At 35.9% G+C, this 1,153,433-nt stretch overlaps 2 protein-coding genes and 3 pseudogenes across 9 annotated transcripts; 3 read left to right on the plus strand and 2 right to left on the minus strand.

The window, feature by feature from the left end:
* The first annotated feature begins 4,733 nt into the window (after positions 1-4,733).
* On the plus strand, positions 4,734-9,236 carry LOC125394879 (10 kDa heat shock protein, mitochondrial pseudogene; annotated as a pseudogene).
* Positions 9,237-23,530: 14,294 nt separating this feature from the next.
* Positions 23,531-24,035, minus strand: LOC125394912 (large ribosomal subunit protein uL23 pseudogene; annotated as a pseudogene).
* Positions 24,036-157,654: 133,619 nt separating this feature from the next.
* LOC148118713 (large ribosomal subunit protein eL29 pseudogene) lies at positions 157,655-158,256 on the minus strand (annotated as a pseudogene).
* A 4,373-nt stretch (positions 158,257-162,629) lies between these two features.
* Positions 162,630-723,342, plus strand: Galnt13 (polypeptide N-acetylgalactosaminyltransferase 13). 6 transcript variants are annotated; one of them, XM_085681123.2, is made up of 15 exons: positions 162,633-162,950; positions 211,632-211,699; positions 222,711-222,762; positions 250,730-250,969; positions 392,011-392,179; positions 494,418-494,584; positions 495,084-495,291; positions 497,669-497,839; positions 515,284-515,401; positions 550,435-550,615; positions 659,851-659,990; positions 673,133-673,231; positions 705,163-705,297; positions 713,197-713,396; positions 716,907-717,040. In XM_085681123.2, exons 4-14 carry the CDS (start codon positions 250,828-250,830, stop codon positions 713,383-713,385), a joined length of 1,719 nt encoding a protein of 572 aa, XP_085537249.1. In that variant the 5' UTR covers positions 162,633-162,950; positions 211,632-211,699; positions 222,711-222,762; positions 250,730-250,827; the 3' UTR covers positions 713,386-713,396; positions 716,907-717,040. The 6 variants fall into 6 exon arrangements, with proteins under 6 accessions (XP_085537253.1, XP_085537249.1, XP_085537251.1 ...); XM_085681125.2 differs by having other exon boundaries at positions 162,633-162,842; XM_085681120.2 differs by lacking the exon at positions 222,711-222,762.
* A 239,946-nt stretch (positions 723,343-963,288) lies between these two features.
* Kcnj3 (potassium inwardly rectifying channel subfamily J member 3) lies at positions 963,289-1,097,697 on the plus strand. Of its 3 annotated transcripts, XM_085681118.2 has the most exons (5): positions 963,289-963,814; positions 964,215-964,265; positions 964,574-965,330; positions 975,179-975,395; positions 1,094,488-1,097,697. In XM_085681118.2, exons 3-5 carry the CDS (start codon positions 964,629-964,631, stop codon positions 1,095,072-1,095,074), a joined length of 1,506 nt encoding a protein of 501 aa, XP_085537244.1. In that variant the 5' UTR covers positions 963,289-963,814; positions 964,215-964,265; positions 964,574-964,628; the 3' UTR covers positions 1,095,075-1,097,697. The 3 variants fall into 3 exon arrangements, with proteins under 3 accessions (XP_085537244.1, XP_085537243.1, XP_085537245.1); XM_085681117.2 differs by having other exon boundaries at positions 963,289-964,265; XM_085681119.2 differs by lacking the exon at positions 964,215-964,265 and having other exon boundaries at positions 963,290-963,814.
* Positions 1,097,698-1,153,433: the final 55,736 nt, after the last annotated feature.

The following is a 1,153,433-nucleotide window of genomic DNA, read 5'->3' on the forward strand; positions in this document are numbered from 1 at the left end:
GTAATCCCAGAGTTGACACTGAAACTTTTCCTCCATCACTTTCCAGTTCATGCATTAAAGAAGGAACAATTTCTGAGCTGGAGCTCCGTCCAGGCTGCCGTGCCCGATCGACTGACATGCGTTCTGGGGATGCAGTGTTCACATTTGCAAGGCAGCTGGTTTAGCTATTGAGCCATCTCCTCTGTGCTGCCTTGCTCTGTTTTTCAAGTGCTTTGGCATTGAGGTTATTTGGTAGGGTCATTCAATTAGTCATTTTTTTTGAAAGGCAATATTTTACATGACTTGTTTTCTTTGACTAAAATTGTATCCCGCTTATAGAGCTGGGGAAAAAAAACTTTGAATGATAATGATCAGATAACTTTTTGCCCACCAAGAATATTTTCTTAGTGTTACAACTCTTAGAGTTCAATCTCAGTTTATAAAAGCTAAGGACTGAGAAGAACATTTAATATTTGTTCAGTTAGGTTTTGTAAACTTGAGTTTTCCAAATACAAATGCTCACAAATTTTATTTTTGGTAAAGTTACTTACACATTTCATTATTTTAAATTGATTTCTTTTCCTAGATTCTTTGGAATGGGGATTTTCATCACTACCAAGACTGTGTGCTGGCTCCTTGAGCCTCTAGGTGCCAGGCTTCTTAAGCCTCCATGTTCATACCCAGGGAAAGGTGAGTGTGCTATCTGCCCATTCCGCAGCCCCAGGATGCAGGAAAATCAGACACAATAGGGAATAGAGTCAAGCAGGAACTCAGTTTAATACTGTGAGTGTCAGCTTATACAGGTTAAGTGACATGGTGTGATGTGGGGGTACCTCTATCCAATGAGAAGCAACCAAACCCTCCCTCTTGATGGAAGGGCATCTACCTAATTTCTGCTGTCTCATCCTCACTCAAACTCTAGCCAAGTTTTTCTCTGTCCTACAGACCTTGAAGTCTGTACCCTGAACTCTAGCCAGGTTTTTTCCTGACCTATAGGCCTCGAGGTACAGGCCCTGAGATGATTTTGGCCCAGCACTATGCTATTATGTTTTTTATTTGTGAGATGATTTTGATGGACTTGCAATGAGCAAAGAAATAAATTTCCAAATTGTGTTCCACCGACAGCCACTTGCCACTTTTTTTCACATTCCTTTACATCTCATGCTCAAATGACATGCGGTGCCATAGATTTCTGATGGCAGAGATGCTAAGATACCTTGCTTACATTAGTGTGCATAAATTGCACCTTAAATGAGTAAACTCATGTAATTAAGAGATACTGTAACTTGCCTTCTATATCTAACTTTCTGAATGCCCCAAGGTCACCGGTATCCTGGTGGTATAGATGGTAAAGTGAATGCATTTGTCATAGATATATCATCCATAGTAAATTATCTGAGCAATCACACATTTCTGTGCTATATGATAGGCCATAACAATGGCCAAGGAGATATAAATTAATTATTATTGAAAAGGCTTGATTGATTTTTAGTTAAAAAAAGACTCTACAGGTACATTTTTTCCATGAATAAATTAAGTTCTTAAATTTCAGTACTCCCTAACAGCTACTTTTGAGCCTTTGATTTAAGAGTTTTGCTTAGATTTTTCCTGCCAAAATGATGCTGAAATGCTCTATAAAGAGATACATCTTTATGAGTGCAAATAAATAGGTCCAAATCATCAGCATGAGACTTGTGGATAGCCACAGCTTTGAAAACTGCAAGAAGAATGACTCATGAGAGGCCAGAGCAGGGCATTCAAAGTCACTCAGAATGCTGGTGCTGGGATGATATGAGAATAGTGTGTGTGTGTGTGTGTGTGTGTGTGTGTGTGTGTGTCTGTATACATACATGTGTGTGTATGTTTATGGGCATGCCTGGAAGGAAACTTAAGACTGGCATTTTGTAGATGCTGGAAATACAGAGTCTAAGACAGCTTCTATGCCGAAATTTTTCATATAAGACAACATTTTTACTTCACTCACTAGGATATTTGATAAGTGTTTTCTATAATATGCTTATAAGAAATAGGTAGATGATGGTGTCAGGAAACTAAGCAGATACCATAAAATGAGGAGATTCATAGCCAAAGATCTATAGTATACTATGAAATACATCTAAGTATTCTAATAGCTTAGTGTTTCTATCTGTGTTTTATTTATTCCTGTATCTTTGTGATATGCTGTATTTATTAGAAATGGTTGTGTAACTTAAATATTTTTGGTTATGAACAAAAGTTGAAATATATTTGCAAGAAAAGCCCAATTCTGAGATCTTTCAAACATATCCACTATTTTTTGCATATTTACTTAGGATCTACGAAAGCTAAAGAACAAGTAAGTCAGGACTCTCCTGAGAAACAGAAGCAATAGGATATATGCATATGTGCATACACATGCACATATTCACTTTATGTGCATACACATTCATATGAATTTATTTGACTTGTTTACACAATATAGTTGAAATAATAATAGCAGTTCCTTGTACCAAGGAGGCTGAGATGCCAGTAGTTGCTCAGTTCATGAGGCTGTGTGCCTCAGAAGACCTAGTTGTGACAAGTCCCCTGCTGTGAAAATTTCCTAAAATGCCACTGGCCTCACTCCACAGTAGGAGTCTGAAAATGTTTGAAAGGTCATGTGAGCAAAAGCTGCATAATTTTCCTTCCTCTATATCCTTGTTTGTCTGGGTTGTTAGGAGAAAATGCTTCTCATACTTAGTGTGGGTTTTCCCACATCAATAAGGCAATCAAGACAATTGCTCATTTGAGGCTGAGATTATTCTAAAATGTGGCAAGGTGACATTTAGAACCAAGCATCACAATTCACCCCCTAACAAGCTGACACGCAAATACATCTCTTAAGAAATTATAAGGTCCCAGGCTGTAAAGATGGCTCAGCTGTTCTTTCAGAGGCTCTGGTTCAATTCCCCAAACAAATAATGTGGCTCACAACTTTCTGCAATCCAGTTGCAAGAGATCCAGCACAATCTTTTGGGTTATGTGAGCACCACACACACACATGGTGCAACATTCATGAACACAAAATAAAAACAAATAAATTTTTATAAAGAACTATAAACTTCCAATCTTTGGTTCCCAAGTCTTGTGTCTATTTTGTAATATAAAATGCAGTCTGCTTTAAAATGTCCCCCAAATTCTTAAAAATCTCAACTCCTTCAATCCAATTTAATTAATCAAATTTCTTAACTGTAAGATCCTATAAATATCAAAACCAAATTACATATTCCCAACACTTATGGAACAAAGTACAAATCTTATTCCAAATAGACTAACAAAGCCAAAGCAAATAATCAATTACACCGAAGCCAAACCAAACACAGCAGAGAACAACCCAAATCTTTCAGTGCCAATAACGAGCATAGGAGCGTTATGTTCCAAAAGTCTAGGCTTTAGAGAACCCGTGTAGCAGAGTACCTTGAACACTTGAACACTTAGCCTTTTAATGTTCTTTAACATATATAGATGTTACGGACTTACAACACATAGCCACTGATGTAACCCAATCAGTGTTACAAGATAGGGAATTAGAATTAAAACACAAATATCTACAAAATGTGTGCACAGGCACGTTTTTAACAAAAGCATTTCTGTCAGTTACAAACCCAATTTTTGTAACAGGTGGCATGGCTGTAGCTGGCATATTATAGCTGTCTTCAACTACCAGTCATTCTACATTTCCTCCACTCTCATATGGACCTTAGCAGGTCTTGGTTCCTTAGTTAACAGGATGGTCCATTCATACCTTCATTCCTGGAAGGGTCTGAGCCTTTCTATCTTCCTGGCTGGGTCAAGATGTTTTAATTTCCCAGTGAACTTAATCACAGTGCACAGTTACACCAAGCGTCTCCCTAAAGGATCTCCTGCAATCTAGATAAAATTTTCCTTACCTCCGCTGTGGAGAGGGAATCCAATTTCCCTCTGGTAGTCTGAAAAACAAAAATCACTTCCCTAAAAGCACCATATTTCCTTTCTAACCATGTTGACTCAACGGCATCTGAATCCAAGGCTGGGGAAACTCTTACCTTCTAGTTCAATGGAATGTTTGTTGTTGCTGCTGACAGACTTTTGGAATCAAAACTTTCAGGCTAGTGGCTTGCAAGGTCATGGGAAAAGGCGGAAAAAATACCTTAGGGGGTCACTAGGGGTAATAATGAGTGTAGTTATTCCTATCTGTACCTCTCGATTCCTGGACCTGTAAACCCTGACCAGCAATGGTTCAGAGCACACTTCAGGAGAACCTTGCTACGGTCCTCTGGGTTATCATCACCCAGTTGGTATTTTAGCTGTGCCTTTCTAGCGTACATTTCTATCAAGTCAACTGCTTCGAGATGATATGGAGCATGATAAGACCAGTGAATCCCATAAGCATGAGCCCATTCCCATACTTCCTTAGCTGTGAAATGAGTTCTCTGGTCAGAAGCAAAGGTCTTTGGAAAACAAGGATGCTACCTATATAAGACATATAAGTCTACAGATGGTCATTGCAGCAGCAAGCTTCTGTGTAGAAAAGGTAAGTGCATGAAAACTATAACATCTATTCCTAAAAAGGACAATTGCTGCCTTTTCCACCACCGAAGTGCTCGAGTTTAGTCAACCTGCAGCCGGGTCACTGAATGGTCACTGTAGTGAATGATGCCACCTGAGGGGTTCAGTGTTGGTCTCTGCTGCTATCGTATTTGATACACAGCAGCAGTTTTAGCCAAGTCAGCCTTAGAAAGTGGAAGTCCACGTTGATGAACCAATACATAACCTCCGTCTCTGCCATCACAGCTACGTCACTGACTGTCTCATTGGGAAACGGCAGGGGTAAGCAAAGAGGGAGGCTGGCTGTCTACAGAAAAGTTAATAATAACTACTTGTTTATTAAACTCCTCTTCTTCTGAAGTTAGTCACCTTTTGCTGATTACTTATACAACTTTTTTGTCATTTAGAGAGATATAGCCATGTACTGGGAAGTTGCAGATATTCAGTGATGGTTGAATAATAGGAAAAGAAAAAAATGAAAATAGTGCTTGCCTGGGAATGCAATTCCTACAGCCGGGAAACATCATGACAGCTGATACCATAAGCAGTAAAACAGGATTAATTTTTTTCATATCTGCTTTCTAGGAATTTTTATGATTACTCTTCTGAGGTAAAAATTCAAATCACGTGTCAATATAATGAAAAATGGCATGGTAACATGTTACCACAGCTCGCCTGGTGATTGTGTTAGCTAGAGGTGAGCAGAGGAGGAGCAGAAACGTGAAATCCTGGGTAGAAATTTGTTGAGGTGGAAGATAACAGTCAGACATTGAAATCAAACCTAAAAGTGAAGGCAAATCTGAAAGTGTAAAAATGATATAAAATGTAATCTAAACTTCAAAGTTGCTGACTCCGTAGCTTCAGCGAAGGGAAAAGAAAATGAAGAAGTCAGCGTCAGGGTACAGATGCACAGCTGGCCAAGAGTACCAATGACGGTGAAAGAAATGAGAAACATATGAGAAAGGACTGGGTGACTTGGCGGACGATGTTGAGATGCTTCAGTAAAATCCCTGTGAAACTACTGGCTTGACCATAGTATAAAGATGGGGCATACTGTGATTATATCAAATCCCTTTAATTTGTTCTAGGATGAAAAGATATTCTAGGAAAATATGCAGTAAACAGTGGTCTTTAGTGTGAAAGTCCAGTGTAAAGAATGGTAGCATGTTCTTTGCGGACACTAATGTTGCCTGAATGAATGTGAGAGAGGATGAGGTATAAGTGTGTGGAAAAGCCTTGAATGAGCAGAAGAGAGCAGTGAATTAAGAACTGCACAGCAGGGAATAGAAAAAGTATTTGAGATGTGGCAGGGATAGTATTAAGTTCTGATGGACCTTTCCACAAGTCTCAAGAAACAGAGACTGATCTTCCTACTGCTTTATAGCACGGTGGGTAGCACAGGTAGATTGTACAGCTTGCTAAGGTCAAAGTGCTCCGAGGTGAGAAAGCAGACAGCCAGGTCTCACTGTGAACACTGAGCTCGGTCACCTCACAAATATCCTCCACAGATGGCATTCTGCACCTAGATTCAGAGTTGGAAAATATGTTAGATATCTCTTTGAAACAAGTGTTTAAAGGTTTAAGGTGAGTTCTTTGAAAATCTCCAATTAGTCTCTTATAGCACAAAACCAAATAGGTGTATGTTTGAGATCAACTCGACAGATTTCTCTATTAAATATTAAGTCCAAGCTCTTATTATCTGTTCCTTGTGTGTCCTTTAGAGCCTTAGATACAGCCTCTGACTGACTTTGGGTATTGATTCCATTTTGCTGCCAACATCCTTCAACTGATGTAGAAAATCCAGGATGATCTATAAATATACCCAAGCCTATCTTCTGTAATAGCAACTGGAAAAGAATTTTTAAAGACTGTGTTTGCATTCAGCTATATTTTGAGACCTTTTTGATTCATAGGAACACAGATAACGAAGTCCAATAAAAATAGATACTATTTCCTTCAAGACACTTCAAAAATCTTGTTACAAAGCTTCTTCAGCTCTATATTTCATATTACTTGTTATTAACATTTTTCCCCTACAAGCTCGTATTGTACCTATTTTTCTTTAAAATTCTTGGCTTCTGTGCTTTCATTTGACCTGCTCCTTTCAGGGTCATGACCTGCCACTACACATAGTCAGAAGCATGAGTTATAGTGTTCTCTTCTAGAAATCTAGACCAGGTTAGAAGTAAACCTCATCAAAAATTTTATTATTGATTCATTTATGTTATTAAAGTAATCTTTGCAACCATACCAGTCTAAATTCAGAAGATTACAGATGCTGCCATCTTCCTCAACTGGATTAGGGTTTTAGGCTTAAGATCCATTTATCTTCCATATGATCATATTTTTTGTTACTTTGTATGTACTAAACAATATAGTTTAATTGAATATACATCTTAAAAGTTATCAAAAGTTATTCTATTATTCAAAATAAAATTATATATTATATGTTTATTTTAGGACTCTCAAACAGTATAGAATAGAGTTAAGCAAATTATTAAATGGAATGCTTTAAAATTGAAAAATATTAAATTGTAGGAATGCAAGACCAGTACTACCAGACTTTAAAATTTTTTTCTGAACACGACCAGAAATCTATATTTTCTTGTGAAATTTCTTCACTGTTCAATATTTATTGAAAACCTTAAATACCATTAAAGGCAAAATTAAAACATCTGTTATCTCATTAGTCAACATTTGTATCTTTTAATATATATGATACCTTAACAGAGTATTTCAGATATAACTCACAAACAGTAGCATCAAATTTTAATGTAGTAAAATGTGCTAATTATTCTACAGACAGCAATGTAATCTAAATTATAATGTTACCATTATAAAATTTTACCTCATACTTATCTATTTATCTATCCAATCTATATCTATATATCTAGAAAGAGAGAAAGAGCACAGGATTTTATTAACAATTTCTATTTTACAGTAAAGCAGTAATGTTGGAAAATGCAACTATCAACTACATCATGAGTTATTACGTCTTTTATAGAAGTATTAATATGAACATTTGTCAAGTCCTAATAGCAGTTGCTAGAATCTATATCTATAAGAATGAAACATTTCTGTGAAAGCCCAGAGAAGTATAATCATCTCACATTTTCCTCTGGGTTCAGATTTCAGTTCAATTCAACGAACACGTGCTGAATGACTTCCTTGACTGACGCTTTATGGTAGATCAGTAACAAAAACATCAGGAAATGCTTCACTCTCTCAGCTTCTCTTCATACACTTTTTGCCTATCTAAATTTTATGTACCTCCTCAAAGTTGAAATCTTATCAAAATATTATCTGTTATCTGCCTGTCTGTCTGTCTGACTGTTTTTCCATCATCTATATATCTATATCATGTCCTTCTTTCTTTCTTTCTTTCTTTCTTTCTTTCTTTCTTTCTTTCTTTCTTTCTTTCTTTCCTTCTTTCTTTCTTCTTTCTTTCTTTGTTTCTGTGTTTCTTTCTTTCTTTCTTTCTAGCATCATCTATCTATCAATTATAATCTATCTAAGTATATATCTATCAATCCATTTCTATCTCTATCATCTATCTATCTATCTATCTATCTATCTATCCATCTATCTAATCTGTATTACAAAATACATAACGGTAGATTCATAAAGAATATATCAAAATACCTAACCACACAAAGTTTTACAGTAAGTCTCAATTTATTTTACTGTGCTTCTCAGTTTGTTAATTAAAATTCTCAGTTGCAAGTGCATACAACTAAAGAAGGTCCTTGTAAAAATTAGTACAATTTTGGAGAAATAGGAAGATGATCCTTAAGATGAGGGTAACTTTACCAACAACCAGCCAAGGGAATTTTAAAGGGTACTTTAGTGATATTTCATACTGCAGGGATGAATGTACATTAGTTACCTGTCATCTCCTACATAATCCTAGATGTTAAAGCTACAGTAGTAAAACACTCTGACAGAATTCCTATACACTGTAGTCATCAACGCAAATGTTAATCAAGAATGACAATTTTGGTTGGCAAAATTCCCGTTGACAAAATTCCCGTTGACAAAAATAAAAATCTAGTATTATAGAAATTGTCCAGTTGAGACTAAAATTAGACTGATTGTTTAAAATCTCGTTTGAAAAATAACTAGACATGTGACTCTCATGAAACCAGGCTGTGTATACAAAAGACATATTCTAGAAATGCAAAAACCCAAAAAGTGAAAAGAGCCAGAATGGCCAAGGGTAAGAGTTGGAGGTAAGAAGGCAAGTCACATGTGGTCTTTTTGGCCAACATAAGGACTATTTGACATATACTTGGAAATTAATAAAAGTTTGAAGTTTAAGAGGAAGCCTGAGCACAGAGTCCAAGCTGGAGCAGTGCAAGTCCTGGCTGGACGAGCTTTTAGAAAGTTTCTTTGGTTCTTTGACAGAGTACTAACTGAAAGGAGTGCTGCTGAAACTGTAACCAAAGACAGCGTTAAGCCTTTGGTTACAGTTTCAGGAGAAAATACTGCAAGTAACAGTAGAGGCTGTGAGATCAGGCATGAAAGCAAAGGGAGGAGATATTCAACTGGTTGGTGTCAGAGTTGGTGACAAAGTTCTTCTCCTAGAATATAGAGGCACCAAAATAGTTCTAGACAACAAGGATTATTTAAAGTTTAGAGATGGTGACATTCTTGGGAAGGAATCACTGTTGAAATGGTGCCAAATAAAGCTGCCTATTTACTTTATATTATAAACTTCATCATGTAAATAATATATGAGTTTATTATAAAAGGGAAGCATGGATATTATAATTAACAAACTGAGAAGCACAGTAAAATAAATAGAGACTTACTGTAAAATTTTGGGATTATAGACACACAAAAGTCAAAGCCAAGCACAGTTTCTCAGTAGCCACATTTTTTTTTTCTGAATGGGCTCTGTTTGATGGCAGTGATCAAGGGCACTGTGGCTTCCTTAAGACAAATTTTTCCCACTCAGTGTTAGTGGCAAAAAATTGCATGCCATCTTTAAGAAGAGGCTTCCTGGTTCATGGTGGCAGAATGAATTCGGCTATTTTGGGAGGTCCTGTGCTTAAATGGGGTTTGTGAGCAGAGTGCTACAACTTGCTTAATAATAACGTAGACCCACTATGTGCCTGGAGTTGGGACAGTGTGCATGGCTTGCAGAGCTGGCACTGAACAGACCTCAAGCATGTTGGACTGGGCAGAGCCAAAAGGCAAAGCAGCCTTAGTCATAGCCATGCTGCTTAGCATTTGAAGAAGTGGTCCTGGTCAGAAAAGTATTATAAATACACAAAAAAGACAAATTCAGATGAAAAGGACCCCTGAATGAGTCACAATGTACAAGGCTCCCCCAGTTTCCAGCACTCCCATGGGATATACAGGGTCATTGCTACTCATAAAGCAATGCTCAAATTATCCTTCTGCCCAATGTTTTATTAGATGTACTGAATTTGAAGTGCTTGAAAAAGGACAATTTTCTCAAAATTAATGTTCCATAGCTATGCAAAATATATCCAGTAACATAAACAAAAGGATAATTGAACAGTAACTAAAATGCTAAAAGCTAGACTCTACAAACTTTTCTTCATATGAGTAAGAGGAGGCCAGTTCAGTTCAGGAAGAATATACTTTCTCTTTATAGGTTTCCTTGTAATGTGCTGACAATAAATCACTATTTAATTTGGGCCATGTTAGAAAAAAAAGTGGGGAGAAAGAAAATGTTTACTGAACTTTAAGCTATTCCACGAGCTGCACAGAAATACAATAGATCGATGTTATTACTTGAAAGTAACAGATTGACATTCTGAATGTCAGGTTGAAATATGTCTGTGACAAATCTTATCCAATTAAGGAGCACCCCTCAAACACAGAACAAATTTTTGCAGTTCTGTACTGAGGGGCATCATTGTGCTTATGTTAATAAAGTCCATGGCAGTCACTGACATTTGAGTTTTCTTTATTGCCTACAATGTGCCCTGCTAATTAGCTCAACTTCACCCTGTGGAGAGCTGTCTATTGGAGGTGGGGGAAGTTGTTTCTTCTTATTGCCAGATTGCTTCTAATTCCTTCCTGAAAAGAAAGTGCCAGTCATGTTAAACTGCAGTAAATATGTGTGATGGTTTAAAACAGCACACCATCCTCTTAAAGCTCAGCCAAATTGTTCAAACTGTTGCTTCTGTCTTGAACCTAGGTTGAACTTTAAGTCATATCTGGAAAGTTTCAGCCTTGGGAGTTAAGTGACCAATGTCATCTAACTTATTTTATGACCACATGTCATAATCATCCTCGAGAGAAAATTACATGTCAAGATGTTCATGGAGTTCTCCGAGGACCAGGCCAGAGGCAGAAAATTTGCAGGACTCTTAGTTGGACCATGACAGAATAAGAGAAAATCTTTATTAAAGTTGCTTTGACTTCTCCCTTTTCGATATGTACCTGCCTGATCTTCAATTGTTTTGCTGCTCTAGCTAAGATGGCCAACACTATAATGAATAGATATGAAGAGTGCAGACAGTCTTGTCTTGTTCCTAATTTTAGTGAAATTTCTGTCCATTTAAGTTGCTGGCTACAGGCTTGCTGTAAATTACTTTTACTATGTTGAGACATGTCCCTTTTATCTATAATTGCTCCAGGACTATTATCGTGAATGGACATGGGATTTTGTCAAAGGCCTTTTTTACATCTTTGAGATGATAATGTGGGGATGATTTTTGTCTTTTTTTTGTTCAGGTGGTGCATCGCATTTATCAGTTTACATATGTTTAATCATACCTGCAACACTCTTGGAGGAAACCTACTTGATAAACAAAGGTGGATGATCTTCGTGATGTGTTCTTAGGTTTGGTTTGCAAGCGGTTATATTGAGAATTTTTACATCTATGCTTTAAAGAAAATTGGTATGTAATTCTCTTTCTTTGTTGGGTCCTTATGTGGTTTGGGCATCAGGGTAGCTGTGATTTCTTAATATGAAATTGGCAATGTTTCTCTGTTTCTATTTTGTGGAATAATTTGATGGGTGTTGACATTAAATCTTCTTTGAAAGTATGGTAGAATTCTGTACTAAAACCATCTGGCCCTGTGCTTTTTTTTTTTTTTTTTTTTTTTTTGCTTGGGAGACTTTTTATGACTGCTTCTATTTTACTAGGTTATAGGTCTGTTTAAATTGCTTATCTAAACTTGATTTAACACTTGCAAGTAGTCTGTATCTTGGAAATTTCCCATTTCTTTTAGAATTCTCAATCTGTTGAAATACAGGTTTTGAAAGTATATTTTTATGATTCTGGATTTCTCTTGTGCTCTTTTCCTTCAGTTTGTTTTTCTCATCCAAGTCAAATATGTTAGCTTTTGTTTTATCTTATTATATATTTTTTATTCTTTTCCCTTAAAAGTCTGTTTATTTACTAATAAGATACCCAAAGTCGGTGTATCTGTATAGGAAGGGAGATGGGAAGGAACTGGGAGGAATACAGGGAAAAAATGTAATCAGGATAGGTTTTTTGAGAAAAAACTATTTACAATTATAGGAAAAAAAGTCTTTAGTAGTTTATTTGACCTGAATGGAGACACTAAAAGCTCATGCCCAGATTTGTCTTTGAAAAAAGAATTGCTAAGGAAAATAACTAAAATTATATTTCACAGAGTAAATTTTCCCACAGAAAGAGCTTTGTAAACTTGCACACATTAATGTTTTCATGTTGTAAATTTGCACACATTAATGTTTTCATGTATGTATGCTTTTAATCTTAGTTCAAAGTGTTTATTTAATTTGTTCAGCATTCAATATTCAAGAGAAACCCTAAAAACATATTAAGTATGGTAAGCTATTAAAACCCTTAAGACACTGATCTTTTAGTTATTACTAGATATTTATTTTTGCCACTACTTTAAACTCAGAGTTATTACCCCATGCTGATCAAATGCACTTCACCTTTTGAGAATTTTCTGTTTGGGTCCATGCCTTATTTTTAGGTGATTCTATCTATTTTATTGATATGTAGTTTTCTGAGTATCTTTTATATTTTAGACACTAAGTCTCTGTGAAATGTATTGGTAGTAAACAAACATTTTACCCATTCTATAGATTGACTCTTCACTTGGGTGATAGTTTCTTCTGCTCTATAGAATCTTTGTAATTCCATGAGGTCCCATTCATGTATTTATGATGATAATGTCTGCACTACTGAAGGCTTGTTTAGAAGTGTTTTTTATGTAAAAATGAATTCAATGGTAGTTCATAATTTATCTTCTCTCTGATTTAGGTAATCAGGTCTTTTACTGAGTTCATTACTCTATTCAGTGTTGATTTTTATAAAGACTGAGAAATAAGGATATAAGTTTACTCATGTACATCTGACCAGCAACATTTGTTAAAGATGCTATCTTTACTCAGATGTGGATTATTGAAGATTTTATCAAGAATCAAATGACTATAAGACTGTGGGCGTATAGCTATATATCTATATATCCTCAATACTATTTTAGTAGTCAATGTGTCTGTTTGTATGTCAGCCAAATATCCTACTGTTTATATTCTTATAGCTCTCTGGTATAACCTGAATTTGGGGTTGGTGATACCTTTAACATTTTTGTTGTTGATATTAAATATTGTTTTGGCTACTCTGGGTCTTTTGTGTTTCCAAATTAAATTTAAGATTTAATTCTTCAATTTCTGTGAAGAAACGCAGTAGAATATTGATAAGTGGTGCATCTGAAGACTGTATTTATTAAGATGACCATTTTCACACTATTGCTCAGTCTAGTCCTTGATCGTGGGAGCTCTTTCCTTCTTCTAGTAGTTTTTTTCAATTACTTTTATTTTCAAGTTTCATATTAAAAGTCTTGTTCTTCCTTGCTTAGATTTATTTCATGTTGCTTGTGCTATGTTTTGCCTGCTTGCTTTGGGGTTATTGTAATTGGTACACTCTAGTGAAAGGCTATGCATTTCAGAATATACAGGCAGCGCAAACTGTACTTGATGAGTTTTAAAAATAGGAAGCTGGAGATGTGGCTCAGCATTTTAGAGCACTTGCTACCCTTAAAGAAGACATGGATTTGATTCCCAGCACACGCACAGTGGCTTGTAACTGTCGGTAATTCCAGTTCCAGGAGACTGATGACTTTGTCTAATCTTCTGCACCACCAGGCACACAAATGATGTGCAAACATGTAGTAGAAAAACACTCATACATATAAAGTGTAAATTTTTAATTTAAAAACAAATGATTGAGAACACAAAGTTGGGTGTTGAGAGAGAAGGAGGTGGATCTGGGAGGATCTGGGAAGAGCTGGAAACAATCAAATACATTGCATGAAATTTTCCCAGAACTAATTTAAAAATGAGTAAAAAAGAATTCGACATGCTTTGTACCAACAAGCTTGCTTATATATAGGGCTTTTTCCACTGCTAGAAAGCACTGAATGATGGACTGTTCTGTACTAGTTGCCTTAACTTATTTATTTAGAATAAATACGTACATGCTATGGTACTGGCATCTGTGGAAGCCAGAAGACAACTTGGAAGAGTTGATTTCTATCGTGTGAGTCTCATGGAGCCAACCCAGGTCATGAAGTTTGGCCGAAAGCACTGCTGTCCACCAAATGTTCTCTGTACCGCCTGCTAAGGTTTCACTGCTAAAGAAGGTGAACAACAAATCAGTTTGCCTTTTGCACCCCACCTTTAAAACTTCCTCCACAATTTTTATAGTACTTCATAAGCCCTTCTTTGAAGATTTGATTGACGTTTCTGAAGAAAAGAATTTTAATTGAGTACAAGCCAGAACAGCTTTAGGTTTGGATGGAACCAAAGATTTCAAAAGTGTATTTCAAAGTGTTACAAAATCTTTTTTTTCTTGTTCATCACAATGTATTAAGTTGAAGCTCTATTTGCCTGTGATTAAAAACAATGCTTCTGGGTAGTTTGAGAATAATTATGTGCACAATGGGATAAGACAACACTTGAGTTACAGTGTTGGTGCTTCAGTCACCAAGAGGTTTTCTGCCAAATTTGTGGTCTGTACTTGATTGAATGCACAGTGTGATGCTGTTTCTGAAACGAGGTGGAAGTAAAGCACAGAAGTTGAGAAAATTTAATGGAGCATGCACATAACAATGAACACCGAATGATATTATAATTTCTTTAAAAGCATGATATATAGAAATGAATGCATGTGATCTGATGAGGGCCATGCTATGAGAAAAAAGAACCAGCTATCAATTTCCATAAAAAAATTTCAAAGTATAAATAGGACCATGACAATTATGGAATATCACTAATTCTTCCTGAGTGCCAGAGATTTTTATAATTGCTATTCTCTGATTTGCTCCATTTCAAAGATCCAGCATTTATATTTCACAATTTTTTGTACTATGCATTCATTATCCCATTATTTCTAGTACTGGAGATACTGTATAAAGACTACTAGAACAGTCTAATCTCTTTTATTTCTATTTTCCTAATTTGACTATCCAAGTATGTCACTACAAAGCTAGCACTGTTGATAAGTTCTATGCCCACTTTTACCATGACTGAATTTCCTTAGTAGGTGAAGAGATATCCTTTATCTACAATACATTTGTGGAAGAGAAAAAGCTCTCAAGAGCTTAGTGGTTAGAACAAATGATCACATAGTGTGACTTGTTGTGGTTTTTGATGGCTTTAGCAAAAGTAACTCTGTATCTCATAGTATTCCAGGTGATCCTGGTCTAAACCAAGTACACACAGTTGCTAGTTATACTGACAAGTATATCAATAACTTATTTTTTACCTTCTTATAGATGAGCTTTCTTTTTACAGATTTTCCATACATGGAAGTGTCACAAAAGCATCTTAGTGGTTATGTTTTCATGAGGATGCATATAACACTCTTCTATTGGGCAATGTGGCCTCTGAAAGGATCTGTTGTGATTTTCTATGCTTCGCACAAAAGTTTGCCTTCAAAGGTGATAACAGGGGAGAGAGACTTAAGAACAGAGACAGATAAGAAAGTAGGCAGGAAAGTGGTTAGAGGGATGCATAACTAATTCTAAGAGTATTTGAAAAAAGTCATACAGAACCTACTATTTATAAGCTACACATACACACACTCACATGCACACATGAATTTAATTGGAGTTACCTTATACACCATATTATGCTTTAAAAGATTGCATAATGAAAAATGCTATTGCCAGGTGTGGGGTACCTTTCTTCTAGTTGTTCATCAACTTATTAATTTGTTTTCTGTTATTTTTCATAGGTGAACCTAAAACATTGTGAGCATTAGGACAATGCTCATAATCATTTGACCTAGGTTATAGAAAAAAAAGTAGCTGGGGAGAAAAGGATTTATTGGGCTTACACTTCCATATTGCTGTTTATCATTGAAGGAGGCCAGGACAGGAACTTCAGCAGGGCAGAATCCTAAAGGCAGAATCTGTTGCAGAGGCCATGGAGGCATGCTGCTTACTGGATTGCTCCACATGGCTTACTTGGCCTGCATTCTTACAGAATTCAAGACCACCAGCCCAGAGGTGGTACCATTCACAATGGGCTGGTCCCTCTTCCTCAATTACTGTTTAACAAAATGGTCTACAGGCTGGCTCACAACCCAATCTGCTGGAGTGTTTTTCTCAGTCAAGTTTTCCTACTCTTAGATGGCTATGGTTTGTGTCAAATTGACCTAAATCTCATCAGCATACCATAAAATCTTGACTGAAACTAAACCCCTATCATCCTGCCTTGCTTGCTTGTCTGTTGGTATAATAAAAACCTCAACAGAAAGCAACCTGTGGAGGAAAGAGTTTATTTGGCCTAAATATCCCAATCAATCCATCACCGAGGGAAACAAAATTCCTGCCACAGACAAGCCCACAGGCCAATCCAATGAAGGCAAATAATCAACTGATGTTCTCTCTTTCCTGGTGTGTCAAGTCGACAGCTGTAGATTCACATGGCATTCTCCCTGTCAGTATTGATACACAAACTTAAACCACAGCTTATCCTTTCTTGTTTGTCTCAATATCTCATATTAAAAGGTATTAAATTAAAGCCATAATGTAAAATACAATATAACAATAAATGTCTTTTAACAATGAGGTCTTGTAAAATAGACAAATAAAAAGAGCTTAACAATGACTTACTCTAAGAGAGAACAGGAGCACAAAGCAACCATGTGTGGGCAAAAGTAAAATTTAGCTATGTAGCTCCATAACCTTGCAGCTCAGTTTGACACCTGGCATCCATTCCCAAACTTCTGGTCTCCAGAAACCTTGGGAAGTTCTACTCCTTTGGCTCTGCCACCCACAGCACACACAGCATGTTTCATATGTTCAGGCCACCTCCTCTGTTACACGTCTATCTCCTCTCCTTGAAGACTTGGTGTTATGCCCACATCTCAGAATCCCTAATGAGACCTGGAGCTGGTTCTCTAATAAATGCAAGAGGGTCTTTGCTTAGCCAGCTTAAGCTCAGACCATAAACCTCCAGCATACTTATGCAGTGGATGAGAAGACAATGTGATCCAAAGTTCAGCAAAAGACAAGCTTTTAAAGGAGGAAATGCTGCGAGTAAGGGGGTACATGTTTTGGTGTCATAGAATTGGGTAAATAGGGTACAGAATAAGAGGATTTCTGAAACCATTGGTCAGTTTTTATGTGTGAAAACCTAACAAAGAACCATAAATTACTGACAAGGTCTCTGAGAGGACAGGATATCTTCAGAGACATGGGACCTTGTTAACTTGTACTGTCTCACACCTTAATTGGCTGTCCAGTGACTGTCCATTTCAAATTTCTCTATCACAGCACATTTCTGGAACTGAGGTCAGTCTTGGTTACCAGTTGTCTAAAAGATGTTCCATCTTTTAAGATGGAGTCTATGAAGTCACATTTCAGTTAAATATCAGGGTCTCACATTGGCAACTCCAATATACTGAAATCTCCACAGCAATAACTGTTCCTACAGCCTCTTCTGACTTTTTATGGCACCATACTTCTGCTTCTATCTAAGATTCCTTCGATCCTGTGTTCTCCATTGCAACTGAGGCTGTACCTTCACCAATAGCCTAGCCTGTTTTCTCACAATGTCTATCGTCAGCTCCTATATGCGAACCCTGCATGTCTTCAAAATCAGTATCATGTGCCAAGTTCAGCTACTAACTTGATATCCAGCGTTGGCCTCCTCCAAACTACAGTTCCTGTGCACTGACTTTGAGAAATACATCTCAGAATAATTTATATAAACAATACTGGTTCTTTTAGATTAATCTCAGATGATTTTTTTTTTCATTTACAGCTAGCAAGCAACATTCGTCCTAGGAAAATAAAGTTTTCTTCTTCCAGATCTTCTTATCTGAACTGTCACCAGAGGTTTCAGCCCAATATATGGTGTTGCTTCATGATTCAAAACATCTGATGAAGAAAACCCTTCACATGAGTGCACAGAGGCTTGTGATTTATCTTATTTACATGCAGCCAAGTCAACAACAATGATAAAGCATCAGCAACTCATCCTTTGTCAGCTTGACACTCAATTACATTTCCCTATGTCATGCTTAATTTCCAAATAAAAACAATAACACAAACATAGTTCTGTCTAATATAACATAGTTATCTCACATGCAATCACAAGTGCATTGAATGGTTAGAATACATAGCTAATTCCTTTGGGGGAATATTTGGTCTACTGTCTCATAACTTAAACAAGATAACACAGATTGACAGCATTTTATCAGTGATATTATCTCCATTAATGTTACAGTACAAGAAAATAAGTAGAGGAAATAAAGTTCAAATTTCAGTTTAATTTTTTTCTGTATGCAGAATATTGTTAATAAAACCAGGATCAAATTGCTCCCATCAATTGCAATCTTTATTTCTATAAGTGGACATGTGGCCTTAACTGGTATTAATGAATCATTTTCTATAACTTCCCATTTTGTATTCCTTCTACCCTCACCAAGCATCTCAGAAAGTCTTGGTTCTTTCACTACACAGGTGAGCCTTCATCCCTAAAGAGTCTGTGCCCTTTGTTATTCTACTTGAATTGTGCTGTAGTTTCCTATTGACCTGAACCAATCAACAGTATGATAATATTAACAGATCCACTCCAGATATAATCATCCTTATTGTTTTTCCATTGTGGAGAAGCAGTCCATTTCCCTCCTAATTGTTTAGATCAATCACCTTTCCTAACAGTGCTGTTCCTTTATAACTTGTTGACTTAATGACATCTGTCACCCAGAGTTACCAGCAGCAGCCTTAACTTCCAGTACAACAGGAAACTGTTGTTCCCCTGGCCAAAAGACTTCCTTCTCTGGAACCAAAAGTTGTAGGCCACCTGGAGGAAACAGGATCCATACACTGCTTTCGGAGTAACTCTGCTCCATCCCTCAATCCTCCCAGGAAATACTGTCACTGATTTAGTCTGTGTCTGTATCATTAATAGGTCACTAAACTCTTTTCTCAAGCAAGCTCTCTTAGGCTGGTGGTAAATTTGCTAAACCAGTGAATTTCATGAGCATGGATCCACTACTTCAGTGCTTTAGCTGTGAAGTGAATCTCTTGGTTTAAACTGATGCAATAAGAAATGCTATGATGGGTGATTCAAGCGCTCTGAAAATTTGTGGGTGGTCATTTTAGGCAGAAGCATTAAATGTAGGAAAGTCAAGTCTAAACCCAGAATAAATATCTATTCCAGTAAAAACTACTTCTTTTTTCACAATGGAAATGGCTCAATACAGTCAACCTATAACCAGGTTTGCTGGCTTGTCACCCAAGAAAAAGGTGTTACTTTGGGAGTTCAGTGCTGGTCTCCATTTCTGGCAGTGCTGGAACTCAGCAGCAACTGCAACTAGTTCAGACTTGGGAAAAAGCTCATTTTCTAAAATCCATGCATAATGTCTATATCTGCCACCATGACCATTTCGTTTTTAGGTCCATTCAAAACTGGCAGTGATGGTCTGAGAAAGAGTCAGGCTACTCTTACAGTATAAAAATATGGACAAGTGGGCAGGAGAATGGGAAGGTAGACTAGGTTAAGAAGGGGTAATAAAATTGTATATTATATATGAAACTTTTAAGGAAGTGTAATTCTAAGAAAATATATAAAATAAAATTCTCTATAAGAAAAAATTAACTATGAAGGTTGTATTAAATTATAAAGCTTCTTCATCGCCAAAGATTCTGTAACAGAGTAAAATGTCAGTCCATTGAATGGAAGAAAATACTTATCAGTGTAATATCTGATAGAATATTAACATCTAGAATGAATAAAGAACTTAAAATATTACATGCCCCCAAATCATTAGTCTAATCAATATGTAGGTAAAGGAATTGAGCAAATATTTTTCAAAGTAGTAATGCAAATGGCTATTAAAGCTATGATAAAAATGTAAACATCTTTTAAATAAAAATACATTGAGCTATATCATCTCAGCCAGAATATACATCAAGAAAAAAAATCAAATTCCAAGGAAGATGTGGGGACACTTATTTGCACACCCTCAGTGACGTGGCCATTAGCATGAAAATAGGAAGAATAGTATAGCAATAAGGAGGAACAAAATCAGACTGTTTTCATTGAAATGGATGGCACTGAAAGTTATCAAGTTAAGCAGAATTATCCAGAATTATAAAAAAGTATATTATACCTCTCATACAACAGATCTGGAAAGAAAAAAGAATGTAAATAGTGAATGGGACTTTTTGGAAAAGGGAGGGCTTACATTGAGGCTGAGTAGGTATGATCAAAGTACTTTGTAAACATGAAAAAGTCACATTGAAACACATTTTTGTATAATTATTACAGGGATTAAAAACTTCCCCACTGGTGGTGGGTGCAAGTTTATTTTCATTTCCATGAATTTGTGGCTTTCAACAGTTTTTGGTATTCACTTCTGTAGGAGGAAGGCACTTGTTCGTCCTGGCTACCCAACTAGCTTAGACCTGAAATAATCACACAGAAATGTTATTAATTAAAACATTGCTTGGCTCATTAGCTCTAACTTCTTATTGGCTAACTCGTACATCTTAATTTAAGCTATTTCAAGTAGTCTGTGCATTACCATGAGGTTGTGACCTACCAGCAAAGTTTCAGCACATTTGTCTCCAGCAGCTCCATGACTTCTCTCTGACTTTCCCTTCTTTCTCCCACATTCCATTTAGTTTTTCCTGCCTACTTCTGCTCCTTTATAGCTCAGCTATAGGACCAAAGCAGTTCCTTTATTCAATAACCAATAAAAGCAACACATAGACAGAAGGACCTCCCACACCACACTACTAGCCTTACTTTTTTATGATTTGAAAACATATTCAAAATAATTAAGAGTTTTAAAGCATGTATTGGAATATATATCATGGTTGATGTTTTGCTCTATTCCATAGATTCTTCCCCAGGCACGGGACTAAAATGAATACTTCCAGGTGTGAGATACACTGTGCTCCAAGCAGTAGGTGTGTTTGGTCTAGGGTGCAATTTGATTCTACTGTTTGTTAGCTTTTACCCCAGTAATCTGTCTATTGCTGACAGTGTGGTGTTAAAGCCTCAATTACTCCATTGGATTGTTTCTCCTTTTGATATTTGTTTTGTACATTTGAGTGCTGTGATGTTAAATGTACACACACATTTACATATATGAAGGCTTATTTCTCTTGATGAATTCACTTATTATTATAAAGTAGCAGTCTTTGTGCTTTATTCTATCCCTTTACTTTCAGTCTCTATGTGTCTCTATGCATAGAGAAACTTACTAGCAACATTCAGTTTCCAAAAATGAATTGAATTTAGTGTTGTAACTTTCACTGTAATTCATGATAGTTATGGTCGTACTAAAGTCATTGACAGTATCTTCTACAGCTCTGTTATTGATATTTTCTCTCCAAGTTTTATAGTTCCTCTTGATAATTGCCTGCTTTGCTATGTTATCAATGCACTTTGTGTGCTTTTTATTATTTTGATTTCTCTATCATAGGTTCTTTGTTTTGTAGCTTTCATAAAATATACAAAAATGTCTTCTGATTATAACATGCTAATTCTGATTACTATTTAAATTTTTGAGACAGGATGTCTTGTACTTCATGGTGGGTTAGAATTCATTTTGTATCTTAGGGTAAACACAACACTGAGTTAGGACTGTGGACTAAATTTCCATGTGGTGCAGACTGCTTTTACTTGGTTCCAAGGCTGTTCTATAGCTTCATCTGTGCACACAAACTGATGAGCTATGCAGCCTAAGGTTGGGGTTAAGTGTTGGAGATGGTTATTAGATTAGGAATAAGTTGGGTAGCACCCAATCCGCAAAACTTCAGGGACTTGTTCTGTCTTAAAAAGAATGCTTAATAAAACAAAGAAAACCAGCCTACAAATCACAATCCCTGAGAACTTAGACAACAATGAGGACCCTAAGAGAGACATACATGGATCTAATCCACATGGCAAGTAATAAAAGACAAGATATCCTGAATAAACTGGGAGAATGGGGACCATGGGAGAGGGCTGAAGGGGAGGAGAGAAGAAGGAAGGGGAGCAGAGAAAAATGTATAGCTCAGTAAAATGAAGAGAAAAAATAAAAAAATAGGAAAAGATTATTGATTACCCTTTATCATGTATCTTTAAGCAATTATATTATTTGCATTTTTATGATAAAAAAGGAATGCTTAGAAGACTAGGGGTTCTCTCTATACTCTCTTATTTAGAGATGATGGTGTTCTGATTGAGTTTTTGTCTACCTGACACTCGCTAGAGTCACCAGGGATAAGAAACCCTTATCTGGGAAATGCCTCTATCAGATTGCAGGTAGGCAGGTCTGTGGAAACATTTTATCAATTAATAATTAATTTAGGATGATCCAAACTACTGTGATCTATGCCACCTCTGGCAGGTGGTCCTGGATTGTATAAGAAACCAGGCTGGGCAGACCATTGAGAGCAAGTCAGTAAGCAGTGTTTCTCTATGGCTTATGCTCTAGTTCCTGTCTCCATGTTCTTGTCTTGAGATCCTACCCAGACTTCCCTCAGGGATAAACTGTGATTTGGAAGTATAAGTCACATAAAACATTTCCACCCAAATTGCTTTTGTACACAGTGTTTATCATGTTGCTAGAAAAAAAATATGAAGAGGTATCTTTAGTGTCTACTAAATGGTTGGCTTTACTGTAGAATACAGATCACCAGACTCTAAGAAAGACACTTAACAGAGTGGGTCCTGCTCTCTACTTTGCTGTCTAGGTTGGAAGAAGGGTGATAGAGTCAATCAGCCTTCTGACCTTTTGAACGTACATTGGCTTAATCTGTAAGTACAGTCTGACATTTGGGGTCATGGAATTTTTGTCTACTACTGCTCTGGTTTTCACTATGTTAAGCTGGTACTGTTTTTCAAATCTGATACCACAGCTCAATTCTATTTCCCCTGCTGCAATAAACAAGTGTTCTTTCATAGGAATGCTTGGATTATGAGAGGGCAGTTTTTGCCAGTTTTCCTTCCTGCCTTCTTCAATGTGTCTTTCATTTTTGTTAAAAGTCTGAACTTATTTTCTCACATAGTCTGTGCTGGTAGATTTATTTGATATCTTCAATTTGAAGTGCTTGTGGGAAGACATGATTAAAGCAGCTTCCACCTTCTTGGCCCCCAGCTATCCCTTTATTGAGTAAGACTATTGCCCTTGCCATCAATTATTGTTACTACATGTTTTTATCCTAGGAACTCAGAATCCTGAATGTTCAAAGTCATGACATGTTAATATGCATCATGTGTTGTCTTTCATAAATTTTGTTCAGATCAGCAGGAGACTTGCTTATCAGCATATATGTGGCATTTTCAGATAGTTAAAGGTGTTAACCCTCTTTCACCGGCTCTCCTGATTCTTTATTTTAACCTTCCTTTTATTTTATTGACTATCTGGTAACTTTGACTGCTGTCTAAATTTCCAAGATCAATAGATCAATAGCTAAAGACCATTTTCCCAACTCCTTGCTTAGTTTATGTACATCCACCAGCATTGCAAATTAACATTTTACCATTCTTTTTTTTTTGTTTATGGTGAAAAACTGTATATTTAGATTTAGCCGGCTGGGCTCAGTTTAGATGATTCCAATTTTGTTGGCAACATCCAGAGCATCATAATCAGGAGCCAACCGAACATATGCCTTCTTCTCTCCGTCGGGCCTTATGACGGTGTTGACTTTGGCCACATCAATGTCATAGAGTTTCTTCATAGCATGTTTGACCTGGTGCTTGTTGGCCTTGACGTCCACAATGAACACCAATGTGTTGTTGTCTTCTATCTTCTTCATGGCTGACTCGGTGGTCAGGGGGAATTTGATGATGGCATAGTGGTCAAGCTTGTTCCTCCTGGGCGCGCTCTTCCGGGGGTATTTAGGCTCCCTTCATAGCCGCAGAGTCTTGGGCCGCCAAAAAGTGGGCGATGTGCGGATCTTCTTTTTGTGGCTGTGGACGCCTTTCAGCACTGCCTTCTTGGCTTTCAAGGCCTTCGCTTTATCTTCGACTTTGGGGGGGGGGGGTGGGCAGGAGCTTCCTTCTTCGCTTTAGGCGCCATCTTGACCCATTTTACCATTCTTAATGGACAAATCTGTGTTCTCAAATACAACAGATAATATCCCTTAAAGAATAATCAGTTTTCATGACTTAATTAGTTCTCAAATGACTAGAGAGTGTATCATACAAACTAAATGACTGAGATTTTGAAATCTTTTTTGGTTAGCTTAATGTAATGTGTATGATAATAAAAAATAAATAGACAAAACATTATAACATAGTTTTTGTTCAAGAAGTCCCTCTTCAAAGACAAAAGATACTTTTATAGCTAATTGTTATGTTTTAAGTATATTAGAGACACCATTATTCAATTTTTTTTAAGAAGTATCAAGTGACGAATTAACTAGTAATCTAACATACTTTTCACTGTACTATTTTGATTGACACATATCTAGATTACTGAATTTTACTGATGTTTCAATACTTAGATTTGTTCTACAGATAGAATTGTGTAATGAGTTTCATGGTAATTACATAAAAGAAAGAACGCTGAAAATACGTAACTTGCTTAAAATGTTTGTATGCAGGTCAGAGAAATGTTCAATGTCTTACAAGTCTTGGGTTGAAATCATGCCATGGCAATCCATCTTACATGAAACTTGAACTATGTTGAAAGGAATGGCGGGCTGTGTCCCGCCACCCGGCTCCTGGCTAGCTTTACACCCGAAATAATTACAGGGAAACTGTGTTCATTTAAACACTGCCTGGCCCATTATCTGTAGCCTCTTATTGGCTAACTCTTACATATTGATCTAACCCATTTCTAATAATCTGTGTCTCACCGTGAGGTGGTGGCTTACCAGGAGGATTCTAACCTGCAGCTGTCTCAGAGAAGAGAGTCATGGAGACTGCCTGCCTCTGCTTTCTCTCGCCCACAATTCTGTTCTGTCTACTCCATCCACCTAAGGGCTGGTCTATCAAAAAGGCCAAGGCAGTCTCTTTATTAACCAATGAAAGTAACAATAGACAGACAACCCTCCTCCATCAGAACTATACAGTTAACACTCTACCCAGCAGTTTCAGCAACTTCCTAAGTTGTTCAAAGATTTTTAAATGAATCATATAGGCAAAGAACTAGGCACAAATGGGCTCATAACAGCCTAGTAATAGGTATATTATTTTCTTTCTTTCTTCTTTTCTTTTTTTTTTTTTGAGACAGGGTTTTCTGTGTAACAGCACTAGCTGTCCTGGAACTAGCTCTTTTAGACCAGGCTGGCCTTGAACTAAAAAAAAATCCATCTGCCTCTGCCTCCTGAGTGCTGGGATTGAAGGTTTGTGCCACTAATACCTGGATAAGAATGATCTTATCAAGTACAATTTAGGGCAGTAGATTTTAGCTCACCAAGTGCATTCACTGTAAAGTGTAATTTATATTTATGTAATTTGAAAACTAGACTTCCAAGACATTTCTATTGATAAAATTCAAGGAAAACATCTCAACAACTCTTTTGATGTTTTGAAGAAATTCATGAGGTGTATTACAAAGTCAAAATTTGCTATAATTCTCAAATTTTAGTCATTGAAGTTAGTACATTTTATTGGCAGGAATAGGTGAATGAAATGAATTGTAAGAGTAGTGAGGAAGATACCCCTGTCCTTTTAAGGCCTCACAAATTACCAATGTTTTGTAGGTGCTCACACCTCTTCTGGACACAATCTGTTTGTACAGGCTTTGAACCTGATCATTTAAATGTCTTTGACAACTTCTATCATGTTTAATATATTGGAAGTAACTGCATTTTCTGGATTCTTTTTATCCTCAATAATAATAAATGTCTTGATGTTCATGGGAGTCCGTGTTTTCGTTTCAAACCATTGATGGCAGAAAAAAGCAAAAAAGTGGCTGAAAATGTGTGACAAGAAACTGTTAATCTCCACCTTCATCTATCCCATCCTTCAGAACTTGAAAGTTAGCATTAGAAATCACTTGACAAAAGTGTCAGTAAAGTCAGCAGCTCTTAATAAAATTTTCTAGTAGTGTTTCTTCTTGCTGAGAATGTGTACATATCCCAGGCCAAAGGGGATGTTGAGTACATCTATTCAAAGGATGGAGCATCATTTTACAAAGATTCTGGGAACAGCTAAACATTGACATGCACAATGCATAAGATTATATGTGATTAGAGGAAGCAACAGAATAAAATTTACTGTGACAATTGCTAGCGTGTTCTGGAGATGTTTTCTCCATGTTCTACATTATTCCCAACTTATTTCCACAACAGCTTCCTAGGTCATTGTATCTATATTATGATGCTTCTCACAACCATTATGCGTGAACTCTTCTTTGCTTCATGGGGAAAAACAGTATTTCATTCCAGTTAAATGCTACAAACAGGGCAATTAACTTAATTTTTTCTGCTTGAGAATCTCATCATATCACACATTAAAATATTTAACTTGGGTACCAGGGAGCATCATTAAACATTCATCTGTGGGGAATGGTGAGTAGTGGAGTGAAACACCATTACAGCACACATTTGTTTTGGCCTCGATGATTCTCTCAAACCATTAATTCCTGATTAATGTCATTATTGCTAGTGCCAGGAGAACTATTCATTTCCCTCTTCAGAATTCATTTTATTATCACCTTTTCTACTATTTTATTTGTGCCCTGACATTCAGTCATATAACACTGGCTTAAGAATTAATGGTGATTTACTACATCTTGGAATGTGATAAAGCTTCAATAACTTGAATCCTCTTAGAAAACACTAACCCTATAGAAAGCAAATGTTATTTAATATTTATGGAAGAATTTCTCAGTCAGTCCCCAAATATGACTACCTCCAGCTTCTGTCTAGAAGTACACATAGCCTTAACAAATAACAAAAGTCAAATAAAGAAGGTAGGAAGGAATTACAATTTCTAAGTATAATTTTTTTATTCTTTTAAGATACTTATTTTTTTATTATTTTTGTTTTCAATACATCCCAACCCCAGTTCCATACCCACACTCCTCCCAGTCTCCACCACCCCCACTTCCTCTAACAGATCCCTTCAGAAAAAAAAAAACAGGTCTCCTAGGTATATCAACTGAACATGGAATGAGAAAATATAATACTAGGCACAAACCTTCATATTAAGACTAGGGAAGACATCCCAGTAGGATGAAAGGTATCCCAAGAGCAATCAACAGAGTCAGAGATACACCGAATCCCATTGTTAGGAATCCCACAAAAATGTCACGCTAATAAGCATAGCATATATGCAGAAGACCTATCACAAACCTATGCAAGCTCCTTGGTTGCTGCTTCACTCCCTGTGAGACCCTATGAGCCCTGCTTAGTTGATTTTGTGCTCCATGTTCACCTGATGTCCTTGAGCCTTCTGCCTCTTATGATCCTTTCTCCCCCTCTTCGACAGAGTTCCCCCAGATCCAAGGCGGGGGAGTCCCAATGAAGATCTGCAATTTGGGCCCTCTCTCCATCTAATGTGGGTCTCTACATCTGTTCCCATCATCTGCTGGTGTGGGAGTCTCCTCTGTGTGCTGTGATTACAATTAATGAATAAAGAAACTGCCTTGTCCTGCTGATAGGACAGAACTTAGGTAGGCAGGGAAGACAGAACTGAATGTTGGGAGAAAGAAAGGCAGAATAGGAGAGGATTGCCTTGGAGCCACTAGAGACATATGCTGGGAATTTTACCTGGTAAGCCACTGTCATGTGGCAATATACAGATTAATAGAAATGGATTAAATTAATATAAGAGTTAGCAAATAAGAAGCTAGAGCTAATGGGCCAGGTAGTGTTTTAACTAATACAATTTCTGTGTGGTTATTTTGGGGCTAACCTAGCCAGGAGGCCAGAACCAACAAGCGGTTTCCTGCAACATTCTGCCAGCAGAAGCCTCTCTAATGATTGAGTTCAGCACCAATCTATCATTATAGCAGAATGTCATTAAGAATCTTTTTTTTCCCCTCTATCCTAGGTCTCTGGGTCATTCAGCCTCTTGTTCCTGGCAATCCAGGCAGTGTCAGGCATGTGTTCTATCTTGTGACATGGGTCTCAAATTAGACCAGTCATCAGTTGGCCATTCCCACAACTTCTACAACTCCATTGAAGTAATTGATACTGCCAGGAGCAGATGTATCTCACTGCCATAGAAAGTCCTAAGTTCTTAAAACATTTTTAATTGGTTTCCATATGAATTTTTTTCATAGATTTCTGTCTCTCATCTCTCCCTAAACTCCCATTTTCCCCCATTAAAACTGCTCAATGCTAGTATTGTCAGTTAGTGGAGACCTTGGATTGGCATGTATTTTCTTCAGTGATGCAGCCACTGGTTATTTACTAGTTCTTCAATAAGTAATTCCTTACCCATACTCATACTTATTGTCCTCATTAAACACACTTAATCATAGCAAAAGAGGCATGGAAGTAGAAAGACCTGTTGGAAAGCCTGCAGAGAAGACTATTGTGGGCTGCAGAAAACCTAAGAGCCCTCAACCCTACACAATGAAATACAGGCAAATGAAGAATGCTGGGAGTGAGAGAAATATTCTTTCCTAGGGCAGAGCATGCCACTTGTGCTCACACTAATGGAGCCCTTCAAAATCAATCATTAACCGAGAAAATGTACAACAAACTTGCCTAGAAGTTTTCAGTTGAGATTTATTTTCTTAGGCAACTCCAGCTCCAGCTTAGGTTGAGTCAAGAAAGCATACACATGGGTGCACACATCCATCTGCAACCCAGGACAGAATCCTATTACTATGGGAGATAATCTTTGAAAATGATTTTTTTTAAAAAAAATGACTTATGTTGTCTTATTTTCTTTCCTCCTTTCTTTGGGCTCACAGATACATGTATTGGGCAGTTTCAACTGTTTTATTTTTTTCAGATTGACCTAACTTCTAATTTTCAAATTCTGTTTGCATTTGCATTTGTTGTACATTTTGTTATTGAACCTATGTATAGAATCTTCTCATATCAGTAGTCATGGTTTTAATCTCATTGTATATTTTATCTGTTCCTCTTCTACTGCAAGTTTTAAGTTTCTGTGCAGTTCTTAACATATATAAATAGGTTACTCTATGCATTTTGCACTATTTGTTTGTATTCCCATTGGTTTTTGCAACATGCCTTTGCAAGCCTGAGGAGTTTGATATTGCTGAATGAGGGGTAGGTCTTGCAACACATTCAATATGGCATTTTCCTTCATGAAGATTTAGCTGTCTTCATCCTGATCATTACATTCAGGTATCCTTGATCCAAAATATGATAAACAGTTTGAAAGCTGGCTTGTTAAAGGTGATTGTTTCTAGTTTCAGGCACCCCAATTTAAAATGCTGAGATCAATTTCTGGGCGCTTATTTAAAGATCATAATGACCATCATGTATCTAAATTGTCAATGTGTCCACCAAACACATTTCTGGGGAATGATAGCGATCAGACTGAGTTAGAGATTAGCTTCATCTTTTCTAGGACTTAGTTCATGCATAAAACTGTATGGATTGTTCCTCTGTCCCGCGCTACCGTCTCGCCAGCAAGAACCACGCGGTACACATAGGATCCTTCTGCAGAAAAGCTTTATGTCTCTTGGGAGCTAGAGCATAAGCCACATGGCCGGGGACCCAGATAAGATGGAACCCAACCCTTATAAAGGAAACAGTCCTCGCTTCTGACGTGTCACTCCTGGATTGGTTCACTGCCCATTATCCCAGATGATGCCTCGGGAGTAGGCAGGGACGCAGCGGTAGAGAGTTACCAAGCACGTGCGCTGGGATTAAAGGCGTGTGTTACATCACCTTGGGGTCACAGAGGTCAATCTCTACCTTTGTTCCTAGAAGCAATGGAGAATGTGGTCCGGCCCTCCACATTCCTCCGTGACAGGACACATATGGGAATTTTTTGTTCCTTGAATAATGGCATTTTAAGTATAGAAATGAATGTATTTTTTATTTTATGTGATGTATAAGAAACAAATACCTATCTGAGGAAAAAACAAGACTCAAATCTAGTCTTAACTTGGGAAATATATACTTAAAGGTTTAGGGAGTGATTACAAAGCACAGAAAATATTTTAACTAGCAAAGAGTGAGGGAGAATAATACAGAGGGAGTAGAAGTCAAAAACCTGAGGATATTTGAAAAATATCTATGGAAAACATGTTATTTTATATTTACTTACAAATACATTGCGTGGAGATATCCATTTAAGATTGTTACAAGATCTCTCACCGTCTGCATAATTTCTAGTTGTGGGTCTATTTTTGTTTCCATCTGCTTTTGGAGGAAGTTTCTCTGATAATAACTGAACAAGGCCCTGATCTATGTGTATAGCGAAACATCATTAGGAGTTATTTTATCTCTATACAATTTTTTTTCATTTTTTTTAGAGTAGTATTTGATTTTTCCCTAGGTCCCTGGTTCTTAGTCACTGAAGTCTTTTTCCATCAAAGTAACTCTGGGTATATCAACCACTCCAGGACAGGTCTCATGTTCAGGTGTAGTCGCTCAACATATAATAGACCACATAATGTTTATGTGCTTTTATTAGGTTATAATTTGGTGTGGGTTTTTTGGGGGGGCATGGTTTTATTATTTTTCTTGGCTTTGATCGGATTTGCTATATAAAGTTAAAATTGGGAGGATAGGGAAGGGGGATGATCTAGAAAGGCTTGGGTGAGAAGAGGAATATGGTCAAAATAATTTAAATTTTAAAGTTGTTTTAAATAATGAAAATATAATAAAAATACTTGTTTATGTGAGTGTGTGAGTGAGTGAGAGAGTGGGGGGTCTGAGTGAGTGTGTGTTTGTACAAAGGTATACCACTAGGGGTGATAATGCTCCCCAACAACCATGACTATCAGCAGAAACTCCAGTGCCAGACAAGGAAAACATCCCTTAAAGTCAAGGGGTGAAAGCAACTCAAAAAGCAATATAGGCTATTGCCATTGCCCTGGGTTGACTCCCAGAACTTAAAGGTAAGACCATGTTGCTGAAGACACCACAAACTTTGGCCACAGGACTTGAAAGAGTTGAGCTGGAACAGACACGAAAATCTCCTCTCTGAGAACTAGTTTTCATAGTGTCTGAAAACATCAAAGGAAGAAAGCAATCAACCAGATATGAAACCTAAAGCCACAATGACCAGAAATGCAAGATATCCCCAAAATGAAACACTAGCACTTATATCTTGGGGGTTAAGCAACAGCTATCTAACTGTATCTAATGCCCACTCCATTAGAGATAACTCATGTCTGGTCTTGTAACACAGCCAACAATCCTTGGCTGATATGACTATGGAGAGGAGAATCTATTACTGCCAATCTACACCATTATAATTTCCAACTGTATTTTTAATGCTCACACCCATAGACAAGTGTATCTCTCTTTTTCAACAAGGACCATCACCAAAATTCACCACTTGTCAAAATGCAGAGGGGTGCCCAGCACCAACCAATACATTTACAATAAAGCTCCTAAACCTGGTAGTTGGGTGGTTTAGCTCAGTGGTTTACCTCAGTGCAAGCAAAAGGTCCTGGGTTTCATTTTCAGCTTCAAAAGCAAAACAAAATAACAACCAAAACCTACTAAACCTAGGGTTCAGAGAACATCACAGAAGAAGGTGTGGGAAGACTGTAAGAGCCTTAGAACCAGGAAATCTTCTATGAGATACTATTTTCTCTATATGATAGTGAAGCTGCACTTGTGAAATCTGAACAATATTGTTGCCTAAACAAAACCTGAACAATGATAAACCCAATAGATGCGTCCTAGCAGAGGAGGGAAGTCTCACAAGGTCCCATCCTTACAGGAAGAGCAATGCTCAATTATTGGCCACTGAAAGTTGGCTAAGCACTATGCAAAAGGAATGAGAGTCCTGATAAGTTATTGTGGAGGCCCAAAGAGGCCAAAGGTCAAAGAGTTTGGGACTTGTTTGTTGTTCATTTGAGATTATTGTGCTTCTAACTCAAAATTCCCACCTAGTTGAAAATTGGCAGGCTGCTCTCTCAAGGCTGTTGTAAACAGGTGGGGCTAGTTGCCAGACCTCCTGCTCCCGGAATACGGAAGTAGTTGGTTTCTACCTGAAACAAAAGTCTAAGGATTCAACTAAGTTCTAGCTCCCTTTATGGAGATAACCCGGGATTCCACCCAGGGAGTGGTTTGTCTACAGGGTGTTTGGTCTAGGGCAAGAGTCAAGGGCATGAGCAATGAATGTTCCCCTGTGACTTTCAATTTGTGTGTTAATGCAGTCCTTCTGTTCTACTCCTACCTTTTGAAGTCAGGGGTGTATTAAGCTGTTGGAAATTGATCAGAGACAAATTTTCAGTACTCACTGAAATTCCCTCCTGATACTATCCAATATGTTCCTGCGTTTTATTATTTTCATCTGCACCTTTGTATTCTTTACTGTATTTCTAAATTCCCATGCCTCCACTCTAAATGAGAGGTAATTTTGTCGAACCTGACCCCAGACAAGTTATCCAACATAAATAGGTAATTCTTAAACATGTGTATATAGGAACAGATGAATTCAGAATTTGTAATTTTACACACACACACACACACACACACACACACACACACACACACACACACCAGTAAGAAACACACCTTGCCTCTAACCAATTCAGTGATTGAAAGCCAACCAATCCCAGAGCACAAAATCAATTAGTCACTGAGTGTGAAAACATACCCATCACTGAGATGGTCCCAAACTCAAGAATTGAAATCCTACAAAACCTCACCCTGAAAATCTCCACCTTGGAACACTCCGACCCTAAAATAAAATTTTCTAAAATAAAATGAAAGCCGTACAAGTATAACACAATCTTCTACAATCTTTAAAGCCTAAGGACAGAAAACTGTCAATCATACAATAACCAATTGAACAGGTGAGTCAAGTGTAAGGAAGAATTGTGAAGCAGAACTAAAATAAGTCTACTACAGTTATAATCAGGCCTGACCCTAGCCGGCTCTGATTTCCTGAGTTGACCAGCTTCTCATGTGCTTAGCAGAACTTCTTTTATTTGCTTGTATGCTGCTGGAACTATAAGAAATATAACTGAGCAATGTGCAAATATATCCAACCTCATGAAGGAATCTCAAAACTGTATTAGTAGGAGCTTAAAGTAATATAAATAGATAAAATTACATGTTGTGTTTTCAGTCATATAAGCTATAAAATTTGACAAAATAATTTAAAAATAAAATTACCTTTGGTTATAATCAAGACTAAGATCGTGTCAGAGAAAGGTGAAATATTCCTCTTCATGTATTAGGTGCCATTTGTGTGGTTGTACTGAGGCTAGGTGTTCTTTGGTTTGTTCATTTATGCTGTGTTCTTTCCTTATGCATCTTGTATTTGGTAAAATGACTGTTCATCTATTGACAAACTATGAGAATATATTATTGATATTTTGTTTCTGTTAAAAGACTTTTATCCAAAATACATAAAAATTCCTACATGTCAACATGAGAACAAAAATGATTATTAGAGGAATAATGGACAAAGACTTGAATGAAGCTTCAGGAAAATGATAGATAAATGGCCACCCATTGCACACAGATGCTTTATTTGTTATATGAAAACTACAGAATAACACCATTATGCACACATTAGAAAGCACATAAATGAAAAGAGATGGAAAGCAGTTGTTGGTAAGTATGGAGAGCAGCTAGAACGCAGTTGCACAGCAGGTGATAGTGAAAACCTGTGCAGTTATTTTGGGAATACATGAGTTTAGTGACTACAAGTAAATCTCAATATGTGAACCTTTGAAAGCCCAAGATTCCACTGTGGGAATATAATCCACAGATTTTATGATTGCTCTAACAAATACACTCTAAAATGCTCATAGCAGTAACACAAATTGGTCAAAAGTATAACTATCTCAAATACCTCTTTAGAAAAGATAGGCCGAATAATCTTAAATGTAGATTCACAGTAAACTATTACCCAACAATGAAAATCAAAGATGCCTCTGTCCTTGCAATAATATAAGTGAATATCATAATTCATTTTTTTACATATTTTATACATTAACATGGGCAAATGAAGTATAATGCAAAACGTAAATAATTTATTATTTTTTATATATCAACTATATAAAGAGGAGGAATCTACATTATTTTATTAGTGCTAAGATAGTATTTATCTTGGGAATGGGTAGTAATTAGAATATTCCTGTGTTTTATGAAGAAATGCCACTGTTATGTTTATCAGGCATCTAGTTAAATATTTGCTCTTAAAAATTCATCCAACTGTACATTTATGAAGATTAGAATTACATTTGTCATATTCAAGGAAAATTGGGGCCATTTTCAAAGTTTTTCTTGTAACAGAGAATAGAACTGGTCTTGAAGAGCAGTGATACGTCATCACAGGCTTCATCCAGTCTTAAACTCAGTTGTTGCAAACATTAATTTATTAGATGGAACATACTCATTGCAGCCCTGATTTCTGCCACATAACTATTGATCTAACCAAAGCTATTCTCTCTATATTGATTAACAAAAGACATCTGAAGGAATTTATTCTCATACAGCAGTGAAGACTAACACCTTTATGTCTTACTTATTGTTCTTTGTCTTATTCTACAACACAGCTACCTTAATCAACGTGCCATTCAGGCTGTATTGCCATTCTGTAGGTAAAAATTTGACTTTTTGAGGCAAGAATTTAAATAATAATGAGAGATTATGAAGAATTTACGCAAGGCAGGTTCAGAGTTCCATTGGAAGAAAATGTGTAAGATTGTGTAACTGGATGAATAAGATTTAAAGTATGGGTTTGAAAAGTAATATTTCAAATCAACAGCATGATGCTATGATTTGCTAAGAGTAATGCACACAATGAGGGGAAGAAAATTGTCCCTTACATCAAGGGATTCAATCATTTTAAAGTTAGTGAGGGTACCAGTGTAGCTGGAGCTGAGTTTTTGAGAGGAGAGTATTAGACAATGAAGACAGAGACAACAATTTGCTAGGACAAGATGTGATGTAAATTTCCTGGGAGAGACTTTTGTTTCCAATTAAATGGCATGTAAAGATTCTGAAGAGTTTTGAACTTAGAGGATAGCTCTTAGAGACATGATACCACTTGTATCTTAACACTGACTTTTCTTTAATGAGACAAGTGATTTGAAATTGGCTTTCACAATCCAGGTGAAAGATAACAATGCTGAGACTAGAGTGTTTTTTGTTTTTTGTTTTTTTTTTTTTTGGTAAATGCTTTACATGTGTAAGCAATAGGATTTGCTGTTGTACTGGTTACAATATGTAAGAGAAAGAAACAAGTGAAGGATCACCTCACATCTGGGGCCCAAACCATCAAAGTTGCTCTTAGCTCAGACAGTACAATCTTCGGAGAAGGTAAACTGGGATGGATGTAAAGGGATTTCTTTCAGACAATGATTAGGGGGAGGGGCTTCCACCTAGGAGAATTAATATGAGAATATTAGATTCAGAACTAAGATCGTGTTGAAAATATACATTTTGGGTTAAGAATGAAAACAAGTAGGAATTAGAGGCATGAATCCAGATGAGATTACTTGGAAAGTGATCATGAGTTAAAGACCTAGCTGGAACTTACCGCTAAACTCCTCAATATCACAAATTGGTAAGACAAGAATTAACTAGCTAAGGTAATGAAATGCCAAGGGCAGCAAGAAAAGAGGAAAGCAAGTTATATGGGTTTCCTGAAAGCCAAGCGGTGGGCATGGGGACCATCAGATGCATAGAGCAATGCTGATGAACAGGTAGTGTCAGGTGTGGAATGAGCTTTTAGGTTTTCCAGTGTGACATGTTTGACAACAGCCGTTTCCATAAAATGATATGTGAGTGTAATAGACATGTGTTCTCCATTCCCATTGACACTAAGTGTTCTCTGTTCTTGTTTCTTCTCCCCTTGTCACTAAAAATAAAATCTTAATCCTCTCAGGCAGCTGATTTGTTTTTAAGGTTAAAAAGCTTCATGTTTGCTTTAACCTTTCATTTGGGTTTCATATTCTCCAAGCTCATTTCCATTCCTCCTGGACATAGACTTAATTTGCATACGTTTTCTTGTCTCCTAAGGCTATAGTTCTCTGGAATGCCATTTTCCCTCCCTCTTTCCTTTCTTCCTTGCTGCTTTTCTTTATGACTTTTTTCTTAGTACATTTCAGAGTTGCCTTTATTTAGTTAGCTTATTCAGTAACATCTCCACTTATAACCTAACTGTAGCTTGAAAAGATGGTGCTTCAAATCATCTCATCTTGATTGGACTCTATATTCATTCATCCTTGTCAATGCCAATTGAAAATAGGACCCTAGGACCTGTGCGATGTCTCAGCAATTAATGGTGCTTTCTGCCAGGTGTGATGACCTGGATTTGATCCTTGGGACTCATGTGGCGGAAGGAAAAACTGACTCCCTAGAGCTGTTCTCTAACCTACACATCTGTGTCATGGCATGTGTGAATACAGGTGTACACACAAAAACATTAAAATGAATGTAAACAAAATAGATTTCAATTAATCTTATATGTCCTTCTTTCCTATAGTGATAGATTTGTTTTGCAAATTAGAAGGAAATGTCATAGCATATGCTCTGCTGGAGACTCCACCAGGTGTGATGAGGGTATCCATTCCCATGACAGTGGAGTAACAGCAAAATCACCTTGCCATTTTCCTCAGAGTAAATATCGGAATTAAATTTGACTATTCCTAACGGTCTCTTAAGTTAGAAAGATCTATTTATCTGTTAACTTAGTATTTCTTTTCTTCATCACGATATTCCATTTTTCAAATTCCATAAATGTTTTACTACCTATTCAATATGCTATATATTAAAAATATCATGCTATTTTATCCAGGTTAAAAATCTACCTCACAGCAATGTTAATATCTTAAGGATCAGAAGAAATGGCTGGCCTTTATCAATATAGCATTACATTATATAAAACTTATTTTTGTTTGGTCTCTAAAGCATTAAAAAATTCAATATTTTGCCTTAAAGAGAATACTATTTTAGCTCAATTACTAAATTGGCAATTAAATGCTAAATCATTTGTAGACATATTACATTTTCTTCACTTTTGAAAATTAAAGGAATTTTGTTCACTGACGCTATAGCACAACTATGTTGTTTGAGCATGATACTAAGTTTATTTAAATACCTTTATACGCCTTCATATTTATCCCCCTTTCTATTGCAGGATGAGTGGCATGAATTTGATTTGTTCATTGGAAACACGATTCTCTTTCCTGTGGTTGGAAAAATGCACCTCCATGCTCCATGCAGAAACAAAGCTCTCTGTTGATGGAAGCTTTGAAGCTTGTAGCACTGGTAATGAAATAAGCAAAGTGGCTACTGCCTGAGCGCATGCGTGACTAGAAGAACTGTATAGGGAAGTGGGATATTTTGTTTCTATTCACAGCAGCAGCAGCAGCAACAACAACCTCCTTTCTGGAATGTAAGTGCCATCTGAACAAGTGACTGATTTCCAATCAGATAGCAACTGGAGGCTGAAGTTTTGCAGTTAGGTTAATAGAACTTCAAATATTTTCACACATACTAACAACACAGGAATTTATTGCAGCATAGAATAAGCATTATATTTCTAATGTTTTTTTATAAGGAAATAAAAAAATCTCAGAGGACCGAGATTAAATAAGTTTTTGTATTCGCACACAAGCTATTTGATAAATGCTAACATTAAAACTAGAATTGCAGAAAAATTCAATAACCTCATTTATACTGATCCAGTTAATTTTGTAAGAGCCATGTCAACCACTGAACATTGCATACCTCAGCGTTCTTTAAAGCAGTCAAGTATATTAGACTCCACTAAATATTTTGCTGCATGTGTAGATTTAGCAACAGCAGTTGATTTGGTGCAGGAACTTTTTCTTATTCTAACACAAATATTGATACCTAACAGGATTTGGAAGAGAGAGCACTGAACTAGAAGTTAAAGTTGACTTCTGAATTACATTTTTATTGGTTAGTCTTGGGCAAGTCACTTGACTTTTCTGCCTTCATTTTAACCTGTAAAACAAGGGAGGGATACTATCACCTCGTATCATTGTCAGGTTTTCTGAGAGCCATTGGCAGCATATCCGAGGTACTTTATGAAGAAAGTTGTGTTCATACTACTGGTGAATAAGATGATGAAATTTTGCCTTTGATAAAAAACAAAACCAAATTAAATCCAAACAAAACAAAACAAAACCCAAAACAACACCAAAAACCGCGCGACTTTATAAGAATTTGCTTTTATTTCTAGCTTGCTGAGCTTACTTAGGTCTCACTTCTCTGCAGGTGGTCGGAGTGCAGTGGATGTAGGCAGGGTAAGTTTGGCTTCCCTCCAAATATGGGTTAGGTTCAGGTGTGTCCTATTTATCTTTCATCTTCCACGGAGAAACAGCTATCCAAAAACACACTCTTCTCAAAGAAAAAGCCAGACAGGCAAAAAAAGGTAAGCCTGATTGTATTAATGCATTTCAAGCCTTTGATCCCAGCATTCTATTGCCAGTGCAAGTCACATGACTCAAACAAGTAACAATGGTGCTAGACGAATTTGTTTTCTTCTTCTTATGGGGTGTAGGTGTCAGGTGATATGAAAAAGGCTATGGATACAGCTGGGAAGGGAATCAGCAAGCATCTTCAGATGGTAAACATTTTCTCTTGGCATCAGTTTCCTTTACTATTTTATCTGTCCTACAAGGTTCCAAGAGCTACTGTAACCACCCCAAATATAAAACCATTATTAATAAGGATCTTTTAATAATGACAAACTACCATAAAAAGAAATTAAACCTAGGAAAAAGATAACTGGAGATAAATTATTCTCTTCCTCTCTCCCTCCCATCCTTCCCACCATTCCTAATTATCCCTCCTTTTCTCCCCTCCTCCCTTCTTCTCTTCATTCCTTTCTTTCTTGTCTTATTCGTTAGCCAAGGTTGTGATTTGGAACGCATAGCTTATGCTGGCCTTGAATTCATAGCAATCCAACTGCTCTAGTCTCGCAGTGCTAGATTAAATGTGAATCATCACATTAAGTACTTATTTGCTTTCATTGTTGTCAGATAGCTTCATTTTAACATCTACTGCCCACTGAAACAGACAGAGCAAGGCTCCAATAAGCTTCTTATATGTGCATTGACATATGGATTAGTGGGAATGAACTTGATTGCACCATGAAATAGAACTTCACATCCCTGGACATAATTTTATTTCTACCTGAATCTCTTTTTTCATTCTTTTCTTCATCATCTTCTCTGTTCTTATTTCTGCCTTCCCTAACAGTGCTATAAGCATCCCTTTATAGTATAGCATTGTAGAAGAGACAATGGACTACTGAACCAAATCCCCTGGTATTTAATGGTTATTCAGTATTGAATAAATTTCCTTGATTTTCTTAAGGATCTTCCTTGCATTTAAAGAAAAATGAAGAAAATAATACCCAGAAATTAAATTATGATAATAAATGTATTGATTTCTTCAATAGTTAATATTGATGAAAAGCAAACGGGCTATATGATTGATCTTTACCATGCTGCACATTATCATAATTGTATCCAACCAACATGTTTAAGATCTTCATTACCATTTTGATTTACATCTGTTGACATCAGAGTCAGAGCTCTGTTTTCTGATTTCTGCATGTGGACACAATCATGTGAAGTACTTTCTTTGCATCAGGTACACACTCTGTGCTGGTGCACTGACATACCCTTTGGTGCTGTTCTGCCTGGCTCAAGGACAAGCTCACTAAAAAGGTTGCTCTCAGAGAAGAGAGAGGCTGTTTCATGCCTCCTTCCTATCCTTGGCATTCTCAGATTGATATCCTCATGTTTCTGGGAGACCGATTCCAAATTCAAGCTTCAGAGGGGAAGATGCGCATGACCAAAAGCCTCCATTACATGAATTAGTGAGTTGGATGTTCTATACTCAAGAGAAGCGTTATTCAGATTAGACTGAAACAACTGATATCAGTACAGTGGGTTATGTCTGGATTGGATGGAAAGAAGCAAATGGCTGGAAGCTGTAAGATCTTTACTGCTTTGATTATCCTAAAAGTTTTGTTTCTCACCACCTACCTTAACTGGTATTTAAATATCAGAAATTCCTTGGAATCATGAAAAGAAAGAAGTACACAAATATAGGCAATAACAACACAAGGTTGGTATTGAAACTCTTCCTTCCATCCTTTGTGTTCCAATACTAGAGGAGTGATTGTTCACTTTAGAGCCAAACGAAGCCCTTCTCTCTCTCTCTCTCTCTCTCTCTCTCTTTCTCTCTCTCTCTCTTTCTCTCTCTCTCTCCATATATATATATATGCATATATTTACGTATATATATGCATAATTCTCATCGGAAAAGATGTAATGGGTGCTTTTTGCATTGGTTGGTGCATGTTTGTTCTTTGTAAGGAAAGAGTATAGATAATTCTGAGTATGCAACCTCAGTCTATAAAAACCTCAAGTGACTTGCTTTTTCCATACATTGTTACCCTTCAGGTAGATGTGTACATGACTAGGTGAAAATAAAACTAAATTCAATTCCTATAGCATATAAATATACTATATATAGTATAGTATATAAAATGTTCCAGATATGCACTTAATTGACTGTATGTCAAAACAGAAATTTTAAAATGCATATGCATCTCAGAACCTACTACAACATTCAGGCTTTAAACATTATTGACTATTTGTTAATAACTATTTGTTAGTAAGCTTTTAAAAAGGTTAAGACCATAACTTCATTGTAAATTCAACATTCTTTTTTTCCCCTCAATGTCCTAGTTTGCTTTTTATTTCTGTGATAAAATACCATGACCAAAAGCAACTTGAGGAAGAAAAAAATCTTTGGCTTACACATCTGGATGACAGTCCATCCAGTCCATGAGTTCAAGCCAGGAACTCATTCAAGCAAGACAGGAACTTGGAGGTAAAAACTGAAGTGAGAGCTTCCTGGCTTTCTCTCTATATTGCTTTCTTATACAGCCCAAGACCACCTGCTCAGGGGTTGCACCACCCACAGTGGGCTGGGTTCTTCCACATCAATCATTGGTCAAGAAAATATGACAATGGATCATTCTGAGGCTGACAACTCCTCAAATAAAACTATGTCTTCCCAGGTGATTCCAGCTTGTGTCAGGTTGACAAAATAAATTGAGCAACACTCTCAAACATTAGGATAGGTATTATTTCAAGAAAAGTGTTTTTTATTGATTTTTATTGAGCTACACATTTTTCTTTGCTCCCCTCCCTGCCTCTGCACTCCCCTTAAACCCTCTTACCATGCTCCCAATTTACTCAGGAGATCTTGTCATTTTCTAGTTCCATGTAGATTAGATTCATGTATATCTCTCTTAGGGTCCTCATTGTTGTCTATGTTCTCTGGGATTGTGATTTGTGGGCTGGTTTTCTTTGCTTTGTGTATAAAAACCACTTATAAGTGAATACATATGATAATTGTCTTTCTCGGACTTGGTTACCTCACTCAATATGATGTTTTCTAGCTCCATCAATTTGCCTGCAAATTTCAAAATGTCATTATTTTTTTCTGTGGTGTAGTACTCCATTGTGTAAATGTACCACATTTTCCTTATCCACTCTTCTGTTAAGGGGCACTTAGGTTGTTTCCAGGTTCTGGCTATGACAAACAATGCTGCGATGAACATAGTTGAGCACATGTCCTTGTGGCACGACTGAACATCCTTTGGATATATACCCCAAAATCTAATTTTCTGAGAAATTACCATACTGATATCCAAAGGGGCTATACCAGCTTGCACTCCCACCAGCAATGGAGGAGTGTTTCATTTACCCCACAACCTCTCCAGCATAAGTTGTCATCAGTGTTTTTGATCTTGGTCATTCTTACAGGTGTAAGATGGAATCTCAGAGTTGTATTAATTTGCATTTTCTGATGATTAAGGATGGTGAACATTTCCTTAAGTGTCTTTCAGCTATTTTAGATTCCTTTGTTGAGAGTTTTCTGTTTAGGTCTATACTCCAATTTTTTTATTGGATTATTAGTTTTTTTGATGACTGATTTCTTGAGTTCATTGTATATTTTGGAGATCAGACCTCTGTCTGATGAAGGATTGGTGAAGATCTTTACTCATTATGCAGGCTACCATTTTCTCTTGTTGATCGTATCTTTTGCTTTACAGAAGCTTTGCAGTTTCAGGAGGTCCCATTTTTTTTAATTGTTTCTCTTAGTGTCTGTGCTACTGGGGTTATATTTAGGAAGTGGTCTCCTGTGCCAATGGGTTCGAGTGTACTTCCCATTTTCTCTTCTATGGTTCAGTGTGGTTGACTTTATGTTGAGGTCTTTGATCCATTTGGACCCGAGTTTTGTGCATAGATATGGGTCTACTTTTGTTTTTCTACCTGATGGTATCCAGTTATGCCAGCATTGTACATTCAGCATTCTTAAGATTCCTGTTTACTCTTAAATCTTTTGAGAACCTGAAGAATGTGTATATATGGTTCCATCTATCTGTATATATTATGAAAGATTGTGTCTCCTAGTAACATCACAAGCTATACCCATAATGTCTCACCAACATGACCGCTGAAACATGCACTGAATGATAGTAACCATACCCAAGTGGATGAGGAAAAGCTTACAAAGCCTAAAACCCACACAAAGAACTACGGGCAACCAAGGAATGCTGAAATTGAGAGAAATAGTCTTCTCTAGGGGGAAACACATTAATTGGATGTAAAATAACAAATGTTCAGCCTAGAATATATGCATACAAGTAACATTATATAAAACAGATCAGTAATACTTAGGAATGTATCTGTATATACCTATGTACATGGAGCAACTGCGAAAAAGAGGCCAGCATTTGAAAGACAATGGGAGTAGAGGAAGAGGACTTGAAGGAAGAAAAGAAGGGAGAAAGATAGTAATGTATCTTAGTCTCCAAAAGCAAAATAGTTTTAAAAAATTACAAATTCAACATGAAAATATAAAACAACATATTCTTTAGAAGTTATAGAGTCTTTACACCTCTTAGAACCTCTGGACAATTTGGGAAGCAATCATAAAAAGAATTCAAGCTAAAAAGTGAAATAGTAATTTGATGGTATTAAAATATGCTGACCTCGTGGGTTCCCTCAAAGGTCACGGTGAGTTCCAGAAGATCTTGAGTTCCCTGGTAAATATAATTAATCTGAATCATTTCTTTCTTATAAATTTTCACATAATTATCACCTGAGCTTCACACATTCACTTTTAAGACAGAGGAATGTGCATTCTGAGTTCCCAGTTAGACTGCAGCTCCTAGAAGCATCATCTATAACTGTGCTTTTGTTTGACTAGGAGGTTTAGATGTCCATCCATCCCACCATATCTTTTTGTCAACTCCTCGTGCATTCCTACAATTTCATTTTCTGTTCATCAAGGGAGTAGCTGCTGGACATTGGGGATTATTTAAAGTAAGTGACGGTCATAGTAACTAACCATACATTTTCTTTCCTTTTCTTTTTATAAAAAATTATACACAATATATTTTGATTGGAGTTTGAAGAAATGACTCAGAGATTAAGAGTATTTATTGCTGTTGCAGAGGTCTTGAGCTCATTTACCAGCACCTACAGGGTGGCTCACAGTTGCCTATAACTCCACTTTCTGGAGATCCACACCCCTATCTCGACACCCTCTTCTGACTGACCTCCATAGATACTAGGCACACACTTGGTACACATGCTGATATACAAACAAAATGTACATTACAAATACATCTAAAAATTTAAAAAACAATATATTTTGACATTTTTATTTGGCCCACATCCTAGCTACCTTCCTAGTCATCCACCTTTTATCTTTCAAAAACAAAATAAAAATCAACAGAGAAGCAAAAATGACATATCAAAGTAATAAGAAACCAACAATTCAAAAAAAAAATATCAAAATGGGACTGTTTTTTGTTGGGCAGCTACTTCTGGGCATGGATCTTGTCTTGAAGTGTAGATGATGTGTCGAGTGACACTTTATTGAACAAAACTGATTTCCCCTTTCCCAGCAGACCCACTGCAAATACCTTTTGACTTACGTAAGGATGGGACTTTGTGTCTGCGTCCCTTTCTTTGTGTAGAGATTTTCTTTTTTAGCTTGAACTTCTGCAGGTCTTTTGAAATTTGTCAAAGTCATTGTGAGTTCATATGTATCTAAGCCCTGTTGTGTCTGGGTGATATATTGCTTATTTGATCATTTTTGACTATCAAGAGGTCTCTGGAGCACAAATTTCCAACATCAGTGCCACCATATATTGTGAAAGTTCCTTCTTCTATAGCCTACTTTGTTTTCAAATAGTTTCATTTAAGAACAAAATTCTTGCAAGTTAGTTTTTCTGTTCAAAAACTATGCAAGACAGCCATTTGTGCTCTAAGTCAAATGAAATATCCTGAAAACACTGTTTTAGTTCCCCTTTGTATCCAGTCTTATCACAGCAATTTTGTGGCACAATTGTTTATCTCTAACTCAGTTCTCCAAACCATTTTCAGTCGCTACTAAAGCCAAGTTTTTGAAGGAGTCATTTATCAAAATTACTAAGCTTGGAGTGTTGAAATGGATTCATAAAAATTGCTGTTATGATTTGGCCTAAATCTTTAGTTTTCTAACATTTATAATATGCATGGAGTGATAATAGTGGAAACATTAAATAAAAATCTGGCCTCAAGTTAGAAAATAATGTTATCATAAATAACTTGAAATTGTTTCTGCCCAGTCCTTTACATCTCCCCACTGTAATTCATGAGGTCATTCTATGCAGCAGCTTTAAATTTCCCATTCATAGATAAAGATAGATAGATTCATAGATAAAGATACAGAAGTTCAGAGAAGTTGGGGATCTTACCAGTATCATGTAGCTAGAGAGTGATAGAACTAGGATTTGAACATTTTATCCTTCTTTTAAATGAGGGACCGAACTCAGAAAATGTTGATACCTAGAGGAAATTTTATATAACAGTATCCAGTCCTATGGCTAGCATATATGGTGTGGGACAATGGTTTATATTCTGTCAGTTATATTTTAAATAAACGCTGACTGGCCAGTAGCCAGGCAGGAAGTAGAGGTGGGACAACCAGACAGGAAGTAGAGGTGGGTCAATGGGAACAGGAGAATTCTGGGAAGAAAGAAGCCCATTCCTCTGCAGTCCTGGCCCAACCACAGAAGAAGCAAAATGAGACTGCCTCACTGAGAAAGGTACTGAGCCATGTGCCTAACACAGATAAGAGTAATAGGCTAATAGCAGTTGTAAGAGTTAACAAGAAACCTGAGATACTAGGCCAATCAGTTTATAACTAATGTAGACATCTGTGTGATTTCTTTGGGACTTAACAACCGCAGGAACCAGGTAGGACAAGGACTGGGTAGGACAGAAAAATCTTGGTCAACACATATAGATGCATAGTTACAGGTATTGTTAATGGTTTGAACCAAGGCAATACAAATGTGGAATCCAATTTATGTATGTGTATTGTGGAGGTGGGGTATTAGCAGCCAGAGACCATTATTTCTGAAGCTGGCATAAGTGCATCCATCAAATGTTTTCATCTTTTAGGTAAAACATAAAATGTACTTTGATGAAGAGTATGCTGCCTATATTAATGTCTCTTGGACAAACTACTTTGGAGCCAACAAAGCTTGAACTGACATCACAGTGGTCTTGGCTTCAGGAACACATTTGCAGTTCCAAGCATCTTGTTTCTGGATTCTTTGCTTTCTTGTTAATATCTGAATGTCTCTCACAATGTCAGTTGGCTGAAATCCTTTCTTTTCTGTTGCTGACTTTCATTCAAAGCTCCAGGTCCTTCTGTAGAGGAACTATACCTTTCAAGGACTAATTGGAGTAAATTCCAACATCAAGAAAACAAACTGGCTGGCACCAGACAGCTATTCTGTCCCTAGTAACTCTCCAACCCTCTCCCAGTGTGATGGCATATCCTGTTACCTTCATACCTTGCATCTGACTTCTTCAAAGTGTGAAGCGCTCCAGCCTGCAAACCATTTTTATTTTCTCCCTTTCCTAAATGAGATTCCAGTTTTTAAAGTTCTATCCTTGAATCTTGGGAAAAGTTTCTAGAGGTGAGTTAGAGGTGAGTCAGAGGTGATAAAAACATTGCTTTGAAGTACAATACCCCTTGTGGTTTACGCATTTCAGAAAAAAATTCCTTGATTCAATCCCATATCATGATATGTTCCTGCTAATCTGGACTCTCGCACTGAGACTGAAGCCTCTGTTGTCCTTTCAGTTTAGAATTGATGGCACTGAGCCAGGAAAAGCTTATCTCTTCCAAACTATTGGATGTTCTCTTATAGGAAGAAGAAATTTTCCCCACATGTAAAACAGTTTTCAAGGTATATTTTGATACTGTAATAAAACAGAGCATCATTAGTATATATATAGATAGATATTTTTATAGTTTAATAAAATCAAAATATTCTTACAAATATTTTTTCACATTCTCTCAAATATTGTCTTACTTTTTTTCACCTTCAAAACTATTAACTTATCCTTTGATGCTCTGTAAACCATATTTCCCACTATTTAAAACTGGTCTATCACGGCCATATTATTTTTAAAATGAAGAAACACTTAAGATGTTAAGCTTTAATAACTTGGAAAAGTATAATTAGGAAGGGAAAAAGGAGCAGTTATCAAACTGTAAAAGAAAGTGCTTCAGGTCACTATTCATTCTTCCATGAAGACCCCCACCTACGTAAATGAAACAAAATGGAACAAAATCCTTGAGTTAAAAGGTTTCTGCGCTATTTTGTTCTGCAATTTAGTCTAAATTTAGATCATAGCAGGAAAACAAAAGGGTAAGGACATTTTATACATAACCGTTCCTTCCTTCTTTTTATTCATCTCAAGTTGCAAATGCCAGTGTTATGAATATTGCCATAAGCTGTTAATTGAGAGCTAATTAAAATTCAAATGCCACTTGGAGATTTTACATTCCTATTCTCATAGTTTATCCATGAATGTAAAATATATATCTAAAGAAGTTCATTTTCTCTGTCGGTTCCTGTCACTCAATTGTGCATGGCTGTGGAGGTTTTGCTCCTAGCAAACCATCAGCTTGTAGTGAACAGGAGCTTGGGATTTCACATTGCTTTCTCCTCAAAATCCAATTGCTGGGTTCACACAGCTCTGTGACCTCAAATGGAAAACAGTGTGCAATTTGTTGTTTAAACTGATCTAAAAGGGCTAATTGTAATCAAGGGTATTTTTGTGTGCCTACTACGCATTAATTGCTACCATTGCCTTTGCCAGTAATGGGATCTTTAGAAAGGGACAGAGCCCCACAGCCATTGCTGACTGCCTTGCAACCCTTCAGTCTCCTTGTCTCCCATGGGGGTCAGACAGGCTTTGGCCTTTCCACAGTGTGTCAGCTGCTCTCTCAACTGTGACTGTTGCACCGCCTTTTAACAACCTTAAATGGTAGATGCTAATGGCTTTGCACCCTAGCTGTTCTCCCAGCAGGTTTCAGTGTCTTGTATTACTTTAAGAACCGTACTCTGAAAACACACATAAATTAAGGCTGCAGTTCCATCTCCAGTCTTTGGCATGTGTTACTTGTCAACATATCAAAACAGCAAAGTAAGGCTTTCCAGCAGGTTTGGGTCAGAGCAATGCCTCCTTTGGCTTCTATACTAGCCCTCACCCTTTTCTCCTTCATTCTTTAATCCATACACTGATGGCTCCTGTTGCTACATTTGCACTCTCCATATGAAATTCACTCTTTTCTTTATTGGTTAACTGCTCCATCTCTCTTTCTTTTCTTGACCATCGGAGCTTTAAACAACTACAATTGTGAGAAAGATTCTTTTTATTTTACATACATATTTGGAAGAATTCCTAGAGATAACTTTCCAGAAAAGACTTTGGAGTGTGGAAATCCATAACTGTTTTATACGTTTAAAAGGACTAAGAGACAGGGTAGCGTCAAGTGGTGGTGTGCACACCTTTAATCCCAGAACTCCAAGCTGAGGCAGGCATCTCTGTGTATGAAGATCCAGGTTGCAGAGTAGGCAACTGTGACCTTTTCATGGTTCACTAAGGATTCACTGAGTTTTGAATAGTATTTTACTCGGTATTACCAAAGCACTTGTTATAAATCAGGCCAGTTAGAAATAAAAACCACCGCCATCCCTACAGAAAGGGTGCTAAACAATTAATAGCTTTAAGCTTTTCAGTTTCTAAAATAAATTGGTGGGGATCAGGGGTCCTATAAAGGATGTAACAGAAGGAAAATGTCTCTGGGATCTTAATAAGGGGCTCACTCATTTGGCAAGGTGGCTCCTAATCAAACGGGACTCTAAATACCGTGGGTTTGCCTTTTTCTCTGCCTGTAGACCCTGAGCTACACTGCCCTGACTTCATCCTGGGCACATTCTAAGCTCCCCCGCCCTGTGCAGCAGTGTTCACTCCCCTGACATAGCACATTCCCTAAAAAACTTCTCAAAATAACAAACATCGGAGCTTCTGGTTTGCTCCCCCTCCTCTTGGCTGTTTGTTGTTCTTAATTGCTAGCACTGCTGCCGCTTATGGGAAATAAAAGCTCCTATTAGCCAGTTCTGTTTCCGTTCTGCAGGGATTCTGTTCCAATTTGGTATTCTTTTAGACAATAAACAAAACAGACTGTGCGGTTGCTGTGGCATTTTTAGGAGAGCTTTGAACATCTAATGAAGAAATAACTCCTAAACTCTTCTGGGAACCCAGTTTATGCATTTTAGGTAGCACACCTTTTCTAAACACTTCTAATTGAGTTGACTTTTGTTTGGGAAAACAGCAAGAACAATAACAAAAATTAGACATTTTTAAAGAGAAAATAAGCACAACTAAAATGTATTTTGTGTCAACATTTTCCTTGTAGAAGACAACAGAAATTGAGTTTTGGTATCTAATATTTATAACTAATTTTAAAATGTGTCTATACAGATTTTTAAGCCTCGCTACACTGGTGGCGCATTTCATAGCAAGAAAAGAAAGACGCAGCACACATGTTAAATATTTCAATAACATCCTGAATTTTTAAAGGCAGGGGCTGTGATGACTGCTAAACTAACCTAGCAGTATTCTGGTGACTGGCTTAGCTGAGCAAGAATTCAGAAGACAATACATTTCTAGTCAGACTGAAGCATGAAGTCAAAACTTTCTCATCTTAAAGTACTCTGAACAACAAGATGTATTGAAGTTTATCAGACCTAGTGAAGACAAGACATTAAAACACTGACACACTAGCAGCAAGTTTTGACTCGGAGCTCTGGTGACTACAAACCCCTACTTGTAGAATATAGCTCTGAACTAAATTTGATTTTCTGTTTGTTTGGTTTTTGTTTTTCAAGACATTGGTTATCGATATAGCCTGAACTCAGAGAGCTCCATCTACCTCTACCTCCTGAGTGCTGGTTTAAAGGTGTGTGCTGCCACTGCTCAGTTAATTTTCATTTATTTTAAGTTTTGGACTAATTTTGAAAATCAGAGAAAGCATCTCACTCTTCTTCTACTGGAAATTTGATAATAAGATATACCAGTGCCCTTGGTAACTGAAAGTTTCATAATTTGTGGAAACTGACTTCGTAGGTTAGACATATAGAGTTTCAACATTTAGTATCAGTTCATACTAACTGGATGAAGCTTTTAATTGTCAAATGCACAAAACAGAACTGAGAGAGAACGAGGTTCAAGATCCAAAGGAAAATATTAGATTTGTCATAGGTATCTGAATATTTTCTGCTGATAGCCTTCTGCCTGTTCCTGCTAACAGATAATATGGTATAAGTTTAAACACATATATTTACACACACACACCACACAGAACGCACAACACACCCACCTTAGATGTTATCTTTTAACTTAGTGATTCTCAGCCTTCCAAACACTGAGCTCCTTTAATATAGTTTCTCATATTGTGCTCACCCCCCATCATAAAATTATTTTCATTGCTATTTCCTAACTGTAGTTGTGCTATGTTATGAATCATAATGTAAATATCTGGCATGTAGTATATCTGACACGCGGCCCCTGTGAAAATGTCATTTGACCACGGGGGTCGTGACCCACACATTGAGAATCACTGCTTTAAATGCTGGGAAGCCTCTACAATAATCAATGCAAATTCTGTACTTAGAGGTGGATAAAAATAATGCAAGTGATATTTAAAACTGATGAGATTTCTAGATGGCTTTATATCCATGCCTTGCAGTCATCTTCATTTTTGTATAATTCTGTGGCACTATGGCAACCAAGTGTGGAACATGAGCAGACCTTCTGAGTCAGAGTCCTACGTGCTCTCTCACTCCGGCCACGTCAGGTTGTTCTGAGAGTCAATACAGGAACGCAACCTCAAAACCAAGAGCTTTGGCACAAGCATGGACACTATTCCTCAAGAAGGTACTTCAACGTTAAATTCAAGTGACAAGCCTTTTTTTTGTTGTTGTTGTTCGATGTTTGGGACTCTGTCTCATATTTATGTAAGAAAGAATGCAGTAGTACTTACCCTTGGGTTCGAGAGAAGGATTGCCTTCATGAGTAGCTATAATTGGGTAATTTCCCTGGTATTCTGACCCAGTTTTTGTTCTCACAGCTCTGCCAATGATGGCAGAACCAAAGCCTTAGTTCTATATCTTCATATTCAGTGCTGATCTTTTGGGGTTTATTACAAGAATCTCATTGTTAGTTGCATGAAGAAACTGTGAATGTTTAGCTTGGAAAGAGGGCCTGGCACGATATATTGAGATAGAATTTATGGCTTGCATGATATCAGATGTTTGGGTTTCTGTCACACAAAAAAGGCTTATTTATCTACACTCTTTTCTATCTTTCTTAATTGTGTGTTAAAATAACTAGCTTTCAAACATCTTTCTGAAAACATGAGCTCAGTAACATGAACTAAGATCTGTGTAGTATGTAATTGATAATGTGGAGATAATTATGTCTATATTTGCCTAAAATCTCTTGAAAAATTAATAAGACTGAAAGACTGGAATGCAGTCATTCTGCAATTGTGTATCATTTCATCTATCATATATTAAAGTCTAAAGTACATATATATACTAAGGAAGTTTTCAAAGGAAATGGCTAAGGAAAATTAGGTTTGAGAACATATTTTTGAAAAAATAGAGTAACACATATAATATCCAACTCGTGTCCAAGAATCTGGTGTCATTCGGCCAGCTTCACAGATGCTACTATTGTAGAAGATAGATGTCACTGGCAGTTAGTTCCAAAAACGTAATTTAAAGCTTTAATTGGCGTTCCTAATGTGCTGCACAGTTTAATCATAGGAAAGAGTGGTGCTTCATGAATTTCCACTTTATAGAGAATCCACATTTCTCTGAAAGTCTAAACAAACCGTTCCTCCTTTCCCTACCTTTGCCTGGAACACCATGAAGACGTCCTCTGTAAACCTGTTTGTGTGGATGTGGTCAGAAGCATTAGCAATATGTTTTAGTGTGTCGCTACAAAACACATGGTTCTTTAATTTTTATTTTTAAAATGACATTTTTACTGTAGTTATTTTCTTGTTGAGGGTTTTAATTCTAACATAATTTCAAAATGGTGATCCTTGAGAGAAATTCAAACATTCATCAAATATTATTGAATAGATTTACACAGTCATTCATTAGAGTTATATCCACACAAAGAATTATTTACATATATGGGAAAGGGCTACAAATATAATAGTACAGATCTCTTTGAGAGAGCACTTCCCCAAGCATCAACCACCCAAATGTGCATGTTTACTATACTGAAAGCAAATGAATAGAACATCACATATAATATTCTTGTTTGGGAATAATTGCCATTCCAGTTGTTAATCATAAAAAATTCCTGAGACAGAAGGTATGTATTTAATTTTTGGATAGCTCAGATAGGTTTTGCATTGTAATGTAGTCATAATTGTAAGCTAGTACCTTTCAGCATTAGAAATGAGTAGAGTGACTGAATTAAGTACAAGGTTCATGTAGAATGGCTCAAATATATCTTCTATAATAAGAAAATAATTTCAAGTACTTATATTGGTAAATAAATGAAACATTCATTTAAGAAAAACTTATTGCAGTGAGATGAGTCTGAAAATAAATATTTAAACATCTACAGAAACTACATTTGATTTTCCAGGTTGTTTATACTTCCCTAGTTATCAAAACCCTTACCTTCAAAGAAAGAAAAATAGTCTTCTAAAATAGGAATGGGCAAATGATCCAACACTAGCCAATGCAACATAAAAGCTAGGTCAGAAGGAGGTACCAGATGTTGTGTTTTAAGAAAATTTAGAGAAACAGAAAATTGCCATTCTTTTCACTATTTTGCCGTAGAAAATATTTATAGTGTTTGTTGTTGGCATAATCATGCACCAACCAACCATGAGGTAATATGCCTTGAGCTAAAAATTTAACATACATAAATGCTAATGATAAATGGTGGCAAGAATTTAGATATGAATGAATCCTTGAGAAGATGAGCTATGGTAAGTTCCGGATAACCTTCAAAATTGTTTAGAATGCAAGAAACAATAAACTTCTGACAAAGTTTGGTAGGCTATAGTCAGTAAAATCATTGCTATCTAGAAAAAGAACAAATGTTTGATTTATAGATAATGTGAACAATTCCTTTGTATTAGGCAAGAGATAAGTCATTGAAATTTAGCCTGATCACCCCACCCCATCATTCTGTAAGCTTCAGAATGGCAGGGTTTATATGTGTTGTATCTTTTTAAAAATTATTTTATACATAATACCAATCAAAATTTCCACTTTCTCCCCTCCTCCCACTTCCCTCCTGCTCCCCCACTCATTCTTCCCCTCTCCCCCTCCAATCCTAAGAGAGGGCAGGGTACCCTGCCCTGTGGGAAGGTCAGGGCCCTTCCCCCTCCAACCAGGCTTCTTATATAGTTCCTCATGCAGTTCCTAATGTGAAAGGGCCCCCAATAAACTCTTAGAATTATTTTCTTCATACCTAGTGACAAAATTAATAGGTTGTAGCCATTCCTTTTGGACTACAATAGCCTTGTGAACATCCATTTGCACACCCATTGGCACAATCATTCTTCCAAGTTTCACAGTATCACGTACCAATCTATTTTCTGCTTTCTTTAAATGGCTGATTCCAGTAACCTTGCAATTCGCCCCTTTTTAGTGGAGACTTTCAGAATGGATGCCATTAAGTCTCAAAGTAGCTTCCTCTCTGTGTAGGCATTTAAATTTGCTGTTGAGCAAATGGTTATTGCCAATAATATGGTGGTCTAAAGTGTAAGCCACTGCAGGCAGAGTGCTGAAGTACTCATTTCATAGCGGGTAAACTTGCAGTGGGAGACCTAATGTAATTCAAATGATTTGAATAACCTATGAGTATGGACTTAGGGGCTTTTGTGGATTTTCTAGCAGACTGTTCTTTTAAAATGCCCAAATTCTTTCCCTGATTCAACAGCCTTTTATTTCAGATGGTTGAATTCATCCTAGAGCCTCCATCCTCCTCTATTCACTACATTTTCTTCTCCGTCTTTCTGTGGAAAACAATCAGATCTCTTGATTGTCATGCACACCTCAGGGCCATGTTGACTGTTTATTGCTTATGTACATTGAATGTCCTCAACCATGTATATCAAAATTCCCGAGGGCTTCAGTGGAGGAAGGTTTTTTCCTCTAGGGAATCCCTTATTGACCTTCCAATGTTGTTTTCCATGATGCCCATTGGGATCCTTTCCTCTACTCCGAAAAGCTTCACTTTCTATTTATTTTGGTTTCAATTTAATGCTGTAATTAACATGCCTCACACAACTGTTTTCCCTTTTATCTCCTGTGTGAACTTACAGACTGTGACCACTAGGAAGATCATAATTGTTAGTGGAAAAGCAAAAGAAAGTTATTTACACAATAACTGTTTGATTGGCTGACTTATCAAACAGAGTTCTGCCACGTCTGGTTTCCTAAATGTGCAGTAGGCAGAAGAGATTGGAATGGAATGCCCACGGTCATAAACAAAGGCTCATGGGTGTAGTAGCTTGCTTAATCTGCAGTGCCTGTGCACAGTCAGCGTCACACATGTGACACATGTGTGTTCACATTGTTGACTGGTTACAAAAGAAATGGATTTGGACCTGAATCTGGGATACTTTTCATTTTAAATATAACAACATGGCTTATATCTCAATAGCATTCAAGTGTCCTTAGGTTCTTACTTCAAATGAATTTTCTGTGTTACTGCAGTGTATCAGAAGCTTCAATCTAAGGAAATTAATATTTTATGACTTAAATTATGGTTAAACATTTGGGAGAATATAGGTATATTTATTTCTCCATAATGGTGGGAATTATTTGTTTTTACTGGGAAGTTCAGTCTTTGAACTTTGATTGGTAGGAGGCTAGAGGACCACAGTCAGGGTTTACATTCACTTTCCACGCCTCTTACTGTGTCACTAGTGATATGCCTTTGAACTGTGGCATCTCTGTTAGTCCCTGCAGGTTCCAGCATACTCACCAAAGTGACAGCATTACTGAATGATATTATTTGAAGTGAAAACCATGAGAATGACAACCACAGGACTTCCAACCTCACATTGTCAAGTTGAGAACACATTCCTGAAATTTTTACTTTTAGAGAGCTTAATTAATATCCATAGGCATGCCCTATCTGTTCTTATTTCTGCTTTAAATCAAGTCTTTCTTGAAGAAATTTTAAAATAAGACAACATTGAATATTAACTCTAATGGTTAAGGAAAAAAAATACTCTTCTGCACTGAGATAATGGAGTTGTCACAAACCTAGAGTTTAATGATTGGCACACAGAACAGGCTGCTTTTCATTGGGATTGCGATGAGAAATAGGTAAAACCAGTGTCAATGGACAAATTTATGAGTATTCCATTGTGTTCGTATTACAATGATGTCATTCGGCAGTGTCTACGCAGACAGGACTGAAGCTGCCTTTGTGTCAAGGATAATGTGATAACTGAGTCTACTTTATACTCTGTAGACTGCTCAAGCTCCACAAGTTAGCCCAACAATGTTCTTTAGCGATAATAGAGCAGTTTAGGATCATGTGCCACATGGTGTCGACTTCCATGCTTCCTAGGGCATCTCAATCTTAAAGTATTTCTCATGAATAGTTCTGCCTCCCAAATTCAGATGACAGGGCAATAATTTTACATTTTCCCTCAACCTAATTTGAATTTTTTCCATGTGACAAAATTTATAAGGCACTTCTTTTATTTGTTGAGATTAATTTTCTTATTGCTACATTCACATATGTACATTAATATGTATGTATGTCTGTATATTTTCCTAAATACATGGGTACAACTGACTTAGTCTGTATAATGTTACTTGTTGATTATATTTTCAGGGCTGACCATTTGATTTGGACAACCAGTCAGCGTGTTATTATTCCCAGGGAAGACTATGTCTCCTGCTCTTATCACTCCTTAGTTATCTGTAGTTCTCTGCATGAGGTTTCCTCAGATCACATTAAGATGTCTTTTGTGGTCCTCGTTTGGCCCACATTTAGGAATTCATGTTGGTAAGACTCTAAGTGTAGCTTCTAATATTCTTAGGAGACAAAACCTCTACAAGCTCCCTTATCATCTGGCTCTTATCATATTTCTGTTCCTTATTCCCCTATGATCTCAGAGTCTTAAGTGCAAAAGTTATACTGGAAATGTAATTTGCGTACAGAAGTGACAATGCTTTCTATTAGATGCATGATTTTGATTTATCCCATTTTTATCCATACTAATCTTTACACTGGACACTGGCGATTTTCAGATTTCTCTATTTTAAAACTATATTTTGGGGGACTCAAGAGATGGTTCATCAGTTAAGAGTGCTTTCCTCTGATCAGAAGACCCAACTACAGTTCCAAATTCTAGATTTCTCTATTTTAAAACTATATTTTGGGGTTTGAGAGATAGTTCGTCAGTTAAGAGTGCTGTCTTCTCATCAGAAGAGCATTCACTCACGTCAGACAGAATCCCGAGCATAAGTAATTTCAGCTCCAGCAGGTCTGACACCTGCTTCTGGCCTGAGAGCACCCCAGTATAAGTAGGTATATAGGTACTTGCACATATACATAAATAAAAATTAAAATTTAACACACTATTCTTTTACATAGTAATTAATAGCTAATGTATACAGATGTACTCTACGTACTATGTAAACATAGTGGGGATTCAATATCAAAATTTCAACAATCTGCTTTAGTGTTTGCTCAGAGTTTTGGCTGAATTAATCCTCACAGTGATAGTTACCAAACAATGGCCCACCAATCTCGCCATCAATTCTTCTACATATTTCCTTGCCAGTCTACCAAAATAAGGGCTTTTTTCTCTATTCATTTATGTGTCTGTTAACTTTTTATTTTAAAGCAAAAAGCATATACATAATTTCTTTACTGGGTTTAAGCCTTCTGCTACCATCATTTTAGCATATACATTATCTCAGATTTGACAGGTGGTATCTCTTTAATATAGCCACTACTTTATTTGGACATGTCTTACTCACTTTCACTGTGTTATAGTTTCCCTTGTCTTCTCTACCACAGTCCTGGAATTGAATAGTTCTTTCCTATGGGAATTGTCATTTTTTTCTTAACTAATTGTGCTCAGAAACCAAGACGTATATAGAAGTTGTGTTCATTGTTGCTGGGATAATGATACCACCATGCTCTATTCCATGAGCAGAAATTAGGCACATATGTATATGTAATCATACAAAATATTCATATTGTCATATATGTATGTGTGTGTGTGCACGCAATATATATAATGTATATATAAAATCTGTCAGACCTTCAATCATCTACCCATCAAATGCTATTAAATGGACCCATTACTTAATCAACTTCTAAGGACTGATGACCATACTCATAGGTTAATGCATCTCTCAACCTTCAACAGAGAAGTTTCAGTTTGCAGTTGATGGTGGCTAACACAGATGCCCATCTGGACAAGGTGACGAGAATAAAAGACTAGAATGCTCAGTCCTAAATGGTAATCTATATCACATCCCTCTCCCCAAGGGTCAGGGGTCATCATGGAAAAGAGGGTGAAAGTGTGTAAGATCCAATAGCAGTGAGTGAATTCAAGGAAACAGTGTCAGACTCAGAATTGCAGCTACACATATGAACTTAAAGAGATTGTGACAGCAGGTACAAGCCTTTTGTTAGCTCAAGTCAAAGCAAATGCCAACATGGAGTGCAGAAGTAGGTAAGAGGTCTCACCCCTAACAGTTAAGTTATTTGCAACTGGGCACTTCTAAGATAGGGAGAGTCAGTTTTCTTTAAAAGCATTTTCCCTGGCTGCTCGGTCATGCTCCCCTGAAAGGCCACACATTCAGGAGAATAAAGCACAAGCTGCGCTCAATGGTCAGAAAGGAAAAATATAAATAGGACACAAAATTGAGTGGATAGAGAAGTGGGGATAGGTCTGGGAAGGGTGAATATAATCAAAGCACATGTGGAATTCTCAGCGAACTAATAAAAATACAGATTAAAAATTTATAATTTATAATTTCTTCATACTTTATATCCTTTCTGATTCTTTCACAATAGCCAACTAGCTTTTGGTTTCAGTCTACTCTAATTGTCTTCCTGTTTACACTGCCTTACATTTTTTAGACAATATTTATATTCTTCTTTTTATATTATCAGTGTAAATAAACTTGCTAACTGTAAAACTTTTATGCTAGTTTAATTCTTTCTGCACATTGATTTTTTGGGGAAGAAGCTATGTTAGTGATATAATTCTTGAACGATTTAATACTTGAGTATATTTATCAATGATTATTTGTAAATACTTTGATCAATGTAGTGTATAGTACCATAAAACATACTTTACAGTTAAATACAATGGATATTGCTTTAATGCATTCTTTAATTCTCTTGTAGTTTGTTATAAACTTTTAGACATAGTGTGAAATCGAAAGAATTTTATAGTCAATAGCCAAATGCTGATCACCCCTAACCTCTACTACAGATCATTTTTCATGCATCAGTCCATGTGTGCATCCCAAAGACATTCATTAGCCCTATTTTATGATACTTTTAAATAAACTAAAGATGTATATATTTCCTACCTCCTGGCGGATAGCTAAATAATCTTCATCAGGTTCGTCTTCTTATTTAGCTTCTCTAGGATCACGAATAATAGGCTCAAAGACCTTTAATTATGGTTAGAATCCACTTATGAGTGAATACATACCGTGTTCCTCTTTTTGGGTCTGGCTTACCTCCCTCAGTAAAGCGTTTTCTATGTCCATCCATTTGCATGCAAAATTCAAGATGTCATTATTTTTTACCGCTGAGTAAAACTCTAATGTGTATATGTTCCACACCTTTTTTAACCATTCTTCTATTGAGGGGCACCTAGGCTGTTTCCAGGTTCTGGCTATTACAAATAGTGCTGCTATGAACATAGTTGAACAAACATTTTGTAGTATGTTTGGGAATCTCTAGGGTATATTCCCAAGAGAGGAATTGCTGGGTCCTGAGGGAGGTTGACTCCCAGTTTCCTGAGAAACCGCCACACTGATTTCCACAGTGGCTGCACAAGTTTGCATTCCCACCAACAATGGATGAGTGTTCCCCTCATTCCACATCCTCTCCAGCATAGGCTATCATTGGTGTTTTTAACTTTAGCTATTCTGACAGGTGTAAGATGGTATCTCAAAGTGGTTTTGATTTGCATTTCCCTGATCGCTAAGGAGGTTGAGCATGACCTTAAGTGTCTTCTGGCCGAAGGTAGGAAATAGTCAAGAGTCCCAGGTAACCTTGGGTGCATGGGGGGGGGGGGGTGGGAGGGTTGTTGGAAGGGGAGAGGGTTAGAGAGAAGGGGGTAGGGGAGGAATGGAGAAAGCTCGGCTGACCGAGATGGGGGGAAGGGAGGAAGGATGAATGTGGGATCAGGGAAGAATATATTTCAACTAAGGGAGTCATTTTAGAGTTTACAGGAAACTTGATTATATATGGGATCCCAGGTCCAAGGAGAGATCCCCAGATTGTTCTCTGGACAGAGGAGGGGGTGCCTGAACCGGCCTTGGCCCGTGACCATACTGATGAATATTTTGCTTATCACCATAGATCCTTCATCTGGCGTTGGATGGCGATACAGATGGAGGCCCGCGTTAGAGCACCGAACTGAGCCCCCCAAGATCCAAATGAGGAGCAGAAGGAGGAAGAAAATGACGAAGGACTGCGAGGGATACTATCACCCACTGATACAAGGGGTCGGATCTAATGAGAGTTTACCAAGGCCAGATGGACCGTGACTGAACGAGCATGTGATCCAACCAGATTCTCTGAATGTGGCCGGATTTTCTGAATGTGGCTGGCCTGCAGTCTTTCTGAGAAGCCATTGACAATGACACTGGGACTGGTTTCCTCTGCATATACTGGATTTTTGGGATCCAGTCTGTTTGGATGCTCACCTTCCTGGACCTGGAGGGAGGGGGGAGGAACTTGGACTTCCCACAGGGCAGGAGACCCTGACTGCCCTTGGGGACAAAGAGGGAGGAGGAGAGGGAGGGGGGGGAGTGGGAGGGCGTTGGGAGGAGGGGCGTAAATGGAAACTTTTTATAATTTAATAAAATTGCTTTTGAAATGCAGAAATTATACTGAATGGATTGCTTTGGGGAAGGAATAATATAAATATATGTTCTATGAACAAACAGAGAGGGAAATACTAAGGCTGTAAATTTGTACTTATGACTGGGGACTAGGTATGGCATAAAGGTGAGGACCAGGGTGGGAGAGTCAACCACACTTAGGAAATGTGGAAACGCCATACAGAAACATACTAATTTATAAAATTTCTAAAAATCAGTTAATTTAAAAATGATTATGGATACTCTCCATGAGTGGATAACACTGATAACCCCCCAAAAAAATCCCAGACAGGTATGTTCTAGCTCCTCATGAGTTGTTTGCAGAGAGCTCCTCGAGGCTCACAAAACAATAAAGCACTGGTTCTTAATCTTCCCAATGCCGTAGTTCCTCATGTTATGGGATTCCCATCCATAAAGGTATTTTCATTGCTACATCATAATTGTAATTTGCTACTAACATGAATCATAGTGTAAGTATCTAATATACAAACCATCTTAGGCAACCCCAGTAAAAGGGTCCTTTAAACCCCCCCCCCACCACCACAAAGCATTCTTAGCCCACAGGTTGAGAGACATTGTGATAAAGACTGTTGTTATTACTTTTAACTTACCAACAGTACAAGATGGTAAGACCCTATCTTGGTTATTTTTCTATTTCTGTGAAAAGGCACCTTGACTATAGCAATTTATAGAAGGAAGAGCAGATTTGGGGCTTACAGTTACAGAGGGCTGGAGATCCTGATGATCGTGATGAGCTGCATGGATGCAGTCAGGGAAGCGTCGCATTGGAGCAGTCACTGAGAGCTCACATCTTGAGACACAATCATGAGGCAGAGAGAGCTCCCAGGGAGTGGCATGAGTCTTCTGAAACCACCTCCTCTAACCAGGGCACACTTCCTAATCTTTCCCAGTTTTATTAACTGGGAACCAAGTACTCAGGCATATGAACCTATGGTACTACTCTCGTTCATGAGCACAGATCATTTACTGAAGATGTATTTAGGTTGCAGGATACAGATAAATCAAGCTAGAATGAATGAAACCTTACCCAGTTATCAAGCCTGCTTACCAAATGTCAATCATCAGATAAGACAATCCCACTGGGCATGATTATTTGGGGAATGACCAGCCTTTTCTGATAGGATTTGAGGCCCGACACCATGGGAAGAAATGCATACCTAGTACTGAAAACCTATGCAAAAACTTATGGTTGGGTATATCACAAGCACTAGGATGCAAGAAAAACTTACTGTTGATATTAAGCTAAATGTGCATACAATAGAACTGCCTTTCAAATATAATTATTACCTTAGACTTAGCCAGAGAAACTTCTTTTGAGTAATGATTAACACAGAGACTTACAAGTGGTCACAATGTTGAGAATAAATGGCCATTGAGGGCTCAGCTCTAAATGGGACATTTATATTACCCCTTCCCAGACCCATGAAATATCATGGGAAAAGAATGGAAAGAATCTAAAAGATGGAAGACAGGGAGGAGTCCTGTGAAACAAAAATAGAGCATGAACGTAGTACAAGAATTTGTTGGGAAGAAAAGGTTGTATAGAACTTAGATGGTTATAAGAAGAAAAACAAGGGAGGACATGTTCACAACATATTGTATAAGTGCATGAAGTTATCAAAACTGAAATTTAAAAAAAGGAAATACACAAATATCCAGAAATGTCACCCTGTTGCACAATGTGTTCTGACCATATTTGTCAAATTCCCTTTAACCCATTTTAATTTGAAGGCCTAATAATTTAGGTTTGATTTATATTCTAATTCTGTTTATTTATAAAATAAGACTTTTTATATTATTATATCTGTTTATCTTTAAGACGCTTCTGTAAAAGAATAAATCTAATAGATTTAAGATGCTTTTGTGAGCTGGAAACTTGGCTCAACAATTGAATGTGTATACTACTCTCACAGAGGACCTGAGTTTAGTTCAAACCACTAAAGTATGATGGCTCACAGCTGTCTGTGACTCCAGCTTCAAGGGATCTAACAAACTGACTTCAGACCTCTGCAGACAACTGTACTCATTCACGCTACCCAAATATATGTATTTCATTTAAATAAATATATTTCATTATAAACATATAAAATGAAAAATTTAAATTGATTTAATTTAATATATATTTAGACATATAATATAAATAAATTCTGCTTATAATGCCATCTTTATAAATGCATATGTTGAATATGTGAGCCATTTTTTTCTATTAGGGATTTTTTTTAATATTTAAAAATTTCAACCTAGAAAAATGGCTTAGCAGTCTGAGATGCTTACCCTAAGTCTGACCAAGTGAGTTCAGTTCCTAGAAAACAAATTGTGGAAGGAGAGAACCCACTTATTATCCTCTGATATCCACATGTGTGCTCACATGCACACAACATAACATGGGTATGTCTAATTAAATTTTATTAATACAAATAAATCTCCTCATTGCTTTATAGGCATAGCAATGTGAAATTCAGTGCTGACTAGATCTCCCATTTCAGTTCTATCTCCTAAATTCTCAGAGAGCTTTTCAATCCCAAATCTCCTCCCATCAAACACAATTACTATGTCACTATCAAAGAACATGTGAAATGCATGCTACAATGACTTACAACTTTTCTTCTTTTCAGAATTTATTTCCAATAAGACTCTATTCCTGATACCTTAGTCCTTAAGGTCACCAATATGCTTCTTTTTTTCCTTCCTTCCTCTCTCCTATACTTCCTCCTTCCCTCCTTCATTCATCCCTTCCTTCCTTTCTTCCTTTCTTGTTTTGTTTTTTGGTTGTTTTTGGTTTTGTTTTGTTTTGTTTTTCAGACAGTGTTTCTCTGCATAGCTTTGGAACCTGTCCTGGAACTCTCTCTATAGACCATGTTAGCCTTGAACTCACAAAGATCCACCCTCCTTTGTCTCCTGAGTGCTGGGATTAAAGGTGTGAGCCACCTCCACCCGGATTACCAATATTCTTCTTTCATTAAATTTATTAAAGTATAGGATGTTAAACCAACGACTTGTCGTTTTTAATTTTAATAAATGAGATTAGGGTGACTTTAAAATGTAATGTCTCATGTGGTGTAGACTATACTGTCTCCTTATTGAAGCAATTTTAGAAATAGAGGTCTTTCTCTTTTTTTCCCTTTTCCACAATCTAATTAGTACAAGAAAGATAGTCCTTACTTAATCTTTGAAGTAATGCTGTATGAGTAGTCACATTGAGATTTTTCAAAGGTTCATAAAGTCCAAAAATGATCCCATTATCCTAGTGTGTTGTTTGGGGAGAATATATTGTTACTTTCTGACTTTATTCATTTGGTTTTTAGGGAGAAGTGTTCCACAGTGGGCTGTGGAAGTATGGGAAGATATCTGAAGAACTTAGGTCACTACTAACTTCACAGTCTCTCTTCCTACTAATATTTATCCCTATCCTACCTAGAACAAGAAAATCAGTACAGTTATGGGTCAGATAATGATGCTCTGATCACAAAGAGAAGACACAAATGAAAATGAACTCATAAAACCATAACTGTACTTGACAGAAACACAGCATAATACGTGCCCAACAAAATCACCCTAAATTTTCCTTTTCAGGACACATTCCTGCACTTAAATAATGTGGAACTAGACAGATCTCACTATAAAACTGACACTAACCTTTTGATTGAAGATATTCCTTTTCATAAAATATATTCAGATCATGGCTTTCCCTCTTTCAACTCCTCTTAGAGACTCACCACCTCTCTACCCACCCAACTCTACACCTTCTTTCTCTCTCTTTAAGAAAAGCAAACCAAAGAAGGAGGAGGGGGGAACTTTCAAGAAACACATGCACACAGAAAATTTACAAAAACAAAAAATTCAAAAAAAAATTCACAAAAAAAATTCAAAAAAAGTCAGATACCATAATATAAAGTAAAAGGTCAATAAGACCAAAAAAATGCCTAAACAAAGCAATATGAGACCAGAAATATCTACAAAAGTACCATCGAGTTCATTGTGTGTTCTTCATCTACAGTTGGGCATGGGACCTGCCCTTTAGTGTGGTTAGCATACTCAGTGATATGCTACTGAAGAAAACTAATCTTTCCTATGAAGGCAGATGTTGATTGGAGATGACTTGTAGGTTAGGGATGGGAACTCGTGTCCATTTCCCCCTGTCAGTGCTAGGATCCCATCTGGCCTCACCTGCACAAGCTCTTTATGGGACAACACATTCTCTCTTAGTTCATTTGTGTGTCTGTCCTATTGTGTCTGGAAGACACTGCTTTCATTGATAAATAACAGTATTCTTAACTAAGCTCTAGGTTTGAACACTACAGTAGCCCATGTCCATATTCATATATATAATCAAATACTGATAGATTTGCTTACAATCTAATTGTTTGTACTATATTATTGGTGAGGAATAATTTGATAGAACTTAATAAAATACATAATGTTTATTCTACAGAAACAGCTTGTTTATAGCTTTTATATTGTGTTTGTAAAGAAATTGTAGTGATAGAAATAATAATCATAAAAATATAAATCTTAAGTGTGTATAAGTAAACTATAATAAATATGTCTAAAAACATCACATAAAAGAATGTGATATGAAAAATAGCCATTTGTTGATATGGCCAGATATTGTGCTCAAATTCATAGTCAACTATCTCTTTTTCCATATTTAATGGGCATATAAATTTATTTAATAATCAGAAAAATGTTAGATTTTGTTATAGTTATCAAATCCATAAGAAACCTACTATTTTTACTATACAACTAATAAGTTACATAACCGACTTCCATATCTTGGCTCCTACAATCTATTTTCCCCCTCTTCTGCAATACTCTCTGAGTCATCAGTGTGAGACCTGTGAAGTAGATATATCTAGTAGCCCTGGGCTCCCTTCCCCATAATTCGTTGATTACTGCATTGTATAAGTTGGAGCTTTCTGTGCTATAACATTTACTATAGAGGCTACTTCCAGGATCAGTAGTACCTATACTGGTCTATTGGTATAAGAATTAAAATAAGGCATTATGTTGAATTAAGAGAAATCATTTGCTACTATAACAAAAGGCAAAGCTATCTCAGGTCTTCCTTAAGATCAGAATTAGGGCTTACTACCTTATTCAAAAGTTGTTAGACATATTTGCTTTTTCTCATTCATAAGTACACAGAGGAAGATGGAGGATGGTTTCCAGGAAAGCAGGAAGGTCTGTGCTCTATATAGCATCTGCGTAATATCGAAGCCATGGCAAGCACAGAGCATAAACACTTTCACTCCTTAAAACTCATTTAGAACATTCTTCTAGATACAATATTTTATTATGAGCAAAATCAAGTAAAATGTTGACTCAAAACAGACTGTTATTAAACTAATATTGGCTCATTTACCATGGCAGTTTTGAAATTTGGTTTTCAATATATTGTCAGAATAGGTAAAGAGATTGTGTAGTAACCCCATATTGCCTCATTCATATGTTGATATATTCTACTCAATTTCAGATTTCTATTAGAGGAAAAATCCGAAGTTATTAAATGGAAATTGCTCATATTATCACACAAGCTATTCCCTTACCAACAATAACTTTTTCTGTAAACTTTCTCTATTCTTCTCCATAGCTTAAATCTACCTTAGATCAAAATATTTAATTACCAAGTAATATTGAAAACTCTATATCTAAATTTTTATCATATGTTCAGCTTGAATTATGCAACTAATATTTGATTTTACGCTGCCTTAAAAAATTAAAAATCATACATTTAACTAAGATCACATTATCTATTTCTTTCCCACAACAAAATGCAATTCACTGCATAATTTTGTATGATTAAGAATGAACAATTATCACCAATTATGCATAAAGATATATACTTTGAAAATAAAATTTCGGCTTCTTAATTAATATTCTTCCTGCTAGTAATTGAATTAAAATTTAGGACATTTTTCAGAGAAAAATGTGTTAATACAAAATTATGAGGTCATCCCTCAAACAAGACTGTAGTCACTGATAGAAAAGACAAGTGAATTAATGGGAAACCTGGAAAAATAGTACCATTATTTACAAAAGGAAAACTCATTCTGCCACTCCAAGCATTGTTTTATTTAACAAATAGGCATGGAATATTATTATAGAAATCAAGCATAAAACAAAATAACAGGACTGACTATTTCCTTTGAGGTGCATTTTAATTTATGAAAAAATTATTGGGAACAAATGTTTTAGAAATCTTTACTCCAAAACATTCTAAAAATCAAGGTGCAGGCACTGGAGAGATGTCTCTCTGTGTATGATCACTGACCGCTCTTGCAGAGGACTGGGGCTCATTTCCCAGAACCCACATGGTAGTTGTAACTCTCTTTCCAAAAGGTCTAATGCCTTCTCTTTAATTCGGGGGACACTAGGCATGTACATAGTACACGTATGCATATTCAGACAAAACATGCCTTTATCAAATACTAAATAAAATCAAGACAATTTTTGAATTAAAAAAACAAAATCAATGTACAAAAATTGAAACGCTGTTTCTAAACTTTCCCTTTAAATGTCTTCATCAAAGCTAAAGAGTCCCCACCTTGTTACCTTTCATCAAGAACAAAGCACCTGTAATGTCTTCCTGACACTATGAAGTCTCTTTAAAATGTCAATTTCAGCTAAAGATTTAACATCCTAGAGAAACTTTCTTCAATTTCTTTATTGCTCATGTCTTTCTCTCCTGATGATGCAATCTGCCTCCAAAGAGTTTGGCCTATCTGCTTCTAAAGCACACATTTACTGAAAACATTTGCAACGTGGGTATTTAAGAAAAGGGTCTGTCTCCCTCTGTAAGCACCTTGTGCCTTCCCTTCAGTGTGTGACCCTGACATTTCAGTAATTGCTTCAACCTTCGCGAAGCTGGGCTTTGTGCCTCTGCTAGATGAAACACTTCCTGGGCTCCTTACTTTAGTTCTCCACTTTGATTACTGAGCCACTAGACTCTTCTTGGCCCTGGCCAGGGCTACTTTTAGACTGTCAACACGGCTAAATCGAGTACCTTTTCCCTGTGAAAACAGAACCCATGGTGAAAAGTGGATTCATCATTTCTTCTCTTCTTTTCTGATACATTTTGGATGAACCTAATGTATTTGTGAAAGTGATTTTTGTTTTTACTAATTATTATTATTCCTTTCCTTTATTTAAAAATTGAACCCGATGGACATTCTATAACAACTGTAAAATGGTTCAAATTAGATGTTTATAATATGTATATCTAATGTTAATATCTTGTGTATACTGTTGGCTGACTGTTAATTTCATTTCAAACTGAAATAAAACAACATAAGGAGTTAAGTATGTTTATGGAGAAATAAATCAAAATAAGAGCTTACTTTATTATCATTTTTTTCAGGAATGTATAAATTTTCTCCTTGCAGAAGTGTTACCCATTTATGTGAGATGGACTCAGGGGAGAAAGTGAAACCTTGTATGCTGTGTGTTTCAAGGTAGTTGCTCTGGTGAATGTTTCTCCCCTCCAAAATTCTTGCCAAAACTTAGTCCCCAGTTTGGGGTGATGGTTCAGGAAACCGTGTGCTGCTCAAACGTGAAGACGCAGGTTCAGAGGCCCAGCACCCACAAAGAAGGGAGGGTGACTTGTCTGTGATGCCAGCAGAGCGGAGGCAGAAACAAACTGAACTGAACTCCAGTTACCTGGCCAGCTCAAATAGCCAGTCAGTGAGTGACGAATTCAGTGAGACAGCTTGCCTCAAAAACGATTAAAAGAGAACAATTGAGAAAGGCAGGTGGTGATGTTAATCTCTAGCCTCTACATGCACTCTCATGTGCACAAACACACACACGCACGCAAGGATGCACACACACACACACACACACACACACACACACACACATCCCACAAAACAAACAAACAAAACAACAAAATAACCTAACCACTAATATAAAGTGAGGCTGTAGCTGGTGATTAGGTCACATGAGCAGGTCATGTGAGCTTCTTGTCCAGGAAATTTCCAGGATCCTTCTAAAAGAGTCCCAAGCAAGAACTATCTTGTCCCTTCTTTAACGTGAGGAGCCAAATGTGAGGACAGTGCTTATGTACCAGGAAATGGGCTTTTCCCAGAAAGATCTGCTGGTACCTTGACTCGGACTTCCAGCTACTAGAGCTATGAAAAAGAAAATTCTGGTTTTATCAGCTGTGTGGTTTGCAAGAATTTTTGTTATAGTAGCCTGAGCAGACTATGATAAAGTTCCTTGCTGGAATCACAAACTGCTAGTTTTTCAAGGAAGATGTGGTGTAATCCTCCAATAGGTTTGACAGTAATGAAGGATTTGACAGTAATGAAGTAATTAAGCATCTATGAACAGTGTGGTTTCAAAATCTAATTTACCAAGGATAGTTGGTTTTTACATTTCAAAACTTTGAAAATCATTTAAACATTTTATACATACTTTGTCTTGGTTAGGAAATTTTCCAGAAGGTGGCCAATGGTAATAGTATTATGACTGATAACCTTTGTATATACACTCACATTTTTGTTTAAAATATATATTTACTGGGCACAAATATGCACATAATTATGGGTACAGTGTGACATTGTAGTACATGTGTTTAATAACTATTAATCAGATTTGGATTACTGGCAAGTATTACCTCAGATGTCACTGAAATTTTTATGTTCTCCCCTGAGCCCATTTCTTCCTTGTTGAGAGGTAACCAGTAGAAATTTAGTATTTTGTTCCCCTGGTTTTTATTATGGTTTGATCCAGTTGCTTTAAAATTGCCACATGGTAGCTTATTTTTTACTATTTCAAACTTTCTAGAGGAGAATTATGAACCTATTCTGTGACTCACTTTTTCATTCTTTGTTCTGGAAATGTCACTATCTAATTCATTCCTCTGTGAGAATTAGAAAAAGAAGCCCTCTGTCCTAATGTAACCCCATGTGAGAAAATGTCATGTTGTCCTCACACCTCCTTTAATCCAGCATACAACCAACTCAGCATTCTACCATGCCCTAGGGAAGCGACAATACTATAAAACGTAGAGGCAATAGGGAAATCAATCTATTGTCAGGATTTTTAGTTCTGTAATCTAGACCAAAGTGAATGGAAAGTATTGATGTTCTAAGCAATAGCTTTGAGATATGAAGATGGGGCTTGGGAAAAGTGTACTCAAAATTCTACTTTAATTCCAGTTCTATTTCACATTAGTTTTTGAACTATAATGTGGGGCTAGAAAGAACTGAAATGTAGTTTAATGATTCAATTTTAAATTATTTGCCAAGTTGCTATGCTAAAGCATGAATCAAGGTATTGTTTTGTATTTCTAGGCAAACAAGACTTGAATCAGTTTCTGATAATTCCATCATCCTCTCATTGCTTCCAAGAGTAGCTGACTTTCTCGTATACTGAAGGTCATGTAGAGTACACAGAAACAGAGACTTGGGCAGAATTGTGGTGTAGGAGGTCCTTCTGTATTTGTGTTTCTTTCATTGGTTGAACAAAGAAACTACCTTGACTTTTTGATATAGGAGAGCTTAGATAGGCATGGGAAAGAGAACTGAAGGCTGGGAGGAGGAAGGCAGACAGAGAGAGCCACCATGGAGATGTCAGGTCAGACATGTTGAATCTATCCTGGTAAGCCACGACCTCGTGGTGACATACCACGAGATTATTAGAAATGGGATGAATCAAGATTGAGAGTTAGCCAATAAGAGGCTAGAACTAATGGTCCAGGCAGTAATTTAATTAATATAATTTCTGTGTGAATATTTTGGCTGTAAGCTAGCAGGGTGGCAGGACACATCCTGCTCCTCCTACAGAATTGTTCTGCATCCTTATAGTAGAGACAAACAGGCAAGGTAGCAGAGAAGTACATCTCAACAGCCTGGGTCATTTCAGAATCTATTTTATTCACTAAGCTTTATTGAGTATCGCTGAAAGTAAAAACTAATATAGACTATGAGATTTTTACAGCACAATCTACTTCTGAATCTTATGAATTTGAATAGGCTTAAGTAAATGGTCAAAGACAGCAATTCTGAAATAGTGTGAGTATTCTTGATCCACTGGAGAGAATTCTTACCAAAGATTAAAATTAAATGTGATATATAAAAATGAAGATATATTTTCTTCTCTCGGTTAGTGAGCTAAGGCTACTATATCTTCTGTCACTTGTTTATATGGTGGCAATTTAAATTCCTGATGTATGTCTAATGTTGAACCATTATTTCAAGTTATCTATAAAATGAGAGCAGGGAGGCCACCCTAACAAACCTCTCAATAGCAGAAGAAAAGAAAAAGCTCTAACCCGTTGCAACCACTTCCCGAAAGATTTAAGGCAATGTGTTATGTTCACCATTAGTCCTAGTCTAAGAAAAGATGATAGCTCTCTTTTAAAATTTGGCAAACATGTTGAACCCACAATAGATAAAAAAGTCATAAGTGTTTCCCTTTGTGTTAAATCTCCTACTGTATTTCCACTCTGGGAGTCTGTGGCAAAATGCAACAATGAAATGTCATTTTCGTGGATTTTGAGAAAACTAGGCATCAAGGAGGTTGTTGTTCCAGGCTCTTGTGATCACTATTTCTGATCTTTGTTACTTTCTGTCTTTTGCTTTTGCCTTAAAAATAAAAAGTGCTTTCTTCATCACGTCTTCCTTTGTTCCTGTCAGTATACTGATTTACCTTGAATTTTTATAAATTCTCCCTTTTACCAACCACTCACTAAGCCTGGATTACATTTACCTTTCTCCATTCTATTGTGAAAAATACACATAGAATATACATAAAAGTGCCCCACAAAACAAAGTTGACTTAAATGTAAACTCACATATATGATTAGTAATTGAAAAAAGCTTCCATTCATTTAAATTAGTATAAACAAATAATTCTAAATCATGAACAATTTGCCTATAAAAATTACCATGTCTAAAACTAGAAAAACAATACTTGATTATAATCATAAGGAGGGCAAGTCATTGAAAATAAAACTGCTACAAAATTAGATTTTCAAAAATTTAAATATGTTGAGCCTCAGTTTAGGTGAAATAATATGTCTAATGAGTGAACAAATGAATAGACTCAGCAACTACAAGTCTAGAAATATAATTTTAAGACTAAGTTTTATCATAAAGCCAACCACACTGAACCTCAAACAAGAGAAAGACGGAAGTACATTGAACACATTGGCACAGGAGACCACTTCCTAAATATAACCCCAGTAGCACAGCAACAATAAATAAACAGGACCTCCTAAACCTGAGAAACTTCTGTAAAGCAAAGGACACGATCAACAAGACAAAATGGCAACCTACAGAATGAGAAAAGATCTTCACCAGCCCCACATCAGACAGAGGGTTGATCTCCAAAATATACAAAGAACTCAAGAAACTTGACTTCAAAAGAACAAATAATCCAATAAAAAAGTGAGTTACAGTACTAAACAGAAAACTCTCAATAGAGGAATCTAAAGTGGCTAAAAGACACTTAAGGAAATGCTCAACATTTTTAGCCATCAGAGAAATGCAAATAAAAACAACTCTGAGATGCCATCTTAGACCTGTAAGAATGGCCAAGATTAAAAACCCTGATGACAACTTATGCTTGAGAGGATGTGGGGTAAAGGGAACACTCTTCCATTGCTGGTGAGCATGCAAACTGGTACAGGTACTTTGGATATCAACATGGTGATTTCTCAGAAAATTAAGAAACAACCTTCCTCAAGACCCAGCAAGACCACTTTTGGGTATATACTCAAAGGATGCTCAATTGTAGGGACGTGTGCGCAAGTATGTTCACAGCAGCATTGTTCGTTGTAGCCAGAACCTGGAAACAATTTAAGTGCCCCTCGACTGAAGAATGGGTAAGGAAAATGTGGCACATTTACACAGTGGAGTGCTACACAGCAGAAAAATAATGACATCTTGAAATTTGCAGGCAAATTGATGGATCTAGAAAACATAATATTAAGTGAGGTAACCCAGATCCCAAAAGACACATATCATATGTACTCAGTCATAAGTAGTTTTTAGATATAAAGCAAAGAAAAAAACAGACTACAATTCACAATACCAGAGATCCTAGACAACAAAGAGGATCCTAAGAAAGACATACATGGATCTATGTCCCACATGGGACATAGAAAAATACAAGATCTCCTGAGTAAGTTGGAAACATGTGGACCATGGGAGAGGGTAGAGAGGACAAGGATAGGAAAGAATGGGAGCAGAGAAAAATATATAACTCAATAAAAAACAATAAAAATAAAGAAAAGAAAAAAGATTAAGTTTTATGTAAATTTAATGGCAAGGTATCTATATGAATTATAGATATGTATATACCCATATTTCACATATATTTATTTATAATTACTTATATATTTATACATTATTTTGTGATATACTATATTCTATATTATATATACCTGTCTATTATGATCTATAATATATATTATTGTTTATAACCACAAAGCTAAAAGCAGTTTCAATGATGTTTAGTAGATAACTGATACAATTAAATACTAGAGGATTACTGTGATGAGTTATGTGTGGCTGAGAAAAGGTTCCATGAAATATTATTAACAGAAAGTTAAAAGACTGCATTTAAACAATATGATCACCTTTGTGGAAAACAAAGACTGTCTCTATGTGTGTGTCTGCGACTGAGTACTTGGAAACCTAAATAAAGGTGAACTAGAGATAGATGACTGTACTCCCTGGACCTGACATACAGAAGCAGAGAATGGTGAGTTTAGATATGTTTGCACTAGATAAAGAATGATTACCTCAAAAAATGAAAGAATTAATTGAAGAAGATGAATAAACACTTGTTCAGTTATATCAATGTTGCTGTGTTTGCGGAAGAGATGTTAAAAACTAGTAAAATCTGTTACCTTTGGTGCAAAGACAGGGCTCTGGAGTGAAGAGTTTGGTCAGGCTGTATCATTCTTTACATGTATACATGTTGAGGAATGTAACTTTTAGGATGAATCCATATATAATGGTAGGAGGAAAGGTCACTTGTTCGTCCCAGCTGCCCAGAACCAAAATAACCACATAGAAACTGTATTATTTAAAACACTTCTTGACCCATTAGATCTAACTTCTTATTGGCTATGGCTAACTTTTACATCTTAATTTAACCCATCTCCATTAATCTGTGTATCACCACGAGGTAGTGACTTATCAGCAAAGTTTCAGCACATCTATCTCCAGTGGATCAATGGCATCTCTCTGACTCCACCCTCTTTACTCCCAGCATTCAGTACGGTCCTCTCTGCCTACCTAAGTTCTGCTCTGTCAATGGATTAAGGCAGTTTCTTAAGTAATTCATAGTAATCACAGCACACAGAGGGGATTCCCACATTATATACTAAAAGACGATTTATTAAAATGGCTTACAGGCTGTTGTCCAACTAGTCAATTAACTATTTCCCAATGGAAAGTCCAAGATTCCCATAGTCCATAAGTTTGGATATCACAGTTGGTCTTGAGTTTGTATTGAAATCTCAAACAAGCATGTTCTAATACCATCAAAGCAATATCTCAACAGTAGAATATGTGAAATTGCCAGTAGAGTGAGGGCAAGGAGGCAAAAAGCAAAATCTTCCTTCTTCTATGCCCTTTTATACAGACTGCTACCATAAAGTGTGGTCAAGATTTATATTTATCCTTTTCATCTCAAAGGATCTAGATTTAGGCTGGGCCTTATTTTTTCTTTTAATATTGGTCATTTTGTTTAATCTCTCTTTTTTCCTTGCCTCAAGTTGTCCAGGTACTCATACTAAGTTCATACCTATTTTTTTTTCACATAGAGTTACTGTTAGTTGGAACTATCTCCACAAAGGTTGTTATCACAAGATGGTTGATAATTGACGAACTCTCCCATGTCATGTTTTTAAAGACAGACTTTTATTAATAACAGGGCATATGTCATGGTAGAATTTCGATTGTCACTGAGGTGGTGAAAGATATATGTTCTTAGAGTTAATACTACCTCTGCTACAAACCCATTCTTTGAACTGAATAGTCTATGTAAGGTATACGAAAAAAAATATGGTATTGCTTATCTATAAAAGTTTTTCAGTCAGAATAAAGAATGCTTATTACGGTAACAAAAACACCCGCATCTCAATATCAGATGTGCTTTCTTGGTAGTTAGAGAAAGTAAAAGTGGACTAGATAGTTGGGCAAGGACAGTTCCTTCTGGTCATACACTGACATGGTTTTTTCACTTCCCAGTGCAGTCACAAGGCAGCATGTATCTAAGAGCTGAGGGCATGCAGTTCTCTGTCTGTCTGAAGAAGAAAGAAGAGTGGAACCAACAGACACATCTACTGCTCTCATCTATTTATTTCATTTTATTTCCCAGTATTTTAAGACTAATAACAGAAGAAACAGTTCAAAAATAGCCTTGCTAAAAGTCTTGAGTTATAATCTCTGTGCTAAATAAGTGTAGCTTCCCTCAATCTCTGTTACACACTCCAAATCTGAGCTTAGCATCAATTTTCTTCATATTTATTTCTTGAACTTTAATACCTAGACATTAGTCCATATGAAGAGGGAAGAATATAGTAAGGAATAGTGAAATTCTAAGATACAGGATGCTCCATTTGTGGGGGATATTATAATGAGCATGCAATGTTGCAAGTATTTCACCTAGTACCTAGTACATACTAAATGCTAAGAAACAAACTGACTTTCAATGTGGGCACATGCATGGGGCAATGAACTTTTCCTTAATACCTTCTGTGAGGTGATGAAGAATGCAAACTTACTTTTGTTGTTTGTTGAAAATGTGTCTCCTCTATTAAGTGTGTGAAGAGACATGAATGAGCGCTGAAGGAGCTAGGAATGTGCTGTCTTCCTTTTGATAAACTGAGTCAGTTGCGCTAACACAATTTTCAGATTACAGATTCAGTAAAGTTTTCATAGAAACCCTGATTCCGATACTCAGGTGTCTTATTTTTAAAATGTGTTATTGTGATTTAATTCTTAAACACATATGCCATGCTACTTAATATTTGAATTTTAAATCTTTGGTGAAGTTGAATGTCTAGTGTAAATCAAGTAAAGTATATTTAAGCTTCATCTACCATGATCTACAAGAAAAAGTTTAAATAATACAGCTATTATTTTAGCATATTCCTATGAGTAAGGATTTCAATATTAGTCCCAAATGCATTTCTATGTTTCATTTTTATATTATAGAAATAATTTAAAAGACAACACTGATGTGTGTACTTCCAGACTCACAATAAAAAGAAAAGATGTAATTTCTCATGAAGAATGGTTTTACTTGAGACTACAGCTTTCATAAAACATCTGGATTACAGCAACTAAACTGATGCTGACTTTTCTTAGATGTAGATATAATATCCATATGTCACACAACATAAAAATTTTCAGTTTTATTTGTTTTTGTTAGCCTCTATAGTCTGTGAATAAATCAAGAACTGTTTATATTTGCTTCATTCCTCAGCTTCATTCCATCCAGTTAAATATTTGTGGTGAGTGTAATATATTCATATTTCAAGGAAATTCTCTATTCTTTGACACCATGCATGATTCAGCAAGACAACATCAGAGACAATAATAGCTCTGGTGAACTGTCCTCCTATCTCAGTCAGACTGCCAAAATACATTCTTAGAAAGTAGCTGGAGTTCTTTTTATAATTTCACTTTCTGTGTTAGTGGTTTCATAAAGCTTGTATTTTAGTCAGAGTTCTTGGGCACTACAGTCTTCTCGTTGATAGACTTGAATGTGTATACAGTAGAAATCACGTCTCTGCACAAGTGACCTTCATCTAATTCCTCCTAAACTTCACCTTAATCCACTTCTGAACATAGTAATGTCATTTTTGCTATCTATTTGGACTGGTGATCCTTTAGTGTTCTTACCATAATCATAACAGGAGGTCTTAAGTTTGTTAACCTCTTATTATTCCAAATCCCATTGAATTCTAAACTTTTGTAGCTTTTGTTGTTGTTTTAATTTATGTTTGTTTGTTTTGTCCAAGTCTAATCATATTACTGAACCTTAGGGTAGTACATATTTATATTTGCTTAAATATTTATATATATTTATATTTGCTTAAAGCAGGACTAAAAATATAAAATAAATTCCTGTTCTAAATACCCTTTGTAGTGCTTGTAGACCTGTGCTTTACCAGCAATCATTAGCTTATGTCTTTATATAAAAGGAAGTCTTCTCAATAGAGGACAATGGGCTACAAAATGTTGTTTGACAGACTTACTTTACAAAAACATATGTCGCAAATGATTGCCTATTTTCTTCTTCAAATTTGAAAAATAAAAAAATGCTGATTATTCACTGAAAAAAAAAAGTAGTTCAATTTCCTGTCATATGCCAGTGAGTGAATGAGGTGCCAGGAAATAAAGTGAGGGCTAGAAGAGGTATTGTTCCTGGATCGCTAGAACAAACACACAGTGGCAAAGATAGACAAGCAAGCAGGGATAAAAATGCAATTTGATAAACCCTATAATTTACGTTGCTGATGAATATAAAATGGCCAAATGCATGCTTCTAAATGATAATCACATGAACATACCTGAGAGGCAATTAGGTATAGATTAAATGAAGTAATGGGACTGAAGCAGAGGGAAAACATTTGTAAGTAATTTGGGAAGAAGGAATATCATGTGTAAGGGGACGGAGGATTTTTATTTGCTTTCAGTGAACTGAAGTGATGTTACACAAGTCATTAGAATTCATAACAGATTTAACATTACATTTTTTGACTTAGGGTGTAACATATTAGACTGTAGAACAATCATAATGTCAGAAACTATAAAATTGTTGCATTAGCTTTTCCACTGAGCAAGCTCAAGAGTGTGGTATGACTTCCAATTGCCTCATTTTGTTCCTCCTTACCCTATCGTCTTGTAGTGTTACAAGAAAATGCACTTACAGAGCTCTGGGTCTCACAGAATTAGAATGAACATATCTGTAGAGAATTGATTAGTTTTCTTTCTGGTTGAGATGTACAACATGCACGGGATGATGAAGCTTTGCTATGCATGCCAGGCAGGAATAAGTAGGCAATTACTCCCCAAGGCATGGATTCTCTCTCTGGCTGTGAAAACTCTGCCATTTGTGATGGGAACTTTTGTTTGCTCTACCTAGGAAGCTTCTTTTCTCCATTATTCTAAACCTTAGCAAGGTTACTAAAGATGAGGCACTTCTTGAAAATGAAATGATGCCTGTAAAATTAAAAAGAAATCTAGCCAAACAAGATATGAAAGTACTTTCAGCTGATTCAGAGTTAGTCAATGGATATATGGATTGAGAAAAAGAAATAGGAATTACTCTAAATTCTAAAGATGATGACAAATGACTAATTTGGGCATTACCTGCAGTGAGGGGAATGCGAAAAATTGTGTTTGGACTACAGTTTCAAAATTATATTACAAAACTACTCTGACTTTCCCTGCTCTCTTGGCCTTTCTCTTGCTCACTCAGTAAAACCAGCTTCCATGGCATGAGCTAAAACCTATGGAGAGAACCAAGAAGTGATGATTTAATAGAAAAGGACTGCAAACCTGAGGCCTGCTGTTCTGGGCTGAGGAATATCCATGTTTTCCTCAGAATAGGGTCTCTGGCTCTGAAGTCTTTAGAATAACTTCTGTGTGTTCAATAGAATGGGTGTAAACTCAATTTGACCTTAAGAGAAGAAATTTGACACATGGAGAATATGATGATAATGCAGGAAAAAAGGTCATCTATTTGACCAAGGAGGAACACCTGAAAGAGACCTTCACATGAAGTCTGAAGCATTTGAGTTTACCATTAGTCTTTAAGCTTTAACCATTAAGCTTTAGCTTAAATTTGAGACTTCTTTTCTTCATAATCTGGATCAATTAAGTATTAGTTGATTAGATAGCTTGGTCTATGGAGCATTGTTAGGGCAGTCTCGGTGTACATTTCCCAGCAAGAGCAAGCTTATAAGTGGAGAATGACATTGAAAATAACTCCTCTCCAAGTTGAGCTAGAAAAAGTCCAAGAGTATTGTAAACAGGTAGGTCAGGAAATTGAATCTGATGTGAAGTGGAATATAAATTTGTGGCTTTTATTGTAAAAAATGGAAGGGGATTTATCCAAAGATCTAAGAGGTGTTTGAGAAAAGGAGACTTTTGTTTGCTCAACCTAGGAAATTACAAGTCCCCATTTTACCAAACTTCAACAAGGTCACTTCAAAAGAGGAACTTCTTAAAATTGAAATAGTACCTGTTAAACTGAAAATAAATCTAGCACAACAAAATATCAGCTGTATTTTCTACTGTCTCAAAAAATGCTTAAATGAAGCTACTTCACATGGATGTAAAAAGTCTAATTATGAGAAGAGAGCACATTTCTGGGACAGAAAGTACAAAGTAAGAGAACCAACGCAGAAAGTATAAAAATCAACTTTGGGACATACACAGCTTTAGGGTCAGACTGGGAGAGAGGATCCAACATTGAAGCCAAGGTGGGGGATCCTTACAGTTCACACAAACGTGCCTTGAAACCAAGATGAGAGAGAGAAGAAACAGTCGGGAAGTCTTCCAGGAACAGATTTGTGTCATCTTTCCCCGTATTAAAAAGTATATTAGAAAAGCCCTTCATGACCCTATTTCTTTCTTCATCAGTGACTTTCAGACATCAGTTGGCAAAGACCAACTGTTACCTCTATCCAGAGTGTGCTACCAACAGAGCTTGCTTCTCTGGGATCTCATTATCTTCTTAGTTGTTTTCTCATGTAGTTTCTTGCCTTCAACTCCCAAACAGTAACGTATTATGTATTAAACTTTAATGATATGTCACCTATCATTTACCATACGTTTTAACATCTTGACTTATTTCGTGAGTTATAAATTAAATCAATGAAAAAGCATTTAAATGCTACTGAAATATACTTCTTAAGTAGAAACTAATAATCTTACCATGTGTTGGAAACCAAGATTTTGGTCTTAGGGGGTCTGAAGAGATGCATCAGCCTTTAAGAGCATACTCTTCTCATGTAGAAGATCCATGTATGTTTCTCAGCACCCAAGTTGGGTGACTCAGCTTTACCTATAGATTCTGGAGGTGTGACAACCTCTTATGACCTCTGCTGGGGCCTCCAGTCACATGCAAATACCCATACTCAGATAAAACCACATAATTTTTAAAAAATAAAAGTCACTAATAAAAATGATTTAGTTTCTGTCATTCCAGTCAGCTTCACTATATATTGAATATATATTATATATGTACATAATTATATGATTTATTATACAATCATATTATTTATATTATAAATAATTATATTATTTATGTAGAACATGTAAAGCATGTTATTATATCTGAATATATTTCAGTATTTTAATGATTTATGTTGAGATTATAATTTATAATGTATTGTACTCACCCTTTAATATCTCCAAGAAATTAGTCATAGGACTTCTCTCAAATAGAAAAATATTACACAAAATACATGATATTTGTGTGTGATTAAATACTTTTTTCCTACATATTTTATACTTACTAAAAGGTCAAGAACAAATTCTCTTGTGTATATTTGACTTCAAATCACATAATAAATAATGTAATACACATGACATGTCAAGCATTTTTATAATGTATTACTTAAGGAATAATTGATAAGAAAAGGTCTGTGTCATCATCCAAGCATTTTTTTTCAAATATTTGCCTTCTGTTTGACTAAATCTACTGAATTAGAACCTATGGATATTCAGGGACGACTAGATAATCATTTTTGTCATTTAAAATTCATGCAGATAGTGTTACAGATATCTTTCATGAGGGTGATTATTAATGGTTACATGAAAACATTTTGTGTGTATATTGTGTCTGCTTCTATTGGACTCGAGAGTGGTTTTCTTCTACTTAGAAAACTATATTTGTTTCTCATCTCCTAACTTAGGAGCAATTTGTAGAAAAGAATAGGCAGGCTCCTAAGGAATTTGATTTGAATTGCCAAATAGGGAAGAGCTAGACTGTGTGGAGACATGTGCTTCCTAACAGAAAGGTGCAGAGTCTGCTTCCATTCATTCCATTCAATTCCAATGTTCTGAGCTATTTTATAATTTTTTTTAATGTAAGCTTATGGGATTTGTTAAGCTATGCATATTTAATACTATTCTTTGAGATAAAGATGTTCTTCCTTTACACAGTCAAATCCTAGACATCTTTCAGGAAAAAAGCACAATACTGGACCATCTAATGCTTAATTTCCTTTTAAATATGTAAAAACATTTTATGAATTCACTGAGAATTCTATATCATATATTTTTTATCATGTTTGCCTCTTTACTCCTACCCTTAACGCTTTCAAGATCTGCCATACCTTTCAATTCTGTGCTTTTTATTTAATGACCCAAAACATCTAATTTGTGCTACCCACATACTTAGGAGTGTAGGACCTTCCACTGTAACTAGGTCTACAAGAAAGAAAACTGACTCTCCTTTCTCAGAACAGTATCATCTATCCATAGCTCCTTTATTGGCCTTAGGGGTTTCGGCCTAATTCATGCTATATTTTAGCTGTTTTGATTTTGTGCAGGTCTTGTTCAGGTAATTTTAATTGCTGGGAGTTCATGAGTGCAGTGGTCCTTTCTTGTCTAGAAGGCACTCTTTCTTTATGGTCCTCCCAGAGATGTGGATTTTACAGTTTTTCTGACTCCTCTTGCATCACAGTGCTTGAGCCGTGGGGAAAGAGGGTGGTATAAATGTCCCATTTGTGACTGAGCATTCTACTGACTAGTGACATTATTTTATGCATTTTGATGAGTTGTGAGAGTCTGCAATAACCATCATTCACTGAAACTTCTCTATAGATGTTTTAGACTAACCTTTCAGGACAGAAATATGAATATAGAGCGCAGTATGAAACTAACACTAAAGATGTTTTCAAAAGTCAAATTGCAATCTACTATTTTATTATATATTCATATATGTGTATCTATATATATTGAGCTATATATACATATAACATGTATACCTATGTATATATTGAGCCATATATTCATATAATAAGCTATATACAGTGATATACATTGTGTCTATGAATATTTATTGAGTTATATATACATAGAATGAGCTATATATAGTGATAAATCTGAATACAAAATATTTTAACTGGAGTTACTCAACATGGGGATTTTGCTCACCTTAGATCCAAATAAAAACTCAGTGGGATATCTCCTTCAAATTGTTGATTAGTAATGTTTCAGAAATCCCCTGCTAAATAATATGGGTTATTGTCATCATTCTTGGTTGCCAACCAGAATTTGATGGTAAGACCCTATTCTTGAAGACACCACATGCATGCATCAGAGAACATGAAGAAATCATATTAGTGTTGACCAGGAATCTTCCTCCTAGCTCTGGTTTCATAACTTTGGAAAGTTGTATGCTGGGTAAGAAAGTCATCACCATTTTTATCCTTCTGTGAATGCTATGCCCCTGGGTACAATAGTAGCACAGACGATATGGAGGTAACCAACCACTCTCTGAACAATTCAAGACCAGCTCCACAGAGGAGACACATGCCTAGCGCCATAAATCTTCCCAAGAACCTTTGGTGGTAGAGTCCAAAGGCTCCAAGGGTGAAGTTACCACTATTAAATTTAAAGTCATAATCTCATAATAATAGCATGGCATAAAGTTTCTGATTTGAATTTAAATGAGTTATAAAACTGAAACCCACATTGATTTAGAATACTTTCTACTGTTCAAAATGTATTTCTGTTGTTTTTGTGCCTTTTTGAAGGTGCAAAGTCTTTAGGTATTACATGTTATATATCAAGGGACAACTCAATGTTTGGACTTAAGGGCTTGTGGTGAATTTTAAGGGGATATAATGAAAGAAAGAGAGAATTTCTGTGTATTTCATTCCCAATGTTTCTCTACATCTACTATAATAGGTTAAATAGGAACATTAAGCAAGCAAGTGTATAGAATCTCTACAGTGGGTAGATTTTCTCTTCTGAGGAGGTTATGGCATATACATTTTTCTGCTTGATGTCAATATCAAGTGGCAGACCTGAGGTTCATTTTACACTAGAGGCCAAGAGTGAAATTCAAGTGGTTTTAATAAAATCTATTGTCATTCATGATACAGAATATATTTCTCTTTAAGGACTAGGTTTACAAACTCTTAAATTAAATCTAGCTTAAAATTCATAAAATATTTTAAAAAATAAAACCTTATTTTAAGAATCCTCAGTAAGTTGAGCATGGTCCCATACCTCTTTAATCCCAGCTCTTGGGAATTAAAGGCAGGCACGTGTCTCTAAATCAGAATCCAACCTGGTCTATCGCTCTATAGCTAGTTTACAGTATGTCCAGAACATATGGAGACCATGTCTCAAGAAAAAAGAATTCTAAACATTAGCATTCACAGTTTAGAAGGCACAGAGTGGGGTTAATGTATGCACAGTATTAGTTCCTGCTCTTTCAAAACATGGCCTGTGTAAGCTTCAGGTGTTAACTTTCTATGAACATTCAGTTATTTTTTTATGGAATTTAATCGATGATTTTCTTTAAATTACCCTTTCCTCTACCTATTTTTTTCATTTGCAATTTCCTTTCTATCCTTACTGTGGAATAATTTCTAGTGATATTAACTCAAAATAGTAATCTGTAGATAACAATTGTGTTCAAGGTTTTAAGAGCAGTGAGCATAAGTTCTGAGACTAGACTGTACCAGATATTGTCAAAAAACATTTTGACAATGGTATGTCAGGTGTATTTTTGAAAAAGAGTGGTGATAGTTGTGAATATATTTGTCTTTCAGCTGTCTGAAGAATAAACACCTTGCTTACAGATAAAACTCTGTTCTGATGGTGTTAATTTCACCTGCTGTTCCACGTTGTGCTTTCAAAACTCTAGTAACAAATTAATAATAGAGAATGTAAGGCACCCCTGACAGAGCCAAATAGCTGGAGAATGCCAAATTTGTTTGAACTTCCCTTCTTGTTTTTGTTCTTGCATTGTTTTGTTTGTCTTGTTTTTCTCTTTAATAGAACTACTCTTCAAAAGACACCAACATTCAGACAAAACAACAGCCTGCAAAATGAGAAAAGGTATTTTTTAACCAACTCAATCATACAATAGAGAGCTAATACCCCAAATATATAAAGAATTCAAGAAACCATATATCCAAAACCAAAATAAGCTAGTTTAAAAAAAATGGCTCCTCCTACTGAACTGCCTCATCCACCCTTGTTATGGGGGTTTGTGCCTAGTCTTATTGTATCTTGTTATGCCATGTTCAGTCTATATCTGTGGGGAGCCTGTTCTTTTCTGAGGATAGGTGGAGGAGCAGTGGACTCAGGGAGAAGGGATGTAGGGGAGACTTGAAGGAGTAGAGGAAGTGGAGGGAAGGGAGAGAGGAAAGGGAGGCGAAGTTTCAGCTGGGTTATTAGAGAACTATTAGAGAAGAATACATAAAAAGAAAAAACTAAAAAGGAAATTACTTTAAGAAAAAATGAGATATAGATATCAAAACAGAATTCTAAACAGAGGAAAATCAAGTGGTTAAGAAACACTTAAAGCAATGTTCAGCATCTTTAGCCATGAGGGAATGCAAATCAAAACTTCTTTCAGATTTCATTTTATACCTGTTGGGATGACTAAGATCAATAATACAAGTGACAGCTCATGTTAGTGAGTATGTGGAGTCAGGGCAGCACTCATCCATTGCTGGTGGGAATACAAACTCATACAGCCACTATGGAAATTACTCTGGCGGTTCCTCAGAAAGATGGGAATGGATCTGCATCAAAATTCAGCTTTGTCACTCTTGGACATAAACATAAATAACACTTCATCCTCACAAAGACAGTTGTTCAGCCATGTTCATTGCTGTTCTACTCAAAACAGCCATTAAATGGAAAGAGCCTAGAAGCCCCTAAGTGAAATAGCATTTGTGATCTTTTCTGCCATAGTACACATCTCCTGTATTCCAAAACATAATCAGTCATTTAAAAATTCATCAACTGTTTGGTCCAGGAGAGAGTGAAGGCAGCAATGGGATCTCATGTGGAGAGACTGACTTGGGGGATTCTTTTCTTATTTAAGGAACATGAAAATGTAGAACAGAAAACCTATGTGCTAGATTAGAGAAAATACCAAAGTGGATGCTAAAGAAACATTGACTTCTTTTCTCTTTTGCATTAAGAAAGTATACAAAATAAAATTCCTCAAACAGACAAAAAAAAAGAAATTGTAACACATTTACACAATCGAATATTAACTCAGCTGTTAAAAAAACTGACATTCTGAAATTTGCAGGCAAATTGATGTAACTAGAAAAGATAGTCAAAGTCATCGTGATCAAGGTAACTTATACCCAGAAAGAGAAATATGGTATATATCTATTTATATGTATATATTAACCACTAAGTAATTAGCCACTAAGCTACAGTCCATAGACCCATAGAACTTAGGTAGAGAGGAAGGGAATAGGAGGACACACAAATCTCCCTGGGAGAAGAAAATAGATGAGAGTTTATGGGTGGACTGGGAGTTGAAGGGTGGGACAAAAGGGATCAGGAGGGGAAGGTGTAACATGAGGGCCGGCTTATTGGGGTTTCTATCCTGCCCAGTTTTCACAGCTGACAGGTTCCAAAGAAAATCTCACAGAGGTCTCCATAAGATTATAAACTGATTGGCCCATTAACTTAGACTTCTTACTAACTCTTATAACCTATATCAACCCATTATTCTTATCTATGTTAGCCACGTGGCTTGGTACCTTTCTCAGTGGGGCAGGTCACATCTTGCTTCTTCGTTGATCTGTGCAGAACTGCAAGGAATGGAGCTTCCTTCTTTCCAGAATACTCCTGTTCTCCTCACCCCACCTCTACTTCCTGTCTTGTTGACCCACCTATACTTCCTGCCTGGACAATCAGCGTTTATTTAAAACATGATTGACAGAATACAGACAATTCTCCCACACTAGGAAGGAGAGAGAAAATTGGTTAGAAAGGGAATGAAGGGAGAGACAGTTAAAATTAAACAGCATTTGAGGGAAAGTATGTAAACCTAGTGCACTGGAAATTTCCTAAAATAGATGAATTCAATCCTAATAAAGTCTAGAAATAATGGGGGAGATGGAATCCTAACTGACCATCTCTTGTCACCAAACAAAGCTTCAGGTACCAAAACAGTGATAAATCCAATTGAGTTGTTGGCTGAAGGATTCCCAAGGGAATTCCCAAAAAACCCAGGCTGTCGTTGAGATGATAGCTTGCTCTATACAAATTGACAGCAAGGTCCTATTGCTGAAGATAGCACCCACACAACCAATTGAACAAGGAAAGTTCCCACTGGTGCCTACATAGAACTGTTATGCCTACTATCTTAGTTAGTTAGGGTTTCTGTTGCTAACATGAAACAATTTGACCAAAAACAGGGTGAGGAGGAAAGCATTTATTTCCATAACAGTTTCATATGACATTTCACGATCAAAAACAGTAAGGGCAGTAACTCATACAGGGCAGGAACTTGGAGGCAGGAGCTGATGTAGAGGCAACTATGGGTGCTGTTGCTGGCCTGTTTCCCATGGTTTGCTCAGTCTGCTTTCTTAAAGATCCCAGGACTACAGATCAGGGACGGCACCACCCACAAAGGACAGGCCCTCCTCAATCAGTCTCTAATTAAAAAAATGCCCTACAAGCTTTCTGTAGCCTGATCTTAAGAAGGCATTTTCTATTGAGGTTCCCTCCTTTCAGATAACTTTAGTTTGTGTCAAACTGATATAAAACTATTCAGTACATGAGTGTTCTTTGTATGGGAAAGTGATTCTCTGCAGGCTACAAAATTAGAAAAGTTAAACACCATCTGAGCCATAACTCCGTTAATCTACAATACTTTTCTGCCTGCAAAATATGCTGAGGTAATGTTGGCATAAAACTTGGAGTAACCAACCAACAACCCAACCACTGATTTAATTTCAGGCCCACTCCTAGAGATGGAATCCGTGCTTGATTCTGCGTGTGTAACCAAGAACCAGAGACTAGAGAGCCCAGAGATCTAAGATAAAATCAAAACCACTGGTCTAAAAGCAAATAAACACACACACACACACACACACACACACACACACACACACACACACACGCACAAACAGTGATAAAATGACTCCTAATGATATTGTGCATTCTGCCATGCTCACAGATCAGATCTATACTCAGAGTATTCCATGATCATTAGAGGCTTCCTCCTGCAGCAGTAGAGAAAAATGCAGAGACCCACAAGCAGACATTTAGCAAAAGGAGAGACCCTGAAACACACAGCTCTAAATGGGATTTCTCCAACAGATGTCTCAATTCAGATCTCAGAGAACCCTGCAGAAAAGGAGGCAGAAGGAATCAGAGAGCAAGAGCAGATAGGGAACACCAGGCAAAGAAGGTCCTCTAAATAAACATGAGCAAGCTCATACAAACTCGCAGACTGAAGAAGCAGGCCACACAGGTCTGCACCAGATCCTCTGAATATGGCTTATAGCTCCCACTTAAGTTGATTTTTTTTTTATGGAACTCTTCATTATGAATGAGTGAGTCTCTAGTTCTGGTGCCTTCTGTTGGACTCTTTTCCTTCTGTTAGCTTGGCCTTGATAACTTCTAAATGATGATTTTGTTTTAACTTGTTATATTTTATTTTGATAGGTTTTGTTGCTATCTACTAGAAGACTATTCTGTTCTAATGAAATGCAGAAATGGAGCGAATGAGTGAATACAGATGGGAGGGAAAGTGGGGAGGAGCTAAGAGGAGTAGGTGGAGGGAAGACACCAATCAGGGTATACTGTACGAGAAAAGAATCTATTTTAAATAAAAGAAAAATTAAATGAAAGAGCTGTCTTTGCATCATATTCAATGACTGACAGTTCATGTATAATATTATAATATATATTTAAATACACTCAGGCATTATTTAAAATATCCAGGTTAGCAATTTAATGTCCTAAAAACTTAGTCAACTTGACTAAACAATATTACCCACTGGCTGAATTTTAGGGACATTCCTTGAATTGCATAATGGAAATAGTGATTTCTGTCTACTGCCTTCAAAGATAAAGGGATTATTCTTAGTGGACTGAATGTTCCAATTTTGTGTGTGATAAACACCTGCCATTATGTTTTGTCAACTGGGACAAAATCAAGGAACTACTTTGATAGGGGAGTCAGAAAAGCACATATTGGTCTTGTTTCAGATAGCTTATGGAAGGCAAAAACTGTCTTCTAAAATATACTCTGGAAGCTTTTGTAGTTTCTACACATATGCTTGATTTCCTCTTGGTTTTTTATTCAATTATGGATTGCAAACAATTTCTCAAAGAACCATTTGTAAGAATTCATTGCTGGAAAAGATTTCACACTTTTACTATCAGGTCTATTTGTTTTTCCAGTTGATTAAAAAACAGATCTCTAAGATTTATTATTTCCTTAAGTTCTTTCTGTATCAAGGGAAAGAGAAGTGCAAGCACCTGTCAGTTCACAATTATCTATTACAAGCAAACAACCCACAGTAGGAAGTTCAGGTTGGGCTATTCTTTGCTTTGCCTTTCTGTTTTCTGCTGACATATGCAGTGGTATGAGGGAGAGAAGACTTTCCTCTGCAGTCTGATGAATGTTCTATTTTTTAAATTATTTTTTTATTTATTTTAGATACAAACTACAGTTTCCCTTCCCTCCTCTCTTTCCATTCCCTTCCCCCACCTCCCATCTATTCCCTCCATCCATTCCTCCTCTATTCAGGAAGGAATAGCTCTCCCACGGGAGTCAACAAGGCATGACATATCAAATTGAGGACTAAGCTCTTCCCCCTGCATCAAGGCTGGCCAAAGCATTCTGCATAGGAAATAGGTTCCAATAAGCCAGCTCTCATGCACCAGGGACAGGTCCTGAACCCACTTCTAGCAGTCCCACAAACAGACCAAGGTACACAACTGTTATCCACATGCAGAGGGCCTTTGTTGGTCCCATGCAGGTTCCCAAGCAAGGGATAACCAGGGTCCAATCCACAGTCTCAGGGAAGCAAGGTAACAAGAAATACCTGAAGAGATACTCATTGATTTCACTGGGAAAGGGAAATAGATGAGATATCCTAGGTAAAATGAGAGAATGGACGGTAGGGGGTGGGAGAATGGGAACATGAGAGATCTGATTGGCCGAATTGGGGGTGGCATGAAGGAGGAGAGTAATAAAGGAGATATCTTGATAGACGGGACATTTGGGGTTAGGGAGAAACCTGGTGCCAGGGAAACTCCCATGAATCCACAAAGATGACCCCAGCTAAGACTTCTAGCAATAGTGGAAAGGATGCCTGAACTGGCCTTCTCCTATAATCAGATTACTAAGGAATGTTCTTATGCCAGATGAGTGCTCAAACTTTCATCCCCACTCTTTCCTCATATACTTGTCAGAGCAGCTATCTCTGAGGTGAAAGATTTTATATACATGAAGCCTTACTGTCCACTTGACTCTTTGCCATCCCCAGGCTTCTGGGATACCAGAGACTACAAGAATGTGGGGCCAATTACTGTGGGAATAGGGAAGAGATGAAACAGAGTAGAGAACATTTTCTCCCAGCATGTATTGTACAAAAAATAGTAAAAATAAAAGGTTACCTAAGCTGGGATCCTGTATGATGCATTATTTAGTGAAATCTTTTCTATGTGTCATAACTCAGCAAACTCCAACGTTGGTATTTCATACGTGATTGAAAATGAGATGTAAAAAAGAAAGGAGCAGGACTACTTCTAGATATAGTGGAGGAGAAAGTTTATTGTAGATAAAGGGAGGACATACGAGAGGCAGGGATATGTGGGACAGTCCAGGGTTGATATGACCCTGAGTCATGTGAAGAGAGAAGGGAGTGGGAAACAGATGCTGACCAAGAGGGGAAGAAGGATAAAGGGAAGATGAAAAATCCAGGTGACAAAATTATCTGGATTATATAGGGAATGACAGCCCAGATCCTAGGCTGGAGAAGTTTAATGTAGAAGGTGGGATATGCCAGCCAGGAGGGCCCTATAACAGGTAGCGACTGAGGAATGCTGGAAGAACCTGGCAGCCAGTGTCTGCTTTGGTATGTTAAATAGGCACCTCAACCATTTGCATCAGGGTTTGACTTCACAGTGCCTTGATGGGATTGTTCATGCCAAAGTGACTAATTTAAACTCTGCTTTGTCCATTACCACGGTAAGGGATCTTTTATGAAAACAAAAATGATAGTTAAGCATAACAAAAGTTAGGACATAAATTTAATACATTGGAAAGTATAGAAAATAGCTGTGGTGCTATAAACTGTTTGAAATTCAAGGCTTGATTCCAGACAAGCAGAGAGGATGCTACCATGAAATGCATTTCTTTGGTTTTGTTGCTTTTACCAGAAATATTCTGTGTCTAATGTAGTGAGGTGTGTGTGGATCCATGAGCATTTGTGCTGCCTCTCATGAAGGAAAATGTGAGCTTGTTTCAAAGTATTTTCATTAGTGTCATAATTAAAAACAAAATGAACAACAAGCTTTATTTCCTTATATATTTGGAATTATTTATCTCTTCCATTATGGAATTAAAACCACATTTTTATAATTTTAGAAAATAAATGTAAACATTAAAGAAGGAAATACATCATCAACATTTTGATATCATCCTCAAATTCGTTTTACTTACATTTTTTACAAATGGAAAGGAAAGATTTAATCTTTGCATTTATGTGATTTGCAGTATCAAAGGATGAGTTAATAATGTATTTGATGAACATTAACCTGAAAGCTACCACTCAGACCACAATTAAGGCTTACATTGTCAGCAGATAGAGGAGAAGCAAATAACTGACAGACTAATGGAGAGTGTCTCAGAAGTACTATGGACAGAAGCCCACCCCCCATTTTTTAAATAATAAAAGCATCTAATATCCAGACTGAGAGAAAAATGTTCAGCAGCATTGCCATCAGGCTGTAAATCACTGTTAGAGAGATGTATTCTTGATTCTATAAATGGTTAGAAGGGATGTCTTGGTGATATTTGTGGTCTTAAGTGCTAGATTGTATTCTGACCCTTCTTACCACACTATGACCTGACAAATATAACCCTCACTTTATATGGGCCACTAATCAACCATCCTAAAAAACTGATCACCTTTGGCCCACCTGTTTAATCTTGTGGATCCCTCCAGGACTTTTCTGCCACCCTGCTTCCCATTTCATCAGCAGGCAGCATGGGTAGAGAACAGAGGCTAAATAAATGATATTCAACCAAAGAACTCAACCTTCCACTACAATCTTTTCGGTCCCTGGAAGTGCCTCATGAAAGAATTAGGAACCTCCTCCTGTGATCAGAGGCAAGAACTCCTGTGGAAAGCAGTCACGTTTTCAGAGAAGAAGCTTTGAGGTGAAATAAAGACAAAATTAACATAAAAGCAGGCAGTACAAACAGGTTTGCCATTTGACCTTCCTGAGATCCCTGTCCCCTGCAATTGAGTCTGGTGCACGATGATGTGTCTTTGTAAGTAGTCTATAAGTAGAATGCTCTTGGCCCAATGGAGAGCTACGATACTTTCTAGAGTCCACCGTATCATTCTTCTCACCTACATCTTACTGACTTCTAGCACCTATTAGTGAGTCCAACATCTCAATACATAGTGGCTGTTGGAAATTAAGATTCCCTTGAATCAGAATTTTCATATTTTAACAAAGCTTTGGAAAAGTTGTTTGCACGTTGAAATGTTAGAGACCCTCTTTTATGTTATCCCCGCTTCATTTAAACCAACACATAATTTGTTCTGTGCTATGCTTAACTTGTCTGGCAATTATGATTCAGAATTTGTTGTGCGTTTTCTTCCATTGCCTTTTTCTCTTTGCTGGATGAATGGAGAATGTGTGATGAGGGAACATCTTAGTATTTATTCAGAAAAATTATTCTGTTTTAATGAAATGATTCAACAAAGTTGTTCTTTTATGATAATAGGTCTAATACAGTCATAGAACAGTTAGAGAAGAAAAGGAAGAGATCAGTGAATATGTATTTTGTGAGTATTTCTGTTTAGTTCATGTTTATCCTGCATGTTTACAGGGACTTGTGTCCAAAATTGGATATTTACTTACTGATGTTGATGCAATAACAGAAAATTGGATTATATAGTCTTTGCAAACTGTGAATTTTAAGTGGTACAGAATAAAAGTGTCTTGGTAGATTTCACAAGATCTATATTTGCAACTAGTTAGCTCTTCATTCCTAATAGAGACACATTAAAGGGTGATTCCTCTGCAGACCCAACCTCAAGAGAAAACATTACTTATAATGTTACAGAGAGATTCTTTTATCTAAGATGTTATAACAGTCGTTAATATTCAAATTAGTTTCTTAAATTTTGTCATAGTATTTGGTATCTTTTCATGGTACTTTTAATTAATAGTCATTTAGATTTTAGTACCTTTAACTTTGAAGCAGTTAACTGCTTCTTCTTATCAGCACCACATTGAATAATATTAATTCTCACATTTTCAAGATGATATAAATACTCATGTAGAACCATATACATCAGTGGTTCTCAACTTGTTGAGTCTCAGCCCCTTTGAAGGTCACATATCAGGTATCCTGCATATCCGATATTTATGTTCTGATTCACAACAGTAGCAAAATTACAGCTATGAAACAACCACAAAGTACTTTTATCACCACACCATGAGGAACTGTATTAAAGGACTGGGTCTACCACAGACGCCCAGGTTGCCCTGCAGTGCTGGCTACCCCCTCCCGCCTGCCATCCCGGCTCCCATCCATCAGGGGCCCTGACTTCTAGCAGAGGGCCATCGGAGCGGTGAGTTTGCTTCAGGTCTTGACAGGGTCCTGGTGAGGAAGAACTTTGGCGTTCCCCGACCCCACAGTTGCCCAGGTCGCCCTGCAGTGCTGGCTACCCCCTCCCGCCTGCCATCCCAGCTCCCATCCAGGTACGAATTCCTATATTTCTCCCTTCCCCCTGAGGCCATAAAATTTTCCCCAGCTCAGCTGCCTTGCAAGCTGAGCCTGCATTGTAAGCGCATCCAGGAAAGAGGGAGTGCCTGTGCTTCAATAGCCTGCCTGAGGAAAGGTGGGCATTCTGTCAGTGAAGTCCCTGCCCAAGAAGGGAACCTGACCCGGTAACAGAAGTTCCAATAGAGAATATTTGAAGTAAGAGATGGACAGACGCCAAGGCAAGACCTCATCCAATAATCTGAAAAACAACATGAAAACACCAGATCCCAAGGACCCTACAACAGAAGGGCTTGAACACCTTAACCCAGAAGAAGTGGAAAAAAGTGCCATTATGAAAGCAATAGAGTCCCTTAAACAGGATATGAATAACTCCCTTAAAGAATTGGATGAGAAATATAACAAAAAGTTTGAAGAAATAAGTAAATCCGTGAATGAGACCCTGAGAAACCAAGAAAAAACAATCAAACAAGTAAAGGAAACAGTGCAAGAATTGAAAACTGAAATGGAGGCAATGAAGAAAACACAAACGGAGAACCGGCTGGATATGGAAAACCTAGGTAAACGAACGGAGACTACAGAATCAAGCATAACCAATAGAATACAAGAGATAGAAGAACGAATCTCAGAATCTGAAGATACCATAGAGAAAATAAATGCTCTGGTAAAAGAAAACGGCAAATCCAACAAATTCTCTTCACAAAACATTCAGGAAATCTGGGACACAATAAAAAAACCAAATCTAAGAATAATAGGGATTGAAGAAGGAGAAGAACTGCAGATCAAAGGCCCAGAAAATATATTCAACAAAATTATAGAAGAAAACTTTCCCAACCTAAAGAACGATATTCCTATGAAGGTTCAAGAAGCATACAGAACACCGAATAGACTGGATCAGAAAAAAACATCCCCTTGCCATATAATAGTCAGAACACAAAACATAAATATTAAAGAAAAAATTTTAAGAGCTGCAAAGGAAAAAGGTCAAGTAACTTATAAAGGTAAACCTATCAGGCTTACACCGGATTTCTCTATGGAAACCATGAAAGCCAGAAGATCCTGGATAGAGGTACTGCAGAAACTAAGAGACCATGGATGCAAACCCAGACTACTTTACCCAGCCAAGTTATTGTTCACTATCAACGGAGAAAACAAAATATTCCAGGATAAAAACAAATTTAAACAATACGTAGCTACTAATCCAGCCTTACAGAGAATATTAGAAGGAAAATCACTACCGAAGGAATCCAACATTCACAACACGGCCTACAATAACTCGAATATCTAGCGACCATTCACAAGCACAAATCAAAGAAGAAAAACACATACACTCTACTACATAAAAAAAAAATGACCGGAGTCAACAACCACTGGTCATTAATATCACTTAATATCAATGGACTCAATTCACCTCTAAAGAGGCACAGACTTAGAGATTGGATACGAAAACAGGATCCAACATTCTGCTGTTTACAAGAAACACACCTCAACCACAAAGACAGACACCTACTCAGAGTAAAGGGTTGGGAAAAGGTTTTCCAAGCAAATGGACCTAAGAAACAAGCAGGTGTGGCCATTCTAATATCTAACAAAATCGACTTCAAACTAAAATCAATCAGAAGAAATGGAGATGGACATTTCATACTCATAACTGGAACAATTCATCAGGAGGAAGTCTCAATTCTGAATATCTATGCTCCTAATATAAAGGCACCCACATATGTAAAAGAAACTCTTCTAGAACTCAAGGCAGTTATCACACACACACACTAATAGTAGGAGACTTCAACACTCCTCTCTCACCAATGGACAGGTCAATCAGACAGAAACCAAAGAATTGAGAGATTTATTGGAGGTATTGAATCAAATGGACTTAACAGACATCTATAGAACACTCCACCCAAATAGGAAAGAATATACCTTTTTCTCTGCAGCTCATGGAACCTTCTCGAAAATTGACCACATACTCGGTAACAAAGCAAACTTCCACAGATACAAAAAAATATTAGTAACTACCTGTGTCTTGTCAGATCACCAAGGACTAAAATTAGAATTCAACAACAATGCTTCCCCCAGGAAGCCAACAAACTCATGGAAACTGAACAGTCAACTACTAAATCACCGCTGGGTCAAGGAAGAAATAAAGAAAGAAATTAAACTCTTCCTTGAATTTAATGAAAACAAAGACACAACATACTAAAACCTATGGGACACTATGAAAGCAGTGCTAAGAGGAAAGTTCATAGCACTAAGTGCCCAATTAAAGAAAGCAGAGAAAGCACACATTGGAGACTTAACAGCACACTTGAAAGATCTAGAAAAAAAAGAAGCTGATTCACCCAGGAAGTCTAGAAGACTGGAAATAATCAAACTGAGGGCTGAAATCAACAAAATAGAAACAGAGAAAACAATCCAAAGAATCAATGAATCAAAAAGCTGGTTCTTGGCGAAAATCAACAAGATTGACAAACCCCTATCCAAATTAATCAAACGGCAGAGAAAGAACATGCAAATTAATAAGATCAGAAATGAAAAGGGGGACATAACCACAGACACAGAGGAAATTCAGAGAATCATTAGATCTTACTATGAAAGTTTATATGCCACAAAGTTGGAAAATGTAAAAGAAATGGACATTTTTTTAGATAAGTACCATATACCAAAGTTGAACCAAGAACAGGTGAACAATCTAAATAGACCTGTTAGTCGCGAAGAATTAGAAGCTGTTATCAAAAATCTCCCTACCAAAAATAGCCCAGGACCAGATGGTTTCAATGCAGAATTCTACCAGAACTTCCAGGAAGAGCTAATACCTATACTCCTTAACGTATTCCCCAATATAGAAACAGAAGAGTCATTGCCTAACTCCTTTTATGAAGCTACAGTTACCCTAATACCAAAACCACACAAAGACACAACCAAGAAAGAGAATTACAGGCCAATCTCACTCATGAACATCGACGCAAAAATTCTCAATAAAATACTGGCAAACTGAATCCAAGAGCACATTAGAAAAAATTATCCATTATGATCAAGTCGGCTTCATTCCAGAGATGCAGGGCTGGTTCAACATACGCAAATCTATCAATGTAATCCATCATATAAATAAACTGAAAGAAAAAAACCATATGATCATCTCACTAGATGCTGAAAAAGCATTTGACAAAATTCAACACCCATTTATGATAAAGGTGTTGGAGAGACTGGGGATACAAGGATCATACCTAAATATAATAAAAGCAATATACAGCAAGCCAACAGCTAACATCAAACTGAATGGAGAGAAACTCAAAGCCTTTCCACTAAAATCAGGAATGTGACAAGGCTGTCCACTCTCTCCATACCTCTTCAATATAGTGCTTGAAGTTCTAGCAATAGCAATAAGACAACATAAGGAGATCAAGGGGATTCGTATGGGAAAGGATGAAGTTAAAATTTTGTTATTTGCTGACGATATGATAGTTTACATAAGTGACCCCAAAAACTCTACCAAAGAACTCCTACAGCTGATAAACACCTTTAGTAACGTGGCAGGATACAAGATCAACTCCAAAAATTCAGTGGCCCTCCTATACACAAAGGATAAAGAAGCAGAGAGGGAAATCAGAGAAACATCACCTTTCATGATAGCCACAAATAGCATAAAATATCTTGGGGTTACTCTAATCAAGGAAGTGAAAGACCTATTTGACAAAAACTTTAAGTCTTTGAAGAAAGAAATTGAGGAGGATACCAGAAAATGGAAAGACCTCCCCTGCTCTTGGATTGGGAGAATCAACATAGTAAAAATAGCAATTCTACCAAAAGCAATCTATAGATTCAATGCAATCCCTATCAAAATCCCATCAAACTTCTTCACAGACCTTGAGAGAACAATAATCAAGTTTATATGGCAAAACAAAAAACCCAGGATAGCCAAAACAATCTTATACAATAAAAGAACTTCTGGAGGCATTACCATCCCTGACTTCAAACTCTATTATAGAGCTACAGTATTGAAAACAGCTTGGTATTGGCATAAGAACAGAGAAGTCAACCTATGGAATCGAATAGAAGACCCAGATATTAACCCACAAACTTATGAACACCTAATTTTCGACAAGGGAGCTAAAGGTATACAATGGAAGAAGGAAAGCATCTTTAACAAATGGTGCTGGCATAACTGGATGTCAACCTGTAAAAAAATGAAAATAGATCCATATCTATCACCATGCACAAAAATCAAGTCCAAATGGATTAAAGACATCAACATTAATCCGTCCACTTTGAACCTGATAGAAGAGAAAGTGGGAAGTAGTCTACAAGATATAGGCACAGGAGGCCTCTTCTTAAGTAGGACCCCAGCAGCACAGACAATAAGAGAAACAATGAATAAATGGGATCTATTGAAACTGAGAAGCTTCTGTAAAGCAAAGGACACTGTCAGTAGGACAAAAAGGCTGCCTTCTGACTGGGAGAAGATCTTCACCAACCCCTCATCAGACAAAGGTCTGATCTCCAAAATATACAAAGAACTCAAGAAACTAGGCACTAAAACTCTAATTAACCCAATTAAAAAATGGGGGTACTGAACTTAACAGAGAATTCACAACAGATGAACTTCGAATGGCCAGAAGACACTTAAGGTCATGCTCAACCTCCTTAGCGATCAGGGAAATGCAAATCAAAACCACTTTGAGATACCATCTTACACCTGTCAGAATAGCTAAAGTCAAAAACACCACTGATAGCCTATGCTGGAGAGGATGTGGGGTGAGGGGAACACTCATCCATTGTTGGTGGGAATGCAAACTCTTGCAGCCACTGTGGAAATCAGTGTGTCGGTTTCTCAGGAAACTGGGAGTCAACCTCCCTCAGGACCCAGTAATTCCACTCTTGGGAATATACCCTAAAGATTCCCTAACATACTACAAAAGCATTTGTTCTACTATGTTCATAGCAGCACTATTTGTAATAGCCAGAACCTGGAAACAGCCTAGGTGCCCCTCAATAGAAGAATGGTTAAAAAAGGTGTGGAACATATACACATTAGAGTTTTACTCAGCGGTAAAAAACAATGACATCTTGAATTTTGCATGCAAATGGATGGAAATAGAAAACGCTTTACTGAGTGAGGTAAGCCAGACCCAAAAAGAGGAACACGGTATGTATTCACTCATAAGTGGATTCTAACCATAATTAAAGGTCTTTGAGCCTATTAATCGTGATCCTAGAGAAGCTAAATAAGAAGATGAACCTGATGAAGATTATTTAGCTATCCACCAGGAGTTAGGAAATAGACAAGAGTCACAGGTAACCTCGGGTGCATGGGGGGGGGGGTTGATGGAAGGGGAGAGGGTTAGAGAGAAGGGAGTAGGGGAGGAATGGGGAAAGCTCGGTGGCCTGGGATGGGGGGGGGGAGGGAGGAAGGATGAATATGGGATCAGGGAAGAATATATTTCAACTAAGGGAGTCATTTTAGGGTTTACAGGAGGCTTGATTATATATGGGATTCCAGGTCCAAGGAGAGATCCCCCAGATTGTTCTCTGGACAGAGGAGAGGGTGCCTGAATCGGCCTTGGCCCATAACCATACTGATGTATATTTTGCTTATCACCATCGATCCTTCATCTGGCGTAGGACGGCGATACAGATGGAGACCCACATTGGAGCACCGGACTGAGCCCCCCGAGGTCCAAATGAGGAACAGAAAGAGGAAGAACATGAAAAACGAAATCAGTACTACGAGGGATGCTATCACCCACTGATACAAGGAAACGGATCTAATGAGAGTTTACCAAGGCCAGTTGGACTGGGACTGAACGAGGACGTGATCTAACCAGATTCTCGGAATTTGTCCGGATTCTCTGAATGTGGCTGGCCCGAAGTCTTTCTGAAAAGCCATTGACTATGATACTGGGACCTGTTTCCTCTGCATATACTGAATTTTGGGGATCCAGTCTGTTTGGATACTCACCTTCCTGGACCTGGAGGGAGGGGGGAGGAACTTGAACTTCCCACAGGGCAGGAAACCCTGACTGCCCTAAGGGACGAAGAGGGAGGAGGAGAGGGAGTGGGGGGAGTGGGAGGGTGTTGGGAAGAGGGGCGTAAATGGAAACTTTTATAATTTAATAAAATTTACTTTCAAAAAAAAAAAGGACCGGGTCTATATTAACATTTTTTGGGGGGGATATCAAAATTTTGAGTTTGAAATCTGCTTTTAGTGGCACATGATTATATCCTCAGTCCTCAAAAGGCAGAGAAGTAGCTCAAGTGTAAAGCCAACCTCGGTTGCATGGTGAAACAACAAAAACTGAGCTTGTTACTACTGCATAAACTTACAAATGCTGGTCAATTTGATCATCAAATATAATTTTCACTATTAAATAAATTCTTTTTCATTAAACATTATAATTGCCTCACATTTACACACGGTGTATGTGAGTGCCTATCTTGCTTGTCTTCCCTACTTGCATATGACTGTCATTGATTTATGTCTTCTTCTAGAATTTTGTCCCTTATGTCTTGCTTTTTTTTGCTAACACCTACTGCCAACTCTCTGAGTTTCTCATGAATATCCCCAAGCATATTAGTGATTTGATCATCCTTTTTGAAGAGAATGTTCATGCCCAGCCAGTAGTCAGCCTTTGTATCGGCATATATGAGAATTATGTGTGGTATACTATGCATGTTTTAAAATACTTTTGATAACAATTTCCATAATTTGAAAATGTCACATACCCTTTTTTAGAAATAATGAATAGTTATTAGAATCTCTGTCTGCAAGGATTTATCAAAATTTTATCATTTATAAATGGAATGATTCTACTATTTCCATGGATTTTATTCAGGAAATCAAGCTGTAATCAGAAGTTATAATACAACTGATGAGAAAACTAAGTTTTTCTGCTGATCTTTCCCTGAATTTACTAAAACACACATTTTAATGAAAATGACAAGAACCTCTTATTTTAGAATGCTTTATTTGTTTTGTTCTCAGTTAGTCATCCTAGTATTAGTCATAGGAGACAAATGATGTCATTCTCTTCAGTTTTCTCTGTTATCATTTTGTTGCCAACTTTATAGTAGAAAAACTAATATCCAGGCATTGCTCATTCTGCTGTGTTTGTGAGTTCATCTAATTCTTACAACTGCATTTCAGGTTGACAATTCTGAAAACACTAGTGGATATGGATGCCAATTTCATGAAACATCACTGAGAATAATCCACCTTGCACTATTTTTATTACTTGTGGTATTCACCCTGCAGAGGAGAAATCGCTTCAACATTCTTTCATTTTTGTTCAATCAATTTTGAGAAATTTGTATTCCAGAGGAAACCTCTTTTATTTAGTCCCAGAATTGCAGAAACCAAAACCTCAAAATACCTTTAAACTTACTAAATAGAATCCAGTCAGAATGGAAGCTCTGGCTTGAGGTTAGCATCTGTGCACAGTGAGAGAGAAATAAGGCATTCACAGAGGTGATGGAGGGAGAGGAAATGCATTAGAAATAGCACTGGTCTTAACCTTTCATGTGTTTAGAAAGAAACTTGCTTCTGCACTGACTGAATTTGGGATCATTCCTACTCAGTGACTTCAATAATAACAAAAATTAGATTTCATATTCACTTCAAGCAAATGGGACTCCAATCAATGACATTCTAGAACCTTCAATTTATAATGCCAGAGTCCTTGGTACCATATTCCACAAATCTGACAGACTAAGCAGTGTCTCCTCAATCCTATGTACACAATCTAGATGGATGTTTGTGTTGTATTATATACAATGGATTTCTTATTTCATCACATTAATAGTAGGGGCTGAATTATATCCACAAAATTCTTATGGGTAAGCCTTAAGCATCAGGGAATTTTCACATGGAGACAGGATTTTCTAGATATAATTAAATTACATGAGATTATAAGGACTGAGTCATAATCTAATAGGATGGACTGCTTTCAAAAAGAAAGAGAAGTCTCCTTTGCTCATCACTAGCATGAAGTCTTGTGAGCACATAGCATGAAGGCACGGAGGCAAGCCAAGATCAGTGGCTGCAGAGGAAACCTATTTTTTTTTGATATTAGACTTCTACTTTTAGGAGCTATAATATGTTTTAATAATGCATCATTAAAGCAACCCAGTGGTATTCTAGAAGACTAGTTGGTGCAGGACAATTGTCTATATTCTGTCAACTATATTTTAAAGAAACGCTGATTGGCCAGTAGCCAGGCATGAAGTATAGGCAGGACAACCAGACAGGAAGTAGAGGTGGGTTAATGAGAACAGGAGAATTCTGGGAAGAGGGAAGCTCCTCTGCAATCCTGTTCAGACATAGAAGAAGCAAGATGCAACTATGTTGCTGAAAAAGATACTGAGCCATATGGCTTACACAGATAAGAATAATGGACTAATGTAAGTTATAAGAGATAATAAGAAGTTTGAGCTAATGGGCCAATCAGTTTATGATTAATGTACACCTCTATGTGATTTCTTTGGGATTTAACGACTGCAGGAACTGGGCAGGACAGAAACCCCGACAACAAATGATGCCCAATGTGTGGATGACTACATCCATATAAAGCCTGACAGAGCTTGGGAAGTAATTATGGACAGAAAATAATAGAATTAAGCATGGCTTATTGATAGCAGCATTTTCTCAGGTCGGTTCTGCTAGCTAGAGGCAAGCACTCTCTTTAAGAGAGGCTTCCTGACTCAGCTTTAGCTGCAAAACCTTGCAGCTCTTTAAAAAGTCCATGAAACACTTAAATGGTGTTGATGAAAAGCTGACTATATGCTGTCTGTTGGTGACAGGAACCTTAAAATGCCATAGAGTTGTGCCAATAAACATGGCTCCAGTTGGTACCTCAGCCATGAGGCTGGAATCTCAGAAAGCTAAGGAATCGGCTCGATCCCGACATCAAAGCCACGGCTTTAATTCTAGCCATAATGCTTAGCAAATTAAAGACTCATGTGGTCAGAAAAAGAGAGATTCAAAGTCAAAGAAAACCTCTAAATGTTTTCCAGTGTGTTAAAAATATATGCAGGCTTAGGAGAAAAAAGATAAAGGTTAAAAAGTCTTTTTAAAAAAGAGAGTAGTTGGGTGTCGTGGCACACACCTTTTATCCCAACACTTGGAAGACAGAGTCAGTCAGACCTCTGTGAGTTCAAGACATGGTGCCACAACCCTTTAATTCCAATGCCTGGGAGGCAGAGGCAGACAGATCTCTGTGAGTTCAAGGTGTGGTAACACACACCTTTAATCCCAATGCCTGTGAGACAGAGGTGAATGGACTTCTGTGAGTTCAAGGTGTGATAGCACACACCTTTAATCCCAGCACTTGGGAGGCAGAGACAGGTGGATCTCTGTAAGTTCAAAGACAGCTTGGTCTACAGACGGAGTTCCAGGAGAGCCAAAGTTATACAGAGAACCTGTCTCAAAAAAGTAAAAGTAAAATTAAAAGAAATAGAGGTTAAAATAAAGCCATGTAAGGATGAAAAATACACAGAGAATCTTGAAACTGAATGTTATTATGCTCTCTTTGAATTGTTTGAATGCTGAGGAAGAAGCAACAGCTGCTAAAAGATATTTGATTTTAAATGCTGCTGAATTAATTCAAGATAGATATTTTGAAAATACTTGACTTCAAAACTGAAGTCAAAATGTATGTTACTTTGGAGAAGAGATTTTGCTTTTGTTTACACAGGAAATGAGAGGCTGTGGATTCATTCAGAGTTAAGAAAAATCAGGCTTGATCAAGGAAGACCACCTGAGAAATCTTCAGTAGGAAGAAATGGCCCAGATGTCTGAGTTCTATTTCTAGAACAGATTCAAGACTACTGCCTGAGATGATCAAGACTCACAGGATACTTCAGTCAGGACTTGATCACAATTCAAAATTTTCTATAGGTCCCCATAAGATTATCAGTGCCCCCAAACAGTAGGAAGTAGCTTGGAAAACTATGCCCACGTTCCCAAAAATTGGGCAATGGGTGTTCTTATTTGTTTTTTTTTATTTCTTTTTCTTTTTTTAAAAGAGAGTGTTGTGGTGTGGGACAAATGCCTATATTCTGTCAATTATGTTTTAAATAACACTGATTGGCCAGTAGCCAGGAAGAAAGTATAGGTGGGACAACCAGACAGGAAGTAGAGGCAGGTCAGTGAGAACAGGAGAATTCTGGGAAGAGGAATCTCCTTCTGCAGTCCTGTCTAAACACAGAAGAAGCAAGATGTAACTGCGCCACTGAAAAAGGTACTGAGCCATGTGACTAACAATAATATAAGTTATAAGAGTTAATAAGAAGTCTGAGCTAATTGGTCAATCAGTTTATGATTAATATAGACCTCTGTGTGATTTCTTTGGGACTTAATTACTGTGGGAACCGGGCAGGACAGAAAGCCCAATAACAAATAATGTAATTAACTAACTCCTCTACTTTTCTATCTCTACTTACACAACCTTTGGAAGAACATATTTGTGTTTATCTAAGGATTCTATAGATATCCTTAAACCAACAATTAGCATCAATAATCCCAGCACTTGAGAAGCAGAGATAGGTAGAATTCTGTGAGTTCAAAGACAGCCTGGTCTATAGAGAGTGAACCAAGTGAATCAGTGTTTGAGTGGTGAGACCTTGTCTAGTAAATAAATAAATAGATAGATAGATCAAAGTCATGTATATGAATGTTTCTGTCCCATTTGGTCCTGTAGCCATTCAACCCCAATAAAACAAACAAAAGCTTTTATTAGTTACAAAGTGTTTGGCCTGTTAGTTCAGGTTTATTATTAAGTAGCTCTAACAGCTTAAATCAACCCATGATTCTAATCTATGTTTATCCACGTGGTTTGGTACCTTACTCAGTGAAACATTTTCATCTTGCTTACTCTGAATCTGGGTGGTAACTGCAGATTGAGCCTTTCCTCTTCCAAGAATTCTAGTGTGGTAATCCTGACTATACTTCCTGCCTGGCTAATGGCCAATTAGAGCTTTATTAAACCAATACAAGTGACAAAGTTTTACAGAATACAATAGTATTATCCAGCAGCACTTCCTTTTTTTCTTTTCAAAACAAGACCCTGAATCTAATCTCCTTTATTTAGCTTTTTTCCATAACAACTTGTAATCAACACACTAAACAAACACAAACATCCATAATCCATTTTTTGGGGTGTATGTGGGCATAGTTTTCAAGGCTACTTCCTGCTGATTGGGGGCACTAATAATCTTATGGGGAACTAAAGAGAATTTAGGATTACGGTCAATCTTTACTGGAGTGTCCTGTGAGCCTGGATCATCTCTGCCAACAGTCTGGAGGCTGTTCTGGATGAAGAACTCAGAGGAAACAGCAAGAAAGATTCTATGAAACACTGGATATTATGGGTCATCTGCTCTGAACTGAGAATTTTCAGGACTTCTTCCTTAATCAAACCTTTTTTTTTCTTAACCAAGAATGAATCCACTGCCTCTGACTTCCTGTGGAGACAAAAGCTAGACCTCTTCTCTAAAGTGACAATCTTTAGTCTTAAATTTTGAGGTCAAGACATTTTCAAAATATATAGTTTGAATTAATACAGCAGCATTTATAATTAAATATCTTTTAGCAGCTGTTGCTCCTTCCCTAGCAGCCAAGCAATTCAAAGATGACACAATAATATACAGTATCTAGGTTTTTGTATATTTTCCATCTTTATTTGGCTTTTGTTTTGTTTTGTTTTGTTTTTTAAATCTACTTCTTTTATTTTTTATTTTTTGGTTTTTTGAGACTGAGTTTCTCTGTATATATTTGGCTGTCCTGAATCTTACTCTGTAGACCAGGCTGGCTTTGAATTCATGGAGATCTGCCTTCTTTTGCCTCCCGGTTACCAGGATTAAAGGCATGTACCACCACACCCAGATACTCTATTTCTTTTTTAAAGGACTTTCTCTCTCCTTTCTCTTTTCTCTCCCAAACCTGTGTATATTTTTAAACACACTGTAAACCATTTAGAGCCTTTAGAGCCTTTTTTCCCATCTGAATCTGTCTTTACTGTGTATCTGTAATCCTCTTCTGATCAGGAGCATTTTTTTTAAATGCTAAGCAGGAATGGCTAGGACTAACATTTCAGCTTTTCCTAGTGATTCTGCCCAGTCCAACAGGGCAGAGATATGTTCACTGCCTCTGTGAGCTGTGCTCACTTCCCTGACTCCAGGAACACAGTGGGTCTATGTCACTATTAAACAACTAGTAGCATGCTGCTTACAAACTCCACTTCAGTGTTCCTTAGCAGAACCTCCCAAAAAGTCAGCGCTGTTTGTGCCACAGGCACAAACCAGGAAACCATCTCTTAACCAACGACAAACAAAAACTATCTGAAAAAAAAATGTGACTACCAAGAACCTGCAATTAACTCCTGTTATTTTGGGTCTAGAGCACTTTTTTAAAAAGCATTTTTAGGTCTTATGTGGATCCCATGCCAGATGCTAGGCACCCTTTGAAGAAGGAAGTTTCTATCCTGCTTGTTTCCATAGCTATTCAGTCCCAAGGAAACACACAAAGGTTCTATTAATTATAAACTAATTGACCTATTAGTTCAGGCATATTAGTAGCTAGCTTTTACAACTTAAATTAACCTATAATTCTTATCTATGTTTAGCCATGTGCCTTAGTACCTTACTCAGTACCAAGTAGCATTCTCATCTTGCCACTTCTACATCTGAGTGGCAACTACAGATTGAGATGTTTCTTTCCCCAGAATTTTCCGAGTCTGATCACCCTGCCTATTCTTCCTGCCTGGCTACTGGCCATCAGCATTTCGTTAAGTGAGTACAAGTGATAATCTTTATGGGGTACAATGGCATTATCCCCTAGCACACAACTCAAAGAGAAATGGATAAAGAAAATCCAATCTGTGTATAACGGGAAATCTCTGAAGGGAAAGAAAATACAGCAAATATACAGACTAAATGAGGGAATATGGCAGGTGTATTTAAGAAAATATATACTATTCAAAAATATTCTTTTGAGACAGGGTCTCTCTGTGTAACAGCTCTGACTGTCCTGAAATTCACTCTGTAGACCAGGTTGGCCTTGAACTCATAGAGATCTATGTGCCTCTGTCTTATGAGAGATAGGATTAAAGGTGTGCACCATCAAGCCAGGATACCATTAGAGAATTTTTATACCAATGTCCTAAACTAAAAGAAAAGTGGTTTGTCTATTAAAATACTCAAGCCATGAGAAAATGAGCATGTGAGATGCAGGTCTCCTAGCTTTTCTCATGTAAAAGTATTCACTAAATTATCTTTGAAATGTAAACTGTAAGAAAATTTTATTCCCCTCTCTTATAAATCTATTAAAATGGAAGAGCTAGATGGATAATAACTATGAAGAGATTGATATAAGAATTGATGATGGACGCTAACTGTATGTTGACTCACACAAAGAAATCCAAATAAGAACTAAAGAGAAATAGTGTAGTAACCTAAGTCTGTGCAGACTCAGTACACCTATATTTGACTACTGCACACATGTGCCCACTCACACACAAACACACAGGCATATTCATAAATTAAAAAAATACAAAAGAAAATAGATAATTTTTATGATCACATACAAGAAACATATTCTCATTTGTTAAATTTTCACCAAAATATCTTAATAATTCCAACATATCTTCATGTTCCATTCCTATTCTAATTCCTCTTTGTCTAACACACCTGTGATTTCCTCCACTGAAATTTTAAACTCCTCTGTCATCCGTGAGAATTAGAACTGACTTCTCCCAAACTCTTCAGCTCCTGAATGAATCATGAGTTTTCTTGAGAGAATCTACAATGGAGATTTCTATTTCAGAAAGTTTTCAATTGACCTTGACTGAATCTAACAGAAGAAACACTATGTTAGTTATACCCTTGGGAAATATATTATTTAAAAATAAGACTTGGAAATTGAAATTATTCACTTATCCATCGGTTGCAAAATGGAAGTTGTATTAATCTCATTATATATCTCCACCAGAGCTCTTGGATATACAGGCACTGCAGTGTAAATTTATATGTTGAAAGGCCATTTTATTGTATTTTTCTGGCTTGTAAGCCTTGGTAAAGCATACTGTGAACAGACAAGCTGTCATCCACACTGTGGACACATTTACAAACCATAGTCTGAGCAGTTTCCAACCACATTAGCACATTAGACTATTGCAGAGTCAACCTGTCTCTTGTAAGTTTGGATATTTTTCTCTAGCTATGAAAGTTAATCACATCATCTCTTTTCAATACAGAACTTTTTTTCTCAGTGACAATCATTGATTTTTGTGGTCCCCTTAACCCATGCTCTTAATTAGATTTCCTGCTCAACTTGCTGCAGTTGCAACATAAGCACTGTTTGTTGATTAGTACTTTTATTCTAGAGAAGACTTTTCTCTATACATAAGAGCAACCAACTATTTTGACATAAATGTGCTTCCCACAATGTTCTCACTTCACTTTCAGGCTCCAGTGAATGACACAGAGTTAAGGCACTGCTCTGGACTACGTTTTGACTTACCGAAATATTGTGGCTGATTTGTGCTTCCATCCAGACTTCTCCTGTGAGCCATAAAGCTGTTTTCCTTCTGGTTTGTGTGTTCATTGTTCTGGCTCTGTATGGACAACTTGACTAACTCTGTAGCACAAAGGCTTAGCTTTTAGTCTTTAGCCTACATTGGTTTCTCACATCCCTTTCTCACTCAATCATGTCAAACTTTTGACTTCAAGTGAAAGACATAAGCATTTTTGTTTCACTGTATCACCTAGAGGCCAAAGTAGGGTTATTAACTAGCCTAGTTTCAATATTATTTTATCTAGGGTGATAGGGAGGTTCAAGAGGGAAGACATGTGCAGTGATACAAAATACGTGCGCTTAACTATTGAGTTTGCCATTTTATATGGCATGGTTTATGGAACTCCAAAACAACTATGCCTTAGGTAACATCAAATATTTTGTATAACAAAGATACATAATAATAAAAGATCTGTAAATGCCCTTAAAATTGCATAAGTGGCAGAACAACACAAAACAAGCTCAGGCTGTTAGAAGCATGATGCCTACAGACTTGCTTGACTCAGGGGTACCATAAACGCAGAATGTGCTTATGAAAAGCATCATTTTCAGTGAGCAGTGAAGCAAAGTAAAGGATATAATATACCTGTTTACCATTAGCACTCATTACCATGCTGTGTAAATGACTTCTTGAACAGAGTTCCCTGTGCACCTGTAAGTCCAGATCCTCTTACCACTATATTCATATGTATGCACTCTTCCCAGCTGCCATTCCTGATGATCATTCTGATCTCCACTGTTTCTGAGAACAACTTTTAAAATCTCACATATGAGTGAAAACTCAGGTAAATGATTTTGCCAAATTAGTTCTCTTAATATAATATCCCCCAGGTTTATCCATATACAAATGACAAACTGTCAGCTCACACAGTGAGCAATCATCGCCATTCAACAGTGATGACTGTTTGAGGAAAACTTGTTTGTTTTTAGCTATAGTTAATCATTCCACAACGTATACATGTGCTGATAGTTACAATGACGGCCAACTTCATGGGAGTTAGCATCACCCAGGAGACAAATGACTGGGCACATTTATGAGGAAATGTTTAGATTGTGTTTATTAAACTGAAAAAGCTAGTTCTGAATATAGATGGCAACATTACATAGACTGGGGTTCTGGATTCAATAAAAAGGTAAAAGTGAGCTAAGAGTCAGTACTTGTCTCTCTGTTTCTTGATTGTAGAACTAGATGCCTTGTGATTCCACTGTCATGAATCCTCTGCTATGGTGGAGAACTTAAAACAGAAACAAAACTTTCCTTGAGTTGATTTTGTTGGCTCTTTTATTATAGCAGTGAGAAAAAGTTTCTGACATGTGTAGTTTGAAATATTACAGTGCACAATTTATCTGTCATTGTAAAAAATATTGATATGATATGCATACAATGTGTGTGTGTACACGTATGTGAAGGTTAGCTTGCTCTGAAACAAGGAAGAAAACTGTTGCAGTCAATATCTCTATATTCTAATACCAACATGTACTCTTGGCATTCTATTTCTGAGCATATTACAGCTACTTGGACTAGTCTGTGACCCAGCTAAGAGTACAAAACTATATTATGCCTATTGGCAATGGAGCTATCAAAGATAATTAGAATCAATCGCTATTTAAATTATGTAAGTTTGGAGGGCAGGCATACATGTCAGTCAGGTAGTGCTTACTGTGCAAACATGAAGACCTGAGTCCATTCCCCAGAAGCCATGTAAAGACCAGATACGATGATGTGTATTTGTAATTACAACACTAGAGAGACAGAAATGGGTAACACCTTGGGTGTTTTTAGCACACCAGCGTATCATAACCAATGGACTCACGTCAGTGAGAAATCCCAACTCTCTCAAATAAGGTAGCTTGTAGCTGAGGTTGATCTCTAGCCTCCCCACATCTGTGCACACATGCACAGCACCACCATCACGACCATGACCATCAACATGCCACAGGTGCATAAAAAAGCACACATGCATACTTAGTTTTTCCAAGATGAGACAGTGTAATGAAGGTCCTCCTGGCTAAAGATCATTTGTACTTTGCTTTGAATGTTATATAAAGTTACCTTATGCATACCAATATATTATGTCTCATACAGGTAGATAATGGTAATTAAATGAGTTCTTAATTTTGTACCATGGAGTAACTGAAGAGTAGACAAAATATTCCTCATTAAAATAATATTTAATATCACTAATTTGCAATCCTCAATATGCTTATACATTTTGACATTGCATATCAGCAGCTATCAAGGTCAGTGGAAGAGAAGCATTTATGTGTTATATGTCTCTATGAGGGAGAAATAACACCCTTACACTCTTCAAGGGGACTCAACTCAGACTTACTTAAGCCTCTATATTTGTCTATCCATTTACCAGAATTCACCAAGAGAATGTTCAAGCTTTTATCATGAGTGTGAATTCAGAAAAATTCAGTCTCTGAGAAATGTTACAGGTCAAATCTTTAAGGTTCCTTGGTGAATAAATTTTAAATGCAAAAGTTTGAATGGGAAACCTGTAGGTCAAAATTAACTTTAAAATAGCAATAACAATAAAATTTATACTTAAAGGGTGATCAAATTTGCAAAGCAACACTGGAGACTGGAGAGAAGCAAGCTGGCAATACAACAATGAAGAATTCATGTAAAGGATTACCATGAAAGTTAGGAATGTCTTTACTTTCGGAGGGTAGTATAATGATGAAGATAGAAATACTGGAGGATTGACAATGCTCTTGATGTGAATGGGGGTTACAAGAGTTTTATTGCTATTAAATATGCTTAGTGTGCAAAATAATATTGTAAAACTAAAGCATTATTTTCCCCTTTCAGGACTCTCCTCCTAGTAATGAGTCAAACTCATGCATAGCCTCACATATATTTTTATATTATTTTATGTAATTGCTAACTAGATAGTAAACAGATACATATACAGAAGGTAGGGGCAGATACATATATGCAATGCCAACTGATATGAATGAAGAATCTGTTGTGTTTTGTTTTGCTGAAGCACAGAAACTCCCATCTCCCATACCACCAGATCTGAAGGTGATAACACTGATTTCTCATTACTAGTTGTCATCCACCTCTCCTTCCTACCCTGAAATGCCGAGACTAGTGAAAGGACTGCTGGTATATCAGCTCACTGACTATATAATTAGATATTAGGGCATAAAGTCATGTATAGTACCCAATGTTCCTCTCATCTCATTTTCTTACTGACTTTATGCTTAGCACATTCTATATGACTTCCAATTTCTATTCTAGTCATGCATCCAATGCTTAAACTCCCCCAAATCTGATCTCTTAACATGCTACTCTCACCACAACATGCCCTCTTTGAAATCTGTGTTAGCTTCTCCTTGACAATTCTTTTGTTTCTGATGAAACTTCCAGTCCTTTGACCCAATCTATTCTTCACTGCCATCTGCCTGATCTTTATCTCCATTTTCTCTTTGCTTGTGTTAGCCTCTATGATTAATCACTTTAACCACTCCCACGTAGAAGGCCTCAACTCCTTTGCCTTTCTCTAGTGCTTTAAAAACTTGATTGGCGACATGCCAACCCTGATTAAGCACCTCATTCTGCTTACCGAAAGCACTTAAACATGTGAGCATACCTGGAGAAAAAATACCAGCATGCTGACAGTGCTTCGCCTTAGATTTATAGTCACCAATCTCCAGTGGTCTCTCAGGAGTGCTAACCTCTGCTGCTGTATGTATCTGCTGCACTTACAGGCCTGCTCATCATGATGGCTCTTCCATAGCCTTTCTCTGTCAAACAGCTTCAACTCATTCACTTTCTTCTGACATGAAATCTATGCTCGCCCCTTTCTTAATGATGGACTTACTTGTCTTTTTGATTATTCAGTCTCTCACTTCCATTTGTATGGGCCTGCTTTATGAATCCCTTTTGGCATCGAGTAGCAAGTACACTACTAAAATTGAGTCTGAAACAAGGTTTTTAATATTACATAAAAGAAAATGAGAGCTATGTGTTTTCAGTGTCCATTACGTGTGTAGTTTATGGGTGTCCTCTGCACAAGCCTCTTGGCCTTAAGATTACTGACACACATCATGGGTGTGAGAGAGATCCTCCCAACACCAGCCATCAATGCCCGAGGCAGGTGGGAGAGCTGGCCCTGAGATCATATAGTGGGAGAGCTAGTCCTGCCTCTCATTTGCTGCAGGACTCTGGAGAGTGGCCCCCATGTCATGCCTAGGCAGCACAGTAGAACTGACCCTGAAGCAATGTAGGTAAGTGTGGAAAATCGGACACTGGGGACATGAAATTAGAACTCTGACCCCACCACATCCCTGCAAAGGGTGAACTCACCAAGCAGTGCAAGAGAGATCACCTTAGTGGTGAGGATAAGGGAGAGCTGGCAGGTTGACCAACCTTACAACAACTCCGGCACAGAACCAGGGTGTTGGCCTACTGCATTATCCATCTGATCTGTGATCTGCTGGAATGCATGAAGGAACTGGTCCTGCAAACCCAAAGCTGCAGCCTCTCCATGAGACAGGGCAACAGGATAACCAAGAGGAGTTCCAGTGGTTGCTCAGCGTAGATAGTGCGTAGCAAAAACAAGAGACCTCAAACCAGAACAATGACTCTTTGCAATGAACACCCACAAGTAAAGATATATGAACAAAAGGGTTTACTGCATGTCTCACTACATCACACTATAACTTCCATGACAAGTTCACCTTTTTTTCTTTTCTTTTCTCTCTTAGATTTTATGGGGAGGGGGCTGCAAAGTCAGAGGGCAGATAGGCAGGGATGGGAAATGAATGGGATAGAGAGGCATAATGTAAGTAACAAAGATTAAATAAAAAGAAAATTACTAAAGCAAGATTGCTGCCACAGCTCCAACATGTACTTCAAAACATGCATAGAAACAATTTTTCATGAGTCTCTTTTAATTAAGAAGAAAAGAAACCTCTTCAAATCTTCAAACTCAAACAAATTTTCTTCCATATCTCTCTACGCATTGGTATTATGTGTCCACTCCTAAACCATCCATTATCAAAAAAGACACTGCACAACTGGTCAAATCCAATCCACCAAAGTGGATCAAGTCATACTTTACAAAGCTCTTCATAAAGAAAAGTGTGAAGTAGAAATGAGTATTATTAGTTGCTCCTTAACTGCTTTTTCTTTCTTCATCCGTTGTTGTTTATTCTAATCAAAGGTGCTCTAAATGTATTTTCCTGGGTTTCATCAACTTTTGTTTTTTCACTCTTATCTCTCTTATTTTAAATTTCATCCCCTTTAATTGATAACAAAATTTGTATAGTTCTTTTACTACAGAGATGAAGGTTAGACAGTTAGTATTTTTGATCACTAATTTCATTATCCATAAAATGAGGATTAGGTTCTGCTAATGAGATTCTAGTGAGAGCAGAATCAGTTCTACACACAGCACAGAGAAAGCTTTTCTGTGGAGAGATTACTGTTACTGCTGACTTTTTGTCTTAAGGACAGGGAAGCTGAAGTTTAGGAAAGTTTAGGGTTCATGGCAGATTGATGAATTTGTAATCAGAATTCATGCTTATTTGCTCTTCTATTTTAAACCAATGTTCTCTAAGTTATCATTTTGTTAAAGAAAGTGGGTATCACTTAGCATGAATTTTAACAAACTTTCAGTTTCAGATAAACTTACTTCCCTTGGGAGACAGATATTTGTATTCTTTCCTGACAAAGAGAATTAAAAATCTGATTAGCTTTTCCTCTCTTCACTGGCTGCTGAGACGCCGAACAAATTTAAAGTGCAATCCTAGCAATTATCTGTCTTCATTGCCTTTATCTTCATTGCCTTTATCTATGTCTTATTTGTATTCCGTTTTGCCCTGGTAATTACTTTTTACATACATTTCCCTATTAGCTGTCCTGAATTTCTTAAAGGAATTACTCTCAATTGTTGAGCAAATAAATCCCTGCTACTTGCAACGTAGAGTCACCCATGTGAAAAGCAGATAGATTGGGAGACAGCCACATTTGGAGCTTCCACCCTTGTGGCTCTTTATTTAGAGCTCATAATTGAAGCCACTATTTGTTTTCCCTCTCTGTGATGTCTTAATATATGCAGAATGGTTCTTCCAATTGTCGGTTACAGAAGCCTCTTTTATTTTAAGGTTCAGCTGCTCTGGGGGGACAACAGTCTTTCTTTTCAAGTGCTCAAACTAGGGCTTCCAAAATCAACGCTTTTGCCACAGAACTGATAGATTGTTTTCAGCCACCAGGATATTCTAACTTTATATATTTATATGTTCATATGTAATCAAAGTGTGTTAAACACATCACTCCTAATTTTGTAATTTGAAAATTATTTGAATGTTTTTGCATCCTTCTATCCACCATCCAGAAGAATATGTTCAATATTTCAAAGATTTGTAAGTGCTTTTTGCCTTATCCTGTCAACACCTTCTCTTTCCTGCAGTGACTACTTACTTTTTTGCCTTCTATCAGCAGTAATTACTTTGATGTATTATTGAATCTTCTGTAATAAAGCCACATGTACAGCATGAACATTTTATGTGTGTCTGGATTTTACTCAACACAAATATGAAGTACATCTGTTTTTATTTTATATTTTGCTGTATTTTTACTATACCTAAAAGTTTCTGAACATCTCAAAGTAGATTAAATTATTTATTTTATTTTGTGTTCTGTTGTATATTAATATTAGTATACCATAATATGTGTATCCATAGTTCTTTTGATGAATTTGAACTGGATTCTGGTCAAGATTATTGTGAGGGTATCTACTGTGAACACTCATTACTGGGACTACATCTTTCCTGATATTTATGTAATGCAAGAAGAGGCAAAAATAATAGAAAGCATTTATTTAAGTTTCATTCCTGGGTTTCGCTTGTTAATTTTCTCAATCTGATATGGAAAAAAAATGGTGAGAGTCATTGGAAACTGCAATATCTAAGATGACCGTGTTAGGAAGAACAGGGGAACTTCATTTACTTTAAAATATTTAAGCAGTGTTTCCCAGTTACAGAAGCAGAGAGCATTTAGTTTTCTAATGTCTAAATGTTAGAGACGCTGTGTGTCTCTCACAAAGAGGTACTGATATTGATATGGAGCACCTCCAACCAGTTGTTCACTCCAGTCATAATTAATTTTTATATTGTCCTCTTGTCCCTTTATCTCAGAGTGAAGCAAGGGAGACCAAATGCTGTCAACTAATATTATTTGGAGCTTTGTTGACATTTTCTTCCAACACAGCCTCTTTTTCCCAGTGCACATGCAGCATTCTCCTTTTTTGTCCTATGTAAATAACAATATCTCACAGGAATGTTGACTTTAAAAGATCCTTCACTCTTTCTTCTCTACAAAATTATCTCAATCATTCTACATACAGGTTTTGTGTTATCTTGTTCTCTGATATTGCTGATAGATTATCGTATGTGAGCAGTTCAGAATGGTCTCCATTCTTGTCTTATCTCCATTGCTTTATATGCTTCATTTTCTTATCAATGTTTAACAGACCTGGAACGCCTTATTGTGTTTATTATTTCATTACCGTCCTTCACTTACAATAAGTCAGGGTATGAGTTTTGAATTCTTATATATTCCCTTTCCTGAAATTCAAAATTTAAATACACATTTCCTGATGATGGAAGTCACAAAATAATCTCACACAAGTTCAGAATTACGAATAATAAAAGGGTTTTTTAATTAAGGGAAAACTTACAGATCACTATCCTAGATAACAGTCCTCTGCCCAAACAGGAACAAAGTCTAGCAGCCAGAAGGGGGAGGCAGAAACAGCAGAGAGAACACACAATTTAAAACTGCTTTTTTTTACAGTATCAGAGACCCTGTCCAAGTGCACTGATATTTTAAAGTCTGTTGGCTGAAGGGGCAGAATGTGCTTCCACAGCACCTCCCGCTTTTGTTTAAATAAGCGAGTTCTAAAGCCAATACAAAACTATATACATTAAGAACAGATAACAAGTATAATTAGAATTACAAGCAGCATAAACAATATTAAGCAAGGAACATATGCTAAATGTTTTAATAAACATGCTAGCCTAAGGAGTCTAAGTCTTTTATAGAAAATGGCTTGGTTAGATCTTAAGAGTACAGTAACTACAGTTATCTCATCTTCAACTCCATCAAAGGACTGAGAAGGAAGATAATTTTACTTGAGCAGTCAGGAAGTACAATCAAGCAGCTTCCAAAGAGAGCACTATATGACAGAGACAATTAGTTAGCTGAGCAATCACCCAGAGTCTCATTTTGCAACGTTAAAGCAACCAACTTCAGCTAAGGCCTAGCAAAACTGACAGGACCATTTTCAGACACAGGAAATTTTTAAGAACCATCTTACCCTGTCTTGACAAGATTTGACAGTCTTTTTCCTTGTGTCCTACTTATCTATTTCCAGATGTCATGTACTTTGTCAGTGGTGGAGGTATGGGCAGTTATTTGCCCAAAGGCCAATCATGCCAAGAAGAAAATAAAGTCTGAATGGAGTGTCTTCGGTGCTCAACATTCTCTCAGGAATCTATTGGTGCTGTCAGGAGCAATCATGTCTCATGTCTGCAGTGTTCTACAGATCCTTGAAGTGGTTGAAGATTACCTATCTAGACAGAATACAATCTAATTGATCTGATTGTATGTACAACAAACATGAATAACTATTGACCTATAATATTTAATACCTGAATAACTTAAAGTTTATACCTGTATAACATGAAGTTTAGACTTAAAGACTAAAACTTCATGTCAGAATATTAAATAATCTGTAACAAATGTGCAATAAATGAAGACAATGACCTCAAAATGAAAACAATATATAAGTATCTTGATCAGAGGTAGGAGTAATAGGTAATGCAATATGAAAATATATCCTTACAGTTGTTTTAATATAACAAAATATCCTAAACAGAGGTAGAAACATGCAATCTGACAGGATAACTTTACATAGGTGTAAAAACATTGTAAGTAAAAATAACAAATATAATTTCAACTTGTATCAATATACAAAAACTATGCCAATATAATGTAAATTATCCATAAATAATAGCTCACAAGTATTTACTCTATTGCCCACTATTATTATCCTCTTTTTTGTTTTAAGAATGAACATAGTTTTGACTCCAACCCTCCCTCTATCTAGTACAAGTATTAATCAGCAACCCCTAAACAGTGTTCTCAATGCTAAGGGCAAACTTTTTTGAAATAGGGGTATTATCCTCTAGAATTGCTCTCCATTTACATGGGGGCAATGTTCTCCTAATGGGATCCTGCAAAAGTAAAGTGATGGTTAAGTTTAAAAATTACTGTCTAGTATAGTTACAAACAATTTCTGAGCACTTGATAGGGTTTTTTTTTTTCCGCCAAATTTCTTATTTGGAATTCTGGCCAGAACATCATGAGAAAGTGTATCATTTCAGCAGCTCCCACGCCCCATCTCCCCCCTCCCCCCAAAAAAAAAAACAAAAACAAAAACCCAAAACAAAACAGTCTTATAGTACATCTTACATCAGCATCACAATGTTATCTCAACCAGGTGAAGTTGTTCCCATTTTCTTCCTGGAAATGTCAAAGATTATTGCAGGAAAACGATCTATAGGAAAATCTATTGTTCATTGTGGGAATCTTAAACAACATTCATATAAACATACATACAATGAAGAATACGATATAACAAAATAGAGATGGTGAAAGTAAATTTTTTTTCTTAAGACTTCCTTCTGTCCCATATCAGCTGGCTCCCGATACGAGACAGAAACTCTGAATGTTCCTTTTAACAACACACTTGGATTTAGAGAAGTGCAGAGTCATTGTCCAACTTCAAAACCAGCTATATATATATAGATAGATAGATAGATAGATAGATAGATATAGATAAAGTTATAGATATAGATATACATATGTGTATATATATGTAAATTATATGTTTTTGATCACTTATCCTAACAAGTCATATTCCTTTTTCTTGATGATCCTTATTGAATAGTGTTTTTTCCTTCTGTTAGCATTCAAACATCCAGGGTCTCTTGAATTTTTGAAGATGTGAATTTTCCTGTAAAGTCAAGAACAGCACTCTGCCCCAACCCTTATGAGGTTTTCTTATCATCTATATGATTGTCACTGTTGTGCAAGAGCTATCATTTCTCTTTTTCAAGAGGTTTCTCCTTTTCAAGGTGAATATTTATTAATTTTGATGGTATCCATAATTTTTCTTCTTCTGTGGAAACCCCTTCCCATCGTAGCACATTTCCTGGTTTCCATTGTGAGGTCAACATATCCTTGAAATATACTGGTTGGTTTAATTCAGAATATCCTTTATAGTAAGATTTGACCTTTCCATAACAGCCTGACCTGTAGGATTATTTGGTATATCTGTAGTACGCTTTATATAGTAATAGACAAAAACATGTTTCATTTTTTAGATACATAGGCTGGATCATTGCCTGTCTTAATTTGTGCAGGAATACCTATGATGAACATATCTTCTAATATGTGTGTGATTATTGAATCAGCCTTATCTGAGGTCAAGGCAATTTGTCCATTGAAAACCTGAACACTGGTCTATGATGTGGTGTACATATTTTAATTTTCCAAATTTTCAAAGTAGAAGACACATCCATCTTCCATAATTCATTCGTTTGAGTCCCTGCAGGCAATGATGTTTGATTATAGAAAGAGCAAGTAGGACATCACTTTTTAATCTACTTTGCTTGTTACATGTAATAGAAAACTCCTTCTTTAAACCTTTGCTATTGACATGATGTTTTATATGAAATTCAGAGGTCTGCAACAAATTTCTAGTCAATAATTGATCAATTTCTGCATTACCTTGTGCTAGAGGACCTGGCAGACCCGAATGAGATCAGATGTGTGTTATGTAATAGGACAAAGCCTATCCCTGATTATATCTTGCACCTGGATGAATAATGAAATCAACTCCATATCATCTGGTATAAATTCAGCAGTTTCAGTATACAAGATAACTCTTTCTGCATATTGTGATTCAGTAACTATATTGAAAGGTTCTTTAAAAACCCTTAGTACCATATGAATAGCATTTAATTCTGCTCTGGAATGAGTTATAAGGACTTTGTGCCACCTAATTTAATTCCTTTGATTTGAAACCTGTCTTCCCTAATTTAATTGCATCGGTATAAAATATACAGGCTCCAATTATTGGTGCATCACGTAAAATTTGGGGGAAGAATCCAAGAAGTTCTCAATATAAGGTTAAGTCTATCATTTTGGGATAATTTCTCCCCCAAAATAGCACAAGCCTTTTGCCAGGATTCATTGTCTTCCCATAACTTTTAATTTTTTTAGCAGTAAAAGGCACTATAATATCTACTAGGTATATACCTGCTAATTGACAAAGTCTCAATTTATCTTTTATATTTAATTCAGAGAACTTTTTCACATACGTTTTTAATTTTTTACTTGGTTTATGTGGTGAAAGATCCATTCTAAGATAATACCATCACTCTGCCTTAAAATTACTGTAGGAGAAATTCTGGAAGGCAATACGACTAGAATACAATTAAGATTTGGATTCACCCTACCCACATGTAGCTCCTGTAATTTCTCCTCAGCAATCATCAATTCCTTTTCTGCTTCAGCTGTTAATTCTCTGGGATGATTCAGGTCTTTATCACCATCTAAGGTTTTGTTTAAATGAATAATTAGATCAGGTGTTATTCCAACAGCTGGCTGCAGACTAAAAATGTCTCTTTGAAAGTCATTAATAGTCTGCAACTGGTCTCTTCTAATTTGTGTCTTTTGTGTTCTAATTTTCTGTAAATCTATTCTGTAACCTAGGTAATTAACAGAATATCCTCTTTGAGTCTTTTTGGGGGCAATTTCTAATCCCCATTTAGGCAAGACTTTCTTTACTTCTTCAAGCATTCTTTCTAAAGTATCTGCATTAGAATCAGATAACAAAATGTCATACTTCTAATGATAGATTATAGACTTAGGAAATTGCTTACATATTCTTTCAAATGGCTGTCTGACAAAGTATTGGCAGAGGGTGGGGCTGCTGAACATTCACTGTGGGAAGATAGTCCATTGATATCTCCTAGTAGGCTGAGAATTATTACAAGTAGGCACTGTGAACGCAAACGTTTTTCTATCCTTTTCTTGTAAAGGTATAGTGAAGAAACAATCCTTTAAATCAATAACTATGTGAGGCTATTCCTTTGGTAACAGAGAAGGCAGAGGAATTCCAGATTGTAGAGGGCCCACAGGCTGAATAACCTTGTTGATAGCCATTAAATCTGTCACCATTGGCCATTTTCCAGATTTTTTTTTAGACAACAAATATAGTAGAATTCCAAAAGCTGGAAGATTCTTCAAGATGTCGAGTATCTAGTTGATCCAAAGCCTGCATCTTTTTCTCAGCTAGAGGTTATTGTTTAACCTTTATCGGTTTCTTAGTTAACCATTTTAAAGCCAGGGCTATTGGTACCTCTAAAAGTTTATTGACTGTTTTGTGTTTTTGTACCGCCTGAATGGCTGACATCTATTGACTATAATATCTTCTAATATTTTCCTCAGAAACATGAGTCTTTAGGACTGAAGGAATATTAATCTGGGTATTCCATTTCTGAAATAGGTCCAAACCCAACAAATTCACTGCACTATGGCTAAATATGGCCTTATTCTTCCTATTTTCCCTTCTGGCACTATGCATTCAACCCATCTTGTGATTTTTTTTTACCTGAGATGAGGTTCCAATTCTCAGGAATTTAACATTTACCTCTTGAAGAGGCCAATTCAGATGCCATGATTCTGGAGTAATGATACTTATATCTGTACCTGTGTCTAGTAAGCCTTCAATAAAAATGCCATTTATACATACTCTTAGCATTGATCTTTGATCATTTATAGAAGTTTGTCAGGATTTACATTTCCTATGTTCTACCAGGGTTTTTGACTCATCCTTAACATTTAATTCATTATTCAGACCAGTATTATTTTTAACAGCAGTGGGTTTTTAAAATTTACCTGGTGAGACAGGTTCTCCATAGTAACTGGGAATGACTGAAGCACATTCATCATGAGGACCTGCAAGAGGCCTCCCACAGTGGTTCCCAATGGTATCAGGTTGTCCTGTTTATCTTTCGTTGACCTACATTCATTGGTCCAATGTCAGCCTTTGCCACACCTCCTGAAGGCTAAGTCTTCCTATTCCTGCCATTTCCAGAGGAGACATTATTCCTAGGAATCCCTAGTCTACAGTCCCTTCTCAGATGTCCTATTCTACCACAATTAAAACTTTTGGTATTTTGATGTCTTCTCTTACCAGTACAAATTGCTTCTCCTACCCAAGCTTCAGTACCATAGTCAAGTGTCTTGACATTCATTGTGTGCAAGACCCATTCATCCATGGGTGCTGATCTGATCTTTAAAGGTTGAAGGATCCTTTTGCATTCTGTGTTGGCATTCTCATAAGCCAAAGATCAGTCATATATATGTTCGTGGGCTCCCATGAACATTCTTTGACAACCTTAGGGTACTTGGGACCAGGTACTCTTTCTGATGCTATTACTGGGAAGGCAGGCAGAACTCTAGGGTTCTAGCTATATCTGAGATTTTTACATGCTATGAGGTTAAATTTTGCCTTTGTACCTTTGTTCCTGGTCATTAAATTCGGTAAGTTAATCAATCTTTTCAAATATATTTACCACTGTTTTTTGTAAAGTCTGGATCTCCTGTCCATTGTTCTGTTCTAATGCCTTCATTGAAGATTTGAAGGTATAGAGTCTGTCCAGTAGAGATAATGTCTCACCCTTGGACATAATCTTCATAACATGCATATTACCTTTCTGGAGAGACATTCTTTCAATCAATCTGTCATACCCCTTTGCCAGAGTTAAAATAATACATTCAATAGTACAAATGATCTCAAATAATATTTCAGAACCCACTGTCATTGGTTGGCTTTTATGTGCCAAATCAACTGTATCATTCTCCAGAATTTTGAATATTTTCTTTGAAAAAATTACTATCTGTCTGGACCATTTCTTAAAGTACCTCAGTTGACTGAGTTTTGTTAGTTAAATTATTCGTATCCTTCTTTAGAGTTCCAACCTAGGTTTTTGAGAAGTTTATTATCAGTCTGTAATGTCTGTACCATGTCTAAAAGTTCCTCATTCTAAGCCCTATTGTCAAACCATATTTTTAAGAAAAATAATATTGAGGACAAGTCTAAACCCCAGAAACAAAAATTGTGATGTAGGAGGTAAATCTTATAAGTCTTGTAAAACCTCATACTTGGTGTAAGTAAAGAGGCTATTGAAAACTTGGACAGTTAGGTTGTCTGACATATTGCCCTTTTAAATTATGAACTATTTTAAGTTATAAATCTTAACTATGGTTGGTTTTGAGCTGGGGTAGTTGCAATAACCATTACCTGCCAGTAGGTGCTGTGGGCCACCTACAAAACAAACCCAGCGGGACCTAGTGGCACACTTGGATTCACACGGTTGGTCTGAATCTAATTTTAGAGTGAAATTCTAAAAGATATGCCTACATTTAAAATGGATATTTAATAGAAACCACAGACTGTACCTCAGTGGGCCCTGATTGGTCAGCAGCTACAGGAGCACAGGACTAACAAGATAACAGAAGGCACCCTGGAAAGCCTTATCCTATCTGAGTTTCTGCACAGTGCATGGCAGCAGGGAAATCATGTGGAAACTTGAAGCTGCCCCAAGGTATGTAATGATTTACTGTAAAGAACCACAGCTGATCTGTAGCAAGAAAAGCTGCCGCTGAATGAGAATTCTATATCTAAATAAACTGCTGGCTCTACACACAGGCGGTGGCTGAGGCAGGCTGAGAGAGGACTCACACAGAGCTGGTGCATTCCAAGTCTGGCAAAATGCATTCAGACCTGGGGTTTCTAAAACCAAGCATTTGGGCACCAGATGATGATGGAAGTCACAAATTATCCCACACCAGTGCAGAATTATGAATAATAAAAGGGTTATTTATTTAAGGGGAAACTTACAGATCACTGTCCTAGATAACAGTCCTCTGTGCTAAATGGAATGGAGTCTAGCAGCTGGAAGTGGGAACCAGAAACAAGAGAGAGAGCACAAACTTTACAGCTGCTTTTTACAGTATCGTAGACCATGGCCAAGTGGGGTGATATCTTAAAGGCTACAGACTGAAGGAGCAGAATGTGCTCCCACAGCAATTTCTGTATTACAAGTGAATAAAGCAATGCTATCAGTGGGAAAGGATAGACAAGTATAGCAAGGGTTCTAGAAATCTTTGGAATTCAATAATTTGATATTAGGAAAATCTTTTGATGCTGTCAGTCTTGCTCCAATTTAAATGTATTTATTCATATTCTGTGGTGGTTTGAATGAGAATGACTCCCGTTGGTCCTCCATATTTGAATGTTTAGTCCCTAATTGGTGGGATTCTTTGGGGAAGGATTATGAGGCATGGCCTTGTTGGAGAAAGTATGTCACCTGAGGTGGCCTTTGAGGTTTCAAAGGCTTATGTGAGGGCCATGTGCGCCCCCCCCCCCCCGCCTTCTTCTTGTAGCTTGTAGATAAGATGTGAGCTCTTAGCTACTAATCCTTTGTCCTTCCTGCCTGCTGCCATGTTCCCTGCATTAAAAGCCAACTTCTTCAATTTTCAGGTTAGGACAGCCACATTCTTTTTTTCCTCACATTTTATTTGCTCAAGGGAACCACAGACACAGCCTATATTCAAATGCTAGAGAAACAAAAATGAACTTCAAAATTTCCATAGTCCAAAGATGAAGGAGAGCTATCATGGAAGTCACTGCTGGAAATGGTGCCTTGTTTAGAATGAAATAGTTATCCAGGATCACTTCTCCTGCCTTATCCTCAATCCTCTGCCAACATATGATCCTTGTTCTCTTTATCCACCCTTAAGGCCTTTTTACTTGGAGTTTTAACAACTCTAATTCTAGACTACTAGTACCCTGATGGCATCTTCATCCTGGCTCTAGGGACTAAAAACCTTGGACATTTTATTTTGTACTGAGCTTCTGACTAAATAACATCTTTATGTTAGGTTGATACCTTCTTTTCAATCATCTTTTCCTCATTTTATAATTAATACAACCACATTGTGGCATAGAAACTTAGTGTGTGTAGACTTGGGTGAACATTTGGCAGAGCCATTCAGAATGAAAATTCATTTTACTATAGTTCTGGTAGAGGGTAAAAATCAAATTATGAGATACTGACATTTTAATTAAGATATACCAAATGAATATTTCAAAGCTTAATGCCTCTAAGGTTTAACATTGCAATTTTCTTGCTCTGCAAATGTGAAAAATGTGGATACTATTAGATAAAATTGATAAGCTACTTTATAACTGGTGGAAGAAGGGTAGAAGACTAAACTCATCATAATAGGATATTTTCAAACACTTTTTTGGGGGAACATAATGGAACATTCAGAAAGAGATCCTTAAGGATAATATACTTGTGAAATTCTCATCCAAGACTTTATTATCCTTTACTTTCTTACTTTTGTGCTTCCAGAAAATGTACTGGCTTGGTCTTTTTTGCCAGATCTTTACTCTTCAAATCTCTATTTATGTTTATTTATCCAGCTAAGACATCTGTTTATTCTGCCTATAGAATTACTGCTAATGATGTTCCCTTCATTTTCTCAGTGGAGTCATTCAGGATCTTTTCTAGATAGAGTGACATAGATCTAAATTGTGATGAACTTCAGTCAGCTTCTTGAACATTTTCCTCGGTGTGTGTGTGTGTCTGTCTTTGTAAGTCTCACTTTAGTAAAGAACTCTGCTAAATTAATTTAGCAAAAAACCCCATGCTTTTCCTTTCAGGATCTAACTGTGTAGCTCTGACTGGGTTGCCACTTTTTCTGTTGGTCATTCTGGTATCACGTATGTAATCCTCCTTCTTCATTCTCCTGCATGCTGTCTGGTATTTTATCTTTATGACATCCCCCCATACTGCCATTCTTGTTATTTAGTCTTTAAAATATGATCTAGTTTCTCATCCCTGATCCCCTAGACTGTAAATGGGTTGTCCTGGCTTCAGCAAGACACCCTGTTCAGTTTATCCAGAACCTTCCTCAATATCTAACTTTCCTTCTTGTTAACTTTATATTTTCTAATTCTCATATTACTATTTAACAATAAGTTTCCATCCACTCATGATGCATGCAAAATTGATCACAAACCTGTTTCCCACCCCTTTCAAGTCTGTGTTATAGCACACACATAAACAAACTCTACTGGCTTTAATAAAAATAATTAATTTTTGCTAATGCCACAAAATATTGTGCATGAGTGCAGAAAGAAGCATTAGTCACAAAGGTCTTTGGGAAACACCCAATATGTCTTATAATAGATGGAAAAGCATTAATCAATAGAATACTGTTTGGTCATGAAAAGAGCACAATAATACAGGATAAAACATGAGTAGATTATTAAAATGTGAGGGTGGTCTGTTCACAAAGACTACATTTTGCATGATCAAATTGTGTGAACTCAATAAAGTAGGAATATCTGTAGAGATTATTGACTGTCTTGGACTAGAGCAAGAGGAGGGTTTGGAATGAAGGTTAAGTAGTACAAATTTTACTTTCAAAGTAATATAAATACTCTAAAATTGATTGTGAGAATGGGTTGGCAAGTGTATGAATACTTTAAGATATTGACCATGGTTCCAGCTCAGTGTTAGAGCCTCTGCTTTCTTTTCATGAGTCATTTGGGCCAATCTACAATTCTGATTTAAAAAAGAAAAGACAAGAAAAAAGTATTGCTTTATATACTTTAAATGGCTACATTGTATTTCAGTAAGTTGATTTTCTTTTTCTAAAATGATAGATTGGTTTGTTTTAATGCTGAAAGTTCAATATGGATATACTTCAAGTATATACTTCAGCTCCTATGCTGAGCAGTGTTGGCCCAGAAAAACAGTAGTGATGATAAATGTTCCCAGTAGTCAGAACTTTGAATAGAATATAGATTATTGAGTTAAAAGGGAGAGTATATAGTACTTGTTAAAAACACACATATTACTAATTAGTGAAAATATTTTTGCTGTCTAGTAAGGAGCATGATAAGAAAATGTCTAAAAAAAGGCAAACAGATGGATGTATAGACATAAACACCAAATATATAGATCTTTTAATCATTCATTAATGGTTCTCAGGAACATCCACCACATTGAACAAACAATTGGATGGATCAATTTTACCACAGAGATTAGTCAACTTCAACCAACGCCTCACTGTTTCAATAATAGAATCCAAAACAGAGTGGCTTTGAGTAGAGGAGTGTAGTGTATGTTGGGTACAGGTTAGTTATTTACTGCTGAAGTTTGAACATCTGAAAAAGATCCAGGGTGCGTTTCAGCTAAGAAGTTTATGAATGTTTTTGAACTAGTTGATTGTTTAAGACTTATTTCAACTTTTGAGGATATTTATTTAGATTGAAACGTTGTATGAGCATGGCTTTAGCTTGCATAGGGACAGTAGTACCTCAGCTATCACTATCATTGACAAGTTTATATAATACCTGATTTACAAAGCCTGGGTCACTCCGCAAACCATTTTTAAGGAAATATGGGCATAGAGAGATGGCAGTGAAATTCGCAGCTCAAAGAATGAGAAGACACTGACTTGATAAAAACATGAGAATTCCAAACTAAGCCCTCAAGACTACAAATTTCTGTATGCAGAAGAGCTTCTCCACATTCCTCAACCAACCTTCACTGTAGTGCTATGAAGGAATTCTTACAGGCAATTGATGTCTCAAATCAGTTCTCCTTCTACCACAGGGATTATGTGACTTGACCTAATGGCTTGACTCCTTAATAGCAGATAATTTTATCTGTCTAGAAACAGGAGAGGAAGTCACAGATTCAAGAAACTGGAATAATTTGATGTGCTGCTGTTGGCTTGAAATTTGAAATGGTCTCTTTGTAAAGAATGTGATAATTCTTGTTGAACTGATTGTGGACCTCAATTTAAAAAAAACAGTTATCATAGATATAAAATCAGTGAAACCACATTCTGCCAATAATATAAGTGAAGTTGGAGGTTATTTGTTTACTGACTTCCATATTAGAACTCTACCAAAACAGTTATTTAAGACTGGGATACACCAAAGCTAGACAAACTGTACTTCACATCTGACTGACAGAACTGGGTACAACCTAGTTGGTGTGAGACAATGATCAGTATGCTGTCAATTATATTTTAAATAAATGCTGATTGGCCAATAGTCAGGCAGAAAGTATAGGTGGGACAACCAGACAGGAAGTAGAGGCAGGTCAATGAGAACAGGAGAATTCAGGGAAGAAGAAAATTCCTTCTGCAGTCCTTTACCCAGCCGCAGAGGAAGCAAAATATGACTGCCTCACTGAAAAAGACACCAAGCCATGTGGCTAACATATACTAGAATAATGGGCTAATATACATTATAAGAGTTAATAAGAAGCCTGAGCTAATGGACCAATCAGTTTATAACCTAATGTAGAACTCTGTGTGATTTCTTGGGACTAAACAGCTGGGGAACCTGGCAGGACAGAAACAACCGACAACACTTAGTACATGCTGGACTAAATCATTATTTGTGGCAATTTTATATTTAGCAAGAAAAAGCACAGATTCCAGATCACAAAATTTTCTATAAAAAGCCAGTCACGAGAAGTCAAGGAATACTTTTTCTTTGAAACAATGGTTATTAGTTGGTGTTGCATATTAAAAAGTGAAATCATTGGGTGTGAGGTTAAAGAAGTAGAAGTAAGAATATAGGAGTCAAATTTACACTTTTATCTTTTATCTTTATAACATTAGGCTTTGGGAGACCTGTATTCCTAGCTCCAGAAACGGAATGATGAGGCAGCATTTCACACAGGAAGAAGCACCGGTTAAGTCTCACTAAATCACTGTCTAGTCATTTATAGAAGCTTCGTGCAAGTGGAACTTTGGACAACATAATCACTTTAAAGGCGAGAAGAATCTACTGATTGCTGAAGAGATAGGGCTGCTGTGTTTAGTGGGATGGACACAATTATGCCTGGAACTCAGGAGTAGCCACTGCAATTTCTTTTGTTCTCTTCATTACAGTTGACAGATGTGATTAGTTAGCCACTACTACAGTAAGACAGTAGGACAATAAGGAAAGGTTCAAATTTTGAATGTCAGAAAACACAGATTGATCTAATAGACTATCAAGTAATGCTGGCATTTCTTAACCAGGAAAAGGGAATGCCCATTTCACTGTCCCAACCTTCTTTCCCAGGATTATCAGGAAAGAATTTTTTTCCATCACAGCTAAGTGCGAAGTATGCTGCTGATATAAAAACTGAGACCATGGGTGCTTTTGATATCCTACAATGTGCAGGATATCCTCTGCAATGAAAGGTCAATCGGGGTGAGGTAGATAGAGTAGCTCTGTACAGATCAGCAAATGTACGGATCATTACTGAAGGGAAGCCATTGCAAGAAAGAACACAGTCACTATAAATTTCACCCTTCAGCTCAATGACCGTGATGGCTGCTCTTGCAGTTTGTATATCTCTAAAACTATAACCAGGCCACAGTCTGGAAATTTTGTAATTTATAGATGTGCTGAAATGGTTTCAAAGTGAGGTTGGAGAGATGCCAAATGGTTAAGAGCACATCCTACTTATGTAGAGCAGAGTCCAGTTCCCAGCACTTATGCTAGGTAGTTTATGATTGTAACTGCAGCTCTGGGTGCTCCAACTCCCTCATCTGGACACCGCAGACACTACATTCAGTGTGCACCAATCCACACAGAGGCACACATTTACACATAATTAAAAATGAAAATACTGGGAATGGCCCATGGTTGGAAGTGTTTACTGTTTTTGCGGAAGACAAAAGTTCGGTTCTTAGCACCAGTATTAGATTGCTCACAACTGCCTGTAACTACAGCATGAGGAAACAGATGCCGTTGGTCTCTTTGAGCACCTACATCCTTATGAATGTAGTTATGCACATACAATTAGAAAATAAATTATAAAATATTTAAAAAATGTGTCCAAAACTATACTGTCCTACTATCTATTAACACTCTATGTTCCACTCACATCATTTTGTCCTTAACTTTTGTAAGCTGACTTTCAATTTTCAGTGTCTGTGGATCTTTAGCTAGGTGGTCTGTGTTTGTGTGTGCGTGTGATTTCATGGACAATGGAGTCCATGCCACTCGAGTGAAAGGCACCCAGAGGATGCTTTGGGATTTATGGCGCAGAAATGACAATGGAGAAGGCTGTTTTACCAAATCAAGAGAGATATGGACTAGGTCGTGCAGCACTGGCCTGTGTAGGATTTAGACAGCCAAAGAATAGAGTTGAGGATTAAAAAAAAAATGTCATTATGGCCCAAGTAATCAGATTTGCTATAGTGATGATGACGAGGGAAATTCTGTTAACAGTGACATATTAGTAATACAGGCGAGCAAAGGAAGGCTACAAATTTCTATGTTCTTCTTCGAGCTTCATTAGAATTTCTCAGAGAGATGCTGAGTTGACAGTTAAATATAGGTATTGAGCTCAGAGAAGAGGTCCAAAGGTAAATTTGGAACTAAAATACATATAAATGAGACTTAATCTCTTCCTTAACTTAGAAAATAAGTTATTCATATTTGGGGAAGTCTGTTTTTCATTTAAGAATGTTTATAATTGAATCTAAATCTCCAGCATCTTATATTTAGTGGAAACTTGGATTTTTATCCTGTTTATGATAGCTTTAAATAAATTGGCATAGCAATCTGAATGTTTTAGGATTTGGATCTTTATTCTTACAACTTTAAAACATACTTTAGAAAGTAAACAGTCATTTGCAGAGTCACTTCCAAGAATAGTTCCTATGATTTTAAAACATGAATTTTAGTTTTGTGAAATACTTACCACTAGAAATATTTCAGATTTTAGAAATTTTTGGATTTGGGGACTTTTTATCCTGTATATAGCATTTTATACTTTTTCATATTGGAAAACTTTGCATATTGGAAAAATAACAAGCACATTATACATATTTATCATGTATCTTTCAAACAGTACCCCATATTTCATCATATGATTTTGTCATCACTTATTTATAATTATGCTTAATAAATTTGCAATATAATTATTATTGCAAATATGTGTCAAAAATAAATAACAAATGAATAAACTTTATGTCTGCGTTCTTATGTTAAATTGCCTTTGCAAAGTTTGTAACACAAAGTAGAATTTCCACATTACCTACATTCTGCTAGTTATTAAAGAGGCCCCATTTTCAAATCTTTTTGTCATTTTTATTTTCTAGTGTTTTTTAACATTTATTTTATTATTTGTGTATGACTGTTTGGCCTACATATATATGTTTGTGTACCACATGTGGACCTGGTGCCTGAGGTGGTTGGAGACTCCAGGTGGGTGCTGGGAATCAAACCCAGAGTCCTTTCTGTGAACACGTGGCTCTTAATGGATCTCCAGTGCCTTTTCTAACATTTATGTTCAAAGCATTGCTTGTGTTTTTCTTTTTTTTTTCTTTTCTCTTTCTCTCCCTACCTCTTTCTTTTAATTTTGGTTTTTCTAGACAGTTTTTTTCTGTATAGCCTCAGCGGCCCTGAAACTTGCTTTGTAGACTAGGATGACTTCAAACTCACAGAAATCCATTGCTCATTTTTCTCACAAGAAACTGGCGTGTGCAAGGCATGTGCATGTCCTTTTGGCCGAGAGGAACAATGTCTCTTTTTCTGTACTGTTTCAATACTGTTTGGCATCATCATTTTCGTATTTTGGTGACTTTCCTTACAATTATTCATTATCTGAAATCTAAATCTTCCTTTGCTTTCTGATGCTGAATCCTATAAGAAGCACCAAAATTTTTGTTAGCTTGTTCCATCCCTTTTCCACCTTTTTCCTTCTTTCCTTTTCCTTATGCTTTCATTTTATATACTCAATTTCTTGATTTAGCTAAAAAATTATTTTAAGTATGATATATCAAATTAAGGTATGCAAAATTCATTCTACTTCCATTTAGAACTGCTACACAAAAGTTGAAGATATAAAAAGATAAAATTATTTCTCAGTAATTTACTCTGTTTAATTAATTTGTTATATATTCAACATATGGATTAGAAAATTACTTCTTATTTATTTTTATGTTTATGATGTTTAACTAATTTCAATATACATGACAACTGATTTTCATGTCTTAGTTTTTAGTAAGTGAGCTTCAAAGTATTTTAACTGTAAACATATTTGGATAAAACAGGTGTCTGCCACCTTGTGTACCCTGAACTGCTGCTGTCTATCAATGAACACTGCTCTTTGGAGCTTTGCAAAAACATATTTCCTGTTAGTTCCTGTCTCAGGCTCTGTGGCTACTAGACACTAGTGTGTTAAAAAGGCAAGTACAGAGTTGTGAGATTTCCTTCTTATCTCCCTTTGTGGTCTCTGTATCTGTTTCTGTCCTTTCCTTGTCTCCCTAGCAACGCATCTCTACTTCGGTAACAACAATTCCTTCCTGCAGGAGCAATAGTAACCGTTTTGCATATCTTTTTTCAATACAAAATAGACTTCAATGCTCTCTCTCAGAGACTGAGCTCCAGCTGCCATGTCCCTTTTCCACGTTGCAGCTCAGTGTGACTTAAGTTTGTTTGTGCGGCTCTAACAACATAGCTAGGAATGCATAACTACTTCAATGTGTCTGAAGTCTGGGAAGTCTAAGATTAAGGTTCATGCTTTGCTCCAAAAGGGAGAGATGTCAGGTCCTTGCATGGAGGAAATTCCAGAAATTCCAGAAAGGAAGCAATGTCTTTCCTCAGTCCTTTCCATAATGTACTCAGGCCTCACCATCTCTAACAGTCAAAGATCTTTAAAAAAAATCATATTGGCATCTTTTCAGTTTCTGAGAAGAAATCCTCTAAACCAATGCAGGTCTCCTGCTCAAACATCAATTATTAATAAAGTCAGCACCCCCTATTTTGTTCCCACTTCCAGCCCTGGTTCCTGCAGTTCCAACTATCTCTGTGTTCTGTTTGTGACCTTTAGTTATCCAGTTCACAGCTCTACACTTCTGTGCTCTGAATTAGTGTTTCTGTTTTCCTGACTGGACTCTGATGGGCGAGACACAGGTTTCCCACTTATTTCCTCCTTTTAAACCCTTAGCAACACTTTGTTGTCTGTATGTTTGCAGGCAGTTTTCTGATCTACTTCCTAGCTGACTGACGCTAGAATAAAGGAAAGTCCTGCAGTTTCGATTTGAATTCAAATAATTTCTGAAGTTAGTAAGATAGCTATGGAATCTGAAGGACAATCATCAAAGTTGATTCTAATATGACCAACATAAAAGAAAATTGTGCTTTGGTGTGTGAATGTCTTGATAGTCAGTCGTTCCATTATCAAAACAAATGTGAACTAAATGGAACGACTGTGGGATTTATGTTTATCAGAGACTCAGAGAGGCAGGTATTCTGTAATGAAAGGTCTTCCCTCTGAGTGAACCGCTAATCTGGGGAGGATAATTATCATAATAAAAGTTGGGGTGTGCTTAAAGAATGGCTCTGTTGAAAGTTTATTTACAGAACTTTTTGTGAATAAACACTTTCTAATGCTACTGTGATATAATTCTTTATTTCTACCAAGTTCAGCATCAGTTAAACTAAGGATAAACCGAAGAATTTAGGCTAGGAATAGTGAAGGGCCATTTGTGGTATATTTTGGATATCTTATCTGCTTTTCCCTAGACAATAGGTGGGCAAATTTCTTCTTCGTACTATCTTGTAAACTTTTTAAGTTCTGTGGACTGGACCATCTCTTTCATGGCTATTCATTTTGCCTTCTTAGAGAATGATTGTCACCACAGCAGCAAAAAACTAGGAAAACCAGTGTGCAAAGTGCCTCCATCCTCAATACCTCTACTGAGAACTTTTTTTTGAGCTCACAAAGTAAGAGGTAGGATACTTTCCCAGCTTGCTCCCCTATGCTCTTTCTATAGCTCTCAGTATGAATAAGTGGAATAAACAACCTCCTTGTACAGAATTCCCTTCCTAAACTACCACGGTCCATAGGTGAGCTGTAGTAAATGAATTTCTGGCTAATGATATTTTAAACTTGTAATGGTTATATTAGGATGCATCCCAATTATAACTCAAGGATCATTTATCTTTCTCATCCTTTAAAACCTCCAGTGTATGATGACAAAGATAATAAAAAGACACTTTTGTAGACACAATTGGTAGATATGTCCATCTGGACAACACTAACTATATTTAAGTGTAATATATAACCTGCCCCAAGTAACAGTTTCCATGAAAAAAGTGCAAGCTCTGGCTAGAAGCTTTTGGTTTTGCTGGGCTTTTCTTGATGTTTGTTTGTTTATTTATATTTGTACAAGAATATAAGTGGTAGGAATGGGTTTTGTCTTCATTTTTATGTTTGTAAAAGTTTTTCTAAATTTTGCAAGTTAAAGGTTATTTAAATATCTTTCAAGCCCTATCAGGGACAAATAAAACAAACTTGAAAAATTCCCACTATTAATCGTAGTGTAATTCCACTGGTAGAATATTTATATAGCATCCACTATATACAGGTCAGAGTTAAATCACTACAATCTTTTAATGACCAGGTGTGGTGGTCCAAGACTATAATCCTACCAGTCAGGAACTGAATTCAGGAACATACGAACTTCAAGGCAGTCCTCCACTTCACAGTAAGGCTACATAGCAAAGCCCATCTGGGCTAAATGAAACTCTTGGTCAATTAATAATGACCAGTGAGACACCAATTCACAACTACAACTCTTATAAAAAAGAGTTTTTTTCTTTGAGTAATTATTAAAAAAAAAGATTAGGCTTATATAGCAGCTATCAGAGAACAGAGCAAATGACAGTAAACAAGGTAGCGTTGGAAACATAAAGTTGAAATCATTTATATACAGAACATAGTCATTGCTGGGTGAGTATTTGTCTTTTGATTAGAACAACGTTCAAATTAAGTATTTGTGCTGCAGTAAAACATGAATCAGCAAAGTAAGTCAATGCTGTGAAATAGCCCTTCTGTACACAGTGAAGATATATTTCTCTCATTGGTTTAATAATGAGCTAATTGGCCAATAGGTAGGCAGGAATGGGTTAGGTACGCAAGGCAGACTGAGGAAACACTGGAAAGAAGGGTAAAGTAATCAGCCAGATGCAACAGAAGCAGGACATGTAGAAAACGAGGTAACAACCTATGAGCTATGCAGCTACATGTAAATTAATAGAAATGGGCTAATTTAAGTTATAAGTGTTAGTCAATAATAAGCCTAAGATATCAATCAATCATTTATAATTAATAATAAGTCTTTTGAGGCTATTTTGGAACTGGTTTGCAATATAATCAATTGACAGTCCAAAAGATATATGCAAGAAAAATAGAAACTCAGAAAGCTATCATAATTACTCCATGGGAGACTTGAGAAACTGTTACCTGTGATGGCCTTTTATTACCATTTTTGGTTTTGCTCTAGGGTTTTTTTTCAAGTCAACTTTAAATATAATATTCCTATCTTGAGTTACCTTGAATAGATTCCTTTTTTCCTTCTTTCTTCCTTTCTTCCTTCCTCCCAACTTTTCTTTCTTTCTTCTCTCTCTCTCTCTCTCTCTCTCTCTCTCTCTCTCTCTCTCTCTCCCCCTCCTTCCCTCCCTCCCTTTCTCTTTTGTTCTGCTAAAGAGATATGAATAAATATAGGATATAATAATACTGCTTATCTGATTATGACAATATTGGTAGACACAGGGTCACATGATTGATCTTACATGTGATTCTCAAGATGCAACATATGCAATGTTGTGTGGTGATATGACACTGTTCAGTATGTGTTAATGCAGGCTTCCATTAATTAGGAATATAAAGGCTTGTTCCTGGTGTTCAGAGGCACTTCATAATACCTTGTTGCTCCTGATACTTTTGGTGATTAGAAAATGATTAAAGAATGAAGTTTTGAATAAACATAACATTAGTCAAAGAGTTTTGGTTGAATTCTAATGAAAATACTTTATGTCATATATAAAAGATTTGCTAAAACTCATTTAATCTATATTTCATACTATGCTCATAGATTTTATCTATATAACACAATTATTTTCAAAATCTCAGTGTTAGAACTGAATTTACAATTAAAATATTTTCAATGAACATTAAGAGAAAATTTTGAATTTAAGGAGATCTGCAGAAATCCTTTCATATTTGAGTAAATAATAAGCAAAATTGTTCCATGTGATTTGAGGTAATTTGTCCACCCCGATTGAATAGCAGTTATTAATTCATTTTTAGTCTAGCTAACTTTTTATTTGGAACTGTGAATAAATGTTGGAACCCACAGATGTGGATTCGTTCCACCTTGACCAAAGGGCAGAGAGTTCAGGCCTATTCTTGTTCCTTCAAGGTTAATAACAGGAGGTTTGACCCAGGATGTGTCTACTAACAGGATGTTTTGACTTGGCATGTGGTTATTTGATGCTTTAAGTATTGAGAAGGTGATCACTGTTTGTTCCTTTCATTTTGATAAAAAGGTCTTTTTTCTTCCTCCTACTCTTTGAATTGGGGTATATAAAACCTATGAAAAATAATCGTGGGCAGATACAATATTCACGGACTTGCCCTTCCAACTGTGTTCTGGATCTTTGTATATTTTTCATATCTCTGTTTTTTTTTCTGCCTAAAATTTCTAACAATACAGCCCTACCTTGGAGCATACAAACCTGATAAGGCTGGGCCCCAAAAAATAAGGTTAGCGTATAACTTATTTTGCCTTAATGTGATTATATAAAATAGAGTGATACTATTTGATTTTGCCTACTTCTCAGGGAGTAGGATTATTCAGGAAACTAACTCTAGATGATCATTTTAAGTTAACAAATTATCTAAAATGCATCTGGAGAATATATACAGTTTAGTTTTGAATTAAGTACATGAAACCATGAGGGAAAAGAACTCAGAAAGGAGAAACTATTTTATTTTATATATTTAGCATGTATAAACTGAGTGTTTGATATGAAGATGCCCTGTAACATAATTACCACAATCAAAATAATTTATTACATCATCATCTCCCATAGCAAATGCTATTTCTTAATAGGACCTTAAGATCTAGTAGTTAACATGTTTCCTGTATGTTTATATATGTAATTGTCAATGTGTTTGTGCAAGCCAGCAGGTTAAAACAAGTTATGATAAGTTAGTTGGTGCATCTTGATCTCTAGTTCATAGAATAAAGATGGGCAATTTTACATAAGATTCTCCATCAAGTTCACCTTCTTATTTAGCTTCTCTAGGATCACGAATAATAGGCTCAAAGACCTTTAATTATGGCTAGAATCCACTTATGAGTGAGTACACACCATATTCCTCTTTTTGGGTCTGGGTTACCTCACTCAGTAAAGTGTTTTCTATTTCCATCCATTTGCATGCAAAATTCAAGATGTCATTGTTTTTTACCGCTGAGTAAAACTCTAAAGTGTCTATGTTCCACACCTTCTTTAACCATTCTTCTATTGAGGGGCACCTAGGTTGTTTCCAGGTTCTGGCTATTACAAATAATGCTACTATGAACATAGTTGAACAAATGCTTTTGTGGTATGATTCCCAAGAGTGGAATTGCTGGGTCCTGAGGGAGGTTGACTCCCAGTTTCCTGAGAAACCGCCACACTGATTTCCACAGTGGCTGCACAAGTTTGCATTCCCACCAACAATGGATGAGAGTTCCCCTCACTCCACATCCTCTCCAGCATAGGCTATCATTGGTGTTTTTGAGTTCAGCTATTCTGACAGCTGTAAGATGGCATCTCAAAGTCGTTTTGATTTGCATTTCCCTGACCGCTAAGGAGGTTGAGCAGGAACTTAAGTGTCTTTTGGCCATTCGAAATTCATCTGTTGTGAATTCGAAAATCATACAGTTATCCTCCTGGATATTAGAAGTAGACAAGATTGCCAGGCAAACTTGGGTGCACGGGGGGGGGGGGGTGGGGGGGTGCAGGGGTGGAAGTAAGGGGAGATGTTTAGGGAGAGGGGAGAGGGGGAAGAATTGGGGATGGCTTGGGGGAATGGGAGGGGGTAGGGAGGAAAGATGGTTATGGGAGCAGGGAAGTTTATATCTCAACTAAGGGAGCCATTTTAGGGTTTGCAAGAGACTTGAATCTGGAGGGGTTCCCAGGCCCAAGGAGAGGTCCCCAGATAGTTCCCTGGGCAGCAGAGGAGAGGGTACCTGAACTGGCCTTGGCCCATAACCATACAGATGAATATTTTGCATATCACCATAGAACCTTCATCTGGCGATGGATGGAGATAGAGACAGAGGCACATATTGGAACACTGGACTTAACTCCCTAGGTCCAATTGAGAAGCAGAGGGAGGGAGATCGTGAACAAGGAAAGCAGAACCAGAGGGAACCTTCATCCGACAATGGATGGAGATAGAGACAGAGACCCACATTGGAGCACTTGACTGAGCCCCCAAGGTCCAAATGAAGAGCAGAAGGAAGGAGAACATGAAAAAGGAAGTCAGTACCGCGAAGGGTGCTTTCACCCACTGATACAAGGGGACTGACCGAATGAGAGCTCACCAAGGCCAGCTGGACTGGGACTGAACGAGCATGTGATCAAACCAGATTCTCTGAATGTGGCTGACATGGGGGCTGACTGAGAAGCCATTGACAATGGCACTGGGTCTTGTTTTGTCTGCATGGACTGGCTTTTTGGGATCCTGGTCTGTTTGGATGCTCACCTTCGTGGACCTGGAGGGAGGGGGCAGGAACTTGGATTTCCCACAGGGCAGGAAACCCTGACTGCTCTTGGGAATGGTGAGGGAGGAGGAGAGGGAGTGGGGGGAGCGGGAGGGTATTGGGAGGAGGGGAGGAAGTGGAAATTCTTTAAATAAATAAATAAGGAAAAAAAGAATTAAAAAAAAAAGATTCTCCATCAAGAAGATCAAATTCTACTTAAACCTGAAATGTTCTAAACAAGAACATTTGTTTTTGGAGGTCTTTCAACTTTGATCATACAGCTTGATATTAGCTGCTGACTTGTTTGTGCATCTATGTTGATGTGCCTGATTTATTGAGAGTTCTTATTGTGAGAGAGTGTTGCATTTTACTGAAGTTTTTCTGTATGTGTTTCAAGTATCATGTGAATTTTACTTTTGTTCTGTTATTACTAAAGTACTAATTGTAAATTACATAGATATTGCCTGTTGTTACTTATGTATTTATATTTTGTTTGGTTTGGTTTGGGTTTTTGAGACAGGCTTTCTCTGTGTAACAGCCCTAGCTTCTGGGAACTAGCTCTTTAGACCAGGCAGACTTTGAACTCATAGACTTCTAGACTTCTGCCTGCCTCTACCTCCCCGGTGCTGGGAGTAAGGTTTGCACCACTGCCCAGTGTGTTTATATATTTTACAGATTGCTCAGTTAACACATTGCTTCAAGAGGTGCTGAAGTTCTGTGGATCTGTTCTTGAATATGCATATTTATTACTTTTTAATCATTAATAAACTGCATACTAGAATATCTGGGCTTATGTTACATAAGATTTCATCTCTAAATCACTATGTCTTTATTGTCTATAATAGTCATGACTTCAAAACACAGTAAATGTGATGTTTTGATTGGGGCTTCACCCTCAGCCTCTGGAAGCCATATATCCAAGGAGTCTAAAATGCTTGGTGGAAAGTTCCATTCCAAGTCCCCTCCCCTGGGAGTTGCCTCAGTTCAGATTCTACCTCTGGGAAAGCCCACCAAATGATAACCCCTCCGTAGAGAGGCTCAAGACCACTCCCACAGGGTATTTAAACTGTCCCATAGAGAATGAACTTGTGGTCTTCCCGGTCATCTTTTTCCTTGTCTGTGGCCTTCCTTTTCCCTCTCCACAGTCTTCATTTCCTATCTCTTCTCTGAGGGCCTGGAAGGCCACCCAGGAGTGCTAGCATTCATTAAACCTGGACCTTTTCTAATTTGGTTTGATTTGGTCTGATTTGGATTATTGTGTTGGCTGAGAGGTTTATTGGGACATAATAAACTTTTCATGTGATACTTTATAAAAAGGTGACAAGTGTACTGACACAATCACAGACATCTGGCCCTGTAGACAGCTTGCATTTGCTACCAGAAGATGACATAGTAATATGGAGGATGTTATCTAGAACTCTTATTCAAGAACTACTGGAAGAGATGTGGAAATGTATTCCTGCTAGATAACTGTATTCAGTTTCTTTATTGTGTGCTAATCACATTAGTATATTACATTTATTACTTGTTATTAACATAGGTTTCTATATACAATTTTCTCAATGTATTAAAGAACTCAACTATGAAAAATACTATTTTTGTATAAAATCAACTGACAATAATATTGAACAATATTTTATATTTTTTTCTCTCTGATTTTGAAAATAATTGGTTTGATGCTGTTATGATACTGCAATATTTATTTTACATCTGTTTATTTTTCATTTAAAAGTGCATATTACGCAATAAAAATCAGTCACATGAAATTATGACAAGAAAAATTGGCCTTATGAAACTCCTTAGAAATCAAGTCTTTCTGTGCCATCTGTGTAAAAAAACAATCAATAGTCTAGTTACCATATTGAGAAGGAGAAAATGAACCACAACATTCTGCTTTTCCCTATTAAAGACATGATTTCTGCACATCAGGGTCATAGCAAGAACAAAGAAGGCATATGCAAGTGAGTTATTTGAAGATTATTTAATCAAGGGCAGAGCATAGGTAAAACACATTGGACAGTACAACACCCTGAGGCTTATAGAAATGGCTTTTAACAGCTGTGTGGTAGAAATCGCCTGGAAGGGAAAAAAAAACCTTGAACAAAATACAGTCAGCCTGGAATGACCCTGGGATGAGGGCATCTGTTCTCATAAATCCTGACCTTATTCCTCTGTATGCCTCTTAAGTTTTGCTAATGCTGACCATGTGATGAACTCAGCAGAAGATTGCAAAAACACTAAGAGGCACACAGGGTGAGGAGAGCAATTGAAAGGTGAGTAGAGGTCTTTAACTCAGATCTTAATCTGATATTTTGTCCTTTTGTGTAGATATAAACTTAGGAAACTACCAAAGCATTTCAGGTTTGAGGATTCCTACACTTTAGGTAAGACATTGTAACTGTAAAATGCCTATAGTCCCTAAAAGCAACCTTGGCACCACTTGGGCCTGGTTATTAAGAGAAAGAACAAGGGAAAATTCCTTCCCATTTAAATGAACATATTTTTAAATTGCATCACAATTTAAAGATTTCACTTTATTCCTATTTTTTAAATGGTCTTATGAAGTTACTATATCCTTTGGCTATTTACCTAAACTTTGATAATAAATATTCTGCAACAACTTTAGTTTTTTTCTTTGCATTTTAGGATTTTAAACTTTGTTTAAAATTTGTAGTTTCATTGTGCATATGTATGTATGTTTCCTTGTCTCTGTGTATGTGTACCATGTGCATTCAGGTTCCTGTGGAGACCAGAAAAGGACTTGCCATCATAGAATTGCTGAAAGCTAATTTCTACAGGCTGCCAGGCTCTAGGAAATTTCCTGATAAAGAAGCCTCCTATACTAAGGAGATGCTAATACTGTAAGCTGTTATGCCCAAATCCGTGAAGTCCCCCAAAAGCCAACAAGGAGACCCGTATGTAAAAACAAAGAGCCTTTATTTTATTCAAGTTTGCCAACTCGGTCTCTCTGCATGTCCACCTTATAGGAATAAATGGAGAGCCCCGAGCTTAGTCAGAGTTGGACTTTTATAGTAGTAAAGGTTGGGGTGAGGGGCTTCTGAGGTTCAGGACCCCAGATTGGCTGTCATTTGTCTAGGGGTGTCCTGGCAGGCGATCCTATATACAGCTGTTGGAACATTAGGCATTTCCTTTGGATGGTCTGTTCTTGGGTGGGGCTCAGGTAATCTTAGTTTGTGGTCTTTGCTGCAACCAGGTATTGCTTCAGGGTAAACTACTGAGGCTTGGGGGCCTCCATTAAACTTATAGATGGCTGAGTCCTACTCTGGCAGGTGATAATGGTTGAAAGTAAAGAACTTCCTTTGGGTGATCTATTCATATTTGACTTATCATGGCTGGTTCCTACATAAGCCATATCCTATATGAGTCTTTCCTCTCAAATATTACAGAACTTGTGTTAAGGACAAACAATTATGGTATTTTTTTTCTCTCCCTGACCTTGCAAAAGTTTTAATCCTCGCCACCCAGTGAAGTCTTTGTTTACAGGTAGTTCCATTGTTGCTTTCTAAGAATTTGACACAGACTGAAGCAGTGATCCCTTTCTCCCTGGAGCGATATTCCTTCCCCCTGCCTCTATTTTCTATGCATCAGGTCTTTTCCTACTGTCCAACGAAATAAGAACCTTACCAATAGGAAAAGTACACAGTCACTACTTTCCTTGGACTAAAAACCAAATTCACTTCCTCTCCAGGTCTGTTCACTCCTACCCCAAGACCACCCCACCTTCCCAACCAAAATAGTCAAGTCTGCAGAAACTCCGGTTGGAATGGTGGTCTCTTTCTTTGTGAGCCTGAAAGAACTTATCTCTAACAACAATACCATCTTCATCTGCTAGCACCAAAAAACAGTGGACAAGCGAGCCTAAAAAATGGCTAGGTCTCATTAACTAAGGAATCTCACCTCCGCCATGACAAGATACTGACATTGGTAAGTAGAACTTTACTGGAGTGAAAAGGAAAAAAGAAAAGAATACCACCCTGGATGTTGGAATGTAAGGCATTAGAGTCAAGGGGGGAGGCCTTTTGTCCTGTGACAGGATGTGAGTCAGGGTAATTACAGCCGGCTATTGGCCATTGGGTCTCCAGCTAGGAAAGCAGGAAAAACAGGAAGCCCCTGGACAACCCCCTCCTTAGTATTTAGGTGAAAGGTCAAGAATTTGCCACTCAGCGAGCATTCTTAGCCTTATTTGAATTGACCAATGGAATGAATCCCCGTAACCACGTTTTTTACTTCTGTACCCGTGCTTTGGCTCTCCTATAAGAACCCCTCACTCCAACCTGGGGGCGCGCAAGTCTTCCGAGAGACCTTGTCGCCCCAGGTACCTGTGTATTCGAATAAACCTCTTGCTGTTTGCATCTGTAAGTGTGGTTTCGTCTGATTTGTGGGTCCGGGGGCCTCTCTCGAAAGGAAGACATCCCTCGGGGGTCTTTCAGGAGAACAGACCTGTAGTCAGAATCATTCACCCCAAGAACTCCCACTGCCTATAAAACCCTACACCTTTGGTGCTGTGTTTTCATATCACCCACATTTTTTTTACAAAAGGACAATATGTTCCTATGAAAAGTTGATTTCTTCTTGCCTTGATCAATCCTCAACTAATAGCCAGAAGAGAGCATCAGATACCCTGGAGTTGATGTTACAAAGGATTGTATGCCACCCAAAGTAGGTACTGGGAACCTGACCCAGGTTCTCTACAAGAACAGCAGTTGGTTTTAATGGCTGAGCCATTTCTCTTGTTCCATATTTTTCTTTCTATTAAAGAATTCTTTTGGATTTCACTCTTTTACTGTAATTCATCTTGTTTCATGTATAAAAACCATCTCCTATCTTTAGCCTCAATAATATATAGCTATTTAAGTTACAATAATTTATACTTTTTCACATTAAAACCAATAATTCTGATTTATAACTTGATACTTTTATTTAACAGGAAATTTATGAAGACTATGAATGAGCAACTAATACTGATCGAACATTGGGCTCAACTGAATTAAACTTTTTATTTACTTTATTTCATTTAAATGTATGCAACTCTTGCAATACATAAATGCTGGAATATGGTTTAACCAAATAAAACCAAGACGTAAATATAATCAATTCTAGGTCACACTGTAAGCAGTCAAGCCATATCCATTTCATATCAAAACTGAAAGCTTTCCTAAAATACAGAATATGATTCTACAATTCTTCTCCATGTTCTCCAGCAGATTTTCTCCTAGATTTGGCAGTGTTATTATTACAACAGATGAGCATCTGTGTTATGGTTGGGTACAAATCCAAACCATAGCATCTGCAAGCAGGGCAAACAAGATGGTCCTTGTTTATTAAGTGGGCATTTCCTCTGTAGCAATGGATGTCTGAGATTTAAATGGTTCAAGTCAACACTCTTAACAAAATACACAAAAGATGATGTTTATGTTCTGATTTCTCCTGTTGGCATAACGTTGGATTAAAGTTTAAGCTTGTTGTTTCCAAAGAAGACAAAAGAAGCAGAGAATGGCCTCTAAGGACCTGTGCTTTCCCATGTAAAGTGGGTTCAGAGGGTGCCAAGAATACTTGAGGGGTGAGAGCTTCTGCTATGGAAAAAAGAGGTTATTTTGAAACAGGTCTGACAGTAGAGCAAGTAGAAAAGATTGGGAACTGAAATAAACCAAAATCTGCTCCACAGTACCATAAACTTAGCAGGTTTAGCATTGTGAAGGAAGGAAAGCAAACTGAAATAACCCTTTTAGTCTCCATTCCTTCCCCATTGGCCTGTTCATACTACACACAACTGAGAAATCCAAACCATTGAGCATAATAGACGCTTCATCGGTAAGAAATTGAGGAGAGTGCCTGACAGTGTTGTATAAGGTGCAGCGGGCCACTTCCCACCGCCCGCCTTCAGGATAGCTTTATCTGAAATAATTACATGGAAACTGTATTCTTTTAAACACTGCTTGGCCCATTATCTGTAGCCTTTTATTGGCTAACTCTTACATATTGATCTAACCCATTTCTAATAATCTGTGTAGCCCCACGAGGTGGTGGCTTACCGGGAAGGATCTTAACCTGCCTCCATCTTGGAGAGGAGAGCTATATTGTCTGCCTCACTGCCTTCTTCCTCCCAGCATTCTGTTCTGTCTATCCCACCCACCTATGTTCTGACCTATCAGGGCAAGTTGTTTCTTTATTAATTAGCCAATGAAAGCAACAGAAATACAGAAGACTCTCCTCCATTACAGTGTACAGGCAAAGGAGACAGATGCTAAAGATTAGGGAGTCTCAAGGTAAGACATATAAGACTTGGGACATATATCAAGTAACCCGAAAATGTCTTAGTTCCTGAGGGAATTCACACAAAGGATAGAAAAAAGCTTCAAGCAATCTCAAAATAGAGATTTCTTCTTTTCCGACCCAAATTGCTTTATATAAATAAAAAATATGCTGATTTTTGGAGGGGGCATTAGATTTGTCACAATCTCTATTGCTTTATTCCTTTTTAAAATTGTAATTTTGGTTGTGTTAATGCCAAAGATGCAAGGAGAAAGAACACTGACCCGAATCATGATGGTCAAATTAAATAAAGCAAGAAACTAGTTAAAGCAAGCAATTTATCATTTATTATTATTGTATACATGTGCTGCCTCCAATTAAGGTGTGGTCTGGGAGGTAAGCATTGTATATGAAGAAGACATGGTTTTGATAGCTCAGGAGTAGGGGGTTTCCAAATGGAGTTTTGACAGACAAAATATTAGTCAGCTAAGAACCACCCACATTCTAGAATCAGGTACTCCCACCATCCCCCAACTTTCCCTCAATGATTCAGTGTCGATGGGCCCATCATCACTAATGGCCAATGTGACATTTTCCCACGGTTACTATTCTCACCATATTTCTCTAGGTATGTGCATCATACCCACTTTCTCCACCCCCAAGCCCACCATCACTACCTGGTCTGTTGCTGTCTCCATCCGCACTTGGAGGCAGTCATTTTGTACCCTTCCCCAATAAATGTCTTGCATGAGGTCTGTTGTGTGGTATGGTTTTTGTGTCAGTCCTTGGCTACTGGTCACCAAGATACTCTGAAGCAACAAAAGTTGTGACTTGAATAGGCCTTCCTGGTACCTAGCTCCTCCCTCTGAGCCTCACTGGGACCCTCTCCCACCTCCCTTCTCACCAGCCTTCAGGCATTCTAAACACCAGTGGCAATTAGGTAAATATTCCCTTTGGTCAGGTCTCTCAGTTCAAAGAAGTAGTCACTGAGTATCTGGTACCTCTTTGGTACTCTTGGAGGCAGAAGTACCTCCAGCCATGGTCTTCAAGGATACAGATGGCCTTCTTCACCAGACTCCATACCCTACCCTTAGAGCTGCAATCCTGCAGTTCCTTTAGACCTAATTGAGTTATTGTGCCCTTTCAGGCTCTCCCCTCCTTTCAGAACAATCCTACAGCTCCCCTCATCCCTAATGGATTTTGTGACTCTCTTCCCCAACTCTTTCCTGTGGATGTGACCTCCCTCCTAGAATTCATCTTTTATCTTTGCCTTCTGGCTTTCTCACCTCTGATGTCCATGAAAGACCTGGTACCAGGCATCAAGTTTCTCCTTCAGCTTAACCAGGCTAAGTCCCTGACCCCCACTGAGTATGGTGACAACCCATTGAATGACTTGCATTTTTTTCTCTCCCTTTGATCATCCATGAGTGCTGGAGACTTTTGCCACTACAGGCTGAAGTGACACTCCTCTTTTCTTGCCCCCTCTTATCCATGGAAATGATGTCTTCCATACCTGTGCACTCCCCCTTGGGATGTCTTTTAGAAAGCCACCAGCCTCTCCACCTGACACCAGACCTGAAGGGCCCCAAATTTATTTGCTTCTGCAATCAAATTTAGCCTCAAGTATTCTTTAGATAATTTTGTTGTAGACTTATTTGGGTCCTTTACTAATACTGTAAGCAATTCAGGAAATGAAAAAGTGATTCCGCATTCATTATTTCTCTTCCTTCCACTCCAAGCCCTGTTTGTGTTTGTCTAGTATCCCTGCCACACTGTTTAAAAATCTTGTCTTTTAAGTTATTGTTGATGGATCTGTAAGCTTGGTGCAAAGTGGGAGCTGGAGCTGAACCTGGTAGGAGGGAGGGAAAGCAAAGGAGCAGACCAGCTGCCATGTGCACACACCCTGCACACATGCTTCCCTGTTTTGGTGCTAGCTCCCTCCTGCAGTGTCCTCTATTTATAGTCAAAATTGTCCCATCTCTAAGCCTTCTTTGTTCTCAGAATAACTGGATTTGGTTTTACAGGGATTTAGGTGTTTTATAGGTAATAGTGGCATTAGACTGTTGTTTTATGCTGTGGCACTTCAATTAAAAGCTGACTCTGGAGGTGGGGTAGGGTTTCCCTTCCTCTAGACCCAAGAATGCTGCAATGAATCTCTCCCTGTCCCACCAACCAGATCCAAAATTAGGACACAGAAACGTATTAATTATGGAAGCTTGGCCTATAACTTAGGCTTGTTCCTAACCACCTCTTATTATTTAAATTAACCCATTGATATTAACCTATGTTGAATCACATGGTGTTACTTCTCTTCCATCCTGGACCTCTGGTTTTCTCTCAGTTTCTCCTGGATTCTCCTTGGAAATCCTGCCTATACCTCCTGCCTAGTTATTGGCCATTCAGATTCTTATTACACCAATCACAGTTATATAACTTCATACAGCGTACAGTTATCCCTCATTAGCTTGCTGTTTAAAGGTTTCCTCCAAAATATCTGTCACATATCAGGCAAGTCACCTGATCATGTAATATAAAGGAGAGAAAAGCAAAGTAATGGGACAGACTGTTCCCAATGGGGTCTACTGATATTCTTCTCATATACTTTTGACTTTGGTTAAACTCTCTAAAACTTTTGCTAAGGTATACATCTTATCTCAAGATTATTAAGACTATTTTGTAAAATTTTCTGCACCTCAAGATTTATAAGCATATTGAGTATGATTAAAAATCTGTAAAATCTCTAACAAAAAGTTTAAAAATTAAAAATCTATGCATGGGCAGGCTTAATTTGCTACTATATATATATATATATATATATGAATGTAACTTTTGCTTAAAACACACGGATACATGTAGAAGTTAGCTCGATTCAGGAAATAACCAGGCTAGCTAAAAGATAAAACAGTTATATTTTTATTTATTATAAGGGGAAAACTCATGGAACAGGAATGAGAAGTCCAAGCTCAGTTGTGCTGCAAGGGAACCACACACACACACGCACACACACACACACACACACACACACACACACACAGAGAGAGAGAGAGAGAGAGAGAGAGAGAGAGAGAGAGAGAGAGAGAACCTGGGCCCTGTGCTGTTTTTCTCTGGGTCCCAGAAAGTTGCAGCCTTGGTCTCACCTCTTAAAGACAATTGGATGGTAAAGATTCCCCATCACAAACTCTCTCTCTCTCTCTCTCTCTCTCTCTCTCTCTCTCTCTCTCTTTCTCTCTCTCTCTCTCTCTCTCACACACACACACACACACACACACATCTTAGATTCAACTCTTGCTCTTAAAAATACACCTACGTAAAAAAAGGCATTTAAAGTAACAGTCACATGTCTGGAAGCCATCTTTACCAAGGTTAAAGAGTGTATGTTATGTGATTTCACCATCTTAAGAGGAACAGGTGGCAAAAAGTAACAATTATAAATCTTCTTAGTCCTATGAAGGCCTTAATTTGTCATTGTATCTCTTTTTTTAGGTTAAAGAAGCAACAATATGTCTCTAAAACATTTTGGATTAGGATGGAGTTTTGTATGATAATTAAATTTTAGGTTATAAAGGTCTTCTTAGATTAGAAAAAGCTGATTTAGAGATTCACACCTAAGTACTTATGTTTTTAATAACTAATCAATATTAGGATATTCAGGTCCACATTAACATTTGTCTACTTTCTTTCTCTTTTCTTACTTTGTTAAAATTTAACTATTTTGATAAACTGAGTCACATAAAAAATACTAAAAGAAGACAAAAATATTTCCACTCTCCCTATGGACTATATTTATGGTTTAAAGATTACCACATTTATGGCTTAAAGTTTTATTGTGATGCTAGAGATAATTCAATTAAATTTTCAACTCAATTTCTTATAGTTCAAACTTAACAGTGATAAAGCTGTAAAATCCTAGTTGTATAAAAGCTATAGTTACCAACTTCAACTTTTAGAGATAATTAAAACATGTAAGCCAATGTGCTTTCAAAGTTCAGCTTAAAGCAAGAAACTAAATCTTGAATACTAAATAGATAGGTGGTCCTCAAACTCATCAGAGTTCTCCTGAATATAGCCTTTAAAATGCTTAAATGAAAGAGCTTCCCACAATAGGCATGTCCCTTCCTTGTGGAAATACTATAATCTCCAAAGAAGATAGACAGGGAACAATGACTCCACCTGAATTGTGGTAACACTAACCACTGGGTTAAACTGCTCCATGCCTTGACTACAATCAGGCGTCTGTGGACACTTTTGATTGATTACTCTACTCTGTCTGGTCAATGTTAGGTCAGTTTTCCCAAGTTCCTTTCTACAGGAAAATCTGAGACCTGGGTCTGTCAGTCAAAAGCCAGGGCTCCTTTTGGGCAGTTGGAGATTAAATACTGTCCTGTATGACACTTGAAGAACTACAACTAGTGCCCCCAATGAGCCATTGATTCCACCGGAAGCAGAACAGCTATCTAGGTTGAGGGTAAGTCTCTGTCATTTTAATTGCTACATAGTGAAGAGCCCAGGAGTATGAAAAATTCCATGCCTATACCCTGATAATAGCCCTAAAGCAAGCTACCTGACCCCTTGACCTACTTTCTCCCAGGAAAGCAGTTAGAACAGACCCAGGCTATGTAAACATCCTGAACTAACACCTAGTAATCAGAGGTTATAAATCCTAACTCCAGGGGTACACTGCACAGGGTTTGTGAATCCGGACCCCAGGATGCACTTCCCAGAGGATTAGAGTCTTCAAATCCTGACTTCAGGAATGCACTCTTCTGTGTTGACTTCACAAATGCACTACCCACCTTGTACATCCTTTCTCTGTTAAAAAAGACACTTGTGCCCCTTATTGGGGTCACAGAGCCAAATTACTGTCTGTGGCCCTAACTAGTTAAAAGTTTTTTTGTACCCTAAAGTGTTTGAATAAATTTGCTCCTGGTTTATAGACTTCAGAGTTCTGATTCATATTACTTGAGCAAGCTCAGAACCCAACAATAGGTCATTTGGTTTATATTTCATGCTTTAATTTACAGTTCTCATATTTCTGATGATGTTGACTGACTAGCCTTTCAGTTTGACAGCAACAAGCACACCAACTCCTTCCTCAAGGGTACAACTTCCTTGGTAGTTCCCTTAAATCAGGCCCCAGACCTCATTTTCTTAAAGCCACTAGGTCTTCAGGTGAGAAAGACCGTTTACCTTGCTCCCTAACTCTGGAAAGAGATAAATTCACAAAACAGATTTCAAAATAACTATTTAGTATTCCTTTTTTTTTCTTTTCTTTTCTTTCTTTTTCTTTTTCTGTCCTGGAACTAACTTTGTAGACCAGACTGGCCTTGAACTCATAGAGATCCACCTGCTTCTGTCTCCCACATGCTATAAAGGTCTGAGGATATGAAAGCTTAAGTTGTGAAAGTCTAAAAAGTGTTTTAAGATGTATAATGAAAGCTATAAAAGTTTAAGGAAAGTGTTTCAGAATATTTAAATGCAAGTTTTATAGGTTTAAAATATTATTTAGGATATATGAAAAATCTCTTTGTTGTCCATTATTTTGGGGCTTCCTTTCCCCCAGCTACAGGAACTGTGGGCCTGAAAGTTTCAAATGTACACCTGAGATAAAAATGTTCCCCTAAATTACGTAACTTTACCTCCTGTCTCTCATATATCTGTAACTATATCATCTATGTTTATATCTATATCTATATCTATATCTATATCTATATCTATATCTATATCTATGTCTAGGTGTCTGTTCCAGCCTATTTCCAATCAATTAAAGACTTCAAACTGCTCCAGTGTGGTCTGCACTTCCCTATCTCCAAATGGTCCCACAATACTTGGACAGTAAGAGTCAAATAGTCTGTATTTCCTGGTCTTGACCAGCACTCCAGCTTTGGGTCTCCAAAGATGTTGATGCCCCCAGACATCAGGAAGCAGTGTAAGGAACACCATGCCATCATTCCTAACTTGCCAATTATCCTTTCCTGACTACCTTTTATAGTAAACAAAAGTGAGAAATGTTAGATAACTAACAGATGTCTAAATTCCAGATCTAGATGTACCCCTCATCCTCCATCCTACCAACAATGATTCAGTGCTAATAAATCCATCAGCAATAACAACCAATGCAATATGTGTCTAGTATCATTATCAAACCATTTTTCCCCTATGGGCATGCTCCATACTCCTCCTATAATGCCCAGTATCATGACCTAGTCATCTTCTGTCTCCATCACTGCTCAGAGGCAGACATTTTGTATCCTTCCTAATAATTTTCTTTGATGAGGTCTATTGGAAGGTATGATTTCTGTGGCATTCTTTGCCCCACCACCATCACCGAGATACTCTTTCCTGTAAAACTGTTTCATAAAATAGGAAAGGATATAGAAGTGAAGCATAAACATAACAAGTTAGGCATATTAACTCTCCTGAAATAAAGATAGAGTTGCAAGGTGGATATAACAAGTTAGACATAATAACAGGTAGTCATAACAAGGTAGTAATAGGTTTTTATACAACCCTTTTAAAACAAAGGTAGTGTTTCAAAATGGTTATAAACAATTTTTTGAAGCAAATACATGGTTTCAGGTTTCTGGATCAGCCAGGACAGAACCATTGGTGTTTACAGTGTCATATAGCTCAATCCCTGAGAAACAGGTTTAATCATAAGCAGGAATGCAATGTAAGCCTAAGGTAGAGACAGGCTGGCAATCAGTTATGCTTTTTTTCTTTGAGTTTTTTTTTTTGTTTTGTTTGTTTGTGAGCCCAAGAATGACAAATGAGCAAAACAAACAAAAGTAAATATATAAAACAAATAGACCAAAATTATACTAAAATGAGCACATCTAGACTTAAAACAAATGAGTTTAATACATCCCAAAATATATGCAACAAGGGTGGAAAGCATCACCTCAGATGAAAATATATAAGGTAAAACATAGATAAAAGTCTATTAACAAAAAAGTGAAGATGAATGAATTTGGAAAATATAACAATAAGAAATAGAGTACAGGATAAATACCAAAGAAAGCATAAAGGAGATGCAGTACTTTGAAGGTTAGAGAAGTATGAGAAAGAGACACTGTAAAAGCAATATTTAAAGATAAAATAATAAGTTTTTTCAAAACTGACAATTAATACTAAGGTTTTTTGAAGCATGAACAAAATAAAGAAATGACATGCTTCTGTAATTGCCTTTCAAACTGGTATAAACCAAAAAAATCTCTCTTTATAAAAACTTATTTTTTTCTTATTGGGAAAATAATTTTTCATGTAATATATTTTGATCATATTTTCTTCTCCCAACTCTCCTTAGTTCTTTCCCACTTCCCTGTGTGAGAGGCAAGGCTACATTTTAAGTTTTAATTACTATACCTAAAAAAATCCATGGAACAAAAATTCCTTGATCTGCAAGCCCCTTGATCAAGTACAGATTTCTTCTAAAATGCTGGAGACTATTGTTTATGGGAGATTACAAGCTACATGTTTTCCACTCCTCCACGCATGTTTGTTTGAGCCATCTGTACCAATGTGATTGATCATATGTTGGCAGGAAGCATGTATTCAGGAAATATGTCAGATATATGCTTGCCCCTGATTGAACAGGATGGTAAATGCAATGAATTATTGGTTTTCCTTCTTAAGCCCTTGCCATACTTGATTCTGGCCCATTTCTGGGGGAACCTGGGTGTGGATCTACACAGAGACCATTCACTTGACCAGTATTTAATTAAAGTTTGCTTCAAATTTGACTTTAAGCTGTACTAGTGGTCTTATTCTTGTTGGTGGCATAAACACTTCTCCACATAATTTTATTTTTTCTCTCTTTAAAAATAGACAAAACCAAAAAAAAAAATCTAAAGAACAATATCAGCAACAACAAAATCTAATAAATAAATAAATGTTTAAAAAAAGGGGGGGTCTGGAGAGATGGCTCAGAGGTTAAGAGCATTGCCTGCTCTTCCAAAGGTCCTGTGTTCAATTCCCACCAACCACATGGTGGCTCACAACCTTCTGTAATGGGGTCTGATGCCCTCTTCTGTCCTGCAGACATACACACAGACAGAATACTGTATACATAATAAATAAATAAATGTTTAAAAATAATCACAAAGCCTAAGCAACACACACTGAAACATTCCCACAAACATAAAAATGAAAATCAAAATAGACAAGCAAAAGACAAAAAAAATGCCCAAGCAAAGCAAAACAGACAAAAAAGTCTACAAATATACCATTGAATTTGTTTTGTTTTGGCCCTCCCTGAGGCACGATTAATTTTCCCAGTGAGAAGGCTATTTTTTTTTTTTTTTTGCCAGTAGGAATAAATTGCAGACAGCTTTTTGACGAGGGGTGGGAGCCCATGTCTACTCCCCACTTCTCAGTGCTGCACCCCTAACTGGCTTGAACCTGGGCAGGTATTGGGCATGCTGTCACAGTCTCTGTGAGTTCATATGTGCAGTAATCTTGTTCCATTTGAAGGATTCGGAACAAAGGAATCTTAACAGCAGTCAGGTACCCAAATGCATGAGTTACTTCTCCATAACCATAACAAATACATCAGTCTGGGTACTTACAGAGAAAAGAGGAGACCTCCTTAGTTCTCACACACACACACACACACACACACACACACACACACACACACACACACACATACACACACACACCAATAGCTCTGCAATGGTCCCATTCTCAGCTGTGTTACCTCCTGAAGAACAACATTAAGTTGAGAGAATGAGGAAAAAATAACATGGTCAGACAAGACACCCGAGCCTGGCAGCACAAGTTGTGACTTCTCACCAGACCTCATTTCCCATAGGTATCTCTCTTTTCACCATCACAGTAATTTCTAATAAAATCAAAAGAAAGTCAAGGACACAATAAATGAAGCCATACAACATGTGTAGCAAAGTCAAGATTTTAAAGATGTGAGTTCTCCAAAAATTACTATACAATTTTATTCTAACTCAAACAAAACCAAAACCAAGTATGTTTGCTTGTTTGTTTTTAATAGAAAACAACGGAACGGCTATAATGTAAAATCTATTGTACCAAGTGCCCAGAAAGACCAGGCTAATTTTGAAGATCACAGGGCAAATAAATTAATACCTTTCATAAAAGGAGTAAAGAATAAAATAATAAATAATTGTTAGAATATGATATTGCTTCAAGAATGGAAAAAATTTGTTTGAGGTTTATAAGTATATGAACATCAATTTTTTTGACAAATTAGAAACTCAGAACTGAGGAAAATACATGATTTTTCTAATGATATTGTATAAGTTATCTTTCTTTTGCTATAATAAGTGTGTCCAAATGTAATTTGTGAAGGTTAAGGTTTATTTCTCCTTACAGTTTATAGTCCATCATGAAAGAAAAAGCCAGTACAAAAATTTAAGGCAGGAACTGAAGTAGAGAACATAGAGGAACATTGCTTACTGAATTAGTCTCCATGGCTTGCTCAGTGTGCTTAGTTATATGACATAGGACCATCTACTGAGATGTTGTACCACCTAAAATAGTTGAACCTTTTCATAGAAGTCATTAGTCAAGAAAATGTCCCACAGGCTAATCTGATGGAAACATTTTTTTTCATTGAGATTTCCTCTTCCTTGATGGTTCTAGTTTGTGTTGGCACAAAAAGAAAGCAAACAAACTCCTACTATCTCATTTGAATAGGTTTATGATGTAATTAATTTAATATTAATGTGCAACATATATTTCAATTCAAACATAATGGATTCAAATATATATAAACTAAAAATGTAACATATCAAGAAACTAACCCAAGAAAATTTCTTCAAACCTGTAAGTGGGACTACTTACAGTACTACTTACAGTAAAACTTTACAGTGTTTAAATAAGATACTTAAGGCCTAAGAGAGACCATTTGAAACCTAATACTGTAAATCATAGCAATTTGACTTCATAATGATCAAAGGAAAAATGGTAAATGAGCCTGAATGTGATTATCAAAGAACAAATATGAAAAATTTTGTTACAACATCTTTTTGATAAATAATCAAGAAATATGGATCAGTTGCACATGGAAAATAGTTTTTGTAATACTTTCAGTCAGTTATTTCAAATGGAAGAATTGATTATTGTATAATTACCAGCATACAACTGATACAAGGTTGCATTTTTTTAATTTATAAAATTGTGTATGTGTGATTTATGAACAACTCTCTATGTTAAATGTCAAAATGGAAATTAATTCATATTCTAAGGAAGAAAACAGGAGTGTACTTGGTGCTCAAGGTCTTGTGTTTAAATCAGAATATCTCACCTCCAAAAGCAGAGAGAAAGATCTTAAGAAAGAAGTGAATGCCACTATAATTTTAAACAAATATCCCATAGCACTGAGTAATATAAATCCAGGGAAAGCAGTACAGGATAACTAAGTAGGCTGTCATGAGAGAAGCAATGGAAGCTTTTGCCTTGTGACAACATTGGTTTCATTTCTATACTCACCAAAATCAGGGTCAATATTTGCCTTCTTATAGTTGTATGGCAGACAGCCTTGAAAAGTAAGAATAGGGTTGAGGAGATAGCTCAGTACATAAAGTGTTGTTATGAAAGAACAAAGACACAAAGACCCCTGGAACTGTTTACTACCCAGTGTATCAAATCGGCGAGTCCACAGTGAGAGAGAGACTGACTCAAAAACAAAAGATGTCCCCTGAGAAGCAATACCAAAATTTGACCTCTGGCAATCTCATGCATGCACACACACACACATAAGTATGAAAAACAATATTGCATATTTTTTTGTGTAAGAATATTCTGTACTTCGGCACACAAATATTTTAGTGTTTTCCTTTAGTTTACATACAAATTTTTATATTTTCTGAACTTGGTGATTCAGTGATTGAACTGTGATATTAGGTTTGAATGTATAGTGTTTTTGTTTCTTGTTGTTAGCTGTGTGGTCTTGAATAAATTATTTTACTCTGCTTTTATTGTTCTAATTATCCAAGAGGAGAACTTATTATATCCATTACCAGCTCATTCCATGCAATCTTTGAAGCAAAGAGGTATAATACAGGTGTGACTCAGAAATGGTTTATTATTACCTCAAATGATGTTCTTATTCACATATGCGAAACTGGTTTCTCTTTTTATTGGTAGTGCTAACAAAACACTATTGTTAGAAGGCAGATTAGAGAGAGGGCAAAAGAAGTTATATATAGTATAGTTCTTAATGGTGAGGGCAGTGCAAAGAAAGTTATAAACAGTCTGGTACTTAATGGTGAGTAAATTCAGTTTGAATAGGTAATGTTATTCAGGGATGCTTTCTTCTGAAATTCTTGTAATTTACCTAACAAAAAATAGAATTCTTTAAATAAGTTGAAGGTATAATTCTTACAATACATTGTAAAAAAATATTTGGGTTTTCAAAATGTTCAAATTTTTATTATCAAAGTTATTTTTTGAGTCTCAATAAAGCCTGTTAAAGGATATCTGTCACTTTTTACAGTTCTATAGGAAAGCTAGAACTTGCTAATCTTAGCTTATCAAACTTCAAAACAAGGTTATGTTTTGGGAAATAGTTGTATATTTGTTTGGGACCATCCTTTTTCAGGGTGTGTAGAACTTTCAGAAGGTAAAGTGTTAACAAGGTCCTTGTTTCCACAGAAGGACCATTTCTCAGGTAAGCAGCAGACATTCATGAATAGATTAATCAGAAGGTAGCTACTGTTTGTAGGCCATATTAATTGGGGAGAAGCATACAAGAGTATATGGTGACCTACACTATTTTAGTCAGTCTTCAGTAAGTGGCAGGCATTCATGTCTACCTATTTTGGGGTATTTTCTGTGATCAATAAGACAAAATTTACTTCCCACTTTACAGCAGGACTCTGGATATGTATTCTGAGTATAAGTCTTGCACATGTGGACACATGCAATAGAGAAGGATAACAACTATTCTAGGGCAAAAACTCTCATAATTAAATGCTCATTTTAAGTTAGGACCATCACCAAGTGCTGAGATTGGAGGATGCAAGGATGCAGAAATCAGTGTGAGCACAATAAACCTTCAAACAGAATTGATTACCTTCATTCTTATTCTAAAACTTTCTGCTAGCAATGAGAGGTTCATAATTTTAGTTATTAAATTCTGTATCTTCTTTTCTATGACAGTAGAAGCACCACTGTGATGAGCTAAGTCTATCTATCTATCTATCTATCTATCTATCTATCTATCTATCTATCTATCTATCTATCTATCTATCTTTGAGGCAGGATTTCTTTGTGTAGTCTGGCCTAGAACTAGCTCTGTATCCCAAGTTGATCTCGGACTCACAGAGATCCATCTGCCTTTGCCTCTTGAGTGTTGGAATCAAAAGCATGTACCATCACCACCCAGCTTCAGATTTTAGTCTTTAACCACAAAAATGTTATTGTTCAGTCTTAAATAATCTCCCAAAGACTATGCATATCATGGGCATACTTAAATCTGTGCTTATGATCAGAGGTATCTACAAAAACTAGCTTCCCACATTCAAATATTGCAGTTTTTACATATTGAAAGAAATAACTGGGTCTTCATTCAGTTATACACACACAAACACACATATTTATGCATGCAAATGCATATTTAGAATGGGTTTTTATTCAGAAGAGGAATACAAAGATGTAACTCATATCAACATAGATGAAATTCTGGAAGGAATTTGGCAGAGATGTTTTGCATATCGCGAGGACAAAGATAAAGCTTAAAAAAACTCTTCAATTTCATCATCTTTAAAACATTGAGAAGTTGCTAGTTTTTTAAAGCATCAGTTGTGAAAGGTCAGTTATCATGTTCCACATCAGTACTGCTGTGTTCTTTATAGTTAATGGACTTCATTGGTTTTATATTATGCTGATGACTTCTCCTCTCTCCTCTCCTCCAATCTCCTCTCCTCTCTTTCATTCCCCTCCTCTCCCCTCCCTCTTCCTCTCTTCTCCTTTTGTCTTCTATCGTCCTCTGAAGTATTAATGATGGCCAACTTTCTTTCCCCAATGACTGTGCCATCTTTTTGCCATTTGCTATTATAGAAATTGCTCTTTCACCAAAATTTGGCATTACATGTAGATTTAAAGTAAAAGGCATTTTCATTTGTATACAAGCCCTAGACAGATGTTTAGATAGGAACTGACACTGAAATTGTGATGTCATTTAATGCTCTCTACTTCATGTCATGTTTCTTATGAAATACTGAATAATTTATGTGTGCATACTTAACATTTTCTTGGGAAATATCCATAATTTCTGTTTTGTACACCATGTTGCAACATAAATAATTACTTTGAATAGGATAGCTAAAGAAAAATGAGCCTCTGGAAGAAAAATCTAAATTATTCTGGGAATCTTTAAAATCGGTGAATTATAAAATAGTGGTTTTGGTGTTTGTCTTTGTTTCTCATTCCTGGCTTATTCTAACTGTGTTAGCCATCAAAGCAAAAAAAGTAACAGTTATTGTTGTATAGAATGAGTCTTGTTGTGAGTCAGCAATATAGGCTATCTCTGTTGGATAAAGAATTTTGTAGTTATTGCATTCATTATTCTGAAGTTATGACTGGAGCCCTTCAAACAACTAATTAAAACTCTCTGGGATGTTTCTTATACAAGAGGCTGATATTTTAAGAATAGCTTCAAAATAAAGTACAAAGAGCAATAAATTTTACCTCCCATGTAGTAGTCATTTTGTAAAGCATTCATATTTAAGAATTCATATAGCAAAATACCAGGTTCTTTTTTTTTAAAAAAAAAAAGACAGAGTATATCTGTATAGTCTGGTCAGTCCTAGAACACAGAGTAATGCCTGAGTACTGAGATTAGAGGTATGCACCACCATGCCTGGATGTAGATTCTTAAGCATAAATATATTTTAGCTAGTGTTATAGATTGATTATCTTCAAACTTTATCAAGAAAGTGTCGTATGTGGCAGCATGACAGTAATTAATACACATTCATCTATATATTATATTTAGGGTATATATGAATACTTACTATGTGCCAAAAATTTTTAGTCTGGGAAAGGTAAGATACAATATCTGATTTATGGGCTTATTTTAAAGACTTAAAGATTTTTGTTTTGAAAGTTAGGTGGAGTAGAGCATCACTTTAATTCCAGCACTTGTGAGGCAGAGACAGGTAGTATCTCTGAGTTCCAGGTCAGCCTGGTCTGCAAAATGTGCTGCAGCACAACCAGGGCAACATAGACAATCCCTATGTCAAAAAAAAAAAAAGGAAAGAAAGGAAGGAAGAAAGGAAGGAAGGAAGGAAGGAAGGGAGAGAGAGAGAGAGAGAGAGAGAGAGAGAGAGAGAGAGAGAGAGAGAGAGAGAGAGAGAAAGAAAGAAAGAAAGAAAGAAAGAAAGAAAGAAAGAAAGAAAGAAAGAAAGAAAGAAAGATGGAAGGATTCTTGATTTGAACTTCAATGACACGTTTTTCTTTTGGGCTAATGGAGAGCAAGGCTAAATTGCCAGTGGGTTTTTATTTTGATCTGTTTTTATCCATGTACCTTTGTCTTTGAATGGCGAATACATGTATAGCCTATCTTTCTCAGTCTCTCTCTGTTCATGTACCCACTTTTCAGTGTCCGTATTCCATATGCTGAGTAGCAGCATAGGTTGTGCAACCACAAAGTTCCTTTGTCGCTCTCCGTGGTACTGAATTATCACTGTCTGCTGATAATTAGTTGCTTCTGTAATTCTTTGACCCAAGTGATCACTGTCCAATCCAATAATTCAAAGAAAAGAGCAAAGGTGTATTGCAGACAGTGAAGGTCACAATCAGAGAGAGTTACATGAAAGGCTTATCTGTTAAGCACTTCTTATATTATATTCATTCAGTAAAAATTTAATGTACAAAGACAAAGCATTGAGTGAAACTACAAACACCTTCTAAAATAAACAAATTTATTTGATTTCATGAATCACAGTATGTGTTAGAGGACATATATGCCAATTACACAATTACAAAGAAATATAAATTTTCCACTATGTAAAAGATATAGTGCTTTATGTAACATGCGTTGAAATTGAAACAACTTTAGGGTATCAGTACAACAGTTAACATTTATTGAACTGCAAAAGATATCAATTTTGTCAGGTAATAATAAAGTTTGATTTGAAGATGCTCATCTATTAGAATGCCAGTCTGCTGTTGATAAGGCTACCAAAATAATAATAAACTAATGGCACACGGGATGGAATTACATGATTTTATGTTGGAAGAACTTTGCATTGTTACCTGAGGGTAGGTATGCCTACTAAAAGGCTTGGACCAATGTCCTTCCTGCTCCACAAATAATGGACACATTTTTAGTTGCACACTTAAATAATTCTTTTTGGAACCCTTGGTAAGTTCTCTTAAACAGAGGTTATGTATTAAAAGACTCTGAAAACATGAGATCATACTATGTGACAACTTCTAATAAACAAGATGATTAGTATTTCATGACATGTCTAGGAACCACTAACAGTACACTAGCTGCAAAGTTCATCTCATCACTTGTTTTTTTTTTTTTAATTGATCTTGCCTCAAGTTTATTTGTAAAAACAGCATAAGGTCCTGATCATCTGCAAATACTGTGTAGATATTCACACCAGTCCATCTGTCTTCACATTGGCAGACTGAGACCTTTTTTATGGGTCCTTCACAGGGGCCTGGGCACCTTTGGGAGCCTGAGCTGCAGCTGAGGCCTCTGCCTTGGCTTGAACCTTGGGTTTTGTTTTTTGGAGCCTACGACCCCTGGCCATATAGCTTCTAATCCGCTTCCCAAGCTTGGGGTGAGCAATCAACGCGAGCCGGGTGAGTTTGCGGGTGGGGCCCTTTGGCACCTTGGGCTTCACCACCTTGGGCTTCACCAGGGCCTTGATGGCCTCTGCTCGGGCACTCATGGCCTTTGCATTATTCGCCTGTATCTTCTTCAGGCCTTTCTTGTTGTGCTTCTTGGCAAAGCGCATGTTCCTCAGGAACTTGGGGTCGACCCCCTTGAGAGATTCGTATCTTTGTGACCGCGGTTTCTTGATGCCATTTCTGTGCCATTTCCGGGACTGGTTGTGTGTGGTGTGGTTCTTGGACTTGGCCATGGCTGGACGGTAACTGGCGGCCCCCAAAACGCCTCTCATCACTTGTTTTACAATTCTTCAAGAATCTACTGCTACTTCATATAAACCCATAGTTGTTCATTTTTATGACATATTTTTCAAGCTGTAACATTCATGAAAGTATTGACATGTTTTAAATCATTCTAATATTCTAACTGTCTAAGAAGTAGTTGCCATATTGTAAGAAATCTGTGTATAATTATTGAGCAAATAGCTACATTAAACTTCCATCAGGCTTGTCCTTATTTCCTTATTAATCTTCCACACTTACCCAGTGTTAAGTTCATAATAAATATCTTAGTTAAATTTTTATTGTTGTGATAAGATACCACAAGGGCAACTTTAGAAGGAAGGGTTTATTTGGGCTTTACAATTGAGGAGGGTTGAAATCAACGACCATCATTGCAAGGAGCATGGCAGCAGGCAGTCAGACATGGCACTGGAGCCATTGCTGAGAACAAACATGAGGTAGAAAGAACCGAGAAAGGCATTGGGTTTTGAAAATTCAAAACTTGCATTTCAGTGACAACTTTTCTACCATGTTGCACTTTTTAATCTTTCCCAAACAGTTCCACCAGTTGGAACTCATGTAGTAAAAATTTTAAGCACATGGGGAGGGGCTTTCTTATTCAAACCACTACAGTAAGTATTACAGAAAAAAAAAATGACCCCAGGTTATAAAATCTCATATAGAGCTGTAATGTTTTGAATGAAATAGTCTCAGGTATCTGAATTCTTGCTCCCTCACAGGTTACATTATTTTTACAGGTGTGGATAGCTTTAAGACCTGTGGTCCTACTGCAGGAAGAGTGTCACTGGGAACAGACTTTGAGGGTTCCGAAGTCTTGCATAATTTCCAGTGCTCTCTCTGTTTTCTGTTCTGTTGTGTGGGGAGGTAAGACCTCAGCTCTGAGTTTCCATGTCTAGATGTCATGCCTGCCTCCTGCCACATTCCCCTGTTGTGATGATAATGAACTTTAGCCCTCCAGAAGTGTAAGTCTCCAATATACCCTTCCTTCTAAAAGTTGCCTTAGACATGGTGTTCTATCACAGCAATAGAAAATTAACTAATTCAAGAGAATTATAGAAATTTTATTTTATTACTTAGAAGTACTGAGAAATTCCTAACATTTAAAATTAAAAATACTAGATGTCCATTTTATAATGCACAGTTCTTTCTGTTTTTTTTTTTTTGATGATGACTTTTCTGTTCTCGCAGTCATATAATCTTGTATAGTTAGAGTGTTATAACCTTTTTTCCTTTATTCCTAATTATTTCCCAATTTTTGGCAACTTAATTTCAGCAACACACTAACTCATACATTGCTTCCCATTTTAATAAGCCTTGGTTATTCACAGAATGTGCTACTGTAGGTTTTAATTCCCTATCATTGGCTTTGCTTTGTTTCTCAAAGTAGTAACAATGTCGTATAGTCAATTAATAGTAAAATACTGACCATTCTCATTATTTAAACAAATTTCTGCAATATTGTCTCTTTTATTTAAGATAATTTTCTATATTTACATTTCAAAAACTTTGCATTGTGAGCTTTTACTACTTTCAAACTATTCATTTAAATTTCAATGTTCAATCTGCTTGTGAGGTAAACAATGATGTTGAAATCTATTTTCATTTATGTAACCTTAAATGAATTTCACAAATTGCTACAAAAGAGATTCTTGGTTTGTGTCACGATTCCCTCTATAGATATTTCTGGATCATCTGCAAAAAATGTACACAATGTATGCCATTTTTATCTCCAAATATTCCATTATTTTTATTTTTAAAAGGTTTTAAAAATAATTTAAATTATGGGAATGGGCATGTATGGGGGTATAAGCACAGGTGGCCTAGAAAGCCAGAAATTTCTGGTGATTTGGAGCTCCTGTTAGGTTGTGCTTAAGACTGTGAGACAGCTAAGTGAACACTAGGAACTGAACTCAGGTCCCCCAGAAGAGCAATATATTCTTTTTACTACTGAGCCACCTCTCCAGCCTTTCTTGACTTTCAGAACTTGGAAGTCCTCTATTTTATTCTTATTTGGTATGGAATATCTCCTTAACTTTTCAGGGACCTTCATCACAGTGGCAGTTCTCAAAGTTTTGGTTTTGTCATGTCAGGTCTGGAGCTTGAAATAAACTATGTTACTTTGTTCTTCTGTGCATCAGGTCACAAGGTTTGGGTATTATTTTGCGATTCTAACTTTGTTCACTTGGAGAAATGGGATGTCCAGATTTATTCACTGCAAGGAAATTTTTTATCTTATTGTAATTAAGAATCCATATTAGGATACAAACATAGCCTTAAAGGCTTCTCATTCTCCTATACAATATTTCTTTGCAGTTTCCCTATCAAGACATAGACTAATTAAGCTGAGCCTGCCCAGGAAAAAAAAAAAGCCTTGACAAACCAGAGAACTTGGAGATATTACAGATGTTTATTGTTTTAGGCCACTAACTCTTCAGATAATGTGTTATGCAGCAAAAACTAATAATTTCTAGAAGACACGTTGGGACTACATAAATACCAGTTACATATATAAGTTTTGCCAACTAGATTTATGAATCTTGTCCGAGTTAAGTATTATTACAGAGACTGTGAAATGGCATTGCTTCTTTTTACAGTGATGACAAATGCTAAGGTGGGGGCTATAATGTCTCTCAAGGACACACATGAGGGTAAGTTATTGTCCCAGTATTTGAACAGTAATCTTCTATTTGTTGGTCTATGGCATTTCTCATGTCACAGAGGTAAACGGCCTGATATCAGCATTTGGAAGTCACAAGTCCGCATAACAGAGAGCATAATAGAGACCAATTCTTGAGACTACTTGCGTTAGCAGTGGAACCTTGTGTCCTATCACATATACTTAAAGTGCCTGTGTTGAATGTTGCAGATCTAATGCTACATTTTCTTTTGAGACAGGGATTGCTGTGCTGTCCTGGCTTGTTTTGAACAGCTGGGTTCAAGTCATCTTCCTGCCTTGGCTTCTCTAGTAGCTAGAATTGTGGACTGATATTTCATATTAATAGTGATGTGATATGACAATATAGAAGAAGCGTTTAATGTTGTTAACAGACTAATTTAGATTTATAATTAATTCATGAAAAGATGCAAAGCTACGTCTCTAGAAATTGCTACTCCTGAGTATAATCAAGAACATCATCGACACACTACGTTATAATTAATAGCATTACATGTTTGTACAATATGACTCTTAATACTTTTGAAGTAGCTGTCGCATCCTTCCCTAATGTTCCAAATAAGTCATGCCACATAAGAATACTGTAAGAAGAAATTGCCCTTTTCACCTCTTTTTAAAAATAAAATTAACAAGCAAATAAACCTGGCCAACATCAATGGTCAAAGTAGTGACTGAAAACCCAAGCAGGTCTTTCAACCCGGCAAACCCAGTTTTCCTCAGACCCCCACATGGCAGCGAGGAATAGGCTTCCAGGGAATCTTTCAGATTCTAATCTTTGAGTATTTGATCTGTGCCTTGTGCCAGACACTGTTCTAAAATGCTACATATATTTTAACGCCGTTTAGAGCAGCGGATCTTCTGTTACATTACACTACACATTAATTTAGCTATTCAAGCTTTCTGATACTTAGAGGTGTGGGCGAGATTGTGTGTGTGCGTGCGTGGGTGGTCGACTACACCTTCCCGAAGAATAAAGAAATTCAAAGCCCCACTTTTTCCTTGTCCCCCACTCCACCTTAAAGATTACAAGAGAGTGCTCACTCTGCAATTGAGTTCTTTTACAGATCGCTGGGGGGCAGTGAACCCTAGGATCCTACTAGGGAGTCTAAGCCTTAAAGAACAAGAGGCCAAAGTGTGTCCATCTTTCCTGCTTCAGAGCCCAAGCCTTAAGTTCCTGGCAGCATCTCTCTACCAGAGAGCTGACCACCAGGGTGCGGTTTATGGAACTTTCCCCGAGGGCAGTCCCCAGGTCCCTGGTATCCCTCTCCAAGGTTGGCTGGCTCACCGGCAAGCATGGGGCACCGCAGTTGGGCTTTGCGCCTGGAGCGGGGTGCGGGGTCGGGGGAGAGTCAGAGCTAGCAGGGATGGGCACACACTCTCCGGGGCTAGGAGCTAGGAGCGGACCCCACAGTTGCTCTTGGGGGCCGTGCCTAGCAAGTATCGCGGGACTTGTGCGCCTCGCAGGAGCCGCGGCTCCGGGAGCAGCTGGAGCGCGCTCGGGTGCTCAGCTCCCCAGCCCGGGGAGGAGCGGGAGCCGGGCGGGAGGAGGGCCGGGGTGCTGGTTACGTAAATGATCCTAGCCCAGTGACAGGCCTCCGGGCTGGGGCTGCGGGAGGGGGAGGGCCCGGCAGAGGGGGGCGGGGGCCAAGTGACCAGGCGGCGGCGGTGGCAGGCGGCTCTGTCGAGGTGACAATGTGCTAGGAGCCCCGCTCCGTCTCCTGCTCCTCCTCGGCCTGGGCGCCCCCTGGTCGCGCTTGCCGAGCTTCACGGCCGCTCGTCGCGCTATGTGGGAGCGTCTCCGGCGCTGGCCGAGGCCGGGGCCGCCTTGTTCTGCTCGCCGCCGCGAAGGAGAAGTGTGAAGAGAGACGCGGGCGGGAGCCCGGGCTGCGAGCGGTGCGGGTTCCAGGTGAGCACCGCTCTCGGCGCAGCTGGCCGCCGGCAAATCTCGGTCTTGACAGCATCCCAAGCGCGGACCGCCGAGCTCTCACCGCGGGATCCTCAGCCACCAGACCAGGTCTCATTCTCTCTCTCTCTTGCTCTCTCTCCCGGTTTGGGACGGCCCCTTTCGGACTGCTGGAGAGTCCGGCTGGGCGTTGCAAAGTCCCGCCGTGAGTGACAATGCTCAGAACCTCAACCCGACAGGGGCAGGGGGAGCGCGTGGACCTGGAGAGTCTGTCTCCCGGGTCCTCTGTGCACGCACGCCCGCGGCGACTTGCAGGTGCGGCGGTAGGATGGGAAGCTCGCAACTTTCTGCAGCCACCAGCCCTCCGCTAAGCTTTTTCTGCTACTACCCTCTGAGCTGGCGCGTGTTGGTCCTCATCCACGCCCTGGGGGCGCTCTCCGTTGCCTTAGAGTCTCTTGCTAGGCAACTTTCTTTCCCAGTTGCGGACACCCCAGGGTGCTATGTTGCCGGTGCTACTACTCATGACACCAGGCACGCTCGCTCTGGCACTTGAATGTCTTCCTTGACAGAAAACTCTTTCTGTCTATGTTCTAGTCTCCTCAGTCTCTTATTTTCCCCCGCGTATGTCTATCTCTGACTCATTTTGTAGATCTGATTTTCTTTCTGGCTTTTGGTCCCCTTGTATTCCTCCTTGTGTCTGTTTCTCTTTCATTCTATTTGCTCTGGTCTTTCTTTGAGCCAGACTACGTCTCTGCTGTACTGTTTGTTTCATGTGTCTCTCTTGCACACTTTCCCCTTTTCTCTCTTTCTCCTCCTTTTCCCTGTCTCTTTCCTAGCTCCCAATTCCCCGATTCATAGGTGCTTTTTTTCCTCTGGAAGCCCCCAGATGCATACCCACCCACCCCCATTACTCTGCGCCCATAGGAAGGCGGGAGTGCAGCAGCCTTCCTGCATCTGGGCTGCCTTGGAGCTGAATGAGGGGCTCAGGGACCAGAATGGAGGGTGTCGCTCCAGCCTCCCCACCCGGGGTCCAAGGACACAGCACTACAGGAACCCAGCTGCTGAGGCTTCAGGTCTGCCCAGCCAATGGTGTGTGAGAATGAGAATCCCCCCGTGTCTTGACTGTGGTTAGTTGAATTCCCAGGTGCAGAATCTTCATTTCCAGCTTTACTGATAGCTACGGGATAAGAGTCAGTAGGTGGGCAAACATAGAATCTTTGGAATGCAGGCAAGGCAAATGTCAAAAGGGTGGACGCTCTCATGTAGAGGTATTGGAGCAGGTGAAGGTAGCTCTGCCTCATCTGTTTCACACTCAGCCTTTAGGAGAGCAGAGTCCCCTTGAGATGCGCCACGCCACCCTCTCTTACCAGAAAAGCCTGATTTATTTGCAGGATTAAGGGTACTTGACCACTCCTATGACGTTTTTTCCTTGGGATCCTAAGGTTTTCACGAATTTGTTGCTCAAAATCTCTCAATCTCTCTCTCTCTCTCTCTCTCTCTCTCTCTCTCTCTCTTTCTCTCTGTCTCTGTCTCTGTCTCTGTCTCTCTCTCTCTCTCTCTCTCACACACACACACACACACACACACACACACACAGACGCGCGCGCCTTTATGTGTTTGTGTTCATGTCCTCTAGTGTTAAAATAAACCTGCTTGTTGTTCTGGTCTTCACTTTGGACTTCTCACCTCCAGGGGTCTTTCTCTCTTTGTCACTCCATTCTTTCCCTTTCCTCATTGACTTTTGCAACTGCATTACAAATCAATTCCTTCCTGGTCTCTGCAAAGTCTTCCTCTGCTGCAGATTTAGAATCTTTATACTGAAACACTCTTTTTATTGACTTCAGAGATCGACAGATGTCCACAGCCTAATTCAGGTTTTGAAGGTTTAAGAAACATGTATTTTCCCTTTATGATTTGCCATAAACCAGGACTTCTCAGCTCCCTTTTTGCCCTGATTATCAGGATTCCATGGAGAATTTTTGTTGTTGTTGAGAATTGAGAATTGCAGGCTGCTCATGCATGTTTAAACATATGCTTTGAATTATTTTCTTTGTTGGACATCCTATGTGTCAGACCAGTTTTCCAGGAAAAGGAAAGGAATCTTCTCCTAAGCAATTACAGGGTGTTGCCAGTGTACATTAGGTCAGACACAGAAAGTCTCAAGTGGAACTGGATGTTGTCCCAGATATGTAGACTCTCACTCTCCAGGAGTGTGGAAAAGCAAGTATTTGGAAACTTGGTTAATGGATTAGAGTGCAGGTCACGTTAAGATTCTATGTCACCCAGTTATGCTAATGGACCGTCATACTTGAAATGAAATTTACTTCTGCATTTTTGTTTCTGTTAGTCTTCTGGAAGGGAGAGTTGAACACTAAGAAGTGAGGGTGTGGGTTCAGAATTTTCTGCTTCTTTCTTGCTCATCCTAATGCAAGCTTTTACCTCTCTCTGCAAGTCATTAACTTGGTAGATACTGTGATGAAGTTAGAGGTTCTGAGGGGTGTCATTCAACCTTCCTATCTAAAAGTGAAATAAGATGTGACATCACTTTGGGTGATTGTGTTCATTGTTTTTGAGGTGAAAGTTCTTTAATGTAAAGAGCAGAGGTATCAGTTTAAAGTATTTGGGAGCTACAGATTAATCTGAATGCCGAATAATCACTTACCTTAAATAGTTTATAGATTCCTTGCTGCTTCAAGTGTCTCTGAGAGGTGTGATGCTACGAGCTTATGGGTATTTTGCAGACTGATTGAATGGTGAACTTTCATAGTTCTTTCTTAATGCCATACTCACCACCACTTCAAACAATAAACCACCATTTCTATGCAGAAGCATGTTTAAACATTTGTGCCTTAAAATATGACTTGTAAATTACTTGATGCTATCTTCTACCCTAATTTGTGTTTAAACACAACAAGGACAACAAAAATGGAAATTCTGGCATTGGTTGAGAAGCTTTCTAATTTCTTATCTATTTGCCCAATTAACTGTTAAACTTCATGTGAATTCATTTCAGGTTAAGCAGTTTTATCAGAATGGAATGCATTTCATCTGGCAATGCTTGCTTTTACAAGTGATATTTGCAGCATGAACATTTCTTTCTATTCAGTATTCTTAAAGTGAGATGACTTATTTGGTACTGTGAGCTTATGAAAATGTGGACATTTTAGGAATAATGAAAGTAGAAGCAATAAATAAGTGTTTTTAGTTTTTAAAATTGGACAAATAGTTCTAGAAGAAACAAATTGAGAGCAAGGCACTAGTAGAATTAAATCTCATTATGTAAAGAAAGTGATAATCCTGTTTCTGATAGATGGTCATTGTGTTTATGGATATAGACAGTTCTTAGAGCTGTGTCTTTTGATGGATTTGCCTTGGTAGCTATAATGCTCTAAGTTACAACTCTGATAGTAACACAGTGTTGACTGTGACTTCCAGTATCACCTTCTTGGGGTTGTGTATCTGTCAGTGGGAAAGTGTAGACATCTTAAATCTAATGGGATCTGACAGGATCATTAAGTTTGAATGACTGTGTGCCTACTTATCAAAGAATTTCAGCTAGACTTTGCTTCTAATTTGTCTTTCTGTTTTTGTTATCAGAAAGAACACCACGATACAGAAAATAGTTAACTATATGTACTAAATTGATTGAAGAAACTCTATAATGACTTTTCTTAAAGCAACATTCTACCTAACCAAATGGCACACACATATACATAAAATACAGCTACATTATGCCATTGCATAATTTGATGAAATGTGCTTTTAATAAATTAGATTTTTATTTACAATTCTTATCTTAGGGCCTTTTTAATAAATTAGATTTCTACTTGCAATTCTTATCTTCAGGTATGGTTTTTAATTAAAATCTTGTGATAAAATCTGAAGAATTTAGGTTTCCATTGTGAAATGGAATTCAAAACATTTTGGGAAATGGCTATCTATGTCAATTTAGTAATAGCTGGCCATTTATGTGCAACATTATAAGTTATCTGAGAGCTAAAAATATAAATTAAAGTTTATACATTTGCCTTTCTTTCTTCTTTATTCATATTTAGGCCCAAGTCTGTGTTTTCAGTGTGTATAGTAATGTATTTAATTGTTCTTACCTTTTTTTGGCTAGGGACGCATGACAGGTGGCTAATGAAATCTTCATGATTTTAACAAATGTCTGCTCTAATGTCACTATGGCCATTTATTTATGTATTTAATTTATTCATTTATTTTGTTTTCTTTCTGGATTTCACAGTGCTTTTGGGACATGCTTTTTTAAGTTTAAATTCTTTTAAAAGTTATTACAGATCCTTTGATAGGCCTAAAACAATAATTGTAGAAGTGCTTTTCCTTTAAGAATGCAGCATTACTCAACTGTTATCATGTGTAGTCTTGACAGACCACCAAGAGACCTTACTACCTATCTTTCTGTATTCAGTTATTCTCACAACACAACTCAACTCAGTTTCAAAGTATCTGCTGCTTACAGTATTTCCATGTTAGTGATTAATGCCCCCAAGATAGCTTATAACAGGCTGCAAAGGGCAGTGACTAACACATACATAAGAATATTTTCAATTACGTCCTGTTATTTGAGATAAAATATCTACATTAAATGCTCAGGCTTTCTTTAATGAAAAATTATTTGTTTTTAGATGTGTGTATATGTGTGTTGTGTGTAGGCATGTGCACACATAACTAGATAGGAATGAGTGGCTCCTTTGTTGTAGTTAACCATAAGCCAGTGTCACCAACATAGTATTCATGCATGTCCTGGGACAAGAACCCTGTGTGGCAAGCACCAAAGAACATGTTGCTTGAACTTTGTCCTCCAACTTCCACATAAGGATTGTGACTGAAATTATAGGAATCAGTTTGCCTGCCAGAGTTCAGAAGAGGGTGTCAGATCCGCTAGAGCTGGAGTCACAGGTGTCTATGTGATATCTGATGTGGATCTGGGAATGGAACTTGGGTTTTCTGCTAGAGCAAAAAGTGCTTTTAACCTAGGAGCCATCTTCAGGCCCTCAGACCTTTTCATTTGTCTCTTTTTTTGTTCTCTTTTTAAATTAATTTTAATTTATTTTTTAATTTTATTTTACATTTCACTCACAGTTCTCCCTCCCACTCCTCCTTCTGTTTCCACTTCTTCCTGTTTAGCCTACCTCCCATCCACTTCTCTCAATGGGTAAGGGCTCCAATGAGGAATTAACAAATTGGCACGTTAAATTGGTACGAACCAAGCCCCGCCCCCCTGCATTAAGGCTGAGCATGGCATTGCACCATGGGGAATAGACTTCAACAAGTTAGCTCATGCACAAGGGATAGAGCCTGGTCCTACTGCCAGGGGCCCCTTAGATAGTCCTAGCTTCACTACTGTCTCCCACATATGGAGAGTCTAGTTCGATCCCATGGAGGCTCCAAAGCAGTGGGTCTTGAGTTCATGATTTTCCACGAGCTTGGTTCAGCTGTCTCTATTGATTTCTCCATCATGATCTTGACCTCCCTTGCTGTAATATCCCCTTCCCTTTCTCTTCAACTGGGTTTCTGGAGCTGGGCCTAGTGCTTGTGCATTCCTGGGAATTTTCCTAGCACCAGGTTTCTCCCTACCTCATGGTGGTTCTCTCTATCAAGATATCTCTTTCATTGCTCTCCTACCTCATCCCTCCCCTCCTTAACCATCCTGTTGCTTCCCTTTTTATTTCTTTAATTCTTAAGGAAGTGATCATTGTGTGCATGGTTGGGAGCTGTCCAAGGTATATGCTTTCAGGATTTTAACACCGTAGAGAATTAACTGGGATTGTTTCCTTAGTTAGATTACATTGCATTGTCACCAAATCTTATTCGAATTTATGTAGAACATTAAAGGCAGAGTGTTATTAACCTGTTCATCACCTTCTGAACATAATACTAAGGGCGAGAAGACACAGCAAACAGAAAGAATTTAAATACAATCCTACCAAATCAAAACCATCCAAATAATATCACATAGTTGTAATTGTCAACTTTGCCTCTTGTCTTATATTAATTATCCTGTTTCTATAAGCAATCCATGTATTTTTGCTATTAATAAATGGGGTTTGATCATAAGAGGATGATTATGCTGCTTCTTGTAGATCTGAAGCATTATGACTGATTTAATTTCTTTCTAAGGGTTTATTATATAATTAGTTTCATATAAAGAGGATGAGATTTATGTGACTATCAAGAAGAGAACCCTTAGTTTCAAGAAAGAAAATTTAAACAACAAAACTACATGAAACACATCCTCTCCAATTTATCTTTTTTAAAATTTATTTATTTATTTATTTATTTATTATGTATGCAATAGTTTGTCTGTCTATATTCCTGCAAGCCAGAAAGAGGTCACCAGACCTCACTATAGATGGTTGCGAGCCACCATGTGGTTGCTGGGAATTGAACTAAGGACCTTTGGAAGAGCAGGCAATGCTCTTAACCTGAGCCATCTCTCCAGCCTCCAACTTATCTAAGGAACAATTAAAAGTGGTAAATTGAGTTATAGTTGATAAAATTGCAGAAAATTATTACATGCATAGATTGTATTCAGAATATGGTAAGGAAATACCTGGTAGGGTTTTTTTTTTTAACATATTGCATCATTGTAACAGTCATATAAGGATGGGCTGACTAGAATCTCATAGCTAATCTGTGTTAGGGCTAAGAATGACATCCATTATTCCTGTCTCAGATTGACATTTTCATTAATAAAAATATAATGTCAACTCCATGCGATCTTTTCTTTTGCATGGTAAAAATAATTTAAAACTTTCACTTATATTATAATCACTTAGTAATGGTGGACATTTTAACACCAACTTAGAGAAAAGAATTGAATACTAAAGAATAGTTCTTTCACTTGAATAGATTTAGCTCCTTCTGCTTCTTTTTTGGCATTGCACTTTACTTTTTTAATTTAACTACTTTAGTTAATAGAGGGAAATTGATCACAGAACGTTTTATTCTCTGGATTGTTCTTGGAAAGTTTTATTAATCTGAGCCACAATCACATCCTGCTTCCCCAGGCACCCACATATTGGAGAGCAGCATGGTTACCATAACTGTGATTCAGTGGGGCATGGCACCTACAGCGTCTTCCATTTCCGTTTTGATTGTGAGACTGTGTAATAAAATGGAGACCCAGAGAAGATGGTAACAATTGATTTGGTCTCAGGTTCCCACACGTCTGACTGCAGAAATGACGGGAAGATGGAAATGCGTGGCTCCTTTGCAGTAGTTAGCTACAAGTGGGCATCACCAAGGTGATGTCAGTCTGTGTCCTGGGCAAACACAGAAGAATATGTTGCCAGAATTTTCCCTCTGTCTTCTACATTAGGACTGTTACTTATAACTTTAGGCATCATTTTTCTTCCTTTTCACTTGCGATGGGTTAAGAATGCCCATAAATAAGGTGTTTATATATAATGGAAGCAACTAAGACATAGCTTATTTTCCTAAATTACCTCTGACAAATTATTTAAATTACATTAGAATTTATTTATATTTATGAGAAAAGGTTGTGAAAACCATGCTGGATTTTCTGAAATGTTTTTTAATGAGCTATTCTATTATGATTTAATTTCAGCACTAATATATAATTACTTATATTGTAAAAGAAAAATTCCCTTACTTTTAATGACTCTTCTGACTTTTATTTCTTTGACCTTTTGGCAGTTCCTTATCAAATAAGAAGATAGCTTGTCACTGACCACAGTTCAGGTCTTACACTAAAGAATTTACACTTGCCTCTTGTTCTTTTAAATGCAAACACTGTACATATAATTTCTCAGAGTTACTTTTCTTTTTTTCCTGGAGTCCTCCCTTTCTATCCTTTTCTTCATGGCTCTCTCTACTTTAAATTATCTTCCTTCTATGCTTTGTAACTGCTCATGTAGCAGGGCTAAATTATAGACTGGCAATCTCCAGTCTGTTAAAAATCAAGTAAATAAAAAGCAGCTTCTGTTCATTTAATCATCCGGTCTCTGTGTAGGTACGAAACAGACTCGAGAGCTTTTGCATCTGGGTCATTTAACAGGAGGCTGGGGATGCTAAATTCACATCTCATTACCTTTTTCTACTTTTAGAATTCTGTACTTGGGCCCTGTGGTCACTTGGCATTTGGCTGGCTCATGGCTCTGGAGGAATGCTGTTATTTGTGGATATGCCAATTCCAACTGACACATGGCTCCCTATTTTCTTGGTCAGATTTTCGTTTTATAACAAACAATGTATATTTCATTACCAAGCGTAGATTATTGACTTCTTGTCAAAAATTCGTTATGATATTGATAGATTGTGATGCACACTTTTAATTATTTATGTTCTGTAGTCCCATCTACTTAAGAGACTAGATGCTATTTCCCCTACTTGAAATACTAAAACAGACATTTTGCCATAGATTTTAAAAGACTCTTCTCGTTGTGCCTAAGTTGAGATGAATTGTAGGTAATTGGATGGTGCAACTGAATTAGCACACTGAATTGTTAGTTATGAGACACTTCATTGGCTGTTGCTGGCCACAATGAGTCCATTTTACTCCTACAATACACACATTCTTATTATCCATGTAAGATTTTTATTGAAGTAGAATAGCAACACTTCCATTCCTTCTGTAAAGAAAAATAACCTCCACAAATGTAAGAGACTTGCAAACATCTCATTAAATAATTTGGAAATTTGGTGTTCTTTCTTTCAGTCATTTTTTTGGGGGGGATGTTAATCTGTTGTGGCCTTTTTCACTGAAAGGTCTGAGAATAAAATATTCTAGAAACATGAAGTCAGAGTAGCAACTTTACCATGTGTACCTTAAGATCATGGCAGATGTGCACTTATTATGAAAAATATCATTTCTGTTGTTTATGCATTGATAAACATCAGGGTATTAGTTTGTTCTTGGCCTTTCTTCATTTTGACATTTTAGGAGTAGTTTCATTACATTACTGAATGGGGTTTTGGGGGGTTGAGTCCTCAATTTAAGATGAGACCTTAAATTCTCATTCAATCAAGCATTGCATTAAAAGGCTGACAGGTGAAATGGTTATTAGTTTGGAGAAAAAGCAAGGAAGAGGTATCTGGGGAGCTTTGGGAGTGATCTGAAGTTGATGAATCTACTGTGCCAAAGATCTCTCAAGGCTCAATAATGTCATAAAAGGTAGGTTAGAAATAAGGCAAGAGGACTGAAAGAAATAATCAAATAATAGATGGACTCGCCTACCTTCTACTCACTAACTGCATTAATTATAAATACAACTGAGGCTAGATTTTCCCCTCCTTCTCACCAGATCACTCACCCCTCAAGATAAACTAATGAAATCCCATAAACTGTGAAGTAACAGTGTGCAATGAGGGTGGGTCTTAGGGTCATAGACAAGGCCCTGATAATTCTGACCCTGTAGCTCAAGGATCAGCTTTCAGATTATCTGAAAGCAAAGGGTTCAAGCCAGTCAAACAGAGTGACTGAGTGACCATCATTTTTTGTTCTTTGATTTTATTTTTTTTTTCCTCCTCTCTCTCTCTCTGTGTGTGTGTGTGAGAGAGGGGGGGGGGAGAGGAGAGAGAGGAGAGAGAGAGAGGAGAGAGAGAGAGAGAGAGAGAGAGAGGAGAGAGAGAGAGGAGAGAGAGAGAGAGGGAGAGAGAGAGAGAGAGAGAGAGAGAGAGGAGAGAGAGAGAGAGAGAGACTTAACTCTTGAACTTATCAAGGCTGGCCTCAGCCTTGCAGTAATCCTCTTGTCCTTATGCTTCAGTTCTTAAATGACAGAATGACAGACCTGAACAATCATATTAGCTTTTTCTTCCATTTTTTAATCTTAATTTTATTCTTAATTTTTTTATCAATGTATCTTGATACTATTTTCCCCTCTCCCAACTTCTCTCAGATTCTCCCAATCTTCCTCCTAACACAACTTTATGTTTTATTTCTTTAAAAGACAAAAACAACAAAAAGTTTGATGATGAAAATCAAAATAACCAAAGACTAATAAAAGAAAAAGTACCCCTCCCCCCAAAGTCCAGAAAACAAAACTTCCATGAAGATCATTTTGTTTTGGTCAACTCTTCCCAGGCACTGGGCCCGAGCGGAGTGTGCTTGACATACAGTAATATTACACTGAAGAAAATTGATTTCAGTAGGTATCAATTACATTTATTTATTTATTTATTTATTTTGGTTGTGATTGAGACCCAGTGTCCCCTTTTAGTATTGGGAACCTGACTGGCTTGGACCTAACAGCTATCAATGATCAACAGATAGTTTAGAAGTAATTATATATATACAGACATATATATATAATATATATATATATGTATATGTATAATATATATATACATATACAGTACAAAAAATTAAAAAGAAAGACCAAGCCAAAGGAAAAAGTGTAACTAACTGACCTTTTAAAATACTGAAAGTAAGAAAGTAAAATTTTGACATTTGAAACAATTCATGATCATTTACATTTATACACAAAACAAGGGGGTGATATAGAAATGAAGCAATAAGAAAATAAGAGAAGTAAGTAAGAAAAATAAATAAGTAAATAAAAACTTATAAAATTAAAATGAATATCTTCAAATTGACAGTTCTCCAAACTTGCTTAGAAAAACCTATAATTTCAAATACAGAAATTTCTTCAATAACAAAATCAACAAAATATGGAGAAAGTAAAATATAGTGAATCTTTTTAGAGTATGACTTCCTTACTCAAATTTGAGTATGAAAACACAAAGTAAACATCAAGTATGAATGAATCTAATTTCCCAAATTTCTTAAGCAAGATATTTGCAACGCAGAATTCCACAGCCTACTAAATATTAATACATGTGCAGAGTGGGCAAAGAGAGCATTTTGAGAAAATGTAAGATCAATTCATTATAAATCTAAGTTAGAGCTAAACAAAGGATATTGTTTTTTTGATACAACCATTCTTACAAAGTTAACTCCAGGTAAAAGCCAAATAAAGCCTAATAAAAGAGATAAACATGGTGTGACCTCAGTAAAGTCATCCTCAAAGCACTCAGTTCTTAGTGTTTCAATCTGGAGCAGGATGGGTACAGGAATAAGGGCTTTCGTTGGCAGTAAGATATTGGGAAACAATGACATGACAAATCATTTAACACTTAAGGCATTCTTGGAAGATACATTAAAAAAAGAATGATTGAAATCTCCAGAAGAAAATAGAACATACAAAAAGTGATTAAATAGCCATAGAATATTGATTGGCTCTGACATCGTCAGTGTTAATTAAATATAAGTGGTACTTCCCGATTTTCAACTTTTGCTTTATGTTCAGCTGCATAAACAGGAAGGCAATCATCACTTTAGAATGGAGTGGAACCACCATATTGAAAGTGTACATATAGATGTTGGAGAAAGGAGAATGGCTTGAAACAGATTACAGCTGCACAAATGAGATCTACTGGACGGATAGTGTGTGTAGTTAATAAAGGAAATAACAGTTTATGGCGTTATCCACAATGTTTGGAAGATAACAAATAGTGACTATAGGAGGGAAAGATGGCAAAATGGGGGGTGTTCCGAAATAATCAGATAATATTTGCAGTATTTTGGAAACTTTTTTGGGGGGGAGGGGACAAAGTTGTTCTCTTAATGTACACACGTGGGCATCATTTCTTATGCGCCGTCCAGATTGTCTCAAACTTCAGTCACTTTCTTGAGTCACTCAGATGCAGGATCATAGTCTGAATCTGAATTTTCCATTGTAGAGCAGATAAATATTTAAAGTGATTCCATCACAGTGATTCTGTTGAGTATGGAATGTGTCATATTAAAAAATATGAACTCTTGGGGCTGTTGTCACCAGATCTATTAATTGTCACTGGTTTTCTACTATATTATTGGCCTTAAAAAACAGCATTGGGTTCAAGTCCTGATAAAAATTATGGATGAACTCTCTAGAACGTTTCTGAGATATTTATTTATTCTTTTCAAGACAGATTTTCTCTGTGTAGCTACCCTGGATGTCCTAGAGTCCTGAAGTTCATTTTATAGATCAGATTGACCACAAACTCTCAGAGATCTGCCTGCCTCTGCCTCCCAAATGCTAGGATTAAAGGCGAGCACCACCACCATCTGACTTATTTTCTCATCTTTAATATGTTCTCATGTTCTAATGCCCAGTCTCAATTAGACTCTAATGTGCATCTATTTTGTGAAGCTGGATCTACCATTTTCACTGAGAATAAATTGCATATTTTCTAGATATGTTTAATTCTAAGACAAATTACCATCATTATAATTTCTAATTATTCTTTAGCATGAAGGTGGATGTTATTGCCTTGATAACATTGCACTGATAACAGTGACTTGATACTTTTTTTTTAACCTAACAGATTGCCTCGTATGTCAGACCCATGCATCTTTAGTTTCTTAATTGATAATAATCATTTTTCATATAGGGCTGCTTAATAGAATTTTTCATTAGTTATGGCTTTATTTACATATAATTAAAGGCAATTATCTTTATTTCTTTAAAAAACAAAGCACTTTTAATAAATCATTATTTAATGGATGTTTAACTTCTGTTTTTCTGACACTTTTTAAGCTCTTAACAATAATTTCAAACAACACTTTGAATTGGTTTCAGGATAGTACAGTAGAAATTTTCTAGTCACCTGAATTATTAAATTATTCTGGCTACTCTGATTATCCGATTTCTGCACATACTCACAGAAGGGTTGATGGATGAGGACGGCCATTTCTGTAGTACACAGATGTGAAGCTGTGACCATGTCAATTTGGCAGCTACTCTCCGAATTTTCACTGTCCTTATCATTTGGACTAATGCTTTGATTTTGTTGCTGATCAAAGAGAGTATTTTAAAGATGCCCTCGTCAGTCCTAATAGTGTGAGCATCCAGATGGCTCCCAGACCAAATTTCTAACCTGCAGGAAGTGCATGTTTGTGTCAATGTAATGCTTTAGCATTTTAAAACTATGAACAGTTCAGCCAACACACAAGCATACTGTTAGCAATTTATAGTGAGACCAAAATGGAAAGTGCAGAGAGACTGAATGGAATGAACAAATTATTTTTCTCCACACCTAGGAATAAACATTGCATGAAAAATATTATGTACACGCAAGAAAAAATTTAGCTTTAGTATAGTACTTTTGTTGCATCCTAGTATTTTATGATGTAACAGTGTAAGGAGAAAAACAAATGAACCATGAGACATATCGAAAGTCTGGTTCTTGTGTGGTTATAAACTTTGGGCCTCTGTAATGTCAGATTTTGAGATAATTACTTGGGGTGTCTAAAGGACCTTTGTTCTATTATCTCATGTAGTTTGATAAATCAGGAATACATTGAGTTTTCTATTAATGGTGAAATTCTTGGCAATTAAGCAAAACCTTTGAGCATAATGACTAATTGGTTTGAAGAAAATAAAATTCTGAAAGTCAAGCTAGGAGCAGCTGTAACAACAGTTAGTGGTAAGGACATGAATTGAAGACTGTGGCGTCTGGAATCTCACCAACACAACTGAAGATTTCTGAAATCAGACGACTAAGAGGATGACAAAGGACAGTGCTGTAGCTGGCATAAAATGCAGTCCAGGCACCGGTTTTCTCCTGAATGCTTTCTCTACCATTAACTCAGTACCCTCAGCGCTGTGAGATGTTTATTTTCACCTTCTTAATAACTGTGTTTGCAGTAGAGTTGAGGTGGCAGTGCACGTAATATATTAATAGCTGTGCTCTGCACACAATGAGTGCTCTGTCAGCGCACTGGTACCAGAGGCCGTCCTCGTCTACAGTCCTTCCCTGTCGTTTACTCTGACAGGTGCCCTGTAAATCTGACCCGCTTAATCAATGACTGAAATAAAGTTCTCAGACCTTATAGGTTCCGTGTCTGATGCTACTGCAAATTTGAGTCCTGTGTGACAATAGATAAATAGGAGTGAAATACAGGATTGAAGGCAAGGGAAATAAAAACAGTAAAGCTGTGTTAGTGGAATATTTAGAAATTTTATTGAGAAAGGAAGTGATGGTTTGAGGTCAAACAGGGATTCACATTGGAGTAAAGGCTAGACTATTTTACATGTTGCACATATGGTTGATACTGAAATGTCCTATGACACAAAATGTGTATTTACCTTGGAAATTATATTAAGGATGCTCATATTATTTGGAAACTTCCAAGGTCACTGCTGATTTGTGCTAGGCATACCTGGTTAAAATTGTCAGCCATCACCTCCTCATTTTTTCTTCCTATTAGTCTTGTATGGTATTGCTTTCTACTGTGGGTGATATTTTCAGAAATTTAAAGACAAAACTTTTTGTGTTTTGTCTTTGAGAAAAGAGTACGAATTCAAGACTTACAGTCATTCCAGTTTTCACCTGTGAATCAAGAAGATGAACCAGGTGTTTTCACTCTTCAGAGACACAGGCTTATTTTTCTGCATGTGATGTGGGCTTGTTTTTTTTAATATACTTGCAGGTGCTTAATTGTAGACTTTCTGTTTCTTTATCATAAAGTAAAGCATAATTTGAAATAACAAATTGAGATTCACTTGCCATTTAGAAATTCTAATTCTTTTTCTTATCACAGGAAGAAAATATGTTGTTTTGAGCAGAGATAGTTTGTTTCCTTCACAATAATTTGTGCAAATGATAATTATACATAAATTAATAAACTGCTGGTGGGAATCTAATGATGTTTCATGCTGTTTTTGATTTATTTCTAAATCATTTCCAGAATGTTGAAATGTAGCAGAACTAATTTTTAATATAACCTAAAACTATCTCAACTCCAAAAACACTTAATGAAGAATAGTATTTGGTAAACTAAACCAGTGAAGTAAGTTGCAATTTTTCTTTTTGAGTGTTTATGATGTATAGATTATTAAACATGTGTTAATCAATGTGGTGAAATCTTTCTACTCTAATTAATGAAATTATTTAAGTGACAATTTATTCTTTCTTATTGGTATTCAATTTGAAAATTTTTCTACTGTTGATGAAAAAAGTATTAAGTCCCCCGAGTTCCATTTCCCTCTGATTGTCTGCCATTTTGAAGTTTTGTGTTACCTTCCCAGATTTCAAAAGCTACTGAGAAAGCTTCATTGTAAGCTTCAGCAAGTTTGTGAAGAATTTCTACCTGGTAAATACTTGAAATCTGCTTTGTCTGGACACTTTGTGTGAGGTTAACCATTTTCAGCCAACGTTACATTAGACCCCAGACAGACAATTGATTCATCTTCTTGTATGGCTGAACTTGTCTGCCAAAATATTATACCTTCTGTAATAATTTCATATTGTGAAAAGCCTCTGAAAATTAACTATTAAAGTTCACTTTTGAATAGCTTTGTATAGTTTAGCACTGAGAACTTTGAAATTCGGAAATGTAAACAAAGTTCTTTGGAAGTTAGTAATACCAATAGTTTCTCCATTGTTAACACTTCAGGTCAACTAAGTAACAAGAGACTTTTCAGGGCATTTTGATCAGAACTAAAGCAAAGTCTATTGCTGTCTGATAAGGCAGAGTCAATTCTTTTCCCTTCCTTCCTCCATTACTTTCTTTCTCCCTTCTCTTCATCTCTCCATGCTTATATGTTTCTCCAAAGGGCATCTACTGTGTTTTTCCCATCTCCCTTGCCTTTTCTCCTCTCTTCTCTCCTAGCCTCTTTTTTTTCTATTTTTTTCTCCTCCTCACTCCTTCTTTCCTCCCTCCCTGCCTCCATTTATCCCTTCATTATTTCCTTCCTTCTTTCTTTTTGAAACAGGTTCCACTTTGTAAATCAGGTATGCTGTGACTATGTAGACCACACTGATCTATCATTCACAGATTCACAGAGGTCTGTCTGCCTTTGCTTCCTGAGTGATAGGATTCATGGTTTGTGCAAACATGTCAGGCTCTGTGGCTATTTGTAAGCATGGACTCCGTAATTTTGTGTTCAGGAACAGCTCAAGCTAAATATAAAGCATTTACCTAATTTATGATAATTCAGATATATTATTGACTTTCAGCTTTAGTAGATAGAGTTTGTTGTTATCTTACATTAGGCTAATTTGTTTTGTTTTGCCAACTAGATCCTTGGATTTTTTTTTGTTGTTGTTTCTCTTGTTGTTTGCTTTGTTTGTTTTATTTTGTTATTTTGAGACAGGGTCTCTCTACATAGCCCTGGCTATCCTGGAAATTTCTATTCCAGGCTTACCTCTGTTTCTCAATTGTTGGTATTAAAGGTATGTGCTTCCACACCTGGCCAACTCCTTTAAAAAACTTTGCTATGTAAGAACTTAGTTTAAGCAGTAATTTTCTTGTGGTGTTCATTTTAAACTGAAGTATTCATATGCATTATATAAGCACTCTAATATTGAGCTGTACCCTTAATCAAATAAATTTACATTGTGACCAAATTTTACTTTATAATTCTGATTTTTATGTTTTTGTTTGTTTTTCAAGACATGGTTTCTCAATAGCTTTGGAACCTGTCCTGGAACTAGCTCATGTAGACCATGCTGGCCTTGAACTCGTAGAACTCTGCCTGCCTCTGCCCTCAGAGTGCTGGGATTAAAAGCATGTGCCATCATTTTCCAGCTTAATTCTGATTTTTAAACAACTTCAAAGCTCTCATGTAACTTTTAGACCTTGCCGCAGAGTGATAAGGTCTTAAAATTTCCACTTAGTAATCAGATTTTCACTCTTTTGAGTAATTTTCTATGTTTGTATTGGAAAATCACACGTATCTATTACTTGCTGTGAAAATATTTTATTCCATGATTTTAATCATATTGTGTGTATTTGTCATTTTATTACAATTCTCTAAGTGCCCATGAACTTTTATTTGTTAAAGGACCTCATTTCAAAATGACCAGGGGTGTGAAATTATGGACCAATAAAATGTTGCCACATTTTAATAAATAAGAGGCTGCTCTTCAGTGGTGCATGAAATGGTTTCTGCTTAAGGAGTCAGTTATATACACATTGTGCTAATAAATCTAGTGAGAGGTGCGGGGATCTACTTTAGGGCCTATGCAAATGTGAGATCAGGTGCTTTCAAAATCTCATTAGGATATACTTATGAAATGGTTTTCAGCAACCAGTTCCCACTCCTGACATGCAGTGAATGAGTGCATTTGCAGTTTGTGAACTCTGGGATTCCACTAGGCAACAACCACCACCACCCATTTCCTCAGGTGTCTGCACTTCTGCTTGCCTTCCATCAAGTCTCTGGCTTCCAGAAGTCTCCTGTTACTGTAATGATGGTTTATTCTCATTTTTGCTTTTCTCCACATCTTACAATGAGCAGCATCTGTAGCACAGAGGTACTGTGTCCAATAGGACCAGCCATTCTTCATAGAAAAGCTGTTTTACTACTGACAGAATTAAAGATTAACTTTCTGTTTTAACCAGTTGTCCTAAATTTTGACTTTCATATATGCAAAGACATATTGTTTCGTGAAAATTTTAATTTACATTTCTACACTCTGATACAACATCAGCAAGTGTGTATTTCCTCGGTTCATTTCCTTTCATGCAGAGGCTTCAAGGGCAGCGAAATCCTGTAGTATCCAGAGTTCTGATCAAATGAAATGCTTGACTGACTATCACCAAGGAAGTCATTCAGAACACTGGATTCTTTTATCACACACCGTGCACTGGGTATCGGGGATAAAATTCACTCACATTGTATTCCAATTTAAAACATTTCTCTGATATTTTCTTTTTTTTTTCTCCTCAAGACAGAGGTTCTCTCTGTAGCACTGGCTGCCCTAGAACTTGCTCTCTAGACTAGGGTGGCCTCAAATGTAGAGATTCACCTGCTTCTGCCTCTTGAATGCTGGGATTAAAGGAGTGAGCCACCACTGGTCAGCCTGTAATCTCCTCTTAACCCAGGTTTGCAAATGCTTAAAGCAAAATTCTTGTTTACATATATACCAGGGACTCCTTTTGTAAAACCAAGTGTACTTGCCAAGATCTTACTCCAGCAAACAGCTAGGCCACGCAAATGGATGCTGGCTTTTGTGTGGCCTGTTTCTCATTCCTTTAGGCCCAGAACTCCTTCAGCATGTTGTACCTCACACTGCTTGACGGCCTTGTCGGTTAACGCTATTAAACCTGAATAAGAAAGGATCTGTCTTCTGTAAGTCTCAAGAGTAAGAGGTGTTCACTGCTACTTATTTTCTGACCCCTTAACTGTGCTTCATCTCGAAAAGAATCGAATCAAGGAGGTGTCCTGCTTATTGATGCTTGGGAATCAGTTAATGTCATCTCCCTGTTCTGGTAATTTAAGAAATCAATTCTAACCCAGCTTGCAGATGCATATCTACATCTGTCTGCTTTTTACAGGCCATTACATACGAAGGCATCCAGTTCTTTTAGTGGCTTATCTAGCAAAATGCCCTACACAATTATGTCCTTACTATGTGCATTTAATTAGATTGCACATGCATAGCTAGGCCTGTGGGCTTTCCAATGCTGTAGTGGCTACTTTTTAAAATGAGAAAGACCAAAAAGGATTTAAATCAAATTTTTGTCTGGTCTTCTCCATAGGATGATCAACACCACCTTTGAGCTGGGCTGCTTGAGTGTCTCCCACGTGTTTGGTTTTCTTCTCAATTCCATTGCCAGTTAGTCAGAGATGGGATGCTTAACGTGCTTCTTGTCCATCTAATTGGCTGTTCTAAGTAGTAGTGTCTTTCCAGTGTCTATACAAGCCACTTAGGCTCTCTTTGAACTTGTTTCCTCTTCAGGAGAGGTAAGCCAGAGCTTAGGATAGAAAGACATCTTGAGGGGAGACACTCAACCCACCTGTACTCAGACTAGGTCGTGTTAAATCAAAACCTAAGTATTGTATGCTACTCTAAGAGAAAACTATCCCACACTGTATTACCCAGTCTATTGTAGAGTCGACATTGACAGTAACAGATTTCTCTGGACACAATTCTGATTATGAGAGTCTGCGCTGGCTTGTCTGAGTTCCTGCTTTGCTTTCTTGCCATGAACTGTGATTCAGGATATGTAAGTCAAATAAACCATGTCCTCTCTAACTTGCTTTTGATTGTGGTCCTTCATCAGTAGGAACTCCAATTAAGACAGACTAACAAACCTTCAAAGGCCAGAAATATTGACTTTCAACATCTGTAGCTCATCACACATGTGATAAGGATCCATCCCTAACGACATTTCAATTTTCCTCCCTCCAAGCATGTTTTCAGATGCTGCCGAATTTTCCTGTGTGACTTGGATGCATCATGTATATCCACACCTTATTTATTTGTTCACACTCTGTTTTGGCCTTGAGTTATCATTCTTTCCATTTCAAATGTCAGTTGGTGTGGGTAAATCCTGAAAAGTAATTTCTCCCGAATAGAATCATTCTGATTTCTGTGTTGTCGCAGTCCTTGGTTTTCATTGCCACTGCTGATGTACTTGCTATTATGGTTCAGTCCCTACGATCTCCCTTCTCTTTCACAATGGCAGTATATTCTAGATTATCCCTCAAGGTCTCCCAAAGACCGTATATAATATAAGTACTCATCCAATACATGCCTTGAAAATTGTTGATATTGATTAAGTAGGATAAAGGACTATCTAATGAGACTTCTTGATATTGTCTGTCTCTTTTTTCTAGAATATGATGAGAAAATAAAAATATTACTGTAGTAGCTTGCAAAGATAATAACCACAGAGTTAACCCACAATCATGGGTTCAGGAGGAGGCTACAAGCCTTTTATTCCAGGTCATATTTATACCACATTTGTAACTGGATTGTGTGGTTCAGTGGGCTACTGTTCCCAATATAGGTTTAGAAATGGTAAGATGGTCATCAGTGTTTTTCTTTTAAGTGAACTAGTGGATAAACAGTACCCAGCCTCTGAAAATTTATTTTTGATTTGTAGCAATTATGGCTGAATTTCTCTTAATTTAGTTTGGAATTTAACTTAATCTTTCACATAACTAAATATAATTAAGTTATTACAATTTTACTTTATGTAATATAACTTTCTCAATTTGGATTTTAAAGATATATCCTAATTTCTTAAATGTCATTTTTCATTTCTGGTTTGTTTTACTTGTGATTTGATTGGTGAAGCACGATTATCATTAGGTCCTTAGAAAATGACTGTTTTATTTCTAATGGATTTTTTTCCTTTTTCTCTTTTGAGACACAGTTTCTATGTGTATCCCTGACTATCCTGGAACTTGCTCTGCAGACCAGACTGGCCTTGAACTCAAAGATTCACCTGCCTCAGCCTCAAAAGCACTTGGTTTAAAATTTAAAAATTTATATACATACATCACTTAGAAGTTATGTTTGACCCATGATGAGAGTGGACTAAAGTAATGACTGACATATTATTTAACTACACAGAGAAACCCTGTCTGGACAAACCAAACCAAAACAAAACAAAACAAAGAAAAAACCTATCACAACTTACTGACTTTTGAAAATTGTACCTTGTTGCTTGGTTTGCTTCCACTTCCAGTTCCTTTACCACTGGTGTGCTCCAGAGTTTATAGTTGTGGGATTGTTTTTTATGGAGGCATTTTACTTTTGTTATTTTTTAAATTTTAAACTGGTAAAACATTTTATTTTAGTAATTTGCATATTTTATTAAAGATTTGGTTGGTGGTAATAACATGAAATTGCTTTTTACAACGTTTAGCAATGACAGTTTTTAGCGTCTTTCTTTCATCTCATTATTGAGACAGCATCTCTATGCAGTGCAGGCTGACCATGAACTTAGAATTTTACCTTACATTCTTGGGTTCTGAGACTGTAGATGTGCATGGCCATGCCTGGACAATTTTCTGAGTTTATATGCAAATATGTATACTTATAATTGTTTATATGATTTAAGTTCATTTTTCATATTATTTTAAAAGTTATTTATAATATACTAAGTATACATATTGATGATTATACTTTTGAATATAAAAAACTACTGAAGTACTCTTGTTTTTGAATAGCATTTTGTTGAGCATGAAATTTATGTAGTTGATCCTTAGTTATCAGACATTCTGGTCTCACTAGTCAGTGTATAATTACAAGCACTGACACTGTCACCGGTGAACTTCCTTGAACTTGAATTTTTGCCTGCGTTTCTGATAAATTATGAGAAAAACTTCATGATGTGAAACAGGTTAAAATACAAATGTATGTAAAAGGCACACGTTTTCAGAGGCTCTGATAAAACCAAGTGAAGGTTACAACACAGGCCATGCATGAGCATCTATTTGTTGACAATGGGTGAATGGAGTAACTCAGAGTGTTGATGCCTCTCTCCAATCAGATGGGCGCTAGGTGACAAAGAAGGTGGCTGATAAGTGTTTGGAATAACTTCTTTGCCATGTCCTTGAACATTCATTTAGGTCTAGGGACAGAATTTTGACTTAGATAACATATCCCAACTGGGTAAGAAGAGCACTGATGACAGCCTTCAGTTTGTGATGGTTGCAATGGGGTACTAACTATGGTATGTAGTCTAGATGGGGAATCAACGCTGCTGTTGTCGGATGAATGGACTCAGGGAGGTTACATATACATATTTCCACACACCCAGGGGTCTTTATTTGCTGTGCTTACAATCGAAGTTATTATAGAATCAACTTTATTCAAATTTACAATAGAAAGTATTCAAGTAAGTCAGTTTAGGCTATGTGAAGGACAAAGTCAGTAAGGAAGAGCAGCGAGGAGAGGAAGGAAGAAGGGGTCTGACATATTGTGATGACTAGAAGTTATAGATTAATCAGATCACTTTGATATCTAGGAAAATAGGGGAATAAATCAAAGAGACAATTGATTTCCATACACTTCAAAGAGAAGAAAAAGTGGAATAGCAACCAACATCACTTAGAAAAGTAAATCACTCCGAGTTAATCTAATTTTATCCTCTGACACAATGACAGGACTTAAATATGAGGAGGCGCACACAGAGTTCATATATCTTTACTTCAGTGAGGTATAGGCTTTGTCTCTCGTGACATTCTCATCAACTAGTAATGAAAACGCAGTCTTTGGTAAATGGAGGTGTAGCTTGATGCTTGTCAGTCAAACAGTGACCTCCTGGGGAAAACTAATTAAGCCTCAAAAAGAGTTTCTTGTGAGCTTAAATAGAATATTTGCATTAATTTCCATAGTTTAATAATTTACAACATGGAATTAAAGACTGAGAAAGTTGTAAAACGTACAGAAATTTGTGGGACTCTAAATTGAATTTTGAAAGAAAGGTAGGGTGAAATGAACTGAATATTGGAATGTATCATTGATTTAAGTGGCACTTTAAAAATATCTATGGCTGGGGAGGTATTCAGACACTATATTGCTATAAACTAGAAAATAATTTGTTACAGTTTTTTTGCATTATTCAAGGGAATCTAATTTCCAGTCTGTCCTTGCCCCTTTGATGATGTAATCACATGTCCTTTAGCATGTTCTGATTTCTAAGACTCCACAAACTCCTTGGTTTTGCTTGTATTTCTTTCCTCAGATTTTTAAAGTTCTTTACTACTGCTTTGTAAAGAATAAAGAAATTATGCTAAGTCCTCGAAAAGTGAATCATTATTTTTCTAAGGCTGATTTTCCTACTGTTTTTCTCTAAAACTTAAAAGAAAAGCATTGCTAACTTTGGTTTCAATCTTCTGAGAACTATATTAAAAAGTTATTAAGCTTATCAAGTGTAGTACTAGATATGCATATGACTTAGCAGATATGAAAATATGAAGTACTAGGGCCACTGTGTGGCATAAGCTGGCACCAGACACTCTCCGGTGAGTGTCACTAACTACAGAAGTTGTGAAATCTAGCCTGATTTTGGAGCTTTGCAAATAGGAAAATTATGGACATCAGAATTAATAAACTGTGGTTCAAAAAGCCACATGCCTCATTCTGGTTAACCCAGCAAAGCCATTTCTTCACATTCTAATCAAAGGGATATTTTTTACTGCAGCAGAAGAATGATGCATAAGAACCTTTGCAGCATTTTGGTTTTGAAGCAAATGTTTGGTGATAACCTAAGAATTTAAAAGCGAAATAACTGATGGTATTTGACAGCAGTGGGATAGTGACAAGAATGTGCAATATGATGATAAAACTGGTAACAGAACCACATAAGGAAATTCACAATGAAGTTAAAGAATCACTTTTAAGAGTGTATATGGAGGTTGGAGAGATGGCTTGGAGGTTAAGATCCATTGCTGCTCTTGCAAAGGAACACAGTTTGGTTCTCAACACTCTGGTTGGGTGGTGCACAATCACCTTTAACTCCAATCCCAGGGGATCCAACTCCCTATTTGGCACCCCACTGGCAACTGCATTTACGTTTGTGTACACCTATGCATGCACACAAATGCCCCCATACATATAATTTAAAAGTAAAATCAAATCTTTAAATAATAAGTATATATAGTATAATCAGCTGTTCTATGGAAGTACAGACTAGTTAAAATGAAAGCATATTATTATAGAAATTATAAGTGATTTTTAAAAATGTTTCTATTTCCTGAAATAGAACCAGAAACCCAGGAACTTTTAGAAAAGTAATTGTATTTGAATAAAACAGCCTGTCGTGATATTGTTTAAATTTTCTTTCTTTGATAATAGGCTCTTTTCTTTAATTTATGACAGCCTTCATTTATTTTTAATACCTAATTAGCATTCAACTTTACATTGACTGGTTATATTATTATGTGGTTTATTTAAAAATTGAAATCTATATTGTATATTTGTTTTTATTCATGTATATTTTACATATTTGATACACACATATAAAATGTACACCATGACTTTAATAGTTTTATGTAGCATGTTTTTATTAATTAAAATTATTTATTTGTTCTGTGACAATTTCATACATGTACTTAATATATTCTGGTTACTCTCATAATCTTATCTTCCATCCATGACAACCTTGTATGTGAGTTGGTAATCATCTGTTCCATCTTTTCCAACACCCACTCTACTCTCTCCTTGAACTTTTCTGCCTATAGTATGCCCTTCTCTTTTGGATATTACCTCTATTCTACTATCACATGTCTCCTTCCCCATCAATGGCCTCTTTCTTGTTTCCTGGCTGGTGTAGCTACTCTACATTGGATCCACATGTGCAAGAGGATAAGTAACATCTGGAAATATGTTATCTGAAAGCATTTTTTCCAGTATTCATTACTTATATACAGATATTACAACTTTCATTTCCTTTTCTGTCGAAGAAACTCCCACTGTGTGTATGTGTTTCCATGTTTTCATCATCAGTTCATTAATTGGTGACTAACTAAGCTGTTTACTTTTGAAAAGTTTTTATGTCTTTGTCTTTTTTTCTTCTGCCTTTTCTCCTGGCTTTTTCAGAATTCCAGGTTCATGCTGAAGCCTTTGATCCATTTGAGGTTTATTTCAGTGCAGGCGGGAAGCTAAGGATCCAGTTTCATTCTTTTACATATGATGATCAGTTTCCCAAATATTCCTTGTTAAAGATGCTGTCTTTTCTCCAGTGTACATTTTTAACATCTTTGTGAAAGCACAGGGGAGTACTGTTACATGAGCTTCACTACATCCTTTATACTTTTCCATTGATTTACATGTCTGTTCTTGTGCCAGCACCAGGCTGCTTTTATTTACTATGGCTCTGCAGTATAACTTGAAGTCAGTATGATGATGCTTGCAGCATTATTCACTTTTTACAAGATTACTTTATCTACTCATGTGTTTTTAAAATGAACCTTAAGATTTTATTCTGAAAAGAATGACATGGAGATTTTAATTAGGATTTCATTGAATCTATAATTTGTTTTGGGTAGGATAGTAATTGTCATAGTATTTATTATTCCAACCAATAAATATGATAGGTGTTTCTATCTGCTAATATTTTTCTTGATTTCTTTTTTCAGAGTTCTGTATTTTTCATTGTAGAGGTCATTTACCTCTTTGATTATATTTATGAGTTTTATTATTTTTAAACTATATCAATCTACTGTTAATTAGATTGCTTCCTGATTTAGATCTTAATGTGTTTGTATTACTATATAAAAAGACTGCTGATTTTTTTATGTTAATTTTTTGTCTTGTTACTTTGCTAAAATTTGTTATTTTTTTATTATAATTATGGTTAGGGTTATGGATAAACTAGGTTGTGGTCAGAGTTGCTGGTTAGAATTAAGTTTAGATTAGGGTGTCATCTAGGGTTAGGATTAGGGTAGGGTTAGGGTTGACTGAGGGTACCCTCTAAGGGAAGGTTTAGGATTAAAATGAAATCTTCAGCTACTGTGTTGTTAGATTATTTGAGTTTTTTCTGATGTAAGTAATTTAGCTATGACTTCTCTTGAGGACTGCCTTTATTGTGTACCGTATCTTTTTGTGTGTTGCATTTTCTTTTGCATAATTCTTTGATTTTTTTATTTCTATCTTTGTTTATTTTTTACCAGACACATGTATTATTGTTCAACACCATTCTGTTTAATCTACATTATTATTTGTATTTTATGATTTTTTTTTGTTTTGAGGTTGATTTTAATCTTTATTATATTGGGGTAAAGTGGAACACATGGCCTATTTTAGTTTTGCTATATCTATTGAGATTTTCTCTTTGCCTCAGTATATGCTCTAATTTGTAGAAACTTCCTTGGAATTCTGGGAAGAGTATGTTCTGTAATGTTTGAGTTGAACATTCTGTAACTATTTATCAGATCCATTTAATCTCTTTATCTCTAATATTTCTTTCTTTTAATTATTTTTGTCTGGATCTGTATGTTGTTGAAAGTGGAACATCGAGGTCACCATTATTAATGTGTTGTGATTAATTTTTGGCTAATGCCTGGCAGTATTTGTCAAAATAAGTGCACCCAAGTATGGGAACCATTTGAAGACTGTGGTGTCTCTTGGTGGCTTGTTCTCCTATTATTTTCTAATCACTTTTGAGCTGAAGTTTGTTTAGTCAGATGGTAGAATAGCTCCACTCTTTTTTTCCTGCCCCCTTTTGCTGGAATCCTTTCTTCTCCATCTCTTCACTCTAAGTTATTGTCTCTCCTCTGAGATGATGTATGTCTCTTTTAGACAACAAGACGGAAAATCCAGTTCTTAAAAACATTTGACTAAATTGTGCCCTGTGATTGGGAAAGTGAAGTTATTAATTTTGTATTAGCTGTTATTATTTTTGTTGGTTTTGCAGGGTTTGCTTTTTAGTTTTATTTTGCAAAATTGCTGTCCTAGCACCACTGCTTTCTCTCCCTATGGTTTCTGGGATTTGCTTACCCTCTCCTTACCCTAAAGAATTTATTTCAGTGTTCCTTGTTGGAATGGCTTGGTGGTGAACATAGGCTCCTTGCAGCCCTAAGGGTAAAGTTTCCCCAATGGAGGATTTGTAGCTCTGAAGGGAAAGGTTTTCTGGCTTGGGATTGGTGGGATTCTGTGGCCTGTTAATTTTTTTTTTTTTCTCCGTAGGGTCGAACTTGGCAGCCTGTATCTTGAGGGCCTATAAATAGCCACTGGAGTAGTCTGTGGTCATGTCCTGGTCACACCTTGAGGGTCTTAAACACATATTCTTAGATTCACATATATATAATTTAAAAGTCTCTAAAAATATGAAAATAATATTTAAGTGTATACTATACAATAAAATGAAGAAGAATGTGTATCACTAAGGATTTATTTATTTTTAAATACTTTTTGTTATTTAAAACAATTTTAAAGTTTAAATATTGTTTGGTCATATTCTTTTTTTATTTATTTTTTTTATTTTTTTTTAAATTTTTTTATTTAATTTTTACTGGGAACCCCTCCAGAATCAAGTCTCTTGCAAACTCTAAAATGGCTCCCTTAGCTGAGATATAAAGTTCCCTGCTCCCCCAACCATCCTTCCTTCCTCCCCTCCTCCCATTCCCCCAAGCCTTCCCCAATCTTCCCCTCTCCCCTCTCCCTGACCATCTTCCCTTACTTCCACCCCCACACCCACCATGCACCCGAGTTTGCCTGGCAATCTTGCCTAGTTCCACTATCCAGGAGGATAACTATATGATTTTCTTCAGGTTCACCTTCTTATTTAGGTTCTCTAGGATCACAAATTATAGACTCAAAGACCTTTAACTATGGCTAGAATCCACTTATGAGTGAGTACATGCCATATTCCTCTTTTTGGGTCTGGGTTACCTCACTCAGTAAAGCGTTTTCTATTTCCATCCATTTGCATGCAAAATTCAAGATGTCCTTGTTTTTTACCACTGAGTAAAAGTCTAATGTATATATGTTCCACACCTTCTTTAACCATTCTTCTATTGAGGGGCACCTAGGTTGTTTCCATGTTCTGGCTATTACAAATAGTGCAGCTATGAACATAGTTGAACAAATACTTTTGTAGTATGATAGGGCATCTCTTGGGTATATTCCCAAGAGTGGAATTGCTGGGTCCTGAGGGAGGTTGACTCCCAGTTTCCTGAGAAACCGCCACACTGATTTCCACAGTGGCTGCACAAGTTTGCATTCCCACCAACAATGAATGAGTGTTCCCCTCACACCACATCCTCTCCAGCATAGGCTATCATTGGTGTTTTTGAGTTTAGCTATTCTGGCAGGTGTAAGATGGTATCTCAAAGTGGTTTTGATTTGCATTTCCCTGATTGCTAAGGAGGTAGAGCATGACCTTAAGTGTCTTCTGGCCATTCGAAGTTCATCTGTTGTGAATTCTCTGTTCAGTTCAGTACCCCATTTTTAAATTGGGTTAATTAGAGTTTTAGTGTCTAATTTCTTGAGTTCTTTGTATATTTTGGAGATCAGACCTTTGTCTGATGAGGGGTTGGTGAAGATCTTCTCCCAGTCAGAAGGCAGCCTTTTTGTCTTACTGACAGTGTCCTTTGCTTTACAGAAGCTTCTCAGTTTCAGTAGGTCACATTTATTCATTGTTTCTCTTATTGTCTGTGCTACTGGGGTCCTACTTAGGAAGTGGCTTCCTGTGCCTATATCTTGTAGACTACTTCCCACTTTCTCTTCTATCAGGTTCAAAGTGGACAGATTAATGTTGATGTCTTTAATCCATTTGGACTTGAGTTTTGTACATGGTGATAGATATGGATCTACTTTCATTCTTCTACAGGTTGACATCCAGTTATGCCAGCACCATTTGTTGAAGATGCTTTCCTTCTTCCATTGTATACCTTTAGCTCCCTTGTCGAAAATTAGGTGTTCATAGGTTTGTGAGTTAATATCTGGGTCTTCTATTCGATTCCATAGGTCGACTTCTCTGTTCTTATGCCAATACCAAGTTGTTTTCAATACTGTAGCTCTGTAATAGAGTTTGAAGTCAGGGATGGTAATGCCTCCTGAAGTTCCTTTATTGTATAAGATTGTTTTGGCTATCCTGGGTTTTTTGTTTTGCCATAAAAACTTGATTATTGTTCTCTCAAGGTCTGTGAAGAAGTTTGATGGGATTTTGATGTCGGGATTGCATTGAATCTATAGATTGCTTTTGGTAGAATTGCCATTTTTACTATGTTGATTCTCCCAATCCAAGAGCAGGGGAGGTCTTTCCATTTTCTTGTATCCTATTCAATTTCTTTCTTCAAAGACTTAAAGTTCTTGTCAAATAGGTCTTTCACTTCCTTGGTTAGAGTAACCCCAAGATATTTTATGCTATTTGTGGCTATCGTGAAAGGTGATGTTTCTCTGATTTCTGTCTCTGCTTCTTTATCCTTTGTGTATCGGAGGGCAACTGATTTTTTGGAGTTGATCTTGTATCCTGCCACATTACTAAAGGTGTTTATCTGCTGTAGGAGTTCTTTGGTAGAGTTTTTGGGGTCGCTAATGTACACTATCATGTCGTCAGCAAATAACGAAAGTTTAATTTCATCCTTTCCAATTCGAATCCCCTTGATCTCCTTATGTTGTCTTATTGCTATTGCTAGAACTTCAATCACTATATTGAAGAGGTATGGAGAGAGTGGACAGCCTTGTCGTGTTCCTGATTTTAGTGGAAAGGCTTTGAGTTTCTCTCCATTCAGTTTGATGTTAGCTGTCGGCTTGCTGTATATTGCTTTTATTATATTTGGGTATGATCCTTGTATCCCCAGTCTCTCCTACACCTTTATCATAAATGGGTGTTGAATTTTGTCAAATACTTTTTCAGCATCCAATGAAATGATCATATGGTTTTTTTCTTTCAGTTTATTTATATGATGGATTACATTGATAGATTTGCATTTGTTGAACCAGCCCTGCATCTCTGGAATGAAGTCTACTTGATCATAATGGATAATTTTTCTGATGTGTTCTTGGATTCTGTTTGCCAGTATTCTTTATTGAGAATTTTTGCGTCGATGTTCATGAGTGAGATTGGCCTGTAATTCTCTTTCTTGGTTTTGTCTTTGTGTGGTTTTGGTATCAGGGTAACTGTAGCTTCATAGAAGTTTTGCAATGATTATTCTGTTTCTATATTGTGGAATACATTAAGGAGTATAGGTATTAGCTCTTCCTGGAAGTTCTGGTAGAATTCTGCATTGAAACCATCTGCTCCTGGACTTTTTTTGGTAGGGAGATTTTTGATAACAGCTTCTAATTCTTCACGACTAACAGGTCTATTTAGATTGTTCAACTGTTCTTGGTTCAACTTTGGTATATGGTACTTATCTAAAAAAATGTCCATTTCTTTTACATTTTCCAACTTTGTGGCATATAAGCTTTCATAGTAAGATCTAATGATTCTCTGAATTTCCTCTGTGTCTGTGGTTATGTCCCCCTTTTCATTTCTCATCTTATTAATTTGCATGTTCTCTCTCTGCCGTTTGATTAATTTGGATAGGGGTTTGTCGATCTTGTTGATTTTCTCCAAGAACCACCTTTTTGATTCATTGATTCTTTGGATTGTTTTCTGTGTTTCTATTTTGTTGATTTCAGCCCTCAGTTTGATTATTTCCAGTCTTCTACTCCTCCTGGGTGAATCAGATTCTTTTTTTTTCTAGAGCTTTCAAGTGTGCTGTTAAGTCTCCAATGTGTTCTTTCTCTGTTTTCTTTAATTGGGCACTTATTACTATGAACTTTCCTCTTAGCACTGCTTTCATAGTGTCCCATAGGTTTGAATATGTTGTGTCTTTATTTTCATTAAATTCAAGGAAGACTTTAATTTCTTTCTTTATTTCTTCCTTGACCCATGAGTGATTTAATAGTTGACAGTTCAACTTCCATGAGTTTGTTGGCTTCCTGGGGGTAGCATTGTTGTTGAATTCTAACTTTGATCCATGGTGATCTGACAAGACACAGGTGGTTACTAATATTTTTTTGTATCTGTGGAAGTTTGCTTTGTTACCAAGTATGTGGTCAATTTTTGAGAAGGTTCCATGGACTGCAGAGAAGAATGTATATTCTTTCCTATATGGGTGGAATGTTCTATAGATATTTGTGAAGTCCATTTGATTGAATACCTCCAATAATTCTCTTGTTACTCTATTGGGTTTCTTTTTGATTGATCTGTCCATTGGTGAGAGAGGTGTGTTGAAGTCTCCTACTATTAGTGTGTGTGGTTTGATGACTGCCTTGAGTTCTAGAAGTGTTTCTTTTACAAAAGTGGGTGTCTTTATATTAGGGGCATAGATATTCTGGATTGAGACTTCCTCCTGATGAATTGTTCCTGTTATGAGTATGAAATGTCCATCTCTATCTCTTCTAATAGATTTTAGTTTGAAGTCAATTTTGTTAGATATTAGAATGGCCACATCCGCTTGTTTCTTAGGTCCGTTTGCTTGGAAAGCCTTTTCCCAGCCCTTTACTTTGAGTAGATGTCTGTCTTTGTGGTTGAGGTGTGTTTCTTGTAAACAGCAGAATGTTGGATCCTGTTTTCGTATCCAATCTCTAAGTCTGTGCTTTTTATAGGTGAATTGAGTCCATTGATATTAAGTGATATTAATGACCAGTGTTTGTTGACTCCGGTTATTTTTTGGAGGGGGGTAGTGGAGTGTATGTTTTTCCCTTCTTTGAGTTCTGCTTGTGAAGGGTCGCTAGATGCCTGAGTTGTTGTAGGCGGTGTTAGGAATGTTGGATTCCTTGGGTTGTGATTTGCCTTCTAATACTTTCTGTAAGGCTGGATTTGTAGCGACATATTGTTTAAATTTGTTTTTATCCTGGAATATTTTGTTTTCTCCATTCATAACATTCAAGTGAATGATAGCTTGGCTGGGTAAAGTAGTCTGGGTTTGCATCCATGGTCTCTTAGCGTCTGCTGTACATCTATCCAGGACCTTCTGGCTTTCATGGATTCCATAGAGAAGTCTGGTGTAAGTCTGATAGGTTTACCTTTATAAGTTACTTGATCTTTTTCCTTTGCAGCTCTTAATATCCTTTCTTTAGTCTGAATGCTTTGTGTTTTGATTATTATATGGCGAGGGGATGTTTTTTTTTTTTGATCCAGCCTATTCAGTGTTCTGTATGCTTCTTGAAACTTCATAGGGATATCGTACTTTAGGTTGGGGAAGTTTTCTTCCATAATTTTGTTGAATATATTTTCAGGGCCTTTGATCTGCAATTCTTTTCCTTCTTTTACCCCTATTATTCTTAGATTTGGTTTTTTTATTGTGTCCCACATTTCCTGAATGTTTTGTGATGAGAATTTGTTGGATTTCCTCTGTTGGTCAGAGTGTTTAATTTCTCTATGGTGTCCTCAGAGTCTGAGATTCTTTCTTCTATCTCTTTTATTCTGTTGGTTATGCTTTTTTCTGAAGTCTTTGTTCGTTTACCTAGATTTTCCATAGCCAGCCGGCCCTCGGCTTGTGATTTCTTCATTGACTCCATTTCAGCTTTCAAATCCTGAACTGTTTCCATTACCTGTTTGATTGTTTTTTCTTGGTTTCCCAGAATTTCATTTACGGATTTACTCATTTCTTCAAACCTCTTTGTATATTTCTCTTCCATTTCTTTACTCATTTCCTCAATCTTTTTGTTATACTTATCTTCCATTTCTTTACCTGCAGTTTCACCTCCTGTTTAAGTTCCTCTATTATTTTTCATAAAGCTCTGCTTAGAGTCAATTTCTTCTATTTCTTCTGGAGTAGGGGTGTTCAATTCTTCTAGTTTCGTCGATCCCTGGATTCTGGAGATGTCATGTTGCCTTTCAGGTTGTTGGAGGAATTCTTGCATTGGGGCCTGCCCATCTCCTCCTCTCTGGATGAAAACTCCTCAGCACTCTCTTGAAAAGAACTCCTCAGCACTCTCTTGAAAGAACTCCTCAGCACTCTCTGGATAGAACTCCTCAGCCCTCTCTGGATAGAAATTCTCAGCACTGCATCAGGGCTAGCTGGTGTTTCCAGGACCCAGGAGACAAAAGTGTGGCAGCAGTGGGGGCAGGGAGGGGTCCCGTGGGACACCAAAGACCCTGCCACAGAAGCTGAGGGCGGAGGGGCTGTGCTCTCTTCTGGGACAGAGAGCCCAGGTGAGCACCCACTCACCTCTCTGGATAGAACTTCTCAGCACTGCCTGTTTGGTCATATTCTTTCCCTCCCTCAATTTCATCTACAATCTCTCCTTCTCCCTACCCACCAAACTGTAAGTTCTTTCTCAAAAAAAAACTTAAATTCCAATAAAACAAACTGCCCAAAATCTAGAAAACAAAATAAAAAATCACCCTAACCAAAACAAAACAAAGAAAAAGAAAACATAACATGCAAACACCACCCAACTGCTATGGACCTGAAGTTGCTCAGAGATTTTCCATGACCATGAGTAAATTTTAATAAGAAGAGGCTTTATTAACTAATCTTGCCAGATATTCACAATACTAGAACTGCAACTGAGTGTTCCCAAGATGCAGCATCTGGTCATATCAGTCCAGGGTTTATAAAGTCAAAAACCACAAGATTACATGTATTCTGTCTACTTATAAGCAGGATCTAATTGTAACATATATATCTTTTAGTTGTCCAATCTGTTGAGCAGAATAAGCAAGTTTGAATGCAAAAAGAAGAAATAGCAGTTAGTCTTATGACTTATCGTCTTGCTGGAATAGAAAATTTTATAAGATCATCCAATTTAAGGATAGTCTTCAACACTGCCGGGAAAGGGAAGTGGCTGCTGGAGTACAAGCAAGCTTGTATAGCCTGTACAAGCAAGGGGCTTCTATGTTAGAGGCGGTTTTGCTTTCTGCTTTCTCGAGCATAGTAAGTCTAAACTTTAAATGTGATATTAACCATCAAAAACTATAACTAAATGAAAGCACCTGTGGATTCCATCATTTATTGGTCAACTACTCCTGAATATGAGATCTGTCTCAGTCGATATAGCCGGTGTCACTTCATTGGAGGAAAATGATTTTCCCTATCACGGCAGGCATAAATGGGCAGCTCCATTGTTAACTTTTGCCTTAGATGCAGAAGTTAGGTTTATGATCATTCATTTATTCATTTTTAATATAACAAAATAAAATACAATAAAACTATCACATCAAAGTTAGACAGGACAAATCAACAGAAACAAAAGAACTCGAGGGCACAGAAGTCTAAGACATACTCGGTCACATGCTCAGGTTCCATAAAAACACTAAATGGAACCATAATATAATTACAAAAAACCTGGTGCATACCTGTGCAGGCCTTGTGCTTGCTGTTTCAGTGTCTGTTTGTTAATATGAGCTTTGCTTAAGGTGATTTATAGGACCTTGTTTTCTTGGTGTCCTCCATACCCTCTCGCTCATACATTCTTTCCACCTCCTCTTCCACAGGGCTGCCTGAGGTCTGCAGGGAGGGGTTTGATGGAAACAGTCCCTTTAGGGCTGAGTGGTCCAAGGTCTCTCACTGTCTATGTAATGCCTTGCTATGGGCCTCTATGTTTGTTCCCATCTGCTGCTGGAGGAAGCTTCTCTAGTGATGGATCAACATGGTACTGGTCATATTTATCTTCCTGTGTCTGGGAGAACTCACTTAGAATTTTTTTTCAGTTCCATCCATTTACCTGCAAATTTTGTGATGTCAATTTCAATGACTGAGTAATACTCCATTGTGTAAATGTACCACATTTTCATTTCTTAGTCTTCTGTTGAAGGGAAATCTAGGTTGTTTCCAATGTCTGGATATTATGGTCAAAGCATCAGTGAACATGGTTGAGCAAGACTTTCTGTGGTGTGATGAGGTATCCTTGGAGTACATGCCCAAGAGTGGTGTCTTAGTTAGGTTTATATTGCCGCAAAGAAACACCGTGAAGAAAGCAACGTGGGGGAAAAAAAGGTTTCTTTTGTTCACAGTTCTTTGTAACAGTTGATCGTTAAAAGCAGTGCAGACAGGAACTCACAGAGGGCAGGAACTTGGAGGCAGGAGCTGAAGCAGAGGCCATGGAGGAGTGTTACTGGCTTGCTCTTTATGGCTTGCTCAGTTTGCTTCCCTATAGGACTCTGGACCACCAGTTCAGGGATGGCACCCACCATGGTCTGTGCCTTCTACCATCAATCATTGAGAAAATGCCTTACAGGTCTACCTATAATCAGATATTATAAAGGCATGTTGTTAACTGATGCTCCCTCATCTCAGATGACTTTAGCTTATCTCAAGTTGACACAAAACTGTCCAGCACAAATGGAAGAGCTGGATCTTCAGGTAGATTCAGCTTCAGTTTTCGGGGAGCCACCATATTGATTTCCTTAGTAGCTGTATAAGTTTGTACTCCCACTGCCTAGGGAGGAGTGCTCCCCTTGCTTCACATCCTCTCCAACATAAGCTGTTACTTATATTATCAATCTTAGCCATTCGGAGAGGTGTAAGATGAAATCTCAAAGGAGTTTTGACTTGCATTTCCCTGATGGTTAAGGATGTTGAACATTTCTTTAAGTGTTTTTTAGCCATTTAAGGTTCCTCTATTAATTCTCTGTTTAGTTAGAATGGTACACCATTTTTTTTCAAAGTTTATTAAATTATAATAGTTTCCATTTCCACCCCTCCTCCCAACACCCTCCCACTTCCCCCATTCCCTCTCCTCCTCCCTCTCCATCCCTAAGAGCAGTCAGGGTTTCCTGCCCTGTGGGAAGTTCAAGTTCCTCCCCCATCCCTCCAGGTCCAGGAAGGTGAGTTTCCAAGCAGACTGGATCCCCAAAATCCAGTATATGCAGAGGAAACAAGTCCCAGTGTCATTGTCAATGGCTTTTCAGAAAGACTCCGGGCCAGCCACATCAGAGAATCCCGCCACATTCAGAGAATCTGGTTGGATCCCTTGTTCGTTCAGTCCCAGTCCAACTGGCCTTGGTGAACTCTCCTTACATCAGTCCCCTTGTATCAGTGGGTGATCGCACCCCTCAGGGTCCTGATTTCCTTTTTCATGTTCTTCCTCCTCCTGCTCCTCATTTGGACCTTGAGGGGCTCAGTCCAGTGCTCCAATGTGGGTCTCCGTCTGTATCGCCATCCATCATCGGATGAAGGTTCCCTCTGGTCTTGCCTTCTTTGCTCACGTTCTCTTTCCTTCTGCTTCTCATTTGGACCTAGGGAGTTAAGTCCAGTGTTCCAATGTGGGTCTCTGTCTCTATCTCCATCTATCGGCAGATGAAGGTTCTATGGTGATAAGCAAAATATTCATCAGTATGGTTATGGGCCAAGGCCAGTTCAGGCACCCTCTCCTCTGTCCAGAGAAGAATCTTGGGATCTCTCCTTGGACCTGGGATCCCATTTATAATCAAGTCTCTAGTAAACCCTAAAATGAATCCCTTAGTTGAGATATATTCTTCCCTGCTCCCATATCCATCATTCCTCCCTCCTCCCATCCCAGTCCCCCGAGCTTTCCCCATTCCTCCCCTACTCCCTTCTCTCTAACCCTCTCCCCTTCCAACAACCCCCCCACCCCCCATGCACCCGAGGTTACCTGGCACTCTTGTCTATTTCCAATCTCCAGAAGGATAACTACATGCTTTTCTTCAGGTTCACCTTCTTATTTAGCTTCTCTAGGATCACGAATAATAGGCTCAAAGACCTATAATTATGACTAGAATCCACTTATGAGTGAGTAATACCATATTCCTATTTTTGGGTCTGGGTTACCTCACTCAGTAAAGCGTTTTCTATTTCCCCCCATTTGCATGCAAAATTCAAGATGTCATTGTTTTTTACCGCTGAGTAAAACTCTAATGTGTATATGTTCCACACCTTCTTTAACCATTCTTCTATTGAGGGGCACCTAGGTTGTTTCCAGGTTCTGGCTATTACAAATAGTGCTGCTATGAACATAGTTGAACAAATGCTTTTGTGGTATGATAGGGCATCTCTTGGGTATATTCCCAAGAGAGGAATTGCTGGGTCTTGAGGGAGGTTGACTCCCAGTTTCCTGAGAAACCGCCACACTGATTTCCACAGTGGCTGCACAAGTTTGCATTCCCACCAACAATGGATGAGAGTTCCCCTCTCTCCACATCCTCTCCAGCATAGGCTATCATTGGTATTTTTGACTTTAGCTAATCTGACCGGTGTAAAATGGTATCTCATAGTTGTTTTGATTTTCATTTCCCTGATCGCTAAGGATGTTGAGCATGGCCTTAAGTGTCTTTTGGCCATTCGAAGTTCTTCTGTTGAGAATTCTCTGTTCAGATCAGCACCCCATTTTTAAATTGGGTTAATTAGAATTTTAGTGTCTAGTTTCTTGAGTTCTTTGTATATTTTGGAGATCAGGCCTTTATCTGATGAGGGGTTGGTGAAGATCTTCTCCCAGTCAGAAGGCAGCCTTTTTGTCTTACTGACAGTGTCCTTTGCTTTACAGAAGCTTCTCAGTTTCAGTAGGTCCCATTTATTCATTGATTCTCTTATTGTCTGTGCTACTGGGGTTCTACCTAGGAAGTGGTCTCCTGTGCCTATGTCTTGTAGACTACTTCCCACTTTCTCTTCTATCTGGTTCAAAGTGGTCAGATTAATGTTGAGGTCTTTAATCCATTTGGACTTGATTTTTGTGCATGGTGATAGATATGGATCTACTTTCATTCTTCTACAGGTTGACATCCAGTTATGCCAGCACCATTTGTTAAAGATGTTTTCCTTCTTCCATTGCATACCTTTAGCCCCCTTGTCGAAAATCAAGCTTTTATTATATTGAAATATGAATCTGGTATCCCCAATCTCTTCAACACCTTTATCATAAAGGGATGATGGATTTTGTCAAATGCTTTTTCAGCATCTAATGAAATGATCATATGTTTTTTTTCTTTCAGTTTATTTATATGATGGATTACATTGATAGATTTTCGTATGTTAAACCTCCCACGTGATCCAACCAGATTCTCTGAATGGGGCCGGATTTCCTGATTGTGGCTGGCCCGGAGTCTTTCTGAGAAGCCATTGACAATGACACTGGGTCTAGTTTCCTCTGCATATACTGGATTTTTGGGATCCAGTCTGTTTGGATACTCACCGTCCTGGACCTGGAGGGAGAGGGGGGGAGGAACTTGAACTTCCCACAGGGCTGGACACCCTGACTGCCCTTAGGGACAAAGAGGGAGGAGGAGAGGGAGGGGGGAGTAGGAGGGTGTTGGGAAGAGGGGCGTAAATGGAAACTTTTATAATTTAATAAAATTACTTTAAAAAAAAAAACAAACCTCCCCTGCATCTCTGGGATGAAGCCCACCTGATCATAATGGATAATTTTTCTAATGTGTTCTTGGAATCGGTTTGCCAGGATTTTGTTGAGAATTTTTGCATCAATGTTCATGAGTGAGATTGGCCTGTAATTCTCTTTCTTGGTTGTGTCTTTATGTGGTTTTGGTATCAGGGTAACTGTAGCTTCATAAAAAGAGTTTGGCAGTGACTCTTCTCTTTCTATTTTGTGAAATACCTTAAGGAGTATAGGTATCAGCTCTTCTTGGAAGTTCTGGTAGAATTCTGCATTGAAACCATCTGGCCCTGGGGTTTTTTTGGTCGGGAGGTTTTGATAATGGCTTCTAATTTTTCACGACTAACAGGTCTATTTAGATTGTTCACCTGGTCTTGATTTAACTTTGGTAAATGGTATTTATCTAAAAACCAATCCATTTCTTTTACATTTTCCAACTTTGTGGCATATAAACTTTCATAGTAAGATCAAATGATTCTCTGAATTTCCTCTGTGTCTGTTGTTATGTCCCCCTTTTCATTTCTGATCTTATTAATTTGAGTGTTCTCTCTCTGCCGTTTGATTAGTTTGGATAGAGGTTTGTCAATCTTGTTGATTTTCTCCAAGAACCAAGTTTTTGTTTTGTTGATTTTTTGGATTGTTTTCTGTGTTTCTATTTTGTTGATTTCAGCCCTCAGTTTGATTATTTCCAGTCTTCTACTCCTCCTGGGTGAGTCTGCTTCTTTTTTTTCCAGAGCTTTCAGGTGTGCTGTTAAGTCTCCAATATGTGCTTTCTCTGTTTTCCACGCATTTGTAGGCTTTCTGGTGTTTGAATTGTTATTGTATTCTAACTTTATTCCGTGGTGATCTGAAAAGACACAGGTGGTTACTAATATTTTTTTGTATCTGTGGAAATTTGCTTTGTTACCAAGTATGTGGTCAATTTTCGAGAAGGTTCCATGAACTGCTGAGAAGAAGGTATATTCTTTCCTATTTGGGTGGAATGTTCTATAGATATCAGTTAAGTCCATTTGATTCATTACCTCTAGTAATTCTCTTATTTCTCTGTTGAGTTTCTGTTTGATTGACCTGTCCATTGGTGAGAGAGGTGTGTTGAAGTCTCCTACCATTAGTGTGTGTGGTTTGATGACTGCCTTGAGTTCTAGAAGTGTTTCTTTTACATAAGTGGGTGCTTTTACATTAGGGGCATAGATATTCAGGATTGAGACTTCCTCCTGCTGAATTGTTCCTGTTATGAGTATGAAATGTCCGTCTACATCTCTTCTGATTGATTTTAGTTTGAAGCCAATTTTGTTAGATATTAGAATGGCCACAGTCGCTTATTTCTTAGGTCCGTTTGCTTGGAAAACCTTTTCCCAACCCTTTACTTTGAGAAGATGTCTATCTTTGTGATTGAGGTGTGTTTCTTGTAAACAGCAGAATGTTGGATCCTGTTTTCGTATCCAATCTCTAAGTCTGTTCCTTTTTATAGGTGAGTTGAGTCCATTAATATTAAGTGATATTAATGACCAGTGTTTTTTGATTCTGGTTATTATTTTTTGTGTATGTATGTAATAGAGTTTGTGTGTTTCTCTTCTTTGAGTTGTTATTGTGAAGGGTCGCTAGATGTCTGGGTTACTGTAGACAGTGATGGCAATGTTGGATTCCTTGGGGTGTGATTTTCCTTCTATTACTTTCTGTAAGACTGGATTTGTGGCGACGAATTGTTTAAATTTATTTTTATCCTGGAATATTTTGTTTTCTCCGTTGATAGTGAACGATAGCTTGGCTGGGTATAGTAGTCTGGGTTTGCATCCATGGTTTCTTAGTTTCTGCAGTACCTCTATCCAGGACCTTCTGGCCTTCATGGTTTCCATAGAGAAGTCCTGTGTAAGCCTAATAGGTTTACCTTTATAAGTTACTTGACCTTTTTCCTTTCCAACTCTTAATATTCTTCCTTTATTCTGTATGTTTTGTGTTTTGATTATTATATGGCGAGGGGATGGTTTTTGGTGTTCTGTATGCTTCTTGAACCTTCATAGGAATATCGTTCTTTAGATTGGGAAAGTTTTCTTCTATAATTTTGTTGAGTATATTTTCAGGGCTTTTGATCTGCAGTTCTTCTCCTTCTTCAATCCCTATTATTCTTAGATTTGTTTTTTTTATTGTGTCCCAGATTTCTTGAATGTTTTGTGAAGAGAATTTGTTGGATTTGCGGTTTTCTTTGACCAGAGCCTTTATTTTCTCTATGGTATATTCAGAATCTGAGATTTGTTCTTCTATCTCTTGTATTTTATTGGTTATGCGTGATTCTGTAGTCTCCGTTCGTTTACCTAGGTTTTCCATATCCAGTCGGTTCTCGGTTTGTGTTTTCTTCATTGCCTCCATTTCAGTTTTCAATTCTTGAACTGTTTCCTTTACTTGTTTGATTGTTTTTTCTTGGTTTCTCAGGGTCTCATTCACGGATTTACTTATTTCTTCAAACTTTTTGTTATACTTCTCATCCATTTCTGTACTCATTTCTTCAAATTTTTTATTATACTTCTCATCCAATTTTTTTTCTTTTTTTTCTCAAAGATTATTAAAATACAAAAGTCTCCATTTCTGCCCCTCCTCCCAATCCCCTCCCACTCCCCCCACTCTCTCCCCTCTTCCCTCTTCATCCCCAAGAGCAGTCAGGGTCTCCCACCCTGTGGTAGTTCAAGCTCCTCCTCCCTCCCTCCAGGTCCAGGAAGGTGAGCATCCAAACAGACTGGATCCCAGAAATCCAGTATATGCAGAGGAAACAAGTCCCAGTGTCATTGTCAATGACTTTTCAGAAAGACTCCGGGCCAGCCACATTCAGAGAATCCGGCCTGATTCAGAGAATCTGTCTGGATCACGTGCTTGCTCAGTCCCAGTCAACTGGCCTTGGTGAACTCTCCTTAGATCAGTCCCCTTGTATCAGTGGGTGATCACACCCCTCAGGGTCCTGATTTCCTTTTTCATGTTCTTCCTCCTCCTGCTCCTCATTTGGACCTTGGGGGACTCCATCCGGTGCTCCAATGTGGGTTTCCATCTGTGTTGCCATCCATTGTCGGATGAAGGTGCCCTCTGATCTTGCCTTCCTTGCTCATGTTCTCTTTCCTTCTGCTTCTCGTTTGAACCTAGGGAGTTAAGTCCAGTGTTCCAATGTGGGTCTCTGTCTCTATCTCCATCCATCGCCAGATGAAGGTTCTATGGTGATAAGCAAAATATTCATCAGTATGGTTATGGGCCAAGGCCAGTTCAGGCACCCTGTCCTCTGTCCAGAGAACAATCTGGGGATCTCTCCTTGGACCTGGGATCCCATTTATAATCAAGTCTCTAGTAAACCCTAAGCTGACTCCCTTAGTTGAGATATGTTCTTCCCTGACCCCATATCTATCCTTCCTCCCTCCCCTATCCCAGTCCCCCGAGCATTCCCTATTCCTCCCCTGCTCCCTTCTCTCTAACCCTCTCTCCTTCCAACAACCCTCCTACCCCCCATGCACCTGAGGTTACCTGGTACTCTTGTCTATTTCCAATCTCCAGAAGGAAAACTACCTGAATTTTCTTCAGCTTCACCCTCCTATCCCCCTTCTCTAGGATCACGAATAATAGGCTCAAAGACCTTTAATTATGGCTAGAATCCATTTATGAGTGAATACATACCATATTCCTCTTTTTGGGTCTGGCTTACCTGACTCAGTAAAACGTTTTCTTTTCTTTTTTTTAATTTTTTTTTTAAATTTTTTTTCAAATATTTTATTTTTTTATTTTTTTATTTAATTTTTCCTGGGAACCCCTCTAGAATCAAGTCTCTTGCAAACTCTAAAATGGCTCCCTTAGCTGAGATATAAACCTTTCTGCTCCTCCAACCATCCTTCCTCCCTTCCCCCTCCCATTCCCCTAAGCCTTTCCCAATCCTCCCCTTCTCCCCTTTCCCTGACCATCTTCCCTTACTTTCACGCCCCACCCCCCATGCACCTGAGTTTGCCTGGCAATCTTGCCTAGTTCCACTATCCAGGAAGATAACTATATGATTTTTTTCAGGTTCACCTTCTTATTTAGCTTCTCTAGGATCACAAATAATAGACTCAAAGACCTTTAACTATGGCTAGAATCCACTTATGATTGAGTACATACCATATTCTTCTTTTTGGGTCTGGGTTACCTTACTCAGTAAAGCGTTTTCTATTTCCATCCATTTGCATGCAAAATTCAAGATGTCCTTGTTTTTTACCACTGAGTAAAAGTCTAATGTATATATGTTCCACACCTTCTTTAACCATTCTTCTATTGAGGGGCACCTAGGTTGTTTCCATGTTCTGGCTATTACAAATAGTGCAGCTATGAACATAGTTGAACAAATACTTTTGTAGTATGATAGGGCATCTCATCCAATTCTTTAAGGGAGTTATTCATATCCTGTTCAAGGGACTCTATTGCTTTCATAATGGCACTTTTTTACACTTCTTCTGGATTAAGGTGTTCAAGTCCTTCTATTGTAGGGTCGTTTGGATCTGGTGTTTTCATATTGTTTTTCAGATTGTTGGAGGAGCTCTTGCCTTGGTGTCTGCCCATCTCTTCCTTCAAATGCTCTCTATTGGATCTTCTAGTACCGGGTCAGGTTCCCTTGTTGGGCAGGGACTTCACTGACAGAATGCCCACCTTGCCTCAGGCAGGCTATTGAAGCACAGGCACTCCCTCCTTCCGGGATGTACCTACAGTCCAGACCCAGTATTCAAGGCAGCTGAGCTGGGGAAATTTAATGGCCCCAGGGGGATGGGAGAAATATAGGAATTTGTACCTGGATGGAAGCTGGGATGGCAGGCGGGAGAGCTTAGCAGGGTGGAACCAGCACTGCAGGGTGACCTGGGAGTCTATGGCGTTGGGGAAAGTCCAAGCTCCTCCTAGCCGGGCCCCTGCCACAGGCCAGAAGCAAACTCATCCCTCCCATGGCTGCCTGCTAGAAGTCAGGGTCCCTTGCTGGTCATTAATGTAGCTGAGCTAACACCAGGCCCACCTGTCCTCAGGGAGGCTTTTAAGACACAGGAACTGCCTCTTGCCGGGATGCGCCTACAGCCCAGGACCAGGGCACAAGGCAGCTGAGCTGGGGAAATTCTATGGCCCCAGGGGGAAGAGAGAAATATAGGAATTTCACCATTATTTTTTTTAATTTGGGGCATTTTTTTTCTTGATATCTTGTTTCTTGAGAACTTTATATGTATTACATATTAACCCTCTATTGGATGTGCAATTTGTGAAAATACTTTCTCATTCTGTATGCTGACACTATATCCAAATGACAGTGTCCTTTTCAGTGCAGAAGCTTTTCAGTCTTTCATGAGGTCCTATTTATTCATTATTAATCTTAGTGTCTGTGCTAATGGTATCTTTTCATGTGCTTATAAGTTCAAGGTTATTTATTCCTCACTTTTTTCTTCTATTAGGTTCAGTGTACCTGTTTTTACATTGAAATCTTTGACCCATTTGGGGTTGAGTTTTGTGGAGGGTGATAAGTAAGGATAAATTTGCACTCTCCCCAATGAATCCTTCCAGTTTGACCATTACCATTTGTTGAAGATGGTTTTTTTTTCCAGCATGTACTTTTGGCTTCTTTATCAAAAACCACGTATCCATAGGTATGTGGATTTATGGTCTTCAATGCCATTCCATTGATCAACTTGTCCATTTTTGCCAAACCTATGTAAGCACTTTTTAATATAGCTTCATGGTACAACTTGAAATCAGAGATTATGACACTTCCATCATTTCTTTTATTATTCAGGATTGTCTTAACTGTCCTGGGATTTGGTTTATCCATATGAAGTTGAAATTTATTCTTTCACGGTCTGTAAAAATTGTGTTGGGATTTTGATGGGGATTGCATTGAATCTGCAGACTGCTTTTCTTAGATGACCTGTTTTGCTATATTAATCCTACAGATCCATGAGCACTTTTCATTTTCTAATATCTTCTTTAAGTTCTTCTTCAATGATTTGAATATTTTATCATATAATTCTTTTACTTGCTTGGTAAGAGTTACCTCTCTATTTTGGTCTAAACAGATGCATACACTTTTTTCTTAAGCCAATGCCAAAGTTTTTGTATCTGTTTCCTAAGAATAAGGTAACTTTGCTCATACAATCAAACCATCATTATGAAAATTAAGACATTTTGCATCACCATAGCACTTTTTTGTTTCACAATCTATAATAACTTTAGTAGTAGATGCTTTTGTTTCTCTGGTTTTAAATTTGTTTTGATCTGGAACATTTTCACAGTCTTTAATTCCTTTGGTGTTTGAAAGGTTGATACAGATATTTGGTAAAAAGTCCTCCAGTTGCATATGCTTGGTGTTTCTTAAAGATTAAGTCAGTTTATGCATTTTTACCATCTACAATAAAAGAGATATTGATTACTTCTTAAGTACATTCTGTGTATCTCTTTCATTATTGATACAGTTGCCCTTGACAATTAGGTAAGGAAATCTCTTCCAAATTTCTCCAGTAAAGTTAAACCTTCTCTTATGCAATTAAACTAGTTTGTGGAGAAGTGCTTCCGGACTTTTGAGATGTATTATCTTCAATCATTCTTTAACCCAATAGTGCTGATACATACATCGGTATTTTCTTCAGTCACTTAAGATAATGCTTGCATAATGCTAGTTTTTCCAATTCTTTCTTTCTACCATTTATATAGAGGTCATTCAACTTAAAGAAAGAATTTATTGTGTTAATTTTAGTCTTCACTCATCTATTTTTTATATTTAATCTTTCTAATAATTATTTTCTTTCATTGTATGGTTGTTATGTCTTTATCCCATGGGATACTCCTGTAGCTTATGTGGATACAACCACATCTTTACTAAATTACTTATTCTTTGAACAGAAAAATTGTCACCTTAAATTCCATGTCTGTTTTTGCATCCAAAACACAATGTGAAAAGGTCCTCAAAGTGACACAAATTTTATTAGCAAAGAGTAAACTTAAACCATGACAATACTAAGAAACTATCATGGGATTGTGTATGTGGAATTTCAGTCTTTTACATATTAGAAATTCTGAAAAATGTGATGATGTTTCGAAAACTTTGCAATATGCCATGAATTAGCCAAAATTTGCACATCTCTCTCCAGTGTTTAGCATTCCCTTAATCAAGTTCATTTAGTTAAATTGAAGGTTTTCCTTTATAGTTGTACATTACATGCTGCATGAGTTGATGTAGGAAGTATCTCTGAATGTAAAATCATTTGAGATCATTAATTCCTTTGATGTACCAACCATTGTTGCTTGCTACTTTCTCCCTTAGCTTTAAACATTGTCAAATATTAGGAGGGGGGAGGTGGCTCGGGGAGCAAAGTGCATGCTTCCAAGTCAGGTGATCTGAGTTCAGTTCTCTGGGGCCAACACAAGGCAGAGACAAGACTGGTGAAGAAAGGGGTGAACCAATCCCTGTCTCTTTCGTGTACACCATGGCACATACCCTGTGCAGACAAAATGTATTTAAAAGTGGCAGATTTAAAAATTATCAAATGTGCACTTAATGTAATGGCAATTCAAATAAAAAAATTAAATGTATATAATTAAGATAATGAATGAAGAACACCTGATTTAGAGCATGCTGTGTACCACAGTATTCTAAGTAGTTGTTTCAGAGAATGAAGGAAGGATATGAGCATAAAGGAAGGCAGAAACTCCATCTTTACAGCACAGAGGGCTAATTGGTATTGTCCAGAATGGAACACTTAGACCAGGGGCAAAGCACTCCAGAAGAATTTTCACCGTAAGGACTAGGTGAGTACAGAAAATGTACTACATAAGAGGAGAAACAGGGAACTGTTTTGTATGTGCTCTGAGCCCAGCCGTATAGAGACTTTATTCTTATATTCTTGTGCAGAATCTTTTAAGAAATCTCCTACTTAGAAAATATTATATCAGTCAGTGTTCTACTGCTGTGACGAGAAAACATAACCAAGGTGACTCTTATATCATTGGAGCCTTGTTTAGTTTCAGAGTATTTATCATGGTGGGGAACATGGTGGCAGGCAGTTGTGGTACTGGAGAAGTAGCTGAAAAACACATTCTGCAAGCAGGCCATCAGGATCTGTCTGTTGGTCTATCTATCTATCTATCTATCTATCTATCTATCTATCTATCTATCTATCTATCTAGAGAGGAGAGAGAAGAGAAAGAGAGAGAGAGAAAGATGTGGGCCTAGGGTGGGCTTTATGGATCACAAAAACCACCCCACCCCAGTGACATACCTCCTACAAGGCCACACCTCTAATCTTTCTCAAACAATCCATCAGCAAGAGACTAGACATTCAAATATATGATCCTATAGGACTAATTCTCACTTAAACTACCACAAGTGTTTAATATTTAAAATATATATTAAGCAACATCACCAAAACATGTTATCCATCTTTCATCTTATAGTAAATTTTTTAGTGATACAAAAAACAAACATTGTATGTATTTATGGAAATGCATTAATGAATGCCTTCTATAATGAATATACTAATTGCAATTTTCTTCAAACTGTGTGAGGGCTGGCTTTTCTTGGATTCTTTTCTGCTCTTTTCTTCTTGTTCTTTTTTTTTTGATGACAGACATACTTGCCAGAGTGAGATAATATCTCATGATTTTGGTAAACATTTTTCTGATGACCAGTGATATTGAATGCTTTTATAAATTCAATATTTTTATGATTTTTTGCTAAATGTTTACTTAATTGTCCATTTTTAAATTGGGTTATTAGCTTCTTGCTTTGAGTGTTTGAAATTCTTTGCATGTTCTGAATATCAATTTCTCATCTAATGTATATTTTGCGAATATTCCCTTGGATCCTGTGATATAATTTTCCTTTGCTCTGCAGAGGGTATTAAGTTGAATGCCATATTATTTTTTTTATTGTCACTTTGTTGTTTGCACCTTTATGTTCTTGTTTAGGAAATACTTGCTCTTTCCAATGTGTTGGCACAGTGTTCTTTTTTCTCCTACTGCATTTAGTACTTTTCTTGTTTTCCTCATAGTTTGAAATCAATCTTGAGCTCCCTCTTTGTTTGTGTGTTTTTCTGTTTTCTTGAGACAGGGTTTCTCTGTGTAACAGTTCTAGATGTCCTGGAACTCGCTTTGTAGTCTAGGCTGGCCTCGAACTCTCTAAGATCTAACTGCCTCTAACTCCCAAGAGCAAGGATGAAAGATGTGTGCCACCACCGACCAGCTTCTTTCTCTCTCTTTTGGTTGAGCTGACTTTTACAACATGGAGATGGGGGTCGAGTTTCCTTGCTCTGCACATGATGCCCAGTTTCCCACGGCCACCTATTAGACAAACTGTGTTTCCTCCACTTTGTCCTTCTGATGTTCGAAAAAACCCTGACTTTTAATAAAAGAGTTTTCTTTTAGACACTCTCTTCTGTTCTGTTAGTCTGTGTGTCCTTCTAAGCCAATACCATGCTGTTTGGATTACCACATCTCTGGTATATTTAAAGTCACATAGCATGATTCCTGCTTTGTTCCTTTCACTATCTGGTTTTCTGCTCCTTCTCCTCCTCTTCCTTCTTCTCATTTTGTGCATGCATATGTGGTGTCATACAAACTTTAATGCTTGTTTATATAATTGTATGAGTGATGTCATTGCTCAAATTTGACCATGTTCCCAGTTTACAACCAGTTACAGACATTCACAGTCTTTGTCATTGTGAAATTATGTTGTTATCTAGAATGCTCATGCTAGAAGACTGCATGACTGAGTTTTGATGTGATAATTTGCAAAGTTCTTGCTGGAGAATGACAATGATTCAGAATCTGGAAACCCACCAAAAATCTCATATTTTAGGTACATTTATGATTTTGTGTTGGGCCCCATTTGAAGCTGTTGTCTGCTTCCCACAGCTCAGGGAGGCCTGGTAGTGCACACTTCCTAGCAGGTTTTGGCAGATGAAACTCCAGTTACAAGATTAGTTGTGAGTGGGTAATCACCTCCTACTAGCTCTGTCCAATTGAGAAGTCACATGATTTGTGCTCAGCTTAGTCTCTTGTAGCATGCATATATAAAGAATATAGCAATATGTTTATTTTGTAGCTTAATTATTTAAATATGTTTATTTTTGTAACTTAATTATTTAATTGAAATAGCATGTGAAGACAAATTTATCTATTCTGTGTTCTAGGAACTAAGAAAAGTGAAATTTACAGAACACAGAAAAGTGAAATTCACAGAAATACCGAGTTTCTTGACTCTTTCTAGGGTTACTCTTTCAATTTAGCTTCAATTCTAAAAACTTTTTCTGTCTCTTTTCTCCCTGTCTGAAGCCATGTGTTAAGTAGAGAAAAACATCCTTTTATGGGTCAGGTAGAGACAAGTTCCATCCTCATCTCTTTCCTATGTTCTAGGAAGATAAATGAGAATTCAGCTTATGACACGTGTTCTAAATGTCAGAAATTCCACTGCTCTCTGAAACTAACATTCCTCTGAAGAATCTTGCTTCTTGGGGGATTTGTAACTACAATGCACCTGGTCTGTCTGAAATAACCTGTACTTTAAAGAGCTTAATATAATTATCATTAGTTGGTAGTTCATCTCTTCTGAATAACTCTTTAATAAACAGTGTACTTAGTAGCATCAAAGTCATTTAAATAGAAATACATTTGGCTTCAAAGTTAATGTGCCCTTTTAATACTAATCCTTCAAAACAAATTAATTAATAAAGCCTGATTAAATCACTTTTTCTCACGTTGACATTGCAGAAAGCAGAACCCAGCTGTGGGTGTGTTTTTGTAAGGTGTTCAAGCAGTAGGTTTTTCAGTACATGACTTTCAATTAGACTTGAAATGCAATTACAAAGTGAGTTGGTGCAATTCTCTTGATAATTCAAGCAGAATTCTCTTCTAACTCAGCAATTTTTGTATTTACACAAAAGTGCATTAAAAATTTGTTAAAAAATTTGTGTGATTTGAGTAATTTCCTTGGATATCTACCTAAATTTACTTATCAACTACTGTTCTGAGTTGCTTTAATATGATTTTATCAATATTTTGTGAAAATTGTGTACTTAAAAGTTATTCTCGAACTTGAATGCTGTATTCGTGTTCCTTATGAGTATCTGTGACAGTTATTTAAAATATTCACACATAGATGGAAATATTTCTGTTTTGTGGCTTTTGAATTTGCTAGGTATATAATATGTATTTTGGAAATAATTTATTTCATCAAAAGAAAGTATATAGTACCTGTTTGTAGACCTTAATCAGTTTTCTGTGACATTGTCAGATTTCTTACATTTGGATTTTTCTTCTTCACAGATTAATTTTGTAGAAGTATTTTGAAGATGGATGTATTCAAATTTTGAAATAGCCAAGCGCCATATATGGTAAGTGATCTCTAATTTTGTTCTTCACTCAATTGTATTCATACTGAATGATTTTGGCAGACAATCATAAAAGAACACATTTTTATTTACAGTTCTTGACACTCATGATTGCAGAGTGAGAATGTGTATAAAGCTAGGAAATGAGGTGTTTTTAGGTCTGAATTAAGTTGTGTAATTTACAGCTTTCTAATTACTTATTTCACTGTTATTATGGCTATTCAGATCATAGAACATTCTTTTTTTCGGAATTTATTTTTTTATTCTTATTTTTTTATTATTATTAAAACTTTACACCTCCTCCCCTCCTCCCATTTCCCTCCCCTTCCCCCACTCCCACTCCCCCTCCTTCTCCAGGTCAAAGAACAGTGAGGGTTCCCTACCCTATGGGAAGTCCAAGGTCCTCCTGATTCCCCCCAGGTCCATGAAGGTGAGCATCCAAACAGACAAGGCTCCCTCAAAGTCTGTCCATGCAGTAGTATTAAAGCCCAACGCCATTGTCTTTGGCTTCTCATTCAGCCTCCACCATCAGCCACATTCAGAGAATCCGGTTTGATCACATGCTCCATCAGTCCAAGTCCAGCTGGCCTTGGTGAGCTCCCATTAGATCAGTCCCACCATCTCAGTGGGTGGACGCACCCCTTGCGGTCCTGACTTTCTTGCTCATGTTCTCTCTCCTTCTACTCCTCATTTGGACGTTGGGAGCTAAGTCCAATGCTCCAATGTGGGTCTCTGTCTCTATCTCCATCCGTCGTCGGATGAAGGCTCTCTTGTGGTTCTGACTTCCTGGCTCATGTTTTCCCCCCTTCTGCTCCTCATTTGGACCTTGGGAGCTACTATTTATTCTTTCACTGAGATTTTATCCATATCTTAATTATCAGAAAGTGAAAGTTTAGTGATATTAGCCAGGTACCAATATAGATTTTTTTTTAAAAAGTACATCAGATTAATATATATTGGGTTTCTTTTTCCATATTAGCTACTTTATATGTAAACATTTAAGATCTTATTTTTATTCCTACTTTTAAATGAGAAAACCTAGAACCTCCAAGCTTTTGTGATTTGCTTAATATTTCTTCATGGTGGGAAATCTAGGCTTTACCCTGCTCTGAATGTTTCTTTGGAATTTTTGTTTTGTGTAAACATTATCTTTAGAGTGATGGAAGGATTATGCTGATGTTTGTTGTTCACACTGTTGGTGTGATTAATCATGTCATTGACTTCCTTTATTTATTTCAGCTGGTGCTTCCTCCCAAATTGGAGAGTTTCAAGTTAGTAAAAAATGGATACAAATGTAAATTCATGAAAGCAAGTTTAATTTTTATTTGGGAAAATAAAACCAGATTACTGAAGTTCTCAAGTCTTCATTCATTAAAACAAACAAACAAACAAACAACAAACTCCATAAAACTCATGTGGGGTATACAGTCCAGGTGTAGGCCACTTGTCTAACATGAGTAAGGTTCAACAAACAAAATAAATATTACAAAACACTCACCACAATGGAATGTTGTTATGTATGGTAAACACTGCAGGTAACACGGCACCATTCAATAGCCTTGTTTGGTTAAAGAGGATGGCCTAGGGAAAAGCTTTTGAATAAGATTCCTAAAGGGAAAAAAAGGAATACAATAGTATCAGTACTGATATTTATGCATTTTCTCCTAATATTACTCTGTCAACCATGAAATCTCATGAACAGGTACTTAAGAATGCAGACTGTGGATTTAAAACACCTTTTTAATCCTGGACTCACTACTAGCTGTTAGATAATGAACAAATTTCATAATGTCATCTTAGAATGGGTATAAGAGTAATGACTGTCTCGTTCATGTTGAACTAATATACGCAGTACATACATAGATGTTGAATAAATGCTAGTAGTTATTCATTTGGAAGTCAATTACTTGGACTATTCAACTCAAGTGTTCTTGCTAATTAATCATCATAATTGATAATCATGTCATATAAGTATATATTATAGATATTCATGGACACTGTTTATTGAAATAATCAAAATTAAACCAAATTTCAGTCTTTTTTTTTATAAGCAACAAAATGTTCATTATGGCTTTTGATAGAAAACAAAACACTTAGTCATCATGTACTTAATCTGTGTGTGTGTGTGTGTGTGTGTGTGTGTGTAAAATTGTGTTATTACTACAGATTTAGGCCGAAAAAGTCATAAGCACTTTTGGAGAGAAGAGATGACAATTTGTATATGATAAAAATATAATTCTTACCATGAGGAAGACAGAGAAAATTTAAAAAAAAGAAATAGTTGAAATTTCCGGTTGTCAACATTTTGGGGGCATAGTCATCCAGTGTTTTGTAGCAAATTTATGGAAATAGTGGGGTTATGGGCAAGAGAACATTAATTAAGAGTCTGTAGTATACATTTCACATTCCACAACACAATTAACATGAAGAACATCATGATTGTGATCTGCTATATTTTTCATATTAAGAAAATATACAATAGAATGTTTGGATCTTTCTTTACGGAATGAAATTTGAAGCTTCCATACGTCTAATGCTTCCCTATACTGTTAGCCTAAAAGTTAAATGCTAAAATTCTATGACTGATCTAAGGTCTGTTTGTTTCATGAAAAACACTATTCCCAAACCTTACAGTAATTACTAAATATTAATTACTAAATAAATAAATTACTAAAGAGGTCTTTAGTAATGCATATTTAATGACTTGGTTTAAACTAAAAGAAATAGCAGTTGTTGAATATTAAATGCTGATAGGGCTCTTTAGCAATCTTAGGTTAATCCTTGAACATTATACGATTTCATTAAAGACAACATTGCATGTAAAAAGTTACTTTTCCAAGTCCAGAGGCCATATATCATGTTTTTAGTATATTTTAGAAGTTGAAATGACTGATCCTAGCTTTTGTTTGCAGTCCCTTTTCCTCTGCATCTTATGCAGAGTAGTTTAGAGTTAGTTTTTCATTTGACTCATCTCCTACCCTTTTCATCCCCTTAACTTGTGTGGTGTTCATAGATCCATTGTAAGACTGAACAATGATGCTACACATTTTCTCTTTGGTAGATCAAATTTAGCTATTATTGCTTCCAATTATTTTAGACTTCAGCTCTTGAAACAAAAATCAGCTATGCTTATTGTGTTTATTTTATAATATATTAGTATTTAAAATATTATTGTTTGGAAAATGGAAGAGCCTACTTTCCCTTTATTTTTTAATGTTCATCTGTCTCAGCCAACAAACATTTAAATTGTTATTTTATTATTTTTATATTTATGGACATTCTGGTTGTATACTGTGGGCATGCCTAGTGCCCATAAAAATAAAAAGAGGGCAGTATATTTCCTAGAATTGGAGTTATAGATGGTCATGAGCTACCATTTGGAACCTGGTTTTCTATGGTTTGAACTTGAGTCCTCTGGAAGACACCTTGTGCTTTTTTTCCTTTATTGTAAAGATGCATTTGATATATTTATTAAATTCAATTTTTTTTTCATGTACTTGAGGAGTTCAGTGGGAAGAGTTCTGGGACTAAGAAAGTGTGGGGCATATGTAAGGCTGGGGACCTGTTGTCAAGATACCCTCTGCAGCCCAGCAGACAAGGGCTCATGATTTTTCTCCCACCTCTCCCACACATGAAATACATTGCTTTTATAATGAGAGGGAAATAGTCTTAGATCTTTTCTTTTTTTAGGGGGAGATGAGGTTGTTCCTTTTCCAAACAAGCATTATACTTATTTTGTCAAGTATTTCAGAAAAGCTTATCTTACAGCTTCTTTATGAGTTCCGTAGAGGCATATAGTGCGAATCGCTCTCATGCTTTTAACAGCTAAGCCATCTCTCCAGGCTCTGGGGCAGAGAATCCACTCTCTCTGTACCATTGGTTTGAGATTGAAAAACTTACATACAGTGTCTTCTACTTTTAATTTCCTGATTTGGTTCTTGGAAAGCAAATCTAAAGATTTTGTTCTGTGGTATGTTGACTGAGTTCTCTGTCCTGCTTGGTTCCTGAAGTCATCAAGTTCCAAAGAAATCACACAGAGATCTACATTAGTTATAAACAGACTGACCCATTAGCTCAGGCTTCTTATTAACTCTTACAACGTATATTAGCTCATTATTCTTATCTGTGTTATCCACATGGCTCAGTACTCTTTTCAGTGAGGCAGTCATATTTGCTTCTTCTGTGGCTGGACCAGGACTGCAGAGGAATGGGCTTCCATCTTCCAAGAATTCTGTTCTCATGACCTGCCTCTACTTCCTATCTGGTTATCCAGTCTATACTTCCTACCTGGCTACTGGCCAATCAGCATTTATTTATAATATAATTGATAGAATACAGACCATTTTCTCACATCAATTATATTTTATTTAAATAATTCATTTAATACCTACGGTATGCTCCTAAATAAGACAATAAACAGTGGTGCAAGTTGGAGGGAGAAAGAAGACTCATTCTCAAGTAAATTTGGTTGTCAGATTGTAGAAGCAGCTTATGTTCAGTAACAGTTATAACATGGCAATGGTATAAACTAATCAAATTTAAAAATCCATGTCAAATAATAAAGAATTTAAGAAGTTACTAATATGAAAAAAAAACAAAGCAAGACGAGGAGGTCTGAGGAAATAGATCTAATGCTAAAAATTTGGTTCAAGATTTGGTCATTTGCATTTAGGCTACCTCTGGATGGAGATACAAAATGGTATCAGAGCAGTCAAATAAATGGCCTAGCAAAGGTCAAAAGTGAAGCAGTCATCACTATGGTCAACTCTTGACAAACTAGGTGGTTATCAGAATGAGTAAATTTTGTTCATTTAAGGAGATGAGGAAGAATTCTTTCTGAGTGTTAATCTGGTGAAAAAATTTTACTCTTCCTTTGAATAAAATTCTTACATTGGGTTCAGAATGGATTGTAGTTTTGAGGTCAGAAGACAAGGGGATCAATTATCAGGAGCTACAATATCATAAGAATTAAAAGATGATGGCAGGACCCATGGTCATTCCAATGGGAATGAAGAGGGATGATGTGCTAGCTGAGATTTAAAAAGGAAACAGGTGTAGAGATGAGTGGAACTTACTAAGTACCTGGCTTGTTTTAAATGATGCTGACCTCTCTTGCTATTCTGCACAGAAGAATACTAAGACAAACATTAGTTAAACAACTTGTCTGTTTGATCAAGTATAAAAATAGCACAGTTAGTTTTGGCGTCCCTTGAGTTAAACTGCTGAGCCTGCTTCTCTGCTACTAGTGTTCTAGAAATAATTAATGTTTCCAGGTAGACTGGGCTGCAAAGCCAGTTGCCAATAGTCTGATGCCTATTTTCCTGTACTCTTTCTTTAAACAAGTCCTTGGGTAGGGAGACAAATCTTCTGACCTTTAGGGAGAAAGATTCCTTATGTGAGTGATGAGTCTCTTGTATACATTAACTTGTATGCTAGCAGCAGGAACAGTGTAATGTATGATATTACTTGATTATAAATTAGAATAGTAAATATGTCATCTTAGTGTGATTTATCATCCATCCTTAGTAGAGCTTCAAATGAAACAAGGCTAGAGTGTTAAATTAAAGATTTAATACCTGGGTCCAGGAAAGGCCAATATTTCAGACTTAGTTTACCTATCATACTGACCAATAATTTTGACAAGGAGAACTAGAAGCTCAGTTTAGGAACCATTTTTTTTCCAGTGCTGGAATAGAAGCACATCACACTGTTGAGGAAAGAGATCAGGTTCTGTAAGGACTTAAATGCAAACTGGCTTGTGATTTATTTAGCTCTCTGTCATGCAGATTGTTCACCTTTATAAGGCTGCAGTAATAGGAAACTGTCTTCTAAATACAGTAGATTTGTAGTTTGTGTTATGGTCATCAAATTTTATCTCATGCATTAACAGTTTTAATTCACCAATTTTAATCACAGAGTTATTGTCATTTAAGTTTTTTTTCTGTGACTTTGTATGTATCAAAGGAACAAAATATTGCTTTTTTTCTCAAAAAATATGCAAGTAGTCATCACAAAGATCAAAAAGAAGCCCCTTGTATCCCAGGTTCTTTTCTTGCCTCCCAAATAGTACCAAATTTCTATTATTTCCAGAGTAGATAAAATTATTATCGCTTTAATATTGACTATTTCCTTGCTTTTCAGTACATTTTATCTATTCCATCCTATGTTGCTCACTACACAATTTTAATATAGTATGACTTAAAGTACCTCTGAGAAATTGTTATGCATACCACATATATTCTTCTATGTGAGAATTTCTTTCCTGAATGTGTCTTTGTAACTTTTATTCATGTTTTGTGAGGTCCCCTGATTTCTATTGCCTATGTCATATTCCGTTCAACAAAAAAGTACTACAAAATATTTATTCATTGCAATGTTGATGAGATCTGAGTTATTTCTAGATTTAGGCTTTTATGAATCATGTCTTGAGCATTCTTTTTCAATTTTTGCTGATCAAGCTCATTTATTTCTGTTGGGCATATTCTTAGCAAAAGCATTGCTCGGTTCTATTGCATGCAAACCCTCAATTTTAGCATTCACTACCAGACTGTTTTCGCAAAGTTGCTAACTAATTACACAGCTGTCATTAGCGTCTGCAAACTCTCATTGTTTACTTTTACAGAAGCCTAGTATAATCAATCTTTTTAATTTTAGTCATTCTGGTGAGAGTTTGCTTCATGTTTCCTCAATGAGTAATGCAGTTATGACCTCTGCTTTAACTTTATGGGAATATCGCTGTATATCATCCAAGCTCATAGTCCATTTTTCTTCTCCATTGACTTTTTAATTGTTAATATTCAGAAGTTAGTTGTCTGTGCAAAGAGCACTACTTCAGTATATATGGTGGAATATCTTCATACTGATTTTCCTATCTTTTGTCATAATTCATTGTCTCCCTCCTTCCTTTCCTCTTTTCCTTCTTTCTCTTTCTTTTCCTTCCTGCCTGTTACTTTCCCTCTTTTGTCTTCCTTCTCTTCCTTTCCCTCCCTTTCCTGCTTTTCCCCTCCCCTGGCTTTTGCTCCTCTTCTTTGCCTTCCCCTCCTCTCTCACAATCTCCTCGCCTCCTGTATCTCTTTTCCTCCTTTAATCCCTTCCTACTTTTTCTCTATTCCCTTTCCTTCTCTTTCCATCTTGTTTCCTCTCTTCTCTTTCCCCCCTCCTTTTCCATGCTTCCCTTTGCTTTTAGGAAATAGAGCTCAATGCCTCTTGCATACTAATCAATCACCCCACCAAGAATCTCATCTCAACCCCTTGCTTTTTCCATTGATGAAGAGGCTTTTTTTTATTAAAAAAGTCAAATTCTAATTTTAATACCTTTATAATTATGCAGTCACTTATGAATGACTTGAAGTTGAAGTTAGATTTTCCTTCTAACTAATTATCTTTACCAGGTATAATGTCCACATCTTCCATCCCAGGATGCAGAGGCAGGCAGATCTCTGAAAGTCTGAAGCTATCCCGATCTACAAAGTGAACTCTATGCCATCTAGGATTATTTAGAGAGACTCTTCAAAACTAACAAGCAATAAAATACTCCTCCCAACCTAAGCCTCAAAGGATACCATTTTTTATTAATGAATTTTGTTTTTTAAAGTTTTTATGAGAGAGTCTCACTGTATAGTCTCCAAAACTCTCTATGTAGACTAAACTAGCCTTAAACTCATGATCCTCTTGCCTCTGTCCCCTGAATTTCTGTCCACTACCTGCACAAGTTGGTGTTGAACATGTTATTTTTTTACTTGGCCCACAGCTTTTCAATTACATGTTCATCATAATTTTTTATGTATGTCTGAGTCTCTGGAGGGACCACTATTCTACTTAGTAATTCTCACCTTATATTTATAATTCCATTTACAACTATGATCACTTTAATGTTATTTCTCATATTTGTTGAAAAAGACGGTTACTATGTCTTTATTTGGAAGCCTATCAACATTTGTTTTATTTCATATGAATTTTGGAAATTTTTTCTTACCTCAACAACAACAAAAAATGGAATGCTCCTTCTGTTAAGTTGATATAATTACAGTAATGATGTTTAATCTCTGTGCTGGCTAGGTTTTGCCAACTTGATAGAAACTAGAGTCATCTGGTAAAAGGGAGCCTCAACTGAAGAATTACCTCTGTCAGGTTGCCCTGTGGAGTTTTCTATAGGGCATTTTCTTAATCAATGATTGAGAGGAGAGGGTCAAGGCCACTTTGGGTAGTGCCACCTTGGGAATATGGTCCTGGATGTCATAAGAAGCAAACTAAGCAAGCCATTAAACAGCATTTCTCTATAGTCTCTGTTTCAGTTCTTGAATTCCTGATGTGGCATCCCCTGATAGTGGATTGTAATGTGCAAGCTCATAATGCTTATCCATGCAACAAAAAGAAAACTAATAAAATCAATGAATGTCATATAAACTTAATTTATTTTATTTAACATTCTCTCAAACATATCTTATAATTTTCTGTGTAGAGGTTGTACATTTTGGTCAATTTGCATTTAGAAGTTTTACATTTATATACATGTATGGTTTCTTTTATGGCATGATACTGAGTTCTGAATTTGGTTCTATAAATTGCTAGCTACATGATATCAATCAGGATTCTTATTTGGTGTTTTCATCTTTGCTGTGGAATACATCGATTATCATTATCTTGAAATGTTTTTATGTTGGTCTATCACAGGCAGAATTGTTAATAACACTTTATTTTATTAATTTTATGCAAGCATCATTTCAATGACTATAAGGACAACCATTTTTTTTAAAAAAAATCTTGGGTAGAACTTTGTACTTTAAATAGAATTGACGGTTTTAATTTCTATTTTCAGATACATCACTTAAAAATTTTTATTTTGTGTGTATAAATGTTTTGTCTGTATTTATGTCTGTGCATCACACGTGTACCTGGTGCCTAGTCAGAGGGGGGCTTCAAATCCTCTGGCTCTGAAGTTAGAGATGGTTGTAAACTACCATGTGTGTGCAAAAAATTGAATGGATGTCTTCTATAAGAGCAGGCTGTGCAATACCTTATATAATATTGGAATAAAATTACATAAGAACTAATAAATATAATTGGACTAGATTGTTACATTAGTTTTAAAAGTTACTAAAGTAATCATCTATTCCCGAGACTCAGTTTCCTCAATTGACAAATCACTCACGTGGAGAGTTGACCTCTATCACCTGATAGTTTTAAAACACCTTAATATTGTGATTTTTTTCTCTAAATGGATTATTTTGTCTTAAAATCCTAAATATTAACGAATAAGTGAGACCAAAGTTTGATGTTTATAAGAATTTTTTTATTAAGCTGTTTTACCAGTTCAGAAATAAAACAATAGTTTTAATTTAATAACCTGATTTTATGTATTAGAAATTGGCTTATAATTTTTGTTCTGAAAATTGCTATATTTAATAGAATGTTAATGTTGGGCAAGTTATTTTAATTCTCTACCCGGTAAGTCACACATTTATAAGTGGGCAACATTTTAATGTCCTGACATAGACAAAATGGGATAACGATGTTTGAAAATAATTGTTCTGGCCTGGTGAGCTCATTACAAATGCCAATGGAAGCTGACTGAAAAAGCCTTCACACTCTGGGATGAGAATTATTTGACCAATTTAAAAATTATAATGCAATCACATTGAACTACCAATGAACTATCATTTAAAGCTCAGCTTAGCTTTTGATAATCTTTTATTTTGTTTGCTTTTTCTTTTGCCTCCATCATGCCATAGGCAGTTGTGTGAATAGGATTCTGGTACATATCCCAGTGGCCAGGCCAGCAGGGGATTTCTTTATCTGCTTTAGCAAGTGGAATGTTCACTGAGGTAGTTTTTAGATGCAATCTTGGTTTGCATCTGTAGCATTCCGTTTGGGATCCGACGAGTCTAAAACAAATGACAAGTCATTTACTCTATGTAGCTATTACTGCTTTCTGCCGATAGTTAGGGCTCCCTTTCTATAAATAGGAAGCTATTAGTAAAAGCCTGATTGCCATATGGCAAGATGATCTATGCTGTTAAACTGATTCAGTGGAACAGAAATTCCTGGTCTTTCAGAAGATACTGTGTTCTATGATAAAAGCATATGGATTATCTTTGTTCCAAAACTAGCATATAAAAATTGGGTAGCCCTTTGTGTGCATGCATACTTATCTGTGCTCCCATCATCTTTAACATTTTCTAACTGATGTATGATACATACACATTAAATTGTGTAAGTATACTAATGAATTTTTACATTTTTCTGCTACTGTTGTTTAGATAAAGATGAGAGCTAGACATGAGAAGCTAGAAAGTCCCAATTATATTTCTTTTTGTCAAAACTCTTTTGACTTTTGGTGATTTCAAAGTTTTGATGTGATAATAATGAACTTTTTAAAATATGTGACTATCATAAACGGAATTTTTCAACATTTTAAAATTTTCTTAAAGCATTAATAATTTTGACAAAAAGCCTCTAAACAATACTGATAATGCAGTGGACCACAAGAATAACATTACAAGTAGTAAACCTAATTACACAGTTGCTGAAACAAAATAAAATTGCAATGCAAAAACCTCACAAAATTCTATCCAAATATCCCACCTGCAAGCCAGAAAATAGAGTTACCAAACAGGCTGCTGAGTATTCTATCCTTCTGTTGCCAGGCAACAAACCGCATACACCTAGTTGAGCAGACAGAGGGTCAAACTTAGAGCTATCTTGGTAACAGAAGGGTCCAGCTGGAAATGAAGTGGAAGGAAGGTGAAAGAGAAAGATAAGAAAGAGTGTCATTTCAATCGTTATTCAAGTTAATCATGCCCCCCAATCTTTTTTTCCTAGCAACATGCATCATATAGCTCAGATGAAATTCACCTGGGGTTTTACTCCCTTTCATGCTTTTATATGTTTGCATGCAAAAGTTTAGCAGTAATTTTTTTTTAGTAGAGAAACTTAATTGTCATCATATTTAGAATGTGTTCATTAAGAGTTCGTTGAGACTTTAGTCATATCATGTAATGTTTGATTTGCTCAGGTTGGTTTGCTGTGCTGAGGATCAAATTCAGGGTCTCACACATGCTGAACAAGTAAGTCATCTACAACCTCGTCACATCTTCAGCTAAAATGGTCATATTTTAAACGAACTGCTATCTGAAGTGATATACATAGCCGAAACAATGCAAATGAAAATTAAATATATACTAATGGGGTTGGAATAAATGAAGGGACAGAGAAGGAACCATTCTTCAACATGAGCCTTGAAGAATATGGGACATGCCTAGCATGAAGTGTGAATTTGCGAAGAGAACCTCTACTCTGTGAAGAAGCCTTCACAGATTCATGTCTTTCCACATCATTTGAGATCAAATATTTCTTCTCAGACTCTTTGTGACGCATTATATACAGACAGAATAGCACCTGTGATGTGGGAAGATGTGATTTTTCTTTTAGAGCTGAGTTCAAAGTTTCTTATACTTTTCCCCTCTGGTGATTCCTTTAACTTTTAGAACCAATGTCTTCTTGCATGATGATGGGGATCTTACTTCTCTACATGTTTGGGGAGCCTTAATTATACAAGAAAACCACCTTCCTTCACATATTCAATAGTCCCTCCTCACTTCTGATTTTGGTTGTGAAATTAAATCTATAAAAATATTTCTCCATAAAAATATCATACAAGTGTGCATTTGTTTTCCCGCTTTCTAGGTCTTGTTTTGATCATGTTTAATTATTGACTGTATTAACAGTCAAATGCTTGAAAACTGTGCACATATCACCTTTTATGTTTAACGTGTCAAGTTTTTTCTTGTTTTAACTTGTGTCAAGTTATGTGAACTTGCTCTAAGGTCAGTGAAGTTAGTCTTAGAACTTCAGGTAGAAAAATACTTTGCTTTTGATTTAGTAAAATTTTATACCTCAGGTCAATCCTTTATTCAGAAACATACTGTCATGTACTTTACAGCATTGCCCACATATTATTCTTCCCCTGATAGTTTGCCTTGTTTCATTCTCGAGTTTCTATTTCTTACATTTAGATTGGTATTCTTTAAGATTCCATTTGGCAGTCACTTTTTCTTTTGCACACTCTCCCAAAGCACATTTCCTGCTTTCCCATGGCTTTAGATAGAGTTGGATTACCCACTCCCTTATGTTTGTGTTCCCAAGAATTTAATCTGTGTTCTCAACTGCTTTTGGGAAGCCCCACTGAGGTACTCCATATACATTTCAGTCAACAAGGCTACTATTAAATATGTATACTTTGATTAATACAACCTTAAGTTTAAAAAAAAAACACTAGGATATAAAAGGAATAATATAAAAATATAATGTAGTATTATTTATAAATGGCATTGAGCTTAAACTTTAATCCTGAGTAATTCTTTGATTTTTGCCTGGAACTGATATGTCATAAACTCTAATGATCTTGGGTTCCTCTAATACTTGCAATTTTATGTGTATGTTGATTTTTTTAAAAAGACAAATAGTGATTTTCCTGTAATTAGAAAATATTTTCTTTTGATACCATTCAGCTATCTCTTAGCCTTTTGAGGGTCTCAATACTTCCATATGACTGTAGGCATTATTATCTAAGATGTTATTGAATTTTATTTCACTTTGTGTGTGCTTGAAGAAAGAACTATGTGTATGTCACATGGTCTTTTGTAAAAGAAAAAAGTTAGTACAGTGTCTTGTGTATATTCGATCCAGATATTAGGATTGGTGTTTCTACATAGAAGGGGGTGTAGGAAAGATGGGGAAAATAAGAACAACTCACACATTTAAAAAAGGAAATAGGTAATCATGGCATTCAGAAGAACTAAACTTTAAACTGAAATAGAAAATTAAAGCTAGGTGATTTTTGTAATTAAAAACAACAAAGGAAGAAAATCCAATGGTTGAAAAAGAAATGTAAAACTTGTAATGGTAACATAAGTTAAATATGCTAAAAGAGAATGCAATTTTTAAAATACAAAAAGAATAGAATAATCAGAAATTAAAATGGCATACAGAAAAAACTCATGCACTGGTTAATATGCTTCATTGATTTAGATTGCTGCCTTTGTATAAATCCTCCAGAAATATGAAGCACAAATCTAAATAAATGGTTGATTGCTGCTCTGATGGGATGCAGCTGAATGGATGTGGAAAATTAGGGAGTCTTATTCTGATTATGTTGTTTTCCCTTTTTTTAAAGAAAGGGGAATCATGCCAGAATTTTCTTTCTCAGTTTGAACACTTTCATTTTACAGAAGTTAATAGATAGGAGATCTTGGAATCAAGCACACCTACTGATTTGTTCTGATGCCAATCAGTAGTTAGAAAGCATTTATCTTGCTTATCAAAATCAAAGAAAAATATTATAACTGTTCAGCCATATAAACAGTACAGCTTTTCCATTGGCTAAACAGATGTTATTGATCTTGAAGCTTTATATCTTTGCTGTTTGAGCTAAAAAAAAGCCCCATAAAAGATTTGTAGATGATTTATGAAGTATTTGTTTGTAGAATTTTGTCCTTGATTCCAAAATGAAGTACAATGAGAAATCTGACGTTTAACATATTTTTTCTCACTACCACAATATCAAGTATGAAGATGTTGTTTCTAGGCTATAAGACTGGAGACTGAGGTGTACTAAGGTAGAGTGATAATCATTTCTCTTTCACCTCTTAATGTACTGCTCCCAAAAAGCCATGTTCTGCATAAATCACTTATGGGTAGTGCTGAAGAAAACTTGTCCGATGGGTTCATTTGTAAATGTTATGAAAGACAAATGGTAGAAAATTAATAGATATGTCACTTCTTACATTGAAATAGTTGTAAGGTCATATGGAGTACCCTTGTAGATTAGATCAAATATCATGGAGGCTCTCATGGATGATAATTTTATTTTTTTAATCTAATCATCTCAATGATAGTTATTCTTTAGTATACCATTGTCAGGATGCCACATTTTTCTATAGTAACATTTGCTGTAGTTTTCAGGTTCTTCCATTGGTATGCAACTTTATTCTCAACTCTGTTAAGGATTGTCTTCACATATGATGATTTCCTTCTGTGAGTTGACAACAAGTTTGACATATGTTGTCTATTTCTGAAACCTTAGTTGGAGTTGAATAACATTTAGACTTCTAATAGAGTAAGTACTTAGACAGGAGTATCATTCATAATTTTCTATGATAACTGAAGTCGTTTTGTTTTTTTATTGGTGTGATGAAGTGCCATTACCAAAAGCAACTTGAGAAGGAAAGGATTTATTTCATATCAAAGGTTATAGTCAACCATCTAGGGAAGTCAGGGCATGAATTCAAGTCTGGCAGGAACTGTTACAAAGGCAATGGATGAATAGTGCTTACCAATATGCTTTCTTTTCATGGATCGCTCAGACTGTTTATTTTTTTTATAGCACCCAGGACCTAGGGTTGGCACAGTGAGCTGGATCCTCCCATATTAATCATCAACCAAGAAAATGTTCCATATGTTTGCCCACAAGACAATTTAGTGAGTTCATTTTCTCAATTGAGGCTGTCTCTTCCAAAATGATTCCAGCTTGTGTCAAATTGACAAAACTAGTTAGCACAATCACTTTGATATTATTCTTGATCAATGTGAGAAAGCTGTTGATTTAAACAAAGGTCATATTTACAATAATACAACAGCAATGACAATAATAGCAATAGTCAGGTATAAAAATGTAGGTTTGGAGAGCTAGGGTTTTTTTTTTTTAAAAAAAGAATGTAAACATTTAACAGTTTCCAGTTTGCATTTCACATTTTACAGTTTGCATTATCAGAGTTATATAAATTTTGCAACAATGGAAACAAATTTGATAATAGGTTGTTTGAAGATGTCCTTATTAGTGGAGGATTCTGCTTTTCATTTCTCTCTCACTTTCCTTGTGAATCATGGGCTAGTTCGTAGCCTGTCTGTCCAACACTATTGCTGATCTCATCCTGACTCTGTTTACATACTCATACATGCACAAACATAAATACCATATAGTATAGAAATTTAAGTTTCATCAATAAACCAAATGCTTTTGGTTTTCTAATTTTCTTTGTAACAAGATGTATGTTTTTTTCTATCTTCATGTAATATATAGAACTTCTGGATTATATGTCAATAAAATGATAATAATAAAAGTGGTACCAAGAAACTCTGAAAGCCTCATCGACGTACCCAATACTTCTCTGTGAATGCATTTGAAACAGTAGCATTAATAAGGAACATATGAGGAAATCATAACTTATTTATATTGTTCTACAGCATTTTTTTTTCTTTTTTCTTTTTTTGGTAGAGAGATCATGCCTTTATAAGTTAGGTTCTCTTCAAAATTATTATTTTTTTATTAATTTATAAGAGTTTCCACTTCCTCCCCTCCTCTCAATACCCTCCCACTCCCCCCACTCCCTCTCCTCCTCCCTCTCCAGCCCTAAGAGCAATCAGGGTTTCCTGCCCTGTGGGCAGTTCAAGTTCCTCCCCCCTCCCTCCAGGTCAAGGAAAGTGAGCATCCAAACAGACTAGATTCCCAAAAAGCCAGTACATGCAGGCGAAACAAGTCCCAGTGCCATTGTCAATGGCTTCTCAGACAGTCCCCATGCCAGCCACATTCAGAGAATCCGGTTTAATCACGTGCTCCTTTAGTCCCAGTCCAACTGGCTTTGTTGAGCTCTCATTAGATCAGTTCCCTTGTATCAGTGGGTGAACGCAATCCTCGTGATCCTGACTTCCTTGTTCAGGTTCTCCCTCCTTCTGCACCTTATTTGGACCTTGGGGGCTCAGTCCAATGCTCAAATTTGGGTCTAAGTCTCTATCTCCATCCATCGTTGGGTGAAGGTTCCCTCTGATCCTGCCTTCCTTGCTCACGTTCTCCCTCCTTCTGCTTCTCATTTGGACCTAGGGAGTTAAGTCCAGTGTTCCTATGTGGGTCTCTGTCTCTATCTCCATCCATTGCCAGATGAAGGTTCCCTCCTATGGATGTCTGCTAGAGGATCAGTGCCCCTTGCTGGCCGGGAATGTTGCTAAGCTGACACAGAGCCTACCTGTCCTCAGGCAGGCTATTGAAACATGGGAACTCCCTCCTTCTGGGTTGCGCTTACAGCCCAGGCCCAGCGCGCAAGACAGCTGAGCTGGGGCAGCATTTCTTATGATACTAAAAAATTCTGTATACTTTTTGTAGGTATGCGGCATACTATCAATTAACTATATCTTTATGTGCTTGCATTATTTACTATTAGTAAACAGAATAGTTAAAGTATCTTGAAGTTAGAGCCTTTTGTCTAAGATGAAAAATTTTAAAAATCCGAAAGATAGATTGTCAATTCCAAGCAAATAATTTTCAATAAATAAAGTAGGCAAAAATACTTACTTGCTCTTAATAAATTCATTTCTTTCCAAAAATGCTTTTTAATTGGTTTACTTTTTACCTACTTCTTCAAAGTATCTACCACACTTGGAATCCCCGTAAACCAGGATTTTGGTTAAAATAAAAAATATTTCAATATTTAGTTCTTAGCACAATTCTCAATAAATGCTGCTGCTGATAGGAAAATTGCTATGCTTATGAATTGCCTGCCTATGTACTTGAACACATAATGACAGTCCCTGTTTCATTCTTAAATCTTGTAAACACATGTTGAAGTGTTCCTTTTTCTCATTCATTTTAGCAGGTTTCTTTATCTTATAGCCCTTCTGTGTTTGCTAAAATTAGATTATGCACTGTTTTATACTTCACTGTAGAGACAGATCAACTTGTTATACTTTTAGTGATGGTGCATCACAAAGTTGCTTTTGCTAGTAAGAATATATGTTTTGAGTCTTTGGGGATACAGTACTTCTATTTTGCTGTTAATTAATTGGAGTCTAATTATTCAGTATTCCAATTATTTAGTTCCTTATTTATTTTTCCGTCTAATTTCCTGTCTTTTTAGCACTTAATATATGATTAATAGCTTCATCAGTATTCCTATAGCTAGCTTAAAGGAAGGTATGCATTTTCATTATTGATAAGCTTTGTTTAACAGTTATTTAAATATATAAGCAAGCAAATCAATTTTTATTTATATTTAAGCAGTTTGTGTATACCCTCATATAATCTTTAGAAAGCTCACTTCTGGGCCCTCTCATTTCGGGTGTTGGGGGTTCTTGGGTGTCTTAGAATTCTGTTTTTATTATTCAACGTTTCTTTCTTTGAATCTCTCATTAATACTACTCAGGGCAGTCAGAGTGATTCAGATACTTTTTTGAGGTACTATCGATCACTCTTCATTATTTTCTATAATTCAATGCACTTGTTTTGAAGAGAATACCCAGGTAACAAATATGCCTAGTACCCTCCACATTACTAACAGAACACACATAATGCATTTCTTAACCTCTTTTTCTTTTAATCAGGAAAAATTTAGAGGTCTTAAGATTAGCTAGAAACGGACTCTAAAATGGTATAATGATTTGGTAAGTCAATGAAAGTAATTGATTTCTTCTAATGTTTTAGTTTTGTCGTAAATCTTTAGATTTTTATAAAGTTGGATATTTTAGATTTGTTTTTCCATCTTGGTGACTGCTAATGAATAAACTTGAACTACTGGTGCCAAGTTCTAAGAAAAATGTTTATAGGTAATGAAAGCATCAATGATTTTTGAGTAAGTTTCAAGTTGATGAGTTCTTTTAAACAACTTAATTATTTTGGTGATGGACATACATTGATTTTAATAAACATCTTTTATATAGATTTCATTGACTCATAATTTTAATAATCTATTATTAGTAGAATTACTTTGTGATGTATCTTGGCATTTTACAGGTACAGCATCTCAGTAGAGGAGATATCCAGTTTACACTCATTGTGGAAGGTTAATGTACAATGACCCAAGGTAGATTCCTTCTGTGAATGTTGTTATCTTATGAATAGTTTCTGTAAAGCTACCATTCTTTTACTCATTTTGAGGCCATTTATTCCTTGTGGTTACATTCTTTTCATATTAATAGTTATGCAATGAAACTTATTTAATAAGAGATCCACACCTTATTTCACCTCTTTTTTTCCTCCCAATTCCTACACCCATGCTCTCAGTTACCCCCATCCCTACTGGATAATAAGCCTGAATGCAAAAAGTATGTTATTTTACACATTTTTATCTTTAGCGCCGTGCATAGTGTCAACACCCAACTCACATTTGGTTGTCTCTATAGGATGCATAAAATAATACTTTATTTGTAGATAACAGTTACATCCTAAGGATAATATAAGTGTACCCCAAAAAATAAACATAATTCAAAATAGGCCTCAGCTTTAATGCTAAGAAATCACAAATTGTCTTAGTTTCCTATTGCTGTGAAGACACACCATGGCCATGACCACTCTTAGAAAAAAGAAGTGTCTAATCAGGGCTTACTCAATTTCTGAAGTTTAGTTCATTTTTTTTCAATGGCAGGGAGCATGGTAACATGCGGACATGGTGCTGGAAAAGTAGCTAGATTTCTACATCTGGATCTACAAGCTACAGAGAGAGTGACACTGGGCTGAGCGTGGGCTTTAAAAATCTCAAAGCCTACCCCACAGTGACTCATTTCTCTCAATGACCCACACCCACCACATCAAGGCCACACCTCCTTATCCTTCCCAAGTAGCATCACTCTCTGATAACTAAGTTTCCAAATATAACAAATATACACTCAAATATAAGTACCATTCTTATTCAAACGCACCCCTGCTACCCATAGGCTTATAGCCATTTCATAATGCAACATGCATTTAGTCCAACTTCAATAATAAAGTAGAAAAAGTACAGTTTAAAGAGAAAAGGAGCATCAGTAAGTGTAATACATCTAAGTCTAGTCCTCAAAAAGAAATTGAAAGTTTAAAGAAAACCCTGATGTAAAATGGAATAAAGGGAGTGGTGACTTCAGGACAACTTCCCATTTCTGGTACCAACTTGTCTTAGAGTTAACATTTCTCTGATGTAACACCAGACCAAGCAAGTTGGGGTAGAAAGAATTTATTTGATTTATGTTTCCACATCGCAGTTCATCCTCAAAGCAAGTCAGAAGAACCCAGATGGGTCAGGAACCTGAAGGCAGAAACTAATGCAGAGGCCATGGTGGAGTGTTGTTTGATGAATTGCTCCTCATGGCTTATTCAGCACATCAAAGCCACACCTCCTTATCAGAGAGTGATACTTAATCCTTCCCAAGTAGCATTTTCTTTTTCCATTCTTCAGTTGAGGGACATCTTGGTTGTTTTTGCATTCTGGCTATTATGAACAATGCTGCTATTAATGTATTGAGCAATTGTCCTTGTTGTATGGATCTTCATTCTTTGAGTATATGCCAAAGAGTGGTATTGCTGGTATTAAGGTAGATTGATTCCCAATTTTTTGAGGAACTGCCATATTGATTTCCAAAGTGGTTGTTCAAGTTTGCACTCTCACGAGCAATGTAGTAATGTTCCCCTTACTCTGCATCTTTTCCAGCATGTGCTGTCATTAATGTTATTGATCTTAACCATACTGGCTGGTGTAAGATGGTAACTCACAGTCATTTTGATTTGCATTTCCCTGGTGGCTTTAGAATGTTGAGAGTTTCCTTAAGTGCCTTTTGACCATTAGAGAATCCTCTGTTGAGAATTCTCTGCTTAGATCTGTACCCTAATTTTAATTGGATTATTTGATATCTTGATATCTAGTTGCTTGAGTTCTTTGTATATTTTGGAGAACAGCCCTCTGTCAGATGTGAGGTTGATGAAGATCTTTTCCCATTCTCTAGGTTTATGTTTTGTCTTGTTGACTGTTGTTTGCCTTACAGAAGCTTCTTAGTTTTAGGAGGTCCCATTTATTAATTGTCAAGCTCAGTTTCTGTGCTGCTGGGGTTATATTCAGAAAGCAATCTTCTTTGCCAGTGCATTGAAGGCTACTTGTCATTTTTTCTTCTATGACGTTCAGTGTGTCTGGATTTATATTGGGGTCTTTGATTGATTTGTGTAACATGAGGGGGCCTGTTTGTTATTTGGATTTTCTGTTCCGCCCCAACCCCCCAGCTGTTTAGTCCCAGAGAAAAATCACACAAAGGACTCTGTAAGTTATAAAGCTGATTGGCCCTATAGGTTAGGCTTCTTATTAGCTAATGCTCACATCTTGATTAACCCATTTTTCTGATCTATTTTAGCCATGTGGCTCAGTACCTTTTTCAATGGGGTAACTCACATCCTGCTGCTTCAGTGATCTGGGCAGGAGAGAGAGGAAATCAGCTTCCTCCTTCCCAGAATTCTCCTGCTCTCCTTGCATCATTTCCACTTCCTGTCTGGTTTTCCCACCTACACCTCCTGCCTGGTCAATCAGCGTTTATTTAAAACATGATTGACAGAATGCAGACAATTCTCCCGCACCAATCATGGGTTTTTAATTTTTCCATATGAAGTTGAATATTCAAAGTCTATGATGAATTTTATTGGGATTTTGATGGGGATTGCTTTGGTCTGCATATTGCTTTGGGTAAGATTGCTGTGTTGATCCTACTTACCCAAGATCATGAGAAATCTTTCCATTTTCTGATATGTTCTTCAATTTCTTTCTTTAAAGACTTAAAGTTCTTGTCATACAGGGTTCACTTGTATTTTTAGCATTAACCCCAAGATATTTTATGTTATTTGTGGCTCTTATGAAGGGTAATGTTTCTCTGATTAATTTCTCAGCCCATTTATCATCTGTATATAAAAGAGCTAGTAATTTTTTTGAATTAAACTTTTACCTGCCACATTACTGAAGTTGTTTTTCACCTGTAAGACTTATATGGTAGATTTTTTCAGGTTACTTATATATCATATCATCTGCAAATTGTGAAAGTTTGACTTCTCCTTTGCAATTTGAATTCCCTTGATCTCTTTTTGTTGTCCTTTTGCACTAGCTACAACTTCAAGTACTATTTTGAATAAATACAGACACAGTAGATAGCCTTGTCTTTTTCCTGATTTTAGTGGAATCACTTTGAGTTTCTCTCCATTTAACTTGATGTTTGCTGATGGCTTGCTTTATATTGCCTTTTTATGTTTACCAATGTCCTTTGTATCCCCGATCTCTCCAGGACCTTCACCATGACAGTGGGTTGGCTTTTTCTGCATCTAATGAGATGATCACATTTTTTTTTATTTCAGTTTGTTTATTTGGTGGATTACATTTGTGGTTTATCATATGTTGAACCATCCCTGCATCTCTGGTTGAAGCCTACTTGGTCATGGTGGATATAACTTCTGATGTGTTCTTAGATTCAATTTGCCTGTATTTTCTTGATTAGTTTTGCATCAGTGTTCATGAGAGGGATTTGTCTGTAATTCTTTTGCTTAGTTGCATTTTTGTGTAGTTTGGGTACCAGAGTAACTGTTGCCTCATGAAAAGATTTTGACAATCCCCTTCTGTTTCTATTATGTGGAAAAGTTTAAGGAGTATTCGTATTAGCTCTGTGAAATTCTGGTAGAATTCTGCACTGAAACCCTCTGTCTCTTGACTTTTTTGTTTGAGAGACTTTTGATGACTGCTTCTATTTCCTTAGGGGCTATTGGTCTATTTAAGTTGTTTATCTGTTTTGATTTAATTTTAGTATGTGGTATCTATCCAGAAAATTGCCTATTTTCTTTAAATTTTCCAATTTTGTGGAGTACACAAAATTTTCCAGTTTTTAGGAATACAAGTTTTCTTTGTTTTGTTTTTGTTTTGTCTTGTTTTTTGAGACAGGGTTTATCTGTGCAGTATTGGTACCTATTGTTTAGCTCTTGTAGACTAGGCTGACCTCAAATTCACGAAGATCAGCTTGCCTCTGCGTTCCCAGTGCTGGGATTAAAGGCATATACCACCATTGCTCAGTTAAGTACAGGTTTCTGAAGTATGACCTGATGATTCTCTGGTTTTCCTCTGTTTCTATTATGCCCTTTTTATTGATGATCTCATTAATTTTCATATTCTCTCTCTGCCTTTTGGCTAGTTTGGGGAAAGGAGATTGTCTTTTTGGTTTTCTCAAAGAACCAACTATTTGTCTCATTGGCTCTTTGTATTGATTTCTATGTTTCTATTTTATTGACTTCAGAGCTCAGTTTTATTATTTCCTGTCATCTATTCCTTCTGGGTGAGTTTACTTCTTTTTGTTTTTGAGCTTTCAGGTGTACTGTTAAGTCATTAGTGTGAGATTTCTCCAAGTTCTTTATGGAGGCACTTACTTTATGGACTTTCCTCTTAGCACTGCTTTCAAAGTGTTCTGTATGTTTGGGTATGTTGTGTTTTCATTTTCATTGATTTCTAGGAAGTCTTTAGTTTCTTTCTTTATTTCTTCCTTGACCCAGATGTGATTCAGTTGAACATTATTCAATTTCTGCTACTTTGTAGGTTTTCTGCAGTTAGTGTTGTTGTTGAATTCTAACTTTAAGCCATGATGATCCAATAAGATACAGGGGGTTATTCCATTTTGTTATCTGTTGATGTTTGCGTTGTTAGAGAGTATGTGGTCAGTTTTTGAGAAGGTTCCATTAGGTGCTGAAAGGAAGGCTAATTCTTTTGTGTTTTGGTGGAATGTTCTATAGATGTCTGTTAAATCCATTTTAGTCATAACTTCTGTAAGTTCCTTATTTCTTTTTTAAGTTTCTGTCTGGCAATCCTGTCCAGTGGTGAGTGTGGGATGTTGAGCTCTCTTACTATTAGTGTGTGGAATTTAATGTGTGATTTGAGGTTTATTAATATTTCTTTTACAAATGTTGGTGCTCTTGTATTTGGAACATAGGTGTTCGAAATTGAAATTTTATCTTGATGGATTTTTCCTATGATGGATATGAAATGTCCTTCTTCATCTCTTTTGATTTAATTAGTTTGAAGTCTATTTTGTTAGCTATTAGAATAGCTACAACATCTTTTTTCTTAGGTATATTTGATTAAAAAATCTTTTACCTACACTTTACTCTGAGGTAATGTCTGTATTTGAAGTTGAGGTATGTTTCTTGTATGAAACAGAAGGGTGAATCTTATTTCCATATCCATTCTGTTTGCTTGTGTCTTTTTATAGGTGAATTAAGAACATTGATACTAAGAGATATCAATGATTAGTGAGTGTTAGTACCTGTTGTTTTTGGTTTTGTTGTTGAAGGTGATAGTGTGTTTGTGTTTATCTTCTTTGAGAATGGTTAGTATGGTCTCTGTTTTTCTGGGAGTAGTTAGCTTCCTTGGTTTGGAGTTTTCCTTTTAGTACTTTCTGTAGGGCTGGGTTTGTGGCTAGGTATTGTTTAAATCTGGTTCTGTAATGGACTGTCTTGTTTTCTCCATCTATGGTAACTGAAAACTTTGCTGGGTATAGTAGTCTGGGTTGGCATCCGTGGTCTCTCAGTGTCTGCAACATGTCTATCCAGGACCCTCTGGTTTTCAGAGTTTCCATTGAGAAGTAAAATGTAATTCTAATAGGACTGCCTTTTTGCTTATCTTTCCCTCCACTTCTTTAAGGGACTTTTCATTTCCTCTTTGAAGGCCTCGGCCATCTTCATAAAGTCATTTTTAAGGTTATTTTATTCTGCTTTGTCTGTGTTGGTATGTTCAGGTCTTGCTGGTGTAGATCCACTATTTTCTGGGATGCCATAGTGCTCTTTATGTTGTTGAATGTGTTCTTACACTGCCTTCTGCCCATCTCTTCCTTCAGTGGGTGAATGTGGAGTCTGTGCTTCAGGAGGTTCCTCTTCCTTCTATTGGTGCTTTTAGGGCCTATGACCCAAATTTGTGGTGTCTCTTCCTCCAGGTGCAGATGGATTTGTGCTCTGGTGGTTGCTGGTAAGACTCTGAAACTTCCCTAGGTGTAGGCAGGGCCAATGCCCTGGGGGTTGTAGATGCTGTGGGGTTAGTTGGGGGTATGATCTCCTGACTCCAGTGAGTGGGAATTGGGCATGGGATATGCCTCAGTGGCTATGGCCTAGAAAGTAGGGTACCCCACTTGACAAGCCAGATACTCATCTCTCCAGGTGGGGGCAGGCCCAATGCCCTGGTGGTCACAGAAACTATAGGAGATTTTTGGGTTTGAGGGAGGCTGCTCCCTGTTCCCTGGGGCTTCCCTCTATAAGTGTAGGTGGAACCAAGGCTCTGGTGGTTTCAGATGCCCTGGGTGGGGGTGGTTGGTGGTGTGGGGAGTTTGCTCAAGTCTCACATTCTTTGTGAATTCAAATGCATTAAAGTTCAAGTTCCTTCCCTTTAAAATATTCACCTTTTTAAAAATCCCGAATCTCCTCTCTCTCTCTCTCTCTCTCTCTCTCTCTCTCTCTCTCTCTCTCTCTCTCTCTACTATAAAAGCAAGGACAATTATTTTATTTTTTTTAATTTTGCATTTCCATCATAGTTCTTTTACACCCCCCTCCTGCCCGGCCTTTCCTCCCCCACTACCCGCCCCCATCCCCTCTTGAACTCTAGACTGACATCTGTGGAGTCTCAATGGAACAGAACAAGACCCTTCATATATGGGAGACAGTGATGAAGCTTGGACTATCTGAGTGGACCCTGGCAGTAGGACTGAGTTCTATCCCTGGTACATGAGCTAGCAGTTTGGAACCCATTCCCCATGGTAGGAAGCCATGCTCAGCAAAATATCTTTTAAAAGTTCAAAATCTTTGAACTGTGTACTCTTGTAAAACCAGAATTAAGTTAAATACTTTCTTACTTCAAGAGAAAGGATCCAGAGCACAGTCAATATCAGATCAAAACAAAACCAAACTCCAAACAGTGTTAATAACTCAATGTTCAATGTCTGGGATCCACTAACAATTCTGTGCTCCTGTAAGGAACTTGGGCTACTTCTCTGGCTTTGAATTCTGCAACACAAACAACTTGTCTTCTAGGCTCCAGCTGACTCAGCTCCAAGACTGCTGTTTGTTAGGAATTTTCCTACCGCGAACTCTCTGCCGATGCAAAGATCACAATCAAGCCAAATTAAAAAATATCCAGGTTTAATGGAATTCCTGTGCTCTCAGGTGGCCCTCAGAGGGAACCAGGAAGCCATGAATGCATCCATGGAGGGGGGATCTTTCCGGGGAAGCAGTTTAAATAGACTGAGGGAGTGGTCAAGATTTTGGCAGCTCCTCAAAGAACTGGGCTTACACTGTTCTTGGTGGTAATTCCATGGTAGTGGCATCTCCAAAATGCTGGGATCTGCATTGCCCTCAACACTTTTATCTTCTAGGCTCCTACAGAATATCCTACTGACATTTACTGCCTTTTCTAAGACAAAGTTCCAAAGTCCTTCCACTGTCCTCTCCAAAACACATGGTCAGGTTACTCACAGCAATACCTCACTTTCCTGGTACCTACTTCTCTTAGTCAGTGTTCTATTTCTGTGAAGAGACACCATGACAACAGCAACTCTTATAATAAAGAGCATTTAATTGGGGTTTCTTATAGTTTCTGAGGTTTAGTCCCTTATCGTAATGGTGGGGAGCATGTTGGCACACAGGCAGCTATGTTGCTGTAGTGGTAGCTAAGAATTTTAAATCTAGATCCACGGGAAATGGAAAGAGGGCGATACCACTTGGCTTGGGCTTTTGAAACTTCAAACAACCCCATTGACAAACATCCTCCAAGAAGGCCATGCCCACTCCAACAATGCGATACCTCCCAATCCATCCCAAGCAGTTCCGTTCCCTGATGGCTAAGCATTCATATACATGAGACAATAGGAGCCATTCTTTCCAAACCTTCATACTAATGTTAGCTAGTTTATCTTTGTAGAAATTTTCTGTACATATGATAATGCCTAATACTGGACTTAAATACTGTCTGGTTTTTTTGGATGTGTGTGTGCATGTATGATTATCTTGGGTTATCAAGGGTGTGGAATCTGATTTTAATGTACTTTAATGTATCAACAATTTGCTTACATATATTAGCTTGTTGTTATTTCATGGTTATTAGCGGAACCAATTCCTACATTAGAGCAAAAGACATTTTCTTTTTTTTTAAACTCATGGCAGAGCAAGTAGTGTGCATACCAATACATTGGTGTCTATTCCACTTGCTCTCAAATCTCATGGAACCTATGTAAACAGACTCAATAGATACCTGCATACCAACTAGATTGTGCTGCAGAAAAACAGTAGTATAATCCAAAAGTAACCACACAAAAACCAATTATGATGTCAAAATATCATTTTGTGTGCAGCCACCATTTCATAGCAAGTAGAAAACATTTTCTCTTTGTCCTGGAGGGTTCATCTCACTTAATTCCTCAAGATTGCTCACTGCCAAGACAACTGTCATAATAGACTGGTAAATAATATTTGAAGCCTTTAGTTCTCGGCATAGCCATTAGGTGCCTATATATAGGAGGTATAGACATTTGGGGAGATAGGAAAAGGATTGCTCAGTTATTTTTATGCTTTGGTCACCCAATATCTTTGTGTCTGCTGAATTTTCTCATGAAGGTTTCGTCCACTGCATAAGTCATTAAAGTGAAAAGAGTTAGGATCAAATTCATTCATTGGTTTATTATCAGGACTGATTTAAGCATAATGATGAAGAATTTCAAGCCGCAGAATACAGTCAATCTGCAACTTCAGCTTCATTGTTCTTAACTCACTCACTGTAAATACATTATATCAGGAGTGGTTTCACACATGTATGATATGCTTAAAAGGTAGTCTATTATCTAGAACAAATAGAGCAAGGTTTCAACTCATCTGCTGATCTTTTGTTGACATTAAAGTGGGTAACAAGCAATTCCAGTTCCTAATGGAGATATTGATCAGAGTACATTGTCCTCTATGTTCATATCCATAGTACACGGGGGTATGAATCTCTCCAGTGCACATTTCTTTAGACTTCACTATACTTCTTGATATACCAAAATAAACTTGATATATGACCATAAGATTTAGAGTTATAGGTCAATAAGTAGAATTTAGTCTGCTTTTATTCATATATTACTTTGATTCAGATTTTTTATGCATAACAGTTAAATATAATAAATATTCAACATTAAAAACCTAAAATGACCCAGTTATAAAATTCAAACATATCAATCACAATGACACTTTAAAAATATTCATCTGATGATGCTGTATTGATCTACAGTGGTGATAGTGGAATGGTAAAGAGTCAAACGGGTAGATCTGATGTGGTATATTAAAGTAAAGTATTTCCAAAAAGAATTATCTCACACACACACACACACACACGTGTGAGTGTAGGAAAATGCTAGTTCTCCTCTTCTATCACTTTCTACATTGTTCCCTGAGACAAGATCTCTCTTACTGAATCTGCACTCATTGGCAAGATGAGTGCTCTGAAGTTGGAGTGATTCTTTCTTCTTCCAGAACTGGAGTCACATGGGTGGCTATGCCTGGCTTTTTTTCAGGCTAATAAAGATTTAATGGAAAGTATCAATTTGAAGAAAAAAATCTGAATTCTCAACAAAATTTATTGATATAAATACATCAGTCACAAGTACTTATTCACATAAATCAAGATGTATAATCTTCCTTAAATGGATCTTTTAGGCTACACTGAGTTGTAGGACAGTGAAAGTATTGTGAGAGATAAATAAGAGAAAGTATCTGAAATAGAGAATGGCGAAGCATAAGACAAGAAGAATTTCTATATGGTTGATCTGACAAAAAGAACAGCAAAGATAATTAGGGATTGGATAAGGGACTGAAGGAGTGGCTTAGTGGCTAGGAACACTTGCTGTTCTTCCAGAGAACTTAGGTTAAATTCCAAGTACCTGTATGGTAGCCACGGTCTTCTGTAGCTTAAGTTCTAATTCCCGACTCCACAGGCAGTATGTCTGGCTTTTTGAAGGGACTGGGTATCAGACTCAGGTCCTCACGCTTGTATTGCAAATGCTCTCACTGATGGAGTTGTATCAAGTTTTTTTTCCTAAGACATATCATGCATTGCTTATGTTTATGGAAGACAATGAATGATTGAGTGACTATTAAAATTGGCCAACATAATTAGAAATAATTAAGATTTTCTTACCATAGCAGGTGCTCGGCCTGTTTGATTTAAGAGTATGAGATGATAGTGATATGCACATGGTGGTTATACATTAATCTTTCTTAAAGCTTACTGTCACATAATGTATTTTCATACTACTGGGTTAATATCTTCCTCATTATATTCTTAAAGGGAAAATTTAGCTGAGAGACAAAGAAATACCAGTACAATATTATTTAGTAAAGGGAAGAAAAATATATCTTCTAAGAGAGACTGACTAGACATTTGAAGGGGGAATTGCCAATTGGTAAATTTGGTACTGTGGTTTTTAAGAAACATTTGTGAATATTTATGAGATGACTGACATATTTATCAAGCAGCAGATCTCCCTTAGCGGAGAATAGCTCACATGGGGAGGGGGTGAAAACCACAATAAAAAAAATCATATAATGAAGTAGGTCTATGGAGATTGCAGTCCCATGTTGAGTTTACAGATTAGTAATTGGGAACATTTTCACCCCAAGTTACTGTATTCAATGCCAGGTGAATTTTGGATCTGAAATCAAAGGGTTAAATACACTAACTACTTGCAAATCAGAATAAAGGTACAACTAATGGCATCATACTCTCACACTGTTGCCTATAGCCTAGGGAGTTTCCTGTCTGTATCTCTACTCAGATGAAGCAGGTCCTGGAAAATATCACAAGAATTTTAGGACAAATCACAGTGAATAGTGCACATTTTAAAGATAAGCACAAGATGCTCACACAAAGTAAGGAAGTAAGGGTCTGAAATCTGCTCATATGCTTTCCTTCAGGTCATGGTGCCACAATAAATATAAACAGAAGAATATAGCTGCAGTGAAGGGGAATATGGGATAAAAATAATTTGTTTAAAGATAGCTGTTAATGTTAGGATCTTTATTTAGTGACAAGGGCTCATTATAGTAGATAAACTGAATCAGACAAGACAAGTACATCAATAAAATATTTGAATCTTTAAGAACAGATGTATTATACTCTGAAAGGACACTTAATCCATTGAAACAGTTGTACTTGCAAATTTCGTGGTTGGTGATCGAAGTAAGCAAGTAGAGACATTCATTCTAGCAGTATAAAAATTTCTTCTGGTTGTATTTAATCTGGTCTGCCAACTTAGAAGCACAGTGATGAGTTGGGAGGCAGTAGGAGGACGGGAAAAGAGGTGGGAAATTGCCTAAGGGCAGAATGAATTGTATGTGAATTGCCGAAATATTGCTGTGAAACAAGAAAAGCTCACTGTGGTATGGGCTCATAGATTTAGAATAAGTGAGAAAGGCAACTTGAAAGGAGATAAAATCATCTGGGAATCAGAACCTCCTTTGAGGAACTGACTCCATCAGACTGGCCTGGAGGCAAGTTTGTGGGGGTGTTTTCTTGAATAATGATTGATGTGCAGCGGCCCAACCCACTGTGGCTGTTACCAGTCCTGGGAAGCCCTGTATTATATAGTCAAACAAGCAGAACAAGTCAGAGGAAGTAGACTTGTAAGTATTTTTTCCATACTTTCTACTTTAGTTCCTGCCTTATTCTTACCTTGATTCCTTGCTTTGACCTCCCTCAATTAAGGACGATAATCTCTAAATCTGATAAGCTTCTATATCCCCAAGCTGTTTTGGTCAGTATTGATCACAGAATGGAAAGCACCATGTTTACCTGTATATTTCTTAGAGAAGGACTGGGGAAATTTGGATAATTGGCCTATTACTTTGGTGGGGCTTCTATTATAATGTATAACTGACTGAGTGACTTAAGCAATAAAAATTTATTCTCCTAGAATTCGTTTGTTCTTGGAGATGTCTTTGACATTATTAAAGTTAACTTTATATGTTTAGTGTGTGAGGGGTCAGGTGGGCTCATGTGCCTTGGCATATGTATGGCCAGGAAAGAACTGTCAGGAGTCGGTTCTCTGTTCTCATCATATAAGTGAGTACGAAAAGAAACATTAGGTCATCACTCTTGGTGGCAAGCTAGATGAACTTTATCACTAGCCCTTTTGGAGTTTTCTAGGTGTCTGTTACACGGCTCTCTTCAGACTGTATTTTCTTGTGAGCCTTACTGTGGGCATGCTTGTTTGTGCTCATTTCTCTTTCTACAAGGACTATCAGTGTTATTGAATTCACTCACCCATAACACTTCGTTTAACCACGATTTTCTTTTTACTCATCCATTTTCTTACTTATTTTAAAAGAGAGTGCGTATTTTCAAAATGGTGTGTGAGTGTGTGTTTGTGTGTGTGTGTGTGTGTGTGTGTGTGTGTGTGTGAGCGTGCATGCATGCACACGTGCATGCGTGCATAAAATAGAGCACATCTCTGGGATCTGAGTCTTTCTTACCACCTTGTGGTATTGATGGATGGAATTCAGATTGTCAGCCACGACCACAATCATCTATGCTTGTAGAGAGTCCTCAATTTTGGGCCCATGATTACCTTCCTAAAGGTATAATCTTCATATATAATATAAAGACACTGTGAGTTAAGACTTCAACATGTCATTTTTTAGCTGTGGAAGGAGTGAGATCATTTTTTTCTATAATGGCTAATATTAGAGTTTTAAAGTATTTTGAATTGTTTTTAGTATTTTAGAGTAAATAAGAACATGGAAGAGAGATAGTAAATCCTGTTCTCATGCAGTTTGTCTTATAACATATCAGGAAACATTAGAAAAATCAATTTTTAAATATATCATTGATAGGTACTTAGAAAAGCATGAGGGCATAGGAAGAGGATGTGGGTTATTTTAGTGTGTATTGATAGGGAATAAGAGCAAGGGATCCTTCAACTTATCTCTAACTTGAGATTGGAGTATGTGCTCATGCTGACAATTGGTATATTTAAGAAACAACCAAGGAGGTCCAGGCGAGTGACAAGGTGAACCACAGTGCAGGATGAGATCAAAAGGACTATAAATAGAAGGAACCCTTTTTGTATCTTATATAAATTCTTTGATAAAACAAAATTTGATGCAATTAGAGAATCTTTATACTTAGACATGATATCTTTACAAATGAAGTTTAATTTTTATAAAAGTAAAATACACAGATCTCAAGTGCACACATTTTAATGAGTTTTTAGTGTCATAAAATCTGTATAATTCATACCCCTTCAGAGTGGTATTTATTTTAAATGTAATATTTCTGCCTTATAATGGTTTTATATTTCAAGTCCCTAAACAGTCACATACTAGAGATGCAGTGTGTCTGCAAGGGTTCATCAGTGTCCTCAGGCCTTTTCCTTGATGTGATGGTAGTTCTGAAAATCATATTGCTGTTATTAATAATAATGCTAGCTAATACATGTTGAGTTCCTCCCATGTCACAGGCAACTTCGCAAGTTTTACATGTCTTAATCATTTCATATTTATCTCAGTCTTTTGTAGTAGCTGCTGTTGTTTATGCTTTATTGACAGAAAATATCAAGTGAAAGTGTAAAGACACACACTTCAGACAAAACATTTAATAAAATTTTAAATTGATTTTTATTGATTTTATTTATTAAGCTATACATTTTTCTCTGCTCTCCTCCCTTCCCCTCCCCCGCCTTCTATCATCTCCCTTGCTCCCCGTGCTCCCAGTCCACTCAGGAGATCTTGTCTTTTTCTACTTCCCATGTAGATTAGATCCATGTACATCTGTCTTATGGTTCTCATTGTTGTCTAGGTCTCTGGGATTGTGAATTGTAGGCTGGCTTTTCTTTGCTTTATGTCTAAAAGCCACTTATGAGTGGGGTAAAGGGAACACTCATGCATTGCTGGTGGGAGTGCAAACTGGTACAGCCCTTTTGGATATGAGTAAGGTGATTTCTCCGAAAATTAGAAACTACCTTCCTCAAGACCCAGCAATGCCACTTTTGGGTATATACGCAATGGATGCTCAATCGTGCTGCAAAGACATGTGTTCAACTATGTTTATAGCAGCATTGTTTGTCATAGCCAGAACCTGGAAACAACCTAAATGCCCCTCAATGGAAGAATGGATAAAGAAAATGTGGTACATTTACACAATGGAGCACTACATAGTAGAAAAAATAATGACATCATGAGATTTGAAGGCAAATGGATGGAGCTAGAAAACAACACATTAAGTGAGGTAACTCAGACCCAGAAGCACACAGAACCTTTGCTAGATTGTTTCTTATTGATTGAATTAAATGTTATGACCTATTTCTCCTTTGCTCAGATACAAGTTAGGAAACATCTCGTTCTTTCTATACCACAATCTTTGCACAAAAGATGTGTTTAATTTTACCTTTGCTATCCTCCTTGAGTCTGAATATATACCTTTTAATATGATATAGTTTCCAAAAAGACTTTTGATTTTGCTTGTGAGTGGATTCTCCCAATGTGTATTAAGTTTTTTTTTTTTTTTACTTTTAGCTACCCAAAGGCAGTCTTTTTTCTCTTTTTCAATCATATATGGATCTAAAATAGCAAAAATTCTGATTTCTAGTAACTGTATTTATGGGTCTCTGAAGAAAAAGTGAACGATGGTGTGTTCATCCACAGCACTTTTGTAGTGATCTACGACATTAAAAGTTTGAACAGTGCCTGAAACTTCTGGAAGCTCTATCAGCACTCTCACACTAGCTTCTAGAATACTCTGGCAACTTTAAGTACAGCCTCATAAAATAGACTGAAAAAAATTTTTTCATTATGCAATTTTCTATTAAAGAGAATATCTGCCTACCAATAAAAATGCCTAATAGCAACTAAGCTAGATTCCCCAGGGAAATAATAGCCCTCTGGTTGAAAAACAAAACCAAGCTACTAACCCTTCACAAGCCTTTTCTCCTTATCATAATACAATTGTTGCTGACTCTCTTATATTTTATCTAAATTTTATATTTTATTATTTATTATTTTATAATAAAGGCAGGAAAATACTGAATGTTTGGAAGTAAAAGTCCCATAATATCTTGTATAATATTACTTACGTGGCAAGAAAGAAAGGAATGGGAGTTACAAGAGGGAATTTACTGCTTTTTTGTTTTAAAAGCTTCCTCCCTAGAGAAATACCTGACAAAGCAAAATGCTGCTATGCATGGAGTTTTTTGTGTACCTTAAATCTTTGCACTCAAGAGGTTGAGACAAGAAGATTGTAAGATCAAGGCCCAAAGAGGATATATAGTGAGAGTCTGTCTCAATTTTTCTTAAACAAAAATAAATAATTAAAAATCAACCGGGAAATAATCATCCTGAAAGATCTTTGAACTACTTAGGAAAACAGCCAGATGAACCTGTTTGTACAGATTGCTAATGTTCCCTGCTGGATCAGTCAGTCTGAGATGCTGCGGAACTTTCCTTTCTTCTTTCCCTAGGAGACAAAACAATACGTGCAGAGAAGTAGGAACGTATTGGAATAAAAACATAACGCGGATGCTGATTCTCTTAAATAAACCCAGGCTGCTGGCTGTGCTTATGTTGGTTAGTTGTTATGCACATCGTCATTTTTCCACTTGGTCAGGTTTTGTTTTCATAAGGAGTGTTAGAAGACACACACAAGGCAATTATTCCACGTGGACTACAGAATAAAAGGCTGCTTTCCAGGTAGAGATTGAGTTAAGTTACACGCAGAATTAGAAACTGGAAATATATACGGTTAGAGTGCCTTATAACTAGACAAGAATATACAACAGCTACATTTTACCACTGAAAAGGGTGAGTTGGACTCCTCTCAGTACTAGGGTCTTACAGTGCAGGTCAAAGAGGCTGTGGAAGTATGACAATGTGAATAATTCCTGAAGTAGTAATAGGACGTGATTTGACTTTCCATCATAACTGAAGTTAAAATTAGATTCTTCATAACCTCCATTGCTAGACTCTTATTACGAAATGACTTATCTTAGGGATTTTAATATTTAATATTAAGTTATTTCAGATATTTTTGCAGTAATAGTCATACTTTAAAAAAATTCTCCCTCATCTTGCCTGAACCTCATAACATTTTGCGAAGCAGATAGGGCAGAAAAGATGATATCAATAAAAATGATGTGCACAGGGAGGCACAATGCCTAAAGTCATATTTTCCCGGTGCTCCTCTTGTCCTTAGATCATTTCCTGTAAGGTTTCTCTGCTTGGGAAGCTGAGGTGATTCAGTATGTATTGTTACTATACACTTTTTTTGTAAGTTTTTTAAACACAATAAATTGAAGTTGTGAATTTTATCTGAGAGTCAAAGAAAGAGAAAAAATAAATTATAGACTCACTTGTTTCCTATCACAGGTGTAGAAACACACAGTGGTAGGAATGCAAGTAGGAGAGTTGTGCCCTGGTTACTAGGACTGGAGGCTGAGTTCTAATATTTAGGTTTCGTTTTTATACACAAGTAAAATAGAAAGGAAATGTGCTAGATAATTAACATTCCAACTTTTGATTTTTTTCAAGAAAATCAAACTCCAAATATCACTTTTTGGATTTGAAAATATGATCCATCTCTGTCCTTTCGGAAATATTTATCCATATATCTCTGAATAAATATAAATTTTATGTTTTCTTGAGCTTAGAATCTTAGCCAGACAGTGGTAGTGCATGCCTTTCATCACAGTATTCAGAGGCAGAGGTAGGTGGATCTCTGCGAGTTTGAGCACAGTTTAGTCTACAAGAGAGTTCCAGGACAACCAGGGCTGTTAGAAAGAGAAGCCCTGTCTCAAAAAACAACACAAACACACACTCACACAGGTGCCCGCACACACACTCACACACAGAGCCAGCAACAAAAAGAGAAAAGAAAAAAAAGAAGGGAAGAAAAAAGGAAGAAAGAAAGAAAGAATTGAAGAAAAAAGAAATAAAGAAAATGAAAGAGAAAGAAAGGAAAGAGAGAAAAATAGAAAGAAAAGAAAGAAAGAAAGAAAGAAAGAAAGAAGAGATTAGAATCTTTGCTCTACTTAGTTTTTACTTTCACTTTGTGTATTTTGAGTTTGAATGTTACTAGTTTCCATTGATTGTCACTGGCAGCATTTCTGTTATCTTATTCTACTAAGCCAGTTACATAAATTTAAAAAGCTCTTTACTTTAGAAAATTGCACTTTGTGTTACTATTTTGAAACATAGTTATGAAGTACATCAATTTTTCTTTTTATTTAATATTATTCACCTAAAGTATCTCTGCCAAAACAATGTTATTTATCTTGCTTACACCTAGCAATTTGTACTTTACTTGATATTTATTTATTTATTTGTGGTACTGGAAATTGAATCTAGGTCTTTGCACATGCTAATCAAGGACTCTCTGCTTAATTGGTAATTTTTCATTTTATTAAAAATAGATTTTCCCCCAACACAAGATATCCTAATTAGAATTTCTCCTCTCTCTATTCCTCTCAGTTTCTCACCACTACCACTGCCATTCAGATTCATACTTGATGCTATTTTAAATGCAGCAAACCATATCAGATTATTTTTGATCTGATGTGTTTGTTACACAGAAACTAGTTACATAGTTATCCTCAATGCAATATACATAAACAAATATGTATAAAGCACTAATTTGTATTTCTTTGCATGCTTCTGAAAAATTTTGTAGCTTTTTTGTTTTTTTTTCACAATGCATATTTTTGCTATTTATTTTTCATAAGTATGTTGTTTCTCATTGATAAATAGTTCAAATACACACTATATACTATGATATACATCACCTCTGCATCTTTCTATGTAAACACAAAATTTTAGGACTAAAAGGTATTGATTTAAAATTGCTGTTAAATTGATCATCTAATCATCTAAGAGCTTTTTTTTTAAATCCTGTTTTTTTTTGTTTGTTTGCTCGTTTTTAAGGGTTTCTGGCTGTCCTGAAATTCACATTTTTTATCCAGGCTAGCCTTGACTGTAGAGATATGCCTGTCTCTGCCTTTATATTGCTAAGATTAAAGACATGCATCACTGCCGCTACCCTCCGGCTAATTATTAATTGTCAATTGTTTCTTAAAAATCATTTGTTAATTGTTATAGATTACTTGAAATCCTTTGTAAACGTGGTCAAACTTCATCCTAGCAAATCTTTAGAAGAGCTATTCCTTTTTTTTTCTTATTTATTTATTTAAAAAATTTTCACTTCCTCCCCTCCTCCGAATACCCTCCAGCTCCCGCTCCCCTCACTCCCTCTCCTCCTCCCTCCCCATTCCCAAGAGCAGTCAGGGTTTCCTGCCCTGTGGGAAATCCAAGTCCCTCCCCCCTCCCTCCAGGTCCACTAAGGTGAGCATTCAAACAGACCAGGATCCCTAAAAGCCAGTCCATGCAAACGAATCAAGACCCAGTGCCATTGTCAATGGCTTCTCAGTCAGCCCCCATTTCAGCCATATTCAGAGAATCCCCTTTGATCACATGCTCCTTCAGTCCCAGTCCAGCTGACCTTGGTGCGCTCTCATTCGATCAGTCCCCTTGCATCAGTGGGTGAACGCACCCTTCGCAGTGCGGTCCTGACTTCCTTTTTCATGTTCTCCTTCCTTCTGCTCTTGGACCTTGGGAGCTCAGTCCAGTGCTCCAATGGGGGTCTCCGTCTCTAACTCCATCCATCATCGGATGAAGGTTCCCTCTGGTTCTGCTTTAATTGTTCACGATCTTCCTCCCTCTGCTTCTCATTTGGACCTAGGGAGTTAAGTCCAGTGTTCCAATATGTGTCTCTGTCTCTATCTCCATCTTTCGCCATATGAAGGTTCTGTGTTGACATGCAAAATATTCATCAGTATGGTTATGGGCCCAGGCCAGTTCAGGTACCCTCTCCTCTGATGCCCAGGGAACAATCTGGGGACCTCTCCTTGGGCCTAGGAACCCCTCCAGAATCAAGTCCCTTGCAAATCCTAAAATGGCTCCCTTAGTTGAAGTATAAACTTCCCTGCTCCCATAGCCATCCTTCCTCCCTCCCCCGCTTCCATTCCCCCAAGCCATCCCCAATCCTCCCCCTCTCCCCTCTCCCTAACCATCTCTCCTTACTTCCACCCCACCACCACCCATGCACCCAAGTGCCTGGCAATCTTGTCCACTTCCAATATCGAGGAGGATAACTATATGATTTTCTTCAGGTTCACCTTCTTATTTAGCTTCTCTAGGATCACGAATTATAGGCTCAAAGACCTTTAACTATGGCTAGAATCCACTTATGAGTGAGTACATACCATATTCCTCTTTTTGGGTCTGGATTACCTTACTCAGTAAAGCGTTTTCTATTTCCATCCATTTGCATGCAAAATTCAAGATGTCATTGTTTTTTACCGCTGAGTAAAACTCTAATATGTGTATGTTCCACACCTTTTTTAACCATTCTTCTATTGAGGGGCACCTAGGTTGTTTCCATGTTCTGGCTATTACAAATAGTGCTGCTATGAACATAGTTGAACAAATACTTTTGTAGTATGATAGGGCATCTCTTGGGTATATTCCCAAGAGTGGAATTACTGGTTCCTGAGGGAGGCTGACTCCCAGTTTCCTGAGAAACCGCCACACTGATTTCCACAGTGGCTGCACAAGTTTGCATTCCCACCAGCAATGGATGAGTGTTCCCCTCCCTCCACATCCTCTCCAGCATAGGCTATCATTGGTGTTTTTGAGTTTAGCTATTCTGACAGGTGTAAGATGGTATCTCAAAGTGGTTTTGATTTGACAAGACCTTTAAGTCTTTGAAGAAAGAAATTGAGATGGATACCAGAAAATGGAAAGACCTCCCCTGCTCTTGGATTGGGAGAATCAACATAGTAAAAATGGCAATTCTACCAAAAGCAATCTATAGATTCAATGCAATCCCCATCAAAATCCCATCAAACTTCTTCACAGACCTTGAGAGAACAATAATCAAGTTTTTATGGCAAAACAAAAAACCCAGGATAGCCAAAACAATCATATACAATAAAGGAACTTCTGGAGGCATTGCCATCCCTGACTTCAAATTCTATTACAGAGCTACAGTATTGAAAACAGCTTGGTATTGGCATTAGAACAGAGAAGTCGATGTATGGAATCGAATAGAAGACCCAGATATTAACCCACAAACCTATGAACACCTAATTTTCGACAAGGGAGCTAAAGGAATACAATGGAAGAAGGAAAGCATCTTTACCAAATGGTGCTGGCATAACTGGATGAATTTGTAGGAGAATGAAAGTAGATCCATATCTATCACCATGCACAAAACTCAAGTCCAAATGGATTAAAGACATCAACATCAATCTGTCCACTTTGAACCTGATAGAAGAGAAAGTGGGAAGTAGTCTACAAGATATAGGCATAGGAGACCACTTCCTAAGTAGAGCCCCAGTAGCACAGACATTAAGAGAAACAATGAATAAATGGGACCCACTGAAACTGAGAAGCTTCTGTAAAGCAAAGGACACTGTCAGTAAGAGAAAAAGGCTACCTTCGGACTGGGAGAAGATCTTCACCAACCCCTCATCAGACAAAGGTCTGATCTCCAAAATATACAAAGAACTCAAGAAACTAGACACTAAAACTCTAATTAACCCAATTAAAAAATGGGGTACTGAACTGAACAGAGACTTCACAACAGATGAACTTCGAATGGCCAAAAGACACTTAAGGTCATGCTCAACCTCCTTAGCGATTAGAAGAGCTATTCTTAGGCTTATTTCACAGATTAGGAAAAGGGAACAGAGAAGGTCTCCGTGTAGTATCAAGTGATACTACAGATACTACAGAACTGTCCATTATCTAAGTGTCAGCCATTGTCCTCTGTGGAACATTGTTGTTTCAGGATGCTTTCTTTTTGCAATACAATATTGACTCACTAATAAAACTCTGTCAGGGCAAATTTGAAGTGTTTTCCTTGACATCCTCGTGATATAGAGGACAGTCTAATAAAGTGTAAGGTAGAGTCAACACCACTTGACAAACATCAAATAGTTTGTCAAAGTCCCAATCAGCAGAGCAGCGAGAGTTCAGGGACCATATGTTAGAAGCTTAGTGACCTGGAACGGTAAAGCCTGTGAGGCTTTTAGTTTTGCATTTGAAGACCTGGTTGCTGACATATCTGGGACCATGAACTAAGTCTTTTATCTTGTATTCTAGCTCCCTGTATCATAATGACAATTCTTTCTCTCTCTCTCTCTCTCTCTTTTTTTTTTGTTCTAATATAGTGGGATGCATCCTGCTTTTGTCCTGGAGTTCACCTCTTTGGCTCGGATTTACCTCAGGAACATTCGTCTTCAGTCTCCGATTTAACTAGAAATCAAGCATGAGGAGATTTGTCTACTGCAAGGTGGTCCTGGCCACATCGCTGATGTGGGTCCTGGTTGATGTCTTCTTACTTCTGTACTTCAGCGAGTGTAATAAATGCGATGACAAGAAGGAGAGGTCCCTGCTGCCTGCACTGAGGGGTGAGTGGTCATGGAGAAAGAAGTTCTGGTGAACAACAAAGCAGGAAAAGCTCAATAGATGAGATCTGCCTTACAGAGTTAGAGGAACATTTTAGCAGAGCTCTTCATGTATATTTAAAAGTGTGGAAGTTGTTATACACATGTAGCCATAAGTGTCTTTTTGGAAGAAATGACAGTAACTATCCAAACTCTAACATATCTTTCAGTTTCTACCATTCGAGTATCCTCTGATGACTTTTCAAGTATTATTTGAGGAATATTTAGGTTAGATAGAATTCCAAGTCTAGGCTCTAACAAGCCAATAATTTTTAAAGATCAAGCACATAACACAGAAAAGAAATACTAGAGCAAGACATGTGGGGACGGTAGACAATTGGAGATAGATTTGATAAGACAGCTGCATAATTTCTAAAGCAGCTGCTGTAAGAGCCAGTTGTTAAGTCAAAATGCATTAATGACCACATTCATTTTGTAGGCCATTAGAATGTTAGCTCCAGGTTACAGGCAAAAATAATTTTAGGAATATTATAAAGTCACTTTATCTAATATTTTCTTTTTTAAAGACCAGTTTCAAAGACTAGATAGCAACAAATTATAAACAAATATGACAGTGTATATTAAATGGTGATTTTTCAAGAAAGGCATGAGTTTAGGTGTCTGTAATTTTTTTATTCTGTTCTTTATGATATCAAAATCCAAAGTTTATGTATTTCTCAAAAATAATAAATGTGACTTACAATGTTCAAAATGTGCTCAAGATTGTTCTATGCCTTGAATTATAATGGATTCTATGCTTAATAATAATATTTATAATATATACATACAAAGTAAATGTTTACCTTTGAGTTTAAGATGAAATGTTTCAATCTATACATTTCTCTGTTATTTTTTCATTTTTACTTGATATATTATAATTTTAATTCAACAATTTAAAGATCTTTAGTCAAAATACTATGATAAATGCAATTTAATTGGCACTATTCAACTGGAGGAATTTTAGAAAGCATGGACTATTTCTGAAAATTAGTTTTAGTTCAGAGTGTTTTAGACATCTTTCTGAAATGATCTTTCTCACTTGGAAAGATTATAATTATCTTCCCCCTTTCAAAATGGGCCTGCCACTTTCGGTGTATGGATAGTTAATGTACATTTTCAGCCCTCATTCCACCATTATTCAGTGGGGAAGACTTTACGGGTCCACTTTTGATGAATGAACATGGAATGTATTTCCTGATCTTTGACGAAAACTCTAGAATCAGCTACTCAGCACCTTTGCTCGAGTCCTTGAACGGCTGCTTGAATGCAAGTGGACATGTTTTTGATGTATAGTATCGGTGCAGAATGCAAACTTTAGCATTTGTGCAGAGGAGACATCTAGTTTGGTCACAGAGAAATACTATAGCCCAACTCAGCCAAACAAGAGTGGTCTTTTCTACAAGTTCCCAAAGCATGCAGCTTTGCTGATTTATTCCTTTAGTTCAGTCTTCTAAATCTCCAAATGTGAAATAAGATGCTGCGAGGCAAAGAACTTTTTCTGGATCTTATTTTGGGAACATTGACTTATTCCGAAGACATGGTCATGGTCCCTTAGGACTTCCATAATAACACAGACAGACTGGGTGCTGCTTACTCAACGGGGACTTGTTTTTTTTTTATGGTTTCAGAAACTAGAAAGTCTAAAATCAAGGTATCTGTAAGGTCTCCAGCAAACTCAGGGCAAATAGCTAGCTGCGGAGCCAGGATTCTGACCTTCAGTCTCACTCTGCATCCCCAATACTTGTTGCAGAGTCCTGGTTCCTCAGGCATTTGTCCTGGGTTTCTTTGAGACCTATGAGTACCAAATGATGTGGCGTCTTGGGATACCTATTTTGTATAAAAGGCAGTCTTCCGGCTCACCTCACAAGGCTGGCAGTTGAAGCATACCTAGGAAAGATTTTTCATTTGCTGACATGGCTCTGAAGTTTTAATATGAAGTAAATATAGCATTAAGTAAAATCCTTAATAGTAAGTAAATTTTTAGAAAGCATAGTTCAAAATCAGCAATGATATTGAAGTGCTGTTAAAAAATCTGACTTGGAAAAAGGAAAGAACATGGGATTCTAAATAGGAAGAGGGATGTGATAAATGCTGAAGTAGAAGTGGGTAAAATAACAGGATTTCTGAAAATTCCATAAAGATTCATGCTATGAAGGATCCACATTAAAATAAAAAGCCAGAAAGCAAACTATAATACATGTAAGCCTTTGCATAGGTATGTGTAAATAGTTTAAACAAAAATTTATCTTCTGGGCTGACAATGTTTCTTCCAAGAGCCAAAGATCATTAGCAAAGTACCAACAGCAGGCATGAAATGCACTCTCTTGAGTTGTTGATGAGGGTTGTCCAGGAGACTCCCAAAACATTACAGGCTATTGCTTTGCTCTTGATTGACTCCCAAAGATGGAACGTAAGGCCATATTGCTAAAGAAACCATGCACTTCAGACCCAGGATCCAGGGTCCTTGTTTTGGAACTGACCTGACACCCTCCTACTTGAGGACTCGTTTTTATGGTACTACAAGGCTCCAAAGGAAGAAAACAACCAACAGTTCCCTCCAACTAAGATACATATGAGCCACAGCAATGACCAGGATGACATGATAAACCAATGGCTACTCTAGCAGCATCCATACCTTTGTAGCAGTTACTAACTCGCTAATTGGACTTAAGACCATTTCAGCTAGAAGGAAATTATGATTGGTACTGGAAACTTAGACTACTACCCAGGGCTAGTGACATCATGGGTTGGTGGAGAACCTACAAACAGCATAATCCTCTAACTACATTATAAATATTTGTTGTTATAGCCACAGATAAATGTGGGTCCCACCCTCTTCAAAGAAATTTCCCTTTACAACCAATGGGAACCATTATACAAAACCAGAGGGAAAAATATTGCAGAGTTCTCAAGACTTGTGCCATAGGATATATCTACAAAACATCTTCCACACTTATGACTCAGGGAACATTGTGGAAGGCAGAACATAAAAATTGTAAGACCTAAAGATCAGTGAGTTTGCTCTAATATGGTGTCTCCTACTAATGTTAAATAATACACTCATGAACTCTCAGCAACCTGGCTGCCTAAAGAAAAACCGAATGAGGACCACAGCACTAAGCATTATAAAGTGGATAGGGGAAAGACCAAGAGGTCTCAACCCTAGATAAAAACTACAGGCAATTAATGAATGCTGAGAGTAGATAAATAGTCTTTCTGAAAAAAGAGAATACCAATTGGTTATCTAACATAAAATGCTCAGCCCTAAAAGCAAAGATACAAGGAACACTGTACAGACTGAGGAGAATGTATTTCTATATTTAAGAATATATACGTACACACATATACAATTTTATGTAACAAAAATTAATGAAGGAAGACGGCATTGTTTGAAGAGATCAGGAAAATATATGGGATGGCTTAGAGAAAGGAAAGGGAAGGGGGAAATGATGTATTTATGTTAGAAGCTCAAAAAGTAAAAGAAAACACTAAAAAAAATGAAACAAATGATACACTTCTTTTATCCATTAAATACTGGGCTGTGCTCTGAGTCATGGACAAATTCAGTCAAATGGGCCATTGTCTTGAAGCCTCACACATTCTAGCCTCCTAAATTAAGGAACATTACAAAGTAGAAAGGTGTGACTGCTGAACAGAAAAGCTATTTTCACAATTGAAGGTCTTGAAGGCGAGGAGTTATCCTGCTGCATGAGAGTTGGGAGTGAAGTGACTGCAGAAGGAATAAAGTAATTTTCAAAAATAAAGATACATGAAATCTGTAAGTTAACTGATCCTAACTCAACCTGATGTAAAAAGAATTACTATATTCTACATTGAAAGCTAGGATAAAGAATAGAGTTTAAAAATTTTTGAGTGACTGGAAAGAAATCTTAGCATGTCCTTAGGTGCAGCGGTGTTACTGAAATTTGTTAGAAAGTGTATACTAATTATGCACAGACACTTAGAAGGATACAATCACATATAAACTGCAATAGTAGTGACAGTTTTATCTTGATTTACATAATTAGTGATTTAAGATTTTTCTGTTTATAAAATTATTCAAGTTAGATGGTAACTAATCGAATAATAACTCATTTAAGTTGTTCGAGTGCAAACTCTGTAAAATTTAATTTTGATATTTTAAAAACTAGTTTCTTAAGTTCTAATTCACCACAGTATGTGTGTATGTACCATATATGTACAATTTTATTAATAGGTTTACCTCTGTAAACTACTAAAATGCAATACTCATTTTTCTTTTTTATTTATTTAAAGTTTAATTACATTATTACCTAAGTCTTACTTATTCCATATCTACCTTCCACATTTCCTCTCAAAAATTCAAGGCCTCTTCTTTAACCCTTGTTGTTACATATAAGGGAATAGGCATAAAAATACAATCTGCTGAGTCTGTTCTTTGTTGCTTGCATGTGTGTATTTCCCAGACTAATCACTTGTTATTGGAAAATCAATCAGGAATTCATTCCTGGGGAAAAGCAATTCTCCTCTTTTAGTAGATATCAATTGCTTATAGCTTTTCACATAGGGGTGAGGTCCCATGTGATTTCTCCCATCTACATCAGGATGTTAATTTTTGAAATTGTTTGATTCTTGTTAGGCAGTCAAGTTGTTAGAATTTCATGAGTGTAGCTTTTCCATAGAAGGTACAGTCTCACAAAGGACTTCCTGATCCTCTGACTCTTAAAATCTCTATATCCCCTCTTCTAGAATGTGTTTTGAGTCTTAGGTGCAAGAGTTATCTTGCAGTTCTGTTGGGATGGGATTCCAGGGTTGCTTGCTCTCTGTGCTGTGACTAGTTGTGAATTTCTGTAATTGTCTCCTTCTACTACAAAAAGAAGCTTCTATAATGTGGGTGATAGCTTATGAGCCTAGGGAGCTTGTGAGTATAAGTGTTTAGAAGGCAGTAGGAAATCATACTGGTTTAGTGAAGTAGTAGCAGTAGATTGTCTTCTATAAGTCATGACCTCACTAATCACAAATAGTTGGCTAGATTTCTAATAAATTTTGTTTAATATTAAGTAAGATCAGATACATTTAATAAACATTATTTGAGGGATGTTTATATCAGTGCTAATGATAAAGTCATAACAAAGGAGACATTGTGTATATATTTGTCTCAGTGGTCTCATACCTACCACTAATATGATCTTGACTTCATTCACTAGTTTCACAAAATGAGCCAACCTACCATGCAGGCAAACATAAACATTGAAATCACCAGAAGACATGTTCTTGTTTTCACGTGTATCAGGAAAAAGAGAAAAGAAAATCATATAAATGGAATGTCAGGATATCCATTCTATGTTATCAGGGGGATGTAGCATGTGTAAAGAAAAAGTAAAGAAAGTAAAATCAGTAAGAGACTATGTCATTTAAGGGGAAAATATGAATTTAATTTTTATAAAGACTATCAAGTATGATGATAACTGAATAGAGGGGGTGGATGGCACTACTAAATGACTAACCAATAAAATGACAATGGACAAATCGGATGCATCTATTGGCAATCAGTGCCATAAAAGTGGTGTGTTGTATCAGAAACAAATGATGAAGGTACATTTTCTGTTCATTTTGTCCATTCCTACCATTGTTACAGAAGACAGTGCCTGTCTTACAGGGCTCAATTAGCATTGCTAATATATAGTTTGATTCATATTTTGTATCTTCTCATGATCATAGAATTTATGTTCATGATTTACATAAACAAATGAATTATTATAGAAAAAGTGGACCACAAATTTGTTGCTACACAGATTGTCATGTGAGGTCGTGACTCATAGAAGACAATGACTCTTTTTCTTTTAGATTTGAATATTTAAAAGTATCTTTCATTGGTCTTGATAATTTAATTTGCCATCCCAATTTAGCTGATAGGTAGTTCAGAAGTTTTTCTTTATTCCTCCCATAATTTTCTATGTTTCAGTGTCAATAGTGCTTTTATTACACAGAAGTTTAGAAAATGTCATTGCATATGTGTGCGTGCAATGTTGCTTTCAGGGAAGAAGTTCCTAATGGAATGGCATTTCAAGTTGGTGTTGTGGAATCCACAGAGGAGTGATACTGAGGATTTTGAAAAGGATCTAGTTAGTGGATATTTGACTCATACAGGAAAATCATGGAGAGAGAAAAATCAGAAATGATGAATGAGGATGATAAAACAATATTGGAAAATTTAAAATGGAAAAATCAATAATAAATTAATTGATTTATAGAACAGATCTCAATGCTAATAAGTAAGGAAACCCCATAATGAATATACCTTTGGGATCAATTAAGGAATGTAAAATTTCAGATCATCTTATTGAGGTATCTATCCAAGTGGTTAATTTAATTTTGATGAGTTTTGAAAACTAGTTTCCTGGCTCTTCCTCATGATCATGATATCATCCATGGGAAAATATTACCTTTTATAGTTCTGGTCATTTAATTCAACTTTCACTGGTCTGTTTTTTGTAAACATTGGTGAGTTTCATGTATTCTAGGAAATCTGAACAGAGGAATTGTGTACCCATCAATTCCTACTCTTGACTGCATTTATCAGCATTAGCTTTTCTTAATATTTATTTTTTATTATGCATACAATATTCTGTCTACGTGTATGCCTGAAGGCCAGAAGACGGCAACAGACATTACTACAGATGGTTGTGAGCCACCATGTGGTTGCTGGGAATTGAACTCAGGACCTTTGATGAGCCATATCTCCAGCCCCAGCATTAGCTTTTTAAGGTCAATCACAGTGATGATTGTTATTAGTGATTTCATCAAACTGAATATCTGACACAGTACATTTTTTTAGAACTGAAACTTTTTTGTTTTGGCTCCTGAAACCTGGTAATCTAGGTTCAATGACATTGGCAGATTATGTTTTTGGTTCTAAGATGACAGATTGTTGCCTTATACTCCAGAGTGAGGCCATTTTATCTTCAGATAGGAGAACAAGTAAGGAGAACCCATTGCCCTCAACCTTTTACAGTAGTGTTGATCTACTGAGGAGTGCTCTGCCCTGTGATCTAAGCACCTGCTGTGTATTCTGCATCTTGACAGGTGGACTGTGGCGATCCAGAGCCCAAGGCCTATGTGTGACACATCCTCTGAGATTCAAGCCTTGTCATATCATTGATAGACAGTAATTGTTTATCCTTTCATTTAATGGATATTTAAGTTGTTTTCAATTTTTTTTACTGTTATGGATAAATCCTGGTACATTTATGCATAAGTCTGTATGTAGACATACGTTTTCACAACTCCTGGAAAAATACCAAGAGCAGAAATACTGAGACATACGCTAACTGTGTTTACTCTGTGAGGTACTGCCAATCTGTTTCACAACTTATATGACTGTTTTCTTTTCCTCCCAACAGCGTAGGAGCATTCTGGAACCTCAGTATCCTTGTCAGTACAACAAAGTCATGTGTATTATCGTTAAGACAATTTAGTTAAGGTATCTGTATCTGTTGTGTCCAAGTTGAGACCCCCAGAGGGAGACCATCAGAATCCAGTCAAGTCCAGAATGCAAAAGCAAGGTTTATTCAGTGCACATGCATATAGTCCAGCTAGCTGGGAGCTGTCCACTACTTATGACACAATGCAATAGAGAGAGTTCCCACTCCTCATTTGGGGTCGACATATATAGGCAAAAACCGCAAGCCAGGTTTACTTAGTGTCAAGGGGGTATGAACTTTTTCTGCATACCATCTCTTCCTCCTTTAATCAACTACTTCCATTTCTGGCATGCCCCCCTCCATTCCTCCAAGCAGTTATTCCTGCTCCTGTCTAGACCACAAAGCTGGGTGTCTACAGGGGGCTAGCTGCTAGGGACAGTTGGTTTGTACTTTTGCAAAGGTTCCTATTTCCAGCTAACTATGGATGCTGCAAAATTGGTTGAACCCAGTGCCTTAACCAGTTCCTGCCCAAGCAGTTTCTTAAAACTTTCCATGTCCTTACAGTATCCATTGTTATTTTTATTATTTTCTTTTCTTGGTAACTATAGAATGTTCAATATACTTTTGTTTTACTTTGTAGTCTTTCATTAACTGTTCAGTTTTTATTCATTTTTTAATTAGATTAACTGTTGCTTTACTTTAAAAAAATGTTCTCAAGCAGGGCAGCAGTGACACCTTTAATCCCAACACTTGGGAGGCAGAGGCAGGTGGATCTCTGTGAGTTACATGCACACACACACACACACACACACACACACACACACACACATGTTCTCAAAAGAGTAATTATTTTAAATTCTGATTAAATAAAATACATTATTTTTAAAGATGTGTTTAGTGTGTGTATGTATAAGTGTGTTTTAACTGCTTGCATATATGATATATATATATAGATCTTATGCCTACATGGTGACCACAGAACCCAGAAGGAGATGTGGAGTCACCAGGAACTAGACTTGATTTAAGGATTATTGTTAGTTATTATACGTGTACTAGGAACGAAACTGGGAACAGAAGACATAATTATTTTTCAGTTGTGGAGGCATCATTTTAACCTCATATGAAATATCTTGTCACTTTTCCCTTTAATGGTTTCTATATATAATTTTATTTTGTTTCCTATGTATAAAATCTTTACTTATGCCAGTGCCATGACAGTTTCATTGTGAAATTTTTCTCTAGAAAACAAATGGCTTTATCTCTAAAGGTCTGGCTTAATTTTTGTACATAATAAAAAACGTAATTATAAAAATCCAGGACTTTAATAACACTAAAACAGTAACACAACAAAATTATATCTGTAGCATTTAAATGATTTTTGTAAATATTTAATTTCTAAAACGAGTTTGCTACTTGTAGTTAACAAAAATTTTATTAAACATTTAAAAACTTATGTAAATGATGTTCTGTAAATGTTACTTTTGAATTCTTTTTAAAAAAATTCAGCTTACTTTTTAAAAATTCCATATCTGAGTATAACTCTTATATCATTCCCTACTTCTACTGGCTCCTCCTGTGTCTGTTCCCTCTCCCTCTCAATTTCACAACCTCAGTGTCTTCATTATTGTTTTATAAAACTAATTAAAAGATAATTATAAAAATTGAAAAAAATATTAAATAACTTGCCCAAACTTTTAGATAGGTTAATACATTTAATTTATACACAACATAGAAAATCAAAATACTAATAAAATATAAAGGAGAAAAACTTGGAATTTTACACTGACACTGAAGTTATACTAAAACTTTATTTTAATTTTTTCAATTTGAACATTTTATCCTATCATAATTTTTATACCTCCTTGTGTAAAATTTTTAAATTGCTTGCATTTTACCACTAAATATACAGTACAAAATCTACTTTATAGTAGACTAGATTATGAGATCAGTTTTGCAAATACGTCAGAGCTCTTAACATGGATATTTTTAGTGATTTTTCTGGGAACCTTATTGATCACGTCTCATTACCAATATATGAGATTGTTTAGCTCAAGACTTTATACATATAATATCATTTCAAATGCATCTAATGATTGATTACTTTTCAATCAGATATTCTGTGTCAAAAAACTAGTCAGCACACTGTTTTAGTTGCTTAGCTCTGTTATAAAATATTAAAAAAACCACTTTCCCTGTCATTACTTATTCTATATAATGCTTTGTAACTTTTCTAACCGTTTCCTTTTGCACTTTAAAAGGAGTAATAAAAAGTAAAACTGCTGATTCTTCATTCATTACTGTCACTGTTGCGATGTCCTGTGGTTCTACTTTGCTTTCTCTCCTTTGAAATAGTCTCATATATACATAATATGTTTAATTTTTAATGCATCTGTTTGGAACAGGCTTGCTTACATCTTATGCGGAGAGTGGTTTGACCTCCAAAGACAACTTCCCAGAACCTGACAGTTATTCTCCAGCAGGTTTACACTGTTGCTTCAGTTGCTTTGCTCTTAGTCAACATTCTTCCCTGTAGTCAGACCTTCCACAGATGCGCAGTCGACTGCTCATTTCCAGTGGTACGCACATTTATTCAACTTCATACCTTATCTACTGATATCAAGGTAGACCAGAAAGATGGATTCCACTTGTCAGTCCCATATTATCGCACACTTATCCTCATCAATTCCTATCTGACTTATAAAATGCCATGTTATAATTTTACTACTGGTGAATTTATACATCTCTTTCACACATCTCTGTTAATTGTTAAACATCATAGCCAAACCTTATGAATTTCTTTGGTTTCTATAAAACATTTCAGATAACACCTGTCTAAAATTGAACTGATCTTTTATCACATGCTTCTCCACCAGTACTTTTTCCGTCTTAGATTCTAACAGGTCTAGTTGTTTAGCTCCCAAATCTTTGTCATCTTAGCAATATTCTCCCAGCTGACATTCACAAATCCTACATATTCTGTGTTCAAAGAATACAAAATTCCTAGCCTAAGGCAGATCATGCCTTTATCTGATCAAATCTCCTAGCACGTGCCAGCGCCCTTAAAGTCAATGTGCCTACATGTCCTGTCTTCTCTCTCACTTACTCCCCTCCTGTGTCCTCACTACTCCTGGACCACATCAATGTTCTCCTTCCATAGGGCCTTTCCTTGCAATGTTTTCTCTGTGTAATGTTATTGATATCATATTTTCATTGTCTCATTTTTCTCAGAGTTTATGCAGGTGTCACCAAACAGGCAGTCTCAAAGACCACACCTTAAATGTCCGTTACTCTTGTGTTCCCACTTTTCCTTGTTAACCATCAGTATTTCCCGTTATGACATATTTGATACATTATTTACTCTGATTATTTAATCGTTTTTTCCATTGCTTAGACCAGGTTGAAGGAAGAAACTCCATGATTACTTCTTTTAAAAGGTCATGACTAAAAGACCTGTAGAGTAAGAATTCAACCTTTGTCTCCAAAATAACACACCACTGGAGAGAATCATTTTAAGATAGAACTAGAAATCTGTAGAGAGCAGAGATTATATGTAAACATGACCAATAGATAAAGAAAATATGACAAAACATTGTTTTTCCAACACCTGAAAACAACATTGATTTTTTTCTTTTAGATTGTAACTTTATACTGTTAAGAAAACTGAATATATTATCATGATGTAGGAATTTTCATATTTCAAGGAAATTTGCCACATTTTAAAATAAGTATTGATGAACAGTATTAAACCAAAATTTCTGTAATGTTGGAAAATTTGAAAGTAACTTCATGCTGGAGAGATGACTCTACTGTTAAGAACACTGACTGCTTTTCCAGAGGACCTAGGTTCAATTACCAGCACCCAAATGGTGGCTCACGACTGTCTGTAACTACAGTTTCAGAAAATCTGGTACCCTCACACAGACACACATGAAGGCAAAACACCAATACACATAATGAAATAAATCATTTTTCAAAAAGGAAGTAGCTTTATTTGGAAATGGAATCTTTGTAAATATAATTAGCTAAACATAGAGGTACTAGGTCATTGGATTAGTACCAACACTAAATCTATGACTAGTGCATATGACACCCTAATCCTGATCTTTTGATGTTCTGAAGCAAGAGAACCCATTTTAATTGTTTTTAGCCACCAAATTTATGATAATTTGTTTCTTTATTTCTTATTTTAATGACAGTTAACAGGAAGCTCACTCACAATTTGAAAGAAACATTCTTCAAATGGAGATAGGCCTGCCCCAAGTCAGAAAGTGTTTTATTCTTAATCTTGAGGTGATATTTTTTATTCCATGTTCAAGATGCAGCTATAATCTAATGGTTCATCACTGCAACTTCAAGTGTTGGATGAAAAAATTTTTTTTAAATCTCTATGAGAATACATAGAATTTAAAGAATTTCACCCAACTTTGAGAAAAGTAACATACTGAAATCATATAAACCTTACCAATTGGAGGCTCTCGCCTTTAAGCCCAACACTTGGGAGGTAGAGTCAGGTGTATCTATATGATTCGTGGCCAACCTGGCCAACAGTGTGAGTTCCAGAACAGCCAAAGCTACGCAGAAAAATCCCATACCTAAAAAGCAAAGCGAAACAAATTAAAAGCGACAAGCAAACGAACAAAGACAAAAGGAAGTACCTAAACTTGAGTCATATTTAGCATTAGGTTGCTCATTATCGTATTTCCTACCTTGAAGTTCTTTTCATGCTAAAATAAACTACAGATGCCATTCTTTAGATGTTACTCTTCTCTCTTCTGATACAATTTCCTGTAGTGGGAGCTCGTATTGGTATTTTGTTGAATCCTTACTTGATTGTATGTGAGCTTGGTTGTATGCTCCTGACTCATGTGGCTCGGTGAGCTCACTTTGTGTGCCCTATTCCTCTTCTGTCCATCACAACCATTCCTTGCCCCACAGTCTGTTTTCTATTCACCTAAGTCATAGTTTAAGACTTTCTCAGGTCAGTACCTTTTAAACTATTTAAATGACATATTTGGGGGGGGGCATTTATGACTGAAACATTGAAGAAATAATTGTTGATTTTCCACTCTTCTAAAAATGAAACCTAAAAGATCAACAAACAATCACTTTTTAACATGACTCCATCAATGAAGGATTCCGAGGATGATGAAGAGGACTAGTACAGAATGGTGGCAATAGTTAATACCCAGTTCTATTGGTGACATTTGTAAAAAGAATACATCATCACACCGGTTTCATGGACAACAAAATCCCCCAAAACAGGTATCTGAGATAACAGATATGCTACTTATCTTAATATGGCTATTATTTCACACTGTATACAGATATCTAACTATCATACTGTGTAACTTAAATTTATACAGTGTTTAAAAGCTATAACTTCATAAGTTGCAAAGAAAAAATATCATATTACCATGCTCATTTCCTGACCTCTAAGCTGAAATAAGCACATATAAAAAATGTTGTATTTACGGCTTGCTAATCTATTTTTAATTTTCTCACACGCTTTACCTCCTTATGCCTTCCAAGTTTGTCTTACTTTTTTGTTTTGTGTTTACCTCTTTAGAACCTTTGTTCAATGGAGCTAAAATCTTCATCTCATTTAACATTTACTTATTAGCACCTAGATTAAAAATGGGTGGAAACATTAGGTACACAATAATTAATCAGTTTTATGATACAGCAAGGCTTTGTCCCTAAGCTGAACTGCATATTGTATGAAACCACTGAAGTTTAAGGTTTGGTTCGTTTTAAGATTATGTTAAAGTTGCTCTCGGAAAATCATAAATTTCAAGCCTTATAGTCTGGATGTCTCCTTTTATTAAATTAAATTTCCTTTTGTTCAGGTATTAATTTAATTATTGCGTTTGTAACACTTTCATTATGCTAGTAAAATGATTCTTCCCGAAACAGTGGGCTGCTGGAGTCATGTAAACTGAGTAAAACATTAATAATCAACATTTATAAATAACAAATGTTTGAACACACAGATCATTCTCAAAATCCAGATGAATTGATTTAGCTCTTACTAGAGAAACACTCTTTTCATTCATTGATATGTTATATATGAGAGTTCACAATGAGTAACAGTAAATATACCTACTTACATATTATTTATTGATAAATTGCTATTTTAAAAACATCCACATATTAGAACATCTTGATAAAAATTAATTACATGAAAATGTTTGAGTTGATAATCCAGGGCTCTATAGAAATGGTGTGTAAGGAAGAGACTTTAAAAGGTATTTATGTGAATGCATTATAAATTTGAATTTTAGTTAGGACAAATTAGTGAAATCATTTTATTTCAGTATCATTAACGACACACCTTCTTCCCTCTAACAGATCATGGTGGTCTATTGATGTGTCATTTGTGTGTCAGCTCTTTTAAACACTGCTCTCATCAAAATAGGAAAGTTCTCATGCAGAAAGCACTGAAAGAAGTATTGCACTTTTGATCACACATGAGTGTAGCAAACTCTTTTTCATGACCTACATAATTTGACATAATTTAAGTATACTTTTGATCAATTGCTGTGCAATTCTCTGCACATTGCTCTTGCATGTTGCGTGTCTCTGTATTATTAATTAGCTTTAGATATCTGTGTTTCATTCAGAATATCCACAGGTATCAAGGATGAAGAGAGAGTCTCCCAAGGGAGAGGCAAAATAATGTGGTGTTTTATTTTTTTTTAATGTCGGAAATGCCTGCAAATTTATTAACAAATACTTTTACTTAGTACAAGGACCTCATAAGAAAATGATAGCCCAGTGCAGAAGTTAATAGTTAATATTAATACAAATTTAACTGAATTGAAACGAAAGTAAGAAGCTATGGAAAGGCAACTACATGGTACCGAGAGGGTTAAAAGTTGAGCTGTTTTAAGATGTTCTGCACAGAAGTTTTTAATCCTAACTTTCAGTCTTTGAAGAAAAGGATGCTCCTTTAGATACAGAGAGGGGCTCTTTCATTTGAGAACTTTGTCTCCTGATTTTGGAAGTAGAAAAGGGTTCAGAATAATCTTGAAGTACAGTTTTGTTTTCAGCGTCTTTAACTGAAAATAGCTTTCATGCCAGAACAGCATAAATAATGTGGTGTTTTATATGTAAAGTTTTAGCTTCTTTGTCAAAATCACATGTTCATAGATACTTGGCTTATTAACAAAGTCTTTGATTTGATTCTATTGGTCCTCCTGTCTGTTTTTATGCAAATGCCAGGCTGTTTTTTATTACTGTAGCTCTATAATAATCTTAAATAACAAAGAGTACTGTCTTCATGTAGTTATTTTTTCTGATTAAGTTTTGTCTCATCTATAGAACATTTTGTACTTTAAATATGATGAAACAGAAAAACTGTTGGTTTTATTGATTATTGTTATTTATTTGAAATTTGGTTGACAAATAGTAATTGTACATATTTATCATCACAATTTGAGCTATTCTTCTATTATTTTATTGCACATTTACATCTGAAATTTTATTGGAGTCATCTAAAAAAGGCTTGCAAGAAATTTATTAAAACTAATTTATAATTACTTTTGATAAAAATTTCAAATTAATAGATTTAAATATTAAGTATGGGTAGTTTTGTCAAGCTTGACATTCAGTTACCATATGTGTTTAAGTAATGTCTAAGGTTGCTGAAGGGCAAAAGATCAAAAATTGATGTGGCAATAAAAGCTTCCTTACATTTAAAGAGATCAATATGTGTAAGTGAACCAGAGACAGTAACAACCAATTATTTAGGACAGAATTATAATAGAAATTCAACTGGATGTTGTTAGAGGCCTGAGATTATGTTCTCTGTCTAAGCTAGTAACTGAATGCATAGCCGCTTTCTAATACCTTTCTGTAATTCTCATCAATTTTAATAGATATTGACATGCCTGAATGCTTAAAAGAACATTGAAGAGTTGAACTATTTATTCAATAATGGTATTGAAAATACAAATGTAAATTATAATCATTCTTTGGTAGAATGTTTGAATGTAATATTACATATACAAATAAATCATTTGTATGCATGACTCTGGACAGTCTTTAATTTCATTAGAGACAAATTGAAGCTAGTAAATGAAGAAAAATACCATGTTGGCTTTTTATTAAGTCAAATTTTTTTTCTAGAAAAAAAATATAAAAGGTTTTCACAACTGGTCACAGTTCCACAAAAAGTATTTGGAAGACAGACAATATTCTCCCCTTAGGTTTTCATTTTATAACTGAAGTTGATGGAGCTTAATTCTGAATTAAGGACTTCTAAGTACACAAACGTGTGTGTACACCTACAAACAAGTACAAATGCATATTTCATATGTTTGCACAAGTAAACCCAAGGAATATATGTATGTATGTGTATATATATTATATATACATATATATATATATATATATATATATATACATCAAGCAAAGAAGTGTTGTTCATATAGAAACCTAAGAAAATTAATAATTTTAGTAGGTCTTGAGTAGAAAACAGAAATGCACTTCCCAAGTGAAAGACTCAACCTGGGGTTGGCAAGTTTTGTTTCTCAGGGCTCTGAGAACTCATGATGGCAGTTAGAACATCTTGAGTGTTGAGAAAATGACAGAAAGGAGTTGCCAATCCATTAACTCATTTAACAACTAAATGAGCTTTACTTTTATTTGTTATGTGTGCTGCGATTTCCCATGTTACTTTGTGTTAAAATGTGCATTGAGAAGATGCTCTGAAATATTATATAAGTGGGAGAATTCCTAGTGTACATTTTGATATATGAAGATAAAGCCTTGATGGACAAATATCACAGTTTTTTCTCAGATTATTTTTATACAGATTGAATAGTGAGTTGATGACTATAATAACTGAATATTTATTTAATCTCATGTATTTCTTGAAATTCATTTGTTGGAAAGTTTGAGGTATGGCTTAGTGCTGTAATTTGTTCCTTGTTCCCCGTGTCTTGCGATTTAATGAATCAAATTCTCATTTTAGCTTTCAGAATATTTTAGGGTTACTGGAATGGGGCTTGTGGTCCATTTTCAGTAGTGTTGTACATGAGATGATATTATAGACATGTTGTTTCTTTCTAGTTTTCTATGTTTTATTATAATATGTACATATAATATATGTATCTTATCATTTCTCTGTCATATACAATGATATCTCTTGCGAGAGTAGTGAGGGATTGCATCCTTTGTCTTGATCTCAAGGACAAAGACACCCACACAGAGAATGCCTGCACTTCTGTGTTGTCCTAGAGGACAATTTCAGCATTCTCATTTTCTTGCAGCCTGACACTCAGCACTAACAAATGGGTGCTGGGAGATATTAACATCTCTGTTCTGTCATATTTCACTACAACCCAGAAGAAAGAACACTATCCTAAATGTACAATTTTAGGCAAGTGAGATGTTAGGAATGAAAGCGACAGACTCAGAGGAAAGTTATGTGGTGGAATAAAACTTTATGATCCATTTGCTGCGATGGAAATGCCCTTGGCTCATCTTTGTAAGTAAATACTGCTAAATTTATTTAAATATTGATCTGTTTTCAGTGGAATGAGTTTCAAAGCGTCAAAGTTATAAATGTACCCCACGCATTTTTTGACAGTGATGCAATCTACACAGTGCTGCTGTGCAAGTCTCTAAGTAGGGTTGCTGAAAACTTCAGGTTCTGGTGTAAGGTTCTCTTGTCATCTATCAGCAAGATTGTATGTGGCAACCGGTGAACACACCCTCAAAAAAATATGACAGGAACAGATCAGGTTTGCATAGCATCTATCCGTGAGGATAGCTACCTTATTTTATAGGTGAGAATCTTAAATGCCATAATGATAGTATGGGGCCTGTCTAAAGTTTACCCTCTGTCTATCTCCTTGAACAAGCGGCATTACAGAGATGGAATTTTGAAGTTGACTTTCAGAAATACGTACATTTAACTCAAGAAACTCAAGAAAATGTGATTAATTTGCATTTTCATGAAGTGTTATATAATACATAACTTTATATGTTCACATAACAAATGACAGTTTTACAATTCTTTCTTCATTCTTGATAATTTCATACATTTTTAAAAATTATACATGACCATATCCACCCCTTATTTCCTTTCTCCAACATGTATTCCATATAACATGTCCTTTTCCCAACACCATATCTTATTTAAAATGTTCTTGATAACCTGATAAGTCCAGTTAGTGATGCCCATATGTTCATGGGTTTGGGGCTATCCACTCAAGCATGAGAAACTTACCAGTGGAAAGACCCTTTAAAAAGAATGATACCCATCCCCTAGTAGCTGCCACTGCCAGTAGCTCCTTATTAACTCATGGCCTGGAGAGCACCTCTTTCATGTATGTCCAGTTTTTGGATGAAATAATTGTCTTTCTTCATCTATCTGGGGAGAATAGGAATTTATTAAGTAAGAAGCTCTGACATTTTCTGTGTCAGTTTGCTGAGAATATTTAAGTGGCTGTGAATATCCGAAATGCTGAGAATTTTATTAACATTTGAAAAACAAAGCTAACAAGAGCTAGAATTCTTAATTTGCTGAAAGAACTCTTTTATCTGGAAGTAATCCAAAAGAAACAGGACACCTTGTTAAAAGTTAAACTAAATGAAACATTAAAAAATGAAGCGTGAAATAAGTCAGTTTTGTTTGTACACTGATTTTCTGTTTACACATAGTGAAATGTGGTATCAACTATGAATGGGAAAAATTTTGATAGTCTTAAGTATTTAAAAAAATACATTTTTTGCATGAATACAAATGTCATTATAATCATTATCAATTTCAGACCAAGATAGAATCTCCAGAGAATTCTTTTGCACACTGTTACAGTGGTTTGAGAAAAAATAAGTATGTGTTATTGAAATGTTTGTATTTCCAAATATTTTAATTTTTCATTAAAAAGGACCAGGGTAATTTCTACCAAAAGTTAAAATAAATGTTAATTAACATGAATACTGATATTTATTTACAAAATCATTATTCATTGGGAATAACATACAAAGTTATGCTTTTAAAATCAGGTGATTTAATTCCCTTCTCTTTTCACCCTACATTTAATTTTTGGATTGGCTGGCAGTACCTGATGGAATTAGCCTGCAACTATACACTGGAGTGTCACATGGATGCTTATGTTCATAGTACTGAAAGATTAATACTTTAAACATTCTCTCCAGCCCTGACTTCCAAATACAACAAACTCAAACCAGATTTCATTTGCATAATAAAGTAATAAGGAAAGAATTCAGTGTAATATATTTCATTGCAGCCCTTTATGTCCTTGGCATTCTGTTTTAATTTTCAGCACTCATTTAACAAGTGCAGCATGCACTGGTCTAAATGAATTAACATATTTCATTCTGTGCCCTTTGTATTGCTCTACAGAGACATTCTCAGGAAAGGTGCCACTTCCCTTGTTCCATTGAGAGGAAATATTATCCTTCTTTCTAAAGGAAAGGGTAGAGAATGTGAGACTAGGACAGGTAAATGTTTAATAGTGTCAGAGAATCAAAATGCATTCTACTGCTTAGCTTAAGGAAAACGTTGCCATGTTCTATTATATATGTCAACTTCAATTTTAAAGATTTATTTTTAACAACAAAGTGTTTCTTACGTGAAATACACTGAATGATAACTCTTCATTAATGAAGGACACAGTTTTAGAGCTGGAATGGTCTATTTTATTCTTAAACGGCCCTGAGGCCAGAGATGGTTTTAAGAGTACTGTGATTTCTTTCAGTCATGGTGTCTCAGGACTCACATGAAATCTGAAGTGAAAAAAAAATATTAGAGTCTGGATTTATGGAAATCATAAATTATTTTTGTAATAAAATAGATTATCTCATGTTTTTTTTTCTGTCAGCTTAGTATCTACACATAGATTTACTGATATTTTAATTATCATCTGCAGCCTCACGGCCCCATTTTCAAAGGCCATGTGGACAAGCTTCTGGTCCCACCGCCCTGGTTCTACTGTGGCCTCGACATGTAGTTTTAAATTAAGTCTCTTTCATTCTATTTATCAATGAGATTCTGAGTAAAAACCTGGGGTGAAAACCTACTTTCTCAGAGAGGTTGAGTTACAACTAGCTGTCCTTACTTTTTGTCCAGAGACACTGCAATAGATACTTCTCTTCCCTCATCTCAGAATGAGAAAAGTAAGCTGAAACTCTAGTCCCTGCCTTTTCCTTTCTGTGTATCTTCTCTATCTAAACTACTGGCCTTTCTATGGTCATTTCCAGGCAGGTAGTCACAGGGTTGGCTGCCTGATTCAAGGCTTAAATTTATTGCAAGTCTCAGGAGTATCAGAGTGCATAAAATATCCCACAACTATCTAACCTGCTTATCATGAATAAAAAATCATGAGCATTCATCTTATCTTATATATTTTGAAATATTTTTAGATATTATATAAAAATGTATGCACTGTCAACTCTTCAAGACTTTGTCTATCAATGCCAGAGAAATTAATATTCAAGCACATCCATACAGTGAAATTTAATAAAACAAGAAGCTATATTTTTAGTATTATGTGAAAATTATTAACATTGTGCAAATTCCACACACATTGAATTTCCATTTTAAGATAAATGTATAATTACCCATTTTAAATAGTTTTATCATTTAGTAAGGTTTTAATAGATATAATTTATAAACAATAAAGTTCAGAACTTTATGTGCACTGTAGTCTGTTTAGACACACTGGAGAGCCGTGTCATCTCCACGACCCCAACTTTGACCTCAGTCTCTAGAAATAATGGAGTTGTTGGTAATTGTATTTTGTTGTCCTGTGAGTCATTTGTAATCATTCACTATTTTGGTTATTCTTGTTTTATTTTGGATAGTTTTTATGAATATCAGGTTCAGTGATCTTTCTTTGGAAGTATAAACTATTGTTAATTTTACCAATTTCATCTTTCTTTTCTTTTATTGTATTTTCATCCCTGCAGGGACTTCACTTATGAATTATTCATATTTAGTAAAAAGTAATTCAGCATCAAGTTCAGTTATTTTACCTTGAGGAGGGTATTTAACTCTTCCATAACCTGGAATCTTTTATCTTAAAAATAAGTGGTAAAATAATTGCATCTACTTAAGAAGACTAAATGTAATTCTTAGAATGACATGTAAAACAAAGGGTAAGCTACTGAGGGAGCACTCGCTAATGTTTTGGCTTTTGCTTATAGCTCATGGCCCGTTGAATCTCCACTCTTGGATAAATTAGAACTTCATTAATTATTTGAAATTTTCTGAAGGAGAGTCCCTTTCCTAGGGCATGGTCCTTTACAGTATTAGTCCTCTTCTTTGCATATAAAGCTCAAATGCTATTGTGTTTTGTAAGCCTGGTGTCGTCCTCCTCACTCAAGCAAGAGTGGCAATGCACATTATGGACGTGTGTGCTTTGTAAGAACAGCCTTGCTCCTTATGTGTTATTCCTCTTGGACATAACCTTTTTTTTGTAGAATGTTGCATTTTTCCACTGATATCCTTTAAAAAGCACTTTCCAACACTCTTGTTATGTTTTTTACCAACAAATACAGTTCCTTACTTACAGTTAACCATACAAAATTAACAAGTTGTGGAATAAATTAAAAAATATTTGTTGGTGACATTTTTATTTTAGCAGTTTTAATATATTACAGAAGATTTACATGTTAATAGTGAGACCATGGACCATGTTGGTCTTACCCTAGTCACTAGTTGACATCACATCAAAGAAAACCAGGCATTATTTGCCTGATGCTTTCTCATGTTTCATTATTTATTAAAACTCCATTCCGTAGGAAGTCGAATGAGGAGATGCCTTGCCATTCTGTGTTTTATTGAAAATCTTTGGCTGCATTTAAGTTTCCCAGTTGTAAGTGGTTATGTGATCTTGGAAGGCTTGTCCAGGTCACAGCACTGCTGCATCTGCGTGCTAGTTCTGAAGCTGGCCTTTGGTCAGAAGCATAAGCGTAATCTCTGTACAAAGCAATGCGATTTCTAGATGGTGTTTTCAGTGCCCAGGTACAGAGATACTGGGCAGGAGCCTATTTGATCGGACAATACAATAATCATATTCTTGTGACTTAGCCTATTTTCCAAGTCATTATCTAACGTACGTTTTATACAGTCAAGAGTAGGCTTTTAAAAAGCTACATGTAAGTAAGTGCGTTGTACTAGGCTTTGCCTAGAATTTGTATCAGTTTCCTATTTTTGGTTGTATTTACAAAACAGAGGAAGTTATCCCACATGCAAAACTGTGAAAGACTAATTTAAAGCAGAGAAGTAAGAGAGTTTAGTGACAGGACATTTGTCTATCAAATGTTGAGCTCAAGTTTCAATCCCTAGTAACAAAAACAAGATGAAAAGATAGTAAAGGAATAGAGGATGACTGACATTCTTACAAATGAAAATTTCCCCTGTAAACTTGATGTTGTGTAAAGTACCTTTAATTTTTAATATTTAACACTATATTGATTCTATAGTGATTGTCATCAATATAAATGTTGGATTCAATAGGTACCCATTTGAATATTGCTAACCCATAGACCTACCCTTGGCAACAGTTTTCTTATTTGAATTGCATACATTATTAACTGCTAAGTTGCTTTGGACATTTATTTTCAATTCTTAATCCTTTTTAGCCCATATTCAGCCGTATTATTGTGACCACATTAAATTTTGTAAAAGTATTTTTAACAAAGCACTATGAATTCTTATTGGAAATAGATATTTATATTATGGAGGTTAATTATAATGAGTAGCATTAATGTTACCACTGATAATAGATTATTTTATATCCAAGCACAAGACTTAGGTCTTCTTTTTAAACTGGAAATAGATTTTTTTTCCATATAATATATTGTTATTTTCATTTCCCTCCCTCAATGCCACCCATTTCTTCTCCACTTCTCCTCCTATCTGGATCCACTCCTTTCTTTCTATCATTAAAGAAAACCAAGAATCCAAGATATTATAATAATAAATTTAATAAGAAAACAAATTGGAAACAGACAACAAACAAACAATGCCTAACCAAAAACAGAAGAGAAATCACCCAAAAAAGACACAAGAGACAGATATAGATGCCGAGATCCAGTCAATGGCATATCCAGGAAAATTACAAAAAAAGCCCTTTTAAAACATGATAGAATCTATAAATATGTCATTAAATTCATTTTCTGTTGATCATCTACTCATGAAAATGTAGTCTACCATTAAGAGTTTGTTTCCCTGGTGAGATTCTCTTGGAGCAAACTAATTTTTCATTTGCTAGTAGTTATCAATTGGAGATAGCTTCTGGCTTAGGAATGGGGTCAGAAATCCATGTCTCTTTTCAACTCCCTGGCCTTATCTGCTTTAGACCCCTGCAGCCCCTGTGCATGCTGCCTCAGTCTCTCATGTTTATATGTGCATCGGTCCTACCCTATTAAGAAGGCCTTGATTCTTTAGTGTCCTTCATCCCCCCGACTCTTACAATTTCTCCCTCTCCTTCTTTAGGGTTCCCTGAGCCCTGAGGAGAGGAATTTGATGGAGATATTCCACTTAGAAATGAGTAATCTGAAGTCACTTACTTTGTATATTTTTTTAGCTGTGGATCTCTGTATTTCTTCCTGTCAGCTGCTTGGGAAGCTGTACTGATGATGAATGAGCAAGGCACAGATCTCTGAGTATAGCTGAATATCATTAGGAGTCATTTTATTGTCACTTACTTTTTTCTTATAACAGTAGTATTTGGTTTTCCCATTGATTTATGGGTTAATCTTACTTTGTTGGTCATCTAAGCAGCAGTAAAGTATGGGTTTCATCTCATGGAGTGGGCCATAACTCAAGTCAGATATTGGTTGGTAGTTCCAAGAAGTTTGTGCCACTATTGTAATAACATATTTTGCAGGCAAGACATCATTGTACGTAGGAGGGTTTACCACTGCATTGTGCTCATATTTCTCTTTTGGTAGCATGCAGATTATGTTCTGGTACATATCCACTTTTGCCTGGTGGATAAAGGCTTGACTTCTCAGTGTTGAGTGAGTTGTGTTACCAGTATGAGCTGTGGTTTGTTTTGTTGATCTTGGTCATTCTTACTTGTGTAAGAAGAAATCTCACAGTAGTTTTGTTTCATACTTCCCTAATAAATAAGGACGCTGAACACTGCTTTCAGTGATCCTCAGTCATTTGAATTCCTTCTTTGTCGAATTCTCTGCTGAGATCTGCTTAGATCTCCACTTAAAAACTTAGGTTATTTGTTTTGGTGATATCCAGTCTTTTGTGTTCTTTATGTATTTTTTTTTGTATTAACCCTCTGTTGGATAGAAAAGCTGGTAAAAGTTGCTTCTATTCTAGGCCTCTGCTTTGTCCAAATGACATTGTCCTTTGTCTTGCAGAAATCTTTCAGTTTCATGAGGTCTCATTTCTTAGTTGCTGATTTTTGTGCCTGCGCTAATTGTGCTCTATTCACAGTCTTGTCTTGTCCCCGTGTGGTCCAGGCTACTCTCCACTTTCTTGTCGATTCAGTGGTTTTACGTTGAGATATTTGAGTCACTTGTAGTTGAGTTTGTTGAGGATGATAAATATTCATATTCTTTTACCTACAGACATCCCATTTGCCTGGCAATATTTGTTGAAGATGCTGTCTTTTTCCAGTGATACGGCTTCTTTATCTAAAATCAGGGTATAGATGTGGGGATTTATGTCTGGGTATTTATTCAATTCCATTCATTAATTTTTATCTGTTTTTGTGTCAGTAATATGCAATTGGAGATTGGAGATGGTGAAAACTCGAGCAGTCAGTGTGTTATTCTGGACTGTTTTTACCTAGTCAGTAAAAACAGGTTTTATTTTTTTGTTGTTGGTGTTGTTTGTTTTGTTTCCATATGAAGGTAAAAATTGTTTTTTCAAGCTCTGAGATTTTATTGGAATTTTGATGGGCATTACATTGAATCCGCAGACTGCTTTTGGCGGGATGGCCGTACTTAGTCTGTTAACTCTTCAAATTCATGATCCTAGGAGATCCTTACAACTTCTGATATCTTTTTCAATTTCTTTCATCAGTGTTCTAAAGATTTTTTAAATTGATTTTTATTGAGCTCTACAATTTTTCTGCTCCCTTCTCCTCCTCTCTCCTTTCCCCTTCAACACTCCTCCAAGGTCCCCATGCTCCCAATTTACTCAGGAGATCTTGTCTTTTTCTACTACCCATGTAGATTAGGTCTATGTGTGTCTCTCTTAGGATCCTCATTGTTGTTTAGGTTCTCTGGGATTGTGATTTGTGGGCTGGTTTTCTTTCATTTATGTTTAAAAATCACTTATGAGTGAGAACATGTGATAATTGTCTTTCTGGGTCTGGGCTACCTCACTCAAAATGATGTTTTCTATCTCCGTCCATTGCCTGCAAAATTCAAGATGTTGTTATTATTTCTGCTGTGTAGTGTTCCATTGTATAAATGTACCACATTTTTCTTATCCATTATTCGATCAAGGGGCATTTAGGTTGTTTCCAGGTTCTGGCTATGACAAACAATGTTGCTATGAACATACTTGAGCATATGCTCTTGTGGCATGATTGACCATCCTTTGGATATATACCCAAAAGTGGTATTGCTGGGTCATGAGGAAGGTTGTTTCCTAATTTTCTGAGAAATTGCCACACTGACATCCAAAGGGGCTGTACCAGCTTGCATTCTCACGAGCAATTGAGGAGATTTTTTATCATACAAGTCTTTCACTTGCTTGGCTAGAGTTACCCCAAGATATTTTATATTATTTGAGGCTATTGTAAAAGGTGCTGTCCCTGATTTCTTTCAGTCTTTTTGTCATTTGTGTATAGGAAGGCCACTGATTTTTGTGAGTTAATTCTGTATCAAGCTAGTTTTCTGAAAGTATTTATCAGCTGTAATAGCTTCACTGTGGAAATTTTATGGTCACATATATGTTATCATATTAACTGCAAATAATGATACTTTGACTTCTGTCCTTTCAATTTGTATTGCCTTGATCTCCTCCAGTTGTCTCACTGCTGTAGCTATGACCTTATATAGATAGTCATAGAGTGGACAACCTTGTTTTTCTGTTCTGATTTTGATGGAATTCCTTTGAGGTTTCCTTAGTTTATGTTGAAGTTTTCTGTGGGTTTACTGCAAAGTGTCTTTATTATGTTGAGGTATTTCTTGTATCCCTAGTCCCTCCAGGACTTTTATCATAAAGGTGTTGGATTTTGTCAAAGACTTCTCTCATTTTTTTTTGCATCTAATGATGTGATAATGTGGTTTCTGTATTTCAGTTCACGTGGTGGATTACAGTTATTGATTTATGTATATTGAACTATTTCTGCATCTCTAAGATGAAGCCAAATTGATTATGGAGGATGATCTTTTCGATGTGTTCTTGGATTTTGCTTGCACATATTTTATAAAGGATTTTTGCACTTCTGTTTATGAGGGAAATTTGTCTGCAATTCTCTTTCTTTGTTTCATCGTTATATAGTTTAGCTCTCAGGGTAACTCTATTCTAACAAAATGAATTGTATGATATTTATTCTGTTTCTAATTCATGAAAGAATTTGAGTATTGTTAACTGGCATTAACTCTTCTTTGAATATCTGCAAAATTCTCTGCTACAACCATCAATCCCTTGGCTTTATTTTTTTAAAAAAATTAGAAGACTGTTACTCACTGCCTCTATTTCACTATTACTGACAAATGTGTTTAAATTGCTTATATGATCTTGATTTAACCTTGTTAGGATATATATATATATATATATATATACATATATGTGTGTGTATACATATATATATATAATTTGCATGCTTTCTTTATATTTTTTAGCTAATTTGGATAAGAGTTTGCCAATCTTACTGTTTTTAAATCAAAGAATAACCCTTTTATTTCATTTAATCTGCATATTTTCCTTCCTTTTTTTCTTTCTTCCTTCCTCCTTCACCCTCTCTCTCCCCTGTCAACCTTTCTTTCTTTCCTTTTAATTTTGGTCCCCAGTTTGATTATTTCTTGATGCCTACTTCTTTTATGTATATTTACTTCTTTTGGTTATAGATCTTTCAGGTGTACTATTAAGTTACTCATAATTGATCTCTCCAATTTCTTTATGTAGACCCTTAGTGCTGTGCACTTGCCTCTTAGGACTGCCTTCTTTGTGCTCTATATGTTTGAGTGTATTTTATTTTTATTTTTGCTCAATTCTGGAAAGTTTTATTTTTCTATTTTTTCTATGCTTATTTATTTACTTAATTTTATTATGCTTCTCTCATATATTACATCCCAACTGCAGTTTCCCCTCCCTCTCCTCTCCGTCCTTTCCCCACACTCTTCCCTGTACCCAGATCCACTCCTCCTTCATTTCTATTCAGAAAAGACCAGGCCTCCCAGGGACATCAACCAAACACAGAATAATATGCTACAATAGAACCTGGCCCATACCATCACATCAAGTCTGGACTACTGTAGTGTGAGGGCTGGCTGGCTTGTTGGGATTTCTGTCCCGCCTGGTACCCAACAGACAGCAAGTCCCAGAGAAAATCAGTCACACAGAGATCTCTACAAGTTATAAAGCTGATTGGCCCATTAGGTCAGGCTACTTATTAGTTCTTATAACTTATGTTACCCCATTATCCTTATCTACGTTAGCCACACGGCTCAGTACCTTTCTCAGCTGGGCAGCTTACATCTTTCCTCTCCGATGGTCTGGGCAGAACTGGAAGAGGGAGCTTCCTGATTTCCAGAATACTCCCAGTCTCTTTGCTCCATCTCTACTTCCTGTCTGGCTTTCCTGCCTATACTGCCTGCCTGGCCAATCAGTGTTTTATTAAAATATGATTGACAGAATAGAGACAATTCTCCCACACCAGACTATGCAGTCCAGTATGAGGGAAAGGGTCCCCCAAGTAGATAAAAGAAGCAGAGATAGCCTCTGCTTCCACTGCTAGGAATTCCATAAGAATACTAAATTACTCAGCCATGATATATATATATGCAGAGGAGCAAGGAGTGAGATGTGAAAGTAGGCAGCCTACTAGTAAAAAGTAGTAGCTTTCCTACTTCCTTGATGTCTGCTGTGTACCAGGAAATGCCTGCTGCAGATGGGGTTAGGATGAGGAGATGAGTGGGAAAGAAAGGTTGATAGAAAAGATCTGCTTGGTCTCTTTGTGATAGGAGCAGAGATGATGCGAGGCTGCAGCAGATGTCAGCTACAGAGCTGGAGGTGAGAGCAGGGGTTGTATTTGGAGGAAAGTAGTGAGAGTTGAAGCTCTGAATGTAACCCACTGCATTCCTGGCCTGTGTAGACTGTGGGTTCCCAGGGAATGATAATAGTGTACCTTTGCAGAAAAACACCAGGAAGCTCACTGGGAAGCTCGAGGTGTTCAGCAGCAAAATACAGAAAGGGAAGAATAGTGTGCAATAACTATGAAAAGTTGGGTTAACATCAACATGTGCAAGATCACTCTGATCATGGTATAACTTTGAGTTTTATCTGAAGTGCCATGGAAAAACACTGAGGAAAGTCAGCAGTGGAGGAACAAGACAACAATACACTTGCGTTGACATTTTCATATTTAAAAATTATTCTATATATTATTTGGAAGTAAGATTTAGTAGCATAGAAAAAGCATGAAAGCTAATAAAAAACTTTTGTAGTTAATTTGAACTTAGGAGGATGAAGGATACAAGTTCTTAAGGTCCTTTTCCTTACATGTTGAACAGACCCAGGTATAGATTAGACCCGGAGAGTGACTGAATAAGAGGAATACTGTAAAAAAAAAGTGTTCTCTGATCTATAATGTATAAATGATGGTTAATTTAAATGAAATTGGAGAGCTCTTTCTGGGAAACAATTAAATGGCAATAAAAAGTAAGAAGTCAGTATGTGTAAAATAAGAGAGTTCTTGGCCTATATTGAAGAGGTTCATAACCAACATATATGCAAGTGGCTTTAAAAAAGTAAAACAAAATTAGCCATGAATATCCTGAGAACAATGCTTAGTCTCTGTCTTGCAATAAGAAGACATACTAATTATGTTGTTATTGCTATGAAGAGATGCAATGATCATGGTAACTCTTATAAAGGAAAACATTTATTTGTGGCTGACTTACAATTTAGAGGTTTATTCCATTGTCCTCATGGCAGGAAGCATGGCAGTACACAGGTAGATATGGTGCTTGAGATGGAGCTGGGAGTTCGTCATATCTATTAGTAGGCAGAGGAAGAGAGAGGGACATTGGGCTTGGTTTAAGCACTTGAAAAATCAAAGCCCACCCCCAGTGACACACTTCCCCCATCAAGGCCACACCTATTCTAACAAGGCTATACTTCCTAACAATGCTACTCTTTATGAGCCTGTGGGAGCCGTTTTCATTCCATGCACCACAGGTGAATATTAAACAATATTTTCCTTTATTTAAACATAAAAGACATTCTGGGCAGTGGTGGTGCATGCTTTTAATCCAAATTCTCAGGTGTATAGGCAGGTGAATCTCTGTGAGTTCTTGGCCAGCCTGGTCTCCACTCCAAGAGCTAGTCCAAGACAGGTTCCAAAGCTCCAGAGAAAGCCTGTTTCAGAAAAAACAAAGCAAAAAAAAAAAAAAAAAACAACAAAAAAGGAAAAAAAAACCATAATCATTGTATTGGAATATCTAACACCTCCAGTATATAGATGACATCTGTTTAAATATGTTTAAACTTAAATTAGTAGAACTTAGTCTTGCATTTTTCCTGCTTTCATATCCATTAATTGCTTGTGTCTATGTATGGGTCCTTGTGAAATTTCCTCTGTGTTGCCATGTCAACTGGTGATGTTATTATTTTGATCTTGCTAAGATAACAACATTGCTGAGATTTCATGTGCCACTTCCCGGTTATGTCTAGAAGGCACTATCTAGCAGCAGGAATTCTGGTCTTTCAGTTCCTATAATCTTTCCACCCCTCTGCCATTATTTTTACTGAGTCTCAGTAATATGGTTGCACTGTAGATAGATCCATTGTGCTTATACAGCGCATAGTTCTCTGCATTTTGCTCAGTTGCTGACATGTGTAATAGTTCCACCCACTACACAAAAGAAGATTCTATGATGAAGGGTAGGATGCACACTTACCAGTTCGTATAAGCACTATGATATAGCTAGAAATTATATTGGTTAATAAAACTGGCGGTAGTATGTGCCCCTCTAGTATCTGCAACTGCTCCAGCCATGGATAGCTGCCTGGGATTAAAATCTAAACTTGAATTCACCACTATTGAGTGAAATTTCACCCCAATAAGAAATTTTTGTTACCCTCAAGGTAAAAATGCCACCGCTGCATGCTTGTGGCTATCCTACCAATTCATTATTATTCTAGTTCACAAGTTTTACAGCTGGGTAAGAATACTGGTATCTTTTTCCTGTTGTTAGTAAGCATATAACTTTCTGAACTATAAGAGCCAATCTTCTGAGGGTAGTCTGGTGAAATTTAAATCAGTTCCTCCAAGCCCAGTGTCGGATATATATGTTGACTTCATCAATAACGTTTGACCTTCAAGATCTTAGCGTTATCCCCCTTTTATTGTTTCCCTTTATATAACTTTACCTCTCTCCTTCCCGTTAATGCCCCCTCCCTTTCAGCTTTTCCATTTTCCCCTTCACAGTCCCAGTGTCCCACTCCTCACCTGCTTTATAGAGCTCTTTCTTTCCTGGACCACAGTCTCCTTTTACTTCGTTACTTCTTCAGCTCGTAGACACAAACTCAAAGATTCAGAGCTCGGATCCACAAACAGGAGAAAATATGTTAGCATACTACTTTCTATCTCGATTTACATGCAGATTTCATGATTCCTTTTAAGTTTGTTATTTGCTGAATGGAATTCCATTATGTATGTATACACATCACGTTATCATTATCTATTCCCTGCTTGAAGGGCATTTCGGTTATTTCTATTTCCTTGCTATTGCAAAAGGAATGACAATGAATATGACTGTGCAAGTATCTCTGTTGTAATATATGAGCCCTTTGGGTGTATGCCAAAGAGTGGTAGAGTAAAGTCATCAGGTAGTTCTACTTTTTGTTATTTCATTATTCTTTTCTTTTCCTCAAAGTTTATTAAAATACAAAAGTCTCCATTTCCGCCCCTCCTCCCAACCCCCTCCCACTCCGCCCACTCTCTCCCCTCCTCCCTCTCCATCCCCAAGAGCAGTCAGGGTCTCCCGCCCTGTGGGTAGTGGGTAGTTCAAGCTCCTCCCCACTCCCTCCAGGTCCAGGAAGGTGAGCATCCAAACAGACTGGATCCCAAAAATCCAGTATATGCAGAGGAAACAAGTCCCAGTGTCATTGTCAATGGCTTTTCAGAAAGACTCCAGGCCAGCCACATTCAGAGAATCCGGCCTCATTCAGAGAATCTGGCTGGATCACGTGCTCGCTCAGTCCCAGTCACTGGTCTTGGTGAACTCTCATTAGATCAGTCCCCTGTATCAGTGGGTGATCGCACCCTTCGCGGTCCTGATTTCCTTTTTCATGTTCTTCCTCCTTCTGCTCCTCATTTGGACCTTGCTCCAATGTGGGTCTCCGTCTGTATCGCCATCCATCGTTGGATGAAGGTTCCCTCTGATCTTGCCTTCCTTGCTCAAGTCTCTTTCCTTCTGCTTCTCGTTTGGACCTAGGGAGTTAAGTCCAGTGTTCCAATATGTGTTTCTGTCTCTATCTCCTTCCATCGCCAGATGAAGGTTCTATGGTGATAAGCAAAATATTCATCAGTATGGTTATGGGCCAAGGCCAGTTCAGGCACCCTCTCCTCTGTCCAGAGAACAATCTGGGGATCTCTCCTTGGACCTGGGATCCCATTTATAATCAAGTCTCTAGTAAACCCTAAACTGACTCCCTTAGTTGAGATATATTCTTCCCTGATCCCATATCTATCCTTCCTCCCTCCCCCTCTCCCAGTCTCCCAGCATTCCCCATTCCTCCCCTGCTCCCTTCTCTCTAACCCTTGACAGTGATCTTTAGAGTGATTGTACAAGTTTACAATCTGACCAAGAGTACAAGAGAGTTCCCCTCTGTTCCTTACCAACATCTGTTGACACTTGGTTCTTGATGATAGCCATTCTGACTAGAGTGAGATAGACTCCTAAAGTATTGACCCGTAATGCTATAAATTAAGTAAAGAAATGCTTTATGAACCTACATTGGGTTGAATTACTAAACTTAATTTGATCTTGAAGACTCATAGAATTAAAATGCAGTGATTGGTTTGAATTCTGTGTTTCAAACTAAGTAGAAACATAAATCTCAAATCCCACTTCTTCATTCCCTGAAAAAGTTCCATCATTTAGGGACAGAAAAACAAAAAGACAAGGGGAGTAGATTTTAGATATCTTTAAACTTGTAAATGTTCTTCTTGTAAGATGGATTATGTAAGCAAAGGTATCAGAGAAGAGCAAAGGCTAGGATACTAAGAAGAAGTTAATATCAAATAGAGCCTGGTCCAGGACCTGCTGAATTTACGCACAATGCACAAAAAAGCACAATAATGACACAATAAAATCACACAGTCCTTTTCCATCTTCATGTATCTTTCAAAGCTAGGCTATAAGGACAAAATTCTGTATAAAATGATGAAAATGATGACTGCAGGTGTGTTTGTAGGCTCTCAGAACACAAGCTGTTTCAGACTCAGAAAGGACTAGAAATGAATTAATTTGCCACAATAAGATAGTGTTATCTCCAGTTTGAGGAAGATGATATTTCCCTCCAGAGGTTAAAAAAAATGAATCAACGATCTCTGAATATAGTGTGTGTATGTGTAGTGATATTTATGTGTGTGTGCATACAAAGAGCAAGCATAGTATTTATAATTATAAATAATAGTACATATTATTTATACATGATTTATATTAAGAAATTTTATCATATTTGAGTATACAAATTGTCAATGTTTAGAGTCCCAAATTTTGAAATTGGAGACATGGTTGCCAGAAAAGTTTTTACAGGGGAGGCATGAAGACTGCAGTTCGATTCCTAGCACTAACTTAAACTGTAAAGCATTGTGTGGCTCTCATCTGTATCTAGTGATGAGGGCAGAGACAATAGGATCCCTGGAACTTGCTGTCAGCTCTTCTTGCTTAATGAGTAAGCTCCAAGTTCACTGAAAGACCCTATCTCAGAAAACAAGATATATAGTAACTGATGAAGACACCCCAGGTATTGCCCTCCATCCTGTATCTACATACACACATACATCCATGAACACACACATGTGAGACACATATACCACACACATAATGTTATAACACAATACAATAAGTTCTTATAATGTAAGGGAGAGTTGTAATAAATAAATGAGAAACTGAAATTTATTTTCATTTTCCTAGAAGAAAACATCTTTTCATATGTATTGCAGAAAATAAAATGAACCAATGGAAAATGATGAACTTTAGCAAGACTTTTTACAAGGGATCAGGGTGATTTTTCCATGTGATAAATATGTGCTTGATTTTTACTATGACATTTGTTACGTATTGTGTGAGTCTGTTGCTTTAAGAGGCAATACCACAGCACTTGAATAAGTATCCAAGGCAGTGATAGAAACAAGAGTAAGTGAAGAAACTAATGTGCCCTGACCTAGACACCCAGTTATCAATCCATAGCTATTTTCTTTTCTGCAGCGTTAAATGACAGCAAGCTAATATGTTAGAAAATGGTTGTGCAAATCATGATGACTATTGTTTCAACATTTGATGAGCAGATTGAAGCACAAAGTTGGCTATTAGCCTAAAGTATAAGTACTCAGTAGGGAAACAGCTGAAGCGAGAAAATTGACTTCCATTTGGGATGGGTGCCCAGTGTTCTGCATAAACTTGCTTGTGGTAACTTCCGAATCACTGGGACCATATGTTTTCTCTGACCTTTGGTAAATAGAGCAATGGGAAGCAGGGCAGTTTGAAACCAAAACCACCCTCAGGATTTTACTTAAGAAAACCTCTGGCATATTCAACAAGAACAAATCTTAGCAAAGTTTTGTAGAAAAGTAAGCAATACTGAGATTGTCAGAATATTATTGTAAATATTACATGGATCCCATAAATATACCATGGCTGTTCAGGAAGTAAAGATAGAACACAAGGAAAATCTGATATTGTCTATGCCTGACTGAGCCAGAGTAGGCAGAATAAGTTCAGATCTATGTGGAGCTAGGATACTGCACTAGAAAAAGTAAGGACAATTTACAGAAAACAACAAAACAACAATAAAACACCTATTCTGATGTCCTGGTCAAGGAAGAACATATGGTTGAGAGGAATAGAGAACATTTCTTTCTCAAAGATCAGGCTTTTATCCTTAAAGGAATAAATTATTAAAGCACTGTTTTGCTACCTCACAAACAAAAAATAAGCCTAATGTTTTTAATACTCTTTTTTAAGGCTCTTATGTTAAAGGTTAAGATACAGCTCTAACTTCCCCATGGTGAGATGTCGATTCATAATAAACAATATATAAAATAATGTTCTGTCAGCTTAGAGATCTGAAAATTTTCTACCACCTGGTGAATGCACACTTGAAGGAAGACAAGAGAAAAGGGCAAGTCAGTACAAGAAAAAAAAATTAAAAAAAATACTCACATAGAAAGAAGCTTTGAAAGCCATGGACCTCAACATTGAAATGCTTTATTTCAGAGAACAATGTAGTAATATTGTACTGAATGGACACAGAAATAAGCTGACCCAAAGTTTTTATATTCTTGTCCATATATTAGTAATCTCTCAACCGTTATTAAGAAAATTACTCTTTGCAGCAGATGACAATTTATGTGGAGAACAGCAACCAGTCAAGAAGTTGAGGTTAAAAGACTATCGAAGGTTCAGTTATACACGGAACATCTTTATCACACCCTCTCCCATCATGATTCATAGCCAACCAAGGACATTATTTTGGAATTTTGAAGTTCATTAAACATGCCCACTTTACCAAGGTTAGACTTGCACTTAATAATTAAGAAAGAAATAGTGTACTTTCAACAGTGTGTTGAAAATTGTGGAAATATGAAATCACTGATGTAATATTCATCTGGGAGCTGCTATTATTTGGATGAACTAATATTTTCTAAGATAATATCTTAGGAACTAAGATCACTGCTATATATTTATGCTACACTATTAATTTGTATGTTCAAAATAGACACAGCAGTTCATACTGTGTTTATGTACATAGTTGACCGTCATGTCCTAAAAGTAGTAGAAGAGAAATGTGCTAATGACTCAACATTTGAAAATCTTATATGTATGTCAATAATTATGGGTTAACATAACATACACTTATTCATTTTACTAATCTTTATGGAAATGCACAGTCATGAGCTGTAATTTTCTGATGTTAGAAAATGTTTAATCTCATTTAAATAACATTTTAGAATTGCTTTAGCTTGTGGAAATGTATCTAAAAGCAAAATGCAGTTGGAGCAGATATTAATGAAACATCTGTTCTCACATATTGACTGAACGATATTTGTATGCCAAAGTTGAGTTCAAGATTAGTACCACAGCATCAAATTGGGCTGCTTGCTCCAGGCTTCTAGACTTCACTGTCTGCTGCCTCATGAGTCTACCACGATTTTATAAACTCCTTTACTAAGCTTTCAACAAAACAACATAAATTTTGGTTTGTTATTATTTAAACAGTGTAGCACTTGACAAAATTTTTAATTTAAAATATTTAAAAGAATTATTAAAAGAAAGGAATTCGAACATTAGGCATAAAAATCGTTGTAGCACTCTCTAAGAAGCTGATGAGATCTAAAAGCAGCATTGTTTTGCTTATTGACAAATTAGTTATTTCCCTCAAAGTCACAGACATAAATGAGACTAATGCTCATGAGTATCTGTCTTGCACATCACCCATATTTTCTTAATACTCTGTTTTCTTCCACTGTTAAAACATTAAATTCTTGCAAGTGTCTCCTTGATTAGAAAACATACTGTGAAATCTGACAGATTATAGTCTGCAGAATCATTTATTTCGTTAGAAGAGTTTAGTATAAGCTTTTGTGTGAAGTATGTAATAAAAAAGCCAGAAGTTGATATATAACACTAATATACTGTATATTCTTACCAAACATATTAAGACAATTTATAAAGCACAGACTATATTTTTTTTAGCTAATTCTAACACCAAAGTGTTAGCAACTACCAGGTACTTAAAAATATTGCAATTAGATACATTGTATGTCCTATAAATAAACATTTACTTCACTCTGATGAGATGAGTAAATTTTAGTGTAGAAAAATAATATTGAATATATGGATTATTCTAACTGTATTAGTTAAATTAAAATGATATTTTCCAAAACTTATTGGAAAGGACTGTAATAATATGGCAACATTGTTCTGACATACATAATGATAAGCTTTGGACAATGCAAAATTTTTACTTTATAAAACATGTGCAAGTTCCTTCTATATGAAAGATCATATGTAAATAGACTTTTAAAAAGTATGATGTAGCATTTGCATTTTCTTGGTACTTTTATAGGATATTATAATCCCTAAAGTTAAAAATCTTTAGAGGAGTATGTTTGCATACATCTATAGAAGATAAAAATGATCATGTATATTATATTATATCTATACATCTGTATTATTTGCATATAAATGAATTTATGATAAGTTTTAAATTTTATAAATTGGCCATAAATATTTACAATCTATTTTTAACATTTTACAGTATTTTCATACATTTAAAAATTGTTTTTGGGAACTTGGTTACAATGTAGATGTCTAAAATTGATTTTGTTATATAGTTGAAAATTTAAAACTCAGCTCATTTTAATTGCATCTTGTTTTATTATTTTATTTTTACTAATCTAACTCAGTGCTGGATCATATATAAAAATAAACATTGTTGCATATTCATTGGGTAGTATGAACTAAAAAATCCTCTAGTATTTAAACCAGTATCATTTCACAAGGTCAACCCAACAAAGCCAAAAATTTTGTTGGAGGATTCAACCAGGATGCAAGACATTTTAGAATTATTGCCTTGTGAGTAAAGCGGCTGTGGTATACTTTGAACATGTATACATTAGGCTAGTGTCCAGTTATAAACTTCAACCTTTTTGATTTAGGTAATCACTAATATGACCCACTACAAACCCTGCTACCTAAAACAGTGACCTCCCATAAGATATTCTGATGAAATAGTGGCACAATGTTTGACAGGAACAAACACCTCCTGCTTTCTTTTATTAGTTTTAAGGTCTATTCCATGAGATAAGACTCATACATAACTGCTTAAGGAGACAACAACATGAGCTAACAGTGCACTTAAATTTAGACAGTTATCTAAATATCTAAAGCAGAAAAGAATTTTTGATGGCTCTCTTGCTTCTCCTTAATGTGGATTTCATTGGCATATGCCACCATAACACTATGGTTTTCTGGGTTTTTTTGACGTCTGTAATTTTACTCATATTTTGAACTTTGTATTAAAGATCAACTTTTTATATTGATTTATTAAAATGATTTAACCATGTGAAATTGCCAAGTTGTGTTAGTATTAATAAATCCACAGTTAATAATTTTCTCTTTGAGGAACTTTGGGCATTATATTTCTGTAATTATAGTTATGAGCCTTTGACTATCCCTTTTCAATTTTTATAAATATCATTTGGAGTTAATGTTCTTATACATTATTATATATACTAAATTATAAATAATATTATAAATAATATTATATTATATTATAAATAATAATATTTATTATAAATATTATTTTATATTAATAAAATATAAAATAATAATATATAAAATATAAAATAATATTTAAAATATATAAATTTAATATTTTATATTAAATATAAAATAATATTTAAAAATATAAAATAATAATAAATATATTATTATATATTTATTATAAATAAATAATAATATTTATTATAAATTTATTTATAAACATATTATAAATAATAATGTTTTATTATTCCATGACAGAAACATATGTCTATTATTGTGTTTTAAAAGTTCCCTTTAAAATGATGCCCCAATGAAGACCTACTATTTTTGATTGTCATTTACTTGTTGGCCTGCTGTTGGGATTTATGGCCGTAAACTACAGTGTGGAAATGAGAAATAGCTCTTGAGTGTATATTAAGGCCTGGGAGCCTTGCTTCTCTTTATCTCAGGCACTTGCTGAAGTATGAAGTGAAGTTAACTTTTCATTTCCATTGGTTTCTGATGAGATAGCATTTGGACAAACGCATGTGTGAACAAAAATATAAATAAGGATAAAATCTCACAAGTATGTATTAATATGTTTTGCGATTAAAACAAAAACTCCTACTGCAATCAAGTAAAGATAGATATTTCCCAACTTTAAAATTCATAAGAAACATCCAAAAAGATGGTCCAAGCGAAGATTCTTCACTGTCACTCCTCCAAGATTCTTATTCATCAGTTCGATGTCTGCAGTGCTTTGAAATGTTAATTTCAGGAAAAGTCCCAAATGCTGCCAATGCTGCTTCTTCGAAGTCTATGGAATGTGTCAAAACTGATTAATAATGCTCAGACAGTAGTATTAGCCAAATGCTAAAAATATGAGGATGAACAATACGTTTATCAGGCAGAGAAACAAAAACGTATCATTGGTTTCCATGTTTACAATTAACACAGCTTTTAAGATTTTTTTGAGATTATAATATAGTGACATCATTTCTTCCTCCAGGCCTTCCCTTGATCCCCATTCCCTATTCTCTTTCAAATTCAAGGGTTCTTTTTTCTTTAATTCTTGTAACATCCAGGTAATATTAACACAGTTTTAGTGATGTGAACTTTATACTAAAGAGGATGAACATCTCTTTTTAATACTTACAAACATAGATAATCCTATGAAACTTTGTCACCAAAGCTTACTAGACCAGTTTAAAGCCTTTAAAGTGAAAATACCTCTATTAATATAAAATTGCAAAAACTAATTGCTATTATTTTTTTCACAAAAATTAGAAGTTGGGGTATATATCTGTCATGCATACAAATTTAGTCAATGTCCTTGATGTTGCACAATATTGACAAATTTATATCTGTCTATTAAAAATATGATTTTTAAATCTAATTTTTATGTGATTCACAGATTTTACTCATTAAAATAAAATAGCTTTCTTTTGAGTGATGTCATTAGTTATGTGGTTATTGATGGTCTAGAACTTGTGTATTGGTGCTTACCATTTGAGAATAAAACCTCATAAAATGCCAGAAGCCTTTTGTGTTTCTGTAGCATTGGGTCATCCTGTTACAGAACACATTCTTTGAGATGACCACTAGAAATGCTATATTACTTTTAAAACAACAAATTAAAATGTTAGAAATTATAAAAAAATAAAAATACCTCAACTTATGTTTGAAGATCAAATAGATATCAAGATAAGAAGCACATGAGGCCAGGATCCTGGAAGGAAGGGGGTAGCAGAAGGAAAGCTTGACATTCAATAATTTTACATTCTCAGCAATTGCCAAGAGATAGTAATAAGTCTGAAAGCAAGGCAGGGCCTCTGATAGTCTTTCAGTGCTTTAGAACTCAGAGTGCAACAACTAGATACTGTAGTAAGTACCTAAGCTTTTGGTTTATAGAACCATATAGTCACCCCTTAATCATCAGTGATTAAGCTAGCCCCAAATTTCCCATGCCTGAAGTTATCCATTGAATGTGAGCATATTGGTTACTGTGGTAAAATACTATCATCGTTATTTGTGATTAGGTTGGAGTATGTGGCTGAAAGGAAATTGCTTTGGGATTAGTTCCCAAAAAAGTTGTTTGCTGTTTTGAGATAGGGTCTCATTCTGTAACCTTGGCTAGGCTCCAACTCACTTTGTATACCAAGCTACACTGGAACTTGTGACCCTCTTCTTACCTCAGCTTTCCAGTAGTAGGATTAGAGGCATGAGGTACCAAACCCATCTGAGTTTTAATTAATAACAATGGAGTTTATCTTATTTCAGGCTAACCTAGTCAGTCAGATTCTAAATGCATGAGAAGACCCTTCCTAAAAAGAAGTAGTCTCTTTTCATTGAAGTAGAAAGATGTTATTATCTGAGATGAACCTGTGGCAAGAAAAAACAAGCAACCTCAACTTTGAGAACAACTCCCATCATGAAAGAAGATAGGGATCTCAGTTTTTTAAGTCAAGGAGCAGGATTTCTAACTTATGTGAACTTTCCAGTAATTCTTAAGTAAAGTAAGAAAAATGGCCTGACTTATATCTTGATTTTTGTTTGAATGTCCTCAAATAACCCTTGCACTTGGCAGCAGAGGCAGTGGTTCCAAATTGAGGCCAGATTTGCCTATGTAATGAGACCAAAGAAATAAAAGTATAACAAGAAATCTGAACCTGAGTCTATACCAGAGCTAAGCTATGTCTTGCCTTCTGACCTACAGAAAATGAGAAGTCTATTTTATTTTATTTATACATACCAATTATACATACCAATTATACATACCATTATATGTATACATTAAGTATATATACATATACATTATGTATGTATACATACCATTTTATATATATATATATATATATACACATACCATTATACATACCAATCCCAGTTCCCACTCCATCCCCTCCTCTCATTCCCTCCATCTTCCACCTACATCCCATCCACTACTCAGAGAGGGTAAAGCTTCCAATGGGTAATCACCAAAATCTAGCATGTTGCTTTGAGGCAGTACCAAGGCCTTCCCCACTATATCTATGTTGAGTAAGGTATTCCTCCAAAGAGAATCGGTTCCTAAAAGCCAGTGCAAACAGTAGGGATAAATCCTGGTCCAACTGCCAGTCACCCCACAGTCTGCCTCAGTCATACAACTGTCACCCACATTCAGATGGCCTAATTTGGTCCTATACTGGTTCCTTTCCTGTCAGGTCTGAGTCGGTGGGCTCCCATTAGCTCAGATAAGCTGTTTCAGTGGGTATCCCCATTATGGTTTTGACCTCTTTGCCCATATTTTCACTCCTCCCATTGTTCAATTCGTCTTGGGGAGCTCAGCCCAGTTTTCTGCTGTGGATCCTTGCCTCTGCTTCCATCAGTTCCTGGATGAAGGTTCTATGGGGACTTTTAAGATAGTCATAAATCTTATTAGAGGGGAAGGTCAGTTATGGCACCCTCTTCACTATTGCTTAGGGTCTAAGCTGGGGTCATCCTTGTGGTCTCTTGGGAATTTTTCTAGATCCATGTTTCTTGCTAGCCCCATAATGGTTTTCTCAATCAAGATATTTCTTTCATTGCTCTCTGTCTCTGTCCTTCCCCCACCTCCACCATCTTGTTCCTTCAAGTTCTCCCCCCTCCTCTTTTGCCCTCCTCCTCCCCTTTTGCTCTCTCTTCTCCCCCTCCATCAGCATGCTCCGAATTTTCTCAGGAGATCTTGTCTATTTCCCTTTCCCAGTGGGATCTATAAATGTTTCTCTTAGGGTTTTCCTTGTTGGTTAGCTTCTCTGCTGTTGTAGACTATAGGTTCGTTATCCTTTCCCTTATCCTTTATGAGTGAGTAGCTACCACACTCATCTTTCTGTGTCTGGGTTACCCTACTCAGGATGCTTTTTTTTTCTAGTTCCATCCATTTGCACACAAATTGCAAAATGTCATTTTTAAACCAATGAATAGTACTTCATTGTGAATTGTACCACATTTTCTTTATCCATTGTTCAGTTGAGGGGCTATGAACATAGTTGAACAAAGTGAAAAGATTTTAAAAGAAAAAATTAAGGGCTTTCATTGTGTAACTTGCATAGTCCTCCTCATTTTTAAACATGAAAACCCTAGATTTTCTATTTTCTGGATTTTAATTGTTAATTGTAATATTTACTCTGGTTTTAAGGGATAAAGTTTCCCAGGGTTAGGGAAGCAAGGTAGCAACAAGCTGTGTTGGAGGGAAAAGTGTGACAACTGCTTTTTTAAAACTAAGCAGTCTTAGAAGCATAAAGAGTGTAATAGGGAAGAGGCAAGGATATTATACAGCTAAGGATCCACCTTTGGTGACCAACTTTTTCCAGTTAGGGTTCAATTTCTGTCAGTTTCAAAACTTCTCAGAACAGTATCACCAGCTAGAACCTAAGTGTCTAAACACATAGATCTGGGGGGACATTCCACATTCAGAAAATAACAGTGTTTCATAAACAATGGACATCTCTAAAGTCATCAGTTATTTGCTTGGGATGGGTTGGTAGATTTACATTTTAAATTGCGTATATGACAGAAGAAGATGGATTGCTTTTGTTTTAAATTTGAAGAAGCTAGTGAAAGTGGGGAATCTACTGAAATAATGTATTCAGAAATGAGAGTCAATATTACTATATTACTATTGGACAGAATTAAGTTATGTCTATATTGCCCAGGTAATTTATGATATTTGATTCCTATTTGGCAGACAAAAGATGAAGGATACGGACAATCTCAGTCTCCTTTCTGTTTTCTGGCCTATTGTTGTTCCTTGAGATCTAGAATACAGTAACAGAGCAACGGTTACTGGAAAGATGTGTTTGGCCTAAATTCCGTGTTGGACATTAAGTTAGAGATAATTAGTAGTCAGGCAATGAATTGATCAGTTTGAATGATTGAAAATTAACATAGACTGGTGGCTTCAAAAGGAGAAATGTATGGTCTTTCAGGTATGGAGATTGATTTAATTATTTGTGCTTTTGAAGTCTTATTTAAAATCCTATTGCTCATAATGATGTCTAAAGTGTTTTCCTAAAACCTTGATCAATTTTTAAAATTCTTAGATATTAAAAATGATTTCCCAGTACAAGCTTCATGACATTCACAAGAGATCCTTATTGAATGGATTGAGTAAATCTAATTAGGAAAATATTTCTCAAGTGAGTAACAGCTCAAATGCCTGCTAATACTGGCCTAAATGTAACATTTTTGAGTGGTGTATGATTTATATAACCCAAAACATATGCACTTAGTATAAGAGTTATATTCTAGGAATAATAAGAGATGAGAATACAGAATGCCTCAACAGTTAACTTTATTTAATTTTAGATCTGGTGTCTCATGATCTGGCTAAACCATGACTAGGGAATAAGACCCAACAATAAAATAGCTGGAGTTCTAAAGAACACTGGATTAAAGCAGGGATGCTCTAGCTAAAGATAGGGAAAAGGAAAGGGTTTTTGTCAGAGGAAGAATAGGAAGGTTTTCTGCTTTTCTTGAAAAAGAGGTTTTTTTTTAAATTAAAAATGTTTAATTATTGCTTTTAGATTTTTAGACTTGATAAAATTACGTCATTTTTTACATCTTTTTTCTTCCCTCCAGACCCTCCCCATGTTTTACACACACACACACACACACACACACACACACACACACACACACACACTCCTAAATATGTAAATGCAGTCTTCTCAGTCTATATCATGTTACTTGTATGTGTGTTTTCAGAGCTGACACTTTGGTGTTGATTAATCAGCTGATGTGATTGTCTATGGAAAATTGGCTCCTGCTCTCAGCATTAGTTGTATGTAATTCTTTCTGTAGGGTTGAGGCCTCTTTGGATTTACCACATTTACGTGAATAAGTCTATTGCTATTGTCCTCATTCAACTCACAGCAAAGCCGTCATGTTGTTGAAACTTATGTGTTGGAAACACAGTTGCATGTCAAAGTTCCTGTTTTACTGGCTCTTACAAGCATTCTGCTCCCTCTTCTGCAATGACCCCGAACCATAGGTACAGGAGTTGTATTGTAGATGTATACTTTGTGACTGGGATCCTCAACTCTGCACTTTGATTTGCTGTGGCTTTTTTTAAGGTTCTTCACCCATTAGAGAAAAGTTTTCTTGCTGAGCTGTGAGGTCTTACTTACTACAAATATTTAAATGTAGTTAGGAATTGTGTTGCTTTACTAATGTGGCAGTCATGGGTTGTCTTCCACCGTTCATGGCTTCACTAGCTCTGAAAGTTTAGTTAGATTTCCAGTACTGTGTATGATTTCCTTCTTGTTAGGCTGGTCCTAAGTCCAATTACAGAGCTCTTGGTTATCATGTACACCATGAAGCTGCAGAGTCTGTTGTCTATTTCTGCAATCACAGGGTGTCTGGGGTTAGGGTCAATTGTTTTTCTTTAACAATTTCCAAAGAGCTGGCAAATCAAATAAACAAAAATGGATAATTTCCATATGGCAAGATATGACATAGTTATAGCTAAAGCTAAGACAGCAGTGTTAGGAAGAGTTATAAAATAAACTGTTCGCTGTAGAACACTTAGAAATCTCAAGGCCTTAGTTTCTTTTCTGTCGCTCTGTTAAAGTACTTTCACCAAAATCAATTTAGAGGATGTATTACAATGCCCCTTTTCGTTTTTTGAAACGTTAGAGAAATCAATTTGTTTAGTTTGGAATGTTCTTTTTCTAATAATTATGGTAATAGTTTTACAGCCCAGTTATTCACATTTTTATGATAGCTTTCTAATTGACTTCATATTTCATGATGTGTTTTGGCATTAAATTCTAGATATCTATTTCTGTCATTTTATTATGATGTAACACCTGGCATTGGGTAGTTGGAACTGTATGCACATGGCTGCACAAAATCAAGACAGTCAAAAATCCCAGCATTTGTGGAGAAAGGTCTCATGATATCCCTTCTGGTTGAAGACAAGTGACATCTGATGGTTATTAGAAGGAGAGTAACTTCTTCCCAGTAATGAAGGCCCTGAATTACCTCATTCTACCCAAGCTTCAGTAGGTAGTTCCCACCCATGCACAGACAGGCTTCATTTGGTATTTTATTAACAAAGAGAAGACACAAAGTTATAAGAGCCTTGTTGGGAACGATGGAGGAGGATTGAATGGGAGGGAATGGCAGACAGATTGGTGCTGAATTATCTCGGGTCAGGAAATACCAGGGTAACTACATTATAAACCAATTACATTTTTTTTTATTATAAGGGGCAACTCACAAAACAGGAATAAGAAGTCCAAGTTCAGCTATGTAGCACAGAAACCACAGAGAGAGAGTAAACCCTGGACCACCTGGCATTTTTCTCTGGGTACCCAAAAGGTCACACACCTAATTTGGTCACACTGCTTAAAGTTCATTGGCTGACAGAGACTCCCCTTCAGAATGAATTCAAATACCTTATGTGTAGGTATGAATATTAAAATATTAAATAAAATGTTTCTATCACTTCTATTTTCACCTAAAATATATTTTCTGAAAAATCAGTGTATTTCTTTTTAATCTTGCCATGTCTCAAAAATATTCCATGACTTATGATAAATAATATGCAATTTTTCTGTGATTATTTTGGCAATTCCTTAGAGTAATTGAAACCATACTAATGAGCTTTAATTTGGTTACTATTTAACCAGAACCATACCCTCATTACAAATTTTTGTTTCAGTCATTTCTTTTACTTGTGTTGGACTTCATAGGACATCATCATGTTTTCATTTAAAGGAATGTGATGCTAAATATTACTGTCATGCCTCAAAGAACCTTAGAACTTCCTTTCAGATATGGGAATTATAAAGATCTTAATTCCAAATTTTTGAACAATAATTCAACAATAGCACTGTTTTGCAGATTCATACTTTCTCAATTTCATTAGAAATCTGAACTCATTTTTTCCCAGTTTGTTCATATTGTGAATTACATTGATAGATTTTTGCATGTTGAACCATCCCTACATCTCTGGGCTGAAGCCGACTTGATCATGGTGAATGATTTTTCTGATGTATTCTCGGCTTCGGTTTGCCAGTATTCTATTGAGTATTTTTACATCAATGTTCATGAATGAGATTGGTCTGTAATTCTCTTCTTAGTAATGTCTTTGTGTGGTTTGGGTATCATGGTAATTGTAGCTTCATGAAAAGAGTTTGGCAATGTTCCTTCTGTTTCTGTTGTGTGAAACAATTTGAGGAGTATTGCTATTAGTTCTCCTTTGAAAGTTTTGTAGAATGTTGCACTGAAACCATCTGCTCCTGGGTTTTTTGGTTGGGAGTCTTTTGATGTCTGTTTCTAAGAAATACAAACTCTTAATAAACTATGTTGAAAAGTGACTTAGGCCATGCACACTTGTTTGCATGAGGTATATGCCTATAGTTGATATAAAGAATTGAGTTAGTTACTCTAGGTTATGAAGCCAGTTATGGAGTATCAAAGTATTTTCCTTCCCTGCTTGCTGCATGTATATGGGGCAGTTTCATCTGTGCAGGATGTTTTATCTGCAGCCCCCTCCGGATCTTCTCATTTGAAATAGTGCAACATTAAAAAAAGGGAGAAACATCTGGGGTCTTTCTCTTCAGAAATAACTTACAGTTGAAAGACCCCCGAGGGATGTCTTCCTTTCGAGAGAGGCCCCCGGACCCACGAATCAGACGAAACCACACTTACGGATGCAAACAGCAAGAGGTTTATTCGAATACACAGGTACCTGGGGCGACAAGGTCTCTCGGAAGACTTGCGCGCCTGTCAGGCTGGGGTGACGGGTTTTTATAGGAGAGCAAAAGCGCAGGAACAGAAGCGAAAAGCGTGGTTACGGGTATTCATTTCATTGGTCAATTTAAATAAGGCTAAGAGTGCACGCTCAGTGGCAAATTCTTGACCTTTCACCTAAATACCAAGGAGGGGGTTGTCCAGGAGCTTCCTGTTTTTCTTATCTGCTTTCCTAGCTGGAGACCCCATGGCCAGCTGTAAATATCCTGACTCACATCCTGTCACAGGACAAAAGGCCTCCTCCCCCTTATTTTACAGGCTTGATTTTAATGCCTTTCATTTCAACATTCAGGGTGGTATCTTTTCTTTTTTTTTTTCCTTTTCACAGTGACAGCAGTAAGCAATAAATGAGCCATGGCTGAGAAGCCAGAGTTGACAACTAATAGGAAGGAGTGTTACTGAACTATATTACCCATTTTTGTAAGGAAGCAGCAAGAATATCTCTTAGTTCTAGAAGGAGATTGTAGGAAGAACTAGAATTCTAAGAATCCCAGCGATTCTAGACTCAGGATTACATTAATATTTAGAGTTAATTAGAACAACTAAGAATACATAACAGAGGAAACCTCCAACAGCCAGACTGACAGACTTCAAATAATAATCAAGGAGCAGAGAGAGATAGAGCATGTGAAGAGCCCACTGACATACAGCCAAAAGGAACTCTTGAAGTTAGGAGTATAATTTATATTGGGAAAAGCCTCTGTGCCCTATTTCCACCCCCAAGGACAAGATGCTAGTGGAAGTATTTGAAGCCTGAATAGTAAGAGAAACCTTGGTAAGTACAAATCCCAAACCTTGCTCAATTGCTGAGTAGATGGATTCAAACCCCATCACTAGCCAGAGGGCAACCACTCTCATCTGAAGACATGAAAACTATTTACTCAGTCTCTAATGTTCGGTGCAAGACATTCAGCTTTAAAGGAAATTTATGAGCTGTAGAAAATGTCCATAAAAGAAAATGGAAATATTACCAAGATGAAAAGAATTCAACCAAGCTAAAGATATGACCTACATAATAGCACTATCCGACCGAACATTTAAAATAACTATTATTAAAATTGTTTAAACAAATGAAAATGTGCACAATACCTGTATCCAGTGGAAATTGTAGCAGGGAACTGGAATCCTAAAGGAGGGATTGAATGGCAAAACTAACAATGAAGATCATAGTAGCCAAAGTCAGAATGCCTTCACATTCTGAGCACATCAGTATGCATCACTTGGGTGATAGAAAAAAACAAGTGTGCTTGGATGTAAATGAACAGGATTTAAAGACCAAAGAGGAAATGTAGTCTAAAACTCACATGAATTACAACACACCAAATACTTGCACAACTTAAATTTGCCCGTTTGTCCTCCCAGAGTACCTTTTGTTTCTTATCTGTGATTCTAATCTGAAAGAGGTTGCAACAGGGAACAGAGCCAAAGCGCTATTTGAAGAAATAAAAGCAAAGGACTGTACAAAGTAAATATGGAAAAATTAATGAGAATTTAATGAGAAAAATCTCAATAAAAGCCTAAAGCACAGATTAAAATAGCTCAAAGAATAAGTAAGTGCATTTATAATGCTATAAAGGTAAATAATATTTAATCTGCCCCAAGTCAAAGACAGAAAGAAAAGATTTGAGATATTTGGAAAAAAAGATGCAGCTACATGAAGAGGAAATGAATCAAGCCAGAAGTGTGATATCCTTAAAGTGCTTAAATATAATGTTCTACTCTGAGTTATTTACCTGTCAAGAGAGAACACAATCGAGCCATAATGAGAGCGACTTTTTTTCTGATGAACATGGAAAAATTTATTATATTAGTAAAATTGTTTGTAACAACGGTTCAATGAAGATTTTTAGGGATAGTGAATATAATACCTGAAAAAAATTGAATACACACAAAGAAATGAATGATATTGAGAATCAGTGAATTAAAGTAAAAAAGAAATTCTTTTCCTTTTATTTGTAAGCTAACAAAGAATGGTCTAAACAAAATGTAGGGCCTGGAAATTGTACTTGCCACCAAGTCTGACTACCTGAATTCCAACACCAGGATGCACATGGTCACATGGGAGAAGAAAATTGCTGCTGATTCTGGCAATTGTCTTCTGACATGCCATTGCATGCATTTGCCTACAATACATAGACCCAGATACACACACACACACACACACACACACAGAGAGAGAGAGAGAGAGAGAGAGAGAGAGAGAGAGAGAGAGAGAGAGAGAGAGACCACTCTCACATACACGGACAATAAGTTTTTAAAAACTAAAAATATTTTGGTTGTGAACCTAGCCTTTAACAGCTGAGCTGTCTTACTGCATCTTGATATGCCATGGGAGACCTGCCCTTTTCTAGATGGCAGTGGAAGAGATGGGGACTGGAAGGATGGGAGTGTTTGGGGAAATGGTGGGGAAGGATTAGTAGGGAGAATGTGGAGGAGGTTTAAGTTTGGATGTAAAATAAACAGATGAAAACAAAAGAACAAAATGTTGTAGTAGTAACAAAGATGCAAAAGTATGATGCACATAACAAAAGTGGTTGGTAAACGAAGGGTTCAAGTACAGTATCCCATTAATTTGTTTTATATTGCTGCAATAAAGACACCACGATGCAAAGAAAATTTGGGAGAAAAGGGTTTATTTGATTTATACTTTCCCATTATAGACAAGGTCATTTTGTCAACTATGTTTATAGTTGCTTCGTTCATAATAGCCAGAAACTTGAAACAACCTAGATGTTCTTCAACTGAAGTATGGATAAAAAAAGAAAGTGGTGCATTTACACAACAACTTATTTACACAATGAAGAATTACTTGCCTGTAAAAGAATGACATCAGGACATTTGCAGGCAAATGAATGGAATGAGAAAAACAATCATCCTGAGCAAAATCCCAGACCCAGAAAGGCAAGCATGGATGACTGTTTTTCTAGTTCCAGTCATTTACCTGCAAATGTCCTGCAAACTTAGTGTAGAAGAGAACTGAGTTATAACCAGAAAAACAGGAAGAAGAAAATAGTAAATACAAGATGACACACGCTAGAAATGAAAACAGATTCAATCAACAAATTAATGAAATTAAAAGCTAATATTTAATTTTAACAACCCAATTAGTGTGAAAAAAGATTAACAAATAGAAGGAGATGGTAGAAATGATTAAATGAAAATGAAAAAGGAAATAGTATCACAAACCTCAGAGCCCACTGAGATGCAATTTATTTTAAAAATCATATAACAAACATACTTCTTTAAGGAAATATAACAGAAATTACCACAAAAATCCAGACTATTATTCCATGCCTAGGGTATTTGGAAAAGATTAAAAAAGTTTTGATAACAAAATTAGAATTAGGGAGAAATTTTCAGATTAATGTGAATTATTTCTCTTATTTGTATGAGTATGTTTGTGTGTTTGCATTTGTGTGATATATTTTATTGGAAAGCATTTTAGTTTAGAATGAAGAATACTTTAGAATGCAATAATGCTTTAGAAAGCACATTTTTTAGCTTAGAATGAACAGATACCCTTCAGATCAATGTGTTTCACATAAAAATGCTTTTTGAAAGTCAAATGAGTAATAGAATTTAGTATATTTAGAACTTTAAAATGACTCTGCAAGTTATCTGTTAATATCCATGTAAAGGGTGTGCTCATCACTTGACTACAAAAACTGGTATACTAAAATTTGAATGTATGTAGCCTTTCATTTACTTAATTATAGAAATGCATGAATAAGGATTTTAAAATTAGCAACCAAATTTGAAATACAGTGTTTGAAGCTACAATTTATTACATAGTAATTTTAAACAGTTTTATGAGAAATATAAAGACCATAGTGTTTTGGATATTGTCTTATTATTGATTCCTGGACAAATTTTTGGAACATGGGTATCTGATACTTTTCTAAAAATAGTTTACCTAGATAAATTTGTAATTAAAACACATAACAGTAAAATAAAACATTTTGCTACTCTATTCCATAGTAAGGATATATATGTATAATATATATGGTAAAGTTTTTAATGTTATTATAAATATGAATTGAAATCTTTGTCATGGAAGATAGGAAAGTGAGGAAGAAATAATTTCTTTATACTTTGAAGATCTATTTTTTTGTCTAATAGTGTGGTTATCAAATGTGTTTTTTTAAATGATTAAATTAGGGAATACTTTATTTTTATTCATTTGTATGTGGGGCTTTTGAGTGTATAGTGTGTGTATGCAAACACCCTTGGAAACCAGAAAAGCATCTCAGCTCCCTGGACCTGGAGTTACAATGAGTGTAAGTTGCCTAATTTGAGACCTGGATACAGAACTATGATATTCTGGAAGATCAGGTGATCTTACCTTCTGAGTCATCTGTCCAATTTGCTAGTTTATTTTTAATATAATTTTTTTTTTTTTGGTTTTTCGAGACAGGGTTTCTCTGTGGCTTTGGAGCCTGTCCTGGAACTAGCTCTTGTAGACCAGTCTGGCCTCGAACTCACAGAGATCCGCCTGCCTCTGCCTCCCGAGTGCTGGGATTAAAGGCGTGCGCCACCACTGCCCGGTTTTAATATAATTTTTAAGATATTGTTGTCTCAGTGTTTTCCAACTTGTTCATAAAAAGAATGGATTATATTTGTTCTTAAAAATCATTTATTAAAGAAAAATTACATTTTTTCCTGTATTGATACAGTTTGGGTATGTAAGTTTAGCATTCTTACTGTACCAATGATTTCTCTCAAGTACTTTTTAAATCACAGATTGAGAATATTTTATGTCTTTATTATTTTATTCAAATTTGTCTTTTTTGAAAATAGTGAAATTGAACCTTAGATAGACCTGATATTATCTAATTGCTTCGAATGTGAACTATGATTTCTGCATTAAAGATTTATCATACTCAATGCTGTTAAACTTATGTAAAAGTTATAGATTGATGACAAACTGAAGCTGAGAAAGGAATCAGATGTAGTTTATATATCCCATATTCTATTCCCCAAGTACAAATGAAGCTTGCCAAAGATCATGTAGTGCATATCTTGGGCTGTTGTAGCTTGACTTGTCAAGGGCTTGTGAAGCTTGAAGGGCATCTTTTTTTTGGATACCCAAGACCGCATAAAACTGAACATTGTGCTGCTTGCCTGTAATCTGAGGACTGGGAAGTAGGGACTGTCGGATTAGAAGTTCAAGATCATGTCTCTCTCAGTCGCTCTCTCTGTCTCTCTATCTATGTATTCTCTTTCTCTCCTTTCATATGACTTTAGTGAACTTTGTCTATAAATTTGTATGGTAGTGAGCACAGGTGTACACACACGTGATTTTCAAACAATTTCCGTTCAACTATATTGTTATTTTATTTTTAAATAGAGTATCACTTGTAGCTTCTTCAATCTCTAAATTCAACAAATATGTGTACTCTAATTTGCTATCCAGAGGAAATGATGGAATATAAGAACTTAGTAAAACTAAAGTATCAATTGACTTGACTTTAACTAGTAAGATTTGCTGAGTTTTATAAAAGGTGTTCACTAATATCATTACATCCAGAATGTGTGTAGTAGATTGTATACAAACTTTTTTGTAAATAAATATATGAATTAATGATTTAAGAAAATGGGTTTTAATATAACTGTATTTTATTGAAATATTTGATTATTAGTATTAGACACGAATATATACAAACAAAATTCAATTAGAATCAATAAGATTAATTTCAGTATTATATATTTATCTAAGTAGTACATTTAGAAATATCTTTTTATTTGAAAAGTTCATATAATATATTTTGATCACTTTTTACTCTCCTTGGTTCTAAAAACTAGGTTCATACAACGATTATACTATTACATAATGAGGTATGATTACCAGTGCTTTCTTATTCATATTTTGTGTTAATATACAATCAGAAGGAGATTGTCATGTATTTTAATTTAAAGGATAACTGTGTTTATTAAACTTTTGTGGTGGTTTGAAAGAAAGAGAATGGTCCCCACAAGCTCATATGTTTGAAATCTTGGTCCATCTTTACTGGAACTGTCTGGGAAGGAATAGTGGTGTGACTTTGTTGGAGAGATGTGTTACTGGGGTCTAGCTTTAAGGTTTCCAAAGATACTTCATTCCTAGTGTCTCTTCCCTCCTCTTGCTTGTGGGTAAAGGTGTTTAGCTATTAGTTTTTCCTGCTTCCACGCCTTTGCTCTGTTGTCGTGGAATATAACACCATGAAACAGAAAACCAAATTAAATATTTTTATATGTATTTTTATAGAGTGTTTTCACAAAAATAGAAAAAGTAATACACTTTTTAAAATTTAAAATGTATAGAAGTTAGTTATTTTATAAGTTATTTAAGATGATTTAATATACCATATGTTTTTTGGGTTACAGTCTTCAAGGTATTATTCAAAATTAAAGTATAATCTGTTTTTCTTGTAGAGTATATGCACTAGAAAAATGACCAAATTAAGAATGTAGTTTTTGACACTTTCTAAATACATTGCCAAAGATGAAACTTTAATGAAACTCACATTTTTATTGCAGATGGTAACATATTCCTCAATGCATTTTGAAGATTACACAGTATGCATGAATGTCCATGTATGAAGAAAATTTTTAAATTTTTGAATGATGTGTTTCAGTGGTGATTGCTTACTAATTTTTGTAGCCAACTTCTGGCATTTCATATGTGTTAATCATGTTTTTAGACAGTGTTGATGAAACTAAATTACTGCTAACTCAATCATGTATTTGTTCATTGACTAATGAATTATTTAATGTCTTGGTGTTGGTACTAGGAGAAGCTAAAAGTACAAGATAAGCATATATGAAGTACAAAAGGTCTACCCAACAAGGATATTTTATACTCAATAGAGACTAAAGCAAATTTCTAAGTATCTGTCAGATTCCTCATAGACACTGACATTTTGTTGCACAGATAATCTAAATTTTTTTATAGAAAGGCATGATAAATTAATGAATTAATGACAGGTTCTGACTTATTATCTTGATTACAGACATTATTTGTATAATCAGAGTTAGATTTTTACTTCTTTTTGTTGGTTTCACCTGCAAATACTGATGATAATCTAAATCTTCTTAGAGGGAGAATTAATGAAGCAACGCCCACTAAGTGTTTAAATGATGCCTTAAATACAGGGAGTTCCCAATATTTTTTATTACCTTAAAATTAGTTTTTATGATAAGAGTTATTCTGTGAGAATGAGATTTCTTATTTTTAGATATCAGAATTGTTAACTGAATATATTTCACACCTAAGGAAATTAATGAGTTGAAGATACCATGATTTCATTAGCAAGGCAGAGGTACAAATTTGCCGAGGAAGTATTATTTTAAATTGATGTATTAATATACTAATACATCTCTGTTTTTTGTTTTGGCTCAATATGTTTATTATTATTCAGACAATGAGAAAATCTGTATCTAACAACATGTGTTAATGTTAAAGAAAACATTTGCTTTCTAGAAAGTGCTGCTGTGAAATTTTTTCGATAGAAAATGAGGAAAGTCATATAAAAGTTTATAACTGTGGCCAAGGCCTGGGGTTACATTGGCTTGCTTTGCCTGACTGTGAGGAATAGGATACAATTATGAGCTAAACCATACACTTCAGATAGACTGATATTGTCAATTCAGTGGTTATTTTGTTCTTTGGTATAAAAATCTTTATTTTATAGATTTCAGGGCCTCTGAAAGGTCACAGAGAATATGACTTATTCTTTAACTGAATAGAATTTATCCAATCATTCTTAAATGGAGAATTCTTTTGACATTTTCAGAATACATTGTTGTGCTTGTTTTTAACAATAAGTACATTCGTTTCTTGTTTCAAAGAAATCTGGTCATTAATCTCTCTGTCTCTGTCCTCTCTCCCTCCTTTTCTCTCTCTCTCTCTCTCTCTCTCTCTCTCTCTCTCTCTCTCTCTCTCCCTCCCTCCCTCCAACTCCCTTTCCCATTTTTCCCCCCATCTCCTCTCTGAAAGATCAATCTCTCAACAGATTTAGAAATTGTACCATTTTCACTGCGGCCCTATCTTTATGTTTATCTTAGAAAATACTGTGTGAATTTCTTTCCTGGAAAATTTTAAAGCAGGATCAATCCAGACCATTGTGAATACTGTGCTAAATTTACAAATGAGGAGAGAAAGTTTCAATAACTAATTGATAGACATAATCTAGACACCTGTAAAATTTACTGAAAAATGTGTTCAGGATTCTTTCAGGCCAACTTCTTTTGCTGAGAATATAAATTTTAAGCAGCTATAAGAACTTTGAAGTGCTTTTGTAAGTATTCTTTTATGATAAAATAAAATATTTTTAGCTGAGTGTGAGGGTAAGTGCCTTTATTTTCACGGCATGGAAAGAAGAGGAGGGAAGATCTCCTTGACTTCAAGGCCAACCTGTTCTACAAAGTTAGTTAAAGGACATCCAGAGCTACATAGTGAGATATATTCTCAACATTACACTCACACACACACACACACACACATACACACACACAGAGAGAGAGAGAGAGAGAGAGAGAGAGAGAGAGAGAGAGAGACTTTTTATATAGAAATGGTAATATTGATTTTTTATTTGTAAGGATTTTATATTTTTGATGATTGTATTAGTCATTTGAGAATTTTTCTGTGTTTTGATCATATTTATCCCCTACACAGCCAACAATGTATTCACTTTTTAAAAAATTTAATGCCATCAACACTGCTTGTGTTGCCAAAATAGTCTTGAATGTTGAATCTCTAGCTTTCCAATGGAGTATGTATGGTCAGTTTAGCTAGGCTACACTATGAAAGAACACTGACGCTTCTCCCCGAAGTTCCAATTGCCAAAAGTTCTTCAGGGTGTGACTGTATGCACAGGTCCTCTCCATGCTGGGAACTGATCTGGCTTTGCCTTGCACATCCTTATTCATGACATCACAACCACAGTAAATTCAGATGTACAGCTTCCCTGCTGAACACAGAGACAGTGTTTCCTGTAGTCTTTGACAGCCTGTGGTTCTTATGATTTATTGTAAATAGAAGCGTCTCTAATGATGTCTGAGAAATGCATTAATTTACAAGTATAATGATAACTAATTAGGTGTCTTTTTGATAGTAAATCCATATAGTCGTATAATAGTAATATGCTTTCTACTAGGGCACATAACATGTCTATCCATCAGTTCTTAGTCTGATGATAGTATCAGGTATCCAGCTTGTGTAACAGGTCTTAAAACCAATCAGAAAGTGGTCGCTTTCCATTGATGTTTGTGACACTATTGGACCAGTAGGCTTATCTTGCTAGTCCAGTAATAATTGTGACTTTTGGGTTTCACAACTGGGTAAGATGGATGAGTATTTTTGATTCTCTAGTGGTATGAATAGCATCTTCTAGCACTATGAAAGCTGTCCAGTGAGAATAAAGCTTCCATATCCATACCAGTTTGATTGTTCCATATTTTGCGTGTAATGTTTGTGGTTTCTTCAGCTCCAGGGCCTTACTTTCCCTTTCTAGAGAGTAACCAAGAACTTTAGCAATAGCCTATAATGCTTTGGTGCCTATTGCGTCTCGCTGGCCAACACCTTTCAAAGTAGTTAAGTATTCCTGACACTGGGCTTTTTATTTGTTAGCCTGTTGTGCCTATTGAGAATATTATTGTCTCATTATGTGGTAATTCCATTTTAACTACTGTGTATGTGTCTGTGTGTGTGTCTGTCTGTGTGTCTGTGTGTGTTTGTGTATTTCTACTTCTACAGTAGTGTATTTCCATACGACTATTTCAAAATATGTTTAATGTTATTTTATCCTTCTCCATATTCCCTTCTCTGCTATGATCTCCCTTCCCACATGTAAAACTAAAACTCTTTGGACCATTATTCCATTTTAACTCAGACCAGTGTTTTCTATCACCCCTTCTTTTAGACCTCCTTAACTTTTGTCTCTTTATTAATTTCCTAACCTCAATAGGTATTACCCAATGAAATTTGCATTTAAGTTGAGCGACAATATCTATCTCTGACTTTTTATTATTTTTGCTAGAATTGCCTACTGTGTCTTTACTAACCTTATGTCTCACTGTGTGGCTTTTTAGTCTTTTTAATATTTGGAAACTTCATGATACCAAGCACTATGGTTTTGCTCTTTGCTTTCCCCATGATTTTATTTTTCTCTTATATAAACTAGGCTTTAGTAAATTTATTGGAATCAGGTATTATATTTAGAATTGGGATAGTTTATTATAGATTTTAAAATTGCACTTATACTTGACTCTTTTCCATTAAAATACCACCGCATAATCTATATTTATATTTACATCTATGCTCTATAAAGTGGTTCAAAATCAAGATTTTACTGAACTGGGATAATTATGTACGTCTGTTATCCCATTTGCTTACAAGGGTAAGGCAAGAGGATAACAAATAAAGGGCTCTTTGTGTTACTGCTCTGGTTCTATACCAGCCTGAACAATTTAGTGCAACTCTGTTTTGTGTGACACTATCCAGGACAGGAGCATCATGAACAGAAGTATACTCACCCAAGATAAACAACAAATATCCGAAAGTCAGAATTCCATTGAACTTTAACGTGGATGACCAATGAATTTTAATGTGGCTATGTTATGGATATGGATGAGGGATTACTTATGAGAGCACAAATGTTATCACCCAAAGTATAGCCACCATGGGTGAGGGCTTTTAGGTGATTGAACCTGGAGTTGGCTGCACAACTTGTGTCTACTAAATATGTTGGAGAGTGTTGCTTCAGGAAGCTTAGATGGTCTAAGTCTCTCGGGAACTTGACTACTCCATTTGAGCTCAGTTCTGGATGGACTAACACAGTTATAAATGGATTAACAATAGAGAATGTTTCAGATGAAATAATAAATATGTGATTAAGTAAAAATTTTTGTTGAATATCTCTTCTCTATTCACAGAGATAAAGCATCTAATTTACTTTCCAAAGGAGCACTGAGAAGTGAAATTTACTTATATGAAAAGCATTGTAGCAAACGCATGAACTCTAGATCTGTTAAAGAAAATAATGAGAAAGATCTAAGCTTGATGGATTTAAAAAGTTTTATAGAAGACATATTTGAATTAATTTAGTAAAAGAAGGTGTTTATTAATAAACCAGTGTGAAGAACAGAAGAAATATTCATTAGAAATGCATAGGCCCCAAAATGCAGAAGACTCAGAAAATGTGAGAAAATAACATAGTTATTAATCTTATACAAAGACCAAGTTCAATAATATGAAAACTGAAATCTTGATTGAAAGTGACCTTGTCTAAATATGTAAACACAGTGTCTTGTATTATGAATTGCAATAAGGCAAACAATTCACTGACAATATTCTAGAGAAACTGGCAAAAATTAACCTTTTCAAAGCACACTGCTATTATTTATAGGAAAATTGAAACTTTAAAGTCAAGTATAATATAAATTTATATCCATGGAAATTTAATTCTTAATATTTTGGGTCTTTGTGTGAATGTGCTCATGATCATATATGTTACGTATGTGTATGCATGTATGTGTGTTGTATACATGACTGTGTTTAGATACATACGCCAATGGAAATGCAAAAGAGACCAAGTCATGACTCTGGGTGTCCTGCTCTACCACGGTCTTACTGTGTTCTCATTGATCTCGGAGTAAGATATCATCCTGTAAGCCTCAGTAATCTTACTCTCTCTGTCCTCCTGACCCCCAGACATTAAGTTGCAGGCTTGCACACAACCACACCAGGCTTTTTCCTTGGGACGTTGAGATTGAAACTTGGATACTCATGCTTGCACAGCAAGCACACAATACCCTGTTAAATAAAAGGGTTTGTCTGTTGTTGTCTTTCCATTATAGAAGTAAGCATTTCCTTGCTTCACCAAATTTATTTTAGTATCTTATATTTTCCTTTTCAAATAACATTGAACCAAGTTAGCAATTGATGCCAGTATGTGTATAAAGACTTTATCACTAGGGCCTTGGAAATAGAAAAATATTGCTTTTCTTTTTCACTGAATTAGTTACAAGTATTTATTGACTGATTTGGTGGATAGTATTTTGCTGAGTATCAGTTGTCCATATTATTTAATTCTTTCATGGTTTTTGCATTCTGTTATTTTTGGAGTATATTTCACAAGATATATGTCACATATATAATAGTAACTAAGTTACCATGTTAATAATATCATTGCTAATATCCTTATTATTTGAACATAAAATTATATAAGTTCAAACAACTTATTTGAACATAAAATTATAAGACCTTTAAGGCTTGCTTTTTAATTTTTTATGTGAGCTCTTTTGCCTGCATATATATATGTGCATCGTGTGGATGTGGATGTCTGCTATTCATGAAGGCCTAAAGTGAATTTCTAATTTTCTTATCTGGAGTTGAAATCATTTGTGAACCACCCCATCAGTGAAAATAACTTATCCTGGGTCCATTCAAAGAATAGCCGGTGTTTATAACCACAGAGTCATCTCTGCAACCCCAAAACTTGCTAACTTTAATGCTTAGAAATTTATATCAGGTTTTTGAGTAAAATGTCTATATTAGTCTTATGGATATGAAATGTAATGGATTATGTTATTTAATATTTCACACAAATTATAATAATATTAAGCAATATTTATATAGTGTTGAATCAATACTTTTTTTGGCTTCTTTAGCAATATTAACTAAACATCTCCTAGAGTAATAATACTGGTATTTCCTATTAATATTTAAATTAAACAAGCAAGATAGCTGAGCAAGTAAAGGCAGTTTGCCTGTACAAGTGTGACATGAGGAACACAAAGTGGAGAGAATGGAACACCTGCACTTATACACACATACCATGCACATAAACTCACATAACACAAAAATAATTACCCCAAGTCACAGAACTCTAAAATCTTGTTTAGACAGAATCTCGTTTGAGGGTTACCTGATGACATAGTGTCAAAAAAGTTTGTGGAAAATGTACCGCTCTTGTGAGGAATGAGACTTCATAGAGAGTGCTGTCAAATAAGTGGCGTCTTAATTGGCGTTGGCATGCACGGAAAAGAGGAACATTCCCTACAGGGAAATTTCTGTTATGTACTATCTGCCTTGAAGCAATGGTCTGCTGTTGTCCTGAGAACATGGTTATAATTGATACTGACCACTGTTCCATGGACTAGGTCAGAATGGGCCTTGCTCATCTTTAAAACTATTGAGGTATAGTTTTTTATAAGTAGAAAAGACAGATGCTAATGAAGGAAGTTAGGACCTGAATGCAGTGGGGTCCATGGGGTACAATAGGGTAAAACTAAGGGAGAAAATTACTAGAATTAGGTTTATATAGGCATTGATTTCATAGGATATACAAATGATTGTCAGGAGGTTGTGTGGAGGGGAAGAGGAATGAACAAAGAATCTAACATATGTGTAACAATTCTGAATGGAAACTAGGGAGAGGACTAAATCATATATTTATTCATGTATTTGTTGCAGGATAATTAAATAAGACTTATAATCTGAACTGGAAAGAGGATAAACGGTAAGACATCTAATATCAGTTAGATCTATCCCTTGTTTTATGTACTTGGATATTATAACTTGGGAATAGACTGGATTTTACCTGGTTCTTGGGAAATGAGTAGTGTTACAAATCATGCAAGGAAAAAGAAAAAAAATCTAGAATGTTAAGTACCGTGTCATTAGAGTAATAAAGTGTGGGTCTGACTATACTCAACATGGGTTTGAGCGCATGTAAAATGATGGGTGAGTAGAGTGAGATTAAAAGTAATAGAATAATTAAGAAATTACATGATTTTTATTATCATTGTGTGTGTGTGTGTGTGTGTGTGAGAGAGAGAGAGAGAGAGAGAGAGAGAGAGAGAGAGAGATGTTTCAGAGCATCAGCATATGTGTCATGGCACACTTGTGAACATCAAAGCACAAGTTTGTGGAATCAGTCTTCCAGTTCCTCCTTTATTTTTGGGTCCAGGTGTTGGTATGTAGATTATCAGACTTGCACTGTTGGGTATCTTGTGCCTTTTCCTGCTGAGCCATTTCTCTGGCCTCACATGTTTATTTTGACTGGAGCAACATTTATGGGAGAAGAATGAAGTCCTAATGATATTATTTAGTATTTAAACAGATAGGCATCAAATTGGTGTCTTCTGCATTCTAATTTGAGGGGATTCTGTTTGTGTCTTGATGAGACAGAAGAACATAATAGCCATGGTGTGGTGTATAGAATAATGAAATGGATATTTACAAAACAATCATTCTATTTATGATTCACTGCGTTTACGAAATGTCTTGCTGCTATTCTTTTACATCCTATGTCTCAGTTAGCTGAGCTTTCTAAGAAATCCTTTGTGAACCTCCTTTCAGACATCCTTTCATTCACTTCTTGCCTCTGTGCTGCCCGACACTTACTTTTGCCTCTGTTTCTGCTGACCTGCTGGATGTTCCAATAGTTACAGAGGCAAATGCTGGTTCCTTCTAGAAAAGGTGAAAATCCTTAAGTTCTGAAGCACAATGCTGCAATTCTGTCTTTGAATTCAATGTGGGAAAAAGTGCCTTTACATCCTGCTGTTCCTGTGAGTTTAAGAAAAATTGAAAACCAAATCAAAATCCTACAACAACAACAATAAAAATTAACTGACAGTAACAACCAAACAATAGAAACTAAAAATGTAAAAGAATCTTGAAAGCAAAGTAATACTTGATCTGTCCTCTCCCTGATCTGAGGATTCCTCGTGCACTGGCTATTAGGACATTGCACCACTGAAGATGTATTTCTTTGTATAATGATCTTGTTTTCCTGTCTAATAACAGGTAACACTGTAGGACTATGATGGACACTCCACAAGGCACTCTAAGGGTGATACAAGTAGATCTCAGCTTAGGTCTTTCTTAAATGCAGTTCTCTTTAGACTTGCTCCCTGTGGGATGCCAAGATTTCATTCTAGATCAGCCGTCTTATAGAGTTTAGTCCCCAAGAAAATGTTCTAGGCAGATTATGCCTCTTTTAGATAGTTCATTAATCCACATACTTTGGGTAAAATTATGTTAACTCAGATGTTGATGTCTTAATGCTAGACATTCTTAGAAATCACATCTAATCAGTTTGTGATGTTGAGTTTACAGTACCCAAATCTGTGAGAAACAATTTTCTGTTGTTTAATCCATGCAGTCTATGCTATTTTTTAATGACAGTTGCAGAAAACTAGTATGCCTTCCAGTTGATGGGTTTTAAATTTCTCTGAATGGATTTTGAGAGCGCGTAACATGTCCAGGGCTGTAGGTAATGTAACAAGATTTGCTCTCTACTACTTGCCTGTATTCTTTTGATGCTAATCCAAAGCCATGTGCTCTCATTTTCATTTTCCTGTGTGCTATTCACACATAGTTGATTTTGTCATTTTTTAGACATTTTGAGTACAACTACAAAAGTGAGATTGAATTAATAATGATTTAGTGACACCTGCTTTGTGCTTTAACTTTTATTGATTTTCTGGAATAAAATTTTCAAGTACAGACTAATCGCTGAGGGTTTCTGTAGATTTTATGAAATATACTTCCTTTTTCATTGAAATACTTCTTTCAAAGAGCAGCTTTTCCTTCAGCTAATTAAGGTTGCTCTCTTCTATTATTTTGGCGTTCCTAGGGATATGGGTCTAAAGCCAGCCTGAGCTACACAAACCATAAGACTCACCATCAATTGAAATATAAAGTGACTTTTGGATCATCATGAAGACACTTGACGGATGACCAAGAGAGTTTGATCTTGGTTTCAGGGGCTGTGACTTAAATCCTGGACTCACCTTTCAAAATTGAGTGACATTAAAATGATTAATTTAAAGCCACATTCTCCCCATTTAAGGAAGAATGATAATTGTATATCATTCTTTTCAATATTTTATTGCTAATTTATAAATATGGGTGTTTTTCCTGCTATGTATGTCTATGTACCACACGTCTGCCATGCCTATTGAAGCTAGACATAGCATTATATTTCCTGGAATTGGTGTTAGAGATGGCTGTGAGCTGACACATGTGTGTTGTGAATCCAAACCAGGTTTCTGGAAGAGTCCCAAATGCTCTTAACTGCTGAACCATCTTTCCACCCAGAAATTTATGGTTCCCCATGATGACTGAGAAAGCCTCTATAGAAGACAATGTGTATCATTGTAGCTGCTCCTCTACCTCTTAGCTACTATCATTTTCCTGAATCCTATTGCCTACTAAACAGATGTATTTTTTAAAGGTCATTTTGGATTAACATTGAAACTGTGGGGACTTTATTGAGCTACTCTTTCAGGACAGGGCTTCTGACCCTAAACATTGCTAACATTTTGTTCTGGGTAATTATTTACTTTGAGAATGTTCTGTGCAAAGGAAACACCATGTGGTGTAATAACCCATTCAATCCCACTATAAGTTATGATAACCAAAATCAGCTCATGATAAGACCACAGAATTAAAATCCTGTCTTCAGTTGAAACTTCTGAAAAAAATATTTGGCTTATAATAGCTACTTGCCTGGGAAAATATATGGGTATTTCGTAAATGAACTGGACCTGATCCTTGATCTATTTTAAGGGCATATATTTGGATTTTGCCATATGGTTAAAATATGATTTAAAAAGGTCTGCAGAAATGTAGCTTGCAATTTATTTCATTGTGGCACAAGGACAAAATATATTGACAAGTCTAATTTTGCAAAACAGTAATGCATAAAAAACAGAATTAGAGTTGACATAGAAATTGATGAAAGCATCTTTTTCATAAACGAGTTACACCTTAGCTTATCGTAGGTAACTCAGATGTAATTGGCAACAGAACGATTTCTTTCTGCTAGTTCTCAAACTCTGTGAAGCTTGTGTTAGGCAGCACTGGAGGCAGGAGAGAGAAATTTAATTATTCATCAAAGAATCTATGATGTAGCGAAGATAGATATATAGGTAAAAATGCATACTGCGTGTGTTCTATTTTGCCATAAAAATGAGTAAATAGAAGCAAATACTTGTGATATGCATGTGTATAGCATCCTTTCACATCAGAATATTAGTGTGAATGTGTATTATGGTCAAAGGCATATGTACAGAATTTTAGAATCAGTAGAAACAGAAAGTCACATGTTATAATGGTATATTCTTATCTTTTGCATTTCTTGTGCTTGGTCAAAATGGTTAGCTCTTGCCAGGTACCATCAGGTATGATGTCTTTCTCTTGTTAATGAGAAATGGCAGTGTATCATTATTGATATATAGAATTTTTGCTTTAGGTTGAAAACTGCATCTGTGGATCTGCAAGATTTGTCCTAATCAGTTAATTTAAATGACACGCACATTTAGAAACCTTTACTGGCAAGGTGAACAGAGGAAAAGCAGAGGTTGTCTTTCATTGACTTTTCATTCTATGTGAAGACATTGTCTTTCCTGATGAAGGTTGTTGTCAGTGTAGACATTTTCATTATTATTTTAATGTTTCTCTTTTCTTTTTGAAAATACTAGCAAGTCTTTTCTATGTATGAACAAATATTTCTATATAAACAAATGCTTATTATTAATTTTGTGTTACTATGTTTAAACATACTATTTAAAATTAGGTTCAACATCTTTCTCTTTTTTTCTATAAAAGTGATAAAGATTTTTTAAGTGATAAAGATTTTCAGTAATTTTCCCACATATGACTTTTCAAAACTTTGTAACAGTCGGAATATATGGATGTAAATATTAGCATAACTATTTTAGTGCTGGAAAGGACATGTCTGTGGTTGAGTATGAGTGGTAAGTGGAGCAGATAGTCACATTTTACCTGCTTCTCCTCACTCTAGATCCTAAGCTCTAAAGCTATGCAACAGTTTCTGCTAGACGTGCATTTTATCACTGAGATGATGAAGATCTTGAAGATATGCATGGTGGAATCTTTGATAGATGGAAAGGACTACATAATGGCTAAATTTAAATCCCCTGTTTCTTTCTGTTGTTGTTATTTTGTATTCACTTGCTTTATATAAAATATTTGAGGATATTTCCATTTGATATTAAAAGTAGTAACTATTTGGATAAGGAAATAATATGCACTATACAATAATACAAATCTGTGTATCAGTAACCAAATAGCAGATTTCATTGGAGATTCAGTGGAAATTGTACTTTTTGTTTCAAATCAACATATCTCTATATACAAATATCTATATACATATGAGTCAATATGCATATATACTTTAACATTTTTATAGAAACAAGAATATTGAAGGGGTGGAGAAAGGGCTCAGCAATCAACTGTTCATACCGTTCTTTCCACGGCCCGATGTTCAGTTCTTGAAACCCACATCCAGACATATATAAATGATTTAAGTTGAAAATTAGAATATTTTAAAAGAAACAAAAATACAGAAAATTTTATATATTTAACCTAACTTTTTTTTTGTACTGCGTTTGGTTGCTGTTACTCCTAGTTCAGATGTACTGTGTCCATCTGCAATATTATCCAGCAAAAGTATACTGTTGAGAATATTAAAAAAAGTCACACTTCATGTTTTTCAGGAACGAAAGCTGAGTATTTAATATTTTTCACATGACTTCGGTTCTTGACTTTGCTCTATAAATCAAAGTGTGATATACTGTAAACTCCTAATGTAGATTTTCTTCTCAGTCTCTTTGAGAGGATCCTGTCCTCTGGGGAATGGTGAATAAGGACAGTGAGAAGTAGGTCAGTTCTCAGAAACAGTGTCTGTCCTAATATCTGCATCAGTGGTTGTCTTCATGGAAACCAGAAGATTTCAAAGGAGACTTCAAAAGTACAGAATGTCCTTTCCATGAAGCATAACTTATAAGATTTCCCTGTATTCAAATCTCATTTGCTACAAAATGTAGATGGTAAATAGTTACCTTAGCACTTTCTTGATGCTTAAGTCTTTAAAAATTAATTATTGATCAAGGTTCAAGTGAAGTAAAATGATCTTTTTTGCTTAGCTTTTTGCTTATTGACAGAGTGTACTTAGATACAGTTATTCTGGAGTAGAAGACTGTTATTAAATTTTATGGTTTCATTCTCTTATGCATAGTCAGATATTCCATCCTTTAGCTGTTGTGTGACAAAATTTTTCCTGGGCAGATACACCACACAACTCTACTCACATGAAATGGGGAACCCAAGACATACCAAAGTAAAGATACCACCAATAACTGGTATGGGAGAATTGTCTGTATTCTGTCAATCATGTTTTAAATAAACGCTGATTGGCCAGGCAAGAGGTGTAGGCGGGAAAACCAGACAGGAAGTGGAAATGTTGCAAGGAGAGCAGGAGAATTCTGGGGAGGAGGAAGTTGATTCTCCCTACTCCTGCCCAGATCACTGAAGCAGCAGGATGTGAGCTGCCCCACTGAAAAAGGTACTGAGCCACATGGCTAACATAGATCAGAAAAATGGGTTAATCAAGATGTGAGAGTTAGCCAGTAAGAAGCCTGACCTAACGGGCCAATCACCATTATAACTCATAGAGGTCTCTTATGTAATTTTACTTTGGAACTAAACACCTGGGGGAACAGGGCAAGACAGGAAACACAAACAAGCAGGCCCGGCCTTTTCATGTTACAAATATCCACTTGATGAATCAAAGAATGTTATTGGTGTTACTTACAAGAATATGGTTGAAGGTGTTATCTCATATAAAGAGAAATGACACACAGAGAGCTCACCAAAGCCCATGCCAGTATGGGCTACAGCTCACAAAGCAGGAACCTGGAGTATACCGCACAGCCTGCAGGCAGTTTAACAGGTGGGAGATTATCCTTTCCAGCTAGTACAGTTCTTCTAACCATCTTCAAGGCAGCCTTGCTAGCTTCTGCTTCTTTCTGGTGGCAGGTCTTGTCTCAGTATCTTTGCAGTTTTGTTTGTCTGTCATTCTTCATTACAGCTCTTATTACTTACTCTGATAAAGTATGGCATAGTAAATCTGCACAGTTTCACTGACTTTCTAAAGCTATTTTGTGTTGTTTAGATTTCTTGTTAAGGAGCCTCACCACAGGATACAATGCTTCAATTTAAAGAAAACTGTTACACGACAGGGTATCACCTATGAACTTTTATTAAATAAAGTTCTGAATCTCTAACAAAAATTTTAATCAGTGCTTTTCTTATCCTAATTTTAAATTTTCCAATGTCTAAGTTTGCATGGCTTTAAAAATTGGTAACATATTTTTAATTTCTTATATTTGTCAACAAAGTCAAACATAGCTTGTGAGAGAAAGTAGCTTGTGATATTTTGCCTGGAGCCTTTGGTTATTTTAACACATTCGCTTATATATGGTTCTGTTTCAAATCTAACCTGACTGGTAGAAAATCTTCATGGGTATTCTTTATGTTTTAAGTTAATACATATCTGAGGCTCTAAACTTGAATCTCTATGTGGGAAGCTTCTTGTGTGTCATATTGGTGGTTAGTATTATCCCCACTTGCCATTTTGCATTTCTTACACCAGGAAACTAGGAAATATTTGGAAAGGAAATAGTATATAGGCAGTGTGTTGCATTATGGATCTTAGTCTACTTTCATAGGTTGCTTCTTGTAGCTTACGTTTACCATACTCTAAATTTTCAAACAGGAAAGTGTGGAAGTGTTTCTCTGACCTCCTACATCCACTCTAGTTTCTCAAAGCACTTCATTCAAAATAACTTGTGATGTGGGAGTCCCCTCTGTGTGCTGTGATTAGCATTAACGAATAAAGGCATTACCTTGGCCTGTTGATAGGATAGAATCTAGGTAGGTGGGTTAAGACAGAACTGAATGCTGGGAGGAAGAAGCCACCAACGCGAGAGATAGACATGCTGAAATGTTGCTGGTAGGCCACAACAACGTGGTGATGCACAGATTAGTGGAGATGGGTTAAATTAAGATGTAAGAGCTAGCCAATATGAAGTTAGAGCTAATGGGACATGCAGTGATATAATTAATACAGTTTCTGTGTGATTATTTTGAGTGGAAACTAGCCGGGCAGCCAGGAAGAACAAAAGGCTCACTCCCCTGCAACAAACTTGTATCTACATACTGCATGTTTCCTAAAGGTCTAAGAGTAAATATGTTGCTAAAGTTCCCTCCCCTGGTATAAAAGAGGAACAAATGCAACCTTTACCCTGTGAGGTCCCATAATCACACCCGGATTTACTACAGGCTTCCTCCCTTACAAGTTTGTGGGACTTCCAAAAGCATGCCCTTGGAAACTGTTCTCTTCTCCTCTCCCCTGCCTGTATATAACCTTTCCCAGAGGCCACCTGGGATGAAGATAGAGTATATCAAATAGTGTGAAGCTCAGGTTGCATCTTGTAACCTTCTTCACCTTCCATGATGTGTGTGTGTGTGTGTGTGTGTGTGTGTGTGTGTGTGTGTGTGTGTGTGTGTCTGTCTGTCTGTCTGTGTCTGATGAAGACCCTGAATGAGAATTTCTGGAAAGAATCTGTGTCTACAAAGGCTGATTTATTGATTAAAACTACATTGAAGTGGAGAGGTTGGAGTGTTGCCAGAGGCTAATTTCCTTATCACAGGCTAGCTTAGTCCCCTTCATAGCCTTCCTTTGCCCATCTCTGTTTTGGAGCTAACATTCTGTGCCTAATAGATAAAAGGCCTTTGAATGTATAAGCAAAGCAAAGCATTAGCTCCCACCAATCCCAAAGAAAATATCAGATAGCACTTGATGCTTATGGAAAAGCTTTCCCCGTCTTGCTGTAACTGCCTCTCCATTGTATCCATAGTTTAAAATGCATTTTAAACTGACCTTGATTTATGACCCTTGGTTCTGAAAACCTATGAAACTGCTTCCACATGCATGTAGAATTTGACATAATCTAAAACTGGGCTCCTGGGCCACTCTTAACTGTGGCTGCAGAATGAATTATCTCTATTCTTTTTAAAGGCAAAGAAAGCTGTGTTTTTCACATCAAGTCAACAAACTGAGCTCATATAATTCTAAATTACAAGGAGGTACAGCTGAATAATAAAGGGAAGAGAGACTTAAAACAGAGAGGTGGGGGAGAGAGAGAGAGAGAGACAGAGAGAGAGAGAGAGAGAGAGAGAGAGAGAGGAGAACCCATTCTGTAGTCAAACTCCTGACAATCCTGTCTTTGCTTCTGCAGTGTTAGGATTGCAGCCACTCTTGTGGTTTTACTAACTGCCTCATATATGCATGCTTAAATGTATGTATGCATTATGCATACATATGTATGTATTATGTATTATGTGTATGTATCGATGATGCATGCATATATGTATGCATGCATGTATGTATTTAGTTATTTATTTGTTTTCAAATTTTTGTAGAATTTTATTGCTATTAGTTTTTTCACAGCCCCTAAATTTCTTTTTTTTCGCCTCCTTGATATATATGGGTAAATTGCAGATCTTTTTGCTGGGGCTCAGCATAGTAATTAAGTATGGTGTGATGGACTACACATGGTTTTGTTTGAAATTAACAAAGTAGATGCTGTTATATCCCAATGAAAACTGGGACAAGTCTCATTCCATACCTATGCCTCCTCCCAGCACTTCATCTCCTGCCCAGAACCCTGTCCTCTGTCTCTGATCCCTATATTACTCAGGAATTTTGACCGTGTGCTCTCTTGGTCCTTTCTACACCCTCTCTCCTCTCCTCCTCTTCTCTCATCTCTCTGCTCCCACACAGCCACTGTCCTCTGATGACCTGGTCTATTCTGCTGGCCATGCTCAGTAGGAAGCCTTTCAGATGCCTTCAGCTGTTCTCTCCCTCATAGCTTACAATAAAACCATTCTCCCCAATCAAACCTTGAAGTGGTCATGTCCTCGTTTTCATTTAGATGGCTATTTTTAATTGTCACCTTTCTTTCCTAAATTACTTAGAAACCCCCCTCACCTGATATGTTTTGTTTAGAATTCAGATGAATTTTGAAGAAAAAAGTTCACCTGAAAACGTATGATTGTAGGAAGAACCTTAAATCCACAACTGCCTTTTCCATGAGTGAATTTGATGTGAGAATCAGTGAGCTAAGGCTGTTACCAAAGCCCTCCAGAGAATCTATGTGCTCCTTCCCCATGTGTTCACTGAATCCTCCTGTTACTACCTACACTCTACCTCTTCTCTTTCCTTTCTTAGCCTTCTTATCAATCATCATGATTTTATTAAATGCTTTTTAAGCCTTTGTTAACCCAAAACTTTTAAGACCTTGTCTTTATGTTCTGCCTTTTTGCTTTAGTGCCTTTGATTCCTATTGAGAAAGCAAGGAGAAAATCAATTTGCTTTATATTAAAAGGCAGACTAAATAACACTATGATAAGCCCCAGAGATGAAGAGCATATTGATGCGAAAACATAGCCTTTAATTCAAAAATAGGAATAAAGAGCTATTTTTCTTCTGGAGCAAAACTTTTGTGACCATTGACAGGACACAGAAATTTGGGTTTCACCAAATCCATGCTTGGAATGACATGGAAGCAGTTTCATGGGATATTTCTGGTAACAGAACAAAGAAAGTACAAATCAAAGTATTTTAAAAAGACATTGGTAGAAACATCAACGAGGTGGGTTAATCAGACGGGATATTCCTCAAATCCTATCTGATAATGCTTATAGCCCGTTGATTGTTGGAGGCCAGATTTTGTTAAATCAATGCATTTGAAAGAGTTTTATCTGTTTATCAGGATTTGTATCTGATAGAGATGTGCACAAGGAATGGCTCTAATTTAGGGGGTAAAGATTTCCCAAGATAAATTATAATTAGACTCTGTGTCTGCAGCATTTGAGCTCTCTGTAGTCCTGAAGGTTTTAATCAATTAACCCAATTAGCCGCAAGGGTTTTTCAGGAATTATTATTAAGCAGATAAACAAAATAATTTTTGAGATTACTGCTTATTAGTACACTGGTAATTGTTTTTGATTTTTGTTTGTTTGTTTGATTGTTTGCAGATTAAAATACAGAAGTTAAAATCATTTCCTCTTTGTGGCCTGACAATCTGGACAAAGAGCTCTAAGAGTTGATTGCAGGATCAATACCTCCTGCTTCTTGCTATTTTGTTTCATTTTTTATTTTCTTTTTCTTTTAAAACAGTATAGTGTGTCTGCCCTTTTGGGTTTGGCTGGTGATAAACAACCATAGCATAGATTTTTTAATACTGATTTTATACTTCCCTTTTTTATTTTTATTATATTTTTGTTCGGTTTGTTTGTCATGAGAAACTTGAACTTACTTATTTTATCCTGTTGTATACTTACAGTATTCGTCTCCTCTGTCTGCCCTGTCTATATGTAAATGTGGAACACTGATTTTCTAAAGATCTCTATATTTCCCCAAATATTTCCTCAAATTAGTATGTTAAGAGCACCACAGTCAAAGGAAACACTTATATGTTTTGTAATTTAGGTATTTCCATGGTTTCCTTGAATATTTTCTATGCTACTTTCTCTTTTTTTCCCAGAATGTTTTCTGCAAAAAGGTGTCATGAATTTCAAATAATTCTTTTTTCTCTAGCATGCTATTCAGTGACATCCTTTCCTTCTGCCATTATTCCTCTAAAGAACAAAGGCATAAAACTGATAAAAGAATTATAAACTCTACAATATAAGTGAATGCCAATTGAATGCTCTCTCTAGTTAGCTCATTTTAATTGAGAGATTTAGCTGAGTGTTCTACATTTACTTTATTATAGATTAAATGTAAAATTTTATATTTAATAAACTAAACTAAAATTAAATTAAAATATCTATTTACATAAATTCAAGCATAAATTTTACATATGTACATGTATAATTCCAAAAGTTATATTTTTCTATAGGAATATTTCCAAGGTGATATCATTTTATTTGACTTTCTCTGGATAGACAAAGCATGACTTCTCTTTTCTGTTGAGCAATGCACTGTGGTAGCCAATAAAACAAGGTTTGACTAGGAGAGAAAAGCAATTTGACTATAAAAGTATTTATATATGTTTTTTCACAGAAAATTTGATGAAATAGAAAGCATATTCACAAAAAATATCCAAGAAATTATCATTTGTACACTCACATGTGTTTCCTTTAAATGAACTGCATGTGTAGAAGGTTCCTGATTTATTCAGTGTATTGACACTGTATGACAGTGTGTATGATATACTTGAATGACACAAACTTTTGTTAGAAATGAAAATACATTCTTTGTATTTTCTATGTACAATTCTTTGCATGTATGTGAGAATTAACACTCCTTAAGCAAAGTTAAGTGAAGATTTGATCAAAATTCTCAGTGTTTTCCTTTGTTAAATTCTACATAATGTTTTTATAATGATTTCTGTCATACGCAGGATTTTAGTGAAGTATTTTATTGCTATGTTTCTGGAGAGAACCATCACTGTGAAATAGCCGTGGTCTTTATAAGAAGACTATACTATATCTGTTATTGGCTTATTTATCATAGAGATCCTTTCTCTTATGTTTTTTATTTTATTTTTATTTAGTTCTACATTTTTCTCTGTTCTCCTCCCTACTTTTTCCCTCCCCTTCAACCCTCTCCATGCTCCCAATTTACTCAGGAGATCTTTTCTTTTTCTACTTCCCAAGTAGATTAGATCTATGTATGTCTTTCTAGGGTTCTCATTATTGTCTAGGTTCTCAGGGATGGTGGTTTGTGGGCTGGTTTTCTTTGCTTTATGTTTAAAAATCACCTATGAGTGAGTACATGTGTTAATTGTCTATCTATATCTGGATAACCACACTCAAAGTGATGTTTCTAGCTCCATCCATTTGCCTGCAAAATTCAAAATGTCATTTTTTTCTGCTGTGTAGTACTCCATTTTGTAAATGTCACATTTTCCTTACACATTCTTTGGTTAAAGCTCCCTTGCTCTTGGGTAGGTAGATTTAACATAGTAAAAATGGCAATCTTACCAAAGGCAAGCTAACGATTCAGTGCAATGCCCAGCAAAATCCCAGCAAAATTCTTCACAGACCATGAAAAACAGTACTCAACTTCATATGGAAAAGAAAAGAAAAAAAAACCCAGCCTGGTATTGGCATAAAGATAGACAGAAGGACAATGGAAACTGAATCAAAGACCCAAATATTAATCCACATACCTACAAATACCTGATTTTTGACAAAGAAGTAAAAAATATGAAGTGAAAAAAAGAAAGCATATTCAAAAAATGGTGCTGGCATAAATGGATATGAGCATGTAGAAGAATAAAAAGAGACCTATACCTATCAATATGTACAAAAGTCAAGTACAAATGGTTCAAAGACCTCAACATAAAGCCAACCACACTGAACCTACAGAAGAGAAAGTGGGACGTACATTTGAACACATTGGCACAGGAGACCACGTCTTAAATATAACCCCAGCAGCACAGACACTGAGAGAATCAATTAATAAATGGGACATCCTGAAACTTAAAAGCTTCTGCATAGCAAAGGACATGGTCAACGAAACAAAATGACAGCCTACAGAATGGGAAAAAATCTTCACTAATCTCACATTAGTCAGAGGTCTGATCTCCAAAATATAAAAAGAACTCGAGAAAGTGGTCATCAAAAGAATTATTCCAATGAAAAAATGGAGTACAGACCTAAACAAAGAACTCTCAACAAAGGAATCTAAAATGGCTGAAAGACACTTAAGGAAATGTTCAATATCCTTAGACATCAGAAATGCAAATCAAAACAACTCTGATATTCCATCTTCATCTGTAAGGATAGCCAATCAAAAGCACTGATGAAAACTTATGCTGGAGAGGTTGTGGGATAAAGAGAACACTCCTTCATTGCTGATGAAAATGTAAGCTGATTCAGCTCCTTTGGATGTCAGTGTGGCTATTTCTCAGAAATTTAGAAAACAACCTTCCTCAAGACCCAGTAGTACCACTTTTGGGTATATATCCAAAGGATGCATCAATCATGCCACAAAGACATTTGCTTAACTATGTTCATAGAAGCATTGCTTTTCATAGCCAGAATTGGAAACAATCTCTTATGTTTTCTTATATGATTCCTGTATTTTCTTTTAATTAAATACATCACTTATAGAATTGTCTATGGATTGTAACACTTTACAATATATTTAAAATATATATTGAGTCTTTTAAATTCTATTCATTATGTAAAATTTATTTTGAGATCCAGAATTTACAACATTTTGAATATATGCCATCGACTACCATATATGTACTGTGTAAAAAACAAAAAGTATATAATCATTAAAACTGTTACAGGTACACTGATAAATGACTTTATTGAGTTGTAGATGAAAGAATGGGAGCGATTAACTACAGGAAATGTTTTAGGATTGCATGTAATAGAGAAGAAATTCCTGTTGAATGAGTCTTCAAACTGTTCCATATAACAATAACAACTACAAAATCATTGAACTCATAGTAGTTGAACTGCTGCTTATTGAAAGTCTTCATTACTACTGAGCAAGGTTATGGTACTGAAAGGTACACTTCATGATACAAAAAAAGAAAGGTAAATATGAACCCACATGAAAACCCCTTAATATACAGTTATGATAATATCAATAATTGCACAAAACTTGTGTGAGTAATCAATCAATATCTGGTGAGATTTAAGGCTCACTGTAGATGGAAGTTTCTGTCCTACCTGGTCCAGTCCCCATTCACTCCCAAAGAAACATACAGAGGCTTATATTTTAATTGTAAGCTATTTGGCCAATTAACACAGGCTTATTATCAAGTAGCTCTTCCAACTTTAATTAACTCATATTTCTTGTCTATGTTTAGCCACATGACTTGGTACCTTTACTAGTGAGGCATTCTCATCCTGCTTCCCATGCATCTGGCTGGTAACTGCACCTTTGCCTTTGCTACTCATCTCAGAATTCTCCTAGTCTTATTGTCCCACCCATACTTTCTGCCTAGTTACTGGCCAATCAGCATTTATTTAACCAATACAAGTGACAAATTTTGGCAGTAAACAAAAGCATTATCCCATGACAGTTCTTTCCATTGTTTCTTTTCAAAACAAGAACCTGAATCTAATCTCCTTTGTTTTTTTTTATTCCTGACCAGTATCCATAACAATTTGTAACCAACAAACTAAACAAACACAAGTATCCATAATCCACATTTTAGGAGTGTGAGAGTAGTTTTCTTGGATACTTCCTGTTGATTAGGTATGCTGATAATCTTGTGAGGACCCCCAAAAAAGTTAGGATAATGGTCAAACCCTAACTGGAATATACTGTGATATCATCTCAGCCAGCAGCCATGAAGCTGTTTCGGATGCAGAAATCAGAAGAAACTGTAACAGAGATGCTCTGAGACATTGGCTCATATGGGCCAGACATTCCTATTGGAGATTTTCCAGGGTGTCTTCCTTGGTCAGACCTCATTTTTCTTAACCAAAAATGGATCCACAGTCTCTCATTTCCTGTGGAAACAAAAGCAAAACTTCTCCAAACTAACATATGTTTTGACTTAAATTTTGAAATAAAGCATTTTCAAAATATATAGATTTGATTAATCCAGCAGCATTTATAATCAAATGTCTTTTAGAAGTTATTGCTCCTTCCTCAGCAGTCACATAGTTCAAAACAACACAATAACATACACTATCCAGATTCTTTGTGTGTTTTCCATCTTTATGTTGCTTTTCTTTTCTTTCTTTCTTTCTTTCTTTCTTTCTTTCTTTCTTTCTTTCTTTCTTTCTTTCTTCTATTTCTTTCTTTAATTTTAGATTTTTGAGACAGGGCTTCCCTGTGTATCATTGGCCATCCTAAAATTCACTTTGTAGACCTGGTTAGTCGCAAAGTCACAGAAATTTGCCTGTCTCTGTCTCCCAAGTGCTGGGATTAAAGGCATGTACCACCATACTCTACTCTATTTCTTTTTTTTTAAAGGACTTTCTGTATCCTTTTTTATTTTCTCACCCTAGGCTATGTGTATTTTGCAACACATTATAAACTGTTAACAGTATTTTTTTCCATCTTAATCTTTCTTAATGTATAAATCTGTTTTTTTTTTTTTTCTGAGCACACGAATCTTTAATCAGCTAAGCAACATGGCTAGATTTAAAGCTGTGATTTTGGTGACCTATTCCTTAGCTTCCTGAGAATCTAGCTTCATGGTAGAGGTACTGGTGGAACCAGATTTATTCCCACAAATCTGTGGAGTTTCTACATTTATGCCATCTCCAAAAAGCCTGAGGTCAGCTGATTAGAAACACCATTTAAGTGTTTGGTGGCAGAGTCTCTTAAAAGAGCTGCAAGGTTTTCCCTACTAACACTAAATCAGGAAGGCTATTTTAAAGAAGTCATACCTCTACTTGCTGTCAACAAACGGAGACTGTGGCAGCATGTAGAATACCTGCATGACTATCTTAGATCACCTACTAGTATTGAGAAGAGAAGTAGACACACATCCCTAACATGGAAGTTATTGTCACCAGCATTTGAAAAAATAGTTTTATTCAATGAAATGTCTTTGGGTATCCAAACATCTTTGGGTATCCAAACCACTCTTATTGGTAGGCCCCAAGACCACCAGTAGATAGGCAATACATAATAAACCTAATGACATTTCAGATGTTCTTTTTTTCATAATGCATTTTTAAAACATTTTTGTAACCTTATAAGCCTATTGTATCAAATTTATTGCTTCCAGTTTTGTGTTTGTTATAAGATTCCCGTGTTTGCAAGCATGTATCTCTGCAACTATATGTGCTTCTTATTTGACTCTGCTTCTTTTGTTAGTTGGTTCTATTATGGTTGTTTTGTCATCGAATTTTATTATTGTCATTATTATTTAGAAGCCTATTTGTGTTTCTAACAAGAGAGGGAAGAGAGACAAAGAGAGGGAGAGAAGGAGAGGGAGAAGGAGAAAGGGTCGAATTCCATATGGGAGGGAGGTGGGGAGGATCTCAAAAGAGTTGAGGGAAGGAAATATATTATCAGAATATATTATATGAAGCATCTATCTTTAGTGAAAGAAAACTAGAAAAGAAAGGATAGTATGGATGAAGTCAAGAAGGTTGTCTTTTAGCAATAAGCAATTAGCAACCAAGACAGCTCAAAAGCTACATATGTCTAGATTCACAAGCATTTTCTGGTTAAATTGCAAGCTTTTAAAACACAGTTTAAAATCCATTTTCATGAGGGTTATTAAATTTTCAAGTAGCACTTTTAGAGGATTGTGATCTGATCAAAGCAAAGACAATGAGATAAGAGCTAATGGTTACTCTTTGAGTCTACAGAGTAATGCATCTATCTTTGGGTCAAGGGTTGACTATACTTAGAGCAAAGGACCCCAGAAATCTAAATGTCACTGCTAAGCAAGCCAGCAACATGGTTTGCCTTTGTAATTATGATTCTGTGATAGGCTTTTTAACATGTCAACGATTATGATCTCTGTAAAGTTAAAAGCATAGTTAAAAAAGGAGTTAAAGTGATTTTTATCCTATTATTTGAAGTATATATTTTGATGTTGCCTGCTATAGAAGAATAAAATGTTCTATTTTTGATGAATGATATGTATTCCAGAAAACAGTAAATTTATTGAGTTTGATATTTTTTAAATATGCTCTCATCTTGTTTAAAATGCATAAATTGTATTATCTGATTGATATAATTTCCATATGGGACAGAGGTAAACTTATTATATTCGTCATGAAAGTGTATAATGTAATATATTTGTCTTTTTATTGTAAGTGAAAGCATTAATTGGCCCATTATAGAAAATATTTGCTATGATAATGTCAGCTGTTCTGACTGTTTCAGTTTCATAATTTAAGGCTGCAGATTGCTGAAATAAATCCTTAATATTTTATTATTGTTTTGAAGAATTTTTAATATTTCTAATTGTAGTGATTGTAGACATATCAGTAAATGAAATTGATAACATTTACTTATATTTTAGCTAGTCTAATGTGTTTTTCTTAAAACACTGTAACATAAGATCCCCAAGTTATTATTAAATATAACAAATTTTCTTTGTGGTATTTATAGGCTAATAAAGATTTTCAAATAAAAATATACAAATATAGGTATAAATATAGAGGCTTGAGAGAAGGTTCAGTGGTTTACACCATTTGCTTCTCTTGCAGAAGATCTGGTTTTGGTTCCAGAACCACTTGGCTCCAAAGGACTCACCTCCCTTTTCTCTGGTTTCTTTCTGCATCGGAAATATACATGGCACACATACATATAGAGAAAACACTTATACACATAAAATAAAAATAAATGTAATGATATACATTTAATTGTCTACTTGTGTGAAATTGTTTTGTAAAATCATCCATTTAATTTTACAATTAATTAATTTACAATATAATCTTTATACTTAAGTTCAGGGAACATTGCAGAAGAGGGAGATAAGATTTTAAAAGTCAGAGGAAAATGCATCTGCTATAATACAGTATTTTCTAAAACAAAACAAAAAGGACATAGAAGGACACAAAGTGTGAGTGTAGGGGAATTGGGGAGAAGTTGGAGGGAAAATTGGAAGATGAATATGATCAAGATACATTACATAAAATCCTTTGAAGCATGATCCTTATTAGAATTATCAATAAAAATCAGGAGTCGGGTATCAGGGTAAAAGCTGAAAGAAAAGAGAATCAGAGAAGTAGCCACCAAAGACATTTTACCTCTCAAAATTCTCCGAACAAAAAGACTGAGATTCTATCCCTGGCTCCTATCACTTCCTGTCTCTGCCTGATATTGTCACTTCCTATCTCCTTTCAGTACCAACCTCCAGACTTTTATAGTTAACTAGCGACTAGCTCCACCCTCTGATCTCCAGGTAAGCTTTATTTGTCAGAACACAAACAAAGTATCACAAAATATTTCCTCCTTTTTTTGTAAATATAAATGAAGTCTTTAAATAACAAACAAAACTATATACATTCAATACAATAATTATACACACACACACACACACACACACATATATATATATATATATGGAATAATTACATTAACAATGTGTAGTCCATCAGCACTTGACAAATTCAGAGAAAATATTCCATTATCTATCCTATCTTATTGAGTTCGAAGTGCTGTACCAATTAACTTTTTATTCTAATTTGTATTGCCAACTCCAAACTATCTTTTTATGTCTCTCATTCTTACACACTTTGCACCTCTTTAGTGGATTTCATTTCTGAAACTGATAAACAAGGACAAGTATAACTATCTAGCTTCAACTCTATCTGAAAGATGAGAAGGAAATAATATTGTCTCAGTATTAATCAGGAAGCATAAGAAAGTGACTTCCAAAAAAATATGAGAAATGACAAAAACAACTGGCTGGCTGCCTGGACAGTCACCCAAGGTTCTTCTGTAATGTTGAGTAATTCATCTTTGGCCTACAGGCCTAGAATATCTGACAGACTTTTCTCTGAAAGAAGATATTATAATGAATTGTCCTAACTTGTGTTGGCAAAGTTCATCAGTCACTTGTTTGTCCAATTTAGACAGCATATTTTAGAAGTCAAGGCAAGGGCAGTTTCTTGCCCAATGAGAATAAATTTGCCACAAAGAGAATAAATTCCATATGGAATTTCTTCAATGCCTATCATCTTCTCTGAAGTAGATTGGTGCTGCCAGGAGCAGACATGTCTCAATATTATAATAAAAGACCCTATGTTAATAAAATATCTTAAATGTCATATTCTGTAACTCTCTAAAGTGTCTGAAGACCACCTGTTTATCTAAAATATATCTCTTTGACCTTGAAAACATGCCTAACATAACTACAAGTTTGATTGTATTAGGTGAGTAACTACTAACCCGCATTTATTATCCTAAATAGTTTATAATAATATCTTTCAAGAACTAGAAATTTACATTACATTGTTTAATGAGGCTTATAGGCACAATATCTTGAACAAAGGTAGAAATTTATGTACAGTATGTTCTAACTAAAATTACCTAAAATTTACAACAATATACAAAAATTTATACCAATATAAAATATTTTAAACTAGTATTGTTATTTTGGAAAAAAGTAGAATTAGTCACCTACTTTATTATTCTATCATATCTAGATCTCTCCTTTTTTCTTTTAAGAACAAGATCCCTGGTTCTGATCTCCCTTTTTCAGCTTTCCTCCTGGCCATTAACAATAAAAACTTGTAATCAAACCCCTAAAGAGTGATAACTATGCGTAACCTATTGAATGGCAAAAAAAATAAAACCCACCCCAGCTGCTGGGAATGAGGGTGTTATGTTTTTAAAATTATATCTTTCTGTCTGTGTGTGGCAGCATCTTTAGGAGGCCCTGAAAAAATTAGGATAAATATCAAGTTCTGAGATATCTAGCTTTGTCATTTGTTGTTGCCCAGTGTCTGTGTAATGGGAAAGTGCAGGAATTATGTCCAGTACTGTAGAGTGGTCTGTGAGGCTAGACCACCTCAGCTAGCCACATTGAAATTGTCTTGAGCAGGTTTCAGTCCAAAGCCTATTTTTCAGTGGTGTTTGTTAGCTTAGTAATGTTGTCATAATCATGGTGGAATTGTCATTATGGGATCTCATCCTCTTTCTGGAGACTTCATAAGTTGCTTTTAGACATGTTTATGATTCACTGAGAAAAGTTAAACATTTTGAATGACATGCAGCAGATCTCATAAAATTTAAAGGTCTATAATTCGTTTTGCACATCCAGAGATTAAAAACTTAATTCCTACTTACCTGGTAGAGACTCTTGAAGCCTTATTCTAAAATTAGTTAGTACTATAATGACTGGTAATATCATGACAAACAGATCATATATATATCATATATATAATCATATATATGATTATAATATATAATAAATATTAAAGATTATATATATTATATATTACATAATATATTTTGAGATGATATTATACATTAAGAAAAGTGTCAAAGAGTCAAAATAAAATCAAAGAATTATAAGATTGGTGACAATAGAATAATCTCTAATTTTGGTTTTTCTTCTGTCCCATATCTAGTGACTCTTCTGAAATGTGACAGAGATTTCTGGATTTTCTTTTAACAAGTACACTTCAGTTTAGAGAAGGAGAAAGCCATACTCCAACTTCAAAGCCATCTTTAATTTTTCATTGAATTGGGATTACAAAAAGACTATTTGCATTTTATGTCTGTAGAGAATAACAGAGACAAACATTTGTAAAATGTAAAAACATTTTATCCTGTCAGAGATGTGATACACCAATTGGCCAACTTATTCCCTTTCTTATGAAATTTTTCTTTTCTGGATAATTTGACCTTTTACTTTAGATGTCTCATTTGTTCAGTGGTCTTCAGATTCCTTAGCTGGATTTCTTCATTCTCCTGAAGAAACAAAAACAAAACCCTGCCCCAACCCTAACTTTGGGGAAGTTCCCTTTTGGCAGGTTATATATCAAATGAAAAGCATTTGTTAGTTTTATAAGCTAGTTTAGATTGAATGGTCATGCTATTTGATCAACTATCAGCTCTTTTAATAAAGAAGTCTCTCTTGTTTTGGTTTCTACTGAACTTTTTTTTTATCTTGTAAAGCTGTCCTACCATCTAGAGCAGCATGGTATTTTACAATAGACATTAGGTCCTTTAATTGCTTTGGGGAGAAGTTTCCACCACTGAACCAAATTTAGCTTGGGACCTGTGAGGAAACTCCCAAGGCACTTCTCAATGGCAAAGTGTTAACTTACCAGTCCTTTGTTGATTTGCCTTTATTGGTCCTATGTCAGCTCTTGCCACAACTTCTGCATACTCCAGAATGGAGGGATCTTCTGTTTGAATTTTTCTTAGATAAAAGTATTATTTCTTGGAGTACCAGCTTACAATCCCTTTTTAGGTGATCTTTTTTACTATAATTAAAACATCTGACAATTTGATCTTATTCAAGCCATTGGAAATCAACTTCCCTTTCCAAGCATCATGATTGTTATGAGATTCAACACTGATTATATCTTGGATCCATTCCTTTTTGGGTGCTAGTATTGCCTTTAAAGGCCATTTATTTACATTGTGAATCAGCATCTTCAAAAGACAGAGATTCAATTATTATTTGTCTTATTTCTCAATTGGTATCATTCTATTTATAGCTGAATTCAAACTCTGTTAACAAACAAAAATTAATGATTATTTTGTGCCCTGCATAACTTTGGTAAATGACTCAGTTGTTTTTTCTAACTTTGTCAAGTCTGTTGCAACCATTAAAAGCTGATGCATGGCATAGAACCAGGGTGTGATCAGCATATAGAGACTGTATTTGTACATCAGCATAATTGTCCTCTCCAAGAGTTGGTCTTAGTAAATTTTAACACCTTTATCCCTACTTGATTGTTCATGGTCCTAGTCTTATCTTTCAACCAGGTCCTCCACTGTAATTGAAGACAAGGCTCTAGTACTGCTGTAACCAAGTCTTTCCAATATTTTGGGAATATTATGTTACTAGTTGACCAGGAAATAAAACATTTGCCTCGCAAAAGGTGAATGCAAACCATATGGGACAATCACTTCCTTAAATCTCTTAAAACCTAACATTTCCACATGAATCCAGTCAACTCTTACACAGTTTTGGGGATACCTGCCATTTGGCAGTTCCTTTAAAGTGACTGGATAAATTAAGGTTGTTTGAAAACATTGGGTTGTGCCTCTCTAACTGTATGATGTAATGCTGAGATTGACTCTCCTTTAAATTCCTCTATCTGGATATGAATGTCTCTATGATCTGTTTTAATAAGTTTTTTTTGTGTTGCTGTTGTTGTTGTTGTTTTGTTTTGGCTTAGTTTTTTTTGAGAAAAGATTTCTCTGCAGCTTTGGTGCCTGTCCTGAAACTAGGTCTTGTAGACTAGGCTGGCCTCAAACTCACAGAGATCTGCCTACCTCTGCCTCCCAAGTGCTGGGATTAAAAGCTTGTGCCACCACCGCCTGGCTTATTTTAATAAGTTTTTTTAAGACTTGTATCTTGGCATTCTCATCAACCAACTATTTTTAGGATAAAATAAGAATTATGCAAATGATAATTAACATCATGTCACTCCCATGATTATCTAATTAATCTAATATTGCAATTTAAATCAACAATTATGTAATCATACAAAGACCCAGCTCCTGCCACCGTAATAGTGTTTACATTTCTCTTTAACATGGGAAAAATCTCTCTTTCTTCCTCCCTCCCTCCTTCTCTCTCTCTGTCTCTCTGTCTCTCTGTCTAACTAGTTCTCCCTTTGAAGAATTCCGTATTGTCTCACCAAATCTTCTGATGATGACAGTGAAGGTGATGATGAAGTATGAGGCTGATTGTTGCTTTGTAGAACAGTATTAGTCTGAGAAGGTATCAAAGCAGTTACCTAGTATGGCAGCAGTCCCAGGAGGGGATTCAAGGAAGGACACTTGCTGTCTGATAATGCATGCAGGGGATCCTGGGGAAGAAGCACTTAGGTGTGAGCTATCTAAATACAAAGCTAGCCAGCTAACTTTGGCTGTGTTAGGAGTCCAAGTGCCTGTGCAATTTACTGCAGAGAGGCTGCAACTGAAAAATTCTAGACTAGTTCAGAGAGCTTGTGGGAGATAAGAGGCAAACCTAGTCAGTGGAGCAGTAACTGTACATGTAGCTGTAGTATGTACCGGTGGCTGGAAAGTCACAGGCAAGCGTCTGTTTTATGAATTTTGCCAAAAGTTGGATGCCAGATGTAGAATGATGCTAATTAGTCTTATCAATAAAAACCAGGAGTCAGGTATCAGGGTAAAGCTGTAAGATCAGAAAAGCAGAGCAACAGCCACCAAAGACTTCTTACCTCTCCAAATTACCTAAAAAAAACTTTAGCAAATCTAAGATATCCCAAAAGAAAATTTTAAAAGGCATCATATGCAGTATACTATATGCACCTTTATAGGTTCAGGGTATTTCTGCTACCTTGTTTTTGTTGTCTCTCCTTACCTCTTTTATCCATATATGCTCGTTTCAAACAATAAATCAGGTTAAAGAAGCCATGAGGTGCATTAATTATCTCAAATTATTCTTGCACTTTTCTTAACATTAAGTATCAGTATTGTTCAATGCTCAGCAGAGAAATTTCTCCTTGTAGAAGGTAGTAATAAACAGAGACCCACAACTAAACACAGAAAATGAGAGATTTCAGATCGTTCAGATACAAAAGGGACATCTTTATCACACCCCTCCCCTCAAGGCCCAGTGATCGTTGTTGAAGCTGGGTAGAAAGACTGTAAGAAACAGAGGTGGTGAGAAACTCTACGGAAAGAGCATTTTCCAGATACAACAAGGCTGAAGAACATTCAACACAGAGACTCTGACAGCATGTACAACACCCGAACAAGTGCCTTTATCCTAGAAAACAGCTTAACCAAGAAACTATTTGCCTTTGAAAGCTTCTAGGAAAGAGAAAATTAGTCTTCTTTTGTAGAGTGACATTGGATATGTCAGTCACACTCCAGAATAGGTCCCATGCCCAGGAGCAACTGGCCTATACAATGTGGACTTTGTGTGTGTGTGTGTGTGTGTGTGTGTGTGTGTGTGTGTTTGTGTATGTGCGCGCGCGCGTAATGTTACTGTTTCTTCAGTTTGGTTCAGCTTTGACCTTCTTAAGAGAAAAATCATTAAGTTGGGTAGGTAGTGAAGGGCAAGAATCTTGGAAGAGTTAGGGAAGGGGAAAGAAATATGATAAATATATTGTATTAAATTCTCAAAAAATAGACAAAAAATATTTTTAAAACTAAAATAAATAAATAAATAAAAGGCTGAAATCTTATCTTTGTCCTCCGTATCACTTCCTGTCTCTGCCCCACATTTTCCCTTCCTGTCTTCTGTCTGTACTGACCTCCAGACTTACATGGTTAACTAGTGGTTAGTTCCACCCTCTGACCTCCAGGCAAGCTTTATTTGTCAGACACAAACAAAATACCACACAACAATTCTCAAAGAATTAATAAAAATGCCAGATTGTATATATGTTAAAAAGTAGTCAGACAAGAATCCTTCAAAAAAGTAAAAAGTAACAAAAGAGAAATAACATAATTTGCTCCTTTTTTTCTGGTGTTGAGTTTCTATACAAGAATGGCTTTCTTTTCTATGATGACAACTAAGGAAAACATTAAGAAAAAAGTGACGGAAATAAACCTGGTACTTTGCTTAACCTTTTATTTGAACAGTATTTCAATTGCAGCTTGAGAAAAAAATGTACAGGGAAGTTTTACACACTTTCTTATGCAATTTCTGCTCTTTTTGTTCATTTAGTATTTACTTAATACTGTCTATAAATGCTGAGGAAACTAATGTGAAGGGCAACGCTACTGAAAATTTCATGCTTGACTGCAGGATAAAGACACTTTAATAGCCCTGGTGGAGGAAAGTGAGTGCCACAATGAAGCAGAGATGTAGAATTACAAAACCCAGTTTTGAGTCTGAAGTGGGTGGGGACTCAGGAAAAGAGAAAAAAAGAACAGTAGCACAGACACTCTACGTGTTTGTAAGTGTGAAATATTTGTTCTAATGTTTAGGATTTTTCAGATATTTGAAGTTGCTTTTTATCATAAAGCATTTAGAATTTTGCTAGTTAAAAGGCCAAATATTTGACAGAAGAATTCTATTTAAGGCAGAATACTCCAAAGGTTCTTATTCTTTACACATTGTAGGTATAGTTGTGGGTTCCTGTGTCAGCTTCCATCTACTGGAAGCAGAAGCTTTTCTGATGAAGACTGATTAATATACTGGTCTATGAGTACAGCAGCGTGTCATTAGTAAACATTTTATTATTCTGTTCCTTAAGGAGAACAATAGTAGTATGTTTTCTCTTAGGCTCCATGACATATCTAGTCTTAGGTTCTTGGGTTCCATCTTGTGTAGTGGGTCTTACATCTTATCAAAGAGTAGAGCTAATGCCCAATAAAAAGGAGACTGCATGTTCTTTTTCTGGGACATGTGTATGTCTTGTTATTTATTTATTTATTTATTTATTTATTTATTTATTTGCCTGTTTAATTGTTTGACTTTCCTCTTTTTGCTGGTTTGTTTTTACCAATTTTCTCACTGTGGTGATTGTTTATTTTGCTGATCTTGTTGCTTTTCAAGAGAGGATTTAAGAAACAGAAATGATTTGAATTTGTGTGTATATGAAGTTAGGGATGTAGGACCTGAGTGGATATGGAGGTCAGAAAGAAATGTGATCTAAATATGTTCTATGGAAACATTTTTAAGTAAAACTAAAAAGAAAATCTAGAATTAGAGTACGTAGTAATCTGTGGTCAGGTCACTTTGTCATGCTACTACTGATGGTTTTTGGAGACAGGGCATCGTAGTGGCACAAAAACAAATTGAATGACCAATGGAACTGAATTGAAGACCTGAATATCAATCCATACACCTACAAACACCTGATTTTTGACAAAGAAGCAAAAAATATCAATTGGAAAAAAAAAGCATATTCAACAAATGGTGCTGGCGTAACCTGATATCAACATGTAGAAGAATGAAAATAGATCTGTATCTATCTCCATGCACAAAACTCAACTCTGGAGCAGAGAAAAATATATAGCTCCATAAAAGCAATTTAAAAAGTAGGAAAAATGGTGATTGACGATACGATAACATGTATCTTATGATGTTAAACAGAATGTCTAGGTTTTCCTTACTGAAAAAAAAAGTGGCATTTGAGCATATGTCATATGAATATCTGGAACCTTTGTATACTCAGGAAAAAGAATAGCCATGGTCTGGACACATAGTGGAATCATGGTCACTGTTGGAGGAGCTGAAAAGGTCCATTTTGGTTGCCATTGTTTAAAATTAATAGCTATTAAGTCTAGACAAGTATAAAGAGCAATAGACATACTGAAGCATGATTAATAAAACTCAGAGACAGATACTGGGATTAAACCTGAAGACCAGAAATACAAAGCAGCCAGCCACTCACTTTTACCTCGACCTCAACTTGAAAATTGTAATCCTGCCTCTAGGAAACCTCAGAATGAGACTGAGACTGAGAGCTGTCTCTTCCCATTTTATAATCCTCTCTAGTTCTGAGATGAAGGATGTGACCCTCTACTGCCTGGTTTCTATGACAAGCTAGTGTGGCTACTGGGATGAAAGGTTTGTGCCACTTCTGGCTGTTCTGTAAGGCTTGCCAGTGTGGCTATTTTACTTTTCTCATCTTCAGGCAAGCCTTATTTATTAAAATACAAGGGAAATGTCACTGCATACATAGACCTTAAAACCTTTCAAACAATGACCAACTTTCTGTTTGTGTAGGACAAAGAAGTGTTATAGGATTTTGAGAAGATTTACAAATAATGTCTTAGTCAAGAAGAAATTTTTCATACCACCATTTTAAGATTACACTTTAGACAATATTAAATCAACAATCTCAAATTAAGGGCTATTAAAGAGCCACATAGGCAAAAAATAGTGTAACTATTACATTGTAAATGTGGAGATAAAGAATAGTCAGATTTCCTTGTTTGATGTCAGATATTTTAAATTAAATCAAAGGAATCTGGTAAGGTAGAAATGTTTTTTAGGAGTTTTGATTCTGCATAATTAAAAAATATAGGTATGTCCAAATGAATGCCAAAAAATATTTTTCACCTTTCACGTAACTAGCTGAAATGTAACCATCAGTAGATTTCAGAGAATTTGGTTTACGAATGTAAATGCAATTTGAGTAAAGTAGAAAAGATAGCTACAAATAATCTCTATTCAGTGTCACTCCACCCACTAGGTCCTGCTCACTAGCTCCTGTATTCACATATGAAATAGCCATTTTGAGACTTAACATTAATTACTTACTCTTGGGAATAATAGTTCATGTTTCTTACTAACTCTTACATCTTAAATTAACCCATTTCTATTATATTACATTTTCCAAAATGCTTGTGGCTTCTTACCACTTGCTCCTTTCATGGCTACATGATGTCTCCCTGATTCCACCTTCTTTCTCTCTGAATTTAGTTTAGTTTTCCCGCCTACCTATATTCTGCCCTGACATAGGCAAAAGCAGCGTTTTTATTTACCAATGGCAATAAAACATAGTCATAGCATATAGAGGGTAATCCCACACCAAGAAAAGATAAAAGCTGAGGCACGCAATCATGTTCTAGTAGTTAAGCTGTTATTTTTCTTGAAGAATCTTTCCTGTCTTGACTAAGGTTGTAAGTAGAGTGATAACACTGCAAAATAATTTACCATATGACCTAATATAAAATATCATGGACTTAATTTTGTGTTTGAGGCATTGCTTATTTCTATACATGTGTGTATGTGTGTGTGTTTGTGTGTATGAAATTATCATTACATTATTCACTCACTATTATGTTAAGCTACTCTATAGAAATTCATTGACAAAACACAAAACTGTTTCTTACCACAACTGCATTGGTTTCATCCACTGTTTATCTGAGAAACAGCTCACGTAGATTTTTCCAAAATAATTTTTTTCATAATTATTCACAAAGAACTTCTAATAATAGGTTTTTAAAAAAAACGTTAATTTTTCAACACTTCATACACCATGTTTTGATCATATCTACCCCCAGCATCTCCAAAATCCAGTTCTCTTACCTACTTACCTAGTTTTCTCCTTCTATTGTTTTTACACCCTTTGTCATCATTTTGTGCTACACAAGTTTTTTAGATGTGTGATTTTTCTGCTGGATCATGGTCAACTTTACCAGGGTCTACAGTATTATAGAAAACTGACTCTCCTCATTCCAGAAACTATCAGTTTATATATAATTTCTCCAAGGTTAGTGATTTAACTATGGATTCAATGAACCTCTCTATACTAGGATTTGGTTAGGCTTGGTTTTCACAGTGTCTGTGCATGCTACTGTATCCACTCTAAATTTATTTGTGCAGCTGCCCTGTGGAGTCCAGAAGACAGACTGACCTTGCAGTCATCCAAGCTTGTATCTCTTACACTATTTCTTGCTTCTCTTTCACAATTATTCCAGAGTCTAGGAAGAGTATACAACATGAACACATATACACACATACACACACACACACACACACACACACACACACTCACACACACACCATTTTCTGCATTCTCGTATTTTATGTATTTTGGTTTCTGTGCAAATCACCATCTACTGAAAATAGAAAATTATCAGATAATGGTTGAGAGGAGCATTGATTTATGTTTAATGTTAAATGTAGGATTTGTTATAATACTGTGCTTCTTTAGCAGAAAATAGTATTAGTTTCTCACCTAGAACCTTTGACCTGTATCATCATGGGTTCTTGGAGCAATAATTTTGATAGAATGGGTTTCATTTTGAGGAGCAGTACTCAAATAAAATCAGAAATTACTTGACTACTCCTATGGTGTTATTGTCACTATTGCACCAGTAAGTGTATCTTGCCAAGACAGCATTTTTATGGTTCAGATTTCATAGCTGGGTATGACTTATCAATGATATCAATGCCCCTACTCAACACCAGAGGCTACCACATTAAAAAAAAAAAACAATGCCAAGTACTTCTTTGAGAGGTGTTGGCTGGCAAGTTCCTGTAAATATCCAAAAATTACAAGCTCTTGCCAATACTCTTGGTTTTCCTCCAGAACATGATAGTAAAATATTACTGATGAATACACCACACGCTTTTGTGATGGAAAGTGATGAAATCCGGCTGGTACAGATCTGAAGCTTCAGAACTATTGGCTAATTTTCATAGTTCTGGAAAGTATTGTACACATTAATAATCACATTTTTACTAACCACAGTTTTCAAACATTTCTAGTATTAAATACTTCATATCATTTGTCTTTCCCCCCACCTATTAGTATTACATACTAGATAAGATTTCTACAGGAATGTATAAGCATACAAAGAAAGAAAGTTTTTTAAAGGTGTTATCTATAGAAGTGATCAAGGTTCAAGGAAACCTTAAAAGAAAAGTAAATCTTGGGGATGTGATGGGAAAGAATATTTATGCAATCTTAAATTCATATATTGAAGACTGACTTCATACTCTGATAGTATTTATCTTTGATATGTGGTTAAGTGTTTTTGATGAAGTCATAAGGCTAGACACCTATGCTGAAATTAAGTAAGAAGAGAAAGAAAACCACAGAGCTGTTCCTCAATATCCACCCATGTAAATACATGCCTGAAAGCCAAAATGTAAAGAATTGTTAGGAATCAAATTTAAGCCTCTTATTTATGGATTTTCCGGCATCCATATCTTTAAGAAGTAAATGTCTGAGGTTTAAGCCACATTGTGGTATTTTATAAGTAGTAGCCTGAGTTGATTAAGGCAGCAGGAAGTCTAATAAGACCATGGCTGCTGTTATATTCTTCCTAGATAAGATGGAAAGTGTTTTTGTAAAAAACCTGCAGAGAGAAATATTTTAAGTGTGATTAATTTTGTAGGAGAAGTTGTTTCAAAAGAAACTACAAACCAAGGGAGAAGAACAAAGACCAGAATAAAATAAGCTTGTCATTCCTAGCTTTGCTATCATCTTCCATGAATAAACACAAGAAAGTACCTTAGAAAAAAAAGGAGATCATTACTAGAGTCCCCTGTGGTTAGTTTCTAGCAAGAAAAAGAAGCAGTTGAGACACAGAAAAGATTTGGAGAAACACACAGAAATACTTAGCAAAATAAAATTATATTTTGACTGGAAGTATTAATTTATATTGAGATTGATAAACATATTAATCTTAAAAATAAATGCTCCTCCAGTGCTCCTGAGTAAATAAATATATTATGCAGATATTTTCTTTTAAGTTATATGCAATATCAATGTTTTTTTACAAGACAAGATATCCTGTGTAGCCTTAGCTGTCATGAAATATTGGGGAAGGCTGCTTGTTTATTCCCTGCCGCTTAGCCTCAACATAATCACACAAAAACTATATTATTTAAATCACTGTTTGGCCCATCAGCTCTAAGTTCTTATTGGCTAACTCATATCTTAACTTAACCCATCTCCATTTATCTGTGTGTCACCACGAGGTCATGGCCTACCAGCAAAGTTTCAGCATGTCTCTCTCCGGCAGCAGCTCCATGACTTCTCCCTAACCCCTCCTTTTTTCTCCCAGCATTCAGATTAGTTTTCCCCTCCTACCTCTATTCCCTGAACAGGCCCAAGAAAGTTTCTTTATTAACCAATGGTATTCACAGCATACAGAGGGGCATCCCACATTCCTGGACCTTACTCTGTAGACCAGGCTGCTCTTGAACTCACATGCCTCTGCCTCCCAAATGCTGGGATTAAAAGAATCTTTCACTACTGTATGTCAAAGAAATTTTTAATAGAAAATGTTTTCAAATTTAAAGAAAAGTTACAAAAATAATACTTCAAAGAACACTTGTATACCCTTTCTCCTGGATTTTTATATTTTTATGGTTTTGTTGCATTTAGTTTAATATGGACTCATATCTGAATCTTTCAAATATGTATTTTACTATATATTTTTAACATAATATCAAATTTGTGGTTCTTGACTGAAGAAATAGCTACATTCAAAATTTTCCATGTAATGAATATGATCTCTGTACAAAGCCTGGTGTGAAAAAAAAAAACAAAAAACAAAAACAAAAACAAAGTCTGGTGTGGGGATGGACACTCAATTGGCCGAACAAATAAAGTCACAGCTGCTCAGTGTAAGATTTGACAGTCTCATGTAGAACATCACTCAGGACACAAATACTTCAGAATTTTCTCAGAAATTATCCTTTTATTTTGCCAATTTTGATCATTATGTCTTATACAATAGAAATGGAATGCTCTTGAGCCTGTGCAAACTCTGTTTTTCTTTATCCTGGACACTTGAAGAAAAGTTTTGTAGAATATCACATCTTTGTCGTAAATTTCTCATCTTTATTTCACAACTCTATTTGTACCATGCATTTATGTTGTTTTTGAGAAGTAAAAGGGAAGTCCTCATTTTCTTGCACGAAGTAGGTAGCTCATATCTTTGCTCGAAGTCCCTAAAGCATGTATTTTTAAACTGAAACAAGTTTGTGAGATAATTGCTGGAGTTATCAAAATGCTATACTTACATGTAGCTTTGCAGAATCAAGTCTTATTAAGAAAGATTTTTCTCACAGCTACATATTTTATAATATTTTCTTTCAGTGTTTTAATCTTTTTATATATCCCAATTATAATTATATTCATCTTCCTTTGCCTGTTTTCCAATGTGAACAGTTTCATTCTCTCCCTTTCCTCATTAAAAAGGATTTTTATTCATATGATGATTTTACTTCTTTATCAAATGTCCTTTATTAATTTTTCATTTGAATTCATTTCTTGAAAATTCATTCCTTAGACTTCATATCTGATATTCTTTTCATTCAATTTCTCCTCCAAACCCATTAAATTCTCCTTACCTACTTTCCTGTCTGTCCAGCTTTTGCATTAGTTTTTGTATTAGTCATTCAAAGAGTTCATGTCATGATATCAAGTGCATGTTTTAGAATGTTTAATTCAACTTTAATATTCTATTATTTCTCTTAACTTGATTTATTTTAAGGAAGCGGGTTTGGCAACAACATTTCTTAGGGAATTGTATTAGATTCACTGTTAACACCAATAACAAGCCTGAGCCACGTTCTAGAATAATAGACATTTTCCTGTTAAGAGATGAAGAAAAAAAATGCATGGAACCACAGGTATTTGATACATAATCCTGTATTTGCATATTAGAGATTCTCAATTGAGCTCCAAGACAGAGATTTATAACTCAAAGTTACATCGTATTAAAGTGACAAAGTAAGGATTAAAAACTGAAGATGTTCTTTTAGTTTGTTCCCATTACTGAGACATAGCTCATTGTGTGCCCTGACTAGTGAAATGTCTGCAACACCATTTTTCACTGAGTTCATGTTACAATATAAGTCACAGGATCAGCACTGATTCTTTCAGAAATACAACACAATAGCACTCAAAATAGTTAACAAAGCATGCTTAAATAGATATGGACATCTAAAACATTATAGATTAATTCAAATAGATTATTTATAGAAAGCACCAGTCTTTAAATCAGTAATACCTGGGTGTTAAAAAGAAACAAAACAAAGAAACATACGATGTCAATAGTGAAAACAGAAACATTTTATTATGCTTGGAAAAATGGAGAAGTTAGCTCTTTAGAAAGATAGATTTAAGTATGCTTATATATCTCTTTTAAGGAATAGAAGTGAACTTCTTTATTTACATTTCTATATTTAATTTGCTTTTGGACACTTCTGGAATCTATTACAATCAAGATAATACCCTGAAAAATTGTATTTCAAGATATTATTGAAATCTAGAGTAATGTTTTATGATTTTTTGTTGCAATTGAGTGTGCTTCTTCATTAGTTGAAGTGTTTTTACTTCTTACTAATATTCCATTCAAAACTAAATCTTGACAAAATGATATCTGTCCTTTTCGTCAGACCCCGTGGACATGTGGATTGAGAACTGAGCATTAAAAGTATCTAGACTACCCGAATATTTATGTTACCCTATGTGCAAGAAACCACTTTAATATATTGAATCCTCCTGTAGTGTCTCATCCTTAGGGAGTATCATGTTTATTTCACAGGTAAAATAAGCCTTTTGTTTCATCATAATTTGGTGGGTTTTATCATTTTTATACTCCTAAGTACATTTGAATTTTACATTTTGTTAGCCTTGCCAGTCCCCATTATTATGGATGCCATGCTTATTAATTCAACCTCTTTCTATTATCAAGAATGGGTGAGCAATAAGTCAGTACTATCATGTATTTTTGTCATTCAGTGATGTTCTTAAGGCCCAGAAAAACACTATATTGTCAAAATATGTGTAGTTGAATAAAAACAGGTCAGGAAATATTATGCCTGTTGTTTAAGCAGTTATATTAAAAATGCATGTTATTACTGTAGTTTATTTAATACCACATTCCTCATAATTTTGCAAACTAAGGGTGGTGGTGAAATGTTTATACTCTGATAAAAAGAACAGAAAGACTGCGATGTGCCTTTCACACAGAAACTGTTCTAGACAAGTTTCTTTGTTATAGCTATAGAGTTGGACGGTGAGTTAAATTTTCATTAAGCATCACTATGCAAAGTCAACAAAAGGAAGGAAACAGTAACCAACTGACTTTCACATGAGTTTATTCTGGAAATTGCTAAACTACTATTTTTGACATGTTCTGAAGCTGTGGAAGCTATGGCAAAGGTGATAAAGTGATCAAATTTGTTAGATACACGAGATGACGACTCATAAAATTCTTAGCAGAAATTGTTGTAAGACTAAGACACGACCATCTATACTCATGTTATCCAGGGTCTGAAAAATGTCACTTCCTTAATAATACCAAACTTTTTAAAGTGTAAATATAGCATGAAAATGTTGAACTTTAAATTATAGTAGAGTTTGCATTTTGGAAGCAGCACAAGCATTTTAAAACACCAAATAAGTATTTTGTTGAATAGTTAAGTAAAAGAGTGCATTCTGAATGTTGTTCTAATGTTTATTCTTTCACAAGTTTAATATTTTACATTATAATTTCAGTAATGAAAGTGATGTAATCAGAGTCTTTCAGGAATCCATGCTTACATCCCTATGACATTAATTGAATCCTCACCATTTTCAATGACACTTTATTGAGTGTAACTATAAAACTCTAGATTGTAGATAAATATGCACATTACATAATTCTCAGCACCATATTTCAATGTAAAAATTCTATTTGATGGTGCTGATCTTGTCTATAACAAAATAATGTTAAGTTTACTCCATGTTTTGTAACTGAAGAGACTGTAGCTATTTTAACTTTATACTTTTGTCAAAATTATTATTTTATGTGCATCTTTTTTTCTGTCATCTGTGTACTATGTGTGTTTATGGTAACAGTGGAAGTCAGAGAAGGACATCAGATTCCCTGATATTACTGTCACAGATGATTGTAAGTTGCCTTGTGGGTGCTGTGATTCAAACTTGTTCCACTGAAAAATTAGTCAATGCTCATAAGTATAGAGCATTAAGTTTTTTTATACGCATCCCTGAGTTTCTAATATTTTCTTTTTTACTCATCGTGTATTGAAGACATCATTCAAATCTCATCAATTTAGTCATATTGCTCATAATTGCTGCTGATTTTCCAGAGTCCATCTATGTTTTTATTCCTTTAATTCTTCCTTAATTGTGTTATAGATTACAAATTACTTTAGAAATGGTATAGCACATTGTTCCCTGCTCATAAATAACAGAACACTGAAGTTGCCCATCTGTCTATTAGGAAACCTTAGGGCATCTACAGGTGTGGCTGCAACCTCAGAAGTGAATAAAGATAAATAATGAGACTGCAATCTGTTACCATTTTCTCCTGAGAGAAAATAGTGCTGTGGTTAAACAAAGGTGAGGATAATTTTCTTTAGAATTAAAATAAAGTGTAACATTTTTCTACTTACTTTATAGAGCTATGAAAATACAGACATCTGCATGACATCAGGGCTCAAATATGTGCTGTGGTAGTGATCCTTGGATATCTGTGGGGACATTTGCATGATTTCAGAGAGTTCAAAGGGATCATTTAAAATATTATTTATAAGATAATTTCTACTGATTAAGATAGCAAAAGTACAGGCTTACTGTCGATAGTTTTAAAGTGTGAAAGTTGTCTAACATAAAAGCTCTTTTCTAATTATTTAAGTTACCAGCTAACCTAGCCACTTTTAGAATGATTGACAGATAAGCCACAGATATTTAGTTTTGAGGCAAATATTGAAAACATAAGACATATGCCAAATTTACCTCAAGTTAAATTCTGAAAGAGTTTAATATCATTATTTACATTTGGATTTTAAAGTAAAATTAGAACTTTAGAGAATTTGTGTTCTTCAATATTATTTTGATAGCTTCCCAAATATTAAAGACTCTTCTTAGATGAATAATAATATGTTTTTCATATTTAACATGGGATGTATCAGTGTTTTCAAAATCAATACAGAGTAAAATTATTACTTTCAATATTTTATAATTAGAGATTACCTGGCTTTTAACAAAGATACAACTGGACAAAGTTTATACAAAAAGAGACTTATGATTGCTCGACCCTACATGGTATTCATAACTCCTCTTCGTTCATGAGCCTTATGGTTCATTGCAGAAGAACTGACAGAAAGATTAGAAGGGCTAAAGGCGGTAGATGACTATGAAGAGACAGTGTTTTGTAGACAGGGAAGGGTAGTTGCACATGCCAATTGCAGCAATTGTCACAGTATATGTCATGCACAAACCCAGTGTAAGCTCAAACTGGACAAATATCTCAGAATGTATAGGGGAGGTAGGCACCAAGTCTAATCCCTAACTGATGGACTATTGGGCAATAATTGCCTTTGGGACTCTGGGAGCAGGCATCAGTTTGTATTGAGGGTGTAGGCAATCACAGGTTTACAATGCTCTAATTTGAAGAAACATATTAAAGAATATATTGACACAATAAATTATATTCAACTATTTTTTAAAAAGAAAAAAAAGGAACATATAGTTGAGTGGATAAGAAACTGGTGATTGAACTTGGATAGATTTGAAGGAAGAAAAGGGGTAAATATTACTGAAACTCACTGTACAACATTCTCAAGCAGTTCAAGATCAGGATGGAAAAAACAACAGAGACTACTAACCAGAGGTAATGGAGCTTAAGGACCTTGTACTGACATCTGGGGAGCCTGCATGGGACTGAACTAGGCCCTCTGAATGTAGGTGACAGTTGTGTGGCTTGGTCCTTTTGTGGGGTCCCTGGTAGTGAGACTTGGAATTATCCTGGGTGCACCAACTGGCATTTTGCAGCCCATTATCTATGGGGGGATAACTTATTCAGCCTTGAAACAGCAGTGAGGGCCTGGTCCTGACTCCACTTGGTTTGCCAGATTTTATTGATGCCCCAAGGGAGGCCTCGCCCACTATAAGAAGTGGATGGAGAGTGGGATAGAGGGAGGTAGCAGGCAGGAGAAGTAGAGAGAGGGGTAATTGGGATGGTATATAAAGTGAAAAAAAATTAAAAAGGAACAAAAACAAAAGAAAGAAAATAATCAAAGTTCTAGTTTAGTCAATGCTGGTATATAGTAAAGTACAAAACACTGGAACAGATTAAAACAAGGACAGCTTTGAGAATTCATCTGTCTTACATTATAATAGATATTTTAAAATATTTTAGGTACTTGTTATATAAGATAGCTATTTAGCCTTAACTAAAAGTATTCATATATACTATACTTATTTACATATAAAAGTACTTAAAATTTTGCATTGTTAATTTAATATAGTAAATATTGATAGGAAATATCAGTGTAGATAATAAGAGAGATAAAGGCCAACAAACTGAGCGTTGCTGCAAGGTATATGAAAATATCTCAATAATAAAAATTTCTATAGTATAACCCCTAAAACTATTTATGTAAGTGATCTCCATTGCATTTTCTACAAAAATCACACAAATCGTTGACCATAACTTAATGAAATGATGATTTATATCCCATTCATGCTGAAGAGGGCCATAAATCACAAATATTCTTTCACTGTAAAACAGTGGCCATTATCTCCTCTCCCAAATAAACAAACTGGAGTGGCAAACGTTTCAGAAGATAAAGATAGTCTATCTTGTCAAACGTTATTATTTTTCACGTTTCCTAACTGTAAAAACAGAGGTAAATATTTGAGAAAATTTACCAGTATACAAAAGTTAATTGATGAGATTGGAATACATGCCTTTCCTGGCTAGATTTATGTCAACTTGATGCAAATTGTAGTCATCTGAGAATTGGAAATTTCGATTGAGAAATGCTTCCATAAGATTGGGTTGTTGGCAAACTTGTAGAGTATTTTCTAAATAGTGATTGATGGGGGAGGGCTCAGTCTATTGGAGGAGGGACCACATATGGGCTGGTGGTTCTGGGTTCTATAAGTAAGCAGGCTGTGTAAGTCCTGAGGAACAAGCAAGCCAGTAAGTAACACCCCTCCATGGTCTCTGCATCAGTTACTGCCCCCAGGTTCTTGCCTTGTTTGAGTTACTGTCCTGATTTTCTCCAGTGATGGACTGCAATGCTGAATTATAGACCCACAACTTGCTTTTTGGTTATGGTATTTTGTCACAGCAACAGAACTTCTAACTATGACAGTGCCAAAATCTTACTTTGACCCAACATTAGCAGATAAATTATGACCAGAAGGTTTTCTTAGCAAGTTTACAGCATTTTGTAAATAGGTTTTCTTTATAATTGTCACTCAAGCCCATGCTTCATTTTCCCTATTTATTAACTACCAAACTATTTGGGAGAAATGAGCTGCTTTAATTTGGTACAGTTTCAGGTAAATATGATACATAGTAAAGCTAGAGCCAAAATTTAAACAGTTGTATTAGTAGATACCTACTAAAGGGTTTTGAAATTGGGTGATGAATAACAATCCATCAAATACAAACACTTCCTCAACAAAGAACTAAAATAATAGTCTGTAGTTTAATACATTCAGAACTAATTTTTTTCTTTGTCTGATACTATAGGTGAAATATATGGATGTTTGTAGTATTTTGAAAGATTGTCTCTAAATCTGTTCTACTTTTGTACCTTTTAACTACTACTCTAAATAATAAATATTACATGGGGAGCTGAGAAGCAGTTCTGAAATTTTAATTACTAGAATAGGGTGAGTATAAAATTTCACCTGAAATTTATTAGTATAAAAATGAAAGGCACTGAGATAGCTAAACCTGTGATTATGTTCCCATGTATGTTTACTGAATTAACTCTTAAATTCAGTAGAGTGTATAAACTCCAAAAATCCATTAATTTTAATATTGTTAATTCATGCTTGAGGAACTTTTAGGGAAGTTCCTATGTATAAACTTTTCTAGTTTTTTTAGACTCTTTAATGGACTTGGTACACCTTCTCTTTATAAGTTTCATTGGTTATACCTATGTTTGGACCTCGAAAACTTACAAATGAAACATAAATTCAGTCTAGAGAATTAATCACAAAATCTTAATAAACGTGAGGAAATCCCAAGAAAAGTGCAAAATAATTCTAAACACATAAAACATATTCTACATTTTGGTGATATTTTATGTTAGACCTTGAAGTTTCCATCAATTTATTGTGCAATAATTACAAATTAAATTTATACTGCTATAACATCCATTATTACAGATTTTTAGTTAGTTAATATCTAAATTACACACATCTTGTGGAAATTAAGTTTTAATAATAGATAAGAATTTACAAATGTTCTTTGTCATTGGCAACAGAGACTTTCTTTTTGTTTCTATACCAATAGGCTCTAAATTTCCTACAAGTGTTATTTCTAATAGAAACAATAACGAAATGTTAATTCATGTTATTTCTATGAAGAAGAAACATTTTTTAAAAATTTATTTAAATATCTTTTAAATTTATTTTACTACTGATCATAGATTTCCCTCCGTACTCTGTTCCAGGTCTGGTCCTTTCCTCGCCCTTTCCCTGCTTCTCTTCTACACCCCTCTTTTTCCACTCCTCCTAGTCTTCATTCAGAAAGGGGCAGGCCACTCATCGCCTTGACCATAGCATGGCAAATCAAGTTTAGGCAGGATCCACCGAGCGCTTTTTTTAACTTCTGTTATTAATTTTATTCAAAAATTAAATATGTATTTGAAAGGCCACAAAGGAATTTTTTATTCCAAGATTCAGCCAAACTTTTTAATTTTTTTTCCGTTCCAAAATTTCCACGTCCTTCCCTACTTCCATTCTCCTCCTGTCCCTCCACTCACCCTCCTCCCTCACCCTCCAGCCTTAAGAGAGGGCAGGTATCTCACTCAGGATAGTGTTTTCTATTTCCATCCATTTGCATGCAAAATTCAAGATGTCATTTTTTTTTTACCACTGAGTAGTTCTCTAATGTTTATATATTCCACACTTCCTTTATCCATTCTTCCATTGAGGGACATGTAGGTTGTTTCCAGGTTCTGGCTATTACAAATAATGCTGCTATGAATATAGTTGAACAAATGCTTTTGTAGTATGATTGAGTATCTCTTGGGTATATTCCCAAGAGTAGTATTGCTGGATCCTGAGGTAGGTTGATTCCCAATTTCCTGAGAAACCGCCATACTGATTTCCAAAGTGGTTGCACAAGTTTGCATTCCTACCAACAATGGATGATGTTTCTGTTACTCTACATCCTCTCCAGCTTAGGCCATCATTGGTGTTTTTGAGTTTAGCCATTCTGACAGGTGTAGATGATATCTCAAAGTTGTTTTGATTTGCATTTCCCTGATCGCTAAGGAAGTTGAACATGGCCTTACGTATCTTTTGGCCATTTGAACTTCTGTTGAGAATTCTCTGTTCAGTTCAGTACCCCATTTTTTAATTGAGTTAATTAGAATTTTAGTGTCTAGTTTTTTGAGTTCTTTATATATTTTGGAGATCAGACCTTTGTCTGATCAGATCTTTGTCTGATGTGGGGGTTGGTGAAGATCTTCTCCCATTCAGTAGGATGAATAATCCTATACAATAAAGGAACTTCCAGAAGCATTACCATCCCTGACTTCAAACTCTATTACAGAGCTACGGTAATGAAAACAGCTTGGTATTGGCATAAAAACAGAGATGTCAAACAATAAATTCGAATCAAAGACCTGGATTTTTAACTCACAAACCTATGAACACCTGATTTTTGACAAAGGAGCTAAAATTATACAATGGAAGAAAGAAAAAATCATCAGCAAATGGTGCTGGAATAACTGGATGTCAACTTGTAGAAGAATGAAAATAGATCCATATCTATCACCATGAACAAAACTCAATTCCAAATGGATTGAAGACCTCAGTATTAATCTGACCACACTGAACCTGATAGAAGAGAAAGTGGGAAGTAGACTGCAACACATCGGCACAGGAGACCACTTCCTACATAGAACCTCAGTGGCAGAGACAATAAGAGCAACAATGAATAAATGGGACCTTCTGAAACTGAGAAACTTCTGTAAAGCAAAGTCTACCAATCTTTTACATGGAGGAAACTTACAAAGCCTTTAAAGATAGTTAATTTTCAAATTTTATCTGTAGTTAAAGCCTTTGCTTTATTTATTTTTTTGCAGAACACTTCACAGAGGAATTTAAGAGTAGAGGAGATTTACTTTTGAATCTTATTTCAGAAGGTCCTAGTAAACTGTAGTGAGGAAGCCATGGTGGTTGTTCTCACGGTGGCCGTAACTGTGGCAGGAAACAGACAGCCAGGCAAGAAGGAAGGCAAGGCTCAGTTTCAAAGGTTTCTTATATCAAGTCATGTATGCCAGCAAGATTTTATCTTTATTTGTGTGTTTATCCATGTGTATGTGTACATAGGTCAGAGGTCAGCCTTGAGTGGCATTCTATAGAAGCTGTATATCTTTGTTTTGAGGCATAATCCCTCATTGGCCATAAACACACTAATTGCACTTGGCTAGATGGTCAAAGAACTCCAAATATCAGCATCTCTGCCTCCGAGACTACGAGTGCTGTCATTAAGTCCGTTTTTTTTTTTTTTTATTTTCCTTTGTAAACATGTTCAGGCTTGAGCAGCTTAACTCTATCTCTAGCTCTGATCCCATTTCTTTAAGGTATGCAGTTTTAAATAGTGCCGTGAGTGGGAGAACAAACATTGGGTCATAAGCCTGAGTGGGACAGTGCAGATTGAATACATAACAATTTCCTTGAGGAATTTTAATTGTTCAGTGCATAGTTTATATATTTATTAAACAGAGACAGTTTTTAAGACTGAAATAAATATAAATATATATTAAAATTTTAACAGCAGTAGTAAACTGTGAGAAAAATGGAGAATCTTGTTTTCAAAATTGTGATAGGTTCATAATATTCTATGAAATTTTATTAAGTGAGACGATTAAAGTTTTCTAAATTTGACATGTTTTTTACCTGATCATGTATGTCAACTACTCCAGTGAGAATACAATAATTTTATCTTATAGTCATTTTATATGTGCTTATACTTACCTGTTTTTTTATACATAGCATATTTTGAAGTTTTGAGGATATAGTATCACAAAGATATTTTAATATAAAATTTGTAACTAACAAATACAGGGCATAGATGAGCATTCCAAACTAATAGAGAATGAATTATTTATCATGTACTTATATTTGCATTTTCTATTGACAGCAGATACCGAGGTTGAAAAAACAGACCCTACAACCATGTGTTCATGTTGGAATACCTGTAATACTCTGTGGTGTATTACTTAACTACCTTTTGCTCCAACCATTTCCAGAGTAATTACAAATGGACAATTATACTATTTTTGAATTTATGATAATTATCTGAAGTATTGCTTAAGATGCATAATTGTTCCTGTCGCATGGCATATTTAGTCATTATTTCAAGAGAAATTTTTCGCTAAGATGCTAAAAGGTTTGCAACACATAGCTGTTGCTGTGAGGCACATAGTAGCACACAGTAACATGGGGAATTCTTTGCCGGCTTTGCTGATGTGGGGCAGACAATAAGCAACATATAAAGATTCATCATCAATGATTCCAATGAAAGAGAAATGGGGGGTTGAGTAAGATGTTTGCAGATGAATGTACAATTAGCAATATAAAATTTGTGAGACTAAGGGATATTTATCAAAAGAGTTTTCAAAAAGGAGGCTTTTGTGGGGTTGGCAAAGCATTGTGTTGATAAACAGTTTTAGATATGAGAGTAGACCTTTGAAATCTTACAAATACCATACAAGTATTTTTTTCATTAAAATTTCCTTTTCACCCATGTACATAATGGATAAAAAATGGATTTTGTAGTACTTAAATACCCTTTATCTTTAAAACTGCAAGTCATTTTCATGAATATTACTGATTGCTGATAATAATTACGAAACAAAACATGTAAACAATGTGAAATTGAATTATTTGAACCTTGATATGTGAAAGACTGTCTAAATAAACCTACAGTATGCGCTTCAGCTTTAACAGTGTTCTTATTTTCTGTAAATGATTGCTTTGCCTGTTTGTATATATGTGCACCACCTTCCTGTATGCAGCCCTAAGAGACCAGAAGAAGGCATTGGAACCCAAGAAGTTAAATTAGAGAAGTCTGTGATCTAGCACAGAAATGTTGAGCTTGAAATCTGGGCCCTCTGCAATAGCAGCAAGTATTCTTAACTGCCAAGTCATCTCTTCTGCAGTTTGCTTTTATGACAATCTAATAAACAGTAGTTAGGCGTTGAGTATATCTGGGTAATAAAATACTTTGCACGTATCCTGTCCCTTTGCTGTCTGAAGGGCATGTGGGTTAACCTAGTTGATGATTTCCCTGTGCATTTCAGCTCAGGCTGTTGAGAAGGAACCCTTGTTAATGAACTTGATAGCCTTAGTTGAATCTTTTACTCATTTGTGAAAGTCACTACATAAAGATTTTTCTTCATCTTTTGATGTGATAATGTTATGTTTATCTTCATGTCCACTTATGTTGCTTACTATATTTATTAACATATATGTTGAATTATCCTTAAAAGCAAGTCATAGAAAATATTTTTCTATATATGGTCTTGTCTTCTGTTTGAAAGTTTTTATTGAAGACTTTTTTTAACCTATACTCATCACAAGTATTGTTAAGTTGTTTAGCCTGACTTTGTATTGGAGGTATAATGACTTCATAGATGGGTTTTGGAAATGTTTTTCTGATTTTATTTTTTATTTATTTTTTGAATAATATAAGAGATTTTAGTTGTAATACTCGAAAATCAAGTAGAACTCTGATGTAGATACATATGGAGCTGTTTTTTTTTTCAATAACCTCTTTTGTTAAGTGTCTGTTCAGACTGTTCTCTTCTTTGTTTAACTTTGGAGGTTTGGATAAGTCTACAAATCTATGAGCATCTTTTTGATTTTTTTAACTTAATTGTCTAATGTCACATGTTCTCTCCACCTGCTGTGATTTGAATATTCTTTTGTCTTCAGATGTATGTATATATCATGGAATAGCTGCACAACCCAGGAAAGCAAAGTGTCTAAGGATCTCTCTTCTTCTTCTTCTTCTTCTTCTTCTTCTTCTTCTTCTTCTTCTTCTTCTTCTTCTTCTTCTTCTTCTTCTTCTTCTTCTTCTTCTTCTTCTTCTCCTCCTCCTCCTCCTCCTCCTCCTCCTCCTCCTCCTCCTCCTCCTCCTCCTCCTCCTTCTCTCTCTCTCTCTCTCTCTCTCTCTCTCTCTCTCTCTCTCTCTCTCTGTCTCTGTCTCTCTCGGTGTGTCTCTCTTTCTCTCTCTCCCTCTCTGTGTGTGTGTGTGTTTTGTTAACATACACATGCGCATATTCTTAAATACATTAAGGTAACCTCGCTGGCTATAATGTTACTTTTATGTATATTTTTTTAAGGACTGACCATTTTGTATTGGATAAACAATTGGTATGCTCTTCTTTAAGAATGACTCTCTTTCTTTCAATATTCCTTTGTTGCTCATAGTTCTTTGGTTAGCATTTATGCCTCCTGATACTTTCCCCAACCTTGTCATCATGTCCATTGGTGTTATCCTTGTTCATTTCATGTTTAAGTAGTCATATTGTTGAGACTTTATGGGGGTAGCTTATGAAATAAGAATTCTGACTTTATTTTAGCTAATGTATGTCTCCCATGTCATATCCAAGTTAAGATTCTTAGTAGTTTCTTGGTAAACTCAGAGGATCATGATAAAGTTCTGTAAGCTGGAGTCTGGGGTAACAAGGGAAATGCTTTGATTTAAGTTGTTTTTCATGTGTGCAGCAGATGCTGTCATGGTATTCCTATACTGTGTAGTTAGTCACATTTCAACAGCTGGTATTGTATTGTATGTTGCTGTGAGTCCAACATCCATCAGTTTCTCAGAAAGGATTTATTAGTGCTATTCCTGTAATCTAGGTGAAGTGATAAGTCTCATTTTTTTTTCTAACTAATTATCAGCCTTGATTTTTTTTTTAATTTTGGGTATCATTGTTACTTTTCCTTAATTAAAGCCACCACATTATTAGCAAGTAAGCCTGTTTCCCTGAGGTAGAAGATATTATTCCCTTAGCCAGGTTCCTAAGCTCTTCATTAAAGGGATACATCTATTTATCTATCTTCTTAATAGAATATTTCTATCTGTCTTATCTCCTTCTACCAGATAATCAACATAATTGCCTATCAACTCCTTCAGTGTGACAAGCATAATAATTCAATTTTAATCTTTCAGATTAGTGAACAACATAAGAAAAATGAGCTATGATAGGCATTACCAATTCTTAAGTGACTCTTACCCATTACTAAGGTCACAAACCCTGAACACACTGTGAGGTATTTCTTCTGACTTTTCCACACTAAAATTATTCTCTTTTAATGCATACTGTGTTTTATTCTCATACATTAGAAGAACATGATTTATGTGTAAATGTTGTCAGGGATCCAGATGAAATACAGCTGGCCTTAAAAGTAGACAATTTCAAATGACCATTGATTTATCTTACTAATGCTTTGATATTATCGGTGGTGTTTAACAGTATGAAGTTGCCTTAATCTTTAATGGACACTTGTGGTTGAACCACAGTGAAACTGTGCTTGAGTCTTGGTTTTCTTTAGTCTCTAGGCTATAATTTGAGCAATTTCCTTTCATACAACCATAGATACTTCAAATATCACAGGACTATGACAAATTTTCTCTGAAATAGCACAGTGCACTAATATTTAGCTTCTCGTTTACCATGTTAACAAAATATATTATCTAGAGATATATAATTTTCAGCATGACTCTACACCTATTATTCAGACTACTGAAAATCATAAAATCTTGGTTCTTATTTTATGCTATCCTATTTGAAAGAATTCTCATTTTAAAAATAATATGACAGATATCATGCTTTAAAAAAATCTCATGCACCAAAAAAATCAAAGTAATATAAATTACCTTAGGTTGTTAAACAAAGGCACAAATGGGATGAAGTTTGGCATGGTGCTAATTGCTGTCATTTAACCAACAATCATATTAATTTTATCAGAATACTAGTCATGTCCAGATGACAAAAAACTTATATTCATTTTATAGTATCTGAAAATAAACTTCATTGTTGATTTTATTAATGTCTTTTTATCTGTCTTTCTCATTTTGACTGAGGTTGTTGACACAAAGGTACTTAAAATTTTTGAATGTTCTCAGAAGAAGAGGGATATCTAGGTGTGACTTTCTCTTGTTGAGTGTCATGCAATGTAAACTGATCATTTCATTCCTCGAAGGGCAAATGATGAAAATTAAATGATGGGCTAGATATGATGGCCTACTGCTCATTTCTCCAAGAGAGAGAAAGAGGTCTTTTGGTGAGACTTTGAACGAGAACATATATAATGAAAGGAGTATCTTACCTGGCTACCTCTCTTTAAAACTCAGCATTATAAAATGAATTTGCTGGTTGATAATTAAGCAGGAACTTTATGTCCTCAAAAGATAACCATATCTCTTCTTGAAAATGGTCACTGTTTAAGAGAAGGAGGCAGTGGAATTCTGGTCTGAGAGTAAGTTAACAACAGTCATCATTCTACAAAGTGATTAACAATGTTGGTTAACACTGGAAGATGAGTGTGGCATTTCTCAAAGATTATTCAATCAAGAGTTTTCATAGATGGTATCAAGGTTGGAATGATCATAATTTGAACCCAAAGGTTAAGGGGGTTACTATTTTCTGATTGTCTGTCTGTTGGGAGTGAGGATTAGATTGAAAGTCTATATGGATAAGACCTGAATTCAAGAATAATATCTGGAATATTAATGCATATGACTTAGTTTCAGTGTCAATGTCACCTGTTCACTGCCATTTTTAGTCCAAAGTAGAAATGATTAAAATATGATATTATAACTATGTGTCAATCTTAATGTAAATTATTAGATATCTTACAAAATAATTTTATTACTTTTAAATTTTATTTTACAATATAGACTGTTTGCAATGTGTTTTTTGTTTATTATGCAATTTGTACTCTTGAGTTACTTAACAAAATTCCTGTCTTATGTAAATCATACTATATCAGTTCTACCTGAGTTATAAAAGTTGATTTACCTTGACTATGAAAAAGACTTTTTAAAAGTAATGTGTGCTCTACAAAACAAAGTTATTACTCAAAGATTAACCACTAAATTTCAATATATTATATTTTAATTGATAATAATATAATCTCTACATCTCTAAATTAATTAATTGTACTCTGCGAACTGCTTACTATAATAACAATGCTTTTACTTTCCTGTCTCATGGATGCCAAATCATGCTTTATTAAGTCCATTTTATGTTACCCATAACCTTATTTGTTTTGGCTAGACTAATAGGAGGCTGATTGTTATTGCTCATATAAGATTTTATACTAACTATACTGCTGAAAAAACAATTCATATATCACAATGATTTCCTTCCTTCTCTTTTACTTTTGAGCTCTTCAATAAAGAACACTTCAGATTAATAATGCATTTCAAGTCATTTAGAAATATTTTTATTAATTGGGTAATTTGCCATGATCATTGATTTTAGACAATACTTTGATTTTTAGGTTCAGGATTGAAATTTATATATTTCCCTTCTCTATTTACTTTTTCATGCTTCATAAGGCTATTTAATTACTTTTCAGTAACTTTAAGGTTATGGTTAGTTATTGGTGCTGTATCTTTCTAAAGAAAAGTTTCTATAATAAAAATGCCAGAAAGCACAGTTTATTCTGAAAATAAACCTTTATTTATTTTTCCCACAGTGTTCTGTTAGCTCCCCTTTCTACCTTTCGTCTGTCTAGGAAATTCAAATATTTGTCAGGACTAATTTTCCACTTCTAAAAACATTTTAAATAGAAAGAAAGTATCAGTTTGGATTAATTCTTTGAAAAGAAAATGTTCCTTAAATTCTTGCAAAAGTTTGAAATTGTAGCAGTTAAAAACTCTGAAATGGAGCTAGTTTCATTTCTCATTCAAACAAAGTGGAAGTATAATTTCAATGCAAGATGTAATTCTAGTGGTGGAATACTCTTTCTTGGTTTGTAGACTCTGTTTTCTTCAGGCAAAGCATTGAATGACAAACCTCACAAAGATATAATTCCCTTCCCAATTAACAACTGGGAAAGCACAGGTGAAAAATTTCATTGATTCAAGATTTTTTGACATTGTGGGCTGTGATGAACTCAAAGTGGATATTCTTTTGAATAAAGAAGCAGCAAATGGCTTCAGGCTCCATATTTTTTGGACTCCAATGTTTTATGCTCCATATTTATTGAAATTGTTTAAGGAAGGCTACATTCTCATTCTTTTTACTCATTGTTTCTGCAATAGAGTTGCCATGAAACTGTATGTCAAAACAGATTTCAAGCATTAATGGGATCTACGACCTACTAATTTCTTTAATATAATTATTCATTACGGAATGCTTTAATGAACACCTGAGATGATTTCTTGATAAAGGAGGAAATTATTACTTTGATTCAGGTTGAGAGTGTTCCCATCATGATTGGCTGATACTGTAGTGTTAAAATCTGTGGAATACATCATAATGGCACCTCGGGTGGCAATATGGTTTCTTCATAAACACTAGACATCATCTTCAGGGTCCTGCTTCAATTAACCTTATATTGAACTCAACCCCTAAACCTCCCAACAACACCATATTGTTGGCCTCATTTAATATGTGGGCTTTAGTTAGTACATTTCAGAACCAAATTTTAAAAGGGGCCTTGCTTGTCTAATGTTAAGAAAACTAAATCAAAACAACAAGTCTAACAACAAGTTTTCATCTCTTCAAGGTGGAAATTTGTAGTGGGATAAAAAAAGAGAAAGGTCTGCTTAGATAGATGCGTCGTCCATCTTAACACGTTTTGTCTCTGGGCTTAGAGTTAGCTCTCTCCAGGGATGTGCCATTTAGTTCCTGTTTTCAGGGAGACAAGGAAAAGACACAGAGCCCTTCTGTGCTCTGTTCCTAATTGAACAGTCCTCAATATTCTGGAAAGAAAATGGTTTGGTTCCCTTCAATGTCCATGAAAGGACTTAGGTATTTTAGAAAGAATGTTTTTATTTATAAATTCATATTGTAGATAAAGAGAGAAACACATATATTATCGTATGAAGACATAATAGGACTGCTGGTTTCATACAAAGAATGGTTTCATTAAAAAAAAAGCATCCTGGCAAGGTTGAATAGAACATGTTTAATTTTTCTAAAATTTTGTGTAATTTTTTCTTTAAGAAAGCAAGCAGTATAGGCCGATAGCCCATTTCTTAGCTTTTTCTAGATTTTGTGGACAATATCTTCAGGATCTAATATAAATAAGACGTTTCATTTTATAACAGTCAAACCCCTTAATTCTTTAACAATATTGCCTATTATGTGAAGTCACAGGTTTCTAGCATTCAAAGCTCCTTTCAGTGATTTAATCAGGAATTTTTTAACCCTAATGCTTATTCATTCATTTCGGGATTACCGCAAAATCATTTTAGTTAATTAAGACTGTGATCTTTAAACCAAAGTCTATTAATTTTGCTTACTCTAGTAAAGGAAAGGTGTAAAATCAAAAGTGAAGCTCCACGGCTTCAGAATGGCTATCCGGTGAAGAAATGACTTTCCATTTTTTTTTTCTGTTACAAAAGGAAGTGTGGAGTTGAGACCTCTTTGGCTTTCCTCAATCAAACTACCATGTTCATTATTTTAGCTTTAATTATAGTATTGCTATAGTTCTGGGTTTTTTTTGTGGGCATGTTTGGTTCATATTTTATGCCTGATTTTGGAAAGTCCAAAGTAAGGCCCACATATTAATATAGCAGGTTTTTTAAACTGATGGTTGTAGATTGTTATCTGAGATCCATGACTTCATTAGCCCTGGGGAGTTTGTAAGGTTTTTAGTACTAGGCCTCAGGGTGCACAGGTCACTACTAAACCTTTAGGGTTAATGTGTTATATTGATCATTGTTGTGGTTCATAGGCAACATAGCAGTATATGAGTGTTTTATCTTCTTTGGAAACATGTATAGCATCTTCTGGTACCATGGTCATTATTTTTTAGGGAGAAAGTTTCCAGTCCCATTTCAGCTCAGAGGCCTCTGGGACCTGTGTCTGAGGAACATTGTCTTTAGCAATAGAGACCTTAACATCAGGTTAATAAGCCTGAAAAAGTCATATGGAATCATAGTATTACTACCTAAAAAATCCTATCATGTATGTAAGTCAGTGTAATATATATATTTTAAATCAAAAATTTTCATCTAAAGTGAAAATGCTCCCTATAGTCAAAGACTATTTAACAGAAATGCCAACACCAAACACTAATTCATGCGAAGACAAAGAGCATGTTTATTATACACATAAAATATTTTAAAAACATATCATTCACAATTGAAAATGATATTCCCTACGTGGCACAAATACAACACTTTCAAGAAAAAAATCACAACCCATGAAAGTATAATATGTATTAGGCATCACAAAATAAACTAAGAAATAGATGAGTTAATATACCTTGTCATTATATTTCTTGTATCATGAGTATTTTTATCATGAAACTTAAGGTATTAACCATTTTAAGCAGAGTTGAGACATATCATAATATGCATTTTTGGTATATTTATGCTACAAGCTTATTGTATTTAGTCTCAGTGATTTGGTGTAGCAATGACTCAGTCCAGTGTCTGTGACTCAAGCATGAAGACATGAGCCTGGCTACTCAGGTGCTCTTATCATTGAGCTCTGGAAGGTAAGACAGGAGATTCCTCTAAAACCCACTGACCAGCAAGTATTCTCTAATATAAGACATTAAAGTTCTTATATGTTTGATTGTGAACCTAGCATTTAGCAACTCCAACTTTAGCCTTCTCTCCAGCCTGAGAAGTTTTTCAAGTTCTTTGAGGAATCCTGTGTCAAAACTTGACATAAAATGTGAGGAAAGACACGTGATACTAACTTTTGATCACCAAACAGACATGCACATTCACATATTTTCACACAACTATGCACAATTCTTTCACAAAAATCGTATTTAAATTTTTATCTATCTTACAAGTTATTAAAAATTGCAAATCCTCGTTAGAAAATTGCATATCATAACTAGTCAATTTTCTTGTTTTTTTTTACTATAGTAATGTACTTTTAAAGATTCATTATGATTTGTTTATGAATAAAGGACCAATGAAACAAACCAATGAGCAATATAAGTCTGTACTTTCAATAACTAAATTACTCATTTAGATGGCAGAGTTGCTTTCAGTGATTGGATATTTAATTGTACAGGTGAAGAATATATTAAGGAAATGTAGAAAGAAACTCTGTTTGATGACCTTGTAATACAAGCTAAATGTGGAGATTCCTGATATACAGAAAGGACTTTCATGTTTTTACTGTAACATTTTATAATTTAGGTGTGTACAGTTTTTTAAATGGTTTCAAGCTCATGCTTTAGGCAGGGCAAGTTCTAGCTGCTCATACCAGTGATTCCTACTGTGAAAAATTATATACTCTGAGTTTTTTTTTTATTGTAATCATTGTTGCAAGATCTCATCCTTATTGGTGGGAATTATTGTACATTGCTCCTGTTATATAAAATTGATCTTTAAAATAGTAAGTAATTAAAGTGATTAAGAAGTGTATCTGAAAGAAATGTTTGACATTCTGCATGCATTAGAAAGCCATGTCAATTTTTGAAGATGTTTTGCTAGACTATATGATATATGCGAAATGACTATTATAAATAATTTGGGTCTTTTGGAGTTTAAAATCAACTAAATTGAACCACATGTTCATTATAGCACTATCTTTAACACTGAATATATCTTTCCAATTTACTTAATTACTGAAAGTTGACACAGCTGGAGTTGTACTAGAATGGCCAAACACTCCAAAAAATACTCAATTAGTCTTTCTAGGTTCAAAAGTCCTCTAAATTTTATAGTCTTATATTTATATGGCATTTAACAATATCAATAATTAACAAAATTTACAATTGTAAAGAAATACCTTCATCCCAAAGTCAACATGAGCAATTCTGAGGTAAGATCATGAATGAGAACCTCCTTTTTCATTAAAAAAATCATTGAGATTGTTTTTGATGTATGAATTATGAAGCTTTTTGATGAAGATAAGGGATACTTATTCAAGATTTTAAGGCTAAGTTTAAAATGAAGTTGGTAATTATGCTGATCTTGATAACTGGCAGTAATAGAATCTCTTCTAAGATCCATGGCCTCACTAGGTCCAGGTAATCACCTAGGCTTCAAGTCCTGTGTATTGTTTCTTTCCTGTTGAGTGGGACTTAAGTACAATTAGAAAACTGTTGGTTACCACAAACATATTGAGTGCCACTATTGCCTCTTTAGGGATAGCTTGGCATCCTGGTTACTGTTATCATTCAAAGGTATACAGCCTTTTGAAATTATGAAATACAGTTCTTAGGAATGTATGAGTGTTTTGGGTCAAATTCTGGTCAAATCTCCCAAATCACACTTTCTATCGGTAGCCTCACTGGGATGCAGGTGGGTGATATTTGTACTATCCATTTTGTCCTCCGTTATAATCTCTCAAACATAATTCTTATTCCTATAGTGGCTGGCTTGCTTGCAGGAGTTCTTCCTACCACCCGCTTCTACTCACATGGGACTCTGCCTTTTGCTATGGACCCAACACCCACATAGCACTTTCTGACAATAATCTCAGCCTTACTTTACAGCCCAGCCCAGCTCCATTCTTTTATGACAGTTGATCATCCATCAAGCCACTCTTTCACAGATACTCCACAGCCACCACACTTGCATAGAATACATATTGGGCAACAACTACCAAACAACACAAGAATCAATCAACAAAGACAAGACCTTATACCAACACAGAGAATTACCTCAACCATTATAACTCTGCATGCCTAGTCTCTAGCACAGAGTGTTGCTTTCATTGGTTAATTAATAAAGAAAACTGCTTGGCCTGATTGGTCAGAACATAGGTAGGCAGGGAAGACAGAACTGAATTCTGGGAGGAAGAAAGCAAAGACAGAGAGCCACCGCCATGAAACTACCAGGTCAGACATGTTGAATCTTTTGCGGTAAGCCACGAGCTCGTGGTGACATGCAGATTATTAGAAATGGGTTGAATCAATATGTAAGTGTTAGCCAATAAGAGGCTAGATATAATAGGTCAGGCAGTGTTTAAATCAATACAGTTTCCGTGTAATTATTTCGGGTGTAAACTAGCCGGGAGCCAGGTGGCGGGAACGCGGCTCGCTGCTCCTACTACACACAAAAGCACAAACAAAAATATCTAAGACAATATTCCTCCAGCAGAATCAGTAGCCCTATTACTGTATACCTTGAGAAGCGCAATATAGCTTAAGTTGAGGCAAGTTCTTCAAATAACAATTATGATTCTGTTCAAGAACATAAAAGGCACTATTAAAAAATTTCTTAATGAAGGAGGGATGGATCACACAAATAATATCCTCTAGACACAATAGGACTAATGTACATATGAATTCACAAAGTCTGTGGCAGCATGTACAGGGCCTGTGAAAACAAATTAAAGTACCAATGGGTGCATGAACTGAGAGGGAGAAGTGGACAGGTGTTCCTATCCATAACAAAGAGCTATCTCCAGTTGACATCTGATTACAAAGTAAAAATTAGTTTTCTTTAGTGGAGTTTCATTGGGTATACAACCACAGTTGAGGGGGTAGGCTCCAGGTTCAACAGTAGATGGTCAACATAAGATGAACTCTATGATATTTTCATAGGCATTTTGTATCATATAGTTTGTCTCATATATTTTTGGCTTATTGGTCTTTTTCTTATATATTCTGATATCTGATTTTGTGATTCCTTGTGTTTGGTTTTGTGTGTATGTTGCTTAAAATTTTTGTTGTATATTTTATTTTTTTCTTTGTATGTTTGCTTTTACAAAAAAAAATAAAAGAGCTTGAATTGAGTGAGTGGGAAGGTAGGGAGAATCTTATAGGAGCTTGAGAGTGTAAACGGGTAATCAAAATCTATTGTTTAGAAAAAAGTTGTTTTCAATAAAAAGGTAATGTAGAAATTGTAAAAGATACATTTTAAATATATAAGTTGAAAATAATGTATCATCAATTCAGGACTTTAAATGTAAAGACACAAAGGACTATGTATACCATTATGAGAAAATGATATAGATCAACTATGTCTTGGTAAATTTTTGCTTGTAGAAGAAAAGTATCAATGCAGAAAAATGAGATGGGAAATATATAAGAAAGATGAAATACTTTTAAAATATATTTAAAAATGATTTGATTTTGGATATTGTTATTTTTTCTCTTATGCTTATTTTTACCATTTCAAGCCAAAATTATTGCACCTTAGAATTAGAAACCTAAAGTATTACTGCTTATATTTAAAAATTTCTAATTTAAAACAGTGCTGCAATATTTATTATCTCTACATTATTAAATCTTCCTTAGGAAAAAATGCATAATTATATATTTTCATATTGTATATTGATAATTGAGGGTAATATGATTCCACATAGAGGAAAAAGAACTCATATTTATGAGGGAAAATTCTTGGAACAGTTATCCGATAACATAGACAACAACTGAAATCATTTGTGAGATGGAAAAATGATTAAAACATTTCATATGACTTTAATGAACATTACAGATATGTCAGGATTGTTTTCTCATTGAGGTTTCACACACTTATCTAATGTAAATATGTCAGTATTCAACTAGTATAATACTGTATACCACTCACAGATAATACTGATTCAGTCTCTCTACCATAATATTACTATTGAATTGAATAAAAGTTGTTTAAAGCCATAGGTATTAAATAATGAGCAAACTAACTTGATCTGTAGTACAAGAGAGATCCTCTGTCAAAGCAATTTATGTCTATATCTGTCCATCAAGTCTCCAATGCTTAGAGTTTGGCATTTGATCTTTCGAAGATGTTCTGGAAGGAATTACCTTGTAGTTTATAACCACAAAGAACCTTTAAACCTGAGGATGTGATCTGTTTAGAAGAATCATTATTATTGCTTTTCTTCAGTTTGCTGCTTCTGTTTAAAACTCTGTGCTGTTACTCAGTCTGTTAAAGCCAATTGGATAGGATTCTTTAATAAATCTAGGCCACTAGGCAGTTTCCAAGGCAATGAAGCACACCTTCCTACCAAATAGGACATGGAATTTCAAGGAGAAAGGAAAATTTGGGTAGCACTGGTCACCTGAAGCTGTTTGTTGACTTACTATCTAAATATGGATCTGGGGGGCTTCAAAAAGTATTGCATGTCTATTGTTATGCTCAATTATTTTGATTAAAAATAGCACTAATGCAACAATGGATTAGGATAGCACACGAGTAGAAGCTATTTCTGAGCAGTAATAATATCATAAATCTGCAATGTCAGATATTCTCTACAGAGATGCTTAGTTGAGAAAAAAGTTTTCTTCAAAATAAAGGTTAAAATTTTCTTTTTAGTTGATAAATTTTCACATTATAATCAATTAACATTTATCTTTTCTTTTCTCAAGCAAATCCCATATCTAATTTAAGAGTTAGTAATTTTATACAATATTTTTAAAAGACCAACTTGTTTTGAATAAAATATGCATTATAAAATACAGCACCATCTTAAATGCTTCCATTTTACAATTCAGAATTTTACCTTGTGCTAAGAGAGAAATAAAAATTGCTAATTTTATGTTCAAAATAATCTGATGTTTATTATTATTGTCTCACCACACAATGCTTTCTATCAATTTTTATTTTAAAATATTTAATTAAGTATGTAATGTTTTGTGTGTGTGTATGTGTGCCTGCATGAATATTATGGCACATGTGTGGAGCAATTAAAGATGTGAGGAGAATTGGAATTCATTCTCTCCTATTATCGTGTCTTGAAGACCCACTGAAATCATTAATGAAGTGTTTTTACTCACTGAATAATCCTGGTGACCTGAATTATTTTATGCAAGTAGATTGTAATAAAATAAAAGTGTTCTTGTCAAATTTACACACTATATTTTGAGAAACTTGAATCATAATTCCTATGATGAGTTTCCTCATCTCCATTCCTAACAACATTTTTGGTAGGTATATATTCATTGCTCTTCTTCAGTCTGCATTTGAAGCAAGTCAAGTTAATGAAATAGTAGTTTATAGAAAAGATAGAAATTATAATAAGCAAGCAATTCACTTTTTATACATTAAAATATGTGCTAGAAAGATGTCTCGGTAATTAAGAGCATTTGTTGCTCTTTTGGAGGCTGAAATAATTGCCAGTACACCTATTATACAATAACAATCAATGACAATCTCCTCTTGTCTCCAAATGTATGCATAGTCATATACATATACAGAAACACATACATGCACATATACATATACATACATATTTGTTCTTATAATTATTTTTTGAGATTTTTTTTGCATTTATAGTACTATCTTAGCCTGTACCTGCTTCAACTCCCCCTTTGTCCCTCCAAACCCCTCTCAAATTCATACCTCCATGCTCTGAGATTGGATTGTGAAGATGAGGCCATAAAATTTATTAACATTTGATTTGTGGGAGGGAGAGTCAGTTTTACATATGTAAACACTGGAGTTGGACCACACTCCAGGTCAGTTCCCTCAAATTCAGTTGGAGTTGGACAACACCAACTGGAATTTATGAAGGAGAGGAGAAAAAAGAACTCCTCAATTTGGGTGGAAAGGGAGAAAGAGTATATGTGAGGGCATTGGGGAAAGGTGGTGAAAATGATCAAAATACAATATATGAAATCCTCAATGAATTAATAAAAATAGTATTAATAAACAATGCACAGAGAATAGGATATTTCAGAATTACTTCACTCCTCTTCAAAAAAATCAAAGATCATTGCCTGCCAAAAAGGAGGTTGAAAAAATAATAAGTGCCGCAGGTAGTTAATGAATATCTTCTAGACATATCACCTGTACGTATGAACCCCCTGTGGCCGTGGCAGAATGCACAAATTCTCTGTGAGTCCAAGTCTGACTAAATCTCAGCATGTAGAATCAAATTGTGCACATAATTCCACCACATCCAAGGAGCAATTGACAACTGTTAGTTGCAGGGAGAGGAAGAAAAGTTTTCCCTGAGAGTGTAGCTCCTGGTAGTCTGAGCATTCTCTACTGAAAGACAAAGTATCCAAGAATATTTATATATTTGAGTAGATCAAATGGATCTGATATTTGTTAGGGAGAGGGCAATGAATTTGATCAAAACATGTATAAACTTCTCAAAAGAAATGAACATAAAACAATATGTAGATAAGACAAGTCAGAAACAAAGAGCTGCATTGATTCTATTTATTTGGAAGAAACAAGCTTGTCCTAGGTTGACAGAAAGCATATTAGCAGGAGGACCTGTATGTGGGTTTACTATACAAAGGAGCACATCCTCTATGTTTGTTGTAGTGGTTACATAAGTGTGCGTAGCTATCACCACTATTTCACTGGATACAATGTATTGTTATTTCATTGTAGTAAGTAATACTTCTTAAAAGGTACTTCTAGGCCTCTGATTCCAGCCTACTCCCTCAAAGGTCCCAGATTTGCACATAGTCATGAAGAGGTCCTGGCTCAGACCTACTCCCTCACTGGTTGCTTCTTTGTACCTGCTCCTATGAAGTTGGCTGCCTCAGGCCTTCTCTGTCAGAGGTCACTGGCTGAAACATGTCCCTGACCTTGTCCCATTCCCACAGAGGTCCCTGGCTTGGGACAAATTCCACAAAGGCCTCTGGCTCCAGCCTATTCCTGCAGAGGTAACAGAATTAACATAGGAAAAATTTCAATCTTATAGTAAAAACACAATCACAGATTCAGTAAAATGCCCATGAAATCCCAGCAAAATTCTTCACAGACATCGAAAGAACAGTATTCAACTTTATATGGAAAAGCAAAGAACCCAGGATAGCCAAACAATCCTATACAATAATAAGGAACTTCGGGGATTCCTGTGCTCTAGGGTGGCTCCAAGGGGGAACCTCAAGGCCACTAATTCAACCACAACAGTGGGGGAAGAGGGGAGAGAGGGAGAGACCATGTGTTTCTCCTTTGGGACCTCACATAAATACCCTGTGGGAGTGGTCCTGACCGGGAGAGGTCAGAACCTGGCATGCTGGAATTTGGAGTCCAGACCAAGGCAACTACCTGGTCATGGAGGCTGGGATGGATGCTAGGGACTGGGAACTATGTCATCAATTTAACATTCCAGGCTCTTTGGATATAGGGATTACAGGAAATTGAAATCAGGACCACTCCCACAGGGTATTTGTGTGAGCTCCCAAAGGAGAAACACGTGGTCTCTTTCCTCTCCCCGCAGAAGTGGTCACATTAGTGGTCTCCTGGTTCCCCTTCAGGGCCACCTGATAGTGCAGGAATTCCATTAAACCTGGGTATTTCTTAATTTGGCTTGGTGTGATTTGGCTTGATTGGGATTTTTGCATCAGCAGAGAGTTCGCATTAGGAAAAAATTCCAAACAGTAATCAAGCAAGAATTGAAGTTCAATATTTATATCTATTTTATCTTTTATCATCACTAAGGAAAACTATAATTATAATGATCTATTCTTCAACTCCACCAAAGACTTCAGAAGGATATAATATGACCTAAGTTAACACAAAACGCATTGTAAGCAATTTCCAAAACTCTAGAATTGACAGGGACATCTCGCTGCCTGGTCAGTCACCCAAGGTTTGTCTGTACCTTTGGGGCACCCGTCTTCAGCCTACAGGCCCATAGTATCCAACAGACTTTTCCACAAAGCAGGAAATTTGAAAGACAGTCCTGCCTATATTGGCACTTTGTCAGTAACTTTCTTCTGTGTCCTGCAGGATGTCTGGCAGACTCTTTCAGGAACCAGGAACCCTGAGGAACTGTCTCACCTTCTTTAGACAGCTTCAACAGTTAAAATCCAAACAAACAAACAAAAAACTTCATGTTAAGAAGCAGGTAGTTTTAGGCAATGATTATTAAGTAATTCAGTTATAAATCTGAATTGATAGTAGTGTAAAATTCTATCTTATCATGACCAAATCTTTTGGTTTGTTTTCCAACACCACAAAAAATAAAATACTTTAAATGAGAAATAAAGCAGATTTTACTTTTCACTTTTACTCCCCAAAAGGAAAATAATTAGAATCTACTTCATTGTCCTAGTAAAACACTAGTCATAAGGTGGAGACTAATATGATTTATTAAATTATGGTGAAACAAGACATGATAGATAAGATACTTCTATATCCCATATAAACATGTTTTTCTTAAAAGTAAAGAAGAAATCATGGAGCCTTCTGATGCCCTGTGGGAAGTATATAATCATTGGCTAAAGAAATAGTTGCAAAATAAGAACCATTACCTCTTCCAGTAAGTATTAACTTGATTTATATATTCTCATACAGGAAAGGTCATTCTTTGGTTTTCTGTTACAGGCCTCTGTGTAAGCAATGATATGCTGACAGCTCCAATACTGAATAGAATTTTGTACTTCCTAAAGGAGTAATTGTATTATCATGAAAAATCACTTTTCCTGTTGAAATATTTGAATATAGAGTTTGTGATTTATCGTAACCCAGAAGAGCAATGGAATTATAGAATAATAAAGTATGTACTGTATTTTGCTAATACTTAATGTCTTCCACTGGAAGATAATATTTAATTATTTTTTAACTGATGTAATTTTTTCCAATTTAACATGAGGAATTACAAGTCCATTATTAAAGGGGGATATTTTAAGTCAAAGACAATGAGATTAAGTTAAATTATTGAGGAAAATGAGAAATGCCATTCTCTGAGTATTATATAATTGGATTTGATGACTTTTGATTGATTTTTGAGTATATTTTTAAGTATAGTTTAAATTTGACACAATATTCTGAATTGAGTTTTAGGCAGTTATATTAATGTTACTGCTAATCATTCTTGGATGAAACATAACCATTTCATAGGGTTGTCATAAAGTTTAAATAAGCTAATGCTTTAAAGCATGCTAGGATTGCACATGCTTATTGAGCAGAGAGCATTTTACATTTGGCTTTGTTGGAGAAAAACACAATTAGCTACTGAATATTATCTAGTGCTCCTAGGAAGAAAAATATTACAGGAGGAAATTAAAACTTAAACATTGCTTAAAACTTAAAGCTATGGAATTGACAGTATTCTAAGAAGCATGAAACATCAGATAAATCTTCTAATTAATTAACTCAAATATTTTTAAACTGTATTCAGTACCATCTCCAGAATCTCCTATGAAGCTATCCAGAGTCAGTGAATACACGTGGAACTGAACTGAGACATTTTATCATGTTCCAAAGTTAGAAATAAATGTCTATTTCTAACCAAACAGTTATAATTGTGTAATATATATAAAGGTTTTAAAATTGTTTCATGAATGATTACTACAAATATCAGAAAGGCAACCCTTGAATTATATACTGCCCTGATACAAAAAGAACTACACAAGGTGTGCCTTGGATTTGTACAGAATAAAGAAAAGACAGCATTAAATAATTCATTTTAGATTTGAAACAAATGAGAAAGTATGATAAACTTAAGAAAAAATGTTGTCAACTATTTTTTTGAATTTGGATCAATGATTTTTTTTTTGTTGAGAAGGTCTTCTATCCAACTGGAGTGTCTGGCTGGATTTATGACACAGGATGTCGTTTTCATACATGCACAATGTGTCTTATAACTTCATAACTCTCACATGGGAGATATTACCATTTCCAATATTTCAACCTGGGAAATCTATGACTATTCTTTGGTGAGGTAACACATATTTGAAGGGTCAGTTGACCAAATAGGAAGAATGTTGCTATAACTTTGTGAGTCTCAATGAATGTAACTTATTCTCAATAAAATCCTAATCCACTTGTTCTTTCGTCAATCTATTTCCCTGCTTTTTAGTGTTTATCAAAAATGATTATCCACCTTTTGAACCTTAATTTGAATGCAGGGGTTTTTTTTGCCAAACTCTATTTTTTTAAATATTTATTTATTTATTATGTATACAATATTCTGTCTGTGTGTATGCCTGCAGGCCAGAAGAGGGCACCAGACCCCATTACAGATGGTTGTGAGCCACCATGTGGTTGCTGGGAATTGAACTCAGGACCTTTGGAAGAGCAGGCAATGCTCTTAACCTCTGAGCCATCTCTCCAGCCCCCAAACTCTAATTTGTAGCACATTTTATACATGATAAATCAAAATAAACACTCAAATATTTTTTATACAAAGGCTTGTATGTTATCAATAAATTAATGATTCCTAAATAGTTAGTGTGGATATATTGGGATTATATAGTTCTTCAGACTACGAAGAATTTTTGGTTTAGAAGATGGAAATACAACCTTTAACATATGACTCCCAGAGTGACTATTTTCATTCATTTGTTTCCCATATTAGCGTGCAGGGAATTGCACAGCACACAGAAGAAAAGAGACACAGGCAAGCAGAGTGTAGAAAGGCAGAAAACCTAGGCCAATGGTAGCGTTAAATGTTTTGGTCTGCTGCATTTGCCCATGGACTAACATTTGATTAGTAAATAATATCAAAGGTCATTTCAAATTGAATGTCCACCTCTTCACATAAAGGTAAACTTGAAATCACTGAAGTATTTTTTTTACGTTTTTAAAGTATAAAATAAAAAATGAAAATTCAATTAAGTTTTACATAGGAGAAACTACAAAGTAACTGAAAATAAAATAATCTAATGATATATATTACATTTGTTCCTTCACAGAAGCAGGAATAAAGAGCTATTACTTTGAACTGCTCTAAAATTACCTGTTGAGTGACATTAACCTGCAATATAAAAGAACTATAAAGCTATTTTCTAAAGTTACTGCTGGTATTGTTCCTGTAGAAATTTCAATCTATTACTAAATATTGAAGTCAAGTATGACAGAGGAAACTGATCTTTTGTTCTACTCAAAATAATTTTGTAGGATACATACTCCAAAGGCTTTATGGTTACCTTGAATATGTGCTTCAGTTGCAGAATCTAAACAACAAATTCACATTGATTTTATACTAACTGGTATTGGATTTAGACTAGCAATACACGTAAGGAAAGTCAAGTATTTCTGTAGCTTGCTGTGAGAAAATGAAACTGACTCATAAAATAGTATTAAAAAGCAGTAACAATAAAGCTAATTTAGACATAACTGAAAATTAAATTTGAATAGTGGTAGATATAGTTTTATTTGGAAAATGTAAAATCACATATGTAATACATTTATAGTATATTAAAAGACATGATAAGTGTTGTAAGAGCAAGGATTACAGAGATTAGGGTAGAAGATTTTGTTGATTATATCACTTTAATATATAGCTTTGGAGGTGAGTAATCACCCACAATATATCCTTAATGTTTTGAGATTTGCAAGGCTTAAGTCCAAAAGTAAGTATTAAAAGATAATTAAAATTAAAAGATAGAAAGCAACATGTCTTTAATAGTATTTCATGTTGATGGGAGGCATTAAAACATAGGCATGTGCTAGATGTTAAATCTTATCCATTATTGCCTATTATGCTAAATTTTACAATTACATATTTTTACTGTTATTGAAAATAGATTTTTCTTTCTCAAATACTATATCTCTATTATGGTTTCCCAGCACTCTGCTCCTCTTTCTCGCTACCTCCCCTCTGATCCAAATCCACACCATTTCTACTTCTCATTTGAAAACAAACTTGCTTCTAAGAAATAGCAAAAGATAATAAGATTTAAAAAATTCTAGCACAATGAAAAAGAAATAAGTAAATAGAAGAAAAGAGCCCAAGTGGACTCACAAGAAACATAGGTTCTGTTCACACTTTTAGGTTTTGAAGTTTTATTTTTTTCAAAGTTTATTAAATTATAAAAGTTTCCATTTCCGCCCCACCTCCCAACACCCTCCCACTCCTCCCACTCCCACTCCTCCTCCCTCTCCATCTCTAAGAGCAGTTAGGATTTTCTGCCCTGTGGGAAGTTCAAGTTCCTCCCCCCTCCCTCTAGGTCCAGGAAGGTGAGTATCCAGACAGACTGGATCCCAGAAATCCAGTATATGCAGAGGAAACAAGTCCCAGTGTCATTGTCAATGACTTTTCAGAAAGACTCCAGGCCAGCCACATTCAGAGAATCTGGTTGGATCACGTGCTCGTTCGGTCCCAGTCCAACTGGCCTTGGTGAACTCTCCTTAGATCAGTCTCCTTGTATCAGTGGGTGATCGCATCCCTCGTGGTCCTGATTTCCTTTTTCATGTTCTTCCTCCTTCTGCTCCTCATTTGGACCTTGGGGGGCTCAGTCCGGTGCTCCAATGTGGGTCTCTTTCTGTATCGCCATCTATCGTCGGATGAAGGTTCCCTCTAGTCTTGCCTTCTTTGCTCAAGTTCTCTTTCCTTTTGCTTCTCGTTTGGACCTAGGGAGTTAAGTCCAGTGTTCCATTGTGGGTCTCTGTCTCTATCTCCATCCATCGCCAGATTAAAGTTCTACGGTGATAAGCAAAATATTCATCAGTATGGTTATGGGCCAAGGCCAGTTCAGGCACTCTCTCCTCTGTCCAGAGAACAATCTGGGGATCTCTCCTTGGACCTGGGATCCCATTTATAATCAGGTCTCTTGTAAACCCTAAAATGACTCCCTTAGTTGAGATATATTCTTCCCTGATCCCATATCCATCCATCCATCCTTCCTCCCTCCCCCCATCCCAGTCCCCCGAGCTTTCCCCATTCCTCCCCTACTCCCTACTCTCAAACCCTCTCCCCTTCCAACAACCCTCCTACCCCCCCCCCATGCTCCCGAGCTTACGTAGGACTCTTGTCTATAACTACATGATTTTCTTCAGGTTCACCTTCTTATTTAGCTTCTCTAGGATCACGATTAATAGGCTCAAAGACCTTTAATTATGGCTAGAATCCACTAATGAGTGAATACATACCATATTCCTCTTTTTGGGTTTGGCTTACCTCACTCAGTAAAGCGTTTTCTATGTCCATCCATTTGCATGCAAATTTCAAGATGTCATTGTTTTTTACCGCTGAGTAAAACTCTAATGTATATATGTTCCACACCTTCTTTAACCATTCTTCTATTGAGGGGCACCTAGGCTGTTTCCAGGTTCTGGCTATTACAAATAGTGCTGCTATGAACATAGTTGAACAAATGATTTGTGGTATGATAGGGCATCTCTTGGATATATTCCCAAGAGTGGAATTGCTGGGTCTTGAGGGAGGTTGACTCCCAGTTTCCTGAGAAACCGCCACACTGATTTCCAGAGTGACTGCACAAGTTTGCATTCCCACCAACAATGGAGGAGAGTTCCCCTCTCTCCACACCCTCTCCAGCATAGGCTATCATTGGTGTTTTTGACTTTAGCTATTCTGACAGGTGTAAGATGGTATCTCAAAGTGGTTTTGATTTGCATTTCCCTGATCGCTAAGGAGGTTGAGCATGACCTTAAGTGTCTTTTGGCCATTCGAAGTTCTTCTGTTGAGAATTCTCTGTTCAGATCAGCACCCCACTTTTTAATTGGGTTAGAGTTTTAGTGTCTAGTTTCTTGAGTTCTTTGTATATTTTGGAGATCAGGCCTTTATCTGATGAGGGGTTGGTGAAGATCTTCTCCCGGTCAGAAGGTAGCCTTTTTGCCTTACTGATGGTGTCCTTTGCTTTACAGAAGCTTCTCAGTTTCAGGAGGTCCCATTTATTCATTGTTTCTCTTATTGTCTGTGCTACTGGGGTCCTACTTTGGAAGTGGCCTCCTGTGCCTATATCTTGTAGACTACTTCTCGCTTTCTCGTCTATCTGGTTCAAAGTGGTCAGATTAATGTTGAGGTCTTTAATCCATTTGGACTTGATTTTTGTGAAGTTTTAATTCATTTTCTCTCACTCTTCATGTTTTCATAGATTTCTGTAAGGGTTTTATTATTTCTGCTTTAAAGACCTCTATTATATTTATAAAGCCTACTTTAAGGTGTCTGTCTTGGGAGCCAGATGTGTTGCAATTCCCAGGTGTACTGTAGTATGCTTGTTGGGTTCTAGTGGAGACATATTTTTCAAACAGTTACTGTGTTCTTATGCTGGTGACTATGCATCTGGCTTTGGTAAGGTGTTGATATCTGGTCTTTCCTTCTTGGGTGAGTGTTTAGTTCCTTGGATTCTGTTTGTTTCTCTAGGTCTCAGATCCTGTGTGTTCTTAAGGGTTGAGCTCTTGGATTCATGTTGTTCATAAAGGGAGTGGTGCTACATGACTCACTACTAAAATGTTAATGGTATGCTTGCTTATTCATGTTACCACATTCTATTTATTTCATTTGACAATTATATAAGGGTATACTTTATTACCGAACATTGATTTTTATCTTGGTTCTTTTTATTAGTATTATCTAATAGAAAATGTCCAGAGGCCTGGAAAACAGAAACTTCATATAAATTAATCATAAGTGGTAAGATTTATAACAATGAGTACATACCAGATAAATAGCTGGTTAATACGAACGACCAGTTAACAGTTTAAATTCTTGAAATGTACATGTAAGGGTGAAAGGTGGGGGATAGGAAGGGATTTGATATTGTACTTCTGAGCATAGAAATGGGTTCATCATTGTACATCTCTTTCTTCCACCAGAAACATTTTAGCATGACAATGGGAATCATTAAGTAGTAGTTCTTGTTACAGAGTCTCTGTAAGAGACCCTCTCAGTTTATTTTGAAGACCTTATATTATTGCAAGAAAGTCTGAAAAATATCCTCAAAAATTAAAGAAGGAAAGAATGAAATCAAGGAAGGATGAAATTCTGATGTATTTATTTGATATCTAAATTGAAAAACTTATAACATTTTTATTCCTTAATTTACTATTAAAAATTATATAAATTGGACATAAACAGGTCAAGGGAGAAATAGTTTATTCTTGCTCACAGATCAATGTTTCAGTCCATGGTAGCCTGGCAATCATGAAAAGAGGAGGTAAGGGTACTTGGTCACATTGCACCTGCTTGTGTTTAGTTTTTAATCTACTGCTTTGGTTAAGCCCAAATTCTAGCCTTCTACCATCTGCAGGTAAGCTGGGTCTCTAAATACGAATGACCATCTTATAATAAAAAATAAATTCAGCTTAACATCAAAAGTACCCCTAATCTTATATAATTCAAATAGCTCTCAAATTCAAAGCCAAAGTTTCAAAGTTTGGGAGCATAGATTCAGCCTTACGAACCACACAGCTAAGCAACCAAAGACCTTGACACCTCAGCCTCACCATCTCTTGCTCTCAGTATACTGTCAGTAACTTGTCATCCAGAAGTCAGAGGACAGGATGAGTGTGCACTAGAGTTAACAGAGGGGTCAGCAATGGGAAACACGGGGCCGTCCTGTGGTAATGATAGTCAGGCACCAGAGTCGAACACATTTAATTTAACTGTCCTCAGCTGAGTCTGTTAAATTTGACTATTTAAAATAAATTACATAATTGAGATGATACCTCTCATTCTCACATTTAATCCAATAGCACCTCATATTTTAATTGAAATATGTTGTCAAGTATATTTACTTCCAACATGAACTCATAATAAGCCATTAAATATTGCTTGCCTTAACTTATTTTTGACAAATATTAGTCAATGTGGGTCAGATCTGATATTAATTTTGCTACATAATAAAATAGTTCATTCAGAATTTACTTAAAAAATATATCTACATCCACAACTAGATGTGGCCCATGAAGGTAGTGTTCATTTCTGATTAAAGAGAGTTTTTACTAAGTAGATAAATCATAAGTGTGGTGATGTATTTAATACCAGAGTTCATGTCCTGTGTTAGAAAGATTTCATAATAAAAATAGTCATTATACATTGTAATCTATTAGATGGCCATTGCTCTACTTGAAATATCCTTATCAAAGAGGGTTCTCAAACATCTGAAGTTAAAATCAGTGTTTTCTTTACAACTGACTTTATCTGATTTTTATTCTTTGTATTTAGAAGTAGAGCTATGAAAAGGTTTCCTACTTAAATTGAAATTAAAGCTTTTACCATGTCTGTTACAACATTAGGGCTTTTGAATGAGGAAGTTTATTCTTAATGCAGAAGGAAATGATTTCATATTTCATCATTATTTTATTACATTAGTGAATACTTAAAAGTTGGGCCAATTGTTTCCTGGAAACATTTGTGATGGTAACATGTGCCAAACAGCCTCTTATTGTGCACGTGGTATGACATTAATGGATGTGTAGAATGCTTTGTGGGGATGTGTTTTGTGCTCCTGTAAGAATTTATTTTTTTTCCAAAAAGTAATGCAAAGATCTTGCTGCTTGTCTATGTCCATCTTCTAACTGTTTGATTTATGATTTGTAAATAATTTACTGTGAAGAATTTTTCTGTAAATGGTACACCCATAAAGTCTTACTACCAACTCCCCTCAAAAGTGAGCTGATCAGGGATGACACCAGTGGCATGCTAAGGTGGACAGCAAAAAACCCACAAGACCTCATTACTACAAGAGCTATAGACAACTAAGGAAAGCAGAAAGCAAGAGAAGTGGTCTTGTTAAGTGGAGAAAACACCAATTGATTGTCTGATGTCAAAGGATAAGCCTACAAACATACAAATAACATATGGATTAAGCATGTTATATTTAGGAATATATATTTATATAAGTATACATTTATGTATATAATAACAGTGGATTCAAATGTCATGAATATGAAGGAGAGTGGGAAGGTAGATATGGGAGGAATTGGAGGGAAGAAAGAGAAGGAAGAAATATAATTGTGTTATAGCCACAAAAAATAAAATGAATGAAAAGAACAAACTAATTTTGAAGTACTATCTTCTACTTGTTATAGTAAATGCTCTAAGACATTTGCTTTGTTTCTTAGAAGTCCAATAGTCCATTAATCTCCATGACTTGTAAATATGTCCTGACAATACTATGTTTGTCACTGTAAAGTAAAAATGATACTTTTCCTCTAGGCAATTTTTAGTTTATATAACTGATATTACATTATTAGATAATTAGAAACTGATTCAAAAATGAAAATAATGCTATACTGTAGTGATATTTCATTTGTATTTTCATATAAGAAAGCTTTCCTGAAGTTCTGAGGGTTATAGTTGTAGCATACCACATGCAGAAAGCAAGTTATGATAGAAAATAAGTTAGTTTAGAATAACTTATTTGGAAAATAATAAGTTTAGACTCACCAAGATAGGATAGATATGCAATATTTTCTCTTAATTTGTCAAATAAAATAAAGTAGACATGATTGATGTACTTATTGCCTGTATATATTCATATAGTTATTGTATTTATTGTATATGGTATTTTTTAGATTAGTTATAGCCTTCCCTTTTTATGGTACACAAAAGATGGGATATATAGTGATATTTCATTTGTATTTTAATAAGTAAAGCTTTCTTGTAGATCAGAGAGTAAAACAGTCACACTTATCTGCTTCACAGGCCAGGCAGTGATGACACACCATGTAATCCAGTAGCCACACTGGATGCCATAAAAATCAGGAGGAAGTGGTGCACACCTTTAATCCTAGCACCAGAAAGAATTATAATATGGGAGGGGACAGGTATCACACAAAATCTCATTCTGAGATTCCTCAAGACAGGATCTTCATTTCAGACTGAGGTAGAAGTAAGAGCCAGTAGCTGGTCGTTTTGCTTTTCTGAACTTCAGATTGGACCCCAATTTCTGTCTCTGGATTTTTATAAATCATGTTATACAGCATAAACTTGTAGAGTCTCTATAAACCTCTGGTAATCTTCCCTGTTACATATACATTATTTAAATGTTTTAATTTTTTAAAAATAAGCTTATTTTAGAACATTGCTTTCTGATGCTATGTAGTATAATACAAATCTTGTCTGAATCATGAAACACATTTTCTGCAGTAAAAATTTAAAGATGGTGCAATTTTATTTATAAATACCACACAACCTATTTAGTATTTTGGAATGTAAATATATTATTGTGAGTCAAGGTATTACATTTGTGTTCAGATAAGCTCTTATGTAAGCATATTTTAATAGTCTGTGTAGATAAATATTTGAGAATATCTGTCCACTTTCTCAAAGACATATGTTTGAAATAAATTCCTAAGTCATCCTTGAATACTGAAGGGAACACAGAAACTATTGGAAGAGCAGTTACTTTCTATAAAATATGAACACTCCCAAAGAAAAGTCAGTAGTCTTCTACACATTTGATCTGAAAACTCTTGTATTTATGGTCCTCTCTAGTATATTTTGTCTTTAGTTCATCTCCTGTGGGGTCTTGTTTTTAAATGGATGGTGGAAGTTCAGAGAAAACACATTTTGTGATTTGGGAGACAATGAGGAGCAAAATAGTAGGGTCAGGATGAACTGAGGGCCAGAGATACCTTGGTTACACTTTATGTCAAAGCCTTCAACATACCAGTGCATCATACTCTGGGTATCATTCTCAGATCTTCAATACACATATAAAGTATAATAAGATACATAAAGCCAATTATTACTTACAAGATACATAGGGCAAAGCAGTAAAACTGACCTCAGTTTAATGAGAGTGGCCTCTGATGTATTCAGGTCCTTTAGAGTGATATATAAGCCTGGTCAATAGAAAGCCAAGTACAAAGTATTCTTTATGGCAGAGATATGGCCATTTTCTTCATTTTCTGACTCTAGTACAGATATGTGAAACACAAGAAAAAAACTATTGTCTTTAGAACATTGACATATTAGTGATAGAGACCGTGAATGCATACCTATGGGAATGGCTAATGTGAAAATGTCTAATTTATTATAACTCTCACATTGGAAGTGATAGATGAGAATGAAAGGTTACACTCTTACAAAGAATGAATATTCACAAAGCACAGAAATCAACATCAGTAGAGTTGGCAATGCCCGTTTGAAAGTCTGACTTGCAATATCATGTTTTGGAAAGTATTACATATGGGGCAGTATTTTGATTTTTGTTTAATATTTTACTCTTATCCGTATATATCACATATCGATGAGGTTTTTTTTTTACAGAATATAGCTACAACCATAAATTAAATTTAATATATATTACTCCATCCTTTCTCCTAGGACTAAGGTCCATCTCTCCTTTTGCAAACAGTAATCATTCTGAACAAAAATAAAAAACTTCATAATATAAGGCACAAGAGCAAATAATGCCATTGATATTCAGTAAATTACTTTGCATTTTGTTGATCATTTATGAGAATTTGAAGATTGAAATCAATATTCTTCACATCTTAAAAAAAGATTCTATGTTAAAAAAAACAATAACTAACATGATTCTGTATTTATGATAATTCTACATTTATCTTATTTATAATAAAATTATTATACATTATTATATATTATATTTAATATAATATAATGCTGAATTAATTGTTAATCATTTTAACGAATTTTTAAATGACGAGCAGAAAATAATGTATAATGCAAATATTAATCATTTTTTGTAATCTACTGATTCTTGTTACCAGGGCATTTCTATCAATATCTGTATTAATGATAAAGAAACTAGAGAGTAGATTTAGCTGCCTTCTCTCTAATGCTGATACACTGGCTTGCTTATTGAGATGCCTATTAGTGGAGATGAGGATAAATACTTTATGACAATTCATTTTGACTTTTTCATTTGGCTGTGTAGAAATGTATTTTGTGGTGTGTGGGTAGTCTAATGCTATGTACAGGAAAGGGATCAATAGATAAAAAAAAATCACAGTTACTATTTAAAGTATAGCATGTGCGAGATAAGCCACATAAGCAAATTATTTATTCTTTCCCCTCACCCAATTTATGTTATTTAAAGTAACAAGTTTCATGGGTTTTTTTATTTTTATAAAAAAATTATTTTATATTTTTTTATTTTCATGTTTATTTTATTTTGTTTTCGTTTTTCACCCAACAAGATTCATTCATTCATGTACAATCTAGAAAAAGGAAAAAAGCTAAATCCACATTATAATTTCATTTTTTTTTTCTTCTGAAAGGTGAGAAGTACTACTAGGCCTGCTCAGACACACTAAGCACATCCTGGGATGTCAAATACATTCATTAGTTTCAGTTAAGGAAATTATATTTACCTTCATAGGTGAGACACAAGCTGTGACAAATAAACTGTTACCTTTCTCCATTAAGACATTGAGATGACTAAGGAGAATCACCACATGTACTTGGTGTTCTAGGATTATGAATACTGCTGCTGCTGATTTTAATTTTATTGCTTCAAACACTGTAACATGATCCACTTGCTACCACAGATGGCAATACCATATAATGCCAAAGGAAATAATTTCTTTGAACATTAACAAAAAGACAACTATACACTTTAAACTAATGGTCACAGTATACAGTGTGGTAGTTGACCCCTTGTCTTCCCCACAAAGGGGAATTTTAAAGTCATCCATTATTTAATGCTGAAAAATTTGTCTTGACCATAACTCTTTTTTGTATTATAATGGATTTACAGTTATAGGGAGTGCTGGGGTTTAAAATGGGTCTCTGTACCTTCATATTGCTCCTACATACTTTATTGTGCTTATATAAAGAACTGTGCATCCTTTTCTCTTGTTAGAATGTCATATGTATGCTAAATTCTTTGGCCATTTACATAACTCAAGAGGAAAAATAGAGATTTTTTTTCTTCTACAAAAGCATTGTTAATCCAGGCTTGCCAACTCAACCTAATAGTGTACTAATATTTCATGTGAAAATTTTAGTGAGAGGATATTGTTTCAAATAGAATTTTTTTTGCTTTCTTTTTTTCATTTGATTTTTTTCTTTTATTTATTTATTTATTTATTAAATATTTCCACCTCTTCCCCGCCTCCCTTTTCCCTCCCCCTCCCACCTCCCTCTCCTCACCTCACCTTCCCTCTCTAGTCTTTTTTTTTTCTTTTTTTTTTTTTTAATTTCTTTTTTTTTTTTTTTTAGTAAATTTTATTAAATTATAAAAGTTTCCATTTCCACCCCCCCTCCCAACACCCTCCCACTCCCCCTACTCCCCCTCCTCCTCCCTCTTCGTCCCCCAGGGCGGTCAGGGTTTCCTGCCCTGTGGGAAGTTCCAGTTCCTTCCCCCTCCCTCCAGGTCCAGGAAGGTGAGTGTCCAAACAGACTGGATCCCCAAAATCCATTATATGTAGAGGAAACAGGTCCCAGTGTCATAGTCAATGGCTTTTCAGAAAGACTTCGGGTCAGCCACAGTCAGAGAATCCGGCCAAATTCGGAGAGTCTGGTTAGATCACGTCCTCTTTCAGTCCCAGTCCAACTGGCCTTGGTAAACTCTCATCAGATCCGTTCCCTTGTATCAGTGGGTGATGGCATCCCTCGCAGTACTGACTTCGTTTTTCATGTTCTTCCTCCTTCTGCTCCTCATTTGGACCTCGGGGGGCTCAGTCCCGTGCTGCAATGTGGGTTTCCGACTGTATTGCCATCCTTCGTCAGATGCAGGATCTATGGTGATAAGCAAAATATACATCAGTATGGACATGGGCCACGGCCGATTCAGGCACCCACTCCTCTGTCCAGAGAGCAATCTGGGGGATCTCTCCTTGGACCTGGGATCCCATATATACTCAAGTCTCCTGTAAACCCTAAAATGGGTCCCTTAGTTGAAATATAATCTTCCCTGATCCCTTGTTCATCCTTCCTCCCTCCCCCCCCATCCCAGGCCACCAAGCTTTCCCCTTTCTTCCCCTACTCCCTTCTCTCTAACCTTCTCCCCTTCCATCGGCCCTCCCTCCCCCCCATGCACCCGAGGTTACCTGGGACTCTTGTCTATTTCCTACCTCCTGGTGGATAGCTAAATAATCTTCATCAGGTTCATCTTCTTATTTAGCTTCTCTAGGATCACGAATAATAGGCTCAAAGACCTTTAATTATGGTTAGAATCCACTTATGAGTGAATACATACCGTGTTCCTCTTTTTGGGACTGGCTTACCTCACTCAGTAAAGCGTTTTCTATTTCCATCCATTTGCATGCAAAATTCAAGATGTCATTGTTTTTTACCGCTGAGTAAAACTCTAATGTGTATATGTTCCACACCTTTTTTAACCATTCTTCTATTGAGGGGCACCTAGGCTGTTTCCAGGTTCTGGCTATTACAAATAGTGCTGCTATGAACATAGTGGAACAAATGCTTTTGTAGTATGATCGGGAATCTTTAGGGTATATTCCCAAGAGTGGAATTGCTGGGTCCTGAGGGAGGTTGACTCCCAGTTTCCTGAGAAACCGCCACACTGATTTCCACAGTGGCTGCACGAGTTTGCATTCCCACCAACAATGGATGAGTGTTCCCCTCACCCCACATCCTCTCCAGCATAGGATATCATTGGTGTTTTTGACTTTAGCTATTCTGACAGGTGTAAAATGGTATCTCAAAGTGGTTTTGATTTGCATTTCCCTGATCGCTAAGGAGGTTGAGCATGACCTTAAGTGTCTTCTGGCCATTCGAAGTTCATCTGTTGTGAATTCTCTGTTAAGTTCAGTACCCCATTTTTTAATTGGGTTAATTAGAGTTTTAGTGCCTAGTTTCTTGAGTTCTTTGTATATTTTGGAGATCAGACCTTTGTCTGATGAGGGGTTGGTGAAGATCTTCTCCCAGTCAGAAGGCAGCCTTTTTGTCCTACTGACAGTGTCCTTTGCTTTACAGAAGCTTCCCAGTTTCAGTAGATCCCATTTATTCATTGTTTCTCTTATTGTCTGTGCTGCTGGGGTCCTGCTTAGGAAGAGGCCTCCTGTGCCTAAATCTTGTAGACTACTTCCCACTTTCTCTTCTATCAGGTTCAAAGTGGACGGATTAATGTTGATGTCTTTAATCCATTTGGATTTGATTTTTGTGCATGGTGATAGATATGGATCTACTTTCATTCTTCTACAGGTTGACATCCAGTTATGCCAGCACCATTTGTTAAAGATGCTTTCCTTCTTTATTGTATACCTTTAGCTCCCTTGTCAAAAATTAGGTGTTCATAGGTTTGTGGGTTAATATCCGGGTCTTCTATTCGATTCCATAGGTCGACTTCTCTGTTCTTATGCCAATACCAAGCTGTTTTCAATACTGTAGCTCTGTAATAGAGTTTGAAGTCAGGGATGGTAATGCCTCCAGAAGTTCCTTTATTGTATAAGATTGTTTTGGCTATCCTGGGTTTTTTGTTTTTCCATATAAACTTGATTATTGTTCTCTCAAGTTCTGTGAAGAAGTTTGATGGGGTTTTGATGGGGATTGCATTGAATCTATAGATTGCTTTTAGTAGAATTGCCATTTTTACTATGTTGATTCTCCCAATCCAAGAGCAGGGGAGGTCTTTCCATTTTCTGGTATCCTCCCCAATTTCTTTCTTCAAAGACTTAAAGTTCTTGTCAAATAGGTCTTTCACTTCTTTGGTTAGAGTAACCCCAAGATATTTTATGCTATTTGTGGATATCATGAAAGGTGATGTTTCTCTGATTTCTCTCTCTGCTTCTTTATCCTCTGTGTATAGGAGGGCAACTGATTTTTTGGAGTTGATCTTGTATCCTGCCACGTTACTAAAGGTGTTTATTAGCTGTAGGAGTTCTTTGGCAGAGTTTTTGGAGTCGCTTATGTACACTATCATATCGTCAGCAAATAACGAAAGTTTAATTTCCTCCTTTCTAATTCGAATCCCCTTGATCTCCTTATGTAGTGTTATTGCTATTGCTAGAACTTCAAGCACTATATTGAAGAGGTATGGAGAGAGTGGACAGCCTTGTCGTGTTCCTGATTTTAGTGGAAAGGCTTTGAGTTTCTCTCCATTCAATTTGATGTTAGCTGTCGTCTTGCTGTATATTGCTTTTATTATATTTAGGTATGATCCTTGTATCCCACAGAGTAAATTATTACTACTTGAATATGACTTCTTAAGTTGAGCAAAAAATATTTCCTGATTAAAATCTATAATAATTTCTTTTTTCCCCTCTGGTAATTTTTTATTACTTTATAAATAATAGGAATCAAAATTTCCACTTCCTCCCCTCTTCCTACTTTTCTCCCACTCCTCCATCCTCCTCCCCCTCCAGTCCTAAGAGAGGACAGGGTACCCTTCCCCATGGGAAGTCCAAGGCTCTGCCTCTTCCATCTAGGCTTAGGAACATCCAAATAGACTAGGATCCCGAAAAGCCATTACATGCAGTAGAGACATATCATTGGCTTCTCAGTCTGCCCCAATTGTCAGCCACATTCAGAGAGTCCATGCTCCTTCAGTCCCAGTCCAGTTGGCTTTGGTGAGCTCCCATTTGTTCAGGCACACCGTCTCAGTGGGTGGATCTACTCCTCATGGTCCTTACTTCCTTGGTTATATTCTTCCTCCTTCTGCTCTTCAACTGGACCTTGGGAACTCAGTCCAGTACTCCCATGTGGGTCTCTGTCTTTATCTCCCTCCATCTGTTGCCGATAAAGGTTCTATGGCAATATTCAAGATAGTCATTAGTCTGACTATGGGACAAGGACAGTTCAGGCACCCTCTCCTCCACTGCCCAGGGTCCTAGCTGGGGACACCCTATGGACATCTGGGACCCCCTCTAGAGTCAAGACTCTTGCCAACCCCACAATGCCTTCCTTAATTAAGATAACTTCTTCCCTGTTCCCATATCTGTCCTTCCTCCTTCTCAACCATCCCTCTCCCCCAAGTTCTCCCCAACTCTCCCCTTCTCCCTTCTCTCTCCTCCTCTCTGCTTCCCCTCACCCCAACCCCACCCCCATGCTCCCAACTTTTGCCTGACAATCTTGTCTACTTCTGATTTCCAGGAAGATCTATATATGTTTTTCTTTGGGTAATCATTTTTTTAAAAAAAATCATGAATTGATTATTTTTATAGCACATATGTGTGTGAATGTGTGTGTGTTTGTTTAGGTAATATGATGTGTGTGTGTGTATGTGTGTGTGTGTGTGTGTGTTGACTAAAGGAAACTTATAGGAGATGACATTCTCTTTCGCTTCTATAGGTCTCAAGGAAGCAAACTCAGGACATTAGGCTTGCTGGCAGATTTCCTCAACTGCTAAGCCATATGGCCCCCTCAAACCCTTGGTCATCTCTTCTAATTTTAATTCTTAAAATAAGTAATAATCTTTGTCAACATCTCTTAGCTGTTAGGAAAGTCATCTTTTCATCATTTAACACAATGTGAGTCCTTCAATTCATAAAGAGAAATTTGGCTTCACATTTTGTTAATTTAAAGTAAACTGAGTTCTGCTTGCTTATTTGAGCTAGGGGTATGGGTCCATCATCTAGAGGAGCTGTCAGAACAACCATTTACTCAATGGATAGGAAGTGAAAAGCAAGACTGGTGCCCATGATCCCTTCTAAACTCACAATCTCAAGTGACTCCCTTCTTAAGGGTACTGTGACCTGTAAGCAACCCAGTCCCGAGGAACAAGACTTACTTTTATAGATCTGTCAGAATGCTTCAGTTCCCAATTATATTAAACAGTACCCATTAAACATATTAAACAGTACCCATTTATGTGTTTTGTTATTAACTACATGTATTATTTCTGTTTAAAACTAAGCCCATAGAGATCTTTTTTTTTATAATATTTATTTATTATGTATACAATATTCTGTCTACATGTATGCCTACAGGCCAGAAGAGGGCACCAGACCTCATTTCAGATGGTTGTTAGCCATCATGTGGTTGCTGGGAATTGAACTCAGGACCTTTGGAAGAGCAGTCAGTGCTCTTAACCTCTGAGCCATCTCTCCAGCCCGCCCATAGAGATCTTAATCTAAAGCCATTCTCATGACATTGAATGACCATATAACATTTCAAACTGAGTACCTAATGGGCACTAATTTTTATTTAACATCACTAATGGCATTGTTGATGTTCTAAGTAGAAGGTACACGACCAGTTATACTCTAATATGGTTTATATTATGACAGTTTTGTTTTCATAACAAATATTATACCTTACAATATTTCTTCACGCATATTGTTAGCCCTTATTTTCTCAATGCTTTGAGAGATGTGGTCTTCTCCAGGGAGAAGCACACTAATTGGTTCTTTAGTGTCACACATACAATTAACATATTTCAGGTGTTTCCATATGAACCTGAAAATTGTTCTTTTAAGATCTGTAAAACATTTTGTTGGAATCGAGGTGGGGATTGCCGTGAATCTATATATTGCTTTAGAGAGAATGGCCATTCTCACTCTCTTACTGCTAATGATCTATGAAAGTGGGACATAATTCCATCTTCTGATATCTTCTTCAATTTCTTTCCTCAAGGTTTTAAAGCTTTTTGTCATAAGTTTTCACTTACTTGATTATAGTTAGGCCAAAACATTTCGTGTTATTTCAAGTCGTCGTGAAAGGTGTTTTCCCAAAATTTTTTTCCTCAGGCAGTTTGTCATTTATATAGGAGGACTGCTGCTTTTTATGAGTTAATTTTGTATTCAGCAACTTTGCTGAAAATGTCTATCAGCTGTAAGAGTTCCCTGGTGGAATTTTTAGGATCACTTACATATACTATCTTTTCATCTGCAGATAAAAATACTTTGGCCTCTTCCTTTTCCATTTGTATACTCTTGATATCTTTCAATTCTCTTATTGTTTTAGCTAAGATTTCAAATGCAATATTGAATAAGTCTTGTTCACGGTTTTAGTGGAATTTCTTTGAATCAATTTAAATTAGTGCTGACTATGGGATTGCTGGGGTAAACTGTGTTTATTATGTTGAGTATGTCCCTTGTATCCCTAATCTCCTCAGGAATATTATCCTGATAATATTAGGTTATATTAGGTAAATGATAAGGTAGTTTTTATTTTTCGTATGGTTGATTACATTTATCAATTAATGAATTTCTTTCACAAAACCTATTTGATAATAGTGGAAGATCGTTTTGATATGTTCTTGGGCTTAATTCACAAGAATTTTATTAGTATTGTTGCATCCCATTCATAATGCAAATTTGTCTGTAATTATCTTCATTTGTAGGGTCTTTAAGTGATTTGGGTATCAGGGTAACTGTGGCCTTAAAAAATGTATGAGGTATGTTTATTCTGTTTCAGTTTTGTGAAATTATTTGAATAATATTGTAATTAACTGTAACTCTGGCAGGATTGTGTATGAAAGGCATTAGTCCCTGGGCTTTTTGTTTGGTTAGAAAGCTTGTAATTACCGGTTCTGTTTTGCTAGGGGTTCTAGAGCTTTTGAAATTGTCTACTAATCTTGATTTAACTTTGGTAAATGGTGTGTGTCAAGACAACACTTCATTTCTTTTAGGTTTTCCAGTGTTTTGAAGTACACAGTATTTTAAACATCCTTATGATTCTATGGATTCTCACAGTCTCTGTTATGTCCCTATTTCATCTCGAACTTACTTAATTTTGATATTCTGCCCCACCTTCTAGTTTATTTCTGTAAAGATTTGTCAATCTTATTTGTTTTCTTAAAGAGCAACTCTCTGTTTCATTGATTCTTGGTATTTTTGTTTGTTTGCATATTATTCACTGCAGACAAAAATTATTTCTTACTCTCTACTCATTTTGGGTATGATTTCTTTTGTATTTGCGTTTTCTGTTTTGTTGTTAAATTACTAGTATAAAATAATTTAATTTTTAATGTAGGCACTTAATGCTATGAACTTTCCTCTTAGAACTACATTCATTGTGTTGCATATGTTTGGGTATATTGTGTATATATTTTCATTCTATTTTAGAAAGTCTTTTATCTCTTAAGTTTTGTTCATCCATTTTTCGTTAATTAGCTAGTTCTTCCATGAATTTGTAAGGTTTCTATTGTTGTTGATATCCAATTTAGTCTGTAGTGGTAAGATGAATGGTGGTGTTTCAGTTTTCTTCGTAATATGATGACTTGCTTTGTGTCACATTATGGTAGGATCATTTGGTTTATAATGACTGATAGCACCAGCATTTTTCTGTTTAGTTTTATTTCAATGACCTGTTTATTGTTGTGAATGGGGTATTGAAGTCTCCCAATATTAGTGTGTAAGATTCAGTATTTGATTTAAGCTGTAATAGTGATTCTTTTATGAACTTTGGTGCCCGTATGTTAGGTCCATGGATGTTAAGAATTGTAATGCTCTCTGAGGATATTCCCTTTGATGGAAATGTAGTAGCCTCTCCTATTTCTTCTGATTACTTTTGGTTTGAAGTCTATTTTGTCAGAAATTAAAGTGGCTTCAAGAGCTTTCTTTATGGTCAATTTGTTCAAAATATCTTTTTCATCATTTGCTCCCTGGTAATGCCTATCCTTGATGTTAAAATGTGTTTATTTGATGTAGCCTAAGAATGGATCCTCTTTTCCTATCCATTCCATTAGTCTGCATCTGTTAATTGAGGGACTGAGATCATTGTTTGGAGAGATATCAGTGAGCATTGCTTGTTGACTCCTGCTTTTATCATTTGTGTGTGTGTGTGTGTGTGTGTGTGTGTGTGTGTGTTGCATCTTTAGATTTGCTGGTTTAGGATTTTCTATTTTTTATGCTTTTTGATGTGATTAATATCTGTAGGACCTCTAGCACATTCTGTATAACAAGAATAGTAGATATTGTTTAAATTTGGTTTTATCACAGACTGACTTATTTTTTTCATCTGTTCATTCACTTATGATTTTTAGATTTTCTACAGAGAATTCAGGTATAATTCTAATAGGTCTGCCTTTATGTGTTACTTGGTCTTTTCCCCTTGCAGCTTTTAGGATTCTTTCTTTGTTCTGTACCATTACTGAATGCTATGTGCCAGGTGACTTTCTTTTCTGGTCAAGTGTATTTGGTGTTCTGTCTTATACCTTTATAGGTATCTCTTTCTTTAGGGTAAGGATAATTTATTGTGGTTTAAGCATGTCTACTCTCTCTCTCTCTATTATCCATTACACACACACACACACACACACACACACACACACACACACTGAAGAAGTTTAATATATTGATTATTTTGAATTAAATAGCAGGAACATCTGTGTTCATTTCAAATCCAATGTTTTACTAATAAATTGTCAAGCCCTGATATTTCACTAGAGCTTTCAAGTACAATGCACCTAGGTCATTTTACATTTGATTTGAAATCATATTATACCATTATTAAACTCCTTTCAAGCTATTTCAAAATTCTTTAAAGGATTAGCAATCTTCCTTGCTTTTGTAAATATGTAATTGTAAAAGATATGTTGAAACATCAAGTTTTTTTTCAAAGTTTATTAAATTACGAAAGTTTCCATTTCCGCCCCTCCTCCCAACACCCTCCCACTCCCCCACTCCCCCTCCTCCTCCTTCTCCATCCCTAAGAGCAGTCAGGGTTTCCAGCCCTGTGGGAAGTTCAAGTTCCTCCCCACTTCCTCCAGGTCCAGGAAGGTGAGTATCCAAACAGACTGGATCCCAAAAATCCAGTATATGCAGAGGAAACAAGTCCCAGTGTCATTGTCAGTGACTTTTCAGAAAGGTTCTGGGCCAGCCACATTCAGAGAATCCGGCCACATTCAGAAAATCTGGTTGGATCACATGCTCGTTCAGTCCCAGTGCAACTGGCCTTGGTAAACTCTCATTAGATCAGTCCCCTTGTATCAGTGGGTGATCGCACCCCTCGTGTTCCTGAGTTTTTTTTCATGTTCTTCCTCCTTCTGCCCCTCATTTGGACCATGGGGGGCTCAGTCCGGTGCTCCAATGTGGGTCTCCATCTGTATCGCCATCTGTCATCGGATGAAGGATCTAAGGTGATAAGCAAAATCTTCATCAGTATGGTTATAGGCCAAGGCCAATTCAGGCACCCTCTCCTCTGTCTAGAGAACAATCTGGGGATCTCTTCTTGGACCTGGGATCCCATTTATAATCAAGTCTCTTGTAAACTCTAAAATGACTCCCTTAGTTGAGATATATTCTTCCCTGATCCCATATCCATCCTTCCTCCCTCCCCCCATCTCAGTCCCCCGAGTTTTCCCCATTCCTCCCCTACTCCCTTCTCTCTAACCTTCTCCCCTTCCAACAACCCTCCCACCCACCCCCCATGCACCCGAGGTTACCTGGGACTCTTGTCTATTTCCAATCTCCAGGAGGATAAGTACATGACCACTTCCTAGGTATAACCCCAGTAGCACAGACAATAAGAGAATCAATGAATAAATGGGACCTCCTGAAACTGAGAAGCTTCTGTAAAGCAAAGGACACTGTCAATAAGACAAAAAGGCTACCTTCTGTCTGGGAGAAGATCTTCACCAACCCCTCATCAGATAAAGGCCTGATCTCCAAAATATACAAAGAACTCAAGAAACTAGACAATAAAACTCTAATTAACCCAATTAAAAAATGTTGTGCTTATCTGAACAGAGAATTCTCAACAGAAGAATTCCGAATGGCCAAAAGACACTTAAGGTCATGCTCAACATCCTTAGCGATCAGGGAAATGCAAATCAAAACAACTATGAGATGCCATTTTACACAGGTCAAATTAGCAAAAGTCAAAAACACCAATGACAGCCTATGCTGGAGAGGATGTGGAGAGAGGGGAACTCTCATCCATTGTTGGTGGGAATGCAAACTTGTGCAGTCACTCTGGAAATCAGTGTGGCGGTTTCTCAGGAAACTGGGAGTCAACCTCCCTCAGGATCCAGCAATTCCACTCTTGGGAATATACCCAAGAGATGCCCTATCATACTACAAAAGCATTTGTTCAACTATGTTCATAGCAGCACTATTTGTAATAGCCAGAACCTGGAAACAACCTAGGTGCCCCTCAATAGAAGAATGGTTAAAGAAGGTGTGGAACATATATACACTAGAGTTTTACTCAGCGGTAAAAAACAATGACATCTTGAATTTTGCATGCAAATTGATGGACATAGAAAACGCTTTACTGAGTGAGGTAAGCCAGACTCAAAAAGAGGAATATGATATGTATTCACTCATAAGTGGATTCTAGCCATAATTAAAGGTCTTTGAGCCTATTATTCGAGATCCTAGAGAAGCTAAATAAGAAGGTGAACCTGAAAAAACATCAAGTTTTAATAGGATTTGTAGACAATTTAACTTGGCATATTTTCAAAAGGCACTTTATCTACTTATCTCTCAACTTTATCTGACTCAGGTAAATATGTTATAAACTTAACACAAAAAATCTTTAAAGGACATTTCTTTATGTTGTTTCATTATTAAATATTAAGGATGAATTGAATAGTATGCTACGTTTATACTTGGAACATTGCAGAGAGAGTTTCTTTGTGTGGCATATGGTTTGTAAAGAGTAGTTTGTGTTATCATACCCTTAAATGATAATAATGCACAACAGAATTTTATTTAAGACATGAGCTTACTCTTTTCATTATCTGTATGTTTGTTCCTGTGTGATGTCTTACAGCTGTTATTTCAAGAAATCAAGAAGGTCCAGGAGAAATGGGAAAGGCGGTGCTTATTCCAAAAGATGACCAAGAGAAAATGAAGGAGTTGTTTAAAATCAATCAGTTTAACCTCATGGCCAGTGACTTGATTGCCCTTAACCGAAGTCTGCCGGATGTGAGATTAGAAGGGTAAGTTTGCATGTGCTGTGAAACCTTGTGTGTTATTAAATTCCATGTTTCACAACTTCTGCTCTGACTGTATGAATTTTATACCAACTTGATTCCTGCTGATTATCAAACAAATAACCAACTTTAGCTGAGAAATATAAAGTATTTTCTTTTCAGATAAAGCTAAGTACATTACTTGGAAAGGCATTGAAGATTCCAAAAGCTACTAAGCTTTTAATCCAAAAGGTCATCTTTATTTTACTCTATCTTTCTGAATACCAAACATAGTATTTTATAAGTTATTTTCATATAAATTTCTAAGAATGAATCATAAACTTCATTTGGAAAAATATATACTGGCACAAAATTAGCAAACTTATTGCATATTTATTTGTCTCTTTAAAATTATTTTCTCTTTGGCATGGTTATAGCTGGTGATGAAGCACTTGCCTACTATCATCAAGGTCTTTCATTTAATTTTCCATACTACTATGCAAATTATTATTTGTTTTAGCAATTGTGTTTAAATGCTTGTTCAGTTTTCATTAATGGAAGATAAATTCACTTCTTGAAAATTTTATGTGATAGATTGTAAAATGCTCTACAGAGCTAAACATACTTTAAATATAAGTAATGAAGATCAGAATATTTAGTGGTTGTTTTATCACCCCATAGTCTTTGTAAAACATTCTCAGCAAATAGGTTTTTGTTTGTTTGTTTGTTTGTTTGTTTTTCTAGACAGGGTTTCTCTGTAACTTTTGGAGCCTGTCCTAAAACCAGCTTTTGTAGGCCAGGCTGGCCTCGAACTCACAGAAATTCTCCTGCCTCTGCCTCCTGACTGCTGGGATTAAAGGCATGCACCACTACTGCCTGGCTCATAAATAGTGTTTTTAGCTACACAATGATATTCTTTAAATAAAATTATTTCAATGCTAGTAATATTTGTCATTAATAACAGACTATTTCATTAATATATTTTGATAATGACAATATATTTACTATTCGTGTATTTTTTTCTAAATTGGTTTGAATGGAACCGAAACCTATTAAGGTTCTGGAGCTGGTGATTATTACAGGATTCCTTTGATGAACAAATGAATGGCTCCTTATATCACTATATTGCTCTAAAATGTCTCTTTCAAGAAATGAATAACTTTGGCATGGTAACATATCTGTAAATCCATCATTTGGGAGAACAAACAAAGATGATCTCAGGTTTGAAAACAGCCTGGATCTAGGTAGAATTTTCCAGGCAGACCTGGACACTATGAGGACACAGTGTTTCCAAAACTCTAAGGAATATGGACAAATGCACAAGTCATCACCTAACATGTACACTTTCGTGACTCAGCAAATAAACATTGGGTATTAAATGAATGCACAATGGTACTAATACATTATTTTGATCACTTGTTCCCTGAAATTACAACAAATAAAAGATAAAGGAGTAGAGATGAGAGAAGAGATGTCTCTTTAATAAATGTGATTTGAACAAGTTGCATATACCTTTAAGCACATACATGCTATAACTTTTTTTAATAATCCATAGAAGAGCCGAGTGGTGATGGCACATACTTTTAATTACAGCACTGAGGAAATAGAGGCAGATAGATCTCTGTAAGTTCTCTGTCCTGGAACAGATTAAGTTCCAGGACAGTCAAGGCTACATAGAGAAACCCTGTCTCAAAAACAAAAACAAACAAAAAATAATAGGTAATAATCCATACAGTGATCAAATACTTTACATATATTAAATAACATAAAAATAAACATGTGTTTTATTACATTATTTTATAAAATATGTGCATATATTAGTTTTTCATAAGAGTGGAAAAAATCCACTTTTTTCTTACTAAGACAGTTCAAAATCCAATGACACCATAATTTTTTTACTAGCTCTTTTAGAAGTAGAGGAAACAATGAGTCTGATGGTGACCAGTGTGCTAGGAACAGATTCCATTCTACCACGAGGATGGAGGCAGATAGGAAATCGTTCTTTAATCATGGAGGAAATCATATAATCTTAATTCATGACTCCATGCCTCACTTCTGCTTCTTAGCAACTCATTATTTTTCTTAGCCACAGACACTTTTCACTGCTTAGACCCACTAATCAGTCAATCAGCCAACCAGCAAATCCCTGTTGTTAAACTAATATAGGTAGCCTTTAGAGCAACTAAATCGTAAGACTGGGCTTGATGAACAATGAAAAACAATTATTAGTTTAAAGACTAATTATGGTATTTTATGAACATTTTTATAATTGGAAAAAGTAATGGATACGGTTGTCCTAATTCTTAATGATATGCATATGTAAAATATTTCAGTTCACTATATTATATTGCTATTCTGTGGAATTTTTTATGCCCTTTATCTACTCTTTTAGATTTAAGAAGACTTTTAAGGTTCCAACTTCTCTTTCTACTCTGTGATTATTTTTGAGTAAGACATTAACGATTAATGTTGATTGAATATTTATTTTAAAAACTCCAAGCAATTGAAATAAGCTGACAAAGCTCTATACTAGAGAGCAGATATTACCAACACTCTTAAGGACTGGTATTGAGCTACTTGAAGGTTATAATGTAGCTGGCATTTATATATAGTTCATGAGTAAAATCAGGAAATAGGGAATTCATTGCAAGCATTTATATCCTAAACCAACTAACTTCTTATGCATGCACACTTACTAGCTGATAAAGAGAGACGACTGGCATTAGCCAAAGAAGACCCTTGGCATACAAATTTTGAGTAAGTTGTTCTCAAAAGAAAAAGGGTTTATTTACTCCCTGAGATGTAAACAAGTCATACTATATATTTTTCTGTGCTCAGTCTCAGGAGTGTGTGCCTATTCATATAGATTGTCTGTCCCATCAATTAAAATATGATAAATGAAGCAGTGACTGCACAAAGGAGAATGAGAAAATGAGAATATTAATTGAATTTCTGATCTCTCTTCCACATCTTTTCTTTTTAATTTGAGAATTACTGTAACTCTCATATGCCGGTGAATTTTTTCCTGTAAAAATAATAATGACCATTATAACACGCTGGCATATGTGCTCATGTGTGGAATTAATTTCATTACTCAACTTATCAACTCACCCTTTCCTTCTCCTTGCCTCACCTCTCTTTGTGTATTACCTTGGTGATAGCAATTCTATTATCCTGTAAGTGTTCTTTCAAATGAAAAACTAGTATAAACCTGTTTATTCATGGTTTGGGAACACATTTTATTGCTGCTTTAGTCACAGAGCCTGCCACATCACCTCATTTATACTCATCTAGCTTTCAACTACCCCCATGTATAAGCCAGTTTTTTAGTTACTGTTAATCTTTAATAACTACGATAAAACATATGAAACATAAAACCATCCTATGTGTTTTTCAATGACAGTTAAGTAACAGTGAGTTTAAAGGAGTGCCAAAATGTGCTAGCTCCAAACATTCAACTTTATGACTAAGATCAATTTTACCTGATCCTGACTGAGAAAAGTGTCTTGGAGAGAGCAAGGGTACAAGGAACATACTTAAACATAATAAAGGCAATATACAATAAGCCAACATCAAACAAAATGAAGAGAAACTCAAAGCAATTCCACTAAAATCAGGTACAAGACAAAGCTGTCCACTCTCTTCTTATCTATTCAGTATAGTACTCGAAGTTCTAGCTAGAGCAGTAGGACAACAAGAAGAGATCAAGGGGATAAATGAGTAATGATATACTTCCTATTCACTATAACTGGGGGAGGTTCATAACTCATTCTTTTACATGTGATTATTTGGTTTTATTCATAGTGTTTGTTGAAAACCTATCTTCTCTCATTACATAGTCTTGGCCTCTTGTAAAAAATACTTGACTTTGTGCATTAGAAATCAGTCTACCTTTATGCCCACATCACCCTGCTCTGATGATTGTAGTATTGTGGTTAATTTTGAAATCAGGAAATGTCAAGCATCCAACACTGTGATTAACCTTTTTAAAGGATGACATTTTCTTCCTTCAATTTGAAACTTAGCATTCACGTTTTGTTTGCTGTTTTATGTTTATATTTAAAATCTTTTATATTTCATTTAACATTTATCACGATCTAAGGGCAAACACATGAACACTAAGAAATATATAATTCTCTATTGTGCAATGTACTTTCTAATATTTACAACCTAGCAGTGATATTATAAAAGTAACATTATGGAGAGATGAGATGAAATACAGCTTTGTGGGAGTTTTATTTGGAACTAGGCTCTATAAGATAGATATATGAAACTAGCCTAAGATATATTGAGAAAAGCTTTCTGAGTTATAAAGAGAAAACAACAGAGGAAATCAATGCTGGATGTAATAGAACCAGTGGAAATAGCAGTTAAGAATATTGGTTCAAGAAAACTTATATATGACCCCTGGCAATTGTCATTTGTGTAAACAGCTACAATCTATTATGTGAATCATTTGTATGTGTATTCTTCATTCTTTATTATTTTGATCTAAAATGTGTTTTTATTGCAACTGTTTGATGGCTTTAATCATGACAAATTAATCATTTAATTATAATATTGCCTTGCATGTTTTTTACTGTAGCTTAACTACATTCCGCCCCCAATTTCCACCCTTGTTCCATCCCTTTGCCTCAGCTCCTCTACAATCCCTTCCTCTTCTTTGTCAGTCCATTTCTTAATTTTATTTCCCATAGTTTCTACTTATGACATAAGCATACAAAATTTTTCATTGTGTTTGTGTGATTTTATTTAACATGATAATATATATTTCTTTACATTTTCCTGAATTTGCTTTATTTCAAGGTGACACTCCATTGTGTATACATGTCATATTTTTTTCAACTACGAATTTATCTATACACTACTTGATAATTTTCATATTGACTTTTGTGAGTATGCCAACATAAGACAAAATGGTATGAAAGATTCCCTTTTGTACACAGGCATCATTTTCTTCACAGAAAGTGAAAACATTGGATATATTTTTAAATTTTTTGGAGGGATATCTGTAATGAAGGACCTCCATAGTTTCCCTTGGCTCCACATCCTTTCCAGTACCAGGACATGCTTTACATTTGCAGGCAAGAAAGAATTACTCTTGGGAATATGCAGAATTCCAGGGAGATTTTAGTTTACATTTTACTTCTAGCTAAAGGTTCTGAGCCATTTTTCATATATTTATTAGCCATTTGTACTTTTTGATACATAACTGTTCAGAATATATGGCTGGCAAAATACAGACTGGTTTTCTCTTAGTTTTTTATATGTTCTGGATATGATTCAACTCACAAGTGACTATCTAGAAAGATATCTTGGGGTTCTGTACCTTGCATTTCCATTTTTGTTAATTGTGCCCTTTACTGTCAGAGCTTTTTAGTTTATTGTGATCTTATTACCTAATTATTATTTTTTGAGTTGTCAGGGTTCTCTTTAGGCGATTACTGTGCAAATGTTTGTACCTTAAGTAATTTCCAAAAGTTTTTCATATTTTCCCACTATCAAAGGATCAAAATTTATTACTTTGGTTATATGAAATCTGTATAGAAAATGTACTTTACTTAATCCTCTTAAAAGCAAAAATTATTATGGTTATAAATTGATAAATTTTGGGTTAGGAGTACAATTAATTCAGATTAATGAGATTATACTTGCAGTGTGGAAATATGCACATATTAATTCATTAGCAGTAAAATATTTAATGTAAGTAAAGGATTTTAAAAATAAAATAGATGTGATTTTTTTAAACTGAAGATTATTGAGATTCTCAGGGAATGTAAAAACGCAAATAGAATAGTTTTTGAGACTGAATTATTCTAGTAGAATGGAGATTTATAATTAGATTATAGAGCGTGATTAAATATAGTTTTAAAGGACAGTAGTTTTGTAGTATTTAGACATATGATAGAGAATCAGGAATTACAGCAAAGGATATTTGACAAAATTAAAGCCTCATTTAAGAAAAGATTTTTTTTCCTTCTACCATTATAGAAATTTACCATAGATAGGTCAAGCCTGGATGTAATAATTTTCTTTATTCTGAATTGTAATGACATGGAGAGGATTGTCATGTTTTTGTCAGATGCATCCTTCCTCACTCTCTTTCCTTCTACACTGACCTCCTTTCCTCTTCCCCAGTTAAAGGCTGCCCTCTTTCCCACTCCCTGAATTATATCACCAATTACCTATAACCTTTTATTTGATTCTCCAAAACTTCTTGCCTCCATGTTTTCATTTACTTTCCTGGTTTCTGCATATCTCGAGTTATATACTCATATTTGAAGATATATATCTTGGAAGCTCAAATGAAACAGAATATGCTAAGTTTGTCATTCTTGGACTGAGTTGCCTTACTCAGTAAGACATTTTGCAGTTTCATTCATTTACCTACAAGTGCCATTTTTCTTTATAGATGAATAGGATTAACTCTTGTATATATATCACATTTTCATTACTCATTCATCAGTTGAAGGACATTTCAGTTCTTTCTCTATTCTGGCTATTTAAAGTAGAGCAGTGATAAACACGACTGAGCAAGTATCTGTGGTAGTATGTGTAGATATATGCTAACATGGGATATATGCAAACAAGTAAGATAGCTGGACTTATTTCTGTTTTTTTTTCTTTTTTTTCTTTCTTTTTTTTTTTTTTAGAATTCTTGATACTGATTTCCAGAGTGGCTACACCTGTTTTCAATTTCTCCAGCAATAAACGAGGGTCTATTTTTCCACACAACCCCATCAGTGAACACTTGTGCATTGCTCTACTGAATCTTCAACATTCTGATTGGGGTGTGCTAAAATCTTAAAGTGGTTTAATTTCAATTTCCCTAATACAGAGAATATTTTTCCAAGGGTTCTCTCTCTCTCTTTCTCTCTCTCTCTCTCTCTCTCTCTCTCTCTCTCTCTCTCTCTCTCTCTCTCCATTTTTCACATATATGTGTGTGTATAATATATATATCATGTTCATATAATGTTATTTGTATTTGTATGTTGTATGTATGTTTTCAGGGCTGACCAATTTGTATTGGCTAACAAGTTTGTTCAGTTAATGTGCACTTCTCTGGGAAAAAAAAAACCTATTTCAATGTTCCTTACTTTCTTGTAGTACTTTTTGTAGAGTTGAGGCCTTCTGAGCTTTTTCCCCTTACACATTAGCATGCCTATTGTTGTTTTCCTTCTTTAGGTTATCTTATAGAAGACTTATTGGTGTTGGTGCAATATGGTGGATTTATCCTCTGTTGTTCCTAGGAGATACAATTTCCTTTCCATTTTCTAAGTGTCTCTCTTGAACTCTTTCTTCAGAAAGTTAATGCTTTCATTTTAGATGGCTTCCACCAGTAGAGAATCATATTATTTTATATGCTCCTAAAATTACAAATTATATATATATATATCTTTCTCTCTATATATATATATCATATATATATATATATATAAGTTATGTCGCCTGAAATGATAATATTTTCCCAGAAAATTATAAGCTATCTAACAAAAGCCCCACAATCAGGAATGAGAAATCTATTTTTGGGTGGTTAGTCAGGGCAATTCAAAGGATCCTCAAACTAAGTAGGCTACTGGTGTTCCCTTCATGGTTTCTTAGAAATTGGAGGCAAGTCCCTTTTATGGAGACACTGTTAGATACAGACCTGGACTATTTGAGTGGGATCTGACCTGAAGCCTCATTCCTGATCATTAGCTTTTATAGTACTGGAAGATGCTATGGAAATTGCAAAGAAAGAAAAGCCACAGCTATATGATGCCTAAACCCACAATAATGATCAGCATTTCTAAAGGTGAAACAGTGACTCTAAAATCTCAGTATTAATCAGCAGCTGTCTAAGTGAACTTACAGCTCACTCAATGATGTGAAAATCATTCCTGATACTGTAAACCTAGCCAACTACTGATTGAATGGACCTTACAGGGGATACAACTACTACCATATTCCTAAGCCGGAATAATGTCTAACTGCTTTACAAATACTTAAATTTACAACCTTCATCCAAGAAACTCTTTTAAAAAGAAGACTGAGACCATTAAAGAAATCACAACTAGTTAAAATGCAAAGAACAATTGATCTTGGAGTGCCAAGTCCCAGCTCATACATCTCTACTACAACCACTGTACATGAAGCTCAGGGAATATCATGAAAGAGGGGGCAAATGTTAATGAGCTGGAGGAGCAAAAAATTCACTCAAATAATGTGTCTTTTAGATATGTAAGAAAGCTACAGTCATATCAAATATGAATTGAACAGTGATAATTGCAGTTAACATGCTAATGTGGATGTTAAAAAAAATCCTCACTGTGCCTCATCCTTTTGCTGGAGAGCTAGCGGCCATTAATAGATGCTGAGACAAGAAGAATTCGTCATCCTCAAGGTAGAGTTTCAGCCTCTCAAGTGCTGAGATTAAAGGCATGTGCCACCCTCCTGGCTACACAATATAACTCTTAATGCTTTAAGTCTCAGGGAGTAGAAATAGGTACTGTTTTATATCTTTGGGTTTTTAAAAGTATAAAAGTGAAGACTGAGGGAAGCCTGTAAGTATATATCACAGTGTGGTGATATGACAATTCTGTACATAAAGACATGAAATAAATCACTACTTTACAAATTATAATTTTTAACTTCATAAGCAATTTTTGGACATTCATATGAAAATAATAGTACTTTCCAAATTAAATAAAAGAGATTTGTACAATAGATCAGAAATCCAATTAATAGCCTCATTTTCTATTTCTCTTTTGTGACATAGATACATTTATGAGTGTGCCTCAGCATTATTTGCTCTATACCATTTTAAATCTCCTTGATATTCTCATATTTATATTTGGTCCTTAACTTGCTCTTTGCATTTAAAATTTATAGTTTCTTTTTACTTGTCGTATAAATATATAATTTTACACTAAAGATGGTTTCATAATTACAATTTGTTGAGCCATTTAACATAAGAAAGCAAATGCATAACTAGGTCTGATATCATTTAAAAATCTCCGAAAAGGCACATTTTATTTTAAAATCTCTTCTTTCCATTTTCTATTCTGCTGCTGACAGATGTTTTCTGTGTATATGTCAGTGTCTTCAGGGAAAGACGAATTGCTCTCATGCCAACTTACAATGTGATTCCACTGTGGAAGGATTTTATTTCACAGATAAATAATTTAACTTCTGATAATGAGATGTAGTTTTATTGACCTGGGAGACTTTGGCATATGTCTAGAAATTCTCATTGTATATCATAATTAGTTTTTTCCCAGAAGTGTAACGTGTCTCCTGTAGAAACCCATAAACTTCTGACTGGTAATGGATATGTATATGAGAAAATTTGTATTTAGGCTTTGAATGTCAACTTCTAGTATTTCATAATTACTTTGTGAATTTGATGCAATGCAGCACATGGCAAATATATTTTAAAAAATTATATTTGCATATTTTTGTTCAGTTTCACATCAGCAAATTATGCAGTTATCACAATGTTAGAGTAAATCATAGTAGCACAAATATGTTTATCATTTAATAATTCAGTGGAAGTGAATGTTTTGTTTCTTTTTTCCCTAAAAGGAGAACATTCTATTTCTCCAGTTTGTTTTTTCTTTTGTGTGGTATGTTGCCTGTGTATATAGGTGGAGACAGCTTTAACAAGATCATAAGATGTTCCATGGATTATTAATGTTCTAAGAAAGTGTTCTACCTTCAAATTACACTCATAAAGATCCAGTAGAATACAATTCTTTAATCATTAGTCCATGTAGGATACCATGCAGTTTAGAACAGAAACATATTAACAAAAGGTATAAATAAAATTTAAATTTTGATAATTCACATCCGGTACTTTCCCCCACCTACATTTAATGAGAAATTTTAAAGCAAGTAGTACATTGTGTACATTGTTGTTTTTTCAATTAAGTTGCATGCATTTAATAGAGAATACTGGAAAAAATACCCATCTCCTGCTTAAAAAAAAACAACAAAAAAAAACAAGTCAGCCCCCATTTCAGTCACACTCAGAGAATCCAGTTTGATCACATGCTCGTTCAGTCCCAGTCCAGCTGGCCTTGGTGCACTCTCATTTGATCAGTCCCCTTGTACCAGTGGGTGAACGCACCCTTCGCGGTCCTGACTTCCTTTTTCATGTTCTTCTTCCTTCTGCTCTTCATTTGGACCTTGGGGGCTCAGTCCAGTGCTCCAATGGGGGTCTCCTTCTCTATCTCCATCCATCGTCGGATGAAGATTCCCTCTGGTTCTGCTTTCGTTGCTCACGATCTCCCTCCCTTGCTTCTCATTTGGACCTAGGGAGTTAAGTCCAGTGTTCCAATATGTGTCTCTGTCTCTATCTCCATCCTTCGCCATATGAAGGTTCTGGCAATCTTGTCTACTTCTAATATCCAGGAGGATAACTATTTAATTTTCTTCAGGTTCACCTTCTTATTTAGCTTCTCTAGGATCACGAATTGTAGACTCAAAGACCTTTAACTATGGCTAGAATCCTGACTGAGAAGCCATTGACAATGGCACTGGGTCTTGATTCGTTTGCATGGACTGGCTTTTCAGGATACTGGTCTGTTTGGATGCTCACCTTCCTGGACCTGGAGGGAGGGGGGAGGAACTTGGATTTTCCACTGGGCAGGAAACCCTGACTGCTCTTGGGAATGGGGAGGGAGGAGGAGAGGGAGTGGGGGGAGCGGGAGTGGGAGGGTATTGGGAGGAGGGGAGGAAGTGGAATTCTTTAAATAAATAAATAAGGAAAAAAATATATACTCTACAAAAAATAACAAGTAAGACACATGAATTATGTCATCACTGAACATTCAAAATATAGTTAGGAGTTAATATTTATTGAATATTATTGAGCATGTGTGCATATGCATGTAATGTATGTGTTCATTCTGCAGCTTAGCCACATTGTCTCATGTAATTTTCAAGATAACCTAATGAAGTATATCTTATTTTTAGCTGTGGTTAGTTTATAAATTAGGAAATACACTCTGAGGATGAAAGATTACCCCAAGGTCAATTTCAAGTATGAACCTTTAAGTGCTATAGAACACCAGCCTGCAAACAATGATAGGACAAATTTGAGATTTGTATTACGTGGGGCGTCATTAAACAGAAATATCATTTGTGGATTTTCTCTCGAGTAGTGTGGGATGTCTCTAGCACATTATTGGCTACTCTGCCCATTTCCTTTCTAGGAGAAAGCAATGAGATATACAAGATAGAAAGGTTTTGTGTGGTGTGGGAAAGACTGAAACAATAGAAGTTGAATATTTGGACTCTAGTCACATAGTGACAATGCTGCAGCGACTTCCCTTCAATTTTCCACCACTGGTGTGTAGAGTGCAGGCCTTAATTCTGGCACCAATCTCTTTATATTTCCATTTCCTATTCTCTTTTCCACTATGCACATCACTAGTTCATCACTTCAGGACACCTCAGTCTATGTTACCTCTATCAATTTTCATTGACAAAAATGTAAGCAAGTAGAGAAAAACTTCTACAGATCTTGCCACAGCTCTAGCCCTCACTGGAACTCGTGTTCCTTTTGTCTACATCTATCTTATTGCTGCAAATAGTTGACCATGTTTCTAATCACAGTTCTCTCGTCTGCTAGATATCATCTTCTTGTAGCTACCTGAGTTCATCTTCCACCATTCCTGCTGCCAACTTCTTACAAGTGTCAACTCTTTTTGTCTCCTCTGGTTATTCCAGTGTGTGCACTTGGTGCTCATTCTGGTTTAAGTGGATATCACTCACAAAATATGTCTCAATCTTTTTCATGGAGGTATCAACTTTTTTTTTTAAAGAAAAAAAAACTCAACTCAGCTTGAGAGAAATGACTAAGGTCTTCTTTACCATTTCATTTTAATGGCACTGCAGTTGATTTTTTAACCTAACGATTAGTCAAAATCTTTTTTATCAAGGGTCATCAATGATTCACACATGAGCATAAATAGGTGTATGTAGGAATGTTCGACACCTATGTTGCTATATGTAATAGTGAATTCCCAGTTTTCATATATCATACACACCATAATTTTCCTGTCAGTTACTATCTCCATTCTAAAGCAAATCTTTCTCTTTGATTCTAAGATCAACTTATACTGTCCTAAGGTTTTTTTCTAGTTTCTCTGACCATTCCTTTGTTATTTGTAAGAGACATATTAATCATTTGATAATTTCATACGCTAAAATAGAATATTTTATCAAGTCCATTCCTCAGTCTCTCCCCTCCAATTCCTTTTATTTCCTCACTACCTTTCCCCCTTTGTTCATGTGGTCTTATACAATATCTACTTGGTCCCCTCAGTGCTGCCACCCTGTCCTGTAAGGTCACCTACTGGAGTCTATGTAGTCTCTTAGTGGCCACATCTCTGAGGAATACAGACTCCCTACTCCAATGGCATCTTCTCAGATAGAGGTAGAACTTCAAGAATCTACCACCCATCTTTGTTTATCTTGTGTGCACGTGAATGCAATTATAATGACTATGAGATTGTGAGTTTGTGTATAGAGGGGCTCTGTCATATCCAAAGAACACTGTTTTGATGAAATTGTACACTATGTCTGGCTGTCACATTCTTCCTATGTTACATTCCTTTTCTGCAACAATCCCTGAGCTGGGGGTGAATCTGAGGGCTGTGATTTAGATGTTCCACATAAAGTTCAGCAGGACAGTTTCTTATTCTCTGCAAGCTGACTCATTGTGAGTCCCCTTACTAATAATATAATACAAAATGTACCTCCTTTGCTGAGATACTCTGATACATGGGTAAAAAGAAAGTATTTAGGGGGCAGCAAAATACTATGAGTAATAATAGTAGGTTCTCCTCAATGGCTTATAATCGATTTAGTCATGGATTTTTGAGTCAGTTAATAGCATAGAGCATGAATTGCATCTTGTGGTGCACAATACCTTTATTTAAATCCAAATGCCTATACTTAGGTAATATCCAAGGGAAATAGCTGTTATAGTGATCAGTGTGCAATTGTTTAGTTTCCTGCTATTTTACAATCTCATTTTAAAATGTTCTGCCATGAGATTGATCAATACAAACCTCTACTCTGACTGCAGAATTTAACTTTTAACTATAATTTTTTTATCTTCACTTGGACACATAATACTCATTCAATTATAGCATTTCTAAATGTGAGCATCAATTAGTCTTTGTGAAACCATTCCTTGTGAAAGTTCTCATTCTAGAAAGAGAATACTTGTCCCTTTAGTTTTTCAAGTCAAATAATGGAGTCTAACTTCATTGTTCTATGCTCACAGCCAACATCCATTCACCACATAATTCATTCACCACATAATTCCACAGTTCCTTTGCTACTGCTTTAACACTAGTTACCACAATTCTTTACCTGAATCACTGAAGAATATTACCAATTTTAAATTTTATTTTCTTTTCTTTGGAATTTTAGTTTGTTTTGTTTTGCAAAACTGAAGACTGCAGAAGAAACTGAAGAACTGAAGAAACTGGTGTACATGAAATGCATATGATTCAGACATGGTTATAGTAAGGAAAAGCCTACCTGAGTCAGCATACTACACTCCATATCATATGGATGAAAATATAGGAAAAAAACTCAGAGCATTTCTATCAAATTATATTAACTGATTTAACTTCATGTATCATTTGTGCCTTACAAAGTATGTTGTTAAAGAGACAGAGTCCAATAATAAATACCATGCTTCTACTATTTACTGTTATTAAAACTGACACCTCAAAATATTTATTGAAAAACTGCTATATAATGTGACAACTTTTATTTCATGCTTATATATGTTCAAAGGAACCTATATACAATAATTAATACATTTTAATTATCCATGCACACACATGCACACATACACATACTCAAATCCTATTTGCCTTATCAATTTTTGTTGTCAGATATTTCCACTTGCTCTGATTATACTTATGGATGAGCTAAGGTAATATTTAGCTTAGTTTTGTAAAGGTATTTATATTAAAAATCCGTCTCTGTTTATATTTTCTGAATATGTTAATTTTCGTTTATTCATCTCACAAGCATGTCTGTCCATGTTGTGATGTCTCTGTGTTTATTCTGGCACTTTGGCACCCAACACATACTTACAAGGCTAGCTGCGTGTCCCTTCATGTTTAGAATTTGCACATAATTGCAACCATGCAGTACTAACTGAGAGTCATAAGGGCAGGAATTCAATATATATTGCTATCATATGGAATAAGTAAAAACGTGAGAAAATTAAAAGAAATGCTCAAGTCAAGTCTAGACACATAGAAAAGCTGTTTTAACATTTGCTTTAGAATAGCAAAGAACAAGAATTCAAAATCAGGTTTTAAAAAATGTCCTCCATTATAAGCCTTCAGTGAACAACACTGATATTCCATAGTTAATGGTGTATTATTTGAAATAGTTTTGAGCCCATATTATGCATGGATTATTCTATTTAAAATTATGAATTTATTCAGTTGTGAAGAATTTCTGGTGATGATTGCTGTGCCACAGAGCTGTCCAGTTATGCATGACCTTGTGTCATTACTAAGCTATAAACATTTGAATATTTCTAAAATTTTCTCATAGTTATTATTGATGATAATGTAAGAATTATATAGACTCATTTTTAACATATCTTTATTTAACGTTTAAAAATTCTTATTCAATTTATCTGTGAAATAGTTGATGTAAGTTTTTATTTAAAAAAATTTATAAAAGATATTCTGATCACTATTTCCCCTTCTTCATCTCCTCTCCTGCTTCATCTTCCCAAATTTTCTACCAATTCAGCTCTACTCTTTTCTGAACCTAATTCAGACATTAACTGCAGTATAAAAACCTGCATCTGGGTTTGAAGAGATACAATGCGGGAAGAATGCTTACAACTTCAGGTTGAGAACTTTGCTCAGATCTCAGATCCCCAGTACCAATAACAAAGATAAATATAGTCCCAGGAGCACATGTAACACTTCATTGTGGAGGAGGGTGGAGACAGGAGGATCCTGTTGTTTGCTGTCAGCCAGACTAGCTCCAGCCTCAGTGAGACACCCTGTCTCAAAAGGAAAAACTGGTGGAGAATAAATGAACAGAACACCCGACATTCTCCTCTGGTCACTGCATGTATCCATCCAGGCGTACTCAATTGCACAAAACATGTGCACATGTAGTACACACACACACACACACTCACACACACACACACTCACACACATAATGATACTAAAAAGATAGTATATATTTTATAAGGAATGATTATGTTACATATAATATCCTCAATTAAAGGCTTAGCAGCACAGAGTGTGAAGGGTACACAATCAGGATGTAGAGCTTGGTCCCTGTTTCCTGGAGACACTTACCTGCCTGACCCATGACTTATAAATGGTAATAAAATAATCGTTATCCTAAATTTTACATAAGAGAGCTTTTGTAGCTAAATTTAAATTACAGGCAGCATTTTTGTTAAATATTTTTTTCTTCACATACATCATTAATATGTAATGCATAGTTTGCAATAAGCATTTTTAGAGGCACACAAATTGCACAGTAGCTATAACAGGAACACTATAAACACAGGGAAACCTCAGTTCCTGGTTTGTTTATATCCAGCATTTCCCCAGTAGCCAATATAACTTGCATCTCCTTTTCACTTTGCAACAACATTTCTTAGACTGATTAGTTAATTAAATTATACACATTTAAAGAGCATGAACACGATGACTTGCTTGAGGCACATCTTTCCATAATAAATGTCAAGAAAGGATAACCGACTTATCTTTTGTATATATATACACTATATATATATATATGCAAAATATATATACAAAATATATATATATATGCATTTATAATTCAGATAGACAGGTCTGAGATTCTTTGAGGGTCTCTGCTATGCAGACAAATTCTTCACTAATGCAAAAAACGTTTATTTATTATGGGTCAAAGATAAGTTTCTAGACTCTGTGAACATAGAGGGAAAAGCATACTTCATTAATTTCTAAGTCAGATGCAAGATTTAATTTACCTGGGAGGGTAGGCTATCCTAGATATTCTCATATATGTTTTATGGTTGTATTGTATTTTTCATCTAAGCACACCTTCATGATCCTTATTAGTTCTTAAGAGAAAAGCAGTGTTACAGAACACAGTATTCTATAGGAAACTAGCTTTAACATATTTTGGTGACTATGTATCTTCTTATGTTTCTGATGTCTTTTTATTTTAAATTTAAAAGATTTAACTTGAACTTCCCACAGGGCTGGAAGCCCTGACTGCTCTTAGGGATGGAGAGGGAGGAGGAGAGGGAGGGGGGAGTGGGAGGGTGTTGGGAGGAGGGGCGGAAATGGAAACTTTCATAATGTAATAAACTTTGAAAAAAAAAGCTTTATTCTGAATATGAATCCATGGGTTAACTCAATTTCCCAAAGAACCCATAGTATTTTAAGGTTATAATTCCTGGCTTACTCAGTACAAACATCATTTCTTTTGCAAATGCCATGAAGAATTCAGCTGCTTTAGTGCTTCCCTCCACATGGTTTTTGGGCCCACCTGACCAGCATCTTTCATACCCAGTTTGTACTAGAGACGTGGTCTGTAGCATAGCAGACAACCAGGTCTTCTGACAGAACAATTGTTTTTGAGTATCTGGTGAGTACCATGTTATGTGATCTCTATAGATGTACACTAATTTTACCATCAAACAGTGTCAAAGGAGAAGGGAGAAGCAGTTACCTCAGCATTTATAAGCTACACTGCTCAAGAGAACTAACAGGGGGCCACTTTTAATACTGAGCTACATTATTAATACTGTCTATTTGTTAGGAAGACTTTGCATGAATCAGGAATACTGAACCTTTTCAATGGCTAGAAAGCCTAAATTTACAACTTATCAAACCTAATGAACAGAAAATGAAAATGAAAATGAAAAGAATAGGGACCATTATTCATTCTTCGGGAAAAAAGGAAAATGATACAATGTTATTATATTATCATGAACTATTTACCTAAGTTTTCATAAAACCTTATGATAAAACATTTTTAACATGCTGAGGCTCTGCCACATAATAGAGGAAATACTGTAAAACTGAGAATGAGGTTTCCCAAAAGTGAAACTTTTCTTCATGTTTATATGTTTACAAATGTACAACTAAAAAAGTTGTTGGTTCTCTATTATAGTCAGCAAGAAAAAATAAAAGATAGCATAGAAGGAAACATTTCTCTCTCACCTAAACCCATGCTATACTGGAAACCAAGATTGTTATCAGAATTCCTTGAGAGAGAAGCAATGTCACAGAATACAATATTTTAGAGAAAACCAGCTTTAATATACTTTGATGACTATGTATTGTCATCTTATTTTGTCCCTCTCCTGAAATTGCTTTGGATTTTCAATGACATTCAGTATTCTTTAGCTTTGGCAAATGCAAAAAGTCAGAGAACCAAATATTAAGCTTTTCATATACTCTTATTTTGAGGAAAAGAAATGCATACATAGATCTAATCTACATGAGAAGTAGAAAAATACTAGATCTTCTGAGTAAACTAGGGAGAGAGTTGAAGGGGAGGGGAGAGGCAGGGAAGGGAGCAGAGAAAAATATAGAGCTCAACAAAAATCAATAAAAAAGAGAAAAAATAAATTAAGAGTGTATTTTAAGTAAAGTCAAAGATTCCTAAACTCAGTTACCTAGTAAACTTTCTTTAACTAACAAACTTTGTTCCAGACATGCTAATATCCACCTTTGAAACTTTACACAAGTCTTTTGCATGAAAAATTTTCCAGTATGTTAATGTAACTGTATGCCAGCTTGGAGAATTCTCAGACTTATCATTCTGACTCACTTGTTAACAGAACCCCAACTACTGAGATTTCAACTTTTTTTCGAGATTATTAACCTGTATATCACTTTCAGTTTGATATGTGGACCACAGACATGATATCTTAGAGCACTGCTTAACCAGCTCAGAATGAATGTATTCCATGTGCTTAATTAGCATGATGAAGGCATGAGTGGTAATTAACGCAAACCTCCAAACTCCATGAGGTACTGACTAGATGGCTATATTGAAATCCTCCAGACTGTCAGTGAAGGGGTTACAACTACACATGCTCAGTGCAATTTAAGCTGTATTTAGAAAGATAATAAATCAAACAAAACATACATTAAAAGCTCATTATAATCAAATTATGGATTTTAATGTCCAAAGGCTATTTTGACTGAACATCAGACATAAAAATGACCCCCCCCAAAAAAAACCTCACATAGCAACATTAGTTAAAATCTCAGTTTACAGAAATTTAAGGTCTTTTTTTGGATGTGAAAACTCCAAGAAAACTATGACACTTTTTTTTTAAGCTTAACATGTGTATGTGCATATTTCTGTGTCAGTGTGAGTTATCTCATTTTGGCACTCACCATAGAAATTATGCCTTCTTAAAAAGGAAATACTGGGATAGGAAGTGATCACAAATAATTAATAATAAGAAACCTTAAGAGAGTTATCATAACCTACCATTTACCACCACCTTTCAAAATACATTGTTATCATTAGTGACTGACAGCAGGCTAGTACTTCAGACCTCTCGAGTGGAACTGACTTGAAATAGCTGGCAAATCAAGCTGTGAAGCTGAGAAATAGTTTAGCTCGTCTGCGTCTATACTTCACTACTGTGTGCCTCAATCAGCTATCCAGTAGTTTCGATTGCAAAGGTCAGGAACTGGATATGATCAAAGCAGGCAAGGCAGAATCTTTGGAGTTAATGAAGCTGGGGTAGGATCCTGGCTGTCTGCTCTCATTCTCAACTGTATTATCTAGGGAAGTCAGATAACCTCCTTGAATTTCCTATTTACCATCTGTAAAATGAGGTCAATTGATATTGCTAACTCATGAGTGGTTTTGATGCTCAACTGAGATTTCATGTAGAAAGCCACTTCATAAACTGAAAGCGCATAAAAATTCTCAGCTGTTTTAAAGACATATATGAGGTTACAGGCAAGGGCTGCCTTTGCTGTAGGTGGGACATTGAGGGCAAGGTCATACTGGTGCATATGGAATGTACCCCTGCCTCCCTCCCTGTGAGAGTTTTATTAAGATATTAAAGAACATTTAAGTGTACAGGTCTAACTTTTGGTACATTTGTTCACTCTCAAGGATTTCAAACCTCAGTCACTTTTACTTTAGCATAAAAAGAATATTAATATTAGAAAGTGTCAATAAATTCAAAGAGACACTTTTAAATTCAAAATAACCCTTTTGGTCTGTACCAGGTTCTCTATGCATATATTATGGCATCCAGTTGTGTGTTTTAGGGGAATCCCGACTGTGTGAACAAGTAGGTCTCTGATTCTCGTGCCTCCTCTTTGATCCTTTTCATTCTGTTTCCTTATTTTGTTCAATTATTATGTGTTAGTTTTGTTCAATTATATTGTATATTATATTATATTATATTATATTATATTATATTATTATCCCTTAGAAGCTTATTTGTTTATAGTGACAGACAGAAAAGGAGTATATCCAGATGAGAAGGGTTGCAAAGGACACAACCACATTATAGTGTACATGGAGGCTGCTTGCTCGTTTCCCAGCTGCCCAGACCCAAATAATCACACAGAAACTATAGTAATTACAACACTGCTTGGCCTATTAGCCCAGGTTCTTATTAGCTAGCTCTTTCATCTTTAATGGACCCATTTCTGTTAATCTGTGTATCAACATAAGGCTATGACTTACTGGTAAGCATCCAGCATCTGTCTCCCTCAGGAGCTACATGGCATATCCCTGACTCAGCCTACACTCTCTATTCCTTTCAGTTTGGCTTCCGTATCTAATTTATTTTTTATTACAACTAAGGAAACCTAAAGCTATAACTATTTGTCTTTAACTTCATCAAAAATTTCAGTAAGATATAATATATCTAAGTAAACAGGAAGGGCACTCAAACAACTTCCAAAACTCTGCAATTGACAGAGACATCACACTACCTGGACAGTAACCCTAACTTCTTCTGTAATATTGGGGCATCCATCTTCAGCCTTCAGGCCCGTAGTATCCAGCAGAATTTTCCATAAAGCAAAACATTTGAAGATCTATTCTGCCTATATTGGCAATTGTCAGCCACTTTATTCTGTCCTGCAGAATGTCTGGTAGTTTCTTCTGTGAAACAGGCACCCTGAAGGACAATTCCAATTTTTTAGAAAATTTAGCAGTCACTTTTTTTATATGTACTGCATGTCCAGTTCATGTAGCATATCATAAACAAGTTCAAGCAAGAGGAGTTAAGTTCTCGTCCAAATGACTAGCCTCGTCACATTGAAGACAAATTCACAAGTTTCTTCAATAGCCATGAACCTCTCTGAAGTAATTGCTGATGCCAGAAACAAACACGTCTCACTGTCTAGAAAAGTCTAGCTTCTTAAAACATTTTAAATGCAACATTCTGCATGTCTTTGAAATCTGAAATATATCTCTGTATATCTAGAAAACCTAACTAACATAACTACAAGTTTGATTATTATTAATAATTATTTATTAATCTGTAATTTTAATTATACATTACAGTATTAAATGGAGAGCACAGACACAATCCCTTAAACAGGAGCAGAAGTTTATACACAGTGTAACAAAATTGACCTTAAATTTGTATCAATAGACAAAGATCCATACCAACACAAAGCATTCATTTCTATATTATATCCTCCTTTAAATAAAAACAAACATTTACAAACAAATATTTTGGGAAATGAGCACAGTTTTCTCCAAACTGCATCCTGTTGTTTGTTGGGTAAACTATTTTTAGGATTCACCCAGACCTTTCAGCGGGTCTTGTTCCTTCAAATTATATTAACATGGAAGGAATCCACAGGTTCTCATCTCCTGTAAAAGCAAAAACAGAACCTCTTTTTCAAAGCAACTGATTTTTAGACCCAAATTTTGAACTCAAGATACCTTTATATTGGTTTAACTTAGCAGCCCTCATAATCAAATGTCTCTCTGCTGGCAAAAATTTCAAAGGAAGCAAAATAACATACATAATCTAGACTTTCTGGGTATTTTCCATCTTTATGTGACTTTTTTTAAAATCAATTTTACTCTTTTAATCTATTTCTGCCTGTACTCTTTTATTTAAAACTATTTATTTTTTTGTACTCTTTTTCTTCTCTCTCCCAAGTCTATGTACATTTTTAAAACAGACTATGACCCGTTCAGAGGTTCTTTTAATTTTTTTGTTTTGTCTGAGTCTGCATTTATTGTGGATATGTAATTATTTTGTGATCAGGAGCACCTTTTTCTTTTATTTTTTTAAATGCTAAGAAGGCATGTCTAGGACCAACTGCCTGCCTCTGCCCCATCCAATATGGGGGATGCATGTTCACTTCCTTGAACCACTCCAGATCTACATCATCATTAAGCAACTATTAGCAAGCTGTTCACAAACCCCATTTAAGACCTCTGAAAAGGTCATTCATCCTGCCAGCATGAACCAGGAAGCCACCTCTCAAAGAAGTCACAAGCACACACTTTTTGCTGCTAATGCTCAGTGAGGAAGCCTCTTAAAGGAACCATGCCACTGCTTGCCGCCAGCAAACAGAGACCACCTGAGAAATTGCTGCTACCATGAAGCTGTGCTTAACTTTGTGCTTTTGTGCCTAGAATTCCTTCCCAAGCCCTGTCAGGTTTTATGTGTATGTAATTGCCTCACATTGACTCCATCTGTAAATGGAGACTTCTTGTTCATTTCCTGGTCACCCAGGCACAAATAATCACACAGAAACTATATTAATTACAACACTGCTTGGCCTCTTAGTTCAAGCTTCTTATTGGATAGCTCCTACATCTTAATTTAACCCATATCTATTAGTCTGTGTATTGCCACGTGGTTGTGGCTTACTAGCTAAAATCCCGGTGTTTGTCTCTAGTGGGGCTACATGGCGTATCCTGACTGCCTCCTTTCTCCCAGGATTCAGCTTAGTTTTACCTGCCTAACTTTGTTCCCCTCTAGCTCTTCTATAGGTCCTAAGCAGTTTCTTTATTTATCAATGGTAATCACAGCATACAGAGGGAAATTCCACACTGCAGAACCTCCATTTTATTTATATGAATTTTCTAGTCTCACACATGGTGAAACATCACTAAGCAAGATGATGATGCAAAGTGTTGCTCTATTCTTCATCTAAGAATGAATAATTTGCTATACATAAACTCACAATGCTACTGACAAACAGCTCTAGTTATCCTAATTTAAAGATCACATAGTATAATAGGCATGCTTTTGTTAAATCTATGATGCCTTCTAAAGACGGTCTGTGTCCTATGCTAATTGATTCAGTTCCCAATTATCTGATAGATTCAGTTGTGTATATCAGTGACTGAAGGAGAATCTCATCATCAAAACTCTCCATAGTAAAAATTCTCAGTCAAATGGCATCAAGACTCAACTTAAAGGTATGTTACAGATAGCTAGTGCTGTACTACGTGAGCTGTTGCACTTGAGTCTTCTCTACTTGAAATTCATAAATATAAATTTAACAGCTTAAAAACAGTCATATTAAGTATGTTTATGTTTAGAGTCTACTTCCTAAGTACAATGGTTAATCTTATGTTTTCTTACCTAGGTCACATACACTTGATCATATGTTACTTGTATATTTCTCTTAAAGTACTTTTTAAATGAGATTTGAAAGAAACACACATTCCATAATGTGGTAGGTTTCATTAAGCACAGAAGAAAAGACTAGGCTCCTATCAACAAGGAGCTTCTTCTAGTAAGACTCCATTAAGATGGGAAGTCCAGCATCACCTCTTCCAACAGCCTCCAGTTACCAGCCTATTCTGTAAGACCTAAATATTCCCATGTTCCAAATCCTAAAAGTAAATTTTCATGACCTACTGCCCAAAATAACTTGGCAAGCCAGCCTTTCCTTCTGTGGACCAAGCTCCATCATGCTTCTTTGGTCTCACTGTTGATCAGATATACAATCTGAGAAGAAATCCCACAAAAATGTCCTCTTTACCCTGGTCAAGCACATGCCACACAGGCAGGTTCTCATGAGATGAACCCTCTAACCTGAAAAGAACCTCATAGTCAAACAACCTGTCTGTGTATTAGCAAACTTTTCTCATACTGCTCTGACAATCATGCCGCTATTGCTACCCTGCTTACGATATTCATGCTATGACACATGTCTGCAAGGATTCTGTCCCTGCTTTGACTGACCATTGATTATTTGACCCATCACTACCTCCTCACTTTGTGTTAAAGGGTATATAAACATAAAGAGAGTAAGAGGGAACATTCCTGATTTATGTTATCTGATAATCTCAAAACCCTCATTTGAAGAAAAAGTTGCATTTCAAAACATAAACAAACAGCAAACAAAAAAAACCAGAAAACACAAGTTTTTGAAGTGGTATGTTATTATTTCAGCAACACTCCAGTTGATGATGCTAAGCTTCTAATATGGAAGCTATTTCTTGTATATTTATTTTTCACCCAGACTGCAAATCTCATTCATATATGCAATCACAGGGCTTGGCACACTTCCTGGAACGTGGTAGATCGTAACAATATTTATCTAGTGGATGAGTTGATACTCCCTAGTCCAGTCTTCTGGAAAAAATACAAAGCTGATATGTTTAGAATTATGAGATTTGAGAAACTGACCAGTAAAGCAGACAGACATGATGATTACTAGCTTCCCACATAGTCTGAGCCAATAATTTCTTATGCAACCAAAGATCCACAGCAGAAACTGTCTCTGACTGGTACTCTCTGGATTTCACAATCAATTGGAAACCTCACCCCCTGTGGAGTTTGACCCAGGAATGCCCTTCATAGTGAGTTCTATAATAGCCTCCCTCTTTCTGTGAATTCCATATTGGCTTGGAGACCATGTCCAGCTTTAATTTCACCTCTTTAGCTCTTTATTGCCAGTTGTTAATCCTTCTGCTAGATTCTCTCTACTTCTTATTAGAAGATTAAGAAAAATTTTTAAATATTTCATTAAAAGGAATCATAATTCTATATGCACATTTTATCCTGATAGATCCCAACACCTGCGATACAAAACAAAAAAGAATAACTGAATTTGAGTAAAAATTCATACACATTTTAAAATAAAATTTAACTTAGTGTTTCCTTCACTTCTGTCATGAAACTTATTTTACAGGTATTTTAGCAATATACATAAGTTATAAATAGTATGTCCCAGTTAATTGCCAAGCTCTGAAAATTGTAAAATTAGCTAACTGTGAAAAACAAAAAGAATTACTGAAGAAAGAAATCCATAATAAGTACTAAAGACTTTCAAACAAAAATAAGTGGGATAACTTCCATTTATCAACTAAGTTTAGAGAACATGGAAAAAAAGCAGAAATCTCCAAAAAAAAAAAAAAAAAAAGATAGACTTCTAGCTGACATGATTTTCTTCTTTTACTTGAAGAGTAATCCTTTTAAACCTCTTTTGCACCAATGTTGAATTAAAAGCAAGAACAAAACTTCTACATTGGATATTTTCTTCATCTGTTTTCTTCCTTTGAAATCTCATTTAAAGCTGTCTGAATTGGTAAGCATACTGATTCCTGACTGGGTTTTTTTCACTTTGTGTTTGAGGTTTAAAACTATACTTAGTAATTTCATTAAGTTATAGTGATCAAATATAATTGGGCAGCTACTTTGCTAGATGATGAAACTGGAGGAATGAACGTCATCAGGTTCAACATCTGGTCACTTAAGCTTAAGATCGTCTCTACACTACATGGTAAAACATCCTTTTCAGTTTTAATAAATAGTGGTTATAGTTGTTCAAATATTTTGATTTTCTGAATTCTTAATTATATATTTTCTCTAAGTCTATATATAATGCAATTCAACTATCTAATCTACAAACAACATCTAAATTTAAACTCTTATTATATAAGGTCAATATTTCATTATTTTCCTGATCACTTTAAAAATGTTTTGTATTACACTTACATCTACACAATTGAGAGACATATATAAATTTAAAAAGGGGGAATTTGTATGAAATCCAATGCCAACATCAACCTAAATGGAGAGAAACTCAAAGCAATTCCACTAGAATCAGGAACAAGACAAGATATCCACTCTCTTCATAATTACTGAATAGTTATTGACATCATAGCTAGAGCAATAAAAAGGGAAAAAGTTCAAGAAAGTATAAATAGAATAGGAAAAATTCAAAATACTTTTATTTACATATAAAATGATTTATAATAAATATCCTTAAAACATTCCGCAAAACTTCTACAACTGTTAAAAACTTTCAGCAAAGTGACAGGGTACATTATTAACATAAAAATTGGCAGCCTTTATATATACAAATTACAAATGAGAAAAAATAAGGGAGAAACAGCCTTTCACAACAGCTTCAAAATAAATAAGTAAACATTACAAAACACCTTAGGATGATGCTAATAAATCATTTGAAAGACTAGTATACTAACAACTTAAGACATTTGAGAAAATAATTGAAGAAAATATCAGAAAATGAAAAGATCTCTCCTGATCATGGATCAGAAGGGTTAATTGAAAATGAAATGAATTGAAAATGACCAATCTTTTGTTCAATCTAATGATTCAATGAAATCCCCCAAATTCCAACACAACAGAATTTGAAAGAACCATATTTATCGTCATATGAAATCAATCTAAAATAATTAAAAAAAAACTGCTGGAGGTATCAGAAGTGCCAGTCTCAAACTGAACCATAGAGCTATAGTTGTATAGCAGCATGATATTGACATAAAAATCAGACTTGGGAATAAGAGGAACTGAACTGAACACTGAGACACATGATAACACACTTAAGGACAACTGATTTTGTCAGAGGGCAAAATAACACTGGGGACAATTGTTTTCAATGAGTCATGCTGCTCAAACATGATGACTGCATGTAGAATATGCAAGTAGAGCCATATTTAACACCTTGTACAAATTACAACTCCAAATGGATCAAGAATCTAAATATAAATCCAGGAAAATTTAATCTGATAAAATAGAAAGGGAGAATTTTCCTGAATTCATGATCACTGTAAAAGCTTTTCAGAACAGGACACAGATAGTAGAGTCGCCAAGAAAACAAATAACCTTATTAAAGTGAGGCAAAGATGTAAGCAGCGATCTCAAAAGATGAAACACAAATGGCTGATTATGGAAATGTTCAACATCCTCAGCCGTCAGGGAAATGCAATTCAAACCGGCTTTGACATTTCATCACACCTGTCAGACTAGCCAAGATCAATAACAAATGGCAGCTCATGCTAAAAAGGATGTGGGAAAAGGGGAACACTTATTCATTTTGCAAACTTGTATGGACACTATGGGAATCGGTGTAGCAGTTTCTCATGAAGCAGAAAATAGATCTATCACAAAACCCAGCAATACCAGGCTTGTGAATATTCCCAAAAGACTCAATAATCTAATACAGAGACACTTGTTCATCGAGGTACATTGCTACTCTATTTATATTATCTAGAAATTGAAGAAGACCTAAATGTCTATCAGCAGATAAATGGATCAGGAAAATGTGGTACACTTAAACAGCTGACTATTACTTAGTTATTAGAAAAAAATAATATCATGAAATTTATAGGTAAATGAATGAAACTAGAAAAAATCACCCTGAGTGAATATACACAAAACCAAAAGAAAAGTATGGTATGTATTCTCTTATATGTGGATGCTAAACTTAAAGTCTTCAATAGGCATACTACAATCCATATAACATAGAGGATATTTATGGAATAAAGGATTTCTCTAGGAAGAAAAATAGAATATATAATTATAGAAAGAATGAGGGAAGGCAGGAAATGAAGGATTAAATGGAAGGGAGTAGGAAAGGAGGAGGTAAGAGAAGCAACAAAGCAAAGGACAGTTTGAGGGTTCACTCATAAACCTACTAAAGTAAAATCTTCTTCTTCTTCTTCTTCTTCTTCTTCTTCTTCTTCTTCTTCTTCTTCTTCTTCTTCTTCTTCTTCTCCTCCTCCTCCTCCTCCTCCTCCTCCTCCTCCTCCTCCTCCTCCTCCTCATCCTTCTTAGTTAGATTTTTCAAAAAAGGGTTTTTTCTATGTCACAGCTTTGACACTCCTGCAACTCGCTCTGTAGACCGGGCTGGCCTCGAACTCCTAGAGATCTACCTGCTTCTGGCTCCTGAGTGCTGGAACTAAAGATGTGTACCACCACTGCCCAGCCAATAAAAGCTTCTTAAAATACATACACATGTAACAGAAATCAAAATTGGAATCACAAAAAAGCATGGGAAATAAATTTCCAACAAGACATATCTCACCACAAAGTGAAACCTTCAGCACCAGAAATGGGTTGCATCTAATTGAGTCATTGGTCAAAGGAGCCCCATGGGAACCCTCATATATTTCAAGGCTATTGAGTTGTAACCAGGATTATTGGTTGATCTCCATAACCTGATGGTAAGACCAATTTTGAAAAGTAACATGTATAAATGTCACCAAAGACAGAGAAGTCATGCTTGTGTGTATCTAGAGCCTTTGTCCCTACTGACTAGGGAAGATACTTTGCTTGCTTCTGAAAAAGAAAGGTAAACATAATCCAGTTACAAACCCTTCAGTGATGACCTTCTTTCATAATACAGTGGTACAATGATGGCAAAAAGTTGTGGGAATGACCAACCAATCTCTCTCTGGTTGGATTTCAGACCCACTCCGTGGAATAGAACCCATGTCTGTCAACTCTTTGTGTAGTCAAGATCCTAATATTAGACAGGCTGTGTACCTAGGAACAAATCACATACCACTGCTTTGCTAAAGGAATATGGCAGTAAAATAACTCCTAATGGCAGTCTTCTATACTTACACACAGTGTCTTTCTCAGCCTTCATCACAGAATCTTCCTCCTGTAGTATATGGGAAGAAATACAGATGCCCAAAACTAGACAATGTATAGAGCATGAAAGACCTTGGACACTCAATCTTAAATGAGATGTCTTCATCAATTACATCCTCTCAGGGTTCAGGGAACTATGCTGACAGTATAGTTCCTAGGAGACAGTGAAATCCTAGGAGCCAGTGGTGATTGAAGACACAAAGAAACAGTACCATCAATCCAAAACAGAAGTGATACAAGTATAAATTCAGAGAACACGACGGCAAGAAGTGGTCACTGTCAGATGGGGTGTCAGTGCTGAGTGAAGAAGTAGACTCAAGACCTCAAGCTTAATCCAGAATTTATCTCTGATTGCCACAAACACACATACATATAAACACACACATGCACACACACACACACAGTTTTCTATAGTGGGCTTTTTCTGGGTATACAAATCACAAAGGGAAAAGTCCTGTGCCCAAACATAGAGAACCAATACAAAAGAACTCATGTAATTTTGGAAGTTTTGTATTGTTTTATTTTGGCTCATAATGCATTGTTTAGGCTTTTCTCTCTTTTTTCATTTTCTTTTTAACTTATTAGTGTTTTTGTTTATATATATATATATATATATATATGTAATAGTTTCTGATTTTGTGTTGTTTACATGATTTTTGTGAGAGTGTATATCTGGGTGTGTTTCTCATGCTTTTTCCTGTTTGCTTGTTTGTTTTGCTTCATTTTTATTGTTTATTTGCCTCTGTTTTCTCTGTATTGGCTTAATTGTTGTAACAAAAAGGAAGCAAACTGAAGCAGGATATGCTTCAGCTAGATCAATTTTTAAATATTTATTAGACAAATAAAAAAAGATCCAGAAACACTAACATAGATGTTTGGTCCAACAGCGCTCCATAGACAAGTCACTGTCTTTCTAATATCTGAGAAGACACACTTTTGGCTCAGTGCCAAGAGTATCCAGGTAAAAATTTGTCTCATGGACATATGGCACACATAAATTTTGGCATGCTTTTAATTCCAACACTCTGGATGCAGAAACAGGCAGGTCTCTATGAGCTTCAAGATATTCAAGTTTATATATTGAGTTGTAGGCCAGTGAGGGCTACATAGTAAGAACCTGTTTTTAAAATAAGCATGGAAAAAGAAAAAATAACATATATAAGCTAGGGCTCCAAATTTTAATGTTTTGAATAATACAGAAATCAAGATTTAAGAACACAATTGTCATTAATTCATTCAACAATGAGAGAACGTGGCAATGCTACCACATCTTCAGGTCTTTCTGAATCTATTTCTGTGGTTCTTTCTTTAGAGGAATAGGTTCTGTCATCCTTCCTGCACAGGGACAAGTACTGTAAAAGTACCATTCTATTATATTCTTTTCTCCTAATTCATATTCTTTGCATGAACAGTTGCAAAGATCCAGCAGCTTGCTGCAGGCATATTAAAACTAAATGGAAAAGGGAGGTGGCTCTTATCTCTTGGCCTGCCAGCCTCAAACGCTAGTAGACCATATCACCAGTCTATATCAACATGATTCCGACAACCGTAACATTTGACATATTGGCCAGGGATTTTCTAGTTGGGTTAAAATAAAGTGTGGAAAGAATACAAGCAAACACAGAAAAGTGTACGTGCCTTCCCTCTCTTTCAACTTCATTTTTAGTTAGTTGTCAAGTCCTTTTAAGTCCATAAATTACATGCTGTTCAAGTCCTCCTGTCTCTTCCAATTCCGCTGTCCTTATTACTGGTTATCTGACATTTGCAGTAGACTCTCAATTTATCTGCCAGCCACCAATTTTGTGATTAACTTTCATCCTTGATTTCTGTCACAAGCTTCTGAGAAGTTTGTTCTCATTGTCAATTTGATCTCAAGGATCCTTTCACGTCTTTCTCTATGATTCTGGTCCAAGCATGGAACCTTCTTTTAGAAGTCATCAGACTTCGGCAGTCTATCTACAGCTTCTATGTCAAAATTGTCATAATGAAGTCACACAAAACCTACTTAATTTATTAAGAAAGTACTCACAATTAACCCAGGTTTATATAGCCTCTTGACCATTCTGTTTTCTTTGCAAGAATTACCTTACCAAATCCACAGAATATAATACCAGACAACCTTATGTCTCCCGAAAACCATATCTTATTCTGGGACATTTTATTTACTTTTAACATACTTTTGCATTTGGTTGTGTGTATGTGTGTGTTTGTGTGTATGTGTGCATGCTCATGCACATGTGCACATAAGTACAATTCTATACATGCACAGGAGATAGAGACAGACAGACAGAGAAAGAGAGAGGGAGAAAGAGAGAGAGAGAGAGAGAGAGAGAGAGAGAGAGAGAGAGAGAGAGAGAGAGAGAGAGAATAGGTCAAAAAACAACTATTAGTATGTCCAGTTCTCCCCTTCTTTTATTTTCCCACCTTAGGATCAAACATAATTCCTCAGGGTTGACAACCATCACCTTTACCTTTTCAGCCATCTTGCTTGTCCTCTGTAATTCTTTCTAACTGTTTGATTATAACATAGATCTGCAATATTCCCCAAGTTTTATAGCTGAAGATTTGGTTCATAGCTATGGACACACTGAGGGAGGTGCTGTGAACTGTAGGGTGTTGGATATAGTTGGAGGCAAGTGTCATCTAGTATACTTTTGAAGATACACTCTTTCCCTTGCCAAGTGCTGTCTTCCACCTTTCTGGTTACCTTAAAGTAAGCAGCTCTTGTCTTCATTGCTCAGTCTACTAAGATGTTCTGCCTCAGAGCAAACACAGAGATAGCAAAATGGTCACTGCCTGAAGCATCTGAACAACTTCTTCTTCTTCTTCTTCTTCTTCTTCTTCTTCTTCTTCTTCTTCTTCTTCTTCTTCTTCTTCTTCTTCTTCTTCTTCTTCTTCTTCTTCAATTTTGAGACACAATTTCCCTGTGGCTTTGTAGATCAGGCTGGCCTTGAACTAGCAGAGATACACTTGCCTCTGCCACCCATGTGATGGGATTAAAGGCATGCACCACACCTGCCCACTGAACTTCTAAAAAAATAAATTTTGCTTCCATAACTTAGAGTTATTCATCTCTGAAATTTTGTCAGAGTCAGAAACAAAGCTCATTAATATACTTCACGCTTTTTTACATCTAGCTTAAGTATGGACAGTAGCAGTCCAATACCTGCACATGCCTGTGGAAGATGATATTCAACAACGCAATAGACTTCATTTCAATTATGAATTTCCTTGCTTAAGAGTGTACATTGGAGACTAGGTTCTTTGCCTCTTCTTTCTTTGCAGATAGTAGATATTCAATGGTTTTAGTGAACAGGTAGATGGGAAATAGATAAGCAAATGAATCAGAATTTGAGATATATAAGACTATTTTTCTTTAGTGATATATAAGACTATTTCTCTTTGTTGAGATATATAAGACTATTTTTATTTTGATTTCATAAGAAAATATGAAAGAAAAATTGTAAAATTATCTCGGTGACTTAGCTTCTTGGTGTGGTGAAATTAAACTTTGAAATGGACAAGAAATATTTTCCAAGTGAAAAAAACTGGATACAGACATTCCTGCCTGTTATCTCAGCAGTTGGAAGATGGAGACAAGGGAATGGTAATTAATTCAAACCAATCAATACTACAAAGTAATCACAAAGCCACCCTGAAATGAAACAAGACACTGCTCCTAAAGAGTGAGAAAGAAGGAAGAAAGGAAGGAAGGAAGGAAGGAAGGAAGGAAGGAAGGAAGGAAGGAAGGAAGGAAGGAATGGAGATTAAAACAGAAAAGGGAAAGCAGCAATAAAGTGACAAAGGAAGGGCCAGGCACTATCTGATCTACTGCAGAATAATTTTTGCATTGTTATGAGGATGAATTCTCATGAATCTTAGTAATATTTTTATAAGTGTCTGGAATTCTGCTCACATTATTATAAAACTAGCTATGAAGAAATTCTTGGCACTAACATGTCTTAGATATTATTTATTTATTATTTATATGTGTGTGTGTGTGTGTGTGTGTGTTTGTGTATATTTACATCTGTGTAGGTGTCCAGGGCACCCAGAAGAAGGCATCAGATCCTCTGGAACCAGTTGTAGGCAGTTGTTTACACATTTCTTGGGTGCTGGAAACCAAATCCAGATTCTCAGGAAGAGAAGCAAGTGCTTTAAACTTCCAAGTCACGTTCCTAACTCTAGATGCTAGTTTTTATGGGCTTTTCCCTGTTGTGTCGAACTAAGAGCTTTCAAGCACAGTCTCCTATCAAGGGGAAGCAGCTTTTGATGAAAAGATAATTACGGGTCAGAATTACTGGTTTGAGGATCACTTTCCCTACTACATATCTTTGAAAGCGTGTTTTCAGCTAACTCTGATGGAATTCTGTTTGTTACTGGAATGCACATCCACTCGGGTGGTTTAAGAGGCAGATGTTTTGGACAGACATTTTGCAGTAGATGACAACAAGTGCATTTTACTATGTGACTGGTTCCAAAACAGATTCCACTGCAAAATTCACAGAAATGTGTTGCTGAGTTTATAATGCGATCCACATACTCAGAGTGAATACAAGTTTATGAAGGTGTCATCAAGTTGTTTAAACCAACCCAAACACCACGTTATACAGATGGTGTTGAATGCATTGCTGCCTGAACAATAATTTGTGACATCTGTGCCTTCCTCATAATCATTTTTAGTTCTGCGCTTTCTGTTCAGTGATTCTTAAGCTGTTTCAAAGTGGATGCAGACCCATAGCAACATTGAAATTGGTTTACTGAACAGTAAAAAAAAAAATCTGTACGTAATATTGTTCTTTAATTTTCCATTACTTTAACACAATTAGTCTGTCAAATATATTTTGATAGCTCATTTTCTTTACTTGAATTTTAGGCTGCTTTTCAAAGGGGGAGTCTAAAAGGCATTCTTAACTATCGTTTCTCTTTTGTACAATTACTTAATTACTGTCTATGTGTTGGTGTGCACATGTACCGCACACGTGTAAGGAAGTCAGAGGATTGCTCAGAGAAGCCCCCTGTCTCCTCTCACCTGATAATTCCTGCGGGCTGAATTCAGGTCTTAAAACCTGATGCTAAACATCTTCAACTGTGGCATCTTGCTAGTTTATCACATTGTTTTGCAAACCTAAATTACAGCTTCTTACCCAAGGCCCAGCCTGTTTATCTATGTATACTATTTGAAAGGTGATTTAAAACCCATAACTACACATATCACGTACATACACCGAAAAAATCACTACCCCAAATAAGCTTAGTTAATACTTTTATTTTCATAATTGTAAACCTTTATTTCTGAACCAAAGCCCATATAAGATACCTCTCTAATTGAATGCCTAAATAAGTTTTAAAAATCATCTATGCATGGTTAGCTTTTTAAAACCTATCTATACTTATTTTCATACTTAATGTCAGTGTAATTATCTTTACATTTTCATCTATTTGTTACATCAAAAGATTTACACTGATAATTCTCTTACATTTAATTTTCCTTTAATTATAATTTTATGATAGTGTTGACCATACTGATAAAAAGGTTTATTGTAAACACTGCTTTGGGTAGTAGAATTTACTACAAGAATCCAAATTAAAGGGAAATTAATAATGTAGAAAATTAACCCTTAAATTAAATATACTGTCTTTAAAGAAGACAATTCCTAAGCTTTGGTACCAATAAAGCATTCATGTAGATCTCATGTCTATGGGACTTCTCCTATTTATACAATAAACTCCTGGAGAGTTATTTAGTAAAATAATAATCCCTGGCTTTTTATTACTCAGTTTTAAATTTAATACACGCTTTTCTCCATAAAATTTGCAAAAGATCAAAAACATTATGATTTTACAAAACAGCAGGCTTCCATAATCATGAAATACAGCTTTTTAAAATTTAACACAAGAGTCTTTAAGTCCTTAATAGATTTCAAAAGTGAAAATAGAAATAAACTACTTGTTATTTGGTCTAGGATACTTCAAAGTTATAGATTCATATTTCATAAAGAATTTTACAATATTTTTGTGTACTTTAGAAAATTAATTGCATATAAGTGATTGTGAATAGTGTTTCACACTTCACTTAATTTCTTCCCACTCAAAAACAATAGTATCGAAGTATAATATGAATGTCAAAAAATTTCCATTAATTCAGATAATTCCAAGGACTTTTAATTTTTATTCCTGTAATTTTATCATCAACAATGTCTTTCAGAGTCTTTTTTAAGTCTGAGAATTTAATAATAGAAAAAATAGTCACAAAGAATCTATCTATCTATTTATTTATTTCTATAGTACTAATCTTCAACTGTTTCTGAGTCTTTTAATTTAAATCTGGGAATATAATAATAATTATATTTTATATTTACTACTTCTAATGAAAATAAAAGTCACATAATTGAAATACTGACTGATATTTAGAGAACTGTTGAGGAAAGACAGGGCACTATCCCAACGCTCTCATATGCTTGGCTTTTTGAGTTACTCAACCTTACTTGTGGCTGCTTATTGTCTGAAAACTGAAATCCACCTAGAGGAAGCTGGGTATCAGTGGAATATTGTGACATCATCTCAACATTCTTTACGATTAAAAATGTTAATTTTTCAAGCAGTGTGCATTAGGACAGTTCCCTTCCTTATTAGTTACTGTTAGTCCTGAATAGAAATAAGAGTCTAGGCAGCACATGAGAGGTGCCCCCAAGGGTGTGAGATCAGCAGAGCTGACCCTGACTCCCTTATCTGCCATGTAGTAGCATGGGAGAGGGAAAGATGTCCTTCCTTCCTGCTCTGCTCTTTGCTTCCTGAATCAGACAAGAAAGCTGTTTCCAAGGCATGAGAGTGAGAGGACTAGTTGGTCCCCTCACCAGCTGCAGCACACATGAAAATGGGCCCAGCATCCCGCCTAGATAACATACTAGAACTGACCCTGTTCATTGCGAAGGCACAAACCTGAGAGCAGGGTAGCAGATCCACATCCTACTCCCTACATTCCCCCTACAACAATCAGGAAAGAGGACTCTCCACTTGACCTGGACAAAACAAGAGAGCCGGCCCATATGAATGTAGAGGACACAGATCTGAGCGCCCTAGAGCGGGAGAACTGGCTTTGCTCCTTGCTAAATCTGCATTGGGTCACCTAGCCAAGGCAGTGGTGAAGAGTTCACCTAGGTAATGACAATGAGTTAGAGCTGGAGAGCTGGACAACCCAGCTACCACCAAGGATCTGAATCAGGCCTATGAGTTGGCCCATCCAAATATCCACCCCATCTATGAACCGTTGGAGCACGGGACATGTAACTGGACTGAACCTACAGATGCAATACAACATGATCTTCATGACACAGGGCAACAGAATATATAAGAGGAGCCCCAATGAGAGCCCATTACTGGTGGTATAGCAAAAAACATAGACCTTGAACCAGAACAATAATTCGTGGCAATGAACATTTGCAAATAAAGGTGAGTAGACTAAAGAGTAAACTCTGTGACTCAACAGGCCACACTACAGTTTCCACAACAAGATTCTTTATTTTTTTTATTTTTTGTGTTTTTTGTTTTATTTGCTTTTAAATTTGGGTTGGTTTGGGGGAGGTAGTTGCAAGGACAAAGGGCCGATGTGAAGGGATGGGGAGGTGAATGGAATGCAAATGTGAAATCCACAAAGAATCAATAAAAGTTAAAAAATAAGATGACAAAAATTAGTTTATGATGTCAATGTAGTGATATGTACGTTGTCTTATAGTATTTCTAGCTTTATGTAGTTTCTAACATTAGTCTGGATGCTTTCATGTTGTGCAATTATAAGAGACCACCATGTTCATATGAAGACTGGTGACAACTGAGTCAATGATGAATGATGCTTGACAATGATAGAATAAGTTTGTTTTTCTCATAATAAAACTCTAGACTGGGCATCTTATACTTTAGATCAAATACCTGATTAAAAAGTTATTTCAAATTAAGTTACAAATTAATTTAAATACACAAATTCATTACTTTTTAAATTTTAGATATATTTTCAGCAACTTTTTGTTTGACCATCCTCCAGATTTTTTTTAATAAATAAAAGATGATTAAGAAAAATTAGAGAGAAAGTACCTAAATATGTTTAGAAGTCCCAGATGAATCAACTCTGAAGGGACTTCACAGAAACAACCATGCTAACCTCAAGAGGATTCAGTGTACATTTTGAGATTAATTATTGCACCGGCGCATTTATAAATACATAAACTTAATCTTTCATTTGTAATTGCTGTATTTCATGACCCACAAATGGCTCTAAGCACCATATTGTTTCCTTGCCCAACCACACATTATCTCACTTATAGAAAACTCTCCGTACTGGAGTGCGACTTGGTAGTAGAGAATTTGTCTGACATGCAAAAGTCTATCTTGAATGGAGAAAAGAAGTTCAAACAATTAACCATATGTAGGAAAGACATTAAAATGTCAATTTTAACGTTTTGCTTAAGATAAAATTAAAATACCGTTTTTCTATGACTTTATAGAGGTTTTTACGGTTTTAAGTAAAAGAATTGCAGATATTTCTTATTCACTAGAACGCAATTAGTGACACAGAGTGTTCATATTGTTGGTGTTGATAAGAATTCCCTTAGCAGTTTCACAGAAAAAGGTAGTGAGATAATTGAGATCCAGACATTTTCTTCTGTGTGTCTTTTTTGTTCTCTCTGGCATCATTAAGTGTGCAGTAGTGCACATTTTTCCAAATAGTCAAACATGGCCTCTCAAATTATTATCTTCTGCTCAGACATACAAATCATATGAAAGGTCTTATTTTGCAGTCTGATGAATACTCTGGTCACAGAAAGTTGTACTGCTTCACACTTAAGCTCTGTAGACAGAGTATGAACCCCTGACAACCACCAAAACATCATTTGTTGTTCTCAGAGAAGAAAAGGGTAATAGGCTAGATGGGGGAAAGGCGTTTTGCACCGCAAAGACTCATTGTTATAAGACAATATTAATTAGATCTATTAAAAATTCTTGTAAGTTAGACTCATACAATGTATCCATGTTGAATAAAAATAAAACCCACTACCGGGTCAGTTGCAAGCTGTTGAAAGCAAAATATGAAAGGATAATATGATTGTGAGACCAGCTGAAAGTTGCATTCAAATAGTTAGCGTTTGTTAATATGGAAGCAAAAAGATAAGCATATTAATTGCCTAACTCCAAATAGTACTTCAAAAGTAGCAGTTTATTTTAAATTAGTTGTTGTATATTGTTTGTATTTTATGTAAAAATGGAGTGGGAGTTTGACTTCTTATTTTGTTTATTATTTTTTTGTATGCTAGAAATAAAATGAAATTAGAAGTTTATCAAGAAAAATATATTGAATTAAAATAGTAAATGTTCTAGTCACAACAATACAAGTCAATGTTATAGCATTTAATTTGCATTTGATTCTTTCATCTAACTTACAAAGGTAGAGTCAAGAAGAATTATAAATGAGAAGTAAAACTGACAAGTTTTTGTAAAAACTTTCTCTTAAGAAAGTAAAACACATCTCAGACAAAATAAGACTTATACTTATTTACCAATAACAATACTGCCTGAATTTTTCTATCAGATCTTTCACATATAAAATTCCAGTGACTATCAAATCATAAAAAGAATGAATTTGAAATATTTTAAAGAAAAAATGTCAGATCATAACAAGACACTTTATTGCCATCTTACATGTATTTCTTTTCCGCATCTTGTTCTCAATGAAATCCCCCCAAAGCTCCTTAGAGGAATCCTTGCTTGCAGCAAGGTCTATGACGTGAAAGGACTGTAACTCAATTTTCTGATTTAATAGTGCAGGACTATTCAAGCATGAAATTGCCTCCTTCAAGTAGAGCAATCCCCTTTGCCTGTCAAGTGAAGGCTCAAAAGTTTGATATCTACTGTGATTACCACTGTTGACCCAACCAATCGTTGTTGGAATCAGAGTTAAGCTTTTCTGTATGATCCACTGAAGCAGTCAAAGGTGAAAAGGGTGTGTGGGTCTTCTTAAAGTCTCAGACCTAAGTGCTTACATTCTGGGTTACAAACAAATTAAACCAAAATGCAAAATACCTTGTCTTTTTTCTTTTCAAAGTTTATTAAATTATGAAAGTTTCCATTTCCGCCCCTCCTCTCAACACCCTCCCACTCCCCTCCCTCCCCCTACTCCTCCCTCTCTATCCCTAAGAACAGTCAGGGCTTCCAGCCCTGTGGGAAGTTCAAGTTCCTCCCCCCTCCCTCCCTCTAGGTCCAGGAAGGTGAGTATCCAAACAGACTGGATCCCAAAAATCCAGTATATGCAGAGGAAACAAGTCCCAGTGTCATTGTCAATGGCTTTTCAGAAAGTCTCCGGGCCAGCCACATTCAGAGAATCTGGCCACATTCAGAAAATCTGGTTGGATCACATGTCTTTAATTCACTTAATTATTTTTCATAAGTATAAACAAGTTTTTTTTTCAATAAAACATTTACTGAGTTTAAGAATTACAGAGGAAACAACCCACCTCTGTTTTGTCTATGACCATCTGCTATTCAAGAAGCAATGGGAAGATTTTTTTCCTCATTAATTTAATCAAACACTGTGGTGTTGGGTTTTTTTGCCATGCAAACTCAAGGTCTGAATACGAGAGTAATACAGACATGTATGGCTGGGATGTTAAGTGTAAGTTACAATTCAGACCACTTGGGTAGTTGTGTAATTGTATTCTCTTCTTTTTTAATTTAAAAAGTAAAAAGAAAAAGGTGAAACTAATATTAACAATATATTCCTTTATATTATATATTGCTATATATATTATGTATAGCTATTTATACTCTGTATTTCTATATAAATAATTTTGCTGAATATATTGAACAGGTCATTTCAAGACTTAAGATATTATTTCTACAAATTTTATTTTTCACTTTCAAAATTAAAATATAATTGCACCATTTTCCTCTTTCCTTTTTGCTCCAACCTTTCCTATACACCTCACTTGTTCAGTCTCAAATTTATGGATTCTTTATATTTTTGCGATATATGTATATGTGTGCATATATAAATATTTTATGTATATATTTTATATACATATAGATGTATGAATATACATGCAAGCAATATATAGGTATTTGTGAATACAAACTGCCCTGTTCATATAATGTTACTTCTATATATGTGTGTGTATACACATGCACATGCACGCACACGCGCACACACACACACACACACACACACACACACACACACACACACACACATTATTTCAAGGCTGGCCACATGGTATTGGTTAACATTTGTGGAAACTCTTTTCTGGAAAGACCATTTCTCCTGTCCATAGCAGTTATCTCTGGTTGAGATACCATTAGATTTTCTCCTTCTATGTTAGCATGTCTACTGGTGTGATTGTGTGTGTGTGTGTATGTGTGTGTGTGTGTGTGTGTGTGTGTGTGTGATAAAGACAAAGAGAGAAAGGCAGAAAGAAAGAGATTTTGGCATAGGTTTCATGTTCTGCCTGGTCCCTCAATCATTCAGTCCCAAAGAAACACACAGAGGTCTACATTAATCATAAACTGGTGTGCCTATTAGCTCAGGATTTTTATTAACTCTTACATCGTACATTAACCCATAATTTTTGTCTTCTCAGCTACATGGCTTAGTATCTTTTATCAGCAAGATATTCTCATCTTGCTTCCTCTGCATCTGGGTGACAACTGCAGACTGAACCTTCCCTTTTCCCAGAATTCTTCTGTTCTAGTCATCCCACCTATACTTCCTGCCTGGCTACTGACCAATCAACATTTCTGGTTTATTAAACCAGAACAACACTTCCCCCTAATTTTTTCTAAACAAGAACTCTAGTTTGGAAGAATTCCACAGGTTCTTATCCTCTGTGGAAACAAAGAAGAACCGCTTTTCCAAAGCAACATATCCTTAGACTCAAATTCTGAAGTCAAGCTACCTTTACGTTGGTTTAATTTAGCAATACATACAATTAAATGTCTCTCTGTACTTAGTTCCTTCATAGTACATTTGTCCATTTGATTCCTTTCATATTCTCCCTTGTTGTCTGAGATGCTACTGAATTCTCTATCTGCTCTTTCTCACTATTGTTTGGTGGAACACATGCTCTCAGTCTCCAGCATCCAAGTCTCTGTCATTCAGAGATTACCATATTTAGGTCAGTTTTTCCTGATGAAATATGGGGAACCATTCTCGTTTGACTTTACGTTTTTTTTTTTTCTTTCCTGAATACCATATCCAATCTAAGGTCATTTGAGTGATAGAACTTTTCTCCTTCTTACAATTTCTTTTGGTGGCCCCGTTCATTCAGATTCCTGGTTTTTGTTTAGCTACTGTGACACAACTTCCTTTCTGACTAGCCACACTGATTTAATAATATGAATTAAATTTCCTCATCTGAAAAATGGAAATTCTAACAGCAGCCTTATTTCTGGATCACTGTGAAGATTAAGGGCCCTGTAGGTTGAATATGTTAGTACATAGAAAGCACAGTCAACAATGCCTGGCACTGGATAATCAAACAAGAGATGTCATTTTTTGTCGCCATGCCAGAGTCCCCCTTTGCAGCAGATTCTATGCAGTATACATCAAATTACCTAATGAGAATAAAGTTTTAAGATAACTATTTCATCCTAGTCTTACTGAATTAGACACTTGATAGGTAAATCACATAAGAAGACCTTTAACTAATCATGTACACAGGTGGTTCTAACACAATCAAAATTTCATTCTAGCTACAAGAAGAAGGCATTTTTCTTCTTACTCATGTGCAGTTTGATTAGTTAGAAATTAATAATGTACTAATCAGATCCCTTTGTGCTTTTATTGACTCTAGACCATTCTTTTACTAAATATCATTATTTGCCTAGAACATGCAAATAGAAGTCAATAACCATTTTCTTTTTCAATGTCATTCACATACTGTTTTCATTGTTTTAATCTGAGAACATTTCCACCAGGTTCAAACATATAACAGGTAGAGACTGGAGAAGTGAACTGCTTGCGTAAGACTTAACCAAAATAAAGGGTGCCTGAAAAACTACATAGGAACCTATTGTCATTTGTTTTTGTTGCTGCTATTTTGTTTTTTTTTTTGTTTGTCAGTTTGAATAAAACTAGTATTATTTGGGAAAAATAAATTCAGTTCAGAAAATACCTCCATCAGATTGCCTATAGAAAAATTTCTTGGTTACTGGATGAGCCCATGTCACTGGAGCATGATTTTTCTCTTCGCTGATAGTCCGGAGTTATATAAGGAAATAGGAAGAGAAAGCCTTAAGAGTAAGCCAGTACATGGACTTCCTCTGAGGCTTTGGCCTCAGTTCCTGTATCTAAGTTCCTCTAGTGACTTCTCTCAATGGAATGTGATCCAGAATATGTAACCCTAATAAACCTCTTTAACTTTCTTTAGTTTATGGTATTTTAGCACTACATCAAAAAGCAAATGAAGACAATATCTCCCAATGTCCTTCCGCAAACGCTTAATTGAATAATATAACACACCTGACATGAAGAACGGAGTACTTAGTACTAAAGTTTAAGTGGCAGTAGCTGGATTAGGAAGAAAAGGGAATAAAGAATAGGTTAGCAAAACCAAAATGTACATGAATAAGTCATATGGAAACTCATTAGTAAATAAAGAATATATATAGTCTTTAATTAAGCTTATCAACACATAAAAATACACACACATATATATGTACACACACACACACACACACACACACACACACACACACATATATATATATATATATATATATATATATATATCCATGCATGATATTTGAAGTGTGGGTGCATGGGTACACAATACTATTCCCAGAAAACATGACTTATTAAGTTAAAATGCCAATGTCTAACACAAGAGAGAACCCTACTTGTTATTGGTCAAGGAGCTCCAGAGATATCCAAATAAACAAATTCTATAGGCATTGCTCATGGTTGTATGCCATAACTAGAAGGTAAGACCCTCTAAAACAACACACTTTGGTTGCATGGTTTGCAGAGACAGAGAAATCAAGCTTTAACTGCTCGGTGCCCGGGGAACGAACTCTCTCTCTCTCTCTCTCTCTCTCTCTCTCTCTCTGCTGGTTAGCTTTTACAGACCAGTAAGCCTTCTGGGAAAGAAAGGTCATCTATGGTTTTACCTAAAATGAGACTTAGTATGCTACAAAAACAATATGACAAGTAAGTTCTGCCCAATCTGCAATAGTGGCACGAAATTTATTTCATGTGTGGTAGTTTGAATGTAATTGGTCCCCAGAAGTTCACAGGGAGTGGCATTATTAGGAGGTCTGGGTTTTTTTGGAGTAGGTATGGCCTCATTGGAGTAATTATGTCACTGTGGGGTGTGTTTTGAGGTCTCACATTTGCTTAAGCCATGTCCAGTGTCTCAGTTCATTTCCTGTTGCCTTTCAATCAAGATGTAGGACTCTCATTTCCTTCTCCAGCACCATGTCTGTCTACATGCCACCATGCTCGACGACGATTATACTGAACTAAACCTGTAAACTGTAAGGCACCCAATTAAATGATTCCTTTATAAGAGTTGCAGTGGTCATGGTGTCTCTTCTGTTACTGTAAAGTAACAGAAAATCCTAGGATACCATGATATTACCTACTTGCTGATTGGATTTGCAACCCATTCCATGGGGAAATTTTGTTGTCTTGTACTTCCAACCTAGTCATAAGCCCATGATTGGGACCTAGGGTAGAATATACTAGTATGGTTTGCTAGACTGTCATGCCGGAAAACTATATTCATAATATTTAGCTGGCACCCATATATTTGTACTGTTCCCAACTTTGGTCAGAGAAGCTTGATTTTGCAGATGGTAGTAGCTAATCTCAGAACTATGATTGGTCTGAGTACTGAGTACTGAGTATGAAAGTACTGAGACTAAGGGACTGTTTGTGCTCAGATATGAAAGGATCATATAACAAATCCTCCCCCATGAGGCTCAGGGAGCAATTGAAGAAGGAGGAAGGGGTAGAGTTTAAGACATGGCTATTCAATATAATTGCTTACAATAGCTGTGGTTGCCTGCAGAAGATATATATCATATATTCTAGGCAAAACTCCATCTGAGGCTCCACCCCTAAAAGAGGAGCTTTTGTTTTATCTGTGTCTGCAAGAAAAGTCATTATCCTTTAAAAACGAGGCAAATGGTAAGTTGTCCACATCCCATTGTATGGGCCCATGCATATGGGCAACACTAATAGGAATCAGGGGCCATTAGTAGCAGCAATAAAACAAGACAACATGAAGTGGAGGAAAACTGGGTGAGGATGCTAGAAACACTAGAGGGGGTGATAGTTGAGGATGGATATTATCAAAATACATTTTATAAGGTCGTTGAATTTTCAAAGAAGAAATACAGTGTTTTAAAAAGGTAAAAATGATTATCAAAAACCTTGATACTATAGCATCAAGTATTTTTGTATAATATATCTTGCTTAACCTTTATTGTGTGGGTATTTAAAAATAAAATTTTCAAATATTAAGGTTAAAAAATAATTTGGAGGAGGCTCGCAGAGTTAAAATTCAGCCCTAATAATATAATGTAGACAAAAAGAAATCTCTACTTCCTAGAGTGAGCGTTCATTTCCTGAGTTGGCTGGTGGCTTATCTGTGAATCACACAGTGAATCTGAATGTCCTCTGAAATTCCTGCAGTCCTTTCAGAGCACATTTGCATGAGACTTAGGTAAATCTTTGTGTTTGCCCAAATATTAGTGTAGATTATGATTTATCAAAGGTCCTCTGGAGTCAGGCACTGTTCCATGGGGTTCATATAATACATCTTAGCAACACATAAGAACTTGGAAATATTAATATCACAATTGAACCAGTCACTGGCTTATAGTCAGAAAGATTGAGCAAGGTGTCATGAGCTACACCGTTTGTATTGGATGTACCTAGGATTTTAAGGTTTCTAGCCCAGGAGTTGGGATTCAAGAGCCTCATTTTTAATGCTTTCTCTCGTCTGGGCTGCAGCTTCCCTCGATTATTTAGCAAGTCATACTTGACAATGAAAACATCCCCTTATAGATGACTTACTCGAGGAAATAACAATATTCTTACCAAATGCATTGGGGTTTTTCTCTTAGCTGTTGTCCTCAGCATCCAGTTTTGATCACTGACATGCATTTTTACTTGAAATAGTTATTGTTAGCATCTCAAATTTCAATGCTATGGAGAATACTACTATATTTTAAAAAAAAAACTCATCACAGGATAAACAAAAGATTTTCTCTTTCCAGGCCTTTTCTTTTCAACATGATTAAATAATCTATACCAATAAATGAAATCAACCATTAAAAACAGAATCCCTGAGAAACCACAATTCTGTCATATTTTAACAGGTAAAGCATAATTACTCAGATAAAATACTTTCATTTTACATTTCATATAATGTAATTTATGTATTTTACTAACTTTCTGTGACCCTGACGTTCTTTAGATTTTTGACTCTTTGATCTAATGAATTTATTTCATTTTTATTTTACAATAGACTAAAATAGATATAATTTCTTTCTTTACAATAGATATAGCTAATAGCTTCTTTGTGCACATTCAAGATAAGTTTTTCTAAGTTTTGAAAAAGGAATTTTAGTGGCACATATCTTTATTTTTCACTTTTGAATTTCTTAAAAAGAAAACACACTATCTTTCTTATTTCATATACCAAGTCTAGTTCCCACGCCCTTCTATCCTCCCATCCCTCCAACTTTCCCCCATCCACTCTTCAGAGAGGATAAGGCATATTGAATTGAGAAAGTACCAAGGTCCTCCCTATTATATCTAGCCTGAGCAAGGTATCTATCCAAAGATAATGGGTTTTGAAAAGCCAGTGTAAGCACTAGGGAAAATCCCTGGTGCCACTGCCAGAGTCCCTACATTCTGCCCCAGCCATACAACTGTCACCCACATTCAGATGATCTAGTTTGGTCCTATGGGGTTACTTCCCTGCCCAGCCAGAATTGTGGGCTCCCATTAGCTCAGATAAGCTGTTGCAATGGGTGTCCTCATCATGGGCTTGACCTCTTTGCTTATGTTATCACTGCTTGCACTCTTCGACTGGACTTTGAGAACTCAGCACAGTGCTCTGCTGTGGGTCTGTGCCTCTGATTCCATCAGTTCCTGGATAAAGCTTCTATGGTGACATTTAAAATAGTCATCAATCTGGATACTGGGCAAGGTCAATAGATCTCCACTATTGCTTAGGGTCCTAACTGGAGTCATCCTTGTGGTTTCCTGGGATTTTCTCTGTGCCAGGTTTCTTGCTAGCCCCATAATTGCTCCTTCAATCGAGGTATCATTCCTTGCTCTCAATCTCTGTCCTTGCCCCATATTGACTATCCTGTTCCCTCAAGTCCTTCTCCACTTTTTCTTCTCTTTCTCCCTTTTGCTCTCCCTTCTTCTCCCATCCCATACTCCCACTTTTTTCAGGAGATTTTGGCTATTTCCCCTTCCCAAGGGGAATCTATATATGTTTCTCTTAGGGTTCACCTTGTTACATAGCTTCTCTTGGGTCATGGAATATAGGCTCGTTATCCTTTACTTTACCGCTAGATTCCACTTATAAGTGAGTACATACCATGTTCATCATTCTGGTTTTCGATTACCTCATTCAGGATGGATTTTTTAAGTTCCATCCATTTGAATGCAAATTTCAAGTTGTCATTGTTTTTTTTTTGTTTGTTTGTTTGTTTTTTAACCACTGAGTAGTATTTCACTGTATAAATGTACCACATTTTCTTTATCCATTCTTTGGTTGAGGAGCATCTAGGTTGTATCTAGGTTCTGGCTATTGCATATAATGCTCTTATGAACATAGCTGAATAAATGACTTGTAGTATGATTGAAAATACTTTGGGTATATGGCCAAGAGTGGTATTTCTGGGTCCTGAGGTAGGTCGATACCCAATTTTCTGAGAAACCACCAAACTGATTTCCAGAGTGGTTGTTCCCACTAGCAACGGAGACATGTTCCCTATACTGGGCATCCTCTCTAGCATAAGCTATCATAAGTGTTTTGATCTTAGCCATTCTGACTTGTGTAAAATGGCTAAAATTATACAGTGGATAAAAGAAAGCATCTTCAACAAATGGTACTGACATAACTGGATGTTAACATGTAGAAGAATGCAAATAGATCCATATCTATTCTAATGTATGAAACTTAAGTCCAAATGGTTTATAGACCTCAATGTAAATCTGACCACACTGAACCTGATAGTAGATAAACTGGGAAGTAGCTTTCAATGCATGGGCACAGGGGAACACTTTCAAAATATAACACCAGAAGCTCAGACACTGAGAACAATAATAAATAAAAGGGATCTCCTGAAACTGGGAAATTGCTGTAAAGCAAAGGACAAAGTCAATAAGACAAAAGGCTGCCTACTGTTTGGAAAAATGTCTTCACCAACCCCACATCAGACAGAGGACTGATCTCCAAAATATATCAAGAACTCAAGAAATTAGACATCGAAATTCCAAATAATCCAATTTAAAAAATGGGTATAGATCTAAACAGAGAATTAACAACAGAAGAATCTCAAATGATCAAAAGACACTTAAGGAAATGTTCAACAACATTAGCCATCAGGAAAATGAAAATGACTCTGAGTGGCTCATATCTTATCCTGATAGATATCTATATGCACAATCCAATTCTGTGCAACTCAGCATTTACAAAGAAGTGATCTTGGAGTGCTCTTTCCCTCTTTTTTCCTTCCATGTAACTGAGCTCAGCTCTTCTAGAACTATCTTTCTCCTATCTGTAGATCTATGATTAGGATACTGTGAACCTAGTCAGACTGGGATCTAAAATCATAGTGTTTTCTTGTATGCATTAATTTCTTCCTACGTCAGCATGTAAATCAGCTTGAACCAAGGGGCACCGCATGTACGTGCTATATCTGCTAAAGAAGAAGTTTCATCTTTCCTAGAGAGCTGCATGTGTATGTGCATGTTTGTGTGTGTGCATGTTTAGTGTATGTGTAGTGTTTGTGGTGGGCCTGTTATATTATTCTTTCTTCTGAATTTTAGAAACAAGATTTAAAACCTTGAGTTTAGAAAAGACTAGTTTTAGAAAGACTTTGATAATTATGAGGAGAAAAATTTTACAAATTACATTATGATGATTCAGGTCAAACAACATGTAAAATGAGAGAACTTTCAGCATTTCAATCAGTTTCCTGCTGTAGGCTACACAGTTTTCAATTTTGATTACACATAACCTAGAGGGTATAAAATGATACTTCAAGAGAAAATGAGTTCATCCTTGAATCATAAATGTATGCAGCACATATTTGTTTAAAAATAAATCAAAGCCCACAGATGATACTCATACTGAAGACAAGAGAGATAAAATGCTTAATTAATCATAGATTCAGGGAAAGAGTGTAAACAAATAAAAAGCAAGATATGATAAAACTCAATTCCTGTTTCTAGACTTTGATTTAATCAATACTTAATTATTAGTATGTAAACACTGATTGTATTCAACAGAAACTGATGTCATCTATTGTGAATTTATGTTTAATTATGCCATATAATCTTCATAATAATTTTAAATAAAAACATGTCTAGCCATACTATAGCAAGAAGCTAAACTTTCACAATTGCATCTGTTGGTCTTTGAAGCTGATATATTAACTTATAAAAAGTTGGTGTTTAAAAACCATTTTATGATCTTTCTTCACCAGTCTTACTAGTGATAGTTTCATCAGTAAGTTATCATATGAAGAAGGCTTACAACACCATTGCCTGGAATTTTGGTTAGTTCCTACTATTATTGCAAACTTCTCAATATCAAATCATGAAATATCCCATTGATCCATTATTCTCTTATTGTTATGTGGAGATTCTAGTTGCAAAAATAAGGCTTTTGAAATTTTAACATTATCATTCATATAAAAAGTAATTATTTTATTGTTACTTATTGCAATAATAATTATATTTAAGAGTGATTATTATTATTATTATTATTATTATAACTTTTCCTAGTTCTAAACGTTCTTATAAATACTCTCCTTATCAAAATTATTATTTTCTAACAAATTACAAGAATAGCCATGCATTTTCTTGAAACAGAAAATTTAGGTGGAATTTTACAGAATGAGACATGACATTCTATATGTCCTTTAAACTTATAACTTTTCATGTTTTATATTATAAAACATGATGTAAATGCTTTTACCTTCAGGAGGGAATATTTAAACAATGATCTAGTAACTGATAAGAAGATGGAAGGCAATGAAGAGTTCAAGAGTATTTAAAAGCATTTTACAAAGGAAATAATTATTATGACATGTGTTGTAGGAAGCCAGTTGTTCATTTCCCAGCCTCCCAGACTCCTGAAATAATCACACAGAAACTATACAAATCACTGCTTGGCCTATTTGCTCTAACTTGTTATTGGCTAGCTTTTTCATCTTAATTTAACCCATTTTCATTATTTTATATTTTACTCCAAGGCTTGTGGCCTACCTCAAAGGTACCATCATATCTGTCTGTGGTGGCAGCTCCATGGCTTCTCCTTTACTCTGCCTTCTTCCTCCCAGCATTCAGTTTAGTCTTCCCCACCTAGCTCTACTCTTTTGCCATATCACAGGCCAAGACAGTTTATTAACCAATGGTATTCACAGCATACAGAGGGTATCCCACATCAGACATAGTTTGTGGTTGTTGTGCCTGAAAATATAGAAGTTTCCATAAGATGTTTAAAATAGAAATGGCGATAATGGAGTAAAGTTTTAAGTGGACAGTGACTTGAGAGAGTAGGGAAAAAGAGGGAGTCGGGAGGACCAAGTAAAACTATGGATATTTGGAGGAAAACTTCCTCAATAAACAGACACACAGGTTCTTGTGTATGTGTGTGTGGTGTGTGTGGTGTGTGTAAAGAGTTTCTTTAAATGAAGTTACTCTTTATGGGGAAATAGGGCTTCTTTCTTATGCCATAGGTTATCAACTATAAACCCCATTGCCAGATTGCCAGTTGTACAAAATCACCTTTTCAGGTGCTGAGAGCCCAATAGACTCCTAGAAAACTGTTTATTGCCATTGCTGTCAGCTATCTATCACAGTAAATATCTAATAATGAAGACTTTGAAAACTTGGTCATACAACCTGCAGAAAACAAGTTGCGATATACTTGTAAGTATCTTCTCTAGAAGTTAACATTCCGAGTGCTAGAAAGGTGCAACACAAGATACTAGTAGATAAAAGACATCAAAAACTCAATGTGAACACTTCAAGTTAGAATAATCATGGATCTATCAAGAAATACCCATTGATTCAATGTTGCCATGAATATTCTGGCAATAACCAACCATTCTTTTGATTGCATTTAAGATTCATTGTATAAGATGCAACGCATGCCCATCCAAGAACCTGTGGCTGATGATGTTACAGGTGTAAGAAAAAAAACCTGTTACTATTTTGCTAAATGTACATAATATCAACCTGCCTTATATGTACTCATTTGTATACCCACAGATTCATGCAACTATCAGACTTCATTTATTACCCCCTCCAATGAATAGTAATGAATCCTGAGACTCATGGTTGACAGAGTGAAAAGAATGAGTAGCAATATAACGTTCAGTCCCAAAGGGGTCAATGTCATACTCTTCACCGGCATGGTTCAAAGAGCATTGTGGGGAACGTGGAAGGTAGTAAGAAATAGCTGAGTAAGACTGCTATGAAGCAGTGCCTTCTGGATATAGAGATCACTGCAGTCATGAACTTGATGTGCAGGCACAGTGCCTGAGCAAGATAAAACCAGTCACAGTTCCAGCCTAGACTTTGCAGAGGCTCATGCAACTCTTTTTTCTCAATGAGGAGTTTTGACAGTTGAAAGATTTGGTAAGAAGAGTCAGTTTTCTCCAGGGGCATCGCTGTTGTTACGTTGCTCCTGTGGGAGACTCTGCATCCGTGCGCACTCAGACAGCACTGATAACTTCGTGAGTTATAAAAATAGGAAGTGAAGTTGAGGTAGAAGAATGGTGGTGGGAGTCAGAAAGAAATTGGAAGGAAAATGGTGTTTAGAAATGATCAATAGACATGTATATATGCATGAAATTCTAAAATAATGAACAAAATGAAAACATCTGGGCTCATTTTAAATTTTGCAAAATTCAAAAAATTTTGAGTTAAAGACTTTAAGATTAGTAGAAATCATGTATGTGACATAACCTTATTTTACCATGAAGTGCCATCTTATTTTTAAAAGAGCATGAAAATATTTTTTATTATGACTTTTAAAAATATGCCAATTTTTAGCATAAGAATAATGATACTTATTCTGAATATGAAAACATGTCATTGCATTTTTTTTTCTCCCTTCCCTATACTCCTTCTAAAACCTCTGGGCCAATCGTGGCTATGATATGCACTGAGATCCTGATATTTGAGAAGCATACCTGTGAGATCATGACCATTCTGGGTGACATAGGAGACACTGTCATACGCACACTAAAAGCAAACAAAATTTTAAAACCTTTGGAATATTATTGATTCATACATTTTACAGCGATTATTCGTCTCTTTATGTAGTCCTGTCAGGTGGTGTATGTACAACACAAACTGTGTGTTACTTTTTATCTCAACTTGCAAGAATCACTTCAGCCCACATAGAGGCTGTTGCAGTATTAATAACGCAATAGCAATAGAGCAATAATGAAGTTGAAACTGTCAGTTCTTAATAAAGATAATAGAAAAGCTACACGAATGAGCATTGATGACAGCTTGGGGGAAGAACTCTCTCTAGGTGCACTTTGAAATTCTGGTATGTCATATAAGCTATGTTTGATTTGTTGCTGCTGCTTTCCAGACAGAATTCAATTTAGTTAAGAAGTCCTGAGACCAACACAACTGTTACCTGCTTTGTGAAGCATGGCCTCAATGATGGGCTCACACCTATTAGCAAACATGAAGAGAAAACGTTCGTAACCATGGTACTTGCACACAGCATCACCCTCCAACTTTATGTAGAGTGCCATTTAGATAACTTATCCAATTGGTTTAGATAGTTTTTTTTTTTGCTTAAACACATTCAGGAAATCAAACCATTGACCATAAAATATTATTCACATCACTATTTTTAAAAAGTATCTTTGGTTGTCTCTTTCTTTCCCAGTATTCCTTTATCTTTGTTTCCTGCTAATGCTAAGGGCCGGTTCTGCAAGTTCTTTTCCCGAACTTGTGTATTTGGGAGTTCTTTATTTCTCAGTAGCAGAATTGGCATTGAGTTTAGCAGAGATGTACAGAATGACTGATACCTACCTCACAGGAATTTCCATCCTATTCATTTGAAGTCTTTTTCATTTAGGACTATTGACTTGATTGGAATGTTATCAGTGCCTCGTCCCCAACATCGTAGGACTAAGAGGTTCACCAAATTTTCTTACAGCTATTTAAGTTGTGTCTCTTGACAACCATGTTTTTACACCTAAGCTACATTATGGCAGTGAGCTTCATGCTTTCACCCTGCTTATCTTGCTTATTCTTAGATTTCATTCACTCCAAAACACCTTTATGAAATACCTACTGTGTGTCAGGCTATACGATAAGTTTCACTCTCCATTAGGGAAGACAGACAACTACATGTCAATAATAATGCAGATATGTATTATTTAGTGTGGGGTACTTCATCAGAAGGGTCTGAGGGAGAACAGTCATAGAGGCTCAAGAAAAATCACCCTTGACCTATTTTTTGAAGAGTGAAGATGTTAAAGTACATGTATTAAATGCCATGTCTTCCAACGTGAGATGGTATAATCTCTCAGGGGACAGGATTGTTTTTAATGTATGTGGCAACACAATTCTTCAAATATAAATACCAATAGTGTTTTGTTGTTATTTGAATAATATGTTTATTGTGGAGCCTTTACATTTACAGTTATGTCTATCCTTTTACTCTGTCCTCACAATCAGAGATATCAATGTAATTAAAACCATTGAACAAAAGCCCCAAGAGAGGCTTTTGTATTGTGCCAGTATGGAGGGCAAAGAGAGTTTCCCCTCAGTTCTGTGAGACCTTCTGGAGAGCAGTTGCAAGCTCAACTGGTGTGAAGGATTCTTGGGAAGGTCCTTTAGTATGTCTAGAGAATAACTATGGGATTTCCTGAGGAGGCTAAGCAGAATCTTTCATTCAGTTTTATTGAACAACGGTGGGAGCAGACAAAGCAAACCAAACTCATCATCTCCAACAACAAATTTCAGTCTCTCTTTGATGACCTCTGACTCTTGCCTGACTTCATTGTTCTTAAAATGCATAATGTCACCTCTTCGGCTATGAGAGATAGACCATCTTTAACATTAGATGGTCTATATTAGATATATGGCTTTAACATTAGCCCTAACAAACTGAAAACTCCTTTAGAAAACTTCAAGCTTAAAAATCCTGAAGCTGCTGCGCCTCAGCAAAAGCTGATGTGCATCCCGAGGGGTTTGCGCACATTTCCAGCAGAGAAGATGTAAGTCTTTCAAACAACCATCTTGAAATCATGCCTGTTGGCTTGACTTTCCTCCCCAGTTTTCTGTGACGCAATCTTTCTAGTAACCAGCTGAAGCTTTTGCTGGCAGAAACAAGCAGAATGAGACATAAATATTAATGTTAAATACTGCATGAAATTGAGGTTAATGCAACTTTCATTTAGAAAAATAATTGTTAGGATAATTACAGAGACAGAAAGTATTTTTTATTGTAAGTGCAAACACAACTTAAGAACGTTTTCTTTAGATCATTTTATATAGGGGTTACCTAAAAAAATGATTACTAAAAGACATGTAGGTTTATGACAAAATGAAAATTTTGCTGGGGACTAGTGGGAAAGTACATACTGGGAAATTGATGAAAATTCTGCTTCATGCTGTATTAAAGCATTTATTCATTCTCATCCTTTCCCTCACCGCGGTAGCTTCCCCAGGGCTTGGAAGTAATGTTGTCAAGTTAGACAGACCAGATTGTTAAAACCTTTTTAAAAATAATGCCACATCAAACGTTAGTGCTTGAGAAATGCCACCTGCTCGAGGGCAGAAATGTTCCCTGTCCGTGTTTGCTCAGGTGCCACTTTGTGGAGCAAACAGGTGGTCGAGAAAAGGGAGTGAAAGATGCAGCTTGGTGCGTCATCTGCGGAAAGAGAAAGCACTAGTGCTGGGACGGCAGTGATGGGCATGAGAGACGACTGAGGGAAACTGTGGACCATGTTGTTGCCCATGGAGTTGACAGGATGTTATCGAGTACCCTGGAGCTTAAGCAGATGCAGACAGACTCAGCCCTGGAACAAGTTGCCTGGCTGCTGGGTCACACTAGTTCTGGGCAATAACAGAGGCCAGAGACGAGGAACAGCCCACTTCTATATTGGACCTCCTCCAAAGACCACTGTATCCCAAGATGCTGCTGATATGGTGCATTCCAGGTTGATGTCTGAGAAGAGTGTTATTACCTAACCGCATGTGGATGCTCATGGCCTGAACAGTGGCCTGGCTCCATATTGATGTCTGTGGGTCATGCTGACCCTGGGGAACATACTAATGTGAGTGGCCTGAGCTGCCACCTGTTACTATGGTCTGGGCTGCTACTGAGGGCTGTGTCTGGGTGTCTGGATCAGACGTCTTGCTACAGCCAAGGTCTGAGTTGTTACCATTGAAAATCAAATGGATGTTCATGGTCTTTTCTGCATCTTGAAGTCTTGTTGAGGTATATAGGCCATGCTGCTATGTGGGGTCACATGGGTGGGGCCTTTGTGCTGCCACCTGGGGCCATAGTGATGTCTGGACCATGATACCAGCAAAGCTCATGCCTGGAGCCTGGTCTGTGTTGATATGTGTTGCGTCCAAGATGGCAGATATCTATGGCCTATGTTGCAACCTGATGTCATGCTGTTGTCCATGATCCCAGCCATGGGTTTGTAGTCCTACTGGGACCAGGAGCCCTGTTTGTGGTCTGTGCTTACACCAGCAAACTTGTGGCAGCTTGTGATTCCTGGTCCCTTAGATTGTAAAGAGCAATCTGAGTGATATCTTTGGCAGTGATATCAATGAGTGCAGATGCACAGTTAGAAAGGGGAAAAATGGGAGACTTCAGAGACAACCCTCTCCCTCCAAGAAACCCTACTCCACAAATAGTAACAGCTTAAATATGAAGCCATCCACGAGAACTCTTGAAAACTGTGATAGGATGCTGAGGTGTTGCTTTCCGCCATAGATGGTTTCCAGCAGGAGTGAAAGAAGGGAAGGGTTCAGTTCTACTTAATGGCAGGCCACTGAGAGTTTGACGACGTTCCAGTATTAGATAACACAAATAGGACTTTTTTTTTTTTGCTGGAAGGTGGGTCATAGAAGAGATGTGAACAGGGAAGCAAATGATAGAAGTGGCTGATGGGAAATCCTCAAAGAATCAATAAAACCATGTTAGAGGAAAAAAGCAACAAGAAATAGTTGAGGTTGTTTTGGATTTTGCTATCTGTCTGATAAATAATACCAATAGTCAACTTTCATGACTATAATGAACTTGAATATTGAATCTTGAATTAATCTAACCATAGGCATCTATTCTTGACACAGTGATTTTCTGTTGAAAATACTAAGGAGGTTATGTGTGATTAGACTCCACTTTCATCTGGCATATTCAGGTAGGTTGAGGTCAGTTCCTTAGTCCTTAAAGATGTATAATGATAGTACATGCCATGATCCCTGCTTCCATCTCTACACATTCCCAGAGAATTTAAAACAGGTATACAATCCTGAATAAGTCTGGGAAAGGCCAGCAAAACCAGGAGTTTTAGTTGGCAGACAATAATTTATGCATGGAGGGCAAGCACAGTATGTTAACAATTATACTCGATGAGAGGATTTGGTACAGTGTTCATATTTGTACAGTGGTCATCGATCAGTTCCTGATACTCGGATTTTTACAATACCTCTAACATTTGCCATTTATTTCTGTGGGAACATTAAATATCACATTCTCTAGGTGTTTTAAATTATATTGTATAATATTAGCTATTATCCCTCTCAGTTGACTAAAACGCCAAATGTTAAAATAAGAACTTTCAATAAAATATGGAATTTCAGAGTATATCTTGAATAACTTGAACCAATTTGTTTCTTTCTGTCTATGAAATGGAATGTGGAAAAATTAATCTATATATAGTTCACATTTCTACTCCTAGAAATATACTTTACTTGTTTACAACATTTCTTTCTTTCCTTTCTTCTTTCTTTTTCTCTTTTTAGACATTTTTTCAGTCTATTTAAGGACAAGAGTTGTGATTAGACACTTGCCAAATATATGCTAGAATTTATTGTTTATTTCAATGTAACCTTAGACAGGAGAAAGAGTAAGATATTAAAAGATGAAATTCAATATGAGTACTCCTAACCAGATAGTCATCTTTGCCTGGAGCAGCCCCAACAGAGAATTATGTGGGGAAAATGATCCTTTAAAAAATTCTGCTTGTTCATTTTGGATTCCGTTTTTATGTTAAACATCTGGGTGGTTAATAACTTATTAATATTCAACATCAGGACACTCTCATTTTCCTAAAGTTGAAAGTCTTGTTGTCCAGCTGTCAGTATTGTCTTTCCCAGTTATAGCATCATAACTTTTTATGGGCTGACTCAAGTCACATTATATTATTTAAAACTTTTAACAATTACTTTTTGTTTGCATACATATGTGATGCCTAAAATTGCTCTACTATAAAGTCACCTCCTAGCCATGTAATTCATTTCACATTCTTACAAGACAAGGCTGGAAGCTACTCCTAGCTCCTCATCTCTAGGACACCCCACTGTTCTGTGCTGATTTCTTCTGCATGAATGAATAACATTTCCATGGTGTGCCTTGGAGACATCTGGATAATGCTTTTTTGTACCCCATTTTCTCTTTCATCTAGTTTTTTCATGTGTCATATGTCCTGAATTAATTTCCATAACCCGACATGACACTCTCTGCCTGAGTTTCCAGTGTTATTTGTTCAGTATGCCGTATCTTGCTCATGAAGTATGAACAAGAGATATTATATAAAACTTTTACACTTTTATGTTATGACCCTATAAACAAATTTCAGTTACCCTGCCTTAACAACTAGGGCATAATGATGTGAATTTTCCGAAAGACTCCTGCATCTAGTTGGAGTGTACCCCATTTTTATCATAAGTTTGCTTCACACTTAGACAATGGAATGCCCTGTAGGCCTTCAATATCCTCTCTGAACTGTTGCCAACACTAAGCACTTTACACCTGAATTCTTATTAATACAATACAAAAATCAACTTTCTCACACAGGCTTCCTTAATTCAGCCAAGATGGGCTGTAGGCATTCAATTCATTCTTTTGGAACTTTACCCCATTAAATTATCTCATGTAGCTTCAAATTACATTAAAAAATAAAATCATACTTATGTAATAAGAGCTAGCTTACTTTAAAGTATAATACTTTGTCTGCCTATTATTACTATATTTTTAGCCCCTTTAAAAAGGCTTGGGTACTGTAGGTACTAATACTCCTTGCAGAAACAAATTAGAACAATTCAAAGTGACAACTTTAACTTTTTATTTCACTGTGGTTTTTTTTTTCCTCTGTAAATTCTGTATGATGAGAATGAACATCTTCAAACTTCAATTAATTATGTTCTAACAATTATCTTCTTTTTTTTTTTTTTGGTCTTACAGACCTGATCTTCCATAATGTTTCAAGTGTGAGGAATTTCGGGTCATTTTTAAGACTTCTCTCACCCACAATCCATAAGAAAAATCAAGATCTGACAAGTTCTAAAGGCTTTTGCTAATCCACCCTTCTTCTAGCTTCAGTTATTTGGCTTCTTGTCATGTATTTGTAATGAAGTCACAATGAGTAGGTCCTGACACCCTGCGCTTTGCTGGTTCATGCCTTTGCCACACTAGCACCTTATTTCTTTCAAGGCTCATCTCTGACCATCTTTTCCAAATCTGTCCTAGCATTTCCAATATGTAGGAGCTTCTAATATTTTTATATATAATTTTTCCTGATATGATCTCTAATATCTTAGTTTCTAATAATAATTCTTTATTCTTATTTATTAGTTTCTAATAATTCTTATTTTAATTTAGCCAGATAAACTTTTTTACATATCCTTGACATTTGCTATGATGATATTCTTTATCATGAGACCCATGACTGCATTACCTCTCTTGAAGTAGGAACGGGCTGGAAATAGTTTTTATTTCAATTAATTTCCTCTCAATCCTGCTGCAAAGGGTGTACATTGGAAAGTTACTTTAAGACATAAATGGATAGAACACAATTTCCTTTTTCTTTGCTTTCTGATATTACTTTACAGACAGTGAATGCTTTCCTTCCACTGTGCGTCATCTCCACTTCCATTAATAAGAAGAAGCTTCAGCATGTGTAGACAAAAGAACAAGACCCCAAAGAATTATGGTTTCCAAAACAAACAAAAATACTGGATTTGTGAAAATTTTATGTTTATTTTTTAAAAAAGAAACAAACTGTCTTTTTTCGTTATCCATACCAATCCGTGTTCCCACTCCCTCCCATTCCCTCCACAAATCCTCCCACCACACCATCATCTAATCCTCCATCCAATGAGGGTAAGGCACATTGCTTTTGGGAAGGTCCAATGCCCTCCCTACTATATCTAGGCTGAGCAAGGTATCATCAAAAGAGATTAGGTTCCCAATAAGCCAGTACATGCAATAGGGATAAATGCTGGTGCCACTGCCAAAGATCCCGCAGTCTTCCCCAGCCATGCAACTATCAATCACATTCAGATGGACTAGTTTGGTCCTATGCTTGTTCCTTTCCAGTTTGGCTGGAGTTGGTGAGCTCCCATTAGCTCAGGTAGACTGTTTCAGTGGGTAGACCCGTCATAGTCTTGACCTCTTTGCTCATTGTCTCCTTCCTCCATTTCTTCAGCTGAACTTTTGGAGCTCAGTCCAGTGCTCCAATGCAGGTCTTTTCCTCTGTTTCCATCAGTTGCTGGATAAATGTTCTGTGGTGATCTTAAAGATATTCATTAGTCTGACAACAGGGCAAGTCAAGATTTGGCCCCCTTTCCTCTAATTGCTTAGGGTATTAGCTGGGGTCATCATTGTGGATTCCTGTGAATTTCTCTAGAGCCAGGTATCTTGCTAACCCTATAATGATTCCCTCAATCAAGATATCTTTTTCCTTGCTCTCATCACTGTCTTTCCTCCTTCTCAACTATCCCATTTCCTCAAGTTCTCCTCACCCTTCCCATTATCCCCTCTTCTTCTCCTTCTACTCTCCCTTCTCCCCCATCTCATACTCCCACTTTTGTCAGGTGATATTGTCCATTTCCACTTTCCAGGTGGATCTATATATGTTTTCCTTAGGGGTCATCTTATTACTTAGCTTCTCTAGGATCATGAACTATGGGCTCAATATCCTTTATTTATAGCTAGTATCCACTTATGAGTGAGTACATACCATATTCATCCTTTTGGGTCTGTGTTATATCACTCAGGATAGTGTTTTTTAATTCCACCCATTTGCATGCAATATTCAAGATGTCATTGATTTTTTTTTACTGCTAAGTAGTACTCTAATATGTAAATGTGCCACATTTTCTTTACTTTATCAATTTTTTGGTTGAGGAGTATCTAGGTTGTTTCCAGGTTCTGGCTATTACAAATAATGGTGTTATGAACATAGTTGAACAAATACCTTCCTCCTTCTCAACTATTCCATTTCCGAAAACTCAGGATAGCCAAAACAGTCTGGAAGCATCACCATTCCTGACATCAACCTGTATTACCGAGCTACAGTGTAGCATGAGGGCCGGCTTGTTGGGGTATCTGTCCTGCCCAGTACCCCACAGCTGGCAAACCCCAAAGAGAATAACACAGAGTCTACATTAGGTTATAAACTGATTGGCCCATTAGCTCAGGTTTCTTGTTAACTCTTATAGCTTATATTAATCCATTATCATTATCTATGTTAGCCACACGGCTCAGTGCCTTTCTCAGTGTGACAGTGTGACAGCTCACATGTTCCCTCTTCGGTGATCTGGGAAGGAATGGCAGAGGGAGCTTCCTGCTTTCCGGAATATTCCTGTTCTCATCGCCCCGCCTCTGCTTCCTGTCTGCTTGACCCACCTATACTTCCTGCCTGGCCAATCAGCGTTTTATTAAAATACATGATTGACAGAATACAGATAATTCTTCCACACCACTACAGTAATGAAAAGAACTTTGTACTGGCATAAAAACAGAGAGTTTGACTAATGGGATCAAATCAAAAACCCAGATATTAATCCACACACCTATGAACACCTAATTTTTTATAAAGAACCTAAAATTATATAATGGAAAAAAGAAAGTATCTTCAACAAATGGTTCAGGCATAACTGGATGTCAACATGTAGAGGAATGAAGATAGATCCATATCTATCCCCATGCACAAAACTCAAGTCCAAATGAATTAAAACCTCAATATAAATCCTACCACACTGAACCTGATAAAAGATAAAGTCAAAAGTAGTCTTCAATGCATGGGTACAGGAGACCATTACCTAAATATAACCCTAGTAGCATAGACACCGAGAGCAACCATAAATAAATGGGACTTCCTGAAACTAAGAAGCTTCTGTAATGCAAAGGACACAGTCAATAAGACAAAAAGTCAATAAGACACAGTCAATAAGACAAAAAGTCAACCTACTGAATGGGAAAAGATCTTCACCAACCCCTCCATAGACAAAGGACTAAGCTCCAAAATATATAAAGAAATCAAGAAATAGACACCAAAATTCTAAATAACTCAATTAAAAAAATGGGGTACAGAACTAAACAGTGACTTCTCAACAGAAGAATCTCAAATGGCCAAAAGATACTTAAGGAAATGTTCAGCATCCTTAGCCATCGGGAGAATGCAAATCAAAACAGCCCAGAAATACTATCTTCCCTTATTGATTGGGAATCAATATACTTCAGGATCCAGCAATACTACTCTCAGTCGTATACCCAAAGGATTTTCAATCATAATACAGAGGCATTTGTTCAACTATGTTCATAGCAGCATTATCAGAACATGGAAACAACCTAGATGTTCCTCCACCAAAAAAGGATGAAGAAAATGTGTCACAGGCACATTTACACATTAGAATACTACAGAGAAACAAAACAAAACAAAAAAAACCCAATGACTTCTTGAGTTTGTATACAAATGGATGGACTTAAAAAAAACCCTATCTTGAGTGAGGTAACATAAACCAAAAGATGAATATGGTATGTACTCACTCATAAGTGGATACTAGATATAAATAAAGGATATTGAGTCTATAGTTTATGATCCTAAAGAAGCTATGTAATAAGGTGAACCCTAAGGACAAATATAGTTCCACCTGTAAAGCGGAAACAGACAAGATCGCCTGACAAAATTGGGAGTATGGGGGTGGGGGAAGAAGAGACGGTGGAAGAGGAGGAGAATTTGAAGGTTTGTGAAAATTTTGGAAAAAAAGTAATGTCACTTAGAATTCAAATACTGTTTCTGACTAGATAAAACCAGACTATGTAAATTCTTCATAAAGTCAATTTAATTAAAACTCAAAGTACAAAAGAGTTCAGTGTCAATGATGGTTGTTGACCTATATCTAGGTCATAAACCTCAATAGAGGAGGCAATGAAAGCTGAGGATGTTTTTAGTCAGGCATAAAGTGTACATGCAAGTAAATACAAACTTTAAAGTAAGATTTCAGAGAATGGGACCCAAAGGTCAAACCTAAGGTTAATAACTCCTGACTATATCTATAAATTGAGGCCATTTTACACAATGCATACAGTTTCCACTCCCCCTGCTAAAGATTTTCTTCTAAACATACATTTTTACTGCTTTGCCACTTGTCTCCTGCTATATAATGCTGAAGCTATTGAAACTTTGTAATAAATTTTCCCCAAGGAAATGTTTTAGAAAGTAATCCAGTTTTTAAAACTGGACCCGCATGCCCAGCTGCGCAGCACATTTGGGCATTACATCAAAGTGAGTATTTCATGTGCCCTTACAACTATCACTTCAACAAACAATCTTAGTATTCATATATTGAGTTGCATATGATCTTATGTATATAATGTTGAAAAATAAAGTAAAATTAGCTAATCTGCTGACCACGTTAAATATTTACTCTATGTTAAAACACTTGTAATTTATACCCATAACAATTTCTTAAAAAATAAGATTGTTAAATGTAGATTAAATTCTACACAATACGATCCCAAATCCCTGTTTCTCATTAAATAAAATATTTTTATACTTCTTAACTGACAACTACCCCATCACCTGCAAGTATTTCCAAAATGCTGGAAATATGCATTATGGGTTAAACACAAAGGAGAATCATATTCTTGCTCCTAGGATTAGTTCTTCACTTGTGTATTCTACAAAGAATTTTACTTCATGTCATCCATTTGACTTCTTAGTCCATGCTGAGTTGATTTTTGTGAGATGTGAGGCACGTATTGCGTTTTTATGTATGTGTGTTCATATACAGTTTTCAAAAATCAGTTTTCAAAACAACTATCTTTACCCTCCAGTGTACCAGTGTATTTTTAGAACTTACACAGAAAACTAATAAGCAATAAATACTTCAGTTTCAGAAATGGTCTCATTCTTAGTCTTTTTATTAATTTCTTTTTCTTTCTTTGGTATAAGTGTGCTTTGTATAAGTCACACTTTTTTGTTGTTTTTTGCTTACTTTTATAATTCCAGAAGAGTTCTGGTGATTTGTCCTACCTTTATTTCAGTGAATAATGTCAGGAGACCTCTTAAAATGGGACTGAACATGTCAATCCCTTTGGAAGAGTTAAGATTTAAATCTCTTGGAAACAAAAATTCAATGTGAAATTTGATTGCCAATGTAGCTATCTTGGGAGGTGAATCTTAGGGTATTAGATCATTACGAGAGATAAATGCCTTTCTTGTGGTAATGGATTAGTTACAAGGGCAGGCAAATTACTAAACACTCCCTGTGGTTTCTGTGTTATGGCATGTGCACGTATTCCCTGACGCTTTTTCTATGATATGAAAGGTCTTTGTCTGATGGTGGCATCATGGGCTCCTAGGACTGTCAGTCCTGACAAGCCTTTTCTTTTAATTACTTCATCCCAGGGAGTTGATTTTAGCAACATGTGATGCACACAACAGTAAGATCGACATTCTAATAATATCTGTGAGGGAGAAATACCTCTATATTTTTTCACATTTGTGGTGTTTAAAAATGTTTCTTATTTGCCAGGATATGTAGATTTTCTCCACTACATATATTTATTTCTAAAGATTTTTGTTTTAATTTGAAGAAACTAAAAGTTGTTCATTTTCTTGAAGATTGATAGTGAAAAGAAATATTTGTTTTGATTCTACAGCTCTAGTGAACTTGCTCATTGTTCCAATATTAGAGAATATTCATTGTCAACAGAGGCAGTTTTTAAAAACTTTTGGTGTTTACCTATATGTATGACTGTATACCTTGTGCCTTTCCAGTTCCCATAGTGGGCGGAAAAGGGCATCAAATCACCTGGAACTGGTGTAATAGGCAACTATGAGCCTCCATGTGCCTGTTGGGAGTTAAACTTAGGTCACCTGGAAGAGCAGCTAATGCTCTAAATCATCTCTCCAGCCCTAGATTAAACATTTTTATATCATTCTTGACATACCTTTTATGTCCTTTGGCACCTAATTGCCTTAATGAGGATTCAGTGGACTTTATGATATGTTTGTTGAATTCCACTGTTATGTGTTCCTTTATGTCTACTAATAAATCGGTGCATGTAAAACCCCTTGAAGTGTAACAATATATAAATTTTTTCTGGTAATATTTACCTTAGTCACTGTTTTAGCTTTGCAGAAACATCATGACCAAGGGAATTTACAAAAGCAAGCATTTAATTGGGAGTTTGCTTACAGTTTTAGAGAATTAGTCTGAGATGATCATGGTGGGAGATGAGGAGGGAGTCAGGGAGACAGAGCAGTAGCTGAGAACTTGACAGACTAGAGGTAGGAGCAATGTTAGAAATTCATCCTAGGTGTGGTTTTAAATAAGCTAATGGATGTCGACACACTGATAGAGATGTTGAAAATTGAAAGAGTGGCAGGCTTGATAGCTCAGTTTCGGATATTTTAAGAATGAGCTGCCTCTAAAGCATTTGGTATGCCATGCCAAGTTTATAGCTTAGAGAAGAAATTAGACCTTGATAGAGAAATGCCTCATCAGTGTGCAAATATATGGAAATCCACATGCCTAAGTGCTATTTTCTGAGGGAAACAGAGAGTGGCAAGGATTTAGTTAGTATGGAGGGTGTTCAGTGCATAAAAAAGAAAGATGACACCAAAATAACGAAAAAGGAATGAGAGTGATAGCCAGATGAGAAAAAATAGCAATGTGTAAAGGAAAATCCAAAATACCACCTAATTCAGAAAATTGTCAGCTCCTCTCTAAGTAGCTTTTCTGTAATCGAAGGATTAGAACATAGATTTAATGGCATTAAAAAGGGAATAAGGTATAAGGAGGAGGAGTTAACAAATATAGAAATTTTCAAGACCCTGGAGATGTCTATCCAGCAAACATTTTCACTGCATACCTACTTCTCTGTGCATTTCTGTCCTTCTTCCTGTCCCTCTCTTCCTCCACTTTCTTCTCTTCTATCCTTACCTTCTGGTTCTTTTCCCTTTCCATTTTACCTTTCCCCTTCTATGCAGAAGATACTGGAGAAAACACATGTAACTACAGAAAAAATCAAACACAGACAATGAAGTTGATGACAATAACCCTTAATAACAATAATACAATGGTTATTTAAAGCTGCACTAATTTCTTCTAAGCATTTCCAGTTTAGACATGCATATGCTATTAACTACAACATTAAAAGCAAAGACAGATGCCCCGATATGTACTTTTTGATGGTGTGAGCCACTCACTATGGGTGTTAGTAAAGGAACTGTGCATGCTCTTGACCATGGAGCCGTCTATCTAACCCCAGATATAGATGTTCCTAAATATCATTTTTTCTCTGCAAAAGACATGTTTCTTAGTAACATTGCATTGGTTGTTAATCGTTGTATCACTTTGATACGTATCTGATATAAATAACTTGAAATGGGAAGATTGATGTTAGATCACTGCTTTAGAGGTGTCAGTCCCCAGTATTTTTCTGTGTTGATTTGGGGCCTATGGAGAGGCAGAAGTTCACTGTGAAGAGAGCAAGTGATAGATGTTACTCAGCTCACTGTAGAAGGATGAGTGACTTGAATAAATTCAACAAAGACATTATTCCAGTAATCTACCTGTTACACCTAAGTCTAAATTACCTTATTATTTCTAGAACCTCTTCATATAGAGCCATCACCTGAAGAATAATATTATATAAAAACATTAGTATTTCTATAGTGCACTATATAAAAATCATAACAATGATGAACAATTTAAAATTATGAACTTCTAGTTTAGTAATTTCAGTCTGAAGAGTGATCTAAGTATTAATCTCTTACCTATAGTGGTGAAATTAAAATGGGACAATCCATAATTACTGATAAAAATTTACTTGTATTTATTCTAGGAAATTTGGCATAGAGAATATTCAGGAAAATCATTACAATAGATTTACCAGTGTCTTTGTACATATTTTTTATAAAAGAAAATGCAAAAGTCATTCATTTTTATCCTTGTTTCAGATTTTTATAATGATGGATAGATCAAGCGTCTCTCATCCATTTCTATCCATTTTTATTAAAGTACTCCAGTTGCTTCTGTCTTACAAAACGTCTTTTATCAAGTTGATAACTGAAGAAAAGTATTATTATTTGCCTTATTTTTTATGATGACAATGTGATATGACAGATAAAAGATAAAATGAAGGCTTCAAATTCAAACAAAGGAATTCTTAGTACTGAGAACTCAACTCACTTGCATCTCTTTCTTAAAATTTATTTAACTTTATTTTATGTACGTTGGTATGAAGGTGTCAGACCCCCCTGAAACTGGAGTTAGAGACAGTTGTGAACTGCCATGTGGGTGCTGGGAATTGAACACGGGTCCTTTGGAAGAAGCACTCAGTGCTCTAAACCACTGAGCCATCTCCCCCGCCCTCACTTGCGTCTCTTACTTGAAGCATAATAATGAACCAAGAACAATTACTGGAGGAGATGCATCTGCTGTTTATTTAAAACCATCCCAGTATCTTTGATGGGAAAATATAATTGTTTAAATTAGTAGAAATAAAAGCAAACAGCAGTATTTTCTAAGCTTGTGTTTGCAATTTTATGCATAACATGTTCTATTCCTATTTAAACATGTTGGTTTTAATGACATCAAATAATACTATACATATGTTCTCACAGTTGTGAACTTTATGAATTTCATTGGCTATTCTGACTCTGATGGTCCTCTTATTTACACAAAGCTTTACAAATACCTATCAAAAATTTCAAAAACATCCCCATGAGAAATTAGACCTCTAGTATTATGAGTTATGCAACAGTAAGATTGGCATTTTTTCCTTTTTAAAATTAATAAATTAATCAATTTTACACCTTGATTACAGTTTTTCCTCCCTCCTCTCCTCCCTTAACATTCCCCCTTCTCTCCTCACCTCAATCCATTCTTCCCCTGATAATGTTCAGAAAGGGGCAGGCCTCCTTTTAGTGTCAACAAAGCACAGCATATCAAGTTGTCAAAAAACTAAGCACCTCCCCTTGTGTTTAGACTGAGCAAGGCAATCCAGTATGAGGAATAGGTTCCCAGGAGCCAAGGCATTAGGAATAATCCCTGCTCCTAGTGTTAGGAATCACTCAAGCAGATCAAGCTACACACATGTTTCATATGTGTAGAGGGATTATGTTAGTCCCATGTAGGCTCCCTGGTTGTTGGTTCAGACTCTGGGTGCTCCTATGAGCTAGTTTAGTTGTTTCTGTGATTTTTATTTAATAGCAAAGCATGTTCTTAGTTATTAAAGAAAAAATTAATTATTTCCTTGAAAAAGTATTTTAGGATTATGCTTTCAAAATAGAAACAGAATTTATTTGTGCTAATTAGTTTTTGTCAATTTGACACAAACTAGACATTCTTTGGGAGAGAGAACTTCAGTTGAAGAATAAGCTCCTTTATGTATAAGCATGTCTGTGAGGGCACTCTTTTGATTCCTTATTGACATGGGAAAGTCCTGCCAACTGTGGGTGTTATCCCTCTACAGGTGGTCTTCAATTATATAATGATGACAGCTGAGTAAAGCAGAGAAAGTAAATACTTAGTTTTATTATTCAGTGTTTTTCTCTAGAAGAACAGAACCGACTATATATATATATATATATATATATATATATATATATATATATATATATATATCCATTAGTGAGTGAAAGGATGTATTAAAAAGGCTTAAAGACTGTGGTAGGTCAAATGCAAAAATGGTTGTCTATCAATAGGAACTGTAAGAGTCCAGAAGTTGTTCAAAGATTTAGACATCTCAGCAGTGTTCAGTGAGATTTTTTTGTCCCACCAGGTCCCACAGCCATTTAGCCCCAAGGAAACCACACAGAGGTCTACATTAGTTATAAACTTATTGGCCCATTAGCTCAGGCCTTTTATTAACTGATTCTTATAACTTACATTAGCCCATAATTCTTGTCTGAGTTAGTCATGTGACTTGGTATCTTTCTCGGAGAGGCAGTCATAACTTGTTTTCTCTTCAACTGGGTCACAACTGCAGAATGAGCTTTCTTCTTCCCAGAATTCTCCTGTTCTGACTGACCCTCCTATACTTCCCACCTGGCTACTGGACAATTAGTGTGTGAGTTGAACAGGGCTGACAAAAATGGATATGCCAAACTGGATGAAGAGAAACTAATGAGTCCTCAGCTCTACACTGAGAATCATGGAAGAAATCTGGGACTAAAAAAGGTGACTTTATCCAGGCAAGAGCATAAAAATTGTTTGCCCAATGCCAAATGGTCAGTACTGAAAGCATGCATACCAGCAATATTATGTGGACTGAGCAGGTTATGTTTAAGAATGTGTGTCTATTTATGCGTATATGTATGTATATTTGTATGTATATAATGCAATAATAGTGAAAAAAGAGACTTTGAACTCAAAGGAGAGAAGAGAATATTTAATGTGGGGGTTTGGAGAGAGGGAAGGGATGGGAAAAGTATTGTATTTATATTATAATCTAAAAAATAGGAAAAAAGACAAGAGTGCAGAATATCTGGTGTCAAAATTATCCATTACTTTCCATCACTCTTTTCATATCTTTCTCCAAATGACTTCTGAGGGTTTTTTTGTTGTATATTATTTAGGCAATAACTATTTGACAACCTGGCTCATAAAAATCTGTGCACTGACAGTGTCAACTAGTTCTACTTCATTATTTCAAAAATCAGAGAAGGAATGCACCAAGCTTCTCATCGTGTGAAGTTGCAACTTAGCTGCCCAGCATGCAGCTGTTTTCCTGTGGCAATGTACATGAGAGCAGGTAGAGAACTGAAGTTGTCAAGGCAACAGAGACTTCTGTATTCTTTTCTTTTCACTGGGCCATGACCAGGCCCTGTTCCCTCCTGTGTGATGTTACTCTATTCCAAGGAAATGATCATTGCAGTGAACTTCTTGTTGCTGAAGTCTACAGTCTTAATCATATTTTGTAGTAATCCATATGAGAAAGATACAGGCAACCACACTAATTAAGTCAATTAAAAACACGTAAGTCCTTCATCTGCCAGTGGCCAAGAGCAGGATTATGCCTCACAAGCTTTTATGCTGAAACTCAGGGGTTCAGTAATTTTAAAGGCAAAATTCATAAAGACCATAACTCACATCAAAGTTACGATGAGGATCAGAGTAACCTTGAGATGCTCATTTATGGCAGAACATAAGGATTATATCAGACATACGGGCATTATACCTCATTGGATATTTTAGTTTACATTGATTATTTTGCTTACTACATCTGAACCATGGTCAAGGCCATGGAAGTCTCAAATGTGTGACAAAGGTGGACATCACTGTTGGAAGGGTAGGAGGCTGAGCATAATCTAAGTAAACACAAAAGGAGTCAGTGCAATTTGATGTTACTTTAGTTATTTCAATACACCATTTATTCATTAATTTATTTGTTTGCTAAAATTTAATTGTGTCGACATAGAATCTGTGAGTTGCAAGGTGGTTTTGAACATCCAGTCTGGAATCATCATAAGTCAGCCTCTCACAAAGTTGATCCTATAGGTATGTGTTGCCATAGGTAGACCATGTGACATTCATATATCTTAAACCTGGAGACACATTCTCAGAAATAAACAAACTCATTTCAGATAAGTAAAGAATGAAGACACACATCACATGTATCCAAACAAGCGTAGGGCAGACGAGTTTTGTAGTTTCACATCTAAGATAATTTGAAGGAAAATAAAAACTCTTTGAATGTAAACTTACTTCTATATTGCTGGATCAGGTGAGCAAAAACAGAACTCTGATGTGTGCCTAAACTGTGAGTTTCAGCACCAGGTGTATAAAGTGAGGGTAAGATCACTCCAACGTATGTTTGAGGGGAAGGTTTTTATTGTAAATATGATGGAGAGTACAGTCAGGGGTATCTGGGGGTGTCCAGAGCAGAGAGAGAAAGCAGTAGACCAAACATGGCCAGTAGACTGAAGTGGGCCTTGAGTAGAGAGGGAGCAGGGAAGTGCAGGAGAAGAGGATCAGGAGTGAGGCAAGAGAGAAGGACGAGAGAGGGGAGCAAGAGTGGGGTCTTAGAGACGAGATAAGGAGAGAATATGGCCCAAATGGCAGGCAGCGTTTTATAGGAATGAGAGGCAGGGGGAAGGGAAACCTATGAGCTGAAGATGGTTAGGGTGGGTGGGAGTGGGGAGTAGGGGAATGAGAATGTCTGAGAAAAGTCACAGGTACTGAGTGAGTCTGGAGACCAGCATGTGCTTTACTATGTCAATAGACACAACAGTTAGCCATTTGTCCCTTTTCTTTTGGACTGCAAAATGTGTAAGCATCTTTGATGTTTTGCTGCAGCTGCCTCTCTCCACTATCCTGAGCATAGGAGTCATGTTTATGCAACACTCTGCCCATAAAGGAATGTGCACATATATTTCAAACACAAATCTTATTCATTTGTCAAAAATTTTTAAATGAGGATTTGTTACAATAGGAAAACTTAAATGATCAGAAAGAATTACAATGTATATTTAAAAACCTAGAAACAGATGTTGAGATGAATAAAAGTACTTAGAGGTCAGCAAATTGAGGTAAAACAAATGATATAGTGTGGCAATAAAATTTTATAAAAATAATTCTGAGACACTGGGACTTTTGCTGAACCTCATAACTGAAGTGAGGTGATGATATACCTTGAGATTATTTTAGGATTGAAACTGATACCTTGCTGTGTGCTAACTTGTTGATTAATCCGCCTATAAGAGAGAAATGCAACAACCCCTTTATTGCCTTGGATTTCCCGTGCAATCAGCTTTTACAACCTAAGCTAATGCGAAGCTGTAATCTTAAATTCTGTATTTTTTCTATGCCCCTGATAATTTCCAGCGTCCATTTTAACTTAAATATTTGTACTGTGAACTTGAGATTGAATTTCTGCACTGTTCATTCCATACCCCTGAATGTCTCATTATGAATTCTACCTTTGTTTTCTGCGAATGATAGGAGAAAAGCAAGTGAAAATACAAGAAGTCAAATTATAATCATGCTCAACACCGTTCAAAGCCAGTGTCTGCTGTGATCAGAAGTTACTACACTGTGATAACACATGTTTTGTTTTTCTGGGAGACATTCATCTTGGATGATGACTTAAGCTGACTTTTCTCCTTCATCCTAGAATTTGTAATTATAGGATAATGTACCATTTGAGAACTGAAAGGAAAATGACCTTGAGTATTTAATAACTCGACAGTCACAGCTGCAGTCATATCTCCGCAGAGAGTGAAAGGACAATCTATTTGTGGCTTCACGTGGCAGGTTCCAGTGACAACTGCTCCCCTCTGCAGCATGTGGGAAGTGGAATCAGACATCAGAGACTGACTATACCTACAGCTTAAGAACCTCCATTAAGATATGGAAACATTTCTTCTTAAAAAGGACTAATTAAAATTACTACTTGGCAATTTTACGGATGCACAAAATACAGTAGGATTATTTCACCCACATACCTTCATCTCTTCCTCCCCTCTTAGCTATATCCATCTGCTCCTCCCTAGATGTTCCACACCATCCTTCATGGCTCTTTAATTTGTTTTATAATCTACTGGGCCTAAGCAAGACCATCAATTTGACATGGATATGGAACTTTCCGGTTGCTCTTCACAGGCCCACCAGTGTATACACTTATAAATATAAATCTCCCTCTCCCACAATCCATCAGTAGAGCAGGGAGACTATGTTGCTTAGTTGATGTCATCTTGATATAAGCTAGTATCTATTTGTGAAGAGGAACTCTCAATTGGAAAACATACCTTTGTAAGATTGGCCTAAAGCAAAGTCTGTCAAGTAATTTTTTGATTAGTGATTGATGTAGAAGGACCCAATCAATTCCACCAGGTCACTGCTTTGGGGAGATGGTCCTGAGCCAAGCAAGTAGTACTCCTCTATGGCTTCTGCTTAGTTAATGACTCTAGGTTCCTGCCTTGAATTCTTGCTTTGACTTCTATCAATGATAAACTGTCACCTGAATGTGTAAGGTGAAATAACACCTGCCCCCAAGTTGTTTTGGTCATGGTGATTTATCACACCACTGGAAACCCTAAGATAGAGTAGTAGGACCCCATGAATCGAGTTTAGGCAAACTCTGCTGCTCTAAGTTCACAAATAGAATGACTGTATCATGCCCAGAAAACAGCATTTCACAGACTTCCTCTGTTTTTTTCCTGCTCTCACTTCAGTTACAGTTTCATTTCTATTTCTTACATCAAATACACTGATCAGGAGCAAACCAGATTATGTATTGGGTAAGAATTCCTGATTACAATCCACAACAACATGGAAGACACAGTCACAGGATCTCAAATCAGCTAGTCACATCACACCTGTGGTTAAGAACTCAAAGCAATGAATGCGCATATGCTACTTGCTTGCTTGCTGCTCTGCGTTCTTCACTGTTTTACAGTATAGGACCCAGCTGTTAAGATGTGCTGATCCCATTCAAGGTGAGGTTTCCCATCTCAATAGCAATCAAGACAGTTGCCCAAGACAGACCCACAAGACAACCTGATCTAGGTAATTCCTTCATTACGACGATCTTCTGCCCCAGGCGGTGGTGGTGCATGCCTTTAATCCAAGTACACAGGAAACAGAAGCAGATGGATCTCTGTAATTTTGAGGCCTGCCTGGTCTACAAGATCTAATTCCAACTAGGATAGGCAACAAAGCTATACAGAGAAACCATTTTAAAAAAAAGACTATTTTCCAACGTGATTCTGGGTTGTATCAGGTTGACAGTTAAAATTAACCAGCATACATTATTTCATAAGAATGTAATAACTATTAATGAAAGTAGAGGCCATAAATTTGAAAGATATCGGGGAGGAATATATGGGAGAATTTGGACTGAGGAAAGAGAAGGGAAGAATGTTGTAACATAGTTAATCTCAAATAAATTTCCTACTGACAATAGATGCAAGTATGTAGATATAACTAGCATTCCCCTTTTCATTTTGCCTAATCTCATTGTAAATTCTTTCCTCTGTGCTTTAAAAACTGTATATTTGTATTTTTTTTTAAAGAAGCTTATCTGTTGAGGCTAGGAGTTGCGTTTGTCCCAGGGTATAAATATAGATGTTTAGAAGACAGTTTGATATCATGACGATTTACCCATAAAGCAATGAGTTTCTCATAGGGCTCATTAAATTCTACACACAGTCATGGGTTTCTAACTGATTTAAAAGTACAATACGTGAATTTTTTCTTGTAGCGTGGTTGATTGCTCTCATTACAGTCATGCCGCCATTTCTACACTAGACACATCTTGGCTGGTGGCTAGGCCTTGTAACTCTATGTCTACAGTTTGCAAAGAGTTCTGTTTTGTTTTCTTCCCCAGCGGGAGGCCTACCAATATCCAGCCCCATAAAAGCTAGCGATCAAGGAGGAAGCCCCCTGTATCTTGCAACCAAATTGGGAATGGCTTCTATGAAAGGGTTTTATCATTTACTTCTGGTAGGATGCCAAGAAAAATAGATAGAGCTTAAATAAGTTTAAGGCTTCTGGGGTATACTACATTTAGTACTGGGATATATATTGAAAACATTTGACTTTAGGCACAGCATTATCCAGTCAAATACAATACTCTCTTCTAAGACTTTGTTTTTTGTTGTTCCTTTCCCATATTTTAAAAAGTTGTTATAAAGTAATATAAGCCTTCCTTTCCTTTGTTTCCATGTCATCTCTTAATTCCTCACCTACTCCTGCTTTAAGTATTTCTTCTCTCACATCTCTAGTTGCTAATCAACTGTTCTACTAATCCACCAGGATGTTTGCTCTTTTCAAGGTTGACAATGCCTTTGTTTCATTCAGTAAAGGAAGTCATTTATTTTGCTTTTTACTTATGGAAGATGTTTTACTTCTGTAAGCTGGGTTTTTCTTCCTCTTCATTAATATGCCCTAATCTCAGAGAATATGGAACCATTTGTATTTTACCTGGAGAGTATAAATTTCTTTCATTCTTGTTATAGTTAAAACTTTCTCTGTTATAATAAAAAATAAACATAAAGGACTGTGGGTGACTGCTTCTTCTTAGTATTAGTATTTCAGAGAATCCATCATCTAATCTTTTTATTTTTCTTTTGATTTGGATAAATCTGTGTTTCTATATGCACCTTCTGATCCCATAGTCCCTGGGAAATAAAGCATTACATATTTTGTCTACAAATCTTGAGTCTAAAATCAAATATTTAAGTTAGACAAAAATTGAATTCCTAAAAAAATGTTTGTCATAAATTCTATCATCGAATTTAGAAACTATTGATTAATGAAATGGCCCTTAAATATTTCTGGTTTATATTAGCAGTACTAAATTATTTTCTTGCATCTATTGTCTGAATGACTAATACCATGATAAACAGCAAAGGTCTAATAATAAGAAAACTAGATAAGTGAGGACTTTATGAAGTCAAAATATCTTTTACATTTTAATTCTTAAAGTATAATTCTATGTAGTAAATAATATTCAAGATGAAATTCATTTTGTTTTTATATTGCAGTTAATAGCTTCTTAAAGTGTAATCCACCTATAAACTTTGCTTTTATTAGTGAACTTTGACCCATTAGCTCATGGCTTTTTATAACAGAAGAAAGGTTATTTGCAGGGAGATAAGCTGCCTATATTTATTCATAGCAACACCACAGTTGAATTATTGTTTATTTCCAAAATTCAAGAACTTATCACAATAGAGAGAATATAAAACTTACTTGCACAGTACCCCAGGACAATTTTTATCTCCTAAAAAAACTGTTGTTTTTTTTTTTTAAACTATTGGCATCATAGGAATAACTATAGTGGGAGAGTATGATGGCTATTACTTCAGCAGGAACAAAACCCCAAATATTAAATATTTTGTTTTTTTTTTTCTTGGCATACTTTCAGGCTATACCCTAAGGTGATACATGCCCATCCCTTAACAGTGAAAAGGCGGCTCTTCTTGGGTCATTTCAGCAGCTTATGATGTACATTCTCCATGCATAAAACTAGTAAATCTTCAAGAACCTTTCAGGCTTCTGATTTATGAATATGCCCAAGTTATAGTGCAAAATGATGCAACAAGACTTCTATACTCACAAGCACTGACTCACAGACTGTATTTGTTATTTTTTATTCTCTTTGCCATCTTGAAACTTTCTTCCCAAGACCACACAGTGTGATGGTTTTATTTACATGGCCTTCTACAAAGGAAACTGGGTTATCTCTCTTGGGAGCAAATCCCAATTCTAACACCAATGTTTTAACCCATCTGGAAAGTAATGGTGGGGTTATAATGAGGAAAGAGAAGCTAATCTTCCCGTCATGTCTCTTACTAAGGAAAAATACGGAGGAAGAGAGACTAAGTGAACATATGTTCTTTCTTCAAGCAAGAACTGGCTCAGCATTTCCCAGCTCTTGGAAGAGGTTGGCAGAGCAAGGGTCACATTGCAGAGCAATAGGAGATAAGGGTGTCAGCAGAAGAGAGACACACAGAAAATTTAAATTCCTTTTTCATCAAAATGAATTTAAGGACAAAGGGAAACTGTGTCTGTTCAATAAAACTTAGCACTTAAAACATTTTCCTAAATCTAGTTGAGAACTTTCAGGTTATAGAAAGAGAGAAATAATTTTGCTTAACTACATGAATTTTATTAGGTGAATATTATAGTTTTTATTTCAGTTATTTCAAGATAAAATCTAGAATTTCTTTAGTATCCATAGTAATAATAACTGTATCCACTAAATTTATTTAATCAGATTGTCTTACATCTTCAAAGTGTTTTTAAGAAGCTAGAGATATTGAACCGTGGCTAAGATCATTTATTAATCTTCCAGAGGACCCACATCCAACTCTCCATATACAATCAGGTGGTCCACAGTCGGGTGTAACAATAGGAAGCCTCCCCTTGCACTCCTACCTACATGTACACACACCTACACACAGATACAGATACACATATACATACACTGATACAGACATACACACACACACTCTCTCTCTCTAAGGCATACGTATACACACACATCCAAATACATAAATGCATTAAAGAAGTAACCCATTCCATTCATGTATTCTTTGATTTAAATTTATTTTATATGAATATAAATTTGAAAATTTGAATAATGAAATCAAATAAAAATATGTCATGTTTTAGAGAGTTCTGTATAATTGCTATCAGTAATATACAAAGGTTGATAAGCAGATACCAGATCTCCGTGGGAAAGATTATAGTCATTGTTTTATTTCACTATGTAATTGAGTATCCAAAACTGATCTACTTTACTGGAATTTATTATTTCAATTTTAATAAATCATTTGGAAATTATCTCATTATAGGTTGTAATATTTATCACCACCACCAACAGGATTCAATAGAAGTGACTGTTCTTAAGTAGCCTAGCTCTGAAATGAAGAATGGATATACTTGACATTTTGGTATTGCTTGCAATCACTGAGGCATGATATTATATGTCATGCCTAGCATAACAATTGAGCTGAGTTCACTTATGAGGTGTTAATGATAGGAAAGGAGCGGTTGACATATGGAAATTGCCTTGACCACTTATTCAATGTAATTTAGAAAATGCTCATTTCTAAAGTAACATTTTTAAGAATACTGTATATAAGAAAAGAAATTTGCATCATTTTTGTACTAGATATATAATATGATTTATATTGTTACATTGGAATATATTTTGATTTTAGGTGTGTTAAAGTTGATGACAGAGATAAGGGGTATGAAATATCCCCTTTGTAAATCAATGCAGATGAGGTATTATAGAACAATAATTGCATGAGGGAATAAGCAGCTAAGTACATAAATCAGGAGGCAAATCTTGTGTAAGCTGTGCATTGCTGGCCTGTTGTTTCATATGTCAGTTGAAGGGAAGATTTCCTAGTCACAAGTATTTACATAGCTTGTAAAATAAGTGAATATATGTTTGTGTGTGTGTGTGTGTGTGTGTGTGTGTGTGCGTGTGTACATATAGATGTATATTTCATTGTCTTTCCATTTTGTAGTAAGTAAAAATACTGAGATAAAACTCAAACTGTATTTAGTAACTATTTAGTTGTTTTTGGTAATGATCATTTAGTAAACATTTAGTTGAAAGTAGTGTAGATATATACTAAAATTATGATATTGAAAAATAAAATATATCAGAATGGGCAGAAGCGATTTAAGGGGGTAAAATATATCAAAATGGATAGAAAAGCAAAAAACAAATGATCAAATAAGGATTTAGCCTTACCTGACAGGCAACCATAATATGAATTTTTTTTATTAAAAATTTCCAACTCCTCCCCTCCTCCCACTTCCCTCTCCTTCCCCCACTCCCCCTCCTTCTCAAGGCCAAAGAGCAATCAGGGTTCCCTACCCTATGGGAAGTCAAAGGTCCTCCTCACTTCCCCCAAGTCCAGTAAGGTGAGCATCCAAACAGACAAGGCTCCCACAAAGCCCGTCGATGCAGTAGAATCAAAGCCCAACGCCATTGTCCTTGGCTTCTCAGTCAGCCTCGACCATCAGCCACATTCAGAGAGTCCGATTTGATCACATGCTCCATCAGTCCCAGTCCAGCTGACTTTTGTGAGCTCCCATTAGATCAGTCCCCTTGTATCAGTGGGTGGACGCACCCCTGGCAGTCCTGACTTCCTTGCTCATGTTCTCCCTCATTCTGCTCCTCATTTGGGCCTTGGTAGCTCAGTCCAGTGCTCCAATGTGGGTCTCTGTCTCTATCTCCATCCTTCGCCATATGAAGATTCTATGGTGATATGCAAGATATTGATTAGTGTGGCTATGGGACAAGGCCAGTTCAGGCACCCTCTCCTCTGCTGCCCAAGGAACAATCTGGGAACCTCTCCTTGGACCTGGGGACCTCTCCTTGGACCTGGGAATCAAGTCTCTTGCAAAACCCTAAAATGGCTCCCTTAACTAAAATATTTACTTCCCTGCTTCCATATCCACCCTTCCTCCATCCCACCCATCCCATTCCCCCAAGCTTTACCGCATCCTCCCCTTCTCCCTTTTCTCTACCCATTTCCCCTTACATCCACCTCCCACCCCCACCCCCGTGCACCCAGGTTTTGCCTGGCAATCTTGTCTACTTTCAAAATCGAGGAAGATAACTACATGATTTTCTTTAGGTTCATCTTCTTACTTAGCTTCTCTAGGGTCATGAATTATAGGCTCAATGACCTTTAATTATGGTTAGAATCCACTTATGAGTGAGTACATACCATATTCCTCTTTTGGGGTCTGGGTTACCTCACTCAGTAATGCGTTTTCTATTTTCATCCATTTGCAGGCAAAATTCAAGATGTCATTGTTTTTTACCGCAGAGTAGAACTCTAATGTGTATATGTTCCACACCTTCTTTAACCATTCTTCTATTGAGGGGCACCAAGGTTGTTTCCAGGTTCTTGCTATTACAAATAGTGCTGCTATGAACATAGTTGAACAAATGCTTTTGTAGTATGATAGGGCAATAAGGCATCTCTTGGGTATATTCCCAAGAGTGGAATTGCTGGGTTCTGAGGTAGGTTGACTCCCAGTTTCCTGAGAAACCGCCACACTAATTTCCAAAGTGGCTGCACAGTTTGCATTCCCACCAACAATGGATGAGTGTTCCCCTCATTCCACATCCTCTCCAGCATAGGCTATCATTGGGGTTTTTGAGGTTAGCTATTCTGACAGGTGGAAGATGATATCTCAAAGTTGTTTTGATTTGCATTTCCCTGATCGCTAAGGAGGTTGAGCATGACCTTAAGTGTCTTTTGACCGTTCGAAGCTTTTATATTGAGAATTCTCTGTTCAGTTCAGTACCCCATTTTTTTTCAAAGTTTATTAAATTATGAAAGTTTCCATTTTCGCCCCTCCTAACAACACCCTCCCACTCACCCCACTCCCTCTCCTCCTCCCTCTCCATCCCTAAGAGCAGTCAGGGTTTCCTGCCCTGTGGGAAGTTCAAGTTCCTCCCGCCTCCCTCCGGGTCCAGGAAGGTGAATATCCAAACAGACTGGATCCCAAAAATCCAGTATATGCAGAGGAAATAAGTCCCAGTGTCATTGTCAATGGCTTTTTAGAAAGACTCCGGGCCAGCCACTTTCAGAGAATCTGACCTCATTCAGAGAATCTGGCTGGATCACGTGCTCGCTCAGTCCCAGTCAACTGGCCTTGGTGAACTCTCATTAGATCAGTCCCCTTGTATCACTGGGTGATCGCACCCCTCGCGGTCCTGATTTCCTTTTTCATGTTCTTCCTCCTTCTGCTCCTCATTTGGACCTTGGGGGACTCAGTCCGGTGCTCCAATGTGGGTCTCCGTCTGTATAGCCATCCATCATCTGATGAAGGTTCCCTCTGGTCTTGCCTTCTTTGCTCACGTTCTCTGTCCTTCTGCTTCTCGTTTGGACCTACGGAGTTAAGTCCAGTGTTCCAATGTTGGTCTCCGTCTCTATCTGCATCCATCACCAGATGAAGGTTCTATGGTGATAAGCAAAATATTCATCAGTATGGTTATGGGGCAAGGCAGTTCAGTCAACCTCTCCTCTGTCCAGAGAACCATCTGGGGATCTCTCCTTGGACCTGGGATCCCATTTATAATCAAATCTCTTGTAAACACTGAAATGACTTCCTTAGTTGAGATATATTTTTCCCTGATCCCATATCCATCCTTTCTCCCTCGTCCCCATCCCAGTCCCCCGAGCTTTCCCCATTCCTCCCCTACTCCCTTCTCTCTAACCCTCTCCCCTTCCAACAACCCTCACACCCCCCCATGCACCCGAGGTTACCTGGGACTCTTGTCTATTTCCAATCTCCATGAGGATAACTACATGATTTTCTTCAGGTTCACCTTCTTATTTAGCTTCTCTAGGATCAAGAATAATAGGCTCAAAGACCTTTAATTATGGCTAGAATCCACTTATGAGTGAATATATACCATATTCCTCTTTTTCGGTCTGGCTTACCTCACTCAGTAAAGCGTTTTCTATGTCCATCCATTTGCATGCAAAATTCAAGATGTCATTGTTTTTTACCGCTGAGTAAAACTCTAATGTATATATGTTCCACACCTTCTTTAACCATTCTTCTATTCCGGGGCACCTAGGTTGTTTCCAGGTTCTGGCTATTACAAATAGCGCAGCTATGAACATAGTTGAACAAATAATTTTGTAGTATGATAGGACATCTCTTGGGTATATTCCCAAGAGTGGAATTGCTGGGTCTTGAGGGAGGTTGACTCCCAGTTTCCTGAGAAACTGCCACACTGATTTCCAGAGTGACTGCACAAATTTGCATTCCCACCAACAATGGATGAGAGTTCCCCTCTCTCCACATCCTCTCCAGCATAGGCTATCATTGGTGTTTTTGACTTTAGCTAATCTGACCGGTGTAAAATTGTTTCTCATAGTTGTTTTGATTTGCATTTCCCTGATCGCTAGGGATGTTGAGTATGACCTTAAGTGTCTTTTGGCCATTCGAAGTTCTTCTGTTTAGAATTCTCTGTTCAGATCAGCACCCCATTTTTTAATTGGGTTAGAGTTTTAGTGTCTAGTTTCTTGAGTTCTTTGTATATTTTGGAGATCAGGCCTTTATCTGATGAGGGGTTGGTGAAGATCTTCTCCCAGTCTGAAGGTAGCCTTTTTGTCTTACTGACGGTATCCTTTGCTTTACAGAAGCTTCTCAGTTTCAGGTCTCATTTATTCATTGTTTCTCTTATTGTCTGTGTTACTAGGGTTCTACCTAGGAAGTGGTCTCCTGTGTCCATGTCTTGTCGACTACTTCCCACTTTCTCTTCTATCAGGTTCAATGTGGGCTGATTAATATTGAGGTCTTTAATCCATTTGGACTTGAGTTTTGTGCATGGTGATAGATATGGATCTACCTTCATTCTTCTACAGGTTGGCATCCAATTATGCCAGCACCATTTGTTAAAGATGCTTTCTTTCTTCCATTGTATACTTTTAGCTCCCTTGTCGAAAATCAGGTGTTCATAGGTTTGTGGGTTAATATCCGGGTCTTCTATTCAATTCCATATGTCGACTTCTCTGTTTTTATTCCAATACCAAGCTGTTTTCAGTACTGTAGCTCTGTAATAGAGTTTGAAGTCAGGGATGTTAATGCCTCCAGAAGTTCCTTTATTATATAATAGTGTTTTGGCTCTCCTGGGTTTTTTGATTTTCCACATACACTTGATTATTGTTCTCTCAAGGTCCATGAAGAATTTTGATGGGAGTTTGTTGGGGATTGCATTGAATCTATAGATTGTCTTTGGTAGAATTGCCATTTTTACTATGTTGATCCTCCCAATCCAAGAGCAAGGGAGATCCTTCCATTTTCTGGTATCCTCTTCAATTTCTTTCTCAAAGACTTAAAGTTCTTGTCAAATAGGTCTTTCACTTCCTTGGATATCCAAGGATAACTTAGAGTTATCCTGAGATATTTTATGCTATTTGTGGCTATCGTGAAAGGTGATGCTTCTCTGATTTCCCTCTCTGCTTCTTTATCCTTTGTGTATAGGAGGGCAACTGATATTTTGGAGTTGATTTTGTATCCTGCCACATTACTAAAGGTATTTATCAGCTCTATGAGTTCTTTGGTAGAGTTTTTGGGGTCACTTATGTACACTATCATATCATGCAAATAATGAAAGTTTAACTTCTTCCTTTCCAATTTGAATCCCCTTGTTCCCCTTATGTTGTCTTATTGCTGTTGCTAGAACTTCAAGCACTATATTGAAGAGGTATGGAGAGGTTGGACAGCCTTGTCGTGATCCTGATTTAGTGGAAAGGCTTTGAGTTTCTCTCCATTCAATTTGATGTTAGCTGTCGGCTTGCTGTAAATAGCTTTTATTATATTTAGGTCTGATCCTTATATCCCTAATCTCTCCAACGCTTTTATCATAAAGGGGTGTTGAATTTTGTCAAATGCTTTTTCAGCATCTAATGAAATGATCATATGGTTTTTTCCTTCAGTTCATTTATATGATGGATTACATTGATAGATTTGCATATGTTGAACCAGCCCTGCATCTCTGGGATGAAGCCTACTTGATCATAATGGATAATTTTTCTAATGTGTTCTTTGATTTGGTTTGCTAGTATTTTATTGAGAATTTTCGCATCGATGTTCATGAGTGAGATTGGCCTGTAATTCTCTTTCTTGGTTGTGTCTTTATGTGGTTTTGGTATCAGGGTAACTGTAGCTTCATAAAAAGAATTTGGCAATGACTCTTCTGTTTCTATATTGTGAAATACATTAAGGAGTATAGGTATTAGCTCTTCCTGGAAGTTCTGGTAGAATTCTGCATTAAAACCGTCTTGGCCAGGGATTTTTTTAGTAGGGAACTTTCTGATGACAGCTTCTAATTCCTCGCGACTTACAGGTTTATTTCAACTGCTAACCTGGTCTTGACTTAATTTTGGTAAGTTGTATTTATCTGAAAAAGTGTTCATTTCTTCCAATTTTCCAATTTTTTGGCATACAGGCTCTTGTAGTACTGTCTAATGATTCTCTGAATTTCCTCTGTGTCTGTGGTTATGTCCCCCTTTTCATTTCTGATCTTATTGATTTGTGTGTTCTCTCTCTGGCATTTGATTAGTTTAGCTAGGGGTTTGTCAATCTTGTTGATTTTCTCCAAGAACCAGCTTTTTGTTTCATTGATTCTTTGGATTGTTTTCTGTGTTTCAATTTTGTTGATTTCAGCCCTCATTTTGATTATTTCCAGTCTTCTACTGGAAGACTTCTACTTCACTCCTCCTGGGTGAGTCTGCTTCTTTTTTTTTTCTAGAGCTTTCAGGTGTGCTGTTAAGTCTCCAATGTGTACTTTCTCCGTTTTCTTTAATTGGGCACTTAGTGCTATGAACTTTCCTCTTAGCACTGCTTTCATGGTGTCCCATAGGTTTGAGTATGTTGTGTCTTTATTTTCATTAAATTCAAGGAAGACTTTAATTTCTTTCTTTATTTCTTCCTTGACCCAGAGGTGATTTGGTAGTTGACTGTTCAGCTTCCATGAGTTTGTAGGTTTTCTGGGGGTGGCATTGTTGTTGAATTCTAACTTTAATCCGTGGTGATCTGACAAGACACAGTTGATTACTAATATTTTTTTGTATCTGTGGAAGTTTGCTTTGTTATCAAGTATGTGGTCAATTTTTGAGAAGGTTCCATGAGCTACAGAGAAGAAGGTATATTCTTTCCTATTTGGGTGAAATGTTTTATAGATGTCTGTTAAGTCCATTTGATTCATTACTTCTATTAATTCTCTTATTTCTCTGCTAGCTTTATGTCTGATTGACGTGTCCATTGGTTAGAGAGGTGTGTTGGAGTCTCCTACTATTAGTGTGTGTGGTTTGATGACTGCCTTGAGTTCTAGAAGTGTTTCTTTTATGTAAGTGTTTCGTTTAATAATCTTTTATATTAGGGGATAGTTATTCAGGATTGAGAGTTACTCCTGATGAATTTTTCCTGTTATGAGTATGAAATGTTCATCTCCATCTCTTCTGATTGATTTTAGTTTGAAGTAAATTTTGTTAAAAATTAGAATAGCCACACCTGCTTGTTTCTTAGGTCCATTTGCTTGAAAAACCTTTTCCCAACCCTTTATTCTCAGTAGATGTCTGTCTTTGTGATTGAGGGGTGTGTCTTGTAAACAGCAGAATGTTGGATCCTGTTTTCATATCCAATCTCTTAGTCTGTGCCTTTTTATAGGTGAATTGAGTCCATTGATATTAAGTGATATTAATGACCAGTGGTTGTTGAATCCGGTTATGGTTTTTATTTATTTATTTATTTTTTTGGATAGTGGAGTTTGTGTGTTTCCCTTCTTTGAGCTGTGCTTGTGAAGGGTTGCTAGATGTCTGAGTTATTGTAGGCAGTGTTGGCATTGTTGGATTCCTTGGGTTGTGATGTTCCTTCTATTTCTTTCTGTAAGGCTGGATTTGTGGCTACATATTGTTTAAATTTGTTTTTATCCTGGAATATTTTGTTTTCTCCATTGATAGTGAACAATAGCTTGGCTGGGTATAGTAGTCTGGGCTTGCATCCATGCTCTCTTAGTTTCTGCAGTACCTCTATCCGGGACCTTCTGGCTTTCATGGTTTCCATAGAGAAGTCTGGTGTAAGTCTGATAGGTTTACCTTTATAAGTTACTTGACATTTTTCCTTTGCAGCTCTTAATATTCTTTCTTTAATCTGTATGTTTTGTGTTTTGATTATTATATGGCAAGGGAATTTTTTTTGATCCAGTCTATTTGGTGTTCTGTATGCTTTTTGAACCTTCATAGTAATATCGTTCTTTAGGTTGGGAAAGTTTTCTTCTATAATTTTGTTGATTATATTTTCTGGGCCTTTGATCCGCAATTCTTCTCCTTCTTCTACTCCTGTTATCCTTAGGTTTGGTCTTTTTATTGTGTCTCAGATTTCTTGAATGTTTTGTGATGAGAATTTGTTGGATTTGCTGTTTTCTTTGGTCAGAGCGTTTATTTTCTCTATGGTGTCTTCAGAATCTGAGATTCATTGTTCTATCTCTTATATTATATTGGTTATGTTTGTTTCTGTAGTCTCTGTTCACTTACCTAGATTTTCCATATCCATCTGGCCCTTGGTTTGTGTTCTCTTCATTGCCTCCATTTCAGTTTTCAATTCTTGAACTGTTTCCATTACCTGTTTGTTTTTTTCTTTTTTTCCCAGGGTATCATTAACGGATTTACTCATTTCTTCATACTCTTTGTTGTACTTCTCCATTTCTTTAAGGGAGTTATTCATCCCCTGTTTAAGGGACTCTATCGCTTTCATAATGGCACGTTTTTCCCACTTCTTCTGGATGTGTGAAAGGGTGTTCAAGTCCTTCTGTTGTAGGGTCACTGGGATCTGGTGATTTCATGTTGTTTTTCATATTGTTGGAGGAATTCTTGCATTGGTGCCTGCCCATCTCTTCCTTCAAATGCTCTCTAATGGATCTTCTGATACAGGGTCAGGTTCCCTTGTTGGCCAGGGACCTTGCTGACAAAAGGCCTACCTTGCTGCAGGCAGGCTATTTAAACACACGAACTCTCTCCTGCCAGGTTGCACTTACCACCCTGTCCCAGTGCCCAAACAGGCTGAGCTGGGGGATTTTATGGCTCCGAGGAAGGGAGGAATAAGGGAAGTGGTTCCTGGGTGAAAGCTGGGATGGGATAGTAGGCAAGAGGGCATAGCAGGATGGAGCAGGCCCTGCAGAATTACCAGGGAGTCTAGGGGGGTTGGGGAATGTCTGTGTTCCTCCATTGCCGGGCTTCTGCTGCAGGTCAGGAGCACACTTACACCTTTGATGGATCTTCTGCTACAGGATCAGTGCCCCTTGCTGGCCAGTGATCTTGCTGACTAAAGGCCTCCCTTGAGGCAGGCAGGCTATTGAAACACAGGAACTCCCTCCTGCCAGATTGCACTTACCACCCTGTCCCAGCCCATAATATGAATTTTTATAATTGAAACACAGTGGCAATGAAGCATGAATAACCATATAGATAATTTAAATGAAATACAAATTATGGGTGTAAATTAAGAAAAATGGTGAAGCTTTTTTCATGATTATAATGGTACCTCATATCATTGTTATACACAGACTACTGCTGGGTCAACCTGTTAAAAGGGCATGTTCAGATCTATATCTTTCACCTCAGAAAAATGTATAGGCCATGTTAACGTGGAGAGTACATAAAAAGATGACAATACTAAATTCCCTTGAAATTCAATAGAAGTACTCATTTTGTTGTTATTATACATAAACAGTAAGAGAAAATATTGACATATTTGAATGCATGAAACAGGAAACCTGTACAAAGACAGCCAAAGAATTTATAAAATAAAATGAAAATAAGAAAAAAACTGAGAGTTTTCATTTGGGTATGAAAATGAGTGGCTGGAAACATGGCTGAGCATTTAAGAGGATGTGCTGCTATTATCAAACACTCAGGTTTGGTCCCCAGGAGTCACATAGTTATGAAGTCATTTACTAAGTATCCAGTGACCTACTCTGGCCTCTGCAGCCTCTGCTTCATATGCTTCATATTCATGCACACAGGCAAAATACCCATATACATAAAATAAAAATTAAATCATTTAAAAGAAGATTATCAAGAGAATAGGTATCTCCTTAGAGGCTCTTGCAAAAGTTTTCTTTTCACCTTTGAGAACAGCACTTACAATATTAAAGATAATTTTCCACTATCCTCAAAATGACTCGACACTCTCCGTGGTTTGGTTTTTACCTACTGATGTAAGAAGGAAAGAATATGCATTTTAAATATACTTGGAAATTAATAGAGCATAGAGTAGAATATACTTTGAAAATCATTTTAAGGGAGAATTGCCTTGATTTCCACTATGGAGAGTTTGGGTAATTTCTTAAGAATACTGTACAACTATAAGGGATTTTAGAGATCACAAGAGATGTAGGCATGAGAAATTTTTCTTGAAGTAAATAAGATGGGCAATGTTACTAGAGTTAGAGGAGGCAGTGACAGGTGTTGGAGTCCACAGGATTTAGCAGCAAATGTACAGCAGACATTCAAATAGGAAAATCCATGGGAAGTGGATGCGTACACATTCATATGGAGTAATCAATCAGCAGGGCTGCAGGAACTATTGTCTTTTGGAAGAGTCACTGTCAAATTCAAAAAAACCTTGTGAAGCCATGATTCTCCCTTCAAAATGGGATTCAGTCCCAAAGCACAACTGCAGTATTACTTCTCCTGCATGGTCAAACGAAATCACCTTTTCATTCCACCACACCATGGGGCCTTAGAGCAATAATATTCACTCTTTGTTCTAACAGTCAAATAAACATCGAGTCAGTACCCCAAAGTTACCTGCTAAAAGAACACATAGGAATTTAAGAAGCATAGAAAAACCATACCGGACAGACAGGGGTGGGTGTAGTCCAGGTTCTGGGGTGACTAGTAACTTTATCCTGGCTCTTTCCTGGGTGGTGTCACCTGCTGTGGAGCACTCCTTTGTCAGGTTCTTACTGCCGTTTTTGTGATTCTAAAATGTATGTGATATCATTGTTTTGCCTAAAGAATTTCCCAACCATGTCTGTAAAAATGAGATACCTTGTGGAGATTACTCCTTCTATTTTCTCTCTTCTCTTCTCTTCCCTTCCCTTCCCTTCCCTTCCCTTCCCTTCTCTGCTCTGCTCTTTCTTTTTCTCCTTCTCCTCCTTCTTCTACTTTTCCTCCTCCTCCTCTCTCCTCCTCCTCCTCTTTCTCCTCCTCCTCTTTCTCCTTCTCCTCCTCCTCCTTCTACTACTCTTCCTGCTTCTATTCATCCTTCTTTTCCTCCTCCTCATTCTCCTCCTCCTCCTTCTCCTCTTTTTCTTTCTTCTCTTTTTCCCTCTTCTTCTTCTTCCCTGCCCAAAGAATAAAGAACATGTATAGGTAGCGTATGTGAGTTGATTTATTCCATTTCCCCCTCAGATTCAGTTAACCATGTTTGCCTAATATGGCAAATCTTAGTTGGATCCTGTGGGGTTACTGAGACTGGTAGATAGAGAGAGAGGACAGCTAGGTCACAGAGCTTCTTAATACTGGGTGATTAAAAGCAATAACTGAAACTTAGGAAGTGACTTTGCTGTTGTTTTGTTTTGTTTCATTTTATTTTGATCTTCAAAGAAGGACATATTTTGAAAACAAGAATATGCTATAGATACATTATGCTGATTCCATTGATAACTAAAGATTTTTTTCTTGATGAAAAGATTATTATTATTTTCACAAACAAATGCAAGGATAAAAATTTATGAAGCAGTAGTGAATTTGTTATTTTAAATAATTTTAATTATGATTTCAATATATAATAAACATATTTATTTTAGATATTTAATTGTTAGGTATTTCATGTAGCATCCAATAGATATATTCAGAGGTTACGCAGAAAAAAATCATAAATTTACTTTCAAAAACAACAAAAGCTAAGATGCTTCCTTGAAAATAGTTTACTTTGAGAGAGTGTCAAACTGTAGCTTGTTTCCAAAATTCAAGGAGAGCCCCCAATAGGAAGAATATAGAACTGAGTTAAACAAAATTTCAGGTCATTTTTTGTAACATGAGGGCTGGCTTGTTGGGGTTTCTGTCCCGCCCGGTACCCCACAACCGGCAACTCCCAACGAAAAATCACGCACAGGACTCCATAAGGTTATATACTGATTGGCCCATTAGGTCAGGCTTCTTGTTAACTCTTATAACTTATGTTACCCCATTATCCTTATCTACATTAGCCACATGGCTCCATACCTTTCTCAGCTGGGCAAGTTACATGCTGCCTCTTCAGTGGTCTGCGCAGGAGTGGCAGAGGAAGCTTCCTGCTTCCCAGAATTCTCCTGTTCTCATTGCATCATCTCTACTTCCTGTCTGGTTGATCCACCTATACTTCCTGCCTGGCCAATCAGCGTTTTATTAAAATACATGATTGACAGAATACAGACAATTCTCCCGCACCAATTTTTGTCTTTTATATCCAGCTTTTTAAAAAAGATTATTTCTTAATGTTTGACACCACCAGAATTACTATAATAAACATATGTAATGGCCATTTACTTGCTAAAATAAGAGCAAGATGAGTTTTAATTTCTTTTATTCTTTATTCATGTTAAATTTATCATACAAAAAGATGTGCAAGTTATTTGGCAAAAGAAAGATGATTTTCTAGGCTCTGATATTTGTATTTGTATCAGAATCCATGACATCCAACAGTGGATTCATTGTCCTCTTTGATATGTTTTATGGCTTACTTGAAGACACAAGACAGAGTACACAACTCTGTGACTAAACATCCACTTAATTTTGTTGATTTCTTAATTTTCTCTACGTTTTCGTAGACTTTTTAAATTTTTGTCAGCTTATTTTGTCCTCTTTATTAGTTCTTTGAGAATTGAGAACATTGCATTTTGATCACACACCCCCTCCCCCACTCCTGATTGAGTCTTTTTTGTAATTATTTTTATAACACATCAAGTACAATTTATTCTGCTCATGTGCTATAGGATGAGCAGTGTTCACTGGAGAATGGTTCTTCTACATTGACTTCACTCTTAAAGGAAACTGATTCTTTCTCTCTTTAGCTAAGGCTGTGACTTTATGCCTACTTACCCTCTCAATGAAAGAGTTTTCTTTGACCTGATTGGATCATCTGCACAGTGTCTCAATAGCTTTGAATTCATATGCATGACTGCCCATGTGTTTTCTCAAAATATTGTTTCATGCAGTCATCCACTGTTTACAGCTTTTACAGTCTTTCTTCCTCCACTTCTAAAGTGAAACCTGAATCTTGAGAGGAGTGAACACAAAAGTATCTAATTTAGGAATGAAAGTTCCATAGTATCTTATTCATCCTAGTGTGTTCAGATGTGGGTCTTTTTGTTACACATCCTCTACTGCAAGTAGAAGGTTTTCTATTAGGGGGTTAAGGATGTGTCCATACCAAGTGTGGTGTAGTTTCAAGGTTTCTGGTAGCATGTTGTGCTGAAAACAGAGCAATCTCAAAGGGAGGGGGACAGGCAGAGAAGAGAGGACTCTCACAACAGGCAGTCTCAGAACTTCATGTTTTATTTTTAATGTAGCATAAATGGAATCTGAATGTCCTCTGCCTAAATGAAGGTTAGATCAACTGAAATCACTCAACAGTTCTTAGTAGATGTCCAGAACCGGTTCCAGGATCATTTAGCTCCTTCATATACTGACTCATTCTCTAATAGCCTTTGGTACTGCTTTCTGTGCTCTTCGCAGTTGTCTAGAGACAACGGTGGCTGCTTTCTCAAATTGGAGATAGAGTCATGAAGCCACTAATGAAATGCATCTTGGGATAGCCCAATTTAGGGCACCATAGGAGGGTGATTGAGGTTGCTCTGAATAGTGTAGTTCACCCTGAAACTTAAATGTCACTCATTATTAAATGCCCTGCGGCTGTTATGCCATTTAAGACATCCTGACCTGCCTTGCAACACTTTTCTTTTTCTCTTTCCCTAGTCTCTTTCCTCATTCGCCTAGTCCTTCCTACCTCAGTTTTCTGCCTGCTCATCAAACTTAAAATGTTTTCCCTTTCACTATACTCTTGTAGGATACTGTTTTATTTACTTATTCTTATTTTTTCCCCTTAACATGTAGCTATGTTGGGTGGGAAAATCACTGCTTTGTTGTTCATTCAGAATATTTAGGGATTTCCTGTTCTAGGACAGTCAGTTTTTCCTGTCCTGCAGCAGCTCTCAAATAAAAATACTGAGGCTTATATTGATTATAAATGGTTGGATACCAGCTCAGGCTGATATTATTAAGTAACTTTTATATTTTAAATTAATCCATATTCTTAATTACACTCTGCCACATGGCAGTGCCTTTTCTCACCATGGCATGCTCACTTTGCTTCTCCCTGTGCCTACTAGCAATTCCTCTCACTTCACCCTCTTCCTCCTATCATTCTCAGTTTGACTTTACCACCCAACTGTACCCTGTTCAACTATTGGCCAGTTGTGGGAACCCAGTTCTGCACCACCCTCCCGGTACGGTTCACACGCTTCCGTGAGGGCCACAAGCTTGGGGCAAGGGCCTGGGGATTAAACAAAAGACACACACACACACAAAGAGACCTGGGTCATTCGTCAGGAGCCAAATGTCACTTTATTTAGCTTTCTGCAAGGTTAATATACCTTTGCCCCAGAAGAGGGATACCCTCCCAGCCAGACAGCACAAAGAGCCTGGCGCTGTGTGAGAATTTTTACCCAGGCAGGGGGTCGGGGGCAGGGGAAGCAGCGACAGACTGGCCATGTCTCCCGTGCAGGTGGGAAATTACCATACCAAAAGTAAAACAGGGTCCTTCAGCAAAATCACCAGGCTGCAGCAGAGATAACAGAAACTAGCAGGAAGCTTATTTGTCTAGCCAAAACAGTCCTTGCAATATGCACGTCAAAGAGCAGGGGAAAACCGCGGATCCTACAGCCAGGACACTTCAGTAAGTGCATTATGAAGAAATTCTTCCCCTAAAAGGCATGCTTTCTTTCCCTCGCCCCTAGAATTATACCAGTATTTATTACTACGATAACGAAGCACCTGTTTCCCCAAAGGAGAATTCTGTCTATTCTTCATAGCTCAAATATTCCAAGATTTCTTCAAATAACCAACCCAAAGTTCTCAAGTTTATATCAATGCTTTTGTTCCTGCCAATGAATTATTTTTGTTTTTGTTTATTTGTTACTTTTGGTGTATATTGGTTGTTCTGTTTCTTTTTTGAGGTACTAAATTAATTAAAAGTTGACAAAGAATATTTATTAGAGAAACGTCATTAACACCAAAATACATTATGAAGCAATTCTTCGTGTGTTAATATTTCCTAATGAAGTTTCTTTATAATGATTTCGGTCAACACTTCTAGAAGACAGTTCCACCCCCCCCCCCACCTACACACACACTGGTTAAATGGTGATTTAACTATAATGTGTATTCTTTATGTATATTTTATATCAATTGACTTCTATATTTTAAATTATTTTTAAAATAAGACAACTATATAAACAAGCAGTTAAAAATGCAGAGATAATGAAATCATTATACACATGTTGTAGGGATACTGTATTCTAACTAATGGCATCAAATCTTTGTGTGCATTATCTCTTTTTAATCCTTCAGTCTTTGCAAGTAAAATACTTTCATTTTTCTGTTTTATAGATATATAAATGGAATGTGGAAACACAAAAAATGAACTTTCTGACTTTGAGTTTATACTTCTCCATTACCCTATAGTGGCTCTCTGGTTGTAATAGCTTCTCAGTATGAAAGAAGTGTTCCCTTTGTCTCAGCAGACCTTGAGAGCCTGTAGGCACCTTTTCTTGATGGACATTTAAAGACTTTGTATTTCAAATCCATTATTAGTTAAATCACTACTAATGGAAGTAAAAATATATAATATACATTTCTGTAAGAAAATAGGAAAAATAATTTTCCATTATATTATTCCTCTATTTTAATTAGCATATGATATAACATTGTTATCAGAAATAATTCATGTATTAAGGAAAAATACAATTAAGTTAATAAAATCACATCTAATTAGGCAAGAGAAATAGTAACACCTTTAGAAGTCTGATGTCCTGGATTTGAAGTCCAGCTTTATGATTGAGAAGCAGGTTACTTAACTGATTTTAATATTAAGTTCTTTACTTATGAAATGGGAGCTCTGAATCAAGAACAGGAAGAGGTTATCAGATCTGCATACCCAAACCACTAGGACAAAATCTGAGTCCATTTCCATTTATTAGAGAACGTGTGTTTCGCAGACAGTCTTCCTGTATTGTCAAAGAGAGGCCACTATGAAGACTAAGGTGTCTAAACATAAGTGACTTGATACAGATCTTTCAATGAAGTCAGAGCACTATTGTTGAAAAAATAATGTGATGTATTTGTTCAGGATGGCTAGATAAAATGACAGTAATGAACTGCAGTGATGAGCAATCATGTTGTCCATAGAGAGTACATATTGTCTTATGAATAGAGGTGTTTGCCCCTATGAGTAGCTCTTCCTTTTGTAAAAGGCATGCTTTGAGTTTATAATTTAAACAAGTTTTTTTTTTTAAGTTCTTGAGACATGAGGTGATGTGGGATTCCCTTCTGTATGCTGTGAATACTATTAATGAATAAAGAAACTGTCTTGGCCTGTTAATGGGGCAAACCGTTCAAGAACTGATAATCAGGCAGACAGAACAAGGAGAGTGGTGGGTGGTTCATGTGGGTCTGGTTAGAAGGAAACAGTGCAAGTTATTTCACAGTAGACTGTGGATTTGCAAATGGAAGCATGCAGTAAAGCATTTAGCAGATGAACAGACATAATACTCTTGATTCTCTAAGCAGAAAATGCTGAGCTGAAATTAAGGAAGTGAGCAAGAAGATCTAAGAGTATAGAGTCAAAGGAAGCAGAAAAGTTCGTAATATAGGAGCTCCAGAAAGAGAAAAAGACAAGATTCCTATTGCACAGTTAAAGCAAAACAGGTCTGGATTCTGAATGGTTTGTGAATAAAATGGGCTTGAGGCAGGAAGGTGTAGAAATATGGCCCCAGCAGCAAGAGTTGATGACAAATGCATTAAACCTTGTCAGTGGTCAATTCAAGAGAACTAGACACTTTGTAATATTTATGCAGAGATTTATAATCTAAGACTCTCATGATCATAAACTACACTCTTAATATTTATTTAGAATTCCATTGTTTGTCCTTTAAAATCTTGCATATGTGCTACGGTAATTTTACATTACTGAGGTGATGGCGAAGCTGTAATTTAGAGGTTGTATACATAGGCACCCAATTAAAACAGAGCTATAGCTTTCAAGACACAGACTTTGCTTAACAAACTGGAATTCTATTGCTTAGCTTTAAGGGGGATGCATTAGAACACAGTGACTTGTGAATCTCTTCTTTAGCTTCTTTATTTCCTTATTATCTTCTCATTTATTTGTCTGGCTTTAGATGCTTGGAAAACAAAAATCAATGAAAGGTTCAAGAAACTGTAGAAAAATTGTACTTGTATATCTCTAGTCCAGATTATAATAATGAAAATGTGACTGGTGAGTGGATCTCGTGTCTCCGATAACAACCTACCTAATCACTAAGCTTTAATTTACACAGTTCCTATTAGATATATATCTTTTGTGGCATATAGACGAACAAGTTCCAGAGTGGCTGAAGGAATAAAACAAAATATCTGTGTGTGTGTGTGTGTGTGTGTGTGTGTGTTTGTGGGTGTGCTTTTTAAAAGACTCCCCTACTTTGTTGATATTAGATTTATTACAAAAGAATTATAAAGGCATATGAGCTGAAGGGCAGAAAGTAATAGAATAACTTTAAATGGACTTATGCAAGGTAAGGGAAAGAAATTCTCTGCTCCCTGTGTCTGTTTCCTGCAACATAATGGCCAGACAATGTTCCCTGAAGTCAGGAGGACAATATCTAAAACTGAATCCAGGAAGAAACCCAAAAAGTGAGAATTGTGAAGTAACATCCTGACCAGACGCACTCTTTCCCATCACCACCTATATGTATAGGAAAACAGAAGGAGCAAGGGTAAATCCAAAAGTAAACAGGAAAAGGATGAATTAAATGGTGTACCTGAATTTTTAAATAAAATTTAACTTGATTTATATAAAACTTAAGGTACTCAGTTATTCCATTTAGATAAAAGAATTAGCTTTTGGGCAATGCTAACATATTATACATATAAGGTGATCAGTAGAAATTTATACAAATTTAAGTACTGTATTTTACTTGGGGCCTCAAATTGCTCAAAATTTGAAAATAGTTTAAATTTTATCATTGCCTGAGTTTGATTTGCACAGAGGCATTGGGATGTTACATGAGTCTCTGTCTGTGATTATTCTTATTGGGGAATAGAAGCTACATGTAATTTTGCAATTTTCATTATTCTTCGCAATTTTCATAGCTCTTAAAAATAAAGGAATATAGAGGGCTTGTGCTACAAGTTTTCAGTTTAATTATTATTATTAATCCTCTTTACCCGAAGCAGTAAAAGGTAACCACTGGCTCAGGAAGCAGCCCACAAGCAAGGCGCACACACCATAGTGTTGACAGCCTTTGCTGAAAGTCCTAAATGGATTGTATCTAACTAAAACACTGTGTAATTATGGCTCCTTTGTGATTTCATGTTCTCATCTTACAGTCAATTTTTCTTCCTTTGATGCATCATGTTGTGTTGAGTAGCTTATCTGAAAACATCAATATGCCTTTGAAAAGGAGAAAATCAAATTGCAACAGTTTATGTACTCATAATGTCTGCATAGCCAAGGGGAAAGATAGCAAATAGGTACACTGCCTCACATATTTCGAGGTTGTATCTGTTTGAAACACTCTAGCACCCTCATGCTCCCTCTGAAGTAGAGCAGCTGGATTTTTTTTCTGTATACATCTTCAACCAAAACGCAGGAGACTGAGCATTACTCTTCATCCAGATGGCACACATGTTACAGGGAAGAGGCTAAGATCGTCTGACTCCTCCGGTCTTCAGTCGTATAAAACAATTTCTAAATATATGAACCCCATACATTTTATTTTCAAATTTGTTTTAGGCAAATATAATTCTTAACTTGTTTTAAATATGCTTGTGAACCAAAGAATTTAAGGCTATACTTCTTAGCTTCTCCTTCACAAAATCTATTTCTAAATGTAGAATTATTTAATCTTGAAATTATTATGTATGAATTCAAGATATTTTGATCTCATCTACCCAATTTACTTACCTCCAGTTTCCCCTGTAGATGCCCTTTCTCCACCAGTCTTCTCCCCAACTTTTCCTGGTTATTATTATTATCATCATTATTATTATTATATCATTATTATTATTATTGCTATGAGTCCAATACTCTGAGGAATAAGAAAACTACTGTTGCTAAGTCTCTAAAACAAACTCTGTCTCCCTCAAAGGTCATAAAGTGCTAAGAGCCTTTTAGCTGAAGGCAAGGCAGTAGAAGTACTTCCTTTTTTCTCTGCTGGAGTCTTTACTGGCTTGATTTTGAACATATCTTCTGCCACCAACCACAGTTGCTGTCACTTACTGTGCATATCAGCCATGCCATGTTCAGAAAACAGCGTTTTGTAGCTCTACACATCCACCAGCTTTTACATTCTTTCTTCTCCCTTTCCCATGATGTTTTCTAAGCCTTCTATAAAGGAAAGGCTATTACAGATGATCCCTTCAGATGTGAACACTCAGTCACTCAGAACATTGACAAGTTAAGAGTCTGCGAGTTAGGTACTACCTACTGTAAAAAGAGATTCTTTGACCAAAGTTGAGATCAACACAAATATATGTTTATAAGTAGATCTTTTGACAAATTTGAAAGTATCAGACACAAACTCTCTCCTCAGGTGCAGTAGTTAGATTCTCCCATGATTGTCACACCATTATTGCACCACTGGATACAACTTGCCTGAAACCTCAGAATTATAGCAGTATATTGAGTCTAGTGTTGGGCAAGGCTACTGATGCCTTTTCTCCTAGAGCAGCTTGCACAGCACTTTCCAACACTATAAAAATCTGCCATTTTATATAGTGTCTTAGTCAATTTTAAACCGATTTCTCAGTATTTGCAGCCAAAGTATGCTGTGTCCGGAAACCTTGCCCATTGAGTTATTGTTAATGCTCAAATATCTATACATTTTAATTTCTAATATAAATGTATTGTAATCCTATTATCCATGCATGACCACACTACAGCTATCTTAATCAGCATCTCTGAGACTGAAGCTAATACAGCAATATTGTTTTAAGTCATAATAAGAAAATTCTCATATTTGCTGAGTATGAATAAGGGTCATATATACAATCTTACAAAATTCAAAGGAAGGGAATTTTTACTTACTTGCTGGTGCTATTTAAACTCATTGGGTGAACAACTCAGTATTTATATAAAATGTTTCCTTGGCCAATATTATAATTCTATTTGAGTTTCAGACTGCCTGCAATTCCTTTAATAAGAAGATATAAATTTATAGTTCAGATTCTTCTTATTATCATTACAGCTAACTTCACAAAAATTGGTTCCAAACAAATGCCAATTTTTAGCAATTATATTTGAACAATTGTAAGAAACAAACAATGCTGATTTATGAAATGTTACTTAAACTGTCCTACCATTTATAAGAATCCTGTTGAAAGTTATTTTCCCTATCTAGTATTTAACCCAATGCCTCATTGAGTGTATGAAATGACGCCCCATTTCCCAAGTTAGCTTTAAATCTTTACGTCAAATAAAATAGTCCTAAGGAAATGGCTATTTCCCATTTCACATAAGCATTCACAATGCAGTGTAATATAGGTGTATTTTATTCAAATTATTTTTTCTGATTAAAAATAGAAATTAGCAATATTTTTTAACTGCTATTATTTAAAACTTGATTAAACATGTAAGATAATATGAGGAGGATATCATTATCCTTATTATACACAATAAACTGCTTTATTTTTGTTTTAGGAATTTTATTTTTTATTTTATTGAAAATATTATTTTTCCCTCAAACAATGTATCCTGATTACATTTCTCCTCCCTCTACTTCTTCCAGTTGCTCCTACTTCCTCTTCCATCTGATTTTCTCCATTTCTACCTCTTAGAAAATGAACAGGCTTCTAAGTAATAAAAACAAAATAAACTATAATAAAATAAGACAAAAACTAAAATTCTGAATTGAGCAAAATGAACAACAGGAAAAGAGCCGAAGAGAAGATAGAAGAACCAAAGACTCTTTTGCATATTCAGGAATCCCATTAAAACACTGAACTAGAAATCATAATATTCATCTAAAGAACATGGAGCAGAATTTTGCATGCCCTGTTAATGCTGCTTCTGTCTCCGTGAATTCATATGATCTTTGATCACGCTGATTTAGAGGGTTTTGTTTTCTTGGTGTTCTCCATCCTTTGGGCTCTTAAACTCTTTCTGTCTCTTCTTCCACAAGGTTCAGTGAATCATGAGTGGGGGAACTTGATAGAGACAAGGTCCCTTACTGCTGGCATAAGTCTCTGTATTGGCTCCTGTCAGCTACAAATGGGATCTTCTGTGAAAATGACTGAGAAAGGAATTGACCCATGAGTACAGAAAAATGTCATTAGGAGACATTTTATTGCTCCATTTGTTTGAGAACAGCAGCATTTGTTTGACCATAGGTCCTTGGCTATCTAGTCTGAGGTTCTTGGTCACCCAAGCACTGTAGTGCATGAGTTCTCTCTTAAGGAGCAGGCTTTAACTCAAATATGATATATATTGGTTTTTCCAAGAAGCTTCATATCATCACTGCTGTAATATATATTGCAGTCAGGCAGCACTATAAATATATGATTTGAAATATGTGTTGAGTAAATTGAGTGTGTGACTCAGTCAACTTTGAAAACCTTGCCAGTACAGTTACTTGGAGACCCTGAGTTTCATACTGTGGGTGTATGAAATAAGTTCTCTATATGTTTTTTGGTAAGAGCTATCATTGTGGCCTAATTTAAATTCATTTTTTAAAAATAAGAGTGGAGATAGGAAATGGTAAAATTATTATTCAATTTTTATTACAAAAATATGAGTTGTTTTCTGTTGTTGTGTATATATTAGAGACAGGAGACTATTATTCTCACCCTTACTATTGATTCTTTTACTTCAATACTTTACTAAACTTTCTTCCTAATGGTCCTTCTGTTTCACTATTAATGAAAAAAATTAGAAAATTAAAACTCCGCCCTTTTAGTCAGGTGATGGTGGCACACACCTTTAGTCCCAGCACTCAGGAGGCAGAGGCAGGTGGATCTCCAAATATCTGAGGCCAGCTTGGACTACTGAATGAGTTCCAGGAAAGCTAAAGCTACACAGAGAAACCTTCCAGATGAATGTTTTTCAAATATTATGATCCTGAGATTAGGCTGAGTTTTTAGAGTCTACTGTTTGTTGTGTCAGGGTTTGGTAGCTTGCAGTGGATAAATATGCAAGGGTAGAACTTAATCTTGTGAGCATGCTCCTAACTGCTCATAGTTATTGCTTCAAGTAAATTGCATGTGATGCATTCTTAATATTACAAGGACAAACTATAATTGTAATTCTTTGTTTATTTATAAATATTATATTGCTTAGAATTAACACAAAAATTGTCATCTAAAGAAAAGGCAGCAACAAGAAGAAAAAAATTTCAGTTAATGAAACAAAATATAGTTTTTGAAAAGTGACTGTATTTCTGTGTTTTGCTAATCATCAATTGAGAACTTTCTTTAGTCTTGCTTTTTGTATCAGCCAGGGGCCATTAGTCTTGCCATCTCCTAGGATTTCATTAGAAATGCAGAATTGTGGGCACAGCCCAGTTCTATTGAATCAGAAGCTTCATTTTAACGTGATCCCTATATACTTCATTGGAGCCTTAATATTTACAAAGCACTTCCATATGAAGTTTATGAAAAAGTATCAATGAAGTCACTTAGAGGTGAAAATTTTATTTCTGAGGTATGAACTCAGTGTTTGCCTCTAGTGCACTAAACAACACAAGTTGAAACAGGAGAATTATGATAAATGAAGTGAAAGAAATATTAAAACAGTATAAAATAATTGTGACTGATTCATAAATTAAATATGATAATTTCACAGAAAGTGATGTTTAAGTGAATGTAAAGCCATTTCTACTTAATAATTAAATAGATTGTGTTGTAATTCATATGGTAATGTTACTTTTCTTCTCTTGTAGTAAACAAAGTCATGCTGTATTTTACTATAGCTGAATATTATGGTATGAAATGCAAATGCTAGTACAAATTCTCTATGTTATTGTCTTATCAGAAAACGTGGGAATCATTACCTTTAAAAAAATAGATTCTTCTCTCTTAAAAAAAATAGATTGTGTACACCACAATCACAGTTAACCCATTTACCCATTCCTTCTAGCTCCTAGTCACCTCCTCTCTCCCCAGATCCAGATCCACTTCCCCTTCATTTCCTCTTCAGATAAGAACAAATCTCCAAGAGAGATAGCCAGACAGGACAAAATACAACACAATAAAACAAGACAAGAACGTTCATATCAAGACTGAACAAGATGACCCAATAGGAGGATGAGTTTAAAGAGCTGACAAAAGAGTCAGAGATATCAGAGATACAGCCACTCCCAATTGTTAGGAGTCCCACTAGAACACCAAGCCAAGAGCCATAGAAATGCACAGGGGACTTGGTGCAGACCCATGCAGGCCCGTTCTTCTCATTTGTCTCTTGGAGTCCATGTGAGCACTGCCTAGTCGATTCAGTGGGCTATGTTCTTCTGGTGTCTTCTATCCCCTCTGATTTTTTGTTTTGTTATTTTTTGTTTGTTTGTTTGTTTTTGTTTTTTGTTTTGGTTTTGGTCTTTTGAGTCAAGGTTTTTCTGTAGCTATTGAGCCTATCCTGGACCTAATTCTTGTAGACCAGGTTGGCTTCAAACCCTCTGATTTTTAGAGTCCTCCCTTCTCTTCCATGGGGTTCTGGATCTCTAAGGAGAGGGAACAATGGACAACTCTCATTTAGACTCTTTTGGCACATTCTGTGACTGTGGGTCTCTGCATTACTCCCATACGCTGCTGGAGGAAGCCTAGCTGATGCAGGTACTGATCTGTAAGTATAGGAGAATATCATTAGGAGTCTTACATTGACTATTTTCTCCAGTTGTATTTGATTCAACCTTAGGTCACTGGATTCTCCAGTCTCTGGTTCCTGGCCATCCCAGCAGTATAAGACACAGGCTTCCCCTCCTGCCATAGGCTTCACATTAAATGATCTGAGCTGTCCCTGCTCCAGAACATTGTACAGGTTGGACAGATTATAGGTGGAAGATTTTGTGGTTGAGTTGGCTTCCAGGTTTTTCCTTACACAGCCTGCAGAGTACCTTTTCACATCAAAGAGATTGGAATGTAGGGGTAAAGCCTCCAAGCCCACATCAGGTCAACTTCTCTACACTCAAAAAGTCAAGTAGTAGCTGGCCTTAGCGATGGAGTGCTGCTGTTAATTTTCAGAGGGTGAACTTCATTCCTAGAATCATCCTACAATCTTCTAACTTAGCATCAGCATGGGATCACTGCTGAATCTCTACCAACAATTCAACAAAACGTAACCCAGTCCTACCACTGGAACAAGCCTTGCCTGGCTACAAAAGATGGTCAGTTCAGACTCCACATCCTTTATTACTAAGAGCTCTCGCTAGGATCACCTTCATAGATCCCAGGAAGAGTACACTGCATTGTTTCCACACACACCCTCAAATATCCTCAGACTCCAGCTGACCCTCCTCATATTCACGCCCTCAATATCCCCCTCCTGATCCTTCCAACTCCCCTCCCTCCTCAACTCCCCCCAGTCCACCCTCAGAATCTATTCTATTTCTCCCTCCCAGGGAGATCCATGCTTCTATCTTATAGCCATCTTCTTCACCTAACTTCTCTGGGTCAGGAGATTATAGCTTGATTATTATTACTTAAAAGATAATATACACTTATAAATGAATAAATACTGTATTTTTTTCTAGGTCTGAGTTACCTCACTGAGGATAATTTTAATTTCTAGTTCCATTTATTTGCCTGTAGACTTCATTTTTTCAAACACTGAGTTCTCCTACATTGTGTAGATAAACCACAATTTCTTTAGCCATTTTTCAGTTGAGGGATATTTAGGTTGTTTTCTGAATGGGACTGTTATGAAAAATAAAGCCATAATACACATAGTTGAGCAAGTATCCATGCTATAGGATGGATTATGGTGTGGGATGTCCTTCTGTATATGCGTTGCTTTTATTGGTTGATAAATATTCAAGTATATTTCCTATATGCCATCAAAGATTGGGTCTGGTTTTCAAATCTATTCTGCTAATTCATGTCTTTTTACAGGAAACTGAGACCTTTGATATTGAAAGATATCAATGAACAATGATTGTTAAATTCCAGTTATTTTGATGCTATTGTTGTTTATGAATGTGTATGAGACACTGGGGATTATCTGTTAATTTAGTATCTGCATTAAAATTAAGTTGGCTCATTGTGTACAAAATAGATATAATGAGTCTGGAATTAACATTGATGATTGTTTTTCAATCACAAAATAAAGTTAATGAAAATAGTTTCAACTTAAAAAAGGGAGTGTGTGTCTATTTTAAGTTTTACTGTTTCTTTATTGGTGTTTGAGACAGGATTTCACTATGCAGGCCACTATGGTCTGGATACTACTGTTAGCCCAGGATATCCTCCAATTCAGGGAAATCTCTGCCTCATATATGCTGTGTTAATAAGCATTATCTAACATCTTCAGCTGGTTTTAATTTTTAAAATTACTGTGTGCTATTACGTATTTTCTTAGTTGGCATTTAAAATTCCAAAAAGAAAATCCTGATTTAAAACAATTCACTTCAAACAAACAAACAAACCCTGACACTTTATAGCATTTATTGAATGTGAGTCATGGTTTAAGTCAGTAGCTGTTGAGTGTTGGACTCTCTCCACATGGTTTACATAAATATGCTTTAGTGATGCTAATGTTTATACTGGCATATTTTGTGCATGACGTGCTAAAGGTGATGGGAGGTTTTGATGAGGCTGAGAGTAGAGGATTGAAGAAAACAGTGGAAGAACCCTTCTCATTTACTGCGATGACTTTCTCAGTTCCTTTAGTAATGACTGACTGGAGACAGCTGTGCAAGATGATGAACTACTACGATGCTGCTGGAACATTTCCAAGAATGGAAAGCTCTAGAAACCTATCGCTACTTTTTTCTTCTCTGCACAGTTTTTTTATAATGCAGAGCCCATTGAATGTTCATTTTCAAATATATCCTTGATAAAAAATGTTAGACAAGATGCTTATGGATATTCTGGCCTGACTGTATTTTAGAAGATTTCACTTATTGAGTGACTCTTTAGATTGCTTAAAAGGAGGAAGGTCTCCATAGGCATGCTCAGTTTGATTTTATTGTGTGACTCCACCTCCAACATTTCATTAAATATTTTTTAACTTCCTATTAAAAAAACAAGCAATTCTAACAATACTGCATTTTGTAATATGTTATTATATATAGCAGGAGGATTGTGACTAATTTTCTTTCATGGAACTATTTTAATTTTCTATTTCTTTAGAATATTCAACATTAAAAAATAGCTTAGTGTGAATAAACTTCTGCTGCTGGTCCAGACGTCCTCTGACAGTTTCATAGCTCATACTCAAAAAGTTTTAAAGTTACACAACACCAATAGCTACAGGTTCATAAGTCAACAGAGGAAATAACCATCTGCATATTCTATTTAGAGACACCTACTTACAAAATTGCACAAATTGTTTATCAGTCATAACTTTATGAATTGATGACCTGTGGAGTAAGATCTCAGTCATCTGGAATTTGTAAGCATAATTAAATTTCTTAAACAGTAAGCTGTAAAATTCATGATAATTTTCTTTCAGCTGCCAACTGATTTATGTGCTTCTGAAGGCAGCAGCTAAAGTAGACTTCAGGTTTCAACCCAGTTGTAGCAAATTAGATCTGTGTTTTAACAAACCCATCAGGGATGTTTGTAGCAGTGAAGTTTAGGAAGTACAGGTAACCAAATTCTTTAAATTATGTTTAGAATAACAAGACATTGTAGAAGCCACAGTCCTAAAGCGCCCTTGAAAGTAGTTATAGTTTAGGACATTCTCATCTGCACTAAAAAGCTTATGTATTAGAAATTTCAATGGGAAAATAATTTCTGACTTACATGCTTTAAAATTGTACATATAGTTGTCTATATATGCTAGTATAGCTTTTTGAGTTTAGTTTCCTTTTGGGTAAAACAGAGAATAAAAATTGTTTCTAATAATTGAATTAGTCTCTTATTGTATTTGGCGCTCCAAATTTTTGACAGTTTGAGAATATTATTTTGGTTTCCTTAAAATTATGGAAATCATGCTGCTTTGTTCCCTGCATGAGTTAAAATAAAATATTGGTAATTATGCATATTTAACTTTCAAAAGGCCAAGTGATTACTCACAGCACTTATAAAAAGGAAAATTATTCCAGATAGTCATAAATCAGCTCTTTGGTAAAGGATTTTGAAGTCTGAAGTTGTTGTGTGATGAATATCCCCACTGAGGAAGATCAGGTTGAAATATGAATTTATTATCATCACTCTTCTTTCTTTGTTCTTTCCCAGATGCAAGACAAAAGTCTACCCTGACGAACTTCCAAACACAAGTGTAGTCATTGTGTTCCATAATGAAGCCTGGAGCACTCTCCTTAGAACTGTCTATAGTGTCATAAATCGCTCTCCACACTACCTGCTCTCTGAGGTCATCTTAGTCGATGATGCCAGTGAAAGAGGTATAGACTCTGCTTTCCACGCCTGTAATTTGGAACCATTTCTATGGTCAGGAGGTAGCTGGGCAATGATCTATATTCTGCTTTATACTCAATCACCTATCAAATTGATATATACCATATTTTCATATATGCATTTCATAACTTGTATACATTGTTTATGCACATTCAACTCTGAGAACAATTAAATGCTTTGCTGGTATATCCTATTTGTTCCTAACTATCATCAGAAATCAATGAAAATGGTATTTTTAAAATGTTTTCTTTCCCCGACTAGTTAATACTGAGAATTTGTATGATTTGATATGTAGCATTAAATAACTGATGAAATATCTACTAGTTTATTTCACTTTAAACTCTACACATGAAACTGCATATGCATATGAAATCTGAATGTATGAGCTGAGGCTGCCCCTCAGCTGAATTTGCTTCCTAAGAGTGTCGCCATTCTGTTCTGAGACAGCTCCAACTCTTCCTCACCCATTCCTGTTCGATGTTACAGATTTTCTCAAGTTGACATTAGAGAACTACGTGAAAACTTTAGAAGTACCAGTAAAAATTATCAGGATGGAAGAGCGCTCTGGGTTGATACGAGCCCGTCTCCGAGGAGCAGCTGCTTCAAAAGGACAGGTCATAACATTTCTGGATGCACACTGCGAGTGCACCTTAGGATGGCTGGAGCCCTTGCTGGCGAGAATAAAGGAAGACAGGTAGGGAGTCTGGTGTTAAGTCTGCAAAGCTTACACCTGAACCTTTGAGGGCAACTCCAGCTGTCCATCACAACGCCTCAACCAAGGTTCGATTTTCGGGAGGTTTATTTCATATGCTTTGAAAAAGGTGGCTTTTCTCATTTTTAAGATGAAAATAGGACTGATTCATGTTGAGCGGGGGTAATTGTTTAAAAAATAATCAAATGATTCAATGAAAAACGGTTTGAGCATTTATAGGTGAAATAAATCAATCCAGTCTGACAGTATATGTTGTAGGCAATTTTCGAAGCACCTCTGGTACTCTCAGCTCCCCGTGCAGTGATTGCTGATGTTCTTACAAACTTACTCATGTTACTGGAAGTTCAGTGAATACTTTAGTTCTTCCTACTCCCTCAGCAGTGTTCTCTTCACTGCTCCAGTGCCCTCGGTCACAGTCTAGTTCAACTTCAGCACGATGCTCTTGAGAAGACACACACACACACACACACACACACACACACACACACGCCTTTCTGAAATAATACCACTGTTAAAAAAAGGAGTAGAGCACAGTATAATTATTTCAACAATAGTCTTTCTACCTGTCAGTTTTAAAATTTTTAAAAATTAAACTTTGTGAAGACTTTTCGCGCATACCTGTAGTTCCTCCTAATGATGATGACATTTTGTAGCTATTCATAAACATGGGTGATAAATTAGTGTAATTCTTAGTACCTAATGAAGATAACAAACAATGAGTGCTATATATTATGATAAAGCATTGGAGAACACCTTGCTTGCACAGCCATGTCCTGTGCAGTAGAGGATCCCAGAACTGAAATGTTTAATTAGACACTCCAGACTACGGCTGCTTTGTATAAGTTAGTTCAGCCACATCACATAAATGGCAGGAGCTGGTGCTTTCACTGAAGATAGATGGAGCTTGTCAGTAAAATGAATCCCAGTAGTTCAAGACGGCAGTGGGAACCTTTTAGTCAACTGAGTAGAGCGTATGACTAGCAGCATTTTGTGTGCTGTGCTCACACAAAAGAGAGACTGGCAAAGCAAAATGAACTTAGGCTCTCTACAAAGTATTTTCTGGACCCTTTGAACATTATACTGTTCTTTTAAACATGCATTTTATATTTAATATAATACTTTGTTAATATAGTGTTTCATTATAGCCATGCATAAGCCTTCTATTTTTTTCTAACAATTCATTTGCATTGTATTTGTACACAATGAGTCTTTCTCCTGGTTTTAATATTGTCATAACAAGACAGTAAAATTCAGTAAGTAAAAACACCATGATTTGGTTGTCTCCAGATACACCAAGAAGCTTTTCAAAGGGTAAATGAAGCTTATTGATTTCAGAGAAATTCAGACGATCGACAATTGTGTGGCACATTAGACTTTCTTGACAATAAGTGATGGTAATATTGCAGTTACCAAAAAAGATGTAATTGAAGTCCTGTTTGGCTTTCCCCACCTCTGGGTGACTTAGAATGCATACAATCACTCTGTTCTTCAAACTTAGCTACAATTAATGCCACTTGAGTAGACTTGAACTCTTGGTTCTGTAGTGAACCGCTAAAACCACAAGAAGCCAAAAATGATTAGAAGCCAAGACATAGATAAAACAATGAACCCAGGAAAATAACTAAGTGAAACATTCTTACCCTAAATAAGCTCACAAGAACCGTAAACATCTTGACTATTCGTTTATTATAGGAAAGTAGGCTAGACCACAAAGAGCTGCTGTCTTTAACAAAGCACCTGGATTAAGACAATGACAGACTGTTAGTTCTCCGACAGCATGCTGAAAAAGTTGTCAGTGCCCTTGTGCCCTCTACATAAACTGTTTACTGGTACCTATAGATCATGCTTTTAATTGATTTTGCTTGTTCTTCCTAAAAGGAACTTTCTCTGTGCCGAGTTTTCCTGTACTCTTTAAATTAACTTAATATATTTAATATGCAAACCTCCAGATCCAGTTTTCTATTATCCATTTCTATCTATCTATGCAATTGCTTCTCAGTGGGTTATAGCTAAAATGATGTATAGTATCAGAGCATCTCAATTAACCATGCTCTGGATGGAGGTTTATGAGAAATAGACCATGTTCACCTTGCTGAGTTAATACGTAGGATGCATTTTAAAGTCAGCTTGACGGTCAATTAAAATATTTGACTAGATTTCACATCACAGCTTTGAGGTAAAAGTGAGGGGGAAAAGGTGATGTTAGAAGAAATGTTTCAGCAGAGAAAAAGGATAAAATAAAAATAAAGACATAGTAAAGTCATAAAAATAATTAATTGTAATCATATCATCTAAAACCAACTTGAAGAAGCTAATGTAAATTATTATTTATATATGAATTGGTTTTTATTTTCTATAGGAAAACAGTTGTGTGCCCCATCATTGATGTTATTAGTGATGATACCTTTGAATACATGGCTGGGTCAGATATGACTTATGGTGGTTTTAACTGGAAACTAAATTTCCGATGGTATCCTGTTCCTCAAAGAGAAATGGATCGAAGGAAAGGAGACAGAACATTACCTGTCAGGTATGTAGATCATTACTTCCCAACTAGTCGTATTCTTATTCTTCCCTTAACCAAAGGATATTATAAATCTGATCTCAGTGTTTAAAGATCCTTAGAAATATTTGTTATCTATGTACATTTTCACCTTTTATGCAATCGTATAAGAATGAGTGACAATTCTGTTATGGGTAAAATTGTCATGGGCAAACTTGTGTGTTGCTATAAATGCTAGGTGTGTTTAGACGCCTTAGGGTTCTGGTATACTGTCATTGTCTTAATCCAGGTGCTTTGTTCAAATAAAGACAGCAAGTCTTGTCTTTGTCTTCTACCCTAGTTTCCCATTGTCAAATGCAATTTCTATATGATTTCTGAATGTCTTGATATTTCAAGTAAATATAAAATGCATATTATGATAGAAGTATTCTCAAACATGAAATGACCAAAATGCTTTGGCAATTATTCTAAATTAATCCCTTAAAAACCACCTTCCTTTATAATCATAAAATAGTCAAGTGAAAAAAATATCCTGAGTTAAAATGTTAAAAGAGCCTTTTTTGGTCCAAGTTAAACAGCTACTTAATTTGAAATATTGGTGAGTAAAATACATCTTACTCGTATTTTTGAAATGTATATCTATTACAATTTTCTACACAATTAATCATTTAAGTAACACCAAAATATCTCTACCCTATTTTAGGTTTCTTGCCTGCAATCAAATGTTGATTGTCTAAAAATATTTAGAGCAGTAGTAGACTAGATCATCTCTTTAAAAATGAACTTAGCAAATCACTTTTTTTCTTGAAAGAAAGGAAAATATTAATCTTCATAAATAGCATACATATAAACCCTAATTTAAAAATGGCCTTGTGTTGGGGTGAGATTACTTCCTAATTTTATGATGCCTTTAATTAAAATAAAAAATTGGGTGGTAGAAGCAGCAGTGACAGCACACACCTTTAATCCCAGCACTAGGGAAGCAGAGACAGGCAGAATTTTGTAAGTTAAAGGCCAGCCTTTGTCTACAAGAGCTAGCTCCAGGGCAGCCAAGGATGTTACACAGAGAAACTCTATCTCAAAACAAATAAACAAAAAATTTGTGGTAGAAGAGATAGCTCTAATTATATGTTGCTGAAAAATTAAATAGTAAATAGTGTTAACAGTTTTTAAGAGATATACTATCAAAGCAAGAAAAAATTAAGTGTGGCCTGTGATAGTTGCCTAAAGACCTGTCACTGTGAAGAATTATAATCTAGCATCTAGCTTTATAATGCTCACATCTACCCATCTTTATTGTCCACTGCATTAAAGTTGAGAAAACATAACAACTCTCATTTATTAACTATCCTCTCATCCCATATTCTAGTTTTATTGAACCTAGATAATTTTTAAGTTTTGGTCCCAAGTGAAAATGATCAAAACACTGCACAGCGACACCCAAATACTCTTAATGTATTTATTCAATTGAAAATGACGTTTGTATAAACATGTGTTTTTCAAAGCTTACCGAAAGTACATTTGTGAAAGCATAGTTTATTAACTTTATTATCGCAATTGGAAAGGTAAAAATTAAGGAAGCCAACGCTACTAGTAGTGATGAACTGATCTCATTCATAAAAGTAAAAAGTGAAAAGAGAAGCAGTCATTGTCTTCATATTTTGCAAACTAAAATAAAAGTTGACTCATTCAACACACTGTATTTTAGCCACACTTTGTGTAATTTTGGTGAAATGCTATGAGAACCAATCCAATTTATTTCTTTTATTTCTTTTTTTAAACTTACTGAAAATTATTTTATTTTCTAAAGTAATGAAAGGAATGGAGAAACCTCAGTGTCTGCTGAAGGTTGGAGATTCTTATGGCAAAAGGTTAATTAATTCATGAGCACCGTTGTGGCAGCAGGCAGGTAATTTTCATCAGCAGAGCTGCGCTGTGAACTTTGTGTTTCTCATTTATTACTCAGAGATGCGACCATTTTTGTCACACTCATGCAAACAGATAAATTATTCTATGTACTGAAGATAGATCTTTTCCCCACTTGATCAGCAGAACTCTGAATACTTAAAGAGATCAAAGTAGATTTGAGGTTTTAGTTGTCTGAAGAAGAATGCTTAATTTAAAATGTCTCTTATGACAAAACTTTGTAGTCACTATAATTGACTCATCATCACTCAGTAATAAAAGTATGCAATTGCAATCATAGTGTATCAATTTGAACTTGTGATCTAAACTCAATCATAGTAATAATAAAATGTATAATTACAATACTATACCACACTATATTATTCTGAATGTACTGTACATTGAGCCTAGTATTTTTAGTTGTAAAAAGAAGAGGTATATAAACATAAGTTTGGGATTACTTAGTTTTCTTTAATCAGTAAAGTTCTTTGAAAGCATTTAGCATTTCAGCTGTCTGTACAAGGCAGTGACCACATTTTTAAGCAAGAGAGCATGATATAGGAACCTATGTGCCAAAAAGCATCTCTAAATGTTTTCTGTTTGCTTAGGTTTAGTGGTTCATACTTGCATTAAATTACCGATTTTGAAATGAGATATCTAAGACAAAATTTGGCACTTGTGACGATCAAAAACTCTTGGCGCAATGCTGCAGCCTTGCTGAAGGGAGCTGAGTAGAAACGTCTGTATATAAAAGGCACAGGAACCTAGTATTGTCCTTGTAAGTCCTATGATTGTGTCTCTGACTCTAAGCCTGTGGACTGGTTGTCATTTATCATCTTTCTTGTGCTTGGAGGAATAGAGTTTAGCACTTCTGTCTGTCTCAAACGTAGGTGAGAGAAATATGTTTAATTAACATAATTCACTATGGTTATGGTCTTTAAGTTTGTGACATTCAATTTGGAGTCTACTTCCTGAAAGTGACTGAGTTTAAAAGACATTGAGCACATTAATCATATGAATATGCATTTATGTATTACTCAACAAAATAGCAAACTAGCAAAACTGCTTCTTAATAAAGATAGCCACATCAAACTGGGGACTATCTTATTTCAATTTTGGTTTTGGTGATAAAATACCTTGACAAAAGGCAGCTTAGAATAGACGGGGTTTCTTCCAGTTTGCAATTTCAGGTTACAGTCCATTATAGCAGGTGAGTCAAGAAAATCAGAAAATGAAGCAGCTCTTCACATCACAGTAGAGAGAAGAGAGAAAGGAAGGCAGGCATTTTCTCATCTAGATTTCTCTGCTCTCATGAAGTCCGGGGTCCTGAACTTCCGAATGGTGCTGTACAAGTTGAGACTGGTTCTTCCCACATCTACTGAGACACTTTAGATAATTTCCCCCAATTGTGCTCAGAGGACAGACTGATCTTCTCAAACTCTCACTGAGACTCCGTGAAAACTGGGTCTAGTTGACAATTAAAACCAGCAGTCACTGAAATATGTTAGTCACTTTCTCTCTAGCACATGAGATTTGAGGTGATTTGATTTCGGTATTGACTTAAATATGATTTTGTGTGAAAATGTAGTTGCACGCAGCTTCTGGCCACAGTGTTAGACTCTGCACATCCAAACACTTGTGGCAATCTCCTGCTGCAGAGCAATTTACTGTTCAATATTGGTCTTGCATATTGTGGATGAAGCAAGAGGTCAGTACTTGCAGATTGATTGTGGGTGTATAGAAGTTAGCTATGTTAATATTATAGCAGTGTATATTTCTTAAAAAAAACCTTGGTTAAATCTTAGTGGCTGCATTAGTATTTTAATTATGATCTCTATTTGACCCTCAGTAAATAGTTATAAAGATACTTGTTTTTACTTTAATTTCTCACTCATTAGATTATATTACTTTATAGGAGACTTGCTGATTATTTATCATCTATTAACTTTGCACTCTCCACATTATACCTCCCATTTTGTTGCTATTAATATTCTTAACATTATTTCTTTCATTCTTGCATCCACTACTCTGCCAAGTGTATTCTGAGAGTAAGCAAAGAGCTTTAGATATTTGTTTAATTCTTGTTCTCATGATGAATCACACACCAAGATTTCATAATTGGCTTTTATTCAGGACATAGTTTACTTACTTTTATATATTTTATTATTAACATTTATCTGATATACAATACTCTTTATTATATTAGAATTTTGTCTAAAATATAACAAATACATTTGATAGCATGATTATTATACCTTAGATTATGACTCCCAGGCTATCATAGAAAATTGTCTCAGCTACTTTCTCTATAGCATTTTGGTGTGCTGTGGGAGAAGCAATGTACATAGAAGATATATTTGTAAATAATCTGGTATTTTTTGAGTTTAAAAATGAAAATTATTTTTTCATTCATGCCTAAGTCATGTAAGGAATTAAAGTTACAGAGAGTATTAAACGAGAAATAATTTTGACAGAAGTAAGCTGTATTTTAAACTTATGCCTGATATTGGGACATGCATGCATTACATAGTCAATGTGCAAGTGTCTAAGTGCATAAGAAGGCATAAGACTAAACAGGCTCCACCTCCTTCAGTATCGAGTTTTCTTCCAGAGTGACTCTTCAAATGTATTTTTGCATAGTTTAAATTTTTCATACTATTCATTAGTATTTTATGTCATTAATGTTGGTGTTTGTTTATTTTTTGTTTTTTAAAGAAACTTTAGTAAGTACTATTATTTCATTTATTTAGCTCATACCCTAATCTACGTAACAAAAATTATTGAAGATTCTTTTTGTCTTCAAATTTTATCTGTTTTCTGTTTTGTTTTGTTTGGGGAAAAGTCTCATTTATCTCATGATGATTTTTAATTTATTATTTAGCTGAACATATTTTGAAGTTTATTATGAACTTTCTGCTTCCACCTACCCAGTACTAGCATTATTCATGGCATGTGCTTTATATCTGATTTTATGCAGGAATGGAATCCAGGACTTTATGCGTACTAAGAAAACAATGGACTAAATGACCGATGTGCCTCGCCTCTAAGTGCCCTGTCCCTGAGTTACACCTTTTGACTTTTTGTTACACCTTTCTTTAACCTACAGTTTGCTTAAAACTCATTTTATCTTGTTTTCTCGTCCTAGTTTTGTCATTCTGACACTTCATTTTCCAGTTTCCTTTGTTTAAGTACTTAAAAGTCCATACTATGTTCTGCGAAATCGTCAATGGAGAAAACATTTATTTTATTTTATTTTTTTAAAAAACTATTTTTTCTCATTTTACATGCCAAATCCATTTCTCACTTCATAACCTCTTCCTGCTCCTTCCATTTTCTTCCTCTCCCATGTCCCATCCCAACCCCCATCCTCTCTTTAGAGAGGATAGGGCTTTCCATGGGGAATCAATAAAGTCTAGCACATTGATTTGTGGCAAGACTGAAGGCCACCCCACTATATCTAGCCTGAGCAAGGTATCTCTTCTTAGAGATTGGGTTCTGGAAAGCCAGAACAAGCAGTAGGGATAAATTCTGGTCCCACTGCTAGTGTCTCCACAGTCTGTCCCAGCCAAATAACTGTCACTAACATTCAGTGGGCCTAGTTTGGTCTTAGGGTGGTTCCTTTGCTGTCAGGCCTGAGATGGAAGGCTTCCCTTAGCTCAGGAAAGCTGTTCCAGTGGGTGTCCCCATCATGGTCTTGATCTCTGCTCATATTCTCACTCCTCCTTCTTTTCAACTGGACTTTTAGAGCTCATACCGTTGCTCCACTATGGTTCTCTGCATCTGCTTCCATTAGTTACTGGAGGTAAGTTATATGGTGACATTGAAGATAGTCATCAGTCTGACTGCAGCGCAAGACCACTTTAGGCATCTTCTCTACTATATCTTAGAGACTTAGCTGGAGTCATCCTTGTCGATTCCTGGGAATTTCTCTTGTTAGCTCTTTAACGGCTCCCTCAGTCAAGATCTCTCTCTTTTTTTTCTCTATCTCTTTCCTTTCCCAATCTTGACCATTCCTATCCTTCTAGTTCTCCTTCCCCTTCCTTTTCTCCCTCAGTCCTCCTTTTCATTCTTTCTTTCTCCGCCCACCCCCATGCTCCCATTTTTCTCAGGAGATTTTGTCTATTTTCCCTCCCCAGGAGAATCTATGTGTGTTTCTTTTAGAGTTCTCCTTGTTACTTATCTTCTTTGGGTTCAGGGACTGTAGACTCCTTAACCTTGCTTTATAGCTAGTATTTACCTATGTGTGGGTCCATGCTCATTTTTCTGGGACTGAGCTACCTCACTTAGAATCTTTTTTTTTTCTAGTTCTGTCCATTTGCATGCAAATTTCAAGATGTCATTTTTTTAAAATGTTGACTAGTACTTCATTGTGTAAATATACCACATTTTCTTTATCCATTCTTCTGTTGAGGGTCATCTAGCTATTTGGCTATTATGAATAGTGCTGCTATGAACATAGTTGAACAAATATCCTTGCAGTATGGTTGAGCACCCTATAGGTATATGCCAAAAAGTGATATTGCTGGGTCTTTCAGTAGATTGATTCCCAATTTTCTGTGAAACTGCCATACTGGTTTCCAGAGTGGTTGTACATGTTTGCATTACCACCAGCAATAGAGCAGTGTTCCCCTTACTCCACATCCCCTCCAGCATAAGCTGTCATTGGTGTTTTTGATCTTAACCATTCTGACAGGTGTAAGATGGCATCTCAAAGTTGTTTTGATTTCTATTTCCCTGATAGCAAAGGATCTTAAACATTTTCTTAAGTGTCTTTCAACTATTTAAGATTCATCTGTTTACTTCTGTACCCACATTTTTATTGGATTATTTGGTATGTTGATGTCCAATTTTTTGAGTTCCTTTTACATTTTGGTGATAAGTTCTCTGTCTGATGTGGGGTTGGTAAAGATTTTTTCCCATTTAATATGTTGCTTTTTGTCTTATTGATTATGCCCTTTGTTTTACAGAGCTTCTAAGTTTCAGGATGTCCCATTTATTTATTGTTCCTCTCAGTGTCTATGAAACTAGTGTTATATTTAGGAAGTGTTCTCCTGTACCCATGCAATGGAGGCTATTTCACACTTTCCCTTATATCAGGTTCAGTGTAGTCAGATTTATTTTGAGGTCTTTAATCCATTTGAACTTGAGTTTTGTGCATAGGGATAAGTCGGGATCTATTTACATTCTTCTACATGTTGACATCCAGTTATGCCAGTATAATTTGTTGAAAATGCTTTCTTTTTTCTATTGTATAATTTTATCTTCTCTGTCAAAAATAAGGTGCTCATAGGTGTGTAGACTAATATCAGAGTCTTCAATTTGATCCATTGATCACCCTGTCATTTCTATGCCAATACCAAGCTGTTTTCATTACTGTAGCTCTATAATAGTGCTTGATTTCAGAGATGGTGATACCTCCAGAAGTTCCATTATTATACAGGATTGTTTAGGCTATCATGAGCTTTTATTTTGTTTTGTTTTTCTATATGAATTTGGGTATTATTCTTTTAAGGTCTGTGAAGAATTGTGTTGAGATTTTGAAGAGGAATGCATTGAATCTGTAAATGGATTTTGTTAGGATTGCTATTTTCAGTATATTGATGCTACCTATCTAAGAGCATGGAAGATCTTTCCATTTTCTTACACTTTCTTCAATTTTTTTTCTTTAAAGGCTAAACTTTCTTGATAAACAGGTTTTTCACTTTTTTGGTTCGTATTACTCCAAAATATATTACATTATTTGTGGCTATTGTAAATGGTGATATTTCTCTGAATCTTTCTCAACTTTTTTACCATTTGTAGAGAAGAGGGCTACTGATTTTTTTGAGTTGAGCTTGTATCCTGTCACATTACTGAAGGTGTTTATAAGTTGTAGAATTTTGTTTTTTTTTTCTGATAGCAATTGTGGGGCCAGTTATATATATGATCATATCTTCTGCTAATAGCAAAAGTTTGACTTTTTACTTTACAATTTGTTTATGTTTGAGCTCCTTTTGTTGTCTTATAGATTAAGATAGAACTTCAAGAACTATGTTGGATATATATGGAGAGAGTAGTCATTCTTGTCTTACACCTGATTTTGGTGGAATCACTTTGAGTTTCTCTCCATTTAATTTGATGTTGACTGTTGGCTTGTTGTATATTGTTTTTATTATGTTTAGAAATGTTCCTTAGACATGTCCCTTGTATTCCTAATCTCTCCAAAAACTTTATCATGAAGGGGTGTTGGATTTTGTCAATGCTTTTTCAGAATCTAATGAGACGATCATATGATTTCTTTTAGTTTATTTATTTAGTTGATTACGTTCCTGATTTTTTTGTATGTTCAATCATCCCTGCATCTCTGGAATAAAGCCAATTTGACCATGGTGGATGATTTTTTGATGTTTTCTTGGATTCAATTTGCTTATATTTTGTTGAGTATTTTCACATCAATGTTCATAATAAGTAAGATTGGTTTGTAAATCTCTTTTTGGTTTAGTGTGTATGTGGTTTTGGTATCAGGGTAAATATAGCCTTGTAAGAAGAACTGACAATATTCTTTCTGTTTCTATTATGTGGAACAGTTTGAGGAGCATAAGTAATAGGTAATCACTCTTCTTTAAAATTCTGGTAAAATTCTACACTGGGCTTTTTGGGGGGTAACTTTATGACAGCTTCTATTTCTTTGCAGGTTATAGGCCGATTTAAATTGTTCAATGGATCTTTATTTAATTTTGGTATCTGGTACCTATCCAGAAAATTGTCCAATTCTTTTACAATTTTTAACTTTGTGGAGTACAGGTTTTTGTAGTACGGCCTACCTAATGATTCTCTGGATTTCCTCAATGTCTGTTGTTATGTCTCTCTTTTTATTTCTGATGTTAGTTTGGATGCTCTCTCTCTCTGCCTTTTGATTAGTTTGGATAATGATTTCTCTACTGTGTTGATTTTCTCAAAGAACAAGCTCTTTGTTTCACTGATTCTCTGTATTGTTTTCTTTGTTTCTATTTTATTGATTTTGGCCCTATTACCAGTGGACTGGGGAATAGGGTGCCCAGGTGACTGACTTATCACTCACCTCTTGATATGCTGTGTGTAGTTGCAGCCTGTGCTTCAGACTTCCTCTGAGGTTGCAGGGAATGGGTGGGTTTGGGGGTGAAGTGGGCCTTTTAGCTTACTGAGAACACATTCTTATACTAAATAATAGTGTATTTTTCTAGCCCATTAGAAATTCCAGTTGATACTTTTTCAGTCCATCTAAATATTAAATTTGAGAAAACCAGAACTAGATAGAAACAAAACGTAGTATATCTTTAGGCAACACACTATCAAAACAAAAACAGAGGGAATGTCAAAAATTTAAGCAAAAATTTGGTTAGTCTTTTTTAAATGAAAAAAAAAGACTAACCATTGATTGTTGCGCTGGCACCATTCTTGCATTCTCCAAGTCTAATATATATGGTTTGGAAAGATTGTAAGCAATCCATCTTCAGTAGAACCGTTTAAACCATATTCTTTACAGAAAAAAAAGTGTTTGTATTTTCTTATTTCCTGATAGTTAAAGGACATTTATGAGTTTTTTTATTACAGTGTATTGAAGTGAGAATAAAGAAGGTGGTATACAATTTTTTTGTGTAATTCTTTAAACCGTATGAGATTTATTTACTTAATGCTGCTATAGTTGTCAAAGCATTTGAAATCAACTGATTCCAGTCAGCCCTGTTGCTCATTTTGACACCTCAAGTATGAAGTGAAAGTATGACAGCAACAGTAATAAAGCCATTTCCATCAAGTATGAAGCATCCCTTTGGAGATTTGGATACCAAATTATGAGTATTATAGAAAAAATAGAGATAAGAAAAAGGCAGGATATTTCTGTATTAGAAGTGAGGCTTTTAAGAATAAGACAAAATATTCAAGTTCCAGGCTTTTTAGGAAATGATTTCTTTACCCACAAAAGAGGCTTATGCACACAATATTTTAACCTCTAAAACAGCACTGGAATTGGTTTTCAACCACCTAAGGGCTGAGTAGATTTCTTGCCTAGTGTCTTAGCCAGATAAACCCTTCTAAAATTAGCAATATCTTCTTTAGAGCCAAAGACAACTCTATGAAACCAATCAAAGACAATTGTTAGGCTATACAATATCCCACAGCACTTGCTTTGTCTGTAATACTTTTAAATTACATCCAATATTTAACATCAGTTTCAAGAGAAAGGGCCTGTGTCTTTTCTTGCTTTCTTTCATCTGGATACATTTTACAGTGTGAAAAAGGAAGGAGAAACAACATTTAGTTTCCATCTGATTTCTGAAGCACTGAATCAAACAAAGCCACCATATTTGATTATTTAATAAAATAAAACACTTGGAAAGTTCAGCACTGCAGCATCATTAAAACAGATTTAACCTTAAAAATCTAAAACATATTGTTTTTACATTGTATTATCCTACAGGAATTTTTTTAGGTAAACATGAAGTGAGGAATTGAAAAATGCATTTAGTGCAAGGGAGGAAGTGAGAAAACACAGATTAGACATCAGTTTCACCGTTAAAAGCAAATGATAAAAGAACTCACAAAACTAAAGAACATAGAATGAGACCAGCACTCAGGGAAACCCTAAGAAGTGCACAGATCATCTAAGGCATGATAGTTATTAAGTGAATACACAGACAAAACTGTAATGCTGTGTTTTACATAAGAGACATATGCTAGTCTAAGCGCTTACCTACAATCAAACTGAAGCCAGATGAGAACGTGGAAGGACTATCAAAAATGATCATAAAAAGAGTAGAGGCAGAAACCTCTGTAGAAAACTCAATGAGAGCCAGCTGTAGAAAGGATTTCAAGCAGATAGACTGATGAATGGTGTTAAATGGTCTCAGAGCAAACAGTTAAGGAAAGACTGCCTGACTTCAGAATCAATGGGGACCCTTTGGAAAGAACTTATTGCAGTGGCAGGAAACAGATCACAGAGGTGAACGGGAATCAAGGGATTATTCTGAAAGCATCCTTTCGTTGTGGTTTCCAGTGAGGCCTAGGAAATGTCAATTCTTCATATGAAAGAGTTCTGAGATGGAGTGAAGATTACTTTGGTTCAATATAGACTTCAGCTGGGCAGGTTTGTAAGCTCAGAGGTACAATCTAGGAATCTATGGCCAGAAACAGAAATTCAACAAGAAATGAACAAAGGCCAGTTGTAGTCAGGATAGCTAGCTGAGGTCATGGCGTATATATTAACTGGTAAGAGAAAATCAAATTTATTTGCTTGAGAAATAAGAGAGGTATGGAGAAATAAGAAGGTATGAGGAAGGTCCATAAATATATCCATGGAGACCATGAGGGCATTCGTGCTTATTGACTGGGGACGGGTTCTGTGAATTGCATTAATCCCTAGATAATTAAGAGCAATTCAAATTTTAAAAAATACACTTGAATATAAGATATATAGCACAAACAGTTGGCTTGTGTATCAAATACGAAGTCTATAGCTTGGAATTTAAGAACCAGTTGGCTCATGTCACTATTTTTACAGGTCTTCTCTGGGTCTCTTCAGAATTACAACTTTCTCAGGCACATTGCAGTGAAGAAAGTATTGACTTACTCAAAACAAGGGCACACACAAAGTCAGTACTTCTCACATGTGGCAGAACACTATAAAGGGTACGGGAAGATGAAGGAAAAAATCCCCCAAAGAGGTTACTCTTGTGAGATTGTAGGTTAACTTAGGAATCTTAAATATGAACAGAGGATGGCAATTACTATCAATAACAATGTGAGCAAGGAAACATTAGCTAACATACTAAACTTATTAATGGTTTATTGAGTGCTAGGCAGTGTACTCTTTTGCATGTAGTATCTCAATTTTTCTTCATCTAGCCATACAATTTGTAGTGTTTACAGTCATTTGGATGATTATTACCCAGCCCATGTTGCTGGCTTTGGTTGGTGATTTCATTACTATATGGATGTACCTTGGAAAGTAAATTATTTCAGCCAATTAAATGGTGATCAGATTTTTCATTTTCCAGGCATTGAACACTTAAAGTGCACGTACTTGAATACATAGCTCATTTGTGATATTTTAAAGCAGTTAACAAAGGACGAACATGCTAAACAACATGGACAATGTTTATAGTTATTTAATATTACGAGGCAAACTATTCAAATGAACTAATAATTCAAGTATAAATCAAATCTCTCTGAGAATTTCTGTCTTCAGAAATTATAAGATTATATTTAGGAATTATATTTTGTTTCTGTGTCCTACCATTCCAGATAAGTGAAAGTTATTTGATTCATTCTTATAGCTACAGATGGTTTATTTTTATCTATTCTGTTTTTCTCACACATTTATAGGAAAGATGATCAACTACAAGATGAAATTTAATGCACACAATTAAATGCATTAGCACTTTATGAAGAAGAAGCTAAGTAGATGGCCTCTCACCTGATTATTAAAAATGCATCACTTAACATTTTTAAGTATCTTGTTGCTTAATGATGGGATAATTGAATCACTTTTTGTCCCTAATTGTATGAAATATACTCTGTAGTACTATAGTACCTTGTATAGCTATGATCATAGATTTCCCAAGGACCAGTCAGGTGACATTACCTCCACTTCATAATCACCATCTGTTTAGCTTTGTTAAAGTCTCATACTACAACTCAGGAAGTCAATGATAGGAACCCAGGAAGAGTAGACAAAGCAAAACAGCTTCAAGACCATCAAGTTGAAACTACTGCAACTGATGTACAGCTCAATACCTGAATATAAAATCATGAAAACACAGGAGAAATAGTTTTGCAAGATGCTTGATGTCCACCTGCAACATTATTAGGCAGTTTTACAACCAATTACGCCATTTAGTTAGAAAACATTAGCATAATCTTTAGCAGAGGGGAATATAATTTCTAAAAAACAATGAATATTGTTGGTTTGCTCTGACAAATCTCACAAAATAAGTATGTGTATTCCAAATTTAAATTACTTTTTCACTACCTCATTGCTTTGGCAGAGAATTAGAATGAGCAGGGAACTCTCCACAGTACCATTCTCTACCAAATCCATGTCAATGTAGCCTCAGTTTATGGTGAATAATAACCAAGTATGAGAATTGTGTCTGAAAGATATCACATAACTAACTGTAATGGCCCATGCCTCCAATCTTATCACTTGGTGAGTTTCAGGACTTCGTGAGTGTAAAACTGAGAAGTAGCCCCAAATTAATTAAATATTAAAAGACAAACCTGATGTTGGTTCTGTGCAATAGAGGCTGGAGCTACTGTTCCCTGGTTACATTCAAACTTTTTTTGCCAGGGTAGTTCTATTAGAGAATAGGCAAATTGTCTCTGTGTATTCATTTTCTATTCCTTAAAAGAAAGATATAGTTTATTCATGAACCACTGTCTTCATTAATAATATAAAGCTAATTAAATCTATATAAACTGAGCATGATATTTTAGTTGTTCAGTATAGTAAATATAAGATAAAACAAGAAGTAACACATCTGACTTAGACAAAGCAAACAAAATGGAAAAAGCCCAAGAGAAGGCACAATAAATAGAAACTCATTTGCTTACACACTCAAGAATCCCATAAAGACACTAAACTGGAAGTTATAACATATATGCAAAAATGCATAGGGTAAAAAGAAAAACATATAAATATGTAAAAATAAGAGATTTAAAATTATGAAGAAAAATCCATGACATGATATGTGAGACAAGTCACCTCCAAAGACACTATGAAGTTTATATTTTGTTTGACCAACTACTGCTGGGTATGAAGCCTTCCTAGTGAGATTCTATTGAACAAAGCTAAGTTTTCACTTATAAGTGGTTATAAAATGCAAATTGCTTCTGGGTTAGGGATTGAAGCATGTGTTCATTTCTCCTTTCAACTCTAAGGTCTTGTATTCTTGGTGTCCTCTATCCCTTCTGGCTCTTAAACTTTCTTTCTCTTCCTCCACAGTGTTCCCTGAACCCTGAGGGGAGGAATTTGATGAGACTTCCCATTTGGGGCTGAGAGCTCCAACATCTCTCCCCATTGAATAATGCTTGGCTGTGGAACTATGTATCATAATTTTTTTATGTGCTTCAGGAGGAAGCTTTGCTGATGGTAGTTGAGTAAGGCATTGATCTATGAGTAGAAGAGACTGTCTTAGTAATGATTTTATTGTGGCTTTGTTTTAAAGTATGCTAGTATTTGGTTTTATTCTAGATCCCTGGGATACCTAGTTTTGGTTCACCCTAGCAATGTAGGATGTTACTTCCATCTCCTGGAGTGGGCCTTAACTCAAATTAGAAATTGGTTGGTTACATGCACAAATTGTGGGTCACCATTGCTCTGCTACAACTTGTAAATAGGACACCATTTTTGATCCAAGTGTTTGTGGCTGGATTGCTGTTTGAGTTTCTCATTTGCTATCATGCAACTTGTAGTCTGTGATGGTCAGACAGGATACAGCGTGTTATTGCAGTCTTCTTGTATCTGTGGAGACTTTGCTATGTCTGAGTATGTGGTCAGTTTTGGAAAATGTTTAATGAGATTTTGAGAAGAAGGTATATTATTTTGTGTCTGGGCGATATTTTCTGTAAATGTGTTAGGTTCATTTGCTTTTTAATATTTGTTAGATTTAGCATTTCTGTGTTTAATTTCTGTCTGGATGACCTATCTCTTACTGAGGGTTGGATATTGAAGTACCCCTCGATAGGTGTATGAAGGTCAGTATGTGTTTTAAGCCATAATAATGTTTCTTTTATAAACTGGATGGCCCTTGTGTTTGTAACGTAGATAAGCATTGAAATTTCCTCTTAGTGGATTTTTCTTGGATGCATATACAGTGTCCTTCCCTATCTCTTCTGACTTGTTTTCATTCGTATTCTATTTTCTCAGATATTAAAATGGCTAGACCAGCTTGCTTTTAAAATCCATTTGCTTAGAATAATGTTTTTTTTTCCATCCTTTTATCCTGAGATGATTTCTATCCTTGACGTTGATGTCTGTTTCTTGAATGTATCAGAAGACTGGATCTTGCATTTAATTCATTCAGCTAGTCTGTGTCTTTTATTTGGAAATTTAAACCACTGATGTTGAACGATATCAATAAGCAGTGATGTTTATTCATGTTATTTTGTTGTGGTGGTGGTAGTAGTGTTGGTGACGGTGGTGGTGATGTGAGTGAGGAAGTGAGGAAGTATGTGCACACATGCATGTGTGTGTGTATGTGTGTGTGTGTGTGTGCATACACATTTTGATTTGCTGGTCTTGTATTATTTATTCCTTGTCTTTTCCTGTATACAGTTAACCTCTTTGGTATTGTATTGAAAGATACTGGTTAAATTTCACTTTTTTTTTCTTGGAATATCTTGTTTTCTCCAATTATAGTGATTGAAAGTTTTGTTGGTTATAGTAGGATGGTATTGTCTGTTGTCTTTTAGAGTTTGCAAAATATTTGTTCAGACCCATCTGTCTTTTAGAGTCTCCACTGAGAAGTCAATTATAATTCTAATAGGTCTTCCTTTATATGTTACCTGATTTTTTTCCCTTCCAACATTTTATATTCTTTCTTCAATCTGTGTATTTAGTGTTTTTATTTATTTTGTGGGGAGGGGGCTTTATTTTCTTGTGAAGTCTATTTAGTATTCTGTATGTTTCTTGTACTTGATAGGTACTTACTTTTTTAGGGTATGGGTATTTTCTATTATGAATTGTTGAAAATATTTTCTGTCATTTGATCTTTCTTCCTTCCTCTATTCCTATTATTCTGAGCATTGGTCTTTTCATATTGTCTCAGATTTCCTGGATGATCTGGCAGGATTCTTCTCTATTTAACTTTTTTTTCTGACTGAGATGTCCATATATTCTCCTTTTTTTTACTTCTGAGTTTCTTTGTTCCATCTCTTGTATTCTTTTAGTGAAACTTGACTCTGAGATTCCTCTGAGAGTTCCTAACTTTCATTTCTAGACTTCCCTCAGTGTGGGTTTTATTTGTTGATTTGATTCCTAATTTGAAACCTTGAACTACTTTTTATTTTTCCCTCCCACCTACTGATACTTTGGTATGTCATACATTTCTTTAAGGGATTCATTCACTTTCTCTTTAAGAACCTCTATCTTTTCCATAAATGCTATTTTATGGTTTTTTTTCTTGTGCTTAACAATTTTCTGAGACTACTGTGCCAGGGTTGCTGGGCTCCAGGAGAGGTGCATTTTCCTACTTGTATTTTTATGCTCAAGTCTAGGCATCTGGGTCTGGGAAGATTCTTATCTAGGTTTCGGTATCTGGTTTTGTCTTTTGGGGTAGGTATTTTGTTCCATTGCTTTGTTTGATTGTTTTTTGGGTTTTTATTTTTATTTGTTTTTCCCTCTTTGCTTCTTAGGCGAGTGTGTTGGTTGTGTGTTGTTCGGTGGGAAATTCTTCTGGGCTCTTGCTATATGTAACCAATGGAAGGGAAGAAAGTAGGTTTTTCCACAAGGATTTGCTTAGTGCCCTAGTAATAGTGAGAAAGTGAAGAGAAATCAAAGTAGATGGTCAGTTATGAATCTCTTCGAATGAGATTCAGGAATTGGACATGGAATAGCTGAGAGAGAGATGAAGATCTCCATTTAGCCTACCTGATTCCCTCACCTGAATTATTTGTGCGTTCCTCGGGAGTGTCTGTTAGCTTTGGAACTTCAGTGAAGTCATCAATGTAGTAAGGGTAATTAGAAGGGCATGATTTAGATGATCCATTGAAGATGGATGAAGTGGTGCATGGTTGGATGTAAACCTAGGGAAGAGACTGGGGATTTGGATGTGGAGGAGTGGAGGGATGGTGAAGATCTACAGTAACCTACCTGTTTCTTTGGCCAGATTTGATATTTTAGTTCTTATTGAGGAATTTTGAACATGGGAGCCAAATAAAAAATTATTTGTAGATAGGAAATTTTAGAATCCATGTTAAAAACCCTTTAAATTTCTGAGTAGTGTGTGAGATTTGTCTGTATCATTTGATTTTGACAATTTTATCTTAAAAGTATCCAATGAATAATAAACAATTATATATAAAAGCCCCTCTTTGTTTAAAATGATGTTATAGCCAACATTAGATGCTTTCTGCAGACATTTTCATAGCAGTTTGTACTTTTGAATTGAGATAGGAAATGGACCTTTTTCCATAGAGAAAGCACATTCTCAACTTTACACTAATATGATTTGTAATTCTGTGGCCAAGATCACAGCTCGTGTCTTTGAGATCAGGCAATCTCTTTGAAGACTATGTAAAAGGCAGCACCTTGACCTTGCTCTGTCTCAGGGTTTGTAGAAGTGTCAATTTTAAGTGGACAGTGTTTCTTCTATGTTTCTGTTTTATCATCTATAATTAAAAAAAATAATTTAAAGATGTTTTGTAGACGTGTGAAATACAGATGCAATTTAAAATTTTTAAATGCTTTCACACTTTGACATTGTGTTTCCAATGAATTTCTGAGGAGTATTTTAGTATTTAAGATGTCAAAACTTTTTGCTGTAGTAATATTAAACTCCATACATTGATTTCAAAACATATTCTTTTCTTTTTGTTTTGTTTTCAACTAGGACCCCTACTATGGCTGGTGGCCTATTTTCTATTGACAGAAACTACTTTGAAGAGATAGGAACATACGATGCAGGAATGGATATCTGGGGTGGAGAGAATCTTGAAATGTCTTTTAGGGTAATTGAATTTTTCTTTGTTTTTAAACTCTGAACATCGTATGTGGTAGCATGCACCTATCACACTCAATAACTTACTGTCAATTTTTCTTAAGTGATGAAAATTACTGATCATTTGGTCAATGTGTGTTTATTTAAAACTTTTACTAGAATCCTATTGCATGCCATGTTTATTGTTAAATTTGGAATTATGTTGAATTTACATTTTCCAAATCATTTTCATGTATAGTCAGAATGCGTTGCGGTTTTCCCTCGTTAGAGCAGAGTGGCTTCAATTTCTGATTGAAGCATTTCTCCATCAACCAATCTGGTGTTCTTTACCTGATAATTGGAAGTGTTTATGTGACCTTAATTGCAAATGCTGCATGAATTTGTTCTTAAGGAACTTTAAGATCAACTGTGGTCAAAGAATTTTGATAATTCTTCAAGAAGCATTACTGCTTTTGCAACCACAAACATTAGTGTTTATTATATCTATTTGAAAAATATTAATTTACTTGATAGAAGAACTTTCAAATAGATGAGATTTGAGGTCAAAGCTTTTATCAGATCATTTATCATTTTATAGGCAAAATTGGAAATACAACCTCCAACTGTATCTTTATTCAAGGAAGTAGAAAAGAGATTTCACATATCTAACTTCAACCACACATATTATTTAAAAAGAACTATTTTAATAAGACTAACTATTCCTTAATAAAATTCAATATAAAGCACTTACAGCAGTAGCATTTTTAACAAAATCATCCGTAAAATTAAATGAACAGAGTTTGAACACATTAATGTAATCAGTTGAAAATTAGTTTTGAACTTCAATTTGTAAGTTTGTTTTCCACTAACACAAAAATATGTAATACTATGTAAGAAATTGTTCAAACTTGGGGGATTAGAAAGATGTTGTGATGCTTAAAAGTACTTGCTGTTCTTGTAGACTGTACAAGTGGATTCAGATTTAATTCCCAGCACCCCCATGGTACATTACAATCATCTATAACTTTAGTTTTGAACATCTCTCATCATCTCCCAACTATGCAGGCACCAGGCACATGTGGTGCAAACACACAGACATATACACATACACACACACACAAACATACACAAAGATAAGATAAAATAAAATAAGAAAATATGCAAAAGCATTTTTAAAGATTTTCATAAAATTATTGAATCAATTTTCAATTTTTAATGTAGAACTTAGTTTGTTTGAGGTAGTTGAGATGTTTTAAAAGCAATAGAATTGACTTTTTTCATTACATATGTCTATAAGTCAGGTGATTATCATGACCGTAATTAGAGTATTTTATTTCTTTATATATTTATATTATGTGTGACTTGTCAATAAAAGATTAGAACCATGATTAAAACTGTCTTTTTACCAATGGGATTATGTAAAAGTTTTTTGCAGAAACATTGAAGACATTTGGAGACAGACTCATTTAATATATCATGAATGATAAAAATAAGAAATGACCCAAACAAGCAAACAAGCAAACAAATAGAAATAGGAAAGAAAGGGAGGGAAAACATTAATAAACAAAAAAGACTTTTGCATTTATTTTTAGAAGAAAATAATAAAAGTCTGTAAGTACTTATTCACAGATTTTTCTGGCATTGTGTGAGGAAAATAATCAGCAGAGCAACAGTTCAGTTACTGCTGACCCAATTGTTTATCCTTCTCTGTGTTCTTCACCTTCCTAAGGTGTTCATTATCTCTGTTCAACATCTTAGGCTGGTTATCTACCTATAGCTCCCCTCTTACTTTGATTACATGACTTCCACAGTTGAGGGAGACTGAATGACCTGTTCAAAAGTCTACATGACTAATGGGATTATTAGGAAAAGCCTGATCAGGAAATATGACAGAGTTACACATGTGTAAAAGGAATCATGCAGATATCAGGAAAGCAGATGGAAGGTAACTGGGGGCCTTACGAATAATCAGAACCCTGAAAAATGACAGTAGATTCTGTGCTCAACTACTTAGGGATATTAACAAATTAAAGAATATACTAGTGACTGTTTTCAAAGGTTTCAGACATTATTACTTTAAGCGCCACACCACCACTCCCAATTTGTCTGTTCATTGCTCTCAGAATATATTGTGATATTTGCTAAAACCCTGATTGACTATCCAGGTTACATATTTTATATATGTTTTCTTGTTCTAAAGGTGCAGCATTAATATAAGACATAGGTGTTATTGACAAGAATAATTGATATTGTTTCTTATATATGTCAAATAATTTCATGTGAACAAGTCCATTCAACTCAGCTGAAGAAGTGACTATCATAGTAATGCTTGTGTGGTTTTGTAGTATTGGAGTTTTCAGTTAACACTCTAAGTAAAACATTAGAAATATTGAAATTTGAAACATAATAGTTTCCATATACTGGAAAGGCTTAAGGAAATTTAAAACAAAAGAAAGGAATGCATTGCCAATTGTCTTTTATTTTTCATTGTGGTATCACTTTGTTCATGATGATTATGGAGATAATCTAGATATTGCAGACATTAGCAATATCTAGATTGCTAATAAAGTTAGATAAAGTTATAGACTTCACAGGAAAAATGCATCTATCTCCTTAGGAACAATCAGTTTAGACACAGTGGTAAAGCATCACAAGATAACTTTGAAGAAGAAAATAAAATTCCTTGCCACAGTATAATGGTATGTCTTCTGGTGTTGGTAGAATTTGAGAATAGGATTGCCAAGAATCAAAGCTAACATTCTGTGATCACAAGTTCTGTTGCTGTGTGTCCTGCACTACATCCTCAGCCACAATGTAACAGACTGAAGAGTTACCTAAAGAAAGGATAAGGCTATCACATAAATGCATTTTCTTTCCAGATTTCCACTATGGTTGCCTCATCTGTGATTTCTTTCTTTGAATGATCCCTCTTGTGGTAGAAAAATGTGTATCCAGCATGTGAGATTAGCTAGAGGGCAATTCTAATACCTCAGCAAAAATCTAGTTCCCGATCTTTCTCCCCACTAAACTGTACATGTCACAGACATAACAAAATCTTAAGGATAAACTAATAAATGAATTATTTTCATCTGAATTTATTGATGAAATGATAAGCTTGATGGTCTTGTGGAATTTATATTTTAGTAGGGCATTGATGATACACATGATCAATAAAGTATAATTGTATATTAGCCATTAGTGTTTAAGAAAGTAATCACAGACAGGATGAGGGCAATGAACTGTTAATTGTTGGAAGGTGGTAAGGGGTTGAGATTTTGCAGTTTATAGATTTGTAGATTTTATAGAAGGAAACCTGAGTGGGGAATAAATGATAAATTAATGAAATCTGAATTATTGTAAAAGTGTCAGCTCTCTTCCTGTGGTCATTTTATTAGCATGTTACCCAACCAACACATTTTGCTGCCAAAATTCTTTGCATCTCATAAACAAAAGCACATGACACGGTAATAACAACACAAAATCAGTGGTACTCATACTATGTGTCATTTTGTACATGTGACAATGGAAATATCTGCCAGTTGTTGAATCTGCTAGGCTGTTTTAGGAAGACAGTCTGAGAACGCACTACCAGAAGGACCTTCCTACAAGCCGTGATAGACTATTGCTTGGAAGTTTGTTTTGAAAGTTAAGGATCCTGGGCCCAAAACTAAGCTCTAGTACTATCTTTGGAGAAAAGTTGGAATAACTTAGTACATTTCCAAAGTTTTAGTGTATTCATGGAGAAGACAGAGCAATACCTTATATGTTAAAAAAAAGACAAAATGAATTATGGATACTGTTTTGAATATACTGTTTCCCATGGATGAAATGTATCTTAGACGTCATCTCTTGAAGTATGGTGATAAATTATGGATACAGTTTTTTTCCCCACAGGTGAATTGCATCCTAGAAGTCATCTCTTGAAATATGCTCATAAGCCTTTCAGCTTTGCACAATCCACATCATTGCTGAGCATCATTTAATAATGATCTTTCCATAAGATCTTGTCATGAGAGAATGCATATAAAAAGCCCATCAATACCCGAATATGCAACACACATATAGTGTCTCCCAAGATCCCCACATGATAAGAAATAATAAGGGTGAAAGCTAAGTTGAATTAATAATAAAAGCGTAAAATTTTTAAGAACCGTGTTGGGAGCAAAAGTCTGTTTCTTTAGAAAAATTGAAAAATTTCTTTATGAAATTGTGGAAAACAGGGAGCTGACAAATAATACCAATGGTGCGAAAGAGAAAGTAGACATAACAATATATTTTTGAGTTATAAAAAATGTGTAAAAATAGTTTGGACAGTATAGAATTAATTATATAATTCCAATTGTATAATTCTGTACTATCCAAACCATTCTTATACATTTTACCCTAGGAAATGATAAAAAGAGGCAATTTCCTTAAAAGTAAAAGTGTTAAAGCACATTGGAAATCAACACATTAGTCTCACATCTAGTAAAGAAATATGTGCAGCATAGGGAATATTTTTTAGACCCGAACTCTATAGTCAGAAAACACTGATGGTAAATTTTATCAAAGATTTCTATTGGAATACATAGGTTTCAACACAAATATTTTCAAGAATTTAAATAAATTATTACAGTACAAAGCAATGTCACTTGTGAACATGGATTTTAAAAAAGCTTATAAAACTTTATCAGCTAATCTTTCAAATTAAAAACAATACCTTTAAGTGGATTTCATCACAGAAATATAATTTTCACTGAAAGTTTAAAAAACAGTCAATTTAAATCTCAATACTAACAAAATAAAAGATATAAATAAATTGACCAATTGAATGGATTTGTGAAAAGTTATGACAAAATCATATTGTTCTGCTTTCAAGTAAAGAAAAGGAAAAAATCTCTGAACAAATAAATTATTGAAAAGTCAGTAACAGGGTTCCAGTGGGAAAAAAATTAATGAAGATTAAATATAAAATCTACACACTTTTAGCAATAAAAAAATGGAATGTAGGATATTTGAAAACTTTTTGGTGATTAAATTCCATTTGATCCCAGCACTCGGGAGGCAGAGGCAGGCAAATCTCTGTGAATTCGAGGCCAGCCTGGTCTACAAGAACCAAAGCTACAGTGAAACCTTTCCTCAAAAACAAAGCAAAAACCAAAACAAAGGACCGTAGTCTGTTTGGATGCACACTTTCCTAGTCCTGGAAGGAGAGAGGAGGGCCTTGGACTTCCCACAGTGCAGGGTATCTTGCCCTCTTTTAGGATTGGAGGGGAGAGGGGAAGGTGAATGGGGGAGTGGGAGGAAAATGGGAGGAGGGGAGGAGGTGGAAATTTTGAATGGTATTATTTATAAAGCAATAAAAAAGATTAAAAAACAAACAAATAAACAAAAGCTCCATTTGAGCAGGAAGTAGGGGAAGATAAACTCTAAACTCACATAACTGCCCTTTGAGAATTACACCTGACAAATAGAATTAGACAAGCACCAGAAAAGCTACCTAGCAAGGATAACCAAGTATTTTTTTAATTGATTTTTTTATTGAGCTCTACATTTTTCTCTGGTCCCTCCCTGCCTCTCTCCTCCCCTTCAACCCTCTTATAAGGTCCTCATGCTCCAAATTTACTCAGGAGATCTTGTCTTTTTCTATTTCTATGTAGATTAGATCTATATATGTCTCTCTTAGGGTCCTCATTGTTGTCTAGGTTCTCTGGGATTGTGAATTTGTTGGCTGGTTTTCTTTGCTTTATGTTTAAAAATCACATGTGATAACCAAGTCTTTGAACTCTAGGTTTGACTAGGAAACCTCATTATCAATAATGTAGATGAGGAATTGAAGATGTTTAGTAACATCAACCTTGAGTCAACACACTTACACACACACACACACACACACACACACACACTTACACACACTCCCATATTCAGGACTGTGTGTGCACTAACTTTCATGTATGTACACATGCATAAAAAATACACAATAAATATAACAGGAAGATGAGGAAAAGATGAAGTTGGCATTCTTACTAGTTCTACTTAAATTTATAGTGGAACTTTTGGTTGCACAATGTTATGAAAATAAAAGCAAAACATCCTAGGGAGGAAAATATTAAGACTGTCATTGTGTATTGTCTTTAAAATCTCAAAAATAAAAAGAATTTACAAAATACTGCTAAAATATACAACAGTCAATTTCATTTCTATATATGACCCAACTTAATCAAGCTGAAAAAATTATTATAGCACCAAAAATGTGATATAGTGATTATCAGACAGTAATAAAATTGCAATTTTCTACTGTGAAAAGAAAAATATCTAAATTTAAAATGTACCGTATTATTTGCTGATAGCTTCCACATCATAAAGAGTGCTTCCTTCTCCCTTGCCTTTATACTAGGCAGACTACAGAGGAGTTTTATTTATAGAATTCAACAAACATTCTAAAACCCATAGCAAAACACAAGTGTTGTAGAATGCTTAAAATCACTTTGGTAAAACAAAAAGTTGAACAACAGTATGAATTAAAATGTATTGCTAGTTATAGTAAGTAAGACTGTAAAACAGCAATAAATACAAGGCAGCTGAATAAATCTGAAAATCTGGAAACAAACCCACAAATATATGAGCATAATTTTGTCAGCAAATACTCAAAGGCTATTCAGGAAAAAAATAACATATTTTCAATAAATGGGATTGGAACACTGGAAATACATATAGAAAAAATCTGTCTAAAATTTGAAAATAATGATTAATTCAAATGTACACCTATAGTTATACAAAAAATACATTTGGAAATATAAGGTTTGACTATTATTATGAAGCTACTATTTTTATTATTGTTATTAACACTAATAATCAATATTTTATTAATAACTGACCATTTGCTTTAGAAAGAGAACTTTGCTATCTGTGTACCAAGTTTCCTTTCTTACAAATTCCATTGCAAAATTCAATACATTTGTTTGGTTTATATAAGCAAGGAAAAGGTCTTGGTGTATGAAATTGACTTATTATCAAACTGTAGAAGTAATGGGGTGGAAAGAAGTTAGAAACAGCATAAAAATAAAAAGGAGAGATTCCAAAGAACAGTGTGAAAAGAAGCTAAAGAAACCATTTTACAATATTACAAGAAGCCAGGAATTTTCCCACACATGCCTATCCAATGTAAATTGTAACAAGTGAAAGTGAGTCAGAATGATTACTAGTAGTAAATCATTGCCGACAAAAGTCTTCCTGGAATAGTTCAAGTAGAACTCTTTACATTTTTATGAACTTAATTCTTTTAAGGAAAAGATATTATCTGTCAGTGTAGAAAACTTGACTCCATTTTCTTTTTACTTGAAAAATTTTAGGAACTAGAAAATGATGGAAGTCTTTCACTTAATTGAAATTAATTTTAGTATTCTCCTATATTAGCCATGATTTTGATATATATGTTTTTATGGAACACTTTTCCTTAAATATGTTAAAAGAAGTTGTAATATTGTAATATGATTTATTTGACTCAGTTTTAATAAAGTTATGATGTGATAAATTGAGATCATATGTACACATGACCTCATAAAGAGTATAAACCAACGCTAATGAATTGGTCTAACAAATAGCTTTCTGGCTACCTGTTGACTACAAGGTAAATTTAAAAGACTTTAATAGACAACTTTCTTAACATTAATGCTTAGTTTATTTCCCATATCCCTCTTTTACTACCTTCTTCCCTCTATTGCTTTTTGTTGTTGTTGTTGCTGTTGCTACTGTTGATTGTTTTAAACAGAATCTCACTGGATAGTGCAGGCTAGTCAAGAACTCACACAGTTACTTCTGATGCAACGATTATAGTTATTATCTACCATGTTTGGTTTTATATCTATATTTTCTAATGGTTAGTTTACACCTGTAGATAGACCCATTATCAAAATATTTCTCTTATTCAAAGCAAGGGAGGGATTTTTATATTTAAACCATAGAGTAAACCTTAGGGAGTCCCTAGAGATTATAACTTTGATCATTTTTGTTTTGAAAATGAAACTGAGTGTCATATAAGAAAAGTATTTGTTGGCGGGAGAAAAGGCTCAAAGGTTAAGAGCACTGATCTCTCTTACAGAGGTCCTGAGTTCAGTTCCCAGCAACGACATGATGGCTCGCATCTATAATGAGATCTGGTGCTGCCTCTTGGCAAGTGTATATATAATAAATTAATTTTTAAAAAAAGAAACGTAGTTGTTTTAATTGTACTTCACTGACTTTGTGTTTTTTTGTGTTGTTTTATTTTGTTGTTTTGTTACTACTCAGTTTAATTTTTGCTTGATCAGCTTTATTTAAAGAGATGAAGAAAAATAAAGGGGCATGGGGTTTGTCGGTGGGGGAACCAGGAAGGAGTTGGGGGAGGGACGAAGTGTTATCAGGATATGTTTTGTTTTCAGTTGTGAGGTTTTATCTCATATGAAAGTCTGGTATAATATTGTGAAACCACCTGGGCGTAGGTTTTTTTTTTTGCCTGGAGGCTTTTTATTAATCTTTCAATTTCTTTATTTGTATTAGCTTCTTTAAACATTTTATGTCTTTATTTTAATTTTTGTCCATTGGAGTCCATGGAGTATTGAAAACAAATAATTCTACTGAATTGGAACTTAAGTATGTCTTTAAGTTCTGTAGTAAACTGCTTATGAAATTGAGTAGATCGGGGTGTAATGTAGATATGTTTAGGACTATGATGTCATCTTCATTATTTCTTTATTATCTCTCCTGAGTTATCCAATTAGTGTAGTTTGGAATAGAAGCTTATTCCTTTCTTTTAGATTTTCAAGATTGATGGTAGATTTTTTAATGTTTTCCAATATTATTCCAAATGTTCTTTGAAATTTGTTATAATGTTTCCCTGTTGATATCTGGTTCTGTTTATTTTGATTACTTTTTTAAAAATTTTGCTTAATTACCACAAAGGCCCGTCAAACATTTTTACCTTTTCAAAGAACCAGTTCTGTGATTATATGTGTGTGTGTGTGTGTGTAAGTGTGTATCCCTTGATAGGGATTTCAGTGTAGGTTAATCTGCAATAAATTATACACAGTAATAGTTTCATGTTATCTTTACAATAAAATTTTGATTAACCTCCCATTAAATATGCTCAATCAAATGAAACAGAATTAACCATTCCCAGGAGTTATTAACCAAACAAAATGAACTCAATGGTATTTTGTATATCTTTATTCCCTTTTTCTTTGATTTGACATTATTTGTCTTATTTATCTTTTCCCTATATTGATCTTCATTTTTATGATTTTTATAGGTCTTGTTTGTCTCCTGTTTTTTATGTTTTTGATATCTGAGAAAGAGAGAGAGAACATATAAAGTTTGGTGCGTGAGAAAGTGGGAAGGATCAGGGAGAAATTGGAAGAGGGGAAAATATGATCAAATATAATGTATGAGAAATGTTTTAAAAAAATATATGTAAAGAAAAATTGAGACAGTACCCTGCTGATTTATATTTGATATACTCCTGAAATATATCTATATGAAGTTATTGAGTCCTTTTTATTTAAATACAATGAATTAATATAGAACTATTTATCTTAGAAATTGAACTCTAACTTTTCTCATATCAAAATGGAAACTTTAAGAAATATTATACATAAATTCTTAATTTTTTATCATTGTGTGTATGAATACATAAATGCACACAATGGTTGTATATCATATATTACGTAATAACATGTGTGTATATATGCACACATTATATATACAAGGTATACAATCTATATATACATACACAAAACGATAAACATATTAAGTATATATGTGTGTATCTATACATATATAGTGTATATATGTACATATGCATATATTATATATTGTATGTTTAATGTTATTAATGAGATACTTGCCATTGGTTTAAAATGCAGTTTACAAATATTTTATATTAAGTCACTTACTCTTTATCTGAAAAATATGTTCATATGTATAGAGCATGTATGCATAGTTTCTGTCCCATGGGGTTTATACTACTGGGAGATGGAAGACAATAAATGAATAAGCATAATAATTACTCTGACAAATTTAGAAAAAGAAATGTGCCTAGTAGAAAGTAAAGCTGTATAAAGTGATAAAAACATAAATTATGACTGATAAAGAATTTTATTAGAGTGTTCTGGAGTACCTGTAAACAGATAATTTAACCTAAACCAAATGACATAAAAAATTCCAATTGTACAAATTTTTGCTGAGGGACATTCAAGAAAAAGCATGCAGTATACCTAAAAGGTTTTGAGGAGTCATGAAAATCACTGGATTCATTCATAAAAATGTAGAGAATATACATCTAAAAGACAAGAAAGTGTTGAAAGTACAACTCATTGTCTCGGACAAAGAGTATTAGTTGACTGGCTTATGTTACAGTCCGTGTATGCTTGCTATTTAAGAAGTACTGTCCTAGGTTGTACAAAAAGAGTTAAACAGTCCAGGGCATGTTCTAAGGACTTATACTGTTTTGAATGCCTTTGTTTTTGCACAGTAAGTTACAGCTTATTTTTATACGGACTGTCATGATAAATTCCAGCATATGGTATGCATATGAGGTAGTGTTTCTCCCACTAATTTTTTAGTCTTGCATGTATCTTGAAATGTTCACTTTATGCTTTCTTATACTTCCATAGTAGCAGACATATATGCAACTACCCATACTTTATATACAATCAACATAGTATATTCTTATCCCTCACTGGACTCCATGAATGCTACTACAAGATATGGCTTTTCAAATTTCAATTCGTGTGAGATATTTAATAAAAATGACATAAAATGGTACAATTCTAGGTCCAATTACATGATACATTATGTTTAAACAGAATGAAGAGTGCTGTGGTTTCTTATAACCAGGGAAGAATTTATAAATTATAAATGCTAGGTGTTATGTGACTTCTCAGTGGGTAAATGTGCTGACCATGCAAGTATGTTGACTTCGGTGTAAGTGCCACAACACATAGAAGGAAAACAATAACTTCTCAAGGTTGTCATTTTCCTCTCACTTGCTGCTCTACCTTGCTACACATATATTATCATGAACATTCACAAATAATAATAAAAATAGATATTTTATAAATTCCAGTTGCTGAGACTTATAGGTAACATCAGAAATAAATGCAGAGCATAAAATAGACATCTGCAGTATTTGTTTATTATCTTTAATTTTTAGTTTCTTCTTTGGCTTTCTTGATATTTGTTAGTTAGTTTGGTTTTTTTATTATTATTTTTAACTTAACTTTTGAATATTTGTACCCAAGTGTGTGGATATGAAGAAGGAGTAAGGACACAGCATAACAATCCGAGTTTACATCCACATGTAAAAAGTCATAAGTGATTTTACACTCTGTAACAGCTTCACAGGGGTTCAAAGACAGGAAGGTCACATTAATAAACAATAAATGTATTTAATCAAAGTGTTCTATACATTTAACCAAAAAGTGGTGCCTGAAGTTCAAGGGAAAATCAGCAGAGGATCGTACCAGACTTCCTCCTTTTGACTCATTGAACACATACATGCACGCGTGCATGTGCACACACACACACACACACACACACACACACACACACACACACAGAGGGAGAGAGACAGAGACAGAGCGACAGAAAGAGAGAGAGACAGAGATTTCATATCTGTCCTTTTTTTCCACTTTGGAAAAATTAAATAAATGAGATATCACAAAAGAATTGCATGTGTATTTTGTGGAAGTATCATTTCATTTACACAATTAATAACATCCTTTAAAATCTCAAGAAACTGAGATAATTGTAAGTACGTGGTTCCACAGTGACTTCTAGGACATAGTTCCAACACTGAGCTTCCATAAACAGTTGACTAGGAAACCTACTGCTAGTCAGAATTAATGCATTCAAAGTCAAACCCATGTACCTTTTATTAAAGAGCCAAATTTAAATCTCTATGGTAACTACTGCAATAAATGTGCAGCATCTTAAGCTATGATTATACTGTCACCCTTAGTGATGTCTATCTTAAGTACTTGACTACCAATCATTTCACTGTTGTTCTAGTCAACCAGAAATGTAGTTAAAAAAAGAAACTAATTATGAAAATCATTTAAATAAGCCTCAACAGTTTCAGTAATAGCAGCTCCCAGATATGTGGAATGACTCTGAGCTGTGAGATGAAACTAAGGGGAGACTTTGATCTAACTTCAAAATTGAGTGTTAAGTATAAATGTAACAGTAATTAAGGATCAGTGAAAGGCTGATTGTAGATTTTAACAGATTTTTAATTATCCCTAAAAATTAGCAACTTCACACTATTCACCACCTCTAAAAATCTGACTAGATAGCTTAAAGATTCTAAAAATGCTTTCATTAATCTTCAAACTAACCACTAATTTGTACTACAAATATGCTTAAATTGATAGAAAATTTTATCGTGAAATTATTAACCCTTTTAGTGCCAACGGGGTGCTTTTTAATAATAAGTTTCTTTCTGTGATTCTCACTCCGTTATTTTCCTACATTTTAATTTATTTAGTCATTTTATAATGAAGTAACACTCAATCCTATATACCTTTTCTTTATTTTAATTGAGCAATTAAATTCTGCATTTATTTTTGTTGTTGTTGTTCTCTATTTTAACAGGCTAAACCACTTGGTAGTCTATTTCTTATGTGACTAAAGTGCAAGAGATTCTGAAAAATCATCAGGATTTTTGGAATGTTTTACATGAAAAACTTTAATAAGCAGTCTATTTAGAAATTCACCTCACAAATCCCAAAATGACATGATTGAGTTCAGTGATTTGCCCTGTGGACAGTAACTATTCCTTGTTTATCTTTGAAACTCTGCAGAAAGACCCCATAAACTCAATAATTTGTCACCACCTGAGTGGAAACTCTAGACTCCTTAAGTTCATGTAAAGTTAAAGATAAACTTAAAGTTAGAAATTGTGTTGCAGAGTTGAGGCAAAAGTAAAGGCAAGGTGACAGATTTGAAAGGTAGCTCAACAGCATTTATAATTAAGGAACTATCTGAACATGAATGGGTTTGCCAAGAGAGAAAATAGGAAAAGTAACAGAGCAGGGCACGTCCTTAAGTAGCACCTACATCCAGGGGTGGGAGGAGGAAGAGAAACTGAAGGCAAAGCTGTCAGAGAAGAACTAATATAATGTCACAAAAACTTGGAAAGTTATGGTGATTGTCAATAGTGTCAACTGCCGCAGAGAAGCAAGAAAGTAAGAATAATGAAAGCTCATAAAAGGCTTCCTGAGCAGTTCTGGATGATGGATTCAGAATTCTGGAAAATAAGATAAGGTAATTGGATTTTGAAGATATGTAGGGGAAGGGAAACTTTTAAAAGACATTTACCAGCAAACAGGAAAGAAACTGCAAAACAAGTTAAGGGGTAAATATGATCCAAGTAATTATTTTTTTTTATTTTCTATCCTTTTAGCATAGAGTAATGAAAGAATATATAGACTGATAGTCAATATTCAAATGCAATGTGATATGGAAATATAATGGATCATTGATGAAATAAATGCCTGCAATATTGGAGGACTATTATGGAGGTGATAAAGTAATGTGTGTAATACTTTCAGTTAGTAAGAAAGTTGTATATTCTTTATTTTACTACATCCTTATCAGAATAGTGTGAGTTCCTACACTTATATTATATAGCTGAATATTTTGAGCAGCATAGAAAAAGCTTTTTGATTAACAATTGGTAGTGCTGATTTTCAAAGCCTCCTCTCTTGCGTCTAATGCCTGTATTCTGAGTTCTTGAAGTCCAGGGTAGTGGTTTTTTTTTTGTTTTTTTTTGGGTTTTTTTTGTGTTTAACATTAGAAGAGAAGAAAATGTCTTCCTGAGGGAGGTGAAAGGAAGCTCAGTCTGGTTGAGATGTTTCTATTTGTAAATGAGTCGGAGGTCTAGTCTAGCCTTTATTAACACAAAAAAAGTGGAAGGGGAGATTGTACTGACATTAGTGCTCAATAAGAGGCAAAGATTTTCTACTAACTGTGACTTGGTCAGAAACATTTAACAAAAAGTGACTTTAAATATCAATGAATGGTATCTTGCAAGAATAAGGAATGAGAAGAGGAATTATCTTTACTATGCTTTAAACATCATGTTGGGTGAAAAAATGCTATTAACACTGACTATAGGAGCAGAATAATATGTTAAATGTTGTTGTTTCATGTATCTGTACACACACAAACACATAACACACTCTTGAGGTTGTAAACTGAGCATAATGCATTGCCACTAACCTATACTCTCAGCCTTTTTTAATAGTTTAAGAACTCATTTCCAGTCTTCAATGTGGTCAACACTAACTGCTATTAATTAGTTTTATTAATCAAAAATGCTAGTATTATATTATGCTATCCAAGTTGGGTTTGAGAGCTTTTAAATGAACACTTGGGATATACCTATGTGGATTTTTTGTTGTTGTTTTTATGTTTTATACTTGTCTTACTTCATAAAAGTGTTCCTGTAAGGCAATGTTTGAAAGAGAGCCATAGCATTTCATCGATGGCATTAGAATGATTTGTGCCCCTTTCCCCACCAAAAGGTGTACCTGTTTTCAGTGAAGGGGTTCTGAATCCTGGCCATGAACATGGTAGGTGTGGCATGAGTGATATTCTCTTCGGTCAGTCCATTCCTTGATAGTATGAAATTCTGTTTTTCTATTGTCAAATGCATGTAGATGACTAGACTTTGATATGCCCAGTTCTATCATTTACAATTCAAATTGTCTGTGGGTGACTTGAAAAAAAAATGTGTTCTGTTATTTCTTCTCTGCTCAATAGGGTGCTTGCCACAAAGGCAGTGACCAATGTGTATTTGCTGAGCAGATACCAAGTCAAATTTTGAGAAAAAATTCTGGAGAGGAGAGAAAGGTCACCCCCAGCTCTCAAATCCATCATCATGTTGGTAAATCATTTGACCAGTTTACAAGCTACACAGAAGGAACACAGTATAAAAGACACAGGCACACCATTTTGCAAGTTACACAGGAGGACCACATTACAAGTTACCCAGTAGAACCAATAAAGTTACACAGGAGGATCAATTTACAAATTACACAGAATGACCACTTTCCACATTATATGGGAATAACCATTTTACAAGTTGCACCAGAGACCTCACTTCAACTAAAATGAGACAACTAAAGTTAGGTGAGGTTATAGGGTGAAGAATCTCAGGAACAAAGGACAACTATTTTCTAGGGTATAGAGTTTTCTTCTTTATCTGAGTTCGTTGTATATATTTCTGGTATCTCCAAAAGAACAAGAGATGTCATACACTGTAACTAGGTGCCCGTGTGGTCTACTAATATTTAATGGGGCTATTTGGGCATGAATTCTAGAGAAGTCTCGTGCAGTTGCCGTGAGCTCTGTGATAATAAGAAGTTAGGTGTTCCTGATTTCAGACAATCTTGTGATCAGGTACAGGATGAAACCAACATATAAGTGCTGCGTGTATCACCTGAATATTATTTAGCAAATCATTGGCTATTTTTCCCAGTATTTGGTTACATATATATGTACTCACAGTAAAGATTTATTCACAATGTTAATTGTAAAATAAAGGCATCACATAGTCTAATAATTTGACTTTCTAAAATATTTTCCCCTTAAGTTCCCCAAACTTCTAGGACTCTTAGGCCTCAAGCTTCCTAACTATTAAAGATAAAATAGTAAGACCATTTTCTTATGAAATGCATTACTGTCTTTCCTAAAGATATCTCCCTAGTGACACATACATCATAGCAAAGAAATTATTATTATTTTAAATATGTGAATCTAGTCACTAAGTTTTGGGGTTTTTTTTTGTTTTTTATTTTTTAGTAGAACTGCCTTCTGTTGTGGGATTTTCAATATCCTGGAAACTAGTTTGTATTCATCATTACCAGCTTTCTCTATTCATACAAATAATTTAATCAAAAAATGGAAGTCTTGCCCTAACATAGTCATATCTGTATGTTGCCCCAGTAGGTCTACAGGAGAGACGGGGTTTTTCTAATATCAAAACCCTAGTAAAATATAGAATAATAATTCTAGAAAGTACAGTTCTGTCATACATTGATTCTATAGGTCAGAAAATTGCAGGGACAAAAGTTATTGAAATGGAAAAGTATCAATAGTACATACATCCAAAAATATTGTCATATGCCTATCAGGAGTATCTTTACTGGGAATTAAACTGTAGAGGATGGGCCTATTGTTTCCAAATATAAAACAGGTTCTGGCTATAACAAATAAAGCTGCTATAAACATAGTTGAGCACATGCCATTGTGGTATGACTGAGCATCTTTTGGGTATATACTCCAAAGTGGTATTGCTGGGTCTTGAGGTAGATTGTTTCCTAATTTTCTTAGAAGTGGCCATACTGATATCCAAAGCGGCTGTACCAGTTTGCATTCCCACCAGCAATGGAGTGTTCCCTTTACCCCACATCCTCTGCAGCAGAAGTTGTCATCAGTGTTTTTGATCTTGGCCATTTTTACAGGTGTAAGATGGAATCTCAGAGTTGTTTTGATTTCATTTTTCTGATGGCTAGGGATGTTAAACATTTCCTTAAGTGTCTTTCAGCCATTTTAGATTCCCCTGTTGAGAGTTCTCTGTTTACGTACGTACTCCATTTTCTTTATTGAATTATTTGTTCTTTTGATGACCACTTTCTTGAGTTCTTTGTATATTTTGGAAATCAGCCCCCTGTCTTATGTGTGCTTAGTGAAGATCTTTTCCCATTCTGTGGCTGCCATTTTGTCTGGCTGACTGTGTCCTTTGTTATACAGAAGCTTCTCAGTATCAGGAAGTCCCACTCATTAATTGTTTCTCTCAGTGTCTGTGCTACTGGGATTATGTTTAGGAAGTGGTCTCCTGTGCCAGTGCATTCAAGTGTACTTCCCACTTTCTCTTCTATGACATTCAGTATGGTTGCTTTTATGATGTGGTCTTTGATCCATTTGGAATTGCGTTTAGTGCATGGCAATAGATATGAATCTATTTTCATTCTTCTACATGTTGATATCCAGTTATGCCAGCACTATTTGTTGAATATGCTTTTACTTTTCTGTTTTATATTTTTTTGCTTCTTTGTCAAGAAAATCACATGTTCGTAGGTGTATGAACTGATATCCAGGTTTTGTTTTCAAGTGACCCACAAACAAGTTGAAATGCAAATGGGAAAACTGGACATATGAAAGTGTAGTCATCTACACGCGTTTGACAGTAGAATAGAATTTCATAATGTCAAAGAAAGGACTGACTGCAGAGGATATCACTCACACCAAGCTTATCCTGTTCATGGCCAGGTTTCAAAACCCCTTCGCTAAACTTAGCTACACCTTTTTTGTAAGAGACATGTGAAAACTTTTACAGGGTTTTATTTCAAATTAATAAACAAAACTATCAAAACCCACAAATTTTAACATTAAAATTCATGACAGTACCAAATTATAATTATGAAGTAGCCAGAGAAATAATTTTATGGTTGGGGGTCACTACAACATGAGGAATTGTTTTAAAGGATCCCAGCGTTAGGGAGGTTGATAGCTAATGTTTTTGGACATTGAATATATTCTTTTTTTTTTTTTTAGAAAGGAGCTGTGTTTTGATTTTATAATTGTTACTAGTGAGAACACAACTTCGAGTGTACAAAATGGCAGAATTATATGTAGGTCCATTTCAGTAGGTGTTGAAATTTTTACCCTAATCCCATGCCAAAATTTATTTAGTGGTTTAATGAGATTCAAGTAGGAACTCAACCAGCAATCATATCTTCATTCAATACAATACAAAGCTATGCTTATTTGATATTTTTTTATTTATAAAAGTTTATTAATTTATAAAAGTTTCTATTCCCGCCCCTCCTCCCATCACCCTCCCATTCCCCACACTTCCTCTCCTCCTCCCTCTCCATCCCTAAGAGCAGTCAGGGTTTCCTGCCCTGTGGGAAGTTCAAGTTCCTCCCTCCTCCCTCCAGGTCCAGGAAGGTGAGCATCCAAACAGGCTGGATTCCAAAAATTCAGTATATGCAGAGGAAACAAGTCCCAGTGTCATTGTCAATGGCTTTTCAGAAAGACCCCGTGCCAGCCACATTCAGAGAATCCGGCCACATTCAGAGAATCTGGTTGGATCACGTGCTTGTTCAGTCCCAGTCCAACTGGCCTTGGTGAACTCTCATTAGATCAGTCCCCTTGTATCAGTGGGTGAACGCACTCCTGACGGTCCTGCCTTTCTTGTTCATGTTCTCCCTCCTTCTGCTCCTCATTTAGACCTTGGGGGCTCAGTCCAGTGCTCCAACGTGGGTCTCTGTCTCAATTTCCATCCATCAACATGTGAAGGTTCCCTCTGGTCTTGCCTTCTTTGCTCACGTTCTCTTTCCTTCTGCTTCTCGTTTGGACCTAGGGAGTTAAGTCCAGTGTTCCAATGTGGGTCTCTGTCTCTATCTCCATCCATCTCCAGATGAAGGTTCTATGGTGACATGCAAAATATTCATCAGTATGCTTATGGGCCAAGGCCGGTTCAGGCACCCTCTCCTCTGTTCAGAGAACAATCTGGGGATCTCTTGTAAACCCTAAAATGACTCCCTTAGCTGAGATATATACTTCCCTGCTCCCATATCCATCCTTCCTCCCTCCCCCCCATCCCAATCCTCCGAGCTTTCCCCATTCCTCCCCTACTCCCTTCTCTCTCACCCTCTCCTCTTCCAACAACTCCCCCACCCCCCATGCACCCGAGGTTGCCTGGCATCATACCACAAAATCATTTGTTCAACTATGTTCATAGCAGCACTATTTGTAATAGCCAGAACCTGGAAACAACCTAGGTGCCCCTCAATAGAAGAATAGTTAAAACAGGTGTGGAACATATATACATTAGAGTTTTACTCAGCGGAAACAAATAATGACATCATGAATTTTGCATGCAAATGGATGGACATAGAAAACGCTTTGCTGAGTGAGGTAAATCAGACCCAAAAAGAGGAATATGGTATGTATTCACTCATATGTGGATTCTAGACATAATTAAAGGTCTTTGAGCCTATTATTCATGATCCTAGAGAAGCTAAATAAGAAGGTGAACCTGAAGAAAATCATGTAGTTATCCTCCTGGAGATTGGAAGTAGACAAGAGTGCTTATTTGATATTTATATGACAAACATGGTGATAGGAAAAGTCCTTCATTTCAATGAGTAAACCATTCACGTTTTTAAAACTAAATTTTTCCACAGTTAGCAAAAAAAAATGTTAGTCATCACATTCAGTAGCTTTAAACCTAAGCATATTTGCTTCAAAAAGTTTGGTGTTGCATACTGTGGTAGCCAGCACTATTTTTTATTGTTTTGATATTATAATATAATTACATTGTTTCCACCTCCCCTTTTCCCTTCCAAATCATCTTGTACAAACCTTTTTATTCTCCTTCAGTTTTCTGACCCTTCTTTTTTATGATTTTTTTTACATGCCTAAATAATGTATATGTATCTCAGACTACATAATGTTACTCTATACAAGTTTTGAGTGTTTATCATTTGTTTACTTCTAACCAATATGATCTTCTCAGGGGAAAGCTGTTTCTCCCACTCAGCACTCCTTAATTGGCTGTCATTCTTTGTTTGGGGTTGAAGTCACCTTGTCTTTCCCCATCCATATTAGCATGTCTATTTTTGTTGACCCAGTTCATCTATGTTTTGGCAGTCTGGTTGGGAAGACTCCATGAGTACAGCTTCTGTCAGTGTTAGTAGACAATCTCATATAATGCTGTCTTATATTCTGGCTCCCCTCTTTTGCAATATTTCCTGAACCCATAGGTGTAGGATTTGTTTTGCAGATGGATACACTGGAACTGGGTTCCACAACTCTGCAGTTTGACTCGTTGTGGTTTTCTGTAAAGATCTTCATCTGTTCCAAAGAGAAGTTTGCTTAATGAGGGGTAAGGACTATACTTACCGCTGGGCATAAAGATAAGTATTTAGAATGTACTTAGGGATTAGGCTGGGTTAAAAATAGTGATTGTAAGTTCTCCTCCAAGGTCCATAGCTTCACTAGTCCCAGGTAGCTTTCTACGTTTCCAGTACCAGACTTTATTTATTATTTCCCTCTAGTTAGTGGTTCTCAAGTCCAATTAGAAAGCAGGGGTTACAGCTACAGCTGCACCCTTAACGTTTTCTTTTTGTTCTCAAATGTGAGTGTATATCCTTTAATAACTGCAGAAATCAGAAAAGTAAAAAGGGACCATTGCCTGGATTGGGGATCAATAGAGGAGGGAAAAGCAGAGCACAAATCATCTGAGAGAGGAAATGAGAAAAAAATGTGGGCTCTACTTAGAGATAAATGCAGAAGGAGAAAGAAGGGTAGAATAACAATGAGGATGTCTGAAAAAAGTCATAAGGAATCATATGTAGCCAGAGGCTTTTCTCTCTCTCGTTGGGGCCTCCTGGACCGGCTTCTCTCCCGCCCGCCGATGCTTGCAACCACTTATAGACTAATCAATCACTCAGAGGCTAATATTAATATAATTGTTTGGCCAACGGCTTAGGCTATTACTGGCTTGCCCTAACTTGTAAATTAATCATTTCTAATAACCTGTATATCACCACGTGGCCATGGTGTTACCTTAGCTGTTCTGGCATCCTGTTGTATATGCGACTTGCAAGCATCTCTCTCGATCCTGTCTTTTTTTTTCTTTCTTAGGTTGTGTGTTATATAATAGTGCATATATTCTATGTTATATAATTTTTCTCTTAAAGCATACAAATATGGTATAATACAGTTTATTTTGATAAAATGCCAGCCAATGTAGTACAGTAAAAATTAACTTAATACATTAAGATGCAATACATTTTAATATTAAAAAAAACACATAGGAACCACAGTACCCCCAGAGCCTCAGATGAGTACAGAATTTCTGTGTAAACAAGGTAGGCAGTCGGTCCTGCTGATCAAATACACTCTAACTTCTAACACAGCAGGATTGGATAAGGGGCTCAAGCTCAACAGAGAAGAACAGAAATGCCTCCTAATGTCGTTGCCCGCCACCCTCACCCCCTGTCCTCCATCTTGCTTGCAAATCCTAGGACAGAAATCCCAAGTTAAAATTCTGCGCACTTGTCTGAGCTTTTTCTGACCAGGTTTGGTTTCTCATCTTAAGGGACTAACACAGGGAGAGAGCCGCTTGGGAATGGTTGTGCTAGAAAATGATTTTGTGGCCGGAAATTCACGTGCCTATAGGAGTCTGCGGCATCCCCACAGCTATCTCTTTAAATTCAGGAAGGAAAGCTCTCAGGGTCAGCGTTCATTAAGGCCATTTTGAAGTCCCAGCTTAAGAAGTATATCATCATATAACATGGTGAAGTAGTAATGACATGGCAGGGTTACTAGCCATGAGGAGATTTCTCAAGGATTTTGGGTTCCATAGCTGAATAGTATTACCTGCTTTGGCCTATGGCAAGACATAATAAAGTCAGGAAGCATACAATCATGCTATTAACTAGCTTTTCCAAACCATACAGTACATATGAGTCTCTATAAATATAAAAAATGAATATATAATTTAAATGAAGTTTTACATCTAACAGTGCTCTCCCCAAGAGTCAAAAACTACCTAACAAATACACCACAGAATATTACTGTTGCCTTTCATTGCCCTGTAAGATGTGGAAATTAAGTCCCTATTGGTAAAGACACCATGCACTTCAGACACAAGGCCCACAGTCACTTGACCAGTATCTGACCTGAATGTCTCCTCCCTCCCCAAGGTAGTATCAGAAGGTGCCATGGAAGCTTGTAAATGAGGGAAACAACTAACCTCCCTACCCAGTATAGACACCTGTGAACCTGATTTTTTTTTTTTTTTGAGACAAGGTCAGTGACACACCTGAAACTTGCCATTAAGTAGTTTGGGTGGCTAGGGAGGCTCTAACATCTACAAGTCTCTATATACCTAAAGGTCAGATTATAAGTGTACATTGTCATATTCTTTCTCTCTCATGTTTTCTAGGCACAAAACTCAGGTTCTTTTATCAATGTGGCATTTACTAACTGAGCCAGCTCCCCAGCTTCCCCAAAGTAGTTATTTTTATCATGTTCTTCTAATACAGAGAAGGTAAATTTAACTTTCCCAAGTAGGAATGAATTCATGAAAATTTGGGGTTTTATTTTTATGGTTCCAAAAACATTTTCAGTCTTCCTTCCTCTTCTTTTAATTCTAAAATTTCTAAGGATGCTCAGATTTAGTATCATTTACAAATTCTATAATTGCTTTATGTCTTGTTCAATAACAGAATCTATCCTTATAATTTTAAATATAATACATTATGTTATTTTCCACACAAATAAGTTCTTTTCCCTAAAGCAGTATTTGATTGTGCTGAGTTATAGCTTCATTGTTCAGGTCTTGATTAACCTGCATAAGCTTTAAGTATGATCCATGATATGGTAAAACAAAATGAAGCATTAAGTTATAAAGTATAAAGTACTGAATAGAGTCTTTCAGCAGGCTTAATCTTTTTGTTACCTCTGGAGGCTGACAACATAAAGGCCACAACAATTTGATATAGGCCAATACTCATCTTCAATCCTATTCAAACCAAGACGTGACTGCATCGTCAGATATGGTGGCAAGCATCTGTGATCTAACCCTGAAGAGGCAAATGCAAGGGAAACATGAGTTTGTACATCTGGGCTAAATAACAAGAACTTGTCTCCAAAAAAAAAAAAAAATTAGAAAAAAAATGAACTCAGATCTGGTGACTTACAAATTACATGAATCAACTGTTATAAGGAAAGTAAAGTAGAACATAGCTCAACCAATAAAGAAAGATGGCATCCCCTGTCAAAATAATTATCAGGTCCATGCTCAATAAGAGTTACCTAACATAAAACAACTCTGTTTTGTTTGTGTGTGTGTTATTTGTTTTGATAGGATCTCGCTTCCTTCTTTCTTTCTTTCCTTCCTTCCTTCCTTCCTTCCTTCCTTCCTTCCTTCCTGCCTGCCTGCCTGCCTGCCTGCCTGCCTGCCTGCCTGCCTATCTTTTTCTTCCTCCTCCTCCTTATTTAGTTTATATTGATTTTTGTTTGTATTATTTTGCATTGGTTTTTGAGGGGGGGAAATGGGGAGTAAAAATAAAGTCAGATATTTAAGGAGATGGGGAGGGTTTAGGAAGATTTGGGGAGGGAAAAGGATATCATCAAAATATTATATGGGAAAAGAATCAGTAAAGCCGAAAAGCTGCCAAGTTTTAGTCTATAATGAAGTAAAACTTCCTAATTAATATGACTACCAAATAAGAACAGTGGTTTCATGAATCTGGTTTGTACTAGCAGAGGCTTTTGCAGAATATTTTACAATTATAGGAATCATAGAATTTGACATGCATATACCTGTTCTCTCTCTCTCTCTCTCTCTCTCTCTCTCTCTCTCTCTCTCTCTCTGTGTGTGTGTGTATGTGTGTATACACAAAATGGAAGTGAAGTACTAATGGTGACTGTATTGTTTGCTATAAGTATCACCAGTTTTGTTTTTTTAAGGACAATGAAAGCCACAACTATTGCTTCTAATTCAGTTGTGTGACAGACATGTTTTGGGGGTATCATGCAGTTCTCCACATTTCCCTATTACCTTTTAATGAATCAATCAATCATATACTATGAACCTACTTAGACTGACATTTTATTTTATTTATAGCATAGACTACTGGTTGGTCTTATTAAATTCAGATTTTTTTACTAAGTAAATTGCATTTATTTACAAAGTAAAACATGATGCTTCTGAGATATAATGTATGTATATTTATATCACATAGTCTCATACAAGTATGTATAAATAAAACCTCAAAAATCAAAGGTAAATATAAATATTAATTACCTAAGAAACTAAAATTAAGGAACTTAATGGCATGTTATAGAGGTAGGTGGTGCTATATTTTAGTGAAAACAAATCAATTAAAGATAGAATAGGCGAGGACTGTTTACCGGAACAAGCATGGAAGCTAAGCCTGATAGAGAACATAATGGTTCAAGAAACACATGCATTAATTCATAATTTTAATTCCCTAAATTGTGTCAGGCTATTACACGCCTCTCTGTTTCATTATCATCACCCTAGGACATTATCATCTCGCCCCTAGATTACTGCAATCACTCTTTAATACATCTCTCCAGTCTACTGTGTTCAACTTCATTTTCCATATAAAGACTAAATATCTTTGCATGCCCTAGTTTGCCTTAATCATCACAACGGCCCTCTTGAGTACATCTTCTCAGTCATTTTTATTGCCTACAAACAAATTATAGAAGGAAAACAAGTGAGGTCATTCAACTGGTAAGGGGTTGAGCAGGAATCCAATCTGACTATCTAAGGACATGGACATAACCATTGATTCATGTGCCCTCTACTATATGCCATTTAGCATTATTTTTGAGGATGTCATAACAATTGTGCAGTGCAGAGACAGTGACCGTTGGGGAAGAAGGTGAAACTCAGAATAAAACAGGTAGCTGCCTGCATCAGTCTGACACAACTTTAATTTGGAAACTGTTCCTCTTGAAGTACAATTACACATGTCAACTTATGACAAGCATCTTTATTGTTTATTTATTTACTTGAGACAAGGTCTTAACTCTCACTTCGACTAGTCTGAGACTAAATATGCATCCCAGGCTAGGCTTGAACTTGTAGGGGTCCTCCTGCCTTAGTCTCTGGAGCTCTGAAATTATAAATATGAGTCACAAAAACCAGCTGTGTGTGAATTGTATGATCCTAAATTAGAAGTCACTACTGTAGGTGCCAAAACACACAAAAAAGATAATATAAGTTAGATCATTTTCCTTTGAAAGTAGGGAGAAAATCAAATAGATAATCAAATGAGCAATGAACAATTTTACATTTTTATTATCTACTACAAATCATCAAAGAAGTCTATAAAAAAGATCTGGAGTCAAACAGACTTTAATCTTCCGTGGATAAAAGTATATTTTATACACATCAAATTTGGTTGACAGAGATAAAATACATAAATATTAATATTTTGGAAGTCTCAAAGCAACAATCAGCTATGCTTGATTATATAAAGAAGTCTGAGCATTACTAGTTCATGTGGAAGAAAAAAAAACATTTTTTCAATTTTTCCTATTTATTCAGCTCTTATAAGATGACTTAAGAAAACATAATGTCATAGTCTACTTGAAAAATCATTGACTACAGTTTTAAACTAATCATTGTTAAAGTAAACTGTTAAGATACTGATGTTCTAATTTTTAAAGAATAGTAAAATTCAAGATTTTACTGTGTTTTTTTCATAAAACAACAAACAGCAACACATCAACAAAAATTAAATGTGCAATAGGCAATCATTTTACTTGCTCCTGAAATCAGCAATGGAACCTCCAACTAGTTTCTATGATCACAATTTTGTTCCAATGTAGAAGATAAGGGGATGAGCACTTAAAAAATCTTACAAATATACATAGTGGAGGCAACAATAGAATATTTTTGTTTATGATATGATTGGAGCTCAGTTGATAATGGTTGCCTACTGCGAATGTTGCACTGCCTATCAGACTTGGCATTGCAGGCCTCTAATACTAGCATTTGGAAGGTATATACATGAAAATCCACATTTAAAAGTCTTCCTCAGTTACATAGTAAGTAAGGGGTGGAGTACAGAGGAATTTGTCAATAAAAGACAGCTCTATTTGTTTCATAGTACATGTACTGATTCACGTTCCTTTGCAATAATTCCCAGAGTTCTGTGATTGCAAGAGGTAAGTGTCCACATCTGGCATGCACATCCTTCTTAGAGGTCTTATTATTCCTCTCTTTCTTCACATTTTTTTAGTCTTTCTTCCAAAATATTTACTAAAGAAACTGGCAGAGTAATCACTAAGGTAGTCACATGTAGGTAGAGACTGTTCATTTGTTTCCCAACTGCTCAGACCCAAATAATCAAACAGAAACTATATTAAATACAACACTGTTTGGTCAATGACTCAGGCATATTTCTAGCTTGCTCTTACATCTTGAACTACCCCATTTCGATTAAATTTGTATTACCTCGAGGATGTGGCTTATTGAGTAAGGTCCTCCAGCATCTGTCTCCTTTAGCTGCTACATGGCATCTATCTATCTGTCTGTCTGTCTGTCTGTCTGTCTGTCTGTTTGGATTTCCTGCCTGTCTTTATTCTTTTAAGCCATTGGCCAAAACAGTTTATTTATTAACCAATGGTAATAAAACATATTCATTGCATACAGAGGGTTATCCCACATCATCTTTATTCTGATTTGAAGAGTTGCAAAATGAACAAGCAGTCTTGGTCTGCAATTGTCATGCCAAGGGGGAGCAACTACATCCACATAAAACTGAGAGAGATTAGGAAGGAATTCTAGACACAAGAGCAGAGTTAAGCACAGCTTCTTTGTAGCTGCTTTTTTTCTTCTTTCCAGATAGATTCTGTTTGCTGGAGGTGAGCAGAGGCCTGGCTCCTTTAAGAAAAATCTTCTTAACTTGTTGTAGGGAGGACACTTGTTTGCTTTTTAGCTTCCCAGACTCCTGAAATAACAACACAGAAACTGTATTAATTAAATCACTGCTTGGCCAACCATTATAGCATATTTTAGCAAGCTCTTACATATTAAGTTAACCCATTTTTATTATTTTATATTTTATCATGAGGTTCATGGCCTACTGCATGTTTCCAGCTGGCAACTCACATTTTTCCCCTCTAGTGACTACATGGCATCTCCCTGACTCTGCCTTTTTTCTCTGAGCATTCAGTTTAGTTTTCTGCTCCCAGCTCTATTTTGCTAACCTTATGGCTGAAACAGTTTCTTTATTCATTAACCAATAGAAGCAACACATGTACAGAAGGACTTTCCACACAATTTCTCCTTTTAGAAAGTTATAATTATAGTTTTCCCTAGTTGTGATAAAATATAAAGTATATACAAACATTTTAACTGTAATTCTTGCTTAATACCTGCTTTGTTATATGTAATTTTACTATGTTAAAGTTAAAACTTTCATGTTTATTTAAGCAGAAAAGGGGAAATGGTGTGTGTGTGTGTCCTTTTCTCTATGTGTTGCTTTTATTGGTTAATGATAAAGAAACTGGTTTGGATCTATAGCAGGGTAGAACAGAGCTAGGCAGGGAAAACTAAACTGAATGCTGGGAGAAGGAAGACAGAGTGAGAAAGAGACATGTAGCCCCACTGGAGATAGACACCTGAACTTTACCCAATAAGCCACAGCCTCGTGGAGATACACAGATTAATGGAGGTGGGTTAATTTAAGCTATGATTTAGCCAAAAATATGATTGAGCTATTAGCCAAACAATATTACAATTAATGTGGTTTCTGTATGATTATTTTGTGGCTAAGCAGTGGGAAACAAATAAGCAGCCACACACAAATCTGGTTCAATGTTAGCAGTAAAAAAAATTACACAGCCTCTTTGAGAAACAGCTTCTTTGTTCATGCTGGTAGAACAAACTATGGCTCGTTCAGAAGGTCCCACTTAAATGGAATTTGTGAACAGAGTTCTACAAGTTGCTTAATGGCAACATTTACCCACTGCATCCCTGGAGCTGTGGTGGAGAGCATGGGTCAGAGAGGCAGCGAACATACTTCTGCCATGTTAAAGTGGTTGGAACAGTCAGGGCCGTGGAGTTGGTTCTAATCACTCTGGCTTAGCATTTTTTAAAAAAATGCATTCCTGGTCCGAAAATGATTACAGGTACTCAATTCCTGGGGATCCCAGGCATCCATATGGATGGACAGCAGAGGAGAGGGTGCCTGAACTGTCCTTGCCCCACTATCACGCTGATGATTATCTCGAATATCACCATAGAATCTTCGTCTGGCTATGGATGGAGATAGAGACAGAGACTCTCATCAGAGCAACGGACTGAGCTCCCAAGGCCCAGTTGAAAGGCATAAGCAGGGAGAAGACGAGCAAGGAAGTCAGGACTGCGAGGGGTTGGTCCACCAACTGAGGTAGTGTGCCTGTTCTAATGGAAGCTCACCAAATCCAACTGGACCGGGTCTGAATGAGTATGTCATCAAACCGGACTCTCTGATTGTGGCTGACAGTGGGGGTTGACTGAGAAGGCACTGGGACTTGTTTTAACAGCATGTTCTGGCTTTTTGGGACCCTACTCTTTATGGATGCACAGCTTCCTAGACCTGGGTGTATGGGGGAGGGCCTTGGACTTCTCACAGGGCAGGGTTCCCTGCTCTCTCTCAAGCAGGGTGGGAGAGGAAGGAGGAGATGTGGGGGAGCAGGAGGGGATTGGGAGGAGGGAAGGAAGTGTAAATAATTGAATGGAAAAATAAAAAAAGAAAAAAATGCATTTCTGTTCAGAAAATGACTACTGGTACTCAAATCCTGGATAGTGGTATTATTTGCCACTATCAGATGACTTACCTCCATTAAAATCCAGGTTCAGTGGAATTTTTTAAGGTATAATAACGATGTGAGCCAACAGGGGTCTCAGCTATACCTATAAAGCATTCCAGAGTTGCTGGGGCTCTGGTGTTTCTTGTTCCAATGTCACTAACTTGTGGGATTTCTAAGCAGAACTCAAAACCAAACTTAACAGATTTTTGTTAAAGATGCCTGTTAGGGCAGTCATGCAGCAGGTGTGTGCAGACTGTGGGAGTCACGGGAAGCTGTGGCATTCACATGGGAGCTACACAATAGGGCTGGCGGGAAGCTGTGGTATTCACATGGGAGCTACACACAGGGTTGGCGGCAAGCTTTAGTGAAAGTGGGAGCCACAGGGAGATATGGGGAGTCACGGGAAGCTGTGTTAGTGCCATGTGAGGTGGCAGCAAACTAGCAATGCCACAGGAAGCCATGAACAGACAGGCAGCGAAAAAGAAAAAGCTGAGCTAGGATGGATAGGAGTTGAGAGCACTCGTTTTTCTCCCAAATCTATTTGGCTATGTTTGTGCTCAGCTTTGCCCTGTGAAGGTGGCTAAAAAGCCCAGGCAAAGGGCATTTTCATAAATTTGAACTCCAAATGTTGTGCGCCAAGTGCAGCATTAATAATAAACACCCAGGAATAGTTATTCAGGTTCAACCTGAAGGTCAGAAAACTAAAACAGTCAACCACCGACTGTTACCTCTAGCTCAGTCCAAAATGGTGATCCTGCTTCTAGAAATTCTTGGAATGAAACTGTTTGAGAGCTGTCTCTTCCTGTCTTATATTCCTCTCGAGGGCTGGGAGTAAAGGCGTGCACCACTACCATCTGATTTCTAAGGCAAACTAGTGTGAATATTGTGATTAAAGTTGTGTGTCACCACTGCCTGGTGTACAAGGCTGACTAGGGCAGATGTTTTACTCTCTAATCTTCAAGCAAGCTTTGTATATTAATATACAAATGAAATATCAACACACAGTAACAATAACAACTTGTTGCCAACCCCTTTAAACGTTGAAAAGTAACCACAACCCATTGAATGACCATAGAAATGAACATTGCCATTTAGCAGGACAGCATAAACCCAGTACTTCTGGCTGTACCTATTAAGGTAGAAAGGCCAGACACCTTTGGGACCACAGTACTTCAATAAATTCCATTATTTGGGCTGTGTGCATGCTCAGAGTATAGTTGGGGGAGATTAGTTTTTTCCTTACTCTACTAGGTTCTAGATGACAGATACTCCTATTGCACAAGATGAATAACTTTTTGAAGTAAAAAAATTAATAAAACTGTTGTCTGAGAGGAAAGTTTTCAGAAATAAGGATCAAAGACTCATATAATGTTGTGCATTTTAATTTTAATAAAATGAAGTGAATGAGTTGTGAAGTAAGACTAGAATAAAGGGAATGACTTAATGTAATAGACAGGAGTCGAAGGTTAAAGGTTTTAGCCGGTTTGTTTGCTTAGATTTACCTAGGCTCTAAGCAGGGGTGGAAACACAATGAAGATTGTGTGACTGATATTCAGGTTATCCAAATCATGGAAGATTTTTTTTTATTATAGTGTGTCAAATGAGAGAGTTTGGTTGGGGAAAAATCAAAGTTACCTTTTGGTTTCAAAAGTTACTTTTTCCTGATTTCATGTTCCCATATTTGAGGTTATTATGTCCTGAGCCCTATTATTAACATAGAACTCATAAGACTACACGCTTGGAGAGTGCCAGGAGTTGACAGAGTAGATACAGAGACACCTGGGTGTCGCAATGACCCCAGTGCTAATGCACATTTGCAAAATAAAATATAAAAGTAGAGAGAAAGAATTCCTAGAACAGGTATCAATAATTGCTTGATGGGGGATGCATTGTACAATGTGAATTTGTTGTGGTATATAACTTACTATTCACTCATAACACTTAATTTTTTTCTCCAGTCGTGTGTTTATGTTTTCAAAGACAGCAGTTTTTGCAGTGCTAATGCTTGCCATTTATGACAAACTCTGTGGATTTCTGACGGCTTCCAATTATTAAAAATCCCTCTGTTCTTTGTAAAGGCCTTGTTATGTAAACAGTAGCTGACATTTGTGTCTCTCGCTCATGGGCCCATGATGACAGAAGCCCTTTGAGTGTATATTCATGTTCTCTCTCCATCCATGTCAGGCAAAAGAGAGGGCAGGAGAAATAGTAGATCACGTAATCATATTCGTTTATGAGTGTCTGTGATTGGCTCCACATAGGTCCACCTGTTCTTGATAGTGATCATCTTCAACGCTTATTTTTTTGTCATTTTCTGAAAATTTGCTTTGCTTTGCACAATCTCTCTGACCCCCAAGAGTTGTGGAAATATGGTTTTAATCTCTGTCATAGCAGAGAACCACCAGCTGTCTTTCTTACTTGTGCAAACACTTGTTCATGAGCTAGATCTCCAGTCTATACCTCTCTTTTCTATGCACCATGTTCAATATGTAAGGTCCAGAAGCAAGTTGAAGCTAGATACACTTCCAGTCCCGTCATCTTTTCACCTGCCAGTTCAGCTATAGCAACCAGATTCTTTAGATTCTTTAGATTAGACACCATTTTTATTGCATTAGAAAATGAAAATCAGCTTTTATTGCATGCTTGATGATTTTCCAAGAACATTTTAAGCACATTTTTCTCAGTTCAAATGGCAGTACTGGAGTAGCTTTCCCATTTGCTATTCATAGAATTCACTCTGGTAGGGAAAGGCTAGTTTCTCGTTTTTGCACTGAACCTCCCTTCTTGGTTTGTTGGTGGTAGAAAAGAAGGAAAACTTTTCTTCCCATTAGTATGGAACTCCTTATAATAATAAGACCGTAAATTCCCTGGCTCACTAATTTCTGTGTAATTTTTCTGAAGTACTGTCACTTTTAAGAAAGACCTGATTATAATGAAAATACTGAGAACCCTGCTTAAACTTTTTTTAGGGAATTTGAGATAACTGTGCGATTCCATATTAAGGATGTCAGTGGTGCTTATAGGGTTGCTATTGTGTCGCTCAACAGCCTCATTCACCATGAGCAGTGAATTAGACTTTATTTTACTTTTGTGCTGCATGGTACCCTCCAAATAACTCCCTTAATTTCCAAGAACTATGTAATAGCTCACATTTGACAAGGTAATTTGTCTTAATCCATATGGTTAAAACTTCACAATATGTAACTTGTATGCATCCCAAAGGTGCTTATCTAATCATTTTTCCAGCAGTGATTTTTTTCTCATATTAACCTTGATAGGTAAATTTTAAATGATCCATTTGATCATTTTGGCACCATAATAATTATCTTTCTGCCTCAAGATGAACATAATTTGATATTTGGCTCTCAGGCCTACAAAAATGACCAGCCATCTTTGCCTTTTTATAGTCTACCTAGGCAAAACAAAACAAAACAAAACAACAAGAAAAAAAACACAAGGATACAGAAAATTTCTTTTTCAAAAATCTTTTGATTTGCTTTTCAGCTTATGTGTATGTGTGGGTGTCTACGTGGAGCTTTGTGCTCACACCCACACAGGCACATCACCCAACATTGTTTCTGGGACTTTATCTCACGCAGGAGGGAATAAACTACAAGCATGATTGAGGTATCTACCCAGGCTGTAGAAATGGCTCTTGTGAGATGATGCTTTGGCTGGGATAAGAATGAGAAAGGGGCTACTCATTTAATGGAAAAAGGTCAGGATAAAATTCCATAGGTATAAAGTAAGGATGTGAGAAGGCTTTGATATATAGTAAAATGTGTAATGTGATTCTAGAAAATAGCAGGTTATTTATAGATGAAAAGACTTATGGATCTTCTTAGAAGAACTATGAAGGAATTTTGTTTATATTTTCAGTTCATTGAAGGATTCAAGTAGTGAAGCAAAGTCACATAGTTTTTTATATAAAAAATCCTTTCTAATTTCTTAGAACGAATTAAATTTTCAGAGTGCAATCATGTGACTATACCTGGAGAATGGATCTATAGGTAGTTGGCAATTAGTTCATGAAGGTGAAACCTTAATCCAAAAGACATGGAGATGTTATAAGAGGAAGGAATGACAGCATAGCTTTCACTGTACGATAATCAATGATGTCCCAACTTCTCAGATATTAAAACTGCATTTCTGTTCATGAAGTTATCATCTAGGCAGGATATGGTGTTTTTTAGTAGCATCCTGAGCAAACGAGTCATTTGTAAGTTATTTTACAGACAATATTATCAAGGTTGAATAGTGGGTTGAATGCATTTTTGGAAAGCTAAGGAGAAATCAGTTATGTCAATGAGTTTGATTTTACTTTATTTCTTATTTAATTTTACCGGCCATCTGGAAGATTGGTTTAACCATTAATTAACAGTTTTTTAAAAATTCTTTGGACAAAATATGATCAGACTGGTAGAGGAGGGTGGACTCAAAAATTCACTTATGGACTGGCATATCTGGTTATCTCTGAGGCAATCCCCCCCCAAAAAAGGTGTGGCCAGTAAATGTTTTGCTATACTAATTCATGTTCCATTGGAAAAGTCTATGTTGAGATATAAGAGTTGAAGTTATCATCATTTATATTGCTTCTATGTTTATACAACAAATGAGACCAACTTTGAGTCTATGAAGAGAAATGGAGAACAACATACAAAAAACATAGTTTAAAGAAGGGAAAAGTGTCAAGTAACACATGGGAAAGGAGTGTCCAGAAATGGAGTATACTACATGACTCATCTACATAAACATTTTTGGCTTCCACCATACATGTTTTAAGGAAGATACAGAAATGAACATCATTCTCCAATGAGTAGAAAAGTAAAAAAAATGTGGTATGTCTACAAAATATAGTGTATGCGATTTTATATGGGTGTAAATGAAGTATGATGGAGGCAATATAATACAATTTACGATTTCTTCATGTTTTATAGATTTTTTTTCATTAGCTTTGGATATTTAAGATGCCTACTCTGAAGTCATAGTATGTAATTTGTAGGGTGAATTCATGATATCAAGAGAACTGCAGGAGACATGATTAAATCAGATACATTTATAAGATATAAGGAATGTGTCTAGACTGACTGTAAACCTTAATTTATCATTGTGGGAAAAATGATCAACTGCTTTTATTTAAACAAAGGAAGAATGTGAAGGTTTCTACAATTGCAAGATGGGTTGTAGGTATCATAGTCCAATGGTGGAAGAGTTGTGAGTCTATAAAATATTTTTGGAAAATATGCTTGTCCTTTGAGAGTGATAAAGAAGCCCACTATTCTGCTTTCTGCTTAAGTGTTATATTTCTCATCTCTTCCACTAGTATAATCCTGCTCACACAGGCAATCTTCTCTTCATATGGGGATGGGACAATTAGTTCTAAGTCTTGTCACAGTGAACCAAGAATGGTGACTGTAAAAGTCCATTACATAAAAGTCACAATACTTGCATATGGCTTTTTGATAACTTTCTCTATACTTCAAAATATCTGAAGATTGTATTTTTAGTATGATGTAAACATTGCTATGTAGTAGTTTTATTATGTTTTTCTCTTGTTACATTAGCATTTTGTTTGTATACATTATGAAATGGATGCTTTTGACTGTCAGAACACAACTTACTAGAATCAGCTCTCTTTTCCCACCATTCAGGCTCTGAAATTTTAATTCAGGTTGTCACAATGCAGAATGAGGGCCTTTACTCAAAGATCTACCTTACTGTACCTATTGGTTATTTTTGACAACAAAAATACTGTGTACATTTAACAAAGATAGCATTTCCCAATATTTTCAATCCATAATTGATTGAATACACACATGCAGAACTTATTAACATGGGACCACTGTCAATACACCAATATCGAGGTCCAAGATACTAGTAAGGCCTTTGGCTATGCAGTGAAATTTTACTGAAATAAATACTTGTGAAAACTTTATATAGCACCTTCCTTCAACTACAGAGTAGATCTGAGAATATCAAGATATCCAAGCTATGTTTTCCAAGAGTTCCTGGTTTCAAAAAACTTTTCCTTAAAAATATTTTTCTTGAACGAGTAAATGTTCACAATAATACTTTTAGTTATTTATTAAAATAATGTTTACAGTATAATAGTAAACCAATACTCAGTCTCTCCAAAGTATGTCCTAGAAATATTATTTTGAAAGATACATAGTAAGCAGAAGTAAAAGCATCACAGAATGTTAGTAAGAGTATTGACATCCAATTGTATAAGATTTACAAAAAAAAAATGATGTCTGAGAGTGGGTAAGCATTTGCAATTTCAAATAGACAGAGGGTAATTAATAGATTTTTCTTCAAACCAAATTTAGATTTTTGGTATTGCATCATCTATATCAATTCACAATGAGATTCGGTTGTATCAGAATCTGGATGCCAAATTATCTGCTAAATAATAACTGAGTAACAACTGTACACTATAACTCTAGTTACCAAATAAAATGACATGAAAAGAGCTGCATCTTAGTTCCAAAGTCCCAGTGCTACAAATGTTTAAAGAGACTATCTTCTTTTGTAAAATGTGATTATCTTAGCTTAAAAGTCTGTGTCTATGTGTTATTTTGTTGAAATGTGTAACATCTATCTGTAGGTATGGTTGAAACTTTATTCATGCTATGTATTCTCATTGTATAGTTTCTATTGGCTCTTACATAGGATTGCTCTTTTCTCTAGATCTGGCAATGTGGAGGTTCTTTGGAGATTGTGACTTGCTCTCACGTCGGTCATGTTTTCCGAAAGGCAACTCCATATACATTCCCTGGTGGCACTGGCCATGTCATTAACAAGAACAACAGAAGACTGGCAGAAGTTTGGATGGACGAATTTAAAGATTTCTTCTATATCATATCCCCAGGTAAGCACTGCTGGCCTTTTCCTTTCTCTAAAAGGGAAAGTAAAAATTTAAACATGCAGAATGTCTGTTTCATTGTTCTTATTACCCTAAGAGCTAAAATAAAATATTACTCATTACCAGAATATCATGGAAAATTGTGTATGATAAAGTTTTATAGGAAAGCACTTTTCACCTAAAATGAGAAAAAAACATCTTAAGTAGACATTTGAAAAATCTTTTTTATTCTCTACCCAAAAAAAGAAATGATATTCCCACAGACATTCCTATTTATTTTAACACATACTAAGAAATTTTTTAACTTGTATTTAAACAGAATAGCTTAGTAAACAGTCAATAAATTTAAGTAAAAAAGTAATGAAACAATACTGAATGATAAATGTCTTCCTACTTTAGTTGCACAGACCTAGTTATTTAGAATTAAAAAGTAAATGAAGACTGAAGATGTGAGGTAGAAATTATTATTATCATTTTTTGCTTATACTTTTTATATTTTGTAAATTTCTCAGTACTTAAGTATAATTTATATGGAAGAATATTTTTAGGAATAAGTAATTGCGTAATAATTCAATTCCAGAAATGGTAGGACATTGTTGTAATTTTAATAGCTTTTTTAAATTTTCTATGATTTTTTCAACAGTATTATTACTTATTTCTACAAAACGATCAAATTTTGAGGCATTAAAATGATTATGCAATAACAAAGATTGAAGCATAAGGATCAGCAATGAAAGGCTAACCAGCTTTGTGATTAATTAACCAATTAATGTTGCAAGTTAAATATAATGATTGCCTTCAGGTGTCAAAGATGGACCTGAATATCAAAATAAAAATTTAAAGTATTTTGGCTATATTAACAAAACAGTTTGAGTGTTCTTTCCTTGATATTTCCACACAACTTCAAGGTACTAAGTGACCTTCTCATGTAACTCTTAAGAACAAAAGGAATTTACACTTTCATACTCTTTTCTGCAATATAATCTATTACATAGCTTAAAAGGGCAGTTTGCTTTCTAAATGGCATGCACTGGTTTCTGAAGCTTTATATACTGCCAGTGACTGATTTTATAATAAACAAGTATGAAGAATGGAAAAGCCAATATGGACCTTCTTATGCTTATGATCCAGAATTCTATATCAGAAAGGAAACTGGAGGTATTGTGTATGTGAATGTGTGAATAGAAGGACCTTTTTACACTTTTGTCAAGCCTCTCTCTGGCAAGTCAAATACTATTTCAACGAATACTACTTCATGACTAGAATTATTTCCTTTTATAGTAGAAATTCTTCCAGATGTTCAGAGTTCAGAAGAATATATAAAATCTGCAGGAAAGCAGTGACATTTATATAACCTTTCCATATTATTTTATTGGTATTTCTTGAATGAAAATCATTACTTGTAGAGACATTAAGTTACAATATAAACAATGAACTAATGAATGAAAGAAATATATTATGAGGAAATAAATGAAGCTTGCATTAACAGCATGAGTGATTGGGAATTATTGGAAACATACAATGTGTTAACCCTGAGTGGAAATAATGCATGGGAAGTAATGCTACGGTGGGCTAAGAAACCATTTCTCTCTGACTGAAATGAACTGACAAGAAAGAAAAAAAGGCGTGCAAATTCATTAATGCGCAAAGGGGTGAAAGTCACAGAGAATAATCATAGGATTGTCAGCCTGCAGTAAGCTCATATGATTACAAAAAACACAAAGCCTTTTCTATAGGAGAGCAGGGAGTCAGGGACTGAGGACATTAAATGAGCTTTCAAGGAGTTCAATGTACTGGAACAACAAGCAACAACACGTGTAAATGTCTGGTTATCACACCTGTGCACACACCGCACACACACACACACACACACACACACACACACAGTGTTGTTAATGTCTATGAATGGAAAGTGATGAGCTATGCTCTGTGACAAAGCTGTAAGCTTGTTTCTGTTGCCATTATAATGCTACTCTTGTGGTATGAGTGGAAATTCAGGGAATGAAGTAGAGATGGATTATTATTATTATTATTATTATTATTATTATTATTTTGACGTGTGGTAAACTTCAAACTTTTGACACAATTTATTCCTGTCCCACTGCAGAAAATAACGGTTGGGAGACAGCTTTACATTCACTGCTAAGGCATTTTAATTTCCTCCATATCAAATTGTGTAGCATCAAAAATGCCTTATTTGTAAGGCATTGATCTTAAAGTCTCAGTATTAGACATTTTTTTGTAATTATTAATTGAACTAAAAAGTCGATGATTGACAACTAGTTTTCAAACTGCACAGAAATGGTCCATCTCCAAGTTCACATGAGGCAGTCTCTATCTGATCTCGGGACTTTGAAATGGCGAGCAAAGCTGTTTGTATCACCAAGGGAAGTGTCCACGTTCTAACACATTCATGAGCACTTGGGATCGACCTGTTCCTACTACACAGATCTGTACCTTTCCAAGTAAAGGAAATGACAGGGATGGATGGAAATTCCTTAAAATCTTGTAAGAACGAGTGATAGTTTAACACTCTACGTTAAGTAAATGGGACAATCTGCCTACAAATGTAGAAACTAAAAATAAGAGATTATGATTTCTCAATAGGAAACTGAGATTTTACATAGGTCAGAAGCTATGTTTAGATGACTAAACAAGCATAAACTTTGCCAGGTTGTAGACTACCTTCAATCTTATCCTAGTAAAAATATTCAGGAAGCTAAGAATGATTTTTTTTCTCAAGACACGGTTTCTCTGTAGCTTTTGGAGCCTCTCCTGGAACTTGCGCTGTAGACCAGGCTAGCCTTGAACTCACAGAGATCTGCCTATCTCTTCCTTCCGAGTGCTGGGATTAAAGGCACGTGGCACCATGGCCCAGCTGAAATCTGTCCTTAGTATAATAAAACTTTTTCATTTTTTAATTTACAATAAATTCTGGTGGATTCTGCAGTTAAAGTCAAAATCCCAGAAGTATTCATCATTTTCTGAGTGATGAGTTTCTGTCTTTGTGTGTCTTTTGTCAATAAGTGAATTTGTAAAAGGGAAATTCAGGCTTTTACATGCATGATTAAAATCATTTCATTCACTCTAATGAACACACAAGTATGTACACATAGGTTGATGAGGGAAGACACAGCCCACTGTGGGATGGACCATCCCCAAGGCAAGGGGTCTTGTAAAAGAGAGGAGGAAGCAAGCAAGCAAGCAAGCAAGCAAGCTATCAAGCAAGCTAGCAGGCCTGAATGCATGTAGTTCTCTCTCCTCTTGAAAGTGAGTGTGGCAGGACTAGATTCATTGAGCTCCTGCCACTTCGACCTCTCTGCTGTCATGAACTATATCCTAGAAGTATATGCCACCTTTCTACCCCAGGGTGTTTAAAGATCAGGATAATTTGTCACAGCAGTGAAATTGAAACAAACACAGACACCTTAAACAGCACTATAAGCTCTTTCAGTGTTAGCTTCAATTACTCCTCTCTGTCTAAAGTCTTTCAGACGTTGATATTCCCAGTATCTAGAAATGTTCCTATAACTTCGTAGAGCTTGAAAATATTTTTTGCGATACTTGAAGAACTAACAAGCCATGCATTTAGATGGGAGCTACCTTGTTTTGCTGTTGAATTACCTATAGATGTCTAGCTTATACCAAATAATCAAATCCAAAGCTCCGTCCCTCCTTTATTATCCAGAACCAGGTTAAGTACCAATAGATAGAACAAAGTTGAAGACGGACTCCATATGCTTGGGACGAAAGTCCCAGCATTTTATATGTGGCCACTTTTGATAACTTTAGATAATTATTGAAGTACACTGTACAGCAACCCTCCTCACAAGAACTAAATGATTGCACAGAATCAAAACCATATGATACAAATTTCCTAAACACAGAAAACCAAGGAAGTTTTACACCTGTAAACTTGCTTTCTATTTTCTCTGAGTCCTGAATTGATAAATATTCTTCAGGAACCCGTGAAGAGCTGCACACGCTAACCACTTTTCTTTGACTACTTTGTTGCTTACTTATGTCCTAATTGTATGGGCCTGCGCCCATTTGCCATTTGGCTACTTTGAAAGCATGGGTATGTTTCTCATTCCATCTGTACCTCTAGTGTAAATGAGTAGCATGCCACTTAGCAATGCTGTTAGGAATAGTATGTGTGTAGTTTGCTTTCTGGCTGTCTTTGTAAGGATGCTGATATCCAGTCTAACATCATGGATTTTAAAGCCCATCGGCCCTTAAGGCCTGAGGCAGTTTTTACTAGTAATTGGGCTGTTTCAGCTGGAGCCAGTCTGACTGCCCCAACAAATCCTTTTAAATGAAATGATGTACGTAAAAAAACCACTCTTCACAGAACATGCCTTGTAAATGCGGGTGTTCATTTTCTTCCTGTTAGTCATGAATAAAGATTTTAGGAACTTGAAAATTGAGTGTACCCATAAAATCATGTATTTGAAACAGTTGCTGTTCTATTAATATTGATTTTCTTTCTTTGGGGAGGTGAATTTCTAGCTGGATGCCAGCAGACTAGAGGCAGCTCCCTGGATATCACCCCAGGGTTCTCCTTTTCTCAGTTGACAGTTTGTGGTCTTGCTTTAGGAGAAACAAAGGGGAAATTAAATAGAAAGAGTCTAGAAACATACCTCTAAAGGTTTATATGTTCAGGAAACAGCATACCTTCTTCAGTAATGCTTCAGTAATCTGACTTGTATTCTAGGTAAGACAAGCTCCATAAAGAATATTCTAAATATTCTGTATCTCTCTTGAAAGTTATCACACACACACACACACACACACACACACGAAAAAAATCAGTTTTCCATCTTCCTAAAAGGTAGCCTACTTGACCAGTAAAACCACTGATCTCCTGGCCCCTCTTATCTTTCCTCCCCCTCCTCTGAATTTAGAGATATTTTTCCTATAACTATCTCTTGTGCTCTTACATTATTAAATGAACCTCTAAATTTCCCTTTCCTGGATTATGCGTATATGGCTTTCTTCATAGGTGTCTTTTTCTTTCTCTTGCATTGTCCTTAAAGAATCAACAACTTCTTCAGTTAGTTTTATTGCTGACATTTGAATTTCTTCTTTGAAGAAAGCTTTTATAATTTTTAAAACTAATATACTTGATTCATTTACTTTTGGATATTTTGTCATTTTATGAATTCACAGATCTTTATGTATTTTAACAATAATCTTGTACGTTATGAAATATTTTCTCTTAAGTGTTTACATACATTAGAACTGCTATCCTGTGTTGAAGTAAAGTGTTTCTATTTTAGGAGTCACTGACTCTTTGATCATTCTGTATTTTCTAATAGTATGGTCTAATAGTATGGTCTTACTTATTTTAGATACCTAAAAAATTCTCTATTAATTTCATAAAGAAAACATTCCATTTTCTTTTTTCAGTAAAACAGTGATCTTTCCAATAAAATAAGTAATAGAAGACAAGACTCCAACAGCTCTTGTCTTATTTGGTGACGAGACACCACGATCAAAGTAACTCTTATAAAGGAAACCATTTAATTGGGACTGGCTACAGTTTAAGAGGTTTAGTCCATTATTGTCATGACATGTGATATGCAGGAAGACATAACAATGGAGAAGGAACTGAGAATTCTGAATCTTGATCCACAAGCAGCAGAAGTAGTCTGTGTGTCACAGAGAGTAACTTGAGCATCTATGAGACTTCAAAGCCCATTTCCATAGTGACACATTTCTCTAAAAGTCGACACATACTCCAACAAGGCCACACTTCCTCAATTGCCACTTCTCATCGTCCAAGCCTTTAAGATCGTACCTATTCATACCACTACAGTTCTCTATATGAATATGTTTATGACTTCATTCAAATAAGTGTCATTTGTAATAGTTATACTTTTAATTATACTAAAGAAATTATATCATTTCCCTTGTATTAATTAAATACATTAATTATATTAGTTATCTTGAATTCACTATCTATAATAGTAATCATCAAATGGTATAAATCATATTTATTACAAATCTTAGAAAATTGTGTGTGAAGATAAATAGTACAAAAATCACTTCAGATAATTAACCTCATAGAATAACATCATTATTATTATCAAATATAAGACATTTCCAAGTATTTCTAAAGTGAGTAGCACTTATATCCTAGTATGGATTGATTCACCAAATAGTAACTGCCTTCTAGAGTTTAGACAACAAAATTAACTATGTATTTAAATGGACTTTTGTCCTTAACACATATATTGCTCTAACAATTATAATTTTCTGTATATAATGATTGAAGTAGTTTGAAATTCCTAATAAATTAACTTTTACAGGAGTGGCACATGTCTTTATTCCCAGCTCGCAGGAGGCAGAGGCAGGCAGATCACCTTGAGTTCGAGACAAGCCTGCTCTAAAAAGTGAGTTCCAGGACAGCCACAGCAGTTACACAGAAGATGCTGTCTTAAGAAAGTAAAAGGAAAAAAAAAAAGTTTTTTACCTCGGTTGGTTTTGAGGAGGTCATGATTAATTTTCAAGTCTCAGAACTTGTTAACTGGTTAAGGTAGAAATTTAATAATTTCTGAGTTTGTGCAAATGATCCAAAGCACTTCATAAGATGCATGATTTCTCTTTGTCCTTTTTAAAGTCAGGAGATGACTGAAAGTTTTATTTAATGTAAGAAGATTAAATATGCATCAAATATGGCCTCAGTGCTTGCAGCGAAGCTTTATCGTAACCCCTTTCATCTTGTCAGTTTTTCATAGTGTCCTCATTTCATTTTTTAATTCTGTCCTAACTAAAATTGAGCAGCTTGAGCTATATAATTGATTACTTTAAACTTTCCATTTTAATTCTTAACAGAATTGAGAGGATCACTCTGACATGAGGAAGCAGTCATGTACATGAAGTTATTGATATACAGACTGGTTAGACCACACACTTCTTATTTTTAAGCTCTCAGGCTAAGTCCCCAATATTAGTTGTCCTGGCAAATCTCATCTGCTGGAATTCTTATGTTATATTCATTTTTTTTGCTATTTAAAATACAATGTGAGTTCACATAAGGGATGACCTACTTACATGAACTCTTAAGAAAGTGACTAAACAAGCTGAAGTTGACTTTAAATGACTTGGAATAGCTTGTCTTTCCTGAACTGAATAATGGAACACAGTTAACTACACTTCCCCCAGCATGCTAAGGTGAGGTTATGGCAGTCACATTCAAAAGCAAAAGAAAGCAAATAAAAAATCATGACAGACAGCATTCACTTTTCAACTATACATATAAATTCTTAGTGACAGATTACCTCCAGTCCTAGTATTCATATCCCTGGGAGGCATTCTCCATTTATATATTCATGCAGATTATTTAGAAAATATTGTTTTATATATCTATATTAAATGAGATATGCAAGTCTCCCATGGAAAAGAAATGCAGGAAAATAGATACAAGCTTGGAAAGAAAAGACATATTAGAAATAATGGTTAGGATTTTGCACGGGAAGGAAAAAAGGTTTTTTTGAAATACAGAGGCCAAGTAAGGCATAGAACCAGTGTGTCATTTTTATCAACAACAGAGTAGTTATTCAGCCACCAATCCTGAAGAGTTAATGGCCATTATGTTGTTAACTGCCTGGCTACATCTCACTTGGTGTGAAAGAACTACAGTTAGAGTACATGAATACTTATGAATTATTTATTAACACGGTCGACGGCATAGGTGCCAGTCTATGCACATAAACTAAATTATGTCAATGAAACGAGTCAAACAATTAAAGCTTTCTAATTTATGTATGCTATCTTTAAAAGGACGAAAACCTGTTCTCATTAATAAGGAGTATTTTCAGACCTTCCCTCTCCACAGTTAGATTTACTGACGTGTGTGTGTGTGTGTGTGTGTATGTGTAACTGTGCATTCACTCACACACACACACACACACACACACACACACACACACAGAATATGTGTTTATTATCCCAGCATTTGAATTTGCAAGGTAGACTGGGATGCATAGTATTTTCAAGGCCAGTTAAAGCTACAGATAGACCTTGTCTAAAAGGGGGAAGAAGAACAGTAGATGAAGGGGAGGAACTGTCACTACTGAGTTGTCTATCATGCCATCTGTTTACTTTTTAACATTTTAAGTAGTCTCTGCATTCTTGGTGCAATAGTTCTACTAATAAAGCATAAGTAATTTTTAAAACTGATAAACTAAGGATTTTTATGACAATAATAAAATTTTTACAACTACAGTATATTGGATAAGTATATGTTTTATTTAAGTATCCTATAAATCAAGAGAAAAGTGTCTTAATAATGTTTCAATTAAAGAAAGAGACCAGACCAGATTAACTGTAACCATTTGTAGTTGTCATATAAACAAAGTAAAGGAAGTAAGAAATAAAGCCTGGGAGAACAGAGGATTTTGCTAAAAGAAGATATTGTGTAGAAGACTATTTGGACACATTAAACCAGAGATTAGGTATTTACCTCCTAGGGAGGTCTAGTGAGAAATGACTGAGAGGTTGAGTAGGAACTCTTAGCACAATTTGTTTATAAAATCCCGTTATCATAGATACATACATCAGTGGTTCTAAATATACTAACTCTGACAACCAAAGAATAAAAATGGAAAGGCAATAGATTTCCACTTGACGTGATAAATTTTAATAAACTTTTCAACCATAAAAATGGAGAAACCCTGACTGTTATTGTTAGAAACAGACCGAATTTCCAATTGTTTCCCAGGGATAATAACTATTAATACCAACCTTCTTCAACAACAGAGCCTAGATTTGAGCGCTCAGTTACATGTTGATTGTCCTGACATTCAGTATACTGTCCACTGAAGTGAGTATTCAATGGGTGAAGTATCAACCAATGGGCTAATAAATGTGGCAGCCATTCTATGTGAAGGAGAAGCTATTTTCCATTCTGGTAGAACTTTGTTCCATCTAACTCTCAGGACAAAGTTGTGAGCAGTTTAGGCTTCTAGGCAATGGGTGTGCATGTAACTTCTCTGATTTAATGACTTTCTTGATACCTCTTCCTTAAATTGCCCTTTATTAAAATGTTTCCTAAAAGAGTTTACAAATAGTTTTCAGCTTTTTGGAACTGAACTCATATCACTGTCCTTTTAGAAATATTTCAATGAATCTCTTTATTAATTTATATAGCCAAATTTCTGACTTTAAGAAAATAAAAGCTACATTGTCATGGAATAGTAATGATCTAAGTTTAAGATTTATGACACCTCGACATGTCATCAAACATCTCCACAAAAATTTCCATTTTTCAAACACTGGTGAAGTTTTGGATTCAATTTAATCCATAGCAAAGTTTTGGAAAGAAAGGGTAATTGATGAACTAGTACCTTTACTCATTTACCAACAAGATGTGGACGCTTAAAGGTGACTAGAAATAATCAAAGTAGTGCAAAGAAAAATAACCTGAAAAAATAGGACAAGATTAGTGGGTTCAGCTACTCAGTTGAGTCCCCACATGTTTATATATGATCCTTCAATCTCTTTCCTTTTTATCTGCCTATGCCTCTCTCTGGGTTTCTCTGCCTCTTTCCATGTATATTTCTATTTATTTATTTTATATTTATTTATGTGCGTGTTTATCCATCACCTCTCTCTTCTATCACCATTTATCTATAATATTATAATCTCATGAAATAACAAAGTAAAATTCATCATATGTGTATCATACTGATAAAGTTCAAAGAAGACTAAATACACCCACCTCATCTCACCACCAATTTAAGTTTTAAGTTCCAGTGGGGTAAACTGAAAAGTGACAACTCAGTTGAAATAACACATCACATTTTAATTATTCATATTTGAGATTAAATGTGAAAACTATGGTGAATTATAGAAAATAGAAGGAGAACCTAAGTTAAGAGCACATAAAAAATTTAAACAGATTTTTGGTAATGGAAGCTCTTGTTTCATTTTGAAAGCATGGGAAAAATGAATACTGATGCATAATTAATATACATGGCTATTTAAATCACTGCAGAACATGATATTGAATATGGTTGAATTGACTGCCATTTTTATCTGTGGTAAGTTCTTAATAATATGATTCTATTTTAAATGAAATTTTGTCTTGTTAATTTGTTCTGGAAATATTAATTAAACTAATAATCATTTCCATATTAAACATAATGTTGGACTGCAGCTATCATTTTCATTTAATAACGTGCTTTGATTCATTTTGGTTAAGCCGGGTTATTTTGTGGCCTTTTTATATAAAATATTTTAAATTTTGTGTATCAAATAATGAAAATTGTTTGATAGTTTTGTGCATACATATAGTATGTTTTGAAACATCCACTCTTAATTCCTTCCGCTATTCTCAACCATTACTCATTTCCAGTCTCGTATATTCCATGTTTTTTTCTCTTTCTCTCTTCTTCACTCTCCTCTTTTTCTCTCTCTGCTTTTCTCCTCCTCTCTCTCCTATTAAGCTCAGTGAGTTCACTGAGTGCTGCCAATATTTCCCTAAAGAGAACTCACCCTCACTCTGCAGCAGCCTCCAACTGGCAATACCTTTTCAGTAAAGGGCTCAGCTCCATGATCATTTTACCCTCCACTCTGGGATATTATCCAGCTTGACCTTGTGCAGTTTTTATCCGTAGTATCACACTTCTGTGAGTTGATATGTGCAGCTGCCCTGTTATATTAAGAGGACTCTTTTGTTGTGGTCATCTACTCTCTCTGACTCTTACAGTCTTGATACCTGCTCTTCCACTGTGATCTCTGAGCTTTGCGAGAACTGACCATGCTGTAGTTATCTTGTTTAGGTGTAAACACTCTGCGGTCTGTTCTTACCTTGACCAGTTGTTAGTCTGCGTATTAATCTCCATCTACAGCAAAAAGAAGCATCTCTGGTGAGAGGTAAGAGACGTGCTAATCAATGAGGCAGTGTAGGCACATGCCTTTAGTTCCAGCACTCAGGAGGCAAAGGCAGTGGATCTCTGTGAGTTTGAGGCCAGCCTGGTTTATAAGAGTTAGTCCAGGCCTGGTACCAAAGCTACACAGAGATACCCTGTCTCCAAAAGCCAAAAAGAGATACACCAAGCTATGATCACAAGGATAAGTCATTAGGAGTCAGTCTAAAACTATGTCCATTTGGTAGAATAGTACTAATGGTTCTCTCCAGATCCAGTGACCTGTTTAGACACATGCTCTTGTTCCTGATTGATGGTCACATGTACAGGTTCCATCTTATGGAGTGAGCCTTAAATCAATTCAGAAAGTGATTGATTATTTTCATGATTTTTTTTTCACCATTGCACCTTGCTAACCTGGCCATTGCTGTACCTCATAGGGATAACCACTAGGAAAACTGATTGATTTTCTTTTCTCCTTTGTCCATGCGCACAATTCCATCCAGCACTGTGAAAGCTAGTCAGTAGGGACGATGTTTCCATTCCCACACCAGCTTGTATTTTCCATATTCTCTGCTCAAATACGTAACTTCTTTAACAACAGGATTTTACTATTTATCGAGATTTATGTGGAGGTTAAGCCCCATTGAACCTCTCATAATTCAGAAGAATTGCCATAGCTGGTGAAAACCTGACTAATAAGGTCTGAGGGTAAATGAAATAAATTAGCTCACGTAAGTGTTTTGTTTTTTTTTTTATCATGTCCCATTTATTCTTTCTATGCTCTCTTGATAGTCCCTGTTTGATGTTTCACCTCTATGTTCCTCTTTGGATGGTCCTCACTGTCAACCCAACCAACAATATTTCCAGCTTATATATCCGTACAGATATAGTTAACCAGCTTGTATTTTTTAAGGCTAACAGGACAGACAAAATACTGGCAAAGAAGGCACCTGAAGTCTCAGAAGGGGTGTGACTGTGAAGCTCCGTGGCAGATAGGGAAGGATTAGGATGGAGCTTGGCTTTCAGGGTGCTGTATCCACTGGCACCCAGGTGAGAAGGAATTTCTTTCTCTGGGGCTAGTTTAGTGACCCAAGCTGTTTTCCTGTATATTTTAGGGGTAAAGGCACAAGCAGTTAATTTCCTAGACTAAAATCTTGTGTCAAATGAAAGGTAAAGATAACAAGAGAATACTAATAGCTTGTTAGGGTAGAGCAAAGGCCTGTAGATTACACCTTCCTGAGTCTGCTGCTAGAGAATTCAGGGCCACCCAGACATGTTTATTAGTAAGAGCAGACACACCGTCTCCTGCCTAGTGCCTCCTGCTTAGGGCCCATTTCTTGTCAATACATTCTGTCAATACAGATAATTGTGGGGGTCTAGTTTTATGTAGATTTGAAAATGAGAACAAAGGTTTGGCTTAGTGACTGCTCTCACATCAGAGCTTCACGATGTGGAGAAAGGTATACAGTTGCCCATACAGGAAAAGTCAGGTTTTGAGAGTGATTTAAACACTGCTGGGATATTTTGGGATGAATCCCATTATGGAAGTGAGAAACATCACAATTTCACAAGATTTTTACAGAATTGACAGTGACTATTCAAAAGACAAGTGTTCCCGAAGGTTTGCAAATCTGTTTCCCCATGCGTTGTACACTTGTGTGTCTGTCTGGTAATCTGTCAGCTGTATTTTTACTGTATAATACTTGTGGCCCATGTCAACTGTTGTTTTCTGGAGAGTATTCAAGAGCAGAGAGAGTAGTTTGTCTTGTTTGAAGTGTATAGGATTCACTAATGAACAGAAAAAAAATAAACTTTTTTTGTATTTATATCGATATATATTTGAGAAAGCTTCTCCAGTAATAAATTTCCTTAGGACTGATCTAACGTCTTTATGGTCAGTATTGGCATCCAATGCCTCCTCTTCTTTTTTTTGTTCCAATGCCTCCTCTTCTAACCTGTTTTCATTCCTCACATACTTAAACCTCCAAATTACCCATTCCTCATATATAGCACATGCATTCATCTTCACTCTCATGAAGCCTCTCCCTTGTGGCTGCTTAATAGTTCCCTGTCCTCTGTATGCATTCTAATTAATCAAAAAATTATGCAAATTGCTGATAAGTACGTCTATTTCATATTTTTTACAGGATGATTTCTTTGAGAAACACTGACTATTGAAATTTGACTTCTGTTTTTTTTAACATTTAAAATATTTTTCAGCAATACTAAAGTTGCCTTCCTTTGATGGTGTTATAAAGATAGTCTTACAAAATTATGGATTTTACTGATATGTCACTGTAGGTTGCAATAGCACAACCATACTTTGACCACAGATTTTGTTACAAGTTTCTAACTTTACATCCCACTGCAAAAATATTTGCCCATACAATTCTTTCTAATAATCAAAAATACTCCTCCTGTGAAGACATTATAATCTCAGCCCTATCAAATCATGTTCCTTCCCACTAAAATGCTGTTCCTTTTGGTACTTTGTGTAGCAGACATCTGTGTTCTTGTCTCTGCCTTGTCCCTGCCATTAGTTTCCATGGCACCTAGTCAACACTTATATTTTTAAATCACATTTGCTTTTCAGGTATATTTATTTATGCCTGCCAAATACTTATACTTCTAGCAGATATATATTTAGATAGATGGATGGATAGACCAATAGATAAATGATAGATAAATGACAGATAGGTAGACAGACAGACAAGTAGACAGACGAAATATGATAAGACTAGATAGATAAAAAAATACACATTTTAGATGAAACATAAACAATTGAAGATTTTTAAAAGATTTTGTGTACCAAACTAAGCTATTGCTTATGTGAAAACTGCAGGTCAGTAGCTAGAAATTCACATTTGCAGACATTGTCAATGTAGATATTTTCGTGCTAAAAAGACATAAAATCTCTGTGTATTTATACCCTCAAATTCATTATAGTTTGTCATAAATGAAAACTCCTAGAGAAAATAGGATGCTAAAAGGCCAATGCTGATGACTGCTGGACCACATAGCGGCACTTCCTATCTATTCTGCTCTATTTCCTGTAACAGATTTTCACCATTTTTATTATCCACATTTTGTTTATTTTAGTGAAATAAGCAAGGAAGGAAATGAATGCTGCGAGCTTCTCGGCTATTTGTCAGGATTTTGTGTGTCTATTCTGAACGGATGTCAGCCAGCCGTGTTCATTTGTGTCAGTGTGCCCACATCTCTCTGTTTTCCTCTATTGCTCTTGCCAAACAGTAGTAAAATGGGTGGCTGTGTGGGAAAAACAGCAAATGCATGAATTAGCATAATATTTGTGTTTTATTTATAAGGACAACCCATGTCCCATGTCCAATCGTCTCCACTTACGCTGTAATGTTTCCATAGTCAGTTTTAAAGGGCCACTACAACCTGCACTTGACCTTGGCCAGAGAGGCTATAGATATTTTTATCTGTTACTTGCAGATGACGCTTACCCTAGTACTGACAAAAATAAACTGCTGAGCAAACTGACATCTCACAAGATGCTGAATAGGATCATAAAGTCTATCCTATACCATACTTCTTAGAACAGTAATGTCGAATGTATATTTTCATAATACAAATGTTTGTATTAAAAATACATGATCCCAGGTGAAGGTAGCATATACCTTTAAATCCAGCACTTGGGAGACAGAGGCTCGTGGATCTCTATGACTTTGAGGTAAGCCTGGTCTACACAGCCAGACCTAGGACAGCCAAGGCTACAGAAAGAAACCCTGTCTTAAAAAAGAGAGGAAATACATGAAATTCTGACATCATTTTCTCTTGTTATATTGAATATTTTATCAAATATAAGTGTTAGGGACAATAAGTACAAAACACTTGATGAAAATGTTCTAGCAACCAGTAACATGAATGTATTTTGCTTGGATTGGGAAAATAGCTAAATCAACAAAGTTCTTATTAGCTAACTCTAAGAACTGGATTTTGGTTCCCCACATTTAGTGTTGAAAACAGCTGGGCATAGTGGCACAAACTGTGCTGGATGCATGGGGGTTAATTCTCACCAAGTCTATCAGGGTCTGTCCACTCCAGTTTCCATGACAGACCTTAATAATATTAAGTAGAATACATTTGAGAAATACAACCACCATTGACAGCTGCCTTTCATAGGCACATGTGAACACAGATCCTGTGGTAGTTTCAATGAGAGTAGAATCACCCCATCCATGGGTTTGTATATGTGAATGATTGTTTCCCAGTTGTTGGACTGCTGGGAAGGATTAAGAATTATTGCCTTCTTGGAGGAGGTATGTCACTGGAGTTGGGCCTTTTTGATTTCAAAAACACACAGTAGGTCCAGTTGACTTTCCCTCTGGTTTCTCGGGATCAAGACATAAAGCTCTCAGCTACTGCCCCAGAATCATGCCTCCCTGTTCCCCACTAAGGTGATAATGAACTAACCCTCCGAAACTGTAAGCAAGCCCCTAAGCTCCTATTAAATTTATTTTTTAATAGGAGTTGCCTCGGTCATGGTATACCTTCATAGCTATAGAACAGTGATTAAGAAATGTAAACCCAAAAATATATTTAAAAAGTAAATGTTCGTTGGTAATACTTATCTGCATTACACAGTTTAATGGGGAAATGAAAGGGAGCATGGATCTGCAGTTCAATGACAGAAAAAGAAAAAAAGTCCAGCAGTAGGATAATCCCTGATGTAGTACTGGAGAAAGAGAGCTCTTGTTTATCAACCTGGAGTAACCCGGAATACTTCATAATGAAACACACAAGCTTAGTTGACAAAGCACGTAGGACCAGAGCCCAATCTCCCAGACCTGAGCTCTGCTCATGTCACCAATTATCAAATCTCTAGTTTTTTTTCCACGCTACATGCCAAGTCATGCTATTTATTTATTTTATCCTTTTCTTTCTTTTCTCATTAACATAAACAAAGTAAACAGCTCTGCTTAACTTTTGTGGTGAGATATGTCCTAATGCAGCACTAGCGATTAACCTTAGATAAATTACACAGACTTGTAACATGAGTGGGGCCTGTTTTTTTGTGTATCTGTCCTGCCCGTTCCCCCAGCTGTTTAGTCCCAAAGTAAAATCACACAAGGGACTCCGTAAGTTATAAAGCTGATTGGCCCATTAGGTCAGGCTTCTTACTGGCTAACTCTCACATCTTGATTAACCCATTTTTCTGATCTAGTTTTGCCATGTGGCTCTGTACCTTTTGCAGTGGGACAGCTCACATCCTGCTGCTTTAGTGATCTGGGCAGGAGAGAGAGAGCAATCAATGTCCTCCTTCCCAGAATTCTCATGCTCTCCTTGCATCACTTCTACTTCCTGTCTGGTTTTCCCACCTACACCTCCTGCCTGGCCAATCAACGTTTATTTAAAACATGATTGACAGAGTACAGACAATTCTCCCGCACCACTGATTGTAAAGACTGATTGTAAAGCAGTTTTTCTATGAAATAGATAGGACTGATAATATTTACCTAGAAGTCCTTGTGAGCATTAATAAGATAAATGGTTTAAAGATAATATGGCAATACTTGAGTTGCCATAAGGACTTGGTGATTTATAAGTATAATTTTAACGTTGTCTAGACAAAAATAATAGATTCCACTAGCATAGATCAACTATTTTATAAATAAATATGTTTATATTCACTTTTATGTCAGTTATTATTTAAAATATTTTTGTAAATGAGAAGTACATGTGAAAACTCTTATGTGATTTACTTTGTTTTGTAAAATAATATAGTTTTTAAATGATGTTGGCTAAAATTCGTAAAGCAAATAAATGTATATTCAGAGAAAGACATATATACAACTTTACCCATACAAATATAAAGGTCATAAAAGCTATGATTTCCATTTATGTAATTCTCAGGAGCCTGAGATGAAAAAGCTAAGATTCTGGCTTTAAAGGATGGAAACTTAAGTTAAAATTTGGATTAGAATCTATGGATTAGACATGCACATTTTTAACTCAGAAAATTAATTTAATTTCCTTGGTTATTAAAATGTTTGTATCTAATCCCAATACTAATGTCTATGCTTTTTTATTTTTAAATAACTGGCTTCTTCAAATCTTTTGAATGCTGAGACCATTTTCTGCCACCTTCCCCGTTGATTGTGTGGGACAAACATGATGATCTAGCAACACTAAAGTGGTGTGTTATCCTCTGACTTAGGCCTTTGCTTTAGGGACGAGGCATGAGGGTAAAGAACAAGGAATAGAAAAAAGTAAACATTTGTGACAGCCTTGGTATGAACACCTCTGAGCCTCACAAAACTTTTCTAAATCTTAACAAGTCTACTTTTGTCTTTTAGTTCACGTTTATTTCTCACATGCAGCCTCTTTTATCATTTGTTCTGGCTCTAGATTTTTGCTACTGTCTCACAAATTATCCAGAAATTCAGTGGCTTGTCCCGAGCACAGGCCCTTATGTATTGATTCTATGAATCAGACGTTAAGGCAGGATCTAGCCCAGAAATTCCTCTACCAAGACAATTGGTATATAAATTCTCCTTATTTTTTGTAACTCATTAAAGTTCACCCTTTGGTGGTGTACAACTGGCAGAAGGCCTGTTCTGGGATTTTCAAGATGACTTCCATCATGTCTGGTATCTGTAAGTGATGGCTGGGCTAACCAACAATTGTCAGCTCTCACACTAACCAATGATTGCAACAGCTTTGACAGAAGCTTGCCTCCCTGGAGCACAAGATGAGAGGATTGCAACCAGCTAGATTCAAGGAACCTAAAATGACTCATATGAAAACCAAGAGATCCCCATGTCTCATGACTAGGAGCAGCAAAGACTCGTGACACTCTGATATACAGCACAACTCCTCCTCCTACTTCTGGTACAGAGGGCTTAGCTTACTTTGTAGCTCAAAGTGCATTAACATCTTTCTTTCTTAAATAGTTCATATACTTGCTTATTTTTAAGGCCTTCATACATAATCATTAAACTTTCTGTTTATTTTATTTAAGTATTTTACTAAAAAATGTGGGGGATGTTAATTGGCATAAAATTGTGGGGTATGCAGCTCATTCTGCTATAGCATACAGACATTCCTCTGTAGAGTTTCACTCCCAGTTGCACATCTGTGAGCTACAAAGTAATCAGTAACTGAAGTGTACTATGCCTTAGCTATGCAGCCTTGACCACATGGCTACCCAGATAGGTGCTAAGTTCTTTCAGATATTAATATGTTAGTTTTTCATCAAATAAGATCAATCATTCTTTTTCATGAAAATAATGCTCATGTTCACATACACATTCTCATGTAAGATTATGGAAGGGACATGTATGTATAGGAGCAACATCCCTGGGTCATAAAATCTTATTAGAGGTTTTCACAATATCCAGACAAGTCCTGCTTACCCCATCCCTTTCCTGTGTCTTATGTTATTTTTTTTCTCCACAGTGGACGATCTTTGTTTCTTTGTGTAATTGCTATGTTTTTTTTTAGCATTTTCATTTATGTTTTTGAAGTTTTAGTTGTTTCTCCATTTAACATTTTCCTTCTTTCTTTATCTCAGTAGCAGTGGTAACTTCTTGCCTTACGTTCAACCATGTCTTTTCTTATTAACTCTGAAATCATATGCAAAGAATATGATTTAATTGTTTCTTGAAAGATTTTCACATTTGTCCTCATGAGGATAATCAGTATGGCATGTGAAGTTGACATATGTAATTTTTGAAATCATTTGTCAATGACCTGGCAAATGCTACTACAGCATGTTTTATGTTCCTTAGTGGCGATAAGGTAGATTGGTTTACTTCAGGCTTTCATTGTTTTCTTCATGAAGTAACTATCTTCCGAGTTCTAGATCTAAACATCAAATGAGGGCAGTCACAAAACAGAGAGTGGATAATATATAAAGATGAAAGAATTGGTAAACTGAGTTAGAAAAGAGGGGGACAGATATGGGGATTCTAGTGCATATCAAAAGATGAGGTCACTGGTCGTCATTTTCAGCACCAAGTGCTAACTGCTCCCTGTGGTAGAGGGGCTACAAGCGCTGAGCAAGAGATTCCTATGTCTGAGATCGCCTGAACCCCACCTCTTGTATTTGGTCATGGGCCACACACACTTCAGAATTTGTGTTTTCCCAATGATGAAACTCGATCTAATTTGTGAATGGACCAATGTTTAAAACGATTATCTCATGTTTATTTCTATCTATTTATGAGGAATCCGGCCTCCATTCTTCCCTTGGTTCTTAATGTGGTGGCGCTGCTGTACTCTCACAATCGATGCCATCTCATCTTTATGTCAGCAAACCCGAGAACATCCTATCTCATTAAAAACTGGATCAGGAAATCAGAAATATTACACCTTAGAGGTGCAGAGCTTGTCTGAACCTAAATATAACCATGCTAGTCCTAAAACTGAGATATGATCCAGGTTATACTTAGAAAAGAACAAACGCCCACCTGAGGGCCTGGGATATTCCCTATAGTATGTTTCCAATCTTGCCTTCAACTTAAGCAAGTATTCAAACTCAAAATAAGCTAAAAATTCCCTATTATTTTCGCATTGTACAGGTTATTAGATTAGATTAGTTTCTGAAATACACTTGTCTATATTAACATAATGAGTCCAGACCTGGAAAACAGATCTTGCTACTCTTGGCACTAGGATTCAATTGTATAACCTAGGACTATTTGAGTTGTATAGTTTGTACTTCATTATATATCATTATCCTCATGTATCTTCAATTATATAGGTTTAATTTCTTCTTTTAATATTTTGAACATTTCTAAATGTAAGCATTTCCTCTTAATTATATATAATTAAACACATATTCATTGTTTAGTCTTGTTCATTCAGTAGGATATGCATATATCAAATTTGATAATCTTATTCTCTAAACCTATGATTTTCACCTTCCATTTTCAACCAGCAAAACATTTTAAATGATAATTTATATAAAGCAAATTCTGAGGTCAGGTGGTATAAATGTGGTTTTGAGCCCACCTGATTTCAATGGTAGTGCAATTTAATCCTCATTGTATAAGCAGTTTCTGGGCTGTCCGTATTATATTTTTCTGTGCTTATTAATAATAACTGGTTATTTTCATTTTATATACTCTTTTTGGCCCTGTCATTGCCTCTTTAGCCCAAAAATTGATAAACAGGATAATTTATCATTGAATATACTAAAAACAAAACCACATTCGTAATACAATCAATAACTACATATAGAAGTGAATTCATAGAGATTCTTAGCTTTTAACATTGAATCAAAACCAAATACTTAAATACATGTATGTCCCATTTAAAGCTTTTATATTTACAATAAATCTGGGTTGAAATGAAATTAAAATTTAAGTAGGAGCAATTTTTTTCTATTTTGTATATATGTATATATAATATATATTATATATATTATATATAATATATTATATATAATATATATATACATATTAAAATTCTTTGCCAGGAAACCCTAACAAACTCTACCAGCTTCAACATAAACACGTTTTAAAAATAACACTATGATGGTAACTTCTTATTCTGTTCTTTTCGGAAAAGAGAAATCGAGTGTTGTTTCTACTCTCTCCTAACCCATCATGTGGGTGGCGTTTTGTACTTATTAATGACATAAAGTAAAAACCCAGAGTATAGCTTTGTCACTTCGCATGAGAGCTCAACTCAGCGCACAAAACACCCTATTATCTAACTCTTGTTATAAGGAAGCACTTGAAATTGACCATTAAAGAGAAATCATGACTAGAAAGTTTTCTCTAACATAAAAATCGGCATCAACTAATTTTCTGTGGTGGATGAAACCTTCATGAGCCTGAGAACACATTTTACATCTAAAATTCCAGCTTATCAAGACGGAATGTTACTGCCTTAAATCTGATGCTCCATCTACTTGATAGATATTATATAGGCTTCTGCTCTTAAGAATACTTGGCAACATTTGCTGTGAAAGTTTCTTTCATCCCTTTAGATTCGGTTTGTCCTTGCTGTTGTCTCTGTTGAAGAACTGTTGTCAAATACAGGTTAAATGACAATGAAAGCTATGATAGTCTCCACAAGGTTTCGCTTGCTCATTATCAAGCCTATGGCCATGAAGTGTGCTTTTATTTTCTTGGTGCTGAATGAAGATAAATTTAATTTCAATAATATTTGATAAAGCCTTTCCTTCCCCAGATTTCCAGAGGGTACATAAGTACCCTTAGTCTACAACCTAATAGATTGAAAATTTAAAGTATCACATGGAAATCCAATTGGATTGCTCATCAGTGTGCGTGTGTGTTTGTTTTATATTTTGGTGCAATTTTCCTGTTCAATTTTTTTTTATTTGGCTGTTTAGTCCTGTGTGTTTGTGGAAATCAAGTCCTTGTTCACATGATTAGATTCGCCAATCCCAACCAATTCTGGTCAGTGACTTTCAAGGTATGTATAATAAAACATACCACAATATGAAACATTGAGCTTCATAATTAAGGCAATGAAACCTATCCTTAAAACAAGCAATTATAGTTCTAGATAGGAGTTCAGTGAGAAGGATTATTTTTAAAAAATTGAAACACACTTTGAGTGCAGAGAGAAAGACAAACATCAATTCATTCAGGCACAAGGAAGTAATAAGGGTCAGAGAGAACAGACCCTGAAGGAAATCATACATTAGAGTAACTCAGTGACTGTTTGGATTTGAGTCCAGTCAAACTTATAATACCCTTTTCCACATCTGGGGGAGAAATGATAGTATCTTTTTCTAATTTTAGCAGAAGAGTAATAAGAACAGGAAATGATGTGGTAAGGAGAGGCTTGGGTTAATTAATGTGCTCTTTTGCAGGTTCTAAATATTTTCTCTTATAACATGCTTATTATTACTGTATTCCTTTTTCTAATTGAAATGAAATATAATCAAGGCATTGGTTACCCATGAAATTCAAAAATATGGGAAGCATTTTTAAAAGAAGGGGAAACTCTGTGGCAGCAATTTGATAGTATATATTAATGTACACTGGAAAGTTTCTTTAGAATTTTGCTTTGTTCCAGTATTCAGAAATAATCCTCTTTTAACCAAAAAACCTCTTAGACTCTTAATGAAGACAGATTTCTAGGAAGTTATTTCAGAGAAAAGTGAAGCTAAAATGTAATTTTGAAGATGTATTGTTTATACTGTCATTATTTGTGAGTGATGGCTATCTTAGGAACCACTAGCATTTCAGGATGTGTGGGCATTGGTCTCAGAATAGGGAATCCTAAATGGAAGTGACATTTATTTTTTTTTCTCAGACCACAAACATCTAGTTATCGGAATAAGCAGGTAGATGCATGTCACTAAAGAAACAGAAAGGGCTAATGTGCTGTTTGTAAAAGGCACTAATATTCTGGAGGCAGACGCTCATGGCAGTCTTCATTAGGAAATAAATGCATTTGACTGGTTTGAACAATTTTGAAAGCAAACGTGCTGTCTATGTGATCTATTGAGGCTTTAATGCCAGTGTCCTGGGTTAAATAATGTATTTTTCTTACAGAAAATATTTGAATTACTCTTGAAGATTTAGCATGTCTTTCTTCTCACATTTGAACAGCAATCTAGATACATTTAACAGGTCTATTTTTGTGCAGCCTTTTATTTAACCTCCAAATGCCCTTATCTTTTATTCATTTAAACATATATCCATAAAGATCTTGGGCAGCGATTGTGTTTTTAGTAGTCTTTTCCCGTGACACTTTATCTCTAAACCCATTTTCACATGTATAACTATATATTTTTATAGATCTTTCAGACAATTGGAAACCTTCAAAAGGAAAGGCTAATTTATTCCTACTTCTTTGCTGAGTTGTTGCTGCAAATGCTACCAAAAATATGAGCTTTGAATAAGCAAGAGATAAATGAACTGATAAACAAAGAAAAGCAAAAATAATATTTATGGGCTGGAAAGATGACTCTGTAATTGAAAGTACTTTCTTTTCTTCAAACCTGAGCTTGATTCTCAGAACCCATTTACACCATGGATCACAAACATCAGTAACTCCAGTTTCAGGGGACCCAATAACATCTTGTGATTCCCATAGTCATTATCCATGCATGTAGGCAAGCATTTGTGCACATAAAATAAAGATAAATAAGTTTTAAATAGCATTTATATGTTCAAACACAGTTAAATACTGTACGTTTACTAATTATTCTAATACTAAACATTTCCCAGTGTTTAAATTGTTTTTGATGTTATGAACATTGAGAAGAGAAAAAGTGAGCTAAAGGTATTGATGAAAAAAAGCTGAAGAAAAACTGAATTTAGGTTCTCATTGAATATATACATGAATGCACAGTGGGTTAAGGTACTGTTTATTCCTTCACTCTGTTTAGGTATTGGCCACAGACAAACTCATTGCAGCCAAAATCTTCAAAACTTGAATTTTTTTATAATAATTCTCCAGTTTTGATAATTCCTTAAACCTCAGTGAATCAACTTAGCAACTGATCTATAACATAGGAATATTTTAATTTATTCCAGAGTTACCAAGATGTAAACTTCAAGTATGTAAACAAGTGAACGATTAAAAAATCATGATATGCCATCATGGATTACAAGTAGGATATCTTGTTTAAGCATAATGTTCCACATTGGGACGAACTTTCACTACACTAAGGCTCAAACAATTTGAGAGGACTTCATGATGTAAATACATCCTATAGTTGCTTACCTTTCACTGGAGACATATCAAGGGTTTATGGGCTATTTTATCTGTCTTTTGTTCCAGTAGCTATGGGTAGTGCTTGACCTTTACCAGAAACATATCAGTTGTATGCTAGCTTGAAATTAGACAGCTTTATAAAATTATATTAAATCAATTCTGAAGTTAATTGTTGAAAATTCACTAGTTTCCTTATTACCAACAAGAACATAAAGGTAGCAAAGATAACCAGCCTACGAATCACAATACCAGAGAACTTAGACAACAATGAGGACCCTAAGAGAGACTTACATAAATCTAATCTACATAGAAGTAGAAAAAGACAAGATCTCCTGAGTAAATTGGGGGCATGGGGACCTTGGGGGAGGGTTAAAGGGGAGGGGAGAGGCAGGGAGGGGAGCAGAGGAAAATGTAGAGCTCAATAAAAATCAATAAAATAAAAAATAAAGGTAGGAATTATGTCTAGTATGTTGCAGGCATTTATTTGGTATCATACTATTGTATGAAAATCACAAAGGTGTGTACTACTCCTCTCAGAAGCTTCACACAGAGCAAATCTGTTGTCTGCCTGATTTCTTTCTTTCTTTCTTTCTTTCTTTCTTTCTTTCTTTCTTTCTTTCTTCCTTCCTTCCTTTCTATCTTTATTTTCTTCTTCTTTCTTTCTTTTTCTTTTTTGTTCTTTCACTTTTTCCTTTCCTTTTATTGAAAATACATTATTTTATCACACAAATTATCTTAAATATAGTTTCTTCTCCTTCTACTTCTCCAGTTCTTCCCCTCCTCCCCTCCCCTCCAGATCCACTACATTTCTGTCTTTCATTAGAAAAGAAGAGGTTTGCAAGAGATAATATTACCAAACATAAAAAAATAAAATACAGTAAGATGAAGCAAAAACTAGCATATCAAAGTTGTACAAGACAAAAAAGCAGTAGAAGAGAAGGACCAAGAGCAGGCACAAATGTCAACAACCTCTTGCTCGCATAATCATGTGTCCTATGAAAAGACTAAGCTAAACATTGTAATACATTCACAGAGACAATGGTGCAGACCCATGAAGGGCTGTGCTTGCTGTTTCAGTCTCTGTGATGGGACCTTGTTTAATTGATTGAGAGGGCCTTGGTCTCCTGGTATCCTCCATCTCTTCTGGCTTACTAACTGTGGGATTCCCTGAGCTCTCAGAGGAGGGATTTGATGGAGAACTCCAATTTAGACTTTTTTTCCATAAGATCTCTGGCTATGGATCTTTGCATCTATTCCCATCAGCTGCTGGAGGAAGTCTCTCTGATGATGACTGGCTAAGGCACCCATAGATGACTATTACAGAATATCATTAGGAGTCATTTTAATGCTACATTTTTATCAGTAGTGTTTGCTGTTACCTAGGGTCTCTGGACTATCTAGTCTCTAGTTCTTTGGAAACCTAACAGTGTCAGGTATGGCTTCTTTTTGTATAATAGACCTTATGTCACATCAGACATTGGTTGACTATTTCCACAAGTCCAGTGCTAGCTTTGCCCTAGCATACTTTCAGGCTGGACAGATTGTAGGTTAAAGGTTTTGTGACTGGTATGTTGCCCATGTTTCTTCAAGAGGAAGATGGGCATCCAAGCGGCTTCTTACGGAGTTTGCTAGCCATCTGGGCAAGAAACTTCTCTTGCCTGGACTGTTTAATGTTATGTTGTGTTTACTGGACATGTGGGGCAACAGAAAAAAATGACTGTTGAACTTGCCTAAATGTGAGACCATCCTTCAGTGTTCCTGCTTCAAGAAACAGTCTGCTAGACATTCTGCAGGACATAGAAGAAAGCAATTGATGGACTTTGCCTTTACCAGGCAGAGCAGATCTTCAAATTTCCTGCTTCATAGAAAAGTCTGCTGGACACCATGGGGCTATTGGCTGAAGACTGGATGCAGAAAAACTTTTTGTGGCTATCCAGGCAGTAAGATGTCTCTGTTAATTCTAGAGTTTTGGAAGTTGTTTACAATGCAATTCCTGTTTATTAGGGTAATGTTATATTATATCTTTCTGGAGTCTTTCCTGGGGGAAGGAAGTTTGGGGACACTCTTTGTGATCCATTTGGGATGCAGTGAGAAAATAAAAGGGATAACATAGTAGACTGGACTTTGGGAGATCAGTCCAGTGCTCCGATTCAGGTCTCTCTCTGCCTCTGTTTCCATAAGTTGCTAGATGAAGGTTCTATGGTGATATATAAGATATTCATCAGTCTGACTACAGGGCAAGGCCAATTCAGGCACCGTTTCTTCTATTGCTTACAGTCTTAGCTGGGGTCATCCTTGTGAATTCCTGGTAATTTCTAGCACCAAGTTTCTGGCTAGCCCCATAATGTCTCCCTCAGTCAAAATGTCCCTTTCTTTGCTCTCATCTCTGTCCTTCCTCCACTTCAACTATCCCATTCCAACAAGTCTTACTTCCCCTTCCTCTTCTACCCTTGTCTTCTCCTATTGTCCTCCCACTCCCTTCACCCCCATGCTCCCAATTTTGTCAGGCAGTCTTGTCTATTTCCCCTTTCCAAGTAGATCTATATATGTTTTTCTTAGGGTTTACCTTGTTACTTAGCTTCTCTAGGATCATAAACTACAGGCTCAATATTCTTTGCTTTACAGCTAGTATCCACTTATGAGTGAGTATCCATACCATTTTCATCTTTCTGGGTCTGGATTACCTCACTCAGGATCTTTTTTCTCGTTCCATCCATTTGCATGCAAATTTCAAGATGTTGTTATTTTTTTTGCTACCGAGTAGTATTCTAAGATGTAAATGTGACACATTCTTTATCCATTCTTCAGTTGAGGGGCGTCTAGGTTGTTTTCAGGTTTTGTCTATTACAAATAATGTTGTTATGAACATAGTTGAACATCCTTTGGGTATAAGACTAAGAGGAGTTTTGCTGAGGTAGGTTTATTTTTAATTTTCTGAGAAACCGCCATACTAATTTACAAATAGGTTGTAGAAGTTTGTGTTCCCACACAAGGGATGAGGGCTTCCCTTACACCACATAAGCATTCTCCTTCCCCAGCATAAGCTATCATTGGTGGTTTTGGTCTTAGTCATTCTGACTGGTATAAGACAGCATCTCATTTGTTTTGGTTTGCATTTCTTTGATGGCTAAGGATGTTGAACATTTCCTTAAATGTCTTTTAGCCATTTGTGATTCTTCTGTTAAGAATTCTCAGTTTAGTTCTGAACCCCATTTTTAATTAGGTTATTTGGAATTTTAATGTCTATTTTCTTGAGTTCTTTATATATTTTGGAGATCAGTCCTTTGTTTGATGTGGGGTTGGTGAAGACTTTTTGGCATTCAGTAAGCTGAGTTTTTGTCTTATTAATTTTTTCCTTTGCTTTACAGGAGTTTCTCAGTTTCAAGAGGTCTCATTTATTTATTGTTGCTATCAATGTCTGTGCTACTGTTGTTATATGTAGGAAGTGGTCTCCTGTTCCCATGCATTGAAGGCTACAATACCATTTTCTCTTTTATCCGGTTCAGTGTGATCAGATTTATATTGAGGTCTTTAATCCATTTGGACTTGAGTTTTGTGCATGGGGATAGATATGGATCTATTTTCATTCTTCTACATGTTGACATCCAGTTATGCCAGCACCATTTGTAGAAGATATTTTCTTTCTTCCATTGTAAAATTTTAGCTTCTTTATCAAAAGTCAGGTGTTCATAGGTGTTTGGATTAATATCTGGGTCTTTGATTTAATTCCATTGGTCACCCTTTCTCTTTTTATGCCAACACCAAGCTGTTTTCATTAATGTAGCTCCATAATAGGATTTGATGTCAGGGATGATGATGCCTCCAGAAGTTCCTTTATTGTACAGAATTATTTTGGCTATCCTGTTTTTTTTAATATGAAATTGAGTATGGTTCTTTTAAGGTTTGTAATGAATTATGTTGGGATTTTGATGAGAATTGCACTGAATCTATAGATTGCTTTTGGTACGATTGCCATTTTTATTATGTTAACCCTACCTATTCAAGAGTATGGGAGATCTTTCCATTTTGTGTTTCTTCCTTCAGTTTCTTTCTTCAAAAACGTAAAGTTGTTGTTGAACAGGGCCTTCACACTTTTGGTTAGTGTTACCCCAAGATATTTTATTTTATTTTTGGTTATTGTAAAGGGTGATGTTTCTCTTATTTCTTTGTCAGCTTTTTTATAATTTGTACACGGGGGGATATTGATTGTTGTGAGTTGATCTTGTATCCTGCCACATTACTGAAAGTATTTTCAGCTGTAGAAGTTCCCAAGTAGAGTCTTTGGAGTCTCTTATGTAAACTATCATATTATCTGCCAATAATGAAAGTTTGACTACTTGCTTTCTAATTTGAATCCCTTTGATCTCCTTTTGATGCCTTATTGCTCCAGCCAGAACTTCAAGAACTATGTTGAAAAGATGTGTAGTGAGTCGACAGCCTTGTCTTGTTCCTGATCTTAGTGGGTTCACTTTGAGTTACTCTCCATTTAATATGATGTTGGTGGTTGGCTTGCTATATTTTGCTTTTATTATGTTTATATTTGTTCCTTGTATCCCTGATCTCTTCAAGACCTTTATCTAAAGGGGTATTGGATTTTGTTAGATATTTTTTCAGCATCTAATGAGATGATCATATGTCTTTCCTTTCTGTTTATTTATATGGTCGATTACATTGATAGATTTTCATATGTGAACCAGCCCTGCATCTCAGTGATGATGCCGACATGATCATGGTGGATAATTTCTTTTGATGTGTTCTTGGATGTGCTTTGCCAGTATTTTATTGAGTACTTTTGAATCTATGTTCATGAGTGAAATTGGTCTGTAATTCTTTCTTGGTTGAGTCTTTGTGTGGGTGTGGTATCAAGGTAATTGTAGCCTCATAAAAAGAGTTTGACAAGATTCCTTCTGTTTCTGTTATGTGGAACACTTTGAGGAATATAAGTATTAGCTGCTCTTGGAATTTCTGGTAGAATTCTGCTCTGAAACCATTCAGCACTAGGCTTTTTTTTTCCTGTTGGGAGACTTTTGATGACAGATTATATTTCCCTGAAGGTTATAGGTCTATTTAAATTGTCCACTTGGTCTTGATTTAATTTTGGTATGTGGTACCTATCCAGAAAATTGTCCATTTCTTTTACATTTTCCAATTCTTTTGGAGTACAGGTTTTTGTAATATAGCCTAATGATTCTCTGGCTTTCCCCAGTGTCTGTTGTTATGTACTCCTTTTCATTTTTGATTTTGATAATTTGGATTTTTTTGCCTTTTGATTAGTTTGGATATGTGTTTCTCTATCTTGTTGATTTTCTCAAAGAACCAGCTCTTTTTTTTCATGGAATTTTGTATTGTTTTCTTTGTTTCTATTTTATTAATTTCAGCCCTCAATTTGATTATTTACTGTCTTCTATTCTTCCTGGGTGAGCTGCTTCTTTTTTTTCTAGAGCTTTCTGGTGTGAGGTTAAGTCACCAGTGTGAGCTTTCTCCGCTTTATTTTATGTAGGCACTTAGTACTATGAACTTTCCTCTTAGCACACTTTCATTGTCTTCCATAGGTTTAGGTACATTGTACCTGCATTTTCATTGAATTCGAGGAAGTCTTTTTTCTCTTTCATTATTTCTTTTTTGACCCAGTGGTGAGTCATTAGAACACTTTAATTTCTATGTGTTTGTGGGCTTTCTGAAATCTGTATTGCTGTTAGATTCTAATTTTAAACCATGGTGATCGGATAAGATACAGGGATCTACTCCATTTTTTTTTTATTTTGTATCCATTGAGGTTTGCTTTGTTACTGGGTATGTGGTCAGTTTTAGAGAAGTTTCCATGAGGTGCTGAAAAGAAGGTAAATTCTTTTGCTTTTTGATAGAATGTTCTGTAGATGTCTGTTAATTACATTTGAATCATGATATCTGTTAATTCTATTATTTCTCTTTTGGTTTCTGACTGCTTGACCTGTTAATTAGAGAAAGTGGGGTATTGAAGTCTCCTACTATTAGTGTGTGGGGTTTGATGTGCGATTTAAGCTTTAGTAATGTTTCTTTTACCTATGTGACTGTATTTGTATTTGGGACATATATGTTCAGAACTGAGACTTCATGTTGATATACTGTTTCTGTTATGAGTATAAAGTGTCCTACTCTGTCTCTTTTGATTTATTTTAGTTAGAAGTCTATTTTGTTAGATATTAGGATAGCTAAATCTGCTGTTTCTTAGTTCCATTTGATTGAGAAATCTTTTACCAACCCTTTAAGGTAATATCTGTCTTTGAGGTATGCTTCTTGTCTACAACAGAAGGCTGGATCCTGTTTTTGTGTCCTTTCTTGTAGCCTGTGTCTTTTTATAGGTGAATTGAGTCCGCTGATATTAGGAGATATTAATGATCAGTGATTCTTAATTCCTGTTATTTTTCAGTGTTAGTGTGTTTGTTTACCTTCTTAGGATTTTGTTGGTGTGAGGTTATCTGTTGCCTTTTGTGTGTGTGGGGGGGTGCAGTTAGCTTCTTTGGGTTGGAGTTTTCCTTCTAGTACTTTCTGTAGGTCTATATTTGTGGATAAGTATTGTTAAAATCTGTTTTTTTCATGGGATATCTTGTTTTCTCCATCGATGGTAATTGAAAGGTTTGCTGGGTTTAGTAGTCTGGCCTTGTATCCGTGGTTTGCAGCAGGAAATCCCTGCAGGCTCAAGGTTAACTTTTTGTACTGAGGATAGTTCTACATCAAATTATGTTTAAAGGTTGCTTATTGATTGTGTGTGCATTTGTGTGTGTGTGTGTGTGTGTGTGTGTGTGTGTGTGTGTGTGTGTATCAGTGAGTTATGTAGAAACGTCATAAAACACAATGAACTTATGGGATGTGAAATCCTTTGTCAGGCAAAACGAAGTATCAAGATAACAGTGAAATGTAGTTTCAAAAAATTCCCAGATTAAAGACTCTAGTCTCTAACAGTGACACAAAGAAACCTTCTTACTTCTCTATTATAGCAAAGGAAATCTAATGAGGATCCTCTACAATGTTATTTGTAAGGAGATAGAGTTGAATGTTTAAACGCCCCATGAAAGAGAAGAAAAATGTCCATGAGGAAACATAGCAATGGGAGATCAACAGCAATACAAATGACTGGCTGTGTGATTGACAGCCTGAGCATAATGAACTCAGCTGCCTGTGAAGCTTTGCAAGTTACTACAATCGAGCAAATAGCCCCTCTGATATTATCTGCCATGATTAGAATCCAAGCAAAGACATTAGGTTATTCTCCTTTGTGAAAACAAAAGGCAACTTTGAAATAAAGCATCAGCTGCCTCTTGCAGATTTGGTAATAGAGCTCACTTTCTCCTCTGACAGAAGAAATATTCATCATTTTAATTCGTCTAAGAGTTAATTAGCACCTAAGGAATAAGGTGCTAATTGCTTTTACAATAGCTGGAACTGCTCACTTCCAACTATTATTAGTCATTTCCCAACAATGACAACTTGACACATTTTCAACGTTTCTTTTGTAGTTAAACAGAGGTATAGAGTGTTCATTGCTACCACAAGTGTAGCCAGATTTGATATAGTTTAACATACCAATGGAATCAGACAATGCCGTGAGATATCTATATCTGCATAGTTGAACATCACAAAGTCTTTGCTTTAGTCAGGGACTTTCTTCCCAAAATGGCAAATGTTAAATAGTAATATTTTGAAACCACTGTTTGAATTGAATTTCTTATTTTCAAAGATAAAAATGTTTAGCATCAGTTCTTGCCTGATGTGTCTGTACATTCATGAGAAGGCGAGTGTAAATTGAAGAAATAAATAGGCAAAAGATAAAAGTTAGAGTTTGGAGGGCTTCCAGTGAAAAGCCCTGAGTGTAAACTACATACCCCAATCAAAAAGAGATGGAAAAGATTTCCATGATACAAAGAACAAACAAGTGAAATTACCTCCTTACATCTCAAAACACCTGATAACTATGCCCTATAGCAAAACATCTGTTTTCTGACCTTTGAAGAATAAGGCATCCAGTAGCTATATCCTTGATCAAACATCTTATTTGTCCTTAAGGAGCAAGAATAGGTCTGAACTCTCTGACCTTTAGCCACGATGGAACAGATACAAAATTTTGGGCCCTCATAGTTTAGATAAAACAGTTCCTATTTATTACAAGAGTCAAATTTCATTTATACATAAAACTGCTTTATTTATCTTTCATAATTTTTTCTTGTCATAAAATGAATTTGTCTATGTGGAAAAAATGACAAAAAATTGATAGCCAATAAGAAATAACTTTACTCCCCTGTCAGTGAAAAGAATTAAAAATTTTACAAATATTTCCCTAATCTCTGAACAAAAAGGAAAGACAAGAAATATCCAACTTGTAAATCTTGAACATTTTTTCTTCTGAGAAATACTATTTATGTTTCATACATTATAGCTTCATGATTTTCTGCTATAAAATTAATAGATTTTTTTTCTCTAAATCTTAATTGCTAGGATTCCAGGAAATTGGTACTAAGGATCAATGGAGGCTTTGAAAATAATCTTCAAAATCTCAGTATAAATCATTAGAAGTTAAGTTATTGCACTACAGAGTAAAAATAAAATTTGGGGTTGAATCTGATAGGAATGTCAAGTGGTTAAGGAATTGTTACGATCTAATTTAGATAGCCAGGTTGTCATAGGTGTAGGTTCACTGTTGCATGTAGAAGGCACAATCTCACAGGAGGGTTCCTAGTCCCCAGGATATTATAATCTTTCTGTCCATGTTCCATGATGTATCTGAGTCTAACATGAAGGAGTATATAGATATATTGCTGGGAATGAGTATCCCAAGATGAGTTATTCTCTATATTTTGACTAGCTATGATTTTATGTAATGGTTTCCTTCTGTTGCAAAAAGAAACTTCTCTGATGAGGATTTGATCTACACTCACCTGTAGGTATAACATAGATATTTAGAATGAAGTTAGGAATCATACTGGTTTAGGAAAGTGGCAGTAGAAGATTCTCCTTTAAGTTCCATTACCTCACTTGCCTTGTATTTGGCTACTTTCATAGTACCAGACATGATTTCCATCCTGTCAAGGAAGACTAATTAGACAGTTGTGCCACTATCGCGCCCTAAGGAACATTTTGCCATACTGTCGAGTATTATGGTTCATAGGCATCACAGATAGATAGACAAGTAGTTCGTTTGTCTCTCTTATTACCTTCCAGTGTTAGGAGTCTAGTCTTCAGAAATGAGCCTTTCTGAGCAGTCTAGTTCAAATCCAGTAGTTAATGTGTCCAGTGGTGGGTGTCTTAAAAATTTGGACTTTCCTTTAAGGGAAAAAGTTCAATAGAAGCACCTTTGTTGTTTATGGATTCTCCAGGTCTTCCCTGACCAACAACTTGAACGATGGCTTTCCATGCTTCATTCTTGAACTTCTTTGTTACATAGTCTAGGATTTATGGGGGGAAAACTTCACACCAAATTCTGTAACTTCACTTAAATGTGTGTGTGTGTGTGTGTGTGTGTATGTGTGTTATATAATTCTGATAAGTAATAATCATTTTTTCCAATGTTAGTATAGCTTATCCTTCTGAGCTGAACATGGTATTGCATGTATGTAATATCAGTGCTTCAGACATTAATAAAGGAAGATAGCTTAAGATCAGGAATTTGATACCAATATACACTGAATAATATACTGAACTTTGACTTAAGAAAAGTAAATTTTTTTTTTTAGCCTGAGGAGCTCAGGAGCTTTGCAAATGCAGGCCACGAAGGACGTTCACAGTAGTTCCAAGTGTCACTCTCAGATCATGGACCTTTTTGGAAACTGGGTTTATTTCACTCACAGACCTTTTACTATTAAGCTCAGAAAGTTACAGAAGAGACAGATCATTTCTTTGCAAATGTTGTTTGTTTAAAGAGTGCTTCTGAGATTTAATTTCTAATTCAGATATCCTAGACAGTTTCTTTTATCTAAGCAAACAATAGAAACACAAGTCTTTTGGATATAATTATGAAATGAAATTAAAAATTGCCCAATTTATTTTATGACTTAAGATCCCTGGAAAAACTACAACTATAACTAGGCATTTGCTTTTTTAAAGAAGATGTTAATGTTTTTAAGCTTGTTAGTAAGGAGAGCTGCAGTGCAATTACTTCTAATTAATATGGTGCTCCTTCTGCCACAAGACTTGTTATTGCAGAGAAGGAACCCGACTGGTTAAATCTCTGAAACAAAAATCCAGATTTGCTCAGTATATTAAACTCATTTATGGTTAAATATTATGAAATATACTTAAGGAAAATTAAATATCCCTATATAATTATTAACTGATTAGTATAATTTTATATGCTTAAAATGTTTGTTTATTAAAAACTCTGTCATTATTAAATGATCCCCAACAGGATCGGCAACCCATGGTAGCCCAAAACAACAAATAATCTGAGTGAATGCCAAGGTACAAAATGAGTTTTACAATTTAAACATGCAAAATTGTGGGGAACGTTGATGCAAGTTCAAATAAAAGGATGCTGAAGTTTCACATTTAGAGACAACTTTAAAAAGCTTTTGTTGGTTGCAAAGCATTGCATGTTCACAGTAGAAACATAGAGAAAGTGCTTGTGAAAGATAGATTGCTTGGGTTTTAAACTATAATCAAGAAGGATGAAGACGAAGTGGGTCTTCTAGTTGTACTTACACTTGTTTGAAGAAAAAAGATGTGAAACCAACATTAAAAAAAATTTGACTTTGTTATATTTTTATATAGAGTTAGAATTTATCTTCTCTAATTTTGAATTACTTTTAAATTTAAAGTAAAACCTTTGGAACATCTATAAACCAACCTTATTTAGCATGCTAGTATTTAAACTCTTGTATGAATATTAGAATATGTGTTTTGTTAAAGTTTACAATTATTAATTTGATATTTTACTTATAACATTATATAATACATATCTCATATTAAGTATTTTAAATACTATATATTTATTATCTTCAATATCACAATGTTCTATAGGTAGTTAATGTTTTTTTTTCTTAATCAAAACCTAAATTGAATATTCCTATGGTGCTTTAAAGTTTACCAGTGTCCTATATAAATTTTGTGTCAAATTAAACTCCAACTAACTAATTTAAAATGTGGATAATGGAATAGGTGAAAATTCTCACATTACTTTTCTCATCTGTTCACCAAATTGAAGGCATTCTCGATGTTTGAGTTTAGAAAAATGCCTGAGGCTCATTAAATTCACTTGTAATAAAATGGTATTAGAAATGAAGTAAAAGTTCATTATAAACAGAGACCTGAGGGCTCTGGAGACATCACACACCATAAGAGAGACCACAGGTAAAACAAGAAGGAGAGTCTGATGCAGAACATACAGAAATTAGGGTGATGGTTTCTGTCATGAGGAAAGAGCATGGAAGGTGGGCTAGTTTAGGACTGCCTAAAACATGGGAACTTATTTGTTGTCTGATGTTAGCACGAAGGAATTAGAGGATCAGTAGTGGCTTAGGGCTTGCGTGAAAGTTCTACAGAGGACTTTAAATTTGAAATAGAAGCTTTCCTGGGAAGTGCTGTATCTGGAACTGGAATTAGCCTGGGGTTATAAATACCAAGTATCTCAAAGTATATCTGACAGAATAAAATTATATTGGCAATATGAATAAGTTTAAATATGATAATCATGAAAAGAATTTGTTTATTCAGATATTGGAAAATATCTGCTGAATATGTGTCAGATAGGCTGGAGAAATAGAAAGAAAAAATAACTCCATCGTTTTGTTGATTAATCAAAACAAAGCAAAAAACAAAACAAAACATAAAATCTCCATTGTCTTACTTTCTGTCTCTGAGTTCTTCATGTCTTTAATTTTCTAACTTAGTTCAAGTACTTTGAATTTTTTCACATCCCACTTTCTACTGGCATCTCTGCTAATTCTAACTCTTCCCATTCCTATTCATTTTTAAATATATATTTATTACCCCAACACACTGCATGGGAATTGTTTAGCTCTTAATGTGATTTTGCAATGAGCTTTCTTGGTGACCTCAATTTCATAAAATGGTTTCTTAATTCACTACTTTTTTATTACTCTTTCTGTGTTCTAATATTCTTTGTCATAAGGTAATGGTAAAACTGAATGTTTATTCAAGACTTTTGGTCTTTTCCTTCAGTCATAGTTGAAGGAAAGGAAATGGTTATTCTATTGAATCAAGTTTAAAATCAAAAGTAGCTCTTATTTAACTTTAAACTTCAAGTCCAAGAGGAAAAATTAGATGTGACTACCACTGACATTGCTTCATAATCTAAAATGATATAGTAAAATTACATAGATGAAGTCTTTGTGATCTCATATTCAGTGACAGTTCACAAAATAGCATCCACATTTTCAACAAATGTTGAAACATTTTATACACATGAAAATATGATGCTAAACACAGGTATCGTTATGTCTGTCTGTACCCCAGTAAGGTTTGTTTCAAATTGTGTGTTGAGTGTGTATGAATAATATGTATACCTTATTTAATATGTTTGTATGCATGTTTTTATTTTATTTTAGTCATAAAAATACTTAAACCATTACCTTAGCTCACAGTCACACCCAGTTCTTCCAACAGCCTCATTCATTCTTTTTTCCATTGTTTGTAACGCACCTCACTCTTCTATGAAACTGTTTTATGTATTCGTACTATTCTACCCTCAGTAGTCTCACCTTCCCATTTGTAGCATGAATTTATTGGTACTAATAATAAAAACACAGAGCCAATATAGGAGTTAATGCTGAAGATCAGAGAAACAGAATGGTCAGACATTGGAGAGTTATTTTACATATTTCAGTGCTTGGATCAAAAAGGCGATCCTGTCTTTAGACTGTCTCCTAAGCCTTCATCCTCTGACTGCAAAGATGATCCTCAAACCGCAACTTCACGTTGAGCTTCTGTCTCCTTCTGCCTTATATTCCACTGTCCAACCAGTCATATCTCTCCTGTCTCTACCTCCCTAGTGTTGGCATTAAAGGTAGGTGATCCCAAGTGCTGGGATCACCTTTGTGTGAGCTCTGTTTCTCTTTTAGACAGATTCAATCTTGTGCAGTCCAATGTGGCCTTGAACTAACAGAATTCCCTCTGCCTCAGTCTCCCAAATTGTGGTATTAAAGGGGTGTGCCACCACTCCCTGGTCTCTAGTGCCTTAGCTCTGGACTCTGATCTTCAGGCAAGCTTTATTTGTTAAAATGTAAGCCAAATATCACTACACCCCTTTCATGTTGTACTGATTCTATTATATTTTCTGCGCATCTTTTTTTTTAAAAAAAGCTCCTTTTCCTGTATCATCATTCCCTTTCTAGTTTCATAACCAGTATCCTCATTTATAACCACGTTTGTACAAATATAGCCATTAAATACTAGAATCTGCTTGTGACAGAGAGCATTAGCCTTTTATGCTCTGAATTCCCACACCTAACATAATGTGACTTTTAATTTGATAATGTCTTACTATAAAGGCCAGGCTGGCCTCACATTCCTTTATAGCTCATCTGACAGAAAGTTTGTAAAACTCTTCGGTCAAGTGCTAGGATAGCCATGCATTGCCACATTTAAATATCCTCCAGTTGTTAATTTGAAAAAAACATATTTAAAACACTGTTTTCTTTTTTAGGAAACACAGAATTTATTTAGCCATATCCTGCTTTATTATCATCCTATAGTATATGCCAAGAGCTTTGTGTGAAATCACATTTAGTGTCTATCATCCCATCTCAGAGACCCAGAAGATAGCATCAGGGAGGTTGAGTAAGTTTATGGAACCCCAATTCAGATCATTCTCAGTCTCAAGCCTCTTACTCTACATGAGGGCTGTCCCAATTACAGGACAATTATATAGGAAACCAGCCCCTGAAATAATACTGTATGGAACATATTGTCATTTTTTTTCAGAGATCACAGATATATACAATATCTAGTGAATTTCTTTTTACAAATGCAGCATTAAACAACGGCATAGGTTTCAGAAGACTAAACTATTTATATTTGGGGAGTCAGGATAAGAAATATAGTTGTGAAGTTAAAAATATACATATATTTATTCTTAAATTCCAGATGAAATTTAATATGGTGCTTGATTTTAATGTTGCTCAAATTTAACTTATTATTTTTGAAAATAAAGTGATAAATGACAAATGAGAGCAAGTAATGATCAAACCAGCCTGAAAATAGACAGTTTACCCTACAGAGGAAAACAATATGTGAGCTCCTGGGATGCTACAGTAGATTCCTAGCACTTTCATTAATAAGCACACTGGAGTAGTTAGTACCAAACTCTTAAACTTTGAGGAAATGGATCACTCACTCACAGTCATATTCCTGCTGGGTATGCTTCTCCTGCATCTGGAAAACAGCCTCTACCTTGAATGGATCTTGTCTATGAGGAGTCTAAAAGGTCCTACACCACCCTCATTACCTCACCATTCACAGTTCCCTGGGTGAGATGCACAGTGAATCAAGATTACTCCTAATTACTGAAATAATTAGAAAGGGATAGAAGTCTTCTCAGGGAATTTAGTTGCAGGAAATGAGGTAATAGATTATGAAAATATTTGCAAAAACAAAATGTTATGGGTGATTTGGGCATGGGCGATAGCTGCTCTGACTCTTTTACTGTGACTAATTGAACCCTTGAGAAAAACACGTTGCATTTTGAGAAGATATGTGATTCTGTCACTTGAGTCTATTTATAGACATAGTATTTCAGAGAGCATCTACTCAGTGGCTTGGAAATAGGAATAAGTCTCCAAATGTGTACTCTTTTCTTTCTCCCTGTTAGCCTAATGGCACACAAACTGACGGAATATGGCTTTAAGAAGTATTCTTATGTACTACCTAACTTTACAAATTTTTCTCTGGCATTACCCTCAGATTTTACAAACATTCTGCTTTTAAAACACAAACAGCTTGTTTGCAAATCGCATAATCATATCTAGAAATTTTATAAAATTTAAAGGAAATTCATTGTATTCCTGCATAGCTCATACATGAAGGATTTCTTGTTTACCCACTGTCCAGACAGTGATTTTTTCAGAAGACAATATGCTCTTGTTATTGTCATCCTTTTATATCTGAACTAACAAATTTTATTCTGACAGTTTTAAAGGACTTTTTTTTTAGGAACAACCCTAAGCTGACATCAATATGCTCACAAAAGAATAAAGTAAAACCAGTGACAATATTCATTTGACATTGTGGGGAAAAATTTCAGGAATAGATTTGTATTCAAATAAATTGTCCAATTTAATCTGAAAATGTATCCTTGACGTACTATTTATTTTTCATATTTACATACATAATCCATCTCAAAATAATATAATAATACCTATAACTCCGTCCTTCATTAAAAAGCCATATAGAGTCAGGAAGTATGGTTCAATTGCAGAGTACTTGCCTAATGGACAGGCCTCCATTTTTGGTTACCTGCAGTGTAACTTGAAAATATGTAATAATCTGAAACTCTGGGCTCAGGATATCACATCCCAATGTGATTATCAAAAATAACCAACCGCAAAAAAATTAATAATTCAGACTCACACGTAGTTTAAAGACACCCTATGTTGTTTGAGTGTTTTCCTCCCAAAAGAACCAGCCATGCATTGGGAAGTTTTTGCTCAAAAGAGTCAAATGTAATGATGAAGCTGTTCTTTACATTGCTGTTTATTATGGTAGCTACTAGTGCGGAGGAAGCATGGGGCACTTGAGTCTCTTGAGAACAAGCAAACAACTGAAATTTTATGCCTTTGCCATTTAAGCTAAAATTGACCGGCTGACCAACCCTGAAACTACCCATGCTCAGAACCAAGGTTATGGATTGACACACCCTAATATGCACCCCATGTGTGATCTTTTGGAGCATATGAAGGGACCGGTCCCAGAGACCCAAAACTTCAGGATTTTCACCACACATTGCAACAGCAGGATGATCAAGAGGAGGCGTTCCAGTGAGGGCCAGCATCAGCAGTATGGCAGATTCCAGAAGCCTTGATATAGACCAAAAACTCTGCAATGAACACTTGCAAGTAAAGGTATATGGATAAAAGGGCTTACTGCTTGACTCACTAGGTCACACTACAGCTTCCATGATGAGATTCTCTCCCCTGCCCGCCATTTTCTTTCTCTTTTCTCTTGAATTTTATCGGAGAGGGTGAGCTGCAAGGGCAGAAGGTAGATATACAGGAGGAACGGGAAATGAATAGGATCGAGATGCATAATGTGAAGGACACAAAGAATAAATGAAAAGAAACTTTAAAAAAGCTTTAAACCCGTTGTTTATATTATTCCCAAGACCATCGGATATGGGTTATGTTTACATTTTTGAGAAGCATTCATAAAAAAGAATTGATATATTACACACAGTAATTAACATGTTATGTACAGTAAATAAATAGAAAATATAAATATGAAAACAGGCAGATAAAATTCTGTTTTGGCTTTTGCCCATTTTCAGGAGCTTTGTATATTGATTGAGTATTTATGTGATTACATGCTATAGAATAAAGATTGTTTATAATTATTATACATAAAAATGCGTTTCATTTGTACCAAACAGCTCCACGTTATAAAAAAAGAAGAAAAATGTGTCTCATTTGGAAAACATTCTCAAGTACTCCAGATTGCCTACTTGAATACTTAATTATTTTAAGTAGAGTTTATAGCTAAAATCATATAATCTTATTCATAAAATACAAAAATTCTAAAGACATTTTCAGGCCTCTAAATTGGGTTTTTTCTCCTTTCCCTATTTCTATTATTCTTAGCTCTTTTCATAGTGTTTTAGATTTCCTTCATGTGTTGCATCAGAGATTTTTAGTTTAATATTTATTTTAATTTAACATTCTATTTGACCACTATATTCAATTACTCTATCGTGTTTTCAACAGTATAGATTCTCTCTTACAACTCCTGTATTCTGTTACTGAGTCTTGCCTATGACGTTCCTATTTGAGTTCCTAAATTTTTCGTTTTCAGCATTCCCTAAGTTTGCCTTGTCTTTATTGATTTTATTTTTGTTTTTATGTCTTGAACAGTTTTATTCATATCCATGTAGTGTTTGTTTGGGTTCTCCTGGATTTTTTAAAGGGATTTATTCATTTCTTATTTAAGAATCGTTATCATTTTCATAAGACTGTTTTAAGGTCTCTTTCTTGTGCTTCAGATATGGTGGAATATTCAGGGCCCTCTGTGGTAGGGATGCTGGGCTCTAGTGAAGACATACTGTCCTGGATGTTATTAACTGTGCTTTTACATTGAAATCTAGACATCTGGGATTGGGGTGATGATATGTCTAGATGCTGATATCTGGTTTTATTTTTGTTGGGTGAGGGTTTTATTCCTGGGTTTCTGTTTCCTCTCTGGATTTGGGGAGACAATAATGGCTTTGTGTTGCCTGATAGAGTATTTTCTGTGGACCTGTTTCCTGGCCTTTTCATCTGACGTGTTGTGTTCCTTAGGAATGCCTGTTGCTGTTTGAGGCTAGAATAGTAGAATAAGTTGTGGGAAGAAAATTTGATGCTCTTTGTGATCTTTAAGGATGGTGTCAGCGATGTAAGGGAGACTGCAGCAGGTGTGCTACGGAGATGGGAATGAGGCTGGGGGATTCTGGGAGAGCAAGAGGAGGAGTGAGGATCTACAGTCAGGCGCATGGTGTCTTTGGGCATCCCATCCCACTGTAATTATCACTAGTGTAAATGTTAGACCAGGGGTAGATGGTGTCACCATGTGTTAACTATTTCACATGTTTGAGTCAATTAAACTTTGGGTAACTTTCCCTTAACTATGTTCAATATTTATGTTTCTTCTGACGTCAGTTCTCTATCTTTAGAGTCGAACATGGTAATGAATACACCTTTAATTCCTGAAATCAGGAAAGACAAGAGTATCAAGCATTTTAAACCAGCAAAATTTATATAACACATTTGAGCCCATCCTTAACTAAAGGAAGCCTGGTATGAAAAAAAATTAATAAATATGTAAACAATTTTCTTTTTACCTGTTTATCTGGACCTTAGTATATCGCTTGCCTCTTTTTATGCAATCATATGCTATAGAAAAGAGACAGGTCCTGGAACCTCATAAATACTATAACTATAATATTTTCTTCTAAATGCCTTTATTAGTTCTAGCAAAGCAATAAGAGAATGGATGTATCAGCTCGGCACAGCTAGAGTCGTCTGTGGAAAGGAAACCTCAACTGAGAAAGTAATCCCACCAGACTGAACTGTCGGCATGGTTGTGGTACATTTTCTTAATTGGTGATTGGAATGGGATTTCCCAGCTCACGGTTTGCAGTGTTACCATTGAGTTAGTGGTTCTACATGATATAAGAAAGCAGACAGAAGAAGCCACAGGGAGAAAGCCAGTCAGTAGCAATCCTCCGCAGATTCTGATTCAATTTCTACCTCAGATCCCTGTCATAATATTCCTCAATGATAAGAGTGTGACCCGACCTGAGAGTTGTTAGTTGACCAAAAAAAACCAAAAACAAACAAACAAACAAACAAAAAATCTATCCTCTATCCTCTCCAAGTTACTTTTGGTCAAAGTATTTTTTATCACAGCAGCTGAAACCTAGCTAAAACAATCTGTCTTGTTTTTCACTTTATGTATTCGAGTATTCAAGTCTTCAATACTTTGCTTTGCAACTTTTTCTCTTTCCAAATTTCTAAATCAGCCTGTGGTTTGATCCCTTCCAAGTTGTTTGTTACTTCATTGTTAGATACAATCTTTCTACAAAAATATAGATTGTGGTCTTCATCTTTTTTTTATGAACTCACATCACTCAAAATACTAGAACCAGTACTATAAAAAGATCATATTGTTTGATAAAAATAATGAAAGAAAAACCTTGTTATTTTCAGTTCTGTCCAAATGAAATAATAGACAAAGAATATTACCTTGGATTTCCAGTGAAGGCAAAAGCAGTAAACCAATTACAATCTTGAAACTTGTGATCTGTGACCTTATTACATTAACATTACAAAAGTACTTTTTTATTATTATTGTATGTATGGGAAGAAGTTAAGAATAGGATAGGCTAAAGGCTAATATCAGACAGGTAAATGCTAGTGGACTTGTCTTCCTCATCTTCTTCCAACTGAAATAAAGCTAATTTGCATTTAAGTAGTTTCTGAGACCTCTAAGATCACTACCCTGTAAAGCATTGTCTTAGCTACTTTTCCTATTGTGACTAAATACCCTGACAAAAGGGATTTGGGGGAGGGTTTGTCTCATTGTTGGAAAGGTACTGTGCATGACAGCAGGTACCAGGATCAACTGCTCACGTGGTGTCGGCAGTAAGGCAGAAAAGAACCATGAATGCTGGGGCTCAGCTAACCCCCCTAGTCCCATCCCAGGAAAAGGCGCCACTTTTAGGGTCTTTCCAGCTCAACCGAATCAAGATAACTCCTCACATCCATGCCCAGAGCCTTGTCTGTTTGGGCAGTCTCCATCCTGTCCTTGCCAATACTGACTATTATTTGAACACCGTCTTGCTTTTAATGACTGAAATATCACCATACAAGAAAACGAGTCCTCCACTAAAGGCCTATCCAGCTTTCCATAAGTGATTTGATCACAATATTACAGAGTCATACTAGATCTTCCTTTTAAAGAAGAAGAGACCCAAGTCCATAGAATCACTGTGTTGGAGAGAAGCCTATAACCTTCCTTTGTACTTCGTGTTCCTTAAAGACTTTATAATTCTCCCACAACTATTGTTTGGTGTTTCACAGCTTAAATGACTTCTCAGACATTTGAGAGTGGAAAGCCCTGCAAATGAATGGCTCCTTGAAAAGCTTCTCTAACACCTTTGTTTGATTAGGCACTCAATGTAGTCAGTCCCAGTTGAATAGCTGCAAGACTGCTTAGTAGCTTCACAGGGATAAAATGTACCTCTTTGCTTGTTTTAGTCAGAATTCATAGTCAAGAGGCAAGGAATCCTTACATAACCAGAGGTTTCTTTGCATGTACCCCGGCTCCTGTGAAAAAGAGTGTGCATTTTCTCCCTCAGGAGCACTGACACTGAAGTCAATCATATTCATAATAAAACGACAGCATCTATGTCATGTTTAGGCCTGCTCTGTCTCTGATGTCCTATGCATTGCTCCCTCACTGTGCTTCGCAGCAGGAGACTCTGTTTGAGGAAGTCCCAATGTCATTTTGTGGTGGAGCACTGGAGAGGCATCACAAAGGCATCCCTGACACTTTTATTCTATAAGCTCCTAGAAATGCACTTTGAATCTCTAGCTATCCAGAGTCGACACATTATTCACAGTCGAGTACTAAGGATGAAAGAGCATAGTCAAAATCAAATAGAACTTTTCCCGGAGTTTCTGAAGAGGGTCACGGGAATAAAAAGAGTAGTAAATTCTTTCAGATAAATCTTTTTTTCTACATGTTTTCACTAGCTCGTTAGAAGTGAATGTTGAATTTCAAGATAAATTCTGCTACATTCATTAAAATGTTTAAAATGCCTATTTGCTAATAATCTTAATTTAAAAGTAGCATACCACTAAAATGAGCTCTATTAGCCAAATATAAGTATAGGGATGACTAAGAATGTCCTAACAGTGACCATATGGCATTTACTAGTAAATAGAGCTTATGACATTGAATGAGAATTAGAAAGTAAAAGATGAAGGCCTAAACTTCTGTATCATTATTACCAGTAATTAAACACACAAATGATCATATGTACCATTGTATTTACTATTAGTTTTTCTTATCCATAAAATACCAATAAAGTATAAGTATAATATGTATTGCTCTCAGGGAAATGATAACAATCATCTAAATACTGTAAAATTGGAAACCATATTAAATAAAAGAAATGATTTTTTTCATTTTCTTCTTCTTTGGTCAAAATGAATATTAGCACAGTGATCATTTTTACTCATAAATACTTTTGTTAGAAGACAGAATGTTCTATTTCATAAGATCATTTTTTTCCAGACACAACATTGCTGGAAGATCCAATATTAAAGCTGCTATGAGTCATTTTTCATGCTGTTGATAAGCATGGTTCAGTTTACGATGAAATCATTCTAATTGAGAAGGCCCTGAAAATGGTTGCAAATCTAAGCCCTAGGGTTACACAGGTGCAGGGATAAAAGCCAGAAGAGAGGGACATGCTGGGAAGATGTCTAGTCCAGTAAGCAGATGCAATATTTTCACTGTATGAATTTGCTAATAGATGGCCTTTAAGGCTGACAAGCCAAGCAAATGATTCTAGTGTTAAATCATTCTGTGGAACATTTTTGTGGAGACTAGAATGCTACATACAGAGCAAAAGAAAGAGTACAAGTAGTGAAAAGTTTTTTGAAAAAATCAGGACTTTATTTTATTAGTTCAGAAACAGAAGCATGCAATTGAGAAATAAACAATTCTCTTAGACATTGATAAAAACCAAGGCTAATCTCAGTAACAAAGAGTCTATGTAGTTACAGAACAAGACATTCAAGTAATATCATTTATGTCGATAATATATCATTAAAATTCAGAATGGCAATGAGAATAATTTAATTATCCATTTGAAAACTATTTCTTGAAATACTACTATACAAATGAACATAAAATTTACAAGAAGTAAAAAGTGGAAAACATGGTAGCCCCCATATATTCATGGGAGTTTCAGGAGACAGGTGAATAAACAGATGGCATCCTGTAATTTATTGTAGGGTTTCAGGTGAAGGAGCCAGAAATATGTTTCACAAACTTCAAAATTTAATGACAATGAGAAACTAACATTTTCTTTAAAATTTTGGTGTTTTTATTTTACATTTATTGGTGTTTTCCCTACTTGTATGCGTGCTTACCTGTTACTCATGGAGGTCGAAAGAGGTGCCAGGTCCCCAGGAAACAGAGTTATGGACAGTGGCTAACCATATTATAGATGCTTGACTCAAACATGGGTCTTCTACAAAAGCAATAATTACTCTCAACTGTTGATCCATCCCAGTTCCTATAACTATTTTTTCCACTTTAGATGCCTCAAGGTTTAATATGGTTATAAGAAATATATATCATAAATGTGTTTGTTGGAGATGAGTATTGATGCAAGATTTGAAGTTGGAGAGACAGTAAATTTATAGTTAATGTTTGTTCAAAAATGGAGCATACTCTGTATCACGGAGAAGATAGTTGGCTTTGGACAACTTTAAACCATTGAGTTGACTTAGAACACTTAATTCTGATTCAGTCTGCTGTTAATAAAGCCAAAGAATGCCATGGTGCAGTGATGCATGAGTTATTTATTTTGAAAGATTTCAGATTTACAAAAGTAGAAAAAATCTATTTTTTGTGTCATTTCATAGATGTTTAAAATCAAAAGCCTCTAAATGAATTGAAAAAGTACACACAATAAAGACTAGACTTACAATCCATACAATCACTCAGACACTTCAACACAAATAAATTTTGTATATGATCATATTGATCCATGTGTCTCTATCACAAAGAAAATATAGTTTCTAGACACTATGATCAATAAAATAAATGTTTTTATATATTTGTACAATAAGAAGAAATAAAGTAACCCTATAAATCAACCACAGTTTATAAAATATAAAACTTCATTTTTGTTGTTTTCTATGAAACTATATCTATTGACTAATTAGATGATCTTATAAGATGTGTAATTATTTCATGTTAAAATTTTTAATAATTCAGTTACATGAGGAAAAGTTTCCTTGAAGGTTTGTTTGGTGATAGTTAGTAATAAAATGAATGAGTTTAAATGTGGAAATTCATAGAGCATAATTTTATTTCATTGATATTTATAGTATTGAAAACATGTAGTTTTATATAGCATATTGAAAACACATAGCAGGATCTTTTAATAAATGAATTAGTTTTGGTTTATAGATGTTTAGAAATGGAACCAGTAAAGATGAATGCTTAACGGAAATCCTACACTAGCTCAGAATTGAATATAATAGAGGGTTATTTATTTAGGGGTATACTCACAGATCACAGTCCTCTATTCAACTGTGGAATAGCAACCAAATCCTACAGCCAGAAGAGAAACTGGATGTGTGCTTTACATGGGCATATATAGTATAAGAAGCCATGCTCAAGTTGGCAGGGCTTATTTTGTTTAAATAAGAGAGTTCTAAGCATAATATAAAATTTTATACAATAAGAACCAATATCAGTTATAAAAAATAGAATTACAACCAGCATAAACAATATCAAGCAAGAAACAAGTGATGTTTCAATAATTATGCTATCCTAATGAGATTTAGTTTTGTATAATAAATAACTTGGCCAAGTCATGAGAGGAAAGTAACTACAATCATCTAGTCTTGAACCCCATTAAAGACCCAAGAAAAGAAATAATGTTACTTAAGTAAGCAGGAAGAACAATCAAGCAACTTCCAAAATGTGCATCAAATGACAGAGACAACTGTCTACCTGGAAAATCACCAAAGTCTCATTTGCAACATTGGAGCAACCAACTTTGGCTAAGGCCTAGAGTAACTGACAGACCATTTTCAGAGGCAGGAAAGTTTTCAAAACTCTTTTACCCTGTCTTGGTAAAATTTGACAGTTTTATTTTTCCTTGTATCCTGCTTATCCTGTCTGGATATCATGCATTTTGTCAGTGGTCAATGCATCCTGCCCAAAGGCCAGTTTTGTCAAGAAGAAAACAAGGTCCAAGTGGTGTGTCTTTGGTGCTCAATATTCTCTCTGGAATAGATTTGTGCTGCTAGGAGCAATCGTGTCTCACATCAACAGAACCCTAAGTTATTTAAATGCCATATTCTACAGCTCTTGAAATGGTTGAAGAATTACCTATCTATGCAGAATACAATCTCTATGTATCTAAAGAACCTGATTAGTCTAACTATAAGTATGACAAACATGGATGACTATAGACCTATTATTCTTAATACTTAAATAACTTAAAGACTAAGACTTCATATTAGAATATTAAACAAACTTTAAACAATGCTACAGCAAATGAGGACAATGACCTCAAAATGTAAATAATGTATAAATATCTTGACCAGAGGTAGAAATGTATATTGCAATATGATAAATATATCCTAAAATTATGTCAATATACAAAGTATCTTAAGCAGAGGTAGAAGCATGCATGCATACAAAATGACAAAATAACTTTGCCTAGGTATGCAAATATTGTAGACAAAAAGTGGAACATATTCAATATATATTAAGTTTGTATCAATATATAAAAATATATACCAATATAAACTGCCTATAAATAATAGCTTACAAGTATTCACTCCATTACTCACTATTACTATTAGTATGAGTAAGCTCACACTAATCTATTATCACATCCAATTTCCTTTTATTTAAAGAGATCCCTGAGTTTACATAATTTTCACCCCAATCACCAAACCTATAAAAATTCTAATCAAACCCTAAATGATGTCCCTAACCCTGAGGACAAACTTTGTTTAGAGATGGGACATCATCTTCTAGAATTACTTCCAGCTGTTGTGGGAGCTACTGGCCAATCAGCATTTATTTTAAACATAACTGACAGAATACAGTATTGTCCCACACCATTTCCCCCTCTTTCATTTTTAAACAAAGAAAAATATCCATAGTCCATTTTTTTGGTAATGTGGACTTAGTTTTCCAGGCTGCTTCCTGCTGATTGGGGGTGCTGATAATCTTAGGGGACCTAAAGAAAATTTAGAATTATAATCAAGTCCTGACAAGAGAATCCTGTGAGTCTTGATCATCTCAAGCAGCAGTCTTGAACCTGTTCTGGATGTAGAACTCTGACATCTGGGCATTCTGTTCCTACTGGAGATTTTCCAGGTGATCTTCCTTGATCAAACCTGATTTTTCTTAACTCAGAATGAATCCACAACATCTCATTTCCTGTAGAAACAAAAGCAAAATCTCTTCTCCAAAGTAGGATACTTTGACTTTAATTTTGAAGTCAAGATATTTTCAAAATACTTATATTGGATTGATTTAGCAGCATTTATAAACAAGTATCTTTTAGCAGTTATTGCTCCTTCCTCAGCATTCAAACAATTCAAAGAGCATAATAACATACATTATCCAGATTCTATGTGTGTTTTACATCTTTATACGGCTTTATTTTAAACTCTATTTCTTTTATTTTTAATTTTGGGTTTTTGAGACAGGGTTTCTGTATGTCTTTGTTCTGGAATACTCTGTAGATCAGGCTGTCCTTGAACTTACAGAAATCCACCTGTCTCTGTCTTCCAAGTGCTGTCATTAAAAAAATTTGTTGTTTATTGTGGAAAACTTAAACCATATTTATATAGACATATATTCAATGAAAGGTATGACTGAGACAAAAATAGTTATGAAGGAAAGTAATTTATTTTTTTCTAATTCTTTCTTCTTTCTGTCCCATACCAGATAGCTCCTGACATGAGACAGAAACTCTGAAATTTCCTCTTAACAACATGCTTGGATTTAGAGAAGGACAGAATCATTGTGCAACTCCAAAGCCAGCTTTGATTTTTTAAGTAAATCATGAATATAATTCTATTTAGTATTCGGAGATTATTACCCTCAGATTATATGGCCTAAAAAGTGATAATTCTCTTTGTTTGTGATCCTATTAGCTTTTCCTCTTTGGACATCAATATGATCAGGATCTCTTAACTCTTTGAAGATGAGTATTTCCTGAAAAGACAAGAACAGAACCCTGCCCCAACCCTTGTGAGATTTCCTTACCACCTGATTTGTTGTCACCTCTGTGGATCAGCCATCATTTCCCTTTTTCAAGAGATTTCTCTTTTTCAAACCAAATCTTTATTAATTTTGATGGTATCCATAACTTTTCTTCTCCTGTTGAAATAAGAGCAAAACCCCTTCTACAACATAGCACATGCCCTGGCTTCCATTGTGAGGTCAACACATCCTTGAAATACATGGGCTAATTTAATTCAGAAAACTTTTTTATTATCCAGTGTCTCTCTGCTGCTGATGTTCCTTTCTCATTAGCATTAAGAAAATTCAAGGTTAATTAAACATTGTGTAATCATTTCTGGGGGTATTTTCCATCCCTTTTGGTTTGTTTAACATATCCTTTGTAGTTTGATTTGATCTTTCTCTGACTGCCTGAACTGCAGAATTGTGTGGTATACCTAAAATATGCTTTATATTATAATCAGCTAAAAATTGTTTCATTTTTCTTAGAGACATACGCTGAACCATTATCTGTCTTTATTTGTGCAGGTATACCCATGATGGCCATAAGTTCAAATAAATGCATGATTACTGAATCAGCCTTTTCTGAGCACAAGGCAGTTACTCATTGAAAACATGAATAAGTGTCAATGATGTGATGTACAAATTTTAATTTTCCAAATTCTGCAAAGTGGAACATATTAATCTGCCAGATTCCATTCCTTTGAGTACTCTTTGGTTTAGTTCCTATAGGTAGCAGTGTTTGATTATTGAAAGAGCAAGTAGAACATGCCTTTATAATCTCCATAGCGTGTTGCCATGTAATTGAAAACTTTTTCTTTAAACCTTTGCTATTGACATATTTCTTTTGGAAGTAATAGACCAATTTCTGCATTACCTTGTCTTGGAGACCTGGGAAATTCATATGGGATTTGATGTGTGTTATGTATATTGCACAAAGCCTATTTCTGATCATATCTTGAACCTGTATGAGTAATTAAATCAATTCTATATCATTTTTTTTCTGACCTTCTAGGTAGTCTCTTCTTTATTTTCACATTCATCTTTTTTCTCAGGTCCTTTGAAGTCTCAGTTTGTGTGACAGTTACTCAGGAATGGATACCTGGTCAACATTTTTGACTGGATCTTTTTATTACCTGCTTTATACTTTCACAACCATAGATTACACTCACCGGAAATATAGTGATAACCCATATAATTTCTTTCATTATTTCCCTGGACTTATTTTGAATTCATACATAATTCTGTGTTTGCCCCTATGCACCTGTCATTAGAATAATATAATTCAGCTGCATGGCTGTACCTTTCCTCATCTATGATCTCATTGGTATCATCTGAAGCTCAGCTCCTATTACTTATAGATATATTTATAGTTTACAAAATAATTTCACTTCACCATTGCACTTAATTCTTGAAACATCTTAGTTGTGGATGTTTTCTTAAATGAGATTAAGAAGAAATGGAGAATTGTTATTTTAAATAATATAATTCATAGCCTGTGGATTTGTAAAACAGTTTTATTTATACCACTGATTTTTTAAATCATTTAATACATCATTAAATACATAGGACTTGAATTATTTTTCTTTTTTTGATCATTTTTTCCTATTTCACTACCAGTCTTATATGCACATATTATTAAAGTAGTACAGTACATATTATTAAAGGTCACATATTATTGTAGTAGTACAGTATTTGACAAATGCACCAAGTTGTCTTTAAACTCCAACTAAAAATACACAGATTACAAGGATGATGTCCTGATAGTAATATCTGGCACAGCATGAAAACAATCCAGTTTGTTATTCTATTTTGGAAGTCTGAAAACTAAATTCTAAACCTTTATAATCTCATCTATATAACCATATCTAAGTAATATATTAAGTTATATGTTCAATCTGAGAAGGATGGAGACAGTTCAAGCTGGTATATAAGTCACAGCATTAACTATTATACCCTGGCTGCAGGACTGGTCATCAACAATACTTGAGCTAGCCAATAAGTCTTGCACACAAAAAAAATGATAAATATAGTCAACTGATAGAGCACTACCTAATAAATACCACATGCATAGTAGCTATTATTATAAGGTACTTCTATAAAGCTAAGTATAGGAACTTGAACCTAGAGAGAAATACTGAACTCTCTTATATGAGACATATTCCCAGAAAACTAGATTCCACATATTGCCAGGAGAGCAGTTTTCTGGTAATAAATAAAATGACAAATACTTAAGTGAAGGATCATAATTTGGACACAATTTTTTTAAGTAAATTTTATTAAATTATAAAAGTTTCCATTTCCGCCCCTCTTCCCAACACCCTCCCACTCCCCCCACTCCCTCTCCTCCTCCCTCTTCCTCCCTTAGGGCAGTCAGGGTTTCCTGCCCTGTGGGAAGTTCCAGTTCCTTCCCCCTCCCTCCAGGTCCAGGAAGGTGAGTGTCCAAACAGACTGGATCCCCAAAATCCAGTATATGCAGAGGAAACAGGTCCCAGTATCATAGTCAATGGCTTTTCAGAAAGACTTCGGGTCAGCCACAGTCAGAGAATCCGGCCAAATTCCGAGAATCTGGTTAGATCACCTCCTCATTCAGTCCCAGTCCAACTGGCCTTGGTAAACTCTCATTAGATCCGTTCCCTTGTATCAGTGGGTGATAGCATCCCTCGCAGTACTGATTTCGTTTTTCATGTTCTTCCTCCTTCTGCTCCTCATTTGGACCTCGGGGGGCTCAGTCCGGTGCTCCAATGTGGGTCTCCGACTGTATCGCCGTCCTTCGCCAGATGAAGGATCTGGATGGGAGCTGGGATGGCCGGCGGGAGGGGGTAGCCAGCACTGCAGGGCGACCTGGGCGACTGTGGGGTCGGGGAATGCCAAAGCTCTTCCTCACCAGGACCCTGTCAAGGCCCGAAGCAAACTCACCCCTCCGATGGCCCTCTGCTAGGAGTCAGGGCCCCTGCTGGTCAGGAATGTGGCTGAGCTGGCACCTGGTCCACCTGTCCTCAGGGAGGCCTTTAAGACCCAGGAACTGCCTCGAGCCGGGCTGCGCCTACAGCCCAGGCCCAGCTCGCAAGGCTGCTGAGCTGGGGAAATTTTATGGCCCCAGGGGGAAGGGAGAAATATAGGAATTCGTACCTGGATGGGAGCTGGGATGGCAGGCGGGAGGGGGTAGCCAGCACTGCAGGGCAACCTGGGCGTCTATGTGGTCGGGGACCGCCCAAGCTCCTCCTCGCCGGGACCCTGCCAGGGCCCGAAGCCAGCTCACCCCACAGAAGGCCCTCTGCTAGAAGTCAGGGCCCCTGCTGGTCAGCCACAATTTTATTTTTAAGATGTCAATATATTTACTGATTCATTTTGTGACTACTTCTTACTAACACTGAAAAAATAATTCCAAAGGTTCTTGACACTTCTTCTTAAGTGCAATACACTATGATTAATTTTAATGTAGTTCCACACTTAATTTAATATTAAATAAAAATTTGGATTGATGAATATCATTCTAATAAAGGTGTAATCAAAGATGCTTTGGAAAATACCATGGAAAATAATACTAATGTGAGTGTTTAGAGAAACTAGTAGATACCCCTAACTAACTTTTAAAGAAGGTATTACAAAATATAGATTATTCCTAAATCCTGGCTTAAAAGTATGATGTTTATCAAGAAAAAATGGAAATTTGTTATCAGTGCCATTATTAACCAAACTATAACAATAAATATATAATACTGAGAAAACATTTTCCATGTTGAGGTTACAAAACTTTTAAAATTTGTATAAACAAATTATCTTATGTTTTTAAATGTCCCAGAGTGATATTAACTTTCTATTTTTCTATCAGTGAATAAAATAATGACTCTTCCTCAAAATTATATTATAATTACATAATTCTGATGAATCTTGGTGGAGAATTGTATGTTCAATCATATTGTGTTAAACTGAATAATCGCTTTATCATACTTGAGCTCATCTAACCCTTTCTCTATTATTAAATTTTATTTTAATGCATTCATATGGAAGCAAATTGGAAATATCAGTGCACATCCCATACATATTTAAGTACCCAGTGCACAGCTAAAAAAATATTTGTAATATAGGTTTCTTGAGGTGAAATTTGTGTACCATTAAATATAAACATCTTAAGTACATATTTGCTTAGTTTGGACAAATTCTTAGAACTTTAATACCAAGACATTATTCATAGTAAAATTCAACACAGCACTGAAGATGTGCCTTTTCATTTAGCTGTCAGCTCTACATAACTATAGCATTTTTATTTTGCAATAAAAGCTACAAATGCCTCTTTTAAAAAATAATAGGAGTGTCATCTTTTTATTGCAAATTAAGATGTCATTACTTAAGGATATAGTCTATTTATCAACTTAAACTTTAATATCTATCCATTTTTACCAGGTTTTTACTAAATTTGCCACAATGGCTTGGATAACCGAAGAAATTAAAAGTCAAATCCAAACATTTCTCTGGGTGTAAGTTCTCTCAACACTTTAAATAGAACTCATTAAATTACTTAAACATATTTTTATATTTGTTTATTTAGTATAGGTGTACACATGCATACATGTTTATAGTCTATGTGCCCATCATGGAATGCATGTAGAAGTCATGGAGGCTGGAATCAGCTCTCTGTTCCAGCATGTGGATTCTCATGATTGAATTTGAGCCATCAGACTTATGAGAAATTTCCACCTCACTTATCCTAAATATCAATTAATAAAATATTTATGACTCAAAGGTTCAAAGTAATATCCTTTGAAAATAGGGTGTTACACAGGGATAGCTGAAGAGACTTTTGTTTGTAGACAGTAGTGAGTGATTCTTTCAGTAATAACTTGTTTGTGGCTCATTGCTTTTCAGCTCTCTACCTTGGTAATCTCTGAAACAACTCCATTGTTGACCAGGAATGTAATTTTTTGATTATTTTCACTATTATAATGTAGTCTTCAAAGAAAACTGATGGGGGAATTCATTTTTATTCCATTATAGTTCTTCTTTAAATGTTTTGTGTGTGTGTGTGTGTGTGTGTGTGTGTGTGTGTGTGAGTGAGTGAGAGAGAGAGAGAGAGAGAGAGAGAGAGAGAGAGAGAGAGAGAGAACTTACCACTGGAGTTCAGAGAATAGGTTGAACTGGATTCTCTTTTTCCACAATTTTGCTACTGAGAATCAAGTTTAGGTCATTTACTTCATGGCAGGTGGCTTCTCCCTGTACAGGACCCTAGGAGTTCAATGGAAAATTCAGTTCTAGAAAACTTGCTTGTATGTGAGATATGATCATACCTTGGTAAAGCCCATAAAACCCTTTGACTATTTACTACACATAACAATATTGGGAAAGCAATTTTTATTCTATTATTATAGTATCAATTATTATTTTACTCTAGGTAAATATAATTCATCATGAGAAAGGGACTATAATTGTGGTTGCATTTTTTTAAATGTGCTTCTAGAAAAAATATTTCAGTCTGTGAGAAATGATACTTCAAATGTATGTACCATGAATTACCTTATAAGATATCTTTAAATGTTCACATTAATACATATATTTTGTACATTTTCTCTACATATACACAAAAATATGCTTATGCTTGTAATACATATTAACAAAGTACATCAATAGAGTTGATATGTAGCTTATCAATAGAGTATAAAGCATATATTTGGTGATAAAATACTGTAGTACTGTGAAAAGCAAGATTTTCTCTGTCCTTATTCCTGATGTGTATAACTGCTGAGCCGTAGTTTACGTAAAAGTGCCATAATAATTTCCACATCATATACAGATAGCTTTTAGCTTAAGATATTATACAATGTGGTATTTTTCCATGAACTACTAAGGTAAAATTATCCACTTCATAATGTTCTAGAACATTAGACACAATGTATTATGGGCAGATCATTTTTGATAATGGACTGTGAGGTCATTCTTTGTCCTGCTACTCTTGTGCCAAGAAGAGAATTGAAGTTTTCCTAGTTGGTGATAAAGTCTCAATCTCTATATTCAGTCTCCCTGCCAGTATCTTAACTTACTGTCAGTTCTTATTGGAAATAGGATTTCTCATCTGTCATTAAGGTCTCCCTGTGTTTTAAATGGCTTCAGAATTCTCGGTTCTCATATTAGTATTGCACTGCTACAGAACAACAATGTGACTACTTCTCTGTACTTCCATTCTGCTTCTCCTTTTAGGATAAGCTTATCGAAGCTGGCCTACATAAGTTCAGTTTAGTTTTTAGCCATTACCTGTAGATTTGTCTGTGAGGTTTGTTTCTATCAATCCAGTAAATTTAAGGCTAATGTAATGACCATAAAGTGGATTTTTTCTTAGTCCTCTAGTTTAAAAGAATTATTGATAAAATGAGTTGTTGGTGGGTTATCCTGACTTTCAGTTAAGTGTGTGTAAATTGCCAGCGTTCAATTTGCAGATACTGAATTCTAGTTGTGAGAAATCTAGGTTCCTGAGCCAAGGCTTTTTACTGAGTTCTTAAAGTCAATATAATAAAAATAATGGAAATCAAGTACTAGAAGACAAATTAATTTTTAAAAACTTTACATGACATCTCTCAGGAAATATTTTGGCTAATTTCACATTTTATATAAAACACTCTTTTTACTACTAGGATAATTGTACTTCCTAGGATACTCCCTTACTGGCATATCTTTTGTTAAGTGACCTCTAAAGGGATGTTTCATGTCCAGACTGCCCAGTCCTAAATAACCAAGAGGCTGAATGAGAATTATAAAGGTCTTGCCAATAGCTTAGGCTTATCACTAATTAACTCTTACAACTTAAATTAACCAATTTCTATTAATGTATGTATTTCCATGTGGCTTGTGGCTTTATATGTCCTCTAGCAGATCTTACTTCCTAGGCATCTGGCTGGTTTATCCCCCAAACCTACCCTTCTTCTTCCCATCATATTCAGTTTTGCTCTTCTAATTAACTTTCTGCCCAGCTACCAGCCTGTCAGCTTTTTATTAACCAGTGAGAGTAATACTTATAGTTTAGAAAAAGATTGGTTCATAACATTTCCTCTTCTTGTCTAATTAAAAAGGAAGGGTTTAAATTTTATTTAGTAAAACTATATTCAACAAAACAGTTATTAATTAAAAATTATAGTAACAATATCCGATACTTTTATATTAAACAAAATTAGAGAAAATAATTAGCCATTTATCTTGGTGAATCTAAAGTTTTGTGTCTAATTTACTTTCTATTATAACTACAGAAAGCTACTATTATAACTATTTAGTCTTTAATGCCATCAAAGATCCTACAAGGGTGAAATGTTACCTAATGACAGTGAATTAGGCTGTCTGGATATTCACTCAATGCTTCTCTAAAACTTTGCAACATCCAATTCTGGACCAAAGACCCAGTATATCTGATAGATTTTCCTGTGAAGGAGAAAATTTTGGAGGACTTGCCTACCTAGTCTTGGTAAGCTTAAACAATCACCTTTCTTGCACCCTGATTACCCAGTTTGGGCAATAACTATCAGCAATTGAGGCAAGAGCAGTTTTTTAGCCCACGTGGCTAGATTTGCCTTAAAGAAAACTCCATACTGAGTTTCTTCAACTTCTGTCGTCCTTTAAAAAGTATCTGATGCTGCAGGAGCAAATGTGTCTCATTGTTGAGAAAAATCTATGTTATTAAAACAATTTAAATGTCATTTTCTGTCTTTTAAGTATTTGAAGATTACCTATCCATTTGAAATGTATCTCTTTATGGCCTTGAAAACATACCTAACATGACTATAAACTTGCTATGATAGATGACTATTAATATGTATTTCATAAATATATATTGCATTTTTTCAATGAACTACATTACCATAATAACTTAAACAGTAGTAAAAATATACATATAGTACAAAAAAATTAACTTTAAATTTGTATCATTACAAAATCCAAACCAATGTAAGATATGTAAGTTTAATAGTTGTTTTTTTGGACTAAAGTAGGTTCAATAATCTACCTTTTTATCCTATCATTTCTATATTTCCCTTTTTCTTTTCAGAACAAGATCCCTGAACCTAATCTCCTTTGTTTAGCTTTTTTTCTGATCACTACCAATAACAACCTGTTACTAACTCCTGTAAATGATAACAAACACTTATAATTTATTTTTGACAATGTAGGCATAGTTCTCTGGACTACTTCTGTTTATTAGAGGTACTGGTAATCTTTGGGGAACCCTGAGAAAATTTAGGATTATCATCAAATCCTGATTGGAGTATTCTTTGAGGCTGAATCATCTCAGCCAGCAGTCTTAAAGCAGCTTTGGATGCAGAGCTGAGAGGAAATTGCAACAGAGGTCCTCTGAAATGCCGGATCATCTGGGCTATATGTTCCCATCAGAGATTTCTTCAGGGTTTTCCTTGACTAAACCTGATTTTTCTTAACCCAGAATGAATCCTAAGCCTCTCATTTTCTGTAGAAATAAAAACATAACTTCTTTCCAAAGTAATAAACATATCATTTGTCCTAAATTTAGAAGTCAAGGTATTTTCTAACATCTTAGTTAGTTTAATATAGCAACTTTCATAATCAAATGTTTCTTAGCAGTGATTATTTGTTTATTAGTAATCAAAAATTTAAAGACAATACAATAACATTCAGTATCTAGACTCTGTGTATTTTCCATCTTTGCATGACTTATTGTATTTTATTACTCTATTCTTTTTTATAAGGACTTCATTTTAAAACTTTATTTTTTAATCTAAGCCTCTGTTTGTGTGTGTGTGTGTGTGTGTGTGTGTGTGTGTGTGTGTCTTTTCCAAGGCTACACATATTTTTTAAACACACTGTGACCAATCTAAAGGCTCTTTTTGTCTGAATCTGTCCTTCCTAGAAATCTGTAACCTTTTATGCATGAGCATAAAAGACTGATGTGAAGCTTAGATTTTGGTTTGCTAGTGCTAACTCCTCCCTCTTGGTTCTCTGAGAGTCTAGTCTCATGGCAGAGGCACATTTACTACTTCAACTCTGGGCATTTTCTAGGTCCGTGCAACCACTGAGTAGTAAGCCAGAAGGGGCTCATAAACTCCATATAAGTATTTATTAGTAGGACTTCTTAAAGGAGCTGCTTGTTTTTGCTGCTAACACTGAGTCAGAAAGCTATCTTTCAAAGGAGTAATGTCTCTGGTCAACACGAGTAAACAGAGTAGTCTACCAGAGAACAGACAGCTACCCAGAGGCAGGACAGAAACCCCAACAACACAATGGCATGGCAACGTGGGGCTGACCCAATCTACTTAAAAGCATGAGAGAGCTTGGGAAATTATTCCATATTTTTTTTAAAAAGTATAAAGTTAAACACGGCTTCTTAATAACAGCATATTCTCAAGTGGGCTCTGCTTGGTAGAGGCAAACACTCTGATTTAAGAGAGGCTTCCTGACTCAGCTTTACCTGTAAAACTTTGCAGCTCTTTTAAGAGGCCCTGCCTCGAAACACTTAAATGGTGTTGATAAAAAGCTGACTGAATGCTTTTTGGTTTTCAGCCATAGCAGAACAAAAAGAAAAGCCCTGTCCTTTTAAAATGCTGGCTTTCTGGGATGTCCAGCCATGGCAAACTCTGACTCTTTCAGGCAGGACCTTGAAATCCCATAGAGTGTGGCAGTAAACATGGCTACAGCTGGTACCTCTGCCATGAAGCTGGAATCTCAAAGAGCTAAGGAATGGACTGGATCCAGTCATCAAAGTCATAACTTTAATTCTAGCCATATCGCTTACCAATTTAAAGACTCACGTGGTCAGAAAAAGAGAGAGATATACAGTAAAGATAGATTCTAAGAGGAAAAAGACCTTTAAATGGTTTGCTGTGTTTAAAAATATATGAAGACTTTGAACTAAAAAGAAAAAAAAGAGTAGTTGGGTTTGGTGGCACATGCTTTTAATCTCAACACTTGGGAGATGGAGGCAGGCAGACCTCTGTGAATTCAAGGTGTGCTAGCACATACCTTTAATCCTAACACTTGCAAGGAAGAGGCAGGTGGATCTCTGTAAGTTCAAGGGCAGCCTGGTATACAGAGTAAATTCCAGGACAAAGATACACAGAGAACCTGTCTCAAAAGGCCAAAAATTAAAAGTAAAAATAAAAGAAATAGAGGTTAAGATAAAGTCATGTAAAAATGAAAAATACACAGAGAGTCTGATTACTGTATGTTATTATGTTCTCTTTGAATTGTTTGAATGCTGAGGAAGGAGCAACAGCTGCTATAAGATATCTGTCTATAAATGCTGCTGGACCAATCCAAGATAGGTATTTTGAAAATACCTTGACTTCAAAATTGAAGTCAAAGCATATTTTACGTTGGAAAAGAGAGAAGAGATTTTGCTTTTGTTTCCACAGAAAATGAGAAACTATGGATTTATTCTGAGTTAAGAAAAATCAGGTTTGATCAAGGAAGACCACCTGAAAAATCTCCGGTAGGAACAGATGTCCCAGATGTCTGAGTTCTACATCCAGAACAGATTCAAGACTGCTGCCTGAGATGATCATACCTCACAGGATACTCCAGTCAGAACTTGGTCATAATTCTAAACTTTCTTTAGATCCCTATACGATTATCAGTGCTCCCCAACCTGCAGGAAGTAGCCAGGAAAACTATGCCCACATTCCAAAAAAAATGGAATATGAATATTTTCAATTTTTTTAGAATGTTGGTTACAAGTTGTTATGGATAATATTCAGGAGAAAAGCTAAACAAAGGATATTAGATTCAGAGTTCTTGTTTTTTTTTTTCTAAAAAAAAGAGGGGGAAGTAGTGTGGGACACTGGTCTGTATTCTGTCAATTATATTTTAAATAAATGATGATTGGCCAGTAGCCAGGCAGGAAGTATAGGTGGTACAACCAGACAGAAATTAGAGGCGGGTCAATGAGAACAGAAGAATTCTGGGAAGAAGAAAGTCCTAGTCTGTAGTAGTCCTGTTCCCGCCACAGAAGAAGCAAGATGTGACTGTCTTGCTGAATAAGGTACCGAGCCACGTGTCTAACATAGACAAAGATTAATAGGTTAATATAAGTTATAAGAGTTAATAAGAAGCCTGAGCTAGTAGTCCAATCAGTTCATAGTTAATGTAGACCTCTGTGTGAATTTTTTGGGACTTAATGACTGTGAGGAACAGGCAGGACAGAAACCTCAACAATAAGAAGTCATGCTTGATTCTGTTCTTGTGTGTCTAGAATCCTGTTTTAAGCATTGTCAGGTTTTAAGTGGAAATTCCACCACATATTAGAATATTATATGTAAATGGATGTTTTCTATCTGGACATCTGGTATCAAATAACCAACTCAGAGGCTGAATATAAATTTTAAATGCTAGGCCAATAGCTCAGGTTTATTATTAACTAGTCCTTAAAACTTAAATTAACCCATTTCTATTAATCTACCTATCCTCTAGCATGTATTGCTTCCTGGATGGCTGACTGCCTGTTGTCTTTCCTAGATCTGCCCTTCTTCCCATGATTCTCAGTCTGACATTCCCACCTACCTTCCTGCCCAACTACCAGCCTGTTAGCATTTTTATAACCAATGAGCACAATACATATTCATAGTGTAGAAAAAGATTGTTGCCCAAAAGTGACCAATATTTTTATACATTAAGTATATTTTGAGTTATGTTAAACTTTTGACATTTTTCAATTTTTTTCTAGCTACATACTAATCAATTTTTATTTCATTTTCATTAAGTTGATTTTATGTCTTTCCACAGTTTAACTGAGATTTACACAATGAAACTGTAAGTCCATGCATTTCATATTTTTCAAAGGAACATAAGTTGTTAAGGAGCAAATTAATAATCATTTGTCATCATGTAGTCATCATGTCTTCTTCAAGATTAAATACTCTACGTATCTCTGAGTACTAAAAGCTTTTAATTGGCTTTAAGAAGATGCATTTAAATAAAGAGGTGTATTTAACAATAGTTGATTTTATTAATTTGGGGATTGATTGAAATTAATTAGAAGCCTTACAACTCATTGAGTGCATTGAAAATGTGCATCGCAATGAATGCATAAATAGGTTAAAGATTTATGTTCTCATTGCTTTGATTGCTCCTGATAACGATGTAGTTCTGGGAATCTTAAGGTTGAATCAGTTGCTTCATATACTCATTAACTTCATAATTCACTAGTCTGTGGTCTCTTACACCTCATTCAGGCAGAGGAAAAGAAGTATTTTCCAGCTCTCTTAAGTGAGACTCTTCTTTTGTACTGAGTCTTGTAAGTATTAATAAAAATATCTTTTGTCTATTTTTTATTACTTTCCTCCAAGCTTCATATTATCTTATGATTATCTTATTAAAGTATGATGTCTGATGTGGAGTCTCAAGACCACTCCAGGATCTAATATGACTACATATTATGATCAAATTATATTTTAATTAAATTTAAAAACCTATTAACCTTGACAACAAGGTGTTTTTAGTTCAGTCCTCGGATCACATATGAAAAACCAAACCTAATGCCATGTAGTCCAAGTATGAAATTGTAAGAAACAGGCAGATTTGAATGCTGAGTGACCAACCAGCCTAGCCTACTCAGAGAACTCTGGATCAGTGAGAGATTATTTCCAAAACCAGGTGCATAGCACCTGGTGCTCAAAACATAAGCTTGTTCTCTACACCAACACATGAATATGTGAGTATCCATGTACTTTCACTCACACTTACATGCATGTACACAACACTACACACTCACAAACCAGTAGAGTTTTCACAATGAGTTTGTATTTACTAATTCGGTTCATGTGTTTTCATTCTTCTGAATGGGACATTTGTCAAATTTTGTGCATAATTACAGTGTTCATAACCTAACATTACTTTGCAAATATTTGCCATGTTTAATCTTTGGTTTCTTTAGTTGACAAGAATCTATACCGAACAAGATATTTGTCTTTTATTCATGGTCCTGTGAATGTGTTCAGTTGTTGAAAGCAGAACATGTTTACAGCTCTTCCTTATTTCTGTCTGCATTCCTTATCTGAATAGCTGTAATAAAACAGGACAAAACAGATTTTGATGGGCAGTTTCATTCTAGACCATCTGTTCATCTTTGCTGGGAAGCAGAAACTTGGACTTAATTGTTCCATGCTTGTAGAGCTACTTAAATGTAAAGCATGGTGATGAGAATAACACAGTTTCTCATTTGCTTTTATTTCTACCACTGTTTTTTGGACATCTCTTCGTCTTCCCTTCACAGAGGACAATAGTCACACTGATCCTGCCAATGAAAGCTAAGATGTGGTTCAAAAAGAACGGGGCTCCTTTTCTAGGTGATTTTGAAGCACAGTGTCAGTGTGTCATGTCTAGACTGTACTCTACTGTGTTGGAGATTCAAACAGTAGAGAGACTGTGTTTGTGCCCCAGGTTAAAATGTCAAGGGTGAAGTGAGAGTGTGGCTGTGAGTGAGCAGGTGGACAGTGTAATACCAGAGCTGATCACAGTTTAGGAAATATATCTGTTGCTGGCAGCCATGTTACTGTGAGCTACAGTTCACCAATTATAGGGTTTCTGGGACTGAAAGACCATGCAACTGTTGACAATGACCTCAGTCTTGGGAACTGAAAGGAAGCAAAGGTAAGACATAACTGTCCCTTCAATTTTCTGAAAACATTCATCAGATTTGCTTCATCTGAGTAAAATACAAAGCAAATCAATCTTCTTGTGATCCAGGGTTCATAAATTCATCCTCCAGGATGCCTTTGCACGTCTTATAATATTTCACTTGAATGTAAACATAATTACTGGACAGTAAATAAAGATTTTCCTTCCCCATTGATTACTTAGTGCATGTTGCGAGAAGCATTGAGCTGTACAAGCTTAGCTTAAAACAGAGCAGATGGGTAGGTAAAGGTTTACTCAAAATCAATATGAATTAGATTTCCAAACAAAATTAATTATAAGTTAGAATGCCTATTTTCTTTTACTTAATGTGGTAGAATGCTGTCTACCGCAATCTGTTATGTTAGATTGAATGAAAACGTGGCCATAGATCTGAACAAAAACCACAAAAGGTGTTCTGAACGAAATGTATTTTGATGAGTGTAGATATAAATATGAGGAACAGCCCTGGCCAGTCATATCAGCTTAGACCATAAAACCCAATATGGACAAGTTCAACAGAGCCACCATATTCAGGCTGCTCATGTGTGTTTCAGCATTGCCAGGGCATAAATTTTAATTTAAAAACAACTCGTTGCATATATAAATATCCTGTGTAGGGACCATATTTTGTTTCTAAAAATGTGGTTAATTAAAATGAAATTCTGAGAAAATGTGAGTAATAAGAAAGGTGATTGTGGTATTTTCTGTTACTAGCTATTACAGTGTTTGTCCTTCTTTCTTGATTGAGTGTTTGCAGAAATTTGTGCATATGCTACCCTAGTTTACTTCTGCCTCCTCGAAACATAACAGTGCTGATTGGATGACTTCAGTTAAGGGGAGATCACTATCATTCATGTCCTTGTTTATGGCTCTTGCTTACAATGTAAAGAAAATGACAATATACAGTTCAATTACTTCTATATTCAGTTTTCTTTACTTTGACATGAACACAGTCTAGATACTCATATTCCTGGATATTTAGCAATAGAAAGCATTTTGCTTAACACCTTTGCTAAAGAGAGTTGCATGTTTGGAAAGATCAGACACCAGAGGTCGGTGCAAGGGAGGTGTAATAGCTTGGATTTTACATTAAAAGGGTAATATTTCATTGAAGATGTGAAAAACATCCTAAAATGATTGTGAAATTTCATCATTCAACTGAAAATTGCCGTTAGATGATTGTGTTTAAGATGTCATGTCTGTATGCACATCGATTATAATTTGTCATGTTGCACCTGTATGGCTTTCAATACTTCTCAAAAATCCATCATAATAAATAAGACTATTTAAGAACTCTTTATTGAACTCATTTTTATATGTATGTGGGTGTCTTTCTTCTTCATTTGCTGTCATATTATTATTTAATATATATTTTAAAATATTTCAGCTAGGCATGATAGATTTGGTTTATACTAAGACAGTATCACAAGTTTATTTTTTAAAAAGTACTCTATTTTGCTTTTAGTTGGTGAGGTCAACAATAAACCCTTCCAGTTTTAATTCAAGGATATATTATTTCTCCATCTCTGTATCAGAAATTAGAATGAATCTTCATCATCTGTCATTTCCATAATATACAACATTGGCAAGTTATATTGAGGACATTATGCTGAAAGACCACCCTGAGGGTCTTAACCATATGGAGACCCTCACCCAAGAACCGAGTCCGAGCCACTGGATGCAAAAGCAAGAGGCAATTTTTTTATTGCTCACATAGGGTCTATGGGTGCGGCAGTCACCTGGAGAACTGAGCACCCCAGGCTGGGTTTTGGGGCAGATTATATAGGGAAGGGGCAGGCAGAAGCGAGCATACAGAAGCAAATGCATAGTTACAGGGGTCTCATAGGTCAATTTTAATGAGGCCATGAGGTCATGTCTAAGACAGCTGTCAGTGTTCCGCTAGGTGCCTGACAGTTTGGGGACTTTCCATTTCTCCCCCTTAATCTTGTTCATGCGAGTGGCATAACTCTTGGTGTCAAACCACAGGCATCCTGTTATGCAGACTTGACGATAACATCTGTGCCTTTGTTATGAGCCCCAAGACCTTGTTATGAGCCCCCAGTGTTTGGTTCAAGCCTTGCTTATAATGGCGTTACAGCAGCTAAACAGCCAGGCGGGGGTCTTTCAATGCTGATTGGACCAAGTGAACAGGAGGGATCAACCTCTTTGAACTTACTGATAACACATTTGCACATAAGAGAATGGGGAAAAAAATCTAACCAAAGTTTAAGGATCATCTACCTCGGTGAGATTCTTAGGAGTCCAGTGATGTGAGACATACAGAGATATTTCTTTTAAGATGAAAGATAAGTTATTACATCTGTCCCCTCCCACCATCAGAAAAGAAGTACAACATTTAATCGGCCTATTTGGATTCTGGAGACAATCAATTCCTCACTTGAGTTTGTTACTTCATCCCATATAAACAAGTGACTCAGAAATCTTCTAGCTTTGTATAAGGCCTGGAACAAGAAATCAGCAGGTCCAGGCTGATGTGGAGTCTGCTCTATCAATTATACGATATTATCCAACAGATCCGATGGTATTTGACCTGTTAGTGGCAGATAGGGATGCTATTTGGAACCTTTGTCAGTGCACTGTAGGTAATTTATAGGGCAGACCATTGAGCTTTTGGAGCAATGCTCTAATATCTTCTGCATACAAATTTTCTTCCTTTGAAAGTCAGCTCTTGGCCTGCTATTGGGCCTTAGTGGAAACTGAAGTTTCACAATGGGGCCACCAAACTACCATGTGATTTGAGCTGCCCATCATGAGTTGAATGTTATAATCCACCAAGTCTTAAAGTAGAATGTGCATAGTAGCAATCTACTATCAATGGGGAAGTAGTATATACATGATCAGGCCTGAGCAGGTCCTGAAAACACAAGCAAATTGCATGAAGACATGCCCCAAATGTCTATGATTTTTACTACAGTTATATTGCCATCTACTGCCAAGGATGTGCCTACAGTCTTTTCGAGTGTTCCCTACAATGGGTTGACTGAGGAAGAGAAGACTATGGGTTAGTTAATGGTAATTCTCCAGATTATGAAGGCATCAACCAAGCTGGGTGGTGGTGGTGCATGCACACCTTTAATACCAGCACTGAGGAGTAAGAGGCAGATAGATCTCTGTGAGTTCGAGGCCAGTCTGTTCTATAAGAACTAGTTCCAGGTCCAGGACAGGCACCAAAGCTGTACAGAGAAACCCTATCTTGAAAAAAATAACCAAAAATAAACCCAAAAACAAAACAAAAAAAGCACCAACCAGAAATGGACAACTGCAACATTGACACCCATTTCTGGGATAACCATGAAAGACATCATTGAGGGGAAATTTTCATAGTGTACAGAACTTCAGTATACATGAAAATACGTTTTATTTGGAGGTAGAAATTGACAGATATGCAATTCTTCACTGTTTGGTGGACTGCATTCAATGAATTGCCTGGATGGTCAAGGACTTTGAAAGAACATTATTGGGAAATTGAGGAGAAATATTTGTGCAAGAAGTATGTGAATGAATCTCCCCAAGGGTGAAGGATGTCAAAGCACTTGTGTCCCATGTAAATGCTTGTCAAAAGAGGACTTCAACTGTGGAGGAGTTTAATAATCAAGAAGATAAAGTGACCCATTCTGTGGACAGTCAGACTCTTAACCCAGTCATTCCTCTCATTTTCCTGGGCCTATTAATGGAGTGGCCATGGTGACAAAGATAAGGCTTATATATTGGCTCAACAACATAGAATTCCACTTACCAAGGCTGTTATTGCTCTAGTCACTTCTGAGTGCCAGATCTGCCAACAGCCGAGACCAACACTGAGCTCCAGATACGGCATCATTCACCAAGGTAACCAACTAGCGAACTGGGAGTACATTCACTATTCTGGACAACTTCCAGAAAGGACAACACTTTGTCCTTACAGGAGAAGATGCTTATTCTGTTTTTGTATTTATCTTTTCTGAACATAATGCTTCTGCCAAAACCACTATACATGGACTTATAGGATGCCTTATCTACTGACATGGTATTCTAGACAATATTGCTTTTAACCTAGAAACTAACTCCGCAGCTAGAGAAGTTCAATAGTGGGCCCACAATCATAAAGTTCACTGGTCTTAGCTTGCCTGCCACTATACTGAAGCAGCTAGCATGATAGAAAGAAGGAATGGCCTTTTGTGCACACAGTTACAGAGTCAATTAGGATGCAGCAACCTGGAGAGCTGTGGAAAGATTCTCCAGAAATTGGTGCCCAATTTGAATCACTGTCCAATATATGGTATGGTTTTTTCCATAGCCAGGATATCAAGGAATCAAGAAACAGTAAGGGAAGATTTCACTATCTGTCTTAATGACACTTGGTGATTCCCCCCACTTGTTTTTTGCTTCACGTTTCCAGTATTTTAACTTAAACTGGCCTAGAAGTTTTGATTCTCAGGGGGACAGTGCTCCTGCTTTGAGACATAACAAATATCCTATCCTACTGGCTGCTCAGACTCCCACTGAACACTTTGGATTACAGATGTCATTAAGCCAACAGGCTAAGAAAGGAATACCAGTAAGAGGAGAAGTGATAAATCCTTATAACCAAGTGGAAATTGGATAGCTTCTCCATAGTAGAGATAAGAAAATTTATATTTTTGAGTGCAGGAAATCTTTCATGGTTGTCAGCTTGACTAGATCTAGATTTAACTAAACCTACAAATGGAGGTCACACGTGTAAAGGATTTTTGCTTAAGCGGAAGATGGAAGATCCGCTATAATCTGTACCTTGAGGTAGGATTAGACTATTTAATGCAGATCATTTGAATTGGGAAAAGGTGTGCCTTTAATATGCATCTTGAAAATGGAATACTTACCTGCCAGGGGAGATATATGGAGTCCATGATGATCAAGGTGGTTTTTCTAGAACAGGTTTACTATTGCACTTTGGATGTATTCTTATCTTGTGCTTTTATAGCATGATGTAGAATAAACTTTATCTTCAACTTGATAGCTTTGCATTCTCTCTACATTCTCCCCATCTCTTTCCCATTTCTTGCAACTCTCTCTCTCTCTCATTTGTTCATTCTCTCTCTCTCCCTCTCTCTCTCTCTTTCTCTCTTCCTCTCCTTCTTTCCTTTACCTGTTCTCTCTATCTCTCCCTAACTTTCATTTTCCTTCCATGTGAGCCACTTCAGCATATTGACCTGTCACAATGGGGAGAAGCCTTTATTGATCCTATTTTATACTACCCAGTATCTATCAGCCTCAAACCTCTTCCTGAATGCCAGCTGCAATTTGATTTAACAGAGAAAAAGATAGGGAGACAATCTGCTAAATCCCGCCGCGTTACTCCCTAAAGATTTGTGCTGAAATACATCGGCAGTTTGAGACAGCATTGGATGGTTTCTTTGTGGCAAAAGCTCACTGCTGCATTTAGCAAAGAATAAATCATCTTTAAAATACTGTCTGCAAGTGGCCAGGTAGAATTAAGACTAACAAAGAAAACCTGTCTTTCCCTAGCTTTTCCATTTTCTGGTATGGAGACTACACAGTTCAGTGTTGTCTTTTAAATTCCTTTATTGTATTGAATTCATAAAGTAAGTCTTCACACACTCAGACTTAATTCATGGACAAACATACAAACTCATTTTTGAGGGGCCATATTTCCTTGCACAACCTTTGAAGTTCCATTGTTCTCTACTATGTTAGTTTCTAATTTTCCCGATTGAGAGTCTGTTTGTCTCAATGTTATGACTCTCTGGGGTTTGCTAAAATTTTTATGAGCCCACTTAAAGTTTCTAAGTCTAGCTACTGTGTTACCTCAGTTTGGTTAAAATGCAATCAACTTGATAAGCCAGATGTGGGCTTCTCCCATCATCCCACTGCTGCTTAACCACACCTCTGTAGTCATTACTGTCTTTCTATTAGGGCTCAAATGTTCCCAAGCCTTGGCTTGCCTCCAGCCTCTTGGAATATCACTCTGAATTATGTCTGTAAAACTTGCTGTATTTTTGAAGGGTATATATCTTGTCCATTTATTCTATGGATTTCCATGAAGGACCTAGCGACTGTTCTGCCAGCTCTTGTTATCTTGCTGAATCCATCAGCTAATTGCAGGGCCTCTTCTTTTAAAGCAGCAGTTTTGTTGCAATCACTATTCTGCACACTCTGATCCACTATTTGTACTCTGACCCAATATGGTAATGAGAAAAAATTAAACACACTCCAAAACATATAGCAAAGAGCACTGTGATGAAATAAAACGTTATAGCTTTAGCTTGAAATTTAAATATGGGCTAATTCTTTGTCTAGGGAGAGTTTTTTTGTAAAGCTCTTTTGAAACAGATATAATGGATAAAGACTTTATCTAAACAGAAGTGTTGAATTGACTCCCTAGCCTGTACCTTCCATGTGTTTATAAGATTGTGTTTTTAAGTCAATGTCTTTATTCATCTGAAAATATCACCCTAGTGCTTTATCCCATCTACAAAGGAAACACAGTCAAGCTCCGCTCAGTGGTTGGCATAAATGTCTCAATTCCTGTAAAACCACCAAAAGAAAATAAGATAGGAGAATAAAAGTGAGATGGTCTCAATCTTCTACCTCTAAATAATTCTTCTTTATATAGAAGGCATATAAGATCTATCATTTTTGGGCTGAAAATTATATAAGCTAAGAATTGTATGATTATATATGGAATAAAATTCAGTGAAAAGTATACGAATTGAGCAAAGTTGTAATAATGTGTCTTTGTTGAATTCAAATCATGTCATAATACCTATCTGTTATCAATTAAGAATGCCTTGAAAGAAAAAAATAGTTTGTAAAATTACAATTATAGAAAGAGAATTTCTAATTGTATCTCATAGAGTTAATATAAAAATTAATTTTCAATTAGCCATATTATAGGAAGTATCACAGTACAGATTCCTTGTCACCCAGAACACACTCAATCAAACTTTATAAAGCATTAACATATAACTCAGTGTTACACTGTGTCAAGAATCTTCAAATTCCAATGGTTATAGAACATTAATTTTAGTCATTCAAGGATTAAAGTCACATTTCCAGTAAATTATATTAAGATTGGTGACAGTGCAGAGGACAGAAAGCTAACCACCCTTAGAACTGTGTTGCATCCAATAATATTTGTAAATCAGGCCAAACTTAGAAGGTTTTCTTCTGGTTTCTGTGAAGAACTTTATGTTTCAGTACCACTCTGGTTTTGTATTTTGGATATTGTTATACCTTCAAAATTATTCTTTTGCTTAGTATTGTTTTTGCTAGCTGTAAAATTATGGCTTTTATATGAAGTAAAGGATTACTTCTAATTTCGTGGGGGAATTGCTAGACTTTTCATGCAGATTGTATTACATTTATAAATTTTTCTTATTATGACCACATTGTCACAATACTAATTGTGCCCTGCATGTACATGACCCCTTTATGTTCTAGTATCTTCTTCAATTTATTAAGTATTCTGAAGATGTTGCAGAACATGTCTTTCACATGCTGTTTATCATATACATATATTATATATATTATATATATTATTCTCTCTCATTCTCACACACACACTCATGATTGTTATATCTCATTATTAAAATTAGTGAATTATTTCTGTACATTTGACTTATAGATTTCCATAACATACAATATGAAGATTATTCAGAATATATAAAATAACCATAAATTTGAAATTTCTAAGAATCCCAGGGAATACTGATTTATGTATTTCTGAATCTCAACACACAACATGCCATTATGTGAAAACCCTGAGAAACTTCCTTTTGTCCTTGCTGAGTTATAATTCTAAAATATATTATTGTTATTGAATAAAGGTACCTTAAAAAAACAATAAGGAAAATCAAATTAGAAATAGAAATTAGCAGAATGGTTTGTAAAATAAAAATACTACCACAAGGGGATGGAGAGATGCCTCATTGGTTAAAAGCACTGCCTGCTCTTCCAGAGGTCCTGAGTTCAATTCCCAGCAACCACATGGTGGCTCACAACCGTCTGTAATGAGACCTGGTGCCCTCTTCTGGCCTGTAGGCAGACATACAGGCAGAACACTGTATACATAATAAATAAATAAATCTTTAAGATTTATATATAAGATCTTATATATAAGATCTTATATATATATATAAGATATAGATCTTATATATATAAGAGTACCACTAGAATAATACAAATTAAGAAGGCAAAATGCATAAAACACGGAAGTACTGGTGCAATCTTTTCTGGGTACCAAGGTTGGGAGCTGCCAATTGCCCCAGTGCAGGCACTGTGTCTTTTATATCCTTTAGGATTGTACTGAACCTTGACTGGACAAGCACTAAAGTCTGGCAGAAATGTCTACACATTAGTTGCTCTCATCTTCTTTGTTCCGGAGGTATATACTGGCCACAGTTACCTACATATTCTGTGGGTGAGGCTTGCTTTCCATGTTCCTAAGACTCTCCAGTTTGTACAGTTTTGGGTGGCTAATATTTTAATCCAGGCATATATGGTGGATTGGCTGAGAATGGCCTCAATATGCTCATATGTTTGAGTACTTTGTCCCTAGTTAGTAGAAGTGTTTGGGAAGGATTAGGGTTGTGGCCTTTTGGAGAAAGTGTAGTATCTCTAGCAATGATATCTGAGGTGTCAAAATCCAAGTCTGGCCTCTTTCTGTGTCTCTTTTTCTTTCTACCTGAGCTCTTTACATTCTTATCTGCAGGTAGCAGGTAGAGAAAAAAAGAGACAGAGAGGAGAGCTACTAATGTGCCATGCTTGTGTGCCTTGGTCATGGTGCCTTAACTGTCAGTCACTAAGACAGAAGCTGGTACCAGGGACACAGGCATTGCTGTGACAAGTCTGGCCATGTTTGTGTTTAAAGGAATATTGAATATTTGGGGACTGTGAAAGGAAAAAGTGATTGAATGCTTTATGCATGATTTAGTGAATCATCCTTGTAGGAACTGGAAGACTGTTTTACTGAGAGCAATGTGAACTGTCAGGGATTAATTCAAGAGGTTTCAGAGGGAAGGTGTATTATCAGTCAGCATAGAGACAATTTTTATGATAGTTTGGCAAAGAATGTGCCTGGTTTTCACCTTGGTCTTAAAAATCTCCCTGGGGCTAAATTGAAGACTCTTGGACTACTATTGGCAAAGGAAATGTCAAGACAACATAGGGTTGACTTTCTTGAGACATGGTTATTAGTGATCACCTTTTGGGGGAATCTCCAGTGAAAATGAACAAGCAGGAAAAAAAATATAAAACATACAGTTTGAGGATATAAAAGAACCAGGACACATAACACTGAAGCAAAGTCCTGTGTCTGAGCAAATGAAAAGCTCAAAGGAAGTCCTGGAACTAAATGAAATAAACAGAGTGCTAATGGGAGCTCACCAAATCCAACTGGACCGGGACTGAATGAGCATGTGACCAAACCGGACTCTCTGAATGTGGCTGAAATGGGTGGGGGGAATGATTGAGAAGCCATTGATAAAGAACCTTCATCTGGCGATGGAGGGAGATAGATAACCACACTGGAGCACTGAACTGAGCTCCCAAGGCCCAGATGAAGAGCAGAACGAGGGAGAACATGAGCAAGGAAGTCAGGACTGCAAGGGGTGTGTCCATCCACGGAGACGGTGGGACTGATCTAATGGGAGCTCACCAAGACCAACTGGACTGGGACTGATGGAGCAAGTGATCAAATCAGACTCTCTGAATGTGGCTTACAATGAGGGTGGACTGAGAAGCCAATGATAATGACACCGGATTTTGATTCTACTGCATGTACTGGCTTGTTGGGAGCCTAGTCTGTTTGGATGCTCACCTTCCTAGACCTAGATGGAGGGGGAGGGCCTTGGACTTCGCACAGGACAGGGCACCCTGACTTCTCTTACGACTGGAGAGGGAGGAGGAGGAGGAGTAGAAGGAATGGGAGGGAAATGGGAGAATGGGAGAAGGTGGAAATTTTTAATAAACAAATAAAAATAAAAATTAAAAATTAAAAAAAACACTTCACCCAGTTCATCCTGCATCCTGCGAAAGGAAAAGGCCCTAGATATTCCCTACACCTAAACAAAAATAATAAGCTTATGCAAATTCAATTCAAGGACGGACTCAATTTCCAGCCTCAGCAAGCAGAACTTGGCAGTTTTATCCATGTGCTTCTGGTTTTCAGAATTCCAAAGGATACAAGAAAGGAGTTATGGAGTCTCCCTCTACAATTAAGGAAAATCCCTGAGACTAGGTGTATGGCAAGGGAGTCTTTGCTTAGAGGCCATGTGGAGGCCTTTGTGTGAAGCTATGAAGGTAAAACCTGGATTGTGTTGCAGACTTCAAGATGTTGGAGATCATTTTGGGTCATCGGATGCTTGTGGATGCCCCAAAATGTCAGCCTAATTCTACCTTGTCTGAAATCCAGAGAGTTTTAGCTTGCTCAGTGTTGTTAACAACTGTGGCTACACACCCTGACCCAAGTGTGTTTTGGATATTAACATGGCCAATACAGTTAGAACCACTCCACCCCGATCAAAGGTCAAAGAGTTTTAGCATATTTCTGCTCCTTCTTTTGAATTAGGAGGTTTGATGTAGGGAGTGACTGCCTTCAGGAATTTTGGTCTAGGGTGGGTTCACTGCCAAAACAACAGAATGTTTTTATCATGAAAATTCTAATTAACACAATTAAAAAATGGGGTACTGAACTGAAAAGAGATTTCACACCAGACGAAGTTCAAATGGCCAAAAGACACTTAAGGTCATGTTCAACCTCCTTAGCTATCAGGGAAATGCAAATCAAAACAACTTTGAGATACCATCTTACACCTATCAGAATAGCTAAAATCAAAACCACCAATGATAGCTAACCTATGCTGGAGAGGATGTGGAGTAGTGGGAATACTCATCCATTGTTGGTGGGATTGCAAACTTGTGCAACCACTTTGGAAATCAGTGTGGAGATTTCTCAGGAAATTGGGAATCAATCTATCTCAGGATGCAGCAATACCACTCTTGGGAATATATCCAAGAGATGCCCAATCATACTACAAAAGCATGTTCATAGCAGCATTATTTGTAATTGCCAGAACCTGGAAACAACCTAGACGCCCCTCAATGGAAGAATGGATAAAGAAAGTGTTGAATATATACACATTATAGTACTACTCAGCGACAAAAAAATAATGACATTTTAAATTCTGTATGCAAATGGATGGAAATAGAAAACTCTATCCTGAGTGAGATAACCCAGACCCAAAGAGATGAATATGGTATGTACTCACTCATTAGTGGACACTAGGCATAAACAAAAGGCATTAAGCCTATAGTTCGCAAGCCTAGAGAAGCCAAATAACAAGGTGAACCCAAAGAAAAACATATATAGATCCTCCTGGAAATTGGAAGCAAACAAGATTGTCTGATAAATAACTTAAATATCAAAATAGAACCTTCATCCAACAACTGATGGAAACAGGGGTAGAGACATGCATCAGAGCACTGAACTGAGCTCCCAAAGTCCAGTTGAAAAGTGGGAGGAGTGAGAATATGTGCAAAGATGTCAAGACGATGATGGGTAGACCCACTAAAACAGCAGCTCATCAAATCCAGCTGGACAGGGAAGGAAACAGCATAAGTTCAAACTAGGCCCTCTGAATATGGGTGACAGTTGTATGGTTGGGGCAGACTGCAGGGTCACTGAGAGTGGCATCAGTATTTATTTCTACTGCTTGTACTGGCTTTATTGGAACCTATTCTCTTTGGGTAGATACCTTGCTCAGCGTAGATATAGCAGGCAGGGCTTTGGACCTTCCCCAAAGCAATGTGCCTTACCCTCTCCATCTCCCATCTGCCATGACTCCTCATAAGACTGGCAGCCCCTTATGGCCCACTGTGGTCCCCCACCTGCCGCTACCCTAACCTACCCACAGCTGCTCTCATGGCCCTCCCTGGTTTCCCACTCGGGGAATTGTGCAGCATTTTATCTAAACTATTACAGTAATCATGACTCTTCGTCTCTGTGTCATATGCAAGCAAGTTCTCATCTGTGTAAAGTGCTGGATTTTTGTGCAGTGCTTTTTAAATAAACATCTATTCCACTTATGAAAAAATGCAACTACATGTCACTTTACAAACCATTACATAATTTAAATTAACATCATTTAATTCATGTATACAATACACAACCAAATTTAATTGGTGAGATTTTCCTTTAATTCTCAACCGCACTAATCCAAGATATGTTTAAAAAAAAAAGACAGACAGAAAGAGCAGGCTCTCTAGAGACACTATTTATCATTTATTATAATCCTAAAGCACTTGTAAGAATATACTATTGCATTAGCCTCATTGGATATAATAATAGACATAGATTTTACTTAATTGAGTCATTGTCATTGGTTAGATATAATTAGTGTTTACACTAATCTTTCCAACCCAGAACAGAAGGTCTAAAGAAACTATGGAATGCAGTTTTACCCCTAGTAAAGAGCAAAGGGAAAATATTATGCTTTGTGTATAAATGACAAAGGTTTTAAAGAGGGAATGCTTTACTTTGATCTTATGTTAAAAATAGTTCATTTATATCACAAAATCTCATTCACTTAGAGTATTAATAATACATATAACAAGTTGATTTGAAAGGAAAGTTTTCTCAAGCAAACTGATATTGAATATACAAAACCAGTATTTATTTAATAAAGGAATATATGGTTCTGTGATGAAGTCATTTTGTAGAAGAGCTAATATATCATTTTGACAAAAATGTAGAAAAACACCTCCTTTTGGTTTTAAATAGAGCAAATGAAAATATCCACAGATAAATATTACATTGTTTTATTTCTATATGGTCTTACTGCATTGTCTGAAATGTCTTTATAAAATGATATTCCTCTTTGCACCCGCATCTTCTGTAGGGTGGTTTAACATCAAGAAAAGTGAGTATTTTCCTCCAGAGATAGCTTGTTTTGCACCAGCCTAATTAAGAGACCTTGATAGTCAGGAGTGGTAGCACATGCCTTCAATCCCATCACTTGGGAGGCAAGGGCAGGTGGATGTCTTTGAGTTTGAGGCCAGGCTGGTCTACAAGAAAAAGTTCCAGGACAGGTTCCAAAGCTAAAGAGAAACCCTGTCTCAACAAAACCAGAGAGTGAGCGAGAAAGAGAGAGAGAGAGAGAGAGAGAGAGAGAGAGAGAGAGAGAGAGAGAGACCTTGATCTAAATTCCTTTATGTGAAGTCAATGTTACCGTCCGTCATTGGTACTTTTATGCCTTGCAATAGCACACTTAAGGAATAAATGTCATTGACAATAAAGTCAGTTGGTTTTTTTTCCTATAATTATCCTTAAGTAATAATATATTAAATATTTACTTGATTATAGGCACTTGTAGCGTTTACTATTGACTCATGCCAAAAATGCTATAGAAATTAGTGGTATAGTATAATTAAGGTTATATTTCTTTATTTTCTTCAAATGTAATCTCCAAGGGTGTTCAGATACAGAGATGAGCTAGTCTGATATTCATACTTTAAACACCTTATGATTCTTCATTTCTTCAAATAAACTTTGGCGATATATTATATTGTAAATCATACATTTCAAAACTAGCATATATTTATGCCTGAGTATGACAATGTTTGTGTAGTTAATAATTATTTAATTTCTTCATATGAATGATTCAAGTAATGCACAACATAGCCTCATGCATAAACTAAGTCTTATTCACTTCCTAAAAGTGGTTGATTGACAGAACATGTTAGGACAATTAAATCAACAGACCTTTATGTTTTACACTAACCTCAAGTACTAAGTTAAAGTATTAAGGCAAATTAAAAACAGCTCCAAGATAGCACACGTTTATAAAATATGTCACTTGTGTTGAGACTTCCGTACAACGCTAACCATATGAGAATTATCACTAATGAACCAGCAGTATAAGTCCATGAATATGTCAGGAATTAATGCATAAAGTTGATTTGAAATGAAACACTCACTGATACATGAACAGAAGCATTAGAGGGAGGAGAAGGAAGGTATAGATTTATTTTTTTTTAAACTCAAGTTTTAGCATTGTCATGAATTAGTCAATCACAGGATCATGCAAGGAGATTTGACCAGATTTTGTGTGGTACAAATAAAGATGTGCTAATGAGAACTGTTTCATACCTGGTGAGATGAGGGGCTTTCACTGTTTCTACCTTCAAACTTTTTACAAATTGTATTTATTTAATCTTGAAAAATCTGTCCTTTCTCATTTTACAGACCTATCCCAGTTCCTACTTCCTAACCTCCTTCCATTCCTTCTACCTGTCCTCCAATCCCTCTCCTCAGAGAGGATAAATTTTCCCATGGGAAAGTCAATGAAGTCTAGCACATTGCTTTGAGGCAGGACCAAGGCCCTCTCCACTATACCTAGGCTGAGCAAGGTATCCCTCCAAAGAGAATGGGTTTCAAAAAACTCAGGATAATCAGTTGGAATAAATCCTGGTCCCACGACCAGTGGCCCACAGTCTACCCCCACCCTGTAACGGTCACCCACATTCAGAGAGCCTAGTTTGATCCTTTGCTGGTTCTCCTATTGTCAGTCCAGAGTCAGCAAGCTTGCATTAGCTCAGGTAAACTCTGAGTGGGTATCCTCATCATGGGCTTGACCCCTTTGATCATACTTTCACTTCTCCCTCTCTTCGACTGGACTTTTGGAACTCAGTCCAGTGTTCGGTTGTGGATCTCTGTATGTGCTTCCATTGGTTGCTGGATGAAGGTTCTATGGCGATATTTAAGATAGTCATAAATCTGACTACAGGGCAAGGCCAGTTCAGGCAGCCTCTCCACTATTACTTAGGGTATTAACTAGGGTCCTTCTTGTGGATTTCTAGGAATTTCTCTAGTACCAGGTTTCTTGCTAGCCCATTAATGGGTCCCTCAATGAAGACATCTCTTTCCTTGCTCTCCCTCTCTCTTTTCTCCATCTCGACTATCCCATTCCCTCAAGTTATCCTTCCACCTCCTCTTCACTCCTCCTCCTCTCTTTCTGCCCTCAGTTCTCTACATTCTAAACTGCCCACCTTTACACTCCCAATTTTCTCAGGAGATCTTGTCTATTTTCCTTTCTAGGATCCATGAATGTTTCTCTTAGGGTTCTCCTTGTTACCTAGTTTCTCTGGGGTCAAGGACTACAGGCTCATTTTCCTTTGTTTTCTGTCTATTATGTGTGAGTACATACCATGCTTGTCTTTCTGTGTCTGGGTTACATTACTCGGGACAATTTCCTCTAGTTCCATTCATTTGCATGCAAATTTCAAGATGACATAATTTTTTTACTGCTGAGCACTACTCCATTGTGTAAATGTTCCACATTTTCTTCATCCATTCTTATAGTTTGATTGAGCATCCTTTGGACATATGCCCAATGATGAAGTGCACTTCTTTTTAATAATGAAATTCCAACAATGAGTAAGAAATAGAGTTTGTTATTTAAATAAGGAATGTGTTATGTTATACAAAATTTTGGAATTAACTATGAACAAAATGATGTAAGATAAGTGGTCTAAAGTTAAGTGAGATAATTCTAAAAGTAGCTAGTAGGAAACTTTTGCGTGAGTGAAGCCCTATCAGTCCACTCTTTTGTTTTGGAGCCTGCTAGTAAAAAAAAGATAATGAATAATACCAAATACAAAGAATTAAGAAAAAATGGATGTCAGCAAATAATTAATAAAAGACTCAGACAGCACTAAATGTAGTATTAATCACTAATTAATATGGTTAGTGTATATGTATGTGTGTGTGCATGTGCCTGAGCATGTGTGTGTTTTTTAAATCTTCCCATACCACAATCAAAAAGCATCATAAAAATGTTAACAGTTATCAATAAGCAACAAATTCTGGGAAAAAAGGGCAGATCTCCTAATTTTAATTTTTTTCTTTAATCTTAACAATCTTTCTATTTTAAAAGTATGAAATAATTAGATATGTGGCCTTCCCATATCCATATTTTGGACAGTTCTATGCTCTCACATTTTCTATTGAAGTTATAAGTAGAATAGTTTGAAATGAACTGAGAATCAAGTGCCCTGGAAGATAATTGATTCAATTATATTTTTTTTAAAAATTAGTTCTATGTTTATGACCTTGTCAATTCCTATATTGAAACAAGGGTATGGAGAGAATATGATCTATGGAATATTTTTAATTACATACATAGACTAAGGGTTGTCTAAAGAACAGTTTATGAAATAAAATCATTTAAGGATGAAAACATTTGTTCTGCAGTGGTTCTCAACCTTCCCAATGCTGAGACCCTTTAACATAGTGCCTTATACTCTGATGAACACAAGCCATAAAATGATTTCCTTGCTACTTCATAACTATAATTTTAGTACTATTATGAAAGGTAATGTAAATATCTGTGTTTTTCTGATTATCATAGGTTGTCTCTATGAAAGGGCTATTCAACCAAGAAAAGGATCAAGACATACAGCTTGAGAATGTGAATACTGTATGAAAATTTAGTTCAAATTAATATGATGATTTATGACAATACTGATTTTCACAATGTTTTCAAAATTTTTTGATTAAAATTCACCAGTAGTTGATTAATTGAAAAGTAAGCCATTCAATGGATCATAAATATAAACAAGAAATGTTTCAACTAGTCCAAACATGGATTTTTGAGAGGGGGGTCATTTTCTGGAGTAAAAAGTTTTTATTAAATGATTCCAATGAATTCAACTTAATTATAAGAACGATCCAGTGAGTGATACAATGTATGAAACATATGAAAAATCCGGTGGATCAAACAAAGGTCAATGTCCAAGGTGTACTTTCATGTATTATTAACACTTCTATGTAAAGAAAAACCTATGTGAATATTCCTTTTCCTTGATGTTTAACTATGAGCTTCTTTTCATAGGAAATCAGACAGTATAAAGGTGATTATTATTAAGACAAAATTTCTCATGACACAAAAGCTCCTGATATAGTACTGACCCCTTGGGGCAGAGCTGAAACTACATACAGATCAATCTTTCTCTTAAAATATTGTGGGGGAAAATGATGTCAGAGAAAAGCCATAATACTATGGATGGTATTGAGGTAGATGACGTCCAATTATTGCTATCATTATTGGTAGGATGAAATGAAATATTTATGATATTTCAAATTATGATATCATTATATAATTACCCTTTCTTAACCCCCTCCATACTTTCCTGTATACCCTTCCATGCTCTCTTTCAAATTTATGGCCTCTTTTATCATTTACTGTTTTTGTATCTATCGATGCATATGTAAAAACATATATATTCCTAAAATCACCCTGCTTAGCCTATATAATGTTACTTGCATTTTTATGTCTTTTTTCAGAACTGTTTATTGGTTATTGGATAGCAATTGATGTGCTCTTCCCTGATGATGCCTATTTCTCTCCCTCTCAGCATTCCTTACTTGCTTGTAGTTCTTTGTTTAAGCCTCCCGAGCTTTCCCCATCTATGTTAGGAGGATTTTTCCCATCTATAGTATCTACTGGTATTGTCCTTGTTCAGCTCATGTTTGACCAGTCATATTAATGAGACTTTATGGGAGTACCTTCTGTCTTTACTTAAAGACACAAGCTCATATCAAGCCTTCTATTCCTCTGGCTCTTACAATCTTTCTAACTTCTTCCACATTTCCCTGAGTTTTGGGTAAATAAGATATTTTATATAGATATCACTAACAAATGTGCTTCATCATTCAGAATTATGACTAATTGGTTGTTTTCTGTAATGGTTTCCTCCATCTGTTGTATAGAGAACTTACCTTTATGAGAAGGGTGAAAAATACATTTATCAACAGGTAAAAGAAAACATGTCTAGCTTTTCTGGTACCAGAAGGCTCCAAGGAAGCTTCTAAGGGAAAGAAGTAACCAACAACCCTACCAAGCTATAATACATATGAACCGAAATAATGACATCATAGCACTAAACTAAGGTGCAGTGATGGCGCATGTAGCTTTGTGGTAGCCAATAGCTTTCCAACTGGACTTAAGGCCTACTCAACAAGAAGGAAGCCATGTCTGGTATTGGAAACCTAGTCATCTACCAAAGGAGAGTGAATTCATGGATTTTGGTGGAGAATCTACATCCACTACTTAATTAAATCATAAGTTTATAATGATCAGACATATTACCCAGTCAGAGGAAAGAAGTTGTTTAGAGTTGGCCTGGAATGGAGATAAAGTAAACCCTAGCTTATTTAATAGCTTTATCAACTTTAAATCTTTCTTCTAATCACTGTCTTGTTATTATATTACATATATTATTTGATTTTTATCTGCCTCAGTTTTCTCCTTAGTAAAAGGGTTTTAAAACCTGCAACATCATCTATTGTTGGAATAGGCCCTGTGGCAGGCAAAACTCTCAATAAATATTGACTCCTTTTATCCCTACCTCAGTTTAATATCCTACAAACTGTCAGTAATAAGAAATTCTAGGAGAAACAAGATACTGATAAGTCACCATTCACTTCTGTTTCCTTCAGTCAGTTTTTGTTTTACATCACAAATTATTGGTGAATATTTTCTTGTATTTTAAAATTGTAAAGCACTATAAGTTGATTAAGTTAATTTCCTTCATGATTGTGCTTAACATTTTCAGGACATAAAGATTCCTTAGATTCTGTAAATACATGAAATATAATTTATTTTAGCTGATATTATCTCAGTGAATCACAAAAGAACTTTGGGGAAAGTCTCATGAAACTTTGAATGTGCATAGCATATAGAAAACTACTGGAGCAATCTTGATCATTTCTGTATAAGCTTGAATAGCATTTTTTCCTTAGGAACTTCTGTTTTCATTACTTAAATGAGCAATTGCCATGCAACACTTTTATCTAATCAATGTCATCACTTGAAAAATTAAGTACAAACAGACACCTCTTTTTCCTTATTGTGATGACTAACACTATGTCAACTTCATGTCTATATTTCAAGGCCCAGGAATCTTTCATAAACAGGAAGAGACAGGATATCTGAATTTTAACTATGCATTCCAGATGTTTTTGAATCAATATACATTTATAAATTCATGACTCTGTGCCAGGTATTCTGCTAGAAACATCACAGTTATCAGGTCAGATAGAATCTATCTCTCATAGAATTTAGCTGTAATTGTGTATATGAGTAACTGAGAAATGATAGACCATAAAATTTTAAAGATAAGTAAGTGAGGCTTGGAAATAAAAGTAGAGTTAAAAATTATAGGAAGAAGATTGCTATTTATGACCAAATAGTTCAGAAAAGCTTCTTTGAAAAGGTGGCATTTGCAGTCATGTATGACTTTTAGAGTTTTCAAATCATAAGATTTGTCTATGCTTGACATTTCTGAAGAAAGAAATGAAAACTGTATTAAGTCTCTTCATGCTACCATAACAGAGTACCATAGACTTGGTAGGTTAAACAACAGCAATTTATTCTTTAAATCTAAGATAGAAATGTTCAAGGTAGATTTTATTTGTTCGCATTTCCTTGTGTTTATAGGCTTTCCATCATGTACTTACATGGATTATTATTCAATATATATGTATATTCAATACATATATATATATTCAATGTATATATATAGAGATGAGTATATAGAGTATATATGCGTGTGTGTGTGTGTGTGTGTGTGTGTGTGTGTGTGTGTGTGTGTGTGTAAATTTAATTTTGTTTTCTATCTCTTGAGAAATCACCTTAGGTCATATTTCATACTCTTCAACTGATTAACAAGACTCAAAAGTTCTGACATGTATGATGTCTTTCCAAAACATAAGACCAACAATCCAATAATGCATTATAGTTCTTCTAGTATGATTACATTTTACTTTACTTTCCAACTAAAGGCCATATTTTCCAGAACAATCATATTGGGGATTTCAACTTCAACACATGCATTTGAAAGGAGGTACAAATCAATCTCATAGCAGTTAGGAAAGCATAATTTACACTGGAGGGATTAATACTACAAATCAATCTCATAGCAGTAATTTTCTGAAACTGGTTCTCACTCTCAAATAATTTTTATATTCTAAAGAATTTCAAAATAATTCTTCAAACATGTTTGTGCTTTTGCCATGTCTCTGTTTCCTTTAAGAATATCAAGTTTGAAGCCATAGTAGTCCCATGTGTGGACAAACTATTTGCAGACAAGTTCAGCAATCATTTACTTCACTGTATGAAAGAAAATCAGTGAGCAGCGGTTTTCCATGTATGCACAACACAAAGAAACACATGGGAAACTGGAAACTTCCTGCCTAGCATCTCAGTTCATAAATCACTTAAAAATGTCTGACAATAGAGATGTTTTCAGCAACTAGAAATTATACAAGGCTACTTCTTTATAAATTTTTTAGGCAACTTTTTTGAAAACTCTAAATTTGATCATTTCTGAAAGGGCAAATCTTTCTTTTGATTGTAAGGAAGATATTTGAATTCATAGAAAACGAAATTCAAGGTCTCCAACATCCCCTCACATTGGTTTGAGATTTATTGTTACGCTAATGTGAAATTCTTCTGGTTTAAGAATAGAGTGGAACATACTTGGGATGGTGGTGCAAAGTAATACTGCTTAAGATTGAAGGAGCAGGTTCATTTTCTCAATAGGCAGGAAAGAAATATGACCAAAAATTTAGTGAATCCCATCAGAGCCATCATTTGGTACCAGGGAAATGAAAGTCTTTGCTTAGGGTTCTTAGTCTCATTAATAGAATAATTTAAGAGCAAACACAAAAAGAAGATCCAGGACAAAAAAAAATGGACTCAAGTGGAAGTTTTTGGACAATTTATAGGCCTTGAAAAGGAAAGGCTCAGGGCAGGCAAGCTGTAAATCTCAAAACAGCAGAAAGTGGGAAATTGGGAAAGGCATGGAGATCCACGGTGTGATGAAAGGCAGCCACATGGCAGGGAGGGGACGTTATAGTGAGAGTGAGAGCACCAAAAGTGTGTGTTAGGGATTTACAAACATACTTAAGATCAGCCAAGCATCTGAAAGAAAAATGCTGAAATGAGTAAAAAGAATGTTTATACGTTTCTGAGCCCTAACTCAGAAAAGCTGACACGTTCAGCAACCTCCATGGGGGCTTACAGGAACAGTATTGGGGTTGGGGAGACTACGGGAAGGAAAAATGTATTATATGAAGGCAAATCTACCTTCCCAAGTGTGATGAGATGCTCAGTTTCCTGATCTGTCTCCCTCCATCAACCCGTAAGGGAGGACACAGAGGCATGTCTCCACCTAGGGGTAGATTCCCATTCTTTACAAAATAATCCAAATTCTAAAGTGAACAAGCATCTGGCATTCCTTCTGCTCTGCTGATTTACCCATGTGCTTGCAAATTGATCCCTGAAGCTTTATTGAGTAGGCTTACATGTTATCACAAAATTCTTGCAAACAGTTATTCACAAATGTCTTCATCTGAGTGCCATTTGACATATACTATGTACTGAAATCTGCCAACATGAAAATGAACAACTAAATCATTTCCGATGTATTATATTGTCATGTATTTCTTAAAATGTTTTCATAGTTCATTAAGAAGACGCTAAATTAAGACAAAATACTAAAAATGCAAGTGCATTATTTGTACATAGAAAATCAGATTTAAAAGGAATGTAGAAAATTGTCACCCATGTTTATGTCTTTGTACACTATAATTGCATAAGTTTATTCCTATGAGAAAACAAACCTGGGAGCCACTGGTTCAAATGATACTGGTGGTTATTGAATTTCTGTGATTCTTGTTGCTCAATATAAGATCATCAAGACCCAATGTCATCTTCAAATTACCCCACAACAATGAGACTGTATAGAAACGAATAACAAACAAAATGAATTCCCTGTATTTTGTACATTTTATAGTTACACTTCATCATTTAATACTTATTACCAGATGTTGAGAGTGTAATCATGTACCTGAGCAACTACCTTGAAAAGAAAAAGGAAAACATCGAACCTGACCATTTGGTAAGCAAATTAAATAAAAGGAACACTATTACTAAATTTAACTGGCATCATGTAAATATGTTCACTATTCATTCTGAATAGCACTTTCTCTCCCTTTAGTATTTTGTTAGAGCTAGCCGCATCACTATCATGCAAAATCTTGAAAAAAAATATCAGTTTTTAAAATCAAAGCTTAAAGGCTTTGCATCTACTTCAAAACTCTAATTTGATATAAAAAACAATGTCACAAAAATATTTTTATTTGTAGTCTTATAAACAGCAGGTACATGGGGTATAGAAGTCTATCACCAAACCTGTTTTTCGGGAAAAAAAAAAAGTTTGCTTTTATTATCAACAGTCTCGGTTCAATCCCAGTCACCCACATTGTAGAATGAGAGAATCAACTCCTGAAAGTTGACTTCTGATACCTACCCCAAACAACATAAATGAATGAATAAAAATGCAAATTTTAAAAATAGCTCAATTTTAGAGTAAATGAAAAAAATTCACATTTCCACTATTCACATTTTAAATTCTTTCAGTTTTGAAAATTCTTCTTACAAGAGCACAAAACACATTTTGGATACAGAATAGTGACAAAGAACTTTTTTTTCTTGGATACGATGCTTATCTTGGATTTTGAACTATAATAAATTATAAATGTGTCAAGAGCACTGTTTTAAGAAATTTGAAGATTTCTTTTAAGTCTTGCTAACAGTGCTCTCTGGAGATTTGCAGATGTAGTATCTTGTTTCACTTTTTGTTATTGTTGTTGTTGTTCAAGTGATACTTTAGTCATGAGAATATCATTTCTGTTCTCTAAAGCTGTGAGTCTAAAGTTGGTTACAAAATGTTCTGTATGTGTTCCTCTATCAGGTTTGATGAATTCCTCTATCTACTATTCTCTATCAGCTCAGATGGGTAAACGGCAACTTATCCTACCCCCACCCCTTTACCACTAACTTTCTATCCTCTTGACTCCTACGTGGTACAGGAACTGAGTCCGTTACTGAACTAAACTGTCCACTTTGAATATTGCCTATTCGATTTAACTGCATTTTCTGAAATCCATTTAGATTTTAGTATATTTCCAACATTCACATAATGTGATTTAAGTATATAAATCTTAGTAAATAAATATTAATTGGTCACTGTCCATAGATATTTAAATACTGTTAGCCTGGAGAGTTGGGGTGACTATTGGTTTTCATATTTTAATTAGACATAACTGATTTTGCGTCATTAAAAGCATATGGGAAATGGTTAAACGAGTTTTCAGTGAAATGTGATCTGATTCTCCACTTTGTACAACGGAAATGGATGAGCAGTCAGAGCAGTTAGCACCCATTACCAGAGGCAAGGCTCTAAATTAAGCTTAATTATGAACTTGAGAACTAATGAAAAGGGAACAAAATATGCATTACCTAATTATGATGTAATTCAGTGGGAACTATGTAATGTTAGTTTTGTGACTTAGCTGTACCAGTGCGAGACACTACCATCACACATATTTGTTTTATTTGTTCAACTTCTAAGCATAGAGTCCTCTCAGCCACCCATTTTAAAGAGAAGTGTAGTTTCCTCAACAAAATTTTGATTTGACACGATGGTTAAAAATAATAAAAATACCAGTTTATTCTTCATATTGAAGGACTCCTTAGAATTTTGACTATCTATATATTAAATATCTTTCAAAGAGACAGTGACCTAAGGAGCTAATCTAATAGATGAATAGTGATGTCATCCACTGCAATGATTAAATCTGATCAGTTATTTGGAGTACAGTCATTCATTTCCTGGACAGTCAAGGTCAGAACCAGCTCTGGGGGTTCTTGGAGCTACTATTCAAGTCTGTTGAGAAGGTAATGGTGATCAGCTTGGGAACAAGAAGACAGCCGCCCTCTGGAAAAAGAGGAATCAAGGAGAGTACGCATTTCAGTCCTTCTTGGGTTAGTCTAAGCTCTGCTTTTTTGTTCATCCCAGGAGAGTCTAATTTAGGTCTTTCTCTACTCACCCATGGTTTTCTTTCGATGAGCTATGATGGACAGAAACAGATGTAGCCATTAACCTAGAGACTATAGCACAGCAAAAGGGCAAGAGCAGTATAGACACTGATGGAAGAAGACATTCGAAACTGAAGCCACCAGGAACCTGACTCCAGTAATCAATCAATATACTCTTCCTTTTCTCATTCACCTCATGGAGGTCAAAACAACTTGACTTTGATAATGCAATTTTCAAACCACTTAGGAAGCAGGTAAATTGTGGGCTTTCTGATACGCTCTTAGGAGGGCATTTTTCCCTAGCTATTTCCAGCTCCTCTGTCTTGAGGACTAGGAAGTCAAACCACATGCATTTGAAGCAGTTTTGCTATTTCAAGGGCAAGGCTTCCATCTACTGGATTCTTTGGGTAATAAAGAGAGAAAGAATTGGCATTCAATTAAATGGCCATTTAAAGGCTCCATAATTCTTTTAAATTTTGTTTTATTAGAAAAATATCGTTACCATTCACAATACAAGTTTTCAAAGTATAATATAAACCAAACATATCACACAGAGTTGTAGAAAGGAATATATAATTTGGCTTTCTTCTCTCTAGCAAATATGATGTGAAGCATATGAAAGAGTTAAATGCTCACGTGTGTTCTACTCATTACTCCAGCCCTTGGTAAGATAAAAGATCAAAGTAGAGGAAGAAATGCTGTGGATTTCTGTTTCTGTTTCTCTTGTTCTGTGCTGTTCCCTTAGCAAACAACATCTTCATTATAATACTCGTGATTTGACTTCACACGTTAATTCTTAATGGTTATTTTTTTTTGCGTATATGTACCATTGTGTGATTAGAGTAAAGCAGGGCTCTTCCAGGTGCCTGCAATGTAGACTTTATGACTATACACAAAACGTTCCTTGAAAATATGGGATGGTGTGCATGCTCACATGTGCCTCTCTTTCCCGCCCCGTGAACAAAATTGAATGTTAAAAAATATAATACTTGACCTTTTAATACAAGTCATTTCTCTTAACAGAATTCTAAGTGTACATGCTGCATAAATATTAAACATTCTTAAATTGACTAATTTAATTCTAGTAATATGAAATGAAACAATAATTAATACAGAATGAAAAATTACTCTTTTTAATAAAGTTTTTCCCTTCTCCCAGCTCCTCCCAGGTCCTCCCTGCCTTAATAGTTACCCAAATTTGGTTTTCCCTCCTTTAAAAAAAATGAGAATCCCAGAAAATTGAAAAATCAAAATAATGAATGAAAAAACCAACATTGCAAAAATACCAAAGTGTAACAAAAATTCCACCAAAATACCCACATCAAACTTATTTTGTGTTGATTAACTGTACTTGGTATGCATATTGATGGTTTAAAGTAATGACTTTCAATGTGATGTTTCCATACAAGTGAAATACATACTTTGATCATGTTCACTCACCCAGTGTATTCTCTAGGACCCTGGATCTCTCTCCTCAACCCAGTTCTTCCTCCGTTCTACCTCATATCTGTCATTGACTAGATTTCATATATGAGAGAAAACAGTTTGAGTCTGATTTGCTTGACTAAGTATCATGATTTCCAATTCCTTCAATTTTCTAGCAAAAAAAAATTGATTTAATTTTTTGTGGGCAAATACACACAAGCACGCGCGCAGACACACATACACTGGGAGGAAACTACACTGACCCTATTAATTGTATTGTGTTGTGATAGCTCTGATATGAAGCTATCTCTATTGTATGCTTACTTTTACGTGTTTTTGTATATTCCCACAGTATCCCACATTTTAAAATCTAATCTTCTCATGTACTCTTTAGACTTTAGTGTTAACTTGAATATTGTGCATAATTCTGATGTGAACCTGGAGCATAAATGAATTGATTTAATTTTTCTATCCAATAATATCTTAGTTATCTCATTTGATGGCACTATTTTTAGCTTTTGGGGAAGCTCCATACTCAGTCTTTCATAATGGCTGAACTAATTTATCATTCAACTAGCTGTTCAAAATGGTACTCTTTTTATGCACTCCTACCAACACATTATGTGGTTTTTTTTTTTCTGACTGACATTTTATATGGAGTGACATGGTATCTCATTGAGGTCTGGTATAAATATGTTCATTTGAAAAGAGTCTAATATAACTTATTGCTGTTTTTGGTCTGGTTTATTTTTCTTGCTACTGGACATTTTAGTTCTCCATAGTTTAGTTATTAACATCTTGAGAACCGCATAGTCTATAATTACCGTCTTCTCCTCCCTATGATGTCTCTTCAGTCTGGTCACTGTCTCATTTATTTGGGGGCACTTTAGGTCCTATGGGGACCAAAGAAAATTTAGGATTATGGTCAAGTCCTGACTGGAGTATTCTGTAGGCGTGGATCATCTTAGTAAGCAGTCTTGAGGCTATTCTGGATATAGGACTCAGAGGAAGCTGCAACAGACGTGCTATGAAACATTGGATCCCCCGAGTCATCTGTTCACATTGGAGATTTTTAAGAAGGTCTTCCTTGATCAAACCTAATATTTCTTAACCCCATATCAATCCATAGCCTCTCATTTTCCACCTATACTTCCTGGCTACTGGCCAACCAACATTTTATTAAACCAATGTGAGTGGCAAGTCTTTACAATGTATAAAAGCATTATTTCACAGCAGCTTTCCTCAGTCAGAATTTTTCTTATAAATTATATATAAGTTGTACCAACTCACCATGATCCTTCCATCTCTTCTGATAAGCTTCCAGATGACCCATATTAGAAAAGTGTTGGTGTAGCTTTCCTGAACAATCAGTTACAGATTCTATACTCAATATACTCTGCATACTTATCAAAAACATTCATAATTTCATATATATTCATTTTCATCAGTATTATAAAAGTGATTAAGTAAAAATTCACCTGATTGGGCTACAACATCTACAAAACTGTTGTTCAATATCCTGTCCCCCATCATCCAGAACAGTTTATAACAGAATAAGAAACCGTGAAAATGGATGAGAAGAAAGAAACACACAAAGTACTTTCCTAGAACCAGGAGTCACAGGTATTTTTATATGCGCTTTCATCTTCTGAGCCTTAAATCTCTCATCTGCAAAAGGTCACTAATAACACAAATAATTAGAATTTCAATGCAATTTGTGATTTAATAATGACTCTAATGATCGACTTTTACTGCATTGAAATTTTCTAACACCTGCCCTTTTCATCTTCTGACCAATGATTTTGATATATTAACCTTTTGCAATAGGCAGTCCGAGGACAGGAAAAGTAATGGAAGAAGGTGAAAATCAACACTTAAAAATTTATGAATTTTGCAGATCATTCTTGGTGCTCTTCATCATCTATATATTTAGATATCCTAACTATGTTATCATTCTAAATGTTTTCATTTCATTTAGACAAATCAGGTTTTAGCCAAACAAAGACTATTCTATATACACATATTTCCTTTCAAATGCCCTCTTTGTACACAAAAGATTTGTCACATTACGTGGAAGAATAGTCCTAGACAAATGGCATATTAAGAAAATTATTAAGCTCTTTAAAAAAGAGAAATTCTATGGGATAGAAAAATAGAGTATTATATAGAAGATTAATTTTGCATCACAATGGTGCTGAACTTTTTTTCAACCTGACTGGATACTGACTTTAGGAACTGCTGAGATATACTCTTAGCAAGCAGTGTGGAGTCTGATTTGAGATCTGCATCTGATATACACAATAAATAAAGTTTTCTTTGATCTCTGTATCAGTTTTTTAGCAGTGCTAGAAAAAGACAAACGCTGTGTGGAAAACCCAAGAGCAAAATGTCACTCTACCCTTCAAAGAAAGGATAAGTCAAGCTTATGCTTATTGAAATTGCTGTCACTGATTGTACCACAGCAGCGGTGAACAGGGTCCCCAGGGTGACTAACGATTCTTCTGTAGCCTGTTCCAGTGCACTCATTTTTACCAGCTTACGACAGATGGGAAAAATTGGTTGACAATAGAGGCAAGAATAAATTTTTACAATGGTTTGCTTAGAGCACAATCAACATGCTCTTTATGAGCAGTTATAGAAAAAAATCTTATTCCTGTTGTTCATAGTGTAATAGTATCTTAATTGAGATTGTAATTATGCAATTTGTGTTTTTCTTTGTTAAATGTGGCTCATGTGCCAAAAACATTCTAATGCACAGTGTAGGGAGGAGAACAGACATGTGCACAAGGAGTGGAGCTTCAGTTTCCTTTTTAGTAGTATTTTGGGGTTAAAGAAAATTCTTTGCAGAATTGAGACTGCAAAGGATGCCTGCAGGAATACAACTCTGAGAGGTCTTGAATGTGATAGATGGCCTACTTCTGACCGAAAGGGCATCTGATCTAACAGAATGCTTGATTTCCTACTCCATTTATCTGATATACCACACCAGTACACATACTCAGAGCAGTAAGTTTATTTTGCTGTTGGAAATGATATGCCTCTTGAAGTTCACATGCGTGCTAAAATAGCGAGCACAAATGATAACTGTTAGTGCATACTTTTCACAGGCATTCATTGTGTTTTACTTCTTTCCCTCAATAATTATAATACTCAGAAGAACAAGCCAGTATCATGTGACTTAATACAGTAGGTATCAAGGACTTCGGATGTCATATGATTTGCTCAGTATTATATGTCTAATATATAAAAAAGAAAGATGAAACCTAAACAAATTAATTAGTTTGTAAATAAACCAATATTTTACTAATTAATAATTAAATTAATTAACTAATTATATGAATTAAAATTTTCATTTGCATAAAATTTCTAAATATTATGAATATGATTTCTATTGCTAAATTTCTACATCTTATAGTTTTTCAATACAGTCAATAATTGACAAGGTATGGTTTCTTTCCTTTGATTTGCATTGATATTTCAAATAACACAAATCTTCATTATTTCTTAGTCAACATTGCACAACAGATTTACTATGGTCTTTTTGAAAATTTTACCTAGCAACACATAATTCATATTCAATAAGACTTCTTTATTGGCTTAGCAGAAAATAATACTTTCTAAATGTAGAATAAATTAATGGAACTTTTAAAAAAGTATTTGGAATTGCTGTTATTTCCATTGTTAATAAAATGAACTAATGCTTTGGCTCCATATTTATATAGACTTGTTTCTTTTTGAATATATTTGTATATATAATTATATTACAGATAATGAAAATATACACATCTATTATTATTATTCAACTACCTGATCATAAATATTAAGCATACACTCTAAATCATTAATGAAAATATTTATTGACAGACATGATTCATGTACACAAGCATGCATGGAAGTGAAAAACAAAGATATCAAGAATAAAAACACCATTGCCTCAACACACGTTGCAGGCAGGACAAGTTGTCAGCTGTAGATTTTGTGACTCAGTTGGTGTCCCAGTCCCACCGTGGACAGCTGAGCCTGGTTACAGAGGATGGCTTGTTCAGGATCCATACCGTGAATTGCTAGGAATCCTTGTTTGAATAATTGTCCTAAATTTCAGGAAGTTTTCACCTCTCTCTCTCTCTCTCTCTCTCTCTCTCTCTCTCTCTCTCTCTCTCTCTCTCTCTTGGTTCTTCCTTCCCCTACAAAAGCCTTCATGTTTCTATTCCTAACCACCCACAGTCCATCCTCAAAATCTATTCTGTTTCTCCTTCCCAGATATATCCATGCATCCCCTAGACATCTCTTACTTATCCAGATCCTCTGGGACTATGGAATGTAATGTGATTATCCTTCACTTAACAGTTTATATCCAATTATAAGTGAGTACATACTGTGTTTTTCTTTTTGCCTCACTCAGGGTGATTTTTTTTCTAGTTCCATCCATTTGGTAGCAAATTTTGTGATGTCAATTTTTTTTCTAAAAAAGAAAAGTAAAACTCCATTGAGTAAATGTACCACATTTTCTATCCATTCTTCACTTTAAAGACATTAAGTTGTTTCCAGTTTATGGCTACTATGAATAAAACTGCTATGAACATAGTTGAGCAAGATGGGGTATCTTTTGACTATATGCCAAAGAGTGGTACAGTTGGATCTTGAGGTAGATCAATTCCCCATTTTCTCCCTAACTGCCATATTGATTTCCACAGTGGCTGTATGACTTTGCCCTCTTACCAGCAATGAAGGAGTGTTTCCCTTGTTCACATCCTTGTCATCATGAACTGTTACTTGTGTTTTTTATCTTAGGCATTCTGACAGGTGTTAAATGGAAACACAAATAAGTTTGATTTGAAATTCCCTGGAGGCTAAGAATGTTGTACGTTTTTTTAAAAGTGTTTCTCAGCCATTGGAGATTTCTCTATTGAGAATTATCTAGTTAGATCTGTACCCTGTTTTTAAATTGAATTGTTTGGTTTGTTGATGTCTAGTTTCTTGAGTTCTTCATATATTTTGGGTATTAGCCCTTTGTTGAATTTGGAGTTTGTGAAGAAGGATCATTTCCCATTCTGTAGGTTGCCATTTTGTTTTATTGATTGTGTCTTTTTTCTTTAAAAAAGCTTTTCAGTTTCATGAGGTCCCATTTCTTAATTGTCTGTCTTAGTGACTGTGTGATTGATGTTCGGTTCAGGAAGTTCTCTCCCGTGACAATGCATTTAAGGGGATTCCATACTTTCTCTTCTATCAGGTTCAGTGTGTCTGGTTTTATGTTGAGGTCTTTGATCTACTTGTACTTGAGTTTTGTGCAGTTTATATCCTTCTTCATGCAGACATCCAATTAGATCAGCAGTATTTGTGAAAATAATTTCTTTTTATTCCATTTTGCATTTATGGTTTCTTTTTTTAAAAAAATTGGATGTCCATAGGTGTAGATTTACATACAGATTTTCCATTCAGTTCCATTGATCTACATGTCTCTTTTTATGTCAGTACCATACAGTTTTCATTACTGTAGCTCTGTAGTACAGCATGAAAGCTCAGGAATGGTGAAGGCTCTGAAAGTTCTTTTATTGGTCAGGATTGCTTTAGCTATCTTGGGTTTTTTATATTTCTATTTGAAATTGAGTACTGTCCTTTCAAGGTCTATAAAAATTGTGTTTGTATTTTGATGGAGATTTCAATAAATCTGCAAAAGATTGCTTTTGGTAGGAATATCTGGTCTAACTTGAAGCCCAAACTCTGAGAAGGAGCCCACATCTAACATTGCGTGAATGTCCAAGATCCAGAAGATGGATGGTTCAGAGACCATAGGGTAAAAACAAACACAACTTCTGGGACCTCTAACAGTGAGAGTGGGGGTTGTCTCCTACTCTTCTGACTGCTCATGAGATTTTTTTTTTCCTATTGGGTTGTTTCATCCAGCCTTGATATTAGGATTTGTTCCTAGTCTTACTGCATCTTGTTAGCTGTGTACAGTTGATATCCATGGGAGGCCAGCTCTTTTCTGAAAAAAAAATGGAGTATGCATAGATAATAGAGGGAAAGAAGTTGTGGGTGACTGGAAGGAGAGGAGAGAGGAGGGGCTGAGTCAGTATGTATTGTATGAGAGAAGAATAAAGAAAAGAAAGCAAAAGAATAAAAAATAGAATAACTGTCAAAATACTTCACCTGAACACTATTCAAGAATCTAAATGGAAATAGAATTACTGACAATTAGCTATGTTTTTTCTTCTAACATATTCTGACATTAAATTGGGAGAAACCTGATGATGGAAAAATTTGAAAACTTTAAAATTTAAAAGTTTTTCTCTAATGGGATCATGTGTGGGTAAGTGATGCTTTTTTCCTAATTAGTTATAAAGCATCAAGACATAATAATATGAAAATAAAGTTATGTTTCTCACTATTTTCAGTAGAGAAATATTTCAAGTTCTAGAAAATGGCAATTATGATTTTAGTTATTCAAAATAGACTTTAACATAGTTAGAGGTCTGAGAAGTTCTATAGTAAATAAACCTATTAAAACTGTTTTCTTTATTGTTTCTGTTAATGATCAATTTCTATGTCATTCTTATATGTATACACAGTTTTTAAAATATGTAAAATAAGATAATGAAATAAGTTTATATTTGAAAAATGTCTCTAGAACGATACATCAAACCAATAATCAAAATTTTACTAAGGGAATAATGGGCAAGTAAACAAATTTCTTGTTGTATATGTATTTTCTAATCAATATCATTACCAGTGTCATCAAGATGATTGACAACTTTGACATTCTTAAAAGTAATTTCTAGTTGGGCAGTGGTTGCATACACTCTTTATCTTCCTTAAAATTTTCTGCAAGTTTTCTAAGAAATATATGTTCTTTGGGTTGTCAAATTTAGCAGAAGAAAAGAAAGTGCATGTGTGCGTGTGTGTGTGTGTGTGTGTGTGTGTGTGTGTGTGTATTTATTAAAGTAAATTTATTAGATTGGCTTACATGCTCCATGACTTAATAGTACCTGGTTCTTCAATAGCTGTCTGCATACTATGGAGCCAGGTGAACCAAGAAATGTAAAGCCTAAGTACACAGAAGTGGTGGGAAGATGACACAGAAGTGGTGGGAGGCTCATGAGCGCTCCCTGGAGACTCCTGCTGGGAGTGCACAATAAAAGGCTGCAGAAGCTGCTGAGTGACAAACAAGGTAGACAATAGCAGTATTACACATGCCTCTTTAGAGTACAGCTGCGTACACTGGTGTATTCCTTCTTCCAGTTTTCTATCCAAGCTCTCAGATCACTGCATGCACCACCCATATCCAGCATGTCTTTCCCCTCAGCCTGTTTCCCACATATAATCATCTCTACAAATACTCTGAGAGTCACTAAGAGATGTCTCGTTACTAATTTCCTCGTTATCTCTCAGTCTGACTGAGTCGTCAGTCAGTGTGCATCACCATAGAAGGTTGTTTTAAACTATCAGTCAGGATGCATCTGATTGTACATGACTTGAAGCAAGCATTAATTAATTACTGACACCACAACTGTACAGTGATTCCAGAAGACGGGAAACAAAGTGCAAATGTTCACAAGTCAGTCATGGTTGCCTTTCTCACGATGACTGTAAGAAGCTATTGAGTGTAAAATACACCACAACCCCACGATATGACAGTAAGATAATGGTCATAAAATAAAGAAATGTGATATCAATTATCCTGCTGAATGAGTTATGCAGCAAACATAATTTCTAAAAACATTATGGATATGTTTTGGTTGCTTAGTTAATCATATTTTGAAATCTTCCCGCTTGTATAAAGTGTCAAGCCAGGAAATTAGCTCCCAATAATCCCACATATACACCATCAAAATTTATTTCAGCGGATTCGAGCTTATCTGAGATTTTAAATTATCACATTGAGCTATAAAAGCGGAGAATTTTTGAAGTGATTTTCAAGGTGTAATTGCCATATTTCATATCCACTCAGATAATAGATTTGCAAGGAGAATTCTGTTATTTTTGCTTGTTGTTGGAGGCCGCTTGTTCATTCCCAGCCTCTTAGACCTGAAATAATCGCACATAATCTATAATCTTTGCAGTACTGTTTGGCCAATAGCTTAAGCGTGTTTCTGGCTAACTCCTATATCCTAAACTAATCCATCTCTATTATTCTGTGTATCACCACGTGACTGTGGCTTACTTGGTATAGTTCCATCCCTAGCATCTGTCTCCAGTGGGGCAGCATGGCGTCTCCTCATTCTGTCTGTTTTCTCCAGCATTCAGCTTAGTTTTTTCCGCTTACCTCTATTCTACACTGTTCAGGCCCAAGACAGTTTCTTTATTAACCAATGGTATTCACAGCATACAGAGGGGAATCCCACATCATTTGCTCTTTCGTAGATTAAGTTCTTTGATTTACTTAACTATTTAAAGTATCGGTTTCATTCTTTATTAAAGTGGAATCTGTGTGAATCCACAGGGAATTTTATATCCACATAGATATTTAATGAGAAGTGGTACATTGCTATGTTTACTACAGAAATTTACTCCCATAACAAGCAGTATGTTTCTTCTGCCCGCACTTCTGGAGTGTGCTGTGGATAGATGTATAAATGGTTGGGTTTTCTTTTAAGTGCTTTGAGATAATCTTCTAATTCTAATCCCATAAACTATAATCAATAGATAATAGAGGGACACTTGTTCAGGTACACAAACATTATACCAAATAAAACATTCCTGTAACAGCATTTTGGAACTATATAAAATGTTGACACATTGGACATTTCACGGTAGCCATAATTTCTATTGAAAAAAAATGAAAACATTATCACAATGAAAATGAAAACGTTATCAGAATGATCAATCTTTGTTTAGATATTGAAGACCTGAAAATGGCATTAAACATACAGGTATATCATCCACAGGTATATCATAAAATAATTTATGTTTTGAATGTAAACTGTCTTCTTATACTGCCATAAAATTCATAAATTTAGCACATTTCTGGAGTGTAGGTGCATATGCAGTTTTCCTGTGGTGCCTGAGGACAGATTCAGAAGTTTTCTACAGATATCAGACTTGATATGCTCACATTCCTGAAATGAAACAAAATCGAGTCATCATATAAGTACAAATTCTTCTGTATCCTTTTAATGATCTCTAGATTCCTTATAATGCTAATATAAACCCAGTGTAACTTGTACTTTACTTTAGGAAGGAATCACAAAAAGACTGTACATGTTCAACATGGAGTGACTTTTTCCAGTGGTCTTTATTCTGTGATTCATTGGAGCTTCATGTGTGAGAGCCTACAGATTATACAGCCTAAAGTCGGTACATGAACTACAACATTTTCTTCCTAGAAATTATTCTTCTGAAATAGTCAAGCATATTATAAAAACTGCACAAAATATTTCTTGATTATAAAGTATATAATTGGAAAAGGTTTTAATGTTCAATTATGAGGGTCTTAGTTGGTGTTGTATTGTGAAGAAATATCATGAGCACGGAAACTCCTACAAAGCATTTAATGGAGCTTACATGTTACAAAGGTTTTGTCCATTATCAGCATGGCAGGAAGCATAGTGGCACACAGGCAGACATGGTGCTGAAGAAGGAGCCAAGAATTCTACTTCTGGATTAACAGGCAGCATTAAGAGAGACATTGGGCCTACACTGAGCATTTGAGAGTTTATAGCCCACCCACAATGATGTACTTCCTCCAAAGAGGCCTCATCTCCTAATCCTTTAAGTAGTGCCACTCCCTGATGACAAAGCATTCAAGCATATGAATCTATGGGATATTCCTATTCAAAACACCACAAAACACCACAATTAGCACCAAATTGCTAAATGAATTGCTATGTTTATTTGTAAAATAAATTATTGTTACTGTTAACGTATAGAGCAGATTGTTGTTGCAGCATTAAAAATACAGATAGAAGCAGTTGGGAAGATATAGACATAAAAATGTAACTAGATTTCATCATTCTTTATAATATGCATGCGGTGAAATGCCATGCTGAACCCCATTAATACTACATATGGTTTGTGCATGTGAATAAAAATATTTTAATTTAAACTCCTTGTTTAATATAAAAGATTTTTTTACAAAAGACTTTAGTTAACTTGGAAAAATGTTGGCGACCTGCTATTTTAGGAAAAGACCATGTTGGAAATGCAAATATAAATTGACTTTTGTGAAAAAAGATGTACCTATATTTTTAAATATAAATAAAAATTTTCTGCAAGTAATATTGTAAGGTTGGTAGTGACATATTATTGATGATGTTTAAATTTGATATATTTATTTTGTGGAGTATTATTTGAGATGAATATAAACTTTAAAACTAATTTTAAAAAACTTAGAAAAAGTAATGCATAATTTTTATACAAATGTTCCTCTCTATCAGAATAAAAATAACAACACAGCAAAGACAAGAGAGTTCACAGGTAGATTAATAGCATTACCAGCATGTCAGAAGGTCCTCTGCTTCTGACTGACTTGGATGACTGAGGAACCCTGACTTGAAACTGAGAACAAAAAAACAAACAAACAAAAAAAAACAAACATTTCTAGAGACAACATATTTTATACTTCTTTTGGTTTAACTGATATCAAATAGATCTTTGGTTGAAAAAAAACCTACTATATACATCCATATTTTTATTTCTCATTGATTCATTGAATATAATATTTTTATTAGTAAATTGAACTGAAGTTTGAGGTGATAACCCAGAAAATTCAGCCTCGAGACCTTTTTAAATTTTAAAATTTTACCATGAATATGAGTCACAGTTAAATAAATTGAGCCATTCTGTGACCCTTGTATATTGGGTGTCTACATATACTATGTAAAATCTATTATTAACACTAGACTAAAATTTTGGTAATAACAGGAAATGGTAAATTAAACATAATCCCTGCATTATAGCTGAGACAATTAACATGTTTGTTGATAGATGCATTCTATGACATCTTCAGTGTTCTGAACCCTGAGTTATTTATGGATTAAATGAGAAGCTTTGAATTAAAACAACCAGAACTCCAAGCCAACTTCTCATATAAAATATAGTACTAAGGACCGTAAGACAGAACGGCCATTAGTAAGTTTTAAACTATATTTCACTGTTATTATTATTTCATTTGAGAAGAAAGTGCAAATCTTAAAGTAAATAACAAAATCAAAGGTTATTTTCTGTTTATCCTAAAGTTATCAAATAGCAAAAATAAATTCTTTTTTGAGTGGTGGTGGTACATGCCTTTAATCCTAGCACTTCAGGTGGATCTCTGAATTCAAGTGAGCAGGATGTATTTGTATTTGAGAGTAAATATGTGTGTGAACACAAATTTGAGAAACCAACAGTGTAATGGTTTGCTCTGTCCCTTTAAGAGACAAGCCATGCTCACTCCATCCCCTATCTGCCTAGGCAAGCTGCTCTTCAGCTTCCAGCCTGAGTCCCTTCTTGTATGCCTTCTAAGACCATTGAGATATGCAAAGGATTTACCACACTGGTTACATTCATGAGTTTATTTCCGGCATGTGTTCTTTCATGCATTTGAAGATGGCTGTGATGTGCAAAGGTTTCACCTTATTGATTACATACATAGGGTTTCTCTCCAGTAAGTGGTCCTGTGTGCATTTGAAGATAACTACTACATGCAAAGGCTTTACCACCCTGATTAGTTATAGTTTTTCTCTCCAGTGTAGGTTCTCATATGTATATGGAGACTGTTGTAACTTGCAAAGACTTTACCACACTGAATACATTCATAAGGTTTCTGTCAAGTATGTGCTCTTTTATGCATCAGAAGATGATCATGACATACAAAGGCTTTACCACACTAATTACATTCATAAGATTTCTCTCCCGTATGTCTTTGTTTACGCATTTGAAGATGACTGTGACATGACATGAAAAGGTGTTACAACACTGATTACATTCATAGTGGTTCTCTCAAGTTTGTGTTATTTTATGCCTTTGAAGAACACTGTGATATGCAAAGGCTTTATCACATTGATTACATGAGCAAAGAGAGAGGCAGAGAGAGAGAAAGAAACAGTAGAGGAAAGAAGAGAAGTGGGAATAAGGGAGAGACAGAAGCTGCCTCTTTGAGAGGGAGATGAAAAAGAAGGGACTCAGGATGGAAACTGAAGAACAGCTTGCCTCCTTGGACAGGAGAGGAAATGGGTGTGGCTTGTCTCTTAAAGGAACAGAGCAGACCATTACAGCAAGGATGGTACATATCAGGTATTAGAAGAAGGAAAAGGAAGGGGAAATGATATAATTAGAAAATAATTTCAAAATGTAAAAAAATATTAAATGCCTAACTATATGTTATCATTTACTTCTTAAGTATGAAAATATCTCATTAATTAAAATCGTTCTTTAACTCAATTTTTAACTCATTGTCAAATCCTTCTCAGAGTTCCTGAAAACCTCATTGGAAGCTTTGCCATAAAACATAACAAGTTCTATAAATTTTCCTTAAAAATTTTTTTAACTCATTAAGACATAATCCATTTAATTTTCTCTCCCTTGAATTATTATTTTTTTAATTCTTTTATTTATTTATCTATTTATTTATTTATTTATTTATTTATAAAAATTTCCACTTCCTCCCCTCCTCCCAATGCCCTCCCACTCCCCCCCACTCCCTCTTCTCCTCCCTCTCCAGTCCTAAGAACAGTCAGGGTTTCCTGCCCTGTGGGAAGTTCATGGTCCTCCCCTCTCCCTCCAGGTCTAGGAAGGTGATCATCCTAACAGACTAGGGTCCCAAAAAGCCAGTACATGCAGAGGAAACAAGTCCCAGTGCCATTATCAATGGCTTCTCAGTCAGCCCCCATGTCAGCCACATTCAGAGAATCCGGTTTGATCACATGCTCATTCAGTCCCAGTCCAGCAGGCCTTGGTGAGCTCTTTTCAGATCAATGCCCTTGTATCAGTGGGTCAATGCCCCCCTCACGGTCCTAACTTCCTTGTTCATGTTCTCCCTCCTTCTGCTCCTCATTTGGACCTTGGGGGCTCAGTCCAGTGCTCCAATGTGGGTCTCTTTCTCTAGGGCATCGTCGGATGAAGGTTCCTGCTGATCCTGATTTCCTTACTCACATTCTCCCTCCTTCTGCTTCTCATTTGAACCAAAGGAGTTAAGTCCAGTGTTCCAATGTGGGTCTCTGTCTCTATCTCCATCCATCGCCAGATGAAGGTTCTATGCTGATATGCAAAATATTCATCATTATGGTTATGGGCCAAGGCCAGTTCAGGCACCCTCTCCTCTGCTGCCCAGGGAACAATCTGGGGACCTCTCCTTGGACCTGGGAACCTCTCTAGAATCAAGTCTCTTGCAGACCCTAAAGTAGCTCCCTTAGTTGAAATATATACTTCCCTGTTCCCATATCCATCCTTCCTCCCTCCCCCCATCCCATTCCCCCAAACTATCCCCAATCCTCCCCTTCTCCCTTCTCTCTAACCATCTTCCCTTACTTCCACCCCCAACCCCCCCGTGCACCCAAGTTTGCCTGGCAATCTTGTCTACTTCCAGTATCCAGGAGGATAACTATATAATTTTCTTCCGGTTCACCTTCTTATTTAGCTTCTTTAGGATCACAAATTATAGGCTCAAAGACCTTTAACTATGACTAGAATCCACTTATGAGTGAGTACATGCCAAATTCCTCTTTTTGGGTCTTGGTTATCTCACTCAGTAAAGCGTTTTCTATTTCCATCCATTTGCATGCAAAATTCAAGATGTCATTGTTTTTTACCGCTGAGTAAAACTCTAATGTATATATGTTCCACACCTTCTTTAACCACTCTTCTATTGAGGGGCACCTAGGTTGTTTCCAGGTTCTGGCTATTACAAATAGTGCTGCTATGAACATAGTTGAACAAATACTTTTGTAGTATGATTGGGCATCTCTTGGGTATATTCCCAAGAGTGGAATTGTTGGGCCCAGAGGGAGGTTGACTCCCAGTTTCCTGAGAAACCGCCACACTGATTTCCACAGTGGCTGCACAAGTTTGCATTCCCACCAACAATGGATGAGTGTTCCCCTCACTCCACATTCTCTCCAGCATTGGCTATCATTGGTGCTTTTGAGGTTAGCTATTCTGACAGGTGTAAGATGGTATCTCAAAGTTGTTTTGATTTGCATTTCCCTGATCTCTAAGGAGGTTGAGCATAACCTCAAGTGCCTTTTGGCCATTCGAAATTCTTCTGTTGAGAATTCTCTTTTCAGTTCAGTACTCCATTTTTTAATTGGGTTAATTAGAGTTTTAGTTTCTAGTTTAGTGTCTAGTTTCTTGTTAGAAAATTTTCACATGTGTTTCTTTTGTCCTGTGCTTATTTCTTCATATCTTTTTAACTAGAATGTAATTAATCTCCATAAGCAGTGTAACTTCTCCCCTTCCCCTCTCCCTCCCTCTCCTCCTCTCTTTTTTCCTCCCCTCCTCTCCTCTTCACTTTTTATTTCCCATATACACATATGTATGTATATGAAGGCTAGATAGATATAATTGTGGAGGTATGTCAGCAACCAGCCTCGTCAAAAATACCTCTCACCAAGGTACATGCATGAGAATTACAATAAAGAATATGAAGATGCAAATGGAAATAATAAAATGAAGAAACATAGGATAGTATCAGGAACAAATTCCAGTGAGTACTGAAAATTCACCCACATTAAATTTCCAACTGCTTAAAATATCCCTGACCCCAAAAGGTAGGAGTAAGACAAATACTGCATTAGCATGACACAAGGAAATAAACATACCAATTGAAGTTTGCAGGCTACATTCATAGTTAAACATTCTTTTGCTAGCACAAAACAAGTCATACTCACACAATAGACCAAAACATTCGGTAGGCAATGGATTCCTTGGTGGACTCCAAGTTATCTCCATAAAGGGAACTGAAACTTAGTTGGTCCCTAAGACTCACGTTTGAGGTAGGAACAATCTACTTCTCTATTCCTGGAGTACAAGGTCCAGATATTGGATATTGGCCCTACCTGGTGATGATAACCTTAAGAGAGCAGAACTCTCTGACCTATATCTAGGTGGGACCTTTGAGGTAGAAGCAAAATAACCTAAAGGAACTAGAGGTAAATTCCAACTCTCTGACCTTTGTTCAACAGGGAAATAGAGTCACATTTCTTGGCCTCCACCGAGGTATCTGTTGATTTTTCTCAATCCTACATGGATGCTACTATCTGAGACTTATGTAAGAGTCTCTGAATCTCCAGGATTAGCTTTTCTTTACAGTGACCAACCAGAGAAAATAGAACTTCAGTTTCCTAGAAATCCCAGTAACTTTTCTTAAACTATACTTTTTTTTCGTTTCTATTTATTTTTTTAGTTAATTAGTTTTGTTTGAGTGTGTCAAAGGCCCTTTGCTGAGCTAATCAAGATCTGGTTGTATGTAATTTGAAAAATGGTATGTCTTGATTGCCTTAAGTGCCACTTAAATTCTACCCAGAAAAACGTGTTCTGGAGCTTGTAAGAAATGCAAACTTGCAGGTCTGAACTGAACTAACAGTACATTTTTAACAAAATTCTCTGGTGATGTAATTTTATTCTGTGTACCTATGTGGAGCCAAAAAGGCATAGTGAGAAAGGGATTTTGTCTCATACAAATTAAACATCAAGGAGAACTAGTTTCTCAAAGACAACACATGTTTATTACAGAGGACAGATTGGATGTTAAACATGTAAAAGACACTAATATTAGTAGCCCTATGTATTATATAGTAAGTATTGTATATTGGTTACTGGATTAGAAATTTTCCAGGCAATGTATAGTATTCATAGTACCCCTGTAACATATTAATAATGTGGTACTTTTGGCTTTAATGAATGAAATATTGTACCCAAAATGCTTATTGGCAATGATCAAATGAAGAAATACTGTAATATTAAGTCTTAATGAGCATAATAGAGAAAAGCTAAACAAGACAAGGATGCAAAATATTAATAAGAATGATGTGAGGAAGTGACCCATTTAATAAAAAATGGATGAAGGTTAACCTGGACAAGTAAAATTTGAGCAAAGACATGCACTAGTCCCAGATCTATATTCCAGAGAGAAAGAAAGATAATTATAAAATTTGTGTTTGGGAACAAGCTATACACTTCTGAAGTGAACCAAATACAAAATTAAATGCAGTATACCTCCAATGATGAATTTAGTGAGGTAGACAAGAAACATTTTATAATGATTTTTCAAGTGTTGATAAGAGATGTTCAATTATTGTTCTTGAAAAATCACTAAAGCTTTTTGAGATGGGAAATGGTATTTGATTTGTTGTTCATTAAATGTGCTATTTTAAGAGCATACAGTAGTGAATAAATGTTCAATATGATAAAAATAGATCCAAATGTATCCCCATGCACAAACTCAAGTTCAACTGGGTAAAAGACCTCAACATAAAACCAACCATAATGAACTTCCTGAAACTGAGAAGCTTCTGTAAAGCAAAGGACTTACTCAACAAGACAAAGCATCAGCCTACAGAATGTAAAATGATCTTCACCAGCCCCACACCAGACAGAGGTCTGATCTCCAAAATATACAAAGAAATCCAGAGATGTCATTAAAAGAACAAGTAATCCAATAAAAAAAATGGGTTATAGATCTAAACAGAGAACTCTCAAGAAATGAATCTAAAATGGCTGAAAGATACTTAAGGAAATGCTCAACATAGTTAGCCATCAGAGAAATGCAAATCTAACAGCTCTGAACTTCTGTCTTATACCTGTAAAAATGGCCAAGAGCAAAAAACACTGATGGTAGCTTATGAAAGAGATGATGTGGGCCAAAGGGAACACTCCTCAATTGCTGTTGAGAGTGCAAACTGGTACAGCAGCTTTGGAAATCAGTATGGAGATTTGTCAGAAAATTAGGAAAAAATCTACCTCAAGACCAAGAAATACCACTTTTGGGTATAAACCCAGAGGATGCTCAATCAAACAACAAGGACATGTGCTCAACTATGTTCATAGCAGCTTTATTTGTCATATCTATAACGTGGAAGCAAACTAAATGTCTCTCAACTAAAGAATGGACGAAGAAGATATGATACATTTACACAATGTAGTACTACATAGCAGATTAAAGTAATGACATCTTGAAATTTGCAGGCAAATGAATAGATTTAGAAAACATCATGTTCCATGAGGTAACCCAGACCCAGAAAGACAAATATAACATGTACTCACTCCTAAGTAGCTTTTAGACATAAAGCAAAGAAAAAAATCGTCTACAATTCACAGTCCCAGAGAACCTAGACAACAAAGAAGACCCTAAAAGAGACATACATGGGAACCCTCTTCTACATGGAAGTAGAAAGAGACAAGATCTCCTGAGTAAATTGGGAACGTGGGGATCATGGAAGAGAATGGAAGCAAAGAGGGTACGAAGGGATATATGTCAGATGTTAAGAATGGTTTAGGAGGTAACTGTGGTTAAGGTCTAAGAAAGAATCAGTAAAAGGTATTAGATATACTGTCGAAGTAAAACAATAAATAATTGCTTCTAATCCTTTGCCCTGAGAAATTGGTAGATATTTGTGCTAATCAAAGAAATTGAGAGCTGAGGCAATGAAGCAATCGGATAAGTCAATTTCAGCCTTGCAAGTTTGAAATGCCTACTACAAATCATCGTGACATTGCTGGAGATACCAGAGCACAAACTACTTTGGAGAGGTTTGGTTCAGAAATACAAGTTTGAGCAAAAAGTGAGTTGGTGTTTCAAGTCATAGTACTCGGAACATTCTCATTCTGCTTCTATATCATAGTCACTGATATAGTTAGACAATAATGCAGACACCAAAAATCCCTTCTATCTTTTAGTTTCACCAATGGATATAAGACCTCTATTGCCCCTGCAGCAGAGGAATTCAGAGCTGGAGAGGTTTATAGCCAGTCTTCAATCTTTGTGACCATGAATAATGCATTTTCTTATCCCGAATGGTTTATTGATTCTACACATTATGATGCCCAACCTAACTATAAGGCTCCCAGAACGTGAAGATGTAGTATGTGCTGGTTCATGCTGATTTTTATGCAATATTTCATTTCTAAGCAGATTTTTGTATTTTCTCGATGAAGGTTCTATGATGACAATTAAGGTAGTCATCAATCTGATTACAGGGAAAGGCCAGTTTAGGTGTCCTCTCCATTGTTATTTAGAGTCTTAGCTGGTAATTTCCTTGTGGACTCTGGGAAATTTCTTTAGTGCCATGTTTCTTACTAGTTCTTTAAAGGCTCCCTAAATCAAGAGATCTCTTTCTTTTCTCTCCCTTAATGTCCTTCCCCCTTCTTGAGCATTCTATTCCCTCAGATTCTCCTCCCTCCCCTTCTCTCCCCATCTCCTTCTACTCTCCCTTCTCCTCCAGATTCCCAATTTTCTCAGGAGATCTTGTCTGTTTCCCCTTTCCAGTGATAATCCATGTATCTCTCTCTTAGGGTTCTCCATGTTATCCAGCTTCTCTGGAGTTGTGGATGTTTGGCAGGTTATCTATTGACATACAATTAATATCTACTTATGAGTCAGTACAATCCATGTTTGTCTATCTGGGTCTGGGTTACCACACTCAAGATGGTTCCTTCTTAACGCTGTGACCCTTTAGTTGCCAGAGGTTTCTGCCCTGCCTGGTCCCGCAGCCATTCAGTCCCAAAGAAACACACAGAGATCTAAATTAATCATAAACTGATTGGCCTATTAGCTCAGGCTTCTTAATAACGCTTTCTTACATCTTAAATTAGCCCATTATTCTTGTCTATGTTAGCCACGTGGCTTGGTACCTTTCTCAGTGAGGCATTCTCGTCTTTCTTCCTCTGTGTCTAGGTGATGACTGCAGAATGACTCTTTCCTCTTCCCAGACTTCTATTTTCATCATCCCACCTCTACTTCATACCTGGTTGTCCCACCTATATTTCCTGTCTGGCTATCGGCCAATCGGTGTTTTATTAAAATAAAAGTAACAAATCTTTACAGGGTACAAGACCATTGTCCCACAGTACCCTTTAATGCAGTTCTCCAGGTTGTAGCGACCACAACCATAACTTTTTTCATTGTTACTTCATAACTGTAAATATTTTTGGAGCTAGGGGTCTAGTAAAGCGGTTGTAACCCATAGGTAGAAAACTGCTGAAAAGGGGGAAGCTATCTTACCAAATTATTGAGATAAGCTGCAGTAATATGTATTTCTGAAGTTAATTTAACATAATTTTTCAAGACAAAACCAATTTCAAAAGATGGCATTTTGACTAATAATTTCGTGTTTTCCACTCCTTATGTAATCCATGTGAGCATTTGTGTTGTTTCTGATTTATCCAAAGTGATATGAAAATAAATCTTCAAACATAATATTTAGTCACAAAACCACTAATGAAACATGTTTTTTTTTCAGGAAAATTAATTATGAAGTCAGAACTACTCAATCATAATTTTGAAAAATGAGAGAGGCTGTTAAATTAGTAATTTTAGTTAGCTTTATCTACCACAGAAATGAACCCAGAACACTTAAATTGTTATAGGATTGAAGCCTGTGAGGGTTCAGTGTTTTCTTTCTAGACTTTTGGCATTACTTTATAAACTTTAAAGCTATATTTTATGTAATTTTAACCATTATAATTCTTATTACAATACATCATTCTTTCCCTGATCACTTTATTGAAATGTGACATTTCTGTATCTCATTATTTCAAGGTAATCTTACATATTGAATGTTCTGGATAAAAGGCTGTTAAGACAGATACTATCTCTTAAAAAATGAAGTTTTCTATTCAGAGAGAAGTTTAAATAATCAATATTTCTTTTAGAAGGAATTGCTTTTGATACTGGAGTGTCATCAGAATGCTCTACAACAATACTTTGACATTTAATTTTGAAATAAACCAGATTCTCAGGAGATGCAGGATGTACAGCTCATGGATAATGGAGTTTGGAATGTAGTTATTTTGAAAACTGTTACCTGGTGATGGGGTTTGTCACAGACACTGGATGTCTAAGCAGTTGTTGCTTTCTTTATGGTTACTCATGGGCTTTGATTCTTTGTTGCAATACAATAGCCTAAATCCTAGTATTTGTATGTGTGCGTGTGTGTGTGTGTGTGTGTGTGTGTGTGTGTGTGTGTGTGCATTAGCATCTGATAGTCACTGGTTTAAGAAAATGAGTTAATTATTGGTATATTTACAAAATAAGTAATAAAAATTGCTGTCTTGACACAGTTATTTAGTCATTTCAGTCAAATGCTGTTTTTAATATGAAAAATACTGAGCAAATCAAGTTGCTGCTGTATGGTTTACATAGAAATTCATTGTATTTTTTCTGTTTCTAAATGAAAACATCTTTACCTGACAACCAATGAAATATTTATTATAATTCAAATGGTAAGTGTCATCTGAAATAAAGCTATACAATTTAAACATAAACAAGTGAAATAGATTCCTGTCGATTTTTTCTTCTAATTTCTTAATGTTTATTTATTTATTAATATTTCCAAGGCCTTGAGGTGTTGTTTGATGGCTCATAACATAGGGTAAAATCAATAAATAATGAAGACAGTCTGTGTTAACCTTACAAGTACAAGAAGAAAAATAGAACATATGTTCAGTCCATTATGAAGATCATATTTACATAAATTTCCCATAAAATCTTCTGATGGAGAATAAATGACTCTATAGGGAAATATGAGCATTAGCAAAGCAATGAAGTTTTCATTAAGTATAAACAGATGCATTATATAGTTGAGTTAAGCTTGCTTATTAGATACTAAATTAACACCAGTTTATATTTAGCTGATGATTTTTTTTAGTCCAAGAATTGCAAGTACTATTCAGCAAACATTTGCATTACAAAAGTCGTAAGCAATAAAAGAAGCATTTTTATATGTATTTAGTCTATTAATCTGATAGTGCTGAGGAAGTCAGCTAGTGGCAATTGTACATGTGTTTGAGTTTTGTGGAATTGTAAAGAAAACTGATAGTTAAATAAACAGATTGAAACAGTATTAAAATAGCCCAAACTGATTTGTGTTTTTCTGAAACATTCCAGGTGTTGTCAAAGTGGATTATGGAGATGTGTCAGTCAGAAAAACACTAAGGGAAAATCTGAAGTGTAAGCCTTTTTCTTGGTACCTAGAAAACATCTATCCGGATTCCCAGATCCCAAGACGTTATTACTCACTTGGTGAGGTATGAATTATTTATTTTGCTTAAGTTATAAATATATTTTGCAAATGGAACAATTTATATGGAGCTCAATATTTTTTTCATGTTATGGATAAAATGCTTTAAGGATTTTTAAATGGTCTATTTTAAATGACTTCTCTTTTTTTTTTTTTCCAAGGACCATGAAGGTCTTCAGTGTGGTAAACTCTAAAGTAAGGGGAAGTTTAAGATTCAGCATGCAGTATTTTCTTGTTTCTTTACAAATAGACAGTGTTTCGACCAATTAAACTTATTCGTAATTGTTTTCTGTTAACTCCCAAGAGTTTTTGCTTCTGAGTGTCAGAACCATTAATATCATCTGGATTGATAGCAAAACTGAGGTTTAAAACACAGGAAACCACTAAAATTATGTAGCCACAAATTTTGATACAACAATATATTTGACCATAACAACATCTAAGATTGAAAAGTTTGTCATCAGTTTTATTTATTTATTTAATTTAACTTCATAAATGCAGTTTCCCCTACCCCCTCTCCTCTCGTCCCACCTACCTCCCGTCTACCTCACCCCCATCCACTGTTCCTCTAGTTCTGTTCATAAAGAAACAGGTCTCTAATGGGTACCCACAAATCATGGTATATCAAATTTTCTGTAATACTAAGTAACTCCTGTTTCATTAAGACTGGGCAAAGCAATCCAATATGAGGAATAGGTTTGCAAGAGCCACCCAAAGCTGCCTGAGCTCCCAATGCCAAAGTCCCACAAGTAGACCAAACTACACACTTGTCACATGTATGTAGGGGGCCTAAGTTGGTCCCGTGCAAGTTCCCAGGTTGTTGTTTCAATTTTTGTGAGTTCCTATGAGCCAGGTTAGTTATATTTTTTTGTGTGTGTGTGATGTCTTTCACCCCTCTGGCTTCTACAGTCCTTATTTCCTCTCTTCAGCAGGATTCCCCAAGGTAGGCCCAATGTTTGTTGACACGTTTTTGCATGTGTTTCCATCAGTTAATGGAAAAAGGCTCTCTGATATTTTATGGTACCATAAATGTGGGAATCATTACTGATAGATGGAATCCCTTGACTGTTCCAATCGTCAATCTATTTCAGTTAGACAGTAAATGTCAATAGTCTTTGAAAATATTGCAAATAAAAGAAAAAGTGAAATATGTATGTTGGTTCTTAATGTAATAAAATGGGTTTGACACTCATAGTAATGTACCATTCATTTATAAAATATTTAAATTGTGCGATGTAAATAATTGACTTCATAATTATACATATACACACACAATAAATAATCAATTGCTCAAGACATGGCTTATATCTTTTATGATATGTGCTTCCTATTTGTAGTTTTCTACATACTATTGAAAAGTTTCTAATCAAAACTAATTTAATATTGATTGTGATAAAAACCATTTGACCTCAATAATAAGAAATTAGATTAATTAATTAAAAAGTAAAAATTAGATTTAATAATTGAGTTTAGATTTTAATTATTATTTTGTATTTCAGAATAGTAAAATGTTTAATAGTTACCCAGGTTCCATCTAGAATATTTGGTGCTCATACTTTATAGAAAGAAAACAATGAAAGAAGCTTACTTACATTAAGTGGAGCTGATTTTTTCATAACTAATGTGAAGTGCCTTCCCAATACTCCATAGGCCAAATTTGTGTCCTCCATCAGTTGTGCCCCCTTCTTTATGTAGAATTTCTGTTTCATGTGTTTAATATGAATTATATAATAAAAAATTTTATGTGTAGTAAGTGGATACTTTTTTACTTGTGTGCTTTCAGTCACTAATTAGTTCTCCTTTGATGTGTTTTTATGAGGAAAATATAGTCATTGTTCATTCTGAATATATAATACATAACATGAAAAAATCTGATTAATCATGAAACTCAATCTATCTTTTAAAAAGAACATTGTTCCTTATCTTGATATAGATTATTATTCTCAATAAAACATGTTAATAAATCACTACCATCCTTTTAGTCATGGATGAAGTCAATCAAAGAGAACTTTTGGGAAACTCACTGCGACCATCAAACTACTCCTGAAAAATACCTAAACTTTATTTGATTTAACAAAATTAGATATTTACAGCCAAATTAAAATTTCAATTGTAAGATTTGGGCATATCAAAGAAATCTTTTGACTTCCCGTTAAAATAAAATTCATTGTATGCAAATTCCTCTCAATAGTGTACTAAGTTTGAAGTTTCTATCATCTAAAATAAATCAAGTGCCTACACTTAATATGAAAATATTCTCCAAGAATTTCAGTGATTGATTTTGGGGGTCTTTGCAATGTACATAGAATAAGGTGGCATAGTAGATTGAGAAAAGTCCCAACACCTCAAGTCAATCAACATAAGTCTCATATCACCTAAGGTTCATAGTATCATTTGAAATCAATGTAAAGTTCTTCTCTCTTAAGGCTCATAGTCTCTGCAGTAGGTGGTGCTTAATACCTAAGACACAGTGTCTCCAAGAGTGTCTGGGAAGAAGCAACACTAAAGCTGATTTGTCACTGTCTTGATACTGCTCTAAGCACTTTCCATTAATTTTACTATTTTTAAACGACAACATTTTCCTCAATTGAATCTTTATTTTTCTTTTTTTTTCCACAGTTTTTTTTTTATTAAATTATAAAAGTTTCCATTTCCGCCCCTCCTTCCAACACCCTCCCACTCCCCCCACTCCCTCTCCTCCTCCCTCTCCATCCCTAAGAGCAGTCAGGGTTTCCTGCCCTGTGGGAAGTTCAAGTTCCTCCCCCCTCCCTCCAGGTCCAGGGAAGGTGAGAATCCAAACAGACTGGATCGCCAAAATCCAGTATATGCAGAGGAAGCAAGTCCCAGTATCATTGTCAATGGCTTTTCAGAAAGGCTCTGGGCCAGCCACATTCAGAGAATCCTAATTTATGAAGAAACTGTCACATGGGACTGGTGCAAGTTAATTACTGAAGTCAGGATTCTAATACCTGTTAGTCTAGCACTATAACTCATGCTTTTGTTATAAGTCATAAAAGAAAATAACTGCGTTCTATTCAGTAAAATATTTTTATTAAACAAAATCTGAGTTCTGTCTCTTGTGCTAAGAATGCAAAGCTAAATTAAAAACAAACAAAACTCCTTACTAGAGAGCCATTCTACTGAAATTGAGAGGATGTAAGGGTGTCAAGAGGAAATCAAACAGGCAAAGGAAAAGAGTGAAAATCAAAAGCTCCCCGCATGAGCTACACTGCCTTCCATGGTTCTACTCAAACACCCGATAAGTTTAAGACATTTTTGAGATCTATTGTTTTGAGTTTCCTGGGATATTAATGTACTATAGTTTTCCATTTTAAAACCAGGCTCCAAATAAATCCAACACAGCATTTGTATCCATGGAAACAGAAAGGCTAATTCAGCAAGCTCTCTTCAATTCAATTTTGCTTAACCATGTATACATAATTTAAGATGGACGTCTTGATAATGAGTTAGTGTTAAACTGCTAATGGGCAAAAGTCATGGTTTGAGGCTTTTTCTGTCTTGCTCCCTGGCATGTCTTTCATTCCACAAGAAGGGACTTTCTCCCTAAAAGCATTTCAAAGTTTCTGATGTAGAAGCTACTTGTTATCAAATTATATTTTAATCTATTCATGATGTACTTCTCCCTTAATTTCTAGTGACCTTCTAACCATTTAAGATTGTATGCAGTTCTTTAAAAAGGTCTATATATTTAATGTTGTTCTCTGTTGATAAGAGCGAACATTTTCCATCAATCATTTTTTATAGCTTTCTTCATTCTGTTTGATGATTATCATGTATCAACACTGAAATCAACATGAGTAAACTCATTGATGTCAGACATCATTACTTTATGGTCTGATGTTTACATCTACTTGGACAATTGAAATGTTACTTTACTCTGCTCACAAATTAAGTGCAAATGACTATCAGAAGTTAAAAGATGTGCAATTGCTTTGAACTCAAACCTTTAAGTAACTTAATGAAGCTGTGCCTTTTAGACTCAGTAAGCAGATCCTAACAGAATGAGGAGGCTGAGCCCTTAACAGTACTAAATGCTCTCTTCAGTAGCCCTATATCTTATGTAGATTTAACCTGACGGGTTCAGGTGTTCTAAATATAAGGACTAATTCCTGTATAAGATTTAAATAAATAACCTTCTAAAACAGTATGTTGGTCTGAAATACAGGGCAGTATTCTATATATATTGTGAGATATTTGGAGCAAAGGGCTATCCAAGGTTAAAGGGATGAAAAGCAGGATTTCTGGAGCCAAGTGACGTAACCCTTGGTACTTAAAATTTCCATCTGCATGCTGCCTGGACAGGTTTTGGCATTGGTCTCTGCACTTTGTATTGGGCCGTTGACCTCAGCACTTTTCCTCTTTAACCACATCAGCTAGTTAATGCCCTTATATGCATGCTATTATATTTCTTAAATATTTTTGAAGAGCAAACATAAATAGATAAAATTAGCCATCTCTAAAGCTGTGAGGCTGCGAGGATTATAGATAAGTTCAGTTAGTAACAAGAGTGGAAGCTAAAATGCTTAAAGCCTTAACAACCCTGGTAATCAGATTTATTTATAGATTCACAGTCTTTTTGACCCTTTAATAGGATAACCCATTAAATTAGCATCTAATTCTAGGTCAGACACAAATGTGAGTGTTTTCTCTCCATGCTTTAATTTCAAAATCTTGGAGACACAGAAGTTAATTTTCATCCAGAATAAATGAGGACATGTCTAGGCGAAATATTTCATATTTCTGTTAATTTTGAGTAGAATTCATTCCAATTTAATTCTTAGATAGATATTGATATAGGCAACTGCAATAAACTATAAATAGTTTGAGACTTTAACAAAGTAAGATTGGGCTTTTTAAATAAACAAACTCTTATCCTTCTGAACCACTCAAATTAATAGATATACAGCATAATTAATATGTATCCAATACAGTCCTTATATTATAGAAAACTGACATTATAATACAGAGCCAGTATAATTATTTGATAAGTTGATGAAGCCCAGTTAAAGGATAAATTTGCTGTTGTGATTAAAATTTTCCAAAGTTCCTTTTCAAGTGTAAATAATGTTATTCTTTATTTTTAGAATGGAAATTTTAAATGTAAAGATTGATTGATTGGGTGGGGACAATCCCTCTATTTTTAGATTAGTGTAAACTCTTGTTGGCAATTGAGCAAAGGGAGTAAAAGCTAATTACTGCTAAGAGGACTTCTGATGTGCAGCAGAAACTGCAATGGCTTTCTCATTTCCAGCATAAACATTAAGTGAAAAACAATACTCTTGTTATATTATTATTTCCAAGGAAGAAAAGATTATGTGTAAACAAAGAAACCTCAAAGCAGATAGCCAATTAAAGTTAGAACTGCTTTGGTCTTATGCCATTTAGTGAAAGCTGTATCACAGCATAGAAAATAAATCAAAGAATTACTAGACCTCCCACAGTGCTCTGGCTATTTTAATGTTGGACATGTAACACATGCATATGGGATTCTTAGTAAATATAATTTTTTTTACAGGTTGATTGCCATGTCTTAAGACCAACACCAGTGACTGTTTAGTACCTTGTCTACTTCTTTTCCAATGACGCCCTGAAGGAGCACTGTGTACCAAGTTATTTGTGGGTTTTTGGTTTTAAAATTGCATACATACACTACAGTATGTCTATGCAGGTCAGAGGAAAATGTCTAGGAGTTTATTATCTTCTTACACCAAGTAGGTCCCAATAATAGAAGTTAGGTATTCAGGATTGAAGGTAAATGCCTTTACGGGCTGAACCATCTTACTGGCTTTGCATCTAGTCTTCATAACTGGTCTCCAAACTCTGCTACTAGATTATTTGTAAAAATTATAATTATTATATAATTATAATCATGGTCTTTCACTGCCTCTGATCAATACCAACCCTTTTCTTGCCTGTCCAGGTCTGCTTTATAATACTCATTTATTTGAAAGTCATGATTGGCATTTCCCAGCTTCATTAAATAACTATATTTATTACTTGTGGAAATGCTAGGTCAATGTTTATCATTTCATTGGCATAATGGGAGGTAATTCTTGATTTTCCACTTGATTGGTTTTAAAGGTTACCAGTAGATTAATGAAGCATACCTCTGGGTTTGTCTGTACAGTTTATTACTAGAAAGAATAAGATAGAAAGGATCACCTTTCTAAATGTAGACTGCCTCAGTCACAGGCTGGGGATAGATGATAGAATGAAAGGAAAAGGAAGGAGGCTGCGGTGTAGGTGTTCTCTCTGCTTCTTAGCTGCCGTCTTCTAGCTGCTCAAATCATTCACACCTGCTCCACCATGGTGGAATTATATCCCTGAATCCATCTGTGAAAACCAAGCCATCTTTTTTCCTCTATGTTATTTTGTTTATGTATTTTTGACAAAATGACAAAAACAGAAGGAAAAATGAAAACAATATCTAATTAGTTGTTACACGAAAGTAAGGAATTGTTGCTATGGTAGAGGTGGTGCTGACTTTATAAACCAATATAAAGGTTTACCTTCAGCTTCTGTAAGTGTTCACAGATTTGAGACTGATTTGGTCCTACAGACATTTATCTCAGTTCACTCTGTTAAGTTTTCTAACCACACATCCATATCTATTTCTATTCTCCCAGCTTTAGTATCTATCTAGCAAGTTTGACAGACTTCACTTTATTTCAGATACAAAAGTCACTTTGTGCTACATTCTGAAGGACAAGTAATACTATTTGCACATAAGTTAAGAAGTCAAAAACATGGTTCTAACTTCAAAAATAGGACAGCCTTCTGCTAATAAAAATATTCTGGAATTCTTTTGAAATGACATCATCTAACTTAAAAAAAAAAAGAACACCAAGGTGTGGACTACAAAAGAGAAAGAGAAGGGAAAAACACAAAGAAAAGAACAGAGAAGATGATGTGACATTGACAACAAAATGAGATATTGAGGTAAATGCACAGACCCCAAAACAGGAGGCAACAAATGTATCACTGGCATGACTCTGTCATCTTTGCAGACGGAACAGGAAGAAGAAATGAGGGGTCAGCTAGTATTAGGCCACGTTAATTCCCAAGTCCAGCAGTTTTTGATGAGGAATGATTTCCCATGAATCTAAAAATAGTAGCTGAAACCAGGAAAGGCCTTTGGCACACAGATGAGCTCTCCATTCTGTGTTCTGAAGCGCTTCAACATTCTCTCACCTGTGGATGCTTGAAAATCACTTTCAGTCCCCCTTTTAAGAGAAAGCACAGAATACAGCCAGAATCTAGGAGGAAAGAAAAAAGAGGAAAAGAAAATGAGAGGCTCCCAGCGAAAATAAATAAAAAAAGAAAAATAGGAGAGGCAAGCAAAACTAAGAGGTTAAAAAAATAGAAGAGGCCTTTTAATAAACAACCTTTAAAATACAGAGAAGATAAGTTTCTCTGTGAAGCAGGAAATGAACCCTGACCAACCATCCCACTTAAACGTTAAAGAGAAGTCAGGCAAAGAAAGGAAAAAAAAAAATTAGAAAAATTAATACAAAAGAATGAATGCTAAATAGCTGTATAATCAGGAGTATATGCTATTATAATGCAAATAGATGGAAATTCTAGATGCAAACTTATTACACAAAAGAAACTAAAGTGTAAAATAAACGGTGTGAACTGTAATATAACAAAAAAATAACATTCAAATTTTGCAAAACTTGAAGATGCATCACAAAAATAAAGAAAATTATCAGAAATTAAAGAGAATTTTTTTCAAAAATAATTGTTTAACAACTAAGAACACATAATCCATAATCTGAAAATAAAAATCAAAAAAAAAACAAAAAATGAAGAAAGGAAGAAAAAAAGAAAGAAAGAAAAATCCATATTAATTTTAAAGGTAGGAAAGCAGGGAAAATAAATGACAAGGGAATTTTAAATCTCTGATAAAAATGATAGACTTGGATGATAATAAACAGCACCCAAAGCTATATTTCCTAATCAAAATCAACCTAGTGAAGAAAAATGAGCATTATTGAGTGTAATTCAAAAAGCCAGTCCTGAAAATTGTATCTTTCATGTGAAAAAGAACAGTATACATCTAGTTTTTCATAATAAGAAATACCAAGTTATTTTAAACAAAAAAATCCATTGGATTTTAAAACAGTGAAGACAATTTGATGACTAGAAAAATTCATTCTTGTAAAATTGAGGGTGTGTAGCCAGATTCTCACTATTCTTTTCAAAAGTAATCCTCTGTGCTGGAAGGAAGTAGAGCAGGATTTTGTATAACCTCAAAGCCACGTGTTGCCAGGCAAGGACTTCTGACTTACCACAGTGATTTTCAGGAACAAAGACACTAAGATTGCTTTCAACATATATGAACTCAGAATATGTTCTCACTAATTAAGGAGATCTTTTGTTCTTTTGTTTGGATCCAAACTGAGGGTATTTTGTGATGTCTGTTTTATTTTATGGCTCATATAAAAGCTTCCTGAAATTTCTTCTGGACCCATTTGAAAATAAGAGTATACCAAAATTAGCTCCTGATTTCCACTGCTATCTATTATCACCCAAAATAACGTCTCTCCTCAACATTATGGAAAAGGCTCAATACTTGTTTTCTGGTTCCCTGTCCTATCTCCAGCCCACTTTCAGCAGCCACAGAAAAGTAATGTATTATTATGCATGCTGTACTGAGAACACAGGATTGATGACATTATTTAGTCTTGGATACTTATGTAGCCTGCTCCTTGCTCCATGTTCCATGGCCACAGCTGCTAATCCATTATTCCGGTATTTTGTAACTCCAGTGGGCATCTGTCGGCTATTCTCTTGTCTGGGTTGCTCTTGCACAGATAGAATTGGGATTGCTCTCTCACAAAACTAAATTGTTTTTTTCCCAGTTCTATTTTAGAGAGGACATCTACATCACTTTATCTATTCTTCCTGTGCTTTGTATTTTTTAAGAGGCCTTTTAAATTAATGTCTTAAAGTAAGGAAAATATAATTTAGTATTTTCATCTTCTACTTCTTCATTATAACTTCACCCATCTCTCCCCCAGTCCCTTTTAGACTGATGGCCTCTTTTCTTTGGTTGTTATTATTACACACATATGCATAAATATATGCATACAGAATAGTGAATCTGTCTACTGTGACTTATGGGTATATAACTTCAGGACTAAACATTTTGTATTGAATAACTAAATAGGGGACTCATCCTTCCGAAGAGCTAATTCTACTTTCTCATGAGATATATTAATCTTTTGAAATATTTTGAATATGATTTTATTGCTTTCTTTCATGCTTAAATGTAAGCTTCATAATGAAAGAAAGTATGTTCCCTATGTTCATTACTGTATTCTCATACACCAAGCAGTGCTTTATAATAAGATGTAAACTTTCTTAATGTTTCTTGACTTAATCACTGAATTCATAAAAGATTTCAAAAAACAGAAAACAAGGTTCATACTCATCTTTTTGGGTCTGGGTTACCTCACACAGGATAGTGTTTTCTATTTTCATCCATTTGCATGCAAAATTCAAGATATTTCAGTAGAGAAATGATGCGGGATTACTAAACATGTGACAACTCATTCATTGTCATTAAACATGATCACCTGTATAACTCACAAATAAACTGATAAGTGATTTTCATCAAATCCTTAAGAGAGTTAATATTTTAAAATATACGTTAGTAGTAGTATTTGGTAGCAATCACTAATAGGAACAAATTTCCTGTTGAATTTGAATTAGATGATAGCCTGAATATTAATCATACAAGGAACTAATAACAAGAACTCTAGATAAAAGCTATTGGCATATGCAAAACTCAGGGATTTTACATACATACAAGCATACACATATGTGTATTTTTTTAAACAGTTTCTCTGAATAGCTTTGGTACCTGTCCTGAAACTAGCTCTTTTTGACTAGACTCACCTTAAACTTAAAGAGATCCACCTTTCTCTGCCTCCCAAGTTCTGGGAATAAAGGCCTGCACCACCACCACCTGGCTATTTCTCTTAAGATAGTAAACAGTGCTGGGTGTGGTACCACATGTGTTTAATCCCAGGGCTGGGCGTCTGAGGCAGGCTGATCTTTATGAGTTCTAGGCCAGCCTGGTTCTAGGACAGGGCCAGTTCCAGGACAACCAGAAACCCTTGTCTTGAAAAAACAAAGAAAATAAATAGTGTCATAATAAACCAAAAAGTGATGTTTTGAATGAATAATTAAAAAACTGAGGAGCCCATATAAGTTAAAAATTAGTAAACAACATTAGTGTTACTGCTAAACTAAATTTACTCTCTGGGTCACAGTGAGTAAATACTAATGTATCTATGATAAATGATTAGAAACAAGAAATAAAAACCATCTAGAAAACATGAGAACACCATTTGTCTAAAGGCTGATGCTGTGTTGTCTGAGTGAAAGATAATAACTACAATACTTCAGTATTACTACTTTATGTTTTAAAACTTTAAAAATGTTTAAATTATTTCAGTGTATTGTGTGTGTATGTGTTTGTCTGTGTCTCTTTGCACTATCCTGAGTGAGGTAACCCAGACCCAAAAAGATGAGTATGAACCTTCATCCGGCGATGAATGGAGATAGAGGCAGAGACCCACACTGGAGCACTGGACTGAGCTCCTAAGGTCCAAATGAGGAGCAGAAGGAGGGAGAACATGACCAAGGAAGACAGGACCACGAGGGGTGCACCCACCCACTGAGATGGTGGGGCTGATTTAGTTGGAGCTCACCAAGACCAGCTGGAGTGGGACTGATGGAGCATGTGATCAATTCAGACTCTCTGAATGTGGCTGACAATGAGTGCTCACTGAGAAGCCAAGAGCAATGGCACTGGGTTTTGATTCTACTGCATGGACTGGCTTTGTGGGAGCCTAGTCTATGTGGATGCTCACCTTCCTAGACCTGGATGGAGGGGGGAGGACCTTGGATTTCCCATAGGGCAGGGAACCCTGACTGCTCTTTGGACTGGCAAGAGGCTGGGTAGGTAGTTGGGGGAGCGGGAGGGAAATGGGAGGAGGGGAGGAAGTGGAATTTTTAATAAAAAAAAGCTCAAATAAAATAAAATAAAATAAAATGATTGCCAGCAATTGATCAATTTAAAAAATTAAATAAAAAACAGAAAACAATATATATCATAGATATAGATCAATAATAAACTGTTACTAAGGAAAATATATTTTGCCTTTTTTATCATAATGAGTTCAGAAGTAAAAACATCACATACCTAAATTAAAGTAGGCATTTAAATACTTTCCCTGTCCCAGACTTGGAGGCTTTTTAAAATTCTGAACTTAATTTCTAAGAATCAAATGACAAGTGCCTAATTAATGCTCCTTTAAATTATGCCATCAGATTATACACTGTGGAAGATATACTTTGAGATTTTTATTGTCAGACAGAGATACAAAGTCTTACAAATGACTTTATACATAACATTGTAACTTTTATCTTGTATCTATTCAAATGTCATGGACCTTGTAGAGATCTACCCTTAATGACAATTTAGCAAGAGGTATGATATTTTAACTCAACCATACAGAGTATGATTTATTGGACTATGTGAATTGCACACAGACCTATTTACTATATATTCTATCAATTATTACCTTCCTAAAAATTTTACATGTGCTGATCTTGAAAATAATCTTTTAATGTACTCAGTTTTCAAATAACTTAAATCAGATTGAACATACAACCTAACCCTGAGCCACCATTTGGGTGTAATTCTGGAAGCCTAAATGCTTTCAGTACAATAATCAAAGTGTACTCTGCCTTGTCTGTTGGGTTACTGCCTAGATCTCTTGATGAAAGTGTCTATAATTCTGAACTAAATTTCCACCCAATGAAAGATGGCTTGAGAATTTTAGCCACTTCCTAATCTTACCCAGTGTGATCAAGACTGTTCATATTTCCTCACTGAAGTCTTACTGCCAGTCAAAAGACTTTTTTGCACCCCCAAGAATCACTATTTAACAATAATGCTTACAAAATAGGAAAATTGAATTATATATGTTTACTCTGTCATCTATAAAATTATATTGAATATCTCTAATTTCATTAATTGGAAAGAAATGAAGAGATTTGTAGCCAATGTATAATAACCATGTAGAAATTCTCAGAATCAGAGTAGACAAATTTAAATAAGTACTTGGGTGGAGAATAAGGAAAATGATTTATAAATGCTTCATTTGACATAGGTGTTTCTCCCATTTAATTACAACCTCCCCATCTTTTATAACAATTTATGCTTGATTTAAAAATCCTATCATCTTTAATACCAAGAAATATTTTTTAATTTACATTATGTGTGTTAACTTTATATCAATTATGGAACTAATGCAATGTTTGATTATAGATCAGTAAACTATGTCTACTATTGGTAACTTAATCATACTTTTGAGTAATTTGCAACATGAAATGGCATTTAGCCTGCAACAGTGTTTTAAAGGATTAAACACTTTCTATTAAATTTAGCATTAGGAATAAAGAAGATGTACAAATCTGTCGTAGGTCACAAAAAAGTAATGTAATTAATTTTAATTATTTAACTATATACAGAAATCTAAAATTATAACCTCAAGTACAAATCCAATTTATTGTCATTTTTCTTGTGATTCTATGGGAGTTTAAGAATCAATTAGTTATCTGGATGGAATTTAAGAATATCTTAATGTTTAAAAGATTTTAATAACTTATGTAGAAAAAACTCCCTTCATTTCTTGATTAGATACTAATTTTAGAACCAACATTGTTCCAATTCAAGTATTTAAATATTTAATATAAAACAATACTTAAAGCAATTGCCTTAAAGCTGGGTGGTGATGTCACATGCCTTTCATCACAGCACTCCAGAGGCAGAGGCACGCAGATCTCTCTGAGTTTAGGGTCAGCCTGGTCCACAGAATGAGTTCCAGGACAGGCTCCAAAGCTACAGAAAAATATTGTCTCAAAAACAAAAACAAAAACAAAACAAAACAAAACAACAACAAACAAAGAAAACCAAAGCACATTTCTGGGGAATTTCCTTGCAGACTTGTATCATTTAGTTAACACTTTGTAGAAGAATGAGTTTATGACTTTATGACTTATGTGTTTGAATTTGTTTGACACTTTCATTTTTGTGTGTGTTTTCTTTAGATAAGAAATGTTGAAACCAATCAATGCTTAGACAACATGGGCCGCAAAGAAAATGAGAAAGTGGGTATATTCAACTGCCATGGCATGGGAGGTAACCAGGTACACAGTCTTTTGTTTTAGCTCCTTATTCAGGTGTATGAGAGAAAGGTTACTGTTAACACAATCAGTGTCTGCCCTGGTTTGCATGCTAATAATAGATGAATGGGCATTCCAATCAACAACTAATTATGCCTATCTCATTGTTCCAGCTTTCTTAAGACAGCAATGCAGAAGTCTACAGAAAAAGTTGAATTAAAATAAATCTACGTTAAATGAAGACAGAATAGTTGAGCATCTCATTTTATCACGAATTATTTAAATGCCTGTGCTTTGATTTGCTATTAACTGAATAAGAAAACAATGATTTTACAACTGCAGCGTTTTCCCAGTGGTGATTGCTCTGTACTTTGTTTTGTTAATTGCTATGTATATAGGAAATCCTAAGAGTTATTACATTTCAATAAAATTTGAATGTGTATGAGTTAGCACTGAAGCAGACTGAAATCTAGGATGAATTTCCTGAGTGGCAGTCAAATTAATTATTAGAAACTTACCAGAGAACAAGGAGGAATCTTACCTTCATCTTGAGCACTGAAAAGTTTCTCTGGGAGAGACATCAGGAGTCTACTTGTTTGTGAGCACCTGTACTGTAGCAGTCCTGATACGTTACCTTAAAAAGCTCACATTTAGTTTTCCTGGAAACTATAATCACAACTCTGAATCTGAAACAGCAAATAGTCAGCAAGCCAGCTGTCTACAGGAGCTGACGGTGACAGGGGCAAGAAGTTCTGTGTCAGGGCTAACATGTGTGGGCAAAGTGAATTGAGGTTGCAACAGCCATTCTGTCCAGCATGTATCCACAGCCATCCAGTTCAGTGATACATGCTGACGTGGCTGCTTTGAATCAAGAACAAAATGAGTGCAGTGGAATGTGGGAGTTTGCTTCACAGAGAGCATGCCTGTTACACTCAAAAATGTGAAACGGAACTTTCTCCCTTAAAAACAAAACAAAAACATTAAAATCCTAATTAGTGCATTTCACAGTTTCAGTTCTAGTAAGAAGATATTTAAATTCAAGTTCCTAGTTTATTGCACTTGGAAGATAATATAAAAACAATTTATGAAAAATGGCTATTAAAAACTGTACTAAGACTCCTGTTATTCTACCATCTCTACCTTATAAGCTTAATGACAAAACAGAAATAAAACTAATATAGGTATACTTACATAAGTACTTAGTAAGGTTAATAAACATACATATATACTTATTTCAGAGAATTTTAATCTACAAAGCAATCAATACAAATAACTAAGTGTTTGATGCTTGATTATTTACAAAATAAAGAAAAATTTCAATTTTTCTCATATTAAGTCACATGATTCATAATCCAACTAAGGTAGCATTGTGCATACAGAATGCTCAGTTCATTTTGGCCTGATGAGATTGCTTTAATCATTATTCCGTTATGCTAATTACGTTCTCAAATATCTCCCTTTAACTGTCAAAGTGAAAAACAGTTGACATTACATAACTAATTGGGATCATCCATAAAAATATGGACTTGTTAGTGTTATTGTTCAGGCAGGGCAGATTGTATTCACATATTTAGAAAACATATGTGTGTATATTTATGTATGTTTATGTGTATACATGTAAATAATATACACATATACACAAAAATGCATGTAATAACATTTAAAGAAGAAGGAGGACATGAATTTGAAAAAGCAAGGGGAGATATATGACAGGACTTGGAGGAGAAAACAAAAGGGGAAATTATGTAATTATATTATAATATCAAAAAATAATTTAATAATATGAAAAAATACCATTCAGAGACTTATGCTGAAAGCAAGAGAATTATGCCCATATCCTTTAGTATTACTCAGTTTCCAGAAATTTCTCTTTTATTCTAAAAACTGAATACTATAAAAGAGTTAAACCATATATAAACCTCTATGATGATGATTCTTTTATGATGATGATTTTTGATTTGATGAAATTCAGTATTTCTAAGTTATTTAATAGTGATGTGTTTAAATTTTTCAGTTCCTTACTTTCAGAAAAGAGCATATTTAGGATGTTATTCTGAGTTATCCTTTCTGTTTTTCTGTTTTATTCTTTTATGTTGCTATGGAAACAACATCAATTTTTTATAGTTATCTACTTGTGAATTTTTACAACTAACCTCCAGCCAATAGAGATATTCATACTCTCCATCCTTTATACATAAATCATAGCAAACCCCAATATTTTCACTTCTATGGAATTTCCTTAGTGGTTTGTTTTTAAAAGGTCTCCTGTAGCCCAGGCAGGCCTTGAGCTTCTTACATAACTGAGCCTGGCCTTGACATCTTGTTCTTTCTGCCTACATCTCTTTTGTGTTGGTAATTCAGACTTGAGCCACCCTAACCACATCCTCTTAGTTGCATTTCTTAAACAAGTCATTTGTTTGTGGATAGGGATATGTTAGCTACACTACTTTTCTCAAGAATTTTGATGATTGAACTATTTGACACTAATTTTAAGTCATTGTACAAAATATAGGATTGCTTTGATGTTTTTAATTATTTGCACATTAACAATTGTACTTTGCTGTTATTTGTATGCCCACTGTCCTCTCCCACTGCTTACCTATTCTGACTAGCCCCATTCCTACTCCCAACATCTTACTATTTTTTTTCAGTTAGACTTGTTTATTCAAGTATCCAAAAACACTCTTTTCACTTCCTCCCCTCCTCCCAATACCCTCCCGCTCCCCCCACTTCCTCTCCTCCTCCCTCACAATTCCCAAGAGCAGTCAGGGTTTCCTGCCCTGTGGTAAGTTCAAGTTCCTCCCCCCTCCCTCCAGGTCCAGGAAGGTGAGCATCCAAACAGGCCAGGATCCCAAAAAGTCAGTTCATGCAGACATAACAAGACCCAGTGCCATTGTCAATGGCTTCTCAGTCTTCATTTGGACCTTGGGGGCTCAGTCAGCCCCCATGTCAGCCACAAACAGAGAATCCGGTTTGATCACATGCTCGTTCAGTCCCAGTTCAGCTGGCCTTGGTGAGCTCTCATTCGATCAGTCCCCTTGTATCAGTGGGTGAACGCACCCTTAGCGGTCCTGACTTCAAGTGCTCCAATGTGGGTCTCCATCTCTATCTCCATCCACCCTCTGATGAAGGCCCCCTTTGATTTTGCTTTCCTTGCTCACGATCTCCCTCCCTCTGCTTCTCATTTGGACCTAGGGAGTTAGGTCCAGTGTTCCAATATGTGTCTCTGTCTCTATCTCCATCCATCGCCATATGAAGGTTCTGTGGTGACATGCAAAATATTCATCAGTATGGTTATGGGCCAAGGCCAGTTCAGGCACCCTCTCCTCTGCTGCCCAGAGTACAATCTGGGGACCTCTCCTTGGGCCTGGGAACCCCTCCAGAATCAAGTCTCTTGCAAACCCTAAAATGGCTCCCTTAGTTGAGATATAAACTTCCCTGCTCCCAGAACCATCCTTCTTCCCTCCCCCCCCATTCCCCCAAGCCATCCCCAATCCTCCCCCTCTCCTCTCTCCCTAACCATTTCCCCTTACTTCCACCCCCAACCCCCCCCCCCCCCCCCCGTGCACCCAAGTTTGCCTGGCAATCTTGTCTACTTCCAATATCCAGGAGGATAACTATATGATTTTCTTCAGGTTCACCTTCTTATTTAGAGTCTCTAGGATCGCAAATTACAGACTCAAAGACCTTTAACTATGACTAGAATCCACTTATGAGTGAGTACATACCATATTCCTCTTTTTGGGTCCGGCTTACCTCACTCTGTAAAGCGTTTTCTATTCCCATCCATTTGCATGCAAAATTCAAGATGTCATTGTTTTTTACCGCTGAGTAAAACTCTAATGTGTATATGTTCCACACCTTTTTAAACCATTCTTCTATTGAGGGGCACTTAGGTTGTTTCCATGTTCTGGCTATTGCAAATAGTGCAGCTATGAATATAGTTGAACAAATACTTTTGTAGTATGATAGGGCATCTCTTGGGTTATTCCCAAGAGTGGAATTGCTGGGTCCTGAGGGAGGTTGACTCCCAGTTTCCTGAGAAACCGCCACACTGATTTCCACAGTGGCTGCACAAGTTTGCATTCCTCTCCCGCATAGGCTATCATTGGTCGTTTTGAGTTTAGCTATTCTGACAGGTGTAAGATGGTATCTCAAAGTTGTTTTGATTTGCATTTTCCTGATCGCTAAGGAGGTTGAGCATGTCCTTAAGTGTCTTCTAGCCATTTGAAGTTCATCTGTTGTGAATTCTCTTTTCAGTTCAGTACCCCATTTTTTAATTGGGTTAATTAGAGTTTTAGTGTCTAGTTTCTTGAGTTCTTTGTATATTTTGGAGATCAGACCTTTGCCTGATGAGGGGTTGGTGAAGATCTTCTCCCAGTCCGAAGGTAGCCATTTTGTCTTACTGACAGTGTCCTTTGCTTTACAGAAGCTTCTCAGTTTCAGTAGGTCCCATTTATTCATTGTTTCTCTTATTGTCTGTGCTACTGGGGATCTACTTAGGAAGTGGCCTCCTGAGCCTATATCTTTTAGACTACTTCCCACTTTCTCTTCTATCAGGTTCAAAGTGGACAGATTAATGTTGATGTCTTTAATCCATTTGGACTTGAGTTTTGTGCATGGTGATAGATATGGATCTACCTTCATTCTTCTACAGGTTGACATCCAATTATGCCAGCCCCATTTGTTAAAGATGCTTTCCTTCTTCCATTGTATACCTTTAGCTCCCTTGTCGAAAATTAGGTGTTCATAGGTTTGTGGGTTAATATCCGGGTTTTCTATTCGATTCCATAGGTCGACTTCTCTGTTTTTATGCCAATACCAAGCTGTTTTCAATACTGTAGCTCTGTAATAGAGTTTGAAGTCAGGGATGGTAATGCCTCAAGAAGTTCCTTTATTGTATAAGATTGTTTTGGCTATCCTGGTTATTTTGTTTTGCCATATAAACTTGATTATTGTTCTCTCAAGGTCTGTGAAGAAGTTTGATGGGATTTTGATGGGGATTGCATTGAATCTATAGATTGCTTTTCGTACAATTGCCATTTTTACTATGTTGATTCTCCCAATCCAAGAGCAGGGGAGGTCTTTCCATTTTCTGGTATCCTCCTCAATTTTTTTCTTCAAAGACTTAAAGTCCTTGTCAAATAGGTCTTTCACTTCCTTGGTTAGAGTAACCCCAAGATATTTTATGCTATTTGTGGCTATCATGAAAGGTGATGTATCTCTAATTTCCCTCTCTGCTTCTTTATCCTTTGTGTATAGGAGGGCAACCGATTTTTTGGAGTTGATCTTTATCCTGCCATATTACTAAAGGTGTTTATCAGCTGTAGGAGTTCCTTGGTAGAGTTTTTGGGGTTGCTTATGTACACTATCATATCTTCAGCAAATAATGAAAGTTTAACTTCATCCTTTCCAATTCGAATCGAATCCCCTTGGTCCCCTTATGTTGTCTTATTGCTATTGCTAGAACTTCAAGCACTATATTGAAGAGGTATGGAAAGAGTGGACAGCCTTGTCGTGTTCCTGATTTTAGTGGAAAGGTTTTGAGTTTCTCTCCATTCAATTTGATGTTAGCTGTCGGCTTGCTGTATATTGCTTTTATTATATTTAGGTAGGATCCTTGTATCCCCAGCCTCTCCAACACCTTTATCATAAATGGGTGTTGAATTTTGTCAAATGCTTTTTCAGCATCCAATGAAATGATCATATGGTTTTTTTTCTTTCAGTTTATTTAAATGATGGGTTACATTGATAGATTTGCGTATGTTGAACCAGCCCTGCATCTCTGGGATGAAGCCTACTTAATCATAATGGATAATTTTTCTAATGTGTTCTTGGATTCGATTTGACAGTATTTTATTGAGAATTTTCGCGTCGATGTTCATGAGTGAGATTGGCCTGTAATTCTCTTTCTTGGTTGTGTCTTTGTGTGGTTTTGGTATCAGGGTAACTGTAGCTTCATAAAAGGAGTTTGGCAATGACTCTTCTGTTTCTATATTGTGGAATACATTAAGGAGTATAGGTATTAGCTCTTCCTGGAAGTTCTGGTAGAATTCTGCATTGAAACCATCTGGTCCTGGGCTTTTTTTGGTAGGGAGATTTTTGATAACAGCTTCTAATTCTTAGTGACTAACAGGTTTATTTAGATTGTTCACCTGTCCTTGGTTCAACTTTGGTATATGGTACTTATCTAAAAAAATGTCCATTTCTTTTACATTTTCCAATTTTGTGGCATATAAACTTTCATGGTAAGATCTAATGATTCTCTGAATTTCCTCTGTGTCTGTGGTTATGTCCCCCTTTTCATTTCTGATCTTATTAATTTGCATGTTCTCTCTCTGCCATTTGATTAGTTTGGATAGGGGTTTGTTGATCTTGTTGATTTTCTCCAAGAACCAGCTTTTTGTTTCATTGATTCTTTGGATTGTTTTCTGTGTTTCTATTTTGTTGATTTCAGCCCTCAGTTTGATTATTTCCAGTCTTCTACTCCTCCTGGGTGAATCAGCTTCTATTATTTTTCAAGAGCTTTCAAGTGTGCTGTTTAGTCTCCAATGTGTGCTTTCTCTGTTTTCTTTAATTGGGCACTTATTACTATGAACTTTCCTCTTAGCAGTGCTTTCATAGTGTCCCATAGGTTTGAGTATGTTGTGTCTTTATTTTCATTAAATTCAAGGAAGACTTTAATTTCTTTCTTTATTTCTTCCTTGACCCAGGGGTGATTTAGTAGTTGACTGTTCAACTTCCATGAGTTTTTTGGCTTCCTGGGTGTAGCATTGTTGTTGAATTCTAACTTTAATCCATGGTGATCTGACAAGACACAGGTGTTTACTAATATTTTTTTTGTATCTGTGGAAGTTTGCTTTGTTACCGAGTATGTGATCAATTTTCGAGAAGGTTCCATGAGGTGCAGAGAAGAAGGTATATTCTTTCCTATTTGGGTGGAGTGTTCTATAGATGTCTGTTAAGTCCATTTGATTCAATACCTCCAATAATTCTCATATTTCTCTGTTAGGTTTCTGTCTGATTGACCTGTCCATTGGTGAGAGAGGTGTGTTGAAGTCTCCTACTATTAGTGTGTGTGGTTTGATGACTGCCTTGAGTTCTAGAAGAGTTTCTTTTACATAACTGGGTGCCTTTATATTAGGGGCATAGATACTCAAGATTGAGACTTCTTCCTGATGAATTGTTCCTGTTATGAGTATGAAATGTCCATCTCCATCTCTTCTGATTGATTTTAGTTTGAAGTCGATTTTATTAGGTATTAGAATGGCCACACCCGCTTGTTTCTTAGGTCCATTTGCTTGGAAAACCTTTTCCCAACGCTTTACTCTGAGTAGGTGTCTGTCTTTGTGGTTGAGGTGTGTTTCTTGTAAACAGCAGAATGTAGGATCCTGTTTTCGTATCTAATCTCTAAGTCTGTGCCTCTTTATAGGTGAATTGAATCCATTGATATTAAGTGATATTAGTGACCAGTGGTTGTTGACTCTGGATCATTTTTTTGGGTAGTAGAGTGTATGTGTTTTCCTTCTTTGAGTTGTGCTTGTGAAGGGTCGCTAGATGTCTGAGTTATTGTAGGAAGTGTTGGGAATGTTGGATTCCTTTGGTTGTGAATTTCCTTCTAATATTCTCTGTAAGGCTGGATTTGTAGCTACATATTGTTTAAATTTGTTTTTATCCTGGAATATTTTGTTTTCTCCATTGACAGTGAACAATAGCTTGGCTGGGTATAGTAGTCTGGGCATGCATCCATGGTCTCTTAGTTTCTGCAGTATCTCTATCCAGGACCTTCTGGCTTTCATGGTTTCCATAGAGAAGTCTGGTGTAAGTCTGATAGGTTTACCTTTATAAGTTACTTGACCTTTTTCCTTTGCAGCTCTTAATATTCTTTCTTTAATCTGTATGTTTTGTGTTTTGATTATTATATGGCGATGGGATGTTTTTTTTCTGATCCATTCTATTCGGTGTACTGTATGCTTCTTGAACCTTCATAGGAATATCGTTCTTTAGGTTGGGAAAGTTTTCTTCTATAATTTTGTTGAATATATTTTCTGGACCTTTGATCTGCAATTCTTCTCCTTCTTCTACCCCTATTATTCTTAGATTTGGTTTTCTTATTATGTCCCATATTTCCTGAATGTTTTGTGATGAGAATTTGTTGGATTTGCTGTTTTCTTTGGTCAGAGCATTTATTTTCTCTATGGTGTCTTCATAATCTGAGATTCGTTCTTCTATCTCTTGTATTCTATTGGTTATGCTTGTTCCTGAAGTCTCTGTTTGTTTACCTAGATTTTCCATATCCAGCCAGCTCTCGGTTTGTGTTTTCTTCATTGCCTCCATTTCAGTTTTCAATTCTTGAACTGATTCCATTACCTGTTTGATTGTTTTTTCTTGGTTTCCCAGGGTATCATTTACGAATTTACTCATGTCTTCAAACTTTTTATTATATTTCTCTTCCATTTCTTTACTCATTTCTTCAATCTTTTTGTTATATTTCTCTTCTATTTCTTTAAGTGAGTTATTCATACCCTGTTTAAGAGACTCTATTGCTTTCATAATGACACTGTTTTCCACTTCTTCCGGAATAGGGTGTTCAAGTCCTTCTGTCGTAAGTTCGCTGGGATCTGGTGTTTTCACATTGTTTTTCAGTTTGTTGGAGGAATTATTGCCTTGGCGCCTGCCCATCTCTTCCTTCAGATGCTCTCCAATGGCTCTTCCCTCTGCTGGGTCTTCTGCTACAGGATTAGTGCCCCTTGCTATCCAGGAATCACTTTGCCTGCAGTCCTACCTTGCTGCAGGCAGGCTATTAAAACAAAGGAACTCCCTCCCGTTTGCACTCACAGCCTCGTCCTGGCGGCGCCCACACAGGCTGAGTTGGAGGATTTTATGCCCCGAAAAAGGAAGAGAGCGAGGGTAGGGGTTCCTGGCTGAAAGCCGGGATGGGGTAGGAGGAGAGAGGGTTTAGCTGGGAGAAGCCGCCCCTTTGGAATAGCCAGGGAGATAAGGATGGCGAGAAAATTGTGTGTTCCCTTACAGGGCTTGTGTGGCGGTCAGGAACACACTTACCCCTCCATTGTATCTTCTGCTACAGGATCAGTGCCCCAACATCTTACTTTTATGTCATGTTGTTTATCTTCCCCTGGAGTTTCTTGTTCCCTCCTTATTCTTTTAGAACTCTTTTCACTGTCAGTAGATGCCATTTTAATTCATGTTTTAGACTGACACACATGTATAAGGCATGTATCAATTTAAATCACATATCACATATGAGAGAAAATCTGTAGTATTCTGCCACTCATAATGATCTTCAGTTCCGTTTTCCTTCAAATTAACGTAATTTCATTCTGTGGTACAGTTAAATAAAAAAATTTATTGTAGATATGTACCACACTTCCTTTAGTGATTAATTGACTGGTGATATCTCGCTGGTTCTATATCTTAGCTGTTGTAAGTAGCGCAGCAGTAAATACACTTGCACAAATATGTCTTTGGAATGGTGATTGGAGTCCTTCGAATTTATACCCAGGAGTGTTATAGCTAGATCACAGGGTAAATTTCCTTTTAAAAATATTTCTGGTGAATCCCCATATTCATTTCTATAATGACTGCACATGGTCTTTCTATTGCTGAGAAGAGACACCATAACCATGGCAACTCTTATAAAGGGAACATTTAATTGAGGTGGAAGCTACCATTTCAGAGATTCAGTCTGTTGTCATCATGGTGGAGTGCAGGCCGACGATGGACTGAAGAGGTCACTGAGAGATCTACATTTTGCAGGCAATAGAAAGTAAACTGAGATACTGGGTATGGCTTGATCATATCTGAGACCTTGAGCCTATCCCTGTCCACACAGTGACCCACTCCAACAAGGCCACACCTCTTAATAGTGACATTCCTTCTGGGGCCATTTTCTTTCAAACCACCACACTTTTATTCCCACCTTTTTCTTCACACCCTCAAGAGCATTGAGTAACTAACAGTCTTTCTAATTGAGATGAGATAAACTCTTGATACGTGTTAATTTGCTTTATTCTGATAGCTATAGCAGATAAAATGTTTAGTACATTCAAATATTTAAATGGATATTTGTATTCCTTTGGGGACTTTCTATTCATTAGCCCATTCTTTTTTCTTAAAAACCAATTTATTTTATTTACACACACATCTCAGTTCTCTCTCCCTCCCATTGTCCTGCTTCTTCTACCTTCTCCCTATCCTAAACTCCATCCCCTTCTCACAGAGGGTAAGGCCTCCCATAGGGAGTCAACAAAGTCTGCCACATCACTTGAGGCAGGACCAATTCCCATCCCCATGTATCTAGGCTGAGCAAGGTATCTCTCCATAAGAAATGGTCTCCAAAGAGACAGACAGTTCATGCATTGGGGATAAATACTGGATCCATGCTAGTGGCCCCACAAACTTCCCAAGCCCACAACTGTCACCCATTTTCAACCGGCCTGGTTTGGTCTTATGCAGGTTTCCCACCAGTCAGCTTGAAGTCAGTGAGCCTTGATGAGGCAAGGCATCGAGCACTACAGATCCTGAGGATTTCATGCTGTTATTGAGCATAACTGCTTGTTGCCCTTGTGATCCCCATATCCTCATAACCTATGAATTCTGTGAAAACTCAAAGGAGTTTTCTAACTTCTTCCTGGACAATATTGCTAGTACTTATAGTAATAGTGATCAACTTTTTCCAAGCATTGTTGCTGGAGCAGATTGATGATTCAGACACCCTTAGAAAGAATTCATACATGTAGATTGGTAGTAAAGTTAGGTAACATGTTTTTGTTAATGGCTTTGGGATATAAAATCTTGGAGAAAAAAGCCTTTAGAAAGGCTCTTTTCAAATTGTTGAGCCAGGGACTTGTTGAGGTCAGGGGAAACAAACAACCACCTTGCTATTGCTGACTGACAGACCTTTCTTCCCAGAACAGGCTGGTGATCTAAGGTTATGATTAATTCCTTGTACCCACTTCTGCCCTCAGCTTCCTGATATGGTTTATAAAAAATAAACTATTGATGAGTGAGTATATACTCTGAGGATTTAAAATAGAGATGACTGATTTTTTTATATATAAAAAATTAGATTTGTGATTCTTTTTAAGATTTTTATACAATTACCTTTTGAGATAAATAATAAAAAAATGATTGATCCTTTCTTTTTTAACAACAAAATGCAGCCTGACAGTAAAAGAACTGGCTGAGAAAAACACCTTGCTTGCTTACACTTTTTTTAATGCATAGCAAGTTGCTTAGCCCTAAATGTATGTGGGTCTTTATAATAATGTGATTTTCATCTGTAATATGTAAAATGTTTAATCATGCAAGGGAAATTAATATTCAAAATGTTTAATCATCTGAGGAAAATGAGAAATATGTTGCTTTTTGCTTGTATTCATTACAAAAATTTATTGAAAAATAGAATGTAGCCACATTTTAATTTTTATATTGCTTGAGTATATAATCTGTAAGTGAGAAGTAAAACGAGGAAGAAGGGAAACATAAGGATGGAAGGACAGAGCAGATAAAGAACAGAATAGGAGCAAGCAGCAAAAAAATAAACTGAAGAATCAAGTTTGGCCCTCAAATACAAAGATCACTTGTTTGTCTGGGCATCTGTTCAGTGGTTCCCTATCCACATCTCCTCTCCAATTTCTCTGGACTGCTGAAAGCTGGTCATTATTGCAATATTCTACTGTATTATTTTCTTATAACCCATCAAATGAACTTCAATTTTATCTGTCCCAGCTCACATTTCCCCTCCTCTCTTTCTCTCTCATTTGATCTTCTTGTTCCAGTATTCCTGCATCCATCACTAACTATCTCTGCTCTTTTCTTTTCCTAGGGTGATACAATCCTCCCTTTTAGTCCCTTATTCTATATTTAACCTCTGTGGTTATATGTGGTGTAGTCCGCTTTTGAAAGCTTAACAGCCAGCATCTACATGTAAACAAATTCTATGCTGTCTTTTGGATCTGGGTTAACTTACCCAGAATGATTTTTCTCAAGGTCAGTCATTTATCTACAAACCTCATTATTTCATTTTTAATGGCTTAGTAATATTCCATTGTGTAAAAGTACCATGTTTTCTTTATCCAATTATTGTTGATGGATACATATTCTATTTCCAAATTTCTGGCTATCATGAACAGAATAGCAATGAATGTGGTTGAACAATGTTTCTGTAATAGGATGTAGAGTTGTTTGGTATATACCCAAGAGTGGTACAGCTGGGTACTGTGGTAGATTAATTCGTATCTTTCTGATGAACAACCACACTGATTTGCATAGTGGTTGTAGATGTTTGCATTCCAAATGACAGTAGATGAGGGTTTCCTTTACTCCCTGTCATTGTCAAAATGAGATATCATTTGTTTTATTATCTTGACAAATCTGATGGGTATAAGGTGAAATATCAAACTAGTTTTAACTTGTATTTCCCTGATGATGAAGGATATTAGTCATTTTGTTAATATTTTATCTTCTATCATTTTTGGTTAGTTTTGCTAAGAGGCTTACAGATCTTTGTTATATTCTTCAATAACCATATCTTTGACACACACACACACACATATATATATATATATATATATATATATATATATATATATATATAGTTTAACTTCCATTTCCTTTATTTTATTCCTTTACTTATTATGTCTTACTTTCTATTTCTGGTTTGCTTGCTCATATTTAAGACCTTGAGATTTTATTATTTTTGAACTCTCTGATTTTTAAAAATTTATTGTTTGAGAATTTTATTCATAAATAAAATTTGTTTCAAATCCACCCCTACTTACTTCCCACCAACTTTTCACATACCCTACAACTTTTTCTCTTAAGTTCAAAATCTCACTTTTTAAAAAGCCACTATGTACCTATGTACCCTTAAGTGCTGCCAATATATGTGTATATTGGGGCTAACCACCAGAATACAGCTGCCTACAAGGGGCCATGGCAGAAGAAAACTGATTCTCCTCCTCCTAGACAATATGAGTTGCAAGCAGTTTCTCAAGTAGAGTTGGTACTTGATGAGCAATTCCTCTTCCAAGGCTAGCATTTTTGCTAGGTTGATATCATGCAGTTCTTGTGAATGCAGTCACAGCTACCATAAGTTCTTATGAGTAGCAGCCATGTGTTTAGAACATAAATTTTCCCAGCATCCTCCCTTTCTTCTCATCCTTATATTCTTTCTGCTCTATTTCCTAGCATGGTACTTGAATCTTGGGCAGAGGGTGTGTGATATATAATATCCACTGTAAGGTTGAACATTTCAAAGCCTCATAGTCTCCATACACTGAACAATTGTGTGTCTCTGTTAATTAATATATACTACAAAAACAAGCTCTTCTTATGAGGACTGAGGGCTGCACTAATCTGTGGTTATAAAGTTAAGTATTTAGTGGCAGTTTAATTCTATTTCTCTTTAGGAAAGTATCTGTAGCAGATTTTCTCCTAAGGTCTATGTTCCATCTAGCCACAAGTTCTCAGACCACTCAACAGTAGCACACAAGAGTTCTGTATTCTAAATTGAGCCTTAAATCCAATAAGAAAGTAGTTTGTCACTCCTAATACATTTTTGCTACAATTACACAAATGAAAATATTTTTTTCAGAGTAGTCTTTTTTCATAGATTTCAAAGCCACATAAGACTGTGGATTTCATCCCCAAGGAGCATGCCTTATACTTTTCAACACTGTGAAAGCCAGTCAGTAGCCTCCCATGACTGGGAACTCTCCTCTTAGAATAACTTTACCTGTACCTCAAAGATATGATTAGATGTGGTTTCAGTTACATCTAATTCTAGGAAATTTTAAATTCCTCTTATTTCTTCACTTAGTTCAGGAATATATTTTTTCAATCTCCTAGAATCTGTGAAACTTCATTAATTTGCATTCCTATTGATTTTTAGTTGTATTTTTGCTATTTTCTGGCAAAGCAGGAAATTATATAAAGGGTATTTTTTTAATTACTGAAATTTACATTGTGACCTACAGTGTAATCTATTTTAAAGATGGCTACATGGTACAGTAAGAAGACTCTATATTATGTGTGTATTAGCTATTATATTCTGTGGCTGTCAGTCTTCTTGATTTATGATGTTGATGCATTTTAATTCAAGTTTCTTCATTTAATTTAGTTTATATGCTGTACCTAGATAGGAGAGTGGTTTATAGAAATCATTGCCACTTACTGTATCAAAAGCTATCTAAATTTTATGTCCATTAGTGTTTGTGCTACAAAATTAATAGCCCTAACAATTGATGCATTTATATTTTCAATTAGTATACCTTCATGAATAAACATTTGTATTAATATGTATTGATATTCTTGGTCTCTTCTGCATAATTTTGCTTCAAAATCTACTTTATTAAATATCAGAGCATCTATGTAAGCTTGGTTTTGGCTTTCATTTGTTTGATGCATTCGTGTCTGTCTTTTCAATGCCAATGGATCTAATTTTTAAATGCGGTCAGTTACTGTCTGTCCTGTATTGAGTGATATAAGGCATTTTATGTTAAGGTTGTTAGTAGCAGATGTTCCCTATATTTTGATTCCTTTTGTGGTTGATGAGATAATTGTTATGTTTTTTCTCACTTCTTGGAGTCAGGGCTTCTCTTGATTAATGTGATGAATTTCTTCATCACTCTCCTTTGGTCATCTAGTTCTGTTGTAACATATCTGTACCTAGTCACTGTGATTTTTTTTAAAAAATGCTCTTTAAGTATTTTCTAACTTACTTTAAGTACTTTCTACACTGAGGGCTTGGTGCTCATAAGCTTCCAAAATTGATGATTATCTTAAAATGCCCTTATCTCTATGTCAGTTTTAAAAGATAGTTTTTCTGAATATTGCATTTTAGTTGTCAAATGTTTACTTTCGGGGTTTCAAACTTATTCGTCCATGCATTCTTGCCTTTATATGTTCTTGGTGGATAGATTTCATAGTATCTTGATTTATTTGTCATTAAGGTGAGCTGATATGTTTTCTATTACAGGTTTTGGGAATTTTTGGAGTCTTTTTTTACATTGTGTTTTGTTATCTTGATTATAACATTTTCCAAAATCTAAACATGATATAGTTTTTATAAATGAAAGAACTTATAGATCACTGATATAAAATATATACTAGATTACTTGGAATTTATGTAAGTTTTATGGAGAGGACATAGAATCCATTTAATTGGGAACAATTAAATGAAATATTATCATGTCTGTACTCGCTGATAGGCTGTGAAATATATGATTATTTAATTCCTGTGAATATTTACCTTTCCATAAACTTGAGTCAATTTGGTCCTTTCCACAATCTCATTCAACATTGAGGTCTAACATAAAAACTTCTAAAGTAGTATGTGTCATTCAGATTTTATTTTCTTGTATCTCTATACATGTCTCTTACATCCTTCATAGACCCTCCATATCCAGTGCCTCCTGTAGCCTCTTTCATCCATATATTAAATGTACTCCATGATTTCACTGACTACAGGATTCATGCTATATCAGATTTCATACCTTATTAAAGTCTTCACCAGATTTTCACTGCTTGAAGAACAATTTCAATTGTTCAGTGTGCTTTGAATTACACACTCAACTAACCCTTTTTTGTGTTCCTGCTGGATATTCTCCTTGCCTCAGTCTGATCTCCCAATCATTCCCTTTGCTCAGGTATCTGAATGAAAATTTCCTGGGCATGTGTCACATAGTTTCAAAATTTCTACAGTGTATTTATTTTGTGCTGTTATCGTATATCTGGTTACCCTGTGCTCTGATCACAAATTTCCAAATAATTTTGTTTGTCTTCTATCAGATATGCTTTTACTAATATAATCTTGACCTGCACCAGTCATGTTTCAATGGATGAAGTGTAATCTAATTTGTTCTCCCAGGGTTTAAACTTTAACATTATTTTCACAATTTCCTTGTCTTAGAAGAGACTTTATCAGTAGTTCTTAACTTTCTGCATGCCGCAGCCCTTGAATTCCATACTTCAAATTGTGGTGATCTCCAACCATATAATTATTTTCGTTGCAAATTCATGACTTTAGTTTTCTTACTTGTATGAATCTGATATCATTTCACAACATGCTAACTTGTCTCAATCATTTGTCCATAAAATATGTGGCCATCAAGCTGATTATATAAACAGAGCAAACATTTCAAATTGGTCCGAATATTCTAGGTTATAGTTACATATTGTTAAGTCTTCAAAGCAAGAAATCATTTTATGTCTAGTATAAGTATAAGAAGAAACAGTATAATAGCACCAACAAAGCCTTAGATAGGTGTTTACATGGTGAACCTATTTTTGTCACATTGTTACGTTACAGTGTTTATCTTTAATTCTTCAATTGTTTTCCTTGGAACTTGATTTTCTTAAGGGAGCTTAAGAACATATTACCCATTCCTGAGAGTTCACAAATTCATGGAGACTGAGTAATCCATATTCCTGTTTCAAAGAACAAAATTAACCCCATACTCACTGTGTCTATAATCACCTCACTCTTTATTCCAAGTCTTTTGTTCTATAATCTCCCTTTTCTTAATTTTTCTTTCTCATCTTGCCTTGATCCTGACTACCCCAACTTATAGAGAAGGCCTGTTAAATTTTTCTTCCTATTTTTTTTCTTTTCCCTTCCTTAAAAATTCTATTTATCAGTCCAGGCATTGCTAGTCTGACCTTGAAAATATTACAGTAGTTTACACTGTGGTTCCTGTGTTCCTCCAGGTAATGAAATGATGATTCCTTGCAAAACTATGAAAATCTGTGGAGGCGGAGAAACCATACAGAACAAGAAACTAAGAAAATAGGTTCAAAGATTCCCTGGGCATTAATTATCTAACAGTTGAGTCTCTATACAGTGTGACCTCTTCTTCCTTTCCTTGGCAATGTTGTACACTGCACAGATTCCCACAAACTTCACAGTGTCAACTATTTATAAGGAGTAGATTTTTAAAGTTGTCATTGTCAGTTATTAGTTCTTTTAATATAATCTTGCCTCTGTATATATCATTTCTGTGCAATCTTTTAAATAAGTTCCATCTTCAAATCTATTCTTTCTACCTTCTTATTCCTCATGTCAATAATGAAAATGCCATCAGTTTTTAAAAGGTTTAATTATGGCTGATATTTAAATACTAAAAATAATATCTGTGAGTTTTGACAAGTACAGTATGTATGGGAAAAGGACAGTAGGAGCAACGCAGAGGAGAGCCAGACTAAGCTTGGATGAACAGACAAACTCTTAGAAGGATCATTGGCAGTGATGATGATACCAGAATATTTCAGGTCACACAAAGCAACAAAAGAAAGATTTTATTAGTGTATCATCAGTTCATTTGAGTACAGCACCGTGGTAGACCCAAGCTTTAAAGAGATCAACTTAATTCATTCCTGTAAGACAGAAACTAAAAGTGATACCCTAGTCTCCTGGGAAAAGCATATGTATCCTTGTGTTGATTTGGTTAATGGATTACCAGATGTTTTGAAAAACTCTTTTTGCAAACTAAAATACTGTGCTCTTATGACAAGAAGATTTATTTACTGTATCAGCCTAGCTTAATAAACCTCTCCTCCTATGCACATTCACTTAAAGAGACATGTGCCTCTTTTAACTCACATTTCCAATAAAATTTTCTTACTAATAGGAAGCTGTTAACTGAAGGTTTACTAAAGGAAATTGTTTCCTTCTGTCAGAACTGACTCTTATTCCACCTATTTACTTTCTCTGAAACACCTTTTACTTGTATGAGTTCATAGTATTGTTAGCAAAGTTACTCACATTTCATTAATTTATTTAAGATATAAAATTAATTATTGATCTTGAACATCCATACATATGAAAAACAGTAATCTCATGTTTTAGGATACTTAAAACATTAGGTGAGTAATCATTCCCAAATCTTATGTCATATAATATATTATACAGAAGAAATAAAATGCCCCTTTATATACAAATTTAATTAAGTAGTTTCATTATCTACCCATTTATACATCTGTTTTATTGTGTGCTTGATAGAATTTTTTTGTTTTAAATCTATAAACATAAGTATAAATATTTCAAATTTGTGACTATATCTAAGTGCTATGAATCATATATTAATAAATTGTGTGTTAATGTTGTGAAATTGTATATACACAACTGTAATAGACTATGATACATGTAGTGCATGTATATTTATTTATTTATTTATTCATGTATATATTGATTCTTATTATAATCAAAACAGGTAAAAATATATTTTATCTCAGCATTTCTGAAATGAATAAAATATTAGATCTCTAGGTTCATCATAAGTGATGTCTTACCTACCTATATTTTGGTAGATAAGAACATAGAAAGAAAGGGGCATTCAGAATCAGGTCTGACGAAGTCCATAGTCTAAGAGGTTTCACAAAGTAACAAGCAGGAAAAGAATTAAGCATAAGAAATAATGGCAGAGTTACTGTCATGAACTAAATTGAAGGTCTAGAGCTGAACAGTGGAGAGTTAAAGTTTATAAATAGAGAAACTATTATGATGGGTTATAAATGTCATGAAGGGAAGTTTTATTTAAGGGAACAAAATAGAAACAGGGTAGAGCAGAAAGATTATGGGAGGATAACCTGCAACCTGTTTGTAATAATCCTCACATAAACACTTGGACATGCATTTTTGCTATTAAAAATGGCATGGTGAATACAGACCAAATAAAAAAGGCTTTTTATTTTTGATACTTGGTGACCAAGTACAATTTCACAGCAAGTGGGGACTGAGCATAGAATATTTTTTTCAATTTGTTTCTTTTATTCTGTTATCAAGAGGTTGGATCCAATACAAAGCAAGAAACTACATGTGGTATGTACAGAAATAATATATTTCCAGTATAATAAAAAGGCTCCTGTGAGTTACCATGGGAACTGTCTAGAGTCTGTTATAATTCTTAATCTTCTAATAGAAGTCTACTGGATAGATGTAGATCCACTGCAACCCTCCAGTTGATATTCCCTAGGAAGATGTGGGATCTCTACTTTATCTGAAAAGGTAAAGTATAAATAGAGTTGTAACATTCCAAAACAATTTGGTTTTATTTTATGACAAATATTCAGAGCCATCTCTCAGGGTCCTTGTAACTATGGAATGATCAAAGGAATTTTGAGAAGTTGTCATGCCAGTGAGTTAAATCTACTGCCTCCATAGTATAAGCAGCAAATGCCCTGCCATTTCTGGGTGGGAAAAAGTGTCATGGTCTAATCATACTACCAAAGATAACTGAACTTGCTGTACACTCAGTGAGTCAATACAAGAAATCATAAATTGACTTTGTCAAATATACAGATATTATTTGATTATAATAAAAGAATGATTCTGAACTGCAGATCCTCTGAGGCTCATATCTCCATCCTTTAAATGGAGACTGCACTTTAGTTTTCCAGCTGCCTAGACCCAAATAATCACACAGAAACTATATTAATTACAACATTGTTTGGACAATGATTTAGGTATATTTCTAGCTATCTCTTTCTACTTAAATTAACCAATGTCCATTAATTTGTGTATCTTCATGAGATTGTGACTTACCAGTAAGGTTCTGGCATTTTACACCTTTGGGAGTTGCACGGCATCTGCTGGATTCCACCTTCTTTCTCCCAGATTTCAGTTTAGTTTTACCACCTATCTATATCCTGCCTTACCATAGGCCAAAGAAGCTTCTTTATTAACCAATAGTAATAAAGCATATTCACAGCATACAGAGAGGAATTCCACATCATCCCCCTAGTCTGTCTAAATAAAAAGGAAGGTTTTAACTTTAACATAGTAAAATTGCATATTGCAAAACAGTTGTCAAGCAAGGATTACAGTTATAATATTCCTTTTTGAGTCTAAATTTTAAGATCTAATTTATCTTTTATCACAACTAATGGAAACTCTAACTGTTTTCAACTCCATCAAAGCCTCCAGAAGGATATAATATTACCTAAGTATACAGGAATTGCATTAAAAGCAACTTCTAAAACTCCAGAATTGACAGATACATATTGCTGCCTGAACAGTCAACCAAAGTTCTTCTGTCACGTTGGGGCATCCATCTTCAGCCTTCAGGCCCATAGTATCTGGCAAACATTTCCATGAAGCAAGAAATTTGAAAGACTATTTCATCTGTATTGTCAGTTTGTCAGTAACTTTCTTCTCTGTCCTGCAGAATGTCTAGCAGACATTTTCAGGAATCTGGAACCCTGAAGGACTATCTTACCTTCTTTAGGCAAGTTCAGCAATAATTTTTCTGTGGGTCCTACATGTCCAGTTTAAACAGCATACCATCAAGCAGTCCAGGCAATAGAAGTTTCTTGTTCAAATGACTAGTCTTGTCGCATTGAAGACAAATTTCATAACGGGTTTTTTCAGTGCTCACCAATCTCTCTGGAGTAATTGGTACTGCCAGAAGCAGACATGTCTCACTGTTGAGAAAAGCCCAAGTTCTTAAAACACGTTAGAAGTTATAGGCTGTGGGTCTTTGAAGAGTTGAAGATTATCTAATTAAAATATATCTCTATGTATCTAGAAAACCTAAGTAACATGACTAAAAGTTTGACTATTATAATGACTATCTATTAGTCTGTATTTTTAACTATATATTACATTTTTAAATGAGCTGCACAAGACTTTGTTTGATTTTTTCTTTCTATAACTGCCTATACCCATTTTCTTTTCTTTCTTGATCCTATGTACATGTTTTAGTCATATTATGACTCATTCAGAGGTTTATTTTTGTATTAATCTCTCCTTATTGTGTATCTATACTCCTCCTCTGACCAGGACAGTTTCTTAAAATACTAAGAAGCATGGCTAGGACTAATTGAAACTATATATGTTTTTGTTTACTTTGCCTATATCAATATGGACTTTAAAGGTCATATATCTGCTAGAGCAATTCTGTATCTTTAGGCCTTGTACTGTAGCCTGAATGAGGCCACACCACGATGCAGAGAGCTAGTGTTTTCTCTCCACATAGCTAAGTATTCTGTAATGCGACTTAAAGCTCTAAGTTTATGGTGATGGCTCTCCCGAAACCCTGTCACATACATTATCCTGACCTAAATCACATGAAATGAAAAAGCTTGTTATCCTTAAAGGTTCATTTTCTTTAGTCTTAGGAGGTGTTCTATTGCTTTGAAGAGATACCATGACCATGAGAACATCGTATAAAAGAAAACATTTATTTGGGCTGACTTACAGTTTTTTGGAGGTTTAACTCATTGTCATCTTAGTGGGAAGCATGATCACATGCAGGCAGACATGGTGCTGGAGAGGTAGCAGAAAGTTCTCTATTTGCATCCCCAGGCAGGAGGAAGAGGAGACCTATTAGGCTTGGCTTTGGCTTCTGAAACCCCAAGGCCCACCAACAATGACACACTTCCTCCAACAAGGCCACACCTCCTAATCTTTCTCAAGTAGTGCCACCCCTAAAGACGAAGTATTCAAATATTTGAGTCTATAGGGACAATTCCTATTTAAACCACCACGCATTCTTTTTTTTTAAATGAAAGTTGGCCGAGAATCCTCAGAGGGAATGCTAAAGGGGTACTCTGTCTCTGGTCTCCTGTTTCTACCTCCATTTTTCTACCTATATCTGCTATATATCTATCATCTATCTATCTATTTATCTATCATCTATCAATCATTGCCATCATCATCTATCTATATCTATTACTTATGTATCTATTCATCTTCTACTACCTTTCATTTGGGATTAAATCTCCATATATACCATTGCTTCTGTACAATGTTTTCACTTCACATGCCCCAGTCATGGCCTTGAAGCATGTTCATTCGAATAATATTAAAGGAAATGGTACATCAGCTTCCTTTGTGAAGCATCGTCTTTCCGTTTTTTTTTTTTTCTGACAATATCTTGCTTTGCCATGGTGCTAATCAAAGAGAGAGTCTTAAGAGGAGTGTGTGTGTGCTTTTGTGTATGTGATGTTTGTTGCTGCCCACAAGTAAGCACTATATTCTACCCATGGGCTTAGTTTTCTTCTTCTGAAAATAATTCTTAAGAAATAATGCAATTTAAAAAAAACTTAGAAAACAGCAACAGAAAAATAATTTGACCATCCTAATCTACATAGCAAATTCCAGGGTAGCCAGAAGGGCATAAAAAAACCTTGTTTCAAAAAATTGCCTTGATTAGCAGTGATGATAATATTTATTACAACAATTTTATACAACAGAAACATAGAAAACAGTTGGAGGTTTAAATAAGAGAAAATTTTCATACATTGATGTTTATATGATGAATTTAGCTATTAACAAAGGCATATGTGGTTTGACTAAACCTAATACATGTCTGAGATTTTAAAATTCAGGTGCATTAATTGACTCTAAGATTCACATATGTGTAGTCAGGATTTTGAGGAAAGTTTCAGTTACATCTCTGGATTACTTTCTAGGCTTTTTATTTATTGTGAAAATTTCACTCTTTTGTAAGCATAGGACTGACCCCGTGTTTCTTTCTCTGTTTTGGAGCTTCCTACCAGAAAGTCTCTCAACAGACAGGGCCTACCTTCATAGGCCTGCCACATGGGCTTCTTCCAAACAGTCAAATCATCCACAAGCAGTAGAATCTACACTGCGTCTAGTTTGAGGTCTTACATAACATCTTGCATAACACATTCTGGAGTGGCTTTTCTGTCATAGCCACAGCCTCATACTCAAGGGAAGGAGATTATGTAGGACAACGCACCAAAGCATAAGATCCTTGTGCCATCTGTATATTGTAAGACAATCACAATCAAGCAACATTTGCAAATATAATGAGACATAGTTGGAAATAGTTTGGAAAAGGTTTCTATTAGACTTAACTTTTCTACTTATATTCATTAATTCTTCAGAAACATAACATGGATATTTTAAAACTACTTAGGGGAATGAAGTGTTCAGAAGGCATACATTTTATTATCTATATTATTTTAAATGGGAGACTTTAACAATCACATAGAATGGAAACATAAATATCATCATAGGTTTATTTATTTAATGTGTGCTGCCTATTGCTTTATTTTATGTTCTTGTTTCACTTTATACAAAGTGAAGTTAGATATCTCAAAGACAGATGGCTTTCACTCCAGTATAGTCAGGAATCAAGACTAGTGGTAATCAATATTTTACTTGAATGTGTCACAGATGATCATGACTATACAGATATTGCTTGAAGTCTTCTTGTTTTCATAGTTTACATCTTGAATACAACTGTCAAACATAAGGCATCTTTATCACTTTCTCCAGGTAAAGAAAACAAGACTTTTCAGTCACAGTGTCTAGTTCTGGAAAGTAATGCATCTCAAAGCCCCATGGCTGTGTCATTTTCCAAAGTCCATTCTTTGCATACTTCTTGTAACAAAGTGTACAGAGATGATATCTATCAGTGGTACAATGAAGACATGCTGTCTAGTGAAGCATGTTCATATAGACTCAGTGAAAAAGAAATAAAGGACTGTTGGTCTCCTTTTTATTTGGCAAAATGGAGTAGGAAGGATTTCATACACAGCATATCAGGGAATATGAATGAAATGATTTTCTGGGCATACAAAAAGGAACAGCAGTTACATAAGTTACATATAAAGAAAAGAGCAGGAGTTAAGATTTTACAAGTGATGTTGAAAACAAGATGAGGTCATTGCATTAGTACACACACCTACATCCTGTTTTTGTGTGAACATGGGCCTGTATGTGTATGTGGACATGTGTATATCTGGGAGTATCTGTCTGTGCACACATACTCATGCTTCTGGAAATTAGAGGTCATTATTCCGGAGTCTTTCATTTTCATGCTGACACATCATGTACCTTACAGATGGACCCATCCCCAATCTTACTTTTAGCAACAGAATTTTAGAACATTAAAGATATAATACACTGTAGGTATTATCTAAATCCGTAAGGCTCCCTTAAGGATCACAATTGGGAGCCAAATGTATTATACACTCCTATACACAAACTACTGGGCTGACAGTCTGCACATGAAGTTTGAATTAATTAGGGCTTTGGAAAAGGAGTCACCCAGGGAAATCTCTATTGAGGCTTAAGTGAAGAGCTCCAATCCATCTGTGCTTGTTTCAGGATAATCAACCCCCCCTCTCTCTGTCTATCTCTCTCTCTCTGTCTTTCTGTCTCTCTGTCTCTCTGTCTCTCTCTCTGTCTCTCTCTCTCTCTCTCTCTCACACACACACACACACACACACACACACACAGAGACAGAGCCAGAGACAGAGAGACAGAGAAGAAGACAGGGAGACCGAGAGAGGCAAAGACAAAGGCGCAGAGAGACAAAGACTGACAGAAAAAGAGACACCGAGAGAATGTTTTAAGAAATAAATTATATCTTCCTAAAAGTCTAACTCTTTACTAAACAATTTTCTATGAATTTGTATCTTACTTTCCTGCAAACATGGGTGTTTTATCTTATACTTTATCCTTCGGGATGTTTATTGACTGCCCTCAGACACTATCTGCACTCAAAATATCTAAAGAGAGCCCAGAGGGTACAGATTCCAACCAACTAAATAAACTGTGATGCATATATAAGGGGCAGAGTGTTAGCAGGAGAAAATGTTTGTTAAGAGCTAAGGGTGTGGTTATTGTATTTTAATTTTGTCACATTTGCAAATTAAGAGTGAAGAAATTGGAATATTATCATGTAATAATATGAACAACCCTCAAGCTGAGGAATTCTATAGTAAACATTCCACTCCAAAGAATGCAACAGGAAGCAATGTATAAAATAGAAACTAAATACAAGAAAATCACAATTTTTATAATAAAGTTAACTCCTATGTACTGTGGACTGTTTGAATGTACAATCAATAGTCTGTGTTTATTCCAAATTTGTCAAATTCAAATTTATAAAAATCGATGGAAAGAAGCAAATTGAATATTTGTTTATGTGATGTTCAGCTAAGAATAAGGGAGAGAAAAATAGCTTGTGGCAATACAAAACCACCAGAGGGCGCCCCACTCCCGAGCTGTTTGCTGAAGGCTTCTTGCAGGAATTAACAAATCTCTGTTTCAGCTTGTGCTGTTAGAACCAAGTTTAACTTCTGCTTCTTAGGCTAAAGATTTAAGCGGAGCGTTTTGATTCTACTGCATGGACTGGCTTTGTGGGAGCCCAGTCTGTTTGAATGTTCACCTTCTTAGACCTGAATAGAGAGGGGAGGATCTTGGACATCCCATAGGACAGGGAACCATGACTGCTCTTAGGACTGGAGAGGGAAGGGGAGGGAGAGTGGGGGGAAGTGGAAGTGAAATGGGAGGAGGGGAGGAGGTGGAAATATTTAATAAATAAATAAATAAATAAATAAATAACTCTATGAAGATTTAAGAGGAAAAACACAGGAAAGGGTTTAAATTCAAAGGAGTAAGATATATACATACATGTATAGATGTATGTATATGCATATATCAGGATTTTATACATGTTATTTCAAAATTATGGACTTAATTTCTCATACTGTGAAATAAAAGCATTAACATAATAAAATCATTCTTATAACTCAGTGAAATTAGAACATTCTAAATATTTATAAGAAATAATAAAAAAAGTTTACTTTTCTGATAAAATGTCCTGAGAATGAAGAGACTTGAGGCTGCAATAAACTGCCATCCTATGCATATTTCATTCCTTTAAGAGCATCACTTCAGTCGCAGAAGTTTGTCTGACCTCAATAAAATATCCTAACGTCAGTAATATACCTAGAAACAGTAAAAATAAGCCACCTCCTGAAGATGAATCAAGACGGAAAGCCGTGACGAAGATGAATGACATGATGCTTTGGGAACAAATAACTACCAGCTGTTTACTATTTTTAGTTGATTCAACTCATTTAATGTCCAAATCGCATGCTTCATACTAGGGATGTAACTTGGCCACACAGTATTTGTCTAGTACATTGGTTCTCAACCTTCCTGATACTTTGCCAATTTAATACAATTTCTCGCGTTTTGGTGACCCCCCTACCCATAAAATTATTTTTCTTGCTACTTCATTACTGTAATTTTGATACTGTTATGGATCATAATGTAAATACTTTTGAAGACAGAGGTATGTTAATGTGGTTGTTCCTCACAGGTTGATAACCACTGGCCTAGTATATAAAAGGGCTTGGGTTCAATTTCTAGAACCATAAGAATGGATGGATGGATGGATGGATGGATGGATGGATGGATGGATGGATGGATGGATGGATGTACTCAGATTCCTATATAAAATGTTGAAGAAAAGTTTGAAAAACTGATTCCATACCTTTAATATCTTTTAGCCCACATCAAAATAGTAAGATCTGCTAGTTTTCTAGTACTACTATAACAAATTGTCACAACATACTGTCTTAAAACAACAGACGATTGTTATTCTGGAGGCTAAAATCAAGGTGTCAGAAGTGCCTTGTGCCTCGGCAACTTTCTTGAGAATCTTTTCTACCCTTAGTAATTTGCTGTAGCTTTCACCCTGGGTGTTCTGCAGTTTTTAAATATGTCACTGTTCTGTCAGCTTTTCCTGGGAGATGCAAGGAAATCCCCAATCACCCAAGATGGGACCAATTAATGACCCAAGTATGACTGTAATAAATCCACCTTGGTGAGATCAATTACTTTTATTGGACTTTCTTACAGAACACAGGTAAGGGATTGTGACAGGATCAAGGGTGCCCCAAACAACTCTTTTACCATAAATTCCAGCTTCATCACGGATGACTCCCTCATAGAAGAGGGAGTGGACTGCTTCTTCATCATGGAGTCCCACTTCAAATTAACCCTTCAATTCTCATATGCTATCACATCTCTCGGATCACTGACAATGAGGAGAGGCTGTTACACCTGGAATCCCAGGCAAGCATCTCCAGACTCCCCCCCAAAGGGCCTAAAACTGCATTGCTAATGACACACACCTGCTTACTACTCTATTGTTCGGCTTTAGTTGCCATGGCAGCAGAAGCAAGGCAGGAGAGGGCATATTTTTATGAACCCAGGGAAAAGTTCAATAAAACAATTACTCCAGGCTCTACTTCAGCTTCCCAAGGCTCCCTTTCTCTTTATCTTCTAAAGGCACCAGTCATTCTGGATGAAGGGTCCCTCTAACCCTGATATCATGACAGCCAATGACAAGTTTAATGAGCACATTTCTCAGAGAGATTCACATTCTAAAGAACGTGATATTAAAGCCACACGTTATTTTCGAAGACACATGTACTGCAAATCAGGAGGCAGAGGAATGTGGATAAAGCTCTGTGATTTCTCTATGAAGGAGGAGGTTGTCCCTGTAAGGAGAAAACTGATACGCAGAGCAGCTGGACCACATGAAGCACCATGGAAACACACCGTGGTGAAAGACTTGGCTGTTTCCATTATAAATAAGCAAGGACCTGGACATTGCCTAAGACGCCATTCTGTGAGTTGCTGTCACTTCTGTCACTGGGCAAATGTAGCAGGCTAAGACCTGCCTCACATGCAGCGATGGTGACTGTACCATTTCAAATTAAAAGTCTGAGCTTCTCAGTGATGTCCAAAGTGCTTTTCCTGTGGTCAGCAACTCCCAGAGCTTCTCAGGCCTTAAAATATGCATTGCATTCCTTGTTAGCAACATGGTGAGGGACAACCAGAATGGAAACTTTAAAAAATCTCTAATGCTCCCTGTGCAGGGAGCTCTGAAACTGCCAGACTGGAAAAGAGGAAGCAGTTATGATGAGAATATTTGAGTAAGATTATTGACTGACCTTGATCCTATGCATATATGTGAGGGTTGCGTAGCTTGATCTTCTTATGGGACTAACAGTGAAAGCGGACCCTATTCCTTTGGGACCCTATTCCTCATACTGGGTTGCTTTGCTCAGTCTTAATAGAAGATGAAGTGCTTAGTCTTACTACAACTTGATATGCCATGTTCTGTTGGTATCCATGGGAGGCCTGCACTCTCTGAAATAAAAATGAGGAGTAGATGTGGGGAGCAGAAAGAAAACTATTGGATGCTTGAATTTTCCATTAGTAATAGCCATTGTTGGAGTAGCAGAACTATGGCCCATAAGTCACTCTAATAAATTCCCTTTCTATGTCTATATCATCGATATTTATGAACTACTTTTACACTACCATATAGGTATGTAGGTAGGTAGATAGACAGAGAGACGGACAGACAGACAGATAGGTAGATATAGGTATTTGTATATAATACTGCCAAATAGATAGATAGATGATAGATAAATAGGTATAGGTATTGATATATATGATATACATAATATATATAATCAATAGAATGAATTTATATGTGTGTATGCTTATATATATATATATATATAATTTCATCCTATTGATTACATTTCTCTAGAGCAGAGATTCTCAGTCTGTGGTTCATGACCCCTTTAGATATTGTATGACTCTTTCACAAGGGTTATCTAACCCATAGCAACACATGCATATTTATATTATATTTCATAACAGTAGTAAAATTACATTTGTGAAGTAGCAACAAAAGTAATTTTATTGTTGGAAGTCACCACAAAATGAGGAACTATATTAAAGGGCCAGAATGTTAGGAATGTTGAGAACCACTAGTCTAGAGAACTTGACTAATATTAGGATCTTAAGTTCTGGGAAACAACCAAAGGTGATAGTCATAGTTTATATTGTTTTGGGACTCTTATAGAGAACTCTAACCAAAGCATGAAGAGAAGTTTCTCATGCCTAGCTCTTGGATTTTAGTTAGAAATTCTATGACTCTTGAGAGAGCCATTATTACTAAATGTGGTGTAATTCTCTCTCTCTCTCTCTCTTTCTCTTTCTCTCTCTGTCTCCCTCCCTCTCTCTCTCTCTCTCTCTCTCTCTCTCTCTCTCTCTCTCTCTCTCTCTCTCTGCATCTAAGTAATGTTTATTAAATAATATGTTTCCCTATAATTTTAAAACATCCTTAGTGTAACTTAATTTTCTTTCCACCCTCTTCCTGTATATTACATTCTCTTCTTTAATTTCCAGTTTAATTTCCCTTCCTAGAACCTGTGTCCTACTGATCTCTATGACTTCTTCCCCCCTGAGTTTTAGGAAATTTTTTACACCATTGAAGCAAAGAGTTGTCAATTTTGCAGAATATTGACCTAGTGCTATAATAAGTAAAATAAATTCCTCCAACATTTTATTTCCTGTATATTTACAACTAGATTCAGTTATTTAAGTAACTTCATTAATAATTTTCTACTTAGAATTTTCTGCAGATAAAATGATACTTTTCTGGGTTATTTTGTCCTGTTTTTTTTTGACTACTTACTACTCTTTCACAAGAAGTATGAACATGAAAAATTAGGAAAGATGGAAATTTGTTTCTCAGTTTTGTACATAAAATCTATGCGATATAAAACTAAACTAATATCACATACTTTTCACATACTTGTATTTCCAAGTAGAATGTATAACCTTTGTGAAGAATTTTTGTTTCAAATGGTAGATGTAAGAGGGTTTTAGATTCATCATAGACATTGAAATGCTTCCCACACTCTAGGTAATTTTGAGTTATGTACAGGCAGCTCTTTTTACTTTTTTAAAATTTTAAATTATATTTTGACAATTTTATATATGTATATAAACGATTTTGATCATGTTCTCCCCTTATTCACCTCTCCTTTCTTATCTACCTCATAATCCTGTGGACCTATTATTTTTCCCACCGCATTGCCCATATTTTACTGAACTTTTTATTATTCACAGAGTTTCAATAAGAATCCTTTATATATGCATGATTGTGAGGTTATTAATACATCAAGGATAATTTACCAGGGGTATATTACTGAAGAGAAATAAACCCCCTTTAGTGACCATTATCTGTACGATTAGTTGGGGGGCTCATTTGTCATCACACCATTCATTATAGAAAAATGATGTGCTTTTATTTTGTGCAGGATTTGGGTAGGTAATAATAGCTGCTTTGAATTTGTGAATGCAATAGCCATTCCACAACAATATTCACATCATCTACTCATACCCTGGATATTACCTTCTTTCTATCCCCATGATTTTCCCTGAATCTTTTGTGGAAAAGGACAGGCTACAAATCTTTTTTTTCTAGGACTGAGCATAGAATAGTCACTTATTCACTGATTATTTATTGGTTATGAGCATCTCCATTAAATGATGTCCACTGCAGCAAGAAGTTAATCTAGGTAAGGCTGAGAACACAATTTAAGTTCATAAATATAAGTATTTAGAAAACAGTTTTACATGTCCATTTACCAAAACAGTAATTGGTTCCTCCTTAGGGTCTATGCTATGATTTTTTTGAGAGATTTTGGCCAGATTTGACTCCACTTGTAGAGTGCATCTGAAATCTCAAAAAAAAATAGTGATTGGTTAGTCAACAACAGTCATGAGCCTATTGTACAAATGGGCACATCCTGACTGTTTGACCTGATATGTAGAGTTCATGGTCCACTGTAGAGCAAGTGCTCTGTTGACTTTTCTTGCATGGTACCCTATTCTCCAGAACTATTGAGGTTAACATATAGAAGGGAAGTTTTTGACTGGGTTCTAGCTTGATTTGTCTTCTTTAGAAGTAAACCATGGAACATCTTCAGAAATAGGGTCTTATCATCAAGTTCTGACCGACAACTAAGAGCAACTACAACATCTGGTGTTAGGGACACCTCTAAAAACTTTCTGATTAGCAGGTCATAGGGAAATAGCCAATGCCTATTGTTGGTCTTGTTGTTTAATTGTCCATGGATTCAAGTAGCAGCATTATCTACCAATGCAATTCTAATTATTTTACTTTAATTTTTAAGAATTAACCTGTAAGGTAACAGATTCCTGCAAGGAATTTCTATAAGCCCTCAGTTTTAGTTAAGCCTTCTGAAACCTCTCATGTTCCAATAAAAATATTAACATGTATAAAATATAAGCTAAACTTAATTATTGCCAAATTTCCTGTTGGTACTAGCGGTTGGGCTTAGGCCTCACATGTGTTAGTCAAGTGCTCCAACACTGTGCTACATCTCTTTGAGCTGCAAACTTATTAGGACTGTAGTCTAGCCTGTTGTTTTCAAAACTGTAGTTCAGTCTGCAGTTTAGGACTCCAGCTTATTTCAGTTCTTACAGAGATGATTTCAGAATTCTTGGGAAACCCCAAACCTTGGAGACGATCTTTCGAAAGGTACTGCCTCTGATATTCAAATCAAAAAGAAGGACCCACAGAATACTAAACTTTGCTGATCATAGCCCAAAGAAGAAAGCTAATTTTTATAACTATTGTCATAATACCTCTCATGAAACCTTAATAGTTAATGCTATGAATAAGTTATTAACAGTAGTAAAAAATAATAAAATTTGTAGTCAGTTTGAATTCCCAGTGAGGCAATTATCTGCCTTGGTATTTCCAAAGTATTTTGAAAAGAATTAATGTTGTCAAGATTAGCCAAAATCACTGAAGAAAGAATATTATAGTAGAATGTAAGGTAGGTTATGGTTATTCAGATCTTGAAAAGATAATTATCCTATATCTATAAACCTTCTGATACCATTAAAAAAATTATAAGATGTACTTAAACTTCTATAAAGTTTACTGTATAGATTTAGAGAATTGGTGAGAAGGAGAGAAGAAGGACGGTCCTTTTGAAGCTCTGCTGTCTACAAATCAGTATTAATTGACAGGTTTGTGCTCCATTAAGCATGTATCACATAGGAAATGCAAGACCAGATTATAAGCATTTACTAATGTCACTTGTTAAATCAAAGCTTCATTGCATTCAGTCTTTTAAGGGAGATGACGTTCTCGTAGCTTGCTCTCTGACAAATTAACAGTAAGATGATGCAGCTTTTGTAAGATCAACAGAGAGGACTTGAACTATGTGGACAGAATATGTTAATGTTCGCAGACAGCTTTGCTAAACAGTGTGTTTTATAAACCTAATATTGTTTTATTAGTTTAATTTTCTATTTCCAGGTGTTTTCTTATACTGCTGACAAAGAAATTCGAACTGATGACTTGTGCCTGGATGTATCCAGACTCAATGGACCTGTAATCATGTTGAAATGCCACCATATGAGAGGAAATCAGCTATGGGAATATGATGCAGAGGTATGATGTTTGCTATGACTTACTTATTACTTAGCACTTAAACTCGGTTATTTCCTTTAGAAAAAAAAAACTAAAGAAGAAATGTATTTTAAAATGTATAATTATATTTAGATAACAATGGGGTGGCATAGCATTTAAATTGGATTTTGTCATACTAGTCTAGTGCTATCAAATCATTTTATGTGATAAAAAAATTTTATCTTCATGTATATTTCCAATGTAAGTCCAGTAAGTATGCTTCCATGAGATGTAAGTGTAAATATCTGCATATAGGAAAATATGGAAATATGTTTGTATTTTAAATCTGTTTCATTATAATATATGATTTTTGTAATTTTCAATCTAACACTTAAAAGACCTGATAAGATCGTCAAGATTTATTTCTTTTTCTTGCAAACAATATTACAAGGAATCTATTTCTATTTACCATAGAGTATTTGTGGTAGAATCAAAAGCACTAGTTAGGAATAGAGCTAGCCAAATAGTCACCTCACAGCATTTCATCCCCTTATGATGGAAAGGAGGGAAATGAAAACAAATAAATTAAAAAAAAATTCTGAGGATTTACTTGGGCCATGTGCAAAAATTACTTCAGCCATCAGATGGAGCTAATAAAAAAGAGATGTATTCTCTTTCAAAGACTAATCCTCAAAAATAATCTTATTTCTTTCAAATCTCTTGGTTTAGGAAGATGAACTGATCATTGGGTTCCATGTTAAGCAATATTAAATAGGAACTGATACTTTCAAAAAAACTTAAACTATATTCTTATGAGATAAAAATATAATAGAGGTAAACACACTCTATAGGTGCAGTGTTCCACAAAAACCTCTTTTTCAATATCTCTGGTATCATTGCTGTAATAACAGGATCTTATTTTAAAAGTTATTTTGAATACCATTTTAAACTCCAATACTTTCTGGACTGATATGCTGAATAGAAAAAAATAGATCAGTTCTTACAAGATTAGAAATGTTTGTGCAAGGATAATTTGGGGCCTAAATTTTGGATATTGCCAGGCTCTGAGGACATCAGATATTTTCTGGGACATAAAAACAAAACCTTGAATCTTCCCATGTTGCATTATTATGTTCTCCACTGATTTCTTTTCTGCTCTATTTGATCACCATTTTATGTTCCTGAACTTGAACTGTTGAAACAATGGTATTTGTTGTGCCCTTACTTTACATTAAGTCTCCCAAAGAACATCTCTCTAGTGAATTCAAGTGTGGAATCTGGAGCTCTTGTCTGATTTGACCTCTTCTGCGAGAAAAAGAACATAGGAGTCCTGTGAATAATGTTTGTTGTTAAATAAAATATTGTGTTCTTGCTACTTAACCCTTCCCAAATCCTAAAATATCATTAGGTTTTTGCAAAAAATCAGTAAAATATAGTGCATGTTTATTAAGAAAGAAAGATTACTTATTTTCGAAGATAAAGCTGTGTTTATTTCTGTATAATGTCCCAATGTTCAAAATTTTCTGAAGATCTTGGCTAAACAGTAGCTTCTATGGTCACAAGTAACATTCCTCCACTTTGATAATATTCCTAATAATTGCAATTATATCTTTTTTTACTATAATTAACATTTATATTGAATACTAAGTAATATTTTTTTTAAAAAAGCATAGTTTTACAACGAGACAGACATTTTGTATATTTCTTCTCATAATTTTACTCTTCTGTAATATTTTACAGAACTAAATTTTGAGATGTATTAGACTTTGGAGTACTCCTAAGATTCTTACAATATGCCATCCATTTTAAGAATTTTTATTGTAAACAAGTAAACTCCCATCAGAACATTTGTCATCATTTCATTCCTTCTTATGTTTATGCATTAGAAGATAAATTTTGGAGTTCTACTTACATAATGACAGTTCTGCCGTCATCAATGAGACATGGTTCGGCAGGTAAAGATGCTTAATGTACAAGACTGGAGACTGGAGCTCAGACACTGGAACTGAGAAAGTTGGAGAGAGAACTGGCTCCACAAAGTTGTCCTCAGACCTTTTCTCTCTCTCTCTCTCTCTCTCTCTCTCTCTCTCTCTCTCTCTCTCTCTCTCACACACACACACACACACACACACACACACACAAAATAGTAAATAACAATTATAAAATAAATATGTATGTATGTGAATGTGGAGACAGCATATGAGAATGAAAGAATAGCTCATTATTGTCCTCTGACCGGTAAAAATTATTTTTGAAATTTGATTATGTTTTGTGGTAACAAAAAAGAGTATAATGTATTTATGAAAGTGAAATACTTTTTGATGACTTCCTTTACTTCTAAGTGTTACATTTAGGAACCTTTCTTTCCATAGCATATTCTGATAGTGATAGTGATTTGAGAGACAGCAAACTCTCCTGGAACTTGTTAGAAGTCCAGAATCTGAGGTATGAGGTTTTAACACATGAAATCTAAGTTTCCGGTTTTTGCTTTCTTTTGTTTATTTATTCCCTGGTCTTTAATATGCATATTACAATTTGATCTAGTTTCTAAGCAGTGATAAAGTGCTTCTGTATTTTTTTTTTTGATTGTATGTGTATGCCTGTTTGCCTGAATGCAGTCTGTGTATCCGTGCACCTGGAGGCCAGAAGAGAGTTACGTATCTCCCGGGACAGATAGCTGTGAGCTGCTATGTGGGTGCTGGGACTTGAGTCCCACTGAAAGAGCAACCACCAGTCTTAACTGCTGAGCCATCTCTTCAAGCCTTCTTTTTATAGACTGTTGCAAACAAATGCAAACTTAGGAAAGGACACACACACACACACACACACAAAAGGAAATAAAAAAGGACTTCAGGGAACCCAGTGGCAGTGTGGCAGCGGGAGAAATAAAAAGGATGGGAGATGCCAAGGTGTGAAGAAGTCCCTGTTCTGTGGCTCTGTTCTCTTATTCCAACACTGGAAGGGGTTAAAGAGGAATGGAGCTGCTTGCTCCCTCATTATTTCAGTTCTTTGTCATTTGCTAGCAAGGGTAAAATTTCCCTTCTTTGAGAAATCCCTGAGGTGATGCGGTTTTGAGTCAGAATAAAACACGGTGGAGTTCACAAAATTACAGAGCTGAAACAGACCTTAAACTTCTCTCCTTTGAGCTTTGTCGGGACAGACCTGAATCACAAAGATTACCCTGCTAGGAGCAGAGCTAGGGTTTAGGTCCTAATAAAGTTTTCAAAGAAAGCTAGTTACTAGTCCAATTGTGAATCTCACAGTGTGAAGTGTTGAAATATTCCATCGCCTTGTCTGCTACGCTCCTTTCAGTCTGTGAAAAGAAAGAGTCATCGATAGGAACATGTAGAATCTTCAGAACAGGCAGAACACCGCATGCCTCTAAGCATGGAGTCTCTCTTGCTGGTTTGGTTTGTTATCTGCTTGGGTGAACAAAGGGAACAAAGGAGAGAAAGCTAATGGGTGGCTGTGATTTCTCTGTTTGCTTTAGACGTTCTTACAAAACAATAATTGTCAGTCTCTATGTTCTTAATAAAGCTGTGTCAATGGTGCATCAAGGTATCTGAAACTAAAGCCAGACGTTTCCTCTGATACTAATTTGCCTACTGAGGTCATTGAAATACCACAAATAAATAGATGCTTTCAGTGATGGGGATCCAATAAACAGGGCAGACAGTGGGACCCTGTTACAAACAAGCAAATGCTAACTAACAGTCCCTTGCAGTATCAGATTGTAACCCCATATGAATGTCTCCTATCCTTGATGATAAGAAAGTACATCTGCAATAAATATTATCTGTTTAAAATGCTAAATAGCCATACGACTACTCTATCACAATAATGGCTTAGAACTTTAGGTAAATGTCTTCATAAGATAATTAATATAAAAGTTCTGTTCTTATTGAATGGAACTAAATATGGATTGGTGAAAAATGCTTATCTCTGGCTAAAGGATTGCAGTATCTTGCGGTATGATTGAGCATCCTTCGTGTAAATATCTAAAAGTGGTATTGCTGGTCTGGAGGTAGGTTATTTCCTAATTTTCTGAGAAATCATGTGCTCAGTTATGTTTATAGTAACCTTTGTAAAAATCAGAAACTGGAAACAATGTAAATATCCCTTGGCCGAAGATAAAGATAAAGAACAAGTGGTATATTTACACAATGGAGTACTACACAACAGAAGAAAATAATGACATCTTGAAATTTGCAGGCAAATGGATGGATCTAGAAAACATCATGTTGAGTGAGGTAACCCAGACCCAAAAAGACAAATATAATGTTACTCACTCAAAAGTAGCGTTTAGACATAAAGCAAAGAAAAACAAACCTACAATTTCACAACCCCAGAGAGCCTAGACAACAAAGAAGACTGTAAGACAGACATACATGGATGTAATCTACATGAGAAGTAGAAAAAGACAAGATCTCCCGAGTAAATTAGGAGTGTGGGGATCATGAGTGAGCATAGAAGGGGAAAGGGAAAGGGAGGACCGCAGAGAAAAATATATAGCTCAATAAAAACAAAACAAAACGAAAAACAGTTGCAGTACCTTCTGACTCTCCTAAGTAGCTTTGTAAAATATATTTTAATTAAAATATAATTACACCACTTGTCCCTTCCCTCTCTCCAACCACTTCCATGCTTCCCCCTCCAAATTTTATCACCTTCTCTCTTTCAAATTGGCAATTAATTATTATATTTACATAATAGAGATACAGTGCACACATACAGAAATACAACTTTCTGAGCACACAAACGTCAGTGTTTCTTAAACAACACAGCATAAATATTATTTGCACTCTGTTATGGCTGGCATCTCTAGTTTGATTTGATGAGATCATAAGTGCTTTTATAAGCAACACAGGATACATTTGATATAGAACACTAATAGTATTATTCTGATGTTTTAGAATATCTCTTTCCAGCAAGTTCAAACAAAAAGAAAGCAACAAATTTCACAACACTAGATAACTTTGTATTTTTTATTAAAGTTCATGTTTCATCCATTTTATTTTACTTGGGTTTGTTTTTATAATCTCAACATCACACGCATGTTTCAATCTATTCCAAATTAACATTTTTCTGCAGTATGAGTACTTAATCCTATTTTTTTAACATCTAGGCAGCTACATACAGGGATACAATCTAATTTTAGATCAGAGCACTTGTGCTTAACAAACACAAATCCACAAAAATCGGGGGGAGGACAGAGCAAAACATGATGCTAAAAATAAATGTTACTTTTCACATAACGGGCAAATTGACTGAGGAAACACTTGTTTTACATATTATCCAAGGGAAACGATTGCATTGAACTTACTGAAAATACAGAAGCTTTTTATCAAATCATTCTTAACCGACCTCTTTTATTTGCCCTTATCAGAAAGCAGGTAAATGGGAATATAATTTCAAGGTAAGTGGCCTATAATTACTAATCTCCCACATTCCCGTGTAGTAGAATTTCTAATAAATGATGGCTCAGTTTACCATTTGAAGGTCATATCCATTAGACTAGCATTACCTTTTGATGTTCCCAATGACCCACAGCTTTGCTTTCTTGCTAAAATCAGCTAATAGAAATGTCAGTAGATTAGTGTTGCATTTCTATCCTTTCCTGACTGTTTACACTTGATTTTTAGAATACTTGAATTCTTCTGGATTTGTAGTTTGCATTCTTAAAGCACCACACTAAATGTTTTTAAAAGAAACATTTTAAGATTAAGATTTAGAGTATTATATAGTATTTGACCAAGAGGTTTTGAAATCTCTGACTTCTTCCTTATTTATTTATTTTAGAGACAGGGTTTCTGTGTAGCTTTGGAGCCTGTCCTGGAACTCGCTCTGTAAACCAGTCTGGCCTCGAATTCACAGAGATCCACCAGCCTCTGCCTCCCAAGTGCTGGCATTAAAGGTGTGTGCCACCACCGCCCAGTTTAATCTATGACTTCTTATTAAGTCATAGTCTTATTAAGTTTTACGATAATCGAAGGTCAGTCTTTTTATCTTTCTAGGTAATAATGTGAACTTTTTGTTCTTATTTTATACGTTTAGTATGCTGACTGAGATAGCTGTAGTCATTTCTGAAATCAACTATGCAGCCAGCTGTATGTCTTCATCAAAATATCATGTTTTTAATACAAGTGTTATGCTTTAATTTTATCACCAAAATTATTTTCCTAGCCTGGTCCCATTTGGATGTAAGTAGGACCTGTGTAGTTTGTATTGCAGATTTGTAAGTAGCTTTTCAGATGTAAATATGTCATTACAGAAATCACAGACTTGTCTTATGTATCTTTAGATAATGTGATTCACATTCTATACCTAGCAGCGAAACACAATGCCCTACGTTTTTTAACAGAATGACTAAGTGATGCTCTGTTATACTCAAAAGATAATGCCAGCTTTAGACTCACATAACTCTGCTTAGTCATCAGCATTTTAAATAATCCCATTGAAAAAGATATCTCTCAGTAAGCTACATGGGAGCCTGCAAGTGATATTTCTCCAAAAAGTGATTTGCTGTGAGAGCCACATAATGAAGTATTCATTGCAAAATTGACAAAGGCATGCATGAGACACTCAAAGAATTAATAAAAGTATTTAGAAAGGATTCCCACAATATAAATGAAAGGAGGATATTAAATTTGATGACTTCATTTTCATAGACAGACATGTGATATATTTAATAATCATTTTCTTTTGTGTCCAGAAGATTTGTAAAAGTAAATGGACCTTGCTTTGTTTTCAAATAAAGAACACTAAATGACATGTGGTTTTGAAAGTAAAGACTATGGAGATGGGCTTGAGTGTTTAAATTTTTTCTTGACTTATAGCTTTGTAAAAGTACATCTTAATTCATCTTTTTCCTATTAATGATGCTTAAAATTTATAATTTCTAACAAGAGAACTTTGTGCATTAAAATGACATTTTCTAGGTATAATTTCTAACAATAAGAAAAATTGATTAGCAGTAGATGATGTTGCCTAATTTAAACAGTGTAGATACATCTATATTTAGTCAAGAAAACTAGTCAAGTTGTGTCATGGGCAGCATCATTTTACAGGTAAGATATGATGCTTTCTATCATGTTTTCTAACTGTGTAATCACTAGATATAGTTTCTCTGTAGCAGATAAACCCTGAAAAGGTAAATCCAGTGATTGCATCCATTATGCTGTCCACAAATTGGAGTTTACTTCAATAGAATTTATTTTCTTAATTGGCTTAACTAAATTCGTTAATCAATATAATTTAGTATATCTCTGGGCTGGTCCTGGAGTGGACGATTTGTTTAATATATCTACATGTATCTTGAACTTATACTTGGGAATAAGAAATAGTCAGATAAGATTAATGATTACATTCATAAGGGATTTTTGTCTTTTCTTGCTCTTTTCTTCATGTATTCTACCGTGCACACTAATGAGCATGTCATTGCATGTGTGGATTCCTTAGGTCCATAGAGCCCAGCTTAGGCCCATGAAAACGTAAAACAAAATCATCTCAAGCATCTTGAGGATACTCAGGTTAGTATCCTCTCAGGCTGGAGGCAAGCACATGAGGACACTAACATAAGAGAATTCTCTGTGTTAATTATTTTGAATAACCACTCTCAGAACAACTCACTTGGCACAAAAATGTATTTATTGTATGATTATAAGGACAAAATCTATCAAAAGTAACTTTTGCCTGAAATGTTCTATCATCTGAAGGCAAATTCCTCCTTAATAATCTGTCTTAACTCCATTTTTTTTCTACTGAGTAAAACTGATATTAAAGCCGTCTGAAAGGGTGCCACTCACTGCCTCATGGATGCAATTATTGTGACATGTGTCTCCCATCCTTTTCCAGGCGAAATTGTATGTTGTCTGCCATGATTGATTTATTACTGCCTTTGTACTTCTTTTGTCATTATTCATTATTTTCTTTGTCAAACAGACCCACTCTTTTGTTCACATAATCATGCAGTCCTGCCTCTCAGTAAGCAAAGTGGCGGATGGCTCCCAGCATCCTACCACGGAGACCTGTAATGATAGCACTTCGCAAAAATGGCTACTAAGAAATTATACGAGAGAAGAAGTTTTTAGAAATATATTTGGAAATCTTACCGATGATCTTTTTCTTTAATGCTTGTAGAGGTTTGTGTTTCAGACTTCTTAAATTTACTTTAGTTATCAAAATATGAAATTTTATTAAGACATTCTATGGCATTATTTTTTTGTCTTTTACTTATTAGCTGCTCGTTAATTTGGAGACTGTATATTTGAAGTAATAATTAGTTTTCATGAACAAAAATGTATTTCCAGTTTTTATTTCAAATATGCATATGTGTGTGTGTATACGTCTGTGAATATAATGGGTTAGATACATTGTGAAATATTTATTCTGTTTAAGTCTCACACTAACCACATCTGTATGAAAATGAATTGTATGTAAAAGGTGAAAAGGTGACTAAATGTAACATAGGTTAAAAACGAATTATTTTGGAACTTTGAAATTATTTAGTTTCGTTATGTTTTATTCAGATGGCTCAACTGTGTGTGTATGTGTGTGTGTGTGTGTGTGTGTGTGTGTGAGAGAGAGAGAGAGAGAGAGAGAGAGAGAGAGAGAGAGAGTGTACCACATCTTCAGATAGTTTGTAAATTATCTTTGCTTTCTTCTCAGACTCTAATTAAATTCTTTATTAAGTTACCCTGTACAGCTCATGGAAAATGCATATCTACACGTGTCTTTTGTGGTTAGACAGGTGATACAGTTAAAAATCAAAGCTCTTCAAAGGCATGCATTTTATTTATCATTTTCATAAATGGTGACATTTTCTCATTAAATAGTTAAGTGGATTTTATTCAGTTCAAGTCAATAAACATCTGTGAAATATTTTTGTAAGTGTTACAAATAAAAGCATATTTTGAATTCTTGGATTTAAGGGACTTTTTTAAAAAAGCAATAAAAAAAAAGATTTCTCTTTCTCTTTGTTCAACCACTGTCTGTGGGAATCCATGGGAGGTTCTAGAGGTTTTCTGGTTCCAATAAACCAGCTAAAGCTGTTGATGTATAATTGAACTTCACTGCTTGTGGCATTGCTAAAAACAGAAGCAAGGAGACAAGAGGGCAGAACAGGTATTGATTGAATTGGAGTGTATTTGAATCATGGACAATCCAAACAAGAGATGGAAAAGTTTGAGCAGCCAAACCGTTTGGATGAAGAATTGCCAGAAGGCAATTTACATAAAATATTTGAGTTTGTCTTTTGGGGGGGGCAGGGCCGGGTTTGAGACTGGGTTTCTCTGTGTAGCCCTCGCTGTCCTGGAGCTTACCCCGTAGACCAGGCTGGCCTTGAACTCAGAGATCTGCCTGCCTCTACCTCCCGAGTCTACCACTGAAAGCTAGGACAATAGCATCTCAGCAGGGAAGCCTGTGGCAGTTCCCTCATGACTTCCTGCAGCTTCTGGAAACTAGCTAGCTTTCCCAAAGGTCACATTCTACACAAGGTGTCCAGATCTCCACCTGGCAGAGGAGGAAATCAACCATGCTCAAAGTAGATGGTAGCTCTGGTAAAATCTCCATAAACTCAGTGCATAGGAACCAACTTAAAAGTTTCTGCTCTTAGAGAAGCCCACAGTTTGATTGCTGACAGACACACACGTGGACATTTACAGGCATTTTTTTTTCAAAAAACGATGATCCGAAATGCCTAAAAACGTGTTTTTAGCCATGATGCCTAAAAACACAGTTAGTAGTTTTACTCTTTCATGGTTTCTAAGGACTTAGAGTTCTATGATCAAAGTTCAAATGCTTGAGCAGAAGGGGAAAGAGGTGTGTGAACATTTGTTAAATGTAACTTAGAGTTTTCTAATGAAGAATCAGAGTCTTCAGAATAATGATAGTGGCTTCCCGGTGCCCAACCTAGTAAAAGAGAGAAATTAATTCACACTCAGGAATGCTTGAGCCTGAAATATTTGGCTTTCTAGTGTTCTACATTAGGAAGGGTTTTTTGGTTGTTCATTTGTTACATTTGAGAAGTGGGTTTTAACTATTAACAAGTTTTTTTAAGGAGAATAAACATTGATTAGAAAGAACAATACTAACTAGAATGTTCTGTACTGACATTATTTGTGGCATTAAAACATATTCTATGTAATTTTAAAAACTCTTTATTCCAATTTGACATACAGTAATTGACCAAATCATTCAAATACTGTGATAAATGATTATACTACAATAAAGTAATGACAGTACATTGTATAATTCATTGTGTGGTAACCTACTCAATAAATAAAAAATTGTTTTTAAAGGGAAACTATTAGAACACAATGGGAAATGCTTTTCTGAAGGAGAATGTACACATAAATTGACTCAAATCTGATATAGAGATGATTTTCTTTGTTGCTGTTGATCTTACCTACAACTTTTTTAAAGGAAAATATTGATTTTGTTTAATTTTGTATCTAATTTTAAAACTGGCTAATCTTTGAATTTCCTGTCATTGTAAGAATAAACCAGTCATCTTCTTGCTATCTTAGACAATTTCTTTTTAATTCATTTATTTCTTTTTTTTGCTAAAAATGACTTGAGACTCTGTATTAAAAAATGACAACAGAGGCTTCAATCTTGACATTACCTTCATTTTTAAACACCTAGCCTTTTAATTCCTGCTTGTGGTCAGAGAGACATCTCTCCCAGCAGCCTGTCCTCTGTTCTGCCTTTTTTCACAACAGCGAAACACAGGACAAGTTACAGATGTTTCTCTGTGTCGATCACACATACCCCCAACATATTATCAAGTGTAAGAAAACATTATAAAAAGAAAACTTTCCCAACTTTTAGCTTTGGTAATTTACAAAACAGTGTTAACGATACAATTTTCAAGAACAACTTGCCAATTACCTCACACGCGTAAGAGCACTTTAGGATGAAGATCTTTTTCTGTGTTTCTGGACATGGTCCATGGAATTAGCAAAATGATAAGTAATTGATAACTTGAAAGCATATAGTCTGTGAAGTTCCAAAAAGTGAATTTGATTATAATTGGAAAGAAAAGCTGCATAATGACTGAACACAGTACAATTACTAGAACTGTGAAGATAATAAGGTATATCATTATCCCCTGTTTCAATTTGATGCTGATAAATTTACTTAAATATGATAAGCATCCCACAAAGGTAGATTGATTATTTCTGGGTACACTAATTATTGGTCTATAGTTAGTGTCTAAGATATCATAGATTAGAAGTTTTTAATATGATTATCTCTGGCTATTTTGTTCATTTGGTTACCAGTTGTGTTGTTGACTTCTGCATTGATCAAATTATTGCTGACTAGAAAACCAAGCTTCTTCGTAATTATTAATATATGTCACCTTCAATTGAACTTCAAAGTCATTAATAAACTTTTGGCAAAGATGTCTTAATTTCCAGCAATCTATAATAAATGTCAGTCAATTCCTTTAACCACCCTCAAATGATGGTGTATTTGACAAAGCAATCATTTTATGATCAAAGTTATATATGTAATTTAGAGACATCTGTCCACTGTTCCTTTTAAAAACATGTCATATTACTGCATATTGAAATGATATAGAGTGTTTTTGAAGAGAACATTTATTCTAGTTGCTAGTAAGTTACTGAGTGTTGCTTCCCTTTTTGCAGAGACTCACTTTGAGACATGTCAACAGTAACCAATGTCTTGATGAACCTTCTGAAGAAGACAAGATGGTGCCCACAATGCAGGACTGCAGTGGCAGCAGATCTCAACAATGGTTGCTGAGGAACATGACCTTGGGGGCATGAAGACCGTTTCTCCCAAGATGTGAACATCTCTACACTTTTGTTTATCCATTGTTTTGATTTGGTGAAATTATTAACTTTGCTGAATTAAAAGTTTTAAAAAAATACTTTTAGTATTCTAAAACACAGTTGTTTATAATTCATTTTTAGGAATGTTTATTTCCCTACTAAAATTTGTATCTGATTGAAGAAGCACATAAAATATAAGTAATAGGATACCGTTATTAAACATTTGAACTGTTTGGGGAAAAAATACACTTTGCATTTCCTTTTAAAATGTCTTTTATTAGCCTCTTGTCACAGGGTTACTTGGGGTTGGTGTTTTTTACTTTATGTTGTAATAATGATAAAAGAGATATCATGTAATGCCTTATACTATATCTTAATTATGAAATATTATCATTGCTTTATAAAACTTCTTTTTAAAAAATGCTTCATGGAACCATGGTGAATTTCTATGCTAACAGTTGGAACACTTAAGCATTAAATTCATCACACAAAATGATCAGTACAAGGAAAAAAATTAAGTTTGCTACTGAATTCATAGAATACTAAATTATCATACCAAATAAAGGACTTCGAAATTTATTTTAAATAATAAATTTAAGTCTAATAGTGAAGAGTGTGAATCCAATATTGAGAAAAACAAAAGCATTATAAACTCCAGGAATCGCTGGGGGAGAAGCTTCACCTTCTCATGAGGACAGTCTCGCTCTGAGACTTGATTTCAAGGTCTGAATTCCCAGCTGCCCTTTCGTCTGCATACACAAAGTTGTACCATTTCCCTTCACTCTAGGACTGTAGGTGAAAGGTGACCTTTTAGATTCAATTTCAAACTGTTTTTATCACTTTTAGTTCAGTTGGTGATGTCATTGGCACTTTGTATTTTATTTTAAAAAGTATGGCACTAGAATAATTTATTGCTATAGTGTTAAATCGAACATCAATCATTGGAAAACAAAATTTATGAGAATTCATTAAAGTGATATTAATTAAACTACTAGATATGGTTTGGAATGAAATGTGGCTCAGTCTTATTTAGGGGATATCATGTGTTATTTCAACTTTAAAATTCCTTTGTTCACAATGAACATACTGATGTGAAAAAGATGCAGTGATGGAATGTCAACAAATCTTTATATTTAATATTTAAGTGGCCATCTAGTTGTTGTGTATGTACATTTGATTTGTGTCTCTAGTAGCTAGAGGAATTCTATTGGGCTGAAAATAGAAGAAGATTCTTCAAGAGTAGAAAGTCCGTTCTTTTGACCTTTTGTTTCAAATTATCTAGAAAAAGCATTAATTGGCTAGCTATACCTCCTTTATCTATCCACACCCTCTTATATTTGTCTTTCTCTCCTGTCTATGTCTCTATCTTTCTCTGTTTTTCTACCACCTTGCTCTCTCTCTCTCTCTTTCTCTCTCTCTCTCTCTCTCTCTCTCTCTCTCTCTCTCTCTCTCACACACACACACACACACACATACACATACACATACACATACACAAAAAAAACCTTTAGAATTAAAATAAATTTTTCTCAAGACCTTTATTTTCCTAGATGCCTTCCCTTCCACTTTGATTCCATAATGTTTGAATTGTGAGAAAAATCCAACTTGGAATGCTTCAGGTTTGCTGCTTAAAGCTCAGGCATCCTTTACTCCAAGAACTTCAAGAAGTTCCTAGATTTACCAACATTTTAGACAAAATATTTAATATCAGAGCTTTTATTCATGGGATAGACATTATTATACCATATCTAACAGGAGCCCATGGCTCTCAAAAGACAGTCGATGTTAACCTGTTCATGACCACTCACGTCACCTGAAGCCTAGGAGCATGTCCATTTGCAGTCTCCAATCTTTTCTCCTATGTTTTCTTCTTGTCCTGACTCAAATAAACATGAAATACCCTCATATACTATTTTTCTAAAAATTAGGAAGTGTAAATCTCGAGTTCATTATATAATGTCTTCTACTTATGGCAGTCGGAATACGTATTGCAGAGAGAGTGGTCAATGACATTTTGAAAGACTATAATCACTTAAGGGAGCTAAACTTGAAGCCTCTCAGCCACATTTTATGTAAATGAAAATTTGTTATGGTCACATTGTAATACACAAGAAACCCTCTCACAGGCTCATCAGGTGACTTGGATATATGCTGCATAGTGTCTGAAAAGAAAAAAAAAGAGAGTGGAGAGAAAAAATTATATAGAACATCGAAACTAGAAAGATTTAAGTTTTTCAAAAATATTTGCCTTCAGTACAATAAATTAAAGCCTTGATTGGAATCACAGTCACACACACATACACACACACACACACACACACACACACTGATCCGGGCAAGTAGATTTTTTAATTGCTTCAGTCTATACATTCCTCTGGGTTTTTCTCATAAGGACAAACGCAGTTTCACCTTCTAGGATACTCAAATCAAAACTAAAGAGTTGAGAATTGAGGGATCTTTCACACTGTTGGCAAAGTGCTCAGGTCCAGTATGAGGACCTGAGTCTGATTCCAAGCACCTATATTTAAAAAAGCAAGTAACCACTAGATGTGCTGGCATGTGTTTTCAATCCCAACACTGGGTAGGTGAAGACCAGTGAATTCCTTGAGTTTCCTGGTCATCCAGCTTAGCTTAATTGGCAAACTCTAGGTCAAATGAGAGATTGTGTCCTTAAAATCAAGTGATGATGCCTATGATTGGCTTCTGACCTCCACATGTGCATTCACATCATGTTTGTGTGAGCGTGCACACACATGATACACGTATAAAATAAGCAAAGTCACTTTTGACCTTTCTTTCTCTTTCAGACTTTTCAATCCTGTCCTACCTGCATGGAACTGCCTGCAGTCAAAATTAACTAGAACTTGGCGCAAACCAAAATTTGAACTTGTTTAAGATATGTTTAGAAATCCACACTTTTTTTGATAACTGATTACATTGTGGTCAAGTGTTGATTTTGTAGATGACAACATCGTGTTGCAATGTTAAAAGCTTGGGCAAATTGAGTCTAACCATCTGGAAATTGAAGTTAACTTAATTATTTTTTTTGGTATATAACCAGAAGCCATTAATTTGTTGCCACATCTACTGTATGTTACTATTTCTGACCTTCTAAATCCCTTCATATAATCCTGCATTTTCCCCAAATCTTACCCAATGCTACATTTGTTTTCTTAATTACAACAGGCACACAGATACTGTTAAAAAGGAATTTTTTCATTTCCCTGAACATAACCTTCTTGTTAATTTTCAACTCATCTCATAGTCTTCAAATCATGTCTCTATGTGCATTCCACAAAACATATATGCACAAACTCTCTGCACATGGATATGTGCATAACAGCATTTACACGTGTGTACATGCAAATGCATTGATATCTCTGTTTCTTTTGTTTCACTTTGTTTTTTGAGACAGGTATTCTCTGTAGTTTTGAAGCCTGTTCTGGAATTAGCTTTTGTATACCAGACTGGTTTCAAACTCTCAGAGAGTTCTCTGCCTCCTGAGTCCTAGAATTAACAGTGTGAGCCACCAGTGCCTGGCGACATTTCTGTTTTCTAATCTCTTACCATCTTTTATTGCATTACTCTGTTCTGGATACCAAGCATATTTCTGCTTTATGGTTGGTTCTATCTGTCCCATACATGTCATTCTTTTTATTTTTTTAGGTTTCTTTTCAAACATTACCTATTCGGTATAACTAACATTCTTGTCTAGTCTGCAATTTCTTGCTCCTATCCCTCTGACCAAAAATAAAACTACTCTTTTATTTACATCAATTTCTGCCAGGCTCAAACACCCACTTGGGAATACAATTACACTTATTTACATCTTTTGACTTCAGTGCCAGGTCCACATTTTTGTAAGGTACGCACTCTATCGCCAAACTACAAACCCAGGCATTTAAGTCTTTTATAAACCAAGGTTTATATTAGTTTTGCCCACTGACTATATTTAGCTTCTTTTGTTATCTCTTGGCATACACTAATTATACTTCTTAAACTAACGAGATTAAGAGTGTGTTGAAGTTGTTAAGAAGCGTTGTATCGTAAGATTTCATATTTAAAACTGTAGTGTCCAGCAATGTCTTTACAGAAAATTTTTAGAGCTTTGTTTCCAAATGTAAATTTTTTTTAAAATCCTTCATATTAAAGGACTATATGTTGTCATCTCTGTTAAAATCACCTGCCTTATGGAAATGAAATATATCATTTTATTAAAATGCTGCTTTAAGATATGAGTTGCTTCACTTAACTGAACAAAATATAGTTTCAGCTTTTTGGGTGTGTTAGGTTGATCACAGAAGGGCTAAGATTTTGAGTCTTAGAAAGGAGATAATACATTCTTTCAAAATCATATTTATTTTTATGTTTTGACAATGACTATATAAAGTTTATTTTCAATGTAAAAATCTATTAACAAAAGATATTATAGAAACCTTAAAGCATTAAAGATGTTATACCATTAATTTCTGTGTTTATAGATGAGAAAACTGAGCCATGGACATACAGTGTAATTTGCCCAAAGATCATAGAGTTATAAACTAAGCTGCCAAGACTCCTAAAACTACTGCCAAAATATATAAATGCACAATAATGGAAAAAATAACCTTCACCAAAATCTCTTTTATTAGTAACTTGATTCTTACTGTTTTTTATTATTTCATAAAATTTGTCCAATAAAATAAGACCACAGACAATAGAAATAGACCTGCATCACAGTGATTATTTTCCCTGAAAATATAATGTTTACAGAAGAGTAGAACATCCTAGCACCAGTAAACAAATGGTTCGAGGAAAGCAGCATCAAGTTTTTCAGTAGTAACTGGTAGAACTCTGTTTCATCTGTTTTCTTGTAATTCTCTTGAAGATAAAGTGAGGCTGACCTACAGACTCTTAAACCATCCATTCCTGTGAACACTGAATGAGTTCTGTGTTTACAGCTTTGCAGAATACAGAGAAACAAGAAAACATTTCTAGGCCTCCCAAGATCGCTTTGTTATAAGCATAATATGTAAATTTGATTTCTCCTTAGTGCTTAGAAACAGCCCAATAAATAATAAGGAAAACAAAGGAGGGAGAAGAAGGGAAAATAAACTGCTATAATAAAATAGCATAACTGATTTTAATAATTTTTTTAAAAATTAGTGAGAGGTTAAGGATACTTAAGCAAACTTCAGAATATTGACTTGCTCCCATACATATTGCTACTCTATTTGAGAAGTGAACAGGCATAGTCATAGGCATTGCACTTGTATCTTATCTAAGAATTCAAGTTTTAGTTTCAAAAGAGGCAAAATTCAATGCATTCTTAAATTGCAAGCATAATGATTTGAATAAATATGAGAAAACAAAGACCTCACCAAATATGAACCTTATCCTTGAGATGTTTTGTTCAACTGAAAACTTAGAACTTCTACTAAATGTCCAGTGTAGTTGGACAGCAGGGATTCAGTGTGTCAATGCAGCTTGTATTTCAAAATTCAGTCACTAGCTCCCATTATGTCAGATAGGGACATTTCTTCTGTATAGCATATGAGTGTCTGGTTTGACTACACCATTTTCAGAGTGTTATCAAATATAAAATACTGTAGACAGCTAAGGTGTTGGATGACTAGCAATTTGTTTAACTAGTTGGTATAGACCTGACCCCAATTTTTGTTTTTTAGTGTTTTCTAAATTTTAAAAGAAATTTTCATTTAATCTATTTTTAAAATCCCCCTGAGAAAGTAGTGATTCAACACAGTCTTCTGTCAATATATTTAAGCTGAGTACCACTCTTTGATAATTGGGTCATCATTATGTACAGTAATGCTTTACTGCCATTGTTATTATGGGAGAATGAATCATTCTGCTATGTCTGGTGAGTTAGAATGAAAAAAAATATTAGATATTGTTTCATCTAAAATGTGTCTGAAACAGATGTTTCAAAACTAAAATTTTTGTCCTGTGTTCAATGGTGAGGTTAAAACTTAAAGACAATGCTGTTTGGGTCCTGGTGTTCCTTCATCTAAAAATAGCACAAGGGAGAAACAGGACCCCGTAACCACAGAACTTTCTTTGAGAAGGGTGGGGACCTTCTGGTTTGAAAATCAGTGTAGTCACAGCTAGAGAACGTAATCTCAAAAATGTTTAGACATGTTCCACACAGTCTTTAACATTTATAAAAGAGGATTGTGCATAAAGATTTAAACATTTTAAATGTTGTGAGCATTACTAAATGGTATAATTGTTCTTTTGCTGTAAATTTAAATATTTATACATTTTTGTAGAATTAAAGTATGCCAATTTAGTTTTCCTTTGGTATATGTTGTCTTTTTTCAAAATAAATTTTGCTAGTACTTCAAACAGATAATTTTAGTATTCCATAATTATGTTCTATTTTATAGAATAAAGGAGTAATTATCTAAAACCATTTCTCAACAGCAAGAAAATCTTGTAAACCCAGTAAAATCTTATACCCAAAATATGTAAAACAGAAACATTGCAATATGATTGAAATATATATTAGCTCATTAATTTTTATTATGAGATGAATGGAGACTGAGTATTTATTTCTGCTTTGTAAAAATGATTTAGAGAAGTTAAAATGTCTTCAAATACATGAGAATACTTTTCTCAGGTCATGCGTAATTCCCTAGTTCTGATATTGGACTATTTAAGAGTTGTCTGTGTGCTGGTAGGTAGGACCCTATGGGCAGCACTTTGGTTCTTCAGCACCAGCATCATATTGACACCCAGAACCGGAATCTAGGCAAAAAATATAAAAGAAAGGGAAATGAGTAAACAGAGAAAAGAAGGGAGAGAGGGAAGGAGTGTATGAGGGAGGGAGGGAGGGAATAAGAGACAAAGGGAGGGAAAGCGGGACTTTATTAGAATCCGTTTTTAAATGTTCACATACATTAACATGATTCAGAAGTACACTGACTGACAGTTTTCATAAATACTTCATTAGTTTTTCAAAGTCATCAGCAAATATAAATGACATGAATTTCCTATATTACATACAGAATGTCACTTCTTGGACTTTTAACAAGCTGAGTGGTTTCCATGTACCCAAATCTGCTTTTATTTATTTAATATTTTTGTGAAAGTGCATGGCCATGCGTTTCCAGCCATAACTGGATACTTAACTCAGTGAAGTTCCCCTATCTGCCTCTAGTTTTGACAGATTATGCCTTTCTGCACCTGACGGAAGAAACTTTTCTGCTGAAAGAAAATGATGAAGCCCTCTTGGGTTCCTGGGTCCCTCTCTGAAATAGCGATTCTCTCTTTTACCTTACCTAGAATCTTGTGTGCCAATCTCCTCACAGGACCATCACACCAAGAGTGGCTAATATCGAGAAGACTGGATTCATTTACACAGAAATTCATTCACCAGTTTTGAAAAGTAAAATCCCTAGGCAACAAGCAAACATCTGAAATAGGTTTGAATCTTTTTCTGTACGGCATGAAATGAACTTGGAGCCGCAGTCTCTCTTCATCTCCCATGTGGTACCTTAAGTAAGGTAGAAGCTTTCGGAGCAAATTGTGCAAAACATAGAAGAAGGAATTCTAATACAGTTCAATGAAATAAATGGGATTTGTGCTTTTAGCTACTGAAACTGAAACTTGATTTCTTTGTGTACATGATCATCTTTGCCTTCAAACTATTCAATGGGATGAAATTGAATATATGTATTCATACACAGGACCAAGTGTATAAGTATGAAAAGATATCTCAACACTATCTCTTCATATGAACAAAAATGGGTAGAGGATCAATTTCTGCCAAACACTTATCTCTTTAGAACTCTGGTTTCCATCATTCAGTGACCTATCACCTATTCCCTTTGCTAAGCTTTATGTTTCCTCCTACATCCATGGTTCACATTGTGTGACCTCCCCAACCATTCCATTTTTAAATATTGGAAAGCTTCAGGATAAAGAACTTGGTGCTTTTCTCTATTTGTAGTCACTGGTTAACCTTATCTAGAACTGTGGAATCTAAAACTTCTGACATCCTGGTAAGTAACAAATGTCACTTTCTAATTTAGAACTTTTTGGTGTTCAATGACTAATAGACATTTTAGTAAAACTCATACTGAATTTATCACATTCCCCCCCACAGATGTTCAACTTAACTTAGTTCATTTGCAGCAGATATAACAAAACATCAAATATTGGATATTTTATGATGAATAGAAGTTCTTTACCTTGGTTCTAGATATGTGGAGACTTAAGAGGATGAAACTGGTATCTTTCACGGGTCTCCCACGTAGTCATTCCATGATGGAAGACAGAAAGATAAGAGAAGTTGAGACCAAGTAAGTGAGATCACTATAAACTGAGGTAGGATTTATGTAAAACAGTATATTTTTCTCTAAAATCTACTTGAATAATAATCTAAACCTGGGATAACAGCATTGGTCCATTCATCAGAAGAAAGCACTCATGGCCTAAAGTTCATCTTGTAGGGAAGCAGTTTTCATCATTGTAATGGGGATGATATTCCCAGGCTATAAATTTAAAGAGAAGCATTGAAATTAATGAAGTCAAACAGAGATTACTTTTGAGTTTTCTATAAGTAATAGGTCATGCCTATTACAGTACTCACAAGGCCATGCCTAATGTGGTCCTGCTAACTGCATTCTCTTAGAAGGAATGTTTCCACCTTTACTTCAATTGAGTCACGCTTTCCTTAATACTTCTTTTCTGATTTTTTTCTTGATTATCAAGAGAGGGTTTCTTTGTGTAACAGTCCTCGCTGTCCTGGAACTCACTTTGTAGAGCAGGTTGGCCTCAAACTTACAGAGCTATGCTCTGCCTCTGAGTTCCAAGGTTAAAGGCATGCACCACCTCCTCCCAGATCAATATTTCTTTGAACAAACTAGGCCTGCTCTTGCCTTTGGGCCTCATTTTAGAATTGGTTCCTGTGTAGACTCATAGTAATTCATCAAGTCACAGTAAGATCCTCCTTCTACCCTTGTATTTCTGTAACATTTTCCCCAGTTCTCTATAGATACTCTAGTCCATAGTCTTGCTACTGCAAGTTACGTTTCACAGCACCTTCCTCTGTCTCATCTCTTATCCAATTTAGCATGACTTTCACAGTTACTTTATTGCCACTCTTTGACAATATCTATTCCTACCAAGAAGCCAAAGCCACCACTTGAATGTAAGATAACCAAAAAAAAAAAAACACACAAAAAGGATAACCATTTTATTGGAGTACATTACACATATGAAGAATAATACTGGTACATCCCAGTTGACTCCACATGGATTTGTTTTCTCCTTCTGTTGCTAGTGTACTGTATTCTATATTGGAGGTTGACAAGGGGGTGGAGGGAGAAAGAAAAGAATTTAAAGGTTTTTCTTTTTGTTCTCTGTGTTGATCCATTTAAACCTTCTCTTCATTCCTTAAATGTGCTCCCACTAAAAGGATTATACTCTTTCCTCATGACAAAACTATTCATTTCAAGGGAGGGCATATACTTGGAACTTGAGAGAACTCCATAATTACATGAGTATTAGAGTAATTAAATTTGATATGACCCAGATGGGTATTTTCCTCTAACAGAAGCCCGGTTTTTTGTGATAGGATAATGAAATGTTCGCGTGACAACGCAGCTGGAGATGTGATCAGCCCCTGAATAATAAAATAATATTCACAATCAAAGACAGCTTAATGTAGCTGTTTTTAAAGCTTATTTCTTAAAACAGCATACATACTATGTATAATGTCTATGATACCCACATTTAAGAATATGTATTGTAAATGCATGCATTTCAAATTTAAGGTACTGTAAGTGAATATTTTCTGCAGTGTCCCAAGGAACACCATTTTATGTAACACTCTCAAAAGAAGGAAAGACTGGAACTCCTCTCCTCTGAGTTTCTTAGAGATAAGGTGTTGCCTCCTTTCTACTTACTATGGTGTTCTTTGTTCTTACACCTACTGCTGGCAAGTCCAGGAGGAGCTACCTACACACTGTATTCTTCAGATCAGATGTAAGAATGCAGGTTCTTACTGGCTAAACCATTGATTGGCACAGATTCTGAAATTTAAAAACTGATATTTGCATCTGACAGAGATCACTTTCCTTAACAACCAATCTGTAGAAGAGCTGTGTCCACTTAGGTAAACATTCATACCAAGTTTATTTACTCTTAAATTTATCCTGATGTACAGTGTTGACCTACGTTAGAATGTACTGTAAGGACTAATGATTATGAAGCTTCATGAACTTGGTTGGCACCATATGAACAATTTCCCTGCTGAACTAAAGTGAGTTAAAGCCTCTTGACCCCACTAATCAACAAAGCCCATTTCCAGATGAGCTCCAAAGGACCCTGTGAGAATTAGCCACGTTTCACAGAAGAACTTCACATCTACCACTGCATTTTCCCCTTAATTGGCCATGTTCGTTTTGAAGTTCCTCCATGTACAAGAATAACAGACACGTAGAATGCTCTCAAGAGATATATATTCTGAATTTCCCCCTCATTTTCCTACTCTGTTCTGTTTTGTGCCACACACTCAAAGTAAACCTTCTGTGTCTTGTTTCTAAAAGTATAAAGTAAGTTTTAAGCTATAGACCCCTTTAAAAAAGATCCTTTTTCTTTAAGGAAAGGCTCTTTATATCAGCTTTTATGAAAAGCAGCTTAATACAGGTTTTGCTGTGTTGTTTTTACTTTTATTTAGTTAATTTTTTATTTCAGGAATCATATTTCAAACTTCCACTACTTATTAGCAAGGTGAAAAATAAGAATCATTTACTTTCCAAGTATTTTTTATTAGCATATCTTCATATATATATATATATATATATATATATATATATATATATATTTTAATTTGTAGGACATACACATAGTATTTACCAAGTCAAAAACATTTGACAATATATTTGTAGTACATATTAGGTACAGTTCTCTGAAGTTCCTGTTGGGATTTAGTAAAATGACACATTATCCTATAAGGGTAAAATCTTGACCTTTAGTACCTTGAGATGTTGCCAAAGTTTCTGCATAAAAAACAAAAACACCAAAAAACTCCTTCTATTCATATTAGTGATGACACTAGGTTGTGCAAAGGTTCTTGTGATGTGAGTTCCTATTTAAGCAGGAAGAATTAGTGATGCAACAGATAGTATCAACAGTTAGAAAAATTAAAGATGAAGATAGATGCTTGTTTTCATTTTTAATAATTCAGTGCAAACTGACTAATAAGTCTTAATTTTTAAAGAGCAAAGAGGACCCAATGAAAGAGAAGAATAATTCATCTCTATTGTGTGTTTACTCCACAGCTAACGTTTCGATCTCTTTTTACTTCCTTAGTGAGAGTCTGCTCTCTCCATGTATAACATGTACAACTTGAAATACACACTTGAGAAGGCAATACCTTTCTGCCCCTATGTGGAAGTTTGAAAAAAGCTGAAGCAATTGAAGTTTGGCTTAAGAGAAAATAAACTGAAAAATGAAAGAACTTTAGAAATAAAATACTAATAAATCTTTTTTTATGAGAAGGTAATTTTATTAAATTATAAAAGTTTCCATTTCCACCCCTCCTCCCAACACCCTCCCACTCCCCCCACTCCCTCTCCTCCTCCCTCTCCATCCCTAAGAGCAGTCAGGGTTTCCTGCCCTGTGGGAAGTTCAAGTTCCTCCCCCCTCCCTCCAGGTCCAGGAAGGTGAGTATCCAAACAGACTGGATCCCCAGAATCCAGTATATGCAGAGGAAACAAGTCCCAGTGTCATTGTCAATGGCTTTTCAGAAAGACTCCGGGCCAGCCACATTCAGAGAATCTGGTTGGATCACGTGCTCGTTCAGTCCCAGTACAACTGGCCTTGGTGAACTCTCATTAGATCAGTCCCCTTGTATCAGTGGGTGATCGCATCCCTCGCAGTCCTGATTTCCTTTTTCATGTTCTTCCTCCTTCTGCTCCTCATTTGGACCTTGGGGGGCTCAGTCCGATGCTCCAATGTGGGTCTCTGTCTATATCGCCATCCATCGTCGGATGAAGGTTCCCTCTGGTCTTGCCTTCTTTGCTCACGTTCTCTTTCCTTCTGCTTCTCGTTTGGCCTAGGGAGTTAAGTCCAGTGTTCCAATGTGGGTCTCTGTCTCTATCTCCATCCATCGCCAGATGAAGGATCTATGGTGATAAGCAAAATATTCATCAGTATGGTTATGGGCCAAGGCCGGTTCAGGCACCCTCTCCTCTGTCCAGAGAACAATCTGGGGATCTCTCCTTGGACCTAGGATCCCATTTATAATCAAGTCACCTGTAAACCCTAAAATGACTCCCTTAGTTGAAATATATTCTTCCCTGATCCCATATCCATCCTTCCTCCCTCCCCCCATCCCAGTCCACCGAGCTTTCCCCATTCCTCCCCTACTCCCTTCTCTCTAACCCTCTCCCCTTCCAACAACCCTCCCACCCCCCCATGCACCCAAGGTTACCTGGGACTCTTGTCCATTTCCTATCTCCAGGAGGATAGCTAAATAATTTTTATCAGGTTCACCTTCTTATTTAGCTTTTCTAGGATCACGAATAATAGGCTCAAAGACCTTTAATTATAGTTAGAATCCACTTATGAGTGAATACATACTAATAAATCTTAATGAAAAGAAAACCTGCCATGATTGAAATCACATGCACAGCCTACCAAAGATTGTCATTTACTAACAGATTACATAGAAACCAAACCAGATTTATTATGATTCCTATGCTGTATTATGATTAGAAAGTATGATTAACAAAATCTTTTTACAATCCCAGCACGCAGTAGATGAAATCTTGTTCTGGACTGCAATTTTGATACTGGATTATTTGATGGATCAGAGGGGTAAACAGTAAGAAATAGTACAAAAAAATTGTGATTTTGACTTATTTCATGACTTTTTACCTGTTGTGTCTACTACTAGTTACTCTGAAGTAAGAAGTCTCTAAGGAGAGTAAAAGAATACAAGTGACTGTCTTTCAGATTATACTTGGTTCAAGATTGAATCCCAAACTTTCACAGTTATAAAAAAAAGTTTGTTCAAATAACGTTATACATTGGAAGGAGCAGCACGGAAATGACCATATTGGGAGTCACATGCCACAGCACCAGAGAATCAGTACATGGATAATTTCTCATGCCCAACCTTAAACAACATCTCCATTTTTCCCTATACTGATATAAGTATAAATCTCAACCTTCAGGATGGACGCAGAATGAGCCGATTATTAAATCCTCTGAAGCAACTATATTGAGTGCCTAGGGGAAATAATAGATGTCAGGCTAATTAGATTTCTTTTCTATAACTTTATTGTATGAAATGAATGGAAAATATTGTCATGTCTCCTCAGGGTCAGTGAAAGCATAATGTCTATGTTTTAAAATTTAAATTATGTATTTTAACAAATTTAAATTTCCCTTAAACAAAATATTAATAGATAAAATATAAATACATTGTTAAATATTTTAGTAGTTTCTGATTTATTCCATTTAAATACTGATATCTTGAAAGCATATCAAAATTTTTATCACTGATTCTTATTCCGATGACTTCTAAATTTCTTCCTTAGTGTAATGGCATATAATGTAATATTGTAGTCATGTAATTATTTTAAGCACAATAACTTTGAAAAAGGCATGATACTGAATTAGTGTCTAGGTGATTAGACAAAGAAGTTCTATCTTAGCAAGGGCAGAATATTTCTAAGATATTTCCTCAGGTGTGCAAAGCAATGAGTGAAGGTTCACGTGGCTGACGTTTCTGGTCTGTTTTTAAACCACAGACTTAGCACTTAGCAGATATAAGGGTGGACCTAAAGTTAACTTACAAAGTAAAAGTATTCTTAAATTTTCTTGAAGTAAGGAAAATACTCCAAAATTTCATATTCACTTTGTGTATTATATGCATGTATTTATTAAGAGTAATGTATGTGGGGAAGAGAAGGAGAGCTCTTGTCTACGCTCTTTCTTCAAACCACATTTTTGGAATATCTTGTAAATTTGCCTTAGTGTCGTAAGAGAGATGTGGAGGTCAGAATGAGGAAATGTGAACCCCGTTTTCTGTTAAACCTCTAACTTCAGCAGACAAGGATTGAAGGATATGTCATTTGCTATTAATGGAGCAGAGGGTTTGGGCAGCGAGGTAATTCCTGTCGTGAACATTTCCTATTAAAACGACTTCAATAGGAAAGTGGTCTACTGTTTCCCATGGCAGTAGTATCCTCCCAACTTTCCTTCATGGTGTTCTTAATGTATTAGTTTCCTGTGACTTTCAGAACTCAAAGTAATTAAGTAAATAAGTAAGTAAGCAAGTAAATAAATAAATAAAAAGTAAATAAAAGTAGCTGGTTTACAATAAAAACAGAATCTGTCAGAACTCTGGAGGTCAGACTCTAAAATCACCCAGTCCTTCTATCCTCTGAATCCTCTACCTCAATAGTTCATTCTTTGGTTAAGTTTATGCTGAGCTATTGACATTCTTCAGTCTTTAACAGAGACATGATATCCTTTGGCCTCTAGTAACCAAGGAGCGTTTTATTTTCCCCAGCATGGCTTACAGACAATAGTCTTGTTTAATGCGCAATCAAAGTGTGCCCTGAATCATTAACTCTATGCTGATCAAACACAGTGCACAAAGATTACCAAAAATACTCCTATACTCAAACAAAGTTAGAGTTTTTAACACACTATCAACAAGGAGATAGAAATATAATGGTGAATTCTAGTTTCTCAAAGGAAAGGCATTGATAAGTCAGAAAGGAGACGTTTCTGAGCAGAGGAAGCAGGATGTGCAATGCGTAATTATGAATCATGAAGGTACAACTAAGCAACTGTATGAGGTTTGTTAAGACAGCAACATAAGCTCACATGGAGGTAAACAAGAATAAGAAATAAGCTGAAAATGAGCTGTCCTGGAAAGTTTGCATACATAAAGAAGCATTTGGGAGTGTTTTTATATGCACAAAGGAGAAACACTGAAGGTTAAACCCAGGATGATGATATAGCCATGTTTGCATTTTAGATATTCTTTTTTTAAAAAAAATCATATGGAAAGATATAACTGAAGGCTTTAAAGTTTTGTTATAGTTTTGGCTGAAAAGAATCAAGCCCAAACCTAGAAATAAACGTGCAGAATTGATTTGCATATTGTTAGAGACAAAACTGTGAAAAATAACCCATGACAGGGATGCAGTGGAAAAAAATGCAGAGTAGGTATAATAAACGTGTTTTAGTAAGGAGAGACAGTTTTACCTTCTGAGGAGATTTCCTGAACTGTTCATCTGCTGCGGTGTAAATGAAATGATAAATTCATCACAGTTGACAGGTGGGAAGAGCAACAGACTACACATACCGCATGGAAGTGTCATCGCTGGTTGTGTAACTGATACCATTTTGCAATTGCTTCTTCTTAGATCTTCAATAGACCTCAGATCTTCAAAGAAAACTGCCAGTCTTCTGGGACATAGTTCATGTTCCTCATGAAATATAGATTAGTCATGAAACCTTCAGTAGGAACTAGAATCAATTCCTGATATAACCATACAATAACAGATGTTGGAAAATCTGTCATTAAATTTTTTTTAATTGGAAATTTCAAAGGAATTGGTTCACGGGGGCTTCAACATCAGGGTGAATCAATTTTTCACTTGAATCAAAACGTCTGTGTTGCAGAGGTATTTACAGTATGAGTTATAAGGGATCTCCAGAGACTTTGCTGAGTCAAGATTTTATTCTATCTTAAAGTAGATCTGGAAAGTGTAGAAACATTTCCACAGCATTTGTTGTAATCAAAGAAATTTCATACTAGCCTTTAATGAACCAATAATATTTTAAACCTGTGCTTCTTTTTTCGATGTTTTTTTAATGTAATTAAGTTTCACATGCTTTCTCATTCAGATACATATTATGAAGTAGTATATAATGAATATTCAAACACTTTCTATTCAGTGATTGCTTCTTTGCTGTGTAATGTATAATATCATTTCCAATATATGTGATATACTTGATTGTCATTTGATAATGTTAATTTATACTCCATCAATGCGTTACTATAAAAAAAACTCTGTGACTAAATGGGGCTTATTTCAAAAAAAAGTAAGTAAGAAGAGAATACATTGATCCTCTACATGAATTCTGTGTAGGGAAAATGATATCAGACAATTTTAAAATGCTAATTCTACTATAAAGATACACAAAGAATAAAATATGAAGGAGTAAGTCATAAATAAAGTTATTCATTACAACATCATTCTAAGTAATTTTGTAAGGAACCACTTTATATGTAACAAAACAATTAAAATATGCATCATTAGGAATCAGGGTGAGAGAATATGATACAGTTGAAGAAGGTCTGTCTCTTTAATTCTGTAGTGAGGTCTCTCACAATAATTTCCTCTGAGATAAAACATTTTCTCCATGAGAGAGGAGGAGGCTCCTAAAACAAGGGAGGTTAATAAAACTTGTAGCATTCAAACAAGATTCTCAAGATGTCTGCTATGTTATAGAGCAGAAACTATTTTGGAGTGACACTTTCCAACTGGCGACCCACCTGCAGATTTTGAAGGGAGATACAGAGAAACAGCCTTCATGAGCCATCACCCTCCCTGGAGAGGACGTTTTGGTGACCCAGATGTATTTCAGCCATCATACTCTTAAAAGTGACCACTCCTTTAAATAACCCTAATAAACTCAGTGGTTCACTGACGTAGACTTGGGTAGAATCCTCTGTGATCTGTGTGGAGTGAATAAATGCTTGCCAACATAAAGGATAATGAAAGTATAGGAGAAGGCAGACATTACTTTTGATATGAAAAATGATCATTCTCTAAGGTAAAGAAACAGTATAAGCATGAGGAATATACTTTAACATGATATAGATATGTGTGCTATATGCACATTTAAGTCATGTGTAAATCTTCTTCATTTTTGACTCAGGTGAATCATCTTTTATTGTGGACAGATGCTGCTTGTTCATTCTCTGGACACCCAGATCCAAAATAATCACACCGAAACTATATTATTTGCTATACTACTTGGTCAATGACTCTGGCATATTCCTAGCTAGCTCTTATATATGAAATTAACCCATTTCTATTAATCGGTATCACCACATGGTTGTGGCCTACTGGTAATGTTCCATCTGGTGTCCAGTATCTGTCTCCTGCAGCGTCTACATGGTATCTCTTTGACTCTGCCTATTCACTCCACCTCAATTAAATTGAATGAATATTCAATTTTTTGAAATGACTTAAGAAATGTAATACATTGAACCAAAGGTGTATATAAATGCATTTTAAACTTTAAGAATAATTAATCAGAAAGCTGTTTTACTTTTTTTACTGGGAAGACTTCTTTTTCATAAAATTATGAATAATTTCAGTTCCAAATTCTGATATATATAAACTATTTATATATATTTATAAGTAGATAAAATTATGCTAATTTCATTCATAATCTGAAATTTTTAGAAAGAGAAAAAGATATCTATTTTTAAAAATCAAGTTTAAGTTTTACACATTAAATAAAACTTGTTAATGTCAAGTGTAAATGTCAGTATGAATTTATGACTTATTGTATTTATAAAGTGTATGTATATTTTTAACTCTGTATCCTGAAATGTTCTAGAAGCAAGGAACATCCCTAAAGCTCAGACTGATATCTCCAAATCCAGCTCTATAATAAAATATCCCAAGGACCCCTGTAGACTGGGCCCAACTGAGAATCTGGAACAGGGCAGGAGTAAAATCAGCATCCAGTGTCCTAGCATATCTGACATCATGGAATCCATTAAAGAAAGAGAAGCCTCTTTCACTCCTCTCTGCAGACTCACTTTTTTCCTGCCACAGCCAGCTTTTGAAAGCCCCTCCTTTCACTCAGCTCCATTCCTTGGGGACTCCATCTCTTGGAGGGGACCCAGTGTGTAGTAAAGTTTCTATTCTTTGGGGGTCCACCACCTAACTCCCAAATAAGTATACAGAGACTTATTCTTATGGTGTGGGAGAATTGTCTGTATTCTGTCAATCATATTTTAATAAAATGCTGATTGGCCAGGCAGGCAGTATAGGCGGGAAAGCCAGACAGGAAGTAGAGGTGGAGCAAAGAGACTGGGAGTATTCTGGGAAGGAGGAAGCTCTCTCCGCAGTTCTGCCCAGACCACCGGAGAGGAAAGATGTAAGCTGCCCAGCTGAGAAAGGTACTGAGCCGTGTGGCTAATGTAGATAAGGATAATGGGGTAACATAAGTTATAAGAACTAATAAGTAGCCTGACCTAATGGGCCAATCAGCTTTATAACTTATAGAGATCTCTGTGTGGTTGATTTTCTCTGGGACTTGCTGGCTGTGGGATACAGGGCGGGAACAGATACCCCAACAAGCAGGCCCTCATGTTACATTCTTACTTATGAATGTATGGCCTTAGTGGTTTGTTCCTTAAAACCTTTTTTTTTTTTTTTTTTTTACATAAGTCAACCCATTTTTCTTCTACATCTTGCCTTTGGGCTTTTTTACCTTTCTTTATTCTATACATCTTTCCTTCTTCCTTATTCAATGGCTAGCTATTTTGTTGGGTGGTTGAATCCTAGAGTTCTCTTCCTTTTTGCTTGTTCCTTGCTTTTCTTTTGAACCAAGATTTCTCTTCTTGTTTATTCTTTCTGCCTGGCAGCCCTACCTATTACTCTCCTGCATATCTATTGACTGTTCAGCTCTTTAATAGAGCATTTAGGTGTTTGTGACAGGCACATAGTTTTACAGAGTTAAACAAATGCAACACAAGAGAATACAACACATCTTTTCATCATTAAACAAATATTCTACAGTATAAACAAATGCAACACATCTTAAACTAATATTCCACAACATTTACCCTTTTTGTCTAAAGAAAAATGAAGGTTTTATCTCTAGTACAAGAAAACTATACACTACAAACACAATTATTAATTAAGAATTATATTTAAAATATTAAGTCCATTTGTATTTAGTAAATTCAAAGAAAATATTATAGTATCTAGTTTATCTCAGTAACTTTAAATTTTTACAGCAAATTTATTTTCTATCATAACTAAAGGAAAGGATATCTATAACTTCCTAGACTTTAACTCCATCAAAACTATAATATTACCTAACAACATAGAAATCTGGCTGTCTGGATGACCAAAAGTCATCTACACTGTTGGGGAATTCTTCTTCAGCCTACAAGCCTGGAATATGAAGTATATTTTTCAGCGAAACGGGTAATTTAACGAACTGTCCTGTTTTGTATTGGCAAAGTTTTTGAGTCACTTCCCTCTGTATATACCAGAATATATGGTAGACTCTTCTGTGAAACAGGAGTTTTACAGAACTCTCTTGTCTTATTTTGGAAAATTTCAACAGTTTTTTTTTTCCTGTGTCCCATTTGGTCCAGTATATACAGCATATTATAATCAGTCAAGGCAATAAGTAGGTTCATTAATTAAAATAGTTCTTAAAAGATAACATCTGCCCAGAGACCAGGTGATTTTCTGAAATGTTGACAATTGTTATTCTTAAAAGACAACACTTGCCCAAGGACCAAAAACTTCTTAGAATTATGGGAGTTATAGTTCTTAAGTATAATAACAAAGCTTCCTAGAAATGATAGAAGGCATATGGTTTGGTCCACATAAGCTTCAGCAACATGTCTATTGAAATCACACAACAACAACAACAACAACAAAAAAGGTCCAGATGATGGCCCTGACAAAATGCCATCTTGGTCAATATTTGACATTAAGGTAAGAGCTAATTTTTAACTTTACCTTCTGACTCTAATATATATCTGTTTCAAAACTGGGACAAGAGGCTGAGGTGACTATTTAACATGTCAAACCTGCACCTGACTGCCAGGTTTTCCCACTCCCTGTCAGTCGTTACCTGTTACAGGGTGTGGTTCACGTACCCTATCATAAATTGAAAAAAGAAAAAACAAACTAACTAAGTAACAACAGTCCTACATTTACTAGTCCTTAATTCAATGAATTCTGCTCAAATGTGAAACTGTCCACCACACAGGGATTTCTTACAATTCCCAAAGAAAGGAATTATAGGAAAAACTAAAAAACAAAAACAAAAAGCACATCAAACTCTAAAGGTTCAACTTAAAAGCAAAAAATAAGCATTTTCACCTTACAATGCAACTGTAATTGGCCTAGCCACCCTAAAAAAATCTATGTCTACAAAAACTCCAAATATATCCCATTTCTGTACAACGGCCTTACCCCAAGGATGAAACATGGACGGGAATCTCCTCACAATGGGAAGAGGCTATTTGTTGGTGGGGTTTTTTTTATATAGAAAGGAATAACAGAGGCCTGTTTGAGTGGTTTCCAGCCGGAAATGTACAACGTCACCTACCAACTAGAAAGATGGCTTGCCTTTCATTGACTGAGATGATAGAAGAGACACCACCCCTTGAAGAACAACGAAATCTCCTGAATGGATATTCACAAACTGTTGGCTACTTCCCAAGCCAAATGCTCCCTGAATTTTATTACTACTTAAATAATAATATGTTTATTACTTTTAAATGATATTGCCTGCTATATTATAGGCCTGTATTGCCATTGCTTAACCCCCTAATCATCGCCATATTTCTCAACACCTGGTACAGACCTTCAAATTCATATTAACCCATAAAAGTATCCTTAAACAGGAGAAATGGCAAAGAAGAAATACTCAATCCAGTCCCGCTCTCAAATATGTTCAAATATGATGATGAAATGATAGCTGGGATTATAAGCCTTTGTCAAGAAATCTGCCAATTTACTGTCTTTACTCTGTATTCTACTTGGAAACACTGTGTGGTGTCAATAAATGAACTAAAATAGTAGAAATTAGATGTTGGGACCAATTGGAGTTCTGGCCTTCTGCTGTTCTTCCTGGCCTTCTAAGTGAAGTTACTAAAAGCTGTGCCTTGCCTAGAGGATCAGAGGATGGAATTTTCACTGGTAGGCCATTAACTTCTCAATATTTAAGCCTCCATTGTGCTATTAAAGGAGGTCCGTGTGTCTGTCTGTCTCTCTGTGTGTTTCCTCAACCTCCAGCCCCTTGACCGATGCTGTCGAACTGGATTCTACTGCATACAGCACAGACAGGAGTGCGGTGCATGGCAATTAGAGACAAACACTAAGCAATTAAGAATTAATCACCTCCTAGCCTACCTAGTTGAGGAGTGACAGTCTGTTAATGACTACAGAAAGAGTCGAATCAATCTTCCTCAGGGTTGAGTCCCATTCTTGGTTATTCAATACAAAGTGTCAGATCTAAAGAGTATATATATATATATATATATATATATGTATATATATATATATATATATATATATGAATAACACTAAATGATCACAGCAGATTATATTTATATTTTTGTCAATATAGATGTAGTAATAAAAATAAAATGAAGTGGAAAAACAGTTACAAAATAAAAGTGAATATCTCTTCACTAGAGCTCTTCGGATGTTATTTTCTAAGACAATTGCATGAATACTTTATAGGAAACAGGCACCGTTTACCCCACCATGCTTGGAAAATTTGTCTTCTAGGCTGTAGCCTCCTGCTGCAAAACCTCAGGGTGTATTAATGGCTGGCAAATAGCAGCATGCCCTGGCTGATTGCTCAGGGCACTATTTCATTCTCTGAGGTTTGCATCAGGGACTATTTCTTAAGATGTTTCTAAAGGTCATTTGGAATCTTCTTGAAAATAAGAAAATAATGAATGCCTGGAAATGCTGAACATTTCCTTTAAAATTCACAACTAGAAATACAAAAAGGCTTAATGTCCATGTCCTTAACAGAATGCCTCTGTTTTTGTCAGAGTTGTTTCCTCTCAAGAGAGTAGTATGCCTGAAAGTTCAACATGGCCAGTACCTAAGGTGTTGGATTTTGTTTATAACATTCCCAAGGTAGTATTGAGTATTTATAAGAACTTAAGTTTATTCTTGTCTGAAAATTTTTTAATAACTAGAACAATTACTAAACTAAGAAAATTTAAAACCCTCTCTACGGCACAGCTATTGACTCACAAAATATTGGCTCCTAAAGAAAGCCTCATTTTTGCTCATTGAACAAAATATATAGTACAAAGCAGGTGTGGTGGCTCACACCTGCAATTCCACCACTTAGGAAGCTCAGGAAGGAGGGTGGCCATGAGCTTCTTGCCCTCCTGGGACACAAACTGGGACTCTATCAAATAAAAATATGAATGAAAATAAAACAGTATTAGTAACATCAAACATAAAACTCCTCCTCAGAGGTCTTCAATTCTACTGATCTCAGCAGTTATTTTGGTGAAAGACTGATACTAACCAGAGCTAGCAAGGAGGTAGAATTATGGTCTTAACATAGGACCAAGTGAGTTGGTGGTGTCTACTGCTTAGTAATGAAAATAATTACGTACTGCAGAAGGCAACAACCACTTCCAAAAGTAAAAGTTTTGTTCAATAATTTTGACTTTAGTAAAAAATTGTGTCAAAGTGAACCATTCTGCAGAGAACAAAAGAAGGAAGACTGATAACGGTAGAAAACATGAGGGTTGTCATGAGTCACAAGTAATGCTTCAGCAACACTCCCTTTCTCAATGATGCCAGAGGAGGCCTTGGATAGAAGAAGCATTTGTCCAAAGTACTACCAGCTGATATCAAGTTAGACTTTTGCCCAAACAGTTGAGACAGAAAACCAATCATGGAGTCATGCATTGCCACTTTCTTATGACAATTAATTCCCTTTGAACTGGGGTGAAGAAACTATTCTTTTCCTCTTTGGCTTGCATTTCTTTCTCTTTAATTTCCTCTTCAGGTCATTACTATTTGTGTGGAAATGCAACAAATAAAAAAAAGCAGTGTTAGCAAAGCACTAAGAAATAGATGAATGCAGGCTTATGTAGGGCAATTTGGACAGTTCTCTCAATATTCAGTAAAACTTTAACCCGTGTATGAAATTGAGAAGTTTCTACGTACTGGAGATTTTTCTGTTTTAAGATAATGGGAACTAGATATAAATAACAGCTTGTTATGCAAGAAACATACTTTCATAACCCTTTGCATATGTATTATTATATGAATTGCTGTAACTCTCCAAGGTACATATCATAAGTAATAAAAGAAAAATGCATAAATTTTGAAATAATTTTAAAACATTACATAGGTAATAAATGTTTGGATTAGAAAGTCATCCCAAAACCTAGATTCTGGGACAGTGTTCTTAGTCATTTTTCTGTGCCATATCTGAAAATTATTTCATTTCTATCACTAAAGGTTCTAATTAGTTGATTTTCCAATATTTCAATTTGTTTAACAATGTCAACCTTACTCAGCCAGTATTTTAATCATAACCCCTAACAAGTAAATATTACTTGCATGATTTTTAGTTCATTTGTATTAAGGGTGGAAGTTGATTTATACATGTACTGGCTAAATTTTTTGTCAACTCAATGCAAGCTAGTGCCATTTGGAAAGAGATAATCCCATTTGACAAAATACCCAAACCAGACTCACCTAAGGTCAAATCCATAATGTGTTTTCATAGTGATTCATATGGGAGAGCTCTGTCTATGCTCAGTGGAGCCATCGCTGGGCTGGTGTACTTTGTGTATAAGAAAGCCACCTGAACAAGTCAGTAAGCAACATTCTCCCGTGGCCTCTACATCAGTTCCTACCTATAATTTTCTGACTTGAGTTTCTGATCTTACTTTAAGATATAAGATGAAGTAAACCCTTTCCTCACCAAATATTTCTGACCCTGGTGTTTTATAACAGCAATAGAAATCCTAACTAAGAAACTACGGAACAGTGTTACAAGGAAACGAGTCATACAATAAAGTTTTACCCCATTTGTGCCATGAAGTGAAACAGAGATGGTAACTTGTTTCAAAAGAAGAAAATAAGATAGTGTTTACAAGGTGTGTGATGAGGAATAATTCATAAGAAACATAGTTATGAGGGCTGTAAATATGGAGGATCTTTTGTCTTCAACACTGAATGTGGCAAACAGCAGGAAGGCAAACTGCTTTCAAGGTATTAACTCTCTCTGTCTCTCTCTATCTCTGTCTCTGTCTCTGTCTCTCTCTGTCTCTCTCTCAAGATTTACTTTTATTGTTACTCAGTTGTGTACTTGTGTGCCTACATAGGGGCATATTCACCTGAAAGCTGTTGTAGGTGGAGACCAGAGGAGGAGGGTAATTTCTCCCATTCAGTTAGAGTGAGTTACAGGTAAGAGAAAGGCACTTGGGAATGGTGACAAGACCTGAACCAAACTCACACCCTCCAGTGATACTTCATTTGCATTTTAATAAATAAAGCTTGCCTGAAGATCAGAGAGTAAAACAGCCCCACTGCTCAGTTTTACAGGCCATAGAACACACCTTTAATCCCAGTAGTCACACTAGTATGCCATAGAAAACAGGATACACCTTTATTCCCAGCGCTATAGAGAAATAAAAGATGGGAGTAGATAGTTTTCAGTTTCATTCTGAGATTCCTGGAGGCAGGATCGCTATTTTAGACTGAGGTAGAGGTAAGAGCCAGTGGTCAGCTGTTTTGCTTTTCTGACCTTCAGGTTGAACCCCAATATCTGTCTCTGGGTTTTTCTTTTTTTTTAATCATGCTATAAGGTCCTCTGCAAGAGCCGTACTAAATTCACTGCTAAGCCATTTCCCCAGCCTCTGAGAGTATTATATTTTTATTAAATATTTACTTTTCTATTTTACATCCCAATTCACCTTCCTTTCTCTTCTCCCACCCAACCTCCCCTCTTCTTACCCCCATCCACTTCTCAGAGGGGGTAAGGCCTTCCTTAAAGAGTCAACAAGGCATGGGATACCAATGTGGGGAAGGAAAAAGCACCTCCCTCCACCCCATGTCACGGCTGAGCAAGGTATCCCACCATAGAATATGGGCTCCAAAATGCCAGTTTATGCACTGGGATAGGTCCCGGTGTGACTGCCAATCCACCTAACATACACACACACACACACAGATCAAGCCTCATAACTGTCAACTACATTCAGAAAGCCTAGTTCAGTTCCATGCAGGATCTTCAGCCATCAGTCCAGTCTGTGGGCTCCCACTATCCGGGTCAGCTGTCTCTGTGGTTTTCCCCATCATGCTCTTGACCCCACTTGTTCATACGATCCCCCCTCCCTCTCCTCAACTGAACAACACAAGCTCAGCCCAGTGGTTGGCTGTGGATCAGTGCATCTGCTTCCCTCGATTACTGCATGTAGGTTCTATGATGACAATTAAGGTAGTCACTAATCTAATTAAAGGGGAGGGCCCTTTCCGACACACTCCACTATTGCTAGGAGTCTCATCTGTGGTCATCATTGTGGATTTCTGAGAAATTCTCTGACACCAGGTTTCTCCCTAACCCCATAATGGCTCCCTCTACCAAGATATCTCTTTCACTGCCCTCCCCCTCCTTTAGAGACATTCCTCTGGGGAAGTGAGTGAGGCGTAGAAGAACATCTTTCTTACTTTAGCTCTCAAAGGAACATCTTCCCCATTTTTAATGTCTTCTCTTTCTGTAACTAATAATGAAAAGGTCACAGGATTTTTTTTTTTAACTCTGCTGCAAACCTACAAGAATCTTCTACATACAGGAAAGAGAACATAATTAACATTTGAGAGGAATTTCCAGAACACCAAGCTTGGGATGCACTGACCGAAGTCTTGTTTTTTCTCCCATGAGATAAATCTGAATATTTGCAGCGTGGGGGTGAACCTTCCCATTAATCCTCAAAGGGCAAACAGTAGTAGTATGCACCCTGATTTCTGTCTCATTCCTCTACACAGCTTACCTCCCTTTGATCAACATTGTGTGTACATAAATTTCCGCCTTCATCACCTCCACATAAAGTGGATTGAGGGAGTGTAGTGATTTGCTTACAAAGTTTATACACATTCCACATTGGCATGTTAGTCTTAGAAAATGTAGCTGGCTAACTCTCTGTTCTGCTGGAGGGTAAACCATGTAACTATGCTTTAACTAGAGTTCGCTGAATAGAGTACATCATATTCAGGTATGTCTCCACCTTCAGTGCTAGGCAAGTAAAATAGATATCAGTACCCCCTACACACACACACACACACACACACACACACACACACACACTTCTAAATAATGAGGAAAACTATAGATATTTCTTCCAGTCTTCGGGGCATGAAAGTATTGTTAATTTAGTCTTTATATAATAGGAGACCCTCAAGGACTTGGAAAGGGATTTGTTTGCTACATTTTGGTACTCTGGAGAGATTTAATATAAAGAAAATTATTTCTCAAACTACTTATATCATGCTTTTACATTGTAGTTTACTTATTCCAAACATGAGACAGATGTCTCAAAAGCAATTGCTGCATGAATAAATGATTTCAGTACAAAGATCAAAAAGTGTTCGACCACACTGTAGTTAGAGCTATTTAAAATCAAGGTCCTTTTAAAAAAGGAAACACTGGGACCTTACACAAGTAGAGAAAGGTGAGTTGAGCACCAGAAGACAATCCATAGTCCAACAAATTTATTTCAAATTTGAAACACTTCTCAGTTTACTACTTTGCTCAGAAGTTTTGGTAAAAGTCGTATGTCAACACAGCATCATGTGTATGCACCATTTAAGTGGATTATATTAGGTGACAATACTAACACGGCTATTGATAAATAGAAACTGTTCCAATTATGGATCATTAATTTGGGGACAATACTAACAGTGAAGTGGATAATCTTTGGGATAAAAGTTAGAAAACCCCTTATGAAGACATTCTGACTGGGATAAAATAAAATCTCAACATAGCTTTTGCTTGTATTTCATTAATTCCTATGGACGATGGACATTTTCTGAGGTAGTTCTTACTTTTTTTTTTCCCTTTGAAAATTCTCTGTTCAAGTTCCCAACACATGTTTTTAATGGATTATCCATTCCTTTGATTTTTGGAATTTTTTTTTGAGTTCTTTATATACTCTGGATATCAATCCACTATCAGACAGATGGCTAATTCTCTTCCAATCTATCAATTTATGTGCATTCTTGTTTTTTTTTTTTTTTTTTTTTTTTTTTTTTTTTAGCTGTACGAAAGCTTTTTTGTTTTACAAAGTTCACTCGTCAGTTGCTGGCTTTAATACTTGGGCAAATGGATAGTTATTCAGAAGGTGCTTCCTTACGTGTATATATCACGTAGAGTTGTCTTAGTTAGAGTTGGTATTGCTGTGAAAAGACACCATGACCACAGCAACTCTTATAAACGAAAACATTTCCTTGGGGCTGGTTTACAGGTTCAGAGGTTTAGTCCATTATCATTACAATGGGAAGCAAGACACTGTGAGTTAAGAGTTTTACCTCTAGAGACAGTGGGCATGTAGGCCTGCTAGAGCTTCTGAGACCTCAAAACCCACCCCCAAGTGACATATTTAATCCACACCACGCTAACTCCAACTGGGTCACATCTCTTAATAGTGTCACTCCCTTTGGGCCTAAAAGAGTCATTTTTATTCAAACCACTGCAAGGATACTGTTTAGGTTTTCTTCTAGAAGTGTCAGTGTTTCAAGGTTCAGGTTTAGATCTTTGATCCATTTGAAGTTAGTTTTGTGCAAAGTGATATATATATATATATATATATATATATATATATATATATATTGATTTAGTTTCATTTTTCAGCAATTCAAAGTTTTCACTATAGGGGTCCATCATTTGTTTTTCGCTTCATTCCTAGATATTTTATATTCTTTGAGGTTTTTGTGCAGAAGAAAGTATATCAGTGTTCTTTCTCTGGTTCTTTTGGTTTGTTCATTTAGCTCTGTATCCTGTTACACTGCTTTTTAAAAATGTGTCTAGAAGTGATTTGGTAAAAAAATTTTGTGATCTCTAATGTACAGTATCATATTGTTTGCAGAAATAACTTATTCTTTTCCTATTTGCATTCATTTATTTTCTCTTCTTGTCTTATTGCTCTAAGTAGAGCTTTGAGTACAATATTGGAAAAGAATGGGGGTAGACTTTCTGGAATTTTTTCAGGGTTTCTCTAAGATAGTATTGGCTATAGTTTGCTCATACATAGCTTTTACTATGTTGAGGCATGTTTTTTTTTTCTACTACTACATTCTCTATGATGGCTGCAGGGTTCTCCTACACAACTTTTACTATGTTGAAGTATGTTTTCTCTAGTCCTACAATCACCATGACTTTTATCATTAAGGACAATGAATTTTGTCAAAATCTTTTCCTGTATTTATTAAGATGATCATGTGATTATTATATGTGAGTCTATTTTTGCAATTAGTTGTACACTAACTTGTGTCTGTTGAAGAATGCCTCCATTTCAGATGAATGAAATGCCCACTATATTTTATTGAGTAAAGTATTGCATGGTGATAGAATCAAAAGCAAAATTCAAGAATGTAGGTAAATTGTCAAAATTCTTGTCATTTGACAGTACTCAGAATCATATTTTGTCATTATAGGATTTATGGATTCAGTTACTGCATAATGAATTATTTATGATGAAATTTTTGGAAGCATTTTCTCATACTTTGTCCTATAAGCAATTTTGAGTGTATACATTCAGACTCCAAGATGAAGTGCTATTTCCAAGATAGCACAAGAACTTTGTGTACAGTGTTTGAAATTCAAAAGGAGGAAAGAACCCATTGTAATCTTCAGAACACTCTGAAGATTTATTAATATTTTCAATAGAAGCTGAACTATGGTTTTCAAAGCCCTTGAGGAAATTTATTAAAAAGACCATGAAGTGGGTGTGGACTTTGTTCTATTTTTATTCCTCTCTGGGAATTCTCTGTGGTTTTCAAGCAAAGAAGTGCCAGGAAGGATGACAATACCAATTAATATTTCATCTTTACATTTTTTTGAAGCTGCAGGAATAAATTTTGCAGGAAAAATTGAAACATATAGAAGTATAAGAAATGAATAAATACATTAATGGAAATATCATCTAATAAAGAGGTGTATATAGAACAAGTGTCATATTGGTATATTATCTGAAGTACTTCATGAAAGGTAAAGATATTTAATAAAATAATTCTAACAAGTTGATATTGTATGGCTTTTAGTAGGGAGACATGAACATACATATTTTCTTCATATACATGACACCAACAAAAGTCCAAAAAATGATTTCATCCAAGCCTAGATTAGTGATCCTGTGATTTACTGGAATTGATTCCAGGATAATGGGTGGAAGGCTACTCTACAGAGCCAATGAAAACTTAGAGGCAGCTATGTCATCAAAAAGTTGACAGTAGTGTGGGTGAGACATGAACAGGAGCTGAATCCACACAGTACCTAAACGGCATTCAGGCAGCTGGTTCAGTTGTAGAGCTTCTACTCTTGGTAGCTGATATATAACCTAGTGGAGAAATGGAAAACTAAAGTCTAAGACCAATTGTCAAGTATTCGTGCTTCACTGCCTACTTAGGGAACATATAAAAGAAGCAAAAAGACATCTGAATGCTTCACTGTCTGAGGATGTGTATTGGTCTCCCAGAAACTGAAAGACATGTGTGTGGTGTGTGTGTGTGTGTGTGTGTGTGTGTGTGTGTATGTGTGTGTGTGTGTAATGTATGTATGTGTATATATAATACATATATAACATACACATATACATTATATCTTTGCTATGTAATATATATATAACATATATATAACACATATCTAATATATGTATATACATACATTATATATGTATTAGAATATTAGAAAACTGTCTTCCAAAGTTAATTATTTTGAAGGCTCAAAGGAGTTAGGCATATTTATACTTAGTCTTTAATAACAAAGTCTAGAACACTAATGCTCAAAATAATAGTAAGGATGATTAACTTCATCTTTAAATAATAAATTTTTGTTGTAATAATAGGCTATATTTTTTCTAAAATTGCCACACAATAAATCGTTTTATTTCTCTTTATGGCCTAAGTGTAAGATTTCATGATATCAAAGAAAACAGACCATCTATTTTTAGGAATGTAAAAACAATGAAATAGAATAGAAAGTCTGGTAGTAAACCCATATATCTACATTCTACTGGTTTCAACCAAAGAGTTAATAGAATTAAGGGACCATGGATTTAGCTTGACCTAAATTGCTTGAGATGCATACATGAATCCTAAGTTTTTCAGGTTAGAGTCCACATCTCCTGAGGCACAATATGCCTTCCAGTTCCTGGGGGACTGATACATTTCCTCAGGCAGTGAAGCCTTCAGGCCATTTTATGTTTCTTTGTATGTTCTCTTAGTAGCCAGGGAAGCATGAAGGTTTGGCAATTGATCTTAGACATTAATCTTAGGCACCCTGCAGAGCTTGTAAACTTCATTTTTTCCTGTCAATTTCAAATGTATTGATCCTGTCAATTGCCATTTTATTCTGTCTCTAATAACGGTATAAAAAGTCTAATTGCTCTCAATAAATTTGTCATAGCCTCAGTCTTGCTGTGGCTTCTCTAACTGAAACCTGGTTTCACTCCTCACAGACATATTGGGTAACCTTTGCTCCATAAGTAAACACAAATGCTTCTAATAGCTTATAATAGAATTCTGTTACTCTGTTTGGAACTGCTCAGAGAGTTAGATATCTACAGGAAGAATGGATCTAGGTTCTCACCAGCTACAAAAATTAACTCAAAATTATTTAAATATTTAGACAAATGTTTAAAGTGCTACAGGAAATTCAAGACATGGGGATAAGTAAGGAGTTTTCGGAAGAGATACAAAATCCCATGAAGAAATACAAAGGTATACAGATGCGATTGCATTAAAATGTTAGAAAAGTGAAGAGAAAATGCAGAGGAGAAGCACATGTAAACTATATCACTGACAAGGAGCTAATAATTAAAGCACACAAAAATTTCAAAGCCTCAAAAAGTGTGATGACAGCAAATAATATGATTTTTTAAATATCTAATAATCTAAATAGACATTTCTCCATAGATATGAAGGTGGTGAACAGCTATTTAATTAAAATGAAGGTTTTCAAAAATCACTAAATATCACAAAAAGTATAAATGAAAACCATGATGAGACATCATGCCACTTTAAAAATAACTAAAGATAACAAATTCTGGCCATCTGGGGAAAGCAGAACCCTGTGCATTGTGACCTGGAATTAAAATTAGTATGTCTTTTATGGGCAATGGAAAAGAGGTTTCTCAAAACATTAGCAACGGAAATACCATATGATCTAGCAATCCCATCACTTGTGTAGCCAAAGGAAATGAAATCAGTGTGCTATAGAGTCATTTCCAATTTGTAATTTTTGCGGTACTATTCACACTTGTCTTGTTTACGTCCACATTGTTGTGATAAAATACTGACTGAAAAAACGTTGGTGGAAAAAGAGTAATTTGGTTTACAGTAATTTATTACAGTTATTGTCAATCTATAATCACAGGAAGCCAAGATAGGAAGCAAGGAAGAAGACCATGGAGGAAACTTGCTTATTAACTTTCTCTTCATGGCTTTTTTAGCTTACTTTTATGGCAGACAACTTTTCCTTTCATATATAGCCTAGGTCTTAAGAGGTAAGTGCTAAGCAATAAGAAGTTAGAGCTAATAGGCTAAGCATTGATTTAAATGATAATATTGTTTTGGTGTGATTATTTCAGGGCTGAGCAGCCAGGAACAAACAAGCAGCCTCCTGCAACAAATTGGAGGTCCAATATGTGCTAGCTAAATCCACATAAAACCCAAGAGAGCTTGGAAAGGAATTCTAAACACTAAAACACAAAGTTTAATCACATTTTTTTCAGACAGGCTCTGCTTGCTGGCAGCATGGTGCAGTTTCTTTATGAGAGGCCTTCCTGATTCAGCAGTAGCAGAAAAAAACAAAACAAAAACAAACAAGCAAACAAAACTGCATGGCTTCCTGGTTTGTGCTGTCAGCACTAATTCTAGCTTTTTCAGGAGGGTGAGCACTTGAATGGGGTTTCTGGGCAGTGTGCTGCAAGTTACTTGGTATAATTCTTGCTTGATACATATTTTGTTATATATATTTTTTCTGTGTTAAAGTTAAAACCTTTCATTTTACTTAAACAGAAAAGGGAGGTGATGTGGGATTCCCCTCTGTTTGTTGTCAAAGCCATTGATTAATAAAAAACTGTCTTGGGTCTGTACAGAGCAGAATAGAAGCAGGCAGGATGAACTAAACTGAATACTGGGAGAAAGGAGGAGATGCCAAGGAGCTGCCAGAGGAGAAAGATGCAAGCTGCCAGCCAGAACATTGCCAGTAGGCCATGACCCTCATGGTAAAATATAAAATAATGAAAATGGATTAAACTAAGATGTAAGAGCTATCCAATAAGAAGTTAGAGCTAATAATTCAAGCAGTGATTTAAATGATAATATAGTTTCTGTGTAATTATTTCAGGGCTGAGCAGCCGGGAACACACAAGCACCCTCTGACAACAGAAGTCTACCTGTCTGATGATGGCACTACCCATGAGGGGGCTGTCCCTCATATCAATGAACAATTAAAATGCCTCACAGACGTGTTCAACAGGTCATTCGGTTAGAAGCAGTTCCTCTGTTGAGATTCCCTCTACCACAGAAGATATAGGTTTATTTGAAGCTGACAGTCTACATACCCATTAAATAATAAAGGAATAAAGAATATGCGGTAAATACATAATGTGGCAGTATTTTGTCATTAATTGGATAAACTCCTATCATTTATATCTCTATGGATGACACTGAAATTGTTTATCTCCAGTACTGAGACTCAAAGAAGATAAATAAAAATACAGAAAAAGAAAAAAGAAACATGGAATGGAAAAATACAAACTTCTGCATTTCAGATAGGATTTTTCTTAGACAGCAATAAAAGACTATCTCAGTGTTAATGAGTAATGTGGTCAGGTGAGAGGTAAACATTGTACATATAATAATTGCTAAGGTCCAGTCTCCATGTTCTTAAAGCTTCTTTATTTTCCCTCTGCCCTTTCTTCTACCTAACAGCAGTGCATTAAAAACTGCTGAGAATTTAAGGCCAAGAATACTCCCAGTCTTGCTGCACATGTAAAGAGTATATACTTGTCTCCACATGTAATACAACTACAAATCATAAATAGTAGTAGTGTTTGCTGGGCTTAGGGAACTGTAAGGAGAGAGAGTAGATGAGGCTTTGTGCAATGAGAGCCAGCCTAGCCTGAGAACCTAACACATTTAGCTCTCAGGGGGGACAGGGTATGTGTTTAATATACAAATTTTGACTGAGAAAAATAGTCCTAAGATTGTGTCTGGAATTTTTACATTTTATCTTTCCCTATTTTGTAACTAGTATCTTTGTGCGGTAGGCAATTATAAAATTCTTATTGTAACTAAAGGTCAAACTGCTGCCTTTGTCATGGGTTTCTTGCTTCAGTTTGCAGAAGTCTGCTGCATATTCTACTTTGGTTAAAATTCAACTTTGGTTGAAAGACATTATTTAAAAAAAAAAAACAGATTAATTATCTTAGCTAGCAGAGCTCCCTCCTGCTTTCACTCATAGGAATTTTGTGCTTGGTGCTAACCAAGGTCAAATTTTACTATGAATGCCCCACTTTTCACTGGCCCAGTCAGAGTAGTCTTGTTTCAAAGACTTCCTTAACAATGGCATTAACATTTCTGCATTTCACTATCCATGTCCTGGTCAATACTTTCCCTTATTTCATTACAAATAAGGTTTCTTATTTTGATTGGAGGGTATAATTCTTTTTTTATAGCAGAGGATACACTGAAATATCTAAGTGCTGGACCGCAATTACCTTTGAATATTTTGTCAAACCAGGCTGCTCAGTGGATTGTTGAAGCTGCCTTGTTCACGTGTAAAGTCCACCTTACACAGTATTCTTGTGATGATAATCTGTTTATAGCTCCATCGCAAATAGTTCAATGAGAGTCTAGAAATCTCAGAGGCCATGGGAATACAGGAGGGTCAAATCATGCATCTAGAAAAATGTAAACTTTTAAGCATTTTTGAGTTTGATTGTTTGAGTACTTTAATTTTAATTTATTCTTAGAAGTCTGCTGACTCAGAAGTTGGGCCAAAGTAAGGATTTTTGGGTTATAATTACACATCTCCAGATGCTGCCTTTGTACATGTTTTTTTCAAGTATCCCCATAACTGTGGCTTCATCCCATCTGCTTCTTATGGAGATGTTTTACTACTGTCATGCTAAACATAGGAATGCAATAGCCATGCCCTGAGCTACTATTGCTCTATTTCTTTCCCTCTCTCCCTTTCTCTCTCTTTCTATGTTACCATAGCAAATGGGATGGAATAGTGTTGAATTCCACAAAGAGGTGAAGATAAAATTCACCTTGAATCCATTTCTTTTATCTTTTTGTGCATTGTATGCGTGTGTGTGTGTGTGAGTTTGTGAGAGAGAGAGAGAGAGAGAGAGAGAGAGAGAGAGAGAGAGAGAGAGAGAGAGAGAGAGAATGAATCTACATTTGTGTGTGATTGGGAGGAATAGGGTGCCATTGTGTACATACGGTAGTAAGAGGAACACTTCAGCCAGTCTTTACTTTCACCTCATTTGAGTTATTATCTCTAAAAAAATTGTTGCTTTGTTGATCTATGGTCAAGGTTAGTTGAGCTTTGACTTTGCCAGGATTGTCCAGTCTCCATCTTCCATTTCACAGTAGGAACACTGGGATTACCTTCTACAAATGCGCATGTCACGGCATTCTACCTAACTTGGCTATTGGGGATCATAACAAAAGTCCTTTCAACATTTTTGTAGTTACTTTGCCTACAGAGCTGTTTTTCAGCTACTGACCCCAACTTTCTGACATACCATTATATGCAGAGCACGACGTATCCTAAACTGGGTTTTTAGTCATCTGTATGCACTCGTATCTATAGATCACCTGTGTTTGATGTCCTGTCCTACACATGCATCAACCTTGCCACCTGTCCACTCCCTCCCTTCTTTCTATAAAAAAAATGTACTTGGCATGCAGATATAGAAACTGGAACCTACTTGGAAATTCCTATTAAGCAAGGGTATCAGGAATTACCAGTTGACTTATTTTTACCTTTGCCACCTTCTTCCCTCCTTGTGATAGGATATTCTCGGAGTTCCAGCTCTGTATATTGCCCCTATTTGTCATTCTGGCAGTCAGATATTTTTATACTATATCTTAGTTTTGAAAAGAAAAGATGCCATTCCTGATATTAATAATTTGCAGTAAGCTGTGGCAGAGAATATATATTGCCATGAGATATTTCCCCTGGAAACATTTAGTAGTCATATGGATTTCAGGTTGATAGATGTGAGGCTAGATGGAGAGATGAGAAGTGAAAAGCACAGACAAGTCTTCCAGAGGACTTGGGTTGGATTTCCCACACCCACGTGGCAAATAATAGATTGATAAATGTGTGGGAGAGTGTGCGAGAGAAGCAATCCTGCCCACTCAACTAGGTTCCCACCATTTTTCTTGATTGTACAGAATTTAAGTCATAAGAAGGGAAGATAGTACATTCAGGATTATAAATGTTTGTTTAGAAATCTAGAATCAATCTTTTAAAGAAAACATAAGAACCATCCAGTAAAATCAAAGAGAAACCCACTTTAAACAACAGTTAAAGAAGCAGGTATTTTGTTAACTCTGTAAGTCCTTATTCATAATTGACATGATCATAATTTTTAGTTTCAACTTCTCTCATATGCCAACAGAAAAAGTATTTACTGTTAAATGTTAGACATCTTCTACACTGGCTGTTGTATTAAGGTTAATTGTTATTTTATCTGGGGATATCACTAAGATAAAGAGTGAGCCCTTTATGTGTTGTAGTTCTAAGAAATTTCTGCCTAAAACCCCCAACTCCTATCAGAAGAGCAGTCTTTCTTTTTGAATATTGAGTTTACTATGGAAATTATGATTTGAATAGAACTGTGTTGAATATTTAGAACATCATGTATAAAATCAGCTGTCATAAAGTAGAGATGCGAGGGAAATACATCCTCAGGCGCTTTCTATTCAGAAAGTGGTCAGCTTTGGTGCCAAGCACCAGGAACCTGGCAGCCATGACAATGAACCAGAATAGGCAAAGGTCATCAGAGACAGTCACAAAGTCTAATATGTTATTCTGCTGTTGGCAGCGAGTAGCACCGTAGATACTGAGAATTTCTGTTAGGAGGAAGAAAAATGAATGGGGCCTAAGGGTTCATAGGTACTTTATGTTTTACTTAAACCTGGAAATGCAAAAGTAAATTCATAATATACTCTGAAATATACTAGCATGGCAATATAGGAAGAAAACTGAACCTAAAATTAGATGATGAGAATTTTGTCAAGTTTGTTCTCGTGAGTCCTCATCTGGATTTGAAGACTTATCCATCAATGAAAGGGGTTTACATAATACTCTGGTTTGGATATGGTTTGAATTTTTCTCAATCTTGCTCCCCTGGACATGTAATCAGTCTTGAGGTTTAGCACGAATTCTGAAAGCAGAGCTCAATAACTTGACTGCAGGTCTGGCAATTCTTTGACTGTTTTTGTGAAAGCATTATTACGAAATTCTGAGTGAGCCTATACTTTCTGTCTAGATACAAGATAAACAATTCCCTCACGTGATCAATACTATCTGTTACTCTTGCCAAAAGTCCAACTAATGGGACCACTTGACTGTGAATGGTCTAATTGTGAGCTAAGTAAGCCTTTTTATTTCTTTACATGTACTACATCTTGACTGTTATTACAGTAATAAAAAGCTAGCTAATATTGATGGCACAAACTCCCCATAGGTGAAGAGTTTGTGTGAGATCAAATCAAATGACATAATTCAAAATATATTCAAACACAGAAAATAAAAAGTAAAATATAAAATAATAGGGAAAGGGTTCAATTGGTCACGCAGTATGCAGCAGGCAAAGTGGCATATCAGGACATCTTTGCAAAAAGATTTGGATTCTCCATTTTCATGCTTGTATTTCAGGGAGAAGGATCTCAGATCCTGTAAAAAGACATTTACTAGATTTTAAAGCTAGTAAGAATCTGGGGGAAAGCTTTGCATATGTTTCAAAGGGATGGGTAAAAAATTATGCGTGCAGGTTTGCTAAAGTAAGGAGACCAGGATCAACTGTCAGGAAGATGCTTCTCTATGTTTAATGGAGCTTTGAGAGCAATAAAGATTGTCTTTATCAGTTAAACTCCAAGATTGCCAGAGAACACACCACCAACCCAAGTGAAATTCAAAATAAAACTTTGGGTCAAATAAATATGAAAATTACAGTCTAGTGATGCAAAAATACCAAAGCATCTCAGCTGAAATATCATGTGAGTATTATATTTTGCAATAAGTAGCTGTAGTTGTCTATTTGACAAGATATAGAGTCACCTGGAAAGAGACTGGGGAATGACAGATATCCAACATTGATTGGCCTGTGGAGGATTGTCTTAATCATGTTGGGAAGACCCAGTCTCTTGCAGCAGCATCATTCTCTGCAGAGGGGATCTGGACTTCATAAGAGTGAAGGAATCAAGCTGAGCAAAAGCAAACAAGTGGTCATTAACGCATTCATTTCTTTAATTGTAGATGTGATGTGTCTTTCTTCTTCAAGCTGAGTCCTTTGCAACTGCTCTGCAGTAATGGAGAATAACCTGGAATTGTGAACTGAAGCAAACGCTTTCTTGTTTTACTTGCTTGCTGTCAGGTACATTACCCTAACCGAAGAAATGAAACCAAGAAACATGTGTCAATACATATCTGTCTACAATATCACATTCTATACTTCTTTGAGCTATGAATATCTGTTTACTTATCATAATATTGTGGTAGGGGCATTCCTAGAATAAAGAGAAGGCAACATGGTATAGATAACATCACCATGATCTAGAGCACCCAATCAGAATGTCTCATGTCATTTGGGGAGGTAAAGGGACTAAAATACAAAAGGGAACTAAAAGAAAGCACATAATGCAAAACACTCCTATGCTCAGGGCTCAGCTTTGTAACATGAACGCTGGTTCGTTAAGGTATCTGTCCCACCCAGTAACCCACAACCGGCAAGCCACAAAGAAAATCACACACAGGACTCCATAAGATTATAAAACTGATTGGCCCACTAACTCAGGCTTCTTGCTAACTCTTGCAGTTTATATTAACCCATTATTCTGATCTATGTTAGCCATATGGCTTGGTACCTTTTTCAGCTGTCAGCTCACATGTTGCTTCTTTGGTGGTCTGGGCAGGAATGGCAGAGAGAGCTTCCTGCTACCCAGAATTCTCCTGTTTTCATTGCATTACCACCACATCTTGTCTGGTTTTCCCACCTATACTTCCTGCCTGGCCAATCAGCATTTGTTTAAAATATAATAGACAGATTACAGACAATTCTTCTGCACCACCCCCCCTTTTTTGTAACAAAGGAAAATATCTATTGTCCATTTTGGGGGGAATGTGGGTGTAGTTTTCCAGGCTACTTCCTGCTGATTGGGGGCGCTGATAATCTTATGGGGACCTAAAGAAAATTTAGAGTTATAATCAAGTCCTGCCTGGAGTATCCTGTGAGTCTCGATCATCTCAGGCAGCAATCTTGAATCAGTTCTGGATGTAGAATTCAGACATCCGGCCATCTGTTCTTACCGAGGATTTCTCAGGTGGTCTTCCTTGATCAAATCTGACTTTTCTGAGCTCAGAATAAATTCACAGCCTCTCATTTCCTGTGGAAACAAAAGCAAAATCTCTTCTCCAAAGTAGCATACCTTTTGACTTCAATTTTGAAGCCAAGGTATTTTCAAAATATTTATCTTAGATTAATTTAGCAGCATTTATAAGCAAATATCTTTTAGCAGCTGTTACTCCTTCCTCAGCATTTAAACAATTCAAAAAGAGCATAATAGCATACAGTATCAAGATTCTCTGTGTATTTTCCATCTTTATGTGGCTTTATTTTAACCTCTATTTCTTTTATTTTTACTTTTACTCTTTGAGACAGGTTCTCTATATATCTTTGTCCTGGAATAACTCTGTAGACCAGGCTGTCCTTGAACTCACAGAAATCCATCTGTCTCTGCCTCCCCAGTACTGGTATTAAAGACCTGTGCTACCACACCTTGAACTCACAGAGATCAACCTTCCTCTGCCTCCAGTTAAGGTTTAGACTGTGCAGGAAACAGGCAGTACCGTATTACCCCTATGTGGCCCAAGCTAAAGTTTTTAAGAAGTGCTTAGCATTTTATGAACTGCTCCTGGATAGTAAAGAAGTACAGATTCACAATAGGACAGATTCAGACATAGAAGACCTCTATATGGGTCACAGTGTTAGATGAGTATACATAGGCTTGAGAGAGAAAAGAAAAAAAATATAGAGAATAAAGTTAATGCCTTAAAAAAGGGGTAAAGTCTTTAAAGAGACAGAGTACAGATAGTTATAGATTAAAAGAAATAAAGAAAAATAAGCCACATAAAAATGGAAAATTCACAGAGAGTTTGGATTATGTACATTGTGTTTTCTGTAAAATTTTTAACTGTTAAAGAGCTAAGTACAGAGAGACATTTCACTATATGGGCTGCCAAGCTAAACCAGAATGGATATAAGGGTATTATGACTTCAGAATTTGGATCTAAAAATATGATGCTTTGGAAAAGAGGGTTTTCTTTTGTTTTCACAGAGGATGAGACCCTATGGATTGATTTTATTCCAATATGGTATGATAGACCACGTCCTACTGAAAGGTTGCTGTAAGCACCCTCAAAAAATTACTTCACTCAACTGCCGACTGAGATGAACCTTGCACACAGGTTATACCGTGAAAGACCTGAATAACAGCGCCACCATTAACCACGAAGCATTTTGGAGAGAAATGATTGCACCCATATTCCCAAATATTATTTATAAATGTTCTTTTAAATTTAAAGGGGGATATGATATAGATATGAATTATTTGCATTGGTATGGATTTTAAGGTCAATTTTCTTATATGCATACGTATTTCTGATCTTGATTAAGGTATTGTGATTGTGTGGTTCATTTAAAAATATGATGTATAATTAGGAAGTATAGGTTGTTAATGTATAATCATCGATAATAGTCAAGCTTGTAGTCATGTTAGATTTTCTAGATATATAGAGATATATTTTAGTTAGATAGGCATTCTTTATATCTTTCAAAGACTACAGAATATGGCATTTAATGTTGTAATAACACAGGGCTGTTCATGACAATGAGACACGTCTGCTCCTGGCAGTGCCAGCTACTTCAAGAGGAAAATGGGCATTGAAGAGGCTCCTTATGGAGTTGGTTAGTCATTTGGGCAAGAAACTGCTCTTGTTTGGACTGTTGTATAAACTGGACACCGAGAACCCACAAAGAGAGGACTGCTGAACTTGCCTAAAGGTGAGATGATCTTTTGGTGTTCCTAATTCATGAAAGAGTCTGCTAGATATTCTGCAGGACACAGCAGATAATGACTGAACTGTCTTTTAAATTTACTGCTTCATGAAAATGTCTACTGGATACTATGGGCCTGAAGGCTGAAGATGGATGTCCCAACAGTACAAAAAAACTTTGGGTGACTGTCCAGACAGCAAGATGTCTCTGTGATTTCTAGAGTTTTGAAAGTTGCTTATTTATTGTTTACTTAGGTAATATTATATTCTTCTGGAGTCTTTGATGGAGTTGAAGAAGGGTTAGTTATAGTTATAGTTTTCCTGAGTTATGATAAAAGATAAAATAGATATAAATATTGTAATTGTAATTCTTGCTTGATAACTGTTTTGTTATATGCAATTTTACTGTGTTAAAGTGAAAGCCTTTCCTTTTTGTTTAAACAGAATAAGGGGAAATGATGGAGGAGGGTCTTCTGTCTATGTGTTACTTTCATTGGTTAATAAAGAGACTGCCTTGGCCTTTTTGATAGGCCAGCCCTTAGGTGGGTAGAGTACACAGAACAGAATTGTGGGAGAAAGAAAGCAGCGGCAGGCAGTCGCCATGACTCTTCTCTCCAAGACAGACGCAGGTTAAGATTGTTCCCGGTAAGTCACCACCTCGTGGTGCTACACAGATTATTAGAAATGGGTTAATCAAGATGTGAGAGTTAGCCAATAAGAGGCTGAAACTAATGGGCCAAGCAGTGTTTAAAATGAATACAGTTTCCATGTAATTACTTTGCTTAAAGCTAGCCGTGAGCCAGACTGCAGCCTGCCGCTTCTACCCTTTTATACAGCTTTTGAATGTGAATCCACTAATTCAGTGCTGGCACAAATAAACGATGCTTCCTAGCAGAAAGCCTTGGTGTCTCAACTATCTTTTGGAGAAACCGTTATTTCCACCTGCAATGACAGTCTTAATTATGTTTTTAGCTTGGTGATAGTGTTTCCATGTTCGTTTGTGATAATATAATCATACTTACTAGTCATATGAGTATCTGGAAAGCTACTTTTGATTTATAAATTCTCAAGTTTTGTTTATGCAGTGGCACACTAACAGTCCTCTGGAGATTCAGTTGAATGTTTCACATTGGTTAACTGATTCCTTTAGAAGAAACATAAGACAATATTGATCAAAAAGAATGTGTAAGATATATATTCTAGGAGGTAATTAGGCAGTATGTTTTTCAGTGATAAATCTTGACTATGATTTCTTCCCTTAGCTTAGTATTGCCTCTAATACCTGAGGCTGAGGTAATAATCTTACACTGAGGATACAAGAAGCCAAATGATAAAAGACCAAACCCTGAGGGTAGTAGAGTAGCAAATTGAAAAATGAGAAACCGGTACTCAAGAAAGTTGTACTTCCAAGTTTATTGCAGCACTATTTAAAATAGTGAAGATATGGAATCAGGCTGGGTTCAATAATGAATGAAAGGATAAATATGTGATATTTCTATATAAATACTATCACCCATAAAAATTCAGTCTTGACATTTGTGATAACTTAGATAAAACTGAAGATTATTACATAAATTTCAAGCAAAGGGATAAAAATTGTCCACACATGTAGAAATAAAATTTGAAAAAGAAAAACCAAGTTCAAGTGAAATAGTGGTTAATAGATCATAAAAAGGGTGTTGAAGGAAGAAATGTAGAGGACAGTTAATGAGCATAAGGATACAGTTAGATAGGAAGGATAGTAAGGGGCTGATGAGATGGCCCATTAGTTAGGAGCACTGGCTGCTCCTCCAGATGACCTGAGTTCAATTCTCAGCAACTACATGGTGGATCACGACTATCTGTAATGGGTTTTCATGCTCTCTTCTGGGATGCAGGTATACATACAGACAAAGCACTCATACATAAAAAATAAATAAGTTAAAAAAGAAAGAATAGTAAAAATGACATTTCATGTTATATATACAATTATAAAAATAAATAAAAATATACTATTCTAAAATATACATTAGACAGGATATTAGTGTTCCTGAGGCAAAAAAGTGATAAGATTTGAGGTATTATATATGAAATTACCCTGGCCTGATAATCAATCATCAGATAACTAAACAACATATACATGCATCTATATATATTAAGTGTTTAGAACATGTATTACATACCATGACATATATGCTATTTAATGATATGCATACATATATATATGCATGTTTCACTTTGAACTACATAAATATAATTATTGTATGTTAATTAAAAGAACTTTACAGGGCCTAGAACTTTAGTGATAACAAGGACCTTCAAGATCTCCTATTTGCAGTCTCTGTGTAGAAAGATTTCTTTTTCTTAAAAAATCTGATTTTAGGTAATTGTCATTTTACTTGCAAGAGAGAACATTCTACTCGATAGCATTCGTTAATATTATGAGCAAAGATAAACGCAGGAAGAAATTGAAAATGTCAGAAAGGGGTTATTCTGTGTCCTACCATATTCCTCTTTCCACAACATACAAAATCATAGATTCCCTTATTTTGCAATATCTGGCATGTATGTTAGGTATTTTACAAACTGTGACTTTCTGGAGATTTGGTACTATGTGCTGTTTCTCTTGAGTCCTCTCCAGCTCGACTCTCATTCTTTACAAATATTGTTTATCTGTAAGTGTTAAGTGAAGTGAAGTTTGAGGTACATAGTTGAGTGATTTGTAGAAAGTTGGATGATGTGTAAATTGAATAAAGTTCTCTATAAGGATACGAAAGTTGCATTGATTAAAAACATTTCTAAAATGAAAAAGACCTTTGAAATTCAATTAAAGTGTTTCTTAAATTAGTCTCTACACCATCATCATTACCCCATGAACAGCTGAAAGATTAGGTGTAAGTTATTAATTTAGCCAGAATTTAGTCAGATTAAATAAATAATTCCTCTAATTTCTAATCTATCCGAGGTAAATATGTGATATGTAAAAATATTTTGTTAGAATGATATTCCTTAGTTTGTTTATGGTTATTCTCTTTTCAAAACTGTCCTGTGTCCTAAGTTATCCTACATCCTAAGTATCCTCAGTGAAATTACCAACAGTACCTCTGTCTTTTTCCCCTTAGTCATAAAAACATCACATCAGTTTGTCTCATCTGCCCTACAAGGCAGTCATATGCATGGATAGTGGAGTTAAAAATATTTCTCTGGTTGGAATTCAGGAGAGGCAGGATCTTCATTATTCTCATGGACAACCCCCTTTTAGAACTATCCGCTGCCACTCAAGGGAGTTAGCATATCTCCAAGACTTTTCCATACCAAATATTTCACCCACAGTGAAAGATGCTTCAGGCATGTGCAGGAAAGAAGGAAGTTCACTATGGGTGTGAACTCAAGTGTTCTGATATGCTACTGTAATTTGAATTCTTATTTAGCATTGCTCTTAGAACTGTCAAGTATTTAACAGAATGTTGAGAGTGTGACCTCAGGGAGGCTATGACTGATACCGTCCATTGCACGTTACTGAATGTTCAACCTAAAGTTTGCCAAATATGGTTATTTTATTACACTGAATATAGTTGGTAGAGATTTGCATTAAAGAAGGTATTTACTAAATTAAACTCTGAATATAGTAAACAGTGTATTGAATTGATATTGCTCAAGGAGGAGAGTGTCATTTTAGCCTTTTCTGTAAAGAGTTTTCTATCCATCACCACTGAACTAATGGTTATCTATAAGCAGATTCATAAACTTTGTTCTCTCAGAGAATGTTACTGTCACACTTGGTACTTCCTAAGAGAATTCAGTCCAGTAATCACTCACATGGTTAGTCACGTCATCACCTTAGGCCACAAAGGGTTCTAGTGCCTCATTTTCTGCATAACTCTGAGTAAGATCAGGAATGATTCTCCCTATTTCTTGAGAAGGCACATCTGATTCTCAGACAAATGAAGTTCACCTTTTGCAAATAAGTGGCTCTCAACCACATTGGTACTAAATTTGAAGATAATTATGGAAATTCAATATACAAAAATGCAAGCTAATTTAAGGTCATAAGTTGTATAAGACTCCATTAAGTACATGTATTAGTACAAATATTTATATTATATTTATTTTAGCTACCTAAATCTATCTGTAGTTTCAAAGTAATTTCATAAAATATCAAAAGGGTTCCTTAAAGAAATGATGAGTGGAGTCTCAAATTCACAAGCAAATCCCAAATGCACAACAAAGACATATTTGAAAAGGATATTTGAAATATAATCCTATAAGATTTGAAAACATATTTTATGACAATGAAAACCATTGCTCTCATATTGGTATTGTCATGAACAAACAAGTCAATTAAACATAGTAGAGAATACAAAGTTGATTATGCATATGTTGTTGTAGGTGATATAGAAAAAGATTTAAGGGTAATTCAGCAGAGAAAGAAGAGTCAGTAATTATCACAGTAACAATGAAAGTATCAATTGTTAAAAGGAAACAATGAATATAAATCTAATCTTATATCTTTTATGAAAATATAATTAGAATTTAAAATATGAAACCAAAACAATAAAACTGAATGATAAAAACTAAAATGGAAAGCCTCATGATCATCATTAGAAAAAGATTTTTTTAATATACTACACACACACTTTAAAATTGATGGAGAAATAAAGACCTCCAAAACAAACACAAAAATTGAAGAGATTCATTAAATAGTTTAATTCAGGAAAGCAAAATATGTTTAAAGAAATCCTACACTAAGAGAAAAAGGGGCACTCACAAAGAGATCTGTCCCGGGCAGTACTAAATCACCCACTTATACTCTAGAAGTAGATAACCTAATAAGAATTTGAAAGGAATTATTTGCAGCCTGACACACTGTCTAACCACTATATGAATATGGCAAAAAATGCATGAAGAATAGCTAAGATAATCAAGAAATCAACAAGTCTAAACCAAAAGTAGCCATACGTGTAAATGGTCTCAATTTTACAATTAGAGAAGACAAAAAAATATAGTCTTATTGAAAAAGATGACTCAATGCTTTGTTCTTTGCAACAAATATACCTCCCTGAAAAAGATGTGCATACTGAAAAACAAGGCAAAATATGATATTTTATTCAAAGAGAAAACAAAAGCAAGCAGGAGTGTGGTGTGGGAAGTCCTTATGTATAGGTGTTGCTTTTATTGATTAATGAATAAAGAAACTGCTTTGAGCCTATACCAGGGCAGAACAGAACTAGGTGGGGAAAACTAATATGAATGCTGAGAGAAAGAAGGTGGAGTTTGAAAGAAGCCATGTAGCCCCACCGGAGACAGATGTCAGGTGGAACCTTGCCAGTAAACCAGAGCCACTTGACAATGAGACTCAAGTGCTCCTGGCAGCACCAATCTACTTCAAGAGGAAGATGTTCATCAAAGTGGCCCCTTGTGGAATTTGTTAGCCATTTGAGCAAGAAACTGCTCTTGCCTGGATGTTATGCTGTGTGAACTAGATATGCAAGAGCTACAGAGAAATGACTGCTAAACTTACCTAAAGGTGAGACCATCCTTCAGGGTCCCTGCTTCATCAAAGAGTCTGCAAGAAATTCTGCAGGACACAAACAAACTGCCAATATAGGCAGAACTGTCTTTAAAATTTCCTTCTTTGTGGAAAAGTCTGCTGGATACTATGGGACTATAGGCTGAAGATGGATACTCCAAAGATATGGAAGAACTTTGGGTGACTATCCAGGCAGCAAGTCTCTGTCAATTCTGGAGTTTTGGAAGTTGCTTAAAATTTACTTCCTGTTACCTTAGGTAATATTATATCCTTCTGAGGTCTTTGATAGAGTTGAAAAATAGATAGTTATAGTTTTTCTTTGTTACAATAAAAGATAAAGCAGATATAGATATTGAAACTGTATTTCTTGCTTGATACTTGTTTTATTATATGTGATTTTACTATGTTAAAATTAATACTTTCTTTTTTATTAAACAGCAAATGGGAAATGGTTTGGAAAGTCCTTCTGTATATTTGTTGCTTTTATTGGTTAATAAAGAAGCTGCTTTCAGCCAATGGTTTAACAGAGATATACATAGAGAGAGTAGCCATGTCAAGAAGACTTATGGAGCCACGAGAGGAGAAAGATGCAAGCTGTCAGCTGGAACTTGCCAGTAGGTCATGAGACTTGTGGTAATATAAAATAATAGAAATTGGTTAACCAAAGATGTAAGAGTTAACTAGCAATACTCTTGGGTAATTGGCCAAGCAGTGATTTGAATAATATAGTTTCTGTGTGATTATTTCCATTCTGTGCTGCCAGGAATGAACAAGTGGCCTCCTACAACAGGACTGGCTATACTTATATCTGCCAAAGTATTTTTAATCTAAAAACTAATGAAAAGAGACAATGATGACTACATATTAAGAAGGAAATAATTCATCAAGACCAATAGCTAAATATGTAGATTGGCCATATTCACTTAGTAGTTTTTGCTTTTACGTTTTGTATGTGACCTAGCGTTCTATGACCATTAAGTCAAGCTCTAGATATATAACTCAAAACATGGGACTCCACAAAGGTAAGAGCTTCATACATCCTTAAGCCTATAAAAAGTATTTCCACAAATAATCATCTACCTAGGTACCATGTTGCCAAGAATTTGTTGAAGTGATTGATATTTTACTTGCTTTGTTATTTGGCTGTATAACCACATGTAATCTCTTTCAATTTGCAGTATTTCACTCATTTTAAGTTGAAGTTACTCACTTTAGATAGGAATAAGCTATTTTTTTCATTTCCTATAAAACAGAAATGTTACTTTACAACCATAGTAAAGTTCAATATCATTAGTTTTCAGTTACAAAGGTGTATAATAAAATCATTGTAATATTCTAACATATTTATTAAAATACAAAAGTTTCAAGGTTTTTCTATAACAAAGCTTACCAAGAATATGGAGGAACCAAACTCCTGAAGTCTTCTGGCAGATATATTAAGGAATTCAATCACCTTGAAAATCGTTTTTCAGTAACTTTAAACAATTCTATGTAAATTCAACCATTCTGCTTCTACCCGTTCAACAGAAAGGAATGAAAACACATAGATATTACGTCTTATACACAAGGTTCATGGAAGTCTTCTTGTAAGAGTTCTTTTGGCTAAGAATAATACAATAAAGTTAAGGACAAAGAAACTTGTCTTAGTTTAGTTTACAGTTGTTGTGAAAAAAACACCATGAGTAAAAGCAATTTGGGGAGGAAAGATTTTATTTGGCTTATACTTCCACACCCATTACCTACTACTGAAGACATTCAGGACAGGAATGCATCTGGAACAGGAAGCTGAAATGAGTTGATGCAAAGCCCATGGAAGATTCTGCTCTCTGGGCTCCCCGCCATGGCTTGCTCAGCCTGATTTCTCATGGAGCCTAGGTCAACCAGTTCAGGCATGGGAGCACCCACAATGGACTTAGTCCTCCATATCAGTAACTAAGAAAATGCACCATAAGCTATCTTACAGAGCAATCTTATGGAGAAATGTTCTCAACTGGGGTTCACTCTTCTCAGATGATGCTCATCTTAGTCTGGTTGACATGAAATTAGCCAACACAGTTATATTATTCTGGATTCATTAGATTGCATTCTTGGAAAGGTATTGAATACAGGTTAAATTCATTTCCTTTTTTTTACTGTGTGTAAGCTAGATTTTCATAGATATTCTTAATAAATAACTAATTATTTTATTTTCCCATGCATTAAAGTATTAGAATCTTAAGGAAATCCTCACTCACATTTGACTAAAACTATCTCCTATCTCCAACCGCAGGTTTTGTTGAGCCTTCAGCTTGCAAAGAAAGAGCTACAAAAGCGGGTCTCGGTGTTTCTACTTTTCTTACTCCTGTCTTGCTCCATGTCATGTTCCATCACAGCTGAGCAAAAACAAGGTTGACCTCCTATAACTAAATATTGACTGGTATCTAAATTTGTCTGAGTCCTTCTTCATGATTTCTAGATGCTTCTCTTTGGAAAAATTTGTGTTTTCTTAAGTGTTCTATCAAAATTCCAACCCTACCTTTAATAGCATCCTCCCTGGTTTCCATGGGTGAATACTCTCCACAGCCTAGACCTCGCTGCAAAATTAGAGTGAGTGTGGGTTCCTTTCTAATATTTAGTACTAGAGCATTTCTGTAGGTATCTCATCACAATCTTAGAAAATTATGACCATATTCCCACCAAGTAGAAAGGGAGTTTTTCTTTGCTGTTAAGTTCTTGTTTCTCTTTTCAAAAAAGGCAGCATCAGCTAAAATATCACCCAGAAAAACAATTTATAGTTAGTTTTTGTTATGGCTGTCCAACTTCAAACAAAGTATCCAATGTTTTACAAAGAATTCTCTAGAGTACCACTCCACTTGCCTAAGGAGGTAATAGTACCTTCTTCTGAATGAAAATGCAATAGAAAAACACAGGATGCTGCCAGTTCCTACAAAGTAACTTTCTTCTAGATAATTTTGAGTCTTCCTTTTTATCATCTAGAAGTATGGTGAAAGCTTATTGTAGTAAGGAGGAGTGGTGGGCTATGTCACGCTGCCTGGCTAGCTTATACTCTGAAATAACAACACACAAATTATATTAATTTAAACACTGCTTAGCCCATTAGCTCTAGCCTCATATTGGCTAACTCTCACATATTAGTTTAACTCATCTCCAATAATGTGTATCGTCACTTGAATGTGGCTTACTGGCATGAGTCTAACCAGTGTCTGTCTCAGGCAGGAGAATCATGACGTTTGTCACACTTCCCTTCTTCCCAGAATTTGGTTCTCTCTACTCAGCTCACCTAAGGGCTGCCCTATCAAAAGGCCAACGCAGCTTCTTTATTCAGCCAATGAATAAAGTTACGCAAATACAGAAGGGCCTTCTACACCAGCTTATGTTGAACATTGTTCTACAAAATGAGGGTGAATTGGTCTATTTTCTTCTCAGTTTCTATTTTTCATAAATCCCAAATTCTTCTTCCTATTACAGTGGACAAACTATCACCAAAGAATCCAACTGAAAATATAAGGAATGATTTGTGAAAGGTTTGTGTCTTTGTAGCTTTAAGGTCTTAGTAGTAAAATAACGGTCATTATATCAGCTCATGAAAATATCTATTAACATAATCTGAGACTTGGCAAAACAATATTCAATACAGATTATTGAGAATTAAATTATTTTTGAGTCACAAATAGGAGACTGAGAGAGAACAGAATAATGATTACGGAAAGATATATATCCTAATTGTTGCTAATTTAGTCACTATGTTTTCAATGAATTGTATAATGAAAACATTATTTAATTTTCAAGCTGATATTAGGCAAGAAAAGTTCTAGAATGGTAACTTTTCATGCTTTACACAGGAACTTTTTAAGTGTACTCTAATGTACCATTATTGTATATTAGAATATTCACCTATAGCAAGATAAATATACAATATAGAAATAATATCCTTCCTATACTATACTTTATGTGCTTTGTTGCTATATAAACTTCACACATATTAACAGTTATTAGAAAAAAACATTTACATTCAATATCACAAAGTCATTATGTTATACACTCACTACACAATATTTAGTATTCTTAATAAATAAAATAAAAGATTATGCATATTTTGCAAATATTTAAGAATTAATGTGCTTTCATGTCTATATTCTACATTGTAGAAACAATGTAATATCTGCTATTATTTAATGTGAAAAATAGAAGAATTTGACCACTGTCCTTCAAATGTACTAACATAAAAGCTAGTTTAATTTACTTTCATTGCTAGTCCAGACAAAAACTGATACATTTTAGTGGTTAAGCCCTCTTATTCTATATTCTTAGGTGCTAAAGGGGGATAAAACATATGTAGAAACAAATGACATCCAAACATCATATTTTTATGCAATTTCAATATATTAAGATACATAATAATGATATCTGGTTGGTTTGAGCCGCTATGTGGTATATTTTATTATCTCCTTTTATACAAATGAAGTTAAGCAGATAAATACCAAACAAGCCAACAGTGATAGCAAAACTTTTTATTTGGATATGGAATTGGATGAAACACTGGAAGCTGTTCATGCCCAAATCTTACATATCTCATAACGGTTTGGATTAACTTAACAAATGGACACAAAAGAACATGAGTAGAACTTATTTAATGTTCAAATGCTTTTTAAAAGTCAAAATGTCAATCCTGAATTTTATTTAGATGTTTATTAAGTTAAATTAATATAATTATTTATGATACAGGGACCATTTGATTTTTGTACTATCCTAGTACCTACACCAAAACATTGAATCTTATAATTTTTATTGGATGTCCATCTTTATTTTTTCTTTAACTGTCCATGTCCCTATTTCCTCTACATTTTTAAATGTTAGGATTCATTTGCTTTTCAATAACGCTTTCATTTCAAAGCATTTATAGTTCAAATAGTTCAAAGATAACTATTTCCCCATTAGTAATTTTATTTTTAGTAACAATATAATTGACTGCAAGCATGTGAAAGCAATTTGAAGGACTGTTAGGTAGCTGGAATTATGTAATTGCATTTAAACAAAATCTGGTATAAGTTTAAAATATCTAATGGACTGGCAAGAGGAAGAGCAGCCAAAAGGACTTTTCTCCCAGAAAACCTCTTCAGAAATATTGGAGTTGAATCCATCTGCTTCCAATGAGTTTACCCATCAGGACGAGGGGAACAAACTACCCAAGATAACTTAATCCAAGTATTTCATCAGGAAATTCTTACCGATAAAAGTAATATAAAATAGTCAAGTAACCTCTGGAAATTTTTATAAACTATTTTCCAAGCAAGCTATTCACTTACTTGAGCAACAACTAACTTGACACAAAAATGTGATTAATCCTGAAGTAAGACTGACATTTTCTCAAAAACCCAGTAGAAATGTTATAGGGTGGACATTTTTCATTTGAGATACTGTGAAGATTATTAAAGTCCTTCTCACTCTTTCTAGAATAACTTTAATAAATTTTTTTTCTTAATCTACCTGCTATTTTGTAGTCTATTTGGGGAGAAGGAAGCAATTGGTAATACATAATCATATTGGTGTACTAGACAGCCTGTGTTCTACTGTCCTGTCATGAACAGATCGTTTCATGAAGTATCTGTTCTCCATTTTCTTCTGCCATCATCACAGTCTTCAGAAATATACAGTTGGTCGCTTCCATGCTTCCGCACCATAAGATAAACATTCTGTTTCTGAAACTATTTGCATTTTAGTGCTTGTGAATGTGCCTAATTATAAACTGCAATCTCTACTTAGAATGCTTTCCCATATCTGATGCATCTTTTTAGAGACTGCTGCTTAAATTTAGGTATTTAAAATAATCATTTTTACTAAACTATTTCAGTAAGAAGTATCAACTTAAGCTTCTGAAAGCAAATATTTCTATCTCCTCTCAACCCAGCCTGTCCCAGGAATGTGTTTACTTTATGAACACTACAATACTTGCCACTCCGTTATTGCCATTCGACTGGGACCGACTTGCTTGATAATTCCTGTCTACTGTTTACAGGGGTTCCATGGAATCTTCTTGAGTCTCAGTGTTTGAAACAACGAACCATTAAAAGTAATCTTCTGCAACTGTCAAGTTCAAAGATCAGTATTGTGTGAACTCTTGACTGGAGATTATGAACACAATGTGATTGCTTATACATAGTACTCTCTCTGTGAATCAAAGTGACTTTCAAAAAAAAAAAAAAAACTCACAAAGCTGTCATGGCTTGTATGCCCTGAAATTATTAACATAAGTGAACATTATTTCTGGTCATGAACATGGAAAAGTACATAATCTAAGATTAAAGCTTTGCATAAGCAATAAAAGCTGGTTACATAGGCTCACTACAGCATATGCAGGCTGGTTATATTATATTTTTAAAAGCAGGTTAGACATAAACTGACTAAGTGAGTATACAGCAGGATAGCAGATTGAGTACATAGTTTAAAATGATCTCAGGGCATATTATTACCTTGGTTGCAAAGTCGGACAATTGTTCTGTCTCTTTAAAGACCAGAGGAATCTTCAGGAAAGGATATTACTATTCAGATCTTTCATATTATGACTTCATTGCAGTGTTACTGTTAATTTGCTGGAGAAGACATTTGTGTGCAATAGTTAAATTCCCAAGAACCTTCCAAGATAGCTTCATTAGAACACTGAGTAAAAAAAAAGTACATAGTAAGTTAGAAATAAAGTATTAAAAATTAAGCAGTTAAATAAGTATGTAATGGAAGAATAAAAAGAGAAATATCAAAGAATGAATAGAAAATAAAATATGTGAGTTAAAATCATGAAGAGTGATAAAGCCATATGAATGTGTATCTTCACAGCAACAGAGAACAGCCATGAATCCTTATTCAGAAGACACACATAAAAGTTGACATTTAAAAATGTAAATTGAAAAGATAAAAATAAATAAAATAGAGTTGGGTAGTGGTGGCACATGTCTTTGATCCTAGCACTTAGGAGGTAGAGGCAGGAGGATCTCTGTGAGTTCAAGGGCAATCTGTTCTACAGAGGGAGTCAGTAGAACCAGGGCTACACAAAGAAAAACAAAAAAAAATGAAAATAAAAAGTCATAAAGGAATAAAATGAGATGGAAGATGGTACAATTTCAACATGTCTTTCTATTTGAAATGACTGTGAGATTTGCACACCCTTCACTGTCTTTCTAGCAATACCTGCAAGATTTTAGAGGGCTGATAATTTTAGTATGAATTTATAATTCATATAAATCAAGAGTATGTCCATCATGATGAATAGTATTCTTGTGTGGATCTTTGAGCTATGTCATAGCAAGATGTCATTCTAAGACTGTAGTCACAACAGCTAAAGCTGAACAATAGCATGGCTTCCGGGTCAATAGTAATGGTTATGCAGCTAAAGCGTTTCTGCTGTTTTTTCTTCACTCCTCCAAGCTGCAGGTGGACTGGAGAGATGCTGGACTTCATGCTGCATCTTCCATGTGGCCACCATTCATAACAGAGAGGGACTGCACAGTGATGAAGCAATTTACAGGTCACTATGCTCCTGCAAGATCTCATGCTCCTGTGTATAATCTGTGCTCTGTAATATAGCCCAGTAAACTCATTGGTTGCATCAAGTTGGATGTAAGTGTTGTCATACATTGTCTATCATTACTGTCCATCTGAAGTGACTGACCATTCACCTGAATCTTCCCAGGGAAACTTTAACCAATGAAGTTTTCTGTGTGGGACTCTACTTTCTACAGAACAACTCCACTTTGAAATCTTCTGAGTCCTTCAGATCTCTGGGCACTCCAGGCTCAGTGTCTTGTATGCAAAACCTTAATAATGGCAATTATTACCTTTGAAAATGATAATGAGGTTTAAATATGATAATACTTGAAAGATACTTATTATAGTGCCTGTACTGAGAAACACTCAATATTTGGCCCTTATTTTGGCTTAGACATGATAAAACTGATATGAATTTTGTGATGCAATTCAAATTGTGCTGTAAAATTTTATTATGTACAGAAATTCTCACAAATCTCTTAAAAATGTACATCCAGGTACCTTACTGGAGCAAGGAACCTGAAAGTCTGCATTTCTAACGTCTGACAGTGACAGTGAGGTTGTTGCTCTGAGGCCCACAGACTGGAAAGCAAAGACTTTCACACATTTACAACCAGCTCTGGTGTCGGGTGCTCACATGTGTTGTAATTTCCTTAGCATAAAAGTAATGGATAAAACCCTAAATGCAATAGACATTTATTTAAGGTGATTTATTACTTATAAGGCAGCCACAACAGGGGAATGTCCATAGATAGACAACATTTTACAATAAAATCCCATGAATCATAAGCAATTCAGTTCATCAAATGAGCTAGTCTTTAATAAAGGACAAATAGATTAAAAGAAGAAAAGAGGGCCATAGATGCTCTGTTCTTGGTGAGGGCTGCTTGGCAAATGGCCTGAAGTTCTGTCCTGACTTTGCATTGGTTATTGAAAGGAATTGTGAGTGTTAACAGAAAAAAGAGAATTGAGATAAATATTTATTCTTGAGAGCTCAACAGCAACAACAACAGAATCGTAAATAGCCCAAGTACAGTATAGTGGGGATTAAAAGACAAAACTATTTATTCATATTTATTCATGTTCTAAAAGATAACAATATTGTGTGAAGTTTCATTTTTTTAAAAGTAAGAGTAGAAAGTAAAACCATTCTTTCCTTTCAAAAATTAAACTTATTTGAATTGATGGTTTACTTTCTTGCCAAAATCATAATTGCTTTGGCTAACAAATGAGGGGAATGCAAAACCCCCTAGCATATTTATTATTGCGTTATTTCTGAGAAGCCCCAGATTTACAGGCAGTCTTAATCGAGTTTCTAAAATTTAATTTATATCCATTGTGTGTACTTCCTGAAACAAACCCTGATTCACTGGCAGAGCAATACTTTGCTGTCCAGCACCAACTCCTCCACAACAAATCTACTCAGGGTTTATCTGGGCCAGTGCTGACAATTCAGAGAGGATCAGTGCAGTCCTTTCCTTGTTTTCATTACACTACACTCCTCAGAACAATTTTTCAATTTATTCTCCTGTCAGGAGAGAAGTATACCTGCATTCAAGGACCTGGAATCTGATGTAAAGAACAACAAACTTGGGGGGCTTGGCAGTCATGCTTAACGTGTGCATTTAGCAGGATGTGACATGATACAAGGATGCTAAATCCTGAACATTACTTCTCTGAGAAGGCTTGCTCATAGTTTTAGTTTAGAGCTATGGATTACAATTTAACTAAGACTTTATTGAGTGAAACATGGGACCAGGTATTTGTAAAAGTGCAAGGAAGAGTGTATGTGAGTGTTTGGAGAGTGGAAAGGAAAGGGAGGAATGATGCAATTGTATTATAATCTCAAAAGATATATATATATATACATATATATGTATATATATGTTGATTTTATATATATATAAAACTATATATAAAGTTAAGTAGTGTCTCAGTGAGTGTTCTAGAGCTCTGAAAAAAACTTGATGACCATGACAATTCTTAGAAAGGAAATCATTTAATTGGAGCTGGTTTGCAATTTCATAGGTCTAGTCCATTATCTGTATGGCAGAAAGCATGGTGACACCAAGGCAGAGATAGTCCTGGAGAAGGAGCCTAGAGAGAAAGATTCACTCTATAAGTTCTGTTACTCCAGAGAACCTTTACTAATACAAGGGGAAAGTAAAAGTTAAGGACAACACTCATTCATATACATATACGAATTTTATGTATGGGAATATATAACAAATATCTATATATACACATGTGACTACACAGAAAGGATGTGTACATATAAAACACATACATGTCTAATATGTGTATACAAACATTTTTTAAGTTCTGTTATTCTAGAAAACCCTTACTGATACAAGGAAAAAGCCAAAGAAAAGTTAAGGATAGTCATCCTCCTGAATTGAAAAATATACATATATTATATATGGTACTAGAGATTCCTTCACTAAGTTCTGTTTCTCTAAAAAAAAAACTGTATTAATATGAGGGCAAAGTAAAAGTTAAGGACAGCAGTCATCCTTATGACTGAAAGGGAGGTATCAGTGGAGCACTGTAGACATGAACCACACCATAAGAAGAGGAGTTAAATCTCCACATAATGCTGAATAAAGCCCATTGTTAACTTCTGTGAAGGACAGTGTTCTCAGAAAAGGACCTCTATTTTGGAAATTAGAAAATAAAATTCATCCAGGAGATATAATTTCCAAAATAATTAGCATAGCATCTTTCAATAAAGGAAACTATAAATTTTCTTTTTTATCCTCGCCCTTTAAACTATTGCGCAATGCCTTTTATAGTCAAATTGAAAACACACATTATGTAAAGGATAGTTATAATGCCTAGAGTTAGCAGTTTATCTGTTTCTCAGACTATTTCCCCTTTATGTGCAACACACTCACTAACATGTTTCCCAAGTGGACTGGTTAGACTTATAGCTCTATATGTCTAAAGGTGTAATTGCTGTCTTTTCTGGAACCTGGGACGCTCAGCAGATCAGGGGCAGGCACTTGTGAGGCAGCAGCTGATGGAGGAAGGAGACCAGCTCACGTTGATTGTGATTATTTGTCTAATTTAGACTAACTATAAAGAAAGCAGCTAGAACAACGCCAGGGTAAACAGACTGTGTGCCTGTGGAAACAAGGGACTGCATTGTTGATAATAGTGCAGTCTCTGTGAGTAACGCACAGTTTCCTCAGAAGATTCAGCAGTCACATATGAGCTATGGAAGTACTTCAAGAGAAAGATAAACATTTAAACCATTGACTGTGGTAATTGATATCTTAAAAGTATTTAGATTTAAAACTGAATGGGGGAGGGAAAGGAGCAGAAGGAGACGTGAGAAGACAGAAGGAGAACTGTGGTTGTAATAGAAAATGAAAATTTAAAATTAATTAATTAATTAATTAAAATCTGATTCTAATAGAACAATATTATATGAAAACTTTGAAAAATATAAGAAATTAAACCTACTTTCACCTACTTTTAAAATTTGTGGCAAAATATACATAACATAAAATTTATCATTTTTACAATTTGCAGTTACAGTTTTGTGGTATTTCACTATGTAATGTTGTTAAGGGCTATTATCATCAATTTCTAGACTTTTATCATTATATAAAATTGAACTTATATATCCAAAAAAAAGAACTCAACCTCTTTGTTCAGCTTTTCCTAGCTCACACATACCTTCCTTTTAGCATCCACACAAAGGAAGGAGCTTCTCTCATCCTTTGTTACTACTGTTTCCTCCACCAGAGTTTCAGGTCTATCAGCACTGTAGCATCCTTTTAAATGGCTTACATTTTAGAATTTATGTACTTTTCTACAGCTCGGATACCCTGCATCTTCTCTGTTCATTCATTTGTTGATGGATGCTTCGGTTGCTTCTATTTTCAAATTCTGACTAATTATGCTTTGAATGTGACTAGAATTTCTCTTTTCACATCAAGCGACTACTCAGATAGAGAATTGTTTCTGCTCTATGTTATATCCTATTCTGAAGTTTCTTGTGGGATCACCACACTATTTCTCAAAATGTTGCACAGGCCTGCATGCTCAGCAAAGTGCAGAGTGCTTGATTAATTTTCAGAACATTCAGAAAAATAATTCACAGGAAAATTTCCCTAAAGACAGTTGTCTTTGCCATATGATGTTTTACTTGCTTCCAGAGAGAAACCAAAGATCAATAAAATTATTTTTATGAAATCTACTGCTTTATTGTTGTTCATGCATTATAGGGAAAATAGCCAACTCTCAGTTTCCCCATTTGCTTGACAGTTCTTACTGTCAGACTATGTGCTAGTGCAGGTAGAAAAGCAACCCATTTATTACTTTACCAAGTATGCATATTGTTTAAAATTATTTCAGCTTTTAGCATGGACTACCAGGATATGATATTATTATATTGTCAAACACAAAATCTCTCTCACCCAGTTTAGCACTTGAGAGGCATATCAGCACACAAGTGTTGGCTGCTGGCAACAGGCACAAAGGAAAGAATAAGAATCAAATGGAAAGTTTTAAACAAAATGGCATTCACTGCACTCATCAGTACCACGAGAGTGTTAAATTTTCAGTTTCTCTTCACAATCCCAAAGGTTAAAACGTCTTGACTTTTGCTGCGTATGTAAAATTGATATTTAATTTGATTTACCTTATTTACTGATCTTTCATTCTGTGCTTTCAAATCGATATACAATTACAGACTTCTAGTTTTGACTACAATAGGACCAGCATATGGGGACCATGTGGGACTTAGGAATAAAGCACGCTGCTGGGCCAACAGCTACAATGCCAGCTTAATTGTTCCAAGCAGTGTTTTGTCCCTTAATAAAGATTCCACAACGCGATTGTTGTAGAAACATAATGATTACTTTAGGACAGATGGCAAAGTGGCGAGATGGGGGAAATTGTCCACATAATTCTAACTAAATCCTGGGTCTGAGGAAGAATGTGCTTGAATGAATACTCCAGGCGGGGTATTTATAGAGCTCGGAATTGCTCACTTATTGTCGGGACTTGATTCTCTTCCACTTAAATAATGCAATCTTGAACTATAGAACTAAAACGACGAATGGCATTGTTAATCCCTAAACTAATTAAACAGTGTGAATGGGCCCAAAGAACTCTCCATACTTTTATGTTCTAAATTCTGAAACAAAAAAAAGATAATGTTAAGATGAACACATTTAACAAACTAAAGCATGACTGACTCAAGTATTTAAATTATTTAGATGAAAGGTGAATAAATACCTTTTAAAACTTTGTGCTTTTGTAGCTATAGACCTTGGCTTACATATCATCTGTGAATGTATTTTGGAACATTCTTGTCTGAAACTGTAAGGAAACACACACATTCCAATAAATAAAATATTTGGTATGCTGTATTGAAAGAGTTAATTTCTAATTTACTTATTATTATTCTAGAGCAAAAAATTGCCTTTAGGTTATAAATCTACTTATAGAATATACAATAGTTTTGAGGTTTTCCTGATGATACAACTTTTAAATATATCTGGCCAAGCAAGGAAAAAAATTATATATTGGTTATAGCAGGATTTTTAAGATGAACTCAATAAGGCTAAAAAAAATTTCAATACAAACTTATGTTTTCAAATTTGAAGCAATTTTTACAGGCATCTAATTGTCATAAAAAGGTTGTGAGATTTAAAACAGATGGCGTTACATTTATCATATCCATTATGACAGGTATGAGAAAATGATACAGAATATTTTCAAATTCTTTGCGTAATTGTTAAGCTTTTCTCCGCTGCTTTTGGTCCTCTATTAGACAGATATAAATTCAAACACACTTTCATTTTCTCACTGGCACAGCACATGCATGCAAATTTCTTTGTCAGCTGTGCTCATTGCCACTGCTCTTGCCAATAATGTGTGCTTGTCTTCAGAATATTCTTTTGCTGCCTATAAAGGACTTTGTGTAATCGTGTGATAATCTGTTATATTGCAGTGTTAGCAATACCTTTGGACATCTTTGGAACACCATCAAGTACTAGACATGCTGAGCCATGAGTTGTTTAAATCAGTATTAGCACTGGAAAAGCAATCTTAGGTCAGTCATATCTACAGAAACCTATACCAGGGGAAGGATTTGAAACTTACTTTTGTAGAAAATTAAAAGGCATTGTGGTGGGGGGGGTTAGTCTTTAGCATATGTACTTAATTTTCACGTGGCAGTAAGCTAAATAATGACTTTTAGGATGGTAAAGTCAGAAGCAGAAGTGAGAGTGATAAGGATCCCCCAGTAAGCCAAGCAGAGATGGGAATATGAAAGAGCACACTAATTTTAGAGACTCATAGCAGGAAACAGCTGGAGTACGGAAATTCACTTAGCAGCAATTGAGACAGAGAGGACAGAACTGGAAGTTTTGGAAAAGATCCTAAACTTTCTGTTAGAGTTTTCATTTTCTGGTTTATTTTATGCCCAGCTGAGACTATACACAGACATAGTAACAAGAAATCTTTAAGCTTTGGATAAGAGTTTTAAATAGACTTGAATTTTATCAATTCACTGAAGTTTAGAATAACACATGAAGAATATTTGAAAGAGAAAGAAAGAAATAGTCAGTAGAAGACACTTTATGATGCACTGTCTTGATAGAAAGTGCAAAGGAAGAAAGTCATGCAAGTGATGAAGGTGTCTGGTATTGACCTTTTGGTATTTTTTTCATTTTTTTTTTTGATCAATGAGACTGTCTCCACAAACTCGATTATCTCTTTCAGTGAATGTAAAAGATGGCATTAAGAATTATATAAGGGTCTGGGAAGATGTCTCAACCATTAAGAGTAAAATAGAGTGGTGCTCTCAGAAAGAGCAAGTCGCGGTTCTAGCTGCAGAGGTAGCTGTATTCATGTGCATTTTCTATCTATCTATCTATCTATCTATCTATCTATCGATCGATCTATCTATCTATCTATCATCTATTCATCTTTCTCTCTCTCTCATTATCTCTCACATAAAACAATTAAAATGACATAAATTTAAAGACGTGAATATTATTTTGTTATCATTTTAATACACAAAGTATGAATGTTTACATATTACATTTCTGTATTTTAAGTTAGATTTATTTTGATCAACAGATAAAGTGGGTTTTATAAACTGACTCAGGAGAGGTATAATACAATATCATTATTTTCCATGAATAGCTTTTCATTTCACTTTGTGCAGCAATATAAACCAACCATTAGCTGAAACTTGCCTCAGAGGATGTCATAATTTTGATGCTTTGGCCATGGCATAAACTGAGCTTCATATCAGCAGGCAGCCTGATACCGAGGAGAATGAGTACTGAGTCCTGAAGTCAAATTTTGTTCTACCCCACAGCTTGTGGGAATCCTGTTATTGTAAGATGATTACACAGAAGCTGAATTAAGTATCTGCCTAAGTACAAACTGATCTTAGTGACTAAATAAATGATAAACATTTTAGCACTTGAAGAGGAAGGATAATGGGAGGTGGGTAACATGAAAGTGAAAAGGGGAATGCTGGGGGTGGAGGTATTTATGCTGGGTTTAGTGGTGATGGAGAAAGGAGTTATGGGGAAGGAGGAAATGGAGGTGTCAGACAAAACCAAGCAGGTATGAAAGTGTCGTTAGGAAATAGTTTTTTTGCATACTACTTTTACAAATAACAAAAATGAAAGGACTCAAGAGTTAGTACAGCTCTTTTGTGGGACAATAATTCAGTTCCCAGAACTCACGTTGATTGACTCACAGCTGCTTATAATTCAAGCTTCAGGGGATCCAGTGCCAAATTCTGGCCCCTGTTTTCACCTGCCCTTGTGTGCACATACCTGCATACAGATACATGAATATACACAAAAGTTCTAATAAGACTTTTTGAAAAATATGTTTGACATTTTAATAAGGCAGTACTAAACAATGAAAAGGTATATCACAAAACTTGAAATCTTTGATAATGTCCATTTTATTTTTATGCCAGCCTGAGACAAGTACATTTTTTTTAAATTCACAGTGATATCCACACATATGTCATGAGAGTGGCTCTCAAGAAACTGCTTTTCCCCCTCTCAAATTTGAGATGCCATTATTTTTAAGTGTTACATTTATTCACACCATACACTATCATAACTCACTGAGCATAGTTTACAGTGTGCCTCTGAAAACAGGCACATAATGTGGTCAGCTGTCACCATCCATATTCTTTTGCCTGTCTCTCTAGTGAGGGGGCTGCAGATTTCCTTGTATCAATTCTCTGATGCAACCATGAGTATTTGATTAATTTTTCAGTTTTACCATACATAGTTCTTTTTGGAAATACACTAAAGTTAAATACTTTATAAGTTAGATCAGGGTATTTAAAATTTCTAAATGCAATGACCAGGGAGGCAAATAGGCTAAGTACAGCTCATCAGTTCTTTCACCTCTCCTTCAAATCCAGCCCCCAGACGTATCCCAAGCTTGTAGCAGAGTATCTTCAAATGCTCTCCCTTCCTCACTGTCCCTATCTTCATGAGACGGAGAGATTTACTCCTTCTGTCTACTTCCCCAGACATCCTGATGTTCTACCCCACAACTACAGCAGGCTTCCCCAGGAATCCACCAGCCAAAACTTCTAGAGAGATAAGAAGTTAGGTAAACTTCAAATCTTCACTTGTCTCCTCTCCTCCAAATCCAATGCCCAGTTTCATCATCAACTCTGTAGCAGAATCATTTTGTGGCCTCTCCTCAGTTTTTATCCCCATTCTCAGGAGACTAACTAAGAAAATCCTGGTGGCATTTTTTGCATTCCTTCATCTTATGGACCCAGTCAACTCACCCTGCCATGTCTCACTCATCCATATTCCAAAGGATCAGCTTCCAAAATGTGGAAACACATTCTACTCAAAAGTCCCATTGGCCACACCTGGCAGAATTTCTGAAGAATTACCCACCAGACAACACACAGTCATCATACTCTAAGAACCAGAGATGGCAACAGAAATCAAGAAACAAAACACTCACCTAGAAATGATAAGGCTAAATAGCAGCACTTAAAATTACAGTTATACCAAGGACAGATGCTGATGCAATGACATAGAAACAAAATAAGTGACAGCCAAAACATTATATCTCCAGTAGAGCCAAACAACAGTTCAATAGTATGTGCTGGAAAGGGCAACGGAGCTGGCACACAAAACAAGGACCTTAAAATCACCTTTATCTTTATGAGTAAGATAGAGATCTTTACAGAGGAAATAAGTAAACCCTTAAAGAAATCTGTGAAAACAGAAGCAAACAGTGGAAACAAATGAATAAAATAATTCAATACATAAAAGTGAAAAGAAAATCAACAAAGAAGATCAAAACTTAAGGAAATCTGGAAAAAAGTTTTCATCTTTGAATAGGAACGTCAGATGCAAACCTCACCAATAGAAAACAGGAGATGGAAGAGAGAATCTCAGGCATTAAAGACACTATGAAGAAATGGTTTCCTTATTGTGTAATAATCTATTTTTACAATGTGAATATGTGCCACTAGATTGGTTTACTAAAAAACAAAATGGCCAATAGCTAGACAGAATATTTAGGGTAGAGAGGGTGCTAGGAAGAAGAAAGGAGAAGATGCCAGGAATCAGAGGAAGCAGCAAGAGCAGCTCAGACTAAAGGTAATAAAACCATGAAGCAAAGATAAAATGGATAGACATGGGTTAATTTAAATTATATGAGCTAGTTAGAAACAATCTAAGATATTAATTTCATAATTAATAATAAGTCTCTGTGTTGTGATTTGGAACCTGGTAAAGAGGGACAGAAAATCCACCTACAAATTTTTGCTCAAAGAAACTGTTAAATATAAAAATATCCATACACAAAACATCCAGAAAATATGGATATTATGAAAATATCAAATCTAAGAATAATAGGCAAAAGAAGGAAGAAAAGAAACCCAGATCGAAGGCACAGAAAATATAATTAACAAATTCAAATAAGAAAATGTTCCTAACCTAAGTCATATTTTTTGTGCATTCGACCTGGGTTTCTTTTCTTCCAAGCAAATGAATCTAGAAAAGAAAAACCGGTGCAGACATTTTATATTTGACAAAATTGACTTCAACTCAAAACTCATGAGGGGAGACGGGGAAGAACACTGCATGTTTTTCAAAGGAAAATTCCTCCAAGAGGACATTTCAGGTCTTAACGCCTATTCACCAAACACAAGGACACCAAAGGTCATAAAAAAAAAAGACTATTAGAGCTTATAGAACATATTGACCTGCACACAGTAGTGGGCAACTTCAATATCCCCCTGAATCTCACCAATAGACAGGTCATCCAGACAAAAACTGAATAGAGAAATGCTGGAGCTAACTGATGTTAAAAACCAAATGGACCTCACAGATATTTTCAGAGCATTTAACCCCAACACAAAAGAACGTACCTTATCCTTAGCAATTCATGGAACTTTGTCCAAAATTAACCTTATGTTTAGGCACAAAACAAGTTTCAACATATACAAGAAAAATCGTTAAAATACCCTGCATCCTATCTAAACATTATGGATTAAAACTAGATATCAACAGCAAAAGAAACAGCAGAAAGCTTACAAATTCATAGAAACTGAAAAACTCATTAGTAAATGATAAATTTGAATCAAACAGAAATTAAAAAATTCTTAATTTTCTAGAATTGAATGAAAATGAAAATACAACAAAATCCAACTCATGAAACACAATGAGAGCAGTTTTAAGAGGCAAGTTCATAGCACTAAGTAGGTAAATAAAAGAAAAAAATGGAGATATCACATGCTAGTAACTTTAAATTTTTTTATTGATTTTATTGACCTATACATTTTTCTCTGTTCCTCTCTCTTTCTCCTTCTCCCCTCTATATTCTCCCATGGTCTCCATGCTATCAATTTACTTAGGAGATTCTGTCTTTTTCTACTTAATAGCACACCTGAAAGCTCTAGAACAAGAAAAAAAATCACAACCAAAAGGAGAAGAGGACCAGAAATAAAGTCAGGATTGAAATCAACAAATAGAAACAAATGAACAAATAAAAAAGCAAACAAATCATCAATGATACAAACAGTTTGTTCTTTGAGAAAACCAGTAAAAAGGCAGAGAGTGACAATACAAATTAAGAAAATTAGAAATCAAAAGGGAAAAATAGCAAGAGACACTGAGGAAAGCCAGAGAATCATAAAAAGATATTTTAAAAACCTGTATTCCATAAAATTGAAAATCTAAAATGGATACTTTTCTCAATAAACACCACTTATTAAAGTTAAATAAAGAAAATACTAACAACTTAAACATATATAACCCAAACAAAATAGAATCATCAATTAAAATCTACTACCCAAAAACAGCCCATTGCCAGATGAACAGTATTCTACCAGACTTTCAAAGAAAAGTTAATGTCAATGCTCCATAAAATGGAGTATGTTCCCTAAAATAGAAATACAAGAGTAATGTCAATGTTCCATAAAATAGAAATAGAAGGGATATTATCCAATTCATTTTATGGCACCCAAATCACATAAAGACCCAACAAAGAAAGAGAATAACAAACGAATGAAAATGGTTAAAAAATTCTCAAAATTCTTGTAAACCAAATATAAGAACATATCAAAAGATTATCCACTATGATCAAGTAGGCTTTGTCCCACCAATACAGTGAAGGTTCAATATACATAACTCAATAAATGTAATCCATCACACAAACAGACTTATGTCCCATATTCTGGGCCTTTACAAAGACAGTAAGTTAAGAATTATGTGGGAACTTGGCAATGAAGTCTTTGTTTGCAATAACTTTGTAAACTTCTTTTAAATATGTCCTTCTGTTCCCTTGCCAGAGCTCTTACTTTCCACAGCTGAAAACATGTTTCTGACTCTAGGTTGAAATGTCTCCTTATTTGCTCTAATTAAACCTAATACATTCTTCCAATTACAATTCAATTCTATGCTTATCATTTGTACACTGAGGTAAAGGTTCTTCTTTTCTGTGAGCTGTGATGGTACTCCTCAGTTTTTGAAGGGCATGCTGAAAGAATATGAATGCTATCATTGTTCTTGGGCCTCAGCCTGGCCCCTCTCTACAGTAGGAACTATTTGAAGAACACTACTTAACTGTTCAGCATTAATGTCTTTTTTGATTTTAGACTGTTCTTCTGTTTTGACTTTCCTTTAATACCATCTCAATATTTATGACCAGTACTCAAAAACACTTTACAAATGCCAAGACTCAAAGCAGGTGTGTTGGCTCACATGCACAACTGAAACCACTTGGAGAGTTGGGCGGGAGTACAAGTTTAAGATTACCCTTAGCTCATTAGGGTGACAAGGTTGTGCCACACGAGATATTATCTTAAGACACAAAAATGAAATATTTAATTAATTAAATCATTTAAATAAGATCAAAGCATGTCCCCTCCTCCATCCATATCTATTCATTTCCTAGACCATACAGCACAGATAACAACTGTCAAGATGGATACTGACCCTCTTCACAAGCATCATCAGTTGATTGTGATATTAACTCAGTTGTAAATTCTGCAAACTACGTTTCTAGAGACTATCACAGACATATGAGGTGAAACTTTCTAAATGAATCCCAATGGCTATATCTAGCTTTTTGATGCTTTAATATTATTACTGCAGCATCTGCAGTTTTCTATGACATTCACTTGTTTACTTATTGTGTACATCTTTCTCCAGATAGAGTTAGGGGTCACGTTTTATCAATCAGCTGCAATCTTAGTGGTTGGCACAAAGTAGACCAACAACAAAAACAACAAAAAAATGGTTTAAGCTCATGAACTGAATAATATTGCTTTGAGAGAAAATGATAGCTAGGTAGATAGAAAGATAGATAGATAGATAGATGACAGATAGATGATAGATACATAGATAGATAAATGATAGATGATAGATTGGTGAGTAAATATAGATATTTATGTAAATAGATAGCAATGTATTTTTATATTTACACACTTTAGAAATACTTTCTGAGTGGTTATTTATTAGATCACAGACTCATTCAATTGATGTCTTTTTTATACTGCAATCGAGGCCAAGAGGTAGAATTAAATTAGCTTAAGAAATAATTTCTCTGTATCATTTAGATGCCATAAAGGTTGTTAATCTGAGATTAAATGCTGAAGTTTTCTTTCTGTTGTCTTGGAAAAAGAATTAGAAACTGCCCTGTAAACAATAAGAAAGACATGGGAAATCTAAGTCTATAGTCCTTCTGTTATAATTTCTTCATGTCATTGGGCAAATATCTTTCTCTTGAATATCCTCTATGCTCCTGATTTTAGGTATACAAAGATTTCACACTGCTGACCTGTCTCAGTAATGCCTTCTCTCCTTTATAGATCAAGACATCATTTTACTGGAATTGAATTGGCATAATCAGAAAAGGGGGAGACAAGAAGAAGTAAATTTTCATAGTAAAGTAGAAAATACTCATAAATATCTTAAATGTAAAAGCATTAGCGCTTTCAGGGGACTTGTTCCTAACAAAATAATATTTATAGCATGTGGTTTTATTTAAAATTATCCTCTAAAGAACTCAAAGTAAAATGAATTTGCCGAAGATAGTCCATCATTTCATAAGCTGATTCTCTAAATAAGTAATTAATATCAGAAAAAAACAAACAAAAACAAATAACTTCTCATCACTTAAAATACTTTCTAGGAATCAAGTAAATGTTTGGTGAAAGAATTACCTAACAAGAAGTGTGTGGCCTATCCACCAGATTAACCATCAGTGGGAAGTATATTCTGAAGAAGGATGCTTAAAAGAATTCCCACACTAGCTCAGAATTGAATAGTAATATTGAATAATAATAATAATATTCAATAATATTATTGAATAATAATATTAATATTAATAATAATAGAGGGCTATTTATTTAGGGTAGACTCACAGATCACAATCTTCTTCTGGAACAGGGAACAACAACCAAATCCCGCAGCCAGAAAAGAGACCGGATGCTTGCTTTACATCAGCATAAATAGTATAAGAGGCCACGCTTAAGTGGGCGGGTAACTTAAAGGTTACTGGTGATAGGAATTCCTACATCAATCCCCCTTATGTTTAAATAAGAGAGTTCTAAGCCTAATACAAAGTTATATACAATAAGAACAAATATATCAAGTAAGAAATGAGATAAATGTTTCAATAATTATCCTAGCCTAATGAGTTTAAGTCTTGTGTAATAAATAACTTGGCCAAGTCATGAGAGGAAAGTAACTGCTACTCTTTAGTCTTCAACCCCATCAAAGATCCAATAAGAGATCAAATTACTTGAGTAAGCAGGAAGTGTAATCAAGCAACTTCCAAAATGTTCAACAAATGGTGGAGACAACTGGCTACCTGGGCAATCATCCAAAGTCTCATTTTCAATGTTAGAGCAACCAACTTTGGCTAAGGCCTAGAGTAACTGGCATACCATCTTCAGAGGTAAGAAATTTTTCAAAACCGTCTTACGCTGTCTTGACAAGATTTGACAGTCTTTTTTTTTTCTTTCTTGTCTCCTGCTTGTCCTGTCTGGACATCATGTGAAGTCTGAATCCACATTGGGCGCCAGATGAAGGACACTTAAAAGAAATCCCACACTAGCTCAGTATAATAAAAGGTTATATATTTAGGGGTAAACCCACAGATTACAGTCCTCTGCTGGAACAGGAAACAACAAATGAATCCTGCAGCCAGAAAAGGGACCAGATGCATGCTTTACATCAGCATAAATAGTATAAGAGGCCACGCCCAAGTGGGCAGGTAACTTAAAGGCTACTGTTGGTAGGAATTTCTACAGCAGTGTTCTAGACTATGCTGCAGTTTTTCCTAAAACATCAAAGGATTTATAGTAGGGATTTTATTATTGTTGTTTTACGAAAAATCTTTTAGTGGATACCCTATCCAGCCTTTTTCTCACACCACTGTACTCTCTGATTAACAAAGTTCTAAATTGGACATTCAAGTTTAGAATTCTCATGGCAAATTACCATAGCTAGACTTTGGTATCTTTTGGAATGCTCCTATTTTTTGTTGCTATTGTTTTAAATAATTATCTAGAGTTATAATTGCTTCCATCTGAATGGACACTGTCCAGGAATAAATGTATCTTTCAAACACTAAATAAATTAGACATAAAGATAAGGATATCAGAGATTTGTTTAAGTGTGGCTCTTGGCCCCATCACTTCTTGCTCAATTCGTGTAAGTACATTTAGACCTTGTGGAGTATAGAGGTATCTACAAAAATGTTAAAACATTTTAACTAAACCTTCTGGGAAGTCTTGAAAGAGATAGTGTATGGAAAGCATATTCTAACTCAAGTCACCCTCAGTAAGTGAGATGGTAAAACATAGGGAAAAAACATATCTTGGATCCCACAGTTCAGTTTAACAAGAGTTTTGCTATAATTTGCAGGTTACACACTGAGGTGGGATTTCTCACTATATGAATTTGCAGTCCTGAAGGTTTCAAATGATCTACTTGTTAAATGTAATTACTTTCTTTCTGTTTATACTTCCTAGTCACTCTGGCTTCCAATTTCCTTTCTCAGTTTCTGAATATTAGTCATGTCCAATGCTTATAAAACTTTGGCAGAACATCATTGAATCTGAGCTCTGCTGCACTCTGACAGATTATGCTAGGAAAGCCTCTGAGCATTGAGTTCCCAGTGTTAGGGAAGAGGCCTCCTGTTGGCTGAGAATTGGGAAAACCCATTTTGGATTTCAGACTGAAAGTCTAGGCAGAGTATTAAGGTTCAACTGTAACTGCAAATGCTGGAGGAGTCCAGATTGAGAAGAGCTAGAAGCTAGAGAATAAAATAACTCTTCCTGGAAGGAAGTGCATTTATTGATAATGCAAATGACCTAGAAAATTACATTGCATGGTTGTTACAGAAAAGGAAATTGAAAACTTAGCTTTCATTCTCAAATAATTGACAGTTGTAATATTAGGTATAGGTAGATGTGGAGAGGAAACAATAGGATTAACAGTAGTAGAGGAATAAAAGCTTGAAAATCATCTAAGGGAGCCATCCCAGCTGATAGAAAAATACATTGATGACAGAGAAGGAAGTGAGATGTGGGGTGAATTAGTCTTGTGAAAACTATAAATGGCTAATAGATTTAAAAGTAAATAAATAAATATAAATAAGTGCTTGGCTACAATAAGAGTCTTTCTTTGTGAAATGGTAAAGTGAGATGAGGAATTGTTCTAGACAACAGTGGGTTTTGGGCAGAACTGGGATTTCAAGTGGATCTTTGATGTCAGCTGGCTGCTGCACCAATCTGGTGGGGCCATTAGCCATCCAGGCAAAGGAACCGTTATCACATTTAGGCAGTAAGAGGAGACCAGAGAGACTAGCTCTGTCTTGAAAGATAGTAGCAAGGATTCTCACCTTCAAAAACTAAGTGAAGAATCACAAAAGACAAGAGTGAAGGTAGTACCATTTGTTGTGTTTGCCATGACATAGGACTGTGGGGTGGGGGGATGAGAAGCAATGGAGACAGGAGAGAGAGAGAGAGAGAGAGAGAGAGAGAGAGAGAGAGAGAGAGAACCTTATTTACAGATTCCCCCCTTAGACTGGGAGTCTAGGACTGAAAGAGCTTACCTGTGTTTCTGAACTGAATTGGCGGTTAGGCAACTATAGCACCTATAAAATCACAGTGTTTGCACATCCTATTTTTAGAACTCATTAGTTTTTTTCCTCGAGATTTTATTATGGCATAGCCTGTCACAAAAACTCAACCTCGCAAAGGTCAATCCTATTAAATCACAGTCTCTAAGAGGTTCCCTTTCCTTTACGTGCTACGCCTTCATTTTGAATTGTTAATTGGGACTCATCTTCAACCTTCCAGGCCCAGCTGCACTCTCAGACAAACTCATCATGTAACAGAGTTGGCTGTCAGACCTGCTTGCTTCATTAGGCCAAGACTGTCCTGTCTACCATTCTGATGGAAAACAGCAGGGCTTTTAGATTCACTGACATTAAGACAAGCAGACACCAACCCTTACTAGTTCTGTGTTAGTGTTAAACATTTCTTTGAGTTCACTCAAGTGCCTGACTTAATCATGATGTTGTCTCTCATCAGATCCCATCAAGTTGGAAACCTTGCTTTGTAAGGCAAAGTATTACATTTTCTGAGCAAGTTCACATCTTCTCTGGTGAAGATCCCACACATCTGTTCTCTGTGAGGTTATTTTTTTTTTTAACCAGTCATGATTCTCAGTGTTGAACAAATCTAGGACAGGCAACTGTTTGGGGAGAGTTCCTCCTGCATTAGATCCCAGTGAAGCAGATCAAAGAAGTCCTTGGTGGGAACGGCCCAAACTGAAACGTTGAGAAAATAGGTAAATCCAAAATCAGGCCAGTTTCACCTGAAAAATTGGAGATCCTGAGTACCCAGTGAGAGAGGACCCAGGCGACCTTAGTCAGCTCCAGAAAGACTCTTTTCGGTGTATTCATTCCAAGTAAAATAAACTGTTTCAGTGACTGCCTTTTTCTACTTTTTTACTTTCTTACTTTTATTTTACAAAACACAGGTTTTTCTGCCACATACATTCTGTTCCATTACTGGATGCTGAAGGGACCCATGAACTACCTCAAGGGTGCTCTCTTCTAGACCCCTGATTTGGCACAGAACACACACCAACACCAATTTCCAACAGAAAGAGATCCTTTATTAAGCAAGACAGAAGACAGGGTGGCTGCTTTGGAATCTAACAGAAACAGCAGCAGGTGGCTCTGCAGGCGTGGTGTTTAAGGAGAAAGAGGGGAGTCTGTGTTAGGAGGAGTTATTAAGTCCTGACTGAACATGTTAGTCAGCGAGGTCAAGTAAGGAATTTGATAACTGAGCCTTGGTGGTCAGCCTTAGGAATGAGTCATTGACGAAATAAGGAGTCTAGTGGTTTGGCAAGAGAGAAGCTCAGAAAGACAGGACCCACTGAGGGACCTGCCTGGGACCTGCCTAGATTCATTCTGAAAGCAGAAGCCGATATGCAGTATCATTAAAAAGCTAAGTTTCCTTTGATTGTGTTACTGAGATACTGGTTTTTAAGTCTGCTTCTGGGAACTGACCTGCCCCAATCCATGACCCTGACTTGTTTTTGAGTATGCCTTGATCCTCCCTAATAATCCTCCCTAATCACATGATGGGTTTTTTTTTTTGTGTGTGTGTGTGTGTGTGTGGTTATTGGTTTGTTTTTGATATTTTTCTATATTTCCATGACCCGTTGTCACTCTTCCGTATATGTGATTTGTAACTACCTGTGACTTAAAAGGGGACCAAGAAATGGATTTGGGGCTGGTCTCTTTAACTTGACTTAAGAGGCAATCACTGGACAGCTCTTGGATACACCCTTATAAAATCATGTTTGCTTCAAATCTAGCTCAAAATTGTGGTAGTGGTTTTATTCTCACTCTGTGGGATTAACATCCCTAGCACCATGTTGCCGACAATCTGGGGTCTGTTAGAGCCCTTCAGATACAACTTCTGAAATGCCACATAAGACAATTGGAACTTTAAACTTAATTTTGTGTAATTTTGTTTTTGGACATTAAGTTTTTTAGACTTTACTTTCTTCAACTACATAACTGAGGGATTAATGGAAATTAATGGGACTTTTTCTGTAGATTAATTGTTAATCCTACCCATCTAGAATAAGATCACTACCACAGTTTAAAGTCAAATAGGATGCAAGCTTTAAACACTGGCCAGGTAGATGGGCTCTGGCCAGGTCCATATCTAGGTTTCAAAAAATGTCCCTGATCAAGTTTTGTAGCCACAATCAGGGCCAAGCCACACACTAATGTTATTTCCTGCCTGTGATCCTCCTGCCCACCTGTGAACAAGCACATCACTGCAGATGGGTTAAAAGAACTTGTTTGGGGGAGTAAAAACATGTGGTCTGATATTAGTCATAAGCAATAGCCTCCAGCATTTCAGGAACTGTCTGTTCTTGGGCAAGGGGCTTGCATATCAGAGGCATTTTGTTTCCTGAATCCTTTAATGTGTTACCTTAAAAATGTTAAGTATGTCCAGGAATGTTGGCATATGCCCTTAATGTGCACTTGGGAAGCAGATGTAGGTGGATCTCTGTGAGTTCGAGGCCAGCCCATTCTACAGAGGGAGCTCCACGACATCTAAACCTGCAAAGAAAAGCTATAGCTATTGAACTTGTCAAAGTGAGCCTGACCATCAGGTTCTCCCAATATCCCTAAGTCTTTACCTGTTACAGGTATGGCTGGCATACCCTCCTTCTATGCTGAACTCTCCAAGGGCTGAGCTGCCCTTCTTCCAGAGGTTCTTTTCCCTATAAACTAGACATTTTGGTTCCCTACCCCCTTTTGTACTTTTGGCCTCCTGGCTGCTGCACCTGGTTCTCTTTCTCCCTTTTCCCGTCCCCTCCTTCTCTTTCCACGCCGCCCAGATCAACCTGCTCATGTCCACTCTGGACTCTTCCACATGTCCTTGCCTCTACTTACTTCTCCATTTTATCTACAATAAACTTTCTCCTCCACCATACTTATTATGCATCTGTCACAATGATGACTGGTAAATACATGTATCTGGTTGTTATGACTACCACAACTGTGCTCAAAAAAAGAAGAGGAGGAGGAGGAAAAAAAAGAAGAAAAGTTGTAATTCCAGAGGATTTTGCTGTTATTTAGGCTGTTTTCCCTGTCCTACCTCAGTCAATAAATAGAGATAGGATGTTCATTTAAATGATAAATTTCATACAGGAACTGAAAGATGTGGGCTAAATAAATAGTAAATGTTTGTGTTAAGATTTAGAGTGAGAGAGAGATTGTACAATGCTGACGTGAACATGCTAACTTCCCGAAGGAGAGGCTTGAATCAGACTTGGAAAGGTGGCTCAGAAGGGTAAGTAAGAAGGATGGAAAAAGAAAGAAAGCTTATTCTAAGCAGTTCTTGAGCAGACACAGAAACTTCTAGAGGAGGGAGCTGAGGAGATTTAGCTGTTAGATGACGCAGACAGGAGAGTACATGGATTAATAGTGACGCAGGACCTGCAGAAGGCTGCCAGGGCCAGCAAAGATGGAAGGGAGACTTTGACATGAACAACATCGAAGTAAAGAAAGGCTCCGAGTCGCCATATTAATATCATATTTTGGCCCAAAATTGTTGTAAAAACTCATTGGTTTGATATTTATTAATCTCATATTATTTTGTGTTGGTAGAATTCATCTCTCCATCTTTTCTACGGTCAAAGCAGAAATGTAAATTCAGAATTCAAGCTCTCGTAGAAAATGTGAGAATCAACAACAACCTTGTAAATGAGAGAACTCCTAGTACAGAAAAATATGAGTACATCAAAAATCAAATATTTGCATAATAATTAGAATTTTATTTAAATGCAGTGTTTCATATTGTTGAGGGGTCTCTGCTCGGCACATATGATGCAGTTTTCAGTGCATGAAGAAACCTGTTTTATTGGCACCGAGGTAGTGGAACAAAGCTGTGGGCTGTGTAATCTCTGCCAGGCATTTGTACAGTTGCCTTTGTTCACATGGTGGGCAATCGATAAAATGAATCATAGATACTGCCTGATTATGTAAAACCCAACGCCCCTCTAAACCTGTGTCCTTTCTTTGCTCGCTATTGTTCTCGACCACTTTCCTCCAGCTCTCTTTAACAAATCAAATAATCACAGGGTGTTTCAGGGGCCTGCGGGGTGCGGTGAGGAGTCCAATCACTGCTGCAGTTAAGGCTCGCAGTGTCTTTCCTTAGAAACCTCTATTTTCAGAGGCTTGTCACTTAGTTACCGAAATACTCTTATGGCTTAGAACTTGTTGTACATGAACTCTCTGGCGAGAAGATGGTCACAGATGCTCTTTGCTTCTCTATAAAACGAGCTATTTGGACTACTTACTTTCAAAAAAGCTGAGCTAAAAATAAGGGGTTGTCATTTTTATACTTACTCTCACAGCTATAAAAACAGCTCCAGTTAATTGAGGAAAACTGTTTTAGGTCACTATATTGGCGCATGGAAGGAAATACATGTATTTAGGAGCACATTGGAGTATGACATTAGGTGTTTAACAAGAATAAAAGGTTGCCAACTGAGTACAAGTATTGAATACTTCATGTAATATCTATTCCATTGGTATTTCTGTTTTTTAATTAAGGCAGGGTCACATTATGTAACTTTGGCTGATCGGAAAATCACTATTTGGCCTGGGCTGGCTTCAAACTTATGCTCTTCCTGTTTCTTACCCATCAGTGCCAGGATTAAAGACATGTACCAGCATTTTATTATCGACAAAGGTGTATTGGGTTATCTTGAGGTCATTGACTCCTTTCAAAATTCACAACCATGATAATGTTTTCATTTCTTTCCATCTTTTGTCCTAAGAGGTTTAAATTGACAGAGCAGAGTGAGAAAGGGGCAGAGTTCTCAGACACACATCGCTAACAGCAGTAGCAAATCATTATACAGAGACGTACAATGGAGAGCTAGTAACCAGGAAGTTCTGCCGTTTGCACCAACATCTAAGAAACTGGACACCTTTCCATTACCTGAAAGGAATCATGTACAGGAAGAAAGGCATATATCCCTTTATTTATGCATAGCATATAAAATCATTGTTTTCGTAGAAATTGGAGACACCTAAGTCTAATGAGAGTGAGAGAAGTTGCTAGATGCTAAGACTAGATGCTAAGTTGCAGTGGGATGGGAAAGACGTTAAGTGTGCCTTTGTATAGCACGGCATCTGTGGACAACAGCAGCTACTCATATGCGTCCAGAGGCTGAAGGAAATGATATTAAAAGTTCTAACTGTAAAAAAAAAAAAAAAACAGTGTTTGCGATGCCATAGTTAATCTGATTCAAACGTTAAAGATATATTCATACGTCACAATTCATCTACTATTATGTAGAATTCACTTCATTTAAATTAGAGGAGGACAAAATGACATCAATAATTGAAGATACAGACCATTCATTAATAATACTACTTACTTTTAATAAAAACCTAGTAGCTTTTAATTAATTTGCTAAGATTTTATATTACCTTTGCAGCGATAAGGAGGGCAAGAGAAACATTATCTTCATTATCTAGGAAGCTTGAAATTTCAAAAGCTTGAAAATGCAGACATCCTTTTATTAGGTTACCCTTTCTTTGCTCAGGAGTCCTATGTTGCCATGTTTCATTTTTGGACACACATATATGCATAAATGCATGTGCACACATATATACAATATACATGTATATATATGTATATACAATATACATATATACAATATAATGTATAATTATATGTAATTTTATATATATATGTATATAATGCAAACACGGAGGAAAAATAGAAATGAGAGAGAGACAGAGAAAGAGAGAGAGTGGGGAGAGATATTGAGAGAGAGAGAGAACCTATTTATTCCTTTCCTTCTAACATGAAGCTGTCTCTCCCTTCTTTACCCACAGCCCTCAGGTCATCTGAGAGTGATGCCTTTCTGAGCAAGCAGGGTAGTATTTTCCTACTATTGCAACAAAAACAGATGGGGAGCTCTCCTAGCTGCTTTGTCTCTGTTCCTTGTAGGTTTGCTCTAACTTGCTTTCTAGAGAGAATAACTTTAAATTCCATTCATGTTCTCAATTACTTACAAAATCTCTGTCTGTTTCTAAATTAGCTGGTTATTCTGTGAGCAAGGGACACCAGTGACTTTGAAGTCGTGGTTTTGTTTCCTTGTGTGTGGTTGGTAGCACTGCAGTGGTGGTTGTTATAGTAACCAGCTGTCTTCAATAGAGGAAGGAGTACGGGAGTTTCCCGATGCATAAGAGCTATTAGAAATAGATAAAGTTCCTAGATTTCATGGAAACATTTTAGATTTTAGCTTTTAATTTTAAGTAAAATGAATTTCCATAGCAATACTGTCAATATCTCGGAATTAAGATGGAAAAATTCAGTCCCCATCAGACATTTAAATTGATTCATGCAATTAATCATCTAATGAATCTCCCAGTTACCAAATAATGAGCTCATTCTATGTGGTCAGTTTTGTGTGCCATTGCCACTTACAGACAGCATTTGGTTTAGAAACGACTAAGTTCTATTCGGTGCCTCCTAAATTGTTTCTCAAGCTTCCCTCTCTGGGCTGAAGACAGAGCCGGATTTGGGCATGCATAGCATGTTTTCTCCTGTTCACATACATCTAGTACATCTGTTCCATTTCTTTGTTTTCTGTTACTTTGAAAGCCTTTTATTCTCTTTTTAGTCTGTTTCAGTAGCCCTCTTGGTAAATCTATTCATATTCAGTTAGAAAACTGTGCCCTGCTTAAATCATTGTTTACACACAGGAAACATAAACATTCGAAAGCATATAGTGTATCATATAATAAGGAACATAATTTTTATGTATAATTTAAAACATTTCAAAGCTCAATATAACTACATCATTTTCCCCTTCAAACCCTCCTATGAAACCCTGTCCCTTCTCTCTCCAGAGGAACATAACATTTTCTGTGAGACTGCATCTTCTCTAGAAATATCAGAGAAGCTACACTGATGATGTCTCATCATCATGACTTTATAAACAGAACTTGAATAATGACACCACCAATATGCTACCATGGAAAGAGGAAAGCTCATGTGGCCTCAACTCAAGACAAAGACATACAGTAACTAAGTAATGCTGAGAGCAAAAAAATAAGTTGTATCCACTTGATATAGCACAGCATAATTTTCATGTTTAAAAACTTCACTATTTTTTATTGATTTTTATTGAGCTCTGCATTTTTTCTCTGCTCCCCTCCCTGCCTTTTCCCTCCTCTTCAACCCCCCTCCCACAAGGTCCCGATGATCCCAATTTACTCAGGAGATCTTGTCGTTTTCTACTTCCCATGTACATTAGATCTATGTAAGTATCTCTTGGTGTCCTCATTTTTGTCTAGGTTCTCTGGAATTGTGATTTGTAGGCTGGTTTTCTTTGCTTTATGTTTAAAAACCACTTATGGGTGAGTACATCTGATAATTGTCTTTCTGTGTCTGGGTTACCTCACTTAAATGATGTTTTCTAGATCCACCCATTTTCCTGCAAAATTCAAGATTTTTTTCTGCTGTGTAGTACTCCATTGTGTAAATGTACCACATTTTCCTCATCTATTCTTCGGTAGAAGGGCATTTAGGTTGTTTCCAGGTCTGGCCATGACAAACAATGCTACTATGAACATAGTTAAGCACATGTTCGTGTGGCACAATTGAGCATCCTTTAGATATATACTCAAAAATGGTATTACTGGGTCTTAAGAAAGGTTGTTTCCTAATTTTCTGAGAAATCGCCACACTGCCATTCAAAGGGGCTGAACCAGCTTGCACTTCCACCAGCAAAGCAGGAATGTTCCCTTTATCCCCTCAACCTTTCCAGCATGAGTTGTTATCAGTGTTTTTGATCTTGGCCATGCTTACAGGTATAAGATGGAATCTCAGAGTTGTTTTGCTTTGCATTTCTCTGATGACTAAGGATGTTGAGCATTTCTTTAAGTGTCTTTTAGCCATTTTAGATTCCTCTGTTGAGAATTCTCTGTTTAGGACTGTACTCCAATTTTTTTATTGTATTGTTTCCTCTTTTTTTTTCTCAAAGTTTATTAAAATACAAAAGTCTCTATTTCCGCCTCTCCTCCCAACACCCTCCCACTCCCCCCACTCCCTTCCCTCCTCCCTCTCCATTCCCAATAGCAGTCAGGGTCTCCTCGCCCTGTGGGTAGTTCAAGCTCCTCCCCCCTCCCTCCAGGTCCAGGAAGGTGAGCATCCAAACAGACTGGATCCCAAAAATCCAGTATATGCAGAGGAAACAAGTCCCAGTGTCATTGTCAAAGGCTTTTCAGAAAGACTCCGGGTCAGCCACATTCAGAGAATCTGACCTCAATCAGAGAATCTGGCTGGATTACGTGCTCGCTCAATCCCAGACAACTGACCTTGGTGAACTCTCATTAGATCAGTCCACTTGTATCAGTGGGTGATCGCACCCCTCGTGGTCCTGATTTCCTTTTTCATGTTCTTCCTTCTTCTGTTCCTCGTTTGGTCCCTTGTTTCTTCCTTTGATGACCAATTTCTTGAGTTATTTGTATATTTTGGAGATCAGACCTCTGTCTGATGTGGGGTTGGTGAAGAACTTTTCCCATTCTGTAGGCTGTCGTTATGTCTTGTTGACTATGTTGTTTGCTTTACATAAGCTTTCAGTTTCAGGAGGTCCCATTTATTAATTGTTTCTCTCAGTGTCTGTGCTACTGGGGTTATAGTTACGATGTGGTCTCCTGTGCCAATGCGCTCAAGTGTATTTCCCACTTTCTCTTCTTTGAAGTTCAGTGTGGCTGACTTTATGTTGAGGTCTTTGATCCATTAGACTTGAGTTTTGTGCATGGTGATAAATACGGATCTATTTTCATTTTTCCACATTGATATCCAGTTATGCCACCACCATTTGTTAAATATGCTTTCTTTTTTCCATTTGATATTTTTTGCTTCTTTGTCAAAAGTCAGGTGTTCAAAGAAATGTGGTTTAATATCCGGGTCTTCTATTCAGTTCCATTGGTCCTCCTGTCTGTTCTTATGCCAGTACCAGCCTGTTTTCAGTACTGTAGCTCTGCAGTAGAGTTTGAAGTCAGGGATTGTGATGCCTCCAGAAGTTCTTTTATTGTACAGGATTGTTTGGCTATCCTGGGTTTTATGTTTTTCTATATGAAGTTGAGTACCATTCTTTCAAGGTCTGTGAAAACTTTTGCTGGTATTTTGATGGGCATTGCATTGAATCTGTAGATTGCTTTTGGTAAAATTGCCATTTTTACTATTTTAATTCTTCCTACCCAAGAGCATGGAAGATATTTCCTCTTTCTGGTGTCTTCTCCAATTTCTTTCTTCAAAGATTTAAAGTTCTTATGACATTAGTCTTCCACTTATTTAGTTAGAGTTACTCTGAGATATTTTATTCTATTTGTGGCTATTGTAAGGGGTGATGAAAGTTTACTTATTATAATAAGATTTCAAGTGTTTTCCCCATAATTAAAAGAAGAGCCTACTGATCAAGTGATTTACAATGTATTCACTAATTTCCACTTATATGAGTCTATTCTATATTTCATTCTTCCTCATTGATAGATTTGTTAACTCTTAGAGCAATTCCAATACACATAAACAAAAATACATACATAATTTAAAGATTTCCCTGTTACGTATTTACAACAGCATGTCCTTCCATATAGGAATATTTCTGTGTTTTCACAACTTTTTTTCATTTTTATAGAAGAATTTTCATACATATTATGTTTCAGAACAGTTTAGGTCAGCATAACTTTTCAACACATTTTAAATTTTGTTCTCCCTTAGATATAAATAGCTCCATAAATAATTTTAGGCATAATTTTGTGTTTTCCTTAATTGTAGAATATATAAAATAAAAGTTTAGATTTTGTTAGCTTACACATTGTCTAAATAACCTACTTTTTAATGTTTGTTATTGTTATATTATACAAATACTCCCCGGGGGAAAAGTTCGTATAGTTTAAGTAATATCAGTATATTCTTCTAAATAATATATTTTATCAAGTTCAAATTTCTTTATCTAATGATTAAAATATATAGAAACTCTTGTTAGATAGTAACTGTTGAATTATACAAACTGATCATGAAGAGAAACCTGAACTCATAATGAAAAATAATTTTAAAATTTTATTCTTAATAGTGAAGTGCAAACTTCCATGCTAACCTCCCATAAATAAGAATATGAACTAAGAAATATAAAATATAAAATAAAAGATGTAAACTCTAGAAAAGTACAGAATATTCTGCAAACACTGAACAGCAAACTCCCAAAAACTAGTGTTTTGATTCCTAAAAAGGTAAGTAAGATATCTTAGCGAGATCTATATTTGTTTTTTATGTTATTCTTCAGTTTCTAATAGAAGAAACTGAAATAGGATTAAGAACTATCAACTTTGCTGAATACCTAAATGCATAGCTAAGCAAGATACTAAGGAGCTCAGAGACCAGAAGCAGTGTAGGAAGAAAGAGCTGGGAATCTGTGGACTTTCTGAATAATAAAAGGGACAGAGATTTTGGCTGTTTCTTCCGGCAAGTTATAAGTTCATAACCACTATGTGTGTTTACTGGAAACCAGACAAATTAATGTAGTAAAGCCATGCACCACAACTAAGGGATTTGTCATAGACTAAGGGAAATACTAAAACAGAAAAATCATCAGTGAATTTAAAAAAGTAAATCTCCATGATATCTAGATGATTTGTTCACTAAAGTTAATAGGGACATGATTAACATCTTTCAGAAAAAGGTAAAAATGTTTGTTATCATACAAATAACAGAAAACCACAAAAGATGAAGTAAAACAAGTGTACATGTCTTAAAGTTCAAGTGATCTAAAAGTATATATTAAATAGCTAAGCTGACTCATAATTATAATATCAAATAGGAATATAAAGGGCATAAAAAAGTAAAAAAAAATGAAGTTGAGGAAATATTAGAAGAGAAATAATAATTGAACTTTAAGAAGTAGGGAGTATTTCTGCAAATGCAAAGGTATTTCTGAGCAGGGAAACATGGGTACTAGCTACAGACTTTAATCTCTCTCTCTCTGTTTCTCCAAATCAATTCCTTCAGTCTCATTGCCAGCTCTGTGAAAGAACACCTGCTGAGGTATCCTCCTACCCCAGTTCCATTTCCAGGGAATTTCACAGAAATTCCTCCTCCAAACTATCTTTTACAAACATGCAACTTTATCTCAATCCCCAACTCCAGCAGGCACTACCTGTGAACACACAGTACACTCCTATCAAGGAAGAAGACAGGCTAATTGAACTTTCTCAAAGCCCAACCCCCCTCCCAGTCTAATTCCCGTACTATAGCAGACCTTCTTCTTTACATTCTCCTCACTCTTTACACCCAATCCCAGGGTACTAACTAAGTAGATCTTGGTGAACATCCAGTTTTCATTCCTCCTGAGAGCCCTTTCACTAACCTAGCCCATTAAGCACCAGGTCCCAATTCCAAGAAACATATTTTACCTGAAACCACCAATGACCACAGCTTGTAAACCCCAGAATGTTATCCTATAAATAATGCATAACCATCATGCCTTCATAAGACCAGAGAGGAAACAGAAACCAAGGAACAAAACGACCACCCAACAAAGATAAGACCATGTATCAGTGTAAATCCCAGTCTCTGGCCTCCATCTTTGGAGGCCCTCCTCTGTGCTCCTCAAACCTTGACCCCTCCCCAGGAAAGGCCAAGATCACTCCTACACGCTATTTAAACTGTTCGCCCAGAAAATAAACGCATGGTTTTCCCTTATCTTCTCCTGTGGTCATGTTGGCGACTTCCCGTTCCCCATGGGACCACTCTGGATCTTAGGTGTCTAATTAAACCTGAATATCTTTTAATTTGGTCTGACCTGGCTTGATTGGGGTTATTCAACAGAGAGTTCACATATTCTTAACATTTTGGAGGTCCCACCAAGTGGGTGGTTTCTCCCACGGGCCTATGACCACATGTTGGAAGTGCCCTTATCCCGCCATGCTCTCTGCCAGGCTAACCAGCTCCCAGACTAGAGCAGCTTTGTCTTGGTGAGTTCCTTTTTCTTGTCCATGCTGCTAGGGTTTTGGGGAACCTGTTCATGTTTGCTTTTGTTGATAATTGGTCTTTTGTGGAAGACGACATAGTCTGTGACAAAAGCCTAATCCAAGTGGCGAAAGCTGAGACTTTCACGAGGGGAACTTTGTTTAGGATCTCCTAACATTCAATTTTCACAGCCCTGTTTAGGCCCAAAACTATTTCAGCTGAAGTGCTTTAATAGACTTGAGCCACACAATTGGGCATAGACTTTTAAAGTGGGCACTTGAAACTCAAAGTCAGATCCGCTATCATCCCTGGGATGCCTCTTACACCATCTTTATAAATTGAGACTGTCTGAAACTATCTGTCCCAAAAGGCTAATTGTTCTATGCATTAAAATTTGGCCTCAATATGATCTTAACATTGGGACGTGATGACCACCAGAGGGAAGCCTTGAGCTTACCATCCTCTGGGATCTAGAAAATTTTTGTCACTGTGGGCACAAATGCACAGAACTCTCAAATGTCCATGGTTTATGGGCTCTGTGCCCTTGCCCCTCCCTCAGTAGACAGTGTCTTGCAGCAACACTCTTGGTCGCTAGGATCTTGGCGCTTGCCGATTCCTGGCCATCTGGGAATTGGGATCCAGATAGTTCCACCTTGACCACCACAAAGAGATACACTGGCCCCTCCCCCACTCCTTTGAACCCTGACTACCCAACCCCCTCCTGTGGAGCAACATACTCCACATTCCTTCCCTTACCCACCCTCACCTACCCCCTCCCTAGTCAAACCGGAAGTTCAAGATCAACTTTCCCCTTACCCACTTTTCTTCTCCCCTACCCCTCCTACCACATCTTCCTACCCTTGGATCCCTCTGTGCAATGGGCTAGCCCCTCTTAATCTTCCCCCATCTCCCATACCAGGTCCCACCATAACTCTGCCCTTCTCTGCCCTCTCTGAGAAGTAGCGGGAGTCGATGGCATAATGAAAGTCCATATTCCCTTTTCTCTTCCAGATATCTCAGATAGAAAAGAAGCTGGGTTCCTTTTCTGCTAATCCTTCTGCTTACATGAAAGAGTTTCATTATCTGTTTCAGGCCTATGATCTAATTGGCATGACTACTATGTCATCCAAGCTTCTACCCTCACTCCCGAGGAAGAAAATAGAAATCAGTCTGCTGCTAAACAGTATGCAGACCAGACTCATTTGGTAGACAATATGGTTCCTGTGGGAGAAGAGGCTGAGCCAGCCACAGAACTACACTAAGACGAACAACCTGGCCAAAGCGGCTGACAGAGATGGGACATCATGGTTCATTGCCTCCTTCAGGGTATGGAAATGGTCTCAGAAAAGTAGTTAATTTTGACAAACTGTGAGAGATCACACAGCTAGATGACAAAAACCCAGCCATTTTTTAAAATAAGTTACAATATACCAGGCTGGATCCAGCCTCCCCAGTGGGAGTCACAGTCCTGGCTAATATCTTGTACTAACTGAGAAATAAAATGGGTAGCCAGGGCTCCAAACTCCTATACAGGAATTGGTGAAAATGGCCTTTAAAGTTTCTTATGCTCAGAATTAACATATGGAGCCTGCAGAGAGATAATTCCATCCCATTTTCTGAAGCTTGGACTTTCCACTCTGGTTCTAGGTACACCTGACCATTGTAGTAAACAGCCAGGCTGGGAAAGGAAGTAAATGGAGGCATCCTTTTTTTTTTTTTTTTTTTTTTCTTCAGCACCTTGACACATTTCCTGCTTGGTTTTTGAATTCTGGTTTTGGAATACCCTACCCCTACTGGGGATGAAGATAAATAGACAAGATCCACAAAGTTCTTCATCCAGGACACAGTAAGGCCAAGGCCCATGCCCCTTGGATTATTTCTGTTTGTGAGGTCAGCAAGTGCTACCAGGTGTTTGCTGACCTGCACTGGGTCTCTGTTTTCATGCCCTGGTGACGCTGGGGAGTGGGTCAGATTTGGAAGGGCCCAGCACCTTTATGAGGTCAGCAGCGTTCCAAATCCTAGGTTGTACAACAAACAGAACAGAATATTAGGGACAGACTTAGTGTTTGCAGAGGTCTATTGTGAGGGCATCAGGCAGTTCAAAAGTTTTACAAGGAAGGAACTGAAACAACCCCCTATCCAATAAGTTCTCTCGCTCAGACAGGTGAAAGCTCTGTGTGCGAGACCAATAGTTAGTGTCTTTGTTTGCTGTAGGAAGTCTTCCAGCCAGTGTTTTTCCTTCCACTGGGGCATGGCCTCTCACACTATATACGCTGATATAGAGCTTGCATCTGGCCTCTTTTCCGGCTGCTCTTTCTGGTTGCTGGATTTGGTTTCTGGTCTCCATTCAAGCAGAGGATTCTGATTTGTGAGTTTATCCACAAAAATTTAAGATACACCCAGGAAATAGTTTTTATTGTTTTAATTTATTTCATTTTTTTTTTGAAACAACAGAATGAGCTGGTGAGTCTAGGGTAGGATGTTTATATTCTGCTGGAGCCCAGGTCAGTGCAATCACTATGGAAATCAATATGAAGATGCTCTGGAACACTAAAAATCTAACAATGAGATGTCTATACATTTCTGCACATATACGTAAAGGAATTGAAGTCAGCATACCACAGATAATACGTTCATATTCATGTTTATTGTAAGACTAATGACATTAGACAAATTATAGAACTAGAAAGGTGACAATCAGCATAGAATCAGATAATGAAATGTGGTATATATAAGCACTAGGATCTCATTAAGCAATAAAAAAGAATGAAATGATGTCATTTACAGAAAAATATACAAAGGGGGATGATTCTATTAAGCAAAATAAACTACACTCTAAAAGATAAATACTATATTTCTCTTATGTATGTATATTTAATATGTGTATCTATAGGTGATACACACACACACACACACACACACTATTTGAAAGAAAGATATCAGCAAAAGGATGGGGGGAGATAAGGGAAAGCAATGGAAAGTGAACATAAGCAAAATACCATGAGCTATATTCATGAAACTCAAGATTTTCACACTGAAAATTTTAAAAATTTTAATAAAGACAATCAGATGCAAAAATGTCACGCATGTAGGATTCCTTCAGAATGATGTTCCCTGGACAAAGCAATGGTTGCTTTTAAATCATTTTAAAACTAAAATAAAAAAGAAAAGAAAACTACACACTATGCTTTATTTCTATATTTGATCAAAGTACTTTTTAAAGTGAATGATGAATTGTTTTTAGTAGTAAAAGTGTAAAAAGGAATGTCTCTAAAATGAGTATTTAAAGATTATTTTGTAGATGAAAAACTCTCAGAGAGCAAGTTGAAGAATAGAATACTAGAAAGTACGAGTATATTAATAAGTGATAAAATAATTTTTAATTCATTTTATACACATATGTTAATTAGCCTTATAATATATTATTTGTATAAATGAATAGTGATACAAAATATATATGTGATAACAAATACATAAATAATATACATCAAACAAAAAGTGAGGCAATGCAAACTGGGCACATGTCATCATTCCATACTTTTCTTAAAATATTTACATGGAATTGTTTTTGAATTTACATTATAAGTATTTCATTTCTTTAACGGAGAATCAATCCCACACCAGTTATGTTTTAAAGGGGTATTTATTTTGGGGGGTAAAACTTACATACACCATAAAACGTCAGGAAGGGAGCCTAGTCGCTGGAGCAGGAGCCGGGAGCAGGAGCCGGAACCAAGCGCTGGAACCAAGAGGCCGAGCTGAGGCTTGCAGCTCTTCTTTTAAAGTGAAATATACCATGCCCCAGTGGGATGGTATTTCAGCAGCTATTGGCTGACGGAGCGAAAGGCGCTCCTGCAGCACTGGGCTCGTGCTTCAGTGACTATTGGCTGAAGCAGCGGAAGGTACTCTAGCAGTACCTCCCCCTTTTGTTTAAATAAGAGAGTTCTAAGCCTACTACGAAATTATATACAGTAAGTACAAACCTACAAAATTATATACAATAAGTACAAATATCCTATTCTAACTAGCTAAAGTCTTGTATAATAAATAACTTGGCCAAGTCATGAGAGGAAAGTTGCTACATTTATCTAGTCTTCAAACCCATAGAAGATTCGAGAAGGGAAATAATGTTACTTAAGTAATTAGAACGTGCAATCAAAGAACTTCCAAAACATGCAACAAATCCCAGAGACAACTGGCTACCTGGGCAATCACCAAAGACCTGTTTGCAGTGTTGAAGCAACCAACTTTGACTAAGGACTAGAATAACTGACAGATTATTTTTAACAGGCAAGAGATTTTTCAAAACCATCTTACCCTGTCTTGACAAGATTTGACAGTTCTGCTTATCCATTTCCGGATACCGTGTATTTGTCAGTAGTTGAGGTATGGGCAGTTCCTTGCCCAGAGGCCAGTTTTGTCAAGAAGACAAGTTCCAAGTGGAGTGTCTTTGGTGCTCAACAATCTCTCAGGAATAGGCCGGTGTTGTTAGGAGTGATTGTGTCTCACTACACAGAACTCTAAGATTAAATTAAATACCATTTTCTACAGCTCTTCAATGAGGTTAAAGACTATTTAGATATAATCTCTATGTATTTAAAGAACCTGATTAGTCTAACCATAAATAGACAGACATAGATGACTATTGATCTACAATTCTTAACATGTATCTAACTTAAAGACTAAGAGAATAAACAACTGTGCAATAAATCAGGACAATGACCTCCAAATGTAAACAATAAATATCAATGCATAAACAATATATGAGTATCTTAATCAGAGGTAGAAATTTACACTGCAATATGGTATACATATATCAATACAATATATATCAATACATAAAAATGATTTAAACAGGTAGAAGCATGCATACATACAACATTCAATATAATTTAACTTTGTATCCATATACAAAAATCTATGCAGATGTAATTATCTCTAAACAATAACTCACAAATACCATTATTATCTATCCAATTTTCCCTCTTTTTTTTAAAAAAAAAGAGGGGGAAGTGGTGTGGGATAATTGTCTGTATTCTGTCAATCATGTTTTAAATAAACGTTGATTGGACAGGCAGGAGGTGTAGGTGGGAAAACCAGACAAGAAGTGGAAATGATGCAAGGAGAGCAGAAGAATTCTGGGGAGGAGGAAGTGGATTCCTCCCACTCCTGCCCAGATCACCAAAGCAGCAGGATGTGAGCTGCCCCACTGAAAAAGGTACTGAGCCACATGGCTAACATAGATCAGAAAAATGGATTAATCAAGATGTGAGAGTTAGCCAGTAAGAAGCCTGACCTAATGGGCCAATCAGCATTAAACTTACAAAGATCTGTGTGTGATTTTTCTCTGGGACTAAATAGCTGGGGGATCAGATGGGACAAAAAACCCCCAACAAGCAGGCCCCCTCATGTTACATTTCTTTACAAAGACAGAGGAGAAGAAACAGAGAACATATAGCAATTGAGTCTAAGTATAAAAGGCTGGGACTCTATCCAAACTCAATACTTATATTCAAAGTAAGTAGACTGATATGCCAAGAAAATATTTTCATTTTGGATATATTTAGATGCAGTAAACAGCTATGTATATTCTTTGAACAGATATAGTTGATACACAAAGCTACACATATACAACAGTTAAAACAAGATGTTGAAACGTGTTTTTAAAATCGATTGTCAAGAAGAATGTCAAGTAAAGGAATTTCCTCTTGAAATATCCAACTCATAAGGAAAATATAGATATAGTGTATACAATAGAATCAAATACTAAAGCTGTACAAATCATGAAGGAAATTCTATGAATACAGAAATGAAATACTAATTAACTGATGTGGGATTCCCCTCTGTATGCTGTGAATACCACTGATTAATAAAAAAACTGTTTTGGTCTGTGATAGGGCAAAAGAATAGAACTAGGTGGGGAAAACTAAACTGAATGCTGGGAGAAGAAAGGTGGAGTTTACAGAAGTCATGGAGTCACTGCCAGAGATAGACATGCCAAATCTTTGCTGGTAAGCCACTGCCATGTGGCAATACACAAATTAATGGAGATGAGTTAAATTATTATGTAAAAGTTAGTAGAGATAATGGGCCAAACAGTGATTCAATTAATACAGTTTCTGTGCGATTATTTCTGGAGTCTGGGCAGCTGGGAAACAAACAAGCAGCCTACTACAACAGTTAACTACGTTCTAGAATTCTAGAAATTCACAGTAATTTTAGAGAGTTGTTACACTCATCAGGTGGAAAAATAGATACAAGCCATGAATATGTGATTTGCACAATATACATTGATCAATCATCTATAGCTAAGTAACATTAATAGATTATTTTATATTCATAAAATTGAAGATTAAGGGTTTCTTGGCTATGACCATCCAGAAGTCACATGAGAAAGAAAAAATGATTATAGTTAAGATAGCAATGAGAATAAACAATTTTTCTCACTTGATCAGCTGCTGTTTAAGTACCCAGGATCCATGAGAACATCACCTTGACAAACTTCTGCTACCATTGATCTGAACTCACCACAACTGCCAAATTCTTCTGACTCGAGCAATCCATAGCAAACCCATTGAAAAACCCTCTTACTATATATATATATATATATATATATATATATATATATATATATATATATATAAAATGAGTTATATCAACAGGGATTTCATATAAGTGTTTGTTCCGCGCTTGGTCTCGCCTGCAAGAACCACGCGGGACACAGGATTCTTCTGCAGAAATAGCTTTAATGCCCCTTGGGAGAGCGAGCATCAGCCAACATGGCCGGGGACGGAGATATGAAGGAACCCATCCCTTATATAGGAAGCAGACCCTGCTTTGGACTTTTCACTCTTGGATTGGTCCGCTGCTCCCAGTCCTAGGTGATGCCTCGGGAGTAGGCGGGGACGCAGTAGTGGAAAGTTACCAACACGTGTGCGCTTTCTTGCTCACCTGGCGGTGCAGCGCCATCTTATGGTGGAGAGTGTGGTTGCGGCCCCCCACAAGTGTTTCCCAGTAACTGCTGCTGGAACCACCATTATTGCACCAATAGAAAACTGAGAAATTTCTGGCGCTAAGTGCATGTTTTAAATGGTGCTTGAAGACTCCACAAACACCCACAATTACGAGCCAACTGGAAGAGCAGCAACTGTGGCTAGGGTTTGCCTTGGCTATGCCCAGGTCATAGTAAAAAACTACATAGAAGTGGAATTGAATATCCACAGCAACCAGGTATACCAATGAGATGAAAACTGTCCTACACCACCATCCTCTCTACAGAGCAATTTCATAAACATATACAATAGGTTTTGACTATATTCACCACTCCACACCTCCAGCTCTTCTAAATTCTGTGGCTTTATTTTTTTGTAGTGACCCAAGAATCTAATTAGTGCTTGCTAATATTTCATATTGTAGGCAGCATTGATTGTTCACAAATTAGTATCAAACAAATACAATAATATCCTGACCAACTGCTTATTTTCTCCCCCTCTTTTATTTATTTATTTTTTTCAGCATGCCGAGGGAAAGATGAGTGATGAGCACTACTGATTATTCTTTTGTGACTATTTAAAGAACTGAAGTGAGAAATCTGCTGCTTGAAATAGAAAACAAACAAATGCAATCAATGTTCTCCTAGCAACAAACACTCAAGCCATTGTGTACTCCTGTAAGCTGTGACAGTGTGGAAGTGGGATTTTGGGGTGTGGGCATTGATAGGAAGTGACAGCTACCTTGGTCATTTAGAAAGTTCTTCTGAAGGTTGGCCTTCCCTTGCTCTTTCTCATCTTAGTCTGAATCTGTTCCATTCTCTCCACATCTCTGTTTCACAGTTTGGAGTCCTATTCTTTAACTCTGATAATCCTTTTCAGTAACATTCAGTGTCATTTATCGTGGATTTCAGGTTCTATTGGGAACAGAAAGAAGCCAGGAATTAGAATAAATAAATCCAATCTTAGTTAGACCAGCTGCTACTTCTGAGATCATTGGCAAACAAAATAGTAGACTGGCGCTTTAATAGGAATATGTATTTTAAAAAATACCTATTAATACACATAAAATGTAAAATTATGTATTACTGGGATAACATGATGTTTTGATATATGTATACATTCTATTATGTGAAATTTAAGTTACACATAGCAATCTCCTGAAATATTCAGCATTTCCTTATGACAAAATTGTTTCTTCTAGATTTTGAAATGTTTGGCATATCATTGTTATCTATAGCACTAACCATCAGCTGCAAACCAGATATCTTATCCCTTCCTAACTGTAACAATATTTCTTGATCAATCATTCACTATCGATTTCTTCTCTCTACATTCTCCAGCACCCAGCAATCACTATTCAATTCCCAGTATTTACAAGTTCACTGTTTTTATATTTCACATGAATGGTAACCTAGGGCACTGGAAATGATAAGTTGCTTTAATGTATATGGGTAAAAAGCAGCCTTTATTCTGGCAGAGGCGTGGCAAAAGTCAGTTATCTTTATTTAACTACCATTTAACTTATGTGTGTTATATGAGGTATCAAATAATTCCCAGTATTATTACATTTATTTTATTTACCTCATAATGCATTAAGATACCTGTTGTTATTTCCATTTCAGAACCGAAGAGGGAACTAGAAATAAAACTGCAGTAAGAAAGGAAGGGTGAAGAAGATGGGATGAGATGAAAGCTGAGCTTTAACAGTAGGCTTTGTGCAGTCATAAATATCTTTTTGACTAATGTGCTATAACTAACAATTCCTTATGGATTCTGCAAAATCATTTTAGAAATAAAAATCCTATTAAGATATAGAAATACTAACATAAACAAAGCTGACTGATTTGAATAATTTACTTTGAGTTCTCTTACAAGTCCCCTGGAAGATTGCTGAAAATTATAATTTTGAGATTAAATCCTTGATAACATCAACAGGCTGGAAAGATGCCAGTGGCAAGCTAGAGTAATAGGGACTCAGATAGCTATAGAGCAGATGCTGTAGGCTTAAGAGTGAAACCCATGGGCAGCATGAGTTTTCCAACTTCAGAGAAGTGAAAATGAAAATCTCCCTGAAAACTGAAGGTCTCTAGTAGAAACATAAAAATTTTATTATCACAGATAATTAAGGCCTTGGGTCAGAACTTTATTTGTTCAATCATTCTCAGGTTCCATAAGCATCTACAATTCTCCTGATGAGGAGGATGTTATCAAGAAGGACACTTGCAAAAATATCAGATCAGTGAGAATCCTGGGTATTATTTTGTCTAATGGAAGGAAAATTGTCTTTACTGCAAGAAAGGTTCCTGGAGGCATGTTATTCTTCCACCTCTCCACATGCACAAGCAACATTGCTCCCAGGCTTGACCTTTCTCCAGTTTGATATCTTAGCTCATATCACATTTCAACTGCCGACTTGAGAGTTCATCCTTGGAATTCATTTCCTTCTGTTCTCTACTATTTTATGGAAGCATTTTAAATAGATGAGGTTTACTGGATTGCTTACCTTTGTCTGTTTGTTTCTCATAGTTAAACACAGTAATTCTATCACTGGTCTTGTTTTGTGTACATGGTGCTTTCACCTTTATAACCTGGAGCCTGGTATACACAGGAAAAATGAGATTTGTAATCACCTGTACAGCAAGTGCTAACACAAGTCTGGGTTCACTTGTAGAGAAAATACCTACAAAATTAACTACACAGTAACTGTCATATTTTTGTTGGTGACTGTCAAAGTATCAGTCGTGATTATTTCTCTTCATTTCTCTAGGCCCATGGTGAGGTGCCATGCCTTGGCAAGAAAAGCATGACAGAATAGCAATGCTTGTCTCCTGAACGCTGAGAAACAAGGACAGCAATAAAGAAAGAGTGGTGGATTTCCCTATATCATTTTTAGGGTGTGCTCCATCCCACTATGTCCCAGTAGTGCCACTGGCTGACAGAACACGACCCATAGAGCATATTTCAGAACCAAACCATTATAGACTACTTCTAAACAAACTACATTGTTAGCTCAACTAAAATGTTGTATGTGTAAAAATAATATGGTCTGTTATTATAACATATTACAATAATGCTCAAGATAGTAGTTAGAAGGAAAACAAACTCTATCTTTATCTAGCTAAAAAAATAAAAGTTAAGTCTTAAGGTAAACCAATATTCTGCTTATTTACATTTTAGAATGTATAGACTATATAAGTAAATTTATATATTGAAAAAATAGTTTTGGATATGATCATTCAATCTAAGAAGCTGAAATTACTAATAAAATAAAAGATCAGATATAAATTAATTTAGCTTAAAAATATTATATGTATATTTATACATACACGCACATTCATTTTAGACAAGGAAAAGACTAACAAATTTTCAGGAAATCTGAGTAGCCCCCCAAATCTAGACTCTTTAGAAGTCTAAAGACCACAAACTGCTGGTTAAAAGTCATTGTTTCCTCATAGTGGATGGTACAAGTCAAACCAAGGCATTGTTTGGTTTCTCCTGAGGCAGCTCTTGGCTTGCAAGTGGTTGGTTCTTTATTTTGTCCTGCCTTAGAAGAGGTGGGGCAAAGGAGCTTTTTTTTTTCTTCTTTTTAAGAAAGTCAGAAATGATAGATTTCAGTCCCATAAAGTTCTGGAATGAGAGAAAGTACTGAGTTTGGGTAATGTACCTGGGAGGATCCTGTAATTGGATGTTAATGGAAGAATGGTGTTGAGCAACAGAGGAGTTTTGGGTGTCTCAGAATTGGGGGTTCCACCTGAGAGGTCAAGGTCAGTTCAAGATCCATTAGGCAGGAATTGAGACCACTCCATACTCCATGTGGCCCAAGAGAGACTAGGACAAAAGCCCAAGCAGTGAGGAGTCAAATAACAGTTCTTAGCCTTGAGGAACAACCAGAGACGAATGTCAGTGAAGTGCTCAACCAGAGCCTTGAAGGCCATGGTTGAGGGAATTTCCCCCCATTACTAGGAACACAGAGGATTGCACGGAGCTCAAGGTTCAAGTCCTCAGGTTCGGAGAAACCATTAAGCTGACCAGAAGGGAAAAATCTCACGATTGAAGTCACTGGTGTGCATAGAAGTTGGCAGCCAGGCAGATAGAATGCAGGTTGTTGTGGAGAAACCCAGTCAAGGGTCCCAACTCTGGTAGCGGGGATCAGGAAAGCCTGTGGAGTCTCAGCACAAATGAAATTACCTGCTGCGAGTGAGAACGAATCACGAGACACAAAAAACCCACTTTAAGAGTAAAGAGAGAAAGACAAGTGCATAGTCCTGAGGAGGTTGTTGTAGGAAGAAAGCATGAATATGCATGTCCAGTTTTTAAAGGCTGCCTAGTGCATAACTGCATCATGTGTAGATCGTGTGACCTTGTTGCACTTAGGTCACATAGGACTTGAGGGCCCCGGGGTGGCTATGTAAGTTGCCTGAGTGCTTGATGGTTCAAGCACAGCCTGGTACCAGCCCTTTGGGTGGCTAGACTTTTTGTCAAAGTGATGGGTGATAGAAATGATAACAAATTGTATCATTGACTTCACACAGCAAAAGAATATTACAGAAATATATCTCAAGATAATGTAAAATAGAGAATGGAGAGATGGCTCGGTGGTTTAGAGCACTGGTTATTCTTACAGAAAGCCTGGGTTCAATTCCCAGCACCCTCATGGCAGCTCACAACTGTCTGTAACTCCAGTTCCAGGGTACCCTATATCCTCAGACATGCATGCAGGCAAAACACCAATGTCCATAAATAAACATTTAAAAACTAAAGGTTTAAAAATAGGTAATGTAAAATAATCACAAATATTCCAAGTTCACAACTGTCTATAAGACCCAAAAGAGATATGGCATGGCCCTGAAGTTTTCCCAAAAGCATAAGTGAGGTTTAGCACTCGAGGGAGCAGAACCATCTGTGAAGCATTACATTTACAGGGGAATTGTTAGGAGTAATTTCCCAAAAGTAAATTAACAACTTTACTTTACTGAACTGACTGGGACATTCAAGTGCTGTTCACAACCAGTAATTTGCTTTTAAGAAAATACTCCTAACATTTCTCCTTGAAATGTAGTGCTTCACATACAAGGCTCTATGCTAAAATAGCTTTATGCAACCTACTCTTCATGCAATAATAGTCTTTAAGTCCCATAAATAGTTGCTTTTGAAATAGAATACAGCAGATCCTTGAATTTCTAAGTAAATCAATAACATTTACATATTAAAGAACTTACACATAAAATTAATGTTCTTGAATATATAAAGAAATATGTGTGTTCACATTTTTGTGGGAGGAAAGAAGTTGGTATTGGAAAGCTCACAAAAACAATCTAAATACTGATTGTGACAACACAATGTAGAAACAGTAATCCCTCCTTAGCAAAATGTTGGCCAAAGGGAAATATGTTCTCTGTTTGTTAGACTGGAATCTTAAAAAAAAAAAAAAGTAGAACAATATTATTTCTATATTATCTCTGCATGTCAGGTTACTGTAGATGTCTGTCAGCTCCACTGTTTGGGGAGGGTAAGAATCTGTACGAGTGGAGACTTCGGGTTCCCATGGTGTTAATGTGTGGTTGTAGACTGGTTGCTGTTTGCTTTTGGTCAATTCCATCTTAAGCAGATTTGGTGGAAGCTTCAAAGACAGATGAGTTGTGATTAAACGTGCTTTGCCTCTCCAGTCCTTCTAGCAATCTTACTATCATATCTTCTAGTAACTATTCTTTGTATGAAATAACTATTAATAGGATGCATTCTGCTTCCCATCCTGGAGGGAATAAAGGAATCCGAAGAATTAAGAGAGTTATATGGAAGATAATAATGAAGCCTGAAAAAGCTGTGAAGTGTAATATTGTAATGAAGATCTTGAAGAGACAGTGCTAATTAAATAGTAGCAGATGCTATTCATTCCCATTCTTTGCAGAACAATAATAACATTATATCATTAAACCCAAACAATGATTGTTAAGGGGGGGTGGTTGTTAGTTTGAGAAGGTATAATAATCCAAATTTCTAGCCCTTTATATCTGGGCTATTCTTCTGTTTCATTCATTATCTGAACCATCAGGGCTCTGGCAGCTTACCATGTTCTTGTCTGCAGGCTTTATAATTTTATGTGGAATCTGTTTTTCTTTGATTCTTTTTTTGCAACAATCAAAGTTCCAAGATATCATATTAAAACTTGCTCTAAAAGAGAAACTGTCTTGGAAATCTGCTTACCAACAATATTCAAGTCTTAAGATCAATTATAGCAATGTGAATTTGCCACTGATATAATCTGCATCAAACAAACAAACAGCAACAATGACAACACAAGCACCCTAGAAAAATTCAGACATTGCCTTGAAGCCCATAAATCCTGAGGAGTCTTACTTTATCCCCTCAAGTTTCTATGCGCCAGCTTTGTCTTTGCCATTTGTAAATGCTATAAGAAGTCAAAAGATTATGACATTACTTCAGAAGAGCGAAGGAAATCTTCCTGGGGAAGATGTTGATACTTGAATCCATCCAAATACAACAAGATTTTGTGGGTGAAAATATTACTTATGTGTGAAATTTGGTATTATTTTTTTAAAATATGTGTTACACACCCACAAATTTCTTTCAGAGCTATTGAGTTTATAAATTCAGAAAATAATACCACACACATTTACCAAAGAACTATACATTTCACCTCAAGTGTTAGAAAAGTCCTGTGGAGTAGCTGATCCTGAAGGAAAAATAATACCACATGAGCTATTTTTAAAATAGCTGTATTTGAGAAGTATATATTTTAAACCTCAAAGATTATGTACATGTCTATATCTATCTCTTTCTATGCATGTATATACATATATACCTATAAATATATCTTTGTTACTTGTGATATTCCTCTATATAGAATATCTAATACAAAAAATAGAAGCAAGTTAATTTAAGTTCTTAAGTTGTTGCTTCTTTTTTATATCAAGTCTGCTTGAGGTTTTTCCCAACTTTGGTGATGAAAGCTTGGCACATGGGTTGGGAATTCATAGTCTAAAGATGTCTTGCACTGATTCACACAGACTAAACCAATTGCGGTGTCTCTCTGGCTTGTTCTTGGGTTAGTGGGAGAAATGTCAGCCTTTCGTTTTCTGAGTATAGCGTGAAAATATCAACATTTTATTAATGCTGTTTTAAGTCTCCATTTGTAAATTGATAAAAATGCAAATAACTCTATAATCTAGACTACGTAAGTGAAATACAAGAAACCTTTGGTATAGACCAAAGGATCTTATTCTTAAAAATACCATCACACAAGGTCAATTCCTAAGTGATATTCTATATTACCTGAGGCCTAGTGAAAAAAAAAAACTCTTAGGGTATGTTATACTGTTGGTTGTTAATAGCTGGTTATGACTGGTGGCTGCTTCCCTCCTCTGGAAGCTTGCATGGAGCCTTCAGGTGCCATAAAAGCTATTTCTCATGGAGGAAGCTTTCAAATCAGCAACTTCCAGCACTGAAGCTTGCATGGAGCCTTCTGGTGTCATAAAAGCTAATTCTTAAGGAGGGGACTTTCAAATCAGCAACTCTCAGGACTGTGAAAACTAATTAGTAGAGATGAAGCTTCCAGGTCCAGAAATTTTCTACCCTATTCCTTTGCTGAATGTCTGTGTGATCTACTAACATTTTCTGGTGGAGTCTTTAGTGTGATTTTTTGTGGGAACACTTTGAGTTCATTCCGGCATGGTATGATGTTGGCAGAAATTATATTTATGTTATAAATTACCTTTATTATGTTGAAACATGTCTCTCATGCTCTTTGATTCTTTAAGTACTATTTATTCTTGCTTCCCAAGACCATTAGCTATAGGATTAAGCTATTAATATGTGATCTCTCTGTGATTTATTGTTTTGTTTCCTAGAGATAGGTACTATTTAGCCCTGGCTGTCCTGGAACTCACTGCATAAACCAGACTGGGCTCTAACTAACAGAGAGCTGCTTGAGTTTGCCTCTCAAGATCTGAGACTAAAGTTATACACCACCACACCCAAATCTGCAGCTTTCTAATACAGGCAATTAATACCATAAGCTTCTCATTTGGGCCTTCTTCACGGTGCCCAAAGGATTTTGGTGTCAAGTATTTTTATTAACAGTCAATTCTAGGAATTTTCAAGCTTCACTACCATGCCTCAATTTTTGTTTAATAGTGTTTTGTTGATCTTCTAAGACACTGTGGGCTTTCTGTAGTTTTCATTTTTCTGTGATAATTAGCCATAATCTTTTGTGCTCAGTCAGAATGAAGGATGCCATTAACATTGTATGTTTTGTTCCCTTGCTGAGGGATCTACGGAGCTGAAGATAGGTCATAGGCGATTTTTTTAGTTGTGGATGTACGCTCTCAGCTTTGTTGTGTGGGTACTCAAACAAATTTTTTTTTCTTTGACTGTTTCTTAAACTAGTCTGCTGGGGCATCAGGTGAATAATAGTTGATTTTCAGTCTGGAACTTACTGCCTGTGAATGTGATTTTCAGTTGGTGTTCTCCACAGTAACAAAACATATAGGATGAATAGGGAGAATCTCTTTCCCCCCTTACACACACACACACACACACACACACGCACATATATATATATATATATATAGAGAGAGAGAGAGACAGAGAGAGAGAGAGAGAGAGAGAGAGAGAGAGAGAGAGAGAATATGAGAGGGATTTACAGGCTGTGGTTTATCTAAAACGGTAATGGCTAGCTATGAACAGAAAATCCAAGAATCTAGTAGTTACTGAGTCCACAAGGCTAGATGTCTCTCAGCTGGAATCCAAAAGAAGTAGGCTCTAATGCCAGTGAAGGATGGAATTGCTACTAGGATGACAGCAAGCAGGCAATGCACAAAAGCTTCCTTCTTCTATTTTCTTCTTATAGGCTTCAAACATGAAGAGTGCTCCAAATTAGAGGTGAGTTTTTCTCAGTCTCAAAATAATATGAATTAAAAGTGTGTTTTCCTAACTCAAGATCAGGATTAAGGCATTTATTTCTCTAGCTCAAATGATCTGGATAAAAGGCTTTTCTGCCTACCTAAAAGATTTGGATTAGAAGTGGTTTTCCTATGTCAAATTAAGCAAACTACCCAATTTCAGATGTAGGCAAGCTGACAACCAAGACTAGACATCAAAAGTCTACCTCTTATTAACTTGGCACTATATAATATCTTCAAATGAAAGCAATAATCAGGTCATAATTATGCCTAAACATCATACTACTCTCACACACAATCACAAATGAATTATGTATTTAACCAAATCTGAATTATGTCTAACATGATATCATTGTCTCTACTACAAATTCAAACATTATAAATTAAGAATATGTGGCAATGTCCCTTAGGAAACATTCTTTTAGTATCTCAAACTTAGATATGATAACCATTGAGGTTCTCTCAAATGATTTTATATACATAATAAGGAAATTGATGAAAGAAATCACAAATATCTGTTCAAATACATTCTTATAAAATAAGACAGAACTCATGTCAATTTTAGTCCTTTTTTTTCTGTAACTGGTCACATGTCCTGATCTGAACTCTGAAACTACCTTCCCCTACTAACTATTCAATCTTTCTTCTTCTCTTGGAAAGAACCTCATCACATCTAGGCTTTTTCCTGAGGAGTGGCTCATAACTTCCTCTTTTCTGACAAGTCAGTACCCTTTGACATCTTGTCTATATTAGGCTGTTGTAGTTTCCCATGGATTTTAATCACAGGACAAGGTAGCACTAAGAGATATCCTAACAAAGGCATCCTTAAACTGTAAGTGGTGACCCACAGATATCAGATATCCTGTATAGCATATAATTACATTATGATTCATAACAGTAGCAAAATTGCAGTTATAAACAGTTGTGAAGTGTCAATAAAATAATTTTATGATTTGGGGATATTGCAACATGAGGAATTGTACTAACGGGTCACAGCATTAGGAAGGTTGAGTACCACTTTAGGCCAAAAGGATTTCCTGCACTCTAGACATAAACTTTCTTATCTCCATTGTGGAGAAGCAATCGAATGTCCCTGTGGTTATCTGTATCAATCACCCCTCCTAACACTGTTACTCTTTTTTTAACCTGTTGGTTTCAAGGCATTATAAGCCTAAAGTATCCAGGTGGAAGTCTGAGGTTCCAATTCAATGGAATACTTGTTGAAGCTCTTAGCAGGACTGCTTCTACTCTGGAACTAAGGATTCTAGGTCAGCAGAATTAAGGTCATGAGAATGGGAAGTAAAATTTTTCCTAGAAGGTCAGTAGAACTAATAGTGAGTGAAATTATTCTCTTGTCTACCCCTTGATTCCTGGACACATGGATCCTGGCTCTGGGGGGAAAAAACGTACTTTATATTGATGCTGATTCAAAGTATATACCTCTTTCTGAAGAACACAATTGCAGTACCAATTAGGTAACATCTCCAGATTGGTGTCACCTAATTGGCACTGTAATTGTGTGTTCTAAATGTCCTTTCATATTTCAATCAGGCTAGCTGCTTCAAAATCATGGGAAACATGTTAAGACCAGTGGATTCCATGATCATGTGACTGACTTCTCACTTCCCTTGCTGTGAAGTGAGTTTCTCTGTCAGAGCAATGCTTTTAGGAATGCCCTGATGGTAGAGAAGGCATTCTGTAAATCTACAGATGGTGGTTTTATAGAAGTATTTTTAAAGCAAAAGCAAATCCATAACCAGAATAAATATTTGCTACAGTAAGGACAAAGCATTTTCCTTTCCAGGGAGTAACTAGTCTACTGTTAATGACATGGGGCTGGAGAATTGATATATACTTGAAACAAAGCTGTTAATGTATATTGCTGGTCTTGCCAACTAAAAGCAAATTGCTTCTGGTGGTCATTGTGGACAGTTACTTAAAGACACTTGCCAGATCAATAGCTGCATACTATGTAACAGGGGATGTGCTGCTATGGGAAAATGCTCTTGTACACTGTAAAGATTTGTCACTCGTATTGGTTTAATAAAACGCTGATTGGCCAGTAGCCAGGCAGGAAGTATAGGTGAGACGACCAGACCAGGAGAATTCTGGGAAGAGGAAAGTCAGGGGCAGTCATCATCCTGAAGCAGAGGAAACAAGATGAGAATGTTACTGAGCAAATGTAACAAGACATGTGGCTAAACATAGATAAGAATTATGGGTTTATTTAAGTTGTAAGAGTTACTTAGTATTAAGTCTAGGCCAAACAGTTTAAAATAAATACAAGCCTCTGTGTGGTACTTTGGGATAGAATGGCTGTTGGACTGTGTAGGAGAGAAACTTCTGTCTACAATGTGCTAATTTATTCAAGCAAGGACACCATATCTGGTACAGCAGTTTCAATTAGAGTCACTATCTGAATTTTTGATAGTCAACTGTCATTCTCCATGGTCCATCTGTCTTCCACACTGGCCAGAGAGGAGAGTTAAAAAGTGGTATGGTGGGGACCACCACCCCTGCATCTTTCAAGTCCTTGATGGTGGCACTAATTCCTGTACTTCTTCCAGGGATGAGATAATTGTTTTTGATTAACTATTTTCCTTGGCAGAGGAAATACTAAAGACTCCATTTAGTCTTTTCAACTTAATAGCCCTCACTCTACAAGTCAGGGAGCAAATGTGAGAATTCTGCCTATTTCTAATTGTATCTACTCCAATTATACATTCTGGGACTGGGGAAATAACCACTGGATGGGTTCAGGAACCCAGTGAACCTATTGTTAGTCAGACTCCAGCCAAAACTTGTTTAATCATCTGACCTCCATACGTTCCTACTTTAACTGGAGTGTCACAATGTTTCTTGGGACCTTTAAGAATCAGTATTATTTCAAAACCAATACACATTAGACCCCACATAAATACACATAAAGTCTGACTGTTTCCTTTCACTCATTGTACAGTTACCTTTATAAAAGTCAAGTTTTCCTCTGTAGAATAACTGGAGAAAGGCTAACAATAAAACTTTTAGGAGATTTATCAAGATCCTTACTTAGGGAACCCAATTGTCTCTTTGTTCAAGGGTTTCTAGGTCTGAAAACTGGCTCGTCCAGAAATTGATTCACTGGGCAAGATTCTGATTCCCTTTGTTCATGATCAAATGTAGCTTTCTTCATTTGTTTGAGAATTTGTTCACTCATGTAGATCAAAAAAAAAAATTCAGTAGACTTCATGTCTGAAAATAACATGATAAATTAGCCAGTACCAAAGGTCCATAGAAGCCATGCAATGATAAAATTCACTTTGCCTTTGCTGGCAATTTTATATTAGGTCATTATAAGCATTGTTTTGTCTTTGTTGCCCATTATAATAACTACGATTCACTTGCTTTTGGCATTGCAGCTGACACCTGGCCTTTGCTACCTCCGGGCCCAATTAAACTCATTGTATTTAATATATCCAGTTGAGCAGCAACATCTCCAAACCTAAGGTCTGTCACAAGAAAAATAGCTATGACAAAGCTGTTCAAATGCACTAGTGTTCCTCTTACCACTTTGCATTTAATCGGATTAGTGAAGGGTGTACCTTCTGAGTTTTTCCACTGTGGAGGATCAGATTTTAAACAGCTTCCCACAGAGTTTCCTGAAGTCTTAATATCTGTATTTATTAACCATAAGTCCTGGGATGTTAGGAATCTCCAACTCCTTTTCAGCATGCCATCTTTTGATAAATATGTCACCCAGCCATTCAAACTAACTTTTGGTACCTTTTAAAACTGTAAATCCTTCCATATTAAAAATATAATCTCTTCTCAGAGAGCCGGTATCAAAAATTTCAGCTTGTCCAAGTTTTATGTTCATTCCATTATCCCACACCCTTAAAATCCATCCCCACACATATTCCTCAGACTTCTGTTTGAATTAGTTAGCAGATTCATTGAGCTCTTTAGTAGTGTAGTACATGCGCTCATAGACTACACTTTCTACCTATGCTCTAGGAACCTGCTTTGCCTTATGTCTGGTTATAGGTCTAGAGAAACTCTTGGTGAGCACTGAGAAACATCAGTATTGTCTTACCAGGCACTTGGCTCAGAGAAAGTCATTTTCTGCTTATCAGACAATGGAAGATTAATTTCCTCAGTCAAAGGTGAACAGGGCAATATTTCAAGGGGTGGAGCTGAGTGTATGGCTTCCTTTGTTAAGATAAACCATTTAGAATCTGAGGATTCAAAGTTCTCAGTATCAGTAGGCTCCTCCTACACATCCTCATCCATCTCAAGATATAGGATCCCATTATATACCATTTAATCATCTGACTTTAGTCACTGACTGTCTCTGAGATTGGGACTAAATTTTCACTGCAATTCAGCAAAGCTACTGATGAGGACTTTAGCTTGGTTTATTAGAGCTTGGGATCTGTGACTTCTGGAAGGAAGATTCTCTTCCAGGGAGCACTTAGAAGTCTTTAGACTGTTTATGCACATCTGGATCTGGACAGTATTACCACTAAGCTCACCTCCATCTTTCATTAATTTATCCAGCGTTGTTATATGCAACCAATCAGCATCATAATTTTTTTTTATTTTTCTCAAAACTGTCAGAAGTTTGATATATAGAATCAATAATCCATTGCTGCAGTGTAATCAAATATAGTTATCTCCTTAAGTTTATAAAATAGTTTAGTCCCCTCCAATAACTCTCATCTGTTGGCAAATTAAAAATCCAGTCCAGATGCTTAAAAAATTCATCGTTGTACTTCAGTTTTTCTAGAAACACTACTATATCAAACTCTGTATTAGTTGGGATTCTTTAGAGTAACAGAACTTGAAGAATTAATCTCTTTCTCTCACTCCACAGAAACACATACACACACACACACACACACACACACACACACACACACACACACACAACTCCTTTCCTACCTGGAGTTGTGGATCAGATTCCCTGAATTCATAGAGGCAAATGAGTGGCTGGCTGATATATAAGCAATCATGTCAATCTGGAATATTCTACTACATACTTTAATAACTTTTACTGAAATTATTCCCATTTACCCTTCCCTGGACCATTAAGAAAGTAGGTTATCTGTTATTTGTTCTTTCATTTTTTTTTCACGAGTAAGGGATCCTATTCCAGGAAATGAAACTATGTGGAATCATGTCCATGGAGTGCTCTACAGTGTTAGTAATGAGAAAAGCAAATGTGACCCCTGTCCTGACACATTTGTGTGAAGTCACATTTCTGGAAAATTAACAAGCTATTAGCATCTGAGAACTATCTGGAACCCACTCTTGTAACTCTCCAGAAAACACTTTGTTGTTAAAAGACTAAGATATTTAGGTATCTAAGGACTCTATAGTTTACATTTTTAACTTTGGTAAATACTTACTTTTATTAGGATTTGCAACTTTACATTATTCCAAATGTTTCAATTGTGAATTCACTAAGTACAGGGAACTAAAAAGAAGTAATCCAAAACTAATTTTAGAATTTAAAAATCATATGGGAAACTATTGTTATGTTTATTATTTTAAATTGAGTGATTATTATTTTTCTTAAATTTGTTGTGATATAATTTTACAAAAACTTTTCCAAATGAAAAACACACCCTACCTACTCTATTTGCAACTCTTCATTGAGGGGTATCGTGAAAAACTTCTGAGTCAAATTATTTTTTTTTTTTACATTTAGGGCTAAGAATTTAACAAAGAACAAATCAAAGACATTAACAGAAAACCTTATATCTGGGTCAAATGGAAATCACACTCTTCCTTTCCTATCCTCCCTTGATTTGACCCAGTCCCCCGCTCTAACAGACACTCTCTAGAAACCCATAAGCCAATCTGGCCAGGGAAAGCAGGTAGGCTAATTGTAGATCTTCAACTCTCTCTCTCTCTCTCTCTCTCTCTCTCTCTCTCTCTCTCTCTCTCTCTCTCTCTCTCTCTCTCTAAGACCCAGGTCTTATCACGAGTTCTGCAGCAGAACACCTCCTGCAGCTTCCCCTCCTGCACCCATTTCCAGTGGATCACAAAGATCTTCCGCTCCAAACCTTCTTCCTACTACTTGTTGCTTTCCCCAGTACAGCAGTAACAAGTACTCCCTGAGAACTCACAGGCCACTCTGAGCGGGGAGGCAAGTTGACAAACTGTAGATCATCATGTCTCTGTCCATTCCTCCAAGTCCAACCATCCAGTCTCATCTCAGCAGATCTACTGTGACCTCGGCAGCCACCCTGCCCCCATGGTGACTAACTTAGCCTATCCTGGTGGAACAACTTGCTTTCCATCCTCTGGTGAAGCTCCTTCACTGCCCCAAGCACATACCCATTCCTAAATCTCAGCTCCCAATACACAGGCTTTAGTTGCCACATCTATCAGAATTTAAAGGATTTTCCTACAAGTAGCACACAACTACCACACTCTCCTAAGAACCCGAGGGAACAGAAACCAAAGAACCAAATTCTCACCTCATAAATACAAGATGTCAGCATGTAGAATTACAACTTCCCAATCCCAGAAACCTAGATGACAACTTAAAAGTAGTCAAAATCACCCACTTCACTAGAGCCCAGTAACCCTACCAGAGATGGCCTTGAATATTCCAACACACCTGAAGCACAAGTAAAAGATTTTAAAACTACCTTAATGAATATAATAGAGGACATTAGATGAAATTAGTAAATACCTTAAATAAATCTCTGAGAACAAGCAAACATGGGAATAAAATGAATCAAATAGCTCAAGACATAAAAATGGTAAAATACTGAATAAAGATAAGGAAAACCTGGAAATAAAAAAAAATTAGGAACTTAGCAGGAGCCATAGAGATAAGCTTCATAGCACAATACAAAAAAATGGGAACTGAATTTCAAGCATTGAAAATTAGAGAGAAGAAATGTATACATCCGTCAGAGAAAGTGTTAAATCTAAAACAACAGCAAAAAAAAAACAAAACAAACATAAAAAGTAAAACAAAATAAAAAAATCCTGGCTAAAAACCTCTAGGAAATCTAGGGCACTATGAAAACACCAAATACCAAAGTACCAAATCTATGAATAATAGGAATAAAAGGAGAAGAAACATATTTCAAGCCACAGAAAATACTTTCAACAAAATCATAGAAAATTCTTCTAAACTAAGTAAGAAGATGCCTACCAAAGTACAAGAAGCAAACTGATTGGATCAGAAAAGAAAATCCTCTCACATAATCAAAACACTAAAAGTACAAAAAAAATAATGTTAAAAGCTACAAGGGAAAAGACTAAATAACATATAAAGGCAAACTTTTTTCACCTGATTTCTCAGTAGACATTCGAAAAGTCAAAAGATCCTAAACAGGTAAGCTTAGACTGTAAGAGACAACAGATGCCAGCCCAGAGTACTATACTACTATCACCAGAAAAGCTTTCAATCACCATACATGATGAAAATATATCATTCCATGATGAAAATAAGTCTAAGAAATATTGATTTACAAATACAATCCTATAGAAGATGTTAAAATTTAACTTTAATCTAATGACATTAGCTACATACAAGAAAACAAAGGACATCAATGAACCAGAGTAGGAAAGTAAAAACAAAAGAGACACATGCACACCATCACCATCACCACCACCATCAATAACTACAACAATAGCAAAATAACAGGAATAAAAAAACCATTGGTCATTGATTAATCAGTCTAAATTCCCCAGTTTAAAACAAAACAAAACAAAACAAAACACAGATAGAATGAATGAGGAAATAGGATCCATTCTTATGATGACTTCAATAAATACACTTTAACATCAAGGATAGATATCACCTCAGGGTAAAAGGTAAAATGGACATAAAAAAAACTAAATGACATAGCCATTTAGATATCTGACAAAACAGACATCAAGCCAAAAGTCATCATAAAAGATAGGAAAGAACACTGCATATTTATTAAAGGAGATATCCACCAAGAGGACTTTGCAAGTCTTAATATCTGTGCCCCAAGCACAAGAGAACCCAAGTTTGTGAAAGAAACACAAATACAGTTTAAATGACATACTGACATCAGGAATGGACAGTGGGATACTTTAATATCACATCCTATAGAAATATCATCTAGACAAAAAGATTTCTAGAACAGAGAAATGCTGTAGATAACCGAAGTTTAAACCAAATGGACCTAACAGATATTTGCAGAACATTTCTCCAAAACACAAAGAATATTCCTTCTTCTCTGCACCCCATGAAACTTCCTACAAAACTGAATTTGAGCACAAAGCCAATCTCAACAAATACCTGAAAATTTAAAGAACACCTTTCATCTAATCAGACCACCATGGATTAAAGCTGACTATTAACAAAAGAAATTTACAAACTCATGAAAATTAAACAAATAACTCTCCACTGAGTAAAACTGGGTCAAGACAGAAAGTATGTAAAAAATTAAGGAATTTTTAGAAAAGAATGAAAATTAATATACAACATATCCAAACTTATGGGACACAACAGAGGCTGCTTGAAAAAGCAAATCAATAGCCTACAAATCAAGTGCCTACAGAAGATAACTGGTGATATATCATACTATCAAGTTAACAGCAATCCTGAAAGCTATATAAAAATGAAAGAAATCAAACCCAAGAGGAATAGACAGCAAGAAATAATAAAACTAGTCATTGAAATAAATAAAATAGAAACAAAAAATTTCAAAGAACCAATGAAATGTAGGGTTGTGGAAAGGAATTTGGGGAGAGATGGCAAAAATTAAGGGGTACTTGGGTGTAGTATGTAAACATAATACAATAGAAACTTCTTAAACTATACAGATATGAAGGTGATCTTAAATGAAATCACCAAATAATGAGGTAGATAGAGTGCTAACTGGTTTTGTCTCCTCATTAAAAGAACCCTTCCGGTACCTAGGTAAATCTACATCTGAGTATTGGCAAAATGGGCCCCACGAGAGTCCACAAACAACCCAGGATGTTGCCAATATTGCATGTTGTTCTCTAAAAACTGACAGTAAGACCCCATTGCAGAAGACAATTGTTCCACAAGACATGGAGAGGTCAAATTGGTGGCTACAGGGAACCATTATCCCTTTGTTACAGTCATCCCTAGGTTACATCCCTATGGTATAGGAACCTAATATGCATACTATCAAAAGAAAAACATAAATGTCAAGTCAATCAACAAACCTTTTATTTACCATCTTATATTATCACAAGACATGCTAGAGAAATGGTTGCCCCACAACCATGAGGCATCTTCATCAAATCCCCCTTTTCAGGGTTCAGGAACCCCAAAGACAGGTGGCAGAAAAAGTATAAGAGCCAAAGGGATAGGAGAATAGCAGGATAACAAGAAGCTTGAAAGAACATGAGCAAAGCTCAAATGAGCTCACACAGACTGAAACAGGAAGCACATGGCCTACACTGGTCAGCACCAGGTCTTCTATGTCTACACTTTAGCTTCCAATTTTAGTGTTTTTATGGGACTCCTAAGTGTGACAACACATGGGTCTCTGACTCTTGTATGTTCACTTAGTGTCTTTTTGTCTGTTGGCTTGTCCTGTCCAGCTTCAGTGTGAGTTTTGTTTTATAGTACTGTATTTTCTTTTTATATTAAGAAATGAACAAATTGATAAATGAATGGAAACTTTAAAAATGAATTATTATTTACACTTGCTAGGAGAGGAAAACTCATTTTTTTTTCTATTGGAATGGCACTGAGTGTATCAACCACTCCAATTCAAGACTCATTTTCAGGAGTAGTTGACCAACACATAATGGACTCAACCATTTTTGTGCATGTAGTGTGTATGGGATTTTATTTGGTTATAACTTGGTATTTGTGTCTTTAGGTTCTCTCTCTCTCTCTCTCTCTCTCTCTCTCTCTCTCTCTCTCTCTTTCTATCTCTCTGTTGTTTTGTTTTGTTTTGGGGGTTTTGTTATGGCATTGGATTTATGCTTGTTTTTTTGAGAAGGAAATGTTGGGAGGATACAAATCAGGAGGGGACTTTTAGGGACATAAAATCAAAGTAAGTTAAAACTTAAAAATTATTTTAGATAATAAAAATATAGTTAAAAATAAAAACAGCAGACCTACCTTGGGAGTATAGTTAGAGATGTTATCCAACACAATTTTGAAGACAAGGGTTAGATTATAAAAATGCAAAGCAAAACTTGCCAGAGTCATTGGTGGTTGACTTGAAATTTAAGGAAAATGATATATGAGTCATGGATTTGCTTTTATTTGCTTTATTTGAAATATATTCTGCTTCTCACAGATGGAACAAGACAATAATAATGTTTAATATAACTATTTATACTATCTTAAATTGCTACTTCAGCATTAAGCTTTGATGCTACTTTTGTGTTTATAGACTATAAAGTCCTCTTATTTTGAAACATAAAAATAATATTTCTAGATTTTAACAAATATCAATAATAAAATCTGTAGTTTAGAAGGCCACTGTCAGCTTTAACTCATCTCCAAGTTCTTGGCAGACTAGATCTAGGTATAACTTTGTCATTACCGACATGTGTAACCATGGGCAATCTGACTGTTTTTGTCTAAGCCATATCTCCTGTTTCCTCCTTATTCCACCCTTTCTTCTAATTTCAACATTATGCAGCTCTGTTGTTGTCTAGGTTTTTTTTTGTATGCTGTGAAGATGTGCTTCTCTCATTGGTTTAATAAAGAACTAAATGAGCAATAGCTAGATAGACAGATGTTAGGCAGGATTTGCAGACAGGGAGAAATCTCTGTAATGAAGGAAGATGAAGTTGCCAGTGATGAGGGAAGAGAGAAGCTGAACATGCCATGTTAAGGAAAGTTACCAAGCCATATGGTGAAGGCGTAAGTCACAAACAATCCCACACCAGTTTGGAATTATGATTAATAGAATGGTTATTTATTCAAAGGGGAAAAAACTTACAGATTACCATCCCAGACAACAGCCCCTTTGCATGAACAGGAAAGGAGTCTAGGAGCCGGAAGTGGAGCCGGAAGCCAGAGAGAAAGTGGAGAACTGCCACTGCTTTTTTAAAGGGAGAGAGACCACGCTCCAATGGACTGGTATCTCAGCGGCTATTGGCTGAAGGAGCGGAAGGAGCTCCCACAGCATCACCCCCTTTTGTTTAAGTAAGAGAGTTCTAAGCCTACTACAAAATCATATACAATAAGTACAAACCTACAAAATTATATACAATAAATACAAATATCTTATTCTAACTAGCTTAAGTCTTGTATAACAAATAACTTGGCCAAGTCATGAGAGGAAAGTAACTACATTTATATAATCTTCAATCCCATCGAAGATCTGAGAAGGGAAATAATGCTACCTGAGTAATTAGAAAGTGCTATCAAACAACTTCCAGAACATGTAACAAATAACAGAGACAACTGGCTACCTGGGCAAACACCCAAAGTCACATTTGCAGTGTTGAAACAACCAACTTTGGCGAAGGTCTGACGTAACTGACATACCATTTTCAAAGGCAAGAAATTTTTCAAAACTATCTTACCCTGTCTTGGCAGAATATGACAGTCCTGTTTTATCCACTTACGGATATTCTGTAACTCTGTCAGTAGTTGAGGTATGGGCATTTCTTTACCCAAAGGCCAGTTCTGGCAAGAAGAAAGGCTTCAGGTGGAGTGTCTTTGGTGTTCAACATTCTTTCGGGAATAGATCAGTGTTGCCAGGAGCGATTGTGTCTCACTATCACAGAACTCTGAATTAGATTAAAGGCCATTTTCTACAACTCTTTGAAGAGGTTGAAGATTATCTATCTATACTGAATATAATCTCTATGTATCTAAAGATTAGTCTAATTATAAATGACAAACTTAGATGACTATTGATCTATATAATTCTCAATACCTATCTAACTTAAAGACTGAGACAATAAACAACTGTGCAATAAATGAGGACAATATGACCTCCAAATATAAACAATGTGCAAGTATACATTGCAATATGGTAAATATATATCAATACATAAACAATATATAAGTATCTTAATCAGAGGTAGAAGTGTACAATGCAATATGGTAAATATACATCTATCAATACAATATATATATATATATCAATACATAAAAATGTTTTAAACAGAGGTAGAAGCATGCATGCACACAATAGTCAACATAATTTAACTTTGTATCAATATATAAAAATCGATACCAATATATTTGTCTAAAAACAATAACTCACAAGTACAAATCTATTATCCCAAAATCCAATTATCCCTCTTTTTTTTTTTAAGATTCCAGCGCTTATAAAATTCCTCCCCCAACCCTCAATTGTATACTAATTATAACCAACCCCTAAATGATGTCCCTAAACCTAAGGACAAACTTTACTGGGAGAGGGGACTTCGTTCTCTAGAATTACGTCTTGCTGTCATGGGGGCGACGTTCTTTCTGGGGGATCCTGTGAAAGTAAAATGATGGTTAAATTTCAAGATCAATGTCTTTTAAAATTGCAAATAGTCTCTGAGTATTTTGTGGAGGTCTGTCCAGAATGTTGTACAAGATGTGCACCATTCCAGTTAACCACGTTGGAACCTTCTTGTGCAGCTGGGACCCAAAACAGGTCTTGTAGTAGCGCTATCAGTATCATGATGTCATATCAACCGGGTGGAGTTGTTGTTATGGGGCCCCATCTTCTTCCTGGAAACTTCAAATGTCACTGCAGGAAAAACTCATTGTTCATTGTGGAAAACTTAAACAGTAATCATATAGACATATACATATATTCAATGAAAGGCATGATAGATATATTTAATGAAAGGTATGATAGATATGAAGAAAAGTAAAGATGTTTTCTAAATTCATATTTCTTTCTGTCCCATATCATGGCTCTTGACATGAGACAGAAACTCCAGAAACTCTGGGTTTTTCTTTTAACAACAGGCTTGGAATTAGAGAAGGACTGAGCCAGAGTCCAACTCCAAAACCAGCTCTATAAATTTAGAAATATGATTTAGTATATTTTACTTACAGAACCTATTCAGTTTTCTTGATAGTCACTATTGGGCTGTTATTTTCCATCTGTCAGTATTCAAACATCCAGAGTCCCTTGAATTTTTCAAAGATGGGTGTTTTCCTGTGGAGATAACAACAGAACCCTGCCCCCATTCTATATGTTTTTCTTACCACCTGTATGAATATCATCATTATAGATGAGCTGTCATTTCTCCTTTCCAAGAAGTTTCTCCTCTTCAAATTGAACCTTTATTAATTTTGATGGTATCCACAATTTTTCTTCTCCTGTGGAAACAAAAGCAAAACCCCTTCCCCAATGTAGCGCATCTCCTGACTTCCATTGAGACGTCAGCACGTCTTTGAAATAAACAGGTTGGTTTAGTTCAGAAGTTTTTTCCATTATCCAATGCCTCTCTGCTGTTGTTGTTCCTTTCTCATTAGCATTAAGAAAATTCAAAGTTAATAAAGCATTATGCAATGTATTTCTGGGAGTATCTTTCGTCCCTTTCTGTTTGTTCAGCATATCATTTATAGTATGATTTGATCTTTCTATAACTACCTGACCTGTAGGATTATTTGGTATACCTGTAACGTGTTTTATATTATAATAAGCAAAAAGCATTTCATTTTCTTAGATACATATGCTGGACTATTGTCTGTCTTTATTTGTGCAGGTATACTCATGATGGCCATAACTTCCAATAAATGTGTGATCACCAAATCAGCCTTTTCTGAGCTCAGGGAAGTTGCCCATTGAAAACTTGAATACGTGTCTATGGTGTGGTGTACATATTTTAATTTATCAAATTCCATAAAGTGGAACATATCCATCTGCCAGATTTCATTCCTTTGAGTACCTTTTGGGTTGCTCCCTGCAGACAACTGTGTTTGATTATAGAAAGAACAAGTAGGACATCTCTTTATAATGTCCTTAGCTTGTTACCATGTAATGGAAAACTCTTTCTTTAAGCCTTCACTATTGACGTGATGTTTTTTATGAAATTCTGAGGCCTGCAGAATGCTTCCAATCAATAATTGGTCAATTTCAGTGTTACCTTGTGCTAGAGGGCCAGGCAGACCGGTATGGGACCGGATATGTGTTATGTACATTGGACATAGCCTATTCCTAATTATGTCCTGTACCTGGATAAACAATGAAGGCAACATGTGAGCTGTCACACTGAGAAAGGTACTGAGCTATGTGGCTAGCATAGATAATGATAATGGATTAATATAAATTACAAAGACTAATGAGAAGCCTGACATAATGGGCCAATCAGTTTATAATCTTATGGAGCCCTGTGTTTGATTTTCCTTGGGAGTTGCCGGCTGTGGGGTACTGGGTGGGACAGATACCCCAACAAGCCGGCCCTCATGCTACAATATGGTAAAATGGCAATAAGAAATATGGCCTAATTTAAGTTGTAAGAGTTAGTTAGTAACAAGTCTGAACTATCAGTCAAACATTCATTATTAATAATAAGTCTCTCTGTGGTTATTTGGGAGCTGACTGGCAGGACAGAAAATTATGTCTAAAAACTGTTCCCAAGGTATGGTCACGTGCTTCCACATAAAGCCTGACAATTTTTTAAAAAAAGGTTAGAATATCCAGTTTCTTGATTATTGAGGTTTCTTGGATAGGCACAGTATAGAGAGACTGCCTGCAAGCTGAGGTCAGTCATGGGTATAAGGTGCCAGCACCATGTTCTAAGCTGAGCTACCCTGGCAGCTGTCTTAGCTGTTTAAGATTCATCTCATGTAATCAGAGAACAGTGCAGATGCTCACTAAAGACAGAAATAAACAAACACTTTAAACCGGTTATAGTATGTTTAAAAATGTGCTTTAAAAGGGAAAGAGAAAGGATGTAGGCAGCTGTAGAAAAAATAGTTTAAAAATAATAAAGTCTTTAAAGCAAAAAATAAAATAATAAAGAATAAGCCATACAGAGATGGGAAATACACAGGGAGTCTCTCTTCTGTATAGTGTTGTATTGACTTTAATTTTTTTTATTTTTTGATTTCTGAAAAGCAATCGATTTCTTTTGAGAGACATTGAATTATGGAAATGCCTATGTTAAACTAACACATATATTTTAAAAATGTTTCAGCTTCAAATTGTAATCAGAAAAGGTATTACATTGTGGCAGAGGTAATGTTTTTATTTTCACAGAAAACAAAAACCTATAGATTCATTCAAGGTTAAAGAGGATCAGGTTTAATTGAAGAAGATCCTCCACAAATCCTGGCTACAGACATAAAGAAATAAACCTGGAAAAACTACAGCATACTTGATGTACATTTTACATGTTCAAGCACAGAAAAAAAAACATAAACTCTTTGAATTTTGTACAACACAAGTCTATACTTGCATTAATGCAAATATGTTTGTTACCTTTTAAAGTTTATGTGATTTCAGAGCAAGTGGAGCAGACACCAAAGTAATTGAATGGCCCAGCTTTAAGGCTGCTGAATGAGTCTCACAGACTTCTCCAGTAAGGACATGACCATTATCCAGATTTTCTCAGTGTATCCCAAGATAACTGTGCCCCGAGAATACAGGAAGCAGTCTATAAAAAAAACAAAAACAAAAACAAAAACAAAAACAAGGCCAACATTTTCAAGAGGTGGGGTAGTGCTTTTTCGTTCTTTAATGGGTTGTGGATGTTTGTTATCATCTGGCGGGGTTGGGTTGGGGTGGCTACAGTTGTTATTGGTAATGGTCAAAAGAAAAGCCAAACTAAGGAGTTGGATTCAAGGATCTCTTTCTAAAGGAAAAAAAGTGAGATACTGTAGAAAGAATGAGTAAAAAGGTAAACTATTTCATTTACTTTAATCCGAAAGGCAACCATTAATCTCAAAGTATTTTGCATTGATATGGATTTTGGCCTATTGATAGAAATATAAAGTTATTTTGCTATACTGTGTGTATGCTTCTACTCTTGTTTAAGTTTTGTATCTATGCAGCTCATTTAAAAATATAATGTACAATTAAGAAATACATGTTAGTATGTAATCATCTATAATAATCAAATTTATAGTAATATTAGATTTATTTTTAAGGTTAAATAGATATATTTAGATAAATAGATGGTCTTTAAACTCTTCAAAGACCTACAGAATATAGCACATAAGATATATAATAACTTGAGGCTTTTCATGACCATGAGGTATGTTAGCTCCTGGAAGCACCAATTTATCTGAAGAGAAGATGACAGGCATCAGTGATACTCTTTATGGCGTTCACTTCCTTTGAAGCATAAACTAGCCATTTGGGAAAGAAGCTTCACTTGTCTCTACTGCAGACAGCATGTTGTCCAAATTGGACAAACAAAACACAAAGAAAGTGGTTATTAAACTTTGCCAAGACAAGGGAGGACAGTCCTTCAAAATTCCCTGATCACCAGAAATATTTGTCAGATATATTAGATCAGTGGGCCAACGATGGATACGCCAGTGACCGAGAAACTTTTGGTAAGTACCTAAGCAGGCAAATGTCCCTGTCATTGGTTAATATTACATCCTCTGGGGTCTTTGATGGGGTTAAAGACTAAATAGTTAGACAAAGTTTTCCTTAGCTATGATAAAAAGTAAATTAGGTATAAGACTTTAGATTCACATAGATAAGAGAGATAATAGAGTTTTCTTCTCTCTCTAAATTTGCCAAATACAAATGGATTGGATATTGTAACTATAATTCTTACTTGATTTTGTTTTTGTTGTATATAATTTTGCTATTTTAAAATTAAAAACTTCATTTTTAATAGACAAAATATGAAAATGTTGTGGGATAGTCTTTGTGTACACTGTGAAGATGTATTGCTTTCCTTGATTTAATAAAGATTTAAATGGCCAATAATTAGGCAAGTAGAAGTTAGGCAGGATTTGCAGACATAGAGAGCATGGAGATGAAGGAAGGTGAAGCTTCCAGGAGTCATGGGGAGAAGGAAGATGAAGGAAGGAGAAGAAAAAAAGGTACTAAGACAGAAGGTGTAGATAAGAAATATGAGTTAATTTTAGTTGTAAGAGCTAGTTAGTAGCTAGCCTAAACTATCAGCCAAACTTTTGCAATTATATAAATGTGGATATTTTGCAGCTGACTAATGGAACAGAAAATTACACCTATACATTTACAGTATTTTTCCTACTGAAAAGTGGACTAAGTATGTCCGTATTTTGTGTTCTTAGTTAATATATTTTTCCTATAGAACACTTAACTACTATGCAAATTGTGTTTTTGCAATTTTAGCACTGAAAATGCTGGGATTTGCTATAACTTTTCTCTTTTTGTTGCAGTGAAAATTGGATAAATTCATAGTACATATAATTTTGTCTCTTCCAATTCATTTACTGTTCTAAAATCCTTTTTTTCATATTTCAGTCTGTATTCCCACAGTCTTAAAAGGTGGATTTTCACTTCCTTCATTGAAATGAGACAGAGCACATGCAAAAGAAATAGCTTGCCTTATTCAAATACTTATTCTATTTACCATTCAACAACTGACATCTCATTACTCTCTTCAAGAGACTAACTGGCTTCATTAAGGCTTAAATAAGAGTTTCAAAAATTTCTATAAAAGTAGCATTGATTAGTCAAAACAAGGAATAGAAAATTAGCCTTACTCTGTTAAACATTAACATCTGAGAAAATTACTTAATAACTCTACATCAAAATTTAATTTACATAATCAAACTATGGCAGCATTCCATGTGCTATTCATTTACATTTTTCCTCCCTCATTATGGGAATTAAATAAAATTGATATGATTATACTCAATTTAATTAGCAGTCAAATTTCAAAAATAAAAGAAAGGATTTTTTAATATTTGAAATAAAGTCACTAAAGGTATAAATACTGTTTTAAATCAGTTAAGTGCATTAACCTAATTTTAATATGATATTTTCAAATACTTTGTTTCTTCCCTTTTTAAGAAATGTAATGTTTATGTTATTTCTTGAGTTAATTTCATTTACCTTATTTACTTTTACCTACATTAGAAAATTAATTGCTGTTCAGAGCTTGCCACAATTTAGCCAAACTGTGAATAGAAAGCACAAACATAAATTATCTATTAAAAATTAAGTTTTGTTGCAATTCAATAAATTTTAAGTAACAATTCCAATAACAGTTGTAGCATATGAACATATTGTTAATTTTGTATCTCTTAGCAGTTGTTGTAAGGCTTGACCTTTCATACCTAACAAATCAATGCACCATCCAAGTTATGAATAAAGTATAATCCAAGGATGTTTTGGTTGAACTTTTGTACCTTTCTTACACTCTGAAAAGAGGCCGACTCTCTCTTCTCACAAAGCAGGAACTATAATTGAAAGATAAATTGCCAATTGATCGAAAGGGCAAAACTGTTGTCTCTAAGAAGACAAAACTAAAGATATTATAAAACAAAGAGACGGGAGGATTGAAGTAACAAACGATTTAGGAGAAGTTTGCCCTTAGATCTGTGCTTTACAGCCTCTCTTCATAGGAAAAAAATGCTTATTGGGAAATAAAGATCTGTGTGCACTATTACTACCGAAAACACAGTCTATGCTTACTTTCTGTCTGTGGTTTAGTTTAGGTTGGACTGACTTCTAAGATGACATCATATTGACAATCCAGGAGCAGAAGTCCTCTGTTTCTCTGAACTGCAAATCCGGAATCATGTACAGCCTTCCCATTGTCTTTCTCAGCATCTAAGTTTATGCTCTTATGCTCTGTCAAGCAAGCAATTTATACTCTCTAATTATTAATGTTTGCCTGTTCTAGGAATCCATTTACTTGGTTTATTGTTTGAAAAAGTTTTATTATTCTGTAATTGATATTTAACACTTATTCGTCTCATCCTGTGTTGCCCAGATGAAGGTAAGGCAGCAAGGATAATAAGACAATGTCCCTCTCTGATTTGTTTGTACTTTGTTATAATTTCTTTGAGGATTTCACACATGAACACATTGCCCTTCCATGGTTTCCATCCTTATTTCTTCCCTTCAATTCCTTTTGTGTTTGTCCATCCCTTTTCAAATTCATGACACATTCTATTGTATAAAAAGATACACACACTATCTATCTATCTATCTATCTATCTATCTATCTATCTATCTATCTATCTATCTATCTATCTATCTATCTATCTATCATCTATCTCTAGATCTCTTTATTTATCTACACACACACAGAGACACACACAGATACACAGACACACACATACATATGTATGCATGTGTGTGTGTGTATATATATACATATATATATATATAGAGAGAGAGAGAGAGAGAAAGAGAGAGAGAGAAAGAGAGAGAGAAACTACTGAGTCAAATTAGTATAACCCTGTTTTGTTTGTATTTAGGGTAACCACTTTTGTTTAGGATTAAAGTCTCTTCTCTGAACAAACAAAACCAAGCAAAATAATTCTCCTTACCTCAGCAGCCATTGGTTATGCATATTTTTTCATCTATAGGTGAGGCCTTGCAAAATTTTCCTTTACATATATTGGCAAGTCCGTTGACATGGTCTTTGCAAGGCTTATCCAGGCAACCATATTTTTTGCAAGTTTATGGATGTAACACTCATTCTCTACCCAAAAGATACTATCCTGAAGCATAAATTCCCACCCTCGGGTTCTTTCAGTCTTCTCATACCCTCTTCTATGACAGTCCATGATACTTAGGTTTGAAGGTTGTATTAGAAATTCCTCATTTACAGCTGAAACTCAACCATCACTTGAACTCTGCAATTTGACCACGTCTGGATTTCTCTATGTTTCTCTGTCTGCTGGGGGAGAGGGCTGAGATAACGGTGAGAGCTACATTTATTTACTGGTATGTAATAAGTATTCAAAAGACAGTTTACTTTAATAGTATGATAGTAGTAGATTTTTCTTTACTGCCTATGACCTATCTGATCACGGCTTAAATTTACAGTACTCAGTTTGAATCTCTCCAATTTAGCTGTGTTTAGGTCCAATTAGACAGTTATTGGCTACTTCCAAGGTATAACAAGTCCACTAAGGGTATGTTGGAAGTATCTTACTATTTAGTCATTGCTGTAGTTCAAATGCTATACAGCTAAGAAGGACTGTTGATAACTTCCCTTTCTTGACTGCCTGTATAACATTTTCTGACATAGTGAGAGTTAGCCTCTGAGAGGTGACTTCCAGGTCAGTACTGGCTTGATTCCTCCAAGTCCTATGACAGAAAGATGTGCTATCTCTAACAATAGGATCTTAACGTTTTAATATTTTGGCAGGAAGTAAAGAAAAATGGAAATACTATATATTATTACGGGAACATCTTTCACCTATCTGACTAACAATTTGAAAAAATGCATCCCTTGATTTGCACAGAGGTTTTTGTTAGATAATCAATAGTTCCTGAAGAAAGCATTAACATACTATATTTACTAACTGTATTGAATCTTTCTTTCTTTCTTTCTATACACACACATATACATATTACACATACACATACACACAAAATGCATGCACACGTGTGTATATGTATATATAATATGTATATGGCCTGAGGCTCTGATTTCTTTCGACTAGGGTTAAAACTTGTTATTTTAAATATTACCATTTGGAAAGACGAACACAGGTATACTATATGCTTATCTATATGTCTGGTGTACTTTATGACATGAATTTAAAACATATTCTTAATCATACTATAAAGTATATGGATAACATTTCTTAAGTTTACATACTAAGAAATTTGGCTATAACTGTTTATTAATATTATCTACTTGGTTATTAATAATCTCGAACCCAAGTCTTCAGATTCCTAGTTTAATCTTTCTGTCAAAATGCTACATAAAAATAATGTCGGTTTTATTTCTTAGTACCTTATTTAATATTTTAATTATTACCTTATTAAGGAAAGGAGTTTCTTCTTAATTTCTAATAAAAGTAAAGATACACATTATATAGTTTTTTATCATGTTATCTTAAATCTTAATAAAAGTAGAGCACCTGGTATTATATGAATGAATTGCCTTCTATCACACCTAGGCTGTAAAAATTTCTATAAAAAATTTCTCAGCATAATCCCAGAGAATATGGAAATATTATAAATGTTTTAGATGTGCCATAGATCCAAGATCAGCAGAATAATTAAAAAGTGAATCAAAGATATCTGGTTTTAGATCTGAGGTGCAACAACCTAGAAAACATCAATCCTTTGCAACAGGAAAAAATTAACAAAATGAAAATTAGGTATTTATGGAACTCATCAGAACTGTAGCCACAGGTAAAATCTTCAACATGCAAACCAGAGCGGTATTTAAACTTTATAGAAGCTGAGATTTGCCTGACTGAAGTCTCTAGATTATGTATTAAAACAAACTCATTATTGTCTGTTCTGAGACACTTTGAGAGCTGTAGTCTTTGTTGAACCTGGAGACATTTTTCTCTCTCATGTTTAGCCAAGTCCTCATTACAGTCAACACTTCACCTGAGCATATTTCAGTGCAAACTTACTGATCCAGAGCTTGTAGCCTAAACACCTCCTCTACTGAACCCACATTTTTAGTGACTATTCTACCATAATCACTCCACACCCACACACTGAGAGACGGTGCACTGCCATTAGTGCCTACTGAGATGACTCACACTAGTTGACCATGAAATTGCTTGCTCTTTCATTCTCCCACTCCCTTGCCTCCCAAAGAATTCAAATTTAAGCTTGTTCTTAAGTTTATTCCATTGATATTTATTTAATTAGCTTTGGTGCTTCCTTGTTGATGTGAGTTCATTATACCAGAAACATTGACCAGCTTATTTCTGTCTGTCCACAATCTTGGAATTTTCTCAACAACTCATAAGTGTTAGCAGTTATGATGATGGCAATTTGTCATAAAAGTCCACCTCCCTTGGTAGTTTGATAGAGGTAAATGCATGTCATTTATTCTACTCTAAATTATTTAATATTCTTATGACAGAGCACATAGGATGCCCTAACTCCCTCCCTATCTGTCTGTCTATCTATCTATCTATCTATCTATCTATCTATCTATCTATCTATCTATCTATCTATCTATCTATCTATCTATGTTATAGAATGAATACAATTAAAAGGGCTGCAGAAGAATTCAAGAGGTTTCAGAGACAGACTGAGAAAGAGTCTGCTAGATAACATAATTCTTGGGAGGGAGTTATGCTGGAACTGAACATGGAGCTAGCTGCTGGTGAGCTCTGAGGGGGAAGATGTGAACTCACTTGGTAAGTAATATGCTGAACCAGGTCAGGAGCAGGAAATGGCAAGTCAAGTTGAGATGTAGCAGGAGGATGGGAGACAGTTGAGTAGGCTGACTCAAAGGCAGTGAGCCAAACAGTGTTAGGGCGTCCTGCCCTTTTGAAACCATATTATTGCACTATCAGGTGTTCATCAGTTTATAATGTCCAGATGAGCGGTTACACCCTTTCCTCTACCTGCTCTGTCTAATAAATTGTTAGACCTATTTTTTTCCTGATATGATTTTAATACACTCATGTGCCCCTACAGTAGGGACACATGCATTTCAGATATTTACATTATGATTCAATAACAGTAGCAACATTAACGCTATGGAACAGCAGTGAAATAATTTTATGGTTGGAGGTTACTGCAACATAAAGAACTGTCGTGAAGGATCACAGCATTAGAAAGGTTGAGAACCATTACCCTACAGTTTCAGTTTTTCAAAATCAATAGAAAAAAAAAATGTCTCCATTTGTATTCCCAGGCATTTATCAGTCTGTAGTAGATATGTGATGCCTGACAACAAAAGGTTGCCTTTTCCCCAAAATGGAATAAAAAGCTGGTGTAAAATGAAGTCTTCCAGTAATGCACATTCTGAAAAAATACTATTTTATATTCTATGAAGAAACCTACAATGGGGGCAGAGCTGGGCATCAACACTGGTGTTACACTCTCATTCCCGCTTGATGCTTGCCATGTCTGTCCTTTTCCTTCCAGGAATTGGAACTATTGTTTCAGTGGCACTGCCTCCTTATTTTTGGTCTTAAATATTGCATTACTAAACTAAATATTTTATAACTTATTTTTATTTTTAATTCTGTGTGTATGCTCAATTATGAATGTAAGTATCTGTATGAATGAGTACAAGTGCCCAAAAAGGCCAAAGGCATAGGAATCCCTAGAGGTACAGGTGGTTTTGAGCCTCCTAGTATGGGTTTTTGCAACTAATCTTGAGTATTCTGAAAGCTTAGTAAATACACTTAATCACTGTGCCAACTCCTAGCCCCTAATTTACTATATTTTTTAAGCATGAGTTGGTAAGAACTCTTAAATGACAATTTCGATCACTGTTAGTATTAGTAGTAATAGATAGAAAGCAAGAATCTCCTGGGAGTTAGTTCTTGGTGAGGCAACTGCATCTATGAGGGTTTTACCTGAAGGATCACATTAAATTCTCCTAATGAAGAGCTAAGTTGCTTCCCAACAGGTTTGTCAGAAGGAAGGCTCATTTGAAATGCAGCTAGGCATTCTCCATGATAATAGCAGCACATGAGATGCCATTTCTTTAAAAATGCTGTGGTTTGCAATCCTCCTTAATGGAGTGAGTGGAAGAGAAAACAAAGAAAGGTCACAGTAGGGACAGATCCTCAGTAAAATAGATTTAGTCAGAAAAATACACTCCTCCTCTCCCATGCCTCACCCCTGCACTGAAATATTCTGCAGTAACCATACCTGGCCATTTCAGTGACTCTGTTGGCACCTATTTATCCAGACAGGACGTCAGGAAAGCCCAGGACTAGAGAAAAGAACAAAGGCACGACAGGAAGGAATTTAAAGCCTGTGGCAAGCATTACACATAGGCTATGTAAAATACTGATTAAAGTAAAATCCCACCCCAGGAGCCTATCAACCTCAGTTCCAATTACCCTACTTGGACATAGAACTTTCAGTAGAAAATTGTGAGTCATTTTAAAAGGTGAGGAGAAACAAGCTTCATAATTCCAATCAAGTAGAATAGAAATCTAAAGTTACCACGGCGAATTTCATCATTTCTTTAATGAGAAGAAATCTAATGTAGAAAGCTGACAGTAGACAGCAGTTACAAATGGAGGGCTGGAAACTCCAAGAAGAAAAGGGAACCCTTAGCCTTAATTGTTAATGAATCTTCAGTGTTTTTCTTTAATTTTTGAGAACACAATGTAATGATATCATTTCTTCCTTCCCCTTCTCCCTCCAAACTTGTACTGTAACTCTCCTTGCTCTTTCAAATTTGTGTTCTTTTTTCATTAGATGTTATTATATGCTGACCACTTGACATTGGAGAGCCAGATAATGTATGAATATTTGATAACCTAAAGGAAGACAGTTTCTTCCCCTCTCACTATTCCTTACTTGTCTATAGTTCTCTGTGTAGGGTTGAGGCTTCTTTGGCGTTTTTTTTTCCCCATCCACTTTGATATGTCAATTGATGTCCTTGCTCAGTTCATATTTCTGCAGTCATAATGGTAAGTGTTTATGGGTGTAGTTTCTGACACTGCTTGGAAACACAGTCTTGCAACAAACTCCATTGTCCTTTGGAGCTTACAGTCTTCCTGCCTCCTCATCTACAATATTCCCCGAGCCTAAAGATTGGAGAATCACAAGTTAGACACCTGAGAGGAAGGCTCTCACTCTATCAGTGCCTTTTTTCAGACATAATTCTGCTTTTACTTTACACATATAATTCATTGAGACATTTCACACATGTAATTTACAATACAACGTTATACAATTCTATTAATGTTCTTAATGGCAGTGTAAATGATGCTTAAATTTTACAGTGCATCAAGGTCACAAGAAGGCATATTAATTTGTAGATATTTTTCCCCATTCCAAGAGTTTCTGATTCATTACAGCTAGAGTGTGGTTTGCTATGTTGTGTTTCTGACATTTCTTCAGGCATACTTTAAATTGCCAATCCAGGCACCGCTCTAAGAATAACTGCACTATGCCACATACTACCTCTCTGTGTTTTGTGTTTTTAAAACACACAGGAACATTTTTAAATTGTCTTTTTTCCCCCTGGGGAGAGGACTAGACAAAAATGAAAGATGGGCTTAGAGAAACCTTTTGTGATTAAAAATATTTTAATGAACTCACATTCTGTCCCCCACAATTAAACATAATTAAGAATCAAAATATTTTGCAATGCTTCAGAGCATACACATACTTAACATTTCATGAATTTTTTTCTGGTAATTTCTATTCAGGCTCTTTTTTTCACCATTTCTCTACTACTCATAAAAATAATAACTTCAAAATATTTGATTTAATGAAAATGCTAATTTTTGACTATGGAATTCTAGGGCACATAACTATTTGGGTTAGATGTACAAGGGGCTTTCCATACTCCTTACCTGCTCTTGTTACTGATTGATTTCTTGAATTCTCTCTAAAGACCACATGACCATATTTTCTCCTTTATAATGTGTCCTACCTATATTAAACCTAAAGGTTTTTTCTGGAATTCTGTAAACGACAGTTCAAGATCCAGCACTAATAGCCAATCTGCCCCAGATCAGAGCCCTGCTGCAGTCACTGGATGGTGTTCCCACGGCTTTCTGTTATTAAAAGGGAGAAAATAAAAGAGAACTCTGCCAGCCGTCCACTAATCATGAATCTCTGCAACACTGACAGTAAATCTCCTCTTCCTGCTAATAGATGCAGGTGCCTAAGGGGCTTAACATTTTCCTACTGGCTTAATAAAAAGAAAAAGATTGAAGCGGAGGGAGAGACGGATAATTGCACAGCTTGCAGCTATGGCAGTATAGCTTGAAGGAGGAAGTTTGAAGAGAAGAGACCAGGTGGAAATTCCTCATCAACCATGACAACAAGTTGTCTTCAAAGCAAATCCAAGGCAAGTTGTTTTGTATATGGCAAGGTGAGGCAGGAGAAATTATTTGAGGTTGATGGTAGTGTTGACTGCATCGTCATCATGGACTACAGAAAGAAACACTGTTGCAAAATAATGAAAGCAATAAAAACTAGCAAGTCACTTTCATGACTTCGTCAATATTTGTATGTTCAGTTAAAAACACATATGGAATTTGTCTGTAGACTTTCCCAACATATAAGTTAAAGGTTCTCATTATACTGACCTCCATTAACATGCCATTGAACAGTCACTGCAAAAACACACAATGAACACAAAGGCTCTGACTTTCCAAGATTTGTTACCAGTTCAGTTTTGTATGCATATGAAGACATAGAGGTTGTGAAAGAGAAAGGTCATATGTATGTGTGAATTCTAAATTTTTTTCTGATTTTGAGACTCCCATTTTTTTTCTAGTTGTGTTTCAAATTAGATGGATAGTTATTCTTAACTCTTAAAATAATTTCCCCAACAAAGAAAAACATTACCTTGAAAATAACTTTAAGGAAGAAAACAAGAAGTTATATAACATAGGGCGAGTCTTGCACATTCACTGAAACAACTATTTAAAAACTTCATCAGTAACAACATTCTACAAGGACTGTTAGGTAATGCAAATATGGTCAGTTCTACAAAAAAGATAAGAAGCAAGTTAATACTTAAACAGCAAAATGTGAGTTACCTACTCAGATTCTCCCTTATTTAGAAAGCTGAGTCTGGATGGTAGACAATAAGAGATGACCAATGTGGTGACTCAAATGATAGTGCCCACCAAAGTCTCCAATATTTTAATACTTAATCCTCAGTGCCTAGAGCTCTTTGTAAACGTACAGAAAGTGTGGTTTTGTTGGAGGAGGTGTGTCACTTGGGATGGGCTTTGAATTTTCTTTTTTTAATTTATTGCATTTTTTTAAGGAAACAAACTGTCTTTTTTTATTTTACATACCAATCCCAGTTTCCACTCCCTCCCCTCCTCCCATTTCCTCAACCTATCTCCCACCCAACCCCCATCCACTCCTCACAGAGGGTGAGGCACATTGCTTTGGGAAAAGTTCAAGGCCCTCCCTCCTGTATCTAGGCTGAGTAAGCTATCCATCCAAAAAGAATAATTTCCCATAAAGCTAGAACATCAGTAGGGATAAATCCTGGTGCCATTGTCAGTGGTCCGCAGTCTGCCCCAATTGTACAGCTATCACCTACATTCAAAGGGACTAGTTTGGACCTATGCTGGTGCCTTCCCTGCCCAGGTGGATTTAGTGAGCTCCCATTAGCTCAGGTAAACTGTTTCAGTGGGTGTCCACGTCACAGTCTTGACCACTTTGCTCATATTCTCACTCCTCCCATTCTTGAACTGGATATTGGAAACTCAGTCCAGTGCTCCGCTGTGGGTCTCTGCCTCTGTTTACATCAGTTGTTGGATGAAGGTTCTATGGTGATGTCTATAGCCATACCACACTGAATGTGCCCTATCTTGGAAGCTAAGCAGGGTCAGGCCTGGTTAGTACTTGTATGGGCTTTGAATTTTCAAAAGCTCACACCGTTCCCAATGAACTCTTAGTTCTTAATTATCTCTCCCTCTCTCTCCCTTTCTCTCTCTCTCTCTCTTTCTCTCTCTCTCTCTGTCTATCTCTTTCTCTGCTTCAAGATAGTGAATAGATATAAACTCTCAACTATTGCACCAACACTATGCCTGCCTTGCTTACTGCCCTGCTCCCTGTCATTATGGTCATAGACTGTAAAACCCAATACACTCTTCTAAAAAGTTTCCTTGACCATTGCACTTTATCATAGGCAAGACAACTAATGCCTATTACTCTGTAGATAAAAGTTTGTGTCATTTAGCAAGAATAAGAGTTCCCTCAGAAGGTTCTGAGAACAATTATAGAGGTCATAACATCGGAGTTAATTAGAAATTAGGGAATTTTCAATGTTGTAGAATATCATCAAGTTGTTCTCTAAAGAGGCAGCCACAGCCTCTACCTATGTTGGTTAAATACTAAAGGAAACTGCAGAGACACCAACACGTGTCAGGATCATGATGTCTTATTAAGGAAAGAAAACTCATTTCTCTTTTGATAAATTTGGCCAAAACTAAGTGCATGTTTGAATTCTCCACATCTATCCCTGTCTTACGTCACTTTGTAGTTTGTAGTTACTAGTCTGTCTGAGTATCTATGAATATGATAATCATATGATACTCATATGAATTTGATACTCATATGATATCTGAGTATCTGTCTGTTGTATCTATGAATATGACTGTGTTCATATTTGCTCTATGTATCTATGCCTGCCTATGTCCAACTATGAGTCTATTGGTCCTTAATCAAGTGGTTTTCTCTACATTTATTGAATATAACAGAAAAAATCTCATGTGGGGAGAAATGAGGAATTCTGTACAGAAATCATTAACAGAGTTTTACAAGGGATGAAGAGACTTTACTAACCCCAGTTGACTAAGAATAGCAAATAATATTTCAAACATGCACTATCAATCTATACTCACCAGTCATTTCAATATTTGAGGTAGATATTAACTGTGTAAGTTTGATTTTCAACTTTTAGGCTTCTTTCAGCACATACACACATGCATTACTTAAGAAGAAAACTAGGCATTAGTTTAGGCTATAAAAACTGACTGTCTTGGAAATCCAAGGCATTTAATGCTGGTTGTTATTTTGTTCTCTTAAGGGTGGGATAAACAAACAGGCAGAGGACACAGCAGGATACGTGACTATATCAAGTGACCTCAAGGTGTACTATTGACTCAGCTGTGAGGTCCAGCAAAATTTCCAGCCTCGTTGAATGTCATATAATTTAAAGAAACTATATCACTATATCCACCTACCTATAAGATTTCTATTGTTCAGTTTTTAGGCAACAGTTGAGCATGTAACAACTTGTCAGCATGAAAATGGAGGGGAGATAGAGTGATCATTCTTCCCCTCCTTTACTAACAAAGAGGGCAGTAAGAAAAATAACAGACATCTGAGTAACTAGTGTGTTGGTTTTTGTCTTTATTGTTGCTGTTTGTTTTTTTGTTTTTCAGCACAATAGAAATCAAAAGAATCTGGAAGAGGGACCCTCATTCGATGAATTCTACTCCATCAGGTTGACTAGATCTCTGAAGCATTCTTATTGATAATTGATGTGAGTGAATTCCACCCATTCTGGATGGTAGCACCCTCAGGAGATAGTCTTGGGTTGAATAGAAATGTAAAAAGAGTAAGCCATGTGGGGCAAGTCAGTAAACAGCATTCATCCATTCTCTCTTTCACTTCTTTCCAGGTTCTTGCCTTGAATCCCTGCCTTGCTTTTCTTTATTAAAGACTGCAACAGGTAAGTCTTTCCTCCCCAACATTGCTTTGGGTCATGGTATTTTATCACATCGAATAAATGATGTAATACAACCCAACCAGTTTTATAAAACACCAAGGCTTTCAGATGGAAGAATAAAAGACCCATGTTTTTCTATCCATTTGAGGAACTACAGGCAGTTGTGTGAAAATGTGTTTGGAAAGGAAATGTGAGAGTAATGCTATAGTGACAGAATCAGAGAGAAAGTCCTTCCAGGTCTATCTGCTATAGTCTTGTCAGTCTCTCTTTGCAGTTTTCCTTACTCTAAGTACAAAACAAGCAAGAATCTTAAAAAAATGAGGGTTTTCAGATCTGCTAATGGATTAGGCAGACTGGAGAATTTCTTTATTATTACCCCCAAGACAAAAAAAAAAAATAGGGGAAGTTTATAACACTGTGCTTGGACTTTAAGACTTGTTAGGGAGCATGGAATCTGGTATGTATGGCCTACTCTGGGAAAGAGAAATGATTGCCTCTGTGTTTAGAGGGAGGGTGAGATTCATGTGTGCATACTACTGTGTGAGTGTAGGTATGCATTAGGACACCAGACATCAACGTCGAGTGTCATTCCTCAAATGACAGGATCCTCTTCAGCCATGAAATGAACAAATAGGCTAAACTGGATAGTCTGCCAGCCACAGGGCTCCTTCTTAAACCACTGTCCCAGTTCTGGGAAAGCAACAAGCACACAGCCATTATTCTCAGTTTAATATATGAGTGTTGGGGATTGAATATGGTCCCTCACTTGTGTGGAAAACACCTTACTACTTGAACTACCTTCTTGACTTCTCTTTTACTTTTTCTTAGAATTTTTCTATTTTATCTATGTTTTGACTGAAAAGTGGTTTTAAAATCTCTTTCAATATTAGCCTTCACTTCGATGCATTTGTTTTTAACTCTTTGTATGCCTATCACTGGTCTTTTTTTAATTATTTAAAAACTTAGTTTAATGTAAGACTAAATTATTGGGTGTAAATTTTTATTTCAGTATTTTTTACCTATATTTTAATTACTCTATTGTATAAAATTTTAAGGTATATTAAATTTAAAAATGTATCTATCAGTTTACATAATCTCTTTGTTTCATTTGAAATATAAATTTCTTATATTTAATGTGAAGACTATTTAACACACTTTAGAATATCTTATGAGGATTAAATACCATAGAGATCATAAGGTATTTTAAATGCCTCTATTTTAAATACAGTCTTAAAATGTAAGCAATTATATGGAAGAGTGTTTGTACAATAGGTGAAAATTAAATACACAGATGAAGAAATTTTACTCTTAATAGTTAAATATTTGCTTTTTGTTATGTTATATTCAAAAGAGTTTATAGACTTTGAGTTTATCATTAATCACTTTGTGATAAGATGAATGTCATCAGAGTGATTATATTTTAATGATAATTTATAAATGTTTACTTGTCTGCCACTTTCCTTGTAACAATGACTAATCAATCACACATTACCTACTCTTGATTATATGAATGAGTTTAGGAACACTGAATTATTGTCCATTTTTTGTGGTGCTGAATAAATGGAAACAAAAAATTGTCAAAAGACATAACAGTGAATAGGAGAGATGAGAAGTATGTTGCTAATGTTTAAAACATAGAGGAATCACATATTCAAATACACACACACACGTAGAAATATATATACACACACGTGCGATACACATATACATAAAGTTACACATATACATACTACATATATAAGTACATGTATCTACACACATACACACAAACATACATACACCTCTGAATTTGTTAATTCTGTCCCATTTAATCTCTAGTAAAATTTCACTTTAAATGTCATTCTGAGTAGCAAAGGAACATGGAAGAGTGACTTCTTCTAAGTCTCAACTAGCTCATATGGATCAAATGACTTTGACAATTATTAAAGTACATCCATTGTTTGAATGAAAATATATTTACAAATATAGAAATGTGAATATAAATTCAGATTAATATAAAGGTTTTTAATTGTTGTTTGGTTGCCTTGCTTTTGGTTTTTGTTTTGTTAAGATAGAATTTCCCTATGTAGCCCTAGTGGCTCTTGAAATCACTATGTAGCTCAAGCTGTCCTTGAACTCACAGTGACCTGCCTACTTCTCAGGAGCTGGGATTAAAAGTCTGTGACACCATGCCAGGCCATTATAGAAGGTTTTATATTGAGATATAAGAAAATGAACACATGATTTATATTGTATGAACAGAGTCACATCCACTTGTGTAAGGAAAACCTCATGTTTGCTGCTCAGTGGCCTTCACCAGTCAGGGCTGACAGTGTTAAGCTGCAGAAGGACATGGCAAGGATGGGGAGATGCCTGACCCATGATGATGCAGCGCAGATATAAGTGGGAGCAGTTTGCCAAACACAGTGAGATGAGTTTGCAGATTATACTGAAAGCATGGATGGAAATCAGGCAGTAGGCAGTTCAACAGGGCCACACACACACAAACACACAAACTTGTGTATATATGTTTCTATTAAATACTTCTTTTCTAAGCTGAACTAAAGGAAGACAGCTAGTGATTTCAATGCACTAACAATTAAATCTATAAGGATTCCTGGGCTTTTAAAATTGAAGTATTTTTGAAATAAATGATCCTATGAACTAGGTAGCAGGCTAATGTTCTAATGCAGCAAACTATTTAATATTACACAGAGAACACATATGATAGAGGATTGCCATGTCCTTGCTTTTCATGGCAAACCACATTCTATTTGAGATTTCCACTGTTAATATGTTTCTATTATACGCTTTGTTTTCCACATCTTTGGGATGACTCATGGCAATTTGGGAAACTCAAAGTTGTCATAATCATAAAGTGCAATACACTGTGCAAGTTGTGAAATTATGTCAGGCAACATTAATTCTGTTACGTTTTCAATGTTCTTGAACTAAAGGCGGAATATGGTGAATATACTCTATTTCATCAATCATTAACATTTTTTTTAAAAGTATAATCCTAAATAGGAGTCTTCGAAAAAGTATGAGGAACAAAAGTAAGAGCCCCCATTGAGGGTTTATGCCTAGCTTTATTGTGTTTGTTATTCCATGCTCAGGTGACATCACTGGCAGCCTGCTCTTTTCTGAAGGAAAATGGAGGAACGGTGAATCTGGGGAGCAGGGAAGGTGCAAGTCTCTGTAGGCGGGGATGGAGGTGAGGCTATGAACAGGATGTTTTCTATGAGAGAAGAATGGATTATTAAAAATGTTAATAGCAATAAATGAGAAAAAACTGTCACTAATTTTTTTCATATTAAAATGCTTTTTAGTTTACAAGATATAATCCCATGTTTAACTAAAGGACTAACATTAAAAACAGACTCAGCTGAGTTATGTTTTAGAGAAAGGAACAACCTTTGACTGGTACCACATAGGTGATGTCTTACCTAAGACTAGAACAGGGCTGAGTATGATTCTATGAACATTGGATTCATGGAAATGCTCATTCCTGTGCTGTCCCTGTTATAAAGTAAGGGTTTGTTCTTTCCAGGGGCAATAATGTATCAATGTTACTAACATACATTTTGATATTTCTTGATATAATATTCATTCAAAACAGGGTTGTAATACATTTGTAGTAGTGAGGAATATTGAGTAATATTTTATTTCTGAAATTGATCCATGTCTCCTCTCATAGTTTCATTACGTGTGTTGATTCTACTTATATCATAAAAGGGACACATTGAAGATTCCTCATCCATCTTACGTTTACTCTTATTTCACTATTTTCTTCACTGAAGTTCATTCTTAATTTCATTCTACTTTTCTTACCCTATTTTCTGTTTTAATTTCCCAACTATTGGGATGAATGCTTCATTAAACTTTTATTTTTTAGTACAAAGTTAGATAAATTTCCTATCAGATGACCCTCATCTCATTCCCTCCTATTCTAGTTTGTTTCTATGTTCTTAACCACCACTATCATCTGGTGAGTCAGACATCTCAAGGAATTTTTGTTCATGTGTTTCAATGGATGTTCTTACCAAACTGTAGGCAGCATGGTGAACTTCTTGTAACCTACCCAGCCTATAATTGAATATACATTTGGTGTTATAAAGCTAAAGGGTTTTCAGGGAAGTACCTCTATTTGTTCACAGGTGATCTGAGGTGTCTTTAGAGAAGCTAAAAGTAAACCTTTAGGAATGCTTGTGCTGCCAAGGAAAGGCACACTGATCAAAAATAAAGATGCCAAGGGCAGACACACTGAATAAGTACAAAGATGTTGAATGATGGCATGATGAATAAGGACAAATATGCTAAGGGATAGCTAAGGGATGGCACACTAAACAAAGACAAAGATAGTGAAGAAAGATACACTGAATAAAAACAAAGATCCCCAGGTATAGCCATCAATATGATTTCATGGTTTTACACCCGTGCAACCTGGCTTCTCCATGAATCAATGCCTCCATCAGACACATATTTCTTTGCTAGTAATTATTACTTATAGTCCATAGTGACTTTCTTTCTTTATATTAAAATGGTAAGAAACACACAAATCTGGCTGCATCCATAATCTTGAAAGGATAATTTTAAGTCCATGAATGGATCCAAATTATATAGTAGGATCAAAATATCATAAAAAAACATTCTAAATGGAAGTCCTAACAACATATTGATAAAATTAAGTTTGGTCAAATAGACTGGCCAGCTATTGAAAAACAAAACTGTTTCTCTGCTTTACAAAGTGGCACATGTCCTTAATTCCAGCACTGCAAAGACAGAGGCAAGCAGATCTCTGTGAGTTTGCGGCCAGCCTGGTCTGTGAAATGAATTTCAGGCCAGCCATGTGTAACATGAAAAGGTTGGGCCTGCTTGTTTGGGGGTTTCTTTCCCGCCCTGCTCCCCCCAGCTGTTTAGTCCCAAAGTAAAATCACACAAGAGATCTTTATAAGTTATAATGCTGATTGGTCCATTACAGGCTACTTATTAGCTAACGCTCATATCTTGATTAACCCATTTTTTTCTGATCTATGTTAGCCATGTGGCTCAGTACCTTTTTCAGCTGGCAGATCACATCCTGCTGCTTCGGTGATCTGGGCAGGAGTGGGAGGAATCAACTTCCTCCTCCCCAGAATTCTCCTGCTCTCCTTGCATCATTTCCACTTCCTGTTTGGTTTTCCCACCTACACCTCCTGCCTGGCCAATCAGCATTTTATTCAAAACATGATTGACAGAATACAGACAATTCTCCCACACCAGCCATGATTTCATAGTGAGACCCTGCCTCACAAACATCAGAAGTGGCAACAACAAGGAAAACAAATAGGTGTCTCCCTATTCTTTCCTCCTAAGACCCTTCTCAGATTGTCCATCATGGTGGGATATGTGACTATGAGACTCAGTTTACGAATATCTCCCATCTGATTTACAGAATCTTTCTCTGGGGACTGATGGAGTATCCATATCCATGGTTACCTTCAGTGAGATCTATTTAAGTTGACATCTCGTGCAACACTATGAGTTCCTGAGTCACTCGACAGCTTATGTCCCTTCCCTAGCCTCAAAGTAGATCTCAAATGCATAAGAAATCAACTTAATGAATCTATGAAGATGTGGGAGTGTGATGACTATAGTAGCCATAATACTATTCTTTTATTTTTACAAATACAAAATATTTACACCTCCAGAAACACTTGGCTATTAAAATTTTTAAAACAATGTGAATGGTGTGCATTTAAGTAGCAGATAAGAACATGCGACAAAAGCTAAGATTAAAATATCTTTTCTCTCTGTTCTTATTAGACATGCATATTAGGGGTGTATGTGTGTGTGTGCATGTGTGCATATGCGCAGTGTTTGTGTTTTTGTGTGTGTCATGTAGGGACATATATAAGCATGTGAACATGTGTATGGAGGCCAAAGGTTCATGATAACAATGTTCCTCAGTCACTGCCTATGTTACTTTTTGAGATGCAGTCTCTCACTCTTCCCAAAGTTCACTTATTGAGTACACTGGTTGGCCAGCAAGCTTTTCCTCTTTCCCTTCCTTGCACTCTCATCGACAGGGTTACAGACATGCACCGCCTTGCCTTGCCTTTGTATCAGCGTGTGGGACCTGAACTCAGGTTCTCATGCATTTGCAGCAGGCACTTTTCCTACTAAGCTGTCTCTGTAGCTCAGATTTTCAATTACAGTAAAACCTGAATTGAAATTCCCCTTAGCTTTGTGTTTCTGCCCAATTCTTAACATAGTTACTGAAGACTGAAGATCAGGAAAACATGAAGTAATTTTAGAAGATGTTGAACAGAGACATCTTAATGCTGTATGACAGTCTTGGGAATGATTGCTGAGTTTCATAAACCAATCTGTGTTTGGTTCCCTTTCCTGTTACAAGAGCAGATGATTCTGAGCCTCGGACAGTCCTTGGTCGTTCATTTCTGTGCTCTCAGCCTCTATATCAAACCTTCAAACTAGTTCCCCAGAGAAAATCAAAAAAATAACCATTTTGTCAGCTACAAATTTGATTATAGTGAACTCTCCAGGCACCTCAGGTAACCTTTTATTCTCATGATTAAAGGCAAGAAAGTCAGCTTGAATGTAATATTTTATATGTTTAATATTCTTCCAACTAAAATTATTCTCTAGAAGGTAGAACCTCCAGAAATATAATTTCAAACGAGGAAAGTTCACAGATAATTTAATAGCATTCATTACCACAGTACCTAGGTTTTCCACATAAATTTTGATCAAAGGGCAGGGCATGATGTGTGTTGCAGGTCAGTTTTGAGAAAGAGACATGCATATTAGGTGTGGTTTCCTTTTCTTGCTAGCATAGCATGTTTACTGTGCCTGAAGGTGGATATAGTTGAGTCCCAGTGCCATGAAGAATAGACAGTAGCAGAAGTTCTTGATAAGTCTTAGCAAAAGCATAAAATCCTGCCATTTTTCAACATCTGTTGCTGGAAATCAAGTTAACAGAGAAGACAGGCATGAGGGGAACTGTCCTAGTGTCTTACCCACATAGAGTACCTGGAAAAGCTAATCTCATAGAATTTAAGCATATATAGGAGGTTACAAAAGGGGAGTTTGGGAATGGGGGCAGGGAAATGGTCCTCAATGGGTACTGCAGTACAGCCAGGCAAAAGCAACATGTTGGTACTATTGTCCTGGGAGATGACTATTGGCAAAAAAGGACTGTACATTTCAAGTTGCTCGAGAAAACAAAGCAATTGGGAGTTTTCATTAGAAAAAAAGACCACAAGTGTTTCAACATGGCACATGATGATCAACATGTTTGAAACATGTTATTCATTTATATGAATTTGTTTTATGTTTTTAATGCATTATTGGGAAAGTTAAGAATTCCTTCTACTGTATAATTGTAGGAGTCAAAAGTTCTTAATAAGTAGAGGAGATAGTTTGAACTTGTCCGTGATAATTTTTTTCCGAGATGTTTCCTTCAAGGTGACCATGTTTAGGAGTCCTGGTTTTTGTTTTTGGGCTGTTTTAAGTAAAAACATGTATTTAATAATTAAAAAGTTCAAAGCCATTACCTGAGTCTTCGTGTTTTGAAATTGAACACTATTTGAGGAGTAAATAACATCATAATCTCTTCCTTCTTTTCTAGGCTATTGTCTCCGTAGTAACATAATTATGCCCCAAATTATTGTTTTTTAGGTATTATGTACGACGTTCTGGAAAATCAATGTATGTTTTATTTTGAAAGGTCAAACTTCTTATAAAGCAACACTAATTTTACTTTTTCTGGTACTAAGTATTGAATCATAGTTTCAAACATGTTATGCAAGTAGTCTACCACTGAGCTTCACCTAGCTCTGATGATTTAAGAAGCATCAATTTAATTCGAGACATTGTAGAAGAATACTCACATTCTAAGTATGCTTAACTTCATTTTTGATATTTAAATATGAATGAAGTGATTTGGATTATTTTTCAACAGCCCTTATCATAATTCTTCTTTTAGTGACATAATTCTAAAATTTTACATTATTGAGAATTTTTTAATTTATAAAATATTGGCTGGCTATAGTGCTCTGCCATGAACTATGTGAGAATATTCTGAATATTTCCCAGAGAAGAGAATCTAACCATGCACTAATTTGCATGCCCCCCCCTTGAGCAAATTTTTTTTAAGATATGTAAAACAAAGCCCTACCTATAATTATCTTTATCTCAGTAATGATAGGGGACACAGTGTGCTTTTGTCAATCTGTACTTCAAATGTTTTCAAGATCATCAATGTCAAAAATTACTAAACTGAAAATAAAAATTTTCATTGTCATTCCAATTCAAGTCGCAATTTTTTCTGAAATAAAGTGATTCAAAATTCAATATTAAGAGATATTTCTCAGCTATCTATTGGTCATAAAATCATCATTCCAAAAACAGTTATGATATGTGGTATATTTTATATACTAAAAATATTAGACCATAAAAGTCTTGATCATTTGAGGGAGTTCTATGAAGACTCACTTTCTTTCCTATAACTGTAAAATTTACTTAGGTAAAGTTCAGATTTTGAGAACGTAGATATTGAGTGAAGAAGTACTCGCATACGTTTAGTTCATGGTGATTGCTGAACTTCCGAGTGGTCTGTTAATCCCACTGGGTGAGAATAAACCACTACCAAGATTTTTGAACCAAATTTGAAGCAAGCTTTATTAAATATAGGCTAGGATGATGTGTGGGAATTGCAGCCCAGAGTTACATTTCCCTGCCCCCATTTGAGGTGCTTATCTGCAAAGAAAACATAATAACTTCCCTCTGCTCCTGGAGTTGGGAAAGGAAGTTTGAGTGATCATTCCTTGATCCCTGCTGGGGTCTGGTGACAGTCTCTGCTGGGTTCAGGTAACAGTCCCTTTGCAGCCCCCTCCCATTTGGTGCCATGGAATAAAAGCTAGCCCCAGCAGAACAATAAAGAAGCTGTTCCACCTCAACTTCGTGCTCTGTGGATTCACTCAACCTGGACACCCTCAGCCGAGACTCTTGGTTCCAGCCCGTGCTGGCGCGGTAATGATGGACACTGGCCGACCTATACATGGCATTCCCAGAAAATGGCTGTGAATTATATTACTCCGTTTCTTGTAAAGGCAAGACCCACATGGCTAGTGCTTCCTGCCTTCCTCCAATCTGGGGCAAGCAACATCTTGACATCCTTCTTGCCTATGTGTGATCAGGCATATCCTGTGCTGTCGGGGCAACCAACCTTGTCTACAAAAGTGAAAATACAAGCATGTTGACTGTTATCTTATATGAACAACAGTCCCCAGCATTCTAGAAAGTTGTCTGCCCATGGGCAAATGGGGTTTACAGGTTCTTCTTTCTGTGGGCAAGTGGAGGTAACAGGTGAGAGGCATTTTTGTTTTAAAGATCTCTTAAGCGCCATAATTAAAACTTAAAAGATAACTTTAGCGCTTACAGTTATGTCATATATTATATTTTATTGAATAGTCATGATAGCTCTGTGAATTAAAAAGTAATTCTCTTTTAGTATGAGATTTTTGTCTTCATGAGTTACTATTAAGGAAGATAGAAATGGAAAGTAGAAAAAGACAAGATCTCCTGAGTAAATTGGAAGCACAGGGACTTTGGGATTGGGTTGAAGGGGAGGGGAGAGGCACAGCGGGGGCAGAGAAAAATGTAGAGCTCAATAAAAATCAATAAAATATATAAAAAGAAAAAAAAAGAAATGTAGAGAAAAAGCTCAATTCTAATGGGTTGCTTTTGTACCCTGCCTGCCTCTCTACTTTGTGACTTCTTAGATTCTCTTAGTTGTATTTGATGGCACATATAACTCCAGCACTTGGAACCTGACAAAAAAGATTAGATAAGCTAGCATGGACTACATACACAATGAGACACTATCAAACAACAAAGAATTAAAGCTCTTACTCTGCAGGAAAATCTCACCTCCCTTGATCACGCCTGAACTACTTGCTTTTGAACGTTGTTTGCCTTGTGTAAGGCAATAAAACCAGAGATGTAAAAATTGTCTCAGTCGAAAACTATAGGAACGCTGACAAATCAAGGTCCGTGTTCCCTTGTGAGGATATCTGATAACAGGAATGCTTGCAACCTTCTAACTCCAACAAAACATTCTCAAAATAAAGATACTAAGGCAGTTGTCTATAATCAATCAAGATGTAAGGTATGGCATCTTTGAAAAGCTATTTACCACGGTGATTAACATTTCAAAAGGTCTGCTTACTCACAAACTGTGTATGCAAACTCAAGGTCTTCAACTTGCCCAGGTTGGCTCCTGCTTGCCTTAGCCAAGACTTTACAAATTAAGAGGATCTCCCTTGATGAAAGCTGTCTTAGTCCTGTCAAACTCACTTGTGAGTGTTAGGTGAGAGCTTAGGGAAGGCTGTCCTTTTACCAGCCCTATGATAGAGAATTTGCTTTGTGGCTTTACTGTGTTATTTGTGTTGTTTAGAGTTATGACTAGTTCACAAATAGTTTCACAGACCCTGGCACCATAGGCAAGGACTGAGGCAGCAAGGACCCTGAGAGGGAAAAGTCAATGTCACGTATGGAAAAAACACAAAGAAGGCTTTCCATTATAATATTTGTTTACCCTCATTTAAGTTATCCCTTCGTACTATTGATGGAAAAATCACAAAGTAAATAGAATAAAGAAAAAGGAGTTTTTCTACTATAAACAGAAGAACAAGATTTAGATTTTTGTGGAGTATACTGTCATAGGCATGAAAAAAGTGGGGTAAAGACAAAGAGACTTATGCCAAAATATGCCTGCAGTCTTTTCAATTAAAAGAAAAAATAAATGACTAAAATACTGAAAACTCCCCGTTTAGTAAAATCAAACTTATTGGTTAGAATAGGAAAGAGTCTCCCAGGTGTCCTACTGAAAACTTTGTGTACTCTATGCTATTTATATTTCAGCTATTAGAGTGGTTCAGGCTTTTTAATGAATTCTAAGGCAATGTACTAATATTTGTTTGTTTGTTTATATTCATTGATCTATTTTCAAAATTTGGAGCTGTAACTCAGCATCAGTCTTGCTTCCTTCCTTTTTACAAATATTCGTTGCTAGGATTCAGGCAACATGCTGGCCCCTGTTACCTGCCAGAATGAATCATGGCAGTACCCTAGCCAGCCCAGGGTGCTTTGGCTGTTACTTGTGCTCAGGTGCAAAAGGAAGGGTCCCTTTAAGCACTAAGCTCCACCCATTTTTGCTCTTTTTCCTGCTGCTCTTCTGAATGGTTAGGGAGGACTTTTCCTGTCTCTTCTCTCTCTCTCTCTCTCTCTCTCTCTCTCTCTCTCTCTCTCTCTCTTTCTCTCTCTCTCTTTCTCTCTCTCTTTCTCTCTCTCTCTCTCTCTCTCTCTCTCTCTCTCTCTCTCTCCTTCTCCTCCTCCTTCTTCTTCTCCTCTTCTCCTCTCTCCTTCTCCTCTCTCTCCCTTTCCTTTCCCCATTTCCTTCCCTTCCTCCAATAAAATTTCCCACTTAAGTTCTGTCTGTCCATGTTTTTCCCCCACCCATCACAGATTCACCCATCAGGGTTCCTCTAACACCATTTTACAATACCCATAGTATGTATAGCTGGTTATATCTGTACCCAGAGTATGTATAGCTGGTTACATCTATACATAATTTCCATTTTTTCAGCAGACTAATTGTCCACTTCAATCTGAAGACTGATCAGAGAGTTTTCAAATTAAACCTAGAAATTTAAACCTGGTATATAGTATATTAGCAAAAAGATTTGGTACTGGACAATATCAAGAACTTAGTCAAGTGCAAATTCTTCCCCAAAATTCAATGTAATAAAGTTGGTATTGCAAATAGCAAAAGCCAATGGGGATTTATATCTCTGAGTAGACACTAATACAACATATGGTAGTAGGTCTGAATGAAGACTGGCGAGTTTTACAAAAGTAGCAAGAGTTCTGTACCTATAGACCTCTCCATTATGATATTTCCCTGGGGATTCAATATTTAGCTATGCTGACTTGAACTAAAATACCTTGGATATGTACTGCTTCCTTTGTGAGCTTAAGTGTATTACAATTTGAACATTCACTAGGCTGTAGCATTTCAGATATCACCATGCCACAGGAAAGAGATTGATTTCTTATCCAACTATCACTTAAGAAATAGAGGGAGAGAGTAAAGAAACTGCCTTGGGTGATATTTGTTCTAAGGCCCCACAAATAACAACAGCAGCAGCAACAATTAGGAAACAGAACCCCAATTTAGGAAAACGTGTTTTAGATGTTAATAAGCTTTCAGGTTTTGTTAGAAAATTCCTACTGAACATATGAAGCTATTATGGTCATTCTCTGGAGAATGACAAAGTCTCCTGTTTACTCAGCTATTCTCATTTATTGGTTCATTTATTTATTCATTAATAAATGTGTGTTAAGAGCTAACCCTGGCATCAGGTACGAAAAGCACACACAGACTACTGGCAATAAATTATTTCAGCACGCTGGTATCTAAATTGGTGGGAGTCATATATAATCAAATTATAGAGAACTAGCTTTCCAAAATTGTCAACCTCTATGAATTGTTTCTCATTAAATATTGATTTGTAGACTTATATTTTCAGGCATTAAAACCAACATATTTATTAGACACTCACTACTTCTACCACACTGGGATAGTTTCAATATTGAGTGTCTTCTAAAGGTCCCGAATTTAAGGTATGTTTTCCAAGATGATGCCTTCTGTAGTGGTTAAGTGAAGCCTGATGTAAGGTTTCGGAGCATGCCCTTGATGGGGACCACAGTGCCCTGTCTTTACACCTTCTGCTCATGTGCTTCTTAAATATTTGACGGGTGGCTTTCTGCCACAGGTATCTGCCATTTGTGTTGACCAGCCACAGGCCAAAAGCAGCCTGACCCACCAATTATAGTCTAGACCCTCCGAAACTATGAAACAATAAATGTTTTTCTTTATAAAATCACTATCTTAGGTATTCAAAGATAATAATGAAACACCAACTCTATTTCCACAATCAAAATTAGTGACACATGAAATCACTTATGTCCATGATAGAAGTATAGGTTTGCAGCATTGTATGTGATAAAGTGCATTGGTTATTCGTTTCTATGCAATAATATAAACATCTTAACACTCTTGATAATTGATTGGTACTATTTTCAGAAGACAATACATATGTGACTTCAGATTCACACATACATACATGCACCTCTTATAGTGTGCGAGCTTCTGTTATTATTTATACTGATGTATTGATTTTTCCTTCTTAACTTTCCTGAACTCTTGTCTTTTTCTCAATACAATCAACTTACTTATATCAAAATGTATAGGTATGATGTGTGCATCTCCCAAACTCTCCTAAGTGCCCAACAAACATAAGTAATTAGCTTTACTAAGGACATTACTGCCATGCCCTTTACTCACAATAAAAATGAAAAAAAAAATGAAACCTAATTTGCAGAGACTCCAGGAAAGTCACAGAAAGAGGGGAAGGATCTAATATATGAGATTCTTCCTTTATTTCCTAAGCCACACATCTGTGTAAAGTGCCATTTTAAAACTTCATTTATACTGCACTGAAAAAAATTCAATAGTTGTTTTGATCAATATTTTTTACTCTTTCCAATATATACTTTTCCAATATATTGTTTAAAAATAGAAAAAATAGTAAACTTATATTATTCTTAGTTTTATCAGTAGTATTGTTTATATTCTAAGCTGGGCAGTTTTTTCATTATTTTATTCTTGTAGCTATTGTCACAAATTTCTCTTAGCAAATGGGTTACCAGATAAACCTGCTTTATCTTAGAAGATTTAGTAGAAGAAAACTTGGCAATTTTTTTCTTCTTCATTTCTTGCCTCCTTTTATCTACCTCAGTAATGTTAGTTAAAATTCTCTTTTAACTTTTCTTTTAATTTTTGACTTAACAGCAATGTATCACCTTGTGTTTAACACTAAATTGTTTCATGTGCTCCATTCATGAGTAGTGAATCCTTGCTAGACTATCTAATTCCTGCTACTACCCAGAATTTCTTATAGAGCCACAAAAATTCAATCTTGCAAACATAAGCAATATGATATCCAAGCACGCACTTGGAATATATGTTGAGTGAAAGGAGAGAACCTCAGTTGAGAAACTTCTTCCATTAGGACCAGCTGTAAGGCATTTTCTTAATTACTGATTGCTAGAAGATGTCTCAGCCCACTGTGTGTGTTTCTGTCCCTGAGCTGGTGGTCCTGGGTTCTATATGTAGAAGAGAGAGCAAAGTATGAAGAGCAAGTCAATAAGCTGCTTCATGCATGGACTCTGCATATGCTCCTTCCTCAGGGTTCCCACCCACTCTGAGTTCCTTCCCTGACTTTCTTCAGTGAAGGACTACAATGTGTATGTGTAAGCCAAGTAACTCCTTTCTTCCCCAAAGCAATTTGGTCACAGTGTTTCATTGCAATAACAGAAACCCTAAGGCAGTGAATCTAGATGGTTCACTGAAAAGAAATTAACCCTGTACTTGCCTTCTTTGCCTAGACTGCTTAATATCTCATTTTTTTGTTTGTTTGTCTCCTTTCTGCTCTCAAGTGTGTTTTGGTTCAGGCTTGGGAGATGAGACTTTTCTTGATTGTTACAAAACAAAACATGGCATCTGTGTATGACAGCATTGCCTGTATGGTCTGAAGTAAATAGTGTCTTCCCTTTTTTAGAAGAATAATCAGCTTTTGCATGTGTGAACAGATTTACATTTAAAGAAGGTATATGATTGTTTTAAGCATATAAATAATATAGAACTTAGTTAGGTCTAAGGTTTTCTGAGTAAAAGTATTTAAAAGGGAAATAAATAGGAATTTTGTATACATTAATACAATTAATGTACTGTGACTGTGTAAATATATTATTATTTTTATCTTCCAGTTTTGTGTCAGTGTTACTGAGGACCTATGTTGTTGATTATAGTTCAGCATGTTTTAATGAGCCATACAAAATGACCATAGGAAATGGAAGACCTGCCAAACAAATCTGTTCACCCACCAATTAGTTAACTTTCTGTCAGAAATTCTTCCTTCCAGGAAAAACATAATTTGAAAAGGTAGTTACTCATAAAAACAGGTTTATCCGGTAACTCATTACATAAAGAAGACTTGTGACAACATCTGAAAGAATAAAATAATGAAAAATCCTCCTACACCTTAAAAATAAACAAAATTAATGATGTAGCTAAGAACAAGTAAATTGAAAGTTTTGAAAAATTGTAATGGTCTTTTACTAAGATATCTTGATTCTATAGTAGAATTGAAAAGTATTTTAATGAGTCTAAAACTATGAATTCAATTATGTCAGTATTACAAGGGAAAACATCTTGACATATTTCCCCTTCCTTCCTCTGTCCATGAATCAGTCCATTTCTAAACCTGGAGAGTGTTTGTAACTCTGAATCCCAATTTCCATACAGACTCTGCCCGGTGCTGCATTTGATGATCATTTTTCCTAAGCATTTTCAAAGTCTGTTTTGTTTGTTGATATTTTTATTTACTTAAACCATTTTTATTTACTTAAAATTCCTTTTATTTATGTTTAATAGTCTATTATTTTTTTAAGTGCAACCATCAGACTTTCCAAGTCTTTTGAAACTAGCATCTCTCCGTTGATGTTTTCTGTATCCTAAGTGTTCAATGTTCTGAATTGGGAATACAGCAGGAAGCAACAAAACCAAAGGTCATCTTACCCTAAAGCAATTTACATTGAATCAGGCAGCCTCCACTGTATAACTGCATAAACAGGGAAGGAAGTAACTTCACATATTAAAATGTGTCTTAGGTGCTCTGATAACTTGAGTGTCCAGACTAAGCCCTGTTGGTATGATACACAGGGTTCAGTCATGAGTGAGGCTTGAGCCCAGGCAGGAGACCTGTGAGAAGGCTGATGGCGGAGTGCTCTCCTTAAGCTAATCCTCAGGCTGGTGTGAGGCAGAAATGGTCAGAAGAAACCTGAAGAGAATGATCACATAAGTCATGGAACAGAAAAGAAACTTTTGTTGTTGTTGTTTATTTTTTTGTTTTACTTTCTTATTTCCTAGCAGTACTATAAAAGTATTTTTGCTATAGGACCTGGTTTAACAGATTCTGAGTGATTGGAAACAGCTCACCAGGTGTGGATTGACCCAATGGTTGCATTTTAGATGTAACATGAGGAGGCCTGCTTGTTGGGGTTTCTGTCCCGCCCAGTACCCCACAGCTGCTTAGCCCCAAAAGAAAATCACACAGAGATCTCTATCAGTTATAAAGCTGATTGGCCCATTAGGTCAGGTTACTTATTAGCTCTTGTAGCTTATATTAACCCATTGTTCTGATCTATGTTAGCCATGTAACTCAGTACGCTTTTCAATGGGGCAGATCACATCCTGCTGCCTCGATGATCTGGTCAGGAGTAGGAGGAATCAGCTTCATCTTTCCCAGAATTCTCCTGTTCTCATTGCATCATTTCTACTTCCTGTCTGGTTTCCCCGCCAATACTTCCTGCCTGGCCAATCAGCATTTAATTAAAACATGATTGACAGAATACAGACAATTCTCCTGCACCATTTAGATATGTTTAAAAGATGGCACTGATAATGGTGTAACTATTTGCAGACTCTTTCATTTTAGAATTTTTATTATTTAAAAAAATGTGAGAAAGTACAACTCTTTAGGTGGTTGTTTGTTCCTATACTTCAGTAAGTCAACAGTTGTCTCCTACCTTTCATGCATGATGGGACATAGCTAACCTATCCACAGAAAGCCCAGTTACTTCATGTTTCCAACTTCTCTCCTCTGTTCTACCACCAATCACAGCAATGGGCTGGGAATCTACAGGAACATGAGAACCAAAGCATCTCTAAATGGTGAGGACCAAGCAGCAGGAATGAATGCATGGACAGTCACATATGACTTTAAAAAGAAAATGTACACTACTGTATCAGAAAAAGTGGGCATTTTAATGTCACTGGTAATTATAGGAAATAAAATTGAGTCACTGGACATTTGTTGTCATAGGAAGAAGTTTTCAAATTCTTTTTTATGTCGTTCCAAACAGCTTTTGAGCACAAGGTGGACTACACTAAGTTTGTATTCAACAAGGCTGATGCTGAGTTTGAGGAGAGATAGTAAGAGCAACGAAACATAGAGTAATAGTAGGAAATTCGGGTGAGCTCTTTAAAGTCCTCTAGGTAAACCATGGAAAGAGCCTTGAGTATGGGAGTGGGAACACAAGGAAGTACCAAGCAATATTCAAAGTGGTGCAAAATATTTATAAAAGTCTATACTGCGGCTTCCTCATAAGGAATGGCTGAGTAACCATATAACCTGGGATTGACGTACCCAACAATGTTCATCCTTCCCATGCTTATAGTAAGTTGGGGAGCATGCACTTGATCCAGATCTCTCATTAATAACCCCATTTTGGTATTTTTATTCTATAGCATTTTCCATTTGAATAACAAATATGATGGGGTGTTTTACAATGATGAATCTTGCTTATTAGCTTTGTCAGTGTATTTAATATCTGATTTCACAGGTGAACCAATTTGTGTTGAAAACTTGCTCCTAGTAAATGAGGGGTTCACAAAACCCTCCACCCACACAGTTTTTACTGATGACTGAGTCATGCCTTAGTCATGACTGAGTCTACTCAGGAATTCAGTTTTCCTGTCTCTATGTCACTTTGATAGATACAGTTAATGTGGTTCTAGTGTGTGACTGTTGATTTGCAGGTATATAAGCTGTATTAAGAAATTAAAAAATAGGACTACTACTTTTAAAAGTAAAGATTTTATCCCAATTGCCCCAAAATAGTGCAACTATCTAGCTAATTAACTGAAAGGATAATTTCAAGGGTACAGTTTCTTTCAATATTTTCTTCTTTTTTTTTTCCTTTGCTTTGTTCTACACTACCATACTTACCACGTAAGTTAGTCCCTTCTAGAATGACTGTTTTCTAGGATGGAGATGTGGATCAGTGATAGACTCCTTCCTGACATGCTTGAGGTTCTGTGTTTGGTTATTCCTAATAATGGCTCAAATTTTCTATTTGTGTTATTCTCTTATTTTGGTATCCTGCCTGCTTAATAAATTATTAAATATTGTTTATTCTTATAGAATCATGTAATACTAGTTCTGATATTAAAAAAATAAACCTAGGGGCTGGAGAGATGGCTCAGTGGTTAAGAGTATTGCCTGCTCTTCCAAAGGTCCTGAGTTCAATTCCCGGCAACCACATGGTGGCTCACAACCATCTGTAATGATGTCTGTCAGACATACACACAGACAGAATATTGTATACATAATAAATAAATAAAAAAATTAAAAAAAATAAACCTAATGCCTTTTTTTTTTACAGATAAGATTTCTCTTTGTAACATGCTTGCCTGTCCTGGAATTTTCTTTGTAGACAGGTTGGTCTTGAACACACAGATCCACTTGCTTCTGCCTCCCAAGTGCTGGGATTAAAAACATATGCCCCCATGCCCGGTTATGACGTCTTAACTATGTCTGTGGACTAGTAAGAAAACTTCACCAAGTGGTATCAACCAGACTTTTCCTTACATCTCATTAAATTACTTTGAAACACATTCTGTATATAAACTCACCAAGTATTAGGGCAAGAAAAATAACAAACTGATTGTCTTAGCCTTTCATTCTGCTGAAGTATATCATCATCTCTTAGCTGATCAAAATTAGTAACTTGCTTTGGAAGACAAAGGAGCAAGGAATATGGCCCTACAAGTAGGCCACTACTAACTTTAGTTCATGCAGTATATAGCTTCTTAGCTTATATATTTGTTGAGATTCACTAGAAATTGAGTCTTCAATGTTCTGAATATTTATAATAATAAGAAAATATTATTTGAAAATGTGTTGTTGTTAGAAAGGCAGAAATAAAGAATTTCCATTTCCTTCATCATTTTGATAATTTTCCTTAGTTTATGTTTATTTATCTGATAGTTTTACATGAATGCCAAAAATAATTTGTGTTAACTTGACAGGATCTCATAACTGATTTCATTATTAAGGTGTAATTCTGAAGATACAGAGAATTCATCTATGCCTTTTATTTTCAACTGTTCCACAACGAATTCCTGCCTTCCTACTCCCTGGCATGGCTTTTCCACGTATCTGAACACAAACGGCATCTTTTATATTTGAAGACCAGAGTGAAGTTGCTGAATCATTTTTTAAAATGTTTTCCTCCAGAGCTGGAGAGCTGAATCAGTGGTTAAGAGCACTGGCTGTTCCTCCAGAGGACCAGGTCAGATTTCCAACACCCCACACTACAGCTCATAGCCACTTGTAACTTTAGTTCTTCAGGATCAGAATGCTCTGACCTCTACAGTCACGGGGTACACATGGGGTACACAGACATGCAGACAGACAGGACACAGACACAAAATAAAAATAAACCTAAAAAATTTAGGTTCCCCTTTCCTCTAAGAAGTGCTTCAACCCTATAAAATACCTACCCTTATTCGTTCTTACACAATCTAGTTTATCTTTTAGGTGTTTCAATAAAAATTATTTAAATAATTTATTTAAAAGCACAATTTATATAAATTATTTTAATAAAATATAAGAGGTTTGGTGGACAATAAAACTAAATACTATCTAAAATTAAAACAGTATCAATGCAAGTTAAATACAACTGCATCTCTAAAATACCAAGTTCGTTACTGAAACTAGATATACTCTGTAGCAACATTTATATGAAATTCTAAAAGTGACAACATTGTACTGGCCTAAGTTTAAGCAGTTCTTTGAATACCTATAATACAATATAGCAGCCTTTGCAAAGAATCACAAAGAAGCCATGGGGAGATTATTCTCTGTCCTCATTTTAGTGGTTAAAGTGCACATATGTCTGTGTGTTTAAATTAATTAGGCATGCTCATTAAAATTGTGGATTTTATTTTATCTTAATTATACTTCATTTTTCAAACTAATGAAGAAAGACATTTCTAGCATTATGTATGATTATAGTCTTCTTTTGAGTTTTATTAAAATATCATTTCTCAAGGTTTCAAGACATTGTTTCCAAATCCCAAAACTTTGTTATTAAATATTCTTCTTGTATATATTATTTCATTTTAATGTCATGATCTTTTTACATAAACATTGAAATTATGTTCTTAGCATCTTCATATAAGTTCACCATATTTCCTTAGATTTTTTGCCTTAAAATGATTACCACTGAAGGTTTTATATTCTTTGTTAATGTCTCCTAAATTATTTTTCTTTCCTTTTAAAAATATTGTTTTTAATTGATATTTATTAAATTTTGAGATATACTTGAAACAGCTTTTCTGTTTCATAGACCTTCATACCTACAATATTCGTTTATAATCTGGCCTTGTTGTTCAGCCAAACAGAATTTTTTATTTTAATTGTTTTTATTAATTTTACATACTAACCACAGGAGTTCCCTGTCCCTCCTCTCCCTTTGCTCCCTTCCCCCAACTTACCCCCATCAACTCCTCCAAAAGTGGAAGGACTTCCATGGTGAGTCAACAAAACCTGGAACATTAAGTTGAGGCAGGATCAAGCCCCTGCTGCCTATATCATGGCATTCACCAAAGGGAATGGGTTCCAAAAAACCAGTTCCTGCACGTGGGTCTGTTTGCTGAAGGGAACTCTTAAAAGCAAAAGAATGGTTGTGGTTCACAGAAAGCAGGAACTGTCTCGTGTCAGGACAGTCACATAGGTAAAGAGAGATTACATCTGGGGGTGGAAAGGTACTTAAAGGAGGATGGGAGTGAAGGGATAGGATAGAGGAGGGGATTGGAAGGAAGGTTTGCCATAACTAATGGTGTATGAAACATTCAAATGGAAGCACGATTTTGTGAACTAATTAAAATATAATAACAAAATATTGGTATAAACAGAAGTCAACTATGTAAATGATAATGATGCATACAGAAGTCATAGCTTATTCAGTTAGATTCCAAGTGCTGGGTACTGGATACCTCCCTATGAGTTTCTTATCAGGGAGATTTCAGAAGCCCCCAAAACAATACATGACTAGTTACACATATTTGCAAACCACGACATTTATAAAATTCAACTAATGCAATCTGAGAAGTCATTATAATTAGCAAAAACAAAAATCCTGCTTCTTGGTCAAAACTATGTGCCATGTGAATAGCTACAGTCTTCAAGTCTGAAGATCCCCTTAATCAGCTCCATGACTACACAAACTTCTCAGTCTGACCTTGGCTTTGCAAATTTACAAACACTAAGCTTCATAACATGACCTCATACAACAACAAGAATCTCCTATAAATATAACAGATTCTTGGGAGGTTTATTTTATTTTCATCTCTAATGGCAGGCATGGAGGTTTAAATTCCATCAGTAGAAACAGTTTTTAGATCCTCAATCTGTAGTTGTGGTTTAGGAGAACTTTATAACAGGTGGTCGAGTGTTAGGCCGTTTTCTGTAACAAATGAATTTTTCCCCTCAGAAAGTTTCAGGGTAGGGGTAGTTACTTCTGATGTTTAGCTTATTAGTGAATATTACATTAATTGCAAAGAAATGAAACATGTTTGGAAGGATATTGCCTTGACCTCTTACTCCACTTTCCAGTTATCTCATTCTATAATTGTTTTGTGAAGTTTAATAGCAAATTTTGCTCCTCATCAAGAAAATGTATTTGGTGACTGTCCATTTGCTACCCAATCTGGATAATTTTGTAAATCCTGTTGGTGTTCCATTATGTATGTATCTCTTTATACAAACTGATTTGTCCCCAAATTGTACTGTATTTTATTAAATAAATTATATGGGAAATGATAGCTCAAATCTATTAAGTTTTGATAGTGTTTCAATTATGTTCAGATGACAAGAGCATAGATAAGAAGCGGTAGGGAAGAACTGTATATTTGGCAAAGCAAGGAACCTTATGAAATGGGTATGAGAACTCACACAAGGGAGACTGGTTCACCTAAGTCCTCTTTCTGCCACATACCATTTAGAAACTAGGAAATTCAATATATACATTAGAATTTACATCTTTAGTTAATAGAGATGACTTCTCGGCAGTTGAATGAAGTTGTTATATTGGACAGATGTACATAAAGCAAAAAGACTTCAGAGAAGCATGAACTGATGCCCATGACTCTTGTGATGGAATAAAATGCAAGGACAGACTGTCCTAAAGCTCGAAGAACAGCATGCATAATAGAAAAAATGAGCTACTATAGTCATGGCCTGCTGAGATAAATCTCCTTGTCATTCTCTTCCTCCTTTGTTTCAGATGATCAAGAGCTGATGTGCATAAAGGGGAATTGTCCATTACTACAGGAAGAACAGGCCCAGGCATACAGGGTTAAGAGAAGGAGAAGGTAACATACTCCATGCTCAGTATCAGTTGTTCATCTATTTGAAGATGATTAAAATTGGAGAAAACCAAATAATTTCCTCAATAGAAACTTGTGATGCACTAAGGAAGGGGCAGAGATTCTTTTCAGATAGAAATTGCTTGACATGTATTGTTCACCAAACAAATAAGTACAAATTAATGCCTCATTAACTTTAAATTAGGTTATTCAGATAATGAATATACTTGGCAATGTATAGTTCTAAATTTCAAATATATAGTTCTAGGCAATTTTTAAGAACTATTATTTTTATTCTTTGAAACTTTCATACACTTATACACGGTATATTGGTCATGTTCATCTACTACAAACTACCTCCAACTACCCAGCCTCACCCACCCAATTTCGGGATCTAATTTTGTGTTTTTTATCAATAACCATCTGAGTCTAATTTTTAAAAAATAGAAGCATGTATTTGTTAATGATAATATAATATATAAAAGGAAAAAATAAATTATTCAAGTAATATAATTGGTCTTCTACAAACTTGCAATAGAATTAAAAACTTTTAAAGTTTTAAGCAGTGCCACAAATCATTGTATACAATAGGTGTTTTTCCCACAAGGTCTTTAATTTTTATAGATTAAAAATATAAGAAATAAAAAGATCATGAAATTATTGATATTATACTTAATTTTTGCATCTCAATCATATTCCATTAAAATAGCAGTCATGCATATTGACTTGAGACTTGTATTGAAATATCCTAAATCATGATGCACTGAATGTGATTCTGGGCAAGGGCCCTAGCTGCTCTGCAACTTTTACTCATGGAAAATGAGGTCAGCAATCGTTATTCCATCCTCACAGTTATTATGTAATATATAAATGTGTGGATTTAAGTAACATGCAAGTATACATTGAAAGTGATTTAGATAATGTTGTTCTGAGCATGATTGTAGTTTTGTGTGGATAATGCTGTATCACATTACTGTTTTCTTCTCGAATACACAGCATACTATATAGCTCCACATTTGATGGGTGCTTAATATAGTTGAAAAGTCTCTGTATGTGGAAAAGTGGATTCGGAACTTGGATTACTGTGCTGTATTTCCACAACAATCTCTTGGGAAAGCCCAAATAATATAATGTTCAAGTCTCACAAATCCTGAAACTGACAGTTGACTAATGCCATTTGACATACAGTACTAATCCAGAATGTTAAATGTTTGCTTTGTAAAAAACAAAACAAAACAAAACAAAAAAACCCTGATCTTTGGTAGAGGTAAGAATTCCAACTAGAATCTACAGAGATTCTGTATTTCTGATTTTGCCTTATTCCTTCAAAATATGACTCTCAGGTCATCAGATATTACTGGAATTTCCATGTGTGCAATGGAAATAGGAATGGGGAATGCTGACATTTGAGAAGTTTCAACATTACCCCACCCTGAAGATGGTTGTATGAAAGAAAGACTTCATATTTCTGTTTCTTTGTTTTGTTTGTTTGCTTTTTCCTTTAGTCTTTTTTTTTAAAAACTAGTCAGTACATATCAGCTACTTTACCTCAGCCCTCTGCAGGTTGATTTTTAACTGTATACATTTATTCAAAAATCCCATAAGAAAACTGTATTGCGTAATACATAGTTTATTTCTCTTTGTATGAACTTAATTAATGGCAGGTAATAGTGTTAGCTGTCTAAGAATCATGACCAGATTAATAAATCTGGCAGAGTATCTTGCTGTAGTCTTCTGATTGACCAGAACCTAGACTGCCAAATATTTCTTTCCTCTGAAGAAAGACAAAGATTATTTGTTGAAGTGAACATTCTAGCAAGAAGCATATTATTTCATTAGCATATTTATTCATTAACATTGATGATTTCTTTCTATCTTTCAATGACTAATTATTATATAAATGTAAATTGTTTAAATCTTCCTATTTTAAGAGCAACAGGACAGAGCGACAGCATTAATCATAAGGTTTAGGCATTTATTTATTTATTTATTTATTTATTGAAAATTTTGCCTGACTCCTTGAAGCTGGAGAGTTGATCAGAGAAGAAGCTCATTGGCTACTCTTTCGCCTATCCACACAAAAATAATCAAATAATTTCTAATTAATCAAATTTCAATGGAAAATAATGATTCACTGTACCCAGTTGTTTAGTTTACCTATTTATTGGAAGCTAAAAGATGACCCAATGGTCTTTTCCCTATGTGGTGGAAATATCCGCATGGCAACATTCCTGGAGTGTCTGGTGTCAATGTCAGTATTAGTAGTAATATACCCGATCTGCTTTATAAAATGCAGAATTTTGAGTATCACATCTGCAATATCATTCAGTAGATTTTTAAAAATCACCTTGTGTAAATTCTGTATCGGTGGCTCAAGGTCCACTATGAATATGGATATGTTCTTGATAATTTTTGAATAATTGATAATTATTATCAATCCGGCAGCTCATTACCCAAGTATCTATCTTTTGCTTCAGTCTCAGTCTTGTCAGAAACTTGTCTTGTTAAAGGGGTTTTGACTATAATAGTGGGTAACACTGTCCTGCATCTTGGTCTAACTTAGGGCAGCAAGTACTTCAACTTTTCTTTTGTTACACTGCCCATGACCAACCCGTGAAATGGTTATTACTGTCAGTGAAAAGATGGACTATTAAGTAAATCTGGACAAGAATAACCCATAACCTTGAGTCACCAGATATTTAATAGGATGTGCCATTCTGCCACTGGCTGTATTTATGATCTCAGCACAAATGATAACGTATTGATCTACTCTCTGTAGCCACCGGATATCACCCCCTTTTACATTAATGTATAGCAGAGAGATCAGCGTCTTATATGGCTACCTTGCTGATGTAGTCTTTTAAAAATGTCTTTCTGTTTCTTTTATTAGTTGGGTTGGCATGGAGTTAAGAAACTGACGTTTCTTGGTATGCCTCTCCACTGCTTTGTAATCTTCAACCTATCTGATTTAATCTCCAATTCCATGGAAAGGTGACATGTTCAGTGATAATGATTCTCTATAGCATGGCAAAAGAAAAATGTGTAGAGACTTATGAACTGTGCGTTAAAAGAATTTAAGAATGAAATGTCACATTACATGACAAAAATAGTTACTGATGTGACACAGTTAATGACTTCTGCTGGAACTGCCATAGTAAAGCCTTTCATACTTCTAAGGCTTTGAATACTTTGAATATGTGTTAATGCACTTCATTAGCCAGAGTTTTCTGGAGAAAAGGAAACAGTAAAGTAGACAGGTAGATAAAAAGGTATGCATATAGGTAGATAGATACTATTAGGAGTTGATTCACAAGATTATAGCAACTTAGAAGTGTCATGACTTACCATCTACAAGCTGAAGACAGGAGTATCCTCTGATGTATTTTGAGTTCAGATGTGAAGATTTGAGAATCAAGAGATTCATTAGTATAAGTTCTATTCTATCTTAGTTATTGTGGTGTTGTTGAGATGAGAAACCATACCCAAAGCAGGGCATAAAAGAAAACATTTAATTGGGGGCTTGCTTATAGTTTTAGAGGGTAAGACCATGATCATCATGGCTAGGAGCCTGACAGTAGGCAGTCAGACAGCCATGCCACTGTAGCAGTAAACAGAGTCAAGTGGAATGGTGTGGGATTTTAAAAGCTCACAACTGACCACCAGTGACAGATATCCTCCACAAGGCCACACCTAGTAATCCTTCCCAAACATTTCCACCAGCTGATGACCAAAGATTGAAATGAGAAAGCCTTTGGAGGGCATTGTCATTTAAACTATCACACATTTCCAAAGCCTTAGACCTGAGAATGAAAAGGCTGCTAGGGTAAGTTTTCATCTCTTAAAGTTCAAGCCCAAGAGAGCTGATATCTGTGCCCAGAAGGAGAGAGGTGTTTCAGTTCATGTGGAGTATGTAAATTCATCCTTCTGCTAACTTGTTCTAATCAGTCCTACAGTTGTCTGAATGGTGCCCACATAAACTGACTAGGATGATCTTCTTTTCTTAATCTGCTGATGGCAATCTCCTTCAGGAAAACCCTCATAGATATTTCAAAATAGTGTATACCAACGATCTGGGCCCTTCCAGACAACCCACGCTGTAAAATAAAAATAAACCAGAACAATATTCCACATTTTATATTCCCTTATTTTTAAAGGTTGAAGATTAAGGACACTATATTTTGTAAGAAAGAGTATTCTAAATCAGACACATGGTTTCTGAAACCCCTTCCTAGAAAGTTCTCTTAAATTCTAAGGGACAGATTCTATCTTATGGAATCTGTGGCTATGATAAAATAGATGTGCTCAAACTCATAGATTGAGCTTCTGTGAATTTGGACCCTCTTCTTAGGACTATAGAAGTGTGGAAAATGGGCTGTTCTGGTCTGCAGAGGACATATATATGGTGTAGACTCCATGCTGATTATAAACTGCATTCGCATGTAAAGCACATAAGGTGGTCTAGAAAGTGATTTTGAGGTCATTGTTTAGCATAACAGGATAAAAGTTTTCATGAAACATTGCTTTACACTGTGTGAATATATGATGTTGTGATTGGTTTAATAAAGAAGCTTACTGGCCAATAGTTGAACAGGATAAGGTTGGGCAGGAGAGCCAAACTGAGAATTTTGGTTATAGTCTGAGGAGTCTAGAGAAGCAACATGGGCATGCAGTGAAGAGAAAAGGCACCAAGCCATGGGCAATGCATAGATAAGAAATATGGGTCAATTTAAATGTAAGATTTAGCTAGAAACAAGTCTGAGCTATTGGCTGAGCATTTGTATTTAATATTAAGTCTCCATTTCAGTTATTTGGGAACTGTGAGTTTGGAAAGAAACATATGACTACAGTTCTGTATTCCTAGACACAGTACCTTTAAATATTCATATTTTGTAATTCTTTTTAAAATTTATATTAATCCTCTTATCAATCATATTCACTTTGAAGCTTATTTTTACTTCTTTTGCTACAAAGAAACCTGAAGTTATATAAAATAACCTCCACAATGACAATGATAAAAATGGATTTAGTAAGTCACAACTGAGCAATACAGAAAACTGCTAATGAGGTAGATAAGTACCAAATAGATTTTATTTCTTTCCAGCTTCTTTTTGCCCAAGGTAATAATAATAGGCTACATTACTGAATTATTGCATTTCTTATTATTTCTACAATTGAAATAAGGAAATATTAACATGCTATGTAAAAAGAATTGGATAGCATAATTGACAATAACACCCACAATAAATTCATGACAAAAGTCAAAACAAATTCATCATGGCTACTTATTTCCAATTCAAAACAAAGCCTAAAGATAGAGCAAACATTCACAGTACCATGTAAGTCATGTTTCTGAACTTTAGAAAATGTGATTCAAACATTTGCTTTTCTGATTGTCCAAGTAAGATATGGCAACAAATAAGAAAATAGTTAGTGTGTGATGGGATATGGAAAGTATTTCCTTGGGAACACTTTACATAAATGTTACTTCCATCAGGTAAAATTTTAGTCATGTGTGGGCTGATATGGAATAATGAATGATCTACACTGATGAGTAAGAAGAACATGAAGTCTTTCTGTCCCATTAGGAACATCACAAGGAATATCTATTTTTCTTTACACTAAATATATCTCCACTTCTGCACAAGTAGCCTGAACCTCTCCAGAAATTTTGTTTGATCTTTAAAATTTTCTAATGTTCTACATTTTTCTTACATTTAGTATTATGCATGATCAAAATAATAACCCTTGGTTATCTCCATAATTTTCAGAGCATCTCTAGGTGAACTAGTCTTAGATGACCCTCATTTATTATGTAGGTATTAACTCGTCACATAGTAATTGCCTCTAGTTTTTAAGTCATCAACTATCAAGCTTTGTAACCACAATGCTATCTGTTTATCAAGGACTGCTATAACAGGGTCAGTCTCCCACAAGCCCTGTGCTCGATTTCCATTTTAGTAGCTGTGAGCTCTTCAAACCTTGATTATGTGTCCAAGGCAAATTGTTATTCTCTATCAGAGTGGCAGATGGTCTTCCTCTATTCCCTGAGCTTTTTCTTTTAGTGCCCCAAAGTTAGCTTCTCCTTGTCTCAACTTTCTCTAGTGCAATTCTCTCTTTCCATCCAAGGTAACATCCTCAATTGATGATTCATAAAAGCCGGCAGAAAAGAGAAAATATTCTAAATTTCTTGCTCTTCAGAAGATGTAGCTACTTTGGCTTCCAGAATCCTTGTTTAGACAACTTTGGTAACTTCAGGAGTACTTTTCCAAATTACAGCACATGTTTGGCTTCATTCTCTCCCTGACCCATATCCCTCTTCCCATGCTTAGGTAATTCCTTAAACCATTTTCCAAGGAAATAACTTGCAACTAAATCGTAATTTTTGAAGCGTGATTTTGGGGATGTAGAAAAGAATTCCTTGACTCATCTGTGAACAGATTACATAGTAAACACATTGTGTTTGGTGAGTGAATGAAATGAATAAGAAACCATGAATTCCACCATTTATTTTATCATATGTATATCATTCATGGACAGCACATGTTTAAAACGTGCATAGTGGAGTAGGAGGGCCTTCTATCTATGTGTTGCTTTCATTGGTTAAATAAAGAGATTGCCTTGGCCTTTTGATAGGGCAACAACTTAGACAGTTGGAGTAGACGGAACACAATGCTGGAAGAAAGGAGGCAAAGTCAGAGAGAGCCGCAATGAAGCTGCCAGGTCAGACATGCTGAATATTTCCTGGTAAGCCATGACCTTGTGGCGATATACAGATTATTAGAAATGGGTTGAAATCAAGATGTGAGAGTTAGCCAAAAAGGCTAGAACTAATGGGCCAGACAGTGTTTAAATGAATATGGTTTCTGTGTAATTATTTTGGGTAAAGCTAGCCGAGCAGCGGGAAACAGCCCACCGCTCCTATTACAACACATAGTGTGTAGATAGGTACCCATTTCAGAGAGCATCAATTTGGGATAGTGATGCTAGTTCTGTCTTCAAACTAATCAATAGGAGTGCTAAGGTGGAAACCATTTTGCTATCCTCATAAATACAAGAAGTAATGTGTAGTCACAAAAGTCATATCTATGCTTATGTAAAGGCCTTACTGGAGGCTTTTATTGATGCTCAATTATTTGGAGCCATTTTCCTTTGTAATACTTGTCATCACTCTTGTCTATATGAACGTCACTATTATTGTGAAAAATTAGATTATGGTGTCAAACTGTTAGATTTGAAGATGCTTTTCATGTGTCCTCCACTCTCCAGCAGAGGGAGCAGTGAGTTATCCAAAGTCATGGGGCCCCATTCTTTTAGTTTTGGTTTGGTTTGGTGGATTTGCTCATAATATTGTTTGTTTTCTGAAAGATTTAGTTAAACAATTTTAATATTATCATTACATCATTTCTACTTTCTTCCCTCTATATCCTTCCTTAAACTACTCCTTGACTATTTCAAACTCATAACTTCTTTTTCACTAATGGTTGCTGCATGTGTACTTGAACATATATAGGCATATGCTCGTAAATATAACCAACTCATATTTTGTAAGGTTACCTGCATGTGTGTTTTCAGGGCTGAGCTTTGGGTATTGGATAGTCAATGGGTGAGTTCTTCCCTGGAGAGGACTGTTTCTTTCGCTATTAGCATCCTTAGTTGCCTACATCGTTCACTGTGCAGTGCTGAGTTGCTGGGATGCTTTCCCAGTCCATTTCTGCGTGTCTACTGTTTCGGTCCTTGATCATCTTAAGTTTATGTAGTCATAATGCTAAGAGTTTATAGGTGCAGTTTCTGACATTAATAGCAGACACAGTATCCCAGAAAACTCCCTGATCATCTGGTTCTTAAAATCTTTCTGCAAGTTTCCTGAGCCTTAAATGTGGGAGTTGTTGGTGGATGTATCCCATAGGGCTGGGCTCCTAACTCTATATGTGGTTGTGGTATTCTGTAATGTTCTTCACCTGTTGAAAAAGAAGTTTTCTTGATATAGGGTAAGGACATTTTTCAGTGGCCACATTCTTACCTGAGTGTGGACTCTACTAAAAGTTAATGTGGAATATCAGGGTAGGATTATTGTTGTCAGAACTAGAGAGCAGAAATGCAAACCCAACTGTCAGTGAAGGCAGGAAGCTGACTCACTTCTGATATCTCTGTCTGAAATCTGTTTTCACAGTCTGTTCTTTTGGTTGGTGTGCTGAAGATTCCTCTGAAAAGGGGGGGGGGAATCATTTCTCGAAAAATCATTTTCAGCTGTGGGAACAAAGCTACTAGATACACCCACACAGGCAAGGCAATAGCTAGCAGGTAGTGGGTGTGAATATGAAGAGAAAGAACCTTTAGGTCACTGTGCATCCACTCATGATCCTTCTGCATATTAACTATGTGGCTAGACCCTTTGTATTAAAATGGCCATGCTGTTTATTTCAGCGTATAGCCACAACTGCAGAAGCACTGTAAAATGACTGGTCAAGGGAATAGCAACAGGTTGACATCAATTTCAATGTAAATACAGATAAAAATAAAATGGCAAGATAAAACCATTTTAAAAGATTTTTGGTGAGCTTCTGCAATCAAAAGCCGCAAGGTGGCTGGTGGCCAAGGCTGACTAGCTTTCCTGCTCCTGACAACCGTGGTAGATAATACATCCCCCACTCTTACCTAAAGAATCATGTCCATGTCCACTCTTCTGGCCAGTCCTTCAGCAGCAGCATCCAGCAGCTTTAGGTTTTCTGAAGGTTTCTCCAGTACTGCTGAAGTTCAGGGGTACCAAAGCTAAAATTCATTCATATCATGTGTGGTCAGGTCATTTTATTTTCTTTCCATGTACCTTAGAATTCTTATTGCTCCCCCTGAAAATCAACTGTATTTCATTCCCTCGTCCACTGCATTTCAGCTGGATCCCCATCCTCCCTCAATTTCACGCATGTATATCGAAGGTTGTTGCTGTGGCAACCTTCTGTAAGGAAGCTTTCGAGCTATTCTATTTCTAAACATTAAGGTAGATTATAGCCAAGGGAATCATTTCTAAAACAGAAATAAATTTAACCAATATTATATCTAAAGATAGTAAAGCACCAGGACTCTTGTGTAAAAGTTTCCTATAATTGACCTCATCATTTACACAGATTATTGGTGTTATTAGACTTGTGCTTATTTTTAACCTTGATTTGAAAAACTCCTTCCATTCCTCTTTTTCTCTCTTTCCCCCACTCTCCTGGAGCACATTGTAAATTGGCATATGGTACAATTATTCTCAAGTGAGTTTTTCAGTGTGTGGTATGATGATTATCTCTCTCTCCCTCTTTGCATTTTCTTTGTTTTGTTTTTTCAAGAAATATTAACTAATATTTTTTCTTTCCTACCTCTGGATTACTCTTTGTGAGAAAAATATATCTATTTACAAAAATTGAATGGAACCCTCTTCTGGGTGCATCTTCCATGTGTCAGAGCACTGTGAACCCAGTGTCCTTGGGAATCTATGATGTCTGAAAGTACCTTTTGGGTGAATATTAAGAGGAGTATCAGTCATGCAAGTCTAGCCTTTCTGATGTCCTCTTATTCTTCACTGGTATAGCTTTGTATGTAAATTCATGTGGGGGGTGTGTGAGTGTGTGTGTGTTTGTCTTAATGCATAACCACAAAACAAAAAAATAGCATTTTCACATTGATGTAGGAGGAGAATGTTGGAAGTTATTGTAACTAATGGCTTGTTTTCTGGGGCTCTCTAACATCCTCACAGTCTACAACTTTTGAATCTGTGTCTTTCTTTCTCACAGTTGTCAGGTATACTGTATTGAGAACTCTGAAGCTGTGTTGCTATTATTTTTAATGAAAAGCGGACTTTTTACTCCTTTACAAGGTCTTGCAGATTGTAGAAAGTATAAAGAATTCTTGTATAGCACAATGAGTATCATATTATGTCTCAAAATACATTATTCTTAAGCATCATGATGATTATCCACAGGATTTAAGGAAGACTAAAGAAACTGGACAGCAATGGAAAACAAATACATGGAAATTAAATGAATTCATATTAATATTGTTCCAAATTTGGAATGGATTACATGAATAACTTCGAATTTTCATTTTTAGATAAGCCACTAACACTTTACAAAAATTCTTGCACATGGAATATATTGGCACTCTCTGAATCTTCCCAAAACCTAAGTGGTTAGGGTATTGTTCATTTGTGTGTGTGTGTGTGTGTGTGTGTGTGTGTGTGTGTGTGTATCTCTCTGTGTGTGTAAGACAACTTTAGCTGTTGGTCCTCACCTTCTCCTTGTTTGAGAAATTTTCTCTTCTGAGTATCCCAGGATATCTGCATTGTAAACTTCATGAGTTTCCTGTCTCCAACTCTCACTTTGCTAGAGATCATTGAGATGAGGATGCTTGTGCAACAAACACTTTACCCATGGAACCATCACTCCAACCCCAATTGTTTCACATTTAAGTCCTTCAAGTTCTACATAAAATATAGCTTTAAAACAAACCAAATGCTGAAATATATGGCAATTTTGTATTGGCTTTCTAATTTGTATTGATTTCATGAATATCTGTGCATGCCTTTCTGGAGTACATCGAGGAAAATCATAAATTGCTGCTATGGAGAATGTGGTTTTGGTGCATGCTATTCAGAAATAGCTTTCACTATCAATTTTTTTGAGATGAAGGAAACATCAGGAATATTGTCCAGTGTTCTGGAAATATGCTGGGAGAATTGAGAAGATATTTTAAAATTCTATTATTCCATTTTTTATTTCACTTATAGCTATTTAAAAATGATTATATAATTTTAGCTTAAGATGTTCATTTATTTTACCATTATACTAATTTTTCAGGGAAATTATATAAAACATTAAATCATTTCTTTAGTTATAAATTTTTGTATATTTCAGAGCGATAAGTGATATAGTTCACCTGAACTACCAAGTAGACAGTTCAGCAACACTGCAAGGGCTTTGCATATATATTCATATTTATAAATCTCTACAAATTTTATGCTGCCTTATCTCCTTACTTGAAAGAAATGGGAATTTTAATTTAAAAAGTCTTCATGTCTGTTTTTACACTTTTTTGGTTTAAGAATAAACTCATTTATAGCTTATGAACATCTTTCAACTTGAATCAAGAAGTTCTTCCATTATTGCCTATTCCAGTGACTGTCCATTCTTCATATTGCCTTACAAGTCAAAGACAAGATTTCCTTGAAGGGTTCCTCTCTTTCAGCCTCTATAATTGGTCATTCATTCTAGTTTGTATACTTCCCTTGTTTCCCTCTATAATATGTCATTCATTTTTGTTTGTTACTTCCCTTGCTTTTCATCATTCATTATTAAGTTATTAGTCCTCCCTCTGTAAGATATACAATTTCATTTTATTTTTATTTTTAATGTTATAATTTGTCTTTGGATTTTGGATATTCAAAAGCATTTCACAGTAAACTGTGAGGATAGATGTTAAAACTAGAAAATCTCACCATACTAACAAGAAACTAATAAATTATTAAACAAAATTATAGCATACACACACAGAGAGAAATAGCTTCTCTTTTCTAAATATAAGTTCACTATTTCAAGGACATTCATTAGATACAGATAATAATGTTTTAGTACTTAAGAGTGACAAATAATAATTAAATGTGATTTTTTAAAAAAGATTTATTATGATATGTTTGTGGAGATGCCTGAATGCATATATGTAAACCACATGCATGTAGATTTCTATAGCAGCAAGAAATAAGAATGAGGTACTCTGGAACTGGACTTACAGGCTGTTGTAAGGTATCTTAATTGGGTGCTGGTAACAGAAGCTGGGACTTCTGCAAGAAGTCATAACAAGTGAGCCATATCTTTAGCCTCACCAAATATAGGTTTACTTTTTGATTGTAAAAATATCAGGGCTACAGCGGGAAGTCTCACTTAACTTTTGCTTTTAGTTTTTACGTTTAGATGTAAAATTAACGATTTACTAAGTGATTACACATGACAATACCAAACAGAAATTTCTGACTCTGATGTCTTCTTAATTACAGAGCAGGCACTGTGATAAAAGTTCACATAAAAACTATGGATGAACAATATCATGAAAATGCCTAACCAGGAGGATAACCTGGAACCAAAGGAAAGCAGAGAGGATATAAAAGACGCTTGGTGTAGCTAAGTTCTGTTTTCCTCATTCTATTTAGCTCATGCCTCTCACAAGCTGTCATACCAGCAAGGCTCCTCTCAGTTTTCTTTTATTATGCTGACCAGTAAAACTTTAAAATTTGTACTTACAGTGATGAGTTATATGAAACATGAAAACTATTACTTAGCAGTTTGGCATTCTCTATTAACTTCAAAAATACCAGGTAAAACCATGTGTGTATAAAATATATCAATTGATATGTCTATACATCATATATACTATATCTGTACATGTATATATGTATTTACAAATACTATATTTGTATATGTATATGTGCATATATATGAACATACAGAGATGTATTATTTTTTTTATTTCCTTTTAAATGCACTGGATGTCTCCTCTAATGGTTGACCCTAGTCATATGAGAGGGTTTCAGCATCTTAAGCAGATGTGAAATTTGTCTCCATTTCCTTAATTATCCCATGGACCTAGTTCAATTTCCATAGTAGATCGTTCTCTTCTCCCAGAGTCTGTGGGAATCTCTTTTCTGATCTGTCTTTTCCCTTTTTCTGCAATGAACAGAAAAATGTAGAAACAGTCTCTTCTCCTTCCTACTTTTATTATATACAAAGCTTTTCCTAACCTAATATGCTAACTGAAATTTGCAGTTGGCCTTGATAGTTGTGAGATGACAGCAGTAAGGGTTGGGCATCTAGACTTCTTTTTACTGATACTTGGAATACTAAAGATTTAATGGTGTGTATTATAACTACAGCCTTTGGAAGTTATATTACTTAGCCTTGGAGAATACACTGTTCTTATTTGTTATTAAAATATTGATTTTGCAACTCTAAGGTAGATTTCATTCTGTTTTTTAAACATATTTTACTTCTCAATTCCATCAGGAAGCTGAAAACTAGACAGCATTCCTCTTTGGATGCTGGCAAATGTACCTTTTCCTGCTATGGAAACATTCTAGAAGTAAAAAAGAAGTATGTAATTCACGTTTTAGAAGGAAAAGTCTTTTTTTTTCTTTCAAGTTATTTCTTTGTTGTTTGTGTAAAAAGGGCCAAGTAAGTCATTAAACTCTATTAACTGCAATCTTTATCAAATGACTTAATTATATTTTAGCTGTTTCCTAAATGTTTTTTAAAGTGACTGTATTGCTCAGCCCTTCCTACACTGAGAATTACTCCTCTCATCCATTTGCATTGCTCTCTGTTTGTCTTACTGAAGAAGTTGACTATTTCTTGAGTTTTAATTACTTGTTAAATTATTTTTCTTAGGAAGTATTGAAATTATATGTTGAAATACTTAGGTCTTTTGTTTGGTCATGTGAAATTTCTGAACTTGTTTCAAGTATATAAATCAATGATTAAGTATTTAAAATTTCCTATGTATACAGTAAACATAAATGCCTGTAAAGGGTTCCTGAATGCTTCACTTTGTTTATATGTAAGTTCAATTGTATGATTAAAAGATGAAATAAATTCTATAGCTGGACACTGTATCTTGACTTTGGCAATGTGTTGTAAATATGTCCTCCTTTTTCAGGAAATGGATAATCTACTTTGAATGGGAATAAAATAGAGGCAGTAATATAGTGGTTAAATTTGCAGCAAGGTGAGTTACTCATATGTCTCATAATTCAGTTTCTTTAAAATGAGTGCAACATCTCTGTTCTCCCAGATCCAATACCCCAGACTCATTTGAAGCTTTTCAGAAGAACATCTGTGACAATCGTCCTGGCCTTCCCTTCCCCCAACTCTTGTGAATCTCACAGATCTTTTCTTTTACCCTCCTTCCTCTAGCTCATTGCTTTATTCCAGCCCCCCAAACAAACAGATACCCCCTGCATACTCACAAGCCATGCCTACCAGAAGACCCGGTAGTCTGCCTGCAGATCCTCTCTTCTTCCATCTTACGCCAGGTCCAATCCCCCAGTCTCATTTCCAGCTCTGCAGAACAATACCTGTGAGAGCTCTTCCAGGGCCCCTGCTCTGGTGCATCCCAAGGATCTGCCACTCATAACCTCCTTCTCTTGACTCACTACTTTGACTCAGTCCCTAAATATAGCAGAACTCCCCACTACTACACAGACCACTCCTGCCAAGAAAGAAAGGAGGCTGTCTGCAGCTCTTTCCATCTCCTTCTGCTTCTCTCATCTCAGCCCCCTTACAGTCTCATCTCCAGCACTACAGCAGACCATCTGTGATGACCTCTCTTCACTGTATCACCCCATTCCAAGGATCTGTTCTCCTCCTTCCTGTGAACTCCCTCAGATCCCTAGCCTATCCTGATTCTTACGTGTTAGTTTCAAATACCCTGAAATACACTTTACTTAGAACTCCCAGAGTTCACAATTGCCACGCCCAAAGAAAATTTTGCATCAGGCAACACAAAGACAGTATGCTCTCTGAAAATCTAGAAATCAAGGAACAAAACACCTACCCAATAGAGAAAAATCCAGGAATCAGCACTTAAGCCTATAATCAACCCAATCCCAGATATCTATACACCAATGTAAAAATACAATCAATAATACCTAGGACAATATATTCTCACTAGAACCCAGTTACCTTACCACAATAGGCCTTAAATATTCCACGATAGCTGAGTACAAGAAAAAAAATCTTAAGAAGTTGATAGACATCTTCAAAGAGAAAATTAATAAACACCTTAAAGAAAGCAGGGAAAGCACAATCAGCGTAATAGAATGAATTAAACAGATCAAGACCTGAAAATGGAAATGGACATAATAAAGAAAACACAAACTGAGGCATGAAGCCGCAGGGCGATTGGTAATGAAAAGTCCCCAGACTATCTTAATACAAAATATACAGCTTTAATAAACAGAAGTAAGACTTACACCAGCTTACACCAGAATCCAAACGATCCATCCGGAAGGATGCAAGAGCCAGGCAAAAAGAGAGTTAGCAGGAGCGTGCTTGCAGATTTATAGGCAAGCTTTAGCCTAAGGGCGACACACCACACAAACAGAAAGTGATTGGCTGAACTCCCCTATCATCTCCCCCTTTTTTCTAAAATAAGACAGAACCAAACCAAATACAACTATATACAATAGAAGCAAATAATAAATATAAAGTTACAAACAACAAACAATGTTACAAAGAAACGTATAACAAAAGTTTTACTAAACATTCTATTTCAGGGAGTCTAGATAATGTAGATGGTAACTACAGCTATCTAATCTTCAACTCCATCAAAGATCTGAGAAGGAAAATAATTTTACACAAGCAGTTCGGAAATACAAGCAGGAAACTTCCGAAATGTGCAACGAATGGAAGAAACAACTGAATACCTGGGCAATCACCCAAAGTCTCGTATGCAATGTTGAGTCAACCAACTTTGGCTAAGGCCTGATGTAACTCACATGCCATTTTTCAAAGGCAAGAAACCTTTTAGGACTCTCTCACCCTGTCTTGGCAAGATAAGACAATCCTGCTTTTATCCATTTACGGATATTCTGTAATTCTGTCAGTGGTTGAGGTATGGGCTTTTTCTTTGCCCAAAGGACAGTTCTGCCAAGAAGAAGACAAGCTCCATGTGGAGTGTCTTTGGTGCTCAACGTTCTTTCGGGAGTAGAGCGGTGATGCCAGGAGCGATTGTGTCTCACTACTATAGAACTATGAGTTAGATTAAAGGCCGTTTTCCACAGCTCTTCGAAGAGGTTGAAGATTATACTATCTATACTAAGTATGTTCTCTATGCACCTAAATATACTGATTAGCCTAAATATAAATATAACAAACATATATGACTATTGATTTCTATCTATCTAACTTGAAGACTAAGAGAATAAACAACTGCGCAGTGAGTGAGGACAATGACCGCCAAATGTAAACAATGTATATCATTACATAAATATCTTAATCAGAGGTAGGAATGTAAATATATGTATATATATTAATACAAATAGAGGTAGAAGCATACTCACATACAACATTCAATATATCAATGTACAAAAATCAACACCAATACAATTTTCTAAAAACAATAACTCACAAATACCAATATATTATTATCCCATCAGCAATCAATCCCCCCCTTTTTTTGATAAACACCCCTGAGTTTATAAAATACCTCCCCCATTCCCTCACCCCTATATCAATTATAACCAATCCCTAAATGAGGTCCCTAAACCTGAGGACAAATTCTACTGGGAGAGGGGACGTCGTCCTCTAAAATTGCTTCCAACTGTCATGGGGGTGACGTTACTCTTAGGGGGTCCTGTGAAAATAATTGATGGTAAAATTCCCATATAAACATTTGGTGTGAGAGAGTTGTAAATAGTCTCTGAGTAGTTTGATGAAGTCTGGCCAGAGTGTTGTCAAATATTGTGCATCATCCGGAACTGTTTTGTGTAGCTGGTACCAAAAAACAGGTCTAAAAAATAGTGCTATCAACATTATGACGTCATAGTAACCAGGTGGAGTTGGTGTTGTGTGGCCCTATCTTCATCCTAGAAGCTTTAAAGATTACTGCAGGAAAATTTATTGTTTGTCATGGGAAAGTTAAACATTATCTATAAAGACATAAATATACATATACATACATACATACATATATATATATATATATATATATATATATATATATATATAAAGATAAAAACAGATGTGGGGAAAGGCAAAGAAAATTTATCAATTATAGTTATTCTGTCTCATATCTTGGCTCTTGACATGAGACAGAAACTCTGGGATAGCTCTTATCAACAGGCTTGGAAATGAAGAGGGACTGAGCCATTGTACAACTCCAAAACCAGCTCTACATATTTATAAATAAATGCACATTTGTACATATTAAAAAAAATAGTAATACTTACCTAAAGTATTTGAATTCATTGTTGATCCTCTTTGGGTGATGGGGGTTTCTATATTCAATCATCCAGGGTCTCTTGGATCCTTTGAAAATGAGCGTTCTCCTGTGGAGACAAGAAGAGAACCCTGCCCCCAACCTATATATTTCTCTTACCTTTGGTGTGATTATTATCCTTGTAAGTGAGCTATCATTTATCTCTTCCAAGAGGCTTCTCCTCTTCAAACCGAACCTTTATTAATTTTGATGGTATCCACAATTTTTCCTCTCCTGTGGAAACAAGAGCAAAACCCCTTTCCCAACGCAGCACATCTCCTGGTTTCCACTGTGAGGTCAGCACATCCTTGAAATAAATTGGTTGATTTAATTCAGCAGACTTTTCCAATATCCAATGTCTTTCTGCAGCCGTTGTCCCCTTCTCATTAGCACTGAGAAAATTCAAGCTTAATAAAGCATTATGTAACCTATTCCTGGGCGTATTTTCCACCCCTTTCTGTTTGTTCAACATATCTTTTATAGTTCGATTTGATCTTTCTATAACTGCTTGACCTGTAGGATTGTATGGTATACCTGTAACATGCTTAATATTATAATAAGCAAAAAATCGTTTCATTTTCCTAGAAACATAAGCTGGACCATTATCCATCTTTATCTGTGTAGGTATACCCATGATGTCCATAACTTCTAATAAATGAGTGATTACTGAATCAGATTTTTCTGAATTTAAAGCAGTTGCCCATTGGAAACCTGAGTACGTGTCAATGGTGTGATGTACATATTTTAATTTACCAAATTCTGGAAAATGAAACACATCCATCTGCCAAATTTCATTCCTTTTAATACCCTTTGGATTAGTCCCTGCAGGCAATGGTGTTTGGTTATAAAAAGAGCAAGTAGGGCATTTCTTTACAATCTCCTTAGCTTGTTGCCATGTAATGGAAAACTCTTTTCTCAACAACTATAAGAGGCCATCCCCTTGGTAACAGGGAGGGCAGAGGAATTCCAGATTGTAGAGGGCTCATTGGTTGAATAACATTGTTGATAGCTCTAAGATCTGTCACCATTCTCCATCTACCAGATTTTTTCTTAACAACAAATATAGGAGAATTCCAAGGGCTGGTAGATTCTTCTATATGTCCAGCATCTAATTGCTCTTGTACCAGCTGTTTTAAAGCCTGTAACTTTTCCTCAGCTAAAGGCCATTGTTTAGTCCATATTGGTTTCTCAGTCAACCATTTTAGAGGCATGGCTGTTGGTACCTCCAAAGGGCCATCAATTGTATTGTGTTCTTGTATAGCTCTAATGGCTGGTTTCCACCATCTGTAATATCTTGTAATATTTTCCTCAGAAATATAGGCTCTAGAAGCAGCAGGAATGTTAATTTGGGTATTCCATTGCTGCAATAGGTCACGGCCCCATAAATTCACTGCAATATTGGCTACATATGGCCTTAGTTTTCCTATTTGTCCGTCTGAACCTATACAATTGACCCATCTCGTGCTTTGTCTTATTCGAGATAGAGTTCCAATTCCTAGGAACTGAATATCTACCTCCTGAAGAGGCCAATGCAGATGCCAAGATTCTGGAGTAATGATACTTACATCTGCACCTGTGTCCAGTAAGCCAGTAATAAATTTGCCATTTACACACACTTTTAGCTTTGGTCTTTGTTCATTTATAGAAGTCTGCCAGAATATTCGTTTACTTTGTCCTCTTAGATTTTTTGATTCATTCACCACATTTAACTCATCCTTCAAGCCGTTATTGCTTTTAACAGCAGGCATGGGGCATTCTAATTTCTCTGAAGAGGCATGTTCTCTGCAGTGATTGGAAATGACTGGACCACATTTGCCATGGGGACCTGTGTGAGGCCTCCCATTGAGTTTCCCGATGGCAACAGGTTGCCCTGTTTATCTCTTGTTGACCTACACTCATTCGTCCAATGCCTGCCCTTTCCACATCTCCTACACAAACCTGAAGGCTGAATTCTCCTATTCCTGTTATTCCTAGAAGAGGCATTATTCCTGGAATTCAATTGTCTGCAGTCCCTTTTCATGTGTCCCATTTTGCCACAATGAAAGCATTTTATAATCTGATGTCTCTTTTTACCTTTGGAAATTGCTTCTTGCACCCATGTTTTATTGCCATAATCAAATGTATCAACATTCATTGTATGTAAAACCCATTCATCCAAAGGCACTGATCTGATCTTTAAAGGCCCCAGGATCCTTTTGCATTCTACATTGGCATTCTCATAAGCCAAAGACTTAATTACTATATTTCTGCTTCTAGATCAGGTATCCCTATTTGTACAGCCTTAGTTAGTCTTTGTAAAAAGTCACTAAAGGATTCTCTCTGACCCAGTTTTACCTTTATATATGATTCTACTCTCTGACCTGAGTCTTGAACTCTGTCCCAGGCCCTTAGAGCTGCTGTGGCACATGTGGATAAAATGTTTTCATCATAAAGAGCTTGTTCCTGAGGATCAGAGTAAAGTCCTTCACTTAGAATTTGATCTAGAGAAACCTCAATTCCTTTCGTTGATTCTTGTTGTAAAAGTCTGGCCTCTTGCTTGAATAGGCATTTGAAATGTCATAAAGGTCCGTTCTCCAAGACAGCTGATGTGAGCTGGTTCCAATCTTGAGGGGTGGCCCTGCTGTTAAGAGCCCAGGATTTTAACAATTCTCTAACAAAGAATGAATGTAGTCCATAATTCACAATTGTTTGTTTAAATTCTTTCAGGTCATTCATAAGTATAGGCTCCCATGTATGTTCTTTAATGACCTTATGTTTTTTTGAGCCAGTTATCTTTTCTGATGTAATTACTGGAAAGGCAGGTATAACTCTGTGTAGACTCAGAGTTTTCCGAGGTAAATGTTGTCTTTCTACCTTTTGCTCCTGTTCATCAGAGTCTATGATTTCCTCAATCTTATTAAATCTGCTCACCATTGCTTTCTGTAAGTCCTGAATCTCCTGTCCAGTATTATGCTACAAGCCTTCATTAATGAATCTAAGGCATGGAGCTTGTCCGTTAGAGACACCATTTCCTCCCTGGACATTATCGCCTTCATTGATAATTCTAAGGCTTGGAGCTTGTCCGTTAGAGATACCATAGCCTCCTTTGACATAATCCTCATGGCATGTACTGTGCCTTCTTGTATGGAAATCCCGTCAATTAATCTATCATACCCTTTTGATAAAGTCCAATTTTCACATTCAATGGTTTTAATCCTCTCAGCTAATGTTTCAGCACTTACAGTCATGGACTGGAGGTTACGAGTCATTTTGGTTGTCCCCCCCTTGAGAACTCCAAACTCTGATCTAGTCTCCTCCTTGAAAACTCCAAACTCTTTTTTGAGGAGGTTGGTGTCAGTCTGAATTGTCCTTAAGGTTTTAATCTCTGCCCTCAGCATTGCAGATTCAATCTGGAAGGACTGCATCATCCTTATAAAATATCCAAACACCAGAAAAGCGACAAGTCCCAGAAATAGCCAAGTATGGGGAATTTCAGAAACCTCATGGAGAATATCCTCCATGGCACAAATAAAACGGCCATTGAACTTTTAGATAGTAATATTTTCTGATGTGTTCAATCAAAAGAAATTATATTTATTTATTTGTTTTCAACCGAAAAGAAAAATCTTACCTGTAATGACCTTTGCCTGCCAGTAAGTGGCGAGGGCGCACCTGAATCCATGTGGCAATGCAGGGAATACACTGCTAAGGGGGGAGGTAGAGCTGCCACTTGCCCAAGTTCTGCGGCGTTTGCAGAAGCCAGAAAGTCCCCGCCCCGATTCTAATGAATGGAGCTGGGATCCAGTGTAGGCTTTACGGAGCACCTAAGGAAGCTGTAGGTAGCCGCCTACTGTTTCGGCCGCAGCCGCGCGAATATGGTTCGCACTTAAGCTAGGAACTGGCAAATCAGGGTAAAGGCTGTGGGCCTGCCAATGGACCCCAGGTGCTGTGCGTGCTTAGGCTGCTAGGCCCACACCACGAGGGGGGAAAAAGGTCCACGTTCAGGCACCAGATGAAGCCGCAGGGCGATTGGTATTGAAAAGTACCCAGACTATCTTAATACAAAATATGCAGCTTTAATAAACAGAAGTAAGACTTACACCAGCTTACACCAGAATCCAAATGATCCATCCAGAAGGACGCAGGAGCCAGGCAAGAGAGGTAGCAGGAGTGCACTTGCAGATTTATAGGCAAGCTTTAGCCTAAGGGCGACACGCCCCACAAACAGAAAGTGATTGGTTGAACTCTCCTATCAGAGGCAGTTCAGGAAATGAAAAATTTAGAAATTTGTGCAGGAATAATAGGCAAAGTTCATCAACAGAATACAAGAAATGGAAAAGAGAATCTCAGTTGTTTAAAATTCAATAGACGAAATGTATGCATTGGTAAAAAAAAATTATTAAATCCCAAATCTCCTGGAACAGAACATCCAAGATCTCTGGTACACTAGAAAAAGACCAAGACCAAAACTAATAAAAATAGGAGCAGAAGAAGAATCCCTGCTGAAAGTTTGAGAAAAATCTTTTCCACAAAATTAAAGAAAAAAAATCTTGTAACTTGAAGAATGAGATGCCTATAAAGGTACAAAAAGCATACAAAATGTCAAATAGATTGGACAAAATTAAAGTTCCCTTGACCCTTAATAATCCAAAGATTAAATCTATAGAGGAAAGACTATCAAAAGCAATGAGGGAAAAAGACCCAATAACATTTACAGGTAGACTTATTTGATTTACACATGACTTCTCAATGGAGACTCAAAAGGCCAGAAAGGCTTGAACAGATGTGCTACAGATGTAAAAGACCACAGATGTCAGCCTAAACTACTATATCCAGGAAAACTTTCAATTACTGTTGATGGAAAAAATAATATAGTCTGATAAAACCAAATTTAAACAATATTTATTTATAAAACCAGCTCTACAGAACATGCTAGAAGAAAGTCTCCAGCCTAAGGAGGTTAATTACACAACTGAAAACATAGACAATAAATAATCACACCAAGAAAATCAAAAGAAAAGAAGCACACAAGCATACACACTCAATAACAAAGCACCACTACCAACAAAATAAGAAGTCGTTGTTATTGCTCAGTATAACTGGTGTCATTTCCCTATTAAAAAGACACAGACTAACAGAATAGATTTGAAAACAAGATCCCTGCTCTGCTGCATCTAAGAAACACACCTAACATCAAGACTGACATTACCTCAGAGAAACTGGTTGGAAAATACATTCTAAGAAAATGTACCTAAGAAACAAGATGATGGAGCCATTTGAAACAAAACTAATAGGAAGCACTGGAAAAAGGAAACCACATACTCATCAAAAGAACATCTATACCCCTAAAACAAGGGCAACATATAAACTAGGAAGTATATGTTGCAAAAAAAAATCCAACTGAAAAATGGGATAGAGATCTAAACAGAGAACTCTCCATAGAGGGAATTTGAATGCCTGAGAAACATGTAAAGAAGTGTTTAACATCCTTAACTATCAGGGAAATGCAAATTAAAACTATGATAAGATTCTATCTCATACCTGAAAGGATGGCCAAAACAAGTGACAGTTCATATTGACAAAGATGTGGATTCAGGTAAATACTCATCCATTGCTGTTTGGCATGCAAACTTGTACAGACACCATGAAAATCAGTGTGGTGACTGTAAGCAGAGCCTGCATTTTTGTTTCCTCACCCAAATAATCATACAGAAACTATACTTATTACAAGACTGTTTGGCCGATGGCTCAGGCATATTTTTAGCTAGCTCTTATTTCTTAAATTAACTCATTTCTATTAATTTGTGTATCACCATGAAGCTGTGACTTATCAGTAAGGCTCTGGCTTCTTTCTCCTTCTGCAGCTACATCGTGACATCTCCTGACTCTGTATTCTTTCGCCCTACATATGGTTTAGTTTTCCCACCTAGCAATACTCTGCCCTGCCATAGGCCAAAACATGAATGAATAGAAATGGGCTAATTCAAGATATAAGAGCTAGTAAGAAATACATCTGAGTCATTGACTAAACAGTGCTATGATTAAAACAGTTTCTGTTTGATTATTTGAGTCTGTGTTGCTGGCAAACCAAAGTGTGCTCTCCATTTACAAGTGGCATTCACCATCTGGGGTATAGATTCACATAAGACCCAAAGCTTGAGAAAAAAAGAGGTCTTCTAGGCCCACAGAAGTGGGAGCCAATTGAAGGTTTTTTGTAGCAACATCTTTTTTTTTTTCAGATAGGCTCTGTTTGCTGGCCACAAGCAGAGGTACTGCTTCTTTAAAAAGAAAGAAAGAAAGAAAGAAAGAAAGAAAGAAAGAAAGAAAGAAAGAAAGAAAGAAAGAAAGAAAGAAAGAAAACCCAGATTACTAGTTAATGATGGTGGCACAAATAGCTCTGACTCTTTTGAGAACAGATACCTACTGTGTCCCTGGAGGTGGGTTAGTGAGAAGGGCTCACACAGTCATTAATCATACCTCTGCCATGTTAGATGGGGAGGAGCCAACAGACAAAGAGATAGAGTTAGTCCTAGCCATGCTCATTTAGCATTAAAATAACTTCTGATCAGAAAATGACTATAGATGCACAGTAAGAGAGAGTCAAAGAACAAAAACAACACAAGACCTCTTATTGGACCATAGTGTTGGATAAATATACATAGGGTTATGACAGAGAAGACAGAGTACAGGAAATCATAGATTAAATGAATAAATATATTAAAATAAATATTTAAAGAAATAGAGTAAAAAATAAATCATGTAAAGATGAAAACATACATGTAGTCTGGATTCTGTATATTTTTGTGTTTTTTTAAAAGTTTTTGACTGTGAATGAATTAACTACAGAAAGACATTTTATTGTACAGGCTGCTAAATTAAGCAAACATATATATTTTAAAGGTATCTTGACTTAAAAATTTGTATCTAAGGATATGTTAATTTGGAAAAAAGGCTCTTCTTTTGCTTTCACAGATGAGAACCTGTGGATCTATCCAGGATAATGTGGTTTGATGGAATAAGAACAGCCAAAAGGTCTCTCTGAACCCTCAAAATTCTTTCTTCAGTAAACAGCTGGAAGCAGTTTGTAGAAAACAGTGCCCAAATTCTCAAAATGATTGTTTATACATATTTGCTTTTATTTCAAGGGGATTGATTATAAATGTTAAATGGTCACAGTCAATCTCTTTCTAAAACACAGTGAGGGGGAGATATGATATAAAGACAAATGCTTTGTTTAGTATGGATCTTGTTTATAGGTAAAAATTTGAATAGTCAAACTGTATATTTCAGATGGATAGGTGTTCTTCAAACCTTTCAAAGACCTACAAAATATCGCAATCAAAATGTTTTAAGAACCTAGAATTTTCTCAACTGTGAGGCATACCTGCTTCTGGCAGCACCAGTTACTTCAAAAGGGTTGATGGTCAACCCTTCAACAAGTTGAAGAAACTTGTTGTGATATTTGCCTTCAATGTGAGAAGGTTAACCATTTGGGCAAAAAATTCCTCTTACCTGGGCTGCTTGATGGTATGCTGTATATACTGGACATGCAGCACCCAAAGAAAAATGACTGCTGAAGTTGACAAAAAAAGATGAGCTATTCTTTTAGGATTTCTGCTTCATGAAAGAGTCAGACATTCTGCAGGACACAGAAGAAAGTGACAGACAAATTGCCAATATAGGTGAAACAGTTTTTCAAATTTTCTGCCTCATGGAAAAGTCTATCAGATACTATGGGTCTGTAGGCTGAAGAAGAACTTTGGGTGACTTGTATAGGGAGTGACATGTCTCTGTCAATTCTAGAGTTTTGGAAGTTGCTTAAAATGTGCTTCCTGTTACTTAGATAATATTAAATAATTTTGGGGTCTTTGATGGAATTGAAGACTAAATAGTTATAATTATAGTTTTCCTTAGTTCTGATAAAATATAAATTAGATATCAAACTTTAAACTCACAAAGAAATATTATGACTGTAATTCTTGCTTGACACTTGATTTGTTATTTGTAATTTTTCTACATAAAGTTAAAAACTTCCTTTTTATTTAGAAACAAAAAGGGAGATGATGTATCATTCTCCTATGTATGCTCAGAGCATGTTTTATTACCTTTGGTCTAAGGCAGGGCAGAATATAGGAAAACTAAACTGAATGCAGGGAGAAGAAGGCAAAGTCAGAGAAATGCCTTGTCACTGCCAAAGGAAAAGAATGCCAGAACCTTATGGGTAACACATGCCAGAACATTATGGATAAGCCATAATCTCATGGCCATACAGAGATTACTAGAAATGGGTTAATTTAAGAAATAATTGCTAGTGAGGAATACACCTGAGCTGTTGTCCAAACTGTCAGTGTGGTGTGTGGTTATTCAGGTCTGGGCATCCAGGAAAACAAAGCACAATCTCTGCTTGCAGCATAAAACATGTAGGAATGACAAACTCATGACTGATTTGACCTGAGGTTCACTTCATGAGATAGAGACCATAATTAAAGCTATTTGACTGACCAAGAACCAGAAACTAGATAGCCCAGAGACCTACAGTAAACTCAAATACCACTGATCTAAAAAAAAATAGTAACATTAAAATGACCACTAAAGATATTCCTGTATACTCACAGATTGGTGGCATATTTAGCCATCATCCAAGGGGCTTCTAATGTAGCAGATGAGAATAAATGCAGAGTCTCATACCTGGATAATAAAGAGAGAGAGAGAGAGAGAGAGAGAGAGAGAGAGAGAGAGAGAGAGACAGAGACAGAGAGACAGAGAGAGAGAGAGAGAAAGAGAGAGAGAGAGAGAGAGCGCTAATAGCAGAACGCTAAATAAAATATTTCCATTAAGTTCCTCTCCTCAGTGCTCAGGAAATGTTATGCAAGAGGAGATGAAAAGAATGTAAGAAGCAAAGGAGATTTAGGACCCCAGGAGAACAAGGCAACCTGAATCAACTGAACAAGTCTCATTCATATGAACTCAACAGAGACTGAAGCAGTTCTTACATGGGTCGGCGCCAGGTCCTTTATGTATATACTACAGTGTTCAGCTTAGCATTTTTATGGGACTCCTTTGTGTGTGGAAGACTGGGTCTCTCATTCTTTTGACTGCTCTTGGAACTTTTTTTGGTTAGGTCATCTTTTCCAGCCTGGATGTGATAGGTTTTCTGTAAGCTTATACTTTATTTTGTCATCTGTCATTGTTATCTCCTATAAGCCTGTTCTTTTTTAATGAGTAACAGCAAAGAAGTGTATCCACAAGGAAGGAGAGGTGGAGTGGAGCAGGGAGGAGCAGAGGGAGGCGAAGCTATAATGAAGATATATAATATGTGAAAAGAATTTATTGTCAATAAATGAAAAAATAATGTAGTAACATCTTCTTTCATACATCACTTGAGATGTTTAAATTTTTCAATACATTCCAAATGGTCAAAACACCTACCATATTGAAAACACTCAATATTTATAATTGTTTTATTGCTATTCTTAAATCCAGAAGATTTATTCTAGATTTACATCTTTTTTCTTTCTGAATGATTGAAATTTGCTTATAATACATAAGCATGCACCATACAGACTGTTGATTTTGCAGTTTGATTATAGTAACTACCCATGTGAGAATAGGAAATTCATTCAGAAACGTCTCATGAGAACAATTTATATTCCATTTCCATATAGCTAATCTTATTACATTTACAAGATCTACACTAAACTCAAAAATCATATTCTCATAAACCATACAAAACCTCCTGACACATATACTAAGACCTTCATGGAAGAAACAGTAAAGACCCTTTAAAAAGAGTTTAGCACGTTGCCAAAGATATATAAGAGTGAACGAATTTATACTTGTCTACAGTCATCTGTTAGAAGTCTGAAAAAAGAATGTCTGACAAAATGTTGTATACTTATGATGAATCATAGCTTATCCAGACTCCTAAAAACTGCCTCCGTTTGTGTAAAGGTAAGTTTGCACTGCATTTACACATTTTCCAAACATTATCCTCTTAACCAAAAAGGATTTTATCTTGAGTAGAAATATGTTCCCAATGCAACTGTAACAGAAGAAAGTAACCACGCCAACTTCATCTATTGGTTTGACTTCAGCCTTTATTATACTGCATGTGCACCATGTATGTTCTTAATCTTGGCGTGTAGTTGGTTGTTTATTAGAAGTGAATTTATGATAATTTTTTCTTTAGACCTTGAAGATTAATCTGTACTTTTCCTGCTTTTGGCTGGGAGAGGAGATTACAGTTAGTTGTCATTGGTTACCCAGAGGGTGAAAGGAACCATTAGGTAAGTGAGCGTGATAGATAGATTTAGCACAAACTACACAGAATCTAAATATTTTCTGGGAAAACATGCAGCTCTCACTCACAGTGAGACACTGAATCTGTAGCTCCTTCATGTTTCACCACTACTAACACACCATGTCCAGGCACTATGTAAATTCTCCTAGACAGATGGATGAATCTTGTATTCTATCTTTTTCTAAGCATGTATGGCTAAGAATAGTTCTTGACTCTGAAACCACAAATAGTTTTCTAGGTGGGAATGCTGAGTATTTACGCAATTTGAACACAGAGTAAGAGGACATTAATTCTGCTTATGATCTGAAGCTGTTGCTAAACAGGTTTTCAGAACAGCTACATCCCTGATATAGGAAAATAAATACTGATGTATAACTTTGAAACTGAGTTAACAGGTTTGCTTGGTAAAAAAAGAGGCATTCAAGAGGCTGCATATTAAAACCATGAAGCATGTCAGCTAATCAAAACAAGCTTAGCCCAGACATGGACCAGGATATGGTCATGATGACTTCCAACGTCACGCTGAGTGTTTTGATTATCCTGAAGGAAAAAGGTAGTGTACATTTTGAATTAGAAAGATGACTTGGAGAATTGTATCTCAAAGATAGATAGAAATAAATTGTAGATTATCAGGGTTGGACTATAGTAACATTACATGGCCAGTGGTATACAGCTACACATCACAAGGCAAGAAAAATTGATTAAGGATTATTTTTTAAATATATATCATTGGTTGGATTAATTTTAAAAAGTTGAGAAGGAAACATCTAAGTTCCAAATTATGTGAATGACAACTCAATAAAGGTGAATATTGGTGAAGATACAATTTCAATAGTAGACTGCTTATTTAGGGAAGTCTGTTATTTACTTAGGAAAAAAGTCATCTAGAAGAAATAATTTAGTGTTTAATAACAAATCCTGATTTGAATATATCAACATGGTGGCAATTTAGAATCATGTAAATATATGTAATCAATGGAGGACACATATATGAAGAAAACAATCAACAAGATGATCAAATGCATCAAATAATCTAATATCTAAGTTAATTAACAAAAGTAGGTAATCAATTTGTAGCATGGCTTTGTTAAATGAGATATTCTTAGACACAATAGAAAACAATGCATATTTATTACAGTATAATCATTAGGAGAACTTTCTCAATTTGGACAAAGTCCCATGTCTGGCCTTCCCAATTTTAGTCAGAAAAGTTTGACAATTTCTCAACTTTAAGTTCTTCTTCAATTTCCTTTATTAACATCAAGTAGTTGCTAGAAGCAATTAGAGTTGCATGCACGAGAAGAGAGACAGATAAAGACAAACACTTCTTAGCCATGAAAATAAAAGCTTATTTCAGAATAAGCTTCTCATCTTAGGTCAAAAAAAGTTTTCTAGATCAATGGCTTCTGATCTTTGCCATGAAGCACAGAGAACCACAACTTGACTGACTAATGAGGATTTAGAAAATATATTCTAAATAAGGCTAAAATTGCTCTCAACAACTTTTAAATCATAGGAGTTGAGTGGATAAGGATTAGGTACATGGAAGATGTCCTAATAATGATGATTAATAAGAACGGCTTCTAAGTAAGCAAGAAAAAAAAATCTCTACCAAATAGGAGAGAATGTGTCAATTTAAATTCTCTAATAATTTCTAATATTGAGGAAAGTTAATATATAACTCCTAGTGTTAGCTATTTTTCTTAAGAAGTGGTCTAAAATATGCTTATTATATAATAACACTAGAGCTATTTTATAACATTTTGGGACCATGTTAGTTTTCTGAGGGTATGACCTCAGGCATTTGTCATCTATCATTTGCTAAATGACTTCTCAATCCTAGATATTCTACCTGTTCTTCATGAGGATGATCATAATCGATACTCTCAATACTACTCTAGGTAATAGACATTCAGCTTTGAACAAGATCAACTGTCATTAGCACTGCTGGACTCATGTCTACATAAATTCAGATAAAAAGATACCAGCTTCTGTGTTCACCTCAGAGTTTTTCGTTTTGTTAGTTTTTCATGATACAATAATGATAAATAATGATAGACTAAATGTGTGTCACAATTTTAGAGGTTCCAGACCAGGGAGAGCAAAATTCAATGCTTTCCATACTTACAACAAATCAGAATATCATGGTAATAGGAACTCCATTGGAATGAAGAAGTCAAAATTAGTGAGGGTAGAAGATAATTATGGTTTGAAAGCAGAGATTCTCCCTCTGCCAATAAAAAAAAAGAAAAGAAGAAGAAGGAGAAGGAGAAAGAAAGAAAGAAAGAAAGAAAGAAAGAAAGAAAGAAAGAAAGAAAGAAAGAAAGAAAGAGTTGGTGGTGTTGGCGCATTCCTTTAACCTCAGCACTCAGAAGGCAGAATCAAGCAGCAGGCAGATCTCTGTGAGTTCAAGGCCAGCCTGGTCTACAGAATAAGTTCCATGACAGTCTCCAGGCTCCAAAACTACACAGAAAATCCCTGTCTTGAAAAAAAACAAAACAAAACAAAAACAAAAAAACAAAAAAATAAAGAAAGAGAAAGAAAAGAAAAAAGTAGAGAATTTCAGTATTAGTACAGTATTAAAAGCCAGTAGTTTCCAAAACTTGTGAATTTACTTATCTTGGTGTTACAAAGCTCCCCAACTGAGATCCTGGTGCTTCTAACAGGTCATTTTTAGAGCAGTTTGGAGAAATAGTGTTTAGATATAGCAAGGATATTGTTCTTTCAATTGACTGTACTTGATTTATGTCTTTGTCATCTGAGGCACTCAAGTGAATACATATGAATATTTTTACTGTCCTTGCTCACACACACACATGCATATTTATACATGACCCAATAATATTCATCTGTACATATTGCTATAGGTGTTTATATGCATTTATATACAAATATATGTCTATATAGACATGTGTATACACACATATACACATATACTGGTGGATTCCCACAATTTCTTACAAGGACTGCAGTGAATAGAGTACTCCCAGTACTGCCAGCATCCTTGAGGGCATACTGCCGGCTTAAGAAAACAGCCACATGCTATCTAGTACTACTTCCCAGAGTTGGTGAAGTAAGCATGACTCTTGCTGGTACCTCTGCCTTGTTGAAAAGTCAAGCAAGGAGTAGCCAACAGCCAAAACTATCACTTTGGTCTTAGTCATGCCCACTTAGGATTGCAAAACTCTGCCACTCAGAAAAGGAATACAGATACACAATAAGGACACAAAAAGTCCTCTAAACAGGTCACCATGTATTTGATAAATATACATAGACTTAGGAGAGAGAGGATAAAGTATAGATAGAATCATAGATTAAAAGAATAATTTAAAATCAATAAATTGAAGTCCTTAAAAGAGAAATAGAGCAATAAAATATTATAATAAGACACATAAGAGAGAAAATGCACACAGAGTCTGGACTGTGTATATTATTGTGTTTTATTTGAATTTTTAACTGTTAATGAGCTAACTGATAAGAGATAGTTGATTATGGGGTCTGTTAATTTAAAGTAAAAAATATATTTAAAAGGTATCCTGACTTCAAAATTTAAGTCTGAGGATATGTGGCTTTGGAAAATAGGTTCTTCTTTTGACTCAACCAATTATAAGAAGTGGTGGATTCCTTCTAGACCAATACAGTTTTATCAAGAAAGACCTTTTGATAGGTCTCAGATGGGAGCAATGACACAGGTGATTCAACATCCAGAATAGTTTCAAGACAACTGACTGAGACAATTGATCCTCATACTAATTACCAATTTCCAGGATACCATAGTGATTATTGCTTGTTAGTTAAAACAAAGCAAGTTTTTGATAGAAAAGCAGCTCTGTAAAGTCTGCAGAGATGGTGAAGCTGTTCAGAATGCATTTGCTCTTGCAGAAGACCAGAGATAAACTCCTAGTTTGTTGGACTCCTCACAACTGACTCTAACTACAGCTCCAGTGGGATGTGACGCCCTCTTGACCTCATGCTTCTCATATGCATATAAATACAAGCACAAGCATAATTGAAAAATACTAAAAATCTTTTGATTTGCATTTCTTTTATGACTAAGGATGTTGAGTATTCCCTTAAGTGTCTTTTAGCCATTTTAGATTCCTCATTTGAGAGTTCTCTGTTTAAGTCTGTACTCCACTTCTCCACTTTTTTATTGGATTATTTGTTCTTTTTGTTTTTCTTTAGAAAGTAATTTTATTAAATTATAAAAGTTTCCATTTCCGCCCCTTCTCCCAACACCCTCCCACTCCCCCCATTCCCTCTCCTCCTCCCTCTTTGTCCCTAAGGGCAGTCAGGGTTTCCTGCCCTGTGGAAAGTTCAAGTTCTTCCCCCCTCCCTCCAGGTCCAGGAAGGTGAGTATCCAAACAGACTGGATCCCAAAAATCCAGTATATGCAGAGGAAACAAGTCCCAGTGTCATTGTCAATGGCTTTTCAGAAAGACTCCGGGCCAGCCACATTCAGAGAATCCGGCCACATTCAGAGAATCTGGTTGGATCACGTCCTCGTTCAGTCCCAGTCCAAATGGGACTCTCATTAGATCCGTCCCCTTGTATCAGTGGGTGATAGCATCCCTCGCAGTCCTTATTTCCTTTTTCATTTTCTTTGTCCTTCTGCTCCTCTATTGAACCTTGGGGGGCTCAGTCCAGGGCTCCAATGTGGGTCTCCGTCTTTATCGCCATCCATCGCCAGATGAAGGATCTATGGTGATAAGCAAAATATCCATCAGTATGGTTATGGGCCAAGGCCGGTTCAGGCACCCTCTCCTCTGTCCAGAGAACAATCTGGGGATCTCTCCTTGGACCTGGGATCCCATATATAATCAAGTCTCCTGTAAACCCTAAAATGACTCCCTTAGTTGAAATATATTCTTCCCTGATCCCATGTTCATCATTCCTTCCCCCCCTCCATCCCGGTCCACCGAGCTTTCTCCATTCCTCCCCTGCTCCCTTCTCTATAACTCAACTATGTTCATAGCAGCACTATTTATAATAGCCAGAACCTGGAAGCAACCTAGGTGCCCCTCAATAGAAGAATGTTTAAAAAAGGTGTGGAACATACACACATTAGAGTTTTACTCAGCGGTAAAAAGCAATGACATCTTGAATTTTGCAAGCAAACGGATGGAAATAGAAAACGCTTTACTGAGTGAGGTAAGTAAGCCAGACCCAAAAAGAGGAACACGGTATGTATTCACTCATAAGTGGATTCTAACCATAATTAAAGGTCTTTGAGCCTATTATTCGAGATCCTAGAGTAGCTAAATAAGAAGATGATCCTGATGAAGATTATTTAGCTATCCGCCAGGAGGTAGGAAATAGACAAGAGTCCCAGGTAACCTCGGGTGCATGGGGGGGGGGTTGTTGGAAGGGGAAACGTTTATTTGTTCTTTTGATGACCAAATTTTTGAGATGTTGGTACATTTTGGAGATCAGACCTCTGAATGATGTGGAGTTGGTGGAGATTTTTTCCCATTCTCTAGGCTGCTCTTGTTGACTGTGTCCTTTACATTACAGAAGTTTTTCAGTTTCAGGAGGTCCCATTTTTTTAAACGTTTTTTTTTTTCAGTGTCTATGCTACTGGGGTTATATTTAGAAAGTAGTCTCCTGTGACAATGCATTCAAGTGTACTTCACACTTAGGGAGGTTTTAAGTTGAGGTTGATCCATTTGGGCTTGAGTTTTGTGCATGGTGCTAGATATGAATCTATTTTCATTCTTCTACATGTTGATACCCAGGTATGCCAGCATCGTTTGTTTAGTATGCTTTGTTTTTTTCCATTTGCAGGAGCAATGATGTAGATGCTGTTTGGTTGGGCTCTCCATAGCTTGATTTCTGTGTTGTGTGTAGTGATCAATCTCTGTGACAGTGTACAGTTACAGATTTACTATAGAGAAGTGTCTCTGAGAAGAGTTGTTATCTATATTTGTTGGTAGGTATAAGGATAAGATAGAGTAAGTAGCAGGGAATTATGATGGTCTACCAAAGTGGAAGTTGTAAGTCCTTTACTAAGTTCCATGACCTCAGAAGCCCTGAGAAATTGACCAGATCTGCTGTATCAGACATGACTTTCCTCCTTTTGAGTAGGTCTTGAGTAACTAGACACCTGGTTGTTGCTATGAATGTGCAAGTGCCACTCCTTGGGTGTTTGTGCACGTCTTGAAATGGTGGTAAGTGCCATAATTCATAGGTGTTACAGTCAGGTAGACTGTTTTCCTTCCTTGATAAGATATCTTTGGCAATAGAGGCACTTGCTTGACCTCTGAGTGACAACCAAGTGCTACATCGTTAATTTATATTATTTGGGGAGTTATTTGAAATACCGAGACCATGCCTTTGAAAGGAAAGTTCTTGGGTTTTGGTACTGGCTTTTTGTTAGTCTATGTGTCTTGTGGGGATGTTTGTCAGTCCAGAAGGGTTAACTTGTGTGCCTGTGTGTGTGCGGTGTGTGTGTTCATATTTACTATATATATATATATATGTATATATATATAATATATACTAATTTTATATACTAAAATTATGTGCATGTTTTCTTAATATATTATGTGCATGTTTTCTTAATATATTAAGAAAACATGCACATAATTTTAGTTAAATATGAAATAATATGGCTTCCTAAGATTTTATCAAATAATCTTAGTGTTATTTGTTTCTCCCTTCTCTTTCTATATTAGCTTCTTTCTAGTTAACATCAAACAATGTTACTTTTTTGTTTTTATCTTACTCCTTTCTAATTTCTCTAATGCCTTAGACCAGGAATTCTTGTACTATGTTAAATAAAGTTGGTGAAAAAGGCTTATACTTTTCTTATTAAAGATTTAAGAAAGAAAGCTTTAAGATTACCCCTACTGCATTCTAGTATGATGCTAGAAGTGTTATAAATAACCAGATCATGTTGAACATTTTATACTCTCTCTTGAAATGTAGTCTATTCAGAATTGTGGATTGTCTTTCTATACAAAAGGAGTTTAATTTTGTCCAAGAGCTATTGAACACTCTTTGTGCCTGATAATTGCTAACCACTGGGGCTGATCTCTTCATAGCCTTCATTCTTCGTTTCTTGACAGGACTTGCTTATAGGCTATTTTACTGCAAAAAAAAAAATACGGCAAAGGTGATGAGTTGTCAGTCCAATACTTAATTATACGACATGAAACTCCTTATTAGAAAAACAAGGAAAATAATCTCCTGCTGAGTGCTTAAGGAGGAAGTAACCCATGTATCAAGGCTTTAGGGCGCCATCTCAGACCAGATGCAAACTTTGATCTATATCATCAAGAAACCAGAACCCTTACTTTGATGGCACAAGAAGAAAAAGAATTCTGCCTACCAGCTGGATATTTTGAAGCATACATTTCTGCTGTTGACCTTTGCTGAGACTAAAACACCTGGTAGATATTGAGGTGCATCAATGACACCAAGCAGGAGACTTTGTAGTATGTGGATGCACGCCTAACCTAAAAATTCTTTGGAGAAAACAGATGTATACAGTTTTAAACTAGTAGGTTTGTCGTCATTTATTATGCGGCCTGGAAAGCAAATACTTATCCTAATAACATCTTTGGAGTTCTTTGTCTGCATAGCTAATTTCTTTCAGGTACGTTATTCTGCAAATTCTAGTTATTTCAGGTACCTTAGCCTCCAACTTGTGCCCCTGTAAGAGATCAAGATTGTCCAGTTCATTTTTGATCCCCCTGACTACCAAGAATTGCTTCTAGTGACAAAAGAGAGTAACATATAGAGTCCCTCTCTCTCTCTCTCTCTCTCTCTCTCTCTCCCCTGCAGGAATTGCATCTCAGTTTATTGCTACTAAGTGCTTTCAAGTGGTTGCTTTTGTATCTTTCCCAGCTTTTATTTTGTTGTTGTTGAGGTCACTGCTGTAAACTCTGATTCTCTCTTCATGACAATTTCAGTTATCTTCATTATTGAACATAAAACTCTTAATTTTCAAGGCCACATTAATTTTATTTTTGGTGGGGGTTACTTTTGTATTTTATTCATCTATCTATTTTACATCCCAGCCACAGCTGCCTGTAATCAGAGGCTTTCCTCTGTCCAGCCCTATCCCGCAGCCATTTCCTAGAGGCTTATATTAATTATAAATGCTTGACCAATGGCTTAGGCGTATTACTAGTGGGCTTTTACTTTTATAGAAACCCATTTCTGTTAATCTATGTATTGCCATGTGGCTCATGGCTTTTACAAGTCTGATGTTATGCCATCCTTGGATGAATAGATGGCATCTCTCAGACTCTACCCTTCTTCCTTTATCTCTGCTTAGATTTTTGGCCTGGCTCTATTCTGACTTGCCATAGGCCAAAGTAGCTTTATTTACCAACCAACGAGAGCAACACATATTCACAGCATACAGAAAGACCATCCCACAGCAGCTGCCTCACATCCTCCCCTCCTACTTCCCTTCCCACAACCCCTTCTCCCATCCATTATCTGCCTGTCTGTTTCTATCCAGGAAAGTGCAGGTCTCCCACCAATTTCAATGAAACATGGCATATCAAACTGCAGTAAGTCTAAGCACCTTCCCATGTGTTAGAGCTGGATAAGGTAACCCAGTATGAGAAATAGGGTCCGAAAACCCAGTAAAAGAGTCTGAGACAGGCCTGTTTCCAGTGGTAGGAATCCTACAAAAGGGCCAAGTTACACAACTGTAACATATGTAGATATGTCATTCCCATGAAGGTGTTCTCCTTGATGTGGGTGGGGAAGGAACATGAGCAATCAGCTTGGGTTAGGGCATCAGGGAAGGGAAGAGTGCTAAGTGGTTCACATTTCAGGTCTGGTAGATGCCTGGCACAGGGAAAACAACCAGGAGTCTACTAGGAGGAACCCAACTTAGACTCCTAGCAATGGTGATTAAAAAAATATTGGTTAAGCGCCTATGAGCCCAGGTAAGTTGATTGTGTGAGCATTTCCATGGTTTTCTTGACCCCTTCGCCATGGCTCCTACACTTCTTTCTCCAACTTCCTGTGCAAGATTCTCAAACTGACTAATGTTTGACTGTGGGTCTTTTCATCTGCCTCTATCAGTAGTTGGTGGTTGTACCTCCCTGATGAGAATTGGGCCAGGCACTAGTCTGGTCACAGGAGATGACCAGTTTATGCCACTTACTCATTATTGTTAGAAGGCTAAGTTGAGTTCCTCCCAGTAATACCTGAGAGTTTCTCCTGTGGCAGGCTTTCACCCAACTTGAAATGCTCCTCCCCTTTTGCTCTCTCCCCTTTCCTGCCACCCCAACCTAGGCTGATTGCTCTTGTTCCCATCCCCACCCACCCTCTGTCTACTCACAAAATCTCTTCTATTTCCTCATCCCATGGAGATCTGGGTCTCCCTTTATTGAAATCTCTTTGTTATCTAGCCTCTCTGGAGTTTGGATTGTAGCATGGTTATCTTCTATTTTACAGCTAATAACCACTTTGTCATTGAGTACATACCATTTTGTCATTTTTAGTCTGGGTTACCTCAGTCAAGATGAATATTTCTAGTTCTGTCCATTTGCCTGCAATTTTCCTGTGTTCTTGTTTTTAAAAGCTGATTAATATTCCATTCATTATCCATTTCTCTGTTGAGGAATGTCTAAGTTGTTTCCAGGTTCTTGTTATTATGAATAAAACTATGAACATAGTTAAGTAAGTGTCCCTGTGGTGTGATTGGGCTTTCTTTGCTTATATGCACAAAATCAGCAAAGCTAGTCTTGTAGGTTAATTCCCAGTTTTCTCAGAAACTGCCCCACTAAGTTCCAAAGTGACTGTACAAATTTACACTCCCACCAGCAATGGAGGAGTGTTGTCCTTGCTCCACATCCTCTCCAGCACGCTGTCACTTGTTATTTTGATCTTAACCATTCTGTCAGGAGTAAGATGGAATCTCAGTCATTTTGATTTACATTTCTGTGATGGCTAAGGACACTGAACACATCCTGAAGTGTTTCTCAACCATTTGAGATTCTTCTGTTGAGAATTCTCTGTTTAGGTCTGTACCCCATTTTATAATTTGATTATTTGATTTCTTGGTATCTAGTCTCTTACGTTCTTTATATATTTTGGAAATCAGACCTGTTAGATGTGGAGTTGGTGAACATCTTTTTCCATTCTATGGGATACCATTTTGCCCTATTAACAATGTCCTTTGCCCTTTTATTACACAAGGTCCTATTTATTGTTGATCTTTATGCCAGTGCTTAGTGTTCTGTTCAGGAAGTTGTCATCTATGCTAATGATTTTGAGATTATTTCACATTTTCTCTTCTATCAGGTACAGTGTGTCTGGGTTAATGCTGATGTATTTGAACAACTTGGACTTGAGTTTTGTGTAAGGTGATAAATACGTATTGATTTGCTTTCTTCTACATGATGACATCCAGTTGGACCAGTATCAGTAGTTGAATTTTGATTTTCTTATTGAAACCCATGTACCCATTGGAATGTGGCTTTACATCTTGGTCTTTAATTATATTCTATTGATCCCCCTGTCCTTTTTTTTTCATGTCATATGGCATTTATTACTACAACTCCATAGAAAAGCTTAAAATCAGGGATAGTGATACCTCCAGAAGTTCTTTTATTGTACAGGATTATTTTAGCTATTTTGGATTATGTTTTTGCTTTTCTATTTGGAGTTGAGTGTTGCTGTCTCTAGGTTTGTAAAGAATTGTGTTGGGATTTTAATGGGGATTGCATTTATCTGTAGATTGCTTTAGGTAAAATGGCTATTTTTACAATACTAATCCTACCAATATGTGATTATGGGAGATATTTTCATTTTCTAATATCTTCATCAATTTCTTTTTGTTTGACTTGAATTTCTTGATATACAAGAATTTAACATGTTTGTAGAACTATTCCAAAATATTTTTTATTACTTGAGGCTATTGTAAAGGGTGTTGAATTTTGGATTTCTTTACTATTTTTATCATTTGCATATAGAAGGGATATTGATTTTTTGGTTAGTCTTGTATCTAGTGATACAACTAAAGATGTTTATGAGCTATAGAAGTTTCATGGTAGAATTTTTGGCATCATTTATGTATGCTATCATATCATCTGTGAATAATGATAGAAAAATTACATTTTCTAATATCCATCTTGACCTGATAATATTAAGCTAACAATTTGTAAATATTTTCGTAAGTACATAATCTGTCCTTTAAACTTTTTAAAAACGGGATTTCTTATTTGATGTTTGATTCTACTATAAAGCTATAGATGATTTTTTGTCTGTTTATATATGGTGATATTCCTTTGTAAGTGGAAATCACTGGGAATAGAACAACCTTGTGTTTATTGTAGTAGCTTAAAAAGTCTTCCTATTCATCATAGATTGTATAGCTTGCTACCATTAATTCTTTAAAATTTATTTATATGACTCTTCCAGTATGCCAACTGCTCAGACACTTGAATTTGTTTCTTCTGGTGATTGCGCCCTCCACTTTGACCTACTGTTCATTCTCACTCTTATGTCTTAGCGATATCTTGTCTTTTTAATAACTGTTTCAATCTCATACTCTTCTCTTCCTAGTTTATTGCCTGTGTAGCTTCTTCTTAACCTTTAATATCTGGCTTGCTGCTTTGTCCTTATTTCCCGGACCTCTAAGTACTATAATTTCTCTGTCTTCCTTTCTATCTATACTTATTCCTTTGGTGATCAATTTATCTCACAGTTCCTTCAACCTACAGGAAGGTAGGCAGGAGCAATTCAATGAAATCATGGACAACTCAGAGGTCAGGAATGAATAATAGATGTATAGGACAATTGCAGACCATTTTCAAGGCCAAAGAGATGGCAAAGAAAAGTGAGATTTTGAAAAAGAATCCTATATTAGAGAGACATCTTTCTACATGTTTTTGTTTCTCAGAGTACATATTACCTATATAAAACTATTATCAGTTTGGATGTCTTAGTCAGAAAACAAATAGGCAAAAAAATGAAGATATGTCTATATGTTAATAAAACATCTTTTAACAAACTAACAAATGATCTTCTGGAATTTTAATCCAGAAATATTCAGTATATCACATTTAAAACATAAACATTGAGAAGAATTTATTTCCATGAAACTAGTTAGCTTAATAGTCCAGGTTCTGAGTAGTCTAACATTTCTAAAAGTTCTTTCCCTGAAGCATTTAGAAGATCTTTTCTTAGCATAGTAATCCTTTTCTAGCACCATGATAATAGAACAAAGCCAACCTGTAACTTACCATCTGGAAGCAAATAAGAATTAAGCCTTCCTTCCACCCATTTTGCATCTCCACGGGTATGCATCCTTAACCGTTCTTGGTGGGAATGCTTGCTTTCTCCTTGCGGAATTTTGAAATTTTAGGATATGAAGTGTTATTCCTTCCATCTGGCTACCCAAACACTTGGGTAGGAAAATATTAAAGTACTTAACTCCTACATAGCAAGTTAAAAATTCTTAAAGTTCAGTGAAGGTTCATGTATATTTAATTCAGTTTATTGGGAGGCAGTGCCATACAGAGATGTATGTATCCTATTTTCCAAGAAGGCTGATAAATATTAAATCTCACTTGAGAAAATAAGTCTTTTTCTTATTCCCACTCTTTGATATTACTGTACTAACAGCATATTTCATTACTTAGGAAATTATGATATAAGAGTAAAGAATCTGTCTAGTATAGATATCTCGCTATAGCACATACCAACTCCATACTTCAGCAATATTTATACTCTATCTAAGTGAGTCTAACTGGAATTGGACCAACACTAAATTTGAACACATTTCAAATACAAACATTTTCAACAGTACCTAATAATGTCCAAACACTCAATTTGATCATCATTTTCATTGTATTAATATAAAGTTTTATGTACAGTAGGCAAAGCTTAACAAAAGTTATACTTTAGAAATATACTAAGTAAGTAGAAACATTGCATACTTTATACACTTGGTAGATATGGTAAGCATTAAATGTGAGTGCGCAACAAAACTCTTTCTAGCTGTCTGCAATGATTAAACTAGGAATTTCAATGTGATTGGTGCTTTTAAAAATATTTTAAGCATTTTGCTTGATTTTTTTTATTTATTTTGTGTTTTAGGGAGGGATAGATTGTTGAGATAGTGTTTCATATAGCTCAGAGTGTCACCAAATTTGCTGTGTAAGGGAGAATAACTTTGAAACTCTGATTTTCCGGCCTCTAACTCTCACAGTATAGAACTGCAATTGTGTGCAGACAGTTTGTGCAGTGCTGGAGACTGATTCCGGGGCTTTGTGTGCTAGGCAGGAATGTACCACTTGTGCTACATCCAAGCTGTTTTGTTTTGATTTCAAAGCAAAACACTTTATGGTTTCTTCTTGTTTCTCACCTGACTATTCTCACCTTACATTTCGTTTTGCCCAGCTTTCTTTTCAACTGTTCAGTGAAAACATTATATAAACATTTCCTCTAGAGACTTCTGCATTCCACTTCTGCATTAATTCTTTACTGTCTGCCCTTGACGCCATTTCATTATCCCAGTGTCCTTTGTTCTGGGGCAGAGAGCAATAATTGTTTAAAAATGTCTCCTAAAATGGAGCTTAAATCTGTCTCCCAGTTATGGGCATCGATTGATTCTACTTCTGTCTTCTTAAGCTGTACCAATAACTCAAACACACTTCAGGAAAAATATCCCTCACTCTTGGAGAAGAGGATTTAAAATAAGCTCAATCGACCTAGCACACCTACAGGCATGTGTGGCTGTTTTATCCAGAATTCCATTATGAGGAAGTAAAAAAGCATTACTTAGAATATTATGATTATTTTATTCATATTTGTATTTTAATTTTGCTGTACTTTATGATATTAATTATATAATTAACCAGTCTGGTTAATTCCATTCAACATTATTCTACTTTTAAATTTGAATTAAAAATTTAAACACAGATCTATATCAGAGTACTCCTGTTATTAATTACAATGATTAATCTAGGACTTGGGTTATTGTCATTGTCTGTTCTGTACCTTTAAGAGACAAGCTATGCCTACTCCCTCACCCATCCAGGCAAGTTGATCTTAAGCTTCCAGCCTGAGTCCTTCCCTTTCTGTCTCCCTCTCAAGAGGCAGCTTCTATCTCTCTCTTCCCTCCACTTCACTTGATTTTTATTTTGGGGTTTTAAAAAATATATAGGAAAATCAGAACTTAAAACATCTATTCTATAAATACCATATATGCCATCATTTGTAATTGCTATTTATTGGAACAGACAAAGCTTTTCAGTGAATGTACAATTGACATACTAATAGACAGATCCATGGGGATTATATATGTACACAACCATATATACACTTCCCATGGAGTAACTCATTGCAGAGCTGTGGGAACACTTGTCTTTTGAAAAAGTTGCTGTCAAAGCTGTAAAAGCCTTGTGAAGCTATGATTCATCCCTTCAAAATGGGATTCATTTCCACAACACTTGAGAAGTCTAACTTGCACAGGCAATGGACCTTTCCATTCCTCCACACCATGGGCCTTAGAGCAATAGCAATCACTCTTTGTTCTACCAGTCAAATTTACATAGAGCAAATCCCTCAAAAGTATTTGCTAACAGACCCTGTAGGAATTTCTAAAGGGTAGGAAGATACCACTTTTACCAGACAGACAGGTCTGTATGTGGGTAAAGTTTAGACTCAGAGACCTTTAGTAACTTTATCTAATGGTTTGAAATGTCAGGTATTTCCCCTTGGACGCTGGCTCTTTCCTGGGTGGTGTCACTGGTCTGGAGTGCTGCTTCACCAGGTTGTACCTGCCCTTTTATGATTCTAAAATGCATTTGATATCATTGTCTTTGTCCATGGAATTTCCCAACCATGTCGGTAAAAACTAAGAACCTAGTGGAGAGCACCCCCTTATGCTTTCCTTCTTTGCCCAAGGAATCAAGAACAAGTAGTGGGTTTTATTCCATTTTACACTCAGATCGAAATAGCCAGGTTTTTGCTCCTATGGACCCTGTGAGGTTGCTGAAGTTGATACTCAAGGTCCTCCATAGTTATTTTAGGCTATGTGTATTTTGTTTAGTTACTTAATATTACAATGTTTAAATTTATATACCTGGAAAGTAAGTAAGTAACCTTCATGTAGCACTGCCATTTTACTTCTTTCCAAGACTTTATGATATTAACACATACAGAGAGTATTTAAGAATTACCCCATATATTTCCAATATACAAGTGGAAATATATATGTATATATATATTATATTATATTATTATATTATATGAAGGAGACAAATATGTATAAAACAAAAAAGAGAAAATATGATACTAAAATTATATCTGATATTAATATTTTAAGGACAAAGAGGTTTTTGACACTAAAGATGACAGAATGAGCGGTCATTGCTCTCAGTCATACATGAGAATCATAAGGGAGAGAGGGATCTATTTTCCATATTCTCTAGAAAAATCCAAGTAGTCCTGTATTCACAAGCTGAAAGAAGAATGAAAAAAATTAACAGAAAAGAAGTCTGTGTGCTTTCACAAAGCAACTACTACTTTACATGAGAATAGATACAGTCAATATTTCTTAAGCATATTGTAGCCAAGTAATCATTTTCCTATTTATACTGTGGATAAGACTAATACTGTACGAGATGATGACATTAAAGCTAAAGTATTATACACTTTAATTGAAGTTGTGTAATGAATTGTTGTAGTTTCAGTACAGGCTAAGCTTAACTCTCTAACTGTGGTATTATCTGCTGTATTCTGTTGTTGCTATGAGCAGACACTAGATAGTTGGGTTAATAATATGTGAAGTCAGAGCTCAGATGAGAAAGGCTTAATGGAAAGGAATGGGAGTCTGAAAATATTATTGGACATGGTTATAAAAAATTGTCAGTTAACACACTGTTAATTCTCAGTTATTAAATATAAATGGCTTACTATAAAAATTTTCTAAGTTGGGTAGAAGGTTGTTCATGTTGCCTGTACAATTAACAAATGAGAAAGTGGATGCAAAAAAATAGAGTTCAGTTTAAAGATGCAAAATGAAAACAACATTAAGACATTAAGAGATTCTGAAGTAACTCACTTCACCTTCCTATTTCTGATAGAATTTTGTGCTAAAATCTGGTCCTGGGATTTTAGGGGTTGAAAAACTTTTTTTTAAGTTTTAATGATTATGATTTTATTTCTCATAAAATGATGCCACTTAACACATTATAGAATAGGTATTTGTAAAGTAAATTACTTTGTTATAGAGTAGAAAAAAAGTGGCTTTCTTGTTGCTTAAAAGCTTGAATTTTAATCCACAGACTCTGAAGATGTCTTGCTGAGAACTTTACACACAAGTGATCCAGTATTTGCTTTTACTTTAGGATTTAGTCCCGAAAATAATTTCTTTTCAAGTTTTAATTACAAACAGAATAAAATTGGAGTTAACAAAATGCTAGAACCAAATATCTAATCTATAAACAGATTCAAGTGAAAAATGAAATTATGAATTTTGTTTAATGTTTCCATTATTATTATTATTATTATTATTATTATTATTATTATTCCTAATTGCTTGTTTTGAGTTGAATAAATACTTCTATATCACTAGAAGATATCTATCAGTTTAAATTGCTTATCTGTTTTTTATTTAACTTTGGTAGGCGGACTATAGTGAGAAAATTATCCATTACCTTAAGATTTACCAACTTATCACAACCATTATTTGAACACTGTTTTCAGTATTTTTTCCCACATTTCTTGCCATTAATAAGATAGCTATCAATGCATTTTATCATCTCCAATCAGTGATCTGCTCTGGGAAACTGTGACAAGTGACTAATGCTGAGTACAGCTTTGAAGAACAGTACAACCTTCTTTATGGCTGATCTAATCCTGACACTGTGGAATGCGAGGCTCAGAATGTATTAAGTTCCATCCATCCATCCATGCATGCATCCATCCATTCATTCATTCATTCATAAGATTCTATAATTCACTAACTTGAGATAAGTCACATCCACACTCATATTAGTAATCTAGACAGGTTTCAGGTATTCATTTAACCAAGTGAGAAACTGAATTGATCAGATGATTAAACTAAAGCATGCTGTTATACATTATAGTGATAATGTGTATATATATGTGCAATATTTTAAAATATACAAAAAGTAAGTTAAGGAAAAAACATCTCATTGTGGGCAGTGGTGGTGTATGACTTTAATTCAAGCACTCAGGTGACAGAGACAGCTGGATCTCTATGAGTTCAAGGCCAGCACTAATTCCAGAACAGCCAAAGCTTTTATGTTGCACAGTGAAACCCTGCCAAATTAAATTAATCCCATAGCCAACATTCACTTAAATAGAGAGAAAGTTAAATATTTCTGCTAAATTCAGGATCGAGAAAAGGTTGTGCACTCTCTCCATACCTATTCAATTTAGTACTGGAAATCTTTGTTAGAACAATAAGACATCTGAAGATCAAGTTGATGCAAATTGAATGTGAAAATGTCAAAGTACCTTTATTTGCAGATGATATGAGTATACATAAATGATCCTAATGATTTCACCAGTGAACTCCACAGCTTATAAACACTTTCAGCAAAGTAGCTGGATACTAGTTTAATTCACAAAAATCAGTGGGTTTTGTGCACAAATGACAAATGGACTGAGAAAGAAATCCAGGGAAAAACACCATTAACAATAGCTTCAAATAAAGTATCATTTGGAAAATTTAATGAAGCAAGTGAAAGACTTATCTGATAAAAACAATAAGACATAGAAAAAAGAAATAAAATAAGATAACAGAAAATGGAAAGATCTCTTATGTTTGTGGATCAGTAGGATTAATACAGTAAAATGACAAAGCTGTGAAAAACAATCACTAGATTCAGTGCAATCCCCATCAAAATTTCAAAACCATTATTCATAGACCTTAAAAGGATATTTTTCAGTTTCATGTGGAAACACACACATACACATGAGAGGAGAAAGAGAGAGAGAGAGAGAGAGAGAGAGAGAGAGAGAGAGAGAGAGAGAGAGAGAGAGAAATAGAGAGGAATAAGATAGTTAAATCACTCCTGAATGACAGAAGAACATCTGACGATATCAACATCCCCAATCTCAAATTGCTCTACAGAGCTATAGAGCTATAGTAATACAAACAGCTAGCATGGCATTGTCACAAAAACAGACATATTGATGAATGGAATGGAATTGAAAAACCCTGATTTTTGATGAAAAGGCCAGAAATGCAGACTAAAGAAAATAGTCTTTTAGTAAATATTGGATCAAATTTGGTGGCTGCGTGTAAACAAATGCAAACAGATCGAATCTTTTTTCCCTGATCAAAACTCCACTCCAACTTAGTCAAAGACCTCAAAGTAAGCTAAATATACTGAATCTGAGAGAAGAGAAAGTGATTAATTTGACGTCATCAGCCCAGGAAGACTTTCTGAACAGAACACCATTAGCTTGGGCTCTAGAAAATAAGGGACTAGGGTGGAAGTTGGATCTCCCTAACAACAGGATGTAGAATAAATGAGGAGGAGGGTAGCAGACTAGAATGAGTCTATCAAATGGGTAGGGAGAAGTAAGAGTGAGAGAGGGACAGAATAAAGGGAGGGACAGCTAAATATAGGGGTCATATTAGGGGTCATGCAGAAACCTAATATTGTAAATGCTTCACACACACACACATATATGTATATGCACACATATATACATATATAAGTAACTATATATAAATTATAAACTCCATATTATATAAACTATATATATATATATCCACTACATATACAGATATATGCTTATAATTAAAATTTCTAAGTAACAGAGAACACAGAGCCCCAACTGGATATCTCTTAACACCAAACGAAGCTTCCAGTACTGCGAGTGGCTTGCATATAATTAATCTTTCAGCCAAAGAGGTCCCATGGGAACGCCTAAACAATCCAGGCTATTGCAAGGCTCTTGGTGGCTCTCCAGAAACTGATGGTAAAGCTCTATTACTAAAGACAATGCCTATGCAGCTCACTGAACACAGAGGAGTCAATCTGATGCCTACGTAGAGCCTACACCTCTATAGATTAGTTAGGATTCAGCATATTTGAAGGTACTGTTCAGGTTATTAAAGGACAAAGGTTAACACTAGCCTAGATACAAATCCTTCAATCTATAAGAGTGACCTGTCTGCAAAATAAGCTGGCATAATAGTGGCACAAAGATTTGGGAGTAACCAAACAAAATTTGGTTCGAGTTAAGACCCACTCCATGATATGGAACCCATACCCTGTGATGCTTGGGTGGCCAGGAACCTGAGACTAAACAGGCTAGAGACCTAGGTAAAAATGAAATACTACAGTTCTGCTAAAGGAACATATAAATAAATGACTCCCAATAACATTATGTTATACCTATAGATCAGTATTTTTCTCAGCCAAAAAGAGAAGCTTTTTACTGTAGTAGATGGGAAAAATTACAGAGATCCATAATCACATATTACACAGTTGAGCAAGAGTTGGTGGAACTCTCAGAACACCTAAAATACTTATCTCTGTCATATCCCTCCACTCAAGATTCAGAGAACTCTGCATCAGAGCAGGCAGATAGAGTGTGAAAGCCAGAGGGGATATAAGATACAAAGGTTCAAGGCCTTATAGTAACAACAGGTTTGTCACACATATGAACTCAAAGAGATTTTTGCAGCATGCACAGGGCCTGAACATATCTACACCAGATCAAATCCTACACACACACACACACACACACACACACACATACACAAATATCCTTCTCTATTCCAGAATGGATCTTCATTTGATAGCCTCTTACAAATGAAAAAAAAAAAATGTTTTCCCCAAGAAAGAATCACTGGGAAAACAAACCACACTGAGACATAGGCCCCATGTCCAGTAATAGATGGCTTATATAAAACAAACTCAATGGCACTTTTGGAGGTTCTTTGTCTCATAATGTTGAGTCAGATTTGTTAGGGGTTTTATTTGTTTGTTTATTTTGTTTTGTTTATTTTATTTTATTTTCCTTCAGTACTTTGTATTATTATTATGACTTCAGTTTTGTTGGGAGAAGGGTTGCTAGTTTATCCCGGCAGCCAAGCTTTGATATAATCACTCAGAAAACCATATTAATTAAAACACTGGTTGGCACATTAGCTCTAGCTTTTTATTGGCTAACTCTTACATCTTAATTTAACCCGTTTCTACTAATCTGCATATCACCATGAGGTCATGGCCTACCAGCAAAGTTTCAGCATGTCTATCTCCAGCAGCAGGTCCATGGCATGTCCCTGACTTTGCCCTTTCTTCTCCCAGCATACAGTCTAACTTTCCCTGTCTTGCTATAAGTTCAAAGCAGTTTCTTTATTCATTAATGGTAATCACAGCACACAGAGGGGACTCCCACATCATTTCCCCTTAGCTGTTTAAATAAAAAGGAAGGTTTTAACTTAAACATAGTAAAATTACATATAACAAAACAGGTATCAACCAAGAATTACAGTTACAATATTTATATCTACTTTATCTTTTATTATAACTTGGTAAAACTATAACTATAAATTTTCAACTCCATCAAAGACTCCAGAAGGATATACAGTGTAGTGGTTTTAGGGGTTTCCTGTGTATCTTTGTACTTGTATGTATTTCTTGTGCTTTTTCTTCGGCTCCTTTTTCTCTTATTTGTTTGTTTTGTTCCATTCAAACTTTGTTTTTCTCTTGTTGTATTATATGTTGTTATTATTTGTGAGATATCTATTTGTTTTCTAAGGAGTAAATTCAATATGGGACAGCAGGTGAGGAGGAACTAGTAGGAGATGTGGGACTGGAAACCATAATCAGAATATATTGTATAAAAAATGTTTTCAATATCACCCACTGATATAAGGGGACGGATCTAATGAGAGTTTACCAAGGCCAGTTGGACTGGGACTGAACGAGGACGTGATCTAACAAGAATCTCGGAATTTGGCCGGATTCTCTGAATGTGGCTGGCCCGAAGTCTTTCTGAAAAGCCATTGACTATGACACTGGAACTTGTTTCCTCTGCATATACTGGATTTTGGGGATCCAGTCTGTTTGGATACTCACCTTCCTGGACCTGGAGGGAGTGGGGAGGAACTTGAACTTCCCACAGGGCAGGAAACCCTGACTGCCCTAAGGGACGAAGAGGGAGGAGGAGAGGGAGTGGGGGGAGTGGGAGGGTGTTGGGAAGAGGGGCAGAAATGGAAACTTTTATAATTTAATAAAATTACTTTCAAAAAAAATGTTTTCAATAAAATAAAAAAATAGACATTCATTAAATTTTGTTGACACTTAGACATTCTTATCTGTTTGAGTAAACACAAGCAGAACATGTTTCATATGGATTTAAATCATTTAATACATTTTCTTCATTTGGAAACTGATTCATCTTTGGTCACTCAGACTGGCTTTGAGCTCATTGGCTCAAGTAATCTGCTTCAAAGTCTCGAGTACCTTAGGATACAAACACTACATCACTATGCCTAAATTAAAATATACTTTACAATTGAATTCTTCTTATTGTAGTTGCAAACATTTTTCCTATATTCAGAGAAGATAAAGAAAATTTAGGTCTGCTGTTTGGCCAAGTTTGTATGCCAGGAAGTAGATTTAGGGCACCAAATTGTTCTTGTATTTGAGCCTATGTGTTTCACTAAAAAATAAAATTGAATATTAGTGTCTTATCTTCTTAACAATCTGATTAACTTTTTTTGATCCAGTTACCAGAGTAAAGAAAAATTTTGAAGGAATAATTGAAAGTTCAGTGTAACTTGTCGACCAACCCCAGAAAACTCTAAGTATTTGATACTTTTGAACTTAATTCATAGATTTCACAGGGTCAAAGATTCTGACTTTATAAACATAAAGTTTTGCCAGACTTCTGATATTCTAGATGCAAAAATTTTGTTTCTTAGGAATATTATTTTTTATGAAATTTTTTTTATATTTTTAGTGGATACAATAAAGGGATTGTTAGTAAAAATATAAGTATATTTTTATAGAAAATAGGACATAGTATTACATCAGGCAGGATTATTTAATTGTATTAAGAATAATCTAAAAGTAATTAAGCATCTAATTAAAATACTGGTAATTTTATTCTTATTTGGAGCAGATCTAATTTGAATACATACTCACATTTTTCTTATTAGCTTAGCAAATATTTAATGGGCTCCACTGTATTAAGTGAATCACATCCATTATTGTAGGACTGTAAATAAGCCTACTAATTGGTGTAAGGGACATCCTAGCAAAGAACAAAGTCATACATTTTCTGAATAAGCAATCTTTTGAAGTTCTATTGTTACAATGACACAAAATTATGGTAAAGTATTAAAAAACTGAAAAATCCAGTGTTCATTTCAGTTATGTAAAGAAAAAATCCTCTTTTTCATGTAAGCGTTCACAAGCTGTGCTATCAAGCAACACATACTTGGTCTGAATTCCAAATTCTAGGGACCTTCTCCTGATAGTTATTGTGAATATTGATAAAAAAAAAGTTACCAAAATGAGTAACAGTGGGAAGAGAGGAAGCAAACCTGGACAGACTAAATGTTAGAGCTGCCAGTGGAGTAAAGGGAATAGGGAACAAACATTGTGTTGTCTGCTCTGTGTTGTTATAGTTCAAGAGGATTGCCAACCAACAAAGGCAACATTTAAATTATTTCTATAGTGTTCACTCCAATAGAAATGATGCTTGAACTATTGATTCCCAAAGGTCTAAATGTCTAACTAGGAAAACAAGAGAGGGACGATTATCTTCTTTCTATAGATAATAGGACTTGGAGCTCTTTGATTAGGGATTTGGTCATGTTAACAAGAAAACCCTCTGCAGTTAATTGTTTCTTTCTAAAGACTATTAAAATGAGGAAAGAGTTGTGTGCTCATCTTCACTGACTCAAGATGGGACCACTACCATTCAAGATCAATAAAAAAAAACAAAAAACATTCATAGCATACAGAGGGAAATTCCATGTCAGAAAAGGAGCAAGGGAGCTGAGCTGAGTACCAGCATTCATCTCTCTCTGCTTCCATTAAAAAAAAAAAAAGATAACTGTCGGCAAATCATATACATATAAGTAACACTATACAGACTGAGTAAGTAGTATTTATAAGTTTAGGAATATACATGTACACAGGCGACAACAATTGAAAAATATAAGTTCTGTTCTTCCAAAGAGCATCCTTTATTTGTATGTACAGCTTCATACTGGCAATGCACAGCATGCCATTCTTTGTCTATAACTGCACTTATTTTAAGCTGCTACCCCTAACATCTAAGTTGTTGTTTTTGGTATCATTGCACTTACTCTGAGACACTATAAATCGGTGATGTTCAACTTTCCTAATGTAGTGATGCTCATCTTGTACTGAATGTCATCTATAAAATTACTTTTGTTGCTACTTCATACCTGTAATTTTGCTACCATTATAAATCGTAATGTAAATATCTGATAAGGAGGAACTCTGATATGGAATCCTGTGAAAGGGATCATGACCTACAGGTTGAAAACCATGGGTTTAGGTAGTCTTCCTTGGCAAATAAAAACTCACTATTTTTCAACTATCTACTTGCCTTTTTTCAAGAACTTGCTGCTTTGCCAGCCTCAGTAGCCCACCATCTTTCCTCTGCACTATACATACACCATCAAAAATGACTGTAACTCATCCATCTGGATTCAAGTGTTCTGAAAGAGAGATGGACCGGCATACAGTAGAAGATTAAGTCTGGGGTCTGTGGCTGAAGGCAGCAACAGAATTTTCTTTTATTTCAGAGTTGCCTTCTGCATGTGCAAGGCCCAGAATTTAAACCTCAATTCCAAGAGAAACACACAGAGGGAGAGAGAGAAGGGCAGGATAAAGAGAGAAGAAAGACAATAGTCTGTTCTCATATATGAAGGGACACCTCCTATTTTTATAATTCAGACAATCCCTACTTTAGTGGACATTCACTATGCCAACTTGATGTATGTATACATATTCACATATGTTCTTTTTTAAAATATGCTCTAAAAACCAAATGCATTATTTGTGACCATGGAAACATGCATATCTAAACAAATATCAAATGTTGGACTGCTATAGTTGTCTTTAATTATGATACCCACTACTAGTCAGACCAGAGCTAATTTATACTCACAATAGTGGCATATGAGAGAACATATGCTTTCACACACTCACCTAACCTAGCAAATATTTCCTTCTTTAAAGATATATATATATTTAGTGGGGAGTGTATTATCATTGCTTTGATTTGAATTTCTATGACACTTTGAGTAGCTTTTCATTGTTAACTTTTTAATTTCAGAACTTACTGTACATCAGTGTCTTCATATCCCTGAACTAAATCTGAAAACATGATATCAAAGAACTGATACACATAGAAAATTAATGTAGAAATAGAAAAGTATTGTTTTACCAGAGCAGAAGCAGAGATTATAAGTTTATACATACTTATTCTCTTCTGTAATATGTTAGTCCTTTTGCATTCTGCTAACAAAGAACCTGAAACAATCAGTGTAAACATGAAAGATTTGTTTTGTCTCCAAGTTTTATAGATTTTTGTCCTTGGTCGTTGTGGTCACATCGTCATAACCTGTGGTAATGCATAGCATCAGTGTGGCTGAGTAGTGGTGGGTTGTTCATCTGATAAGAGAAAGGAAAGATTGAAACAGATAGGAAGGCATAAGGGATAGGGACAAGATATACAGATATATATTTAATAGACTCACTTCTAGTGATCTACTCCCTTTAATGTGACTTTCCTTCTAGTAGTACATTCAGCTACAAATGCACCCATGGTTTATGTCATTGTCATATCCCAATGATCAAAGCACCAATGACTAATGTAATCAGTTGGAGACACAAGTCTTCAACACATGAAATTTGGCTACCACTTGAAATCCAAACCACAACACTGGGCATCACTTACTAATGACACAATTCAATTGTGCTCATACTTACAGTTAGCTAGTTTGTATGCCTTTCCTTTCTCTTGAGTATAACATCAAATCTTGTATTGTTTCTCTCAAGGGCTGGCACATAGACAGGAGAGCTTTGCTCATTTGGAGTATGCAGTAAATGTGTGTTGAATAATTGAACAATGAGCCTGAAGGAAATCTTTCAACCTGGAAATTAATCTTATGCATCCCTGAATTTACTTCTCCTGAACTATTTTTTCTTTTATAATTCAAAACAGAGCCATTGGTTTGTAAAACGGTATACAAGGATACTATTTTCATTCACAATGTTGAAATAATGCAGTTCTCGGTATACAATCTACAAGGCAGAGGCTAGTACAATAAACAGAATATTTGCTCAAGTAATCTGAAAATTTCTTTGTCTGAGCAAACTTTGCTGATAGAAAGAGAATGAGCTTTATTTCTGACGATAGACTTAACTACCTTAGCTGGGGGCTGTCATTTCCATTGCATGTGTATGAGAGAACGTGAATCTTTGAGACTCAGGAGACCATTTGAGGTGACTAATTGGAGGAAAACAATATCATTAGCATTTTTAAATAAAAGTTCAAGTTGCTGCATTGAATCTCCAAATTATAGCCTGAAATTAATTACTCATTTATCAATAACAGTCTGCTTAAAACATAAATAAATATGTTGACCTACAGGGCTTCATACTGCATCACACAAGTTGTGTATTTTAGAAGTTATTTTAAAAGTATAAAAGGACAGAGAAGGAAGTTTCTTGTCCAAATACACATTATATTTTCAGCACCATAATTATTGTCATTTTCAGCGCTGTGAAGCTTTAATCCAGGGGAAACTCATCAGTGGGATATGACTCAGTTTGATCTGAGAGTCCTTGAGAGGAGGAGAACTTTCTGCAGATGGTTGCTCATCTGCATCTCATAATTACAGTGTACGCTCACACTCTAATAAACCCAAAAATATATGAAGACCAACATAGTCAGTCTTCTGAGTAAGCAATAACTAATGAACATCTGGAAATGCCAACACAGCTTATAATTGGGTAGATAATTTCCAGATCAGTCAGGGAGGCAGTAGCTGTTGATTTCTTCGTGTACACACTCTAGACTCACCTAAGAATTTCAAAATCACCAAGCACATTCAAAACATGTATTTGTACAAATTATACTACTCTGTAGTTCTAAATAGGCCATGGGGAAGTATACTTCTTAGAATCAGACAAGCGCATTATCTCTAGAGTGGCTATGAACACTGGTAAGATAAGTCTAAGAAAAGGTGGGTAGCTGTTTCTGTTCATATTCTTCCTATAGCAGAGCCAGTCCTGGGGGCGGAGAAGCAAGTTAAGATAAATATTTCGAGATAGTGTGTTTCTAATTGTCTTTTTTACTAAATTAGAACCAATATTCTTGTGTCTTTGTTTTAAATGGAATTATATATAGAAAGATTTTGTTTAAAATTCTTACCTAGGCTTCATGGAATTCTTAAAAGTAGTATTTTCTAAGCTTGATTCTTCAGCTGGGACTCTTGTTCTTGGCTGTCTGGCAGTGGTTCAATCAGAGTCGCTCTGTTTTCCTTTCCTTTAGATTTTCAAACGTTATTAGCACTTTGTGTTAATCAGGCACTGTGGTAACCACAGGGAAGAAATGTTTTACTCTTCCCCCTAGAAAAATGAAGGTGACTTTCTTAACAACTTTTGCATGGAAACACCCACCGTCTCTGCCACTAGTACTGGAGACTGATTGACACTGTGGCTTCACACCTGTTAGTCACATGCTATACCACGGAATCATGCTCCCAGCTCTGAATCAAGCGAGTATAACGTGTCTTGCATAAAGTAAAGCCATAATGTAGAATCCTAAATAGATTTTAAATAATATATGATCAACCACTTTCTCTTCTGGGTATAAAGCCAGATAAAATCAGGACCTTGAACTCCATGCTCCTATTCCTAGAGAATATCCCATTCTAAACAAAATATGGGAAAATCATATATCTATATATGAACACACAAATTTACTGTGGAATAAATGAAGACATAGATTTACTATGGCTCACATAATATGATTTGGTCTTCCAAAGAAATAGTGTCGTTTGCAGCAACATGGACACATTGGAAGGACGTTATTCTGGTTTCATATTTGTTCCTATCATAAAATACCGTTACAAAAAGTAAATTAGAAGAAAAGGGTTATCTGGCAGCTCACAGTTCACCATATGGGAACACCAAGGCAGGAACTTGAAGCAGCAAGTCATCACATCCACTGTCAAGAGCTGAGAGAAATGAATGCATGCAAACTTCATGATTAGATCACTCTTACAATTCAGGACCCAAGCCCAGGGAATGGTGCCACCTACTTCCAGACTGGATCTTCTCACATTAACTGAGACAAACAAAAGTATCTCACACAGACGTATTCACAGGTCATCCTCATTGCACTTTTATTCTATAACTATATAAAGCGGACTAAGCATTATGTGAGCTGATGTGCCTTACTGTGTCTCATGTTTATATTTTCTCAGGAATATGGAAAGGAACAAAAATAAAAACTGTCACTGCACTCAACTGTAAGCTGAATAACCAGCTACTTTGTATATAAAAATAGATTTAAAATTTCTTTTTAACTAATGTGTGACAATGATTTTTCCCAAGTAGACATTTTACACCTCCTCATTTATTTTGATGTAAAAAAATGACACATACGGCAAAACATGTCTTTCTCTTCAAAAAAAAATAATAGCACTCCTCTCTCTGTGCTTCAGTTTATTAGGCAATTATGAATTTGAATCTGTGATTTATTAGTCACCTGTTTTCTAATGTACCAACTATAGTTGCTAGGAGATCAAAATGTTTGGTGTTCTTTCTTTAGAAACAAGGAGTCTGACTTGCATCACTGCATATAATTACCGCTTTTTGAAAGAGAATTTAAACTGGATGAATTTATTTATGTATGGTTGCATTAAAGTTATTTATTTTATGGGTTGAGATGCCCATGTCATGTGTGTGTGGAAATATGAAGACCAGTTAAGTTTGAGAGCTGACTTTATCCTTCACCATGTAGGTCCTAAGATAGAAGTCAGACCATCAGGTAGGGTGGTGGGTGCCTTTAAACAAGGAGCTGTGTAATGAGCCTAATCAATCTCCTTGGACATTCTTTTTAAGTACTATTTTATTTATTTTATCAATTAAAATACACTTTATCAGCTTACATATGACATTTTGCATTTAAAATTTTAAATATTATGATTGTTTTCTAGAAGTATGTCAATTTCCCCAAGCAAGCTATGCTTCTCTCTTTTTTAATATTATTTATTGTGTGTAAGGGGGGCATATCACAGTTCATGTGTGGAAATCAGGAAAACTTGACACAGTCAGTTCTCCCAATTTGTGAGTCTTAGAATCAGGTAGGTCATTGGGTTTTGCTGCAAGTGCCTCTCCCCCGGAGCCAGCCCTCTCTCTAAAACCAAGGACTCTTTGTTTGTAAGATATTTCCTTGATTTTTAAGAAATGAAGATAAATGATTTCTCTTATACATTGTAGTTTGTGCACTACATTGAGTTAGCTATTGTTGTTGAATGAATAATATCTCGTTGAAATTCACCTGGGCCAGTTCAACATTCTTTATTTCAGAGTGTGAACATATGTACAAGGATGGCTTTTAAAAAAATGTTAAATGAGGATGGTATCATGGGTGTGGATCCTCTATCTTTCATGATACATAAATAAATAATAAAAGATACCACAGAGAAAGTACAGAAGCAGAGAAAAAGTTCACCTGAAGACAAAACAAGAAGAAAACTGTCTGCAAGAGAAGCCAAGTTGCAGAAATCTTGATTTTCATCTTCTGTCCTCCCAGGCAAAAGAAAATAGATATATGGTACTTAAGCCATTGAATCTGTGATTTGTCATGACAGCCCTAGCAAACTGAAACAACTCTATACAGAGTTCAAGATTCTTGGTGGCTACACAAGAATACTCTACATTTAACATGGTGAGATAGTTCAGGAGTAAAGACTACTTTAGCAGAGAATGGGAGGTTGGAGGTACCCAAGTTTGATAAGTCACAAATGTCGCTACCTCCAGCTCCAGGGTATTTACCATTGTCTCCTGGCAACTGTAGGCAGTTGTATATGTGTAGCATGCACACACACAAACATACACACACAAATAAAAAGTAAAAAAATACATCTTAAAAAAGATATTACCTTACATTTGGACAGATTAAGTGCATTTTATTTTAGATCAGTATCAGAGAAAAATCACAATTAATATGCTCAATTAAGTGACTACCTTAGATGATACATACAATTTATTAGGCCTCAAATTTTTTTGTTTACTTATTTGTTTGTTTATTTAAGCACAAACCACAGTTCCCCCTTCGTTTCCTCCCATTCTTTCCACCACCTCCATTCTATGTCCTCCCCACCCTACCCATTCCTCCTCTATCTCCATTAAGATGGGGTAGGGCCTCCCATAGGAGTCAACAAAGCATAGCATATCAAGTTGAGGCAGAGCCAAGCTACACGTCCTCCCTCCCTAGTATCAAGCATAGACAAGACATCCCTAGGCTTAAAATGATAGGGAAGCAAAATCACCAACCATTAAAAATGAAAGTAAGTGATACTAAATGAAATCCATACTAGTGAAAAAAATGTTTTTCTTTTAAACTATAATTTGGTCTCAATCTACTAATTCTGAAGGTGGACTCATCTAATAATATGATTTTATTTAAATCAATACTGGCTACTGCAGTTACCTTTGGCAACTGAATGAAAGTTCTTATTACTGAAGACATTGCACACTGAGGACACAAGATTGTAGTGTGTCTTAGTGAGTCATATAGTATACCCTTTAGTTCATACACTTGTAAGTGTTCGTGGCAGTGAGTCACTGGTTTGGTTTGAGGCCTCCAGCTTCCTCTACTTTATTGATACTGGACCCTCACTGGACTCCTCTTGGATATCCTATTATTACCTTGTGTCATGGAGATCCTGTAGCTTTGGATCTGCTGGTCCAGTCAAATCACGTGCTTCAGCAGTGCATACTTGAGGCTGGTATTGGGGTGGGCTACCTAATAATTTTGGTTTTGACCCTTGGTGGAAGTTGGGTTGGTAAGTCTGCCAGATTTTCCTCCTCATCCTCACCAGGGCATGTTATCCCGCACTGTCCCTGTTAGCTCATCCATTGCAGCAGGCAGCAAGGAGAGAGAGAGCAGTTCTCCTGCTCTCAGATGTTCAGGGCTGGCTCATGTGCACTCACACCCTGAGTATCAGTTCTTCTGTTTTGCCCAGGTAAGGTGCAGGGTCTTACCTTACTGCTCTTGATACATTCTCAGGTCCCCAGGGCTAGCTTTCCTGCCTAACCCAGGTAGCAAGTTGTATGGGGGAGGATATATTTTCCTCACGTTTGCTACCCCATGGCATATGAGGGAGGGGGCAGGGGGAGCACCAACCAATAGGGTCAGCTCTAGTGTGCTGTCCAGACTAGGTTCAGGGTCTCCTCTCCCCTGTGCTCAAGCTGTTGAGGGGCAAAATCAGGACACCCACTCCAGTTATCCCGGAGTCAACTCTCTCAACTGCCACAACTGGTAAGGGACAGTGGAGTTGGGCATTTTTCCTCACCCATGCCACCACATGGTAGACAAAGGGGTGTGGGGTCAAATCTGCTCTCATGCTGTCTGGACCAGCTCACCTGTGATCCTTCAAACAGAGTCAGCTCTTCTGTACCGTCCAGGCGGGGTGTGGAAGCTGCTCTCCCAAGTGCTACTGCTGATGGGGGGCAGTGTCAGTTCTCCCAATTTCAGGACTTCAGAATTAGCTTTCCCACTCTCATGACACTGGTTGGGGGCAGGGAACTGGATGGAGTGGAGGGAGGGAAGCTTATGGTCAGAATGCATTGAATGAGAGAAGAATAAATGAATAAAAAAGAAAAAAATATTTTAAAAATAAAAAAGTAAAACATTTTGGACTTGTCCTTCCATCACCTTAAGAATAACTTCAAATGCTTGTAAGAGGCACAGGGTGGCAACCTGAAGACTGGCACATTTTTCTCTGGTCACTTTCCACTTGAGCTCTGTAGTTCTGGGGCTCCCAAGCCCCTGCGCCTGCCACAGTCCTGGTGTGCTCACCGGTTTCAGTTGCTCTTCCGCAACCAGTTCATGATCTCATGGCTCAGTGGTAAAGACTGAAGACTCTGTAGCTAGATTTTATAGACTTAAACTCTATGTTGTGGAAAATGGCAATCAGGATATGTTATATGACAATAGAATCTATGTCACTACAAGGGGAAAAGACACCATCAAAAATTAATTTTAAGATTGGTATGCTAATAATTCAATTCTAGAAATGAATATGCACTGTTCTCCATGAATACATGGAGATACAAAGAAAGCCAGCCCCTCAAAAATAAAAAATATAAAACTTATTTTGCCACTTATTAATATACTGGCTTTTCCCTACTGCAGTGTTCTAATCTTCAGGTAATTAAATTCATGTTGAATTACCATCCTAAGATTATTGCTTTAATAAATAATTCAATACTTGTAAAGAGAATTGTGTCTGATCTATTCATTATAAGTACTCACTTGACTGTTAGTTGTCAATTTAGAGTACTGGGAACTCTGACTTTGGAAAATTATTCCTGAGCCTCTCAACAGCCTTCTGATTGTCTCCACTGTAACAGGCCCATCAACCTTTGCACAACTGACACCATGTTAAAAACACCATTCTAACCTTAACAGCACACAGACTCCAATACCTGTTAAAACAGGAACAAAGACCTAATCCATGACAATTCTGGCCCATAGTTCCAGGATCCAAGGAAGTCCCTAAATGTACTAACCTTGATTTTTTGGCTTCTGTAGTTCTTCTTCTTGATAACTGAAGTATGACAATATGTCATACTTCCACAGAAAGCATAAAAGAAAAAAGGCAGCAAGGTCTGGACCTACGTGATTTGCACAAGTGCCCTATGCAACTATTGGCTGACAATAAAACAATAAAAATTTTCCTATTAGTTTTAAGAATATCCATTTGTGTTCTCTGGTGGACTTACTTCACAACACCATATTCATATCACATGACTTTGAAGGGGATCAGATAAATAGAGTTATATATTCTCTATACTTTATTTATTTATTTATTTATTTATAAAAATTTCCACTTCCTCCCCTCCTCCCAATACCCTCCCACTCCCCACACCCCCTCTCCTCCTCCCTCTCCAGTCCTAAGAGCAATCAGGGTTTCCTGCCCTGTGGGAAGTTCAAGATCCTTCCCCCTCTCTCCAGGACTAGAAAGGTGAGCATCCAAACAGACTGGATCCCAAAAAGCCAGTATATGCAGACGAAACAAGTCCCAGTGCCATTATCAATGGCTTCTCAGACAGCCCCCATGCCAACCACATTCAGAGAATCCGGTTTGATCACATGCTCGTTCAGTCCCAGTCCAGTAGGCCTTGGTGAGCTCTCATTAGATTAGATCCCTTGTATCAGTGGGTGAACGCACCCCTCGTGGTCCTGACCTCCTTGTTCATGTTCTCCTTCCTTCTACTCCCCATTTGGACCTGGGGGCTCAGTCTAGTGCTCCAATATGGGTCTCTGTCTCAATCTCCATCCATCGTCGGATGAAGGTTCCCTCTGATCCTGACTTCTTTGCTCACGTTCTCCCTCCTTCTGCTTCTCATTTGGACCTAGGGAGTTAAGTCCAGTGTTCCAATGTGGGTCTCTGTCTCTATTTCCATCCATCGCCAGATGAAGGTTCTATGGTGATATGCAAAATATTCATCAGTATGGTTATGGGCCAAGACCAGTTCAGGCACCCTTGCCTCTGCTACCCAGGGAAAAATCTGGGGACCTCTTCTTGGACCTGGGAACCCCTCTAGAATCAAGTCTCTTGCAAACCCTAAAATGACTCCTAGTTGAGATATATACTTCCCTTCTCCCATATCCATCCTTCCTCCCTCTCCCCCATCCCATTCCCCCAAGCTATCCCCCATCCCGCCCTTCTCCCTTTTCTCTAACCATCTCCTCTTACTTACACCCCCCCCTTCAACCCCCCCCCCCAATGCACCCAAGTTTGCCTGGCAATCTTGTCTACTTTCAATATCCAGGAGGATAACTATATGATTTTCTTCAGGTTCACCTTCCTTCTTATTTAGATTCTCTAGGATCACGAATTATAGGCTCAAAGACCTTAAATTATGGCTAGAATCCACTTATGAGTGAGTACATACCATATTCCTCTTTTTGGGTCTGGGTTACCTTACTCAGTAAAGCGTTTTCTATTTCCATCCATTTGCATGCAAAATTCAAGATGTCATTGGTTTTTTTTTTACTGCTGAGTAAAACTCTAATGTGTATATGTTCAACACTTTTTTAACCATTCTTCTATTGAGGGGCACCTACGTTGTTTCCAGTTTCTGGCTATTACAAATAGTGCTGCTATGAACATAGTTGAACAAATGCTTTTGTAGTATTATAGGGCATCTCTTGGGTATATTCCCAAGAGTGGAATTGCTGGGTCCTGAGGGAGGTTGACTCCCAGTTTCCTGAGAAACTGTCACACTGATTTCCACAGTGACTGCACAGGTTTGCATTCCCACCAACAATGGATGAGTGTTCCCCTCACTCCACATCCTCTCCAGCATAAGCTATCATTGGTGTTTTTGAGTCTAGCTATTCTGACAGGTGTAAGATGGTATCTCAATGTTGTTTTGATTTGCATTTCCCTGATCGCTAAGGAGGTTGAGCATGACCTTAAGTGTCTTCTGGCCATTCGAAGTTCATCTGTTGTGAATTCTCTGTTAAGTTCAGTACCCCATTTTTTAATTGGGTTAATTAGAGTTTTAGTGTCTAGTTTCTTTAGTTCTTTGTATATTTTGGAGATCAGACCTTTGTCTGATGAGGGGTTGGTGAAGATCTTCTCCCAGTCAGAAGGTAGCCGTTTTGACTTACTGACAGTATCCTTTGCTTTACAGAAGCTTCTCAGAATTTATTCATTGATTCTCTTATTGTCTGTGCTACTGGGGTTCTACCTAGGAAGTGGTCTCCTGTAGGCACAGTGTCTTGCAGACTACTTCCTACTTCTCTTCTGTCAGGTTCAAAGTGGTCAGATTAATGTTGATGTTTTTAATCCATTTGGACTTGAGTTTTGTGCATGGTGAAAAATATGGATCTAATTTCATTCTTCTACAGGTTGACATCCAGTTATGCCAGCACCATTTGTTAAAGATGCTATCCTTCTTCCATTGTATACCTTTAGCTCCCTTTGAAAATCAGGTGTTCATAGGTTTGTGGGTTAATATCTGGGTCTTCTATTCGATTCCATAGGTCGACTTCTCTGTTCTTATGCCAATACCAAGAAGTTTAGGACAAAATTCAACATCCCTTTATGTTAAAGGTGTTGGAGAGATTGGGGATACAAGGATCACACCTAAATATAATAAAAGCTATTTACAGCAAGCCAACAGCTAACATCAAATTGCATGGAGAGAAACTCAAAGCCATTCCACTAAAATCAGGAACAGAACAAGGCTGTCCACTCTCACCATACCTCTTCAATATAGTAATTGAAGTTCTAGCAATAGCAATAAGACAACATAAGGGGATCAAGGGGATTCGAATTGGAAAGGAAGAAGTTAAACTCTCGTTATTTGCAGACGATATGATAGTGTACATAAGAGACCCCAAAAACTCTACCAAAGAACTCCTACAGCTGATAAATACCTTGAGTAATGTGGCAGGGTACAAGATCAACTCCAAAAAATCAGTTTCCCTCCTACACACAAAGGATAAAGAAGCAGGGAGGGAAATTAGAGAAAGTTCACCTTTCACGATAGCCACAAATAGCATAAAATATCTTGGGATAACTCTAGCCAAGGAAGTGAAAGACCTATTTGACAAGAACTTTAGGTCTTTGAAGAAAGAAATTGAGGAGGATAGCAGAAAATGGAAAGACCTCCCTTGCTCTTGGATTGGGAGAATCAACATAGTAAAAATGGCAATTCTACCAAAAGCAATCTATAGACTCAATGCAATCCCCATCAAAATCCCATCAAAATTCTTCACAGACCTTGAGAGAACAATAATCAAGTTTATATGGCAAAACAAAAAACCCAGGATAGCCAAAACACTCTTATACAATAAAGGAACTTCTGGAGGCATTACCATCCCTGACTTCAAATTCTCTATACTTTTTAAAAATATTATTTATTAATTTATTCCTGATAATATCAAATATTTTCAGCACATTCTGATAATTATTGGTATTATCAGGAATAAATTAATAAAGAGTATATTCTGGTCACATGTATCCCTCTATACTCTTGTCCTCCTCCAACTCTTAGATCCTTCCATCCTTCTACTGAATACTCATTCACCTTCGCATCATTTTGTTGTTGATATTGTTTCAGTTTTGGGAGGCAGAGTTTAAACAGACCCTTCCAGATAGGCATAACTCTGAAGCTGTACACTGGATCATGACTAACTCCTGAATGATTATAGTACTGAAGATACTTTTTTTATTCAGATTTCAACTGTGTTTAATTCTTCAGGTTAGGCAAGACTCCCATATGGCTCTCCCTTATCTATGATTCGGTCTTGTGCAGACCTTTCTTAGGCAATGAAACTATAAGTTTGTGAGTGCCAAAGTCATATCATATCCATGTCACTTCATGACCCCAGTCATGCTGTTCAGCTCTCAAACTCTTCTGCCTCCTCTTTGACACTGTTCTTTGATTCTTGGAAGAGATGATACGGTTGTGCTATTTAAAGATGACCACTCAACAGTTACTTGTTCTCAACATCTTAATAGGCATGAGTGTGCAGTAATCTCTCTTTACTGAAAAGGGAAGCTCCTTTGATCAAGGCTTATGACAGCACTAGTCTACCAGTGTACACATAAATATTCAAGAGCCGGTTTATCTGCCAAAAAAAAAGTGTAGCAGATTCACTCTTAGTGTCTATAATCTAGCCTGCCATGGACCTTTGGCCTTTGATCAGGTCCATAGTATGCATTATTGGTGTGGGAGAATTGTCTGTATTCTGTCAATCATATTTTAATAAAATGCTGATTGGCCAGGCAGGCAGTATAGGTGGGAAAACCAGACAGGAAGTAGAGGTGATGCAATGAGAACAGGAGAATTCTGGGAAGCAGGGAGGTTCCTCTGCCACTCCTGCACAGACCACCTAAGAGGCAAGATGTAAGCTGCCCAGCTGAGAAAGGTACCGTGTGGCTGACATAGATAAAGATAATGGGGTAACAAAAGTTATAAGAGCTAATAAGTAGCCTGACCTAATGGGCCAATCAGTTTTATAACCTTATGGAGTCTTGTGTGTGATTTCTCTTTCGGCTTGCCGGACGTGGGGTACTGGGCAGGACAGAAACCCCAACAAGTCAGCCCTCGTGTTACACATTATGTACTGCCTCTTATCCATTGGTGTAACATGAGGGGCCGACTTGTTAGGGTATCTGTCCCGCCCAGTACCACACAGCCAGGAGGACTCAAAGAAAATCACACACAGGGCTCCATAATATTATAAAACTGATTGGCCCATTAGCTCAGTCTTCTTATTAACTAATTCTTACATCTTATGGTAACCCATAATTCTTGTCTGTGTTAGCCATGTGGCTCAGTACCTTTTCCAGCAGTCAGCTCACATGTTGCTTCTTTGATGATCTGGGCAGGAATGGCGGAGGCAGCTTCCTGTTTCCCAGAATTCTCCTGTTCTCATTGCATCACCTCTACTTCCTGTCTGGTTTTCCCACCTATACTTCCTGCCTGGACAATCAGCATTTATTTAAAATATGATTGACAGATTACAGACAATTCTCCAGGACCACATCGAATCTTAAATTTATTCAGAAAGTAGTTAGTTATTCCCTTAACAGTTTTGCCACTTTGATCAGTACTTCCCTCTTGTTTGGAAAGTGGTATTGTAGAATGCAATATGGAGATCTAGGGGAGACCCTTGTTGAATTTTCTTAGCCAGCTATCTGCTTAGCAGTTTCTAGTCCTCTGAAGCCTCACAGATAAGGAAGAAGCTTTCATACCCATTCCATAGTAATTTTATAATCAACAGGTTTGATGTCTTACCACCCAGTTCTGATGGACAACCAAATGTATTGGCCATAAGATGTATGCTTTGGAAGCTTCTGACCAATAACTTCCAGGAAGGCATCTCATTGGCTTCTGCAATAGACATTATCTATTTATAACCAGAACTGTATTTAATAAAGCACTTCAATAGTCTCCATAAGAAATACTATAAAGGTGTTAGGAAGGCTTTAGCTTTCATTGCTTTTCCAGAGCATCTTTGCATGTGATGTTCAGGAAATACTCCAAGTGTGTGGCAATTGTGGATGATGAGTAGTTCAAAGGAAGAGCGGTGGTTGATTCAAAAATGATTTTTTTTAAAAAAATATAAAGGAGAGAGGTATTGTTTGCATATATAAAACAATTTTATAATTCTCTCATTAACTGGTGATTTTAAATATTGAATCAGCAGAAAATAATTTTCTGTTAGGAATTCCAATACAAGGCACATTCCTAAGGCTATAGAAATATAAAAAAAGATAAGTTCAATTGTTATCTCAACCAAATATCACTGGTATTGATGATAAAAAATATATTTTTAAATTTAAATGTATGTTTTATAAATTATTTGTTAGTATTAATTTTTCTACATTATTCAAACCTTTTCAAAAACATTTTATAGATTATAGAATAAATTCATAACTTTTTCTTAAAGGTATTTTATTGTAGATTAAGATTTATCAGTTTTGTTAGAGTGTAAGTAATATCTCAATGTAAACCTTTATATTTTGTTTCTGACTATGCAATTACCTCTCAGGAAATGCTAACTGAATAAATGGATTTCCTTCTCAAAGGTTGTAGATATTATTACACCTGAAAAATATTCATATTCATGAAAATATTTTAAAATACTACATTCTAGCATTATTTGAACAGTACAAATACTGAATATAATATTTATTTAAATATTTAAATTTACTAAGAACAGAGTCAATAATTAGTGAATATTTGAAAGTTTTGGATATAATAACTCTTCTCATACTGTATCCTATGATTTAGCAAAAGTCACAACCAGCACCATAATTGTATATCAGTTTTCCTTTGGTAAATTGGAGAAAAGCATAAATGAAGTCAGAAAATGAAATGCCAGAAAGATGAGAATAGATTCAAAGAAGGATGTCTTACCCCATAAAAAACCTCTTAATTATAAGGCATTTTTCTTATTTCTCAGAATTAGAAATAAAACTGAACTGAAAAGTAGTATAGCAGTTGGAAATAAACCACTATCAAGTTCATTCACAAAGAGGTAATATATAAATTCTGAATATCACATGATAATAAATGATCAATGATAAATATATTCACTATATAGGATATTCTCCATAAAGAGTCAAATAATTCTAAAACATTGCAATATGGTAATAGATATAAAAATGAAAAGTTAATGGCTGTGTATTTGTGATTTGTATTATTGAGCCCAATGACCTTACTTCTTTGTGAAGCATTGGTCTTTCTCTGGAGGTCTATTGCCTGTGGGTGAGTTCACACCTTAAAAATCCATCCTCATTTTCGTTATGCTGAAAATTTACAAAATCATACAGGTAATATGTGTGACAATCCTTATGTCTAGTAAAAAATGATGATGATGATGGTGATGATGATATCATAACCAAAACGATAACCACATGAGGCTGCCTTGAGTTGTGCTGTTTTCCAATACAGAAATTTATATTACAGGTTCCTTCAATACAACAATCTTGTTGAGATTTTTGTCATTGTTGTTATTTGTTTTTTATGTGTATGCAAGTGTTGCCTCCATGTGTGCCTATGTATTACACATATGCCTGGTGCCTGTAGAGTACAGATGAGGGCATTAAATTTTCTAGGGGTAGAGCTGTGAGCTTCATGTGAGTTCTAGACATCAAACCAAGAAAGGGTCTCTGGTCAGGCAACCAGAGTTTGAAACCACTGAGCCATCTTTCCTGCTCTGAAAAATCATTTCTATACTTGAAAGCCTATGGATACAATTAATGGGTAGGTACTTTATACTGCACTCAAATAGTTAAAGAAAAATAGTCTATTCAAAAAATATAAAAAAAAATCCTCAAGCTGGATGGGGGTAACCCATGCCTTTAATCCCAGTGCTTAGCAGGCAGAGGCATGAGGATCTTTGTGAGTTCGAGGCCAACATTGTCTACAAAAGCTAATTCCAGAACAGGCTAAAAAGCTACAAGAAACCCTTTCTCAAAAAACAAACAAACAAACAAAAAAATCAATGAATATTACATATTTATCAATATAAAATATGTTTCAATAAGTTCTCAGAATGTCTCAAAAGCAGCAGAAAATTAAGACTCTACTGATCAAACCTCTTGTATTTTCTTCTACTGAAAAAATAAACACAACTTCTCTCTTCAAAAATTCTTTGGATCCAAAAGTATGTGCCCTCCCTGTTGAAACCAGTATTCAAGAAACTTAAGCTGCTCTTCCATTGCTAGACTTTGCTGTCATTCACACTGACTCTGTGGCTGCAGAGGATTTATCTGCCCAGTGTGTCCTAATTTCTGCTTCCCAGTTGTTGGTGGTGATGAGCCTGCTGAACCATCACTCCCTTCTCTACAGCGGGAAGCAGAGTTCAGACACAAGCCATTACCCTGCTGCATGTGTCAGTGAATCCCTTCAGGAACAGCCTAGTTCTGACTACAGGGCACGGCTAATGATGCATGCCCAAGCAGCTTTCTTAGAGAAAGCAATTACTAACTATAGGCCTGAACAACAACACCGTGGGATTTAATCATAATACTCTTCCGACTAATTTTTAAATTACTTCTATATTAATACCACTCCCCCCAAAATTGACAAGATTTGGTCAACTGAAGGTTTTTTCCCTATGCTACTCCTGTATCATAGGCTGGAGAAACAATCAGCGTTGGTGAAAATGGAGTCATTTTATTATGTATTTATTTATACTCATAATATTTGGAAGACGATAAATTATTTCTCAATTTATTAGCTTGCTGATTTTTGTTTTTTCTGCTTTAGTTTGGTTTTAATATGCAAGAATATTGTTTTACTATAATATAATGAAAAATATTTATAAAAAGCATAGATTTTTCTGAAAACTTAAAAATAATGATAAAATGGCATATCAAGATAAAAGTTATTATCATTGCATAACAATAAGTCTAATTCACAGTTGCTGATTGTATATTGTCATTAATTGTAAATGATATTTCTTCTTATCCTATCAAACTTCACGTTTTCTTTGACTCGGACTATGGATAAAGCCACTACACTCCTGGCCAACACCTTCCCTCATACTATAACATTTTCCTTTATGTTAATTGTCAATATTTGTATTTTAATATAATTGTCAATTTCTAATCTACTAAATTATATTTGTTTACTATTCTAATTATTAGGCTTAACTTGTGAAAACAATGAGATATTTGGTTTGATTGAGGGCATGTTGTGGAAAGGGAAGTTCTGCATTCACATATGATTTTGTCTGGAGGTTTATTCTTTTCTTAGAAACTCAGCTATAAACTTCTCCTTTCTGTACGTCTTTACATATTGGTTTATCTTAATGATGGTTTTATTAACATAATTGTTGCAGCCCTGGGTTTTATATCTGTGTGTGATGCCATCTGTTTATACGGAGCTTAGCAATACTTTAGTAACTCTGAGGTTTGATATTATTGTTTCAGTATAGAAAGTTTATTTCCCTGAACCATTAACAGAGCAAAGGAACAGCATGTGTTAAACTAATATCATATTTGTCACACCTATTACTTGGATTCCATCCAGGTTATAAAACTGGAAACATTGGGATATAAAATGAAAGTCAGAGAAAAAAAAAGGAAAATAGATAATGAAGACAGCGTCCAGAAAGAGAGACTGTAACTCCACAGTGTGCCGCAAAATAATAACAAAGGAATCTGTGGGCTTCAGAATCCTATGTCCTGTTCTGTAAGCGAAGTCTTGACATTGTTGAGAAGATTTTAGCTGTTCTGTGCATTGTGAGAGAGTGGGTGTCAAAGAGAAGTTCAGCAGGGAGGCAGAATGAAGAAAAGCCTGGACAATTTCCCAGCTCTCCTGAGTCAGGTCTTCACAGTATGGCTTCATTAATCTCTTTGAAGTACTTTCTCAGAACATCAGAGACATTCAAGCATTAGCACGCACACACACACACACACACACAAAACAGATTGCAAAGGCAAATATGAAAATGTGTCATACTATGTGTGTTTGGATTAATCATATCTCTTTGTTAAAATTTACTTTTTCCTTCATTATTTATCCAATTGTATCATTAGATAGATCCAGGAGAGGTATTAAAATATTTATTAATCATCATGACATGAACTTCTGACAACCGTAAAAGTCAAACAAAAGAAAACAGGTTTACAGTTGATATCACTAATCTTGATGTCCTGGGTGACTGATAGGCCTAGTCCACAGGGATCCTTTGAGTGGCCAAGTGAGGTCTTAAAGTATAAAAGTATTTATTATGAAGTTTTAGGGGAAAAAGTTATTAAGTGGCTTAATCTTTGTGAATAGAAACTCATGCCTTTGGTTTTTTTCTGATTACTGTTCCACCACCTGTTCTCATTTTTTTGGTATTTATTATTCTTTTGTTTTTTTTCTATTACAAAGAATAACTATGTTAAAGGTTTTTAAATAAAATCATTCCAAACATAGCTTTATGACCTTTTAGAATAGTTATACCATTTCTTGTTATGGCAACTTTCTTTGTTTTTATTTTTATGTTTTCCACTGATGTTCTAATGTTACTAGTCTGCCAATGTTCTTTAATTTTCTTCATGAAAGATGCATTTACTCAAAGAAAATCACCATGCTTTCGGGACATAAAATTATCATTAAAATTTCTTCATTTTCCTTTGCATAGTCTTTTACTGGAACATTATATTTAGAGACTAATATGTGAAGTGTTTTTGTTTATATGTCATAAAGAATATGTATCAGTCCTGGGATTTTATATGACTTGAAACTATCACAAAAGACACATCTTTTTGAGGTCACTCACCACCCCTGGCTCTTATCTTTTTGCCTCTCTGAGTCTCTAGGCAAGAAGTTTGATAAAGATCCCATTTAGAGCTGAGTTCTCCAAAATCTCTTATTTACTATACATTGTCCAGTTGTGAATCTCTGTTTTAAAGTGTAATGTACTGCACAATGAAGATTCTTTGATGAGAGTTGAGTGATAAACTGAATTATGCATATAGCAATATATGATTAGAAATAAGTTGATTGCTATTTTTCTTTAGCAGAATAATAGTAGTTCGTTTTACTGTTGGCCTATGATCTATCTAGTCTCAGGTCCTTGGCCACTATAACCTTGTCAGACATGGGTTTTATCTCATAGAGTGGGCCTTAAATCCACATTTTAAAAGTGGATGGTGATTTTCCTAACATTTGCGCCACTATTGCACAAGCATATCTAGCAGGCAGGTTGCTATTATAGGTCACAAAGTTGTAGCACCATGGATGCTAGTCATTAGGGGTGAAGCTTCTAGTTGTGAACCAGATCAATTTCTCCCTGTTTGATGATATAAGTAACTGATGTCTTAGCATCAAGTTGTGGAGAGTAATCAATAGCCTTGAAAATAGTCTATGATGTGTATAGGGCTTTATAAGATCCCGTAGCTAACCATTCAGCAAGTAGTAACCTATTCCTTGACACAGAAATTTTTCTTGATAGTACAAGGTATCTAACTGGCTCACTTTAACCAAGAAGCTATTTGCAACTGATAACTGATTGACAGGTGAAAGAAAATTAGTGTTCCCTATGAGTGTCACTGGGTATATTAGACACAGTCTAGGGCTGGCCCCATGTCCCGGAGTTCTTGACTAACAAATACAATGTGTTTGTGTGTCTTTTATTTTGTTTCTTTCTCTTTTTTGTACAAATAATGATTAAAACAATTTTAGTTGTTGTTTTTGATTTAGTTCACAATGTTTTTCTTGTGTATATTCTTTGAGACATGACAGAAATAAACATAAAGTTGGGTAGGTAGGGAAGCAGAAAGGATTTGAGAGGAGTTGGGGGAGAGAAAATATTATGATCAAAACACTAAAGAAAAGAAGAACTAAACAAAGTATGTGTGAAAATGACATAATGAAGTCAATTATTTTGTATCCTAATTGAAAACCTAATCATAATAAAAACACAAATCAGTAGATTCAGTTATCTCTTTTAATAGCTTCATTTTTATGAGTAGTTTAAGAACACATCTGTCTTTTGAACAACCTACCTACCTAATCATGTAGATGATTCTATTATTTTCTTGAATTGTTTGCTGGTGGAATCCACACTGGAGATGAATATAGTTGCTTTTGGCTATCAGCTTTGCATTGGGTCCTCAATGTTTTAAACTAAAATAGTCATTAAAAGTGTGAATTCAATCACCAAGTGATTATATGGTCTGTTATTTAATTTTTGTTATTGTATAAGAGGACATCATCTAGATCTGTCTAAAATGGTAGCAGAGGTCACCTTCTCCATGTTGCTCTCACTTTTCATGATCCTCAAAATTTAATTAAAAGAGTCTGACTTTGGGAGATTGTACATTATTCTGAATAATAAAGCTACAAACGAGAGAAGAAGCTGACTTCATAGCTTTGCACAGTGAATTACACAGTTCATTTACGGAAATATTTCTGAAACCATTTCCTTTAGACCCTACTCCTTTGAAATAGTAGTTCAGTCATCAGGAACCACAGTTAACACTTTAAGCTGTCATGCTTGATTGAGTCATGGCATGCAGTAATGACTATTAATGAACTTGAAGATTCTAGGAAAAGGTGGTTCCAGTCCTTTGTCTGAAACCTTACCAGCTTTCCCCCTCATGATCCATATTCCTATTTTACATTACCTGTCATACTTTTTAGACACATACTTAGAAGATGCTACTTTAGAGGCCCTGTTGTCTTTTTTTTATATTTTTATTGAGCTCTACATTTTTCTCTGCTCCCCTCCCTGCCTCTCCCCTTCCCTGCTTTAACCCTCCCCCAAGGTTCCCATGCTCCCAATTTACTCAGGAGATCTTGTCTTTTTCTACTTCCCATGTAGATTAGATCTATGTAAGTCTCTCTTAGGGTCTTCATTGTTGTCTAGGTTCTCTGGGATTGTGGTTTGTAGGCTGGTTTTCTTTGCTTTATGTTTAAAAACTACCTGTTGTTATTTTTCACTCTTTCAATAATATCCCATTTGAGTCTTACTGTTACAGATGACATGTACATCTACACTGTGACACAGACATATGAATTATGAGACTTTCTTGTTGTCAAGCCATCCACAGGGTTGAATTTCAGGACAGAGCAATGATGCAGCATGAATAATAAAACCCAGAGACAGATATTGGGGTTCAAACTGAAGATAAGAAAAGCAAACAAGCAAAACCACTAAAGAATTCTTACCTCTACGAAATCTTCAAACTGAACGAGAATGAGTTCATGTCACATCCTGCTTTATATTTCCCTCTAGTGCTGGAATTAAAGGTGTGCACCACCACCTCCTAGCCTCTATGGCTAAGTAGTGTGACTGTTGGGATTAAAGGTGCATGCCACCACTGCCTGGTCTGTAAGACTGACTAGTGTGGCTGTTTCGCATTCTGATCTTCAGGCAAGCTTTATTTATTAAAATACAAAAGAAATATTGCTACCTTATTATCTAGAGACTTAATGAATTGAGGAGTGATACATTTGTCTTTCAAATGGACTGGAAGCACTAAAAAAGCATTGCTTCAAACACTGTATTTCCACCTTAAAGTAGGATTTTGACATGCTCAATTAGTGATGTGTTAGACCTATTGGTAGAAATATGGAGGGACTGGTAGGGAAGAGAACCTAGTGGGGAAAGCATATGCAGAAAATTGATCCTGAGCTTTTTAGCTAAGACAACCCAGGAAAATGAGAGAGCACAAGATGAAAAAAATTCTGAGAAGCCACTAACAAAGGATGCATGCAGCTGAATATGGAGACAGAAGAATGTGTCAACTCAGGTTTCTACCTTGAGCACAGAATAGATGGCAATTTTGATAACACCTCTGATACAGAAGAAGAAGCGGCATATCTTGTGGAAGGCAGTATTGATTTCCGATTTGAACTCACAGACCTGGATAAGCTTGTAGGACAAAAGTCACACATCAAACTGGAATTGGAAATCATGATATGAAAGTCAAAAGAGATAAGAGCTGACAAGACAGATTTGGAGGACACCTACCTGGAGATAATTGGATTTGGGAGTGAGGGCAAGAACACGGAGGGAGCATACTGATTGAGGAAGAAACAGAAACAAGACGGGAGCCCAGTTCAAGAGTACAGTGCCTATTACGATAAAATCCAAGACAGCACTTTAAAAGATAAATGTATTTCAAAAAGCAATGGAGCTCTGGGTGACGGTGAAGGAAGAGTGATTTTTAGTACTGCAGAGACTTCTGGTGTTACAGTCTGTTCTGTTGCTGGGGTACTTCAAAGCATCGTTAGAGCTGTTAATGACTATCAGTTCCATTGCAATTAATTATCAATGGCAAATGTACAACTTGCTAATGGACCACCTAATTAATAGTTATGTTTCCTTGATTTAATTATTCAATTCATTCACCTTTTGGGGAGTTAATTGCAGTACATGGGTTTAAAGTAATGATTTCTCTTACCATTCCAGAGTCAATTTTTCAGTCTCACATATGAAACAGGCCATGGAAGTTCGTCACAACATTACTCTCTCATGTCCTTACTTGTGCCAGTTTCAGGAACAATTATTAAGACCAAATGGGGCTTCTGGCCTTCTGCCTAAGGCCTGACGGAAGGGAGGGATATCTTACCATTTTTGTTTGTTGAACAATATGTGTTTAGGGATCTTCCATCATCAGTCTTCCCAAAGCATGCTTAAACCAATGGCAGTTGGGGTTAGCCCAAACAGCAAGTTTTCTGATTTCTAAAGTATTGTGAAGATAGAGTACTTGAGAGGTTTTCTGTTTATTGATGTTTAGAATATTTTAGCATTTAAGTGTGTGTGTGTGTGCGCACGCGTGCACACGCGCATGCTCATGTCTGTGTACACTTGCACGGTGTAGATCAAGCAGAGTGGAATATTTGATCAATATAGAGCTGGAATTATGGAGTCTGTGAACTGCCTGATGTGTGCACTGGGGAAAAAAGTGCGGGTTTTTGGAAGAGCAGGAAGGGTAAGTGTTCTTAGCTGCTTGAACATCTTTCTAGTCCCCTTCTTCCCTTTTAAAAGACGTCTTTAGAGATGAGCCTGTTATAAACACAATCTAGAAAGACTTCAACTTCTAATAATGAACTGATACATTTCACTTTACAATAGTTAGGAAAGCAATATGAACGAAAACTGTATGTTAAATTTCAAACTTTGATACTCTCAGGGTAGCTAATGTAGGATTTTGAGCAGTGGTGACAAGCTGAGGTCTTGTCATCATGAGATTAAACAACCAGTCATCTACATTAGAATATTGCAAAGCTAGTGTTTGGTAGAAGAACTGAATCAAATACACTTTCAGCAAATGATACTTTTAGCAAATGATAATGTGATACATTATCTGGGCATAAGCTTTCTTTATATGAAGGAAAACCTGGAATGTACGTTTCTAACTACCATTGACTGTCCCATGTACTTTCATCACTATTGTGGACTGAATTTAGCCAATCTAATAAAAGTCATCCCATAGACCATTGTTTCAAGATCCATTTTCCATAGATCTAAGGTTGAGGTATTGCTCAAGACTAATAATGAAGCAAATTTTATTAATAACTCATTCCTTCCCATAGGCTTGTAATTTGTCTATTTATCAATAACTTGTCAATTAGGTTTCTGGATGTAAAACCCACTCATTTGGTTCATCTTTAGTTTATTTATGTCAGTTCCGTAGACTTTACTTTTTAATATCCAGTTGCCCAATTCTCTACATACTGTTCTTCATTTTGTAGAGGAGAAACATTTCCTAAGCTCTTTAGGGTTTCTAACTGGGACTGAAAATAAAACTGAAAAAGTTTATCAGAAATCAAGCATACAAATTTATTTATCAACAGTTTTTCATCTTGTAAAAGCCATCAGCAAGGAAGCCTGGAGTCTGAGGAAAGTATACTTCTATGTTAATCTAATGAATGGCAATGAGAGGATGGTTGTATAACAGAATGATAAATTGTGAGAACATGGTAAGATCTATTTGCTTAGATTCCTCTATGCTTTTCCTTTACTCCTCTCCCACCCTGGAGCAGAACTCTTGCCACATGAACACCATTGTGTAGCAGTGTAGAAAGAAGTTATATGACTTTTCTAGAGACAGGCTCTTCCCACATGACTTTCTTCTGGGCAGAAGAATGTTCTATTTCTCTCCTCTGACCTACTTCAGAGAAGAGGAATTCTAACTGTTCAGCCTTGGGGGAGACAGGAAGCAGAAGAGCTTTGTAAGAGTTTTCTATCTCTATGCTTTTCTGAATTTTCTTCACCTTAAAATGCTCAACAGGATGGCCCTCGTGGTTCAGGCTGTAATCACATTACTCTGCAGGCTGCACCAGGAGGACTGATCTGAATTTGAAGACAGTTTGCAGAATGAGAACTTTGTCTCATAAGAGTAAAACAAAATAAAAATAAATCTAAAAACTGAAAAAAACAGATGCCAATTGCACTTAATTTGTTATAATGTTTTGGATTGCTCAATTTATGATGCTGCTGTCAATATGCATTGATTGAAATAGTAATCAACATATGGCATTAATACCTATTGAAGTAGCTTATAATTAATACATCATGTGACTGTGGTGGTTTGAATAGGAATGGCTGCCGTAGGTTCACATATTTGAATGCTTGGCTTGATCATTATGAAATGATGCTACTAGATATGGATTAAGGGATGTAGCCTTGTTGGAGCAAGTTTGTCAGTGGGGGTGAGCTTTGGGGCTCCAAATTTTCAAACCCATTTCAGTGTCTTCATTCTTCACAGCAACAGAATATTGACTAAGACAGTGATCAGTTACAATGTGACCTATGCATAACATTACCAGGTGTGTGTGTGTGTGTGTGTGTGTGTGTGTGTGTGTGTGTGTGTGTGTTTCAGCAGCAGCAACACAAAGCAAAAAGCAGAGATGAGAAAAGGGTTATCATTAACTTATTTAATGTTTTAGAATTCATCAAGGCTATATAATCAAAAGTTGACCATTTTCTTCAAGATTTTACAAGATGGAGGAAATAAAAACAATTGCATCCAAGTCTTACCAAGTTGGAGAAAAAAAAAGATGAATTCCTCATCCTAATCAAAACAAGGTTTACACTGTTGGATAGAAAAGACAAATATTTAATGTTTCTTGTAACACTGCTTTATTAGTCATTGCTGCCTGATAAGAAGGCATTGCTGGATATAATAGATACTTTTTCAATATTGAAATTCTATATTGAGAGTGGTTTTGTACAAAGCTGATAAATCACTGCCTATCTTCCTTACAGCTGATCAGGGAGGATGAGGACAGGCATCCTGACTCTTGACTTGTGTCTGTTGCGGTTTGTAGAATCCTGAAGCAAACACCTGAATCACATCTGAAAAGTGTGAAGAAGAGGGGCCATTTTTGGATGAGTGAGCATGAAGGTCAGAGAAGAAGGTTTTCATGGTTGGTGTGCTATACTCTTGGAGAAATGTATCTGCCAGGGATGGAGGCCGCCAAAACATTTCATTAGGGACTGTGGTAGCCGGCAAGTGACTCAGTTTCCATCTGGAGTCCTTTCTGGCTTAAAAGTCATTGGAGTTCAAGCTTGCCTGCTCTGCTTGCTCCAATATCCTTGAGAGCTGTGGGAAAGTTCTGATTAAGCCCGTGAGAAAGAACATTTTTCCTACGGGAAAAGAATGCTATCTAGTAGAAAGAATACTGCCGATACCAAACTCTAGGAACATCAAGACAGAAATTAAAACTGCTTGTGAGCAGCAAGTGCACAGTAGACAGAAAACTACTTACTCAAGGACAGGGATGGTCTTGCGATTAGATTCTGACTGGCTGTCTGTGCTGTGCTTTGTTTTGCTTTTGTAGATACACAGACTCTGAAATAGAATTGAGGTGGTGCAGAGTGAGCTGGCAGTCCCCCAAATCTCTCCTGTGTTTTCCATCTCAATTTCTTACAATCTGTCATATCCTTAATCCTCACGCCCCTACCTAGATACTCCTAGCTCTGACAAGGGATTCCACCATGCTTCTGATAGCAAAGAAAAGAAGGCAGAAGAAGAGATTGTCCTTCAAAACCAGCAAGCTGAAATGTAACCATCATCTTGTACAGGAGAGAATATATTCTAAAGGCCTACTTCTGTTCCTCATTTGGCTATCAGATTATTCAAACTATGTATCCCCCAAAATAACAATTTCCCCAGAAATTTCCTCTTGAGGGATTTAATAGCAGAAGCCATGGACATCCAGAGGTGGAATTTGTCTTCTCGAAAAAAAGATTTATGACTTGTCAGACAACCATGTAGAAGAAGCTACCTTTGCAGTACAGCCATGGAGCCAGGAAAAGAAGCAGAGAACAACACCTATCACACTACTTAGTTATGTTTGTCTCTTGCTTTCTACTTAATGCTTACCCTCATATTTCTGTATCTTTCTTTCCAATCAAATAAATATTTCTTTTCTGCTTTGTACTATTATTTTGCCTCCTTTAATTGGCTTACTTTATGAAACCTGGCTGTTGGGACAAAGGCTGTGACCTTAAGTCCAGTAGTGGGAGAACTTCAGGCTGATAGCAGGGTCCACTTATAATTGCAAGGCACATGCAGTAAGATTTTACAAGTATTTAAAAGACACTCAAAACATCTTCAAAATTGAAGATCTATCCAAGAGGCTAATCCCATTATTGTTCAAATCCTTTTAATTCTTTTACTTCATGAATATGAGACAGTGAGACATGGGCTCTGGAGCATGCCAAGAGTTAGGATGCTTAAGAGCTGCTAAGGGAGATCAAGGTTGATCAGATGAGGCCTTGTCTGAGAAATCTGAAGGTCAGTTATGAAGAATATCTGGGAGTCTCCTGACCTTACATTTATAGTGACTAAGACTATCTTAATAAAAATGAATACCTCCCGTCCAAAGGATGAATCCAATTACTTTCAACCTGGGTCAAGAGAAAGGACAGTTCTTTGCCATCTCAGGAACTGAGGATATTGGGATCATACTCCGCACCTGTCAGCCATCTGCATGCACCATCTTTCTCAAACTGAATACCTTTGCTGTGCCTAAAGAAACCAGTGCTCAGTGACACCAGAGTAAATTAGCTTTCTGACCATTACTAATGACAGTGATTCCATGGTGACTTCCTATTCTTATTTATCTTATAATATAGTGCCAGTTTCCCAGACACTAAAAAGTCCTGCTAGGCAACCAGTCTGGAACAAGGTCTAGTGGATATGAACACTGAATGCAAAATGTCTAAAACAATCCAGAAGGGGAAGGACAGAGAATGTAAATAAGCATAGGTGGAATATGACCCATTTGTGGAATGTAAAAGATTAAAGATATAGCCTACTCTATACAACTCACTTCCTTTTCTTTGGCGCTACATCCCAACATTTATTTATTTATTTTTATATGATGCAAATTTCACCATTCATCGCATGTTTTGTGGAAATCTTCTGATGGTTACTCATTAGGGTAGTTTGAGGTTTGGTTAAATAAAAAAGTCTTGATTTACTCTTCTTTTTTTCCAATTCTTCCTCCCTTCCTCCCTCTCTGCTTCCCTCCCTCCCTCCCTCCCTCCCTCCCTCCCTCCCTCCCTTCCTCCCTTCCTCCCTCCCTTCCCTCTCTCCCTCCCCTCCTTCCTCTTTCTTTCTTTTCTTTCTTTTCTTTTCTTTCTTTCTTTCTTCCTTCCTTCCTTCCTTCCTTCCTTCCTTCCTTCCTTCCTTCCTTTCTTTCTTTCTTTCTTTCTTTCTTTCTTTCTTTCTTTCTTTCTTTCTTTCTTTCCTAAGGAAAGGGGATACCCTACAGAACAGGAGCCTGTATTTTCTGCTACCTTATCAGTTTCTCTGGACCCTGACTGAGAAACTAATTCTAGAGTTGCTCCTATCTGGTAAAATGTGCTCTACACATGATACTCCTATCTATCCTGAAACAGAAATTAAGCATCCATTGAGCCTTCTAGTGATCCTGAAATCAAGCTTTTTCAGAAAGACTTCTCTGAAGATTCATGCTTTTCCACAGTGGGACCAAGGCACACTGAAAAAATAGAAATGTTAATGAAACAGGGATTTGACTTTTAAGATTAAAATCATTCCAACCCTTTTCCATACATGGATGATTGTAAGGTTTGTGCATTAGGTATTTAGTGCCCTGAGTAAGAGACATTTTGTGTGATCAGCAGCATATGGCAGAATTGCTCATTCCTTGGTGATTAAGGCTTTGTTACTGGCTGTTCTGATGTATTCCATCTTTTCTTTGAAGGAACGACTTAAGTATTTTATGATCCCTTAGCCCTCAAACAATTCAGTTTGGTTAAGTCTGTGCCATGCTTCAAATACAAACAGACATAGCTTGGGATGAAGCTAGCATTCTTCCTCACTGTGTATTGTATGACACTACTCCTGGGGAGACAAACAAATGTCTAATCGTCCTAGACAGGTAACAACCAGACGAAAGTAAGGAGACAACCAAAGTCCAACTCAACGAATCAATGAGTTGTCCTTTTTTTTCCCACTAAAATATTTTTCAACTTTTTGTACATTTTAAATTATAATTTAAACATATCATTTCCCACTGTTCTCCTCTCCATGTCCTCCTATGTTCCTTCCACAGCGCCCACCATGTACCCTTTATTCTAAAATCGATTGCTATCTTTTTAAATTAGTATTATTACACACACCCATATATATATATACATATATATTATTGTTGCACACATCCATACTTACATATATTGACAAATAAATGAATACAGCATGCTTAATCTTTTTTATTTTTTGTGGGTATGTGGCTTCACAGCTGATCATTATGTATTGGATTTTATTGAGTCTACTTAGAAAAGTGAGAGTAATGGGTTGTTTATTGGAGTAGAAATGATTCAAGGACAGTTCTGTCAGCAAAACCCTCCAAAACATGGATGATGTCTCTTGAAAGCCAGAAACTGGAGTGCTATACACAGCTTGCAGAGAGCTCAACAGTTTGGGGTGTCTTCTTGGTAGGTCAGTTGGTCTTAACTCACTCCAGACTGCCTAGCTTAGCTCTGTGCTTCTAGGGAGCTAAGCTGGTCTTGGACTATCTTTCATCAGTTCTTACTGTTTACATTTTCTTGGAAAAAAATCTGCTTAGTGTGTCTTGTCAATTTCAGTGATTTCCTGAAGATTTCAAATTGCTTACTTCTGGAGTCCTAAAAATCTTCCCTGTGGAATGGGATGCTTCATCTCACTTTCAATTGCCCAGAGACTTAAGGAGCTTCTTACCATGATGGAATCCTGTATTTCTGAAGAAATTTTGATTTTCAATATGATGTCATCCTCCTGTCTTATCTAGTAAATTCTAGAAACAATGGAGAATAGAGTTTGTGCCTCAGATGTGAATGAGTCCTCAGTTTTCCCTTTGTTATGGGATTCTTGTAGAGAGAAACTAGACCCTGAAGATTTCTGCCAGGAAGCAGCTTTATGTCATCTCAGCACTGGCTCAGTGGATTTGCACCAAAGACTAAACCCTGAGCACAACAGTGCTTTATCTTATATGCATTTAGCTCCTTCTGTTCTTATTATATTCTCAGTGGAATGTAATGGCCAAACATACTCTGTGGTTATAGGTCTGTCGTACTAACAGTACAGGGATATGAGACTGTGTGTATGTGACTGATGTTATGTCAAGCAGTCATATTTGCTCCAGGGGAGACATTATTACATCTTGGTGGGTCTCAGTTGGTGGGACTTTGTTCCTCAGCCTTGCTTCAACAGTATTAGCCCTGAATCTCTTGAGTTTTCTGCCCCCATAAGCTTCTTTTTAGTGAAGATTTCAGTAACTTCACATTTCTCCAAGTCTCTTTGAGAAGTTGCCTAAATCCCAGAGCTTTTTGCCATTGGTCACTGTTAGTCACAACTTTGGAATCAGTGCTGTCAGTCTCGTTTAACTTCTAGCAAATTTTCATATCAGTCAAGTTTAAAGAATATATTTTTTTTGCTTTTTTTTTGCACAAAACTCATGTCCAAATGGATTAAAGACATCAACATTAATCCATCCACTTTGAACCTGATAGAAGAGAAAGTGGGAAGTAATCTACAAGATATAGGCACAGGAGGCCTCTTCCTAAGTAGGACCCCAGTAGCACAGACAATAAGAGAAACATTGAATAAATGGGATCTACTGAAACTGAGAAGCTTCTGTAAAGCAAAGGATACTGTCAGTAAGACTAAAAGGCTGCCTTCTGACTGGGAGATCTTCACCAACCCCTCATCAGACAAAGGTCTGATCTCCAAAATATACAAAGAACTCAAGAAACTAGGCACTAAAACTCTAATTAACCCAATTAAAAAATGGGGTACTGAACTGAACAGAGAATTCACAACAGATGAACTTCGAATGGCCAGAAGACACTTAAGGTCGTGCTCAACCTCCTTAGCGATCAGGGAAATGCAAATCAAAACCACTTTGAGATACCATCTTACACCTGTCAGAATAGCTAAAGTCAAAAACACCAACGATAGCCTATGCTGGAGAGAATGTGGAATGAGGGGATTTCTCATCCATTGTTGGTGGGAATGCAAACCTGTGCAGCCACTGTGGAAATCAGTGTGGCGGTTTCTCAGGAAACTGGGAGTCAACCTCCCTCAGGACCCAGCAATTCCACTCTTGGGAATATACCCTAGAGATTCCCTAACATACTACAAAAGCATTTGTTCAACTATGTTCATAGCAGCACTCTTTGTAATAGCCAGAACCTGGAAACAGCCTAGGTGCCCCTCAATAGAAGAATGGTTAAAAAAGGTGTTGAACATATACACATTAGAGTTTTACTCAGCGGTAAAAAACAATGACATCTTGAATTTTGCATGCAAATGGATGGAAATAGAAAACACTTTACTGAGTGAGGTAAGCCAGACTCAAAAAGAGGAACACGGTATGTATTCACTCAAAGTGGATTCTAACCATAATTAAAGGTCTTTGAGCCTATTATTCGTGATCCTAGAGAAGCTAAATAAGAAGATGATCCTGATGAAGATTATTTAGCTATCCGCCAGGAGGTAGGAAATAGTCAAGAGTCCCAGGCAACCTCGGGTGCATGGTGGGGGGGTGGGAGGGTTGTTGGAAGGGGAGAGGGTTAGAGAGAAGCGAGTAGGGGAGGAATGGGGAAAGCTCGGTTGACTGGGCCGGGGGGGGGGGGGGCGGAGAGGATGGAGGAAGGTTGAATATGGGATCAGGGAAGAATATATTTCAACTAAGGGAGCCATTTTAGGGTTTACAGGAGACTTGATTATATATGGGATCCCAGGTCCAAGGTGAGATCCCCAGATTGTTCTCTGGACAGAGGAGAGGGTGCCTGAACCGGCCTTGGCCCATAACCATACTGATGAATATTTTGCTTATCACCATAGATCCTTCATCTGGCGATGGATGGCGATACAGGCGGAGACCCACATTGGAGCACCGGACTGAGCCCCCCAAGGTCCAAATGAGGAGCAGAAGGACGAAGAAAATGAAAAAGCAAATAAGGACTGCGAGGGATGCTATCACCCACTAATACAAGGGGACGGATCTAATGAGAGTTTACCAAGGCCAGTTGGACTGCGACTGAATGAGGAAGTGATCCAACCAGATTCTCTGAATGTCGCCGGATTCTCTGAATGTGACTGGCCCGGAGTCTTTCTGAAAAGCCATTGACAACTGTGACTTGTTTCCTCTGCATATACTGGATTTTTGGGATCCAGTCTGTTTGGATCCTCACCTTCCTGGACCTGGAGGGAGTGGGGAGGAACTTGAACTTCCCACAGGGCAGGAAACCCTGACTGCCCTTAGGGATGAAGAGGGAGGAGGAGAGGGGGTGGGGGGAGTGGTTGGGTGTTGGGAAGAGGGGCGTAAATGGAAACTTTTATAATTTAATAAAATTACTTAAAAAAAGAATATATTTTTCTAATAATATATTTTTATTATTCTTTAATAAGAATGTATTTTTCTGTTCTATTTCACTCATAATAGTTTCAAGAACAAATTCATTATTTTTATGTATCTTTGTTTTGAAAATAAAATTCTCTTGCTCTACAGTTTGTGTATAAAGAGATTTCTCAAAGATTAAGTGAGTGTGTTTATGAGTGTGAGTATACTGAAGTGTGTGTGCGTGTGTGTGTGTGTGTGTGTGTGTGTGTGCACGCATGTGTGTGTTCTACAACTGTGCTTTTATTTAGGTCCTAAAGCAAATAAAGCAAAGTTACAGACTTTTCATGGGGTTTGAAAGGCATGCAGAATTGAGGTATCAATAACAGTAATTTTTGTTTTATAGTACAGCTATTTTATTTAAAAGCCATGAAATTAATCTTGCATTATGTTAGGCAGGTGTAACTTCTGAACATTATTTAAAATGCTCCCAGAGAGTTGTTAAAGTATCATTTACACAGCTTTTAAAACATCCCTTCCCACCTTAATCTCCAAATCTCTAAATAGCCCTTCTAGTCACATCACTGGGTAACCCACAGAGGCACAGTTTGTAGTTAGTTTTAACAGCTGTCTTGGGATAGTGACTGTCACCTTGGCTTAGTGATGAATATAGTTTTAAATGATCTAAAAATTCTTAAATCCATGTTATAAAGAATAGGTCAGATGGGAACCTTGATTTCTCTCAAAGAATTATCCCAACAGACTTGTACTTTCTGGCCATATCATTCCAAAATTCTCTGAGGTTGGAAGGTTTTGGAGACATTTTCTCTAGTGTCTCTTTCACCTTGATCTCCTGCTCCTCTTGTCGTGCTTTGGAATGAGTCTCAGCATTTCGGGGACCTTGGGAGCAATCTAGAGACTAAGAAACATTGAGAATAGTGAAGACTATTCTGGAGAAGTCTTCTTCCAGGTTGTCCATCCTCAGATTCTGCTGCCACAGCCTTTAGCCCTTCCTCTACCTCTTGCCCTCTACTCTCTGGAAGAAATAAGAAGCAATTCTCCAGTCTTCCCCTGAGAAAGTCTTCCCCTCTACTTATCTTCGCATGTTCTATTATTTCACTGATTCAATTCCTAGGACAGATTTTGCTAAGTCTTTGATTTTTCCAATACAAGAAGGTCTTTAGGGAGATTATTATTTTGTTTTGCTTTTTCTTCTAATTTTGTTATTCTTATGCATGAAAGAGGGTCTCTTTCACTTGATCACTGAGAACTCAATTCATTGTAGATAAAAAAGTAAGACTTTCTTGGAGGTTTGGACAGGGAAGTGGGTGGGATTCTCTCATCTGTGGTCAAGCAAATCATGAACAGGAGCACGCAAGTACAAAAGTAGCAAATATTTGATGATATAGGATGTCCTTCTGTGTATGTGTTGTTTTTATTGGCTGATGAATTAAGCTCTTTTAGTCAATGGCTTAGAGAGTAAAGCTCGGCAGGAAATACAAACAGAGAGAGACAGAGAGAGAGAGAGAGAGAGAGAGAGAGAGAGAGAGAGAGAGAGAATGCTAAGTTGAGGAGATGCCATGTAGCTGCTGAAGGAAAAAAACTGACAGAATATTATGGGTTAGTCACAGCCTTATGGTGATACATAGATTAATAACAATGTTTTAATTCAAGATGTACGAGCTAGTTATGTCTGAGCCATTGGCCAAAAGTGTTGTAGTTAATACAGTTTCTGTTTGATTATTTCAGTCTAGGTGGCCAGGAAACAAACATGAAGTTTCAGTTTAAAAGTGATCTCCAAATGTTTGGCAAGAATTTTCACATAGAGCCTGAGAAAGCTTTAAAACAAACAAACAAACAAACAAGCAAGATTCTAGACAGGTAAGAACAGAATTAAGGGCAGCCTCTTGGTAGCCGTCTTTTCTCCCATAGGTTCTGTTTGCTGGTGGCAAGCAGAGGTGGAGCTCATTTAAGAGCGGCTTACTGACTCACTATTAATTTTATTAATTTCAAAAATCTTGTAGTTCTTTTAAGAGGCTCTGCCACAAAACACCTAAATGGTATTTATGAGCAGCCAGCATCAGACTTCTTTGTGGTGGCATGGACCTAAAAACTCTGCAAAGTTGTGACTCTCACTAGTACCTCTGACATAAAGCTAGACTGTCAGAAAAGCCTAAGGAATAGGGTGGAGTCAGCTGACAGCTTCAGTCTTAGTCATATCACTTAGTAGAGTCATGTGCTCAGAAAAAGATAGAGATACTCAGTAAAGACAGATTTATATTTTTAAAAACAAAAGACCCCTAAATGGTTTACAGTGTTTTTAAAAATATATGTTGACTTGAGAGAGAAAAGAAAAAGGATATAGAACATTCTTAAAAAGAAAAATAGAGGGCTGGAGAGATGGCTCGGTGGTTAAGAGCATTGCCTGCTCTTCCAAAGGTCCTGAGTTCAATTCCCGGCAACCACATGGTGGCTCACAACCATCTGTAATGAGGTCTAGTGCCCTCTTCTGGCCTGAAGGCACACACACAGACAGAGTATTGTATGCATAATAAATAAATAAATATTTTAAAAAAAAGAAAAATAGAATAAGCAGGTGTGGTGGCACATGTCTTTAATCTCAGCATTTGGGAGGAAGAGGTAGGCAGATCTCTGCGAGGTCGAGACCAGCCTGGTCTACAGAGTGAGTTCTAGGACAGTCAAAAATATACAAAGAAATCGTATCTCAAAAAAACCCAAAAAAGTAAAAAATAAAAATTGAAAACAGAGTCACATAAAGATGGAAAAAGTCACAAAGAATCTGGATATTGTATGTGATTATGTTGTCTTTGAACTGTTTGACTGCTGAGGATGGAACAGCAGCTGCTAAATGACTTTTGATTATAGGTGCTGTTGAATTAATCCAACCTACGTATTTTGAAAATGCCTTGACTTCAACATTTAAGTCAAAAAATATCTTATTTTGGAGACGAGCTTTTGTTTTTGTTTTCACAGGAAGTGAGAGGCCATGGGTTCATTCTGGGTTAAGAAAGTTAAGATTTGATGAAGGAAGACCCCCCTGAAAAATCTCTGATACAAGCAGATGGCCCAGATGATCCAATGTTTCAGCACACCTCTGTTGCAGTCCCTCTGAGTTCTACATCCAGAACAGCATCAGTTTGAAACTGGGAAATGTATGCCTGGTATTGTATCATGATCAGCAGCCATAGTTCTGGAAGTTGTAGACCCTATTAATATTTTTCTAAATTGTCACATTGACAATCTGCCTTCTAAGTGTTTATCCCCATAGATAAGTACTACTCCAACCTTGATCAGAGAAGTTTCTTACTACAGTGGAGAGGAGTTAAGGCAGAGACATGTTATTGTTCCAACTGTTGATATTACCTAATTTTGAGTTCTGCTAATGGGATGTCTCTATCAATACCCTCTACAAAAAACTAAGGAAATATTGTAAAAGAGAGCCTGGGAAGACCATGAGAGCTGGAGGGTATGAGGAGATCTGTCAAATGTTATCTTCTGGACATGGCATGATTTTATACACATGAATTCACTGGAATTGGTTGCAAGATTTTCATAAGATCAAGACAGTGGGTGATTCAGGAAATATTCTCAGATCCCCTCTCCTTGTTGTCTTGCAACTGGAAGTTGCTGACATTCATAACAGAAAGACCCATTTTGGAGAAATGTGTGGACACAGGCCACTAATAGTTGTCCATGTGCCCATGAGCATATGAGCATTACTGATTGGAATCAGAAGATAGTAAAAATACGTTTTTAAAAGTAGATGAAAAAGTTGTCAGAAAGATGTGTTAGGCTAGAAGGCAGGATGAATTGGAAGGTGAGACACATTGTACACAAATGTGAAATATTCAAAATTAAAAACAAAGTTGTTACTTTCCTTCCTCAAAAAAAGAGGTTGTTGGCTGAGATAATCCAGTATCACAGAATACTCCAGTCATGACTTGACCATAATCATAAATTTTCTTTGGGTCCCCAAAGATTATCAGCACTCTCAATTAGCAGGAACTAGCCAAGCAAACTACACCCACATTTCCCCAAAATGGATTATGGATGTTTGTTTTTGTTAGAATGTTGGTTACAAGTTGTTATGGATAACAGTTAAAAAAAAAAGCCAAATAAAGGGGATTAGATTAAGAGTTCTTATTTTGAAAAGAAAAAAAATGGGGAAATGCTGTGGGTTATGCTCTTATACACGGGAAAGTTTTTTCACTAGTATCAATTTAATAGAACATTGATTGGCCAGTAGCCAGGCAGGAAATATAAACAGAGTGAGCATAAAACTAAGATAATTTTGGGAAGAAGTAAGGCAGAGACATTCATCAGCAAGATACAAAGGAAGCACGATGAGATTGCCTTACTGAAAAAGGTACCAAGCCACATGGGTAAATATAAATAAGAATTATGGGTTAATTCAAATTGTAAGGGCTAACTAGTATTAAGCCTGAGCTAATAGATTTACTTAATATGAGCCTCTGTGTGATTATTTGGATTGAATTGCTATGGGACTTGACAGGAACAAAGCTTCCATGTACAATTCACATTAAGAAAGACCAGTGATAGACAGTGTGGGGCAACTTCAGATGTAGTCAAGTACATGAGAGTAGCAGTGGTGGTGCAAAACTCTGTACATTCTGATTGCTTCTGAGTTAAAACCAGAACATAGACTGCAATTTATAAACCTACAACATTATTATAATGAAAGAAGACATTTAAGATCTACTAAATTTAGCTATGATTTTAATGATTTAATATTTTTGAATCCAAAATTCTTTGTAGCCTCAATACTAGAGACTCTCCATAGATATTACAATTTCATGTAGACATAATGTTTTGATTTCTTTTTAACTGACCTTATAAACATTTCACATTAGATTGTAGGGTCTATTTGTATTTAGATGTTGGACAATCCTTCAAGCAAATACCTTTCAGAAATAAATGCTGCTTCTATCTCATTTTGATATTGAAAATACACAGTATCACTTAAAAAACTCTATTTTGCCTAATATCAAACCCCCAGGAAGTGTAAGAAAATAATTTCTCTTCTAACAATCTCTCAGCACCATAATGGTTCTGTGCTAAGATTTAAAATACTATATTGTTTTGCTTTCTGTGTGTGTGTATACATGTATGTTTTTGTATTTTCCTTTGAACATATATATACAAAAAAGCCTTTAAAAGCATGCACACATATGTACATGTGCAATGTCAAGCACACACACACACAAACATGTAAACCCACACTCAATTAAATCCTAATTTAATGGACAACTTAATGAGACAATGGACAACTAAAGAAATAAAAATGAGTGACGCTTCCTTTTTAGTGTAGCTGTAGAATGTAAGCTTGACAGAAAACTCAGTGGTACAGACTCATTGTTAAGTGTTTTACATTAAATTGTTTAGGCAAAATATTTTTTCCCTGATAATCACAGTAATGTTTACTGTGTTGACCACTGCTAACACGTCTAACTAATTGGCACAGTTGAAGCTTATTCTGATAAGACTACCTTGTCCTTCATCTAGGTTACCTGCAACAATTGATGTGAGACCTTTCACAGACACAGAGGCAGCCTTGTCATTCATTTGTGTTGTCAAGAAGCATAAATAATCACCAGCTGACATTTCGGCACAAGGGTTTATTTAGTGATGTTTTTATCCTGACATTGATTGAATATGTGAGGGCATTGTATCTGCATCAGCAGCAACTACAGTCTTGCAGAATGAGAAATTGAAAATGCACTTGATTGATAGCTAGAACTGGGCAATGACCTTTTTTATCTTCTAACAACTGCACACTTCTTTGTTTTTGCTAAGAAATCAAGCAGAAAAGACTTGCTTCCCACACATATGCAGAATTAATTCATTAGTTGATAATGTTATCATATATTATTTGTTTTTGTCTTTAAGCTTGATACAAAACAGAAAAAATACTGACATGTGAATACTGTACAGCAAACGTCATACTGATGTTATGTGCATGGTTGAGTTCTAATACACGTTCACAGTTTTGAGGAAGATATTTACTTAATTTAAATCCCCTTAGCTCAGTTTGGAGAACAGATGACCAGTATAAAGAGAGTGAACAAGGCTTGCATTAGAAATTATGTAAATTAATTGCAAGTGCCCCCTGAAGCTGTTTCTAGAGTTACAACTTTAACTATGGGGTCACAGTAAACAGGCAGATGACCTCTGCAAGCAAAATAGTACAACTTTTATTTTCAAACCAAGTTTGGTCAGAAATTGCTACTTGCTCAGTCTCAAATTTGCATTGTTTAAGTGCATATTTGAAAATGACTGCGTGACAAAAAAGTGGCAAGTCTTAATTCTTTCCCACTCCATCCTTAGAAGAAGATCAATGCCCACTTCTGTGGTTTCCTGGGAAATTCAGGTCATAACCATCAAGGTAAGCAGGTCTGTGTTTTAGTGGATTAAACTTGAAAGTGATTGCTTTCTCTACGTGAAGAACTCATTACTATTATGGAGCTTCCTGGAGAAAAACCAGTCTGCAATTCTGCACAGAAGCCTGTGAAGTGACATTCCTATTTCTAGTAACTATTTTATTCCCTCAGTTACTCCTCGTTACACTGTGTCCAACCAACCACAGTGCAAAAAATCACAATACATCATAAAACAACAACATACAACTCAAAACCGACCAGCATGCAAGATCCTGGTTTACCTCTGTCCTTCTGGATGCATAGTAATGAGGTTCTTCCTCAGCTTACAGCCACTGCAATGATTGACATTTCAGTGCTTCTCTCCTTTCTTCTTCTTTCCTTCTTTCTTCCCTCCTTGCCTCTCTTTCAAGATTCAGGAGAATGTGATACATAGTGGTAAAAAGAATTCTGAAGGCAGAACTTTTACATATTTCTCCATAGACAGGAGAAACGTTATTAATGAATAACTTAAAACATTTATGGTTTTTACAACGAATAGTGCTGGATTCCCCTATTCATGTTTTATTTATGACTGTGCGGATGGTAGCATTGGTTTAACCTGGCCTCTTTGCAAAATGTATCCTGCTTTGCTTAGGTGCTTTTCACGGGAGGAAAAGAACCTGCTGTAACCGCAAGCTGATGGTGAATTCTGGTGAGCCGTGAGAGAGAACCCTGTTTCCTGACCCCTACGCTGTTGGGCACTAAAGATGAGGGTTGTCAGGAGAGGGGCAGAGATGGATGGGGTTTCTGTAGGTGACATTTCCCAGAGAAGCTTGTTGCTAATGGGAATGCAGTACCCAAGCCGCAGAGTTTCACAGTCCCAGCTGTGCTGTCAGAACCAACAGAGGGGTTTTTGAAAAAGGCTGATGCCTGGGTCATGCTCCTACAGAGCTTGATATAAATAATTTGGAATGAAGTCCAAAGCCAATGCTAATGCATACCTAGAAGGAGTAAACAGGATCATTCTATTTCAGAAAACTCTATTTGTGGCAACATCTTTCTAACCTAGATTACCTGCCGTAAAACCTTTGGCTGTCATTCCTCATCCCTTGCCTCCAAGCATCTTCTCCAGCTTTCTGCATTCTTTTCTGTCCCCAGCATTGTACTGTTACAATGTCCCACTGCTCCATTACTCCCCAGTCTCTCTCCATGCTGCTTTCATATTGAAGGCTGCTAATGCAGCAGCACTGGGGAATTACTACCTTATATATCAAAACTATGATCGCAATGGTCCTGAAGCACCCACTCCTACCATCAAAGGGTCTCCAGAGATTGCACCAAAATGAAGACAAAGGTTTATGCATACATTCACTGTCATTTTGTTAGACTATGGGAGTACTTCTGGGTCTTCCGCATAAACTTGTGAAGAAACACTGATGGCTTCCGTTTCTCTTCCCCAGCGGCCAAAGTATGCTACTCTCTTTTCCATCCAGAGATGCTTGTCCTTTAATTGGAAGAAATAGCTGTAGTGTTCTTCCAGATTTGTCGTAACTTTTAGATCTTATCAACAGTAGCTCCTCCCCTGCCAGATACCAGTCATTGCAGGTTAGGGGCTTTGCGGACCAGACTATCTATGAACATGGCAAATACCATTTTTTTCCAGGATCTCCTGTTTTGCTTGCAAAAATGTGTCTGTTGTAAACCATGACTTAGTTTTCTATTCAGTTCTTATTGCCTGTCTTGCCTATTATTGGTGTAGTAATTTATTTTCAGCTGTAATACTCAATGATTCATGCTACATAATGTTACAAAGGAAATAAGTTTATTTAGCTCACAATTCTGGAGAGTTAGTTAAGGGGGTTTATTTGGAGATAACACTTTTGCAAACAGGCTGTGAAGGATGTCACATGCCAATAGACAGGTCAACTGTCAACTCTATATCTTCTGGTCAGTCCTCTTAAATAGTGTGTTTAATAAGCCCCCTGCCTGAAGAGTTTAGCTAATCGTATCACCTCCCATTGATTATGTTTCCAAGAGCATCATAGTCACACAAAGTTTCTACCGTTTCAAGAATTTATATTGAAAATGAAGTCTCAACACTATCAGCCTGTGGAGCTCACATGTTCAAATGAGAGCACAAGGCACAGGATCTGTACCACAGCCTAAGCTTCTGCCTCCTCTGTTCCTTCCCTTTCATCTTCCAAGTCCTCATGTCCTTTGGAAATGTTCGCCCTAATGTTCAGCATCTTCTTAACAACCTGAACTGATCAGCCTGTTTCCACATTTAATATTTTTATATTACAAAATAATTTTTATTTATTATTGAGTAATGATTTCTTACTTCTACCTTTTCTATACATAACAATGCAAAGCATATATCATTTTCAAAATACTCTGTATTTTTTATATTATTGTGTTCATAAGCTTCTATGAAGTGGTATATTTGCTACTTGTGGTATATTTGTTACTTTTATGATATGGCATATTTGCTACTTGTCTTGATGTAGCACTGAATTACCTGACAAGTGATTTTAGGAAGAAAGGGTCTATTTTGGCTCAAAGTTCCTTGGGAAGTCCACCATGATGAGGAAGTCATAGTAGGAGAATGAGTTAACTGGCCACCCTGCATCTGTATTCAGAATGCCCAGAACATTCTGAACAGTCTTTCCTTTTTCTCCTTATTCAGTGTAGGACATCAGCCTGTAGACCGGCACAGCCTGTCTATAATGTTGACTATATGACCTCAATTATCCTAATTAAGATAACCCTTCATAGAGATGATCAGAAATTAGCTTTTTATTTCTTCCTTGGCTTGAATAGAGTTCCATCTTCTTGGTAACTGATAATCATATTAACTATCACACATGGATAAACATTCTATGTTATATTTTTCTAATTATATACAAATCTAACCTCTGATTTGTTTATAAACTTTGTTTTTATTTTCTGAGTTCTAAAAGTTTTGAATGATATTACCTGAGTGTGAACAAAATGTGATTCTTGTAAGATGGATGTTGGAAGAGTCCTATTAGCTGGAAAATTCCTGAAGGGATTCGTTCTGCTTGACAATGAAGTAATACTCTTCATTTAATATCTACCATATACATAGAACATTGTTGTTGTTAAAGATGCTGTCGCTAATATGTCTTATTGCCATGATGTCTTTTCATCCCGCACCTGCACAGCTTTGGCCTAGTGATAGATACATGGTATGCATACTTTCAATGTTTGATGCTTCAAAGCAGCATAATCCTTATACATATTTTGATATCTGTAAGTCCATTGGTGTTCTTCAGGGGGGGCAATGCTTAGAAATATTGACATGGGTAGGGGTGATTATGTTTCTCTATATGTTTTCTTTGTAGATCTACACCCGCAAACCTTCTAAAACAAACGTCTACCTTATTAAACAGCCCAACTTCCAGAAGATACTTTAAAAGTCCTTATTCTTTTAAAGACCAGAGTACTCCATGGCACACCTCTGTGGTATAGAGAAAGCTTAGTGAGGAAAACCTTGCTAATAAATGGCCTCCTAGTGACAATGGATTATTGACATTCTCTGAATCCTTAGGTAGAGGCCTGGCTGGAGTCAAGATTAAAGGCTTCCTGAGTCATCTGCCATGGTCTGGCAAGGGCTCTGTTCTCAGGTCTGTGCAATCAAATCTCAAACTGGTTTTCCTTTTCAGTTTTCTTCTTCTTCTTTTTTTGGCAAGAGAGAAAATAACTTCTGTATTCTTTTTTAGGAGAGTGAGAAAAAGGAATATCATTCTATTTCTCAAAATTGCATACAGAATTTCAAAAAGTGACCTCTTCCCAGATGTAGCAAAAATCTCTGTTGGCAATGGGAGCATGTTGTCTTTTGAAGGATGGAGGGCTTTAGAACTCCTACTTTGCCACACCTTCATTATTCCTTTGGAAAGGAGCTAGAAGAGAAAATCACCTACAAAATAATATAAACCAGTTTTTCCTTTTTGAGTAATTAATAACTGTGGCAAGCTGGCAAGGCAGCTGTCTCATGGTGTGTCACAGTCACAGACCATGAATGAAGAGGCCCACTCCAGGTGCCCTGGGATGCTCAAAGCTTTGCTTTTGTCACAGTTGGCCGATTAAGTCATTTTTAGAATTTGGACTTCTCAGGGGCAGAGGTTTTATCTTTTATATTAGGTATGTTCTTTTTCTCACACTGTTCTCTTACATAATAGGATAACTGCATGCTCAAAGTCATGCTTTTTAGAATAAAATCCAAAATCATATCCTTCACTTTTGAAGTAACAGTTATTCACGATATTTCTTATTTTGGACACAGCAAATAAGACACTGCCAAAAGTACTCCCTAGGCAGAATAACTATGTAGCTGGGCCTTATCTGAGTTTGTTGTTAAATATAGCTTTGTTCTATCCCTCTGAACTCCAGGTTAGTTTGCTTGTCATCTACCACCTTATCTTGAAATGCTAGACTCCAAATGATTATGCATTATGCAATTATTTTTTTCTCAGATTTTTCTGGCCACTGTGACCTGGTCTAAAACTGTGTGCCTCTCGCACATTTTGACCCAGTCTGTACAGAGTGTTTTCCCTCACTTCATCCAAAAGCACCCAATTCAGTGGCTGTCTGTCATCTGTTCCCCACACATTTGCCTGACCTCAGCACCGTGAGGCTGGCTGCCCTCCAGAACCTCATCCTTGAAGCAGCTGTCCTCACAAGGAGAGAGGAGCTGGGTTCATCTGTAAATATTTTCAGAGAGTGGGACTCAATGTCACCATGAGGTCAAAACTCATGTAAGGTGTGACATGATGACATTCAGAAAATCAGTTAACTTACCAGGAAGTACTGTGTATCTAAAATGAACCTGAAAGCCAGTCAGTGTGTATTGGAATCCTTACCCCACTGTCTTTTTAGCAAGTTGCTACAAATTACAACGTTAAGATACAAGTTATGTTGCCTGGAGCATTTCAATGAACTCCTTGAAAAGCTTGACTCTATAGCACTCTTTTAAGTACTTTACATATACAAGGCTAGGCTGTACCCCTGAAGTACAAAGAGTAATAAATTATTAGGAGACCCATGCTCAGACGGTTGGCTTTCCACTAGAACTATTTGGGTAAATTCCAGTTTCAACACAGGCTAGCATGTTGAGCATGTCATAATGAAAATCTAAGGTAATGGGCACATAGAGGGAGGATGGATTATTGTCAGTGGGAGGATTCGGGAAAGTTTTATGCAAGAAGTGACGACTGAAATAAAATGTAGAGAAATTCTATCACTACCTCGCATGTTAGGGTCTCAGATGTGGACTTCAGAATCATAGGAAAAAGATAATGTAAGCAGTGAAAAGTAAGTTAATATGAAGGCTAGATAAGGAAGTTAATATAGAGCATGTATTGGGGAACTGAGTGGCTATAAAAGGGTCCATCCTGAAGGGGATATAGAAAATAATTTGATAAACTATGCTGGACCATTTTCGAGAGCTATGGCTCTTAAGACCAATGAGAAACATAGTCTAAAGAGAAGAGGGTCCTAAGTTCTGTAAATCACTCTTGGAGTAGTAAACCTCTCCCCTAATCCTGAGGTCAGGGGCTGGTTGGATCACAAAGGCTCTGGTGACACTCTACTTGCTGACTTGCATTAAACTTTCAGTGTCTACCTTTCTGTATGTGGCACTGGGTAATCATTTGCCCTTTCTAACCCCAGCATGCTCTTTTGTAAAGAGAGAGGTGTAGACCAAGTCTTCCTAAACTTTCCACACAGACCCTAAGTGTAAAAAATATACATAGAAACCAAACAGGATTAATAGCAAAAGACAAATTTATCTAAAAATATTTTTGGTATACATAAATGTTTCGTACCTATTAAAGACAAAGCAAATTTATGTACAAAAATATGCTTGTTTTATGAATTACATCTTGACTGATTATTTGACACCACAGCATGTGGAACAATTATAACATTTTTTAAGAGTTGATCGATATTTTAACTTTATAATTGTCAGTGTTGAGAATGACAGTTTTCATGTACGTGTAGTACAAAACAAAAAGGCTTAGCCTTGTATCAGAAATGGTTAGCAATTCTCCCAAACTCCTAAGCAAAAATTAATTCAAGGATTGTCAAAATGAGAGTCAAGAAGGTAACTTAAACAAAAACGTAAAACCAAACATTCTAAGACAATAAAGTTCAAAGATATAGTGCTTTAATACTTACTCACTAAGGAATGATAATAGGAATATATTAATTTTTTAAATTAAACCATTATGTTTCTGTGAGAGTCCCACTGTGTAGGCATGGATGGACTGGACCTCAAACTCCTCTATTCCCTGAGTGATGGGATTGAAGGCATGAATTGACCCACCATGCTTGGCTGAACTGAGGTCCTCAAGAAAGTTTAATAGTGTTGCAGTAAAAAAAAATGGAGGAACCATTTCAAACACAGTGAATAAAAATCCAAATGACAGATAGAATATAAATTTTTAAAGTAACAAGCACAAGAAGTATTCTCCTTTATTTTTAAATATTCTTTGGTACCAATTCCAGTGAGTGATGGTAAGAATCTGAGTTAGAGTTTGGTGAACTCATAGGGAGTTTGTAATTATTTAGACTGGCATCTATAATAATCCAAGAAATATTGTCTGCCAAGTATGAGGCAAGTACTGTTCTAGGTATGAGGGACATGGCAAGGAACAAGAAAAGGAAACTAGAGTATTGACAGGGCCCTGGCCCTTGTAGATCCTGTTTTATGTGATTGGCCATAGAGCGAGGGGAACTCTGAGCAAAGGAAAACAGCACTGAGAAAACTATCTCGTGGTGAAAAAAACCTGGCTGATGAGACAAGGTGGGCCTGAGACGGAAAGGAAGTCTGCCCTATAGAGTTCACACTTCATCAGGGACCTTGGTGGTTTCTGGAGCGAGCAACACCTGTCGGGAGGACAGGATCACTACAGGGAGAGGAAGAAGATATTGGACCGGCCTGGGTGTCAGCTGTTGTCTGGATGTGTTTCAGTAATTGAGGGCAGCAGCCTGCCAAGAGCATAGTGGACGGTGGAGTAGAGGCTGTCAGAGACACGATGAGGATATATGTTCTCTTACAGTGAGGCTACAACTTGAGAAACTCATTCATAATCTCCTCTTGGCTTTGTTAAATCTTTGTAGCCCAGTAGAGCCTTTAGAGGAGAAATAATAAAATCACGGTCATTCTTTTTTCCTTTGGTGTTTATATCATGACTGGGGAAACTCCCAGTTTTTTTGAAGGAGATAATTAGGGTTCTTGCTCAAGGTCACACAGTCTGTAAATGGCACAATTAGGATTCAAATCAGACCTTAGGAGTCCAGGACCAGAACTCCATAGGTAGTGTCATTGTCCTTACGTAATCTCCAGAGAATAAATAGGTAACATCTTATAAGGAGCCTGACAGGAGAAGCTGTACCTGGGCTGAATGTTTTACAGCCCTCATTCAAGGCTCCCAAGTCCTCCTCCTTAACCGGTATGAAGGTTTCTGGTAGAGCACAGCAGCCTGTGCCCTCTGTGGAGAAATGGTCTAGTGTGGCATGTGTCTTTGGCTTAGCAGCTCTTTTATTTTATAGCAAGAGTTGACTTTCTACCAACTTTGTGTGTCTGGACTGAATGGAACGTGGTTTAAGACATTTTAAAACGAACACGAAACGTGGTAAAGAAGCTGGCGTTTACTCATGGACACTAACTGTATCAGCAGTTTCTGCTCTTTGCCCCTCCATTAAATTAACTGCCAGGATGGGGCCATTAAAACTCATTACTTTCCCCTCAATTATAGCCACACTAACTCTAGATATTCTAAGGCTCTCTCATAGAATCCTTCTCAGAAAGGATTGGGAGTTTTTTTTTTTTTTTTTCAGTGTGGCCCTTCCTTGCTGTTCATATTGTCAGGTCTCTCTGTTTTTGTAATTTCTGTTTCTGAATATGCCTATCTGAAAGCCAGATCTCTGTTGATGATGCATTCCCAAATCTTAGTATTTGCATCCGCGAGAGCCCTTGAAATAGAGACATATTGTACTCCTCACAGAAAGCAGCATTTGTTGCTTGCTTGGGGGCTTTCTGATTGATGCAAGGGGGCGAGGAAAGAGTTGGCTGTGGTTAGGGAGCAGATTTAGAGCCGCTTCTCATTGGAGGGGCTAGCATTCTGTAAGCTGCCAGACACTGCGGGCTCAACCAAGGCGCGGAGGTGCAATTCAGGCTGGTGGAGCAGCGGGGGAAGGCAAGGACAGGCGGGGCTAGCGCGGCTCTGCAGCTGATCACACGCACCAGCACACACACCTCATCCCCGCTCGCTCTGCTTGAGCCTCGCATCCTCCATCCACGGGGCAACTAAAGCGCGAATATGGAATAGGAGAAGCAGGAAATGAAGACTCAAATGCTTCTATTGCGAGTCACAGGAAAAGCTGGAGCAACGCCAGTGTTTAACCTGAAAGTCTGACCTCGGTTAAGCAGTCGCTCTGTCTCCTGGAAAGAGGGCATCGCGCGCGTCAAGGAACCTCAGAGTCAGGCATCCAAGTCAGTCTCTGCTTGGAGCACCAGGGTCTCCTGCCTGAGACTGTGTAGTGCCCCCAGGGCGTGCGGAGATTGAGGGACCTGCATTGGCTCTCACCGTGGAATACCAGGAAAAGTAGGCAGGGGTCAGGCAGCCCTGAGCACAGGGTGCTTTGGCGGACTGCCTCGGTTTCTTGCGGCGGCTCTGTCTGTCCTCTGCTGCTGGGTGAGTGTCCCGGCTTCCAGCGCTCCCCGGAGCACCGGGGTGGCTTGGCGGCCCCCGAGGTTTCACACGAAGGCCCTGGTGGCACGCGCGCGTGGAAACTCGTCCGCCCGCGCACGGCAGGAGTACAGGTCTCTGGAGTCCCGGGCGGGGGATTCTGAGCCAGCAGAGCGTGGGTAGGGGGCGTTGCACCACTGCCCAGCCGACATGCCTCTGGGCGGGATTTTGGCTAAAAGATAGGAGGTGGGAGTGACAAGGAAGCCAGGAGCCCTCCCGGGAGGTGACTGATCCGGGTGCAGCTGGGAGGGGGGGAGGGTCTGGTCCAAGCAGGTAGTGCAGCTTAGCAGCTTGGGGAGTTGGCAGGTGGGGTGGGACTTGCTTGTCAAACTCGGTTCATTTTCAGCAGCCAGTTCAGAGGTGTTGCAGATAGTCGGGGTTGGGGTGCCGTGGAAAGGTAAGAGGTGACTCGGGATGCCGGTGGTGGGGGGAGCAAAGAGGAGCCTCAAAGAGCTTGGAGGCAAAATTTCTCTTGGGTTCTTACACTTTGCATCCCTCCTGCCTTGAGTGTGGGAAAACACTTCTGTTTTAACACTGCTCTTGGAAAGAAAGCTTCTGTCCCAGGGGAGCAGGAGCGTCTGCAGGGGCAGAGTCTGCTGCTACCTGCAGGGTGCTCCCCAACCCCCCACCCAGGCGCCTGCTTTCGTCCCCTCCCCTCCTGCTTTCGTCCCCTGCCCCCACCTCCTTATTGGTGCTGGTTTGCAGCGCTTGGCTCCTGTGCCTCCGCTTCGTGTTTGAATCTGGCTCGCCCCTCCGTATTATGTCTGCACTCCGAAGGAAATTTGGGGACGATTATCAGGTAGTGACCACTTCGTCGAGCGGCTCGGGCTTGCAACCCCAGGGGCCAGGGCAGGGCCCGCAGCAGCAGCTTGTACCCAAGAAGAAGCGGCAGCGGTTCGTAGACAAGAACGGCCGGTGCAATGTGCAGCACGGCAACCTGGGCAGCGAGACCAGTCGCTACCTCTCGGACCTCTTCACCACTCTGGTGGACCTCAAGTGGCGTTGGAACCTCTTCATCTTCATCCTCACCTACACCGTGGCCTGGCTCTTCATGGCGTCCATGTGGTGGGTGATCGCTTACACCCGGGGCGACCTGAACAAAGCCCACGTCGGCAACTACACTCCCTGTGTGGCCAATGTCTACAACTTCCCCTCTGCCTTCCTCTTCTTCATCGAGACCGAGGCCACCATTGGTTATGGCTACCGCTACATCACCGACAAGTGCCCCGAGGGCATCATCCTCTTCCTCTTCCAGTCCATCCTGGGATCCATCGTGGACGCTTTCCTCATTGGCTGCATGTTCATTAAGATGTCCCAGCCCAAGAAGCGCGCTGAGACCCTCATGTTTAGCGAGCATGCGGTGATCTCCATGAGGGACGGAAAACTCACTCTCATGTTCCGGGTGGGCAACCTGCGCAATAGCCACATGGTATCCGCGCAGATCCGCTGCAAGCTGCTAAAGGTAAGTTTAGGAGGTTGCTAAGGCAACCCTCCCTTTCCCCATCAAGAAAGAGTTACTCAGAAACCCCAAAATTCAAGTCCCTGGGCACCACTCTGCCCTCTCCTAGGTTTTTCCTTCTACCCCAGGTAAACTTCTTGGGAACAAGGAGGCGGGAAAGAGACCTGGGGATTGGACAGAGGACATAGTTGTCAGTTCTGTTTTGGCCCCTACTTTGGCGCTCTTGTTTATGTTCCTCCCCTACATGCACTGATACACACCATGATGGTGATGTTTAGTGCTATGGACGCCTGAAGCTTTGAGGGAAGTAGGTGCCCTGCTTTCCTGCTGCTGCTGTGTCCTGAGAGCTCCTTTGGTTTGGTGTCAACTCGTTACTCCCTTAAACTTGAGGCAGTAAAGCTTCTATTTTGAAGAATTGACTGTTGACGTTTCCTTAACTTTAGTTTTGGAGATGTTTTTGATGTAGCCCCTGCCAATAACACCACCAGGTAAATTGCTTCCTAGGATGACTGTGGTCATCTTTTAAGCAAACATACAGACCCAAGCAGCTGTTAGAAAAGTAGAAGACGCCATATCTGTTCCTTTAAAATTGTTATTTTTACTAAATATTTTTCTTGAGACATATTCCGTGAAAGCTAGAGAGCTTCAGTGTAGTCTCTTGTTAAATTTCTTTTTAATTGCCTGTTTCGACAAAGCCATTGTCAAGTACAGATTTTACTTTGAAGCTTTTCAGCATCCATTAAAGATGACTGCTTCCTTACATCTTGTTGTGAACGCTAAAGCAAACTGCTCATAGAGTAGGTTTTAAGGTCCTTGTTGTCCTTGGAAGGCATCACCACAAACAAGAAGGGCCCCTAGTTATTTACCAGTTAGAGTCTGAGGAGGAGGGATCAAAGACTAATTCTGACAGTCTACAGGTGTCACAATTCTTTATTTCTTTCTTTCTTTCTTTCTGAGAGATTTTCCAGAGTGATTTTTAAATGTTCATGAATTTAAAAAGGCAACCTCAAATGAATAGTTTATTATTGACAAGGAGTGAACTAAGATTACATAAAGAAGCACAGCCAGGTTCAGGACTTAGAGGTTAATAAAATGACTGATAACCGAGTTGAGAGAAAATTTTGTCTCTGAAAATTCAATTTACACCATTCAACTATATCTGACTTTATACAGCTCCAGCTTACTATGCAGTTAAGTTGTCTCCCAGTATAATACAAAAAAAATTGTTTGCTCTAATGTCACTTCCATTATCAACTGATAAAATTTCTTCCTAATTATTCTTGACCAAGTTGCCCAATGCAGCGCTTGAATTAATGCAGCTCACTTGCCCTGTCATTTCTCATTACACGAGTATTTCCTATGCCACATTAGTAAATAAATGACATTTTTGATAATAGGGTGTAAAATTTCCAGCCTACTTCTGGTGTACATTTTTCATAAGGATAACTAGGATTATGTAATTTTAATTGACAATTTTTAACTAACGCACTTCAGTTATACAGACTTGCTATATTTTAAGGGAACATTTGACTTTATTGATATATGTTTAAATTAAGTGGCTAAGTAAATGGATGAGTTGCAGAGGTGCTTACAGCAGTGGTGGTGGTGTGTGCTCTTTTCTGTGTGTGCAGTGAACTCTTCCTCTGCTTTATTCGAGAGGCCTAGTGGGCACTTTGAATGTTCGAACAGTGCTATAGCCTGTGTCAAGGATTTTGTGTGCAGATATCACTTTGAAACATTCATTAAGAACAATTTATCCTATGCATAAGAGCTCAAGTTTTTATCATCCTCTAAGTTTTCAAAGCAAATAAAGCTGACATTTTTTACATGCAATTTATCTTAGATGTTTTAAACATTGCCAAATTTTATTTTGATAAGTTAAGAATACAATTAAAAGACGACTAACAGAGATGTGTAAAACGAATTTGAGGTTCTTCATCTATATAGTGATGTGCATGCCCATAGTGATTTTTCTATATAATGCTATGTACCACATTTACCAGAACAGTATCTTGAATTAAGAAATAAAATAGTATAATGTTGAAACTGGTGCTATATTGATACAAGGTGATAAAAACAATATAACATTGAAATATTAGAGTACTAGTGATGGTGATGCACTTACTATCTTAAGATCTATTAGGAAGACATCAGTGCTGAAACTAGAAGTTTTGGCATATGATATTAAATTCATATTGAAAATTTAGTGAAGTTAATGTAGCTCATTTCAAGTTTTTTTTTTTTTTGGTAGCCAGGGGAGATATTGTGAATTCTTATATTTTTTTTATCATTTCTTTATACTACATTGAAAAGAAGTCATGTTCCACTCAGGAATTACTAAGACTGAGCCAAATTAGAGGAGACATTTGCCTTAATGAGTGACCCCTATTTTCTGTTAGAGACACTTGAAGTGACCTAAAACAATCAGCTACAATAGGAAAGAAAAACTTCACCAGAAGCTTAAAGTTTTAATATTTGTTATCAATTGTGTATATTCTTAGTAAATATTAGTTCACATATTCAATTTCCTATTATAACCATTTTTAACACTTTTAATGCTATATTTATGAGTCTTCAATACACAATATGCAGAACATTTATGTCAATAAAATTCAGTATATTATTGAGTCATAGCAATTATAGTACACATATTTTCTTACAATAATAACTAGTATATTCATATTCTTAGCTGTCAAATGAAAGATCAATTATTGGCACAAATTAGATTTAGTGAATCATTATAAAGTATTTACAGTCTTGGGAAGGTGCTGAGATCAGAGATCTGCCTTTCTAATATGGATACTGTGAAGTTCTTCACACATAGTTCTTTGGAGTTCACAATTATCTGATGGAAATGATTTTAACTGTTCTATTTAGTTTCAATTTTACTTTTCACTTACATGAAGGAAATTTGCATTTAAATGCCACCCCTCAATTTTCTGTCTGAAAACATTGCTGATCCTCTGACTAATCATGGTCATGTCTCCTAACTTTAAGATTAAAGAGGTCAATATTTTCTTACAAATTAAATCAAAAGTGAAGGATATAATTTGAAGTTATTTTAAATGTCTAAAATCTAATGAAGCATAAATACACCTCTATAAAACTATTTTAAAGTAGATACTCTTATTAATTTCCCTCTCATCATGAAATTAATATTAACTTAATTTTAAATTTTATTTTACTTGTCTTTCTATCAATCTAAGGAATAGAGATTAATTAATATCATGGATAGATTAATTTAATGTATTGTTCTTGAGCAGTTTTAATGAAAGTGCCTGAACAGGGTAGTTGAAAGCTCTGTGGCCAAGAGGTGGAGAAACACCTACTGTGAGTCTCAAGCAAATGCAAAACTCATATATCTTTCTTGCCACTAGTCATTAATGGTAGACTGCCCTTACTGGAGGGGGAATAAAGTGATCTTTGGTGAAATGTTTAAAACTTATAGTTTATTATCCAAACATTGACTTTTACACTCAAATATTCTACATTATAAACAAAACCGAAAACTATTATAAGGACGCTTTTAAATGAGATAAGAGGGAGTTTTTCATGGGAACATATTCTTGTTTCTTTATATTTCTGTCATTGTTAACAGTCATTGTCTTCCTTGAGAGACCCTACACAGCTTTTTAACTTTCATCCATTAAATGGTATTAGGGTGCAATGTTTTCTTCTTCTAACATCATATACATTGTCTGTGTATACATTTTCCTTTCTCCATTTATATGGCTAATCAAATTTGATGCTGTGTGGTTTCTACAGTAGAATTGTGATCACACTCAGATGCAACAGAAAACCGTATTACAGTCTGCAAAACTATTAAGCTCTATACTCTTTTCTTACTGCTGGGAACCTAAAGTCTCATGTATGCCAGCAAGCCTCTACCATAGAGACACAACCTTGGTCAAAATTCTTCGTATTGTTGTTATGACTACTGATTATTATTATTATCATTATTTTACTTCAAGAAGTATAAACCAATGACTACCCACACTGGGAAATTACTCTACCACTGAGTTATATCCCCAGACCTATCAAAGCATTTTATTAGGCAGTAACCACAATGATTCTTGAGTTTTCTCATAAATGTATTGATTTGCTTTTATATCCTATCTTGGATTTAAATGTGGTTTTGCTTTTCATTGTTTATAACTCATGTTGCTTGCTTGCAAATAGACCTTGGTTAAGCTTTCCTTTATATCCTAAATTTCTTTTAAAAACATCAATCTACAAAAAGGAGTATACCTGAATAAGACCACCACTTTCTGCCAAAGTTTGGGAAAAGGCTAAGATGTAGGCCCTCAGAGCTGCTAAGGCCTAGGCCTGATCTTATTTGTTTTAGATAGGCTCATTATAACCTAAAAACAGTACAGTAGCTATTTATTTTAGCATTGCTTCCTTTGACATATGTGTGACAACTCATAGATAGGTACAGATCTTGTGTTCTTTCGAAAATCTCTAGTTATGATTCCTTTTTACACTAGTAGTAATATTTTTTTGTTTTGTTTTCATTTTAAATATGGTTCTTAAAGAGCACAAGGTGCCTTGAACTTTTAGAAAAGTATAAAGAGAAGTAAGGGATGTAAAAACTCACAAGCAAACAGCAGTAGGAGAGAACAAATGACAAAAGGAAGCAGGAAAAGGCATTTCATGGACTGAAGGGTGTTGTTTGTTAGGAAATGAATGTACAATCAGGGATACAAATCCTGCCCATAGCTATTATAAAGCCAACAAAAGGCCCCCATAGGGACACAAAACAGAGCTTTAATTTGAAAAATGCAAAAGACTCACATAATCTATTACAAGATGAATTGCATTACATCTAAATAAGGTACATTCCTTTCATTTAAATGGACATTTTATGGATTAATTAGCTTAACATTAAAAAAAAAACCTTTATTTTTAACCTTGGCATTGACTTTAACATGAGTTAAAATTTCAACCTTTAATCATCCAAATACATGTACAAAGGTCTATCACAGCCCAAATGGAATTTTAGGTCTCTATGCTTCTCTAACTACCTTAAATTCTGACCTGCATGTCATAGGTTTTTGTCATAATTGCTTTGAGTCACAAAGGTAGTTTAATTCCTGGTCTTAGTACATGTCTTAGACATATTTCCTACTTTTAGCTTTAGGATATTACTCTGATTACACTCTATGTATTTTTTCTGTGACTCCACCATCCCCATGGTGTATATAAGCAGATAGATGTGATATTCCTCCTTTAAAGAGAAGTGAAATCCCCGACATAAAGAGAGAAGGTGTTTTTTCCTCTCCACCTCTTTTTTTATTTTCCTTATCACTAACTATATAGGATTCTGTCAGCTGAGAATTGAGGGGAGGGGACGTATGGCCAAGTCACAGACCAGGGCAGTCAGGCAATGATGAGTTGGCTTTATAGTCGTAAATCCTGTGTCCCCCCTCAAACTGGAACAGAATACAATTACAGGGCAGAATTGGAAGTTTCTAGGCAGCATGAGTGAAGTGCAGCTCTAGGGAATGAATATGGACATTTGGCCACAAAATGCCCGGAAGGACAATGGCTGAGCATAGGTCTGCTTATACATGCCAGGACAGTGAGAAAATATCTATGTGAATACACCTTCAATTATCTTTGTTTGTCACACTGAAAGTAAACAATTTGTTTTAAAGTACCTGAATGTGATGCTCCCTACTGAGCATATGTGATTATTGATTCTTTTCTATCTTCATTAAGATACTTGGTTATCTTCTATACCTTTTGTTTTTGAATCTGAGACGACTCAAAGTTGTGGAATAGTAATAGAGTATTTAAAAGTCAAAAATATCACTCTATAGTTAGGCAAAACTTTTAAAATACATTCAGAGATTTCTCTGCATTTAATGTGAATTCTGTGTAACTGAATATTTGTTACATAGATGTTTTCATATGAATGCTAAAAGTTATTACTACCACTAAAGTTATACAAAATTCTTTCAAAAATTCATATTCATATAAACAACTGTCAAGTCTTAGAGATCCTAGATCTTTCCTCTAACTCAAAAAACCTTTTGTTTCCATATTAGCAACTAGCTTGACTTTGGGATTATGAAGCAATATTTAGTATCTTTTTATGATTCCACAAAATCAAAATTCAGTTGTCTGTGAGCCATTTTCAGATCAGAGTATTTCCAACTTATCTTCTAAGTTGTTAAGAATTACTAATTTTTCATTGCTTTCTTTCCTCCTACCTTTGTTTATCTTCTCACCCACTCTACAACTTTCACGAATCTTTGTAATAAGTTTCAAAATTTAAATATTTTACTATTTCCATCTAAATTCTCACCAACTGTTTTGCATTTGAAGGCAATGTGGATAATTGTCTAATCAGAGCACTATTTCACATTTTAGTCCAAGTAATAGCCATGCTCTACGCTCCATTTGAAATAGGAATATTGTAGCATTGCATGATCTCAGTACATTAGCTACAAACACTCTACTAATGGAATCCTCCTTCTTGATTCAGAACTCTTACAATGACATAATTAAGAAAGGTTAAAACCCTTTTATCTGAAACGTTTCTGCCTATTATCAAATATCTCTATGTTAAACAAAGTAGTTGTTAGCCACATGAGACAGGAAGCTCATAGGCTATAAATGGTACTATTTCATCATGTAGTCATAATGTAGAGTAAGTATACTTTTATAAGGCTATTTACAGAACTATCTTTTCCTCTTTATCTTTATTTTCCTTATGCATGCATATGTCACAATTCTTTAAACAAAAACTCTCAACTTCTCCCACTTAAATAGCTTGCTTTTATTTTTACTTCCCTAGCTTTGCTCTGGAAAATCGTGGGGTTTATACCAGAATCAGGAGCTCCTAATTACAATTTTTTGAAATCCAAAAAAGAATATATCTGCTTTGAGAAAGTATGTAGTAGGCACCTACATTTTTCTGTAGACTTAAGAGTATTTGGCTGATCAGTGGTAACAGATCTTGACTCTCACAGTTCAGACTTCAGAGAGGTCCAGTCTTCCATGCAGCCTCTTCTCTGACATCACGTCTTTCACCTTTGACTTGGACCAAAGCCCTCTATCTGTTTCTAGTTATTAATAGACTTCATAGTCTAGTACCAAGTCAAAAAGACAAAGATCACAAAATGAACAAATTTATAGTCAAAATGTCTGATGTCCTAACATAAATGATGACTTTAGAAATACGTGTGAAGGATCTCACATAACTAAACAATACATTATATAGTGCCTGCTGAAAAAATTTTACTAGCATTTGTGGGGTCTCACTGATATTACAAGAATCACCAGAAGCACCATCCAAACAAGTGAAGTTATTTGCACTTTCTCCACAGTGTTGCACAGTAGGGAGATCTGGAGAGGACACAAAGTTGTCAGCACACTCTCAATTGGTAAGAGTAGGAATAAAGAGCATTAATTTGAATATAATAAACAAATATTTCAGAAGTGAAGACATGTTAATCTGAATGGAGTAAATCTATGAATAGGGATGCTAAAAAGAAATCCCACACTAGCTCAGAATTGAGTATTATAAAGGGTTATTTATTTAGGGGTAGACTCACAGATCACAGTTCTTTGCTCGGATGGAGAACAGCAACTGAATCCTGCAGTTGGAAGAGAGAGGGAATGGGTGCTTTACATGGGCATTTATTGTATAAGAGGTCATCCCAAGTGGGTGGGTAACTTAAAGGCTACTGGCTGTAGGGTTTCCTATAGCAGATCTATGTAAATTGCCTATATAAGAATAAACCACTTTACCGGCAAGCCTGCTGATCCCCTGATAGTGTGACTGTGCTTAGGCCGCTTCCGTTCTTCAGCTGATGAAAGGTGAGGGAATATAGCACATAAAATATACTCTAAAGTCACAGGTAAGGATAACAAATATATTCAAAATTAGGCAAATTTTAGTTCTGGTAACCAAAAGTTTTCCTCTATGGAGAAATATTACAAAAAAATTAGAATTTAAAGACATCGTCCATGCTATAGTACAGAAAAAAGAACTTAGACTAGCTAGTAAAAGGGACCTAAATTATAGTCATTAATTACAGATTTCAGAATATCACCTTGTGCTTGTATAGCACCAGTTGCTTCTTAGGTGGAAACACAATGAAGTGGACTTTGTTTGTCTTCGTCCTTGTCTGTCTGTTATTTTTTCATATAGGAACCAAACATCAACATCCAGCTGACAGTTGGGAAGTAGTTAATCTCACTCTTAGTTCACTAAATTAACAATATGTTGCCACTATAGGTGTCTGGAAGAATCTTCAAACAAGTATTTTTCATATTTGAAAATATCAATTGCTTTCCAATATTGGTTGCTAGTGCTGAGGTTTTGGATTTTGATAAGCAGGTTTTCCCAGAGATTAAAAACAAAAATGTGATGGGGAATTATTTCTTCTACTCCTTCTTTCCCAGAAGTTCCCTTTCCTCCTTTTTTTTTCTTTTGCATTTTACTTAGAGAAGAAAAGTAATCTCAGTGTTTTCCCCGAATGTTCTCCTATACGATAAAAATTTCCAGTATTGCCAATTGTAATAGAGCTTTTCAAATGAATCAGCTCAGCTTTTAAAGTCCTGTGTGGTGATCACAATGATGATACACCACCACTGATTTAAAACTACTCATACTTTTTCAGGAAAGACAGATTATTCAACAGTTCTTCAGAATTTCTAGGTCTTATTTACCAAATATGAATTCCAAATGAAAGTAAGATCTCCGTCTTGAAGTGAATGTTTCTTTGGGCAGACCCATGCTCTAGAGTCCTTTCCATTTTAAATTAGTTGATGAGGGGTCTTAAAATATACTGGACTGTATCAAGTCTTATTTGATCACTGGGATAGAATCATTCCCACTAGTTTCTTTCTGTATAAGTCTAACTAACCAGCTCTTATTTTGCTTCTGCTATTTATCTTATATCTAAATATTTGCTTGTAGAGCTCTTGTGCATAATAGATATGATAAACAAAATGAAAATGAATGGAACAAAAAGAATGAGTAAGTCAACTTTTATGGTATGCTGATATTTGCTTTTCATTCACAGTCTTAGGATACAAGCAGTTTGTTGAATTAAGCTTTCATGTGATTATGTTGAAACAAAGTGCCAGTACTATGAGATTTTTTTTAATGAACCATTTGTCAAAGACAACTAACTTTAAATTCTATTTTGTTTAACAAAAAGTTCAACAGGGCGCTTTTTGGCTATATTTTAAAATTCATAAAGAGAGGAGTAGAGAATTATATTACAGTCTATTATTATCAGGAGAATTAAAACCAGGAACTAATAGTACATGCCTTTTAAGACCATGATACATTTCACAATTTAGTATGATAGTGTCTTTTCAGTTTTATATTCATTTGTTACTTTACTAAATTTCGGAATCAAAAAAAAAGTTATTCATGTTGCTTTTCAAGAAATAGACAAAGCTCTTCTAAAACTGTGGTCAGCATTTTTCAACAAATTTCACTGCAAATTGATTTGCTTTCTGAAGGAAGGCCACTATGACATGACCTTGCTTACCATGCAGAGATTTCTATCAAGCAGTGTGCACGTACACCCTCAATTCCCTGGTTGGATTCACAGCCATTGTTACATCAGGCATTTCTCCAAAGCTCAGGAGTTAGGGACTGGTAATTACAGCAAACTGTTTATTATAAATAATGCATGTATGTTCTGCATGAGCTATGTGGGATCTCAGCCCATTTGGTAAAATATAGCTGCATAATGATTTGTTTGGATTACATTACTGATGATTGATAGGGAAAAATGTTGGCAGTGATGTAGATGATTGTTGGGCTACCTTGACATTGTCAGTTCAAGTGGTGATTTCTTCTCTTTTTCTGTGTGCTTGTCTAGTCTCGGCAGACTCCTGAGGGTGAGTTCCTTCCCCTTGACCAACTTGAACTGGATGTAGGTTTTAGCACAGGGGCAGATCAACTTTTTCTTGTGTCCCCTCTCACAATTTGCCACGTGATCGATGCCAAAAGCCCTTTTTATGACTTATCCCAGCGAAGCATGCAAACCGAACAATTCGAGGTGGTCGTCATCCTAGAAGGCATCGTGGAAACCACTGGTGAGTAAGAACATAGATGTGCCAGCAAGTGTTTCATTTAGAATTCTCTATGTTGTACCTGCAATAACTGGTCTAATGTCTCTTTTCACTAGCATTAAAGTAAAGATATGCCATTTAACATACTGATTGCATATAATACATAATGCTTTACAAATGAAGATTGTTGTTCTGGTGGTTGATATTAAACCTGATATTAACCCAGGAATAATGATTAAAACTAAACTGAGATGATGTCTTAACAATCTATTCTATTTTAATAACAAACTAAGATTTCCTATGATAATTGTTTTTCTTCCAAAATTTAAGGTTAAGGAATATTTGGGTAATTACCGATCAGTCTGAATGCGGTATGTGTATTCTTGACCTTTGGTGGTAAACATGGTGGGTGGTGGGAATTCATTGATAAAGGTCTGACATCTACTCTGTGAAGCCTCAGGAAAAGTGTCCTGTGTGTCTGTTTTATAGCAGAGCAGCAGTTTTCGTAGGTAAAACTGACGATAACCTTCTTTTCAAAACAGGACTTAGGTTTTTTTCCTGCTTCAGTTTGATTTATCTTTCTGTATCCAATGCCATTAGAATGCTCAAAAATAAATTGCTACCCTCTGAGGAGGGTTAGGCAGGCAAAGAAAAGAACTAATAAATGTAAGTGTATTATTTGAGGCATAAGCATTGCCATTTACGTTTGGAGCCTGCTGAGTGTTTGAGACTGATACGTGACGATCTACATAATTATGTACGTATGCAACTTGATTTTTGCATTTTCTTCAGGTAATAAAGAGGCAAGAACTATTTTAGTTTTTCCCCTTTAGATTTTTTTTTTGTAGATCAATACCATCTTAATCTTGAAGCGCTAGCTGTTAATATAAGGTAATACTGGCATTAACAGGGTCAAAACTAGAAATGCAAGTTTCATTCTAGGATGTCTTTGATTGCATCGCACCACTTGTCCAAGCAGTGGGAAGGTGGCTGCTGTCTTTCATATCTGTGAACTGGTGACTGCTTGAAATAAAGCAAGGTACCATTTGTCTCTAAACTGAGTCTTTCTCTGTATAGTGAGGGCCATTTATTGATGAACTCACAATGAACCTTTAACATTGCCTTTGTTATTAATATTTAGTTTAAAATAAGGTTCTTCAAAAGAATGACAAAAGATTTATTAATCTAGTAGATTAGAAATTTGACCTTTGTGCATTTGAAGAGTTACACTCCCCACTTTGTTTTCTTTCTTTCTTTTTGTTGTTGTCTTAATTTTTACAAGATTTTTTGAGCATTTTTTAAAATTAATTTCATTGAGTTACACATTTTTCTCTGCTCCCTTCCTTTCCTGTTCCCTCCTCTTCAACCCTCTCCTATGGTCCCCATGTTCCCAATTTCCCAATTTACTCAGGAGATCCTGTCTCTTTCCACTTCCCATGTAGATTAGATCCATGTATGTCTCTCATAGGGTCCTTATTGTTGTCCAGGTTCTCTGGGATTATGAATTGTAGGCTGGAATTTTTTTCTTTTAGAATTAAATAGTGTCAGTATGCTTATGAAAGTGCTACCTAATAAAGGAACCATTTAAATTTACTTTTGATGTTAATTTATGCATGTCATTTATTACAATGAAACGTTATATTAGAACTTAAAGACAGGTAGTCCCATTTTATTTATTACTTACTTAATATGTACTTTTTAAGTGATTGCTATCAGAGTTATTGAGATAAGTGAATTTTTCTTTCTATTATGGCAATCTTAAAATCTTCTGTTAGGTCCGTTGCCTGTGGAGCTGTGTACTCAATCTTCCGTCTAATTTCCCAGCATATCCATGGTAATTTTTAAGCTTGAAAACATTTCCTTACAAAATCAGTTTAAAGATGAATTACTTCCTTAGTTTCTCTCTCTCTCTCTCTCTCTCTCTCTCTCTCTCTCTCTCTGTGTGTGTGTGTGCATGCGCGCATGCATGGGTGAGACCTCAGAGGTCAGAAGATGTAATAAAATCTGCTAGAGCTCGAGAGATAGGCAGTTATAGGACACATATCTGGGCACTGGGAAGGGGGTTAAGATCCTCTGAAAGATCAGTAAATTCTTTTAAGTCCTGATTCATCTCTCCATCTCTTTCTTTTGTGTTTCTTGACCTTGTTATGCTTGAAAAATATAAATCAGGTTGTCCATATATTAATTCTATTTGTACCCGATCTTCAAATAATCATTAACTCTTTTGTGTGTGTGTATATATTTAATGAATTTTTCTTATTGTTGCTATATCAGTATCTTAATGGAGAATGTTGAAACAGGTCACTTTGTAATTTTAGCTATATTCCAGAGCTGTGTAAGGCCAGCTTGAATTCTTTACCATCAATTATTCATTACTATTATTGATTTTTATTTTGATGACATTCTTAACTCTTGCATCTTTATCCTGTATGTTTTGATGAAAGTCAACTGGCTGAGAATACTTTGCACAAGTCATTAGGAACTAGGGTGGAGATGTAATTACTTACTTGGAGATTGGTTTTCATGACAAAGAGCACATATTCTTCTTCCTTTAAAAAAAATCTCTTAATTAAGTAAACTACAAACTGAAACCAATGCTTATAACACATACTTTATGGAAAATTCATCTGATATTTTGTTTATATATTTGACACAACTAATAGACTCTTACAGAGTGCAAATTCTGAAAAACCTACTTCCAGACCCCATGTCTCAGCTTAATCAAAATAACACATTTTTACTTCACATGTTCATTTAACATTCTTATTGAAACACACTGTGATTATATATTGAATTTTTTGTCCCGTATGCTTGTATGCACAATAAAAATATTATTTCTCATAGTATTTATTTTGCGGAACAGGTAGATAAGGTCAGTGTGACTTATAAGGCAAGAACATGATTTTTTCCCTCCAGTTTTTAATACAAAACCTTGGGATTAAACCTGTGCTTTGTGTAACTTTCTATCATGTTTAAAAAATCTACATTGTGTAATTCATTGACTTACCATGTAAGTATTTAATATATGTTATGTGCTTGCAAGATTCTAGGGAAATTAAAAGTATAATAGTGACTTAGATAAGGACCTTTCTGGGTTTTATATTTTAGTTTCAGAAATATACTATAGAGTATAAATAAGAAAGACATTATCTTTGTCAAGAATTCAATAAAAGCAAATCAAAACACCCCCTTAACTCCCAAATCAGGTAGTGGGGTGGGTAAATGACTGAAGACCACTTCAGATTGATGCTTAGAAAGATATTCTAAGAGAGGTGACAGTTAGGGGGTAGGCATGGGGGGATAAGAAGAGGGGGGAGAGGGAGCACTGTGGTTGGAATGTGAATTGAAATAAAATATTAGGAAAAGACAAATCTCAGATGGTGGATTACGGTCTTCAGGGACAGTTGGTGCAATTGCGTGAGTGTGGAACAGGTTTGATTTGTTTTGGTAGCTAAGGACGTGAAGTGTAAAGTGAGACATTTAAGAGGAGGGCTAGCCTTCACTGCATAGCCTTTACTTCACTGTAAGCATTGGGAGTTTCTTAGATGAGTAATCGTTTAATCAACGTGGCTTGCATACAACAAAACTCCATTTTCCCCATTTGACAAGTAGTTTATTTAGAACTTAGTAACTAAGGTCCTCGAAACATATGCAGTTCTAGAGAGTTCCTTCTCTCCTGTCAATCATCCTAGCCTTATGCCCCCATGCACCGGCACTTCCTAACCAGTCACTAAAAGACAGTCCTTTACTAAGAATTCTTAAATTTCATGTTGTTTTCCTTCTTCCTGATGATCCCATGGTCTCAGAAGGAATGGAAATGGCCAGGGGCTAAGAACCCAGAGTCTCTCTAATTTACACGAAGAGTTAGGTAGCTATCTAGCCCTGAATTAACCCTTTTCCCTTCCCTTGGAAATATCCAGTGGCCAGACTCAAGAGATTACTGCTCTGCTGCATTGAAATGAGTCAGGCTCCCATGCATGCCACGGTCTGCCTCGCTCACAGAGCAAGTTCCTGCCATAGAATATACCTCTACCTTCTGTTCTTCTCACCGCTTCTCCCTGGAGAGGTAGCACTGCTGGACGCAAACAAAGCACTGCAGATTTGGCTCATTAGAACTGGATGCTTTCAGCCTTCAATCTGGTTTCTGCTGCTATTTGGCAGTCTTTTTAATTGTCTTTTCTGTACTCTCCGGCTCAGTCCCCATGAGATCTATTTTAGACCTTTCCTCTGTCTCCATGCCCCCAGTCCCAGCTGTCCCATCCCTTTCCTGGCATGCCATCTCTCCACTTATTCTATTAAAAACTATATGACACTTCAGCTTTTGTACATTGCTTTGCTTTAACCCTTTTCTTTCCTGTTACTAGTTATGAAGGCTGTCCTTTTTATTTATTTAGTTTTCTTTTGATTCTCTTCTGAGTCAGTTTTATATTCCCTCATCAGGCTGGCCTGGAACACACGGCAATCTTGCCTCAACCTCCTGAGTGCTGCTCTAACCAGTCTGAGATAACACATCAGACTTCTGCTCCTGAAACACTGCTACCTGCCGCTAATGTATCATATTTAGTATCTACAACCATCTGCCCAATGATCCCTTTCCTATGCCCTAAAATCCCAATTCTTTCCTCATGGGAGAAATACCATCATTTTTTCCTTTTTTGCTTTGAAGATTTTTTCCCCCTGGGAGTCAGAGGCATGGCATTCTCCTCCCATACCTTTACCTTTCTTCATTTTCATATATTTTTTAGTCATTTCTTAAGTCCTTCATTTCCACATCTGGGTCTGTATCATCTATTCTACCAATTCTCCCAAGCTCCCTGAAGTTGCTTAGTGTTTTTTTTTTAATCAGTCATAGCTTTCACTTCTCTACCATTCTTCTATTCATCTCTTCTTTCAATCATGATTTCGTATATCCTATTAATTCCACATCATTTTCTACTTAGTTGCTGAATTTTAATTCAGAGTTCCCTTTTCCAAGTATCATGGCATCTTCTTATTTTCCAATTATAATTTTTTTTCTTATGGATCATTTAGCTGTTTTACTAACATATTTTATTACAGACCACCTCTTTCCTTTCATATCCAGCTAACCGATTTGTTGCACAAATACATCTTAAGGACATATTATTCTGATGCTAGAAAACATATAAATTAGAAAAAGAGAATTCCTGCTCTTCTGGCTTCTTCTGTGAGAAATACAAGAGGCAGGAGGAAATGCATTATGTCCATAAATGGAAGGTGCTGTTAAAAACAGTAATGATGGGCAGTAGGCACTGGGAATGCAGAGGCCAAAAGACTGCAGGGAAAAGTGGACCGCTGAACTCTGAGCAGAAGAAATAGCCCAGATAAGGTGACTATAGGTAAAGATTCCAGCAGGTGGGAGTGTTCCCAGGCAGATGCCTCTATTCTGAGTAATGTCTGCTCTTTTTTCTTGCTGTGTGGTTACCTTCTTCCTACGTTTAGGCATGCATCATGAGTACTTTGGAACCAGTTGCTCACATGAAATTTAGCTTCTGGAAGAGCTCTGCTCACTAGCAGATTGTATATGACAGCCTCATGCGTTTCTGTAAGACCACTTTCATTACAAGCCCGTGCTCGAAAATCCTAACGACAACTGCATAAACATGCATATATTGTTATTGTTTTGGAGAAAACTAGACTGTACCTCTTTCTCTAAAGCTCATACATTCATACTCATGCTTGCCTCTCATCTTTCTTATCATTTTAATTTTCATTGCTTAGGATGGCATTTCTATCTTTCCCAAGACTGCAAAAGCAGCATAGGCTCTGAGCTTTTCTTGAGCACTTTAGCACCTAGTTTCCTTAACTAGGTCATTAAGATTCATTAACCACACAAGGGTTATTGCTTAACTGCTTCTTTTAGAAGGTGTAAAAGTACAAACATGCAAAAGTAAAAACCTTTTCTTAATTTTATTTGTTGTGCTATTAATAGGCTGATTGATTAACTCTTCAAGAGTATTTGATATAGTACTTTGCTCAGTGTGGCATTTCATAATTTGCTTTACTATATTATCTTTTGTTGCTGCCTGTATGTCAATTTATAATGCTTGGTCATTAATTTGAATGACTTCATTGTATGCTGACACGTGCCTATCTGACTCTTTTACAGCTAAACCTCTAATCTAGATTCTTTAAATTTATATTTTCTCATTAACAAAACAAACACTCTGATAGCTTCAATTTATTTACTTCCTACTAGTTATTTTAGATAAGCTACAAGAGATGGAGTAATTGGGTATGCTGGTCAGTTTTTGCTTGTATAACATAAACTAGGATTATCTTAGATGTAGAAACCTTAATTGATAATTACCTCCCTCAGATTGGTCTGTGGGTGTGTTTGTGGATCATTTTCTTCCTCCCAAATTTTGTTTTGGTCATTGTCTTATAGTAAGGTAAAGCAAGCTAGGACACTGAATCAACAAACATATAAATCTGCTTGCCTTTATTTTAATTTTTCATTAAATTTGCAATTATTCTACAGTGTTGGTGATTTAACTCAAGTTCTTGCTGAAGTTAAACAAGCCCTGTACCATGCTATCACATTTTCAATCCAACTGCTTTTAATTATGTTTTAGATTTATTTATTATTTTATGCTTATGAAGGTTTTGCCTGTTTATATGTATGAATGCCATGCACACTTTAGGCACCTGCAGAGGTCAGAAGAAAGCATCAGGTCATCTGGGACTGCAGTTACTGAGAGTTGAGTGCTGACATTCAATGGATAGAATTTAACCTGGGTCCTTTGCAAGAATAACAAGTGCTTTTAACTACTGAATCAACTCTCCAGCTGCCTGTTCTTAAATATGCAATGTATCTCAGGAGTCCTCTTTAAGTCCTATCTTAGTGTCAATAAGCAGCTGCAAACTAAGGTGTTCATTTCTTCATATATCTACCCAAAGTAAACATTGTAAAAATGTTTGTCATTATTTTCTAACCTTTGATTAGTGATGAGGAAGAAAATATTCTTCTCCCTGCATGCCTACTGGCTATATCTCTTGTCTTACAAATTGTCAGATAATTTGCCCTTTTTATTAATAATATACTTGTGTAATTAGTAAGGTAATGTCACTGGTAGGTCTTGTTTCTTGATAGGAATATTTTCTTTAAGCAAATCCAAGTAAGACTATTCTATTTATTTCATAAGTACTTTATTACAGACAAGGCAGAAGGTCTTGTCCTTCCAGAATGGCATCTTAGCCTAGCCAGAAGACCGGCAATCTTGAACACTGAGGATTCATTTTGCAAAGGGCGTCACAGACACTTCGGGATGCTAAGGGAAATGATCAAAGACAAGTCTAGACTGATTCCTGGATAGTTTTCAAATGTAAAGTACCGACAAGACTGTGAAAAGTATTAACTAAGAGTGTGTCATGATGATACTTCCACGGTAGAAAGTTCCCTCTGGCAGCAGGTGGAAGATGGATTCAGTGGGTCAGAGACTGACTACAGACCAGTCATTATGTAGTTACAACAGCCCAGAGCAGAGGTAATTGAGCTCTGTTTGAAATTTGTTGCAACTCTGCCTGTTGGAAGTAATGAAAAAGGCCTCAGGTTTGAAAGCCTTTACGTGTGATTAAACAGGGATGGCGGGGGATGGGGAACTAGCATTTTTCCCACTGATGTTCCACTAGTTACTGTGAAGAAGCCTAGACATCTGGGGCAGAGGTGGGGTAGGGTAGGGGACTGCGTTAATAAATATAACAGGAGTGACGAACTTCTGACACTTTTCCTGACCCATGGAAAATCACTAAAATGTTCTAAAAAGAACAATTCAAAGAGCAACATCTCACTCTCTTAGTAATTGTGATGTGTGGTTATTTTCTTTTCTGGAAGATTTTATGGTCTTTAGCTTTATTATCTGTCATCAGTCATTGAACCTTTATGATCTATTGGGAAACCATGATCAGCAAATTGCCTCCTGATACCTAAAATGAGGCTACTCCAACATGCCTATAGGAAATTTTACTCATCTTTCCTAATTGCATCTCTTAGGGAATACTAGTTTTTGAGTGAGTCAATGCATAATTTAGAGCTCAGAGTTATTACTTTCCACAGTTAGTGGCGTGTCATCTGTGTGGATGGGAGGTCTCTAACTAGCATCTTCACAATAACTTCAATGATTATTTATTCACTAAATCTCATTGCTTCTTAGTTGTGACTGTATGTACATTTTTCGTTTTGTAATTTAATTTACTGAATCAACACAAATTTCAGAGAATCAGATCTCGGTCTTATGCAACTTTTTACAAGTTGTTTCTAAACAAAATTATACCTCATTATTTTCTTTTGATAGGTCATAGAAAATTTTCAGACTAGAAAAAAATAACATTTATATGTTGACGCATGAAGGAGAATGACAAACCAGAGCATCCTACTACTGAAAGAACCTCAGTGATGAAACTGAGAACGTCCTAAGCAAACAGATATGGCTGTTCACACTCCATGGAAGCACAGCCTTACTAAATGCCAGCTTTAATTCAGATGAAATTTAACTTCATTGATAATAGAAAAGAATTTTCAGCCCTCACATTTGTAGTCTTAGTTTACTTGTACCAACATTAATCTCAAAAAAGAGGGCATTTGCTATTAGTCTGTCCTTGGTTTTTTATGGCTCTTTTATAGTTTGTTTGATGCAATCCCTAGTATTCTTAGATGGTAGTTTCTCATATCCCAGGCAGGAGTTTGAGCTGAGTGGAGATTCCTGGGCATATAGTTGGTATCTAGTTGCTTCTGCCATTGTTACAGTTTTTTCTAAGGCTGCTAGGAGCAAAACAGTTGAGAACCTCTGGGACAGCACAATTAATTGTGAAATATAAGCACCAAGAAATAATATTGAAAAAGATAATTTTTGTCTTTTGTTAACAAAGATTCTTTTCTCATACTACATAATCTGAAAACAGTCTTTCCTCTCTCTTTTTCTCCCAGTTCCTCCCTGTCTCCTCTCCCATGTGGATCCATTATCTTTCTGTCTCTCATTAGAAAAGAACACATGTCTAAGAGATAACAACCCAAAACATAACAAAATAAGATAAAACAAAAACAATTATGTTGTAATTAGAAAGACAAACCAACAAAAAATAGAAAAGACCCAAGAGAAGGCACACAAATCAGAGACTCACTTGTTAACACAATCAGGAGTCCCATAAGACAACTAAATGAAAAACTACAGTATATATGCAGATAACCTGGTGTAGGTAGACCTTGTGATCGCTATTTCATTCTCTTTGACTTCATATGAGGGCCTATTTCCCCTTTGCTCTCTGTCACTTCTGCCTCCCTGACTCCTGCCTTCTCTTCCAAGGGTTCCCTGAGTTTTAAGGGGGAAGGATTTGATATTGCCCTCTCATTTAGAGCAATGTTCTTAAAGCTTTCTGTCTTGGTAATGCCTGGCTATGGGTCTCTTTATTTGCTCCCATTTTACTTCAGGGGGAAACTTCTCTGATGATGGCTAGACAAGGCTCGGATCTAAGAGTACAGTAGCATGTGATTTGGAATCATTTTATTGTTACATTTGATTTTCACACCAGTACTATTTGATTTTACTCTTGGGCTCTGGACTATCTTGTCTCTGGTTCTTGGTCACTCAGGCAGTATCAGGCATGGGTCCTGTCTCATGTAGTGAACTTTAAGCCAAATAAAACATTGGTAGTTATTACTAAAAAGCTTGTGCCACCATTGTTCTAGAATATTTTGATGATAGGACCGATTGTAGATCAAAGGTTTTATGATGAGGATGGTGTTTATATTTCTCTTTTGGTAGCCTGCAGAGTAATTTTCCATGTTAAAGACAATAGACCATGGGGGTGAAGGTTCTCTGTGGCAGCAACTCAACCAAATGTCCTTTTGATTAAAGTATTTATTGAACTAACTATTCAACTGTAATATACCTTTTAATTTTAAAACATCTCTTCACGTATTTTTGTGTATGTGTGTTGGTGTGTGCCACACGTGTTGGTCAGAGAACAACTTTCAGGGGTCTGCTTTCTTCTTTTACCCATGAGTCCCAAAGATTGAACTCAGGTCAGGTTTGACTTGAAGCACCTTTGCCCATTGAGACAGCTTGATGCTCCATCAACTGCAATATATTTTTAAAAACTCAAATTTATTACTATTTGCATTTAAATTTTATTATGATTTGCTTGTACCCATATGATATGTGGAAGTTGGAGGACGGGAGAATTCACAGCAGGCACATGAAGACCCAAATAGGCTGCTATGTATTCAATTCTCTTTTTTCACCTTTCCTCTTCGGGTTCTGGTGGTTGAACTCAGGTGTTCAGGTCTTCATCATGGTTGCTTCACCCACTGAGCCATTTCACTTGACTCTCAATTGTAATACCTTCTGAGTAAACTTTTCAAAACCACACACATTAAACCTGAAAGTAATTACAGCTATTTAAATGCGTGCAGTCTTCAGAGAGAGAGAGAGAGAGTTTGTGTTGATGCAGTCTGTGCTGATCAATGTAGCCAAATGCAAATTAATGTGGGAAGGAAACAGTGAAAATCAGGGGTATGAATTAAAATGTGTGGTTGTTCATCATCCTAACTACGAACAAGATGTGATCTCTATTGTGGAACATTGTGTAAAGATGTGACAGAAATGCCAAATAAGGATGCTGATGCCACTCACAGAGGGAGACTTGCTGCACACGCATTAGATGCGGAACACAGTGTGCAGTTACTGATGCACAGGAGGGAATAGAATGATGCTTCTGACTAAGTTCAGAAAGACAACTTTCATTTCACAAGAAGACAAACATTGGCGACTAGTCAATGCCAAACCATTTTGGACCTTTCTTTGCTGAGGACAAATTTGCAGAGATAACGCAGATTAAATGAAAAGAGGTTTTTAATAGATAATGATAGCAAATGGATGAGATTTTGCATTCAGATGGAGTGAATGTAGCTTGACAAATTAGAATTCTAAGCCCAATTTGACATTGTCTCAGTGTGATTAGTTTTCACTCTGTTATTTCCATGCCTTAGGCAGTGTCTGAGAAAAGCCAAGATCAGTGACCTAGTCGGCTCATGGCAGGGACTTTAGCTTGGAAATTCAAGTGGAAAGCAGTGCCACTGTGTCGTTGCTACTGCCCAACACAAACACCAAAGCAGATGGAAGTAATGTGGGGTTAGTTTAATCATGTGACATTTTAATATTTATTAATGTTAGCAACAAGGTGGCATCCACACATGAAAATGGTACCTTTATGGACAAGAGTGTTGAGGAAAGGGTGAATGGATATTGATTTGATATTGTTCAGTGGAAGATTTACCCTTGATTCCTACAATTTTGGTTATATACATAGGCTGCACTTGCTTAGTTTCTCTCTCTCTCTCTCTTTCTTTCTTTTTTCTCTTTTTCTTTCTTTCTTCCTTTCTTCCTTCCTTCCTTTCTTTCTTTTTCTTTTTTACCAAAAATTTCCACAAGAAATTATGAGTAACTTGATCAATGGCTGCTGCCAACCTAGGCAGAACTATGTCTAGACTACCACCAAGAGATGATTAGATCTTATAGCTTTCTAAAGAAAGAAATTCTTAGTCTGCCTCACATTACTGTCAAACAATTTTCCATATATCTCTAGCTAATTTTAATGTAATTCAATATTTTCATTTATTATAAATAATTTAATTTTCATTTTGTCTAAGTTAGTTATTGTTCTATTTCGGAGTAATCATAACTCATGTGTTGTATCAGATATCTTTGACTATGTATTACTATGAAATGCATGTAATATTGAGGTTTTGGAAAGAAAGCTGTCTCTCTACACATATAAGAGAGATAAGTGTGAGAGGGACAAAATCATCATGCTTTGAGAAAGAAAGAAGTCTGGGTCTTAGAGATGGAGCATACCTATCTTTTTGTGGATGTTCTCACGGCATTAATTTTTTATTTTTTTCTCATTAAACTTGTTTTAATTGGTCTCAAAATTCTGTGATAGATTTTTGGTCAAGTTGTTTCCATTAAAAAGTACTAATTTTGAAAACTAATAACTTAAAACTGCCACACACACAAAAAAAATGGTTCACCAAACATTCTTTCCTTCTGAAGGTTTTACGATGCCTTGTTATCATTAACCAGTCTTTTACTATGAAACTTAAATGATCAGTTGAGACAAACAGTTCTGAGACCGTTCTTCCACCACTGATTCAGACTGGGGTGACAGGTATTAAACTTTTTCTACATTAAGAGTTTACTTAGTGTGGAGCCTGCATGGGTCTGAGCTAGGTCTTCTGCATATTTGTTATTATTGTTGAGCTAGATTTTCTTGTGAAACTTCTAACAGTGGGAGGGGCAGTTGTCTCCTACACTTTTACCTGCTCTTGAGATCCTTTTCCTCCTACAGGGTTACCTCATCCAGCTTTGAGATGAAAGTTTGTGTCTAGTTTTATTATACCCTGTTATGCCATGTTTGGTTGATATCCCTAGGAAGCCTGTTCTTTTCTGAAGGGTAACAGAAGATGAGCGGATTTTAGGGAGAGGGGAGGTAGAGAGGAAGGTTTGGAAGAAGTTGGGGGAGGTGAAATTGCAATCAGGATGTAATGTATGAAAGAAGAAATGAAAGAAAAAGTTTACTCTCTGACGCATGCTCCTGATTCAGCAGTTCCCTAGAAATGACTCTCAGCTTTCTGAATTTGGAAACACTACTTTGAAAATGGATGAGAAAACTGATGTAGTATTTTTGTGTATGTATCTGTATTTATTTGGATTAGCATTATCAGCTTCCAAAATATTTCAACATTTGTTATCTTTATCTTTCCCTAGGTTTTGCTTTGTTGTGAATTTTTCTGGCTCCCCCCATTGTTTCAAATTATACTTTGTTTGCTCCCACACACTTTTTCACACATTACATACAAAGCATCCCAAGGTTACAGAATATAGTCTACACATTTAAGTGTTAATGTTTTATGACCTATGATTGTAGAATATTCATATGTAACAAATAAAAAAAATCAGGTGGTTAGGACTTTAGGACAATTTGCTGAATTAAGGATGATTTTCAGCTTGAATTACTGTTGTCTTTTTAGTTCAATTACAAATGATCATTTGGTTAACATGATGACTTCATGAAACTCTGATGAAACACCAGGAAAATGTGCCTTATAAGAGAGACACAGTAGTTTTGACTTATGTCGTCGGGTTTCAGTCCATAGTTCTCCTGGTTTCACTCTTTTGGAGTTATAATGAAATTGCTCTTTCATGGACACCAAGGAACAAAGAGACAGGGAGAAGCGCCGAAGGTACGAATAGCCACTTGAGTATTCCACCATTCATCCAACCCCCCCCTTACTAGGGCCCTTCCACTTATCAATAGCACCATCACCACCTTTAGAACTAGAGCTTTGGGAGTCAGTACATTTCAGCTCCAAGTTATAACATTGTTTAATTCACTATGTGAACATTTTACTATTCAGTATAACCAGCTGAGTTTAGTTTTTCTATAAAATGTACCTGATGTTACTAAAATGATACGATATGAAACTCATATGTATTAATATATTTCAAGTTATATCAGATCAATAATTAAGATGAAAATATTGTAATTTACCTGAGTTGATCATTAAATTATACCCAAATAATGTGATATTCCTGAACTTCATGTAGTTGGTAAAACATATGAGAAAACATATTTCTTATCTTCATCCATCCATCCACCCGTTGGAAATCTGTATAACTACAATAAGTACAGAAGAAAGAAACAAAAGACACATTTATAATATTTTGAACTTTCAATTAGATGAGATAATCGAATTAGAATTATAAGATGAACTATACTTTAATGTTAATCTTATTAAAGCTTCCCATTTGACAGAAATAGAAATTAAATTTTAATGACATGGAAAGACTTTCTTATGTCAAAGTGGACCTCCTAGGGACATCAAGCTAACATTATATAATATGCTACAATAAGACCAGGCACATGCAATCATATCAAGACTGAGCAAACAACCCAGTAGAAGGAAAAGAGTCCCAAAAGCAACAGAAGAATTAGAGACAGCCCCTACTGCCCTGTAAGAAATCCCACAGAAACAGCAAGCTACTTAGCCATAAGAGATGTAGAGGATCTAGGTCAGACCCCCTACAAGATTCATGGTCTCTGCAAGCATCCATGAGTCCCAGTTAGTTGTTTCTGTGAGCTGTGTTTTTGTGGTGTCCCTGCCCCCTATGATTCCTCTGATCCTTTCTCCCACTCCTCTGTTTCCTTTCCCCTCCCTTTTAAAAAATATTTATTTCTATTTTATATATATATTAGTGTTTTACGATGGGTGTCTGATCCCCGGAGACTGGAGTTATAGATAGTTGTGAGCCGCCATGTGGGTGCTGGAAATTGAATCTAGGTTCTCTGGAAGAGCAGTCAGTGCTGAGCAATCTCTCCAGCCTGTCCTTTTCCTTTTTACTTTCTTGTTTTCTGTGGTCATTCTAGGTTATATGCTCAGTTTGTAAAACACTGAGAAGTAGAATCTACAAATAAGATACGATTAACTTTCAGTGTTCTCTTGAGAACCAAAGATGAGGTCTAGCGCATGAGTTGTGAAGTTGAAGTTCTATATAGGAAAGCATTTTCAAACTTAATAAGTGTGAATGTCTTTTTTATTGCCAACTCAAAACATCAATTTTCATAAGTCTATTGACATTACGATTATGATTATTAGAAATATTGGGTTATTATATCAAACTCTAAACCATTAGCTCATGAAAATAGTTTTATTTCTCACCTTAAAACCTATTTGGTATATTTCAAATAGATTTTAAAATAACTTTAGAGTCAATTTTTGAGTTGAACCATTATAATGAATGGAAAGAACATGAATTAAATGCAATTAACACTGTGCATTTAGTGTTTATCGAATACTGTGGGTAATCTTACATAAATTATTTGCTTGGATTTTTTTTTACATGTTATGAAAGTTTGAATGAAAACTGTTCTGCCAATAGGCTTACATATTGCAATTTGATCCCCAGCTGCTGGCACTGTTTGGGGGAGATTTAGGATGTGTCACACTACTGGAGGAAAGTGCCAGTCCTCTGCTTTCAGTGTGTTCTTTCTGTGTCTCACTTGTGTTTAACATGTGAACTCTCAACTTCCTTCCCTGGCTGCCATTCTAAGGTTTGAAGACATGCCTGCTTGCCATGTTGGACTCATATTTCAGGAACCATAAGCCTAACAAAACTCTTCTATAAGTTGCTCTTGGGGTGGTGTTTATTACAGCAACAAAGCAGTAGCTAATGTACAAGTAATGGTAACTTTTACAAAATTTATTTCTTCTTAGAAATGTTGACGAGATTGATATTGTTCAGGCTGTGTAAAGTTAACTACAGCTCTTACAAGTTCATGTTTAGAAGATACTTTTTTCCTTTATAACTACAGCCCTTCCTGTTCTCTGGTTTTTACAATCTGTCCATCTCTAACTCCATGATGTTCCCAGAGCTTTAGGAGAAACCTCTCTTGCATACATTCATCAGCTACTGCAGAAAAGCTGAGTTATAGCCTAGGCCTTCTTTTAACTGAAATTCTTCTATCAAGCCAAATATTACTCTAAAGTACAAATGGTTTTACACATAATAGTTGATCATCATTTTATGTCCTAATTTTTTACTAAGAAAATAGAAAACTAGCATTTTATGAACTTAATCAGTGGTATAATATGAAAGAAATTTTGGATGAGTGAAAATGTCTCAAGCATAATTTTTATGTCTCTTCCTCTGAGCATTAAGTTATGATTTTTGTTGTTTCTTCAACTCTCATTGATTATATCAAAATCAATGTTTTGTAATGTGTTGCATTATTATTTGTTGAAGAAATTTGTTACAAGTCCAAGACCAACCTAATGTACACAGCTGTTACCATTATTGCCAAGGAACCAGAGCCTCATAAAATGCTGTATCTCATTGCCTTACTCTCTCCTTATGTCCAGAAGTCTGACAATGCATCCTTGGTTATTGATTTTTATATCTTTTTCATTAATAACAATTTGCTTACAGTACTTAAGACTACTAGTACCCTTGACATCTTCTATTTTTTATAGAAACAGTTTCATCATTCTTATCTACTTTTTTCATGGGCTGATTTATTAAGTGTGTTTTGTAACAGTTCATAGAAAAATATTTACCCTTATGTTGAATTGTTCTACACATGAATGTATGTGTTGTAGCTCATATATTCTCAAAGCTACATTGCATTAGAATGTTGTCTCCGTTAACTTACTAGATATTGTCAATACGCTTTGTGTTACTTTTTTTTCTTGGAAATTTAAATATTTGGTTCCGGAAAGTCTTGGGACAAATACATCTCCAATAGTGAAATTTAATGCTTGCTGAGTTGTTTGGCTTTTCTGCGGAAGAATGTGATACATAACACTTCAATTTCCTGATGTTTAAAATATGTCGGATGTTAGGAGAAAGTCGGGTTGAAATATTTTAGAGAGTTTTCACTTGTAGTGATTACAAACACTTTGGATTAAAACCACCTGGTTTAGTCACTTTGGACTTTGTGTGATTTATGGGATTTCAGATTTGTTCTTTTACTTCCCTTTGGTTTGGTACCAATGGATGATGAATCAGGGTGAAATTATATCATTGCAATATCCGTATTGAGTGTATGGCAAGATTAACAACATTAAAATAAAATTTCACAGTGGGTATGATTAGTTCATTGCTATGTAAGTATACCTTTAAGTAATAATAATTACTGCCCTTACCATTAAAAATGTTTAATATGAGGCTGGAGACTTGGTGGAGAAGTTAAGAATACTTGCTACTTTTCCAGAGGACTGGAGTTAGATTCCAAGCTCCCACTTGTATTAGCTTCCAACCACTGAAAATTCCAGCTCCAGGAAGAGCTGATTCTTTCTTCTGGCCTCTATAGACTATCACATGGAAACACACACACACACACACACACACACACACACACACACACACAAATAAATAAATCTTAAAAATATTTAATGACATAGTAGTCTCAGTTTATTCAAATTTTGGAGACTATAAACATCTTGACACATATTAACATCTGTAATTTATGCTAATTTCTGTGAAATGTAAATGTAAGGCATTTTAAAAATGTGTACCAAACATGTTTTTGCTTACAAGTAGAGGACTGGTATATTTACAAAAATTAAGAAGATTAGACTGATTAGTTTCTGGTTGGAAGTATTATATCTCAATTTATAGATTTATGGTTGGAAGTTTGCAAGCTGGACATTCACAGAATAGGTTCATCACTCCTGTGATTTTGAATTTTGTACTAATAAAATTCAAAGAGGAATAAAGGGCTCTGTTTAAATGAGTAATCATGGTCATTTAGTTTCCTTTTGAACTTGAATGAGACCTTGAAGATAAGTAAACATTTACAATATTGCTATTAAACATTATTATATGAATATTTTAATGTTTGCTTCCAATTGACTTTTTCCTTTATTTTTTCATATTTTTTCTCAGAAGATATGTACTTTTCCTAGCTTCGTTGTTATGTAAACCACCAAAGTGAAACAGTAAATGGGCTTACACTGCCAGTGGACTTTAAGCAAATTGATTTCGAATCACTGAGGACGGTCAGAGACTGAGGACTAAGGGGTCATGTAGAAAAGTACCACACACTATATAAACCCTTTTAAAAAATGAGACAAAAGAAAAGTGTATGTATTATCAACTAAACAATAATGAGATCATTTCAGTCAGAATCGCCCTATTCAGAAAGCTTGCTTTATCCTTGAGGCCCTTTCTCTCTGAATCATATTGTACAAATTAGGAGAGCACTTCATTTCGAACAGTAGAAAACCCATGGCAGCTAGTTTACTTTTTATTTATAATGAGATATTCAGAAATAGGCTCTCTAGCTAGCCAAGCTGTTAAAAGATGGCATTAAAGAGTCCGACTCTGGCCTATTTTTGCCTTTTTTTAAGCATATGTTTTTCTTGCTTAGTGTTTAGAAATGGCCACCTTAAGCTCAGACATCATCCCAGTTTTCAGCTGAAAATCATGGGGAAGAAGGAAGACCAACAGTTTTATTCATCGAGGTGGTTTTGTCATTTTATTCAGAAAAAAAAATATTTCCTAGGAAAACCTGTCTCCATAGTCTTGGTCACAACTACCTCCTTCCACCCCCTGGTCCCCACTGGATGAGTTTTAGTAATTCAGTATTTTTAGCTGTACATACTTTCTTGGACTAAATAAAGATTCTCCTTTTTTAGTGAGGAATAATGAGAGGTGGGAATGAATAATCTCACATATGAAAGTGAATTCTTTCCTCGGCCAAGTTTTAAAAGTTATTCTAAAGAAGTAAAATGAAGAGCATTATCTTATATTAAAATTTCTAGCTTATTAACTTAAAAAGCTAAGCCATAAAATAAAAGGATGCTGTATTTTATGAGCAGTATGTAACTTAAGGGGGAGATATGGTTGGTAAAGAATTACTTAATTGTGTGTTAATTGAGACGGCGTGGTTGTCAGCCTCGTTGCTTGCTAATGGGAAGAAAGAACACTAAGGTATGAATGAAAACAAAACAAAATGAAAAAAATTAACATTAACTGTTTATGATTGACCCATGAACGTTGAATATTAAATGCCACATGCGATAATTTAGGAATATCAATTTTATTGTTTAATTAAATGTGCTTTTATCCCTGACACATTTATATCAAATTTCATTACAGATTAAAAAAATATACCTTCAGTATGTGAGTCTTATCTATAATATATTATTTTCTCATACTCTAGAGTAAACTAAAACTATTCCTTGCTTGATGTGTAATTCAGTAAGCTTGCCAAAGCTGAAATCACATATCGGAATGATTTCTCCAGAGTTAATTCCTATCACCTGTTTTGGGCAGCTCAACACTATTCATCCCTCCAATTACAGAGTATTTGATGACATTTTCTGTCTTTCCTGTGGACCCATGCCCATTCAAACATATACATAGACATAAATAAAAAAGAATAGAACCTTATAGATTGGCACCTAACTCAATTGTCATCAGAGAAACTTTATCCAGCAACAAACAGATGCAGACCCATAGCCAAACATTAGGTGGGACTTTGGGAATCCTGCAGAGGAGGGGAAGAAAGAATTGTAGGAACCAGAGGGGTCAAGAATACCACAAGATAATACACATTCTTAGCTAATGTGGACTTATAGAGACTGAACAAGCAACCAGAGAGCCTTCATGAGACTGATTAAGTCTTATCCATTTTAAGTATGTAGTTTTAAGGCTTTCTTGGTGGAGTCCTAACAGTGGGAGCAGGGGTTGTCTCTGATTCTTTTGCTGGCTTCTGGGACCCTACTCCTCATATTGGATTGCCTTTCCCAACTCACATATGGGGAGGTGCTTATTCTTACTGCAACTTGATATGTCATGTTTTGATGATGTCCATGGGAAACTGCCCTTTCCTAAAGAGAAAGAGAGAAGTGGATTGGGTAGGAAGGGAAGGACTGGAAGTAGAGGCAGGAAAGGAAACTGCGGGAAGGAGGTAAAATAAAAAAATGAATTAATTAAAAATAAGTAATTTAGACGACTTTTTTTCTTAAAAAGAAGAATAAAATTTATTTAAATGTACTGGTATTATTCATGTTGTAAAAATATATGCAGTAAAAATGTCTCTAAAAGAGGTGGATATGCTGATAGGATCTTGAGAATGTGAGGCTAAAGTGTCTCCCTCCGATGAAGTGTTTCTTCAGGAGTCTTTTCAGTATAAATATAATATTAGCCGTTACCAAAACTAAAGGCTTGATGTGATGGTAAATTATAGTTGAAACGGGTTGTTATTGGATTTATATCTTAAATGAACATATGATAAGAAATGGTGGACATATCTTAGAGTGTGCAGAGAGCTTCTTTGGGGCTAGGAGACTCCTGGAGAGTTGTGAAAACTAAAGCATGTGCAGTATAATTTTTAATATAAAACCATAGCCTTCTAGTGCCCATCCTCACTGTAGTCTGACACTATGTCTGTTTTGTAATAAAAAATTCATACTTCAAGAATAGTCTTTTCCATAAAACATACATGAAATATAAAAAATAAACTAAACAATTTATTTGATTCTATTTTAAATACACGTCATTGCACTTTCTGACTAAACAGTGATATTTACATAATATTGTCTGATGTATTTACTGTTAGTGAGATTACTCTTTCAAATAGGTGGCAGGGAAATGAAGGGTGATCTGGAAAAAAGCTAAAAGCAGGATTGTGTCCATTAATATTTTCCCAAGGAAACATTTGATTTGCTACTGCTTTTCCATGTGCGGGAATTCTGGGTTGCCTAGGTTTTTTATTCTCTGGTAATTAACAGTTTGTACTAATGTTTCTGCTCAAACACATTTTGATATGTAGTGAAAAGCTAGCACCGTTCTTGTACTGCACAGAAGAAAAGAACAGTAGCAATATATTGCTTATAGTCAGGATGGATGAAACGGGCAGATATGGAGAAATTTAAATTATCTATCTTATTATTTAAATATCTTAATTTTGAGATTATAATATAGTTATACAGTTTCTCCTTCCTTTTTTTTCCTCCAAACTATCTCATATGCTCTTTCTTTCTTTCTTTTTTATGGCCTCATATTTCATTAATTGCTGTTACATAAGGACCATGGAGTGAGAGGAATAGTCTTTCCCAGGGAAAACATTAGGTCAGTCCTGAAAATAAACATATGAGTAAAGATATACAGACTTATTAGATTGTATTCATGTATGTAAGAATATATAAAAACATGTAGAAATACAGATATGTGCATTACAATGATTTTTTTAAAAAAATTTCCCATATGTGTTAAGGAGGAAAATGGTTCAGAGTACTTTTCCTTTTAAATGTAAAAGTGTACTTGAACCTTGACCCGTGTCTCAATCACTCTTCTATCGCTGTGAAGGACACCATGATCAAGACAACTCTTAAAAAGAAAATGTTTAATTGGGAGTTTGTTTATAGTTTCAGAGGGTTTGTCTGTTTTAATCAAAGCTGAGAACATGGTGACACACAGACAGACGTGGTGCTGGAGAAGTAGCTGAGAGCTTTGCATCCTGACCTGCAGGTAGCAGACATGAGCCTCACCTGGGCTTTTGAAAATTCAAATCTCAACTTCAGTGACCCAGTTCCTTCAACAAGGCCACACCTTTTAATTCGTCCCAAAGAGTTCCATTAGCTAAGAACCAAACACTCAAACATATGTGCCTATGAGCACCATTCTCACTCAAAAGTATCACAGTTTTTGTGACATAAATTAAAACAACAAATGTGCTTAGCTTTTACAGTTGAAAAGGACAGGTATAGAGTTTAATGTTTATTACAGATTTTTATTTTCTTGAAACTCTGTTTACAGAGCTGAGGGATATTGAAGTTTTTCATATTTTAATTCTTAATTTTCTACATTTTTAAAATTTATTAAGTGTCCCGATTATGTAAAAGAAAAATTGTTGCAATATAGTTTAATATTTCCTTACTAGAGTAAACCATATTTGAGCATTTGAGTCTGGTTCTTCATTTTCTTGACAACAGAGTAACTTCTTGCCCTCTAGTGTTTGAAGAGATAAAAAACTATTGTGGACTTTGGAAAAATCTTCAGAGCTACATGAAGGAAACCACACAGGGTCATATTTTGGAATAGGATTCAAAAGCTATGTGATTTCAATCTATTTTTCTCCTTCTACATAACCACTTGGGTTGAAAGTCTGCACAAGGAAATGGCAGGTTGGCATCTAACAGCATTAGCTGCTAATTTCTGCTTTTGTTTCATTGTTAACTAACTCATCAAAACTCACTGTGCGGTTGCAGGCCTGTTGCAAGAATCTGCAAAGAGATCATTCACAGTCAGACATAACTTACAGATCACTTGAAAGTATGAAGGACTAAACAAGAAAGGAAAAATACTTTCAGGTTTTTTTTTATCAATGATTTATCTTAAAATGACATAAATGAGATTTCCATGGATTCTGTGAAACAGAGGCCAAGTCTACCTAGTACATTAATGGAATATCATGTAAAAACAACAACAGCAACAATAACTCCAAAACAAACTTTTGGCACTAATTTCCACTTACTATATAGATACTTTGTTTTTCAAAATGAACTTTATAAAATATAAACATAGAGATTAAACTGAGCCATGTCACCTATGTAAGAATTTGTTTTGAGTGCTGAAACAGATTCTACTTATAGAAGATTCAGTTCTATATTAAAAATATTATATGTGTAAGTCTCAATTCTATACAAATTACATCTTTAAAAGAACAAAATAGATTTCAAACCTCTGAAAAATTAATCCCCAATGTTTAGTTTTTAGTGAGAAACGATGAACATTTGATATAGACAACAAATGGCCACCTGTTTCTCTTTTGCTCTAAAACACAAAATTATACTTTCCCAGGAGTATTAAATAAAATACAAAATAAATTTGCTACCATAAATGTCTTTTATAGGCTTTGAATTAGGCCCCCTTTTCAATGGAGGGAGCATTCTGAGTCAGTGGTGCTCACTCATTGCTTCTAAAGTAAACATACCCACATTACAGGAACTGAATGACAAAGTCCTGTCCTTAGCATTGATGCCAAAACACTAAATGGAATGACTCAGTGACCTATGCCTCATATTACAAGCAGATGCTGGGAGCATGCCTGAGGGATTGTGAAAGAGAAAGAAAAACCGCTCAACGAAAATTAGCACCTTCTTCTCTATTTGCAAAGCTAAATATGGTAATTATTAACATGGCACACGTCAATCTGCAACCAATTCTTTTGTTGCTTTAATTTCTAATTAAATTTACTTTCATTCGATATATTTGGATCATGCGTTTACCCTTCCATAGCCAAAGTTCTTCTAGATCTTTCAAATCTGCCTACCTGCCCAACTTCATGCTTTCTCTCGAAAAAGAAAACAAACAAGATTAAAAAAAAAACAATAATCAAAGTCTAAACAAGCTAAAAATCAATAAGACAAAAATAGTCCAACCAAAGAGAAAATGAGAAATACAAAAGCCCACAGAAAATGCAGTTCATTTTGCTGTAATGATCAGTGTCAGGGTTGTTTCACCTCTCTGCGGTGACCTGAAAGTTGGATATTTCAGAGTATTGAGGAGTGAAAATCTAAAAGTGTGAATAGGAAAAGAAGATAGAGAAAGAAGCCATTTGGCCTGCCTTCCTCAGCAAGTTCAGGCTGCTCAATTATAACTCACATTGTGTTTTGTTGGGTAACAAGGATGGTTTCAGTTGGGTTGGACTTTGAACTTCTGTTGCCTGGTCACTAAGGAGATATTTGAGTTTGCTACTGTCAATGTTAGTCACCTAACAAGACAACCAGGCTCAGCAGGCAAGAGCAAGATTTGTTGTGAGTATTCTCTAGACCCTAAGGCAAACATGGACATTCATAAAACATATTATTTTCACTTTATCTGGTGCCTTGGCCTGTTTTCAGTTGCTATAAGGCAATTGTATCTGGTGTTCTAGTCTTTTATTAGGCCCTATAGCAGAGTCCTCAGATGTGTAATTGGCTCATAGTTTTGGAGTCTGGGAAGTCAAAGAGAATGGCTGTGGGTGTGGAGGAATAAGTGAGCTTCTGGGAGGAAGAAGAGAAGCAGTGCCTGTCCGAACCCCACTCTTGTGTTAGAAACTTTGGCCCATTCACAAGAGCATAGCCTAAAATTCACACTGTTCCTTTCGAAAACAAGTTTGTGTATTTAGTTTTTACTTAGCATACTAATTACTGGGTTTTAGATTGATGCGTTTCAGTCACGTGTGTCCTTGTAATTTGTAATCAGTTATTCCCCTCTCTCAGTGCCAGCTCCCACCTTTGTTCCGTCAGCTGGTTCCCTTTGGCTTCTGGTAGTCTGCACTACATCCTTTTCTTTTACGTGTAATCCGTCACCTCTATTTTTAGCCTCACGTGATCTCTCTCCTTCCATTATCCCCTTTATAGTTTCATGATAAAAATACACATATAGAATGTGTTATAAATACATGAATAATTTTAATACATTCTGTATTTGAGAGAAAAAAAACCTACAATATTTGTCTTTTTTGAGATCAACCGGTTTGCTTGCTTAACATTTTTATTTTCTGTTTCATTCATCTTCATGTAAATGTCATTTTTTGTTTGTTTTTTTTTTACCTTGTTAATGTGTACAGCATTTTCCTTATTCATTCATGTATTGATGGACTTCCAGACTAGGATTCCATTTCCTGGCTATTGTGAATAGCACATGTAGGAAATGGTTGTAAAAGTCTTTCTGGGGCATATTAACTTAAAATCTTTTGAATATATAACAAAAGGTAGTGAAGCAGAGATATAAGGCTTTTTATTTTTATATTTTATGGACATTGTTGGTCTGCCTTCATGTATGTTTATGGGAGGGTGTCAGGTCCCCCAAAACTGGAGATACAGACAGGTGAGAGCTGCTATTTGGGTTCTGGGAATTGAACCCAGGTCCTCTGGAGAAGTAGTCAGTGATCTTAACCACTGAGCCATCCCTCCATTTCCAGTCTCCATTTTTTTTTAAATGTTGATATGTTGGATATGAATCTATGTAATTTGGTATATAAGTGTGTGATGGATTTGCACATGTATGTCTGTTCTATGCAAATATGTAAAGGGCAGAAGAGGACATTGGGTGTCCCTCTCTATCACTCTTCACTTTATTACAGCAAGGTCTCTCACTCTCAGTTGCTCAGATACTTCTGCCTCCACTGCCTTCCCATCCCACAATATCGGTATTATTATACACAAGCAATGACCACCTTATTGCCTGGGTGCTGGAATCCACACTAACTTTTCATCCTTATGCGTGCACAACAAGCATTATTACACACTGAGCCATCTCTGCAAGTTCATAAGGTAGTTCTAATTTCAGTTATGTGAGAAAACTCCAAACTGACTTGAATAATTACTATACATGCTTACTTTTCTGCTATCGTTGAATATGCATTCCTCTTTTCAAATCATCTCCAGAATTTATCGTTTGATTCTGATGATAGCCATTCTGTCTGGGATAAGGTAAGCTGGAAAAGCAGTTTTAATTTGTCTTTCCATGATAACTAAGATGTTGGATCTTTTAAAAATCACTGCTTGGCCATTTGCATTTCTTCTTTTGGCAACTGTCTACTGAGTTCATTTACCCATGTAATGACTTAATGATTTGGCCTTTGGTGAACATTTTCTACAGTTCTTTATACATCATGAATATTAACACTCTGTCTGATGTGTAATTGATAAAGATATTCTCTCAATCTGTCAGCAGTCTCTTTACACTGGTGAGTGTTTGCTTTGTGGTGCCGAAATCGTTGCTTCATGTAAGCCATTTGTCCATTTTTCTGATTAATTCCTGTGCTACTGTAATCTTCCTCAGGAAGTCCTTGCCTACCTTAAAAGACTTTTTCTAGCAGTTTCAAAGTAGCATCCTTACATCAAGGTCTTGATCCAAATTAAAATTCCAACCACTGTCTTCACAGAACTAGGGGAAAAAATATCAGAATTTGGAAACAAAAAAGGCAGGCCTTCTTTAAAGTTCAGTACTCAAGGTCTAAAATACCTAAACTGAAGTTATATTTAGAGATATATTAAAAAACATGCTAATCACATGAAAATGGGCTTTTGGAATAGAAGAAAGCACCAGAAATTTGTCTATAGGTGTGGTTTACCAACTACAACAAGGTAAAATGCATAGAATTCCTGTGGAGCTAAAGTTACAACATTGTGAGATGCTTGATGTAAATGAGGGGAATGGATCTAAGGTCCCCTTCAAAGACCCAACTTAATTTCTCTGACTCATCTTTCCACCCTTAGAGCTACCTAATATTTTTATATTAGGTATAAAATAAACATAAATTGGGAGAAGGCAGTCTTATACTTAAAAGTAAAGGATATTTAGTCTTTGATAATTTTATAGAATGAATTTTGAACACTTTTACCACTTCAGGGTGTGAAAGTATGTACTGGAGGGAGCATGTCCCACATTCCAGGGGAAACTCCCTTAAAGAAAACTGACTTTCCCTCCCCTAGGAGTCATCAACTTCAGTAGCTCCCCAGGTACGGGTAGGAGCTCATGAAGCTCTCCTCTCTTCCATCTTAGAACATTGCTAACTTGGTCTTGCAAAGGCAACTACAGGTGTTCTGAGTTCATGGGTGTAGCAGTCCTGTCATATCCTGAAGATGTTTCTATTTGGTCCCTTTCAACCTCTGTCTCTTACAATCTATCATCTGAGATGTTTGCCAATGGTCCCAGAACTTTAGTGGGCAAAAGTTAAAGCTGTTCCATTGGGAGTCGAATACTCCATAGGCATTCGTGGTTCTTCCAACAGTCCTAAGTTTCTGCATTAGCAGAAAAACAATGTACAAGGAGACATCTGTGATAAGGAAAGACAGCCTCCAAGTGACAGTGCTGGAAAACTGGATTTCCTTCCATATATAGAAAAATTAAATGTCTCTCCTTCCATGTAAAATCCACTCAAAATACACCAGTTCTTAAAGGAACCATTTCTTGGCTGTTACAATGACAAATCACATTGTCAGTTTTTAAAGAGATATTTAATCCAAGTATTTGAAATGTATTTAATTAAAGTTCTAAAATTTCTTTATGTAAATACAAAATGTCCTCAAGTATTCAAAATTTCAGAAGCCCACTTTAAAGTTAAAAGTAGTACAGATAAATATTTTGACAATTATTCTAAAAATCTAATTTTTATTATATAATATTATAGATAACTTTTAAAATTAACCAATTAATGCAGATTTTCAAATTTTTTGGAGAAAACAATATTATTGCTCTCATGTATCAATTTGTTAGTATAAAATAAAAATAAAAACTAATAACTTTGCCTTTGGGTGTTAGGCATTATCTAGTTCCATAGAAAAATATGATATGGGTTTCAAACATTACAGCTTGACACAGGAAAAGTTGTTAAGACATTCAGTTTAGTTTCAAGTTCCATGTTGTAAAGTTCCTGTGGTGATAAAGGTTGATGAATAATGCTTAAGTGTTCCCTCAAACTTAAAGTCATAAATAAAAAACAAAATATATGAAACACCCACTTTCTGAAAATTGGGAACCAATTAAGGAAGGGCAATGAAGCCAAAATTAATAAAGACTTCTGACTTGCACCGCTTTGTGTATTTTAAATATTTTGAGACTGTGGTATTGGGAGAAGACATAGTTTTGTCCTGGAGTTTTTCTGCTTTTCTTTTTCTTTTGGTTTTTCGAGACAGGGTTTCTCTGTAGTTTTGGGACCTATCCTGGAACTAGCTCTTGTAGACCAGACTGGCCTCAAACTCACAGTGATACACCTGCCTCTGCCTCCTGAGCTGGGATTAAAGGCGTGCACCACCACTACCCACTTTTTTCTTTAATTGAGGAAGCAAACAAGGAGCCTAGAGAAGACAAATAAGCCTGAATTGACAAAAAAAATCATATCATAGAGGGGAAAACTATTACAAACAAGACTATAGATACTGGCAGAGTCCATAGTCTTAGGCTGGATGTGTTTCAGTTAATGTTTATGAAGAAGCTGTCTGAGTCAGTCTTACTTAAAAAGATTATAGGTAGATGAGTTGGAAGACATGCAAGGCTATGGAGCAATTTTGTTCATGTAAACCGAAGTAGAAAATCTCATAATTCATAAGTCCTCATATAAAATAGTCAAAGACTTTGCTCAAAGTCAGGACAAAATCAGTTCTAGACAAAAGTACGTTCTAAATCTGCTTGGCAATGTTTAAAAGCAGCACTCGAAAACCTGAATCTATTTTCAAGCAATTTAATCATGTTCAGGACAAAGCTTATCAATAACTACAGGAATATGAAAGCCTATAGCGCACAATGATAGCAGTTGGTTATTGGCATTTACTGAAATAATTTTTAATATGATTTGAAAATGTTTTCTTAGTTGTATCTAGTACGGTGTGGTGTGGTGTGGTGTGGTGTGGTGTGTGTGTGTGTGTGTGTGTGTGTGTGTGTGTGTGTGTGTGTATGTGTGTGCTTATATTTTTCTGTGTAGGCACACATATGTCAGGATCCCATACAGAGATAAGAGGCTACGTTTCAGGAATTTTCTCCCAACGATGGAATTAAGGATATCAGTCTTGTAAAAGGTACCTTTATCCACTGTGCCATATTTCAGGTAATTTTAGTACATGCATTAAATGCCCTCCCAAAATAGTTAAGTTTTTCTATTATATACTGCTGTTAATACAACAGCATGAATAAACAAGGAAGTATAAATGCAAAATTAGCCTAAAAACTCTATCACTTTCAGATATGCTAAAATGTAAGTGACATCTTTAGAGAACAGAATGTCAGTTAGGCACTGTTTCAGACTTGTCAATGTAGTTGAGTCTGTTCAATTCAGCAGTACAAAGGACTATAAATCTGTTCTAATATTGGCCATACAAATGACCTTAAACTACTCCAGAGGCATATATACCAGTTTATATATATATATATAATTCCATTATACCAGCACCTGGAAACGTCTTTATTGGATAAAAATATTTTTCTTTTCTTTTGAGGATCTATCTCATGAAAATTAGATTCATATTTAAGACCCTTACTTGACTAGGCATTGAACTGAGTTTATTTATTTATTTTTAATTGTTTTTATTGAGCTATATATTTTTCTCCACTCCCTTCCATTTCTGTCCCCTCCCCTTCTACCCTCTCCATTGTCTCCATGCTCCCAATTTATTCAAGAGATATTTGTCTTTTTATTCTTCCCATGTAGATTAGATCCATGTATTTCTCTTTTACAGTCTTCATTGTTGTCTAGGTTCTCTGGAATTTGAATTGTAGGCTGTTCTTCTTTGCTTTATGTCTGAAGCCACTTATAAGTGAGTACATATGATATTTGTCTTTCTGGGTCTAGGTTGCCTCCTCAATATGATGATTTCTAGCTCCATCCATTTGCTCAAAAAATTTCAAGATGTTCATTATTAATTTTCTGCTGTGTAGTACTCCATTGAGTCAATATACTACTTTTTCCTGTCCATTGTTTGATTGAGGGGCATTTAGATATTTTCCAGGTTCTGGCTATGACAAACGATGCTGCTATGAACATAGTTGAGCACATATCCTTATGGCACAATTGAGCATCCTTTGGGTATATACCCAAAAGTGGTATTGCTGGGTCTTGTGGTAGTTTATTTTCTAATTTTCTGAGAAATTGCCATACTGATATCCAAAAGGGATGTTCACTTTCCCACCAGCAATCCAGGAGTTTTCTCTTTACCTCTCATCCTCTCCATCATAAGCTGTCATCAGTGGTTTTGATCTTGGCCATTCTTACAGGTGTAAGATGGAATCTCAGTGTTGTTTTGATTTGAATTTCTCTGAAGGCAAAGTATGTTGAGCATTTTCTTAAAAGTCTTTCAACCATTTTAGATTCCTCTGTTGAGAGCTCTGTATTTAAGTCTGTACCTCATTTTTTATTGGATTATTTGTTCTTTTGATGACCAGTTTCTTGACTTCTTTGTATATTTCCGAGATCAGCCCTCTGTCTGACATGGGGTTGGTGAATATCTTTTCACATTCTGTAGACTTCTGTTTTCTCTTCTTGACTGTGTTCTTTGCTTTACAGAAGCTTCTCAGTATCAGGAGGTACCATTTATCAATTGTTTCTCTCAATGTCTGTGCTACTGGGGTTATATTTAGAAGTGGTCTCCTGTGCCAATGTGTTCAAGTGTACTTCCCACTTTCTGTTCTATGAGGTTCAGTATGGTTGGCATTATGTTGAGGTTTTTGATCCATTTGGACTAGAGTTTTGTGCATGACGATAGATATTAACATATTTTCATTCTTCTACATGTTGATATCCAGTTATGCAAGCACTATTTGTTGATATGTTTTCTTTTCTTCATTTTGTATTTTTTGCTTTTTTAGTCAAAAATCAGGTGTTCATAGGTATGTGGCTGATATTGGGGTCCTCGATATGGTTCCGTTGGTCTTCCTGTCTTTTTTCTTATACCAATGCCAGGCTGTTTTTTTAGTACTGTAGCTCTGTAGTAGAGTCTGAAGTCAGGGATTGTGATACCTCCAGAAGTTTCTTTATTGTACAGGTTTATTTTGGATATCTTGTGTTTTTGTTAGCCTGTGCCTTTTTATAAGTGAGTTGAGGCCATTTATATTAAGGGATATTAATGACCAGTGATTGCTATCTCATGTTATTTTAGCTTTTGTTGTAAGTGATGTTATTGTGTGTGTGTTTTCCATTCTTTGGTATTTGCTGCTGTGAAATCATTTATTGTTTTGGTTTTGTGCATGTAACTTCCTCCATGGGTTGGAGTTTTTCTTCTATTACTTTGTGTACAGTTGGTTTTGTGGCTAGGCATTGGTTAAATCTGATTCTGATATGGAATATCTAGTTTTGTCTGTCTATGGGGATTAAAGTATTGCTGGGTATAGTAGTCTGGACTGGCATCCGTGATCAATTAATGTCTGAATAATTCTTGAGAAGGACCTTCTGACTCTCTTTGCTTCATTGAGAACTCAAGAGTAAAGAGTAATTCTGACTGAACTGAGGTTTTTTTTTCTGAACTGAGTTTTTGAAGAGAGAGTTAATATTTTTTTTCATTTAGTAACTGAATACTTCTTATCCACTCTCTACCATCTCTTGCCAATCACTGTTTTCTTTGTCATTGGGTAAATAGTGTTCATTCTCCCTCTATCTTAGCCTGGTATTGGAAACCTAGCCAGTCACCCAAGGCTACTAAAGTCATTGATCTTGAAGGACGTACAATTTCCACTTTACTCTGCCATTCTGAATTACAGTTAAATATTTGTCCTTAATACCACAGATACATCTAGTTCTCATCTCTCACCAAGGAGACATCTCTTTCTTTAACATTTAAACTTTTATTTAGCAGAAAATTAAAAAACAATGGAAATCATCCTAAATACAGATTTGGAAAAGTGCTTAAAAATATATTGGAGAGTCCTCAGGATATTGTTTCAGATAGTACCTGCCCCCCCCCAAAATATTACTTAATAATTTTTTTTCTGCTTTTATTTTACTACTTGGAAAACAAGTCAACCTGTTCTTATGCTTTTAATTTTTAATATAGCATTGTGTCACCTGGGCGTATTTATGGGGTTTCTTCCCTACCAAAGACATGATCATCAGTGGAGATGAAAATGAAAAAGTCTGGCTGATGATAAAGCCTCCTGATCAATTTACCTTAGAATGAATGAAGTAAAAATGGATGACAAAGGCTCTATAAGGTGAATTAGAAAATGGATGGGTAAAATACCCACCAACAACCCTACTTTCATCAATTTCTAGTTTTTGAATCTTCGTTTAATTACAGCTTGCTTTAACTCCTACATTAAACAGGGAGAAAAGGAAAATATTCAAGCCCCTTCAGGAAGATGTTCTTTAGTGGATCATACTCAGTGCCTTGCAAAGATTTTTTTCTTTGAAAATTTGAATAGGTTAGAAACCAGACTCCATAACATAAGAAATTCTCATCTGAAACACACATGGAGGCTCATATTGTTTCCACATATTTTGTAGAAAGCAAATAACTCCAGGATTTTCTTTCATTTTTTCATGAAATCTCGCATTATTTTCTCTTACTGAGGAAGTTGGATAGAGCTTAATGATTTTTTTATTCTTTAGTTATCTCAGTTTCACTTGTGCACAAAACTGAACAGAATCAGCAGAGTTGATTTAGAACAGTACTGAAAGAAAGCAAAACCAAACAAGAGAGCCATTCTTACACTTATGAGCTTAATTGAGACAGAAACCCTCCTGAAATAAATTCCCCGTAAACACTGTAGCCATTAGTAGCTATGCTGTTTTTTCCGCATGTTTTAAAACATATTTGATACATATATTTATGAGCACTTACATAACATGTGGCTTTCAAGCTGAAATAATAGCTCGTGTCTTTATTTTGAAAAATGAGATTTGGTAGCACCAACATGTCTTTCCAGCTTTAAGTTGAACAGTGTCCATCCCTTATACCTTTCATTTACTTTTCAAGTCTCATCACACTGCCTGTCTCTCTCATTCTACAATTCACTTGGCCCACTGTTTTAGCTCACAGCCTTTCCCTTAAAAGCTGAAGCCATTGTCAGCAGGTCCCCTATCTGAGTCAATGTGTTGAAAAGACATGGTGAAGGTTTACATTTTTAAAGTTTATGAATTAAAATTATTTTCTGATGTAGGTGAAAATTGAACGAGAGTGAAAATCAAAATTTAACAGTTCTTGTGGAAGCACAAACTAGGTTATAACAAGGGAAACCTGTTTTGGGTTTTGATATTAATTAGATTGTTTTTCATTTCTAATGCTGCATATTACACGGGAACCACCAATTTCTGTCTTCACACGCGTGTCAGGGAATTGTTAAACAGAGAAACATTTCCTTATTGTTGTGTTTTAACTCTACCCTGTGATTGGATGATATTTTTAGTAGTGACTTCTGTTATTATTTCTCTGCTTGGTCATATGTTCCTTGTTGTTGCTAGTGATTTAAAAAAAAAAAAGAAAGAAAAAAAAGAAAGAAAGAATAAACTGCCTGCCAGTTTCTTGGAAACTAGTTCAATACAGATTTTACATCACATCCCACAAAGCAGTGTGCTCATTTTTGTTAATAGAATTTTATAGTATAACTGTGGAATGGAGGCCATTTTTCATTAGGAGGGCGCTTTTGTTTTTCACGAATTCTCTGTTGCTGTTGTGGAGGATGATGCTTCTTTGGAGAGAAATTATAGGATTGTGATGTCACGCCCTCAGTGAGACTTTCCAGTTTTAGCATCTGTCCCCTTGGCTCTTTTCCTGGTGTTGACAGTTGGGCAAGAAGACACCCCTGGGTTTTGTGAGGTGCTCCTGCTACAGATGGCAGGCATTTGCTTTTAAAGACTTTGTTTTAGCACTAACTCCATTTTTAATCTCATATGTGTATATATATATATATATATATATATATATATATATGTATACATATTTTGTTGAGCATTTTATGTAATCAAAATTATGCCATACATGCAAAATAAGTGTAAAATCACTTAAATGTTGCTCATGATATATGAAATAAAAACTACAGATTTTCAGATTCACAGAATCTGCTACTGTGGATCCTATATTCGACTTGCCTGACAGAAAGTAAGGCTCATTGCAAAACAGACAAGGATGAAGCACTTCAAGAACTTGCCTTGATGTTTGGTACAAAGTACCAGGAAGCTGAATATTTTACTCCCTATAACACAAATTTCCAGAAAGTCTTGCAACTGCAATTAATTGTGAGATCACATTTAGTCTGTATGCATCAATTCATTTTGTAAAACACAATTTTTACAAAGATGATCTTACGAAACACTGAATTTATACTGCTAGTATTGTCTGTTCTCAGTCTTTCACCATCCGTCTATCATCTATCTATCTGTCTATCTATCTATCATCTATCTGTCTATCTACCTATCTATCTATCTATCTATCTACCTATCTATCTATCTACCTATCTATCTACCTGTCTGTCTGTCTATCTATCTATCTATCTATCTATCTATCTATCTATCTATCTATCTATCTATCTACCTACCTACCTACCTACCTACCTATCTATCTATCTATCTATCTATCTATCTATCTATCTACCTATCTATCTGCCTGTCTATCTATTATCTATCTATCATCTGTCTATCTATCTATCTATCTATCTACCTATCTAGCTATCATCTATCATTTATTATCTCCATGTTTGTCTCTATTTCTGAATCTATAACTCATTCCTTTCCTTGTCTATCTTGGTACTGATCCTAGGAATTCAGGAACTGAGAGCTTCTGTATAAGTACTTTCCCCTTAGGTTTTGGGTTTCTTTAAGAGACAGTGCTCCATGTTTCAGGGTTCTGTGCTTGTGATGCTGTAATCCTCCATATTTTGTTATTACATATTTTTTATCATGAATGTTGAGTTCTATTTATGAAACAAATCACTTAACACCAGAAAACTCATTAAAGGTTTTCAAGCTCATGAGAAATGAAGAGTCTTTCTACTCTTTTTGCTTCTATGCTTATTACCCAGCACTGTGGAAAATCACTGCAAAATATATTCCCAACACTATTACGTCATAAAAACAGATGACATTTTTGTCTACATGAGCAGTAAGTAATAGCACATAGCTTGTTTCTTAGACTTCTTATGAAACCACAGTCTAGGCGTGTATATGAGATCTGCACCCTGCTGTTGCTATTGAAATTCGGGGAACTACAGAGTATTGACATATCTATAGTGCACACCAACCTGTAGTATCTTTTCTCCATGAAGACTCCTTCAGGAAATGAAGGAAGTGAGTATTGACATAGAAGTATACCTTTTGAGCTATTAATGGCCCCTACTACTAATACTCCCCTATCAGTGGGAGTGGGACAGATATATTCTTAGGTTATTATTCATAATTTAAAAGGATTTATAAGAGATAAAACTATATAACTTTGACTGGGATTTGTCATCAGTTAGGACATATTAGTCAGAATATTCTTCTGGTTTCTATCCACATTCCAAGAAAGTAGGAATAGCAGCGTGCCTGATGAATGGGTCTAAAATCTGAGTCTTCCATATCTTTTTCATTTATTCTGTACTGGAATTAAACAATGTACTATTTCATCTTCACATCAGATAAAATAGAGCTCTATTTTCAGTAAGAAAATTGACAAATAACTGAACACAGAAGTAATTTTTCAAGAGAAATGTGCATTGACTCATAGGTCTTATAAGTGAAATATTCTTGGGCCCTGAACTAGTAGAATCCCCCCCACCCCCCACTAAAAATACTGAGAAATTTATTGGGAGATAGGTATCTACTAGGATACGAAAACCAGAACGTTCAGAAATATTATTTGAGTGTTAGTGTCTGAGGCACGAAAATAACCTGCCTTTGAATGAACTTTAGGTGGGCTAGGTAAGTTACACTTATTAGAGTGCAACTTTCACCAATTCTGAAGTTTCTCTACCTTTTCTTGGTTAAAACATCCCCCTTAGATATTGTTGGAGCTCCTTGTTTTTTATATTCTACTCTAAAATACAACACATAACCAAACTAAAATGTCCTTCCAACCTGTGTGCCAAGGAGATTTAGTCCATTAAAACTCAGTGCTTGGACAGAATTTATCTTTTTTATGAATGCCTGTTTTGTTATTAGAAAGCAATGCAACTTCCAATTTTGAATCAAGTTTAAATCATTTGATTGAGTTATCTTCTAATTTATTTTTATTTACTTGAAATATGGAGGAATTTCAAATGAAACATATAAATGTAGTAAAAAGAAGTTGACATTTTATTGTATACTAGTTTATACTGACTGGACATTTTAGAGTTTTTCAGCTCTTTTCAAGTGTGATGTCCTCTAGTGATAGCAGCTGATGGTTGAGTCTGCATAGTATTTCTTGTATGTCTCTGGTGCTCTTTCTACTGTGCCATAAACCCAAATCATTCAACTGTAATGTATTAATTAAGAAATCATAGTGGGTAAACTATCAAAAATATAAGAATTAAAAGATTTCCTAGAAACCTATACTTTTCTCCATCCACTGACATTAGCACAGCAAATTAGGTAATAAGTGACGTTCTCAAGGAGTTGTTGATTAGAACCCAAATATTTTGAGCTAAAATTATCAATTACAAGATTGAAAGACATAACAAGAAAGACGTTTTTATTTTTAAATGAACTTGAACACTGGATATTTGGTAATTGTATCACAAATATCAGAAAATTAAAAATTACCTGTAGGGTTTTTTTTTCCCCACTTGACAATGGAAAACAAAATGGTTTGCAAAGTTCTTTGTGTATTTCACCTGACCAGACTCAGTAATAGAGAACTATTACTATTTTCCTTCTCCAGTGTCAGTAGGAATCATTCATTTTTAATTGTTAGGCTACCTGTTGCACTGTACAATAAAAATCTCACTTTCACCTTGGGCTGATAGGGCAGTGGTTGGGCACTGTCCATCAACAAACCAGTCAAGTTGCTATTCCTATAGACACAACAGATTTTGTATAAACTATCATCTAGGAATGTAGTCATCAAACATTAAATAATGGATTTAATGACAGGTGGGAGATTTTTGAAATAAATATAGTTGATACCAAGTGACTTCTATAACTAATTAAATCTTTCTTGGATATTACCTGTAGTGATACAAAGTCTCATGTGCAGGTCATGAAACAAAATACATTTGTTCAAAAGTTTCATAAGTTACATAAACTATGTAGCCTTCAGTAATCACCAGGCAGTTCTGATGCACACACACTCCCAAACTGCTTGTCTCTTGTATAAAGCATTTCAATCAGAAGCATGAAGTCAATACAGAGTTTTGGTTTGTTTTTGTAGCATTGAATAAAAAAGGCATAAATTGTGTGCATAGAGTGACAGTAGAAATCTTCACAACTGCTTATGTGTTCCAATAAAAACAGTACTTCTCAACAGTTTTTTGTCAACAATATAGATTTTTCTTTGAAACAACCTTAGAAAACTTATGTTTGGGATAGAAAAATTAAATCTGAATATGACAATTACAATATCAACAAAGTTTTAAGGCAAGTAAAAAATAATGTTCTGTCATTTTTTCTAAAATTTTCAAATTGATATTTGATTTAGAAAAGTCACATTTTAAAATACATTATAAATTTTCTTCAGAAAAGATGTACATTTAAGATTAAAATATCAGAGGGTCCCATGCCCACTGATTCAGATTTTCCTATCCTTTCTTATTACCTTGTTATTGATAAAAGCTAGTTCAAATATCATTTTAGTTGCTAAATAAATGACTTTTCACTGGGCAGTAGTGGCGCACGCCTTTAATCTTATCACTTGGGTGGCAGAGGCAGGTGGATCTCTGTGAGTTCAAGGCCAGTCTGGCCTACAGAGCTAGTTCCAGGACAGGCACCAAAGCTACAGAGAAACCTTGTCTCACCAGGCCCCCCAACACACAAATAACATTTCATATATTTAGAAAGTTAAGGTTTAGAAACTTTGTTTATTATATTGTTATACTCATTATCATCATTATCATCATCATCTACATCATTATTATTATGTATTTGTGTAATGCTAGGTGAATGTATGTCAGCCATAGTGTGTGTGTGTGTGTGTGTGTGTGTGTGTGTGTGTGTAGGCAAGAAGACAAGTTTTCAGAATCTGTTCTCACCTTTCATCATGTGTTAATGGAACCCAGCTCAAGTTGTCATGCCTCTGCATCAAGTTTATTTTGTCAACCTACCACACTAACTCCCAAAGTTAATCTTTTTATTCAAAAGCTTATGTAGTTGCTGTCCACACAATGAAATATCCTGTATATGATTTACCTCATTAAACTGTAAATTGTTATTGGGTATGCTTTTCTTCATATTATTAAAAATTTACCAAAAGATTAAACTGGTTTTATAATGTATGTAATAAAATTATACAATTAAGTCATAAAAATGTGCTCTATTTTCCTGTTAGTTTATGGGAGATCCTTGATTAAGTACATAGACAAAGCAGTTTAGACAGAAGGAAGCTATTGTCTCTCAATCTTGAGTTAGAAATTCAAATTCTAGATTTAGAAGGATGTGGATTTCTTCTGAGGCCTTCCTTTTGGGGTTGGAGATGTTAGGCTTCTCTTTGTCTTCGCATAGTCTCATTTGTCGGTCTACCTGTCCCTAATCTGTGCTCAGAAAGATATTAGTGTTCCCTTCCCCACTAGTTCATTTCAACCTAACTGTCCTTTTAAAGACTCTCCCCCACCCATTACTCTTACATTCTAAGTGTTCAATACTTGGGATTTTAATATTTTAGAAAGACACTTTTAAAATATAAAATAGAGAACAATTATTTTTTTTATCCAGTTAAGGCAAATTACTTTCCTTCATTTTATTTCAAAATAATTTATTCTTACAAATGCATATGCAATTCAGATGTAAGCCAATATAAATGTGAATAAATCTTAGAAAGATTATAAAAGCCACAAAAAGGAATGGCAGCTGAAGAAATTGAGGAAACAATACTTAAAGTTTCTTTGGTTTGATTTTGCTATTTAATTATTTATAAGATTCAGAGTGTCTTTGTGTAGTAACCCTGGCCGTCCTAGAACATGCTCCGTGAATCAGGCTGACCTTGAACCAGAGATCTGAAGGCTGAAATTTAAAAAGCTATTGGTATGAGACTCGCCGTAGATCAAATCTGAGTTACTAAAACGTAGACAAAATTAAAGGATGGGTAACAGAAAGGACGTGTGACAGCAAATGAAAAGGCCTGAAGCGTTCAACGGCAATACATGAAGTAGTTTAATGGAAGTGACATTGGCACACTTTGTGTGCTCGTTATTGTTTTGAGACAGGAATCTTGCCAGGGCAGTGATAATAACCTCAGGTGAATATCTTGGTTTTCTCAGATTAGAATCTAATTTTGTTTTGGGACTTTTTGTAATGATGTTCTTGTAATGGATACTAATGTTACAATCAGGAGGGCAAAGTCTGGTCATGAGGCAGATCCACAGGACTTTCAGTATGGTACGCCAGTTCCCCTCTGCCAGGAACAATGTGGAAATTCTGATAAGTAGGGCCTCTTATTGACTAGATCCAGTCAGAGACAACAGATGGCCTACTAAAATTATGTCGATACCAGCATTTGGAAAATGTCCTTTCCGGTTTTTCTGGCTGTTAATTTATTTATTATTCTTACATACCCAGGTTTGACATTGGAAAATCATCTTAATCATACAACTTGTCCTACATGCATGTTGTTTTGTAAGTGTAAATTTCATTAGTATAGTTTTAGATACGTTATGTCCTGCAATTTGCATTCCAGCCTCTGCTTGTTGTGGCTGTTTATTTTAGCCATGTTTATGACTTAATCAACAGCTTTTAAATATTATTCAGATGATATTCCTCTGCTCACCTTTGATAATGCAGAGAATAGAGATGGTGAAGGCTCTCATACTTCATCCCTCAACACAGTATCTGATTTAAAAAAAAAAATCTATACTATCAACCTTGAGGAAACTTTTTCTAATGTAGAAATTTATAAAGGCTAAAGAATGTATGAGAATGTATGTTCAATAGTGATAGCTTCCATGTGGTCAAGTGAAGAGGATTAAAAAAGATTTCATAATACTTGGACCACGATACAACTAAGAATCAATAGAAGGCTTGCGAAGACGGAGGCTTTTGTAGACACATACAATAATTCTCACGACTTAAAAGAGGACAGAAAGTGTAACAAAAAAAAGTGGTTCTTGCTAAATCACTCTCCAGTGACAAGGACAAAAATACAAGGAAGAAAATCAAATATTATTTTGATTACTCAAGCGAACGCTAGGCTAGGCTATATATAACATCAAACTTGCCCTTCTGCTGTGGAATGTGACAGATCTGGAAAAACAAGTGACCTCCTGAAAGACCTATGCTGTCATCAAGTGACCATGTGGCGCTGGCCACTCAGTAGCTGCAGAATTCAGAGGTCGATCAAACAGCCTTGGTCAAGCTGAAAAGGGAGAAGACAGGAGAGCTTTTTATGATCAGAAATGTCTTTGTCCTTTGGCTTTCATTTTAAATGATTACGTCCATTGCCCCTAATAGGAGCATTTCTTCTTCCCCAGAATGTGACCGAGACTGGCACAGCATCTTTATGTTTACAAGCAACTAGGTATGGCAGTAGCTGACAACAAACTCTGACATCACAACTGAAAAAGTATTGTGTGCTCTGAGTGACTATTCACAGGGGACACAGACAAAAACTGTATTTTATCTATACCCTCATAGTAGCTATGAGAAGAGCCCCATGGTCTGTACAATTTTCCCTATGAACTGCCTTTTTCTTTTTTTTTTTTTTTTGTAATTTTATTAAATTATAAAAAGTTTCCATTTACGCCCCTCCTCCCAACGCCCCCCCACTCCCCCCCCTCTCCCCCTCCCTCTCCGTCCCCTAGGGAAGTCAGGGTCTCCTGCCCCGTGGGAAGTCCAAGTTCCTCCCCCCTCACTCCAGGTCCAGGAAGGTGAGCATCCAAACAGACCGGACCCCAAAAATCCAGTATATGCAGAGGAAACCAGTCCCAGCGTCATTGTCAATGGCTTCTCGGAAAGACTGCAGGCCAGCCACACTCAGAAAATCCGGCCACATTCAGAGAATCTGGCTGGATCACACGCTCGCTCAGTCACGGTCCATCTGGCCTTGGCAAACTCTCATTAGATCCGACCCCTTGTATCAGTGGGCGATAGTATCCCTCGCAGTCCTTCGTCATTTTCTTCCTCCCTTTGCTCCTCGTTTGGATCTTGGGGGGCTCATTTCGGTGCTCCAACGCGGGCCTCCATCTGTATCGTCATCCAACGCCAGATGAGGGATCTATAGTGATAAGCAAAATATTCATCAGTATGGTCACGGGCCAAGGCCGGTTCAGGCACCCCCTCCTCTGTCCAGAGAACAATCTGGGGATCTCTCCTTGGACCTGGGATCCCATATCTAATCAAGTTTCCTGTAAACTCTAATATGACTCCCCTAGTTGAAATATATTCTTCCCTGATCCCACATTCATCCCTCCTCCCCTCCCCCATCCCGGTCAACCGAGCCCTCTCCATTCCTTCCCCACTCCCCTCTCTCTAACCCTCTCCCCTTCCATCAACACTCCCACCCCCCCCCCATGCACCCAAGGTTACCTGGGACTCTTGACTATTTCCTACCTCCCGGCGGATAGGTAAATAATCTTCATCAGGTTCGTCTTCTTATTTAGCTTCTCTAGGATCACGAATAATAGGCTCAAAGACCTTTAATTATGGTTAGAATCCACTTATGAGTGAATACATACCGTGTTCCTCTTTTTGGGTCTGGCTTACCTCACTCAGTAAAGCGTTTTCTATGTCCATCCATTTGCATGCAAAATTCAAGATGTCATTATTTTTTACCGCTGAGTAAAACTCTAATGTGTATATGTTCCACACCTTTTTTAACCATTCTTCTATTGAGGGGCACCTAGGCTGTTTCCAGGTTCTGGCTATTACAAATAGTGCTGCTATGAACATAGTTGAACAAACGCTTTTGTAGTATGTTTGGGCATCTCTAGGGTATATTCCCAAGAGAGGAATTGCTGGGTCCTGAGGGAGGTTGACTCCCAGTTTCCTGAGAAACCTCCACACTGATTTCCAAAGTGGCTGCACAAGTTTGCATTCCCACCAAGTCTTTTAGAAGTTATAAAGCAAGGGAGAAAATGAGCAAGGCTACTATGTTTATTAAGTGTCTGTTTTGTACATGGCAGATTCAGAGTGAGGTATTTTCATTTAACTCTAAATCAGCTTTATTTTAAGTGAGAGAAAACAGGCCGTACAAGGCTCTGTCTGCCCAGATTGGGCAATTAGAATCTTTAGCTCGTATTTGATGTCATTATTCCGTATGTCCAAACTGCTTTTACACTGTACTTCCTGTGAGGACACCCTCTATTGTTCAATGAACTCTGCATTCCAGCCGCATTTAAGCCTCTAGATGCTGCTGGAGGAACCTGAACTTGTTCTCCGTATCCAACATCCTGCTTCTCACAGATGAAAGTCTGTGCCACTCTGTGTCCTCAGAGCATGTGACCAATGGCTGTGTAAGATCAGAGTGCTGCACCTCTCAAAAGCACAAATAGTAATGCATCCAATAAAAAGATATTGAAAAGAACAGGCATTCACATCAGACAGCATGATTAGTACTAGTAGGGGTATCCATTATATAGCCACTAGTATAGGACACACCTGGAGAGCACAAATGGACACAATGAAAAAAGTCAATGATTTCATTCATAGCTTGATCCAAGTTATATCTAAGAGTTATACCAGGTATTCCCAGACAAAGGGCCAAATTCTTTATGATGATATCAGCTCAAACAAACTTAAATGGCTTGCTTTAGCATACTAATATTTTATCAATTATACTAAATTATATCAATTAAATGTTCTTACCGAATAGACCAATAGAAGAATAAATGGGAATTATTTTTTTGAGAAATGTCACTTGAGGCTTACCTTTATAAATCAAACTTTCATCATCCCTGTATATAACAAAGTTTTAACATCATTGACATCATTCATGACTATATAGTCATTAAGTTTACATGTTGTATTGTCAACCTGTTCATAACTGGCTGGTTAAGAAAGACATTGTAATTTGTCATTCTACATTTTGGTTCCCAGATGTACCACATTCCCTGTTCTTCCTTTGTGACCCATTCATGCACCTGACTTAAAATAATATATGTGTGTGGGAAATATATTGACTAGACCAATAATCATTTGATGAAAACAGTGAGGTATTGAAAACAATGCTCTATCCCCAAGAAAAATGATGAAAGCAATATGCGGTAATAGATTTAAAATATCTGATTGCGGCTTTGCGGTTGTTCTTAATCAATAGGTCCCCAAACAAATGACCTCCATTGTAAGACTCCTGCAAAAGATTGAGACAAAGTCTACTCATTCCTTTTCCCTGTCATATTTCTATGATTATCAATGAGTCGAGAGATCAATGCTTCTGTTCAAGAACTCAGAGGAGGACACATCAGATCTCTTCTGAGGAAATCAGGCCCTCACTAGGGTTAAGACACCAAAGTTCAGTTTTCTTTCTTTGTATTGTACCAAATTATATGCATCTATAAAATTATAGATATGAACATAAATGGCTTGGGATTTTCCTTATTTCAGTTCATTGCAACTGTTCCATCTTGGAATTATCTGTAAGTGACAGATTAAGAAAATAAGGCTTTAAACATGGAGAATGAGCAGCTCATTCGTACCAGGATAGAAATGTCCCTGCACACCCAGCATACCAGTTGAGGGAAGAAAGCTGAGTTTGTTCTTTTACTTTTTATTAATTTTAATTTATTTAATTAAGAAATTATAGATTTATTTATGACATTGTTACACATAGGCACAAATATAAACAGGCACACAGGCACATACACTCACCACATGCAAATACACACATATGTTCATACACATATATATTAAACATACACACTCTTACGCATACATACACAGCTATAGATGACCCATTTAGTGTGTGTTTGTGTTTAAACTTAAATCTAGGCTCTTCATATGATAATACACATGCATTTGCCTTTCTGGGTCTGGTTTACACTAATTCGTGTCTGCAGCTGAGTAATTTCCAATATGTTTATGTATAGCCAGTTCCTTACTAGCTGATCCTTGATGGATGTCTAAGTTGGGTTATATCTTTGCCATAGCAAAGAGTGCAGCAATAATCATGGATGTCAAAGAGCAGACAGCTAAGACATCAGTTCAAAATCTGGAACTCTCTGGGACACGTGAAATTCCTTCCCAGTCCCAGTCGTAGAACTAGACTAACAGAGCTAGCGCAGGGTACAGCTCAGTTCTGCACTCTGCACTTTGTAGCTGAGACTTGCTCTGGGAGACTGTACATGGATGTTTAATGGAAGGATTAGGAGGTCCATATGTCCCTGTGTCAGCAAAAACATAACCAATCATGTTATTTCTTTGCTTATAGAATTCTGATATTATCAGAGACTGCAGGGCAAGCATAAGAAAGAGTCCAATTAGTCATATAAGCTGCAAACTCAAAATCCTAGAAGAAAAATCTAAACGGGAGCTGTCACGACAAATACTTAAGAAGCACACTTTTCTTTAAAATTGAGTCCCTGACTATCCTCTTCTATGATGGAGGAGGGTCATCTGTCTGTGTTATTTTCATTGGTTAATTAATAAAGAGACTGTTTGGCCTGATAGGTCAGAACATAGGTAGGTGGGGAAGACAGAACAAAATTGTGGGAGAAAGAAAGCAGAGGCAGGCAGTTGCCATGACTCTCCTCTCAGAGACAGACACAGGTTAGGATCTTTCCTGGTAAGCCACCACCTCGTGGTGCTACACAGATTACTAAATATAGGTTAAAGCAAGATGTGAGAATTAGCCAATAAGAGGCTGGAGGTAATGGGCCAGGCAGTGATTTAAAGAATACAGTTTCCGTGTAATTATTTTGAGTAAAGTTAGCCGGTGGTGGGAAGCGGCCCACCGTTCCTTTTACAACACTTCTAAATTTAGCTTAGTTAATTAATCCAATAAAGGGATCTATGTTTGCTTCAAATCAACAAAAGCAACATCCTCCCTTAACTTCTCACCTGAATATAGTTATTCCAGGGACACACAACATTCATATTTAATATATTCAATTAAGATGTAAGTAATTTTATGTAGGCTCACATGCTTTATATCTTAAACTGGTATTAAATTAAATTAATATACCTTTCTACAAGGCAATACTAAGTATAAATTATGTACTGTGTTGCTGACCAAATACCACATATGCAACAAAAAAGTAATTTTTTCTGACTTTCCTATATATATTTCGCACACTGTCCCCCAAATACACACTCACACATAAACATATAGAAACAATAACTTGAAATAAGTATAAAACACACTTTAAAATTCTTGAAATAGAGGTCTCAATTTAGATACTATGATCAATAAATCTCAAGTGCTGACCATTCCTCTAACAATATGTGTAGAATGTTTAAATATGTTCTGTGAATATTGTTTTCTAAAAAATCCTATGTGGAACCTACCAAGCAAAGTCATAGGGTTAAGAGGTGTGACTTTAGGAAGGGACTGATTTACACAGTTTCTTCCCATAAATAGATTTGTGCTTTAACAATGAACCTTCTCAGAGACTTCCCTTGCCTTTGTCCACATGGGACAAAGCAACAAACTTCTATCTCAGATACAGAGAAGATCCCTCATCAGACAATAAGTCTACCAGTTCTTCCATCTTGAAACCCTTTACCTCCAGAATTGGGAGAAATAAAGCTACATAATATGTCATAATCCACTGTAGTATTTAGTTGTATCAGGTGAAATACACCAAGAGAATTTCAAAATTGTGGATTAAAAAGTAAGTTTGCAAAAATTGGGTGAGTAATTTCAATGCTATTTGCAGTTGTATTAGCTAACAAGCCTGTGTGGGAAGCAGACAAGATGTGCACATATATAACACAGGGGAATATAGCAAGGAGTTCAAGAAGGGAAAAACGGGTGAAGAGTTTTCTTGCTTGAGCGAAATTGTATTTTAAGCTCCTATTTCTACTTTTGATAGTCTAGAAGTACTATTTCTGATAAGGGAACAGCCTGAAGCAGCTGTTGCAATACTAAATCTTCCTCCCTAAAAATATCCCTTCACTTATACTGCCATACTGCTCACAAATACAGAATCAGCAGCTTTCCCGAGTTGTTCATCTTGAAAAATGCTAAAAAAAGAGTGGAAGGGACATTCTGTTATGCTCAAATGTGTTGATTCATATTCTGTAGTTATAATATTTTATTTCCTAGTGTCTTACTCCAATATGAAAAGAAAACATAATTGTTATGAAAATGCTTTGACAATAAAATATGTTTATCAAATTCATTATCTGTTTATTTCTAAAGCTTTATATTGTCACACTGTTTTGTTCAATTTCTATAAAATGATATACAGATTTTTGATAGGTTCTATAGTTTTGTAGAGAAAATTTAGTTCCCTGGAGTGAATTTCAGTCAAACCTCCTCCAAAAAATTGTTCTTCCTATTATATATTTATTGAAGATTACATTTATGAAAGTACATTTATCTTGAATGGTATAATAGACAGAGAACCAAATACTTTGTTTTCTTATACTGCATATTCCTGAGCATACCAATGTCATTAGAAAAATTTAACTGTCTATAGCACCAGTTTTAGAGGACTGTAGAATGTTGATTTCAAAGGTTCAAAATAATGATTAATTTGTTCAGTAAACAGTCAAATATGAGTTATAATTACAGGAGAAGATATCAGAGCATAACTGTATAACAATGTTCCAAAATATAAAATATTTGGTACTATTTTTGCTTTAGCTAGAAATTTGCGTATATGAGAAGCAATTAAATCACAGGATCGTTACTTCTATCACCTTCATTATTTCAATTGACAGTTAATTACTAACTTCCTTTGACATTGTCATTAAGTTCTATTGTTTCTACATAAACATAGAGATATATGAAGATGTAAGAACATAAGTAAGATTCACCTACTATCAATAGCAATAATTCAGCAACAGATATGATATTACATAAGGCATACAACTGGTTGGATATCCAGAAAACATAGCATAAAGATGTTTTGAAGACAGCCCAAATGGAAACAAAAGAAAAACCATCCTATAATGTCATAACAGATAAAATATTGCAAGATTAATCAGAATTATATCACTTAATTAGTAGCTTTCTCTATATTAATTATGTATAATTAATTATGTCTAATTGTCTTCTAGATGAAGAAACTTAAGAAATAATTAGCTAATATCAGAAAGCTAGCATAACACAATGCCAAATCCAACCAGTATTTAACACACAAACCTTTTGATACCATTTCTTTCTACATTTCTGTATTTGAGTCACTTCATTTCTAAATACACAGAAAAGACAATATGAAGCACAGTAATTTATAGTGATATATTATGCGAACTTATGAGAAAAATACAATTGGGAACATTTACAATGTCAGTCTATTTTGTTGCAAATTATTTCCATTTTTACTTTTGCAATTACTGTCATGCAACTGTGTTACAACCTCATAAATGAAATTATAGGAAATTATAATTATAAGTAAAACTGTTTAATAAAATTATAGATATGTCAAATTTATTTCAGCAGAAAATGCAGATCTCATTTAATGTCTTTACTTTTAATAAATTTTCTAAACACATCATATAATTCTAACATTATATAGTTTTAAGAATTACTACCCATGCAGATTAGATATATGTATGTCTCTCTTAGTGTCCTCATTGTTGTCTAAATTCTCTGGGATTGTGATTTGTGTGCTGACTGTCTTTGCTTTATGTTTAAAAACCACTTATGAGTGAGTACATGTGATCCTTGTCTTTCTGTGTCTGGGTGACCTCACTCAAAATGATGTTTTCTATTTTCCTGCATGGGAAGTAGAAAAAGACAAGATCTCCTGAGTAAATCGGAAGCATGGGGACCTTGGGGGAGGGTTGAAGGGGAAGGGAGAGGCAGGGAGGGGAGCAGAGAAAAATGTAGAGCTCAATAAAAAAATCAATAAAAAAGAATTACTACCAAAAAAGGTATGATGAGTATATTTTAAACTACTGATAATCTTCATTTGTTATTGTTATTACTATATTGGTAGTTCTAATGAAATCTTAAATTCTGGCATTTTTAGACGACTTAAGTTACTACTAACTGAAAAAGTGTAACAGTGCATTTCACAATGAGATGTACTGTTTTCCAGAGAAAATAAGGACATTTTTCAGAGGCAACTGAAAAATGTAAAATTCACAGAGGCTAAATATTTGCTATCTTCTTCCTTTGGTATTATTATACCTCATTACTTAGTGGGTATCTCTGTACTGTATAATCTTTAGGAAATTTTGATACTATATACTAAACTAATTGGTTAGGAATTGATATCACAGAGACTACTATAAAAGCAGAGAATTAATGACGGCAGAAACTTGACTCCTAAATTCTGTGCCAATAAATATTTTTAGTTACTTATTAAAAATTTCCACCTCCTCCCTTCCTCCGTTTTTCCTCCTCCTCTCCTTCTCCCCCTCGCTCTCTAGTCCTAAGAGCAGTAAGGGTTCCCTGCCCCATGGGAAGTCCACGATCTTCCCCCCCTCCATCCAGATCTATAAGGTGAGCATCCAAACAAACCAGGCTCCCACAAAGTCAGTCCATGCAGTAGAATCAAAACCCTGTGCCATTGTCCTTGGCTTCTCAGTCAGCCTACATTACCAGCCACATTCAAAGCGTCCAGTTTGATCACATGCTCCATCACTTCCAGTCCAGCTGGCCTTGGTGAGCTCCCATTAGATCAGTCCCACAGTCTCAGTGGGTGGACTCACCCCTCGAGGTCCTGGGAATCTTTGGGATATTGAAATAAAGTAGAAACAAAAATTTTAGTGCTTTTTTTCCCCTCCCTCCCTTCCTCTGTCCCCACACCTTTCTCTTTCCTTCCTTCCTTCCTTTCTTCCTTCCTTCCTTCCTTCCTTCCTTCCTTCCTTCCTTCCTTCCTTCCTTCCTTCCGTCCTTCCGTCCGTCCATCCGTCCGTCCTTCCTTCCTTCCTTTTTCCCTCCCTCCCCCCTCTTCCATCCTTCCTTCCCCCTTATTTTACTTTCTTTTTTAGCATAACATTGAAAAATATCTCAATTGTATTGTACAATGATTATTCTGTGAAATTCTGATTATTTAAGTTTTCTGATTTAAACAAGTTTTCTTTAGTCTGTTTTATTCACTACACTGCAGAGTATAGGAAAAATTATTCATTTTGTTTTTACTTGCACTTTTAGGCATAGTAGTACATCACAGTGGGTTAGGAATCATGATATAAATGTTCATTCATAATTAAGAAATCTTAAGAACATAACTTTGTTCAATGTGATTTGTTCTGAAAAACAGAAATGTTGACACTTTTGTCCCCCAAGGAAAAAAAACAGCTGTACATTTAACAAAATAATTTTGAAACATGTAAAACATTTCTAGAAGTGAAATAAGCAGGGCACATTCCACATGTCTAAAATACATTTCAAATATACAAAATATTTAAATATAAAAATAAGCTCTGAGTGTGCTAAATGAAATATTGGTTGATTAGATTTTAAAGACACAGTGTGGGAAGCTAAACTGATTACAGTGTGTGGAGCTGTTGGAACAGAGAAAATGGTGAGTGGGCCGAGTAGTGCAGACTGAACCACAAAGTTCAGAGGTAATATATTCCAACAGTCATATATCTACAACTATGAATCAAGCAGATATCAATTGTGGTTGATATTAAACATACACACCATGGTTAATACGCTAAGAGGAATATTTTAGGGAAAAATACCTAACACTCTTCAAGAATCAAGAAGTCTCTAAATAATATTATTGATGGTCAGTAGCATAACTTACACAGGAGACCCAGACTAGACTGCTCTGGTCTACTAGTGAATACTGATAGGAGACAACATTACTTTGTTAGATACTAACATATGCTCTCTGGAAGATAGGAGTATGGATGGCTTCTTATAAGAGGGATTTGCAAGGAAATATCACAAGATATAACTAGATCATTTTTTTTTAAAGTTAAATGGAAAACCCCACAGGTTATGGACTTTGAACCTCACTTGTGCTGGAAAAAGATTTAAAGCCAGAGATGAAATAAAATAAGTGATGTAAGAAATTAAATACTGGGGCACAGAGATAGTCTTTCATGCACCTGTCCAACCTGAGTCTGATCCCCATGACAAGACAAGAACAAACTCTAACGAGTATTTATGACCTCCAATAATTGCTCTGATACTCATGTATATTTAAATAATAAGTATATATAATAAATAAGTAGATAAAAAAGGAATGGATGTTGAAACTCATTTTACCGATTTCTTCTTCACCTCTTTTCATTTTTACCTTGTTGGATACTACTAGAATCTGAGAAAATTTCCATACATTCTAAACTGAAAATGTTTCAAATGCAGCCCTGAAGTTGGAACAACTTATAGTAATGTAAGTTTACTTTAACCATTGCTTTTGTTCTTCAAATATGGTTTTCCACAAAGCACACAATGGATGATTATACTATCACTTTATTTTCCTTTTATTTTATTTTATTTTAAATCCCCAAAAATTTTAGTAAAGAAGATTTGCTTAAGTGAAATACTGTCTAAAACAAGGATAAACATTAACTCAGATCATCAGAGCGTTCTAAAGTTTCCAAACTGATCAGAAACATTGTTTTAAATCTTCTTTCTAGAGACTGCCTCTGAGATGACAGTAATCAGCCTTTTGGGCTCCTCTCTTTATTTGATGTCAGTATCTAAAAGCCAAAAAATTTTAAACATTCAAGTAGGGTAAACAAAATATGAAGATGATTTTTTCTTCAAAAACCATTTTATTTATTCAGTAGCACATTGAAATAGAAGGACTATATTTAAATTTTCCTTCTCATTTTGTGAATTTATTGGACTCTTTAGTGAACACTAGTGTATAGTCCATGAGATCTTACCAAGGATAGCCTTACATTCTAGCAATAAAGTAGGGAATCAATAAGTAACTAGAACAGTGACAGGAGACAGTCACCATATTGACAAATTCAGAAATTTAGTAAGGGCAAGACCAGCACATTTTATTTCTTAATGAGTAAGAATCCCTTTAATTATTTTCATACATTCAGGTTTTTTCTCTTAAAGGATAAATATCTCACATGTTTATTGTTACCCCTAAATATTTCATCAAGGTGTTGCTTTCCTTTTGATAATCTGCTGATATCAGTAGTAGCAAAACACAATTTTTAATTAGCGTTCTTGTGGTAATTAAGTATGGCATATCTTTACAGGACGGTCAATATTTGATTTACATTAAAATTGTTTTCTTTTACGAACTTAGAGGCCCTTGTGTTTGGCAGATAGATATTAAGAAGTATGATGTCCTCTTGGTGAATGTTTCCTTTGATGAATTATTTTGCTTTTTTTGTGTATATGTATATATCTATTTTAGGTCATTTCTACAGTAGTAGATATCCATGTGAATTTTTGGAAAAGTCTCTTTTATTATTTAAGTCAGCATATCCCTTCTACCCTGAAATACCTTCCTATACCCTATTTATCCTTAATCCCATAATAAAAGGCAAAGAATTCCTAAGGGCCCATGATGAGTGGCTATGAAGTACAGGATGCTCTAGTACAATTTCAAATTTTTGCCTTAACTCTGTGTGATTGTCTGGGACAAGCATGGAAACAGAAAGGATTTAGTCTTCTGAGTGTATGAGAAAAGTTGAATAGGCAAACACAAAGTTATTTATTAAGATATTCTGATTACCCTCAGGGATGCCAGTAACTTTTTACAATGTTATATCATGAAACATGCACTTTTATTTCTAAACTTCAAATAAGTGGGAAAATGTTGCTATCTCCTTATCATTTCTTAAGTAATTTATGTTGAATTCTGTTTTGTAAACTTTTTTCTTAAACACTTGACTATCACAAAAGATTTTGAACTGTATATCTTTTCAACAGAATAAATATTAATTTTTTTTCTGTGTCATGTTGGTAACAGACTTAAGGACAGAGATAAAATTTCAGTCTTAGAAATAAAGAAATAAATGACCTTTCAAAGAATCTTGGCTATTGTATGTTTATGTGTAAGAGCCAGTATTTTTCCCGAAACATTTTGATTGATGACTCATCCATGTGACTCATGCCACTTTCTTTCATTACAGTGTTGTTTGCTTCTGTGTTTTTCTATTGGGTGTTTGGATGTTCCTTTCTATATATGCTCTTTCCCCCACTTTCATAAACATTACATTCTGCCAAAACCAGAGAAGATTGAATTTCAATGCATTTGCTAGAAATTCAAAGACTGAATCTGCAGTACACTTTTAGAAGTAAGTTAACATCAAACTAGAACCAAACAGCCACTCTTATGCATGTATTCTGCAATCCCAGCACTCAGAAAGCTGAAGCGAGAAGATTTGATGTTCTAGGTCAATCTGCTATACACGATGAAACCCTCTCACAAATATCCCTAAAAGAATAGCACCATCAAACCTAAAAAAAAAAGAAAATGACACCCCAAACAAACTAAAATCAAGAAATAAAAGTTAAAAAAAAATCAAGCAAAAATAAATAATGAATTTCACCAGGTACACAAAGTGAATTTTGAACCATTTCAATTCTTAGGAATTCCATTGTATATGCAGTATTCATTTTAGAGAGAGATGAATTTTGTGCATATTCTCTTGATCATTTACAGAAATTTTCTTTAAAGCATTTGTACAGTGGTTACATAAAACACTCTAAGCACAAATGGTACACAAGAGCAAGATTGGGAGATTAATAATAAACAAAGGAGACAGAATGAGATTGGTTAACTTAACTTTACCGAAGAGGTCAAATTCTTCTCTACTTTCGTGTGTTTGTGTGTGTGTGTGTGTGAAATGCATATACATGCAAATGTAATTATGTATATGTATATGTGCGTAATTATTACAGAGATACTGATTATGTTTTAAAAAATCAGGAGTAAGCCTTCTCAATTTCTTCTCTGTTTTTTTTCTGATATTTCTTCTACTTTTTTCTATGTCTCTAGTTTTGATGACTAGCTGAGGAAGGCACATGAACAAACATGGCTATCTATTTTACTGTTTATGATGTGGACAGAAGAGAGCAAAAATAACCAATATGCACAGAAATGAATTAATTTATTGAAAAAATTAAATTTAGTGAATTTAAATTTGGGAAAGTTGGTGATTTTATGGTTATCTTAAAATGCATTATTAAAAAAATGTCTTCAAATTAGAGACTTTCATATATCTAATTAAGAAATTCTCACTATAATGACATATCTTGACAATAAAATTTAGTAAAAATGAGTAAGTTCCTTAAAGATGATTATACTGAATCAAGACCCTAATCACACTGAATATTTAAGTATATATTCAGATATATTACTTTAGCTAAATCTATGCTAATCCAGACATCACTAATACTAGACATTTAGCTGAGCTACTGTGAATGAAATTTTGTCATTTTTATCTTTTTGTTTGAGGTTTCTAGCTAACTCATTGGCAATTACTTTTTGAAATTTACTTTTTGAAACGTATTCCTTCAGTCATGATTTCTCAAATATTTAAAAACTTATTTTACATAATCTTATAAACTTGTAGAAATGTTAAACTGTAGAAGCTCTAAGTAAGTTGTCCCAATTTAATTTACAGACTTGGATGGCAAAAGAAAATTTAAAGGAAACTGGTTTCATGGAGACTTTATCCTGGTAAATAAAACATGATTGTAAACATGGGGCTTTAGCGCCAAGAACTGAAAATTAATTCAGTGGTCACTTAACCTACAATCTGGGTGTTCTGGTTATCACATACAAGGTGTACTCTATAATTTATTGTCTTCATTTTCCTTTGTGAAGAGGATCAATGATCAGAACGCAAAAGCGAATGATATTGTATGAGCCAACCATACAGGTGTGTAATTTGCTGACTCTGAGCTGAAGACTGCCATCTGCTTTATATGTCAGTTATTCAGGTGCTACAGATTTTTTCATAGTTTTATTGATCAGGGATTGATTTATGTTTTCAGTGACACACAAAATTATTAAAATTCTTTTTAGAAATAATTCATTAATTAAAACAGAATAAATGATCAGTTGTGACCCCATTTAGTAAGTTCCTGTAGTGAACTGAGGAATTTTAAAACCAAAACAAAAGATTAACTTGTCCTTTAGAACTCTTTCAAGAATGATGTGCCTGATGCATGCCTCAAGTCAGAGCACCTGTGGTTCTAGGTTAAAGATCAAACCAGTCAAATAACCATGGATGAGGGTGAAATCCCCCAACGCTACTCTCATTTTGAGGAGGAGGAGGATCTATTTCTAGTTCATAGTTCAGATGTTCTAGCTCATACTGATGGAGACTTGGGGGGCTGCTCATTCATTTCCCGCTGCTTAGACCATGAAATAATACTGTTTGGCCAGTAGCTTAAGCGTATTTCTGGCTTACTCTTATATCTGACTCTTATGGCTTAAATTAACCCATTTATATTAATCTGTATATCACCACAAGGTCATCAATTTGTAGTGGGAAACTGTTGATTCATTCCCAGCAGCTCAGAAAACGAAGTAATAACACAGAAACTATACAATTTAAACCGCTGCTAGGATAATCACTTAAGCATATTGCTAGCTAGCTCTTATATTTTAAATTAATCAATTTCTATTATTTTATATTTTACCATGTGGTTTGTGGCCTACCAGCAAGGTTGCAACAGGCAGCTCTCATCTTTCCCCTCTGCTGGCTTTACATAGTTAAACCACTGGCCGAAAGCAACTTCTTTTTTAACCAATGGCAATAAAACATATTCACAGCATACACCACCTTCCACATCAATGGAGGGAGAGTCAACCTCCTTTCCAGATGTGGCACTGTAGTTTTCTTTGATGTGGGATGTCCTTCTATATATGTGTTGCTTTCATTGGTTAATGAATAAAGCTGATTTGGCTAATGGCTTAGCAGAGTAAAGCCAGGCAGTAAATCCAAACAGAGATGTATAGAGTAGGTCTACAAGCAGATGCCATGAAGCTGCCTAAGGAGAAAGATGTCAGGCGCTAGATCTCTGGAATCTTACCCGTAGGCCACATCCTTGATGTAATACATAGATTAATAGAAATGGGTTAACTTAAGATGTAACAGTTAGTTAATAAGGAACCTGAGCTAAAGAGCCAAAGAGTATTGCAATTAGTATGGTTTCTGTGTGACTATTCAGATGGGCACCTGGGAACAAAGGAAGAGTCTCCCTTTACAGTTCTTCACTCAGTGACTGGCCACACATGCATGAGCATATGAATAGTGCTAATTTTATTCAAGGGCTATTAATAATACTAAAGAAAATAAAAAGTAGGCACCAAGTTGAGAGAGAGATGATGTTCAAAAGTATTAGAGGTTGTTGTAGGGAGGTGATGGTGGATGTATAGATAGATACATATATATATATATATATATATATTATGTAAAAGTGTGAAATTAAGAATGCAAGCTACTAATGAAAAACTAACATTTAAGAATAAGGAAATTAAGATTAGATGAAAAGTTTCATTTTGATACTTTTCATTTAGTAGTTTGATATTCAAGGACAGAATGTATTTTTTTTGGATTATGTGCCAGAGAATGCAGCAATCTTAGGATTGAAAATACTGTCCTTCTTTCCAACATTATCATATTATGTTAGAATGTGCTCTCTCCTAGAGGTACACATGGGTAGTTTCATTTATTTTCCAATTAAACAATGCAATAGTTTCAGAAGCTGAGATAATTTTATAGAATATTCATTATTTATTTAAAAGTTGTAATATGCACACATGTGCCTCTTGGGAAGAACATGTCTTCCTGCAAAATTCCAGTTGAAACTAGAAAATTTCTTCTTCTTTTTTAACTTGTGTCAGAGATGGTAACCTTTCACATATATTTTGTACTCAGAGTCAAAGCAAGAAAATATATAGCTTACATTGTCTTTGTTGCAAAAGGGGATTAAAGCTTTGTGCTCTTCACACCAGAGGGCTTATATAATGCCCTAACTTTCCATTTCTTTCTACATTTAAAAGGGAGCATACATTGTGAATTTATGTGAGGTGTCATGGGATTAAACATGTAAATCCCACAGGGTGTGCTTGACAGATGTTTGCTGCTTAATGATATTTAACAAAGCTTTTTATTCCAAAATTTAAAAACATAGCTAGCTATTAATATTTTCCCCATTTTTATGTGGGAAAGAGAAACCATAGCATGTGGACTGTTAATAGAATTCTGAGTTTTGAAAACCATTTAATTATGAAATTATTTGAGAAGTTTAATAGTTGTATTAGTTTGGAGTTACTTATCTACAATCTAGAATATATTTTTGTATTATGTTCTGTTTTTGTTTTTTTTTTTGGTTTTTATGATACTATCCATAGGGACCTGACACTACTCATGATACTTGTTTATTAAGATAAGAGCTACCTCTGGCCACCCCATGAATTAAAATGATTGGTGACACATCAGATCAGTTTGTAGTCTTGCTATTGCATTTGCATAATTTGTTGGTGAGAACCTCTCCCAAAGTCAAAGTTCCCTTACTCCTCTAATTTAGGATTAGGATGTATTGGAATTTTACTCTGATACCTTCAAAGTACACCTTTCTTTACTATTGTAGAGAGGATAAAAGTATTTTAAACTCTGACTTTTCTATTTCACGAACATTTCTCAGTGAACTCTAGCTACATATTATATTTATTTAAAGATGGTTATTTAGAATCTGTCTTTGAAGGGCTAAAATTGCAAGCAGAAAGAAAGAGAAAGGACGGAATGGCAAATGGAGGGAGAAATAGAAACAGTTATGTACGCATGAGAGAGGAGAGGAAAGAAAGAAGAAGCTTGTAAGCACAATTTCTCTGGGCTGTGCTCTGTAACAGTTATAGAGCATCCAGGTGCAAAACCTACAGAGGCTGCTTTTATGTATGTTTACATATATTTTATGCATGTACTTTAGCATTAAAGACGGTCTCAAATTTACCTGTGTTTTACATGAAAGGACCATCATTATTTATTTCTCAATAGTCAAAAATTCCCACCCCAAGATACTCACATTTTTTCCCCTCAATCTTCAGAAACGCTGCATTTCATAGAAATGGGAAATGACACAGTAGTTGGAACTAAGGCAGCCAATTTTTCAGCTGACCCCAAAATAGGAAGACTATCCAGAGAAATATACAGTGTGTGGAGATCCCCAAATGTTGAAAAGCTGGGTTAAAGGTGGATGTTAATAGAGTAATGAGAATTAAGAATGAGAACACCTGGTCATTGCTGGCTTTGAGGTGGAAAAGGTCATTAGAAGAGGAATGAAGGTAATCATAAGGAAGTGGGGAGATCAAGAAGCACAATCCCCTCCCCATTGCCCACAAGGGATGCCCTCCAGTTCACCCTACTTTAGTCCAAGAGGTTTACAGCCTATTTCATGTTTACAGGGAAATAAGATAATATATTTGTTTTTAGCTATTATGGTAGGCTATTGCTGCTATGATAAATAGCACCTCTACATCATGAATCAGACTTTTGGCTATAAATTTTTAATTGAGTCTTTTTGGACTCAATTATTTACAAGAAATATCAGGTAATACATTGATGTCAAGGCTTTACCTACAGCCTTTTCAAAGGACTCTCACCTTTAAAAAGTTCCAGTTTTTTTCTAAAAGGAGAGCAGTCTCTGAGAGAAAAAATAATAGAAGCAGTGTGCAGATAGTATAGATGCAAGAATTTCCTGTGAAGACTGTTTAGAAACTTGAACTAAAACAGTATGAAATTTAACTGTTCAAAGAGTAGTAGACTTTAGTAGGTCTTGACTTCTGATTGACATACATTTTGACTATTAGCAACATTGTAAAATAGATGGTAAAGAAAAAAAAAACAGTCGGGACTTTTATGGTTTTTGGTTACCTGGAGTATTTTATAGTATATTTAGAATAACTAGTTTAAGTAGAGATTAAAGTTATGAGTGTGGAATACATAATTTTTTATTTCTCCCATTATCCTTGATATTCACAAGAATATCAACAGAACTTAACAGAACTTTAATAAATTAAATTACCTTTATTCGGTGCCTTAAGTATTAGTTAAACTATTGCCTACTTTGGGATATTTTATTTGAGTTGTCATCACTAACACAGTGAGGGAAAAGCTAAAGGAAACATTGAGATTCTGGAGCAAGAGGACTTGCTTAATCTTGGTTTGGATACTAGATTGTTAATTGATTCTGAAAAAAATGTCTCTATCTTTTCTGTTCTTTGTTTCTCTTTTAGACAAAATGAAGTAATAATAATGACTATTTCATGCAGATATTGGGATGCTTATATTAACTAATTGTGGTCAGAGCAGTAATTATCCATACTAGGTAATAGATAAATCCCAAGATAATAATTTTCTGCTTAAATGTACTATTAAAAAAGGACAGGCATACAGTTTAATCTGCAATTAAATATAATACCATATAAGCATATATATTTTTCATGTTACTAAAACATAAACATAAATGCTTTGTTCATGTAACATGAATTTTAATCAGAAAATCAAAATCAATTGACCTGATAAAATGTATACTAATAAAAGAATGTACTCAACTTGGTCTTGTTTCTTGCAAAAAAATTAAGAAATGTCTTAAAATCTGTCTGGGATAAAAGATCTGGATGACTGATAGGATTATGTCACACTGCTGTAGTCAAATCAAAACACACAGAAGCACAGTCCTGCATTTTTGAAAAATCTTTTCAGTACTACAGAAATGGCAAGTAAGAAAAAGGGTTGAAATTACATCATTTCAGACAAAATTTCATAGTTCTTTTTTAATAGAGCTCTACTTTCAACTTATTAAAACATACTTTTCTTCCATTTCAATGAAAAACTACTCGAGAGAAATTAATGAGACAACCAAATGTGACTCGTATTTTACTGATGTTATGTTTAAAGATGTGATATTTATGCTTCAGGTTTGCCCCTCCTAGGCTTTTATGATCTTCATAGGTCTCTTGCTAGATCCTTCATTTCTTTGGTCATGGGATAAGGCAACCTGGGATGTAAAATCACATAGTATCATGATAGGAAAACTATTGACTGGAACATGTTTTTCTGTCATTTCTAAGATCCTACATTTACAACAAATGTTTACTACTCCTTTGTCTTTAGGCAATATATATAGGTGATAATGTGTTAACATGTTTTAATTGATTAATAATTTGTGACTTTTAAGACTATTAAACCTTGGGTTAGGTGTTATAACTGTCCTTCCATTATAGGAGAGAAATTGAGGCAGACAACTTAATACTTTGCTGAAGGTGGCATGACAGTAAAATTTGTACTTCCATGTCGTTCTTCCCTGCCATCTGTGTCCTAGTGCTTCTAATAGATTTTCTGCTCTGTGCAAAGAACTCTGTGGTATTATTTACATTGTATGATTTTGAACTTCCCAGTTTAAGTTCAGTATGTGCTACATTCTTCCAATGAACCTCTATCTCTCGTATCATTCATTGCTTCATGCATGGTAATAATGACTTGAACACATTTCATAGCAATATATTTTCATGAAAGCAGACTAGAACAGGGTACTCAGCGTTTTGTAAACTTTCAATGAAAACCCAATTTAAAATATTTTCTTGATGTAACTCAAAATCTGAGCTCTATTATATGCCACGTTTTACTTTGATGGTAGATTTTATATGGATATGTCAATCACTCTGACAAGATTCAATTTGGTGTGACAATTCAAAATGTTACCCAGAATTTTCAAATAAAATTTAATAATTAAAATTCTTATCTATCATGAAAACATTATTTATGATCATGGAAGAATAGGGTATAATTTAGAGTTATCTATCTCAGTCAGAAAGGTATTGAATTTATTACAAAGGGAAACAAATCTCTGAGGAAAATGTGGATGTACTTTGATAATAAAGTCTCAGTTTGTTCAAGGAATGTAGTTGAGTTAAGAAAAGGCAGTCTCTTTCCAGAATTCAAGGTTATGTTTTGAAGACCCTACGGCATAATAGATAAGGAATGTAACCAGCAAGGAACTGTCTACAATGCATTTGCGCGCTCCATGTACATTAGTATCTGTGTTATTAGGCAAATTATACTTCTCTTTGTTTCCAGTTAATATCATAGTACACTAGTAGTTCCTCCTATATCTAATATATTTCTGTAAATCACTGTGATACCTCATTGATTTAATATAGAAAGTTCTGAGCAGTGCCTACAGCACGCTGTGTGACTCATAAATGATCCTTGTTATAATAGTGACTATAGTAGAGAGAAGAAGAGCAAGAGAGGAAGAGGAGAAGAATGGAGAGCTTATCTGTTCTAAGTGTGCTAAACAGCAGATACAGGGCAACCTTACGAAAGTATTTTTTTTTTTTTTTACTTAAGATGTCTTGTTATCAATGGCATCCTTTGGATATATAGCCAAAAGTGGTACTACTGGGTCTTGAGGTAGATTGTTTCCTAATTTTCAGAGAAATCGTCATACTAATATCCAAAGGGGCTGTACCAGTTCGAACTCCCACCAGCAATGCAGAAATGTTCTCTTTTCCCCCACAACCTCTTCAGCATAAGTTGTCATCAGCATTTTTGATCTTGGCCATTTTTACAGGTGTAAGATGGAATCTCCAATTTGTTTTGATTTGCATTTCTCTGATGACTAAGGATGATGAACATTTTCTTAAGTGTCTTTCAGCCATATAGATTCCTGTTTTAAAATGAGTGTTTTCTCCTAAGTGTCCATTGCTCTAACAGACTGAGACTATTGTAAAATGCTCTAAATAAGAAGGAAACACTTGGAAGTGGGCTGGGACTTCATTCATGTAGAGAAGTGTCTGCTAGTTAAAAAAAGGAGATATTCTATTCCTACTTTTATTTACTCTGTTGAAAATTTTTTCATTTTAGTCTGAGATTTGCTGGTAGGGGGACGGAAATTATAAATACTCCCTTTGTATTCTCCTGGGAAGCAAGAGGTCACCAAAGATGTCACTAAAGGCTTGTCACTTCCACATCAACAAGAACAAAACCAAATATTTTATTTATTTCTGAGTCATCAGCTATCAGAGAAGAGAAGCATGTTTTAGGTTCAATGATCTTTCTCTAACAAAGCTACATGATTGACAGTTGAATATTAGATACCACTCATGTAAATAATGGAGTGTCATTCCTACGCTGTTTTCACTCACATTTCTTCTTGGTACATCAAATTCTTGAATTCTGCATTGTGGAAACACAGTTTACATACACACACAATCACACACATACAAACACACACACACAGAATTGATGGAGGTTTCACTTACCATTGAAGAGTAACTAAAGTATGTAATGATTATGGACTATTGTCTACGGAAATCCTTGAAAAGGACAAGGAGAAAAATATATAGATTCATATCTAATAAAAATCAGAGGATACTGATTTGTTATTCCAAAATTTTGCTTTGAGTATGTCTTAGAGGAATTTTGAGATGATAACACTTAGTATATGGGACTCCTTTCTCCTATTTTCTAGACTCTTCCAATACATAATTTTTCTCACCCATTAGAAACATGTGTCAATTTAAATATAGTTCTAGATATATTCTATAGGGAAAAATATAATTTTGAGATGGGGTAAAACACTGCATTGTTTTGTGGTATTGTTTCTTCATCCTTGCATTTTTGTAAACATTTAGTATAACTGACATTGCACTCTCTTTTTCTTCCAGGTCCAGCATTCACTTAATGGTCCTCTTTTCTAGCAGTTTTTTGAAATAAATTGATTTTTACTACTTGATTGCTTTTTTTTATTGTAGCTTTTAAATAAAACTTTTGGTAGTTTGTCAAAGCTTCTTTATGGGTCTAGTGTACACTGATGATCAATTGAAGATGTGCCCTTCATCTATTTTCTCCTTCAGCTGACACTCCTGGCACAGTGCCTTAGGCAACTCTTTGAAACTTCAATAGAATGAGTACAAAGCATGAATCTATTCCAAACACCAAACGTGGGGCTTGTTTCTTCCTTCTTTTCTTTCTTTCTTTACCCCTCTTTCTTTCTTTTATTCTTTTTTTCTCAAATTTTCTGAAGTCTCCTTCCCAAATGTAGAAGTTGGGGCATGGAAAAGCCATCGAAATACAATTTAGATAGTGTATTAGACAAAGATATACTCAGGCCAATGTCCAGCCTAAGTTCTTCCTATTTGTATAACTTCACTATGCCCTTTTATAGTTAAAGGTTCTTCCGATGATTTTCACACTAAGTTAAATGAAACAGCATCCACCTCTGACTTTTGAAATATTGTAGTCTTTGCAAAGTCCCCAAGTGATACTTCCTGGTACCAACCAAGAAAATGTGATTCGGTTTGAATCTATAGCAAGATGTTTTCCCTTCTGTACAATAAAAGCCAACATAAACTCGTTAGTTAATCTCTCGAGTTCTGTAAAAGATACATATTTTCACCCATGTATTTGTTGGAAAAATTAAGAATTGAGGTAGTTAATATCACCACAAAATACATGGCAACTGAAATTCAGCATCGGAGGTTTAATATACAGAGAAGGATACCACAGAGAGCACGGGAAATACAAACACTGTCCACTAAAGTCTTTATTGAAGAGTAAGACTCACCTGAGTTATGCAACTGCTCAGATGAAAGCCTGGGAAACTATACTAGATAAACCAGCAAATATAAAAAGTGAGCATGTCTGCTTAATGTGTGGTAATGAGGTTTTGCCTCATGCGAGGTCTTAAGCTGAAAAAATGGCTCCATATCACTAGTCTGTTACCGGTTTAGAAGCTGGACCAAGGTGCAGTCCTGACATCTTGCTGAAAACCACTTCTCATTTTACAGATGACACAAGTGTTAAATATAGATGCCTTTTCATGCCTAAGAGAGTGTTCTCTTGTTGTTTTCCTTATTATTTTAGACTGTCTAATGTTTATCTGCAAGTAAAATCACATTTTAAAGAAACATTGTTAAAGAATGCTTTGGTGGTTAATTATTCTGATTTTTTCCCTATTTATAAAGCATTAGTTTAAATTATGTTTCCTGCTATAAATTGCTACAGTTGATAGAAAAATTCAGTAGATGTTATTGAGGATTTGATCTCAGGTGTTAAAATCGCAAATCATCATGTTTCTTTACAAGAAATAGAATACTGTGCTACAGTGAAATGAAATTTTTAGAAGAAAAGTGTTTCTCAAAATTTGTTATGGGGTGACCAACATGGAGCATCCCGGTGGGGTCAGCTGTGAGAGTTAGTGTTAACTGGATGGGGCAAAGAGGAGGATACCGCTATGAGAGTTAGTGTTAAACATGGGGCAGACAGTGGGAGACAGCAATGAGAGCCAGTGTGAACTGGGTGGGGCATTCGGGTGGAGACAGCTATGAGAGTTAGTGTGAACTGGGTGGGGCCCGCGGGAGATATTTGTGGGAGTGAATGCGAACGGTATGTGGCATGTAGGCGAAGACAGCTGTGAGAGTTAGTGTGAACTGGACGGAGCAGACAGGAGGTGAAAGCTATGGAAGTTAGTGTGAACAGCATGGGAGCTGGAGGTGGAGACAGTTATGAGAGATAGTGTGAACAGGATAGGGAAGATAGGTGGGCACAGCTATCGGTGCTCTGGAAAATAACAAGGTTTTTTTTTTTTTTTGCTTGGAATTCTGAGTATCTTGTGTATCTCAAGTGCTTGAGAATAATTTTAGGGTTTGAGTGACTTTATGAGTGGTTGAGAATTTACATGCATGCTTGCCAGCTTCTCTTATATAAATTCCAGGGTTAGAAAGATTTCATAGCTCTCAATTTGTTCAAAATAAAAAGATTTGGTGGCAGATATTTTTCTTAGCTGAATCCTATTGCAAGAAGAAAGACACAAGGGTGTTTGACTATTGGATTTCTTTCTAACCAACAAGCCCAGAAGTTACCATGTACCTAGGGTCTAATCGCAATCAAGCTAAACTTAAAGCAAAGAAGACTGTGGCCACAGGGGAAATTAAAACAAGAATCTCTTTGAATTTACTTTGTTTCTTGTAACACTGTGGGACTTATATATGAGGAAAACACTAGGGATATTTATTTTATCTACCCATCTGAATTTCATAAGTTTGCTTGATAGAGGGCTTTATTAGAAACTAGGGGAGCAAACCAATTTTTAGAACTAGAGTTCTTTTCTTTGGAAGACTCTGCATTTGGTACCTTTAAAATACAGCAGAGAGGTTAGGAAATAACTTTTAATATTGAGTTAATGTAAAGGAAACTACCTCGAGAGATACAAAACATTGCTCATGTTAGACATTATTAGATTATTAAAACTAATGTTTCTTATTTAAACAAAAACACAGAACAAAGTAGTATATTGAGTGCCTAGGTTAATTTCCATTAACCCCTCTGCCCATATCACTCTCATATACACACATAAAGCATACAAATAAACACACAAATACATATATAAAATACACAAAAATTCTATGCAAAACACAGACACACAAACATACAATGGACATATGCATTCCTTCATTCTACCCGTGAATTCCAAATTGTCCTATACTGTCTAAAATGCTTATTAACATTCTGTACATAAATGTTTATTTATATTTATTAAGATGCTCATTTATGAAAGTCTTTAGATAATTAAAACTAGAGAGGTTGATGAAAGAAGACAATTTGAAGATGTTATATATGGATGTTCAGCCTGGATCTTTTAGAATAATTAAAGTAATGCAGAATGTATTAATGTTATAAAGTACTCTTATAGGAATGCTATCAATGATACTTACAATGATAAATTAAAAACCATCAAGTCCTCCTGATAATAAGCAGTTGCTTTGTTTTAATAGTGGAAAGGGAGGGCATCTGATCTGATGCTTCCTAAGTACCATTCTTGTCGTAGTTCATCATCTTGGCTCTTCTTCAAAATGGAAAAGCAGAAAGGCATCTGATACAGCTTTAACATCACTTTCAATAAGTCTTTAAACTATCACAGATTACTAAAACATTATCCTACAATTTGCATCCTTCATCACAGATAAAACAGTGATGTGCAGAAAAGTCTTTAACATCAACAAATTATCCTCTAAAATGAAATTATTTGCCATGTAGAGTAGAAGACAGCAAGCATCATTATTAACACTAGCAGACTCTGAGTACTGCTATGATTTCTTAATTATCGTGTTGTATGACTTTTACTTTCTATCTGCATGTCTGGCTTACTTACTAACTTACTTAGAGACCTCTCAAATCCATAGTCCAGGCACAAGAAGATGGAATGGTACCTTGTTGTTCAACCACATTGCTTATCTCACACTTATCATTATAGTTTTGTTATGGCTTTGAAGATTTAAAGATACTTGTCATGTTTAGATGGAGAAAGGCAGGGACCAGGTTTAAAAAAAAATTCAGGTTGCCATAAGATTCTACAATGTTCCTTGTTTGTTTTTATTTGTTGTAAAAGAATTTTGCTATGTAACTGACAGAGTGATCTAGAAGTTGACATCTTCCTGCCTCAACTGCATGAGTGCTGGTTTAAGAAGTGTTCAATATTAAGGCAAGTCAGTTCTCTTTTATGGATAACATTATTTTATTAATATCCTTGCTGCCAATTACAAGACTCCATGTTTTCAATTCCATGCACCTTCAATAATAATCCTAGCGAAAGAGATCTACGTGAAGACAAGCCCACATGGCTTTATCTCTTTGACAAGAAGATTGATGGAGGTACATCAATCAAAGAAGGATATTATCTGTTAAGAAATCAGAAAATAATTCAGAAGATCACCAGTATTTCATAAGATTTTGATTCCATCCTCTCAATCCTTAGACCCTCCTACAAGTTCTGGAACTGGAAGCTGCTTCGTGAGTAGAAGACAGCACTTGGAAGAGGAGGAGAGAACAAAGTGAAAATAGACAGAAAGCCTATCTCACTGATGGCCAAGGAGATCACTTACTCATGCCTGAGTTACAGTAGTTTTGAAAGTTTAACTGGTTTAAATTAAACTCCTACTAACTTGAAGCACATGAAAGCTCTTTATTAATTAATTTCTGAAATTCATTAAAGATATGAACCTATAGGTTCAAAATTCAGTCTTTGGAAAAGAACGTGGGAAGACCAAGAGCTGCTTTTCCAATGGTTTAAGAGTTAAATGTATAGCTTTCTTTCTTTCTTTCTTTCTTTCTTTCTTTCTTTCTTTCTTTCTTTCTATCTTTCATTTCCCTTTTAAAATTCTCTCATTTTCTGATTGCCCTAGCTAAGACTTCAGGTACTATATTGAATGTGCCTGGAGAAAGTCTTCTTCCTAATTTTAGTGAAACAATTTTACATTTCTCTCCATTTAAGTTGATATTGAGTAGGTGCTTAGTGTAAACTACCTTTTTTATGCTGGAGAATGCCCTTTGTATCCCTAATATCTCTAAGACTTTTGTCAAAAAAGGGTATTGAATTTGTCAGAGTCCTTTTATGCATTTAATGAGATTTTATTTGGTTAGTTGGTTTTTGTATACTGAAAATCATGCCAGCATCTCTGCAAAGAAGCCTACTTGATCATGGTGAATGGTCATTTTGATGTGTTCCTGAATTCATTTTGCAAGTATTTTTGTTCTGGAATATCACTTTAACTATGCAAAGGTGTGATACATTTGTTTATGCTTCATTTGTTCAATGGTGTAAAGATGCGTTGCTTTGCCTGCCTTATCTGATTGGTCTAATAAAAAGTTGAACAGCCAACAGCAAGGCATTAGAGGGACAGGCAGGGCTGGTGAGCAGAGATACTACGACAGAAAATAAATCTAGGCAAGAGAAGGAGAGGAGAGAGAGAGAGAGAGAGAGAGAGAGAGAGACCTGGGCTAACCAAAAAGCCTGCAGCTTGTCAGACGCAGAGTAAGAGTAAGACATACAGGAAGAAAGGTAAGAAGTGGAAAAACATAGATGAAGAGAAAAAGAGTAAATAAGTTATAAAAGCTTATTGAACAAGCATAGGCTAAATCTGAACATTCATAATTAATCCACGTCCTGATTTGGGAACTGGTTGGTGGACCAAAAGAAAGCTTGTTGCATACTTATTGAGTATTTTTGCTCCTATGTTAAAAGTGAAAATGTATCGGTAATTGTCTTTCTTTGATGGATCTTTTTGAAAAGGAGTTGTCAGGGTAATTGTGACCTCCTAAAATAATTTTGACAATGTTTCTTTTGTTTCTATTTTGTGGCCTAACTGGAGTAGTATTGGCATTGAGCTCAATTTTTGTTGTTTAAGTCTCTCTGATATCACATGAGACCTGCTTTGTTGATTCTGTGGACTGTGTTTTTGTGGTGTCCACAATCTCTCTGGGTCCAACAATCCTTCTTGGCCATCTTCTGCAGGATTTCCTCCACTCCACCTACTGTTGAACTCAGTCTCTGCATCTGCTCCCATCAGTTTTTGGATGAAGTTTCCCTGTTGATGACTGAACTAAGCAGTACATCAGATCTATGAGAACAACAAAATATCATTAGGAATAATTCCACTGACTTTTTTCCACTCAAGGGATGAACTTCTCCAGTTCCATTCATTTGCCTGCAAATTTCATGATGTATTTATTTTTAGCATCTGAGTAATATTCCATTGCATAAATATACCACCTTTTCATTATACTTTCTTCTGTTTAGGGAGATCTGGGTTGTTTTATGTTTCTGGCTATTATGAATAAAGCTCCAAGAACAAATTTAAACCAGTGTGTTTGTGCTAGGATGGAACATCCTTTGGGTATATGTCCAAGTGTGGTATAGCTGAATCTTGACTTAGATTGATTCCCAATTTTCTGAGAAATGGCTATGTTGAGTTCCAAAGTGGCTGTACAAATTTGCACTCTCACCAGCATTGTGGAGGGTTCCCCTTACTCTATATCCTGGCCAGCATGAGCTGTCACTTATGTTATTTATCTTAGCAATGTTGACAGGTTTAAGATGGAATCACAGCGTCATTTAGATTTGCATTTCTTTAATGGCTATGGATGTTGAATATTTCGCAAAGTGTTTCTCAACCACTTGAGATTCCTGTGTTATAATTCTCTGTTTAGATTATATCCTATTTTAATTGGATTATTTGGTCATTAATGTCTAGCTTCTTGGAATCTTTGTATATTTTTGGATATTAGGCCTCAGATGTGGATTTGGTGAAGATCTTTTCCCATTCTATAGGTAGTCATTTTGTCTCCTTTGTCTTATGTATTTTCAGGTGCATGAGGTCTCATTTTTTAACTGTTGATCTTCATTTTTTCACTATCACTATCAGTGTTCTGTTCAGAAAGTTGTCTCCCGTACCAATGTGTTCAAAGCAATTGCCTAATTTCTTTTCTATCAGGTTCATTGTATCTGGTTTTATGCTGAGGTTTTTGAACCATCTGGACTTGAGTTTTGTGCATGGTGATAGATATTGATCTACTTGCATTCTTCTATATACAGACATCAAGTTAGACCGGCACCAGTCATTAAAAATGCTTTCTTTTTTCCATTGTGTATTTCTGGCTTCTTTACCAAAATTTGAGAGTCCATTATATGTAGATTTATTACTTTGTCTTTGATTCTTTCCTATTGATCAAAGTGTCTGTTTTCATACCAACAGCACGTAGTGTTTATTTTCATAGCCCTGTAGTACAGCCTGAAGTCCGAGATAGTCATATCTCCGGAAGTTCTCTTATTGTACAAGAATGTTTTAGCTATCTTTTTGTCGTTGTTGTCGTTTCTTATGAAATTGAGTTTTGTATTTTTCAAAGTCTGTAAAGTTTTTGTTTGGAATTTTGATGGGGATAGTATTGAATTTGTAGATTGCTTTTCTTGGGATAGCCATTTTTACTGTAATAAACCTACCAATCCATAAGCATGGGATAAGTTTCCATCTTCTGATATCTTCTTCATTTTCTTTCTTCAAAGATTTGCAGCTTTTGTCAGACAAGTCTTTCATGTGCTTTCTTAGAGTTACTCCAAGATAATTACATTATTTTTGGATACCGTGAAGGGTGTTTTTGCCTGCCTGCTTTCTCTCTCAGCCAGTTTGAGACTTGTATATAAGAGAGCTACTGAATTTTTGAGTTAGTCTTATAACCAGCCACTTAATTAAATATGTTTTTAAGATGTAGAAATTCCCTGGTAGAATTTTTGGAGTTGTTTAATTATACTATTGTATTATTTTCAAATAGCAATACTTTTATTTCGTCCTTTCCATTTCGTATTCCCCTGATCTTCTCCAATTTTCTTATTGCTCTAGCTATAACTTGAAGTACTATGTTAACTAGATATGGAGAGAGTGGACAGCCTTGTCTTCTTCCTGGTTTTAATGGAATTGCTTTGAGTTTCTCTCCATTAAATTTGATGGTGTCTGTAAGTTTGATGTAAATTACCTTCATGTTTTGGTGTGTCTCCTTTAACTCTAATCTTCTAAGACTTTGATCATGAAGGAAATTGACTTTTGTCAAAGATTATTTGCATCTATGAAACGAGATGACCTTTTTTTTCAGTTTGTATATAAGGTGGGGTATATTGGCAGATTCTAGCATATTGAATCATCCATGTATCTCAGGGATGAAGCATCCTTAATCATGGCCTTTTTGATGTTCTTTAGACTCAGTTTATGAGTATTTTATTGAGATTTTTTGCATCTATTTTCATAAAGGAAATTGGTCTATAATTCTCTTTCTTTGTTAAATCTATGTATGGGTTGGGTGTCAGGGTGATTTTGACCTCATAAAAGGATTTTGGAAAAGTTCCTACTGTTTCTATTTTGTAGAATAATTTGGGGGCATATAGGTGTTAGTTCTTCTTTGACATTTTTCTAGAATTCTACACTAAAGTCATATGACCCTTAGGTTTTGTTATTGTTGGTTTTTTTTTCTGTTGGGACATTTTTACTGACTGGTTCTATTTCACTAAAGTTTTAAGGTCTATTTAAATTGTTTCTCTGATCTTGATTTAACTTTGGAAAATGGTATCTATCGAAAATAAACCATTGCTTTTATTTTTCAAAATTTTTTGGAGTACAGGTTTTAAAATACATTCTTAAGCGTCTCTAAATTTCCTTGGTGTCTGTTGCTATGTTCCTCTTTACTTTCTATTTTTAATTGAAAATAGATTCTTTTCTCATGTAGTACCTCCCAACCACAGTTTTCCTTCTGTCCACTCCTCTTATATCCTCCTTACCTCCCTGCTCCATCAAATTCCCTTCCTCTCTGTTTTTCATCACAAGTCTCCAAGAGACAACAACCAAACATGACACAACAATATACAATGTCATCATGAGTAGGAAAAAGAAACAAAGACTCATCAGCTCCCACTATTAGGAGTTTGATCAAAACACCAATCTTACAGCCATAACCTATATGTAGAGGATTTAGTGCAGACCTTTGATAGCCTCTGTGTGTTGGCTCAGTCTCTCTAAGACCATATGAGCACTGTTCTGTTTTATTTAATGGGCCATGTTCTACTGATGTCCTCCATCCCCTTTCATTCTTTCAATCTTTCTCCCTCCTATCTTCATGGTGTTCCCTGAGCTCTAAGAGGAGGGACATATTGGAGACCTCCAATTTAGACTTTCTATATAATATTGACTCTTTTCTACTGCTGGAGGGAACCTCTCTAATGATGTCTGAACAATGCACAGATCTATGAGGCTAGCAGAATACCATTACACATCATTTCTGTGAGTATCCAGCCAGTCATGTTTGTTTTTCACCTAGGTATCTCTGTTTTCCAGTCTCTGATTCTTGACCAAGGGATGACTTTTGTATTCACTATTGTAGGTTACTTTGTAACTTAATCTGCACACTGCCTGTACATTATTGCAGTAAATCTCTATGAGACTGATTCAAGCACTGCCACTAAAGAATGTGGATCCAAGAGAGCATACTAAATTTGTGTGTGCTATGTGAACTCATGAGCATGTGATAGTTAGGATAGCTGGGTCCAATTCTGCAACTTGATGCCCTAATGTCCACAAATTCAGGATGTTAGTCCATGTAGAATGGTGGTAGAGGGATAAATCATGAGGTAGTTTACATAGGTGTGGAGAACCTTGTTGGGGAGAAGATCTGACATGTGTATGGACACATGCCCTCTGACCATAACTGATCTTCTCTGAATTAAAGGTAGAAGGCTGAGAGTAATCATGTTACAGGCAAAACAACAAAGCAGAAGCTGGAAATCATGAACTACTAATCTAGAGGCACAGTCAAACTTCATACGTAGCCAAAAGTCCTGATTCAAGCTGAACATAGTCTATATCCAAATGTTCAATCAGCAAATTGTTCAAGAGAACATGACACTGCACAAAAAATAGGATTACTGTATTCACTCAAGCCAGCACAATAGAAGTCTTATGATGGGTTGAGTTTTAGATCAGGTCTGACATTGCATTAGTCAGCAAGCAAATAAGAGCTCCTGTCCTCATGTGGCCTTTTGGGAGGCAAAGTACAAGCAAGAGTGGGTGGTTGGTCTTTTAACTGCTGTCATATTTCTAGTCCTGAGCGCATGGCTTCCTAATCTTGGATATGTACAAAGCAATTTTCAAATGTGCTAAGAAGCAGTTACCCAGTCTGTTTCTGGTCCCATTTCTTTCCTCCAGTGGGCTGAGAAAGAAAGACCTTGCTGTTTTATTTATCTGCTTCTTATCAAGCAACTATGCAGCACGCATTTCTGGGCCGGCAGAACATTCCTGGCATGGGACCTGCTTCTCCTCACAGACCAAGGGCAAGGAAAGGCTGCTGCTTCTTGAGATTCTCTTTTTCTGCCACATACATGTTCTGCATATTCTACTGCATCGGACCTAGCCCTTGAGGCTTCCCATAATTGATTTGCTCCTGGGAGAATTAGCATAGATGTGCTTATGCTTTTGCCTTTTGTCCCTGAAGTTATGGGTTTTCTTTCAGAATCTGTGAACCTTGTTAAATATCCTACCAATCGCTGTCCTCTTCCTTCGTCCTGATGCCCTCTTTCCCCTTCCTTGCTGCCTATCATACTTGATTAGCAAAAACACAATTAAAAAACTCAAGATTAAATAAGAAGGGAAATAAGGCATCAGGAAAATACTGTGGTGGTTCATTTTTCTCTTTTTTGGTTATTTGTGTTTGAAAATAAGAAATAGAATAATTTGAAAATATTAAGTTAGTTTTCTTTGCTATAACCATACTTCAACCACTATCGGGAATTGTTTTCTGGGCAAACTGACATGCTATGGTTATAAAGAAGCATCACAGACACTGGAAAATGATAGCGGAAATTTTATCATGGATCACTAGCATAAATCTTCAGAAGTGAATAGAAAACTTCTTTTCTAAAGCATTTTACTTAAAAATGAAAGCTGAGTTATATTAAATGACATATTAGAAATACTACTAAAAGGGTACAGTTTTGTGGAAATGACAAACAGTCCCCAGGCTGCTTCCATCAGAATATGGTAGGGGTGCATTGTATAATAGACATGGAACAAAGCTTCAAGATTGGAAGAAATAAGTCATCTGTGAAAAACACATGAGCCTAGATTGCAAGAATTACATTTGACACATCTTCCTTTCCTGGAGGCAGTGCAGTATATGTGGCTCTCTCTTCTCTCCTTTTTGCTCATCGGAAAACATTCACCGATGACGTCCAATTGTTTTGAATATTCAAAGGCACTGCACAGCCTCTCTGACTTGTGCTGTCTGGGCAGCACTCATCAGCGTAGGAAGAGGGTGGTGCTGCAGCCCTTTTCCAAACAGAGCAAGACAACAAGCCACCACCATGCATATTTTACATCTTTTAAAATGTATGAGTCCAGGGTTACACTAGTTCATAAAGGGAGATTGCTTGAGTTTCTTAAACTGTTCCACAGTCCTCTTAAAAATAATGTTAGTGTGTTTGAAATAAAAGAAATATATAAACATAAGCATATAACATTGCAAAGTGAATATGTTAGATTCACCAGTATACCAGTGCAACACATATGTGATAGGAAGGTTTTGTTCTCTCTCTCTCTGTATCTGTATCTGTCTCTGTCTGTCTCTGTCTCTGTCTCTCTGTCTCTCTGTCTCTGTCTCTGTCTCTCTCTCATACACACACACACACACACACACACACATACACACACACACGCACTCAGAACATTAAAACTGTGTTGAATTAAGTCTCAAAACACCATGGACCTACCTTTAACATTTTACATGTGTCTCTCTGTCAACTCTGTAAACATCACTGAAAACCTGGCACTTAATAGACACTGGCTGACTGAATGAATAAATGAATGAGTACTATCCAACGAAATAAAGGTGGGTTGAATGCACATAATTGGATTTAATGCCTAGAGGCACTTGGATTGCAGATTCTGAGCCCAAACATTATGGTAATTTCTTCCCCTGAAGCAAATACCTTGCTATTTTCAGGGCTGCTGAGTGTTCACTTTCAGCACTGTGAAGTGGAGGTGCTTAGAAACTCCTTGAAGCCAATCGCAGAAGAAAGTTTGGTTTTGCTGAATTTGGAGCTGACATTTCAATTCTAATTGAAGCCCAAGATAAATGTATTGTCATTTTAAATTAATTAATTAATGTCCTAGCCCATTGAGTGTGACTCTCTATTCCTTTGTTGTTAAGAATCAATTTATATAAATGTTTTTATAATTTTTTGCAAGTAAAGGTAATAAAAATTATTATTATCATTCCTCTTTCATGTCCTCAAGGAGGATTGACTGACTTTAAAAACTTTTGTTCTTATTCCATATTTCCTTCCAATGTTCTCTGAAATACTTCTGCCAAGGAAACATAATTCACCTTCTTGAGAAATGTTAACATTTTCGAATTTAAGGAAAAACCACCTTGCCAACAGTGTTATTTCAGACGTTTGATTCGTCATGCTATGCTCAGTCTATTTTTAAGGTTTTTCCCAATTTGAATCTTAAGATTGGTTCTTGTTCCAAGTTGGATCAGTGTGCAATATGTTGCAGAGTGACTGAGTTGGGAGGGAAAGAACCCAGGAATAAATGCATTTAGAGGAGGGCTCACAGAAAAACCTCTCATTGCATTTCTTTAACATAGATGATTAACCTGTCAACTGGCATTGTGCCCTCAAGGTCATAAAGAGTCCCACTTATCAGTAAATGATCTTATTGCTTTACATAATATTTTAATTTACATGGTATACTAAATAAGGTTGAATAAGAGAATGTAAGGTTGGATAAGAGAATGATCATCTGCCTTGTTATTATCAACAAAAAGCCATTAAATGCTCAGTAATACTGAAGTATCTGTATAGTTCATCACATGGTAGGTACTCAATAGAACAGTGAAGCCCAGAAATTCCATACAGTGTGGCCTACTCTGTTCCTGTTCTAGGATGAGTTTCCTTCCTAAAACACAGAAGTATATGTCTGGCACTATACAGTTAGATACTGAAAGATTGTAAGACAATACTAACACAACCAAGTCATCAATGATGTGGGGGGGTACAGTGTAATAACCAAGGGAGGAAGGTGTGCTTTGCAATAACATATCCAAGTGTCTGAAGAGTCTGAAATGAATTCTGTCATATTGGATATTCAAGTATTTAATTAGCTGTAGGTTCCTTTTATCGTCTTTAGCCCATCCTTTAAAGTTAGCAAATATTCCTTCCTGAATAGCAGCAAATGTGTTGTTTGGTATCACTCTGCTTATTCAACAGAATTAACTTTACAAGATTAGATCCAGATTTATGATATAAATAAATGTAGATTTTATTTTTGTTGAATTTATTTCAATTCCTGTTTCATTATAGTTTTACATTTAAGAAAGCATGTGCAGACTTACTTTACTGTTAAATATCTTAGTACATAGTTTCAAAGGAAAGTTTCTATTCTATATGGTTGGTGGTTATCAATCTAACTCGATAACTCTCACCAAAAAGATTAAAAATAGATCTCTTTAGTTAAAATTATATTGTATTATCTTTAGTATGCATGTATTCTATGTTATATATTTATTATAAGTTATTAGATAATTTTTTACTTTGTGGACATTAACACTAAAATGTTATCCTATATTTAACTATTCTAATATAACATCATTTATTATGATTTTTATAAAGGTTTAAAATAGTTTACCTTCTAAAACATGTTTACCCTTTAAAAATTGCTCATGTAGAACCTTTTCAATTTCAGTTTTCAAAAAGTAAATTTTGATCACACACCCATCTAAGAGTAAAACCTTTCTTTGTTAGCAGACATTAGGTTTATTTTATTTTATTTTTTCAAGACAGGTTTTGTGTGTGTGTGTGTGGGGGGGGGTGTGACTTTGGAGTCTGTCCTGAAATTTTCTTTGTAGACCAGAATGGCTTGGAACTCACAGAGATCCGCCTTCCTCTGCCTTCTGAGTGCTGGGTTTAAAGGTATGCACCACCATCTCCCGGCTATATTTCTACTTTGAAATGTATCAGAAATTGTGGAAATTTGAGGGATATAAAGAGGCATTTCAATACAAGCAGATGAAGTTTAATATTGTATAAGGGTAATTGTTATATTGCCACTCAAACATTTACTCATTATATCAGAAGTGTTTAAAATCCTGTCTCGGTTATTTTTAAAACTCTTTTATTGTTTGATACATATTCCCCTACTGCTTCACTTAACATAACAGTGCCTCCTTGTACTCTCTCTGCATGTTGTCTCTGTCCCACCTTTCATGCTACTGTTTCCAGGCTCTGGTAACCACTACTGTATCCTTTATGTTCTTGAGGTGAACCGGAAATCTCTTATTACTTGCCCAGGACGGTTTTGTAAGTCATTGTATGGATGAGATTAATTGTGAGTGACATTTTTTAATATGTGCTTTAAATGCAGGACTCTTTTTTTGTCATAAAAATATCCCCATATACTTTCTCTCTCATATCTTCTGCGGTGCTTTCTGTTTTGTCCCCATGTTGAATCCAATGCATCATTGCAGAGTAAGGCAAAACTTAGATAATTAGGTTTCTCCATGGGAAATTGCATTCTGAGGAATTGGATTTCCCCAGTAGATTGTGAGTGACAGTGATTCAAACTCTCCAAGAAGTGTACCTTTGGAATGTCTACAGGCTGATTCACAGGAACACAGACATGGTGATTTTTACTCGGTTTCAGATTTTTCTTTCATCGGTTTTTCTCTAACTAGTACACATGAGTTTTAAATAATGGATTGAACAGCAATCTCTGTTGAGTGTCCTGAATGAGACTGTGATACTGTGGTAAATTGTAGACTAGGTAAGCTTATGTGAGTGATTGAAAGAGTTGAAGGCTGTCTGTGAGGTGGTAAGAAAATGTTTTCTGAGAAAAAATGACAAATTCAGAAATTCTGGTTTGGTGGTGGTGGTGCATGCCTTTAATCCCAGAGCTCAAGAGGCAGAGGCAGGTGGATCTCTGTGAGTTCAAGGCCAGCCTGGTCTACAAGAGTTAGTCCTAGGACAGGCTCCAAAGGCTACAGATTAATCCTGTATAAAACAAAACAAAACAAACAAACAAACAAACAAAAACAAACAGAAAATCTGGATTTTCTGGGTATAAAATATATAATGTTTTTTTTTTTTTTACGAAGTTTTTAAAACTGCAGTTTTCCCAATCATTTTCTAGACAGTGTTTCATATTTTCTCTTGGTGATTTGATTGATACACTGACAATAATGTGTTAGTGTTTCAGAAAGTTACCACTTTGCTAAATGAGATGTCTTTTGATCATGGTAGTTGAGGGTTCTGGGTTGTGTATTTGTCTTCAATTCAGGCAAAAAATTCAATTCACTCTTTAAAAAGATAGCAGAGGAGTCTGTGTTGCTCATTAGTTTTTGCATCCCTAAACTTAAATCATAGTTTAAATTGTCCTTTGAAATGGCAGCTTTGAAGAAGCGACAGCACATAGCAGAGTTGAAAGTGAGGAGCACGGAGACATTTTAAACTGCATCAACTGAGTTGCAAAGTATCGGCTTGTTAGTTTATTAGCACTTCTCAAGTTTTCAGTTTACAAAATAGTTTGGATCACAGAATACACTGATTGGAGAGAAGAACAGTTAAAATAATCTAGATAGGAACATCTTTTAAAAGATAGTTGATGTGCAATCTGTGGCCATAGCTTGCAAGATCAGCCATTGAATTTTACACTTGTTTCTTCCCACTGAGTTGTTGCATGGCTTACCAACAAACTGAGAAACATCTGCTACGAAGGGTTCAAGGCTAACTCGTTCTGTGTAGGTGAGAAGAGTGAGCCTCGAAGTGCAAGTTAAGACCCTTGGAATCTGGAAACACATGTCACAGCATTTGCCGAGACACAATGTGCTATCCAGTGTTCTAGGTGCCAGTCACTTTCCTAGTGCCTAAGTATTTCATATATAGTCTGTGGCTCATCTTTGAGATAGTATATTATTCGTAATATTAATAATTGTCTAATTGTGTTTCATGAAGTTTATGTAAGCCTTAAATCAGGTAATTGTCCTAAGAGGCTTTGATTGACAGTAATATATGAACATTTAATTATAAAACTTACTTGAAAACTATTCTTTATAAACATACCCAGTAATCCAGAACTTCCCCCTCCCAAGAAATCACTGTTCACGGGACAGTGTGCTGTTGTGTGTTCACACTCAGTAATCATTGTCAACACATTTATTTATTTTGTTACTGTTGTTTTTAATTGTTTATTTTGCAAAACATTGTAGTATTTTCTGTATTTTTGTGCACACATATATATCATAAAATTTTCTTTTCTTATGAAGGTATATTGTATATATTCCTCTATATTCCATATAATATATAATTTTTTGAGACAGGGTTCCACTTTGTGGCCCAGATTGGTCTCAAACTGATGTTTCCTCTTTCTCAGACACCCAACTGCTGGGATTGATGGTGTGTGCTACCACATACAGCTCTTCATATGTCATATTTTATTAAATATATTATAGTTTACTTAGCATACTCCTTAGCTTGAATATCCAGATTGCCTCTTTTATTATTTACATTTTTTATTATAGTAAGATTTAACGGGTGATTAGCTCCCCTAGGGTATTTTATTTGTAGCATACACTATTAACAGATGCAGTGTTGTAGGGGAAATGTGTAGACCTTGCACACTTGTGATGGTATACCTTTGAGCAGTTATTTTCTTCCTGTTTATAGTCTCTGGCAACCACATTTTACATTATTAAAAACAATGGAAATTTTTATTAGATAAGTTAATGATGAGATGTAGGCCATATCGTTAGGTTGGAATATGACTCAGCCTTAAATGTATGAAAATTGTGCTATCTGTAACTAGATGGGATAGCTGTACGGATATTATGCTAAATTCAACAGCCCAACAATAGTTAGATAAACCACCTGGGTCACGCATCCATCACAGATTCTATTCTTTTTCATCAATGTGAATATGTACTATGATTATACTATATTAACTTTTTGTATGTTTTACCCATGAGGAAGATAGGTCTTGCATTAATACTTTACTTTTTTTCAGAAACTTGTCTGTTCTTCTACAGCCTTTTTTTCCATTGGAAGTTATAATGAACTTGACCATTTCTTTAATGGTAAATGTTTTGAGACATAGTTAGAAAATATACAGACTTGTTGAAGCGTTTTGAAAATGCTGACTTTTTAAAAAACATGGACATTTTCTATATGGATCTTTTAGGTTTGACTGTATGTATTAAGTTTTGCGTTGTGTCTTAGGGTTTTTATTTCTGTGAAGAAACACCATAACCATGGCAACACTTATCAAGGAATTAATTAATTAATTAACCAATAAGCTAATTGTGACTCCCTCACAGTTTTAGAGGTTTAGTCCACTATCTTCGGTGGTGTGCCAGAAGACATGGCGCTGGAGAAGGAGCTGAGAGTTCTACATTTTGTTCTGCAGGCAGCAGTAGGAGTCTGCCATACTAAGCTTAGATTGACCTCAGATGAGAACTCAAACCCCTGCTCCACAGTGACACACATCTTCCAACAAAACCACACCTACTCCAATAAGGCTGCATCTCCTAATAGTGAAGCTCCCTCTGTGCTAAGCATTCACACACATGAATCTATATGGACCATTCCTATTCAAACAATCACACGTTGTTACCAGCAGGAGTGATGTGTCCAGAAATAGTATATTCCACTATATTTGCATGTGTATACACACATATGTGTATCTAGGATGAGAGAGGATTAATATATCAGATACTAAAAATACATATTGTCTTATGAACCTGACAGATGCCATTCGAAAGAAGGGGAGGATCTCTTAGATTTTTAAATTATCCACTGAAAAAAATGTTGGGTAGGGAAGGCCTAACAGAATCTGAGTCTGGTGGTGGAGAAGCCAATGATCTGCTTATGTCTCAGATATTTCAAAGTCTGTACACATTGGTATCTCTTACTGTGGAGAGATCAAACCTGAACCAATTGCCACTATGGCCATTTCTTGACTTATAGTTTAAGTCTCACTTCCTACTCATTCCAGTTTTCTAATCAAAAGCAGATTTATGGGACTTCCCTGTTCTTTCTCTCTCTTCTTGTGGTCTTCACTCATTAAATTAGCAAAAACAAATATTCTTACTAGACTCATATGTACATTACTTTCTGTGTAATCATTCCATTTCTGAATAAATGTTAATAAAAAATCCCATCTGCATGGAGTTTCCACTATCATAATGTGGAGATAATCCTACTGTTAATAAATTAAGAGATAGTAAGAGCTAATAATACATGGAAATGTGATGGAATGGCACAGAGGTGGGAAGAGGGTTATAATTTTTTGTTTATATTCTAAACATTTATGGATGTTGTACCATCTAGCATTGGCTTATGGAAATAAAATGAAGACATGAACAGTAACATTTACAGATGGTTGTAATTTCCAGTAGAAAAGTCAGGGCACTGTCAATCGGAATGTGATATCTGTGTTGTCCTGAACGACGTTGAGGGCATTAGACTTGCAAATGTTGAAACTCTGCACTAAAAAGTTTGTTCTCTTTATCCTTGAGAGGTGTGTGTGTGTGTGTGTGTGTGTGTGCTTGTTCATTTGCATTATGTTTGTCAGGTCATCATTGTCTTACTCTGCAATAAAAAGTTTGTAAAAAGTTTGTTCTCATCATCCTTGAGATGAATATGTTATGTTAATATGAATGTACGCTTATGCCTGCTCATTTGCAATATGTTTGTCAAGTCATTATTGTTTTCTTTGATCTGTTGGTTAGGTTCTTCTCAGCCCAAAACTTCTGAAGAACTTGGGTATAATGTAAAAACATATTACTTGACTAGCCTGAGTAAAGTCGTTGGTTTAATTCCCAGCATCAAACACATGCAGTCATACACACTGTTCATGTTCACCCTCTCACAGATGAATGCACATTCACATGCTTATGCATGCACACACACAAACACACCTTACAAACACAATTTAACATATTTTACATTCTTCGTCAAGAGACTTTCAGTATAGTAAAGTTGAGTGAAACAAAGGTAAATTCTGCTTCTTTAAAATTATGAATCCTACTAGAACGAGTGAATCAATTTTATAAGCAAGAGCATTGTTGGCTAGCCCTAGACACATGTCCCATGTGTGATTCCTGAATGGTGAAACAAAGAGATGAATTTCGCTTCATTCTTATTTATGGGAGTAATATTTTGCATCTCTTGCTTTCACTGGTTTTCCCCTTCTATTTTCAAAGCACATTTTGTGTTTTCCCAGTTTAACTATTTTTTTATATTATCTCCAATATTAATTTTAATTGAACATCATCTATCAGGATTTTTTCTGCACCTTTTCAAATTCTCTTGATTTCTGTGAATTTTCACATATGGCTTTTATTCTCTTTATGGAACTTTTTTTTGCTTCATATAGCATAATTCTTTATAATAGCTCTATTTTGGGTTCTATTTCAAATATTGTGTTCTTTTTACTGGCATCCTTTTCCTTGGGTGTTAAGATAAAGACTCTGTATATCACCTAGATCATATTTCTAGTAAAATACATAAAACCATAGCCTGTCATTAAGGTAGGAATCTCAAAGTCCCCTGGTCATCAGAGGAGCAGGTTACCCTGGCCCTCACCAGAAAACTGCCTGTCTTGTTCCCAATGATTTCAAGAGGAGTCACTGGATGCTCACAATCTGCCTTAGTCATTTTCACTAATGTAAAGATGTGAGTACAGAGGGTAAAATGCTTATAGAGGGTAAAATGCAGGGAGTTTGCTAGCAGATGCCTGAGTGAAATTCTACTTCTGCTATCTTGTCAGCTGAGATCCAGAGGACGTTGCCAAATTTAATTGTTCTGCTCTTCATTATTCTGACGTAGAAAGTGAAAATAAATATGTCACTGACTTTCGAGGTTTATAGTAAGAATTAAATTCATAAATGTGTGTTTAAATTTTTCATATTTTTATTTGTTTACTTTGGAGAAGAGAGAGGTAGAAGGAGAGATTCTGAGTGTCATAGAATGGATGTGATTATCTGAGGAGTACGTTCTTTGATTCCACCATCAGGATTTCAGAATTAAACTCTGGATCTCAATTCAGGTGGCAAGCATCTTCACCTGCTTTGCCCTCTCACTGTCACGAACCAATATTTAAAGTTTTAGAGAATGACTGACAAATAGGAGGAATTGTGGAATGCCAGGACATTTATTCTTTATTTTGCTTACTATTATATACAAACTTAATAGTATTTCTTTATTTTTTTTTGGCTTTTCTTCTTAAAAGAGAACACATATATTGTTTGTTAACTTTAGATATAGGTGAGATTTGTGACAGTTTAACTTAATTTTCCATGGACAGTCCTTAATACACTGTTCATAGTGCATCTTAAAACCTAACAAATATTGAAATTTGTCTTATCATTAGGTTCTTAATATATACTAATGTAGATTAGTATATACTAATGTAGAAATGTAATGTATCTATCTATGTATCTATGTATCTATGTATCTATCTATGTATCTATGTATCTATCTATCTATCTATCTATCTTTCTATCTATCTATCTATCTATATCAGGTTTTTGAAGACAGGGTTTTCCTATGTAACAGTTCTAGCTGTCCTGGAACTTGCTTTATAGACCAGACTGGCCTCAGTCTCACAGAGATCCACCTGCCTCTGCCTCCTGAGTGCAGCGATTACAGCCTTGCATCACCGCTGCCTGGCTTTTCTAATGTAAATTTTATATGTACAGTTGCTGCTGTGAGATTTTTCTCCTGGCCTAATTATTTTGTTCTAGGACATTTACAAGTCAGTAGTAATATAGAGATACTCCTCCAAGATAGAAAACAAAGCAAAAACTGGTAGTCGTTGTGCATCATTTGTAGTTTTAATACTACTGTGTGTGTGTGTATGTGTGTGAATGAGAGAGAGAGAAAGAGAGTGAGAGAGATGTATATATAATATACAATTTATATATTACTTTAATTTGATTATATGAACATATACTATATAAGTGTATAAACAAAAATACATATACAAATTTTCTTGTGTTGTGAAGCTTTAGTTTTCTTGCTTTCCAGTTGTTTTCAGTGAACTTGCTAAGTGCTGATGGGAACACAAAGGACTGTTTTGTGGAAAAGACACTGCTTAGCATGATCCTGACTGAGGATGATAAAAGGCATTGAGATTGCATTTCATTCTTCTCCCTGCCATGTCGTGTTATCTTGCACACGGTTTTAGTCAGTATTTGTTAGTCTTTTTCTTTTTATCTCTTTTTTGTTTACATTTGTGTAACCTCATTACATTTCAAAGTAGACAGCTTTAGAGACAAAATCTGTATTAAACAGTTTTAGACATGATTTACACAATAAATGCATTAGTATTTTGATATATCTGTTCCTAACATACTTTTACATTGGCGTATTATGCCATTTATTCTCATGGATTTGAAATGAGAAAGAAAATACCAAAGTAGGATATCTTATTGTCATGTAAGGCATTAAGAAGATAGCCAATATTCCTCCACAAAATACAAATTGGTAGAGTTAAGGGCAGATGATGTTTGTTGGTGTTGATGAGAGACTGCCTTTCGCCTGGGTAGGTTGGGTTCTAGAAATGATCTAAGTGTGTAGCTAGTAGCAGAAACTTCAGTGAGGAAAGATCAACCTCAGGCTAAGATGAAGTCTTGTGAAGTTGAATTACTTTGTAGTTATAAATAGAATATCGTTAAGTCTTTTTTTTCTGTTTCAGAAAATATTTCAGTAACACTGTGAAATTATTTAAAATTGGCCCTTTTTTTCCTCCTGATTAATTATTGAATTGTACCGCAGGGATAATTGCAAAGTTGGCACAACATATGAATTATAATTTGAAGCAAAGGAACAGAAAGAATATATTTTTACTTTGCAAATTTTAACATGAAGATGTCTCTGGAACTTTTCAATAAAAGGATTAAGAAATAGTTTTTATTTAAATAATTTAATATGAAATTAATATCTTTTAACTTTATTTCTTAAATGATGTAGTGTGTAACATGGCATGCTATAGTTAGCTTGCTTATTTTTTATACATCATTAATGGACCAAAGATTATAATGATCAACTATGTCATATTTATGCAAATTAATTATCAAGATGAAATAAAAGGCTTTGATAAATTTTCTTTAATTAACTAATAAGCACAATTATGTCAGAATCATATGGGAAATGTAGTAAACAAAACAAAAAAATATCATTCTGAAACTGTGTCAACATATAGAGAAGTATTGCCTAATGGTTAAAGTGTGTTCCTCATCCAAAACGTTCAACTGAAATATTAATTTCTTTTCTCTCTGCTTATAATCATACTATAAGGAATCATTTACACTTTTATGCAAAATGATGAGATGCTTAAATGGAATATGGTTATAGCCTATTTGAAGTGCATATTGTTTCCTTCAAGAACGTAAAAGTTTCCAAGATTTTATTTTATCCTACTTGGAAACTATCAAGTTAGTCTGTTACATGGAATGTGGCAGAAACATGGGACTCCTGGATTAGTGATAAAGGGTTAAATAACAGCATGACTGGCAGCAACCATGTGTGTATACTGGTGTATGCCTTCCGCCTTCCTTGCCTCCTAAGCACCACTTGATGGAACTTAGATAGTACAAAGCAATCCTTTAATTTTCAATAATTGTTTGATATAAAGCTGATGGTCCAGCTTCATACTTTTCCCCAATCATCAAGCAGTCACAATCAAAAATAAAATGAATTATTTTCCTCTTGGAAACAAGTAATGGAGTTCTCATACTTAACTAAAATTCACTTACTTCATTGATGTGTTTGCTTCTATCACTTGTGTTGCCAGATAGAAAATCTGCTCTGATTGGAGAAGAGATAAACTTTTCTGTTTGTCATACCCATAAAGAATATACAGGACACTCAAACCCCTGGGAAGCTGCCTATGGAAAATCACAAAGTTTTATTGGCCTCACATTTTCTTAGCTGAATTCAGATTTCCTCGTGAGTCTGTTACTCCATGAGTTATAAGATCAATCTCATCAGCAAATTCTGTATATGCAGGAGTCAAGTATAAACAACATTTGCTTGAGACCCTCACTGTGATTGTACACAACTGAATAGAGACAATCTGACCTAGTGACCCCAGTTCTGCCTCAAAGGGTCCCAAATTAAGGTCTCTAAATAAATTATATGGACATCAGTGTATTATTGGAAAACGCATATGTCTATCTCTTTTGTTGTTTCTCTTTGACTATTCTTCTTGCCCAAGATAATTAACACAGATACATCAAGAGAAACTAGGGATGATTAGGACTCCAGTGTTTCTCTACAGTAGTTTTGGGAGCACTTATATGCAGAGAGTCACCATTGTATTTCGCCTCTGGATTAGGTTTATTTATAAATAGCGTTATATATTTTGTATTTTACATGTTAAATTCTACATCATATGATTAGATATGTATAACCATGTTTATATATGTTTATGAATTTTTTAGAGCTGATTGACACATTCCTCATTCAAACCCTAATTACAAAACAATAAAAATAGAGGAAAACAGACTTTGAAGAAAAAAAAAATCATGTCAAAGTTCAGCATTGAGAAAAGAGTATGTGTACGTAAATTTTATATATTTTTCTTTTTTCAGTGCTTAACTTTGTGTCCCCTAGGCTCAGGTCATTGAAACCCTGGTCCTCCTGAATAGTGTTCCCAGGAGGAGGGTATAGAACCTTAGGAGGTTCAACATTGCTGAAAGAGGAGCATCACTAGTCGAAAGCTTTTGGTGTTCATGGTGTTGCCCCACTTCACTCAAGTTCTGTCTCTCTCTGTCTCTCTGCCTCTTTGTGTTTCTTTGTTTCTCTACCTGTCTCTGTCTCTGTTGAATTCCTCTGTGTTGTATCAAAACTCTCTTCATGTTTACAGAAATTACTTCAATTAAGGACTGGAAGTTTATATCCTTTTCCTGTTCTTTCTGTATTTTTATCTAGTTCAGTGAATTCTGGCAGAAAATAGATTTAAATACAAATGTTAACATCCAAGTTTGTAACAATATGGATTTTAGTCTTTAAAAAATGTGGAATAAAATATGAAATCAAGTTATTTGATTATGTTATTAAGCATTTTTTGAATTGAGTAAAATTTCAAACCTGGAATCTGAAATATACATTAATATTAATGATTTTAAGATAGAAACTTTGTGTCTGAGGACAAAATGTTCAGATCAAGTGAGAGCTTGTGTTTCAGATCTGGGTGACATCAACTTCCATCTTCACCACTTACAAAGAAAAGTTTATTACTCTTCTATGGAATTAGAGATAAGTACATTTTACTTATATCTTGTCCCTAACGAATTTACATGCTTCAGGAAAGAGTTATTACTGTGGCATTTCTAAATGTGTATAGCAAGTTTTTGATTGTGATGTTTATATATTTTCTTCAGATTACTCCCATTTTTTCAACAAGGTTTTTAGGGATTAGTCTCTTCTCATTTATCCATTCTTGTCACTATATCCTCAGAAATATGTCAAGATTATTACTCAGAACATTTTAAAAGATTCATTTTCTTTTAAATAAACTAAACTTACTGAATTCTTACTTAATTTTAATTTGAGGCTACAAAAGGACTTTTGAGAGTTCCATGTTCAGGAGCCGCTGTTATGCTGTAAAGCATTAATAACGTTTAGAAATATGTTTACTTGTATATATAATAACAATAAAATTTTCACATAGATTTTAGTAATGAGACATACAAGTAGATTACAGAATGAACTCTCAATGCATGAACTTAGTAAAAATGTGTTTTATCATTTGTTAATTTTTACTTTTATAAGACTAGAATGTTTCAAAGACCTCCAGTTGAAAGTTTGTAGCACAAATTACTACTAAAAATTATTCTCAGAAATACTTTTGGAATTACCAAATTCTAAGAATTATATAGTGGTATCTATGTGTCTTTATTGTAAGATAGAACATTAACCAAATAATTCTTTTTAGCATGAAAGCAATTCCCAAATTACAGCCATGAATAGGTAAGGCAGTTTACCCAGGCACCATGACCTGTACAAAAGGGAGGGTGTGCATCTATGTAAGGTGGGTCAAACATGAAAATCTGCTATGGTCATCAGAAATCAATAGGTATGGAAATGGAATTGTCTAATTTTTTTTTTCAATATAAGCACTGTGTAAGCACTTTGATTCAATACTTATTCCATGCCGGCTAAACTGGATTCTGCTGTTGCTCACAGTTGTAGATATGTGCCCACTTCAAAACCTTTGCATTTATTATATAATTTTTCTGAAATCTTTTCCTTGAAAGAAAAAAATTTAATGTGTGTGTTCTCATGTCCTTGCATTTGCATGATATTCAAGAGGAGGGAGGTGGTTCTTTTTTCCAAATTTTAAGTACAGGGTTATCAGCTTTGACATTAAGTACCTTTATCCATGGAGACCCCTTGCCAACACCCAAAACCTCATCTAACAGATATTTCCGTAGTTCCTTTTTTTTTTTCATGTAAAAACATTGCTAGCAGGGAACGGTTTCTTGCAATGCAAAGTATAAGTACATTTTCTGTCATACTGTGTGCAATATTTTCTTCAGTAGCAGATCATTAAGAGGCCTGATTTGCCAAATTATTTCCGTGTTTGTTTTGTCTCTTCTAATGAGAATTCCTATTTCATGGGGTTTTATTTTGCTTGGCACAGGGTAGGTACACAAAACTTTGAATGAAATACAGAGAAACCTTTATTTGAAATTCACAATATTTTAAATGTAGATAAATAAATTAATGAATACCATCAAACATGTAAGATGATCTATGTATCAATGAGATCCCAAAGGTAAAAGAAGGCATTTTGTCCCTATAATTAAAATACTGTCACAAATGCTAATTTAAAAAACTTGAACTCTTGAAAATTTAAGACTTTAATATTTTACTCTGATGTTATACATATGCAGAACTCTTAATAATATAAATAATGTAGTATGCTCTTATTCTATACGGCTTTTTGTATAAAAATGTATATACACAAAAATGAATTCATAAGTAGATGTAATTAGAAATAAAAATAAACTTTGATAATTCCATAAAATCGTATGATCTTAGCAGAAACAAATTTCTCTGGGATGAAATTTTCAAGCAAGCGTTAATTACTCTGTAGAACTGTTCTGAAATTTGGATTTAAAGCAGCTCAGCATCAGCATTTCTATCCTTATTGCAATTGCTTGTTGACCTTTACAAAGTCTCTAATAATAGTTCTACATTCCACAGATAAAGCCCACGAGTGATATTAAAAAGATCAAGACTTTGTTTTGTTCTTTGACAAGTGATTCAGTCCCTGTGCATTATATCCTAGTTGTGGCAATCCTCTATGATAAAAATGATTTATGTGTGGAAACAGGAGACTACTATAGTCAGTTAAATGAACTAATTGCATTTGAGAAACAATCCCCCCCGATAATAAGAAGGTCTGTTTGGTTTTCTTTCAGTTAATTTATATTCCATTTCCATTCTAATAAGAACCTGCAATATGCTGCCTTAATCATGATAAGCAGTCTCAAATCACTTTATCTCATCACGGTGTTGGATAAACACTTCTGATTTAAATTTCAATAATTCAACATTAGCAGAGCTGGTGTGAGACTTAGATGTCTGATGGAGAATCTGAACAGGGATTACTTAGCAATTATTGGTTTCACTGAGGTTTATGTAGCACTGCAGTTAGCTATGTGCCAGAAATCCAAACCCCAGAGAGAAGACCAAGCCAAGCTTGCATGATCACTGCTGTTCACCTATTAGATATGTCATAAAAACAAAATTAAAGTCTCTCTAGTGAGTGATCAAACTGTCTAAAATCTCATAGAATTTCAAAGTCAAGGAAATGTAAAGATGAGAGAGCTCAATTAGATTACCTAATCACTTCTCCACCCCTCCCTCTACAGGGACTGTTCTCTTAATGCCACGTTTGATTATTTTGTCTAGCTATTGAAATGACTTGGTCCAGAACACTTCTACACTTCCCTCAGGAGAACTTGCCCTGCTCCAATAGATTTCAATGTAGGGAAGACAGTCCTAAGGGCAAAATCTTTTTCTTCCTTGATTTCACATAGTTCTCCTTTTTCAGCCTTTGTTTGGTGTTTGTTTGTTTCTATACCTTGTACAAAACCCAAGTCTCAAACAAACAAATAAATAAATAAAACATAAATATTGCATTTATTTCTCTGAGATAAAAATTTCAAATATGGAAACTTCAGAAGAGTAAAAATCTGGTTTACTGATGTCATGTTTATTTATTTTTTCTTTTTATTTATCTATTTATTTATTAAAAATTTCCACCTCCTCCCCGCCTCCCTTTTCCTTTCCTCTCCCCACCTCCCCCTCTATCTCTAGTCCTAAGAGCAGTCAGGGTTCCCTGCCCCGCGGGAAGTCCAAGGTCCTCCCCCCTTCATCCCGGTCTATAAAGGTGAGCATCCAAACAAACCAGGCTCCCACAAAGTCAGTCCATGCAGTAGAATCAAAACTCAGTGCCATTGTCCTAGGCTTCTCAGTCAGCTTTCATTGCCAGCCACATTCAGAGGGTCCAGTTGGATCACATGTTCCATCACTCCCAGTCCAGCTAGCCTTGGTGAGCTCCCATTAGATCAGTCCCACTGTCTCAGTGAGGGTACGCACTCCTCGTGGTCCTGACTTAATTGCTCATGTTCTCCCTCCTTCTGCTCCTCATTTGGATCTTGGGAGCTAAGTCCAGTGCTCCAATGTGGGTCTCTGTCTCTATCTCCATCCATCGCCAGATGAAGGTTCTATGGTAATATGCAAGATATTCATCAGTGTGGCTATGGGACATGGGCAGTTCAGGCACCCTCTCCTCTGCTGTCCAAGGAACAATCTGGGGACCTCTACTTGGACCTGGAAACCCCTCTAGAGTCAAGTCTCTTGCAAACCCTAAAATGGTTCCCTTAATTAAGATATTTACTTCCCTGCTCCCATATCAACCCTTCCTCCATCCTACCCATCCCATTCCCCCAAGCTCTCCCGAATCCTCCTCTTCTCCCTTCTCTCTACCCATCTCCCCTTACATCCACCCACACACACACCCCCGTGCACCCAAGTTTTGCCTGGCAATCTTGTCTACTTTCAATATCCAGGAGGATAACTATATGATTTTCTTTGGGTTCACCTTCTTATTTAGCTTCTCTAGGATCACGAATTATAGGCTCAATGTCCTTTAATCATGGCTAGAATCCACTTATGGGTGAGTACATACAATATTCTTCTTTTTGGGTCTGGGTTGCCTCACTCAGTAAAGCGTTTTCATGTCCATCCATTATTGATCAACCATGAAAATCTCTTAAATACTGTGCCTTTCAAACTCACCATAATCATTTTTATATTATTAGTCTCTTCTCCCCTGCTTCTTAAATCATGAATCATACTTTATCATCCAAATGAAATATTTGTATTATAATTTTCATGGGACAAAAGCTCTAATAAATAGTCTACTGATGAATTTTAGGAAAAGCATCATACATTAATCACTATGCCATTACTTACCTCAGACTTCAATAGTTTGTAGTGGATGACATCTTTCCTGATTCTGTGAAATTCTCCTGAGGATCAGCAATTGATTAAACTTATTTAATTATTTCTTGCATTCGGATAAAGCTAGATCTTGAATAACCATGTTGAACACAAATGTAACACTCATATAACCATTATTGATATTTACTGCTCCATGGATGCCAACAGCTCAAGAATGCATCACTGTCTCCTAGTCTGATTCAGTAGTCATTTTGCAATAGACATTTTCCTAAGTGTTTAAATGAACTATTCCCAATGTTTTGAATTCCCAGTACCACTGTCTTCCTTTATCCAATGTACAAAGTGAGTTGAATCTGAGAGAACAGCATAGTAAATCTAGACACCTAAAAAAATGTGGTTTCTAAAACAAAAGCAAAGAAAGATTTACTTTAAACAATTACTCTTACTATCTGTGCTCATTTTTTTTATTTTTTATTTTTTTTAAGTAAATTTTATTAAATTATAAAAGTTTCCATTTCCGCCCCCCTCCCAACATCCTCCCACTCCCCCCACTTCCCCTCCTCCTCCCTTTTGTCCCCCAGGGCAATCAGGGTTTCCTGCCCTGTGGGAAGTTCCAGTTCCTTCCCCCTCCCTCCAGGTCCAGGAAGGTGAGTGTCCAAACAGACTGGATCCCCAAAATCCAGTATATGTAGAGGAAACAGGTCCCAGTGTCATAGTCAATGGCTTTTCAGAAAGACTTCTGGCCAGCCACATTCAGAGAATCCGGTCAAATTCCAAGAATCTGGTTAGATCACGTCCTCGTTCAGTCCCAGTCCAACTGGCTTTGATAAACTCTCATCAGATCCGTTCCCTTGTATCAGTGGGTGATAGCATCCCTCGCAGTACTGATTTCGTTTTTCATGTTCTTCCTCCTTCTGCTCCTCATTTGGACCTCGGGGGGCTCAGTCCGGTGCTCCAATGTGGGTCTCCGACTGTATCGCCGTCCTTCGCCAGATGAAGGATCTATGGTGATAAACAAAATATACATCAGTATGGTCATGGGCCACGGCCGATTCAGGCACCCTCTCCTCTGTCCAAAGAGCAATCTGGGGGATCTCTCCTTGGACCTGGGATCCCATATATAATCAAGTCTCCTGTAAACCCTAAAATGGCTCCCTTAGTTGAAATATATTCTTCCCTGATCCCATATTCATCCTTCCTCCCCCCATCCCCGGCCACCAAGCTTTCCCCGTTCCTCCCCTACTCCCTTCTCTCTAACCCTCTCCCCTTCCATCGACCCTCCCACCCCCCCATGCACCCGAGGTTACCTGGGACTCTTGTCTATTTCCTACCTCCTGGTGGATAGCTAAATAATCTTCATCAGGTTCATCTTCTTATTTAGCTTCTCTAGGATCACGAATAATAGGCTCAAAGACCTTTAATTATGGTTAGAATCCACTTATGAGTGAATACATACCGTGTTCCTCTTTTTGGGTCTGGCTTACCTCACTCAGTAAAGCGTTTTCTATTTCCATCCATTTGCATGCAAAATTCAAGATGTCATTGTTTTTTACCGCTGAGTAAAACTCTAATGTGTATATGTTCCACACCTTTTTTAACCATTCTTCTATTGAGGGGCACTTAGGCTGTTTCCAGGTTCTGGCTATTACAAATAGTGCTGCTATGAACATAATAGAACAAATGCTTTTGTAGTATGTTAGGGAATCTTTAGGGTATATTCCCAAGAGTGGTATTGCTGGGTCCTGAGGGAGGTTGACTCCCAGTTTCCTGAGAAACCGCCACACTGATTTCCACAGTGGCTGCACGAGTTTGCATTCCCACCAACAATGGATGAGTGTTCCCCTCACCCCACATCCTCTCCAGCATAGGCTATCATTGGTGTTTTTGACTTTAGCTATTCTGACAGGTGTAAGATGGTATCTCAAAGTGGTTTTGATTTGCATTTCCCTGATCGCTAAGGAGGTTGAGCATGACCTTAAGTGTCTTCTGGCCATTTGAAGTTCATCTGTTGTGAATTCTCTGTTCAGTTCAGTACCCCATTTTTTAATTGGGTTAATTAGAGTTTTAGTGTCTAGTTTCTTGAGTTTTTTGTATATTTTGGAGATCAGACCTTTGTCTGATGAGGGGTCAGTGAAGATCTTCTCCCAGTCAGAAGGCAGCCTTTTTGTCCTACTGACAGTGTCCTTTGCTTTACAGAAGCTTCCCAGTTTCAGTAGATCCCATTTATTCATTGTTTCTCTTATTGTCTGTGCTGCTGGGGTCCTACTTAGGAAGAGGCCTCCTGTGCCTAAATCTTGTAGACTACTTCCCACTTTCTCTTCTATCAGGTTCAAAGTGGATGGATTAATGTTGATGTCTTTAATCCATTTGGACTTGATTTTTGTGCATGGTGATAGATATGGATCTACTTTCATTTTTTTACAGGTTGACATCCAGTTATGCCAGCACCATTTGTTAAAGATGCTTTCCTTCTTCCATTGTATACCTTTAGCTCCCTTGTCGAAAATTAGGTGTTCATAAGTTTGTGGGTTAATATCTGGGTCTTCTATTCGATTCCATAGGTCGTTTTGAGGTTTTTTTTCTTTTGAGAAAATAATAACTGTTCTTATATGGACCATAAAACAACTTTATATTCATCTTCTAAATAAATAATGTTACCACAGTGCAGAAACACTAGGCAGTCTAATGCTGTAGAATCTATCTCTTTTGCTTCTCACATAGTTTGACTAGGGAAGTTTCAATGCCTCTAAAAGTCTAAATTGTGGACAAAATGAAACTGATGCGTTTGTCATTTTGTTAGCTTTATTAGAATGAAGTGATCTGTTGAATATAATAGAACCATCACCATACCCAAGATTTAGTTGTAAACACATATTTTTAAGCGTCTCATAATTTTTTCCTTTGAGTCTCAAGATGAGCGTGGAGAATATCCTAGCATTTGCAAAGCCAGCATCAAGAGATGCTGTGGATGGTACCAAGGAGCATACAGCGGAGACTACTCTGAATGAAGGCCGAGTTGGACCAGCCTTTTCAACTTTCTAGAATTTTCAACCACAGGGTGTCATCAAGCAAACATTTTGAATTCTACACTTTTTAGAAACTTTCGATTACTATAGCTTGTAAACAAACACAAGTGTTGGGAGCTTGTATATTCATTCCCTGTTTCAGCTAATATTAATGAGGGATAAGCAAAGCTTATTCTTTTCTGTAAATTTATCTTAAACTTTGATTGTTATCATCACACAATTGAATTCTTTCATTTTCCAAGTAACACAGTTTTCCTTCTCTGATCACACTACCATTTATAACCCAGGAAGATTAAAAACTCTGATGCTGAATTTGCATATTAATTTCTAGCTTTTCTAAAAAAACTTTGCCTTTGGAGTTGATTACTTAAATCTGAAACAGAAGTGGTGTGGGCTGCACTTTCTTTGCCCCTTACAATTTTTAAATGTTCAATTATACATAATTCTATAATTATTTAAACATTGACAAAATAGCAATGAGTTTCAGAATATTTTCCAACAGCAACCCCTCCTGTTAACATCTTAGGCACAGTACAATGCTTAAAGTCAAAAAATTAATAACACAACCCAGACTGCTGCCTAGGCTATAGTTTTCTCTCTGAAAATTTATGGAAAGGCCCCACTGCTGAAGACAATACCTACACAACCCATTGAACATGGAGAAGTGGAATTGGTGCCTACCTAGAGCTTTCACCACTACATGCTAGATTATATATATATATATATATATATATATATATATATATATATGAAGATACTCTAAAGTCTACCAATGAAGAAATGTACATGCCAGCTCAGTGACTATACTTTTGTTCTACAGTGGTCTCCTTCCTCAAAGATTTGCTGGTGAAATGGTGGCACAAAACTGTGGCAGTAATCAAACAATGTCTGACTTGGCTTAAGGTACACACCATGAGTTGAAACCTGTACTTAAGATTGCTTGTTTGACCAGCAACCAGCAACTAGATATCCCAAGGACCTAATGGAAAACAAAATACTACTGTTCTAGTAAAAGAAAATAGCAATATTGTGACTCCTGATAGCATTCTGCTGTACTCAGAGATCAGTGCCTTGCTCTGTCCTCATAAGAGAAGGCTTCCTTCTCCAGCAGATGCGAACAATTACAGACACTCACAGTGAGAAAATATGAAGAGAGAGAAAGAGAGACCTTGGAATACTCAGCCCTAAATGGGATACCTCCATAAAGTCCCTCTGCTCAGACTCAGGAGACACTGGGGAAGAGGAGATGGGAAACGTTTAAATTCAGAGAAGATGGAAGAAACCATAGAAACAAGACCAACCTACTGAAACAACAAGATAAACGCACACATGAATTAATTCTGTCGCAGAATGTACAGAGCCTGCCTGTAGAGATCTGCACCAGGTGTGGTCCTAGAACTAAAAAGAATATGATCCCCAAATATTCTGGATTAGTATATCAGTTGCTTCAAGTCAAAATCATTCGAGAAATCGTTAACTGCAAAAAGGCTGTTTGGCCTGTCATTTTCTATATCCAACCTACGAAGACTCGGGTTTTGACACCCTCTCTGGCTTCTGAGCTCAGTATGTTTTCCCCAGGATATCTTCCTAGATTTGATCAACCCTGATCATATAGTCACTTCTTTTTTTATTGATTTTTATTGAACTCTGCTCCCCTCCCTGCCTCTCCCAACCTTCAACCTTCAGCCCTCCCCCAAGATCCCCATGCTCCCAATTTACTCAGGAGATCTTGTCTTTTCCTACTTCCCATGTAGATTAGATTGATGTATGTCTCTATTAGAGTCCTAATTGTTGTCTAAGTTCTTGGGAATTGTGGTTTGTAGGTTGCATGTGAATTACACCATGCTTTGCTCCTAGTGTTTGTTCAATGTGTCACTGATGCAGTTGACTCCATCATTTCAAGAACGCAGCAGGCAGACAGCTAAAACACGGCTGAGGAGAACTGCTGTTTGCAATGCAGTATTAACAACTTAAACGGGAAAAACTGGAAGGTCCAAACTTCTCAGTAGTGGGGTACCAGCCCACAAGTTGCTGGCAAAGAACAGCTCCGGGCTCTCAGCTGGCCTGTGGGAGCCAACTGAAAGCAGTCTTCTGAAGTGTGTGGAGAGCAGGCTGCAGAAGTGCCATGTCTCAGGGGAGGCTGTCCCTGGAGATTCTCCAAGGCAGGAGCAGTCCTCCTTCTCCAACAGTGAGACTGATTTTGACATCTTCTGTCTTTCCCTGAAGTCTGGGCCTCACCTCCCCTTCTCCTCAAAGTAGGCTGGCAAAACTCCATGTTAGGGGCTCAGCCTGCCTTGATTGACTTTGTGTGTGTATGTGAATAGTAGGTGGTTTTTTTTCTCTGTCAAAGAATTAAATGCAATGCAAAAAAAAAAAAAACGTTGTGAAAGGAGAAGTAGATATTTGTTCTCATCCCTGATCTTGAAATTAGCATAATTGATAGCCACTTGCAAAAGAAAATTTAGATTCCTCCAAGGGAGTATTGCCTGGGAAACAAACTTCTGTTAATTGCTGACTGCATGCCCAGCAGTAGATGGCCAAACGAAAATGCACGGATTGACATCTTTGAGGTTTCTTGTCTTACATTGTCACGTCAGGTTTCTTTTAAACTTTTATATTGCTCTCAATATTAATTTTACCTTTTTTATTCATTCATACGTGCACATACACAGACCCACAGACATACCTAAACAGACACACAGAAACATAGACACACACACACGTATACATACACAACAACTTCCAGTTTGTGCTTTTATGGTATGTCTGAATGTATAAACAGGTGAATCTCTGCTTCTATATCTGCTTCTTGAGACCTCTTTGGACTCTTTTATTTGTTTGTTTTGTTCCATTCTGATGTTAGTTTTTATTTGATAGTATTACATAATGTTATATTGAATTATGCTCCTTAGACACTTGGTTATTTTCTAATGAGAAATAAAAAGGGCAGATCTAGATGGGAGGAGAGGTACAGATTAACTGAGAGGAGTAGATGGAAGGGAAAATGTAACCAGGATATTTTATGTGAGCAAAATATCTATTTTCAATAATAAGGAGAAAAAGTACTGAAGAATGACTGAAATTTCCATCTGTGACCGAAAGGTCACTAGAAAACAGTAAATAAGGATGAAAACATAATGCAACGAGAGGCAGAGGGTGCAACATAAGCGGAGAGAGGTACCCGTGAGATGGAAGAATCATTGGATATCTATTTGAAATTTATTCACTTTTCAACTCATCTTGAAAAATATTTATAAAGTACTTTTTATGCGTTAGATACTGACTTCAATGTTTAAATACAGTGGTATGAACAAGGATGACAATCTTTTTCTTACAGGTCTAAATTTTGGAGAGAACAATATCATCAAAAATAAATGATTTTTAATCTAAGAAAAGGATTTAACATCAGTCTAAGTACTAATAACTGACCAGGAATTCATTGCTGCTGCCATGGCTTTTCTTTTTTTTTTTTTTAAACTGGGGTTTGTTTCTCCCTTCAAGGAACCAATCCAAAATTTCTTGTAATATACCTAGTAAACTCTTCTCCGTGTGGTCATTGTAAAGATATTCTTAAGTCTGAACATAACTTTTCATAATGATTACATCTAACATGCAGGTGAAATCTGATAATTAGAAGAGAGACCAAGCAGGTTTACTGAGTTTTGTTCTTCATAGTCATAGAAAGTTTTAAAATAATTTTTAAGATTATGCTGTGTACATAATGTTGTACCACATCAGAAAAATCGTATTTGCTTGTTCCGTTTCAATGGTAGGTAAAGGTTGGAGGATATGAGTTCTGAATTTCCATATATACTTTCCTCTTTAGTATACATAGCAAACCATTGCCTGGTTCATTACCTCACACCTGAGAAAAATATAACTTATTTTCTAATTTTGGGAGAACAGGAGTGGATATATGGGATGTTTTGGAGAGAAGAAAATGGGGAGAGAAATGATGTAATTATATTATATCTCAAAAATAATTTAATATATAAGAAATTACCCTTTAAGGGAAACACTGCTTCAATAACAAGACACAGCTGTTATGAATTTAACTTTCTTTTTAAACCACCAACTTCTATGGTAAAACATTGGCATATTATATATCCCCCATTACAGACAAGACAAGATACATGGCTCTCTCCACACACGCTCTCTTGCTGTTCACTGGGGAGCTCATTTCTTCTTCGATACATATTTGCTAAAGCATCTTTATCCCTTTCTGTGTTTGGTGCAGTCAAGGTAGCTGGTAATCATACTCATTATTCATTCTCGCCCTCAAATTTCTCATCAAAACTAAATAAACCTAGATGACACCATTGCCCTTTGAATATTACCCTGTTAGGTTTCTGACAGCTGCCTTGATTTCCATGGTAAACTACTAGCCTCATCTTGTATATTTCTTTTTGCAGATTTTTAATGAGATGACCTTCTGAAAAGTTCAACTTTCTGTTTCCTTTATTTTCCCTTTTTTCCTTTTTTTGTAAAAATGACATTGAAAGATTATAGCTTAGACCCAAAGATCAATACATATAGATACCATGTCTTTGAAATGCATTATTCTCCTGGGCATATTACTGATCACTAACTCCTAAAGATAATTTGCTATGTTTGTTTTGAAGTTGGGAAGTTTTGTTAAAAATATTTTTCCTGTATCCAAACAAGAAATAAATCTGTCTACACACTACTTTTTTGCACAGAAAAGTGAGTGGTGTTATATAATAATTCTACAAGCTGCAACCTCCACTTTCTTTGGGATGGCTTTGCATTTTGTAAAAAGGCACTTGCTAATCCTAAAGAGTCTAGTGATCAAATGAAAGGCTAACATCAGAAAATATTCAAGCTATTAAAGCATGAGTGTACATCGACCTACACTAGTGTACCAAAAAGGATACCAGCCATCCGTTCTCCCTCCTCTAGGTTCATATCACTTCAGTATAAAAGACATCCAGTGATGGTTTCCACGAAGATATGAAAACAAGGGAATAATAGAATAGTTCTCTGAACTTGCTAATTGCTTTTAGAGTATCCCTTTAGATGTTTGTCAGTGAACCTGAACAGATATTCAAATGTCATTTTGTAACAAATCATATGCACATGCTCACTGAATATTTTTTAAGATGTGAAATTAAAACTAAAATAGTAAAGGATGTACTTATCACACTTTCATTTCCAAATTCTGTGCTTCATTTTTATTCTGGACAACTGAGACATTTACTCATCTGTCCGTGACCTCTAGTAACATTTATATTTATTTGATTCATTTTCTGTCATTGGAAATAAAATATCAGAGTGTCATTTGCTAGCAAAATTAGATCAAGTATATTTACTGACTCATTAAGACAAAGAGTCTAATTTGCTTCTGCTGCACAATACAATGAAATGAATCTAGTATAGCCAACACAGTTGCCACATCATGTAGAAGATTCTGAATCTTACGTTCCTGTGATGAAGCAACACATTTGAAATAGAACTGAATTAGCTTAAAAGAATACAATCAAACTGAACTACATAGATGAGTAGTTATCTTAAGAAAGTGGCCAATGACAGTTGTTTTAAAATTTGTTCAATTAATAAAAATATATGTTCCTAAAATATCAGCAATTGAGAGCACAATATGCCAAAAATGTTGGAGAAAAATATGAAATATATTACAAAGTAAACTTACGATTCTACAATTATAAATTATTTTAGCTTGAGTCACTAGAACTGACATATTTTAATTTTTGGAAGAAACTTGTCATTTGGATGTTTTATTAAAATGATATAAGTCTATAATTACTATGTCTGAATAATTTCTAATATATATATCAAATTTGTAATATATAGAAATATATAGAGAGAAATAAGATTCTATATATTAGAAATTTAGTAAATATATGCTATTTTGATATTAAAGTATCATTTTCATAAAGTTTAAAGCATGATATTTAATTTTACTTGCAGAGAACCTTTACTGATATTTCTAATAATTTACATTACTAAATAATTTTACTATCTTACAATCACAAAAAGGGATAAAAGATTACACACATGAAGTATTGAATTGAGTTTTAGCCTCTTATTGCTATTAATAAATAATCATTTCTGAATAAGAATTTAAGTAAAATGTCAATGAAAAACCAAGCAACAGTAATATTGAGAAAGAGTTAGATCATTGAAGCGTATAAAAAACAGATGCAGGAAAAAGGTAAAGATGACTCATATACCAAAAGTAATTTGCCACCTCCTCTTTAACATTCAGCCAATGACCAAAGTCCAGCAATAACTGATGGCTTTATTTATTCAATCATTTATCTCACCAGCCAACTCATATTTTCCAAGCACTCACCATCTGTCAGGCACATGGATTCTAAGGTCTACATATCTCATATGTAATTTCCTGCCTGTGATTTCACTGCCTTTTCTGATCTTTAAACATATTGCTTTTTCTTTATCTTTTAGTACTTTTCTCAACTTTATAATTTATTTCTATATTACAATCCAAGTTCTTATATTGCTTCCTTATTTACTAGGCTTTCAGATTTTATACAAGCTACCTAACAGTAAGGAGCTATTGTTTCTATCATTTCAATCTTACAAATATATTACTCACATGTTTGATACTGGTTTTTGGTGAGATTCCTGTCCATATATTGTCTTGTATCGATGTTAGTTAATTCTGTGAGATAATATGTTTTTAAGCTTTATTCATTTAAGTCCATTCTTGTAATGTTTTATGTATATATAAAGGGAAGTTCTCATAAAATCTCTGTGGGTAAGTAAAAGAGGACTTGCTGCTTCCTTGTAGTAAAATATACTGAGATATTTTATTTAGTCATAAGAGGTATGAAATTGAGAAAATAATATTCTTGTCATTATATGTTCCTGTGCTTGAGGGCATATCATTATAAGAATATATTGACGGTTCCTTTGATAAATTCATATCAACACCCTAAAACATTAAATATCTGATTTTCATTTTATAGTGATTTGAATTTAAATTATATTGCACATAAAAGTCACACTTTTGAAAACTTGATTTTGATAGCAATATTAAAAGTGTGTGTACCTTGAAGATGCATTTTTGAAGTAAAATCCATGAGAGAAGAATCTCCAAGTGCCTCTTGTTGATGATAGCATTTTCTGTATTAAGAAAAGTACAAGTGCATTCACAAACCATGAAAGGGAAATTTCTCTTTAAAAAGCGAACCACACATATAAAAGCATAACCACACATATTTTTACATATAAGGAGCAGAAGAAGAGTCTGTCTATAATAAAGTATGCTATAGAAACCAGATGAACAGTTGCATAGCAAAAATTAGCTTCTAGTGAGCTTTTCCTAGGAGTGACTATTAGAAAAGAGAATCTTCTAGGTTGAAGCAACCACCGTGACCTCAAGTCTGTATGACAGACACAGACAGAAGCTGTGCAGGCCCTGGCAGAAAAATGGTGAAAAGCTGGCTGTGAAGGGTCTTTACCAGGGAAATCATTATGAAAGCAACGCAGTCATTCTTTGTCATTCTTTTTTTTTTTTTGAAGCCCATTGATTGAGCTTGTCTCTAAGATTCTCCATGACTTGGACACTGCCAAGTTATTTTATTTGTTTACTATTGATTTCCCTGTCTTTTAATACCCTATGCCTTCTCTGTTACTTTTCATCAATTCTTTCCTGTTATTGTTATGGATTCTATTCTGCTAAGCAGAACTCATAGGTGGGAAAACAACTCCACCCCTGTAAGACACAACACTCTATTCTTCTTCTGATTTATTTTTTATCAATACTAAGGATTAAATCTATAGATATATACATGTCACACAAGTACAGTGCTATTGTGCTATATTGCCAGACTTTCGAAGTTACTAGACTGGACATGATTTATTCTGTAATCTTTGAATATTTGATTTCAAGCCTGTGTTATTAGGCTCCATCAGAATTATTATTTGTCATCCTCTGTTCACATTTCTCGATATTTAATGAACAGGGCAATTTCCTGTGTCTTATTTTACAGAAATTCATGGAATGTGGTTAATTCAATACCATTGCTGAAATATTGTTATTTAAGTAGCTTTAAATTTATTGTCTATGGGTGTTGTGCTTGCATGTATACCTCTGCATCACTTCTGCTTCCTGGTGCCTTAGAGGTCAGAAAAGGTATCTAATGTTCTGGAACTGGACTTACAGATGATTGTGAGCCACTGTGTTGGCTCTGTGAGTTGTGCCTCATTCATCTAGGAAAACAAAGAGTGCTGTGAACTCTGTGACATCTCTCTTGCTCCCTGAACTAACATTTATAAAATCACTTTTGACACTCTGAGGTGTGTAAAAGTGAGGACCAAGTGTATTTGACTTACTCATTCTTGTTTATGACGTCAATAGTGCCTAATATGTAAATGAATGCATTAGTGACATCACTAAAAATACCCAGAGAAATGATAATTAGCATGAAAATGTTTGTAAGAGATAGCCACAAAAATGAGACTCAGAGATCTTAAGCCTCACACCATTAGCGATTGCCTATTATAAATAAACTCAATTATGAATGCACATATCATCGAGAACACAGAGTGTAAAAATGTTAATGGTCAAAAGGTCAGGGATGGAGCACAATTGAAAAAAAATTCTCAGTACTAACACTTATTTTAAGATTAATGACCTTATAGAATAGCCATGTCACCTGCTTTAACTTACAAGATTGAATAAAGAAGGAAAGACAGAGAACCCTTTCTCCTCTCATCCTTAGTCACTTGGCTCCCAATAAATAGTCATGAGTTATCTATTAAAAGTAAGATATGACTGCACTCAACTAATCACTAGGAAATGCACATGTGTGTAAATATTTCCAAGAGAATTTGTAAAATAGTCACAAAAAACAGAAGGATTTAATGTATGGATAAACAACAGTTACACTTTTAAATTATAAGCCTAGGAATTTGGAAATTTGCAGATGCCTGTGAAATATTTGATGAATTATAAAATCTTTATTATATTTTTTAGGTATGAAAAATGATATCTGAAGAAGATAATAATTTAAATCTCAATGCATGGGACACTAATATTTAATGTGGCAAAAGCTTTATTAACTCATCATGGTTAATTTATTAAGATGGGTTAAAATTTACTTGTAGGAGCAACATGAAATTTAATTTTATATTTAACTAAAATAAGTGAATATGAATAATCTTGATTTAACATTTTGTTACAATAAGAACTTACTAAAACCAGGGTTCTAAAAATCAATATTGCAAGTTTGGATTATAATTCTCACACAAATCCTACTATAATTACTGTAAAGCCAATTGCATTATGAATAGTAAGACAATATAGTCCATGTGAAAGATCTATTTGACAAGAACTTTAAGTCTTTGAAGGGAATAAAGTTTATTCTTTATCAAAAGACATACATATTCTTTCATCTATGCTCTTATAAAAATAATTTTTTTCAGTTTTATGCTCATAATCATAGAAAAGCAGCAGTGAAGACAGCTATATCTCAACAGTCCCTATAAATTATAGAAAAGTTATTAAGGCTTTCGTTAACACTGTACTTTTACATCACCAAATTATCCTAAGATTATTGGTACTCTGAAGAGAGACGTGGGAAAAAGTGCCATTAAGATGCACATCATGCATGTCAAACTTGATGTATCTGAGCTGATTAGTTGTCTGAGACTAATTCAGTGTTCTGTCAGCAGATCCAGAGTAAAACAAAGAGGCTATCATTAATAAAATTAATGCCAGATATAGAAACTGGAGGCATGAGGTGACACTTTGATCATAACATTTTTTCTGATCTAAGCAGAATACACAGACAGTAATTGCTCTTAGTTTCACAGCATGGATTTAGATCAGGGATGATTATTTTCTTCATGCTACTGATGACTATGGTTGTTGTCAAACTTGTTACAAAGTGTCAATGAGCTTTTGAGAATAAAGTTTAGGAAATATAAAGGTATGACTTAAGCTATTATTTTGTCTTTGTGCTCTTAGGAATTTTCCCAGTGACATTTGAGAACATATCTGTCTTCATCATTTTAACAGCATACTTTGATAGCAAGCCTTCTTCACCAAATCCAAACATCTTTCAGTTACTATGAAGTTGGTCCCTTCAATTCTATTTTCCTCTCTTCTGACAACCATGTGTTTGGCCATTGTCTTTTAATCCACTTTTTCCACCTGCTTTTATCATTTTTTTTCTGCACAGCAATCTAAGTGATTTCCTTGAAACATTCTCATACAGTGTTGAGACCTTGGACAAAGCTACTCATGATTCCTACTGTGTGAAATAAGACACATTCCCAGGCAAGAAGTGCACTTTCTTTTCTATATGCAACAGCTGATATTTCTCTGATGGACATTTTGCAGCATTCAAAGGAAATGGAAAAGTCAAAACTTTTATAGCAGATGTAGCTTAGTGTAAGTCAACTTTAGTTCCTGAATATAGATATTAACATTTTGATAATTTCTGTAATAGCGAGGATTCATTGCCTAAGTCTTGAAAGAGAAGACTGAAGATCTTGACAACTTTTTAGGACACAATAAATTATTGCCTCTTACTATCCAAAGTTATTCTGAGGGCTTGATTGTGATAGAAGAACATGATATCAGATAGATAGCAGTGTGCAGTGGGCCATTCATGTGTATGAACAGTACAATTGAGTGACATAAGAAAGGCCCACGATGGCATCCATAATACTAATTTCAATACTTTAAAATACCATAACCAGAAATTATTACACAATGTCACAATATTGGCAAGGAATTTGTACCACACCTGGTCTGCCCCAAGGACACTTTGATTACTTTATAATACCTTGCAGGAGAAAAACATTGAGAATGGAAACATCAACTGCTGTGTCTCCTTAAGTAAAGGAGAATTAAAATTTATAAAATAGAAATATGAAATGAAAAGAACCCATATGAGAGGTAGAGCACAAAGTTGAACTTGATACAGATTCCACTTCTGGTAAATGCCTCTTTCAAAAAATAGTTCTTGTACATTATCTTTATTTGATGACCATGGATATTTCTCCATTAATACCTAGCATATTCTGATAGAGCAGCTCACACATTTTTTTTTAATTTTTCGAGACAGGGTTTCTCTGTAGTTTTTGGTGCCTGTCCTGGAACTAGCTCTTCTAGACCAGGCTGACCTTGAACTCACAGGGATTCGCTGGCCTCTTCCTCCCGAGTGCTGGGATTAAAGGCGTGCGCCACCACCTGAGCAGCTCACACATTTAATCAGGCACTTCATAGGCAGAAACAGGGAGACATCTCCAGGCCTAAGACAGCTTGATCTACAATAAATTCCAGTCAAGCTAGGGCTGCTTAGTGTGTCACTGTGTCTCAGGAGTGGGGGCAGACGGGGGAGAAACAAAAACTGACAGAGTCAGGCATAGTCTTATGAGTACCAGACATGAATCTCCATAAATCTCACATACTAATATTTTATAGCACACTTTACAAAATATCCACTAAACATAGGCAAAGTAAAGCTGACTAAAAATGAAGTTATGACTATATACACGTTACTGAGGATTCTTAGAGGATCCATGAAGGGAATTCACTTATGTAACTAGACAGTATGCAGTAAGCACGGTGACTGGAACAGCAAATTGTAAGAAAGCAACATCGGCCTTTACTGTGGGAGCTCTTTAACTTGTGAAATGATTCTAAAACTTTTATAAACTAAGTGCAGTCATGTGGTGCTATGATATGCCTGATAATGTACACTTAAGTGAGTCGATCTTATTCTTTCTTCAGACATTTATCATTTCCTCCTGTAAAACCATTCAAAATATTTTCTTCTAATTTTATTAAAGTTTACATAACTTTTCAGTTATTTGTAGTCACACTGGAAACCATCATACTTCATACCTATTGATAAATATATTCCCTATCACACTCACCCCTCCGTTCCTAACACTGATAGCAATCTCTATTCTCATTTGCTGAGAGTATTTAATTACAAGTGGAATGTGAACATATTTTACAAGTAATTTTATTCCCTAAGTATTATAATTAGTGAAAGAATCTCCATGCAATCCATGTTGTCACAAATGGCAGTATTTTTACCATTTTAATGATTGAATAGCACTTTATGGAATATACAAACTACATACTCTTTACCTTCTAGCACTTGTTGAAAATATAGGTTATTCCCACATCTTTGGTACTGTATCATTGCAGTAAAATCTCATGAGTTACAGTTTCAGTAATTAAACATGGTCAAAGGAACCCATTAATGAATTAAAATGTTATAAAATTAAATCGCTAGAAAGCACATTTGTTGGTCAATAGTTCTTTTACTGTGGATTTACTTTATGAATCATGGCACCTAGATCACACTTACCGGTAATGAGATGACTGAAATGTGGTGTGTAACTTGGATCACAGATCTGCACGCTTGTTAAACAGTGGAGGTGACATGCCTTACTTTTGAAACTCTGAGGTCTGGAGAAAGTCATTTAATTTTTCTTAGCTATTGGCTTTGTGACTTACCCTTTAATGTTTTAAAGCTCTGGAAATGCAGAGTTGTCATATACCCCGTTATGGCTAGATTAGCCTTCTTTTTCATCAACACTTAACTCCATAATATTACCTCTATCACAGTCCTGGCAACAACTAACATGATCAGAGTTTACATTTAGCATTAAGTATTCTGAATTTTGACTAGTGCATAATATCATGTGTGTATCATTCTAATACCTTCCAGAAATGTTTCACCATGCTGAAAAAAGCCACAGTCTGCCTATCCTTCTCTTCCTCGCCTTAACCCCTGTAAATAATTTAGCTTCTTATTGTCTCCAAAATTGATTATGAAGACTCTAACTTGCTTGTAATAATGCAGCCAATATCATCCTCAGACTAGTTTCTTTCAGTTGATAATATGTAATTCAGACTGTGTCTTGTCTTTTGGGCCTAAACAGTTCTTTTAAAGAACATTGAGCAATATTCCATACTACAGATATATCAAAGCTTACTTAGCCATTCTATTCCATGGACTCCCCAGCCAACAGCTTGGAAGGGGATTTCTCATGCCTCGTGCTGGGGTTTGGTTAGGTAATCTATGGCTCTCTAGGGAAGCATTGTCAGACCAAGTGTCATAACTTCATTTTGTAGATACATATATGCATGCATGCACTCATACATATTTATACTTATTATTTTAATTATAGATAATAAAACTATAATTCCTTAGGGATTTTAAAAGCATTTGTCGTATTATTTTCCACTCCTCTCCGTCTATATTGACCTCATGCTCCTATGCCACTTATGAACCGTAACAAGGACAGTGAGCTAAGATATATCTAAAAATACAATAGTGGCACACAACAAAAGGGAATGTGGAAAAACTCTACGAGTCAGAGGACTAGGAAAAATATTGTGGGGTTCTGTTTTCTGGAATGGAGAGAAAAAGAACATTTATAACACCTTAAACAAGACCTAAACAAGGACACCACCCATAGGCTTGCTAATGTGGAAGAGAGAAATCTTCCAGGGATCCACCCCTCAGCAAACAACTACAGACAGTTAAAAATTTTGAGAGAGGGAGAATTAGTATTCCCAGAGATGACACCCTTACATAGTAGTCAGCTCTAAAATCAAATACATGTAAATAATACTAGGTAGACTCAGCAAGTTGTATTTATATATTTATGAATTTAAACATATGACAGTATTAAGTAAAGAAAAGAGGTCATGTCTTTGAAAGGAATTGTGGTGAACGGCATGGGAGGGGTTTCAATCTTCTTTTCTTTTCTTTCTTTCTTTCTTTTTTTTGGGGGAGGGTTCAAGACAGGGTTTCTCTGTAGTTTTGGGTCCTGTTCTTGAACTAACTCTTGTAGACCAGGCTAGCCTTGAACTCACAGAGATCCATCTACCTCTGCTTCCCGAATGTTGGGATTAAAGGCTTGTGCCACAACCGCTGACCTCAATCTTTTTAATACTGTAACCATTTAATACAGTACTTCATGTTGTGGTGACCCACAGACATAAAATTATTCTGTTGCTACTTCATAACTTTAATTTTGCTATTGTAATTTATCATAAAGTAAATATCAGATAAGCAGGTTATCTGATATGTTACCCCTGTGAAAGGGTAATTCGGCCTCCAAAAGGATCTTGACCCACAGATTGAGAACTGCTAGGTAGAGGTCAGGAAAAGGAACAGATGAAGTGTTGAATTTATATTTTACTTTTAAAAATAATGTGTAAGGTGGCATGCAATGTTTTTATTTGTACAATTAACCTTCATATCAGTGATATTTTTGCATTGAGCTACCCTCATTGTGAGATTTTCTTCACGTTTAGCATGCTGCCTTTATTGGGACTTCGTTTTTCCAAATAACTTCTACGAAGAAATGAATCTGAGCTTTCATTACTGGGATTATCAGTTCTAATGCACACCAACCTCTAATGTGCATAAATTTTACTGGAATTTGAAAGCTTCTTTCAGTTTCATTTATTATTTTGCTTCACAGCAAACAATACTGCTTCTACTTGTATGTTATCATGTTTTTCTCTGAAAATGTAGATTAATAAATAATAGAATCTAGTGTGTTCGTATATTTTATTATTACTTGGTTTTGTTTATTTAATATATTATCAAAATATTATTGTCAATTATTTAGAAAATAGAAATTGTGAAATACATGAACATGTCACTAGATTCCAAAATAAAGCAATTAGTCACATCCTTCCTACCTTTTTGCTGTATTGTTTTTAGAAAGTTATACAAAACATTTCAACACTCTATGTAAAGGTAATGATGTTTAAATGAAGTTTTGGATGTTTGATTTAATTTTTCCACTCTTTCAAGGAATTCAGGAAATTCAGAAGGTAACAATAATGTCAATGTATGCCAAATTAAACAATAATTAAGAAACTAAATTAGGAAAAAAGGATCTTTTAATATACAGACTTTATGAAAATGTAGTTTCCAAGTCTGAATGATGAAAAAATTAGAAGAAAGCACTGTGTTCATAAGTGTGACAAAGGCCTTCCTTTCTTAGAAATTATTATTTCTATGTCATGAGTCCTAAGCTGGTATCAGGCCAAAGCACTTAATGTGAAACACTACGGATTGATCAATTCATCAACCATCCAGATCTCTAATAGTTATATAATTAGGTATTATTTGTTTTGAAATATTAACTAGATATGGCAGTTAGGGATTTTAATGTATTAAATACCTTAATCTCATTTTGTGAGGTAAATGATACTGACAAAACCTTTCTCAAAGATGCATATGCTAAAGTTTCTCCAAATGTTAGGAGGCCATTGGAATATTTTTGCCTCTGGAGAGAACCTTTATGTGACTGGAAAGCTTACAGGCAGACCATTTTTCACTTGAGCTCTTGGGAGAAAAATCTAAGTTACTTTTGGAGATTGCTACATTTTAGTACAAACTTACAGAGTTTTGTTATCATTTTCTTTCTGATAATGCCAACTTTAATTGTTGTGTCTCGATTTTCATATACTATTTTTCTTAGCATTCATATATTTTTGGCTTTATAAAAATAAGCTTTAGTTCCTATACTCTGTATTGCCAAATATTAAATCCATTTATGAGACTTGTACATACATGCTACAATTTATCATTCACTTTACCTTAAAATACATGTTATAAGAACATATATTTAGGATTGTTACTGTGATGTGCCATTTTCACACTCAGAGAAAAAAAATTCCCCCAGAAACTGTTCTCTTAAAATTATAGAGAATGTATTTTTCACTTGGCCTCTATAAATAGTATAACAGCAAAATTAGAATAAAAATCCCCTGACCTTTTCCTGCAAAGCGTAGAACCAGAACAACTGCTGAATTGCAAATGTTTATTCAGCTCTGTTCTGAGCCTTCAAGCAAACAAAGTGTAGTTGAATTTCTGCCAAAGGAGATGTTAAAAAGTAACTACAGTCCGTGACTGTAAAAGATGTGGCAGTCTATAAAAAGAAGTGTCACGCGCTAGGAGAAAACAAGTTTTAAATTGTCAGGTAGAAATAGTTGTGCTGTACTGTGTGAGGTGACCAATTTAGTAATATGAGGGAAAGGAATTTTACCAAACAAATAGATTCTGTATCCAACAAATGTTGAAGAGTATACAAAATGTCATATTGGTTTATTATAATATGACTTACTAGCTATTCCATGAAAATTAACTCCATCTAATAACCATCTTTATATCTATATCTACTTGCATATGATTTCATATTTATATAAGGAATATATGTTGCCATCTAATGCAACATATTAATTATCATGTTGTTTATTGTTGGTATTATTATTGCTTTATTGAGACAGGGTTTCTCTGTGTAACAATCCTAGCTTGCTTGGAACTAACTCTTGTAGACCAGGCTGGCCTTCAAGACAAAGAGATCTGTCTGCCTCTGCCTCCTGAGTGCTGGGATTAAAGGTGATGCCACCACCACCTGGCACTTATCATGTTGATAATGAAAACACATTACCTACTATTATATTTGTTTGTTTGCTTCACTAAACAATGTAAAACATTTTTGCATAGATGTTTATGGGTCAAGTTTTGAGTTCACATGAATAACAAATTATTTTCTTTTTTTTTAAATTTTTTTTTTTTGATTTTTGAGACAGGGTTTCTCTGTAGTTTTTGGTGCCTGTCCTGGAACTAGCTCTTGTAGACCAGGCTGGCCTCGAACTCACAGAGATTCGCCTGCCTCTGCCTCCCGAGTGCTGGGATTAAAGGCGTGCGCCACCACCGCCCGGCAACAAATTATTTTCAATGTGTAGAAAGTACTATAGATTGAAATATCACAATGGTTGATCCATCAATAATTGTCCCCTGCAGTTTTGTTAGTGACTTTTAATAGTATTAAAATAGACAGTTGATAAGTAGATAGAAATCACTGAAAGAGCTAACCTCACCATAACACTTTTACTTTCATTTCTTCCTCCTTCCTGTACTTTCCCCCTCTATTTCCTCCCTTCCTTCTGAGGAAAAAGGATCTGAATCCCTGTACAACCCTGGAAACTATAACATAGCTGAGGTCGCCTTTAGGAAGGTTTCTTCCTTGCTTGCTTGCTTGCTTGCTTCATTATTTCCTTATGATTTGATTGCATGTTTATTTCTGTGATCTCTCTCTCTCTCTCTCTTTCTCTCTCTCTCTCTCTCTCTTTGTGTGTGTGTGTGTGAGAGAGAGAGAGACAGAGAGACAGAGAGACAGAGAGAGAGAAAGAGAACATATGAGTATACACATGACCTAGCATAGCTATCAAAGTCAGAGGAACCCTGCAGGAGTCAGTTCTTCCCTTCCACAATGTGTGTCTCAGGGCTGGAACTCAGGTTGTCAGGCTTGGTTGCAGGTGCCTTTCTTTGTTGAGTCAAAAAAGTAGTCCTAGGAATCCTTGTGACATCTGAAATGCGTCTGTTGCTGCAGGAAGTTACCAAATGCAAGATGTCCCTTACATTGAAATGCAACTAGTATGCTTTTCCATACGTTATTTCTCCACACTGGTATATCACTGGTTCAAGTTCTCAGTAAGTACTATTTCTAACACTGCTAGCTATTAGGAAGTGGAAAGTAGACAAATGAAGTGGACAGAGTTGAGTTTATATTGCACTTTTGCAGCACGTGTAACTGAGTACCAGAATTATGTTTAGCACAATTAGATGCTCAGTAAATGGAGGAAGGTTATGATTTATGCTTTCAAGGAGTTTATGGTTCCCTATGAGTGAGGAATGCTGGTACAAATGCAGGCATGTGCAAGTGAGGCAACTTAACATCTATAAAGACTACAAAGCTAGAATATCAAAACTAGCGATGATGTGGTAGTGTTAAATGCATTTGATATATGTTTTGGATATGAGGGATTGTTGACAAAGGGATTTCGTATAGCATTTTGAAGTAGCATGCATGAATAGAAAAGAATAATTTCTGTCCAATTAGAACTGGTTACTCAGTATGTGTGTTCTATTGTCATAATTCATATGAGGAAATAAATAAGTTTTATAAGCACTGAGGAATTACATAATCATATACATATAACTGCTTCTGATATATCTCACATAGTTTCTTGCTAAGTGAAAATTTTTGTTAAGGTATTTCAGACTATCTGAAAGATTTGCTAGATACATTTTGTTTCTTAGTTTATAAGATATTATTAGACATGATACCGTTTGGGGGGATAGGCTTGAAGACAAATATTAATTTCAACATTTAATTGTATTATTTAATATGAAATATTTGGAAAAAAACTATGATCTGTATTTTTGCTTCAGGAGATATTTTTAAAGTCCTTCACCTAATTTTTAACTAGGAACAAATTTGCCCAAATAATTTTTTGCTAATATTAACTAAAAGATAACCTTTCTGTTTTTGTTTTTAGCTATATTTTGTTTTATTTTTCTTTTTAAGATGATCTTTTCTTCTATCAGTCTCCTACAGGACATTCTCCTGAAGTAACTTGATTATCTTGTTGCTACACAATGAAAATATTTTGGAAACTCAATCTTGTCTTGTTAGGGAAAGAACAATGGCAACCCTTGATTTGTTTTGATTCTATAATTGACCATGTAAGCAAGCATGCTTTATTAAGTAGTACAAGGAGAAAATCCAAAATAGGTAGGCTGAGAAGAGAGCATTTCCACTGTGAAATTTAGGGAATGATAATCAGATGAAAGTAAATTTGTCATTTTCCAATGCTTCCCTGGGAAGTAAGACTAGTAGGCTGGAGGTGGTGTATTGTCAGTGTCTACTGAAAATTAACTGTAGCGAGAATTAGTTCTGCTATAGTTAAGTTACACTTCTTCATGGAGAGGCGGGTGCATAGTGGGGTTTGATTTGTTGTTAATAAGTGTGATGTATGTGCTTGTAAGACCCCACAGCAATGTAGGCAACATGGTATAACTCAGATCACCAATGAATCCCAAGAATACAAACATTTTCAACTGCTTTGAGTTGATTCTGAAAAATTAGGTGATTATTAGAAAATATATTAATCATGTTGAAATTGACCTTGAGTTTAGGGGTAACCACAATAGCTGAGTGATGAATAATTGCTGCCAATTACCCATCCTTTATTATTTAGTGCCTATGATGGTAGACCCATAAGTTGATCATATATACATATTTATTGCAAATAGTTTGAGGATTAGATGCTATTAGTCTAACTACTACCCACATTTTATAGCAGCCAAGGTTAATGTTTTTTAAAGAACGAGTTATTGGTCTTACACAGTCTCTGATTTATAATCCATACTTCTGTTCTTTGATTTTTAGCATCACCCTCTCCTCCAGAGTGTTCAGCACATACAATCTGTACACCTCATACTTTTTTAACAAACCTGAGCTTCTCATCCACACTAAGTTCTCTTCTGGAACTTCAGCACTTACCCTGTTGGTCACTGTTAAAAATCTTTTTTCTTTTTCTTGAGATCTTAGAAATCTAAAGTGTACCTTACAAATCTGTTGCCAAATCATTTACTACGTTTTATTCCCTTATAAAATAATTAAGTTTTCCTGCTTTAATTAGAAACAAAAATCTCTGACCTCACTTGTGTAAAAGTAGCAAACTGACATCTGAAAACGCATTAGGAAACCATTCGCTTGTACATGATAGAGCACAGTATAGAGCTGAATGCATGCCGTGATCCCTCTCTAGCAGTTGGCAAACTTTGTTGGGCTTTAACGGAATTCCATCGATTTGAACACCGAGCTTTCCAGAAACAATTTACGTATACCTGATGACTTGGCAGCATGTATCCCAGTGGAGCCTGATGCCAATAACCTCGTTGTTATTGAGCACTGAAGAACACAGTGTCTTTTCGTTTTATATAAGAGTTAAAGTATTATGAGCTTTTTTGGAAAGTTTTGAACTTAAATGTGGGTTCGGCTCAGAACAGTGGGAGAGAGAACACCAGAAGAGTGCGGAGGGTCCCAACAGCTATTATCTAGTGGGGATGGGGAAAGTCTGTAAGTATTTTGGGAAGAAGAAGCAATAGATTTTATTTAATAACTGATGCGGGATTCCCCTCTGTGTACTGTGAATATGTTCTATTCTCATTGGTTAATAAAGAAGCTGCTTTGGTCTTCAACAGGGCAGAATAGAGCTAGGTGGGGGAAAACTAAACTGAGTTCTGGGAGAAAATAGGCAGAGTCAGAGAAGCCATGTAGCTGCCACTGGAGGAGACAGATGCTCGAATCTTGCCGGTAGGACATGACTTAGTGGTGATCCACAGATTAATGGATATTGGTTGATTTAAGATGCAAGAGCTAGCTAGAAATACCCTAGAGCTATTGGTGAAACAGTACTGCCATTAATACAGATTTCTGTGTGATTATTTCAGAAGTCTGGGCAGTCAGGGAATGAACGAGCAGCCTCTGTCAACAAATAACCTTAAAAGAAATATGCAGGGTAGCGTGGAAAGTTATTTGAGATGTACAACACATGCTGTATCAGCTTCTAGTTTATACAGTAATAATAATAACTGACAATTTAAGGAAAAATAGACAATAAGGACTTGAGAAAGAAAAAATAATGCTCCTGGTTAAAATTTCCAGCTTTGTATATCTTTATGGTTGTGAAAATAAATTTGTCTTTTTATAGCCTTCATTTGGAGACACTTCTTGAATAAAATGATCACTGGATATTAATCTAAACAATTTACATATATTTCTTAATTTGCTTAATCTATCACAGCAACCTTTTGAGGAAAGCTTCAGTTTAACAAATAATAAAATGAAGATTCCAAAGCTTATTAGCTTTATCTTTACTCCAAATATACATTAATTAATGATTCAGCTAAGTTACACTGTTTGATTTTGCATGGGTCTGGCCTGAAAATCCATTATTCATCCATTGGCCTCTAGGGCTGATATGACCTGCTTCTTGAATACTGGAGTATCGGCTGAATTTATCCTACAAAATCTGTGTGTATAGCATTGGAGCTGTAGCTAAGAGTGTTTTTGTGTTTTGACACAGAAGGATGAACAGTGAAATGACTTATCAATAAACTACTATCGGCTCCCCCCTCCACACACACATACACATTTGCAGTATTCGTGTATGATAGAGTTAACTATACTCTGATTTCAGCTATTTGACTAAAGAGTACATGAGACAATAAGTCATTGATATGTGGTTTGAGACCGAGTTTGGCCTCTAGACTTAGTTCTGCAATGATTTTTTTGTTTCTGGTATGTGCTAAAATCCAGAACTTTTCCTGAAATATGGACTACTAGTTTCACATCAGAGGGCCACAGTGATGGAGTGGACAAATATTATGCTACATAGCACAATGCTAACTATGCACTATGTGATTTATATTACCAGTCTTATCTTACAAAAATAATTATCACTTTAAACAATACCCAGAGGAAAATAAACTAAGAACTTCTACTGTGACTAAATGATGATTCAGTATGTTTTAATTGTTAATGATGTACTGTTATTTCTTGTTTACCATATATTTTCCATATGTCATAAAAGTAATGGCTGTAATAAACAAATATCTAATATTTATGTAAATATTTTGAAATTACAAGCAATATTTCCTGAGATCTTCTTGGTAACTCTAGGAATTGGAATAAGATCAAATAATACTTTAGTTTTTAAAGATTAGAGAAAGTGAGAGTCAACAAAACAATGTTAGGTACCTTCCAAAATTTATACATTCTAGGTACTAGTACTGGGACGTGACCACGGGGTTGAGGTGAGAGTTGTTACTTCCTGAATCTGTTTAAGGGTCCTTTGGTGTTTGCCTCCATCGAAATGTAGTCCTTGTCGTACCAAATTGGATATCCCTGATCACTAACTTACAGAAATAATACATCATCCACAGTAATTAGTACTAAAATTTGAAGTATCATTGCCTACATTTCTGATGCTCTAATTCTCTCTTTTATTCCTTCTTTTGATGACACGGCACAGCTTGATAGACAGTCAGTATAATAACACAGACATTAAAAGCATGGCCTTCTAGGTTCAGCCCCAGCTCCATTATGGTAATGTGATTGTACTATGACTTAGTTTTACTTAAAGAGTTAAGGAAAGAAGCAACAGTATCTCAAGTATCTCAAAGTGTCTGAAGGATTGGAGCCATAGTAAAAAAAGAAACAGGTTTAAGGAGCTAAAGAGGAGAGGCTGTCATTTGTACAACTAACTGACTATCAAACTTTCCTAAAGTCCTGTACTCTGCTCCGAACTTTATGAACTACAAACCACACTTCTCTCATGACTTGACATAGAGGCTGAAATGTTCAGTGACTGAGCGACTGCTTCTCCTCTTCCATAATGATCATTTTTTCTGTGCTCCTGAAAATTTGTGATATTGTCAGAATGGAAGTGAAAACCTTGATAGACTGGAAATACAGAAAATTAATGTTCAAAGCTGTTGTTTATCAGCAATTACTTTTTGTCAACTTACAAAGAATTAAAAAATTTTAAAACATTTTAATTTAGATTTTCTCATCCAGTAAATTTTTTATTTCCCCCTCTCCAAGCTCTTCCCAGATCCCCACACTCTCCTATCCACTAAACTCCAGTTCTTATATTCTGCCCCTCACCCCCAGCCTTTCCCTTCTCTCTCTTTATCTCTCAGAAGTTCAGCAAACAAACAAATATCAAACATGGACACAATGGGGTCATACTACACAAGAAACTATTTAAAATTGCTACCTGTAGCAAAGGGGAAATCAGGTTTCTCCATGGGGGTGTCTCTGGGTATGGCAACCACACTCTAAGCCATGTTCCATGGCCAGGAGTACTTAACCAACAAAATTAATTCCATTTTTTTAATTTGCTTCTTTGTTTGTTTGTTTTTTCATTTTTGACTCTTTAATTAATTTTGTTTTGTTATTTTTTTGTCTTAAACACTATTGAGTTAAATTCCTCATATTTCCCCTGTTTAGATTTTCTCAACATTTTGTTTCTACACGTGTCTCATGAGCTGTGAGACTCAGTGTGAACACTAGACTTTCATTTAAAAGGCTTTCAGTAAGTGAATAAGTAAATCTATCATAACTTCATATTAATGACACAAAGAAAGTAGACACTAGTTTTTTATTTTTCTGTTTGTTCCATTCTTTCATTGGCTATAAGAACACGTATAGAACATCCAAATCCACACACATCACAGTTTTAAAATATAGTCTCACCTTGGAATCTTACTAATTTGAAATTGAAATATGCATAATGACGTAGAAGTATTATATATTGGATAACAGAAAAATACCTATGACTCCTATTTTTTGCCTTAGACAATGAGCAAGGATCTAATTAAGAAACTACTGCTTTAATTGGCCCCTCAGTCTGCCCCAATTGTCAACCACATTCAGAGGGTCCAGTTTGATCCCATGCTTGTTCATTCCCAGTCCAGCTGGAGTTGGTGAGCTCCCATTAGCTCAGGCATATTGTCTCAGAGGGTGAACTAACCCTTCATGGTCATGACTTCCTTGGTCATATTCTCCCTCCTTTTGATCTTCAACTGGACCTTGGGAGCTCAGTCCAGTGCTCCGATATGGGTCTCTGTCTTCATTCATTGCCGGACAAAGGTTCTATGGTGATATTCATATAGTCATCAGTCTGACTACGGAACAAGGCCAGTTCAGGCACCCTCTCTTCCATTGGGCCTAGAACTTCCCACAGGTCAGGGTGCCTGTACTCTCTTAGGACTGGAGGGAGTGGGGGCAAAGATATGGGGTGGGCAGCGAGAGAGAAATGGGAGAAAAGGAGTAAGCAGGAATTTAGATTCGTATTATCTATAAAGTAATTTTAAAAAAGAAACTACTGCTTTTAAGAATCTATCCCAAACTGATGTCCAAAAAAGTAAAATCCAAACTCTAATTGAGAAGCTTTAAATTTGATATAATTATGTTTTCTAAGAATATGAATGCATTATAGCATATTTTCTTCTAGAATGCTCTATCTTTTCACTACTTTTTCCGGTTAAAACTATTTAAAAAGAAGCCATGCTCACATCCATGAACGAAGATATCAGCTGAATTAAAATGTTTGCAGGTGGACACCATCATTCAAAGGGCACTATTTGATTGCACCTCTCAGCTGGCGAGATGACTGTTTGCATGTTTTAACCAGATCCCAGACTGGAACAAATGTGGTGAAAATCAACACTCACTCATCCCTGTGGAAACTGGCGAAGCAGCAGATGCTGCTGCTGGAAATAGCTGGGACTTCTGCATCTTTGGATGAAAAACATTTTGTGAAAAAAAAAGAGATTTATTTCATGCATTGGCTCACAGATTAAAAAGGGTATATGTTATTGTTTCATGTGTTTTATTCTAACAGCATTATAAATTTAGAATGCTAAAACGCAGATAACTTCTTTAATGTTTCCTATAGAAACCTTTACTTACCCTAGACTAAGGTCATGTATTCAACCTAATTCAAGGTTCAGTATAATAACAGGGATGGGAGCTTTTGAGGTGAATATTACAAGGCTTGATATTATTACATGTCCTCAATTAAACTGTCAGGCTATCACTAATTCAGTAGTTGTCCGTTCCTTCTACTGATAGAGAGAAGGCCTGCATAAGTAACAGTGAGCAGAATGTGCTTCAAAATTACATAAGCACATGACCTAGTTTAAGAGGTAGAGTAGAGAGTGAAAGTAAGGGATTAGCAAGAATACTCCACCGCAGTGGTGACTACTTTATCAACATGCCCTCGACAAAAGATAAATAAGCAATCAAACAAAAAAGATATTCTACAGTAAGGGCGGTCATCAGATGTTGTTTCAGTATTTACTCTCACTGTTGGAAATGATTGCATAGCACTCGTGACTGTAATTACTTTGAGATTTTAATAAACAATAGTGCTTACAGAAATCTTAGGACCAACCAACAAAGATGTTCAGGTTCAGAACACTGGCAAGCTGAGAATGTGCCTTGACACAGTTGTACTAATCCCAAAATGTGGCCAAAAAAATGGAGTTGGGTTCTTTTAAATTAAAATGGAATTTTAGGGGAAATGCCACCTCTGAAATGTAAAACACATTAATGATCGTTTTGCTCCATTGAAACCATACAGAGAGATTTTGTAACTTCATACAAAGTGGTTTCCTTTCAGGAGAGAATTAAAGGGCATGCTAATATTATTTGCTGTATTATTTGTAATTAGAATATTTATTTTTTTCTGGGTCGCTTATCTTTAAATTCCTCAAATAAATCAGGGGAGTTCTTTTTATCTTTTATGATGAAAGAGCAATCCAGCATTTTCATAAAAAGTATTGAACAGTGGATCATAAATATGTTTAGATTTCAAAATGATGTGCTAGTGTGTGTAAAAATCCAGAAGTAACTATTTAACTGATTACTTTCATATATGAATATATAAGGGGCTGTTTTGTCACTATAGGCATGCATGTATCATTTCAGTGTTAGTGTGATGACTGGGTAAAGACACTTAACTGAATCATTAAAAGTAGAGAAGAAGAAGAAGAAGAGAGAGGAGAGAGAGAGAGAGAGAGAGAGAGAGAGAGAGAGAGAGAGAGAGAGAGAGAGAATGAATGGATGAGAGAATGAACGGATGAGGAGAGATAGTAAAGCTATGCTGACATTCTTTTCTCTACAGCTTATTAAATCTGGTTCCCTGTAGCTCAAAATGCCTCTGAGCCCAGGGTTACTTATCTTTCTATTTGACAGAGCACATCTGCTTAACAGGACTGTGCAGAGGATAAGGAATCAGAACCAGGGCACCTAGCACAGTGCCTAGCATGACATGGACATTTATTTTCTGCAATAAAAGGTTTCAGTCCTTTATGAAAGATGGATCGTGATGATGTAATGATGGCTACTGAGCACCTTGTGAAATATGACTGATAGTGTTGATTTGGCAAGAGTTTGGAGGGATCCAATGAAGGGTTTAACTTTTGTTCAGTGTGACATTTGAAATGACAGACTTTAATCCTAATTCTCTGTAAGTACTGTGTGTGATTGCTTTTCAGGTAGCAGAAGGGCACAGAATTCCTTTATTCGTTCTCTGCCATGTTTTAAAACAACAGACATCACCTGTGTGATGTGAATAATTGAAAGAAGGAAGATGGGCATTGTTCATTAGATGCCGCTTAATCTTGAAGTCAGAATTACTAGTTTTATGCTATTACACTCTAATAGCCAATTGGAGAAATTTGATAATAAAAGTGCGGGGAAGCAATCGTTTTACTTTTCACAGAAGATCATACAGTGATTTGTATAAATCTGAGATCTGATGTGTGATTTTAATTTTTCACTTTATTTTTCCAAAGGCAAATATTCAGAGGTTGATTGAGTAGATAATAACTTAATGTAAATAAATTATACTGAAGAAAACAAAATTGGTTATGTCAAAGTACCTTGAGATACATTATTCAAGCAACATTATATATGTTGCATGATTTTAAATCTTATATCCAGAATGACTTCCTGAATTTTTTAGAATAGAAATTGAAAGAGATATATTATGAGATCCAAAGAAGTTATTTTACCATCAACATTTCTACAATATTAACCAAATTTATCCAGAGTTTGTAGATGCAAAGAGGTAGAACTACCACAATGACTAGCCATTAACCAGTATAAAAATTTCTGAATTTGTTAATTTAATCAGTATTTTTGTGAGAGATTTTTGGTGTTCCTATCTCCTTTGGCTTGCTGTCACTAACTGACAAGGAAAATAAAACCCTTATTTATTAAGAGCCAACTACACATGTTAACTATATGATTTGTTGTTTCTATGTGACTTTTATTTCTTGCTTTCAGCTTGAAATTCTCGGTGTGTTCAACTTTACATTACAGGAAATGATTTTGAGTTTCAAACTTCTTTCCCTTTAACATTCTGGTACAGCTTGCATTCAAAGCAAGATATATTTGACATATCACATTGCTTCTTAAATAATGGATATGGTTATACCATTTCCCATTCAGTTTTGTCCTATACATAAATATTCAAACATTATTCTATGGTTTTTAACTTGGTTTGAGGATAATGAACCATGAATCATGGAATCTGAGCATTTCCAGCACCTTGTGTGTTCCTGTGGGAGGAGAATATATGCAGTATAGCTTTAACATAGAGTAAAATTTCTAAAGTCTTATATTGTGTGGTCTACTTATATGAATCTCTGAACAGACTGAATTCTTGCCTTTTCTTCTCCCTCTACTTTGCATAATTCATCAAAAGATTTCTTTCTGCTTGCAGGGATGACTTGTCAAGCTCGGACATCATACACTGAGGATGAAGTTCTTTGGGGTCATCGGTTTTTTCCTGTAATTTCTTTAGAAGAAGGGTTCTTTAAAGTTGATTACTCCCAGTTTCATGCAACATTTGAAGTCCCCACCCCTCCGTACAGTGTGAAAGAGCAAGAGGAAATGCTTCTTATGTCCTCCCCTTTAATAGCACCAGCCATAACCAATAGCAAAGAAAGACATAATTCTGTGGAGTGCTTAGACGGACTAGATGACATTAGCACAAAACTTCCATCAAAGCTGCAGAAAATTACTGGAAGAGAAGACTTTCCCAAAAAACTCCTGAGGATGAGTTCTACAACTTCAGAAAAAGCCTATAGTTTGGGTGATTTGCCCATGAAACTCCAACGAATAAGTTCAGTTCCTGGCAACTCTGAAGAAAAACTGGTATCTAAAACCACCAAGATGTTATCTGATCCCATGAGTCAGTCTGTGGCGGATTTGCCACCAAAGCTTCAAAAGATGGCTGGAGGACCTGCCAGAATGGAAGGAAATCTTCCAGCCAAACTAAGAAAAATGAACTCTGACCGTTTCACATAGCAAACACCTCTTTAGGAATTATTTAATGTTTTGATTTAGTATTAGTCCAATATTTGGCTTACAAAATAATCCTCCCTAGGAAATCTGAGAGGTCTATCCCAGTCTAGCAAGTATATTTGAGAACTCTTCATTCCAGTGTTGTTACTGTGCAGAACATGAATTATGAAGGGAGGTCATCATAAGGAAGTTATTAGTGGGCATGTATTATCACATCAAGCATGCAATAATGTGCAAATTTTGCATTTAGTTTTATGGCATGATTTATATATGGCATATTTATATTGAATATTCTGAAAATATATATAAATATATATTTGAAGTGGAGATATTCTCCCCATAATTTCTAATATATGTATTAAGCCAAACATGAGTGGTTAGCTTTCAGGGCACTAAAATTATATACATGTATACATACACACATATGAACACACACACACAAACAGATAACATACCCATACAAACATATATATCTAATAAAAATTGTGATGTTTTGTTCAGATTTGTATTTCTTGTGCATGTTTACTTTATTAGAATAGGAAGGCTGCTGGCATTGATTATGAATACCAAATATTTTAGCCTTAAATTATTTGTTCTTTAAAAATCTGATGTAATGTTTTCTGCTGTTAAGGTCATGGAATCTTTCAACTGTACTTTATCATGAAAGATTTTCAGAAGTTTGTGGTGTTCATGTCACCACAAACAGAGACATCAAGATTATGTATTTAATTTGTAAATTTTAGAGTGTGCCGGTACCTGGTACATACCATTGAACTTTTCTTATGATTTTTAGAAGTCACTAGAACTTGGGTCAGGTGAATACGTTTATTAATTAGTCTTTTCCTAGACTAACTAATATCTCTAAGTTGGATTTGTACACAATCAAATAAAAATATGAGCTCTGAACAAATGCTGAATCATTGAAATAATCAGTAGCCAGGTTATATTTGAATGTGTTAGAGCTTGTGTGAAATTTACAGGGTATGATTCCTCTTTCAAAATGAGCTGATTGCAAATGTTTTCTTCTTTTTTTCTGGAACTTTTGTCATCCATAAAAAAAAAGCCTTGATCTTTCAGTAGATACGACAGCACAATGAAGCAGATGAAGCACTCAGGCTAAAAGGTGTGTGTCTAATAGAGACTTTTATGCTGTTCTCTTTTTTATGCCATTTGTCATGAAAGAACGGTTCTTTTCCTTATCTGAGGGAATATATCCCAGACCTGTCAGTCATAATTTAGCACAGACCTGAGAGAGATTAAAATCAGAAGAACTGAAAATGTTTGTACACTCAGGATTTTCCGGTTTTGTTTTGGTGTTGAACAATTTTTTTTTTTGATGCCTTGGATCCCTGGCCTCCAAAATAAGTTTAGTAGTACTCTATTTCAACCCCCAACATCTGGATGGAATCAAACTTGATCAGTAGTACACTTTCAACACAGGTTTTAGGGTGAGAAGTTGTTTTTTTTTTTCTTAAAAGAAAATATGCTGAATGACTTCTTGGTATATTTGCATAGGTTTTCCTGTATAATTTCTTTGGAGTTTGCAAGCGAAATTGGCTCAGAGTTAACTCACTTCTCATTAATATGTAAATCGCAGATGGATGGTTTGAGCACACAGCATTTATGGTTTAGTGATCTTGCGATCATTTTATTAGAGGCAAATTATTACATCAACAGTAAATCATCCACGATATCTTCTGGCTACCTCTGTATCAACCAAATTCTGTAGGTGCAAACACATACCAGGGAATGATTACTGGAAAAATGATCAACTATAGCATCCATCCACTGTGAATAGGCAGTTGCCCTACCCCTTGATCACTAAATGTTCTTATTTGCCAGACGAAGATGATAAAATATTAGCAGGAAAAAAAAGGGGGGACCAGTGGGTATCGTATATTTAGCAGTGGAGGAAGCTGCATAGATCATTTAGTCCAACACCTTAAAACTATACAGAGCCATACTATTCTTTGGAGAGTCATTTTAATTTGTTTTTGGTATTGTAAAGAAGAACCAAAAACAAACTCTCTGGATTTATTCATTTAACAAAAATTGTTGCATGCCTTCTTTGTCCTAGGCATTGTATTTTTTCTTCTTTTTTATAGTTTAGTTCCTGGGGATTTAGATATGCACAGTGTATTAGAGGGAAAGTGTGGAGGAGACAGAAAAAAATGGCGGGAGAGACAGTACCCAGTATTCAACATTTCAATTATGAAAATGAAAATAGGGCAGAAACAGAAATGGTTGTGGGTTGATGAGAGCTCAGAAGGTGACACATTGGGAGGTAACATTAGCATTGCGACTTAATGACAAGAAAGAGCCAGTGTGGCCACAATAAATCAATTCAAGGGAATAGTACACTTTTACCTTTTCCGCATACTTGTGGGAACAGTATGATTTCTGCATGTACTTGCAGTTTAATCCCAATTTCTAGGTTGATTACAGGATCCAGTCTGCCCAGGAAAATTGCAGTTTATACTTGTTGTACTTGTGGAATTATTAGTATCCCTCTCTTTGATTCCTATTATGTCCTGGTTTGGATGATATATGGTAAAGTTTTGTTGATGCTAACAAAATTATCGAGTCTAATATATTTGGAAAAAAATAAAGAATTGCTTTACTTCTCCTTTTCTTGATTTTCTTTTCTTTCACAGACTATTCGAAAATTCATTTCCAATATCACCTCTTTTAGCCTCACGGAATTCTTAGGAAAGAAGTCAGGTCTGCACATGACATGTTTCTTAGGCTCAAAACTTAAGCATTTTCTTGAGAGCATAACATACAAAGTAAACCTAACTATTTACCTTTAAAGAAGTTCTAAGAGCTAGAGTTGAAGGAACTAAAAGTTAACTTATGTCATCAACTTACTGGTTATTGGGAAAGAAACATTGTATCAAACAATTGGACACCAATGAGTTCTTAGTATTTTACAACATAGCACTGATTGGAGTAAAAGATATCATTTTATTTATCAAAATGTTAACAAAGCAACTATTTTGATAATGTTTATCTTCAGTTTAAGTATTCACTGCAGCAGTATATGAATACATTTATAATATATGTAAAATGTGCTGGGGGATATTTCATCATCAATTATGTTTAAATATTATAATATTTTGCAACTATACATATATGACTTTACATTTTATCCAGAAGAGTTCTGTTACCCCAGTACTGAAAACTTCTTTTGTCTGGAAGGGATGGATTTTTCTAATGCATGATTTTTTTTCTTGAGGTTTAATTATGGTACTGCTGTCTTATATTATTTGTATCATCAGTATTATTGATATTTTTATTATAAAGTTCAGTTAGACTGAACAGTACGTCTATTTTACAATTTATGCATGAATAACATTTTTCATATTAAATTAGTAAGCATCTTATTATATTTTCTAATATTCAATCCATAAATATTTTAGTGTACAGGACTATCTGTGTTACAAACATATAACTCATGTATTCAGTTCAGAGAGTTTAATTAAAAATGCATAAAAAACCAAAAACTTGGAGCATCATTGAGCATCATTTTCCAAGGATCACCATTTCTTTACATTCCTAGAGTCACTGAGCTATACCCTTTCACATAGCTTATGCCTCTTATTTCCTAAAGACAGTGATTTGATCCACTACATGAATTTGCTTAAAACTGATTTTTTTGGCCTCTTTATTGATGAGCTGTTTCAGAAACGTGAAGCCTCTACTTCAGAATGATGATTTCTTAATACCTGATGCCTTGGAGAACACTTTGCCTCATGCTAAGTGTTTTGAAAAATGGTGGTAAGTAAAGCATAAAATTACACTTTTGTTCAAATAAAAAATATTTTAAAGCAGTTTCATTTGGTTCACCTAACATGTTTCATAGATATAAATGTGTCACCAGGCTATGACCTTATGTGGCCTTTGATGTGTACTGTTCCCATCTCTTAGGGTCATTTCAAAACTGATTTTGTTAAAAAATTAAAAAGCTAAATTACAGGGCAAGAGAGATTTCTCAGTAGTTAGGAGAGTCTAAAGACCATGCAGAAGACCTACTATTGGTTTTCAAGACCTGTATCTGAGTCTTATGACTATCAATAACACAAATACCAGATCTTTATGAGATTTTTTTTCTGATGCTGTTATATGACACCAAGACCTAGGAAACTTAAGTATGAAATGAAGTATTTGATTTAGGCTTATGGTTTCAGAGGGTTAGTGTCCATGATGGCAGAGGACAGGCTGTTGACAGAAACAGTTGAGAGCAAGAGGTGATCTGTAAATAGGGAGGGAGAGAAACTGAGAATGTTACAGTGAGTCTTCTGAAACCCAGGAGTCCATCCTCAATGACACATTTTTTTCAATAAGGCAAGAGCTCCTAATCCTTCTCAAGGAGTTCTACCATCTGGAGACCAAAATTCAAACAATTTTTCTTATGGGGCCAATTCTCATTCAAACCACCACCTTCCACTCCCTGGTTCCCATAAGTTTGTGGGAATATCATAATTCAATATGTATTTTATCCAACATAGTCCTTCATAAGTTCAATAAGGTTTAAAAGTCTAAAGTTTAAAATATTAGCTCTTTTCTGAGACTCAAGGCAATCTTTCATTTTAACCCCTGGTAAAAACAAAAACAAAAAACAAAAGAAATTACTGGATCTCAACATAAAATAACACAGAACACAGCATTCCAAAAAAAAAGGGGGGAGGGATGGGACATAATAAGAAAACACTGGATCTAAGCAAGCCCCAAACTAGCCAGGTTAACTCCTAATCCTGCAGTTCCATGTCTGATGTGAAAGGGCTTTGATGGTCTGCCTTTCTTGGTTTTCTACCTACAACATTCTTCTCTCTCAAGGATGGTTCTATTCCTTGTACCATAGCTTGTATAGCTCTTGTTGCAGATGTTCACGGCTTTGGCATCTCTAGTTCCTTTCATAGCTTTATGTAAAGGCTTCTCTTTTCAGTGACTCGCCTGATAGCCATGTGGAAGATTTCAGAAGTCCTTTATTCATGTATCATTTATGACGCTAAAGTCGTAACAACATAGGTGACTACCAACTTCAGATGAACTTTGGCAACCTTGAAGCATGTTCATATCAGCTTTGATTTCTTGCTACTTTTCAGGAGCAGGTAATTCCTCAGGCCTTTCCATTTTATGAGTTAGAAGTTTAGCTTGGTGTGTGTTTCCCTGAGAGCAGTCCTTCCTTTATTTTTTTTATTTCTTTATTTATTAAAAATTTCCACCTCCTCCACGCCTCCCTTTTCCCTCTCCACCTCCCCCTTCATCTCTAGTCCTAAGAGCAGTCAGGGTTCCCTGCCCGTGGGAAGTCCAAGGTCCTCCCCCCTCCATCCAGGTCTATAAAGGTGAGCATTCAAACAAACCAGGCTCCCACAAAATCAGTCCATGCAGTAGAATCAAAACCCAGTGCCATTGTCCTTGGCTTCTCAGTCAGCCTTCATTGCCAGCCAAGTTCAGAGTGTCCATTTTGATAACATGCTCTGACACTCCCAGTCCAGCTGGCCTTAGTGAGCTCCCATTTAATCAGTTCCACCGTCTCAATGGGTGGACGAACCCCTCGTGATTCTGACTTCCTTGCTCATGTTCTGTCTCTGTCTGCTCCTCATAAGGACCTTGGAAGCTAAGTCCAGTGCTCCAATGTGGGTCTCTGTCTCTATCTCCATCCATCGCCAGATGAAGGTTCTGTGGTGATATGCAAGATATTCATCAGTGTGGCTATGGGACAAGGTCATTTCAGTCACCCTCTCCTCTGCTGCCCAAGGAACAATCTGGGGATCTTTCCTTGGACCTGGGAACCCCTCTAGAGTCAAGTCTCTTGCAAACCCTAAAATGGCTCCCTTAATTAAGATATTTACTTCCCTGCTCCCATATCCACCCCTCCATCCCAACCAGCCCATTTCCCCAAGCTCTCCTGAATCCTCCCCTTCTCCCTTCTCTCTACAGTCCTTCCTTTATTCCATTGAAGATTAGGATTTACTTTGATCATTTCATCTTGGCATAGCCTTGACTCTAACATTAAATTTTCTTGTGCTAATTTTCTCCTCAAAATGTACATTTTGTGAAATTTTTTGTCCCACATGTTTTTTTCATTGTAGACATGTCAAAAAATGATTACTAATAACTGCATTGAAGAATAAATAATTAGAGTGTCTTTTAATCTTTTTCACCATATTAATGAGTTTTGTACTTTTCAATTTAGCTTCTGGAAGATTCTTAGGACACTAGCAAAAATAGCAATATTATGTGCCAGAGCATTACAAGAAAGTTTCTAGTCTATGTGCTAATATTGTTTCCATCTGAAACTCTTTTGAGTGGGGCATCCACAGTCCATACTGCTCTCAGCCTTATTATCTTCCAAACTACTACAAAAATGACCCATTAAACCCTGCTTACAGTGATCAATTGCTTTCCCACTACAACATTCTAAAATCCTCCATACTCTTCTAACAAACTGTATGATTAGAGTCAGACCCATCACAGCAACACAGTCTTGTCTGTAACCAACTTAGTTACTTTTTCATTGTTGTTGTAATAAACTGTGATCAAGACAATTCATAAATGGACATGTCTGAGTTGTGTTTATGGTATCAAAGGGTTAGCATTCATTAATGTGGAAAGTAGATATTTTGACCCAAATAGCTTCATTTACATTTTTTTTCATTTATTTTGTAGTTTATTTTTTGTTTTGTTTTTACATCCCAACCAACATTTCCTCTCCCCACTTCATGATTCATATCCCCCACCATCCCTCTACATCTCCCCCATCAATTCTTTCTCTACTGTTTCTCTTTAGAAACAGGTAGGCCTCCCATGGATATCAACCAGCCAAAGTATATCCAGTAGCAGTGAGACTAGGTTCGTCTTCAATTAAGGTTGGATGAAGAAATACAGTAAGAGGAATGGGCCCCAAATACAGACATAAAGGTCAGAGATATGCCCTGTTCTCACTGTTAGGATTCTCATTGAATACCACATTACAGAACTGGAACACATATGCAGAGAACCTAGGTCAGTTCCATGCAGGCTCCCTGATTTTTGGTTCAGTCTCTGTAAGACCCTATAAGCGCAGGTTAGTTTGTTCTGTGGGATTTCTTGCGGTGTCCTTGACTTCTCTAGCTCATAAAATTATTCCTTCCTCCTCAACTGGATTCCCTGAGCTGCACCTAATGTTCGACTGTGGATCTCTATATCTGTTCCCATCAGTTGCTTGGTGAAGTCTTTCTGATGACAGCTGGGCTAGGCACCAATCTGTACTCTATGAGAATAGCAGAATATCATTAGGTATCTTTTTATTGACTTTTTAAATTTTTATGTTTTAATTTCATTTTACATTCTAATCACAGGTTTTCCTCCTCCTCTCGCCTCCCTGTCAGCCCAGCTTCCATCTACTCCTTCCAATGGTCAGAATTCTCATGGGGAGTCAACAAATCTGGCATTTTAAGATGGGGTAGGGCCAAGCCTCTCCCTCCTGCATTAAGACTGAGCATGTCATCCCACCATAAGAAATGGGTTCAACAAGCTAGCACATGAACCAGGGATTGATCCTGGTCCTACTGACAAGGGCCCCTCAGATAGATCAAGGTTCACCACTGTCTCCCACATAAAGAGGGCCTAGTTCATTCCCATCAACGATCCACAGCTGTCAGTCTAGAGTTCATAACTTTTTGCCATTTGTGTTTGGTCTATACTAAGTCTCGGCAGTATCCTGTTGCAACGAGAGCCAGGTCGCTTGTTAGTCCCAGTCGCCTGGCTAGCTTAGCCGCAAAATAACCACATAGAAACTGTATTAATTAAATCACTGCTTTCCCATTATCTCTAGTTTTTATTTGCTAATTTTTACATCTTAGTTTTTAACCCAGTTTAAACATACTAATCTGTGTATCGCCACGTGGCAATGGCTTCCCGGGTAAGGTTCCCAGCAGATCTCTGGATCTCTGGCAGATCCATAGCATATCTCTGACTCGGCTTTCTTCCTCCCAGAATTCAATTCTGTCTTCTCCAACTACCTAAGTTCTGCCCCATCAGGCCAAGGCAGTTTATTTATTTATTACCCAATACAAGCAACACACAGAGGGGACTCCACATCAGTATCCCACCTCCAACTGGAATCTCTGGGGGCATCTCTTGGATGAGCTAGAAAACTAGAGTAAAGAAAACTCCCAGGAATCTGAGGGCAGCCCTAGTAAAGGCTCCAAGCAATGAGGGATATGGAGTCTTAACCAGCCAAACCCTGAAACCAGACATTAATTCCAGTAGAGGAATTGGGACACAAAATCCATCACAAAACCTTCAACCTACAATTTTTCCTGCCTACACGATGGACTGAGGTAAAGATGGCACAGAAATAAGGGGAGTGTCCAACTAATGACTAATGACTAATTAGTCAGGCCTATACCCTGAGAGAGTATCTGCTCAATATGGTGAACATAAAATCGCACAGATATACAAGAAACAAACAAAAATAAACTAAATTTCTTGATTCTCTAATCTTCTGTGTTCAGTGAGAATTGTCTTTGTAAACTGTTGTTATTATTAATAATTATTTTTAGTATTTGCTCTTTGTTATTGATTTTGCCTGTACAGTTTGTAGTTTTGTTTCTCTCTCTCTCTCTCTCTCTCTCTCTCTCTCTCTCTCTCTCTCTCTCTCTCTCCCTGAGATGAGTTAGTTTCAAGTGTACAGCCCTGCTTCATCCTCCAGGATGCTGGGATTAGAGGTAGGTACCATCATATCAAGATGAAGTTGCTTCCATTCATCCTTTCCATTCTCATCATTTATCTCTGTCCTATCTTCCAACCTTGTTTCCCTTTTCCATGTGTGGTGACCACTGTGAGGGTTTTGGCAAATTAGCCAAGTACTTGCCACATAGCTACTTCTCCATGTTTTATACTTGAAGAAACTTGTTCTCAGAGAAGATGGTTAGTGAAAAAAAAAAAAAAAAAAAAAACAGAACATGAGGTGAAACACTTCACTGTATGTGGAATCTTTTAGTTAAATGATTGAACATTCTAGACAACACCATGCATTAACCTGTTTTCAATGACTGCATGCAAAGGATATAACTCTCCAGGATACATGTGCAATGAGGTTTAATGTTACCTTTGCTGTGATTTGAAGAGCTTCTAAGTGGAACATAAGCAGTAGACATGGTCAGCATTATGTGATGTCTACAACAAAATTAAATATATTGAATAAAAATTAAAAAAAAAGAATGTAAAATTTTAAATGATGAATATGGAATTACATAAGGGGGTAGGGAATCACAGCTATGATAAAATATCAGGAGTCGACTAAATGCCTGGCTTGCTGTCCTAGGCCTTTAATTCAGCACTCCAGAGACAGAGGCAAGCAGATCTCTATGGGTTCGAGGACAGCCTGGTCTACAGAGTGACTTCCAGAACAGTCAGAGCTGTTTCACAGAGAAACCCTGACCCCCCCCACCCCGCCAAAAAAAATACAAAAAAAAAACCCAAGTAAACAAAAAACAAAAATTAGGGGTGGAGTCATGACTCAGTGGAATGCTCTTCCAGAAAACCTGGGTTCCATTCTCAGCACCTACATAGTTATTTACACTAGTCTGTAACACAAGTTGCAGGGCTTCTGACACCTTCACGGAGACATTCATGCAGACAAAACACCAATGAACATAAAATAAAAACAAAGGAATATAGAAATTTATTTAATTTGTTGAATTATAATGAAATTTCCCCATAATCATACACCTCAGATTTGAAGGTTATAAAAAATAGAATAACTATTCACTGTATTTACTTCTCATAATGATTTGGAGGTTTAAGCATGGAGAAATACATGAAATAACCCTCTTTTTCCTTGAAATACACACTTTTCTACACTACCCCCTTTATTCAACAGTCACTCAATTTGGAAATTTTTGAAAATACTTCATGTGTGTGTGTGTGAGAGAGAGAGAGAGAGACATGTGACACATTTTATAAATATGTATACATATTTAATATACTCTGCTAACTCTATTCATATGCTAATGTATTGGTATTTAAATATTTACTTGATATAAATAGATTAAATATGTAGATACCAAATCATATCTTCACTTTTTTCTGCATTCTCTTAAAGTAATTATTTTCATTATCTTTTTTAAATATTCCATCTTATTATTCCTCAATCTCTAAGCTTTATACTTGCTAATATGTCCTAATAAATTATTATGTAATGAAATATCTACCATCCTTTCAAACATCACAGGGACATTCAGCCATGCTGAATTCAGTTGAATCTTATATTTTATGCCATTTTTATATATAATTTCTTTTATTTTTTATTATTCTAGCTTTATTTATTTTATATGGTGGTGACTGACTTGAAATCCCAGCACTTGGGAGACAGAGAAAGAAAGATCATCAGTTTGAGGCCAATCTGGGTTGCAGAGAGTGCTCTAAGTCAACCTGTATGGTGATTTAATTTCTCACATACTTACTGAAACTACCTGTATATCTTACCTTTTCCTTTCTCTTTTTCTCCAAAAATTAAGAGTCTTTTAAAAAATGCTATTGATTGATGACATATTTTAATTGTTTAAAACACTGTTTTGTTGTCTTTGTAGTGACTTTCTTTTGGATGAACAGTCTGTTGCACATCTGTGGGGCTATATAACCCAGATAAGGTTCAGTTTAACTATGATATCATCAGTCAGGAGTCAAACAAAAAAATTTCTGAAGTTGAACTACCTTCAAGAATAGCTTCCTTATTCCACAATGGGCAGCAAAGAGGTTTTGACTTCCCAGATCGCTTCTCTTTCTCTATCCTTATCCCTGTTCATAACTAAGCTTCCTTGTTATGAATTCATTTATGAAAAGTTTGCATACTGAGAAGACTCTACATCTCTAGAGCTTCACAGGGTCATCAGTTTTTAGTTCCGGTTTTATAAGGGTTCATTCTACATGTTATTCTTCATGTGATAATTCCAGTGTTCTAATTAGGATCCCAAGTCAAATACTTCTGAACATACACACACACAAAAAATTACATAAAAATTACAAAAACTTACACAAAGAAACATTACTTTTTAAAGACATTATTCTACATAATATATCCATGCCTGAATACATATAAACATGTATGTATATACATAAATATTTATAATCACACATACATATGTGATTCATGTGTGTGTGTGTGTGTAAAATTTTAATGCATGTAACCTGGCAGTTTATTTAAGAATCATAGCAAAAAGATCTCTACTCTCTATATATTGTCTATTCACTTCCTTTTCAGGCAGGAGACTCTCAATCCTTCTGTGTAATTCCAACTATATTAAAATTTGAGCTGCATATATCCTGTAGATCTGTCTCTCACAATCTTTCCTCTCTCTCTCTCTACCTCAATGAGCAATGAGTCTTGTAGTCTTGGAGCTTGATACAGATGTCCCATGTTAGTCTTAGCATTACACAGTCTTTCTCTGAATGCTAACTAGTTTGGGGTTTCATGTGAATCACCATCTAAAGAAAAAGTCAGAAACTTCTCTGATGAGAGTTGAGAGAATCACTAGGCTATGCTAATCAGGATTACAACTTCCTTGCTTTATTCAGCAGCACATATACATAAAATTAGAACAATCTGCAGGGATGACACAGAAATATAAGCCTACTCATAAATAAACGTATAATTTTCAGTCTCAATCTAAGTCTATATCTGTCTCTATCTCTGTCTGTTTCTAGCTGTCTTTGTCTATCTCTCTGGGCGTGTGTGTGTGTGTGTGTGTGTGTGTGTGTGTGTGTGTGTGTGTGTGCAAGTAGTTTAAACAGAGCTGTGCAATAGAGGGAGATAATATTGCCCCTAAGAGCCTTAGACTACCTACAAAAAAAAGTCTAGTGCAAGGCATGAGACATCTCCCTTTGAACTGCTGTTCAAGAAAGCTCAAGAGACTGACTAGTAACATAGGTTATACTCAATACCCATTAATGTCTTAGAAAACACACTATTTTCTTGGAAAAACTGAGATGGAAATATTTTAAAAGCTTTCGCTCTGTACGACTCAACTTACAAGGGAGGAAACCAATCAATAGTTCTGCTCATCTTTAAAGCATGCAAGCTATAATTATTAGCCAGGCAAGAGCCCCCTGATAATTCAATGATGGTATTATTACATGAGAAGTAACTAATCACTATCTAACTGGACGGAAATAACTCATACCTGGTATTGTGCACTCTGCCAATTAATCATTGAGGAAGAGGACATGAACTTTATGGGCGAGCCTACTAGCATTATTTTTTTAAGCCAATGCGATTTCTAACTATTCTATGTTCTTATCCTTAAATCCACACATGTGTGCAGCTCTTTTCCTTCATCAAAGAATTTTTTTGCAACAAATGGAGATTGCTATAAATATCCTCACTGGTCAAAATATAGACAAGAAATGACAAGGATGCACAGATCCAGCTACTTTACCTACAATAAAATTTGTACAAGTAAATCTCAGGGAATATCACAGAAGGAATGAAAAAATTGTAAAAGTCAGAGAACAATGATGATGCTTTTTGATAAATAGTTTCATTGATGTTGTGATCTCTCATCTTCCTTCCTGCTCTGGCCACCATGCTTCTTGCTTGTTGATATGGTTCTCTATCATGATAAACTCTTAACTCTTTGGAACCATAAGCACAAATAAACTCCACCCATAAGCTAAAAAAAGAAAGGTATAAAAAGTATACCAATATGTAGCAGAAAGACAAGATAAATAGTAAATTGTTCAAAAGAGGAAGCAAAATTCACAGACAGTTGTTGTATGACCTTTAAATTACCTGAGTAATAGGGAGATTAGATAAACGTTTTGCCATACACACTGATAGCCAGCAAGAGGCTTCCAACATTGGGACTGAGTTACATTTGGTTGAGTTGTGGTCCATGGATATCCTTAAGAGATTCCTAAACAACCAAGGCTGATGTTCGGATAGTAGGTCATTCTCTGAAAACTAATAGTGGGTCCCCATTACCAAAGACAACATCCATTTAGCTCATGGAACATATAGAAGACTAGCTGGTCCAGGTTCGTAGCCTTCACTCCTGCATTCTAGTCTCCTTGGTGCAAAAAAGTACTCCGTAGGCTACAGAAAGAGAAATCTGGACACCAATCCAGCCACAAAACCCTCTACCTACAATCTGTTCTGCTTATAAGAAGTACTGGAGCAATGGTGGCTTAGACTTGTGTGTATGGCTGACCAGTGCTTGGTTTAATGTCAAACTCACATAGTTTGAGAGGAGTATAGGCTTGTCATTGCAAGGATGGTCAGGAATTGGAGTCTGGATAGCCTAGACATGTAGGGTAAAACCAAATTCAATACTGACAAAAAATGAAATGAAATAATTCCTAATGATATTTTGCTGATCCCATAGATCAGAACTTTGCTCAGTTATCACCAGAAAGGATTCCTCAAGGAGAAGATGGGAGCAGATGTAGAGATCCATAGTTAGACATTAAGTAGAGAGACAGTCTAAATTGGAGGCCTTAATTGGGAATATCCCTTTGGAGCTCAGATAATCCCATAGAAGAAATGATGGAAAAAGTGTATAAATAAGAAGGGCTGAGAATGATATCAGAGAAACATCACCATTTACAACAGCCACAAATAACATAAAATATGTTGGGGTAACTCTAACCAAAGAAGTGAAAGACCTGTATGAAAAGAATTTTAAATCTTTGAAGAAAGAAATTGCAGAAGCTATCAAAAAATGGAAAGGTCTCCCATGCTCTTGGATAGACAGGGTCAACCAAAGTAAAAAAGTAAAAAAGGCAATCCTACCAAAATAAATCTACAGATTCAATGCAATACCAATCAAAATCCCAGCACAATCTTTACAGATCTTAAAAGAACAATACCAAACATATGAAAAAACAAAAAACCCAGAACAGCCAAAATAATCCTTTACTATCCCAGACATCAAGCTCTATTATAGAGTTAAAGTAATGAGAACAGTTTGGCAATGGCATAAAAACAAATATTGGACCAGTGGAATTAAATCAAACGCATTGATATTAATCCACAGACCCAATAACACCTAGTTTTTGACAAAGAAGCTAAAATTATACAAAGGGAAAAAGAAAACATATTCAACAAATGGTGCTGTCATACTTGGATATCAACATGTAGAAGAATGTAAATAGATACATTTCTATCTCCATGCACAAAACTTATGTCCAAATGGATCAAAAACCTCATCATAAATTCAGACACACTGGACCTCATTGAAGAGAAAGTGGAGAGTAGCCTCGAATGCATGGGAGCAGGAAACCACTTCCTAAATATAAGACCAGTAGCACAGAGATTCCACTCTTAACAGTGGAATCAAATGTGTCTCTGACTCTTTTGCCTAGTCCTGGGACTCTTTTCCTCCTATGGTATTGCATTGTCGAGTTTCGATATGAGTGCTTTTGCCTCATCTTGTCCTATCTTCTTTTGTCCAGTTTTTTTTCATCTTTAGAGACCCCTCCCTTTTTTTTAAAGTAATTTTATTAAATTATAAAAGTTTCCATTTCCGCCCCACCTCCCAACACCCTCCCACTCCCCCCACTCCCTCTCCTCCTCACTCTTCCTCCCTAGGGGCAGACAGGGTTTCCTGCCCTGTGGGAAGTTCAAGCTCCTCCCCGTCCCTCCAGGTCCAGGAAAGTGAGAATCCAAACAGACTGGATCCCCAAAATCCAGTATATGCAGAGGAAACAAGTCCCAGTGTCATTGTCAATGGCTTTTCAGAAAGACTCCAGGCTAGCCACATTCAGAGAATCCAACCACATTCAGAGAATCTGGTTGGATCACGTGCTCGTTCAGTCCTAGTCCAACTGGCTTTGGTAAGCTCTCATTAGATCAGTCCCCTTGTATCAGTGGGTGATAGCATCCCTCGCAGTCCTTATTTCTTTTTTCATTTTCTTCGTCCTTCTGCTCCTCATTTGGACCTTGGGGGGCTCAGTCCGGTGCTCCAATGTGGGTCTCCGTCTGTATCGTCATCCATCTCCAGATGAAGGATCTATGGTGATAAGCAAAATATTCATCAGTATGTTTATGGGCCAAGGCCGGTTCAGGCACCCTCTCCTCTGTCCAGAGAACAATCTGGGGATCTCTCCTTGGACCTGGGTGGGATCCCATATATAATCAAGTCTCCTGTAATCCCAAAAATGACTCCCTTAGTTGAACTATATTCTTCCCTGATCCCATATTCATCCTTCCTCCCTCCCCCACATCCCGGTCCACCGAGCTTTGCCCATTCCTCCCCTACTCCCTTCTTTCTAACCGTCTCCCCTTCCAACAACCCTCCCACCCCGCCCCCCATGCACCCGAGGTTACCTGGGACTCTTGTCTATTTCCTACCTCCTGGCGGATAGCTGAATAATCTTCATCAGGTTCATCTTCTTATTTTGCTTCTCTAGGATCATGAATAACAGGCTCAAAGACCTTTAATTATGGTTAAAATCCACTTATGAGTGAATACATACCGTGTTCCTCTTTTTGGGTTTGGCTTACCTCACTCAGTAAAGCGTTTTCTATTTCCATCCATTTGCATGCAAAATTCAAGATGTCATTGTTTTTTACCGCTGAGTAAAACTCTAATGTGTATATGTTCCACACCTTTTTTAACCATTCTTCTATTGAGGGGCACCTAGGCTGCTTCCAGGTTCTGGCTATTACAAATAGTGCTGCTATGAACATAGTTGAACAAATGCTTTTGCAGTATGTTAGGGAATCTCTAGGGTATATCCCCAAGAGTGGAATGGCTGGGTCCTGAGGAAGGTTGACTCCCAGTTTCCTGAGAAACTGCCACACTGATTTCCACAGAGCCTGCACAAGTTTGCATTCCCACAAACAATGGATGAGTGTTCCCCTCATTCCACATCCTCTCCAGCATAGGCTATCAGTGGTGTTTTTGAGTTTGGCTATTCTGACAGGTGTAAGATGATATCTCAAAGTTGTTTTGATTTGCGTTTCCCTGATCGCTAAGGAGGTTGAGCATGACCTTAAGTGCCTTTTGGCCATTCGAAATTCATCTGTTGTGAATTCTCTGTTCAGATCAGTACCCCATTTTTTCATTGGATTAATTAGGGTTTTAGTGTCTAGTTTCTTGAGTTCTTTGTATATTTTGGAGATCAGACCTTTGTCTGATGAGGGGTTTGTGAAGATCTTCTCCCAGTCGGAAGGTAGCCTTTTGGTCTTACTGACAGTGTCCTTTGCTTTACAGAAGCTTCTCAGTTTCAGTAGGTCCCATTTATTCTTTGTTTCTCTTATTGTCTGCACTCCTGGGGTTCTGCTTAGGAAGTGGTCTCCTGTGCCTATATCTTGTAGACTACTTCCCACTTTCTCTTCTATCAGGTTAAAAGTGGTCTGATTAGTTTTGAGGTCTTTAATCCATTTGGAACTGAGTTTTGTGCGTGGTGATATATATGGATCTATTTTCATTTTTCTACAGGTTGACATCCAGTTATGCCAGCACCATTTGTTAAAGATGCTATCCTTCTTCCATTGTATACCTTTAGCTCCCTTGTCAAAAATCAGGTGTTCATAAGTTTGTGGGTTAATATCCGGGTCTTCTATTCGATTCCATAGGTCGACTTCTCTGTTGTTCTGCCAATACCAAGCTGTTTTCAACACTGTTGCTCTGTAATAGAGTTTGAAGTCAGGGATGGTAATGCCTCCAGAAGTTCCTTTATTGTATAAGATTGTTTTGGCTATCCTGGGTTTTTTGTTTTGCCATATAAACTTGATTATTGTTCTCTCAAGGTCTGTGAAGAAGTTTGGTGGGATTTTGATGGGGATTGCATTGAATCTATAGATTGCTTTTGGTAGACTTGCCATTTTTACTATGTTGATTCTCCCAATCCAAGTGCAGGGGAGGTCTTTCCATTTTCTGGTATCCTCCTCAATTTCTTTCTTCAAGGACTTAAAGTTCTTGTCAAATAGGTCTTTCACTTCCTTGGTTAGAGTTACCCCAAGATATTTTATGCTATTTGTGGCTATCATGAAAGGTGATGTTTCTCTGATTTCCCTCTCTGCTTCTTTGTCCTTTGTGTATAGGAGGGCAACCGATTTTTGGGAGTTCATCTTGTATCCTGCCACATTACTAAAGGTGTTTATCAACTGTAGGAGTTCTTTGGTAGAGTTTTTGGGGTCGCTTATGTACACTATCATGTTGTCTGCAAATAACGAAAGTTTCACTTCATCCTTTCCAATTCGAATCCCCTTGATTCCCTTATGTTGTCTTATTGCTATTGCTAGAACTTCAAGCACGATATTGAAGAGGTATGGAGAGAGTGGACAGCCTTGTTGTGTTCTTGATTTTAGTGGAATGGCTTTGAGTTTCTCTCCGTTCAATTTGATGGTAGCTGTCGGTTTGCTATATATTGCTTTTATTATATTCAGGTATGATCCTCGTAAACCCAATCTCTCCAACACCCTTATCATAAAGGGGTGTTGAATTTTGCCAAATACTTTCTCAGCATCCAATGAAATGATCATATGGTTTTTTTCTTTCAGTTTATTTATATGATGGATTACATTGATAGATTTGCGTATGTTGAACAAACCCTGCATCTCTGGGATGAAGCCCACTTGATCATAATGGATGATTTTTCTAATGTATTCTTGGATTCGGTTTGCCAGTATTTTATTGAGTATTTTTGCGTCAATGTTCATGAGTGAGATTGGTCTGTAATTCTCTTTCTTGGTTGTGTCTTTGTGTGGTTTTGGTATCAGGGTAACTGTAGCTTCATAAAAAGAGTTTGGCAATGACTCTTCTGTTTCTATATTGTGAAATACATTAAGGAGTATAGGTATTAGCTCTTCCTGGAAGTTCTGGTAGTATTCTGCATTGAAACCATCTGGTCCGGGACATTTTTTGGTAGGGAGATTTTTGATAACAGCTTCTAATTCTTCACGACTGACAGGTCTATTTAGATTGTTCAGCTGGTCTTGGTTCAACTTTGGTATATGGTGCTTATCTAAAAAAATGTCCATTTCTTTTACATTTTCCAACTTTGTGGCATATAAATTTTCGTAGTAAAATCTAATGATTCTCTGAATTTCCTCTATGTCTGTGGTTATGTCCCCCTTTTAATTTCTGACCTTATTAATTTGCAAGTTTTCTCTCTGCCGTTTGATTAGTTTGGATAAGGGTTTGTTAATCTTGTTGATTTTCTCCAAGAACCAGCTTTTTAATTCATTGATTCTTTGGATTGTTTTCTGTGTTTCTATTTTGTTGATTTCAGCCCTCAGTTTGATTATTTCCAGTCCTCTAGACCTCCTGGCTGTATCAGCTTCTTTTTTTTCTAGAGCTTTCAAGTGTTCTGTTAAGTCTCCAATGTGTGCTTTCTCCGTTTTCTTTAATTGGGCACTTAGTGCTATGAACTTTCCTCTTAGCACTGCTTTCATAGTGTCCCATAGGTTTGAGTGTGTTGCGTCTTTATTTTCATTAAATTCAAGGAAGACTTTAATTTCTTTCTTTATTTCTTCCTTGACCCAGGGGTGATTCAGTAGTTGACTGTTCAACTTCCATGAATTTGTTGGCATCCTGGGGGTAGCACTGTTGTTGAATTCTAACTTTAATCCATGGTGGTCTGATAAGACACAGGTGGTTACTAATATTTTTTTTGTATCTGTGGAAGTTTGCTTTGTTACCGAGTATGTGGTCAATTTTCGAGAAGGTTCAATGAGCTGCAGAGAAGAAGGTATATTCTTTCCTATTTGGGTGGAATGTTCTATAGATGTCTGTTAAGTCCATTTGATTCAATACCTCTAATAATTCTCTTAATTCTCTGCTGTGTTTCTGTCGGATTGACCTGTCCATTGGTGAGAGAGGAGTGTTGAAGTCTCCTACTATTAGTGTCTGTGGGTTGATGACTGCCTTGAGTTCTAGAAGTTTTTCTTTTACATAAGTAGAAGGCTTTATATTAGGGGCATAGATATTCAGGATTGAGACTTCCTCCTGGTGAATTGTTCCTGTTATGAGTATAAAATGTCCGTCTCCATCTCTTCTGATTGATTTTACTTTGAAGTCAATTTTGTTGGAAATTAGAATGGCTACACCTGCTTGTTTCTTAGGTCCATTTGCTTGAAAAACCTTTTCCCAACCCTTTACTCTGAGTAGATGTCTGTCTTTGTGGTTGAGTTGTGTTTCTTGTAAACAGCAGAATGTTGGATCCTGTTTTCGTATCCAATCTCTTAGTCTGTGCCTTTTTATAGGTGAATTGAGTCCATTAATATTAAATGATATTAATGACCAGTGGTTGTTGACTCCAGTTATTATGATTTTTTGTTTGTTTGTTTAATAGAGTTTGTATGTGTCCCTTCTTTGATTTAAGCTCGTGAAGGGTTGCTAGATGTCTGAGTTATTGTAGGCAGTGTTGGCGATGTTGGATTCCTTGGGTTGCGATTTTCCTTCTATTACTTTCTGTAAGGCTGGGTTTGTGGCTACGAATTGTTTAAATTTGTTCTTATCCTGGAATATTTTGTTTTCTCATTTGACAGTGAATGATAGCTTGGTTGGGTATAGTAGTCTGGGTTTGCATCCATGGTCTCTTAATTTCTGTGGTACCTCTATCCAGGACCTTCTGGCTTTCATGGTTTCCATAGAGAAGTCTGGTGTAAGTCTGATCAGTTTACCTTTATAAGTTACTTGACCTTTTTTCCTTTGCAGCTCTTAATATTCTTTCTTTAATCTGGATGTTTTGTGTTTTGATTATTATATGGCGAGGGGATTTTTTTTTTGATCAAGTCTATTCGGTGTTCTGTATGCTTCTTGAACCTTCATAGGAATATCATTCTTTAAGTTGGGAAAGTTTTCTTCTATAGTTATGTTGAATATATTTTCTGGGCCTTTGATCTGCAGTTCTTCTTCTTCTTCAATCCCTATTATTCTTAGATTTGGTTTTTTTTATTGTGTTCCAGATTTCTTGAATGTTTTGTGATGAGAATTTGATGGATTTGCTGATTTCTTTGATCTGAGCATTTATTTTCTCTATGGTATCTTCAGACTCTGAGATTCGTTCTTCCATCTCTTGTATCCTATTGGTTATGCTTGATTCTGTAGTATCTGTTCGTTTACCTAGATTTTCCATATCCAGCCGTTCCTCGTTTTGTGTTTTCTTCATTGCCTCCATTTCAGTTTTCAATTCTTGAACTGTTTCCATTACCTGTTTGATTGTTTTTTCTTGGTTTCCCAGTGTATCATTCACGGATTTACTCATTTCTTCAAACTTTTTGTTATATTTCTCATCCATTTCTTTACTCATTTCTTCAATCCTTTTGTTGTACTTCTCATCCAGTTCTTTAAGGGAATTATTCATATCCTGTTTAAGGGACTCTATTGCTTTCATCATGGCATTTTTTTTCCAATTCTTCTGAATTAAGAGGTTCAAGTCCTTCTATTGTAGGGTCGTTGGGATCTGGTGATTTCATGTTGTTTTTTAGATTGTTGGAGGAGTTCTTGCCTTGGCGTCTGCCCATCTTTTCCTTCAACTGCTCTATATTGGATCTTCTGGTACCAGGTCAGGTTCCCTTCTTGAGCAGGGACTTCACTGAGAGAATGTCTACCTTTCTTCAGGCAGTCTATTGAAACACAGGCACTCCGTCGTGCTGGGTTGCACTCACAGCCCCATCCCAGCATGCAAGGGAGCAGCTGTGGGGAGATCTTGTGGCCCCAGGGGGAGGGGAGAAAGAGAGGGAGGTGTACCTGGATGAGGGCTGGGATGGGAATCGGGAGAGCTCAGCAGGGTATAGCCACCACTGCAGGGCAACCAGAAAGTCGAGGGGGGTGGGGAAAGTCTGAATTCCTCCTAGCTGAAGTCCTCGGGCCAGGAGCAACTCACCCCTCCTCCAATGGATGTCTGCTAGAAGATCACTCCTTTTGTCCAGTTTTGCTGTTGTCTCTCTGAGGGGAGACTTGCTCTTTCTTGAAGAGGAAACAGAACTGGGGTGGATATGGGGAAGAGAGAATGTCAGGGATCCTTGGAGGAATAAAGGTAGGGGAAACAGTGGTTGGGATGCATTGTATGGGAGAATAATTTGTTTCCAATTAAAGAAGAGGAATCAATAAACTGTGATTCTTTCTTCCTTTGAAATTATTTTTCACTAAACTTTGTTTATAAATCACTTCTTTCAGAGAAAAAAAATAAAACTAAGTGCAAAGTTTAATGTTGGTGGTGTTAGTAGCCACTAAAACTAATATTTTCTCAATTATCAAGTAAAACTAAAAGGGAAATATTTTTATGTGGGAATCCTTATTTGTAAAAGTGGAAGGCAGTAATTCCCTGAGGACTCAGCAATAATTTTAGTTCTTTTTAAATCACATGAGGCTTTCACATAAGGGTCTTTTTCTCTTTCCATGTAATCAAGTTTTCTGCTGGAACCTTTCCCTAAGGAAAATGTCACTTGAAAGTTGCTTCCCCCCACCTCACTACATTAATCAAATGAAGCAACTTAAAAGAAAGGCAGTAAAAAGTGGACTTTACAAAAGCAAAGATTAAAAATAGAAATGATGATATTGGGATTCTTTATGATCCAAGAAAAGATTTTGTCTTGGATGTGTGTTTTAGATGAATATATCCTGCTTATTGTTGCTCCAAAATGAAATTTTAAAATCAAACATTGACGCACAAGCTATGCACAATACACTACTTACATATTTCTTTATTTGAAATGTAAAAAAATACATCTTGACTAGTAGAATCACTACAATTGTGTTTTTATTTCTTTCTTTAATGTATATGTGGGTGTGGATTCATGTCAGTGCACATGGGCATACAGGTGATTGTGAACATGAGAGGGGAGGCCAGGGGTTGTGACGGAACTCTTGCTTAATTGCATTCCACTTTATTATTCATTTAAAAGGTGTACTTACTTTTATTTTATGCATATGAGCTTGTTACAGCATGTATATCTGTGTACCATGTGTTGGGAGGCTATTAGCAGCTATAAAAATGCATGTTATCTGACTGAACCATCTCTATATCTAAAGCAAAGACATTTTACATGAGCAATGGGGACCTAATCTTTATATTTCCATGATAAGTACTTTATTAACTGAACTATGTCCTTAAAAGTTGTTTTGATTGATTGATGATATTCTTACTTATTTTTCGGTTATGAGCCTAGTTTTTAATGGCTGAGCCATCTCTCCAGCCCAACTTAATTATTTTTTTTCATATAGGAAAAGCATAGCACACCTATAAACACACACACACATCAAGGCATATATGTGGATTCTGAAGATATATTGCCTGAATTAGTTCTCTACTTCCATGTAGGTAGTTGGGTTTAACTTGGGTTATCAGACTCACTGGTAAGTGTCTTTTACATAATACACCACCTTGCCAGCTCATCACCTGACTTTGTGCTTTTAAAATTAATTTTAATTCAATCTCTGTGTGCGTGCATGTGTGTATGTGTGTGTACTATTAGACATCAAACATAGAAAACCTTTGGCATGCTGGGCAAGGCCTCTACCAATGAACTAAAATACCAGTCAACTCATAAGATATAAAATATGCACCACAAATCTTTTTCACAATTATTTGAATATAAATGAGTGACTGACTGATAAAAAGATACCAAGACAACACTGATGGGCATTAGTATTCATACAGTGAACAGCTTCAGCACTAAATTCTGAATAGTGATTGATCATACATGTCTCACCTTCTAGTAAGTAGATTGACTGAAGGCTTTCCATTCAGTCATCTGAAACATTCCCAATTTAATTTACACCCAATAAAGTATTGTATAAGTATGATTGGTGCTAATTGTCAATTTTAGAAAATCTAGAACCACTTAGATGACAGGCTTTAGTGCATGTCTATGAGGAATTATCTTGACTATATTAATTGATTTGTGAAGACTCAACTTACTAGTTGAGTCAACTAGACCTGAGGTATGACTATGGAATTGAGTGCTAACTAGCATGCATTCATAGGATGCTCTCTGCTTTTTTCCTATGGATGCAGTCTGCCACTTTCTTCATATCCTGCCCCTGTGACTTCCTTGATATAATGGACTAGAACCAAGGAGGTTGAGCTAAATGAAAGCTTTGATACTTAAACTACTTGACTAATTTTGTCAAGATATCTTATAATAAACAGAAAATATATTAAGACAATATTGTAGATCCTTCAAACTTAATATCATATGCTTATTTAAAAAATTTCTCAAAAGTTCTCAAAGATTCTGCCTTCAAAGAAATGTCTTTCTGGACACACCTAAGTATACAGAATGATCAATTTTTAGCAGAATTGGCAACACTCATAAGCAAATAAACATTGTGATTTACTGAGAAATACTCTTAAATTATTTTTGAAAAAATATTGTCAGGTTAACAAGAACTTACTTTAAATACTGTTATAATTCATGAATACTCAATACATACAATTGTTTTACAACAATGCTGTATTTTGATGTTGACATAATTTTTAAATATTATTGGGAAGTTTAAAAGAGTAATATAGTATTATTTTTGTTAGGGAAGAGACCTCATTTGTTATTTTAGATACCTATACTGATGTATATTGTTTCTTGAAAATGAATAAATAAGTAGTATGAGAATCTAGAGCATAATTGAAGTATAATTCAAGTGAGTATTATTGCATGTTGGAGAAATTAATTGCTTGGACCATAAAAGTTTTAGCATGAAACAAATGCTGTGCTTCTAGGTAGCACTGGGCTGCAATTCAAGGAATTTGATGGTTCAAAAGTTTGTTTCATGTTCATATCAACCATTTTTGGTAAAGATATGACAACTTATTCCTTCTGGTTTTCCACAATCATCTTCAAATTAGATGTAATTATACGTTGAACTAAGCTGTATTAAATTTTCTTCTGTGAAGATCAAATGAGATCATGAATAATCTGTATTACTTATCCATGCACCTTCCTTTATTTTAAAAGGGAATGCTTATGAATGATCAAGAAGTGTGTTCACACACTAGAAACCACATCTTCCCCATCCTGGATGAAGGTTACCTAGGATGTTCCCCTACAGAGAGCTCCCATCAAGACTGGATATTTGCCTACCTCATGCTACACATACAAATTGCAGTCTGTCTCTAGGCTTCATAGTAGATGTTATTCCATTAAAGTGAACACAGCACACATGATCACAGTCTTTATGTATGTGTGTCTGTCATTTCTTCATTGCCTCATCAACACATATTTCTAGACCTAGTTATGCAGGACATGACAGTATTGTATAACCATTATATTAGGAACCATTTTCTTCATTCATTTCAAATAAAATTACCATACAACCATCATCTAGTAAGTTTGTGTTGAACACTTACATAATCTTCATTTATTTAATATATGATGCAAAGATAGCATAAGCATAAAATATATACAATATTCTTTCTAAGTATCATTGTCCAGATAAAGTCTTATTCAAAGGATTTGAGGTTTTCCAAATTAGGTTATAGACAATTACCTTTTAGTGTTATTAATTGATGCCCCCTAATATTCCTACCATTCAGAAATCAATATATTCACAATAAGTAAGAAAAATGCCTCTCCGTATGGTTATAACATATATAACATCAATGTCAACAAGAAGAAAGCATAGAATTATTGGTGTTGCACTTTTATGTTTATTGTAGATACATTCATCTGAACCTCACTGCCTTTGAAAATGTCAGATTAATTTTATTTACACAAGATTGTTTACCTACAGTCTCAGTGGGATGAGGATCTGAATGACATTAAGTCATTAACCCAAAAAGAAATGGTGAGTTTTTTTAAATATAACTTAGACACTGCTATAATTTTGATAGTAAATATAGAAAAGAAGATAGTGATGAATGAAACATTAACATTAAAAGAATGAAACAGTAAAATTGTCAGTCACTGCCCCGGTGAGCTAAGGTGCCCTGAAATCCTTATAACATGGGAGCAGAAATCTCTTGCCAATAGGCTTTGCTTTTCAATCTCATTATGGAGTCAGCAGCAGGGTTATATATTTGATTTATTTCTTTTTCCCCTATATTCTATACAATTATGAAATCAAATCCTATCATATTTTTCTTGAAAATGTAACAGGTTGCTATCATTTATCTTTGTCAAATTAGCTTTATAGTGTTCTTACACGTACAGTACAGTGCCAAGTAGTCAATGAATACTTTTTCTTCTTTTTTTTTGTATTGAAGGACAAACAGTTGAATAAGCATAATTATTACTCACATGACAAAAGTAAGTGACACACAGTCCTGTCAGTCAGTCAAGTCATTCAGAGAAGCTCATAATTAAAATAATAACAAATACATACAGTAAGAGAAGAAAAATAACAAAAGAAAACACATATTTTTCTCTTGAAAATTACAATGTAAATTTGCAGGTATGAACAACAAAGTATATGTATATAATATATAATGTGTGAACAGTAACAAATGTATAGAAACTGAAAAAAGGAGGCAAAATGTTTTTAAGTATGCCAGAAATCTTTGCTGAGATAGTAAGGTTGAAATAATTATGTGAAACAAGGCACAGAAGTTCTCTGGGCAAAGAAAATTCCAACAAGCTGTGATAGTATCAAACTATGTATATACTCAAAATTTTGATGTCAATAAATAAAGGGGTAAGAGTTGGTGTAGTGGGAAAAACCAAATGTTGCTACTGTAGATGGCCAGAGTTCTATTCCTAGCACCCACAGGAACAATTAAGAATGACATAATTCATGTCAGCTGTCTCTGTGGATTTCCCAGTCATGGTCTTGACATCCCCTTGCTCATAATCCTTTCTCCCTCTCTTTTTGGCCTGGTGCTTGGCTGTGGATCTCTGTATCTACTTCCATCAGTTACTGGATGAAGATTCTATAATGACAGGGTATCACTAATCTGATTACAGTGGAAGCCCTGTTCAGGTATCCTCTCTACTATTGCTAGGAATTTTAGCCGGAGTCATCCATGTGAATTCCTGGCAATTTCTCTAGCATTAGGTTTCTCTCTAACCTTAGAAAGGGTTCTTCTATCAAAATATTTCTTTCATTACTCTCCCAACTCAAACATCCCATTCTCTCATGCTCTCATCCCTCATTCCCTCCCCTCTACGAACCCTCCCATTCCCTCACTTTACCCAGGAGATCTCATTCATTTCTCCTCCCCAGGGCAATCTATGTGTTCCTCTTAGTTTCCTTCTTCCTACCTAGCTTCTCTGGAGCTGTGGATTGTACTTTGGTTACCTTTTGCTTTACAACTAGTATGTATTTATGAGAGAGTACATGTTATGTTTTTCTTTATGTGTCTAGGCTACATGGGATTAACAGACTCTAGACTGACAGCTGTGGAGCATGCGTGGTACCGAACTAGTCCTCTGCATGAGGATGACAGTGTGTAGCTTCGTCCATTTGAAGGGCCCATGGCAATGGTGGTAGAATCTATCCCTGTTGGATGAGTTGACTTTTCGGAGCCCATTCCCTCTGATGAGATGCCTTGCTCAGCCTTGATACTGGGGCTAGGAGATTGGTTCTGCCTCAACTTAATGTGCCAGGCTCTGTTAACTTCCCATGGGAGAACTTACCCTTTCAGGAGTGGATGGTGTTGGGAAGAAATGGGGAGTGAAAGGTAGGGAGGGAGGGGGGAGCTGAGGTTGGTATGTAAAATAAAGAAAATTTAAAAAAGAATGAAAAAACTAAACACAAAAAGAATTATATAATTACTGTTTCATGATTCACAACCATCTATAGCTAATATCTCAAATTATCCAGTTTTTTTTCTCACCATTGTGAGCAACAGACGTGTGTGTGTGTGTGTGTGTGTGTGTGTGTGTGTGTGTGTGTGTTTGCGTGTGTGTGTGTGTGTGTGTTTACGGGCAAAGAATTCATACACATAATAGTGTAAACCTAAAAAAGTTTAAAAAACAGAAATAAAAGGACATATATGTATGGAATGGTTCTATTTGGTCAACAAGATACAGGCGTTTTCTGAATAAAAATATGCAAAGAGAGTCAGTGAGAAAGTTTGTGAAAAACACAAAAGAGATGTCAGAACATCAGGGAGTTACTTGTGGTCTTAACAAGTAGTAGCTGTATTTTAGAGACTTGAATGTACCTGATTGACAGATCTTTCTGCCCAAATAAAATACAATTGCCATAAAAATTTTATAATATGATCATAATTATATATTATAATATATATTAAGTATTGTATATAATTATATGTATGTTATATATAATATGATTATAATTATATGATTACCAAGACAAATAATTCATACATTGTTTCACTCACAGTGTTCTCTAACTCCAGTCCTAAGCTGTTTTATGTTTTTTCTGCCCTTCACAGGCTACAGACATATACATAATGCTCACATATATTTTCAGGCAAACATATGATAAACACACAAAGCATAATAAAATAAACATAAAAAGTAAAATAAAAGGAAATATTTGGGTAGGTATGATAGGTGGGAAAAGTCTAAAAAGAGGCCAGTGAAAATTCAGTCTTTCCATACATCTACTTGAAAGAAAGCTGACTGATAACTGCCACATAGCAGTTCATAAAAAAATGTTATCAAGAGAAATCAGTTATAGTAACTCATCAAATAAAAATAGCTCAAATAAGAAAACATCTGTAAGAATAATCTGAGTCTTGCTTGATTAGAATTTCTCCCAAGATATCTTCTATTTGTGACTGTTGTAAAGGGTAACCAGACCACAGCCAGAGAGCTGGGTAACAAAGAAAACCCTGAAAGTGGCACAGGGATCTGCAATAGAAGGGGAATTAGATAAGATCTCCTGGGTATTCCAATATGGGTCTCCATCTGTATCGCCATCCAACGTCGGATGAAGGTTTCCTCTGCCCTTGCCTTCTTTGCTCACGTTCTCTTTCCTTCTGCCTCTTATTTGGACCTAGGGAGCTAGGTCCAGTGTTCCAACGTGGTTCTCCGCCTCCATCTCCATCCATCGCCAGATGAGGGTTCTATGGTGACATGCAAAATATTCATCAGTATGGTTGTGGGCCAAGGCCGGTTCAGGCACCCTCTCCTCTGTCCAGAGAACCATCTGGGGATCTCTCCTTGGACCGGGGATCCCCTTTATAATCAAGTCTCTTGTAAACCCTAAAATGATTCCCTTAGTTGAGGTATATACGTGCCTGATCCCATATCCATCCTTCCTCCCTCACCCCCATCCCAGTCCCCCGATCTTTCCCCAATTCTCCCCTACTCCCTTCTCTCTAACCCTCCACGGTCCAAATGAGGAACAGAAAGATGAAGAAAATAAAAAAGTAATCAGGACTGTGAGGGATGCGAGCACCCACTGATACAAGGGAACTGATATAATGAGAGTTCACCAAGGCCTGTTGGACTGGGACTGAACGAGGTCGTGATCCAACCAGATTCTCTGAATGTGGCTGGCCCGGAGCCTTTTTGAAAAGCCATTGACAATGACACTGGGACTTGCTTCCTCTGCATATACTGGATTTTGGCGCTCCAGTCTGTTTGGACTCTCACCTCCCTGGACCTGGAGGGAGGGGGGAGGAACTTGAACTTCCCACAGGGCAGGAAACCCTGACTGCTCTAGGGGATGGAGAGGGAGGAGGAGAGGGAGTGGGGGGAGTGGGAGGGTGTTGGGAGGAGGGGCTGAAATGGAAACTTTTATAATTTAATGAAAAAAAAGAAAAAAAAAAGATCTCCTGGGTAAAGTGGGGCAAGGAGGAATGGTAAAGGGAGAGGAATGGAAGATGATAACTTAGAATGGGATAGCCAAGGGGGTGCTAAGGAAATTCCCAAGAATTTTCAAGTATGACCCTAACTAAGGCTCCTAGCAATAGTGATAGGGAGCCCAAACTAAACAGATTAGTGAACGGGTATTCACCACTATCCTCAAAGAGCCTTCATCCAGCAACTGGTGGAACCAAATACAGAGATTCACAACCAAGGACCAGGCAGAGATTGGAAAATTCAATTGAGAGGAAAGAGGAGGGAATTTATGAGTAAGACTGATAAAAATCATGATTGAGAAGTCTGCAAAGACAGTTGAACCAAGCTCCTGGAAATTCCTGAACTCTAGACCAACAGCTATGGAGCCTCCCTGGGCCCAATCTAGGCCCTCCATGTGTGGGAGACAGTGGTGCAGCTTGGACTTTCTGTGAGGCACCTGGACCTATCCTTGGTGCATGAGTTAGCTTATTGGAGCCCATTCCCAATGGTGACATAACATGTTCAGTCTTAATGCAGGGGGAAGGGGATTGGCCCTGCCCCAACATAGTATGTCAGACTTCGATGACATCCCTTGGAAACCCTAACCCTTTGGGAAGAGTGAATTGTGTTTGGTCTGGGGTTGGGGAAATGGGAGTGGGTGGTAGAGTACTGTGGCTAGAATGCAAAATGAAATTAGAAATTAAAATAAAATTAAGAAAAAAAGAATAGTCTGAGTCTCAATGGACTCAATTGTTGGTTTTCTAGAGGGAGTGGAAGAAGTATGCATTCTGACATAGGTGTAGCCTTTTTAGATATTATGACAATTGACCACAGTACATTGGTCAAGTCATCACCAATATGGGACATCATCAAGAGGTACGGAAAATTTTCTTAATGAGTGAGACTCAACGTAAGTGTTTACAGGTAATTTTTGATCTGCACAAAGACTAGCAACTATGACTGCTTCCTCCTGATGTTTAGAGTTTGAGCCTGTTCATCTTTTGAGACCTCTTACAGAAAGAAGATTGGATCCCATGACCCCAGCCACAATTCAGACAATTTTCATATTTCTCATGTTGCTCATATATATTCAGAAATATACTATCAAATAGATATTCTTTTTATCCTTCAGAAAAAAATTTAAAAGGCTGAAAGTCTCATTTATTTACAAGGATAGGAGTTAGATGGAGATGGTGTGACTCAGAGAGGAAGCCATATCAATTTGTTTCATTTTACCTATATCCTCCCTGAAAAGGAATTTTAATTAATCACATTTAATTAAATAAACCACATTTAATTATTGGACTCCAATAATATATCATTGCAATTGTTAGAAGAAAAAAGTTGGAAAACAAAGACAAATGTTCTCTTCTAAGATAGATACAAAATGTAATTATTCATCAAAATAATTTTATTTTGATTTGAGAATTTGTGAGAGTATGGTGATCAATCAGAAGATAATAAATTTATTCACATGTTAGCAGAGACCATAATTTTTTGTTACACTTATTTTTAGAATTCTTAGCAAATTGATAAGGAAAATAAGAGTAGAGTAAAAACTCATATTGGAATTTAAAATACACCATTTGTGTAGCCTCACAGTATAACAAATATAACATTGGAAATAATCCTAATATATTTAGCTATTAATGGCATTCTTCATGTGTATAATACTTTATATATGTAACAAATATATATATATAACTTTTTAATAATATGAAACTCAGAATATACATATTTATACAGTGTATAGTGTGTACAATTCTATTCTTTTCTCTTAAGCTACTGTTTTTCTCCTTCTTAGAGGCAAATGCATGTAATTTTGTAGTCACTGATGTCTTAGGTTTAGCTCAGACTTTGTCAATATTCAATTACCATCCACTTTTGTAAGCACTAGACAATGCTCCTCAAATATACACCAAGCTTCAAAGACTCCTAGACTTCATCAACTCTAAAGTTAACAATGTACAAAAAAAACCATTTAATCCTCCTGTAATGTACTTCTATAGTTTCTTATAGTCCTACAAACTTCTGAAATCCACCTACTTTCTTTTATGTTTTAGTTATAATAGCTCAAATAACTTTTGGGGTATACAAGTTTTTCATGGTGATGTGGAATTCAGGGACAGAATCAATAATCCCAGGATATGTCCTTTATAGGCTCAGAACAAACACTTTTTTTCTAGATTCTTAAAACAATATTGCCATTTTATGATGGCAATTTGTTGTTTTTGCTCCATCTTTCATCTCCATATCCCCATGTCTTCATTCTGGAATAATGATAGCATGTACATTGTATTTTCATTAGCTGGAAACATAAAATGTCCTTTTCAATTTTAAATGGTTCACAATTAGAATTTTGTGAATCTCAAAATAATTTGGACTTTGAGGTTCTAACTATGATGGAATCACTCAAATGTCAAGAACTAATGGGGAAAAGCTGAAAGCAAATTTTTAGTGAGAACTGAGTATGAGTTTTTGGGTTTCATAGGCAGGATGCATTGGTTTTGATATTACATATCACCAAAAGGTCAGTGTACTGAAAGTTCAATCCTTAAAATATTGAAGTTCTGAAAGGTCCTTAGAATACTTAGGTGCTGAGATACATTCTACATAGTTGGTAGGATGTGTCTCTATAAAAGGAATCTTTTACTGGGGCCCACAGCCACTGGCAGGTGTATCAAGAGCCCAGAGCAATTCTAGGAACTCCAGGTAAGACACAGTCTACCACCTACTAAAGCCTTTTAAGCCTGTCCAACAACACCAGACTACACCCTCACCCATGGGCCCCATATCCTAGCCTACTATTTTGGAAGAAGTCTTTGGCTTTAGCAGAAGCTAGGCAGGATTAAGGAACCCTAATTAAGACTCTGTGTACTAGCTCCTTAAACCTGTCCAATAACCCAGATCACACCCCTTCCCTGGGCTCCATTCTAGGGCCCACAACCCTGACAACCTTATAGGAGGTCAAACTGGTCCTAAGAACCCTAGGTAAGACTTCCCATATACCCCATCAAAGTTAGATCAACAACCCCAGAATGCACATACCATCCCAGGGGCCCCAAACCACCAACTCCTGGTTCAAAATCCAGGCCTACAACTTCAGAAGAATTCAGATTTTTTTGAGCACAGGTCAGATCTGCAGACACCAGTGCTGACAGCTATACTGGAGAACAGGATGGTCCTTAGAGACCCCACAGGTCAGAACAGACCTAAAGATCCAAGTCTACAGTCTTTCCCCTGGGCTGCATATCATGAGGCCAGGGAATATCTAGGAACTCATTGCCACCCCCCCCCAAAAAAAAAAACAGAGAGGAGAAACCCTACTGAATCTGAAGACATCAGAACCTTTGAGCATTAGGCCAGAAGATCAGAGAGAAAAGAGAAACCAAGAAAAAAAAACCGTCCATCTAACAAAGATAAATGCAGGAATCAACACCTAGACCTAAAATCATCACAAATTCAGATGCCTAAATGTCAGTGTAAGAATACCATCAGTAACAGAGAAAGCAACACAGCATCACTACAGCCCATGCTGTTGTAGCTTTACTACAAGAGAAAGACCTGAACAATACAACACTACTTATGTACAAGAAAATAACCTTAAAATTGCTTTATGAAGATGATAGAAGTCCTTAAAGAGGATATAAAATAATCACTTAAAAATTTAAGGAAAAGTCAAACAAATAATTGTAAGATATCAATGAAAATCTGATTGGAAAAAAAGAAAAAATAAACAATGATGAGAAGTAAACTGTCCAAGACCTGAAAATGGAAATAGAAGCAATAAAGAGAACACAAACAGATGAAATACTGGAAGAGTAAAATCTGGGTAAGGAACTACGGCGCAAATCATCAATAGAATACAAGAGCTGTAAAAGATAATTTCAGGTGTTGAAGACGCAATAAGGAGATTTTTTCAGTCAAAAAACGTTAAATCTAAAAAACTCAGAACATAAAACATCCAGAAGATCTCATACACTATGAAAAGACCAAACATAAGAATAATAGGAATAGAAGGAAAGAAAAAAAAGAACAGCTCGAAAACACAGAGGATATATTTATCAAATTCAAAGAAGAAAATTTTTCCATTCTAAATAAGGATATGGCTATATATGTACAAGAAGCTTACAGAAGACCAAATAGATTGGAACAAAGAAAGACTATGAAAGCAGCAAGGGAAAACAACCAAGTAACATATAAAAGCAGACTTACTAAAATCACACCCGACTTTTCAATGGAGACCCTAAAATCTCAGAAGATCCTGGACCGATGTCATGTAAACTCTGAGTCAACAGATGTCAACTCAGACTATTATAGCCAGAAAAACTGTCAGTCATCATAGATAGAACAAAATATTTCACGACAAAGTCAGATTTAAACAATATCTATCCACACAACCAGTCCTGCATCGAATTGAAACTTCAGAAAGTTAACCATAACCACAGAACACAGGCAACAAATAATCTCACACTGACAAAACACAAAGTATGAAAACACACAAACATACAGACACATGCACACATGACCACCACCAACAAAGTAGCAGTAATAACATTTTTCTGTCATTAATATCCCTCAATATCAGTGGAGACAATTAGACAATTAAATGACACAGGCTAAAGAATTGGATACAAAATACAACATCCATTAAAATCCCAACACAATTTTTAACTGACTTTGAAAAAAATGCTCAACTTCATATGGAAAAACAAAGAAGCTAAGATAACTTAAAATATTCTGCAATAAAAGAAGTTCCAGAAGTATGACCATCCCTGACTTCAAGCTTCACTACAGAGATGTAATAATATAAACCACATAGTATTGGCATTAATACAGACAGGTGGATCAATTGGATCAAATCAAAGTTTGAGATGTAAATTCACATATATATGAATACCCAATTTTCAACAAGAAAGCCAAAATTATACTATGGAGAAAAAGACAACTTTGTCAACAAATGGTGCTGATCTAAGTGGATATTGGCATGTAGAAAAATACAGAAAGAGACATGATTATCACTCTTCACAATACTCAAGTCAAAGTGGTGTTCCAGGCTTTTCCTTTTAAGCCATCAATAAGCTCTGGTATCATGACTTGGAGACTTTCTAGTTTTGAATGTTCGGTTTAACTTGGGCATGTTTCTATATATTTCTTTTTACTGAAATTGACATGTTCCCCTTTATCTGCCCTTTGACTTGGCTTTTATTACCTTTCTTACTTCTGTATAACTTACTTTCACTGCTTCTCTGTCTGTCTGTCTGTCTGGCATCTGCCTGGTTTCTTGCCCTGAGCTTCTCCAATCTTTTCTTCCCCCCCCTTCTTCTTTTCGAGTCTAGCTTTTTTCTAATTATTCTTTCTGCCTGACAACCCCTCTTATCCCTATCTGTAGGGACTGGTTTATACAGACCATATTCCTACATTGTATGGTAGACAAAATTCTGAGCAACCTAGCAAGGCACAATTTGCACCTGCCACACAGAAGGTGTTCACCTAGCCTTTTGATAGTCTTTTGATAATGAGACAAACTAATTTTATACCCACACCTCTACTATGGTATGAGAAATAATTTATGTTACTTCTGGACCCCACACCTATCTTTCCTAGATATTGGCCATTCAGCTCTTTACATGACCAGTCAGGTGACTTAGGCAGGCAATGTGAAACGAATACACACATTTCCCACAATTAAACAAGTATAGCATAAACAAAAGGAACACACCTTTACACAGTTGAAATAATATTCAGCAGCATAAATAAATGTAATACAACATTGTCTAGTTAAAACAATATCTCACATCAAAGTGGATCATGGACTTCAGCATAAATCTAGACACACTGAACCTGATAAAATAAAAGTGCGAAATAATCTCACATGCATTGGCACAGGAGACTACTTCCTCAACAGAATACCAATGGTACAGGAACTAAGATAGACAACTGATGAATGAGACCTCAGGAAATTAAAAGTGTTCTGTAAGGCAAAGGACACCATTAATAGGAGAACATAGCGGCTTACAGAATGTGAAAAGATCTTCACCAACTTCACATCTAACAGAGTGTTGATTTTAAATACAGAAAAAGAACCCAGTAAACTAGATAACAGCAAAACAAATAATCCACTATAAAAAATGGGTACAGATCTAAACAGAGAATTCTCAACAGAAGTATCTCAAATGCCAGAGAATCACTTAAGGAGATTTTCAACATCCTTATCCATCATAGAAAAGCAAATCAAAATGACTCTGGGATTCCATATTACACATGTCAGAATGACTAAAATCAGAACAAAAGCAACAATTCATGTGGAAGAGGATTTGGAGCAAGGGAAACACTCCTCCATTGCTGGTGAGAGTGCAAGCCTATACAGTGACTTTGGAAATTAGTGAGTCACTTTCTCAGAAAACTGGGAACATACCTACCACAAGACCCAGCAATACCACTCTTAGGCATATACCAAAAGGATGCTCAATCATACCACAAGGACAACTATGTTCATAGCAGCTTTATTTGTAATAACTAGTACCTGGAAACAACCTAGATACTCCTTGATTGAGGAATGGATAAATACAAAGTGATAAATTTATGAAATCGGGTATTATTCAGCTATTAAAAACACTGGAACATTGGACTTAACTCCCTAGGTCCAAATGAGAAGCAGAAAGAGGGAGAACGTGAGCAAGGAAGGAAGGATCAAAGGGAATAACATTCCACCCTTTGATTTATTATAAAAAATTTGGGGGGTTAAGGATCTTAATGGGGAATGGGGGCGCAGCCCAGTCTCTCATAACTGCTTCCTGCTGACTTTGTGCGCATCGAGGGTTTTGGGGTGTCTGACGCATTTTGTCTGGTCCCATAAACTTACACACGTGGGTTTGTTTGTGCCTCACATTTTCTCTCAGCAGGACATTTTTATAGTGTAAGACTTACTATATCTAGTATTATTATTGTTTAAACTAATATTATACAAACTTATATACAAATGTAAGTTTAAACAAAATTTTAATAATACTTGCTATACTAGATATAAAAAGTCTAAACAAATTATTTCTGAATAATGTCCAGAGAATAAGAAAGTGAAAATAAATTTTCCCCAAATTGATTTTCATTAAACAATTAAGTTTGGATTTGATTAAACATTAATTAATTCAAAACTTTAATTACTATAATTATTATTAGTCTCATAAATAGATCTGTTAATTATATGAGTAATTAGAAATACATAGGCAAAATACATGCTCACTAATGATAAATGACCATAGCTAACAGAATCAAAAAGGAGAGACATGAATATGTGAACATACTTATATCATTTATGAGTTATGCAATTTTGAACACATTCTCTGAACAAAGCAAGTGAAAAGTATCTTATATCATGATGTGCCATAAACAGAGGTTCTCCAAAGTTGACAACTATGGTAATATTAAAAAAATAAATGTGAGTACAACAATTGGAAATCATAATTCCTTAACCTCTCCTTAACAACACCTTATTCAAAGCTAAATCATGGGATTAATCCTTTTGAAAGTTCATTAGGAGTGAAAACCTTCATTGAATCTTGACGAAATCAGTAATACCACAAAACCAACTTTTTCAACTACATGTAACTCAATGTTGGCACAGGAATGATCAATCAATGTAATAAGTAAGACTTTCACTTTGGTATAGGGAGATAAAATTTCTCTTTATTTCATTAATTATATATATATATATATGTGTGTGTGTGTGTGTGTGTGTGTGTGTGTGTAGTAAATGACAATACTTGCAAGAAGGAATTAGAAAACCATTGAACATAATTAAGATATCAAATATGTAGTGTTCTGATTCACTGAATAGAAGAGAATTATAATAACAAACAGTAATAAATAGTGTCATAAATTTCAGAAGATATGACAAAGGAATACCAATTAAAATGCAAATACAATGAATTCTTGGTTGTCATATGTAGATATAATTATAATTGTTCAAACACTGGAAAGAATAGGAACAGACAGAATAAAGCAATGATGCTTTAAAATAAACTAGATATATTTTAATTTATTTGTATTTTTATTTCAGTGGTTTCATCATCCAATAATGAAGTTAGTAGAGAAATATCAAACATTAATAAATAATGATATGTATTTCAAAAATACACCACATGTTTTGAAGCAATTCAAAGTTAAAACAATGTTAGAAACAAGGACATTAAGTTTTTATAATATTCTAAATTTGTATGCTTGTAGTACATATTTCCATTCTGTTACCAAGATAGTAACAGCATTTTTCAACTTTGTAAAAGAAATTGTCCAGATTTTTCTCAGAAGCTGATGATGAAAACTTGGACAAAGACCAACAAAACTTTTGTATTTAGTTTTCAGTGGTTCTCTACATTGTCACAATACAAATGTCATCCATCAGAATCTTTAACACAGGTTAGATAAAAATTATATTTCAAAGTCCATTTCAGTGGAAATAGAATAAAAGAAGGTGAGGACCTGGCAGATCCGTGGTCACTTTGAGGTCATGCCGCTCTGTTAGTTCTTGTTTCTGTATAACTTGACCTTTGTTAAATGGACAAGCTGTCTAGTGAAGAGGGAGAGAGTACTTGTCAAAGACCACATGCTTCCCTGCCCATAGCTACTCTCCAACAGACTTTGGACAAGATCTTGCCATAATGTATTAATGGTCAAGAAAATACAGGTATTTGTTGTTTCCTTAAAGAACGTATCTGTGTGTGTGTGTGTGTGTGTGTGTGTGTGTGTGCTCGCGTGCACGCGTGCATGGGCATACATTCACACACATGCATTTATGTGCAAATTTTCACCGTGTACAAAAGATCCTTTCCCTTTTCAAACCTCCTTCAAATGGTGCAATGTTCCCAAGGCTGAAGAAATTGTGAAGCATGTTTAAAACTGACGTACTTATTCATGGTTGAAACCTCTTTTATGAGAACTAACTCCACCAGCACTCAGAAGCTTGAGGACTCTGATATTTACAAATGAATGAAACATGTTTTCTATCTCAAAATGGGTTTATAGATAACTATTTTTTATTTTTTATGTTTTAATACACAGAGAGTAAGGAAACAAATCTTTGTTCATAAATGTGTTCCATATTTAGAAATAAGTAATAATTTTAAAATAAATGGCCAGAGCTGATGTTTATCTTAATGCAAAATTGTCAACATACTTTATCTTGCTTAGTGTATCATCTAATTTCCCAATATCATTCATCAGAATATTGCCTGGTGTTCCTACATCAACATATATATTACCAAGTACTCAGGAATTAATCAACTAAAAAGAAACATTTCTGTATGTACTTTGATGTACTTTGATAAGAATGATCAAATGTTTTACAGTAATACAAATATTTTCAGTGTGCTATTTCCCAGTTATGTAAGCAGATTTTTTACAGCCTCCAGGAAATATGATTTATATTTAAGTAACCTTTTAAATTACTTTTCTGATATTGATCAATGATACATATATCTAATGTCCAGTTGAAGTATAATGCCGGGCATTCAATTTCTCCTTGCCTTCATTCTGTGGTGCATAGATCACTATCAAGGACTAATTTTAAAACTTAAATTTCTTATACAATCATATTTTTTCTTCAAAGCACAAAAATTAATCTAATTGGAGAACTCAAGCAAAATATATAGAGAAACTATCTTTTGAGAATTAATTTGTGAGGAATAGTATCTTCAGGTTTGTATCCCAAAAGTACTGTATTAACCACTATTCACATTCCTATGATAAAATATCTGATAAAAATGTAAAGGAGGAACTACTTATTTTACTGATGTTTTATAAGATGATACTCCATAAAAGAAGGGAAAAGAGGTCAAGAGAAGACACATCATGTCATTGAGGAAGCAGAAAAAATTCTCTTTATTTGGGCCCTTTCTTTAACCATTCTGTTCTATTGGCTCCTGACCATGGGATGGCACCAACATATTCAAGAGAAACCATCAGCCTGGTTGTTCTCTTCAGAAATTCCCTCACAGTTAACCAGGAATTGTGCTTTACAAGTCTTCTAGGTGTGCCTCAGCCCAGTCCCCATGACAATCAACACTAATCAGGACATGGATATGGACATGTCTGCTTCATTTGAAACATATACAGCTATGATCTATGATCAGAAAATCATTACCAAGTCACTGTTTCTACACTTTACTGGAAGATCATCTGTGTTATATATGGAATTTCTTCTCTGATAATTTTGATGTGATGCAATTTAACCAAATAAAATTAGATAACTTCTAATGTTAGTTCAGTGATATTTAGTAAACATACCAAGTTGTAGAGAAATTGCTATATTTAATTTTGACCATCTATGTGTTTTCCTAGAAGAACTTCCTAGAAGAACATTTATAGGCGATACTCTCTCCACCTGAACCCATCTACAGTTAATCACTAATCTGCTTTTTGCTGTTGTCTTTTTTTTGTGATCTTTTCATATTGACATAGTCTGAAAAGTCTACTTTATCAATCAATTATACTTTCCTGATGAATTAATATTTAAACATCCCCTTGTTATTTTTCTTAGACTAAGTTACCTTGAGCAATTTTAATATATTTTTTTGCATCTGAGTTACAAATATCTTCTCTCATTCTGACTAGGATTTTTCCCAATGATTATTTTAGAGGGAGAAGTTTTAGTTTTCAGTTATTTTTTTCAGCTAATCATAACTATTCTTGGTTATCAGTGTGACTATATCTGGACTGAACTATAATCCAGAAATGGAGGGCACACTTGTGATCCATTTCTTGAGTCAAGAAGGCAAGGTGCCTTTGATTCAGATCTTGAGCTGAATGACACACGCCTTTAATTCAGACCTTAAGGCTGAGAGCACACCTTTAATCTGGAACACACTTTCTGTTGAAAGTCTAAATAAGGACAATAGAAGAAGGAACGTGTGTTCTTCACCTGCATGCCCTCAACTCTGTCATCACGTGTATTTCTTTCTTAGAGATTGCAGCAGACCAGCTGAGACACTAGCCTTGTGTAACTGAGCAGCTACTAGATTCTTGAACTTTCCATTCATAACTAGCCATTGTTGGACTGAAGCTTATATATAGATATGTGCATACATACATATAAATATATGTATGAAATATATGTGTGTATATATACAAATTTATGTATATACATATACAGAGAGAGTGCAAAAGACAGAATCATTTAGTAAGTTCTGTGACTCTAGAGAACCCTAATATAGTAATATTAGCAATATATCTTATGAATTTTAAATTCAAAGCCATAACTGTATCTATTTTCTTAGAAAACATTCATTGCTTGCTTTTACATTGGGATTTATTATACACTGATATTAGCCTTGGGGTTGGTTTAAAATAACACGGAATATCTCTGTTTTGTTCTTTAATGGATCCAGTGTAACTTATTGAAAACAATAACACTGAATTGTAATAGCTGCTCTGTGAAAAATTGAAAAAAAATACAAGAATTTAGTTTTAGGTTTTCAAGTCCATTTTACTGCTCAGATTACTATAGCTTTTAATTTAGCAAGTGACCAAAGTGCACGAGTATTCGCAAATCATAGAGACAGTACCATAACATGAACATATAAAAGCATAATGGCAGTGGAAGGAGCAGTGCTGATACTTGAATGCATTGCTCTTAGATTACAAAATTAAGTTAAGAGAAATTAGAAGTATGAACATAAATTCACCATTTCATTTTGATCTCTGAAGATAAGATGAAAAACTTTTAGCAGGAAATACAGTTTGGTATAGTGCATGACATTGAAAATGGACCTCTTCTGAGCATGCAACAAAGAGAAGAAACATGATATAATATCAATAAACTGACTGGAGTACATTCTCTGTCAGGAGAGGAATGCAAGTTTAGTTTGTTCAGTCATATAATGAAAATTGAAAAAAAATGTCATTGGTACATTTTACTTATTTTCTTGTGAATCAGTGATTAGGGTTAAATGCAGATGTAGCATGTTAAAATAGCTAAATTACACTTGTGTTTGCTTTGGAAATTTGTCTAGTTTTATTTCTTTGACATTGGCTAAGTTAATAGTTATGGTGTATATTCTTTAGATTCAGAAAGATCCACCTCATACACATATTTTATTGTCCCTTTCATGGGCTATACGATCACTCCTTCCTAATTCATTATGGTTTGACTCATCTATTTGGATGCCAATTCTGATGCAGTTTTGTTGTTGTAGTTTGATTGCTGTGGGTTTTGTTTTGTTTTATTTTATTTTGTACAGTTACAGACTAATGTATATTCACTTCAGGTTGAAACTGTTCACACTAAAATAGTTTGGTAAGCAAATGAGCTTTGAGGATATATAGTCATATTAGTGATTATTAATTAAGGATAGTTGAGTCACCAAAATACCCACTCTTGCTTGGACAAGTCACAGGAGATGAGTCATTGAATTGTTTTTCATAACATGCATGTAGTGCCACTAAATATATATATATATATAAACTGCATGCAAGTCTGCAAGATTCTCATATCCCCCAGCAACATTTTATTGCTTATGTTTACACTGCTGTGATGACGGTCTCATGAGGCTCACAAGTTCTGGAAGCTTTCTGAGTCTTCACAAAATATTTTTTTGTGAATAATACATTCCTTACTCCTATTTGTCTCCCTACTCTCTCCCAGAGGAATCATTTCAAACCAGTGGGAAGTATCTACATGCTATCCACCATACAGAGTAACAGACCTCAACATTAGGAAAGAAGAATAGAGTGTCCGCAGTATAGACTTCATACAGGAGCTAAGATTTGTTACAACCAGAAGACAAATTAACAGTCAGAAAGTCTTGTGGAACCTTTTCATGTCATGAGTCTGTCATATCAATTATTTAATTTTTAATCTCCCATTTTTTGTACCTTAAAATTTCATTTTACCCATCAATTTTTGCACATGCATTCCTCATTTCTACCAATTTGTTGCCCTCTTATCTTTTTCCTTGGTTCCTCATATTTTATGTAGATATCAAGTCGTTAAAATATAGTTATTAGTGGGCAAAGGATTGCAATGTATTCAGATTTCTGTGCTTCTGGTATTAAAAAAAAAGATGAAGAACAAGTAAAAATACAAGACATGTATCTTTGTTTTAAGAATGAAGAAAACATTGTTAGTATTATTGTTTGTGTGTTTGTTTTATTCTATGTAAAGAAAGGAAAAGGGAAATGATAAGGACCAAGGTGGTACCTAAAATGAGAGATTATAATAAAACAGCACTCATAACTGTTTATTCTTGATTATATTAACAAAAAACATTCCTGAATATGACATCAAAAAGATATGTTTCTTGTTCATTGCTCTGAAAAAAATTCCAAAAATTCAGAGATGGCACTAATATCTAATGTGACCTTTTGTTGATTATAGTGGATACCTGTGGAGCTCTTTGGTAGTTTTTTTATTGCTGTAAGAGACAGCACAAAAATACTTGACAGCCACCCAAAAGATGATCATATGTAAAAATGTCATACGAATCTGTTGATCTTGTTTTCATTCAAGTATGATTACACCCCAAAGACATATTCTATTATTTGTCTTGAAATCATCTTTATACTTGACATTCTGTCACAATATACAAAATTATTCTAGCAATGAATGTAGTCAACCTTCCTTTTTCATACTATGCAAAGAAATTAAAAAGACTATGGTGGGCCTTCCATTTTTATGTTATGGAAAATAATTAATATGATAGTTGATATAGAAACAGATATTTTTGCAATAAATTATACTGTGCACAATGGTCACATTCATCATGGCATTGTAATAACATTGTATATGTGTGGCACATATTTACTATTTTGATTTATCAGAAGAAAAGTTATTGATTCACTTCTATTGTAATTTTTTTACAACTGAAGAAAAAGGTAAGGAGATTATTTAGAATGCAGATATCACAAAATAGTTGGAAATAGTCCCTAAGTCAAGGTCTCTGAGTAAGAGACAGCTTATTCATTTTCTCCAAGTAAATGTGGCAACAACTGACTTAATCAGAATTTTAAGTTTATGTCTATGTTACATAGCTTGCCTAAGAGAGCTTTTGCGCATGGAATATAACTGTCCTTTCTCATACAGCACTTGGCTCAGTCTCAAACCTATCATCAGCAACAACACTAGTAATTGTATTAGTAATGGTTATAATAGTAGTATTGTAGTATAGTAATTAGAAATAGTATAATTATAATAGTAGTAAAGAATCAAGAACATTACCCATGTAACTGGTCTCATAATTAAGAGAGGAATCATTTCTCCACTTTAACCATGTCTAGGCCACAATTTACACAACTATTGTATATTCTTTTAGCTCAGTCCCAAGGTATTCAAGTTTTCCAATTGTAATCTGGTTATTTTGTACCTTTCATGCTATTCCCCCATGAAAACCCCAATGTAAACTGTAGTCTGATCCTTCCTCGTGGTCCAGAGTCATCTGACTACTGTGATGCTTTTTACATTTGGCCGAGGAGTCATTTGGCTCTATGACTGGGAGTTTAACAGTCTTTGTTGCATGGTTCCTCCCCAGTTTCTTCTGCTGCAGCAACTTCTGAATGATTATCAAACACAAGAAGTAAAGGAACCAACTTGAATTTTTCTGTACACCTCAAAGCATAGTGAAACCTTTTACTGTAGTTATCTTGGATTTACTTGTGTGCATTTATCAAGTAATTTTAGAGATGTTAAATGTAAAAACTTTATTGATAGCTCTTCTTTATTAGCCAAGGATGAATTCACTATATTGAATGAAAGAACACTTACAGAGAGACTTTGTTTTATACTTATTAAATATTGTATTACATAAATATAGCAAGCACTGAGAGAATTATAGCTACTTAATATTTAAAGATGCTTTCATGATATAATGTTAAGATCTTGTCAGAGACACAATGTTCACTTGCATGCATATGGTGATGTTTCTCTACTTGTGTATATTGCAGATGTATGACTGTAGATTTCCATTCAAATAGGGAATTGTAAAAGTAATATTTATATTTTTTAACAAGGAGAATGACAGAAAAAAACTTAGTGGATAAAGAGAAAGAAAGAGAAAACACCAACATTTTTGTAAAAAGTGAAAAATAAAAGATAAATTCTGTCAAAACTTGTGTGGGAGCACCTTCAAATTATTTTCCATATACAAGCCCAACCTCAATGTACTGTGAGGTCAAGTTCATGTTGCACTCTGATTATAAGTGAGACAATTGTTTCAATGTTTGGAGTTCTCAGAGATGTTTAAATCTGAATCTTTTACGATTCTTATAAGACGTTTTACCCTTAACTCCACGTCTTTTCTCATTGTCCCTGCTAAGAAACTGCTCCCCAAGGCAAGGGCAAACTAATTTCTGCAGCCCTTTCCAACTTTGCCCAGCAACTGATCACATATCTCTTTTTACTTATTGTTTTCAGCTTATGTGGAATTAAAATAAGGAGAATTCAAAATAAAAGAAAGAACAGCCACTTTGGAAATCAGTATAGTGACTTCTCAGATAATTGGGTATTGATCTACCATAAGACTGAGCTATACCACTCTTGAGTATATAGCTTTTCCTCATTCTGGATTTCCTTGTTCAGCCTTCAAATGAGGGCTTATGCTTAGTCTTAATACATCTTGGTATGCTGTGTTCAAGGATGTATAGTAGAAAGAAAAATAAAGGGGGGGGCACTAGAGTCAAGATACTCTGGGTAAACTCAGAAACTACTCAACTGGCACAACGTGGAAACATCCTGATTCCAGCCTGTTGCCCTGTTGTTTGGTATAATAGGATATGTTTTAGATCAGCCTGTAAAGCAGTTCAGGAGGATTCCCTCTCTGCTTCTTCTCTGCGTTATGTTTGTGGACGTATCTAAGAACTGTAACTTTTTCTGTAGAAGACTCCATCATTGAAATGAAGGCTTGATAAACAAGTTGACCTATAATGTTTGAAGTTTTTCCAAATATACAAAACAGTAGATACTGTGAAACTATTCCTAATGTTATTAGACCATTTTACATGATAAACATTATTGAATACTATTGGTGCTTCTTTAACACAGGATGATTTAGCCAATAAGCATGACATTAACTGCTTTTAAGCACCTCATATAAATATTTACTGGAAACCAGGTAATGTATTAAACATCTCTCAGATCCCTGCATATTGAAAATAATCACATGGATTAGTGTAAATTCATAATCCATTAGTGAATTCCTTTAAGATGTAAATCTGTGTTTGAAACATATTGTTTTCATGTACTCCATAAGGATTCATTGTGCTCCTAATATGTGTTGTAACTACACCAGGGACTTGGGACACAATGAGGACAATGACTGTTCTCATTCAAGAAGTAAGAAGTTGGAGGTGTAAGTAGGAAAGTGATTGTCAAATCAGTGAGGATGCTACAGGATGATGGAAGGGGTGGTTGCTCGGTAGGCATTGAGTTACATTTTTGGAGGACCCAGACCTCTGGTACCATGGTGGATGTCAAGTTAATTATAGTCATAATGAAGGAAGAATTTTGAATGTTTGAAAAAATAGGTTTGTTTATTATGAAACATTGTATGATTCACATGTGCTTTGAAACAAAGCACGGTGATCTGTTTATGTGTATAATTTTTATATTTTAATGTATTAATTAAAATGAAACAAAAAGAGTATTTTAGTACAAATTAATACTGCTTAAAGAGTAAATGTGTGCTACCAATAATGAGGAAAATGCTTATCTTATTGGGAGGTTTCATAGTTTAATAAAACAAGTCACTGCAATCAAGGTGTCCAAAAAGTAAAGTTTTCTTATAAAGTTCAGACTGTAAGTGAGAACTGTGCTCTTGAAAGAAACTCCTAATAACTCAGGCAAAATGATGGCTGTGCGAAAGGGGGCAGGAGATAAACTCCGTGCTCAGCATGCATTTAGGATGAAAACTTATCTTTCAGGTAATACAAAGCATGGAGAACATGAAGAACATTGAACAAAGATATGAAATGATATGGTTTGCTTGATGACTTTTTATGATAGAAGAGGTAGGTAGAAAGCTGTAGGCAGTAGCAAACAGCGGGTCAGCTATTAGATAGGCAGCAAAAGATATAGTTCTCAATTTGGGCAAGACTGAGTAAATCAAAGGAAGTAGATGAACATAAAATGGAAACGTAAACAAACTCTTCATCATTTCTAGCTGGTGTTAACCAGCGGTGGGGCTGCTGTATAGGACTGACTTACTTTTCAGTCTGGTCTGAAACATTCAGTGTGAAAGAGTGTTTTTTCATTAAAAGGTCACTTCCAAGATGCACAAGAAAAGGTCACTATAGGGAAAATTGCTATTGACATTTCTGTTAGAACCCTTTAAGACCATTTATCACATTAATTATCACAGAAGTTAGCTCTGCAGCAATATGTTAAAGGTATGAACTTGTTGAGCACGTTTGTATCAGTAAGATCAAACAGCCAAAGAGTCAGGAAGTTTGCTGCAAGAGTATGTCTCCTAGTAATTTCAGAAAGAACACCCATAAAGTCTCTGAAAAATATAATTGCCCAAATGGGAATTGAACAATAATGACACCCGTGTTACTTTGGACATACCAAAGTGGATGGGGGAGAAAACCCATGATACCTCAACCCTACATAAGGAACTTCAGGCAGCACCACTGATGGATATTAGGAGTAGGAGAAAGTCTTTCCCAGGGAAGAGCACAAGAATCAGCAATCCAAAACCAAATGATCAGTCCTGACAACAAACAAACAAACAAAAAACAAGGAAAATCATACAGACTGAGAGGGCTATATTTAGTCACACACACACACACACATACACATACACACACACACACAATCTCACATATGCTTGAAATAACAATTATTGAATAAAAAGAGGACATGAATTTGAAAGAAAGAAGCAAGAGGAGATAAATAGGAGGGCTTGGGCAGAGGAAAGGGAGGAGAGAAATGTTTTAATCATAAAATCTCAAAAAAACAAAATAAAATAATGTCTTACTAATAAGCATAAAATCTAGAAATAAATGAGAAAATGTGAAGAGACTTAAAGCAGTTGGCTGAAGATGAGAGCGGAGGAAGGGAATGAAGAGAAAGAGGCTATAGATACATACCAACTGTGGGTTGGAAGACAGTGAGAGCAGAGGGAAGGGTAAATTGAAACTGTTAAGAGGCCAGTCCTGAGAAACTTCACGATGTCCAGTCTGGGTGAAAGGGAATCATTGTGAATTAAAGTTTGACGAGAAGCAGGCACGTGGGAAAATCTTTTTACTTGCAGAAATCAGGAGTATAAAGCTTCTTAAGAAGAGATAAGAATTTATGTGTATGAGTGTTTTACCTGCTTGTCTGTGTACCACGTGATGTCAGGATGCTCAGAGAAATCAGAAAGGACAGAGGTTCCTCTAGAATATAGACTGAGCAGGTGTGTTTATGTTTTAGGACACACACATACATATACATATATACTCATTTCTGTGTATACACATATATGTACACATATAGTATATGCACATATATGTACACACACATATATGTGTGTGTGCAATATATACACATATGTATGCATATAGGAACAAGATACAAATAAAGAGGCCATGAAGTAGAAAGCGAGAAGGGGTAATATGAATGAGTTTGGAGGGAGGAAAGGGATGGGGAAGTGATGTAATTATACTCTTAAAAATAAAATAGTTTATTTTAAGAAAGAAAAAAAGGAAGGCAAATGTGGATTTAAAAGGTCTCACAGCTTTTGTATTTTTAATATATACTGGTAATAACTATGAAAGAAAGAAAATTGTAGACGATAAAAATTTTATAAATACTGAAAATATTTTATATATATTTTACTATATACAATTATAATCATGTATACATTATGTTTTGATATGTACTACACATACTATATAATGAATAATAGTGGAAATCTCATAGAAAACAAGCATGTTCATATGATACAGACACTTTTGGCTTTTCCTAGTGGCATTTGCCTCTTCCACCTGATTTCCTGAGAATTCAAGCAAGTTAAATGAGAAAACCAGGCTATGCATATAGAATTAAATTTAAAATTTTTTTAAAGTATTTTGTGAGGTTTTCATTTAGTTACCAAATAAAATTGATAGATGAACAATGGTCAAAGATTGTTTTGTTTGCATTTGTTAGGTTTTCAAATTACTGGTGATTTGCACACAAAACTCCCAAGGAAGACTTCTGTTACTCACAGATAAATTTATTCATTTTTCTTAAAATTTTTTATTGCAGGTCCCAAAGTTTGGGATGTTAGAAGAACTTTAAGATTGTTTCCATTTAGTTTCAAAGAATACCACTAAGAACAATAATGTGTAAGCTAATAACGGCACAGATATAAGCAAGACATGGTCTCTGGCTTTAAAAACTCAGATACCAATAGGCAGACATAGCTGTGAATGATATTGTTACAATTCATCAATTCATTGTGTTGTTTGAAGCCATCTGTAAAGTGTCACATTGCAAACTGTCACCATGACAGAAACAATTATTGAGTAGATACATTAAGTCACCACATACGGCATTGTTGGTATAACAAAAGAACAGTTTTACTTTTGCCTATTATAGATAATGGAGAATGATTACTAAGGTAGCAATTTATTAAGGTGTTCATTTGAGAAAGAGTGGTGACTTCAGGACAACATTCCTGGGCAAGATAACATAATTTACAAATATCTGTGAGTTGTATGTTACAGCCTACAACATGAAACAACATTTTTTGAATCATAACGAATAAAGGTAACTTTCATACTTAAATTTATTTACAAATATAATATAAAATAAAAATACACAAATACTATATTATATTCAAATAAAACCCATCAAACTTTGATGAACGCCTTTGTCTGTACATATTTTGAAAGGAGAAATCCCTTTTAGTTTCTTTAAACCACTGGAATTTGATGAACTACATTAATCTTGTGCCTCGAAGCCAGTTTCTTCTCATGACTTGATGGCTTTTGGTAAATATCACTTTGTAAATATGTAACAAAATAATAGCTATACTTGTGGACATCCATAAGAGGCTTAAAGAGGGCCAGGGCAAACTAAGGGTTTGGAGCAGTAGTCACTGTGGCTGAATTAATAGATATCACCACAAATACAGCCTTATAATAAGTGTTAAGTTACTACACCGATAATTACTATAGTTATTGCATGTAGAATTTGTCATAGTTATTTATATAAACTTAGGAATTTTTCTTTTTCTTTTTTAATTTTTGCATACTAATCCCACTTCTCCCTCTGTCCTCTCCTCCCTCTCCCCACTGCTAATGGAACTTCATGTCATTTCACCCCACTTATTTTCATTGTTTTCAGATACTTTATCTAACAATCTTCTTACTTCAAGAAGTGTTAAAATTTTTCCACCCCACAAACAGATATAATTTGGAATATTCAAGTAGAAAAAAAATGGGTTGTTCTATTTGTGTTTGTATTCTTTAGCTCATTCACTGTGCACCTAAATACTTCAATATCCCCTTTCCTATTATTTTATTTCAATATAAAGAATTTCCCATAGCCATTATTCTTCGGGCAACAGCTTATGATAAAGTCCTAGTTATCAATTATCTGAGACCATCTTGATTTATTTTTCATTATGCTTCATTAATTAGAGTATTCTTTGAACTTATCTCATATATGTTCACCCACACACACACATATTCCTTCCATGTTTCTTATTTTTTATCATCTTACTCCCAGATTCATGTCATACTTCTATTTTATTTTTTAGTGTAATTTTTTAAAATTCTTTGGAAATTTTACATCACACACTCCAATTCCACTCACCTTCCTATCCACCCTATCCTATCCACCCTTTACCACTGAAGTATGCCCCCCAAAAGAAAACTTTCAAAGAAATAAAAGTAAAATAAAAATAATAAATTAAAAGCAAGCAAATAAAAAAAATAACTAACAGAAAAACAAACACAAAGCAAGCAAACAAAAAACCTCACTTCACTCCTCCATCTTGCTCACCTCTCCAATGCCTTTTTATCTTCTTAGGCACATTGGGAGCTGCTGTATAACTTTTTGTTCAAACTGCTTTATTTGCAAATGTTCATTGTGTAATGTGTTGTTGGTCAGATTCAAGGCTTTTGGCTTCTAGTACATCATCAATACTACTGGATTCTCACCGAAGTTCCCCTTGAATGACCTACTGTTGCTCTAAGTCGTGGAGATCCTACACCTATGGTTCCCTAGAACCAATCCCTTCACTGACTCCAGCAGGTCATAATGGAATAGTCACTGAGTCATACCCCATCACCTGACTAACATTACTCTTAAAGAGTGGTCTTAAAATTTATCAATCTGTTTCTTTTTTTTCAAAGTTTATTAATTTATAAAAGGTTCCATTTCCACCCCTCCTCCCAACACCCTCCCACTCCCCCCACTCCCTCTCCTCCTCCCTCTCCATCCCTAAGAGTAGTAAGGGTTTCCTGCCCTGTGGGAAGTTCAAGTTCCTCCTCCCTCCCTCCAGGTCCAGGAATGTGAGCATCCAAACAGACTGGTTCCCAAAAATCCAGTATATACAGAGGAAACAAGTCCCAGAGTCATTGTCAATGGCTTTTCAGAAAGACCCCATTCAGAGAATCTGGTTGGATCACATGCTTGTTCAGTCCCAGTCCAACTGGCCTTGGTGTACTCTCATTAGATCAGTCCCCTTGTATCAGTGGGTGAACGCACCCCTCGCGGTCCTGATTTCCTTTTTCATGTTCTTCCTCCTTCTGCTCCTCATTTGGACCTTGGGGGGCTCAGTCCGGTGCTCCAATGTGGGTCTCCGTCTGTATCGTCATCCAGACTTCATCAGTTGGATGAAGGTTCCCTCTGATCTTGCCTTCCTTGCTCACGTTCTCTTTCCTTCTGCTTCTCGTTTGGACCTAGGGAGTTAACTCCAGTGTTCCAATGTGGGTCTCTGTCTCTATCTCCATTCATCGCCAGATGAAGGTACTATGGTGATATGCAAAATATTCATCAGTATGGTTATGGGCCAAGGTCAGTAAAGGCACCCTCTTCTCTGTCCAGAGGACAATCTGGGGATCTCTCCTTGGACGCCCCTTACAAGTCTCTTGTAAACCCTAAAATTAACCCAATTAAAAAATGGGGTGCTGATCTGAACAGAGAATTCTCAACAGAAGAACTTCGAATGGCCAAAAGACACTTAAGGTTATGCTCAACATCCTTAGCGATTAGGGAAATGCAAATCAAACGGCTATGAGATACCATTTTACACCGGTCAGATTAGCTAAAGTCAAAAACACCAATGATAGCCTATGCTGGAGAGGATGTAGAGAGAGGGGAACTCTCATCCATTGTTGGTGGGAATGCAAACTTGTGCAGCCACTGTGGAAATCAGTGTGGAGGTTTCTCAGGAAACTGGGAATCAACCTCCCTCAAGACCCAGCAATTCCACTCTTGGGATACCCAAGAGATGCCCTATCATACTACAAAAGCATTTGTTCAACTATGTTCATAGCAGCACTATTTGTAATAGCCAGAACCTGGAAACAACCTAGGTGCCCCTCAATAGAAGAATGGTTAAAGAAGGTGTGGAACATATATACATTAGAGTTTTACTCAACAGTAAAAAGCAATGACATCTTGAATTTTGCATGCAAATGGATGGACATAGAAAACGCTTTACTGAGTGAGGTAAGCCAGACCCAAAAAGAGGAATATGGTATGTACTCACTCATAAGTGGATTCTAGCCATAATTAAAGGTCTTTGAGCCTATTATTCGTGATCCTAGAGAAGCTAAATAAGAAGGTGAACCTGAAGAAAACCATGTAGTTATCCTCCTGGAGATTGGAAATAGACAAGAGAGCTAGGTAACCTCGGGTGCATGGGGGGGGGAGGGTTGTTGGAAGGGGAGAGGGTTAGAGAGAAGGCAGTAGGGGAGGAATGTGGAAAGCTCAGGGGACTGGGATGGGGGGATGGAGGAAGGATGGATATGCAATCAGTTTCTTAATAGGATGGTAGATTCCTGTGGTTTGTTGCTTTTTGGACCTGACTGGGTTACTTCTGTAGTCCTCCATATGTCTTTCAGATAGCTGGATTTGCTTCAGAAGAATCCCGCTATACTATTTATTCACAGGATTTCTGATACTTCTATTCTTTGATGGATGTCAATACTCACAAATGTATTTTTCTCACTCAAAGTGGGATTTTTATCCTTTATCATGATATTTAATACCTTCAGAATATACTTATTAGAACATCAGACAACATATACACTCAAAGACACAGCCATTCTGTAGAGAGGTTCAACGTTTATAACAGAATTTTTAATTGTGTCATCTTAGAGATTGTCCCTGATGTATAAAACTGTACTATTTTTGAACATATATTTTCAAGTTATGGCTGACAACGTTACTGAAACTTTCCATGAATTTTCATGATTTTCTTGTTGAGCCTTTCAGGATTTTTTTGCTTATAAAATATGCCATCTATAAATAATTATAATTTTGTTTTCTCTTCTCAATATTTAAATATCTTTTTAAGTAGTGAATCGTATTGACAAAAAAATATCTCCCTTACTCAGTTTTGAAAACATGTATCTAGGAAGCAATACTTTTGAGTAGTATCAGAAGCTATATCCGTGAATTATCCACAATTTAGCTACATAAACATGAGGCGAACAACAGCAACAACAATCGGCATACCAAAGTCAACAAAGGAAAGCCCAAGAGGCCTCAACCCTACACAAAAATCTAATGATCTTCCTGCAACCTTGGTGGAACTCTGAAGCACAGCAGCCTCTAGTACTGAGAGGACTTAAGAGTTGAGAGAACAGCCACACAGTGGGAGGTCAAGGTGTAAAATATTTCAAACATTTAGAAAATTCTCTTTTTTCTTTCAATGATAGCAATGGAAACCAATTTGAGTTTGCTTTTAAATCAGCATAATTTTACTGGTTTTTAAAATTCATACAGATATAATTAGTTTTTTATCTAGCTCATTTCAACAATATTTTATTTATGAGATACTGATCTAAAGTGCCAGTGAACAGTGTGTGTTTAAGAAAATTAGTTTCATTTGTTATGTAATACTTAAGTCTATTACATCAAATCAGTTATTGAAGGGTATTGTGGTGACTTTAGCTTCTGAAAGATTGTGTCCACTCTGAATACACCACACCAAAGATTTCTCTTTGTCTTAAATAATGCTGAAAAATCTTGATATTGATGTTAATTTATTTTTTGTTTTCTAAATACACTCCTTTATTACTCACTTATTTTATAATTCTCATTTTTGTTTAAAAACAACTATTTTGTAGAATAACTCTTAAAGAAAGCAGAATGCTAAAGGCAACATGGGATGTTTTACTACTCTACAGGTGAACAGTGAAGCATTTAAATAGGAAATCATTATTTTACATATTTATATTTCTGAAAATTTTATGCATGAACAATGCATTTACAATCACTTTCCTCACACCCCACAGTGTCTTTTGATTCCTTATCAATACATCTTCATACATCTCTATATATGAACATATACAAAATATGAATGTATTCAGTACTGTTCCATAAATCTATAGCTGAAAACTCTGTCATCCAATACCATTGACATTATTTTTCTTTGTTGTTGGGCGTCACTTGTTTGTTCCTGGCTGCTCAGCCCTGAAATAACCATACAGAAACTGCATTATTGGCAATACAGTTTGACCAATAGTTTATGTATTTGTGGCTAACTCTTATATCCTAAACTAGTCATTCTCAATTAATCTGTGCATTGCCACATGGCTGTTGCTCACTGGGTAAAGTCTGTCCTGAGAATGTATCTCCAGTGGGGCTACATGGTGTCTCTTACTTCACCTTCTATCTCCCAGCATTTAGTTTAGTTCTTCCCACCTACCTATCTTCTGACCTGCACAGACCCAAGACAGTTTCTTTATTAACCAATGGTATTTACACCATACAGAGAAAAATCTCATATCACCTCCCCATTTCTGCATAAGTGAAAAGGAATGTTTTATCTTTAACATAATAAAATCACATATAACAAAACAGGCATCAAGCAAGAATTACAGTTACAATATTTTATCATAACTAATGAAAACTATAATTATCACTATTCTTTAACTCCATCAAAGACCTCAGAAAGATATAATATTACCTAAAGTAAATAAGAAATGCATTGTAATCAACTCCCCAAACTGTAGAATTGACAGAGACATCTCACTGCCTGGACAGTCACCCAAAGTTCTTCTGTACCACTTGCACATTCGTCTTCAGCCTACAGACCCATCGTGTCCAGCAGACTTTTCCATGAAGCAGGAAATTTCAAAGACAGTTCCACCTATATTGGCAGTTTGTCAATCTCATTTTTCTGTGTCCTACAGAATATCTAGCAGACTCTTTCATGAAGCAGGAACCTCATAGGATCATCTCGCATTTAGGCAAGTTCAGCAGTCATTTCTCTGTGGGTCCTGCATGTCCAGTTCATACTGCATAGCATTAAGCAGCCCAGGCAAGAGCAGTTTCTTTCCGAAATGTCTAGCAAACTCCATGAAGAGCCTCTTTGATACCCATTTTCTATTGAAGTTATTGGTGCTGCCAGAAGCAGATGTGCTTAATTGTCATGAAAAGTTATAAATTTTTAAAACATTTTAAATGCCACCGTCTGAAAGTCTCGAAAGATTTGAAGACTACCCATCTAACTGAAATATATTTCTATATATCTAGAAAATCTAACTAACATGACTACAAACATGACTATTATAGATGACTCTCTATTAACCAATGTTTATTAATTATATATTACATTTTTAAATGAGCTTCACAAACACAATACCTTAATCAAGAGCAGAAATATACTTAATACAAGTAATCAACCTTGATATGTATATGCACACATCATTGAAGGGACTCAGCAGGTTGTATTTGTATTTACATGTAATGATAGTAGTTAAGGAAAAGGAGTTCAGTAATTTAAAAAGGAGTTGAGTGCACAAAGAAGGAGTTGTAGGAGAGAATTTTGCAATTATATTTTAATAAAGCAAAACAAAACCAGCAAAAGGCAACAGATGTCGACAAGAATATGGAATAAAGTGAGTTTTACACACTATTGGTGGGAATGTAAATTAGTGTAGCCACTATAGAAAATAGGAGGTTGCTTAAGTATTTAAAAAAAGCAACCAATTCATAATTCTTCATTATGATTTTATTTGCTTATTTCAAAACAATTAAGTCAATTTGCTGCAGAAACACCTGAAGTACCAAATTTAGTCACAATAACTCAGGAATGGAAGCAATTTGAAAATCTTACATATAAACAGCTGAATACAGCTGAAACATGGACATATGTTACTTCATGCCCGGAAGAGAGATCATTCAGTTAAGAAAAGGCAATGAGGCACCGAATGATAGCACATAATATGTAGGAATCTAACAGTTTGCTTTCTCACAAGGTAGGACTGGAATGGAGGCCCCCAGTGTCTATAAGAAGGAACAAGGGACAGGGAGAGGCTGATCTATGGGCACTAAGCTGTGGTTTGACCAGAGCAGACAGTGATGGCACTCTATTATATAGTAACGGGCCTATGAACAGTGATGAGACATTGTATACTTTTAGGAGCTACATGAAGGTATGTTGAATGTTTTTATCAAGGAAATGATTAATGTTTGGAGAGAATAACGGGTTTATTCTACTTTGAATATTATAAGCCCATACCATCATGATACCCTGACAATGTATGTAAATTTAATGTTTTATGTATCAGTTAATATACTGTAGTGTTAATTGTCTTAGTAAAATAAAATATCGCATGAAAACCTACAAGTGTCTATTGAATAGCTCTGTCTTCCTCCTCCGTGATTTCCTCCTAGTTGATTATTCAGCTTATCTCATTCCCATCCATCTGTTGAATTCATTTTGCTTATAATTGATGTCATCTCCAATGAAAACCGCCTACAGTTCAACAGAATAACATAAAATAACAAATTCTTTTCTTAATAAATGGAAAATATTTCAAATTATAATATGAGGAAATGTTAGAACATTATTTTCTTTTCATGGGTTGAATGAAAATGTTCTGAAATGACTGAGAATGACTTGAGTCTTCATAGGGCATGCAGGTTGGGTACTAATTGAGGTGTTGTAACACCACAATCACTGGGTGAGAACTAACTTCCTGCTCATATCTGTGCTGAAACAAATCAAGGCTTTGCTGTAATGTAAAAGTAAGGTAAAATAACTACACACTCTACATATATACCACATACACACACATACACAGTATACCACATACACCACACATACAAGCACACCACATATATCACATATACACAACACTCCACAAACACACAAACACACCACATACCACACATATTACACACACACAGAGCACACAAGAAACACACCACACATTTCACATACCATACAAATACCACATATATACCACAAACAACCCTCCACACATACACCACACACAAACACATAGTACACCACACATATCACATACACACATACACACACACACCCCACATACATACCACACCCCATACTCCACACACATACCAGAGACATGCACATCACATACACACACCTATCCCACACACACATCAAGCACACACAAACACATACAAACACTCTTACACACAGATCACACATACCCCCATACATGCCAGACAAGCATGCACACACACACCTCCCCAACACACCCACACATATACAAAAGACATTCATGCACTACACACATCACATACCTCACATACATACCACATAAACACACCACACAAACACCTTACATACACACACACACACACACACACACACACACACAAGTCAGCTTGGAATCTCTTTTCTAATTTCATGTGAAAATGGGAATTTGGTCTTATTTCTTGGCTTCTCATTTCTAGAATTTACTTTCTAGTAATGAAAACTAGCTACTATTCTATAAAATATGGACATAGAAAATGTGGTTCATTAATGAATGTGTTTTTTAATTAAATGATCAATTGTATAAGAAAATGGCACTGTGTTTGATTTTACTGCATGGACTGACTTTGTGGGAGCCTGGTTTGTTTGGATGCTCACCTTTATAGACCTGGATGAAGCGGGGAGGACCTTGGAATTCCCATGGGACAGGGAACCCTGACTGTTCTTAGGACTAGAGAGGGAGGGGGAGGTGGGGAGGAGGAAGGAAAAGGGAGGCAGGGAGAAGGTGGAAAATTTAATAAATAAGTAAGTAAGTAAATAAATAAATAAAAGAAAATGAAAATCTTGTTGAAACAATAGTATTATTGACAAATCTCTCTCTCTGAACCCTCACAAAGATGCAGCTTGGATCTTTGCTTTAAAAATAAAAATGCTACAATCACAACATGCCGATATTAAAATACCTGACTTTGATAACTTGTCATCAAAATTGAAAACCAATGAAATATCATTATATTCTTGCACTCTAATATCTATAATATTCTCTGGATTTTATAGTGGGTAATACAGTCCCATTGTTGGACTGAAAAATCAGCATTTATATTCTCCACACTATAATCAGTTTTGAATTTCTATCTTGATCCCCACCCAAAGGACACTTCTTTGACTATGATCAGCACTAGTCTATGGGTATAAAAGGACTTAAAAAGCATTTTAACCACATAACATTTAGCAAATCATCAAGATAGAATCCCCTCCACCCAAACACACACTATAGCATAAGAACTCTCCAGCCCCAGTGTTTTGACCAGATTTAATATACCAGGAATGCATTCTCTCACATGGGGTGGGTCTCCGATCCAGTCAGAAAAGAGTTGACTGTCCCCAGGTATGTGTGCATATCTTGTTTGGCCATCCTATTGTATCTCATAGCATTTACACCAAGGCATGATCATTGGTGACTTTCTTTTAACCAAAAATTTGGCAAGCATTTTCTAGCATTATGGATGCTTGTCAGCAGGAAGGAAACGTCCAGCTTAGTTCCATTTTGATTTCTCTGTATCTTGTATCCAAAGCGTATTTTGTTTTCCACAATAGGGTGCAACAACTTCGTAATTCATCCTCTCTACCAAGGGCTTACAAAATGTATCTTTTAACTCTGGAGGCCCTTCCGTTCTTGACTTTTCATCTTCTCAACACATGATAGTTATATTCCTACTTCACTTCTTTTCTTCATGCACTAGAAAATGCTGGGACTAATGTAGAAATCTGAGTGGAGTATCTGCCACAGTGCATAGACTCTGTTGAGCTCCAGATGACTACATAAGGCACAGACTGTTTCTGAATCCCAATTGCACGTGGCAAGGTTTTCATTTTCTTTATGTTCATGCAATAATGTGAGAGATGTAGATGGGATATTTGCCCAGATGTTTTTGCAAAGTTTAAAATTTACTTAAACATGACAGTTAGATTATTTGAACTTTGTTTAATTCTGCTTTGTTATGATTGTATTTCAATTTTCCTTTTACTATTTTATTATAAATTCAAACACTGATCAATAATCATTCAGGATTGAGAAGACAAAATTATAAGCCTCCTCACATCTTGCACCATGCATGTTATGTAAAGGAAAACATCAAGGTGTATTGCCAAAAAAAAAATTCTTTTTCTGCCATCATCATCTTTTATCCAAAAATTGTGGACATGTTTGCTTTCATTTGAAAAAGTCAACAAAATCTGCAACGTAAAGCCAGACAGCTACGATTGCTTCACTTTGATAACACACCAAACTCACAATGTGGCCCCCAGAAGTCAGAAGGCTATCCAGGGTTAACTGAGAGTCAATGCAGCACACATCAAGACTTTACTCTA

Source organism: Myodes glareolus, chromosome 21, assembly GCF_982192425.1.
Source record: "Myodes glareolus chromosome 21, mMyoGla1.1, whole genome shotgun sequence".
In the NCBI taxonomy this organism is placed as follows: domain Eukaryota; kingdom Metazoa; phylum Chordata; class Mammalia; order Rodentia; family Cricetidae; genus Myodes; species Myodes glareolus.

Coding starts and splice junctions, on each gene's coding strand:
- Galnt13 (XM_085681123.2), top strand. CDS start 250,828: ATGAGGAGATTTGTCTACTGCAAGGTGGTCCTGGCCACATCGCTGATG. Junction 550,616..659,850: donor CTTCTATATCATATCCCCAG/GTAAGCACTGCT, acceptor GAAACATTCCAG/GTGTTGTCAAAGTGGATTAT. Junction 659,991..673,132: donor GTTATTACTCACTTGGTGAG/GTATGAATTATT, acceptor TGTTTTCTTTAG/ATAAGAAATGTTGAAACCAA.
- Kcnj3 (XM_085681117.2), top strand. CDS start 964,629: ATGTCTGCACTCCGAAGGAAATTTGGGGACGATTATCAGGTAGTGACC. Junction 965,331..975,178: donor TCCGCTGCAAGCTGCTAAAG/GTAAGTTTAGGA, acceptor GTGCTTGTCTAG/TCTCGGCAGACTCCTGAGGG. Junction 975,396..1,094,487: donor AGGCATCGTGGAAACCACTG/GTGAGTAAGAAC, acceptor TTCTGCTTGCAG/GGATGACTTGTCAAGCTCGG.